The sequence below is a fragment of the Lissotriton vulgaris genome, chromosome 6, assembly GCF_964263255.1.
Source record: "Lissotriton vulgaris chromosome 6, aLisVul1.2, whole genome shotgun sequence".
Lineage (NCBI taxonomy): Eukaryota > Metazoa > Chordata > Amphibia > Caudata > Salamandridae > Lissotriton > Lissotriton vulgaris.
In genome coordinates, this window is record NC_141694.1 from 977,104,114 (window position 1) to 978,257,546 (window position 1,153,433).

The window sequence follows — 1,153,433 nt, forward strand, 5'->3', positions numbered from 1 at the left end:
CCTCAATTTGAGAAGACTTCACGGGGCCCTCGCGAGGGTCCGCACCCTCCAGGAGCCGGCCATCTTGGCGTCCTTGGATGCCACGATGGCCTTTGACTCCCTTGAGTGGTCATACTTGTGGGCGGTGCTGGAGAAGTTTGGGTTTGGTCCGGGGTTCATAGGATGGGTCAAGCTCCTATACGCCAGCCCGCTTGCCAACGTGGCGGTTAACGGCCGCGCATCGGCTTCATTTGCTCTCGGCAGGGGTACCAGGCAGGGCTGCCCCCTGTCGCCCCTTTTGTTTGCACTGGCACTGGAACCACTGGCGGCGTGGCTGAGAGGGCATCCGGACATCAGGGGGATCAAGTGGTCCCCGGGCTTTGAGGATAGGGTGTCTCTGTACGCAGATGACATTCTCCTGTACCTCACCTCGCCGTGTATGTCCCTTATTGTTGTATGTGATGTACTGCATACCTTCGGCAGACATTCTGGCCTCGTCATTAATTGGTTGAAGTCCCACCTGTATGTCCTGAGGGGTGAGGTCCCGAGGCTCCCGCGGGACTGTAACATACAGGTCGCGAGGCAGGGGTTTAAATACCTGGGTATCTACATTTCTGCTGATCCCAAAGTACGCTATGCGAACAATTTGCTTCCCCCTCTTGCGCGCCTTCGGCGTGATGTGGAGGAGTGGCGGAAGTTGCTGCTTTCCCTGCTTGGACGGGCGGCCTTGTTCAAGATGATGTCCCTGCCCCGGTTTCTATACGTGCTTCAGAACACGCAGGATCTGGTCCCGTCTGGGTATTTTAGAGAGGTCGAGGGCCTACAGCGGACCCTGCTTTGGGATGGTAGGCCGCGCATCGCCATTACTAAACTGACCCTCCCGTGGTATGACGGAGGGATTGTGCTGCCTGACATCCGTAGGTATTATTGGGCGTCTCAGCTGGCTGCCCTTAATCACAGCTTCTATGGTCCAGCCATAAATCCGGGCTTTGCCATGGACCGGTGGCTCCTGGGTGATGGGAAATATTACAGGGCTCTGTACTCGAGGTCTCTGGATGGAAGAATGACAGGTCCCACTAAGATATCAGTCCACATCTGGAGAGCGGTGACGAAGGCACAGGGGTGGAAAGGCAGACTAAGCATGGGCGAATTTTGCGGATCTGGCGTTCGCGAATTTTGCGAATTTGTGAACTCGCAATCCGCAAAATCCGCGAATTCTCGCGAATTTGCGGATTTTTTTTTTTTGTGTTCGCAAGGGTTTCTGCCAGTTCGCGAGGGTTTGGTACTAGTTCGCAATTGCGAACTTACTTGTCGGCTCGCAACGGTCGCGACTATGTTGTTTCTACGTCTGGTTCATCATCACAGCCTCCATGCACCCTCTGTTTCACCACTGCCACCCTCTCTTTCACCCATGCCACCCTCTGTTACATCAATGCCTCCCTCTGGTTCATCATCACTGTAGATTATGGGGGGGAAAAGCAAGCACACCTGCCCTGCTTCAACTGACATGAATTAATTTGGGGTTAGTTTATTAATGTGTCACTGTTTTAAAATTCCAGGTCTGGCACCTGCTTCCTTATCAGTAATTTGCTTTCTGTTGCAGTGCATTTTTTTTTCCAGGACCTTTGTAGCCTACTTCTAGCTATTCTATGAGCCTGCTGTGAGGGTCAGAGCAGGGTCATACAATTGTTGCAACTAGCAACTGAACTCTGGAGGGGCCCCAGTCAGGAAGCACTACAGTGAATTGTTACTAATGATGAGTTTGAACTCTTGCACCTGCCGAGTGCTTTCAGTTTTGCAAAATTCGTTTTTCTGCAATTTCGCGGGATTCGCGGGGCGCGAACATGCGCAAGATCGGATTCGGAAGCCGCAAATTCGTGCGAATATGCGATTTCTTTTTTTGTGGCGTGTTAGTTTGCAAGGTTTTGTGCGTTTTCGCGAGCCGCTTGTAGCGCAAGGCGCGAAGTTACCCTCGCGGTCGTTCAAGGGCGCGGCCATCTTGTTTGCATGACGTATTTCCGTTTCCGGGTGCGAAGTGTAATCTCGCAAAGTGTGCGGCTCGCAAGTACAATTTCGCGAGTGTTCGCGAGGAACATCTCGCGCGAACTTACCAGCGCGGTCGTGAACGGGCGCGGCCATCTTGTTTCTCATTCATTGCTATGGTTCTGGGCATGCTTCTTGTATCCTCTCTAAATCTGTGCCATCCTTTGCTTGTTTGAAGTTTTTTTTGATCTATTTTACTTATTATCTATCCCTCTATTTTTCTAGCCCTATATTTTTGTGTTTACTGCTACTTTTTGTTAATTTTAAACTACTTTTTTAAACTCTTTTCTTTTCTTCTCTTCCCTATTCTATTTTCTTTATTCCTTTCCGCCCAGACCATGGTGAAGGGAGCCGGGAAGCATCCCGAGAAGGGGAAGGGTCCCGCACCCCGTGCCCGGCTCCCATGCGGGCGTTTGAGGGGGGAGACAGTCGCACCCCGGGAGATTTTCAGCCCGGAGGAGGTGGGCGCACTAGTGTTCTATGTGCAGCGCCACCTCCCCAGGACCATAATGGCAGGCGGCAAGATCGGAGGCGGGTACGGGATGCGGGATCGCCGGAAGCGGTGGGATAAGGTGTGCCGGGCCATGTACCACCACTCTCGGGTCCGGCGCACCTACAACCAGGCCACCCACCGCTGGACGGATGTCCTGACCCGTGAACGAGATCTGCTCGACCTGCTTGGCCTCGAGATCCCCGGGCTTGGTGAGCAGTAGTAGTAGCAATTTCTTTACTACTCTGTTTTCTCCTGCTGTGTTATTATATTGCAATTTTTTTTTTTTTACCAAGAGCAATAATGCTGCTCATTACATTGTAGGTATATTATATTTCAAAATCTTCTGTGCATTTCAGGTGCACTGCTCTCCTTCTCAGTGGTGTTGCTACTATGCTTATTTGTTTCCGATTTTGTGTTCATTTCATTGACCTGTGAAATTATGTATGAGTGTAGTTTAAAGAACTGCGTAATGCTACACACTAAGGTTCAGATGTTTAATTACCGGCGCATCCCTGCAAAGTAGCAGGGATGCGCCAGTAATTGTGCGCCACGCCGCTATCACCCATGGTGCGCCGTATTTACAATGCGGTGCACCATGGGCCCAAAACGTCACCAAAGCGTTACGCATCTGTGCCGTAAGGGCGGCACATTGCTGGAGTTGCGTCGCAACAATGGCGCAGCTCCATCAATGCTCTGGGGTGCCCTATCTCCCCAAAGCTGCGTCAAGCCGTACGTCTGCTTCAAGCAGGCGCAGGGTTTGAGTCACGCATCATTGTCGTTAAAGTGAGTGATTGAAATCTTGTAGATTTCCCTCAGCCACTTTTAGGATGCGTTCCTGCGCAGGAACGCCCTCCCTTGCGCCGGAACCCCCCCTGATGGCGCAGCGCTTTACAATGTGATGCATCTCCCATATGCGTCACGTTGTTAATATACGCCGCACCATTGCGCCTAGTTTGTGCTGCCGCTGCGTCACAAAAGTCACGCAACAATGGAGCAAAAGAGCCGCAAGGGGCTTCTAAATCAGCCCCTACAGACTCAAGCCCAGTCCTTCCTTTGTACACATGGCGATAAGAAGAAATAGTGGTGGTGGATTGATAGTTTGAGTATTTTAATGACTGGTTAATGTAGTAGGAAACTTTAGTGTTGTCGCTGATCTGCAATCACGGTGGACTTTGGCTGTCACTTCGCGTGCTGCGGACTGCTGCCTGCCAATCCTAGGCAAACCTTTTTAGTACTTTGTGTAGTGAGTTACACAAGAAGTTTACAATTCGACGGTCCGCAAATCAAGCAATACTAATAACGTAGTAGACCACATGAGATTGGTCAATAATATATCCCATTGAATAGTTGTCTATTTGCCATTTCGCCAAAATATTTTGTTAGTTCTTTTGAAATGTTTGATTTGGTTGACAAATATCATCCATGTTTTCTGTTTTTCTTTCTTTCATGTTGTACATCAGCTTCCCCCAGGGGCAAGAGGAGGACACAGGAGGAGGAGGAGGAGGGTGCTGTTGAGGATGCAGGCCAGGATCGGGCAGGCGAGGGCTCCTTTGCTGGCCCCAGTAAGTTTTAATTTTAATATAGAGTACTTATTTTTTCCCAGCGTTCCTCATTCGATTTTTTCTAAATCGTCTTTGATATTCTTGTAGACTGGATCTAAATTCTTATCCTGCCTCGACTATGACTCCGTGTGGTATTACTAGATTCTTCTTATTAGTCTGTCTGTGTAGCTAACTAAGATTGCACATTTGGCAATTCCATTGGACTCCCATTCTAGTCAGCAATAGCTCTATGCACAGAGTGCAGTCCTCTGGGATTGTCCATAATGTCTTTTCAAGTCTTCTAAATGTTTATGCTTTGACAATTGCCAACAATAAAAAGGTGAATGACCACCAAGAAAGAATAAGATACTACTTTACTTTTGGTTTGGATAGGAGGACAATCCGTTCTACTACTGTTGCAGGGACAAATCTGCACAAAAGAACTATGGACACTAAATAATGCATTGCTTAGCTTATCAATTATAATAGGTGCTGTTAGACTTTCCACATACCTCAGTGATAACAGACTTTGTAGTTGAACCCCCAATCTCCTTACTGTCTTGATAGTGTGGCAGAGTCATTTAGCTCCCAAAGTCACCGATGATTATGATTATTCCCCAATGATGTCAGAGGCACGGACTCATGCTTGCAAAAATTGCAAAACCTTTAGCTCATCCACTCTAGTCTGGAGGACCAAAAACCACAGAGTCTATTTAAGTTTAAAAGCTTTATTAAAAGTAAACACATTTATTAAAATAAAGTTTGTTATAAAAGTAAACGTTTAACTGAAAATGGAAAAGTGCTTAGTGCTGACAATTAATTGGACACATTTCTTGTGGTCGAGCCGAGCTCTCACCTGGTTTGAACTTGATCCTGCTCGTGTTCTTAGTAGTCAAGCTTCTGTCTGTTAGGAGAAAAAGTGGTGCGTGTTAAAAATAAAAAGCAAGCATTCATAAGTTGTGCCAAAAAGTGCAGCAAGACAACAGCCTTCCCTGGAAAAAGGGACATTTTTACTTTAGAGTAGACAGTCACAAATTATTACATTGTATACTGTTTTTTTCACATTTCTTTCTTCCTCCTAGACCAAATATTATATAGTAGTGAGTGGTGTATTCTAACATTATTAAATGTACTTTGTAGGTGGAACATCTGGAGGCGGGCCAGTGCGGAGGTGGTGGCGGCATTGCACGAGGAGGACAACTCTGGGGAGGAGGCGGTGCAAGTGCCGGACAAGGACATGCCTGTGAGGGATAACACGATGGTGGCGGGCAGAGGTAAGCTATATATTCCTTACTCATTGTGATTGAAGACTGCAGAGTGTGCTTTCTGCACGGGTGTATTATAAATAAACCAGGTAGTAGCCTCCTCTAAATGTACTTCGACTTAGCTGTGAAGTTTTTGGCGAGAAGAATCCCAATCAGATCTGAGATGAACTTGATGGATGGGATGAACGAAAAGCGAAAGAAGGGTGTTAGTAAGTGTGGAAGGACGAGAAATGTAATGATGACTGGCAAAGAAGAATGATATGTGTTTGCTTGATCCCCGAGGTGGCTGGGAAGGAAAGAATATGGTATGGTGCATGGCTGGGTGAATGATGAAGCAAGGATGGGTGGAAGGAGAACAGCCTGGGTGGGTGAAACAGAAACTGTATGTGTGCATATACTTTGAATGGATGGATGCTTGGATCATTCATGGTGCTATCTGACTCTTAGATAGCATATGTGTATCTAGAGAGAGTAGACGGTCACTGGATGAACTAAGTGTTACTTTGAAGAGCATGTAACACCGCACCCGCACGTCCGTTCCAGTGTAGGAAAGGCAAGGAAATGAAGTTGTAATTTTGTCCAAATACTACCATGAATAGTAGCAGTAGTTTGTATTGCAACTGCAAGCACAGCATATATCCGGTTATTACGGTGGACACTCCCTACCTCTCTTAATAACTTTAGTTTAGTAGTAGTACGTCATTCATGTGTGGGTGCATCACTGTTCACTCAATAATAAGCAAAGCACCTAAAGTCATCCCATATGTCATCAAATACATCCCATGTGAAGTGATAGAAAATCAGATTATTTAGCTTCTTCATTTTCCTTTTCTAATACTCATTTGCACTGTAGGGTGAAAGCTAAATTAATTAAGCAGTAGCCCTTTTAACAGAGTACTCTCTGTGCCACCCGTAATAGAAAAGTAAGAGCTTCACCACCTGCATGTACTGGACCGGTACAGTAACGCAAGTCTGTCTCACTCACCATGGTGTGCGTCTGTTTTTCTCGGGTGCAAGTTCACTGCGCTGGCATTATGCCGGCTTGCATAAGATAATGTACCAAACAAGAGAGAAGAAGAAGAATAAGACTGGTGTACTGTCATAGTCGACTGTAATGGAAGTCCATAGTGCTCGTAGAATTTGTTCCTTAAACTCCCACTAATGTTAGAGCAAGGATGAAGAAGTTGGAGGTTACATAGATACTGTCCTCAATAGTTATGTACTGTGCTTTCAATTTGCTACTTGTACTGTGACAACTTTCTGCTCAATCATTTTGTGTTAATCTTAAGGAGCATTGGTTACAGACTATGTCTTTCTTTCTTCATGTAGTTGCTCCTTCCAAATCCAAGAGACCATCAAGGAGGAAGGAGCTGGCTCGAATGGCCCGGCAACAGAGGCTGGATGCCACTGTCGCTGAATATCAGCGGCTAGTGGCCCTGGAGGAGGAGGAGTCTGGTAATACAACAACGTCCACTGGGACAGCTGCATCCTCCTCCGTGCGGGCTGCCAGCCAGCGCAGTGCTCCAGCGGTACGGAGCCGGGCTACCAAAGCCAAACACCACCGCCGAGCAGCAAAGACAGCAGCTGCCCCCCACAGGATTTGCAAGGCACGCTGGCGCCGCTTATCCCTCAGACTGTCCTACCTGGAGCAGGAGGTCCTGAACTATAAGAACTTGGTGGAGGGCCTCCGCTTCGAACATGCCACCCTCCGCAAGGAGCATGATGCCCTAGCTGCTTAAGTCAACAGCACCCTGCCATTGTGTCCCTTGCCCCTTTTTTAGAGACTTTTGGGGGGTGGGAATTGGGAGTTGGGTTTTTGGGGACTTTTGAAGGACAATCGTTGGGGTTAGGGAGGGTCTTGCGGGAGATTATTTTGTTAGGGCTATAAAAATATACTTTTTGAAACTTTATCTGACCATACCTGTTTTTTACTGCTTTTGAGTCTGGTGGGTGGGGGTTTAACAGTAAGTTTGTTTTCCTGAATAGTCCTAGGACTTTAGTAGTACTACCGTCAATCTCTCGTCTCTCCTAATACTCCATTATACTACCTCCAACCAAACGCTTATCTTACCTGTAATTTCTGTTTGAAAGTAGGGCTAGGCCCAGGGCTGGCTCCACGGGAAATGGCGATTAAGGTTGCAATCCAGGGCGGCTGAAATTTCCTCCTCCTTGTGGTGGTACTAGTGGTGTGACACAGTGGCAGTTGCATGGCTATGGAAAAAAAGAAAATGAAACCTGGTTTGTCCTTACTGTAGCATTACAACGGTACGATAGAGAATATAGCAGGTGACAGTACACTAGACTACAACAGTGCCACAATGTAGCCTAACAAATGGTTAAGTATTTATAGTATAACTTGTACTTGTTTCTTTGACATTGGCTAATACTACAAGAAATAGTACTGAAGCTGAGTAAGTCTAGAATATATCCTCGGATTCCTTCACCAGCCTGTTGCTATGACCTTATCCTCCCCAGCAAGTGTGTGGAATTATTGATGTCATTTAGTCACACATCAAGCAAAACCACACAACCCGGGGGAAGAGGGTTAGGGTTTGTAAAATGGATAGGAACGGGGGTTTCTTTTTGGGTAGGTTTTGTTGAGAGAAAAAAAAAAGCACAGCATGGACAAACAATAATTGAACATAAAGAAATTTTTGGGTACAAAGCTAACCATAAATCTTTTACGTGACATAAAGGAAGTGCATGCACTACTGAATGCATTGTTACAGAAAAGTAAGTAGTACTTTCGACAACCGTGAATGACAGAATGGGACAGTACAGGGCTACATTAAATTAGGTTTAAAAAATAGCCAAAGTAAAACCTATAGAATGGCTGTAGGGATCAATTTAGAAGCAGAGAGAGATCCAAGAAATGCAGTCACACACACTCATTGAATAAAAGAATGGATACTATATCTGTATTGTTGTAGTTGTCCTGTTGAATTTGGTAAGTAAGTTTGCATGCAGCAAACAATTCCTCTTATTAGCGGCCCTCCTCCACTCCGGCTGACGCTTCGTCCATCAATGTTGGTGACCAGAAGACACCCTGTCCACTGCCTGCCTGGCGGATGCTGAATTGCGGCTCGCTAATGTGAAGCCTGACTCCATCCTTTTTTCCCCATTGCAGACTGAAACCTGGCCTGTAATTATTGAACCAAAAACAGCACTGATAAATAAATATAAGGTATGTACGCTGTGTAGTGCAAAAAGTCACACTTTGATTTTCCTAATAGACAGTACAACATCTTTGAAAGTGCATACTCTGTCTGAGTCACCTTTTCAAGGATAAATAATTATGGGCAAATTAATTTAGTGGATCTTTCCCCTCAAGCTAGGTGTACTGTAAACTGTGTTTTGGAACAAAATTAGACCTTCCCAGAAGTGCTCCCACCCAGACCCTTACTAAAGTCAGTTCTCAAAAAACAAGGCCTAGCAGAAAACTGGTGACAAAACGTACTTCGAAAGTAAAAGTAGGCCCAAATACCCCCTTACCCACCGTGGATTGTATTCAAACCACTTGCAAGCAAGCAAAAGTATCCATAGCCAGCATCGCTCCAAGACTCGAAAACCCCCCCACCCAAACACATGCAATAGAAATACTGCTAACCCTAACGAGCCATACGTTAAGAATAGTGGCAGAGGCTTTCTTTAACTATGCCAAACCCCCCTTTCCCACCATGGATTTTCTTCAAATGACTTGCAACCAAAATTACACATTCTCACGAGTGCTCTAAGACCCCAGAACTCAGTTGCAAAACTCTAGAACACCCCAAAACACATGCAATCCTGCTGCTAGGGCTAACCCTAACGAACTCTAAGTTACAAAACTTGCCAAAAGGCTTTTCCTTATGGATTTTGTCCAAACCACTTCTATCCAGTATTAGACCTTCCCAGGAATGCCCCAAGACCCGCCAACCCACCCGCCAAAAAGCACAACTCCCCCAAACAGCCCAAAAGCAAAATCTCATACTTACAATATTTCTCGGCCTTCGGTCGAAACGCGCTGTGTAGCTAGGCCATAACTCCGGTTTACCACCACAGATTTCCTGAAAAGCAAATGCAATCAAGATTAGAGTGTCCCAGCAGTGCTCCCAGACCCCGAAACTCACCCACAAACAGCCGGAACCCCCCCAAAGAGCTCCTCAAAGGCAAGCAAGTCAGCAAAAACACAAACAAATTTCCGCCTCCGATTTGGTCCAAACCACTTTTATCCGGTATTAGAGCTTCCCAGCAATGGCCCCAGAGCCGTCAACCCAGGAGAAAACGAGTAGAAGACCCCCAAACAGCCAAAGAGCAAAAGTACAAAAATGGGGACTTAGTCATTTTTTTGCCAATTCCCCAAATCACTCCGCGCGCGCTCTGCAGCTAGGCCCTAACTCCCCTCTGCCACCATGGATTTGCTTCAAACCTCTTGCAAAGTAAAGTATCCTAGCCAGCAGTGCTCCCAGACCCCGAAACCTACCCACAAACACCAGGAAGCCCCCCAAACAGGCCCCTGAAAACGCTACATTGAGCAAAATGTCAGAAATAGCAACAAAAAAAATCAGCGTGGATTTTGTCCCAACCACTTCTATCCGGTATTAGACCTTCCCAGGAATGCCCCAAGACCCGCCAACCCACCCGCCAAAAAGCACAACACCCCCAAACAGCCCAAAAGCAAAATCTCATACTTACAATATTTCTCGGCCTTCGGTCCAAACGCGCGGTGTAGCTAGGCCATAACTCCGGTTTACCACCACGGATTTCCTGAAAAGCAAATGCAATCAAGATTAGAGTGTCCCAGCAGTGCTCCCAGACCCCGAAACTCACCCACAAACAGCCGGAACCCCCCCAAAGAGCACCTCAAAGGCAAGCAAGTCATCAAAAACACAAAAAAATTCCGCCTCCGATTTGGTCCAAACCACTTTTATCCGGTATTGGAGCTTCCCAGCAATGGCCCCAGAGCCGTCAACTCACCCGCAAAGAAGTAGAACACCCCCACAAGTGCTGAGTCTTTCTTCATTGGGCGTAATCCAGCCCTCTGCTTTGATGGAAATAGGAGTCTGGAGGAGGAGGATAGAGGAGCATGTTCTTCTGAACTTGTGAACCTGAGGAATGAATAAGGCTTCGTCATCATACTCTGCGAATTCAGGCAGGGTGAGCTCAGTGTCACCTGACAGAGTAGAAATTCCCTCATCTATGTTGCTGTCCACCTCGTCTTCATCCGGCGCGCTTTCACGTACTCTGTAATCTGGTGGTATGAGGTGCTGATTCATCTTGATCATTGTTAACCTCTCCACATTTTTGGGCGAGAGGCGGCTCCGTTTGGGAGTTACAATGGCACCAGCAGCACTGAAAACACATTCAGAAGACACGCTTGCGAGTGGGCAAGACAAGTAGTTTAAAGCCAGGTTGGAGAGCTGTGGCCACAATTCTTTTTTCCCATGCCAATACGCCAATGGGTCAGCATTAACAGACCTCTGTTGAGTCATTCAGATAGTCCTTCACCATCGACTCAAGGTCCTCCTCCAAGGTTCCTCCACTTTGCTTAGCTGTTGCTGTGACCTTTTTAGAACCAAACCCAAGCCGAGCTAGCCAATCCTCTTCAGCCTCCAATGTTTCTGTTGTGTCTGGTGCAGATGATCCGGTTTCCGGTGTCTTTAACGGCTGAGAGGTCACTTGTGCCACAGCCACAGGTGCAGAAGTGGATTGTTTTGACTGGGGATGGCCTGCTGATGCTGATGTACTGCCTTTTCCTTCAATTTTCTGCCGTTCTCTTTCAAACCTCTTGGCTGACAAGGCTAGCCAACGTTTGCACTTTGGAACATGTTCATCATGAAAAGGAAAGAATGCTCTGCCTGCCAGCGCCTTTTTGTAGCGTGGATCCAGAATAGTGGCACAAATGTAATGCTGGTTTGAGTGGATCATTTTAAGACGTTCATCACCTTGTAGGCGCTCTAATAATTTCTCCGCCAAAACAAAAGGGTCTTTGTTTTTTTCATCTTTTTGAAACACAGAACACACCTCCTTCAGTTGGTGCTCCAGCATGTACAACAATGGGATAGCTTTTCCCAAATTACAGTCCTCCTTGCTGACTGCACGCGTGAAGACCTCAAAAGGACGAAGCATGCGTGTCAGGATTTTAACTATGTCCCATTGCGCCGCACCCATCCTCAGGTCCTTCTGAGCTGTACCCTGTGTTAAGAAATAGTGATCGAGTACCGTATACTGCTCATACAGACGCTCAAGCATGTAGAAGGTTGAGTTCCAACGTGTTGCCACCTCCTGGATGAGTGCTTTCACTGGCATTCAACGTTGATGTAGCAGGCTCCTCAGATGCTTCCGGGCCTTAAAAGAATGGCTGAAATGGTTGCACATTTTTCGGCAGGTCTCCACTACCTCGTACGCTGGACTTTCTTTATCACTCAAGAATTTTTTGACAACCAGGTTTATACAGTGCGCCAAACACGGCACTCTGAAATACTGACCCAGCTCCATGGCCTTAACTACCTTGGCGCCATTATCCGTGGAAACATAACCAATCTGGCGTTTTTTTGGGGACAGCCAGTCAAGGACCTTTGTGTTAAACTCATCCAAAATGTTTTGTGCTGTGTGACGTTTCTCCAAACCAAACATGGCTAGTGTTGCATGTTTCCGAGCAGCTTTAAAAACTTGGTCCGGGTCAACACCTGCGTTTAGCTTTGCTTTAACCCCTGACAAAGAGACCCAGTGTGCAGTGATGCACATGTAATCAGCGCCTGCGCCACTGGTCCACATGTCTGTTGTCAGATGTATAGTGTGAACAGCACTCTTCTGCAAAGCTGCCCCAATCACCTCCAGAACATCTTCATGTAGTGCTGGAACCGCAACTCGGGCAAAACAGAACCGGCTAGGAACCTTCCATTTAGGGCAGAGCGCTGCCACTAATTCTAGAAAACCAACCCCTTCTACAAAAGAAAAAGGGGGAAGGTCCAGAGCTAGCATTTTAGCCAGCTTAGTGTTATACAGACGCGTCAGTGGGTGGTTGCGTTCATATTGCGCTTCTGTAAACAACATCTTTTTAATGTTGCCCTGGACCAAGCATTTACGGGATAATGATGATGATGATATCTTCGACCCTGTTACGCTCGCTGATGAACTTTTTCGCATTGGTGTCTCACTCTCTCCCACACTCTTAGTGTGGCTCACATGGGGTGTGCTGCTGACAGGGGTACTGGCCGGTGTAAGTGAAGTGTTTGACACGTCTTCTTCCTCCTCGTCATCATCAGATGAAACAGCATTACGTGCAATTCGGGCTTCCTTGATCGCCTGTAGGCGCGCAAACCATTTGTCAGCGTGCTTTCTTTCAAGATGACCTCTCTGGCCTCCGGTACCATAGTTGGAACCAAACTTACCACGACTAACTTCCAACTTACAAATGCTACAAATGGCAAAGTTTTCCTTTTTTGGGCAAACACTAAAGAAGTCCCAAACTGCGGACTTGAAATGTCTTTGGGGGCCGGAGGAGGCGGCGATACTGGTGGTGGTGGTCCTGCTGCTAATGCCAGATGAAGTGGAGGATGTGGATTGCCGAACTTCAGTACGTTTTGCACTTTCACCACCACTAATTGAGGTCGAGGTGGATGGAGGTCCCTTCTGGCGACTAAGAAATATGGAAGCGGTAGGTGTTGGTGTACTAGTTAACTCCAATGATTGTGGTGTTTCTTCCATTGCCTCCTCGTCGACAACATCATCACGCTCAGCAGCTTCTCGGGCTAGGGTCAAAATGTCTTTTTGCTGCATGCCCGCTGGGGCTGCAGCGGCCTTTATGATGACTGCGTCGTCGTTGTGAGAGTCTTCATCAGCAGGAGTATCCGCCACTTCTTGTTGAGCCTCATCACACTCCATAACTATGAGTTTTTCGACGACCTTCCTTTTACGCTTAAGTACCTTTGTCAGATCATGGTGTGCCTCACTCTCAGACGGCCGTGATGGTTCCCAATCTTCATCCAGATCATCAGAAGGAGGTGGGCTTGAAGAAGATGTAGACACCAACCTTGATCTTTTCCTTGCTAGGGTTGTGGAAGACAATGAATGATCATCAGGAGGAGTGGCTTCCAATGATACCTCGGCTTGATTGTCGATTTCCTGATGTGCCCCTACTTCGGGAGGAACAACTATTGTGGGCACTTGTGACCCTCCATGCACCTCTGCTTGCGCATCTCCTTGCGCTGCCTCTCCTTCCACATGTACTTGGGCTTGTACTTGCACATGTGGTTGTTGTTGCGGCTGTGGTTGTTCAACACTTGTCAGATGAGTTACAACAACCTGTGTTGATTCAGGGACATTGCTGCTACTTTCTTGCGATGAGCCAACATCACTGGTCGATGGTGATTGAAGAAGTACACTGACTGCCTCTGCAGCACTCAAGGGCTTGGACTTAAGTTGGCGTGGTGGTGGTGGTGGAGGCACTGAGCCCAATGGAGCGGGGGTGCTGCTCCCAGCTTGGTCCCCAGCAGATCCCGCTGCTGCTGCAGGTGTACTTTTTTTTTACTCCCCAAAAACGCGGCAGCCGGCACACCAGCCTCCTTGGTAACTTGCTTCTTCTGCTCCTTACTGGCAACTTTCTTGCTAGAGGAGCTACGGAGAACTTTTTTTGGGGCCATCTTCTTCAGAGCAGGTCAGAACAGCAGGCCGCAGTTGCACGAGTTGCAGAGTTGTCTGTAGCCAGACGTGACGTCGCGTGACGTTAAGCTGCACACACACACCGCTGCAGGACTTCTTCCTGGCACTGGTGGTTCTCTCGAATCTTGTGCACCTAAAAGCAATGGAAGACAGAGGAACATCAGTTCAGTTATACACCCCAAAAAAATCCAAAAAAACCCAGAAAAATCAGCACAATCCCATGCCCTCCATGATGTTTAAATTCAAGACACCCCACAGAAAGACTAGGCCCATGCACAACTCACTACCCCTGGTGAAAAGGCCACAACAGGCCAAAAAAACGAAAATCACAGAAAAATCAGCACAATCCCAAGCCATCCAGCCCCTCCATGATGTTTAAATTCAAGACAACCCACAGAAAGACTAGGCCCATGCACCACTCACTACCCCTGGGCATAATGGATGAAAGCTAGGCAAAATGGGTGCAGGCCTGAGAACACTGCCTGCATTCAAAATGGCCCCCTCCCTCCCAGCACATGGCCAGGGCCTGTAGCAGCACTCAAAATGGCCCCCACCCACATGGCCTGTCCCCATGAACACCCCAAAAAATCGAAAAACACAGAAAAATCAGCACAATCCCAAGCCATCCAGCCCCTCCATGATGTTTAAATTCAAGACAACCTACAGAAAGACTAAGCCCATGCACCACTCACTACCCCTGGTGAAAAGGCCACAACAGGCCAAAAAAACGAAAATCACAGAAAAATCAGCACAATCCCAAGCCATCCAGCCCCTCCATGATGTTTAAATTCAAGACAACCCACAGAAAGACTAGGCCCATGCACCACTCACTACCCCTGGTGAAAAGGCCACAACAGGCCAAAAAAATGAAAATCACAGAAAAATCAGCACAATCCCAAGCCATCCAGCCCCTCCATGATGTTTAAATTCAAGACAACCCACAGAAAGACTAGGCCCATGCACCACTCACTACCCCTGGGCATAATGGATGAAAGCTAGGCAAAATGGGTGCAGGCCTGAGAACACTGCCTGCATTCAAAATGGCCCCCTCCCTCCCAGCACATGGCCAGGGCCTGTAGCAGCACTCAAAATGGCCCCCACCCACATGGCCTGTCCCCATGAACACCCCAAAAAATCGAAAAACACAGAAAAATCAGCACAATCCCAAGCCATCCAGCCCCTCCATGATGTTTAAATTCAAGACAACCCACAGAAAGACTAGGCCCATGCAACACTCACTACCCCTGGTGAAAAGGCCACAACAGGCCAAAAAAACGAAAATCACAGAAAAATCAGCACAATCCCAAGCCATCCAGCCCCTCCATGATGTTTAAATTCAAGACAACCCACAGAAAGACTAGGCCCATGCACCACTCACTACCCCTGGTGAAAAGGCCACAACAGGCCAAAAAAACGAAAATCACAGAAAAATCAGCACAATCCCAAGCCATCCAGCCCCTCCTTGATGTTTAAATTCAAGACAACCCACAGAAAGACTAGGCCCATGCACCACTCACTACCCCTAGTGAAAAGGCCACAACAGGCCAAAAAAACGAAAATCACAGAAAAATCAGCACAATCCCAAGCCATCCAGCCCCTCCATGATGTTTAAATTCAAGACAACCCACAAAAAGACTAGGCCCATGCACCACTCCCTACCCCTGGGCATAATGGGGGAAAGCTAGGCAAAATGGGTGCAGGCCTGAGAACACTGCCTGCATTCAAAATGGCCCCCTCCCTCCCAGCACATGGCCAGGGCCTGTAGCAGCACTCAAAATGGCCCCCACCCACATGGCCTGTCCCCATGAACACCCCAAAAAATCAAAAAACACAGAAAAATCAGCACAATCCCAAGCCATCCAGCCCCTCCATGATGTTTAAATTCAAGACAACCCACAGAAAGACTAGGCCCATGCACCACTCACTACCCTTGGTGAAAAGGCCACAACAGGCCAAAAAAACGAAAATCACAGAAAAATCAGCACAATCCCAAGCCATCCAGCCCCTCCATGATGTTTAAACTCAAGACAACCCACAGAAAGACTAGGCCCATGCACCACTCACTACCCCTGGTGAAAAGGCCACAACAGGCCAAAAAAACGAAAATCACAGAAAAATCAGCACAATCCCAAGCCATCCAGCCCCTCCATGATGTTTAAATTCAAGACAACCCACAGAAAGACTAGGCCCATGCACCACTCACTACCCCTGGGCATAATGGATGAAAGCTAGGCAAAATGGGTGCAGGCCTGAGAACACTGCCTGCATTCAAAATGGCCCCCTCCCTCCCAGCACATGGCCAGGGCCTGTAGCAGCACTCAAATGGCCCCCACCCACATTGCCTGTCCCCATGAACACCCCAAAAAATCGAAAAACACAGAAAAATCAGCACAATCCCAAGCCATCCAGCCCCTCCATGATGTTTAAATTCAAGACAACCCACAGAAAGACTAGGCCCAGGCAACACTCTCTACCCCTGGTGAAAAGGCCACAACAGGCCAAAAAAACGAAAATCACAGAAAAATCAGCACAATCCCAAGCCATCCAGCCCCTCCATGATGTTTAAATTCAAGAAAACCCACAGAAAGACTAGGCCCATGCAACACTCATTACCCCTGGTGAAAAGGCCACAACAGGCCAAAAAAACGAAAATCACAGAAAAATCAGCACAATCCCAAGCCATCCAGCCCCTCCATGATGTTTAAATTCAAAACACCCCACAGAAAGACTCAGTGCACCCACCACTGAGTAACCCTGGGCAAAAGGCCCCAAAACAGCCCAAAAATCGAAAATTCCAAAATTGTAGTTGCAGCAACTGTAATGCCCCAAACAAACTTATTTGTGAAATTTCTAATCCAAAAGTGATCCAAAGAAAGTCAAAAAGGCCTCAAATCCAAATATCCAGCAGCATCCACAAAAAGTAATCCTTCCAGCTCCAGATCCAAATGAAAAGTGACCAGGAGATGGACAAAGCACTGGGAGGAGCCTGCTGGACAGGAACAGGAAGTTGAAGACTGTGGGGCACTTCCTTCCTCCCACCCCCCTCCTCCCAAAAATGGACTCCTCGCAAAAAAAGTGCAGGCAAATGTCAACCTGAGGAGTTATTCAGATAAAAATCATCATTTCCAGAAGGTTTATGCTGCTTGCTGGTGGATTTCTTGTGCAGAATTGCAAATTTTGTATTTTCGCGAGTGCGAGATTGTTGCTGCTCGCCGCATCTACAAGCTCGCAATTGCGAAGTACCGCGATACGTGATCACGGCGTTCTCGCGTTGACAAACTCTCGCTGTGCAAGTTGGCAAGCCGCGATTACGTAATCGCGCTCGCCAAATTCCCGCGGGATCCCGCAGCAAGATCCAAAATGGCGCAGCACTCGCAAAATATCAAGAAAAACAACCCGGCAAGCGCTGAATGACGGTAAGTAAAGGCTGCGCGCCGCAAAATTGTATCACCAAGCAAAAAAAATCCGCTGCGTGGGAATTTGCGGATTTTCGGTAAATTCGCGAGCGTTCGCGGATTGGGAATTTACCGAAAATCCGCAAAATCCGCGAGCGTAACAGATTTTCCGCCCATGCTTAAGGCAGACTCACGATGGCGACTCCACTCTATGACTCTGATCTGTTGGGCAAATTGTGGCATACTAAGAGGTTTGACCGCTGGGACTTGATAGGCATCTCTAGGGTGGAAGACATGATTGCTAAGGGACAGGTCAAAGCCTTCGAGGTGCTGCAGAGAGAGTTTGGGTTGGGGGAAAGGGAGTTCTTCAGATACGCCCAGTTGAAACACGCCCTTCTGGCAGTTATGCCGGAGGGTGAAAAGATCCCTGAATCTTCCCCGTTGGAGGACAGGTTGCTGGACGGCTACATGCCCGACAGCGCTAGCTCACTGACCTACAAGAAACTGATTAACGTCCGTACGGACCTTCTTCTGGGGGTGCAAGATCAGTGGACCCGTGATGGAATTGAATTGGACGACGAGGACTGGCAGTGTTCGGTCTCGTCTCCGAAGGAGGTGGCAATTCCGGCCAGACTGAGGCTAGTACAATTGAAAATCCTACATAGGGTTATGTCACTGGCCCCCGACTGATCCACATGGGCCACTCGGTGGATGGTCTCTGTCGACGAGGGTGTGGTTCCCTAGCAACCTTCATGCACATTATATGGGAATGTAGGGTGGTGGCTGCATATTGGAGGCGTATACACGTAGTGATGGGTGAAGTGACTGGAGTTGACTTGTTGGCTGAAGCCCGGCGCTGTCTGTTAAATGTGTGGGGCCCCACGGATTATACCAGTTCACAGACTCAATGGGTCACTCTAGGCAACATGGTGGCAAAAAGGGACATTGCACAGAAATGGGAGCGGCTTTGCTCCCCACAGTAGAGATGTGGAAGGCTAACATGGACTGGTGCATGTACCGGGAGAAGACGGTGTATGTTGCCAGAGATAGGCCCAAGAAATGGAACAAGATTTGGGGGCCCTGGAATGAGTATAGGGGTGATATCTGCCTCCCGCCGGACACAGCGCCCTCGGAGGAGCGACTGTCCCCTTAGCTCTTGACTTCGGCTGAATTATTGGTATACAATGTCCTGTCTCCCTTCCTCCCCCGTTATCCATACATATGACCTGTTCGCATTTCTTATTCCGCATATAGGCCCGTCCTTCCCCTGGTGTGGGGCGATGCCGCATTCACGTTCCTTTGCCTTGCCTTCTTGCACCGTTTTAGGTGCCTTTCCTTTATTGCACTGTTTTTTCTCTTTTTCATAAAATAAAATAAACCTCATATGATTTTGTACTGTATTCTGTGTGCACCACTCATGCTGCATAACGACTTGCTGCCTAGCCTCCGGGATGTAAGGCTGAATAGCTGTGTACTACTGTGTCGTAAAGAAAAGTTTTCCCCCCCCAAAAAATAAGATTTTCAGGTTCCATTTTCATTTGCATGGCCTTCAGTTTTTCCAGGTATTCTTCCGTTAATCGTGTCGTCACCCGTTTAGGGTACTCAACCTCCTGGATAATCACTGTTTCTCTATGCAATTTCCTTCCCCCAGATATCGTTAGGTGAAGAAGGTTATGATCACTCACCTCTTTTTGTTCTATACTAAACCCCCTAACTTGGGGGAAATTCCAAGCTTGCATGAACATATAGTCGATAGGGCAATTCTGTAGACCTACTTTAAAGGTCTTCCCTGCTGGGCAGTCTGTCTTTATTCTACCATTGAGGCAGTGGAGACCCCTACCTCCTAGGGCGTGTACTAGTTCTGAGTCCTCTTTCGAGATCTCCCCAATTGGAAAGCTAGTCGGGTTTATTCCGTACACCTCTAACAGTTCTCTATTCCATTGGTCAGCCTTTTTAGGATTTAGTTTGTGGTTAAAATCCCCCATCATTATTATTATTATATCTGCTGCATAATTTTCTAATGTACTGTCAACATCCTCTTTAAAGAACCTCATCTCCTTTTCATACTCTGCTCTATTGTCCCACTGCATATATACATTCATTAGCGTCAACATTTTATGTTTCAATTCCACTGTCAAAAGTTCTATTCTACTTGATTGAACCCATTTGCATTTCGTTTTCAACGGTGTTACTTCCCTCAGCACTTTTGTTGAAACCAGTGCCATCAGACCCCCCGATGGGTGGCCAAAGCTTTTCTTCGTGGCTCGGGGATTTAACTGTAGGTATCCCTCAGTAATTGGGGTTTCGTCGCATGTCCAGGTCTCTTGAAGGCAGGCAATGTCCACTTTATTTATTATTTCCTTTATATATTCTCGTTTTTGCTCATTGCCTAGCCCATTCACATTCCAGGTTAAGAGACCTAGATTTTGTGACCCCCTCGTCCTATTCTACCTCACTCAGACCGCCTTCTTCTTCCTCGTCGTCCGTGTCGCTATCATTGGGATCTCCCACGGGACTACTACATAAAGACCAGTTATCCCATGAGGTTTCATTACCTGTGTTGTCTATTACTATGTTCAGGCTGCTGCGGTTTCCTTCTATTTCTCTAAAAAGAATCACTTGTCTCTTCTGTAAACCAGTGTGCTGTTTTAGAAAGGTATTGACTGTAAGGGTTTTTATTTCTCTCTCAGGAATTATCCTTATTCCCTGTTGGTTTATCTCATTGGAGGCTTTCAGGATTGCCCTTTTTAATAAGTCTGAATGAAGTGAGATTTTTGTTATTTCCTTTCCATTCCTGTTCTCTACAAAGCCAACTAGCTGAAGGTCGTTTGTACTGATTACCCTCAAACTACAACATTTTGCAAATGCGGTTAAGATCTGTTCCCTATTTAGGGGGTTCGTTTTTCTTACCGACTTTCCCTTTTTCCCTGCTGGTAACTGATCCAAATATAACCATTTGTTGTTGTTCTCCCTCTCTTGTACTTTCATGTTGGTTTCATGAACATGTTGTCTCACATTTGTTCTCCCTGGCTGCCACCCTTTGCTTCTCGTGCCGGATGGTGCCTGAGCCTGTGAGCTAACTGTCCTATGGCCATTGGATAGTTCGGGTGTTATCCTTACTTTCTGCTTCATAATGCGGTTAGATGAGGGTTTCTCATTTGCCTCCTTACTTCTCTGATTTTTCCTTGATTCTCTCGGGGACTTTGTTGGTTTAGCCTCTGATTACAAGTGACTGTTTGGTATGTAGATCGGGGCTGAAGGGTTTAATCCTGACTGTGCCCCCGCCGTTTTCTTTCCTTTTCTCTTTCCTGATGGCTTTGGTTGTCTGTTTCATCTCAGCCCTATTCCTGGCTGCGGCCGCTGCATACCCCCCACGCCTTTTTATCAACATAGGTCTTCTCGAGATACAAACGTTGTCTAGGTCCTCTGCGGAATCCTTTGTTATAGATTGCTCTATAGGATGAAGAGTCCTATCGAGGTTTACCATGATTTCCTCTGTTGGTTCATTTTCTGCGCTTTCCTTGATGGGTGGTACTGTAGCTAATGGCCTTAACATGCTTGGCTCTTTATCTCCACTAGTTCTTCTTCGATTTTTTTTAGATGTTGTTTCTGGGCTTTCATCACTCCGTTGTTTGCGAGTGTTACTTCAAGGATTCCTTGTAATACCTTCTGCAACATCAATATTAGTTTCATCAGAGATGATGTAGGTGTTACCTAAAGCTCCGAATCCTGAGTATTGTTTCTATCTGGGTTTTCCTGGTGACCAGTACTTGTGCCATCTTGCTGTAGTGGAAATTTTTGCGTTTTGTGGTGCTGCGAGAGTTGATCTGGCGCGCCTCCCCAGACGTAACTCTGGTTCTGACTTTCGTTTCCCCTTTGCCCTTCATTCCCTGATGATTGCAGCGAGAACATTTTTGGGGAGTATGATAGACGAGGCGCTGATATGTGGTGATTTTGGCTCTGGAGAGTCTGGTTTACCGATTTGGGAATCTCCCTTCCCTCCTCAATGTCGAGGGCTTCTTCTTCATGGAGTTCTCCCGTATCTATCCATATCTGGTTTGCTACTGTCGTACCTGACTTTTCACCAGCCTCCCCACCATTTTCCTCTCTTTCTCCATCGTGTTCCGATGTTATCACTGGATCTATTGATTTGTAGTGTTTCCCTACAAACTCCTTTATAGATTTTGACGCTGCCGTGTTCTCTTTCTGTTTCGAAGTTGTTTGATTACACCCTCTTTTTGCCTGCTGGGCGTTCTTCGTTCCTCTTTTAACTTTTCTTTTCTTGCGTCTCCCCTTGCTGTTGTCCATAGAGGATACCTGGCTTTTCTGGCTCTCTTCCAGAGATATTGAGCCCTCCATTAATTTACTCTTCTCTGGTTCATCCACTGTACGTGATTTTTGCCCTCTTTTGGGTTCCATTTCTAGGTTTTTAGTATCTAATCTGTAACTCTGCTGAAGTGGTGTCTTTAATTTAGTAGGAATTAAATTACAATTTTACCCTTACTTAAGTACTTTCACTTACCTCTGTTATGCCTTGAAGCCTTGTAGCCGTCCGCCTGCCTGCCTTGCCGCACTTGTAGATCTCTTTCACAGCGTCTCCCCAGCTTTCCCCTGTACTTGTCCTTCTTATATCCGGGATACTAGGGTCGCCCCTTTGCTTCTTGGCTCCTTGCTCATTCAGGTGCCTCAGAAATTAGCAGTGTTTCGGTCCAATGGCTGATTCTGCCGGATCGTCCAAGCCCTGCTGGACCTCCCCCCTAATTCTGACTTTTGGTTGGTGTGCCTCTGCTGGTTCTTTGCAAAACCAACACCAATTTCCTCCTTTGTTTTACTTTCTACAGGGGTTGAGGTTTGATGGTCAGTTAGTATTATTGCGTGCCGGCACCCCGCGCTGGTATGACTGATCATACTTGTTCCATAATTTATGTTTGTTAAACTATAATATTTCAACTTGAACAAAGATACAACAAATCAAACATGTGCTTTAATTCTGAAAGCTGGGTTTTAGGAGTTTTGATGACTGATGTGACCTATGACAGAATGGACAGGGTAAATTATGCATGATATAAATAAGACCAAATGCGCTCGAGTGTAGTAAAAAAATCCAGCACATATTTTAAAGGAGGTGTTCATGTAGGCTTCTGTGCGCTGTGGTTTATTTTGTCTAGATAAAATTGAGTGGCTATCTGTGTGCAGTTGGTACTAGTCTGGGAGGCAGATTCAGAGTAACCCCGGGCGTAGTTCGTGTAGTAGTGCTACGCGTAGCTACGCAAAGTGCACTTCGCACTATGTGAGCTGCACGTAGCTACGCGCACTGCGTAGTGCACTGTGCAAAATGCTGTTTCACTGATTGCACAGTGCCGGATGCTTGTTCGCACTGTGCAATCAGTGCAGACCGCATCTTGCACAGTGCAAGCGGTCGTTTTCTGCCGCTTGAGTAGCTTTCTACTCAAGCGGCAGCGTTCTTAATGCGGACTGGTAGTCAGTGGCGTCACTAGGGTTGGTGTCACCCAGTGCGGGGAAACTCATGGTGTCACCCCCTCACGACACGACTTACTCCATGAATCCATCCTACTCGAGGTGATGTATTCATCTGTGCAGCACCCACGGAGGGGGTCCTTCTTCTGCCATCATTTTGAGTTACAACACAGGCCTTGTGCATATCTCCTGGCTAACCCCCCTACCTCCCACTCCCACCCATCCGCAGCCTTAAAAGTTGCTAATCACTGTAGCTTTCATGGCTTGTTCAGCTCTCCACGCCATCCGCTTTCCTTCACAGTTATAAGATGACATCTCCTGAATCCTACTCCAGCATCTTACAGGTCCGGCCAGGGTAAGCATTGTGAAAATACTGCCCTCACTTCAAGGCTCCTGAGTCTGTATATATGGGTGCAGTCTGACTTTTCAATACTCTACTTATGTAACGCTGGAAATACAGGGAAATTGCTTAAGGCACGTGTTTTTTGTATTTTACCAAAGGAATTTTTAACATTTGCATAAAACATAAATTAATAGGACATCCATATTATGTTGATTGATGCTGCTTTTAGTGATACGTCTGTCGCATTTTAAAATTAATTTTGGCACATTCGAGACTGATAAAATGAAATGTAATGTAATTTTGGGAAACAAATACAAGTGTTGCCAGGTGATACACACTTCAGTCAACGTGCCATATGTAAGTAACTACTGTACCTTTACTTCAGCCCACATTCTCCTTAGCCAGACAAAAATATATTTAAATGGAAACTGGGTTAGCATTACAACTGACGGTAAATTGCAATGCAGTCTGCGAGAGGACAGTACACCCACAAGAAACAAATGTCTTCTTTCAGGCCAAAAGAACACGTTCACCCTTCAACTCCTTAACACAAAAAACAGCTTATCACTGCCTCTATGCACTCTTAATAACAGGTGTTCCTAGTAGCCACTAAAATGGTACTTCATTTGGTGACTTCAGAAGCATGGAAGTCCGAGTTGGCCTTCAAGCCCTCTAGCTGCTGTTTCTGGCAGATGTCAGCAGCGGGCGTTTAACTCTCCGATCACTCTTGCTTCATAGGTGGATCGAATATTCTAAAGTGGGGGCTCCACGCCATTTATGGCATGCCGTTTAATCAAAAGCTGAAAATTAAGGGCAGGAATTACCTAGAGTTGATCCGAGCGAGCTCTGAAAGGGCGTTAATATAACAAGCAGGAGACGTTTTTTCATTAAAAGGCGACAATAATTCATGCAGTAAAGTATCAGCCGGGCTTGGAAAGCAGGGGGGATCTAATGCTCTTGCCCCCATCCTTCCCAGGGGATACGGCAAGCTCTGGGGTCTCTCTGGGGGTCATAGGGCGGCAGTGTATCAATGTGGACATTTTTCACTGTTACAACACACTGAGTGCCAGCACTGGGCCAAACTGCACCAGTCTGCGTTCCTGCTCTATAAACACTACAAACACTCTTTGAAGTGCAGAGTGAGTCACTCTGCACTTCAAAGAGTGTTAGTGACTGTTTATAGAGTGGGAACGCGACCCGATTTACCCAAAGGCAATTCAGAAGAACTGCTTTTGATTAAGTGAAGGCGCACATTTGCTTGTTTGTGCGGCTGTCCTTAAATTGTTCCAATTGCCTCTGATGGTCAGGAGGCAAATAGAATGATTGAGGAAGGACAGTCGCAATAAGCAAATGGGTACCTTCGCTTGAATTGCTTCATTAAAAGTATTGCGCCTTCACTTGAATCGCTTCATTAAAGGTATATCGCTTACTGCCTATCCTCAGCATGCCGTTTACCGCCTGCAACTCCGTTCACCGATGCTTATTCCTGCTTCACAATTTGATGGCAAGTGAAGTGGTGGACGTGGGGAGTGATAAAAACGGTGGGTCCGGGAGCCACGTCACGTGTTTGACGTTTCGAACGTTGTCGACGTCCGGACGCCCACGTCGTAGCCTAATTGTCCAATAATCTTTCCCGTGGCTGGGTAAGGTTGGACAGACAGTCAGTAATATTTAGCATTTTGGTCAGGTGCCACCCTATGTGAGAATGTCACCCGGTGTGGTCCACACCCCCCTAGTGACGACACTGCTGGTAGTTTCTCATTGTGAGCGGTCGCGAGCATACGTGACCACCCACAATGAGAAACATGACATCCCCGTGTTGAGAATCTCACCGGGAGGTTTATTTTCCACGCTTGCGATCGGCAGCTTGATGTTGCTGATCGCGAAAGAGGAAAAAGTCTCGCCAGGATGTCATTTGCTCGCTCGCGTTCGCCAACTTGGTGTTGAGGACTGCTATGCTATGCGTGTTTTCACTGTGGTACGTGCAATTCATGTAGTGCGAAGTAGCCCAAACTTCGCAAACTGCGTGAGCAAAGCATAGTACTTTGCCCAGGGTTAAATCAGGGTCCTTAAATGCTGCTATGATTACCTAGAACTGGGATGTTGAGCTCTTTGGTGAGAAGGGTTGGGCAGGAGTGTCAGACTTTGTTCACTTAAGGAGAATGCAATTGTATTCAGCCCGTTTTATGCCAACCAAAGTCGCCCCCGCGTTTTCTGTATCGCTCCATTCTCAGTAGCTACGCAATGGCAAATGCCTGAGGGAGGATGTTGCGCTCACATTGGGGAGAGTTGGAGGAGGACAGGCCCTGCGCTAAAAATAATTCCTCCTCACTATTGTCTCACCATGGCTCTCTTGATCTTTGCTGCCTTATTGCAGCTGAGTTCTGATGACACTGATTGGCCAAGCTAGAGATATTCCAAGCAAAAATATAAGGGTGAGTTTAAATAATCCTATGGTGCTTTAGCAACTACGTAGGTATTGATGACATGCCCCCCAGGGTCAAAATCCACCTGCTGATGGAAATCCGGTGGAATCTCACAGAGTTTTTCGGTAACTCCACGGAATTCCACAAAGTAAAACTCTGTGAGCTCCACCCAGGCCTCATATTCACACACAAATATATATGTCATAGGTAGCATTGCCTTGAATTGTTATTGTTTTTAAAGTAATTTACAATTGCACCGTAGTGAAATAACATGACTGGTTCAACATAGGAACGTAGCACAATGAAACGTAATTGTCAGTTACCTAGCGTCCAGTCATGGAAACTGTGGCAGACACGCATATATGATTTAAAACTGCATTTATAGATTTTACGCACTAATACAATGTGTATACAACTTGCAATGCACTATTTGTGAGTAAATGTCAGTAGTAAGAATAACGTGTTACCATTTTGGTTTGTGCGCGTAAAAACTACAGACTCTTCTGTGTCTATGCAATTAGTATGTTTAGCCATGACTCACTCGTTGTCATAACAACCAACAGCCTATCATTTTGTATGACTCAGCTCGTGATGTGTCAGCATGTAATGCATTATAAAAACGTATGCCATTTACAACAGAGTTAAGTGAGCAAGGCGGAGGCTTCCGCCGAAACGCGTCTGTGCAGCATGTCGGATTAAAATATTTCCTTGAGTTCAAGTCACGGTGTCAGTGCCTTCCTTTCATCCGAAGGAATTGGATTGGTAATCAATACGTAGGATTCAAGCTCCTGGGAATCCCTACACTGACCCTCCTCGGTCTGGCAGCGCTGTGGAACTGGGACAAAACTTGTGGTTTAACTTTCGAGAAGAGAGAAACACAGCGCCCCCCCAAACCTGCAATCGTGGAGAAATGGACTGTTGGTGACACGGACGATTAGCTGACTCGCCGGATCCCTGCGAAGGCTGGAGAGCAATTGTGGGCGTCCAGGTAAGACGGCGAAAATCTGTGTTACTAACGCAACAAAACACTGCAAAGGTTTATGGGAGAGGTAGTCCTGCAGTGTGTGATGACTACACACTGGTAGGCAGTGACTTTCGCAAGAAAACGTACAAATCCGTGTATCTGTTTGAGACATGTCTGCGGAATGGGAAAAATTGCGGGAAGCGGCCGCTTTGGATATATTTGTGGACGCAGATACCAGCACTACGATAAAAAACAAAAAGGCAGAAACGACGACAGTCACCGACAAAGACAACAGTATCAAAAACCTATGTGCAGAACTAGAGAAATTACGTAAAAAGGAGGTATCAAAATGGTGGGAGATAAAATCACTACAGAGATACCTTGACGTGGGCAGAGTACCACGAGGACTCAGAATATTGGTTGCGCCCACCTACGAAAATCCTGATCCGGCCATGCTACAAGACTGGGCAGACAATAATGCCCTAGCATCCCAAAACATGCTAAAAATACTTGTAAAATATGCAGCAAGTGACCGTGATAAAATCATAACCAGGATAGAAGAAATAATGAAGGATTTGGAATCAAGGGAAAACCAAGATGAAATAACTGTGGCATTGAAAGAAATAGCCAGCAGGCTTTCCAAACTGGAAGAGGAAATAAAGGAAAGAAAAGCGATCAAGTTTCAAAGAGACCGAAATGACTATGTGAACGGTCGTATCTACACATTTGCCAGAAAATTTGACAATATTAAAAGACAACAGTGATCGGCAACGGCGAGCGGGTCACAAATGACACCCGCATCAAGTGGAACAGACCTGAGCGCCTCAGTGGAATCAGATCCAGAAAGTGTCAGCTCCTTGGTCCTCACAGGAGAAGTACCAAACCCGGCCCAGGAATTGTCTTATTTTCGTTTACAGCGCCTCAAATCATTAAGGCCTCGGAAACAGTCACAAACAGAATGGACCAAAGGGAAGTCCAAACAAAATACAAAACAAAAAGCCGAAGAAGAAAAGACAGGCGCTGGGGCGGGCGGAACGACGAAACAAACAAAACCAAAATACAGAAAAAACAGGAAACAATAATGGATGACAAACGAATGGAAAATTTGGATAACACTGTTATCAATCTGACCGATCTGGAACTGACAACCAGGGAAACGGAAATTCTATCACTGGGGTTAACATTTTGCACCACAACTAACTTTGATTACACCCAAACCAGGATAGATCTGTTCCAATTTGTAAGGAAACTTAAACTGCAAAAACACTTTATAAACAGTACTAGTAAAAGTACGTGCCCAGAGAATACAGGCCAAGGAATTGCTGAAACCCTTAGTATTGCGGACATGGCGGTACTAGGAGATTTGAATGCCCTTGAATATGAAGAATCCCTCAGCCAACTGACACCAAGAGAAATAGCCAACGCAGCAGACTTAAGCACATATCAAACGGTACAAACCAAGTTTAAACCAAAATCGATATTTATGCCTATACTGCTCAAAGATGGACTAGACCTCTTTTCTGAAAATGTCATCAGAGAGTTAAAAGAGCTATCACTACTGAGTACACGACAATTTTGCACGAAAGAGCACAACAAGAGAATAGAGTACAGTGCATTGATGGCGAAAATACAAACGAGATCAGATATTGTTGTGCGGTGGTCTGATAAGGGTGGCAATGTGGTGCTATGGCCACTAAAAATGTACAATGAAGAAGCAATGAAGCAATTGCTTGATCAAGAATGCTACTGCAGAGTGAGCCCTAACATCATAGTGGGTATACAGGAGAGATATCACTGTGATTTATACAAATGGAGAAATCTGGGTCTAATAAGCAAAGCAGAATTAGCTTTCCTAAAAAATGACTACCCCACCACTCCCCAGTTATATCTCATACCTAAAATACATAAAGACCCAAAGGAGCCACCCGGTAGACCGATCATTTCTGCCATTGGTAGTTTGTTTGAAAATACCAGCACATTTGTGGATTATTTTCTCCAACCTTTTGTTAAAGCACTTCCGGCTTACATACAGGACAGTGGTGACTTTTTAAGACATGTATATGATTTACAGTGGGAACAGGATTTTGTGTTTATGTCGTTGGATGTACAAGCTTTATACACAAGTATCAGACACACAGACGGGTTGCGGGCTTTGGAATACTATCTGAACAAACGCCCAATAGCATTATACCAACACTCGTTGATGCTACTACAGATGGTAGAGTGGTGCCTTAATAACAACACCTTTTTATTTGAGAAATTGCACTACAAACAACTGCAAGGTTCGGCAATGGGCACTTGCTTCTCCCCCAGCTATGCTAATTTGCATATGGGCTGGTGGGAGGAGCAGGTACTAGCCGTTAAGCATGAGGTGGAGATGTCACAAAATGTGGTGCTTTATAAGCGCTACATTGATGATATTTTTATCCTGTGGAGGGGTACCATTGAGAGTGCAGAGGCATTCGCCAAAGATCTGAATGAAAACAGTTTAAACTTAAAATTTACCAGCACAACCAGTAAAGCAATGCTCCAATTCTTGGACATAGAAGTGTATGTACAGAATGACAAAATCCAAACCAGAACTTATAGGAAACCAACAGCGGGAAATGCAGTGCTTCATGCACAAAGCTTTCATCCCACTAAACTAAAAGAATCCATTCCTTATGCTGAATGCTTGCGTATGACACGCAATTGCAGTACGGAGGAAGGAGTCACCAAGGCCAAAAAAGATCTATTTGAAAGATTAAGTAAGCGAGGGTATAGACCACACACCCTCGAAAAAGCTGAGAGTAAGTGTAAAACTAAAAACAGGAAGGATTTACTATTTACAAAAGATTTGGAGACTAAAACTACACCCGCGACCGTGACTGGTAACCCCCCAAGAATGATTACTGGCTACAATATGTACCACAATCAGGTCAGAAAAATCCTGCAGAAACACTGGCCCTTGATCAAAAATGACCCTGTAATAGGACAACTGAGTGGGAACAGGCCTAGTATAACATTTAGAAAGGCCAAATCCATGCGTGACCAACTAGTGTGCAACTCCCCTACACTAAGAAAACCAGTCACGTGGCCCCCACCGCAGAAAGGCTTTAAGAAATGCACGAAGTACAAAGCCTGCAAACAAGGGCTTAATATGAAGGAGGTACAGGTACCATTCAGGAACAAACCCTACACCATCAGGGGCGGCTACTCCTGTAAAACGGAATACGCCGTATATGTTCTGGTCTGCAGCTGTGGCAAGCGCTATGTGGGAAGCACTATCCACCAAGCACATGTGAGAATATTGCAGCATTTGCGCGCTATCACTAATAATGACCAAACGTACCCTGTGGCCAGACACATAAATACTATGCATGACGGGAATATTAAACATATTTCCTACTATGTGATAGACAGTGTCCCAAAAAATCCTAGGGGAGGGAATCGCAGACTTGCCTTACGACGTCTTGAGTCAAGATACATAATCCTGTTAAATTCAAAAATCCCGAATGGATTAAACTCAGACGAAGCCATGACTGTCCACTTATGAATCCTAAGTAGAGCCCTACCCGACAATACAATCCCATTCCATTTTTAACTCTGTACCTATGTAACATACATTTAATTTTGTATTTGGGACACAATGTGAGCGCATATTCTGGTTGTTTATTTTTAACACACAGTTTTTTGACACAGATGTAATTGTATGATAATAGAGCTATAGTCACACAATTGGATGTCAGGCACATACACGACTATATTCTTTGTTTAGTATTGTGCACAGCAGCAATTATGTCCACTTGGAGATAATGTCATAGGTAGCATTGCCTTGAATTGTTATTGTTTTTAAAGTAATTTACAATTGCACCGTAGTGAAATAACATGACTGGTTCAACATAGGAACGTAGCACAATGAAACGTAATTGTCAGTTACCTAGCGTCCAGTCATGGAAACTGTGGCAGACACACATATATGATTTAAAACTGCATTTATAGATATTGCGCACTAATACAATGTGTATACAACTTGCAATGCACTATTTGTGAGTAAATGTCAGTAGTAAGAATAACGTGTTACCATTTTGGTTTGTGCACGTAAAAACTACAGACTCTTCTGTGTCTATGCAATTAGTATGTTTAGCCATGACTCACTCGTTGTCATAACAACCAACAGCCTATCATTTTGTATGACTCAGCTCGTGATGTGTCAGCATGTAATGCATTATAAAAACGTATGCCATTTACAACAGAGTTAAGTGAGCAAGGCGGAGGCTTCCGCCGAAACGCGTCTGTGCAGCATGTCGGATTAAAATATTTCCTTGAGTTCAAGTCACGGTGTCAGTGCCTTCCTTTCATCCGAAGGAATTGGATTGGTAATCAATATATATATATATATATATAACCTACTGGCGGTCGCCAGTAGGTATATATAGTTAGGATTTTTTCTCTATGGTATTTTTGAAAATTCTATGTCTAATAACTTTGGCGTTTGTGGACGGAATTGGCTGAAATTTTCAGGAAAATGGAACATTTCGTTTCTGAGCAGCCCCTGACAATTTGGGGGGGTTTCATCAAGGGGGGGCCGAGAAAAAAGGGGGGTCCCAAAACACGTTTTTCCCATGTTAATTTCCATAGGGCGGTTGGCCTCACTTTTAGCTCGAACGGCTGAATGGATTTGCACGAAACTTGGCAAAATTGTAGGGACTGTTAGCCCGATGTGCCTTTGCTAGGTCTCAATATATGTGCTCCAGTGGATTTTGAGTAATTTAGGTTCAAAAAAAGATATATATCTGGGCGGAGCCTAACCACACATCTGATCTGATTGGCTGTCAGCACTTCATCCAAGAAGTGTTGGCAGCCATCTTGGGGCCAATATACATGATAGCACCTCATTGAAAAGCATTGTAGTTAATAGAGGGTTTTAGGACTTTAGTTACATTATAAATCATTTGTTGATGGTACCATACTCGTTTTAGGAATTGTGGTGGGTTCTAAGGTGATTTTACCATGTGAAAAAACCTTCTGCTGTGATATCATGAATATTGTTTGAAAGAAAACTAATATCTCATGATTTTCCCACAGTGGTTTGGAAGGGGATCTATAAGCTAAACTGAAAGCATATTTTCTGTAAATTCACATTATCTTTCTCAGTCATGTGAAAATGAAGTCTGACATTCTCAGTAAAACATGTACATCCAACAAGGACAGAGACTGTCAGTTGATTCCTTTGTGTTCTACTGCAGCCTCCTAGAGTGTTCTAAAGAACAACTAGAGCGCTAACAGTCCTACTTATTACAAAGGTATGGCACATCTGAAGCCATCTTGATTGGAATAAAGTGGTAACTCTTAAAACATTTAATTTAAAAAGAAACAACATGAGGGGGTATATTTTGCCATAGAAAGTATGATTAGTGCTGCAGAATGAAAAATTAGGGTACATTTTGAGTGACTTCTCAAATCCTTTTCTATTTCATTAAAACATTCTGACATGCAGTCTCCCAAAATGGCCACCAGAGACAAAAGAGCCCAAATGTAGCCCAAATATCACCCAGATGTAGCCCAAGTATAGCACAATGACAGAATGTCCCAGAGTGTTCTAAAGAACAACTAGAGCGCTAACAGTCCTACTTATTACAAAGGTATGGCACACCTGAAGCCATCTTGATTGGAATAAAGTGGTAACTCTTAGAACATTTAATTTAAAAAGAAACAACATGAGGGGGTATATTTTGCCATAGAAAGTATGATTAGTGCTGCAGAATGAAAAATTAGGGCACATTTTGAGTGACTTCTCAAATCCTTTTCTATTTCATTAAAACATTCTGACATGCAGTCTCCCAAAATGGCCACCAGAGACAAAAGAGCCCAAATGTAGCCCAAATATCACCCAGATGTAGCCCAAGTATAGCCCAATGACAGAATGTCCCAGAGTGTTCTAAAGAACAACTAGAGCGCTAACAGTCCTACTTATTACAAAGGTATAGCACACCTGGAGCCATCGTGATGGGAATAAAGTGGTAACTCTTAAAACATTTAATTTAAAAAGGAACAAAATGAGGGGGTATATTATGCAATAGAAGGTATTATTAGTGCTGCAGAAAGAAAAATTAGGGCACATTTTGAGTGACTTTTCAAATCCTCTTCTATTTCATTAAAAAAATTCTGACATGCAGACTGAAACATGCACTTTGAATACCAGCAGCAGACGTCCCTGGTGAGCAGTAGCTTTACTACAGTGATCTAATGTGCAACTAGAGTGCTAACTTTCAGAATTTATGGCAAATGTGTGACACATCTGAATGTCTTCTTGATGGAACCAAAGTAAACAAGCATTGAAAATGCAATAGATCTCGCCCTCGTTTAAGTTAAAGCCATTCTGTTTGTAATGAGGTGGCTTTTTAGCTTTGCTTTTATTAGTGTTTTTTCAACTTTCATGTAAATAACATGCATCTGTATGCATATAAGTATATGTATGCATGCATTTCTGTTTGTATTTATATAGATATACAGATGATATATGTTTATATATGTATGTATATATATATATTCACTGAAAAAACCATAGGCTATAGACCATATATAGTTAGGAATTAGCATTTACAAAACCTTGAAAATTCACTGAAAAAACCATAGGTTATAGACCATATATAGTTAGGAATTAGCATTTACAAAACCTTGAAAATTCACTGAAAAAACCATAGGTTATAGACCATATATAGTTAGGAATTCGCATTACCAAAACCTTATTTTACTCACACAAAACCATTGAAATTCCATATATAGTTAGTTGCACTAACTATATATCGCGCACCCGCAATCCACTGCTGATGATGTCACATATTACATCATTCATGACATGGTCAGTGACATCACTGATGACATGTCAAATGACATCACTGATGACATCACTGATGACAACATCCAGTGACTGTATGTTTCTGTAAAGTTAAAATATGTCTTACATATTGAAGAATGAGTGGATGTATAAGTGTCTGGATGAAGGATTTAGTAGGTGCATGACTGACTGTATGAGTGAGTGATTAAATGTGTCTCACTGAGTGCATGGGTTAGTGACTAAACTGTCTTAATTTGTGCATCATTATGTCTGTTGTTCTGTAAACTGTTGCATGTGTTGATAAGTAGCTATATGAGTAACTATATGGGTTATTGATTGGTTGCCCAAGTATTTGTATGGGAGACTGAATGTGTGTGTGGGTGGCTGGGAGGTGTATGACTCTGTGCATAGATGTGTGAGCAGTTGATTCACTAGATGTATGGTTTCAAAAGTGCATGTGGAAACAGCTGTATGGGCGGTTGACTGTGTGCATGAGTGTATTGGTGAGTGAATGGATATCTCAGTGCTACATGTCAAAGTAAGTACATATGTAAAACACAGTACATGTGAGAGTTGACATATATAAATAACTGTGCATAAGAGCCAGTGAATGTGTGAGTGGCTGTATGGATCATTGTGAACTTGTATCAGGGATTGTATAAGAGAGTAAATATGTGTTAGTATATGTTTGAATAAGTAAAGTTTGTATAACTGTATAGTTGAGGAAATGGAGGTGTGATTGATTCTTTGCATGACTGACTAGGTGTGTGAGTAACTCCATGGATGAGTGACAGTCTGTGAGTGTCTGTTTACACTGATTGTATCTAAGGTTATATTAGAGTCTGAAGAGGTTCATCGTATTATCACATGAATGATATCATCAGTGATGTGATCAGTAATGTCAAATGAGATGTCATCAGTGATGTCATTTGAGATGTCATCAGTGATGTCATTTGAGATGTCATCAGTGATGTCATCAGTGATGTCACTGACCATGTCATGAATGATGTAATATGTGACATCATCAGCAGTGGATTGCGGGTGCGCGATATATAGTTAGTGCAACTAACTATATATGGAATTTCAATGGTTTTGTGTGAGTAAAATAAGGTTTTGGTAATGCGAATTCCTAACTATATATGGTCTATAACCTATGTTTTTTTCAGTGAATATATATATATATGTGTGTATATATGTATCACCTACTGGTGTTTCAAGTAGGTAGTTATAGTTAGGTTTGCTTTTTCTTAGACAGAGCCTTTTTTGGTTTGCTAATAATTTCGTCCCCATTTGACAAATCTTCACAAAACTTCTACTCAAAAAAGTTCTTCCACCGCAGCTCTTTCCTGGAAAGTTTCAGGGTGATACATCAAGCGGGAGCCTAGAATAAAAGGGGGTCCCAAAACACAAAATTCCATGCATTTTCCATAGCCTTCTTTAAGACAGGTTTTAGCAACACCTGTTCAATATATTTACTCCAAATTTGGCAGGAGACTAGATTCTGGTTCACAGATTGTGTTAACTGTGATTTGATGTAAATCCGTACAGGAATTTTTCAGATAATAGGGGTAACAAATAGTGTGTATTTTTGCAGTTGGGCTCGCGAGAAGCCCACTAGCTTCACGCAAGAGTGCAAAATGAAAAATGGAGTCCTGTGATTTGTCGAGAGGCCAGTTTTTCCTGTGAGCCTTCACTCACTCACAGGAGGCTCCTTCGAGTCCCGCAAGAGTGAGCGCTCTGATTGGCTGGCTGTTTGAATGTTACAGATAAAATGGCTACCATTACAGTTTACTGTGAAAAATTGGAGGTGTTGTGGGTATGAAATAAAAAAAGCTATATAAGGCAGCTGCAGAAAGGCATGCTGTCCCCCTAGATTTAGAAAAGAGATATCTAAGGGATATCAACTGTGAAGATAAGTAATATTTACTATCTCAAGTAACTCTGACAGGATTGTGAATAGTAAAACGTAGTAGATGAGCTCGCAATGCACTCTATTACTAGGAATATATATTGTGGTCCTTGTTTATGAAAAGAAGTGTGTAACAGATAAGTACTTTGATGTTTAGGAGATTAGATCTTTTTTAGAAAAAATGTATGATCTTGCGAGACTCTTGCAGGATTGTGAAAAGTAGGACGGAGTAGGTGATGTTTGAATACACTTTGCTAGGCACACTTGTTACTGTATGCAGGAGTCTTAATGGATATGGTGTTTATCAGTCTATACTATTTTTGTTCATTGGTTTGAGAAGAGTTTTGAGTAAAGTTAAGGCTCAACCAAACACCCTTCTATGCATACCCATCATCTGAGATAGAGGTCCAAAAAGAGATCCCAGTCCCTCCTAAACCCTACTATGCATACCTATCATTTTAGAGATAGATCATGCCCTACAACATACTCCTGTCATCTGTGAGAGAGAGGTTTGAAAGGAGAGGGCTGTTCCTCCCCACAACCTACTAAGCACACCTGTCATCTAAGACAGAGGTCTGAAGGCGAGGCCTCTAAACAACATACTACGCACACCTATCATTACAGAGAGAGGTCTCACCAGGGAGGCCAGTCTTCCCACACACCCTACTATGCACACCTCACATCTGAGAGAGTAGTCTGAAAGGAGAAGACAGTCCTCCCTAACACCCTACTATGCACATCTACCATTGCAGAGAGAAGTATCAGCAGAGACGCCAGTCCCTCCACACACCCTACTATGCACACCCATCATTCATGACAGAGTCTTCAGTGGAGAGGCCAGTTACTCTCTATATTCTACTCCACACATTCATCATGCACGACAGAGGTGCTTGTGGAGAGTCCACTCCCGCCACATAGTCCAGTATATACACCTGTTATTCAAGAGAGACATTTACCTGTAGAGGCCAAGCCCTTACTAGACTCTACTACACACACCTGTGATGTGAGAAAGAGGTCTAAGTGAAGAGGCCAATCTCTGCCCAAACTCTACTATGTATATTTGAAATAGAAGAGAGAGGTATCAGTGGAGGAACCAGTCTCTCCCCAAACTCTAGTATGTACACTAGTACTTGAAGAGAGAGGTTGTAGTGGAGGAGCCAGTTTGTCCAGGCAACCTATTATGTACACCTGTCATGCAAGAGAGGGGTCTCAGTGGAGAAGCCAGTCCCTCCACACAGCTGTCATCTGAAGCAGGTTTGTATGGAGAGGCCAGCGTCTCCCCACACCATACTACACACACCTGTCATGTAGGAGATGGGTCTCAGTGGAGATGATATTTCATCCCACATACTGCCATTTCCCTACAATCATGTTGTGATCCTGCAAGACTCCTGCGATAGTAGCTCACAAGCTTCAGGGAGTGAAGCTTGCTGCATGGACATGTGTGATGTTGTGAGAAGCTTGCAAGACCCTGATAAAAAATGATTGAGCCTCCCACGAGATGTTTTAAGGTCCCAAGACAGTCTCGTGAGATATGAATGGGGAAAAGTAGAAAACAAGCTTTTGCAACGCAATAGGTCAAGCATTTGTGGGACTTAGAGCTGTTGGCATTATAAATGACAATGGGGCAGATGTACAACCCATTTTTGCGGTCACAAATGGGAAATTGGCCCCTTTGGAACAGCAAAATAGGTCTGGCCCATGTACAAACCCTATTTTGCTATTGACGTCCTTTCCTAATAGCACTCGCACTTCAATGTACGATTGGTTTGTGACTGAAATTGTGGTCACAGAACACCCACAGTTTACCACTTACATCAAGTAGGTGGTAAGCCACTTGCAAACAGTAATGCGTACCCAGGGGACCCCTTCCCCTCTGTGAATGGATGCAGAAATATTTTTTAGGGCTGCATTAAAAAAAACTGCTTTATTTAAAAAAGCAGTCACAGAGATGGTGGTCTGCTGACCCCAGCAGGCCAACGTCCCTGGGAGTGCTAGCCATTTCCGAAGGGGTTGCAAATCCCACCTGCCTCATGAATATTAATGAGGCATGCAATTTGCAACCCCATTAGTAATTGCAAACCATTTCTGTGAGTCTCAAATTGTGAATCCCAAAATGACGCAATTTGCGACTCACAAATTGTAGGGGTCGTAAATCTGGCCTAATGTTTTTTATCTATGACTTTTGGTTTGGAGTAAATTTGATGGATGTGGTTTGGAGTGGAATTATGTGAGTTGCATTGGAATTGTTAGTTGTGGAATTATGTGGGGTGGAATTGTGTGGTCTGTAGTGTATTTGTGTAGTGGAAATATGTGACATGGAAAACAGTTGGGGTGAGAGCTGTACAGAATAGATAGAAAGGAAGATGCAGAGGGATAGGTAGTTTGTGCACAATGTAGTTAGTGAACTCTAGATAGAGGAGCAGAAAGAGTGTGTGAGATAGAGAGAAAGAAGGGAAGACAATTTCAAAGGCACATAAAGAGGAAGCGCATGTGTACACAGAAGAGACCTTAAGAAGAGGGAGAGGGAGAGAATGTGGGTTTGAGGGCCGGAAATATTGAAAGAACACAGGAAAGAAATTTGGCTTGGAGAATTGAAGTGAACTAATGTGAGAGTGGCAAAAGACAGAAAGAGAGGAATGAGCAGGAGGGGCACCCTGAGAGTGTGGGGAGTAGTGGACGTTTGCGCAGTGCGAGGTGGCACAGGAGGGTAGAATGTGTGAGCAGGCAGTGTAGAGAGGAGACAGTGAGTGTGAGGAATGGATGAAAGGGGGTACTGGAATTGTGAGATGAGCGGGGATAGTGACAAAGTGAGGGAAAAATGAGAGGGGCAGTAAATGTGTGTCAGAGAGATGATAGGGTTGGTGAAAGTGTGAGTTGGAGATGTGTTGTTTTGGAACTGTTTGTTGTGGATTGTTTGGTGTGGGATTGGAGTTGTGTTATAGAAATATGTGGTACGTTGTGGTTTAGAATTATGTGAATAGCAATTTAATGGTATTAACTGTAGCTGAATTATTTAGATTGATTTTACGTTATGTATTTAATTAAATATGTGGAAATGTATTGTGTGCTGTATAGTGGCATGTTGTGGACTTGAATTATGTGGTGTGCTGTTAAATTTTGTGGCATTATTTGGGAAATTGTGGTGTGTAGTTGAAATATGTAGAGTAATGTGGAATTATGTGATGTGTATTTGAAATGTGGTTAGTTTATTGCGTAGCATGTAACTGATTGGCATTGAGTGAAATTATGTTTATTGGAAATGTGCGTCATGGTGTGGAGTACATTTATATGGATTGTTGGTAAGTAGTTTAGCGTGTATTTACATGGGGTGTTTTTATTTTGTCTTGAGCTGAGTGTAAATATTTGAAGTTTTATTATGTTGCACTGAATGTTTTTATGTGGAGTCTAATTATGTCGTGTAATGCTGGGCTAGTGCTCAGGTAGTGCTGAGTGATGCTGAGTTGGTGCTTTGCTGAGATGATGATGCGCTCATGCTCAGGTGGTGCAGCTCTGATGCCTAAGTGGTGCTGCATTTGTGCTGAATTGCTGCTGAGTTAGGTTTGGTGCTGTGCTGAGGTGGGATTGCGCAGGTGGTGGTGCACTGATGAGGAGGTGGTGCTATGCTGCGCTGAGGTGGGCCTGTAGTGGTGCTTAGGTGCTGCTGTGCTAATGCTGAGGTGGTGCTGCACTGGTGGTGGTGCACTGATAAGGACGAAGTGTTGTGCTGTTGCTGAGATGGTGCTATGCTGATGCAATGCTGATGCTGAGGTGGTGTTGCTCAGGTGATGCTGTGCTGATGATGAGGTGGTGCTGAGTGATGCTGTGGTAGTGCTGAGTGATGTTATGGGGGTTATGGTGTTGCTAAGTCATGCTGAGGTGGTGGTGCTGCGCTGGTGCTCAGGTGATACTGAGCTGGTGCTGAGTGATGCTAAGTTGTTGCTGTACTGAGGTGATACTTTGCTGATTCTGAGGTGGTGCTGTTCTGATGCTGACGTGGTGCAGCGTTGGTGCCGAGTTGATGCTTTTGATGATGTTGATGCACTTTAGAAAGCTTCACTAACTTCCTGTGATCAAGCACATCCAGTTCAAGGCGCTCCTTCTGACTTTTCGAGCTGTCCAAGGACGTGGCCCTTCCTACCTTCAGGCCCACCTTATACACTCACAACACAGTCCGAATCATAGATCTAACTCTCTCTACCTTCTGACAATCCCCCGCTTCCGACGCTCTAGGATGGGCGGCAGAGACTTTGCGGTTCTTACCACTAAAGTCTGGAAGGCCTACCTCTCTCCCTCCGTATGATTGAGTCAGAAGCCGTCTTCCGACGTGCTCTGAAGACCTGGGTCTTCTCCAGCCCTTAGCACTTCCTTGGTTCTTCTGCTGCCGTCTGCTACAGCGCTGGGACACCCCAGTTGGGGGTAGCTGTGCGCTAAACAATATTCTAATAATAATGATGCTGAAGTGGGGCTCTACTAGTACTGGGGTGGGGTTGCACTCGTGGTGAGGATGAGAGTGGAGATCCTGGAGATAAATATTGTTTAAGTTTATTATAGTCTTATGATACACTATTATTAATTTCCAAATATGCATTTGAAGCTTATGGACAACAGATGTCAGATTACGTGAGCTCATTTACAGAACACTTGAGGAGCTTTGGGAAGCTGTGCAGGGGGCTTTTTGTGAGACAGTGGGTGGAGTCAGGGACATGTGAGAGAGAGAGTAAGAGAGCGTGGGGTGTATACAGTGTGAGGAGGTCTGCAAAGAGACTGTGAGGCGAACGGAGCACATGGAGAGACTGTTCATGTGAGAGGAGATATATACACTCAAACAGACCATGTCATGAGCTGGGAGCATATGTACAGTGTGAGGAACCCACAATGTCATCGTAGACTTTAGCCTACAGACCGCAAACACCATCATATTTCGTGGCTACCAGGCCCCAAGCACCAAGAAGCAAATATGTTCAAAGTGTGTGGTGTACTCTATTACTCTTATTCGTGCCCTCTTAACCTCCATAGATCCGTGACACCTCTAATTGATAATGACACTGTATATTGAAATAAACATTATGAATATGAAATAAACAGTTTATCATCATAAAACTGTTTTTTGCAGCATAAATGTGGCAAGCGCATAGAAGTGTGTGAGGGATGTGTGTGTAGGGTGGGAGCTACGGCATGTGGGAGTAAACTTCTGAATGCAAGGACATTCCAGAGGCAAACAAAATTATGTGGAGGAGGCCTGGGTTTCCATAGTAGCCCCCACCAATAATCCACCAATGCAGGTTAAAAAACAAGTACTGGCAAAGACAACGACGCAGCATTTAATGTGCTACAGCATATAAACTGCTATTGTGCATGCATACGTTTAGATGCATTGCAAATTTATAGCCAGATCTATCCCCGCTGCAGTATATGCCCTTGTCGATGTATGTGTGTTTGTGTGTAACCATATGTGCATGTGTATGGGACATGTGCACAATTTCTAACTAATGTATAACAACCTGATGAAGTTATAAATCAAATTAGAATTGTTTTCTGTAAATGCATGCTTGCGGTAAAAGGATATTTATAAGTGAGAAGTTAGTGTACTTTTAAGATTGAAAAAGTTCCTAATGTATTGCAATGCTAGCACTTCCTAGGAAGCAGAACGATGCATCAAATAGCCGTTAGCATGTGGAGACACAGAAACACTCCACTGGGCAGAGCTGAAGCCCACTGTGTGTGTATTTTTGACAATTGGTAGTAAAACGCGAGAGCAATAGGCGAGCACTACAGTGCTCATTGCTCTTTTCTCTAGTGCCTACATTAAAGTCTCCCGAGTACTTAGTGTACAACCTAGATAGTTACTAGGGCTAGCCGTGCCTAGGAGTTAAATGTGGATACGAAAGCCACATGTTTAACCAGTTTCCGAGTACTATAAATACCAAGCGACTACATATATATATATAAACCATTTGCAAGGGAACTTGTATATAGTGTTTGGCTATAGATGAAGGCCGCTTCCAGGCGCTACAGTTCCTTATTCTCCCAGGCCCTAGACACTAACTATATTACCCAGCTGTAACTCTCACCCGCTCCCCTGCAACCTAATACGAAGCAGATGTCTGTAAACATCCAATTAAAGTTTTACCCGGTTAAGAATCAGACTTAGGATGCCTTTAATTTGGCTGTAAACTCCAAGTATCACTGTCTCCCCTACTGCGGAGAGGGGATTCTCTGCTGGGAGGTAGATGTGCAGCAAATTATAATTTTGTGGGAATGCAGTCACTTTCTGTGAACCGTCGACTCACTGGGAAACTTGACCCCAATCACAACTTGGAATCGATAATAAAATTACATGGTGCTTTGGGAAAAATATTGGAAACATCCATCAAAACGCTGAATATGCAGTCCGATAAGCTCGACATTCAAATAAATCTTATGAGTCTAATCTCTGAGCACATTTCAGACATAAACAAAAAACTCGTAACTATGGCAAACACACTTGCAAATTTCCAGGACCAGACCAATTTTCGGGCTCTGCCCTCAAATTGTACATGTTGTCCCATACTTGACAAACTAAGGGACCTACCAATAATACTTAAAAATATCTTACTGGAATGCAAACGTACAAATCAACAGTCAGCTAACATGGTACACCATGGGACCATCAGCACACTTGAAGAAAGAGAAATGATCACCACTGATCACCAAAAAACCACGTTTAATGATGAATCTATGAAAGCAGAAAAGAGGATGGAAAAACCTCTAAAAAAACTTCACAATAATCAACAGTCCCAAACTCTTCACTAAACAAGCCAATAAATATAAAATCTGGGGAACTAATTGAAGACCGAATACTATTAAAGGATGAATCCCCGGATCTGACCAAACAAAGCTATCCATTGATCGTTGAACTAGATCAACCAAGACAGGACCAGACAGAAATCACAAAAACCCAACAGCCTGTCTTAACCAAATGACAAAAAAAACGTGCAAGAAAAGCCAGAAATCAGCATTTAAACATCAGACCAGCTAACAAGCAGGCCTTGGTCAATTATCAAATTTTCAATCTCTACAAGAACCCATGAAACGTCAATTTAAAACCACTAAAGATGAAGAACATGAGTCCACCCCACTGGACAAGAAGCAAAGAAAACTTCAAAACCAAAGTACTAATGAGGAACAACATCGGCCCACCTCTATGGAAGTACTACCTAGTGGGAAATCATTTGCGCCAAGATCAAATACAATAGCATGCACAGAGGAGAGCAATGATGATGAACTTTTGACCTACTCCCAGAAAGGAGTAGTGTAAACCGAAGTCTTGAGAGTGGCGACTACGAACTATCACGATCACACAGAACAGCCGGGAGCCCAATGGGACTATCCAAAAACATTGGGAACATATTAAAACAAGATGTTCGGATAATACAGCAGGGATTTGGACAGACCGCAAAGGCCTCTGAGAATACTTCTATAATGACGGGCAAAAATGGGCACCAAAGGGAGGAACTTGATACAGCCCATAATAAAAATCAAATAGTATCCCTTGTCCAGCAAACAACGGTCTGCCCTAGAGCAACGCACAACAAACGGGACACTAAAAACTCTAGTCATAATGAGAGTTGACAAGAGCCTGCAAGATCAGCTATTAGTCAACATAATCATGGATCAAGACGACCTAAAGATTATTGGTGGCATGGAAAAAGAAACAAGGTCGCGTTTAGTACACTCGACAAACGCCGATGAACATGCCACAATCATTGGATCGAGCAGTCTTAAGAAAGATAATCCAAACGCACCGACTAAAGCAAATGAGTCTTGAGAGGTTACTAGGAAGGACAATAATAATAACAACCCAAAAACTCAATCCAAGGATACAAATGCTAAAGTCAAAAATGCCTTGAGGAAACGATGGACGAACGCTCAGGTATTGATTCCTTCCATGCAAATACACGACAAAACACTGAATACAAAAGGTAGAATACTACTCATCCCTAATTATCAATCACAAGGCCCACAAGACTACCTGAATAGAGGAAATATCCTATGCTTGATGGCTGAAATCCCAAGCTTACAACACATTACATCTGCTGACTTAATAGCAATAGAATTTGTAAACTCCGGAAACACCCCGGAAAAGGAAAATACTCTAGCAACCTGGAGGAATATAGAAATTGTCAAAGAGATTCTACACGAAGCCATTAAATTCGAGGAGTGGGGTATCACTCTCCAAGAAGAGGTAACACCAGGTTATCTGTTCCCTCTCCTAATTAAAGGCGCTGTAAGAGAAAATACTTCAACAGAAAAAAGCTTCACATATTCAGTACTGCTAAGTGCCAAGGGAGCGGAAAACCCAAAACCCGAACATCAATACAGATTAAACACTGGAACAAGAGACGAATGAAATTATAATCAGGGTGGTAACATCGACCAAACCCGATAAAAATTCTATCTTGGAACATCGCTGGAGCAAAGGACATTTTATGTAACAAAGGAAAAACGGAGTCCTGTGACAATTATGAAATAATTGTATTACAGGAAACATGGCTAACAACCCCAGTCGATGTCCCAGGTAGAATAGGTCATCATGTTAGTGCCACTCGGACTCAGCACTATGGACGAGCTAAGGGGGGTCTGTCTGTTTACATTTCTACTGCATTAAAAATCAAGTCTTTTCAATTATCCGCAACTTCCGCTGACATACAAATAATACAATTGGAAATGGGCCAACCAGTCAGTATAGGAAACATCATACTCATTAACATATATGCTCATCCAAAAACTAAAACAAAAAAAATCAGAGTTATAATAGCAGAGTTTCGCCTCGATCAACCAACTTGGGAGATAATTCTCACAGGAGACTTTAATGTCAACCTATTGCACCCTCACGAAGACGAAGACAACATCATCACAGCCAATGAACTTTGGGGAGTAGAAATACAGGCGATCCCATTGGGGAAAAGAATGGACAAAGTGGGTCGGCAGCTGATGTGGGATCTCGAACAGCTAGGCATGCGTGTGTTAAATAGGAGAATAAAACAGGATTGACCCGCAAATTGCACCTACATAGGTCCTAGTTCAAGCTCAATTTTGGACTACACAATAGTCTCCCTTCCCCTCTTAGGGCTAACCAAGAAGTACCAAATCATATGCTCTCCTGATAGTGATCATTCGGCACAGCACATTGAAATCAAAATAACGCCTCCCAGAGGCCGTGACATTAGCAGGGGAAACAACAACAATACATTTGAAACGATTAAGGTGGACAAGTGTCACACTACCACAAATAGCCCTGGATGCAAAAAATCTAATGCAAACGCTTGCCCCAGAAAACCAACCGAACGTTGAAATATGGCCCACCTTCGTGAATAAATTACCGAAGGTAGGAGTCAATGCCAAAACGAGGTATATTGGCAACAACAACAGCCACCTCAGCCAGACATCACGCGCTTTGAGAAGGCGTTTGAGACAGTCCCTGAGGAGAGCACAAGGTCATAGTTCTAAATCCAAAGTATAGCAGGATGTACGTTCCCTAAAGAGATCATATAAGAAACTAATTTGGAATGAGAAAAAAACGAGGACAGCAATTTTTGGACAAAAGTATTGTATAATGCTGAAAAACCCGATTCCAGAGCATTCTGGTCACAGGTAAACTCATTGAACAGAACCACAAATCTTATAAGTACAACCTGCGTCTCGGAAGTGGCATGGGTACAGTACCTAATTAATACATTTTCAATAAATCCCAGGACGCAGCCACCAACAACAGTAATCCCTGCACACAAAAGTTCAAAAGCAGAGATTCAGCCTAAAACTGCGTCCGATTTAATAAACATCCTGTACAAGAAGCAGGCAGGCTCAGACCAAATATCTCGAGTTTACACGGAGGCAGAAACACTGCAATTAATAAAGAAAAGCAGGCAAGATAGCGCACCAGGACCGAACGAAGTCCCGCAGGCAATTTATAAGCAAGACTCCCATTATTGGGCTAGTAACTTTAATAATTTGTTCCGGACGATCAATGTCACCAGTCGGATTCCAGAAAGCTGGAGAGGAGCGATCATCAACCCAATATACAAGGGCGGGGACCGTAAAAATCCAGCTAATTATCGCCTGATTTCGCTGATCGATGCGGAGGCCAAATATTTTGCGTCACTGGTGCTAAACGACCTTGCAAAATGGTCTGATGATAACAACAAAATCCCCATAAATCAATCAGGGTTCTGCCACAGTATAGGCACAATGGCAAACGCCTTAGCAATAAGCCTTATAGCTGATAAAAGCCTACAAGAGCGCCAAACATTACATCTATGCTTTGTGAACTTCAAGGCGGCCTTTGATCGTGGCAGTCGAAAAAAATGATGGGCCAAACTAAAGCAACAGGGGCTGCCGGATACAATCCTGAACCCAATTATGGACCTTTATACCAACACCTGGATGCAGGTTAAGGTCGACAATGGCCGAAGGAAGATCACAACCAGTGATGGACTAAAACAAGGCTGCGTCTTGGCTCCCCATTTGTTTAATTTATTCATGGCCGATTTGACACCAAGGTTAGATGGGATCAACGCGCATCCACCACGGCTAGGAACTTTGCCCCTCACGCATCTATCGTACGCAGACGATGTCGTCCTTCTTAGCCAAACCAAAATAAGACTACAACATCTGATGTCTGAATTGGCAGAATATACTAAACAGAATCTAATGGAAATAAACTGCAAGAAGTACTTAAATTCCTCCCTGAAAAGTACTGAGATGGTTTCAATGTGGACAAGGAAGTTACCAGTAACATCTTTTAAGCAGACCGTAAAAAAAGCAGTCAACATGCACTCGTTGATCAAAGACAAAACAAGCCTTAGATGCCGTGCACACGCCTGGATGATAATACAATCCTACAAAAGACTGGTACCAGCCGCCTACTTAGGCATTGCTTTTCCATCGCATTTAAAACTAAAGTATTTACAGCTACGCATGGGTAAACTGCCAACAAGCGCCGACCAACCGGGCTGGAAGACACCAGGCCCGAGGGACTGTAATCTTTGTGGTGCTCCAGTACAAGACATCATCCACTTTATTTGTATTTGTCCAGTAATGGTTTGTGAACGCCGGAGTCTATTTAGGGTAAAGTTCAACGAAAAAGGAATTGACTTATGTTGCTCAGTGATACTTCACGCACTGGATTCAGCGGATCCACAATTAATCTGTCAAATAATTAAATACGTAATTAATTTTGAAAAAAAAAAAACTTGAAAAGCCAATAAAAGCCTGAACTTTTGAACTTCAAATTCTACTGGCTAATTTAGAATACGTTTTTGAAAGTACTAGGTTCTCAAGAACAATTGTGTTTTTAGTATTTTTATTAACGGTTGTTTTTAACTTTTATACTTCTTTGCATAACAGTCCGCATATGAAAGTATCTTTTTTACTTATTACTATATTGTAATGGTTTTTATTAACTACACAATAAAGATTATTCACTTGTTCACTCACTGCGGGCACGAGACCCAATAGGTGTGCCCATCCTCTACATGGGGTTCAATGAACTATGGCTCTCATTAAAATGTCAGTCAGAACGTGGCTGCATTGAGATTCCAACCGCTGAGTCTGATGTGTCTCCCCCTGCCGTAATATGATGTATACTAGTCTATTCTCCAACTGTGGCAGTGGGAGTCGACTTTGTATGGACTGCGGCAGTTAAAAAGGCTGCTGATAGGTCTTCCGAATCCGCGTATACATCTGTAGTACCGCTGAGCAGATTATGATACTTCCGACACCTTGGTGGTTCCATGGCAGTTTGTAGGCCTCATGGCAAGTGTGTCTCTGAGCAACCTACGCTAAGCAACATAACATCAACCATAGTATGCGTTGACAAAATGACACAGCTGATGTTTAAAGAGTAGACAAACCCCCTAATCCAATTTCATTTCATTTCGTTTTAGGCTCCTCTCAAAGTGACCTTGGGAAGGTAGTGTGGACAATTCACTTAGATGCTCCTTTTACACACAATAATTTGAATCCAGACATGGTGGAGACCAAACCAACATGATTAGCAAATGCAGTTGCGTCGACCCCAGCCTATTGTAAAAGTCACTGTAGGTGGTATCGAACCAAGGTGGACACAGTCATAGGCTGTTATTTGTTATGGTGGCAGTCGCGGCTCATTGGATGTGTCCACCTGCAGTGAAGAAGGACACAGGAAACTTCACTTCCTAATGGAACAAGCTGCATTGTCGCACGCCGGCTATTTTGTCACATAGCATTCACAGCCATTGGATAAAGTCAGAAGATGCGACCGACGCGGACCAATCTTTGTAACCGCCTACACAGAAGACCGCCTCTGCATCTACATATCTATTGCAATTTGCAAAACAACTCACTTGCCTACAGAATGTGCAGCATTTCACATCTCCCCATCTCTCAGCTGCTGTTTTCATCCTTTGGAAGCTGCAATGACACGCTGTACAGGGAGCAGGGTCCCTGCCTTCACACCTGAGGAGCTGGAGAACCTGGTAGATGCGGACCTTCCCATGTGTAAGCAGCTGTATGACACACCAGAGGAGCAGGTGAGTACTATTTATGCAGAATGTACTTACATACATGTCAGGTATCCATACACATGGGCCAGGTTGTGGCAATGAGATCCAGGCAGGCTTCCAGTTATAATTGTATGTATGTGTGGCAGGAAATGTTAGGGATATATGTACTGTTGTATGTGTGACAGTACTGTTATGTACTTTACATCCTACTTGTTATGTTCATACCTCACTATAGACCACATATGGTGAATGGGTATTTTTATGCATGTAGATATCACATGTAGACAATGTTAAATGTGCTAGTCTTTTTTTGAACGATATGCTGATGGAGTTATAGCCCTTCAAACTCAAATGGCGATTGTAATCCGCAAATTGCATATGTGGATCATATGAGATATGTATACCCGCCACAAAAAACACAACACACATAAGGCCACATTAAAGTCATGTCAGCCATGGCACAGCACCTCACAAATCAATTCACAGTGATCAACAATGGTCATGTCAGATATAGGATGGCCACCAGAAGTATAGGTTGTCTGGCTATATGATGGTCATGTGTGAACAATAGTCCTAGCATGCAGAGCCTAAACACAGACAATGATTTATGCCCTGTATGCTCCATTACCCCGGCTGAATCACAGTTATGTGGCCAATGGTACTATTGTACAGAGTAGTCCCTCGGTTGATCTACATTTTCTCTGTTGTGGCCTTTTTACATCTCACAGGCTATGGATTAGGAAATATGCTCTTCGTGTAACAATATATGTACAGGTACATGCTGTGAGGCACAGACTCACGAGATCTGAGCATTTTGTCTATATGTATGATTTCCTAAAGAAAAACACCTTTAGCATACATGTTTGCAGTTAGACTTTCATGAATGATGCCTACATTGTATATGCAGATGTATCGTGTTAAAAGATGTCTCCAGCAGATATCTTGAGACATCTGCAGTGCAGTTTGTAAGTGCACCATTTGCAATATTGTAATGAGGCTCTAATTGTTGTACAATGGTATGTTGATATTGTCCCCTTCACACTGGCACATATGGCATACAATGTCTTGCATGAAATCTGAGTTTCCAAAGGATAACACAGACAAACATAGTTTGTGGTTCAAATGTGTTGGAAACATGTCCATTGTTTCTCATGGGATAAGCAAGTTACACACATATAATACGTTACATTTGTCATCAAAAAACGTTTAAAGAACTTAATGACAAGATAGCAGTGTAGTTTTAGATAGTGTGAATCATTTAAATTGTCCATACTAGTCGAATGTACGTCCAGGGCAGAACTGCTATTGTTGCCGTCAGTAGGCTATAATGGTGTGCTGGGTTACAGGGCAACACCTTATAGACTACCTGTGGTCTGGTCCCATCCCATGTCAAGTAAGAGTACTGGCTTACTCAATAAGGGCAAGGTCGGGATGGAGGGTGTTGCCAACAGGAACTGGGCATGTAGTGAAGCTTTTTTTTGGGTCACCATGTGCAGTGCAAACATATGAAATCTTCTAACTTGTTTAATGCTCACGCTACCTTTATATGACCTATGTGACAGTGAGCCCTCCCAGGTGATGGTCGAATGCCCTGGACCTGTGTATACTACATCTCAGTCCACCACCCTCCTAACATCTCCACCCTCACTGCTGCTCCTTAGCCAGCTGTCCGTGGCCGCTCCTTTAAGAGGGGAGGAGACTCCTTTGTGCTAGACACCTCACCCCTGCCTGTGTTTCCCTTGCTGTTTTGAGTGTGGAGGCCATTGACCTACTGAGGCAGATATCTGTGGTGCAGTGCTGAATGTACTCCAGGTGCATACTAATCAGCAGACACAGATGGTGTCATACCTGGAGGGTAGTCACGCTAACATGTCTTCCCTACAGAGATCGTTCAAGGCTCTTGCATCCACACTCACAGCAGCCTTCACCCAATTCCAACTTTCCACCCGCCCTCCGCCTCTTCTCCATCTACAATCTCTATTCATGGACCTACCCAATTCAAATGCAAACATGATCACTCATCCACCTCAACATCCGCATGCAGCCCACAAACACATAAACGTAAAGCAAAAGATAGACACAAACCCACTTAACAGACATAAGACACCCTCACTACAACATCAAATGACATACAGAGTCCATGCCCACTGCACTACATACCTCGACTACAGAAAAACAGGCAGACATCACAGCAGCAGAGCAGACACAGCTTCTACAGACACCACACCAGCAAACACAGACACAACACAGACATCATATCCCTCTACCTCCACAAACCCAACCATTGTCTCACCTTGTCTCCAGTCTGCCGAAAAACTCTGCCTGATTGCCCTTGACCTCTTCTCTAGCCAAATTGACCCAACCCCTTCCAAACATAAAATAAAGATGTTTGCACCCCTACCAAACCCTTCCTCATCAACCCCAAAGAATCCAACCAACCCCCTAGTAAACCCCAACCTAAAACTTAAGTTAGCAGAAATAGTGAGGCAGAAAGCAGCAACCCCTATTCCCATCACCACCCTTCATGGGTACAAAATCTAAAAAATTATTAAAACCATCCCCCCAATTGAATCCTTCCCTCCCACTGACACAACCAACCCTCCCAAACCTAACCCCTGCCCTTCAAAAGACCAACCCAGCTCACCCTAGTTTCATCCTTTTGGTACCTGGCCTGCCCCCTAGATTACCCTTCCTGGTGGTGGGTTATCACTGGCGGTGTATCTGAAGGCAAGTTTAGATGGCCAATAGTTTGCTGGCCCACAAGAGTTACATTTGGACTGGTGTATGACCTTTGTAATATGAAGTAACCATTTTCACATTAAATAAAGCACTTGTTTTTTATTCCTGAGTCCACCCATTGCTATTGATGCTAACTGTTATTCTTAAGTAAATTGGGATGTGTGACTACAGTTGTGTTTGTTTAACCATGATAGCATATGGTTCTTAAGTAGGTAAGTCTATTGTGACCTTGTGTGGAAATAGGTACTTACAGTGGCCGAGGGTCAATGTCCACAGGATGTATATGTTGGGGTGTGGGGTAAATGGCCAGACATTGCATTGTATGCTTTCATGGGTTTTGCAGTTTTCTTTGGCCAGTGGCAAGTGTGTTAATGGATAGAACATCCTGAGATGTATACTGCATATGTATTTGATGTATACAAAATAGAAATTTGTTTCTCCACACTTGGGAGGGGGTCTTATGTTGTCATACATAATAGGTCTTCTGAATACACATGTCGGCAATGCAATGTGTAGATTTCAATAGTTCTCTTACTAGATATGGTTCAATTGCTATTTCTTCTGTGAATATTATTATGAACTTCCAATGAAACATTTGCCACATGTACATGCCACTTTGTGACACAACCCATTAGTCCCAGATCAGACTAATTCTACATATCCTGTCCCACATGGAGACAAGGGGGTAGGTGCATTACAAACTGTGTCCTGGCCCTGTAGGCTCCCAGGACTCCACCTATGTTTGGGAACCATTATATGCAAGGCATCTATATAGTATGGCCTTCTGATGTTTTGGAACTTGGATTATTGGAATCCCTTTTACTTTACTTGCCTTTAACATGTGGGTGATGTGTACAGGTCCATTACAGAGGTTTGCAAGTGAAGTTGTGTTTACTTAATAACAAATTCCATACAGATGTATGTGTTAGTTGCAGGAGGACGTTCCTTATGGCAAAAGATTGATGTAGCAGGAGTTGGTAGCTATTTCAATCATGGTGAGATTGTCTTGATTGCCACTTCATTGCACACATATGTACAGCAGATTCAAGGCTTAACTCACAGTTAGAATATGTCAGTTTGTGTCTGTACATTGTCAGTAACCTGTACATAGAGGGCACCTTGCTGATGTGATGGAGATTTACATGCTGTCTTGTTGCAAACATGACCCTACTATAGATCTTTCACCCAGGGATAATATGCCCCTATACTTTCGAAAAACAACAATTGATGGACAGAATGCAGAACAATGTCGTACATTCACCCCAGTACAGAGATTTGGGCCTAAATCCAACGTTTTCTGCACTCCACACCACCCCAGTTCAGACATGGCGATGTGCAAATCAGCCATGACCCTGTGCCTCACGGGAACAGTCCAGCCCGAACTGAAAAAACAATATCTTTACTGGCCCGGAATCAAGCATCCTAGGACCGGTTTCTGGCTGTCAGCCGTCTTCAGCCAGGAAAGCTTGACTCTAGTGGTGTGGAGAGCATGGGACTCACGTCTGAGCATACCCATTCCACTCGGGGTGACAAATGCAAAAACAACAATTGATGGACAGAATGCAGAACGCTGCAATATATTCACCCCAGTACAAAGATCTGGGCCTAAATCCATCGTTTTTTTGCACTCCACACCGCCCCAGTTCAGACATGGCCATATGCAAATCAGTCTGACCCTGTGCCTCATGGGAACAATCCAGCCCGAACTGCCAAGCCATGCCTTCCCTGGACCGGAAACAAGCTTCCGAGGACCGGTTTCTGGCATTCCAGCCGTCTTCAGCCCGGCTTGCTTGAATCCAGTGGTGTGGAGAGCATGGGACTCACGTCTGAGCATACCCATCCCACTCGGGGTGACAAATGCAAAAACAACAATTGATGGACAGAATGCAGAACAATGTCATACATTCACCCCAGTACATAGATCTGGGCCTAAATCCATCGTTTTTTTGCGCTCCACACCACCCCAGTTCAGAACTGGCCATATGCAAATCAGCCATGCAAAAGTTATTGTTATTGGCAATGGGTGTTAGTTGCAATTAATTTTGGTGACACACGTACTGCTTCATTACATAGGTATTTGTAGTAGGTTTGTTTCTGACATCTGTATATTTTGATGTAGTGTTACATATATCTCAGCTACTACTGCAAAGTAGGCTTCCTGTCTGTTCGTGATGGTGCTGCACTCAATGTAGATCAGGTGTAACCCTTCTCTGCAAAATATTTTTCCTACTGCCAAAGATATTCACTATCATTACCCAAACCACTTCATGGCCTGCTATAAATCTGTCAGTACTCCCTCCACCAGTGCATCTTGCTGCCCCCTCATGTGGCACTTCTCAAAATATGCCTTTTCACCCGGACATTGCACAGCAACAATCTCCTTCAAGGTGAAGAGAAAAAGAAAAAGCTCAGCTGGACCCTCAGTCCTTGCTCCCAGCAGTGGTGAAGAGGGTAATGGGGTCAGGGAGGATGTTGTGCGCCAGAGTGTTGGTATCAGTGGCATATAGTTTTGTGTGTGCATTTATTTTATGTTTCCATACCATGTGGCAATGGCAAATATAACAGTGGTGATCTTTCAATACATATATCCTCATGTTTATGTGTATTTTTAGTCCTACCTCTATGTTGGGCCTGTCCCTGTATTTTCTTTTCAAACTCTGGTCACCCGCTGCTGAGATTCCCTCCTCTCTTCATGCTGATCAAGCTACAGAGCAGTTTTTCATTGGTGGACCATCGCTTTGTGGCCACTTCAGTATCTATGGGTAGGTGTTTCACTCCGCGGTGGTGACAGCCTGCAATGGTTTTGATTTTGCAGATAATAGAGGAGGTGGAATAGCGGTACGACGTGTGCAATGGCCTCCATGCTTGCACAGAAAGTGAAATACTGTGTAGGGGTGAGTTTTGGCCTTATATGCCTCCTCTTCCGGCATCACTGATGAAAGGGTTGGGCCACCACAGATGGCACGTCGAAAATATGCATCATAATTGGGCAGGCAGTTCCTAGGAAGGACATTGCTCAGATCGGCTTTATTGGTCCTTTCTGAGACCTGTGCAGTTGGAATTCCTGTTGGAGTCAGAAGAACCACGGCGGTCTGAAAGCCATGTATTCTTTTAAAATCTTTTTTCCGCATATAAAAAAATTACCATAAAAGATACAATTCATATATAATTAAAACATAACATTTGAGATATGGAGCTTTTTGGAAAATTCTTACAGAATACCATTTTACCATAGCCATCATATTTTGTTACTATAAAGGATTTTCTAAAAAAAAGTAGAGCCCAACCTAAATTTTAAACTGATATACATATATCAAACAGTAAATTCAGTTTTATGAGCGAGGAAAAAGTTCATAAACAACGCAATAAAATTTAAAATACTATAAGATACTTATTACAAAATGACAAGGTATGAAAGGCAAGGAAGTAATTTATTAAGGTCAACAGTCCCTTGAAACCCTTCAACCAAAAGCAGATCTTAAAAATTGTTTGATACTAAAAAGGGTGAATGGATCTGGTGCCAGTTTTAAAAATGCTAAAGCAACACATGACTGCCTGATTCTGGCTTTCTTTAAAAGACCGTCCAGGTATTCAAAAGCATCATAATCCGGCGGTTGGAACAACCGCTTCTGACTAGAATTTCAGCGGTCTGATTGTCTCCGACTTGACCGCAGAAGCCAGTCTGACCAACATCGTAATGAACCCCTATGTGTTTAACCTACATGTCGAACTGAGGACAACATGTTTAATTCACATGGTAACTTCAGAACCTAGTGAAGCAAGTGACAAAACTTCAAACCAAATAAGATAATTACCCCCAGATTCATCAAGAACACATTTTGCTATTCCTTAATAGCGAAAAAAAACGAATCGCTGTTAAGGAATAGCAAAATGCTATTCATCAAGAAATCACTTAAAAAATAGCGATTTCTAATAATTCCTTAATTGCGAGTCGCAAATTGAGAGTCGCAATTAAGGAATATCTCCCCATTCATTCGCCCATAGGAATGAATGGGAAGACAATCTCAATTTGCTAATCGCAATTAGCAATTCGCAAATTGAGATTACGATTTCAAGGGTGCAGGGGTGTCCAAAGGACACCCTGTTGCACCCCTGAAATAGATGTGTGCACATATGTTGCACATATGTTGCGCACACACATGCCCTTAGGGCATGTGTGTGCGCAACATGAAACTTTGAAAAATGCACTTTAGTGCATTTTTCAAAGTTTTTGCTATTTACCACTTAGTTAGACTTCGCGTTAAATAGCTGCCCCAGATTGCGAATTCGCAATTTTAAAATGGTTAATGAATTGCATTTAAGGAATCTCAAATTGAGATTCCTTAAATGCAATTAATCGCAATTTAGCGATTTCTAGAATTGCGATTTTTGCATTTGGGATGATGAATCCCAAATGCAAAAATAGCGCTTGCAAAGGGCCAGATTCTCAGGCAAGAGTGAAGCTAAAACGAAGTAGGGAGCAAGAAAAACAGTATTCCGACGCAACAGAATAAAAGGGATTATAATTTATTTTATTTTCAAATAAAGCATTTGTAAACAGCGATGTCATATTAAGATTTCTAATTTCTTTTTAAAAGCATTGAAAGATGTATCTGCTTTGTAGCAGGATGAAAAGCCAGCTTTATTTGTAGGTATGTTCATACGGTGAAAAATATGTTTCTTGGCATTGGAAAGGTTATGTGGCTTTGTATGTAATTTATTTATTTATTTATAGCTCAATATGTTTTTAGGTTTGAAATGAACCACAGAACAACATCAAATAACAGGCACGAAGTCTGGAGTGGTGTGAAAGAGTTAAATAGGCTATAAACGTTTTAAGCTAGGAGGCACCTATCTTCACCAAAGAGAGAATTTACATCAACAGACAGTGCGTGATGTGACCAAAATGTACAGATGCTAACAGCCAGATTCATCAATGTCTCGATTTGCGAGCCCTTAATAGCGATTATTAAGGAATCGCTATTAATGACTCGCAAAACAGGATTCATGTAGAAATCGCAATATTATTTGCGATTCCTACAGCTTCCCTTATTTGCGATTAGCAAATTGCTAATCGCAAATAAGAAATGACTCCCCATGCATTCCTATGGGCCTAGAGGCCCATAGGAATGTATGGGGAGTCATTCCTTTTTTGCGATTAGCAATTTGCTAATCGCAAATAAGGATGCGATTTCAAGGGTGCCAGGGGTGTCCAAAGGACACCCTGTAGCACCCCTGAAATGTAAATGTAGACTGATGTTGCGCACACACATGTCCAAAGGACATGTGTGTGTGTAACATACAACTTAGAAAAATGCACTAAAGTGCATTTTTCGAAGTTTTCGCTATTTACCACGAAGTCTGACTTCGTGGTAAATATCGGCCAAAAATAGCGATTTGGCAATTAAAAAATGGTTCATGATTTGCATTTAAGGAATCTCAAATAGAGATTCCTTAAATGCAATTCCTCGCAATATAGCGATTTTCGCATTTTGCGATTTTTGCATTTGGGATGATGAATCCCAAATGCAAAAATTCCGCTCGCTTGCAAGCCGATTTCACAATGATGAATCTGGCTGTAAGCTTCCCACAAAGACGCAATGCTACTTCCCAAGCTTTCAAGTTGCTGTTTACTTGTATTAAGACATATCTGCAGGGCTTTTTGCACATGTTTTTTGATTATAAGTTTAAAATACGGGAAAAGGCTTGCACATATTTACCTTTTTAAATGGCTGCCATAGTGGACATAAAGGTATATACAACTAAAACGTCCAAGTGCGATGATATCATAAACAAATATTAACTTTGTGGGATTGAAGTCCGCCCATTGCACTGCAGAGTAGTAAGTTGGCTGGCTGGCAACATGGATGAAATTAGTAAATGGTGGCTACATAAACAAACCTATGAAACTAAGGATGGATGAAATAATGAATGGATAGATAGCCAGACACATAACAATAGATGGGTGAATTGACTGTTGAATTGGTAGGGGGTGGACTGGTGGCTGACCAGGTTAATGAGCAGGTAGGCAGATGGTTTTTTTTACCCTGTTCATGGAGTTGGGATATGCTCATCAAAAATTGTTGCCATACATATGAGATGGGCACGTGCCTTATGCGTTTGTATCTCACGTAGCAGAATATAGCATACATATCACTGATATGATGTTTGTGCATGAAAGCATAACTTTTTTGACACAGGCAAGAGTGAAGCTAAAAATAATGCCTAGGCAAGAAAACAGTATTCTGATATGCTTCATAATAAAGGGATTATAAATCTTTTTATTTCCAAAGAAAGCATTTCCTTTTTATTTATTTATTTATTTTTATTTTTTTTTTAACCTTTATTCGTAGAATATGCAGTTACAGGTATGGGCCTACAACCATCTCGGCCGGCCGCTAAACATAGCTGGAGTAAACCCAGCACTATACGTAATTATAGCAGTTCAAGAACCGGGACAAGAAAATAACAGTGCGGAGCTTGCAATCATACACAACAGTTGAAAATCAGGATTCGAGAGGTTCATTTTTCAAATAGGAAACTAAAGAAGTGTCTCACAATCGTACTCAGTCCCACAATAATGTGAAAAACAGGATATCTGCAAACAGTAGTGATATGAAGGAGTCATCGGGGGCAAGATATACAAAGCAGGAGAAAGGTAGGCACAGCCCCATCGGGTAACAAATCTAACCCCGCCCCTCAACACCAAACAGATAGCAAAGAGCATGAGTGACGACGACACTGAAAAGGAAAAAAGACTAAAGGGCCATAGAAACAAATATCGATCAAAACCCCACCCCACAACCCCCACCCTGCACACCCGCAGAAGGCCATGGCCTACCCCCCCAGCAGCGTGCCTGTCGCCCTAATAGAGACCCGAAATATAGAAAGACAGAGAAAGAAAGCAAGAAAGTAAGCGGAGGAGGGCCCTCATCATGTCGCCCGGCCCCGCCCTTCACCCCTACACAACGGAAATCCCAGGATGGAAGTAATACTGTACTGGAGAATAACAAACCCCGAGCATAAGCACGATAAGATATCGATCGAACCTACCCACTGCACCGTCTGTCAATAATATTACCAATTTGACCATTAACACATCATCCCTGACCCTGTCTGGCAGTGACCCCGCCAGAAATCCCCTCGGTAATCAGTTTAGAGCACAATCCTGAGGGTCCAAACCGTGTGAGCGAGTCCGGCTGGGGCGCAGCCATGAAAAAGTACAACAATCCAAGCCCATCAAGGTATAAACAGCAAAGATCCGACAATAGCAACGCCGATCTCGGGAGCCTACCGAAGCTCACAAACAACCACGCCATCAAGGAGAGGAAAGTCAAACAGTCCAGCCACCGCTGCGACGCGACCAGGCCAGTCCAAGAGGAGAAACAGCACTCCACCCCCAGCCACCAGCTGGACAAGTGACCCAAGGAGACATCCAGATGAGCAATCAAGTCGGCCCGCTCGGGCATGGGAGCCCGATCTTCAAGCGGCCCCCGATGCCCCCGCGGAGCCGAAACTTCCTCCATGGGCTCAGCAGCAAGTTCACCGGCAGTCCCGTGGAATCGGGGTGTGGCCGCCAAAGACGGAGAAACAACAATGGCATCCATTCTTCCGCCCAAGTCTCGAGCATGGCAAAGCATAATCTTGTGCAAAACTGTTAAGGCAGCCATCACGTCTCGGGAAATAAACTCCTTCGTGTGTTGCGAGCCTCCCGGCCCCATCCGTTCATCAGCCGTCCTACTTGGACTCAGGTCGTAATGGAGGGCACCAGCCGCCATCTTGATCCAGCAGGCCTTGTCCCTCTTCCACACTCAGGGACTAGGCCTCACCACGGGGGCGCCACGGGATGCATCTCCAGGGCAAACAAACTGTGGGGCAGGCCCCAGAAAGGAAAGCCACCAAAAGGCTAAAGTCCCGGCCGGGCCCCGGGAGTCGCCCGCCTATATCGGGGGCAGACCTTGGTTATGCCAGGGCAAAAAAGTTTGGGGAGGGGGGCAGAAGTCAAGCGCCCCCTCCGATACAGTGCCACCCCACTGCTCCTCAAGGGTCGCCGCCAAGCTGACCGGGTCTGCACCGCCAGAAGCGGTCTTTCACGTCAATGGCTCCCACCGGCAGGCTCCTTATCCGCAGCAACGGCCGTTGATGCTAGCGCCGCAGCCGGAGGCCCCGCCGAGGCAACGCCCCGGTCCCATCACCGCGTAGGCCGCGGAGCAGACGGGGACAGTTCTCAGGATCCGCTGCACACCGGAGCTCCGGGAACAAACGGTAGGTGTTCGTTTTCCTTCTCCTAGCAAAGTATGCCTTCACGGCTCAGGATAGACTGCAGGATAGACGTGTGGGGCGAAAGGGCTTGCGGAGCCGAGCGACTCTGCGGCCATTTCGGATGCCTGCTTGGCTCCTCCCCTCAGCATTTCCTTTTTAAACATCAACATCACGTTTGTGTGTTTCACATTTTTTTCTTTTTTAATACATTGAATGATTTCTCTGCTTTGTAGCAGGATGAAAGAATGACTTTATTTTTAGTTAGTTACATGGTGGTAAATGTGTTTCATTGGCATTGGAAAGGTTTTATGTCTTTGGATTTAATTATTTATGGCATAATATGTTTTATGAAGGTTTGGAACGGATTGTATATCTGTTTAAACGTTTGAAAACAATTGCTAGGTGATGTCATCAGTGATGTCATTTGAGAGGTCATCAGTGATGTCATTAGTGATGCAACTGACCAACCATCTCAAGCGTGATGTAATAAGTGAGGTCATAAGCAGTGCATTGTGGGGGCGTAAGTTAAAGTTAGCTCAGGTAACTATGACTGCTCAAATTAACTGGTATTGTATGAATGAAATCAGAGCCTAACTATAATGTCCCTGTCACCTTTTTTTAGTGAATATATATATTCACTGAAAAAAAGAAAGGTGACAGGGATGTTATAGTTAGGCTCAGATTTTATTTGTACAAAACCAGTGAAACCTTTGTTTTTTGGTTTTGTTCTGTTGCAGGAATTCTGCACATACACAGAACTATGTGCAGCATTATGTACCTCGGTGTCTAGGGGATAAGCCTTCCCGCCACCTTGAAGCCCACAAGCCAAGGACCGACTAGCTATTGTTTCTCACTCGCTCGCCTACACATTCACGAAGAAGCAAATGATTAGACACCTCAGAACACAACACTCCCGGATCACTAAGGAATCGTGGTAACAAGACACACCTTTTCGCTTACACTCTTGTACCTGTCCACAGTAAGATCTGACTGAGACACGAATATAGTTTGAAACGTTTATTTTAACAATCGTGCTCTAACATGCAGTGTACGTGCCACAACATGCAGAAAAAAGCATAAAAATAATACCGTTAGCATTGCAGCTAGGCCATCATAAAGGGAGATGTCATCATACAAAGACAATGGAGAAAGGACTTTAGTGCCTATCTCCCTCCCCTTGGTAAGAATAGGTCATTATTATATAGTAGAAGATCACTGGGCTTTTTTAGCAGACCCCACACCGTAGATTGTAGATGGTATTTCTACATCAAAGATTCATGTTGCTCTTCTCCCTGGAAAAATCCCTCTCCAAGTGTGTGACACCTAAACATGCATCCCTATAATATCAAAGTGCGAGTCTCCAGTAGCAGCTGCATTAATATGTTTTGTCTTGGTGCTGACCGAAACAGAATAACAAGGGGCATTGTTTATCGACCTTGCTCATAATGTTCAGACTAAACTCCAGGAACAAGCAGAGAATGAACACAGCAGACATTTCTCATGTGAAAGGCATAAGCAGAGTCCTGAAATAACAAAGCCATGAAATAACAAAGCCAGGAAGTAACGTGCACAAAAACGGTATCATGGCTGCAGGGCTTATGCTAACTTAGTGATGTCGACAATGTCCCTATCAGCCATGTGACATGCTCCCCTTGGTGAGGTTGTAGAATATCGAAAAACAGAATGCAATGGTAAGCAGACTCAAAATGCTTGTAAAAATGCTGAATTGTAATAAATTGTAATAAATCTCAAATTTCGTATAAAATGTCAACAGATTAACTGCACCGTGGAATGCAAGAAGTTCCAAAAGCTCATCCCTGTTGTTCCTGTCAAAGAGGGATGCCATCCAGTTCAGCAGTTCGAAAGAACACATGTCTTCTTCATAATCCAATGCCTCTGGGAGCCTATCCGGGCAATTGTGTGATATTCTGTCATGTTGCTATATAACCTATAGAGGATCAGTGAGTTTGGATAATATAAACTGTGGGATTGGTGGCAAACTGATTCTGTGCATCCCCACCGGATACGTTGGCCTGTCTGTATCAGCTAGCTCACAGTGCCACTAGAATCTCCTCTTATTGGGGAGAGAACAGTTCTTGGCAACCTCAGAACATGACAACCCTGATCCCCCAGGATCGTGGAAACAATATACTACCTTTGGCTCAGTCACTCGTGCTCACTTAGTTTGTCTCAGAGAGATAAACAGAATAAACAGGCTGGGCGTTTTCATTAAGAATTTATTGAACAGTTGTTATTTTAGTGTAGAATAGATAAGCTGCAACAACCATTAGACAGTAGCAGAGATATATGATTAGAAGCACTAAGAAAGTAAATGGATGGTATAGCTCTACCATCTTGCAAAAATCATGAATACATACAAGTAAATAAAACACAGGATAAAAAGTGCGTACTCTTACGAAGTCTACCTAACTAGATGTACCTAAATGTACCTAGCATCTATGTAGGTTTTATGCCAAGAATCCCTCTAGGATCTAGTCCACCCCATTACCTGAGAATGAGGGAATATTGGACCCGTCCTGGTCTTGAGTTGTACACCCCGAGAGGGATGTTAGACCACTGAAAGCTGGAGGTTCTGCATGCAGGAACCTCAGCGTCTCAGGTCAGTGTGTCAGCCGGGAAGTCTCAGTCTCCTCTTCCTTCCTAAGCAAGATGTGATGTATTTATACCCATAGGTCTTTCCAGGGGTCCTACCTTGCTGTGTTAGTGTGCCGGCCTAAAGGATGACGTTGGGGCTGAACTTTATACAGAGATATTATACAGGAGATGGTAATCCTGCTGTTAGACCTGCTGTGCTTCCAAGAAGCCTCATGCATAATGTATGAGAATCGAACTAGGGAAAACCTGCGGTCTAAATTCAGTGTCATATCTGGATTAAAGGTCAGTCCCCAAGTACCTTTATGTATGTAATGTAGGGAAGGATATAGGTAAAAGGTTATAATGTTACCTGCGCCTATATAGGGTACCTATATGGAATATAACACCCACTTCTCTTCCGACTGGACAACATAAGTAACTAAGTACAGTATTACTAATCTAACTAGATATTGGTACGCATACTCAAAGGAAGTCTTAAAAACATTGATTTTGCAAAAATGTTTAAAAACTTCTAACAACTTTAAAAAATGTTAAAATTAAAGCAAACCCTCACTTTGAAATGTTTGTATTTATAGTCTAAAGCACTATAAGCATTAAAAAAGCCATGTATGCCCCGAAAATGAAAGGAATGTCAATTTTGTTCTTAAGTCCCACATTTTTGAGCATGTTTAAAAAAGGGTGAATTTCTTCCCAGCACACGACGAGTCAAATGTTTATGTGTCCTTGCTGGTAGACACAACATTTCTGTTGCTTTCTTCTGCAGTAGATGGCTCCTGTAGCACCTTGCAGAGAACTTTAATTGAGCACAGATGATGTTGCACGCTGTCCACAGTCGGTGCTGGGGCAGTGCAAGAGTGCTTGTGTGCAGGGGAAGTTTGTTTATGTGCAGGAAGGGCCCCCTTCCAGCACATAAACTATTTTTAAATGCCATTTTGTAACTTCTTTGTGTGCTGCTTAATGCAGCACACACAGAAGTTATAAAACAGCATTTAAAAAAATGATCATTGGCCTTTGCTGTTTTCATGTGTGCTGCACAACGCAGCACACATGAAAACAGCAAAAACGAGGGGAAATGGAACATTTCTCCTTGTTGCGGCAGGGTAAGGTCAGGTTTTCCCTGGCCTTAATTCTGGTGCTACCTACTATTTAGGCCTCCCTTGTAAGTAGGGGGCAGTGTCAGAATCAATGGTTGCTGCGGCGGAACAGCCCCAGCAACACCCATTACCCTCCCGTTTCATGCTAAGCATAGCGTGAAAGGGGGTATTATTTACAAGGCAGCGTTATGCCACGTTAAATGGCTTAAAGCTGCCTTGTAAATAAGGTGAAGCACCTATTGCCACAGAAAAATCGCAAAAAGTGATGTTCCAGTGGTGATAGGGGCTTTTAAATATGCCCCTAAGTTTCCTGTGGCTAATCAGATTTCCTTTTGCATGTTTCACACAACAACCATCACATCCAAGATTTGCATTTTTCTATGTTTTTTTACATTGCTTCTGTATCTGTAGTACTGACAAATTTCGTAAAGGCACATATTTTCCAAGTGTACACTTCGACTTGAGTGGTATATATCCAACCTGTTTGTTTTCCCTATATTTATATTTTCCGGTTTAAACACTGCTAGATACTAAGGGGGTCATTAGTATGGTGGGCGGACTTTGTCCACCCGCCATACCACCGGGAATAAGGACCTCCCGCAATGCCAGCGGCGGTCCCGCACCCTCTATTAGGATGCGCCCGCCACACTGGCAGGCGCATCGCGCATTTGAAAAATTTGCGGTGGGCCCGCTGCAATGCCACAAAGGCAGGTTGTGCCTTTCAATGCACAACGTGACGTGCTGCATGGATGGCGAGCGGATCGCCCCCGCCATCCTAATAGGGCCCAGAATTGCCGGAAAATACTTCAAGACTCTATTTAGTGTACTTCCAAGGCCTAAACTTACTCAAGCTATTCCTCCAGACCTAGAGTACAAACTTGCCAAACAAAACCTATCCAAGCATTCAAAAGAACCAATCACCCTATGCAGCAACATTTTTAAACTAAAGGTGTACACATTTTATGTTAGACTCTTTTCTGCAATAATCTCTTGCCACATCTCGCTCATCTCAGTCTTCTTCGATTCTGGAATGTATGAAGTGGCATATCGAGCAACAGGAATAGAGTTGTCTGCAAAAAATTGTATTCCATATTTGCCTTCACATTTTCAGACTTACATCATTGTAATCATTAATGTATTTGGATACCTCTGTTTTTCTCAGATTGTATGTGTTTTTGGTGACTTTTGTGTTACCGTACGTCTCACTGCAGACAAACAGTTGTTCACTCTTCGTCATGAAATAACAGGTCCTAGTAATCCATAATGAGATCTTGTGTACTGTTTTTTTAGATCTGTATCTTCTACGGCAGTATTTGCCACATCTATGTGTTTGAAGCTGTAGAGCTTGTTGTCTCAGACCTGTCAGTAATGTTTTTTGGGTGGCGCATGTCACATACTGTTCTATGAAAGAGAACACATACTCATCGCTCTCTGTTCCAAATTTGGAGCATCTTTTATCCATAACAACATGTGAATATGAGGAGCACATCTTGCTTGGTACTCTTTCTGGCCAAAAAATCAGTTACTCCACTCAGTGGAGGATTACATTTGTTAAAGATGAAAGACAGCATGGCTTGGAATCTGTGATTAAAATATCTGCAAACATTAGCATTATCTAAAAAGCAAATTTCTCCTTCTGTTTTCATATTAATGTCCTCAATATTTGAGTTTGCCTTTCTCAAACATTCATTCCATGCGTATTCTGCACAACTAAGTGTAACAAACCAAGTAGGTGCTCCTAGGTTTCTCAACATGCATTTGAGCTCTCCATGACGACAATAGCAATTCTCATTTGTTCCCCATTGGCATGCCATCAAATTCATTAAGTTATCTTCCAAGTTTTCATCTTTTTCTTGAACTTCATCAACAAATTCCCTTGCAGAGAAATTTGAAGATTTGCTCTTGTCTGCAATATGTGAATCACAGCATAGGAAAGTCCAGACACATCACTTTCAAGCAGAAGAAGAAATTTATATGGAAGGCACTGACAAAATCTTGGATCCCCTGAGCATAATCATGTTGAGCAGTATTCAGCAGCTGGTATCTGTACAGAACGGTCATTGTACCGTCCACCTACTCCGGTGGGAAACAACAAGCCTCTAAGCTTTTTTCCCAGACACTTAAGGAAATTCCTTTTGCTTGCTTCATTTGAAACAATTCAATAGCATCCCCAACTACTTCTTTAGAATGCAGAGAGTGGATGCTATAGTGTTGATAATTTCTTCTGATCTAGATCGATCCACTTTTTCGGCCCGCGTCAAGGTAAGGTTTCATTTCAGCAACATCAACATTTTTGATTTAAATTTTACAAGGTATAATGTTATCTGTTTAACTTTATTAATATCTATTAACTCTTGCCAAATTGTTCTATTCTTTGTTGGAACGCAAATTACTAAAATTATATGTTTTTTCAATCTCTCTATCTACTCCTACAGTTTCAATATTCTTCTTAAAATCTAAAGGTAAATACACAACTCTTCCTTTTAATCCTTTCTGGATCTCAGTTGGAAGGAATTTCCCTGCCTTTGGTTCCATATGAACTATTGCTTGAAAAGGATGTACCTGTTTCTACGGCAACCAACAATCTAACATTCTCTGATACCAGTAAGTCAAACGTTTACAACTGTCTCTACAGCAGGATGCTAACTTCCAAGGCAAATATTGCAGGTGTGGTTGAGTGTATACAAGTACAAACTTATTCCTCATAAGCAATCACACATGTTATTTTCAATGTATTGCACAACCTAGTTTTAATCACTACCTTACTTACACCATCCAATCAAACGTGATGTGCTAAACTTTACATGTTAGAGTCATTTGTAACTGATATCATTTTTAAAAGTACTTCATTCAGCTACAGATGTCTCTTGTGCGCTTCTCCTCCATCCTTCAAAATGGTTAGATTTTGGATTGTGGGTCACAGCTTTGTGTTCTAGGCGAGATAGTTTGCTTGAAAGAGAAGTATTGACAGGAACCTAGGTTTTGCCTAATGTGAATATTAATTGGTTTGACCAGAGAGGGTTAAAGTGGCATCAATTGCTTCCATTGGTTATAAGCATTATGGAGAACCAACATCCAGACCTCATAACTGTGCACAGTGGTGGCAATGACTTGGGCATGCTGACTGGGCTAGGATTTGAAATTCAAATGAAGAATACCTTTGAACAATTGATGCAATTGTTCCCTCACACTGCCTTGGTGTCTTCTAATATATGTCAGAGACAAAAATATGGTCTTCTAAATTTTGTCCACAAATAGTGAAAGCCAGAAAACATGTTAATAAAACTGCTTCAGCATTCCTGAGAGATCACATATGGGCCCTGTCCACAATAATAACCTGTGCTTCAACACGCATGGAATATACAGGAGAAATGGTGTTCACTTCGCAGATGAAGGCAACAGAGTGTTCCTGAACAACTTGCAACTCTGAATTTGCTCGTACATGTTGTCATAATATACATACGATTAACACAATGGCTCTTCTACGTGCCACCATGTGTCCCAAACAGCTGTTATTTTTACCTTTGAATCCTAAAGCACACATTCAATGCAAAAGAGTGCACTTAATACTTCTAGTAAAGGGATCTGAATTCATATCACACTGGGTATAACAGAGTCCAAATGGTTATAATTTTACGTGAATAAGTGGGTTTGTTAATGGATGTAACAGTGTCTTTATGGTATAGAAATGGCTATGACAATGTCTGTAAAAGTATGTGAATGGATGTTACAGTATCTCTTACAGTATGTAAATCGGTGTGACAAAGTCTGTATAGGATTTTAAATGGGTGTAACAGTGTCAGTATGGATTTGCCAATGCGAGTGACAGTAACTGTTTGGGTGCATGAATGAGTGTCACTCTGTATGTGGGGATTTTTGAATGTGTGTCACAGTGTTTGTATGGGTTTGTATATGTGTGTGAAAGAGTCTCTATGGGTGTATGAATGGGTGTAAGAGTGTCTGTTTAGGTACATGAATGGGTGTGACAGTGACTATATGGGTCAGTGAATAGGTGTGACACTGTCTGTATGTGTTTGTGAAAGGGTGTAACAATGTCTCTATCAGTATGTGATTGGGTGTGCCAGTGTCCGAGTATGTGAATGGGTGTAACAATGTCTTCATGGGTTTGCAAATGGGTGTGACAGTGTCTGTATAGGTTTGTGAATGGGTGTGGCAATGTGTCTATTAGTATGTGAATGGGTGTGAGAGTGTCTGTTTAAGAATGTCAATGAGTGTGACAGCATCTGTATAGGTTTTTAAATGGGTGTGACACTGTCTGTATAGCTTTGTGAATGGGTGTGCCAGTGTAAATTGGTGTGACAGTGTCTTTATTGATATCTGCATGGGTGTTACAGTGCCTGTATGTGTTTGTTTCCCCGACAAACAAAATGGCAGCCACAACTTTTCTGCGAAGGTGCGGCCAGCCAACCCGAAGCTCGCCAGTGCACATGAATCCGTGGAATACCTGCGGCTGAATCTGCGAGTAATTCTCATTTCCAGATATATCATTTTATTTTCCTCTTAATATCTTGCAAACTACTGAACAGATTTACCCTAAATCACAAAAAGCACAATCTGCACACCAACATCTAGCTTCCTGCCAAATTTGGAGTAATTCCTTCCAGTGGTTCGAGCTGTAGGATTGTTCAAAGGTCCTATGGGAATTAACATAGGGAAAACATGTTTTGGGAACCTCTTTTTCTCTTGGGCTCCACTTGACACATCACCCCGAAACTTTCCAGACAGCACCTGAAGAACCGAGCAAATTTTGGGGGACATTTCATGGATAATCATCAAGCGGCGCCAAAGATATAGGCATCTGAAATAGACCTTTTATTATTGAAACTAGGTCCTAACTACAACTACCTACTGACGACTGTGTGATAAAGGCAAGTACTCACCTGCATGCTGAAGGTCAGATATCTGTGGCTGCAGCAGCCTAGGAGATCTGTTCCCTAAGCTTTTTGCTTTTTCTTGGCCTTGCTTAAAAGACCCAGGTTGATTGCTACCATGTTGATTTGTGCTTCAATGGAACCCCTGGTGGAATTGACCTCTTCTAGTATCATGTCCAGTTTGTCTATTTGAGGTTCTTTGCAGTTGTGGTCAGGGTGCTGATGATGCTAGGGCCATCCTGGTTCACAACAGGGTCACTGCGAGGATGTGATGGAGGAACCGCTGGTGGCCTGAGTGACATAGACTTCTCCATTATTGCAGTTTGTGGTGCTGTACCCAGTGACCATGTAAGTCCATCAGGTAAGATACTGGGACTGCATTGGAAGGTGACAGCTGCTTGTGTGACACTGCAGGCAGGTATTCCACAGGATCTTATGTTCAGATGATGTTGGCCCTCTTACCATACAGTACTATCAGTGACCGGCATGAGCTGTGGTAGTAAGAGCTGCCAACCAAGATTGTCGTAGTGACATTTGGGGTGGAACGTACGAACATGACGAAGTGCACCCATGCACCATGTAGACACTAGGGGGCCCACTAGGATGACGGGCGGACTTAGTCCGCCCGCTATCCCATTGTAGAAAGTGACCGCCCGCCATAAGGGCGGGGGTCTCGTGCCTGCAATTATGATGCGCCCGCCACAGTGGCGGGCGCATCCAGCATTCCTGACATTGTGGCGGGTGGTGCACTCAGCAAAGGTGGGGGGGAGCAGAGATATGGCCAATGAGTCACACTATTCACCAGGGCCAAAACCAGAACAGGCCAGCTAACTGTTTCTTTCATTCATCCTGTACCCAATTGGCCTAATTCAGTAAGTTGACCAAACAGTTCTAGTGATGCTACTTTCTTGTACCCCGCTGGCTCTGTGTGGGACCACCATCACCACTTTACATCCCACGGGCCAGGGGATAGCCCTATCAAATGTTTGAAGTAGTCCAAGGAAAGGCACTCCCTGAAGGCCCAGCTCGGCACGAGTAGAGGATCTGCATCAGCCTCAGTCTACTCTTGAGGTGCAGGGACCAGCTAAAGTTGCAGGAAGACTTGAGGGCTGAACGTCCAGGGGGCTAGGCCACTGCCCAACATGCACGGCACATCCCAAGTTACCCTACTGCAATCCCAATGCTGGGCATCCCTTACGTTTTCAGTACCCCACCCCAGGCTGGATGTCCTGGGACCATAATCACTGTCCTGCAGTACTCAGAACAAAGAACAGCAGTTCTGGTCCTTCAAGGCAGGCCCGGTAAAACACCTGCAATATCTCCAGTGCGGCCTCTGGGGCAGCATTGCTTACAAGAACCATACCACCCAAGTCAGTGTGGAGGGTTCTTGGGGTAGTAAGCAATCCACTGTAGGGTGAGGCTCATCTCTTCTAATAGACCTAGGACCAGGCTCTTTTCTGCTGTCTGCCTCTAGCAGGGTCACACTGCCGCTAGCAGGGCCGCACTGCTGCACAAAAGCCAGTGCGCTGGAGTTTCAGGAGCAGCCTTCGGCCGTGTTCGCTGCAACCCCTTTACCTATATAAGACCCTGATAGAACTCTGATAGACTATGATTAACGTGGCAGCTGATTAGAGATCGGTTATGATGCAGCTTCCATCTTTCCCCCCAGTTGGCCACACTCCTATGTTTCCATTTGATTATTCGCAGCCCTCATTTGTTTCCACAACACTGTTTTGAAGTAGCAGTGATGGTCCACCTGTGGGGCTTTATTTAGTCCAAGGCTTAGCTGAAGTATATTTGAGCTTGTTTTGTCAATAGTTGAGCTGCAGTAGAAGTTTATTTTTTGAACAGTAATTGCTTAACTCTTTTGTAAGTGTGTTTTTATGTTTGAATTTCCCGCCCTAAACACCTCTATAAATCTCACCCAATTTGGGGTCATTATTCCCCATTTCCCCTTATCTCCTCTTTCTCTCTAGCTCTCCCTCTCTAACATTTACCTCTATCACATCTGTACAGCAAAGAGAGGAGAGACGGAGGCAGAAATCTTTGGCCAAAAGTATTTCAATTGCATTTTTGGAGTATGCAACACAATGCTGATTTACACACTCCAAAATTGATTTTGTGAATAGGTCCAATGTGTAGCTCAGAATTGGTTGGCCTGTATAGCTTATATCACGCAACCATCCAAAAGTTGTGTCTAATTTTCAAAGCTACTACCATATAAGCAGAACTTATCTGCACAAAAAGAGAATTTCTTATTAGAAATTATATCTTCTCATTCACAGAATTAGTATAAGTGGAATTCTAGAATTGTAAAGCACACTTGTAAATGTCGAAAATCCACCAGTATGTTTTGTGTTAGAAAAGCTGGGGTGTCACAGGAAGGGCAATGCAAAATTCATGGAAAACTTTCAAACGTGTGTGATTGTGGCTTTTCAAAACTTTGTGTATCGTTCATTCCACTCCATAAATATTGTTTGTTCTTCAAAAAGGCAAGAGAAAATGGGTTTCTATGGTGGTGATGGGTATGCAACAACTGCAAAGTTCATTGGCAACTAAGGGATGAGTTTCTCCAAAAGGAACATTATTTTTTGTATGGAGAAAATTATCTAAAATTGCAAATGAGCAATCCGGCATGACATACTCAAGCAGGCTATTGCACGAGCAAAAATCAACCAGTAGGAGACTTCTGGTGAAAAGTATGACTGTTGTAGGTTTCAATGCTATCTTGTGAATGATCGTGAATGCCTAAAAAGTGTGAAATATACTGCAAATATGGATCCACTTTATGAGTGGCCGGGTGCCAAATGCGGTAATTATCACACCACACAATTTTCAATAGTGAGGAGTTTGGAATTTATCAAGTGAAATAATTATTGTCTATTCTGAGTTTTTCATAAAAATTTGACATAATTGGGGATATTCACAAAGATAACTTACACTTCTGAGTAACTTACACATGTATATTTACTCTTATGCTTTTGAGTACTTTTACTTCATTGGGCTATTCACAGAATCTGAGTGCATAAGTTACCCAAAAAGTTAGACTTACGTTTCTTCACCTCCTGAAACAGGAGGGAAAGCCAAATTTGCGAGTTCAAGTTACTACTGCCAAAATGAAACAGTAGTAGGTCCAGCACCATACTTGGCTAGTTATTGATACTGCAACACCGTGCCATTAATGGAGGAAGGAATTTAAATAAAAAATCCATAGGAAATAAATATTCATGTAAATTAATTTAATATGTCAATTTTAAATTTAGAACAGAATAAAAACTACACCACTATTAAATTAATGTTGAATTATATCTTTAATTAATTTACGTATATTACATTAAATGAAAATATTTGCTGCAGTTCGATTAAAACTAAGTACTACATTAAAGTAAAAAAACTTTTTTATTGGAAATTAATCGTTATTAGAAGTGATGTATAGAATTACCTAAAAGTAATTTAATTATATTTAGATCAAAATATTGTTCAAATAATTTTTAACTTCCTGTAGGTTACTAAAATATGTCATAATAAATATTATAGCTGTATGATTTTAAGAAATTTCTTAACATTAAAATCAATCAATCAATATATTTATAGTGCGCGCTACTCACCCGTGAGGGTCTCAAGGCGCTGAGGGAGGGGGGGGGGGGCGCGACTGCTCGAATAGCCGGGTCTTGAGGTGTTTTCTGAAGGTGAGATGGTCCTGGGTCAGTCGTAGGTGAGCGGGGAGGGAGTTCCATGTCTTGGCGGCCAGGTAGGAGAATGACTGTCCTCCGGTGGTGGCTCTGCAGATCCGTGGGACGGCTGCGAGGGCGAGGCCAGCGGAGCAGAGCTGGCGGGTGGGAGAGTAGAACGAGAGGCAGCTGTTGAGGTATTCCGGCCCATGTCGTGGAGTGCCTTGTGTGCGTGGGTGAGGAGCCTGAACGTGATCCTCTTGCTAAAGGGGAGCCAGTGCAGGTTTCTCAGGTGGGCTGATATGTGGCTGTGGCGAGGGACGTCGAGGATGAGTCGTGCGGAGGCGTTCTGTATTCGCTGCAGTCGTTTCTGTAGTTTGGGTGTGGTTCCTGCGTAAAGGGCGTTCCATTAGTCCAGTCGGCTGGTGACGAGGGGCTGCGTGACCGTTTTTCTGGTTTCTGTGGGGATCCACCGGAAGATCTTTCAGCGCATGCGCAGGGTGTTGAAGCAGGAGGATGAGATGTCGTTGATTTGTTTGGTCATCATGAGCGAGGAGTCCAGTATGAATCCCAGGTTGCGTGAATGGTCCGTGGGTGACGGTGCGGTGCCCAGCGCAGTGGGCCACCTGGAGTCGTCCCAGGCGGATGGGGATTGTCCAAGGATGAGGACCTCCGATTTGTCTGAGTTCAGTTTCAACCTACTGAGCTTCATCCATTCCGTAACTTCCTTGATTCCTTCCTGGAGATTGGTTTTGGCGGTGGTTGGGTCATTGGTGAGGGAGAGTATCAGCTGGGTGTCGTCGGCGTAGGAGATGATATTGAGTTTGTGTTTGCGTGCGATGGCGGCGAGGGGGCTCATGTAGATTTTGAAGAGGGTTGGGCTGATCAAGGAGCTTTGTGGTACGCCGCAGATGATTTTGGTGGCCGCGGAGCGGAACAGCGGGAGGTGAACTCTCTGGGTTCTGTTGCAGAGGAACGAGGTGATCCAGTCCAGTGCTTTTCCATGGATCCCAGTGTTGTAGAGGCGGGTTGTTAGGGTGTGGTGGCAGATGGTATCAAAGGTGGCTGAGAGGTCTAGGAGTATGAGAGCGGTTGCCTCCCCGTTGTCCATCAGGTTCCTGATGTCGTCGGTGGCTGCGATGAGGGCTGTCTCGGTGCTGTGGTTGGCTCGGAATCCGGACTGGGATGGGTCGAGCGAGTTGTTTGCCTCGAGGAATGCAGTCAGCTGTTTGTTGACGGTCTTCTTGATGACTTTAGCCGGGAAGGGAAGAAGAGAGATGGGGCGGAAGTTCTTGTGGTCTTTAGGGTCCGCTGTGGATTTTTTCAGAAGAGCGTTGATCTCTGCGAGCATTTATTTATAATTTTAACTGTTTAAAATAATTTAATTTAGCATTATTCTGAGGGCTAGAGGGCCAGAGTGTGGATGGGAGGGTGGCCTAGGAGAGTTTCCTATTATAGGGAGGCATGCAACAGGGACGCCCACTGTCGCCACTATTGTTCGGGTTGGCAATGGAGCCGGTGGCCTCAACACTTTGTTTGCTGCTCCACCTAATGGGAATCACTGTAGAGGAAACCAATTGTGATCTCTCTCTACACAGATGACTGTGTTGTATATCTGCGACAGCCGGAATATGCTGATCCCATATTCTTGAGAGCGTTGACTGAATTCTGGCGACTCTCGGGACTCCATGTCAACCGTAATAAGTCCAGGCTCTTTACACTGAGAATGCTGACAGATACCCCGGCTAGTGAGCTACAGAGGGTGTGACTGCCTGTTGCTCTGGTGGAAATTATACTGTTACCTTGGTGCTTATACACCTTGCAGGACACGATGTACAAGATCCCTCACTGTTTTTTTCTTGAGAGCAACAAGCTCATAAGAGAACTAGTCTAGGTGAATAAGAGACACTGGATTGGTCACACTACACTGAAAAGGCAGTGGTAGAAAGGGTGAGTGGAGATTCCGAAAATGGAATTATACCATAAGGCAGTCCATTTACAGCCTGTGATACACTGGTTAGACACAGGAGATAACTGGGAAAAGCACCTCTTACAAGAAACCTATGGTACAGAAAAGCTACAAACGCTATTAATGAGGGGTACAGGATGTGCCATCTGACATGCCATATGCAGTGTTCCATGTGTGCTGAATATTGGAGCTGGCAGCAAAGCTTGTGTTCCGGCAAGCACCATATGCTCCTGAAATTTATATTTGGTCACTGCAACCTTTTATAAAAATTACAAAGGCCATGTTAGTTGAAAAGTGGCTATCTGGGAGCTGCGATTCACTGGGCGATCTATACCCCAATGATTCATTCATCACAAGAGAGGAGGCTATTGAGTCCTTTGCTCTGGGCACCAGACAATATCTGCAATATGCAAAATGCTCTACTACTGAGCGCAAGATATGGCCTTGCTACCCAGAAGCACTGCCTCTGTACAGACACTATTGATGATGTTGGCATAGCGGGAGGACAGTGACTGATTTCAATTTTATATGGGGTGCATAATAGAGACAGAATGGATGGGCCCATAACTAAGGAGGAGTTAGTAGTAGTGATACAGGCTCTAAAACAGCTAAAGCCCCGGAGAGGAAGATGGCCCATCAGGTGAATTGTACCACTGCAGAGCAGGTGTTTTGTCTGACTGACTTGTGGCCGTCTATACTGAGGACTAAGTGAGGGGTCTGATACCCGAGTCTATGAGGAAGGCAGTTGTTGTCTTTTTGCCTAAGCCTGATAAAGTTGCTGTGGAAGTAACCTTATATCACCCCCCATGATGCTCAGTGTAGATGTAAAAATACATAGGAAAATCCTTATGTTGAGGCTACTGGAGCACCTACCGCTTGTGCATGAGGACTAGTGAGGCTTAATTCCACGCAGGAACACTATGTGCAACTTGCGGAGGCTTTCACTGGTCATGCACTCCATTGTCCTGTGGAGGATCACAATGTGTTGACACCGCTTGATATTGAATAAGCGGTCGACTCTTTGTCGTGGCACTTTCTGTGGTGAGTCCATCAGAAGTTTGGCATTCCGTGGCAAGAGTGCAAGTGGGTGGGACAATATCACTGTGCCTTGCATCGTCTAGAGAGACCAGGCAGGGTTAGCCACTGTTGCCCCTGCTTTTTATGCTGGCGATGGTGCCCCAGGCATGCTGGTTGCGTTCTGTGATGCAGTGGTGGGAAATTATGCTTGAGGAGACCACACACGTGGTCTCCTTGTATGCCGATGATGCCTTGGCCTATCTGTGCCGACTGATATACTAGACCCCTATTTTGTTGCCTTTCTTATTTGAATTTGTTGAAGTGTTTGGGTAATGGGTTAGCCATGCCAAATCAAAGCTGTTCCCATTAGTGTTGTTGGTGAGACAATTGCATGATCTGCCTCACGGGGGCCTTCCTCGGGAAACGCCTGGTGTTCGATATCTTGGGATCAGACTCGCTCATTGGGCAACGGCATTTGATGATTTGAATATCCGCAGGGTTTTGGTGGGACTGAGGCCCACAGTGAAGTTTTGGCACACCTCTGGCTATCCTTCTTGGGCAACTAGTGTTGGTAAAAAATATTGTTCTGCCAAGTTGCCTGCATGTTTTACAGGAGCTCATATTCGAGATCCCTAGTAAATACTTTATTAAGCTTTACATACTGATTGCGTAACTGTTATGGGCCTCAGGGAGTAAACAAGCGAGTCTGGCCACACTCAAGCTCCCTTGGAGGAGTGGAAGTCTGGAATTGCTTTGCCTGGATTTTTACTACCTGGCTGCTCAGCAGCAGCAGGCAGTGCATCGGTTCGATGAAGGTGAGACTTGGGAGTGGAGATTTGTGCATGGTGCTTGTGATGAAGTTCATTTGCCAGAGCTTCTGATGATGGGTTAGGGGTTCTCACTTCGATGCCATATGTGGTCATACAAATATGCAGAGCGTGGAGAGAGGTGATTAGACTTCTATTGGTAGAGCCTTGTATACACCAGATTTGAATATTTGGACAAGGCACCAGTTTTTTCTTATTGCATGGACTATGTCAGTTGATAAGCGGCGTGCCAGTGAGTGTGACACCTTGAGGGACTTATGCCCCAATGACAGTTTTGTTACACTAGCAGATGCCATATAGACCTTTTCACTGGCGCATGGGCAGTTTTTACAGTTTGCTAAAATTACGGCAACATCTCATGGGATTTGAACTTCCTGCCCTGAGGTCCTGCGAAAGTCGCAGACTCTGGGGACACTACTGAATATGGCAGGAGGCCAGAGACTAATTTTGCACGTTTACAGGACATTGCGAAAGGATTTACCACTCAGTGACCTGCCGGTACACAGCAGGTGATATGTAATTCTGTGGGTTCCTCTTACTGCAAAAGACTGAGAGGGAATTCATGAAGGGGTGAAGGGAACTTCTACGAATGCAAGATTCAAGCTGCTCGAATACAATGTAGTGCATCAGGTGTACCTCACACCGACTACACTGAATGCTATTTACCGAGAAAGATCATCCTCCTATCCCCACTGCACCGGGTGAGGAGCAGATTTCTGCATATGTTTTGGGGTGTCCCAGGTTGGAGGATTTCTAGTATACTGTTTAGACTTCCTTGAATACCAATCAATCAATCAATCAATCAATCAATGAACTCTATTTGTTTTTACGCAGTAAAACCATAAAAGTCAATAAATCAGAACAAACATCAGTAAAAATTCCAGCACTATACAAGGCCTGAAGTATAATCAATAAAATCACATGATTACAAAGCTAAAAGGAAAAGCCACCCAACAAGATTAATCACAGCTGGACCTGAGCCTGAATGCAGCTCTTAAAAGACAAAGAGTATACAATACTGAGTCACAAGAAAGCAATTGTAACGAAAATGAAAGCTGGTCTAACCTGCTTAAAACATACTCTCTTGAGAATGAACCAATAAAAAAGACCTTCTAGGAACCTCATTAAAATTTACAAAACATTAAAAAGTGCATCATATCCTGTGGAGATTGTCCATCGCAGCCACAGGATATGAGACACTAGCCTCTATGTGCACCATTAGGTTGGGCCAAAAGATAGTGGACGAGGTCAAGCCAAAATCTAGTCAATAAAAAATGATTGTGGTTTCTTTTGACCCATAGGAGATATGGTTCAATGGTCAACACAGTTTTCAACATGATGTACCTACGCACACTTCGCTTCCTCAACTCTACTTCCTCTCTTTCCCCTACATCATTTAAAAAACTCCTACAGCTTGTTTGCGGGCTGTCAAACACATTTTCCCTACCCAAAGTGCTAAGACATGTTCTGACGTGTTTTATCCTTCCAATGCGGTTCACGTGGTCTAAATAGAGATATTTCCTTAGAATATCCTTACTAAGCGAGTTTTCTTTCTTGAGCCATATCTTCATACACAAAGCTAGGGGGCGATAAGTCAACTCATCAGAGAGGAAGGCCAATCCCAGTTCTTCATGCACTATGCACGACGGGATGCATTGCGGGACAGATAATAACCATCTCAAAAATATATTTTCTGTAATGTGCGGTACACCCTGCCCAGTGTAACCCCAAATCTCACTCCCAAAGTTGACCTTCGAGAGACATTTGGCTCTATAGATCTGCAGTAAAGCCCCCATCGGTTTGCCGCCCAATCTCGAGGCGAAGTTAAAAACAGCGGTGGTTGTTCTGGCCAGGTCCCCTTTCTTACGACTAATCAAAGGGCCCCAACCCAATGCTTTGTCAAATACAACTCCTAGATATGACAAGACATTGGTCTTGGGAATTTGTGTGGTTCCTACTTTAAATGTGTAATGCTAAGCTGTACGAGGTCCCACCTGCATTCCATACTATTTGCCCTGATTATCCAATAGATCCAGGTCCTCCATAAAATCTACAAAAGAGCTCAACAAGAGCTGTAGGATCCCAGCTATCCTCACCATGAGGACAGCATCATCTGCATACAGGAGAACCAGACAACTATGCTTACCTACCTGTGGGCATTCTGCTTTTATGTTTAAAAGGACCTTCTCCAGAGAGTTAATATACAAGTTAAAAAGGAACAGTGCCAAGATGCACACTGCCGCACCACTCTCATAATGGGGAACTTGCGGGTCACTTTAAGATCTTTCGAGTACCGGACGACTGCATTTGATTCTCAGTGAAGGTCCTTTAAAAACAAAATGATGTCCCTGTCTATGCCCATTGAAAGCATCATCTGCCATAGCTTGGATCTGTTTACACGGTCAATGGCCGAGGACTAATCCACAAATGCTAGGTGGGTAGAGCCGGGTCAAGCCACAGTATACTTGTTCAGGACCATATCTACGTTTAGACATTGGTCCACTGTTGAACGACCTGGGCGAAACCATATTGTACCTCGACTAGAATGTTGTTTTCGCCAGCACAAGTTACTAGCCGATTCAAAACCATTCAACCCACCTCCTTTACCACAGTCCAAAAGGGAAATAGGTCTATAACAGAGAGTGCTATCTCGTCCCCTCTTTTAAAAACAGGTCAAATTGTTGATAAGGCCCATAAATCCGGGCGGCCCGCCTTAACCACTGCATTTACAACTTCCATGAGTACAGGCACCCAGGCATCCACATTTGCGAAATAAAGTTTGGGAGGGATCCTGTCTGGACCTGAGGCCTTGTTTTTGGACAGTTCCAAGATACCTGCTCTGACTTCTTGTGTAGTAAATATAACCTTGGATGTAGCATTCACACTGCCCTGGCCTTGAATACAGTAACGGAGCAGGACATTTCTCAGGATGTGGGACAGTGTCTGCTGGGACAGGTCCAGTTCAAAACAAAATCAAGCTTAGCTGGACATTTTTCCTCTTGGGCTTAGGCCTTGACCAATGGAGAATAGTTATTATATGGTTATTCCCTGTAGTTCTTAAAGTGTCTGAATTGCTCTGTGAGATGGCTGAATGGGCTGTGGATGAGGAAAGCCACATGAAAAAAACATGTAGAGATAATAAGCTCACAGATGATCTGCAGGCCTGGGAGGCAATACTTGCCAAACTTGTGGAATGCCCGGATGCCCTGCCCCCATAAGTATTAGGTTACTGGGGTGAGTGAGAGGGCTAGTCGTTTGGCTGTGGGATTTGGAGTTAAGTGTGTTAACTCTGTACAGGTTGTTGTGAAGCCACACTATTGTGAGGGTTTTGCTTTGTCTCATATTCTCTGAACAATGTATTATTTATTGATGTGTACTTGTAGATAACTTTTGGGTGGGAGGAAGGGGCAGTCACTACTGTTTTTATAGTCTATAACAATGTTTACATCTGATAAAATTGTCATAATTATATTGGCAATAAAAACTTATACCCCAAAAAACTCAATTGTATATAGTGCATTGCGAGAGGGTCTTCCAACAGCACCACTTAAAATACAGGACAAGTAGAAAGAGACGACGGTGGACTCTATCACTGCTGCCGATTGGGAGACAGTACATGGAGGGGTGTGGACGATGTCTTCTAAAGCCCATTTCAAATTGACAGAATTAATTATTTTCATCAGGCATATCAGACACCCAAAACCATGCACGCCATTTATGTCTCTTGGGTGGAGTGCTGCACCCAATGTGGGGGATCATAGAGAGACTTCCTGCACGGCGCTTGGTCCTGCCCATCACTGGTGCCTCAGTGGTAGGAAGCCCTGGACAAACTAAATTGACCCACTGGCTGAATGTACCATCAACTATGAAACAGGTCCTGTTAAGTATAATCACATCCACGGCAGAGAAAAGGCTGAGCAGGAAGTTTTTACTTTTGTGGATGTTGTTGGCTAAACACCACTTTGCTATTCAATGGCTGGCTCTGGAACTTCCACACTAGAATCTGTAGGATGACCTACAGGCATGGGCGGCCATACAGCCAGCATTGTGGGACCCCTTGGATGTACAACTACCATGAGAGGCTGTGCTGTGGAGAGGAGTGAGTGATGCATGCAGTGATAGCCTGTGATTAGATAACTGTCTTACAGTGCTTCATAGTACCCTTCATGAGGGGGCTAGTGGTAGAGGGCCCATGGTCGGCGAGAAAAAGGACTTCTTTTTTAACTGTATTGTTACGGAATTGCATGCCACATACAACAACTGACTGCATTTATGGAGAAGTCTACCTATCCTGGGTGCACACTGGTAGGAGCAGGGGAGGGTGGGGGTATGTTGGGAACTGTTTGATGTCTAAAAGGTATATGGCATCGAGACTGTACTTAAGGTATTCTGTATGCTACTGTAAAATTCAATAAAGATTATATAAAAATTCACATTATTTCCTATGAGGTTTTATTTTAAGTTCCTACCTCCATTGTTTTCTAAGGGAGGGTACTGCAGTACCATGAGTGGTGCGAGACTTGCACTAGCTCTGAGCTTGAGCAGTTTACTACTGTTTTGGATAGCATTTTGGATGTAGTACCTTTAGAACCAATGGGCCTGATTCACAAAGGTAAACTTTCAGTTTTGTGTAACATTACGATTGTTTCCTATTCGTAAAGGGATATACAAGTAGATTCTTTTCAAGTGCAGAGTCTCCTCACATTAAAAGATAGGAGAGTCCTATCTTTTTATGTTCGGAGACTCTGTACGCGTAAAGATACTAGTCATAAATCCCTTTGTGAATAGCAAATAACCGTAAACCTTTGTGAATCAGGCCCTCTGTCTGTGAATAGCAAGGGTTTCAGGGGCTTATTTACTAGCCCATTGGGCCGCCGATACGACACTATTTTTGAAGCACATGCACGCAATGGGCTTGCTCATATTGACAAGGCAACGTAAAGCAACCCTGTGTTACTTTTCATGGCCTTGTAAATATAGGCCTCTTTCAAGCATCACTCTGCGTGAAAGGGGTGTTCAATGGATGATGCTGTGGATGTTCCCAAGCAACAACCATGGATCTTGATGCATTCCTAGATACACAACATTTTGTAAAACTGGGAAGGCGTCAGAATCCTACGCCTCCCCAGGGGAGACGTAGGAGTGGCACAGCGATGAGAAATACTTTTAAAATGCCATTAATTACTGCTATTGTGCAGGGAGGTATCCTATCCTATACAAAAACAATCATCCCTGCAATGCAGGCAGCCTTGCAAAATGATCTGGCCAACTGTGTGGCAGCGCAGGGGAAAGCACAGTGATGCGCTTTATACAGGGCATCCCTGTGCTTTGAAAATGAAGCAGCATGGCACAGCTAAATGGCGTGCGGCGCAGTGCTACATCATTTTCTTGTAGAGGCTCTTATTCTTTTGTGGGTGGGTAAACATTGCTCCCTATACCTTTCCCTAACCCTCCCTATATCCCTGCTTCCTCCTCTCTAGTCCTCTCCATTGTAGTCTTAAATATTCCTAATTTTTCAGCCACTCCCCTTTGTCCTTCCCACATTTACTACTAAAGGGTATACTTCCATATGCTGAGATTGTGTAGTTAGGGCAGACCTTTGCACAAAAATACCAAGTAAACCATGTCACAGTCACTATTAGCGATTCCCAATGGGGAAGCAAATTGCATGCCTCATCAATATTCATGAGGCCAGTGGATGGTGGCCTGCTGGGGTCAGCAGACCATCATGTCTCAGACTACTTTTTAAATAAAGCAGTTTTTTTTTGTAAATGCAGCCCATTTTCCTTAAACTAAACTTAAAGGAAAACAGGATGCATTTTTTTTCAGTTTCATTTTTTAAGGCCAGGCAGTGTTCCCTGGGATCACTGCCTGCTCTTAGAAAATATTTACGCACACACTCATAAAGGGGAAGGGGTGCACTAGGGACCCCTTCCCGTTTGTGAGTGGTTTAACACCTACTTCAAGTAGGTGGTAAACTGCAAGTGTTTTGTGGTCGCAAAATAATAGTACATGGCAGTGAGTCTTGCTGTTGGGAAGGGGCACCCCTTCCTAATAGCGAAAGTAGGAAACACTATTTTGTGAGTCAGTGACTCGCAAAATAGCTTTCATACATGCCATTACCCTTTTTTGCAGTCGCAAATGGGCCGATCTCCTGTTAGCGAACGCAAAAAAGGGTTCTACATTGGGCCCCAAGTGTTTGTTGCAAAACTCAAAATTTTAGTCCGTGCAGAAACAGACGTTTCTTGTTCCCGCCTATGAAGGTGGATTCATAGGCAAAGCTTATGGAGCAAATTTTAGACTTATTAAACATGGGTTTTGTGATGCTACCCTCCCTTACTGTGGTTGCCGTTTCCCTATAGCTGATAGTGTGTTCCAGAATCACACCATTCATTTCATCCTACTGATTTGATGTGTCTGCACCCGAACACACAAAATATAAACCTGATGAATCAGAACGCCCTAGAATGTCATTGTTCAATTTAAAAAGAGAACACATCTTCTGTCTACAAAATAAAGTTGACTGTGCTGTTACATGTTCTTGACTAGCGGAGATATCTATATGCTCTGAACGAATTGTATAGAAGGCCGGGGTCACAAATGCTCTTCGCTATCAAGCACAGACAGGTGAAAAAAAGCTGAGCAGATGAATAGTCAAACATATACAGCGCATGTTCATACAATATATTTGAATTGAAATACAGTGTGGTAGAAGGGGGCGAGATGTCAATATTAATATATGTTGACATTTATGTCCTAATGTCAGGAGATTTATGGCCTCCTTTATGGGGAGTCGGCGTAGGACCGTGCCACAAGCCTTCTCCCTGCACTGCTCCGCACAGAAATGCGCCACATTTGTAAAATATGGTGCATTCCTGTCCTTTCCTCCTGCAGTGGTGTACAACTTGCTGCCTAGTAACAACAGTAGCACTAATTAAATCTGGGGCAGCGTCCAAATATATGGGTGCTCTTTGGGAAAACCCACCACAATGCATCAAAGAACACCTCTTTGATGCAGAGTAAGGCAATGCAGATACTTGCGCTGCTTTGTCTCACTCCACATCTGGACTATCTTATTTAGCCCCTTTGCTGGCAAAATCACTCTCACCCTGGTGAATTTATAGTTTATTTACCTCCTGTTACATGGAATCCACCTTTTAAATATGGGAAAATACAAATTTGCAACAGCAATAGACAGTGCCCCCACTAACTTCACCAATTCACATTCTGGTATCACACTGGATTCTTTCTTAGTCCAAGCTGTAAGTGTGGTACCTAAGGAAATAGAACAAGCTGAAAGGTGGTTTTCACTGGATATGGGCAAAGGGCTTAGCTTTTTTATCTCATGCCTGAGCCCACGCCAATCAGTGCCTGCAGAAAAAGTTACAGATAATTGTTCCAACTTTACACAGTCAGAAGATAGAGGCTGTCCTGATGATAAGTCTGTGGAAGGGATAAAGGAGTGATAATTAGAAATGGGAGTGTTAGAAATGTGGGTCTCTAGTTGGCAGGTTGTTACCCAGTTCAAGTAGGGACCCTTCTTCCTCGTCAGAATAAAGGAGTTACACAACTAAAATAAACCCTGCTAAACCCCTTGGTAGCTTGGCATGAGCAGTTAGGCTTATCTAAGAGGAAATGTGTAAATCATTTGCACATAACACACAATAAGAGAGTGAAAACTCTACAAAAGAGCACCACACCAGTTTTAGAAAAAAGCCAATATTTATCATGGTAAAACAAGATGAAAAAAAATAAGAATCCAACATACAGTTATTCAAAAATATCAATCAGGAACAATAGACTTGAAGTCGATAGCTCCGCCGGGGGCTAACACGGAGTTGTGAAAAAATAAATCCAACAGTTATGGCAAACCATGGCATCGCGGGCCAGCTACGGTTTGGGGAGACCCGCAAAAAGTGCCTTTTGAAGTGCAGGGTGTCGGGGACCTCATGATGAGCTCCGAAGAGATGGCGCCTTCAGGTGTTGGTTCCGGAGGTAGGTGCAGGAGACGTCGGGTCCTTGAAGTCACACGTTGCAGGCCGAAGACCATGCAGTTGAAGGTGGAAGCTTCGCCAGGTGTCGGTGCTGCAGTGCAGTGCATCGCTCAGCGGTGAGGCTTGCGGTGCTCTCAAGTCGTGGTGACAGATCCAGCGGAGTCATTGAGTCCAGGGCTGCGGTGCAAAGAGGGACAGTGCTCGTCATAGTGCTGGCAGGTCATGGTGCAGGGAGCTTCGTCATCGTTGTTGAAGCGCTGTCATCGGCTAACAAACTGGAGTAGATGGCGCCAATGTCGGTGGGACAAGTCAGCTTGTGGGATAGGGCCATGTGTCCTGTAACTTATGAGCAGTGCCCCCAAACCATGGTGCAGGCGAGGGTGTTGATATTGGCATAGAGAGGTATTGTTGGGGATACCAGGGCGGCAGTCTGAAGTGAGGCGTTGCGAAGAGTGATGCCCACAGGTTACGGTGCAAGAAGTGGCTCAGTGGCTGCGGCATTCGTTGTCGTCAGTGAGACCAGGGTTGCGGTGTGCGATACACAGTGCCCTCTATGGTGCCTTCAGGTTACAGAGCCGGCAGCAGCATCTTTACAGTGGCAGGTTCCTTTTTTCTGTTGCAGAACAAACAACACAGTTTCTGGTGCTGGAAGCAGATGAACTTGAAGTCTTTGCTGTTCCTGAGACTTCTTGACCGGGGAGCAAGCCCTACCTCAAGCCCTTGGAAAAACTCAGGAAAATAAGATGCAGAAAGTCCAGTCCAGTCCTTTCACTGCCCAAGACAGAAGTAGCCACTGCAGGTCAACACTGCAAAATGGTATTCTCTCCTCACAGCTTCGCCAGCTCTTCTTTTTGGCAGGTTTCTTGATCCAAAGGAGTTCAAAAGTTCAGCCTCAATATTATACCACATTTCCCTTTGAATGTGGTACAAACAAAGTTCCACTGGCATACATAAAACACTCCTGCCTAGCTTAGGCTAGGTTCAATACAGCAGGTGGAGACAGCTTTGTGGAAGGCAGCCTCAGTCCATTTAGGTGTAAGTGACAACTCATTCTACTACTCTAAATGCAGCCAGGTCTATTCAGCCTGGCTATGAGTCACCGAGTCACCCAGGGAAGGCATAACACACCTCCCCCCCCCCCCCCCCCTTGGTGTCTGTTTAGTGTGAATGCCCATACCCAGGTCCTAACACTCTAAACCCACACCGGGAATACACAAAAGGCAGAGGCACACAGGATGGTTCAGCAAAAAAATTGCCACTTTCTAAAAGTTTCTCCTAAATTCTAAACACAAAACCGCTCCCAGCATTTTTTGGATAACCACTGATGTCTCCCTCCTTCCTTGTCTACTTGTTTTTCTATAATTATTGTGTGCACATGTGTGCACATGTATACTTGCCTTTAATTGATACCTGTATAGACATTGCAATTTGTTACCTATGCCTGCCACCCAGGTCTCAAATGGTCACCTCCTGTTATTTGTTGTTCAGGCACTTTCTAAAGGTTACATTTTCGGGGGCGTGGCCCTAACCCCTATGAATCCGGCCATAATCCGTCGTGTATTGCACTCCTCTCCCTGCCACAGCTTGGTAGTTGATAGCAGCTCCAGCGGCTTCTTTTCCGGGGCTCCGGCTCGCCCGTGGCGCTGTGTGGAGGCGGCGGACTGCTGGGACCCGATTTCCAACGGTTAAAGTGAGCCACACATCCAGCCCTGAAACTCGCACAAGGCCCCCGCTCCGCGGCCTGCGCGGCGGCGGGGCCTGAACGCCAAAGTCAACATCGGGGCTCTCGCTGGCCCGTGGGATTGAGAGGTGAGATCGGCGGAGTCGCACGGCCCCGCGGGGCCGCAACCTCACCGGAGGCCACGGTGACGGTGCTGGGACCCAGCAAGAGAGCCTGCGAGGGATCCGGCCTACTGTCTTTCTGGCACCCGTGGCGGCTTTGAGCTGCGCCATTTTGACCCGGCTGCCTGGCGGCTCCTCCGTGTGAAAGGAAATAGCAGGTGCAGAGCACGACGAAGCCAGCGACACCATCCACCGGCCTGGAGGGGACCAAAGTGAGGCACCAAGGTTGATGGAAGTGGCTGTGAGTACTCGAGTGGGGCCAGGATGACTTCACCCGATTTTTCTTTGAGATTCCCTTGTGAAAAGTGTTCCCTATTGCGGACTAGTGCTGGGGGCCCACGCTGTGATCAGCGGCAAATGTGGTGACGCCGCGGGAACCCACCGCAGGTGCGGGGGCAGACTGGGGGAGTAAGGCCCAAAATCCATGCAGGAGTCAGGAGGCCACCACGTGCGTACGCGGTGCACCACGCAGGGGAGTTACAGAATGCCCTATAGTGCAATCTAAAGCATGCACCGCGCATGGGAACTGCTGGTGGGGTAAGAGACCGGCCGAGGAGACCTGAGCATAGTGACGCCCCCTGAGCGGTGATAAGACAAGGGAACTCAGCGTTGCGGCCACCAGCAGGGGTGAGAGACCCTGGGAGCAGGCCCTAGACCCAGCCGCTGTTGTTTGAATGACACGTCAGTGGGCTGAAGGGAGTCGTTTGAAAGTTGCAGATTGCGAATAAGAGCCGCCATCATGAGACTGAATAGCAACGCGGCCCCACAAACTAACAAACTTGACAAGTATGCAGTCCCACTGGGGACCCCACAGGCTGATGGGGCATCAGGAGTTCAGGTAGCACCTGAATAACCATCCTTGGCATCGATCATGACAGCAATTCAGACTCTAGGTGCCAACCTGGAGACAAAAATTGACAACATAACTATAGAAGTCAACATTTTCCGCACAGACCTCAATAAAACATCGGACAAGGCCAAGGCCAATGAGTCTAACATAAAGGAACTCCAGGTTTCCTCGAAGAAACTTGAACAAAGAGTAAACAAATTAGTGCACCAACACTGCCAGGTGGCCCTGAAGTTGGAAGACCAAGAAGGGAGGCCCGCAGAAATAATAATTGTGTAGTGGGCGTTCCGGAGAGTATGGAGGGGCCTAGTGTGGAACTCTTTTTGGAAGACCTGATCCTCAACCACCTGAAACCCAAGCGCCTCTCCAAAATCTTCACCATTGAACGTGCGTATCGCGCACCATCCCCAAGCCCAAGCCAGGAGCGCCACCCAGGACAATAATAGTGAAAATCCTGAACTATAGGTACAGAGACGCTATCCTTCAGGCAGCCCAACAGACGGGTGACCTGCAATATGAGAATGCCACAATCCGATTCTTTCCGTACTTCACGCTCTAGGTGCAACTCGAAAGGCGCTCATTTACTGGAGTGAAGGCGGAGTTGCGGGACAGAGGGATCAAGTACATGATGTTCTTTCACGCCACACTCAAGGTTATTGCAGGGGGCAAAGCTATGTTCTTTACTGCACCGTCAGACATTCAAGACTGGCTTGACAGAGAGTCATCGCGGTCTTCTGCCCAAATGGAGGGTGGCGTATGGAGAGACAATCAGGCTGCCTTGCCGAGATCAGTTGACGATAGATCAGAGGTCGACAGAGAGAGTCAGCGCTCCTGGCTGTCGAGGCCTGCTAGCCCCAGATGGGGGACGCCCCGAAATGCCTCTGGTCACTAGTGAAGGTGGAACTATCGACATGGACCCCCACGAACAGTAATGTAATCTGTGTTTATTTTTGTGTAAGACTTGTTGTCCTCACTTTTCTCAAGGATTCTTAGAGGGGGGGGGGGATGTTACTTAATCCTGTAATGCTGGAAGCCTAGGATAGGGCCAGGCCGAGATTATGGCTATTCTCCCCCCTTTCACTACCAGGTGGCTCGCGATGGCCTCAGAGTGGTCGGCACAATAATTGGCCAACAGGGAGATCGAACACTATGGAACTTTGATTTGAACTTGAAGGAGTGTATGCATGCTTACCAGCGGTTGATTATGTGGCCTTAAAACAAATTTTAAAAAATTAAATAGTCTAGCGGCTTCATGTATAACAATTTTAGTAAAAAAATACGGACAAATATACATAGATAGCGGGACTTTAGGTCATTCCTCTTCACTCATTGGCCTGTACAACTCTCTTACTGACTACGAGTAAGAGAGGCGCGCTGCGCTTTATTCTGCATTTGTAATCTAGAAGCATTCGTTTACATTACCAACATTGGAGCTTACTTTTTAAATTGTCTGTTCGCCGTATCTGTTTTTAATTGACTCCCTCGCTTCCCCGGTCCACCACTGACTCGGTCAGCTTGTTGTGGAGGGAAGAGTATTAGAGTAGCACCCCGGAAGTGACTACAACTTCCGCCCTGCATCCTGCACCAATTAGGGGCCCGGGACCATAAAAAGCTGCAGCCACTATCGCACTCCCTAGCTGACTACGAGTAAGAGAGGCGCGCTGCGTTATATTCTGCATTTGTAATCTAGAAGCATTCGTTTACATTACCAAAATTGGAGCTTACTTTTTAAATTGTCTGTTCGCCGTATCTGTTTTTAACTGACTCCCTCACTTCCCCGGTCCACCACTGACTCGGTCAGCTTGTTGTGGAGGGAAGAGTATTAGAGTAGCACCCCGGAAGTGACTACAACTTCTGCCCTGCATCCTACACCAATTAGACGGGCCCACAGTAGTTCAAAGAGAGACTGGCGGGGCGGGAGCGCAGCGGACGAGCGCAGCGGGCACGTCCTCAGCACGCCCGAAGACTCGCCTAAGACAAGCCCGTCTGTGCCCGTCCGCGCCAGACCGCCGCCAGACTGCTGCCAGGCCCCCTCCATGCGGTAAAAACTTTAAATGGCCATTATTAAATATTCTCGTTCAGAGCTACTTTCCCTTAACACCCCCCCTAACCCTAGTAACAGACAAGACCTTCCTCTACACGCATCGCTGCCCTCTCCCAGCCATCTTAAGTGTTTATACGGAAATGTGCGCTCTCTCCCTAAGCATGCCCTTGAAATATGGGCCCTACTGGATCAGGAATCACCAGATCTCTTTTTCATCATGGAGACCTGGCTCCAAGAAATGTCTTGCCCGGATTTAGCCATTGCTATACCCACGGGATACAGTATTTTAAGATTAGATAGGACGGCTAAAAGAGGAGGAGGTACAGCAATAGTCTACAAATCATTTATAAAACTTCTGGCCATTGACACACAGATCACTGAATGGGGTGAATTTCTTATCTTTTCCCTAGGCCTAAATGACAGAGAATCCTGGAAAGGAGCGCTTATCTACAGACCACCAGAAAATAAAACCCATTTTGCGACCCAACTATTGGAAATTCTGGCCCCTGATGTCCTAGCATGTAAAAACTTCCTCTTAATAGGAGATTTTAACTATCATATAGAACTGCAGCAAGATACTCATACCTCTGAATTAATGGACAACATCAAGGCAATGGACCTGACGTTATTAGAAACAAGTACGACCCACAAGCCCGGTCACACTTTAGACTTCCTATGCACCAACTCGCAGGCAGTTCAAATTGTCGAACTCAACCCAATGCTATGGTCTGACCATATGATAATAAAATTCAACATCCGAGTCAATGCGACTAAACCTACCCACTCAAAAAAGGTAAAAATGAGCAGACCCTGGAATAAAATCAACCCAGACTCCTTTGCTAGCTTCTTCACGCCTCCCCCCATAACCCTTAACTCGGACCCAGATCAGGTGGTAAAGGATCTAGACAAAGCAATCAATATGGCACTGGATCATATTGCCCCAATACAGCAAACAAAATGCCCAAACACAAGATCCCCTTGGTTTACACCAGCCCTTAAATTAATGAAACAGGCTATGAGGTGCACCGAGCGGAAATGGAGGAAAACAAAAGAGCCTCTGAATAAACAGCTCTACAAGTCGGCACATAAAGAATACATGAGCCATATAGCTACAGAGAAGAAAGCTTATCTAGGTACCAGAATAGAACTAGCTGGTAACTCACATAAAGAAATATATTCTATAGTAAAGGAATTTTCTAATCCCTCTTCCTGCCAACCATCCACCATCGAGTCCCAAGAATGGGCTGACAGGCTCTCCACTTATTTTAAGGATAAAATTGATATAATTCATAAGGCCTTTCCTAGAGAGACAGAACCTCTTAACACCAAGGACAATTACACATGTCCACCTAATCTGCCTACCCCGGAAGCCACATCCCTTCCTAAACCCCTTCTTGAATTCCACACTGTAATGGTGGGAGAAGTCACAGATAAATTAAAGAAAGTAAAATCAGGTTCCCCTAGTGATCCCGCATCTGCCCAGATCCTGACAAAAATAGCCCCTGCTATGATGACTGAAATAACGGCATTCTTTAATTTATCAGTAGCCCAAGCCATCTTTCCTGTGTCCTGGAAAGAAGCAACTGTAAGACCCATCTTAAAAAAGAACAATGCTGACCCAGAGCAACCAGTAAATTACCGTCCTATCTCCATTTTGCCACTCTTTGGCAAAATAATGGAATCATTAATCAACACCCAATTAACCAATCATCTAGAGGACAACATGTTACTGGACACCACCCAATCGGGCTTTAGAGCTTGCCACAGCACCGAGACCGCTCTCCTGGAGGTTGTGGATAACATCCGACTGTCCCTGGACGCCAAGCAATCGGCCATCTTGATTTTACTTGACCTGTCGGCGGCCTTCGACACCATCTCTCATAGCGTCCTTCAAAAGCGGCTAGCTGAGATTGGTGTTGAGGGTCAAGCACACAGATGGTTTCAGAGCTATCTGACAGGGAGGCGGTCTAAGGTCAAAATAGGCCCGTTCTCGTCATCTGTTATGTTATGTTATGTTATCGATATTTGTTATGCGCACAGCTGCTCCAGCGAAGGAGCGTCCTGGCGCAGTGACAAGGTAGGGCATAACATAACAGGAACCAAACAGGAAAGGCCACTAAGAAGACTGACTAAAACAGGAAAGTTTTAATAGCTTTCCGGAAAAGCATAAGATCCTCCAACAGGCGGATTTCAACCGGAAGGGAGTTCCAGATGGTTGCAGCTTTAACACTAAAGGAGCGTCCACCCGCACTGCAAAGCCTGAATCTAGGGACCACAGCGAGAGCCTGGCCTTGGGAACGAAGGGCGCGTGTAGGAACGTGAAAGGACAGGAAGCTAGACATGATTTGGGGGCCTATACCTTTCAGAATTTTAAAGGTCAAACAAAGGACCTTGAACTGGATTCGCTTCCTCACTGGAAGCCAGTGCAAGGAGCGAAGGACATTTGACACAGGGCAAAATCTGGGCAGGCCAACAATCGCTCTAGCCGCAGCATTTTGTACCCGTTGTAAGCAGGTGATTTCTGCCAGATTAGCTCCCACCAGGAGAGAGCTGGCATAGTCCAGGCGAGAGATGACAGTGGCCTGGATTACCAGCTGCCTGGTTGGGGCATCAAAAAATTTGAGGACTGGTCTTAAACCCCTAAGGAGGCCAAAACAGCACGCTGCTGTTTTCTTAGTGTGGCCAACAAAGGTAAGACCAGCGTCCAGCCAGACTCCCAGGTTTTTCAGTTCCGACACCGGAGTCGGAGTTGGTCCCAACTCTGCCGGCCACCATTGGTCACCCCATCTTACGTGGACAATGACAAAGGTGTCCCACAGGGTTCGATCTTAAGCCCAACTTTATTTAATATATATCTATCGCCTTTAGCTAAAGTAAGCAAAGCACATGGCTTTGAGACGGTATCTTACGCCGACGATACCCAGATCCTGATAACCCTAGGACCAAACCACTTAGATGCCAAAGTGAGATTTCAACAGTGCATGATCTCCATTCAAGAATGGATGACGACCAACTACTTAATGCTAAATGCAGCGAAAACAGAAATTCTGTTATTTGGCAAGGCCAATAAAATCTGGACGGAAGAATGGTGGCCATCATCCCTAGGCCCTTGCCAGCTCCAAAAAACTCAGCAAGGAATTTGGGAGTCATCATCGATGACAAACTGACCCTGTCCCAACACATAAATAAAGTGGTTCACACCAGCATTGGGCTAATGAGAAGCCTTAGAAAAATCTTTAAGTGGATTCCACTCGCTTCTCGGAAACCCCTCATTCAGGGCCTCATAATCAGTCGCCATGATTATGGAAACGCACTATTGGCTGATGTGAATGAAGGTCTCTTAACTAAACTTCAGACCCTGCAAAACTCTGCCGCAAGGTTGATTCTTGACCTCCCTCCCCGCACCCCTTCAGCTCCGTGCCTCAGGACTCTCCACTGGCTCCCAATTAGAAAACGCATCAAATTTAAGATCTGCTGCCTGGTGCACAAGTCCATCAATGGACAGGGACCAAAGTACCTTCAGAGAAAGCTCCAGGGCTACTGCCCGGGAAGGACTTTACGTTCATCAAATAAACACCTTTTAAAAGTCCCAAAGATTAGGACTGTCAGAAATGGGGATAGAAGTTTCTCCAAAATAGGCCCCACCACTTGGAATTCTTTACCACTATCTATTAGAACTGACCCTAACCACAAACCTTTCCGCAAGAATCTTGAAACCTGGCTCTTTTAAATCCGTTAACTGCCCCCTGTCTCTCTATCTTTAGATTCAGCAAGTGCTCTGAGACCGAACGGTGACATATGCGCTATACAAAAATGAATACATAACATAACTTGCCATGTTCTGTGGGGGGGGGGGGCACATGCAGCGGTTGGAGCTGGGACCGGCGCACTTTCCCCCTTCAGCAGATTTTTAGGGAGGGGGGAGATTTCCTCACTCCTGGGTTGGATTGGGGGAAATGCTCTGCTAATTGGGTATGTGGGTAGTTCGAAGCCTACGGAGCAGGGGAGCATGGAGGGGGCATGGGGGGGGACATCAGTTTCCGGGTTGGGGATGGGGGGATGCGGTTGGGGGAAGTTTCGTATGGTCACACCAAGGTTATACGAATGTTCTAGGACACAGTAACAGGACACACAGGAACAGTTTGGCAGTTGTATGTGCGAATGGCTACGATGTGGGATAAAAGTCTGAAGGTGTATTGTGCTACAGTTCGTTAAACGACACTTCCCTGATGTAGCTTTGTTGCAGGAACCTATCTGATGGGGAACACCTGCCATGCACTAAATAGATGGGGGTACACTATGGTGGCGCATGCCGGCTTTATATCTAGGCCACGGGGTTGGGATCCTTCTGCCCCGTAACTTTCCAATCGTCATTAACCATACAGACATTGATCCTCTAGGGCACTTTGCTGCTATCTCTGGGAATTGGGAAGGGCACAGGCTCAACTTGGTAACGATCTATATTCCTCCGGGCCTCCAAACGCAATCGTATCATGATTTGGGAAAGTTATTTCTCTCCCTCCCAGAGGGGCAACTCCTAATGGGTGGGGACTTCAATGCTGTGGTATCAGGCGACTTGGATAGACACCCGGCCAGGGACATAGGGGCAGGGCACATGTGGCACCCCAACCTCATGGAGGCGTTTGGACTCCTTGACCTCTGGCGCCTCAGGCATCCGTCACAAAAACAGTATACATTCTTCTATGGCCCACATCACACTTTTTCCTAGCACCAATGCACCAAGATGCCACGATCTCGGACTTTGCCGATTTGGCGCGAGATATCTCGGAATATTCCCCGCTGTGGGCCCATATTACAATCGGACGCCGGAGGGAGGGCTGTGTAGCACCGATCAACGCCTGTTACCACTGTGGGGAGGACATTAAAAAGAAACTGTCTCTTTCAACTGACCGGTATTTCGAGGAGAACAAGGGGACCGTAGAATCATCAGTGGTCTTGTGGGAGGCTTTTAATACGGTGCTGAGGGGGGAGGCCCTGTCAGCGATCGCTGGCCGACGTAAAGAACGAGAAGCGCAGATAGTCACCTTAGAAAATGATCTTCTTGCACTAGAAAGCACGGCACAGAGTGGTGGTGACCCAGACATTCTCCACCAGATGCAACTAAAAGTGGCGGAATACAAAGCCCTAGCTACCAACGCTGCTAAGACCTTGGAGAGGGACAGGAGGGCAGATTGTATGACCAGGGAGACAAAGCGGGCACATTAATAGCATGGTTAGACAGGAAGTAGCAGGCACAAAAAGTGGTGGCCGAGCTTAAGGTTGAATCGGGGGCCCTCAATATGGAACCCCGTGAGATTGTCAGGGAATTCATGAAACACTTACGAAAGGTCTACACTAGGGGGTCGGAGCGATCGAAGAGGACTCATCGGCCCTATTGGTTGATATTCTGCTGCCCACCGTCTCTGATGACGAACAGGAGGCTCAGGAGGTGGCCCTCACCACCCGCGAATTGATCAGAGCTATTCATGATCTCCGACCTGGGCAGGCTCTCTGGCCTAATGGTCTTCCGATTGAGCTCTACAAGCTCAAGCCTGACAGCCTTGGAATACACCTGAAACATATGTTCGAAAAAAGTAGAGAGCATGACATGCTGCTGAGGGACCAGCGAATAGCCACGATCGTGGCTATCCCCAAGGAGGGGAAACCTAGAGAGTTGTGTGCCTCCTATAGGCCAATATCACTGTTAAATGCTGAGCCGAAAATCCTGGCCAAAGTACTTGCTAACAGGCTTAAGCCAGTCCTAAATACTTTGGTGCACCTGGATCAGTCGGGCATTATGCCTCACTGTAACACAGCATTTAACTTGCACCGTCTCCATGGAGTCTTGGGACGCTGCCACTCAATGCACGAGGATGCGGTTGTTGTGTCATTGGACGCAGCAATGGTGTTTGACACTTTAGAATGGCCTTACATGATGGCCGTTCTCCCGAAGCTGGCATTCGGTCCAAATTTTATTGGCTGGGTACGCCTCCTCTACACCGACCCTCTGACCCAGGTGGTGGTCAATAACAAAATCTCAGAGGTTTTCACACTAGGAAGAGGAACGCGGCAGGGATGCCCCCTCTCACCTCTGCTTTTTGCCCTTTCCCTGGAGCCGCTTGCTGCCTGTATTAGGCAGACTTCCTCCCTGAAAGGGCTCCGTTGGGCGGATGGATAGGAGGACAGGATTTCGCTATATGCGGATGACATCCTCCTATACCTCACAAACCCTTGTGAGTCCATTGCTGTGGCATTGGATGTTTTTACTACTTTTGGAGAATGCTCGGGCTATAGCATCAACTGGGGAAAATCACTCCTTTACGTCCTACATGGGGCCCCTCCGGTAATCTCGCGCAGTTGTCCAATTCAGATAGCTGCGGACGGCTTCACGTATCTGGGAGTCTTCATCTCTAAGGAGCGGGCCATTTGACGCAAGAGGAATCTCTTGCCGCCTTTGCAAAGGCTCAAGCGAGACACTGGCACCTGGAAAAAGATCCCGCTGTCTATACTGGGCCAGGCAGCGCTATTCAAAATGATGGCGCTGCCACGGTTTCTCTACGCCCTGCAGAACTACCCGGACCTAGTGCCACAAAGATACTTTGCTGCCATTGAGGCCACCCAGAGAGATCTTCTCTGGACTGGAATGCCAATGTGCAAAAACTGACACTGGGGTGGTTTGATGGGGGGATAGCTCTCCCGGATATCCGGAAATACTATTGGGCGGCGCATCTCTCGGCCATTAACCAGGGTACCTACTGCACTGGGAACGACCCGGGGTACGGGATGGACAGATGGCTCCTTCTAGGCGGGAACTTTGAGGCTGCACTTTACTCTAGGCCGGGCAGGTATCGCCTCACAGGACCTACAATACACTCTGTACAGTTGTGGCACATTGTTCACTAGAAACTGGGTTGGGCTGACAAACTCACACGTGCAATACCTCTGTTGGCCTCGGAAAGATTGGGCACACTTAGTCGCACCAAAGGATTCTGTGAATGGGACCTGATTGGTATCTCTTGGGTCAAGGATTTGAGGGGCCCGAATGGGGTAGTATCATTCGATACTCTTCAGCACACCTACGACCTGGCTCAGACAGAACACTTCCGCTACATGTAGGTCAGGCACTCACTCCAATTCAATATTCCCCCAGGGACTCAACTCCAGGAGTCCTCCCCTCTCGAGGACAGGCTGCTGGATGGCCACCTCCCGTAACGGGCTATCTCCCTCATATACAAAAAACTCATTAATCATACTCCAGACCCGCTACAGGCTCTCAGGGGGAAGTGGGAGGCAGATGGACTCAAAACAGATGATGAAGATTGGAGAGAGGCGCTTGCATCCCCCAGGGAAATAGCAATCTCTGCAAAACTTAGATTGGTTCAGTTGAAAATCCTTCACCGAGTGTATATCTCTGGCACACGCCTGGTCCTGATGGGGCACAGCGAAGATGGACTCTGTCGCAGGGGGTGTGGAGAGGTGGGTACTTTCTTGCTCATATTGTGGGAGTGCCAGACGCTGCAGATCTACTGGATATGGGTTCTCAACTGTATGCGTGATGTGGTGGGTGTGGAGTTGCGTCCGGAGGCTAAGCGATACCTTCTCAATATCTGGGAACCCACAGACCTGTCATCAAAGGGTAAGCTACGGGTAACGTTAGGACTCGCGATTGCAAAAAAAACACATAGCGAGATTGTGGGGGGCAGTCACACCACCAACGCTCAGCTCTTGGAGGAAGCATATGGATTGGTGCATGGTCCAAGAAAAGACAGTGTATGTGGCCCGGGGTTGTCCCAAGAAGTGGGTGGCGGAGTGGTCAAAATGGAATGACTACCGTGGTAACATTTGTGAAGCCCCTTGAATCACCCCCATTGATGAGCTAACTGCATTGTGATTTCCACCAGAATGGATGTAATCCAGAGAGTTACTATATTAGGAAGAGACGTGTTAACCTGTGTGTTTCCAATGACAATAATGTAACAACTGTATTCCTTGTATGTGATGATCACCTTATTTTGTTCTTTTTGCAATAAAAAGATTTAATAAATAAAAAAGGTGCCATTTTCAAACCATAATACAAAAATCATCTTTACTTAAAGATGCATTTTTAAATTCTGAGTTCAGGCAGCCTCAACTCCATTTCTATATCTTGTCCAAATGGAAAGTAATGTTTGTGAGATGCTATAAAGCAACTCCCATGTTGACCTATGGGACAGATAGCCTTGCAATAGTAAAAACCGAAATACCCAGTATTTCACTATCAGGACATGTAATAAATACCAGTACATGTTCTACCTTCTGACATACACTGCACCCTGCCCGTGGGGTACCTTGGGCCTACCTGAGTGGTGCCTTACATGTAAGAAAAGGGAATGTTTAGGCCTGGCAAGTGGGTGCATTTGCCAGGTAGACATGGCAGTAAAAACTACACGTAGACACTACAGTGGCAGGGCTGAGACACGTTTGAAAGGCTACTTGTGTTTGTGGCACAACCAGTGCTGTAAGCCCACTAGTAGTACTTGATTTACAGGCCCTGACACACACAGTGCACTGTACTAGGGACTTGCTAGTGAGTCAAATATCCCAGTCGTGGAAAAACCTATCCATAAACACAATTTACAGCAGGAGCACTTGCACTTTAACACTGTATAGCAGTGAGACCTGCAAAACCTGCAAACCTGCAAAAATGAAGCCCAGCATACCATCAAAACCAGGTGGTCAGTAATCAAAAAGACAGAGGAAACATGCCAAAAGATACCAGGTCTAACTTATGTCCCCTCCAGTTAAAAGTAGGGAGAACTGCCCACCTGGGAGTTCTCTTCATTAAGGTGGAAGAACCTGGACAGACCATCAGCATTGGCGTGTTCTGTGCCTGGGAAGTGTTCCACAGCAAAGTTTGTTCCCTGTAGGGAGAATGACAACCTCTACATCTGCATTAACCATCTGAGGGGCTGTGGTCTGTCTGAACTTGGAAGTGAGTCCCAAATGGATGACTGACAGAATATCGACAACACTAATATCGACCTACAGAAATATTGGGACATAAATATTGTTGTCAAAAATATCGACCTCCTATTTTCATAATGGTAGGTACAAAAATATCCCCCAAAAATATAGGGGTCTATTATAATAGTTGGCAGATCGCCCGTATGGCAGTGGCGATCTGCCCGCCATTATCTACCTCCCGCCTCCCATTTCCCCCCACGAAATTACAATGGCGGGGGGACCTTGGCGGACGGAAAGAGCGTCTGCCGGATTTCTGCCCGTCGACGAGTCGACTGGGCGGAAAAGGGGCTGAATCCGGTGGCGGTGTCTGCAAGACACCACCATCCCTATTACAATTTAGGCAGAGATGTGCCTTTCCATGGCGGCGTTGCTGCCATGGAAAGGCATGCTGTCCCTGATTGTGGGGGGCCCGATGCGGGCCCCCTGGGTGTTTGGGGGGTGCACATGGGGGGTACCCTGCATTTGCATGTACAACATGGTAGGCACCGCGCGGTGCCTGCCAAGTTGAGCCTGCAAATGCACAAGGTGCATCCACAGCATTTTGGCGGGCGGTACTGTGAGCACCGCCGGCCACAATGTTGTGGATGGGGATGCCACCACCACCATGTCGGTGGCATCCTAATTGCCGGTGAGGGACCGCCGCAGCACCAGTGACCGGTCCCAGCACCGCTAGGGTGGCGGCGGACGAAAGTCGCCCACCATCCTAATAGTCCCCATAGTTGTTAAAAATGTCGAAGTACAAAATATTATTTTTTTCTATGTATTATAAATAATGTCAAATAAATTAAATAATACATTTTACTTTTATAAGTAATAAATGTAATTTGAAAATAAATTAAACATACATATATAAAATGTAATATATATATATTTACTTGAAAATAATTAATAAATAATAATTTAATTAATTATCAAATGTTAGAAATATATTAAAAACAAAGATAAATATATATATACATACACTTGTAACATAAAAATAAAAAAAATAATATATAATATACATTAAAATATTAAACTATGTAATATTTTTTAAACCTACATCTTACACTACATTTAGTGCAATAGTAGGGAAAGTGTTGGATGGCGGAGGGTAAGAAATTACCATTCCCACTCCAGCGAGTGCAACAGTAGGGAAAGGATTGGATAGATAAGGCAAAATAATTTACTATTCCCACTCCAGCAAGTGCAACAGTAGGGAAACTGTTGGATAGCATAGGGGTAAAATTAAAATATTCCCACTCCAGTGAGTACTGCAATAGCAGGGAATGTGTTGGATAGCGGAGGGAAATAATTTACTATTCCCACTCCTGCAAGTGCAACAGTAAGGAAAGTGTTGGATAGCGGAGTGATAAAAATTACTATTGCAACTCCAGCGAGTGGAGCAGTAGGGAAAGTGTTGGATAGCGGAGGGATAAAAATGACTATTTTCACTCCAGAGAGTGCAACAGTAGGGAAAGTGTTGGATAGTGGTGGGGAATAGTTTACTATTCCCACTCCAATGAGTGCAATAATAGGGAAAGTGTTGGATAGCAAAGGAGATAAAATTACTATTCCACTCCAGAGATGGCAACAGTAGGGAAAGTGTTGGATAGCGGAGGGGTACAAATTACTATTCCAACCCCAATGACAGCGACAGTAGGGAAAGTGTTGGATAGAGGAGGAGTAAAAATGACTGTTCCTACAGAACAAAATTCAAATTTAAAAACAAACAAAATATCAACTACAATACAAAATATATAGTTTAAAAAACCCAAAACAAAACATATTACAATGGCGGGGGGACCTTGGCGGACGGAAAGAGCGTCCGCCGGATTTCTGCCCGTCAACGAGTCGACTGGGCAGAAAAGGGGCTGAATCCGGTGGCGGTGTCTGCACGACACCACCATCCATATTACAATTTAGGCGGAGATGTGCCTTTCCATGGCGGCGTTGCTGCCATGGAAAGGCATGCAGTCCCTGATTGTGGGGGGCCCGATGCGGGCCCCCTGGGTGTTGGGGGGTAGGGGGTGCACATGGGGGGTACCCTGCATTTGCATGCACACCATGGTAGGCACCGCGCGGTGCCTGCCAAGTTGAGCCTGCAAATGCACAAGGTGCATCCACAGCATTTTGGCGGGCGGTACTGTGAGCACCGCCGGCCACAATGTTGTGGATGGGGATGCCACCACCACCGTGGCGGTGGCATCCTAATTGCCGGTGAGGGACCGCCGCAGCACTAGTGACCGGTCCCAGCACCGCTAGAGTGGCGGCGGACGAAAGTCGCCCGCCATCCTAATAGTCCCTATAGTTGTTAAAAATATCGCAGTACAAAATATTATTTTTTTCTATGTGTTATAAATAATGTCAAATAAAGTAAATAATACATTTTACTTTTATAAGTAATAAATGTAATTTGAAAATAAATTAAACATACATATATAAAATGTAATATATATATATTTACTTGAAAATAATTAATAAATAATAATTTAATTAATTATCAAATGTTAGAAATATATTAAAAACAAAAATAAATATATATATACATACACTTGTAACATAAAAATAAAAAAATATATTATATAACATACATTACAATATTAAACTATGTAATATTTTTTAAACCTACATCTTAATCTACATTTAGTGCAATAGTAGGGAAAGTGTTGGATAGCGGAGGGTAAAAAATTACCATTCCCACTCCAGCGAGTGCAACAGTAGGGAAAGTATTGGATAGATAAGGCAAAATAATTTACTATTCCCACTCCAGCAAGTGCAACAGTAGGGAAACTGTTGGATAGCATAGGGGTAAAAACTTAAAATATTCCCACTCCAGTGAGTACTGCAATAGCAGGGAATGTGTTGGATAGCGGAGGGAAATAATTTACTATTCCCACTCCTGCAAGTGAAACAGTAAGGAAAGTGTTCGATAGCGGAGTGATAAAAATTACTATTGCAACTCCAGCGAGTGCAACAGTAGGGAAAGTGTTGGATAGCGGAGGGGTAAAAATGACTATTTTCACTCCAGAGAGTGCAACAGTAGGGAAAGTGTTGGATAGTGGTGGGGAATAGTTTACTATTCCCACTCCAATGAGTGCAATAATAGGGAAAGTGTTGAATAGCAAAGGAGATAAAATTACTATTCCACTCCAGAGATGGCAACAGTAGGGAAAGTGTTGGATAGCGGAGGGGTACAAATTACTATTCCCACCCCAATGACAGCGACAGTAGGGAAAGTGTTGGATAGAGGAGGAGTAAAAATGACAATTCCTACAGAACAAAATTCAAATTTAAAAACAAACAAAATGTCAACTACAATACAAAATATATAGTTTAAAAAACCCAAAACAAAAAATATAAAAATATATAACAATTAACAAAACATATAAAATATTTCAATGTAGCAAAAATCTAAAATTGACATAAAAAGATAATCTTCTTTAATTTAACAAACAATTTACAAACAAATACATATTTTGTAATAGAAATTCATCTTAATCAAAAAATTAAAAATTATAAAAATGTAATATATATTTTCCTACCCTATAACACCACAAAATTTACAACACATCTAAATTAAACAAAGAAGTGTACCTCAATAATTAACAAAATTAATTATCAATTAAACACATATTAATAATTATAAAACACATTTAAACATTTAAAAATGAATGTACAAACCAAGCATTACAGCTATTGAACCTAAATCCCCAAACAATATAAAAAGTAAACAAATACCAAAAATATTTATCAATTAATAATTGAATATTAATGATCAAGTATTGATTAATTAATTTGAACTAAATTGCTTTCCACCCTCTACCCGAAAAAACAACAAAACACACTAAAAAAATGAATTCACACCATTTATCACTATAAACCCCACAACTCACACTTCAAAGTGATTACACGATTGGCATATTTAAATTGTAATAATTTAATTAGCATTCACTAACAAATAATTAATTAACTATAAATAAATTACCTCCCACCATATTCCCCTATAAATGCCACCCTAATTTCATAAAACATTACACAAACAACATAATTAATTAACAAATACTTAATTAATAAATAACAATTAACAAGATACATATATATAATTATTAATACATTAATTGCCACAACTTACACTATGAAAAACCATTAATTAAAAATTATATTAAAAATAATAATACATGTATTAAAATTAAATTAATTCCCATGCTACTGCCCTATCAACCCACCACCCACTCCTAAAACAAATAACACAATTAACATAATTAACAATTAATTAATAATAATTAACAAGCAATAATAAATAATTAATAATGAATTAATTCCCACAGTTAACAATACAAAATATAAAATAAATATTAATTAATACAAAATATTAATAAATTAATTATAATTAAATTACGTCCCACCCTACTTTCCTATCAACCCACAACCTGCTCCTACAAAAATGACACAATTAACCTAATTACCAATTAATTAATAATAATTAACAACCAATTAATAAATAATTAATAATACATTAATTTCCACAATTTACAATATACAATATAAAAGATAAATATTAAGTAATAAAAAATATTAATACATTTATTATAATTAATATACTACCCTATTCCCCTATAAACCCACAACCCGCTACGGAACTAAAACACAAAATTCAAATAAAGTAAAATTAATAACTTCTAAAAATGTAACACATAATAAAAAACAAATGTAATACTTGGACAAATAATAGAGCACATGCATTTAAAATACATACTAAAATACACAACACTAACTAAAAAAATGACATTTTTTACAACTATATTTTTGCAAACGATATTAATGACCATTATTTTAGAAAGCAATATTTCTTACCTGAAACTCAATATTCTTGACAACAATATTCTTGCAGTAGATATGTATGTATCTCGATATTTTGCACTCGATATTAGTGCAAGTCGACATTTCCTACTCGATATTCTGACTCTTTACCGTCCCAAACAAGTAGGGTCTTAGCTTCTTCAGCACCCAGACAACAGCAAAAACTTCATGATCAACTGCACTCCACCTCAGTTCCCTGAGGAGTAGTCTCCTGCATAGGAAGACTAACTGCAGGGTGGTATAGGCCCTCTTCATTCATTTGGGAGAGTACTATTCCCACACAATGCTTTGAAGCAACTGTCTGCACTACAAATTTCCTAGAGAAGTCAGGTGATATGAGCATGTGCGAGTGCACAAGGTTGCCTTAAGGGCATCAAAAGAGGCCTGGCAGGCATTAGTATAGATCATCTTCTGGGGTTGCTTATTGGAAGTCAGCACAGTCAAGGGGCCCACAATGGTGCCATCAGCCTTGACAAATCTCCTATAGTAACCAGTGAGACCTAAAAAAGTTCTCATCTCTGACTGGATTTTACGAGTCTCCCAATCCAGAATAATCTCAATCTTAGGTTGTAGGGGTGCCACCTGCCGCTTCCTACCTAATGACCTAAGTACACCACGAACCCTTGACCGATCTGGCACTTACTGGCCTTCATCATGCTTCCTGCCTTCTGCAGAGCCTTCAACACTTCCCAGAGGTGGTGTAAGTGATCTTCCCAGCTGGATCTGAACACTGCAATGTCATCCTGGTAGGCAGCACTTGCATCTTCCAGCCCAGCCAACACTTGGTTGACCAACCTCTGAAAGGTGGCAGGGAAATTCTTCAACCTAAAAGGCATCACCCGGAACTGGTTGTGCCTCTTTGATGTTGGGAATGCAGACCTCTCCTTAGCCCGATAAGTCAAGGCAATCTGCCAGTACCCAGACGTTAATCAAATGTACTGAGGAACTTGGCAGCTCCCAACTGATCTATGAGCTCATCTGCTCTGGGGATGAGGTGCGCGTCAGTCCTTGTGACTCATTGAGCCCACAGTGGTCCACACCAAACAAAAGTTCAGGAGTGGCACCGGGTACAGCAGGGTTTGGGACCAAGGCCAATTGGGCTGGCCCAAGAACTGTTGGAAGTCTCTATCATCCCTAACACCAGCGTCTTAGAAACCTCTTCTTTGACCCTATCAGTGAGCCAATAACCTTTCTTTTGGCAGACACCTGGGCCAAGGTTTGAGGCTCCAGGACCTTCTGATCACTGTTGCTGGCTGCCATGGACCGAGTGGCCATGCATGCCCACTCTGGCAACCCAAGCATCTTCAAGTGAGACCTGAGCTTCACATCCTTCCACAAGGACTACTCCAGGTCATTACCTAGTAAATAATGTACAGGCATAGTAGGGCTCACAACCACCCTCAAGGGACCAGAGACCAGCCCCACCCACTCAAAGGGAACCGGCGTCATTTTACATTGGCACTATGAGCTGTCCACAGCAACTACTTGGTGGAATAGACCAGGGTCTACATGCTCCTCAGACACCAGGTAACACCGGCCTGAGTTCCCACTGGCTCCATTATCGCAGAGAACTTCTACCCTTTGCCCATTGATGGTCACCCGGGTGTTGTACTTCTTAGTGAATGCAGGCACGTGAATTCCTGGGATAATCTCAATGTCCCCTAGTAAGATAAGGGTAATTTCTGTTAGATGCCCACCCTACTCTGGATACCCCTCCTCCCCAAGCCCTACACTAGCCATCACCTTGGACTGCCCACCGGTGGGTGGCTGGGCCTCCTTGCAGCATTTGGAATCTCCCTTCAGGTGACCCACCGGGTTAAAAGTATGGCACTTATGAGGTCCTATCTCTTAAGGCTTTCCTTTAGAGATCCATGGTTTCTTATCTCCTGGAGGGCGTGAATCCTTACCCCGAATAATAGTTTTGGACCCTTTGTGGAACTTGTTTGCTTAACCATGTCCCCCCACCCTTCTGCTGGGGACCCTGCCCACCTTTGGCAGAGTCTCCCCAATAAACCTTCTTATGGACCCTGGAAATCCCTCTGCAGTCCGCCTCTATAGCAAGCTTCCTGCTTACTAAGAGTCAAGTGCTGGCGCAGCTCTGCAAAACATAGACTAGACAAGTACTCCCACACAATCAAATTGTACAGCTCCTGAAAAATTGTCACATTGCTGACCTTCACCTAACCGTCCAGTGACCTTCAAAACGAATCCACACATTCTAACCATGTCTGGGAATCAGTTTTCTTACTGGCTCTAAATTGATCACTATACTTTTCAGGGGTGAGACCCTACCTAGTGAGAAGGGCCTCCTTCATGTCAGTGTAGGTGAGGTTGTATCCCTTACCCAAAGTCAACAGTATGTCCCTCCCCTCTTCTGAGAAATAAGGCCACACTCCTGATCCCCTATTTTTTCTTAGGGACCCGATTCATGTGGATGGATGCCTTATAGCCCTGGTACCAAAATGTGTATGTTATCACTGTTCTTGTACTTCTTGCCTACAGTTCTAGGAATATGTAGTATCCTCTCTAAGTGCACTGAGAAATTGCCTGCACCATCTGAGCTGGACCTACTCCTCTTATCCACCTCATTGTTTTCTCTTCCATTGCCAGCTTGAGCCTATCCATCTCTATTGCATCTCTTCTTGCTTGCTTCCCACTGGTTCACCAGCCCCTCTGGGGACAAGCTACTGCTGCCTGGCCTAGAGGGTGACCCCCCTCCCAAAAGCCCACCAATAATTTGAACAGACTCCTCAGCCTCCACTCTAAGATCTCCAGTCTGCCCGCTGGCATGGCTGGCTGCTACCCAGGCCCTCATCGCCTTCTGTAGCTCCTCTTTCCGGGTGAGGCCTCTGATTTTGTTTTTGCCAATACCCTTCAACTCCTTCACGTTGTAGGTTTTCAACCTTTCCTCCTCAAAGGCCACATCTAGGGATGCAACTGATGATGCTATTGACTCAATAATGATGCAATTGAAAGTTTAAGCTCAAAAACAAATGAAAGATCACAAATAGACCAACAAGAATACAGTATGTGGTACATAGCAGCATGAGCTATGGAAGTAGTATGCACCAATCACTGTAGGTCAAGTGCAAATGCAAGTCCTAGCCTCACCGCTGACAAACACTGTTAGAAATGTGGGTCTATGGTTGGCAGGTTGTTACCCTGTCCAAGTAGGGACCCTTCTTCCCAGTCAGGATTGTAGGAAGGTGGAATCTGACTATATGGTTACCCCAACTTTTTTCCTGGTGTTTTGCTGGTTTTCGACTTAGTTGGCCTGGGATCCTGCTATTCAGCGCCCCAGGCTATCTGCTTTCTCTATAAAATGGACTCCATGTACTTTAGCTACATAACAAATTGGGTATTGGGTCACCTTTGTGAGCCCCTTTAAAGTGTACCATAGGTACCCAGGGCATAGGTGCATCCAAGGCCTACCAGGGGCTGAAGAATGTATTGTGCCACCCCTGGCTTGCCATCCAAACTGACACCACAGGCTGATCCCTCAGCTTGGGTAAGGTGTTGTAATCACCCCTTACTTATATATAGTATACCTGTATATATAGACAGATATGCACCAATAAGTCACTCCTATGGTAGGCCTCCACAATCCTGGAGGCAGAGTGCTTGGTTTTATGTGAGAGGGTGCCCTAGCATGAGCTGAACCCCTCTGCAGCTTTAGGAACCATCTCCTTATCGCTGTTCTATGATATAGCCATACCATATACTCTTAAGTGCATAATAATCCTCGCGGTTAATGCTAACCGTGGTTTGGCTTTATCGAAACATGTCGTGTAAGGAGTCAAACACTTTGGAATACTACCCCCCGCCAATTCTGGCAGCTGGGGTAGCATTCCACCCTTCTAGAGGGAAAAGACATGTATGTTACTGCTTTACCCGGTTAAAGTTAAACAGAGCCCCAGCATCACAAAATGGAAGCTGCTGCCACAGACACAAGTCTGACCTCCTGCTGCTGGACAAAACTCCGGCAGGGGAGGCCTGGACAATAGGTTTCCTGACCAGGGAGGTGCCAGCACCTCCCCAGACAGGCAGATGTGTATTGGGACAAGGAGGGCTGCATCAGCAGATGCTTTTTTAGACCCTGCCTGGGAAACACAAGGTGCTCCATGCGTAGCCCGGTTCAAACCAGTTGCTGGGGCACTCCAGCCCGCTTTGGTGCAAAACTGGACAAAGGGAAAGGGGTGTAACCACCCCCTTACCAGGTCCCCCCATAGGAGGGACCTAACAGGTAATCCAGCCCCTAAAATCAGTATAAAGATAGGAGCTGTGTCCCCAGGACTTTAGATTATCCTGGAGCGAAACTCTGATACAGAACTCTTGGACCTTTGACATTCTATTTTGACTAAAAGACTGAAGACATCTCCCTTGTGGTGAAGGAGTGACCACCCTGTGCAAACATGCACCACCAGTAACTTGCCAAGTCTGCTTTGTCAATTCTCCTGCCGGAACCTGAAGACTCAGAAACACAGGAATTGGACTCTCAGACTTCTCTGACTCTAAACCACATCCACAGCAAAGCTAAGACCCGTGGCGGACATGAGAGAAGTGGGACCGGACACCCTGGACATCCTGCATTTTGCTAACAGCTCAAGTACTGAGGTACCCTTGCAGTTGTGCATTGGGGTACAAGAAGCCCCAGACCCGAGCGCCATTTGCACCGAATCTCAGCCCTCTACACTCCACGAGTGCTGTGTGGGGCCCGCTCTTGCATTTCAGCTCAATGCATCTTTCCAGTTGCTAGCCTGCTGGCAAGTGAGCGCCCTGAAGACAAACCTTTCAAACCAAACTGCTTTCCTGGTTGCTCCAGGCTTGCTCCAGCTTTTCTGCAAATGAGAAGCTCCCCAGGCCTTGCTGGTCTGACCCGAAGCCCATCTTCTTTTCCTGCATGGATTACGTTTGCTAAGGCTTGTTGAGTCCAATCTGGATACCGATACCGCAGTCAACTATATCCTTTGTGGGACAGCTCGAATCCAGCTCCTGGTTGTCGTTGACGCCTCCTGTACCTCGTAGCTGCAGAGACAAGCTTCACCTCTTCACCTAAGATCATCACAACATCGCCTGGTTCCTTCCTGGTTCCTTCCTGGTCACTGGCTAGTGACCCAGAATCTGTCCCCTCTGCTTTCAGGTTCTTCAGTTCTTCGATCCACGCTTGGATCCACCCGGACACTCTTCCTCTGGCCGCCTGCAGCACTTCTTTGCAGATCTCCGTTGAAAGCATCAACGAAACCCGACATCAAAACACACCTATGCACCCGGGGTTTTGTTGTAGTCCATCCGGAAGTGCCCTTAAACAGTAACTTTGTAACTTCTTAGTTCTCCATTATAAGTCAATGGTAACTTGCGACTGTGTTTAGACACTGCACACGTCTCCCGTGGGTCTCCTACTTCCTAACCTTTGGTTGTTCAGTGTAGCCCCAGAGATTCCCTAGGCCCTAGGCCTATTCACTATTTCTGTTGTGGTTCTTATACCACTTTCTTATTATATGGTTTGTGAGCCCCCTAGGGCATAACAGTATTTGTGCAACTTATCGTATGCTAATTGAGTAACTTGTGATATGCTTCGATCTCTGACCTCATAAAGAGTGCACAGGGTTGTGTTAGAAATAAATACATATATATTTGATATATACCTTGTGTGGTGTCCTTTCATTTGGTATTCAAGGGATTATAATTAGTAAAACACCTTGCTTCACATGCTCTCTAAAGTCTTAGCCTATGACTGCTGGTCCATGCTTCCACTAGGATAGTCTGTCTATAAGGTTGACTCTACAACCACAATCAATTTGGGTCGATTAGGCTGGTGCAAGGTGCCCACTAGAATAGTGGACATCATATGCCAGGCTAACTTCTCACAAGGATAAGGAAGTTACACAACTAAAATAGCCACTGCTCACCCCCTTTGTAGCTTGTCATGGGAAGTCAGGCTTATCTTAGAAGAAAAGTGTAAAGTATTTGCACATAACACACAGTAATACAGTGAATACACCGCAAAGTGACACCACACCAGTTTTAGAAAAATAGCCAATATTTATCAGGGTAAAACAATACTGAAATGATAAGAATCCAACATAAAGTTATTTAAAAGTATCAATCAGAAAAATATAGTTTATAAAAAATTCCTTGAAGTTGATAGCTCCGCCCGGGGCTTTCACGGCGTTGTGAGCAAACAAATCAAACAGTTCTGGCTGAGAGCGTCGTCGCGGTCCAGCTACTGTGTTGGGGAGACCCACAGAACAGTACCATTAGAAATCCACGACGTTGGGGATCCTATGATGAGCTCTGAAGAGTAGGTGTCAGCAGGCGTAGGTTCTGGAGGTTGGTGCAGGAGTAGTTGGGCCACTGAAGTCACACACGTTGCAGGTCAGACTCCATGTGGCTAAAGGCGGGAGCGCCAGCAGACATCAGGCTGCAGTGTGACATGCAGCGGTGTAGCGTGCGGTGCCCTCAGGTTGTGGGGCAGGCAATGGCTCGTGATGGTAGCCAGCAGCATCCCTGAGTCTAGGACTGTGGTGTGAGGTGGGACAGTGCTCTTCACAGTGCTGGCAGGTTATAGTGCATGCAGCTGCATTGTCGTAGTTGAAACACTGTCGTTGGCTGATGAACTGGAGTCAATGGCAGCGGTGTCATGGACCAAGGCTGTGGTGTGGGATGGGGAGGTGCGTCGTGTAACTTGCGAACGGTGCCCACAACCATGGTGCAGGGCATCAATGTCAGTGTGGAGCAGGGGTGTATGGGATACCAGGCGGCAGTGTGAAGCAAGGTGGTATGAAGTGCGGTGCCTATGGGTCATGGCACAGCAGTAGCTCGGTGGTGGCGTCGGTCGACGTCATCAGTGAGAGCAGGAATGCAGTGTGAGATGCAGCGGTGCCCTCTGCGGTACATTCAAGTCACGGAGCCAGCAGCATTGTTGACAGCATCAGGTTGCTTTTTTCTTCTGTTGCAGAACCAAATACACAGTTCCTGGTGCTGGAAGCAGATTAACTTGAAGTCTTTGATGTTCCTGAGACTTCTTGAACAGGAAGGCAAGCTCTACCTCAGAAGTCCTCGGAAGAACTCAGGAAAATAAGATGCAGAAAGTCCAGTCCTTTCACAGCCCAAGACAGAAGTGGCCACTGCAGGCCAACACAGCAATGTGGTAGTCTCTCCTCACAGCTTCGCCAGTTCTTCTTTTTGGCAGGTTTCTTGACACAAAAGAGTTCGAAAGTTCTTGGGTCACAGCCCCAATATTTATACCACATTTCCCTTTAAATTTGGTACAAACAAAGTTCTACTGGCATACATAAACCACTCCTGCCTGGCTTAGGCTAGGTTCAATACAGCAGGTAGGGACAGCTTTGTGGAAGGCAGCCATAGTCCATTCAAGTGTAAGTGACAACTCATTCTACTACTCTAAATGCAGCCAGGTTTATTCAGTCTGGCTATGAGTCACCTAGGAAAGGCAGGACACACGTCAACCCCCACCCCTTCTTGGTGTCTGTCTAGTGTGAATGTACATTCCCTTCTCCTGTCAATATATACCCAGACAGGGAAACACAAAAGGCAGAGGCACACATGATGGTGAAGCAAGAAAATGCCAACTTTCTAAAAGCTACTAGGGATTCAGGGTTCTCGAAGTAGTCTGTATGCCCCAAGTCTTGACAAAAATATTGAATATATGTCAGCCATGGCATACATGTGAGCAGGGTTGATTTGAGGCAGTCCCGATCATGGCACAGTTTAGGACGATGTATTCTGATGTCCAGACTTTGAGGCAGAGTAGTATGGGTTGCATCCTGATTATGTCCGTTTTAAATGGGACCTTGGCTATGCGTGACAAACGTATGTAGGAGAGCTACAGGTGTGGGGGGCCCTGGGACATCTGGCACTCTCCGCCTGGCACTCTGAGGCGGTAACAGCCTGACAACTGAGAAGGGGCCACCCCTTCCCCCTGAGTGCCGCCGCTTACCCTGGGGAGCCCTCCGGCTGAGGCTCCCTTGCTGTGCCGGACTGTGGTGAAGATCGGGCCCCCCGGTGACATCGAGTGCCACTAGGCATCAGCCCAAACCAATATCGGGCTGACGCCTACTCATTTATCCTGCCACCATTGAGGCCCTGAGCATCTCCCTGGTTGCCATCTTTTGTCCCCCGTGCACTGCTCTGGTGGGGGCAGGAAAGGAGCAATCCACAGTAGCCCAGTTGGCAGCGGAAGAGCCCAGCAAGTTCTGATCCACTATTGCTGGCTGAGTAATTTCTCTAATTGCAGCTATGGCTTATCCACATACCCTACCAGTGGAGAGGCCTAGTATCTCGCCCAAGCAGCTGCCCTGTCTATGTGCATGCTGCACCAGTGGGGCCACCGAGGCGCACGATACAGAGGCAATACCAGCGACTGAACAACCAGGGCAATACTGCTTCACCACCACCTGCAACGTCATAGGGCGGGCCGGTGGACAGAAAGACACAGACATTGTACCCCTCGGCCGAAGGGAGTATGACGAGAGGGCCCTTCCCCTAAGCTTGCTCCTCAATCCACACTGGAGGCAGTTGAGAGTGTGGGACACCTGGAACCCCTCCCTAGACAATAAGGCCCAAGTTTCAACATCTCTTGGGGGCACTGATGATGGACAGTCCCGCGAGTCTAGTCCTCATACAGGGCCTCTTTGGCAGGTAGTCGTGGGTTGCGGAAGTGGCTGAGCTAGGCTCGTTGTGGCTTGCGGCCCAGGATACGCCTGGATCTGTGAGCACCCGCCGATGGTGTATCCCCGCAAGGGAGCCTGGCGCAGTCCTCACAGTCTCCTTTCAGCTAGGATTGTGCCTCCATTTGTGCCAGTCTGGCTATGAGTCACCTAGGAAAGGCAGAACACACGTCAACCCCCACCCCTTCTTGGTGTCTGTCTAGTGTGAATGTACCTTCCCTGCTCCACCTGATAATGCGGCCCTCTTAACGGAAATAAACAATCCTAGAGATAAGCTGGATGCCAAAATCCACACTGTGGGGTCGGAGGTCTCATTCCTGCGCCAGGATCTCAGGAAAGCAGTTACAGAGCTAGAAGCACTGGTCTCGACAGTGGAGGATGCTGTGACAACCCTCCGGGAAAAAATCAACAAACTCACTGTAGTTTCGCAGGAACTAGCCTCTAGAACAGAAGATGCAGAAGGACAAGCAACACACAACAATTTGCACTTCGTGGATTAGCCGGAAGGTTGTGAAGGATCCTCCATGACCCGCTTTATTGCCCAATGGCTCACAGATCTCTTGCCACAGGAGATGCTCTCCACATGCTTTGTCGTGGATTGAGCCCACCGGGTACAGACCAGGAAACCACCTCCAGGCCAGAATCCCAGACCGGTAATTGCAAAATTATTTAATTATGCCGATCGGGATGCAATTCTACAGTTCTCTAGGACACAAAAAATAACAATTCCAGCATGATTCCAGGCCCATAATGCTGTTTCCGGATTATACACGCCTAGTCCAACAGCAACGCTAGTCATTCACAGAAGCGCTGGCTGCGAGACCTGAATCTGCAGTATAGGCTTTTATACCCAGCAAGGATGCAAGTAGTATTTAAATGAAGCCTTCTTCTTCGACACACCGGAAGCAGTTTTTGCATGGACAGAAAAACACTCCCACCTTAAGTCGTATTCACCACCGCCACTGGTTTCAGACTCCTCTTGTGGATAAACATGGGCAGAAAATCCGTTACGCTCGCGGATTTTGCGGATTTTCGGTAAATTCACAATCCGCGAGATTCGCAAATTTCCCGCAAAATCCGCAAATCCTTTATGGCTTTCTCGCACTGTTCGCGTGAGTTCGCGGCTTCCCAGTTCAACTTCGCGCCCCGCGAATAAGCGCTAAATTGCAGAAATACGATCTTAGCAAAACTGAAACTACTTACCAGGTTCAAAAGTTCAAGCTCATCATTAGTAGCCATTTCCTGTAGTGCTTCCTGAGGGGCCCCTCCAGAGTTCAGTTGCCTACTTGCAACTATTATGTGACCCTGCTCTGACCCTCAGAATAGTTACACAAAGGTCCTGAATTACAGCTAAGGCAGACAAGCAGGAGCCAGGCTGGAAGTTCAAATCCAGTGACACATTAATCAGCCCCTAATTCATTATTGTCAGTTGGGGCAGGGCAGGTGTTGTAACTAATTTTGCAACAATGAAAGCACTTAGCAAGTGCAAAAGATCACTAATCAGGAAGCACTAAGGAAGCAGGTGCCAGCTAAAAAAATATTCTGTGACACATTAATCAGCCCCAAATTAATTCAGGTCACTTGAGGCAGGGAAGGTGTGCTTTGCTTTGCCACAATAATGTACACTGGACAACCAGAGGGTGCTGTGATGAAACAGAGGGTGGCATGGGTGGGCCAGAAAGTGGCATGAGTAGTCAGAGAGTGGCAGTGGTGACAGAGAGTGGCAGTGATGAAGAAGAGTGTCCCAAACAGGCTGGACACGTAGAAACAACAAGTTCGCAAAACTTGCGACCCGACAGGTAAGTTCGCGTTTGCGAAATTGTACAAAACCCTCGCGAACTGGCAGAAACCCGCGCGAACACACAAAAATAATCCGCAAATTCGCGAGAATTCGCGGATTTTGCGGATTGCGAGTTCGCAAATCCGCAAAATTCGCGAACGCGAGATTCGCAAAATTCGCCCATGCTTACTTGTGGATCACAACATAACAGACCTCGCAGAACTAAATCAAAAAGACGTCACTAGTCTGGCTCGGTCAGAAGATCTACCAGTCCAGAGCGAACGTCGTGAACCATCCAGTTATACTTCTAGCAACCAGCTGTGTGTAGCCGTGGATTACTCTTCACTTAGACTAGCCTCATGTTTGCTATCCTCTGAACGGGTGTGGACACCCAGCCACGGGGCTGCCAGGCCCTAGACACTTCGATCTCCCCTCATTAACAATGGTTTGTGGGTGGGATGGGTTTTGTTGGTGTGGGGGCCCGGGTCTCCCCTGTTGGGGACCTGGTGTGCCCTACACTGCAACACATGCTCCTAGTTTATGGCAGTGTCGGGAGGGGGTGGGGGGATTTGTGGGGAATTCAATTCTATTGTTGTTTTATATGCAGACTTTTCACCTGTATTTCGATACTACCACTACAGTGTCTTTAAAGATACAGGATAATGGTACAGTCTGATACAGCCCCCCTTGGGGAACTTACTGTGGTTTCATGGAATGTCCGGGGCCTTCTTAATAAAATTAAAGGAGGTGCTGTCTTACGTCAAGCCAAAAGATATGGGGCCGACATTCTACTCCTCCAAGAAACTCATCTCCTAGGTAATAAGATCCTGTGTCTGGTTCGATTTGGGTACCAATATATATATCATGCAGGGTTCACCGGGTGCTCACAGGGAATGGCTATTTTGAGTCAGAGTCCTATTCCAGCACATAGACCACAAGGTAGATCCGGGGGCAGATTTGCATTCATCACTGGCACACTGTATGGCAAGCATGTTACCATAGGACATGTAATAAATACCAGTACATGTTCTACCTTCTGACATACACTGCACCCTGCCCGTGGGGTACCTTGGGCCTACCTGAGGGGTGCCTTATATGTAAGAAAAGGGAATGTTTAGGCCTGGCAAGTGGGTGCATTTGCCAGGTAGACCTGGCAGTAAAAACTACACGTAGACACTACAGTGGCAGGGCTGAGACACGTTTGAAAGGCTACTTGTGTTTGTGGCACAACCAGTGCTGTAAGCCCACTAGTGGTACTTGATTTACAGGCCCTGACACACACAGTGCACTGTACTAGGGACTTACTAGTGAGTCAAATATCCCAGTCATGGAAACACCTATCCATAAACACAATTTACAGCAGGAGCACTTGCACTGTAATACTGTATAGCAGTGAGAAAGTGTGCAGAGATACTAAACCTGCAAATATGAAGCCCAGCATACCATCAAAACCAGGCGGTCAGTAATCAAAAAGACAGAGGAAACATGCCAAAAGATACCAGGTCTAACTTATGTCCCCTCCAGTTAAAAGTAGGGAGAACTACCAACCTGGGAGTTCTCTTCATTAAGGTGGAAGAACCTGGACAGACCATCAGCATTGGCGTGTTCTGTGCCTGGGAAGTGTTCCACCGTAAAGTTTGTTCCCTGTAGGGAGAATGACAACCTCTACATCTGCATTAACCATCTGAGGGTATGTGGTCTGTCTGAACTTGGAAGTGAGTCCCAAACGGATGACTGACAGAATATCGACAACACTAATATCGACCTACAGAAATATTGGGACATAAATATTGTTGTCAAAAATATCGACCTCCTATTTTCATAATAGTAGGTACAAAAATATCCCCCAAAAATATAGGGGTCTATTATAATAGTGGGCAGAATGCCCGTATGGCGGTGGCGATCTGCCCGCCATTATCTACCTCCCGCCTCCCATTTCCCCCCACGATATTACAATGGCAGGGGGACCTTGGCGGACGGAAAGAGCGTCAGCCGGATTTCTGCCCGTCGACGAGTCGACTGGGCGGAAAAGGGGCTGAATCCGGTGGCGGTGTCTGCAAGACACCACCATCCATATTACAATTTAGGCGGAGATGTGCCTTTCCATGGCGGCGTTGCTGCCATGGAAAGGCATGCAGTCCCTGATTGTGGGGGTTTGGGGGGTGCACATGGGGGGTACCCTGCTTTTGCATGTACAACATGGTAGGCACCGCGTGGTGCCTGCCAAGTTGAGCCTGCAAATGCACAAGGTGCATCCACAGCATTTTGGCGGGCGGTACTGTGAGCACCACCGGCCACAATGTTGTGGATGGGAATGCCACCACCACCGTGGCGGAGGCATCCTAATTGCCGGTGAGGGACCGCCGCAGCACTAGTGACCGGTCCCAGCACCGCTAGGGTGGCGGCGGACGAAAGTCGCCCGCCATCCTAATAGTCCCCATAGTTGTTAAAAATATCGAAGTACAAAATATTATTTTTTTCTATGTATTATAAATAATGTCAAATAAATTAAATATACATTTGACTTTTATAAGTAATAAATGTAATTTGAAAATAAATTAAACATACATATATAAAATGTAATATATATATATTTACTTGAAAATAATTAATAAATAATAATTTAATTAATTATCAAATGTTAGAAAAATATTAAAAACAAAGATAAATATATATATACATACACTTGTAACATAAAAATAAAAATAATAATATATAATATACATTACAATATTATACTATGTAATATTTTTTAAACCTACATCTTACACTACATTTAGTGCAATAGTAGGGAAAGTGTTGGATAGCGGAGGGTAAGAAATTACCATTCCCACTCCAGCGAGTGCAACAGTGGGGAAAGTATTGGATAGATAAGGCAAAATAATTTACTATTCCCACTCCAGCAAGTGCAACAGTAGGGAAACTGTTGGATAGCATAGGGGTAAAAATTAAAATATTCCCACTCCAGTGAGTACTGCAATAGCAGGGAATGTGTTGGATAGCGGAGGGAAATAATTTACTATTCCCACTCCTGCAAGTGCAACAGTAAGGAAAGTGTTGGATAGCGGAGTGATAAAAATTACTATTGCAACTCCAGCGAGTGCAGTAGTAGGGAAAGTGTTGGATAGCGGAGGGATAAAAATTACTATTTTCACTCCAGAGAGTGCAACAGTAGGGAAAGTGTTGGATAGTGGTGGGGAATAGTTTACTATTCCCACTCCAATGAGTGCAATAATAGGGAAAGTGTTGGATAGCAAAGGAGATAAAATTACTATTCCACTCCAGAGATGGCAACAGTAGGGAAAGTGTTGGATAGCGGAGGGGTACAAATTACTATTCCCACCCCAATGACAGCGACAGTAGGGAAAGTGTTAGATAGAGGAGGAGTAAAAATGACTATTCCTACAGAACAAAATTCAAATTTAAAAACAAACAAAATATCAACTACAATACAAAATATATAGTTTAAAAAACCCAAAACAAAACATATAAAAATATATAACAATTAACAAAACATATAAATTATTTTAATGTAGTAAAAATCTAAAATTGACATAAAAATATAATCTTCTTTAATTCAACAAACAATTTACAAACAAATACATATTTTGTAATAGAAATTCATCTTAATCAAAAAGTTAAAAATTATAAAAATGTAATATATATTTTCCTACCCTATAACACCACACAATTTACAACACGTCTAAATTAAAAAAAAGAATTGTACCTCAATAATTAACAAAATTAAGTATCAATTAAACAAATATTAATAATTATAAAACACATTTAAACATTTAAAAATGAATGTACAAACCAAGCATTACGGCTATTGAACCTAAATCCCCAAACAATATAAAAAGTAAACAAATACCAAAAATATTTATCAATTAATATTTGAATATTAATGATCAATTAATGATTAATTAATTTGAACTAAATTGCTTTCCACCCTCTACCCGAAAAAACAACAAAACACACTAAAAAAACGGAATTCTCACCATTTATCACTATAAACCCCACAACTCACACTTCAAAGTGATTACACGATTGGCATATTTAAATTGTAATAATTTAATTAGCATTCACTAACAAATAATTAATTAACTATAAATAAATTACCTCCCACCATACTCCCCTATAAATGCCACCCTAATTTCATAAAACATTACACAAACAAGATAATTAATTAACAAATACTTAATTAATAAATAACAATTAACAAGCTACATATATATAATTATTAATACATTAATTAACACAACTTACACTATGAAAAACCATTAATTAAACATTATATTAAAAATAATAATACATGTATTAAAATTAAATTAAATCCCATCCTACTGCCCTATCAACCCACCACCCACTCCTAAAACAAATAACACAATTAACATAATTAACAATTAATTAATAATAATTAACAAGCAATAATAAAGAATTAATAATGAATTAATTCTCACAGTTAACAATACAAAATATAAAATAAATAAATAATAATTAATACAAAATATTAATAAATTAATTATAATTAAATTACGTCCCACCCTACTTTCCTATCAACCCACAACCTGCTCCTAAAAAAATGACACATTTAACATAATTACCAATTAATTAATAATGATTAACAACCAATTAATAAATAATTAATAATACATTAATTTCCACAATTTACAATATACAATATAAAAGATAAATATTAAGTAATACAAAATATTAATACATTTATTATAATTAATATACTACCCTATTCCCCTATAAACCCACAACCCGCTACGGAACTAAAACACAAAATTCAAATAAAGTAAAATTAATAACTTCTAAAAATGTAACACATAATAAAAAACAAATGCAATACTTAGACGAATAATAGAGCACATGCATTTAAAATACTTACTAAAATACACAACACTAACTAAAAAAATGACATTTTTTACAACTATATTTTTGCAAACGATATTAATGACCGATATTTTAGAAAGCAATATTTCTTACCTGAAACTCAATATTCTTGACAACAATATTATTGCAGTAGATATTTATGTATCTCGATATTTTGCACTCGATATTAGTGCAAGTCGACATTTCCTACTCGATATTCTGACTCTTTACCGTCCCAAACAAGTAGGGTCTTAGCTTCTTCAGCACCCAGACAACAGCAAAAACTTCATGATCAACTGCACTCCACCTCAGTTCCCTGAGGAGTAGTCTCCTGCATAGGAAGACTAACTGCAGGGTGGTCTAGGCCCTCTTCATTCATTTGGGAGAGTTCTATTCCCACACAATGCTTTGAAGCAACTGTCTGCACTACAAATTTCCTGGAGAAGTCAGGTGATATGAGCATGTGCGAGTGCACAAGGTTGCCTTCAGGGCATCAAAAGAGGTCTGGCAGGCATTAGTATAGATTATCTTCTGGGGTTGCTTATTGGAAGTCAGCACAGTCAAGGGGCCCACAATGGTGCCATCAGCCTTGACAAATCTCCTATAGTAACCAGTGAGACCTAAAAAAGTTCTCATCTCTGACTGAATCTTACGAGTCTCCCAATCCAGAATAATCTCAATCTTAGGTTGTTAGGGTGCCACCTGCCGCTTCCTACCTAATGACCTAAGTACACCACGCACCCTTGACCGATCTGGCACTTACTGGCCTTCATCATGCATCCTGCCTTCTGCAGAGCCTTCAACACTTCCCAGAGGTGGTGTAAGTGATCTTCCCAGCTGGATCTGAACACTGCAATGTCATCCTGGTAGGCAGCACTTGCATCTTCCAGCCCAGCCAACACTTGGTTGACCAACCTCTGAAAGGTGGCAGGGAAATTCTTCAACCTAAAGAGCATCACCCGGAACTGGTTGTGCCTCTTTGATGTTGGGAATGCAGACCTCTCCTTAGCCCGGTAAGTCAAGGCAATCTGCCAGTACCCAGACGTTAAATCAAATGTACTGAGGAACTTGGCAGCTCCCAACTGATCTATGAGCTCATCTGCTCTGGGGATGAGGTGCGCGTCAGTCCTTGTGACAGATTGAGCCCACAGTGGTCCACACCAAACAAAAGTTCAGGAGTGGCACGGGTAGTGCAGGCTTTGGGACCAAGGCCAATTGGGCTGGCCCAAGAACTGTTGGAAGGCTCTATCATCCCTAACACCAGCGTCTTAGAAACCTCTTCTTTGACCCTATCAGTGAGCCTATAACCTTTCTTTTGGCAGACACCTGGGCCAAGGTTTGAGGCTCCAGGACCTTCTGATCACTGTTGCTGGCTGCCATGGACCGAGTGGCCACGGATGCCCACTCTGGCAACCCAAGCATCTTCAAGTGAGACCTGAGCTTCACATCCTTCCACAAGGACTACTCCAGGTCATTACCTAGTAGATATTGTACAGGCATAGTAGGGCTCACAACCACCCTCAAGGGACCAGAGACCAGCCCCACCCACTCAAAGGGAACCTGCGTCATTTTACATTGGCACTATGAGCTGTCCACAGCAACTACTTGGTGGAATTGACCAGGGTCTACATGCTCCTCAGACACCAGGTAACACCAGCCTGAGTTCCCACTGGCTCCAGTATCGCAGAGAACTTCTACCCTTTGCCCATTGATGGTCACCCAGGTGTTGTACTTCTTAGTGAATGCAGGCACGTGAATTCCTGTGATAATCTCAATGTCCCCTAGTGAGATAAGGGTAATTTCTGTTAGATACCCACCCTACTCTGGATACCCCTCCTCCTCAAGCCCTGCACTAGCCATCACCTTGGACTGCCCACCGGTGGGTGGCTGGGCCTCCTTGCAGCATTTTGAATCTCCCTTCACTTTGCCTTGTTGAACTCTGCTGCCTGTTGCGTCCAGGACGGAGCGAAGGTCCGCGCAACTTTGAAATTTGCTCTTTTGGCTGCCGCCTCCCCTTTACGTGGACTCGCTGGTGTGAGCGAGACCTGCAATCGGCAGGGCTAGCCTAGCGCTCCCAGCTAGAGTCCCCAGGGTAAGAGGCTTGGGCAAACACCATCAGCAAGCCAGGGGACTGCGAGGACCAGCAATCTCCACGTTGCTCAGCTGGTTCCTCTTCCCCCGGCGGCCACGCCCACGGACATGCCCACCGCCGACCGATTCAAAACCTTTCGTGACACCCGCTTCGCGGGTGCCACTCACTTTGCCTTGTTGAACTCTGCTGCCTGTTGCGTCCAGGACGGAGCGAAGGTCCGCGCAACTTTGAAATTTGCTCTTTTGGCTGCCGCCTCCCCTTGACGTGGACTCGCTGGTGTGAGCGAGACCTGCAATCGGCAGGGCTAGCCTAGCGCTCCCAGCTAGAGTCCCCAGGGTAAGAGGCTTGGGCAAACACCATCAGCAAGCCGGGGGACTGCGAGGACCAGCAATCTCCACGTTGCTCAGCTGGTTCCTCTTCCCCCGGCGGCCACGCCCACGCACACGCCCACCGCCGACCGATTCAAAACCTTTCGTGACACCCGCTTCGCGGGTGCCACTCACTTTGCCTTGTTGAACTCTGCTGCCTGTTGCGTCTAGGACGGAGCGAAGGTCCGCGCAACTTTGAAATTTGCTCTTTTGGCTGCCGCCTCCCCTTGACGTGGACTCGCTGGTGTGAGCGAGACCTGCAATCGGCAGGGCTAGCCTAGCGCTCCCAGCTAGAGTCCCCAGGGTAAGAGGCTTGGGCAAACACCATCAGCAAGCCGGGGGACTGCGAGGACCAGCAATCTCCGCGTTGCTCAGCTGGTTCCTCTTCCCCCAGCGGCCACGCCCACGGACACGCCCACCGCCGACCGATTCAAAACCTTTCGTGACACCCGCTTCGCGGGTGCCACTCACTTTGCCTTGTTGAACTCTGCTGCCTGTTGCGTCCAGGACGGAGCGAAGGTCCGCGCAACTTTGAAATTTGCTCTTTTGGCTGCCGCCTCCCCTTGACGTGGACTCGCTGGTGTGAGCGAGACCTGCAATCGGCAGGGCTAGCATAGCGCTCCCAGCTAGAGTCCCCAGGGTAAGAGGCTTGGGCAAACACCATCAGCAAGCCGGGGGACTGCGAGGACCAGCAATCTCCACGTTGCTAAGCTGGTTCCTCTTCCCCCGGCGGCCACGCCCACGGACACGCCCACCGCCGACCGATTCAAAACCTTTTGTGACACCCGCTTCGCGGGTGCCACTCACTTTGCCTTGTTGAACTCTGCCGCCTGTTGCGTCCAGGACGGAGCGAAGGTCCACGCAACTTTGAAATTTGCTCTTTTGGCTGCCGCCTCCCCTTGACGTGGACTCGCTGGTGTGAGCGAGACCTGCAATCGGCAGGGCTAGCCTAGCGCTCCCAGCTAGAGTCCCCAGGGTAAGAGGCTTCGGCAAACACCATCAGCAAGCCGGGGGACTGCGAGGACCAGCAATCTCCACGTTGCTCAGCTGGTTCCTCTTCCCCCGGCGGCCACGCACACGGACACGCCCACCGCCGACCGATTGAAAACCTTTCGTGACACCCGCTTCGCGGGTGCCACTCACTTTGCCTTGTTGAACTCTGCTGCCTGTTGCGTCCAGGACGGAGCGAAGGTCCACGCAACTTTGAAATTTGCTCTTTTGGCTGCCGCCTCCCCTTGACGTGGACTCGCTGATGTGAGCGAGACCTGCAATCGGCAGGGCTAGCCTAGCGCTCCCAGCTAGAGTCCCCAGGGTAAGAGGCTTGGGCAAACACCATCAGCAAGTCGGGGGACTGCGAGGACCAGCAATCGCCACGTTGCTCAGCTGGTTTCTCTTCCCCCGGCGGCCACGCCCACGGACACGCCCACCGCCGACCGATTCAAAGCCTTTCGTGACACCCGCTTCGCAGGTGCCACTCACTTTGCCTTGTTGAACTCTGCTGCCTGTTGCGTCCAGGACGGAGCAAAGGTCCGCGCAACTTTGAAATTTGCTCTTTTGGCTGCCGCCTCCCCTTGACGTGGACTCGCTGGTGTGAGCGAGACCTGCAATCGGCAGGGCTAGCCTAGCGCTCCCAGCTAGAGTCCCCAGGGTAAGAGGCTTGGGCAAACACCATCAGCAAGCCGGGGGACTGCGAGGCCCAGCAATCTCCACGTTGCTCAGCTGGTTCCTCTTCCCCCGGTGGCCACGCCCACGGACACGCCCACCGCCGACCGATTCAAAACCTTTCGTGACACCCGCTTCGCGGGTGCCACTCACTTTGCCTTGTTGAACTCTGCTGCCTGTTGCGTCCAGGACGGAGCGAAGGTCCGCGCAACTTTGAAATTTGCTCTTTTGGCTGCCGCCTCCCCTTGACGTGGACTCGCTGGTGTGAGCGAGACCTGCAATCGGCAGGGCTAGCATAGCGCTCCCAGCTAGAGTCCCCAGGGTAAGAGCCTTGGGCAAACACCATCAGCAAGCCGGGGGACTGCGAGGACCAGCAATCTCCACGTTGCTAAGCTGGTTCCTCTTCCCCCGGCGGCCACGCCCACGGACACGCCCACCGCCGACCGATTCAAAACCTTTTGTGACACCCGCTTCGCGGGTGCCACTCACTTTGCCTTGTTGAACTCTGCTGCCTGTTGCGTCCAGGACGGAGCGAAGGTCCGCGCAACTTTGAAATTTGCTCTTTTGGCTGCCGCCTCCCCTTGACGTGGACTCGCTGGTGTGAGCGAGACCTGCAATCGGCAGGGCTAGCCTAGCGCTCCCAGCTAGAGTCCCCAGGGTAAGAGGCTTCGGCAAACACCATCAGCAAGCCGGGGGACTGCGAGGACCAGCAATCTCCACGTTGCTCAGCTGGTTCCTCTTCCCCCGGCGGCCACGCACACGGACACGCCCACCGCCGACCGATTGAAAACCTTTCGTGACACCCGCTTCGCGGGTGCCACTCACTTTGCCTTGTTGAACTCTGCTGCCTGTTGCGTCCAGGACGGAGCGAAGGTCCACGCAACTTTGAAATTTGCTCTTTTGGCTGCCGCCTCCCCTTGACGTGGACTCGCTGATGTGAGCGAGACCTGCAATCGGCAGGGCTAGCCTAGCGCTCCCAGCTAGAGTCCCCAGGGTAAGAGGCTTGGGCAAACACCATCAGCAAGTCGGGGGACTGCGAGGACCAGCAATCGCCACGTTGCTCAGCTGGTTTCTCTTCCCCCGGCGGCCACGCCCACGGACACGCCCACCGCTGACCGATTCAAAGCCTTTCGTGACACCCGCTTCGCAGGTGCCACTCACTTTGCCTTGTTGAACTCTGCTGCCTGTTGCGTCCAGGACGGAGCAAAGGTCCGCGCAACTTTGAAATTTGCTCTTTTGGCTGCCGCCTCCCCTTGACGTGGACTCGCTGGTGTGAGCGAGACCTGCAATCGGCAGGGCTAGCCTAGCGCTCCCAGCTAGAGTCCCCAGGGTAAGAGGCTTGGGCAAACACCATCAGCAAGCCGGGGGACTGCGAGGCCCAGCAATCTCCACGTTGCTCAGCTGGTTCCTCTTCCCCCGGTGGCCACGCCCACGGACACGCCCACCGCCGACCGATTCAAAACCTTTCGTGACACCCGCTTCGCGGGTGCCACTCACTTTGCCTTGTTGAACTCTGCTGCCTGTTGCGTCCAGGACGGAGCGAAGGTCCGCGCAACTTTGAAATTTGCTCTTTTGGCTGCCGCCTCCCCTTGACGTGGACTCACTGGTGTGAGCGAGACCTGCAATCGGCAGGGCTAGCCTAGCGCTCCCAGCTAGAGTCCCCAGGGTAAGAGGCTTGGGCAAACACCATCAGCAAGCCGGGGGACTGCGAGGACCAGCAATCTCCACGTTACTCAGCTGGTTCCTCTTCCCCCGGCGGCCACGCCCACGGACACGCCCACCGCCGACCGATTCAAAACCTTTCGTGACACCCGCTTCGCGGGTGCCACTCACTTTGCCTTGTTGAACTCTGCTGCCTGTTGCGTCCAGGACGGAGCGAAGGTCCGCGCAACTTTGAAATTTGCTCTTTTGGCTGGCGCCTCCCCTTGACGTGGACTCACTGGTGTGAGCGAGACCTGCAATCGGCAGGGCTAGCCTAGCGCTCCCAGCTAGAGTCCCCAGGGTAAGAGGCTTGGGCAAACACCATCAGCAAGCCGGGGGACTGCGAGGACCAGCAATCTCCACGTTGCTCAGCTGGTTCCTCTTCCCCCGGCGGCCACGCCCACGGACACGCCCACCGCCGACCGATTCAAAACCTTTCGTGACACCCGCTTCGCGGGTGCCACTCACTTTGCCTTTTTGAACTCTGCTGCCTGTTGCGTCCAGGACGGAGCAAAGGTCCGCGCAACTTTGAAATTTGCTCTTTTGGCTGCCGCCTCCCCTTGACGTGGACTCGCTGGTGTGAGCGAGACCTGCAATCGGCAGGGCTAGCCTAGCGCTCCCAGCTAGAGTCCCCAGGGTAAGAGGCTTGGGCAAACACCATCAGCAAGCCGGGGGACTGCGAGGACCAGCAATCTCCACGTTGCTCAGCTGGTTCCTCTTCCCCCGGCGGCCACGCCCACGGACACGCCCACCGCCGACCGATTCAAAGCCTTTCGTGACACCCGCTTCGCGGGTGCCACTCACTTTGCCTTGTTGAACTCTGCTGCCTGTTGCGTCCAGGACGGAGCAAAGGTCCGCGCAACTTTGAAATTTGCTCTTTTGGCTGCCGCCTCCCCTTGACGTGGACTCGCTGGTGTGAGCGAGACCTGCAATCGGCAGGGCTAGCCTAGCTCTCCCAGCTAGAGTCCCCAGGGTAAGAGGCTTGGGCAAACACCATCAGCAAGCCGGGGGACTGCGAGGACCAACAATCTCCACGTTGCTCAGCTGGTTCCTCTTCCCCCGGCGGCCACGCCCACGGACACGCCCACCGCCGACCGATTCAAAACCTTTCGTGACACCCGCTTCGCGGGTGCCACTCACTTTGCCTTGTTGAACTCTGCTGCCTGTTGCGTCCAGGACGGAGCGAAGGTCCGCGCAACTTTGAAATTTGCTCTTTTGGCTGCCGCCTCCCCTTGACGTGGACTCGCTGGTGTGAGCGAGACCTGCAATCGGCAGGGCTAGCCTAGCGCTCCCAGCTAGAGTCCCCAGGGTAAGAGGCTTGGGCAAACACCATCAGCAAGCCGGGGGACTGCGAGGACTAGCAATCTCCACGTTGCTCAGCTGGTTCCTCTTCCCCCGGCGGCCACGCCCACGGACACGCCCACCGCCGACAAGTACATAATCACCATCACTTCACCCGCGACGCGGGACGCGCGCGGGGCGGAGCACGGGGGCGAAGCCCGGGCCAAGGGCGGGCCCGTTGTTGCCCGTTAGTGCTCGATAGAGACCGGACCGGGCAACCCCCCTTGACTCTTAACTGCAGCTCGTCCCCTATTTTTGCCTACGGGATTCTCTCTATGTCCACCATGCCTGGGAGAACCAGAAGTAAAACCAAAAACGCGCAGGCACTAGCCCAAATCACTGGCCCAATAGATCAATTTATCTCAAGGACTACAGAGGTAATCGACCATAGCATATCTATTTTGGAGCGCAGAGTATCACTCGACCTGATGAACGCTAAACGTTTGTCTCTCGATCTTACGAAAGCCAAACGATCGTCCCTGGGCCCTTTAGCATCTGCAGCTTCCCCCATTCAGCAAACTTTATCCACAAGTTCCTTGTCCCTACCTGCGACAACTGTCGACGTTAACACAGTGCCATGTTCAGTTGATTTATCTGTAACACAATCAGAATCATTACTATCCGATGGCCTAGAGGCTACCCCGGACCTAGAAGCATGTGAAAGCTTAGAAACAACTATAGATAAACACCTCCGAGGTATAAGGGAAGGAGCCATCCCCAAACAAACTAACCACCCACCTGCAAATACAACAGTTCCTGTTCCTCTTATAGGTCCAGAGAAGGAACCTGGGAGGAATCGTTCTAAACAGTTACTACATCCCGGGCATTCAACGATAACCACCCCAGTAGAAAACAACCTTTTACCACCTCCTATCCTTATTGAGGATACAGATAACCCTAGTAAAACTTGTAAAACATCATCACAACTACTTATCCTTATCAAGGATCTACTTTCACAACAGCTCAAACCCATACAAATCAGTATAAGAAATCTGGAAGCCCAACTAGCAATTTTATCACAAACACATCCCAGCACAACTAACAGACGATTACCTAACCAAGGGATACAAAACGCCACTCATCCCCCAAAAGTATCTCACCATCAACAACCACCAATAGCAACCAAACAACCTGTCCCGGTTATTCCACCTTCCAAAAAACCAAACATTAACTCTCAAGTACAAAACTGGCAAGTTCAAACTCCTAGTGTACAAAAGACTAAATCCAACACGGAGCTACCCCAACACACTTCTACTACTGGCCCGAAAAAAGCAGCTAAAACCGGGAAATTACCAGAAAATGTAACCACAGTACATTCAACAAACAAACCGGCATCCATTTCCCCCAAACCAACAGTGAAACAACCTCTGTTCACATCCAAAAAGGCATCAAGGTTTAGGCGCCCAGTCCATCTTCCACCGGAGGCTACCCCATACACAATCATCCTTACAGGTGTACCCGAATTAACGGAAGATATGACAGAAACAGCTTGGTCACTTAAAAATAAAGTTATGCAGTGGCTAAGCATGAATAGACCACTAGAACCATACCTCTCTGGAGGGATTTCTACTGCCCGCAGAGTAGTATGGATAGGGGACGAACCCAAGTCGATCCGTGGAGACTGCATTATAGTAACTTGCAGGATCCATCTACCGTGGATCAAATCTGTTCATGGCCTTCTTTGGAGAAGAAAGGTGGAATAGACGTCCAGCACCTTTCTTTTTTCTACCCTCCACTGAACTCTTATCAATATACCCCTATCCCAAACTGGCAGCATCCCCAAGAGGATCAATGGAAACATGTGGGATTTAGCTACGGCCGTGGAAATAGAGATAGAACTAGAGAATGGCAAAAGCAGCCCTGGCAAGGTAGACCTTATCATCCACTGGAGGGCTGGCAGGGTTTCCCAACAAGAAATCGTTACGACTGTCTTGAGATGGTTGATTGACCGTTAAGACCCCAAAAACTCAAGAGAAAGAATGCCCAAGCCCACAGCATCCCCTCTCAGTTGAACCTTAGACCGCATTCATCATCCTCCAAACCTGAAAGTCAGCCACAACAAATTCCCTCGATCATCATTAATTCCCACCCCGAGTCTACTGTAGACACCCACTCTCATATTTTCAACGGACTGACGCCCACTACCAAAATTCTGCCCACCCTCACGGATAGCTCAGATTCAACTTTTCACCAACCAACTGATTTGAGAGTCACAAATAACCCTCCTCCGACCCCAATAGAGAGTCTTTTAAGTGAACCCTCCGCTATACAACTACCTTCTGTCCCCAATATACTAAACCTCTCTATACTGTACTGGAACGTTGCAGGATTGCTTTCTAAACTAAACTTAGACTCATGGTCTGAGACAGTAAGGAAACATCAAGTATTATGTTTCCAGGAAACATGGTCCATCACTGCAAATCACATAACGGGATATAAAACTTTTTTCACTCCAGCAATACAGGGAGCCCTGGGAAGGCCTAAGGGAGGTCTTGTGATCTATGTCGCCAATACTCTTCCCTTTATATCCATCAAAATTCTAAAAGAGTCCCCATCATATCAAATCGTTCAAATAAAGTTCACTAATGACTCTAGTTATGTACTCATCAACTACTACAACAACTTAAGTACAACAGACTGTCTCACAATTTTAGTGGAGATTGCCACTTTCCTATTATCCCTGTTGACCGAATCTAACTCTGATACAGTACATCTACTATGGGGTGGTGATTTTAATCTTTCACTCTGTCCTAACCACAGGAATGGCAACTGTGGATTGCATAACGAACTTGGTACTCCTATGCCTCATTTTGCTCATTCGTCCTGTGGAAGCAAACTAAATGAAATTATATTTTCTTTAGATTTGGACTTTGCAAATGAGATAGCAGAGCCACAGAAAGACTTTTCCCCCACTTTTCACGGAAGAGGATTTTTAACTACCATAGACTATATACTGTCCTCTCACTCACTCAAGGGACAATTAACTAACTTCGAAACAGGGACAAATGTCATGAGCGACCATTACACAATTAGCGTAACAATTACTCCAAAATTGACTAAAGTACATTCTATAAAAACAAGTCTTTTAAATCAGAACACATTAGCTATGAACAAATTGAATGGCTACACAGTCAAATGGGCTAAAATTGACCCGGTGGCAGTAACGGAGAAAATCCTTGAAAAATCTAAGCCCTGGATACAAGAATGTCTATCCTTGGACACTGCACCTCGGTCAATTATTAATAATTTTAAAAATATCCTGGAGGCAATTGGAAAAGAACTCTTTGTCAAGGTAAAGAACATGAAGGCCCCTACTATTAGATGGTTCGATTCAGCTTGCTGTAAAGCTCTTTCGAATTTAAAAGAAGCCCTACATAGACCCTCAAGAAACCAATCGGAAATTACTAACTTAAGAAAACTATATAACTTAGCCAGAAGGGAACGCAAAAAAGAAATCAAGAAAGAGCTATGGTCCCAACTTCACGATAGCTCGCAAAGAAAGGACAGTGCCCTATTTTGGAAAGTCCTAAGATCTCCTTTTCTAGCCGAAAATGCAAAAGGTCAACATCTGGACGTAGCTGTTACTGAAGACGACTGGGTCATGCATTTTTCCAAAATCTTTGGCCCACCCCTACAAAGTGCCACAGAAAAAGGATCAGATCCAAGTGAATCCCATACATCGGAAAACAACATCTTCCCGATAAATATTCATTTTCTTCATAGCGAAGTTGTCAAAGCAATTAAGGCATCTAAATCAGGAAAGGCCCCGGGGCCAGACGGAGTCCCAATGGACATTTTTTTACACAATATAGAACTCTGGTCACCGATAATCACACAGGTCCTGGCAGCAGTAGCATCGGATGGTCTTTTTCAATCCTGGTCAACCTCAATCTTACTGCCCATCTTCAAAAAAGGTGACCGCAATGACCCAGCATGCTACAGGCCAATCTCCCTTCTGGACTCCATGGGCAAAATTGCAGGTAGAGTGCTCCTGGACCGATTGCAATCTTGGGCCCGGAAAAACAACATCATGACTGACCTGCAATATGGCTTCCAGAAGGGGCTCGGGACCGTGGAACAGGCCCTGAACCTTGCACTCCTGGCTGGGAAATATGCTGGCGCCAAAGGAGGTAACATCTTCCTCGTCTACGTCGACTTGAGTGCGGCATTTGATTGTGTCCAACATGGCAAACTTTGGAAAATTCTCAGTGATCTCGGAGTGGATCCTTCCTTAATAGCTTTCCTTCGCGAACTATATTCAAATGCCTCCGGGCAAGTCAGATTTGGTACCAACGGTGAGCTGTCCCGCTCATTTTCAATAACAAAAGGAGTCAGACAGGGTACTGGCTCCCTTCCTGTTCAACCTTTACACCAATGGACTAGAGCAGGCCATGCTCGAAGGGAGCTAGGATCTACCCCTGATAAACCACTGACAAATACCAACACTGCTATACGCAGACGATTCTGTTATTCTGGCCCGCACATTAAACCAACTTCAGAAGCAAATCAACAAATACAGAACTTTTATGGACTCACTTGGCCTGAAAATTAACATAAAAAAGACTTTCACTATGTATATTGGCCCTAGGGTTAAAAAACCAAAACCAATACTGGTGGATAATACAAAGTTGGAAAGAACATCTGTGTACCCATACCTCGGAATTCTTGTGGACGACGCTCTGAATTGGCGTCAAGCTATGATTACCAGAAATCTCCTTTTTCGGCGCGCAACATCGGCCCTGATGTCCTTCTCGAGAAAGCTCGGGAAACCTGCTCCTCCAGAGCTGTTGAAAGTCTACTACGCAAAATGCCACAGTGTGGCTACCTATGGAGCAGGCGGTGGGAACATGGCCACATTGATCACCTTCAAATAACTCAGAATACTTTCATCAAATATCTGTTGGCCCTCCCCCAAAGCGCCCCGAATTTTGCATCCCATACCGAGCTTGGCATGGACTACATAGTAGACACTATCCGATCGCAACCGATTTTATTGTGGCAACGAATATGGTCCAAACCTGAATGCCACCTGACACGATCTCTGATCACAGACTGTCTAGCCCTAACAAACTGGCATAAGATTCCTTGGTTGGTCTTCGTACGGAACTTTTTTTTACGATCTAGGCCGTAAATCCTATTTTGATGATCCTCCTTCTGTTGAAGACTTTTCCAAGCAGCAGCTAAAATCGATGTTCTTGACCCACCTGAGAGAGCTGAGAAATCAGTCGGAGATCATGAAACCCTCTAACACCCAGATTTGTGCAATACAACCCCTTAAAGGAATGCAACCCTACCTTTCGTTTTTTCTGTCAAACCAGGAAAAATTCTTATTAACAAGATTCCGTTTCAATACCTTTTTTCGTCTGGTTTCCTTTCCTGAAACTCACAATTGGTCCCGTTCGCTCATGAACTGTCCATGTGATGGTATATCTCAACAAACAACGATATATATAATTTTTTTCTGCAAATACTACAAAACTCCTCGCAATTCTTTGATACTTCCACTCCTTCGATCTGCTGGCCATAGACAGTGCTACTCAACATTTTTGTTCTTGCAATGTTTGAACTCTCCGCATGTAGCCAAATCTGTGGCAATGTTCTTTAAGGCCTCCATTTTAATCCGACATAAACTCACAAACTTAACTGAAGCACTTATGTAACATGCTCTCTCTCAAGCACTTCTTAAAAAATTCTTCTTTTCCTTTTTCTTTTCTATGTATATGTCGAAATGTCTCAATTGTTCTTTTAAACTATGTACTTTTTATGATTATAAAAAACTGTAATCGAATAAAAGTTATAAAACTGAAAACTGAATCTCCCTTCAGGTGACCCACCGGGTCAAAAGTATGGCACTTACGAGGTCCTATCTCTGAAGGCTTTCCTTTAGAGATCCATGGTTTCTTATCTCCTGGGGAGCGTGGATCCTTACCCCGAATAATAGTTTTGGACCCTTTGTGGAACTTGTTTGCTTTACCCATGTCCACCCACCCTTCTGCTGGGGACCCTGCCCACCTTTGGCAGAGTCTCCCCAATACACCTTCTTATGGACCCTGGAAATCCCTTTGCAGTCCGCCTCTATAGCAAGCTTCCTGCTTACTAAGAATCAAGTGCTGGTGCAGCTCTGCAAAACATAGACTAGACAAGTACTCCCACACAATCAAATTGTACAGCTCCTGAAAAATTGTCACATTGCTGACCTTCACCTAACCGTCCAGTGACCTTCAAAACGAATCCATACATTCTAACCATGTCTGGGAATCAGTTTTCTTACTGGCTCTAAATTGATCACTATACTTTTCAGGGGTGAGACCCTACCTAGTGAGAAGGGCCTCCTTCATGTCAGTGTAGGTGAGGTTGTATCCCTTACCCAAAGTCAACAGTATGTCCCTCCCCTCTTCTGAGAAATAAGGCCACACTTCTGATCCCCTATTTTTTCTTAGGGACCCGATTCATGTGGATGGATGCCTTATAGCCCTGGTACCAAAATGTGTATGTTATCACTGTTCTTGTACTTCTTGCCTACAGTTCTAGGAATATGTAGTATCCTCTCTAAGTGCACTGAGTAATTGCTGGCACCATCTGAGCTGGACCTACTCCTCTGATCCACCTCATTGTTTTCTCTTCCATTGCCAGCTTGAGCCTATCCATCTCTATTGCATCTCTTCTTGCTTGCTTCCCACTGGTTCACCAGCCCCTCTGGGGACAAGCTACTGCTGCCTGGCCTAGGGGGTGACCCCCCTCCCAAAAGCCCACCAATAATTTGAACAGACTCCTCAGCCTCCACTCTAAGATCTCCAGTCTGCCTGCTGGCATGGCTGGCTGCTACCCAGGCCCTCATCGCCTTCTGTAGCTTCTCTTTCCTGGTGAGGCCTCTGATCTTGTTTTTGCCAATACCCTTCAACTCCTTCACGTTGTAGGTTTCCAACCTTTCCTCCTCAAAGGCCACATCTAGGGATGCAACTGATGATGCTATTGACTCAATAATGATGCAATTGAAAGTTTAAGCTAAAAAACAAATGAAAGATCACAAATAGACCAACAAAAAAAAAGTATGTGGTACATAGCAGCATGAGCTATGGAAGTAGTATGCACCAATCACTGTAGGTCAAGTGCAAATGCAAGTCCTAGCCTCACCGCTGACAAACACTGTTAGAAATGTGGGTCTCTGGTTGGCAGGTTGTTACCCTGTCCAAGTAGGGACCCTTCTTCCCAGTCAGGATTGTAGGAAGGTGGAATCTGACTATATGGTTACCCCAACTTTTTTCCTGGTGTTTTGCTGGTTTTCGACTTAGTTGGCCTGGGATCCTGCTATTCAGGGCCCCAGGCTATCTGCTTTCTCTATAAAATGGACTCCATGTACTTTAGCTACTTACCGAATTGGGTATTGGGTCACCTTTGTGAGCCCCTTTATAGTGTACCATAGGAACCCAGGGCATAGGTGCATCCAAGGCCTACCAGGGGCTGAAGAATGTATTGTGCCACCCCTGGCTTGCCATCCAAACTGACACCACAGGCTGATCCCTCAGCTTGGGTAAGGTGTTGTAATCACCCTTTACTTATATATAGTATACCTATATCTACCTGTATATATAGACACATATGCACCAATAAGTCACTCCTATGGTAGGCCTCCACAATCCTGGAGGCAGAGTGCTTGGTTTTATGTGAGAGGGTGCCCTAGCATGAGCTGAACCCCTCTGCAGCTTTAGGAACCATCTCCTTATAGCTGTTCTATGATATAGCCATACCATATACTCTTAAGTGCATAATAATCCTCGCGGTTAATGCTAACCGTGGTTTGGCTTTATTAAAACATGTCGTGTAAGGTGTCAAACACTTTGGAATACTACCCCCGCCAATTCTGGCAGCAGGGGTAGCATTCCACCCTTCTAGAGGGAAAAGACATGTACATTACTGCTTTACCCGGTTAAAGTTAAACAGAGCCCCAGCATCACAAAATGGAAGCTGCTGCCACAGACACAAGTCTGACCTCCTAGTGCTGGACAAAACTCCGGCAGGGGAGGCCTGGACAATAGGTTTCCTGACCAGGGAGGTGTCAGCACCTCCCCAGACAGGCAGATGTGTATTGGGGCAATGAGGGCTGCATCAACAGATGCTTTTTTAGACCCTGCCTGGGGAACACAAGGTGCTCCATGCGTAGCCCGGTTTAAACCAGTTGCTGGGGCACTCCAGCCCGCTTTGGTGCAAAACTGGACAAAGGGAAAGGGGTGTAACCACCCCCTTACCAGGTCCACCCATAGGAGGGACCTAACAGGTAATCCAGCCCCTAAAATCAGTATAAAGATAGGAGCTGTGTCCCCAGGACTTTAGATTATCCTGGAACGAAACTCTGATACAGAACTCTTGGACCTTTGACATTCTATTTTGACTAAAAGACTGAAGACATCTCCCTTGTGGTCAAGGAGTGACCACCCTGTGCAAACAGGCACCACCAGTAACTTGCCAAGTCTGCTTTGTCAATGCTCCTGCCGGAACCTGAAGACTCATAAACACAGGAATTGGACTCTCAGTCTTCTCTGACTCTAAACCACATCCACAGCAAAGCTAAGACCCGTGGCGAACCTGAGAGACGTGGGACCGGACACACTGGACATCCTGCATTTTGCTAACAGCTCAAGTACTGAGGTACCCTTGCAGTTGTGCATTGGGGTACAAGAAGCCCCAGACCCGAGCGCCATTTGCACCGAAGCTCAGCCCTCCACACTCCATGAGTGCTGTGTGGGGCCCGCTCTTGCATTTCAGCTCAATGCATCTTTCCAGTTGCTAGCGTGCTGGCAAGTGAGCCCCCTGAAGACAAACCTTTCAAACCAAACTGCTTTCCTGGTTGCTCCAGGCTTGCTCCAGCTTTTCTGCAAAGGAGAAGCTCCCCAGGCCTTGCTGGTCTGACCCGAAGCCCATCTTCTTTTCCTGCATGGATTACGTTTGCCAAGGCTTGTTGGGTCCAATCTGGATACCCACACCGCAGTCAACTATATCCTTTGTGGGACAGCTCGAATCCAGCTCCTGGTTGTCGTCAACGCCTCCTGTACCTCGTAGCTGCAGAGACAAGCTTCACCTCTTCACCTAAGATCATCACAACATCGCCTGGTTCCTTCCTGGTTCCTTCCTGGTCACTGGCTAGTGACCCAGACTCTGTCCCCTCTGCTTTCAGGTTCTTCAGTTCTTCGATTCACACTTGGATTCACCCGGACACTCTTCCTCTGGCCGCCTGCAGCACTTCTTTGCAGATCTCCATTGAAAGCATCAACGAAACCCGACATCAAAACGCACCTACGCACCCGGGGTTTTGTCGTAGTCCATCCGGAAGTGCCCTTAAACAGTAACTTTGTAACTTCTTAGTTCTCTATTATAAGTCAATGGTAACTTGCGACTGTGTTTAGACACTGCACACGTCTCCCGTGGGTCTCCTACTACCTAACCTTTGGTTGTTCAGTGTAGCCGCAGCGATTCCCTAGGCCCTAGGCCTATTCACTATTTCTGTTGTGGTTATTATACCACTTTCTTAGTATATGGTTTGTGAGGCCCCTAGGGCATAACAGTATTTGTGCAACTTATCGTATGCTAATTGAGTAACTTGTGATGTGCTTCGATCTCTGACCTCATAAAGAGTGCACAGGGGTTGTGTTAGAAATAAATACATATATATTTGATATATACCTTGTGTGGTGTCCTTTCATTTGGTATTCAAGGGATTATAATTAGTAAAACAGCTTGCTTCACATGCTCTCTGAAGTCTTAGCCTATGACTGCTGGTCCATGCTACCACTAGGATAATCTGTCTATAAGGTTGACTCTACAACCACAATCAATATGGGTCGATTAGGCTGGTGCAAGGTGCCCACTAGAATAGTGGACATCATATGCCAGGCTAACTTCTCACAAGGATATGGAAATTACACAACTAAAATAGCCGCTGCTCACCCCCTTTGTAGCTTGTCATGGGAAGTCAGGCTTATCTTAGAAAAAAAGTGTAAAGTATTTGCACATAACACATAGTAATACAGTGAATACACCGCAAAGTGACACCACACCAGTTTTAGAAAAATAGCCAATATTTATCAGTGTAAAACAATATTGAAATGATAAGAATCCAACATAGAGTTATTTAAAAGTATCAATCAGAAAAATATAGTTTATAAAAAATTCCTTGAAGTTGATAGCTCCGCCCGGGGCTTTCACGGCGTTGTGAGCAAACAAATCAAACAGTTCTGGCTGAGAGCGTCGTCGCGGTCCAGCTTCTGTGTTGGGGAGACCAGCAGAACAGTGCCATTAGAAATCCACGAAGTTGGGGATCCTATGATGAGCTCTAAAGAGTAGGTGTCAGCAGGCGTAGGTTCTGGAGGTTGGTGCAGGAGTAGTTGGGCCACTGAAGTCACACACGTTGCAGGTCAGACTCCATGTGGCTAAAGGCGGGAGCGCCGGCAGACATCAGGCTGCAGTGTGACATGCAGCGGTGTAGCATGCGGTGCCCTCAGGTTGTGGGGCAGGCAATGGCTCGTGATGGTAGCCAGCAGCATTCCTGAGTCTAGGACTGTGGTGCGAGGTGGGACAGTGCTCTTCACAGTGCTGGCAGGCCATGGTGCAGGCAGCTGCGTTGTCGTAGGTGAAACACTGTCGTTGGCTGACGAACTTGAGTCAATGGCAGCGGTGTCATGGACCAAGGCTGTGGTGTGGGATGGGGAGGTGCGTCGTGTAACTTACGAACAGTGCCCACAACCATGGTGCAGGGCATCAATGTCAGTGTGGAGCAGGGTTGTATGGGATACCAGGCGGCAGTGTGAAGCGAGGTGGTATGAAGTGCGGTGCCTATGGGTCATGGCACAGCAGTAGCTCGGTGGTGGCGTCGGTCGACGTCATCAGTGAGAGCAGGAATGCAGTGTGAGATGCAGCGGTGCCCTCTGCGGTACATTCAAGTCACGGAGCCAGCAGCATTGTTGACAGCATCAGGTTGCTTTTTTCTTCTGTTGCAGAACCAAATACACAGTTCCTGGTGCTGGAAGCAGATTAACTGAAGTCTTTGATGTTCCTGAGACTTCTTGAACAGGAAGGCAAGCTCTACCTCAGAAGCCCACGGAAAAACTCAGGAAAATAAGATGCCGAAAGTCCAGTCCTTTCACAGCCCAAGACAGAAGTGGCCACTGCAGGCCAACACAGCAATGTGGTAGTCTCTCCTCACAGCTTCGCCAGTTCTTCTTTTTGGCAGGTTTCTTGACACAAAAGCGTTATAAAGTTCTTGGGTCACAGCCCCAATATTTATACCACATTTCCCTTTGAATTTGGTACAAACAAAGTTCCACTGGCATACATAAACCACTCCTGCCTGGCTTAGGCTAGGTTCAATACAGCAGGTAGGGACAGCTTTGTGGAAGGCAGCCATAGTCCATTAAAGTGCAAGTGACAACTCATTCTACTACTCTAAATGCAGCCAGGTTTATTCAGTCTGGCTATGAGTCACCTAGGAAAGGCAGGACACACGTCAACCCCCACCCCTTCTTGGTGTCTGTCTGGTGTGAATGTACATTCCCTGCTCCTGTCACTCTATACCCAGGCAGGGAAACACAAAAGGCAGAGGCACACATGATGGTTAAGAAAGAAAATGCCAACTTTCTAAAAGCTACTAGGGATTCAGGGTTCTCGAAGTAGTCTGTATGCCCCAAGTCTTGACAAAAATATTGAATATATGTCAGCCATGGCATACATGTGAGCAGGGTTGATTTGAGGCAGTCCTGATCATGGCACAGTTTAGGACGATGTATTCTGATGTCCAGACTTTGAGGCAGAGTAGTATGGGTTGCATCCTGATTATGTCCGTTTGAAACGGGACCTTGGCTATGCGTGACAAACGTATGTAGGAGAGCTACAGGTGTGGGGGGCCCTGGGACATCTGGCACCCTCCGCCTGGCACTCTGAGGCGGTAACAGCCTGACAACTGAGAAGGGGCCACCCCTTCCCCCTGAGTGCTGCCGCTTACCCTGGGGAGGCCTCCGGCTGAGCTTCCCTTGCTGTGCCGGACTGTGGTGTAGATCCGGCCCCCCGGTGACATCGAGTGCCACTAGGCATCAGCCCAAACCAATATCGGGCTGACGCCTACTTATTTATCCTGACAGCATTGAGGCCCTGAGCATCTCCCTGGTTGCCATCTTTTGTCCCCCGTGCACTGCTCTGGTGGGGGTAGGAAAGGAGCAATCCACAGTAGCCCAGTTGGCAGCGGAAGAGCCCAGCAAGTTCCTATCCACTATTGCTAGCTGAGTAATTTCTCTAATTGCAGCTATGGCTTATCCACATACCCTACCAGTGGAGAGTTCTAGTATCTCACCCAAGCAGCTGCCCTGTCTATGTGCATGCTGCACCAGTGGGGCCACCGCGGCGCACGATGCAGAGGCAATACCAGTGACTGAACAACCAGGGCAATACTGCTTCACCACCACCTGCAAGGTCATAGGGCGGGCCGGTGGACAGAAAGACACAGACATTGTACCCCTCGGTCGAAGGGAGTATGACGAGAGGGCCCTTCCCCTAAGCTTGCTCCTCAATCCACACTGGAGGCAGTTGAGAGTGTGGGACCCCTGGAACCCCTCCCTAGACAATAAGACCCAAGTTTCGACATCTATTGGGGGCACTGATGATGGGCAGTCCGGCGAGTCTGGTCCTCATACAGGGCCTCTTTAGCAGGTAGTCGTGGGTTGCGGAAGTGGCTGAGCTAGGCTCGTTGCGGCTTGCGACCCAGGATACGCCTGGATCTGTGAGCACCCGCCGATGGTGCATCCCCGCAGTGGAGCCTGGCGCAGTCCTCACAGTCTCCTTTCAGCTAGGATTGTGCCTCCATTTCTGCCAGTCTGGCTATGAGTCACCTAGGAAAGGCAGAAAACACGTCAACCCCCACCCCTTCTTGGTGTCTGTCTAGTGTGAATGTACCTTCCCTGCTCCACCTGATAATGCGGCCCTCTTAACGGAAATAAACAATCCTAGAGATAAGCTGGATGCCAAAATCCACACTGTGGGGTCGGAGGTCTCATTCCTGCGCCAGGATCTCAGGAAAGCAGTTACAGAGGTAGAAGCACTGGTCTCGACAGTGGAGGATGCTGTGACAACCCTCCAGGAAAAAATCAACAAACTCACTGTAGTTTCGCAGGAACTAGCCTCTAGAACAGAAGATGCAGAAGGACAAGCAAGACACAACAATTTGCACTTCGTGGATTAGCCGGAGGGTTGTGAAGGATCCTCCATGACCCGCTTTATTGCCCAATGGCTCACAGATCTCTTGCCACAGGAGATGCTCTCCACGTGCTTTGTCGTGGAGTGAGCCCACCGGGTACAGACCAGAAAACCACCTCCAGGCCAGAATCCCAGACCGGTAATTGCAAAATTATTTAATTATGCCGATCGGGATGCAATTCTACAGTTCTCTAGGACACAAAATATAACAATTCCAGCATGATTCCAGGCCCATAATGCTGTTTCCGGATTATACACGCCTAGTCCAACAGCAACGCTAGTCATTCACAGTGGCGAAGCGCTAGCTGCGAGACCTGAATCTGCAGTATAGGCTTTTATACCCAGCAAGGATGCAAGTAGTATTTAAATGAAGCCTTCTTCTTCGACACACCGGAAGCAGTTTTTGCATGGACAGAAAAACACTCCCACCTTAAGCCGTATTCACCACCGCCACTGGATTCAGACTCCTCTTGTGGATCACAACAGAACAGACCTCGCAGAACTAAATCAAAAAGACGTCACTGGTCTGGCTCGGTCAGAAGATCTACCAGTCCAGACCGAACGTCGTGAACCATCCAGTTATACTTCTAGCAACCAGCTGTGTGTAGCCGTGGATTACTCTTCACTTAGACTAGCCTCATGTTTGCTATCCTCTGAACGGGTGTGGACACCCAGCCACGGGGCTGCCAGGCCCTAGACACTTCGATCTCCCCTCATTAACAATGGTTTGTGGGTGGGATGGGTTTTGTTCGTGTGGGGGCCCGGGTCTCCCCTGTTGGGGACCTGGTGTGCCCCACACTGCAACACATGCTCCTAGTTTATGGCAGTGTCGGGAGGGGGTGGGGGGATTTGTGGGGAATTCAATTCTATTGTTGTTTTATATGCAGACTTTTCACCTGGATTTCGATACTACCACTACAGTGTCTTTAAAGATACGGGATAATGGTACAGTCTGATACAGCCCCCCTTGGGGAACTTACTGTGGTTTCATGGAATGTCCGGGGCCTTCTTAATAAAATTAAACGAGGTGCTGTCTTACGTCAAGCCAAAAGATATGGGTCCGACATTCTACTCCTCCAAGAAACTCATCTCCTAGGTAATAAAATCCTGTGTCTGGTTCGATTTGGGTACCAATATATATATCATGCAGGGTTCACCGGGTGCTCACAGGGAATGGCTATTTTGAGTCAGAGTCCCATTCCAGCACATAGACCACAAGGTAGATCCGGGGGCAGATTTGCATTCATCACTGGCACACTGTATGGCAAGCATGTTACCATAGGTAGTATTTATGCTCCCCCTCTGCTAGGGGCGACCTTAGTCAACATGATTTCTAGGGTTTGGGGAGACCCTCCTGGGGAGTGATTGGAATGACATTATGGGGCCAATTGACAGACAGCATAGCACTGGCCGGAAACCCCCAATGGGTCCCCCTAAACTGCATGCACTAGTGTCCACCTTGGGTTGGACGGACATCTGACGGAAGTACCACAACACAGAACTTAGCTACACATTTGTGTCTGCGGTCCACTATCCTGACTGGATTATTTTTTTTCACACCTCGCAAAGTTCTCCACAGGTTCTCCCAGGTTGTGCACCTTCCCGGGGTCTCTCGGATCATTCCCGCATCACTCTTAAATTCCATACTTGTTCCTGTAAACCCCTCTTTCGATGGCAGATGTCCCTGTGGCACCTTCGAAGCCCAGACTATCAAGACATGTTGCATGCGGCGATATCCGAATATTTAGACATCAATGCACCCCATCCCATCTCACGGTATCCTTTGGGAGGCCTTAAAACCCACCATGAATGGAGCCAAAATGAGCTACCCCACCAAAGAAAAATGCGTACGACAAGAGCAACTGGCGGACCTGGAGTAGTGCCAGGCGTTCCTGATATTACAAGTAAACCAGTACCCCAGCCCCACTCTACGACGCAACTTGTTGCAAGTGCAACAAGCAATACAGCCATATCTAATGGGGGAAGCTGCGGAGATTTGGGAGGCGACCCAGCATCAGATTCACCGCTGGGGAGATAAGTCGAGTAAAATGCTTCATAGGCTCTGCCAGGCTGAAGCATCCCCAGCCATGGTCCCCACCAAACGTGACATCGAGGGGGCCTTGTGTTCTTCGCCATAGGGGGTGGCCCGGAAATTTGCACAGCATTTCTACTCCCTATAAGCACATTGTGAGCAGATTTCAGTGGCCCAAATAGCGGAATTCTTGTTGGATATCCCACCCCGGAAGGTCACAGACCATATGCAGGATCAACTGGAGGCCCCTATCACCTTAGAGGAGCTGACAGGGGCTATACATGCTCTACACCCAGCGTGGGCCCCGGGACCCAATGGATTCCCTATTTAGTTCCTGCCGCCAAATATGCACCTGCTGGGCCCTCACTTATTAGCAGCTATACAACATGCCCAAGAACGAAATATATTGTCCCAGGAGTGGTGGCTTGTGGAGATAGTCTTATTCCTTACACCGGGGCGTCCACCGGAGGACCCCTCCTCGTACCATCCTATTTTGCTTGTCAACATTGAGCCTAAACTATTAGGGAAGGTCCTGGCTGATCTCATATGTACATGTGTCTCAGACCTAATCCACCCAGACCAATAGGGTTTTATGCCCCAATGGGCCACTCGTCACAACATACGAAGAGTACATAACGCCATAGCGGCAGCCCCAATGTTAGGATGCCCGGCTTCCATATTATTAGCCAACATCGACAAAGCCTTCGACTCTCTCATCTGGGTTTACCTTTTTCAACTACTGGAGGCAGTGAACTTTGGTCCTCGCTTCATAGCCTATGTCATGTCCGCTTGCTCTACACTAATTTAACTGTGTTGGTCCATATAGCCGGCCACCACTCAGACCCCGTCCCAATTTACAGGGGCACTAGACAGGGCTGCCCCTTATCCCCACTGCTATTCGCCCTGGCGGTGGAACCTCTAGCGGCGTGGTTACGAAGCAACCATATGCTCTGTGGCTTTGATTGGTCCCTGTCGAGATTGGACCACATAGCAATTTATGCGGATTATGTCCTTTTCTTTAGGATAGACCCGTGGTTCTCGGGGCCTCGCATCCTGCAAATCCTTTGAGTGTTTTGGAGTTGCTGAACTCTTGCTTCTGCTCTAATTTACCTGCAACTGTGGTGTTGTTGCTGGAAGGCAGAGGGCACTGCGGCACTTTTCCCTGCCTCACACCGCTCGAGTGCTGTTCCCGACATCGGACTCCATCCGGACTGCATTTCCCGGCGTTCCCTATGTGGCGCGTCTTGCCAGCACCACAGGGAAAGCGCCAGGAGGCGGTTTATAACCGCTTAAGGGCTCCCGCAGCGCAGGTTGCTGAACTCTTGCTTCTGCCCTAATTTACCTGCCACTGTGGTGTTGTTGCTGGCGGGCAGAGGGGACTGCAGCACTTTTCCCTGCCTCATGCTGCTCGAGTGCTGTTCCCGGCATCGGACTCCATCCGGACTGCATTTCCCAGCGTTCCCCGTGTGGCGTCTTGCCAGCGTCACAGGGAAAGTGCCAGGAGGCGGTTTATAACCGCGTAAGGGCTCCTGCAGTGCGGGACGCGAGCGGACGAAGCCTGGGACAAGGGTGGGCCCATCCACGCCCGTCAAAGGCTGGAAGAGGCCGAATTGGGCCACCCCCCCTGTGTTTGCAGCTGGAGCATCACATCACTGTTGCACCGGAAGATACCGGGAAGAATCTTCGCGGACTGGTTCGCAAATACTGATTTGCTGTTCCGCATCCTAGTACCCAGTGCCAGGAGGGTCGCTTCTTGATTCCAAGGACCCAGGAGACCCCAGGGACTAAGGGTCAGAACCACATTTGCACTCCCGTTGTTTTTCCCTCTGACTTTATTTCACTCTTGTTCTGTGTAACATATGTTAAAAACTAGTTTTTATTCTCACATTCTCCAGAATGAGCAAGCGCAAGGCCATAACCTCTGTGGTGGGGGGCGGGGTAAAGGGGACCCTTGACGCTTTTCTCACAAGAGCAGAGTCAGTGTTAATTCGCGAAATTCAGTTGACAGAGAAAAGACTATCGTTGGACACAATTTTAGAACATAAACGATCCTCTATGGGAACCATAGCCATGTGTAAATCTCCCAATGTTGGGATTCCCTCAGGTCAACCGAATCTAACCCCCAGTAACAGCATAAAAGCCCTAGTTCATGCCACCCCTTTGTCACAGGGGGCGGGTCTGGTAACACAACCCATTGATTTGTCAATCGCTGATTTAAGCCAGTCACAGATCACCATAGAAGAGACGGAGGGGCATCTCAACCCAATCTCTCTGTTACCCGATGGGGTTGGGATGGGGGAAGGAGAGCTGGTACTAGTTGTGGATCCATCAGGCATAGGAACCACACCAAGGGTATGCGGGGAGGTGGTCACACGATCTAAAAGGGCCCTAAAATTTACGGGTACTGCAGCCATGGCCTCCCCTTTAGCTGATTCTTTGGCTCCAGGTAATCGAACTAGGGAGAGGGGGGCTGCATATGTCGAAACCCAAACCAAAACATAGGGGTGTGGCCAAAACGAGTAGGGTTAAAGAAGTAGGGGGTCCTGCAGGCAACTCACAGTGCCAAAATAGTGGGAAGGCGGAGCTGAATCAGGGAGGGGAAAATGTATTATGGTCAAAGTTGGAATCAATGCTAATTACCCACTTGGGGCCTGTGTATGAGAAAAAGAATGTGATAGAAGGGAAACATTCCCTGTTACTTGGACAGGGCAGCCCTGTGTCCTCCACGACCATAGGGCCTAGGGCGGGGGTATTAGAGGCTGCACCACGCCCCAAGTCAGCTCTGAGTAATGAGGGAACAGTGGGGGGAACCATGACTGTGGACAGCCTGAAGGTGCAAACGAGGTCGCAAATAAGGGACCAATGGCAGGAACTAATCATGGAAATATCCAAGGTTCAACTAGCGTCAGGCCAGCTTATAGGCCTAACTTTATTATACCCCCAAATCACCCTGAGAGAAGAGTGGCCATACCTAATGACACAGAGCCAATATTAGCCGACCTTGCACAGAGTACCCGGGGCCTGCCGATCCTAGACCTACCACCGGCATCATGCCCTTATACAGTGGTCTTGACAGGGGGTCCCGGCCTGCAGTGATGACAGAGAAGAAACGTCGAGAACCCTGATTAACAAGGCTGCCCATTGGTTGGTTAACAATACAGGCTTTAACATTTCACATCATAGGCACATTCTTATGGCAAGGAGGGTGTCCTGTATTGGAAACAGCAGGAAGAGTTTTCCAGGAGATTGTGTGATTTCAAACTTAAGGTATCCAGAGCTGGCAGGAGACCTTCTTTCTAATCAATGCAAGGGACCGTATCAGGCTGAGGGTGGGTCAAGTATCAGAATGCTCTCCCTGGGTTTTTTCTTAAGGGACATGATGCGTGTGAATAACCAAGATGACTATGGGCGGGATCTAGCTGGACTAGACTGGGAGGGTCGGACAATCCCGCTAACCAACCGGTATGCACCTCTTCACAGTGTTTCAGCCCTGAATGAAATAGATTGACTGGCTTGTGGGCTGTCACCTGAGAATGGTGTCATACGGGAGGGTCTGCCCCTTAATGGAGACTCAGGTGGGACAGGCTTGCCAAAGCTAAGCGATCCCATTCCTCTTGCTGGAGATGGAGAGTACAGTGAGATGGGCCCATTGGTAAATTCCCGAAAACCTGGTGAGTCCTCCATAACCCACATCTGTCTCAGGCCTGAAAGCCCAGGCAGCCCAACACCTACAGATATCAAGATAATCTCCTGGAACATAGCGGGACTGTCCTCCAAAATAAAAAAACACGACTGGCTAGCCTACATAAAGAAATTTCACATCATTTGCCTACAGGAAACGTGGTGGGTAAATAGCAGTGCACCTGCCCTAGAAGGATACAAAACGTTTTTTGTTCCTGCACGCAAGGTAGCCTCGGGGCGAGCCAAGGGTGGTCTGATCACTTCTGTGGATTTGAGGCTACAAGGGAGATGGGAGGACCTGGGCTGGGACTCGGAATTCATGCAAGGGACCAGGTATCGTAACAAGGGCCTAAAACTAATTTGTATTAATTTTTCTACTGCTATTACAGTGGGACAGAAACTTGATAAGACTAACTGAACTGGAAGGCCACCTGGCAGGAATACAAGAGCAAGGGGCAATGAGTTCTCAGTTGGTATTAGTGCGACTTCAACTGCCATCTGTGCCCCTTCCTGAAAATCAGGAAGGCCGCCTGGCAGGAATTCAAGAGCAAGCGGCAATGAGTTCTCAGTTGGTATTAGTGCGACTTCAACTGCCATCAGTGCCCCTTCCTGAAAATCAGTAGGGGGAATGGTCCTCTTGCCCACTGGCAGAGGGTTGGCACTTGGAACACTCAAGGGAGGGAAGGGAGTTAAGTAAGGTCCTGGGCACACATACCCTTACACATACTATGGATCTGATCAGAGTGGGGAAGAATAGCCTAGTCAACCTAACCTTCAAAGGTAGGGGAAGGGACACTTTTATTGATTTTATTTTTGTTACCAACACTTTAAAGTGCTGGATTTTAAATTTTAATGTAGAGGCCACTATTTTTAGTGATCATAATCCCCTGGTCCATTAGGGACCCCAACCCGACCAAGCATTTTTGCCGAAGGGAGGCCGATGGCTTAATCAAAGCTACCGATCAGGGTAGGAGACTACGGGCTAATTGTATCAAGCCGTTTGCGATTCGCAAAGGCCGGAATTCGCAGAATTCCGGCGTTTGCGAATCGCAAATGGTCTTCTTGCATGTTTTGGCATGTAACAAAAATTCGCAAAGTAAGGAATCGCAAAAATTTGCGATTTCTTATTTTGCTTAAGCATTTAAGGAATCGCAATTTTGCAATTCCTTAAATGCTATGGTCCACATGCATCAACCTATTTAGGAAGTGCAAACGGTGCGAATCGCAAAATTCGGCCGTTTGCGATTCCTAAATAGGTTTCTGGAATACATCAAGCATTTTTGGTGAAATCGCTATTTTTAGCGAATTCCAAAAATGCGATTGCTTTTAAGGAATCGCAAATTTGCGATTCCTTAAAAGCAATGCATGATTAATTTTAAAGTTGTGAATTCGCAATTAGGGGGTGCAAATTACCACGAGGTTGAACCTCGTGGTAATTTGCGAAAATGTGTTAAAATGCTCTGATTTGCATTTCAAAACACTGTCATGTTACAGACACACATGTCCTTAGGACATGTGTGTTTGAAACATGCACTTCAAAACACATTTCAGGGGTGCAGGGGGGGTCCTTTGGACCCCCCCCTGCACCCATGGAATGCATCAACATTTTGCGAATTATAATTTGCGAATTCACAATTCCCATTGATTCCTATGGGCCTTTTGGCCCATAGAAAGCAATGGGAATTGCGAAATCGCAAATTGGAATTCGCATAATATTTGCGATTCGGTAAACATTGCGATTTTTACCGAATCGCAAATTTTATGCACTTTCAATCATGCATCCCGTTTTGCGATTCCTTATTTGCGATTCGGTAAAAATCGCAAATTAGGAATCGCAAAACCGGACTTTGATGCATGTGGCCGGTCGTATGTAGCATTTTGGAATTACAAATTTAGGTTAAGAAATCGCAAATTACCACCAACTTGTAGTTGGTGGTAATTTGCAAATTCTTTTAAAAATGCACAATTTGGCATTTGTGAAGGTGGCATGTGACGCACATACGTCCTTGAGACACCCCTGCACCCTTGAAATTATTCTCAATTTGCGATTAGCAAATTGCGAATCGCAAATTGAGAATTATTTCACAATCATTCCTATGGCCCATAGGAATGAATGGGAAATTATTCCTTAATTGTGAATTCGCAAATTGCGAATTCGCAAATAAAGAAGATTAAGTAATCGCTAAAAAATAGAGATTTTCTACATACATCCCATTTTGCGATTTCTAAATAGCGATTCCTTAAAAATCGCTATTTAGAAATCGCAAAATGGTATGTTGATACATCTACCCCTTAGATGGGTTAACATCGATGGTGAAGCATTTTACAGAGCATTACTGGCACAGACTGAACATCAGGTTTGGAAGTGTCTAGATCTAGCAGTGGAGGGGGCAAACTTGATTAAAGCATTTGAGGGTGTCACTCAACTAATTGATGGCTTGCTTAGGAGCAGAAAGACGAAAAAGGATCTTGACACCCTCAGGTGGTTTGATCATCAATGCTCTACCGCCCTGAGGGAACTGAAGTCAGCCCTAAAAACTGCCCCCAAAGACAAGATGAAGGTATTCTGCTGTAGGGCGCGGTATAAAAAGGCACTAAAATGCTGCAAAACCTTATTGCAGAAGCAGGCATGGGAGAACCTAAGAGAAGATGGCGAGTCAAAGGACTCAACCGCTTTCTGGAGAGTTATTAATGACCCCTGCTTCCAAGACACATACAAACCCAAGCTAGCATGTCACATCCTACCAGAGTCCTGGTTTGAGCACTTCCAAGGCCTCTACAATTATGGTAGTACTGATGATCTGGCTGCAGCAGAGGTAGGAAATGCGAGCCCAACTCAGACAATTTTTTCCCTGGGTGAGCTAAAGGCAGGCATTGAGGGGCTGACACGGAACAAGGCCCCGGGCCCCGACGGGATCCTCCAGACCTCCTTATGAGCCAGGTAGAACTTTGGGCACCTATATTAACTAGAGTAATAAATGCAGCAGTGGAGTCAGGGATGCCAGCGTCCTGGTCCACGGCTACAATAGTCCCCATTTTTTAAAAGGGCAATAGGAATAACCCACAATGCTATCAGCCCATTTCACTCATTGACGTGACTGTGAAAGTCCTAGGTAGGGCCATCCTCAATCGGTTAATGGATTGGGCGGACAAACACAATATAATTACTGACACCCAGCATGGGTTCAGGTGTGGCTGCTCTACCTCCGATCAATGCCTCAATTTAAATCTCCTGGTAGCCAAGTACACTGTGGCTAGTGAGGGAACAGTGTACTTGGCTTTCATGGATCTGATGGCAGCCTTTGATCGGGTAAATCGAAAGAAATTGTGGGAATTATTGAGGGCTCTTGGAGTTGATCCAGGACTGGTAAACATCCTAAGAGTACTGCATCAGAACACCTCTGCCCAGGTTAGATATAATGAGGAGGGAAGTACCACCGACCCCTTCCTATGTTCCAGGGGAGTGAGGCAGGGTTGTATCCTGGCGCCTTTCTTATTCACCTTATATATAAATGGTTTAGATAAGGCGCTAGGAGCTCTAGGGGTGGATTGCCCATGGATAGGAACGAGAGGGATTCCCGTCTTGCTCTAAGCAGACGACGCGGTGCTCCTGGCACACACTGCGCGTGGACTCCTGTGCCTCATAGACGGCTTTGTCCGCTTCATGGAGAGTTGAGATCTGTCACCTAACCTCACCAAATCATACATTATGGAAATGGGAAAAACACCAAACAAGAAATTTAACTATATGATTGGCTCCCACAGTCTGGAAAAAGTGCAGGCATTTTCATATTTAGGGATCCTATTTGATAGCCGCCTTACCTTTAAAGCCTTGGCAGATGAGAAATGCAGCACACCAATTCGCTCCGTGGGGGCAATCATGAACTTCGCAAAAAGGCTAGGCCGTTGGTTCCTGGAGCAAATATTGAATCTGTATAGTTCTGTATGCGGTGCCAAAGTTTTGTATGGCAGTGAGGTTTGGGGCTTTATTGATCCACAGAAGCTTCAAAGAGAAGAAAACAAATACTTGAGACGGTTATTGAAAGTTCCCCAAAGTATATATTCTCATATTATCCATGAGGAATTGGGTCTCACCCACATTAGTGATAGGTTGCAATTTAAACCCCTCACAAGTTGGATCAAAACATGGACAAACCCGGAAGCCGCACAAAGCAAGCAGATAATAATGGACTGTATTGCCCTGGACCGGGGTCGAAATATATCCTTGGCTCAAATATGTGAGGGAAACCCTGACGGGCTTGGGCTATGCTGAATACTTTAACCACCCGACAAAACTGCTACCTCGGGATAAGGGCCTCATTAAGACGGAATTTTTAAAGCGAGTGGCATCAATAAGGGAAGACAGGGAGCTGACCAAACCATCGGTGAGAGCCTACATGTTAGCCAAATCGTGCTTGGGCATGGAACAGTATCTGTCCCATATTCACAATCCACAGGATAGATTTCTCATGACCCGATTTAGGCTGAATTTGCTCCACCACAATCTGGCAGTTCCCGTAGGGTTCACAGCATCAATAGAGATAAAGGGTCCATGGGGCTGCCACCAACGGTCTCCGCAGGACACGCTTAATTTTGTTTTACTATGCCCTCTTTATGCCTATCCTAGGAAATTATTTTTAAAAAGCATTTTAAAGAATGCCAGGTTCATACAGGCAAAGGTGGTCCTACTGTTCCTGAAACTGTCCACAGAGGCCCTAACACTTTTTTGGACTGTAAATTTTTTAAGATCAGCTGTGAGACTCAGAAACACCAGAGGCGAGGGGTAAATATTCTTGTTTTTAACACCTCTTTACTAGGAAAAGGGTGGGCATCCCCTCAGCACATATGAATTACTTATTTGTGCTCTAACTTGTCACATTTTAATGTAACTTGTCATTGAACTCTTGCCGACCCGCTCTAACCCAGGACATCTCATGCCAGTCCTTCAAGATGATTTTCTTGGTGAATTAGTCCCATTCCATGAATTGACTGTATATAGGCTTTTAGCTTGGTTTTAAATTGTCTGTGATGCTTTTTTAACATTGTACTTTTTATGGTATTTTTTTTATGCCGAACATAGTAATTTTGATGATGATACTGTCCTACAAACCAACCCTGTGAAATCCGTGCTTTTTCCAGTCTGCGGTGACCAGGGACAAGGCACCTGGGCGTCACAGCTGTTGCACACGACAGATGGAATTAAGTATTTGGGCATCTTCGTATCGCCATGCCCTAAGATCTCATGGGCAAATAATAATAATCCATTGATCACTAGTCTAAACAATGAAACAATGATGTGGTCCTCCCTTCCACTGTCACTAAATGTGTGATCGGCCATTTTTAGAATGGCGTCCCTGCCTCGATTTCTGTACAGACTACAACATTTTCCCTACAAAATTCCACGATCCTGGTTTGCACAAGTAAATCTTTGCCTGGGCTTGTTATTTGTCACAATTTGCCCAAGTAAATGCCATACAAAATAAATTTCTCTGGAACAGAGGAGCGATTAGGGTCGCACTCCACACATGTGCACAGTCTACGTACTGTGGGAGTATTGCGCCACCAGATATATATTACTATTACGTGGCTTCCCATATATTAATAATAAAAGAATGGTGGTATAACTTCCCAACAGACCCTGCCTTTGCGATTGAGCATGTGGCAATGGAGGGGGCCCCCCTTCTCCAGTTTCTTTATAGCACTAAACACCTAGATTTTTTACCCCTGGAGAGTAGGGTAGTGATACAGCTTTTGCACAACACGGTCAGATAGTTGGGCTGGCGCAGGACACTGACCCAGACAACTCCATTATGGCAAGGCACATACCTCTCCCCGGTGGCAGCTTTAGTAGGATTCCGCAGGTGGGACTTGGTGGGATGTCGACCCTGGGTGATGTGATGCAGGGCACCACATTGAAATCATTTCAACAATACCTGGCAGAGTTCCACCTACACAGGACACAATTATACAAATACCTCCAGTACCGCCATTATTTGAACCCCCTGATTCATGTGCTGGAGACCCTTCCAGAGTTTCACCCTCTGGAGGGCTGCCTACTGATGGGGGACTTGGGCATGCATAAAATCAGGCAAATATACCAGACATTAACGGCCCACACACAGATGTAGCTTGATAAGACGTGACAATTGTGGTAAGCTGATATTCCTGACCTGACAGACGACAACTGGGAGGAAGCCATTGCCAGTCCCAAGGCGCTGCGGTGTCCACCGGATACCACCTAATTCAGTTCACATATCTCCACCACGCATACTATACATGGATCCGACTGTGGAAGATGGATGTTCTCCAGTCCCTTACAAGTTTACGGTGTGAAAGGGAGGATGGAACTTTTTTACATACGGTTTGGAGCTGCACTGCGTTGCAGCCCTTTTGGCGCAGAGTATCGTCATGCTTAAGTGAGAGGCTATCACGGGAACTCCCACTCGACACATGACTCTTCCTCCTACACAGTACCAACGACATCGGGTGAAATAAATACAAGCAACATTTACTGTGCTTAGCCCTCACTATCGCCAAGCGATGTTGCCCAGATGTGGAAAGGGTCTTCTCCCCCAACTATAGGTAAATGGAAGACCGAACTAGACAGATGTATGGGTGCAGAAATTGCTGTGTTTTTTGGCCCGTGGCTGCCCAAAAAAGCACAGGAAAATCTGAACTTGGACGATATATCAAGGGATAGATCTCCCCCCTACCATCCTCGGACCCTGATAGGAGCCATTACCTATGCACATATTCACGGAACGAACCACTCCATATTATATGACATCCTGTTACTTTACTACGGTATCATATGTACACTTACCAAAATCTAGTACAGTCTGCACTCTGTTTAAGTTATGTATCCTGCGTCTTTTGCAGGCCTTGCGATTGTTCAAAAATAGCGGTACTCCTGCTGTATCTTATTTCCTACAGGTCTTTGTAGGACTGTGGCCCATATTTCAATGGAACAGCCAAATAAAATTTGTTGTTAAAAAAAAACTCATTCTGCGCCAATTGTAGCACCTTACATTTTGTATGCCCACAAATCCCCACACCATATTATGCTATGCTAATACATTTGACCTTATAAATCGTTATCATCTCTGCAGGTGTATTTGTGCCTAACTGACTGGCATAGTTTCTTAGGGACATACGAGCATTTCTAAATAATAGAGCCCTGGTGGATGTAGTGCAGTTCCATTTGCCTTCTTTGTCAAACAGGACACCTAAATATGAAAAACTATTTGTGAATTATATATTGGTGTCCATGATTTTTATATCACAACAAGTGACAGTTTTCCTGCTGCACTTCATTACAAATGTTTTGGTTTGGTTAACTAGAAGGCCTTTTGATCTACCAGGAGATGAAGGGGAGGCAGGATCATAAAAGTTGTGTAGCCATTTATGAGCAGAGGCTCCGTGAGCCAAGTCTCTTGGCGACAGATAAAGTTAAAACCCTCAGGAAATTCTCGCTATTCTGGATTGTTAATTTTGTTCAAGAAACCTGCTACATTCAAGAACAAAAATCCAATAGATTCTTGGCAGATGTCAGGAATACTCACTGCGTGGCTGGTTAGCGGGGCAACTGAGGCAGAGCCAGTAGTTAACTGCATAATAACTTCAGATTTCGGGGGTACTTAACCGAGTAAATGCCCCAGTTTGAGAGTTTTGCAAAGAGGTAACCATTTCTGGTCCTCACCTGACCCATCCCGCCAGCCCCCCTCGAGTGCTCCCTACCAAGTCAATCTGGTCCATCAAGGTTTGATAAATTCTGAACCCGGTTATATGTTGGGACGTTATAAGTTGAATAAGTCGGTGGTCTCAGAGCGAGTGGGTTCTGCAGCCGATTGGAATCCAGCATCATGCTGGGTTGATAAAAGTAGCCAAAGAGGAGAGAGGAAACAGTTATTATAGATACATGTATGGCCCTGGTCCGGTTCAAAACAACATCCACCAAGCTTTGTGCTTTGAAGGACAGGATGACACAGTCTCCTGGCAACGTTTTCTGTGCCCTACCCACCCGTTTAACTCGCCTTACCATCTTCATATCCTCAAACAAATGTTTGGTTAAACCTGATCCAAACCTTAGCCAGTTTAGAGCCTTGTTTCTGATGGAGATCCAGGATTCCGTGTTCTGAAAAGGCAGGGTGGGGACATTTGCCAGAATAATTACATATGGGGTAGCAGCCCGAGGAAGGTCTAAGAAATCAATTGTCTGGGCCGGTAGGGCCTGTGGGAGTCTAGTGTTGGCTGGCGATAACGAGGCATATCCAGATTTCTTACCGCCAATTGAATCTTTCTCAGGCTAACACGGGGCATTATCTCCTGTGTGCTCTGGTTACATGTTTGCTTTGATAGACTCTGTGTATGCATGTTGCAGCTAGGTGCTACGTTAGCGTTGGTAATTATATTATTATTATTATTATTATTAATAACATTTATTAAGCGCATGGTTGCACAAAGAACAGTGCGTCCCCGCGCTGAGACTCCCAGTAATCCTCCCACAGCCGGCTAGCAGAGGGACAGCCCAAGGCACTGCCGAAAGAAAAACTACACTAATAAGCTTTGGGGAAAAGAAAGGTTTTCAGCTTCTGTCTGAACCTTGCTTCAGATGGTTCCATCCTCCACTCGATGGGCAGGTCATTCCAGTCCTTACTGGCCAAATATCTAAACGACCGACCCCCCATCCTGGCTCTGTGGATCCGAGGGACCACTAGTAACATACAACCCATTGACCTGAGATGGCGTGAGGGACGATAGATGGGGAGCAAATCCTGAAGATACAAAGGTGCTAAAAAGGTTCAGGGGAAAAGGAAATTATTATTAAAACATTGGAAAGGTATCCAATATAAGTCAGAGAAGCCCAATAATATCAAAATGTGTACATTTATTTATTTTACCAATTGAAAAAGTTTTTAGTTTTTTGACATATAAATAATCTCATGCAAGAAAGACGCTGGTATACAAAAATGCAATACATATGAACCAGACAAGTGGCAACAACAATACATATCACAAAACAGAAAAGGAACACCATAAACATAAATACTGTATCCTTATAGTAACTTAAGCCACAGAAAAGCGTTGACGGCGTTTCGACCGATATATTATTTGGCGGTCATCTTCAGGACTCAAAAAGGTATTCTTGAACAAGAGATCTGTACAATAAAAGATATAGCTTTAACCATAATAATAACAATTATTGATACAAAAGGATCAGAATAGGCTTCTCATGAAGAAAAGAGCGGCTGAGTCCAGTAGTAAAAATCCAGTGAAAAGGGTTTAAGAAAAGATAAACAACCTTAATCCCCACCACAAAGTGAAAAGGAATCCTAACACCAGAGTATATTAAAAGATCGCGAAGGCCTATTTACCTTCTGTATGAAAACGTATAAGGCATTTCTAATCTTGGCAATATTTGGATTATGCACACAATATTTACATATTTAGTGCATGCTGTGACATATCTTTTAACTGTTGTGATATGATCTCGTTTATACAGCAGATTCCCTTTAAGGGATGGATGCTTTACATACCCGGTGCAGTACTTTTTTAGAACGATATGACTGCATTTCTGAGCCTCTATGAAGCAATTTGTTTGATAGTCTGATGTTACTGACAGACTTATATACATAATTTTTTGTTTAATTTCTCAACAGCCCAAAAACAATGTGTTGGTGAATATATCTGTATATCACCACAGTGGTCCTTAGGTGGCCCTTCCAAAGATCTTTTGATGATTTTTCCTACTACGCAATTAAGTAGCAAGACCTCACCGTGCAGTGAATTTATTGCAGTACGGTATGTACAATTACAATTGGGCTATACTTGGCTGATTCTGATTTTTGATGTAGTTAATTTGACTTGTATTTTATATGGCAATTTCCAGATATTGCATATTGATGCAGGAGGACCTGAATGTCTATCGGTCTATGCCTTATACATTTTTATACAGAAGGTAAATAGGCCTTGGCGATCTTTTAATATACTCTGGTGTAAGGATTCCTTTTCACTTTGTGGTGGGGATTAAGGTTGTTTATCTTTTCTTAAACCCTTTTCACTTGATTTTTACTACTGGACTCAGCCGCTCTTTTCTTCATGAGAAGCCTATTCTGATCCTTTTGTATCAATAATTGTTATTATTATGGTTGAAGCTATATCTTTTATTGTACAGATCTCTTGTTCAAGAATACCTTTTTGAGTCCTGAAGATGACCGCCAAATAATATATCGGTCGAAACGCTGTCGACGCTTTTCTGTGGCTTAAGGTACTATAAGGACACAGTATTTATGTTTATGGTGTTCCTTTTCTGTTTTGTGATATGTATTGTTGTTGCCACTTGTCTGGTTTATATGTATTGCTTTTTTGTATACCAGCGTCTTTCTTGCATGAGATTATTTATATGTCAAAAAACTAAAAACGTTTTCAATTGGTAAAATAAATAAATGTACAAATTTTGATACTATTGGGCTTCTCTGACTATTATATTGGATACCTTTCCAATGTTTTAATAATAATTTTCCTTTTTCCCTGAACCTTTTTGTTTGATATAATTAGCATTTGTCCCGGGTTCGGGGTTTGTGGACAGCCCCTGTGGTTGTTAATCACGTTAGCGTTGGTGTCACATGATGTCTGAGTGTTCAACAAGTTCAGCAGGTAGTGCATTCAATATCTAGTTGTTTTAAGCACGTGTTTATGGATTCTAATGTGTCTTTCACAAATTGTTCTAGGAGTTTGACTACCTTACATAATGAATCAAGGTTTTGATTTTTCAAATCACTGAGTTCCTGGTTAATTTCAGCACATTTTGCCTACCGAAGAACTTGTCTTGAAATTTAGTCTGTTTGTCCTGAGTCACCTCTTTATTTTATAAAGTTACCTCTATACTTGAATTAGTCATTGTTGGGTGTTGTCGGTGCTTTTTTATGCATTTAGGAGGAGGTGGAGAGTCCCAATTGGATGAGTTAATAGTTTTAGCTTCGTGCTGAATGCACCCATTTTCACCCTTTGTGGTTCATTGGGGGTCTGTCTTATCACTGGTTTTAAAATGTTCATGGTTATTAGTGGGAGGATAAGATGGTTACATTTGGGCTGATATACAATCTCCACAAACTAACAATGATTCTTCAATGGAGGAGATTTGTTTCTCAATTGGCCCTGTGGCTCTTAATATAAATTTAAGTAGTGAGGTCTGGGTCTTTTCTGGTGTCTTGGGTTTTCCAGCATCTACTATGAATTTTCGTTTGCCCATACTTAATTTGCATGATAGTTAGCAAACTGGATGACCAAACTATATAAATGCAAGCATAGACAAAGTTAAAAGGTAGTTATTCCACTTTGCACATAATAACAGCACAGCCCTGGACCAAAGGCTGTATGTGGGCTTCCTAAGCCTCTTAAGCCTTTGGACCCCTTTTACAGCACAAAGTTGTTCCTTTCCACTGATCTGAAAAAAAACTTGAGGGGTATTTGCCACAATTCCTTTCTTCATCAACTGTGGTAGCTCTACAACCACAAACCATGCAAGCGCCTGACAAAATGTCAATCCAGCCCCACCCCAGCCACAGTATGCATGCTGTGAGAAGGATTGACTGCTACAACATCTAAAGTACCTGTACTCTCGTGATGTAGTTGTTAGGGTGGTAGCCTCAGACGGCCATGGACGGGTACTACGAACTCCCAAGCCAAACTTTAGAGAGTGCTTCCAAGCACGGCAGGATGTCTGCAGCAGCATCTTGCTTGACACACAGAGGTCTGGGGGATGTAGTCTGCATCTTGTGTGGTACTGCTCAATACAAATATAGTGGTGATGGTGGCTGGGATAATTAATTGCTGGTTAACAGTACTGCTCTCCCAGAGTCAGCTACCTCCAGACAAATTCCCCCATATCTTTAAAATATTTATCCACTTCCTATTTCCAGCTTGCAGCTGGTCATACAAAGCTAACCCCAGGGTCAGAGAACCAGGAGGGGGAGTTCAGCCTAGCCTCCTTCAGTCTCTGACGGGCACGGACAGGCCTGCTTTTGGCCTGGGTGCGCGCAAGGTGCAGCCTGCATGCAGCCCAAGAACAGAATATAACAAGTGCTTTTCAGCAAGTGGTGCGGGAGCCTGTACTGCAGGCTCTGCCTCTTCTGCTCAGGTGAATTCTGGGACAACTGGTCCACACTGGCAGCACAAGAAATCAGCCAAGCATCCTCTTGGGGGATCCACGAAAAGCTACACCTCCTGCACTGCCCTGGTTGTCTAGTTTTCAGAACTGTCTGGGTTTGGTAGGTTTCCCTAGATGGCCACCGAGCTTGGGACCAAAAAAGGTGATTCCCTTGCAAAACCATATCTTTTTCCGATAGATCATTTTGGTGTCTCCACAATATATTTTGGTCCCTTCCCTGTTGGGGGTACTTGGTCCATCCACACAAGTGAGGTACAGTTTGTATTGCGAGACCTAGAGGAATGCTTGCTGGGTGGTATGAAATTTGTCTCAGCCCATTGATCTCACAACTTTCCCCCACACAGAAATGTGAGGAAAATTTGATTTTGTTTAGCTATGTTTGAGGTTTGCAGGGGATTCTGGGTAGGGAAACATTGGGAAATCCACACAAGCCACACCTCCCTGAACTCCCCTGGGTATCTACTTTTCAGAACTGTTTGGGTTTGGTAGGTATCCATTTTTACCCGCCGATCCGGGACCAAAAACGCAAATGACTCCATCAAAAAACCAAGGCTTTTTGTGATCAATAGTTTTGAAGTCACAACAGAATGTTTTGGGCCATTTCCTGATGCGGACGCTAGGTCTACCCACACAAGTCTACCCACACAAGTAAGGTGCCATTCTTATTGAGAGACTTGGGGGTATGTTGGTTGCATGAATGTTTGTGGATCCCCACAGATTCCAGGACTCCAGGTCTTTCCATCATAGAAATGTGAGGAAAATGTTTTTTTTTTTTACAAAGTTTGAGGTTTGCAAGGCATTTTGGCTAACAGATCCTGGTTTGAGCCACACAAGTCACCCCATCCTGGATTCCCCTGGTTGTCTAGTTGGCTGAGCTTGGGTCCAAAATCCACAGCTGGGCACATTGCAAACAAATGGTCAGATTTCACTGGTAAAATGTGATGTGTCCACAATGCTTTTTGGGGGTTTAACCCCCATCTGCCCCCAGGAGGGGGCAGAAAGATGGTGGAGTTTTTTTGTGGGGTGGGGGCTTTGGCATGCCCATTTTAGGCAGCCTAGCCTCTACATTTGCATTGAAAAATCCCTGGTTCTTTCTGCTGTCCTTGGGACCAGATTGGGGCTATTGCCCCATCTGCCCCCAGGAGGGCCAGAACGACTGAATATGCCCAGAAACGTTGGGGGGAGCAAAGGCCCTTGCCTAAGGGACCACTGCCCCTTCCCTGGTGTCTAGTGGGTGGATACCTGCTTGGGGATCACACTCCAGGGGCGATCCACAACCAGGGATCCACTAGGAAGGGGTACAATTGCAATAAAAAATATACCCTTTGCAACCACCTTGAAAGCGGCTGCAGTGTAATTCGTGGTGCAGGACCATCAACAGCTTGTCGGGTGCTCCCGTCCCCCGCCAGAATGACGGTCGGACGTAAGTCGGACCGTCATCCTAATCAGGGCCATAGTGTTAACTGTTTAAAGAAAAACATTTTGTACAATGCAATTTTAATAAAACATTTGTTTTTGTTGAAGTAATATTTAAAAATAATGTATGTATTATGTAAGTTATTGTTTTTGATGTTTCACGTAATTTGCAGTAGGGCAGTACATTTGATTTAAATCTATTCTAAAAAAATATTATGTATTTATTATTTATAGTAGCAAATAGTATGGATTCTTTTTATATTATGAATTTTATTTTTATTTGACTTTATGTATTTACATAATCTGTACAAAGTGACCTTCAAAGTCCTACATTTTCTATTCTGAGGTGGGAGTTGCACATCTAACTCATTTGAAGTCTACTCTTTGACTACTGTTGCGTAGATTGGAGTGGGAATAATAAATATAACCCCTCCAGAGTCCATCACTTTCCTTGCTGTTGCATTGTTTGGAGTAGCATTGATAAATATAAACCCTCTGAAGTCTATTCTGTTTAATAGGATGGAGTTGGAATAGTGAGATTTTTGGGGGAAATTAAATATTTAATATACTTTTTACATTTGCAATAAATATATATATATATATATATATATATATTACCTACTGGCGGTCGCCAGTAGGTATATATAGTTAGGATTTTTTCTCTATGGGATTTTTGAAAATTCTATGTCTAATAACTTTGGGGTTTGTGGACGGAATTGGCTGAAATTTTCAGGAAAATGGAACATTTTGTTTCTGAGCAGCCCCTGACAATTTGGGGGGTTTCATCAAGGGGGGGCCGAGAAAAAAGGGGGGTCCCAAAACGCGTTTTCCCATGTTAATTTCCATAGGGCGGTTGGCCTCACTTTTAGCTCGAACGGCTGAATGGATTTGCACGAAACTTGGCAAAATTGTAGGGACTGTTAGCCCGATGTGCCTTTGCTATGTCTCAATATATGTGCTCCAGTGGATTTTGAGTAATTTAGGTTCAAAAAAAGATATATATCTGGGCGGAGCCTAACCACACATCTGATCTGATTGGCTGTCAGCACTTCATCCAAGAAGTGTTGGCAGCCATCTTGGGACCAATATACATGATAGCACCTCATTAAAAAGCATTGTAGTTAATAGAGGGTTTTAGGACTTTAGTTACATTATAAATCATTTGCTGATGGTACCATACTCGTTTTAGGAATTGTGGTGGGTTCTAAGGTGATTTTACCATGTGAAAAAACCTTCTGCTGTGATATCATGAATATTGTTTGAAAGAAAACTAATATCTCATGATTTTCCCACAGTGGTTTGGAAGGGGATCTATAAGCTAAACTGAAAGCATATTTTCTGTAAATTCACATTATCTTTCTCAGTCATGTGAAAATGAAGTCTGACATTCTCAGTAAAACATGTACATCCAACAAGGACAGAGACTGTCAGTTGATTCCTTTGTGTTCTACTGCAGCCTCCTAGAGTGTTCTAAAGAACAACTAGGGCGCTAACAGTCCTACTTATTACAAAGGTATGGCACACCTGAAGCCATCTTGATTGGAATAAAGTGGTAACTCTTAAAACATTTAATTTAAAAAGAAACAACATGAGGGGGTATATTTTGCCATAGAAAGTATGATTAGTGCTGCAGAATGAAAAATTAGGGAACATTTTGAGTGACTTCTCAAATCCTTTTCTATTTCATTAAAACATTCTGACATGCAGTCTCCCAAAATGGCCACCAGAGACAAAAGAGCCCAAATGTAGCCCAAATATCACCCAGATGTAGCCCAAGTATAGCCCAATGACAGAATGTCCCAGAGTGTTCTAAAGAACAACTAGAGCGCTAACAGTCCTACTTATTACAAAGGTATGGCACACCTGAAGCCATCTTGATTGGAATAAAGTGGTAACTCTTAAAATATTTAATTTAAAAAGAAACAACATGAGGGGGTATATTTTGCCATAGAAAGTATGATTAGTGCTGCAGAATGAAAAATTAGGGCACATTTTGAGTGACTTCTCAAATCCTTTTCTATTTCATTAAAACATTCTGACATGCAGTCTCCCAAAATGGCCACCAGAGACAAAAGAGCCCAAATGTAGCCCAAATATCACCCAGATGTAGCCCAAGTATAGCCCAATGACAGAATGTCCCAGAGTGTTCTAAAGAACAACTAGAGCGCTAACAGTCCTACTTATTACAAAGGTATAGCACACCTGGAGCCATCGTGATGGGAATAAAGTGGTAACTCTTAAAACATTTAATTTAAAAAGGAACAAAATGAGGGGGTATATTATGCAATAGAAGGTATTATTAGTGCTGCAGAAAGAATAATTAGAGCACATTTTGAGTGACTTTTCAAATCCTCTTCTATTTCATTAAAAAATTCTGACATGCAGTCTCCCAAAATGGCCACCAGAGACAATAGAGCCCAAATGTAGCCCAAATATCACCCAGATGTAGCCCAAGTATAGCCCAATGACAGAATGTCCCAGAGTGTTCTAAAGAACAACTAGAGCGCTAACAGTCCTACTTATTACAAAGGTATGGCACACCTGAAGCCATCTTGATTGGAATAAAGTGGTAACTCTTAAAATATTTAATTTAAAAAGAAACAACATGAGGGGGTATATTTTGCCATAGAAAGTATGATTAGTGCTGCAGAAAGAAAAATTAGGGCACATTTTGAGTGACTTCTCAAACCCTCTTCAATTTCATTAAAAAATTCTGACATACAGTCTCCCAAGATGGCCACCAGAGACAAAAGAGCCTAAATGTAGCCCAAATATCACCCAGATTTACCCCAAGTATAGCCCAATGACAGAATGTCCCAGAGTGTTCTAAAGAACAACTAGAGCGCTAACAGTCTTACTTATGACAAAAGTATGGCACACCAGAAGCCATCTTGATTGGAATGAAGTGGTAAGTCTGAAAACACTCAATTTAAAAAGGAACAACATGAGGGGGTTAATTTTGCCATAGATAGTATGATTAGTGCTTCAGAAAGAAAAATTAGGGATCATTTTGAGTGACTTCTCAAATCCTCTTCTATTTCATTAAAAAAATTCTGACATGCAGACTGAAACATGCACTTTGAATACCAGCAGCAGACGTCCCTGGTGAGCAGTAGCTTTACCAAAGTGATCTAATGTGCAACTAGAGTGCTAACATTCAGAATTTATGGCAAATGTGTGACACATCTGAATGCCTTCTTGATGGAACCAAAGTAAACAAGCATTGAAAATGCAATACATCTCGCCCTCGTTTAAGTTAAATCCATTCTGTTTGTAATGAGGTGGCTTTTTAGCTTTGCTTTTATTAGTGTTTTTTCAACTTTCATGTAAATAACATGCATCTGTATGCATATAAGTATATGTATGCATGCATTTATGTTTGTATTTATATAGATATACAGATGATATATGTTTATATATGTATGTATATATATATATATTCACTGAAAAAACCATAGGCTATAGACCATATATAGTTAGGAATTAGCATTTACAAAACCTTGAAAATTCACTGAAAAAACCATAGGTTATAGACCATATATAGTTAGGAATTAGCATTTACAAAACCTTGAAAATTCACTGAAAAAACCATAGGTTATAGACCATATATAGTTAGGAATTCGCATTTACAAAACCTTATTTTACTCACACAAAACCATTGAAATTCCATATATAGTTAGTTGCACTAACTATATATCGCGCACCCGCAATCCACTGCTAATGATGTCACATATTACATCATTCATGACATGGTCAGTGACATCACTGATGACATCACTGATGACATCTCATTTGACATTACTGATCACATCACTGATGATATCATTCATGTGATAATACGATGAACCTCTTCAGACTCTAATATAACCTTAGATACAATCAGTGTAAACAGACACTCACAGACTGTCACTCATCCATGGAGTTACTCACACACCTAGTCAGTCATGCAAAGAATCAATCACACTTCCATTTCCTCAACTATACAGTTATACAAACTTTACTTATTCAAACATATACTAACACATATTTACTCTCTTATACAATCCCTGATACAAGTTCACAATGATCCATACAGCCACTCACACATTCACTGGCTCTTATGCACAGTTATTTATATATGTCAACTCTCACATGTACTGTGTTTTACATATGTACTTACTTTGACATGTAGCACTGAGATATCCATTCACTCACCAATACACTCATGCACACAGTCAACCGCCCATACAGCTGTTTCCACATGCACTTTTGAAACCATACATCTAGTGAATCAACTGCTCACACATCTATGCACAGAGTCATACACCTCCCAGCCCCCCACACACACACTCAGTCTCCCATACAAATACTTGGGCAACCAATCAATAACCCATATAGTTACTCATATAGCTACTTATCAATACATGCAACAGTTTACAGAACAACAGACATAATGATGCACAAATTAAGACAGTTTAGTCACTAACCCATGCACTCAGTGAGACACATTTAATCACTCACTCATACAGTCATTCATGCACCTACTAAATCCTTCATCCAGACACTTATACATCCACTCATTCTTCAATATGTAAGACATATTTTAACTTTACAGAAACATACAGTCACTGGATGTTGTCATCAGTGATGTCATCAGTGATGTCATTTGAGATGTCATCAGTGATGTCATCAGTGATGTCACTGACCATGTCATGAATGATGTAATATGTGACATCATTAGCAGTGGATTGCGGGTGCGCGATATATAGTTAGTGCAACTAACTATATATGGAATTTCAATGGTTTTGTGTGAGTAAAATAAGGTTTTGTAAATGCGAATTCCTAACTATATATGGTCTATAACCTATGGTTTTTTCAGTGAATATATATATATATATATATATATATATATATATATATATATATATATATATATATATATATATATATATTGATATAATCAGCATTTATAGTAATTATTTATTGCCATTTACTATTTTATGCTACTTTTTAAATCATTTTTTTATGTTTATTGTTTATATTATGTTTTCAAAACTGTTTTTAACTCAATTTTATATGCTTTACATTAGTTTAATATTGTTATATATGTTTTAATAAGTGTTCCTGCTGTTAATGTTATTTTTTCAATTGGAAATATTTTGGTAATATTTTTAAATATACACATATATATTGCATGAAAGTCATAAAAGTATGTATTTTACATTGTGTTTTGACAACTATAATGATATTTTTAAATTATGACCACATTTCTTTTTGTTCAAAAAGTGTCATTGTTATTTAACAAGTAAAGTAAAAGAAATCAAGTAATAAAACACATGTGACGAGATAGTCCAACATCTGTTACATGATAGGCAGATCATAACATTGTGACTGCAACAGCAACTAACATATCTTGATATATGGTTGTACACCTTACAGTAAATATATATAACCGTAGGCAAATATGTATAATCTGCTATGGAAGACTGGGGGTGAAGTTGTTTGCAAAGCTTACAAGTCCTTGAAAAAGTCATGTTTCCTGCTTTGAAGCACGGTGTTTGTAGTGGCGCTTACTAGTTGTTGCACGTCACGTAATGACGTGACGTGCGACGGCCATCTTGGGGAGCGATGCGCGCGCACTCATTAGGAGGCGCGGGAGCATACAAGCGGCAGCGCCGGGCCGGCGCTCTTCAGGGAATATTATTGTTAAATAAATAAGAGTGCTAAACAACCTAATTTGTGCAGCGGTTTTCATTGCAATAGCAACACTACAGTGGCGACGAGGTCGGGAAGCGACCAGCAGGCTTGAAAAGGAAAAAAAAACGGAAAGAAAAAAACGGACCCACCACGAGGTCACTCCGAGGGAGTCAGCAGAATCCAAGCCAGTCCAGACCCTGTTGGAGATTAGGCCACCATGGCTAAGTGACCCAGAGCAGCGCAAACCGGACAGAGCCCGGACTGTAAGCACCACATAAGGTACTGTACACCTGAAGAGCGCGGCAGGGCCCATAACTGCCCACACGGAGAAAGCAGCAGGAGAGGTGGCACAAAGACCCCAGAACAGCCAGACGAGCGCGCCAAACCTAAACCCCCCACACACACGTGAGGAACCGAGCTGGCTACCACAAAGGAGGGGGAGGGGGCTGACACTGAGAGTCCCCAGGTACACCCTAGTAAAGAAGAAACGGACAGCACCCCAGGTAGCCCCACCAGTAAAGGGGACAAAGCACCCACAGTCAAGGAAGAGAAGATGAGCACACCAGCGGGATATGCCATTGCGCCAGTCCAGTTCCTACCGAAACCAGGGGAACCACTAATGAAGTGGGAGGACTGGAGAGAATATATAGACAACTTCATAGGGGTCCTGGAAGACGAGAATGAAGAAAACTTCACGCCCAAAAGGAAAAAACGCATACTACTACTCAATCTTGGGCCAGAAGGACTCAGAATCTACAAAAGCCTGGTACCCAAAGAGAGAGGAAGCACGGACGACGACGTATATGCCCACGCCATCGACGACCTAAATGACCACTACCGACCCACTGTATGTGTGTCAGTCGACAGATTCAACTTCCAGCAGAGAAAACAATGGGCTGGAGAGTCGATTGAGGAATACGTAGCAGCTCTGAAGAAACTAGCGGCCACGTGCAGGTATGGAGCGTGGGAGGAGGAATTTATCAAAGACCAGATAGTGATGCACACCTCCAGCACGAACGTTCAGGACAAACTGTGGGCAAGTGGAGACACCACACTCAAGGATGTAATGGTCATCGTCAAGAGGGCAGAACTAGCACGTAGGTGCGCCGACGCAACCAAGAAAGAAACGGTACCCAGTACCATGGTAAACAGGTTATATGAGGAGGAACATCGCAGAGACCAGAAGTACAAGGGCCCCGCACCAAAGGGACCCAACAAATGGCAGAGCAACACCGGACCGCAAGGGAAACAAGCAGGCAACGACAACAAGAAAATGTGCTACAGGTGCGGAAGCTGGTCCCACGAGGCACATGACAGAAGATGCCCTGCGTTCCGGGCCAAGTGTTTACACTGTGGCATCATCGGCCATTACGAGAAAGTGTGTCGGAAGAAAATATCCAAAAGCGTGGTGAAATACATCGACCAAGGCGAGGAAGACCAGGACGGAACCACAGAGGAGGAAGTAGTCACCGTCTTATGCATATATGACCAGGTACTATGCGTGGATGGAAAAAGGACAACCAAACCGGTATTAGAAATGACAATTGGCGGAATAACCTTCAGCGTAGTGGCGGACACAGACTCCCCCTACACAATAGTTCAAAGAGCGGTATGGGACGAAACGTTCAGACCGAAGCTAGGCCCAGAGTTAGAGAAACTGGACATCCGACCAGTCACATATAACGGCGATCGCATCCCAATGGTGGGATTCCGACTCTTGAAGTTCGAGTTCAGAGGCCGGTCAGCGTTCTGTAAACTGTACATCTCAGAGAGGGGACCGTCCGTCTTGGGATGGCTGGACCAGGGCGACCTGGGAATCAAATTGGACCCTGGAGGAAAAGAACAGATCCTACTCACGGAACCGGAGGTGTGGCCCAATTTGACTAAATGGAAAGAAGACTACCCAAGGGTGTTCGGAGGTACAGTGGGGAAACTGGAGAGATTCAAACACAAGATTGTACTCAAGGGGGACGCCATTCCCATTGCCCACAAAGTAAGAAATGTACCCATAGCAGTGAGAGAGGCAGTTCAAACAGAACTTCAAGACTTGGAGAGGAAAGGGATAATTGAACCCATCACCTGTGCAGAGTGGCTCGCGCCGTTGGTGGTAGTCATGAAGCCCAACGGGAAGGTCAGGCTCTGTGTTGACCTGAGAGAACTAAATAAGAACATCGTCGTGGAGAAATTCCCCCTCCCAAGGATTGATGAAATGTTGGCGAAAACCAGGGGAGTCAAATGGTACTCCACCATCGACTTGACCTCCGCCTACCACCAAATAGTATTGCACCCGGACAGCAGAAAACTCACGTCATTCATCACCCCATTCGGATGCTATCAGTTCTGCCGCATGCCGTTTGGACTGGCCTCGGCAGCCACAGTGTTCCAGAAGCTAATGCACCAGCTGTTTAGGAACATGACTGGCGCCCAATATTTCCAGGACGACATTCTAGTAATGGGACGTGACAAAATGGACCATGATCAGAAGCTCGGAAAGGTGCTAGAAACCTTGGAAATCAAAGGCCTCACAGCAGAATGGACAAAATGCCGATTGGGTCTAGAGTCGGTGACCTATCTAGGCCATGAAATAGGGGTGCAAGGCATCACACCAAAGGCAGAAAACGTAAAAGCAATTGCTGAAGCTCCGCCCCCCACCAACAAGGATGAGGTTAGATCATTTTTGGGCATGGCGGAGTACTATAGCAAATTTGTGGTACACTTTGCCTCAAAGACACACCATATGAGGATGCTGACCAGGGAGAGCACCATTTTCCAATGGACACCAGAGACACAAAGTGAGTTTGAGATAATCAAGAAGGGCGTCACGGGAGCAGTGCCGCTCAAAGGATACGACCCACAGGGCACCACTGTGCTCACAACCGACGCCAGTGACAAGGGCCTGGGAGCAGTGCTCATGCAAGATCGCGGACAAGGACAGATGGAGACGATCAGTTTTGCATCCCGGGTATTGACCGACACCGAAAGCAAATACAGCGTAATCGAAAAAGAGATGTTGGCCGTGGTGTGGGCCATGACGAGATTTCGGCAATTCCTATGGGGAACACGATTCCTGCTTAAGACAGATCATAAGCCATTGGTGAAGGTGCTAACATCAAGTGGACACGCCATCGCCACTCCTAGAATATCCAAAATGACTCTGAAACTACTTGAGTTCAGGTATGATGTGGAATACATTCCAGGAAATCGGAAACGAGTAGCAGACTACCTGAGCAGAGCAGCAGCTATGGATCCTGGGGAGGAAGACCCAACAGACAAAGGAGAATTGGTAGCTCTTGTGGAGGACCAGGAGAAAATCATCAGCTACCAGGAGTGGACAGAGGCATACGAGGAGGACAGCATCATGAAGGAAGTGAAGATGCACATTGTCAAGGGCTGGCCAGACAAAAGACATGTGAGTGAGAATATCAAGCCATACTATGAAATAAGGGAAGAATTGTCGGTAGGGGACAAGGGAGTATTCACATACAGGGGAGACAAGGTGATCCCCCCAAGGAACCTCGTCACCAAGTTACTGGACATGCTACACGAGGGCCACCTAGGCATAGGAAAATTGAAGTTAAGGGCCAAACAAAACTACTGGTGGCCAGGCATGGACATAAGAGCGGAGAGGCACGTGAGAGATTGTCCACAGTGCCAAGGAGCTGACAAGACGCTCAAACCCCTGCGTCCTGCGTTAGGAAAGTTCGACCCCCCGCGGAACCCGTGGGAAGAACTATCAATAGACATATTAGGACCCATCCTTGATGACCAGGGCACTCAGAAGTATGTATGTGTCTTCATGGATCGATACTCCAAATGGCCGGAGGTGAAGGTGGATGAGTCCATGGACACTGAAAACATTCTGAAATTTTTGTCGGACACTTTTGTGAGAGAGGGCATCCCCAAGTCCATCCTGAGAGATAATGGCCCCCAATTCACGTCTGAAAGATGGAACAAATTTATGCAGAGGAATGGCATCGAAATCAAACACACGGCGATCTACCACCCAGCCGGAAATGACTTGGTGGAGCGATTTAACAGGGTTGTGATGGGAGCCGTACAAGCTGCGATCTCCAGCAACAAGGACTGGGAAAGAGCTATATGGAACATGGTATGGGCCTACAGAATCACTCCCACTGGAACTGGATACAGCCCTTTCCGGATCTTGAGAGGTCGTGAACCCTTCACACACGACAACCGGATTTGGAAAGAGAAAGTTATCACCAGCGAATGGTCCCCCGCGGTGGTAAGAGCCAACCTGGAAAAGGCACAGTCCATCTATGCCAACCACTATAACAAACGGAAGAATGTGAAAGGGACAAAGTTGGAAAAAGGCGAATGGGTAAGAGTAAAGTTGGCAACGCTACAGAAGAAAGGAGAGAGTAAATATAGTAAACCCATGCAAGTTAAAGAAGTATACGACCGAGCGGCCCTGCTGAGTGATGGGAACGTGTGGTCCCAGGATCGCATGGCCAGGTGTAACAAGATCTTGCAATGGGAGCAAAATGGAACTGAATGGGAGGACATGGAAGATCCGAATGTAGAGATGGAACAACGCGCAGGAGAGCAGCAAGAAGAGGGAAGTGCCAGAGATGAACGACTGGAGGAGAGAAGCACGAACGGTAACCAAGGAACTGGTACGGACATACAGAGGAGGAATACGGATGAGGGCGCGGCTGCGCCGAGAGAGGGAAGAAGCACTGAGATACAGAGCCAAGGGGCCCCGGCGAACCCGACCACGGTAACCCGGAGCGGAAGGTCTGTGGTGAGGCCCTCCAGGTTTCGAGATTTCGATATGGACAGCGAACTGTAAGTGACTCATTCACTGTTTGGAAAAAGGGGAGATATGTAGTGGCGCTTACTAGTTGTTGCACGTCACGTAATGACGTGACGTGCGACGGCCATCTTGGGGAGCGATGCGCGCGCACTCATTAGGAGGCGCGGGAGCATACAAGCGGCAGCGCCGGCCCGGCGCTCTTCAGGGAATATTATTGTTAAATAAATAAGAGTGCTAAACAACCTAATTTGTGCAGCGGTTTTCATTGCAATAGCAACACTACAGTGTTGTGTAATATGTGGTATCCCCACGGTATCCTGTATCCCCTGCTCTTCAGCACTTTTCGGAAATGAAACTCAGCCCGGACAGGTTCAGACAGAAGCAGATGATCACTGCTCGGGCTGAGTGCAGGGGTACACGATTCAACAGGAAGCCAAACTCGGCTCTGCAATAAATCACCAGAAACTTTTAGAAATAAATAGAATGAACCGTAATAGAAACGGCAATTAAGTTAATAAACGTGAAAGCAAAGAAACTATTGCCGAAGCACATCCAATTGTAACGAAATAACATGAGGGGAAGAGAATAAAAACAGGCAGAGGTTCAAATAAGGGGAAAATAATATCAAAACGAGCGCAAGAAAAAAAAAGGCAATGAAAAAAGCAAAGTATTAAAATACGGAAAGAGTTTTGATTTTTATATAATGAATATGTCAGAAGGTGTTAATGAGCCTGCTGGGATGAGGTAACGTCTAGAAAAACACACAGTAAGAAAAAGAAATCTACCGAAAATACGAGCGACATGGGGAGAGGGGAGATATATCCCAATCAAGTGTTCCTCATTTCCTTTTTAATTATATAGCCCAAAGTGGGGAAATCTAGGGGCATATTATCAAGACAGGCGATAAAATTAACTGCCGCTAAACTGCTAAAATGGCAATAATTTTATCGCCTGTCTCGATAATATGCCCCCTGGTCTCATGTATGTGTGGAAGGGTAATACGATTAGCTAGTGGGGCTAGGGCAGATTACACTTCTTTTATCAAGGTTTGGGAAACAGGTTTTTGGAACTATGACATGACTGCGTGTTTTTGCACCTCTGGTGTAATATAGCAGTTCCCACCACTTTGTTTTTAGAAAATAATGGTTTGGATTTCCAACCCAGGAGGATGATTTTGACACCCAAGGTAAGTAACAGGTCAATGAGTTGTAGGTCATGGCTAGTAAATAATATGTGGTACGGGGAGGACATGATTCACAGCGAGAACATTGGGAGACCTAGCTTGAGGTAAGCATTAGTTGTCTTATGGATCAGGTTTGTTATGTTTCCCCATAGAGGAGCTACATGTTTGCATTTGTGTAACATCTTCCAGATCACCTGGTGTTTCTTAACATCTCCATTATGTGTCATATTCAACTAGGCCCACTTTGTGGAGTTTAGCCTGTGTCCAGTGTAGTTGGTGGATAGTCCAAAAGCAGATTTATGCAAGGGCCGGAGATATATTCTTTGAGGAATGTGATTGCCTTGGAAAAATCAGGAAGTGTAGGGATTTGGGAAGATCATTTTTTCACTTGTTTACATAGAGCTTTTTGGTATGGTTCACAAAGAAGCTAAATTACTCCCACTTAATGAACAAAAAGAAGACTATCACTAAAATCAAGAAACCTTTCCAGGGAAGGTCTCCTAAGCATTTATCATGATGGGGAAGAACAGAACCAATAAAATGAGGATTGCCCCACTAGTTAATTTCCTAATGAGTATACTCCCTCTAAAGCCACCCTGAAATCGATTGTCAACTTAACAAGTTCATTTGAAATGATAAACAGGCATGCATTTCCCTAGAAAAACGTATGCTAAACAAAAAACAAGGGGGCCTCAATCTACCAGAGCTTGAAAAATACCAAACTGCTTACCTGGCCACACAGGGCTCATGGTGGTTCTGCGGGGCAACCCTTGACCCCCAAAATAGCTGGCTATAGAAGCCCATCTACCACCTCCTTACCCCTAGAATCCCTCTTGGCATTAGAGCCCTCTTACATCCCAAACATTACTCACTTAGGGCCCGATTACAATGGCGGGCGAACTTAAGTCCCCCCTATCGGGTATTGGGACGGCCCGACAGGCTGTCAGAGGTCCCACAGTAGGCATTTTTATACCACCATGGTGGTCGCAATGCCTATATTTTATATTGCGGTGGGTGCTGCTGGCTGCACCCGCCGCAATGCAAATAAAAGACACTTTACTTACCTCTACACTACGTGGCAGGCACCATGCGGTGCCTGCCACATGGTGCAGGTTTATGTAGGGGGCATAGGTGCCCCTAGGTCCCATGTCTGGGGGCCAGAGAATAAGGGGGCCTGCTAGGGCCCCGTTTTCCTCTGGCCCTGGCCCCAGAAGGTCCATTTCTGCCAGCTTTTTCATGGCGGGTTCACCCCCATGAAAGGGCCGGCGGCAAGGAACATCGTAATGCCTACGGCGGTGCCTGGTAATCACCGACACCATTGTAGGCATTATAGACTGTCCAATGGATGCATATCATTCAGTATTATAATTGTTCTTTTAATTAAGTACTTAGAATTCATTGTTAGTACTCTTTTTATATTTCCTTTTCCTTTTTTGAACTAACCATTTTTTACAATAACTTGTATCACCCACCGACCAATTTTCTTTCCCCCTTTTTCTTACCCCATATACTTAGAAAAATCCCCCAAAATGTAGCATATTACATTTTGTTTTATAGAACATTTATATACTTTTACTATGTGTACATATATTTCTACTTTACGTATTCACAATTTTGCGATTTATGCTTATTTATACAGTTGTTTCTCCTTACACCTGTTCACTATTTACTGTTTTGTATCTGTTAAATTTCTTAACAAAGCGCTTGTAAACCTTACATGGCACTTGGCAACTATTTGTACATTATTTTTTAGCACTGCTCATCCCAGTGCAGTGTGCCGGAGCACTTTGCATAGGGTGTCAGTGAACTGTACATCACACGGAGTGAGGCAATGAATCATGCAAAATGTTTGAATCAAGGAACAGAAATTGTTACATACGAGGGGTATATTTATTTATTTTTAGTTTTGAGTTTTTTATAGCGCTAACTGAACCCAATGGTATCAGAGCACTTTAAAGGCCAGATGTAAGACCCTTTTTTGCAGCCGCAAACAGGAGATTCTCCCATTGGCGGCTGCAAAAAAGGGTAATAGCATGTACAAATGCTATTTTGCAAGTCACTGACTCGCAAGATAGCATTTACGACTCTCGCTATTAGGAATGGGCGTCCTTTCCTAATAGTGAGTCAATATGTTTTGCAACCACATTTGCGGCCGCAAAGCACTTGCAGTTTACCTCCAACTTCAAGAAGGCGGTAAACCACTCGCAAAGGAGAAGGGGTCACTTGGACCCCTTCCCCTTTGTGAGTATGTGGGAAAATACTGTTTAAGAGCAGGCAGTGGTCCCAGAGACCACTGCTTGCCTTAAAAAAATGAAACTGAAAAGTTGAATTTTTCTTTTTTAAATGCATCTCAGTTTCCTTTAAGGAAAACGGGCTACATTTAAAAAAAACTGCTTGGTGAGCCCAGCAGGCCACCATCCCTGGGAGGGCCTATCATTCCAAATAGGCTTGCACATTGCGAGTAGCTCATTAATATTAATGAGCTTAGCAATTTGCGACCCCATTGGGAATCGCAAACAGTGTTAAGCACACTGTTGTACATTTGATTTTGTGCCTTGCAATTTGTGACTCGCAATTTGTTGCAAATTGCGAGGCGCAAAATCAAATGGTCGTACCTCTGGTTCGACATGTTTTATGAATGCGTTTACAAGAAGTACATGACCAGAATCATGTGGGTCAAACAGTTATGTTATGTTATGTTAAAAATTCTTATACTGCGCACGTTCACCGAAACGGTTTCTTGGCGCTCATAACAAACACAGCAGGCAAGGGCCAATGGTTACTCGACTGCAGCTTTGAAAAGGTACGACGGAAGGAGGGGGAGAGGGAGTTCCAAAAGGATGGGCCTAGGAAAGAGAAACATAGACCACCATGTTTCTTGCGGTGGATTTGGGGGATGCACAGAAGATTGTCGGCAGAAGAGCGTAAATTGCGTGTTGGTAAATACCGCTTTAGATTGGAGGAGATAAAAGCAGGTGCCAAATTGTAAAGGGCTTTAAAAATAGTGCATCCGAGTTTAAAGGTGCACCGTTTGGCCACTGGAAGCCAGTGGAGACTCCTCGGCAGTGGAGAGACGTGCTGGTGCTTGGGCTGGTGGAACACCAGGCGGGCAGCCTGATTTTGTATCAGTTGGAGCCTCTGAAGCTGGTAAGCGGGAATCCCCACATATAAGATGTTTGCAAAGTCAACCCTGGAGATGACTAAAGCCAAGATGGCTAAAATGAGTGCCTCTCTGGTGAGAAATTGACAGATCTTGCGTATCCTGCGCAGGTGGAAGAAGCAGGATGATGTAACTGCCGAGATCTGCGATTTCATAGACAGATCACCAGAGATGACTACTCCGAGGCTTTTCACAGAGCTGACAGGGCAGGGGGGGTCGCCAAGAGAGAGGGGCCAGTAGTTGTCATTCCACGGATTGGCCGGTCCGCCCACCAGGAAAAGTTCCGTCTTAGTAGGATTTAACTTGAGCTGGCTGTGGGCCATCCAATCAGAGATGTAAAGCATGGTGGTTTGGAAATTAGTGAGGGAAGAGGAAGAGGTATCAAGAGGGAAGATCAGCTGCAGATCATCTGCATAATTATAGATAGTTGCTGAGGAGTGACGGAGAGAGACCATAAGGGGTTGCATATATAAATTAAAAAGAAGGGGGGATAGAGCCGAGCCCTGAGGGACTCCGCAGGAGAGGGAGGAAAGGGGAGCAGAAAAGGTGGAAAGGTGAACTGCTTGAGAGCGCCCGTCGAGGAAAGATCGGACCCAATCAAGGGCAACACCCTGAATGCCGGCGTTAGTGACATGGTCGATCAATATAGAGTGATCGACCGTGTCAAAAGCCGCCGACAGATCTAGCAGGACGAGGGCTTGGGAGATGTTATTATCCGCCCCCGTTCTTAGAGTATCCACGACGGCCGCAATGACCGCCTCAATGGAATGAAGGGGGCGGAAGCCAGCCTGTTGGGGGCCCAAAAAAGATGAACTCTCAATGAAGGTGCTCAAACACCGAGTCACATGGGTCTCTAAGATCTTTCCCAGATGGGGGAGTAGAGAAATAGGCCTATAGTTACTCAGAACCAAGGGGTCTGCGTTGGCTTTCCTTACGATTGGTAACACAACTGCCTGTTTAAAGGAGTCTGGAACTACTCCTGTGGCTAACGAGGTGTTAAAAAGAGCCAGGGCGGGGTCAGGGCAGGCCAGGAAAATTTCTTTGAGGATATGGGGAGGGCAGCAATCGTTGGGAGAACCGGAACTGACTTTGTGCAGGAGGCTCTGGAACTCAGTGATGGAGATAGGGGGGAAAGCGTCCAGTTGCTGGGAATTCTTGAGGGGTAATGAGAATGAGTGGGATGAAGTGGGTGGAAAAATATTATTTTTAATAGTGGAAATTTTATCCTGAAAGTAGGTGTTAAGCTCATCACACAGAGCCTGAGTGGGCACGGAGGGAAGAGTGACACGATGGGGAAGGGAAAGCTCATTGACAATCGAAAAAATATCTTTTGCTTTGGAAGCCGACTCCATAATTTTCCGGGAAAAATAAGATGACAAGATAAGAAAACAGATTTTATCAAAAGTGGATAGGACACTTGTAACCACTTATACCAAGAGATATATTGAAAAACCCTCATAAACGTTGTGTATTTCGAGAAGCGGTATATCTTGTTCTCCGCCCCACACAGACGTTATGGCAACAGTCATTGGGTTTTACAATTAGTATCTTGCCAGCCTCACCCGAGGCAATCTCTGGTTTTATCGTGGCAGTATCCAGAGAAAGTTTGAGTCACCCCACTGAAAGTGAAAATATAAATAAAATAGTTTCCAGGCGATTAAGTACTATTTATTCAAATCGCTGGACCACTAATTAAAAGGTTATATAGGTATGCTCTGGGGATAATTAGGAATCCTTAGCATATGTCATTAGGACAAAAAACGTCAACATGTTTCTGCTCTCTTGGCCCGAGGGTCTAAGAGCATTCGTCAGGACATATAAACAAACAAACACAGTATTAAACTACTATCACTATTTGTGACGTAGATGGGTCAATTCAACATAATAGTCTTACCCATTAAGGTTCTTAAGAGTCACCTAAAGGATTAGAAAGAAAATGGGGTAACTGGTGGCATTTTTAACAAATTAATGTTAAGTAGTGGTGATCAAAAAACATTCATTGTGTTTATCAAAAGTTAAAACGCTCTAATTAGAGACATTGTTTGCAATTTGTGAGGAAACAAACAATAGTGACATTATGGCGAGTTAAAAAAGTGGCGATATATTGAGACTAGCGTGTCAGTAATATGCAATACACAAATGTCTAGGTAATATGGTTGACATATGTAGTTGATACCCAAATTTTAATAAATCATACCTCTAGGTTGGGTGTACATGGAGTGAACCTGGAGGGAAAAACGGAGGTAATGTATGATACTACCCTCAAAGAATATGAAAGCTTAGTGCCCGGTTACCTCATATGAGGTCTTACCTTAAGGTAATTTCTACAAGGTTCCCTCAGGAGGTACGGACATTAGTCCCAGGCTACAAAGACATCAAAGAAAGATTGTAAAAACGATGTCTGCCGATAGTTTAGGCGGCGGGCAGTGAGGAAAAAACTCACCCGTGTTGGAAGCGTGTTCCGTGTCTTGTGCTGACTCTACCTCCTGGACGCTGAGAGCACGCTTCCGATGGCGTTTTCTACAATACTGGCCATAGAAATAGAAAGGGGGATATGTTTGCGAAGATCGAGGGACAAGTTTAAACTCCAAAATACGGGGTTTAAAATCATTTGGATGCGCTAAGTTTTAATTTCGTGTTGTCAGGAATGTTTCAATATAATTATCATAACACTATTAGTGAAATCAAATTTTGAAACTTGACAAATAAAATTGATGGAAAAAGTGTTAGGCTCTCACCAAAATAACAAGGGCTCGTGGTGCAGGGAAAAAATCAAGTTATTAAGGCTGAAAAACGTTGGAATCAGCGTGCAAAGTGATGCCATGAGATTTCATCGTTCAAACCGTACTTATTGGTTTTAAGGCGGTCCACCCAACGTTGTTCCTTTACATATAGTACCTTTTCAACATTGGGCATCACTTCTGATATTTTTTCTATAACAGTCCATCTCAGATCTTCAATGCTGTGCTTTTGTTCGATGAAATGTGAACAAAGCTTTGTTGTATTCTTTTGAAGGCGAATATTGCTTTTATGTTCCCCTATACGCAATTTCACCTTTCTGCAGGTCATCCCAATGTATTTCTTTTCGTATGGACATGCAATCATATAGATCACATGAGATGAATTGCAGTTACTGTGTTGTCTCTGTGTCCATTTGAATGTTGGGGATAGTTGTAAGGTTTTTGAGCTGGTCGTTGATTTACAAGCTAGACATGAGCCACATGGGTAATGTCCTGTCACCGGAGCCATGTGGACATTTCTAATTGGTTTTGCCAAGATTGTTTGTCTAGGGCGAGTGTGGACCAACAGGTCGCGTACGTTTTTTGTTCGTTTGTTGGCAAAGCGTGGTTTAGGCCAATTGAATTTTCCAGTATTCACAATGTGCCAATTCTTCTGAATTAGCTTATTCACTTGGTATGATGCAGGACCGAACGTAGTCACACAGGTCATGAGGTCCTCATTTTCTGTTTTTTCAAAAGTTGTGAGGAGATTTTCTCTCGGTTGGTTCATGGCTCTTTTTTGGCATTTCGTTATGGTTGATGTTTTGTAATGCCTTTGTTGCAGTCTGATGCTGAGGTCGTTCGATTGTGTCTGGTAATCAGTTTTTTGACTGCAGTTCCTTTTGAGACGTAGAAACTGACTATATGGTAGGTTGTCTCTTAACGGTTGGGGATGGTAACTTTTGTAAGACAATAAGCTGTTCTTGGCAGTAGGTTTTCTAAATGTTTTGGTCTCAATTTTGTTTTCCTTTGAGTATATAGTCAGGTCTAAAAAGTCAATGCTTTCTTTATCAGCTGTATATGTGAAACGAAGCCAAGGATCACGTGTGTTGAGCCATTCCACAAATATTTTCAAGTCTTGATTATTGTGCCAAATCAGGAGAACGTCATCAATATAACGTTTCCAGTAGAGTATACTGGAAACGTAAGGGTTGGCATGTGTAAGTACGTGTTTGGTTTCAAAATTACTCACGTAGAGGCCTGCCACCGAGGGGGCAAAAGCACTCCCCATTGAAGTGCCGTGGCTCTGTGAAAACAACTGATTTTCAAATTCAAAATAATTTTCGGTGAGTGCCATCCGGCAACATTCCAGGACAAAATGTCTCGGTGTCCTAAAATCCCAATTTTCCATAAAGAGAACGTCTTCCAACATTTCTAGCGTCTCTTTTTGGGGTGAGCTCGTGTATAGGGATTCTACGTCAAGTCCCACTAGGAGCATCGTGGTGGGGTCAAAAGATTGGTCTTTGAGTTGATTTAACAAGTCTCTGGTATCTTGTAGGTAGGCAGGTGTTTTTTTAACCAATGGTTGAAGAAATTGATCCGCAAATTTGGAGAGGGGTTCCAGCACTGATCCTATACCCGAAACTATTGGGCGACCTGGTGGGGGGACTCTGTTTTTGTGTGTTTTGGGTAAGGAGTAAAAGTATGGTGTCTTTGGATTATCTGTCAATAAGAAATCAGCTTCTTTTTTGCTTACCCAACCATTGGTTTCGGCTTCATAAACCATCATTGCAATAGTCGTTTTTAATCTTGGTGTTGGGTCCGTGTTGATTCTGGTATAGAATTTTTCATCCGCCAGTAGTTCAAGACATTGAGTTCTGTAACCTTTTTTTCCCAGGATAACTACTCCACCGCCCTTATCCGCGGGTTTGATGACAATGTTTTCATTTGTCTGAAGTTCTTCCAAGGCTATTGTTTCTAATCTGGTTAGATTTTGAAAGGGTCTTTTAACATTGTCTGCCATGTTATCAATTCCAGTGAGGATGGCTAGTACGAAGGTTAATATCTCTACTGGTACCATGTTAATCGGTGGAGTGAAGTTTGACTTCTTACGGAGGTTAGTGTCTCCAAGATCAGTGGATGGTGCGGACTCCGAAAAGTGTGCTTTCAATTTGAGTGAGCGACAGAATTCCGATCGTTCACATTTTAGTCTGAAGAGGTCGAGGTTAGGAGTAGGGACGTAGCCAAGTCCTTTGTTAAGGACATTTTCTTGTTCCTTGGATAGAGTCACCGAACTCAGATTCACTATCAATGACTCGTTTTGCTGGTTCCTGGCTTTGATGATGTCATACTCCTTGTTTGAACATTCGGCTGTTGATCTTGCCACAATATGTTTCTTCTCCTTCCTCTTTGGTTCTGGCCCCTCAATAAAAAAGGATCTTGGTTCTGATTATTGATCCCCTGTGGTGGAATGCCCATGAAATTCTGCATTTGCTGGGGTCCTTGATTGTACGGGTTCATCCAGCCCGCATATGGTTGCATATAGGGTTGGAAGAATTGCATTGGTGGGCCCATGAAATGTTGTCTTGGCCATCTGTTGCCTCTTCTCTGTGGTCGAGATCGATATTGTCCTCTGCCTCGTCTGTGGCCCGAATCTTCGGACCCTGTTTCCGATCCTCCGGAGGAATCCCAACCATCGGAATCATTTCTGTTTTAGAATCGGTTGATTTATAATCAGTTTTGGTGTAGGGATGCATTTTTTCATGACTAAACTTTTTGATGTCTTTACTTAATTTTTGTAGTTTGTTTTGCATCAGGAAATCCTCACTGTCTGATATCTCTTTATTTAGGTCCTCTAATCTTTTCTTGTAGACTGCTGGTTGTATGCCTTTTTTCAGTTCAACTTCACAGGCTTGTATCTGTGTTAGTAAGGCTTCTGATAGTCTCTTGGCAGTTTTTACTATTAACACTAGATAGTCAAGAGTGCATTTCCAAGAGATTGCAGACCAGTCTCGTCTAAAAGCCAAGTCATGGAGGAAAATTCTTGGTGCGTTAGTGATCCAAAGACCTCGTGGCGCTATCTTCGAACGTAGATATTCTGTCATAATGATTCCGTGAATGGCAACCCTTATTTGTTCTTGTTTTTTTGCTGTGAGGCTATCCCAATCATCGGTCTGGGCCAGTACTTGGACTAAGTCTGTATTTTGAATTAGAGATTGTGCCGCTAGAATCTCGCTGATATCGCTCCCCGTAAAACTCAAACCACTCATATCGTATTTTGGACTTTAAACTTGTCCCTCGATCTTCGCTAACATAACCCCCTTTCTATTTCTATGGCCAGTATTGTAGAAAACGCCATCGGAAGCATGCTCTCAGCGTCCAGGAGGCAGAGTCAGCACAAGACGCGGAACACGCTTCCAACGCGGGTGAGTTTTTTCCTCACTGCCCGCCGCCTAAACTATCGGCAGACATCGTTTTTACAATCTTTCTTTGATGTCTTTGTAGCCTGGGACTAATGTCCGTACCTCCTGAGGGAACCTTGTAGAAATTACCTTAAGGTAAGACCTCATATGAGGTAACCGGGCACTAAGCTTTCATATTCTTTGAGGGTAGTATCATACATTACCTCCGTTTTTCCCTCCAGGTTCACTCCATGTACACCCAACCTAGAGGTATGATTTATTAAAATTTGGGTATCAACTACATATGTCAACCATATTACCTAGACATTTGTGTATTGCATATTACTGACACGCTAGTCTCAATATATCGCCACTTTTTTAACTCGCCATAATGTCACTATTGTTGTTTGTTTCCTCACAAATTGCAAACAATGTCTCTAATTAGAGCGTTTTAACTTTTGATAAACACAATGAATGTTTTTTGATCACCACTACTTAACATTAATTTGTTAAAAATGCCACCAGTTACCCCATTTTCTTTCTAATCCTTTAGGTGACTCTTAAGAACCTTAATGGGTAAGACTATTATGTTGAATTGACCCATCTACGTCACAAATAGTGATAGTAGTTTAATACTGTGTTTGTTTGTTTATATGTCCTGATGAATGCTCTTAGACCCTCGGGCCAAGAGAGCAGAAACATGTTGACGTTTTTTGTCCTAATGACATATGCTAAGGATTCCTAATTATCCCCAGAGCATACCTATATAACCTTTTAATTAGTGGTCCAGCGATTTGAATAAATAGTACTTAATCGCCTGGAAACTATTTTATTTATATTTTCACTTTCAGTGGGGTGACTCAAACTTTCTCTGGATACTGCCACGATAAAACCAGAGATTGCCTCGGGTGAGGCTGGCAAGATACTAATTGTAAAACCCAATGACTGTTGCCATAACGTCTGTGTGGGGCGGAGAACAAGATATACCGCTTCTCGAAATACACAATGTTTATGAGGGTTTTTCAATATATCTCTTGGTATAAGTGGTTACAAGTGTCCTATCCACTTTTGATAAAATCTACCTAGTTCTGGGGAACAGATAGGACAGCCATTCCTCTTCCCTCACATTGATAAAAACTCATATTAAGCAGCGCGCAGCTGCGGGAAAAGTGTCTGTGACTTTCGTCAAGAAAAACAAGACATTTTTTTGGAAACTCAACATGGAAGATATGAGTGGTTTGAGTTTTACGGGGAGCGATATCAGCGAGATTCTAGCGGCACAATCTCTAATTCAAAATACAGACTTAGTCCAAGTACTGGCCCAGACCGATGATTGGGATAGCCTCACAGCAAAAAAACAAGAACAAATAAGGGTTGCCATTCACAGAATCATTATGACAGAATATCTACGTTCGAAGATAGCGCCACGAGGTCTTTGGATCACTAACGCACCAAGAATTTTCCTCCATGACTTGGCTTTTAGACGAGACTGGTCTGCAATCTCTTGGAAATGCACTCTTGACTATCTAGTGTTAATAGTAAAAACTGCCAAGAGACTATCAGAAGCCTTACTAACACAGATACAAGCCTGTGAAGTTGAACTGAAAAAAGGCATACAACCAGCAGTCTACAAGAAAAGATTAGAGGACCTAAATAAAGAGATATCAGACAGTGAGGATTTCCTGATGCAAAACAAACTACAAAAATTAAGTAAAGACATCAAAAAGTTTAGTCATGAAAAAATGCATCCCTACACCAAAACTGATTATAAATCAACCGATTCTAAAACAGAAATGATTCCGATGGTTGGGATTCCTCCTGAGGATCGGAAACAGGGTCCGAAGATTCGGGCCACAGACGAGGCAGAGGACAATATCGATCTCGACCACAGAGAAGAGGCAACAGATGGCCAAGACAACATTTCATGGGCCCACCAATGCAATTCTTCCAACCCTATATGCAACCATATGCGGGCTGGATGAACCCGTACAATCAAGGACCCCAGCAAATGCAGAATTTCATGGGCATTCCACCACAGGGGATCAATAATCAGAACCAAGATCCTTTTTTATTGAGGGGCCAGAACCAAAGAGGAAGGAGAAGAAACATATTGTGGCAAGATCAACAGCCGAATGTTCAAACAAGGAGTATGACATCATCAAAGCCAGGAACCAGCAAAACGAGTCATTGATAGTGAATCTGAGTTCGGTGACTCTATCCAAGGAACAAGAAAATGTCCTTAACAAAGGACTTGGCTACGTCCCTACTCCTAACCTCGACCTCTTCAGACTAAAATGTGAACGGTCGGAATTCTGTCGCTCACTCAAATTGAAAGCACACTTTTCGGAGTCCGCACCATCCACTGATCTTGGAGACACTAACCTCCGTAAGAAGTCAAACTTCACTCCACCGATTAACATGGTACCAGTAGAGATATTAACCTTCGTACTAGCCATCCTCACTGGAATTGATAACATGGCAGACAATGTTAAAAGACCCTTTCAAAATCTAACCAGATTAGAAACAATAGCCTTGGAAGAACTTCAGACAAATGAAAACATTGTCATCAAACCCGCGGATAAGGGCGGTGGAGTAGTTATCCTGGGAAAAGAAGGTTACAGAACTCAATGTCTTGAACTACTGGCGGATGAAAAATTCTATACCAGAATCAACACGGACCCAACACCAAGATTAAAAACGACTATTGCAATGATGGTTTATGAAGCCGAAACCAATGGTTGGGTAAGCAAAAAAGAAGCTGATTTCTTATTGACAGATAATCCAAAGACACCATACTTTTACTCCTTACCCAAAACACACAAAAACAGAGTCCCCCCACCAGGTCGCCCAATAGTTTCGGGTATAGGATCAGTGCTGGAACCCCTCTCCAAATTTGCGGATCAATTTCTTCAACCATTGGTTAAAAAAACACCTGCCTACCTACAAGATACCAGAGACTTGTTAAATCAACTCAAAGACCAATCTTTTGACCCCACCACGATGCTCCTAGTGGGACTTGACGTAGAATCCCTATACACGAGCTTACCCCAAAAAGAGACGCTAGAAATGTTGGAAGACGTTCTCTTTATGGAAAATTGGGATTTTAGGACACCGAGACATTTTGTCCTGGAATGTTGCCGGATGGCACTCACCGAAAATTATTTTGAATTTGAAAATCAGTTGTTTTCACAGAGCCACGGCACTTCAATGGGGAGTGCTTTTGCCCCCTCGGTGGCAGGCCTCTACGTGAGTAATTTTGAAACCAAACACGTACTTACACATGCCAACCCTTACGTTTCCAGTATACTCTACTGGAAACGTTATATTGATGACGTTCTCCTGATTTGGCACAATAATCAAGACTTGAAAATATTTGTGGAATGGCTCAACACACGTGATCCTTGGCTTTGTTTCACATATACAGCTGATAAAGAAAGCATTGACTTTTTAGACCTGACTATATACTCAAAGGAAAACAAAATTGAGACCAAAACATTTAGAAAACCTACTGCCAAGAACAGCTTATTGTCTTACAAAAGTTACCATCCCCAACCGTTAAGAGACAACCTACCATATAGTCAGTTTCTACGTCTCAAAAGGAACTGCAGTCAAAAAACTGATTACCAGACACAATCGAACGACCTCAGCATCAGACTGCAACAAAGGCATTACAAAACATCAACCATAACGAAATGCCAAAAAAGAGCCATGAACCAACCGAGAGAAAATCTCCTCACAACTTTTGAAAAAACAGAAAATGAGGACCTCATGACCTGTGTGACTACGTTCGGTCCTGCATCATACCAAGTGAATAAGCTAATTCAGAAGAATTGGCACATTGTGAATACTGGAAAATTCAATTGGCCTAAACCACGCTTTGCCAACAAACGAACAAAAAACGTACGCGACCTGTTGGTCCACACTCGCCCTAGACAAACAATCTTGGCAAAACCAATTAGAAATGTCCACATGGCTCAGGTGACAGGACATTACCCATGTGGCTCATGTCTAGCTTGTAAATCAACGACCAGCTCAAAAACCTTACAACTATCCCCAACATTCAAATGGACACAGAGACAACACAGTAACTGCAATTCATCTCATGTGATCTATATGGTTGCATGTCCATACGAAAAGAAATACATTGGGATGACCTGCAGAAAGGTGAAATTGCGTATAGGGGAACATAAAAGCAATATTCGCCTTCAAAAGAATACAACAAAGCTTTGTTCACATTTCATCGAACAAAAGCACAGCATTGAAGATCTGAGATGGACTGTTATAGAAAAAATATCAGAAGTGATGCCCAATGTTGAAAAGGTACTATATGTAAAGGAACAACGTTGGGTGGACCGCCTTAAAACTAATAAGTACGGTTTGAACGATGAAATCTCATGGCATCACTTTGCACGCTGATTCCAACGTTTTTCAGCCTTAATAACTTGATTTTTTCCCTGCACCACGAGCCCTTGTTATTTTGGTGAGAGCCTAACACTTTTTCCATCAATTTTATTTGTCAAGTTTCAAAATTTGATTTCACTAATAGTGTTATGATAATTATATTGAAACATTCCTGACAACACGAAATTAAAACTTAGCGCATCCAAATGATTTTAAACCCCGTATTTTGGAGTTTAAACTTGTCCCTCGATCTTCGCAAACATAACCCCCTTTCTATTTCTATGGCCAGTATTGTAGAAAACGCCATCGGAAGCGTGCTCTCAGCGTCCAGGAGGTAGAGTCAGCACAAGACACGGAACACGCTTCCAACACGGGTGAGTTTTTTCCTCACTGCCCGCCGCCTAAACTATCGGCAGACATCGTTTTTACAATCTTTCTTTGATGTCTTTGTAGCCTGGGACTAATGTCCGTACCTCCTGAGGGAACCTTGTAGAAATTACCTTAAGGTAAGACCTCATATGAGGTAACCGGGCACTAAGCTTTCATATTCTTTGAGGGTAGTATCATACATTACCTCCGTTTTTCCCTTCAGGTTCACTCCATGTACACCCAACCTAGAGGTATGATTTATTAAAATTTGGGTATCAACTACATATGTCAACCATATTACCTAGACATTTGTGTATTGCATATTACTGACACGCTAGTCTCAATATATCGCCACTTTTTTAACTCGCCATAATGTCACTATTGTTGTTTGTTTCCTCACAAATTGCAAACAATGTCTCTAATTAGAGCGTTTTAACTTTTGATAAACACAATGAATGTTTTTTGATCACCACTACTTAACATTAATTTGTTAAAAATGCCACCAGTTACCCCATTTTCTTTCTAATCCTTTAGGTGACTCTTAAGAACCTTAATGGGTAAGACTATTATGTTGAATTGACCCATCTACGTCACAAATAGTGATAGTAGTTTAATACTGTGTTTGTTTGTTTATATGTCCTGACGAATGCTCTTAGACCCTCGGGCCAAGAGAGCAGAAACATGTTGACGTTTTTTGTCCTAATGACATATGCTAAGGATTCCTAATTATCCCCAGAGCATACCTATATAACCTTTTAATTAGTGGTCCAGCGATTTGAATAAATAGTACTTAATCGCCTGGAAACTATTTTATTTATATTTTCACTTTCAGTGGGGTGACTCAAACTTTCTCTGGATACTGCCACGATAAAACCAGAGATTGCCTCGGGTGAGGCTGGCAAGATACTAATTGTAAAACCCAATGACTGTTGCCATAACGTCTGTGTGGGGCGGAGAGCAAGATATACCGCTTCTCGAAATACACAACGTTTATGAGGGTTTTTCAATATATCTCTTGGTATAAGTGGTTACAAGTGTCCTATCCACTTTTTATAAAATCTACCTAGTTCTGGGGAACAGATAGGACAGCCATTCCTCTTCCCTCACATTGATAAAAACTCATATTAAGCAGCGCGCAGCTGCGGGAAAAGTGTCTCTGACTTTCGTCAAGAAAAACAAGACATTTTTTTGGAAACTCAACATGGAAGATATGAGTGGTTTGAGTTTTACGGGGAGCGATATCAGCGAGATTCTAGCGGCACAATCTCTAATTCAAAATACAGACTTAGTCCAAGTACTGGCCCAGACCGATGATTGGGATAGCCTCACAGCAAAAAACAAGAACAAATAAGGGTTGCCATTCACAGAATCATTATGACAGAATATCTACGTTCGAAGATAGCGCCACGAGGTCTTTGGATCACTAACGGACCAAGAATTTTCCTCCATGACTTGGCTTTTAGATGAGACTGGTCTGCAATCTCTTGGAAATGCACTCTTGACTATCTAGTGTTAATAGTAAAAACTGCCAAGAGACTATCAGAAGCCTTACTAACACAGATACAAGCCTGTGAAGTTGAACTGAAAAAAGGCATACAACCAGCAGTCTACAAGAAAAGATTAGAGGACCTAAATAAAGAGATATCAGACAGTGAGGATTTCCTGATGCAAAACAAACTACAAAAATTAAGTAAAGACATCAAAAAGTTTAGTCATGAAAAAATGCATCCCTACACCAAAACTGATTATAAATCAACCGATTCTAAAACAGATAATGATTCCGATGGTTGGGATTCCTCCGGAGGATCGGAAACAGGGTCCGAAGATTCGGGCCACAGACGAGGCAGAGGACAATATTGATCTCGACCACAGAGAAGAGGCAACAGATGGCCAAGACAACATTTCATGGGCCCACCAATGCAATTCTTCCAACCCTATATGCAACCATATGCGGGCTGGATGAACCCGTACAATCAAGGACCCCAGCAAATGCAGAATTTCATGGGCATTCCACCACAGGGGATCAATAATCAGAACCAAGATCCTTTTTTATTGAGGGGCCAGAACCAAAGAGGAAGGAGAAGAAACATATCGTGGCAAGATCAACAGCCGAATGTTCAAACAAGGAGTATGACATCATCAAAGCCAGGAACCAGCAAAACGAGTCATTGATAGTGAATCTGAGTTCGGTGACTCTATCCAAGGAACAAGAAAATGTCCTTAACAAAGGACTTGGCTACGTCCCTACTCCTAACCTCGACCTCTTCAGACTAAAATGTGAACTGTCGGAATTCTGTCGCTCACTCAAATTGAAAGCACACTTTTCGGAGTCCGCACCATCCACTGATCTTGGAGACACTAACCTCCGTAAGAAGTCGAACTTGACTCCACCGATTAACATGGTACCAGTAGAGATATTAACCTTCGAACAAGCCATCCTCACTGGAATTGATAACATGGCAGACAATGTTAAAAGACCCTTTCAAAATCTAACCAGATTAGAAAGAATAGCCTTGGAAGAACTTCAGACAAACGAAAACATTGTCATCAAACCCGCGGATAAGGGCGGTGGAGTAGTTATCCTGGGAAAAGAAGGTTACAGAACTCAATGTCTTGAACTACTGGCGGATGAAAAATTCTATACCAGAATCAACACGGACCCAACACCAAGATTAAAAACGACTATTGCAATGATGGTTTATGAAGCCGAAACCAATGGTTGGGTAAGCAAAAAAGAAGCTGATTTCTTATTGACAGATAATCCAAAGACACCATACTTTTACTCCTTACCCAAAACACACAAAAACAGAGTCCCCCCACCAGGTCGCCCAATAGTTTCTGGTATAGGATCAGTGCTGGAACCCCTCTCCAAATTTGCGGATCAATTTCTTCAACCATTGGTTAAAAAAACACCTGCCTACCTACAAGATACCAGAGACTTGTTAAATCAACTCAAAGACCAATCTTTTGACCCCACCACGATGCTCCTAGTGGGACTTGACGTAGAATCCCTATACACGAGCTTACCCCAAAAAGAGACGCTAGAAATGCTGGAAGACGTTCTCTTTATGGAAAATTGGGATTTTAGGACACCGAGACATTTTGTCCTGGAATGTTGCCGGATGGCACTCAACGAAAATATTTTAAATTTGAAAATCAGTTGTTTTTACAGAGCCACGGCACTTCAATGGGGAGTGCTTTTGCCCCCTCGGTGGCAGGCCTCTACGTGAGTAATTTTGAAACCAAACACGTACTTACACATGCCAACCCTTACGTTTCCAGTATACTCTACTGGAAACGTTATATTGATGACGTTCTCCTGATTTGGCACAATAATCAAGACTTGAAAATATTTGTGGAATGGCTCAACACACGTGATCCTTGGCTTCGTTTCACATATACAGCTGATAAAGAAAGCATTGACTTTTTAGACCTGACTATATACTCAAAGGAAAACAAAATTGAGACCAAAACATTTAGAAAACCTACTGCCAAGAACAGCTTATTGTCTTACAAAAGTTACCATCCCCAACCGTTAAGAGACAACCTACCATATAGTCAGTTTCTACGTCTCAAAAGGAACTGCAGTCAAAAAACTGATTACCAGACACAATCGAACGACCTCAGCATCAGACTGCAACAAAGGCATTACAAAACATCAACCATAACGAAATGCCAAAAAAGAGCCATGAACCAACCGAGAGAAAATCTCCTCACAACTTTTGAAAAAACAGAAAATGAGGACCTCATGACCTGTGTGACTACGTTCGGTCCTGCATCATACCAAGTGAATAAGCTAATTCAGAAGAATTGGCACATTGTGAATACTGGAAAATTCAATTGGCCTAAACCACGCTTTGCCAACAAACGAACAAAAAACGTACGCGACCTGTTGGTCCACACTCGCCCTAGACAAACAATCTTGGCAAAACCAATTAGAAATGTCCACATGGCTCCGGTGACAGGACATTACCCATGTGGCTCATGTCTGGCTTGTAAATCAACGACCAGCTCAAAAACCTTACAACTATCCCCAACATTCAAATGGACACAGAGACAACACAGTAACTGCAATTCATCTCATGTGATCTATATGGTTACATGTCCATGCGAAAAGAAATACATTGGGATGACCTGCAGAAAGGTGAAATTGCGTATAGGGGAACATAAAAGCAATATTCGCCTTCAAAAGAATACAACAAAGCTTTGTTCACATTTCATCGAACAAAAGCACAGCATTGAAGATCTGAGATGGACTGTTATAGAAAAAATATCAGAAGTGATGCCCAATGTTGAAAAGGTACTATATGAAAAGGAACAACGTTGGGTGGACCGCCTTAAAACCAATAAGTACGGTTTGAACGATGAAATCTCATGGCATCACTTTGCACGCTGATTCCAACGTTTTTCAGCCTTAATAACTTGATTTTTTCCCTGCACCATGAGCCCTTGTTATTTTGGTGAGAGCCTAACACTTTTTCCATCAATTTTATTTGTCAAGTTTCAAAATTTGATTTCACTAATAGTGTTATGATAATTATATTGAAACATTCCTGACAACACGAAATTAAAACTTAGCGCATCCAAATGATTTTAAACCCCGTATTTTGGAGTTTAAACTTGTCCCTCGATCTTCGCAAACATAACCCCCTTTCTATTTCTATGGCCAGTATTGTAGAAAACGCCATCGGAAGCGTGCTCTCAGCGTCCAGGAGGCAGAGTCAGCACAAGACGCGGAACACGCTTCCAACGCGGGTGAGTTTTTTCCTCACTGCCCGCCACCTAAACTATCGGCAGACATCGTTTTTACAATCTTTCTTTGATGTCTTTGTAGCCTGGGACTAATGTCCGTACCTCCTGAGGGAACCTTGTAGAAATTACCTTAAGGTAAGACCTCATATGAGGTAACCGGGCACTAAGCTTTCATATTCTTTGAGGGTAGTATCATACATTACCTCCGTTTTTCCCTCCAGGTTCACTCCATGTACACCCAACCTAGAGGTATGATTTATTAAAATTTGGGTATCAACTACATATGTCAACCATATTACCTAGACATTTGTGTATTGCATATTACTGACACGCTAGTCTCAATATATCGCCACTTTTTTAACTCGCCATAATGTCACTATTGTTGTTTGTTTCCTCACAAATTGCAAACAATGTCTCTAATTAGAGCGTTTTAACTTTTGATAAACACAATGAATGTTTTTTGATCACCACTACTTAACATTAATTTGTTAAAAATGCCACCAGTTACCCCATTTTCTTTCTAATCCTTTAGGTGACTCTTAAGAACCTTAATGGGTAAGACTATTATGTTGAATTGACCCATCTACGTCACAAATAGTGATAGTAGTTTAATACTGTGTTTGTTTGTTTATATGTCCTGACGAATGCTCTTAGACCCTCGGGCCAAGAGAGCAGAAACATGTTGACGTTTTTTGTCCTAATGACATATGCTAAGGATTCCTAATTATCCCCAGAGCATACCTATATAACCTTTTAATTAGTGGTCCAGCGATTTGAATAAATAGTACTTAATCGCCTGGAAACTATTTTATTTATATTTTCACTTTCAGTGGGGTGACTCAAACTTTCTCTGGATACTGCCACGATAAAACCAGAGATTGCCTCGGGTGAGGCTGGCAAGATACTAATTGTAAAACCCAATGACTGTTGCCATAACGTCTGTGTGGGACGGAGAACAAGATATACCGCTTCTCGAAATACACAACGTTTATGGGGTTTTTCAATATATCTCTTGGTATAAGTGGTTACAAGTGTCCTATCCACTTTTTATAAAATCTACCTAGTTCTGGGGAACAGATAGGACAACCATTCCTCTTCCCTCACATTGATAAAAACTCAAGATAAGAAAACAGTCAGATGGAACAGTATAGGACACTAGAGCAGTAATGTAGTTAAAGTGGACACAATAGTATATAACAAAATAATAAATGGGCAGCAGGGCTAAAGACAGATTCAATACTGCATAGTAAGTAGTCAGGAGACCTCCCTGATGGATCTTGTCATAGAGATTTTGATCTTGGGTAAATGTGGATCACCTTGAGCTCGTGTTGAGGTAGTTATTGAGTAGTAGAGATTTGAGGTCTCGTTTGAAGCAAGTAAAGGAGGTGTTGCAGTGAAGGTACTTAGATAGTGAGTTCCATATCTTAGGAAAATGTCCCGAGAAGGAACATGCCTGAGATGATTTCTTTTTAAGTTTTATTTCAAGTTATTTTTTTTATGTAGGGCTTTGTGGATGATACAAGCTGTCTTGTAGATGCATCTTCCTTCCTTCCTTCCTTCAATCGGAAGCCAATTGAGACTCTTGAGGGCCGGTGAGATGTGGTCAAACCATTTAATTCTTGTGATGAGCCTGCAGTCGCATTGAGACTTGCTCATCTGGGACGCAAAGTCTTTTAGGGATTTCAGTGAAGATGGGGTTGCGTCAGTCAAGTTTTGAAAGTACTGGTGTTTGTACTACCATCTTAAGATCGTCCAGGGGAATAAAGGGTTTGATTTTCTTGAGATGTTTTACGTACCGGTAATATTCATTACCCTCATTAGGGTCCTCCTCGTCCCAGTCCTTACTATGCGAGGCAATCCTGCCTCTCGAGAGTCAATTAGCATGTTAGTGTTTCTTTTATTTTTATTATAAAAGCCCCTCCCACCCACCACCATGCTTGTTATCAACAAATTCCAGACACAAACACAGCGGGAGGGAAGCAGGGAACAGGACTGGGATGAGGAGGACCCTAATCGGGGTAATGAAGATTACCGATAAGTAACAAGACATTACCCCTTCATGGGTCCTCCTCGCCCCAGTCCTTACTATGTGAGGACCTCACAAGCAGAAAAACCAAGAAGAAAAACACAGGACACCAGGAATCCATGAAAAAAATTCAATTTGTTTAATCAAACAAAAGATCAAGATACAGCAGCGTTCAAGACGCCAGCCACAAAATTGTCCACAGAGCAAGCAAAACATTGAGTCGATAATGCCGGATAAATGTATGATGGGACTGCCAAGTGGACGCTCTTCAAAATTCCTGGATAGAAACCCCCGCTGCCTCAGCCAAGGAAGTGGGCACAGAATGCGTCAAACGACCCTGTACCTGAGATGGAGCAGGCAGGCCTACAGACTTATAAGACTGGCAGAATGCCAAACGCACCCACAGACTGATGGTGGAAGTAGAAACCTTCTTCCCCTTGGCTACACCCCACAGGAGACAAACAGGGCAGGAGAAAGATGAGTCCCCAGGGTAGGCTGAATGTAAACCTAAAGGGCCCTGCGAACATCCAAGGTAGAAGGAACAATCACATCACCATCCCCAGGCAAATCAGAAAGAACCACCTCCTGCTTCAAATGGAAATAGGAGGAGACTTTAGGGAGAAAAGCCGAGTCAAGGCGCAAAACCACCCTGTGCTGCAGAAACTAAAAATGAGGAAAGGAGACAATCAAATCACACAACTCACCCAACTTCCTAGGGGAGGTGATGGCCAACAGAAAAGCCACCTTAGCAGACAACCACAACAAATCCGCATCCAACAAGGGCTTAAAAGTGGGCAATGGTAGACCTCTCAAAACAGTCAGCAAATCCAAGAAGGAACAATCTCAGGAGTGACTGGACGACAAAGCCGAAAACTCTGCAGAAGCCGACTCACCAAAGTAGCAACACCCTCCAAGGAGGCCCCCGAACCTTTACATGCCCTAACTGCAGCCCACTGAGAGGACAAAGTAGAAGGGGAAAGGCCTTTCAAAACCCCATCTTGAAGAAACTCAAGAATAGAAGCTGGAGCCCCAACCACAGGATCCACACCACGATAGGAGCACCAGGAGACAAAGGAACCCCAATGCTTACCATAGCTCCTATGTAATAGTAATAGTAATTAGTAATCGTTTTTATTTGCATAGTTAATTAAAACCATCGCAATACAAACATTAAAAATTGCATCTACATGCAAAAACAGTATGTCACTACAAACATTAAAATTACGTCTAAATGCAGAAGAACAGTACAACCCCACTCACAATTTTTCCTTTCAAAATAAAATCGTAAAATCTCAATTTTTTAGACGACCATAATTAGAAGTAAATATAGCTTGTACTGTGATAATATTATTTAAAAGACAATTAAGAATCAAATCTTGGTATTTTTTTTTCCACTGCCTTCATAAACTTCACAAGACTACAGTTCAACTGAGGATCATGGGGTGAGAAGCAGGCAAGAACTGCCTGTCTTTGTGAGCGCATTCCTCGTTGGTTAAAATTAAATTTTACCAGATGCTTTTGTTCCAGCAGTTTGTCACAGGAACACAGGAATACAACAAATACGGCATGTCCTCAGGCCCCGTACCACATAAGCGAGAGAGGGAGCCCGCCTTGTCCTTTGACCAGTTTGGGAAATGCCCGATACAGGGTAACAGGCCCAACCTATACTTTAAAATTTTCATTTCGGTTGTTTTTGAATAGCCCAAATCGAGGTAGCTCTGCGATGCCTGTGTGGAATACGAGTTCAGGGTCATCCAGCCGCGTGACCTTTTCGCAAGGGATGCCTTGTCTTCAACGCATAAGAGTTGTTTAAATGTTTTCCTAACCAGTTTTTTAAGAGTTATTTTGGGGGTATCCCAAAGCTGATATAAGCCAGGATTCGCCAGGCTCCTTTTGAGATACTTAGCGGCTGGTGAGGCTGGATGTTGTTTTAATTCCATCCATAGATAATCATTTAAGGTTCCTTGTTTGGTTTTTCGCATTTTGTCCCAAGAAGTTATGTGCGCCCCTGTCTTGCCAGGAGCTGTTTCTGGACGCCAAACTCTAGCCTAATTTGAGCCGGTGAGGTTTGTTTGGGCAGGCTAAAAATAATCCTAAAAATAATCCTATACACAGCTGTGACTGTATTGTCCAAAATCTTGTCATCTTTGCCTCTCTGTACGTTGCTCCCGTAAGTTACTGTTGCCAGCAGTTGAGCTCGCATTACTTGTGTCAGAGGCAGGAGAGACGGGCCTGTGAGCTTGCTGTTTAGTGCTTTGAAAGTGATTGCTGAGGCAAGGCCTTTACCTTGGATTTCTAAACAGTAAATTGGCGCTGTTGTCTATTTTTACTCCTAGATATTTATATACTGATGTGTCCTCAATTCGAGTATTATTCCAAACCCAGGTGTATGACTTTCTCCTTCTCTTACTGATTGTCATTGTCTGTGTTTTCTCCAGGTTTATTGTTAGTTTATTTGCATCCGAATATCCCTGTGTAGCATTCACAAGATGTTGTAGCCCTACTTTTGTATGGCTAATTAGGACTATATCGTCCGCATAGAGAAGACACGATAAAACTAGCCCTCCTAATTTCGGTGCATGGGAGTTACAGCTGTTGAGGATAGGGATATGGCCCCCTAAAACAAGTTGAATAGTGTGGGAGCTAAAACACAGCCCTGTTTAAGACCTTTATTGGTTGCTATACGTCTTGACAGGAGTGAACCGTCTCCCAACTTTATCTGGATCCACGTCTCTGAGTACAAGTTGATCAGCAGATCTAATAGTGGCCTTGGTATTCCCCATCTCTTCAATTTGGACCATAAGATGTTCCAGTTTATATGATCAAAAACAGCCTTATAATCTATATAACAAAAGTGAATCGGCATTTTAGTTGTTTCGGCCTTATCTATTAACGTGCCCATGGTTAAGATGTTGTTGATGTCCCCATCGATTTAGCAAAGTCGGTCTGGTTAACCAGAATTAGGGATTTCTCTGTGGCCTAAGCTTGCATTTCTTCCAAAAGTGTACCTGCAAAATATTTTGCTTTGTTATCCATAAGGGCAACCAATCAATAGTTTTGAGGAATAGACTTGTCCCCAGATTTAAAAATGGGAGAAACAATCGAGCTCTTCCAAGAGCTGGGCAATCTATAAAAATGTTTTATTTCCAAAAATAGTGGCTTGAGCGCTGCAGCCCATTCATTTTCCTCTTGTTTATAAAGAATGGGCGGAATTCCGTTCGGGCCTGGTGCCCCTCTTTTCTTCCCTTTTTAATATGGCGCCTAATCATTTTTTGTAAACTTGTCACTTCTTCATTTGTGGTTGGTATAAGACCTTCTTCATTGCCGGTGCTCCTATTCAGTGTCAGTGATTTATTGTTGACAGAATTTCTTATTACATTGTGAGTTCCTGTCTGCAGGTAAAACTCACTATCCTGATTAAAATGATTTCGAAGGTGGCTTACCCATACTTCTTCTTTGATGTTAGAGGAAATTCCTTTGTGCACAGGTCTTATAAAGTGGTTTATGGTTTTCCAAAAACTTTCACCATCACTCCGTTTGGTGTCCAAGTGTAATTTTGCCCACATGTTGTCCTCCACAGATCTGATGGCTTCCCATTTAGTTTTTTGCAGCAATGCCCTTGAGCTCCTATGGGTTGAAGGCTGAGGTGACAGTTGAATGTCATGAGCCACTAAAGAAGAACAACCCAGAGCATCCAATGTCAACCGTTTAAGAGCTAGGCTGTCAGATTTAAGTCACGAAGATGTGGCAAAGACAGGAGAGGAAACTGAAGAAGAGACGGAACCAAGGGAAGCCGAACAAACCGGCCCCCTCTCAGCTACATCAACAGCGGAAACCAAAGCCGGTGGGGCCAAAATGGGACAATCAGGAGTACAGACACACTCTACCCCCCAATCTTTTGCAGCAGTCTTTGGAGGAGGGGAATCAGAGGGAAGGCATACGGAAGGTCCGAGGGCCAAGGATTCAAGAGGGCATCCACCACCCAAGCCTGGGGATAAATCACCTCGGAACAGAACAGAGGGAGAAGAGAGTTGTGAGGAGAAGCAGAAAAATTGATCCAGGGTGTCCCAAATCGAAGACAGAGGTCCCGGGACAGAGGAACAGACACCTTGAACAGAACCGAGGACGCAAGGTTGCGGCTCAAACTAACCGCATGAAAGTTCAGGAGCCCCTGAAAGAAAACAGCCCTCAATGCCAACAGGTGAGACTCCGCACAGGCACAAATCACAGAAGCCAACCAATTCAGAGACAGGCACCAGGTCCCCCTGGCGGTTCAAGTAACAACGAGCCACCTCATTGTCCATACAAACCAACAGATTTGCCCCTTGTAGAGAAACCTGAAAGAACAGCATTGCCTGCCAAACGGCTGCCAACTCCCACCAATTCGAGGAGCGGGTACTGTCCATCGGAGAACACTTACCCATGGCCTCCAAGGACCCCAATGTGGCTCACCAACCCCAAAGACTGGCATCCATTGTCAACATGCTGAGAGGCGGCTGGAAATGCACCTCCTTCTCCAGATTGGGTGTGCACAGCCATCAGTCCAAACCATGAACCAGAACTAGGGGGAGAGAGGAATCAGAGCACTGTAATCTGCATTGGAGGGATCCCAATGACCCAAAAGATGATTCACCAAGGGTTTGAGGTGCAGGTGAGCCCAAGGAACCACCGCTGTGGTGGCAGCCATCAACCCTTGGACCCGCACCCAAAGCAGAGCCGGGCAGAAGGGTGATTTAGCAGGTCCCTCAGAATAAGCTGTAGGGTAGATATCAGAGCAGGAGGGAGAACATCCACCCCCAACAAGGTGCAGAAAATCCCCCAATAAACTGAAGACTCTGAACAGGGACCAGATGAGACTTTACTAGATTCAGCTTGAACCAGCATACTCTGGAACAAGGCCATTTTTGCCTCCACCGCCAGAATAGCCTTAGGAAGGGAGGAAGCAGAAATCAGACAATCATCAGAGAAACATAGAGTAACCCTGAAGCTGCAAAACCCCCACAACAGGAGTCAATACCTTGGTAAAAGACTGAGGAGCAGTAGAGAGGCCAAAAGGCAACACGCAAAACTTGTTATGGACCCTGTCCACTGCAAACCTCAAGAACTGCTGACTCCCTGGATGGATATGAACATGAAAATAGGCGTCATTTAAGTCCAGAAAAGCCAAAAAATCATGACAGACTGTGAGGTGACGATCCAAAAATGATCCAGCCGCACCAACTTGTTCAAAGACTTTCAGAATCGGGAGGAAGGAACTATCAGGTTTTGGGACGAGGAACAGAGTCGAAAAGAATACCAGTCCTCGCTCTGCCTCTGGAACCAAGACAACAGCGCCCTTTGACAGCAAGAGGTCCACGCCTGAAAATATGAAAGACCGTTTCACGAGGTCTTTTGACAATGGGGTATCCTGAAAACAGTCCAATGGGGGCAAGCCCTGGAATGGAATCCGGTAACTCAGATCGATCAGAGCGGACCAACGATCCAGAAACAAATTGAGACGAGCCCCCACCCTGGGGAAATCATTTTTGTCCAGCACCTTGGGGCTGCTGCTGAGGCTGGGATTTATAATGGAAACGCAGCCCTCCCGACCACAAGCCCGACCACAAAAGGGCTTAGAAGAAGACAGAGCACCTGAAACACCATTGTGTTCAAATCATCTTCAAAAAATCAAGGATCATCAAAAGGCAGTTTAGGGTCAAGAACTTCTGAGCAGCATCAAGACGCTAAGTATTGGTCCAGAGAGTCCTCCTACCAGAAACCACCGCCCCGGCAGGTGGAGGAGAAGGCTCACAGGGAATCAAAAGTGACATCTGATAGAAACTGAGCCAAGACCTTCACCTGTGTCAAGATAGGAGTGGGATCCCTCTGATGCTGAAGACAGTCAAACAAAGCCTCAAAATCCTTGATGAGGACCTACGATGCATAGGCCGAGTAAGTGCTAGCCCGAATCCCAAATGAGAAGCAGAAAAAGAATGCTTCTGAGCAGACTCCATCTTCCACTCAATTGGGTCAGCAAGGGTGGCCTCCTCCAAAGACAAAGACGAAGAAGAAGCCATGGAGGACAAAATATAATTAACTTTAGGAACTTGAGGAAACTGGGTATCAAACTCCGCCAGACGATAACATTTGCCCAAAAAGTGAGGAATCCCCTGGCAGTTGACATCATGCCATTCCTTAGCCAACATGTCCTTGATGACACCATGAAAGGGCAGGTCATCCACCACTGAGGTACAATACTGGGAATAAAACCCCTTTTCAGTCAATGATTTAGGAGCAAATCCCAGCACCTCACAAATATGGACCAACATATCCGAAAAAATCTTCCCCTAGATAAACTTTCCCTTAGGGAAATTGTCCAAGTCCTCATCATCCTCAAATTAAGATTTCTTTTCAGAGGGTTCAAGCAGCACAGTCTGCACAGCAGAATTAATTCAATCCTGCAAATCAGACCTGGACATTTGCAACAGGTCATGCTCCTGCAGCTCCTGTACATTATTCTGTTTGAACAAAGACTTTGCTGGCCCCAGAGAAGAATCCTCACCCCCCTTGGTAGAAGCAGGAAGAGCCTATACCACACAGAAAGCCACAGAAACCAGGAAGTGCACAGCGTCTCCCACTAAATACTGTCACTAAGCAACCAAATCACATCTAACACTCAATTTGGGAATGCCAAATGGACAGCCTTGCTGCTTCCCCCACAGCCATAGAAACATAAATCACGGAGGCGGGATCCACATACAACTAGAAAAGCCCAGCACTGGAACGACCTGAAGCCATAATGCAAATGAAAACTTCCCGAACCAGCCATACACATGCGTGGGGAGCACGTCTGGGCAAAGGAGCAGAAACACGCCTAACCGGAACACCGGTATGGTCAGCGTGCATACATGAAGCCTACAGCACCATGTAAACTGATTCGGCAATCCAATATACAAACCAACCCAACCCTGCACAACCCAGAGATCAGAGCAAATCAGGGGCTAACAGAGCGGAATGGCCATTTGGCAATGCATTTAAAAAGACAAAAACACTGATGTGCTAATTGAATGTCATAAGGCAGGATTGCCTCACATAGTAAGGACTGGGATTGGAGGGCCCATGCAGGGGAAATGTATAGAGTGCTCCTTTGGCTGTATTGTTAATGTGCTCCTTCATTGACATGTTTTTGTCCAGGGTAATACCCAATGACTTTACAGAGTTGGACAGTGTCAGATGACAGATTAATGAGTCCACTTTTTTGAGCCATTCTTAGGAAGATAGGGTTTTTTTGGGGGAGATACGAGTAGTAGTTCAGTCTTGTTGGGGTTGAGTTTAAGAAAGTTGGTGTTTAGCCAAGCTTGTATTTTGATTAGTGTGACATGGAGATGTAGGATGTCGGTGGGTGATTTTATTCTGTAGTAGAGTTGTATGTCTTCTGTAAATATTGGTGGTATTTGATCCCAGCTTGGTTCAGATTAACTGTGAGGACGTCGATGAAGAGATTGAATAGGGCTGGAGAGAGAATAGAGCCTTCAGATAAATATTGTGGCACTGGAGCAGGCTTCGAGAGACAGCTGCTGATTTTTATTTGTTGAGAGCAATGTAGATAGGTTGTGAACCATCTCAAGACTGTGCCATTTATACCAGTGCAGTTTTTGAGTGTCTCAAGTAAAGCTGGTGGATAGACTGTATCATTTGCAGGAGATAGGTCGAGTAGGATTAGGAGACAGAGTCACCTTCATCTAAGGATCTGTGAATCTCATCTGATATATTGAGCATTGCAGTTTCAGTGCTACAGCCTTTCCAATTAGAAGGTGCTGTTGAGGTTGAACTCCTCTATGTGTTGGCTGAGTTGTAGTAAGACAACATTCTCCAAATGTTTTTTCTAGGTAACGAAGGTTGGTGATGGGTCTAAGGTTATTGAGGTGATTAGGGTCCACCCCTGATTTTTGAGAATGGGAGTGCTTTGGCCAAGTTGGACGCTGTCTGATGAGAAAGAGGATTTGATGATTTTGGTCCAGAAAGGCGAGATAACATGGTTTAATTTCTGTACTAGTTTGGAGGGGAGGGGATCAGTAATGTATGTGGGCTGCAATTTCGCAATTCTTTTGAAAGCTTCTTGAAGTCTGTCCACTTAGCGTTGTTTTTCAGTTGTAGGAGTTGTTTTTTAGCTCTGTTTTTTCTTGGGTTGCTTTGATCTTTAGATAAGTCTTGGGGGTAGTTTCTGTGATGTCCTTAGTGTCAGTGGAGCAGGTGGGCTGGGATGTCAGTCTAGTGTTGAGGTTCATGGAATGTTCAATTTTTGCCACTATGTCAGTGAGGAAGATGGCAATTTTTTCACAGCATTCATTGGTGGCTGTTGTAACACATTGCGAGGTATGGGTATGTTTAAAAACAATTATGTTAAAGCGCTCCTTTTGTCTGTTTTTTGCATGGTCGAGTTGATTGCAAAAGAAAGAGACTTTTATTCTGAAAATCCGTATCTTGTAGGAGAGCCTTTCAGATTTTCGGAGTGAGAGTTGTCCCAGTGAGGGGTTCTGCTTCCGTAACCTTTCAGTCTGTCTAAGGTGTATTCTTTCACTGTTAAGAAGCTCTAAGTCAAACCAGGATCTAGATTGGATTTTTCTAGATCCCTTAAGTTCAGGCAGTACAACTTGGTCAAGAACCTCTGTTATCGCTGAGCTAAAGTGGGTGGAGAGGTCATCTACAGTGTGAAGGAGAGGTTGACAATGTAATTGGTTGCTGATGCTGGATCCCAGCTCCGTTAGTGGGATTAGCTTGATTTTCCTTTCCCAGTGTGTGATTTTGTTGCATGGCGCTGGGTAGGATCTGGGTTGAGTCTTGAGATTGAAAAATATTAGATGGTAGTCGGACCAGTCGATGAACATGAAGGAACGAAGGGAGAGAAGCTCATGTCTGCTAGTTTTCTCGTCTAGAGTCACACCTTCATTGTGGATCTGTTCATTACAAACTTGCTTGTGGTCGTTGATTTCAAGTAGGGTTTTTAGGTTACAGATTGTGGGATCTTCAGTGTCATTTCAGTGCAGGTTGAAGTTGCTTAGGGACAGGTCATTGGTGTCAGTTAATGTGAGAAGCTGGCCTGGTATAGGATGTCCACTAATGTAAGTGGGCACCTTGCACCAGTCCAGAGAACCCTTATGGTGATCTAAGAGGTCTCGGGCAACCTTAGAACGCTATCCAAGTGGTAGCTGTGGAGAGCAGCCTTCATGCTTAGTCTTGAAGGAGTGTAAAGCAGCTTGTTTCACCAGAATGCAATTTTGTAGTATAGATTAAATGAAAAAACACACACAAAGTATTTATAAAAATATGCATTTATTATATAACATTATCTAGTATGTTACAGTATCTCTCACATGGAAATAGGCACAAAGCACACCACACTAAAGCAAATAAATCACAGTAAATAGCACTAATGCACAGTGGGCCCCAGGGAGGGACCAAACCATATACTAAGAAAGTGGTATATGAACCACGACTCAAGTCAAGACAATTTTGAGAGGACATAGAATTGCTGGGGACCCACAGAACCACCCAAGGTAAATAGACAGGGACCCCACGGAGAGCGTGTACAGCGTGTAAACACAACTGCATGCTCCTTACAAGGCTATGTGCAAGTAAAGGTTGGATTTTTTAAGATGAGTGACCCTTCCCAGTCGACCCTGAAGAAACCCAGTGAGAGACAGATGGTTGGAGAGCCACCCCACCCGTGAATACAGTGATACCCCAGTGACCTATCCCGGGGAGCCAGATGCAAAAGGTGTGAAGTGTCGTCGAAAACCGCTGTCAAACCCAATGGAGGACTTTAGGAAAGTGCCACTGCTGGAAGAGGAGAAAGTGTTCAGAGGAATCCAAATGTAGATTCTGGAAGAGGAGTACATGAAATCAGAGGGGACAGTGTCTGTGTCACTCAAGGGTGACCAGGAGACTTCGAAGAAGGATGTCAACTGATGTTGGGTGCTTCAGGAAGGATGACGGTGACCTTGACTCTGCAGCTGCGAGGACCAGGCGATACATAGGACAACCAGGACCTGGATACAAGCTGTCCCACGAAGGATGTAGAGTGCTGAGGGGTCGGTGTCCAGCTGGAGCACCAACAAGCCTTTGCAAATGCACCCCACGCAGGAAGTCAGGAAGGTGCACGGTTGGGACCAGCAAGATCCAGGAGACTCACCACAAGCAAGGGAGACAGGGCAAGCCTGAGCAATCAGGGGAGCCCAAGGAAAACAAAAGGTGACCCTCAAATGGACTCACAGGTCAAAGGCACAGGATTAGCGAGAGGACCTCAAGCAGCTCACCAAAAGAGGCAGGCCAGGATGCACACATTGCGGTGTGGCCAAAGATTCAGAACACTGGAGGTGCTCAATATTGGGGCTACTTTGGAGCCCAAAGATCTTCTTGCAAAGATGTCAACAAGCATTTGCAACTGCAAAGGGGACACAGTACCCAGAAGTTCGGTTATTGCAACCCTCACAATGATTACTGTCCTCAAACTTGGTAAGAGGGTAGAGCAGGCCTTTGGAGCTGAGGAAAACCACCACCTGTGCTGCAGAGCCCAGGGAGCCTGAAGGAGCTCTGATCTGCAGACCGGATGACTTAGTTGCTGTGACTGCAATTGCAGGGGAGTGTGGAGATTGTATTTCCAGTGAGGCAGTGCTGGCTAGTTGAGTAAGCTGCACGTTACTTTTGAATACCCTTTATTTAAACTTGTTTCTAGAGTAAATTGTGTCTTTTTAAACTTTTAAACGTTGCTTTTAAGTGGTGCGCTTGTTATATTTTTTAATCCCTCACCTCTTTGGCAGCTTTTAGAGGAGGTAATTTTCTACTCCCCCGGTATGCCGTGGCTTGCAGCCAATTGATGCGGAGAGGAGCAGTCCTTCTTCCTCTTTGAACTTTCGGGGGAGAGAGGTCACAAGACGCATCCGGCCAGCGATAAAATGCATGCTGAGCTGGATGCGTAGCGGGGTAGTGTGGAGGTTGCATTTCCACCGAAGCAGTGCTGGATAGTCGAGTTAGCGGCACATTAATTTTAAATACCCTTTATTTAAACTTGTTTCTGGAGTAAATTGTGTGTTTTTAAACTTTTAAACAGTGTGTTTAAATGGTGCGTTTGTTATATTTTTGAATCCCTCACCTATTTGGCAGCTTTTAGATTTGGTCTTTCTCTGCTCCCCCGGTCTGCCACGGCATTCAGCAGATTGATGCGGAGGGGAGCAGTCTTTCTTCCTCTTTGAACTTCCGGCGGAGAGACGTCACAAGACGCATCCAGCCAGCGATAAAACGCATGCTGAGCCTGATCGCACCAAGGGCTGGTTATGCTGCCGAGTTTTGCTCTGACAAAGAGGTCAAAATTACTTGGTCACTTAGCGATATTTATGCACTTAATACACAGGGTCACTGCTGTTTACGGGCTGATTGTAGCCAAGATGTCTCGAGTTTTCTGTGCAGTACTTGTGGATTTCAAATTCCTGGCTGTGAGTCATTAATCAAGATTAAACAAACTTCTCCTAAGTATAACCAGCCCTCATCACCTTTGGAGTTCCGTCTGGCATTGATAAATGCTCGATCCCTTGTGAAGCATGCTTATGAGACTGCCAAATTAATTGAAAATCTGCAATCAGATCTTTTTGTAACAGAAACCTGGCTAGCGACCATTCCGGTCCTGATCTATTGATAGCAACTCCCCCAGGTTATTCAATGATAAGAGCTGATAGGCCTATTAAAAGAGGTGGAGGGTGGGGAATTATATTTAAGAATCACCTTTACTGCAGGGCCGACCCAATGCCCAATTCAGTGTGTGAAGCCCTTTCTTTTAGTTTGGAATTAACTATCAACTACTCTTTTAAAGGATTGCTTATATACTGTCCTCCTGGCCCTAAACATAATTTCCTTCAGTCTATATCAAATTTGATTGAAGATGGAACCTGCAATAGTAATTTCACTATTCTTGGGGACTTTAATATTCACCTGGATTACAAGGAGGATATCGAGACTGAAGCTCTTCTGAATATAAGGACGGCCTTTAACCTTCCCCAACATGTACAGAAGCCCACACACAGTGCTGGTCATGTCTTGGATACCATATTTTCCAATATCCCTTCTATTTCAGTGAAGGATTCTCTTCCACTTACTTGGTCTGACCACAAGGTTATTATATTCAATCTAAAGGTTCCTCCCCCGGCACAAAGTAGGATATTAGATTCTAATCCTATTTCACATTTTCTTTGGCCCAAAACCAATTTCCATATCCTACAACAATCTCTTTCTTGTGCGGAGCACGCTCTAGGGCTAGATCCAATGCAGGCTACAGAAAGATATACACACAGGCTCAACACCGCCATTCCTAAAGCGGTACCCAAAAGATGTGGAGGTCCCTATAACTCCAAACAATCAGCACCTTAGTTCGATGAAGATTTCCATCAGAAAAAAAAACTGTAGAGAACTTAAAAGAAAATGGAGAGCTAAATACAACTCCTCTAATAGAGATGGCTATAAGCAGTCCTTGGCCAGCTATAAGGCTGCCATCAAGAAGGAAAAATCTGCTTATTTTTTACACCTAATTGAAACCTCTAAACACTCCTCTAAAGATCTCTTTCCAGTCATAAATAAACTCACCAAATCTCACACAGATAGAGGAAGCAATTTCACTCTAGCTTTCTGTGAGAACATGGACTCTCATTTCTGTAATAAGGTAGAACAAATCTACAACCTGTTTCCCATCTTAGTACTACCGGTCTTAACATCTGCTCTACCTCAATATAAGACTCCTTCATTGAACCTAAGTCTTTGGATAAAATCCCTCAACCTAAACTCAGTCAATTCTCTCCTGTGTTGGAAGCAGATGTGCTCAAACTTCCTATGTCTACCACATCAGGATCACCCCAAGAGCCTTGTCCCCCTTCGATTCTCCAAAAAGTCCCAACTCCTATCGCTTCCTATCTCACCATTATTTTAAAAGGGATGTTTCGTTCAGGGATCTTTCCTACACTGTCCAAAAAGGCCTCCATTTTGCCACTTCTAAAAAAACCAATTTAGACGTTGATAATCCAGCAAATTGTCACCCTATTTCTAGGCTGCCATTTCCAACTAAAATAGTTGAAAAAATTATTAATTCTCAACTGACTCAGTTCATCCAGGACAACAAGATACTGGACCCAGCCAAATTCGGCTTTAGGTCTGAGCATAGAACGTGACAGTGCTAATCAAAACTACTTATGAAATAAAATCTATTTTGAATACAGAATGGTCTGCAGCGCTTATCCTCCTTGATTTGTCGGTGGTGTACGACATGGTGGACCACACCACCCTTATCGACCGCCTTGAAAAATTGGGCATCACCGCCAAAGCTCTTGACTTACTTAAGTCATTCTTAACAGATAGAGAACACTCTTTCAGGCTGGGAAACCTTACATCAAAGACTTTCTCCCTCACCTGTGGGCTTCCTCAGGGATCTTCCCTGAGTCCCCCACTTTTCAATATCTCTGTCATCGAACTCTCCTCTTTGATTAGATCATTTGGGTTCTCACCCATTTCGTATGCAGACAACACACAAATTGTCATCTCTGCATCAAACAAATTAGAATTTAACACCTCCCAGTTTCACAAATGTATGAGAGCAGTCAGTAGCTGGATGGGCAAGCATTGCCTTAAATTGGACTAAGAGAAAGCCGAGGTCATTTTATTTGGCACTAAACCCTTATTCTGGAGCAAAGCATGTTGGCCTACGGAGTTGGGAACACTTCCCATCCCCGTCCAAAAAGAAAAAAATCTGGGCATATTTATTGATGAGAAATTGAATCTTAACAAACATATCTCCTCAGTGACTTCCTATAGATTTAATACTTTGAGAATCATTAAGAAAATTCTCCCGTCCATTCCCCTTGACGACAGAAAGACAGTTATTTCCCTGCTAATTCTTTCCAAATTGGATTACTGTAATGGTCTGTACGTTAAGGTACAAAAACAGTTTATCAGGAAATTACAGAGTATCCAAAATGCAGCAGCTAGGCTCATTCTAGACTTTCCTAAATTGTACCCTGTCTTACCTTGTATTAAAGGGCTACACTGGCTTACGGTGTCCAAAAGGATCAAATTTAAGATGTTGTGCCTTACTGACAAAGCTGTACACGACTCCGGTCCCGGGTTCCTAGAACAATCCCTCTCTTGGTATATACCTAAACGAGATCTAAAGTCTAAAAATAGTTTAATGATCTTGCGTCCTAGAATTAAGAGACTCAAATGGGGGGGGGGGGAGTTGTTTTTCCTCTGAAGCAGCAGCGCTTTGGAACAACCTACCCATAAATATCAAAGTAGCTTTCACATTACTGAGCTTCAGGAAACTTGTTAAAACGTGGCTTTTTAATTCCTAGCCGCCTTCATTCCCTCGACACTGTAAACATCCCAATTCAGTGCCAAGACACTCTTGGGTAATTGTGCGCTTTAGAAGTATCTGCAACATAACACACGTCCTTCACTCCAAGGTAGATAACTTTGGTTGTCCTTGATGCTTCAGAGGCCTTGGAAGGTTCCTGTATGATGCACAGGCAAAGACGATGCAGCAGACTGGAAGGGAGACAAAGTCAGCCCCAAATAAAGTCCAGAGTGCCCAGATGGTAGAAGTGCAGTGATTTCAGTTTTGAATCTTATCCCACGACACATCTAGGTACCTACACTGAGGTAAGCCCTTACATACCCTAAGGAAAAGGTTGGGAAGATTTAGGGGACCCTTCCAGGGGAAGGTCTGGACAGGGGGAGGTTACTTCCATGTCCTTTGTCCAGTTTCATGCCAGAGGAGGAGCCAACAGCTCCCAGGAGTGGTTTGAACTGGACTATGCACCAGGACACCAAATATGCTCCTCATTCAGACTTTCAGGCACTGGCAAGTGCACTTACCCAGCCCTAATAAACTAAATCCTGTCTGAGAGCCGGTCACACCTCCCTGTGACAGGATGCCTATTGTTCTGCCTTCCCCTGCTCGAGCCTGGCTCAGCAGCAGGAGGCCAAAAATGTGTCTCTGGTCTGCAGCAACCATTTTGTGAAGTCCATGACTAGAAGGCTGACACCTGGAATACTCAGAGCCTAACAGAGTGTTCTTCCAGTGCTTGGAATCATACCACCCACACCATTTACGGTGTGTGGGTATGATTCCAACCTGTTTGATACCAAACACGATAGGATTTGTTGTAGATGTTTTCGAGATGGTCATCGTGCAGTTATGCGGTGTCCCTCTATATAGTATATGGCTGCTTCACTGACAACCGGGGAGAATGGACTCCGTAGGCTGCAGGGGTGTCTTGCTCATGCAGAGACACCCTCTCACTTAGAACTAAGCATCCTGCCTTCAGAATTGAGAAAGGCCTGCTGTAGGGGTGACTTGAAGGTTTTAAGTACAGTGACCCTTAGATATATTAAACCTATATCTTTAGTACGTGGTGCCTACACCAACGTACACAGACTGCAATGGCAGGCCTGTAGCTCCATTTTGAATGGTCTCTCAGGGGTGGCCTAATACATGCTTCAGCCCATAGGAGACCTCTGGTGTACCTATGTCCTGGGTACATGGGTACCATATACTCGGGCTGGCAAAGGTACCGATCTGGGGTGTACCTAACTACATAACACAACAGTTTAGTGAGAAAGCAGATAGACTGGGGTCTTGATTAGCAGGGTCCCAGTTAGACTAGTCAAAAACACAGCTTAGTACCGGCCAAAAAGTGGGGGTAACCACGCAGAAGGATCTTACTTTCCTACAGTTAGGGAGAACTGTGTTAATAGGTCAGTTAGTTCTTCAGTGAAGAGTGCGCAATCACCAGGTGAGTGATATATGGTGTGGTGTTTGCTGAGAGTGGTGACTTTAGTTTTGATTTCTACTCCAAGATATTTGAAGGCCGAGTGGTTTGTGGTTTCTTGGGGATTAAGCTGGGTTTCTTCTCTGTGGATGATCTCATGCCCGCCCTCTATTCACCCTGGTCTATCCTTTCTCATGAAGGAATAGCCAAGTGGCATGTGCAAGTCTACTTTTGGGGTTGAGTGTTTGCTAAGCCAGGTTTCTGTTAGGAATGCAAAGTCAATACCGTCCACAAGTATAGTTTTGACAATTTCTGTGGTGTGTTTTGCAGTTAAGGAGCGTGCAGGTTAGGGAGCCAGGGCTATTCTTAGTATTGCTTGATTGATTGGTAGTGTAGTGTTTGGATAGTGGTGTATTGAATAGGTGGTCTGGGCGTTATGTTAGGTCAGGGGATTCTATTAGTGTCAATGATTACTGGGAGTGTAGATCAAGGGAGGGCTACAGTGGTGCATAGTGTATCACTGGAGTCCTGCAAGTGAATAGGTTCTGGGTGAATGGACAGGGGTGGAAGGGAAGAGGGTGGGTGGGGAACAGAACCTGGTTGAGTGAATAAAGCAAGGAGTGACAAGAAGTGTTAGTCAAGGATGGTAAGGTGATGGTCTGCCACTTAAATTAGTATGGTTCTCATTCTGAAGATAGATATGCAGATCTATGCAGTTTATACGGTGTATGAATCACATGTAGTCCATGCGAGTCAAAATTGGGACTAGACAAAACAGAGATCTCTCCAACAAGTGTGTTGAGTACCAGAGGTATTTAACTGATATCGTTATCCCCTGAAATGTGATAAGCACACAAATATCTTTGCAGAAGATGCCATAATCCAAGAGATATTTTAAAATGCAACCAATTAATTGAGCAGAACAGATTACTTTCACATTTTTCCTTATTGTCAATTTCTTTGCATGATATTTTGACAGATAAATTGGTGTTGACTGTCAAACTCCACTTTTCATGACTCCAATCCTTTTGACTCCACTCCCTGTCCTCTGCCCCAACTTGAACCCCAATTCATGGATTACCAGAATAGAGTTTTTCCAGTTTCCAGAACTGGCTTTCTTCACCCTGCGGATTGGTTGACAGTTACAATAAAAGAAGGAGATGATGTCTTTCCTTGCTTGCATTAGTGTCCATGGCAGCCTTGCTATGCCACTGGTTAGTTAAACTTTAAATTTAAATTTGGGATTGAAGAGGGCACCACTAGCTTCTGTAAAAATACATAGGTAGGTGACTGAAATGCTGGAAACCACGATTCACTTCTATAACAAAATCAGAAAGGTAGAAAACAAACTGCAAAAAGAATATGTACCTATTGCACATCAAGTTCTTTTTTTTATAGACATTGACACCCAAGGAAACCTCGCCTATCTTCTGCGACAAACTAGTCTCAGGTTGCCCCCCATTGGAGTATTTCGGCTGCTGGGGGCTGCGGGAGAAGGCATTTCCTGCACGGGTCTCTCTGTAACTTCCGTGGCAACACAGACTCGCGCTCAGGATCTCCCCCGACTCTACACTCTGAGCAGAAGTGCGGCGAGACAGAGGGCGGCTCCTTCCGCTCTCTGCAGTCTTCAGAGCGAGGTCGAGAAGTCGGTGCTAGCAGTTTCCTCTGTGGCCCTGCAGCTGCGTCCTGCTGAGAGACGCGCGCAGGTGGCGCGGTATATGCCGTCGCCAGAACCATGTCCACGCTCAAGGCCTTCATCCAGTCCCTGGACCCGAAGACTCTGCCCCGCGTGCTGCGCATAATTTCTGGCGTGTACTACCAAGGTGAGCGAATTGCACAAGAGGCCCGTTAGCCTTCCGCCTCTTGGCACCATTGGGGGCTGGTTTGCTGCTTTACTGATCCTTCTTGAGCCACGGGGCATAAACGGAAACTGCCTGATTTGCCTAATTCCAATGTATACTTAAAGCAGAGCATAAGTACCAGCCTACAGAAATGATGAACGTAGTGTACGAAACAGAGGTTTGGTAGGCATGCAATGTGGATGGGAAAAAAGAGGTAAAATAGCGAAAAAAGAATGCTTAAATGAAAATAATACATAATAAACGTGGTAGGGGCGTAGAGGAAATTGAAAATTATGGACATTTCTCATCACTTTAAGAAAAAGAGAATCTTTGGAATGTATCATCCTAGCAAAGCTGATTTATTGACAATTTACTTTTTTTTAATCACAGGAAAATGAAAACCCTATGTACAAATCAAGAAGGCGTTATTTTAAAAACATTTACAAATATTTGGGAGCATTTTAGAATAATCCAAGATTTCTGCAACTAGACAAGCTACTTTCATTCGTTCCATTTGTTGCACATTTCCAAACAAACTTAGAAAAATATATAATAAAAATGGCTGCCTCGCTAGTAGCAACCTGTTTCGAATTTTGAGCGATTGAAAGCCAGAGCCATTAGTGTTTGCATACAGCATGTAAAGAAAGGAAGATAGAAATGGAAACTGAAGACAAATGTGTCAATAGATAAAGACTTTCCCTTCCCTTATAATGCGACTGGGTCATCGCAAGCAGCTGCTCAAAATTAACAAAAAAGTACCTCAAATCATACTAAGTATGTTATGCACTCTCCTCAGAAAACTTCATTGTGCTCTAGTTCACTTGTAATTTTCAACATTCCTACGCATTTGTTGTGAAATAACTTCTGAAAGTACACTGCAACTCCAAGACAAATAAGATTATGTAGGAGTCCATTTGCTCGGATCCTGGACACACCTTTAGAGACTTCTTTGAGGGGCAAGCCCATATTTTCAGAGTTGGTTTATGTACTGTGTTTATGTACTAAAGTTACTCTTACAGCGTATAACCCCATTTCCTTCTCATAGTTTATTTTTTTATGGTGAATTGAGCATGGACGTCGGTTCACCAAAATGCCTGGGTTAGCGTAAGTGACATCATATGCCCTTTGACCCCAGTGACATCACAGGAAGTGATATCACATGGTCTTTGATATCATCCCGGCAGTTGGCCTGGTGATGTTGCAGGAAGTACGTCACTAAAGGTTTACTTTCTCCAATTAGTGCAAGATTAATACAATAGATGTACCATACATACCCTTATTGTATCATTCCATGTCTCTTCCATTCCCCATTCTCCACCCCTCACAGCTCTGCCTCAGGATACCACTCACCGCCATAGCTGCTATCTTCTTATTGCCTTCCTTTCTCATCTTCCTTTAATCTTCAACTTTTCATATCATACTCATCACTTTAACAGTTTTTCTAAATCACTCTGTGATGAGTTCTCCTCTCCGAGTTCACCTCTTAATCACACGTACCTTATGTACTTACCTTACGATGAACAGGCATGCGTTGTAAAGGCATAAATATGGTAAAGGCTTGTGTTGTAAAGGCAGTACATAGTAAATGCACTGCGTCGCAATAGATGTGTGGCAGCTCAGTTAGTATTACTGGTCATCATAACGCCTGGCCATGGGTGGAATTTCCCAGGAGCATTGTTTAACCAACATGAAGATTAAGGCGCGCATTTTGCGCTATATAAATATTTTACTAACTAATTAAGGAGTGCGTGGTGGCTGAAGACTACAGGCTGCCACGATAGCCACAAGAAAGTCCCCCGCTGTTGTGGAGGTTTTGTTTTTCTTCCCCCTTGGATTTAAAAAAAATCTGAACCAGCTTTTCAATTCATGAAGCTGTCAGTTTTAAAAAGAAAATTTTAGAGACTCCCCACAACTTCTCACACCTGAGTGATTAATTGCCACTGCAAGGCCCTGATTATGGATTTAGTTGAGCTGATTTCCTCTGTGGCATTCGCTCCACTCAATCATGTATAGACTGTTATTCCCGCACCAGGATTTACCACATGCTGGGGTAATAATTAATAAACAGTATTTCACCAGATGGAAAATCCTGCTAGTAAAATCGCAATAGGAAAGGACTGCACTGCAGCCAGGACCTATTCCTCGGCCCCGCCTTACTCTAAAAAAATTGTGAGGAGGAAGCATGTAATGGTCTCCCACAAGCCAGTATCTTCCTTTTCCTCTCCCACCGTCCCTATCACCTCATCACCCACACCGAAGCCCTAGCACATATTTACAAGCTGATCAGGAGAGGTGTTACATGTGCATGCTAAACCTCTCTGATTAGGAAGTAATGTGCAGGATTCTGACCCGTAATTCTGGGTTTGCACAATTATTTTGCATTCAAAGGGGTTTAACACAGAATTGCATAGTTGCCCACCCGCTGCGGGATGCCTGGCTTTCACCTTGGGGATGCCCAGTAGGGGTTATCTCACAGGGGAAAAAGCCAGGACGGGTTCCCAAAGCAAGCGCCTTGATGCCTTCGGGTGATACGTGCGCTATATAAGTCGCAATACATACATACATTGGTTTGTAGATATTAAACAAACCAAAGTAAAATGAAACCGATTACTGGGGCTGCAATGCTGTGATTCCTGGCAGGTTGCAAAAACGCTTCATTCTTCAAAAGTGCAGGCCACATACCACAAGAAAGCTGGGGTCCGGCAACACTAGGAAGCAGGACAAGCCAGCCTAGAAATCTACCAAAATCCACAAACCTGCAGGCCAAGCAGACTCATGCTTGGTGGAGGCTGGAGTCTAGAAACCTCAAAAGGTGTTGCTAAGCTAAGCTGTTCTGATAAGTTGAAATGTTTCAAGTTTCCCCTGTGTCCAGCTGCCTAAAGAAGCTAATAGTATAAAGGGGGAGGAACAAAAAATACCTGGAAGGCCGAGCGTCATGATGGATCGGGGAGGGGGGTTATCCCCTTGTAACATTTTGAAAAAAGAGTGGGCAATGGTACATTTTTCAAGCAAATTTGAGAAAACACAAAGGTTAATAAAGCAATTGTAAAATTGTAGTTATGACATGAATAAAAAGATCGGGTGTTGGTGACCTTCATAGTGTATGTGTGTTGCATGCGTAAAATGTGGGTGTAGCGGTCCCCCATTTCACTGAGGGAATCGACTCACCTTCTGGTTTTTATCAACCTTATGCCATGCTCGTCGAATGTGGGAGAAAGGGTCCTCAAGATTGCCCAGAAAATGGAGGCACATCAAGGTCTCAATGCCCTTCATGGTGTGTTTGTGTAGTGTGGGAGAGAAGGGTTCCCTCCATCACTCAGGAGATGGAAGCACCTTGGGGCCACTAGCTTCTTTTTTTAACACATTCTTTTATTAGTTTCAATCATAGGAAGTACAACAAAGATATTTGAAAGGGTAGATACACAAGCAATTACAATGATTTCTGAACAAAAGAATAGCCTCAGAAATTGCATATACAGATTGTACATGTCAATGTAGCAAATCCCTCCCAAGGCTAAACATTTATTTGTTCATAAAAACTGAACACCCACTCCTCCTAGACTCACATCAAGTTCCAAGACTCCAAGTACAGCAACTCAATTTCAATTTCAATTTCAAAGACTTTATTCGGTTATATTACATAAAAACCATAAAAGTATATATAATATAATCATGTAAAAACATTCATATTAGTTACACAATGAATACATATAAGAACAAAGTGCAAACAGTTGAGCATCATAGGCTCAGTTAGTTAAAAAATTAAATAACTATTGTTTTCCGTAAATAAAAGACATTATTTAAAAACGCAGAGACAGACGCTACCGTAAATATATCATTAAGCTTCTGAATTAATAGAAAGGCAGGTCGACACTGTCTTAGATTCATACACCTTAATATGGGAATAATCCATCTTTTCCGTGGTGATGAATAAAATTTGCAAAATAATAAAATTTGTATGTCAGATTGAGTGGACATGTCATCACAGGGACATTTGCTAATACATTGTGACCAGTCATTAATGACAGGAAAGCTCAATAACCTAAATAAGATCCCAAATCTAAATCGAATCAGTAGAAACCTTGCGTTGTCTCTCATCAGCAGAGTTAGATAAGGTTGGATAACCTGAGGTGTTAGTATCAGCTGATGTGAGGTCACCGATTTTTTGGTGAATTCAATTTTCTCCCTACAGTTCTCTAAATAAGTAAAGCATAGTTTTTTAAGCGCTTTTCTCGGGACCTCAGTCATTAATAGGGGGTCATCATAGTAGTCAAGATGATCTATGTTAATAAGGAATGACCTAACGTATCTCAACCACTTCACCCGATTAACAGAGTCTAGTTTCAGAGCGTCCATTAGGATTAAACGGTTCAAGTGGCATTCGTCCGTTGTCCATACCCTATGCCACAAAAGAACCGGCTGTACCTTAATGATGTCTTCTAAAGTTGCCAAGCCGAGTTCAGTGTGGCAATTGTGGGTGGACATACTCTCCGGGATGGACAAAAGATATCTCAAAAAACCATTCTCCGTAAGCTGTAAGGTTGAGACATTAGCATCCCCCAGATTCCCGCCCCGTAGGTTGCGACCGCAACACAACTTGCTTTATATATGCACAGAAGCTCCTTGACTGGTTTCTTCCCCATCTTTTTACTAAATAATTTGAGGGCCATTATTGATTTGGCGAATAACAAATTTCTACTTTTCACGGCGCTAACCCACTGGCCTGTACTATCAAACAATATTCCCAAATATGGGAAAGTTGAAGTATAGTCCAATGATTTAGAACCAATAAACATAGATCTTCTTTTCAGATTAACTCCTCTACCGCAGTTCATACAGAAAGTTTTGGCACTGTTAACCTTCAGGTCCAAGTTAGTCATAAAGGTGGTGAATGATAAAATCATTTTTTGCATGGCTACAGGGGTCCTTGCCATCAGGACGGCATCATCTGCATAAATAATTGCAGGAATATGACGATTTGATGCCGTAGGCATATCATGGCACTCCTGTAGCAAGGTTTCCTCTAAGTCATTAATATAGATGTTAAATAAGAAAGGGGCAAGGACACAGCCTTGCCTCACTCCCCTTGCAATGTTGAACATTCTGGTACATTCACCTCCTTTACCATATCTAATCGTGGCCCTGGCGCCATTATAAAGCTCTCTGAGAAATTGAATAATGTTATCCTCGACACCCAACCGGGCTAAAATTAGCCACAATTTGCTATGAGTTACACAGTCAAAAGCGGATGTCAAGTCCACAAAGGGTAAAAAAAACCTGCCTCCCTTGGCCTTAGTGTATTTCTCAAGGAGGATAGAAAGGTTAAGACATTGGTCTATAGTCCCGACTCCCTTCCTGAAGCCATATTGTAGGTCGCTAATAACCTTATGTTCCTCTGCCCATAGGTGCAATCTGTTTAGGATTACCCTTCCAATAATTTTAATGGTTGAATCAAGCAAAGATATTGGGCGGTAGCACACACAACTAGCCCTGTCGCCCTTTTTAAAAATGGGTACTATAATCGACTCGTACCAAGTACTAACAAGTCCCACCGAGCTGGCAGCGTTAAACATTCTAGTAAGCAGTGGCGCCCAAAAAGATATGTTATGTTTAAAAATATCCACGGGACGCCATCCGGGCCAGCTGCCTTACCCCCCTGACTTAAGTTAATGGCCTTGATTGCTTCTTCTAGGGTGAAGTTCAACACCTCTTTGCTTCTAGGCACACTTGGCGTGTCCATCTCAATCGACTCACTTTGTAAATTCACAGAGACTATCGGAGTGCTATAAAGGGTTTCAAAATGGCACACCCAGTCATCTTCAGAGATAGCGATCTCCATCCGTGCCATGGTGTTATCCTTGAAATATGATGCATTAACTGCCTTCCAAAAGGCTGTCATATCTTTCATTTGATAAGCTTCAATTAATGCCCCCATGCCTCCATCTTCAGCATGTCCCTCCTCTTTTTTATCGCAGTTTTATACGCTTTACGAAACTCCCTGCTCTGCTTCTGCTCTCTAGCGGGGTTACTCATAGCCCTTTTTAATGTAGAATATGCCTTAGTGCACACTGAGTCGAACCAGCCACTCTTTTTCCTTTTTGGTTCTTTACTTCCACCCATAGGCTGTTCTTTATACATGAAGTTATTTGCCTGAAACTGTTAATTGTTTCTGTGTCATCAGCATCCAAATCCAAGAAAACACTGAAACACGGTTGACAGGCCTTAATTAAGTTGCACAGGAATTCTTCGGGTACAACCTTAGTCCATTTTAACGCATATCCATTCTGTTTTGAGATATCAATGTCTCTTGAGTTCAACCTGGTTGTATCATCAGTAATGGGGTCGGCGCGTGGGTCTAGTAATTCCACCCTAATGGGAAAATGATCGCTTAGGGGAGTATCCAGCACGCTGTAGTTAGAAACACTGTCGCCATAACAGGTAGAGATCAAGATGTAGTCAATTGTTGAAGATAACCCTCTACCCATAAAAGTTGTCGAGAAGGGTACCTCTGGCTGGCACAATTTGTTTGCAAAACCTAAATCATTCATAAACAGGATTTCGTTTAACACGTCCCCCGTTACTGTATGTTCAAAGTGGGGCAGTGCAGACTCCCTGTCAACCATTAGACCACAGTTCCCATTTATACCTCTACTGCAAAGGGCACAATTAAAGTCACCCCCCGAGATAACAACAAATTCTTTACTTTCATTACAGGTTAAACTGTAGAGTTCCGATCTCAGGGCTTTAAAGACTGCAAGAATATCTCCCGGTGGAATATTATTGTATAGATTTACAATTAAAATACAAAAAGTTTTGTTCATATGCAGTCCTACTATATATACAGTAACTCAATTTGCTTATCTGATTTTTAGTCATGCTATATCCCTAGAGAGCAACAGAAGGGTCTGCTCCACAGTATGCCCATATTATGTGTGGTTGGCTATGCCATTTTATTTATTCAGTGTAAGGAATATTCAAGAGTCACAAATTGTTGTAACAGCGCATTCCATTCCATCGATATCAGGAATTTCCTCATACCTCGGTTTTCCTCTCTGCGTATCACCATTCCTTCAGTCCTCCCCCACCGTACCACTTCATTATGCCATGCCAACACTGCTGGTGATTGTGCAGATTTCCATCTCATAGTAATTTAATGTTTCGCCAATATAAGTACCAGGTTCTCAAATCTGTACTGTGTCTTTTGAGATTTGCATATTTTACAAAGCCCCAGTATACCAAATTCCACTGTGTTGTTGCCTATACCTGGAGTCACTTCATTCAGGAGTGTGTATATGGTCTCCCAGAAGGGTATCAACTTTGTGCATGCCCAAATCATGTGTAATAGCCCTGCTGGCTGTGAGTGGCATCTGGGGCAAACGTCTGCTGAATCTGGGAACATTTTGCTCAGCCTATGTGGGGTCAAATATGCCCGATGTAATAACATAAGTTGGCTTCGTTTAAATTTAGGGTTACTTGACACTTTTTTGGGGTATTCTAACAATTTCTCCCATTCCTTATCGGTTACTTCGTGGCCCAGGTCGGCTGACCATTTCTCTCTAAGCTCTTGGAGTGGGACTGCTGCATGCATTTGAATGCCCCTGTATATCCATCTCGTTGAGTGTCTCCTGTGTCCCATTAAGTATGTCATATGGACTAGTTCCTGCATCTGGGTTTCCGCGTTGTCTGGTGACCAGACCCTTTTCATATATTTGCTGATTCTAGCATGTAGTAGAATTTGGCACACCTTGCTCGTCAACAAATGTGTTGCGGTCCATAAGCAGTTTGTCTGCATATAACATTCCCACTGTGGTTACCCCCTCATCTGTCCATTTGTGCAATTGCCTAGAGGAGATTATCCCTTTCGGTATAGAGATCCCCATCAGAGGGATGTTTGGTGCATATGGGCGCAGACAGCCTTCTTCCAGTAGGCCAAAGCTATCTTTAGTAGAGGGGGTGCATTTTAAAGGGGTTTGCTTTTGGGCAACAACAATGTATGTAATACACCGTTTTCCCACGTTGCTTATGACATGCCTATTTCCTGCAGGTGTCGGCCAGCTATCCAGTAGGATAGCCATTACAGTTGACTAGCATAGCAGTATGCCTGAAAGTCAGGAACTCCCAGGCCTCCCCTGTCAGTACCTAGCTGCAGTTTTGAAAGCCCTATTCATCTACGCCTGTTACCCCATATTAATTGGGTTAATAGTGTGTTGAGCGTTTTGAATATATGTGACGTGTCTATTATTGTCAGATTAGTGAAAAAATAGAGCAGCCTGGGAAGAACTACCATTTTGAATATGGCGAGTATTCCCGCCACTGAGAGCAGTAGCGAAACCCAAAAGGAAATCTGAGAGCTGAGCGATTTAATTGCTCGGCTCAAATTATCCTCCAGTAGATCCTGTGGTTGTCTATGAATATGTATACCCAGATATTAAAAAGTATCAGGTGCGACAGCAAACGACCATTGTCCAATCAACCGATTCAGTATGTGCAGCATTCTGAAAGTAATAGGCATTAGACTAGATTCATTAATAACCTGACCAGATAGTGTTTGGAAGTGTCGGAACACCGCAGGAAGGGGGTCGTTGGGGCCCTGGGGATTGTTGAGGTAAAGTATGATGTCATCTGCGAAGGCAGAGAAAACGTGGGTGATGGACCCCAGCTTGATACCCTGTTATTCGCAACTGCCCTGATCTTTATGGCAAGTGGTTCTAACACCAACACAAACATTAGGGGCGATAATGGACATCCCTGTCTCGTTCCTCTGGCTACTGTGTAGGGTCGAGTAATATGAGCACCTGTCCGGGCCCGGGCTGTGGGGTCTTTATATAATAGGCAGATCCATTCAATGTATTTCAGTGGGATGCCAAATAGAGAGAAGGCACAGAGCATGTAATCCCAGTGACGAGTATCAAATGCCTGCTGCAGGTCCAAAGAAATACAGCCTGCCAAAGTATTATCCGTAGGTAGTGATGTTATTATCTGATGTAGACGCTTTATGTTTAAGGAAGTGCTTCTCCCTGGTACAAAGCTGCACTGATCAATGTGTATCAAGCGCGGTAGGTACTGTTGTAATCTACGAGCCAAAAGTTTACTGATGATTTTATGATCCGTATTCAGTAAAGAAAGGTGTCAGTATCCCATCACATCTATAGGGTCTCTGCCAGGCTATTGTAGTGACTTTACTAATGCCTGCCTTGTAGTAAGGAGTAGAGACCTTGCTTCTAATGCAGCATGATGTAACTTTTTTAGCTAGGGGGCCAGTTGCGAGGAGAATGTCTTGTAGAATTCCACAGGGAGGCCATCTAGGCCTGGGGCTTTGTTGCGTGGAAGGTCTTTTATTGCTGCACGGATTTCAGCTTTTGTGATAGGAGCTTCTAATTCCTTTATCTGTGTGGTCGTAAGTTGGGGGGAAGTCTGTGAGAAAGTCCCGAAGTTCCTCTGCTTCTAGTTCCGCAGGGGCCGCATATAATATTGCATAATATTTCTGAAATGCCATGTTAATGTCAAATTGTGTATTGACTTTGATTCCTTCAAGAGTGTTGATTTCATGTATAGGGATATTAGTAAGGTTGTCCTGAATAATTCTCGCTAGTAATGTACCCGCTTTGTCTGCCTCTGCTTATTGTTTTTGTGTATATGTGCGATAATCTATGGTCCGCAGCTGCTCGAGTAATTCAGCATGCTTAATATGTGCTTCTTGTAATGATTCAGCATTAGTATCATCTAATGCTACTTCTGTTTCCAGCTTACCCAGTCGGTCCTCTAAGTAGCGTAACTCTGTGTCTACCATAGCGCGAACCCCTACTTTGGTACTAATGGCTACTCCGCAGATGACAGTCTTAAATGCCTCCCATTATATCTGTTGTGTACTGGCAGTGTTTGCATTTTCCGAAAAGTAATTTGTTATGGCAGTGGATAGGGTAGTGCGAAATACCGGGTCTTCCAGTGCAACGGGTTGCAGTCTCCACATTGGAACCGGGGTGGGTACCTTACCCCATTCTAGTGTCATTTACAATGGGTTGTGGTCTGATAGCATTTTCCCAAGATTTTCCCAAGATATGGTGACAGGGAAATATTACAGACTAAGGACATGGAGCAGAATATCCTGTCGATGCGTGTGTGTAACAGGTGGGTGTGGAAGTAGAAGATGAGAATGGTCAATATCTATGTTCAATACCATGTTAAAATCTCCACCTATTATCCAGGGATAGACCTCCCAACTTGTCAGTGCTGTGTTTAGCGACATCAGAAATGTATCCTATTCTGTATTAGGGGCATATATGCTTCCAAGGATCAGTGGGTCCCCATCTAGTGTACCACAAATGAACACAAATCTGCCTTGTATGTCTATCTTTTGCTCCATTAACACAAATGGGATATCACTTCTAATCCAAACAGCCGCTCCCCTTGCGAAAGCCGAGTATGATGTACCAATGAGTTGCCCCCGCCATTTTTTTCTAAGTTTAAGTGTCTCGGATTGGGTTAGGTGTGTTTCCTGTAACATAACAATGTCGGCCTTCCTTCTATTGAATTGTGCATGGATTCTGTGTCTATTGTGGACAGTCCCCATCCCTCTAACATTCCAGGTTAAGATTTTCTATTTCCCTGACGTAGCCATGAGTTAGATTATGCTGCTGTTTTGTACCCATTTCAGCGTAGTCTTGATGGCAGGCCTTATATATGTTGTGTGTGAGTCTGTTTAAACTAACAACAACCCCCAATACTGGGATCCCCAACAAAACAGTAAAGAGCACAATCATTAAACTTAACAAGAAAAACAAGATTGCATTTGCGTCGGGGGAGAGGAAACCATAGCCACCATAAAGCCAGGGGGTATTTTCTCGAGAGCGGTCACACATCAGGCCCAAACCAGTCCCAGTTATTTCCAAATTTGTGTTGTCACTGTACTTAAAACAAATTTGGGGCCACCAGCTTCTTCTGATGCTTGTTGCTACCAGGTTACACAAACAAACCAGTGTATGGTTGCCATTTAATACAGTCCGAAGAAGACTCATTCCATTTGTTTATCAAGAGGTAACCTCACTCTGCACAGATCGGCTATTTTAATTGGCTGTTCCTGAGCTGAGTTGGCATTTACACAGCCTGATTAATACTGCTCTGGTATGGGGCAGGCCTGTTCGTCAAAGCGTATGTGCTGAAACGGATCAGCACAATGCTAATTTAAACGGTGACAGCATGTTACACATTCCCCAAGGCACCACAGAACACAAACACCCATGAAATGCACATAGACGTACATTTTCCTTTTTCATTTTCATCTCCCTGAATAAGTATGTCCACACGTAATCCAAACAGAATTTCACCAAAAGAGACAGAGCCCCTTCCAAAATAAATGTCATCAAAATTACACATTCCCTTTCTTGTACAGAAAAAGTTATTTTTTTACAATGTTATCTTCCTGCATACTTTTTTTCCTATTGCAGATCATAAAATTTGCATGCATGCTTTATTGAATTGAGGGAAATGTCTTATTACTTACCGGTAATCTTCATTACCCCGATTAGGGTCCTCCCCGTCCCAGTCCTAACAACGTGAGGCAGTCCTGCCTCCACCCAGCCAATCACAACGCCAGTATTCAAAAGCTACATAAGCCCCTCCCACCTACCGCCATGCCTGTTATCAACAAGACTCCGACACAAACACAGCGGGAGGGCGGGAGGGTACAGGACTGGGACGGGGAGGACCCTAATCGGGGTAATGAAGATTACCGGTAAGTAATAAGACATTACCCCCTCATGGGTCCTCCCCGTCCCAGTCCTAACAACGTGAGGAACTCACAAGCAGAGAACCAACAAAAAACGCAGGACACCAGGGATCCATGCTGAGTACAAATCAGTAAAGATCAATGAACAGCAAAGTCCAAGACGCCAACAGAAAAACAGCCAGCAGAGGCATGCAAAACAACAAGCCAAGAAGGTAGCACAAATACGAGACGGGACAGCGGGTGGCCGCCCAACAAATTCCCGGATAGAAAACTCCAGCCGCCCCAGCCCAGGAAGCAGGCACAGAACGTGTCTAACGACCCAGCACCAGAGACTGAGGAGACAGACCCAAAGGACCGAAAAGGCAGGCAGACCGCCAAACGCACCCACTGACCAACCTCAGAACCGGAAAACCATATCCCCCAAGCCACACCTCCACAGGAGACAAACAGGGCAGGAGAAAATGGAAAAACACCAGGGAACAAAGGTGGGAAAAACCGGAGAGTCCAGCGAACCACCAAGGAAGGGGGAACAAGGGACCCCCGCAGCAGGTAAAACAGGAAAAACACCTCCAGCTGCCAAAGGAAACGGGAAGAACCCCCAGGCAGAAAGACCGGAACAAGCCACAAACCAACCCAATCCGGCAGGAACTCCCAACAGGGAAAAGAAATGAGCAGAGCACCCAAAGCACCCAACCGACGAGCAGAGGTGACGGCCAGCAAAAAAGCCACAGTAGCTGACAACCAGAACAAGACAGCCACCAGCAAGAGCTCAAAAGGGGGCAACATCAGACCCCCCCCCCCAAACAGCAGGCAAAAACCCAAGAAGGCACGAGTACAGGAGAGACCGGCCGACTAAGCCGAAAGCCTAGAAGAAACCGACTCTCCAAAGGGGCAAAAACCACCAAGGAGGCTCCAGGACCCCGACAAGCACGAACCGCCGCCCACTGAGAAGACAAAGCGGAAAGGCCAAGGCCCCGCAAAAAAAAGTCCTGAGAAAATCCAACACAGAGGTAGGATCCCCCAGCACAGGAACGACCCAATGGGAAGAACACAAAGAGAAAAAAGAACCCCAAAGACGACCACAGCACCCAAGGGCCGAAGGCCGACGTGACAACGGGACGCCACGAGCCACCACAGAGGAACAGCCCAAAGACGCCAACCACAGCCGCACAAGAGCCAGGCCGTCAGAAGCAAGTGACATCAGGGCAAAAACCAGCTGTGGACCAAAAAGCGGAGCCGGAGTCAATGAAGTCCGGCCAAACCCGACCCCCGCCAGCAGCAGTAGGAGCAGAAATTAAAGACAGAGAGGTTAACGATACAGACACCTACACAAACCCCCTCACATCCCCAGACTATGCAGGAGGAGAAATAGGAGGGAAGGCACACAGAAAGCCCGAAGGCCAAGGAAATGCGCAGGGGCCATGCAAATCCGCACCAAATTGAACCAAACAAAGAAAATGCGCCGCCGAAGCGAGCACAGAGGGCACAAAACAGAGGACAGGAGGAAACGGCCCAAGCAGCGTCCATGAACGAAAACGCAGACAGTCCTGAACACAAACTCAAAGCCCACAGAGGAGACTCTGCCCAGAGAGAGCTGCGGGAGCCCGAACCACCAGAGGCAGAAGACACACCAATGAGCCATAGCGTCGTGGGAACAACACATGGAAGCCAGCAGGAACAGAGACATGCAACAGGTCCCCCCAAGAAGGCCCAAGCAGCAAATAGCCACGGGAAGGCCAGCACGAATCAAAAAACTCGGCCGCCACCAAGTACCCCAACGTGGCGCCCAACCCCAAGGACAGGCGTCCAAGGACAACAAGAGGAGAGAAGGGAGCTGAAAACGCACCCCAAACACCAGGTCGGGAGAGCAAAGCCACCAGGCCAAAGTAGGAACCAGAACAGGGGAGAGAGGAACCAGAGCCATGTAACCTGCACGGGAAAGGACCCAAAGAGCCAATCGGAAGAAACACCAAGGACAGGAGGAACAGGCAAACCCAAGGAACCACAGCCGTGGAGGCAGCCACCACCTCCTGGAACCGCAACCAACCTCAAAGGGCAGAAGGGCGACCCAGCAGGACCCACAAAAGAGCCAACAGGGAAGAGAACCGAGCCGGAGGGTGAAAACAACCCCCTGCATAGTGACGAACAGGCCCGGAACAGGAACCAGAAGAAAAATGGCCAGAACCACAACGAACCCCAGGAACCGTAGCAAGGCCACAACGCCACCATCGCCAGAACAGTCACAAGGAGGGTGGAAGCAGAAACCGGACAAAAGCCACATAGGGAAAAGCCAACAGCACCCCCCAGGCGGTCACCCACCCAGGTATGGACCAGACCTGACCCTGCAGTAAAAAGAACAACAGGTGCAAGGAAAGCGGAACCGCCAACCAGCAAAAAAACCTGCACAGCAGGAGCCAGCACCGCGGAAAAAACCAGGGGAACAGGAGAGAGGCCGAAAGGCAACTTCCGAACCAGAGAAAGGAACCCATCCACAGCAAACCGCAGGAACCGCGGACCAGCCAGACGGATGGAACGCGAAAAACAGACAACACCCAAATCCAGGGAAGCACCAGGAAGAAGGGAATGACAGACCGCAAGGGGAACAACCGACCAGCGGCACCAAATGGTATAAAGCCCCGGGACACAGAACCGTGCAGAAAGGAACCAACGGGCGCCAGGACCAAGAGCAAAGAGGAAGAGGAACCTTGGCCCGCTCCGCCACCGGAACCAGCACAACAGCGCCCAGAGACAAAAAGAGACCGACGCCCAAAGAAGAAGGTAAATGCAACACGGGTCAAAGGACAACGGAGCAACTGTGAAAACAGCCCAAAAAAGGGGACAGCCCGGAAAGGAATCCGGAAACCAAGAGCGAAGCCCGACAGGACCCACCAGTCGGAAAGCAGACCGGACCAACAAGCCAGGAACAACGGATCCGAGCCCCCAAAACCGTAACAAAAAACAGCAACGGAGACAGGGAACCTACTGCCAGATGAACACCAGGAGTGGGACACAGACCCAAAGAAAAAGAGACGTAACTGCAACCACCAGGTCACAGAGACCCCCCTCCCAGGGCACAACAATACCCAAAACCCTGGACGACCAACACCCAGGGGCAGCCGTAGGCGTAACAGAGGCCGGGAACCAAACGGAACACAGCCTCCCCCACCCCCGACCACGAAAGGGCCGAGAGGAAGACAGAGCACCACCACACAGACTGTCAGTAGAGGGAGCCAAAAAGCCAAGGAGCCACAGAAAAACAGACAGTGGACCAAGACACCAGGACCAGGTCAGCCGAGGAGAAGACTCAACCCATCAAGCCAAGACAGGAAGGAAGGCCCGCAAACAGCCAAACTCCACACAACCCATGAGAAGGAAAAGTGAAGTACAGGCCGAACAAGCCCAAAAGAAGAAGCAACACATGGAAATGCAGGAAAGAGAGACAAAGTCCGCCAGGCGAAACCACCATCCCAGAAAACGAGGAAAACCCTGCGTATCTGCCGCAAGCCATGCATCAGACAGGATATCCAACAGGACAACATGGCAGGAAAAGGTCAACCACCACAGAGTAAACAAACTGTGCGGAAAACCCCACAGCATCCAGGGATCTAGGGCCACAACCCAGCATCACCCTAAGAAAGACCTATCCTCAGGACAACGCAAAGTAGGCCCTGGCAGCGCATAAGGACAGTCAACACCAACAACTGTGGAAAAGCACAGATTGAAACTATATCAACCCAGGTAATTGGACAGCATAGGCAGGAAGATCTCGTGACCACCAGTAGCCCTTCACAGTATTCAGCGCAGCCCCAGAATCTGCAAAAGGTCATCCACCTGCAGAACCTGGAAACTATGCCGCATGGAAACAGCCAGGCAGGCACAGGTGAAGACGACCCTTCACACATGGTGAGTGAACCCGAGCAATCGAACCAAACAGGAACTCGCCACACAACAAAGGAAGTGCCCAGCAACCTCCAAGCAACACTGCCCCCAATCACCAAATCACACAATGTGAGACCGGTAAAAATTACAATGGGCAGCCCTGTAGTCTCCACCCACAGCCCCAGGTCAAAAGACCATGACCGTGGGGGCCGGTCGCTGCACTAGAACCACAGCGCCGGAACGACCCGGGGCCAGGACAGCACGAAAACTCCCCGCCCCAGCCCAGCACATGAACGGGGAGAGTCCCTGACCCCAGAACAGGAGCGCAGCTGACCGGGGGACCGGAGCAGCCGCACAGAGAGAAAAACCCACAGGAAACAATGCAGAAGTAAAAAACTGCAAATGAAACACTCCTGTGAAATTCACACAGTAAAATAGCGCAGAAGCATAAAACTGCAAATGAAACACTCACGGCACCGTCCTGAAGAAAGCCAGAAACAGAAACAGGAACCGGGAGCACCAGCGTTCCGACAGCCGTTGGAGCAGAAAAAAAACAGGCATGGCGGTAGGTGGGAGGGGCTTATGTAGCTTTTGAATACTGGCGTTGTGATTGGCTGGGTGGAGGCAGGACTGCCTCACGTTGTTAGGACTGGGACGGGGAGGACCCATGAGGGGGTAATGAGGTTTCCCTCTGATGCTTCCGTATGCTTTCAAAGTCTGAGAGCCTGCAGTTATACTTTTCAAGAAATAAAAAAACACAATGTAAAGAGGTATTTAAGCACCATGACGGTATTCAGAATAACAAAGGAATATTAGTTACAAAGAAATATTTCATTGTTACTGCGACTCTTCGAATCTCCTTTGCATGAACACAACCTGCACCACACTAGCCCCAAGATACCTCATGCATAAAGAAAGCTCCCAAAGGTCACTCGGTATTACCTGACCTTATTCCACAAGGCAGCCTTCAGCAGTAAGCCCCTTTGACTTCGGGGTAACATGCGATCCATATTGCTACCAGCACACAATCGCTACTCCTTATGATTGAACAAAAGAAACGAAGGAGATTGGAGATGTGGTGTGGAAGGGAGACAACACTCTTTTATCGGATGCCTAAATCACCTCAGCTAGTAACCACTGCAAGGCGCTGAACCCGTGCCCAGCGTCTTTCCCAGAATGTTCAATACACTTTTCTTTACTAGAGTTCATGCAAAGCCTTTTCTAGTCTATGCAGATCAGCTTGCATCTTCATACTAGCGGTTGGGCCAGATGTATCAATATTGGATTTTGCGATTCCGTAATAGCAAATTTTACCGATTCACTATAATGGAATCGCCAAATGCAATGTATGTAGGTTTCACAATAATAATTGCAATTCCTACATATTCCTTATTTGTGACTCGCAAATTGGGAGTCGCTAATAAGGAATGGCTTTCCATTCCCTAGAGGACCATAGGAAAGAAAGGGAATTGCCTGCGCAATTTGCGAGTACCCAATAGGTACTCACAAATTGCAATTCCTTAAATGCATTAGCAGAATAGGGAATCGCAATGTTTGCAATTCCCTATTTTGCAAATGCCTTTTGGAATGATACATCCCAAAAAAGGCTTTTTCCTGTTCACAAATGGGCAGATTCTGCGAATCGGCCCGTTTGCGAACAGGAAAAGCACTTGATACATCTGGCCCTTTTAGAGCCCAAACTTGAAAAGTAACAAGACAGAACTGTGTTGTCATTAAACAAAGACTGTTTGGGCATTATGCACTAATGACTGCACAGTTATACAGGGGTTCCTCGATATATTCTGGATGGGGAGAGAGCATTATTCATCATTGTGTCCTCATGTTGGATAACTTAAATCTATTCCATTGCATTTACTTCTAAATGCAGCTTACTGCTCCTGACGGGTCTTGAAGCGTTTTTGGTGGGTGGAACATTATTGGCCTTTGAAAGATGAAAAGCCTCTGAACGATTTTTAGCCCACGGCAATCCCCTGAGATTCCTTTTTTCCCAGCCTTTACCGGATGTTGAATGGCTTGAGCGAACATTTTCCTCAACATGTTGTACCGTGGCGTTGACATCCAGTCCCTCCACAGTTGTGAGGGCAGTATAAGGTGCCAAGTGAGGTACACAAAAAAGTCTCCCATTTACAATGAAATCTGACAGACAACATTACAATGCAGATTTATAAAGTACATTTAGGGGTGATAAAAAAACACACTGATTCACAAATAAGCAGAATAAGCAGAGGTCTATGAAAAATACATGTGTACAGTGTCATCCAATACAAGGAAAAAAGATCAATCCATGTTCATCCTGCTGCACTTTTAACATCCTGGAAAATCACATTCAGAATTACTGGAAGATTAGCAGTAACTGTACCTTAACAGACAAGCTGCTCTCACAAAGAGAAGTTCCAACTCACTTTGTTAGTAAATTTGCAGTAAAACACTCATCGCCTGGTCCCTCTCAAAGAACACTTGTGACTATCTCCAGGAGTGATGCGTGCACTGTGACCACCAGCTCGGCCCCCAGTCTCTATCTCACCCCACAACTCCTGAGCTAATCCTTGCACTGCTACCTTGCTACTTATGTTAGAAAGCAGCACGTGAATTGGTTTGGTCGGGAGCTGCTAGCGCTCCTTAGGAGCCTTGGGGGCTGTGGCAACAATCCCCTGGGATCTTACATTGCACGAGTAAGCGAGGGTGCAATTGTGCATGTTTGGCTGGTCGGAGCAAGGCACCATCCAACTTGACATGCGCAATTCATCCCAAGGAGGCCCGGTGGTCACTGTCACTCATTCAAGCAGGCTCCCACCCCGCTCATGTCGGTGTGCGTTTAGTCACTCTGCTGTGGCAGACGTTGCCCTGGCCATGCCATGAATGGAGTAAACATTGAATATAGGGATTCATAGGCAACAAAACAGGGGAACACACTGCCGCTGTTGCTGTTGCTTCCTTTGCAGATTCTGAAGCCAGGGGTTGCAGAGGAAATGCCATGGGTCATAAGAGGCATGCCAGGGGTTGCAACTGCGACCCATAGATGATGATGTCCATGGATTATGCTGCCGTATGCTGTTTTGACCCAATGCTTTATCACTCCCATTAGCGCAGGATTCTATGGCGATCAACGTGTAGCAAAACCACTGTGCTTGCTCTCACACTTCCTTGCATGACTTCTGTTGGAGTTACACTGGATGACAGGTCAGTTGTTGATGTGTGCGAATCGCAATTATATGATTTAACCTGAGTCGTGGGCATGCTGAGGTGCATTTGTATTTTCTTATACCCTTTGAAAAGCACTAGTAGCTGTGATTTTATTTATAAAGCACCTTATACTATTGACAAGGCCTCAAAGCGCTTTCAGGTGACCGGTAGAACCCTGCTCCGTACATTTTGGACCTTTAGTGAGAGCTCAGTGGACTACATATAGGCCTTGGTTTTCCGACCAAATGAGAGAAAAGGATGCCTCTTAAGATACCTCCTTGCCCAATGAGGTATATACTTAAATGTTTTGTGGTTCGCTACAAAGGAGCAAAGGACTAAGTTTGATTCTATCCTCCAGAAAGTTTACACCTAACTCTAGGTAGCATACATAGATGGACAGAGATTGAGGTGTAGTCATTACTCTGCACAGAAAATTGTTTTCCACTGACAGGGATCCTCATTTTTGAAGCCCACACCCCAGCTCCATAGGAAGCTACTGGAACACATTTAGTATTATAGATTGCAATAATTTACGTAATTGGTTTGTGGCCCAATCTTCTTACAAAATTAAATATTGAATTAGTAGATCTCTGATATTGAACAGTGCATGATTTAAATAGTAAGTCCCAATTTATACTTGAGTCAAATTCCATCCACAGGTATGCAAACATTTTTACTTTAACTATCTCAGTGCCTCCTAATTGAAACGTCATTGTTTTGATGTGTTTTAGTCCCACTGTCATGATAAAAGGTTTATTAAGCTTTGTTTTTAAGCCTAGTGTATCCATAACATTTTGAAACTCGAGTTTGCAGCTCTCTCCCGTTCTTGAGATAAGAATGGCATCTTCTGTATACAATAGAACTGGGATTGAGGTATCTTTTATCTGGAGCATGACTTTCCTTACACAATACAGGAATTTCTCTAGGCCATTGATATATATATTTAATAAATCAGCGGCCTATAAACATCCTTGTCACACAACCGTACTGGACTTTTTTTCTGGTGAGAGCGCCCCATTATAGCCTATTTTGGCCACCATGTGCTAGTGTATCCTTTGTAACATGTCAATCATTGCCTTATAAAACCCTTGTTTCTCCATGATAGACCACAGCAAGGGACTGCGTACCATGTCAAATGCACTGGAGAGGTCCATAAATACTAGATTTATGGACCCTCCCTTGGCATTGACATATTTACCAAGAATAAGCTGTACATTTAAGCACTGATCAGTGGTACCCAGGACTTTATGAAACCCATATAGTACCATTGAGAGGATCTGTTTCTTCTCTTACCATGCCTCCATTTTACGGCCATAACTCTGTCCGGGATCTTACATGAGCTAACCAGCAAGGAGATTGGGTGGCAGCAACAGGGTGAATTTCTATCCCCTTTCTTAAAAATTGGATCCACCACCGTCTCCTTCCAGGATCAAATTAATTGGCCAGATACAGCGGCCCTTAAGACATTTGTTGTGAGTAGTGCCCACAAAACCCAGATTACTTTGAACAGGCCAGTAGAGACCCCATCAGGGCCTGAGGCTTTCGAAGAGGGAGATAGATTGAAATCGGTATTAACATCTTTGACCTCTATTGACTAACTAAGTGAAAAGTATCTTCCCGCCTGTGTGATTTCTGAGAAAGTTGGCAGGGAGATGAAATTATCTCCAGTGAAGACAGCTGAGAAATGTTATTCTTAGGAGTGTACAGCAATATTTGAGTCAATTGCAGGTTTTTTATAAAGCAAGAACAAAGGTTTGTTCCAAATTTTCCAAAAACTGGCATTATCTTTTACCCTACATGCACTTTCCAAATCCTCCCATGTTTCCTTCCTGAACTCCTCTTTCCTTCTTTCAACATCCTTTTTATATTCACTTCTACATACTTTCTACTTTTAAACCACAGCCTTTTCGAAAAAAGTCTTTTTGAGACGTTTGTGAGCTACAGTACATGCATGATTGAGCCAACCTTTAGGAGGTTTATGACCAGGGGTTTGATAATTAGCATATTGGAAGAGATAGATACACAGAGCTCTCTAAAAGCCTCTACAATTTTCATAGAGGGTTCATCAGATGAGGTTAAGATTAAAATAACATGCTGGTTATCCCTGAGTAAATATTTCTTTATCCGTCTTTACCCATTTAAATCTTATACCTCCACTATGTGAGTACTCAGTTGAATTACCCTCATCTTGACATTCCTTCTCAACCCGTTTTAGAGAAAAAGTAGAGATAAGCAGATTTGTGGTCAATGCTTCAAATACCAACAGCCTTATAATCTAACAGCCAGCGGCTCAGATCAGCCAAAATAATTACATCATCCATATGACTGCAATTCCTGTTACCCTCCATACGACGTTCCGCTGTCTCGGCAGTCAGCGACTGTGGAACGTCATATGGAGCAATGCCCATCTTTTGTCCAGACAATTGCTGGAATTTGAACAGTCTGGTCCATGAGGACCGCTGAAGGAGTGTTTAACATAACTGTGCTGAACCTTTCTTGGGACCTCCTTGAAACAACGGTAGCTATTCAGTAGTTTTCTTTTTGATGGTGGGCAGACAATTTTAATTAACTTGACTACATTCTGAAATCGCCTATGTAGTCACCTAAGGGTCATTCAACATCCCCATCTACCATCCTGAAGATGGTCTAGCAGATGTCTTCACTATCTAGACCGAAACGTTGACAACTGCACCTATTTTCTTAGTGAATTATTCACTTGAGCAATTTGTTTTCTGTTTGATCAGTTACAATTTCCTGTTGTATATATTGTTTGGAATAGGTGTCCCAATTAGTGATAATGAGATGCTTGTAACAGCAAATCATTTGTAAATCTCAGTCACTGTTGGTTGATTTATATTGATATATGTATTCGTTTTTTGTACCCTTTGAATAGTTTTTCATTATAAATTTACATTTTGAAAATTGACACCCATGTGAAATTATATGTGGCAGATTTTTCTAATTGAAATGTTCTAATTCAATTTGTTAACTAACTTAATGTGATCTACTAGATAGAGCTTGCGACCATTGTTTGCTTATTCGATATTAAATTGTGCAAAACTAAGATAATCCCTTGTAGGCACATTTACCTGCTGATACACTTTCTAAAAGTGGCATTTTCTAACACACAATTTAAAATCCACTTTTACTAAAAGATGTGCTATTAAATTCTGAGTTCAGAGAGCCTAAACTCCATTCCTCCATCTTGTACACATGGAAAGTTACCCTTGCAAAATATTACAAGACAACTCCCATTTTAATCTATGGGAAAGACAGCCTTTCAATAGTGAAACATGAAATGCACAGTATTTCACTATCAGGACATGTAAAACACACTACTACATATCCTAACTGTCACATACACTGCCCATTGGGCTATCTTGGTCCTATCTTAGGGGTGACTTACATGGAAGAAAAGGAAAGGCTAAGACTTGGCAAGTGGATGCACTTGCTAGGTATATATGGAAGTAAAAACTGCATGCAGACACTGCAGTGGCAGGTCTTATACACCTTTGAGAGGCTACTTGTGTGGGTGGCACGGACAGTGCTGCAGGCCCACTAGTAGCATTTGATTTACAGGCCCTGGTACTAGGGACTTACTAGTAAATAAAATATGCCAATCATGGAAAATCAATCATATGGTAGGAGCACTTGCACTTTAGCACTGAATAGCAGTGATAAAAGCTTGCAGAGACACTTAACTAGCAAAAACAACATCCAGTATACCATAACAAACAGTAGGTCAGAAGGCAAAAAGACAAAGGAAACTTGCCAAAAGAAGCCAGGTCTAACACTGCCCATGTAGTACACAGCACAATTGGTGCTTTAGTCCACTGGTGGCATTTACCTTACAGGCCATGGTTACTCTATGTGCCAAATACTTGTGACTTATAGGTAAGTTAAACATGCCAATTAGGGTTATGCCAATTCAACCATGTAAAAAGGGGGAGCACAGGCACTTTACTACTGGTTAGCAGAAGTAAAGTGCACCAAGTACTATAGCCAGCAGAAACTGACAAGAAAATATCTTACAAGAAACCACGAAAATATGGTCATTTCTTACAGATCCCCACTAATAGAAGGAGGTTAGAACTACCAATGCCCATGGTAGTTCTTATACTTAAGGTAGAAAAACCTGGAAGGAACATCAGCATTGATATGGTCAGTCCCAAGGAGGTGCTCTACTGTGAAGACCATGTCTGGAGGGAGATGGACTTCCTTTTTTTTTTTTTGCCATCAACAATTCTTTTTATTTTCACGTAATGTTTATTGATTTTTACTTTAACATATTTGGATAGCAAAGCAGTTTGAGGATGTACATGCATTGGAGTATGACATTTAGTACAGAGATGCTGACTTACTCAGTCTTAGGATATATGCAAGTATGAGCTAACATATTGCGGACCTACTGTGTCCATATTGCTCATGTGAGAACATGAAAACATAGAAACAACTTTATTTATTAACAGTATATGCACTATGCATTTTTGAAATGGTCCCTATTGTGTAATTTACCCTTACGTGCTCGATACGTTGTGGTGTATTGCGTGGTGGATTACCTGATGATATGATGGTGTGTGCATGGGAGGAGTTGCTAGGTCTTAAGATAACTGCGCTTGAGAGGGAGTGCAAGGCTTTTGACCAGTTGTATTTGCACCTGTGCATGGGGGGAGGCTCGCAAGGTTGAGGTGTCGAAGCGACTAAATGTGATGGCCCTGATTGGGGTTAGTTGAGAGGGAGGTCTGTAGCGGGAAGTTGCCGAGGGAAGTCAGTTCTGTGGAGTAATGCTATTGTGTCCGTATCGGCGGAGTTTTGATTCTACAAATGAAGTAACCACGGCACGGAAACAGCACTCATCGCAGCCTCAGCTAAAATCCACACTATACTGGACCAAGGAGAAATCGCCACCCTCATCCTACTCGGCCTCTCTGCTGCTTTTGATACAGTATCAAATGACACCCTAATGAGTAGACTGCACGACAAAGGCATCCAAGAACCACCCTTCAACTGGATATGCTCCTTTCTAACAGGAGGAATACAGAGAGTCAGGCTACCACCTTATGTATTGGAATCCAAGAAACTGATCTCCAGAGTCTACTATGGTTCATCATTCAGATCAATTCCGTTCAACTTTAGCTGACATCAGTGCACACGGCATCTCCATTATTTCTTGCACCAATGACACCCAACTTACCAATGTCCGACAAGTCCACCACCTCCAGAACCAACTTCGTTGACTGCATGATCAAAGTAGCTGTGTATAAAAGTCAACTTCCTGAAACTCAACTTTGGCAAGATGGAAGTGTTATTCTTCAGGGACAGGAACTCCCCTGGGATTGCACATGTTGGCCTTAAGAGCTCAGAACCACACCCATACCAACCAGCCATGCAAGAAACCTGGGAATCATCCTCAAAGATAAACTCAACATGACAGCACAAATCAACACAGTTAGCTCCGCTTGTTCCCTTACACTCTGCATGCTCCACAAGATCTTCAAATGGCTATCCAGGAACACCCTGGAGCACCAGAAAAAAAGTTACACAAGCCCTTATGACAAGCAGACTAGACTATGGAAATGCACTCTACACCCAGAATCTCCACTGACTCCAGATCATCAAGAATGCCTCAGCAAAACCCAACCTTGACCTCTCACAGCTCACCAACATCACACAACATCTCAGAGAGCACCACTGGCACCCCCTACATAAACAATGCCAATTCATACTCCTCACGTACACATACTAGGCTCTGCACAACAGAGGGCCAAAATACCTTAACAACCACCTTCACTTCATTCAACACACCAGATACCTGCACACCGCCTCACTCTCACTTGCACTCACCCTCCATCTCTGCAAATGGGGAACAAGCGGTCTGGACCTCTCACACATTGCCCCCAAAACTTGGAATGTTCTCCCTCTATACATCAGGGCTTCTTCCTCGCTCCTTGAATTCCAAAAGAAGCTGAAGGCCTGGCTCCTTAACTAACTCCTCAAGGGTTTCCCACTGCACACTCAGGCCAATGCCTATATACCTTTTTCAGCACCTAGATATCCTACTGGGTGATAAGCTGTGCTTTACAAATCCACATATGTACAGCCATTTCAGCTCTGTCTAATTGTTCTCAGGGAAATTACAAGTGGAAAACATGTTTTTGGGCCCCTGCCCTTTCCTCAGCCCCCACTTGATAGATCACCCTAAAACATTCCAAGAAGGAGCAGAGGAGGATAAACTGTTTTGGTAAAGTTTTTGAAGATTCGTCAAACTGCACCAAAGTTAGAGGTAAACTTGTACACTGTGATATAATCAGTTGACAATACCTTATGGCTATTGGGACAGTTGTTGCCCGGTTTGTGCAATCGGAACGTGCAATCTGTTAGGCAGTAAAACATATTTTTCTTGAGTCCATTTTCACTGTACTGTGGTAATACATGTGTTATTGTGTGTTTATTAGTCTAGAGTCCAGTTGTTCTAAATAACCTGCTTTTGGGCCATATTTATTTTCACTTCCGTGCACGAAGATACTTCTCATACCAGGAGTCTGCCAAGTAATCAACAATTGTTTCCGGACCCTAAACAAAAGATCTCACAGTTAGGTACTCAGGACTTGTTATCACTGTGCTATACTTTTCCTCATGCCATGGTTATGTTTGCGTTTTTCCAGGGTGCACTTTCACTGATTAGGTGTCTTACAACTGAATGTGGCTCAGACTCTGATTAAAACTGGTAATATAAGTAAGAACAACGTGATTTTATAAAAAATGTAAATAAACTGGCAGTTATTCTTAAGCCAAAAGGCCACTCACTATTTCAGGGTTGAGTTGCACAGTCTAACAAAATCTTTCACCAACTGTATTTTGAGGAAACCAAACTACTTTAACCAGACATTCAGAGGACAGGCACAGTGGGTTAGCTAAAGTGTCTGGCTGTACTACATGCCTCTAAGACACAGTATAACATTGTACATGATAACTTGTGTATATGTTTTTGGAAATTAGTGGTGGCTTATTGGAAATGATACAACATAGGCTATAAGTAGTTTTTTTGTAACTGCCATGGCTGTACCATTTTGAGACTCATGTTAGACAGGCTTTGAGATGCAAATATATATTGTTGACACTCTTGGTATGCATAAATATACATTGGGGCCTATTATGATCCCAGCCGGATCGCCACCACCCAGCCGGCGGTGGGGATCCGCCCACCAAATGTCCCTGTGACACCCCCACTATATTAGTATGGCGAGGGACACCGCAGCGGGAGGCAAGATGGTCCATCGCTTTTCCGCTTGTCAGATTGCCAACCAGGCAAAATAGGTAGATAATATGGTGGCAGTGCCTTTCAGGCACCCCATCCATATTATCATGTGCCATTTAAAAGGCCTTTCCATGGCGGCATCATGGAAAGGCCGGCGGAATATGCTTCGGGGGCCCGTTACGGGCCCCCGGGGGGGTGAGGGGCTGCACTTGGGGGGGTACCATTTGCATACACAAGGTGGCAGGCACCGGGTGGTGCCTGTCACGTTGTGGATGCCAATGCGCAACATGCATATTTTACATTGCTGCGGGTGGTGCTTACAGCACCGCCCGCCACGATTTAAAATATGCAATGAGCTGGGCGGGACCGCCGCACCTCTGGTGGTCGGTCCTGTTTACCGTTATGGTGGTGGGCGGACTATGTCCTCCCGCCATTGTAATGGGGCCATAATGCTTTACTACAATATGATACGTATTCCAAACCAGCCAACAGAAATCACAAAGTATTGGACAAAATACGTGAAAAGAATATATTGAGATATCAAAAACGTCATCAACAGGAATGTCAAATGTAAAAGTACTTTTTTTAGTGTTGTTTTTAATATAGTTGTAAGAAATATTGATGTAGATATTATTGGTGTATAGAGAAAACTGTCTCAGCACTCATCTAATGTCATACACAGTTTCTAAGATTGACAGTAACACGTAAAGATCAGATAATTGAACATTGACACGGTGTCTTCCAAATTAATCAAATAGATTGTGTTCTTCCTTTATTCCTTTATTCTTTTGTTCAAGATTCCCTTTGTTAAAAACACAACACAAAATTCATAGCCGACGCAGCGCGTTTCGTCACAACGGGACTTCTTCAAGGCTGTTGTGTATCTAGATAGTCCACAAGAGCATCGTGCAGCGGTTTAAACATTATTTTTTCAAGACGAATCTGTGTACAAAAACAACTGCTGTTTGTCGTGAGTGTTGATATATGTGTAGGTATTGGAGATGAGTAAAGTGTCACTCAGTGGCACGAACTGAAGTCTGGTATCGGGAAATAAGTCAGAGAAATATTGATGTATGTAATATTGTTTGTGTTAGCATATAATTTATTGTAATGTGTTTGATTGTATGTATATTATTTTTATTTATTTGTGTTTTAAGTAATATATTTTTTAGTTACAACATTTTTGAAATTTGTAATTTTTAGTTGTACTAATGTACATAAATAAATGTTTCATTTTCTTTTTTAGTAGCAGGATATTGGGTTTTTAGGGGATAAGGGTGGGAAGATTATCGTCTTAATTATATTTTAAAATACATTTTAATTTATTGTTTTTAATACATTTTAATTTCATATTAATGAAGATATATTTAACAGTATTAAATAATTACGAAAATATTATAATGTTTTTAATGTAAAATGTATACATTTTAAATATTTTGTAACAAGTTTTTTAAAATTGTGGAAACATTTTTGTTTTTTGTATTCAAAATTGCAAATTTAAATCTATTTTTAATTATTTTAATTATACATTTATAATTTTGTATTATGGATCTATTTTGCCATTTTCTAGTTTAAACTTGATGAATAGTAGTAAATAATTTGACAAATATATTCATTATTATTAGTAATTGTTTATATTATAATATTTAAATATGTATATATAGGTTTGTGGTTTTGGTTAGTGTGTTTCATGATAAGATTGTATTTATTGTAAAGTAAAAGAACATGTGTGAGTATAGAGTATTGTTTGTGCATTTAAAATGTTTAATTTGCCTTACCCTCTGTAAAATGTTATATTTTGAATTGGATATTGTAAACTTCACTGTTTTAGCATCCATGCCTTAATAACATAGCCTTAGATTGGAGTAGGCATAGTACATGTCGCCCCTTTATTGTCCAACACCTTACCCCAATATGGTTAGATTGAAGTCAGAATAGTGAATGGTACCACTTTAGTGTCTAACAATTTATTTTAATGATTTATGTTGGAGTGTGTTTATTTGAATTTTGATTTTTAGTCTGCAATATTTTATTTTACCTGTATTTGTATGTAGTAGAAATAGTGAACAGAAATATAATTTAAAAAAAAGGTTGCTGTATGTTTGTAATCAATAGGATTGTTATAAATATTATTAATTACATGTTTTGTATAATAAAGACATGGGATATATTGTTCTAATTTGATTTTGATTTTGAGAGTTTATTTATTGTATAGTTTTACATTTTTTAACATTTATACAAAGCTGAGAAAATAAAACATTTTTGTTTCGAAATTATTATGTTGTATATTTTCGACTTTTATTTACTATTGTTTAACAGTTTTTTAACATATATACATTTTTGCAACATTATTTTAGCATACGCTTTTTCAGTATGTATTAAATTGTATATATATTTCATACTGTTATTTAATGTATATTTTACATTTTTTACAATTTTCTTAATTTTTTTACGTTTTACATGTTCAATAATTGTTTATACATTTATTCACATCTTTTCAATATTTCCTGTTCATTTCTATGGGAAAATAGTATTTTTTTAGTCTCATTTAGCAGCTATTTTCTTTACTGCTACCTTACATTTTGTAACCTATTTGTCTTATTTTTAGTCTCTTTTCCTGCAACCAGGCCACAGTAAGGTGCTGCTGTTCATCAGAACAGATAAGTCAATTTTTAAGGGGGTTGGGGGCGGGGGAGGGTTTAGGGGTGAGTTCTATAAGTTAGTTATACTGTTTGTGTTTTTCTTTCGTATAATTAGATGTGTTAGTGATACTTTTTTTCACTAGTTTGAAGTTTTGACTTTTCATACACTATTTGACTAATGTATCGCTATGTTGTGCTAAATTGTGTTATGTTAGTTATATTTTGATGATTAACCATTATGTATATGGATTTTTAGAAATGTGATGCCTTGAGGGTGGGTTTTTTAAATTTACTTTACAGAATTTTGTCTATAAGTGGGCTTAAGGAGTGTACTTCTTTGAGCGTTTTTGGGCAATATTATTCCCATTTTTGGTAGATTGCAATGTTTTACATGTATATAGTAATAGATTTGCAGCTATGAATAGTTAGGGCCTAAATTACGAGTTAGGCAGCCCATGAGACCACCAAACCTGTGGTGGCGGTCCCTGGACTGCCAGACTGGCAGTCCACAATGGAGGTGGGACTACCACAGGACTGCTGGGTATCCCTGATCCCACGGTGGTGGCACAGCATTTTAAGGCTGTGATATGCTGGTGGTGCCATTGCTGCACCACTAAGCACATTATGAGTTTCCTCAATGCAATTATTTTTATGGCAGTGAGCCTGCCATGAAAAGGATGGCAGTGAGTAAAGTAAGGGGCCCTACATGACCCCCTATTGCCTCTGTGCATGGGGTGCATCCAGAAGCACATATTGCGCCCCCCGGGATTTTTGCACCCCCTGTTCTTGCATGGACAGAAATGCATAACATTGTGCATTTCTGTCCATGCTACAACAGGCTGCAGTGCTCCTACGGCGATAATCGGGCAAGCAGACCGACTATGGGTTTGATGGTCATAGAGCTAGGCCAAGCTTGGCAGCCGGCTCCAAGACCGTCAAACTCGTAATCAGGCCCTATGTTTTATTTATTTCTTTGGGTGGGAAATTAGATATTATATTGTTTGTGTAAACATTATGGGGCTGAATATGATGACTGTCGGTAGGACCTCTGCCCACTACTGCAGCATTTTGATATGACCACGGGTCTGGTGGTTGGAAATGCTCCGCATCACAGCGGCTTGTGCTACATCCATGGTGAATAGAGTTGAGTGAGGGCCCTACATGTGCCCCCAGTGCCACTTTACAGTTGCCCACGATGGACGGGGGCCCTGTTTCAGGGCCCCATTTCCCTTTTTGATAGGCTTTTCATGGTGGTATCCCCGCCATGAAAAGGCTGTTAAAAAGGATGTTGTAATCCCGACGGTGATGCCTGACTCAGCACCACCGCCATTCAGGGATACGACCTGGACCACTGCCCCATCAAGATCTCTATCCTGGCAAAGGCCACGGTCTTCCCTCCAACCGCTGTGGGCTGACTACCAGAACTGTAATCCAACAGTCAGACCGCCACTAACAGCCTGTCGGTGGCAGTCCAACTGCCATCATAATCAGGTCCTATGTGATTGTTATGTGGAATTGCTTTCTTTGTGTGTTGTAATTATTTTATGTGATGGATTGAGTATGTTTTTAACTTTTTTGGTTGGTGACTGTTACATGTTTTTTTATTATTCAGATCTAACTTTATTATATATCAGTGTTCAAAAACATTCTAATTTAAATGAGGGCCTGATTACGTCTTTGGCAGTGCGGTGCCAGGTCAGCCTCGCTTCCATACTGAAAAAAACGTGGCCAGGCCACCCGCCAGATTAGGAGTTTCCTCCTGTCTGGTGGGATTTGTTTTTGACATTCCCACAGCGATGTTCTGAAACTGGGCACCGCAATGGGAACAACAAAAACAGTTCCTGCACGAGATGGACTATAAAGTAAATGCCATGCAGGAATTGGTGTGCATGCACACACGGGGACACATGTTGTGCCCCCTGTGTGCCTACACAGGGCATGAGGCACCAGGGGGCTCTTTAGCGCTCCTTTTGTTTCCTCTCCGCCACGGTTTTCATAGCAGTGGAACCGCCATAAAAACCATAGCAGAGAGGAAATTTGTAATATGATTGGTGGAACCGCGGTGGTCCAGCGAAGCATATGAATGCCTCCTCACCACCACAACACTGCAAGGTAAAGGTGGGTTCCTGGCGGCTGCGGTGGGCTGTGGCAGTCCGACCGCCTGAATCATAACAGTGAGGTCGGGAGACTGCCACTACCGCGCCCCCACTAGTATGGCAGTCTGTGGACCACCAAACTCTTAATAGAGCCTTTAATATTTTTGACTGATGTAATATAATAATATATTTATTATTTTAATTAAAAAATATTATGCAAATTCCTATCACACCAATGAACAGATTATTACAAGTAACAAAAACTTAAGATTCCAGATGAGCACAATACTATATACCTGATACTGGGGAACAATGTATTCCTCTTTGACTCAAGATGGTACAGACAGAAACAGGGATTGGTTATGGGCTCCAGGTTCTCTCCTTCGTATGCCAACCTATCCATGGGTGGGTTTCAGGAGGAGTGGATCTGGGGCCCAGAAGGCACGCCATGGAACAAGTCCATCATTTATTGGGGACGTTATATCGACGACTGCATAATGATCTGGTCAGGGGATATGACTAACCTGACCCGATTCTGTGAGTATCTCAACTCTAAAAATATGGGAATCCACCTGACCTATACTCTGAGCACCACCCAAATTGAATTTTTAGATCTGACACTCTTATTGAAGATAGTTGAATAGTAAACTTTTCCGCGAACCCACATCATGTAATGCAGTATTGCATGCTAGCAGCTCCCACCCTAGACATCAACTTGAATCTATACAATTTGGAGAACTGAACCGGGCAAGAAGAAATTGTAGCAAAGACAGCGATTTCATTGCATGTAAGGAGAACATGAAATTGAGATTCCAAGCTAGAGGGTACGGCACACACATAATCAAAGAGGCTGAACGTAAAATTTTAACAACAGTAAGGAATGACACTCTAAAGAATAAACAAGATAAACGCCAAACCCTGACACAGGTTAGAATGATCACTGACTACAATGATGCAGCGGTGAGACTCAGGAATAGCATGAAACAACATTGGAGGATATTGAGCAATGATAAAACACTGAGCAAATATATCGCCAAACATTCCCTGATAACCTACAGACGCAGTAGAAATATCAAGTCCTGGATCAGTCCTAGCTAACCTAAACAGATGGAAAGAACACCAGATTGGCTCGCACAGAAATGTGTTGGATTCTATAAATGTGGAGGCTGCAAGATCTGCCCCTTAGCTTTGAATAACACCAAAACATTTCACAGTCACATGGGAAAGGAGTTTAAAATCAGGCAAATGATCAACTGCAATAGTCGCTTTGTGATTTATATGATCAAATGCAAATGTGGCCATTTCTACATAGGCAGCACGATCAGGACATTAAAAGAAAGGATCTATGAACACCTGAGGACCACAAGACATAACAATAACAGATATGTAACAGCATCACATGTAAATGCTTGCCATGCTCAGGGTGCGAACAAAACTATCCTATTCTGTGGAATTGACCAGATCAAGAGTGACCAAAGGGGTCGTAACCAGGAATTATACCTAAGACGTAGGGAGGCCTTATGGATTATGAAGCTGCAAGCAGTGGAACATGAGATGAATTCTGATCATGAGTTACACTACTTCCTGGGTGAATGAGTAGAGATACCAGGAACTGTGATGGTAGAATAATAACATTCTATCTATTCTCTAGAAGGTGAAGATGTATCTATACTACCGAGTATGCACCACTGTCATTTGTTGGATATAGGAGAAATGATTCTTCAATTCATGATGTGATAACAAATAGCGGTTTAATAGGCAAGTGATGCTTGGCAAGGCACTGCGTGAATTACTGTTAAACGGCTGTAAATGAGAAATACAAGTTATTTGCTTAGGATGTAAGGACAACAGTATCTGTACCAGACTAACATTGGAATTATGCACTGTATTTTTGTTACGACCTTGAGAACTATATCACTTGTATCACTTGTATACTCACAGATGTATCGGGTGCAATTTTGATATAGCTCTATCTGTATATTGTATCTCAATGATTATCATGTTATTAATTTCTAATGCGTCATGATACTTAGAATGAATAATTCTGACTGACTTATGTGGGCACACTTTAGACTTTTTTGCAAGGTTTAGCTTGAAACAATAATGGCACACTGAGAAACCCACTCCTTTCTAAGCATGGGCGGAAAATCCGTTACGCTCGCGGATTTTGCGGATTTTCGGTAAATTCGCAATCCGCGAGATTCACGAATTTCCCGCAAAATCCGCAAATCCGCGAGCAGCGGATTTTATGGCTTGCTCGCACTGTTCGCGTGAGTTCGCGGCTTCTAAGTTCAACTTCGCGCCCCGCGAATAAGCGCTAAATTGCAGAAATACGATCTTAGCAAAACTGAAACTATTTACCAGGTTCAAAAGTTCAAGCTCATCATTAGTAGCCATTTCCTGTAGTGCTTCCTGAGGGGCCCCTCCAGAGTTCAGTTGCCTACTTGCAACTATTATGTGACCCTGCTCTGACCCTCAGAATAGTTACACAAAGGTCCTGAATTACAGCTAAGGCAGACAAGCAGGAGCCAGGCTGGAAGTTCAAATCCAGTGACACATTAATCAGCCCCTAATTCATTATTGTCAGTTGGGGCAGGGCAGGTGTTGTAACTAATTTTGCAACAATGAAAGCACTTAGCAAGTGCAAAAGATCCCTAATCAGGAAGCACTAAGGAAGCAGGTGCCAGCTAAAAAAATATTCTGTGACACATTAATCAGCCCCAAATTAATTCAGGTCACTTGAGGCAGGGAAGGTGTGCTTTGCTTTGCCGAAAATAATGTACACTGGACAACCAGAGGGTGGGGTGATGAAACAGAGGGTGGCATGGGTGGGCCAGAGAGTGGCATGAGTAGTCAGAGAGTGGCAGTGGTGACAGAGAGTGGCAGTGATGAAGAAGAGTGTCCCAAACAGGCTGGACACGTAGAAACAACAAGTTCGCAAAACCTGCGACCCGACAGGTAAGTTCGCGTTTGCGAAATTGTACAAAACCCTCGCGAACTGGCAGAAACCCGCGCGAACACAAAAAAAAAACCATCCGCAAATTCGCGAGAATTCGCGGATTTTGCGGATTGCGAGTTCGCAAATCCGCAAAATTCGCGAACGCGAGATTCACAAAATTCGCCCATGCTTACTCCTTTCCCTTCACTTATGTTTCTAATAGATGCACGTTCATCACTGATAGTCTTAAATACTTGACTATGGATATACTGGCCTCAAATAGATAGTAGTAGGCATGAGTGGCCTTGCGACACTGTTGGAAGGTCAAGATGTCATACATTCTGACCTTAGCTTGGGACCACAATATTTTATCACCTATCTTATTATATCCTAGATACTACTTACATTTTTGCATGAAGGGATATTTCCTCGAATTCCTTATATGGAACGATGATTTTGTCGACTCTACCCGAACGACTGATGCATTTGTCCTTTAAAGATGGAGACTGCGGTTTTTCTACAACACCGTTGGACGCTTGTTTACTGTTTTTTTGTAAATAACTTCAGTCGGCACCCTTTTTAATGACTTGCAAACGATGTTATACATTTTTAACTTATAATATTAAGGATTTAGGAAACAACCCTCCCAACGGTGATATGCATTCACCCAATATGGCGACGGTTGAGATATCCGAGGCAATATGAACAGTCTAGTTTTCATAGGATATCGCTTTATACACAGTACTTCCGGCCTAATTATCACTGCCATACGGAGTTGCTGGGGAGCGAGTGAGGTGTAGCGGTGATGCTAAATACAGGTACATATTTGATTCTGTGCTATTGTGTTGCTCGTTTCATGTACAAATTTCTAAAGAGCATATCCTACACTTAGATACTGACTGCCGTCCCCGTTTTTTAAATTATTGCAGTATTACTTAACGGACATTACTGAAGTCCGCACAGTGGCACGAATATTGGATCGTGCTATCTTGAATTAATCAGCGTCTTAGCACAAATATTAATCGTGCTATTGGGGTAAGCGTTTTTAGACTCCCATTCATGGTGGCGAGGGAAGGTGAAGCCTGTATAGTCACAACACCATTAAGCAAACTAATTATAATCACCAAAACCTACGATCATAAATGATGCATGCCACCTTATCTGATCGAAACAAACGTAGTAACACCAACTTTTTATCTAAACAAATGCACTAATTAGCAAGGGTTTATCTTTATCCTTCATCTAATAAGAAAACCATCGTCTTTCTACAGAGAATTGATCGTCGCACAAGATCGACATACGGAGTAATATTTATTCACCCAGCCAGTCTGAGGCTGGGACGGAGTATAACCAGCCAGAAGGTATGTGGCTTACCTCCTGGTGTTGAATCACTTTGATATAAATGAGGTTATGATCAGCTGCTAAGTCTTCACAATATATAACCCTTTTTAGGCATTCTATTACAAGTTGAAGGTCCAAAGGTAGGCCTGGGCTCTTGCCCAGTTTTGTACCATGGTGGAGTACACAGAAAGGTGTTACTGCACTATAGATGCGGTTTCATAGCAATTTGCACATTCTTTCCCTTCCCCTCACGGTCTACCACTATCACCTCGTTTGTGTGACTTTTTTGGGTTGTCTAGGATTTGAACCTTTGTTTTGTTTTGGACTTAGGACTTTCCAGTACTTATGGTTATATTTGTCCCTCATTATCCCCACTTGCTACACCTAAAAGGTGGCGGGGATTCATTGTAATATCAACATGTTTGTGTGATCACGCATGAATTATGCTATTGTTTATTGCAATGTCAATGCCCGACAAATTGTGGGCTTACATTATGCTTTTTGTATTCTTTCCCAGCGCTGAGGAAGTCGCGGGTCTTGTCCCGAACGAAGAAACACTTGTTGGCTGGATTCAGAGCAAGATACTAACATTAAAGCATCTCATATATTATTGTGCTCATCTGGAATCTTAAGTTTTTGTTACTTGTTATAATCTGTACATTGGTGTGATAGGGATTTGCATAAAGTTTAGGGATCTGCTGATCCGATTCAGGGGGAGTTGGATGATTGCCCCCTCCCTAAGCACCCAATAACGAAATAGCACTAACCAACATAATATTACCATAATTTGTGAGCGCCAATTACTATCCAGGATATAATCATCCCAAATCTTTTCTTAAATAAAAAATATTTGAGATGTTGGTTTAGAATTTGTAATTGTTTCTGGGGACTTTGGAAATGTTAATATTTATTTTGTAATAGGCTTTTCGCTATGGTTTCTAAGTAATCTACCACTTTGTTATTTATGAAGAGTTTGACTTTAAATTGTAGCATCATGCACATTCTTGTGGTTTGTTTGCTAAGTTTAGGGCCAATATGGCTAACAGATTGCTTTATTCGTAGTTCTTGGCAGCTTTACTCTTTTTGTAATCCTTCTATAATTTTGTAGAGTGTAGGTTGTTTTTTGCCGAGTGTGGATTGGAAGGCATACTATATTGTCTGATATCAAAATGTGATTAATATAAGATTGATATAAAATACACCCAATACATAACAATACATAACAGTTTTTACTACTGACCCGTGACAATTATAAACATTTAAGTTACTCAAATTGCAAAAGGCTCTAGTAAAACTATACATTTTTTCAGCTTGAAAAATGCTTTAATTCTCTCCATCATCAGCATCAAACACAGAATTGGGGGGGGGGGGGCATGACTAACCGCAGAAGATGATGGGTGTACAACCTAGGAGAACATCCATAATTATCGGCCACCGTGGGGGGGGGATCCGCTTGGCACTCTGCACCTTGAGTGCCAACTCATTCTTGTGGCACAGAATGTAGCCATCAACATTCCCTGATTGCCATCTGAAGAGACACTGATGTTGCTGGGCCTACCTGCATGGCACCCTACCTCGTGATCAATAGCCTTATGCCTGCAGGGAATAACTGAGAAGCTGATGCATATAGGTGACTAACCCAGAATACCAACCATCTTTAAGTGAGCTGTACACTGCTGAAGTGTCCAGCGACTGTTCCTGTGCAGATACCCACTGAAGGGCTGAAAGACATCAGCTGTAAGTATAAGACCGGCCTGGGTGCGACAGCAGGCTCCAAAACCTGGTGACACTATAAGCGCCTACCTGAGTGAGGCAGTGACTCCAGCTGTAATACACGACCGCTGGGCGAGCCTGTGCAGTCTGCTCTCAGAGAGAAGAGTGAGTTCTGCCTCAGCTGCGCTTGTGCGGCGGGTCCTGCCAACCTCAGCTGCACAAATGAAAGTACTGGGTGGTAATGACACAGGCTGGGACAGCCCTCTGAACCCAGATGATCGAACTGCAGTAGAAATCCGAGGAGCGACCCCCTAGGTGGTCATCGTCATGGTGCTGCAGCCTGAGCTCCACAGGATCGATGGCTGAGTGGAGCAGTGTGCGGCTGTGGCACCACTACATAGAGGCTGAGACAGGATGGGAGAAAGTCCCGAATATAATGATGGCGCACAACATTTCAACACTGCCCTTCCCAGGTACTGCTTAATACCTACAAATTGACCCACTGGAAACCAACTGCACTATCCAGCCTAATTTGGTGGCAATGTGATAATTGTGTGCTGCTCCTTATAACACTGAGTGGGTCTGTGTCCTGGCCTAATTGCCTGGATCAACAGCCACTAAAAGTCACCTCACCCAGAGACATGTGGGCAGATCTGGATTATACTCTCTAGGCCTGGGCCAATGTTTAAGAAATATCTTAATCACTGAAGCTGAGTAAGCAAAGTTCCTTTTTTTCAGCCCATCATAGTAAGACCACCAATACTGGCGTGGGAAGCAACCTGGGTACAGCCCTGATTACCTATATTATGGGAAATGGGCAAATGGCCCTTGCAGGATCAAATCACTATAGCTTGTAGATGCCTCTACCCGCCCCCTTCTTTACAAGAGAGGACATATCTGTCGTCTTACCTGTCACAGCAGATACTTCGAGAAGGATACTGCATGCAACTCCTGGTGGAGCGCTGAGATCATAGGACTGCCATTACCTCTTACTTCTTGTACTGTCTCCCTAACCACCAGGTTGGAAGGACGCACTGCTGTGTAGACACTGATGGTGAAACCACCCAGAACTGCATCCATTTTTCTATCAGTTTTGGGCGGTATTGACAAACTCCTCCATACCAAAAACAGTTGCCAGTGAGCGCCAGACAATATGGGCCACACCAGAGCCACAACTACTGAACTTAAAAGGCCAGCCCTGATCCCAGTCCTCCCCATCGGAATGCTCCTCCATAATGGCAAAGGAAGATTGTGTACCCCTCATAATTGCTAGCCCCCCAGAGGACAAACTGGACATCATACTGAAGGAGATAAGTGAATCCAGAGCAGCCTTTGAGTAGCGCCTGGGAGCAAACAATGGATCTTTGCGTCCTCTCAGACAATCACAGGAAATTACTAGACAGAGACAAAAATAATGAAGCAACCCTTACTGTCTTAACACCTTGATACTTGGAGCAGATTTCTACTGTTGCATATCTCCAACAAGTGGACATCTTACAAGAGCGCGCAGAGGATGCTGAGGGACTGGCACGCCAAAATAATGTTAGAATAATCGGAATGCTAGAAGGGATAGAAGGCCCTAACACCACACAATATGTGGAGGACTGGCTCTGGAAAACAGTGGGAATGACCGGACTGTCAGACTTGTTCACAATTGAGAGGGCACATCGGATCCCTGCAAGGAGACTGGATGCGCCACCAAAACCATTCATGGGCCGTATCCTGAACTACAAAGACCGGGACATTCTCCACCAGTGTACACGAAAGACAGTGCTATCCTGATGGATAACGCATGACTATCGCTGTTCTCAGACTATACAATTGCTATCCAATGCCAAAGGTCCTCCTTCCAACCGGTGAAAAGACAGCTGAGTATGGTGGGCCACACTTATGTCCTGCTGTTCCCAGCCAGACTTAAAGTGATCTATAGACAAAGAACGATCTTTTTCAACACCCGGAGGCAGGGTGGGATTGGACAGAACAGAACTTTCCCGACTCCCATAGACCTAGAACTTCACAATCCTGACGACTAAAACACAGCTTCCACACCAGGACAGACGTCGGAGGCCACTCCATTGAGCACAGAGGAATGCCGCTTCTTCACTGAAACAGGCCCTAGAGAGCAAAAAAGCTGCACTCATCTTGGTGACTTCTCTCTGAGATGCCCGACCGCTCCCCAGCACCAATTCCTCACCAGACAGAACATCGAATTCTGACTCTGGAGTCAGCCGGGCACTGTTTCCATCGGTCACCCCACAAACTGCCAATGTCCTCCTACGATCATGACTCTGTAAGTACCATAGCCATGGAGGGGGGCCACATGGGCCCGACTGTGAATGCCATGGTGCATCACCTTCTAATGGGTTTTCTAGGAATTACATTCTGGTGGAACAATACCTGAATGGGGGATGCACAACTGCCCGGAGTGGTGGAAAATGACTGTAAAATTTCACCTGCCTTCAAGCAAATAGAGAAACTATTATAAGGGACTACTAGATCTGGCAACTACCTTTTTAAGAAAGTTCCCCTCAAGCAATATGTTCTGTTCTTACTGGATGCCAGATTTGGGCTTTGGTGAACATTGCTTCTAGAAGGGCCACCCATTCCAATCTTGAAATGATCATAGATTTAATGTCACACAATTTCCCTCATCTGAGAAAAGCATTTTCTTGGACCTGCAGATCAAGGTAGAAGATGAAATATTGACAACATGGGCCCACCATAAATACACAGATCACAACAGTCTTCTTCTCTATGGTAGACATCACCCAAAGAGTCAACCTACCATTTGGTCAGTTTTTACACCTCTGCCGTAATTTTAGTAACATTGCAGATTATGAAATACAGTCCCTAGACATTGCAAAGAAACTGTAAAAACTAGAGTATCCCAATTCTTTCATCCGCACAGCAAGGAAACAGGCAAATAACAATGGGCCCGATTTAGAAAGGTAAAGTTAGATGAAAGTCTAACTTTACGACTTTTGGTATTCACAAAGGGCATTTACTACTCGTAAATGCTCTTTATGAATACTGAAAGTCGTAAACTTTGACTTTTAGTATTCACAAAGGGCATTTGAGAGTAGTAAATGCCCTAAGTGAATACCCAAAGTCGTAAAGTTAGACTTTCGTCTAATTTTAACTTTGTGAATCGGGCCCCTTAACAGGATTGGTCCTTTATGAAGATACAACCAAAAAAGAACATCATAAATTGGCCTTTGTTACCAGAGTCACCCCTCTATCAAATAGCACCCACAATATTAAGAAAAGGTTGAAAATCTTGACACAGGACATCTATTACTGAAGGAAATCCTTTTTTAGTAACCTGAGAGTTGTGTTGGTCTACATGAGACCAAGAAAAGTAAATGCAACAACTAGTATAACACAACTTTTGGGCCTTCTATCCATCACAGTCCTCTACCTCTGCCGTCACTGTAATGTATGTAATCTTACAACCCAGACGAAGGAAATTGGTTTGAGGGTAATCAAAACATGGAGCCTCAAATACACCAACTACAACATCAAAATCTGTATGAATTTGATCACCTGTACTTGCGGGCTGCATTATGTGGGCATGATGACGAGACTTGTAAAAACATGGATTAAAGACATAGGAGCAACATTCAGTATGGTAGGATGACTACAAAATTGGCCACTCATTTCCTCAAATTTAAACACAGTCCAGGCAACTGACAATATTTCCAAAGGAAAATTATTTAAAAAAGAACAGAGATGGGTTTTCAAACGTAAAAAATATTTTAAAGTGCTCAATGATGACATAAACTGGGTGCCCCTTTCCCAAAGAGAAAATATTGGGGAGTTGCTTTATCTTCTCCTATCTGTGTGTTTTTTACCTTCTCCTATCAGTAGTTACGAAGGGCACTCTGCACATACCAAACAGCTTCCAGCAAATACATACCAATACACACTCTCACTGCTAATCCCCCATTATACACTACATTAAGACACACAGTGATTTTCCATGTATAACTATAGGATTAGGCAATATGCATCCATAGTCTATATCTCTCTGGAAAACGTCTTCTTAAACTAGATAAACCCTCACTCAGATGAATGTTGTGTCCACTACAAACATCATGTCTCTAAAATGCTGCATTTTGAGTACAATAATGGAATGTTTACTGCAATATGGCTGTGAGTATCGAAGTGATATGGTTGATCCAATAAATATGAAGTTACAGAGAATCCCACATATATGCCCAGGCAACCCTGTCGAATGCTTTCTCAGCATCCAACAGGGTTACCCCAATGGTAGAGCCAGTTGCTTGAGCCCAATCTAAAAATGTAATTAAACAGCGTATATGATCCGCCGTGTCTCTGGAGGCAATAAACCTGTGTTGAAATTTTGAGACCAATGGTGTGATAATACTGTATAAACGTGAGGCCAGGATCTTAGAATACACCTTGCTATCCGGGTTAATTAGTGATACAGGCCTAAAGGAAGATGGTAGCAGGGGCGATTTGTCTTTCTTAAAAAAACAGTGATGATGGAAGACTGCCATGAGGGTGTTGCCTTTCCCTTTTGGGCTTCTAAAAAAAGAGTAGTCAATTCTCTTTTAAGAACAGTACGTAAAGTTCTAAAAAATTCCAGAGGGATTGCATCTGGTCCCACAGCTTTGCCTGAAGCTAATGACATTAAGGATTGCTCTATTTCTTCCCAAGTGATTGGAGCATCTAATTGTGCAGACTCCTCGGGTGTCAAGATAATATTAGGTAAGGCTTCACTGAACTCAGCTACCTTTCCTTTAATACCACCAATAATATCCTCTGTATATAATTTGCGATAAAAGTCACGGAAGACCCCCAATATTTCCGAAGGAGTATCATATAATTGGCCTGAGTCATCCATGATTTTATCTATCCTTGCGGAAACCTCCTTCTGTCGCAGTCTCTTCGCTAACAGTCTCCCCGAGTTCTCTCCCACCTCGTAAACTTCGGATCTGAAGGCAGCAATTTGTTGAGCTAGATCTGTGGCAAAACTTTGATATATTCTTACTTTCTGGATAGCTAAGTTTTTTTAATAGAAAATCTGTATTTAATCCTCTACTGCAGGCCGTCATCAACTGAATTTCAATATCTCGCAGTTTACCCAGCTCAGTGTCTACTGTCTTTCGCATTTCCCATCGTTTGTGAATTGAAAAACTAAGCGTTTCTCCCCTAACCCCAGATTTAAAAGCATCCCACACCATCTCAATTGATGCTGAACCTTGATTGATTTTTAAAAAACTCAGGGATCCACTTCCCCATGTATTCAATGTAAAGGGGATCAAGCAATAGTTTGCACTCAAAAGTCCAAGGCCTCGACGGTGAGCTAGAATTGATATCTAAATCAAGAATAATAGGGTTGTGGTCTGAGATTATTTTGAGGAGAATTCCAAACCTAATATTCCTGTCAGCATTTATAAATCCCGCTGTTACAAAGAAGTAGTCGAGACGAAAATGTCTCTGATGCGGGGCAGAATAGAAAGTACTCCCCGAGGCGCCACCTCCCTTTAAATAACCTATGTCCACCAACCCAAAATCGTCGATAATTCCTTTAATAGGCTTAAATACTTTTTTCTTCTTACCACCATATATATAATTACTAGAGATGTCAACTTGCCCATCCAAATGCAGATTAAGATCCCCACATAGAATTAGGGGAGACGGCCACAGCGCTAATTCTGTACTAAACTGATTCAGCATATCCGGATCATCAGAATTAGGGCTGTAGATAGTGCAGATAGTCAAAACTGTGGCTTCAAGCCATAATTCGCTAATTACCCACCAACCCAAGGGATCCTTTGAGACACGTATCCTTATACCTCGCCTATGCCTTATTAGTATTGCGACTCCTCTTGTGGTTGTACCCTGTCGAGAACAGCCAATTAATTCAAGACCTAGATCTCTAAACCAATTCCTATTCTTCCAGGCTATATGAGTTTCTTGAATACACAAGAAGTCAACGCTCATATTTTTCAAGATTTGAGCCATGATGCCCCTTTTCCTCTTATCATTTAAGCCACAGATATTCCATGAACATATTATAAATCTACCCATTTTCAAGATGGATTATACAAAAGAAGATCTCACAGAAAATACTTAAATCCGCAAAAAAAAATTGAATGGCATGATCTACCCGAAGCACAAAGTTTTACTGCACAAAATATTCCTTTACTGTTTTTCCTTGCCCCACCCACCAAACCCCCCCCTCCCCTGAGAGCCCGTCCAACCCACCCAGGAACCCACCCTGCAACCCACCCAAAGGAGACAGAAGGACTGAAAAGTCCCCATAGGTGATGGGGAGAGAAGCTAACTACCCCCCCCCCCCCCCCCACCGGTCATCCCTACCCCCAAAAACAAACAAGGAGAAATGCTAGTAAGAATACCTAGAAAAACGAAAAAAATGTGTTACATATCAACATTATTACTATAGCCATGAATGTGAAAAGAGAGATAACATCATTACCATTTGTTCTATTTGATAAGATAGGTCAAGGACAAGACAAGATGTCAACCTAATGTAGCTAGGTAGTTTTTAGCTGCTATCTCTGAAACAAAAAAATACATTTTCTCTTTTTAAACAACTTTTAACTTGGAAGGATTTAGCAAAAAAGCTGAGGCTCCCTTAGCTTAAAACTGGGGCATCAGCTGTCGGAAATGCAAACGCTGTTGGACTGTTGCCGGACAGTAATCAGGGCGAACAAAAAACTCAAAGCCCTTTCCCTTTCTCTTTCTATCCGGTCTAGCTAAATCATACAAAATTTCTCGCAAAAGAAAATTATTTAAGGAAATCAAGATTGCTCTAGGTTTCTCTTCAGTAGAGTTACTGCCAGTGCGTTTATGAAAAGGAAAACGGTGGACTCTTTGCAGTTCGCGCTCCCAATCCCATTGGGTTAAGTCAGGAAATGCTTCTGAGAATAATTCTTGAACAAACTGCCGAATGTTACTCCCCTCAGAGCCTTCGGGAATACCTAAGACTCGAAGATTATTTCTTCTTCCTCTGTTCTCCAAGTCAATTAACTTCCAGTTAATATCATCTCTAAGGGCAGTTAGAGCAGCCATTTCCCACTTTTGTTGGACCATTTAATCTTCAACTGGAAATTCTGGTTTCAGCTTCAGCAACCCGTATAGTCAATTCAGTCGTTGACTTGGTATTCCGACGTACTGTGTTCTGAAATTTGCGTATTGCCCCATGTACCGGTAACACTTCTACTCTTGTCTCCTCCCGATGTAATTTGATTGCTTGAAGGATTGTTGCGAGAGTAATTTCAGAATCTGATACAGTCTGATTCCCTTGATTGGTTTCATTATCCTCATCGATTGCAGCGGTATTCTCAAAAAAGCCCTGCAGACTCTCTGAGTGATGAAGTTATACCATTTTCACCAGAGGGAACAGATTCGGAATAAGGGGGGGCCAAAAGAGGGGACCCATAATTTACAAAATGCTGAGTAGGAGATGTTCGTGTCATAGGGAGGCAAGCTGAGAGAGAAACCCTTCGAACCGTATTGACTCCCACAGAACTACCCTCGTCTTCCTCCAATGGAGCAGAGCTAGTCAAACTCCTGTCATCAGCCCAGTCATTATCGATGCTATAAGTGCCTGATAGATTAGATAAATCAGACATTGAGTAGAATTTACCAGCAGAGTCCCCAGAATCCGGATCAGAAATAACTTGTTGCAACATCCCTGAGCCAGGATTAACAATATCCATCTGTGAAAATGTTTGACCCTCCTTACTAACCAATGCCTCCATCGTTTTCTGTTGTACCATCACAGACTGTTGAGATTGCAAAGTTGAAGCGGTATGATTTATCACTTCTGGCACTGGAGATATGCCCTTAAGCTGAGCTTTCCTTTTAAACATGCCCGGTATTTTGGGATTAATGCCATCTGCTTTACCGGTATTTTTTACCGAATTGCCCAAGTCCAAAGAAGAGGTTCTGCCTCTTCGAGCCAAGCTGTCAATCGCTGCAACATCAATTGAGGTGTTAGCACTTACTTGACTCTCTAGAGTGTCCATATCCGTGTTGTTAGTAACTGAAGCGGGCTCACCGAAGGGAATTGTTACTGTAAGAGAAGATGTTGTCGTTGCCGTTGTAGCCCGAGTACATGGGCCCTTCCCTCTGCCGGTCGTAGCAGAGCCGGTGGCGTTCTTTGGAGGCATGGCGCGAAAAGAAAAAAACGGGATCCCGATCTAGCACTGGTTTTCCGTGAGCCCGGCAGATGCCTGCCTTGAATCCAACCAACGATCCGCCGAAATTGAAGCTACAGGCACTTGTGAGAGCCGCGACTCACCGCCCCGTCTGGCAATCGGCGAAAAGTCCACAAAGTGTTATGAGGCAGATCGAGGCACAAAACACAGGTAGGTTTGCCGCGTCTGCTGAAGCTGCTGGCAGCGAAGTATATCGTTCAGCATCCCTCGGTGGTTACGAGTAACTCAGGAGCAACTCAGGAGCTGTTCATTAAAATGTTCCTTTTCCAAGTTATAAAAGTCAGATAGCCGCTGCGGGGAGGGGTATGTTGGTGAGGAGCAGCAGAAAGCCGGTCTCTCTCGGACAACACTGCGTCTGCCATCTTGCCTCCGTTAGCCTCCAACTCACTTTTAGACTTCAATAAAAAAAAAAAAGAGATTATCCATTCTACATGTACAGTGACTTTTAGCTTAATGGCAGAAACCTTTCCAATAAACAAGCATGGGGTGTGTACAATTATGTATTTTAACCTCATTAGCTTCCTAATATGGAGACTTGACATAATTCAAGTTCAAGTTCAAGTTCAGGGATTTATATAGCGCACTACTCACCCAGAGGGTCTCAAGGCGCTTGGGAGGGGGGGGGAATCATTTTTTGTCGAATAGCCAGGTTTTAAGTTATTTTCTGAAGGAGATGTGGTTCTGTGTAAGGCGGAGGTGAGTGGGGAGTGAGTTCCAGGTTTTGGCCGCCAAGTAGGAGAAGGATCTACCACCCATGGTGGATCTTCGGATACGCGGGACTGCGGCGAGGGCTTGATTGGAGGATCTTAGTTGGCGGGTGGGTGTGTAGAAGGACAGTCGAGTGTTGAGGCATTCGGGTCCTAGTTTGTAAAGGGCCTTGTGTGCGTGGGTGAGGAGACGGAACGTTAATCTCTTGTTGACGGGAAGCCAGTGGAGGTCTTTCAGGTGTCCGGTAATGTGATCTTGGCGAGGGATGTCCAAAATGAGTCTCGCTGATGCTTTTTGGATGCGTTGGAGTTTTTTCTGTAATTTGGCTGTGATTCCGGCGTATAGTGTGTTTCCGTAGTCCAGCCGACTCGTGACCAGTGCGTGGGTGACAGTCTTTCTAGTCTCGGGGGATCCAACGGAAGATTTTTTTGAGCATACGAAGTACGTTGAAGCAGGAGGATGAGACTGCGTTGACTTGTCTGGACATCGAGAGTGAGGAGTCTAGGATGAAGCCAAGGTTACGTGCGTGGTCTGTGGGTGCTGTGCCCAGAGCTGAAGGCCACCATGAGTCTTCCCATGCAGAGGGGGAGGATCCTAGGATGAGCACCTCCGTTTTGTCTGAGTTAAGTTTTAAGCGGCTGTGTTTCATCCATTCGGCTACTTCTTTCATGCCTTCGTGAAGATTGGTTTTGGCGGTGTTAGGGTCTTTGATGAGGGAAAGGATTAACTGGGTGTCGTCAGCGTAGGAGATGATGTTAAGGTTGTGTTGGCGCGCGATGGATGCGAGTGGGCTCATGTAAACGTTGAAGAGGGTGGGACTGAGTGAAGATCCTTGTGGTACGCCGCAGATGACTTCAGTGGCCTCTGATTTGAATGGGGGAAGTCGGACTCTTTGAGTTCTCCCAGCGAGGAACGAGATGATCGAGGCCAAGGATTTTCCTTGTATGCCGATGTTGCTGAGGCGTTGTATAAGGGTGCTGTGACAGACTGTGTCGAAAGCGGCGGAGAGGTCGAGTAGAATGAGGGCCACTGTTTCTCCGTTGTCCAGTAGTGTTTGGATGTCATCTGTCGCTGCAATGAGGGTGGTTTCGGTGCTGTGTTTGGCTCGAAATCCTGACTGAGAAGGATCGAGGGAGTTGTTGGATTCAAGGAAGGCGGCGAGCTGGCTGTTGACGGCTTTCTTAATGACTTTGGCAGGGAATGGGAGGAGGGATATGGGGCGATAGTTTTTAAGTTCAGAGGGGTCTGCTGTGGGTTTCTTCAGGAGGGCTCTGACTTCGGCGTGTTTCCAGCTTTCTGGGAAGGTAGCAGAGTCGAATGAGCAGTTGATGACATCACGGAGATGGGGTGCGATGATGGAGTCTGCTTTGTTGAAGATGTGGTGGGGACAGGGATCGGTTGGCGATCCAGAGTGGATTGAGTTCATTAGGCGGATGGTGTCTTCAGTGGTGATTGTGTTCCAGGCGCTGAGGTTGTTGGATGGCGGTGAAGGTTCTGAGGGGGGTGGGGAGGATCGTTCGTAGGGAATGTTCTCGAAGCTGTTGTGAATGTCGGCAATTTTGTTGTAGAAGAAGGAGGATAACGAGTCGCAGAGGTCTTGGGAGGGAGTAATGTCGTTTGAGGCTGCGGTGGGGTTGGTGAATTCTTTGACGATGTTGAAAAGTTCCTTGCTGTTATGGGCGTTGTTGTCGAGTCGATCCTTGAATGCTGATTTCTTGGTGGATCGAATCAGTTGGTGGTGTTTGCGGGTGGCAGCTTGAAGGTGGTCATGTTGTCGGTGGTTGGGTTTTTTCTCCATGTTTTCTCTAGGGTGTGGCATAGCTTCTTGGATTTCTTAAGGTCATCATTGAACCAGAGAGCCTTTTTGTTACCTGATTTGATCTGGTGTTTTTTCAGGGGTGCTAATTCGTCAGCGCTGTGAGTGATCCATTGCTTGAGTTTGGTGGCAGGTTGGTTTGGGTCCAATGAGAGGGTGGGAGGGTTTTGGTTGAGTGATGTGAGGAGTTGGTCGTGGTGATTTTGTTCCAGTTTCTTTGAGGAATAGGTTGTGGGTCGAGGTGGTTTTGTAGCTGAAGTGAACACAACTGTGGTCCGTCCAATGGAGAGCTGTGGTGTGATCGAAGGAAATGTGTTTGCAGGAGGTGAAGATAGGGTCGAGCGTATGTCCGGCTACATGGGTGGGGGAGTCGACCAGTTGTTTGAGTCCAAGATTGGCCAGGTTGTCCAGAAGGGTAGTGGTGTTGCTGTTTTCCAGGTGGAAGTTGAGGTCTCCTAGTAGAATGTAGTTCTCGGAGGCGAGGGCATGTGGGCTGATGAAGTCAGTGATGTCATCGCTGAATTGTTTACGGGTTCCTGGGGGCCTGTAGATGAGGGTGCCTCTAAGTGTGTGTACAGATGAGGCCACACTTCCCTAGAGTCCCATGTGAGACCAGTATTTGCCCACTTTATTCACAATCAAATGCATGAGGTATTTACATTCAGCACACATTTGCAACAAATTTTTCAACCCAACATTAGCATCATCTTTTTAAGGATTCTCTCCAACTGAGTTTCTGAATTTGCCTTGGTATATTTACATATTGTATGTCTTGTACTGTTTTTTAATATTTTAGATTCCACAATCTGCACTCTTGGGCCCCAATAATACATGGGTAATGAGCGCTGAACCCCTGTCAGTCTGACTGAGGGGAAAAATCGGCAGCCATCGAGAGCAAAGACGAACGATGCGGACCTGCGCTGCTGACGCAAAACCCTGCGACGGAGCCTGCCCGTAGTAGGCCTATATCAACCGGAGCCGAGACGCACATTGTCCCAGACATCAGAGGCGTGTGGACCCGGGTCTGCATATCAAGGATTGTTGCTGCTGCCATGCATATGAAACACTAGCACTGAATCACTGATAACCTACCAGTGTGGGGGAAAGATTCTACAACCCCCGAAGCGGTATCGGCAGGCACTGTTCTGCACTGCCAACTCAGGGCCTGGTGACGGAACCAGCCCGTCTATGCCTAAATCAATTGGCACTGGAACGAGTGCTGATGAAAGCACCAATGTGATGTGGTTTCAGGACTACATCCTGGAGATCGAGGCTGATGGTGCAGAGAGCGTGGATCCCCCACTGGTGTGCAACGATACCGCCGCTGCAGCTCTTGAGGTAGGGGTGTAGCCCTAACATTGATTGCGAGAGGTGACAGGTTTATCCCTAATGTATAACGTCAAAGCCCCGATAGTGCGCTGCAGAGGACTTGGGCCCTGTGCCACGGGAACATCCTATAGTCCTGGAGAATTAGAGGTGCACCGGGGGGGCCTGGACCTAATGAGGAGGAAACCATTTAGTCCCCCAAATATCTGACAGGGGCACTGCGCTGTGCTTGGGCACTGACTTAGATGAGCTGACCAGAGCTTGCGGGTGCCAACACTGCATTGCGACACTCCTGACCCCTCCTTGTGGGAGCCACCCAGGACCTTGTGGACTTGCAGTGCAGCACAGCAGACCGGGGCATTGAGGGGCAGGGATTTGTCCGGGCCTGGGGGCTCAGAATCGTGCTGATACAGCCCTGGTATATGTACAGGAAGGCCTAGTACCTTGAACATTCCCAACAGGCTATGATCGGCCAGTCTGCTGTGCGGATGAAGTAATCCAAAAAATATGCTGTGGCTGGCACATCAGGACACGCCTGTGAACTGAGTCACAGAAGTAATCCTTAATCTCAGCAACTGGTACCGTACTGCAGCGGACCTGAAACCTTCATTGAAACAATAACCTAAATCCATGTTGAACACTCTAGTGAGCACACAGGGGCCGCTCACAGAGGAGATTAATTTACACAATAAGGCAGATCTACATTTTAGATTTCCGAAGTCACCCCACTGCAATATTACACGAGGCACAACACCATTGTATGCACACAAAGCAGAGGAACCTTGCACTAAGCAAACAAAATAAGAAGGGCACTAAGTTGCTACGGCACACTATAAACTCACAGAAATATATAGACATAACGCCTTGACACCTGGTGTTTGCCTACCTGGTCATCCTACTTCCCCTCCCCTCCTATAATAAAAATGGGTAGAACCAAATCACCATACAGGACATGGGAGACAGTCCCCACAGCTAGACAACACTCAGGAGCAACACCTGATCACACAGAACACTTTGACGCAATCATGGCACTCATCATGGACATAAAATCCACATTAGGCCCCAAAATTGACACTCTCTGCACTGAGATGGGCCTCCTGCGAGAGGTTCAGAAACGCATAAAAGAACGTGTAGAAAACTCCAAATCAGTTCTGGAATCTGTGAGACTCACAGGAAAGGAAACGGAAGAACTGCTTAAGCTACTACAAGAGGAGGTGGGATACCTACGCAATAGGGTGAAGGACCAGGAGGGCAGATCACACAGAAACAATGTCCATTTAGTAAGTATCCCGGAACAGGCTGAGGTCCAAAATATGGAACTGTACTTGTACAGTGTTTCACATACACAATTATGCAAGGGAAGCATTCTAAATTTTTCTCAGTAGAAAGAGCCCACAGGATACCCCAAGGTCCACCTCGCCCGGGGGCCCCATCGCGTCCGGGGTGGCCCGTGTTTTCATTTATCGCAAAAGAGATCACATCATTCAGTTCACAAGAGCACGCGGACCGTGGACACTTGAAAATGCCACGGTCCATATTTACCCAGACTATACCTGGCGGTACAAAAAAGTAGATCCTCCTACCTCGCAATAAAGAAAAGCCTGCATGAACACAATGTAAAATATGCACTGCAATTCCTGGCCACTCTGCGAATTCAACTTAATGGCAAGACCAGCTTTTGCAATACACCTGAAGCCACATGGGACTAGAGAAGCAAAACAGCCTGGCAAGCACTAAGGATTTGGCCTCCGTACCCCAGGGAAAATGGCAGACACAGAGGCGGCATGGACAAAGCTCCAGACACCACCCTTGGGGTCCCACCAAAGCGCAAGAGGAGGAGAGGGCACAAGCAGTGCAGAATGTGGGTTGCTGTGCTGCACTTCACCCTGACCCTTCCTCTGGCTCGGAACCCTACATTACACCGGACGACACCCCTCCTTTGACAGACTCACCACAGAGGGATGCCCTGGAAGTGGATGGCCTGGACATCAAGCCCTGGATGGCAGACAACCTCATGGAACAGGGATTACACAGGTTTGATAATGTTTTGTATAAATGTGAATCCTGCTGGGGACTGGTGTCCTCAATTTCCCCTGGCTCAGCGCAGCTAAAGGGGACGTGCAGGGGCCCAGATCAAGAACGTATGCAGGCGGGCATACCAGAACTATTTGTGGACTCTGCCCCTCACTTTACCACTCACTATAAGTGGCTGTTACAGATTTAGTATTTGTTGACTACTGCAATATCCCTTGTTAGAGGAGAAAAACGTTATTTTCCTTTTTTTCCTCCCTATATATTCATATTCTTGTATGCTTATTTAGTCTTGCATGGCTGGCTGTCCGTTGGCGATAGGGCCTGGGAGTGGGAGTTGGGGAATGTTTTTAGTTGAAATGTTTAACTCTTGCCCAAACATGTACTCTGTCAACATGTCAGACTTAAGCACCCTTATGTAGCGCAACATATATACACATGCGTTTCGTGAGGCGTAACATAGACTTATAGATTGCTACTTTTCCACACATATGGCCACAATGGTAGATAATATTAAACTCCAAACTTGGAACATGCGTGGGTTGGTGGGCTGTGCAAAAAGCCATTGAGTGTATCAATAACTGAGAAAAAGAGGAGTCACCATTGCGCTTCTACAAGAAGCGCACAAGGATACACCGATAATTACATCCATGCCCAAAAGGTGGAGGGGAACAGTGGTAGGAACCACATTTTCGATCTATGCCAGAGGGTTGCATCGGGGACACCACTTGAAATACAATCTACACGCACTGATATGAATGGCCAGTACACGACCCTAGAGGGGATATTAAATGGACAACCAAAAGCACTGGTCTACTTGTATGCTCCTAATTCAGGTCAAGCCCAGTTTTTACAAACACTGGCGCTACTGCAAAATCCTAATGTACCCCTGAATTGGGGTGGGGACTTCAACTGCACTCCCACCATGACACTAGCTCGCTCAGGCCTGCCAGTACAGGGCACCTAGACTATTGCCCTCTCACAACACTTATGGACCTGGTCCTCTAGGATACATTCATATGACGTATGGCGGGAACTGCACCCTACACTCAGTGACTACTCCCATTCCTCCATACTAGAATAGATCTGATATACTGTTCATCAGAAGCCCTGCCAATTATACATATGCTGACTATCTACTGCGCACACTTTCGGACCACTACCCCCTACAAATAGGATGGACGTGTGGGCTAATCCGATCCAGTATTCCAACATGGCACCTTCCTCTAGAGGCGCTCAAAGACACACTTCTGCGGGACTCACTCACACAAATGGTCACAACATATTTTTCAGATAATGAAGGTATGGTATCCAACGTTGGTATATGATGGGATGCCTTCAAAGTGATCTTATGGGGACATATGATAAAAGCGGTATATGGGACCCGCATGACACTTACAAAGGAACTAGAGGCCCAGGAGGAAGAAATATGGAATCAGGAACAATTACCCATTAGTTCACAGGGAGCACCAACACTAGCTCAGGCCTGACTATCCCACAAAGAGACGCTAGACAACCTATGTTACCTGGATTATAAAAGATATCTGGCAAAAAAACACACGGAGTGCAACAAGGCTGGCAGAACTCTAGCCTGGTTATGAAAGACAGACATGACCCATACACCAATTACCACAATATATAACTCAGAGAGCCGTCTAGTCAACACACAAGCTGAGATAAACTCAGCCTTTCAAAAGTACTATGCAACCCTATATAGTGCTTCGTCATCACAAATGGGGACACATACACATTACACTACCCCAAATCCCGCCCAACCACTAAGAAACTCTAGAAGCCCCTATCTCAATTGATGAAATAAAAGTGGTTATGCAGCAGTTAGCAGGGAAAACCCCTGGGGTAGATGGCTGGCCTCTGGAATTTTACGTCACTTGTAGCACACACATAGTCCTGCACCTCCATTGTGTATATACGGATGCATACGGGAGAGGTGCACTACCATCCTCGATGCAAGAAGCTGTACTGGTGGTGCTCCTCAAATCTGGCAGAGACCTACAACAAATGGTATCTCACAGCCCATTGTCATTATTGAATACAGTCTACAAGATACTGGGCAAGGTCCTGCCTAATAGACCGATGGAGGTCACATAACTGCAGGTATATCCGCATCAAAACAGATTCTTACCAAGCAGAAACAATAGCCTTAATTTACTACACCTTTTCCGATTAATAGAATGGGTGCACAATTAGGGGGAACCGGCGTGGATAGCCTCCTTAGATATATAGAGAAGACATTCGACACTCTGGGCTGGGAATATCTAGACAGCGTACTAGCAAAATATGGCAGAGCTCCTAAATTCATTAAATGGATTTGATTGCTATATAGTGCACCACAGGCCATATTAAAAAGTGGCTGCTTAATCTCAGATTCGTTAAGCATCAAGCAAGGCACCAGACAGGGGGGCCCCCTCTCGCCTATTATATTCACTCTGGCGATGGAACCCCTAGCCTTCGCTCTGCAAAAACGTGTAATGGACTGGGGAATCAAAGTACATAACCAATGGCACATAATATCATTATATGTGGACTGCATCCAAAACCACCATGCAGTGCTTAAAGATCTAATGGAGCTTCTGGAATCTTTTGGGAGGGCCTCTGGCCTCAAAATAAATTGGGAGAAATTCCTTCTGTTCCCGATGGTTCCTCAAACCCTAGAGCAACAGGCCACTTTATCTCCAGCTCCTCTTACCCGGACACACAACTCATTTGAATACCTGGGGGTGCAACTATATCATTCACAGGCGAATGTCATATAAGCCGGGTCTGGTGGCTCAGTGGGCTAAAGCAAACACTGCAGAGGCCTGTGTTCAGCCTCATGGTCACAGGTTAAAATCCTGGCAGGTCCACTCAGCCTTTCATCCATCTGAGGTCGATAAAATGAGTACCATTGAGTTGGGTAACAATAAACATATGTTATTCAGCACCAGGACACCTACGGGTAATCGTGCTCTTTACAAATACACCTGTTATGTAATGTTATGTTATGTTATGTTATGTTATGTTATGTTATGTTATGTAATGTTATGTTACATTATGTTATGTTATGTTATGTTATGTTAAGTTATGTTATAAGGCAATTTAGGGAGAGCAATTGCTGGGGCTCGCTCCTCCATGGCATTCTGGACGGAACTACCTCTGTCTCCAATGGGTCGAATAGCGATATCCAAAATGCTACTATTACTGTGATTTGTATACTTTTTTGCGACTGTACTATTTACATTGCCAAACAAATTGTTCCCTGAACTGAGGTCAATTCTAATTTCTTTAATCTGGGGCAAATCCAGAGCCTGAGTAGCCCTCACTAAGCTCTATGCTCCAATAATGGAGGGTGGTTTGGGGGCTCATAACTATGAGAAATACTATGCGGCTGCACAATTACATTGACCGATGAGGTGGTTAGCGAATCATAATATCTCGGAACTGGGGCATTGGTCACCAAATAGCAACCAGACGACATTGCTGGAGTGGCTGGGCAGATCAAACGTGGTGATCCCGAAGGACCCCAATAATGTCTTAATGTCCACAGCACGCAGCTGTTGGGCCCGATATGTACAGAGCATGCAACTACCCCGCCTTATGCCCCAGACCTGCCTTTAGGGGTACTCCCCAACTCACAAAGGAACATCTGACGTCCGGGAATGGCAGAATGGTGTACCCCAGGACTCACAACCTGGGGGGGATCTATTTATTTATTCTACACTATATGAATTTGAGACACTTGTGAGTGATTATGGTATACCCCCTGGATCGTTCCTATTATACGCATCACTAACAACGGTTATCCCAGACATGGGGTACTAGACAAGCCGAAAACCTTTGACATACATCAAACACTCCAGATGCACGGCAAGGGTCGAAGAGCAATTACTATGCTATATAACTCACTGAAACCGGACACTACAACCCTTATTAGCCCCCTCAGGGATTATTGGTATACTGAAATCAAGACCACATTAACAAACAAACAATGGGCGCAGGGCTTCTTGTACCCAAAAATAATATCAATCAACGCTCGAATCAAATTCACACAATTTAACTACTTCCACCATACCTACTTAACCCCACACAGACTAGCGAGGATGTACGAGGCCTCCTGTGACATCTGTCCCCACTGCCAAGGCACCAGAGCCACGTTCCTACACATGGTGAGGGACTGCCCAAATACACAAACGTATTGGCATGAGGTGAAAACCACTCTCTCAGAAACTACTGAGACATCAGTGATAGCACATGGGCTGCACTTCCCTTTGGGAATCACCAAGCGCACCTTCGGAAGGGAAAAATATTGATACATTTATTGACTTGGCACTTGGACTGGCCAAACGTAGACTGGCCATGACGTGGAAATCGAGCCAACCACCATGTACACACACATGGCTCACAGACCTTAAGACAGCGTTAATAGCAGAAGACTCACAACTACAGGATATTGTATATACACAAAATATAGGCGCTAACCCCCCAGAATGGCAGAAATACTTAACTTTTATATTTATATTTATTTTTTATTCATTTATAAAGTTTTATATAGCGCAATATTGTCCCTAGAAGGGTATCAGAACACTTTACAGGTTAGTTCAATAAGTAGAAAAAAGATAACCAAGAAACAAAAACGCTGACAATGTCTGTTGCAAGTCAGGAATGGGACAGTAAGTTATAAACCAGTACTCAGACGGCGAGCAAGCCCTAGTTGGAGAGCAGCGTCAGATCAGTATCCAGAGAGTGAGTTTATGAGTTCAGGGTAGAGATTTGTTCATTAAAAGCCATTTTACTTTGTTTTTTAATAAAGTGAATAAAGGGATCAGTCTGATTTCAGGGGGGAGGGAGTTCCAGATTCTAGGGGCCACTCCAGAGGAGGCTCGGGTTTAGGTTTTATTTTTTCAAATTGTTTAAGGTTTCAACAGTAAGGTGCTTGTGCTTCTAGATGATCTGCCACTGCCGGACAGTTCCAGTTTTTTTGCTAGGTACTTTGGTGTATTGAAGTGTAGGGCTTTGCAGGTCATGCAAGCAATTTTCATCTGAATCCTTGCCTCATAATGGAGCCAGTTTAGTTCCTTAAGATCTAGAGTGATATGGCTGTACCTTTTTGAACCAGTGATGAGCCTTGCAGCAGAGTTAAGGGATGCCCTTATCAGAGACAATTTGGATCTCGGCAGACCACATAGGGTAGCAATCCCATAGTCTAATCTGGGGAGAACTAGTGATTGCACCGTTGATTTAAGATTGTCGAAGGGGAGGAAGGGTTTTAGTTTTCTTAGAATGCTCATTTGAAAGTTTGCTCCTCTGGTGGCTGAGCTGATGTGTTCTTGCATGTTGAAATTCTTGTCAAGTGTAATTCCTAGTGATCTTGTGGAATCTATAATGTGTGGAAGGCAGTTGAAGACTGTTAAGTGTTTTATCCAATCTTCGATGTCGAGGGATCTTTTTGGTGGGGCAATTAAGAGAAATTTGGTTTAGAGCGAGTTGAGTTTAAGGTGGTTTCTGGCTGCCAGTTTTGGGTTTTTTGCAGAGTTGTGTTGAGTATACAGATATCCTCAGGGGAGGAGATTTTAAGGTATAGTTTGGTGTTGTCTGCATACATGTGGTATTGTACAGTAGAACATTTCAGAATTTCAGTTAGAGCCTCTATGAACAGGTTAAAGAGAGTAGGTGATAAGGTAGACCCCTGAGGGACCCCTAAAGTACAGGAGTGGGAGTGGACAAGGATTGGTTAATCTTAATTCTTTGAGTTCTATTGTGTAGAATGAGGAGTATCAATTTAGGTCAACCCCATATAATCCCATTCTGTGTACAAGTAATTCAAGGTGGCTGTCATGTTTGACCTTGTTGAAGGCTGAGGATAGGTCTAGGAGGAGTAGGTGACGAGATTTGTTCTGATCTAGTATTTTAAGTGTGTCATCAACTATGTGGGTAAGGATTGTTTCCGTACTGTGACCATGATGGAAACCGGATTGGAATTGGTCAATAAGGTGGAACTGATCAATGTGATTGCATAGCTGGGTATGTACACATTTCTCAAGGAGCGCTGCCAGAGAGGGAATGGTGGAGATGGGACGGAAGTTATCGGGGTTCGCATGATCCGCAGTGGTATTTTTTAGAATGGGGGTTACCTACCCTAATTTTAGGCAGTCTGGTAAAGCCCCTTGGATTAGTGAAGCATTCACTATCTTAGTCCAGAGAGTGAGTAAAGAGGTTTTAATCTCATTGAAGATGTTAGCTGGTAGAGGGTCGCAGAAGTGGTTTGACGGTTGAAGTGTTGTTAAGATATTAAGAATGGCATTTTCAACAGAGATTTTGAAAGTGTTCCACAACGCGTTGTTCTTGAGGGAGAGTCCATGTAGGTCTGGGTGCTGAATGATCATATGCTTGCCTGGGCTATTCAGGGGTATCATCGGAAGTAGCTCAATTGGTGTTTCGGGATCACTTTCAATCTTTTTAGACTTTTCAATAAAGAAGGAAGCAAATATGTTGCAGTTTGGCAGCGGAAGGTATGCCATTGCGCAGGCGTTGGGTTTTTGATTAGATTGATGTTTGTGGCCAAATAGATTGTGGAGTTTGAGATGGTTAGTGAGTTGTTTGTTGATAGTATTCTTTATCACTTTGGCTGGGTACAGTAGCAGAGACATAGGTTGGAAGTTGCTCAGCTCGATGGGGTTGGCCAATGTTTTTTTCAGGAGGGCATTGATTTGCTGCATGTTTCTAGTCCTCCAGGAAGTCTTCCTCTGTCACTGTTTTCCAGTTGATTAGGTGTGTGTCGTGGGCGGTGGTGGGCAGGTTGGTGATGAGATCCTTATAGTTGGATTGTTGCTTGAACTTGCTGTAGATCTTTTTGATTTTGCAGTGAAAGTAGTTGGATAGGTTGTTGCAGAGCTCCTAAGATTGTTTAATGGAGTTGGATTTGGCCTCTGGGATGGTGGATTCCTTAAAGATAGAAAAGAACTTATGAAGTTTGTCTCAATAAGTTTTGTTAAGGCTCTTATATTGGAATTTCCCAGGAGATGCTAATAATGTCTGAGTGCAGCCTTATAGGTAGTGGTGTCGGCTTGGTGGCTGGCTCTCTATTTTCTTGCTTTGTGCCGCGTGGTTGAGATTCTCGTAGGTCGCCTGTGTACATCCAGCCTGTTTATAGGTTTTGCGTTGTCTGTGATGATTGATGAGTGCAAGTGAGTCTGCACCTGCCTTGATTCAATGGCCGAAGTTGGTGATATCCTTTCTAGTTTGTTCCATTTCAAGGGTGTTGAGCCAGTTAGCTTCTGTTATTTTGTTCCACTTCTGGCTGGGCAGATTGATGCTTTGGATTGAGGTGTGGAAATTTTAAAATGTATGATGGAGTGGTCGGTCCACGTGAGCTGTAAGATGGAGCTAGAGGTGGAGTTCTATTTAATTTTGTTACCAATGATGAAGTTTGGATCCAGTGTGTCTCCTGTGATGTGTCGGTGCAGAGATTTTGCTCAGTAACAGAACTATGTTTGTGATCATAGACAATCAACAGATAGGGACTGCGTCACCATACCACCTCAACATCTATGAGCCAGAGTCTGACTAGCTATAGTGCATAACTTGCCCTCCTAACCTTACCAGACAAACAAATGAATTGACACCCCAGAACACAACACTCTGAGTGATCGCAGTAATAGGACACACCTTTTTGCTCTCTCACTTGTACTCATCCACAATAAAATAAACAAAAAACATGAATGAATTTTGGAATATTTTTTCAAAACACTGTGTCCTAAAATGCAGTGTTCGTGCCACAATTAGAAAATACATGCATATCAAAAATACTGTTAGCTTGGCTAATGAACCACGTAGTATAAAAAGCCCTGTCGTGGCACAAGACAGATAAGTGTAGCCCCCCTTTTTTTAGATCGAGCCTACAGCACTTAACGCTGCAGGATGATCTGTTGTGTGTACTTTGTGGAGTCTGACTCCTCCCATGCTTTGGATTGGCTTTTGTCTGTGCCATTTAAAAAGAGTAAGCTCCAAATGGGTAAATGTTGGTGAATGTCCTACCTTTTTAAAAAGAATTTAACTCCCATGGAGTATTGCCCTGGGAGCGAGCAGCAGCGCGCATGCTGCTTCCGTGCCTTTATCTTGTTGTTTTCCTTATTTCCATCCTTACTAGGCTTGGCCACTTCCTCAGGGTTTGCCTGTAATTTCTTCTACAAAGACAAGCTTTGCATTTCAATTCTCTTACTGTTTTGGCAGTGTTAAAGTCGCTTGTGTTTCCTACTGTGGTTTGCCGCGGCTCATTGTCTAACTTCCGTCATTTGTAATACAAATGTACTCCATAGAGGTCGCGTCTTGTTTCATCTTAATTAATTGTGCCTATTGCCCGATGCCTGTTCTCTTGTACAAGAACCCCTGTCCTGTAATTCATTGCAGGGGCCTTTTATTGCTGTTCATTCATGGTAAAGGCATTTTAATGCATGGGCACTAAATCTTATGCCACCTGTTAGCAGATGCAAAGAAAGACACGTTACTAATGTGGTCGGACATCAGGTTTCGAGAAGATGTTCCAGTGTTTATTTTTAAGTTTGCGGCACTCAGCTCCTTATCTTAAAAATGCTAGCATTTAAAACATTTTTATTTTCTTTTGAGAGTTTTATATAGCGTGAACTCGACCCGCAGGTATCAGAGTTCTTTTCATGGGTACCAGTTGTGCTACAGACATCGCCAAAACCTTTGTCACAGGAGAGGTAAACAAGGTCATATGAATAAAAGGAACAAATGGTTAAACATGAAATATTGCAGTGGAAAACCAACATTTAATTTTTTTTTCATAGGTAAGCCAGAAATTATATAACCTGTAAGAGAATGAATAAGACAAAAGATACAAAGAATAAAAGGAAAAAAATCATATGCAGAAGATGCATCTCAGTATTTAAAAACAAGCATTTTGGAAACTTGCACCAATGCGGACAACTCACAAGCACAAAACATGCACCAACAACTCATGCGCATATAGAGAACATGTGAACAAATTCACACATGCATATTTATATTGACCAGTTGCACTCATCATCGGCCCAATATATATAGAGGTGCACAGGGGTGTGCACATATATTGACAAAGTATATGTACCCAACACAACAATATTGTACACACACAGACACAAAATATCTTGGGCAGCCACACCCACACTGTTACTTGAAGGGTGTCATTGATGTTGAATAACAAAACACAAAAAGGCCATTGTGGAAATGGATGACAAAAAAATCTGTGCCAAAGAAAGTCACTTGATGTTAGGATGAGTTATTCTCGCACCGGTCAGAGGAGATGTTCAGATTAGAGCTTCCAGAGCTGATGGCCTCCGGGGATGAGGAGGGGTCTTCAGGCTGAGATCTGAGGCATTGTGCCTGAGTGTGGGGTGATGCACCGAGGATTAACAGCTCAACTAGGTATAGGGGAGAAGGATCTTCAAAGTGGTGTATAAGATGCACAGTTCCCCCTGACACTTCTTTCTTTGTGTGAGGGAAGATACATTCCAATAATGGGGACGCAATGCCAGCACAGGACAAATTCACATCAGAGAAGGGGTTAAAATAGAAGGATTAGGTTGAAGGACTGTGGGTAGCACTTAAAGCCACAGGGTATGAATGCAGCACAACACAAAACACATCACCTCCAACACAGGGCAACAAAAAGACAGTGCATAATGTGTGCAGGTGGTCACATGTGCTGGGCACAGGCACTCATTATTTGGGACCTGAACGTAGTTTTCATCATCCGATTTGGCCTGTAGAGGGGCAGGAGAAGGTGGCATGAGGTGGAATTAGGGCTAGATAATCTTGGTATTAGCAACCCCAGCATTCTCCTGTCCAAGCAGCAGGCTCTTAAGAAAAACTAACTTTGGGCACAGGCATTTGATTGTTTTTATTTTTAATGAATTAAAGATTGACATCAGTGATGTCATTAATTAAAGATAATATTACTTTATGGCACGAGTTATAGTTACCTGAGATAACTATAACTGGTGAATTTCAGTGTTTCTATTTGTTTAAAACGTCATGTTTTAACTGACATTTTCACATAACTATAATGATCCTTTAGTTTTTCAGTGAATTTCTATGGTTTCTTTTGTTACAAAATAAGATATTACAGTTCTTAACTATGTCACTTCAATCCTTGTTTTTAGTGAATACATGTATATATACATATGTATATTCACTGAAAAAACCATAGGTTTCACACCAGTTATAGTTAGCTAGACATTTTACTCATACAAAACCATTGAAATCCCACGTTATAGTTAGTTGTACTCACTATAACTCACGCACCCGCAATCCACTGCTGATTATGTCACATATTACATCATTCATGACATGGTCAGTGACATCACTGATGACATCACTGATGACATCTCAAATGACATCACTGATGACATCACTGATGACATCATCCATGTGACAATCAAATACACCTCATCACACACTAGTATAATCTTTCTTCACTCACTGTAAAATAGAAAGTGCCATATTTGAAACCATTGACACACCAATAGAAATTTCTAAACACCCACTCAGTTATTCATAGAACTATACACACATCTAATCACTTACCTATAGATTCAGTGTTATATGCAGTGAATAATCAACAGAACACTATCAAATATACGTATACACCTATTTCAACATTACACACCAGCACACATTGTATTCACTTATAAAGACATCCTTCTGACTTATGCAAACAATTGATTATACTTACATTTACTCACCTACACACTTATACAAACACCACTTCATCTATTTATATAGATAGTAACTCACACTTAGTGTGTTATAAAATCACTATTACAAGTATACAGTTATCCATATAGTGACTCATACAATCACTAAGTCTTAGGCACACTTAATTAGATATAAATGTCACATACACTGCCTTTTTTTCTTCAAGTTTAATGGAGATGTACCATTGAGAGAAATATTTCATCACCACCACACCCATAAACATATACACTCACTGAAACAACTGTTATAACATGTAGTCTTAACCTCATATACCTACTGAATGAACTATTCACACATTTTTTGGCAATCACACACCCCCCACCAAACCTCATAGACATTCATTTACCCATACAAATACTAAGTTAAGAAACCAATAACATATATAGTCTTTAACATAGCAATTAAGACAAAGCAATAAAGACTTTCACACAGTTTAGTAACTACACATTATATATAGTGAGACTCTACAAATTAGTCAAGGAAACAATCAATGACACTGTTACTAAATCCACCATCCACACATTTATATTTATATATCCACTCATTCTTCAATGCAAAGTAGTGTATTTATAATACATATTTAAATATCAAAGCAAACCCCATTCACTGGATGATGTCATCAGTGATGTCATCAGTGATGTCATCAGTGATGTCACTGACCATGTCATGAATGATGTAATATGTGACATCATCACCAGTGGTTTGCGGGCACGCGAGTTATAGTGAGTAGAACTAACTATAACGGCCGAATTTCTCTTGTTTTGTACGAGTGAAATGTCCAACTAACTATGACGTCCATGAAACCTGTGTTTTTTTCAGTACATTTCTGAGGTTTTTTCTAAGTATAATGTCCCTGAAACTTGTGTTTTTTTCAGTGAATTCTATATATATATATGTATTTAATCTCCTCTCACTCTTACAAGGAAGGAATCAGCACTCAGGTTGTAGTTTGGAAGTATTTAATCTGCAAAGGATGTGATCCACGCGTTTCGGCTTGTCCGAACTTGATAACGATACAAGACGTCATTGTAGCATCCTTATGTAAATGTACAAATGCCTCCAGTTACCAACATTAAGAAAGGACTACATATTACTTTAATCCAAAAAGCTGGCAGCCATATTGGCCTGGTCACGATGTAAAAATTCAGGAATTGATACAATAAAGAAAAGAAAACAAGTGTTAATATGCACACAATGTCATTTCAGCATATCTTCCCTCATGACCGCCATACCTGTATGTTCGTCAACGTGACTTATTCATAATAAACGTACTTAGGATTGCAAACATCAACATAAACAATGGACTACATATTACTTTAAAGAGAAAGGCTATCGTCCATTTTAATCTGGGCACGTTGCGTATTATAATGGTTCTTACACAAATGAAAAGAAAAAAAGGGGTGTTAATATACACACACTATCCCTAAATAAAGTTCTAGCGATTATAGTTCCATACCATTCACAGCTCATTTGAGATGTCATGAGTGATGTCATGAGTGTTGTAACTGACCATGTCATGAATGATGTAATGTCTGAGGTCATTAGCAGTACATTGCGTAGGCATAAGTTATAGTTAGCTCAGGTAACTATAACTGCTGAATTTCACTAGTTGTGTATGAGTGAAATCTGAGTCTAACTATACCGTCCCTGTAATCTTTGTTTTTTTCAGCAAATTTCTAGTTTTTTTAATTACGTTAAGTAAGATGCATATCACAATGGATGGTGGGGGGTTGGAAGCAGGGCCTGACATTGTGCAACCTCCACCCAAGCTTGCTGCTCCTGCCTTCCCTCCGCCTAGTCATCCATTGACCAAGTCCATGTCCCTGCTCCCTTATTGCAGCCCTGTGTGGCTGTTGTTCTGCCGCTGGCCTTCCTGCCTTCTCTGAACAGTTACCTTGCTGCCCCATCCACCTCCTTCCTATCTTCTGTTGTCTGAATCTATGGACTAGCCTCCTCCCTCCTGCCATGCATGGTCTGATGTGCTGCCACTGCCCTCCTTTTAGCATGATGTACTAGTCCACTTCTCCTGCCCTCCATTGCCCAATTCTATGCCCCATCATTGACCTCCTGCTTAGCCTCTGTGCTTATCTTGCTGTCCCTATTCTTCTTCCCCCTGCCCTCCGATGTCTGTGTGCATGCCCCTGCTCCATCCTTTTTGCCCACCATGCTCCATGGACCTGCCACTCCTATTTATTCTGAGTGTTCTGTTGAGCTGCCACTCCCCTCCCACCTGCCTAGCATTGTCAGATGACTGTAATCTATCCCTGCCACCTCCACCCTGCCTGTCCACATTCCATGCACCTATCCCCTTCCTCCTGTCCTTCATGGTCCATTTTACTGCCACACCCTCCCTGGTCTGTTGTGCTGCAACTGCTCCTCCTGCCTGCCCGCGTGGTCTGTTGTGAGGCCTCTTCCCCTGAACTCTCTTGTCTGTGCCCAGGTCCTGACCCTCTCTTCTATCCTCCTTGGTCCTTTGTGCATGGCCCTGCAATCGCCTGCTTGCCCATCATAGCCATTGTGCTGCCACTAACCCTCCCGCTTTCCATGCATGGTCTTCTGTGCGGCCATGGCCCCTCCCACCTTCCCTGTATGGTCAGCTAGCTGCCCCTGACCCCCTCCCACCTTCCCTCCATGGTCTGTGTGTATGCCATTATAGTCTCACTGTTGCCCTCCATGGTGGGTCTTGCTTCTAGTGCCCATCCTGCCTGACCTCCATGGTCATCTTGCTGCTCCTTCTCTGCCCCCTTGCCCCCAGCCCTCTGTTTCAGACCCCTATTCCCTCCCTCCTGGCTTGTCTGTTCCATTGTAATGCCCCTGATCCGTCCCTCCTGCCCTTTATGGTCCATTATGCTGCAGGTTTCTCTCCTGTCTGTCCATTATGGTTAGCTAGCTACCATTGCCTCTATCCCCTTTGTTCTCTGTTGTCCATGTGCATGGTCCTGTCCCCTCCCTACTGCTTTCTATGAATTGTTGTGCTGCACTCCCATCCTGCATGCCCTGTGTGGTGTATTGTGCTGCTGCAAACCCTGATGCCTGCCCTGTAGGGTCAGTTGGTGCACCTCTCCATGTCCCTCCTGTTCTCTGTTATCCGAGTCCATGTCCCTACCCCAATTCCTCCTGCTTTCCATGATACAATGTACCATACTTGCTAACATTTTGAACTTGGTAAAAGGGAGATTTTGAAAAAAACTGGGATATTGATTTTCCCCTTTGACTTACATTGAAAAAGAGGAGATTGTAGACATGAGACAGATCAAATAAAGCCCATTTGGGCTTTAAAACATTGTATGTTTCCTGTCTGAATCGGGTCTGGTGGCATGTATGATTGTACAACCACTACCTCTTCCTTCTGCCCACAAAGGTCTAATATATTGCCACAGCCTCTCTTGGTAGTCCTGTATTGTTGGTGTGTTGCCCCTACCCCCTTTCCACTCCTCTCCATAGTCTGTTGTGCTGCCACTGCCCTTCCTGCCTGCCCAGTGTGGTCAAATTGTTGCCTCTGCACCTCCTACCTGCCTTCGATTTTCGAGTCTGTGCCCCTTGTCTCTGCCTCTCAACGGTATCCTAATGAACAACTAGATTGCTAACATTCTGTATTTATTACAAAATTGTGAAACGCCTGACATCATCTTGATGTAATCAAAACTGTAATACCTAGAGCATTTCCTTTAGAAATTACATATATGAGAGGGTCTTATTTGAACAAAATTATGGTTAGTGCTCTAAAAAACTAAAATGAGGACATATTTTCTGAGTTTGCAAGTAGCGACAAAGCACTTTTAAATTATTTGTTAACTTTATTTTTTTTTAACCAGTTGACCACTTGATTAAATATTGCACTTAGGGGAGAGGATGTGGTGTTACTTCCAGAGCTGCAGACTTTGCAACTAGGGAACTAGGTTGGAGTTTCTGCTCCAGCTCGACATTCTGTGATTCTGGTCAAATCACTTAATCTCCCCATGTCCACAACCAAAATGAATTTGTGCTTGTGTGATGTAACCAATGCTCATGTAAAGCACTACAATACCTGACAAGTCTGCACTATATAAAACTGCAAAAACACAAAAAATAAAAAGTGTTTTGCACACTTCTGTCATTGGGCTACATGTGGGCTACATCTGGGTGATATTTGTGCTACATTTGGCTCTGGCTCTTTTGTCTCTCGTGGCCACCTTGGGAGCTTTATTTGTTATGAAGTTTCCTAATTTCCTCATTTACTCAGTCTCCTCAGTAGAAAATGCTTTCAGTTTTTCACTTTGATTCCATCAAGGAGGTCTGCAGATATGTCACACATTTGACATAAATTCTGAATGTTAGCACTCTAGTTGCTCATTAGATCACTGTAGTAAAGCTACTGCTTACCACAAAAGGCTGTTGCTGGTATTAAAAGTGCATGTTTCAGTCTGCATGTCAGAGTTTTTAATGAAATAGAAGAGGATTTGAGAAGTCACTCAAAAAGTGCCCTAATTTTTCTTTCTTCAGCACTAATCATAATTTCTATGGCAAAATGAAGCCCCTCATTGTGTTCCTTTTTACATTTAATGTTCTAAGTGTTACCAGTTTATTCCATTCAAGATGGCTTCAGGTGTGCCATACTTTTGTCATAAGTAAGACAGTAAGCACTCTAGTTGTTCTCACTCTGGGACATTCTGTCATTGAGCTATACGTGGGCTACATCTGGATGATATTTGTGCTACATTTGGGCACTTTTGTCTCTGGTAGCCATCTTGGGAGAATTATTTGTTATGAAGTTTCTTAATTTCCTCATTTACTGCAGTCTCCTCAGTGGGAAATACTTTCAGTTTTTTACTTTGGTTCCATCAGGAAGGCATTCAGATGTGTCACACATTTGCCATAAAATCTGAATGTTAGCACTCTAGTTGCTCATTCGATTACTGTAGTAAAGCTACTGCTCATCAGGGAAGTCTGCTGCTAGTATTCAAAGTGCATGTTTCAGTATTTAAGGAAATAGAAGAGGATTTGAGAAGTCAAAATGTGCCCTAATTTTTCTTTCTGTAGCGTTAATCATAATTTCGATGGCAAAATGAACCCCCTCATTTTGTTCCTTTGCAAATTACATGTTTTAAGTGTTACCACTTTATTCCAATCAATATGGCTTCAGGTGTGCTTTACTTTTGTCATAAGTAAGACTGTTAGCGCTCTGGTTGTTCTTTAGAACACTCTGGAACATTCTGTCATAGGGCTATACTTGGGGTACATCTGGGTGATATTTGTGCTACATTTGGGCTCTTTTGTCTCTGGTGGCCATCTTGGGACACTTATTTGTTATGAAGTTTCCTAATTTACTCATTTACTACAATCTCCTCAGTAGGAAATACTTTCAGTTGTTTACTTTGATTCCATCAAGAAGGCATTCAGTTGTGTCACACATTTGCCATAAATCCAGAATGAATTAGAAGAGGATTTGAGAAGTCACTCAAAATGTGCCCAAATTTTTCTTTCTGTTAAAAAAACATAAATAAAAGGCATTATCATTTACAATGCCAATAGCTTAAACTCACATAAATGTGAGACCTATTGTATTGCAAATGCTTGTTTCTATTGATGCTAAATGATTATATATCAAAGATCTCTGGGATAAGTGGCAGACCCTGTACCTTAGCATACACAGATGAACGTCCTACATCTCAGCTGATGTAGCAATGTTGTTTCCAAGCCTCTCCCTCAGTGTTCGTGTTTAAACTTCTAAACTCAGCTATAGGACAAGACATGTGTGCTCACAAATAGCAGCTGTGTTCTTGTGTTACGTCTAGGTGCAATTGTCGGACCAAAAAGGATAACAAAAGGCATTGCTGTTTTGCCTTGTCCATAGTTTTCGGACAATTTCCCAGAAAAAGAACAGAACACAAAAACATATGCAAGTTTCGTATGAAAGTACAGTGTGTCACAAAAGCAAGCATGTTTATATAGTAACATGTGCAAATGAAAATGCGGCCTACAACATGCCCAATTAGGCTAACATAGGAAAAACTACAGTGGGCAAAGTAGCAAACACAAGACAGTGTGTTGGGTCTGAGACGAGCTGGGAGAGCCCGATGTTGTTCAGGCACCGAGTAGTATGAAGTCCTTGGAGTTGATGGTGAGTGGAGCGAAATGGTTCATCCAGGTGGTTTGCATGCTGGGGTTCCTGTCAGGGTGAAGCTATGATTTGTTTATAAGATGAAGGCCATGTGTTTCATGAAGGGGATGTCTGAATCTGTGGCTGTGATTCACTTGATGGTGTCTGTGTAGAAAATTGCAAGTCCTCCTCCTGGTTTGTGTATATGGGCATGGTGTGTAATTTGTAGCCTACTGGGATGACCACAAAGATGTTGGATATGATGTTGGGTTCAAGCACGTTTCCATCAAAAATAGGAGGTCTAGTGCGTTGTTGTGGAGGAGGCCCCAGGTTTTGATGGCATGTTTGCTGAGTGAGTGGGTTGTGGGTTTTGAGTAGCATGCATGCAAGCATTTGCTGAGATTCTGGTGCAGCATTTTAAGTGGTGACAGTCTAAATGGGTGGTGCAGGTGTATTGTTGCAAGTTAATCAGCAGTAGTAGAAAGGTCCTACTGTGCTGTGTGGTGCAGCAGCATATATTGGCATGGTCCGGGGCAGACAGGCTACTTATGCAGTTGTGCAGTGGCCCCCATTAAGAAGGTTCTAGGGGGCGTTGGGGGTGATGGGCAGGGTTAGAATGGTCATGAGAAAGACGTGAGAAGAAGAAGAAAAACAGATGGTTTACCATCAAAGTTCGTGAGTCCAGACTCACTTGCCGCCACCTTGAAAAGGCCTGGAGTAACACCAAATCCACAGAAGCCCACAAAAACTTCAGAGCCACCACCAACGCTCACCACAAACTCATCAGAAAAACTAGGAAAAAGCGATTGAAGACAGAATCTCCACACATACACACAACAGCAAAGAACTCTTCAACCTCATCAAGGAGTTTGCCTAACCCACCAGCGAGTCTACTGACATCCCTTCCTCACAAGACCTCTGTTCAAACTCAGCACCTTTTTCCACCACAAAATCAAGAGCATCTACGAGAACGTCGACAAAGACAACCAACGCACTGAACCCTCACCAACCACCCCGACACCCGGAAGCCAGCGATTGACAACTGGACAACCCTCACCACTGAAGACACACTGAAGAAAATGAAGTCAATCCACTCCAGGGCCCCCACGGACCCCTGCCCCCACCATATCTTCAACAGAGTTACCAACACCATTGCACCCATACTCTGCCACACCATCAACCTCTCCCTGGCAACCGCCTCATTCCCCGAAAACTGAATCACGCCGAGGTCAACCCACACCTGAAGAAACCATTGGCGGACCCCACCGACCTCAAAAATTACAGATCCATTTCCCTGCTCCCGTTCCCAGCGAAAGTCATCGAGAAAGCCATAAACAGCCAACTGGCCACATTCATCGAAGAGCACAACATCCTCGACTCCTCCCAATCCGGCTTCAGAAAAACCACAGTACGAAACCGCCCTCGTCGCTGCAACAGACGACATTTGCACCCTACAGGACAACGGAGAAACAGTAGCCCTCAACCTCCTCGACCTCTCAGCTGCGTTCAACACAGTCTCTCACCACACCCTAATATGCAGTTTCCACAATGCAGGGATCTGGGACAAGGCCCTCGACAGGGATCCACTCCATCCTCTCCGGCAGAACGCAGTGAGTCAGACTCCACCCTTTCCTCTCAGACTCTACACCAATTACCTGCTGAGTCCCCCAGTGTTCCTCCCTCAGCCCTATGCTCTTCAACATCTACATGGCTCCGCTCACCCCCATCGTCAGAACCTACGGACTCAAAATTGTTTCATATGCAGACGACACCCAACTCATCCTCTCCCTATCCAACAAACCCAACACCACCAGTCACAACTTTCGAGAAGGCATGGAAGCAGTCTCCAAATGGATAAAAAACAGCTGCCTACAACTAAACACCAACAAAACAGAAGTACTCATCATGGGCCCAAACTCCGACGCCTGGAATGACACCTGGTGGTCCCCTGCCCTCGGAAGCCTGCCTACCCCCACAACCATGCACGCAACCTGGGAATCATCCTTTACTCTGAGCTCAAAATGGACCGCCAGATCAACTCTTTCTCGTCCTCTTGTTTCCACACCCTCCGCCTCCTACATAAGACCTTCAAATGGATACCCCTCAAACAAATAAAGACTGTCACTCACGCCCTGGTCACCAGCAGACTTGACTACGGCCGGAATAAACAAAAATCTCACCGCAAGCTACAGAACAGCCAGAATACCACCGCAAGACTGTTCCTCAACCTGCCTAGACACTGCCACATCTCCCAGCATCTGCGCACACTTCACTGGCTCCCCATCGAGGCTAGAGTCACCTTCCAGTTGCTCACCCATGCACACAAGGCCCTCCACGACACAGGACCAGCATACCTGAACAGCCGACTCAAATTCCACGCACCCCAAAATACCCTATGATCAGCTCAGCTCTCTTATGCGGTGGTCCCCTGCATCAGAAAGCCCAGATGGGGAGGCTGCTCCTTCTCCTTCATCGAGGCCAGAGCCTGGAACGCCCTCTTGCTCCACCTCAGACAGACAACATTGCTCCCCATCTTCGCAAGAAACCTCAAAACCTGGCTCTTCAACAGACCACATCCTTGATGGACTGGAATCTGCACCCCCTCAACCCTCAGCGCCTTGAGACTCTTACGGGTGAGTAGTCATGCTTAACAAATGCCTGATTGATTGATTGATTGATTAAAGAAGAAGCAGATAAGGAGCGTAGGAAGCAGGATGGAAAAAAATCATAAGAGGGAAGTGGGAGGCCTGACGCGGCAAGCAGGGTTGAGAGAAGAGGAGCGAAGTGGCACCAAAAGAAGCGGCTGCCGAAGCAAGAACATTGCATGAGTGGGAAAGGTACAAAGAGAGGTACAAGTGTGGAAGGAGTGGGAAGGAGAAGGAAAGAGCAGAAGACTAAAAGGTACTTGGGGCCGAGAGGAGAGAGGTAACTAGAACAAAAAAGAGAGCAGAAAGCACAAAGAGTTATAAAATGAGCTGAGACGCTAAAATATGAGAAAAACAAGAAAAAGACAGAACAAAGTGTGAGAAACAGGGCTGAAGGTCCAAAAGGAGAGGAAAAAATAGGTGACCAAAGGTCCTAAAAGAGGGACAATTAGAGGTCCAAGGTCCCAAAGAGAGGTGAAAAGAGAGGCAAAAAAGAAAGAGGCCCTGAAGAGAGAGGGCTTGGAAAGGAAAGATCAGAATTGAGAGAGGCAGAGAAGAGCAAGTTAGAGAGAGAGAGAGAGAGAGAGAGAGAGAGAGAGAGAGAGAGAGAGAGAGAGAGAGAGAGAGAGAGAGAGAGAGAGGAGGCTGCAGGAGTAGCGAGACGAAAGCTCTAGACTAGTCAGGCGACTAGTCCCAGCTAAGTCATAAGGAAGCTGGGCTCAGGCACCTGCTTGAATTACACCAAATTTGTCAGAAAGCTAGATCTCGGTTGAGAATGCGTGGTTTTTGCAATTTGGTGCAAAACTGTTCAGTAGTTTATGAGAAATTAAGGTTAAAAATGTATGTATAACAATCTATGGATACAATGGATATAAAGATAAGATCTTGTAGTGGCAGCCATTTTGGGACTTGGGGACTCAGTACCCAGTCCTGAGAAAACACCTGGAAATCCAAATAGGGAGGCAGGATAGGGATACCCTGCTACCTTAAGGTCTAGTGGGAATGGGGGTGGGTCCCAAAGAGACCCTTAGGGGCCAAAAACTGTATTTGTATTTTGTCAGCATAACATATTTGGAGAGGATGTGTGGTGCAGAAAAAAAAAGATAGTCTCCTGCAGTACTTTTTAAACCACGTAGGGTCCGGGGATTGCTGATTATGTTTAATGTTTTTGGAGAGAAGGCATGCATGTAGCCCCTCGCCCTTTTGAAGGTCCCGGGGCGCCATCCCCCTGGGTCATTGGGAATGTCTTTGGGAAGGAGGATGTAGGGGGTCCTTCCCCAAATTTCCGTAGGGCCATGGGGACCCAATTCCCGGGTCTAAATAAATGTTTTGGGGGAGGGGGAATGGGGTCCCCCTCAGCTGTAGTACGAGCCTTGAGACCCCATTCCCAAGCCGATTTATTTTCATTGTGGAGGGGGCACGGATCCCCCCTCTCTGAGCCCGTAGCATAGCCTCAGGGACTCCATCCGTCTGGCCAATTTGTTTTTTTGGGGGAGGGGTGTGACACTGGTTCAATTATATGTCAGGCCTACGGCTGGAGCAGTATTGACGGATGGGAACAAACATTTATTTTTCTTCCCTGCCCTTTATCCTGGGTGGAGAAGAATGTTTTCTTCCGCTGTGGGGGCACAGTTAAAATCAGACCCCGAAGTGCAAAAGCATACTTGTTCCCAGTACCTTCCAGCACACTGGAAGGGTGCTTGCTTCGAGATGGTAGGGGTGCTGCTCGCAGTTGAGGAACTTTGTTTTCAACCCAACTGGTGCACATTTACAAACCTTGCCACCACTTTGACCGGGACTGCCGCTGATTTAAAGAGCCAGACCGTATTACAACTTTGGGAGCTGCTGCTGCCATGTTTGCTGATTTCTTCTCACCTGGGTGCTAACGGGAGAGTGGGACTGTGAGGCTCAGAGGTCTCTGCTCTTTCACAACCTTGCGCACCTGGTGCCTCTTCCCGCCCCTCCTCCCTGCTGCTCCCTGCTCACCTTAATTATGACTCGCGGCCCCGCTCTGCGGGCACCGCTCGCAGTCGAGGAACTTTGTTTTCAACTCAACTGGTGCACATTTACAAACTTTGCCACCACTTTGACCGGGACTGCCGCTGATTTAAAGAGCCAGACCTTATTACAACTTTGGGAGCTGCTGCTGCTGTGTTTGCCGATTTCTTCTCACCTGGGTGCTAAAGGGGGAGCTGGACTACGAGGCCCAGAGGTCTCTGCGCTTTCACAACCTTGCGCACCTGGTGCCTCTTCCCGCCCCCTCCTCCTACTATATTGGGAAAGCCCCCTACGCTACCGTGGGACGCGCGCGGGCGGCTGCCGGGAATAAGCCCGAGCCAAGGGCGGGCCCGTTCTAGCCCGTTCCAGACCGAGTAAGACTGGACTGGGCCACCCCCCTTGTGTTTGCCTTCTGTACGTTTATAAACTGTATGTACCTTACACCTACTTATAGATTGTAAATTGATTGTGTATTAGTAAGGATGTCCACCAGAGAAAGTAGGAGTAAAGTTACGAAGGGGGGAATTCAGTTAACAGGTACCCTTGACAATTTCATTACCAGGACGAACTCTGTAATTGATATGGGTATAAATTGAATGGAGCAGAGGGTTTCACTGGGTCTAGCTATAGCCAGAAGAATGTCACAAGACCCAGTAATGGCTAAGAGATCATCCTTGGGGCATATAGCATCAGCTAGAAGCCCTGAACGCGTCGACAGCGCTGCTCCCTTACTGTTCCAAGCCGATGTGCATCACAACACAGGTCCACTCCTTCAGTTACCAACTCCTCCTATTCAGGTGTCACTGCAACCATCCAATGAGCATACACCCTGTCCAGAGCTAGTTGTGGTGGGTGACAACGCACCAGAAATTGTAGAGCTGGAGGCTTCGGAAGATGAGGCTAGCACAAGACGGTTACGCAGGACGAAGGAGGGTGCCATACCAAAACGAAAACGTCCCACCGCTTCGGCTTATGCAAGGAAGAAAGTAAAAATTACAAAGATACAGGAGAATAAGACTAGCCCATGTAAAGGGGGGGATGGAGCGGGAACTGTGACACAGGCTGTACTGAGTGAGCAGGATGAAGTCAGAACTGCTGTAAGTCCAGATACTGCAGAAAGGGTGCTAGATCCCTTAATTCGAGGCAAGACGCGAGATAGTATGATTGGGAAAGTTGACGAGGGAAATGTGATTTTATTAAGGGAAATAGGGGACCTTCTAAAATCATTCCTAAACCCATTAGAACTAAGACTAACACAAATGGAAAATCAGTTACTTGAGGTTGAAAAGAGTATCATAATATTGGCAAGCCTCAGCATAGTGGGGTCAGCATCTAATCACACTATAGGTGCCACTACAGTACCTTCAGTGCCTTTATTAGACAACAATAATTCCCAACCACCATCCCAGGGAACTAGTGCCAATCACACAAATGCAAACATGATAAATCCAATAGGCAGTGTCTCAATAGCCAAAGCTAAAGAAAATCCAGCAAGGGGCACCAACGCTACTAACACCATCCAGCAGAGCCAGAAAGGGCATCAATCAGGACAGGGGTTCCTGAGCTAAACAATCAGCCTGAGGAAACTTTTTGGACTCTAAAAAACAAAGTCTCACATTGGTTAAATGAAAAGAGGCCATTACCACACCACATAAAAGGTAAAACACTAATGGTTCATAGAGTCCCATGGATAGGACCCACAAGGAAAGTAATCCCAGGAGACTGTGTGGTTGTTATGTTTGAAGATCCCCGTATCGTGCACCACTTATGCTCATGGAATCCTGGTCTTCAAGACGGAAGTACCATAATTGAAATCAGACCACTCTCTTTTTTTTATCCTTCCAAAATGTGTTCTGAGGGTGGTGGAAGTTGGTTAGTGGTGAACCATCACACTAAGGGTGGGCTAAGTGGTGGGAATTTGGGCAATCCCAGACAATGGACGGGAATACCAACCTTTAATAGATTTAGCTGTTTAGAAGCAGTTGACTGACTGAATCCACCAGTGGGTAGTGTAAACGGTACCAAAGCTAAACTATGTAGGCTGAGGCCCATTGCCATTAATAAAACCAGGGGAGGACACATGGAGGTAAATGGAGAGGTGTATGTGGGTGCAGTAAGTAAAAATAATCACAGTGCATGCGCTAACCCTGGGGACTTAAGTGCTGCTAAGTCATCAAGTAGTGTTGGAGTAATGGCGGCAGCTTGTGCCCAGGGGGTGAGACAGCAAGGTACACCAACCTTAGAGTCTGGGAGCATGAATAGTACCAACATGCAGGGAGAGCGAGGTAGGACACACGAAGATCTGGACCCACAAACATCGAGAGCCGTGGCATTAAATACAAGGCCCCCAACCTTGGAGCCACTCTCTACATCCAGCCATAATGTCAGCACATTGAAATTGATATCATGGAATATAACTGGTGTAGCCAAGAACTTGAGGGACCCCGAATGGGCTAAGTATTTTGACTCCAGCGACATTTGCCTTTTGCAAGAATCATGGTCACTTGACACCCCACATAGGGTTGGCTTCAAATCCTTTGGAATTTGTGCCATACCCTCTAAAAGGGGAAGGCCTTCAGGCGATAATTGTATGGGTCAAGGTAACCCTAAGGATTCAGGTTGAAATTATAGATACGAGCTCACTAGATATATTGGCACTGAAAATTACAACATGCGAAGGGAAATCCCTCTATCTAATTAATGTCTATAATAGACCTGCCCCCGCATCCAAAGAATCCCCCACCCTTGCTAAACTGGACTCTTTTCTAGGCAAAATAGTTGGCAGGAAAGCTGTCATCATAGCTGGTGACATAAACTGCAATTATGAACCTGTTTTAGGGCTCAGCAATGTCTTCGAGGAAGAAGACCAAGCTAATAATATTCCTGCATTGGACAATAGTGAACCTGCTAAATGTACAGTCCTGGCAGTTCAATTGGTGAAGTTGTCTGCGGAGCATGGTCTTAGGGCCTGTAATGGACGTCTCCCGTCTGACATTTCTAAAAAAACAATATTTTCTAGGAACAAGTGTAAAAGTAATCTAGATTTTGTATTTGTGTCATTGATTATCTGGCAGCACATGATCGATCTCGAGGTAGAAGACAGGATAGAGAGTGATCATTGTCCCCTGGCTTTATTGTTTGAATCTTGCTTGGTCATGGGGTTTGTGAATAGTGTGTTAACAGATGTTCACAGTGGCGCGCGTGATGAGATCCTTGTAAGTAATAACCGACAAGCATTAAAATGGTCCCATATACTGGAGCACGGTGAGATCCTCGCGGAAATGTATTCACAATTTGCAATGTCTTTTGGGGTCTTTACAGGTTCCCTTGTCGAGGACAATAACCCTGATCATTTTTTGGCACTTCACAATGATTATTTTAAAACATTGAACGCACTAGTTACAAAAATGCCAAAGAAAAACCAACAAAAATTGAATAACCTGTCTCACAGCAAGCCATGGTATGGCAAGTTATGCAGGGAATCTAAGGGGTCCCTTTTGCTGGCGATTAAAACCAAATCCGCAGAAGATGTTAAAATAGCAAGGAAAGTTTATAAGCAGGTCCAAAATGCCTCAAGGAAGACTTGGGAGGAAGATAGTTGGGCGGACTTGTTGGTGGCTGCCAAAGCAAGGGACACTGCAGGGTTTTGGAGGCTAGTTGCCAATGGCAATCATGAAGGGAGAGTTGCAAAGGATATTTACCTTGATGAACTTACGTGGGTCAACCACTTCACGACCCTATATAAAAAGTATGATACAGACCATAAAAATTCTGGTGAAGAGGCACCATGGCTTACACCTCCCAAAGAATATCTGAAATTTTCAATAGAGGAAACTGAGGCAGCAAATAATGCAGTAAAAAGAGGTAAAGCGCCTGGTTTAGATAAAATACCTGGGGACCTCTATAAGCACGACCTGAAGGTATGGGCACCGTACATAAATTATTTGTGTAATATGTTGTCCCGCAATGCAGATTTCCCAGAAAGTTGGAGGGGAGCCGAGATTGTTCTAATTTTTAAAAAGGGGGACCGGTCCGAACCTTCAAATTACCGGCCAATTAGTCTAATGGACATCCTCCCAAAAATTTATTCGAGACACATTTTAACTTGTGTAAATGAGTGGTTGGATGAGAACACTGTCCTTACAAAGTATCAAGCTGGCTTTAGGAGTAAAGTGTTTTAAGAAAACAAGGGAACCCAATAAGGCCTTCGGACCGTGGGTTAAGTAACTTATTTCAAGAAACAAGGGTCCTAAGGATTTAAATATAGCAATAGAATAATAATATAGACTTCAATCAGTACTATATGGTTTCAACACCCAGCCGGGCGTGAGTTTATTTAAGGAATGATGTAAAATCTTGTTGGACCAAGAGGGACCAAAATCAGTGGTGAGATAGGGTACAGTCCTGTACCTATCCCAAAAGATTAGAAAGAACAGAACAAGGTTTAAGATAGAAGAAGGGAGAAGGTTTTTTCAGGCAGGAAACAATTTTTGAGCCAGAGGGTGACTTGCAAATACAATAGAAATTTTTCAACAAATTCACCCTGCAGTGTAAACAATTACAAGTATACATATTATATCATATGTTACACTGCATAGCGCGTCGACGTTTCGATCCCTAAAGGCTCATGATAAACTGGGACCATCATCAGGACAGTTTTACAATTTATACCTGCATTACAAATGCGAAAGCCTGTAAAAAAGGAGGGAAAAATAGAAACAGGTTTTGAGGCATATGTCTAGAACACGGAATCAAACATAAGAGTGAGTATTTCGCCAAGGCGACAGTGCGGGTTAAAAAACGGGCCACTCTCACATTTTTAACTCGCTTATCTATGCCTGGTGTGGTGGTGATATTTAAAAAATTTTTTACACTTTCCAAGATGTCTGCCGGAATACGCCCCACTGGAAAGAGTCCCTCTTCCATTTCCACCCCTACTGGCCCTTAAACACAGCCCACGAGTTATTGCAGTACAGCGGACTCGCGCTGCAAGGAAAGGGGTAGAAGTCCATTGCGCTTCACCCCACCCCGCCGTGGCTCGGATTCAGCTACCAGGTAAGCAAATTGTGGTCAGAAAGCCCTATAGAGGATTCCGCCTAACACGGGAGCCTCAACCTAATCCCCGGTTAATGTTTGATTCCCTAGGAGTCCCGTGGGTGCCATCCTTTCCCCCGACACGGCGTATCCCGGCTTATCTCCCCCTGCACGGCTACTTCGCACGTAGCAAGGTAAGCCTCGCCATTTCCGCCAATTGCGACAGCCCCCCGGTCCCACGAAACGCGCTAATGGTGATTATGGTTTCTCCATATAGCAATCGGACTACCGAATCGGCAGGAACCATTTCCCTTCCTGTTGAAACCACAAACCCTCGGAGTGCATGCGTCTACATCCCAGTAGCGCTAGGTAAGCCTTCACCCCCTCCCTTAAGACTTGCTAGACATCCACAACCGTGTGATATGCTGACAGTATAAATTACTCATCCTGCAGCATCCTGGGTCTGGCACCGGCTCTGAACTTACTCGGTCGGTAGAAACACCCTCAACCCCATGCGGCAATATAAGGTAAGCCCACTCAACCCCAGCTTAGATAGTCCTAATTCCTACCGAAGGCTGGCTCATTAAACGTTAACTCCCTCCTTCTTACCAACAGCTTCAAGGCATGTATAGCTGTTAAAAGTCGCAAGCCAATTCCCTAACAATCTGGGTTCCACAATATTTTAAAAAGGTAATACCTGACCTTCTTGCCCAAAAAACCCCCCTCACAAATTTTCACCAATTCACTGCACAACCACCAAACACGCCCCGTAAAATCAGTTTTTCAGATCCTGTCGGACACAGCGTCACCATAAACCACTATTATATGAATTCCTTGTTCATGTCACAGCGCCGTTATTTTCACTTAGACTGAATGTCACACCTTTTGAATTCCACTGCGCCGTTAGTCCCACCTTAACCTAGTGTAAACATTTTTTTAAATATCACCACCACACCAGGCATAGATAAGCGAGTTAAAAATGTGAGAGTGGCCCGTTTTCTAACCTGCACTGTCGCCTTGGCGAAATACTCACTCTTATGTTTGATTCCGTGTTCTAGACATATGCCTCAAAACCTGTTTCTATTTTTCCCTCCTTTTTTACAGGCTTTCGCATTTGTAATGCAGGTATAAATTGTAAAACTGTCCTGATGATGGTCCCAGTTTATCATGAGCCTTTAGGGATCGAAACGTCGACGCGCTATGCAGTGTAACATATGATATAATATGTATACTTGTAATTGTTTACACTGCAGGGTGAATTTGTTGAAAAATTTCTATTGTATTTGCAAGTCACCCTCTGGCTCAAAAATTGTTTCCTGCCTGAAAAAACCTTCTCCCTTCTTCTATCTTAAACCTTGTTCTGTTCTTTCTAATCTTTTGGGATAGGTACAGGACTGTACCCTATCTCACCACTGATTTTGGTCCCTCTTGGTCCAACAAGATTTTACATCATTCCTTAAATAAACTCACGCCCGGCTGGGTGTTGAAACCATATAGTACTGATTGAAGTCTATATTATTATTCTATTGCTATATTTAAATCCTTAGGACCCTTGTTTCTTGAAATTAGGAGTAAAGTGAGCACCATTGATCAAGTTTTTTGATTTTGCTGTCTTTACTGGAAATATGTACACATCAAAAAGGCCCACTTATACGTTGCGTTCGTAGATCTCAGAGCGGCGTTCGAACTAGTGCTGCAACATCTTCTTTGGAGGACCCTACATAAGGTTGGGCTTCCAAGTAGCCTGTTGGTCCAGATAATTGAGTTGCATGCCAGGAATTTTGCCAAAGTGAGATGGGGCCCAAATGGGGAACTGACCCAGAAAATACCTATCGAGCGCGGCGTCCGCCAAGGCTGCGTTCTGGCCCCTACATTATTTTCCCTCTTTGTGAATGACATCCCAGCACACCTAGAGGGTTGTAAAAATGACTCACCTAAATTAAATGGAGAAAAGGTATCCATGTTATTATTCGTGGATGATACCATTTTAATTTCGCAAACTAAGAAAGGTCTCCAGGCATTGCTTAATTCTTTTAGTGATTACTGTAATAAGAAAGGCTTAGAAATCAACGAAAAAAAACCTAAATGCATGGCCCTAAAGCCAGTTAAACCAGATGAAGGTTGTCTAACTTTAAATGGCCTAAAATTGGAAATGGTTAAAAAAAATTCTTATTTGGGGGTCACGCTCGATTCCAACTTTACATGGAGCTCTCAAATTGAAAAAAGCAAGCTAACATACACACAGAATGTAAAACCTATCCTTAAGAAGCAAAGCTTAAGCACTAGTAAAGCTGTGTCACCTGTAGTGGAGTTATTCAAATTTAAAGTTCAACCAGCAGCCCTTTATGGTGCTGAGATCTGGGGCCCCATGTCAAAGGATGTATTTAATATTATGGATAATAAATTTATGAGAAGTTTGGTAAGGGCCCCAAGAGGTACTCCCTTGGTACCGCTTCAGTTGGACCTAAATGTCAAAAGGACTGATCACTATACTATTGTCTGGCCACTAATGTTTTGGGTGAGACTATGGCAGACACCTGAACTGCTCGACTATAGGAATGGGCTAAAAGAGATACTGTGTTTGGACACATCGAATACCAACCTATGGCTAAAACATGTCAGATTGTGGTTTACTAAAATAGGATTAATGCAATTTTGGAAAAACCCGGAAGGGTTACTGCCAAATTCAAAACTGATTGTAAAAAGGGCTTTTTGGGGTTTTATCTATAATCAAATAACTAACGGGAATAATGGGGGGACCCTAGTAAATACATTTTTAAATTTCAAAGACGAGTCTCTTTTTGAGACCTTCCTTGATGAAATTGAGCCCCCACTTGCAAAAACCTTTATATGAAACTAAGATACGGTAACCTTATGACAAAATCAACCCTGGCACGCTGGGCAAGAAAAGGGCTGATGGGGTAACAACGACCGATGGAATTTGCACTATGTGCGAGGGTAATTCCAAGGAGGATGATCTCCATATCCTTTTTTTCTGCACAGCCTATGTGTTGGCCAAAAGGAAATGGATTAAACCCATATGTAAACTTTTGGGACTAAGGTCATGCGAAATCGCATTAAGAATGTTTAAGACAGACACAACTCAAACTATAGTATTTAGCATCAGCAGATTTCTGCTTTCTATTTACTTTGTGCGTAGGAAAAAGTGCTTAAAGCTGTAATGACAAAGGGTTAATTGGTGTGTTTTAAGACGCGCTTTTCGATTAATGTGAATTAGGTCAATGTGATGATGTTCTGTTTTAAACACGATTTTACCAGATTATAACAGTGTTAGTTGTTTTTTATGAAATGATATTTGTGACTCGAATGTGTTTTTTATATGAAATTGTTTCGTGATTCTTTTATGGCAATTTAAGCCGAAATAAAGATAATGAGAATGAGAATGAGATGGTAGGGCCTGCAAGGCTCCACGGTGACTCCCAGTATATTTTAGAGATGTGGTGTCATAATTCAAACAAATAACTGAGCTCCACAGCAGGGGGATCATGGATAAGTATAGAATATGTCATTCTTTGTCACTCTGAGACTCCTACACAATGCTAGATTTGTATAAAGGAGGCTGCTGGAGAAAAAGGAATGGGAAAAGATACAGCAGCCAATTGTTCGCTGTAGCAGTGGGCGGGTCTGGTCACCTGAGGACATTGAAATACAGCAATTACTTCAGATATTGTAGAGGGTGTGAATTTTATACATACAACGACGTTTGCCATTAACCTTTATGCTATCTGAACTTTCTTGGCAGCCTGCACTCTGTCACAACATATATATGTTCTTTCCAGTACTTCTCTGTCTAAAAATAATACATTTACCTAGAGGGTTGCAATTGCACAGTAACAATTTTCCTTTTTTTTTTGAAAGTCTGATTAATAAATCCGACAGAAATATAGTTCAGTGATTTGCCAGGAACTAAAAAAAAATTCAGGAAATTAAACTAGCCCCAGGTTGCAGCAACTTTCGAACAAAAAATTGCATGTTTTTAAATAATCTTCAAAGTAAAGGATATGCTTAAGAATTTGTTTCCATAAAAAAAAACAAGCTTTCAGAGTTATTTTTCCATTTCAAATTACCAGCTCCTGAATAACAATGTTGAAAGTCTGCAAACTGGACCATTGTGAACTCCTGAAGTCAAGCAGCAGAAAACAAACAAATACAAAGGTGACCTTGTGACCTTTGTGAACTCGCTATTAGTTAAGCAAATGAAAACTTGTAACCAAAAGTAAAAAATGAACATTGAACTCTTCTTACTTGACCTATGGAAACTCTTCAAGTCAAGCAGTTGAAATTATTGACCCTTAATGTCTTCACCTGAAAAGTTAGGAGCACAGCTTACACCAAAGCAAACTCAGTAGAGATATCGATAGTTTAGGAAGCGTTGTGTTCACGTTCCCAAGAGCCTTTAAAGTAACAGGTTACTGCATCAGCAAAGACTATGCCACAGTTCCAAAAACAATCTCAATATGGTGCTTGAATCGGCTCAGTAGTTCAGTGCTGCAATTCCTTTTGATTACAATTTGACTACTTTTGCTAAAAAGTTGAATTAAGGAAATATCCTAACTTAAACAACATATTAATCTTAGGAAACATTTTCAAAATATAGGGGCTGATTTAGTTGGCAGTTGGACCACCACCGGCAGACTGTCAGTGGCGGTCCGACTGACATACAGCCCTTTGGTCGGACCGTCAGATTACAATACTAGGGCCTAGATGTAGGGAATTTTATTTTACCACTTCTTAAATACCGGATTTTACCGATTAGGTATTTAAGATGTGGTAAAATAGAGTGGGGGGGATGTAGGTATTACAGAATCGGTAAATACCGAATCGTTGAGATTCGGTATTTACCAATTCTGTAAATACCGATTCGGTAATGCCCATTGATTCCTATGGGCATTGAAGCCCATAGGAATCAATGGGCATTACCGAATCGGTATTTACCGATTTGGTAAATACCGATTCCAGCAAGGGTGCAGGGGGTGTCACTTTGACACCCTCTAGCACCCCAAATACAGGCATGTCTGTCTGCCACATGGCATAGGTGGGCATGCACACATGTGCATGCACACCTGGATTCGGTATTTTACCACCCAATTGGATTGGGTGGTAAAATACTGATTCTGAAAGGCCTTTGGGACTCAGAAGAGTCCCACCTACATCTAGAATTTACCGATTCGGTAAATTTACAGATTCTGTAAAATTGGCCCCCTACATCCCAAAAACCCATTTACCGGTCGGTAAATGGCCACCTACATCTGGCCCTATCTGTCGCCCCACAAGCTGTCGGAGGGAAGACCGCTGCCTGCACCAGAATCTCAGATCCGGACATGGCGGTGGTTGGAATTGTAGTCCCAACAATGGTCAGGCCATAGGCAAAAATAAAAAAACTGTGGGTGGGACTAGTACACCCACAAAAATTAATTAATAAATGAGTGGCTGATTTATTATTCACTCATCCAGGGAAATAGCACCCCATTATGCCCTTTGTGGACTAGTTTCGATATATTTTGGTGTATGGTGGCGCCCCAGTCTGGACTGGGGCGCCACCATCATATTTTATAGGATGGCCAAAAAGAATTACAGACGAAGAACTGAAAATAACGCATTGCTCTTTCTTGTACAACCATTGAAATTCTATGTCACTTTTGATGCATGCAGGATTGTTATCATATTTTTTAAGTGTTGTGAGGGGCCCCCCCTCAGAAATACTTAAAATATATTGCCCCTGTGTTTCTTGTGGCCTATAGAGTGTGACCCCAGGATAAATTGACGATGTTTTGAAGCATTACCAGAGCTGAAGTGTAAGACATTGGGTTTTGCATGAGAGGGTGGAACCCTACTCAAGCACAATCACAATCCTTGCCAGGGTGAATGATAAAAGTAATTGAACTTACCTGTGCTTAACCCACTGATAGGTTGGTTCAAATGAAGTCAGGCTTAACTTACAGGCACTGGGTTAAGTATTTATGCTGGACACAATCTGTGATAACGTGAAACAACGACACAAGAAAAATCTCACACACATTTATGAACATAGAGTAAAAACTAATAACTAAAATGAGACCAAAGCAAATTCAATCCAATCAATAGGACCGGAGTGATGACGTTTGTTAGAAATGGGATCCCTGGCTGGCCAGGGCTTGCGCCAAAGTCAGTCAGAGACCACCACTCCTAAGTCAGGGCAAGGGAGTTACACGCCAAGATAACCCCTGCTCACCCTCTAGGTAACGTGGTGCGAGCAGCAAGGCTAAACTTGGAGGTGATGTGAGTTAAGTATTCGCGCACGCACCCCAGCAACAACCACCAAGGCCCACCACAAAGGAAACTCCACACAAGGCTATATATAAAAATAGCCTTTGTATTACACCAAAACACATTAGATAAAACACACACTTTACAATGTGCCAACAGACACGGGCAGAATTTACAGGGGATATGTACAAGACAGGGCCACATGACGCATAAAAACACATTCAGAGGTGCAGCAAAAGAACAATTGCGCCAAATTCACATAAGTCACCACCTGTGACTGTCCATAGGCCAGCCGGCCTTGTTGGGGCTAGGACGCCCTGTGTCCCAGTGTCAAAGGTGCCTAAACGTTGCAGCTGCCCACGAAGTGCTGGGCAGCTGGAGAACTACTGGCAGGACAATGCTGGGGCCAACGCTGGAGCCTCACAGGCTCTGAAACAACAACGTGGCAGGGAGCCTCTCTGGGCTCTGAACCAAGGAATGTGGCTGTGAGCCTCTCTGGGCTCCAAATCAACAATGTGCCCCCTAGAGCCTCCGTGGCTCTGAATAATGATGTGCCCCTTGTTGGAGTCCCTCCTGGACTCAAGACAAATAAATGCCCCCTAGAGCCTCTCTGGGCTCGCAAAACAAGGAACACTCGGGGCCCTGTGAGCCTCTCTGGGCTCACGAACAACTCAGGGGCAAGGCGGGAGTGGCCCGCTGTCAACCGGGGCCGCTCGGAATAAAACAGAACTGCCCCCGACGTTGGAGTCCCTCACGGGGGACTCACCAGACAATGGCCCCCGAAGCCCTCTCAGGGCTCTTAGAAACAGATTGCCCCCGAGCCTCAGCAGGCTCTGCACACCGGAGGGGGGGGGTGCGGGCACCGGCAATGTGCCCCGACGGCCCCCCTCTCTACTCTGCTGCACTCACTGGGACTCTGGAGGGCGGGGGCTCCTCCTCGGTGCGGCTCCTTTGCTGGTCATCACGGGCTCGGTGCACTCGTCGGAGGCTCTCCTCTTTCTCTGGAGCCTCGACTGCTCCGTCTCTGCTGCGGCTGGTCCCTCACTGGCAGTGGGGCTCTCTCGGCCGGACTTCCCTCTCTCCCCGAGGCTTTCCGTTGATCCTGGGAGCCCGGGGGGGGGGGGGGGCTACGGCGCTGGCTCCTGTGGTGCTCCTGCCTCTCAGGCAGGCGGCCGGGGCTCTCTCCGCCGGCCGGACTTCCGGGTTACAACAGGCCTGGCCACGTCCTGCTAAAGCTTGCCTGACTTCTGGTCTGGCAGCCAATGGAAGCGCGACCCCTTGGTCGAGCCTCCAGGCTCCGGGGCGCGCTGCTAAGATTAGCGCGGTGAATTCTTTTTCCTGCTGCGGGGCTGAAGAGGGGTGGGCTCCCTCGGTACACAGCGCTCCTTGCACTCAATGAAATTTAAAGCGCTCCCTGCGCTAAAACAAAATAAAGCGCTCCTAATCGCTTTAGGCAAAGATAAAGCGCTCCTAAGTGCTAGCAGCAGAAATAAGCGCTCCCAAGCGTGAGGGCACAAAATACAGTGCTTCCAGGTGCTTGAAGGGGGAACAAAAAGTCCAGCAACCAGGTCCTTCTTGCAGAGCAAGGCAGGGGGGGGGGGCAAGGCTGGGCCAGGGGCCAGCTCACTGGGCCCTCCAGGCAGGAAGGCAGTCCCAAGTGGTGGTTCCTCCTGGCGTAAGCAGCAGTAGCAGCCCCCCTCAGTAAGATCAGCAAAGAACAACTTGTAAGGGGACACAGCCCCTTCTTATACTTGAAATCCCTTTGTCTTTGGGCAGGGTGGGGGCAGAACCAGTCGCAGCTGGTCTGTGAGCACTGTTGATGTGCTCAACCACCCTCTCTATTCACTGGCAGTGCTTGGGTCATCAGTCGCACCACAGGGGGCGAAGCCAGCATTGTATTGGGAAAGCCCAGCCCCATTCAGGAACCAGGTGCAGCCCTCCCCAGCCATCAGCATGCTAATCTCACACTCACCACCGGGCAGACCCATTCAGACTTCCTGGAGCCAGGCTCACCAGCCAGCTCCAGCCAATCACACGGCAGGCATATTTGACACTATTATTATTTGGAATCTTGTATAGCGCGCGGTTACCCTCGGGCATCCCAGCGCTAGTTCATGACTCAAGGGTGTAGTACTAATATGCCAGCTCCTAGAAGTGGCACTTCTACACAAGACACAATCATGCCACATACATCAATGCGAAACATTCAATCACACGAGTTCGCACATACCAAACTCGAGCATGCACACCTCATGCATCAGGAATTACCAGGGACACAGACATTCCCCATGCATTCCTATGGAAGGGCAGGCCTATCTCATCACATGCACTCAGAGTGCGCACGCACTTTCCACTGGGACACAGTGAAAGTGCGCAGAACCCAAAAATCACCATCACCAATTCACCATTTAAAGCAAAAAGTTTTAGGGGTGAACCTTCCAGAAGGGCCAAGTCCAACAACGTTTTAAAGATTTAAGTGAAAAATAGCGTCTAAAAGATCAAGCGTCAATTGTGGGAATCTAGTTGCGCAAGACTGTGCAAAGTCAAAAGTTATGACTAACCAAGATGAAGCACGATCCAGATACACAAGATGGATTGGGCCCAGTCTTGGCTTACCTTCAGACTGCAAAGAAAAGTTCCTGAGAAGGTAAAGTTCAGTGTGGCAAAGCAACCAGCATTGTTCGAAGAGGAGGTGTCATTGCTGGCAAGCCACTGGATGAAGCTGCGGTAAATATTTCTGTGTTTGCACTTTTCACTTTTTTGGAAGTCCAAAATCTTCAACGGGACACAGCTGTAGGCTGTAGCCGACGAGGGCTTCACAAGGCTGAATATCCTTTCCAGGAAGTCCCACTGAACAGGATTTGCTGCTGGGGAGAAGAACATTGTGGGAGCTACTGCAAAGTCAGGCCGACCGGCGATGCATCTCTGGCTGTTAGAAGAAGTTAGGTCCCAGTCTTCTCTCTGTGCTCAGGCCACTTTTTGTTGAAATTGTTTCCAAATCCCAACTTTCAGGCTTTGGCTGTAGGAGCACCCTTGGCACCACTTCCAAGGGTTCAGGACTGGTTGGGCCCTACTTTGGGGGTCAGGACTCATTCCAGTCAGAGGCCAGGTGCAGGGTTCCAAGTCTATTGAGCTTTTTATGTTGCTGTAGCTCACATAGGAGGCCACCGAACTACCCCTTGGAGTCACTTTGGTAGGCCTGGGATCAAACCGCAAGGCAGGCATCAAGCATTAGGGAAGTCCTCCGAGGGTACAAGGGAAGCTTCTAGCAGCAGGGAACTCCTCTGGTAGCAGCAGAGCAGTCATCTGAGGTACAAAGCAGGCTTCAAGCAGGAAGGCAATCCTCCGAAGTACAAGGCAGCCTTCTGGGGGTCCTGCTCCGGTCCAGGAATGTACTGAAGAGTTGGTCTGCGCGTCCAGTATTTATACCTGGCATCAGCCTTTGAAGTAAGGGAAACAATCTAGGCTACCCCCACATCTGGTTCTGGAAATTTTCTTCTTTCCCATGCCCAGACACCAAGGGGTCTATTAGGATGTAGGGCTGATCGCCCCTGCCCACATGGCGGTGGCGATCCATCCTACATCATACCCCGTCCACCACCCATTTCCCCCTGCCATATTAGTATGGTGGACGGCACCCCCGCGGACGGAAAGACCGTTCGCCGGTTTTCCGCTGGTTGACCAGTCGACGGGGCGGAGAAGGGACTAAATATGGTGGCAGTGTCTGCTAGTCACCGCCATCCATATTAGCATGGGCATGGCGGAGTCTGCTTTCGGAGGCCTGTTGCGGGCCCCCAGGTTATTGGTGGGTGGGGGGTGCACATGGGGGGTACCTATGGTACCCCCTCTACATTGTCATGGACAAGGTGGCAGGCACTGCGCGGTGCCTGTCACCTTTTGCATGACAATGCACACAGTGCATTGCCAGCATTGTGGCGGGCGGTGCAGTGAGCACCGCCTGCCACAATGCTGGGAATAGAGGATGTCACCACCACAGTGGCAGTGGAATCCTAATCGCTGGTGCGGGACCGCAGCACCACTGGTGGCCGGTCCCAGCACCGCTAGGGTGGGGCGGACAAAAGTCCACCCGCCATCCTAATAGGCCCCCAAGTGTTTGAGAGTGACAATAGACTGGTCCTTTGTGAGAGTGATGGAATCAGCTCCGCTCCACCTATCCTGGCAGGATACCCACATCCTGACAATATCTAATCTCCCTTTGTCTCACTGTCTGGGAGGAATACAGAAAGTCCAACTGCAAACGGGAAACATCCTTTACAATGCAACTTTTGCCACGCAGTGCCTTTACGACACAACTTTTACAACGCAAACCATTACAACGCATTGCGCTGTGGGGCGCTCTAGGATAGGGAATACGTTTAATTTACTATCCAACACCTTCCCTAGTTCCACGGGGACTGGAGTTGGAATAGTAAATTAAACTATTCACTATCCAGCACCCCAAAGCGCTATGCGTTGTAAAGGTTTTCATTGTAAAAACCGCGTTGTAGAGGCATGCGTGGTAAAAGCATGCGTTGTAATGTCATACATCCAACTGCAACTCTTCACAGTCATATGACAGAAGACAAATGGTTAGGACAAGAAAATGCCAACTTTCTAAGAGTGGCATTTTCCGAATTGTGACTTAAATCGGACTTTACCATTAAAGACAATTTTAAAGTACAATTCTTTTGAGACTAAGCATGACATTTCTACATGTTACCAATAAAATGTTAGTGCTTATTAAATGTAATAAGATACTCAAATGTGATCCTATGGGAGAGGTAAGCCTCACAGTGGTGAAAATTAATTTGAAATGTTTTCACTTCCTGGACATGGAAAACTTAAAAACGCCTGACCTAAATTTTACATGTGATGCACCCTGCCCTAAGGGTGGTGTAGGAACTACCATAAATGTGACTTATGTATTAAATGTTGAGGTTTAGGTCTGTAAAAAGATTAAATTTGCCAGGTCAAAGTGGCAGTTTAAAACTGCACATAGGCTGCAATGGCAGGCCTGAGATGTGCTTTAAAGGGCTACTTAAATGGGAGGCACAATAGGTTCGGCACTCTCACTTGTAGTACTTCATTTACAGGTCGAGGGTACATGTAATAACACTTTACAAGTAACTTATAAGTACATTCATTCTGGCAATCATATATAGGCCAATCTTCCCATGTTTTAAGGAGGGAGCACACGCACTTTAACAGTATTTAACAGAGGCATAGTACACTGAGTACAAAAGCCAACTAAAACACATTTCAGCAACAGGAGGGGTGAAGGCAAACATTGTAAGGGAAGATCACACCGAAGCATGTCAGGTCCAAATGGAGCTTTTGCTCTTCAGCTTGGGATTACAGGGACCCCTTGTGGTTGGTCTGTTTTATGGCTGCAACATTTGGCTTGAGGATTGTAAAGGAAAGACTCTAACACTTAATGGTCTTTTGACTAGAAATGCTTTATTTGCAATGACCCCTTGGCAAAACCAATAGGTCTTCCTTCTTATATATTGACAATGACTTAGATGTAAATATAAAAAAATTAGAAATTCACTGTGAAAACCATACGATAAAGTGACAGTTATAGTTGGGGATTTTAAAAAAACCTTATAAATTCAGTGGGAAAGAAAGCGAATGTGTAAGCTAGGTTATAGTTAGGTGACAATGTCACCTGCAATATAACATTTTAAACAAAAAAACACTGAAATCCATGAGTTATAGTTAACTGTATAACTTCAACTTTAATTCACTCATGCTGAGTAAGGCAATGCAATGTGGCTATAGGACAGTTGAGGAAATATTGATCAGTACTGAAACTGACTAGTTCCATAAGACACCTTGGTAAAGATGATGACCCACCTCTGTGATAGAATGCAGAGTCTGACATAGCGGACCAATTTTTATAAATATACTTGAACACAATGATATTTGGTTTCTCTTGACACATCTCTGATACCAAAAAGAAAACGGGGCGTTACCAAGTCACAAACTCCCACTGAAGAAGTGGGTGCCAAAAACTGTATAGTGGGTTTCAGTTAACCTCTAATGGTATGCCCTTGTCCCCATTATGTACAGACCGCAACATTGAAGGATCTTGAGTGCTGAGATAGCAGAACTGCAGCAGCTGGACAAGGAGAAAGCAAATGGTGGAAGGAACAAAGCTCATCTCCTATATGAAATCCCATCATCACAACCTCCCACTCTTACCACTATGAAGTCATTTTACCAACAAAGAGCCTGAGGGGGCACATATAATTACATGGCCAGCTCGCTTCATAGGTGACCCCTGTTACTAAGAATGAGGGAGAGTTCTTACAAGCTTTATGAGGCCAACAGGACTTCATTGAGCTAGAAAGCACATTACTGTCAACAAAGCACTCAAAAAAACTTATAATGCTGAATGTCATTCTAATCTGAATTACATTCCATGCTCTCAATGGAGTCTACGGGCCTGATTGACAAAGGTAAACCTACACTTTTGACTATGTTCACAATTGTTTGCTATTCACAAAGGTATTTTACTTGTAGTATATTTACGACTTCGTAGTCTCCGCACTGAGACTCCGCAGTCATAAAGATACTACTTGTAAAATACTTTTGTGAATAGTAAACACTTGTAAACGTACTCAAAAGTGTAAGTCACCTCTGTGAATCAGGCTTTATATGTCCAAGTCACTTGGTAGAGCCTAGCCTAGATGAAGATACTGACATGGATGCACACCACAGCTCAGACAAAGATGTATTCAAAATTTACAGCACTCTGGGGATGAACAATAGTCTGCTAAAGGATTACTGAAGGCTATTCTTCAAGAAATAAATTCAGTCAAGTGTTGCCAGGCTGAACACTTTTTTGTTGAGGCACTTCACAGAGAAAGTTACGCTGTTTGATGAGAAAATTGGGATAATCACTGAAACGTCCAGCTGAACAGAAGAAAGAAGCACAGCTTTAAAGACTTCTGTCAAAGCAAAGGAATCGAAACAAGAAGCCAGAGGCTATCAAGTGAAAATGCTAGGATTTGGGATTTCCCATAGGCCCATTATCCAGCTTTAGGGATACATGAAAAGGCAGATTAATTGGGAGGGAATCTGGAAAGAGAGGAACCATGAATGAATCTGTAGTGGACATGCTCAAAGAATCTGTGTTCCCAGTGATAAAGACCAGGATTCTGACCCAGGTCTCCTCAGAATCTCAGGCACGGAAAGCCCACTTGCCCCTTCTGAACCAGGCTCTTGAACCAAAACCAATGTAGTTTTTTTCAATAACTGCTAGTGAAAGAGAGGCTACTGCCGAGGCCAATGAGACCAGGTGATTCAAAGGACATCCCAGCTTTATGTTTTCTATTTTTTCTGACCTTGTCATTGGTACAGCAAAGAACAAAAAGACACGAGGGCCATTATTTCATATTTTATGTATTTTGGCATTCACAACTTTATAGTGTCTCTAATCACTGCGCCGATTACGATGAGTCTCATAAGGCTCCGACATGTCCGACATGGAAAACATGTCATAAAGCGTGTTAGGCGGCCCCCAGCAGGGCCCTCTTTGGTGCATGGCCTCCGGTTGGAGACTAAGGGGTAACCAATGGTTCCCCCTGTTTATCCCTGCACCTTGTGGCAGGCACACTGAGGTGCCTGCCATGGGGTGCAGGGATTAACTGCACCTCCCATTTAACTATGGGAGCATGCATTACGGCCGATTTACAGCCGTAATGCATGCTTTCATAGTGAAATATAGGAATACGACCAAACAGTTTTCGGTTGCATCCTAATGGGGTGGTCGGATCGACGACTGGGTGTCGACCAGTCCCATGACCGAGTCTGTGTCAAGCAGGAGTGATTCCACCCGACATCGTAATAAGCCCCTTCATATTGACTAGCAAGGTGCTGCCCAGTTATTCACTGAGGCTGAAGAAGTGAGACAGCTATTTCTGGAAATTAGGCAGGATGAGGGCACAGGTGGCAAGTAAACAGTTTCTTAGAAAATATCTCTCTTGCAAGTTCTATATATAAATGGTAGTGGGGCAAGAGCACTATGAGGATTACTGCCACCTGTCTACTGGCTATAACGTTCTCTAACACCCTAAACAGTATGATTACAATCTGTATATGAGCCAGGAAATTCATGCACAGTAGCCAGTAAAAGTGTGCTAGGCCTTCTTCTTTTCGCACGCTCTGATTCTGAGAAATATTACATATCTACAGCCCTAGGACATCTGTAGAATACATCTGGAGTTAATCCAAGACGGGGATCTATATGACATCAGGGAATTGGTAATTCATTGGGGTTGAAAGGTTTTCTATTCCAAAGTAATCATCCTAAATCTTTTAAGAAAATAAGGTTAAAGGCTAATAGAATGTGGGTACAGACCTATCATCATATCAGAAGAGTTCCAGGCATGCATGAATGGCATGAATTCATTCCAATTTGGCATGATCCACTCATCCCTGTGGATATTTCTGATAGCAGACAACAGAGTCCTTTGGGGATTTACTAACCTTGGCCAAATAATTATGGAGGACCAGGATGGTCCATGTGTCGCTCTTCAGACTTCTCATTACATTCTAATACAGGACAGTTTTTAGAGGCACGTAAAATTTGTCACTGGTCAATGAGCATTATAAACTTGATTAGGATCTTTTGGGTGGGACAAAAAACCTTTGAAAATGTGATAACTCATCATGAACTGACGAGATATAAAGTTTTTGATTTCTGTAGGCAGGATAGCTTGGTTGCCTCAACATAAAAATGTGGTCAAGCAGGTCTGACAGTAAATAAATCTCTGATGCAGCAGTTGTGTGTTGAAGCTCATACTCTATTTCATAGTGCAGATGTCTCCATATCCCAATTGTTATCCATTTTCCAGCTATCCAAAATCCCAGAGAGGTTACAAAGGTGGGCTCACTAATGCCAGCCCACGTGTAACAGATACCATATTGCAATTAGTACATGGGAGCATATGATGGTGAAAAACCCAAAATTAAGTGACTTCTGTAACACAATTGCCATCATACTTGCACAGGGGATAAATGAGAAAACTGAATTCACAATATCAACTGCTCTGCTAGGTCTCCTTTCCCTCTGAACCTGGAGGTGGGGGTGGCAGGATCATTTTTTGGAGAGTCTTTATAGCCTGTCTATTAATTGACAAGAAATGGACGGATTGAAAAACACTCATCTTTAGGAATTTTCCTGGTAGATGACAAGTATTACCAAATTAGAAATATGCTACCATACAGCACTAGATTTAACTGCAAAACTGGTAACAATAGGAATGAATTTCAGAAGTGGCCCTGACCATGAGAGTTTGGGAAGGGGTCTCAGACTTAAAATCGTACACTCATCTCCTTAAACCCACTTTGAATGCATGCCTGAGTGATGCATTCACGTCTGTAAATACATTTGCCATCTGCAGAATGTACATTATGACACACTACTGACGTCAAAAATGGTGGCTGGCTGTGGGTCCCTGTACATGTTGACTAGGTTGGGGAACATGAACAAGTTTCCATGCTTGCTTCTAAGGGGAATATATGTCAGGACGCTTTTTGGAAACATCTAGTGCAATCTGGTGTAATGTATTTGCTATCAGAGAAAACAATTAAAAATGACATTGAGTATACTGTAATCTTGGTCTCAAGAGTGTTGACCCGTCGTTATGACAAGCAAACAGCAGACACATGTTTCGTTGATAGATGACTTCTCAAGGCTTGTAGCGATAATTGTTTACATTGGATATCGCCTGAAGAACATTACTTAAAGAAGCTTTACTATATGGCTTCAATTCGTCTACCATAACGATTTTTCGGCTCACTGATCCTACAACAGATGACTTTATTACCTTATTCCGACTAACTACTTCTATCAGAATTACCAAGCGCCCTTGGTTATCTTCCTATTAGAGAAGAACAGGGTTGTTTTAGTTGATTTACAATTATCGCTACAAGCCTTGAGAAAGTCGTCTATCGACGAAACACGTGTCGGAAGTTTGCTTGTCAAACCAATGTGTCAACACTCTTGAGACCAAGATTACTGTATACTCAATGTCATTTTTCATTGTTTTCTCCGATATCAAATACATTACTCAGTGAGGATATTCAGCTAAGAATCTTTTTTTGTGCTGTGCTCTGTTAAGAATTATAATTGCTCAATGTGTACGGAGGTTTCCTCTATGTACTGAGTGGCAATATGGATGGCACAGTGTTTGACATTGAACACGCTAGGGGACATTTTGCGCTGTACAATTGCAAACTAACAGAGTTGCTGGCTTTCTCTAAAACCACTACTATCATTATTCATATTGCATATCATGTTGTATGTTTACTCAAAAAAGTATGTAAACAACCGAAAACAACATTGAATTAAAAAAGGAATTATCTAAATTAATGTACTTAATATAAAACAATTATCATATTAAACATCAGTTACCAATTAAAAACACTAAAAAAAGTTACAAGATAAACACGTTCCGCCCAATTCCCCAGCAATCCCAACAGCCTACAAAAGAAATGAAATGATATGCAAATAATTAAATAAATCACATGATTTTTTAAAATATAATAAATCTTTAAAAAAATATAAACATAACACATTAAAGAGGAGACAACGCAATGTAATCATTGTTAATGGAATAATCCATTCAAAATAAAAAATTAACAATTTAAAATAAAGTGGGCGTGGCCAACAGTATGAGCAACAGCAAGCATTAGGCTCCTGGACCCCTTAAACTAATCCCTCAGCATCCTATTGTTCTCCTGGCTTATGTTGCCTACAGCTTATCTTTTGTGCTTGACACTGGAATGAACCTCAGTATTCCACGCCCGTGGCAAAGAACAACGTGCCGGTCGGTCACCCCTGTGAGAAGCAAGATGGCACCCCTGACTGTCAAGATCCTGTAGGGGCTGCTCTGTGGGAGCTGTGACCTGCCAGATCCACAGGGAGAACCCTCTAGGGCTCAGATCCTTGCACCATAGACAATTCTGAGAATGTGCTAGAAACCAAAATTGACACCATCTCTCTAGAGTTCATTCTCCTACTGGACCTAGGGAAAGTGACAGAGAGATCCTTAGAAACTGAGCAGTAAGCAGCATGTGGTTTCACAATAGGAGGAGGTGAAGTTCTCAAATCGACAGTGGCCTCCTTGACGTAGACAACGTAACTGGAGGATAGATTGGAGGATGCAGAGGGCTGCTCCAGAAGATGCAATCTACATTTTTTGCGAATCCCCGAGGGTGTGGAGAGGATGAGTCCAGAGATTTCACTAGAACAATGGATTAAAATGACTCTCTGAATTCTCTGTTCTGGATTGGGTGCATTGAACCTTGGCCCTGCCGCCTCCACCTGGTGCCACCCATAGAACAATGAATGCTAATTTACTCATTTATTGTGACAGGGATGTGATCTTACAGTGTGAATTTAACCAGACCTACACCTTAGTACTTGTGTCTCTGTCTCTATACCTCATTTCATCAATCACTTCCTAAACCTTAGTACCTCCACTCTAGCTCTATCCTTATATCGTGCTGTGTGGAGTCTGTGATACCAACACATTGTTGGGCGTGCAGAGTCCATGAGACAGCTTGTCTGCACATGAGCCATTTAAAGTGTGCCAAACATTCCCCTGCACCGTTGGAAGGAAATTGGTGATTTCTGTAGAGAGTGGTTTCTACTATGCTGCTATCCCTGAGGTTTGTTTATTCGAAACCTACATTTCACTGGTGTAGTTTTGGTGATCTTTCCGACTCTGCATTAGGCAAAGAGCTCCAGACCTATGTCTTTTACCTATGCTTTCTTATGACATCTTCTTCTAGTGCTGTGCTATTCCTCTGCCTTCTCTCTACTTCTACTTACAACATTTTGAAAATTTAGCACCATCCCTTGCTCCCCCAAAACTGAACAGAAGCAGAAAAAACTGAAAAAAGACCCTAATAATACACAAAGGCATTGTTTACTTTGCATGTCTCAGTGATATGCACACCAGGTACTGTCTTCAATATACATCATATGTCATCTGCACATATCAGTGAGGCACACAACATATTATTTGAATAGAAGAGTTTACCCAGCAACAACATTTATGATCCAATTGTAAGTTCAAATAAATTCTATTTGTTACAGAATATGTGAAATACTCATACAAGCTACTTTTCTAAGCCATCATTGACTATGGTGATGAGCAAACTGTTTCATCAATATTCATATAGCACATCATCTATGTATTTCTTGATGTTGTGCACACCAAACTGATTTTCATGTTTTCAACTGTTTTGGTATTACTGCTTGCCTTCTTCAATCAGCAGCATATGTTGTTATACATTGCATGTATTGTAATTCGACATTATGATTTAAATACTTGAATACTTAAGAAGTCTAGAACCCAGATATAATTATTGCATTATATCAAATTTCTGGAATACAGCATATTCTGAAGGAGTGGCCCGTAGGGGCCACTCGAGTTATCACCTTCTACCAAAATGAAGAGTCGGTCAGACAGTAGAGAATACAAACAGTTGTTTTTTTGTTTTTTTAAATATTTTTATTGAATTTTTCCCCCCCTCATTTTTCCAATAATACCAATATACATTTTAGCAGTACAGTCCAAAAAAAAGAGAAAAATAATAGAGGTATTTCACAAAATTCAAATACAAGTACAAAATTCAAGTACAATCAAAATCAATCATCTTATATTTTGAGCTCTCTACTTGCTCCTATTCTTCCACTTCTCTATGGGTAACCAGATCCTACCCCCCAATAACCTTGCCCTTCTGCCTTTCCTATCGTAAATTGCCTTCTCTAAATTATATGTGGAGAGAGGCCTTGCTATCCACGTCTGAAATGTGGGTGCCGTCTTATCAAGCCAAGCCCTTGCAATGATAATCCTTAAAACTGCCGTAGCCATAAACAAAAATTCTGGGTGTTCATTGCTGTCTCTTATATTTACCCCTAACATTATCAATTCTTCCGACAATTTAATCTTTATCCCTAGAGAAACTTCCATAAATTCTTCGATTGCCAGTTTTAATGTATAGAGTTGTGGACATTGTGCAAACATATGTACAATATTGGCACTACTTGAATTACATCTTGGACATGTTATGCCCGTAGTGCCCCCCCACTGGGCAATTCTTGCAGGTGTGTGATAGAGAGCATAAATCGTCTTATAGTGCTGGGTCTGTAGCGTAGCCGAGCACAAAACCGACCGTCCCAGATCTAATGAGTTTTGTAGCCCATCAGGGTGCGCCCCTACTTGTTCCACCCATTTCTTGGAGAATTTCTCTCTATCGTCTGTTTTTAATGCATAAAATTCAGCATAAAGTTGTCTAATCGTTGCCCGTGTACTACGCTCCAAGTAGTCCATTATCCTACAATAAGACATCCCTACTGTCCCGCCCTGTTTCTTATAAAAGTAACTCCTGAGTTGTAAATATTTAAAGAAATTACATCCTGGGATATTAGACTTAATTTGAATTTCTTGGAATGAAAAGAACACCCCTTCTGCATCCAGCAGGTCACCTAGTTTTTTAATCCCCTTACCATCCCAATCCTTCATGACTGTATCCCTGAAGATTTCTGAGGGAAGATCGTTATTGGAGTATAGCCTAAGATATCTGTTATATCTCCCAATTCCTAGCTTTTTCCCAGCGGCCTTCCAGATTTTGTAAATTGCGCTCAGTGTCTTGAACCTAGTATGTTTGAAGTATACATAATCCACTGTATTCACCAAGGCGTTCCCTGCCTCCTTGCCCAGAACTGCTTCATAAGCATTCCCACATCCCCGTCCTAATAACCCTTGTGCGTATTGTAGAGCTGCTGCCCAATAATATAATCTAAAATCAGGTGCGCCCCAACCCCCCTTCTCCCTTGGGAGTGTCAAGAAACGATACGCCCTTCGTGTCTTCCCCTGTGCCCATATAAACCTATTCATAATTGCTTCTATTTTGTTAAACCATGTACCATCAACATATAAGGGGATTGCTCTAAGGATGTATAGAAGTTTCGGAAACGTGACCATTTTAATCATATTAATTCGCCCCATTAACGTCAGATGTAGATTATTGACTCTCTCTAAGTTTCTTTTAACTTTCCCTAAAAGTGGCTCTATGTTAATCTCTACGACTCTATCCAATTCCCCTGATACCCTGATCCCCAGATACATTGCTTCCGGAACTACTTTGGTATCCTGGCAATTGGTAAACCTGTTCTGCACTATCTGCGTCTTTCCTCTGTTTATAAGATATCCCGAGAAGGCCCCGAATTTCTTTGCCTCTTGCTCTATTTCTATTAGGGCTCCCCCTGGCGCTGATGTTATGATTGCGACGTCATCCGCGTAGGCGAACAATTTATATTCCTGCTCGTGTAATCTGACTGGGGGGATCCTGTGATTACTTGTCAACCTTCTTAGCAGCGGATCTAGGTATATAGCAAATAGTAGAGGTGAAGCTGGGCATCCCTGCCTAGTCCCGCGTCGAATCCGTACTACCTCTGTGTATGATTTGTTGATTTTTATCCTAGCCGATGGGTTCTTATAAAGTGCCTGAACTGCCTTTATATAGCCTTCACCCAACCCAGCCCATTCCAGGGCTTTCCACAGATAGTCCCAGGAGACCCTGTCGAAAGCCTTCTCAGCATCCAGAAAAATAGCCGCGACAGGGTCTCCTGCCACCTCGGTTGCATCCAGGACAGTGATCATCTGTCTGGTGTGCTGGGTAGTCCCCTTGCCTGGTATAAAGCCATGCTGTTCCGGGGACACCAGACTCTCAATAACCCTACTAAGCCTATTTGCTAGTGTTTTAGAAAATATTTTTGCATCTGCGTTCAATAATGTTATTGGCCTGTATGAGCCTGGCTCTATTGGAGGCTTATCCTTTTTTAATATTACAATTATGTCCGCCCCGGCCCAGGACTGTGGAACTACCCTACCCCCCTGCGCCATACAGCATATTGTCCAGATGTCTGTTCCCAGTACATCCCAAAAGGTCCTATAGAATTCAACTGGAATTTGATCTTGTCCTGTTGCTTTGCCAGAGGGGAGGCTAAATGTTGCTCCTCTTACCTCCTGTAGCGTTAACTGAAGGTCCAATCTCTCTCTATCTTCCGTACTTAACCCTCTATGTGGTGTATATGACAAATATTCTGATATCCTTGGCAGATCATTACTTGTATCCTGCTCATATAGTAATTCATAGAACCTCCTAAAGACTTCCTGCACTTCCTCCACCTTATTAACTATAGTCCCTGTGCTGTCCTTGATTCCTTTTATTTCCCCTGCAGCTAATGTTTGTCTGGTTCTAATTGCTAATAAATGACCCACTCTTTCGTTGAACTTATAACATTTTTCTTTTTTTGCTAGATAATTCCCTGCTGCCTTCTGCGCCATAGTTACTCCTGTCTCCGCTTTCTGTACCTCTATATCCAGTAAAATCTGTTCAATAGGTTCTTGTCTACTTATTGCACCCACTAGACCCTCCTCTAAACTCACCAGACTTCTGATTCTCTCCTCTATCCTCTCCCTTTCTTTTTTATTTCTTAGTATGGTATAACTTAGTGTCTCTCCCCTAACTCCAGCTTTAAAAGCATCCCACACCATATCCGCTGATGCCGAATATCTATTTATGTCCCAATAGTGTGTAATCCATTCCTGCATCCTTTTCACATACTCCTCCTCCTTTAGCAGCCCCCGTTCAAATGTCCATTGATTGTGCGTCCTATCCCTTTCTCTAACAAATGTCAGGCTTAAAACCAACGGATTGTGATCTGACACTAACCTAGGGAGTCGTTCAATATCAGCTCTACCCATCAGTGAGCTCGAGATGAAAAAATAGTCCAGTCTAGTAACCTTTCTATGAGGAGCTGAATAGTAGGTGCTGCCTGTGCCTATGGGATTTTTCTCAGCCCACATATCCACCAAGGCGTTGTGTCGAGCTAGATTTTGTACTGCCTTATATGTCCTTATCTTCCTACCCCGGTATTTACCCCCATCTCTCTCAATTAAGCCATCCAAACCATTAATATTGAAGTCCCCGCAGCATACTACAGGCTCCGGCCACAGTGCTAATTCCCCATCCAGAAATTCCAGCAGTTCAGGTTCATCTTCATTTGACCCATATATTGAGGTAATTGTAAATCTCCCAGCCAATGTTTCCACATCCAACAAGACCCATCGCCCTTCTTGATCCTCTTTCTTCCTTTTAACTTTTACGGCCCCTTTCCTAGCTAATATCGCCACCCCCTTTTTCCTATCTTCTTGACCTGTATAGGCCAACACCTCAAACCCCATTTGCTCCAGCATATAATTATCTTTCCTAGCCACATGCGTCTCCTGTAGACAAACTATATCAGATCTCCAAAATCGTAATGCTGCGGCTAGTTTTTGCCTTTTCTCTGCATTATTTAACCCACAAATATTGAGCGTGATTATCCTAACAGCCATTAAACAAGTTTAGCTTTGCCCACTCTCCCATTCCTCCTATGAAGCTAATCAGTAATTGTCTCCCTCCTTTGTGTATCTTCCAAATCTGTACTGCATGTCTCTCTCCTCCTACACCAACACCACACCCAGCACCACCCTCCCCCTTAACCCCCTCCCACCCCTCCACCCACCAGATTCCCTCCCCCCCTAGCACAGGCAAATAGGTCAGAACTGACCTATGCGTGATCGCTGTGCGTTGCAGAGTCGCCCCCCCTCTCCTTCCCTCTCCTCTCCCTCCCTTAGTAACCGTGATGACTCAGTTTAGAACAAATAGCAATGCAGTCCTCCCTGTTCAACTTTTTCCTTTCCCCCTAGTCCTTCCCTTTTGCCGATTCCTTACTCCTATCTCTGCATTGTTCTGTTAATTCTGCCAGAAATTCCCCCGCCTTTATTTCAGAAAAAAACATTCTCGTACGTCCTGCAGATATAACTTTTAGCTTTGCCGGAAACATTAGGTACGCCTCTGCCCCTTGTTTCTGGAATGCTGCAATTAACTGTCTGAGGCGCCATCTCCTCTCCACTGTCACATGACAAAAGTCAGGCCTGGCAAAGAATGTTACACCATCAAAAGATTTCTTAGAATCTGGCCTGGCCTTGTCCATCAGTTCTTGTCTTGCTAGAAAGTTCCCGAAGAACACCAACATAGCCCTTGGGAGTGTATCTGTACCCCCATCCTGTCTTTTCTTTCTGGTGAGTGGAAATCTATGGGCCCTCTGGACTTCCATCTCCCACTGCCATGGTACATCAGGAAAAGCCCCTTTTAGCAACTTGATGACGAACCCTCTTGGATCTTGTTTTTGCACCCCTTCCTCAATCCCAAGGAGCCTAGCATTATTACGCCTCTGGCGGTTCTCCAACTCCTCCACTTTCCATTGCAAGTCCTCCACAGTCTTTTCCTGCTCCGCTTTATATACATTCCAGTCCGTTACTTCGTCCTCCAATCTGCCAGTTCTCTCTTCAACGCATACCACTCTCTCTTCTACCTCTTCGTATTTTTTATTTACTTTCCTGATTGCGGCTTGGATTTTTTTGGTATCGTGCCTAGCTCTTCTGCTTTCCGCTCTGGCTTCTACTTGGATTTGTTTTAACATGGCAAACATAATGTCAAGTTTCTCCCCCTCTCCTTGTCCCTCTTGCCCATCCTCTTTATACATGCTAGATGTAGCAGAGTAGTCCCACATTAGTTTTTTATGAGTGCTCAGGGGGGACCCAGCCCGCCTTGCTCCCACTTTGCGTTTTTTCAGGGTGCGTCTCCCCCTGGACCCCCTGGAGCCTCTAGAGCTTCTGCTGTCCTCCGTGTCGAGACTTGAATCTGAAGATTCTTTCTGCTCATCACTACTGGCAATGGTAGATTCGGAACCCTCTGGGACTGTGAAGAACCTGTCTCCCTCAGCCCCCTCAACAATGTCTGGCTCTGTTCATTCTTTCTGGGAATCAAGGCTCACCAGGCTCCCCCACTCTGCTTCCTTGGGCCCCTGTTGCTGATTCTGTCCCCCCAACATCTCTGCTTCCACCTCCTTTAAAGCATTCAACATTTGGGAGGTATTGTGGCTCTCTGCCCCATCAGTGTCCTCTCTTACCCTCCAGACGGCGTTCCCCGGTTCACCTTGGCTCTCCGGTTCCTTCTGCAAACTGTCTGCCATTGCTGCCGAGGTTGCCGAGATTTCCGCGGGAAGCGTGAGGTCCGCGCATCCCTGTTGCCTAGCAACGCAGCCGCTGGCGTCCTCGAGGACGTTCCTGTTCGCAGCTCCAGTCTGTTTGCCTGCGGCCGCTGTTCCAGCTTCCCCTGTGTTTGCCAATGACCCAAACGCCTCTGCTACCGAGGGCTGTCTCAAGGTAAGGTCTCTATCAGTTCTTTTCTTATCCGTCAGTCCCCGGGCCGGTCCTTCCTGATTCCCGGTACTTCGAGCGGCAGCAGCGGCGCTTCGCGTCAGCTTTGTTTCCTTTTCATGCGCTTTATCCAGCTTGCGCTGCTGCACTTTCATCGCGGCAGATGACGTTAGGGCAGCCGGTGTGGATTTCTTTGCGGGGGGCATCAGCATCTTGAGTTTAGGGATTGCGCCCAGCTTTGCTACGTCCCTCTGGCTAGCCTCTTTACTCGTGCTACCAAGTGGCGGCTGTTGTTTCTCCTTACCGCGCTGCGCCATCCCCCTCTCGGCCAGAAGACAATATAGCGCTTTGACCAATGCGATAGACAGAGCCCTGGTCTTTTTCCAAAGCGATACAGCTCTGGCAAGAACGCCGCTTTCCCTCTGCCAAATCACTCCGTCGCTCTCGCCTCGATGAGTCCTTACAGTTTGGAGGGTGGACTGCATTCCTATCGTTCCTGAGTCATCTGCCTCCTCATTTAGACTATAGGTCAGAGAGGGGGTAAGATGCGACTTCTCACTGCAGCACTACAGCGGCCATCTTGCCTCGGCTACTTAAAGAAGCTTTACTATATGGCTTCGATTCGTCTACCATAACGATTTTTCGGCTCACTGATCCTAAAACAGATGACTTTATTACCTTATTCCGACTAACTACTTCTATCAGAATTACCAAGCGCCCTTGGTTATCTTCATATTAGAGAAGAACAGGGTTGTTTTAGTTGATTTACAATTATCGCTACAAGCCTTGAGAAAGTCGTCTATCGACGAAACACGTGTCGGAAGTTTGCTTGTCAAACCAATGTGTCAACACTCTTGAGACCAAGATTACTGTATACTCAATGTCATTTTTCATTGTTTTCTCCGATATCAAATACATTACTCAGTGAGGATATTCAGCTAAGAATCTTTTTTTGTGCTGTGCTCTGTTAAGAATTATAATTGCTCAATGTGTACGGAGGTTTCCTCTATGTACTGAGTGGCAATATGGATGGCACAGTGTTTGACATTGAACACGCTAGGGGACATTTTGCGCTGTACAATTGCAAACTAACAGAGTTGCTGGCTTTCTCTAAAACCACTACTATCATTATTCATATTGCATATCATGTTGTATGTTTACTCAAAAAAGTATGTAAACAACCGAAAACAACATTGAATTAAAAAAGGAATTATCTAAATTAATGTACTTAATATAAAACAATTATCATATTAAACATCAGTTACCAATTAAAAACACTAAAAAAAGTTACAAGATAAACACTTTCCGCCCAATTCCCCAGCAATCCCAACAGCCTACAAAAGAAATGAAATGATATGCAAATAATTAAATAAATCACATGATTTTTTAAAATATAATAAATCTTTAAAAAAATATAAACATAACACATTAAAGAGGAGACAACGCAATGTAATCATTGTTAATGGAATAATCCATTCAAAATAAAAAATTAACAATTTAAAATAAAGTGGGCGTGGCCAACAGTATGAGCAACAGCAAGCATTAGGCTCCTGGACCCCTTAAACTAATCCCTCAGCATCCTATTGTTCTCCTGGCTTATGTTGCCTGCAGCTTATCTTTTGTGCTTGACACTGGAATGAACCTCAGTATTCCACGCCTGTGGCAAAGAACAACGTGCCGGTCGGTCACCCCTGTGAGAAGCAAGATGGCAGCCCTGACTGTCAAGATCCTGTAGGGGCTGCTCTGTGGGAGCTGTGACCTGCCAGATCCACAGGGAGAACCCTCTTGGGCTCAGATCCTTGCACCATAGACAATTCTGAGAATGTGCTAGAAACCAAAATTGACACCATCTCTCTAGAGTTCATTCTCCTACTGGACCTAGGGAAAGTGACAGAGAGATCCTTAGAAACTGAGCAGTAAGCAGCATGTGGTTTCACAATAGGAGGAGGTGAAGTTCTCAAATCGACAGTGGCCTCCTTGACGTAGACAACGTAACTGGAGGATAGATTGGAGGATGCAGAGGGCTGCTCCAGAAGATGCAATCTACATTTTTTGCGAATCCCCGAGGGTGTGGAGAGGATGAGTCCAGAGATTTCACTAGAACAATGGATTAAAATGACTCTCTGAATTCTCTGTTCTGGATTGGGTGCATTGAACCTTGGCCCTGCCGCCTCCACCTGGTGCCACCCATAGAACAATGAATGCTAATTTACTCATTTATTGTGACAGGGATGTGATCTTACAGTGTGAATTTAACCAGACCTACACCTTAGTACTTGTGTCTCTGTCTCTATACCTCATTTCATCAATCACTTCCTAAACCTTAGTACCTCCACTCTAGCTCTATCCTTATATCGTGCTGTGTGGAGTCTGTGATACCAACACATTGTTGGGCGTGCAGAGTCCATGAGACAGCTTGTCTGCACATGAGCCATTTAAAGTGTGCCAAACATTCCCCTGCACCGTTGGAAGGAAATTGGTGATTTCTGTAGAGAGTGGTTTCTACTATGCTGCTATCCCTGAGGTTTGTTTATTCGAAACCTACATTTCACTGATGTAGTTTTGGTGATCTTTCCGACTCTGCATTAGGCAAAGAGCTCCAGACCTATGTCTTTTACCTATGCTTTCTTATGACATCTTCTTCTAGTGCTGTGCTATTCCTCTGCCTTCTCTCTACCTCTACTTACAACATTTTGAAAATTTAGCACCATCCCTTGCTCCCCCAAAACTGAACAGAAGCAGAAAAAACTGAAAAAAGACCCTAATAATACACAAAGGCATTGTTTACTTTGCATGTCTCAGTGATATGCACACCAGACACCAGGTACTGTCTTCAATATACATCATATGTCATCTGCACATATCAGTGAGGCACACAACATATTATTTGAATAGAAGAGTTTACCCAGCAACAACATTTATGATCCAATTGTAAGTTCAAATAAATTCTATTTGTTACAGAATATGTGAAATACTCATACAAGCTACTTTTCTAAGCCATCATTGACTATGGTGATGAGCAAACTGTTTCATCAATATTCATATAGCACATCATCTATGTATTTCTTGATGTTGTGCACACCAAACTGATTTTCATGTTTTCAACTGTTTTGGTATTACTGCTTGCCTTCTTCAATCAGCAGCATATGTTGCTTATACATTGCATGTATTGTAATTCGACATTATGATTTAAATACTTGAATACTTAAGAAGTCTAGAACCCAGATATAATTATTGCATTATATCAAATTTCTGGAATACAGCATATTCTGAAGGAGTGGCCCGTAGGGGCCACTCGAGTTATCACCTTCTACCAAAATGAAGAGTCGGTCAGACAGTAGAGAATACAAACAGTTGTTTATTAGCAATACTCTGCAGAGGAGTCCAATCTGACCTGCAAGCTAAGATGTCTGCAGAGGGACTGACCCGCCCCCAACAGTGTGCAACGCATAACCACTCCTCCCAGGAACTTCCAACTACGCCCACAGTGGAAAGCTACGGGCTTAGGCTGAACATGAACAAAGGAGGCACAGAAGGATGGGCTACCACCTGCTATATGGGTACACACTATCACCGTCTCAAGGTTGCTGTGCTGGGTCTCAGCGTCTCCTAATGTGGGAGCAGAGCTACACACATGGATAGGTATGCAAGTGCAGAATGGCCTATTCACTAGTAAGTCAGAAAGCCACCTTGAACAGAAAGGAAAATAATAATTAAATACAGTTTTCAGCTGAGGCAAGCAAGACGAATAACAGGGCCTAGTTCAGACATCCTAATAAGGATTGCAAAATACAAAATGGAGTAACACTCGCTAACTGAAGCTCGCACATTGCAGGGATAACTCAGTGGGTTGCATAACATGGATACAAATGGTGCCCAATTTAGCCACACATTGCTAACCTAATATAACACAAATCAGGTGTTTAACGACAATGGGGTTTTCAAACCTAACAGACCCTCCTTTTAGCTGTTGAGGCTAAACGCTTTATTAACGCTGTCCGGTAGGGTCTTTACAAGTCTAGGCAGGGGAGAGAATAAATGTATAGCCACTTGACTTTCAAAGGGAACCAAAGCAGCACATGTATATTAAAATATCTTTAGTATTCAAAAATACCCTCATCTATCAGCATTATATCCTGTATGTCTTGCATCATCATAATGTAGACTTTATTATCTCGTTCTGGCAATTTAGGGGTAGGGGTGAGCTTGTTCACACAATAGGTACAGCATGCTGGAAGGCATTTGACACATAGGCAGCATGTGAAGATGACACCTGCGATAACTACTAGAAAAATAAGTATCTTCCAACCCCAGGAAGATATCAGACCCCAAACCCACCCTGTCAAGGACCATGAACCATTGTCCTGATGAATATCAGATGCAAGTCGATGTAGCTTCTGGATAGCAGAATATACATTAGGGGCATGGTCTGGGATATAGAAACAGCAGCTGCTACAGATGATGCGACAAGCTCCACGCCTATCTGCAAGGAAGACGTCTAAAACCATCTGAACAGCAACGAGTCTGGTAGCCTGGAGCTCAGCCGTAATATTAGTGATTATGCCTGCTGTAGTGTTAATAACCCCTTTTACAACTCTGGTGAGGCGACGAATGCTAACACTATTATACATAGGTCACCAGAAAGGCAAAATACCCTTCATGGCATCAGTGAATTGCTGCAGGGTAATATCAGTTTGATCAAAATCTGCTGTATCAATGACTCTACTCACCCGGGACAAATATACTCTTCTTCGGTGCAGCCTATGGTATTTGTGATAGTTGGACGGTGCAATATAAACGGGAGGTAAAAGGAAAGATACATAACACTGACCAGACCATCCCTGTGGAGCCATTTATATGCCTGCTCCCACAAACAAAATATGTATTTAGAGGTGTGAACAAAGGAAGGCTACTAGTAGTGTATAATTGGTATGTGTAGTTGCAACTGCTCTGTCACACTGGAATATTCCCAGAACCTTCAACACAGGAACTAGCTGTTGTATGAATTACAGGGACGGGCATGGCTTTATATTCGGTGATATTTCATTCTTGGAAACATTTAAAGTATCCAGTAACATTGAATCCCTGAAAATCCAGCATTTCATTTTGTAGCCATGTGGCATTCTTATTATCTTCGTAAACATTCATGCATGCTCCTGGATGTAAGGCACCTTTCTGTCCTCCCGTCCCAGGTGTATAACCCTGTTGTACTACTTTATATTCCAACACTCCCTCATAGTCAGACTTCATCATATTCATAGCATCAGCATGATAATCAATATACACCATGGAAAGCAACTGGAACCATGCCTAACAGGTACTTAGGTACGACAGAGGTAAAGAAACCAGTAAATTATTCTTGTTCACAACTGAGTGGAGTAACCCACATTCCCAGCAATTCGTGGCATTAGTGGTATTGTGTACTTGATGAAGCATTTGCAGAAAGGCATGTTCAACATATGTCTGTCTATGTCTCTCTTTATGCTGGGCCAGCATAACAAACAGGTGCTCAGGTTGAGCCGGGGTAGTCCCTATCAAAGTGTTTATGGGATGCTGTTCTTCTAAATACTATATTACCTCAAACAATATTATCATTACTATGAGAAGGAATACTACTACTACTACTATCTTACTCCTATTAGCCCAGCTAGGCCATACAGGACTACTCTGCCCTAGTGGTGGGGCCACTAGGGGCTGCTCCTCCTCCATGACAGCACAGCCAACTGGGTACATATAGAAAACTTTACGAACTGGAACCACAAGAATAGAAACTTCAAGAGTGCCTTTACCGACGCCATAACCGTATTCTCCTTAGTGGGATATGCCTCAATCCATTTACTGAATGCACAAATCACTACCAGCACATATTTCAAATTGTTAACTCGTTCCATTTTGATGAAATGCATCTGGAGAATATCGAAAGGGAAGGAAGGTAGTGCAAAGTTGCCTGAGGGTGTAGGGGTACCTTTCCCAGCATTATGTGTCATGCAAATTATACAGTGTTTCACTAAATGAGTGGTTACTTTGGAAATATTGACGTTCTGCCACACTGGATCCAACACCTCCCTTGGCACTTATGTGGGCTGGGCCATGGGCCATGGTAACCGCAGGGAGTACATAGGCGTTAGGTAGCATCCATCGCTGTTTCTCGAACTTATCAGTCCAACACCCATCCTCATCCAGAGGCCCTGTACTCTCCTGCCATATTGCCAATTTGTCTAGGGTCGCCTCACTTTGTATCTGTTTAACGTTTTCTAATGTGTCCTCACACATTCCATTGTCTGGGACCTGTCATAAACATCTTTTTCATCTTTGATCTAGCTGTCTCTTTAGCTGTTTGATCTGCAAACGCATTTCCTCTCCCTACATCATCTGTTATTGCTTTGTGGGCACTACATTTTATTACTGCTAACCTATCAGGAAGTGTTAGAGCTGACAAAAGTCTATGTATCAGTGGACCATTCTGTTTTAACCCCTTCGATGCTCATGACGGAACGGTTCAGTCATGAGCATCGGTCGAGCTGTGCTTATGACGGAACCGTTCCGTCATGACCACACCCATTTCCATTAGGGCCCAGCACAGGAGGGGGATCATCTCAGCAGCCAAGGTGTTAATAATCCATGTGAGGTCAAGAAACCTCTCTCGGCCCAGAGGCTTCCAAAATTATGGGCGACCTCAAAGGCATTGACTGTCAGTGTAGATTCTGACAGTCAGTCCCTCACTCAACTTACAAACCCGAAGAAGGGCAACCAACTCTGCAGCTTGGGCAGATTAGTACGGGACACAGGATGTCTCAACTACAGTGCGCAATGTTGTAATTGGATATGCTGCAGTGGTGGTGCAACCTGCCCGACACTCAGCGTCTGTCCGGCGCGATTGGGCTCCGGAGACGTTTTGCGGAAGTTCCATCGATAACTTTAGGTGCCTTACTACAGGTCCCAGTGTCACGCGTATATACCCTTCTCCCTTGCGAGACCACCAATTAAATGGGCAAGCGGCTCCCCAGAATTTTGAGGTAGTTCCAACGTGAACTCCAGGTGCCTTACTACAGGTCATATTGCCACGCTTGTATACCCTCTAACCCGTCTCCCCTGTGAGATCGCCACATCAATTGGTGTTCCCGTCTTTTAATCTCCCTAATTCCCGAAGCGTCCGCTATCTAAGGAATTGCCATCATACCGTTGAGGCCCCTAAATCCGACAACCTTACGTTCTCTGCAAATACCCAGAGCCATTCTTCAAGACGCCCCGGTTGTCTGATTGCACCTTCTCCTAAGGCTTGTACATTCAGGCAAATATTGGTTGTCCTGATGATGATCCTTAATTCTTACTGGATCGAAACGCCGTCAACAGTTGATGTAGTCTAAACACCAGTTCACTATTATGTGCTAAAATTATGTTTTTTCTGCATGAGTGAAGCAAATTGATTCTATCTCAATCTTAGTTGCTGCATCCATTTTCAATTGCCTGATAAATTCCTTACCTGTATGTATTGTATATTGTTTGTCTAGCCTTGTGGATACAGGACTGTGTCCCACTGTTTATTCGTTGTTCTGTTATTTTTACCTATCACACTATTGATTAAATTTTGAGGTCCGGCTGGACTTCCTGTTCATTATAGCGCAGATTTTGGCCTATAATTATTTAAATGTGTATCTTCCTTTTGCCACGGACCGTTGTTGCTCATTTATACTAATACCCTTGGTCCTTGCTTACCAAGTGGGTTCCCTTGTTCCTCTAAATAATCTGGTAATTTGAAACAGGAGCCATCAACATATAGTTCCCCTTGGGGATCAAATAGGGAAACATCAGTCAGTTCTACCCGTCCTTTTGTCTCCTCTTCCATTCTATCTGCAGTGACATAGGATCCAAGCTGATCTACAAGCACTAGAACTGGTCCCTCACCCTGTTCCTGGCTGTCCTAGCTATGGGACAACCCTGTCACTTCATCCTTGTCATAGTCATCATGATAGTACTGCCTTCCCTGAGTCTCGTGAAAATAGTTCTTTTTTTGATGATTATACAATGTATTCTCAGACTGCACCTCTCCTCGGCCTCCTCCTCCTCTACCACGCCCTCTAAAACCCCGTCATCTTGGGATCTCAACTTTCTGCAACAACTCTGGACGCTCACTTTGCCAATGCCCACCCAGAGTACTGTTTCTGTCTGACCAAGACCCTCGCTTGGCCGGACCCGAACCTCTACCTCTTCCATTTCCCTTCATCAGTTGCTGCATCAACACCCTTATCTTCATCTCCTTTGACTTTTTCTCCACCTTCTCTTTATCCTCATTCTCACTATGCTCGTAGTACTGTGTCATACTCAAAATTGCTGACTGGGATGAGGTGGTCCAAGTACTTTCCGAAGCCTGCAACCTAGTCACAATCTCGGGAAGCAAATTAGTGACAAACCTGTTAACGAACAAACAAACACCACCCTCCTGTGACAAATCCTGGCCACTAAAATCCCCAACCCCCCCTTCAAACCTAGTAAAGAAATCAGACATACTTTCATTCTTCTTCTGACGACACACAGTCAATTTGTCCCAGTCCACACGTCTCGTGGGATAAGGGAATGCATGTAAGTGATAATACACCCGACAAAGCCAATAGGTCCGACTTCTGCCGACTTCTGCTTCTCACCAGGCTTGCAATCCTCATCCCACGGCCTGATCTCATCCCATGTTCCACCCAATTCCACTACATGATCCTGCGTATGCACCTGTCTCCATATATCTACTGGTACCAACAGGCCGAAAAACAACTCTATATCAGCTAATATCATCACTGTGGAGGAGGCCGCCTCTGTCAATTCTTTATAATACGCAGTTGGATTTTTCAGAGGATCCGGCAACTGACCCTTTAGGGATAGTACCTCACTCTCCTTCCAGGGAGTGTAGATCCACTGTTCCTGAAAATGGGTTGCCACTCGTTGGCGAGTAACAACATCATTCCCATCTCGCAACTCCGGTATTTCGGGGTGGTAAATGGGATGAACTTCTTTCATGAAAAACTGTGACGCTGTCGTCGGGACCTTCTGAAGCAGTCTGCCCAGATAACCCACTAACATCATCACATTACTGAAAACCTCATTAGGGGCCATATCTGTAGCATATACCCTATCCCAAATGTCATAGATGATCTGAGGTGGGATACCCTTAAAACACTTGTCCCATAATCCTAGCAGTGTAGCCGACATGTGCCTAAGAGCATATTGCTGTATAAAAGGCTCATAATCTTTCATCACACTCCACACATCTTCCACATTATATATTGGATTCTGAGCCCATTGTGCAGCTTGGTCAGCTACCATCTTCTTTTCTGCTTTACCCATAGCAGAGCGCACCAACACTTTCTCCATGCAGTCACATGCTGCTCCCCAATTGGCTGTATGCATTCCACGCCCAGGCGACCCGGCATCCTGCGATGCCTGAGGTAACACACTCAAAGGAGAAAGAGCAAATGAAGAAACAGGTACCATCACAAACAAAGACTGTGTTGTAGGAGTATGGGAAGGCATAGCCACAGATACAGAGCCAGGAGACAGAATAGGAGAGCTAACGGCACCCGCCCCTGTGACTTGCGAAAGTGGGGAAGAGACAGGCGGGCTGGGGCCGAAGCAGCAGAGCTGGAGACAGAAAGACTATGCATGGCAGAACCAGAACCAGAAGACTGAGATGTTGGGATTAGGGGCATAAGGAGGCGGGGGTTGAGAATCTAGTAACTCCTCAACAAAATCATCAACTTCCTCTCTAGCAACATGACATTCATCACTCTGTAAAAGAAACTTCCTATCTGCACACGCACTCTATACCTTTCTCAATCCTTTCTCTGTCATAGGCCATTGATTTCTGCGTTATCGTTTGCGTCTGTCCACTCCAAGCTTGTTTCTCTGCTCGTATCCATTATTGTTTTGCTTCCTTCTGTCGTACCCTCAGAGAATCAAACATCGACTGCCTGCTATTTTTGGTGAACAATTTATCCTGCAAGTAATTCAACTTTTGTTCATCAAATGTGCCAGTAAGCAGCCACTGTAAGTCAGCATTGTCCCTCGTATATTTATTCCACAACGTCCTAATCATAATAGGGCCAATGCATTGCTTGACGTATTCATCAAAATTTGGGGCACCCTCTGGAAGCGCAGGCTGCCTCTCAGCCAATCGAGCCTCAGTGGAACAACACCGACATCCAAAACCCCCAACTTACTTAACCCCTTCGATGTTAGGTCTTTTCCCCCCTGTACTAATTTGCGTCCTTTTTTTCCAACATCATGGGGATTCTTAAGGTACCCAGGGTTTGTGGTTTGTGGATTACCCTGGATGGGACCCAGAAATTAGCCAAAATACAGCAAAAACGTTTTTGAGGAAAAATAGGAAAAAAGGGCTTTTTCCCTGCAATGGTATCAAAAAAGCGGTTGTGATGCTGAAATCACCATCTTCCCAGCTTTCAGGGACAAGCAGACTTATGACAGAAAACCAAAATCTTTAACACAGTTTTGGCATTTTTGCTATGTTTTGTGCTTTCAACTTCTTTTCAGGTAATGATAGAAATGGGTGTGAAAGCAATAATGGATCCTGGAAAGCCATACATTTTAGAAAAGTAGACAAAATTCTGAATTCAGCAAAGGGTCATTTTTCTATAGATCCTTCTAGGTTTCTTTATAGAAACTAACCTTTGAATATAGAAAGAATTGAAAATTAGTTGAAAAAAACAGCCATTTGTGTCAACATTTTGACCTGTAACTTCTTTTAATTATGATAGCTATTTGATAGCAATATACCGTTACATCATCTGGACCTTTTTGGTTGTGGGGATATATAGGACTTGTAGGTTCACCAAGAACCAGACAAACCCAGAGCCAATAACTGAGCAGCGTCTTGCAATGTTTTTTTTATTATATACCGGGTATATAACAATTGATTTGGGAAAATATATACATGGAAAAATCGGTGTGAAAGACAGTTATGTATTTCTGAAATTGGACCAAAATATAGAGTTTAGAAACAGTAGATATTTGCACATTTCCGAAATTGTGAGTACCCATGCTAGCATGAGAATTATAGTTCATTTTTCAAAATGACTTCTTTTTTACACATTGTCTTTCATTTGGAAGGCAGAAATGCATCAAAAGTCACCAGGTTCTGTTGCCCAGAATCTCTTGCAAACCTAAAAATGTGTCCAAAATAACACACATTTTCCTCACATATCTATGGTAGAAAGTTCTGGAATCTGCATGGATCCACAAAATTCCACCACCCCGCGTTCCCCAAAGTCTTCCAAGAAAAATGGTACCTTACTTGTGGGGGTAGGCCTAGTGCCCGCAACAGGAAATGACCCAAAACGCAACATGGACACACCACATTTTCACAATGAAAATAGACCCTTTTTTTGCAAAGTGCCTAGCTGTAGATTTTTAACCCAGCTGTGCCGGCACCTAGTGAAACCTAGCTAACATATACATTTTTGAAAACTAGATACCCAGGGGAATCTAGGATGGGTTGACTTGACAGGCTCTGACCAGGTTCTGTTACCCAGAATCCCTTGCAAACCTCAACATTTGGCCAAATAAACACATTATCCTCACATGTCTGTGGTAGAATGTTTTGGAATCTGTGTGGATCCACAAAAATCCACCCAGCCCTCATTCCCCAAAGTCTTCCGAGAAAAATGGTACCTCACTTGTCTGGGTGGGTCAAGTACCCGCGACAGGCAAGGTGCCAAATCCTAATGAGGCGACTTTAAAATTACCTATCACAAAACAACCTGGTTTTGCATGGGGAGGGTCCCATGAGTTTTTGGCCCCGGGCTCGGCGGCCATCTAGGAAAACCTACCAAACTCACACATTTCTAAAAACTAGACACCCTGGGAAGTCCAGCAAAGTATAGCTTGTGTGGGTCTCCGAACATTTCCCTACCGAGAATCCCCTGTAAACCTCAAATTTAGCTGAAAAAATCACTTTTTTCTCGCATTTCTGTGTGGGAAAGTTCTGCAATCTGCGTGGATCCACAAATTTCCTTCTACACTGCATTTCCCCAGGTCTCCCGATAAAAAATGGTACCTCATTCACGTGGGTGGGTCAAGTACTAGCGATAGGCAAGGGCCCAAAACCTATTGAGGCTACATCAAAATTACCTATCACTATACATCTTCCCCCCAGGGGGGCTGAACGACTGGAATTTCTCTGGGGGGGGGGGGGGGTATTGTCATGCCCATTTTGGGCAGCCCCCACCGCTACATGAAAAAAAAATCCCTGCTTTCTAGTGGGCTTTCTGCCCCAGGGGAGGGCAGATTGGGGGCTACTGCCCCCATATGCCCCCCCGGGGACAAAAAGACTGGAATTTTTGTGGGCAGGGTGTGGGGGCATCGGCGTGCCCATTTTGGGCAGCCATCACCACTAATTCAAATTGGCAAAAAAACTCCCTGGCACCTAGTTGGCTTTTTGTCCCCCCGGGTGGGCAGATTGGGGGTTCCTGCCCCATCTGTCCCCCAGGGGGGGCAGAAAGACTGTAATTGTTGCACGGGCTGAGGGATTTGGCATGCCTGTTTAGGGCAGCCCCCACCCTAATTAAAATTGCCCCAAACAAATCCCTGATTTCTAGTGGGCTTTCTGACCCCCCCCCCAGGGGGCAGATTGGGGGCTACTGCCAAATCTACTCCCCAGGAGGGCAGAAAGACTGTAATTGTTGTAGGGGGTGGGGGCATTGGCATGCCCGTTTTGGGCAGCCCCTACCCTAATTAAAATAGCCCCAAATAAATCCCTGATTTCTAGTGGGCTTTCTGCCCCCGGGGCAGATTGGGGGCTACTGCCCCATCTACTCCCCAGGGGGGCTGAAAGACTGTAATTGTTGTGGGGTGGGGTTATTGGCATGCCCGATTTGGGCAGCCCCCACTCTAATTAAAATTACCCCCAAAAAATCCCTGGTTTCAAGTGGTCTTTCTTCCCCTCTGCCCCTCCGGGGGAGGCAGAAAGGCTGTAATTGTGGTGGGGTGGGGCCATTGGCATGCCCATTTTGGGCACCCCCAATTAAATTGCCCAAAATAAAGTCAATGACTTCTAGTGGGCTTTCTGCCCCCTGGGAGGCAGATTGGGGGCTAATGCCCCCATCTTTCCCCCAGGGGGGCACAAAAAGCAGGGATCCACTGGGGATTCTCGCCTTTCCAATGATCTACAGGGAGATTCTCCCCTTTCCAATGATACCTCTCCCGTTTTTCTACGTGCTCAGGGGGCTGAGGTAGCCCCCTGAGAACGTAGAAAGTGAAACTGAAATGAGCCTAAAGGCTTATTTCAGTTTCGGTTTCTGTGAAATGACGTCAGTGCGACGTGCGCGCTGATCGTCATTTCACAGAAACGCAGGTGAGGGAGAGCTGCCCCAGCTCCCGAGGCTTTGGTGGAGTAAAAGAAAACCCTCTGGTGCCTGCACCAGAGGGATTTCTTCAGCAATGGCGTCGGACGTTCGGGAGATGTCCGACGCATAAGGGAACTTATATTAAAGGGGTTAAACAAGTCATCTTAATATAAGACACATGCACTGTCCCCAATGGACAAATACAACATCAACCGACAAACCATCCAAAATCCAAATTAAAAGCATTTAGAAAACCACACCACACAGTCCGCAGACTGCACCACGACAAGACAGTCCAAAGACTGTTTCAAGACAAGAAGACAGGCTTCAGCCCCAGACCTTTTCAAGAATAGACTGAATTTCCTGTTGGCCTGGCAGATTGCTCACAAACAGTCCCAGTCCTTTATAAGAATAGGCAGAATTTCCAGTTGGCCTGATAGACTGCTCACAAACACTCTGTGACTTTTAAGGGCCCTCAAACTCACCAGGATCAAGACAAGACAATCCGAAGACTGTACCAGACACTGCCCGTGGGCTCGTGTCATTCAACCATGTTGCCACTTTTTCCAAGAATTTAAATCATTCACCTGGTGCCCTCAGGTCGAGCAAGATTATTCTCCACTGTTGACTGTTCAGAAAAAACGATCAAATCCAAGGTTTCGCCTTCTCAGAAGCCCAGCCAGTGACCACTAGCAGAGGAGTCGCCTGATCAGACAGGTGGGGCAGCCAAGAGAACCGGGCACTTATCGTGTGGGTATCCCCAATCCGCCAGACCGACCGAACGCAACCCCAACCCTACAATCTGATTACAGGTGAGTTGGATCACCTGTGGGGTTCCTGTTCGGGAGTCAACTGAAAGAAGTGGCCCTTAGGGGCCACCAGTGTTATCTACAACCTCCTATTCGCCTTCTACCAAAATGAAGAGTTGGTTAGACAGTAGAGAATACAAACAGTTGTTTATTAGCAATACTCTGAGGAGGAGTCCAATCTGACCTGCACCCTAACATGTCTGCCAAGGGACTGACCCCCCAACAGTCTGCAACGCATAACCATTTCTCCCAGGAACCTCCAACCACACCCACAGTGGAAAGTTACTGGCTTAGGGCGAACATGAACAAAGGAGGCACAGAAGGATGGGCTACCACCTGCTAGATTGGTACACACTATCACAGTCTCACGGTTGCCATGCTGGGTCTCAGCATCTCCTAAAGTGGGAGCAGAGCTACACACACGGATAGGTATGCGAGGGCAGAATGGCCTATTCATTAGTAAGTCAGAAAGCAACCTTGAACAGAAAAAAATAATAACTAAATACAGTGTTCAGCTGAGGCAAGCAAGACGAGTAACGGGGCCTAGTTCAGACACAGCCTAATAGGGATTGCGAAATTCAAAATGGAGTCACACTCGTGAACTGAAGCTCGCACATTGCAGGGATAACTCAGTGGGTTGCATAACGTGGATACAAATGGTGTCAAATTTAGCCGCACACTGCTAACCTAATATAACACAGAACAGGTGTATAACGAGAATGGGGTTTTTAAACCCAACAATTCTGCAAAGCCTACTAAAAATTACAAGGACACCTTGGGTTGCATGATATATTGCATTCTTCATGTTATTACTTTGATCTTGCTGCTTTAGGAACCATGCAAGAAGTACACCCATCTTCACTATTCTTGGATGCCGGGTCTGGTGGCGCAGTGGACTAATGCGTCCACTGCTAGGGCCTATGTTTGACCTCATGGTCACAGGTTCAAATTCCGGCGGGTCCACTCAGCCTTTCATCCATCTGAGGTCGATAAAATGAGTACCATTGAGTTGGGTAACAATGAACATCTGTTATTCAGAGCCAAGATACCTACGGGTGAAGGTGTGCTTTATAAATACACGTTATGTTATGGACTCACTGGGTGAACCACTTATTAAATGGAAAGACAGGTACAGATCTTCCAGTGTTTGCTGTGGTGCAACTTAGGAGAGAAAGGGAAAGGTTCATTTTAGAACCTGGGTTGGAGAGAGAAGGCCAATACATCTTGGAACAATTAGCAGTTTGTCACCTACAAAGAGAGAAGAGTTAGATGAATTTCAAGAAGCTGTTCAAAGACTTGAGCTGCGTTTGGGGCTCAAAAAAGTATTATAGTAAGTATGTTCAAATTCTTATTGAGAGAGCTGGGACCTGATGAATAGCTTGACCATAAGTCACAGCTCTCAGAATAGTGGCCTCCATGTGGAGGTTGATAACTTTACTGATCAGTTTATTAGGGAACGATAGGTTGTTAGATGCCACAGTAAAGCCATTCAATAAAAATGTCTTTCTTTATAAAAATCTTTTACTCAAGCATTTGAATCGGCCTCAATTATTGAATGATCACAAGGAGAAATTAAAATATTTACGGAAATTTCAGATGAGCCAATTTGCAACATAAAGAGCTATTTCTCAAGAAACAAATCATTAACCTTTGGAAATAAAATCAAGGATGCAGGTACTATTGCAAATAAGTTTCATAGATGCTATTGATGATGGCCCTACTCAACACATTATATCATTTAAGTTCTTCCTAGAATCTTATAAAAATTGCAATTTGTGTGGAATTTTAGGTCAGTTTTGAAAGGCATGCTTGAAAAAGAAATTTTGGGTCAATGAGCTTGATGACTCACATGAAGATCAAGGCCTACAAACTTGTATAAAAAATATAATGCTAAGTAGTGACTCATCGCATCATAATAACTCTAAATTTCCAGCAGCTGATATAGTTTTATGAGGTCATATGGTAAAGTTGCTAATGGACTCTGGGGCAAGGATAACCAACATCACTCAATACACTTTTAAAATGTTCTGGAATGGATATGTTCCAACATCAAAATAGAATCTTTTCAAGAATCTAAAATTGATCTCATTGGCTATTTTTCTTTGCCCTTTTCTTTACAAGAAAACTGTATTAATGCCAAAAGTGTATGTCACTTTCAAATGGGAAAACTATTTTTGGATGGGTACATCAAGCCCTGCATGACATTGCTCTTTTGTCTGGAAAGTTAAAAAAGTTATGACCTTTCATGAATAGTTTGAGAATGTTTTAAAGTAGAATATTTCACAACATGTTTAGAGTGAAAAATCCAATACTTAGTGAAAGTATTACAAGTCAGATTCATAAAAATGTATATGAACTAGTAAATCAGTATCGAGATTTGCTCTAGGAAGGTTTAGGACTTGTGAAAGCCTATGAACTAGTTAGAAAACTGAAAGAAGGAGTAATTCCGGTTAGACACAAGTTAAGATGTGCTTCTTTTAGCATATGTCACCGGCCCAGCCGGACAATGGACATAGTTTCTCCCCTTCTCCCTGTCTTGCACCCCCATCTGCATATTTCTGCTGTTCTGCCTTCTCCTTGTCTCCTTTCTTTCCACCTTTCTGACCGATACCCGTGGGACCTTCCTAGACAGCTATAGATGGGACTATCTGTGGATTTCCTCCCTGGCCGTCACCTACCCTTCCGGTCTTTGGGCCCGAAGTACACATGATCTCTACCCTGACAGCAGAGTCCGAGCATTTTGTCTGACGCCCAGTGGAGCTGCTCTGTTCAGCTAACAATGAGATCGGCCTTGGTTCATTCCCTGACCGTCACCTGCCCAGCCGGACCTTGGACACCGTTTCTCCCCTTCTCCCTGTCTCACCAACCCCCCCTTCTGGTGCCCTGCTTTCTCCTCATCGCCTTCTTTCCAGCTTTTGGGTCGTTGGCCGTTGGAGCTTCCTTGAGAGTTATAGAAGAGACTGGCTTTGGATTATCTCCCTGGTCGTCATCTACCCACTCGGTCTTTGGGATGACTTTCCCTTTATCTCTTTTCTTTCTTCCCCCTCGTCCTCTCCCTTCTTACTCCACCTCTCCCCTTTCCCTCTCTATTTGTATCTCCGGACATTAGTCACAGTTCTTCCTCGTCTTTCGGCTATGGCTCCTTCCTTCCCTCCTTTCCTCTTTTCAACCTTGTTTTTTGTTTACTGTACCTTATTACGCTATTGTAACTGATGTAATTTGTAATGAAATGTTCCTCTGTTATAGCGCTCAGATACCTACGGGTCTAGCCAGCGCCCTATAATCCTTTTGATGTACCTTCTAATGCAACATTCTCTGGTTATGCGCTCTGATACCTCTGGGTCTAGATAGCGCTATATAACCGTAGCAAATCAAATAAACTAAAAACTGGTGTTTCCTGAATGTTGAGACCTGAGCAACATGGCTGATGCCCGGTGGAGCTGCTTGACAGCTAACGAGGAGATTGGCCCTCGTTTTCCCCCTTGACCGTCACCTACCCAGCCGGACATTGGGAATTTTTTCCTCCTTGTCTCCCCGCTATTACTCCTTCCTCCCCTCCCTCCTACAGATTATTGAATCATTGTTTATGTGCACTGTACTATACTATGCTCTTGTATCTGATGTAACTTGTAACGCTATGATCCTAAATGTAAAGCGCTCTGATACCCTCTTGGGTCAAGTTTGCGCTATATAAAACTTTATAAATAAATAAATAAATAACATAAAATAAATCAAAAATAGCTTTATTCGATTTTTTGGGGATAAAAGCACAATTAAAAATACACATTCATTTATATTACATCATTAACTCGGTCAAAAAACATGGCTTTCGCGATCTTCTGACAATACTTTACAGAATAGGGAAGTATATAGAAGCCCATTTCTAATTGAAAACAATACATGATTATACAACATACTAGCAAGCGCTTCTTGGGTTTCCTTTTTTGTACCTTGTACAAACATTTAGTTGCATAACAAGCAGAGAGGGTATCATAGCTTTTGTCTTTAAATAGTATTCCTAGACCTAATAACACTTGATTTTAAAAAAAAGGGATTTATTGAATATCATTCCAACAAAACAAGAAACCCTTCTTGTTAAAGCAGTGTAGCACAACACGTCCTCAGCATAATTACTAATTATCATTACAAAGTCACCAAATTGCCTTTTCTCAGTATTTGAAACTGGGCCACGTCCACCCATCCACAGATCATGACATCTCATCCGAGTGTGTGTCATCATCTTCTCTGTCCGGAGGAGGCTCACAAATATTACCCCTATATTTATTCCACGCCCCCCAGATTTTACTCCACTTTCTAGGGCATCCTCTACTCCGGAACACTTTCCTCTCTGCAAACATGGCCGCATCCATGTCTCTTCCCCATGCTGCAAGAGACGGGATCTCCCCCCTCCCCACTTTTGTGCTATGTTCCGTTTGGCAACCATAATTCCCAGTGTAACCCAGCTCTGCCCCGATCCTAATAACACTTTTAAAAAATAAAGATACGGCCACCATAATCATTTAATTTTCCAGAGATTGTAACTTCAAGTAAGCAATTCTGCATTGTCTTAAACCCAAGCTTTTTAAAATTGGAATTAAAAACCTTTTCCTTGGTAATGTATACAATTTACAGAATAAGGTGGTATGTATTGTAGATTTGTTTGAGATGTCATCACACGGACAAGGAAGTACATTTCGTGACCAATCATTAACTTCTGGAAAAGTAATCATTCTATGTAATATCCCAAGACGAAAGTGAGTCAAAAGCATGCGGTCAACGCTTCCCTGTACCTGTATCAAGTAGGGCTGTATACCTGAACATGTTAGCATCATTTGGTTATCCATAACAGTTATTTTTCCTCTTTCTTTGTGCCATCTCTTGTAGGTCAGACACTTTATTTTTAGTGCCTTTCTTGAAATAGATACCATACTGTCTGGTGCCTCATAATATTCAGGGCTATTTCATTAGCCATTTTTATAATATAGCCAAGCCAGGGTATGGTAATGGTCCTATCTAGTTTTAAACAATCCTTGATTACATTGCGATTAAAACTGGTTTCATTTGATACCCAAACCTTATGTCAAAGTAAAAAAGGGTTAATTTTTATCATATTAGTAATAAAAGGCAAATCAAGTTCAGAATGGCAAATAAAGTTAGCGGCTGAATTTGGTACTGCCAACAGATAACGCATAAATGCATTTTCACAAAGTTGTAGGTTTTGTGCCTTCACAAATCCCCATATGCCTGCCCGATACACAGCTGTTAAAAGGCATTTTGATTTGTAGATAGCTAATAACTCAGAGATAGGTCTGCAACCTAGTTTTCTAGAGAAGTTGATCACTGCACCTGTGGCTCTAGATAACAGTCATTTTCTTACTTGTATAGCTGCAGACCAAGACCCTGTACGGTCAAAAATAATCCCCAAATAGAAGAATTTATCAGTACATTCAGTTTTTTTATCATTAATAAAAATAATAAATTTTTTGTCATCTTTTTCCCACATTTCATTGTGTAAGTCTTACTGATATTCACATTTAGACCCCTTTCTTGCATAAAAAAAACTAAATTTGTAACCGTTCTTTGCAACCCTATTTGTGTCTGTGTCATCAGCATAAAGTAAAATTAATATTCAGATATTCCTGGGGATGCTTCATCAAGGATTGGCTAAGAGTGTTAATGTATAATGAGAAGAGAAAAGGGGCAAGTACACAGCCTTGCCTCACTCCTTTTCTCATTGGAAATTTGGCTAAGCACTCCCCCTGCTTCCCAAACCGTACCCTTGCCGCTGCAGCCCTATATAATTCCCTTATAAATAAAAGTAGGTGGGTCAACTCCCATCCCTTCATGAACGCTCCATAGCTTTTTGTGTTTTATGCAGTCAAACGCAGAACTAAGGTCCACGAATGTCAAAAACTATTTTCCCTCCTTTGCTATGGTGTATTTCCTTATTATCAGGCTTAAGTTCAGTCCTTGCTCGATTGTACTGAGACCTGCTTGGAAATCCATGTTGCAAATTGGATAGGACTACTGTCTCATCAGCCTATAATTGTAACTTGTTTAAAACTACCCTTCCCACCACTTTCAAGAGGAAATCTAACATGGAGATTGGGCAATAGCACAGTGGTTCGTTTCTATTTTCCGTTTTAAAGATGGGCATCACTATTGCATCCGACAATGAGGGAATGAAACCATGTCGGCAGCATCGGATTATGACATTAGTTAAGAGTGGTGCCCACAGTGGAGAAGTGTGGCTCAATGGTTAGAACGGCAGACCCTGATTGCAGAGGTCTAGCCCGGGACCAGGGTTCATTTCCCTGCCTCGGCGGGTCTTGGGCTCAAAAATTTCACTGACCTGATAATTCTCGCCTCTGTGCCTATTCCAATCATGGAGTCCCACTCTGCAACTCTGGGCAATAGCTTACTTAATCTCCACAACGCTAAGGATGCCTGGCCTCCACCTTGGGGGTGCCCAGGAGTGGATGCCTCAGAGGGAAAGCCAGGATGGGTTCCACAGCGGTATTCGTACAAGCTCCTTGAGACCCTTGCGGGTGAGTAGTGCGCTATACAAGTATCAATTTACATTTTACACAGCTCAATGCTTGTTTTGTACACATCCACAGGAACGCCATCCGGCCCAGGGGCTTTGCCGGAAGCACTCTTATTTATGGCACTAGTTACTTCCACCACAGAAAAAACAAGCACTGGCGTTGCCAATAGGTCTCGCAGTAGGAAAGTTGGAGCTATTGGTTTTGTAAATGACATTTTAGATTTATATATCGTTATTGGCATTGTCAATAACAATCTATAAATATAAAATGTCATTTACAAAACCAATAGCTCCAACTTTCCAAATGCGAAACCTATTGGCAACGCCAGTGCTTGTTTACAAAGCTTTTAAATGACTGTCTTTTGAAGAGGACTTTTTCCTGGCACCCCCAACCTGCTGGGCGAAGGGACAAAAAAGCAAGAGCAGCCGAGTAAGTAGACAAGCAAGTTCTGGGCCTATCAAATGAACACCATCTTTTGAAACTGCGTGTGCTAAAGAAAACCCTCTGCTGAAGGATTATCCAAGGACATCTACAAATCTGACACACTGTAAACTGGACAGGAGCACTGCAATCACGAGTGTGGAAAATGTCTGTTAGCCAAGCAGTTTTTCATGCCAGCATGAGTTGGCAGCCTTCTGCACGATTTACTTTAGTCAAACTAAGTGTTCCATCTGGACAGAAACCAAGCTATGGTGTGGTATGTTACCGCCACAACAGGAATAATTCACTCCATTAGCCCTTCCCTCTAATTTGGGCTGCGGTATTTCCAGTAAAACCAAGACTTTGCTTAAATTATTTGCATTTGTTTAGCTTTAGTTAAATATTTTACCAGTGTTTTGCTTCCAAACAAAATCGTCGGATGTTTTGCATTTTTATTGTGTGCAAATTGTTCAATGTTTTGCTTCCTAAGCAAGAATTTTGAAATGACAAAATGGGGCTTGAGCAGTGGTTTGCTTTACGTTCAGACACCGCAAAATGTACTCTTAGGGGGTGAGGTAAGGACGCCAGCTGTGTGTGCCTGTCTGGATCAGTTCATCTGTATGTGTGTACGAAACTGTCTGTGACTTTGTCTCGGTGTCGGCGACTGAGGTGTATCTTGCATGTGATCTTTGCCGTCCTTATACGAATATCCTCCTACCATCTGCACATGCTTTTCAGTCCGCCCCGACTGTACCATGTCTGTGCATGCCTACCCGTCAGTGAGAGCCATGGCATGTACGAATGCCCGTCCGTAATTTGGGCTGCGTTATTTCCAGTAAAACCAAGACTTTGCTTCAATTATTTGCATTTGTTTAGCTTTAGTTAAATATTTTACCAGTGTTTTGCTTCCAAACAAAATCGTCGGATGTTTTGCATTTTTATTGTGTGCAAATTGTTCAATGTTTTGCTTCCTAAGCAAGAATTTTGAAATGGCAAAATGGGGCTTGAGCAGTGGTTTGCTTTACGTTCAGACACCACAAAATTTACTCTTAGGGGGTGGGGTAAGGACGCCAGCTGTGTGTGCCTGTCTGGATCAGTTCATCTGTATGTGTGTACGAAACTGTCTGTGACTTTGTCTCGGTGTCGGCGACTGAGGTGTATCTTGCATGTGATCTTTGCCGTCCTTATACGAATATCCTCCTACCATCTGCACATGCTTTTCAGTCCACCCCGACTGTACCATGTCTGTGCATGCCTACCCGTCAGTGAGAGCCATGGCATGTACGAATGCCCGTCCGTACCAAGCAAGTCTTATTCTGATTGATGCATTTGTGTTCCTGAAATTCCGTTTCGCTAAAATTGATGTATAAAATAAAAGCTTTCAGAAATATGTAACAGGTACATCATCACCAAAGCAAACCCAGATCTGAAAATGCACAAGAAAGCCAAAATATCTAGCCTGCATCTTCAGTCCTGACTAAATCATTAAAAATAAACGCCTAGTGCAGTGAAACATGACAAAAAAGTTTACAAGTTTTATTTTCCATGGCGGGAGAGCCTGGGGCGGGAATGCGAGCGAGGGGAGGCAGGCAGATTACGAGGGAAGCCGGATGGGGGCGGGAGAGCCTGGTGGGGGGGGCGTGAATGCGCGAGGGGAGGCAGGCGGATTGGGAGGGAAGCCTGATGGGGGCGGGAGAGCCTGGTGGGTGGGCGTGAATGCGAGAGAGGGGAGGTGCTGGTGTGGGAGGGGGGAGTTGCTGGTGTGGGAGGAGTGCTGCTAGGGGAGGAGAAGCCTGATGGCGTGAATGCGAGAGAGGGGAGGTGCTGGTGTGGGAGGGGGGAGTTGCTGGTGTGGGAGGAGTGCTGCTAGGGGAGGACTGGGCTGGGCTTACATGCGATGCGCGTGCATGTACACGAGAACTGCATGAAAACCGCGGGGCTGAAAGCCCTTTGGTTTGACTTGTGTTTTCGCCACTTGAATTCTCGCTCCGCTCGATGCGCTTGCGCACATCGATAGGTCGCGAGACCTAAAAATTCTAGAGGAAACGCTGAGGGCTGGGCACTATCATCAGGGGCTGTGATTACTGTATCTGCGTCATCCTGTGTCTTAGGCACATCATTGTAAAGACCAGTAAAATACTGTACCCATTTGTCCTCACTGATAGCGATATCTATGATGTCAGTATCCCTTGTAGTAAAAAATGGAGCATTGACTGCTTTCCAAAAGCTATTATTGTCTTTCCTGAGACATGCATCGTGTAGGGCCTGCCATGCCTCTGCTCTTAGCTGCACCTTTCGTTTTTTAACGTTTGCCGGTAGATAGTTCTGGCCTGTTGTATTTCGTCGCGATTTCTTTTTGTCTTCTGTAGCGCTATCTTCAAAAACGTATGTGCCTTACTACATTCCTGATCGAACCAGCTCTGGTCTTTTTGCATACTCCGTTTCTGTTCCACAGTTAGTATTTTCTGAACCTCTCCGCTTATATTATGAAAAGCATTTAAGACATCATCATCCCTTTCCTCAGTAAGATAAACTTTAAAGTCTTCTTTGGACCTTTTTATAAGTTGCTTCATAAAAACAATAGGATCTACTTTTGACCACTTTAATGAATACACATTCGTGCTAGTAAGGCTAATTTTGGAATTATATTATATACCCATGTCACTTTTGGATCTAACAGGGATCTCCAGATCAAAGTCGATGCTAATTGTATAGTGATCACTCATTGCAATACAATGAGTTTTAAAAGCACAAATCTTTCTAGCATATCTATCAGAGGCTAAATCGAAATCAATTACAGAGTTATAACCTCTGCCATTAAAGGTAGGCTCAAAATGTACTGAAGGAATGCATAAATCATTAGCATAACCTAGGTCAAACTGAAAAACAATCTCATTTAACATATCCCCCACCAGTGTATGTGCAAAGTAGAATGGCACATCTTCTTTATCTTTTCCTGGGCCACAGATACCATTTTGGCTATGTTGACACAAAAAAACTATTAAAATTACCCCGCCGTATGATACACATATCACCGGACATCTCGTCTTGTAATTTATTCAGATCTTTATGTAAGGTCATTAACACACTTGTTGTCTTCACTTTGGGGATGTTATTATAAAAATTAAGTAGCATGGCACAGAATCCTCCTACCATATGCATTACTAGGATCTGATAATAATCTGTGTTGGTAATGAATTTCAATTTGTCACCCCCACAAAGTTAGAAAGGTAGAGGCCTAATCCACCCTTATTGCGCCCATAACCACGACTAACCGCTGGTGTATGAAACGGTCGATAGCTGTTAATATGTTTTCCTTGACCATCCAAGTTTCTTGTAGGCAGAATATAGAGTACTCATTTATAATGATTAACCATTGGGGCTCAGATGCTTTCGTGGACAACCCTGCAATGTTCCAAAAGAGTATTTTGCATACCAACTCTCTATCATGCGGTCTACCACCCTGAATCTTAGTATTCGGTTATGAAATGGGGGTATCCTTCCCTGTTGTACTTGGTACTATGTCCTTTAGTCTAGGTTCAATCTCACATACAGGATTATTATTGTATTTAATAGTGTCCAAGACGTCAGATTTTTGATGGAAAAAAAATTACGATCATTTCCAGTGCTAGAGATGATCCTTTGACCAAAGATTTGGTCTGTGTAGTATCACTAGGAATTAGTAGCTTTTCAGGACAAATTTGGCCATCCCCTCTCGTGTGCTGTACACTCAGTCAGTCTATTTCGTCAAGTGTAGTTAACAGCTCAACGCGTTTTTGCAGCAGGACATTAAAGGAGCTCCATGTATTAAGATGAGAGGCCCTCACTTGAGTTCTATAGTGGGTCGTAGCTGGGGGCTGATACAAAAAGCCTAGGGGTAAAACATTAATTTCAGTATCGGTTGTCAAAATAGCATGTACTAGATGGGGGTTGCTAAGGGTCAATACAATACAATCACCCTGTAAGGTTTTACGACCATTTCCTACCCATGTGACCCGTCTAACCATTATAAACTTTGCAAAAAGTGCATCTGTTAGACCAGTTTTGTCCCCTAGCCAAGAGAGAGATTTATTCCGTAGGGCCTCCCATGGTTCATACGCTGATGTATGTAAGGGAGGAACATTGGCTAGTATTACAATATATGTTGTAGCAGCGGATGGCAGATCGAGTTGGTTATAAACTAGATTCTCTGTGGTTTCCATGGGCCTGGTGATATGTTTCCCTGCTCTGTTTTATGCTCCCTTCTTATCCATTATAGACTTATTAATGTTGCTATCATCTTGCAACTTATTAAGGGAGGGAATAGGTCTATGTATGGCTGGCTTTGCCGTGCTCGGCATAGAGTTTAACATCATGCTTTCTGCTCGAGCTATGCTGAGGGAAGAAATATCTGCATGCAGTTTTGTGAGCAAACTAGAAGTTTGACAAATATTAGGTTGTACATTCACCTCACTGGAGGTAGCCCTATTGTCACCTCTTAGGCGTCCCTCTATAGCTTCCACTATTTCTATTAATTTCCCCAAAGCGCCAACCTTATAATTATATATATCATCAATATTTCTCATAATTTTGCCAATTTCAGCCCTCTATTAGCCCTCTATTAGCATGTTTACTGTAGGTCTCCCTAAGCTAACGGACCTTCTACCCTCTCCTGTCTTTAACTGTTTGCCAGCATTTTTTTTCTTATTTAATGATTTTTTACTTACGTTTTCAGCATGATTAGAAGCTTGTAAACCCTCATTAATCTCTGGGGTTTTACAACGTTTCGAGGGTGGTTGAGAATCATGCTGTGAGTCACCCAAATATATATATGCTCTGACGTCTCCTGTATACATCCAGTCTGGGAGACTTGAACAACTAGCCCTTCAGATGCTATAATTACTGATGTATTAGGTGAACTAACTCGGGTAATAGTTGCAGTCAATGTGCTCATCCTACCTTGCGTAAGGGTCTCTTCAACAGAATTAATTTGTTCCTCAATAGCCCCCATAGCTCCTGTCAAATAGGTCATCAAAGATTATTGGCCTACCGCTCCGGGTTAATAGTAGATGCAGAACCTGCATTCCTTTTGCCCATTATTATCTAATATTCTAGCAAGCACAGAAAGAATACAGTGTCCTAAATACAAATATAGTAAAAAGTAAGTCAATTCTACCTTAGGGGGGTTGCCCAGCCCGGCCTCTGAAGAACTATGACGGGCTAAGACGGGCCCGTCTTGGCCCGGTCTTCGCCCGGACTGAGCCCAGGCACACCCCACACGCGTCCCGCACCACGGGAGGTGTCGACATCATTTATGGCGCTAAAGCACCACTTCCCGGCTGTCTGTGATCAGGCAGCTCCTCCCACTCCGGCCGCGGCTCCTCCCGGTCCTTTCAGGGAGTTCGGCAAAGTTCTTGTGCTAACACACAACAGGGGCAAGGGCAAGAGAGAAAGTGCATCCTTCTAGCAGCTAGGTATATCCAATGTCAATAAAAACCAACAATCGCGTCAGGAATAGTCAACATTGTTACATAAATTACAGGTCACAGGGATTACTAAGCCAGTGGACAGTTCTTAATGGCTTTCCTTTATTGTGGTTCCTAAAAAGAAAAAGAACAAATTTGAGAATTTGTATTGATCTAAAACCACTCAACCATAATATTTGAACAGAGGTCCACTTAATACCCAGAATTGAAGGCTTTTGTTGTCAGATTGAACAATGCTACTATTTTCTGTATTTTATGCTTGTGTCAGCCTGCCACCAGATCATTCTAGCCCTTTCATCGCTCTACCTCACATCATTCTCCACTCCTGATGGAGATTTTCAGTATAAAGTGATACAATTGGGGTTGACATCTCGCTCCTCTGTTTTTCAAAGGGTTATGGATAAAATCTTTGGAAAGACGAATGGCATTTTATTGTTACAAAACAATGTGTTGGTAATAGAAAAAGATTGGCAATAACCCAGTGGTGGATTATGTGCTGTTTAAGACAAATTGAAAGTCAATGGATTGTGAATAAGATATGAAAATGTAGTTGTATTCAAAGTCAGCTGGAATATCTAGGATACATTGTGAGTGCCCAAGGCATCAGTCCTAAACTAAGGTTGTTGAAAACAATTGAGGATGCCCCAGAACACAACAATAGAGAACAAGGCGTGTTGTTGATTAGACTGTGAATCCATCCATGGAATAGTATAATTTACTAATTCAACTCCAGTCTGTGCAACAGTAGGGAAGGTTTTGTATTTTAAATCCAACACCTTCTGCCCAGTCATTGTAATGATTTGCGATGTAATGGTTTGCGATGTAACAACACAGTCATTGTAGTGACCGAGTTGTAATGGCATTTAATGTATCGCATGTGTTGTAAACGATGTTTCCCATTAAAAGTAGCAGTATCATGGGTTAAACAACGAGAAGCACTTTTATGTATGAAATCAGGTTATTAAAGGCACCTATTTTACAACCCTACACTCTGGGCAAATCAGCATGACTGTCGATGCCAGTAAAGTTTTAGATGCACTTGTCACACAAAAGTCCATGAGAAACAAAAAAGTATTACTTTTGCATCAAAAGTACCTAGAGATGCTGAGAATTTTTTTTTCTAATAGAAAATAAATGTTAGCCTGCATCTGGTAGTAGAAACATTCTGAAATTATTGGGGGGGGGGGGGGGTACATATTTTCACCTTTGAAACTAATCAGGCATCAATAATGTGTATTTTAGAAAAAGATAGTGCACACTCTAAGAAACATGCTGCTAGGTTAACCATGCTCACTACTAAATTGTTTGAGTAATTTCACTGCTGTTCAAGTACCAGGAATCACTAACAAAAGAGCAACATTTCCCCATTCAAGATAGAGACATTTCTGATACAGACAATGAAGAGAGCAGAATTGCTACTGTAGAGTTTGATGTTTAAATAGGTATACCAAAAGATGAACAGATGAAAACTGCATCAGATAATATTTCTTTTAAAAATATTTTTTATTTGATTTTCTTGGCTGGTCCAAGAAAAGGAATTTGGCATGAGATTTGCGGATATGTGGTTAAAATATCAATTGAGTTATTCTTAGATGGCTTTGTTTTATGTATTGTTAAAACTGAATAAAATTTCTTAAACAGAGTTATTCTTAGATGATGGTATTCTTTTCAGGGGGAGCAAAGTTGATTCTACCATGCTCTTAAAGGAATAGATGACTTGACATGGCTCATATTGGGCATTTATGCATTACACTTAATAAAAAAAGTTATGGTAAACATACTGGTCTCCGAGGATGGCTTTGGATGTAGAATTGAAAGTAAAGGAGATTGAAGTTTGCAACAAAGCTGACAGTTGATTACTATGACACCCCTTAAAGTAGTGGCTGATTTATCTGAGAAGATGAGGGGAAAAAAATAGCATTGGATTTTTTGGATCCTTTCTCTAATTGTGACAACAAATCCGGTCCGGTATACTCATTGACCATAGTTCAAAATGGTTTGAACTACTGTTTATCAAACTTCCCAACACATCTACAGTTATGGAATTTATGTGTGGTATTTTGCACATGAAAGTTTACCCAGGTGACTGGTCAGTGAAAATTGGGTACAGTTCACTTCCTGTGAGAAGATGAGAGAGTCAGGAGTAGAACACAAGATTGCAAGTTTATATCCTCCTGAAGGATAATGTCTTGCTGAGAAACCTGACAGCTTTATTGCTGAAGCAGATTAGCTGTGATAGTAGATTGGATGTTGTTTAAACAGTACAAGACACATTATTGTCCTGTCTTGCAAAACCTCACTCAACTACAGGTGTGGCGCCCTTACATGCCATTTGAAGATGTAAACCATTTACTTTAGTTGAACCTCAATGGAATGTTCATAATGCACAAGTTACTAAATATTTTTAATGTGTAAAACACTATTGAGGACAAGTTTAATCTAAAAGTAACAGAAAGCATGTTCTAGATATCAAATGATGAAATGTATGCATATTAAAAAATGTCAATTTGATGATTTGGTTAGAATCAACATTTTTAGAATAGCTATGAAAAGTCAAACCAAATTCAGTAAGACTAAAAGAATTATCGGAGGTTCCAATACTGTTGTTTGTTTAGGAGACGAAAAATTGTAGAATTCATCTTCTGTTGCCCCATTGTTTTTCAATCAGAATAATTTATATAGTGACATAATTTCCAACTACATCTCAGATGAACATTATTTCTCACCTTGTTTAGAGGACAGTGGTGGAGGGTTCAACCATTACTAAAAGTAGGAAATGTTATTTCATGTGTATTTGTAAAGTGCACCATCCAATGTGAGGGTATCCTGGCACTGAGCAGGTGTGTGTGCCTAGCACTGCCTATAGTAGGTTGGTGAATTGAAAGTCAAGCACTTATTTTAGCTTTTTGTGGAAATGGAGAAGAAAGAAGAAAGCTCTGATGTGTAGTGGGAGGATGTTTTACCCCATAGGTTTGATGTAGGAGAACACCTGTCCTCCCAATCTGGTTGTGTGTATGCGTGGGATGTGTGCGAGTAGAAATCCTGTGGAGTGGAGGTTTCTGGGTGGTTGATGGAAGGAGAAGTGAAAGTTCATGAAGGTTGGACCTGAGTTATTTAGTACCTTAAAAGTGTGTATGAGGAGCGTGAATTGAGTGTGTTTGTGTATTAGGGGCCAGTGTAGTTAGTTGATGTGTGGTGTGATGTGAGTTCTGTTTCGGAGGTTGAGGATGAGTCTGGCTGCTGAGTTCTGTATTGCTTGTGGTCTTCTAGTGAGTTGCCTGATGATCCTGGCGAAGAGGGTGTTCTCATAGTCCAAATCCCTAACAAAAAAACCTGTTTGGATGAAATATTACAATTAGAGTTTTCAGTGTAAGATTCACATTGCAATAATCACAAGATTTTTGCCATAGTGAGAGTTTCAGATATTTTTAAAATGCATATATAATTTTCTTCCATTGCTAAGTTATGGTCATACGTGTTCTTATTTTCTTTCTTTTGTGTGTTTTTTTTAAAAAAAGAGGAAGATGCGCTGTGTTGTGTGGAGTCCATGAGACAGATACATTATTGGTCACATCAAGTCCACAAGACAGCTCATCCATACATGGGCAGTTTGGTTCTCCGGGACGTTTGGCAGGAAATGATGGTTTCTGTGGAGAACAGTCACTCCTCTGCCAGTTTCGCTGAGGTCCGGTTATTTTTTTTAATAAACCTGAAATTTCCTTATTTCACTTTGGTGATTCCAACTTTGCACCCTGCCTATATGCTCGTAGCTCTGCCGAAAACTTTACCATGGGAACTCTTCATCCGTTTACACTATAGTTAATTTAACCCTAACTATTCCCAGGTACTTATGTTATGTTATGTTATAACCTATTTGTAAAGCGCACTTTGACCAAGGTTTCATGGCGCTATTTCAAGCTGTACTGAGTTGACTGTTCTGAGTTGACTGCAGTAGGATCGGTTTACTCATGTGCCTGTATGAACAGCCATGTCTTGAACTGCCTTCTGAATTGAAGCAGATCGGGACAGGAACGGATCTCCCATGGGAGTGAGTTCCAGACTTGTGGCACCAGATAACCGAAACGACACCCGCCATGCGAATTACGTTTAAACTTTGCGCTCACCAACAGATTTTGATGTTTAGAACGGAGATCACGGGTTGGAAAATATCTCAAGATCAAATTGTTAATAAAAATAGGACTATAACAATTTAGGGACTTAAATGTAAGCCCGTTGGAGCAGTGGGAGCCAGTGTAGCTTTTTTATCAGGGATCTGGCCGATTGCCACTTAGGCTGTTGATAAATCAATCGTGCCGCCTGGTTCTGTACAAGCTGGAGCCTCTTGATCTGATAAGAGGGAAGGCCTAGATAGATTGAATTTGCATAATCTAGATGGGACAGGACTAGGCCAATCACAACTTGTATCAGTGCTGCCTGGGTGAGCAAGTGATGTATCTTCTGGATTTTTCGCAGTTGGAAGAAACATTTAGAGACTACTGTGCCCACTTGGGCGTTTAGAGACAGATCTCCGTCAATAGTCACCCCCAGGCTTTTTACAGAAGAGGAGGGTTTGGGGAAAAGGGTGTAGGGGTGTTTGGGAATTGGGAAATACTCTGCATAGAAGACCTGGCCACTCGCTCCCGCGGAATCAGGAAATTCAGGTACTACTTCTGACAGGCCCTAGTTCTGCCGGCCAATAATGAGGGCCCCAGGAGATACAACTATCTCCTATCAGCAGTACCTCCGTCTTTCCGGGGTTCAGCTTCAGATGGTTATAATCCATCCAATGGCGGATGAACACCATAGTATCCTGAAAGTTGGTAATAGATTCAATGGAATTATCTATGGTGAAGGAAAGCTGCAGATCGTCTGCGTAGTTGAATGTTGTTACTTTCCCCTGTTTTAAAGCTTTGATCAGGGGGAGTAGATAGATGTTAAACAGATGTGGGGACAAGGGAGAACCCTGGGGAACCCCACATGTGGTATTCAACCCCGATGCTGTGAAGTTAGCCAGGCGAACAGCCTGTGTACGGTCTTCCAGAAAGGAGGTGACCCATCTTAAGGCTTTGCCCTGAAAGCCTGCACGTCCGACACGGTCCACCAAGATCTTATGGTCCACCGTGTCGAACGCGGCTGACAGATCTAAAAGAACCAAGGCTTGAGGGGTTCCAGTGCCAGCCTCCCTATGGAGCTCGTCCAGAACTGCCAAGATGACCATCTCAGTCGAATGACCTGGACGGAAGCCGGCTTGATGGGAATCCAAATGTCCGGACTCTTCTATAAAGGTGGACATGGATTTCGCGACATGTGCCTCCAAGACCGTGGCTAAGTATGGAAGCAAAGAGATGGGGCGGTAATTAGATGGTTCTAATAGGTCGGCGCCGACCTTTTTGATCAGAGGGACCACTGTGGCGCCCTTGAATGATTTTGGGACGCAACCATGAGTGATTGATGAGTTTAATAAAGATAGGGCAGGTTGAGGAATAGTGGAAAATACTTCCCTCAGTATGTGTGGAGGGCAGCAATCTCGGGGAGATCCAGATTTAACTTTGGACATCAAGGAGATAAACGATTCAACATCGATCGTAGGAAAACTATCCATGGTACAGATATTCCTGAAGGAATCAGGCGGGATCACAGCTGATGGAGAGCATACAATGCTGGCTTTAATTGTTGTAATCTTTTCTATGAAGAACGTATTCAATTTATCACATAGTTCCTGTGTAGGAGTAGGTTTAGATGACACTCTATCAGGGTTGGATAGTTCATCCACAATTGAGAAAATCTCTCTCGATTTATTGGTGGACGTTAAGATCTTAGCGGAAAAATATTCTACCTTGGCTGCCTTAATAGCTTTATTGTATTTTGCCTGCTCTAGTTTCTGGTGGAGTGATAGTTTCATCTCCTTTAGTTCAGGAGAGAACCATTTATGAGCTTCCGCCTTCCGGTTTATCTTAATTTTTTTGGGGAGGGGCAAAATGATCGCTTGCTGTTTTTAACCAACCAGAGATCTGAGTGTCAGAAAGATCCACGTTCTGGTCCAGGTTAGGTGTTGAGCCGGCCAAGAAGTTCGTGAATTCAGGTATATCAATAGATTTCCAACATCTAACAGTCCCACCCTCGGCCAGAGGGGATTTAGCCCTAATGGCCAGAGTGAGATGGAATGTCACCAGAAAATGGTCAGACCATATGCATGGGAGTACCTTCAAGGCAGAGATGATTGGATTTGTCTTCCAAACCTGGTCCAATATATGGCCTTTATTATGTGTTGGCATAGAAATGTGTTGTGTAAGATTAAAATTCGTTAAAAGGTTGGTGAATTCAAGGGAGTGGGGCCCACCTGTTTGATCACCGAACCAATAATTAAAATCGCCAATAAGCAAGATGTTGGAGTATTTGATTGCTAGATTAGCTATCTGTTCACTCAGGGTAATGGGGAAGAGCGGCATGGGCTGAGGGGGTCTATAAACGACTACGCAGATCAGTGATGTGTGATCCGAGTCGAGTTTAATCACTAAATTATCTGCGACAGCTAGATTAAGAGAGTCGATCAATGTAAAATCATGTTTACGACGAATAATGGCGGCCACTCCTCCTCCAGCTTTTCCTGATGGACGGTCAGTATGGAGTATATAGTAATCTGTGGGGAGTGCAGCTAATATGTCAGGAGCAGAGTCAGGGGTTATCCATGTTTCTGTGAGAAACAGGATGTCAGGTGAATCAGTGGAGAGTAATGTAAAAATCTCCAGTTGATGTTTGACTAAGGAGCCTGTATTTAAATAAGACACCCGAAAATTCGTATCTATCACGTTGCTGCAAGAGTCCGAGTCTATCAAGGCGGTTCCTGGTGGTTTTATCGTATAATTGGTGCGCTCCATGTAAGTGGCATAGATCTGCTGCGGTATATTTCAGTAAGTGCGCAGAGTGTAGTGCCCCTTGCCCCATACTGGTGCGGATGGGCGCAGACGGGCTTGCCTTAGGCGCGCCTTCGGCGCGCTGTCGGCGCGCCCGCTGCGCTCCCTGTGGGGGGGGGGGGGCATTTTGTAGTGGCTGATGCGCGAGGGGCCGAGCACTAGACCGCTCGCCCAATTTCACCACTAAGATGGCGGGCGCCAAGGAAACTAGTCAGACCCAAGCAGCGTTTAATTGGCTGCAGTGGTCTAGGGGCATGAGCCAAGTATGTACTGGATAGCAAATTGTTTCCCAGTGGTCACAAGTTTGAAACACAATCAAAATGCAGAGCATAAAAAATATACGTGCAGTTTGTTTAAAATACGGCGTAATTGCAGTCACATCATACCAGTCCCGGCTTCCGCCTCAGGACAGACACTCGCACACTCTCAGTCAATAATGCGAGTGATTCGAAGGACTTTTGTAGTGGCTGATGCGCAAGGGGCCGAGCACTAGACCGCTCGCCCAATTTCACCACTAAGATGGCGGGCGCCAAGTAAACTAGTCAGACCCAAGCAGCGTTTAATCGGCTGTGGTGGGCTAGGGGCATGAGCCAAGTAAGTACTGGATAGCAAATTGTTTCCCAGTGGTCACAAGTTTAAAACACAATCAAAATGCAGAGCATAAAAAATATACGTGCAGTTTGTTTAAAATACGGCGTAATTGCAGTCACATCATACCAGTCCCGGCTTCCGCCTCAGGACAGACACTCGCACACTCTCAGTCAATAATGCAAGTGATTCGAAGGACTTTTGTAGTGGCTGATGGGCGAGGGGCCGAGCACTAGACCGCTTGCCCAATTTCACCACTAAGATGGCGGGCGCCAAGGAAACTAGTCAGACCCAAGCAGCGTTTAATCGGCTGCGGTGGGCTAGGGGCATGAGCCAAGTAAGTACTGGATAGCAAATTGTTTCCCAGTGGTCACAAGTTTAAAACACAATCAAAATGCAGAGCATAAAAAATATACGTGCAGTTTGTTTAAAATACGGCGTAATTGCAGTCACATCATACCAGTCCCGGCTTCCACCTCAGGACAGACACTCGCACACTCTCAGTCAATAATGCGAGTGATGCTACTGCACATACCCTAGCAGTGCTACCTTCTCTATTACTCCTGCCTCTTTTACACCTAACCTATTTCATTGTACTGGGTCCTTGCCTTTGATGCCCCTTTTTTCTGGAGTTTTCTTGTGAAATGTTTTTTTTTCTAGTTAAAGGTTTCTCTAAATTTTGAATTTTCATCAAAATGGACTTTCTCCACCCTGGTGTTAAGAAGTTACTGTTCTCCATTTTGTCTTTTTCTCTGAAATGACAGAACTAGAGGGAAGCATGGGTGAAAAAATAAAATAATACTTCCAAATTTAGCAACTGCAAATTAAGACCTAACCAGCGATATATAGTAACTTCGAAGGAGTTAGCACCTTAAAGTCACTGCCCTCTTGACAGCTCAGTTTTGGTATGCGGATATTCATTTTATGCATGTGATTTCACACTATTGTGCTTCATCAATTGAAACTGAATCAATGACTCAAAATATCTGTTACCAATCTATCCATTTTCAAACGTGTTGCTGTGAGACAGGTCAGTGAGTTTGTAAAGTCATAACAGCAAAAAAGTTGATAATCCATCATTGTCTTTAAGGTCAGGCAGGGCAGTTGAACTATCTGGCAGTCGCTAGGGGCCACAGGTTTACAGAATAAATTGTAAATGGAAACAAGACTTTACAGTGGATAGCTGCTCAGGATATCACTCTCCTGTTCTGCCTAATGGAACTCGAAGGGCCGGGGCGACCATAAAATGTATAACGTTGGGATCTCGAAGCCCACTTCCCCCTACCCGATGCACATCAAAGACACAGGTGTCTCTATTAAATTAAGAAAATAACTCGAATGATACCTCGTAATTTCACAAAACTCATATGTGATGAAGTGATTATAAGTGGGAGTGCATGCCACCCACCCATCAATGTCAGAGCAGATGCAATACTACGAGAATAATTTTGAAAAATGCCAGTAACCTCAAACTCTTGACATTAAGAGTAAGGAAACCTAGAGTCTGTTTTCAATAAAGCTTTAGTGCTTCAAGGTCTCCCTGGGCTAAACTCATTCTGTGAAGTAAACACGTCCAATATCTGGAACACCTCTGCTTCTGCTTAGGTCAAGACAATCACAATGACATTCCATCTTAAACTGAAGGACAACATTTCTTTGGGAAACTCTTATTGGTCACTATTATGCATTATCGAGCTAAGCAGTTTGGAGATCTCTAAATGTGGTTTGATTTTCAGAGCAGTACGTAATACATATATTCACTTGCACAGCACACATTTCTAAAACTGCAGCATGCAGGTTAAATATTCTATTTTAGCAAAAACTTCCTCCCACTGTCAATTTGCATGGAAATTGCATGAAGCTTGGCAGTAACAAAGGGCTAAAACAGGCAGGTAACAGCAATACTGCAAGGCTCAACTCCCAGTCAACAAATATCTACTGAAACGGAGTCTTGCCCCCGCCGCCATTTCCTCATACGCTTTCCAATTACAAAAAAGTATTCATTATATTGTATTACAATATTTAGTTTAACCTGTTCCTTTCGCTGGTGTGGTACCGAAAGGATGTCTGTAAACTTTGCAACCTTGCCTGTTATACATGGTTTAAAAAGTTTAGGTTTATACTTTGAACTATATGAGGCATTTAGGGCTGCTCCAGGCTTGTTGCTGCGGACATTGCAGGCCTATACCTGCCAATGTCACAAGAAGAGCGTCGATTGATAGAGGTGTGCTCATTGGTATCCTGCCTAAGGAAGCACCCAATGCCATTATATGTATATTCATCTGTGCAGGGTGGCACCGTGGCTACTGGGAGGAACCACCCTGTCTCCGGGCAATCCAGACACCACTCAAAACACCATCCAAGTGCCCAGGCCTTGACAATCCTTCAGAGAGTCTTTTTAAAAATCCCAGTAATGCTGCGAGGAGGAAAGAAACCTGATAACTCGATTACTGGACGTTTTTCTTCCCCAACCTATTCCATGTGTTTAAAGTAATAACAGGGGGTTGCAGTGGTAAAACCTAGCGTTTCTGCCCCAAAGTAATCAATGTCTTTCTGGTGATGATTGGCAACCAATTGTTATCCAGTTACACATATCCAAGCAGTTAATGAAAATGTGATCAACATCCTTAAGGTGCTGGCAGCATCTTGCTGTATTGACAGGTATAAACTATGGGGCAGATTTACAAGAAACTGACGCATCTCGGCATTATAGCAGAGATGCCACAGTTTACTTGTGTCGCACAAATAAACCCTTGCATCACGAAGGATGCATCGCATTTACAATGCGGCACACCGTGGCACAAGGATTGAGAGATGCGTCACGCATCTGTTGGCGCAAAGGTCGCACACTGCTGGAGTCGTGCCGCAAGCATGACTCAACTCTAGCAATGTTCATGAAGGCCTATACCTATTGTTCTACGTCACTCCTTTGTCTGCTTCAAGCAGGCGTAAGGTTTTGACGCAGTGGCATCGTAGAAGTGGCGCAGTGAAATCGAGTAGATTTCACTATGTTACTTTTACGTGGCACTCTTTAGTCAGAACGCCCACCCTGCATACATTATACCTGACACAAGTATAATGCGGTGCACAGCTTTACAACGTGACGCATCTCCCTAGATGCGTCACGTTGTAAAGGTGTCACAGCTTGGCGCATTGTTCATGCTACCGCTGCGTCACAAAAGTGAGGCAGCGGAGGCGCAAAAGTGTTGCAAGGGGCTTGTAAATCTACCCCTATGTTTCCACATTTACTTCCCAGAATCACCTGCCCTGGACAGAAAATTTCTGTCTGCGGTGTTAATAATTATTCTACCTTTAACGCAATGGTTTACGGACATGTTCTTTCTATAAGAGGAACTGATCGCCCCTCGCTTTGGAAAAGGTTGTTTTAACTGGTACAGATTTTATATGAGGAAGTAAATGGACACTAAATGCAAATGCTGGAAAGGCTCGATTAGAAGCAAGTGCAGCAAGTTTTGAACGATATGGACCTCCTTAAAGTCATACCAGAAGACACTCGGCAGGGCATCATGAGGCTGCTAGAGCTGCATTCTCAAACAGTTTTTAACCTTGCTACTTAGCAACTGGACCAGAAACTACTACTATAGCAGTTGTAGTAGAGGCATTTCTGTAAAGATATGATGCCTGGTGGCGTGTGTCGTGACCACCATGCCCACACTCCATGGCTTATGCATGCTCCCAACAGTTTCCTTTGTTTTGCAATTTGCAGAGCAGCGAGGATGGTGACCTGCTTGTCTGGTGCTAAGTGACTTTCCTTACACGACAGTGCTCTGGTGTTGAACCACGCACGTTGTACAATTGGCAATTTTGAACAGGTAGTTCACTTACCCTCTGTAGTTGTTCATTTGGAAGGTCCTCCATTGCAAACCTGTGCTCTCTTTGCTGACATTGGTTCAAGGTCCATCCTGAACGGCCTGACCTCAATTCAGAGTGAGGGTACAACGATCCTAAATAATATGTTGCATTTCATCAACATTAAGAAGAGTTAGAAGGTTCGGGTTCTGGTTGAAGTATTTGTTTAGTTCGATCAAATAAGAGTATCACAAAAAGGCATAAAATAAATTACATAAAATTCAAAAGATTAACCATCCAATTCCACATTTCTCAATAGCTAAAAACCTTTAACACTTATAAATATATATTTTACTCTTCTGATTTGCACTGCACCACGCAAACATCTACCTCTAAAATGTGGTATACAACTGTGATGCAAATCGAGACAGACAGGATTGCAGCTCCGAAACCCAGGGCTTTTCAAGTCTGGAAGAAAAAATGTAGGGCCATATTTAACAAATTGTAACGCAGCGCAGCAAGGTGCCTTGCACTTCATTACAAAGAAAGGGCAGGAAGGCACTGTAAGTATCACAATACGACACATTCTTGTCTTTTCCCAGCTCTGGTGCACATTGTGCAGTCTAGTGCCAATGCAGGCACCCTTGCACTATGGTGCAAGGGTGCCAGTGTTGTAAGGAAGACCGTTTTTGTGCAGAAAGGGGCACCTTCCTGCATCAAAAAAATCCCCTGAGGCATTTTCCTCTTTCTATGTGTGCTTTAATGAAGCACACATAGAAATTAAAATCAATGAGAAATAAAAATATTTATATTTGTTAAGCCTCCCCTGGGAAGGCGTAGCATTTTGGCACATTCCCAGGTCGACCAGCAATGGTAAATCTGGGAATGCGTTAAAATCCCTAAGAATGCATCAAAATCCATGGGTATTGCGTGGGAAAAGCCATGCACGACAGGGGCAAAGTAATGCAACGCAGTGATTTGCACTGCATTGCATTACTCAACGCTGTACAAAAGTGACGCAACCCTTGATAAATATTGCCCTTAGTATGAACAAATTTGTAATAGCAGCAAAAAACACATACAGAGCATAACAATTGGGTAGATTTGCTGTCACTAGGCGAGGGAAGGTGTCTTAGAAAAAACGCAGAGTACTTGGGGAAAGATAGCATATGATGTTCAGTTCCTAGTCTGAATCTGACACGGAGGTTACATTCGTGAGGAAAGGAAACTCAGCACAGATATAGGTCTATCAAGAAAGTCGAAATTAAAAGACCAGCTTTGAGTCTCAGCCACATCTCAACATCTGGTGATTCTGGGCAAATCACCTATTCACCTCGTCCCTAAAAACCTGAATGTAACCTTGTAAGTTTGCGCTGTAAAAAAAACAGCAGAACATAAGACAGGTGGCCTGATTCACAAAAATAACTTACATTTTTGAGTTTGTGTACTACATTTCTGTATTCATAAACTGCACTTTTATTGTACTTTTCTCTTTTGTAGTACCCTACTCTTTTGTAGTAACCTACACTTTTGTAATAAGTTCAGCATTACACATGGCCAGACACTGGTACTGCAACACCCTACCATAGAAAGTAATGTAAGTCGGGAATTAAAAAAATACCCCATAGGAAATAATATTAAATTAAATTAGATTATTTGAAATAGTTAACAATATAAATACACTTATATTATATTTAAAAATATAAAAAAACTGTACAAATGTATTCTGCAATAACCTAATTAACATTTATTAGTTTTGGTTAAGTCTTCATATTCCTTAATAATTATTAATTTTCATTATTTTATTTCTTCAGGTGAGATGTAGTTTTTTAATTGAAACTCATTTTAATTTAATTTATGATTCCATTAATTATTGTTTTGATTCAAAATCAATAATTCTGTAGAATATGTTCTCCTACACTTAAAGTAAATACATAAAACGAATGTGCATAAATATTTAGCATAAAAAGATTATTAATATTTATTTACGAGTTAATTACATTTTTTAAATTTACAAAAGGGAGACTCCACAATCAAGGTGGAGATGTCTGCATGGTAAAGTATATGGAAAATGTGGTCCTGATTTCCTCTGGCACTCCTAGAGGAGCCAACCATTGGCAGTCCTTTGGTGAGGATGGTGGCCAGGTCATGGACCATGTGGAGGTCTTGGACATCCAGAGCAATGAGTACCCTGACATTAAGAACTAGAGACAGGAAGACGTAATCACAGAGGACCCCAGTGAGCAAGGACCAAGAGGAGCAGGAATAAACAGACAAGGAAGAGCAGGACCAGAATTAGCAGAAACAGAATGAGAGACACAAGAGCCTAGCACCAGGAGAACAATGGAAAGGAGGACCAGGGACACGAAGACCAGAAGTACAGAGATCAGATCAGGGAGGGCCAGGAGCCAGAAGCACCTGGAATGCCACATCCGTGAAAGGCCAGAGCTAGCAGGACCAGGAGCAACATAAGAAAACGAGGAAAGTCAGGTCAGTGGGTCCTCTGAGGTCAGATGCAGAATAAGCCAGGATGGCAAGGACTACAAGGACCAGGGTGGTCTTAAACATGGGAGGTTGGTGGACCAGGAATCCGATGAGGGGATGAGGTTCAATTGGACAAGGAAAGGTCAGAAGAATGGGGCCTGGAAGGACTGGGATTGCCAGGATGTCTAGGACCATAAGGACTAGGCATACAAAGATCTGAACAAGGAGAACCAGGAGCAGGAGGTTCATGTCCAGTAGGTAGAAAACCAGGAAAAGAGAACAAAGATTAGGAGAACCAGGAATGGGTAGACCATTTTTAGGCAGAACAGAACCAGGTGAGCAAGACAAGGAGAATAGGTCCTGGAACCTCAGAAGTATGTGCCCAGACAACCAGAATCAGAAGGACAAGAGCTATCAGGAACAGGGCAAGGTGGATCATTGGGACTATTACCATGGGACCAGGAAGTTTAAGGCATAGAGGTCCAGGAGATTCATGTAGAATACAAGAATAAGGAGGACAAGAGTGAGGATCAAAAGGAGGACTAAGACAAGGGGGACAGGATGAGAGGAACCAGGATGACCAAGCTGGGTGGCTAGGAATAAGATAATCAAGACAAGGAGAATCAAAAATAAGAGTACAAGTAAGTGCACAATCAGTATGAGAAAGAGCAGGAGAACTCGGAGGGCCAGGAAGACCAAAACAACCCAGAAAATGAGGCCCTGGAACAGGTCAAGGAGAAAAACCAGGATCAGAAGACATAGATTTACCATAAGGAGAAGAACGAAGTACAGGTGGAGGATTGCAATGTGATCCATGACCACATGTATTAGGATATCTCACTTGTGAACTATTTTCATTTGTGCATCTTATGCTGTGGACCAATAGAAAGTGTCACCCTTCTCAGCCCACTTAAGCAACTAATGATAAATATGCGGTAAACAAAATCAGAGCATTCAAAGTGACTAAAAAGCCACCACTGTTACACTCTGAACTGTAAGTGATAGGAGATACTGTCTGATGGTAGCATAGTGCTCTGATCTTCGATCAGAGGAAGAGGGACTAAAACCTGTCAGAGGGGTCTAAAGGTTGATGGGTGAAAATAATTGACTATTGTGAAGGATGGCATAAAGGGTTTGAGAAGCTCAGAGGCCTGAAGTCAGCAATAAAGGCTAATGCTAACAAAGGGAGTCAAGGGTCTATAGCAATCAGAAAAGGAGAGCTCAAGATCATAGGAAGCCTTTGACAAGCAGATAAAGGGGTCAAGAAAGCTGTAGATAGATTGGCTCAGATGCCACAGAGGGACTCTTAGTAACAACAGGTTATGATTACCAGTTGTGTTAGCACTGAGAACCACAACTATTGTTTGTATCTTCAGCACTAGATGTGCTGTCTGCAAATCGCCATGGGCATGTTGAAGGGGTTGTAGGTATGTATGCCGCAGAAGTGTTTGGAAGGCATCAAAAAGACTCTAAGTGCCATTACCACTAGAGTAGTCTTTCTGACTACAGGAGCCTTGCAATTACATTTCACGTGTGTGTTGTGTGCCATTATGTGGGGTGGATGTGGAGCAAGCATGCAGTAGTAAGACTAATGCTGTTATCAGGGAGATGCAGTTTTCATAGCAACGGGCTACTGGTTATTTCATCCTGAGCGATGATGTAAGGTATAAGATAGGAGTGAGGGGTAGGTTAGCAGTCTCTGTTAATGGTGAGCGAGTACCTGCCATTTTGTCTGTGCCTGATTACTGCTTCAGTAAGGCTGATGACAGCCAGATGCAGATATCTCACAATTCATTGTGCCCTTGTTTTGGATGCTCCTGCTTGGAGCCAGCACCATTGCTATCTGTGGTGAGATCCATTACCTTGTACAAAGGCTATGTTTGAGCAGGAGCAAGAAAATGCCATTCTAATGAGAACCACCCTAAGTCAGATCTGAAACTTTAGACAGTGAATCCACTTCCCCGTCTATAAAATATTATAGGACTGGGACTGTAAAAGGATCAATCTATGGTTTACAAAAATGGAGGAAACATAAAGTCTCTGTGTAGTCATATTGTGTTATTCCCTGTAATACTTGGAATGAAATCAACAAATACATTTCTTCTCACAGCTTCCGATTTGTCTTTGATGCCTATGTGTCTTTCTCTGATTTACTGGAAATAATCTGTCATTATCCAGTGGTGTTCAGTTCAACTAGGTAGAATCCCATTGCTTTGCTAGCAAATGAGATATTATCCATGAGCTGACAGAGCAGTAGGCATTAGCTGACACCTCCAGATCCTTCACTCAACCTTCTTTGGCAAATTCGTCCCTGTCCTGAGATAAAGAAGAAACACTGGCAATCTCTGGTGTGTAGCCTGAATACTCATCCCCCCAAAGAATTCCCTTCTTTTATTCACTTGGCTATTCTACCTGAGGGAAAGTAGAAGCAGTGGTCATCTCTGCTTTGTAACCTAAATGTTTCCCATTGTGTCATCCCGTTTTCTGTTCTCTATAACGGGTGGGGTTCAAAGAGGATCAGGGAGAGCCCAATGATTCCAATTCCCTATTGGTGGAGATTTAGCTAGAGGGAATGGCCCTAGAGTTCTGATTGGGCAATCAGCTTTAAGAGCTGCTTCTAAACACACCCCATATAAACCTGGCTCCTTCTCCTAGTGTTTTGTGGTTCTACCATTGCTGATGAATGGCTCTGGGAAAGAAGGTTTCCTTGCTGGGTATGGCATTTTGCAATTGTGTCCCTCTTGTAGCCTGGATTTGAATCTGGGGCAGCAGTGTCTACTCTTGGGTTCCTCTATAACACTGTTGTCTACTTGCTAAACGTCATCCTGGTGTTACCTTTTCCAAGTATGACTCTTGTTAGGCAAGACCTACTTTGCCACTTGTCAGAGGGACCCAACCCCCATGATCAAAGAAAGAAGTGTTCTGCAGACTACTTGAAATGCTGCTGTGTGACCAAGCCTGGGTTTGGCATGACATCCAGTCTCTCAGAGGTGAAGGGAGGGGGGCATTACCTGAACTCTGCACCTCTTGTTAGAAGAACCTATAAGCCAGCATATTTGCCTTTTGAGAAAAGGAAAGAGAGTACTTGACCCTACAGGAGGAGAGACTGACCAAGAGGAGAAGCCCATCATATTTCCAACAAGTCACCCAGACACTGGTACTGCAACTTCCAACCATAGAAAATAATGTAAGTAGGGAATTAGAATAAAACCTCAAAGGAAATAATATTACATTAAATTAGATTATTTAAAATACTTTATAATATAAATACATTTAAATTATAATACAAATATAAAAATAGTACACATGTTTTCAATTATAAAATATTCGATAACCTATTTTAATTTAAAACATAAAGCAACATACCGCTATTCAAAATAATTGTAGTTAATTCTTTACATTACTTAATAATTTTTAATTAACATTATTTTATTTCTTTGGCAACACACATAGAGGAAAATGCCTCATGTGATTGTTTTTGTGCGGGAAGTCGTCCTTTCCAGCACAGAAACAATCCTGCCTGCAACAAAGGCACTCTTACACCATGGTGCAAGGGTTCCTGCGTCGGTGCTAGCCAGCACATTGTGCACCAGTGCTGGAAAAAGATAGGAATGTATGATGTTGAATACGGTGCATTGCTGCCCTTTCCCTGTCACACAGGTGTACTGCAAGATTTTTTAATAACTATGCCCTTGAATGTGCAGATATAAATCAGCCATTAAGAACCAGGGACTTTGCATGAGAGAACCAGTAGAGCACTAACTGTTGAACTGATCTATGCAGTAGCCAGCTAAACATTGACTATTCCCATACTTCATATGATAGATCGTAGACATTAGGAGAATTCATAGAGATGGGGGAAGTTGCCAGAGGAGGTGCAGTATACTACTTCAATTTGTAGATGAGATTGAGATTGGAACATGGAATCTGTATTCCTAAGTGAACTCTGTAGTATTTGATTTTGCTGTGAGATCAAAGTATTTTCTTTTTACTAAGATATGCACATTGCTTCTGGACAATACATTATTATGTCTGTTTGTTGATTGTTGAGTTCTGAGCTCTTGTTCTCTGAGTGTTTTCTCTCAGAAATGTGGGCAATTTATAATGTCTATCAAGTTGCAATCAGGGTTTGCACTTAAATATGAATATGTTGTCTTTACTATCCTATAAGTTGTCTATATCAAGTGTGTTTGGATATTATGAATGTGCTGTCTTTCTTATCCTATAAGTTCTCTATATCAAGTGTTTGGAGTACAGTGTTAAATCACAGCTAAAGAAAAATATGTTGCAATTTGTTAGTTTGTGCTTTTGAATAATATCTAATTAAGAACTGGCGATGATATAGCTGGAGATATGAAATGAAATGAATTTGTACTTGTAAAGCGCACTTATACCCCAACTGGGGTTTCCTGGCACTGTAGACCCCTTCCTGGCTTTTCCCTGGGAAATGTCCACTCCTGGGAACCCCCAAGGTGAAGCCATGCATCCCAGCGCTGTTGGGGCCATTGTGGAGATTAAGCAAGCTATTGCCCAGAGTTGCAGAGTGGGACCCATGATTAGAATAGCCACCGAGGCGAGAATTATCAGGTCTGAGGAAATTGAGCCCAAGAGCCGCCGAGGCGGGAATTGAATCCTGGTCCCGGGACAGACCTCTGCATCAGGGTCTGCTGCTCTAACCAGTGAGCCACACCTCTCCACAGTGTAGCTCGCTGGTGAGACACCATATCCACTATTTAGATATTTCTAAAGTTTTAGCTCGTCCCCAAGCATTGAAAATGTATATGCTGCACATATAGGCACATACTTGGAGAGAAGTTATTATAGTACCAACATTTTTTTAGAACGTATTACCTAATAACCTACTAGCGCCAAGAAACCCAAGGGTATACGTGCGCTCAAGAAATTGTTATTAACATAACATAATGATTGCCATGAAATGGGAAAAGTACCCAGGAACTGGGGGAACAACTGAGGCAGTCACTGTGAGATATGCAGGCAATGTAATTGGTTTAGGATCAAGCTACGTTCACTGTCACCCAGCACAGTCTTCGTCTATATTGTGCTTGTATCATAGTGATGGTATTGTTGGTCAGGTAGTACCACCTTCCGTTTTATGGCTACCTACAAGAAAGGCTTTGGATGATGTTGCTCCGGTTATTATTGTAGGGATTTTTCTCACTGTCCCCATTCACATGATCATACATAAGTCAGATTGGAGGATGATGGTAAATATTCACAAATTTGACTTCATCTACCACTTAATGTTTGCTGCTATTTCTAGCCATTTTAATAAGATATTTTTTATCCTAATTGCTCACTGACTGTTATGTACTGTAACTATCTCTTTAATCACAGTTCTCTGTATCATATGCAACAATATTTTATGTACTTTTATGCATTCTTTACTGTAATACGAAATAAAGAATAAAGGTATGGAATGATGATGACTCCATCTATCATATACTTTCTGCATAAGCTCACCTTCAAGACTGTTTTCCTTTGAACCCCATGTGATAGCTAATACTTTTGGTATAGTCTGAACTACAAAACCACAAATTACCAACTAAGCACAACTATGCGTCTCACATCTTTAAGTTTCCTCTGAAATATTTGGAGCACATTTCCAACCCTAACGCATAATGCGAAGTTCTTCCAACATAGGCCACACATCATCAACAAGACAGATCAAACATTGATGTTATTTTTATCTGATGACCCAGAAGTGCTTTGGGGCCTTATCATGGCAAGAAGCGCTATACAGATTTTGCAGAGCAAAGTAGTAGAATCCTGGAAAAGGTACTTCTTACCTATATTGCCCCTTTTCTAATGTTCTGAAGCCCAGAATCACTGGTCAGGGTTTTCTGTTGATTCCAGCCTTGACAGTCCTCTCCATCTGTTCTCATAGCCTCAGAGACAAATAGAAACGTAGGAAGCGGAGTTAGGTGCAGGAGCAAACCAAGTGTGACAAAGGCAATATGTTGACTGCCTCTCCTCTTTTACAAACTACAACTGGTTTCAGGGAGGTGGATTTAGGAACTAGTATGTGTATGTTAACATGCTCACTGTGAACTTAAAAAGCTTACTACCGACCACAAACTTGTGCAGCACCCACCTGGGATCAAATGAACCTCATCGTTCATCCGGTATCAGTAAACCATACATACTGAACTTCCATACATGACAAAGGCAAGAGGCCACAGTTTGGCAATCTGGAAAGCCAATTCCTCCTCTGTGACACAGGTTAAAAGTCTGGTGCCATGCAATATTCATGTGCTGTTTCTAGGATCTGTCACTGTATAGCCTGGATTGATGTGCAAGAAGCCAATCTTACTAAGAATTGCTATAGGTTGGGGGTCTTCCAGTCATAAGGGCCGTACCAAACAGAAAAATGAAAGAATGGTTCATTTGCGGTTGATACCAATTAATGTTCTGTTCACCAGGAGGGGAGCACAGGATTAGCCAGGACAACTGGCAGGGTAGGAGTGTATAGCATTTGCAAGCTATGCAGTGGACTTTCCTCCCATTAATTTAGTGGAACTTTTCTGGTCTTGGGGGGTGCAATGAAATAATAAAAGAAATATTCACACTCCTTTCCTCCCTCAGCCTCAAATTCTCATGAAAATTATTCTGAGAACATTAAAAATGTTTATATAAGATTCCCAAATACATTCTTAGCTAATATCACAAGTACCACAACACTGGAGTAAAAATGGAAGAATTGTTTCATTAGCGGGATACAGGACATAGAGGGTAGCCTATTGAAGTACTACATGTATCTTGTTTAAGAGAAACAGACATCACAACATGCCTGTTACCACGCATCTCCTTTACCAAGCATTTGTTACAACGCATACGCATTTATCACGCATGCCTTTACAACGAATTAACGTTGTAAATGTATGAATGGTAAGGGCAAATGCATGTTACTGGTGGTAAGGGCATACACATGTGGTAAAGGCACCGGCGGGGTAAAGGCTATCAGCCTCATTAGATGAAACAGAGAGACCCTTTTGCTTCCTCTTTAGGACTTGCGCTGTGCCTTACAAGAGCTGCCACATCGTCATGGTAAGGTGAGGGGATTGGGCTTGGGAGATGGGATGGGTGTTTTTAACAAGGGCTGGGGGTTGTACTGGTGTCTATTTCTTGGGCTCAGGGCAGGGGTCGGGTAATTTTAAAATGGGCTGGGGGACAGGAGGTGTCACACCGGGGTCTAGTTTTAGGGCTTAGGGCAGGCGTTTGTATTTATAACAAGGGCAGGGTGCCAGGGAGGAGGTCACACTGAGGACTAGTTTTAGGGCTCAGGGCAGGAGGGTGGGGGGCACACAGGGCAGGGAAAACCTTTACCACGCATACGCCTTTAACATACATGCCTTTGCAACACACTTTGTTGTGAAGGCATGCGTGGTAAAGGCATATTTGTTGTTAAGAAAAGAGTGGCTAAGGTTATGCGTTGCAAAGGCATTCGCATTGTAATGCGTGCGTGGTAAAAGCATGTGTTGCAACAGAATGTGCTGTTCTGTCATACAACCCTTGATTATGGCTCCCAGTTATCCGTTTTGACTAATTTTTACAGATAAATACAGACAGAAAACAACGTGCTTCCAATCTGTATTTATTTTGAGCACCTTCTCAGTGACACCCCCTTGTTGATCATGAATTCCTACGCAATAGTCGTGTAGATTGAGAGCATATGTATTTAGAAAACACATTCAATTGCTTTTAAAAATGCATATCTTAACATATCTTTGTGCTATTTCCCCAAATATTTTCATATGGCTTCATAGTTTTATTATATTCAGCTGATAAATGTGCTTAATTCGGACAGGCTTCTAAGTATTAGTGCACATTTATCTGTTATTTAAATGTGGATGAATAATCAATTTACTACTTCATTTATTTAAAAAAACACAAAATAAATATGGATACATATGATATAATGGCCAAAAAACAAATATGAATAAATACAAACGGAAATGCTAAAAAAAAAAATACCATAAAACTGGGAGCCCTAATCTTGTTTACATGCAGAGAATATTTGAGATGCTGAGTCAATGGCAGCCACTTACATCGCGTTTCTTGTTTGACTCTTTAGCCTAAGCACTTGCTGTTTAAATTCAGTGCTTTACTGTTTGTTTAAAACATATAAAGCATTTAACAAATGAATAATCAATATTCCCAAGTTCAGAACATCAACTGAGTCAAGAGCTCAATAAAACCAGTGCATTGAAGCTCCTTTTTAAGAATCACATATTTGGAAAGCAGATTACATAGGATATATCCTTGAACCACTGTCTCTAACAATAACTTTCAAAGGGATTAGACTTAAATAACAAAGTCATTATCAACCATGCAGTTATTTAGTCATATTTAATATTTTCCAGCTGAACGCAGATATGGAGGCATCTGACAAAAGCATTTAGTATCATTTGGCTAGGTACAAAGATATATGGTTTTTCTTTCTTCTGTCATGATATTTGAATGAAACATGAACCTAAATATCAGATGGCACTTTGTCACTGGGATTCAGCTGTTCCAGTTGTAACATTTGCTTTAACAAATCATTGTTTTCAGGTTTTTTTTGTCTGATTTATTTAATTGAACTGTAGTCAGAAACGCTAATTCCATAGTGTACTGAATTTTTGCACAAAAAATTCCGAGCAGAAGAGGTGTTCTGGTAACATGGAGCCTTTTGGTACTCCTATATCTGGTTTTGGTACATTCCCATGACTTTGTGAATAAGAGTGCATACGTAGCTGTAGAAGAGTAAACAGCTTCCCTTAGTCCTGCAAAGAACCTAATAATCCATATTACTAGTCAACTCTTCATTTAAAGTGGCAAGAGCATTGAGGAGTATGCAACAGCTCCATAAAGGGCCTCACCAATAGCTGTGTCTTGGGCCCTGGTATAATTCAGTGACATGTTGTGCCATGTCTTTAATCAACTTGGAAACATTTAGGCATTCTCTTTGATTTCTATTGAGTCCTTTAGACCTCTGCAGGTGTGCGGTTTGGGTTAAAAATGCATTTAAACCAGTTTTAGCCCTAAATTGCATTAGAATATGGGACCCAATTGTTTTCACTCTTTGAAGTTCTACCTGATGGCAATGCCTGGTGAAATCTATGCTATGAATTATAATAGATAGTTTTAGCTGTTTAGACAGCAGCCAGGTAAACAGTGACGTTTCTCAGCTAGTTTTAGCTGATTAGACAGCAGCCAGGTAAACAATGACGTTTCTCTGTTGTTCTGGTGGAGACTGGCAAAATTGTGACTACTGTCAGTAATTTAGCCAGCAGCTAGGTGACTGCTGATGTTTCTTTGCTATTTGCATGGCTGTTAGCCATATAGCACATAATTTCTGTAATTTAACAAATAGCCAGCTAAATAAGTACATTTCTTTGCCATTTGAATAGCTGTTAGCTAAGCTGTACTTAATGTCTGGTATTTTGCCAGTAGCTAGGCAAAGAGTGAAGTTTCATGGCAGTTTGTCCCCTGCTGGCCAAATAGTGCGTGATGTTTGCTGTTTAGCTTATGGCTGGATACATAGTAAAGTTTCTTTGCTTTTAGATTGACTACTGGCCAAACAGTACATATTGGTCTACATGTACAAATCAAAAACATTTTAAATTTCCAAATAGTGTATTCATGCGAACCGCAATTGGGAAATCGCAATTGGGATGTACGTACAATGTGAGACCCAAAATTGCTAGTCAGTATCAAGTCGCTTTGCAATATCGGTAATCGCTAATATAGATTACCAATGTTGTGAAGCGCCCAGTTTACAAATCGTAATTTTGTGTGTTGAGGCGCAAATTGCGAATCGAGTCGTAAATTATGACTGGCACCTGAAAATATGAAAATAACACTTCTTGGTCATGGGAAATTGTGGGATAGTCAAAATCATCCATTCAATAAAAAGAGAGAAGCATTGGAAACAGGCGAATGTTTAATCCAGTCCTCCATAATTTCATAGCCAAAAACATAATGCCGAAACCCAGTTCCATAACCGCCTACCAGAATCCCCACAATTAAAAACAAACACAGGGAGCACGAGAATGCATTCAATCATTAAAACAAAAACAAACATGTAACGTGACTTGCACGAGCACAAGAATGAAAGTGCTCATGAAAGCAACGCTCAATTATATATCATACTAGCAGCCCGTCCCAACGTTGTCCGGGTATGAATTGCTACCGGCCAGTAGTATATTGTTTTGTAGGATTTCGTTTTGATAGCATTTCTTATCTGTGACAGGCCTGTGAAACGCTCAGATTCACAGTGCACTGCTGATGCACTTAAGAGTGCGCGTTCAGTAGTGTGTGAACTCGAGTTTCCCTACTTTATCTTTCCTTGCAATATTATATAGCGCAAACTCGACAACATGGCATGAGCACAATTTACATTACAGAAGAACACATTCATTTGTGGTAAGTACGGGGAGACAAAGCGATTTACCTGGAATCACAGGATGTTTAGCTGATACCGAGATTCGAACGTAGCTTTCCAGCTCTAAAGTTCACAATTCTAGAACTTGTGGCAGGAGGTGTGTCTAAAAGTGTATGTCGGTGCTGACCATCAATGAGAGAGACCTGTGCATTTTTCGAATGGGTGGTGAAAAAATATGAGTATGTTGCTGGAGATGTGGGCCGCCGTGCCACCAATGTACTTACCGGGGGAGGGTAAACACCCATTATTCCGCAACTTTCTTTTCCGCATACCATCACTCTGCATACTTTCATTACGAAAGTACCATGACTCTGCAATGCCATTATAACGCATGGCATTACATTTTATATGCTTTTACCACGCATACATTTACAACGAAATTCGTTGTAAATGCATGAATGTTAAAAGCATGTTTTTTTAATGTTTGGATAAGGTAAGTATGGGTATAGGGGTATATGTTTTGGGGTACTGAGGTATATGTTTTGGGGGGTTTGGGTATTTTAAGGGTTCAGATATAGTTTTGGGTTATGGGGTACAGGGGTAGTTTTAGGGTTTAGGGATATGTATGGGTTTTGGAGTACAGGGTATTTTTAGGGTTCAGGGCTAGGTTTGGGTTTTGGGGTATAGGGGTAATTTTAGGGTTCAGGGGTAGGTTTGGGTTTTGGGGAACAGGGGTATTTTAAGGGTTCAGGGCTAGGTTTGGGTTTTGGGGTACAGGGGTATTTTTAGGGTTCAGCGCTTGGTTTGGGTTTTGGGGTACAGGGGTATTTTAGGGTTCAGGGGTAGGTTTGGGTTTTGGGGTACAGGGTTATTTTTAGGGTTCAGGGCTAGGTTTGGGTTTTGGGGTACAGGGGTATTTTTAGGGTTCAGGGGTAGGTTTGGGTTTTGGGGTACAGGGGTATTTTAATGGTTCAGGGCTAGGTTTGGGTTTTGGGGTACAGGGATATTTTAGGGTTCAGTGGTAGGTTTGGGTTTTGAGGTACAGGGGTATTTATAGGGTTCATGGCTAGGTTTGGGTTTTGGGGTACAGGGGTATTTTTAGGGTTTAAGGATAGGTTTGGGTTTTGAGGTACAGGGTATATTTATAGGGTTAAGATGGGTTAGTGTTTAAGGGTTTTGGGGTATTTTAAGGAGTAAGGGTGGGTTATGATTATGGGGTGCAGGGGTATTTAAAGGGAGCAGGGTGGGATTGGTTTTAGGGTGTAAAGGGTAATAAAATAAAATAATAAATAAAAAATATAAATAATGCAATTTAAAAGATTAAATGTTTTAATGAAATTTAAACAATGTATATATATATATATATATATATATATATATATATATATATATATATATATATATATATATATATATATATATATACACATAAAGACAAACATATATTTGACGTTTTAATAATGTACTTTTACAATGTATATGACTTTACCGCACATGCATTTGCATTATAATGGCATGCGTGATAAAGTCATATGCGTTGTAAAAGTTTTAGAAATGATGTCTTTTTTTGCGGAGTAATAGTCCAGCGTTATAAAAATTGCGAAGTGATGATATGCGGGATGTTGGTTTGCGGAATATCATCACACATTCCCGGGGGAGGGATAGTCCCTTTCTTGCTATTTCCGTGAAGGCGGGCCTTGTATCCGGATGTGCGTGGCGCGAGGCCTGTGCGCAACAGAAGTGGAAAATCTCTAGTGTGCGCTTCAGGCATCACCGGAAGTTAAGGCGAGGTTACATTTCCTACACAATGGCCCCTGTTTGTGCTCCTTCCAGCCCTTGGGAATAGCGCCATGCCTGACCTCCATACAGTAAAGCAGGTGCACGTCACTGGGAGCGCGGGGCAAGCACTGCCGGAGCTGGAATGTACAGAACCTGGGAAGAAAAAACAATGAAATGTTGGGCACAACGCTCACTTTTTTTTCCGTAATCACGTGCCCCGCACACGCCCATGCCCCCAGCACACGCCCACAGCACACAATATGAGACATGGCATGAAGGGCAGAATGTACCACACGCCCCCAGCCTTTGTCACGCCCCCAGCACACGCCTACAGCACAACGCAGACACGCCCACAAGGGACTACTTTGCTGGCACGGTTCTTTTACCTTTTAAATGTATATGGTGGGCATCTGCATAGCCTATGTCCTTCTGCTGCAACTGCCCTTTCCAACACTATATTGGGTGTTGTGATTGGTGCTGTGGTTCCTGAGATTACCCGCCTCAAAGGTTTGAGCTCTCTCTTTATTATATTAGTATAGATATATAACACATCCTCCCGCTTATCTATTTATTTATTTTTTCCATAACAAAATCTTTTAATTTCCCAGGAATATGATGTTCACGTTTCTTCCTAGATGAAACGTAATTCCCTTGTGAACAACTTGGGAATTGTTTAGAGGAAAAATTACTGTGTCTAGTATGTGAACACGAGTCCTTGTTGGTATTTTCAACTGAGGGACAATTCCCCTTGAACAAGGAAATCCTGTTCAGGTTCCAAACACTTTCTCCTATTCTTACTGCATTTCTGAAAACTTCAATAATTCTCTTAGTATCTGACCAACACTGAGAACCTATGAGAACATTTTCTTTTTTTTTAATGCGAACAAGATCACCAATAGCAATATTGTGCTTACTTCCTGAACCTCTTTTTTTGTCCATAGTTTGTTTCATTTTTTCCTTATATGTCTTAACTCTTTGTTTTACCACATTGTAATCAATAGCAACTAATTTATCATCACTAAGACAATTTTTTAACCCCCATGGGACTAAACATGTGCTTGGTTTGCAGCCTCTCAAAAGTTCAAAAGGACTCACCAAAGTAGCTGAATTAGGAGATGTCCTATATGCTAGTAACATAGATTCCAGAGCATTGTGCCAATTAAGACCACCTTTTATAGATGATTGAATGGCTTCCTTTACAACCCAGGTAAACCATTCCACTTGACCATTGGCCTCTGGATGGACACAGCTATCCTCCTATGAGTTATGCCACATTTACTAAAGAATTACTCAATCTCCCTACTAATGAATTGTGCTATTTCTTCTGGAATCCCTTTCCTACCAAAAATACTATCCAAGAACTCAATCATATTTTGTGAATTTACTTCTATGACCATTTTAACCTCAGGCCACTTCGAAAAATAGTCGATCAAAACAATACCAACAGTATTTTCTTTAGGTAGAACATGGAAAGGAACAATAATATCTAATCCCAGTTTCCTCCAAGGACCAATTGTAAAATCAACAGGGTGAGATTCAACACGCAAAGGCACAGCTGATTTATCACTAATGGAACACTCAGCACATTTACTAACAAAATGTTCCACCGAGGAATCTATTCCAGGCCACCAAAAGCCCAAGATGTCCCTCACGGCCTATTTCCATAATAGTATTCCTCAAAGCAAACAATGGGATTATTTTGTCTTCTCTCAATACTAAACCATTCTCAATTGCTAACTCCTCCTGGATCTTTAAAAAACTCATCATTTCACCAGAGACTTTCCTTAATTCTGGCCACCCATTCACAAAGCATTTCTTAACCATGTTCAATTCAAACGTCTTTTTCCATTTCTGACATCCAAATGTCTTCGCTTAGCGTAGACTTCCCCTCATGTAGTAAATTCACATCATGTGGAGTAAAAGCTACTTCACAATCATCATCTTGATAAATTCCTTCATTAGGAATAGATAATCTGGACATACTGTCAGCGTGTATGTTTGCCTTCCCTTGAACATATTCTATACTAAAATGGAAAGACTGTAACCTTGAAGATAATCTGGCTAGCCGTGCGGACATGGATCTACCACCACCAGGAGACATTAAGAATACCAGAGGCTTATGGTCAGTTTTGATAATGAACTCAGTGCCCCAAACAAAACTCCTAAAATGTTCTGCACCCCACACACAAGCAAGTAGTTCTCTCTCAATAACGGGGTAATTTTTGTCTGCATCCATTAAAGCCCTAGAAGCGCAAGCTAAAATCCATTCCTTGCATTGATCTTTTTGTAGTAACACACCACCAAGTCCTAAATTGCTGGCATCCACCATAATTATAATGTTTTTCCCTGGAATGAAACATGGCGCATTAACAATAATTCCTTCAATTTTTTGAAAGCTTCAGACATCTCATTTGACCACATAAATGTAGCATTTTTTTTAACAATCACCTGAAATGATCAAATTTTGCAGAGTAATTGGGAATAAACTTTGCATAAAATTCAACTAACCCGAAAAAAGCAATTAACTGTTCTTTTGAAACGGGTAACGGTGCATTGATAATGCTTTCAATTTGTTTTTGTTTGGGTTTAATGCCGTCCCCACTGATCGTGTGTCCCAAATATTGTACTTCCTTGGCTTTAATTTTGCACTTGTCTAAACGAAGAGTAAGACCCTTCTTAGATAAAGCAGCTAAGACATTGTACAGATTATTGTCGTGGTCATTATCATTCTTACCATATACCAAAATGTCATCCTGGAAAGCGATAGCACCTGATAACCCTTCCAATGTTTCTTTCATTAATCTCTTGAAGACAGAAGCGGCACTTGCCAAGCCAAAAGGCATACGACAATATCTAAAAAGTCCTTCAGGTGTAATAAATGCTGTAAAGTTTTTTGATTCATCAGATAGTACACCTTGGTGGTATGCACATGCTAAATCGATACAACAAGAAAAAACTTTTGCATCATGCAAGGTGGAAACCATTTCATGTAAAATTGGGAAGGGGATGTGAATCAACCCAAATTGCACGATTTAAACTGCGCAAGTCCACACATAACCTGAGTTCCCCAGAAGATTTTACTGAAATAACTATAGGAGAAACCCATGGCGAGGATTATATAGGTTCTATGATACCTTCATTGCAAAGATTTTTTAGCATGTCCTTTAATTTCTCTCTGTTAGATAAAGGGACATTCCTTACTTTGTGCCGGATGGGTATTGAGTTGTCGTGCAATTTGATAACATGCTCAAATCCTTGATATTTCCCAAGTTTGCCACTGAAAACTTCTGGAATTTGTTTTACCAATTTATCAACAGAGAAAGAATCACTCTGGTTTACAGTGTCAACAGCAAAAACAGGTGGGTTGGCTCTAGGGTCAAGTTTGATACCTAATGCATGTTGGTGTGTCCACCCAAGATGAGATTTTCCAGATCTAGCAACATACACTTTGCTAAAAGTTTGACGGTCAGAAAATTTAAGATTGGCAGAGAAAAACCCTAATAAATCAATTTTGTGCCCCGTATATCCCCCAGGAGACACATCAGGTTGAGTGAGAGATCTATTTGGCCAATTTTCATGAAAAACATTTGATGAGATGATAGAATACCATGCACAAGAATCAACTACAAATTTTAGGTCAATTCCATCAACATTGATGGCACACGAAGGAAATGTTGAAATTGCATCATCGCTGCAAACATTAATTACAGTATTAATTCCATTTTCATCATTGTCACATGTAATATCATCATCATTAATACATTGTATATAGTTGACTTTCCTAGGATTGGTTTTACAAAACTTGCTAAAATGCCCCTTTTTGTTACATTTAGAACAAACTTTATCTGAAGCAGGACACCCATTAAAATTTGCCAAATGGCTGTTACTACCACATCTGAATCAAAGAAGAGTAGGATTCCGTCTTTTAAATTTGGTGTTTGAGGTTTTGTGTTTGTTCTGAGTCTTTTCTGTAATGTTGTTTTTTGGGTTAAAGCTCATCTTGTGCTTATCCAACGGGTTGGAATCTTTATTTATTCAAAAAACATCAGACTTTTCATTTCCTCTGATCTCTTTCACAAATATTTCTGAGTGTTTAATGGATTTTGCGATATCGATTGCGGCACTTAATGACAAATCAGAAGTGGACCACAATTTTTCCTGGACGTTTTTACTGTTGGTGCGCATTAAAATTTGATCTCTCAGAACTTGGTCTTAAGAAATGTGTTTGAAAGCACAGGAAGCAGCCAAAGACCTTAATGTCATAGTCCTCAATAGACTCATCCAGATTTTGCTTGTGTGAGTAAAATATGAATCTTTCCATGACAACATTTTTCTTTTTTCCAAAACCCAGATTTAGTTGTGAAGATGCATATTGGTACACATTAATTCTCCCAGGATTGATTAATGCAGGTAAAGTTTTAAACTCTTTTTAACCAAAACCTCCCAAACAATGCTTAAGTAGTGATAACTTTCTTTCAGCTTCACAATCATCGCCTTTTAAAAGTTCTACATATGCAAGGAAAACTGGTTCCGAAACTTCCCATGGCATGGGAGGCTCACCTGAAGATGTTAAAAAGCAAGGAGGTGGAACAATACCTGACATGTTTAATGAATGAAAATAATCGTAGAATAATGCGAAAAGAAAACAATGAACAAATAAAATGAAAATATAAAATGCCACAAATTAGGTTACATGCAATTTAGTAATGCCTTACATTTGAAGAAATTTCCTTATTTAGTGTTCCTCCACTTATTAAATGAATCCAAAATTGTTGAGTTTCAGAACAATCCCTTTAAGTAGTAAATGCAAAGAAAATGAATAATTAAAGGATTTATAATGTGGAAAAAGTGTGAAAATGGTGTTCCTTTAGTTGCTATGCAACGATGGTAAATATTTATAAAATGGAGGCACATTAACGCTGTGATGCGTGATGATGACACTTCCCTCACTTAGCTTGCCGAGTATTGTTTGAATGGAAGTTCATTTACAAAGATTCTATTCCTTTGTTGTGGACGCTTGAGAAAAACTCAAAAAATGCTGCCTGATGAAAAAGAACGCTGGCGTTCCAAGGGTAGAAGAAGGTTTATAATTATTATTTCCTTCCAAGTTTGTGCAGCACACGTAAATTGAAATCCACTGTTTGTTCACATTGAGTCTGCGTACAACCGTGAATTAAAATCCAACTGCAACAGATCCTTCGGCGGCAGCTTAAGGCAGATGAGGGCTGGGAACAGACAGTAGAAAATTAACTGAACCTTCGGCGTTAGTTAAAAAAGAAATATATATTGCTAGGTACACCGCTGTGAGTTCCACACACAACTGTAACTGATCCGTCGGCGCAAGCTTAAAACAGACAAGCGCTGGGAACAGACAGTTGAACATTAATTGAACCTTCAGCGTTAGCGTTAGTAAAACAAAATTAAGAATAACGCTAGGTAGTGTTATTCCAGTGGAAAGCACAAAAAAAAAATCCAAGTCAGCGAGGAAACAATTGGGGCTTAATTAAAGTGCAGAAAAAAAAATATATGAGATATACTTACTGCGTATTCCCCAAAAATAGTGCGCTGGAGTCCAATGCGTATAGGTAGCAAAATTAATTCTTCACTTCATCAATAATTTCCTTATGAAGTAAACATGCGGGGTTCATCCCCGATTGTCGCCAATGTGCGAAAGTCAAAATCATCCATTCAATAAAAAGAGAGAAGCATTGGACACAGGAGATCGTTTAATCCAGTCCTCATGAGTTCATAGCCAAGAACATGATGCCGAAACACTGTTCCATAACCGCCCTCCAGAATCCCCACAATTAAAAACAAGCACAGGGAGCACGAGAATGCAGTCAATCATTAAAACAAAAACAAACATGGAACGTGACTTCCACGAGCACAAGAATGAAAGTGCTCGTGAAAGCAACGCTCAATTATATATCGTATATATAACAGTAATCACCTCTGAACTAGGAAGTGCCTCCCAGGAGAAGCTTGGGAAGCAGCCTGAGTGGAGGAGGAGTACAGCTGGCATACAAGGCAGAGGCCAACAAGCTGAAAAGACTATAAGCATCAGCCATGGCCAGCCAAACTGCTGCTAAAACACCTGCAGAGAGGAAAATTTAACTGAAGTTTGCTGAGAAGGAGTTTCGGATATTCATAGAGTAGTGCTGTGAGCTCCTTTATGTCCTATTTGTGAGGGCATCAATGACTATGCTACAGTCACAAAAAAAGAAAATCTGTGAGGAATTACAAGCAAAAAAGAATGCGATTGAAGTCAGCCGACGCTCTACAGATGAGATCCGCAAGTGGTTGTGTGACCTCAGTTCACGGACAAAGTAGAACTTAGCCCAGTGACTGAAGGACTTCCAGGGAACAGCTAGCGGCCCACCCCCAGTACCACCACCCCCTGCACTAGAGACCATGGTGAAGACCACACTGGAGCGGGAGTATTGCGGATCTCGACAGTTCAGCAGCAGGACCCTCAAAAAGTAAGTGTCGCATATTACTTTTTGACACATCTCAGAACACAACTCCCTGCCCACACCCACATAGTCCAGCAGCATGCACCAGATGATTGCACTCCCAATGACAAGTTTCTTGCCAGTATAGTCTATTATGGGTGATGTAGTCCAAAAGTCAGCTTATGTGTCATATGTACATTTATTGGGCTACACATCATATAGGTGAAAAAAAAGTATCTCATTTTTCCCACAGATCCCCCTCAGGTACTTAGTGAGGACACCTGTGTGGAGCGAGTGGAGAATGCCAAAATGGCAACAGAGTAACCAATCCCCATAGACAGTTAAGGCCACACCACCACACCCCAAAGTTTCACTGTCAGTGTCCGCCCAGGCCGCAGCAAAGGAGGACGATGATGTCTCTCTGCCAATAACATAGCCTTGTGTGAGCCAACACCAGTGTGTTGCAGGGCTTGGGCACACAAAGTATTGTGAGGCATGTGATGCTGGTAAGGATGATGGCAGCGCTCTGTTGTTTCTTTTATCCTAATGGCATCCCTGCTCCACAATCAATGCCTGCAAACCAAGCAGTTGCGAATCATTAATAGGAACAGGCATGGTTTGATAGTGATGGGACATATTTGACCACAATGAATAATATTGTAATGAGCATCACCACTATCAAACAGGGTGTATGCTGAGAAATGGTGGCTGACCCTGCCCATCAGAGGTGTTGTGATCGTAGTGCTGCTGCAAGAATGGGTCGTTTGGCAACTTCCACTACATGCCTTTCTAGATGAGCTGCTATACTTCAGGTGGAGTTGGGACATTTCAGCAGTGATGTGGCCAGGGGGCTAGGATTAATCACGCAAGTATTCAGCTGCTACAGACCTCACAGGTAGCAGGAGGTGCTGGAGATACCCCTCAGGACAGTGAGGTGATATAGACATGTGAGCAGCATATCAGCTACTGATGCATTGCTCTGCCTTGTAGCAGCAGCCTCACCTCTTTTGGAGACCAAGCAGGGACAGGGCATGGTGGACGTAGCTGTAGGAGAATCTGATGGACACATGTACAGAGTTCGGCATGGATACATGGCTATAATGTGTCTGGTGATGTAACCAACATTCTGTTTTTCTGACTTGCCACTTGGAACTCATGTACCTCATAATTTGAATGAAAGAAGAATAGCCTGATATTAAAACTTGTTGTAATAGTTTGCAATTTTGACTATGCGTACATCTTTTAAGTGAGCGCAGTGTTACGCATAACTTACCTTGTAAAGTACTGTGTTGCTATGTGATCCCGTCAGCGCCTCCCCTCGAGGGGTGTGCTACGGTCTCCAGGCTGTTGTAGAGGGCCTCCAGGCTCTTCATCTTCTTAATCTGTGTCATCCACATTGAGGTTTAGCCCGCCTCATTGCTATATTGTGCCAAATGGTACAGATTGCCAATATTTTGCAGGCTATCTCCGGAGCATAGGATCTTTCAATTACATCTCTGGTGTGTCGATAGGCAATGTTATAACGCCTCTCATTATGGTCTGCAAGGGCTAGGTATATAGGGTCACAATCCATTGTCTCAACGGATATGCACTGTCATCTAGTGGAAAAAATGGTAAGTGTGAGCATGGCCGGACCTGATAATAGAGAGACACAAATATGTACTTCATGTTACAGCTACACATCCCCCAGTAAATATCCATCATCAAACTCCCCACGTTCCAGACGTTGTACTCCATTGTGCCTGAAGATGTATGCGTCATGGATTCTTCCTGGGTATTTAGCCAATATGTCTGTGAGATCATTACGGGCATCATATACCACCTGGGTGCTGAGGGAATGGGTATTTTTCCTATTCTGAATAGATATTCAATTTGTGAAGGGGGACATATAGGAACATGTGGCCCATCTACACACCTTAATAAATGGGGGAAGTTAGCTATCCTGTAAAACTGCAGTTTGGTATAGTGTATTTCCTCTGCATTCCTGGGAAGGTATGTGTACTTGTTCACGTGTAAGAGCTTGTCACCTAGGACCGTCTTAAGGAAACATGACAATGCACTTTTGGACCCCCCCCATTAGTCACAGCAATCACCCTGTGGCACTTGAGAAACAACAGCATAAACTTTAGGGGTATTTAAGCAGGGCTTTATTATCTTTTCAGGGTACAAACACAGTTCCCTTCTCCAACTCCTTTGGTTACGGGAGCATCTAGGATGTTCTTTCCTGGAGTCTGCGTCTCAGGGCGTCCCTCAGGGAAAAGAAAAGAGGACCCTGTAAGCAGTTTTGTCCTTTTCTTAACAGTAGTGAAGGAATAAGGAGTGAGGAGAAAGCTCAACAATCACCCACTTGCTCCACCACCAGTGCTGCTTTTTTTACTACAGCTGTTACTCGTCTGGCCTGGCGCAGAATGCCAGTTTACGCAAGCAGCTAGCTACTGACACCCTCCATTCTGCACTGGAGGACTGTCAGTGTCCCCGGAGCCCCTCCAAAATATGTTACGGAAGCGAGCATGTACCTCAGAGAGCCACGCTCCTCCTGAAGCATGTCTAGATAACCTGTAGTGCCGGATAGGGTCCGGCTTCCTCCTTGTCTTGTTTGCTGGAGTCCTCCTGCCAGTGTCCTTCTGTGGTTGTTCTCTCTTGGACGCCTTGATGCCTCCACTTACTGGATCGCTCCCGTGACTTCTCTGGGCGTCTGTGTCGAAGTCCTTTCTCCAACTCCAGCCGTTGCAGTCCTCTCTATCGGGGAAGTTGCCTATGAAGCCAGACTCAGATCATGTGGGATAGCTGAGAATCCAGGAAATCCCTGTTCCTAAAGTGGCCGTCTGGATCCTGCACACGCAGGTTCTGTGGAGACTGGAAACAGAGGAGAGGAGAGACGTAATGGGGGAATACATCCTCACCAGCCTCCTCTATCATGGAACTTCCAGGTACGTTGTGACACACCCCCCGGTATCTACCCAAGGCCAAAAGGGGCAGTGAGCACCACACTTGCACATGCGTGGAGATGGAGCTGCAGTGCAGGTTACTGCTCTCTAGATGTGGTTTATGCATTTCTATCAACTCTAAGTTCACTCTACTACTCAGCCTGTATTTCTCATATATTTCCTCCTCTGTCTGCTGGAATATGGTGAGCCTACTTCTGTTGAACCTCTCCTGTCATTGTCTACTCTGCCTCTGCTTGGCAGCCAGGAATCGTCTTCTCATTGTAAACCCATAAAGTGCAGTGCTTATGCATACCCCTGATGCATTCTGGGCCAGCTTTTATAGTTTGAACCATCTTACCGCCTGAATGGAATTAGTGCTAAGTTGCATGTACCGACAGGAGTTTTTGGTATGAGTTGCAAATATCGACACTGCCAAACATACGGTCTGCGACTCGCAGATAGCGATTCTATATCTGCAAATCGCAAACCCAGGTTGCTAACTTTATCAATTTTCAAATAGGTCAAGTCGCTATTTGTGGATACCGAATGGCGTTCGCACATATTGAAAGGCCACTTTTTTGGTCTCAAATAGGTTTGCGACCGATTTGCGATTGACATAATGTTCGTACATCTGGGCCATTGTCTTCTACTTAGCTACAGACCAGGTAAATAGCAAAGGGTTTTTTTCTATTTGAATGCCTGATGGTCAAGCAGTACATAATCCCTGCTATTTATTGAGCAGCCAGGTAAATTGTGGAGTTTCCTTGCAATTTTCACAACTGCAGCAACATACTTCAGAATCTCTACTGTTTAGCCTGCTGCCAGGTAAAAAGTGAAGTTTCGCTGATATTTGCACTGCTGCTGGACAAACAGTGCACAATCTCTGCTATTTAGCAAATGCCCAGATAAACAGCAAGGGCTCTCCACTATTTGAATAATGTAAATAACCTCTACAATTTCACCAGCGCCTGGGCAAGTAATGAGGTTATTCTGCTATTTGCTGGGCTGCCAACCAAATAGTATAAAATCTCTTCTATTTAGCCAGTGGCTGGATAAAGAGCAGAGAAAAAGTAATATTTGCCTGGTGGCCTGCTAAATAGCAAGCACAATAAAAATATATATATTGTTATCTCTCAAACACTTCTGCTCACAGAGCTAAATCAAATCAAATCAAGTTAATTGGTTAAGCTTTACAAAAAGCCATACAATAATAAAATATACAATACAGGATGCAGAGAAAACCCCCGTTTAGTGGAATCGCTATGGTTAATTGCCCCAATAATACAAGAAGCTATAAGTAAAAGAACACTCCTGAGGACAAAACAGTGATGCAGATCTCGTACAAGGCGGTATAAAAACCTATATAATTAGGCAATCAGTAATATTAAGTGCTTCCATAAGCCGAATAAGACGTGTAAAATCTAAATAACAAGCTAAGAGAAAAATCTATTAAAACTCATTACAACAATATCGGTAGCTCTAGGGTTGGTAGGGTTTCTTGGGTGATGGCCAACTGAGGCTCAAATGTGGCTGTTGCCCTTATAAGGAGATTGGGCATTGGATGTTTTTAAACACAATTATAATGTAAATACTGCATTCAAGTAAGATATGGTGCTGGGATTCATGCAAGCTGCACCACCATGGATTCCCATGTGTATTTACATTTCAGGAATGCCCAGGGTTGGCATGGTCCACTGGGTGCCAGCTGAACCCATGTTCAAAGCATATATAGCTGATTTCTTAACATAGTTTTGACATTGCAGGCATTTTGGGAAAGACATTTCGCTGGAGTATATACTAGCCACACCACTCATTTCTGGGTCTCTAGTTTTCAGAGTGCTCATGGATGATATGGTTTTCTGAGTTGTGCCCAACCTAAAGCCAGAATACTGCAGCCATCTCCTATGACAAGTGAGAGGAATGTATGATTTCTCTGGGGGTAGTTTTGACTTGTGGGCTGGGAGAGAGGTGATAACTACAACATTCTGTCACCCCATTGTGGGCAGAAAGACTGTCTGTGCCTGAGTGTGGTCCACTGCCTAGACAGGTCAGTGCCCCCATACCATTTCCTTTGTCACTTTTCACCTGGTTGTCTGATGATCTTCCTGCCCATCTCCCATAGGCTGGGCAGATTGGTGGTAGACGTCTCAATCTCTGTCTAGGGCCTAGCAAATTGGGGTTTGTCGCCTGATGCCAGGATCAGGTAGCCCTCCCCATGCCATGCTTTAACTTTTTTTTAAAATATACTCATGGTCAGGTAGCCCATCTTCCCCTCCTGTCTCTGTAGTTTGGGTTGTTTATCTCCAAAGTGTCCAGCCAAGAAAGAGCAGAAATCCCACCAAACAACCAGGGGAGAAAGTGAGAAAATAAATGTGGTCAGGACCTACAGCCCCACTATTGGGATGCTGTCTACCGTTCAGCACCAGACTGTCTTTCTGCTCCCATAGGGGCCAGATTAGATTCACCTACAGTCTCCCTTCCCCAGGAGGGAAGAACATCCATCAAATAGGGGCTGGGGGATTGGTGATGAAAAAAGGAATGGTGTGAGGCACTGGCCTGTCTTAGCATCAGGCTCTTGCTCAGCACCAGCCAGTCTTTCTGCCCCCTGGGGAGGTAAATGGGGGTTTAGTTCATCTCTTCCAGTCCATATGGCAAAACTCCTTAGAAAATGTATTCAAGTTTTCTCTCAGCCATGGGGATGGCTGCAGTTTTTGGGCTCTGAGCTCTGGTGGGAGAAAACTTCCATTGGCCCAGTGGTAGTTGGGGATGAAGCGTGGCCTTATGTCAGTCGGTTCTTCGCCTCTTCCCAATACTTTTTTAAATATATTCTTTTGCTTTCTAACAATCCCCCTCCCATTTAGATGGATGCTCGGTTGGCTTAGCAGTGCAACTGAGCCTCGGTGAAACTGAAAGTAGCCATAGGTTTTAGCTTCACATTTGATTATGTCAGTGCGCATGGCGAGCTGATCATTATCAAGGAAAAACATTCAGCCCCTTTGAAAGCTTTTTCTTAGTAGCCCAGGGTAGAGTCTTCAAAGGGGAACCTCTCTGATGCCCGCACAAGAGGGATTCCTATCTCTAGGTGCTTTGACCTGACTACCTCGACAACAGTCCCCAATGGCAAGGAAATGGTGTTAAACAGGGTCAAACGGGGGTACCTTTTTTGAATGCTGGAAAGAACTAGATTGAGCCACAATTCTTTGCAGAGAGTAGCTGACTGTATGAAGCAAAGTCAAGCGCACACAACCGGTGTTTGTTGATTTGTAGTAATCATATTAGTCGTGATGGATAAAATTGCAAACAAATGTTTTTTTGAATGTGTTTTTAATAGTTTGGTGAGTGATTCTCCTGAATATAAGGAAGACTTTTCGAACAAGAAACCAGCCGACACGTGTTTCGTCAATTCGGGGTAAAACCGTAACTCTTCAGGGCTGTCGTATGCGGTGTGATCATGGTATCGGGGGACCGGTGATATTTCCAACCCGGTCCTAATCGGGTATGGGTGGATGATAAATATTCAATCAAGCACCAATGCATGCGATGGGCAGTCACCTAATGAGGGTCAGCAGTAGGCAAATGAGGCAGCAGGTATGCTAGCACTCACGAAAAGGGCTTGTAGCCACGAGGAGCGCGATTGTTCTGGGTCGTCGGTTCTCCGGATGCCTACTGCTGACCCACATTAGGTGACTGCCCATCGCACGCATTGTTGCTTGATTGAATATTTCTCATCCACCCATACCCGATTAGGACCGGGTTGGAAATATCACCGGTCCCCCGATACCGTGATCACACCGCATACGACAGCCCTGAAGAGTCACGGTTTTACATCGAATTGACGAAACACGTGTCGGCTGGTTTCTTGTTCGAAAAGTCTTCCTTATAATCAGGAGAATCACCTACCAAACTATTAAAAACACATTCAAAAAAACATTTTTTTGCAATTTTATCCATCACGACTAATATGATTACTACAAATCAACAAACACCGGTTGTGTGCGCTTGACTTTGCTTCATTGTTCCAGAAGGGTGAGCTCCACTAACCCTTCCTTTCTCAGAGTCAAGGGTTTTCTCTGACCAAGAAGCACCAACCACCCTGACATCCGCTAACCATACCTTCCACTACCTGTAGAGCGCCATCCAATTTGTGAACACTCAAGTAACCCTTCGCTGAACTCAAAGTAGCTGGCTGTATGCTATCACCAATGCCCTAGTGGATTGCAGTGTGAACATGTCCTACGTTTTTGACATCGATATAAGGACATGGAAGGGTGATTGTTGTTGTCACTGTTCTTTAAACAGGAACTGCTGGTGTTGGCCATCTAAATGACTTGCCATATTTGGGGGTGTTTCCATTCCGGTTGGGTAAGATACAATCATGCATTGTGTGGACGATATCCTTTTAGAGGTCAGTGGTCCAGACACCTTAAACCCCCCCCCCCCCCCCATTGTCCCTATTTTATACCTTCAGGAATCTTCCTAGGTACAAGATTCCTGGGGTGTTGTAATAGCGTGCACTTGTATGTGCAAGCTTTGTCGTCTTTGATTGCCATAGTTATTATGACATTTGTATGTGCATTCTTACTCGCGCACACTAGGCCTGTTAAACACTAATGTGCGCAAGAGATTGTATTTTTTCAAGGTTGTATTTCTATGTGTAAGGTTCCATGTTCATGGCTGATACTATAAGGGGCTTTTTCTGACCATTTTGTATCAGTTGGAGATCTCCTGCTATTACGCAGTCACAGAGAAGGGCACCTATTTCCTGGAATAAACTACCCAATTACCTTACTTCTGTTGTCCAGAGCCTTAGTATATTTTGGCAACAAGGAGTTAAGGGAACCTCCAAGGTGCACTTGGCTGCATTCCCACTGTGTTTTTGCTTTCTTTGCTAAGATGCAGACCAGGCACACCGTGGGGGGGGCGGGATTTTATCCAGATGTGACCTCGTGCCTCATCCTGGAGGAAGTGAGGTAAGGTGGTTGGCAGGTCAGAGAAGCAGCTGGGGACTCAGGAGTCCTGGTGCACTGCTGTCTGCACAACAAAAACCCACGTTCGACCGCCACCGGCGGAAGGCGACCAGCAATGCATCCGAGTGACTTGACTACTGTCACTAGACTCATGGCTGCTGCGCATCATGAGAGGCATCGCCAGCAACATTGTGGTGATGAATCGCCACGGGCGCAAACTAGTAGTAGTGTGGCCCGGGCACTGCAGGGGACGAGTCACTCAGCTGGGATAACTGGCTGCATCATGCAGTGTGCTGTGCAGCCGGGGGTCCCTGTTATGCTACGGCCGCCAGACCGACTGGGACACAGAGACTTAGAAGTCTGAAATTCATATAAAGTAAGTGTACTTTGGCCAATGCTGAACACCAGGCAGAGCCTTGACTGATACTGTGTAGTGAGTGCAGTTCTGTTGTTTATGTTGTAACTTTTCAGACACAGCGCCGCGGAGCACATGCATGTGGGAGCACTAGGTTCGTGCCCTTAGTTCCATTTCTGGTGCTCTGCAGCAGTTTTAAGAAGTTCTTGGAGTTTCTTTTTGCTCAAAGGGGTGTAATTTCAGATATTTTGAAGGTTTCCCTCGTCTTCTTTGCATGATTTTTGCTCGTGAAAAAGTGTCACTCATAGTCGTTGAAATATCACTCATAATTTCACTGAAGTTATAAAAATGTCACACATGGCAATCTGAATCCTTGGCAGCTATGAGACTCAAGCTGCCTAGGGCCCTCGCTGCTTTTCTGAGGTGATGCTGCTGCATGCGAGCAGATTTCCTTCTCAACCTCTCTTGCTTTGCTGTAGTACCGGCAGGAGCGGCCTCTATTGCTTTGCTGTGGTACCGGCGGGAATGGTGCCTATGCTCAGATAGGAGCACACCAGGAGGAGTGACAGCTGAAGCTACTTTGGTTCCTGGCTTTCGGAAGGGAGGGACGGAAGACCAGAGTGTGAGGCGCTGAGCGTCAGCAGTGGCCGTGGGCATCTACCTTTTCGTGATTGGTTCACACCACGCTCGCCCTGCAGCGGTTGGTACTGGGAGATTTTAACTTGTGGGATAACGGCCAATTACACACGGCCTTTCATAATATCACACAATCCTGTAACAATTTAGGTCTAAAACAATGGATAACTACCCCCACACATAGGGAAGGAAACATACTGGATTTAATATTCGCTGCAGAGGATCTCATTACTATGGGAACAACACTACCAGTAGATTGGTCAGACCACCATCTCCTACTATTTAACATCCATACCTTGGTCAATACAGGACCAACAAACACGCAGACTAGGACCTTCATTAGCCGTGACTGGAAGGGTCTGCTAAAAAGGAAAGAGGAAGGGAAGTTTGACTTCCGTCAAGTGGGGAACTCGTTTAATCTAGAGAACGATATTACCACAAATTATCATCTACTATGCAAAGAGGTAACTAGGATACTTGACGACATTGCACCACTGAAAGCAATCAGAAAAAGAGGAAAACCCTCCGCGCGGATAAACTGAAAGAACTGAAAAATGCCTGTAAAAAGTCGGAGAGGCACTGGAGAAAAAATTATTTAGAGCAGGAGAAACTGATCTGGAGGCAGACAATTGTGCAGTATAAGAAAGAGATCACCATAGCCAAAGCAAATTACTTCGCAGACCTAATACTAAACAGCTCCAACAAATCTCGTGACACCTTCAGGATAGTCAAAGAGCTGTCCCATCCTGAATGTGCTAATAGCCAAATCAAGCCTTCACAAGAATTATGTGACGGTCTGGCATCCTTCTTTCAGGAAAAATCACTAAAATCATTGAGGGTATGAAGGATGTCCCCACCCCTCTAGTGCAGTATAATAGTAATACCGAGAATGGGGAGAAGAGCGAAGGAAATGTAAAACGCGCCATTCCAAAGGCCATCTTGGAAAATTTCGAGACCCCGACAGAACAAGAATTCACACGAACAGTCCTCAATATAACATCAGGATCCCCATTGGACCCTCTACCTCATAAAATAGTGAAGGAATTCGGGGACGAACTCTTTCCAGTACTTCGACATCTGTGTAACCAATCTCTTAACACAGGCACTGTACCAAAAGACTGGAAATTGGCGGTTGACACCCCCCTATTGAAGAAATCAAATCTAGACCCGAACTGTCATAAAAACTATCGACCTATATCGCGCCTACCATATCCAATTAAGATCATGGACCGGCGGGTCAGCAGGTCACTGGCCCTCTTCCTGGAAACTAACAACATCCTTGAAGAGGAGCAATTCGGTTTCGGACCAGCTCATGGAACCGAGTCAGCTCTGCTGACGGTTCTGGACGACCTACGAATGAGAGCGGACAGGGGAGAATCAGCAATCTTAATCTTGCTGGACCTGTCCGCCGCATTCGATACGGTGAGTCACGACATTCTGCTGGCAAGACTGAAGAGCATTGGAGATGGGGGAGTTGCGCTCGACTGGTTTCGTTCCTATTTGACGGACAGATGGCAGGCAGTAGCAATCCCTCCATACCAGTCAGAGTTTGTTACAGTTCCAAATGGGGTCCCACAGGGGTCTGCAATTAGTCCGATACTTTTTAACGTATACTTGCAACCCCTGATGGGCATCATCAAGGCTCACGGCATTAGCGTGATCAACTATGCGGATGACACGCAGCTGATGATCTCTCTTGATGGTGCCCACGCAGACTCACTTGAGACCTTCCACACCTGTATGTTGGAAATGACATCCTGGTTAAATCAGAACTCATTACAGTTTAATAGTGACAAAACCGAAATAATGCATTGCAAAGTAGGTAGAATCACTAGAAGTCTACCCACTGACTTCTGGCCTCTGGAGCCAGGGGAGTTATTAATCCCAGTGAAATCAGTGAGGAACCTTGGAGTCAGTTTCAATGACAGTCTGAGTCTAGAGACCAATGTCAATAAGCAGGTGAGTAGCTGCTTCGCCTTAATGCGAGGACTTCGAAAGCTGCTGCCCCTTTTACCAATACAGGTCAGAGCCACCATAGTTAGGAGTACCATTCTTAGCCGCCTGGATTACTGTAATGCTCTGCTACTGGAATCCCCTGCCTACCTGATTTCTAGAATTCAGAGAATCCAGGCGGCTGCAGTAAAATTTGCACTTTCCCGAGGGCGAAGATCCTCTACTACCCTCGCACTGGCTGAATTACACTGGCTACCTGTACACCAGAGGATCCTCTTTAAATCCCTATGCACTGTCTTTAAGGCAGTGCATGGGATGGGCCCCCGACCACTTCAAAACAAATTCAAATAGTATGAACCCACTCGGACCCTTCGATCCTCCTCCTCTAATCTCATCAGCATACCCAGGATCAGGAAAGCCACCTATGGTGGCAGAGCCTTCAGCATAGCGGCAGCTCATCTGTGGAATAGACTACCCACTGACATCAGGAAAACAGATGAACTGATGGCCTTCCGAAAAAAGGTGAAAACGTGGCTTTTCCCTAAAATCTAACTACCCAGAACCAAATGATATCCCTTCTACCCCTGATGCACAGTGTTTCAGCTATATGCACACAGCGCCAGGATGCCTGTAGGGTTGCAGAGCGCTTTATAAATACTATAAATAAATAAATAAATAAATAAATGTTTTGGTGAATTTAGTAGCAATTGGCTTGTTTTGCATCTGCTTCTGCTGTCGTTGACTCCTTCTAACTTTTGCTGCAATTGCATCATGCCTATGCTCTTGGGGAAGCTGGGATTCTCATCTACAATTTCTTACCAATCTCTAGAATCCCAGGTCTGGCTGACTGAACCTTTTTCCCTGTCATAGAAGCGTAAAGTGAAAATGTTCACTAACACAGCTCATAACAACTTCATATGGCCAATCCAAATTAGACTCAAAGAACCACTGACTAAGAACTGAAATTTTAAAGATTTATTACAAACCCAAAAATAGTTGGACATATAGACATCCTAGCAAGAGATTCAGGAAATAGACTGGCACTAATACAAAAGTAATTCTACGCAAGAGCCTCAAACGACTCAGAATAAAGACCAAGGTTAATTCCAGAAGCATTAAGCATACCATTACCGACAATGTCGAAAGTCGGGACTGCATTTACAAAAAGGAAAAGAATCTGGTTAGACTGTGCCTACACTAACTCTAAGGTGCCATCCCTATTTTAAGGTTTACCCAGCAAGAATAAAGGTATCAACTGTGAAGACTTCCTAAGAAGTACCTTCACTTCCTAATAAGTCGCTTCAATTTCTGAGCTTGTTCTAAGATGCTCTTTGCTGCACCCTACTCTGCCTCAAGTTCACCACTATCTACATCTTGCCTTTCCCAAGCCTAACTCCTAAAACTGCTGTCTACCCTCTGGCCTCTGCTCCGGACTGCCTCCCCACCCTCGGGTGCTGTCCCTAATACAAAACCCCAAAAACAGTTGACACGCCTTCAGACACGCCCCTCTGGCAGGTGTAGCTCCCCAGAGTTTTCCTCTATGGCACCTCTCCATCCAGCCTCCGTTGGAGTGTCCTTGGGTCCCAGGCATCTTCTCCGCTGAATGTTGCACTCCCAAATTCTTTGGCAGCATCTCTGCATTCGCGCCTACTATCCTAACTTCTAAACAATGGACTTTTCTACCTAACGAGCCTTGTGGTCTTGCACCTGCAAGCTAAAATACGTGAGACCATCCTTGCAACATTCGAAATTACAATTTTAATATTTGCTGAGGACAGCCCTTCCCAGGCGAGATAAATAATTTCTTTCCGACTAAGGCTAACCAAGGGAAAAATACAGTTAGGCCTCTACCGGCTTCATCATGTCCCAGGCCTTTGCTCCTTTAAACACATTTTTAACACAACATTACATTCCATTTCATCACTTTCAAATAAATTCTACAAGGAATATCTTTCACATTAATCTCTATGGTAATCCACTTGTTAATAAACACATGTATCATTTCATTAAAGCATATGATTGTTAACACGACATTTCACATAAGATTTTCTATGTTATGTAACATCACATTTACTAATTAAGGCACTACATTAATCTATGATTAATAAACATACCACCCATATTGCCCTGATCCCCGGCCTACCATTACATTCCTAAACTACATTAGCAAAGGTCCTCTAAATATTTGGGTGCTGACTACTTGGGATTATAATGCACCCCTACGCAATTTCAAAATAACATGGCGCTCTCTCAGTCCCCCCTTTGATGACCTGTGTCATCACATACTACACCATCCTCAGGAAAGAACTGACTTAAACAGAGCTCGTTGCCAATGACCCTCTCTTGAGCAACTCCATGTTTTTCAGACTTCGATATTGACTGTCCTGCAGTCTCTCCATTTGCCTCTCTTGCATTCTCATTGACCTCTGCAGTCTACGCGACTTGTACCACTTGTAGGCTCGTACCAAACCCCACAATCCCATCACACAACACACCACTATGATAATTGGCTTCAGGATGTAACCAAGAATCCCTCTTCCAAGGTTTGCGGACCAACTGCCAACCTTACCAAAGCCTTTTCCAATCTTTTCCCACACTGTTTCTTCAGTCAAGTCCTCAATCTCATAATGAATCGCAGTAATGTTGTTTATATATTTCTCCAGATCCTTGCTGGTATATAAGTACAACATTCTTGAACGTTACAGACTCCTCCCTCTTTAGCTAGAAGGACGTCTAAAGCAAGACCGTTTTGTAAAACCATAGTCTTTATCGATAACATCTCACCCTCACCCAACACTAAGGACTTAGCTGTACTCATAGATAACTTGTCCACAACAGTCGCCAATCTCCTAATCTTCACATCATTCAAAATCACTCCTAGAGTTGGTATCATTGCCCCAAAAACATCTCCAACTATGGCTCCTGCACTTTCCCATTGCATCACTCTCACTTGTTGTCCTCCTTCTATAAGATCAAAATCTTCTGTATGATAAATCTTAGGGAAAATGATCGCTAAATAGCACGTTCCATACCATTTCTCAGGCAATCGCACATAAGCATTCCTCCCACAGACAAAATAAACCGTCGGAATCACTTGTACCACACTTTGCAAGAAATCTTTCGCATAATACTCTAAAGTAAACGTATGCTCACACATAGTGTGACCTACACTGACATTCTCATAAGTCTGTGATCGGTGAATGCACAATTTCCCCTTATGTACTTCATCCAAAGCTATTGGACCAAAACTCCCTTTAGACTTGTGCAACTTCTGTTCATCTGTCCAATCCACTCTACCCTGTCCAGAATCTCGTAACTGCTTTTGTGTACGATATCTGTCTACCACCCGATCAATTAATTTCTTCTCTGTACTTGACAACAAACAACTCGGATTGTGACGGTGTGCATAAGCTGTATCCAACTCCTGGGTCTGAATAAAATACGTTCCAAGCCTGTCCTCAGACTTATAATAATCATACTTGTTCAAATGCTTATAGGCAGGCACTTCAGGAAGCACTGCATCATAATATTATGATTGCGACCATAAAATATGCTAAGCAGCAAACTAATACCCTCATCTACAGAAGCCAGCAATTGCATACACACATAACAATCTTTCGCATCCATTGCACCAATATACTCATACAGCAACTTCGCATACGCGTTAAGCTTGAAATTACCTCTAGACAGATCCCCATGTAATCTACGACTCTCCTCTAGCAGAAAGACTCTGTCATTTCCTACCTTGACCTCTTCTTTGCTAGGAGTAGTAGGTGTAGGTGTTCCCTCAACCTCCACTGCTTGCTCATGTGGTTCCAAATACGAAACTACAACTACTAAAATAATGAAGAGTATTACTCTTCCTACAAGTGTGCCTACATGTACCTAGGTCTACGATTCGGGTTTCCAGCCTCCATATTCTCGGGACTTGTCTCTCAAAACAGTCATTCTGCAACAAAATTCAAAAGTCTCTTTCTTCCTTCTTTACAATTGAAGCACTCGAACCACACCTCAGAGGCTGAAAGTCCCCTTTAATTTCAGTTCCTTATTTACAGCAACAACAGGCAACCCTACCCCTTCTCCGTCCTCTATGGGAAGTCCCTAAATTTCTTCTTCTTCCACTCGGACCTAGGTTATTTACAGCAAGTATTTACAAAAGTCTCATTCATCAATAATAGGATTTGTTCCAACCGCTTCCAGCACATATTCCAAAAGTTCAAGACAAATAACAATGGATTCTTGAGCTGATATTTCAGGGCTAAATGTAGGAACAAGCAACCTACTCAAAATTAGATGACAAATTCTGCTTAAAATCGGTGAATCTGGAACAGTGATGGTCAGTACACCTTCGATCTCAAGTCCCGGTACCAACAGCAGCACGTCCAATTTGATGTTCGGACTGTTACTGATGACAGTCACTGCCCTCACCCTTCCCGATCTCAATACGCCTGGCATAAGTCACAGGATAGGTCCACTCTGGAGTTGCGTACTTTTGACAAGGCAGGGTAATTTGATTGGATCTCCTGACTGCCGTGGACCCTTGAATGAGAGGGGTCATCGTCGAGGGAGTTTGAAGGGACAGAGCCCACTTTTTGCCGCACCCGCTGTGCGGGTGCCGCTTCAGGAGTGAAGACACCGGGGACAGCTTTTTGTGTACGGACGTTGTACTGTTTGCTGCGGAGGGGGTTTGAGCCGGCGACTGTGAGCGCTGCAGGGACTCCAACATCCAGGAGTCCCTGCGTGACCGCTAACACCTGGTCAGCGTTCCCCAGCTCGGATCCGCCCACCACGCTGCTAAAGACCAGGCGCCCCCTGAACTCCTGTGGTATTTTGATTGGATCTCCTGACTGGCGTGGACCCTTGAATGAGAGGGGTCGTCGTTGAGGGAGTTTGAAGGGACAGAGCCCCCTTTTTGCCGCACCCGCTGTGCGGGTGCCGCTTCAGGAGTGAAGACACGGGGGACAGCTTTTTGTGTGCGGACGTTGTGCTGTTTGCGGCGGAGGGGGTTTGAGCCGGCGACTGTGAGCGCTGCAGGGACTCCAACATCCAGGAGTCCCTGCGTGACCGCTAACACCTGGTCAGCGTTCGACAGCTCGGACCCGCCCACCACGCTCCCGACATAACTGATAGAAGCCCCCGCAGCGCAGGAGGGCCGGGCGAAGCCCGGGCAAAGGGCGGGCCGTCAGGGGCTGCAGGAGGCTGGGCTGGGCCTAGTCCCTAACGTCTATTCTTTCGTGTTCATTTGCCAGCAGCCTGTACTTCGCAGTGAGTTAGGGGTGTGGGATACTGGTGCTTCCATTCTTGTTTGAAATGTACTAGCAATGTGGCTGTGGCGCTCTCCTTCAGACTGAGAACACGCTCTGTAAATCCGAGTTTACTGTCTAGGGAGCAGTCTATTGCTTTGTATAAGTGTCAAGGATGGCTACAGAGGTACCAAACTCACTACCCGCCGCTGTTGGGGTTTCCATACTGGGTCCCTTAGACAAATATTTTGCAAGGGCAACCAAAGAAATAGATAAATAACTTATGTTAGCGGAGAAACGCGCGGAGCGCCGGTTCTCAATTGATTTACTTAAAAAGACACCATTACTTTCCCCCCCGAATGTATCTATGCAGTCATTACCTGACAATACAAGCAACCCGGGCGAAGATGCCGAGTTATTCAGTACCAATAATATTCCTCTTATTTTCCAAGACCACAATTCCTCGCCTATATCTATTGATACTACCAATGACGCCACTGTAAATGGCCCATCGGCCACCCCTAGCTGTTTAATAGACTTGAATTCCCCTGTAGTCTTGGACCTTGTTTCTCAACCACACTCAATCTCCCCTAATCAACTACCTAATGCTGACATACCTACAGAGACACTTCCATCAGCTACCGTCAGTGTGAGTAAAGCCAAATCTAAGAAACTCCCGAGGGTACACTTTTCTCCACCAAGGAAAAGAAGGAGAAAAGGTGGGGTAAAAAAAGGGGAATTTATTTCACGTGTCATTCCGCCTCCGGTTGACTCCATTGATAAACCATCTGGTCAATCAGAGAAGGATGTTTTAGAAGGGCCCCATATACCACCAATCCCAGGGGAACAAACTCTGTTGACTAAAGAGACTATGGAGATGTTTGAACATCTCCTAAAATCTCTTTTGCTCCCACTTACGGAGAGAGTCAAGAGATTGGGGGAAAAATGGACTGCATCTTGGCAGCTTCCAACCTTACTGTAAATTCCAACACCAGTAAACTTAAGGAACACTCTATAATAAATAACCAGCCAACCTCTAACAAGGTGAAACCAAATACCCTACAGAAAGAAAACCCTACATTGAAAAATAAAACAAATTCAATTGCCCCAACAGTTGTACATGCTACAAATAATGAGAAGGTAATGCCGGCTTCCACAAAATTGCTTCCTCCCAAAAATATTCCAAGCATGAAGCCGGTGACAACAACAAAGCAGAGAGTAAATTTTAATTCTAGGAATATAGTGCAATTGCCCCCAGACTCAGCCAATTTTGTCATAGTTCCTACTGGAGTTCCAACCGTTCCAAACGAAAACACTAAATATAACGCAAATCTTAAAAACAACGTTATTTTTTGGTTGGGAAAAAATAGGCCCCTTCCTCCACATCTAAACGGAGATATCATCTCCGTTAGACGATGTAAGTGGGTGGGCCCTAGACCCAAAGATATCGAGGGGGACATCGTGATAGTTAACTTTAGGGATCACAGAGTGGTCACGCACATTAGTGATTGGTTTCCAGGAAGAACTAAGGGGGGTGTTTCTACTCGCAATCTGAGTTACTTTTACCCTGAAGCTCTGTTAATACCCCCCAACCAACCACCAAACCGTCAAAACTTTAACCCCCTAAATGTAGTCCACGGTGTTTTACATCCTTTAAATTTGGTACATCATGTTCCACATTCTTCTTTTTCTGCTAATTATATAAATAATTTTTCCTCTCTTCCTGGACGTCAGTTTCCCCCTAGATATTTTTCTCTGAATACTAATTTTGGCCACCCTGTTAATCCTAATGAGTTCTGGAACATTCCGTTACAAAACCTATATGAACCACTCTCTGGCCTTGACTCTAATGAATGGCTCGATATGCCAACTCTTGATATAGAGGTTAGCCGAGATTATATGAGTGTTTCTGTTGCACTAGATGAAGTTAACAAAATTGCCTCTTCTTTTGTTACTTCTCCAATAAGAAGCAGTTCTGCTGAGTTAGGAATAAGTATGCGGGAGAAAGGCTGTGTACCTTTAGCGCAGAAGAGTGGGACCAGTAATGCTGCCACTCTTTATTCGCTGAATTTGCATAACATGGAGTCTATTTCCACTCCCAGTGAAACAAAGGATGATTGGGCTGGGGCGGAGGTTTCATCGCACGATGCCACACTTGTGATGTCTAATTGTATGCATTCGGATAGTGGAAAGCGTTTAATTTCTCCTACCAATCATCGGGAAAGTGATATGGAGGGTATCGGTGGGAATGTAGAATTTGTTGACATTGCATCCCTGTCTGAAAAATGTATCCTTGGTGGTCAGACATATTTAGAGACCCTCTCCAACCCCTCTATTCCTACCCCCGCTTATATTGAACATCCTATACTTAGTTGGAATGTGGCCGGCCTTGCGACAAAAAGTGCATCGCAATCGTGGCTAGATTTGGTGAATACTCATTCAATCCTATGTTTTCAAGAAACTTGGGCTTTAAACCCAGTGCATTTACTAGGGTATCAGACCTTTCACGCTCCGGCCTTGGTGACAAATCATGGCAGAAACAAAGGTGGTTTGGTAACATATCTTAGTATTAATAGTGGACTAACTGTGCTGACACACATTCCAAAAGATTCCTACCAGATAGTTATGATTGGATGGGGTAACTTCCTTAATCTTATTATAATTAATTTTTATAATAACTTAGCTCCTGAAGCTTTAAATCAAGTATTAAATGACCTAACATATGCAGATGTTACATTAAAAGAACGCACCACTAAGGAATGCATGATTGCCTGGTTGGGTGATTTTAATTGCAATATTTGCCAGTATGGGCCAAAGGAACTTTGTGGCCTAGACTGTAAAATGGATGATACCCTGAACCATTTTAACCATTCAAAATTAGGGGATATTTTAAATAGTTTTCTTTTTTATTTTAACTTAGATTTTGTAAATGAACTATGCTCACCGTCACTACCTTTTCAAACTACTTTCCATGGAAGAGGCTCAAATTCTGTGATTGATTTCACTTTCTTTTCTAAATCACATGCCACTTTGCTCTCCTTATGGAAAACATTGGACAGGGTGTATGGAGACCATTACGCCTTAATGTTTAATATAAGAAAACATATAGAGAGGTCACATACTAATACAAATATTATTAACTATCAACCCCATATTTCCATGGGACGGACAAATGGCTATACTATTAAATGGGACAAAGTGATCCCTGAAACACTTTTTAGAAATGTATTATCTGAAAGAGGTCCGGAGATTAACACATGCCTATCTCCATTAGAAGACCGGCAACAAATATTAGGTTCTTTTAATAAAACTCAGCAGACCCTAAAATCCTTATTGACAAGGCAACCTAAATCTGGAACTAATAAAAAGAGAGGTTGGTTTGACAAACATTGTACCGCTGCTCTAAAAAATTTGAAAAAGGCGTTACACACCACCCCGCGATCTTTAGAGGCCATTAGACAGGCAAGATGTAATTATCGCAAGGCTATTAAGAACAGAGAAAAAGCCTTGAAACAAAAGGCCTGGGAAACTTTAATCTCTGCCTCAAGAAATAAAGATGCCACGGCCTTTTGGAAGGCAGTAAATGCCCCCTTTTGGCGAGGCAACCAACTAGAAATGATAGATATTGCCATCAATGGGGACACTTGGGTCGCTCATTTTAAAAATTTGTATGATGGACAGGAGCTACAATCTACTGCCCCTGAGGGCGGCATTATATTTCCTCCCATCCCCGAACCTCACGTGAAAAAGTTTCTGTTGGATCTTGTTTTTTCATGTGAAGAGGTGAGTCTGGCTATTAGAGAAAGCCCGTCTAGTAAGGCACCGGGTCCAGACTCCATACCAGTAGATGTTTTTAAAGCTAAATTAGATTTTTGGGCCCCATTGTTAGCCTTAGTGATGAACTGTGCTAATACCCATGGTCTAATACAAACATGGTCAGAAGCTATAGTGGTCCCCATTTTTAAAAAAGGGGACAGGCATGACCCGTCCTGCTACTGCCCAATTTCTCTTATTGATGCTTTAATGAAAGTAGCGGGGCGCATCATTTTAAAACGTATGCAAAATTGGATTGAGGAAGCTAATATCCTCTCGATTTTTCAGTATGGTTTTCGTCAAGGTATGGGGACGGTTGAGGAGAGCCTTAATTTACATCTTTTAATTTCTAAATACACTATAGCAAAAAAAGGGAACCTTTTTATTACTTTTATAGATTTAAGTTCAGCATTTGATTGTGTTGAACACAAACAACTGTGGGCTACTCTAATAAGTCTCGATCTGGAGCCTTCCATTTTAAATTTTATTAAAGAGTTATACAAAGATGCTGGAGCGAGGGTCGCTTTGGACAACAGGGAGAATGCTCATCAAGATTTTCGATCAAGAGGGGAGTAAGACAGGGGTGCATCTTGGCACCCCTACTCTTTTCACTCTATATTAATAAAATTGGGGATCACCTTAACAGCTTTCCTTATGACTACCCTACAGTTCAAGGCTGCCCCGTTCCCATCCTCTTATATGCGGATGATGCCGCAATTTTATCGCAGACCTGCCTGGGTCTCCAAAGGGCAGTCTCTAAGTTAACTCTTTTTATGAGGGAAAAGGGACTGAAGGTCAACATTAGAAAAACTTTCTCTATGTCTTGTCGACAGGGAACAAAGACAATACCCTGCCCTATCTTCATAGAGAATAAAAAATAGAGATCACAGATCAATTCCCGTATTTAGGGGATTGTTTTCATAGGAAATCCAATTGGAAACAAGCTATTTTAGCGAGAAAATTAGCTTTCTCTAAGGCCATTGGTGCCCTGCAGAACTTTGCTATTAAAATTGGTGGAAGACCTGTCAAAGAGTTGATTGTTATTTATAAAGCCAAATGTGTGTCTACGGCGGTTTATGGTTCAGGGGTGTGGGGAATCGATTCCGTACTTTGTATACAACAGACTGAGAATCGTTTTCTCGGTACCTCCTAGGGGTACCAAAATCCACTCCTAACTACTTTATACATATAGAACTTGGCCTTTCTTATATTTCGGACATTATCATGACGGAACCCATCCTTCTATGGCATAAGCTCTGGTTGACCACTGAAACTGCCTTTAACCGCAACATCATATCCGACTGTTTACAACTGGATGGTGTTAGGCGTATTAAGTGGTTGTCGACAGTAGAAAATATGATGAGTGATATTGGTCACCCAGAGTTTTTCAAAAACCCTTCTACCATGGAATCAATATCAAGGAAAGGGCTACGCAAAATGGTTATGGACCATCTAGAGAATAAAAGATGGAAAACGGAGAAATTAAAAAAGTCTGTTCTAGCCTATCAATATATCACTCCTGAACGGGGACCCCAATTATATCTTAATAGTGATACTAATAGTTATGCTAGAATGCTTTTATCCAGATTTAGAATGGGTTCCTTTTTTCGATTGATCACATTTCCATCCTGTAATGATTGGTCGAGACAAATGTTGCCCTGTCCCTGTGATGATGTGGCCCTCCAATCAAATTTGCACTGCACTTTATTCTGTAAATTTTATCATGTTCCCAGAAAAATTTTGCTAAGACCAATTCTTAAGGAGTGGGGGCTCCGTTCTTGTAGAGAGACGATTTGTAAACTGCAAAGGATGGAAACCCCGAAATTAATTTTCACTCTAATAACATTTTTGAAACTATTGGTGAAATTTAGAAAGTCAATGAATTGATTGTATATATTTTTTAAATTGTTTTAATCTATAGGGCTCTCTGAACTGTATAATTAATTTTTTTTAAGTATTTATTGTACTTTTTGCGTATGAATATGATTATTATTTCCCCTTTTTCATCCAAAACTGAAATGGTACTGGCTTTTTGTGCTTTCGATGTATTTTAAAATGTATGCTTTTATGATATGAAAAATTTATATCGAAATAAAGCTTTATTTGAATTTGAATTTGAATTTGAATTTTGACAAGGCACCCTCTTTCTCCTGGACCTCCTCAATCCTCCACAAGCCCGTCCTTCTTCGTCTCCGTCTGATTCAGAATCCTCAGACACAGGAGCAAGATCTCTTCCGTAAACCAACCTCAGGTTCAGACGCCTCTGTATTTCTGTCCACTGCTCCCCTGCTCTGCTGGTTCTCCTGCCTTCTTGCACACTCTGCTCACAGTTTTCTTCAGGCGAGTTCGGCTATGTCTCACTTTCACAGTCACTTCCCCTTACTGAGGCAGTGTCAGCTTCACTTCAGTTGTGACTTTCCCCAGCTTGACCTAGTGAGCAACCAGCTTCATCAGAAACCCTCTCAGTCTTGCTTGTCCCCTCCTGTGGCTCCGCCACCTCAGCTGTATTTTCAGTTGGGAGAGGAGCTGTTTCTTCCAAGGGTGCTGGAACTCAACGAGTGTGTGAAGCATGCACCCAATTTGGCAACCCTCCACATTTCACAGCAGTGTTCGTGATAAGGATGACTTGATAGGGTCCCTGCCAACGAACATCCAAACGTCTCTTGCTCACATGCTTCCGAACCAGTACCCAGACCCCTGGACCCAGGTCATGGCAGAGATCACTGGAAGCCGGGACCACAGCAGCCTGTACCTCATGGGACACAGAACGGATGACATCAGCGAGTCCCTTGCAATAATCAAGAATCAGATCATCTGTGATACTCAGTAAAGGCTGTTGATGGCACCGCTGGTAACCTCATTGCCCTCCCCATTAGCACTTCATGAGGCGGGAGACCTGTTCTCCTGTCTGGGGTACTGCGCATACTCATCAGCACCAAAGGTAGAGCATCCGGCCATTTCAGGGACGTGGATGAGCACACGTTTGCCGTCCGGGCTTTCAAAGTTCCGTTGATCTGCTCCACTATTCCAGAAGCCTCTGGTCGGAGATTACAATGGAGTCTCTGATCAATGTTCAGTGCTGTGCAAAGCATTTTCATGACCTCACTATGAAAGTGAGTTCCTCTGTCTGATTCCAAAGAGGTTGGAACCCCGAACCTAGGCACAAGTTCACTCAACAATAGCTTAGCTACTGTAAGTGTGTCACACCTGCGTGTCGGATATACCTCCACCCACAGTGAGAACACACACATCACCACCAAGATGTACCTCAAATTATTACATTTTGGCATCTCAATAAAGCCTAATTGCATCCTATTGAAGGGTCCTCCAGACCTCCCAATGTGACTCATGGTAACTGCAGTTCTCTTTCCAGCATTCCTTTGCTGACACGTAACACACCTCTGACACACAGCTTCGGCCACCACACGAAATCTCGGATTGTACCATGTTTGTCTGAACACTCGCACCATAGCATCTCTTCCTAAATGTACTGCACCATGAATCTGTCTTGCCATTGGACTCAACAACTCATCCGGCAACACAGCTCTCCCATCAGTCGAGACCCAAATATCCATATCTCCTTTCACACAGCCTGAAATGATCCACAGATTTTTCTCATGGTCCGACACTTGTTCCTGCATGCACTTGAGCTCATAACCATGTATCTGCCATCTCCATCATCACGTGCAACTCAGTTCTCTCCTGACATCCCTCTATGTCTTGTTCAGTGAAGGAATAGCCCTGTTCAGCACAGAAACGTGCAATCTCATCAGCATATCTGTTTCCAAGTGACACAAAATCTGTTCCTTTACCATGGGCCGTACATTTTACAACAGCGATCTCTTTGGGACATTGCAAAGCTTCCAAGAGCAACCTTACAAATTCCCCGTTCCTGATAGGGGATCCAGATAAGGTCATGTAACGTCTCTGAGACCATAACTGTCCGAAGTCATGAACTACACCAAACCCATACTGGCTGTCAGTGTAGATGGTGATCCCAATTTGATCTGCTGCCAAGCAAGCACAAGTTAGGGCAATGATCTCAGCCACCTGAGCAATAGCTCAACAGAGTGCGGTACATGTACAATCAAAGATTGACCCATTACAATGCTCTCACACCTTTCAATGCTGACACCTGTTGCAGCAATGGATTTGAGACATCCGGGCAACGCTGAAGCTACTGGATCTAAAGTAGCTGAAAAATAGGCAACTGGTCTACGGACACCTCCATTATCCTGAACTAGGACTGCTAATGCACAACCTTCTCGTTCACAGCAGAACAATGAAAAAGGCTTGTTGTAGTCAGGCATTCCCAGTGCCGGAGCACGACAAAGGTCCTCTCGAAACTCAAGGAAAGCCTTCATATAGTCGCTGTCCCTTGGTACTGGATCACTCACGTCCTTGTGCGTCAGTCTCTGCAAAGGCTATGCTTTTAACGAGAAGTTGGCAATCCACTGGTGACAGTAGCCAACCATCCCCAGGAACATCCTAACCTCTCTCTGGGTTGAAGGCACCAACATGTTCATGATTGCCTCAATCCTATCGGGTGACACCTTCCTTTTGCCCTTCTCTATTCTGTGACCCAGATACTGCACCTCATTCAAGCAGTACTGTAACTTATTTGGTGACACCTTGTGTCCATTCTCTGCCAAATGGTTTAACAATGCGATGGTATCAATCCTGCACGCATCTTCTGTATCTGACGCCACAAGGAGGTCGTCTATGTCCTGGACGAGAACAGAGTTCTGCGGCAGTACTAGACTCTCCAGATTCTTTTTCAAAATCTGATTAAAGATCGATGGACTCTCTGTGTACCTCTGAGGGATACAACACCCCGTTAAGACACGACTTCCCAGCTTGAAAGCGGACAAAAATTGGCTCTCTTCATATAAAGGTATCGAAAAGAAAGCCTGACAAAGGTCAATCACAGTAAACCACTCAGCTTGACACAGTATCTGAAATAAGATTACGGAGGAATTCGGTACCACTGGACAACAGTGAACAATTAAGTTGTTCACCTGGCGCAAATCCTGCACAATTCAAAATGTCCTGCTCGGTTTCTGCAATCCCATTATTGGCGAATTACATGGACTGTCCAATATTTCCTTCAGTATTCCTCGTCTAATCATAGACTCAATCACAGGCTTTATTCCTGCAATAGTCTCTGGGGTCAAATTACACTGCGGCGTCCTGGGGAAATCAGCATTCTGCTTAACCTGAATCTTAACTGGCTCAACTTCTTTAATCAAGCCTATGTCTTCTCCAGTGAAGTCCCACACCACCTGTGAGACTGACTCTCTCAAATCAAAAGGAAGCTCCTCCACTGTCAAAGCAGAGTACATCTCTATGCACACATGCTGATTTGCGACCTTAAAGGTAGCGTCATCATCATTCGTCTGCAACTCCACTCCTTTGGGGGTGAAGTAAATGGTGCAATTAAGCTTGCATAGGAGATCCCTCCCCAGCAAACACATAGGACTTGAATCACACACCACAAATTGGTGTCTATCCCTGAACGTTCCTATCTTCACAGGAATCGGTTCTGTCAGAGGATTTGTCAATTTCCTATTTGCAACATTTACAACTTGGATTGTCTGTCCCGAGAGGGATAGGTTGGTGACTACTGCAGATCTCACAGTAGAGCGGGTAGCACCAGTATCATCCAAAAAGGTGGTAGGATGACCATCCACATCAGCTCCAACAAATGGTCCCCTCTGGTCTACCTCCAAGACTGCCCCAAGAGTGCAGACTTTCTCCCCCCTCAGGCACCGTCATGCCAACGGATCTAAGTAACAATCGTCGCTCTCATCAAAGAGAGGCATCTGCTGATAAGTCTGAGTCCCTGTCAAAATCTTTGGTGGCTGAGGAACCTGGACTTGAGGAGCCAAAGTCCCCCCTTTTATTGACTTAGTCTTTGGTACTGCTGTCATCATCACCCGGGGCACCTGCACCTGAGCCACTTCCTCCTGCTGCTCTTGATTTACGGGATTATAGGGGCACTCGCGTCTCCAGTGTCCAATCTGATGACACTGGTGGCACTCAGCAGTCTTTTTCAAAGTCGCCAAATCTACCCTTGGCTTAGAGTCGTCTCCATTTCCCTTTATCGGACCATTTTGTCTCCTCCCTAAAGTTCCACCTCCCAACGAGGCCTGACCTCCCTTGTCCGCAGACTGCATCTGTACCAGCATCAGCTTGTCCTTGAGCTTTTTGTGCTTCGAATCAATTTCATCACTACAGTACCTGGCATACCTCAGAATCTCGTCCAGCGGCTTGTTCTGCCAACAGATCAAGTGATGCTGGATCTTAAGACAGATATCAGGTCTCAACCCTAGAACGAACTTTGAAACAATTGTCCCATGTCCTTAGGGTCCATCACATTTAGACCACTGTACTGCTTAAAGACCTGCAACACCTGTACTGTCTCTTTGGGTTCCTGAACTGTCCGATCTATCTTCACCCAGTCAATATCCTGTGGTGATACCTTAGATTTCAACCAAGTAATCACTAGTTCGTATTTCCTCATCACCAAAGGTGACGGGCCATTTGTGGCATCATCCCTCTCTGGCTCCACAGTGGGCCATTTGACAGCAATCTTGCATGCTACCCACAAATCTCCTGGAACCACAATATCAAACAAGGTGTTCAGGTCAATCCACAGTACTTTCAAGATCTAAACAAACCTTTCTACCTGCTTGTACCATTCAACTGGGCTCTCTCTCAGCTTTGGGAAATCATTCCTAAAGGCAGCCAAATCCCCTTGACTCCAGGGCACATGTACATATCCTCCATTTACCATCTCCCGTAAAGGATAGGTTCCTGCAACACCTCCTCCTGGAGGGGGTGTTTCTGCCGCACTCCTCCTAACACTCTTTTTCCTTGACCACCTTTCCTCCCATTTATCGAGTCTGCTCCAAGCTTGTATCCCTATAATCAGTTCTCGAATATAAGTCTTTAGTCTAATCACCCTTTTCTCTTCCAGGTCCTGATCGGTATAATGCAGTCGGTGATTACCCTGCAGCATTTTTGTCCTAGACAGATTCACATCATATTTATTCGCCAATTCCGTCAGTTTCTCATGCGTCAATCTAGCTTTCCGAGTCCCATCCTTCGCTACAAACAGCAACTCATCTGGCTCATAAAGTTCAATTCTCTCTAAAGGCAAATTTCCTTCAATAATTTCATCCACTTCTGCTTTTAACCTCATCACATCAATCCTTTTTGCCTTCATTGCTGCACTCAAGGTACCCTGACTAGATGCACCACCCAATTCCCTACAATCACTGTCCGGTCCCCTGCGCCTACTCTCTTCAGGGGTGTTGTGAGGAACCATCCTGCCTTCGGTACTTCCATGGTCCCAATCCTCCCTAGGCCTGTAGTTCCGAGCCCCTTCAAATGTCTCCTATGTTCTCAAGTCTGGCCTCAATTCCCCGAAAGACTTTGGCCTTTGGCCCCTTAAATCCATCGGTCCTCTCGACGAGTCTGCAGTCGCTGGTAAAGGGGTACTTGATTCTACGGGCCTTGGCATTTGACTCAATCTGTCCACCACACTGTTCCTCTCATGACTGATGCTCCCTTCCATTCCCGTCTGTGGTAGACTTACACTACGCACCTGCTCTGGATTGTATACTGATACTATGGGACCAATGGTAACCGGTACTGTAAGAGCATCCGGCAACCTCTGAGAACTGACACCTTCTACATTCTGTCCCTCTCCTGCTGAGAGCGTTCCCACTACTTCAGTCCTAGGAGTGACTTGCGGTACCCTAACTTCCTCTACCGGGGCTGACTTCTCCTCCTCCGACTCTGGGTTGTATGGAGGTGGTCTCTCAGATAACAGCCTTTCTATCAAGCTGTCATTCAAATCACTGTCCTCTTCCTCCGTATTCTTTTTCTGCACCTCCCCTGTTTTAACCAACAGTGGGTACAACCTATCTCCCTCAATCGTCTGACCCTCCATCTCTTTGCCAATGCATCGCACCTCGCATCTTGAACTGCCCTAACTGACCTCTTCACTCTTTCCTGTCGCCTGTCCCTGTTTCTCTCGTGCACCGCCTTGATCCACGCATTTAATGCCTCAAACTGTGTCGGCCTAGGCAGAGGTCCCAAAGAAGCCATAATCGATCTCAACTGATACAACACTTCCAATCTAAAAGTCCTGTATCTAGGAAAGGTCAACTCCTCATTTCCATCAGTCATCTTGCACCAATTCTCGAGCCACAATATAGTATGCAACCCAACATTTGTAGCCAGGTAATGAGCTGGAGTATCCTCGGGCGGAGCCTCTTCTCCCCCCCCCCCCCCCCCCCCCCCCCCAGGGCTATAACTTTTTCTCTTTCCTAAACAAATCTCGTAAAAATTTAAAACATTTCATGATGAAAACCAGCGCTTCTTCTCCCGCAGCTCACTTTTACTTCCTGATTGCAATCCACCAATCTCAGTGCTGCTTCACACCAACCGCCCTATCCCAGTGCGACACCTTCGGACGTCCCTCGCCTCCGCAGCAGTTCCCCTCCTTTACAGTTTGTCTCTCACTTCATGCAGTGTCCCATTCATACACTGAAATGATCACTTCCGACCAAGCAATCACTTCGCTGACTGTACGTCCACAATCTGACTGTACGTCCACAGTCGCGTAATTGTCACCGAACTGGCAACTGTCTGTCCACGAAACGACCGGACAATCACCTCACTGATAGGTTACAGACACACAGCAACTCACGACCAGCGTCAGTTACTCACGCATTTACACATTCGTTCCCCCTATCTCGGTCCAGCGGGCGATCAATAGTACCTCACGGTCCCCTCAAAATGGTCGACAATTACTATAGGTTTGCAGTACACCTGAATCACTTAAGCTACTCCTTGAGCCTAAGATTTTACCGGGCTGCGCGCGCTCACAGCCTGATCTCCGTTCATACAACAGGCATTCCAACTCCGCAAGACATTGCAACACAAAACATATAAACACCGCAATCTAGCAACATATAACCCTATTCATACTCACTCTCCTACGAACTGCTGCTTTTCGCCGTACCGTCACTCTCCGTCGATTCCCATGGAGCGCTGTCTTCCACCGACAATCCACTGGGCAATCATCACCTAATTTCTATGGGCCTTGGGAACCTCTAATCCTAATCTAGATCTTCCCTTGCTCTAGAAGGGAACCATCAACTCTGCTACCAACTGGGAAAGCTGGGATTCTCATCTACAATTTCTTACTAATCTCTAGAATCCCAGGTCTGGCCGACTGAACCTTTTTCCCTGTCATAGAAGCGTAAAGGGAAGATTTTCACAAACACAGCTCATAACAACTTCATAAAGCCAATCCAAATTAGACTCAAAGGACCACTGACTACGAACTGAAATTTCAAAGATTTATTACAAAGCCAAAAATAGTTGGACATACAGACATCTCAGCAAGAGATTCAGGAAATAGACTGGCACTAATACAAAAGTAATTCTACGCAAGAGCCTCAAACGACTCAGAATAAAGACCAAGGTTAATTCCAGAAGCATTAAGCATACCATTACCGACAATGTCGAAAGTCGGGACTGCATTTACAAAAAGGAAAATAATCTGGTTAGACTGTCCCTACACTAACTCTAAGGTGACATCCCTAATTTACGGTTTACCCAGCAAGAATAAAGGTGTCAGCTGTGAAGACTTCTTAAGAAGTACATTTACTTCCTAATAAGTCGCTTCATTTTCTGAGCTCGTTCTAAGATGCTCCTTGCTACACCCTACTCTGCCTCAAGTTCACCACTATCTACATCTTGCCTTTCCCAAGCCTAACTCCTAAAACTGCTGTCTACCCTCTGGCCTCTGCTCCGGACTGCCTCCCCACCCTCGGGTGCTGTCCCTAATACAAAACCCCCAAACAGTTGACACGCCTTCAGACACGCCCCTCTGGCAGGTGTAGCTCCACGGAGTTTCCCACTATGGCACCTCTCCATCCAGCGTCCGTTGGAGTGTCCTTGGGTCCCAGGCACCTTCTCTGCTGAATGTTGCACTCCCAAATTCTTTGGCAGCATCTCTGCATTCGCGCCTACTATCCTAACTTCTAAACAATGGACTTTTCTACCTAACAAACCTTGTGGCCTTGCACCTGCAAGCTAAAATACGTGAGACCATCCTTGTAACATTCGGAATTACAATTTTAATATTTGCTGAGGACAGCCTTTCCGAGGCGAGAGAAATCATTTCTTTCCGACTAAGGCTAACCAAGGGAAAAATACAGTTAGTCCTCTACCGGCTTCAGCATGTCCCAGGCCTTTGCACCTTTAAACACACTTGTAACACAACATTATATTCCATTTCATCACTTTCAAATAAATTCTACAAGGAATTTCTTTCACATTAAACTCTATGTTAATCCACTCGTTAATAAACACATGTATCATTTCTTAACACGACATTTCACATAAGATTTTCTACGTTATGCAACTTCACATTTTCTAATTAAGGCACTACATTAATCTATGATTAATAAACACACCACCCATATTGCACTGATCCCCGGCCTACCATTACATTCCTAAACTACATTAGCAAAGGTCCTCTAAATATGTGGGTGCTGACTACTTGGGATTATAATGCACCCCTACGCAATTTCAAAATAACATGGCGCTCTCTCACTCTTCCAGCCTTTTTGTATATTTGGTGATTTCTCAGCTATTGGCTAGCCAGAGTGTTAACTGAGCCAGCGTTTATGGATTATCGACTGGATCAGCACATGAAGTCTGCAGGCATTTTTTTCTTTTATTTAGATGCACCATTTGGCCACTTTGTTTTATTTAATTTTGGCATTAGTTTATCTTGCATCGATGACAGTTATTTCAGCTCAGGGGTATATTTCCAGCATGCTTGCCTAAAAGTCTGATTCTAGAGGTAAAGCTTGCACACACTGTTCATTTTGCGCTCAATCATATTTGTTTTATATGATGGCTTTCAACCAATGTCCTGTTCACATATCTCCTTTCCCACAAAATCCAGGGTAACCTCCTCTTCCATAGAAACAATGGGTCCGCATTTTTAAAAACTATATTATCGCTATTGATGATTTTCCGACTTCCTCAAAGATACTGACTCGTATCCATAGATTTAATTTTGCTTTCCCAGGTTTGTCAAACCACAATTACACAGTGCACACCAATTATCCACAACAAGGCTTTCTTAGACCTACAATCGGCTATTAAAATACTCATGTTTTGTGCGTTTGCTGGCTGGGAGTGCAAGTCTTGTGTGGCTTCAGAAGGATCCTGGCTGAGGCAGCTCTGATGCGGAGGCAGGGTCCCGACGGTGCTGGTAGGGCTGGGGTGGCGCCACAAAGGTAAGTTTCCTTTTCACTGCTGCTGGATTCTATTGTAGACCTGAAGAACATAGAAACCTTATCAGGGGTCTCACTGATACCTGGTCCTTTTAAACCAACAAAGAAGAAATTGGCACAGAAGCTGTAATAATAAAAGAATGCATTTATTCACCTCAGATGAGGGAGACTACGTCACACAAAAGTCTTAGCAACTGAATGAGGCAGTCCAAGTAGTACAGAAAACAGAGGCCTTATATATGATTAGGGTTACGTAGTCAGCATAAGACCAAGGGGCAGTCCTGGCTCATGTAAGCATGCAAAATGCCTAATATGGGTATACAAGATCTGCTTGCTCAGCAAAGTGGGAGGAGCTAACAGTTGCTAATTCTGGTGAACACATCCTGACATTTACAGACTAGGAACAGCTGCAAGGACAGCTGCAAGCTCAACTGAGCATGTGCGAAGGTGGAAGATGCTAAATATAGTTCGTTTCTAGGCAGATTACAAGAACAGTCAACACTGAGGGAGGACAGAGCACATGGCGAGCATGTGGCAGCACATGGCAAACAAGATGACTGCCAGAAATACAAAATGGCTTTCAGCTCATGCTAACAAATCCCTCCAATCTTTAACAGACCCTCGTCCCTCACTTGCTTTAAGGCAGAGCAGGGTCACACTGGTTGCTGGAGAAATCTTGCTGCAGGCCGTAAAAGCAGGGTTGTGCCAGTTCTAACCAGCTGTTGTTGTGCCGATGGCTGGCACGATGACGTAGGTGGCGCTGTGTGCTCAAAGAGAAGGGAAATCCCAAGAGAAAGTGTCTCTCTTCAAGGGAATTCTCGAGGCCCCCCAAAAAAACTTGGGGTGCTCAGACGCCCCACAGACCCCCCACCCACCCCCCCCCCCCCCCACTTAAAGGCCTGTATTTAGTTATGCTGGACAGGAGGAACAGCAGATTTAATGGCTCAAAATGGCTGGGGTCATAAATTACAAAAGCAAATCACCTCCGCCATCAACTGACCATTACAAAGTTTGGGTACAACATTGCCTGGCACTGGGATCATCAAAACCAATATAGGACTTGACTTCCCCACCCTCACCACCTAACCAGCAAAATAGAAACTGGACTTACTTCCTCAGCCCCATGATAGAAAGCAAAACTGGACAACACCCCCTCTCACAACTCATGAAAACAGACAGTGGACTACATAGCCAGTCTCTATCTCTCCTAATGAGTCCGCCATTTTAGACTAGTCACCCCTCATTCACCCAACTCATACTCTACTCAGATACCGACGTCCCCCACGCACTCATAAAATCAGCACCTCTGTACATTCACCCCCCTTTTTTCACTTGACCCTTCCCTGCCTATATTTAGGCATGCCCACATTTTAGACTGAACCACCCACTTCCAACTCTCAAATACAGTAGCCCTGACTCAACATTGTTGTCAGCCAGCTGGATGTCCTAGCCTACATTACAACAAACTCCCCTCACCTACACCTCAGTTCACAATATAGAACTCACAGGCATGCACACCTACAAAATCAGTTACCCCTGAGCTCTCTAAAAAATCTGCCAAACACTTTAAACACAACTTTTTGAAATCTCACCCAGAATCCCCCTTTGCGGACCCTCACTTCTCACTACACAATGGGGTCAAGACCACCAATATCATTTTCTACACTAAACGTAGAGCGCAAAGGAGGAAAGCCTTTCTAACCTTACTCACAATTTCCTTCACAAGGAAGTCTGCACATGGCCTAGCGATTTCCATTGCCCCATCACAACTCTTCCCAGCGACAGCAACCATCACTATTTACAACAACGGTACTATCCTCACTCAGTCCACGGACCGGAGTCTAAACCTGTTCGATAACCTTTTTCCCACTATTAAATAACATGTCTCCAATCCTCCGACTCCTGCCCAACTGACCCCCACTCCTAGCACCCACGACACCACAACGCCAACCCACAACGCCAACCGCCCACCTCCCACCCCACTGCCATCTAGGTACTCAGAACCTCAAGCCTCCCTCAACCCTACTACCCCACCCCACAACACTCGTTTCCTTTCCCCATGCACCCTAACATACTTCCAACCTGCACGACTGTAACTACAAACTCACCCCCCATGCAATCCGGAAGGTTACCGGGAAGGACCTTTTCCCCTCCCACCCTTAGTCACCACTCCCACATCCCCACCCCCTCCCACCCCTAGTCCCCCGTCTCCCCCACCACCCCTCCCCCTCCCACCCCTAGACCCCCTACCTTCTCACCATCCCTCCCCCTACCCTGGCACTGCCTCATAATGACACACCCCTCCTCCCTCACTCCAGTATCTTAGGCACCCACTCACCCTCTATTGAAACCTCACCCTCTCAGTTTCCAGGCAGAGGTCACTCCCCCTCTTACAACTCCCCCGCCCTCACTCTCCCTTCCCCTTCCCATACACCTTCCCTACTCCATTTGCTCACCTCGTACTCTGAATCCCCCCACTCCAGCCAACCCCCTTATGCTCCCACCACCACCATCCCTAACACCACTTTGGACAAGATTATGTCCACCCTTCTCCAAATCAAAGAGGATCTTCATACCTTCAAAGAGTTGTTTTCTAATCAACTCAGACACCCTCACCCACCAGTACCCTGTTACCTAACAAATCCCCCACCCATCCTACACACTTACGCAAACAAAATTCTCCTTACTGGACCTCAATCCCCGCCCGTAATTCTGTCACCCGCCCTCGACGAACCATCAATCCACACTCGACATATGCTCCCTTCTACATTCTTATGATCCCGTTCTCACGACCCACATAGCCATCACACACTTTCCCATCCCCACTATCCACTCCAACCCGCATAGGTCCCTCACACATAACAATAGAGGTACCGTCCCTAATAACCTTAAAAAAGTCTCCCTCACTCTAGACCCCTCCTCCTCCCTCATCACTCTGTGGCTCAAATGCACACTACTCAACGGCAGAGCTGCCCCTAGACATGCATCTGACATAGCCGACCTCATCAACGCGCTGGACCTTGACCTGACCATTCTCACTGAAACCTGTTTAACAGAATCTTCATCGCCACTCATTGACATTCTAGTACCTCCCAACTACCACATCATCAGATTGGATAGGACTGGCAAGACAGGCGGTGGAATCGGATGCATTTATTGGAGCGACCTCTCAGTTACGAGAGCCACTTCCCCTATATTCTCCTCTTGTGAACACATTTGCCTCGATGTCAATAGCGAAGGCAATCCAGTATGCTCTCTACATATTATTTACCACCTACCAGGGGACAACCTCACCTTCACTGAACAACTCATGGACATGATCACAACGAACTCTGGTCGTCAAAACACACAAATATTCCTTGGTGATTTCAACCTTCACTGGAACGATCACAACGACTCGGTGGTCAATAGTCTCAAAAACGTCCTCAATGCTCTAGACCTCACCCAAATCTGCAACAGCCCCACTCATGACAAAGGCTCTATCCTGGATCTAATCATCTCCAAAGAGGATTCCACCCAACTTGGGTCGATCCAAACCTGTGACTGGTCTGACCACCACATTATCACATTCTTCATCAAAGAAAATGTTAAACTCAACCCGGCTCAATCCACCAAACTTAAGGTCTGGAAAAGAGATCTGAAGAAACTCAACCCCAACTCATTACCTTCTCCCAGCTACAATCTTCTCCTACCCTCTACTGGTGCCTCCGATGTTCAGGCTCTCACCGATCACTACCTCAACTCGATGACCTCAATAATCAATGAGGTCGCTCCCTTCAGTTAAATAGAGTCTCCTCTAAAAACTCAAAACCATGGTACGATGGTCTGCTTAACGAAGATAGGCGAGCCATGAGACTGGCAGAACGCAACTGGAGAACAGCCCCCTCGGCTATGCACCTTAAAACACTTAAGAAAAAGAGAAACGCCTATTTTAGGAAAATCAAACGCACTAACGCAGATTTCTTTAGCCACTAGCTTGACCAAGCAAAAAACCAGACAAAAAAACTGTTCGAGTTAATCAAAACTTAATCCAAGGAACAACCTCAACGAATACATAACACGACTAGCACTCTACCGTCCTGTGAAGAATTCTCTACTTTCTTTAACCTAAAGACAGATAACATCAGGAACGATCTCCTCAATGATCTAAGCCTATACTCCAGCCCCCTCAGCAAAACACCCATTGAACCAAAAAACAATGCTACATGGTTGTCCTTCAACACCTACACAGAAGAAACGATAGGCAAGATGCTCAGTACCCTGAAACCCTCTAATCACCTTACGGACCCCCTACCTGCAAACGCTGTAAAGAACTTCATCCCACTGCTTCTTCCGCTTTGGACCAAAATTATTAACAGCTCACTTCAACAAGGGCTCATCCCCGACTCCCTCAAAGAGGGACAAGTTTCGCCCATACTTAAGAAACCCACAGAAGACCCTACCGACCTAAACAACTACCGTCCTATTTCCAATATTCCTACCTTGGCCAAACTGCTGGAAAAATGTGTACACCTCCAACTGACAAAACACATCGATCACTTTGACCTCCTCAACTCACACCAACCAGGCTTCCGAGCAGGACACAGCACGGAATAAGCAATCACACACATAATTGATGACGCACTTCAAATCCTAGATCAGAACGATACCTCCCTCCTCTTCCTACTCGACCTCTCATCAGCCTTGGACACCGTCAAACACGAGAACTTACTCGATCTGCTGAATATCAGAATGGGTCTATCAGGGACTGTACTCAAGTGGTTTACCTCCTTTCTGCATACCCGGACTCAGAAATTCAAGATCAACAACACGATGTCCTCACCCATTCCAGTAACACTAGGTGTCCCACAAGGATCCTAACTATCCCCAACATTGTTCAATCTAGTCATGGAACCACTCACCGCACTGCTGCAAGCATCTAATGTACAATTTCACATGTAGGCAGACGACACCCAACTCTACCTCAAAATACAATCCCCTGAAGACATCAAACTACTCAACACAATGCTTAGGAACACACAGACATGGCTGGCCGAGAATCATCTCAAACTTAACGCTCTAAAAAACGGAATTCCTTCTAATAGCACCCCCGCCAAAATCCCCATCACTCAGGCTTGGCTTAAACACCTAACTGCACTCAACGTCCAACCTACCATCGTGGATTCAGCAAAATCTTTAGGCATAACCCTCAACACCAATCTCAATATGCAACATCATATCAGCAATGCAACTAAGGGAGCTAATTTCCAAATCAATTCTTTGAGGAAGCTGATACCCTTCCTCCCAGCCATGACTTCCAGACCGCAGTACAAGCCCTAGTTATTCCTCGGATAGATTATGGAAGTGTCGCCCTCTGTGGCCTCCCCATATCGACAACTGCACCACTAAGAGCCTCTATTAATGCTGCAGCGAGACTTATCACTGGATCGAAAAAGCGCTCACACATTTCTCCTGACTTAAAATCCTTGAACTGGCTGCCTTATGAAGCTAGAATTCATCTGAAAATCTCTTGCATGACACACAAGGCTATACACCACAACTCGCCCAGCTACCTCACTCAGAAATTGACAATTTCAGGTGGTTCAAGAGCCACAAGAAGCACAGAAAATCTTCTTTTGAAACCGTAAAGATTCCACAAGGAAAAAACGTATAAATGCTCCTTCTCAGGGATGGCACCCAGGATCTGGAATGCCCTCCCTCCAGAAACCAGACTTATCTCCTCCACGGCATCTTTCAAAAAAGAAGTAAAATCGATCCTCATGGCTAAATTCACATGAATATAAGCTGAGGAATTCTCGAGACTCATTATTTATCCTTAGGCTTTCCTGTTTTCAGTTTCTATTTTTGGTAAATTCTGGTGGTGTTTTTTCAGCGTTTTCAATATCTTAAAAAACAGTTATCAGTGGTTACACATTTTCGCACCACTAAAAACAACAGAAAAAGTGTTTTTCCGTTGTTTATGGAACGTTTTGCTTTTATTATTGCTTGCTTTCTGCACTGAAAGAACATGGTATATAGACAGTGTACTTATAGTGTATATGAGGTCCAAATAGATTTTTGCAAATTAATCTTATTGTACACCATACAATACTTCTTCAGTGGGTCTTTGGGTCATGTGCGCTCGCTATTTCCTTCCCATGTAATCTTCTGTGAAAAGCCCATCTCAGCATTCATAGCCCTTGGACTGAGAATCATCAGCTAAGGGACACAGTTGGGATGATTCTTTCTTTCATGCCACATGAAGCACAAAATGATAAATATTTGCGTTTTAGTTCCTGTGCATAAGAAAACAGTGCACCAGAATGGACTAAAAAGTCAATAGCATCCCTCATTAACTCTGAAGATGGTAAAGATGCTTTCAGCATACCATCTAACAAGGGGCAAGGATCTCCTACAGGGAATCACTTCAGCTCGGGTATCAATTTTGACAGGTCATCACACAACTTTTTTATATATGTAGCTGAATCACTGCAAATACAAACAATATCACTCCAATCTTTGTTGAACTTGGAAATAACCTTTTTTGCAGAGCATTACAAGTGACACTGTAATGCTTTCCAAAAGTCTGGTGTCATGTTTTCACCACTATCCCCGATATTTGGTGATATATATACTTGTCACTATACCTTGCATTTAATGTTTAAAGCCTAAGGTGTTGGCCATTCACCTACTATCAATACTGACCCACTAGAAACTATGGTCTGATGTATTAAGGGTTTTTACCCATTCTCTGTGGGTAAATGTGATGACAGATATTAGGAAAGATTTTTATGAAACCAGCCATTTTACCTTTCAGTGAAAGAATCAAATGCAGCCAAAATATCAAATATGAGTTTGATATTTTCTGAATCTCTACAGTTTATAAAATAATTAAACTAGACCTAAAACATGAAACTAAACCCTGCATCTTTAGACCAAAGGCCACAAAACTGAAAAAAGTAAAAGGAAGAAGAAACAACATTTTAATGGCATCTCTAAAGAACAAAACTCAAGCAGAATAATGTTAGACAGTCTTCCTTACTGCTAGCTCGTATAACAAAGTTATATTGTATTGACACCTTCAGGAAGAAAAAAATGACTCTTTCACTCTCTTTTTCCTTTCTTTGAATGGCATTTAGTCTGTGGTTGTGCAGGTGTTTTTTCAGTGTTTATATGTTTTCACTGGTGAGGGCTATTTATCTTTCAGTGGGGTTTTATCAGGCATTATAGGTTTAAACCTAAAACCCCACAGCCTATTTATCCTTTTACTGCATTGTCTGGCCTGACCAACTATGTACCTTGTTACCTTACATTGCTCTCCATTGATAACCTTCTGCTCCTCTTTGCACAAAACGCCTGCTAATCACGCTTTTGTCTTTTGATCCCATATGTGTGTAAAGCGCTCTGATATCTGCAAGGATCTTGTTCGCGCTATATAAAACTTTCAAAATAAATAAAATAAAATAAATGTTGGTGCTTCCTTGGACATTTATTTGAGAGATCAATTTGTCTTTTCTTGCTGTTCAATGAAAATACAGAACGTTTGTTGTACTTTAGGGATCCTGATCATTGATTTGGCCAAAGCTATTGAATGATACATAATTTCAAGCATACTTATGTCTGTGGAACATCCCACTACCTCACAGGCTAGTGTGTATTCTGGTTCTGAGGATACCATGGTAAATGTTGCGTCTAACAAAAGCAAGTTTGAAAGAAGTGTTAAAAAAAGTATCAATGTTTTTGTTTTAGGTGTGGCTCCAAGACTCGCATGGGTAGCAACACCAATTGCCCGGCATTGGGTAAACGATGTATCAAATGCAAGATGCTAGGCTACTTTCAAGGTGTTTGCAAGGGTGGAAGACCATCGGTTAGTGTTAATAATGTTGATTTGTTGATTTATCTGTGTATGAATGTGTCACTGTAATCTCTGAGATCATTCTTAATCTTCAGGATGACTTTCAAGAAAATGTGTCTGACATATCCTTTCTCTCAGGCAAGGTCAAAGGACCTTTTTGTAAAGTATCCATGATGCTGGATTCTGGTGCTCCCATCAGTATTCTGACTGAGGTATGTTTTCCATGTCATTGGGGTAAGAATTTCAATTTAGAGCAGCCAGATATTTCTCCCAAAGATTTTGGTGAGCTGGAAATTGTTTCATTGGGTATCTTCTAAGACTCTTTGATGTGCCTTCAGAGGATAATTACCACAAAAACATATGTTGCTGTCAAAGGCAGAAATTTGGTGGGCTGGAGGGATCCAGCTGGTTTTGGTCTCATCATGTTAATACCAGGGGCAGAAACTCCTGTTATAGCAATCAATACCCTTTTCACCAAATTACAGACAAAGATTTGGGGTGTTTACACTTTTGTGTCTTCCTTTTGGTCTGGCCTCAGCTAAGACTTGACCACATTTGTCACACCATCTGTCGTCTTTAAACTTTTGTGCCTTCCTTTTCGTCTGGCCTCATCTTCCAGTGTGTATCAGAGATTTTTGGACATTATATTGCAAAAGGTGGCTGGGGCTTAGGTTTTTCAAGATGGCATTTTGATTTTTGCAGTTTTGAAAGTCTTCTAGGAAGTAGTGGTCACCCTTAGAGCTGATAAATGCACAGTTTTGGTGCAAGAGTTGGATTATTAGGGGCATCACATTTCAGATGAGGGCTTTGGACCAAAATTTTCGTTGATTTTAATCTATTCAGGACACATCTCCACCCGAGGCTAAAGATTCACTTCAGTCCTTTTTGCGGCTAAGTGAATACTATTCAAGGTTTATTGAGGGGTATGCATTTATTGTACAACCTTTATGTGGATTGCTCAAGAAATGGGTGAAGTTTGTGTGGGATCAGGGGCCTGATAAGGCTTTTTCCAAGGTAAAAAATTGTATTACCTCTGTCCCTTCAGTTCTCACGGCAAGTGTTTTTTGACTTTGGATGCCAGTCAGGTAGGACTTAAGGTTGTGCATTCTCAATTGGTCTATGGCAGGGAGCACACAGTGGCTTTTACTTGTTGTTGCCTTCGTCAGCCAGAAACCAGCTTCTCAACCATTGAACGTGAAGACTTGGCAAGCAGCTGGGCTCTGAAAAAGTTCAAAACATTTCTATGGGGGTCTAAGTTTGAAATGTTTATGGGCCACAAACCTCTGATCTATATGCTGAATGGCAGTAGGACAGGCAAAGCTTTATCAAGGCTAGTTAGACTTCTGACTCGTCTTCAGGAATTTTCCTTCACAGTGAAATATATTCCTGGAGGGAAGAATAGCAGAGCTGATTATTTGTTTACAACACCCTTGCCAGCTGATTTTGTTGTGGAGAATGAAGAGGAGGTTGAGTGTATGGTTGCCTCTGTGAATGATCTATTCAATGACAAAGGGCTGATATCCAAAGCAGAATGGTTCAAAACGCTGACCTCTGATCATGTATTTCAAAAAGTCCTCGGGTACATTAGTAAAGGATGGCCAGAGGAGAGAAATTTGGATGGAAATTTCAAACCATATGCTAAAGTTTGTGAGGAATTGTCCATTTTTAATGGTTGATACATGCACAATGATTTGTGCATTCCTCCCATTGCTGTTCATCACACATTAGCTGGGTTTACTCATGAGGGTCATTTGGGGGTAAGTGCCATGTGTAAAAATCTTAAGCAATACTACTGGTAGCCTTCTATGGATTCTCAGGTGGTTATGTTGGTTGATTCCTGTAGTGTGTGCCTTCATTCTGACAAACTTTGGAAGACTTTTTAATCACTGTTGCCTGTTACTAAATTGCCTGCGAGCACCTGGGACAAAGTTTCTTTGGATTTTGCTTGTCCTTTTCAGATGTTGTCTTCAGGTCAAAGATTTCTTCTCATCCTGGTTGATTATTACCAGGCTTCTGGAGAAGCCCTGCCAGGTTGCTCCTGTTGTACGCTCAAGCTATGATACCTGACATTGAGTGCTCATCCCATGTCTTTCTGCTATCTGTGCAGTTCCACCCTGCACTGATCTCCTAATTTTGTTTGTTGTGGGTGGCCTGCTGTTTTGTTTTTTAAATGTTATAACTTTTGTTACCTTTCGTATTATTGTACAATGTTGTCTTCATCCCTGGCACAGAACCAGACTCTCTTGACATGATATGCTGGTGTGATGGACAAGCAGGGTGCAGTTATGCTCTACCTTCTTGCGGATCCCACATGGACATTGTAGGATCTGCCTCTTATGGCTACCCCCACTTTTTGCTTTATGTGATGCTGTTTTTGACTAGTTTGACTGGGATCCTGCTAATCAGGACCCCAGTCTATCTGCTTTCTCCCTAAACTGTTAATTTAATACCTAGGTACCCTCCCAGATTCGATACTGGGGTTCCCTTATCAGTCACCAGTATGTGGTACCCAAGTACCCAGGGCATAGGTACCCCTGAGGTCTCCCATGGGATGAAGCATGTATTATGCCACCCACGAGAGACCATTCAAAATGGAACTACAGGCTTGCCACTGCAGCCTGTGTAAGTTGGTGCATGCACCACTTACTAAAGATATAGGTTTACTATAGCTAAGGGTCACTGCACTTAAAACCTATAAGTCACCCCTATAGCAGGCCTTTACAATCCTGAGGGCAGGGCGCTTGGTTCTAAGTGAGAGGGTGCTGCTGCACGAGCAGGACACCCCTGCAGCCTATGGAGTCCATTCTCCCGGGTTGTCAGTGAAACAGCCATATACTAATATAGAGGGGTATTACGCATCTGCATGGTGACCATCCCAAAAGCAGCTGCAACAAACCCTATCGTGTTTGGTGTCAAACATGTTGGAATCATGCCCCAACACCGGTAACTGGTGTGGGAGGTATGATTCCTCCCACCGGGAGAGCCCTTCGTTAAGATCTCAGTGTTCCTGGTACCAACCTTCTAGTCCCAGACTGCACAAAATGGTTGCTGCCGACCAGTGACACATATCTGCCCTCCTGCTGCTGAGCCAAGCTCAAGCAGGGGAAGGCAGAACAATGGGCATCCTGTCACAGGGAGGTGTGACTACCTCCCAAACAGGATTTAGTGTACTGGGGCTGGGTGGGTGGGCTTGCCATGCCTGAAAGTCTGCATGAGTATCACATTTTGTGTCCCTGTGCATAATCCAGTTCAAACCAGTCCTGGGAGTCGTTGGCTCCCACTCTGGTGCAAAACTGGACGAAGGACATGGGAGTAACCTCCCCCGTCCCAGTGGCAGCTGGTGGAATTTGAAAGTGGTGAGGCATAGTGATTGGTTTGTAGTGCAAGCAAGGCCAGTGTTTATGGGAGGAGGGTCCTGGAGTTCTTCACCACCGAGGACAATTTTGAAAATTGGCATATTTTGGTGCAATTTTCAGCAATATTTCTGTGGTAAGCGAACAAAAAAAAATATAGTTCTTATACTGGCTTCAGCCTGCCACCCTCCCTTTACCCAGTATTTGGCGTAACGGCCAGAGCTGGAGACTTAGGAAGCAGGGAACCAGATTTAATTCTCAGTGTGAATATCCTGCGATTCTGGGTAAATCATTTAATCTCACTTCTGCCCATAAAAATGTATGTGACCTTGTGTAATGTAATTGGTGCTCAAAAGGACACATTTATTTTGGGTCGAGTTTGCTCTACATAAAAACTTATCAATGAGGTTTAAAAAAAAAAGCCTTGATATAATGAAAGACAAATAGATACCCATTGAGTGACTGATTTGTACAAAGTGAAACAAGACAATATTGCTAAATCACAGCTACCCCACTTACATTTTGTGATCTTAGGGAAATATTTTATTTAATCAAAACTCAATTTTCTTTATAATGACGTATGAAAGCACTTTAAAATATGTGAGTTCAGAATATCAGTTCTACAAAAGGTGCGGCTAAAAAACCCAAAATATTCTGTAAGTTTCACCATTAGATAGCTTCACATAAAATAACAAGGAACTTAAGTGAAAAATACATTTAAAAAGTTGTACTCAGTGGCAAACGCACTTTAGTACATTATGAAAGTCTTCGCTAATCAACTGCAGAGATGACTGTGTGCAGCCAGAGAGCCACAGAATTACATCTTGGTTAGTGCAGTGGGGAATAGGGGTTTCTGTATTTTTAGGATTAAATCTTTTTATTGGTTTAACAACAAACAAGATGCAGTGAGAAGCGAAGCCCAAGCAATGGATCGGGAGCCATCTCATTGCTTCGCAGAGCATCAAAATAAAACTGAAATTAACCTTCCCGCCACCCTCCCTCCCCCTGCCCTCTCCTCCACCCTCCCGTCTCCACCCCTCCATTTTAACTGCTTGGACATAAAAGTGGAGGTTGGGCTCAGCACATTATTGCTCAGTGTGGTGGTATTGGGGTCACGTCTTGGTTCAGCGTTGGAATTCTGTATTTTTAATGGTACAAGGTCACAGCCTATGACAGAAAACACTATAAATGCAACCCATTAGTTAAACTTGCATTACATACAGTAATATAGATTGCTGCACAATGTTTTAAGCAAAAAATGATGCATCCAAAGTATAGCTCTTAGTAATACCAAGACTGTACTTAATGTATTTTTTTCAACATAACTGTCCCGTCAATACCTGCCTGGGGTAGTAATGGCTATATATATATATACAACATTTCAATTGAAAGCACACACTTACTTTGCAGCTCAGTTGTTAACTCTTTACACTAATGCTCAAAAACAATCAATTATTTGCCACAAACCTTGGAGTGATTTGATCAATTTGATCTCGCCACCTTTCACCGTAAGATCGTCGACATACACGACAGCTTCAGCGCCCAGAACTCATACCCCGCCGCCGAACCTACGCCCCCCACCACCACCCTGCGTGCCTGGACCCCGGTCAGCACGGAAGACACCACCCACACGATGATCACCATCCACTCGGGCTCCCCAGCCGATCCCTGCCCACACCACATCTTCAACAAAGCCGACTCCATCATCGCACCCAAACTTCAGGACATCATCAACAACTCCTTCGAATCCACCACCTTTCCAGAGAGCTGGAAGCACGCAGAGATCAGCGCCCTCCTGAAGAAACCCACCGCAGACCCCTCAGACCTCAAGAACTTCCGCCCCATCTGCTCCTCCCCTTCCCCGCAAAAGTCATCGAGAAAACCGTCAACAAACAGCTGACAGCCTTCCTCGAGACGAACGGCTCCCTCGGCCTATCACAGTCCGGATTCCGAGCGAACCACAGCACCGAGACCGTCCTCATTGCAGCCACCGACGACATCAGGACCCTGCTCGACAAAGGAGAAACCGCCGCCCTCATCCTGCTCGACCTTTCGGCTGCGTTCGACACGGTCTGCCACCGCACCCTGACAACCCGCCTCCGACACGCCGGAATCCAAGGAAAGGCCCTGGAATGGATCACCTCCTTCCTCTCCGACAGAACCCAAAGAGTGCGTCTCCCGCCCTTCCTCGCAGAAGCCTCCAAGAACATCAGCGGCGTACCTCAAGGCTCCTCGCTCAGCCCCACCCTCTTCAATGTCTACATGAGCCCCCTCGCAGCCATCGTACGCAAGCACAACCTCAACATCATCTCCTACGCCGACGATACCCAGCTGATCGTCTCGCTCACCAATGACCCCGCCTCCGCCAAAGCCAGCTTCCAGGACGGAATGAAAGACATTGCGGACTGGATGAAGCTCAGCCGTCTGAAACTGAACTCAGATAAGACGGAAGTCCTCATCCTCGGCCCATCCATCTCCGCCTGGGATGGCTCCTGGTGGCCCCCTGCCCTGGGCTCCCCTCCCAAGCCCACGGACCACGCACGCAACCTGCTCTTCATCCTTGACTCCTCCCTCACGATGACCAGGCAAGTTAACGCCATTACTTCCTCCTGCTTCAACACCCTCCGCATGCTCCGTAAGATCTTCCGCTGGATCCACCACTGCAACCAGGAAGATGGTCACCCAGGTCCTCGTCACGGGCCGTCTGGACTACCGGAACGCCCTCTACGCTGGGACCACTGCCAAACTACAGAAAAGACTCCAGCACATCCAGAACGCCTCAGCACGACGCGTCCTGGACATCCCCCGACACAGCCACATCTCCTCCCACCTGAGGGACCTGCACTGGCTCCCCGTCAGCAAGAGGATCACATTCAGACTCCTCACCCACACACAAAAGGCTCTCCATGACTTGGGCCCTGAATATCTCAACAACCGCCTCACGTTCTACACACCAACCCGCCAGCTCCGCTCCGCCAGCCTCGCCCTCGCCACCGTCCCACGGATCAGCAGAACCACCACCGGAGGAAGATCCTTCCCCTACCTGGCGGCCAAGACCTGGAACACCCTCCCCACCCACCTAGGACTCACCCAGGACCATCTCTCCTTCAGGAAGCAACTCAAGACCTGGCTTTTCGAGCAGTAGCAGCCACCCCCCCCCTCCGCCCCCCCCCCACCCCAGCACCTTGAGACCCTAGCGGGTGAGTAGCGCGCTTTACAAATGTTATTGATTGATTAATTGATTGAATTAATACCAGTCCCCAGTGCCAATACCCAGCTCCCAACCACACTTTCCACTTGCAGATTTCCCTTTACAATTGCAGATTAATTTGTTGTAGTGTACATTTGAATTTATTTCAGGACAGCAGGTACCTTGGGAGGAAGGCTTGATTTTGATTAGCTCAGCTGTCTGTCTGGCATTTGTTTCACAGAACAGGCAACTCAGTATTTATATTAAGCGCCCTGCAGTGATTGTCACTACTGCTGCTACTAGAGAGGACTAGGGAGAGAAAATAGCGGGGGGAAAGGAGAGAGCGATAAACAGGTCAAGGAAAGTAGAGGATATAAAGAAAAAAGGATGAAAGATAAAGTGAGCACTGAGCCTGACACTACACCAAGTAAATAAAACAACACTCACCTTCAGGAGTCTTCCATTTGGTGCACTTCAACAGTCCACAGTGGCGCTTTCACAAGGCCCGGGAGCTGCACCTCATAAAAATCACCTCTCAGGCACTCTCTGCCTCCTCTGGCAATAATTCCTAAATATTGCTCACAACAGAATACACACAAGGCGCAGAAGCCTGCACTGTGTAACTGTTGAGAGCACGTAAAAGGCCACCCAACCAGGTAATGCTGCAACCCCTCCCTTTCCAAGTCGTCATCCTGTGAAGACATAGGAAAGGGAGGAGTGGTCAGTCAGCTGATGATAGACAGGCAGCCCCAGGCATACAGGGCTGATACTGTACACGCCCGGGCTGGTTTAGAAAGTGACGTTTTTAAAACGTACTTAAGGTCTTACCTGGGTGTAGGTTCTTAGATTCGTTGTGAAAAAGATTTAGAATTGATACTACTGCACTTCTACCACCTGGGCACTCTGAACTTCGCTAGACTTCGTTTGGGCCTGACTTCATCTCCCTTAAAGTCTGCTGCCTCGTCTGTGCATGTGCACCATACAGGAGTTTCATAGGGCCTGTGCTCCACAGCACCTGAAGATAATCTCCCTTGGAGTGAAGGAGTCACTCCCCTGCATTTTCCGGCACCGCAGCACTGCTGACCGATCTGCTGATCCCAAGCTCCTGTGGACTCCAAAGGATTCAACAACACAAATGGGGGCTATCTATGTCTCCTGAGGCCCGAGCTGCCCTCTCACCAAGTTTGAGGTCAGAATCCCTCATGGGGGCTGCATTAGCTGAAACCCTGTGCACTGCATACTTTTGCAAGTGCATATGCTTATTGGCAAATTAGCGACAAGTGAATTGAGCTCCAAGTAGCCCCAATCTCTGGCAACTTCTCCTGCAAAGATCTTCAGCCATATCACACCGTGTGCTCCGGGGCCTGCTGTTTTGTAAAGCTGCCCGAGGTCCTACTGCGACTCCAGTGAGTCCAGCCTGCGGGTCTTGTGGAGGGTCAACTACATCTTCTGTGGGTTACCCTGATTGCTCTGGGTTTGCCCTGACTCCCCAGCTTGTGGTGAGTCCCTTGGACCTTGCTGGTCCTCTTCCTGCAACTTCCTGACTTCCTGTGTGGGTTGCTTTTGCCAAGGATTGTTGGTGCTCCTCCTGGACACCGACCCCTCAACACATGACATCCTTTGTCCTACCCAGCCCTGGTCACTGCCAAGTGACCCAGACTTTGTCCCCTTGGCTTTCAGGTACTTTTCATCATGAATCCACCTTTGGATTCCCCTGGACACTTTCTCCTCTTCCAGCAGCAGCACTTTCCTGAAGTCCTCCATTAGGTTCGACAGCGGTTTACGACAGCACTTCACACCTATGCACCCGGCTTACCGGGGATAAGTACCTTGGGTACCACAGTATCCATAGGTGGGGTGGCTCTCCAACCTCCTGTCTTCCACGTGGGTCCTTAATCTTTAAAAATCCAACAGCGACTTACACGTAGTGTTGTACGGAGCCCGCAGTCTTGTTCTCACACTGCACGCGTCCTCCGTGGGATACCTATCTACTCATCTTGGGTGATTCCTTTGGGTCCCAGCAATTCTACGTTCTCTCAACTTTGTCCTGACTCAAGTCGTGGTATAGTCCCCCCCGGGGCCCAGTGTGTATTAGTGCTATTAACTGTGATTTCTTTGTTATAGTATTGTGTGCTTTGTGCATATCTCACATCAAGAGTGTTATATAATAATACGTCATGGTTCTGAATTTTTGTTTGTCTGTATGTTAAGGGATATTTAGTATTGTATTGTCTTTTTAGCAATAAAACGTTAATAAAAAAAATAAAAAAATAAAAACTAAGTCTTATATTGACACAAATTCAACGCCCAAAGTAGATGTTCTTTTCCCCGATAAGAATCCTATATTTCTGGGCTTTATATACGTTTGCTATGTACACTTGCCTGTTAGGAAGCGCTCATACTGTTTTAATAAAAGTCCATGCAATGGTTAAAAATAAATAAAAAAAGAGTATTATATAATGAATACATGGGGCATATTCTCAAGAACTTGAGTTATCAGCACTTTATCGCACTCAAATTGGCGATAAATGTATTGTCCCATTCACAAGTTGGTGCAAACAGCTCATATCACCAGTTTTCCGGCGATAGCATCCTCAAAAAACATTGCCACAAATGACCCCGGCAACTATTGCTAATGAGATACAGAGTAGGCATTCCCGAGCAAAAACGTCGACAACACCACACCTCAACATTCTCAACGACCAGACAGATCTGCGATAAGAACACAAAACATGCGATAAGGCGCGTTAGCAGCCGGAAATTAACACCTGCTCTGACCTGGTGCAAAGTCGGACTACAACCTGCACCAGAAAAGGGAGCCCAGCCGATAGTCACACCTGAAGAACAGCAGATGCCGTGGAGCCACTGATCATGCAGCTCGGACCCCCAAGAGGACCACAACACCCATCGCCACCACCCCCAGGACCGCCACCCCTCCCTGCCCGCCCCCAGCAAAGACATGTCACATCAACTTCACGAAATAATGTACCAAAGAATCCACCTGATGTCGCACAATCACAACAGGTACATGCATGTGTTGTCACAAAAATTAGCTTCACACAATTACTAAACGTAAATGTATTAAAAAAAACTCAGAAGAACATTAATGAAGACACATGGCGGCTCTCCTCAAGACAATCTGTAGGTCACAGCTTGCAAGACAAAAATCAGGATAAGAGGGTGTGTCATGCACTCATCAAAGGACAGAGAGAGAGCAAAGGAGAGAGAGAAACAGAGAAAGAGAAAGAGAGGGTGAGAGAGAGAAAGACAGAAAGAGAGGGAACGAGAGAGAAAGACAGAAAGAGAGGGAGGGAGAGAGAAAGATGGAAAGAGAGGGGGAGAGAGAAAGACGGAAAGAGAGGAAGGGAGAAAGAAAGACAGAAAGAGAGGGGGAGAGAGAAATACATAAAGAGAGGGATGGAGAGAGAAAGTAAGACGGAAAGAGAGGAGAAGAGAGAAAGACGGAAAGCGAGGGAGGGAGAGAGAAAGACGGAAAGAGAGGGGGAGACAGACACAGAGAAAAGACGTGCCAGTATGTAGTGCAGTCCACCAGGTCCCACATCTGAAACAGATCCCTTATCTGAAACAGAGTCCAGATACATGAATGGCAAAGTACATACATGTGCACACACCATCATCGCCTGTCTGCCCCTGCACACCCAGGCAGCTGCACCCTAGCCCCTCCTGCCGCCCAGCGGTGCATGCCCGCCCCTGCACGCCTAGGTCTCACTGCTCATCTTGCGCCACGGGCGTGTCGCAAGGAGGGCCCACCATATGCCGGTGCAAGCCCCAAGCCCGGGGCCCATGAACATGGCACCCTCCACATCATGCAGCCCCGCTCCACGGGCCACCAGGTTTCATATTTGATTCTGGATCTTGATTTCGCTATGGCAGAGGACATACCAGTGTACTCAGCATCATTTGTGGCTGCACACCTGCTCAGCATTTGAAGTGCCACTAACTCTGTGAACCACGAGGCGACGCTACGTGGTGGGTGGCCCGCACTGCCCACTGGCTCAGGCCTACACTGCGGTCCAGCAGGGCTCGAACTAATCCTACCAGTCCGGACTGCCAGGATGGCACATCATCGTAGGCTGCACACCCGCTCAGCACTTAAGGTGCCCCTAATTCAGTGCACCGAAAGACACCGTCCCGTGGCAGTGTTCCTCTGCCTGCCGTAGTATATCCGGTGCCACCAAGTCTGTGCACCGCAAACCATGTACCCCTTATGATTGAGTCTTGTGGTACGGACGCCTTCATGTCACCCCCGACACTGGGCAATGTGCTGTGCCCGGGCCCTGGGCCCTCAGGCATATATGATAACCACATGGAGACACCCAGTTACAGAGTGGAAATGGCATCCAGCACGTGTGCCAGGCCCTTTTTATTGGCAAGGTCACATGTCCTGTGACGGCTGTGCTGGATGGGTGTGGCGTGGGTGTAAAGCAGCCGTGAGGGAGTGGCTGTGGCATGCTGACAACTAGACCTGTGAGCAGTAGATCCCTACAGGGTTGACCTGGGACATGTAGCGGTGCCGTCCCCCCCTGTGAGCGTAAGGGGAGGGGGCCGGCCTGGCGTATGCCAGTCCAGCGTAAGGGTGTGAACAATGACCCCCAGGCTCTGGGCATGGTTCCTTACTGGGCTGGACAAGGAAGTAACTAATGCATGTGTCTCCTTTCTAGTGTCAGCGCCACCCAGTCCGCAATCGGCAATGTGTCACCATGTGGCCAAAGTCCCAACAACATGAGCAACATGGACATAAGGGGGAATCATTGACCCTACATTCATCCATACCTCCACACTTGCAAGATCATAGACATGACACATCGGTGTGAAAATGAATGTTTAATGCACATTCAGTGGAGTGTTGTAGCTGGAACAGTACAGGGCCATGCATCCCCCACCTTGTATTGTAGGCCCATGGAGGGCCAGCCAGAGTCCTTCAGGGAATGACAAGTACATCAGAAGAGGAGGACTTCAGTCCACAGTCTGATAGCTGTGTCATTAGTGACCAAACAGAATATGGCAGTCCATGTCAAGGTCCAAGGTGAGTGTCGCAGAGTGCATCAGGGGACAGTGGAAGGTGATGATGCAGACACATGCCGTATGGCGGAGATGCATGCTACTGCGTCCTTCTGACCACGGAGGCAGATTCATTCGCATCTTCGTCCTCTGCTGTTGCATCTGCATCACATGTGGGGGGTGGTGTTCTGTCTCCAGCACTGTGTGGCAGTGACACCTCAGGGGTGGAAAGTGGAATGTCTGCCCCACTGTGTGGAACTGACACATCAGGGACCGGAGATGTGGATGGAGTGGTAGCAGTAGCATGCATCAGCGTGAGGCCTTGTGACAGCAATGCCATGAGGATGGTCTTAAGGGCATTGAGGGACCCAGCTACCTCTCACTGGTGTGCAGCTGTGACAGCTACTCTTTCCGCCTGCGCCCGCTCCATGTTCTCCAGGAGCCTCCGCATGAATCCCAACTCCCGGGCGAGCTCACTGGAGCCACTCTGACTGGACAGTTGTTCTTGTCTCAGAGTCAGGACTTGGGCGATGTCAGCCATTGTTCGTTGGAGAGCATGGAGCGGACTGTGGGTGTCTGTTAGGGACTGTGAGTGGTCCCTGATGGGACTTAGATACCCACGTATGGCGTCTAGTTTGTCTGCCATGCGTTCGAACCCACCTGCACCTGTTCAGCCAGCTTCTCCTGGCACCCCAACACACGGCGTTGGAAGGCCATGTGTTTGTCGTGATTGTCCTGGGAGGCAGCTGTGGTGGTGAGTGCTGCCTGCTGTGTGTTCTGAGCAGGAGGTGTGTTCTGCTCGTAGCAGCTGGGCTGCCCTGCTCCTGGAGGTGGGGTGCGAAGGCTCACCACGATCTGTTGGAGGGTGGCGGAGTCGAATGTGTGGTGGTCCTCTTCGTTATCGGAGAAGAGAGGTTCGGGCTGCTCTACAGTTAGATTTCCCACTGCAATGTGATGGGGGGATGAAGTTTGAATTGTGTTGGCATGTGTGTTGACGCATTGTAGATGTTAACATTCAGACTGCATGGCAGTGTGCATTGTGGGTGCTTGAGGGGAGCTGCCTATTTAATGCGGGACAGTGGACATTTTGACAACATTACAGATGTGTGTTTGTACTTGTACATCATCATCTCACATTTCGCTGCTATGCCAAATGTGATTGACCAGTTTCTGCACACAAGCGGCACCAGTTGTGTCCTCTGTTCTGTTGTGGAATTGTTGCAGTTTGTACCAGATTGTTGTCAATGTTGCTGTGCTCTGCATGTTATGTGTGAGTGCTGCATTTTGTGAGAGTCGCCCTAGCAGCTCTGATTTGGATACCCCTTATCCCTTTCATGCAGTGTGCCTTTGACTTCTGTGCATGTACAGTACTGGGATGTTGCGGACTTGGGTACATTGGGCTCTTGGTGGGAGTTGGGACTCTGGGGCATGGTTTGTCCGCAGCTGTGCTATGCTTAGTTGTACATGTGTGCCATGGTGCCCATCTCTCCCCGTCCCCCCAGTCCCTGGTCATTACTCACCCTGTTGCTGTTGTGTCCGGTCATGTTGAGCACTGTCCGGTCCCCCAACTCCTGCCACTGTCTCCTCACTGATGACTGTGGACACCATTTCCTCCATCTCGTCCAGCTCCTCCTGTGGCGCTGGGCCCCCACCTCCAGTCTGCATTGCGGCCTTCCTGTTGTTTGTTGCGAGTTTCTGCTTAGTTTTGTGCTTGACATTATTCCAGCGCCTCTTGACCTCTTCCATTGTCCTCTTCAGCACTCTGACTGCATTCACCTTGTCCAAGATGGTCTGCCATATTCCATTTTTATTTGCCAGCGACACAGTGGAGGTGACGAACAGTAGTTGATGGTGGTCTATCACTTCCGTTATCAGGATCCTGTTTTCCTGTGGACTGAGCCGCTTCTTCTTACTCTTCTTGTCCTTGCCCTTCCCTGACCCCAAGGTCCCAGGCTAGTCCTCCCGGGGGGCTTGTGGGGTTCTGGTTGTCCTCTGCACTTGCTCCGGCTACCTCCATTGTGCTTCGCTGTTGTTTGGCTTTTGTTTGTGTTTTTTTCCCGACTTTTATGGTGCATTTTCCCGCATGACGCGTGGGATTTGCTGATCTGTGGCTGATTTTCGCTTATTTTTGTATTGCTATTTGCGTCATTGCTACTATTTTCGCGTTTGTGTTTTGCATTTTTGCGGCGGCGCGTTGATTTCAGCGCATTTATTTGATGCATTGTCGCGGGTCTATCGCATGGTACCGCCGTGATGAGAATACCACGTTAACATAGAGTTATTTTCCCGCGATAGACTGCGATGTGAAGAGTTGTGTTAAGCTAAATTTGCGATGGTTATCACACGTTCTTGAGAATATCCCCCACATTGTTTTATAAATACCTTGTGTGGTTCCTTTTAATTCAATCTATTCTATATGATTGCATTCTGGTAAAGCAAGCTGCTTTACACTCCTTCAAGACTAGGCCTGAAGGCTGCTGTTCACAGCTACCACTTGGACTGCTTTCTAAGGTTGTCTGAGACTTCTTAAAACACCATAAGCCTTGTCTGGACTGGTGCAAGGTGCCCACTTACATTAGTGGATATCATATACCAGGCCAGCTTTTCACAGACATGTTATGTCTTGGGTTTCCCTTACACTGTCACTCTCCCTTAGTTACTATATTGGTATTATGATGATTATGATGTGATGATACTGCGGCACTGGACAACGCTTTTCTTCTGTATCTAAGGGTATGGTCCCCTGAGTGTTTTGAATAAAGAAAGGTATAATAAAAACAGTGTTCTATGGAGCACATCATTAGAACTCAACAGGTTAAATTTTTCTTGGCCCAGATCTTATGCATCTGCTGCATTACCCTGACCCGCTTACAAAGTTCTGGATGGCCAAGTTGTACTCAAAGCCTATACAAATAATGTAACCACTACATTTTCCTCTGACCTCCATATTTAGACAATCATTTATGATCTCTCAGTAAGGGCTATTATCTAGATTGGACTAACCAGAGATCCATAGTAGAAATAATCAAAAGTATCTTCTAGACACCTGATGCCCCACTCCTTGAGGCAAGAAACATGAAGTGAGTTATGGGGTAGACCCAGGAGGGGCCTGCAGAATTTGCTCTGTCCTAGCCAAAGTGAAGATATGTAAGGCTAACATCATACCCCCACTCCATTTGTTAAGGTTGGGACACACTTCCTATAAGCGTTGTTAGACATATGTTTAAGGTGCTTGCCGGCCAATCTGTATGCAAAATCAAAATATGCTCCTATAGATTGCATACATTTGGATCTCCTTTTAGTAAACCAACTTTTTTCATGGACATCACTTTACCTAAATGCAGAAGTGACATCATACTTTGACCCTCCCCCCTCATGACATCCCAGGAAGTTATGTTGTGACCTTTGAACCTAGTGACCTTACATGAAGTGACACATTTTAAGGCCTACCATAGAAGACTAATGAATTGATAAGAAATATGCCAAAGTAAATAAAACTAAGTTACCACCCATATTTTAGCTGAGGTGTAGCTATAATAAATAAGCAGTGCAATCATCATATTCCAGTGGCAAACCAAAACAGGCTAGGGTACATCTCTCTCAGGCCAGCACATCAGCTGTAGTACAACCAGGCACATCCTTCGCATAGTCAAGTCCACATGCTCAGGTACAAACATATAAAACGGTGATACGCAAAGTACAGCCCAGTGGCAGCATACAGTAATCCTGATCTTAACATGCGGCCCCAGCTGATCGGCTGCACTGGCTGCTGTTTACTTATTTTTTTAAACTCTTTTATTGAACATTTCCACAACAAACACAGCAGTACGGTCAATCAATTGAAAATATTTAAGTACAGTACTAGTACACTGCATTTTCAGTACAGCACTCCAGAGACAAATGGTTATTATGGCATCTCCCCCTCTATGTTTGGCCCACCCCGCAATCTCACATCTCGCTGGTGTAACTCGACAGTAGGGGACAAGAATATCCCACCCCTATAGTTTTTCCAGGCGGCCCACTTACAATCCCATTTTCTATTTTTAAAAACATCTTTCTCAGCAACCATGGCCCTATCCATATCAGCAGCCCATCTTGCAATTAATGGTGGTTCCTCGACTCCCCACCTCTGTGCAATGTTGCGTTTTACGAGGGCCGATCCCAGTGAAGCCCATGATTTCTCAGTTTGAGTTAGGTCCGTGGCTTCCCATAAATTTAGCAGACATAGTTTTGGGGTAGTGTTTAGATTTTTCCCCCGCCTGCTGTTTACTTGATGGAGCAGTAACATTCAGAAAGATTTTAAATAGACGGCAGACATTTATTTACAGTAACTGAAGTAAAAGAGAAGAAATAAGGTGTCCTGCACCACTTAACTTTAGGAAAGCATTATTTTTTAAGAAACTTTGCAAGAAATTAAGAAATATGATCAAGTCTCTTCAAAATTTAAAAAAGTGCATTTAATTCACATGCAGATGCCTTTTACCTTAGTACATCAGATTGTATCAGTGCATTCAGAAATGTTTTTAAAACTGATAGTTTTCAAAAAAGAATCTAGAAACATTCATACCTCTGCCCGCCCTGACCTCAAGGCCAACAGTGAACTAAGGGGCAAGTCAGTTGTCACAGAGAACCTTCTGGGTGGCCTGGGTTGTTACTATACATGGACAACATTATAGTTTACTAAATCAAACACAGGTTTTGTACATCACACATCCTGAGCTCATATTTTCAAGGTGCTCTTATATGTCATAATGAAGAAAAAAGGAGGCAAAGTGAAATAAGACAATTGTCTAGGACCACACAATTTAATCAGGTAGGGAAGGTAGGGCTGATTCTAGGATTCTATGTTTTCTTGTTTCACATTGCGCAATTCTATTTAATTCCAATTCAATAATCAAGTTGCTTCCTTTTTAGACCTGAAGCTTTAAAGCTAGCGAAAGCACCCACCTTAACCCCTCTCCTCACAAAGCCCCACTCCCAACTTGCTGGCATCAATGTGACTATTAGGCACACCACATACCATGCTTTGCAGCCCCTGGGAAAATGTGTGTGAGTACCCATAATATAAAACCACCATCATTATAAGAGACTAGCCTGGATGGTGCATGTGTGGTGTTTTCCTGTTCAGAACTAATCTTCACACAGCACAGGCGGCTCCTCCACAAGCACAGCAGGCAAACACAAATAAATAAAAGGGTATTTCCAAGCCATTTTATATATTTGCCCCGGCACTGGCTTGCTCTGTCTACAGCGCAAGACTGGGTGGGGGCTGAATCCTGCAAATGCAGGATGTCAGCACTGGTCTACAGTGTGCATGTCAGATAAGCCGTCCGTCTTGCGACGGCCAGCCCACCACGCGCACTGTAGACCCAGCAATCCAAGGTTGTAAAACAGCCTGGAGATTGGTGGCACAGCCCCCCAGCCTCAAAATGAGTTCTGGGTGAGCCTGCTCCCACCAATCCTGGAGCTGCTTTACCAGCATGAATTTTCAAAAGAGAGTGGGAACCCAATATAACCTTGCAGGCTTGGGCAGTGAAGTTTGCAAATTATAATTATAGTTACTTACACTAGGTTTTTATTGAATTATGACCTGCAACTTCAATTAGAAAGGTATATCAATTCTGAGTTTTGAATTTACTGCAACAAAAAGGAGCAACATTTTATGATGTTGCTCATAAAATCTTGCTCCTTTTTGTTGCAGTAAATTCAAAACTCACTAGTGTAAGTAACTATAATTAAATAGTCTCTTTTAATCTTGTAGGAGACACTTACTTTGGGTGATGGCTTTATTTAAAGAATCACTCATTTTCTTCTTTTTCACACGGGTGCATTTTTCTTAAAATATTGTGATTATACAATGTTATAATAGTATTATGTACATTGTATTATACAGGGAGTCTCAGTCAACTGCTTGTCCTGAAGATGGTCTGATGGTTTTATATCCTTGACAGACGAAACGTCGACTTGATCATCTTTCTCTTCAGAACATTGATTGTTTTTAATTTTATACAGATGTTAACATAGTGTTTTGTACAGGTCAACTGAAGTCACCTTGCAAACTATGTGTTGTTGCTACTATATTTGTTATCATCCCTGATAAAACTTTTTATGGTACATATATTGAATATATGAATACATATTTTTCTAAAATAATTTGTTTTCCCTGTGTATGATTTATTATTTGCTTGTTTGAACTAACAGCAGTTACCAACTGATACATCTATTGTTTTGATCAATTCTGTTATCCACTACCAATGAGAGTGTGATTTTGAATAGTTTTACTGATCAAATAATTACAAATAATTATAAATAAACAAAATCCCTTGAAGGCCATTGTCCTCCTTTTTTGCAAACTTACCAGCATGAAAGCAGCTCCAGGATTGGTTGGAGTCGTGCTCCACAAGCAGGAAGTAAGTCCATTCTCTTCCTGCTTTCAGAAAGGAGAAGTTCTGCAGCGTTCATGCTGCTCCGCGTTTATGGTGTGTATCGCTTTCGCGCCCTACCAGTTTTTATTGGAGCTTGCTGCCACAGGGACACAGGCTATAAAAATGTCTGTGTCTCACCCCTAAGAACTGAGTGAGTGCTCATGAAACTGTGTCTTGCCTGGAAACATATTACTTTAATCACTGATTTGTGTAGCTTATGTATAGAGCTGAAATATCATGACAACTATAATCATTCGTTTTTTTCAGATTATAAACACAGTATCTATTTCTATAGCACTGCAAAACCATTGAATGCTCTCCAGTTGATTTATTTAGTATTAGCAGGTGCTATGATTCAACAACTCTGGTACTTATTTTACAGATACCAGAAGATTGAGGTTTAGTCTAGAGATTAAATTGCAACAGCACATTCTATGCAGGGTTGTACCGCCAGCTTCAATTCAACATGCAGACCTATTGCACAGGCTAAACATTTCTAAAACTATGAATTGAATAAAAGGTGCATAGGAAGCATGGATTGGCAATAAGAAGAGCATTTTCTGACTCCATTTCAACATATCTAAATTGGATGCATTAGTGTTGCACAAAGTGAGTTATATTTGTGCTTGAAAAAGGCAGATATGGTTGTCCAATGGAATTTAATAACACATTGAAAACACTTTGTGATTCAAGAAAATTGATTATGAAACGTTTCTTTGAATTTTATAAGGTGAATTTCTTTTTCACTGCATGGTTCCCCTCCTGTTATTTTGGACTTCATTTCTATCAGGGGGGCCTGTGTGCAATCTATACGTGTCTCCCACTCCCCTTTGACAACATCACAATGATTTTCAGTGTTTGATTCTCTATATTGAGCTATGCATGAAGGTGAAATGACGTTCAACACCCTGTCAGTACCTTTATCCATAACATACACTGCAGTCACATGAGTGTTCCCCCTTACATGCATGGCCTAGTTAAATTGAATGTTTGTGTCCATTGTATTAGAAAACCAGAGGCACATTGATATATTAAATCCCGACACTGCAGTACCAACCCAGGAAGACCCTTATTGGGATACGTTACCTTCCTCCCACTTCTTCCGACTAGCATAATGATCAAACCGCATTGAACAGGCCCTAAAATTTCACTGAGACACGGTGCTAAGCTAAAGCTTAAGTATGGCCCAATTGACAGGGTTTGACTGAAAAACTGAAGACTGCAAAAGCCCAATCATCAATATCTGGGTTGGTCAACACAATGTATCTTCATTGTCACCAAAGCAGGCAGAGAGTTTGAAGAAGTGCCGGTGCTGCAATGAAAAGAAACAAGCAGTAACCTTTAAGTATCCCCCCCCCACTAAACAGTGGAATCGTTTTTACTCAATACATGGAAACACTTCCTAAAACATTAGACAGTTAAAAGGGATGTGTTGGACCACAAACAGCAGCAGAAATACGTTAAGCTAAAAAAAAGAACACAATGCCAGTAACAGAAGGAGAACCCACTGCTCCGCTTCCTGGGATACTTTTAGGGACATCTAATGCAGTGCTAGGTGCAGGTACTCTGTCTGGTATGAAGATCAGCCATAATATCACTAATAGCTTTGTACTTAACTAACGGGTGCATTTGCAGCAGTGACACACTGTCTTCATACATTTCAAATTCTGTATATGCCTGCCCACAGCAGCAGGTAATGTTTAATGTAGCAGGTTGGCAGATTAAACCACGTGGAGTTCAGATAGGATGACATACTAAAATCACAATGGGGAACAGTAGTTTCAACCCTGTAAAAAACGTAATTGCACAGATGTACATTGAAACATACGAGAAATTGACCATTCTTGTTTACAGAGAAACAAAATTATTTTACCCGAAATGTGCTAACTACAGATTTTAAAAATCATGTGTCCACTCTGGTCCAGAAACCATTACTGGTCAACTACAATGCCAGTATAGCTCTGATTTGAAGGAACGTTCTACTACTGTCACTCTTTGGTATTTCTGAAGATAGAGCCCACTTTCTTATTTTATAAACGTGTTACGTCTTTTCATAAACACAGGTGGACTGTTTGTTTGAGACTTAAATACACTGCATATAAAAACAATGCAAGGCTATTTAATTATTTCAAAAACTCAAGGCAACAGTTGCCTCAAATTGATTTTTTTCCAGTCCATTATAAGAAATCATGCCAATAATAAGCGCTGACTGACCTACTGGAGAGCCTGTCGTCTTCTACAGACAATTAAAATACTTATGGTCTGTTGAATGCTTGGCACTGTAAAGATGTGCCTATTGCCAGGAACAAAGATTTAGGAGGCAGGAGGTAACAGGTGTAAAACTGTATGTTTATTATATCGAGCGGGAGAGCGCCGAGCGTCCGACGATCTCCACCACTTTCACTTTTTTGCGCGCATGCGCAGATGCTCTAATATGGCGTTCTCGCGCGCTACGTCGTGACGTAGCACGCGAGAACTAGAGCGCAACTCTACATATCTCCCTCTTTTCATTAACAACAGAAACATTGTCATTGAAAGTCCCTCAGGATACTTAACTTCCCCCCAGTTCAAAGTCTCGGAAGCGGATGGGCCTTACCACCACTCTGCCTGCTCGTGTGCGTCTTACCGGAGTGGAGATGGCTTCCCCAGCGCCCTTCTCTTCAGGGCTCCCCACCTTTTCTCTCAGGATACCCGGCTCTTCTCTCCTCGGGGTCACACTCTCCCCCTTCATGTTGTTACCCCATCTCAGGCATTCCCTGGTCTCCAAACTCCTCACAGTTTTTTTCTTCTCCCGGATCCTCTTCTTCTGCAGGGGTACTTCCCTCATTCTCTCTTTGTCTTTCGTCTCGTTGTGCTCCCCGTTCTCTCCCTGGGACAATTGTAGGATTTTGTTGCATTTGGACATGCGGTCTTGGGACCACACATTCCCATCACTGAGCAGTGCTGCCCTATCGTTTACTTCTTTCACTTGCAGCGGTTGACTGTATTTGCTGTCTCCTTTTCTTGTTAGTACCGGTAATTTGACTCTCACCCATTCTCCTCTTTCAAGGGCTATTTCCTTCACATTTCTCCTCTGGTTGTAGTGCTCGAGGTATATATCCTCTGGGCTCTCTCTAGGTTGTGCTGCACCACCGCCGGAGACCACTTGCTACTGATTGTCTTTTCCCTCCACGCTACATTGTCCTTGGTGAAGGGGTGTCTTCCTCTCAAGATATGGAAAGGGCTGTACCCCGTGTTGGTGGGGGTGATGCGGTAGGTCCACATCATACTTTGTTTTTCTTTCTCCCAGTCTTTACCCATCTTGATGGCAGCTTGGATGGACCCCATTATGACTCTACTGAACCGCTCCACCTGTCCATTACTCGAGGGATGGTATATGGAGGTATGCTTGATTGTGATCCCATTCCTCTCCACATACTTATACCACTTCTCTGAGGTGAATTTCGGTCCATTGTCACTCAGAATAGATCTCAGAATACCTTCCCTGAGGAAGACGGAGGTAAGAAACTTAAGCACTGTCTCAGCGTCCATCTCTTCCTGTATGTGCACTTCTGGCCATTTCGAGTACTTGACGAGGACGCACAGATATTTGGGCGTCCCCAAGGTGTCCAGCACGGGTCCCAGAATGTCTACAGCCACTTCTTCCCAGGGGTTACTCGGTTGGGCAAACTTTCCCAAGGCCGGCCTTAAGGGCTTCAGAGTTTTGCCTGCTCTTTGGCATTGATCACACTCTCTCACGTGTCTCTCTACTTGGATGTCCACTCCTGGCCACCAGTACATCTGCTTCACCCTCATCTTGGTGTTTACAATTCCTAGATGTCCTTTGTGCAGTAACGCCAACAAGCGAGGAACCAGCGTTGTCGGGAGGACTACTTTGTCACCTCGGTTCAGGAATATTCCATTGTCACCTACTGACAGTTCGTCTCTGACTTCATAGAATTTCCGGAGCTCTCCTCGCAATCGTTTCTTCTCTGACCATCCATGTATTATGCACTCCTTGACCTCGCCCATGTCCTTGTCTTCTTCATATGCTTGAGTCCACTCCTGGTTGCTTATCACCCGTTCTGGGTCTTCCATCACTGCTACCATCTCCTCGTTTTCCGCAGTTATGTTGGGAGCCCCTTCCATCGATGAAGCTCTACCGAGGTAGTCTGCCACTTTTTTACGTGTCCCCGGTATGTATTCCACATCATACCTGTACTCTAGCAATTTAAATGTCATCTTGGCAATGTGTGGTGTGGCGCTCGCATGCCCACTCGAGGTGAGCACTTTGACTAACGGCTTGTGGTCTGTCTTAAGTTGGAATCTCGTGCCCCATAGGAATTGGCGGAACTTCCCCATGGCCCACACCACCGCCAGCATCTCCTTTTCTATCACACTAAATTTTTGTTCTGTGGGCGATAGGGATCTCGAGGCGAAACTGAGGGTCTCCATCGTTTTATCTTTCCTCTCCTGCATGAGGACTGCTCCTAGTCCTTTCTCACTGGCGTCCGTAGTTAATATAGATTGCCCCATGCGGTCATATTACTGTAGTGGTACGGCTTGACTAATGTCATTCTTTAAGGCATCAAATTCATGTTTTGTGTCTTCTGTCCACTTAAACACTGTTTTGTCCCTTATTAGTTGCCTCAGGTGGTGCGTCTTGGTGGCAAAGTGTTGTACAAACTTACTATATTATTCGGCCATCCCTAGGAAGGACCTAACCTCTTCTTTGTTGGTTGGTGCCATAGCGTCGCAGATTGCTTTCACATTTGCTCGTTTGGGCGTGATGCCATGTCGTCCTATCTCATGTCCCAAGTAGGTGACCGACGTCATTCCGAGTCGGCACTTCTCCCATTCTGCTGTCAGGCCATTGCTCTCTAGCACTCGAAGCACCTTGTCTAGCTTCTTATCGTGATCCTTCCGGTCTGTCCCCATCACCAGTATATCATCTTGGAAGTACTGGATGCCTTCGATGTCCTTGAAGAGACGGTGCATAAGTTTCTGAAACACCGCGACTGCTGAAGCAAGGCCAAAGGGCATTCTAAGGAATTGATAGCATCAGGAGGGTGTTATGAAAGATGTTAGTTTCTGGGTGGATGGATGTAGATCTATCTGGTGATAGGCGGAGGTGAGGTCAATGGTGGAGAACCACTTTACTCCTTTCATCTTGGCCAGCATTTCTTCTATGCGAGGCAATGGGAATTTTTCCACAATTAGGCACTTGTTCAGTTCTCGAAGGTCTACACATAGACGGACCTTGCCATTAGGTTTCATTGCCACCACCAGGGGTGCCAACCACTCCGAGCCGTCTATTGGCTCGATAATACCATTGTCTTCCAATCTGCGCAGTTCCTGCTGTACTGCTTCTCTTACGGCTAGGGGCACATTCCTGACCTTATGGGATACTGGCTTGGAGTTCTCTTTGAGTACGATCCTATGTGTGAACTTCTCCAGCTTGCCGACCTTCCCACCAAACACTTTCGGGAACTCGCTCTTCATCTTCTCCAGGTCCGGCCACCTCTCTGGGGCTGTCATCAACACTTGTGTGTCCCCCCCTGGGTCCAATTTTATCCCCAGGTCACCTTGGTCCATCCATCCTAAGACTGATGGGCCCTCCACAGCTACATATAATTTGCACTCCGCACTCCTTTCTCTGAACTCGAAAGTTAGAGCACTGTATCGGACCATTGGAAAGGGTTTGCCTGTGTATGACACCGGTCGTATGTCCGGTGGTTCTAATCTTGGGCCCAAGCTGGGTCTAAACTCTTCATTCCATCTAATCTGTCTCTGCCATGTGGGGTCCCTCAAGGCTCATCCCTGAGTCCGACACTTTTTAACATCTATGTGTCGGACCTAGCCAATATCATTCAGCATACGGGATGAGCCTTACCTAATATGCAGACGATACACAGTTAGTCTTGTCCATTAAAAACAACGTTATCACAAACACTTGAGGGAGGTAGAGCAAATTGTTGGATTCGTGCTCCACGAGGATAATTAAATAAACAAAGTGAATCCAACAGGGAAAGGGGAAAAGTGATCAATCAATGTTGAAGCACTCAGTGTTGTGTAAAATACCCCTCACACACCAAAAGGCCCCTTGGTGTCATGCTTCATCATCGGGGTCTTCGCACCCCTCTATCGGGATGCGGCGTGCTGCGACCTACGGCTACGCGGGAGCACTTATGGTGTTGACTATGTATTGTAAATAAACATTGGAGAATATTGACATGTGGCAAACTGGACTTTGAGAAACCTATGTTTGCCCACCGCAGGGGACGCAACCTGAGAGACATATTGGTACACACAAAACCGAGGCCAACAATAACCCCTCAACCATCTATTGGCGTCCAGGGCCATTTCCCTTGCGGAAATTGCAGTAGCTGCCATTTGACAGAAAAAAGTACGAGACTCATTTTTCGCAATGGCACCACATGGGAACAAAGGAAATTCTCAAACTGTAATTCAAGAAACGTAATCTACATGATCAAATGCCCGTGTAACCTTGAGTATGTGGGGATGACCACGAGAGCCATAAAAACACGGATGAGTGAACATAAAAGCAACGTGCGGTGTAAAAAAAGCACAACCAAAATGGCAACGCACTTTTTGACCCAACAACACTGCGTCAATGATTTGAAATGGACGGTCATAGAACAATTACCCTCAGAGGCTGGCCTTTTCCAGAAGGAACAACGTTGGGTGTTCAGACTGGGGACCCATCTGAACGGGCTTAATGATGATGTACCCTGGAGTCAACTATCATTATAAGAAAGGACTGCCAACAGTTCTCATCTACAATCTGTTCAACATGTCAGGAGTAGCATTAATACACGCGCTCTGTAGGTAAGCAGCGATACTCGCGCATGCGTGTGGGACAAACACTGACTACCATCACGCGTGAAGGGAAGGATGCCGGAACAATAGTGCACATGCGCTGTACACACTTGATCTATGATGCAGACACTAATCCCAGGTCGGCGCCCGTTCCATCACATACGAAAGCCCTGTATGGTCAGAAGGCGGATGCGCCGTACAAGGACATACAATCAGTGGCGGGAAACACCCCTAATTAGCATACACCTGCGCCTCCGCCAATGAGGACGTAAGGGTATAAGTATCCTTGACTACATCCTTGCTCCACATCAGCGGAGCAGCGTGCGGGGTAAGACGGTGATCAGAGAGTCCTGTTCTTGTGAGTATGATACTGAACAACTAACTACACACGACCAGCTGTACTCCTCCACAAAAGTAAGTGTGATAGAATGAATGATTAAAGCTGCACCATTCTCTACCACAGATAGCCACTGAAGCAACACCCCGACGTCCCGATTTTGCTCATGAAGCCTTCAAAGAAGCTTCACAAGTAGGAATACATCTTACAGAACACCCTAGTACTTATGTGTTTTATGTTGTATGTGTTGTGAGTCCCTTTTAACAAGCTTATAATATAAGCAAATGGTATGGTTCCTGGTGACTGCACCCGTTTGAACTACCCGCTACATGGGTAACCATTAGTTGTTATTTTTGTCTTTCTACAGGTCATTGTGCTTGTAGCAGACCGCTGTAGGCACACTTAGCCTATAATTTTGTTTTCACTTTTCTGTAAATACACAATTTTTTAGTAATAAAGACGTGAGTAGGGAGGGGAGGTTGTGCCCCCGTCCTGAGAAAGGAGCTTGTCTCCGAAACATGTCGACAACAACGCACACCAGAGGTCAAGTTCATTACACAACTTAGACCTCGTCCTGCACTTCTTTTAACAGTACCAGCCAGAGTTCAGAATAAAAACTTTTTTCTTTTATACACTAGTGCCAGGTACTTTTTAATTTTTAACTACACACCCCCCACTCACTCTAAACATACCCCACACACTGGACACCACACATAGTCAACACCATAAGTGCTCCCGCGTAGCCGTAGGTCGCAGCACGCCGCATCCCGATAGAGGGGTGCGAAGACCCCGATGATGAAGCATGACACCAAGGGGCCTTTTGGTGTGTGAGGGGCATTTTACACAACACTGAGTGCTTCAACATTGATTGATCACTTTTCCCCTTTCCCTGTTGGATTCACTTTGTTTATTTCATTAAAAACAACGGACATAAGATGGCCGAGAGCTTCAAAGAATGTATGTTGGCAATTGGAGACTGGATGGCCTCCAATTGTCTAAAACTCAATTCCGATAAGACGTAGGTAGTCATTTTTGGACAACTTACACCAAGCTGGTCTCCTGACTGGTGGCCTGCGTCTTTTGGAACTTTGCCAATACCCGCCTCCAAGGTAAGGAATTTAGATGTGGTTTTTGACGACCAACTCAATTTTGTTGCCCATGCCAATCAAGTGCCTCTGCGGCGTTTCATAAACTATGTTTAATACGGAAAATCACCTGTGTCCTCCCGGAAAATACAATTAAAACGTTGGTAAGCTCCCTGGTGTTGTCTACGCCAATGCCCAGAACAGGGTATTTGATAAAATGCAAACAATTCAAAATGCGGCAGCAAGATTATTAGCTAGAATTCCCAAATATAAGTCGGCCACAAACACTATCAAAAAACTTCACTGGCTCCCAGTCAGAAGCAGGATTACATTTAAAACGCTCTGTATTGTATATAAGGGTTTGCATGGACAAGGACCTCAGTTCCACAGAGACCAACTGATTCTCTATCGCCCGACAAGGGTACTGCGATCCTCTACTCATTATGACCTAGTGGTGCCCCGTACCAAGACTGTCTCCTGGGGACACCGTCGGTTCCTGGCCTCAGCCCCTAAACTGTGGAATTCTTTACCTCAGTCAATCCGGACCTGCCCCTCTCTTTGGTCCTTTCGTAAACAGCTAAAAACCTGGCTGTTTAACCAGTAATTTTTCCTCGATCATACACAGCTAGTGGAGAATCCGATGCAGATGCTGCAGCGCCGAGACGCCTATGGGCATTTGTTTGCGCTTTATCAAATTTCATAAATAAATAAATAAATAAATTCCACACTGCTCTTTGGACGATGGTGTAGGGGGATCCCGAGTCAACTACAATCTTGATTTTCACTCCTCCTATCACCATGTCCCATTGTGGTTTACGGGAGCGCTTACAGTCGATGCCCAGCACTTGTCCTTCCACACATAGCACATTGTCCTCCTCGTCCAGTTCTTCTTCTTTCTCCTGTTGCTCCTGCGCCACGTTCTTCACTGTGGGTCTCCTCATTTTTCGGCGACATACCTTTTCGTAGTGGCCTACTATGCCGCAAAACATGCATTTCGCTCTGAACGCCGGACAACGTTTGTCCTGGGCTGCGTGGGCTTGGCTTCCACACTTGTAGCACGTGGTCTTGCTTTCTTTGTTCTGCTTCCACTGTTGTCCTGGTTTCCCCATCCACTTGTTTGGCCCTTTTCCCTCTGTTGTCGTGGCTTTACTCCTCCCGGGTGGTTCTGCGTTGTCCACCTTGTTCACCATGGTCTTCTGGACAGCTTCTCTTTTAGCCGCATCGGCACACCGTTTCGACAACTCTGCCTTTTTTACCATGGCTATTACTTCCTTATGGGATGCATCTCCATTTAGCCACAATTTGTCTTGTACCATCTTGTTGGTGGTGTGCATGACTATCTGGTCTTTTATGAACTCATCATGCAGAGCCCCATACTTGCACGTTACCGCCATCTTCCTCAACGCCGCAACGTAGTCATCTGTGGATTCGCCGGGTTCTTGTTTCCTCTGCTGGAAATTGTAACAGTCGATAGAAACGCACACTGCAGGACGGTAGTGGTTGTTGAGATCTTCTATAGCCTGCTTGAAGACATCGTCATCTGCATTTGGTCTGGGCATGGGCACCAGGTTCTGGAAGACCCTTATACCTTCCGGGCCTGGGTTGTGTAGGAGTATCCTTCTCTTCCTCGCACTGGGGAAGGCCTCCCTGTTTTCGTCTTCCAGGGCTTCAATATAGTTCGTGAAGTACTCTCTCCAATCCTCCCACTTCATCTGAGGTTCTCCAGGCTTCGGCAAAACCGGTATCAGTGTTGTGAGTGAAGACGCCTGCGTGCTCATTGTGGTGCGTCTTTCTGGTTCCGCCCCTGGACCACGTGGGCTGCCTGGTGCGTTCACGCTCTCGCATTGCGCTTGGTTCGGTCGGGGCTCTTCTGCTCCCCCTTCTCTGCGTCTTGCTAGCTCCGCCAGGGCCTCTGTGGATTGTCGCTATTCTCTCGCCGTACTTTCTGCTGCTTTATGCCACTGCGTCTGGCACATTAACTTGTGGTTGGTGTTCTCCCCCTTCATGCGTGCTTCTGCCACGCTCCCCCGCTGTTCTGTGTTGCTGCGGTGCCTGTCCGCCTACCTACAGCTCCTTGTGGTGGGCCTCTGACAGAGACTGTGCCTCCCTGTGCTGTTTCTAGGTCCTGATGCTTCTGGTGCAGTTTCTGGGTCCTGCTAGTTACTTTTTCTCCACTCGTTTTTTTTGTGTTTTATTTTTTTTTTGCATCCCAGCCCTCATCGCCACTGTAAAGATGTCCCTATTGCCAGGAACAAAGATTTAGGAGGCACGAGGTAACAGGTGTAAAACTGTATGTTTATTATATTGAGCGGGAGAGCGACGATCTCCACCACTTTCGCTTTTTTGCGCGCATGCGCAGACTCTCCAATATTGCGTCCTCGCGCGCTACGTCGTGACGTAGCACCCGAGAACTAGAGCGCAACTCTACAGGCACTGGTACATCTCTATCATATCATTGCAGCTAGTGGTACATTCACGGGCCATGGTACTGCAGAGCTCTGCACCACGACAAACACCTCTCATGTTGCAGCAAACCCACCTTCTTAATCTTGGGCCAAGAGAAGTCTCTTCTGCTGGGAAAGCTATACATGTCTTACTGGGCAACTCACACACCTAGAAGGGAGAGGCGCCCTCTGTCTCAATAGCTGAAGCACCAAGCTACTAATAAATTCTTTCCTGTATGAACTTGTGACCTGTTATTATCAGCTATAGCAATGTGGCTGAAATTAAACAGAAAGTAGCAAGGACTCGATCACAGCGAAAAAAAATCCATAAAAGGGGACAAAATGTATAAACCCATTTACTGCTTTGCTTTAATGAAAAAAACACCTGCAGCAGTTTCGAAAATGCACGCATCCTCTTTGGAAAGCAGCCTTGTTCTCTTCAGGTCCTGCTGCTTCTATCAAATCCGACCCCAGAGGTCGCAAGGGCTCTGCCAGGGATCGCAGTGGGCAAACCATGCGTCACAGCTGCGACCCCCGGTGCCCCCTAATTGAAGTCCATGCCTTTTTATGTTTAAACGAGACCCTGGCATCAGGAGGCTTGTATCCTTTCCGAATGGATATTTGTATATAATAAGAGATGTTACAAAATAGCTTATTTACCAAGATGAGTATAAAGGTTTGGAAAGGTTTATATCCAAATTCATGACATTCATACATCTAACATAGTAATCAATCACTTTCTTCAAAGCTTTAGGGGTTCTGGCCACAAGAACTGCATCATCAGCATTCAGAAGTACAGGAATGCATTTTCTACCTAACGTTGGTGTATCTTGGTCCTTAGCTCTTTAAACCTCTTCAGTGGCAGTTATCTATAGTGTGAAGAGTGAAGGACCCAATTCACATTCTTCGCGAACCCCATTTAGAAAACCCATATAGAACCACAGTCTAGAAGAGTTTTTTATACACTCACCTCTTAAGCCCTATCTCACTGTGGCATATAAGTTAAGAAGTAAGTGCTTCAGGAAACTTATTACTGACTGACCCAAATCAATCATATCAAGAGTGGACCATAATTGGGATCTGTGGAGTCAGTCAAGTACCATAATCAGGTCCAAAATGTATTTGTATTAATTAGTAAGTGAAGATTAAGACACTTTTCCATGGTCTCTAATCATTCATGTAAGAAAGCAGGTTATTGGTTGAAGGAGGTAGAAGACCCACTCCGGTAACAACCACAGTCCTTGTCAGGGAAGCACAAAAGTCACTCAATTAACCATTGCTTAACCCTCTGGTAGCTTGCCACAAAGAAGTGAAGTTTAACTTGGAGGCAATGTATAAAGTTTTTATGCCGCACCTAAACAGTAATAAAGTGAAAACACAACACAATAAAACTCCAAAACCAACGTAGAAAACTAGAGTAAAGTTTAATAAACAAGATTATGCCAGAACAACAAAAATCCAATAAGTACCTGGAACTATTCAGTGTGAAAGTTTTAGGTAAGTGTAGCACTTAAAAGTACAAAGCGGCACTCATGGTCATCTGGTTGTGCTAGACCTAAGGAAAGTCACAAGTTTAGGCTGACCATGGTGAAGCATGGGCTGGATACAGGGACCAGGTTAGGCATGTTTAAAAGGGTTGTATGATTAAACAACTTCCACTGAAATCACGAATGCCTAAACCACGAAGGCTAAAGAACGAAAACTTGGTTCTCCGAGGCTTCTCTCCCCGACATTCTAGCCATCCTCCCAGACTCTTATTATGCCCTCCGGGCTGACCGCCCTGAAGGCAAGACCGGGGGGGGTGTTGCCATGATTGCTCGATCCACTCTTCAATTCCAGCTTATTTCCCAACCATCTATAGCTGGGGTGGACTTTCTGGTCGCCCGCTCCTCTAATCTTTCCGCGCCTCTCACTGTCGTCCTTGTCTATCGCCCTCCCCTGAGCATGCCTCTGTTTGTGGCCTCCCTGCAGGAACTCCTCGCTATGCTTGTAGTTAACAACTCTTCTGTTCTCCTGCTAGGTGACTTTAATTACTGGCCTGGCGACCCCAGGGAGGACTTAGCGTCCAAGGACTTCACGGCCACTCTCTTATGTCTCAACCTTAAGTCCCATGTATTGATCCCTACTCACAATCTTGGACATATTCTGGACCAAGTCTGGTCATCCCAGGACATAGTTTCCCCCCCAGCATCCTCCCTTGTACCTGGTCCGACCATTCCCTCATTTCCTTCACTATCAACATTGGTTCCCCTCACAAACCCCCTCGTCCCAAGAATGTTTCCTCACGTAGCTGGAATCGCGCTGACTTGCTTTCCCTTTCTCATTCCCTTGCTTCTTCCACTCCCGATCTTAATGGCATTTCCCTTGACTCACAGGCCGCTGCAGTTGGCAACTGGTTATCTTCCGCTTGCGATCTAGTAGCCCCTCTCAAGTTAGTTAAGACCATTCGTCCTCACGAGGCTCACCGTTGGTTTAACTCGGAGCTTAAGGTCCTCAAATTGGAACGTAGACGCTCTGAGCGCCTCTGGCGCCGTAGCTACTGCCCCGACCTCAAGGCCAAACACAAATCTCTTCCTAAAGAGTACAAGAAAGCCATTCTGGCGACAAAGACCAAGTATTTCTCCGAACAAGTAATCCTTTCGGCCAACAAATCTAAAGAGATTTTCTCCTTGGTCAACAATTTGGCCACCTCTGATCGTGCTTGTCCTAACTTTATTCCTTCCCAGGCCCTCTGCTCCTCTCTAAACGACTTCTTCATCGAGAAGATCGTTAAAATCAAATCCAACATTTCTATCACTCCTTTTACTCCACTTCATTCTGTCCCCTCTGTGTCTAAATCTTTTTTTTCCTCTTTCCCGCCCCTCTCCCTGGATTCCTTCTTAGCTCTGCTCACAAAAATCAAATCTGGCTCTCCCACTGATTGTGCCCCTGCTCGCATTCTTAAAACTCTCTTCTCTTCCTGCCCTGCTACCCCCCTTTCCCTCCTCAATGCTTCTCTTTCTACTGGACTGGTTCCTTCTTCATTTAAATCTGCTATTGTTTCCCCCATTCTCAAAAAACCTGGTCTTGATTCTTCTCTCCCTTCTAACTTCAGGCCCATCTCCCTTCTTCCCTATCTTGCCAAAATTCTGGAATCCTACGTCACCTCCTGTCTCCCTACTTATGTCGAACAGAACCAACTCCTTGCTTCTCACCAAGCAGGTTTCCGCTCGGGTCATTCGACCGAATCTGTGGTGCTAGCCGTTCTCGACGAGCTCAAAGCCAAGGCTGACACCAACTCTCCCCAAGCTTTGGTTCTCCTCGACTTGTCCGCTGCGTTTGACACGGTCGACCATAACATTCTTTTGGACCGTGTCAGCGCAGCGGGCATACGAGGCCCCGCCCTTTCCTGGATCACGTCCTTTTTAACAGGACGTTCACAAGCTGTTCACCTCCCCGGCTTCTCTGCTCTTCCCCTCCTGGTGCCCTGTGGGGTTCCCCAAGGTTCCTCCCTTTCTCCTCTTCTTTTCAATCTTTACATTCATCCACTTATTTCTTCTCTCCTTTAGCTGGGGGTCTCTGTGTATAACTACGCAGATGACCTTCAGCTCGTCTTTGATCTTTCTTCTTCTTCTCACTCCCTATCTTTTTTTCGCTCCACCATGGTCTTTATTTCTGGGTGGATGAGCGCCAATCACCTCAAGCTCAATCCAGATAAGACTGAGCTTGTCCTGACTGGCGGCTCATCCAGCCCTTGGTCCCCTGCCTTTTGGCCCCCTATTCTTGGCCCCCCTCCCACCCCGGTTCCCTCCGTTAAAACATTGGGCATTAAGGTCAGCCAGGACCTGTCCATGCATGGCCAGATCAGTGCCGTAGTGTCCTCCTGCTTCCTCTCCCTTCGGATGATCCGGAAAATTTGTCGCTTCTTTTCTCTTGACTCCCTTAAAATCATCATTTCTGCCCTTATCACTTCCCGCCTTGATTATGGTAATAGCTTGTTCGCAGGTATCCCTGCCTACGAAACCCGCCGCCTTCAAGCAATCCAAAATCAGGCTGCCCGTCTCATCTTTCACTTGCCCAAAACCCATCACATCACTCCTGTCCTCAAATCCCTTCACTGGTTACCCATCCTGCAGAGATCCTTGTTCAAACTAGGTTGCCTTGTTTATCGGGCCCTTGATCACTCTGCACCGGCTTTCATCAATTCTCTGATTTCCCTCCACACCCCTGCCCGCACTCTCCGTTCATCTTCCTCTGCCCTCCTCACTGTTCCCCGTTTCCACAAAACTCGCACTGGTGGAACTAGATTCTCTGTTCTTGCACCCCGGTTTTGGAATTCCCTTCCTCTTTCCATGCGCTCTATCCCTATCTTTTCACACTTCCGTAAAGCGCTCAAAACTTTTCTGTTTGCCCTGGCCTACCCCCGCTAAACCTCCTGGCCCTGTCTGTTCTGTTCCCTAGAGCTCTCAGCGCCAGGAAGCCGTTTGGCCATCGTGCGCTCTACAAATAATTTCATTTATTCATTCATTCATTCATTCATTCATTCATTCATTCATTCATTCATTCATTCATTCAACGACCAAATGCTAATCACTAAGTATTGAACCACGACTTAACTGAACCACGAAAAAATTATTTTGACATACAAACCGAATCTACCCATATTTTCAACCTGGTGTAAATGAAAACCTGCTATATTTGAAAATGCCATTCTTACTGTGTTTTTCTTTTTTAACAATACTATGTTTTACACGTAGACGTTTACCTCTTTTTTTAATGTCATTTTTTACTTTGCTACTAATTGTTAATCTCCAGCCTTGAATTAAATAAAAATATTTCTGGTATTGACGTTCGATTAAAGAAAATCTATTTTTTCTTAGGGAACTGGGCTATTTTAGGATGTTGTCATCAAACATGAAAATACTCGTAGCTGAGCCATTCCTAGAGCTACAGGATTAATTGCAGAAAAGACAGAAGAATTGAGGAAAAGAAATTAATGAAACCTGACGAAAAGGGCGATCGTAGTGATGAAAAAAAACTGCTAGAAACTGATAAATAAAGCGGAAGTGCCGGGTGGTCTGTTATTTAAATGATTATATATTATCCAACCTACTTTTTTTTAGCACTGATCAATAGAATCTGAATTAAAAAGTGCAACATCACAGAGATCACACAGAATGTCACTGTGAATCTGGGAGTGTGAAAGTGGTCACAACTAGAATGGTAACTTAATTTGCGGCATATCAAAAGTAAAATTAAAACCAAAGGCACTATTTTTGGCGATTTTAAAATAAACCTATCAGCATAAAAACATCTGAAAACAATCCTACAGTGCCATCTATTGGCCGCACTTGGTAAATTAAAATCTATATACATTTTTGCTCGTGTTGATAATTCGTTGTTAAAGCCACTCGTTGTTTAATGTAGTAGTTGTTCAGGTGGTCGTGGTTCAGTTTCAGGTCGTTGTTTATGAGTTGTTGTTCAGGCCACTCGTTGTTAGAAAATCGTTGTTCAGACTGTTTCCCGTTTAAAAGGTTACCTTCCCAAAGGATGGTCATCACGGTAGCGTGAACAGCAGGCCTAATGTTGCAGACAGTTGTCACTGTAGCATGAAGAACTGGTCGGGCGTCATGCTCAGTCATTGCTGGAGCTTTGCATTGGTGGTCACCGCAGGCTGTCGTTGACGTAGTGTGTAGTGCAGATCTCGCATGGGATGCCATCACTGGCAGTCACTATATCGCGAAGAGTCAGGTTCTCCGGAGCTTCATGTTGGCGAAAGACATGGGCTGCTGGGTCTCTGCGCGAACAGTCCCGTTCACAGTCACAAAGAGCCCAACATTTCTGGATTTGTCCTTTCAAGCCCAAAACGTCTGGATTTATCCTTTCTTCACAGAGGAAGAGGGTCCAGGATCATGCGAGGCACCTCTGAGGGATCAGGGACTAACTCTAGCAGAGGACAGCAGGTCCAGTCAGCTCCAGTTGCAGCAGTACTGCTGGACAGTTGCAGGGAGGCCTCTGGAGCTTGTTGTGTCCCAGTAGCTCACAACATGAGATCAGCCAACGGACCCTTGGAGACACTCAGGTTACCCAGGGATGAAGGGAGCAGGTCTAGTCTTCTTTCTTAGAGAGCATTACAGGCCTCAAGCATCAGTCAGTCCTTCTTCAGTAATGTCCACAGGTACAGGAGTTTACTAAGGAGTGACTCTGGAGGTCCACTATACTAGGGACTCATAAGTAAATTAGATGTGCCAATTAGGTGCAAGCCTATTGTACCATATTTTAGGGAGAGAGCACAAGCACTTTAGCACTGATTATCAGTGGGAAAGTGCAAATAGTTCTAATGCCAACACAATCAAATTCCAGAAATCAGGAGTAGCAAAGGCTGAAAGTTTGGGGGTGCCTTGCAGAGAGGACCAATTCCAACATGAACTCCGTTCTACCAGGGTAGACTAATCAATACCTTGATGAGCTTCCCTGTTTAGGCACTAGAACATGGACAATTGACCTCTACTGCAGTTGAATGTCAGCTCTATGCCCTTCTGAACCCAGTTCGATCCCTCTTTCAACATTTTCCTGAGCCACTGGATAGACCCATGGGAACTTTCCACTCAACTGTGAACTCCATCTGTGAAGCACCTACTCTAAATTTACTCACACATGCATCTCCGTAGACAGACACCATGATCAACAAAATGATGTAGCCTATTCCACCACTTGAATCAGACTTCTGTCCTAACCCTAGGAAAATTCTGCCCACCCAGCAGAGGCCCCTGACAGCTGTCTGTGTAAAGAGCAAGGCCATGAGCCATCAACTGTCAGTTAGAGGCTTCAAGCAGGTTCCTTAGACAGACGTCTCTTCTGACCTCTTGGCTTGCAAGTAGTTCTCTAAGTGCTCTTGAGGGTTCTCTGAGTATGAGGTTTCTCTGAGTCGGGGGCAACACCCACGGGTGTTAAGTTCCCTACTTCTATTCATCCTCCTGTTAGTCCAGGGGGTACCCTGTGAATGGCCTCTCAATCAATCAATCAATTAGTATTTGTAATGCATGCTAATCACCTCAAGGGGTATCAAGGCGCTTCCACTAAGCCTAGGGCCTGTACCCTGGTGCTGAACAAGTGCCTAGCAAGCCAGGACTCCTGGGGGAAACCATGAGCCCCCTCAAGGGTGACACACTTTGTTTCATGCAGGAGTCTGCTTCCAGGTCTGAAGTTTGCCTCATCAGGGCTTGTTTTGAGTGCCCTGTTCTCAGAGCTGATAATCCCTTATCCACTGGTCCTTCCACTGTCGACTGAATCCACCTCCTGTCCTTTCCTATTATTTGGGCCTCTGAACGGTCCTTATGGGAGTAGGACCCCCACAAACCTGAGCTATTAGGGTACCCTGGGCAGCTGGTGCTCTAAGCTCTATTAACACCGAAGGTAACTCATTTCCCAGCATGCAGTGTAGGGCATCTGGGGACTAACTATGACCCTCCTCCGGGCGACCCCCACAACCTATCTCAGGGATAACAGAACCATAGGGTGGAAAATGTCCTGCCCAAGTGCCTGACTTTCCCTACACACCTGTCTAGTGTTCTGATTCTGTGAAACCTGCCTTCCCACTATCAGGGTCTGTCTGGCACCGCTATCCCTCAGAGCTGTGACAGGGATCCCATTCACTGTGACCTAATTGAAATGATAACTCCTACCTTCAGGGATTATATGCTCACCTTCTGAATCCATCTCCCAACTAAGTGAGACTAGGGATATTCTACTATATGGCCTTTGGGACTCCTTCTCCCTAAGGCCACATTGGCCACCCTGTAAAGTTCTAACCAGTGGGTGGTTTCTTTGGATGTAGTCCCCCTGCTTTTTTTGTGACTGGGAACAAAACACCCGGGTTGGAAATGGGGTGCCCTGTGCTACCACCCAACATAACCTCCCCCTGTTTTTCCGAATGGGCATTGGAACCTTTCTCCCCACCTTATTCTGGGATCTGTCTAGGTCTCCCTGTACCTTGCCCTCACTCTGCTGGGGTAAACCTGAATAACCCTTCTTGGGGTCACTCCCAGATATCTTCCTAGGGACCTGGGTGCTAAGCCAGAAGTCAACTTCCTTCGGGTCAGTGCGCTTGCTATTCACTAGCAGCCTGATTCATGTACATGCCGTTTTGCGTGTCCCTAATAGAGAATCATAGCGAATCGCTATTGAGGACACGCAAAACGGCATTCATGTAGGAATTGCTACTTAAATAGCGATTCCTACATGTTCTTTATTTGCGAGTAGCAATTTGCTACTCGCAAATACTCCCCAATCATTCCTATGGGCTAAGAGGCCCATTGGAATGAATGGGGATTTGCGAGTAGCAATTTGCTACTCGCAACTGAGATAGCGATTTTAAGGGTGCCAGGGGTGTCCAAAGGACGCCCTGTAGCACCCCTAAAATGCACTTTTGGACAGGTGTTGCGCACACACATGTCCAAAGGACATGTGTGAGTGCTACATGCAACTTTGAATGATGCTTTTAAAAGCATTTTTCTGAGTTTTTGCTATTTACCGACAGGTCTGACCTGTCGGTAAATAGCGGCCCCAAAAGTCCAAAATCGCAATTTTGTTGTGTGTCATGAATAGCATTTGAGGAATCTCTATTAGAGATTCCTTAAATGCCATTCCACGCAAATATGCGAATTCTTACATAGCGATTTTTGCATTTGGTATCATGAATACCAAATGCAAAAATCGCACTCGCTAAGGGCCAGATTCTGAGAATCTGGCCCTTTGCGAGTGCAATTTACCTACATGAATCAGGCTGTAGGTGTTGGTGCAACTCGCAAACAACTGCTGAACATGTGCTCTTGGGAATCAGATTGTACAGCGCCACATAATCACGCAAATCACTGCCCTTCACCCAGCCATCTAGTGCCTTGCAAATATGGTCTACAGGATCCTCCCAGGACTCTTGGGGTAGCTTCTAGCTGACCCTAAATTTCTGAGTATATTTCTCAGGGCTGAGACCACACTTTCTCCTGTAGGTATGCTTCACGAGGGGATACTTCATGTTGTCACTCATTCCTAGGGATAGTAATGCACCCCTACCTTCACTGGGAATGTGCCACCATAGACTGACTTCCCAATCCTTCTCAGGAACCCAGTGCATCTCCAAGGAAACTCATAAGCCTCAAACCACTTAACATAAATATCATCCCCACCATGAAGCCAAACACCAAGTCCTTGGCAATGTTAACCCTCCTGTCTCTACTGGGCACTGGAATATCACTGCCACAATTGTTGCCAGTGCCCGAGGCTTCTCTTGCTTTAAGGTCCTGCTCACTTCATGACCTAGTATCAATTTTCTTTTAGCCAAGGCTCTCTCAGCGTTCTCCTTGACTAGAACAATATCTTCTTCAGCCCTCCCCTCCTCCAAGGCCCTCTGTGTAGGAGCCTCCAATGCAGCCCTGCCGGAAGTAGACTCTTCCGCAGTTCTCCTTGCAGCAGCCTCCTTTTTCGCTGCTTCCATTTCCAGCTTGGTTATTTGCAGCCTGAACTCCATTTCAGGTTTCCTCCCCTCCAGTTCCTTAGGCGACTGGTTGCGGGAAGAAATGCTAGTGCCTACTCTGGATCTTGCAGGGCACCTCACTCTTGTGGGTCCTCCTTGTTCCTCTATAATCATGGTCAGGAGGTTTCTCCCTCCTTCTCCTCACTCTCCTCCTCCTCCTGCTCCTCCATCTCCCATCCTCCTCCTGAGCTGTGGATTATAACTGGCGGGCCTCCACCCAGGCCCTGAGGCTCTTGGTTGCTGGAACTTCCCTCTCCTTGACACTCCCTTTAGCTCAGCCACAGTGTAGCTTTCCAGGGTGTTGAACTCAAACTCCGTGCTTTCTGCCTGAGTCATAGGTACACAAAGTCAAGCAGAATGGAAGGGAAGTTTGAAAAAACAAAAGAGACCAATCAAGGAAAATTTAAAGAAGAGATTGAATCTCATGCCAGATGATTTATATGGGATTTTAATGTTACACAAAACCAATGATAGACACTGCTATAACTACTGGATCCTACCACTGTACTCCAATGTAAGAAATCTGGTGAATGGTTCAGGGGTGGAAGCCACACCCAGGCAACAACCACAGGGCAGGTCTTAAGCACCAAGGCAGTCCTCTGGGAACAAGACAGGCCTCAAGCATCAGGGCAGTCCTCTGGGGAATAAGGCGACTGGCTTCAGTACACTCCTGGGCCAGTGGACATTACTGAAGAGTGACTCTGGAGGTCAAATAGTTATATTATACCCTATACTACCCCCACATCTGGTTTAGAATTGTCCCCTGTCAAGGATCCATGAAGTCTGGGGTGACAGAAGATTGGTGTCGAGTTCCTTTGTATGTGCTGGGGGAAAGCCCTTTAAAATATAAGTTGGGTGGGGAACGACTGCTTCACCGATCCTGGAGGGATGCCCAGCCTGCCAACAGCGAGACCCCCTTTATCTCACTGTCTGGGAGAAATTCACAAAGACCAACTGCCAAGCATGTGACCCAGGACACATGCAGCAGGCACAAGACAACGCCAGCTTTCTAAAAGTGGAATTTTCAGAATTGTGACTCAAAATCCAGCTTTACCATTAAAGAGAATTCCTACTTACAATTCATGTCAGACCAAACATGATATTTTTGCCTGCCCCAGTCAAATGTTAATAATAACAATAATCAATCCAGGGTTCTGGCCTAAAATCAGCAAGGCTAGGCCAAATCAGTAAACCAAACACAGAAGTGCCAATGCTATTACCACTAATACAATCACATCTACCAATCACTCGTGCCACTCATAGTGATTGAAAATAATTTTTCAAATTATTTTAAATAGATTTCTTTTTATTTAGTATTTTAAATCTACTATTTGGAATCTTTTTATTTTTTGATACACAATAGAACAATTTTCAAGGAAGACCTAACAATAATATTTACATTATACACATAATTACATCCATATACATTTATACAAAACAATCAAACTTCAATGTGACGCAGTTTCAAAAATAGCCCACTTTCCCACAAAAAATCAAAAAACAGATTATAATAGAAAAGAATCAAAAAAAGAAATGAAAGGATTTAAGGAAGAAAAATAAAGGGGGGATAGATAGAATCCCAGCAAAAGATGTCAAAAGTAGTATAAGCTTCACGTTTAAACACTGAAATCCTTTTGATTTATATATTCTTTTAAATAAACCTGACACCTTTTTTTTGTCGATACTTAAATTTGCCAAACACAATCAAATGTTAGCACTTATTAAACGTCATAGGATAAACCAATGTTATCCTATTGGAGGGGTAGGCCTCACAAAAGTTACAAATGAATGTAGTAGTTTTTCACTCCCAGGACATATACAACTTAAAACACATGTTCCAATTTTTAAATACAATGCACCATATTCTGTGGGCTGTTCAGACTTTCTTTAGGGGTGAAATGTGTATTAAAAGCGAAGGTTAAGGCCTGCCAAAAGGTTTATTTTGACAGGTCGAATTGGCAGTTTAATACTGCAATACAGGCTGCAGTGGCATGCCTGGGACACGATTTAAAGAGCTGCTTCAGTGCGTGGCACAATGAGAGTTGCAGGCCCACTAGTAGCATTTAATTTACAGGCCCTGAGTACCATGTAGTACCATATACTAAAGACTCCTAATGCCAATAAAAACAAATTTAGAAACCAGGAGGGGTGAAGGCAAAAAGGATTGGTTTGGCCCTTCAGAGAGGGCCATATCCAACTGTGTCCAAAAGCCATATTGAGAATCAACTAGGTTTTGTCCTGTATATACTACGTTTGATGTTCTATGTATGAGTATTTGATTTTTGTACCATAGTCCCGCCGTAAGATACGTGTATCTAATAGAATCATGAATACTTATATGTACAAAATATTGAAAGCGTCAGGGTAATTGATGGTGCCTTGTACGTAAATAAAAAAATGATAGTTCCCTCCATACTTTTTTCTGTTATACATGTTAGATGTTTTATGCCCAGGTATAGGAGGGTTATTTGGGCACACCCCCTAGTTGCATTTTTTTTTCCAAAGAACATGACAGGCACCAACTCACGGCTGGGACAAGGCACTTGCTTTATAGGTACAATGCCATCCAGGCACAAGTGGAGAAGGTCTGTTGGCTCCTGGCACTAAAGGGCGGCACATCAGGGGCACAATAATTCTCTAGACTCCTCCTGAAACTTCTAAGAGATCTGGTGTCACAGCAGAGAAGTTTTATTAGTCTCGGTGGTGGATTTGGGAGTAGATAGGCAACAATTGGCTGACAGTGGCAATACAACTAGATGGCAAGAAGTCAGGGGTTACTCGGTGGGGGTGAACCCTGAAGCTCACCCACTGGCTAGTCCTATCTTTACCTATCAAAGCAGTGATGGACTTGGCGACTAAAGGGGCCTTCTAATGAGTAATATGACAATAGGCTTTATAACTAAACCAGGTGTCAGCAAGCAAAGAAATATTCTGCTTCTCTTATTGATGACCATTGTTGAGGTTGTGAGAATGGCTAAGAGGACAAGCTTTTTTACTTTTCACTGCAGAACCGACCTTGGAACCTGGGTTAGGGCCATTGATCTATACTGCTTTGACAATTGTGAGTGCCTTGTGACAGTACAGGATCTTACCCATGGTGACCACAGGTCAGCAGAGACAGCGACAGTGGGATTCCAACATGTTTATAGAGTTGCTGTATATTTGGGGCTCTCAGTTCTTATCCACAAGTTACAGATATTATGTTATCAGATATTAGTATTATAGTTTTCATGGCACTAGACAGTGTAAAGATAAGACCACACTGTTGCAAACAACCAAGTTTTTAGGAGTTTGCGGAAACAAGCCCTGAGGCACAGAAGTTCGAGTAGGACTGGGAAACTTCAGCTCCAACTGAAGAGTGACAGAAGTGGGAGAATAGGGATGTGTTGTGAATAGGGATGTGTAGCAATACTACTTTGGCCTTGATAAAAGTAAATGTAACATGCATGTCTGGCAGAATGTATAAACACTGTTTTTATATGTACATATTTCTTAATATTACAGATTTTAAAGGGACGGTAATATATTTTCCTGCAGAAGGTGACGATATTTTTGTGGCTCACCGAAACGCGTCGATGCTTAAGGAAAAACACATGATATTTTGAGAGACAACAGTTTTTGACGCAAAGCTTAACTGTGCTCATCATTTTCCTGTGTTTCCATTTTTACTAATAGGAACTAAACTTTTCCTTGTATTTCTGTCCCGTTCTAATGTGTTTTTATGATGAAATTGTGTTTTATTTTATTATGAAATATGTTTTCTTGATATGGACCACATTGGTCATTTTTAATGTCTGCCTTGTTTAATAAATTTGTGACACGCATTGATTGTATTTTACCTTTTTGCATTGCCCTTTTTGATTGCTACATATATACCTAGTGAAGTGAGTTTTGTAAGTTGTTTGAGTAGTTTTACTCAGATTCATATGCCCAAGGGGACTTCTATTTCTTGACATTTGTGCTGTACAGCAGGTCATGCAGGGAAGTCATAGCAACCATAAAATGCAATGTTGTGATGTGAAAGTGAGTGCAGGTTTGGAGGCTAGGGAAGGAATGTGGTAAGATGCTGAACATAGAACTGCAAGAAACACCAAAGGGCCTTGACTCTGCTCAGTCATACCATTGTTGTTTAGGTTGTCCACTGGTGCACTGGAAATAATTTATGGACTTAGTAGACTGTGGTAGTCTAGATTTAGTTGTGCACGTTAGTGAGATTGTAGAGGATTTGTTTGGCTGTTTGACCTTTGTTGTGAGAGTTTGTCCCCCTGGTCTGTGGCCACTAACAAGTGTTGTGTAGTGTGGCTAGACTGGACCCGACCTGGGGGTGTGGATGGATCTTTGAGAGTGTTTAGTATAAGTGTTTGTGGAGTTTGTTTGTAGGTATGTCTGAAGGGTTGCATTGAGTGTCTGTTGGTGTCTCTGCAATTTGTTTGACTATTATGAAGGCTGTTCTTGTGTATATATTTCCTTTAGGTATATATTTATGATGTACTATATATAGAGCGTTGTTTATAAGTAATTTGAAAACTATATGCCAAATAAAAGGATTGTTAGCACTGTAAAGAGTGTGGACCTACATGTTTAGCTCCTTGGGTCTAGATATTAAATAATTCTAGGAGTGTTGCTCGGTATTGGCAATTGTTTCGCTTTTGAACATAGAACTGCAGCATCTGGAGGGGAGATGTGTTTTAGATGTATTGTAGGGAGTGGTGGTCCCCAAATAAATGGGAACATGTAGTGGGGACGTTGGTAGTGTCAAAAGTTTGGAGAATGTGTTAAGTGCTAACTTTTGAAAAGTTACTTAAAGTTAGGGAAAGGGGGTCTGACATAGAGGGTTTCAGTGCTTCTTATTGGGACAGAGTGACTCAAACGGCAAGGTGCAGTGTCAGAGGAAGAGCAAGGGTTATAGGGAGGAAGGGAGATACAATGCCTAGGGTAGGATGGTGAGGGAATGGCAGAAAATGATACTAAGAAACAAGATCACATTCAGAGACAGATGATCAACAATGTAGCGTCTAAATTGTGATTGTGGATTTTCAAAGCACTGTAACTAGGGTGACCAACCGTCGGTAAATTTCACAGACTGTCCCCAAATTACGAACGCCTTACAGACATCATACTAAAATCAAATTAGGGAATTTCAGGAAGGTATGCAGCTTCCCTGTGAGAGGCCCAATGAATTTTTAAGTTTCCACTCAGAGCCTCTGGCACTTATCTTTTAATCTGTAGACTGAGGCTGCCTGCAGCAGCCCCTCCTGGACCTTGCAAAGACTGAGGACTGGCCCATTGTCATTTTGAGACTGCAGACGATTATCACAGATAGAATGACAATGTGCCCTATTATAGTAACAGCTTGTGGTATGCCTTCTCCTGCAAAAATCTTGATTGCAGAAAGGGTCTGATGTCACTTTGCATACTGAAAAACTGTGAAGTGCACAATTGTCTCAACCTTATATAAACTTATTTTGACTTGTACTTATTTTGGTTGTCTCTTTACTTACTATTGTGCGACTTCCTCTGACACATCTGTAAAACGTGTTTTGTCCCAATTTTTTGTCCTGAATTTTGACCCTTTGGCCTCAATTTTTACAGCGATCGTCCTGTATTTGCACCCATGCCAGTTGGTCACCCTAACTGTAACAGGGGTTTTCATACCTACCAATTCACATGGTGCCACCGTGTGGCACACAATATCGGCACCCATCACACGGTCTCCCGGTGAGAAGCCAATATCACAAAGTGGCAGGGAAATCGAAGCGGAAAACCACTGTAAATAGTGTTTTCCCTGCTCAGTTTCAGAGGCTTTTAACTACCGACTTCCTTTAAAGGGTGTGAAAACACCCCAGGACACCATCGGCATCAGCCTCAGCTTTATTTCGGGGAGGGAGGACGGGGTGAGATTCAACAGGCACCGCCTCTTCAAAGCCCCACCCCTCCACATTGGCTAGATTGTTCTTCAAGTTGGCAGGTATGGGTTTTATCTGAACATTTGGTAGACTTTTCAAGGGGGAAGGAGTCAGTAACGTATTGTATGACAACGTAGAGGCCGGGTGGTTTAATGCTGTGTAAAACACCAAACTCTATATATAAACTTGCAGAACCGGCCAGGTTCGAGTCTCTGCATCGGCTCTACCAACATGCTGTGATTGTGATAAAATCACCTAATCGCATGCGATTTATACAAAAAAAAAGACAAATTATTGTAACCAATGTGTCTCCGTGCCCAAATAAATAATTTTAATAATAATTAATAATACAATGCTGTTACAGAAAAAAATGCTGATCGCAAACCAAATTCGAAACGGGTAAAACCAGGGGACATGGTACGAGAAGGTTCACCCTAGGTAATATAGCTACCCCTATTGTGCCAACGTAGTTCAATAGCAGGGAGCGTGCAAAGAAACGGATCTCTGCTGAGCAGTGATAAAAAGTTATACTAGTGGATTAACAACAAGAATCCAAAGTGCCTGGTTTAGTGTTAAAATCACCAGGAAAAAAGTGTTAACCAACCTTTTTCCCTACTAACATCGTCTGTTAAATTAGTAGACATAGCACAAGGGGAATGCTGAAGTACCAATGGAGGTTCGTGAAAAAAATAGTAGTTAATCTCTTTCATCAGATGTTTGCAATATGGATATTCTGTTGGAAATGGGCCAGGTATTGACAATCAGAGCATTAGTCTGCGGGACTGTATAGGTTTGTATGTGAATGTTACTAACACTCTTTGGCCTAGAGCCCTAAAGGGAAAACTTAAATGGAGGATTGAGCACCGATTCCCCAGGTTAGCTAAATCCTCCAAATAACTCAAACAGAATTTTTTTTTTGTTAAAGTTCACGACTCTGCCCCTTTCACTGATTTAGGAAACACACCTAACCATAATGATTTCATTAAATCCCACTTTCTCTCATTATCAATTGCAGCTGAGACATTTGATTATTATGTTTTTTAAGTGCTCCTGGTTCTCCTATTTTGAGTCTTTCAGGAGGGAACATCTAATAGTAAAACCACATAAGGAGCAGCCTCTAGGGGCATATGAATAAGTGGGAGGGGCCCAGTATAATCGCAGTGTTGATTGCACCATTAGAGGCTGAAGTTGGGATCGGGCAGATTGGCTGAGGAGGGACGTTGTCATTAATACTATTATCATTAATACTATTAATCAATATTTTTAGCATCCTGTTAATTTGTGCATACACGTTCAAACGAACGCTGCCCTATTGTACATTTTCAGTAGATGTGAAATATGGCTGTAGCAAAAGAAGAAACATTCCTTCAGGGTCTAAGAAATTACTGTTAAATCGACCGGCTTAAACGAATACAAGCTTTTATTGAAACATTTATACTGCCTTTACCTTTTTGGATTATATTACTAAACGATGAGAAAGTTGCTTCAACATTCCCAAGCATCTCTTCCGGGTATATGGAGGTGGTATGCCCTGAAGCCCCACTGTTACGGTAGTGTTTTTCAGCGGCACCCTTCTTTGGTTAGCAACTTATTTTTGTTCATTGCTTGATATTTGACTTCTTTGCCTGGGTATTTTCAACAAATGTTGTATTTCTGTAGGTTCCGTGTATGAACTGTTTGGAAATGAATGCTGCCTGCCAACAGGAGAAGAGATAAAAGTAACTGGAATTACAATTCACAAGGTCACAGCAAGTTTCTATAGCAGTGGAGACGACCAGGGCCTGCAGACAATTGATCTGCCACTTGATTTTCCAGGTATGATATAAACGTTATTTGGTTTGCATGGATTCTACTTTCTTATAGTCATTTACAGAATATGCAGCATTGCTTCACTTGCAGTTGGACTCTCCTACGGTTGTGTTTTTGCCCTGACACAACGCACACTCATTACTCATGTCGTATATGACAGTCTGGAGAGTGATTACATGATAACGTTTCTGTGAATACCAGTATGAGTTAAAGTAGGAGTGTTTAACTCTTTTTTTTTATATAATATATGTTTCTTATTTTCATACAGAACAATCCAAAAACAAACATTCTGGGGCTAATTAGCTTTGTCCGCCCGCCATAGCCCCGGGAAATGGGACCGCCCGCAATGCATGCGGCAGTCCCACATTTGCAACTTGGATGTGCCCGCCACACTGGTGGGCGCATCCCGCCTTTTTAACATTGCGGCGCGCAGTGCTGCCAGCAGCACCTACTGCAAGGTTAAAAATGCAAGTTGTGCATTTGAATGTACAACGTGACAGGCACCGTGCGGTGCCTGCCACGTTGTACATGCAAATGCAGAGGGGGCACCCCACCCCCAAAATACTGGGGGCCCGCTACGGGCTCCCAATGTCAAGGACCGCATGCCTGTCCGCCATGGAAAGGAAAATCCCTGCATGTATCGTATATGGATAGCTGTGTCTACCAGACACCGCCACCACATTAAAACCTTTTCCGCCCGGTCGACTCATCGACTGGGCGGAAAACCAGCAGAAGGTCTTTCCATCCGCCGGGGTTCCCCCCCGCCATAGTAATATGGCGGGGGAATTGGGTGGCGAATGGTGGATTATGGCGGGCGGATCGCCACCGCCATGCGGGCGGTGGCGATCCGCCCGCCATTGTAATCGACCCCTCTGAGTCACATTTGTCAATCAGTTTACAGTATAGTTATCGACAGCTCACGGTCAATTTTCAAAATTTACCTAGAATCCAATCCGTTTCTTCCATTAATTGTGCCAATCTCTGTTGCATTTCCATTTCAACGGTAGGGGACGTACATAGGTCCCCTCGATACTCGTTCCACTAGCCCCATTTTTTGTCCCATTTCTTGGGGACCCTCTTGATTTAGAAATCTCCTTCTCAGCAATCATACACTTATCTAATTCCTTAAACCATATTCTTGGAGATGGTCTATCCGCCACTCCCCATTTTCTAGCAATCTAGCATTTCACTAGAGTGCCTGTAACTTCTCAGCAATTAAGTAGGCATATTTGTGGTGTAAGGGTGAGTGTCTTCCCAAGTGCATCTTGGATGTGTTTTGTGGCCTCTTCCCATATGGGTCTTATAATCGGGCAGTCCCAAATAGTCTGGAAAGTTGCTTCCTGACCACAGCCTCAAAGACAGAGCACGTCTGATCGTGAACCTATATTCGCGAGCTTTACTCCAGTGAGATACACTCTATGTAGGATTTTTAGTCGGATTAGGCGGAACCGGAGAATAATAGCCGCCTCCCTTGGGGACATCAGCGCCGCCTGCCAATCCTCGTCATCGATGGCCCTAGGTCTGTCTGCCATTTTTCTTGAAGTGCGTGGAACGGGTCTGGCAGGTTCTTACACAGCTTCTTATACGTTAGGGATATGGTTTCGGTTAAAATTGGTTCCTCCAGCAGCCTATCCTCCAAAGGGGACGACTCTGGTATCTCGCTCATGTCCAGAAGTGCCGTCGTAAGGGCTTGTCTGATCTGCAAGTATCGGAAAGTTTACCCCTGAGCTAATTCATATTTTTTCTTGAGTTCCCGGAATGTAAGGATTTTGCCCTTCTTCACCAAATCCCCTATCGTGGAGATTCCGATGGTGTCCCACTTATCAAACCCAGGCTGATAACATAGCAGTCCTAGTTTTGTGGTGAACCAGAGTGGCGTGGCCTGGGTAAGCCCATTCGACCATCCAAGGCGAATAGTTGCCTGATGCCATACTGCCACTGTATGGGCCGTTGGTCCGATATAGCTAACCTTCCGGGACTTTGTGTACAACGTCCCCATATATCCCTCTCTGCCCATCTGATACCTGTCTAGCAAATATTCCAGATCCAATGGGAAACAGTATATCCAGTGGTTTACCACCGCTAGCTGCGAGGCCCAATAGTAGAGTCTCACATTCGGGAGAACGATCCCCATCGTACCATCCCTTGGTCAGCTTTCACAATGCAATACGAGGTGGTCCTCCGTTCCAAAATAGCATTCTAACCTCACTTTCCACGTTTAAAAAGTATGAGTCTGGAACCTTGTTTGGACAATTTTGAAGAGCGTATAAGAAGCGCAGAAGGGCCAACATCTTGACCAAGTCTTCTCGGCCCAGTAACGATAGGGGCAGAGATCGCCAGTGTTTGACATCACTGCGCAACCTGTCTAAAGGTACTGTTAGGTTTCGCCTTAAAAGATTTGAGGATCCGAGGTTATAAAAATCCAGAGGTATCGAAATCCTTCATTTAGCCCGAGGGGTGTTTAACTCTTGATTCCCTGAGTGGTTCTGGACTATAGAAAGGATTGGTATCCCATATTTCTGTTTTTAAACTTTTCAGATCCTCGTGATTTGCATCTTGGATAGGACAGTATAAGGGCTATGTTGTCCTGAAGAGCCAAGTAAGCACACACTTATGGTAAGCTCTTCAGTAAGAGCTGTAGGGGGATCTGACCATGTATTCAGTGGTAGATATGGGGCAGAAAAATAGGGTGATTTTCATGGACGGTAGCAGTGACCTGGCACCAGGAGAAAAAAAAAACTCTTACAGTTACTAGGCGGGCGGACCTTGCCAGCGCCGATGGTGGACGTGTGAGAGCAGTTCTCCGCGCCATCACCCACAAAATCCGGTCATAATCTTGTACAACACGGAGCCGAATAACATTTCTGTAGAGCGACATGACCCCCGGAGTCTATTGGTGACCTCGAGGGGGTTTGCAGAGACGCTTTGACTCCCAGATGCACCGCGACGAGCTGCTGGATGTCCCGATGCACAAGGCCCCAAAGCCTCAGACTAGCCTGGAGAGCTGCCCGGCTTGCATCGCCCGACGTGTGGCGGGGGCTGCAGCGTTTAATCCGGAGGAGCCGGGGAAACACTAAATTGCGGAAACCCTCCCAGCAGGCTGTCCTGGAGTGACTGTGGGGAAGGATAACTGCCCCCGGACTCGGCAAACAACAGCGCTGGAGCCCAGTGCAGCGCCCGGACATCGAGGAAGATAGGGGCGAGCCTGCGGCCCTGCTGGCGTGACGGCCGCGGCACCCTCGGGATCGCTCACCACGTTGTACCGGGGGAACAGTGAGTAACGCGGGCGGAAACATACTTATAAGGCCCTGAGGGGATACACACAACGTGGGAGCACAAGTGGCCAACGGTGAATCCCTAGCTCTTGACACACGTCCCCCCCGCCCGACGAGCCAACACGATCGGGAGAGGCCCTGGACATATGGGCTGCAGTGGGCCCTGGCAGTAATCGGGGGCAAGCGCCTGTAACCTACCAGATTGGAGCGGGCATCTACCTGTGGGAGCAAGGTGAGACCCGGCAGCACTGCTCCTAGGCCCCCCCCTCCCCCTCCCATCCTGGCACTATTACCTTGGGGCGGCTGACCTGCCCCCACAGTGTGCTGGACCACTGGGCTGAGCACTGAGAGGGCCCTGATACCCGGGCGAATTGTGGCTGCGCAGACGACCGGAGCGGGGCACCAACTGGAGGGAATATGCCTGGTATTACCGGACATCGGCTGCGGCCCCCCCTAATCAAGATCGGGCCTGCCTGCGAGCTCTCGGGGGGTGCCCTATGTGTGGTATACACTCCCCACACCAGACCGTGAACTGGTGGAGCCGCCCTTGACCGCTGGAGGAAACACCCTGCTGTGTGGCTGGTCCAGACCTCCAACAGTGTGCTACAGTCGACCACATCTACCCTGTCTAAAGAAGAAGGGGTAATCTCACAAGACCTGGTGGAGAGGCATAGTGGAGTGCTAACGAGGGGAGGGCTGCGTTGTGACTGGCCACTAGAAGCGGAGAGGATTAAACTGTTTCCTAGCGTATTATCCGGACACCATGGGCAAGGGAGATAAAACGCAAACTAAGCTCCCCTTTGAGCAGTGCAGAACGTAGGCCCCTGACCTACAACAGCCCGAGCCGTCGCAGCAGAATAGGAGTTCGAAGGGCTCGATCTACTCGGACATCAAGGAGCTGCTAGTTACTATGGAAAAGGGTCTACAGGACAGCATGGCGTCGTTAGGCACAAAGATCGACTCCCTGACCTATCGAATGGACCAGATGTCCGAAAGAGTGAATAAGCATACGGAGAGATTGGACATGTCAGAGAGACGCCTGACCGAAATGGAAGAGGCACAAATGGAACTTGATAAAGATCGTAAACAGATGGGAAGGCTCCTACAGGTTATACAAGACCGGTCAGAAGATTTGGAAGCCCGCTCTAGGCGCTCTAACATATGTATCACAGTAGTTTCGGACACTACGCAAACTGGAAAAATTGAGCTGTTTGTAGAGAAACTACTGATCACGCTACTGTGAGATGACGTCTTCTCGCCCATGTTCATAGCTGAGAGGGCGCACCGCACTCTGGGCCCTCGACCTCGTCCGGTAGCCCCCCGAGGCCAATTATCGCGAAACTACTCAACTACAGAGATAGAGACACGGCGCTGAGGATAGCCAGAGAAAAGGGGAAGCTACAATTTGAGGGCGCAGCTATCTCCGTATATCCGGACTTTACTGAGAAGGTGCAGAAGGAACGCAGGCACTTCGCCCCATACAAGCAGCGACTCCGCGACCTTGGGTTGGATTATGCTATGCTGTACCCGGCGAAACTCAGGATCAACAGACAAGGGCACTCTCATTTTTTCACCGACCCAAAAGAACTACAGAAGTCCCTAAAAACCTGGACTAAGGAGCAGAGACACAGCCCCAGAAGCCAGTCTGGAGAACAGGAAAATGCCAGTTGCCTGGATGAGCAGGATTAGGTTTTCTGCACCCCTTTGTTCTTCTGTGGTATTGTCGGAGCATGAGTTGCGTCACGGCCTGCACTTTGGTGAGACGTAGGGCTCAGACTTGTGGAGTGCGCGAAATGGCAGTCGGCCGAGAGTGGGAAAGCATGCAGAGGGCGCACGAGAGCTGTGGAGTCCTGCAAATTGGTGAGATCTTTTCATGTTGTTTTCCCCTATAGACTGTATGGGGACTGAACTTAACAAATACAGTGGGGGCTGGGGTCCGCTTTTGTACATTACTGACTGCTACCATGGTTGAGCATGAGGTGGGAGGGATTGGCTACACAGTTGTGGGAGGTCGCTGAAAGATGCATAATGTTTTATTGCCGGTGGCTCACGTTGTATGATATAGATAGGGTGATGGCGCTTGGAGCGAAATTGAGTTATGCGTTCGTCAGCATTTGTTATTTGTTCTTCTTCTGGCGACCTCAGCCCTAGCGCTGTACGCACTAATGAGTCCCGAGCGGGACCCTTTGGGATTTTTGGGAAGTTTCAGGGGGGGGAAGTAATTGCATGCTATGCCGAGTTGGGGTTGGTCTGCTGTGGGAGGGGGGGAGGTCCTATGGGGAGAGAGAAGCGTTATTGTTCTAGGATGTATGCATATTGTCTTTAGTCTCCACACCCACTACTAGCTCACTGCAGAATGGTCCATGTTCACAGCACACTAGCCACATGGAACACCACACCTGGCAGGCTACCTCTTGTAGACACTGCGCCAGGCACGCTAAGTGTGACCCATCATAATGTCTAACACAATGAGAATGCAGGAACATACACAGTCAGCCACTATACGGGCGCTTACATGGAATGTCAGGGGGCTGAATGACTTCAGAAAGTTGAGAAAGGTATTGGGATACTTAAAAAGACATAACATAGACATAGCGTTGCTACAGGAAAAACCCCTGCCACTACCGAGTAGTATGCTACACAGCAGGGGATTGGAGGGAAACGTAGCTGTAGCCGGGTTCACTACTCATGCCAGGGGGGTCATCACATGGGTGAACCCGGGTTCGAAACTCCTATTACATACTCTGAGTCCCGATCCGGAGGGCAGATACGTAATTGCGACATGTAAGGGACTGGGGTTGGATTTGCTGGCTGTCGACGCATACAGTCCCAACTACGAAGCCCCAGATTTTTATGAAACTCTAGTGGACAAAATCAGTACATATGACACATCCCAAATACTTTGGGGAGGAGACTTTAGTTTGACATTGAACCCAGACGTGGACAGGTCTACTGGACCGCCTCGCAGACCATAGACATCTGCATAGATGCTAGCAGCCAGACTGTTAGTGTTGGACATGGAAGATGTTTGGAGAAGCAGAAATGGTGGGCCGGGAGGGTACACGCATTACTCAGCCTATCACGGTGTGCACACGAGAATAGACTATTGGTTTGCCACCCCGGGTACAAACCGAAGCGTCAGGCAATGCACGGTATTACCACGTACGCTGTCTGACCATTCCCCCATACTTCTGGAGGCCCCTGTGAAGAGAATTCCCCCTTTACATGGCGCTTTCCGCCATATACGCTCCTAGACCTGGTTTTTCGAGGCGAAATGGCAGAGTTGATAGAATTATTTTTTGAAAAAAATGTTGGTTCGGTGGAGGACATCCAAACTGTGTGCTAAGCGTTCAAAGTTTACATAGGAGGCATCGCGATGTCTAAGCATTCTAGTGTCCTGAAGGCGATAAGACGCCGGTTGACGTAACTAGAAAGGCAGCTGCAAGCCCTTGAGGAACAGCAGTGGTCTCGACCAGATGAGGCCACGGAGGAGGAAATTAAAAAACTCCTAGTAGAATACCATGATGAAGCGGACAGGGAGGTTAAGCACCTGGGCAAATATGCCACTGCACGCACATATGGAGAAGGTGAAATATCCGGCTCAGAACTAGCTAACATTCTCAAAGGTAGGAGAGGGAAACCACTAGTCACAGAAATGAAGGATGCGGATGGGCGCAGCGCCTCCGATGAAGCGGATATTTCAGCCATCTTTAGAGATTAATATTCGGAACTGTACTCCTCGAAGAGCAGTGATCTGACAGCTGAAATCCTAGATTACTTAGAGCATATAAAGTTGCCGTTCCTCACGGACTCCCAAAGGGAGTTCCTCATGTATCCTATACAAAACAACGAAATCAGGGACGCCCTAGCCTCAATGCCATCGGGTAGCGCGCCTGGCATAGATGGGCTGACAGTGGACTTTTATAAAACATTTCTGGAGCAGCTGCTACCTCATATTTCCACTCTGATGAGTGAAATCTGCATCCAGGGAAGTATGCGGAGCTCCATGAGAGAAGCCATGATTGTCACAATACTTAAGACGCATGACGAATGCAGATCATACCGACCACTGCCGCTGCTGAATGTAGACACTAAACTATATGCTAAAGTACTAGCGACCAGATTAGCGCTGCTGGCCCCCGAGTTGGTGGCCCCAGAGCAGTCAGGGTTTATCCCCAGCAGGAATTTTACTTATAATATAAGGACGGTGCTGGGGACTATTCAACACATTAAGCAGGACGTGACAGCAGCAGCTATATTTCTTGACATGGAAAAAGCGTTCGACTCGGTGGAATGGCCGTTCCTGTTGCAGGTTCTGCGACGAATGGGAATTGGGGAGCCCTTCTACAAATGGTGGGAGCCCTCTACCAAGGGCCCTCAGCTAGAGTGAGAGTCGGCAACGCGATTTCACAACCCCTATACATAGGCAGAGGCACCTGCCAGGAATGTCCTTTATCTCCTTTGCTGTATGCATTGGCGGCAGAACCCTTGGCCTGCGCCCTGAGAGAATACCACAGCCACAAGGACATACGGTTTCTGACCTACAAAATAGTAGTCTCCATGTACGCCGATGATACGCTGCTATACGTGCATGATCCCGCGACCAACCTCCCCCCGCTGCTGAGAGAAATTGTTCACTTTGGTGCGCTCTCCGGTCTCAAAGTCAACTGGGCAAAATCTATTGTCTTCCCTCTTATGCCTGTGACCAGGCAAGTGGAAACGGAATACCCCCTCCAGTGGTCCGAGGACCCGATCAGGTATCTTGGAATACAAATACACACGGACCCGGATCTGCTCATCGGCCAAAACTATGGTCGAGCGATTAGCAAGTTGGAGGATGACATAGCTATTTGGTGTAAATTGCCTCTCACTCTGATGGGTCGCATAGCTATCATGAAGATGGTGGTCCTGCCGCGCTTTCTGTTCCTTTTCAACGCTCTCCCAATAGTGCTATCTAAGGCTTTTTTTCAGCGACTGATGAGCCTCATGATCAGTCTAGCTTGGGTGGGGAAGCAGCCCAGGCTTAAGTGGTCGACACTTACTCTGCCTTACGGCTTGGGAGGCCTGGCAGCCCCGGACCTTGAACTTTATTATAGAATAGCTCAGGCGTCTCACCTGCACACCTGGGTACACGGAGACAAGATGATCCTGCATGTTCGTATGGAGCAACTTTTTGCGCACCTGCAGCCGCTCCCGGCCACGATTTGTTTGCCCCTGAACCGTAAAACCGGAGTGCTAAACTCCATAACTACTACTAACCATGCGTGGCACTCGCTTCTGCAACGGCAAGGGGGTGCGCTACTATACTCACCAGACATGCCATTGGACTGGATGATTTGGCTCCCCCCTATGGGTGAGAAAGGTGTTTCGAGTGAGTTGGAGAAATTAGGTCTTCACCGAGCAGGTGACCTGTTTCAGGATTGTGTGGTCAAAACCTGGAATCAAGTGAGCGGCGATAGCTGTGGAATCTCTATGCTGCAACGATTCCAATTCCACAGGACGCGGAGTGTACTTTCGGAGCTGCTAGGTCCGGACATGGGGAAGCCTCCGGACGTCCCGGAATTGACTTATGTGATCAAGGCCAAGGAGCCAAGGAAGCTTCTCACGAATATGTACAGGGTGGCTAGGGCCCAAGGAGAGCATCAGCTTATGAAAGCAAGGTTGGCATGGCAGAGAGACCTGGAGACCACGCTAGATGACATGACATGGCGATACTGCTGCAAAAGCACAAAGCCGATATCGCTAAATGGCCGGCACAGGTTAATCCATTTCAAATTCCTGCAAAGGGTGTACTACACCCCGGAGAGACTTCACAGATACGGACTGAGGCAAACGGCAGAATGCGAGCGCTGTCATGCTGCCAATGCTGACTTCATGCACTTGGCATGGAACTGCCCGGGCATCCAATCTTTCTGGAGTGACGTCTTCTCGGAAATGAGCAAAATCCTGGAAGTGGACATGCCACCGGATCCGGGCTTGGTGCTCATTGGTAATTCCAAGCGGCTTCCGGTCGCAATTCGCCGGCTTACGGACATGGGGATGTTAATGGCTAAGAGAGTTGTAGCGCACTGCTGGATGAGGGGGCCTCTTCCAACCAGACATAGGTGGGAGCGAGATATGCTGTATTGTAGCACTCAAGTGGAGAATTACAGTGAACTGCTACCCCCCAAGAGCCGCCCTAAAAACTTTTGGGTACTGTACCAAACTTACCTTGCTGGGAGGGAGCGAGAGGAATCTGACAGTCTGGAGAGGGGGACGCAGGATCGGCAAGCAGACAACTACTTGGGACTTTAGGGGGACTCCACACCAGGTACAGAGATGGCTCTATGGAGCAAGATAGAGGAGCGGAGTAGCGCAAGTACTGTCTAGAGGGGAGGGGGTGTAATACAGTTGCTCTGAACTCTCTGGGGAGGGCTAGGTTACAGAAGCGGGGACAGATATTTAGAGGGGTTAGCCAAGAGGGGGGACAGACATAACTTGGGGACATGTTCAGCCTAGGGGTGGCTGTGAAACTGATCTGGGTGTCATTTTGGCACATACACCTTTCTTATACACGGTGAGCGCAAGGAGGGAGGGTGTGGGGGGGAGACAGGACCATTTAATGAGATGGGGGTTAGTTTTAGTTCAGTTTTGTCACTTACACGATTGTTATCCACTTACACTGTAGAGTGGCAGGGAGGGGAATGTAGGGAAGTATGATAGAAGAAAACAATGAAAACATGCTAGATGACTGTACTCTATGATCTATTTAGCGGTGGTAACTGTGTATTGGGCAGCGCCTCTGAGGACTACGCCGCCGGACCCCCGGGTTGTCGGCTGATGGGCTGTGTACAAATTTGTCTATTGCATAAGCTGAAATGAGTATAACATGGCCGGCCCCTGAGGTTGTAGGCTCGGAGCTGTGTAACCGAAGTTCATGACAATAAAAAAATGTAAAAAAGCAAAAAAAACTCTTACAGTTACTAAGCTGTAAGGTATTGTCTATGGCAGCATTGTGTAATGTGGTGTAAGGCAAAAGTGAACGTGAATGTTTTTTATTCTGACCAGTTCCTTGCTTTTCCGTTTTTCATCAAAATTAATGGAAATTTCTACTTGTATTAAAAAGTTATTGCTAGAAGGCACAGGTTTTGGTATGATTATTGAAGTATTGACAATTGGTTAGGATGGGTTTGAAAACCTCCCCTTCTGTATAGTACCATAATGGGTGGATTTTAATGTGGTGCTGCCCAAATATTGTATAAAAAATATTGACAACCAAAATATTGAGAGGTAAGTATATCTAAGTATGTGTTAACTAAAGTTAACTGTACTTAACCCCACATCTATGTTCCTTAAAAGACAAATATATATATATATATGTGTGTGTGTGTGTGTGTATATATATCTGTGTATATATATATATATATATATATATATATATATATATATATCCAAAGCACCCTCCTGAAAGAAAGGCAGAGGCCACAACGGGGAACACTTTGAAAGCTGATTTATTGCAGGGTTTAAAACGGCACTCCGGGCGTATGCATTTCCGCTGTGTAGCTTCGTCAGCGCCCAGCGTGGTACTCAGCAGGATGGTCGAGTGCCTGTCAATTGGTTGATAGTTCATACACTGCCCCATTTGTAGAACGCTCCGCCCTAGGTGGTGTCAACCAGAACCAATCACAGTGTTTTTAGAGCGCAAAAGCACTTCAAGTCCCAGCATGCAGTGTAAAGCTGGGATAGGGCAGCCGAATGGAAGCGCGACCCACAAAGTGGCACTCGAACATTTCTCTTACTGTTGCCGTGTCCCGTGCAGTGTACAGCTTCCTCGGGTCCCCGACTGCACAAACCTTGTCATCAGGGAGCAATTTCACGGGGAAAAGTCCGACAGTGCGTCTCTCCCAATGCGGAGTTGATAACTCCGACACCGCTGTGTTTCTCCCTGTTGGCGGGGATGGACCTGATCAGTTTCAATATCTTGAAAGGAAAAGTCTCTTGCCGAGGCAAGAAAGGACGCCAGTGTCGATCTGGTCAGCTTGCGTGCAGGAACCTCTGTAAATTGCCGCTGGCTGGCAATTGTCAATATCCAAAGCACCCTCCTGAAAGAAAGGCAGAGGCCACAACGGGGAACACTTTGAAAGCTGATTTATTGCAGGGTTTAAAACGGCACTCCGGGCGTATGCATTTCCGCTGTGTAGCTTCGTCAGCGCCCAGCGTGGTACTCAGCAGGATGGTCGAGTGCCTGTCAATTGGTTGATAGTTCATACACTGCCCCATTTGTAGAACGCTCCGCCCTAGGTGGTGTCAACCAGAACCAATCACAGTGTTTTTAGAGCGCAAAAGCACTTCAAGTCCCAGCATGCAGTGTAAAGCTGGGATAGGGCAGCCGAATGGAAGCGCGACCCACAAAGTGGCACTCGAACATTTCTCTTACTGTTGCCGTGTCCCGTGCAGTGTACAGCTTCCTCGGGTCCCCGACTGCACAAACCTTGTCATCAGGGAGCAATTTCACGGGGAAAAGTCCGACAGTGCGTCTCTCCCAATGCGGAGTTGATAACTCCGACACCGCTGTGTTTCTCCCTGTTGGCGGGGATGGACCTGATCAGTTTCAATATCTTGAAAGGAAAAGTCTCTTGCCGAGGCAAGAAAGGACGCCAGTGTCGATCTGGTCAGCTTGCGTGCAGGAACCTCTGTAAATTGCCGCTGGCTGGCAATTGTCAATATCCAAAGCACCCTCCTGAAAGAAAGGCAGAGGCCACAACGGGGAACACTTTGAAAGCTGATTTATTGCAGGGTTTAAAACGGCACTCCGGGCGTATGCATTTCCGCTGTGTAGCTTCGTCAGCGCCCAGTGTGGTACTCAGCAGGATGGTCGAGTGCCTGTCAATTGGTTGATAGTTCATACACTGCCCCATTTGTAGAACGCTCCGCCCTAGGTGGTGTCAACCAGAACCAATCACAGTGTTTTTAGAGCGCAAAAGCACTTCAAGTCCCAGCATGCAGTGTAAAGCTGGGATAGGGCAGCCGAATGGAAGCGCGACCCACAAAGTGGCACTCGAACATTTCTCTTACTGTTGCCGTGTCCCGTGCAGTGTACAGCTTCCTCGGGTCCCCGACTGCACAAACCTTGTCATCAGGGAGCAATTTCACGGGGAAAAGTCCGACAGTGCGTCTCTCCCAATGCGGAGTTGATAACTCCGACACCGCTGTGTTTCTCCCTGTTGGCGGGGATGGACCTGATCAGTTTCAATATCTTGAAAGGAAAAGTCTCTTGCCGAGGCAAGAAAGGACGCCAGTGTCGATCTGGTCAGCTTGCGTGCAGGAACCTCTGTAAATTGCCGCTGGCTGGCAATTGTCAATATCCAAAGCACCCTCCTGAAAGAAAGGCAGAGGCCACAACGGGGAACACTTTGAAAGCTGATTTATTGCAGGGTTTAAAACGGCACTCCGGGCGTATGCATTTCCGCTGTGTAGCTTCGTCAGCGCCCAGCGTGGTACTCAGCAGGATGGTCGAGTGCCTGTCAATTGGTTGATAGTTCATACACTGCCCCATTTGTAGAACGCTCCGCCCTAGGTGGTGTCAACCAGAACCAATCACAGTGTTTTTAGAGTGCAAAAGCACTTCAAGTCCCAGCATGCAGTGTAAAGCTGGGATAGGGCAGCCGAATGGAAGCGCGACCCACAAAGTGGCACTCGAACATTTCTCTTACTGTTGCCGTGTCCCGTGCAGTGTACAGCTTCCTCGGGTCCCCGACTGCACAAACCTTGTCATCAGGGAGCAATTTCACGGGGAAAAGTCCGACAGTGCGTCTCTCCCAATGCGGAGTTGATAACTCCGACCTCGCTGTGTTTCTCCCTGTTGGCGGGGATGGACCTGATCAGTTTCAATATCTTGAAAGGAAAAGTCTCTTGCCGAGGCAAGAAAGGACGCCAGTGTCGATCTGGTCAGCTTGCGTGCAGGAACCTCTGTAAATTGCCGCTGGCTGGCAATTGTCAATATCCAAAGCACCCTCCTGAAAGAAAGGCAGAGGCCACAACGGGGAACACTTTGAAAGCTGATTTATTGCAGGGTTTAAAACGGCACTCCGGGCGTATGCATTTCCGCTGTGTAGCTTCGTCAGCGCCCAGCGTGGTACTCAGCAGGATGGTCGAGTGCCTGTCAATTGGTTGATAGTTCATACACTGCCCCATTTGTAGAACGCTCCGCCCTAGGTGGTGTCAACCAGAACCAATCACAGTGTTTTTAGAGCGCAAAAGCACTTCAAGTCCCAGCATGCAGTGTAAAGCTGGGATAGGGCAGCCGAATGGAAGCGCGACCCACAAAGTGGCACTCGAACATTTCTCTTACTGTTGCCGTGTCCCGTGCAGTGTACAGCTTCCTCGGGTCCCCGACTGCACAAACCTTGTCATCAGGGAGCAATTTCACGGGGAAAAGTCCGACAGTGCGTCTCTCCCAATGCGGAGTTGATAACTCCGACACCGCTGTGTTTCTCCCTGTTGGCGGGGATGGACCTGATCAGTTTCAATATCTTGAAAGGAAAAGTCTCTTGCCGAGGCAAGAAAGGACGCCAGTGTCGATCTGGTCAGCTTGCGTGCAGGAACCTCTGTAAATTGCCGCTGGCTGGCAATTGTCAATATCCAAAGCACCCTCCTGAAAGAAAGGCAGAGGCCACAACGGGGAACACTTTGAAAGCTGATTTATTGCAGGGTTTAAAACGGCACTCCGGGCGTATGCATTTCCGCTGTGTAGCTTCGTCAGCGCCCAGCGTGGTACTCAGCAGGATGGTCGAGTGCCTGTCAATTGGTTGATAGTTCATACACTGCCCCATTTGTAGAACGCTCCGCCCTAGGTGGTGTCAACCAGAACCAATCACAGTGTTTTTAGAGCGCAAAAGCACTTCAAGTCCCAGCATGCAGTGTAAAGCTGGGATAGGGCAGCCGAATGGAAGCGCGACCCACAAAATGGCACTCGAACATTTCTCTTACTGTTGCCGTGTCCCGTGCAGTGTACAGCTTCCTCGGGTCCCCGACTGCACAAACCTTGTCATCAGGGAGCAATTTCACGGGGAAAAGTCCGACAGTGCGTCCCTCCCAATGCGGAGTTGATAACTCCGACACCGCTGTGTTTCTCCCTGTTGGCGGGGATGGACCTGATCAGTTTCAATATCTTGAAAGGAAAAGTCTCTTGCCGAGGCAAGAAAGGACGCCAGTGTCGATCTGGTCAGCTTGCGTGCAGGAACCTCTGTAAATTGCCGCTGGCTGGCAATTGTCAATATCCAAAGCACCCTCCTGAAAGAAAGGCAGAGGCCATATATATATCACTGCAAAAACCATAGGTTTCATGGGTGTTATAGTTAACTGGACATTTCACTCGTACAAAACCATAGAAAGTCCTCCGTTATAGTTAGTTCTGCTAACTATAACTAGCGCGCCTGCAATGCACTGCTGATGATGCCACATATTACATCATTCATGGCATGGTCAGTGACATCACTGATGACATCTCAAATGAAATCACTGATAACATCACTGATGAAATCATCCAGGTGACAATCTGATACACCTCATCACACACTAGTATAACCTTTCACCACTCACTGTAAAATACAGAGTCCCATATTTGAAACCATTCACACTCACTATGGGCGAATTTTGCGGATTCGCAGCCCGCGAATTCGCGTGAAATGGCAAAAAAATCTGCGAGTTTGCGGATTTTCCAGCGAACTCGCGGATTTGTTTTGTCATTTGCACAAATAATGTGACATGTGTGTCTGTAACTTTTCCACCGCACCGAAAGGCACCTAGGTCCCTCAAGTGAGCTGTCCATCATAGTGAGGAAAGGGCGGGAAGACGTTGCATACCCTGGTGTGTGTGTGGCGGGGCCAAATGGGCAGGGCTTCTATGCGAGTTCACATGCCTCTTGTTTATAAAGGGTCAGAGACCGATCAGAGCAGCAGATGAGAAGAAAGCAGCCTCCTGGTCACAGTAACTACACAGGGATTGCGCTCGATAAACTCGTGGATGCAAAGACCTCCATCAAGGATTACATCTAATTGTAGGCGGTAGATATGGAGAGGAAGCACACCTGAACCGTGCTCACTAGTTGGGCTGATTATAATGCGCGACTGAATTGGAGCTTCAACTCGGGCACCTGCTCATATCTGTAAGTGCTTTCTGTTGAGGTTTAATTTTTGTGACAGAAGCATCGTGCCAGAATGAATCCTGCCTGCACATTTATCCACAATGATGCCACAGGTTGTGCCATACCTCTACTCAACTGGAGTACTTTCTATTGGTTAATCAGTAAGTGATACCTCGTTGGGCAAATGTATAGTGCTTTTGCTACACTACAGCTGAGAGGCCCAGAAGAGTTGTCTCCAGTGACATGTGTCTGTAACTCTGCCACCGCGCTGACAGACGCCGAGTTCCCTCGAGTGAGCTGTCCATCATAGTGAGGGAACGTCGGGAAAACGTTTCATACCCTAGTGTGTGTGTGGCGGGGCCCAAACAGGTGGGGCTTCTATGCGAGTTCACATGCCTCTTGTTTATAAAGGGTCAGAGACCGATCAGAGCAGCAGATGAGAAGAAAGCAGCCTCCTGGTTGCAAAGACCTCCATCAAGGATTACATCTAATTGTAGGCGGTAGATATGGGGAGGAAGCACACCTGGACCGTGCTCACTAGTTGTTTGGGCTGATTATAATGCACAACTGAATTAGAGCTTCAACTCGGGCACCTGCTCATATCTGTAAGTGCTTCCTGCTGAGGTTTAATTTTTGTGACAGAAGCAACGTGCCAGAATGAATCCTGCCTGCATATTCATCCACGATGATGCCACTGGTTGTGCCATACCTCTACTCAACTGGAGTACTTTCTATTGGCTAATCAGTAAGTGCTACCTCGTTGGGTAAATGTATAGTGCTTTTGCTACACTACAGCTGCATAAAGGCCCAGAAGAGTTGTCTCCAGTGACGTGTGTCTGTAACTTTGCCACCGCATCGATAAGGGCACCGAGGTCCCTCGAAGGAGCTGTCCATCACAGTGAGGAAACGGCGGGAAAACGTTGCATACCCTAGTGTTTGTGTGGCGGGGCCAAACGGGCGGGGCTTCTATGTGTGTTCACATGCCTCTTGTTTATAAAGGGTCAGAGACTGATTAGAGCACCAGATGAGAAGAAAGCAGCCTCCTGGTCAACGGAAAGTACACGGGGATTGCGCTCGAGAAACTCGTGGATGCAAAGACCTCCATCAAGGATTACATCTAATTGTAGGCAGTAGATATGAGGAGGAAGCACTCCTGGACTGTGCTCACTAGTTGTTTGGGCTGATTATAATGCGCGACTGAATTGGAGCTTCAACTCGGGCAACTGCTCATACCTGTAAGGGCTTCCTGTTGAGGTTTAATTTTTGTGAGCGAAGCATCGTACCAGAATGAATTCTGCCTGCATATTTATCCACGATGATGCCACCGGTTGTGCCATACCTCTACTCAACTGGAGTACTTTCTACTGGCTAATCAGTAAGTGCTACCTTGTTGGGTAAATGTATACTGCTTTTGCTACACTACAGCTGCGTAAAGGCCCAGAAGAGTTGTCTACAGTGACGTGTGTCTGTAACTTTGCCACTGCGCCTACAGGCGCCGAGGTCCCTCGAGTGAGCTGTCCATCATAGTGAGGAAATGGCAGGAAAACGTTGCATACCCTAGTGTGTGTGGCGGGGCCAAACGGGCAGGGCTTCTACGCAAGTTCACATGCTTCTTGTTTATAAAGGGTCACAGACTGATCCGAGTAGCAGATGAGTAAAAAGCAGCCTCCTGGTCACAGTAAGTACACAGGGATTGCGCTCAAGAAACTTGTGGATGCAAAGACCTCCATCAAGGATTACATCTAATTGTAGGCGGTAGATATGGGGAGGAAGCACACCTGGACCGTGCTCACTAGTTCTTTGGGCTGATTATAATGCGCAACTGAATTGGAGCTTCAACTCGGGCACTTGCACATATCTGTAAGTGCTTTCTGTTGAGGTTTAATTTTTGTGACAGAAGCATCATGCCAGAATGAATCCTGCCTGCACATTTATCCACGATGATGCCACCGGTTGTGCCATACCTCTACTCAACTGGAGTACTTTCTATTGGCTAATCAGTAAGTGATACCTCATTGGGTAAATGTATAGTGCTTTTGCCACACTACAGCTGCATAAAGGCCCAGAAGAGTTGTCTCCAGTGAGGTTTGTCTTTAACTTTGCCACCGCTCCAACTGGAGCCGAGGTCCCTCGAGTGAGCTGTCCATCATAGTGAGGAAATGGCTGGAAAACGTTGCATACCATGGTGTGTGTGTGGCGGGGCCAAACGGGCGAGGCTTCTATGCAAGTTCACATGCCTCTTGTTTATAAAGGGTCAGAGAACGATCAGAGCAGCAGATGAGTAGAAAGCAGCCCCCTGGTCACAGGAAGTACACAGGGATTGCGCTCGAGAAACTCGTGGATGCAAAGACCTCCATCAAGGATTACATCTAATTGTAGGCAGTAGATATGGGTAGGAAGCACACCTGGACCGTGCTCACTAGTTGTTTGGGCTGATTATAATGCGCGACTGAATTGGAGCTTCAACTCGGGCACCTGCTCATATCTGTAAGGGCTTTCCGTTGAGGTTTAATTTTTGTGACAGAAGCATCGTGCCAGAATGAATCCTGGCTGCATATTTATCCACGATGATGCCACCGGTTGTGCCATACCTCTACTCAACTGGAGTACTTTCTACTGGCTAATCAGTAAGTGCTACCTCGTTGGGTAAATATATAGTGCTTTTCCTACACTGCAGCTGCGTAAAGGGCCAGAAGATTTGCCTCCAGTGACCGTTTGTGCCTGTAACTTTGGTTCCTTGAGTGAGCTGGCCATCACAAAAAAAAGAAAAAATCCGCCCGCGAGCGAATTTGCGAATTTTCCTGCAAAATCACGAAATTGCCGATAATTTGCAAATTTCACAAGCGGAACGGATTTTGCACCCATACTTAATTTACTCACACACATACTAGTTACTACATGCGACGGGTGCATGTTTTTCAGTTACGTCATATACGTATAATGTTGGGTGGTGTGCCCGATTGGTATGCAACCGGTCCGCGACTCCTTCTTCCGTGTATTCACGACACATGCACATTACGGTACGCAATGCTTGCGTGGTGGCGGGCCCCACGTGGCGTCACAAACGCGCTGGGGCACGCTGGGTGTGCGACTCCCGTGAAATTTTATATATTCTAAAATGATATGTATTTGTGAATTTGTGAATTTCTGAGGGTATTTATAGAGCGCAGCGGTCGCTCCGGAAGGAGCATCATGGCGCTGAATTTCCAGGTAGAAGATCAAATCACTTTATAGTAGCTGTGGGATTTAGATGGCTGCCTTGGTGTAGTATTTATGTGTCTTTAATGTACATTTTAGGGCAAGAGATTATCTACTGTATTCATAAAAATCATATATTTCTACTTGAAATAAACTTATATTATCTGAGTTTCTGTAAAGTTTAAATATGTTTAATATATATAGGGAAAGGCGTATTGTAGAATGAGTGGGAGTATATGTGTCTGAATGGATGATTTAGTAGGTGCATGACTGACTCTATAAGTGAGTGATTAAAAGTATCTTACTGAATGCATGGGTTAGTGACTAAACTGTGTGAATGTCTGTATGTGTCTGTTGGTGTGTAAGCGGCTGCATGGGTTTGTGAATATCTACATGAGTGTCTATATGAGTTATTGATTGGTTGTCTGAGTATCTGTATGGGTGCCTTAGCGTTTGTTTGGGTTGGGTGTGTGTGTGACTCCTTGCATAGATGTGTGAGTGGGTGATTCACTGGGTGTCTGGTTTCAAGAGTGCAGCTGTGATGAACTGTATGGGTGGGTGAGTGTGTGTTTGGGTGTGTTAGTGAGTGAATGTATATCTCAATGGTACATGTGTGGGTAACTACATATGTGAAAGACAGTATATATGTATGTTAGAGTATTTAAATGGCTGTAAGTGAGAGTGTGTGATTGTGAGAGTGGCTGTATGGATGAGTGTGTGCTTGTATCAGTGATTGTCTAAGAGAATAAGTATGTGATAGTATTTGTATGAGTTAGTAAGCTGGTGTGTGTATATCTGTATAGGTGAGTAAATGGGAGTGTGATTAATTATTTGCATGACTGACTAGGTGTGTGAGTACCTCTATGGATGAGTGGTGGTGTGTGATGTCTATATAGGTGTATGAGTCCATTTATAGTCCTGTACTGAGTGACTATAAGTATGAGTGACTGTATGGGTGAATGAGTGGATGTCTGTGTAAACCTAAGAATCAGTGAGTGTGTATGTATTTATTGGTGTTGGAGTGTCTATGGTTTTGAGATTGGCAGTCTGTAATTTAGAGTGGGTGTATCAAAGGTTATATTAGGGTATGAGAAGATGCATCAAATTATCACATGGATGATGTCATCAGTGATGTCATCAGTGATGTCATTTGAATTTCTCTGGTTTTGTATGAGTGAAATGTCCAACTAACTATAAGTTTCCGTAAAACCTATGGTTTTTCAGTGAATTTCCAAGGTTTTTTAAATGCTAATTTCTAACTGTAACGTGCCTGAAACCTATGGTTTTTTTCAGTGAATTTATATATATATATATAAGTATATATATATCGTTGTGATCAAGCGCTTTCGAGCCCGAAATGCGTCATGGCGGCATTTAAGCACTGAAATAAACCAGCACAAAGGAATTGGAGTCCATTTCTCTTTTTGGCAAGTCTGTGAAGAAAGAGCTGCAAAGCAGGAAAATATATATGTCATTTGAGATGTCATCAGTGATGTCATGAGTGATGCCACTGACCATGTCATGAGTGATGTAATATGTGATGTCATCAGCTGTGTATTGCAGGCGCGCAAGTTATAGTTAGCTGAACTAACTATAACGGGGAATTTCAAAGGTTTTGTATGAGTGAAATGTCCAGCTAACTATAACATGTGTGAAACTTATGGTTTTTTCAATGAATTTCTCAGGTTTTTTTAAATGCTAATTCCTAACTATAACGTGGCTGAAACCTATGTTTTTTTCAGTGAATTTCAAAGGTTTTTTAAATGCTAATTCCTAACTATAACGGGTGTGAAACCTATGGTTTTTCCAGTGAATTTCAAAGGTTTTGTAAATGATAATTTTTAAAGGTATTCATTATTATATTTCTGTCTTTCTATACTAATTTCCTACATTTTTTTATAATTATTTATAGTTATTTTATTATTAAAGTTATATTTCATATTCTTAATGTAAAATAATAACAAAACAAAAGTGTAAAATAATTTTGTATACATTTTTTCACCCCCAATTTATGAAAATTAAATTCTAAATATTTCCTTTTTGTATAATCGTACTGTACGCGTACGGTGATTGCACATGCCTTGTACAAGTAATCACCCACTGCGCGTTTCAATGCATACGTTACAGATACGTTTTGACGTTACACGTTGCATCGACGCTCCCGTGTGACGTCATGTACGACGCCACGTGCGCGTACGGCGCGAAAGTTTCTAATTGTTTAAAAACATATATTTATGTATTTAATGTACATACTAAGGAAAGTCATTATCTGGGATAATCATGAAAATATTTTTTTAACTTTTAGTTACCGTATATTACTTCGAAAGCAATTACGAAAAATTGAACTGTACATCGTACGTACTCACAACGTAAACGCACAGTAAATGCACTGTAAGTGTATGCAAAGCCATGTGAGCATAAAAGGAAAGTTTTGATTCGTTCATAATAATTCATATTTGAACTGTTGAAAGACCCTTCCTATTTTGATCATTCTACTTAGACTTTCTCAAGAGAAGCATCTATTCTGTGGAGCTGTACTTCTTTAGAACCAAAATATACAATGGCTGCTCTTTTTGAAACTTCATCAGAACATTCTTGTGAGGAAGAATTTGTTGCTGAGCATCTTCAGAAACAGAGAAAAGAAGCTTTCATTTGGAAGTTTTTTTACATATCCTGAGGGACTGAAAAAAAGTCAATGCACCGAAAGTAACTTGCAAGATTTGTGAGGTTACTCTTTCCAGGGTTGATCCCACTAAAAAGTACTCTTTCAATACAACCAGCATGGTCCACCATGTCAAAAATGTGCATCCAAATATCTATGCAAGGATGGCAACACAAACGTTGCAGGAGAATCCTCAACCTGCAGTTCCTACTACCTCATCTCCACCACTACCTCCTCCAAGTAGTCTACATCCTATTATTGTGCCACAGTTTCCAGATCTGAAATTTCATTGTAAATATTGCAACAAATTACTTTGTTATAATCAGCAGTCTATTGATCTCATTGTGAACACTAAAGAAGAGGACCGTTGTCCAAAACATTAATTTTATTTTTAACTTTTTTGTTCCTGTTCCACACTTTATTTGTTTCCAGATCCATTTTTTTTTTTAAAAAAAAGCTTGTTGAAAAAATACAAAATAAATAGAAAACTAAAAAGACAAATAAAACAGTTCTTATCAGACCTACCTTCACTGGTCAAACAAAGAACTATATTTCTATATTAGTCTGTGAAAGTTTGTCAAAATAAAAGTGTAGTTCATAAATGAATAAATGAATACATTAGTAGTGTATGGTGAATGTGAAACTACCAAGGGGGAGTGAAAGTGAGAGCGTCTGACTGAATGTATAGCACCTTCACTTTTAGAGCAGTATATACATAAGCACATACTGCTGAATGATTCACTAGAACATTGAACCAATAGTGTGAGAGTGTTTGGTGAAAGTCTAATGATACACACTAGGAAATAGAACCTATAAAAGACAAGTTTGCTGGTGCATAAAAAAATACGTATGTTGTCTATAAGAGTTTAAACAGTCCATACCCTAAGGCCAACTTTACACCATGACTACTTGGGTAGTAGCTAAATAATTATAATTCTGGAAACAGAGTGTCTCAAACCATTATTTTTATATAACAATATATTTATTCTTGTAACATTTCACAAGTTAATGCAGCTTCCATTATAATTTCATCAAGAATTTCATTTTCCTGGATATCATTTTCAAATGTCATCTGAATAATCTCAATCTCAATGCTTCCACAAAAGCATCATCCAAGGTTTCATCAAGAAAATCACACCTGATATCTCCAACATTCATTTCTTCCACTTCAATAATGTTGCTCATAAAAGCTATGTTCATCTCTTCTACGACAGTGTTAGTATTTTCAAAATCGTCTTCCATATTGTTTTCTGGATTTTCCATTGTAAATTTGTTATGCTGACCTCCTACAAAAACATAAACACTTTATTTTATCTTTTTTCCTAATACAGAACACAAAACTAGCTTTATCAACTAATTTGCCCTTTAATAAATATTATATAAATACCATTCTCAACTACTTTATAACATTATATAATTATAATTATTCATATGAACGTACAGTTTTAAAATTTCTTAAATTATCAAACCAGTCACTCCTTATCACTATCTGAAAAAAACAGGCTGTTATTATAAAATACAGTAGCAAAAAAAGTACAATATCTCTATTCACCTTACCTGGTCCAAACTAGTACATGTGTTGTAGTGAAATGCAAAGAATACTGGAACACTCAGTATATTTATCTTTTAAGATTTTCTAATCTATATAAAAGATACAAACTATCTTTGTATCATTGACATGCATACATAATGGAAATAACAAAGAACAATTATTTAATAACCTACCCCACTCTAGCTCTATTCCTTATCTATAATTTAGTCTAACGCTACTAATTACCTACTCCTTCGTCTTTCGAACTAGCCTCTCCTCTAGTGTTTTTCTGCAACCTTTGTGCTTTCTCTTCAGGAATATCTCTGAAGCACTCGTTAGGGAGCGCGCGCCTCACCAAGGATTAACACAGGTGTGTGGTACATGACTAGACCACCACCACGTCTTTCCTCGACACACCCATATTTGAATTCCTCTATTGCACTAAAGCACTCCAAGTCTATTTCCTTGCGAATTCTTTATCTCTACTGCGCCAGATATGGTTTAGATAAGCCATTATCATATCCACTGATTAATTACGGGTTCTGACAGGTACACTCACTATATAATTTTTTGAAATGTTTTTAAAAAACACAAACCATCTTTACACACTAATGTCCGCCAATCCTTGTTTTGTTACTTCAGCTCGGTTGAAGCACATTCCATCGACCATTGTCAACAGTTCTTTGTACTTACCTTAAGCATAATAAATATTAAAAACATTATATATTATAAAATTACCATCTGTGGAAGACACAAAAAAATACAGTTACAATATATTTTTTACAATACAAAATAATTTGTAAACTATTACATTTGCCTTTTTTTCTGTTCTCAGAATATATTGAATTTCACTAGAAACAGTGACTTCAACACTACTCATCACATAACAACGGGAAAAAAAAGACAATCAATAAGATTATCTCTAAAAAAACATTCAACATTCTCAATAACAATCTAAGAAATAGAAATAAAACATATCTTAAATGTTTTTCTCTAAAAGCGAATTCTTACGTAAATATGACACATCTCAAACAATCATAAAATAACAAAGCATTATGATTAATTTCCATACACTGTAAATAATGTTACTTACAAATATATGCTGACAAACTATACAACAAAAACTCGTTATTGCTTTCACATACTTTTCCACACGGCCAAATAGTATGCATCAAATTCTTACTTTGCAAACTGTTCAATAGTAATCCTGAGCATCTGCCTCCCAGCCTTCTGATTCGAAACCACCGAAATCAATTGCTCCATCCGCCAGTCTTCATCCCTCAACCCAACGCTATTTAAAATCTACATGGCCACCCTCACACAAGTAGCCCACCATCACAATTTAACAACATCCCCTATGCCAACAACACCCAGCTCATCCTCTTTCTCACCAAAAAGCGACATACCACCAAAAGCAACCTCAACAACACAATGAAGGACGTCACCAACTACATAAAGAGCAGCTCTCTAAACATGAACTCGAACAAAATGAAGGTACTCATCCTCAGACCCATCCCCTCAGCCTTGGACGACTCCTGCTAGCTAACTATACTGTGGACAGTACCAACACCTACCAACCATGTCCACAACCTAGGATTCATCCTCAACTCCTCCCTCTCCATGTGTAAGCAAGTCTATACCATCTCCTCGTACTGCTATAACACACTCCACATACTCCGCAACATGTACAAGTGGATCCTAACCAAAAGAAGAAGAACAGTGACACAGGCCCTCATCAGCAGCAGACTACACTGTGACAAAACACTCTACACAGCAATTCCAGCCAAACACCTGCAACAACTACAACAAATCCAAAACAACTCCACCTGAGTGATCATCAATGTTCCCTGCTGCAGACACATCACCCACCACCTGATACACCTACACTGCCTCAATATCAACAAGACGATCAACTTTAAGCTCCTCACCCTCACTTACAAAATACTCTAAAACACCCGACTAATCTACCTTAACAGCAATAATCCAGAAAGGTCAAATTTTGATCTTAAAATTTTGGCTTTAAAAATATTAGGTAAGAATTTGGTAACTCTTTAGGCAAACGTTGCTTAAAAACTAATTGACTATCATTACAATGAATCCAACTTTTCAGACAACTTAAATAAACAGTGTAATGTCCAGATGTTGTAGGAACAGCTACAAAAGTTCTTCCTGATATTGAAACTTGACCAGCTACAAACATTTTAATTAAAGTTTCCAATTTTCTTCCATCACCTGTACAACGTTGCAGCATTAAAATTACATACTGTCCATATCTTTGTATAAATAATGTCGATGACATTTCTGATTTACATTGGCTACACTCCATGTTTTGACTTGCTCCTCTAATTAGATTGTTAAAAGACACTGATTCACAATCAGGTAAAGTCAAATATATGAATCTTTCAGTGTCTATGTTAGTGCTACATGTAAACGAGCAATTTTGATAGTGATGTTGCCATTTATAAGAAAGGCCAAAAAGGTTTTCAATATCTATACCTTCATTTCCAGTACAGCAAGCATAAACATTAAAAATTCCTGACAATCTTGCTGAATATTCGGCGTACATTGACTAGAACCAGAACATATGTCCAGAACATTTAGAATATCAGAAACACTTTGTATTTTACTTGTATCACTACTACATTTCTCATAAACAGAATACAACAATGAACAGAATCTTTTGTCCCGATTTTCAACAATTTGCTGTTGCAAACTGTCAGGACCAAAAACAACTTTAACAACCACAATAGCATAGCAGTTGACACCACAACTATTTTCAAACCGATAACCAACATTATCTTCAACACTGTCCTTTTTCTTTTTGCTTGCAGGCGCAACTTCATTTTGTTTTTTTTCTTTCTCTACATTATTACTACAGATATTCTCAAATCTTCTTTTTCTACCTACCAAACGCTTTTCAAATACTGGATATTGACCTAAATTAGGTTCATATTCTCTTCTTAACCTATTATACTCTTTCACATAATTTACATCTGCACTAACCTTTGTCTCATCTAAATCAATCAAGTACAATCCAGATAAAGTTCTGACTCGAGACAAAGCAACATATGCTATACCCTTTTTAAACACGGTACTTCCAATATTCACTAAAGCACTATCTACACTTAAACCTTGAGATTTTGAATGGTCGGTAGCCTTAAGGGCAAGATGGCGGTCTGTCCTTAGACCGTGCAAGCAGCATAGCGTATGAGCTCCGCTTCTCTCCGCTTTGGAAACCGGCACACGGAAGGAATCACGGAGGGTTTGATGGTTCGCGCTTACGGACCTACGACTGATTACCTAGTCTAGCGCTGACCACTTTGCGGTCGGAAGTTTTATTGACATTCGGCGTCTATGCTTACTTTTGAGATTTACGGCTACCTTGAGCGGCTCTCATCTCCATCTCAAGCTTCACTCGGCTTTGCTGTAATGCCGCAATCGTTCTTTCTGGCTCTCTCTCCCACAGCTGCCGTCTGTTCTTCAAGCACGGAGCTGCAGGGCGGGGTTTTGGCTCAGGGATCGAGTTTAACCAAAGAGCGGCAACAATGTTTCAGTTTGTGCAGTAACACTGTATGGAGCCCCGCTACACACAGCGAAGGTAGAACGGAGAAAGCTAAACTTGGTGGGCTTTCTACAGTGCAATTCGTCAAAGTACAGAGGGAGAAGGAAATCGACCAGCGCTCATTAAAAGAAATGCCAGCAAAGTCATCAGCGTCAGCTGCAGCAACCAGAGCAAGGGTAGCCAAAGCTGCCAGAATTTTACGTAAAGAAGCTGAGCGACAACAACATGAGCAACATGAACAGCTAGAGGAACCTGACAGAAGAACACGCTTACTGTCTAACATGGATAAAACTAAGACAAGAAGCCAACAGGCACTATTGGATTCTACAGCAAGACAGGAGCTCCACGCTGCCCGCAGGAAACTAAACTCAACTGGGGACACAGTTCTTGATTTATTTCTCAAAAAGGGACTTCTCAGCGGCTCCAACAAACAAGCTCCAATGAATGAGACCCTCCCTCTACCTCCTACTACTATCAATAACATTGATGTTGAATCGGGACAGCCAATTACAGAGACATGTATTACACCTGAGCTGCAACATTCTGCCGTAAACATCGAAACTGTAAGTAATATTAATGAACCTACTCAGACCCCTGTTCTACGTATTTCTGAGGTCTCGACTAGCGCAAGCCACGCTTCAGAGCCTGCACGACAAACTATGTCTTTTTCTGGAATAGGGGGAGACATTTTGGGGGTGCAACTAGATTCAACCTCACCTTTACTTGGAAAAGCTCAATCTAGCCAGGTGACCCCTAGCGAACTCTTAACTACTCTAACTGAGTTCTCAAATACAGCTACTCCCCCTATACAACAAACAGCTGCCTCTAAGGACTCAGACTTGGTAGAGGAGAGCCATACATTGACTCAAACATTGACTCAAACAACAGCAGGGGAAGGCATATCAAAGAATCAGGCTCTTGAGGAGAAGGAGAAGGAATCTAGTGAATTTTATTCATTCTCTGATGAAAATGGCCCAAATGTATTGGCGGAGTGGTCAGACGATACTGACTCGCTGGAGGGTCTTGAGGATTCTGAACTACAGCTTAGTTCGTATGACGAAAGTTCAGAAGAGCAAGATTCTAATATTAACACGATTAGAGCCAAATCTAAAACTATCACCAGAATACAGGAAAAGGGTGCCAAGGATATACAGATAGCTCCTGACTTATCTCCGCAGCCAGCTACAACATCAAATCTCCCAGCAAGCTTAGAGATTTCTCCTTCAGCTGTAGAGACTATCTTACAAGCCATAGCGGCTCATAGAGAAGAGGCTGCACAAGACAGTAAAAAATCAAGAGCTGCACTTCGAAAAATGCAAGGAGTAGTCAGAAAGCTTTCTAAATCCTGTAACCTAATAGGTGAAAGAGTCACCGAGATGGGAGCTAGGGTTATGTCCAATGAAAAAGAAACCATGTTGAATGCTGAACGCGCTAAGCTTCAAGATGCTGAATTAGTTGATATTAAATGGAAGCTTGAGGAATTTGAAAACCGGCAACGTCGGAACAATCTCCGCATTTTAGGTGTCCCAGAGAAACTTGAAGGGGGTGATACTAGAGCATTCGTGGTTAAGCTACTAGAAGACTCTATCCCTGCACTCAAGGACTGGAACTTGAACGTAGAGGTTCAACGAGCTCACCGGATGCCATTTAATATTCCAACACAACCTGGCATATACCCTAGAGCCATTTTGGTTTATTTTGGTAATTTTTTAGTGAGACAGGTTGTAGCTGAGAAAGCTAGGCCTGATCACAAGGTTCAATATAACGATTTTGCATATTTTTCAAGACCAGATTTCTGCCATGTAACGGTGGAAAGACGCTGGCAATTAAGATCTCTGATTAAACCATTTCAGGACAAAGGTGCACAAGCATATCTTAATAACCCTGCAAAGTTAAACATTGTACATGACGGTCTTACTAAATTTTTCGTTTCAGAGATCAAAGCAAAAGCATATTTAGATCAGATGTCGTAATATGCTTATTAGAATGTGAATGAAACTGGAAAACTGTTTTGCTTAATTAATGGCTCTACGCTCCCATATACGTTTAAGTGATACGTCATATCTGTCATTATCTGTATTATCATTTTTATGGGAGTATTTCAAGTTCTATATACTATATTGCACTGATAGTGACTAAAGGTTTTTTCTATTCTTGACTTTTCCTTTATTAATCCTTCTTTTCACCCTTTAGTTTCTTTCTTTTATTCTCTTTCTATTCCTTCTTATACTTCCTATCTAATGTTTATTTCCTTGAAGCGGTTGCTCATGCACATTGCTGCAATCACATCACTCAGACTCTGGTTGAGTCTGTTTGCCCACTGAATTGAGGGGGGGCTCAAGAGGGAGGGGGGTTGGGCTGTCAGGGGGGGTAAGGGTAAGGGTGGGTCACCTAGGGAGGTGAAAACTAAAAAGGAAAAAAATGAACCAGCTTTTTTTGCAGAGGAAATACGTAAAAAGAGATTAAACAGCATACTAACTGAATTAGAATATTATTTGCTTGAGGCACTGCGACAATCATTTTCTATTAACAATGGGTAGGTTAAATGTCCAGACTTGGAATGTCGGAGGTTTATTAACAGGAGATAAACAAAGACGAATGACTGAATTGCTCAAATTAGCTCCAGTAGACATACTCTGTCTTCAAGAAACGCATCTGCCATGGGACAAAAAATCATGGTTGAATATTAATGGGTATAATCTATTGGCTGTCTCCACACAGACTTCAAATATAAGGGGGGGTTGCAATACTTGGAATAAAAAATCTGGGTTTAAGTGTACAACATTTATCAGATCCCCATGGCAGATGGGCTATTGCTAAACTCGCCTGTGGTATAAACATCTGTACAGTTTATGGTTCAAATCTAGACGATTCCACAATTTTTGAAGAACTAGAGACCGAGTTGCCTACATGGCAGGGCCCGCTAATCCTATGTGGAGATTTTAACATCTCATTAATACCACCGGTGTCTAATGTCCCCTCAAAAACAAAATACCAAGGACGCAAACCCAAAGTTTACAAAACCCTCAACAGACTTATCAGCAATCTTGGATTAATAGATTTGTGGCTACACAACAATCCACGTGATCAAGGTTCTACCTATTTCTCTCATCCCCATCAAAAGCAGGTCCGTATTGATTATATTTTTGTAACCGCAGACCTTATTCCACTCTCAACCATAAAAAAATTCCAAGAATAATCTCAGATCATAATGCATTAATATGTGCAATTACATTTAATTCTTTTACTACTCAATCTAGGTCTTGGTCATTTGACCGGAAGTTACTATCCAATACTGAATTTATTTTGCATATTAAAAAATGGTCTGAGGAGTTTTTCAACATTAATCGCTTTAGCGCTTCCAGAAATATAGTCTGGGATTCATATAAATCTGCTTTAAGAGGTGAGATCTCTAGTTTTCAACATGCAGCACGAATCAAAGCTAGGAAACTTTATGAAATAAAGTTAAAGGATTTAACGAAAGCCGAAATAGAACACACTTGTTTAATAGAACAGAACAAATAATCCCATAATCAATGGCTTCGGGTGGCGGTTTTGAAAGCTGAGCTTAATACTGAATTAAGTCAAAAAGCTGCCCAAACTTACAGAGCTTTTAGAAAGAAGGTTTACGAGACGGGTGAAAAAATAGGCAAACAACTGGCTCTGCGCACACGTCAAAAAAATGTGCATAATAATATTACTTCTATTGTAGATGGTGGACATACTTACGTTCAATCTACAGATATTATTACCCAATTTCAACAGTATTATCAAAAACTATACTCCGAGGAAGGGAATAATTCCGAAAAAGATATTGACATGTTTTTGGCTGGTTTTCTTAACAATACGGCAGCTACTAACTTGCTGGATGATGGGATGAAATACTTGAAGCTGAGATTACTATTGATGAAGTTGTAGAAGCTTCATCACTTTTATCCTCGGGCAAAGCAGCAGGCCCGGATAAATTGCCAATCGAGATTTATAAGATTCTTAGCTCCCTATTAAGCCCTCTATTACTGGACTTATTTCTCGGCGTACAGTATAATGGCATTCCCCCACCTTCTTGGGATGAGGCTAGCATTATAGTATTTCCCAAGAAGGGAAAATCACCCAAACAGTTGACTTCATATCGACCCATTTCATTGATAAATTCGGACTCCAAATTATATGCCAAAGTGATGGCTCTCAGACTCAGCAGGGTCATTGGGCATCTGGTTTCTCCGTGGCAGCATGGCTTTGTTCCGAGTAAGGGGACAACTGATCATATTCGCCGTACGATCGCTTTATTCGATGCCATGTCGGTCACGGGGGATCAGATGTCTATGATCCTGCTTGACGCTGAGAAAGCCTTTGACCGTGTCTCATGGAGCTTTTTGTGGGTTGCCATGACGCGTCTTAATTTCGGCCCCAAATTTCTTAAATCTATAAAATCTATGTACCACCAACCCAAAGCAAAAGTCTCAATTTCAGGATTGGAATCAAATTTTTATCAATATAACAAGAGGCACAAGACAAGGATGTCCTTGCTCTCCTTTACTTTTCGCCCTTTATATTAATCCCCTTATCTTAAAACTAATAGAAAAAAATAATATAAAGCCGATTGAATATAACCGTTATGAAACTAAAGTTCTAGCCCATGCTGATGACATCGCGGTATTAACATCTCACCCGATCGAAGCGCTACATGAAATCGAACTACTCTCTCTCCAATATGGTAAATATTTGGGTTATTCTCTGAATAGGGGAAAGACCATTGTACTGTGCACAGACAATACTATATGCTCAGATTCAAGAAGAGCAAAAACTGCGACATATCTGGGTGTGATTTTATCCGCCGATATAAAGATACTAGTTAGAAACAATTTTGACCCACTAATAGATAAAATTAAGATCGACTTGGATAGGGTAAATGTCTTGCATCTTTCCATTATAGGCAGAGTGAATTATTTAAAGATGAATATACTACCGAAATGTTTGTATCTCTTTTGTTCTATCCCTTTACTTATAGATTCTAAGATAATTAACTTAATTAATAAACTTACCTCCAAATTTGTTTGGCAACATGGGAAGATCAGACGATCTTTACCTTACCTATCAACTCCGCTCAACAGAGGTGGGCTTACTGCTCCAAATATTATTCTATACCATTGGGCAGCCTTTCTAAAACACCTAAAACCAATGATTCTAGGAACACCCTTAGCCTTGGACACTATCAACACCATTATTCCCACAATTTATGAACTAACGCTAGGGCATGAAGCAAACGGTATGTTATTAAGAAAAACTGAAAAAGCCCATTATAAGCAAATTAAGGGTGAGATCATTAAAAGTGCCTGGCTGATCTGGAATCAGATACTTAAACATACACAGATTGGCAAACTCAACTGATATACACCCTTATTCCATTCGACCATTACTTCTGATCTTGATTTTGAACATACAGCTAAGAAATGGTATAGCCTGGGCATAAAAACAATTAACGAAGTTTGGATAAATGTTCCACAGACTACATTTCAAGATCTTAAAATAAAATTTGGTCTCCCAGAAGGGGATTTTCTCAAATTTGCACAACTGCATGCAAAATTAAAAGCTAAAAAAGATTTAATCAATCTTCAGAAGAACAATTTAATAGAAGCTTGCTATCTCGCAAAAACCAGGATAGGAACACTATATAATATTCTATTAACTAATGTTAATGATGATATCGAGAAAACAGAAATGAAATGGACGGTAAAATTAAACAATCCCGATATCGATATAGATAAAACACTCGAAATGAGTAATACATTATTTATGGCTAGCAATTTAAGGGCACAACTGTACAAAACCATTTATGACTTATATTTTACCCCTGCCAAACTTTTTGCATGGGGGAAAAGGGAAAACGACCTATGCCCACGCTGCTCACAAGGTCCAGCGACGTTAATTCACCTGTTTAGCAGTTGCCCTGAGCTACGTATATTAAAAAATATGATTGCCACATTTTGGGAGAAAGTCTTTCATCACGAACTTCCAGAGTCCGATACTTTGTATGTGTTGGGATATGACAGTTAGTTAAAACTAAGCAAATCTGAACAAAGACTTTTATTTATAGGTACAGCTGTATTGAGATTAATCTTGTCTGCGCGCTGGAAGGATAGTCTTCCCCCTAGCTTCCAAATGTGGCTAGCTCGCTTTCTTGCAGTTTTTTATTTTGAATCTGCAATATATGCGACCAGGGGAATCAAAACAAAACTACGTGGTAAAGAACTGTGGCACCCTATATCAATATGGAAAGAAGGGCTTTGTACTAGTGGAATTGGTTAAAGCAAATGTGAAGTTCTATTTGTACTTTCTGGTAATTGTTCTTTTCTTCCGAATTTAAATGTAAATAATGAATGTATCTCACTGAATGTGTATTATCCTCTGCTAAACGCTGGTTCTAATAAAAATTATATATAAAAAAAAAAGAGAGATTTTGAATGGTCACTGCATATGCCAAAGAAACAGGAAACTGTTTTCTGCGAACATACAAATCTTTTACAAGCAAAAACTGAGCTGAAAAATGACTAAATTGTTGTACTTCTTCAATTTGATCAAATTTGATTTTCAAAAATTCAACACCATCTCTATTTACGTAACTAACTAAATCAACAACTTTACCTATTGCTCCATTTACTAAACCTTTTTCCACATTCAAATTACGTCGTAAAATTTCCCTACAGTTTACACATGCATACAAATTCTTTTCTAAACCAGCAGTTTTACTTATCGATTTCTCTAAAGAATCCACTTTTCACTCAAAATAATAGTGATTCCTTCATGTTCTATTTTATCAATAGCTTCCAATTTTAAAATTTCTTCATTTTCCAACTTCAACATTTCTTCATTGAATTTAGAACATTCACGTAGTGTTGGCATTAAGCAGATTACAGATTTATTTTCTGTAATTGTCATTTATATTTTCTCTGGTACAATATTTTTATTTGGAAACAAATTGGAAAGTAATCGTCTCTGTAAAGCTTGTTTGCCATGTCCAGTCATTTTTCCAATTCTTATATCTTGAAGAATAGTTCCATAATCAACATCATTTGCTTGTCGCATATTTGTAATAAGTTCCTTATACTCAAAATATGACCAAATGTTTACATTTCCAATACTCCCCAAAGACTTTCTAGTATCTTCATGCAGCAGTGTTTTAAACACTGGTTGTCCTTTTACAGGAGTAAGTTGTAGAAGATCTCCAAAAACTATGATGTGCTTTCCTCCAAATAATACGTCATACTCTGTTTTAAGAATTTGCTGCATTCTTAAATGCACAAAAGCAAACATTAAGTTTGATACTATGCTTACCTCATCAATAATAAGTTTCATTTTCCTCAAAACTCTTGAAACTTCACAACAAGCTTCTCCAGATAGCTTGTGGTATTCTAATTTGTTTTCATGCTCTACTGGTAGCATTAATAAACGATGTAAAATAATTCCTTTAATATTGTTGGCTGCTAATCCAGTTGGAGCAGTGACAACACAAGACAAATGCGACTCAGTTGTTTTCTGTAGAAAACTTTTGATTACTTTAATTAGAAAACTTTTGCCTGTTCCAGCTTGTCCACTCACGTACATTCGGATAGCTTCAAATTATGAGCAAGAGCACTCTTTCTTCTCATGAAGTAATCCATGGTCAATCTGTTCTCTCACTTGCTCATATATTTCTTTCTGCTCAAGATTTAGTTGTTCTTCCAAATTTCCTAAGTTTCTAACATCTTCTTGACCTTGATACATTGCTGTTTCCACCTCTTCCTTAGCAGTTGCTGCTTCATTTTGGACAATTGGTTCTCCTAGTGGGTCCTGACTCAACGGAGCAGAAGTTTGACTCTCTTGAGAACTGTCTCTAGCAATTTCAGCTGCAATTGTAGCTTTTTGCTCAATTACGTCATTCAACATTTTCACATAAATAGCAAAAACAGCACATTGTATAGTATCTTTAGTTGCATTGAAAGAATCTTCCTGGCTCACGAAATCTCCAAGTAATTCCAATTCTGAAAGCCATGGCTTGAAAAGTTGCAAAAGAGCTAAATAGTAAAATTCTCTTTTGTCAGGTGTTTCGCAACTCAGTTTACGGTGATTAATTAAAAGGCCTTTTCTTTGTTTCACCAGGCATCCTTCGGAACCAATCACGGCATATATACCATTATTTATGTTTTCTGTAATATTCCGTTTAAAAATATAGTTTTGCAGCACTTCATAGAGACTAATATTCTCAAGATGATGACTTCTATTTGGATGATATGTATCCAACATATTTGTTTTCACAATAGCTGTACTTTCTGGCTCTTTTTCAGCTAAATATTCAATTTCTTATACAGATTTAAGAACTCGGTTACGTGTTGCAGTAAGACCTAGACTCACCCAAATGATTCTTCTTGATTTGGAGTATAGACTTGCAGATGATAAGCGATCCGAGCATTCATACGCTCCAATTTCTCGATGAGATAACATCTTCAAACTGTAAGTATATCATTTCTTACTTAGACTCTTCTCGTGGGAAATCTTTCCCACATTTCCTTCAATTCCGTCTTTTCTGATTTTGTTATGTACGATGTTACATATCGAGCAACAGCAATGGAATTGTCTGCAACATATTGAATATCCATATTAGCATTCCACATGGACAAAATGACTGAGTTATAGTCATTTATGTATTTTGACTCTTCGTTTCATCTTAAGTTGTAGGTATTTTTTGGAGACTTTCTTGTGATAGTATGTCGCAAAGATGACATAAACTGTTCACTCTTCCTTTCGATATTACTGGACGTGGAAATGCAAAACGACCTTTGGTGTAGAATTTGTCCTTAGATTTGTACTTTCGACAACAGTATTTCCCACAACGATGGCTTTGGAATCGTAAGACTTGTTGTCTTAAGTCGTTATCTTGTGTACTTTTGGGTATATCACATGTAGCATATTCTTCAATAAAAGACAACACAGTATCATCTGAGTCTGTACCAAATTTGGGAGCATATTTGATCCATATTAGCATGTATATGTGAGGAGCACCTCTTGCTTGATACTCCTTTCTCCAAAAGAAGTCCAAAACCTCTCCAAGAGGAGGATTTTTTTATTGATGATAAAAGATATCATTGCTTCAAATCTATGATTGAAATACCCGCATACATTAACTGGATCCAAAGAGCACAATTCTCCAGGTGTCTTGTATTCAATATTTAGTATATTTCGATTTGCCTCTCGAAGAAATTTAAGTAAGTCATCCCAACCATATTCAGCACTGCTTAGAGTAAGGAACCATGTAGGAGTTCCTAAGTTCCTTAGCATACATTTGAGTTCTCCATGACGACGGTACCAGTGCTCATTAGTACCACACTGACACGCCATGAGATTAATTAGCTGAGATTCCAAAACATTATCTTTCTGCAGTACTTCATCCATAAATTCCTTTGCCGAAACATTTTGCAGATGTACACTTGTTTTCAATATATGGTTTACTGCATAAGAAAGTCCAGACAAATCACTCTCAAACAAAAGATGAAACAAATACGGAATACATTGTCGAAATCTTGGATCCTCTGCATATAATCTTGATGTCCGGTATTCAGATGCAGGAATCTGCACAGGTCGGTCATCATATCGTCCTCCTTTTCTTGTGGGAAACAATTGAGGGGAACAACGAGCTTCCAAGCTTTTTTCCCATACATTAATGGGACTTCCTTATGCTTCTTTCATTTGGAATAACTCTATAGTATTCCCCATCACTTCTTTAGAATGCAGTGGATGAACACTGTAATGTTTGTAGATTTCTTCAGTTCTGGACACATCCACTTTTTCAATTTGTCCAGATGGAAAGTCACTATCTTCTTGTACAGTTATTTCTTCTTCTCTCACATACACATTTCTGTAATATTCATTATTTTTTACCAGATACAACGTTGCCTTTTTCACTTTCTCAACATCCACTAATTCTTGCCAGATTTTCTTACTCTTAGTAGGAACGCCATTAACAAGAATAACTAAAGGCTCATCCTCTATATTTTCTACAGCAATTGTTTCAATATTTTTCTTTAAATCTAGAGGCTAATATATAACTCTTCCCTTTAATCCCCTCTGTAAATCAGAAGGAGGCAATTTTCCTGTCTTAGGCTCCATTCGAACAATGGCCTGAAAAGGATGCACACATTGAATAAGAATAGACTCATAGGTATTCAAATCCATCAGTTCAGAAGGAATATTTACCAACTCAAGATTATTATGGACAGCTCTAGCAGGCATTTTGTTCTCGTCTAATTTGTTATAACAATATTTACAAATACGCTAATCAGAACCCAAATTAAAACAATTCTCTACCAACAAATAAGTTGCAAAATCCTTCCACTCATTATTATCTTCCTTTTTACTCTTTAAATACAAGTCAACACTCCTGGTCTGATTTTTATAATGAGTTCGCCGACAACAAACACAACAATAATTTGGCCTTCCACCTGAAATCACCTTAAAGTTTGTAATTTCTTGCTCAAAAATATCTGTACTACAATGTTGTACATTCTCTTCTACATTTCCTTCTATTAATATCTCAATTTCTGCACTGTCTTCCTAATGACCAAAATAACTAACCTCAAATTCATCACAAACGGTCTTTACATTTGATACAGACCCATGCAAAAGAGCACTGTTCATCTTTTTTAACAGTAGAGCTGGACTTTTTGCATAATACTTTCTTCTGACTAATTTCCTCATTTCAGAATAATGTACTGCTAACATCCTGAAATGGTGAAAAACACTTTGACATACTTTTTTAGAAACACAAGCCAGAGAATGACCTTGCAAACCGGTATTTTCTCTTACTCTGCAAGGGTCTAGTCCTTGCAACATCTTAATCTTTTGTTTCACACTTTTCTTTGTATAGTTACGTAAGAAATTGCGTAAAAAATCAATAGATTCTTGCCGTACACTACAAATACTACTACAATTCCAAGTGTACACTGAAGCTTTAGGACGTCTCCCTAAAACTTCATCAGCTAACACCTCTTCTGCATTTCTAGGAACAATTTTCTCTTTCTCAATAGGTCAACCATTTCTAACCTCATAAGCACGACCACTAGTGTCAACTGCATGCAACAAATCATTACTCTGAAGATCACTTTCTTCATTAAAAAAGGCCCAGAACTTGAACTAAGTATCCATTTGCCCAAAAAAACTCACAAAAATTACTTCTGTTAATTACTCTTCTCCACTTACTTTTGGCCTTCATTAAATGGATTGGTTTATCTAGTGATCAAATTCCATTGATTACTAAAATAAACAATTTTGTTTTCAATTTGAAAGCTTTCTCAACTAAATTTTCTATACCTTTCTTCTTATAAAAAACTGTTTTTTTACATCCCTTAATTTCTTTAACTAAATTTAACAGAACTCTATTAAAAACATTTTTTCCTAATTTCCATACATTGTTTTTTCCACCATTTACTATACACTATTTTTTCTGCAGTTGACTTTCCATGATTGTTCTCTTTATTCTTTTTCTTTTTCGTTGCAGACACACTAATGCCATTCTTTCCATTGTGCACACTACTCTTAGTCTTTATTATTTTCCTCAGAAAAGTGTTCCTTCTCTTACCAGGACTTTTTTTCTTTTTCTTAACACATGGTTCTTCATGTAAATCTTGTGGATGACTTCTCTTCAAATAAACACCTTCTTTCGTTGTTTCTTCTTTTGACATTTGGTAGGCATGATACAGTTTTTTCAGTATTGATAAACAGAATCTATAAAAAAATATATATAACATTACAAAAATAAATGTATTAAATATTCTATAATGTTACTTATAAGAACAGAGGGAGGATTATGACGAGAAACATGAGACTATGAAAATAAAAGTACTTACAACAAGAGAGGAAGAAGTATGAAACAAGGGAAAATATAACGAAAAAGGGGAGTATAAACAGACGCTGCAATATAACGGGAAAAAGGATGTATAAATAAACTGGAAAGTATCAATAGGTAAGGGAGACTATGAAGAGAAGGATGGAAATATGAGGACAGAAGAAAGAGTATAGGAAGAAAAAAAGAAACTAAGAAGACAGAGGGGGCACTATAATAAGACAGAGAAAGACTCTAAAGAAAAAAGAAGGAACATGTGAAAAGAAACGCAACTATAAGAACAAAAAACGAATACTAGCAAAGGACAGTGTGTATAAGGACAGACAGAACAGTACCAGAAGAGAGCACAAAGAATGTGGGGAAAAGTGGAGCATAAGGGAAAAAGGGATGTACAAGCATAGAGGATACAGTCTGAGGAGAAAAGAAGGAGTAAAACAGATGGAATATTATGAAGAGTGAAAAGTGTATGAGGAAAGAGGCAGAAGTATGACAAGAGAAACAAATATAAAGAGAGAGATCAGCATGAAAACACGAAGAATATGAGGAAAGTGCTGCAGAGTGTTTGCAGGGAGTCAAGGAGGAGTAAGAGAAGAGAGCAAACAATATCAACAGATTTAAGAAGTATAAACAGAGAGGACAGAAAATGAAAAGAGAAAAGGAATATGAAGAAAAAGAAGAAAATATGAACACAGAGAGAAGGAGTATAGGACAAAAAGAAATATAAGAAAAACTCAATACTACAAGGAGACATGCACAAGTAAGAGAAAAGAGAGGAGAATATGAAAACAGGGTGGAGTATAAGAACAGGGGGAAAATGAGGAGACAAATATGACAATAAGAAAAGATGTCAATATTAGTAGAGAATGCAAAGTATAAGAAAAGAGAGGAGAAATGTGACTACAGAGAGAAGAGTATTAGAGGAAAAAGAAAAGTGTGAGAAAACAATAGGGAGTACCTACAAAGAACAGCAAGAATATCAAGAAACAGAGAATATAAGAACTGAAGAGTATGTATGAAGAAAGAGGAAAGACTGTAAAAAGACACAGATACAAAAATGTGGACAAAAGACAATGATGAGAAGACAGAAAGAACTATGACAACAGTGGTGAATATAAAGACAAGAGAGAATATAAAGAGGAGGACAAATATGCAAAAAGAGGAGCAAGTATGAAAAAAAAGTATAAAAAGAGATCAGAGTATAGGAAAAACAAGATAGTATAATGATAGAGGAAGGAGTAAGACGAGACAGGAGCGAGTATAACAAGAGAGTGTAGAAAATATGCAAAAATGTTCGAATATAGGGCCATATTATCAAGCCTGGGCGATAATGTTATCGCCGGTTTATCGACAGGAAACTGCAGCTAAAGTGGCGATAATGGGCGTGATAATAAGCTCTATGGAATTCCAATTGAAGCTCATGTTAGATGTCCTTCACATCTAACATGGGCTTCGATTGGAATTCCATAGATCCTATAATCAAGCCCATTATCGCCACTTTAGTGGCAGGTTCCTGCCGATAAAGAGGCAATAATTTTATCGCCCAGGCTTGATAATATGCCCATAATTCCTTAATATACACAATGCATAGTGTGATATTACCCAAAAAATGATAAGACCATACATTTTACCAAAACACATTCACTACTGTAAAACGTTTAAAAAGGTGTGAATATAACTCCTTAATGTACACACATGCACAGTGTGATATTAGACAGAAAAAATGAGATCATGCATTTTACCAATTACTACTGAAAAACATTTAAATAACTATACATATTCCATATATATACTTACAACATTTCAGTGAACAGCACTGACTCATTTTCCAAATACATATGCAATTTAACACATTTTTTCTGCCACTATTACATAAAAAAAACTAAGGGGCATATTATCAAGGACCGGTGTTAAAATTATTGCCATTTTATCGGCAGGAAACTGCCAATAAAACGGCGATAATGGGCTTGATAATACGCCCTTGTTAATTCCCACAGAAGCCCATGTTAACATCAGAACATGGGCTTCTATGGAAAGAGCGTATTATCACGCCCATTACCGCGGTTTCATCAGCAGTTTCCTTCCGACAATACTACGATAATTTTAACACCGGTCCTTGATAATATGCCCCTAACACAATACAACAACAAAGACGCACAAGAGGCTTCTAAATCAACCCAGACTATATACAGAGGGAAAGAAACAAGAAAGAGGACAGAACCGGGAGTATCAAGAAAAAAATTAAATATGAAGAGAAAGGGAAGAAAATGAGGAGACAGAAGAAATAAGAGAAGAAACAGGAAAATATATAGACAAACAAAGGCAATATGACCACAGAGGACAATATAAGTAAAACACAGTAGTACAGAGAGAGAGAAAGGAGTAAGAAAAGAGAGAGGGAAGTATAAAAAGAAAGGCTAGAAATTATGGAAAAAGGGACAAGTATAGGGCCATATTATGAAGAAAGGGCGACACATTATCGCCGCTTTTATCGGCAGGAAACTACTGCTAAAGCGGCGAAAATGGGCTTCATAATATGCCCTTGTGAATTTCCGTTGAAGCCCAGGTTAACACCATAACCTGGGCTTCCATCGGAATTCACAAGGGCATATTATCAAACCCATTATCGCTGCTTTAGCAGCAGTTTCCTGCCGATAAAAGCGGCGATAATGTATCGCCCTTTCTTGATAATATCGCCCATAATTCCTTAATGTACACAGACGCACAATGTGATATTAAACAAAAAAACATAACAGCATGCATTATAGCAAAACACATTTACGACTATAAAACGTTTAACAAGGGACGAATATAGGGGCATATTATCAAGACACGCGATAAAATTATCGCCGCTTTATCTGCAGAAAACTGCCGATAAAGCGGCTATAATGGCCTTGGTAATATGCTCTATGGAATACCAATCGAAGCCCATGTTAGATGTGAAGGACATCTAACATGGGCTTCGATTGGAATTCCATAGAGCATATTATCAAGCCCAATATCACCGCTTTATCAGCAGTTTTCTGCTGATAAAGCGGCGAAAATGTTATCCCCTGTCTTGATGATATGCCCCATAATTCCTTAATGTACAAAGATGCACCACACAAATTCCCATACAATTTATCAACTCACCTTTTAAATTGATTTCTAGATTAAGAAGAATACCACTCACACAGTAGATATGCTTATACAGAATCTCTCTAGTTCAGTGTTTCCAGCAATTTTAGACTATGCATAAGCATTTACTTATAAGTACCAATAAAGAGAAAAGGTCTCATTCAAGCAACCAACATATAAACACATAAACGTGATAGATATCTGTAAAATATATATTTTTTATTGATTTTTTCTAGCTTACGTACGCTTATGTGAAACGACTTTCAGAATTCGCACAGTACACGTTCACTAAATATACCGTAAAAAAAAAAGTAGCATCTAACACTAATTTTTTTCAATCCCCGGGGACCCCATCCCCCGGTGCTCAAATATAACGTTCAGCACCATGTAGAGAGCCCCAAAACCCCCACGGTCCCAGCCGACTCCCTGCGTCCTTCGGGAGCCAGCATTCCTTTTTGTCAGAGACCAGCTTACATGCTGCTTTCTCAGATGAAAAGCAATCTGCTTTCCTACTTGAAAGAGAACTCTCGACCTACCATAGCAAACAGCAGTGTCCCAGGGATAGGCACCCCATAATACTACAGGAGCCGGCCCTGTTAGGTGGTGGTCCCCACAGCCATCAAAGGCTCAACAAAGCCCATCCAAGACTTTGACCTTGCAAATCTTTGTAAACTCCCCTAAGCAGTCCTAGGGGGACAGGAAGTCCTATAGCAAGTAGAAAACTTTTCCTGTCAATCTACACACTCAATCTACACACATATACAACTAAATAAAAAATCACATTTATCCCCACATTGAGGGGTCGATTATGATCGTGGACCGACTTGCGTCCGTCCGCGATCACTGAGGAGGAGGGGACGTCCGCATGGGCTGCGGAGTCCCCTCCTGTACGATTAGGATGTGACCGCCACCCTGGCGGTCACATCCTCTATTTTTAACATTGCTGCGGGTGCGGCTTCAAGCTGCACCCGCGGCAATGTTAAAAATGCAGTCATTGCATTTGCATGCAGAAAGAGGCAGGCACCTTGCGGTGCCTGCCGCTTTCTGCATACAAATGCAGGGGGGTACCATAGGTACCCCCATGTGCACCCCCCACCCCCCCTTCACCTAGGGGGCCCGCAACTGGCCCCTGCAGTGAAGTTACACATGCTTTTCCACGGCGGAAAAGCCGCCGCGGAAAAGCATGTTTTACATCCCATCCTAATCTGCCTGACGGTGTCTGAGAGACACCGTCACCAGATTAGAGCTTTTCCGCCGCGGTTGTAAGCCAGCCGCGGCGGAAAAGCTGTGGACGGAAACCAGGACCCACCAGCCATCCTAATGTGGCGGTGGGTCTTTGGTCAGTCCGCTGCGGTTTTTCCGCATCCTCTGGGCCGGCGGTGGCTTCCGCCGGCCCCGAGGATGCGGAAAAACCGCAATCCTAATGAGCCCCAGAATCAAAACGAAACACACTTTTATATTGCTTGAACTTTTGCACCCTTTCCAACTGATAAAACGTTCAACCCTTCCCCCAGTCCACAATCTGCCAGTTACCATAAAAACACTTCAGAAAACATCAAACTCAGCACACAGGTGAAAAGTTCATCATACATTGTTGCAAATTAAAACAGCAAGTGTGCTTGACTTGAGAATATACCAGCTTATCCTATGTAACATTCTTTTCTATCAGTTTTTCCTAACCAATAAAAATCAGGCTTTTAAAAAACAGAAACATGCATCCTAGCTTAGTGTAGAATATTGTCGAACAACAAATCATTTCTTTTCTTTTTTCAAAACTGCATGTTGTCCACAATTTTAGAAAAAGCTTACTTTTCAAACTGCCATTTCATTTACAGAGACCTTCAGAGTGCATCCAGATCTCTCTTCAAGATGTTTACAGTGTGGATTGTGGGACACAGCTATATTTTCTGGGGCCAAAGGTACACACAACAGAAAATAATTCACAAAGACCTACGCTTACCAAATGTAGACATTAAATGGATTCGACAAAGAGGATTAAAGTGGCATCAATTGATGCCATTGGTGAAATCCTTTTTACATCTCCAACACCCTGACCTCATAATTGTGCACTGTGATGGCAATGACCTAGGCACTTTGACTGGGGTAAGTCTGGAAATGCTTATGAAGGACACCTTTCAACAATTGATGACACTGTTCCCCAAAACTGCCTTTGTATATTCTAATATATGCCATAGGCAGAAATGGAAGTGGTCCAACCACTATTGTCTACACATTGAAAAAGCTAGGAAACATTTGAATAAATCTGTTTCTGCCTTTCTCCAAGACTATAGAATGGGGTCCATCTACCACAACAATCTACGTTTCAATATGGATGGCATCTATAGGAGAGACGGTGTACATTTTACAAATGAGGGAAACAGAGTATAACTCTTGAACTTTATACTCTGCATTGGTACTTACTTGTAGGTACTAAAATCCCCCAGTAAACACAAGGGCTCTTTTTAGAGCCACCCAACATCTAAACACATACACTTCATAAATATCTGAAAAATATTCTTCTTTTTCTTCCTCAGTACGCTTATGGGACGACTTCCAATCTTCGCACCGTACGTCGTCCATACGTGCTTGGTACGCGTACCATAAATCAACCATTAAAAAAATAGCCTTTATCACTCATTTTTCATAATCCCCGATGACCCCATCCCCAGCGGCTCAAATGTAAGGCCTCCTCGGTCCCAGCCGGCTCCCCACTTCATGAGGGAACCAGCATTGCTTTTTGTCACAAACAGCAGCTTGCATGCTTCCATTCTACTTTAAATGATTTCAACACTTATACATTTTATAACATAATATAGTACTGCACTCTAAAGGAGAAAAGTCAGCACAATTATAATAGAATAGAAAATAGATAAAAAAATACTTCCACACTCAACAAACTTGTAAGCAGACTTCACTGTTTAATTTAAAAGCACGCTACCACAACTAGTTTTTGAAACGCATTATACAATAAAATGCGTCACAAAATATGCTACATACATGGTGACTGTATTGTAAAGTCACATACAAAAAAGAAAGCCACTCTTACGCTACCAGGAAAACACAACAACACTATAAAGCCCAAATTTCCATTGTAGTGATTTCTTAGTTGCAGCTGAGTAAAAAGGGGGTCCCTAAATGTGTTTTCCCCATGCAATTTTCCATAGGTACCGTTCATCGCGGCCACATCCCGAACGGCTGAACGTAATTACACCAAATTTGGCAAAGTTGTAGTCTTTGGTTCAGACTTGTGCCTTTTGCTAATATGGTGTAAATCTGTTCTGTAGTTCCTGAGAAAATTACAATTAAAAGTACATATATATCTATGACCTCGGTGGATCTACACATCTTGCAGTCGAAAGCCTTGGGGAACACTATTCCCCAGGAGCGGCTCCTGCTGTGTCTCGGGGTGTCTACTCCGGGACACTGCTGTTTGCTATTGCAGGGCTGGAGTTGAGGTTCCCGCTATGTCATAGCAAACTTGAAGGTATACAAGTGCCATTTCGCCACAATTTTATTTTAAAGCCCAACATGCGGTGAAAATTATATTGCCCTATTTACTAGGTGATGCTAAGATGCATTAATGCATGTTAGCAGCTGGTTTGCTAAGGGCTTGCCTCGTATTTCCAATGAGTTGCAATGTAGGCGTTCTCAGTGGCAAGGTAGGTGTTTCTATGAGAATATAAAAAGGAAGAGGGAGGTATGACAACAGCGTTGTATTTACAAGGCAGCCCTGGATTTTAGGACCAACAGGAAAACTCTCGCTAATTGCTGTTTATGTCGGATCCTAACACCTGTTCTGAAGTAGACTTAAGCATGTTTAATATGCGAGGTGGATTGATATGTTAAGTCCACAGTCTTATATTAATAAGCTTTTCACTTGCGAACATAAATATTGCTGTATTTCTTGCAATATTGAGGGCATATTTACAAGGACAGTGTTAAAATTATTGTTGCTTTAGCGTTAGGAAAGTGTTGTTAAAGCGGCCATAAAAGCTTAATAATAGGCTTTTGAGAATTCGTGAGAATTCCAATAGAAGACCAGGTTTACACCAGAACATTTTAACGCTTTCCTTGATAGTATGCCCTCGAGTTTGCTATGGCAGGGGGGTAGAGCAGAGGCTCTCACTCTTGCATAGCAAACAGCAATGTTCAAAAATTCTTCTGGTAAGATAACAAAGGATTTTGAAGTCCATTATCGTCGCTTTAGTTGTAGTTTGCTGCCATTAAAGCGGCAATAATTTTAACGATGTCCTTGTAAATATGCCCCTAAGTTTTGTTATGTTGACAATCCCGTCTCACATTTAAGTAGGCATGAAGTATTTAGTGAGGTGCAATGTGAATCCTGAAGCAACACTGTCTAATTGTGATCGATAAAGAATTCGAAGAGTTGTGTACTTCTTTTTCTCGTAATGTAAATAGGGGCAGATTTACAAGTCCCTTGCGCCACTATTGCATCACTTTTAACATGGGAAAAGTTACGGGAAAGGGGCGCAAGGGGCTTGTAAATCTGCTAGACAGTGTTCCGTCTTAGTTTTCTTTCCTCTCTGTCATGTAGAGGATCCTGGGTAAATATAACGGTTTCTGTACAGCCAGTACCTTTCAACCCTAACCCCAAACTGCTTACTGCCTGTTACCATAGCAACAGTTCATGGAACACTTAAGTGAGCACACAGGTTACAAGGTCACCACACAATGTTGCTAATCTAAACAGTTACTGTGCTGGAGGTTTCAAAATGTTCCATAGGAACCGTTAATCGCAGCTACAGACTCTGGTAAAGAACTGGTAAAGAGTTAGCCTCAGTATTATACTTCTAGCTATAAACATCATTTCTATTTTTAATTGTATAATGTTTTCTAAGCATATGAGTATCACACTAAATAATAGTGTAATGTTGTCAGAAAAAGAAGACATATATACTTTTTTTAAATTAACTTTTATTAGAACAACAATAAATAACTAGAAGCGTAACTTTAAGATAACAATATTATAAATAACTAGAAACATAACTTTAACATAACAATATAATAAACAAAATGTGAGATGGACTCCAATGGAAGTAGGGTAGGTAACCTGCAAAACAAAAATGAGAATAAGTGTTTAAAATTAGATCGATGTGACTGAATGAGGTCAAAGATCACAAATTAAGGTAACACTTGGCAATATTTGGTTATTTGCACGTCTGCAGTGTGCCTGATACACTCCACCTCTCTTATAGGCCCTCATTGAAGAGGTGTCTGTAGGGAAGTGCCTACTGCATCAGATTTACAGTATGGACCAACAGGTCTTTAAAATGATTCAGAGATGTGACAGAATTAGCTGAGAGATCACATCATTATTATTATCATTATTATTATTATTATTATTATTATTTGCTGTTTTATAACGCGCTCCATTACTCCAGAGTATCCTGGCGCGAAACAATATTATTGTTATGCAGGACAATATTGTTTATTTCAAATGCATTTAATTGGAGGCATTGTGTATCTAGGCTGCTCTGCTTACCTTGTGTAAACACTGTGGCGAACAGAGTTCACAACTTGAATTTTGCTTTGGTTCTACACTGCAGACTGTATTAAATTCAGCCTTGATTTTTTTATCCATGTCTGAACTGGGGTGGCAGAGTGGGCTAAAGAACAGTGATGGATTAAACCCAGATCTGTTGACTGTTGAGTGTTTGATTGGTTCAGATGCTACGTCCATCACCACCCCTTTTGTACCACTTTGTTCGCCATAAGTTGGCAGGGTATGCTCAGACGTGAGTCCCTTGCTCACTTTGCCACTGAGAGAGAGAAGAACTCTGTTTATTTAGACCTTAGTCTTTAAACAATCGGGTAAAATTCAAAGCCCTATACAAAATCAGCTAAAAACAGAGAATACAAAACGTATTAAAATCTATCCATTCCTTCTATACACTCCACCTTGTTACTTCTATTCGACTTTTGGTTTAATCATTGAGAGTCATTAAAATCTTTAAAAGTGTAAAAACGTATGTACATTCTAAAACAGAAAATTAAGTCTTCATAAATATTTATAGTAGTGGAGGGTTCTTTTCATTATACATTATCCATTAGCTGTACAATATTAAATCCGTTTGAATTTGCGTCACCCCTAATTTATCCTTCCGGTGTTGCTAGATATAGTTTACAGGGGAGTTTACTATCCTTACTTGAGCTTTTCCCTAGCCAGTGCATTCACCCCTTTTAAATAATACCCAAGAGAAATTGCTATTTCTAGATGTTCCATTCTTAATAATAAATCGATCGCTTGTGCTCTTGCTCTAATGTCATACTTTATAAATAAGGGTCGCAAAAACCGTTTCCTCGTTTCTATACTCATAAAACAATCCAGTAATATCTGCACTATTCCGCACTTAGCCCCTAGCCCGCATTTGCATATACCATCGGGATACATCATTTCAGTCATCACTCTCCCCTCCAATCGCCAGGGGATAATGCCAATTCTCATTTTTAAGATGTCCCACCTAAATCCATGGTTCGGCAAGGCTTCCATGTAAGGATACCCCACATCGGCTTCCCATACCTCTATCATGTTATGGACAGATGTTTTATTTCTTACATATACTAAGTCTTGTGTTCTGGAAAGTCCTTCCTTGTGCTCTTAGAGAGCTTTTTGTGAAATTAAACTTTAAGGAATTTTGGGTTACCCCCACCTTTAGGCAGCACATTATCTCCTTTATTTTCTTTTTTGCCTCGGTTGCCCATTCTAGGCTGCTGTGTCGGATCTCCTCACTACACCAATGTGAGACCTTTTGGTCTTCGCCCTGAGATTGGCGACTGGCCACTAGCATTTTGGCCTGGGTATTCCACCCTATCCTTCCTGTTTCAAGCCTAATCGCCTGCACCATTGCCGACTTTGGTAGGGACAGAAGCATTTTTAAAGCCTTACTTTCTTCCCGGTCCCAGTCACCTTTCCCACTAAAAAGGAGCACCTCTGCTCTGTATAATGCTTGTGGGGGGACCATGGCTGAAAAGTCTTCCAGCATGGGTTTGTGTGACATATCGCCAACATTTTTATTACATTTTTTCAAACGACAAATGGATGCTGAAGCTTTTGCATTCTGATTTTCCATGTTTGTTTTCATTTTAAACTAGACTCGAACAATAGGCCCAGATATTTATATTCTTTTACTATTTCTAGTTTGGTTTTATCAAGGTACCAACAGAAGCTCTTTGACCCTTTCCAGAAGGACATGACCTTTGTTTTTTCCATATTTATGGTTAACAGTTTATTCTTGCAGTATTCATTAAAAGCGTTTAATGTCCTCTGTAACCCTAACTCGGTCTGGTCAGTAATAACCAAATCATCTGCCTACAGCAGGAATGAGATCTTTCTGCCACTCATTCTGGGGCTGGCTCTTTTTTCCATCTCCAATGCTGCTGGTAAATCTGCTAAGAAGATAGAAAAGAGAAGTGGGGCCAGGACGCAGCCCTGTCTTAGCCCGTTTCCTATGTCTATTGTCTTTGTGAGTGCCCCCTTCGTGTCTTTTATTACTTGGGCCCAGTTCCCTCTGTGTAGTTCTTTTAATATTTCTAATAAGTTCCGTGGGATATTGTATTTAATCAGGCACTCCCAAAGTTTCCCCTGGGCCACAGAGTCGAAGGCTGCACAGAAGTCAACAAAGCAGCACCACATACTCCCCCTTTGTTCTATCGACTTACGTGCCAAGGCCCACAGTGCATAGCAGTGGTCCACCGTGGAGTGCCCTTCCTTAAACCCCCCCTGTTCTACCGGGATGATTTGGTTTGCTTCTACCCAGTTTTTTAGTTTGCCAAGCACTATTTTAGCGAAGATCTTCTCCCCAATGTCCAGTAGATTAATTAATCTATAGTTTTTTGGACTATACATGTCCCCTTTCTTGTGTATGGGCCGTATTATTGCCCCTTTCCAGGTATCAGGGAATTTCCCAGTATCTAGAATAATTTGGAACATGTTTGCGAACAATTTAGCCCACCAGTCTGGTTGTGTTTTAATTATCTGTGCTGGAAGGTTATCAGGGCCTGCTGCTCTTGTGAGGTTCAAACCCATTAGCGTTTTTTTAACCTCAGTGACTGAGAAGTTGGATTTCATATCTATTACCAGACCACTCCAATCTGTGTACAGATTCTCTTCCCGCTCTGTCCCCGGGCTATACAAGTCATGTAAATATTCCTCCCAAGCTGCTAACTCCACTATACAATTCATTCCGTCTGGCTGGCAGTCTGCTGCTGAGTGCACTAGTTTCCAAAACTGGCGTAGATTCTTTGTTTCTATCGCCTCAAGTAGTTTTAACCAGCACCCTTCTTTAAATTCTCTTTTAACCCTCCTGGTTAGCATATTATACTCTCTTTTTAGGGCCACTAGCGCTTTTCTACTATCCTGGTCCCTGTTTCGGGAGTTAAGGCGTGCCATCCTCCTGATTTCTCTTTTTTTCTCCTGGCATTCCCTTGTAAACTAACCAGTTACTTTCCCCATCTTTCTATTACTCTGATTAGTTTTATTATTTCCACCGTTCCTAACTTTTAGTCCCTTACTGAGTTTTTGGACTACCTCCTCGATTTTACTTGTGTACCACTCGAGAGTTTGTCCACTCACAGTCTCATGGTCTAGATTTTGTTGTAAATGTATTAATCTTGAGACATGCGGGGTGCTAATTGAACACCGGGGACCTCTAAAGCCAACATGTTGTGATCACTTACTTCTCTATTTATAATCCTGAACCCAGTAGATCGATGGAAGTTCCAAGGAGTCAGATAGATGTAATCAATCGGGCAAGTTTGAGCACCCAGTTTAAAGGTTCTTTTTGCGTGGCAGTCTAACTCGCTTCTTCCGTTTAAGCAGAAGAGATTTTTAGCACCCAAGTAATTCATCAACTGCTTATCCTTTGCTCCTATTATGCATGATGGGAAAGTAGCTTGTGGTATTTCATAAGCCTCTAATATAGGGTCAGACTGATAGACATATGGCCATGTCTGAAGTGGGGTGGCAGAATGGTGATGGATTAAACCCAGATCTGTTGACTGAGTGTGAGTGTTTGATTGGTTCAGATGCTCCGTCCATCACCACCCCCTTTTGTACCGCTTTGTTCGCCATGAGTTGGCAGGGTATGCTCAGACGTGAGTCCCTTGCTCACTTTGCCACTGGATTCAAGCAAGCCTGGCTGAAGACGGCTGAAATGCCAGAAACCGGTCCTAGGAAGCTTGATTCTGGTCCAGGGAAGGCATGGCTTGGCAGTTCGGGCTGGACTGTTCCCATGAGGCACAGGGTCAGACTGATTTGCATATGGCCATGTCTGAACTGGGGTGGCAGAGTGGGCTAAAGAACAGTGATGGATTAAACCCATATCTGTTGACTGGGTGTGAGTGTTTGATTGGTTCAGATGCTCCATCCATCACCACCCCCTTTTGTACCGCTTTGTTCGCCATAAGTTGGCAAGTTATGCTCAGACGTGAGTCCCTTGCTCACTTTGCCACTGGATTCAAGCAAGCCTGGCTGAAGACGGCTGAAATGCCAGAAACCGGTTCTAGGAAGCTTGATTCCGGTCCAGGGAAGGCATGGCTTGGCAGTTCGGGCTGGACTGTTCCCATGAGGCACAGTGTCAGACTGATTTGCATATGGCCATGTCTGAACTGGGGTGGCAGAGTGGGCTAAAGAACAGTGATGGATTAAACCCAGATCTGTTGACTGTTGAGTGTTTGATTGGTTCAGATGCTCCGTCCATCACCACCCCCTTTTGTACCGCTTTGTTCGCCATAAGTTGGCAAGGTATGCTCAGACGTGAGTCCCTTGCTCACTTTGCCACTGGATTCAAGCAAGCCTGGCTGAAGACGGCTGAAATGCCAGAAACCGGTTCTAGGAAGCTTGATTCCGGTCCAGGGAAGGCATGGCTTGGCAGTTCGGACTGGACTGTTCCCATGAGGCACAGGGTCAGACTGATTTGCATATGGCCATGTCTGAACTGGGGTGGCAGAATGGGATAAAGAATGGTGATGGATTAAACCCAGATCTGTTGGCTGAGTGTGAGTGTTTGATTGGTTCAGATGCTTCGTCCATCACCACCCCCTTTTGTACCACTTTGTTCGCCATAAGTTGGCAAGGTATGCTCAGACGTGAGTCCCTTGCTCACTTTGCCACTGGATTCAAGCAAGCCTGGCTGAAGACGGCTGAAATGCCAGAAACCGGTTCTAGGAAGCTTGATTCCGGTCCAGGGAAGGCATGGCTTGGCAGTTCGGACTGGACTGTTCCCATGAGGCACAGGGTCAGACTGATTTGCATATGGCCATGTCTGAACTGGGGTGGCAGAGTCGGCTAAAGAACGTGATGGAATAAACCCAGATCTGTTGACTGGGTGTGAGTGTTTGATTGGGTCAGATGCTCCGTCCATCACCACCCCCTTTTGCACCGCTTTGATTTTTTTATTGGCAGAGTGGACAGCAGCGTCCATAACTTTAAAAGAGAAAGAGAAACAATGTGAGAGAGAGTGAGAGAGAGAAAGAGAGAAAAAACAACATTAAAAGTGAGAGAGAGAAAAAGTAATAGATGGAGCAGGAGAGGTAGTGTTAATACTGGAGAAAATCTTTGTAGCTCACCTTTTTGCCTCAGTTGTGCGTCCAAGCACGTGCCAGTTCATAGTGCCCCCTCAAGTTTAGTGATCTGAAAGATAGTATAGAGTTAGTAATAGCAGAGTACATACACCTGCACAAGTTTATTTCTGCTTTATGTCTTTGGGCATTCAGGATACTGTATTACATCAACTTTCACTGCAAGGTGGTGTCTGTGCGCTCTTTTTCTCCCAGAGTACTATACACCATGCACTCCTGCTGCATAGTGGTGAGTTCTCATTACTGCGTTCCCAGACTGTTGCACCCCATTGACTCCCAGAGTCCGGAGGTGAGTGCCTTTTCTTGTGCACTCAGGCTGTTGCAACTTATCTATTCTCACTGCCCAGAGGTAATTGTACATTCCTACGCAATCAAGCTGCTGCACACTATCCACTCTCTCCGCCCACAGGTGACTTCTCGTTGCTTTGGAAACAAGCTTCTTTGCTCGCCTTGTACCATTGGTGGGATTCAAAAGGGTCCACCACGTGTCGAAGCAGCCTTCTTATGCGTTGTTACAATGGCCACGCATCATCGCAGAATCCTCAAACGTTGAGCTTTGGAGGTGTGGGGGGGACGCCAATTTCTGAAACACAACCTGTTAGATAAAAAGGAAGATAACATTGTGTGTCATTTCTTTATCAAAGGAGAGAGGAAGAGAGAGAGTGACTGAAAAGAATATTCGCAGCTCACCTTTCTGTCACTGGTGTGTCTTTCACCACATGCTGGGACATAATGCACCCTGAAGCTCTACATCTGAAAGATAGTAGAAAAAAGATAGATGTTATGTTTGGTAATTGTTAGCATCTTGTTGTGGAGTAGGATTACATCGCCCTTTCACACACCTTCCCTTCCGCATTAAAAATACAACTATTTGTACAGTTCTAGCTTGTTTAATGGGCTTCGATTTATGAAGAATAATTAGAGTAGTAATGTTTTCTATCTGGTTGTGAAAACAAGTAAGGCGCAATGATACACGTGGTTTCAATCATCACGAGCGACTGACTTTTGACCGACTATAAAAACTTTCCTGTTATAGGAAGAAAAAATACAAATGCAAAAAGATAAGGTATTTAAGACTGTGCATGCCTAAATCGCTGCGTTGCCGTTTTGTATCCTGTCTGCTACACCCCATCTACTCCCTCTTCTGTGCACCCAGGCCTCACTGCTCACCTTTTTTTGTGGACAGGGTACCTTCTACATCATGTACTCCTTCTCTGCCAACAAGCAGTCTCACATTTGGTGCTGAGTCTTGATATCACTATGGCAAAGGACATACTCATGCACCTATGTTCATCGCAGGTTCCTCACCCGCTCAGTCCTTGCGGTACCACTAACTCATTGACCAAAGAGGCCACGCGTGTAGTGGTGGGTCCCCCTGCTCAGTATGTGGGTGTATTGTACTGCTGATGTATATATATATTCACTGAAAAAACCATAGGTTTCACACCAGTTATAGTTAGGAATTAGCATTTAAAAAACCTATTAAATTCACTGAAAAAACCATAGGTTTCACACCAGTTATAGTTACCTGGAAATTTTACTGACAGAAAACCATTGAAATTCCCACGTTATAGTTAGTTGGACTCACTATAACTTGCGCGTGAAATTCACTGCTGATGACATCACATATTACATCACTCATGACATGGTCAGTGACATCACTCATGACATCACTGATGACACCATCCAGTGAATGTGTGTCTTTCTGAAAAATAAATATGTTTTATATATGTATATGTAAAGGTCAATGGAAGAATGAATGTTTAAATAAGTGTCTAAATGGATGTTTTTAAAAAAAAAAAGATTGATTCAAAAACCTTGACCCAACCCTGAGGCGGAAGCCGGGGTTGGAGGTACTCTATTGTTTTTATTCCTGTACATTTCACTGCACTTTGTTCTTCGTGTGGTGTCACCCTCTTATTTGCATATTTTTAAAAACAAAAACAAAGCAGAATCTAACGCTTGCTCGCTCCTACCTTTTCAGCGCTCAGCTGATTTCAAAAGCTGTCCGCCGACTCCAGCGCACCGCTTGCTGCCGCCATTACCTGCGGCGTGCAAGCAGACTCCGCCCACTTGAGGCCACGCCCCCTTCCTCGCCCTACATATACCGCTGACTTCTAGCGGTCTGCATCAAACCTTGACCCAACCCTGAGGCGGAAGCCGGGGTTGGAGGTACTCTATTGTTTTTATTCCTGTACGTTTCACTGCACTTTGTTCTTCGTGTGGTGTCACCCTCTTATTTGCATATTTTTAAAAACAAAAACAAAGCAGAATCTAACGCTTGCTCGCTCCTACCTTTTCAGCGCTCAGCTGATTTCAAAAGCTGTCCGCCGACCCCAGCGCACCACTTGCTGCCGCCATTACCTGCGGCGTGCAAGCAGACTCCGCCCACTTGAGGCCACGCCCCCTTCCTCGCCCTAGATATACCGCTGACTTCTAGCGGTCTGCATCAAACCTTGACCCAACCCTGAGGCGGAAGCCGGGGTTGGAGGTACTCTATTGTTTTTATTCCTGTACGTTTCACTGCACTTTGTTCTTCGTGTGGTGTCACCCTCTTATTTGCATATTTTTAAAAACAAAAACAAAGCAGAATCTAACGCTTGCTCGCTCCTACCTTTTCAGCGCTCAGCTGATTTCAAAAGCTGTCCGCCGACCCCAGCACACCGCTTGCTGCCGCCATTACCTGCGGCGTGCAAGCAGACTCTGCCCACTTGAGGCCACGCCCCCTTCCTCGCCCTACATATTCCGCTGACTTCTAGCGGTCTGCATCAAACCTTGACCCAACCCTGAGGCGGAAGCCGGGGTTGGAGGTACTCTATTGTTTTTATTCCTGTACGTTTCACTGCACTTTGTTCTTCGTGTGGTGTCACCCTCTTATTTGCATATTTTTAAAAACAAAAACAAAGCAGAATCTAACGCTTGCTCGCTCCTACCTTTTCAGCGCTCAGCTGATTTCAAAAGCTGTCCGCCGACCCCAGCGCACCGCTTGCTGCCGCCATTACCTGCGGCGTGCAAGCAGACTCCGCCCACTTGAGGCCACGCCCCCTTCCTCGCCCTACATATACCGCTGACTTCTAGCGGTCTGCATCAAACCTTGACCCAACCCTGAGGCGGAAGCCGGGGTTGGAGGTACTCTATTGTTTTTATTCCTGTACGTTTCACTGCACTTTGTTCTTCGTGTGGTGTCACCCTCTTATTTGCATATTTTTAAAAACAAAAACAAAGCAGAATCTAACGCTTGCTCGCTCCTACCTTTTCAGCGCTCAGCTGATTTCAAAAGCTGTCCGCCGACCCCAGCGCACCGCCTGCTGCCGCCATTACCTGCGGCGTGCAAGCAGACTCCGCCCACTTAAGGCCACGCCCCCTTCCTCGCCCTATAAATGTGCATACACAGGACGCGCAGCGGACGAGCGCAGCGGGAGTGCCTAAGGCAAGCCCGTCTGCGCTCGTCCGCGCCAAGACCGCGCCAGGCGCAGGAACCCCTGCCCTAATCCCCCCCACCATCAGGTATGCCCCCAACGACCTTCACCAACTCCGAGGCGGGTCCGGCTGCCCCTGTAAGTTCGACCTGGCAAAAGTACTTGGCTCTACCAGCTTCTACAAATGTCACTGGACTCTCAACGTCGACTCCGAGCAGACAACCCCCCACAAAACCCAGCGACCTTTCTTTACAGGTGGCCTGATAAACGCTAGATCAATGTGCAAACATAGCCAGGACATTCACGACCTTATCACCGACCATGACCTTGATTGTCTCATGATCACTGAAACCTGGCTCACTAATGACAGTAACCCTGACATTGCCATTGCCCTCCCTCCAGGCTATACCTTCCATAGACAGGATAGACAGAAAGGTAGAGGAGGAGGTGTTGCAATCATACTGAGGAACACCTTTAGCTGCCATACTTTTTGCCTCGACCCTCTCACCGATGCAGAGGGACTAGGCTTTTCCATCAAACTCAGTCATTCTCTCTCCCTCTCCGGCGGCCTAATCTACCGCCCTCCCGGCAATGCTACTAAATTCCTCGACTCCCTGAACGACGCTCTTGGGCACTTCCTACTCCGCTACCCACACTTTACCCTACTGGGAGATTTCAACTTGCACCTCGAGACCCCAACCGACTCTCACACTAGAAGCTTCCTGCAGACATTGGAAATTTTCAATTTACCACAAAACGTTAAGCTGCCTACCCACTCCCTTGGCCACACCTTGGACGGGGTATGCTCCAATTTCCCGTCCATCACCATCCTGCCCCCTTTACCTCAGATTTGGACCGATCATTGCCTGATCCCTTTCCACATCTTCAGCCACCCCCCTCCATCCAGTAAAAAACGCACTCTCCACCACGCCCTCTCTATAAATTGGAAAACTGTTCAGAAAAATCTTATCCTTCATCCTTTCTCCCCCACTAATTCCCCCCCCCTGTCCGGCAACATTGATAGTGACGCAGTTCGCCTTAACAGCTGGCTTTCACAAGAAATCACCAAACTATGCCCACCTAAGCAACTGAACAATACGTCAAAAAATACGAAAATCAAAGCCCCCTGGTACACACCTGACCTAGCAGCTGCACACCTACTCTGCAGGAAAGCGGAACGCAAATGGCGAAGAACCTATGATAATGACGACCTTAGTCATTACACTCTACAGAGGAAAAATTATCTCTCCTCCATCAAAGCAGCTAAAAGAACATATTACGTAAACGCCATTAAAGACGCCAGCCAAAAGCAAAAACACTTTTCTCAATTGTTAAAACCTTCACCAACCCCAAAGCCCTCCAACCTGAAATCCCTCCATCTCAGGAGCTTTGTGACAAGATCTCCGACTATTTTGATGACAAAATCTCTTCTATTCAAAAAAACTTTCCCCCCTCCCCTCCGGCGCATGTAATCCCGGACTCGGACACATCGTGCCTGACTGCTAACAGTCTCAAAAACTTCACCCCGGTGACTTTGTCTCAGACCAGAGAGGCGATTCTCTCCTGCAAATCAGGCTCCTTCTCCGATCCCTGTCCCCCTAAGATCCTCCACCTTATCATCGATGAAGTCAACCCCATCATCAACGAAATAATCAACCTTTCCCTCAACTCCGGTGCTGTTCCACTCTCCTGGAAAAAAGGCGTGGTCAAGCCGCTCATGAAAAAAGCGTACAAACCCCCAACGGATCTGACTAATCTCCGTCCCATCACTCTGCTACCTGCTCTGGGTAAAATTACTGAACAGCTAGTTCATAAAGAGCTTAAATCCTTTCTGGACGCCCATAACCTACTTCATCCCCAACAGTCCGGTTTTCGGGCCAAACATTCAACCGAGACCGCCCTCATCGAACTGACCGAGACTATTAAAATCCTTCAAGACCAAAGGAAGAAGGCCATTCTGATCCTTCTTGACCTCACGGCAGCATTCGATACTATCTCCCATTCCATCCTGATCAATAGACTTATGGACATCGGCATCACCAACTCAGCCTTGTCATGGATCAGATCTTTTCTCAGCGATAGGTACCAAACCGTCACCCTTGGCTCCTTCCATTCCAATGAGAAAAAGGTATCCTCCGGAGTCCCTCAAGGATCCATTCTAAGCCCCCTTCTCTTCAACATTTATCTCATTCCCCTTCTCACCCTCATAGAATCATTCGGCATAACCGTTACCTCCTATGCCGACGATACTCAGCTTATCATCCCACTAGAGAACAATTCCAACAAGGCAGAGCTCAATTTTAAGCACTGCCTAACAGCTGTCTTTCAATGGATGGATGCCAACCACCTACGCTGCAACTCAAATAAAACTGAGATCCTCCCCATTGGAAAAAATGCCTCATTCTGCCCTGCCTTATGGTGGCCTGACAACTCCGCAGCCCCCCCTCAGACGGTCTCGTCAGCCAGAAACCTCGGGGTCCTCTTCGATTCCGACCTCTCTTTCGACCTCCACGCCTCGACCGTAGCAGGAAGATGCTTCGGCATAATCAAGTCCCTGAGAAAGTTCTTTGAATTTCTCCCCCTAGACTCCAGAAAGACTGTGGCGGTAGCGCTTATACTCTCCCGAGTAGACTACTGTAATGGTCTTCTTGCAGGGACTAAGAAGTCCACTCTCTCGAAACTTCAAAGTGTGCTGCACACCGCTACCCGCCTTGTCTTAAAACTTCCACGCAAATCATCGATCTCTGCAGCCCTTAAAACCCTGCATTGGCTCCCCTTACACAAGAGAATACTCTTCAAAATTCTCATCATAGCCTTTCGTGGTTTTAACAAATCCGGTCCCTCCTATTTGTCCAGACGCTTCCCTCATTATAATCCGAGTCGCACCCTCCGATCTTCTCATGAAAACTTCATGACTCCCACCAAATTCAATCTGAAGTCTAAAGGTGGGAAAACCCTCACCACCTTAGCCATTAAAGCCTGGAACAGCATGCCTAGACATCTCAGACTTCAGACTCTTGAGAAGCCTTTCAGGAAACTCCTTAAAACCTGGATTTTCAATCTTCCTGATGACTGAACAAAAGCGGCCATCTAGTCCCCTTCTTCTATCCCTCTGCAACCTGGTTCAAGGACTGACAGCGCCATGATGCTCCTTCCGGAGCGAACGCCGCGCTCTATAAATACCCCTCCAAATTTCCAAATTTCCAAATTTCCAAATTTCCAAATTTCCAAATTTCCAAATTGAATAACTGGCTTATTAAGTGTATCTTAGTGAATACCTATATTAGCGAGTAATGTTCAAATATTTAAATATATGTATCAGTGTTTCACTTTGTGTATAAGTGGCTGCATGGGTTGGTGAGTAGCTACATGTGTGTGTATATGGGTTATTAGATGTTTTTTTTTAGTATCTTTATAATTGTCTGTTTGATTTGGTGGGGGTGTTACTTAGCACATAGAAGCATCAATGACTGACTCACTGTTTGTTTGTGTTTTGAAGACAGCATATGTGCCGGACTGTATGGGTGAATGAGTGTGTATATGTATGTGTTAGTAAGTGAATGATTGTCTTACTAGTGTCTTTATCAGTAACTACATATGTTTTAATCTAGTATATGTGAGTATTGATGTATATAAGTGAGTATATGTGAGAGTGAGAGATTGAAAGAGTTCTTGTTTTAATAAGTATGTGTTTCTATAAGTGATTGTTTAAGAGAGTAAGTATGTGTAAGTTTCCTTAGAAGTAAGGTGGTAGTGTGTGTATAGCTGTATATGCAAAAAAATGGATGTTCAATAGTTTATTTGCATATGTGAATATGTGTGTGAGCAACTTTTGGAAGACTGTCGGTGTGTTAACAGATGTATAGGTGTCTCACTACATATGATAAGTGAGTATATGTATGAATGACTATATAGAACTGTTGGTAGATGCGTCACTTTGTAAGCCCCTGCGCCACATTATTTCTACGTCAGGTGTAATGTTTGCAAAAGGGACGTATTGACGCAAGAAAGGGTCGTAGAGATGACGCAGTGAAATCTATGAGATATCACTGCGTCACTTTTATGACGCTGTTGCGTCCAAATCTTACGCCTGTTTCACAGCAGGCGTGCAGGCCCTTTCACATGGGGCTTGGCCCCATGTGAAAGGATACATTGCTGGAGTTGCTTCATTTTTGTGACACACTCCAGCAATGCTTCACTTTTGCGCTTACAGATACGTCTGAAATACTGACGTATCTAAAAGAACTTCCAACATAATACGTCATAAATTTAATATGACGCATGAGTAGAAGACTGAAGGACTCATTTATGAGGCCATGCGTCACTTTAACGCCACCGATGCGTTACTTTTTGTGACGCACTAGTGCTGTAAAAAATGCACCTTAGTCAGTCATATTTACAAAGTGACACATCTAGGTAGTTGCATCACTTTGTAAGCTCCTGCGCCACATTATTCCTATGTCAGGTGTAATGTATGCAAAAGGGACGTATTGACGCAAGAAAGGGTCGGAGAGGTGACACAGTGAATAAACTGGAGGCCTCATTTCTGAAAAGTGACGCATCGCTGCGTGAAAACAGCGATGCGTCACTTTTCTGTGCGCACTCCTTACGACATTCCAGATGTGTCATATTTAATGTATGACGAATCATGTCGCAAGGAGTTACAGATACATCAGTATTTCTGACGTATCTGTAAACACAAAAGTGACGCATTGCTGGAGTGCGTCACAAAAGTGACGCAACTCCAGTAATGCGTCCTTTCACATGGGGAAAGCACCATGTGAAACGTCTTGCGTCAGTCTTACACCTGCTGTGAGGCAGGCGCAAGATTTTGACGCAACAGCATCCTAAAAGTGACGCAGTGAAATCTCATAGATTTCACTGCGTCGCTATTATGAAGCTTTTTGCGGGGGAACGCCCCCTCTGCATACATTATACCTGACGCAGGTATAATGTGGCGCAGGGTTTTAAAAAGTGACCCATCTACCTAGATGCGTCACTTTTTAAATATAGCGCAACGAGGCGCATTTTTTTACACCGCTGGTGCGATGCGTCACTTTTTTGTGCGCACTCCTTACAACATTCCAGATGTGTCATATTTAATGTATGACGAATCATGTCGCAAGGAGTTACAGATACGTCAGTATTTCTGACGTATCTGTAAACACAAAAGTGACGCATTGCTGGAGTGCGTCACAAAAGTGACTCAACTCCAGTAATGCGTCCTTTCACATGGGGAAAGCACCATGTGAAAGGTCTTGCGTCAGTCTTACACCTGCTGTGAGGCAGGCGCAAGATTTTGACGCAACAGCATCCTAAAAGTGACGCAGTGAAATCTCATAGATTTCACTGCGTCGCTATTACGAAGCTTTTTGCGGGGGAACGCCCCATCTGCATACATTATACCTGACGCAGGTATAATGTGGCGCAGGGTTTTAAAAAGTGACCCATCTACCTAGATGCGTCACTTTTTAAATATAGCGCAACGAGGCACATTTTTTTACACCGCTGGTGCGATGCGTCACTTTTTTGTGCGCACTCCTTACAACATTCCAGATGTGTCATATTTAATGTATGACGAATCATGTCGCAAGGAGTTACAGATACGTCAGTATTTCTGACGTATCTGTAAACACAAAAGTGACGCATTGCTGGAGTGCGACACAAAAGTAACGCAACTCCAGTAATGCGTCCTTTCACATGGGGAAAGCACCATGTGAAAGGTCTTCCGTCAGTCTTACACCTGCTGTGAGGCAGGCGCAAGATTTTGACGCAAAAGCATCCTAAAAGTGATGCAGTGAAATCTCCTAGATTTCACTGCGTCACTATTACAAAGCTTTTTGCGGGGGAACGCCCCCTCTGCATACATTATACCTGACGCAGGTATAATGTGGCGCAGGGTTTTAAAAAGTGACCCATCTACCTAGATGCGTCACTTTTTGAATATAACGCAACGAGGCGCATTTTTTACACCGCTGGTGCGATGCGCCACTTTTCTGTGCGCACTCCTTACGACATTCCAGATGTGTCATATTTAATGTATGACGAATCATGTCGCAAGGAGTTACAGATACGTCAGTATTTCTGACGTATCTGTAAACACAAAAGTGACGCTATGCTGGAGTGCGTCACAAAAGTGACGCAACTCCAGTAATGCGTCCTTTCACATGGAGAAAGCACCATGTGAAAGGTCTTGCGTCAGTCTTACACCTGCTGTGAGGCAGGCGCAAGATTTTGACGCAACAGCATCCTAAAAGTGACTCAGTGAAATCTCATAGAGATTTTTACATCGCACCAGCGGTGTAAAAAAATGTGCCTTGTTGCGCTATATTTAAAAAGTGACGCATCTAGGTAGATGAGTCACTTTTTAAAACTTTTTAAAACCCTGCGCCATATTATACCTGCGTCAGGTATACTGTATGCAGAGGGGGCGTTCCCCCGCAAAAAGCTTCGTAATAGCGACTACAGAGGGATAGTATATAACTATCAGAAAATGTTTTCCTAATTAACTTACAGTACAGAACATACTTCAGTTTTTAAAATAACATCTTACCTTTCAAATAGAACTTTAAGTTATCAGTTGAAATGTACTTGATATGTACTTCAAGAAGTAGTAGTCAAAATGGCTGTGTTTCTCTCTCTTTCTTTATATATATTCAGGTACATAACCAATCAAATGTCATGAAATAATAGAAGATATTGAAAGTAGCATTTTGATTGGTTGTCAATTCTAACACTTCATAAGTGTTTTGGTTAGGTAATTTACCTTAGGATATTTAATCAGGCTTACAGCATAATTTTCACAATGAAATTCCATCAAGTTTGGGGAAATGGTAGGGACTGCTATGTAGTAGGGGCTATTCTATATTTGATGAAAGTGTCTGTAGTGGTCTTTCTGTAAATTACTTTCCCACCTTTTTTTATCGAGCGCTTACCGGTGCGCTCCCCGGTACGCGAGCAGTAACGGCACCCCCCCCCCAAGTGCCTTGAGACCCTACGGGTAAGTAGTGCGCTATACAAATGTCTTTGATTGATTGATTGATTGATCGAACCAGCAGCGTTACGGGAGTCCTCCATTTTGAGTATTGGTAGAATTGATACACAAAATGGAGGACAAACAATGTTCGGAATGGGTAGAAGGGGGCACGGTAGACACTTTGTGACCCTCTAGGTTTTCGGAGGGGGGATTAGGATGCTGATACATGCAAAAATAAAGAGAAAAAAAATTAAAAATTTCGCGGGGGGAGCGCCCGGTACGCGCACCAGTAAGCGAACCGGGGAGCGTACTTTGGAGATAAAAAAAAAACATTTTACAGCTTTTGATATTTGCTATTAAAAAACCATTGAAATTCACTGAAAAAAACATAGGTTATAGACCATATATAGTTAGGAATTAGCATTTACAAAACCTTGAAAATTCACTGAAAAAACCATAGGTTATAGACCAGGGGTCTCCAACCAGTCGATCGCGAGCTACCGGTAGCTCGCCGACCCCCTGGGAGTAGCTCGCGCTGGCATCTATTAATTATGTTTTATTTCGGAGCTTCAGCATTTATTTATTTGCCCATAACTGTCTTTTTAGGTTTTTTAGCCTTTTTGCCGTGTTTGCCCGCCCTAACTCAAAATAGCTGCTCAGATTGGCTGAGCTGAGCTTAGCTGAGGCGGGGCAAGTGAAGAACATGACGTTCTTTCTGTCTGGCACAAGCGGAAACCACACTGCCTGCCTTGTCCAGGCTTGCTGCGTCATTTGATATCTGCCTTTTGATCCTCCTATGCCTAGCAGAGCAGCGGATTGGTAAGTGAACTCCTCATTTCATAGCCGCATATTTAGTGAATCGGCCCCCTGCATGCAAGGTGCTTTGTTTTTAATATCAGCTGGCACCGCAAGTTATGTCTGTCTTCCACAGTAAAACGCGGTAGAAGCCGACTTTAAAATCAAAAAGCCTTGTGTGCACTGAGCCGCTTTACATCTCGAGTAACCTGCAGTCAGCGAAAGCATTTCAGTGCACATAAGACCCTTTGACTAGTTGTCAATGTACTTTACTAGATTTAAAGCAGTTTATTTGTAAACCAGCTCCGTTGTTGCAAAAAAGGGAAAAAAGCATTTGCAGCACTGAAACACACCCCATGTACAAGTCACAAGTCACTGCAGCTGAATACAGCATGCAACGTGGACGTCTATTCCTGTTCCAACACAACATAAACAACTACAAATTTCAATACTGACCTACTGCACACTCTGCTGCTGAAGTGCTACGGCCCACATGCAACGCTCTCTCAATCCCGACATATGCCTTCTCCTGCCCTTCGTGCACTGGCACCCCCAAAGAACTCTACCACTGCCCCTTTATCGTGACCTGAACCTCTTTTTCTCCAACCGACATCCAGCCCTTGCATTCAGGTGGCTCGGTTAAGGGAGTCTTCTAGGGGTGTCTTCAGAGATAAGACCACATAGGGCCAGGTGCCTTGCCAGGTCTTCCCAGAACCACTCCTCTCAATTCAGTTCAAATACAAATCTATACCATAGGCCAGCTTTAACGACCAGACTCATCCGGATTAGAAATGCACACTATTCCCTTACAACAAAATTTATCCTCACAATTTATTAGCACGAATAACAGTGCATGACACTGAATGGAAACAGCTTAACCGTAATCATTATGGTCAACTAAATAACACAGCGATTTCACAGGGTAGCATGCGATCCATTCGCAAAGTGCTTCACTTGGTCATGAGATGTGTCAGGACCTATATAAAGTATGTAGGTGCCTGCAGAAATGTGATTCTATATAGTGCGTTCGTTCACCAACGAATGCACCTTGGCGTTCAGAACAATAAAGCATAACTAAAAGGAACCAATGTTCAGCATAGGGGGTAAGTTGTCACAACTTTTCTAAAAAGACTGAATGCTTTTGATATGTTGTGGAAGAATGTACCAGAGACAGAGGCCAAGTTAACGAAGAGCACGTCCAATATAACGGGGTCCACTGAAATGGGAATTGAGCTTAGTAACTTTGCAGCAGAACGAAGGCTTCTGATTTAGATGGAGAAAGTTAAACATTCAGCAAGGGTTGCCACTTTCCCCAACTATTTCTATTATGTTCTCACTACTGTATGTTCATGTTATGGGATACTGGCAGGTGCTGCCTGTTAAACGGTGAAAATCTGAATAAAAAAATGATAAAATAAAATCTACACGGGTTGATTTTTCTGCATCATAAAACTCAGTAAACAGCAGTGGGGGAAGATGTTAAAATCAAAGGGCCTTGTGTGCCCTGAGCCATTTTCACTGACCACGCTTTGTATCTGCAGTTAGTGAAAGCGGCTCAGTGCCAATGTTAAAGTTAAAGATTCTTACCTGCACTAAACTGCTTTCACTGGATACAGCACGCTTTAAATTTGCCTTCGTGTTGTAATCAGTGAAAGCAGCTCAGTGCATGCAACTCCCTTTGATTTTAACATTGGCTGCCACTGTGCCTTATTATATCTTCTTTCAGTTTTAAAGCGCAGAGGCAGCCGTTGTTGAAATCAAATCCCTTTACATGTATTGACCCGATCTTCCCAAAACAGGCTCATGCTTATCTGTCCTGTCACTTTCAGTCTCCCTGTCTCCCACGCTCTTCCTTTGTGGCAAGGCAACTCTGCTCGTGTGACATGGAGCTGTGTTTTGCTGCACCACAGCTACGCCAAACAAATTAATTTGTTAAGGACTTTTATTGGCGTGCATTTAATACAGGCACTTTACAATTTTACTGCTGAGATGATGCAATTTCTTTTAGTGTGGGATTTTTCTGAACAAGGCTCATTAGTCCTTTCCTGATTTTACCCATGTACTTTGTTCCCATTGATGTTCTGTCTATATAGCTTGGTTCTTGAGGTGCTACTTAGAAGAATGTTAAATGAAGGACTCAATTATTAAACTGATTCAGAAACTCATGGCCTATGCAGGCAGGAGGAAAGCAGGCTGGTGAGTGCAGTAGTGATCTGGAGTGTGTGTGTGCGTGCACGGGGTGTGGTCGGATTTGACATTTTGTTTTAAGGAAGCAGTGTGGTGAATGAGGTGTGAGACAGATATGAAATTTATTATATTATGATTTTCAGTCTGTTGACAGCTTTGAACAGCTCTATAGGTCCATCTATGTATATTTTGTTCAAACCACAGTATGGGCCACAAAGAAATTAGGCTTAGAGACAATCAAGCTGGGCGTGGGAGGTGTCTCCGAAAAATGCGCGAGTTGCTTGGTCTTTGGTGGCTCACGACAATTTTCACTGATCAGAAGTAGCTCTCACTACAGAAAAAGTTGGAGACCCCTGTTATAGACCATATATAGTTAGGGATTAGCATTTTCAAAACCTTATTTTACTCACACAAAACCATTGAAATTCGCATATATAGTTAGATGCACTAACTATATATCGCGCACCCGCAATCCACTGCTGATGATGTCACATATTACACCATTCATGACATGGTCAGTGACATCACTGATGACATCACTGATGACAACTCAAATGACATCACTGACAACATCACTAATGACAAATAAAATGACATCACTGATGACATCATCCAGTGACTGTATGTTTCATTAAAGTTAAAATATGTCTTACATATTGAAGAATGAGTGGATGTATAAGTGTCTGGATGAAGGATTTAGTAGATGCATGACAGACTGTATGAGAGAGTGTTTAAATGTGTCTCACTGAGTGCATGGGTTAGTGACTAAACTGTCTTAATTTGTGCATCATTATGTCTGTTGTTCATTAAACTGCTGCATGTGTTGATCAGTAGCTATATGAGTAACTATATGGGTAATTGATTGGTTGCCCAAGTATTTGTATGGGAGAGTGAGTGTGTGTGTGTGGGTGGCTGGGAGGTGTGTGACTCTGTGCATATATGTGTGAACAGTTGATTCACTAAATGTATGGGTTCAAAACTGCATGTGGAAACAGCTGTATGGGTGGTTGACTGTGTGCATGAATGTATTGGTGAGTAAATGGATATCTCAGTGCTATATGTCAAAGTAAGTACATATGTAAAACACAGTGCATGTGAGAGTTGAGATATATAAATTACTGTGTATAATAGCTAGTGAATGTGCAAGTGGCTGCATGGATCATTGAAAACTTGTATCAGTGATTGTATAAGAGAGTAAATATGTGTTAGAATAAGTTTCAATAAGTAAGATGTGTATAACTGTATAGTTGAGGAAATGGAGGTGTGATTGATTCTTTGCATGACTGACTAGGTGTATTAGTAACTCTATGGATAAGGGACAATCTGTGAGTGTCTGTTTACACTGAGTGTATCTAAGGTTATATTAGAGTCTGAACAGATTCATCGTATTATCACATGAATGACGTCATCAGTGATGTTGTCAGTGATGTCATTTGAGTTGTCATCAGTGATGTCATCAGTGATGTCACTGACCATGTCATGAATGATGTAATATGTGACATCATCAGCAGTGAATTGCGGGTGCGCGATATATAGTTAGTGCATCTAACTATATATGCGAATTTCAATGGTTTTGTGCGAGTAAAATAAGGATTTGAAAATGCTAATCCCTAACTATATATGGTCTATAACCTATGGTTTTTTCAGTGAATTTTCAAGGTTTTGTAAATGTTAATTCCTAACTATATATGGTCTATAACCTATTTTTTTTCAGTGAATATATATATATATATATATATATTCACTGAAAAAACCATAGGTTATAGACCATATATAGTTAGAATCTGAATCAGTGATGTGATCAGTAATGTCAAATGAGATGTCATCAGTGATGTCATTTGAGATGTCATCAGTGATGTCATCAGTGATGTCACTGACCATGTCATGAATTATGTAATATGTGACATCATCAGCAGTGGATTGCGGGTGCGCGATATATAGTTATTGCAACTAACTATATATGCGAATTTCTATGGTTTTGTGCGAGTAAATTAAGGTTTTGTAAATGCTAATCCCTAACTATATATGGTCTATAACCAATGGTTTTTTCAGTGAATTTTCAAGGTTTTGTAAATGCTAATCCCTAACTATATATGGTCTATAACCTATGGTTTTTTCAGTGAATTTCAATGGTTTTTTAATAGCAAATATCAAAAGCTGTAAAATGTATTCTTCTTTTACGCCCCCCTTGCATACATTATACCTGATGCAGGTATAATGTGGCGCAGGGTTTTAAAAAGTGACCCATCTATCTAGATGCGTCACTTTTTAAATATAGCGCAACGAGGTGCATTTTTTTACACCGCTGGTGCGATGCATCACTTTTCTGTGCGCACTCCTTACGACATTCCAGATGTGTCATATTTAATGTATGACGAATCATGTCGCAAGCAGTTACTTTCTCCTCTCATACCTTTCTGTTCTTTCTTACTCATTCTCCTTTCAATTATCAATGCACTCTATTTCACTTACTCTTTTTCATTTTTTTAAGAATATAGCTCTTTGATGAGAATTGGAGGTAGTTCTGAAAAGAACTTTTGGTTTTCTTCTTTTTCAAAACTGGAACAAAAACAGGGAATGGAAACTGCTCAACAGGAGCAAAAAAAACAAATAAATTAGGGGTGGGAAGGGCAGCGATGGTTCTCCAATACTCGAACCATGAGCTGGACACTTTGCTCCCCATAGGTGAGGAGTTGATTGCAGTATCTGCATCTGACGACCCCATGGTTAAATGCAGGTTGAATGTTTGGCACCTGCTCCTGTGATTGCTCCCTCCCAAAAGAAGTTGCTCCTCCGGTTGATGTAGAGGCCCCATCTTTGGGAACCTCTTGTGCCAGAGCCCTGACACTTTCCCTGGCAAAATTCTGGGGGTGCTTCCTCTCCACATGCCGGATCATTGTAAAGTTCCCAAAAGAGTACTTTTTCAAAGGATTACCTTGAGACAGCTCTTCTTTGCAGATCCTGCACTGTACTTTTGGAGCATTAACCTTTTTTAGTCCAGGTGGGATTATAAAAAATTTCCAAATGAAATGCTCCTTAACTTTTCGTTGAGGAGGCCGTTCATTGATGAATTCATTGGAGCCATCCTCACTGCTGGATTGTCTAGCAGCCATTGAAAAACCAAGAAATATCCTGGAGCAAAAAGGCAGGTCTTTCAGTCACAAAAGTGAAAGAAGAAGTGAAGGAAATGGGTGGGGATTTCATTCTTTGTAAAAAAAACTGTTAGCAACCAATAAAAAGTGTTATTTTAAGGTCACATGACCCGACGCGCTTACGCTGAGCGCTCAGGAGCGAATCCGGGTGGGTTTACGCGGCGCGAACGTAGGCGCTTCCGGGGCGCAAACGCACAAACGCGGCGCGAACGTAGGCACTTCCGAGGGCGCTTACGTTGCGTGCCGAAGTGACGTCAACAAACTTTTACGGAAATGCATTATTATTTTCCTTATCTCTACTGATATATTTATTTTTTATGCAAATTGCCCTAGAGATGAACAATGAGAAAATCATTGAACGCATTGACTTGAAATTCATGGACGAATCAGGAGACCAAGAACTTCTACAATGTGTAGAATCTGTGGATTTGTTACTTCATTATGTGGACGACAAAATGTGGGAAGTTATGTTCACTCAACAAGAGGACATTTCGGACAGTCAAATATTAGACAGTCTATTAAATATTGAAAAAGAATCAGAAAAATCAGAAGAATACATTTATATTTAATAATCAAAAATTGTTCGAGTCTTTAATCTTTTTTATATGTAATTCATAAACTAGTACCAAATTGATTATAATGTAAAGTCAGACTTATAGTATACTGTAAAACTTGTTACGTAGTAAATTTCCTCATAGTTACTTCCTTTCTCCAACTATATTATCTCCAATGTGTATTTAACATCTCTTTATCATCTCCTGCCTCCATATTGTTTCGGCTTTCCAGACAGACTATGGTATGAATTCCATATACCACAATAACTTCTGAAACAACTTGCAAGATATCTACAAAGGAGACGGCGTTAATTTATTTTTACACTCTGCATTGGTACCTACATGTTGCTACGTAAATAAAAAACAAACAAAAAAAAAACGAACAATCAATAAACATACAATATTTAAAAAGTCTTTCATTCTTGTTTCCCTATAGTACGCTCCCTCGACCGCTTTCGAGTGCGCGTACGGGGCGCACCCCACGTAAAAAAAACGTTTTTTTTTTAAAACCCCGCGGGGCCCTTTTAAAGCCTCCACATCAAACCTAGGGGGTCAGGTAGGATCTACTATGCCCCCTTATGGTCATTTGCCCCTTTGCTTTGGCCTCCTCTTGTCTCTCGATCCTACCAAGAGACAAGATGGCGGCCGCTACGGACTGTTTAGAATGTTGACAGACACCGGAGAGCCAATCAGCTTCGCTTTGCAAAGCTCCGTTACGCGAAAAGTACGCGAACTGGTTCGCTATCCAGGACGCTGTCACAGATATATCTGTTTTTTTAAACGTTAATTTCTCAAAATCCACTGGAGCACATATATTGAGACCCAGCAAAGGCACATCGGGCTAACATCGGGCTAACAATAAACATACAATATTTAAAAAGTCTTTCATTCTTGTTTCCCTATAGTACGCTCCCTGGACCGCTTTCGAGTGCGCGTACCGGGCGCAGCCCACGTAAAAAAAACGTTTTTTTTTTAAAACCCCGCGGGGCCCTTTTAAAGCCTCCACATCAAACCTAGGGGGTCAGGGAGGATCTACTATGCCCCCTTATGGTCATTTGTCCCTTCGTTTTGGCCTCCTCTTGTCTCTCGATCCTACCGAGAGACAAGATGGCGGCCGCTACGGACTGTTTAGAATGTTGACAGACACCGGAGAGCCAATCAGCTTCGCTTTGCAAAGCTCCGTTACGCGAAAAGTACGCGAACTGGTTCGCTATCCAGGACGCTGTCACAGATATATCTGTTTTTTTAAACGTTAATTTCTCAAAATCCACTGGAGCACATATATTGAGACCCAGCAAAGGCACATCGGGCTAACAGTCCCTACAATTTTGCCAAGTTTCGTGTAAATCCATTCAGCCGTTCGAGCTAAAAGTGAGGCCAAACGCCCTATGGAAAAATGAATGGGAAAAACGTGTTTTGGGACCCCCCTTTTTTCTCGGCCCCCCCTTGACGAAACCCCCCCAAATTTTCAGGGGCTGATCAAAAACAAAATGTGCCATTTTCCTGAAAATTTCAGCCGATTCCGTCCACAAACGCCAAAGTTATTAGACATAGAATTTTCAAAAGTTCCATAGAGAAAAAATCCTAACTATATATACCTACTGAAAAAACCATAGGTTTCACACCAGTTATAGTTAGGAATTAGCATTTAAAAAACCTGTTAAATTCAATGAAAAAACCATAGGTTTCACAACAGTTATAGTTACCTGGAAATTTTACTGACATAAAACCATTGAAATTCCCACGTTATAGTTAGTTGGACTCACTATAACTTGCGCGTGTAATGCACTGCTGATGACATCACATATTACATCACTCATGACATGGTCAGTGACATCACGCTTTTTATAGCCCCCACATCAAACCTAGGGGATCAGGGGGGGTCTACCCTGCCCCCTTATGGTCATTTCCCCCTTTGTTTTGGCCACCTCTTGTGTCTCGATCCTACCGAGACACAAGATGGTGGCCGCTCCGGACTGTTTCGAATGTTTACAGACACCCAAGAACCAATCAGCTTTCTGCGCGCAAGTCGCGTGGCGCGCCCGGAGCGCACCCCGGAGCGCGTACCGGGGCGCTGTCATAGATATATATATTTTTTTAACCTAAATTACTCAAAATCCACTGAAGCACATATCTTGAGACATAGCAAAGGCACATCGGGCTACCAGTCCCTACAATTTTGCCAAGTTTGGTGGAAATCCATTCAGCCGTTTGGGCTAAAAGTGAGGTCGACCGCCCTATAGAAAATTAACATGGGGAAAACACGTTTTGGGACCCCCCTTTTTTCTCAGCCCCCGCTTCACAAATCCCCCCCAAACTTTCAGGGAAGGACCAGGGCGCCGCGAGGCCATTTTGAGGAAATTTTCAGGCAGATTCGTCAACCGGCGCCAAAGTTATTCCAAATAGAATTTTGAGATTTAACATTGAAAAAAATCCTAACTATAACTACCTACTGGCGACCGCCAGTAGGATATATATATATATATATATATTCATGTGATCAAGCCTCCGGCTGGAGGCGAAACGCGTCATGCGGGCTTGCTGGGTTGTAATTTTTTGAATTTTAAGATGAATTAAATCACTGCACTGGAATCCCTTGGGTCTGCCTTTTTCGTTTTCTGACGGTCTGGAGGTGACTGTTGATACTGTGAGAGCGGTATCGAGCGAAGTAAGAAGGATATATATATATAGTGATGTCATCAGTGATGTCACTAACCATGTCATGAATGATGTAATATGTGACATCATCAGCAGTGGATTGCGGGTGCGCGATATATAGTTAGCGCTTATAACTATATATGGAATTTCAATGGTTTTATGCGAGTAAAATAAGGTTTTCTAAATGCAAATCCCTAACTATATATGGCCTAAAACCAATGGTTTTTTCATTGAATTTTCAAGGTTTTGTAAATGCAAATTCCTAACTATATATGGACTATAACCTATGGTTTTTTCTGTGAATTTCAATGGTTTTTTAATAGCAAATATCAAAAGCTGTCAAATGTCAAGTACGTGATAGGTAAAAACGTTTTCGTGTTTATGCACGCTGATGTGCTTTGAACGCTGCCCCCCCCCCACTCCCCTCTTTTCTCTTAGTAGTACTCTCTCTTTGCAGATAGTGAACGGTAGTTAACTCAGACCTTTACCCCTGTTGTAATCCGTCGTACCTGCTTGTCTCTCCATTTGATTAATTATTATCCAAGCATTTACTGTTTTACAATTGGTTCTCTTTGGATCATTCTCTATTTACAAACAAGCACAAAGTCGCAATACTCTGTTTAGTCTTTGCAGATAGTGAAAAATCGTGTAAAAAAATAAAAGTAATCGAGCAAAATCAGTAGACCACTAATTCGATCTCTTTTTAACCTCGGTAAAATACAAACATTAGGAATAACCCTTCATGAGAAATACGAAAATAGTGAAATGAATTGAGCTCCACACCATGAGGGCTGCAAAACAGCTCGACTCCGCCACCCACACCGCCCAAAATAACGGCAAACCCTATGCAAATATTATAAATATACACAACACACCACCAAAGAAACAGAGTAAAACATTTTATTAAATAACTATTTACATAACTATTTTATACTTTTTATTGCCCGATCCGGCTAGCTCAATCGATCGAGCATGAAAGTCATGCACTGATAACAAGCGTTGAGAGTTTGTAGAACGATGGCTTCAGATTTTCCACATACGGTGTAGTGGCGCGAACTGGCAGGGGGCGTTTGGATTCTACCCCTTCTCCAAATAAGATTTTCATACGTGAATGTTCGTTCATGCTTTTTGTCCCTGAGTTGCTTCCATGTCACTGCCTTACATAAATGGCATAAGTCCTGGTTGTTGAGTGCCATACTTCAGAGTTCTAAGCAGCTCTTGTAACACTGTTTAAACCTTATTTGCACCTGCTGCAGCTTCACTATTCAAAGTAAGTGGGGTCCATTTGTGGACCTGACTGCATTGGAAAACAATGTGATACGGTGCCTCCCTAAACCGCTTGACGGAGGCCCCCGAGGGGCGGTGAGATGGCGCGGACTGAGAGGGGGCGCTTGGCTCCTGCCCCCTCCCCAAGTCGTGTTGCCCTGGTGAGGCCTGAGATCGCCCCCGGCATAGGCGGCCGGCTCCCGGGGTCCGGCGGAATTTTTTACCTTTTGAAGAATCTTTCATTCTGGACCTTGTCCCACAATCCGTTTCACCTGAAGACACGCTGTCGTAGGGCGCCCCTTTACCGTTTTAGTTGCCATTCTGCCCGCTTTTGGTACTCTGTGCCTCTTCCGCCATTCAGCTGTTTACCGCTCGCTCTTGCGACTACAACGTCTCGCTCACCATGTAGTTGAGTTGCTCCCGCTCTTAAGATTTGACCGAACTTTTTGGACTGCTGAAAGCGGTGGAATTCCGACCGCTGGTTGGTGGAGACATTTTGACTATATTCTGCACCTGCATTGTCGCGTAATGCGTCATATGACGCGACGCGTTAGCGCACCCGGAAGTGCTCCGGTGCGCAAGGCGCAGCTTCCCGGAAACGATCCAGAGCGCGCCGCGCAGCGCGTAATGTAAGCATAACAGGTCATGTGACTTGTTAATAAAACTTTTCATTGGTTCATTTTACTTTTCTTTTCCTAATTATGTAAGACTAGGTCATGTGACCTAAAAATAACACTTTTCATTGGATTAAAACATTTTTTTTCCCCAAACGATGAAAGCCCCACCTTGTTTCTGGATGTTTCAGACTGAAGCTGGCGTCACCATGAGAGCACCACCATCTCGTAGCTCCGTCGTGGCCATTCCGCAAGCAATCATGGCAGCCGCTCCCCACCGGAAGCCTGCGGGAGTCGAGGGCCCCCAAGACTTTTGTACAATCTTCAAGGCTGAGGGGACGCTTTCGAGAATGGAACCCAAGCCCTGGCAGACAAGCGTCCGAGTTCCAAGGTGTCCCAGGGCCATTTTACTGGACCAGGCCCAAATCCGAAGAGCCGGCCGCCATTTTAAGAGTCCTGTGGCAGCCGCCTACCGCTGCACCGCAAGAGTGGGAGCAACTCAACTACATGGTGAGCGAGACGCTGTAGCCGTAAGAGCGGGCGCTAAACAGCTGAATGGCGGAAAAGGCACAGTGTAGCAAAAGCGGGCGGAATGGCGACTGAAACGATAAAGGGGCGCCCCACTACAGCAGACAAGCCTCCGCCATGTGCTTCAAAACTGCATATGTATCTCGTGATATCAAGGTTGGGCAACCAGTACAGAACAAGCAGTTACGAGTCCCATTTACACCGGCGCCATTTTGGGCGCGGCCGGGCAGGTCCAGGATCTACTGAAACATAAAAAATGAGGCTGACGTCTCTGAAGCAGTTGACGAACAGCAGGACATAGCAAATAAACATGAACTCTCTAAAGCTGTTAACTCACTGCAGAACAAAACAAGTGAACCTGAAACCTCTGGAATAATAGTCACTCAAAAGAACAACACACAAAACTCTGTAGAGCCTGAAGAAAAAAAAACAGAAGGGCACTGTAGTTTCAGACACACTTAACACTAATGACTAAACAAAGATATCGTCTGTTTATAAAGCAGTTATCATCTTGACAGAATTGACAAACAAGTGTACAGACACCAATGCATCAGCATTCTCGGAGATAACATCTTAAGGAACAAAGAAAGACCTGTTCACTCTTGACACCCCAGGTGCTGTGTATATTGCACTATAGTGCTGCATCGAGAAAACGGGCAACCCTATTGATGTGGATTTTTCATTATTGATTATTGTAAAGAAATGTCGACTCCCCCCTTTAGCAGATTAGCTAAATGTTTGCGTAATTTAGGCATAAAAGTTATATTATTGTTGTTGTTGTTGTTATCGTTATAGTTCTGGTTAATTTCAAAAAATGGTTAAATATATTTACAGTTTTTGTTGCGTTCGTTATATTTAAATATTAATAAAGTTTTAAAATGTAACTGTCTTGGAGTACTATATTTTTTTAAAAAATCGGGTGAATGGGGCCTTGAATCGGGTTATTGTCATGTGTGGGCTTTGCTAGTGTACTGCTACAAGATCGGACATTTCAAACTCAAATGCACGTTCTTTTTCTTACCTTTCCGAAGCATGGAGCGCAATAGCAGGCAGAGAAAGGGTGATGCACGTGTTGAACACTACCTGACCTGGCAAGTTGCTGGCAGTGCCCCCCCGCCCGCTCCTAAAAGAGGGCACACACACACCGCCGCCCCGAGTACTTCACAAATCTTTAAAAGACCATGCGCTTGTTCATGAGGCTTAAATGGTTTATCACCTCTTCTAGAACCCCTGCATCGACCCTCTGACGTTTCCTGGAAAAATTACCATGTAACACAATACCAAGCCCTGTCAGCTGAAACCCCCAAGGAATCGTGGGGCATATTATCAAGGGGGTTTATCTCCGCTTTTTTGGCTTTAAAAGCCATGAAAGCGGAGATAATTTTATCTCCCTATTACCAAGCTGTCGCTAACACCAGTTAGTGACAGCTAAAAGGAGATAGCGACCATCTTGGGCCCCGCTTTGCATGTCAGTGATACTTATCACTAATGACATGCAAAGTGGCGTACCAAGATGTTAGCGACTGGAAACAGTCCCTAACATCGCTATCTTCTATTACCAACTTTTGGAGATATTCGCGCTAAGCGCGAATATCTCCAAAATCTAACACCTGCCCTGAGCAGTTCTTAGCCATGTTATCCAATGGGAGGTGGATAACATGGCTAAGAGCATTTGCTCGATAATACATGAATATCTCTGATTTTTCTGCGATAATAGCAAGGTTTATCTGCGATAAAAATCGCCGATGTGCGGCGATAATTTTTGTCTCTAAACAAGTTAGAGACAAAAATTATCGCTAGTTGTTCGTAATATGCCCCCGGGTTTTTGCTTGCAGAAATCGGGAGGCGGGAGACTAGCACTGAAATCAGTAGTCACACGCCTGAATCAGGAGGGTTGGCATGTCTGAATTCTCTACAGCTGGGGCCATAAACTACATCCGCAGGGGTAGGTGATAGCCTGGGACCAGCCTGGCATCTAAAATGGCTGCCGTGCACGACAAAATTGTGGCATTGGAAAAAAGGCAAGATGGCGCAGCCGCTGGAAGAGATGTATCAACATATATGAGCCTCCTCAGCCACCCTCAGGAAACATAGGGGATTAGGATACGTCTCCCGCACCCCCTTATACCTAGTAATTTAATTAACGAAGCACAAAATGGCGAATTCCCGTTTTGCTACCAGTTTGCGGCCCAGTTCGCGGCCCGTGAAGCGCTTCTACAGTGAAAAATCATTTTTTTTTTCTTTTCCCCACGGGACCCTTTAATAACCCCAACAACATTCCTAGGGGGTCAAGAGGGGGATACCTTGCCCCCTTTCATTAAATTCCCCCTTAGTTTTTCACCTCTTCTTCTCTCTCGATCCTACCGAGAGACAAGATGGCGGCCGCTCCGGACTGTCACGCAGCAAAATAAAAAAAAGCTCACGCACAGCCGCTGGAAGAGATGTATCAACATATATCAGCCTCCTCAGCCACCCTCAGGAAACATAGGGGATTAGGATACGTCTCCCGCACCCCCTTATACCTAGTAATTTAATTAACGAAGCACAAAATGGCGAATTCCCGTTTCGCTACCAGTTTGCGGCCCAGTTCGCGTCCCGTGAAGCGCTTCTACCGTGAAAAATCATTTTTTTTTCCTTTTCCCCACGGGACCCTTTAATAACCCCAACAACATTCCTAGGGGGTCAAGAGGGGGATACCTTGCCCCCTTTCATTAAATTCCCCTTTCGTTTTTCACCTCTTCTTCTCTCTCGATCCTACCGAGAGACAAGATGGCGGCCGCTCCGGACTGTTTAGAATGTTGACAGACACCGGAGAGCCAATCAGCTTTCTGCGCGCAAAGTTCCGAAACGCGAAAAGTAAGCGGACCGGATCGCTGCCCGGAGCGCTGTTACAGATATATATCTTGATTTAAACGTTAATTTCTCAAAATCCACTGAAGCACATATATTGAGACCTAGCAAAGGCACATCGGGCTACCAGTCCCTACAATTTTGCCAAGTTTCGTGCAAATCCATTCAGCCGTTCGAGCTAAAAGTGAGGCCAACCGCCCTATGGAAAACTCAATGTAAAAAACGCGTTTTGGGACCCCCCTTTTTTCTCAGCCCCCCCTTGACGAAACCCCACCAAATTTTCAGGGGCTGCTGAGAAACAAAATGTGCCATTTTCCTGAAAATTTCAGCCGATTCCGTCCACAAACGCCAAAGTTATTAGACATAGAATTTTCAGAAATCCCATAGGGAATTAATCCTAACTATATATACCTACTGGCGATAGCCAGTAGGTAATATATATATATATATATATATATATATATATATATATATATATATATATATATATATATATATTCTGTTTTATGTACCCATGCCGAGGAGCTTGGGGACTTACTGTGTAAAAAGGAAAATAAATTAATATTTTGTGAGTCTGGACTAGACCGGTTACCAATTATTTAGCTCACTAAGGGGCATATTATAAAGGACGGCGTGAAAATTATCGCCGGTTTTTCGGCAGTTGGCGATAATGGGCTTGATAATATGCGCTGGAGAGTTCCAGTAAAAGCCCATGTTCACACCAGAACATCGACTTCTATTGGAAATCTCAAGGGCATATCATCAAGCCCATTATCGCCACTTTCGCAGCAGTTTTCTGCCGCTAAACAGGCGATAATTTTTAATGCCGTTCTTGATAATATGCCCCTAATATAGTTAGGCTTCTGTCTATTATCACAGGTGACCACCTTTTCTGTTGCATAGAATCCCACGGAAGGCACAGCTAGAAATTGGTGCTGACATTCTTTCCCCATGACGAGGTCATGTTTGTGACTATCAAGCATCAGTCCGAGCTAGGTGCTCTCCTTATCACCTGCTGGTCCTTCTTATGAAATTTCTAGTCAGTGGTGACACCTGGTCTTATTCTCAAATCCTGCAGCCAGATGTAAAAGCACCACAGAAATCTGCCCAGCACCACAGCTCAGCACGCTTTCTGTACACAACAGAAAGCCTGACCCTGTGTGCGTCCGAGCAGAATATGAAGCGGTTATACTAGTATTCCTCCAATAAGTACCAGAGGAGAAAGGACAATAACCTTCTACTTAGCAATCGTGGTACTAAATACTGGATTTTTCTGGCCCAATATCAATTGTGATTCTTAATTGTCATGCATAGTCAGAGGGCGTGGGCACAAAAAAGTGTCCAGAGGATGGTAGTTTTAAAGAAGAGAACACTGTTAACTCAGCTCAGTTGACTGATTATGTGACTTAACTCGAGTGCTGCAGTTCTGTTAGTCTAATATGAGATGTGTGATACTTGACTGGCATGCATCCAAAGCATCAGAAATGCTTTAATGAAAAAGTATTCTTATATTTTGTTCTAAGATTAAGACTAATGCCCTTCTCCTCCAGAAATACCATCTTCATCAGAAGAGTAAGGAAGAAAATGCCATTCCAGGCACACTCATAAAACAAAAGAGGCTGTTGCATCCACCCCAGCCCTGGAACATGCAAATGACCACGCCACACACAGAGCTCTATAATACACATCCTTATTCTTCAGCATGCAACCTTTAACTGCATGAACTACCTCATATACTTTATTGACCAGACCCAGTCACACCCCAATACCTCCCAACTGATGACATACCGTTGTAAAGAGTCTGTGCAGGTCCACAAGGGTCCTGCTGCACGTGAGCACACACACTACAGAATCTACTCAGCTAAAGAGTCAGATAGACTTCAGAAAATGTCTTCTTCCTCGACCATCTGACTGCTAAAAATAAGTGTGTGGGTGTCATTCTGAAGTGGATAGATCAAGACATATGCATGTTTGTGATAGTAGGGTATGACTACTGATGTTCAGTTGCAGTCTTCAATATGGTCAACCATAACATATTACGTTTGAACAATTATTTATAGGATAGTTGTGGCATGAAGCTCCAGGACTGACGTTCATCGTTTCTCCTAGGAAAATATCAATGTATCCAAGCTGACAGTGTTCATTTTGTAAAATAATAATACCAGGCTCAAAGGTTTTTTCAGCAGCCATCTGCCATAGTTGCCAAATGTTGTGGTTGCCGAATATTAATGCTGAATGGGGGATTCCACCCCAAACCTCTTTCATTCATCACCATACACTTCCTCCATCTTTATCTCACATTGACAACGTTTTTTTCCATCCCTGCTGTCTTCCTTCGCCACTGTTTTCCATCACCTTTTTCCTCCTTTTTTCCCTGGTCTGCCTTTCTCGCGATCAAAATCTAATGGTGAAAAATAAGTTATGGTCCTCAAAACTGAGTACCAGTAAGTCCCACTTGCACCCGCCTGCACAAAAAACCATTGCAAATTGAGTGCTCCCAGTCCACCCTCTTCCTCAGGATTTTTAAGGTATATAGGCCCATTTTTACTGCCTTTCCCTTTTATTTAGATGAGAAGCCTTTGGAAGTCTTAGAATAGAACTTAAATAGACAGCTCACTGCCCTGCAGGCGACCACAGAGATCGTGCCCAGCCACAAAATCTATAGGATAACATTTGTTTTAACTGAGTTGAAAGAGATTCCTTGTTCTTAATCTTGCAAAAACATAGTTCTCCTGTTTCAAGTCTAATAATTAGGTATTACTCTACTAGGAACATTTTTTACTACTTTCCCCTCCTGCCAAAACAAAGAGATTTAAATATTGACCTATCTTTTACTTCGCGAAAAAGTGTGCTATTGTAAAACTGTTGAATAAAAGCGCATTGGCTTAAGCTACTAACCTCTCACTGCAATCTTCCTGCTTTACATCAACACTGAAAATACCTTAGTTTGAACTCTCCATAACAACATTTGCTCCTTTCAAAGCCACAATAAACGAGTGAGCCTGCAGCATCCTCATTTCTCTACTTCTATATGCCACACCTCAAAAATCATGGTATCTTCTACTCCAAAACATAGAGTACATATGCCTGGAAACTTCCAGTTTTATCCCTGTGTCACCTCAGAAGCCTGGAACCGTGTATCAATCCACAATTGTCTTTGTCACAGAAGATGAGTCAAAAAAACTCTAAGACTTCCTTTTTGAATCCCACTTCTCAGAATTCCTTCTATTATCCTCAGCCTCACAACCTCATGGCTAGCACCCTCTTTCAATTTCTAGATGTATCCCTGTTTTTTTCTTTTGTTGGATTTCTTCACATGCCAGACCACACAAACATTGTTCTTTTAGCTGTTCTATATTAATAATATTGTTTCAGATGTCCCTATGGGTGCACTTCTGCATGGAACACGACTATGAGTAATCTAATAGCATAGCCTATGTGTAATCCTGTAATATGATTAATTTGGTAATCTCTCCCCAGGTTTTTTTCAGATTGAAGCAGACACTACCCCTTATCTTTCTGTTGAGGAGATCGTGAGCACTGTTCCCTTTGGACCTGCCCGCTTTGGACACCCTTGCTTCTACAGCCCTAAGGATGTCAAATTTGGAAAAATCACCGTAAAGTCTGGCGAGAAGATAATGTTCAACTCAGTGGAAGAAGTTGATGGCGTACTGTCTGTGAACTGTGGAGTGGTAAAGAACAGCCAAAATCACTCGTTTCCAATAGCCCTGACATACAGGGGGGAATTTTATGAATGTCAGGACGATCAGATTTATACTCTGAAAGAGATCGTAGAAAGGAAAATCCCTCGCAGTAGAAAAAGGACAGTACTTCTTCACAACCTTGTTAGTGCATATGAAAATGTTACTAACCCTTTCCCAGGCAATTTCAAAGGACCAATGGTGATCTCGCCAGTCTATGAAGTTCAAGCAGTGATGAGATGTAAGTACTAGCAGAGTTTTTAATGGTATTTGGAAACCCAAGAGGTCGGGGCTGGGGAGGAGCAGTCCTTTTTTGTTGGCACCCAAAATGTTGATTGATTCTTCGAACCTTATGAGTTGATAGATGTGTAATGAGTCACTTGCCATTAGTACATGAATTCTTTATGATATAATTAATGAAAGTCTTCCTAATAAAACAATGCATCAGGGAAATATCAGTACTCGCATTACAACCTTATACAGCAGAGACAATTATGTTCAAAAAGTCAGCACAATAAATTAAACATAAAAACAACAGCAGATTCTAATTTTGTACATTATTACGAAATTAGTACTAATGTACGGAAAAAAATGCATTGTGAAGTGCAAAAAATGGTGCCGAGTATCCCCCGTATGCGACCCCCTCATAGACAGCCATGTATGGCAGACACTTTGATACGATCAAAAAATATTTATATTTTTATATATAGTAGTAGTCTATTTTGATCAATAACATGAAAAATATTCTCATAATACATACAAATTCACATTAAGACATGCATAATTCAATTTGCACTTGGAGCATACGTTTAAAAAATAGACATCAATATCATACTCCCTGTCTTATTGTAATATAAAAATATGACAAAAGCATAAAAAATACTTTAAAATCATGTAACATTAAAATTGGATAAGAGGAGAAAAAAGGGGAGAAAAGACCAAACTATCAGGTTAAGTCACAATCATCAAATGTCATTTCCGGCCGTCAGTTGCGCCTTGGTACTGACTTCCCCAATAACAGCCATATTCTTACGACATGTGCTTGTTCCGGTTTTAGACCTTCTCAACTATGCACAAAGCAACTATCTTGATAATGTGAAAACAAGCCACCTAGTTGTATCTGATTTAAAAGCACGTAGGGCACCTATGGGGCGTGAGAAAGACAGCACCTGACAGGCCTGAATAATACAGGTTTTCCTCAAATTAGCGTAAAGCGGCCAAAAGAATATAAAGTGCTCCAGTGTTTCAGGGCTAGCATTGCAAAAAGGGCACAGCGAAGTTATGAACACATTTTTCTAATTACATTTCATTGCGTTCAGTGGGCGAACCCCAATCCTGAATTGTATATAAAGTGCACGTGCATGGAGAGGTCGATATCATCCATATAGGGATCCAACTTAAAGCACCTTCTAATATCTAGAAAACAGGTTGTTAGGGAACTGAATATCCTGACTTCAATGCATGAGGAATCAATAAACTCCCAAAACCTCTTTTTTAAGTGAATCCCCATTCTTTTAGGAATGGATTTCGGATCTTTCCACATGAATCCCAATCCCAATTTGTAGAGCCAATCCCTCACTTTTTTAAATCAAACCAAACGCTCCTGTTCGACTATGAAACACGAATAGGTCCTCCATTCCCTCCTTTACAGGGATCTGTGTCTTACTGGTCCAAATTCTGATCCAAAACATAAGCACCTTCAAAACAGATGAGTGGGCAATAGACCTTATGACCAAGATCTAGGCGAAGGGGTATTAATGGCATGTTCCTTCTAGGTTTAAAATTGCTCTTAGAAATTTATTTTCTGCTACTTCTAATTGGTTGAGTTGTTCCAGCCTCCAAAATTCAGCACCATATAACTCTGCCCCCTCCCTTAGCCCGATGTATTTCTAAGATTAGTGAGACTGGGCGAAAAGGGGAACTTTTAACTTTTTTTACTATAGCACAGTCTAGTTGTTGCAATGAAAGCGCACTTTTCTGAATTTGGGGAATCCATGACAAATTCTTACTAATTCTGACTCCCAAATAGTCAAAAACCTTAACCTGGTCTAGGGATTGTGCATCTAGCCTCAATTTCCTCTTAGATTACTTGTGCGGGTTAAAAACCATATACTTTGGGGCCCATTAGGAAAGGGGGGTGGGTTGCAACCACCTGTATGGCGGTGGCAATCCACCCACCATTCTCGTCCGCCCACCTAACATTTCTCCCCCCCCCCCATATTACAATGGAGGTGGGGACCCAGGCGGATGGAAAGACTGTCTGGCAGTATTCCGCTGGTAGGCAATCTGCCCGATTGCCTACCAGGTGGAAAAGGCCAGTAATATAGTGGCAGCGCCTTGCAGGCACCGCTATCCATATTATGATGATGGCGGTCTCATGCCTTTCCATGGCGGAGACTCCGCCATGGAAAGGCATGCAGTCTTTCCTTTGGGGGCCCGTTATGTGCCCCCAGGGGGTTGGGGCGATGGGTGGCTGCACTTGGGGGGTACCCATGATACCCCAGACATTTGCATGCACAAGTTGGCAGGCACTGTGTGGTGCTTGTCACGTTGTGCATGCAAATGCAAAACATGCATTTTTAACATTGTGGCGGGTGCTGAATACAGCCCCGCCCGGCACAATGTTAAATATACAGGATGCAATCGCCATGGTGGCAGTTGCATCCTAATAGGCACAGCCGGCCCGCCGCACCTCTTTCGGTCAGTCCCGTTTACTGTTAGGGTGTCCGCCCACCACCGTAATGGGGCCCTTAGTTTTTGAACAGTTGATTTCTAACCCTTATCTTTACAGGCAATTGCAAACTTGGTTAAAACTTTCTGGATGCCCATAGGTGTTTTTTGAAATGAGCAACGTATCATCTGCAAATATGAGACGGGAAACTGATTGCTCCCTAGTTTTGGTGGGCCTCCTCCACAGTCATAAAGAGCTTTATTAAGCCCATTCATATATAATGTGAACAAAGTTGGCGCTAAAATGCAACCCTGAGGCACCCCCTTTAGAACATGTTTAAAAAGTCAGCACATTAAAAAAACATAAAAACAACAGCAGATTCAAATTTGTCTACCTACACATAAACCAAGCTGCTGGTTGAGTGCTACTTATAGGTGGACAACCTTTGTAGCAGTAATTAACGCACAGCTGTCCAGCCGCGGAGTATGCACCACCCCGTAAGTCTTAGGGGGCCATGAAAGTGGAACAGCAGCCATAAGGAATCGAGAACGGACCCACTTGTGGGGTCCATATAGGACTTGATTGTGTGCTTTCCGCACTACACTTCCCAGAAGGCATAGTCTCATTTGAGCCTCCCATAGGTGGGTGTGTAATATGGTAAATGGTGAAGTGGGTCAGCGGTTGCGCACACCGTTTCCGTTAAAGCCTGTGAAGAGAAGCATATGGAGCTTCGAAATGCGTCAGGCAAATCCACTACCTACACATAAACCAAGCTGCTGGTCGAGTGCTACTTATACTTATACTTATAGGTGGACAATCTTTGGAGCAGTGATATATATATATATCTATACTAATATAATAATGAGAGAGCCCAAACCTTTGAGGCGGTTAATCTCAGGAACCACAGCACCAATCACAACACCCAATACAGCGCTGGAAAGGGCAGTTGCAGCAGAAGGACATAGGCTATGCAGATGCCCACCATATACATTTAAAAGGTAAAAGAACCGTGCCAGCAAAGTAGTCCCTTGTGGGGGTATCTGCGTTGTGCTGTGGGAGTGTGCTGGGGGCGTGACAAACTCTGGGGGCGTGTGGTACGTGAACAACAAGCCGTAATGGTGAAATGCGTCGTGATTTTTCTCTTGCCATAATAAAGGATTTCAAGCAAGTGCTGAGTGTCCAGGTGAACTTCTTTGTAGGAGAGGTGATTTGGAGTGAATTTCGAGGTCTGACGGTGACCTGACCTGGACCGCTCGTCTTGTGACAGTTGCAACGCTCGAACTGGCATTGGTGGAGTCGTTTGATATTTATATATATTATATGTATATATATATATTCACTGAAAAAACCATAGGTTTTACACACGTTATAGTTAGGAAGTAACATTTAAAAAACCTATGAAATTCACTGAAAAAACCATAGGTTTGACACATGTTATAGTTAGCTGGACATTTCACTCATATAAAACCAATGAAATTCCCCCGTTATAGTTACTTCAGCTAACTATAACTCGCGCGCCCGCAATGCGCTGCTGATGACGTCACATATTACATCACTTATGACATCATCTATTAAATGGGTTAGTTTTGAAAATTACATATATTTTATATATGTAGATCTGAAAGTTGGTTGAACAAAAATGTAGTATATAAGTGTATAAACGGTTGCTTTTTTGGTGAAAAATAGATTCTATAACTGACTGATTAAATATATCTTAATGAGTACATGGGTTACTGAGTAATATTTAAATATGTACCTATCTGTGTCTGTCTATCAGTTTCTATTTTAGTGGCTGAATGTGTTGATGAGTAGCTATATCACTGATACATTATATCTATATAGGTTATTGTTTCTTTATTATTTCCAAGAGTGTCTCAGTGTCTAAGTGTTAATATGCTACATTAGGAGATTTTACATATTGCATACATGCAAGAATCAGTCACATACTATTCCTATATGTTGTAGACAGCATATGTCAGATATTAGATATTATCAGTGATGTCAAGAGTGATGTCACTAACCATGTGATGAGTGATGAAATATGTAACATCATCAGCAGTGCATTGCGGGCGCGCGAGTTATAGTTAGCTGAAGTAACTTTAACGGGGGAATTTCATTGGTTTTATATGAGTGAAATGTCCAGCTAACTATAACATGTGTCAAACCTATGGTTTTTTCAGTGAATTTCATAGGTTTTTTAAATGTTACTTCCTAACTATAACGTGTGTAAAACCTATGGTTTTTTCAGTGAATTTCATAGGTTTTTTAAATGCTACTTCCTAACTATAACATGTGTAAAACCTATGTTTTTTTCAGTGAATTTCATAGGTTTTTTAAATGCTACTTCCTAACTATAACGTGTGTAAAACTTATGGTTTTTTCAGTGAATTTCATAGGTTTTTTGAATGCTACTTCCTAACTATAACGGATATATTTAAAATGGATATCGCCTTACCAGGCTTACGTGCGCGACCGAGTGCGCGCTCCCGCCTATATATTTTGTGAAAACTTTGCAATTTGAACTTATTGAATTTCTTCATAGACCCATCAAAGAACTCATAGTACGTCAAAGAGACTGAACCTAGGCTTCTTTTTTTTGTTATGAAGCTTTTCATTAAATGGAGCCGAATGTCTTTTTAAACTTTCGTGCGTGACTGGATGTACACACCTTGGTATTTTTTTAAGAAATATAAAAGGTTTTATAGTTTAATAATTGTATGCTTGAATCGAGCTTAGAAGATATACAAAATCCGGATTTGTTTGGATTTACTCCTTTTCACGTTTTGAAACTTGGCTGAATTAGACCGCTACTTCAAAATAACGTACGTGACTAGATACTATCATCGCGTACACGTCCTGAGACGCGCATGTGAAGTCATGTGACTTGAAAACAACACTTCCAATTGGTTCTTAGTAGTTTCTATTCTGGAATTTACACGGAGCACTCCACCCACTTCCCTCACTATCTTTTCTACTCTCAAGAGAGAACAACGTCCAACATCTTTCGGAAGACTTTGCTGAAATGGCTGCCGTTCCGCATTCATCTTCCGAATCTGAAGAAAATGAGCGACTACCTTTAAAAAGAAAAAAGGAATCTTTTATTTGGCAATTTTTCACTTCTCCTGAAGAACAAAAGAAAGTGAATGCGCCAAAAGTAACCTGCACGATATGCAAATCGGTTCTCTCAAGAGAAAATCCAACAAAAAAATATTCCTTTTCCATACATACCATGGTGCGGCATGTCAAACAAGTGCACCCTGAGCATTATGCAAAGGCATCGACAAGAGCCCTGGCCACGCTATTACCATCAGAAGTGGCCAGGACATCTTCTGGTGGACGACCTGTATCTCCATCGAGTGCTGAGATGGACTTGAGACCATATCTTGCGACGGTGCACATGAAATGCAACGAGTGTGGAGAAATTCTTCTGTACGGAGAGCAGAGCCTCATTCTTATTAAACTCAAAATTGAGAGTCATAAATGCCCCAAGAAAAGATAAATTTCTTCATTTCATTTTGATCCTGTGTTACACTTGAAAATGTTGTTGCAAGTTTAAAAAAATCAAAAACAACATAACACTTGTTGTAAAAAAAAAAAAAAAAAGTTCTTTTCAGAACTAACTCATTGTACCAAAAAGAGCTCCAGGAGCATATCATAAAGGGGTACTGTGTTCCTCCGAGCACTCAATCAAGTATCAAAAAAGTCTTTGTATAGTTTTCACTATTCAATTTAATGTCCAATCTTCCTTCAAATTCAAATCCAGTTCATATCAAACGATAATTCACAGCCAACACGTGTTTCGTCATGTCCATGTAAGACGAATTGACTTCTTCAGGGCTGCAACCCAAATATATACAATCAGTCTTAATTCACATAAACCAAAATTATAAACCAACTATTTATACATTTATCAGCGTAAAATAAAGTTTCCATCGAAAATTGTTTTTTCAGCCTGTTCCAAAATCTTATATACAGTTCAAGTAGTTACACACTTGATTTCACAAAAGAAGGAACATAAGTACCAAAGACATGGACTTCACATAACTTGGTTTAAACCATTCACATTTTAAATAACAGCGTCCCAAATTACCTACGAGTCAGTGGTAATGGGTATCAGGTATAAGGCTGTGGTTCCCGATAACACCCATAGGTGCCAGGTCCTAAAGCTTGTAATACTATTAATCTAGTCCTTAACTCACCTATTTCCAGATAGATGTATCAAGTTATTGGTGTCAACACGTGGTATATTTAGTAAAAACCGGACTTCATCCTATTTCTGTAGTATATCTCGTAATTGCCAACTCCTATAAGTAAATCAATCAATGGTACTATCAATGCTCAATAATGCATCAATAATCTGTAATTCAGTGTAATATATGGACCAATAGTTAAACTCACCACTATGTAAAGTGAAGAACGTGGTAGATTTCATACGCGTGTAAATATCCTCATAATCATCTATTTCAAGTTTGGTAGCGTCTCATAGGTACCTACAGTAAATTGACATCGCTGTCAATACTGATCAATAAACGTATGGCAGCTTCTAATCAAATCCAATAAAGTACCGACAACCAGCTGAACGTATGTACCATGCAGTTCTCACCTTGCGTATCAGTAATAGCAAGTACCCATATTATTTCCTCTTCTAATGGCTTCTTCTATCGTGAGTGTTCTCAACACGTGTTCGTGTCTAGTAGAAAAGAGAAGACACCCATGAAGACTATGCCTTAACTAAATCCTCCTTAAAGTTCCGAATAGTTCCCCGCACTCACCGTTAGTCAGTCTGTAGCGTTCCGACTTTGGCGTTCTGCACGGGCGCCATCTTTAAATGTCTATTTATAGCCATTCACACGGGCGCCATCTTGTAATGTCTAATTGTAGTTACAAACCCGGCGGATCAGCTATACAATCAGAGTCTCACCATATTTTGATGGGCACAATTGCAAACAATACATCCATAGTCTGGATATCGTCTCGTATTAAATTTTACGGTGCTGTCGAAACTTAATGGGATTTTAACACTCCATATATTATAACCTTGACCAAATATTTAGATCGGTTCTTAAATCATAGTATCAAATAGGTCCATGCTTGTGATGTATTTCACATATATTATTATATACCAAACGATACTAATTATAACAAGTTATGTATCTTGTGTATCTTATATTTTCTCTCTTCATATTTTGCTCCTAAACCTGTAAACCGCAGGGGTCCTCAGGTTAACCACAGCCCCTCCTGTTAACATTATTCACTCTTGTCGGTCATGTTAACAAATTCATAGCATAAAGACAATCCAGCGGGGTAGTAGGTTCGAAATTAATATCCATTTGATTTTATGATATCCGTATATACAATACAAAGGTATGTACTTGCCTAACATATCACTGTACTTTCTCATACTGTAGAGTTTTCTGTGTTGGGGTAAAGTTTGTAAATTACAGAACAAAACCAATGGCATCAACATTGTCTTCAGTAAGTTTTACACTGGTATCTCTCATATTATCTCAGTTTCCTAGGTAAAACTCAAACTCATGATCGACGTTAAGGCCACATTCTACTGCTTTCAATCTAATCAGCCAAAGCACCTCACGTTTTCTCAATGTCAATAGTCTATTTCCACCTCGTGGATCAGGTTTGATGTGATCTATCCCATGATAGGAGAAGACATGTTGGTCCTTGTTCTCAACGTTTTGAACCAAATGTGACGCAATTGGGTACCGTGTGTCACCGTTTTTTAGTGCTCTGAAGTGCTCAGCAATCCTATCTCTAAGCCTCCTCTTGGTACTCCCCACATATATTTTGCCACACGTACATAGAATTACATATACTACATATGTGATGTCGCAGTTTATAAACATACCAATAGTATATTTTCCAGAGTTGTTGTACTCAAAACATTGTACCTTCCTCATTGCCCATCTACATGAGATGCACCTTCCACATTTGTAAAAGCCCTTGAAGCTATTCAACCAATCAGTTTTATTGGATTTAGTCGGGTAACTGGGACTCAACATGTTCTTCAAAGTTGTTCCCCTTCTAAATGTCACACTTGGCCTATCATAAATGTACGGTTTCAAATCATTATCTATACAAAGTAGGTGCCAATGTTTGTTCAAAATTGTAAATAATTTTGAGCTGTCCATTCCATAGTTGGTTATTAGTCTAACCTTCTGGTCAGTTGTTGTACCAACTTTACTCTGTCTTACCAATGTGGTCTCTCTTTTCACTTTCTTCACTCTTGATACAGCTTTAGTAACCACATTCTGTCTATATCCACGATTAAGAAATCTGGACGACATATCTGCTATATTGTTTTCAAATTCTCTGTCTGATGAACAATTGCGTCTAGCCCTAATTAGTTCTCCATACGGTATAGCTCTTTTTTGGTAATTAGGATGACAGCTCCCTGCATGTAAAATTGAATTACAACTTGTGGGTTTTCGATACATCCGACTTTGGATCCTTTCCCCCTCCACATACAGCTCTACATCTAAGAAAGTAATGCTCTGCCTATCATATGAAGTGGTAAACCTCAAATTGTATGTATTATCATGTATATCAACAGGCTTTGTTGATATGGACAGGCACAGTTGAGAAACTAATGGGCTTTTTCGATTACCTGAATGCTAATACATACAATTTGAGGTTTACCACTTCATATGATAGGCAGAGCATCACTTTCTTAGATGTAGAGTTGTATGTGGAGGGGGAAAGGATCCAAAGTCGGATGTATCGAAAACCCACAAGTTGTAATTCAATTTTACATGCAGGGAGCTGTCATCCTAATTACCAAAAAAGAGCTATACCGTATGGAGAACTAATTAGGGCTAGACGCAATTGTTCATCAGACAGAGAATTTGAAAACAATATAGCAGATATGTCGTCCAGATTTCTTAATCGTGGATATAGACAGAATGTGGTTACTAAAGCTGTATCAAGAGTGAAGAAAGTGAAAAGAGAGACCACATTGGTAAGACAGAGTAAAGTTGGTACAACAACTGACCAGAAGGTTAGACTAATAACCAACTATGGAATGGACAGCTCAAAATTATTTACAATTTTGAACAAACATTGGCACCTACTTTGTATAGATAATGATTTGAAACCGTACATTTATGATAGGCCAAGTGTGACATTTAGAAGGGGAACAACTTTGAAGAACATGTTGAGTCCCAGTTACCCGACTAAATCCAATAAAACTGATTGGTTGAATAGCTTCAAGGGCTTTTACAAATGTGGAAGGTGCATCTCATGTAGATGGGCAATGAGGAAGGTATAATGTTTTGAGTACAACAACTCTGGAAAATATACTATTGGTATGTTTATAAACTGCGACACCACATATGTAGTATATGTAATTCTATGTACGTGTGGCAAAATATATGTGGGGAGTACCAAGAGGAGGCTTACAGATAGGATTGCTGAGCACTTCAGAGCACTAAAAAACGGTGACACACGGTACCCAATTGCGTCACATTTGGTTCAAAACGTTGAGAACAAGGACCAACATGTCTTCTCCTATCATGGGATAGATCACATCAAACCTGATCCACGAGGTGGAAATAGACTATTGACATTGAGAAAACGTGAGGTGCTTTGGCTGATTAGATTGAAAGCAGTAGAATGTGGCCTTAAAGTCGATCATGAGTTTGAGATTTACCTAGGAAACTGAGATAATATGAGAGATACCAGTGTAAAACTTACTGAAGACAATGTTGATGCCATTGGTTTTGTTCTGTAATTTACAAACTTTACCCCAACACAGAAAACTCTACAGTATGAGAAAGTACAGTGATATGTTAGGCAAGTACATACCTTTGTATTGTATATACGGATATCATAAAATCAAATGGATATTAATTTCGAACCTACTACCCCGCTGGATTGTCTTTATGCTATGAATTTGTTAACATGACCGACAAGAGTGAATAATGTTAACAGGAGGGGCTGTGGTTAACCTGAGGACCCCTGCGGTTTACAGGTTCAGGAGCAAAATATGAAGAGAGAAAATCTAAGATACACAAGATACATAACTTGTTATAATTAGTATCGTTTGGTATATAATAATATATGTGAAATACATCACAAGCATGGACCTATTTGATACTATGATTTAAGAACCGATCTAAATATTTGTTCAAGGTTATAATATATGGAGTGTTAAAATCCCATTAAGTTTCGACAGCACCGTAAAATTTAATACGAGACGATATCCAGACTATGGATGTATTGTTTGCAATTGTGCCCATCAAAATATGGCGAGACTCTGATTGTATAGCTGATCCGCCGGGTTTGTAACTACAATTAGACATTACAAGATGGCGCCCGTGTGAATGGCTATAAATAGACATTTAAAGATGGCGCCCGTGCAGAACGCCAAAGTCGGAACGCTACAGACTGACTAACGGTGAGTGCGGGGAACTATTCGGAACTTTAAGGAGGATTTAGTTAAGGCATAGTCTTCATGGGTGTCTTCTCTTTTCTACTAGACACGAACACGTGTTGAGAACACTCACGAAAGAAGAAGCCATTAGAAGAGGAAATAATATGGGTACTTGCTATTACTGATACGCAAGGTGAGAACTGCATGGTACATACGTTCAGCTGGTTGTCGGTACTTTATTGGATTTGATTAGAAGCTGCCATACGTTTATTGATCAGTATTGACAGCGATGTTAATTTACTGTAGGTACCTATGAGACGCTATCAAACTTGAAATAGATGATTATGAGGATATTTACACGCGTATGAAATCTACCACGTTCTTCACTTTACAAAGTGGTGAGTTTAACTATTGGTCCATATATTACACTGAATTACAGATTATTGATGCATTATTGAGCATTGATAGTACTATTGATTGATTTACTTATAGGAGTTGGCAATTACGAGATAAACTACAGAAATAGGATGAAGTCCGGTTTTTACTAAATATACCACGTGTTGACACCAATAACTTGATACATCTATCTGAAAATTGGTGAGTTAACGACTAGATTAATAGTATTACAAGCTTTAGGACCTGGCACCTATGGGTGTTATCGGGAACCACAGCCTTATACCTGATACCCATTACCACTGACTCGTAGGTAATTTGGGACGCTGTTATTTAAAATGTGAATGGTTTAAACCAAGTTATGTGAAGTCCATGTCTTTGGTACTTATGTTCCTTCTTTTGTGAAATCAAGTGTGTAACTACTTGAACTGTATATAAGATTTTGGAATAGGCTGAAAAAATAAGTTTCGATGGAAACTTTATTTTACGCTGATAAATGTATAAATAGTTGGTTTATAATTTTGGTTTATGTGAATTAAGACTGATTGTATATATTTGGGTTGCAGCCCTGAAGAAGTCAATTTGTCCTACACGGACATGACGAAACACGTGTTGGCTGTGAATTATCGTTTGATATGAACTGGATTTGAATTTGAAGGAAGATTGGACATTAAATTGAATAGTGAAAACTATACAAAGACTTTTTTGATACTTGATTGAGTGCTCGGAGGAACACAGTATTTGTTTGGAACATTGGTTTGTCTTGGAGGCTGTGGTAACCAGCCCCCCACCTCTTCCTGAGCACCACTTGCTACATACTGTCTGAATACTTAAAACCTGAACTTTTTGTTGTGCGCTCTTATAAACCGTTACCATTGTTTGCTATATCATAAAGGGGGTTTATCTCCGCCTTTTTGGCTTTCTTTCGTGCGCGACCGAGTGCGCGCACCCGCCTATATATTTTAGTGAAAACTTTGCAATTTGAACTTATTGAATTTCTTCATAGACCCATCAAAGAACTTATAGTACGTCAAAGAGACTAAACCTAGGCTTCTTTTTTATTATTTTGAAAATTTTCATTAAATGGAGCCAAATGTGTTTTTAAACTTTCGAGCGTGACCGAATGTACACACCTTGATATTTTTAAAAAAAATATAAAAGGTTTTATAGTTTAACAATTATATGCTTGAATCGAGCACAGAAGATATATAAAATACGGATGTGTTTCGATTTACTCCTTTTCACGTTTTGTAACTTCGCTGAATTAGACCGCTACTTCCAAATGACGTACGTGACCAGATACTGTCACCGCGTACACGTCCTGAGACGCGCATATGAAGTCATGTGACTTGAAAACAACAATTCCAATTGGTTCTTAGTAGTTTCTATTCTGCAATTTACACGGAACACTTCACCCACTTCCCTGGAGAAAAAGTTTATCGCAAAACTGTTAAAGCCTCCTCTAATCAAACATTCGACATCGTTAACATAACAGTGTAGTAAATAAAACTAAATCCACCCCGTCCCTTAAATACAAGGGACACATTACTGTGTGAAAACAACTTTTGTTTTCACGCGATAATGTGAAATACTGAGCCTGTTACAGGATTTTCTATCACATATGTGTTCCCATTGATGTTGAAGCACTAACACCGTGGAAAATACCACCGATAGCGGTGATATTTTTAACGCCGAGCACCGGTGATTTTTATCGCTTAGAGGCCTTGCTATTATGAAGGTTTATCTCCTAAGTCTCTGATTCTCAAACTGTGCAACGCGGCTCCCCTGTGTGCCGTAATGAGGGGCTAGGGGCGCCGCACACACTCTAGTGTGACTAACCATCCATAAATTCCACGGACATCTCTACCCTGTTATCTGCAATTGAAAGCATCAAAAGGAGCTGCGCTGCGCCCCTCAGAGAGGCCTCACTCCCACTGCTACAGCGGCCTGGCAGTCGTCCAGATGCACAGGAACAGCCCCTCCGATCCATTGAACTTCTGTGTCGGTCTCAATGAAAATAAGCACTGAAGAATATTCAAGTATGTAGTACTCCTCCTGCTACAGCATACAGAATGCATTCTGTTAGGTATAACAAAGTGAAACACCCTCACAACAATCATACAGAACACTTCCTCTAAAGAAGCCTGTGATTTAACTTTAAAACATCAGGTTAACCTTTTTTTACTCTCTCATCATTGTTAAAGATAAGTATTTATAATACTATAATAAACAATGCCATGGTTGTTGCTTTTTTATTTAAAGAATCTTGCAATCATTCACAAATCCAATACTCATGGCTTCTTTTTCGTGAGAAAAATCTTGCAATATTATATATCCACATAGAATAACAGAAAAAACATAACACTGCAAAGGCCGAACACTCTACTAAGCGCAGATTTGTAACCTATAGGGCCGATTTATGTTAACTGCTTCATACCCAGATATGCACCAGTTAATGTGCACCACAGTATACTAGTACTCCGTCACCTATGGTGTGCCACATTTAAAATGTGGCGCACCATGGTACAAAGACAGCATACATGCGTAACACATCTGTGCTGAAAAAGTAATACATTGCAAATGTAATGCAGCTCCAGCAAGGCTCACCAGTGCACTATATTCACAATGCTGCGTCAATACCTACACCTGCTTCAAGCACATGCACAGTTTTGAAACATCATGGGCCTGAAAGTCACTGAGTAAAATCTCATGGATTACAGTCAGCCACTTTCAAGACGCATTCCTTCAGAGGAACACTTCCTTATGGTGCAGGGCTTTAGAATGTGACATATCTCCTAGATCCATAACGTTGTAAATATGGTACATTATTTCCACTGTCATTGTATTAAATAAAGTGACAAAATTGCAGCGCAAAGAGAAGCAACGTCAACATAAAGCTGCCACAATGTGTTTTAAAGTACCCTTTAAACTACAACCAACACTCTCTTTGAAGAGACCCCTCAGGTTTTTTTAACACCTATTAAATCCTTCCATGCTCATGACAGAGCCGCTCCATCACGAGCATCGCCTGAGCTGTCCTCAGGACGGACCAGTTTTGTCATGGGCTTACCGCTGTGCTTGCGCAGCACTAATATTGCGCCTCCATGACACGTTCTATTGACTAAGCAGAACCATGACGGAACCGCTCTATCATGAACACACCTTAACCGTGGCTCGTGAAGGAGTAGCTCTATCATGAGCATACAAGTACCACTCAGCCCCCCGGCCCCCTAATCCTGAGGCAGAATTGCCACTGCAACAAAGGACTTAAACTCCTGCAAAGAACACCATGTAACATTTAATATCATTTTCCACCAATGTTTTCATATATCAGTGTTGCTGAACTCACTCAGTGAAATGTCGCTCATTTAATTAAATCACTTTTAAAGCATGCCTTATAACAATGCACCCAATCCTATGTGGAAGTGCTTATATTAAACATGACATTGCTTTAACCAGGATAGACAAAGAAATGACACAGTGATGTAAAAGTTTCTTTATTTTATATACTTACCTAAAAAATAGTAAAAAAGTAAAGTAAATTTCTTTTAAAAACGTAGGACCTGTGGAAGAAAAGTAAAAATAAGATTATAAAGTACATTTCATAAAAGAAAAAAAAAGTAGGAGTCAATAAGAGAGAGGCAGAGAAAACTCTCGGATATTATTAGTTGTACTTACCTTATAAATATAATATCTGTGGAGGACAGTAAAAAAAATCTGTTATAATACATATTTCTAAATGCAATGTAACAAAATAACTCAAACAACATATTAAATGGTTTATTTTTGCTGTCCTCAGAATACATTGATTTTCACTATGAACAGTGATTTCAATATTAATCATCATATAACAGCGGGAAAAAAAAACACAATCAAAATGATTGTGTTTACAAAAACCCATACAAAATCTCCATACATATTATAAATACCTGAAAAAAACATGTCTTAAATGTTTTTCTCAAATTCGCAATTTCTTGAGTAAGCACACTACATCTTCCACAGTTACAAACTAATTAAACTATACGACCTATTTTTCAATATATCTCAACAAAGCCCCGTGCAAGTATCTCCTATAAAAATCTATCTTAAGGACACATTTTCTTCTCTCATACCTTTCCGCGTGGCCAAATTGTATAAGTTAACTCATTATCTTTTAAATACCTCTCCCAAAAACTTGCGTCCATATAAGTTCTAAAATAATTATCTAAAGTACTCATTTTCTTCTCTCATATTTTTCCACGTGGCCAAATACTATGAGTTAAGTAGTTTTTTTCTGACATTTCTTAATCCTAGTCTTATCTATTATTTTCTGAACCATTTCAGTTAAAATTTGTAACATGTTTTATACCATCAAATATTAAGTAAATTTGTACCTGATGTTATCACTATGCCAAACACGAATTTCATTTATAGATTTGTACATCCTCAGTCACATGATATTTGTAAACAAGAAAGTTTCATATCTTTACAGTATTCATCTTCCTACAGCAAGTCATTCTACTGAAATTTGGGTTCCAAAAATAGCAGATAGGAGTTAGTTAAGGCAAAAGGCAAACGTTTCTTAAAAGTCAATTGGCTATCATTGCAAAGCGTCCAGCCACTTGCACACTTCAAATAAGCTGTATAATGTCCTGATGATGTGGAAGGCCCTTCATGAAAAATAATGGCTACAGTTACAAATGTTCTTTTAGAAATAGATACTTGAGAAGCCACAACATTTTTAATTAAAGTTGGCAATTTACTCCCATCAGCTCTGCATCGTTGAAACATAAAAATTATATATTGTCCATATCTATGGATAAATAAAGTTGATAACGTTTCAGACTTACATTGAGAACATATTTTTAACAAAGGAGGGAGGTAGAGTACAAAGTAGGATTCCTACTCCACAGGCACTGATAAATAAACAAGAAGAATCCTACTACCAGTGTGAAACAGAAAGGGGAGCACTCAGTGTTGTGTAAAATACCCCTCACACACCAACAGGCCCCTTGGTGTCATGCTTCATCATCGGGGTCTTCGCACCCCGCTAGAGGGATGCGGCACGCTGCGACCTACGACTACGCGGGAGCGTTGACAAATTTAGACTATGTGTGGTGTGTGTTGAGTGTGAGTGAAAAGAGGATTAAATGTGAGTGGGAGATGTGGTGAGAAAATTAAAAAGTACCTGGCTAGTGGGTAAAATGAAAAAAACTTTATTTCGTACCCCTAGCTGGTGCTATTAAAAGGTGTGCAAAGAAAACGAGGTTTTTTGTCTTAATTAGGGACAGAACCTCTGGTGTGCGTCGACATGTTTCGGTACGTGTGTACCTTCTTCAGGACGGGGCACAACTTCCCAACCCTACTCACGTTTTTCTAAAGAAAGGGGGCGATTATTTTGCTAAAAAAGTGAAATCACTTATTTAAAGTTGGCTACAATGTGCCTACAGCGGTTCTCTGGATCATGTATTTACATGTCCTGAAAAAAAGAAAAAAACATTAGGTTTGGTTACCATATGGTATTGGCTCAGACAGGTGCAGTCACCTGGAGCCCCAAACAGTTAAACAACCTGTAAAGGAAAAGACATACTAAACACACAACACATAAGACACAATTAGGTTTTTTGTACTTATTGTTTTTTTGGACATACTCGTGGTCTTTGATGTCTACTGCATCATGAGCAAGTCCTGAGCATCAAGGTAGGTAGGTGGATCCACAATCTATAAGGATAGAGAGGTGGACTCAGTGCTGTTGCTTTTATTCACTTCTTACCTCCTCCATACATCTAGAGAGGTTGGATTCTGTTGAAAAAGAATACTCACGAAATCCGCCTATATTGGCCTCCTTCTACCACCCTGTGCTGCTCCGCCGTGAATGAAATGCGGACGAGTTCGGTGGTATATAAAGGGAGACAGGATGTGTTCCCATTGGTTAATTGTCGGAAATACCAGGGACCATGTATGAAGAATCCTTATTTTTCGCCTCTGTACATGTGATCTAATCACATGTGGTATGTCACCCTTTGTTATTTGTTCATTGCCGGAATCTCCATATATGGTCTTTCCGCTCAATAGCCACTCACGGACTGTTGTTATGTCTAGCGCTAAATAGAGGACAAAAATGGGCGCGGCTGTTGCACGACCATGTGTCATGCGTGCATGCGCATGAGTTGTTTCCCACTTGTGTCTTTGCGCATGCGCGATAGTCGGTTGAAGGTAGCGCATGTGCAAAGATGTCTTTTTCGTAGCGCTGGTCTTTGTTGGTACCATTTACTCTTTTGCCAAACGGTGTATGGGGGTTTTTTGTTTGTGGACAGATTCCAGCCATATGATCAAGTGGTAATCAAGTGAATTGGCTCCACGGTATGTCATCGTTTAATCCCGTGATGTGGGTTCCCAGGCGGAACACCCAACGTTGTTCCTTTTGAAACAGGCCTGTTTCTGAAGGTAGACGTTCAATGACAGTCCAGCGGAGATCGTTGATGCAGTGCTGTTGTGACAGGAAATGCAATGCCATCTTAGTTGTTGTCTTTTTACAGCGTATGTTTGATTTATGTTCACCTATCCTTATTTTGACGGGTCGGGTGGTCATGCCTACATATTCCAGTCCGCATGGGCAGTTTATTAAGTAAACCACATTTTTCGTATTGCAGTTCGAGAAATGGCGTTGTTCCCATATCGTGCCATTCCTGAAGGTGAGGTTCTTGCTTTTCTGAGTTTGGTGGCAGCAGCTGCAATCACCACATGGGAAGTGGCCCTGTATACTGGTCAAATTTTGTCTCGCAGCCTGGTTTTCCCGTGGTCTAGTGTGGACCACGATGTCTTTTATGTTTTTGCCCCTCCGATGTGCATGCATCGGTTTCTCAAAATTAAGGTCTCCACAGTTCAGTATACCCCAATGTTTTTCGATAACCTTTGATACCTGGTTCGATATGGTGGAGTAGGTTGTCACACAGATAGGTCTCCTGTTTATTTCCTTTTCTTTGGGATTTTCTTCTATGAGTGCCTCCCTATGATTGTTTTTAGCGCGTTTCATCGCTTTTTCGATGGTCCTTGTGGGGTACTGCCTTTCCATAAGTTTCGTTTTTAGGTCTTTTGCCTGTCGATTGAATTCACTCAATTCTGTGCAGTTCCTCCGTAATCTCAGAAACTGTCCGTACGGCAGGTTTTCCCTCAGGTGCCTTGGGTGAAAGCTGTCGTAGCGTAATAGACAATTTCTGGAGGTGGGCTTAAAGTGGGTGTTGCTTTTTAGCCTTCCATCCTCACTGTAAATGTTCAAATCCAAGAAGACCATCGATGTGTTTGAAACGGTGCTGGTGAATTTTAGATATTCGTTCTGGTTATTTAGCCAGGTCACAAAATTCTCGGCACTGTTGACATCATCGTTCCAAATGATAAAAATGTCATCAATATACCGTTTCCAGATGCCAATCTGGGAACGGTAAGGATTACTTTCATGTAGGATCTTCTGTTCCTCTAGATGGTGGACGTATAGTCCTGCCAGGCTCGGAGCAAAAGTGCTTCCCATGCTTGTCCCATGGGTTTGCAGGTATAGTGTCTCCTTGTACTGAAAAAAGTTGTCTTTCAGAGCCATGCTAATACACTCTAGGACCAGGTTTCTTGGTGTTTGATACTTCCACGGTCGGCTGAAGAGTACCTCTTCAATTATCTCCAGTGTCTCTTCGTGGGGCAAGCTTGTATATAAACTTTCCTCGTCGAGGCTTACTAGAAGCTGCATGGTTGGGTCAAAAGTTTGGTCTTCCAAGAGTTGTAGGACTGACTTAGTATCCTTCAAGTATGTATTTGTAGCTTGTACCATCGGTCTGAGGAAAGCCATCTAGAGGAACAGAAGATCCTACATGAAAGTAATCCTTACCGTTCCCAGATTGGCATCTGGAAACGGTATATTGATGACATTTTTATCATTTGGAACGGTGATGTCAACAGTGCCGAGAATTTTGTGACCTGGCTAAATAACCAGAACGAATATCTAAAATTCACCAGCACCGTTTCAAACACATCGATGGTCTTCTTGGATTTGAACATTTACAGTGAGGATGGAAGGCTAAAAAGCAACACCCACTTTAAGCCCACCTCCAGAAATTGTCTATTACGCTACGACAGCTTTCACCCAAGGCACCTGAGGGAAAACCTGCCGTACGGACAGTTTCTGAGATTACGGAGGAACTGCACAGAATTGAGTGAATTCAATCGACAGGCAAAAGACCTAAAAACGAAACTTATGGAAAGGCAGTACCCCACAAGGACCATCGAAAAAGCGATGAAACGCGCTAAAAACAATCATAGGGAGGCACTCATAGAAGAAAATCCCAAAGAAAAGGAAATAAACAGGAGACCTATCTGTGTGACAACCTACTCCACCATATCGAACCAGGTATCAAAGGTTATTGAAAAACATTGGGGTATACTGAACTGTGGAGACCTTAATTTTGAGAAACCGATGCATGCACATCGGAGAGGCAAAAACATAAAAGACATCGTGGTCCACACTAGACCACGGGAAAACCAGGCTGCGAGACAAAATTTGACCAGTATACAGGGCCACTTCCCATGTGGTGATTGCAGCTGCTGCCACCAAACTCAGAAAAGCAAGAACCTCACCTTCAGGAATGGCACGATATGGGAACAACGCCATTTCTCGAACTGCAATACGAAAAATGTGGTTTACTTAATAAACTGCCCATGCGGACTGGAATATGTAGGCATGACCACCCGACCCGTCAAAATAAGGATAGGTGAACATAAATCAAACATACGCTGTAAAAAGACAACAACTAAGATGGCATCGCATTTCCTGTCACAACAGCACTGCATCAACGATCTCCGCTGGACTGTCATTGAACGTCTACCTTCAGAAACAGGCCTGTTTCAAAAGGAACAACGTTGGGTGTTCCGCCTGGGAACCCACATCACGGGATTAAACGATGACATACCGTGGAGCCAATTCACTTGATTACCACTTGATCATATGGCTGGAATCTGTCCACAAACAAAAAACCCCCATACACCGTTTGGCAAAAGAGTAAATGGTACCAACAAAGACCAGCGCTACGAAAAAGACATCTTTGCACATGCGCTACCTTCAACCGACTATCGCGCATGCGCAAAGACACAAGTGGGAAACAACTCATGCGCATGCACGCATGACACATGGTCGTGCAACAGCCGCGCCCATTTTTGTCCTCTATTTAGCGCTAGACATAACAACAGTCCGTGAGTGGCTATTGAGCGGAAAGACCATATATGGAGATTCCGGCAATGAACAAATAACAAAGGGTGACATACCACATGTGATTAGATCACATGTACAGAGGCGAAAAATAAGGATTCTTCATACATGGTCCCTGGTATTTCCGACAATTAACCAATGGGAACACATCCTGTCTCCCTTTATATACCACCGAACTCGTCTGCATTTCATTCACGGCGGAGCAGCACAGGGTGGTAGAAGGAGGCCAATATAGGCGGATTTCGTGAGTATTCTTTTTCAACAGAATCCAACCTCTCTAGATGTATGGAGGAGGTAAGAAGTGAATAAAAGCAACAGCACTGAGTCCACCTCTCTATCCTTATAGATTGTGGATCCACCTACCTACCTTGATGCTCAGGACTTGCTCATGATGCAGTAGACATCAAAGACCACGAGTATGTTCAAAAAAACAATAAGTACAAAAAACCTAATTGTGTCTTATGTGTTGTGTGTTTAGTATGTCTTTTCCTTTACAGGTTGTTTAACTGTTTGGGGCTCCAGGTGACTGCACCTGTCTGAGCCAATACCATATGGTAACCAAACCTAATGTTTTTTTCTTTTTTTCAGGACATGTAAATACATGATCCAGAGAACCGCTGTAGGCACATTGTAGCCAACTTTAAATAAGTGATTTCACTTTTTTAGCAAAATAATCGCCCCCTTTCTTTAGAAAAACGTGAGTAGGGTTGGGAAGTTGTGCCCCGTCCTGAAGAAGGTACACACGTACCGAAACATGTCGACGCACACCAGAGGTTCTGTCCCTAATTAAGACAAAAAACCTCGTTTTCTTTGCACACCTTTTAATAGCACCAGCTAGGGGTACGAAATAAAGTTTTTTTCATTTTACCCACTAGCCAGGTACTTTTTAATTTTCTCACCACATCTCCCACTCACATTTAATCCTCTTTTCACTCACACTCAACACACACCACACATAGTCTAAATTTGTCAACGCTCCCGCGTAGTCGTAGGTCGCAGTGTGCCGCATCCCTCTAGCGGGGTGCGAAGACCCCGATGATGAAGCATGACACCAAGGGGCCTGTTGGTGTGTGAGGGGTATTTTACACAACACTGAGTGCTCCCCTTTCTGTTTCACACTGGTAGTAGGATTCTTCTTGTTTATTTATCAGTGCCTGTGGAGTAGGAATCCTACTTTGTACTCTACCTCCCTCCTTTGTTAAAAATAGTTTCTAGGCAGCGCGCAGCTGCGGGAGTTTTTCTCACAGACATACTACTCCACACACATAGACAGACACACACTTAGGTATAACAAAAGAAGCCAGCGGTTCCATCACAATGGAGGATGAACATGGCCTCACTTTCGCGGAGGCCGAAATTGATAAAATTCTAGCAGACAGCAACCTTTTCGAGGGACTATGCAATCAGGACACAGGCCCACAAACAAACGATTGGAATGAACTGTTGAACCTCAGACGTAACCAAATAAAAGCCGCGTTACATGGGCTTTTCATGACCCAATACCTCCGTAACAAAATGGCACCACCTGGCCTGATTGTGAAAAACGAACCACTAATTTTCCAGCAAGATATGATTTTTAAGAAAGAGTGGTCACTAATCTCCGGGCACTGTTCAAGAGATTGGTTAGTCCTCATAATCAAAACAGCTGCCAGGATTACACAGGAACTCAAAATTGAAATAAATAAAATTGAGGTCCAATTGAAAACCTATATCTCACCGGAGGAACTGAAAACCAGACTCGATGAACTAAATCAACAGATGACGGATTTCGAGTTTAATCTGAAACAGAGCAAAACCAATAAATTGACAAAAGATGTGGCTAAGTTTACTCCAGAGAGTGCATATCCGTACACTAAAGTAGATTATGTCTCAAAAAACAGCTACAGCGACGCAGACAGCGATACTTCAGATACTGGTTCATCAGGTTCCAACTCGAGTGGAAACAAGGGAAACAGACAACGGAGGGGTGGATGGAGACAAAGGCGCCAACAATTCCCTAGACAAAGAGGATGGCGAGGTTTCCAACCACCAAACCATTTCCAACCATTTATGGGTCCACCGCAATTCAACCCCTTCCAGTTCGGACCAATGTGGAACCAGGAATACAGTGATGGTTTCTATGGACAACAACAACCCTATGGAGGTCAACAGCAGCCTTTTTTAGGGGCACGCCAGAACACACGCGGGAAGAACCGGAAAGGGAACAACGTAGTGTGAGAAGATCAGGAACAGCCCAACGCCCGAACAACTCTGAGCATGACGGGGTCACTTCCAAACCAACCGTCCACCAGCAAGAAAGGGACTTAGTGGTGAACCTCACACCCATCACTTTAACAATAACGCAGAAAAACATCCTAAATAAAGGACTGGGATATGTTCCCACCCAGAAACCGGATGTTTTTAAACTTAATGTGGAGTTACAAGACTTCTTCAGGAAACTAAAACTGCAGGCCTTTTTTAAGGATAAACCTCCACCTGAAGAAAAGACAGATACAGGTCTGAGACTAAAATCAACTTTCACCCCTCCAGATGCAGGCATCCCGGTGGAGATCCTAACCTTTGAGAAAGCGGTGGTCACAGAGGTCAACAAACTGAACACCCAAGGAAGAAATGTCTTCTACAACACAAGTGGAGAGGAACAGAGAGCCCTTCGAGAATTGACAGCCAACAGTGAGCTCGTCATAAAACCAGCAGACAAAGGGGAAGCAATAGTATTACAAACCCTTGAGGCATATGATAAGGAATTCCTACGCCTTCTGTCTGACCAACGGAACTATAAAGAATTGGAGAATGACCCAACAGAAAGACTTCGGACACGAATCGGTGGCATGGTAGAGGAAGGACTAGCCCATGACTGGATCAGCAAGAAGGAAGCTGATTTCCTACAACAACCCACCCCAAAGATACCATACTTTTATTGTATCCCCAAGATACATAAGAACATTGACAACCCACCAGGAAGACCAATTGTGTCTGGTATTGGGTCTATCCTGGAACCTTTATCAAAATTCTCTGATGCTTTCCTCAGACCGATGGTACAAGCTACAAATACATACTTGAAGGATACTAAGTCAGTCCTACAACTCTTGGAAGACCAAACTTTTGACCCAACCATGCAGCTTCTAGTAAGCCTCGACGTGGAAAGTTTATATACAAGCTTGCCCCACGAAGAGACACTGGAGATAATTGAAGAGGTACTCTTCAGCCGACCGTGGAAGTATCAAACACCAAGAAACCTGGTCCTAGAGTGTATTAGCATGGCTCTGAAAGACAACTTTTTTCAGTACAAGGAGACACTATACCTGCAAACCCATGGGACAAGCATGGGAAGCACTTTTGCTCCGAGCCTGGCAGGACTATACGTCCACCATCTAGAGGAACAGAAGATCCTACATGAAAGTAATCCTTACCGTTCCCAGATTGGCATCTGGAAACGGTATATTGATGACATTTTTATCATTTGGAACGGTGATGTCAACAGTGCCGAGAATTTTGTGACCTGGCTAAATAACCAGAACGAATATCTAAAATTCACCAGCACCGTTTCAAACACATCGATGGTCTTCTTGGATTTGAACATTTACAGTGAGGATGGAAGGCTAAAAAGCAACACCCACTTTAAGCCCAACTCCAGAAATTGTCTATTACGCTACGACAGCTTTCACCCAAGGCACCTGAGGGAAAACCTGCCGTACGGACAGTTTCTGAGATTACGGAGGAACTGCACAGAATTGAGTGAATTCAATCGACAGGCAAAAGACCTAAAAACGAAACTTATGGAAAGGCAGTACCCCACAAGGACCATCGAAAAAGCGATGAAACGCGCTAAAAACAATCATAGGGAGGCACTCATAGAAGAAAATCCCAAAGAAAAGGAAATAAACAGGAGACCTATCTGTGTGACAACCTACTCCACCATATCGAACCAGGTATCAAAGGTTATCGAAAAACATTGGGGTATACTGAACTGTGGAGACCTTAATTTTGAGAAACCGATGCATGCACATCGGAGGGGCAAAAACATAAAAGACATCGTGGTCCACACTAGACCACGGGAAAACCAGGCTGCGAGACAAAATTTGACCAGTATACAGGGCCACTTCCCATGTGGTGATTGCAGCTGCTGCCACCAAACTCAGAAAAGCAAGAACCTCACCTTCAGGAATGGCACGATATGGGAACAACGCCATTTCTCGAACTGCAATACGAAAAATGTGGTTTACTTAATAAACTGCCCATGCGGACTGGAATATGTAGGCATGACCACCCGACCCGTCAAAATAAGGATAGGTGAACATAAATCAAACATACGCTGTAAAAAGACAACAACTAAGATGGCATCGCATTTCCTGTCACAACAGCACTGCATCAACGATCTCCGCTGGACTGTCATTGAACGTCTACCTTCAGAAACAGGCCTGTTTCAAAAGGAACAACGTTGGGTGTTCCGCCTGGGAACCCACATCACGGGATTAAACGATGACATACCGTGGAGCCAATTCACTTGATTACCACTTGATCATATGGCTGGAATCTGTCCACAAACAAAAAACCCCCATACACCGTTTGGCAAAAGAGTAAATGGTACCAACAAAGACCAGCGCTACGAAAAATACATCTTTGCACATGCGCTACCTTCAACCGACTATCGCGCATGCGCAAAGACACAAGTGGGAAACAACTCATGCGCATGCACGCATGACACATGGTCGTGCAACAGCCGCGCCCATTTTTGTCCTCTATTTAGCGCTAGACATAACAACAGTCCGTGAGTGGCTATTGAGCGGAAAGACCATATATGGAGATTCCGGCAATGAACAAATAACAAAGGGTGACATACCACATGTGATTAGATCACATGTACAGAGGCGAAAAATAAGGATTCTTCATACATGGTCCCTGGTATTTCCGACAATTAACCAATGGGAACACATCCTGTCTCCCTTTATATACCACCGAACTCGTCCGCATTTCATTCACGGCGGAGCAGCACAGGGTGGTAGAAGGAGGCCAATATAGGCGGATTTCGTGAGTATTCTTTTTCAACAGAATCCAACCTCTCTAGATGTATGGAGGAGGTAAGAAGTGAATAAAAGCAACAGCACTGAGTCCACCTCTCTATCCTTATAGATTGTGGATCCACCTACCTACCTTGATGCTCAGGACTTGCTCATGATGCAGTAGACATCAAAGACCACGAGTATGTCCAAAAAAACAATAAGTACAAAAAACCTAATTGTGTCTTATGTGTTGTGTGTTTAGTATGTCTTTTCCTTTACAGGTTGTTTAACTGTTTGGGGCTCCAGGTGACTGCACCTGTCTGAGCCAATACCATATGGTAACCAAACCTAATGGTTTTTTCTTTTTTTCAGGACATGTAAATACATGATCCAGAGAACCGCTGTAGGCACATTGTAGCCAACTTTAAATAAGTGATTTCACTTTTTTAGCAAAATAATCGCCCCCTTTCTTTAGAAAAACGTGAGTAGGGTTGGGAAGTTGTGCCCCGTCCTGAAGAAGGTACACACGTACCGAAACATCTCGACGCACACCAGAGGTTCTGTCCCTAATTAAGACAAAAAACCTTGTTTTCTTTGCACACCTTTTAATAGCACCAGCTAGGGGTACGAAATAAAGTTTTTTTCATTTTACCCACTAGCCAGGTACTTTTTAATTTTCTCACCACATCTCCCACTCACATTTAATCCTCTTTTCACTCACACTTTACACACACCACACATAGTCTAAATTTGTCAACGCTCCCGCGTAGTCGTAGGTCGCAGCGTGCCGCATCCCTCTAGCGGGGTGCGAAGACCCCGATGATGAAGCATGACACCAAGGGGCCTGTTGGTGTGTGGGGGGTATTTTACACAACACTGAGTGCTCCCCTTTCTGTTTCACACTGGTAGTAGGATTCTTCTTGTTTATTTTTACATTGAGAACAGACCATGTTCTGATGCGCATCTTTAACTAGTTTATTAAAAGACACTTCTTTACAGCCTGGTAATGTTAAATATATAAATCTTTCACTGTGTATATCAGTACTACTTGAAAATGAGCAATTATCACACTTATGTTTCCATTTATAAGAAAGGCCAAAAAGACTATCAATATCTACACCTTCATCTTCCAAAACTGTAAATATATACATGATAAATTCCTGACAATCTTGCTGAATATTCTGAGAAAATTGATTTACTCCTGCACATATGTCTAAAACATTCCTTAGTTCTGAAACACTTGCTACTTCACTATCACCACTACTACATTTTTCAAATATAGAATTTAAGGAATAGCAAAATGTTTGCTCCTGATTTTCTACAATCTGTTCCTTAACATTTTTCAGAAAGAAAACAACATTAACTACTACATTTGCATAGCAGTTGACACCAGACCTGTTTTCAAACTTAAATCCAACAATCTCTTCAATACTAACAGTTTTCTTACGCCTACCAACAACAGCTACATCTTTTTTTCGTCGTTTCTCGACTACTTCAGCACATTTCTCCTCATTTTTCCTTTTCTGACCAACCATACGCCTTTCAATTAAAGGATATTGAGGTAAACTTGGAGCATATTCTCTTCTTAACCTATTATACTCCTTCACACAATTTAAATCTGCACTAATCTTTGTCTCAACATAATCAATTAGATAAAGTCCACATAAAGTTCTAACTCACGATAAAGCAACATACGCCATACCCTCTTTGAATACAGTGCTTCCAATATTTACCAAAGCACAATCTACACTTAAACCTTGAGATTTGTGAATAGTCACTGCATATGCCAAACAAATTGGAAATTGCTTCCGACGGACATATAAGTCTTTCACAAGCAAAAAACGAGTTGAACAGCGACTAATTTGTTGAACTTCCTCAATTCCATCAAATTTTATTCTTAAAAATTCAATCTCATCTCTATTTGTATAATTGACAAAATAAACAACATTACCCATTGCTCCGATTACCAATCCTCTTTCTACATGTAAATTTCTCCTAAAAATTATCCGACAATTTAAACATACATACAGATTTTTCTCTAAACCAGCAGTTTTAGATATAGTTTTTTGAAGAGAATCCAATTTTAACTTCAACTTTTCAGACAAAACAATAGTACTACCTTCATGCTCTATTCTATCTTTAGCTTCCAGTTTCTTAATTTCTTGATTTTCTAAATGCAACATTTTCTCATTAAAAACTGAACATTCTTTCAGAGTTGGCATCAAGCATATCACTGACTTATCTGCTACCTCTTTACTATATATTTTCTCAGGTACATTATCTTCATTAGGAAACAGCTTGGAAAGTAATCGTGTTCGTAGAGTGTGTTTCGCATCTTCAGTAAGTTTTCCAATCCTAATATCTTGAAGAATATTTCCATATTTAGTATCCTTTGCCTGTTGCATATTTTGAATCAGTTCAGTATATTTGAAATGTGACCATATATTAACATTTCCAATACTGCCCAGGCACTCTCTGGTCTCCTCATGCGTAACAGTTTCAAATACAGGTTGTCCTTTCACAGGAGTTAGCTGCAGTAGATCTCCAAAAACTATGACATGTTTACCTCCAAATAACACATCATACTCTGTCTTAAGTATCTGTTGCATTCTTAAATGCACAAAAGCAAGCATTAAATTGGATACCAAGCTTACTTCATCAACAATAAGAAGTTTCATTTTTTTAAGCACTCTAGAAACTTCAAAACAAGCTTCTCCAGATAGCTTGTGATATTGTAATTTATTTTCATGTTCAACTGGCAGCATCAGTAAACGATGTAAAGTAATACCTTTAATATTATGTGCTGCCAATCCAGTTGGAGCAGTAACAACACACAACAGTGTTGACTAAGTTCTTTGCTGTAAATATGTAGTAATTCCTTTAATTAGGGAACTTTTACCAGTCCCAGCTTCTCCACTTACATATAGTCGATTAGGTTCAAATGACATACATGAGCAATCTTTTCTCTCATGACGAAAGCCATGCTCAATGTGCTCTGTCACTTCATCATATATCTGTCTTTGCTCAACATTAAACTGCTTCTTTAATTCTTCTAAGTTGATTACTTCCTCTTGACCTTGCTGCATTGCTCTTTCCCCCTCATCCATGGCGGTGGCTGCTTCATTTTGGATAAATGGTTGTCCCAGTGGATCTTGACTTAATGAAGCCGAACTTTGACTACCTTGTGAACTATCTCTAGCAATCTCCGCTGCAATTGTCGCTTCTTGCTCTATTTCATCATTCAACATTTGGAGATAATTACTAAAAACAGGACATTCAATACTACTTTTAGATGCGTTGAATGAATCTTCATAACTATCAAAGTCTCCAAGTAGTTCCTCTTCTCTACGCCATGGTTTAAAGAGTTGCAAAAGAGCAAAATAGTAAAATTCTCTTTTGTCAGGTGTTTCGCAACTCAGTTTCCGATGATTAATCAAGTGTCCTTTTCTTTGTTTCACCAGACATCCTTCATGTCCAATTACAGCGTGTACACCTTTATCAATGTTCTCTGTAACATTCCTTTTAAAAGTGTAGTTTTGAAGTATTTCAAACAGACAAATGTTTTCAAGCAGAGTACTTCTATTTGGATAGTATGTATCCAACATATTTGTTTTCAGAATGTCTGTACTGTTTGGTTCTTTCTGGGCTAAATATTCAATTTCTTGCACAGGTTTCAGAACACGGTTTCGTGTTTCTGCAAGGCCCAAACTCACCCAGAGAATAGTCCTTGATTTAGCATAAAGACTTGCTGATGATAATCTGTCACAACATTCATATACTCCAATTTCTCGATGAGACAACATCTTCAAACTGTACGTATACAATTTCTTGCTTAGGCTCTTTTCATGAGAAATGTCTTCCCACATCTCCTTCAGTTTCGTCTTTTCAGATTTCGTGATGTAAGACGTTACATATCGAGCCACAGCAATAGAATTGTCTGCAACATATTGTATGTCCATGTTCGCATTCCACATGGATAAAATGACTGCGTTATAGTCATTTATATATTTGGATTCTTCACCTCTTCTTAAATTGTACGTATTTTTAGGTGACCTTCTTCTGATATTATGTCGCAAACATGACATCAAATTGTTGACTCTTCCTTTTGAAAGTACCGGTCGTGCAAATCCAAAACGACATTTAGTGTAGAATTTGCTCTTTGATTTGAATTTTCGCCGACAATATTTTCCACAACGATGACTTTGAAAACGTAACACTTTTCCTCTTAAGTCCTTATCAGTTGTACTATTAGGTATGTCACAAGTGGCATGCTGTTCAATAAAAGACAGTACAGTCTCATCCGAGTCTGTTCCAAATTTAGGAGCATCCTTGATCCTTAACAGCATATGAATATGAGGAGCACCTCTTGCTTGATATTCTTTTCTCCAAAAGAAATCCAGTACTTCACCAAGAGGCGGATTTTTCTTGTTTGTAATGAAAGACATCATAGCTTCAAATCTATGATTAAAATATCTGCAAACATTAACTGGATCTAATGAACACAGTTCTCCAGGTGTCTTGTAGTTTATGTTTTCTATGTTTGCATTCGCCTCCCGAAGAAATTCAAGTAAATCTTCCCAAGCATACTCTGCACAGCTTAGAGTTAAAAACCATGTTGGTGCTCCTAAGTTTCTAAGCATGCACTTCAAATCTCCATGACGACAGTACCAATACTCATTAGTACCACGCTGACAAGCCATTAAATTAATTAGGTGTGAATCCAAAACACTATCTTTCTGTTGCACTTTATCCATAAATTCCTTTGCTGAAATATTTTGCAGATGAACTCCACTTTTTAAGATATGGTTTACTGCATAAGACAGACCAGATAAGTCACTCTCAAACAGAAGATGAAACAAATATGGAATGCATTGGCGAAACCTCGGATCTTCTGCATATAATCTTGTTGTCCAGTATTCAGATGCAGGAATCTGCATATCGTGTACCATCACCTGTAGGGAATAACTGTGGAAAACAACGACCTTCCAAACTTTCTTCCCACACACTAATAGGATTTCCTTTCACCTTTTTCATCTGAAATAATTTAATAGCATTCCCTATTGCTTCTTTGGAATGCAGTGGATGAACACTGTAATGTTCATAAATTTCTTCACTTCTGGATACGTCAACTTTTTCAATCTGTCCACTAGACAAATCACTGTCCTCTTCTTCACTTACATCTTCTTGTTCTACGTATACATCTTTATAGTACTTATTGTTTTGGACTAAATACAACGTTGCCTTTTTGACTTTTCTAACATCCACTAAATCTTGCCAGATTTTCTTACTCTTTGTAGGTACACCATTAACTAGAATAACTAGAGGTTCCTCTTCTATATTTTCAACACCAATTGTTTCCATATTTTTTTTTAAATCAAGTGGCAAATATACAACTCTACCCTTTAATCCTCTTTGTAAATCTGAAGGATTTATTTACCAGTCTTAGGCTCCATACAAACAATAGCCTGAAAAGGATGTACACATTGAATCAGAATAGTCTCATAAGTATTTAAATCCATCAATTCTGATGGAATATTTATCAACTCTAGATTATTATGAACAGCTCTAGCAGGCATTTTATTTTCATTTAATTTATTATAACAATATTTACAAATACGTTGCTCAAAACCCAAATCAAAATAGTTTTCCACCAACAAATAAGTTGCAAAATCTTTCCATTGACCATTACTTTCATCTTCACTTTTTAAATATAAATCAACTAACCTAGTTTGACTTTTGTAATGAATGCGTCGACAACAAACACAAGAAAAATTTGGTTTCTCACCTGCGATTACCTTAAACTTTATTATATCCTGTTCAAAATTTTCAATATTAACATGTCCAACATTTTCTAACACATTTCCTTCTATAATTATATCAGTTTCTGCATTGTCTTCCTCTGGACCAAAATAACTTACCTCAATTTCTGCACAAATCTTCTTAACATCTAATTCACATCCATGCAAAAGAGCACTATTTAACTGTTTAAGTTTAAGTGCTGGACTTTTTGCATAATACAACTTTCTCACTAATTTTCTCATTTTAGTATGATGCACTGCTAACATCCTGAAGTGATGAAACACACTCTGGCATATTTTTTTAGAAAGACAAGCCAGAGAATGACCTTGCAGACCTATTTTTTCTCGCACTCTGCAATGATCTAATTCTTGCAACATTAAAAAAAATTTTTTAGACTTTCTGTAGTGTACTTACGTAAGAAATTGCGAAAGAAATCAATTGAATCCTGTCGTACACTACAAATGCTACTACAATTCCAACTGTAAACAGGAACATTAGGACGTCCCTCTAAAGCTTCTCCAGCCATCACCTCTTCTGCATTTCTAACCACAATTTTCTCTTTCTCAATTACACAACCATCCTTCACCTCATATGCTCGACCACTGGTGTCAACTGCATGCAACAGATCGTTACTTTGAAAGTAACTCTCTTCATTAAAAAATGGCTCAGAAGTTGAAGTATGCATCCACTTCCCAGAAAACACTTTACAAAAATTACTCCTATTTATGTGTCTCTTCCATTTACTTTTACCTTTTAAAACTCGTATTGCCTTATTTAGAGTATTTATTCTATTAAGTACTAGAATAAATAATTTTCTTTTTGTCTCAAACGCGCGCTCAACAATACCCTCTATATATTGTTTCTTCTTAAGAAAAGCAGATCTTCTTTTAGAAACTTTCTCCTTTTGTAATAAATTCGAAACTACTCTGTTGTAAAACATACGCTTCCTGATTTGGCTAACTTGATTCGTCCGGGTTTTACTGTACTCTTTTTCCTGTCTCCTGATTCCAGAAACATTTTTATCTTTGGTTCCATATCTCCTTCTTGATACTGATATCCTTTTATTCTTCTGGACTTCAATACTAACATTTTTCCTTCCCAAAATTGCTTTCAAAAACTTTTTGGTTTGCTTACCAGGAGCACTCTTCTTTTTATCCGTCCTTTCTTCATTTGATAATTGTTGAATTCCTTTCTTCTTCAAATTGTAGAGCTTTCTTTTTTCAGTTCTGGTCGGCATCTTAATTTAAAATTTTGATGAAATTGTCAATCTGTAAAACACAAACATAACAAATATTATAGTTCACTACTAGCATATACCGTACAAATTAAAACCACAGATTCATTTTCTAAGTAGAATAAAGTAAATAACAGAAAGTCTCTGAACAGAGTAGGAAATCCTGTAGTGAATGTTGGTTCTAAATTTACCACACTCCATATCTGTTTTAACATTATAGACAGTTTTTAATTCTAATTTTTAAAGCATACAAACAGTACACTTTTTTCAAGAACTATCGGTCATCGTAGATGTTTTAATCTTTTTTACTACAATCTCTTTTACACTTCATGAGAACATGTCTTATCACTCTCATAAAGCAGATCATCGACGAATAGGACATGAAAACTGTCTTCACGAATGCTTTACTATCAACATTTTTTTTATTTATTCAAAAGTTCATAATTTAGTAGAACTTCCAGCATTAGATCATCAGGGACTTCTTCAAGTCCAAAGTCCTCATCTCCTTCTACCATCTCTAAGTAAGCTGAGTCTAAAGACATGTCCATAAAATCATCATGTTCATCTATTTCCTCTCCAAAGACTGCGTTTAAAATTTCCTCCATCACTTCGTTAATGATTTCAAAATGAATTTGTTTCTCTTCTGAGGAATTCTCCATAACTAGACTCAGTTTATTCTTCTGTATCCTTTTAAAAAAATATAGAGACTAAATTATATCTTTTTTCATAAATGTATAACTTAAAAGTACCTTTACTAATTTTGAAACTACATATATTTTTATAATTTCTAACTTATTAACTCTATATATTTTAAGATACCACATTCCTCTTGTTTTGAAAAGAAATTGGCAATATAACCCTAAACATTAACACTGATCTTTTTTCCATTAAATAATTACTGATGTTAAAAGACATTTTACTGTAAAATTTATTTTTAGATTTTGTAGATATCACAAATATTAATTAACTATACAATTAATTTTTAGAGACCCATTTTTTGAGTTCACCAGTACAAAGTGCTATATAAACTATATGCACTCTGAAGAGAAGGCTCACACTATACAAACCATAGCATTCACTTAACAGATTACTACTTCCCACAGAGACAGTTCCTTTTATGTTTCAACAGCATACTCACCATGTAAATGTCATAGCATATACAAAATGTCATACTAACCATGAAGAACCACCTCATAATAAAGATCTGCATTAATATGTAAAACAGTGCCTATACATAGTATAATCACAGATATGCAGGAAAGATGCCCATCAAAACCTAGAACCATATCATAATACATCTCTGTAAATAAAGGAGAAAGACTGCCAAACATAATGCAACAAGATTTCAAAAATAATGAGCACTTTACAAGAATTAAGTAATGGAAACCTGAAAGAATTATACTCCAATGATCCGTAAATCTGAACTCCTTCCAAAAGAACACATGCACCAAGCCCATTAAAAGATACTTTCAACTGTCAGTGGAGAACATCTCACAATACATATCTAGTATAAGCAGATACAACCCATGTGAAAAATTCAAGATAAAATCATGTTCCAAAATGAAATGTTACAAACATTTAAAAAAAATTTCTTTATTATTTTCATGAGCACCCAAAAAAATTGCCAATGCAAAAATACCAACTCACCTGAAAAAAAGAATATAATTCCTCAAATTGTATAATTCAGAAGGCAGGTTGTTGCTTTTCAGCACCAAACACTATAAAAAAGGAAATAATAAAATGTAATTAACTTATTACAGACTTATTTCTTACACAACATACAGCCATTATAGCAAAGAACAAGCATAACAGATAAATTCCCCAAAATCCTCTATCATTAAAATAAGATACAAAATGTCTCATTTATGAAAGCGTTGCGCCACAGATATGTCACTGTTTCCCATGTTAAAACTGATGCACCAGCGACACTAGGCCTTCATAACTAAAAGCCCATGTGACAGAAAACAAGTGCATAGACAGAAAATACAAGGCCGGCCTTAGGCATATGCAAGCAGTACACCTGCACAGGACCACCAAACCCCAGGGGCCACCATGTTAATATATATCCTTAATATAATAATCCTCTGAGGATGGATACATATTTGTGTGGCGGCCCATGCCAGAAATTTGGCGTCCTCTGGCTCTGTTCCACTTCCAAACACCCTGACCCCCCCTTCTTCACTGAACTCCGCACTCCACCCCGCCCGGACCCCCTGTTACGAGGCCCCCTACCTACGCTCCCTGCCCAGGGCCACCATGAGCTTAGAGCTGCCCCTGGAAAATTTATAAGACACAGCAATACTAAAAGTCAAAGAATAGGCAACAGGCTGAAAAACTAAACAGTAGATAAAGAAACATATTTTTTAGATAACCCCATTGAAAAACATGTAGTGATTTTTTTAATCTACCATGCATCTAGCCCTCCAGGACCGCTTTGAAAACTCCTGCTTTAAACCTTTACATTTCATTTTTAAACCATACACACGTTTTTGTTCAAAGCTGCCTATGCAAAAATACCAAGTCACCTGAAAAAAAGAATATAATTCCTCAAATTGTATAATTCAGAAGGCAGGTTGTTGCTTTTCAGCACCAAACACTATAAAAAAAGGAAATAATAAAATTTAATTGACTTATTACAGACTTATTTCTTACACAACATACAGCCATTATAGCAAAGAACAAGCATAACAGATAAATTCCCCAAAATCCTCTATCAATAAAATAAGGTATAAAATGTCTCATTTATGAAAGCGTTGCGCCACAGATATGTCACTTTTTCCCATGTTAAAACTGATGCACCAGCGACACTAGGCCTTCATAACTAAAAGCCCAAGTGACAAAAAACAAGTGCATAGACAGAAAATACAGGGCCGGCCTTAGGCATATGCAAGCAGTACACCTGCACAGGACCACCAAACCCCAGGGGCCACCATGTTAATATATATCCTTAATATAATAATCCTCTGAGGATGGATACATATTTGCGTGGCGGCCCATGCCAGAAATTTGGCGCCCTCTGGCTCTGTTCCACTTCCAAACACCCTGACCCCCCCCCTCTTCACTGAACTCCGCACTCCACCACGCCCGGACCCCCTGTTACGAGGCCCCCTACCTACGCTCCCTGCCCAGGGCCACCATGAGCCTAGAGCCGCCCCTGGTAAATTTATAAGACACAGCAATAGTAAAAGTCAAAGAATAGGCAACAGGCTGAAAAACTAAATAGTAGATAAAGAAACATATTTTTTAGATAACCCCATTGAAAAACATGTAGTGATTTTTTTTATCTACCATGCATCTGGCCCTCCAGGACCGCTTTGGAAACTCCTGCTTTAAACCTTTACATTTTATTTTTAAACCATACACACGTTTTTTTTCAAAGCTGCATATTAAACGCCTAAACACTTTTCCCTTTTTAGAATCCAAAGCCACAACTGCAACATGACTAATGCACAAATTAATTAGTGTTCCTTTTCTGTTTTTTTTCTCTTTATATTCTATAAATTTCTTCACATAAATGGATAGCAGCGGCTCACTACCTCCTACAGTCATAAAACTAAATCGCTCCCTTTCACTTACAAATGCCTTTGAGACGGCAAAAAAAGTCGGGCAGATTTACAATCCCTTTACGCCACTTTGCCATCACTGTTAACATATCAAAAGTGAAGCAAAAGTGCCACACGGACCATGTTAATCTACCCCTAAATGTTTATACAAATATTTTTTATTTAATTACAATTCCTGTAATGTTGCACACTTTTTCAAAACTACACCAGTGCCTGTTATTATGACGATTTTTTTTCATTCTCCATCAGTGATATTTTTTTTTACATATAATGAAAATCACTATGACTTTTTAAACGACAAAGCTAACGCGGTAAAAATAACTCTGCATTTGCTTCCCTTTAAGAATGTAGTTTATCTACCCCACGCATGCGAACCTTGATGTTTCCATCTGGCAGCGAATACTGACCTTGAATCACAAGACATGAACAACAGCCTTATTGTCACAAATAGAAGTTAGCGTAGCATCTGTTCACACACATATTTTTCACTTAGCTAATATTCAGAGACAACAGCATTCGTAAAAAAAAAGTGAACTTCCTTTACAATTTGCTGAAATGACTCCCTTACTTTTTAACGCATCCTCCACTTCAAGACAGGCTATTTTTTTTATAACTACTAAGCAATGGTTTAGTGACTACTCTGCTAGAAATTATATCAAGTCATTCTGCTACTCTTCACTCCATAGCCGGCGACCTATTTCTGTGGACTTCCTGTTGAACTGGCAGTGCTGCGACGTTTGTGTTACCATCTTGTTTATTTCAAAATGGATGTCCCTCCTGTCTTCGCAAACGAGCCGGAACACTTAGAACTATTTCGCCAGAGGATGCTTGTCTACTACGGCACCTTAGCACTCTCGAATTTGAATACTTCATATCGATTATCATTTCGATATTCCTATTTCACCTGTGTGCAGCCTGTATTTCATTGCCTGAGCTGTGATTTCATGTGGGCCCTGGACTTATGTCTCTGCAACTTGGTACCTCCTGAAGTGAATTACAATCATCTCATGAATCCGTTAATGGATCATGAACAGCTTTGTTGCAACGGAGGGATTATGGCCTTTACAGCCATACAAGGAGTTCTGGGTCATTGGAATATATTCGCAGCGGCGCAAGATTTCCTGACAGAGAGCTACATCGAAAACCCACCGAGCTGTCCTCTGATGGTAATAGAGGCTCCGATAATAACAGATCATGAATGCTGCTTTCCTCTTTTCAATTGGATGGCTGACATGTTTTCAGATTATAACAGTGATTTCCTGTTAGAAGCAGTTGCTGCCTACTTTGCCTACACAATGGTAGGATGACTCTTATGCAAGCCATTGACGTCCACATTTCGTTTTGCCTCCCTATCTTCTTCATGTTCTTTTGGATATTTTCTTAACAAGAACAGACCTATTGGCTTTACTAACAGTGGACATTATGATTTTGTGCTGGTTAAATTTTGGTCTTTTATGTGGACTAAATTTTTTTCTTCAGCTACTCGATTTTGAACTTTATTTTTTATTAAACTCTAATCTCAACAATTCTATTGCATATCTTATCTTATGTTATTTCAAACGTACTCGAAGCAAAACTCGCTAATATATGCTACATGTGCTCTGATTAATGTGTAAATATAGAATGAGTTTTTTATAACTGTAAACGCCATTTCGCCTTTGAACTGCTTATTTCCCCCTCACACACCTCTGCTCCTTTAATTTTCCATAACATTAAATATTTTTTAATACATAAGAGAAAAATATATTCTTTTAATAATATTTCCATTGTTTTTCGTGCTGTATTTCAAATGCAATACTGCAACCTTCAAAAGATATCTCAATACAGTAGTTCTTCTCAACACTGATTTGCGAACGATCCAACAGATTACATACATGCACCTCTCGCCATTTTGTCGCTTTTGGCGCGTTTTTTTTCCCTTACACAGTAACATAACACAAACTTGATAGTGCTTCGCATGTAGAGAGCTGATTGATAAAGAGATGATGTATAACCACTAGCATTTTCATATATCGTTCCTAAACTGAAAGGCCAGAGACCTTCTTCCATTTATTAAAATATAATATACTTCCTTATAAGAGTGTACAATTAATTTTGCGAAACCATATTCATTTTTCATCAAGTATACCGTTTGTATTCCATGTACTAGTGACTATACCGATTACTTTGTTCTTTGCAATGTTTGTACTCATATTAGATAAGGGACTTGCCTTGAAAACAGTGCATTTCTGAATAAACATTTCAAATATACACGTTCTCTCTTTTAATCCTTAATCTCAACTGAAATGATTGTATACTAAAACAGTATTCTTCTGTTCCACGTAACTTCAGCTATACTAACTTATTGTTTTCTTTTGTCGACCTGACTTACTGATACTAGAACCCGCAGGCCTATAACGGCCCGTGAACTCTTTCTTAGTAGGTCGCGCACCGTACAGACAGTTGTACCTTTGTTAAAAAATGTTTTATTACTGTTACCAGGCACCGCCGCAGTTCCACTTGACTCAGAGTTAATCACTGCTCCCACGCTTCTACAGGCCAGACGCTATGTCGTATTTCACTCCTTATCACGCTTTAATCTCCACAATAACAAACACTTCTCCGCCAGCCACCAGACAACAGAGTGCAGATGCAAAGCCACTAAGTAGTGAAATACGACATACCCTCTGCTCTATGAAAGCAACCAAGCGGTAATTGTGAAAGAAAACATTCACTAGCGCTTCAAAAAAGCAATGCAATTATATAAATATTTTTTAGAAAACGTTCCAACTACTTTCATAGGACTATCTGTGTGTGCCTCCACAGCAAAGTTCCTCAGCCCAGACTGAAGGCAGACACAGACAGACACACACACAATAAGATAACACAAGGCAACGGAGACGGAAAACAGAAGGGAGATGAAGATGCAGTCAAACAGCAGGAGTGAGAGAGATATTTTTATACTCCGTTTGGTACCTCAATTTACGAACACATTTACTGCACAAATCTGTGTACAACCTCATGGTCAAAACTTTTCATTTTATTTTACTCGACCACCTCCCCTTCTCACCCCACCAGTGCAAGCCGCGGCCACAAACCACACTGTAATTTTGTCGTCTGACTGAATCTTTAGGAATTCATTAAGCATTACCACTTTTTTTCAAGACGGTATCACATGTAATGTACCAACTTTTCATTTTATTTCACTCGACCACCTGCCCCTCTCACCCTAAGCCCACAAATGCAGGCCGCGTCCAGAAACCACACTGTAATTTTGTCGTCTAACAGAAACTTTGTGAATACCTTAATCATTACCACTTTTGCTCCCTCCCCCTCCCTCTCACCCCACCCCACCCCCACCAGTGCAGGCCACGGCCACCAACCACACTGTAATTTAGTCGTCTGACAGAAACTTTAAGAATTCATTAAGCATTACCACTTTTTCAAGACGGTATCACATGTAATATACCAACTTTTCATTTTATTTCACTCAACCACCTGCCCCTCTCACCCTACGCCCACCAATGCAGGCCGCGTCCAGAAACCGCACTGTAATTTTGTCGTCTGACAGAAAGGTTACGTATTCATTAATCATTAGCATTTTTTGACGACGGTATCACATGTAATTTACCATTTCTCTCTCTATCTGCATTATCTGTCTCTCTGCTAATATCATTTTTTCACTTCATGAACAACTTCTCTCATTATATATAAAGGCTTCAAAATCTCACAAATAATTACTCTCTATATTAAACATATTTTATACTTTATATTTCACATTTAAATGATAAAATTAGTTTTAGAAATACAACACATTATGACAGCCAAAAATTAGTTTTCTTTCAGACTACTAGGAAAATCAATCAATGTTTGTGACTAAACCATATTTTACGGTACATGACAAAACAAACTGTTACAGACTTACCTTTACCAATGCTTTGTACGATGTACAACAGTGACAGTCACAAAACAGATATTCGTTTGACGGAACTCTCAATTAAGCTTCTATCACTGCAACCAAAATTCAATGGCACAGATATCCAGTCAATACAGGCTCATATAACTCTCTTCAGCCAATCATATTTCGTCCCGCAAAATTTTGAAATCAAATTTACATTTCAATTGGTTGTCCCTCACAATATTTTTAATGTCACATAAAAGTCACCCATCACCCACTGCCATCTCTGGCTGTTTTCAAGGTAACACCTCATTCTGCACCTGGCTGAAGGCACAGGTCAAAAGTTCATATCTCAACGTTCTACAGCAAACTAAGAAGACTGTTTTCCCTCCAGAAACACCTGCCTATCCACAGCTCTGTTACATGTCATTTTTTTCACACCCAATAGTACTTTTCGTTTAACATAAACATTAACATGCAACGTAGTCTTCAATCTTGAGGTATTACAATCAACCAATCATTTTTATTTTTTCAACCACACCCAGCCTCATCCTTTTTTTATCCTGACTTTCAGCTTCTAACTACCATTCCACTTCCAGAACCCATCGGAGTACGACTGCATATATCCCTTGAAAATAAAGGTTTGGCTTTTAGGACACAGTTATATTCACTGGAGTGGAAGATATGCAGCAAGCAGACGAATTTCCAACCTTGATTTAGCAAATGTGCAGATAACGTGGATTGGCCAAAGAGGATTGAAATGTCACCAATTGATTCCATTGGTGAAAACCTTTATGCATCTCCCAGAACCAGACCTTATAATTGTGCACTGTGGTGGGAACGATCTAGTCACAATGACTGGGGTAGGTCTGGAAATGCTTCTAAAAGACACCTTTCGACAATTGATGACACTTTTTCCTCGAACTGCCTTGGTATATTCCAATATATGCCAAAAACAGAAATGGAATTGGTCCAATCAACATTGTGCACAAATTGAGAAAGCAAGGAGACATGTAAATAAATCTGTTTCTGCTTTCCTCAGAGATTATAGCATGGGTTCTATTTACCACAACAACTTGCGTTACCACATGCAAGACGTCTATAGGAGAGACAGTGTTCATTTCACAGATGAGGGAAACAGAATCTTCCTCTGCAACATCAGGCTCTGCATCGGTACTTACTTATAAATGCAGAAAAAACTAAATTAACACAAGGGCTCTTTTAAGAGCCACCTTATATCTAAGCACTCAAACTTCTGATTTATCTCCATTTTCACACTCTTGTAAATAGGTGTGCGCGACCGGGTGCGCGCAACCCCGCAACTTAAAAAAAAAAATATATATATATTTTCGCGTTTAAGGGCCTTACTGCACACCCTGAGAAAACCTACGCCGCAAGACAATCTCTTTCTTCTCCCCTTTCCAAGTTCCAACGCTTTGAAATGAACAATATATTTACTCGCAGTGACAAAATGGTGGTCAACACTTCCTGATTTCCTTCGAATCAACGTTAACAGACGTCACGCAGCAAAAAAAAAATTCCGCTCACGCGCAGCCGCTTGAGTGTGCGCACCCGTGCGCGCGTATAGATATATAATTGAATTTAACTTTAATTTTCTCAGCAACTACTGAACGGATTTACACCATTCCAAAAAAAGCGTAATCTGCTAACCGGACTCTACAGTTTTGCCAAATTTCTTATAAATCCATTCAGCCGTTCGACCTGTAGCTGTGTCTAAACGTCCTATGGAAAATAACATGGAGAAAACACGTTTTGGGACCCCCCTTTTATCTCAGCCCCCACTTGACCAATCCCCCCCAAACTTTCAGGGAAGGAGCGCAGCGGACCGAGCCATCTTCTTTGAGAAAGTTGCAAAGATTCATCCACCAGGGCAAAAGTTATTCCAAATAGAATGTTGAAGATTTCCTATGGAAACTAGGTCCTAACTATAACTACCTACTGGCGACCGCCAGTAGGTAATATATATATATATATGTATGTATATATATATATATATATATATATATATATATTTATATATATATATATATATATATTACGCTCCAAATATCCCAGGATTATCGGTCCTTTAGGAAAGTAGCACACACAGGGGAGGTTCCACAAAGATTTAATGCAAGAACCAAAAGCAACGACGCGTTTCGCCTTGGGGCTTTGTCAAGTTATGCAAAGAGCCGAGGCGCCCGTCAGTTTAAAAAGACGTCATGCAACTTAATGAAAAGCAAGGTAGGACTGTGCAATACATACATGGCTGCCATTATGGAACGGTCAGTGTATTATCTAAGGCCTATGAGAGAGCTAAGAAGATGAGACGAAATGAGCTACTTAAATCTAAAAAGATCGTGAAATCTAATAATGGTAGCTTTCGTCTTATTACTACTTTCTCGCACAATGCAGGTCAAATTAAGAAAATACTAAGAAAGAACTGGAACATTTTATTGTCTGATAATACTATTAAGGCAGACTTACCATCGAATCCCCTTGTAACCTTTAGAAAGGCCAGATCGTTAAGGGATCACTTAGTTTCCAGTCACTACTCTGCCCCTGAAAAGACCCCTAATTTGCCTGTACTTAATGGTTTTTATCCTTGCGGTCGCTGCAAGGCCTGCAAATATAGTAAGCGGACGCTTACTTATAAGATACCAGGCGTTGCCAATCCTAAAAGAATCATGAAATTTCTGACCTGCCCCACACCCTATGCCATTTATTGCCTCTCATGCCCTTGTGGCCTGAACTACATTGGCAGCACTACCAACGCAGTGAAACTTAGAGTTTTGGAGCATATGCGTGCGATCGCTAAAAAGGATGATGCCTATCCAGTAGCAAGGCATTTTGCTAAAATGCAGAAAAGCAACAGGGATCTGTTAGCATATATATGCATAGATAGCGTACCAGTAAGTATTAGAGGGGGTGATCGTCTACTCAAGCTTAGACGACTCGAGATATATAATTGATTTACAGAGTAAGCACCCTAATGGCCTTAACATGCATGAGGAGTTGTCAGTTCATTTAGGCTGATTGGCTGGGCATTGACTTTCTGTATATCTTGTATTACATTTAACCCTCGATATCCTTTGACTGTACCTTTCCTTTTTCCCCCATCTTTTTCATCCATGTTTTATTGTAACCATGATAAGTTAGTATGAACAGATATGATATTGTATATTTGTATATATTCATTTTATTGACTTTTTTGTACTAATGGTATCTGGATGAAATTTTGTTACTCATGCTTAACTTGAAGAATTAACATGCATTTGCCCATCCAGGGCGAGATAGAGTTGTGGTGTGGTACCATATTTATCGGTGTAATAATTTAAGCTATATGCACTTTAATATTTAGGCGTGGGGCATGCACATGGGGCGGCATTTTGCCGCGATAGTTCCCCTCCCTTGCATTATTGCTATTGAGTAATCTCATGTTTGGTTCCACACGCACGCCCATCCAGGGCTAAATCATTCTCATCAATATGTGTGTGACTGTGTATACTCTATTTTGAGGTAAATTGCTATTTTCAATTGCATTTCTTGATTTATGTATCTCACATATTTCTTTACATGCGTATTTATTTATGTTGAAATGTTATTCAACTTGCCTGCATGTAGACGATGTGTATTGTAGACCGTTCCATAATGGCGGCCATGTATGTATTGCACAGTCCTACCTTGCTTTTCGTTAAGTTGCATGACGTCTTTTTAAACTGAGGGGCGCCTCGGCTCTTTGCACAACTTGACGAAGCCCCAAGGCGAAACGCGTCGTTGCTGTTGGTTCTTGCATTAAATCTTTGTGGAACCTCCCCTGTGTGTGCTACTTTCCTAAAGGACCGATAATCTTGGGATATTTGGAGCGTAATTTGAAGATACGGGTACACCCCCGTTTTGTGTGCACCCACTCGTGTGTGCAGCCGGTTGGTGTTCAGAAGCTGTTTATATATATATATATATATCTATATATATATTCACTGAAAAAAACATAGGTTATAGACCATATATAGTTAGGGATTAGCATTTACAAAACCTTATTTTATTCGCACAAAACCATTGAAATTCCATATATAGTTAGTTGCACTAACTATATATCGCGCACCCGCAATCCACTGCTGATGATGTCACATATTACATCATTCATGACATGGTCAGTGACATCACTGATGACATCACTGATGACATCTCAAATGACATCACTGATGACATCTCAAATGATATCACTGATGACATCATTGATGACATCTCATTTGACATTACTGATCACATCACTGATGATATCATTTATGTGATAATACAATTAACATCTTCAGACTCTAATATAACCTTAGATACAATTGGTGTAAACAGACACTCACAGACTGTCACTTATCCATGGAGTTACTCACACACCTAGTCAGTCATGCAAAGAATCAATCACACCTCCATTTTCTCAACTATACAGTTATGCACTCCTTACTTATTCAAACATATACTAACACATATTTACTCTCTTATACAATCCCTGATACAAGTTCACAATGATCCACACAGCCACTCACACATTCACTGGCTCTTATGCACAGTTATTTATATATGTCAACTCTCACATGTACTGTGTTTTACATATGTACTTACTTTGACATGTAGCACTGAGAAATCCATTCACTCACCAATACACTCAGGCAGACAGTCAACCGCCCATACAGCTGTTTCCACATGCACTTTTGAACCCATACATATAATGAATCAACTGCTCACACATCTATGCACAGAGTCACACACCTCCCAGCCACCCACACACACATTCAGCCTCCCATACAAATACTTGGGCAACCATTCAATAACCCATATAGTTACTGATATAGCTACTGATTTGAACATGCAGCAGTTTACAGAACAACATATATAATGATTGCCATATTAAGACACTTTAGTCACTAACCCAATGCACTCAGTGAGACACATTTAATCATTCTCTCATACAGTCAGTCATGCACCTACTAAATCCTTCATCCAGACACTTATACATCTACTCATTCTTCAATATGTAAGACATATTTTAACTTTACAGAAACATATAGTCACTGGGTGTTGTCATCAGTGATGTCATCAGTGATGTCATTTGAGATGTCATCAGTGATGTCATCAGTGATGTCACTGACCATGTCATGAATGATGTAATATGTGACATCATCAGCAGTGGATTGCGGGTGCGCGATATATAGTTAGTGCAACTAACTATATATGGAATTTCAATGGTTTTGTGCGAATAAAATAAGGTTTTGTAAATGCTAATCCCTAACTATATATGGTCTATAACCTATGGTTTTTTCAGTGAATTTTCAAGGTTTTGTAAATGCAAATTCCTAACTATATATGGTCTTTAACCTATGGTTTTTTCATTGAATTTCAATGGTTTTTTAAAAGCTAATATCTGTAGCTGTAAAATGTATTCTTCTTTAAATCTTAAAATATTTTTTACATGTTTTTTAGACAATTTTTTTTTTAAATTTTTTTTATGTTTCGCTCCCAGTCCGCGAACCGGTCTGCTTCCCGTTAGCTCAATTTAAAGCCGCGGCTCGGTCCGCGAACCGGTAAACGTTCCTTTAGCGTAACTGTTACGTTAGCATGACGTTTTGCGTTGTCGGGTAATACGTCATTGGACGCGCCAAGTTAGCGGACCCGGAAGCGGACGGAAGCGGCGCAAAGAGCGAAACGTAAACACAGCAGGTCATGTGCCTCGGTAATAACACTTTTCATTGGTTCATTTCACTTTTGGTTTCCTAATGATGTAATACTAGGTCATGTGATCTAAAATTAACACTTTTCATTGGTTTAGAACTTTTGCTTTTCCCAAATGATGAAAACCCCTCCTTCTTTCCTCACTCTGACTTTCATCTTGGTGAGAGAAAGACCCTTTTTCATTGTTGAGAAATGGCTTCAATAGTTGCTTCAGCTAGTGTTCCCCCACCACCACCTCCACCTCCTCAAGGGAAGAGAGGACCACCTGCTCAAGCAATCTTTGAAGAAGAGGAAGATCAAGAAGAGGAGGAAGAGGAGGAAGAGCCTGAGTTTTTGCCAGAGGAGCCCAGGAGGTACAACAGAAAAGAAAACTACATCTGGCAATTTTTTTAATTTCCAGCAGGGCAAAAAAAAGTCAATGCCAGATATGTGTTTTGCCGTATTTGCTACGATCTACTTTCAAGGGGGACTGACAAGAAATATAGCTTCGGAAATTACACGATGCACAGGCATATGAGTAGGTGGCACCCAAACAATTATAGTGCTGCCCAGCTTCGCGATGAACAGCAAAATCCCCCGGCAATGGTGAGAAGATCTGTCGTCCAAGAAGTATCGGGACCAGAGGCGAGGGAGGTGGTCCCGAACATTCAAATGGACATGGGGGAAGTAAAGCAAGTGTGCGTGCAGTGCAACCAATTAATATGCTACCGAGAAAGTAGCATTACTCTTATAGTGAAAGCTATCAATAATCATGTTTGCCCGAAACGCTCCAAAAAATAAATTCTTCTTTTTTTCGTTGCTCCTGTTGAGCCCTTTTCAATGAATCATTTTTGTTTCCCCCCTCCCCCCCAAAAAACAAATTACAAAATGTTCAGAAAAAACAAAAAAAATATAAAAAATGTTCAGAAAAATAATAAAAAAAATTTAAAACAACAAAAACCAAAAAAAAAGTTCTTTTCAGAACTACCTCCCCATTATAAAAAAAATTGGTACAATTTTTGAAACTCTGCCAACCTCTATTTCTTTTAGTTCGCTCCCAGTTCGCACTCCGGTACGCGAACCAGGAGCGAACCAAAACTTTTTTTTTTTAAAAAGAACAGTAAGTATAAGGGAAGGAAACAGACAGTTATGTTACAAGAAAGACAGCTATAGGGAGTAAAGAAAAGATACTGTTACCCACAATCCACTTCTGATCATGTCACATATTACATCATTCTTTACATGGTCAGTGACATCATCAGCAGTGGATTGCGAGTAACAGTATCTTTTGTTTACTTCCTATATCTGTCTTTCTTGTAACATAAATGTCTGTTTCCTATCCTTATACTTACTGTTCTTGTTTTAAACATTTTTTTGAGATCATTCAGAAACAGTAACATTAATAGAGACAGAATGAGTGAATAAGAATGAAGAAGTATGAGAAGAGAGGGACTGAGAAAAATACTGGAAGGAGTAGAATAATTAAGTAATAGAGAAAGGAATGAGGGAAGTAGCAAACACAGGAAAGTAAGGATTAAAGAAATGAAGCAGTAGAACTAATAGATGTTAAATGTGATAGATTAAATGATTGATTCAGGATGACGATAAGGTGTGTCCTCTCCAAAAGTTTGTTTAAGGTGAGGCCTACTCAGGGTTGCATATCAAATTTATGCTTGTTGAAGAATACAGAGGAGATAATACATGTGAAGGCCTACCATTGAAGTAAAACATGTCCACTTCACTCTTGAACAACGGCCAGACCTCTTCTGTGTCCATAGACAGACCTAAAGTTCATCTGCACAATGTCATTCGTAAACTTAGAAAACACAAGTAATGTAATTGAAAAACGTGGAGTTTCTTTTGCTCATTTCACAATCACATCACCTGTGTTGCCTTTGCTTAGGTATCTCATAGTGCAGATGTAGTCCAGCATATGAAACAGTACGCAGAAGTGCAGCAGTGTATGCATTAATACATGTGAAGGCCTACCAATGAAGTAAGTCATGTCCACTTATTACATCATTCATGACATAGTCAGTGACATCATCAGCAGTGGATTGCGGGTAAAAAGAGTAGAAAACATTTACCTTATAATTCTTGTTAACTTTTTCAAATATTTTTTCATACTTTCAATCTGTAAAAGAGAGAAGAAACATTTCAAAAGTATTAAAACATGTATTTAAAAATTTGAAAAGACAAGGGAAAAGGTTCAAGAAGAAACAGTTTTTCAACAACTTTGACATTTACAGAAGCCTCTGCTGCTCTACGTCCCCTACACAATCCTAAAGATATATATTTTAAACAAACAGTATCTTGATGCTGATGAAGTGAGGCCTATTTTGGAACATGGTGCATCTTTTGCACTGCTGATGTCTCACAATAGTGATGCAATAGCAGCGCAAAAAAGATCTAAAGCCATCATAAAATTGTGTCTAACATTTTAAATGATTGTTTCAGGATGCAAATAAGATGTGTCCTTTCAAGAGGTTTCTTTAAGGTGAGGCCTATTCAGTTTTTTAAAAAAAACCAGTACCCAGAAGTGCAGCACTGTAAGCATTAACTTTGACACTTACAGAAGCCTCAGTTTCTCCATATCTACCTCACATTTCTAAATGTATATCATAAGTACAAAAAGTAGAACATTAATTATACATGTTAAATGGTTTATTTTTGCTGTTCTCAGAATGTATCAAATTTCACTTAAATCAGTGACTTGAAGGTATTCATCATGTAACAGCGGGGAAAAAAAAACACAATCAAAATGATTGTGTTTAAAAAACCCATACAACCTAAGAAATCTGAATTCAAAACTCCTTAAAATTAACTTACTTTCCATAACGTCGAAGGATGTCCTATGAACAGCGTCCACTCTGTTGTGCTATAAATATTTTCAGCCAGCCACTTTCTGAAAGAAAACCTCCATCGTTTTGAAAAATATGTTACATACAATAAAAGACTTCTCACATTCTACCACATGTTTCCACTTGGCCAAATCATGTTGCAGCGTTTTTCAACTCTTGTAATTCTTCTAATGAAATCCCGTCATTTTCTATTTTCGCAACTTTCAAAAAGAAAACATTTAAGATTACTTTCACAATCCTGGACTACTAATATCTTACCCTTCTTTCTTTTTTTTCATTCTTTTATCCTTATAGTACGCTGCCCAGAACGCTTTCCGGTTCGCGTACTAGGCGCTCACCACGCAAAAAAAAAAAAAAATTTTTTTTTTGCCCTGCTGGGACCTTTTAAAACCTCCACATAAAACATAGGGGGTCAACGAGGATCTACTATGCCCCCTTATGGTAATTTCCCCCTTTGTTTTGGCCTCCTCTTGTCTCTCGATCCTACCGGAAGACAGGATGGCGGCCGCTCCGGACTGTTTAGAATGTTGACAGACACCGGAAAGCCAATCAGCTTCGTATCGCAAAGTTCCGTTACGCGAAAAGTATGCGAACCGGATCGCTACCAGGAGCGCTGTTACAGATATATATCTTACTTTGAACGTTAATTTCTCAAAATCCACTGGAGCACATATATTGAGACCTAGCAAAGGCACATCGGGCTAACAGTACCTACAATTTTGCAAAGTTTCGTGCAAATCCATTCAGCCGTTCGAGTTAAAAGTGAGGCCAACCGCCCTATGGAAATTAACATGGGAAAAACGCGTTTTGGGACCCCCCTTTTTTCTCGGCCACCCCAAATTTTCAGGGGCTGCTCAGAAACAAAATGTGCCATTTTCCTGAAAATTTCAGCCAATTCCGTCCACAAACGCCAAAGTTATTAGACATAGAATTTTCAGAAATCCCATAGGGAAAAAATCCTAACTATATATACCTACTGGCGACCGCCAGTAGGTAATATATCTATATATATATATATATATCTATATATATCTATATATATATATATATATATATATATATATACACATTTTTTAAATTTAATTAAAACATTTATTCTTTTAAATTGCATTATTTATATTATTTTTATTTATTATTTTATTTTATTACCCTTGCTCACAGTCTCATGAGCAAGGTCTACCTAGAGACCGAAAAGCGTAGAGTTTGGTTGCTGGTATTGCTGTAATGGAATAAAGAATTTGAACTACGCTACCTGTGTGGAAACGCTGATTGAAATCCGTGAGTGCACGAGGGAGCCCTGCGGGGAAAAGTAATGCAAATTGGTAACAGCTTGGCTCTGCCGTACCTCGGACGCACCACTTTAGACCTCCTAGGAGCCTGGAAGTGGTCCGTGCTGTAAAGGATATATATATGTATACATATATATATATTCCTGCTCCAAGCTTGGTGTCGTCGTGCGAGATGCACTCAAGCAGAGATTAAGAGCTCCAAGCCTCAGCTCCATTTAAAAGGTAAAAAGGCTCCAGCCGGCTGTTACCTTTCACAGTCCTGTTTCCATCTTAGCCTTATGCGTTTTGAATTACTTTCTTCATCAGAGGCTGATGGTGAAGGAAAGCAACGGGCATTGTCCAACCACAGTTCCTTATATTGCCAAATAGTGCGCCCTCTGATGGGCTGCTCTTGATTAGACTGCGCAAAGTTTTGAGGGATTTGTAGTCAGGGCAAAACATTTTTTGCTAACATTTCATCCTCGTTGCTTTTTTAAAACTGTTGGTACATCAAAGCTCATTGATTGAGCCCCAGTCAGCGTTGCCTTTTAAATCCAACATCTCTGCTCCATATCAAAGGCTCGAGTGATACTCGCCCCTGTGGCCCCCTGCTTCATAGGGTGGTGCATCTCGGCGGCACGACCGTCGCCTCAATTTTCCTGCTCCAAGCTTGGTGTCGTCGTGCTAGATGCACTCAAGCAGAGATGAAGAGCTCCAAGCCTCAGCTCCATTTAAAAGGTAAAAAGGCTCCAGCCGGCTGTTACCTTTCACAGTCTTGTTTCCATCTTAACCTTACGCGTTTCGAATTACTTTCTTTCAAATCCACGGCCCCACAGAGGTCATTAATGTCACAAATGTACTTCGTGTTTCTATGGGGGATGTGGTTAAACAAAACATTCGCTCTGATGATTGGGAAGTACAAGCCATAGAGGCTCTATTTTCTGATTTGAAATATTATGCTGCTTTTGATGGTGAAGAGTTGTACTTAGATTCCGCATATTATGCTGAACTGTTTTGCTACCAACACTATGGCAATTATTTTCAACACAAAGCAAACGCATGTAGAAATATGGTTCATTATACACAATGGGAACATTGTCCCACCCCTGTCAAAGGCAGCTCCAAAACTCTTTTAAAAAAGTTTACTTATTTAACTGATTTCAATCAGTCCAATCCTGATGCATTTTATTTTAGGATGACTGCTAAAGGTGGACTTACCCACACTAAATTATTATAGTCCTTTATTGCCCAACTGGCTATTGGGGGCTATGAGCTGTGGAAAGATGCTATTGATCTTAAATCTGTTTGGGGGTTCTAAAAGTTGGCAAGTGCAAGGCACTGAGGCTTTGCATCATGCATGTTTCATCCCGAACCATATGTTGTTTTTTGAATTAGACTATTTCACAAACCACCTGCTTTGGATTGGCTACATTAAAAAAATTAAATGCTCCTTCTCTTCCTGATTTGGGAGAATACCCCACCAAGTACAATCACACAAGTAAGTCAATTAGTGATTTACAGTCTCTGTTAATCAATTCATCCTTCAATAATTCCAGTTTTGATCCCAAAGGTTGGTTATTATGGCAAAAAAGTTCAGATTCATGTCAACATCGTTTTCTGGGTTTGGCCCCGGGCTACACACAGATTAGGGTGGATCCCCGTTTGGAAAGTGGACATTCGGTGACTACATACTCGATAGGCAAGAACTGGCTTAAGCATTCCATTTAGCGCCAGTTAAGCTTCATTAATCTAAATTAACTGACGATGTTGATTTGAATGATTTTGTGAAAGGTCCTGCCGCAGACAGATCCAAAAGATGGATTTAAGCTATTTACAACAAGGTTTGGAAACTATCCCAAATTGAAGCTGGTTCTAGGTTAAGAGCTACTGATCAAGCTAATTTAGAAAAAGTGCTTGCAGATGTAGATAAAAGCATTACACACTTTCTTCCCGAATTTACACATTAGACAATATTGTTTCTTCTGTTGTTGATATTGTGCAAGATGATGTCCCTGTTTTGTACCATGGTCAAAATCAATTACGTTCTATTATGCAGTTTGCATGGACATTATAAAAGTTGAAGGCTGGTAAGGTGCATTGGGACTATATGAACACTTCTTCCATATTTTTACTCTTTAATCTAACTGTAAAGCATCAATTTATGTCTATGAAAGATGCTACATATTCGCTTTTGCATATTGAAAAGTTGGAACCATTACCATTTTCTGTGGCCAAAACTAATTCAGCTGTTTGGCTTATTCATGGTGTAATAACTCTACCATTTCTGTGTTTAAATTTGAAGCATTTATGAAACACTATGCCATAGGCAGATATGAACCCTTAGGCAGCGCTTATCTCCATGAAGTTTGGTCCCTACCATTTACCTATAGGTGCCTGAGGGAAGGTAAAGAACGCTGCCTCAATATTCCTGCTCCAAGCTTGGTGTCGTCGTGCGAGATGCACTCAAGCAGAGAAGAAGAGCTCTAAGCCTCAGCTCCATTTAAAAGTTAAAAAGGCTCCAGCTCCATGTCATGAATGATGTAATATGTGACATCATCAGCAGTGGATTGCGGGTGCGCGAAATATAGTTAGTCCAACTAACTATATAGGAGCAATTTCAATGGTTTTGTATGAGTGAAATGTCCAGCTAACTATAACACCCCTAAAACTTATAGTTTATTGAGTGAATTTAAAAGGTTTTTTATATGCTAATTCCTAACTAATAAGGCTTGAAACCTATGATTTTTTCAGTGAATTTGCAAGGTTTTTTTAATGCTGATTCCTAACTATATCAGGCCTGAAACCTATGGTTTTTTCATTGAATATATATATATATATATATATATTCACTGAAAAAACCCTAGGTTTTACACACGGTATAGTTAGGAAGTAGCATTTAAAAAACCTATGAAATTCACTGAAAAAAACATAGGTTTGACACATGTTATAGTTAGCTGGACATTTTACTCATATAAAACCAATGAAATTCCCCGTTATAGTTACTTCAGCTAACTATAACTCGCGCGCCCGCAATGCACTGCTGATGACTTCACATATTACATCACTCATGACATGGTCAGTGACATCACTCATGACATCACTGATGACATCATCCAGTGAATGGGTTAGTTCTGAAAATTAAATATGTTTTATATATGTATATCTGAAGGTTAATGGAAGAAGAATTGAGCATATAAGTGTATAAATAGCTGCTTTGTAGTTGAAAAATAGATTGTGTTACTGACTGATTAAGTATATCTTGATCAGTACATGGGCTAATGAGTAATGTTTAAATATATACATATCTGTATCTGTCTCTCAGTTTCTATGTAAGTGGCTGCATGTGTTGGTGAGTAGCTATATGAGTGATACATAATGTCTATATAGGTTATTATTTGTTTGATTATTAGTTGGAGTGTCTGAGTGTCTAAGTGTCAATATGCTTCGTTGGGAGATCTTATGTAGTGCATAGATGCATGAATGGGTGACTTACTGTTTGTATGTGTTGTAGGCAGCATATATGCTAGCCTGTATGGGTGAGTGAGTTTGTGTGGTGAAAGGCATATAGGTTATTATTTGTTTTTTTTCTGTATGAGTGTATATATGACTGTCTAAGTGAATGAATAACTGTTTTAATAGTGTATTTCTGAGTAAGTACATATGTTTTAAACTAGTACATATAACCTATTTGTGAATAACTCTATGGTTGAGTGTCGGTGTGTAACAGGATGATCAGGATGTATCAGTGTATAAGAACATATGATGACTGAATACATATATGAGTGACTGTATATAATATATGATTGACTGTATATATCTGTTGATGAATAAGTGGTTGTGTATATAGATCTTCGAATTACTAAATAGGTGTGTTTTAAGTGGCATTGGTATGGCTATTGTATTGAAATTGTTATTTTCTACTTTTTGAGTGTCTGTAATAAAGGTTATATTAGGGTGAGTGAAGGTCTGCCACTCTTCCACAAGGATGATGTCATCAGTGATGTCATTTGAGATGTCATTAGTGATGTCATGAGTGATGTCACTGACCATGTCATGAGTGATGTAATATGTGAAGTCATCAGCAGTGCATTGCGGGCGCGCGAGTTATAGTTAGCTGAAGTAACTATAACGGGGAATTTCATTGGTTTTATATGAGTAAACTGTCCAGCTAACTATAACATGTGTCAAACCTATGGTTTTTTCAGTGAATTTCATAGGTTTTTTAAATGCTACTTCCTAACTATAACGTGTGTAAAACCTAGGGTTTTTTCAGTGAATTTCATAGGTTTTTCAAATGCTATTTCCTAACTATAACGTGTGTAAAACCTATGGTTTTTTCAGTGAATTTCATAGGTTTTTTGAATGCTAGTTCCTAAGTATGAAAGATATACCTGAAATAAATATAGACATACCAATCTTACGTGCACAACTGAGTGCACGCACCCACCTATTTATTTCATGAAAGCTTTCCAATTTAAACCTAATGAATTTCTTCATAGACCAATGAAAGAACTTATAGTACGTTAAGACACTGAACCTAGGCTTTTTTTTTGTCATACAAACCTTTTAATTAAATGGAGCCGAATTTTTTTTAATCGTTCGTGCGTGACTGATTGTACACACCTTAATATTTTTTTAAAAAAATATAAAAGGTTTTATAATTTAATAATTGTATTCTTAAATCGAGCTCTAAAAATATGTGAAATCCGTATGTGTTTGAATTCACTTCTTTTCACGTTTTTAAACTTCACTAAAGAACATCGCTACTTCCAAATCACGTTCGTAACTAGATAGTGTCATGGCCTACACGTCCTGAGAAGCGCATGTAAAGTCATGTGACTTGAAAACAACACTTGCAATTGGTTGTTGGTAGTTTCTATTCTGGAATTTACACGCAGCACTCCACCCACTTCCATCACTTTCTTTTCTACTCTCAATAGAGAACAACGTCGAACATTTTCCCGAAGACTTTGCTGCAATGGCTACCGTTCCGCATTCATCTTCCGAATCTGAAGGAAATGAGCGACCACCTTTGACTAGAAAAACGGAGGCCACGCTATTACCATCAGAAGTGACCAGCACATCTTCTGCAGAACGACCTGTATCTCCATCGAGTGCTGAGATGGACTTGAAACCATATCTGGCGAACGTGCACATGAAATGCAAGAACTGTGGAAAACTTCTTGTATACGGAGAGCAAAGCTTTATTCGAATTAAACACAAAATTGAGAGTCATAAATGCTCCAAGAAAAGTTAAATTTCTTCACTTTATTTGGATAGTATGACATACTGAAAAATGTCGTAGCAACTTTAAGAAATCAAAAGCATCATAACACTTGTTTCCCAAAAAAAAAGAAAAAAAAGTTCTTTTCAGAACTAACTCTTTGTACCAAAGCGAGCTCCAAGAGCATATTAGCTGATATTTTCTCGCCGCTTTCTTTTAGTGCGCGACCGGGTGCGCGCACCCACCAATCGCATAGAGGCAGCGACACACGCATGTGAAGTCATGTGACTTTAGAACAACACTTCCAATTGGTTCTTACTAGTTTCTATTCTGCAATTTACACGGAACACTCCACCCACTTCCCTGGAAAACCAGTTTATCGAAAAACTTTTAAAGCCTCCTCTTATGAAACATTCGACATCGTTCACATAGCAGTGTAGTAAATAGCACTATATACACTCCGTCCCTTATTTATAAGAGACTTATTGCTATGTGAGAACAACTTTTGTTTTCACGCGATAATGTGAAATGCTGAGCCTGTTACAGAATTTTCTTTCACATATATGTTACTATTCTCCTTCGAGCACTAACACCGTAGAAAATACCACCAATAGCGGTGATATTTTTCACACCGAGAACGGGCGATTTGTATTGCTTAGAGCCCTTGCTATCATACAGTTTTATTTCCTAAGTCTCTGATCTCCAACTGTGCAACGTGGCTCCCCTGTGTCGTAATGAGGTCCATAGACAAAAACTACAGGGCCAGCATTATACACATGCACAGAACCACAAAACCACAAGAGCCACCATGTTAATATATATCCTTAATATAATAAACCTCTGAGAATGGATACATATTTCCGTGGCACCCCATAACAGAAATTTGGCGTCCTCTGACTCTGCTCCATTACCAAACACCCTAACCCCCCGCCCCCCTCACTCTTCACTAAACTCCGCACTCCACCCCACCCCGACCCCCTATTACAAACCCCCAACCTACCCTCCCTGCCCAAGCCCACCATGAACCTCAAACCGCCCCTGGAAAACTTATAAGACACAGGATTACTAAAACTCAAAGAATAGGCAACAGGCAGATAATCTAAATAGTACATAAAGGCACATATTTTTTCCATAATACTATTGAAAAACATGTTCTATTTTTTATAAATCTATCATGCATCTGACCCTCTAGAACCGCTTTCAAAACGTGAACTATAAACCTCTACATTTCATTTTCAAACCATACACTTTCAATTACATTTTTTTTTTTTTACAATTCATGTAATGTTACACACCTTTTCTAAAATACACCAGTCCCTGTTATTTATAAGGATTTATTTTCAGTCTTCATCAGTGACACTTTCTTAACATATAATGAAAATCACTGTAACTTTTTAAACGACAATGCTAACGCGGTAAAAATAACCCTCCATTTGCTTTCCTTTAAGAATGCAGACTATCTACCCCACGCATGCGTTTCTTGATATTTGCATTTGGCAGCGAATACCGACCTTGAATCGGAAGACATGAAGAGCTCCATTGTCACATTTAAAACTGAACGTAGCATCTGCTCACACACATATCTTTCACTTAGCTAACATTCACAGAAAACAGCATTGATGTAAAAAAAATTGACCTTTCTTTACAACTTGCTCAAATGACTCCCTTATTTTTTAACGCATCCTCCACTTCAAGAAAAGCTACTTTTTTGATAACTACTAAGCAATATTTAAGTGACTAGACTCCTAGAAAATTTATCAAGTCATTCTGCTCCTCTCCACTGCATAGCCGGCGACCTAATTCTGTGGAGTTGCTATACAACCGGCAGTGCTGCGCCGTTTCCTTTACCATCTTGGGAAATTCAAAATGGATGTCCCTCCTGCCTTCGCAAACGAGCCGGACCACTTAGAACTATTTCGACAGAGAATGCTTCTGTACTACGGCACCTTAGCACTCTCAACTTTGAATACTTCATATCGATTATCATTTCGATATTCGTATTTCACCTGTGTGCAGCCTGTATTTCATTGCCTGAGCTGTGATTTCACGTGGGCCCTGGATTTATGTCTCTGCAATTTGGTACCTCCTGAAGCGAATTACAATCACCTCATGAATCCGTTACTTGATCATGAACAGCTTTGTTACAACGGAGGGTTTATGGCCTTTGCAGCGATACAAGGAGTTCTGGGTCATTGGAATATATTCGCAGCGGCGCAAGATTTCCTAACAGAGAGCTACATCGAAAACCCACCGAGCTGCCCTATGATGGTAAAAGACGCTCCAATAATGACAGATCATGAATGCTCCTTTCATCTTCTCAATTGGATGGCTGACATGTTTTCAGATAATAACAGTGATTTCTTGTTAGAAGCACTTGCTGCCTATTTTGCCTACACAATGGACGGTTAACTCTTTCCTAACAGAGAACTACATCGAAAACCCACCGAGCTGCCGTCTGATAATAAAAGAGGCTCCGATTTTAACAGATCATGAGTACTGCTTTACTCTTTTCCATTGGATAGCTGACATACTTTCAAATGATAAAAGTGATTTCCTGTTAGAAGCAGAAGCTACCTATTTTGCCTAAACAATGCTTCAATAACTCTTATACAAGCCATTGACGTCCTCATTTCCTTTTGCTTCCCTATATTCTTCACGTTCTTTTCCATATTTTCTTTTGAAGAACAGACCTATTGGCTTTACTAACAGTGGACATTATGATTTCGTGCTGGTTAAATTTTGGTCTTTTATGTGGACTACATTTGTTTCTTCAGCTACTCGATTTTCAACTTTATTTTTTTACAGTCTAATCTCAACAATTCTATTGCATATCTTATCTAAGGTTATTTCAAACGTACTCGATGCAAAACTCGCTAATATATGCTACATGTGCCCTAATTAATGTGTAAATTTTAAACGAGTTTTTTATAACTGTAAACGCCATTTCGCATCTCAACTGCTTATTTCCGCCTTACACGCCTCTACTCCTTTAATTTCCTATAAAATTATGTTTTTAAAATACTTTACAGAAAAATATGTTCTTTCAACAATATTTCCATTATTACTTGTGCTGTATTTCAAATGCAATACTGCAACCTTCAAAAGATATCTCAATACAGTAGTTCTCCTCAATAGTGATTTGCGCAGCATCCAACAGATTACATACATGCACCTCTCACCATTTTATCGCTTTTGGCGCCTTTTTTTTCCCCTCACACACTGACATAACATAAACTTGATAGTGCTTCGCATGTAGACAGCTGATTGATAAAGTAATGATGTATAACCACTTGCATTTTCATATATCGTTCCCTAACTGAAAGGCCAGAGACCTTCTTCCATTTAATAAAATATGATATACTTCCTTATAGGAGTGTACAATGTTTTTTTCCAGCTATATTCATTTTTCTTCAACTATAGCGTTTGTATTCCATGTACTACTGACAATACCAATTACTGTGTTTTTTGCAATTTCTGTACTCATATTACATAATGATTTGCCTTTAAAACAGTACATTTCTAAATAAACATTTCAAATATTGACGGTTTCTCTTTTAATCCATAATCTCAACTGAAATGATTTCATATTGAAAAACTATTCATGGTTTCCACATAACCATAACTGTAGTCACTGAGGACCTTATTTATGAAGACCTTCCGCCGCCGGTGCCTCCTTTTTTAAAATGAGAAAAAGTGACGCACCGGTGGCGCAAGGCCTTCAAAAATAAAGTCCTGAATGTTTTCTTTTCTCGACCTCACTTACTGATACTAGAACCTGCAAGCCAATTACGGCCCGTAAACTCTTTCTTAGTAGGTCGCGCACCTTACAGACAGTTATACCACTGTTAAAAAATTTCTTTTACTGTTACCAAGCACCGCCACAGTTCCGCTTCACTCAGAGTTAATCACTGCTCCCACGCTTCTACAGGCCAGACGCTATGTCGTATTTCTCTCCTTATCACCCTTTCATCTCCACAATAACAAACAGTTCTCCGCCTGCCACCACAGAACAGAGTCAGATGCAGAGGCACCAAAGAGTGAACCCATCACCAACTGCCATCTCCGGCTGTTTCCATGGTTACACCTCATTCTGCACCTTGCTGAAGGCACAGGTCAAAAGTTCATGTCTCAACGTTCTACAGCAAACTAAGAAGACTGTTTTCCCTCCAGAAACACCTGCCAATCCACAGCTCTGTTACATGTCTTTTTTTTTCACACCCAATAGTACTTTTCGTTTAACATAAACATTAACATGCAACGTACTCTTCAATCTCCACTTATTACAATCAACCAATCATTTTTATTTTTTTAACCACACCCAGCCTCTTCCTTTTTCTTTATTTAGAATTTCAACTTCTAACTACCATTCCACTTCCAGAACCGATCGGAGGACGACTACAAATCCCTTGAAAATGAAGGTCTGGCTAATAGGACACAGTTATATTCACTGGAGTGAAAAATATGCAGTAAGCAGACGAATTTGCAACCTCGGCTTACCAAATGTACACATAACATGGATTGCCAAAAGAGGATTGAAATATCACCAATTGATTCCATTGGTGAAAACTTTTATGCATCTCCCAGAACCAGACCTTATAATTGTGCACTGTGGTGGGAACAATCTAGGCACAATCACTGGGGTAGGTCTGGAAATGCTTCTAAAAGACACCTTTCGACAATTGATGACACTTTTTCCTCGATCTGCCTTGGTATATTCCAATATATGCCAAAGACAGAAATGGAATTGGTCCAATCAACATTGTGCACAATTTGAGAAAGCAAGGAGACATGTAAATAAATCTGTTTCTGCGTTCCTCAGAGATTATAGCATGGGTTCTATTTACCACAACAACTTGCGATACCACATGCAAGACGTCTATAGGAGAGACGGTGTTCATTTCACGAATGAGGGAAACAGAATCTTCCTCTGCAACATCAGGCTCTGCATCGGTACTTACTTATAAATGCAGAAAACACTCAATTAACACAATGGCTCTTTTCAGAGCCACCTTATATCTAAGCACTCAAACTTCTGATTTATCTCCATTTTCACACTCCTGTAAATAGGTGTGCCCGACCGGGTGCGCGCACCCCGTATTTTTTTTCGGGAAAAAATTATATCTTTTCACGTTTAAGGGCCTTACTGCACACCCCGAGAAAACCTACGCAGCAAGACAATCTCTACCTTCTCCCCTTTCCATGTTTCAACGCTTTGAAATGAACAATATATTTACTCGCAGTGACAAAATGGCGGACAAAACTTCCTGATTTCCTTCTAATTGAACGTTAACAGACGTCACGCAGCAAAAAAAAATTCTGCTCACGCGCAGCCGCTTGAGTGCGCGCACGCATGCGCGCCTATAGATATATAATTGACTTTAACTTTAATTTTCTCAACAACAACTAAACAGATTTACACCATTCCAAAAAAAGCGTAATCTGCGAACCGGACTCTACAGTTTTGCCAAATTTCTTATAAATCCATTCAGCCGTTCGACCTGTAGCCGAGTCTAAAGGTCCTATGGAAAATAACATGCAGAAAACACGTTTTGGGACCCCCCTTATATCTCAGCCCCACTTGACCAATACCCCCAAACTTTCAGGGAAGGAGCGCAGTGGACCGAGCCATCTTCTTTAAGAAATTCGCTAAGATTCTTCAACCAGAGCCAAAGTTATTCCAAATAGAATGTTGAGGATTTCCTATGGAAAACAATCCTAACTATAACTACCTACTGGCGACCGCCAGTAGGTAATACATATATATATATATATATATATATATATATATATATATATATATATATATATATATATATATATATATATATATATTCAATGAAAAAACCATTGGTTTTAGGCCATATATAGTTAGGGATTTGCATTTAGAAAACCTTATTTTACTCGCATAAAACCATTGAAATTCCATATATAGTTATAAGCGCTAACTATATATCGCGCACCCGCAATCCACTGCTGATGATGTCACATATTACATCATTCATGACATGGTTAGTGACATCACTGATGACATCACTGATGACATCTCAAATGACATCACTGATGACATCACTGATTACAACATCCAGTGACTGTATGTTTCTGTAAAGTTAAAATATGTTTTACATATTGAAGAATGAGTGGATATATAAGTGTCTGAATGAAGGATTTACTAGGTGCATGACTGACTGATTGAGTGAGTGATTAAATGTGTCTCACTGAGTGCATGGGTTAGTGACTAAACTGTTTTAATTTGTGCATCATTATATCTGTTGTTCTACAAACTGCTGCATATGTTGATCAGTAGCTATATGAGTAACTGTATGGGTTATTGATTGGTTGTCCAAGTATTTGTATGGGAAACTGAGTGTGTGTGTATGGGTGGCTGGGAGGTGTGTGACTCTGTACATAGATGTGTGAGTAGTTGATTCACTATATGTATAGATTCAAAAGTGCATGTGGAAACAGCTGTATGGGCGGTTGACTGTGCATGAGTGTATTAGTGAGTGAATGGATATCTCAGTGCTACATGTCAAATTAAGTACATATGTAAAACACAGTACATGTGAGAGTTGACATCTATAAATAACTGTGCATAAGAGCCAGTGAATGTGTGAGTGGCTGTATGGATCATTGTGAACATGTATCAGAGATTGTATAAGAGAGTAAAGTAAATATGTGTTAGTATATGTTTGAATAAGTAAGGTGTGTATAACTGTATAGTTGAGAAAATGGAGGTGTGATTGATTTTTGGCATAACTGACTAGGTGTGTGAGTAACTCCATGGATGAGTGACAGTCTGTGACTGTCTGTTTACACTGATTGTATCTAAGGTTATATTAGAGTCTGAAGAGGTTCATGGTATTATCACATGAATGATATCATCAGTGATGTGATCAGTCATGTCAAATGAGATGTTATCAGTGATGTCATCAGTGATGTCATTTGAGATGTCATCAGTGATGTCACTAACCATGTCATGAATGATGTAATATGTGACATCATCAGCAGTGGATTGCGGGTGCGCGATATATAGTTAGCGCTTATAACTATATATGGAATTTCAATGGTTTTATGCGAGTAAAATAAGGTTTTCTAAATGCAAATCCCTAACTATATATGGCCTAAAACCAATGGTTTTTTCATTGAATTTTCAAGGTTTTGTAAATGCAAATTCCTAACTATATATGGACTATAACCTATGGTTTTTTCTGTGAATTTCAATGGTTTTTTAATAGCAAATATCAAAAGCTGTCAAATGTCAAGTACGTGATAGGTAAAAACGTTTTCGTGTTTATGCACGCTGATGTGCTTTGAACGCTGCCCCCCCCCCACTCCCCTCTTTTCTCTTAGTAGTACTCTCTCTTTGCAGATAGTGAACGGTAGTTAACTCAGACCTTTACCCCTGTTGTAATCCGTCGTACCTGCTTGTCTCTCCATTTGATTAATTATTATCCAAGCATTTACTGTTTTACAATTGGTTCTCTTTGGATCATTCTCTATTTACAAACAAGCACAAAGTCGCAATACTCTGTTTAGTCTTTGCAGATAGTGAAAAATCGTGTAAAAAAATAAAAGTAATCGAGCAAAATCAGTAGACCACTAATTCGATCTCTTTTTAACCTCGGTAAAATACAAACATTAGGAATAACCCTTCATGAGAAATACGAAAATAGTGAAATGAATTGAGCTCCACACCATGAGGGCTGCAAAACAGCTCGACTCCGCCACCCACACCGCCCAAAATAACGGCAAACCCTATGCAAATATTATAAATATACACAACACACCACCAAAGAAACAGAGTAAAACATTTTATTAAATAACTATTTACATAACTATTTTATACTTTTTATTGCCCGATCCGGCTAGCTCAATCGATCGAGCATGAAAGTCATGCACTGATAACAAGCGTTGAGAGTTTGTAGAACGATGGCTTCAGATTTTCCACATACGGTGTAGTGGCGCGAACTGGCAGGGGGCGTTTGGATTCTACCCCTTCTCCAAATAAGATTTTCATACGTGAATGTTCGTTCATGCTTTTTGTCCCTGAGTTGCTTCCATGTCACTGCCTTACATAAATGGCATAAGTCCTGGTTGTTGAGTGCCATACTTCAGAGTTCTAAGCAGCTCTTGTAACACTGTTTAAACCTTATTTGCACCTGCTGCAGCTTCACTATTCAAAGTAAGTGGGGTCCATTTGTGGACCTGACTGCATTGGAAAACAATGTGATACGGTGCCTCCCTAAACCGCTTGACGGAGGCCCCCGAGGGGCGGTGAGATGGCGCGGACTGAGAGGGGGCGCTTGGCTCCTGCCCCCTCCCCAAGTCGTGTTGCCCTGGTGAGGCCTGAGATCGCCCCCGGCATAGGCGGCCGGCTCCCGGGGTCCGGCGGAATTTTTTCCCTTTTGAAGAATCTTTCATTCTGGACCTTGTCCCACAATCCGTTTCACCTGAAGACACGCTGTCGTAGGGCGCCCCTTTACCGTTTTAGTTGCCATTCCGCCCGCTTTTGGTACTCTGTGCCTCTTCCGCCATTCAGCTGTTTACCGCTCGCTCTTGCGACTACAAGGTCTCGCTCACCATGTAGTTGAGTTGCTCCCGCTCTTAAGATTTGACCGAACTTTTTGGACTGCTGAAAGCGGTGGAATTCCGACCGCTGGTTGGTGGAGACATTTTGACTATATTCTGCACCTGCATTGTCGCGTAATGCGTCATATGACGCGACGCGTTAGCGCACCCGGAAGTGCTCCGGTGCGCAAGGCGCAGCTTCCTGGAAACGATCCAGAGCGCGCCGCGCAGCGCGTAACGTAAGCATAACAGGTCATGTGACTTGTTAATAAAACTTTTCATTGGTTCATTTTACTTTTCTTTTCCTAATTATGTAAGACTAGGTCATGTGACCTAAAAATAACACTTTTCATTGGATTAAAACATTTTTTTTCCCCAAACGATGAAAGCCCCACCTTGTTTCTGGATGTTTCAGACTGAAGCTGGCGTCACCATGAGAGCACCACCATCTCGTAGCTCCGTCGTGGCCATTCCGCAAGCAATCATGGCAGCCGCTCCCCACCGGAAGCCTGCGGGAGTCGAGGGCCCCCAAGACTTTTGTACAATCTTCAAGGCTGAGGGGACGCTTTCGAGAATGGAACCCAAGCCCTGGCAGACAAGCGTCCGAGTTCCAAGGTGTCCCAGGGCCATTTTACTGGACCAGGCCCAAATCCGAAGAGCCGGCCGCCATTTTAAGAGTCCTGTGGCAGCCGCCTACCGCTGCACCGCAAGAGTGGGAGCAACTCAACTACATGGTGAGCGAGACGCTGTAGCCGTAAGAGCGGGCGCTAAACAGCTGAATGGCGGAAAAGGCACAGTGTAGCAAAAGCGGGCGGAATGGCGACTGAAACGATAAAGGGGCGCCCCACTACAGCAGACAAGCCTCCGCCATGTGCTTCAAAACTGCATATGTATCTCGTGATATCAAGGTTGGGCAACCAGTACAGAACAAGCAGTTACGAGTCCCATTTACACCGGCGCCATTTTGGGCGCGGCCGGGCAGGTCCAGGATCTACTGAAACATAAAAAATGAGGCTGACGTCTCTGAAGCAGTTGACGAACAGCAGGACATAGCAAATAAACATGAACTCTCTAAAGCTGTTAACTCACTGCAGAACAAAACAAGTGAACCTGAAACCTCTGGAATAATTGTCACTCAAAAGAACAACACACAAAACTCTGTAGAGCCTGAAGAAAAAAAAACAGAAGGGCACTGTAGTTTCAGACACACTTAACACTAATGACTAAACAAAGATATTGTCTGTTTATAAAGCAGTTATCATCTTGACAGAATTGACAAAGAAGTGTACAGACACCAATGCATCAGCATTCTCGGAGATAACATCTTAAGGAACAAAGAAAGACCTGTTCACTCTTGACACCCCAGGTGCTGTGTATATTGCACTATAGTGCTGCATCGAGAAAACGGGCAACCCTATTGATGTGGATTTTTCATTATTGATTATTGTAAAGAAATGTCGACTCCCCCCTTTAGCAGATTAGCTAAATGTTTGCGTAATTTAGGCATAAAAGTTATATTATTGTTGTTGTTGTTGTTATCGTTATAGTTCTGGTTAATTTCAAAAAATGGTTAAATATATGTACAGTTTTTGTTGCGTTCGTTATATTTAAATATTAATAAAGTTTTAAAATGTAACTGTCTTGGAGTACTATATTTTTTAAAAAAATCGGGTGAATGGGGCCTTGAATCGGGTTATTGTCATGTGTGGGCTTTGCAAGTGTACTGCTACAAGATCGGACATTTCAAACTCAAATGCACGTTCTTTTTCTTACCTTTCCGAAGCATGGAGCGCAATAGCAGGCAGAGAAAGGGTGATGCACGTGTTGAACACTACCTGACCTGGCAAGTTGCTGGCAGTGCCCCCCCGCCCGCTCCTAAAAGAGGGCACACACACACCGCCGCCCCGAGTACTTCACAAATCTTTAAAAGACCATGCGCTTGTTCATGAGGCTTAAATGGTTTATCACCTCTTCTAGAACCCCTGCATCGACCCTCTGACGTTTCCTGGAAAAATTACCATGTAACACAATACCAAGCCCTGTCAGCTGAAACCCCCAAGGAATCGTGGGGCATATTATCAAGGGGGTTTATCTCCGCTTTTTTGGCTTTAAAAGCCATGAAAGCGGAGATAATTTTATCTCCCTATTACCAAGCTGTCGCTAACACCAGTTAGTGACAGCTAAAAGGAGATAGCGACCATCTTGGGCCCCGCTTTGCATGTCAGTGATACTTATCACTAATGACATGCAAAGTGGCGTACCAAGATGTTAGCGACTGGAAACAGTCCCTAACATCGCTATCTTCTATTACCAACTTTTGGAGATATTCGCGCTAAGCGCGAATATCTCCAAAATCTAACACCTGCCCTGAGCAGTTCTTAGCCATGTTATCCAATGGGAGGTGGATAACATGGCTAAGAGCATTTGCTCGATAATACATGAATATCGCTGATTTTTCTGCGATAATAGCAAGGTTTATCTGCGATAAAAATCGCCGATGTGCGGCGATAATTTTTGTCTCTAAACAAGTTAGAGACAAAAATTATCGCTAGTTGTTCGTAATATGCCCCCGGGTTTTTGCTTGCAGAAATCGGGAGGCGGGAGACTAGCACTGAAATCAGTAGTCACACGCCTGAATCAGGAGGGTTGGCATGTCTGAATTCTCTACAGCTGGGGCCATAAACTACATCCGCAGGGGTAGGTGATAGCCTGGGACCAGCCTGGCATCTAAAATGGCTGCCGTGCACGACAAAATTGTGGCATTGGAAAAAAGGCAAGATGGCGCAGCCGCTGGAAGAGATGTATCAACATATATGAGCCTCCTCAGCCACCCTCAGGAAACATAGGGGATTAGGATACGTCTCCCGCACCCCCTTATACCTAGTAATTTAATTAACGAAGCACAAAATGGCGAATTCCCGTTTCGCTACCAGTTTGCGGCCCAGTTCGCGGCCCGTGAAGCGCTTCTACCGTGAAAAATCATTTTTTTTTTCTTTTCCCCACGGGACCCTTTAATAACCCCAACAACATTCCTAGGGGGTCAAGAGGGGGATACCTTGCCCCCTTTCATTAAATTCCCCCTTAGTTTTTCACCTCTTCTTCTCTCTCGATCCTACCGAGAGACAAGATGGCGGCCGCACCGGACTGTCACGCAGCAAAATAAAAAAAAGCTCACGCACAGCCGCTGGAAGAGATGTATCAACATATATCAGCCTCCTCAGCCACCCTCAGGAAACAGGGGATTAGGATACGTCTCCCGCACCCCCTTATACCTAGTAATTTAATTAACGAAGCACAAAATGGCGAATTCCCGTTTCGCTACCAGTTTGCGGCCCAGTTCGCGGCCCGTGAAGCGCTTCTACCGTGAAAAATCATTTTTTTTTCCTTTTCCCCACGGGACCCTTTAATAACCCCAACAACATTCCTAGGGGGTCAAGAGGGGGATACCTTGCCCCCTTTCATTAAATTCCCCTTTCGTTTTTCACCTCTTCTTCTCTCTCGATCCTACCGAGAGACAAGATGGCGGCCGCTCCGGACTGTTTAGAATGTTGACAGACACCGGAGAGCCAATCAGCTTTCTGCGCGCAAAGTTCCGAAACGCGAAAAGTAAGCGGACCGGATCGCTGCCCGGAGCGCTGTTACAGATATATATCTTGATTTAAACGTTAATTTCTCAAAATCCACTGAAGCACATATATTGAGACCTAGCAAAGGCACATCGGGCTACCAGTCCCTACAATTTTGCCAAGTTTCGTGCAAATCCATTCAGCCGTTCGAGCTAAAAGTGAGGCCAACCGCCCTATGGAAAACTCAATGTAAAAAACGCGTTTTGGGACCCCCCTTTTTTCTCAGCCCCCCCTTGACGAAACCCCACCAAATGCTCAGAAACAAAATGTGCCATTTTCCTGAAAATTTCAGCCGATTCCGTCCACAAACGCCAAAGTTATTAGACATAGAATTTTCAGAAATCCCATAGGGAATTAATCCTAACTATATATACCTACTGGCGATAGCCAGTAGGTAATATATATATATATATATATATATATATATGCGGTATGTGTCGTCCTCAGCTTGACTCAGCTCAGCATGTGCTGCCAAAGGATGATGCGAGACCCAATTCTTGGTGTTTAAATATTTATTGTGAACCCAAACACCAGTTTGCCACGACGCGTTTCGGCCAAAGCCTTAATCACATTACGCAGTCATGGGGGCTGGCCACCCATTTAAAGTGAAAGGTGCATGACGCGCAAATAGACATAAAAGAAATACTTTTCCAACATATTACTGCATAAATGCCTGTAAATTGTAAGCTTGCACTACAACTTAAAAGAATAGAGGCAATTGCCATCTCATAATCTCTGTAAAAATACAATGGCTTCCCAACAATCATAAAATCCATAGGTTATGTGATAAAGCCATACAATACATGAAAGGTTAAAAATGTGCATAGTATATTACGAGTAAAACCACAGCTCATAAATAGCTAAAATACTTATAAAACCTAGTGATGTTGTCAACTGAATCTAAAACCTAGTAAATCCAGTTCATGTTTAAAATATCAACCGTATACTTAAAAAGCAACAATAAGATATGTAAACATAGTACACATTTAAACCTCTCAAAAAGGGACCTAAATTGTCAATTGGTATTGCCCAAGTGGGCTCAGGTCCTAATGATTGTGCAAATTAAGCTAGTGCAATAAATCCAAATTGGTTAGATGTGCAAATTGCGCGATACAGTGTAGTATAAAGTGCTACCAGTGTATAAATATAAAGTGGATCTAATAAAATAATATGTAAAAGAAATATGCAATATATGTTAAATCCTCGTGTGGAGGTCAAAGGGAACGTTCTATGGAGCTGTTAAGATATTAAATAACCATATGTGCATAATGCATGTTAAAATTGCATCAATGTTGTTAAGATCCTCAATATGCATTCTACAAAAGTGCCAATTCAAAGATGTGTGTGGCAATCCTCACTGTTATTTAAACCATTTGGTGTTTTGGTATCCAACATGATAATGTACCTTGTTTCTAGTCTCCGTAACATCATCTCTCTGTCTCCCCCTCTCCTCTGCGGGGGAACACAGTCAATGACGTAGTATATTAGGCCTATAGGATTTTTATCGTGTTTGATTTCAAAGTGTCTGGCGACAGGGTAAGTTGGATCAGCGTTATTAATTGCTCTCAAGTGCTGCAGGATTCTCTTATGTACTTGAGGACGTGTGCTGCCAACATATTTGAGCCCACAAGGGCATTCTAAAACATAAACAGCAAATTCCGATTTGCAGTTTAGTTTTTCCCTATATATATATATATATATATATATATATATATATATATGCCATAGCATTAAGCAAAGATATCTGCTGTGCTTTAATCTAAAATGTGTGCATGAATACTGGGGTGCTGCATATCCAAGGTAAGGTGTTGCAGGGATTCTACTCAGACACAGAACTGTGCACAGAGACCCAGGACCTCAGTGAATTGTGGTGGACCAAAAAACTCACCTTAGTACCTAGAACCCCTAACCGACTAGCATTAGTGTCACATTAGCACTTCATCCTATAGCAAAGTAACTAATGATTAGACAACCCAGAACATGTGACTAGGGTTACTCTCAGGAATGGTGGGAATCAAGAACACTCTTTTGTTTGTTATTCTCATACCAGTCCACAAAATGGGTAAAAAAGAGACACAGTAAACTTTAAATTGTTTATTTTTAACGACGTGCTCTAAGATGCTGTATTTTTGCGAGCATATGCAGGCATATCATTAAAAATAATGCAAGCAGCATTGTTACAATTCCGTAAAACACAAATGGAGAAATCATATTATAATGATGGTGGGAAAATGTCCGATAGTGCCTTATATGCCACCCGCCCTAGCTAAGAACTATGTTTTATAAAATATAGAAGGTCTCTTAGGCTTGTGTGGGGACCCCATACCTCTAAGATCAGCAGGAGTGAATCACATCAGGATCTGCAAAAGCTCTCTGTTTCTCTGGAAACTGAATTCTTCCAAGTGTGGAAAATCATGTGTGCAGTGCCATATTAAAGGCGCCAGATTCCATTTAACTGCAGCTGCATGTATGTTGTGTTTAAGCATGAGCCGATCAGCCCGAACAATAGCTAAACATTGTTAGGATAACCTTGGAGGCTTCAGAACTCACTGTGCAGACTAAGGTCACGATGTAAGTCTAGGGATGTTGAAAACAAGCCATTCTCATGTGAAGATATTCACAAATTCAAACTTGCAATAACAGCTACCTGCAGTGTTGTGTGCAAAAGCGGCAAAAAGGCAAAATGGCGTTTAAACGTCTAATAAGCTTATGCTAACATAACAATGTGCGCAAGCAGAGGTCTGCCCTGACTACACCCTCCCTTGATCGGAGAACGCACATGAAGGAGGCAAGTTTAGAGCTCAGAATTCAAGTTCGAATGAGACAGAACCAAGTTCAACATTTTGCCAAACAGGATAGTTTGAAATAAAAAAAAATCTGAATCAGTTAACCACAAAAAAAATTCAAAACCCAACAGGGGTGTATAACGTCAAACACAAGTAATGCGTAGGAAGAAAAAGTTAAAAGAAATCATGAGGCCATTACGTGTCTATGAAGTAGAGAGACAAAATAAAATTGTCACTTCAGTCCAACAGAGTATAGGCACAGTACGTTGCAACCTCCTCCAACAGGAAATCGTTGTTATCATCAGCGAACATTTCAGCCATCCAATTCAGTAATGGAAAAGAACATACATGTTCTTCAACAGCCGGAGCCTCTAGCACCATCAAAGGACAACTCGGGTTTTCTTCGAGATAACTGCGTGCCAGAAAGTCATGCGTGCAGTCCATATTTTCAAATTACCTAGGACTCCATGAGCCGCTGGCAGGCCATAATCCCGACACCAGAACAGTCTAGTTCATGAGCAACCAAGGGACTCATTCGTAGATTATAATCCGAGTTAGAAGACACTGTATAGCAGAGACACAAATCCAGAGTCCACTTAAAACCGCAATCTAGGCAATGGAAGACAGGCTGCATGCACGTAAAGTACGAAAACCTGAAAGATAATCCATATGCCACATTCAATGTTGCCAGAGGTAGCGAGCCATAGTATGCAAGCATCCAGTTATGAAGCTGGGGGCAGGTTGTCGTGTGGCACAGAATGTGCAACCATTTTTGAGCAAGCAAATTAACAGCAGTACACCGGAAGCCAAGGCAAGAATTAACGGTAAACCGCTGAAGAGACTGGAAAAAATAGAATTAAAAAATGCCGGTATCACAACAAATATAGGCGCATATTATCAAGGCGGGTGATATGTGACTATTGCCGCTTTTGCGGCTGTTTTTGGCTGCAAAGCGGCAATAATTTCATCGCCCTATTAGCAAGCTGTTGCTAACATTAGTTAGCGACAGCTTTTAGGTGATAGCAGTGGTTTTGGGCCCACTTTGCATGTCAGCAATATTTATCGCTAATGACATGCAAAGTGGGCGTACCCAACCTGTTAGCGACTGAAAGCAGCCACTAACATCGCTATCGCCTATTATCAACGCAGTCGTAGCAATAAAAATATTTGCGCTAAGTGCGAATATCGCCAAAACCTAACGCCTGCTCAGACCACTTCTTAACCTGTACATCCAATGGGAAGTGGATATTCAGGTTAAGACCCTATTAGCGATAATGCTGGAATTACTCTGGATTTCCAGCGATATTCACGCATTTCGCCGCTATCGCCGGATATTTTATCGCATTTGAGATAAACGTTGCTAATAGCGCGTTATCTCTGCGATAAAATCCGGCGATGCACGGCGATAGAAAAAATGTCGCTAAGCCTATTTAGCGATAAATATCGCTAATTGTTGATAATATGAGCCATAGTTTGGAATGAGGTCACAAGGCCAGAACTTATTAATTTAAAAAAGTGCGCCAAGCCTGTGGTCGACGGGGCATTAAATATAGTGTGAATCAAAGCCTCAAAATACAGGGGGAGTCAGTATTCAAAAGGGCATGCACTTCGGCGCGAGTGTTTGCAACGTGAAGGACAAATGTTTCACGCGAGGATGTAAGGGAGACTTTTCGAGACAAAAGAGCCCTTATTCGACTCATCTTGTTGAACTCTGCTTTCAAGGTCGGAATAGAAGGCAAGATGGATACATCGAGCTTCCCATGCATAAGAGGAAACAGCACATTTTTACAACAGACAACACGTTGGGAGACAGTCACTATGTACGGAATCCCTGCCAGCATACCACAGCAATCTTCATTATTTAAAAGTAAATATCCACAGTTTGCTAACAACGTGAAAGTCAGTGTAATAGCCGGAGCAGGTGTACCTTTTAAAATGCAGGCCAAATTCGGGGCGTCTGAATTACAAGAGCTGTGCAATTGTATACTTCGACAGACCAATGAGTGGTCTGTGTTTAAGTGCAATCTTTACCTTTCAAATAAACTTCTTTACCTTCCCTCAGTCACCTATAGGTAAATGGTAGGGACCAAACTTCATGGAGATAAGCGCTGCATAAGGGTTCAGATCTGCCTATGGCATAGTGTTTCATACATGCTTCAAATTTAAACAACGGAAATGGTAGAGTTATTACTCCATGAATAAGCCAAACAGCTGAATTAGTTTTGGCCACAGAACATGGTATTGGTTCCAACTTTTCAATATGCAAAAGCGAATATGTAGCATCTTTCATAGACATAAATTGATGCTTTACAGTTAGATTAAAGGGTATAAATATGGAAGAAGTGTTCATATAGTCCCAATGCACCTTACCAGCCTTCAACGTTTGTAATGTCCATGCAAACTGCATAATAGAACGTAATTGATTTTGACCATGGTACAAAACAGGGACATCATCTTGCACAATATCAACAACAGAAAAAACAATATTGTCTAATGTGTAAATTTGGGAAGAAAGTGTACTAATGCTATTATTAACATCTGCAAGCACTTTTTCTAAATTAGCTTGATCAGTAGCTCTTAACCTAGAAGCAGCTTCAATTTGGGATAGTTTCCAAACCTTGTTGTAAATAGCTTAAATCCATCTTTTGTATCTGCCTGCGGCAGGACCTTTCACAAAATCATTCAAATCAACTTCGTCAGTTAATTTAGATTAATGAAGCTTAACTGGCGCTAAAGTGGAATGCTTAAGCCAGTTCTTGCCTACCGAGTATGTAGTGACTGAATGTCCACTTTCAAAACGGGGATCCACCCTAACCTGTGTGTAGCCCGGGGCCAAACCCAGAATACGATGTTGACATGAATCTGAACTTTTTTGCCATAATAACCAACCTTTGGGGTCAAAACTGGAATTATTGAAGGATGAATTGATTAACAGAGACTGTAAATCACTAATTGACTTACTTGTGTGATTGTACCTGGTGGGGTATTCTCCCGAATCAGGAAGAGAAGGAGCATTTAATTTTTTAGACATAGCCAATCCAAAGCAGGTGGTTTGTGAAATAGTCTAATTCAAAAAACAACATATGGTTTGTGACGAAACATGCACAATGCAAAGCCTCAGTGCCTTGCACTTGTCAACTTTTAGAACCCCAAACAGATTTAAGATCAATAGTATCTTTCCACAGCTCATAGCCCCCAATAGCCAATTGGGCAATAAAGGACATGGAATATAATAATGTTGCGTGGGTAAGTCCAACTTTAGCAGTCATCTTAAAATAAAATGCATCAGGATTGGACTGATTAAAATCAGTTAAATAAGTAAACTTTTTTAAAAGAGTTTTGGAGCTGCCTTCGACAGGGGCGGGACAATGTTCCTTCCCATCGTGTATAATGAACCATATTTCTACATGTGTTTGCTTTGTGCAGAAAATGATTGCCATAGTGTTGGTAGCAAAACAGGTCAGCATAATTTGCGGAATCTAAGTACAACTCTTCAGCATCAAAAGCAGCATAATATTTCAAACCAGAAAATAGAGCCTCTACGGCTTGTACATCCCAGTCATCAGAGCGAATGTTTTGTTTAACCACATCCCCCATAGAAACACAAAGTACATTCGGGACATTAATGACCTCTGTGGGACCCTGGATTTGAAATTTCACAGCATCCCATACAATCCCATCTAAGACAGGCCAAACTGTGATATTCACAAAAGTCTGGTCCCTCTTCATGATGTGTGACGAGGAGTAGGGTGCCAAAGTTTCATCAATTAGTCTAATCGTAGATCTTTCTCTAACATAATGTCCATTCACCAGACGGAAAAAATACACCACAAATCCAATGGACATGCACAAAAATATTGAGAAAATCTCCACCCAAATGTAAGTCCAAGGGGCTATCAAAAAATGTTTTTTAAACCAAACAGCAAAAATAGAAACCTTTGAAGGGGACTTCGATGAGACAGAGTCAGTGTCCAATGAAAAGTGCGACTGATTAGCCACACATGTCTGCAAATCAGGGATGGACAAATATGTGGGACAAGTATACTCAGTATCATCAAGGGGATCACCAGCCTGTGGATTCAATAAAGGATTTGTAACTGTAGACATCTCAATTTCAACGTCAGGTCCTGTGTTACTTGCCGTAGACGAAATTGAATTTCTCAGCATCGCTGGACAAAAGACCGCAGGTGTCATACTAAGAAGTATCGGCCACTCGCTGTAATTTGACATTGTCAATGGAGATGTACCTGTTGTCCTTGTGACCAGGAAGTGTAGGTAAAACGACTGTTCTTGTGCCCTGCACGCCAAGTACAGGAACTGGTGCACAATATGAGGGGCCAAACTTCTTCTTGTTCTCCACCTTCTCACAGACCAGATCACCTATTTGGGGTATCCAGCCAACTACCGGAATCTGAAGAGCAGCATCAGATCTGGAGGGCAAATGTTCCTTCGCAAGAGTGTCTCTGGTCTTTTGTAGAATCTGTAAAACATCACAATGTTCATCTACGTCAAAGGATGCAGCAGACGCCGCCATGTCTAGACCCTCAGGGTCCCTAACAAACATTTTGATGCCAAAGAGCTTTTTGTATGGGGTCCGACCACCAAGAGACCTTCTAGGGAGGTTATTAAGTGCATGTTGCACGCTATAGAGATGGGCGAGCCAGTTTCGGCGTGTACCTAAAACGTTAGCTGTCAAGGATTGCTTTAAGTCATGGTTCATTCGCTCCACAACTGAATTACCCTCAGGCCTGTATGGAGATGAAAACTTGACTTGGACCCCCAATGAAGCCATGGCATCCTTGTACGCCTTAGAGGCGAACGCTGGACCCTGGTACGAATGGAAGGTACCACATGCAACAATTCCCACAAAAACACGCAAATCCCTGATGACAGTGCGGGCATCAGCACTCCTTTGCTGCCACACCTAAACAAAGCGTGTGCATGAATCAACTGCAACTAAGATGTACTTATACGCAGTATCAGAGGAGAAAGGACCGCAGTGATCTAAATATATGCGCCCAAGTGGTTTATTGGATATGTACAACTGTGTCTGGGGCGGGCGCGCAGCCGTTGAAGGTTTAGTCTGCTGGCAAATGTCACAATAAAGGACATAATCATGTGTCTGTTTGTACAAACCGCTCCACCAGTAACGCTGTTGTAGGAGAGATACAGTAGCTGACACACCAGCATAGGCCGAGGCCATACCCTCGTGAGCCACAGTTATCAAAGCCTGCCTGCGGTCCGCATTGGGAATCAACTTGTCACCAAAGTAGTTAATTCTCACATAGGGAACTTTATCAGGACTTAAATTATAAGATTATTTAGAAGGGAAACCGTTCGTGTAATTACCTCTCTTCTCTGTTGCGGCAATAGCTGCCAAGATGTCATCATCAATCTTACTTTTGGAACGCTAACTGCTGCTACTAAGTATGTCACAACTGCTGTCTTCGCTGCTTCATCAGCAAGACCGTTACCAACAGCGTGTACACCCACGCGTTGGTGACCAAGAGGATGAATTATAAACACGAGTGGGAGCCATTCTTTAAGCTCAGCCATGCGAACCCAAAGCATTTGGTGTTTAATCGTGCTACCTTTGGAATCACGAAAGAATATTTTGTCGTTGTAAGACTGTACACAGTAGTAAGAGTTGCTTACAATAAGAGTAGTCACACTAGGATCAGCATACTCCAGTGCAAGCACCAGAGCACGGAGCTCTGCCAATTGGGTGGTACAGTCCCCTAATGTCTTTGTATGCACGACATTGGACTTGAACACTATATTCACCATGGTACCAACCACAATTGCGCAGGCCGCCGAATAAACATGCTTAGACTCCCTCGCCGGTTGCACCAAACCGTCCATGTAAATTATACAATGGAAATCCTGCAGCGGGCACATGGTCAGAGGAGCAGGATGAACAAATTCATACTGCAAGCATTCTTGAGTCTGCAAAGAGGAATCAAAAATGAAGGTGACATCTGGAGATGTCAAAGAAGTGGCCCATTGTATCCACCTGGGATGTAAAGCTTTCAAAGTACGCACACGGGCCTTTGTCACTGCCTCCAAGGCAGGATACAGTGTAACAACCAACATGCATTTCCCCTGCGACAGTGCACGTTCCTTCAGAATCGCCATCTGCACTGCAGTCAAGACTTTTTCCACAGTGGAAAACCGAATTTCAGCCGAAGTGTACAGGTGTGACTCGAAATTGATAGGGACTGTGTCACCCTCATTAAAAGTCAGGTATGTGAAACCCACCGCCCCAGGCACAATTCTTATTACCAGGTTGGTGTGGTTGTCACGAGTCAGTAAGAATTTAGATTCAAGAAGATCAGACTGCAAAGATCGCAAAATTGCAGAATGTTCAGGCATCCAGCAAGATTTGGAGATAGTAGGTTGTACCAAGGCATAAAGTGGCTTGATACGCTGGGCATAACCGGGATTATAAGCACGCCCAAAGATCAGAAAACCCAACAAAGATTGTAGTTTTTTCAGAGTTGTTGGAGCGCGCAGCTCTGCGCATTACTCCAGGAAGTGAGGTGCCACACCTTGACCTTCATTATTGAGCTCATAGCTCAAGAACAACACTGTGTACTCTGCAATGTGAAATTTTGCAAAGTTAAGTTTGTAACTGAAGTCCGCAAATGCACAGAAGAGGTAGTCAACATGACACAGAAGCGTCCGTAACTCGTCGTCAGTGAGATAAATCTCATTCACATACGAACACTCATCAGGGTATAGTCTCTCCAAAAGAGAGACTATGCGGGAGGCAAAAACACCAGGACTGTTCTTACAGCCCATAGCTAATCTTCAAAACTGTTTTTGTTTACCACCACAAGTAACTGCTGTCCATTGACTACTAATTGAGGACAGGTTATGGCTAAAGAAGCCATAGGATACGTCAAGTGTGGTCTTAAACCTTTTACGCACGAGACTATCCACAAGGGCAGAACTGTGAGTATTCTGTACCGCTCAAGTCCAACAATGGGTGTTTAAGTGCCGGTAATCCAATACCAAATGGTACGAGCCATCAGGCTTAGTCACAGTAAAAAGAGGGTTATTCATCGGAGTCACACATGTTTCGATCACACCAAGTAAATGCTGTCCATTGATACGTCAAGTGTGCTCTTAAACCTTTTACGCATGACGCAAATGGTACGAGCCATCAGGCTTGGTCACAGTAAAGTCACACATGTTTCGATCACACTGTGATATTCCAATTGCTCAAGGTTTTCCGCCACAAGAGCTTTCGCTTCACGTCGCATGGGGTATTTGGGTTGAGGCTGCGGCATAGACCGCAATGGAATCTCATGACTGGTAGAAAATTTGTCCCATCCACATTGAGTACGGTACACTGTCGGTTCATGCGCCTTAGCCCAGTCTTTTCTGCAAAATGCAGAGCCTGCTCCTTCGGCACTGTGTGTGCAAAAGCAGGGAGGATCATCTCCTCCCCTTGTGGAGCGGCCCGAACGAAAGGTGGAAGCCAATCAACTTCCGCTAACAAAATGTCATAGGTAGTCGTAAGATTTTCCCAAAATACCCAATTTATAGTACGTTGTATGTCACATTCAATTAAAATAACTATTTCATAAAGTCTTTCAGGGGGAGCCACTCTAGTGTCAGCTGTCTCAACAGTAACAAATGTGTCAGTTGCTGTCACCTTCAGAAGTGGATGCAACGCTTCCCGCACTATGGTAATTTCCGCGGAGCTGTCTAACAGCATCAGCGTCCACGTCAGGTTCCGAAGTTGTGTTCTCACTATCCGTGGCATATCTCACTGTTAAAGCAGCAATTTTTTTCTTCTGAAACTGGGGTTGAGGACGTTGAGAATATTCTTTCTTGCCTTTACCATCAGTCATGCGGGGTGCTCATGGCTTTGCTGTGCACCCTGACCTTTGCCGCTGTCTCCTCCACCGGTTGGTGAGACCGATGTTTCCTGAAAAGAGCGAGGAGAACGTTGTTCAGGGAATCTGAAAATGATCGGGTGACTTAATGGTAGTGCGGTCACGCAAATCATAAGTGCGCTCAGCAGACACAGGTATAGGTGAAGAAGGACGGGACCCCTGTCTCTGTTGCTTCTTCCCCTGTTTCTTATTCTTATTCCAATTATGCTTTGGAAAATCAAAGCGGTTGTCTTTAGCAGACTTCCGCTCCTGAGTTTGCTTCAGTGCTGCTTTAGCAAAAGGCTTAACACCCAAACTATAGCGGCCAATGGTCTTATAAAATGCGGTAATAATTTTCGGTAACTGCCAGGGCTTATTGGCATTGGGGACATCGCGCAAAACATTAGACACCTGAAAGCTCACTGCATCACACTTGACATTAGCAAGGACCAGATCGGAAACTAGGTCAAACACTCCAGCGAGTCTCATTCCCAATCCAACAGCCACCTCCGCTCCATGTTCATCCTGGACACGCTTAATGGAGAAAGGTAAGACAGCCATGGATGGTGTGCCAAAGCACTTAGCATAGACTGCCGCAAATATCTCACACAGTTGTCACAATCAGTCACCTCCGGCACTAAGTCTTTCGGCAAACTAATAGTAAGCATCCTGTGTTTCCCTACAGGCGTCGTATTAGGAAATACTGCTTCCAGTTTGTCAAATTTCTCTGCAAGCCAAAAAGGCATATCATTCTTATCTTGGGGGAGATTGCCCATTACCGCATTAACCATGACTTGACTAAGCTTCATCCCTCCCGGCCCAACTAGATGCCCCGCAGCTCCAGGTGCCCCGCCCTAGACGTTGCGGGCTACATATTGTACCAAAGCCCTTATAACCCCTATAGCAGAGGTATAAAGGGTTCTCAATTCACCAATGGTAACTTGCATGTAACGCGGGTGTGGAGTACACCCAGCCAAAACAGTCCAGGATGCTCCTGGGATGGACAAAGGACCTAACCCAACCGCTGTTACAGAGTGGGGAAGGGCACCATTAAACCAAACTCAGTGCTGCCAAGCTGAAATCGGAATCTCCAGTGTCCTATAAGGAGTATACTCCATAGGCACGGCAGTGGGAGTGTAAATATGAAACGTATTGCTATCTGCATTCACCGCAGGGAATGTAACCCATGAGTAGAAGAGCTCAAACAGTTATGCCGCTTCAGCACTCACCACAACAACAACCGCCATGCCCTCCAAGGGGACGGCATAAGCCTGCAAATGATTGCGGAACCCCATCTGACTATGTTGGGGGATCTCAACATCAGCCATAAGGACACAGTAGATGAGAAGAACTAAGAAAATGTAGCACAACACTAAATGGGTAGTAACTAAAAGTTCAAACCTTTTTAAATTATCAAGCTTGAATAAACCTATGTAACTGTAGGAAGGTTATACCGTCACCACTGCCAACCGGAAACAATAGTGAGGGTGTTGTGGACTGATAGAAGCACTACTACGTTAGGTGCGCCATGTTGCAGGGATTCTGCTCAGACACAGAACTGTGCACAGAGACCCAGGACCTCATGGAATTGTGGTGGACCAAAAAACTCACTTTAGTACCTAGAACCCCTAACCGACTAGCATCAGTGTTAAATTAGCTCTTCGTCCTATAGCAATGTAACCAATAATTAGACAACCCAGAACATGCAGGTTAGGTTACTCTCAGGAATGGTGAGAATCAAGAAAACACTTTTGTTTGTTATTCTCATACCAATCCACAACATGGGTAAAAAAGAGACACAGTCAAGTTTAAAATGTTTATTTTTAATGACGTGTTCTAAGATGCAGTATTTTTGCAAGCATAAGCAGGCATATGTTTAAAAAAAATACAAGCAGCATTGTTACAATTCCATGAAACAAAAAGGGGGAAATCATATTATAATGATGGTGGGAAAAGGTCATATAGTGCCTTGTTTGCCACCCCCCCTAGCTAGGAACTATATTTTATAAAATATAGAAGGTCTCTTAGGCTTGTGTGGGGGACCCCATACATCTAAGATCAGCAGGAGTGAATCACATCAGGATTTGCAAAAGCTCTCTGTCTCTCTGGAAACTGATCTCTTCCAAGTGTGTAAAATCATGTATGCAGTGCCATATTAAAGGCACCAGATTCCAGTTAACTGCAGCTGCGTGTATGTTGTGTCTAACCATGAGCCGATCAGCCCGAACAACAGCTAAACATTGTTATGATAACCTTGGAGGCTTCAAAACTCACTGTGCAGACTAAGGTTGCTATGTAACTCTAGGGATGTTGAAAACAAGCCATTCTCATGTGAAGATATTCATGAATTCAAACTTGCAATAACAGCTACCTGCAGTGTCGTGTGCAAAAGCGGCAAAAAGGCAAAATGGCGTATAAACGTCTAATAAGGTTATGCTAACATAATAATGTGCGCAAGCAGAGGTCTGCCCTCACTACAAAGGAGTTAATGTAAATCCAAGTTCGCAAATTGTAATTATCGATGAGAATGCATAATGGAATGAAAACAGAATAGTGCAAGTAGTTGTTTAAGCCTAGATGCCAGTTCTTTGTAAGCCTTTTCATTTAAGGCAGTAATGACTTCAAGATGGAAGGCCCCAAAGGCCATTGAGCTTTTTCCCAACTACGTCGTTTTGTGGGGAGGGGTGAATTTAGGGAGACAAGTTGCCTTACACAGTCAATATGCCCATTGGCCAACAAGACTTTAAAGGTAAAGAATTGCATGATATTTTCCCTCAATAAACTTCCTGCTATTACCAACTATGTATCCATTATTGCTAGCTCTATTGGGACCTCACACATATAAACATAAGTGGCTGCATTATTGCAAGTTTTCAGGCCATACTGCAAAAATATTGGCCTTAGTAAAATACATCTTTGCGACGATAGTGCTGGGCAACAACACACTAGGTGGTTCACTGATTCTCAAGCATGGATGCAAAGTCGGCACTGCTGTTGAACTGATCATTTTGATCTCCAATACGTTGTAAATTCCCATATTCACAGTGCTAGAAGTCTTATAAGAAAGATGTTCCTTAGGCCTTGCCTCCCCATTGAAGCCTTCAAGTATGGCTGGCATACAACATCAATGTGTGATTTTCAGCAACCCACAGCACCTGGTAGGTGCCTAAGTTCATTCCAATCCAACCCTTCCAACAGTTGCTTCCCTTGTGTTTTTTAGGATTCTCTTTAGGTGGAGCTGTCCCATGGCTCTTTTAAGTTTTCTGTGATAATATGCAATGTGATGTTGTAGTGTAGTTCCTATATTCCCAATAGGCTCTGCGCATTGGAATAACATAAACAATAGTTTAGACGTAGGACTGAGGTAGACTAGGTCTCTACTGAATATGTTAGACTTAATTATGAATGCCAGCTAGCTCAGAGGTCTCGTGTGAACAGGAAGGAGTTAACTTTCCTAAATAGACAAGAAGGGATTAATTTCTGACAACCGCATAAACATGACAACTTTGCTCCCTCCAGAATAAGGAGTATATCTCCAGAGTCGTGTGAAAACAATAGATAGCTATTTCACTTAGTCAATCGTGCATGCTTAGTTTCACCAGAGTGCAGAGAAATAGAGAGAGGGGCGTTTTCAATAAAAGTTGTTATTTATTGAGCAGTCTTCTTTCTCATGCAAGAAAAATGAATTGCTACAATTGCAATACTTATCATGAACTAAAGTGCATACAGTAAAAATAGTATTATGAAATAATACTGTAAAAGCATTTATATGGTTTCTGAGCCATATGATACTTAAAACGGATAAAATATATACAATACATACAATGATAAAAGTTGACTAAACGTACTCAACTGGTGCTTCTAAAATACGCCTACCCCGGTGTACCTAACCTAAGCCTAGTACGTGGGAAGGAGTAAGTGAGCTGCCGTTTAAGTTAAGTTAGTTTTGCCAAGAATCTGAATCAAGAATTCTCTGAGGATCTAATCAGCTCCGTACCTTGGTTTCAGAATGAAGGAGGTGTTGTATCTCTTTCTCAGGACTCGATCTCCCAGCAACCCGCAAGGGTGACTGGAAACACTGGAGCTGGATTTCTCGGCAGGAGAAAAGACAGCGTCTCTCTCAGTGCGTCAATGGGAGGGTCGGCTTCCTTCGGCACTCGCATCAGCTGGGCTTTGGGTAAGTAGATAACCGCTCTGCTCCAAACCACTGTGTGTTTGCTTAAGGCAAATGCTGGTATATTTATACCTGGAAGGTGCCGAGTTTGACGTAAGGTTGGACATAAGACGACACCAGGAACTTTCAGTTCTTTCAGGACTCTCAGGAGTTCTAGGACTCATCAAAACAGAAGCAGGGGGAATTCCCGGGCTGCTGGAGGCTTGGTTTCTTTAAAGAACGTGTTGTATTTTCTAGGAGTCTAGGGAAGTAGCCTTGCCGTATTTGGACTGCATTGGCTATGACTAAATATGGATATGATTCTTATGCCTTTATAAGGATATGATTTGTTATTACCACATGAGGGCATGAATCGGGAATATTTAATTAGGGTCCTAGATACATTCACAACAATGTAAGCATTATGGAGATATCTTGACCATGGACTTCTTGCATTATTGAAAATGATCTGCAAAGCAGCTTTTATAGAGACTTCTTTGGCCTTGATGGTAATATTTTACTAGGGTAAATTTGCATTTATTGTCCATGTTCACCCACCCGAACTCTAAGCGTAATAATGTCCTCCCAATGTTTTTTGGGAGTCCAAAGATTTTCCTATGGGTTAGAGTTCCGGGATAGGCAGGGTGCCTATAATTTATAGTTTTTTATTTTTTATTTTATTTATTAGTCATTTTGCAAACAAAGCAACAAACAGTGTAAAGGGATACAGTACAAGGCATGTAGTTTGGCATCATTACATTACAATAAGTTGACAGTTCTAATTGGGACTTATCAGGGCTACATATACAATCATAGGAGTGGCAGTTCATTCAATAGGGAAACATAAGAAAAAGACAAAGGAGTACATTGCAATACAGTCATGTATAAAGCATGCCCGTCACCCTCCCATAAGCAGTTGGAACTCAGATAGCGGTTACAGAGAGTAAATAGGTTGTAAGATGTGTCCAAATGTCACGTGGCCTTGATGAGATTGGCAGTTCTTCGTAGAATAGTGCATACGTGGAAAATGAATGCATCCCTGAATTTAGGCACACCAAAGGTTCTCTCAAAGAAGACTCCACAAATGAATAAACAGAAATTTGGTATTTATTCCTTGTTTTCAAGTTCGTGTTTTGATATTTCCGTCATATCGTATATAATTTCATCATATTATTTGAATTGGCATGTCAAATATATTTCCACAAAGCTCCGATGCATTTCAGGCTCTCAGGGATGCATTCATTTTCCATGTATGCACTATTCTACTAAGTGATTCTATACGTAATGGGACGGTTACATAGCCTGACGGAGCACCCTACCTTTGTTTACAATTCATATTGAACTTTGATTACACACAGCTGTGCACCTCCACCATTACCTGATTGGCATATCCCTCACCGCCCACGTGAGAGGTAGCACGCATGCCAAACTCAGGTTTTCAGGTTTTAAAGTCTTTATTTCAATTAAAAGAAATCATAAAAGACAAGTAGTAACAAACATTAATTAATAATAAGTACATATGCATTAACCATAAACATTAACCATAAAATGAGCATTAAACAATGTAAAGACAGTCCTGAAACAAGTTTTCCTTGTAGGGAAAAAGGTTTACCAATAAATTTCAAACAGTAATGTGTAGGGAAAGAAAAAAGGGACAATGCAATTAAAAAATATAGATTAAATCAGAGGCAATCATTATCAGAAGCAGATAGACAAACTTACAGAAAGAATGCTCGAACCATCAGTACATTAAAACAATCCAGGGTTGAACTATTGTTTTGCCCTGAGTATCCAGGCCCAGCCCAGGTATTTGGCCAAACTCAATTATGCAATTTGAAGAGATAACTAAATAAACCGAAGCCAGAGCTGGCCTTCTCGCCTATGGCATAGAAGAAACGGCGCGTATTTACGCATTAATCAATGAAGATATAACCCAAGAATCATCAGGTCGTTCAAAAGAGCAATGCATCAAACAACTGCTGTACCTATCTAAACGTCAAGTAAATCAAAAATTGCATGCCAATACACTAATTGAATATCACAGAGCATAAAGAATTCCCCGTGGACTAAGGATCGCGCTGAAACCCTCCTTATGTAAGAACTCTAAACCGTTCCAAGAAAAATGGAATGCTATTCTCAATAAATGTAGTTTGGACCTTATCCTACTCATAGTAGAAGAGCTATCTCATATACTACATGATTTGAATATTGAAATTAAGGAAATTGAAAAAGAGCTAGAGGACTCCATCCCGGAAGATGAATGGACTAACATTCTGGATGACATTTAAATACAGTTGGATAAACACACTAGGGAGATCAACGAAAGAAAAGTTCGTAAGTTCAGGAGAGATACCCTGGACTACAAACTAGGAGAGGTGTACACCTGGGCTGAGGTGTCTGCCCAAAGACGAAGGAACGAACCATACTATCGGCAGATTGACACTTCCTCCTCCGGGAGAAAATCATACAACTGTCCATACCCAAAAAGAACTGGAACATCTGTCTCGGCACCGATGAGAAGAGAGGAACTCACTAATGTGGACAAGAACACCGTACCTGAAAGCGGCCCATCAACATCCGAGCCTTTTTTTAGAGGAAAGCCCAAACGATCGATGAGATCCCGGCGGGGTCATAGAAAGAGAGAAGGTCATCTCAACACAAGGAGCACGATCCAAAAGGAAAAGAAAAAGAAGAACACTTAGTCATTAATATTTCCGATACTATCCTTAAACCACACGAAATGAAGCTTTTGGAAAAAGGCACATCATTTATTCCTACAACACCTACTAACCTCCTCGAGATAGAAGTATCTACTTTTAAATTCACCCGCAAAGTACGTCTTCGTCATTTTTTTGACAATGTTTTGCCTCCAACTACCCAAAAAAAATCTGATCAACTAATGGGACTCCGTCCACCTAGTTCACATCAAGCAACATGCAGCCACAAAAGCATTGATATGTTTGAAACCCTGGTTAAGCAGGATCCCGCCAAAATCAATTACAGTAAGAAAATCATTAAGAATATCACTCAAAAAGAACAGGATGCACTCAAAAAAATAGCGAACAACAAAAACATTAAGTGCATAAGAGCTGACAAGGGTGGACCCTTGTGATTCTTAACACCCAAATGTATGAAAACAAAATTGATGAGCATATTTCTGACACGGAAACGCACATGAAGTTGGATGAGAACCCCACCAGCCAATTTAAGACGATTCTCAACGAGTTGCTTGTTAAAGCTGAGGAAAATGGAATCATAGACGAAAGAATTAAAAAATACTTTTTACTTGATCATCCGAAAAGTCCTACTATATATATGACATCAAAAATCCATAAGAACATCATCGATCCTCCTTTTAGACCGATCGTATCTACTAGGGGTTCCCTACATGAACCTGTAGGTAAATTCCTAGATAGATACCTCCAACCAGTGGTTAAACAAATGAGAAGCTACGTTAAAGACACTACTGGGTTTCTTGTGAAACTCGGAGAAGTTGTCATACAAACAGATGAACATTTAGTGCTTTGCACTGCGGATGTTAAATCTCTTTACATGTCCATTCCCCACGGGGGTGGCATTGATGCTATTGAAAAAGCGATTCTAAATAGTGACATTGACAGCCATATGCACCAATTTCTCATGGAATTAATGATTTTTACCTTGTATCACAGCTTTTTTGAATACAACAAGGTATGGTATCTGCAAAAGTCCGGCATGTCCATGGGCAATTGTGCAGCGCCCACATATGCGAACAAATATATGAAAGAATTTGAAGAAACCCACATCTACAAAAACTCTGAGTGGTCTGAAAATCTGAAATTATTCGTCAGATATATTGATGATTTGTTTTTCGTGTGGAAAAGCACTAAAGAACATCTACCACAAACACTAACTACTCTCTACACTAAAGATGACAGAATACAACTCACTTGGCAAATGAGTGAACAATCTATCACATTTCTTGACATATTGATCAAAAGAACACCCCAAGGCTTTGAAACTGACCTATTTCGTAAAGATACAGATCGCAACAATACTTTACACTTCTCTAGTTTTCATCAGGGTTCTTTAAAACGTCTGAAATTGCTCCTGAGGCAAGATGGCTGCCGACAGTCTGTAGGGGGTAGCAGCACCCAAGCCACTCTCCTGCACTTACTGCTGTCTAGCGTTTACTACATGCTGGTATGGCTCAGAACTGATTTGCAGCTGTATTCTTTCTGCTACATTGGCCAATGAGATGCTGGAGGGCCTATATACTTTGGAGATTACATCTGCTTGGTCGTTTGTGGGAGTGGAGATAGAGGCACTGACATTGCATAGCAGGAAGCTAGAGTTGAGAGCACCGAGAAGCATCTGGCAGATCGCATTGTCTAAGGCACTGTCTAAGGTTAAGAAGAGGATTACATCGTGCCAAGAGATCTGGGGGGCTTTCAAGCGTGTCATGGCCCCTAAAGTGCTGAGGATTATTAAGAGCACCCAGAGGCAAGAAGAATTGGAGACATCTAGTGAGCTCGATACTCCTGCAGTGAAGCTGAGAACCAAGGCACAGCAAAGGGCACAGACTCGAAGAGAAGCGGCAAAAAAACGTGAAGAGGAGCGATTGTTGGCAAGCCAGAAGAGGAGAGAAGAACGACGTAAGGAGCTACCTGCACTGGACCTGGCCACAGAAGCGATCCTGCGCCAGCCTCTGATTTTCGAATCATTTCAGGCACGAGGATTATCACCTTCTTCGTCATCGGCGGCAGTGAGAGGTTGCGGAGAGCCGAAATGGAGCCAGCTTCGGCGTCTACTGCAACGTTGGGCGCTGAGACAGGATCGGAAACAGGCTTGCTGCAGAGGGCTGCGGGAAGTGTATCTGTCGTAGTAGATGGCGCGGAGTCTGGCCCACAGATCCAGTTACTGTTGAAAACCGGAGTGGCAGTGTTAGCAACGGAGCCTGCAGAACGATCGGCGGCAGCGGTGGTGGAAGCTGCAAGAGCCATAGATAGCGAAACAAGTGAAGAGACTGGAGCGGTGGCCGCAGTGGGAACAGAGGCGGAAGTGGCGGCTCTGCATCCGACTCTGTCTGAGGTTACAGAATGTATGCCTCGAGATTCTTTAGTAGGCGGAGTGTCCAGTGGGGGCGGAGCCAAAGGCATGGAGGTGAAGGAGGTGAAGGAGGTGGATGCGAAGCCTCTTAGAGGAGGAGGAGGAGCCGGAGGCACAGGCACAGGCATATCGAGAGGTACTGGGGGAGAGGGGGAACATAATGAACATAGTGCTTGTATCGGGCTGGAACTAGAAATATGCAATGTGGATGCCAGCACACTGGGTGATAGAGGCAGCGGAGGCAATGTGAAAAATACGGATTCACAAGAAGCAATATGTATGAACAAAGGCATGCATGAGATAGACGTGTTGCCCCAAGTAATGGTTGTGGAGACGAATGTGGGTCTGGGAGCGAGTACTCCACAGGGGGAAATGCTAACTTTAAACACAGGATATGCCGAACACCGGAGCATGCAACAAGATCCCACAAAGGAGGCGGAAATATCTGTGCGATCAGGAGCTTTGGCGGATTGTTCATGTAAAAGTGTAAAGGAGCCTGTAAATGAGCCTGAAGCTGCAAAAAGCGGTGATGAATGTGCAGCTGTTGAGACTGCCATTAGCATAGAAGAAGGGCTGAATAGTGGCAAGATAGTTAAATCACAAGCTACAATATTAACTGTAGCAGCAACTGGAGTTAAGAAAGTACCAGTATCAAACCAAGGAGCAATCCCTAAGGATAAGGGTAAGGGCAAGGGTGAAACTAAACCTTTGTCCTCTACTAAAAAGTCACTGTATAGCGATGATAGTGATTACAATGAGTTGTTGGAGGAGGAGGAGGAGGAGGAGGAGGAGGCGGAGGAAGAGGAGGAAGAGGAGGAAGAGGAGGAAGAGGAGACGGAATCACCGTTCACTTCTTCTGTAGAGCCGGAGAATTCTTCACTGAGTGAATCCCAAGAGTCTGAGACCTGTTCCCTACGCCTGGAGAAGGCGCAGAGTAGAGCGGTGAAAGAAAGTAATCTGAAACCCAAGATTAAAAGCAAAACTCATAAGACTAGGGGAAGATCCCGAGTAAGAAATAGCAAGAGAGGAAACATGCTGCAAAAGGACATATCTAAAATGCCGGATTGGGATAAGTCAGATATAGACCCGCACAAGGATAAATTTGATCTTTTACTCTCCACAATGCAACAGATACAAGGAGAAGCCCGGCTGGAAAGCCAAAGAGCCAAGCGCGCCAACAAGAAAATACAGAGATCTCTCCACAAAGTACAGGAAATGTATGCTGAAGCAACAGGTAGATTGACGGAGGTAGAACAGAGGACTGGCAAAATAGAGGATGAGATGGTAAAGATCCAAGAATTCAGGCAGATGCAGGGGAAAACAGAATCTGACATACTCTGGAAGTTGGAAGACTTCGAAAATCGTCAGAGGAGAAATAATATAAGACTGCTTGGAGTTGAGAAAGGCAAGGAAGGAGGAGATATAAGAGCCTTTGTCGTAGATTTGTTGAAAGGCGCGTTTCCGGAGATGGACGCATGGGACTGGGACAAAGAAGTGCAACGAGCGCACCGTTTTCCCCTTGTACAGAAAAAGGGTAGTGCGGGCGTAAGAGCAAGGGCAATTCTTGTTTATGTGGGAAACTATCTGTTAAGAGAGGAAGTGATAATGAAATCTAAACCCATGAAGAAACGTACTTATAAAGACATAACCTTTTTTGCCCGCCCAGACTTTTGCCATACAACAGTGGAAAGAAGATGGCGTATGCGGCAACTCATAGTACCATTTCAGAATTTAGGTTGCGAAGCCTACTTGTTGTTCCCTTCCCGCCTCAAAGTAGGCTTTAATGGACAGTTCAGAATCTTCTTTTCTGAAATCGTTGCGCAAGAATATTTGACTTTTCTTCGAGAAGAGAGAACACACAGGGACCGACATATACAATCCGATCGTATAGAGAGCTTAAAACAAGTAGCTTCTATTACAAAGAGATAACTGAGCCTTTTTCTTTTCTTTGAATAATCTGGTTTAAATTTTCAAAATGATGTATCAAGGGGGAGTGGCTGGGGGAAACTCCCCTGGGGGGGTGCGGCTGTCACATATAGGTCAGGATTGACCTATTTGCCAGTAAGGGAAAGGGGAGGGAGGGAGGGGAAAGAGAAAGGGGTGTGGGGTGGGATGCACGGGGGGAACAGGGCACGGCATGACACACAATAGAGAGATGGAGTTCAAAAAGGACATCTTCTAGTCAAGGGGAACAGGTGGGGTGGCGAAAATGTAAAGGAGGCAATATAAGAAACAACGCTAATGTAGTGATGATAATATGCTGGATAACTAAATGGATAGTGTACAGAAGAGAGTGTAGGAGGGAAAAGAGATGTGAGAATGTGTACGATGGGTGTTAGGGCTGTAACATGGAATGTATGTGGGCTAAATGATCCCCAAAAAAGAGCAAAAATAGCGCTAGCCTTGAAACAATTGAATCTGGATTTTGCATTTATACAGGAAACTCATATTATGACAACACAAGCACATGTCCTGACTCAGCTAGGATTTCACTTGCTAGTGCACTCAAGTCAAGGGGTTAAAAAAAGAGGGGTAGCTATCTTAGCTAGGAATAATAATATTTTAACCAGGAAGAAAGCACAGGACAAATGGGGAAGATGGGCCATGGTTGAGTGCTTTATCGATGGAGAGTGGATAACGTTTGCAACTGTCTATGGCTCAACAGAGGACGACCCTGATATCTTCCAATTTTAAGATGTTGAGTTAGCAACATGGGCACCAAAAATTATATTGGGAGGTGATTTCAATATTAATGGAGCAGATGGATTAGGGCTGGGTTCCTTTGGAAAGTATAAAGGCAGGAAAAAAAAGTAAACCAGGCACTACATAGTCTGGTTTTAAACAATGCTCTCTCAGATGTGTGGGGGAAAAAGAGAATGGATAATAAAGGCTTTACATATTACTCCGCTCCACATCGAACATGTGCAAGATTAGATTATTTCTTCATTTCAAGTACCACTATTTCAAATTCAAAGATCGAAAGGCTGCCACGGATCCTTAGTGATCACAACCCTTTAGTACTCACTATAGCAACAAAAACAAACACTAGACAATACACAAACTGGACCTTCGAAAGAGAGTTATTGAAAGACGAAAAGTATATAGAACACATGAATAAATGGATTATTGATTTTTTTACTTTTAATAGGGATACAGCAGAAATGGGAGTGGTCTGGGACACCTTTAAAGCTGGAATACGAGGGGAAACAAAGAGCTACAATTCTTATAAAAGGAAACAAACCCAGCTGAGGAATTCAGAACTAGCTCAGAAGGTCCTGAAGGCAGAGGAAAACTTAGAAAATAGTGTTTTGTCGGGGAGGGATTTGGAAAAGGCTTGGTTAGAGCTAGTGAAATTTAAAGGTGAGGCAGAGGGCGAAATTGCTAGTAAAGCAGCGAAAATCTATAATATTAAAAGAGAGTAGTGTTATGAGTTAAGCGAGTCAGTAGGCAGAATTTTGGCTACTCGGACAAGGCAACAAGAAGCCGTAGGTATAGTTAGAGAAATTAGGGATACATCTGGCACAGTTCATTCAGAGTCGAACGAAATAAGAGAAGTCTTTAGGACATTTTATGAGAAGTTGTATGACGATGAACTAGGGGGTCGTGATTCTCAAATAGATAAGGAAGAAATGAAGGAGTACCTCCAAGAGATTCCTATAGACTTAATCAAGGAAGAGGAAGCAGATGGGTTAGAGGGAGCTCTGCAGATAGAAGAAATTAAGGAGGCAATATGGAATCTGCCCTCTGGTAAAGCAGCAGGTCCTGATCAAATCCCTATAGAATTTTATAAAGTATTTTGGGACTGTTTGATAGAAGAAATAATGAAGGTGATGCAATTGGCACAGCTGGGCAAATCATCACCTAAGTCATGGGGGGGCGCTGAGGTGGTAGTAATATTAAAGAAAGGGAAAAACCCGGAAGATCCAGGATCGTACAGGCCTATAACTTTACTCAATGCGGACGTAAAAGTCTTTTCTAAAGCATTGGCATCAAGGCTTGCAAGAGCCATTGATAAAATTGTCAGTAGCTGCCAACACGGTTTTATACCAGGGAGAGGAACTACCCGACACATACGAAAAGTAATAACGTTACTCGATGTAACGTCAGTCACAGGAGACCCGATTGCAGTGATGTTACTTGATGCAGAAAAAGCATTTGATCGGGTCTCCTGGGGCTACCTTTGGTATGCTTTAGCAAGAACAGGTATTAAACAAGGTTTTATTAAAGCCCTACAAACTCTTTATCTAAAACCGGTAGCAACTTTACGAGTGAATGGTGGAAACACGGGCCAATTCCAAATAAAAAGAGGGACTAGACAAGGGTGCCCTTGCTCACCGTTATTGTTTGCCATATATATGGACCCATTAATACGCAGAATAGAGGCATCCGAGATGATTGCTCCGTTAACAACACTCATTGGGCAGTGTAAAATTTTAGCTTACGCAGATGACATTGCTGTAATCTCTCCAAATCCCTCTGAAACTATAGAACACCTTGAACTTGAGGCGATGAAATTTGGAAAGATATCGGGGTATAAATTAAATACATCTAAAACACAGATAATAAAAAACTCATTTACCCCGTGTACAGACAATCGAGTGGTGCAGGAAGGCACGTACTTAGGGGTTATCATAATGTCAGACTTGGATATCTTAGTAGAAAAGAATATCAATCCTTTGATCAAGAAAGTAGAGAAAGACTTGGATAGGTGGGATAAGTTGCATTTGTCAATAGTGGGACGGTCGAATATAGTAAAAATGCTGATACTCCCAAAATTTTTATATTTATTTAGAGCAATACCTTTATTATTTGATGGTAAATTATTTAAAAAACTGGAATGTATAATAAATAGATTCATTTGGGCAAGGGGAAAACGAGAAGAGCCCTTAGATTCTTGACACTGCCGAGAGAAAGGGGAGGCTGGGGAGTTCCAGACTTAAAATCTTATTATTGGGCGGCGGCTCTACAGAATATGATTGGTATGCTGGGAGGGGAAGAATCAGAAGTGTGGAGCAAATTTGGATCACTAGCAATCTATGGATTAACCTTGGGAATGGAAGCGAAGGATGTTTTGCTGAAATTCACAGAGGCCAGCTATTATAAGAGGACAAAGTTTAAGACGATTATAGCAGCATATGAAATCTGGAAAAGCTTCGCTAAAAAAATTGGTCTGGGGAAATATAATTCGTATACGAGACTTTCACATAATCTAAACCTCCCACAAGATATCTTCTCGGGACCTATATTTGCAGAGTGGGAAATCAGGGGAATTAGAACTATAGGGGATGTAAAGGGGGACCAGGGGATTTTTCAATTCACAGATTTACAAGCTAGATTTAACCTAGAAACTAGGCAATTCTTTAAATATCTACAAATTAGGAGTTTTCTTCTAAACAAAAAAGGAGGCGTTCTGGGATTCAGGCGTAACGCAATTATGGAGATAATTCAAGGGGGGCAAGATTGCACAATCAAAAGACTATATGCTGAACTGATAAAAGCAAAACAGGACGACTACCAAAAATGGAGCGAAAAATGGAAGGACAATCTTAATATTAGTTCGAAAGTTTTGGTATCTCTTTAGAAAAGGGTTATTCCTTGTTATGTTCAGCACCATTGCAGGCGCAACATTATAAAACACTATATCATTTATATTTTACACCCGCTAAAATAGCAAAATGGGGAGGTACAGTGGGTATTAAGTGCTATAGGTGTGGAAGCTTGGATGCTGATTTACAACACGTATTTGCTACATGTCCTCATCTAGACCTACTAAAAAAAGACATTGAATGTTTCATAAACAAAATTTTAGGAACTGAAATTGTGTTAACCCCTGGAACCATTCTACTAGGAGTCAATGTTGAGGATGTACGACCTTTTTGTGGGAGGGAATTTCTATTTGTTGCAATATCTGTTATGAGATTATGTATAGCCTCTGTATGGATTGACCCCACACCACCTACTTTTCACAAATGGCTGGCTAAGGTATTAACAACATACAATGTGGAGAAAGAGATAGAAAGGAAGGGAAAAAGGGGAAGGAATCTAGGCAAGATAATATGGGATCCTATAACACGGTGGAAAGATGATTTAACAGTATAAAATTGAGGCCTGTCTGTAACTTGGCTAAATGAGGTTCATATATGAGATATAAATGGTTATGTTGGTTATAATGGGAGATATTTATTTGACTGTGCGGAAAGATTAGGAAAGGATAACTCTGTTTGATTACATTTAGGTTATACAATCTGGAATAACACTTTGGTTCAAGTTATCTTACTCCTTTGTTTTAACTGTATGCTGCTTTCTTTATCTCGCCTGTTGATGGTTTATTGGTTGTTCTTCCTTAATGTCCTGCATCTAGTTCTTCTTTTTTTTAATTAATATTGCCGTGCCTTGTATATAATTGTAAAACATCTTAATAAAAATATTTAAAAAAAAAAAAAAAGGGTTCTTTAAAACGTCATCTGCCATTCTCACAAATGCTAAGAGCTAAGCGCATTTCATCAAACCATGACATAGGCAATAAACTTATCCAAGAAATGGGAAATAGATTTCGAAAAAGAGGATATCCCCAAAATATCATCACGCAAGCAGAAAATAGGGTATCGTTGATTACCCGTGAGCAAGCGCTTCAAAGAACAGAAAAACCAAAAGACACCAGGATGGTGCTGGTTTCTAAATATTCAACACTCAGCAACACTTACAAAAAAATCATCCTAAGACATTGGCCTATCCTGAAAGCAGAAGCTGATTTCAATGATATATTTAAAACCCCACCAATCTTTGCATATACGAGAAATAGCAACATCAAAGAGATACTAATGAAGGAACCTAGGGAACCTATCATAACCAAAGGCACACGTCCTTGCATGAACTGCAATAATTGTAACAATGTGATTAAAGGAACCACCATAACACACCCGATGAAGGGTCATAAGATCAAGTTGAGAGCTAATGCCACATGTGACTCATGCCAACCTAATTTATCTACTGAAATGCCCATGTGGAAAAATATATGTGGGGAAAACCGAAAGGAAAATTAAAATTCGATTGAATGAACATAAATTTAACATACGCACCAGGAATGAAAAATCGAACATTGCCATACACTTCATGGAACAAAAACATAGCATTGCCCAATTAAAGTAAACGGTACTTGAAATCATCGACAAGCGTGAGGGTACTGACAATAACAGAATTCTACTGCAACGCGAAATATCTTGGATTTACCGTTTACAAGCCATGAAGCCCTTTGGGCTTAATGATAGAACTGAATTCAGTTGCTTTATTTAGCCACTATCCCAGTAGCATTTTGATGCATTACTGCCTTTTTTGATATACCTATGATGCTCGATTAATTACATTTTTTGTATGCTTTTTGTTTGAGTAGCTGGTCATTGCACTGATTTTGATAATGTTTCGATCATCATTTACACTTTGCATTCATTCTGCTGTATTTATGTGTATTCGCACTGATGCATTACTGTTTACTTCTAACACTCTTCTTACATGGCGGCTGTTCGTCAGTCTGCTTTTCATCTTCACCACTAACGTTATCACACCTCCACGCATTATTGGTGCATGTTATGATCCCGCGGCTTCCTCCGACACGTTTTTCCATTCGGGTGAGAACCTTCAGACCCATACGCGACTCAGCACGTCCGTATATCTAGTAAGTCGGTGTTCACCGCCATGTCACTTTTGTGATTACCGTTTCATTTGTTACTAGCCGTGGATGATTATTTTTCACTGTTTCATTTGCAGCCTTACCGCTTGACATTATGAACGCAGGTTTATGAAAGTCTGGCGTTTTCCCGTGTTTTTCACCCCGCATCCGTAACACTCTAACACTAACAGCCGCAGCGTTCACCGACCTGCTACGTGCATGAGTTCACTGCATGATTTACTCTTTACTGTTACTTTGTTTCTTTTTGCGATATGTCAACACACACACATTAGTGATAGTTATATCTCATTGTTTTGATTTTAGAGCTCCTTGAGAAAGGGGGCGTGAGCCCGAAATGCATCAGAGATTTGTGGAAATATATTTGACATGCCAATTCAAATAATATGATGAAATTATATACGATATGACGGAAATATCAAAACACGAACTTGAAAACAAGGAATAAATACCAAATTTCTGTTTATTCATTTGTGGAGTCTTCTTTGAGAGAAGCTTTGGTGTGCCCAAATTCAGGGACGCATTTATTTTCCATGTATGCACTATTCTACTAAGTTATTCTATCCGTAATTGGACAGTTACGTAGCCTGACGGAGCACCCTACCTTTGTTTACATTTCATATTGAACTTTGATTACCCACAGCTGTGCACCTCCACCATTACCTGATAGGCAGTTCTTCAGCATAACATGCAAATTGGTCACAACAGTAGCTCAAATCTTGCAGCCAAAGGGGTCCATTAGGACGGCGGGCGGATTGCCCCCGCCAGGCTGGCGGTAGCCACCGCCAGCCTGGCGGGGGCAATCCACCTGCCATCCTTCCCTGTATTCCCCCGCCATATTAGTATGGCGGGGGGACCACGGCGGAAGAAAACACCGCCGCCACTTTTCCGCCCCGGTTGCCTTGCGGCCGGAAAATGTTTAAAATGGTGGCGGTGTCTATTAGACACCTCCAGCCATATTACAATAGCAAGAGTGTAATGCCTTTCCGTGGCGGCAATGCCGCCACGGAAAGGCAGGCGGTCTTCACTCTGGGGTCCCCCTGCAGGCCCCCAGAGTGAAGGTGAGGGGGGGTGCACACAAGGGGTACCTGTGGTACCCCCTTCATTTTCTTTTCCAAAGCGGTAGGCACCGCGTGGTGCCTGCCGCTTTGCAATTGAAAATGCTGTGATGTATTGTCAGAATTCTGGCGGGCGGTGCAGAGAGCACTGCCCGCCACAATGCTGAGGATACAGGATGTGCCCGCCACTGTGGCGGGCACATCCTAATGGCACCCGCGGGACCCCCGCCCTTAAGGCGGGCGGTCTTGTTTTCCGATAGAGTGGCGGGCGGGCAAAGTCCGGTCTACTCTCCCAACACATAGAGACTCTCCATTTGGCCATCAGTAACGCAACGGCCACCAACCTTCATTAGGGGACCTTAACACAAGCAACCAGGCCCAGGAGACATAGTTGAGGGCTACAGGCCAGAGGGACGGCAGCAGTCCGCCCAGTCATCTTCAGACATGGGATGTGGCAGGACTGCATTCCATTTATGTAATGCAGCTATTCCTGAGGTGGCCACTTCCCTCTGCGATACCTGATACAATCTAGTGACCAACTTCATCCTAGAGGTAGTGGTATATAAGAGTTGCAGTACATCTAGTGTAGGTGGCTCAGCGGGAAAGTTTTTTGGGTACACTGCACGCATGGCTGACCGCAGTCTGGTGTAAATGAAAAGATGCATAGTAGTGACATTGTTACCAGCAGCCAGTGATGCCAAGGTAATGAATTGGCCATTATGATACACATTCTCCATTTTAACCATATTCATTTTTTAAGGGTCCTCAGGGCACCTGCCTCAGTAGTAACAGAAAGATTTATGTGGTGTAAGAGAGGCATACTGGGCGCATAAAGTGGCAGTTTCCGCGCTCGCTTTCCTAAGTTCTGCCACGCTTTAACCGTGGTTTGAACTGTGTCAAGCTCCCCTTTTTCAAAAACTATGTGAGTGTTCACTATCTTGGCCTTGAGTGGTATGGGATGAACGGCACCTGCCTCTACTGCAACATGTGGGATATAGGCGGGGTTGTGCTGCCAATAAAATGCGAAATAGACTTGCGCACACAAAGAGTATAGATAAAAATCAGTCGCTGTAAAACCACCTTGCTCATAAGGGAGTGTAAGTGTTTCCCACTGGATCCAAGGTTTCTTACCCCCCCATGCTAGCGTAATCAGAAGGGAGCGGAGTGAGTTAAAAAAATGGTACTTCAGGGGGACAGGAATGTTTAAAAAAAGGTACAGAAAGCATGGGAGTATTACCATTTTCATTAACGCTATGCGGTCAGCAAAGGACAGGGGCAGCTTAATCCATCAAGTTATTTGCTCCTCAAGACGTGTAATGGCCATGTCGTAGTTGATGCGCACTACTAATTGTGGATCTCGATGTAGCCATATGCCTAAATATTTCATGGTATCAGTACACCATACCAGGGGAAAGTCTAGGTCTAGAGGGGGTGTGCAATCCATAAGGGGCAGGATTATTGATTTGGACCCAGACCAGAGACCCACTCAAAGCGGACATATTCCCTGAGGAGGGGTACCAGGTGCAGGGCAGGCTCATGCACGTACATCACCATGTCATCTGCGTACATGCAAACCGCCAGGGGGCGCTGAAAGAATCGCAGAACTGCCCAGGCATGGCGTTGTCGCAGGATGCACGCCAGTGGTTCAAGAAGAAGCGCAAACAATAAGGGGGAGAGCGGGCAGCCTTGACATGTGCCACGATGAATATGGATGATCTCGGATAGGTTACCATTAACCCTCACCCGCGCAGTAGGGCGAGTATAAAGCAGTTTTATCCAATTTGTTAAAACAAAGGGTATACTCATACGATGCAGAATTGTGAACATATAAGACCAGGAAACAGAATCGAAAGCCTTGGTGGCTAAAAATACTGCCACCGCCGGCAAGGTGGGGTCTAGAATGTGCATAACTGTGAAGAGCGTTCGCAAGTTATGGGAGGTTGAGCGGGTGGGAACAAAACCTGACTGATCCGGTAGCATCATACCCGGGAGGAGCAGCTGCAATCTGGTTGCCAGGACTTTTACTAAAATGTTGACATCTGTATTAATTAAGGATAGTGGTCGATAGGAGTCGCACCTATCCGGCGGCTTGTCAGGCTTGAGGAGCCTTACCACCAGCGCTTCGCGCAGCGTCGAAGGTAGACATTGGGTCTCGTACGCTTCATCATATTCCTGGCGCAGACAAGGGGCAAGGATGTCAATATAGGTCTTATAAAATTCCGCTGGTAGTCTATCGGTACCAGCCGACTTACCATTAGGTAGTGCTACAATGGCATCTTGGATTTCGTCCAAGGTGATAGGATGCATTAAAAACCCCTGTTGCCCTCTGGAGAGCCACACCAGCGCTATATCATCCAAATATTGTTGCAACTCTACTTCGCCTGCAGCCAGGTGATTAGCATACATGTCTGTATAATAATTGGCAAAAGTCTGTAGTATTAGGGGAGTGTCATAATGAGTGACGCCATCGACAGTGACCGCACCAACCATGTGCGCTTTGCCCCGAGGTTCTAAGATACGGGCAGCAAGCACCCTGCCAGGTCTACCGCCCTCCCCATAGTATCTGGCCTTACTTTTACAGGACATATGTCGTATCAGCCATTTCGTTATATTCTGCAATTTTTTCTCTTATGAGAGCGAGCACAGAGGGATCAGGTACGCGTTCATAGTGGTGCTCTAGCCCTTTCAAATCACGCTCCAGTGTGGACATGGTGCCCCGGAGAGACCTAAGAACCCCAGCCTGGAGACCAAGCCCCATGTATGGTCACCTTAAAAGCCTCCCATAGTGTCTCTTCGGATTCAACTGAGACAGTGTTATAAGTAAAATAGTGTGTAATAGTCTCCCAGACACCCTTGCAAAACACTAGATCCAGTAGGGAGGAAGGCTGCAACCGCCATTGGAAGGGGGGGAGCGTAAGACGGTTAGGCCATACGGAGAAGCACAGGGGAGTGATCTGATAAAGTTCTAGGCAGGCGTCCTACCTGTACTATCCAATCATTAGCTTCTTGCGGGACCAACCAATAGTCTATGCAGGACCAAGCTTGACGGGCATATGAGTGGCAGGTGCCCTCCTTTTGACCAGGATGTCTTAATCGCCAGATATCTATGAGCCCCAGTGTTAACATACCATCATGCAGTGTAGCAGCCGCCCTCTTGGGAGTCGAATCCGACATAGACATTCTGTCCATAATGGGGTCCAGTGTCACTTTAAAATCATCTCCATATATAACAGTGGAAGGGGGTAGCTTATAAAGTTTTCCCCATAATACGTCATAGAAAGCAGGGTCATCGGTGTTCGGGCCATAAATATTTACTATTACCATGGTTGTACCATACAATGTCCCCTGAACTATTATATATCTCCCACCATCAGCTTCCTCTACAGAGATTGGTATGAAGGGGATCCCTTTTTTAATCAGAATGAATGAATGAATGAAATGGGTATTTATAGAGCGCAGCGTTCACTCCAAGGAGCATCTTGGCACTAAGTGACAGAGACTGAGGGGAAAATAGGAGGGGAAAGAGGGGAAAGTGCAGAGAAGGATAGATGCAGAAGGATCAGATTAGTGCTAAGATTTCCTTAATCATTACCCCCTGTTCATAAGAGGAATAGGATGCAGATAACTTTACCCCATCCCATCTGGTGGCAACAATGGACACCGCCTGCTTAGTAAGGTGAGTTTCTTTCAGGAGGGCAATCTGAACATGATGACGATCCAGACAGGATAGCACTTGACATACTTTTTTGGGATTGTTACATTCCAACTAAGCCCAGAGATTGTCTTACCATTAGAATTATTCATGATCTGCCCTTGTAGTGTATATGCCTGTGAGAGCGCCTGTAAGTTGTCCCTGTAACTGCCCTACCATATCTACAAATGCCATGTACTATCCATAACACAATGTTCCCTGTGATAATCCCTTTTACAACAAAAAAGAAAGAAAACCCTTAACATGTTGCATAGCTGACAAAGCGTGCAATAAGGATCTACGCATAGAAAACAATACAACCTGGACATAGGAATGCGCTCTAACAAAAGTAACAACTTTGTGGGGATTTCCCATACAGGGAAGCGCTAGCGGCCTAAGGCACCCCATGGAAACAGGGTGGGACGAGACACAAAGTGATAGGCTGTGCGATCAGAGTATCATGGTAAATACAGTGGCTCCAAAACCCCAAAACACTATTAACTACCCTCATACCCTGGCTAAGAGCCCAACAATTCTCAGGTCAAAAGCAACAGCAGCCTTGCAAAGTAAAGATGAAGGCATTAGCAATAGGACACAATAATACACATGAGTCACTCATCATATCGAATTAGGCATCACAGTATGGTATACAGGGCGGTTTAGCTGTTATCAGGTGCGACACAAAACATTAGATGATGCAAAAGGATACCAGGCGCCCACAGTCAGCCATCTGAGTCGAGTCTCCCACCTTCTCACGTCTCGGCGAGCACCACTCCATTTGGCGAATATACTGAAGTGCTTTCTTGAACGTCGAGAAGACGCGAACCTTCCCATCATGCTGTATTTGCAGGCGCGCAGGGTAAAGCGTTGCTTATTGGATGTGCAGGGTTTGCCATTTTTTCTTCACAGCATGGAATTCCCTGAGTGCCTGCTGCACCGCCACTGTAAAATCGGGAAACAGCTCTACTTTCATTCCCTTATAGTTCAGGCTGCCCTTTTCTCTAGCCAGACGTAGCGCAGTGTCCCAATCGCGATAATTTAGAAGTCTGGCTATGATAGGTCGGGGCGGCGCTCCTGGAACAGATCAGGCAGCCAAGGAACGGTGAGCTCGTTTAACAATGAGCACTTTCGAGAAGTGTTCTGCCCCCAAAAGAGAAGTAAGAAGCGTCTCCACATAGAGTTCCATAGGCCCGGTGTTGGTTGTCTCCAAAATGCCAGTTATTCTTAGATTGTTCCTTCAGGATCGGGCTTGAATGTCCTCGTTTTTGGCTTTGATGACCTCCAATAGCTTTTCCATACTTGCACATGAAGTGCTGACTGCTTCAACTCGGTCCTCTGTGGTGGAAATGCGCTGCTCAGCTTTGGCAAGCTGCGTGCCATGTTTATTCAGCTTTGACACCATAGTATCCATGCGCAGGTTCAGGTGGTCGATTTTTGCATCGATGGTGTGAAGGCTATGTTGCATTGCCATCATCAAACGCTCCAGCTTCGGCCCAGAGCCAGGTTCGGGATCTGTCTCAGTTTCAGATGCATTCGGGGTATGGGATTGAGGTTTTTTTTTAGCTTCAAAGTTCAATTTGCCTTGCTGCTTATCCGCTCGCTCCGTAGCTAGGTGGGAAATCTGGCGAGTACACAGCTTGACGGCGGGCACAACTAAACTGCGGCTTAGAGTGATGCCAGAAATGCTCCCTTTCCAGATCTGGAACCAGCAGTAGCAGAGCAGTGTAGCAGGTAGAGTAGATTAAATATCTTAGAGTTGTGTGATGCACTCACAGCCCAGGCGCTTCACCGTTCCAGTAGTTCAACCCCAGCAAACCAGATATATTATTGCCAAGTACTGAAATCTGGGCACCATATAGCTGCAAGTGCTCCTCCGATGGCCAGGTAACAACAGCACAGGAAGGACGCCCGTATGTCACATACGCTGGAATGTCCCTCAAAGAACCCCAGGCATCACATGTAGAGCCGTGATATCAAGAACTGCAAAACACTCCGCACAGGATCCAGACAAATCCCAACTTGGCTAGATCCTACTACAGCTGAACAGCAGGCCGAGATGTATTTTGCAAGAGTGAGTGGCGCACAGTGCAGAGCCCGCCAACAGGCACAGAAACGGTTGCAGCACTGTATCTGAGGATTCTGGGGGTGCAGATGCGATGTACCACGACCTTTAGACCAATCTGGCGCGCAGAGGCTGCAGTAGTGAATCCCACACAGATATATTATGCCAAGTGTAATTAAGTTCAGGGAGGGCAGCAAAACTGTAGAGCCCAGGCTATGAGACCAGCAGAGTCCCCGGTGGCAACACGCAGCACCTCCAGTGATAAGGAGAAAGGTTCCCGCAGCGCGGGGGCAGCCACTAACCAGATATCGTGAGGCGGACCCAGCAGAGAGGAAGCAGCAGCCGCGGCCGATTGGGGGCGCGATACCGCAGCCCAAGCCATCCAGCGTTACCACAGCCGCAGGACAGACCCGCCCCCACAGCCACCCAGCTGCCTGCCGGGGTCGCTCCGCCACACCGCAGAAGACCGGGCGATAGGCCGCAGGACAGGCCCGGAGCCGCCAAACGCTCACCAGCGCAGTGGGAGTCAGCGCCGATTCCAATGGCCAGACAGCTCCGCAGCAGGGCACCGGAGTGCACACTTATCCTTAGCTGTAGAGTTTCCCCTCAAGGCTCCGGGATAACGGCAACACAGGAGACAGGCCGCAAGGATGTTCAAACCGGAGCCGCCATTTCGCGTTAGGACACGAGGTGGAAACTGCAGGTGCCCGCCATCAATCATGAGGTGAGAGACATCCGAGTGATCTGTGGGGGTTATAAAGTCCAGATTCGTGCAATGGAGCCGCAGATGACATGAATTAGACAGGATAGTAGGCGGATGATGTTCCCGACCGGCAGAGCAGCACTAAAGTGCGGCCATATTGCTCCGGGCTCTCTAGCGCCCCGCCTATAATGTATAGTTGGTAACAGTTTAGCTTGAATAGCTATTCATATCTCTTCAACTGTTTGACTCTGTAAATTACGATAAATTTTTGCTAGAGCAAATGACGTCTTAGCTGACATTTCCTCGATTGCCCTTGCCTCTAGAAAGGCTTTACGAGTATCTGATACCTAGACGCTATCAGGTTGTGTATATGTTTAGCTGGCCCAAATTCAATGTCAACTGGTGTTTTTTTCTCTTGTTGGTTGAAGATGAAGACTCTGGTCTTTGCAGGTTTCCCTTTTAGGCAGTTTATAATGATATAATTGTATAGTACACCTAGTGCTCTCTGCATAACAATGCGAGTATGATGGTTCACTGACAAAATTTCGCCTTCTAAAATATTGTGCTAAAAAAATATTGAGACATAAATATCGAAGTAGAAAAAAATCGACATCCTACACTTATAATGGTAAGTACAAAAATATTGGAAAAATATATAGTTGTCACTAATATTGACGTATAAAATATAATTTTTAAAAATATATATAAGTATGCATTATAAATATTAAATAATAACATTAATAAAATAAAAACGAAATGGCTTATTAAGGTATCGGTCGGAAGGACCGTCCGACCGAGTCGTCCCCAGATACATTCCGCTCAACATGACGGCGTTATCTCCGACCACTGTGTTTTGATGTATAGCAGGTAAAACTCTGACTGCGTCAGTCGGAGACGATACTGACCCAACCACATTGGTCAGAAACAAGTCTGACCTGATCGATTCAGTCAGAAAGATGGTCCCATAGGCATTCCGGTTACGTTCAAGCACCGGTTTCCCTGCCGAGCAGATTAGTTACAGAACCATGGCGGTGTGTGTGCCACCTGGCAAGTGCAAAACAGAAAAATCTGTCCTAACAAGCATAGGTAGCACACAAAAATATATATATTTTTAAAGTAGACACACCCACCAATCCACTCCTATATAAAGAGCATAAAATCTCCATGATCCTTTGCTCACACAGTGCTGCTGCAAAACCCAGACAGAGGTTTTGGGCCAGTCACTGCTGTTTGCCCTGCACACACTCACACTGCATTCAGACCACTACTTGCATATATCACTTTTTTGTTCTGATTCCTTTTCTTAAACACACCCTCTAATGCGCATTCACCCTCACACTCACCCTTACGCTTACCATGCCCAAGAAGAAGAATCCACGTTTTAAAAATAAGGAGTTGATAGTGGTTGTGCATTAAATCATCAAAGTAGAACCACATTTATTCGGGACCCTAATCCAACAGACCCCCATTAGCGAGAAAAATAAGATGTGGGACAGGATACTCAACAAGGAGAACGCTGAAGCACCTGTCCGGCGCTCACTGGATGATATCAAGAAGAGGTGGTACGATGTGAGAAGGATGGTAAAAATCTTGTGCTGCAAAGAACATCAGGCCACACAGCAGACTGGTTGTGGCCGTCCTGCACCACTTGTGCACTTTACTTCCTGGGAGGAGAAGAGTTGTGCCATCCTTCCACCCCAGAGCTTGTATGGAATCCCAGAAGGAATTAATTTTGGGTAAGTAGCTATTCCACATTTCACACAAGTTATCAACCACACATCGGCAGACATCTCTTTAATGGATCCAGTTAACTAAGTGACAGTTTTTAGATTCAAACGAACCAATAGTCAATGATTATGTGATGTGTATGTAATACAGATAACCCACAAACCTGCAATGTGGATGAAAACGCTCTAAACTATTGCCATATACAAACTTCTCCCAAATTCACATCAAGGACTTCTGCTCCAAACACCATGCACCATTGTCAGCCAACTTGCCAGAATATTTCCACTCACTGTCAGGAAAGCAGAGTTCCAGGTGGGCTGGTTGATTTCGGTAGAAAGGTGTGCGTAGGACAGAGCCAACCAGCCCACGTTGGACTATGCCTACCTGAAATTGATGGGATATGTACTGCAAAAATGGCTGATACTGTTGACTGGTGTTTGCAGCACAAGACCTGGATGGGAGCTGTGGTCAAGTCAAACACCAGGCACCAGTATCAGCCATCTTGATAGTCCACCTCCACTCTCTGTCAGGTAAGCATAGTTCCTAGTGGGCTGTTTGGACTGGGTGGGAAGAGTGTGTGTAGGACAGAGCCTGATGGGAGTTGGAGTATTAGCAACACTTCCTCCTCCCACTCAGCCCAATCAGCTCATCTGAGCCTTCGGCTACCTGACAGTGAGTGGAATTGTACTAGCAAGATGGCTGACACTGGAGACTGGTGTTTGGAGCACAAGTCTCTGTTATAGTTGTTGTGGTAAAGTCAAACACCATTCACCATTGTCAGCCATCTGCATAGTCCATTTTCACTCGCTGTCAGGTAAGCAGAGTTCCTGGTGGGCTGGTTGGGCTGGGTGGGAAGAGTGTGATAGGACAGAGCCTGATGGGAGTTGCAGAAATAGCAACCACTCCTCCTACCAACCAGCCTAACTCGATCTATGCTTTCTTGACAATGAGTGGAAATGTCCTGGCAAGATGGCTGACACTGACCGACTGACACTGATGTCTAACTTGGCCACAACTCCCATCATGGCATTGTGCTACAAACACCAGGCCCCAGTGTCAGACATATTGCCAGTACATTACCTCTCACTGTCAGGAAATCAGAGTTCCAGGTGGCTTGTCTGGGCTGGGTAGGAAGGTGTGTGTAGGACAGAGCCTGATGGGAGTTGTAGCAATACCAACCACTCCTCCTGCCACCCAGCACAACCAGTTCAACTGAGAATATGGCTACCTGACAGGGAAGGGGAGTGGACTAGCAAGATGGCTGAAACTGAGGACTTGTGTTTTGTGCACAAGACCTTGATGGTAGTTGTGGTCAACTCAGTCACCATTGTCAGACATCTTGATAGTACACTTCCCCTCAAGGTTAGGAAAGCAGAGTTCCAGCTGTGCTGGTTGAGCTTGGTGGGAGGAGGAGTGTTTGATATCTCTACATCTGCCATCAGGCCCTGTCCTTCGCACACCTCTCCCAAGACAAAACAGCACCCCTGGAACTATGCTTTCCTGACAGTGAGGGGGAATGGACTATCAAGATGGCTGTCACTGGTGCCTGGTGTCTGACTCAACAACAACTGCCATCACGCCTTGTGCTCCAAACACCAGGTACCAGTATCAGCCATTTTGCCAGTACAATCGAACTCATTGTCAGGTAAACATAGTTCTTGATGGCCTGTTTGGGCTGGGTGGGAAGAGTGTGTGGAGGACAGACCCTGATGGGAGTTGGATTTATAGCAACCCGCCCTCCTCCCACACAAGCCAAACAGCTCATCTTGGCCAATGGCTACCTGACAGTGAGTGGAGTTGTACTACCAAGATGACTGACACTGAGCAGTTTGTAGGCAGCCACATCTATGTGACTGCTGATACATGGACTAAGCCCAGTACAGAGGCCTAACAAACTCTAACATTAGGATCTAAAGAGTATGTATATCATTGTTATTCTTCAGATGTGGAGCACACTAAGCCACCAGTGTCATCTACAGAGTGTCGTTACAAGGATAGTTAGGGCAGAACACACAATGGTAGAGTCCAACCAAACACCCCCATCCTTGTGACCATGTGATTTTGTATCTACGACAAAGTCAATGCTCGGTGTTACAGTGGTGACATCAGTGGTTGCTCCTAGAAATGGTACGGCACGGTCCTGTGCCACGTGATCCTCCTGGGGTCTTTTTCTGATGCCCTCCTCTGCCGTTTGGCTGGGGGGGGACACCTGCTACATGCTCAGAGGTGTCTGAGGATTCGCCGTTGTGTGACTCACCCCTCCCTGTGGCTGCTGCTGAGGTGGTGTGACTATCATCCAGCTGGCCTCTGGGGTTGGCAGCGATTTGTCCCTCAGGACACCCACAAACTGGGCCATGTACGCCACATGTTGTCCCAAACATGTGTCCATGGAGCTCTACAGCCGGCGGAGTTCCCGCAGTTCTTCAAGGACCAGACCCATCTGTCCCTGGTTCTGCTGGTATGCACCAAGGACAGTGTCCAGGGCAACAGTCTCATTGTCCTCCTGTGTCTGTCCCCCAGTTGGCCTCCTACCTGCTCTGCTGCCACAGTCCTGTGGCGGTGCCCGGCTTTGCCCATGCACACCGTCCCCAGCATCCCCGGTCTGCCTGCTGGTATTCGCAACTGCTTGCAAAGGGACAGTGTTGGAGGCAGCGGTGGTGATGGTGGAGGTGGCTGCCACACAGGTCATTTCTGAAGGGGTCTGTGTTGACAGTGCAGCTGTTGTGGGAGTCATGGTTGTGGTGGGGACAGTGAGGGCCAGAGACTGAGCTGTCCTGGGCATGCCGGAGGGGCCACATCGATCCACCTCATCCGAAAAGACCAGGGAGGCTGCATCTGAGGGTTCACCTTCCTGGAGGGAGACTGGATGGGCTCATCCATGGCAAGGGCACCTGCGGGTACTGGCGAGTCACCTGTTGAAGAGAGGTTATATTGTCAGCATGTTCAGTACACAGCACAACTGTTATGATATGTTACATTAAGATGTCTTGTAAAGCGCGCAGCTGCCCTTGCAAAGGGGCATCCCGGCCCTAATAACAACAAAGGCAGCTGATAGCAAGGGAAACCTATCATAACTAAAGAGACAAAACCAATAGGCTGTTACAAGTAAGCATGGGCGAATTTTGCGAATCTCGCGTTCGCGAATTTTGCGGATTTGCGAACTCGCAATTCGCAAAATCCGCTAATTCTCGCGAATTTGCGGATTTTTTATTTTTTTTGTGTCCGCGCGGGTTTCTGCCAGTTCGCGAGGGTTTTATACAATTTCGCAAACGCGAACTTACCTGTCGGGTCGCAAGTTTTGCGAACTTGTTGTTTCTACGTGTCCAGCCTGTTTGGGACACTCTTCTTCATCACTGCCACTCTCTGTCACCACTGCCACTCTCTGACTACTCATGCCACCCTCTGGCCCACCCATGCCACCCTCTGTTTCATCACAGCACCCTCTGGTTGTCCAGTGTACATTATTGTGGCAAAGCAAAGCACACCTTCCCTGCCTCAAGTGACCTGAATTAATTTGGGGCTGATTAATGTGTCACAGAATATTTTTTTAGCTGGCACCTGCTTCCTTAGTGCTTCCTGATTAGTGATCTTTTGCACTTGCTAAGTGCTTTCATTGTTGCAAAATTAGTTACAACACCTGCCCTGCCCCAACTGACAATAATGAATTAGGGGCTGATTAATGTGTCACTGGATTTGAACTTCCAGCCTGGCTCCTGCTTGTCTGCCTTAGCTGTAATTCAGGACCTTTGTGTAACTATTCTGAGGGTCAGAGCAGGGTCACATAATAGTTGCAAGTAGGCAACTGAACTCTGGAGGGGCCCCTCAGGAAGCACTACAGGAAATGGCTACTAATGATGAGCTTGAACTTTTGAACCTGGTAAGTAGTTTCAGTTTTGCTAAGATCGTATTTCTGCAATTTAGCGCTTATTCGCGGGGCGCGAAGTTGAACTGGGAAGCCGCGAACTCATGCGAACAGTGCGAGCAAGCCATAAAATCCGCTGCTCGCGGATTTGCGGATTTTGCGGGAAATTCTCGAATCTCGCGCATTGCGAATTTACCGAAAATCCGCAAAATCCGCGAGCGTAACAGATTTTCCGCCCATGCTTAGTTACAAGCCACAGAGGAAGGCAGAAAGGGAGTAAACTGCAACAAGGGCCTAAAGTGAAGGGAAAAGATGGGTCTTCAGTGCTTTACAAAATGCCAGATAATTATCCATACTCTGGATATGTACAGGGAGGGTGTTCCAAAGTGTAGCTGTCAGTGAGGGAAAGGAGCACCCACCAGCGCAAACCCTCCTAACCTAGGGAACAACCACCAAGTGTTGGCCCAATGAACAGAGATGGCGAGTGGGAAAGTAGAAGGAAAGCAGGCCCACTTGAATACCTGGGGAACGGGGATTCAAGATCCTAAAAGCAAGGCAGATGGACTTGGACTCCACACGTGTCGCCACCAGTAGGCAATGTAGCTGACAAATAGCACTTGAAGTGGAGCAGAATCTAGGCATGCAGAGAAGAGTTCCGGTGGCTACATTTTGGACCCTCTGCAGTCTCAGAATCTCCGTCTTGTTGTCCCCCAAATAGAGTGAGCTGGCATAATCCAGTCTCAACAGCACCGATGCCTGAACGATCATCTGCCGGATGGGAGGGTAAAAAAAGTCAAGCAGAGGTTTGAGCCCACGAAGAATACCAAAGCACATCGCTGCCACTTTCTTAATTATGGTTTGGAAATTAAGAGCTGAATCGACCCAGACTCCAAGATCCTCGCATTGTTCATCTGACTTGATAGAGGCTGCAACCGGTGCCCCAGCACTTTTGAGATTTTTAAGAATGTAGAACATCCTCTTGGAAGGATTATTGCTGTTTTCCATAGCTCAAGATCTTTCCCTACCAGCAAGATCTCAGACTTGCTGGCATTAAGCTGGAGTCAGATGGCAGTCATCCTACCCGTAACGTCAGCAAAACCGCTCCGAAACTTAACAGCGTCATTCAGACAGTCATCGGAGAGGGCGGATACCAAATGTGTATCATCAGCATATGATACAATAGTCATCCCTCTGCTCTTGGCTACTGCAGCTAGAGGCTGAACATACAAATTAAAAAGCGTTGGACTTAATTCTGAACCCTCGGCACACCCTGTTTGATGGAATGGACCCTGTAGGTGAAAGAGGGGCCGACATCTGGAAGGACCTATCCGAGAGGAAGGAGGTGAACCAGTCCAGTGCGAGGCCCACAATGCCAGCCTCTTTTAACCTCCACAGCAAGATCTGGTGGGAGACAGTATCAAATGCGGCACTGAGATGCAACAGAATCAGTGCCAAGGTGCGTCCCTCATCCAGTGCTGCCCTCAGATGTTCAGCCACTGCTAGGAGGGCAGAGTCCGTGCTAAGACCCGGGCGGAATCCGCATTGGGAAGAGTCAAGTATATTATTCTCCTCCATAAAGCCTGACAAGATGGAATTAATATAGGCTGTGTCAAGCTCCCCTTTTTCAAAAACTATGTGAGTGTTCACTAGCTTGGCCTTGAGTGGTATGGGATGAACGGCACCTGCCTCTACTGCAACATGTGGGATATAGGCGGGGTTGTGCTGTCAATAAAATGCGAAATAGACTTGCGCACACAAAGAGTATAGATAAAAATCAGTCGCTGTAAAACCACCTTGCTCATAAGGGAGTGTAAGTGTTTCCCACTGGATCCGAGGTTTCTTACCCCCCCCATGTTAGCGTAATCAGAAGGGAGCGGAGTGAGTTAAAAAAATGGTACTTCAGGGGGACAGGAATGTTTAAAAAAAGGTACAGAAAGCATGGGAGTATTACCATTTTCATTAACGCTATGCGGTCAGCAAAGGACAGGGGCAGCTTAATCCATCAAGTTATTTGCTCCTCAAGACGTGTAATAGCCATGTCGTAGTTGATCCGCACTACTAATTGTGGATCTCGATGTAGCCATATGCCTAAATATTTCATGGTATCAGTACACCATACCAGGGGAAAGTCTAGGTCTAGAGGGGGTGTGTAATCCGTAAGGGGCAGGATTATTGATTTGGAGCCAGACCAGAGACCCACTCAAAGCGGACATATTCCCTGAGGAGGGGCACCAGGTGCAGGGCAGGCTCATGCACGTACATCACCATGTCATCTGCGTACATGCAAACCGCCAGGGGGCGCTGAAAGAATCGCAGAGCTGCCCAGGCATGGCGTTGTCACAGGATGCACGCCAGTGGTTCAAGAAGAAGCGCAAACAATAAGGGGGAGAGCGGGCAGCCTTGACATGTGCCACGATGAATATGGATGATCTCGGATAGGTTACCATTAACCCTCACCCGCGCAGTAGGGCGAGTATAAAGCAGTTTTATCCAATTTGTTAAAACAAAGGGTATACTCATACGGTGCAGAATTGTGAACATATAAGACCAGGAAACAGAATCGAAAGCCTTGGTGGCTAAAAATACTGCCTCCGCCGGCAAGGTGGGTTCTAGAATGTGCATAACTGCGAAGAGCGTTCGCAAGGTATGGGAGGTTGAGCGGGTGGGAACAAAACCTGACTGATCCGGTAGCACCATACCCGGGAGGAGCAGCTGCAATATGGTCGCCAGGACTTTTACTAAAATGTTGACATCTGTATTAATTAAGGATAGTGGTCGATAGGAGTCGCACCTATCCGGCGGCTTGTCAGGCTTGAGGAGCGTTACCACCAGCGCTTCGCGCAGCGTCGAAGGTAGACATTGGGTCTCGTACGCTTCATCATATACCTGGCGCAGACAAGGGGCAAGGATGTCAATATAGGTCTTATAAAATTCCGCTGGTAGTCCATCTGTACCAGCCGACTTACCATTAGGTAGTGCTACAATGGCATCTCGGATTTCGTCCAAGGTGATAGGATGCATTAAAAACTCCTGTTGCCCTCTGGAGAGCCAAACCAGCGCTATATCATCCAAATATTGCTGCAACTCTACTTCGCCTGCAGGAGGTGATTAGCATACATGTCTGTATAATAATTGGCAAAATTCTGTAGTATTAGGGGAGTGTCATAATGAGTGACGCCATCGACAGTGACCGCACCAACCATGTGCGCGTTGCCCCGAGGTTCTAAGATACGGGCAGCAAGCGCCCTGCCAGGTCTACCGCCCTCCCCATAGTATCTGGCCTTACTTTTACAGGACATATGTCGTATCAGCCATTTCGTTATATTCTGTAATTTTTTCTCTTATGAGTGCGAGCACAGAGGGATCAGGTACGCGTTCATAGTGGTGCTCTAGCCCTTTCAAATCACGCTCCAGTGTGGACATGGTGCCCCGGAGAGACTTAAGAACCCCAGCCTGGAGACCAAGCCCCATGTATGGTCACCTTAAAAGCCTCCCATAGTGTCACTTCGGATTCAACTGAGACAGTGTTATAAGTAAAATAGTGTGTAATAGTCTCCCGGACACCCTTGCAAAACACTAGATCCAGTAGGGAGGAAGGCTGCAACAGCCATTGAAAGGGGGGGAGCGTAAGACGGTTAGGCCATACGGAGAAGCACAGGGGAGTGATCTGATAAAGTTCTAGGCAGGCGTCCTACCTGTACTATCCAATCATTACCTTCTTGCGGGACCAACCAATAGTCTATGTGGGACCAAGCTTGACGGGCATATGAGTGGCAGGTGCCCTCCTTTTGGCCAGGAAGTCTTAATCGCCAGATATCTATGAGCCCCAGTGTTAACATACCATCATGCAGTGTAGCAGCCGCCCTCTTGGGAGTCGAATCCGACATAGACATTCTGTCTATAATGGGGTCCAGTGTCACTTTAAAATCACCTCCACATATAACAGTGGAAGGGGGTAGCTTATAAAGTTTTCCCCATAATACGTCATAGAAAGCAGGGTCATCGGTGTTCGGGCCATAAATATTTACTATTACCATGGTCGTACCGTACAATGTCCCCTGAACTATTATATATCTCCCACCATCAGCTTCCTCTACAGAGATTGGTATGAAGGGGATCCCTTTTTTAATCAGAATGAATGAATGAATTAAATGGGTATTTATAGAGCGCAGCGTTCACTCCAAGGAGCATCTTGGCACTAAGTGACAGAGACTGAGGGGAAAATAGGAGGGGAAAGAGAGGAAAGTGCAGAGAAGGATAGATGCAGAGGGATCAGATTAGTGCTAAGATTTTCTTAATCATTAACCCCTGTTCATAAGAGGAATAGGATGCAGCTAACTTTACCCCATCCCATCTGGTGGCAACAGTGGACACCGCCTGCTTAGTAAGGTGAGTTTCTTTCAGGAGGGCAATCTGAACATGATGACGATCAGACAGGATAGCACTTGACATACTTTTTTGGGATTGTTACATTCCAACTAAGCCCGGAGATTGTCTTACCATTGGAATTAGTCATGATCTGCCCTTGTAGTGTATATGCCTGTGAGAGCGCCTGTAAGGTGTCCCTGTAACTGCCCTACCATATCTACACATGCCATTGTACTATCCATAACACAATGTTCCCTGTGATAATACATTTTACAACAAAAAAGAAAGAAAACCCTTAACATGTTGCATAGCTAACAAAGCGTGCAATAAGGATCTACGCATAGAAAACAATGCAACCTGGACATAGAAATGCGCTCTAACAAAAGTAACAACTTTGTGGAGATTTCCCATACAGGAAAGCGCTAGCGGCCTAAGGCACCCCGTGGAAACTGGGTGGGACGAGACACAAAGTGATAGGCTGTGCGATCAGAGTATCATGGTCAATACAGTGGCTCCAAAACCCCGAAACACTATTAACTACCCTCATACCCTGGCTAAGAGCCCAACAATTCTCAGGTCAAAAGCAACAGCAGCCTTGCAAAGTAAGAGATGAAGGCATTAGCAATAGGACACAATAATACACATGAGTCACTCATCATATCGAATTAGGCATCACAGTATGGTATACAGGGCGGTTTAGCTGTTATCAGGTGCAACACAAAACATTAGATGATGCAAAAGGATACCAGGCGCACACAGTCAGCCATCTGAGTCGAGTCTCCCACCTTCTCACGTCTCGGCGAGCACCACTCCATTTGGCGAATATACTGAAGTGCTTTCTTGAACGTCGATAAGACGCGAACCTTCCCATCATGCTGTATTTGCAGGCATGCAGGGTAAAGCGTTGCTTATTGGATGTGCAGGGTTTGCCATTTTTTCTTCACAGCATGGAATTCCCTGAGTGCCTGCTGCACCGCCACTGTAAAATCGGGAAACAGCTCTACTTTCATTCCCTGATAGTTCAGGCTGCCCTTTTCTCTAGCCAGACGTAGCGCAGTGTCCCAATCGCGATAATTTAGTAGTCTGGCTATGATAGGTCGGGGCGGCGCTCCTGGAACAGGTCAGGCAGCCAAGGAACGGTGAGATCGTTTAACAATGAGCACTTTCGAGAAGTGTTCTGCCCCCGAAAGAGAAGTAAGAAGCATCTCCACATAGAGTTCCATAGGCCCGGTGTTGGTTGTCTCCGAAATGCCAGTTATTCTTAGATTGTTCCTTCAGGATCGGGCTTCAATGTCCTCGTTTTTGGCTTTGATGACCTCCAATAGCTTTTCCATACTTGCACATGAAGTGCTGACTGCTTCAACTCTGTCCTCTGTGGTGGAAATGCGCTGCTCAGCTTTGGCAAGCTGCGTGCCATGTTTATTCAGCTTTGACACCATAGTATCCATGCACAGGTTCAGGTGGTCGATTTTTGCATCGATGGTGTGAAGGCTCTGTTGCATTGCCATCATCAAACGCTCTAGCTTCGCGCCAGAGCCAGGTTCCGGATCTGTCTCAGTTTCAGATGCATTCGGGGTATGGGATTTCGTTTTTTTTAGCTTCAAAGTTCAATTTGCCTTGCTGCTTATCCGTTCGCTCCGTAGCTAGGTGGGAAATCTGGCGAGTACACAGCTAGACGGCGGGCACAACTAAACTGCAGCTTAGAGTGATGCCAGAAATGCTCCCTTTCCAGATTGGGAACCAGCAGTAGCAGAGCGGTGTAGCAGGTAGAGTAGATGAAATATCTTAGAGTTGTGTGATGCACTCACAGCCCAGGCGCTTCACCGTTCCAGTAGTTCAACCCCAGCAAACCAGATATATTATTGCCAAGTACTGAAATCTGGGCACCATATAGCTGCAAGTGCTTCTCCGATGGCAATGTAACAACAGCACAGGAAGGACGCCGGTATGTCACATACGCTGGAATGCCCCTCAAAGAACCCCAGGCATCACATGTAGAGCCGTGATATCAAGAACTGCAAAACACTCCGCACAGGATCCAGACAAATCCCAACTTGGCTAGATCCTACTACAGCTGAACAGCAGGCCGAGATGTATTTTGCAAGAGTGAGTGGCGCACAGTGCAGAGTCCGCCAACATGCACAGAAACGGTTGCAGCACTGTATTCGAGGATTCTGGGGGTGCAGGTGCGATGTACCACGACCTTTAGACCAATCTGGCGCGCAGAGGCTGCAGTAGTGAATCCCACACAGATATATTATGCCAAGTGTGATTAAGTTCAGGGAGGGCAGCAAAACTGTAGAGCCCAGGCTATGAGACCAGCAAAGTCCCCGGTGGCAACACGCAGCACCTCCAGTGATAAGGAGAAAGGTTCCCGCAGCGCGGGGGCAGCCACTAACCTGATATCGTGCGGCGGACCCAGCAGAGAGGAAACAGCAGCCGCGGCCGATTGGGGGCACGATACAGCAGCCCAGGCCATCCAGCGTTACCACAGCCGCAGGACAGACCCGCCCCCACAGCCACCCAGCTCCCTGCCGGGGTCGCTCCGTCACACCGCAGAAGACCGGGCGATAGGCCGCAGGACAGGCCCGGAGCCGCCAAACGCTCACCAGCGCAGTGGGAGTCAGCGCCGATTCCAATGGCCAGACAGCTCCGCAGCAGGGCACCGGAGTGCACACTTATCCTTAGCTGTAGAGTTTCCCCTCAAGGCCATTTCGCGTTAGGACACTAGGTGGAAACTGCAGGTGCCCGCCATCGATCATGAGGTGAGAGACATCCGAGTGATCTGTGGGGGTTATAAAGTCCAGATTCGTGCAATGGAGCCTCGGATGACATGAATTAGACAGGATAGTAGGCGGATGATGTTCCCGACCGGCAGAGCAGCACTAAAGTGCGGCCATATTGCTCCGGGCTCTCTAGCGCCCTGCCTATAATGTATAGTTGGTAACAGTTTAGCTTGAATTGCTATTCATATCTCTTCAACTGTTTGACTCTGTAAATTACTATACATTTTAGCTGACATTTCCTCGATTGCCCTTGCCTCTAGAAAGGCTTTACGAGTATCTGATACCTAGACGCTATCAGGTTGTGTATATGTTTAGCTGGCCCAAATTCAATGTCAACTGGTGTTTTTTTCTCTTGTTGGTTGAAGATGAAGACTCTGGTCTTTGCAGGTTTCCCTTTTAGGCAGTTTATAATGATATAATTGTATAGTACACCTAGTGCTCTCTGCATAACAATGCGAGTATGATGGTTCACTGACAAAATATCGCCTTTAAAATATTGTTCTAAAAAAATATTGAGACATAAATATCAAAGTCAAAAAAAATCGACATCCTACACTTATAATGGTAAGTGCAAAAATATTGGAAAAATATATAGTTGTCACTAATATTGACGTATAAAATATAATTTTTAAAAATATATATAAGTATGCATTATAAATATTAAATAATAACATTAATAAAATAAAAACGAAATGGCTTATTAAGGTATCGGTCGGAAGGACCGTCCGACCGAGTCGTCCCCAGATACATTCCGCTCAACATGACGGCGTTATCTCCGACCACGGTGTTTTGATGTATAGCAGGTAAAACTCTGACTGAATCAGTCGGAGACTATACTGACCCAACCACATTGGTCAGAAACAAGTCTGACCTGATCGATTCAGTCAGAAAGATGGTCCCAAATGCATTCCGGTTACGTTCAAGCACCGGTTTCCCTGCCGAGCAGATTAGTTACAGAACCATGGCGGTGTGTGTGCCACCTGGCAAGTGCAAAACAGAGAAATCTGTCCTAACAAGCATAGGTAGCACACAAAAATATATATATATTTAAAGTAGACACACCCACCAATCCACTCCTATATAAAGAGCATAAAATCACCATGATCCTTTGCTCACACAGTGCTGCTGCAAGACCCAGACAGAGGTTTTGGGCCAGTCACTGCTGTTTGCCCTGCACACACTCACACTGCATTCAGACCACTACTTGCATATATCACTTTTTTGTTCTGATTCCTTTTCTTAAACACACCCTCTAATGCACATTCACCCTCACACTCACCCTTACGCTTACCATGCCCAAGAAGAAGAATCCACGTTTTAAAAATAAGGAGTTGATAGTGGTTGTGGATTAAATCATCAAAGTAGAACCACATTTATTCGGGACCCTAATCCAACAGACCCCCATTAGCCAGAAAAATAAGATGTGGGACAGGATACTCAACAAGGAGAACGCTGAAGCACCTGTCCGGCGCTCACTGGATGATATCAAGAAGAGGTGGTACGATGTGAGAAGGATGGTAAAAATCTTGTGCTGCAAAGAACATCAGGCCACACAGCAGACTGGTGGTGGCCGTCCTGCACCACTTGTGCACTTTACTTCCTGAGAGGAGAAGAGTTGTGCCATCCTTCCACCCCAGAGCTTGTATGGAATCCCAGAAGGAATTAATTTTGGGTAAGTAGCTATTCCACATTTCACACAAGTTATCAACCACACATCGGCAGACATCTCTTTAATGGATCCAGTTAACTAAGTGACAGCTTTTAGATTCAAACGAACCAATAGTCAATGATTATGTGATGTGTATGTAATACAGATAACCCACAAACCTGCAATGAGGATGAAAACGCTCTAAACTATTGCCATATACAAACTTCTCCCAAATTCACATCAAGGACTTCTGCTCCAAACACCATGCACCATTGTCAGCCAACTTACCAGAACATTTCCACTCACTGTCAGGAAAGCAGAGTTCCAGGTGGGCTGGTTGATCTCTGTAGAAAGGTGTGTGTAGGACAGAGCCAACCAGCCCACGTGGAACTATGCTTACCTGACATTGATGAGATATGTACTGCAAAAATGGCTGATACTGTTGACTGGTGTTTGCAGCACAAGGCCTGGATGGGAGCTGTGGTCAAGTCAAACACCAGGCACCAGTATGTTATGTTATGTTATTGTTGAATTGTACTAGCTAGATGGCTGGCACTGGAGACTGGTGTTTGGAGCACAAGTCTCTGTTAGTTGTTGTGGTAAAGTCAAACACCATTCACCATTGTCAGCCATCTGCAAAGTCCATTTTCACTCGCTGTCAGGTAAGCAGAGTTCCTGGTGGGCTGGTTGGGCTGGGTGGGAAGAGTGTGATAGGACAGAGCCTGATGGGAGTTGCAGAAATAGCAACCACTCCTCCTACCAACCAGCCTAACTCGATCTATGCTTTCTTGACAATGAGTGGAAATGTCCTGGCAAGATGGCTGACACTGACCGACTGACACTGATGTCTAACTTGGCCACAACTCCCATCATGGCATTGTGCTACAAACACCAGGCCCCAGTGTCAGACATATTGCCAGTACATTACCTCTCACTGTCAGGAAATCAGAGTTCCAGGTGGCTTGTTTGGGCTGGGTAGGAAGGTGTGTGTAGGACAGAGCCTGATGGGAGTTGTAGCAATACCAACCACTCCTCCTGCCACCCAGCACAACCAGTTCAACTGAGAATATGGCTACCTGACAGGGAAGGGGAGTGGACTAGCAAGATGGCTGAAACTGAGGACTTGTGTTTTGTGCACAAGACCTTGATGGTAGTTGTGGTCAACTCAGACACCAGTGTCAGACATCTTGATAGTACACTTCCCCTCAAGGTTAGGAAAGCAGAGTTCCAGCTGTGCTGGTTGAGCTTGGTGGGAGGAGGAGTGTTTAATATCTCTACATCTGCCATCAGGCCCTGTCCTTCGCACACCTCTCCCAAGACCAAACAGCACCCCTGGAACTATGCTTTCCTGACAGTGAGGGGAAATGGACTATCAAGATGGCTGTCACTGGTGCCTGGTGTCTGACTCAACAACAACTGCCATCACGCCTTGTGCTCCAAACACCAGGTACCAGTATCAGCCATTTTGCCAGTACAATCGAACTCATTGTCAGGTAAACATAGTTCTTGATGGCTTGTTTGGGCTGGGTGGGAAGAGTGTGTGGAGGACAGACCCTGATGGGAGTTGGATTTATAGCAACCCGTCCTCCTCCCACACAACCCAACCAGCTCATCTTGGCCCATGGCTACCTGACAGTGAGTGGAGTTGTACTGCCAAGATGACTGACACTGAGCAGTATGTAGGCAGCCACATCTATGTGACTGCTGATACATGGACTAAGCCCAGTACAGAGGCCTAACAAACTCTAACATTAGGATCTAAAGAGTATGTATATCATTGTTATTCTTCAGATGTGGAGCACACTAAGCCACCAGTGTCATCTACAGAGTGTCGTTACAAGGATAGTTAGGGCAGAACACACAATGGTAGAGTCCAACCAAACACCCCCCTCCTTGTGGCCATGTGATTTTGAATCTACGACAAAGTCAATGCTCGGTGTTACAGTGGTGACATCAGTTGTTGCTCCTTGAAATGGTAGGGCACGGTCCTGTGCCACGTGATCCTCCTGGGGTCTTTTTCGGATGGCCCCCTCTGCCGTTTGGCTGGGGGGGACACCTGCTACATGCTCAGAGGTGTCTGAGGATTCGCCGTTGTGTGACTCACCCCTCCCTGTGGCTGCTGCTGAGGTGGTGTGACTATCATCCAGCTGGCCTCTGGGGTTGGCAGCGATTTGTCCCTCAGGACACCCAAAAACTGGGCCATGTACACCACATGTTGTCCCAAACATGTGTCCATGGAGCTCTACAGCCGGCGGAGTTCCCGCAGTTCTTCAAGGACCAGACCCATCTGTCCCTGGTTCTGCTGGTATGCACCAAGGACAGTGTCCAGGGCAACAGTCTCATTGTCCTCCTGTGTCTGTCCCCCAGTTGGCCTCCGACCTGCTCTGCTGCCGCGGTCCTGTGGCGGTGCCCGGCTTTGCCCATGCACACCGTCCCCAGCATCCCCGGTCTGCCTGCTGGTATTCGCAACTGCTTGCAAAGGGACAGTGTCGGAGGCAGCAGTGGTGATGGTGGATGTGGCTGCCACACAGGTCATTTCTGAAGGGGTCTGTGTTGACAGTGCAGCTGTTGTGGGAGTCATGGTTGTGGTGGGGACAGTGAGGGACAGAGACTGAGCTGTCCTGGGCATGCCGGAGGGGCCACATCGATCCACCTCATCCGAAAAGACCAAGGAGGCTGCATCCGAGGGTTCACCTTCCTGGGGGGAGACTGGATGAGCTCATCCATGGCAAGGGCACCTGCGGGTACTGGCGAGTCACCTGTTGAAGAGAGATTATATTGTCAGCATGTTCAGTACACAGCACAACTGTTATGATATGTTACATTAAGATGTCTTGTAAAGCGCGCAGCTGCCCTTGCAAAGGGGCATCCCGGCCCTAATAACAACAAAGGCAGCTGATAGCAAGGGAAACCTATCATAACTAAAGAGACAAAACCAATAGGCTGTTACAAGCCACAGAGGAAGGCAGAAAGGGAGTAAACTGCAACAAGGGCCTAAAGTGAAGGGAAAAGATGGGTCTTCAGTGCTTTACAAAATGCCAGATAATTTTCCATACTCTGGATATATACAGGGAGGGTGTTCCAAAGTGTAGCTGTCAGTGAGCGAAAGGAGCACCCACCAGCGCAAACCCTCCTAACCCAGGGAACAACCACCAAGTGTTGGCCCAATGAACAGAGATGGCGAGTGGGAAAGTAGAAGAAAAGCAGGCCCACTTGAATGCCTGGGGAACGGGGATTCAAGATCCTAAAAGCAAGGCAGATGGACTTGGACTCCACACGTGTCGCCACCAGTAGGCAATGTAGGTGACAAATAGCACTGGAAGTGGAGCAGAATCTGGGCATGCAGAGAAGAGTTCCGGTGGCTACATTTTGGACCCTCTGCAGTCTCAGAATCTCCGTCGTGTTGTCCCCCAAATAGAATGAGCTGGCATAATCCAGTCACAACAGCACCGATGCCTGGACGATCATCTGCGGGATGGGAGGGTAAAAAAAGTCAAGCAGAGGTTTGAGCCCACGAAGAATACCAAAGCACATCGCTGCCACTTTCTTAATTATGGTTTGGAAATTAAGAGCCGAATCGACCCAGACTCCAAGATACTCGCATTGTTCATCTGACTTGATAGAGGCTGCAACCGGTGCCCCAGCACTTTTGAGATTTTTAAGAATGTAGAACATCCTCTTGGAGGGATTATTGCTGTTTTCCATAGCTCAAGATCTTTCCCTACCAGTAAGATCTCAGACTTTCTGGCATTAAGCTGGAGTCAGATGGCAGTCATCCTACCCGTAACGTCAGCAAAACCGCTCCGAAACTTAACAGCGTCATTCAGACAGTCATCGGAGAGGGCGGATACCAAATGTGTATCATCAGCATATGATACAATAGTCATCCCTCTGCTCTTGGCTACTGCAGCTAGAGGCTGAACATACAAATTAAAAAGCGTTGGACTTAATTCTGAACCCTCGGAACACCCTGTTTGATGGAATGGACCCTGTAGGTGAAAGAGGGGCCGACATCTGGAAGGACCTATCCGAGAGGAAGGAGATGAGCCAGTCCAGTGCGAGGCCCACAATGCCAGCCTCTTTTAACCTCCGCAGCAAGATCTGGTGAGAGACAGTATCAAATGCGGCACTGAGATGCAACAGGATCAGTGCCAAGGTGCGTCCCTCATCCAGTGCTGCCCTCAGATGTTCAGCCACTGCTAGGAGGGCAGAGTCCGTGCTAAGACCCGGGCGGAATCCGCACTGGGAAGAGTCAAGTATATTATTCTCCTCCATTAAGCCTGACAAGATGGAATTAATATAGGCTTCGGAGATCTTAGAGGCCCATGGCAGCAGGGAGATAGCGCGGAAGTTCTCAGTTTTAGCTGGGTTGAGGGTGGGTTTATTTAAGAAAGGAACTATCCTAGCTTGCTTCCACGTCTTGGAACCGTAGCCATAGACAAAGACATGTTAATAACCTGGCCCAAAGGTGTAAGAAGTACAGGTAAGATGGTCAGGCTTCATGGAATCATCAGGGGAGCCAGATTTAACCTTCCTGCATAGTACACATAGTGCATCCTCAGTGATTGGCGGGAAGGCGGACAGAATATGGGCGGAGGGGGTGGACCCCCAGGGTAAGAGCCCGTAGCCACCTGAGGGAAGGTCTTATAGATGTTATCCACCTTATTTATAAAGAATGTGCTGAGATCCTCGCATTGTTCATCTGACTTGATAGAGGCTGTAACCGGTGCCCCAGCACTTTTGAGATTTTTAAGAATGTAGAACATCCTCTTGGAAGGATTATTGTTGTTTCTGATCTCATCAGCAAAATAGCTGCCCGTGCTTTCTGAACAGCCCTATGATATTTCTTAATGGCTGACTGATAACATCCCTTCAAAATAGGATTGAAGTCTCGCCTCCACGCCCGCTCCATCCGCTTGCAAGCTTTACGCATATTGGCAAGATTGTCATTGTACCATAACGCTGATGTTTAGCACATTTCATTTGAGATGGCTTTACTTTTTAGCTTGGCATTACTATGCATTCCTAACAGTTTGTGAGCAGTTGAACGTGATGTGGAGGTACATACATTGCTCATTAGTGATGTGTCACGGCTGAAGAAAAATAATCATATGTCCAGATGTTGTATTTCCAAGGACATGTCCTCTGGTACCAAATTGTTGCTCATCTGATTCAGTTCATGCTTGGACATTTCTGTCTTTTCTATGAGTATCTGACTACTATGCCGAAACTTCATGATTTGTGTTATACTTTTTGTACTTACCTCCTGTGGTTTGTGAGGTTTGACAGAGTTTCCATGCATGTGTTGTGTTGACCCAAGTCTTTCTGCTTTGTGACAAAGGGACTTTCACATTGGCTTTTTGTGATCGTGTTCCTGTATTTTGCTTTGCAGCTACATGTGATTCATCACTCACACTATGAATCATGTGCCTCTCGATGGTATTAGCTGTATGTGCACTGCCTACAACTTATGTGGGTTCCAGAGTTGGCTACCCAGTGCGGGATGTGGGGGGTATTTGGCTCCATGCTGTCTGTGAGGGAAGACAGAGGGCCTTGTGGGAGTTGTGGTCTTGCTGTCAGGGCTCAACAACCCCCTCCCCAGTGAGATGGCTACCAACCAGTTAGGAGGCGCTGTCGACTGAGTTAGCTGACACATGGCTGTGGGGTGGGGAGGGTGGGCCATGCTGTTTCGGAGAGAGGCCAGGATGCATGAGCTGACTACCTACCTTTGAGTTGGAGCTGAGTAAGGAAATGCTCGCCTTGTGATTCATTCATATTGAAAGCATGCATTTCACGTGAGTTTGATGTGGGCTGGTGATTAAGGCTCACTTGTTGTGCATAACAGTACATTATAGTGTGATGGGAGACATTTGTTAGTACTTACCAGCCTCCACCCACCTCGATTCCTGTGAGACTCTCTGGAAGCATTATGGCAAGCACCTTCTCCCATTCGGTGTAGGTTAGTGGTGGAATGGGAGGGACACCAACAGTTGCTCTGGGCCCGAAGCTTGACCCAGCCCTTAATGTCGAACCAACCGCGTTCTGATGTCACGTACAGTGCGTAGGGTGGTCCCTACGGCATTGACTTTGCTGTGGATTCTTGTCTACATCTTATTATTTCTCTATGGAAAACAGCCTTTATACAACCCATCCTAAAAAAAGAAAATGCTGAGCCGGCCATTCTAAAAAATTTTAGATCCATTTCCCTGTTACCAGCCCCAGCTAAGGTTCTTGAGAAGGAGGTTCAAAAACGGCTGTCTAGCTTCCTGGAATCCAACAAACTATTGCATGACACACAATCTGGATTTCGCGCTGGCTACAGCACCAAAACAGCTCTACTGGAAGTTACAGAATCTATCCGAAAATTCCTTGACAAAGGCTGCAGCACAGTGCTGGCGCTGCTTGACCTGTCAGCAGCATTTGACACAGTGTCTCACAAAATTCGGCTTGACAGGCTCAGGCATTTAGGGATTTCTGGGACGGTGCTAGCCTGGTTTCAATCCTTGTTTGAAGGTCGGGTCCAGAAAATACGATTACAGCCATTTGTCTCATCATCTCGCCCCTTAATATGTGGAGTCCCTCAGGGATCGGCTCTTATCCCGATTTTTTTCAATGTCTATCTTGCGCCACTAGCCCCATTCATTGAACAGCATGATGTTAGTGTCATCTCATATGCTGATGACACTCAGCTGATTTTTTCTTTCAAGGATCATTCGGAAGCAGCCCTCACCAATTTTCAAGAATGTCTGGCTGATACAGCCACCTGGATGACCAGAAACTGTCTGCGACTGAATGCCGAAAAAACGGGAGTTCTTTTTTTTAATCAACCATCACCCCCTAGATCTAATCTTTGGTGGCCCCCGGCACTCAATCCAGCTCCTTGTCCTGTTCTATCAGCAAGAAATCTGGCTTTTAAAATTAACGAGACTCTGTCATGTGAAGCCCAGATAGCTCAAGTTTCATCCACATGCTTTTGGAAACTAAAAGCCTTGCGTAAATTCCTTCATCTGCTTCCGGTTGAATATAGGAAAACAATTGTTCACGCATTAGTGACATCCCAACTGGACTACGCTAATAGTCTATATCTAGGCCTGCTTATCAAAAACATCCCCTTAAGACATCACATTTCACCACACCTGCGTGCCCTTTACTGGCTCCCAGTAAGAAAACACACAGAACTTAAAGCACTCGTTTTCACGTATAGAGCAATAAATCGCACTGGTCCATGCTATCTAAGAAAACGCATCCAAAAACTAAGACACAGAAAAAACCTAAGGTCAAACTACCAAGAACTTCTTGTCACCCCCTCGTTTTTCAAAAGCCAGACTGGGTGGACAGTCCTTTTCATTAAAAGCAGCCTCCCTGTGGAATTCCTTACAGCTACAAATCAAAATTGCCCCATCTGAACCCAATTTCCGTAAATTAGTGAAGATGTGGCTCTTCAGCCAATTGTAGTTCAGTCGGGTCACACTATGTTGACCTCATTTCCCTTTCTCTGCTTAGCGCTGGGACACTCCCGTTGGGGGTAGCTGTGCGCTCTATAAGATGCATAATAATAATAATAAGTGGGGTGTGTTGAACTAGATGCCCAAACGAATGTGGTTCTACCCTGATTATTATGTCTATCATCATTTTTAACTCTGAGTCGGCGGATTTGAGCATTGTTTTGGGGGGCATGGTGCAAATGAATGAAGGGTGCAAGGTAGTGGTGGAATTATGTGAAGTATGTGAGGTATGTGGGTGAAAGTGGTGTTGTGTGGAGACAGGTGGGTGTGATGTTGTGCCGTGAGTCTTAGGTGTCCTGTGTCTCTGTCCCGGCTTGTGCTGTGCAAAGGCTGCTGGTCCAGGAAGGAGTTGGTTCTAAACTGTGGTATGTCGGTGTGTCCACATGAGTGATGACCTCCAGTTGTCTCTTCCATGCTGCGTATGGCTTTCCTTACCAGGAGCAAGTTGGGTGTATCATTGTGGTGTGTGTGTTGTGATTGAGAGCGGCAGGGAGTACAGGCACACTTCATGCATAGTTATGAAGTTGGTTCCATCCGCCATTCATTTGGCCTATGTACGTGCTTGGTTGTCGGACGCAGTACTTGCTCCTCCAGCTCCCCATTACCATTGTAATTCGCCGAGCGGTCATGCCACGGCAGGAGCGGCCTTTTCAAACCATTGAACCGATTTCCCAATCCACCACGGTCGGATTTGCAGCTTTTCCGACCATGATGGAGGGTCTTTTGTGACATCCGTCCGCCGGAGTCTGATTTTGCGTACATTGCATCGTAATTTGACAGACGGAAATGCCGCTGGTCATGCTGGGGGATTTTTCCTGAAACTATGGCTGTCGGGGGGCTTTTCCGTATGCCATCCTAATTGGGCCCTAAGTTTGCAAACTTCACAGTCTCTCTGGTTCGGTGCACAGACAGAATATCGAGTTGTTATTATCGAAATACCATAATATCGAGTTGCAAATTTCATAATACAAGAATATCGACTGCAAGAATATCGTTGTCCAGAATATCAACATTAATGTAAGCAGTATCGTTTTTTTTTAAATATCGAAGTAAGTAATATTGTTTGTAAAAATATCGTTGTTTATAATATCGAATTTTATATTAGTATAATGTATTTTAGTATGTATTTTAAATGTATTTTGGTATGAATTTTAAAGTATTGCATTTTTTTATGTACGTGTTAAATTTTTAGAAGTAATACATTTTATTTTAATAACATTTTGTATTTTAGTTTGGTAACAAGTTGTGGGTTTATAGGGGAATCGGGTGGGAAGTAATTTAATTATATTAAATTGAATATTATTTTTATTTTAAATACATTTTGCGTTTTAGTTCCATAGCGGGTTGTGGCTTTATAGGGGAATAGGGTGGGAAGTAATTTAATTATAATAAGGTAATTAGTAATGGTTATTTATTAGTAATCATAAATCATTTTCATTAATTAATTAATTATTGATTATTAATTTGTATTTATTAATTAATTGATAATTATGTCAATTGTGTTATTTTTTAGGAGCAGGTTGTGGGTTTATAGGGGAATAGGGTAGGAAGTAATTTTGGGGCTCATTAGGATGGCGGACGGAAGTGCGACCGCAGTCCTGGAGTAGGCGGAAAATGCCTTTTCCGTGTCCGCCTGCCTCGGTCACTCCGTTCGCCATATTAGGATAGTAAACACTGTCAAAAGTCCGTGCGCGACTGAAGAGCACGCACCGCCGTCGAACTACACCCGACCCCGCGGCGGACGTAACCAATCCAGAGACACCGCTGTACGGACTGACGTCAACGACCGTCCCCTAAATCACGATGGCGGAAAACACACATAAAACCGCTGCGGAAAAACAACCTGCCTGAACACGGCGGATTCCCCACAGCGAAGAAACCACCCATAGCAGAGATACCCACCACAAGCTGCTCGCCGTCATGGACCCGGTAGAAAAGGGGGTGGTGATGGACGGAGCATCTGAACCAATCAAACACTCACACCCAGTCAAAAGATCTGGGTTTGATCCATCACCGTTCTTTAGCCCACTCTGCCACCCCAGTTCAGACATGGCTATATGCAAATCAGTCTGACCCTGTGCCTCATGGGAACAGTCCAGCTCGAACTGCCAAGCCATGCCTTCCCTGGACCGGAAACAAGCTTCCGAGGACCCGTTTTTGGCATTCCAGCCGTCTTCATGGACCCAGCGCTACACGCATTTCCGATACTCTTCGCGCTCCACCACATGCAAGTCATGTACCGTCATTGATGACGACGCAGATACGCAACACACCATTTGCTGTCTGAAGGGGAGTACCTGCCAGGGCCGTGACGTTGGGAGGGGGAGTGTCATGTTTGGGAAACCACATTAAAACGCAAAAAGATATCCACAATTGAAGTACACAAGCAGGAATGACAACAACAAACCACTACACATGATTGACTTGCTTTATTAAACATAATAGGGGTATAATCACTGAGTATGCAAGAGCATGGACACTGGGTACAACAGAGCAGGTACAACATTGGCAACACATGAGAGGGCAGAATGCAGTGTCAGAACAGCAACAGGGCATTGTGGCCAACAGAACAGGTACATCAGAGGCAGCACATGAGAGGGGCTAAATGCATCAACAGTCCATGGCATCGAACAGGTACATCAGAGGCAGCACATGAGAGGGGCTAAGTGCATCAACAGTCGATTGCACTGAACAGGTACATCAGAGGCAGCACATGAGAGGGGCTAAGTGCATCAACAGTCCATTGCACTGAACAGGTACATCAGAGGCAGCACATGAGAGGGGCTAAGTGCATCAACAGTCCATGGCATCGAACAGGTACATCAGAGGCAGCACATGAGAGGGGCTAAGTGCATCAACAGTCCATGGCATCGAGCAGGTACATCAGAGGCAGCACATAAGAGGGGCTAAGTGCATCAACAGTCCATGGCATCGAGCAGATACATCAGAGGCAGCACATGAGAGGGGCTAAGTGCATCAACAGTCCATGGCATCGAACAGGTACATCAGAGGCAGCACATGAGAGGGGCTAAGTGCATCAACAGTCCATGGCATCGAGCAGGTACATCAGAGGCAGCACATGAGAGGGTAGACTGCAGTATCAGAACAGCAACAGGGCATTGTGGTCAACAGAGCAGGTACATCAGAGGCAGCACATGAGAGGGGCTAAGTGCATCAACAGTCCATTGCACTGAACAGGTACAGCAGAGGCAGCACATGAGAGGGGCTAAGTGCATCAACAGTCCATTGCACTGAACAGGTACATCAGAGGCGGCACATGAGAGGGGCTAAGTGCATCAACAGTCCATGGCATCAAACAGGTACATCAGAGGCAGCACATGAGAGGGGCTAAGTGCAGCAACAGTCCATAGCATCGAACAGGTACATCAGAGGCAGCACATGAGAGGGGCTAAGTGCATCAACAGTCCATTGCACTGAACAGGTACATCAGGGGCAGCACATGAGAGGAGCTAAGTGCATCAACAGTCCATTGCACTGAACAGGTACATCAGAGGCAGTAGATGAGAGGGGCTAAATGCATCAACAGTCCATGGCATCGAACAGGTACATCAGAGGCAGCACATGAGAGGGGCTAAGTGCATCAACAGTCCATGGCATCGAGCAGATACATCAGAGGCAGCACATGAGAGGGGCTAAGTGCATCAACAGTCCATGGCATCGAACAGGTACATCAGAGGCAGCACATGAGAGGGGCTAAGTGCATCAACAGTCCATTGCACTGAACAGGTACATCAGAGGCAGCACATGAGAGGGGCTAAGTGCATCAACAGTCCATGGCATCAAACAGGTACATCAGAGGCAGCACATGAGAGGGGCTAAGTGCAGCAACAGTCCATGGCATCGAACAGGTACATCAGAGGCAGCACATGAGAGGGGCTAAGTGCATCAACAGTCCATGGCATCGAACAGGTACATCAGAGGCAGCACATGAGAGGGGCTAAGTGCATCAACAGTCCATTGCACTGAACAGGTACATCACAGGCAGCAGATGAGAGGGGCTAAATGCATCAACAGTCCATGGCATCGAACAGGTACATCAGAGGCAGCACATGAGAGGGGCTAAGTGCATCAACAGTCCATGGCATCGAGCAGGTACGTCGGAGGCAGCACATGAGAGGGGCTAAGTGCATCAACAGTCCATGGCATCGAACAGGTACATAAGAGGCAGCACATGAGAGGGCAGACTGCAGTATCAGAACAGCAACAGGGCATTGTGGCCAACAGAGCAGGTACATCAGAGGCAGTACATGAGAGGGCAGACTGCAGTATCAGAACAGCAACAGGGCATTGTGGCCAACAGAGCAGGTACATTAGAGGCAGCACATGAGAGGGGCTAAGTGCATCAACAGTCCATGGCATCGAACAGGTACATCAGAGGCAGCACATGAGAGGGCAGACTGCAGTATCAGAACAGCAACAGGGCATTGTGGTCAACAGAGCAGGTACATCAGAGGCAGCACATGAGAGGGCAGACTGCAGTATCAGAACAGCAACAGGGCATTGTGGCCAACAGAGCAGGTACATCAGAGGCAGTACATGAGAGGGCAGACTGCAGTATCAGAACAGCAACAGGGCATCGTGGCCAACAGAGCAGGGACATCAGAGGCAGCACATGAGAGGGCAGACTGCAGTATCAGAACAGCAACAGGGCATTGTGGCCAACAGAGCAGGGTCATCAGAAGCAGCACATGAGAGGGCAGACTGCAGTATCAGAACAGCAACAGGGCATTGTGACCAACAGAACAGGTACATCAGAGGCAGCACATGAGAGGGGCTAAGTGCATTAACAGTCCATGGCATCGAACAGGTACATCAGAGGCTGCACATGAGAGGGGCTACGTGCATCAACAGTCCATTGCACTGAACAGGTACATCAGAGGCAGCACATGAGAGGGGCTCAGTGCATCAACAGTCCATTGCACTGAACAGGTACATCAGAGGCAGCACATGAGAGGGGCTAAGTGCATCAACAGTCCATGGCATCAAACCAGTACATCAGAGGCAGCACATGAGAGGGGCTAAGTACATCAACAGTCCATTGCACTGAACAGGTACATCAGAGGCAGCAGATGAGAGGGGCTAAATGCATCAACAGTCCATGGCATCGAACAGGTACATCAGAGGCAGCACATGAGAGGGCAGACTGCAGTATCAGAACAGCAACAGGGCATTGAGTCCAACAGAGCAGGTACATCAGCGGCAGCACATGAGAGGGCAGACTGCAGTATCAGAACAGCAACAGGGCATTGTGGCCAACAGAGCAGGTACATCAGAGGCAGCACATGAGAGGGCATACTGCAGTATCAGAACAGCAACAGGGCATTGTGGCTAACAGAGCAGGTACATCAGAGGCAGCACATGAGAGGGCAGACTGCAGTATCAGAACAGCAACAGGGCATCGTGGCCAACAGAGCAGGGACATCAGAGGCAGCACATGAGAGGGCAGACTGCAGTATCAGAACCGCAACAGGGCATTGTGGCCAACAGAGCAGGGACATCAGAGGCAGCACAAGAGAGGGGCTAAGTGCATCAACAGTCCATTGCACTGAACAGGTACATCAGAGGCAGCACATGAGAGGGGCTAAGTGCATCAACAGTCCATGGCATTGAACAGGTACATCAGAGGCAGCACCTGAGGGGGGCAACAAGCATCAACAGTCCATGGCATCGAACAGGTACATCAGAGGCAGCACATGAGAGGGGCTAAGTGCATCAACAGTCCATGGCATCGAACAGGTACATCAGAGGCAGCACATGAGAGGGGTAAGTGCATCAACAGTCCATGGCATCGAACAGGTACATCATAGGCAGCACATGAGAGGAGCTAAGTGCATCAACAGTCCATTGCACTGAACAGGTACATCGGAGGCAGCACATGAGAGGGGCTAAGTGCATCAACAGTCCATTGCACTGAACAGGTACATCAGAGGCAGCACATGAGAGGGGCTAAGTGCATCAACAGTCCATTGCACTGAACAGTACATCAGAGGCAGCACATGAGAGGGAGACTGCAGTATCAGAACAGCAACAGGGCATTGTGGCCAACAGAGCAGGGACATCAGACGCAGCACATGAGAGGGCAGACTGCAGTATCAGAACAGCAACGGGGCATTGTGGCCAACAGAGCAGGTACATCAGAGGCACCACATGAGAGGGCAGACTGCAGTATCAGAACAGCAACGGGGCATTGTGGCCAACAGAGCAGTTACATCAGAGCAGCACATGAGAGGGCAGACTGCAGTATCAGAACAGCAACAGGGCATTGTGGCCAACAGAGCAGGGACATCAGAGGCAGCACAAGTACGTGGTTCAAGGTACCAAGGACAACAACCATGCAAGTCTGGTTACAATGGACAATCTACACACCAAGTCAAATGACAGGTGAGTGAAGGTAAATACACCTCACATCATGGAAGCTGGTGGACTGCCTGAACTACTTGCCTCTGACACACTGGTAGTACCAGAAACTGGAGTGTGAGACACAGCCACAGCTCTAGTGACTGACACATGAGCCATAGACCCAGACACACTGCCAGCACCAGACATAGGAGTGTGAGACACGGCCACAGCTCTAGTTACTGACACATGAGCCATAGACCCAGGCACTCTGCCAGCACCAGAACCAGGAGTGTGAGACACAGCCACAGCTCTAGTGACTGACACATGAGCCATAGACCCAGACACACTGCCATCACCAGACATAAGAGTGTGAGACACAGCCACAGCTCTAGTTACTGACACATGAGCCATAGACCCAGACACACTGCCAGCACCAGAACCAGGAGTGTGACACACAGCCACGGATGTAGTGACTGACACATGAGCCCTCGATCCAGTCACACTGCCAGCACCCGAAACAGGAGTGTGAGACACAGCCACAGCTCTAGTGACTGACTCATGAGCCCTCGATCCAGTCACACAGCCAGCACCCGAAACAGGAGTGTGAGACACAGCCACAGCTCCAGTGACTGACACATGAGTCATCGTTCCAGACACACTGCCATCACCAGAAATAGGAGTGTGAGACACAGCCACAGCTCCAGTGACTGACACATGAGCCATAGACCCAGACACACTGCCAGCACCAGAAACAGGAGAGAGCACAACTGAGACAGTGCCACTACATAATGCATGACAGCAAACAACAGACACAGTGCCACTATCTGACAACTGAGAGTGAACCTCTGATGCGCCACTGGGAACACCGAAATGATGAGCCACAGGGCTGTATGGGCCAGGAGGCAGGGTGGCTCTGGGAGCTGGGGATAGCTGTACTGGAGCGACATCAGGGTGGTCAGGTGTCAATGGTGTGTGTCTACGTTTCTTAGGGATATGTGAGGGCACCCTGGACATGACAGGACTGGCAAGTGGTGTGGACTCAAATGAAATATCACCCACCAAAGGTGGAGCATCTGCTGCTGGGGGTCTGCTCTCTGGGGACGTGCTGGACCCTGCTTGTCGTTTGCTGTGTGCCTGCCTTCTGGCCTCTGCATCCTGTGTAATGGGGGATGAAACAACAGGGTACTCCTTCCTCTGCTTCTGACAGGCCTGGATGGGAGTGGAGGTATGGGGGAACTCTGCCGCGGAGACATCTGTTTTCCGTTCCTTCAACAACATCAGCCTCAGTGCAGCCAGGGGTGATGTATGCCTGTCCTTGATGGAGCTAGGGTCTATGGGAGAAGCCTTGTCCCTTGGATGTGCCTTGGCAGTAGGAGGAGTCTTGTCTCTAGACTTTCCCCTGTTCCCTGGACGGTGCCCTGTCACTGGCTGCAGACTTGTCCTTTGAAGTGTACCTGTCTCTAGAAGCGACCTTGTCCCTGGGTGTGTCCCTGCTCTTGGGAGATGCCCCTTCCTTAGCAGTATCCTTGTCCTTGGGAGTGTCCCTGCTCTTTTGAGGTGCCTTTGCCTTTGTAGTGTCCTTGTCCCTGCTCTTGGGAGTCGCCCCTTCCTTAGTTTTGTCCTTGTCCTTGGGAGTGTCCCTGCTCTTTTGAGGTGCCTTTGCCTTTTTAGTGTCCTTGTCCCTGCTTTTGGGAGTCGCCTCTTCCTTAGTAGTGTCCTTGTCCTTGGGAGTGTCCCTGCTCTTTTGAGGTGGCTTTGTCTTTGTAGTGTCCTTGTCCCTGCTCTTGGGAGTCGCCCCTTCCTTAGTAGTGTCCTTGTCCTTGGGAGTGTCCCTGCTCTTTTGAGGTGGCTTTGTCTTTGTAGTGTCCTTGTCCAAGGGAGTGTCCCTGGACTTGGGAGTTTCCCTTACCTTGGGAGTACCTTTTGTGTGGGATGGCTGTTTAGCATGTGAAGCCATTTCCCCCAACACCCCTTGTGACTGTAAGGGGGGTCATGAACTGCCATTGCGAATTATATAATCACAAGGATGTGTTGGCCGGCACCTCCCCCACGGAATGCGTGCACCGCCATGGTGGCGCCACTGATTGAACATTGTTGCAAAGATGCATCCGTCGCGGAAGCGCGCACATGCGGTTGCCGATGTGTGACCGTGACGGTCCGTGCACATGCAGCCAATGGGAAGGGGTAAACGCGGGGAGCGTGTGCGCAATCAAAAATAGCGGAAGCAGTGCACCGCCATGGCGGCGCCATTGATTGTATATTTTCAAATGCTGCACCTTCGTGGTAGTCCGCACATGCGTTATGAGGGTTGTGACCGTGATGGCAAAACAGCATATGTCATGCACTATATCATGTGTGTTCATACTATGCCCATTGATGTGCACCCAATTTGCTACACATGTGCATGTCGACGTGTTGATGTCTTGTTTTTCCGTACACAGGTTTCAACTTCTTCACATCTACACAGTACATCAAGGCTGCCTGGCCACATTCAAAATCTGTTGTCAGTGTGGTTTGTGTGTGCAAGTAACAATCGTGGGGGTACACATGCATTCCGTGTATGCGTATGTGTGTTGCCTCTTGTGTGACCATGCATGTAATGTGAGGATGCTCACCATTGTAGGTGTGGTCATTGGTGCATGATGACATGGAGTGTGTGTAGCATTATCGTATTGTGTGTGCCCGTGCATGTGTGTCTGTGATGACGCTTGTCCACATTTGGGTCCTTAGGCATGTCTTGTTGGCAGTTCTTTTGACATGTGAGTACGTTACATTGTACATGTTGGCACACATCATGTTGTTAGTGGCTGCACATTGTTTTTATGCTACTCCGTATTGTAGGTAATTTCAGACATGTCCCACATATGATAATTGTCGAGAACATTTCTCATTTTGCTTGTGTTGGCCTACATGTGATAGAGTTGCACAGCTATGCGTTGTTGGTAAATTGACATCTACTACATCTACTCCCACACAGGAGGGCTCCAAATGTGCATCGCCCATACACTGTGCTGGAGGATATGGTTCACTTATTATTCAGCACCACATAGGCTTGACTATTTTTTTGCGTCAAACTCCCTTCAATCAAAAGTGAAAATTGAAAAGCTACCACGTATAATTTCTGACCATAACCCTCTCGTTTTAACAGTAAGTCTTAGCAGTAAGAGACCGGATCATATTTGGACATTTGAGAGGGGACTGTTAAAGGATGAGGCATATAACCCATATGAAAGAGTGGATTACTGATTTTTTAAATATCAATAGAGGTAGTACGGAAGCTGGGAACGTCTGGGATGCATTTAAGGCAGCTATTCGAGGGGAGACAATAATTTACAGTGTAGCGAGTATGAGGAGGGAAAGACAAAAAGAGGAAGACCTTATCAAAGCGGTGATAGAAGCAGAGGACGAGTTAACTAACAACGTCATAAGGGGAGCACCTCTTGATCAAGTATTAATAAAAATAGCTAAGGCAAAGATGGAGGCGCAGGAGATCGTAGCTAACAAAGCTGCTAAAACATACTTAGCAAATAGAGAGAGATGCTACGAGTTTAATGAATCTGTGGGACCTACTTTGGATATACGAACCAGGCAGAACGTGTCTACCGCTCAAGTGCGAGGGGATCAGGATGAAGCAGGAAGAATAGTCTCAGAAACAGAGGGTATAAGAGAAGTATTTAGAAAATTCTATACCTCATTACATAATCAAGAGAACCAAACTGACACCTCTAAGATAGGTGATTATCTCCGAGATGTCCCAGTAACTAGGCTATTGGAGAACGAGGCAAAGGGACTAGAAGAGCCTTTGAGTTCCGACGAGATCTTTACTGCCTTGACTAGTCTGCCCTCCGGGAAGGCTGGTGGACCTGATCAGATCCCAGTAGAATTTTTTAAGACTTTTTGGGACACAATTAAACAGGATCCTACAAGTACAATGCAGCAGGCACAGGGGGGGACATCCATCCCGAAAAGCTGGTCAGGTGCAGATATTGTCATAATTCTGAAAAAGGGTAAACCAACTGAACAACCTGCATCATACAGACCCATAACATTGATGAATGCAGATACAAAAATATATTCAAAGGCATTGGCTCTTAGAGTCGCCAAAGAAATCAATAGACTTGTGAGCATTAACCAGCACGGGTTTATACCGGGGAAAGGCACCACCCACCATATACGAAAAGCCATTACCCTTCTTGATGTTGCAGAGGTAACAGGAGACCCGATAGCGATTATGTTATTGGATGCTGAGAAAGCTTTTGATCGGGTCTCCTGGGACTTTTTATGGTCTATATTGAGGAGGCTGGGCTTTGGAGAGGGAATGGTGAGAGCGATACAGGTATGATATGAGACCCCAACTGCTCGCATTTGAGTAAATGCTGGATATACATTTCCATTTGAAATAAAAAGGGGAACGCGACAGGGGTGTCCATGCTCCCCGCTCCTGTTCGCTCTCTACATGGACCCGTATATACGCCGCATACAATTAAATAATAATATCTGCCCAGTAGACACTTATGGAACGCAATGCAAAATTCTGGCCTACGCAGATGACGTTGCGATTGTGACTTCTAAACCTAGTGAAGCAATGGCAATGGTCGAGATGGAAGCCCAACAGTTCGGAGAAGTGTCAGGTTACGCTCTCAACACCACGAAAACGCAGATCATCAAAAACTGTAAAGCACATTGCTTAGATAGTCGGGTGGTGGAAAGCGGAGTTTATTTAGGGGTAACAATTACAGCGGATCTAGATAGATTAGTGGAGGCAAATATAGCACCTATAATAAGTAAAGTAAAGAAGGAATTAGACAGGTTACACAATATACATTTCTCAATAGTAGGACGAACGAATATAATTAAAATGATTTTTTTTATCAATATTTTTATACATATTCCGGGCTATACCTCTATTATTTGAAGCGAAATGGTTCAAAACATTGGAGCATATGATAAACCAATTTATCTGGTCGCATGGAAAGACCCGTAGGGCATTAAGATTTATGGCTCTACCTAGGGAGCGTGGTGGATGGGCCCTGCCAGATTTAAAACTATATTACTGGGCGGCATCCCTTCAATACATGGCAGGGTTATTAGGAGGGGGAGAAAAAGAAGGACAAGATCAGTTAGGAAACCTAGCAATTTATACGTTGGCTTTAGGAGATCATGCTGAGAATCTTTTCTTGAAAATCACTGACCATAGCTATTTCAAGAGGACTAAATTTAAAACAATTAAAGCAGCACATAGAATTTGGACGTCACTTGCTAAAAAGTTTGGACTTGGAAGATATAATGCCTATACTAGGTTTAAAGGGAATCCTAATCTCCCTGACAAGATATTTTCAGGGGTGGTTTTTAACGAGTGGACAAGTCGCGGGATCACGAAGGTGGGGGATATTATGGGAGCACAGGGGGTAATGCAATTTAGTGGTCTACAGGCAATATATGGGCTGGATACAACTCATTTCTTTAAGTATCTGCAAATAAGAAGCGTTATCACGACAAAAACTGGAGGGGTGGAGGGATTTAATTCCAATCCCATTTTGGACATTATAGAGAACGGCACAGAGGGCACAATAGGAAGATTTTATTCTGAGTTGATAGAGCATCAAGCTGATGATCTGGATAAGTTTGAGAATAAGTGGATACAGAAACTAGGGGTTGAGAAGAATTGTTTTCATAGATCATTGGAATTGTATCAGAAACTCCTATGCTCAGCACCAGTTCAATCACAACATTACAAGACTCTTTACCTATTATATCATACACCCGCCAGGATAGCACAGTGGGTAGGTACAACTGGAATTACATGTCCAAGATGTGACAGTGATGAAGCTGATCTTGTTCATATGCTCGCGATGTCTACCCATCTGAAAACTACCTTTGATGAAATCGAACTATTTCTTAAAAATGCATTGAGGATAGAAATTACTCTCACTCCAGCAGTGGTAGTGTTCTGAATTAATCAGAGTGCTACCCAGGTATCTTATGAATATTTTATATTTTTAGCTATGGCTGTTCTGAGACTATGTATTACCACAGCCTGGCTGGACCGCATATCACCCACATTTCATCAATGGTTAATGAAGTTACTGAATATATATAATCTTGAAAAAGCAATTTATGCTAGGAAAGGTGCAACTAGTAAGAAAATAGGTAAGGAAATATGGGAACCTATTCAAAGATGGAGAGATATAGATCCAGGATAGGAGTTATTAAAAGGAGGGACTCAATGACTTAATTATTTTGTTGGATTTAAGATATTATATGTTATGACTATGTTTGATGAAATTATATTAGGATTGTAATGTTATTATTTAAGTCTCTTTAAAATGTATAGTTTGAGACACACTCGTGGATTATATCATCTGGATCTTATATTATTTTATATGTTAATTTCTATTAACCTGTATGTATTTGTGTGCCCTGTAACAATAAAAAATGGGGGGAAAATCTAATAAAAAAAAAAAGGGAAACCAACTAACTTTTATTTACAAGTTTTATTCCTGTGTGGGGTTAGGGGGGAGCATGATGAGTACAATAAATACAATCTGGTGTTACATGTAGGTTATAACAATTTACCAGATAGAGGGTTACCTTAATGTGCCTTATACCTACTGTTACTAATAAAAACATGTAGCATTGTAATTCTATGCTACCAACACAACCTATTTTTAGTAGTAACAGTAAGTATAAGGCACATTAAGTTCACCTATCTGGTAATTTGTTATATCCTATAACAAGTATACCAGATTATATTAATTGGGAAACAAAGCCCTTCTGTCGAACGCCCACCCGGCCCCCCCACTTAAAAAAATGAAAACCCATAATAAAATAAAGGAGGCACTAGGTAGTCGACTCTGCCTGGTACCCACTTCAATGAGATGACTCTATTACAGACATGTCATAATTCATAAAAGAATCACCAGCTGCACACGCAAGGATACCGTTGATGTAATTCTGCAGAGGCCACATAATTGTCTCAGTGGAAAAAGCTAACCCAAATAAAACCCAGATGTCTGAGCTGGAAACATTACTCACATGCACAAAATAAAAACTGAAACCGACTTCTAAAAGTCCTGTGATTTCTGGTTTAAACCTGAGGAGTGACATGTCCCAAGGGGTCCCCATGGCAGCGTCAGGCAAACCTCAAGCTTTTCGGTTAGCATGGAACTGGAAAAGATTGTAGTAAAAAAACATTAGGAATAGCCACAAATGCTACCCCTGTTGTAACATATTATCTGTCACCCACAAGTTATAACTGCAGGTGATGGGACCGACTGCCAGATGTGCGGCGGTCACACTGGCCCAATTAGGATGCGCTCACCATACTGGCAGGCGCATCCAGGCCTTTAACCTTTGCAGACGGTGCTGCTGGATGCAGCACCATCCGCAATGGTAAAAGATCGTACAAGGCATATCCCTGCACCCCGTGGCAGGCACCATGCTGTGCCTGCCACTTGGTGCAGAGACCTGCAGGAGCACCCCCCAACCCCCGGGGGCCCGGCAGACCCTGAAAGCCAATCCCCGCCAGCCCTTCCATGGTGGCATTGCCGCTATGGAAGACCCTATATACCACTCACATCGTAATATGGCTGGTGGTGTCTGCTAGGCACTGCCGCCATATTACTGGCCCAGCACCGCCCGTCCGGCAATCAGAAAGATTTCCGACCGGCGGAAAAGCGGTGACCGGACTTTGCGTCCATCGCGATACCCACGCCATCAATCAATCAGAGTACTTATAAAGTGGGCTACTTACCCACGAGGGTCCCAAGGTGCTGAGGGGAGGGGGGTGCTGCTACTGCTCGAAGAGCGAGGTCTTGAGGAGTCTTCTGAAGGCGAGTAGGTCTTGGGTCTGCCGTATGTGGGTAGGGAGGGTGTTCCAGGTCTTGGCGGTGAGGTAGGAGAAGGATCTGCCGCCGGAGGTCGTTCCTTGGATGACTTCGTGGTAAATAGTGAAAATTGAGAAAAATGCACTTTTGTGCATTTTTCTCAGTTGTATGTTACACACACACATGTTCTTTGGACATGTGTGTGCGCAACATCAGTCTACATTTTCATTTCAGGGGTGCTACAGGGTGTCCTTTGGACACCCCTGGCACCCTTGAAATCGCATCCTTATTTGTGGTTAGCAAATTGCTAATCGCAAATAAGGAATAACTCCCCATTCATTCCTATGGGCCTTTAGGCCAAGAATAGACTTTTTGAATTATTGCGAATGACATAAGTACTTTTATTGCAGAATTCCTTTGTAAAACTAAGCAGGAATATTTGTTTTTGTGAGTCGCGCACATGTACCAGGAACACAAAAGCACACAATTATGTTTAAAAGAAAGAGCACCAGAGGAAATCATTACCTACAATGATTCGATTTTGAATGTAGAAAGCACAAAACCCACAGCAAGCCAGGAGTATAAAATTGGATATAATATGCTGGGATTAGCTCGCAACCATCCTCTGGTGCGCAGTTCTTTCTTTAATCCAGGCTGGCTTCTTCGTTGAAAAACGATGCAGTAACCCTGTTGTTGTACAAATTAAGACATGTGGATATGATATTTTGTAAATGGAAGTGTGACAGGTTACTTCCAAGCAATGTGAGAGCACAACAGACACCATCACAAATGGTCTACCGTCCTTTTAGGCGCTGTCTGTTTTGCCGCCTTGCACCGAATACAGTACTGAGAGCGGAGATAAAAAAAGGAAAATAACAGACTGTGATTTCATTTTTCTGCATTGAAATTTGTCCTTTATTTGTTTGCATATAGAGAAACTGATTTTACTAGCATTAAGGCAGCACGTGTGTTTCGACTCGAGTACGAACAAAAAACGCAAGCCAGAGAAAATTTTAGTTGTGGTACTTCACGCATTCTTCACTATATCGCGAGGTTGTTTTGCTGATCCAATGAATTTGCTTGCCTCAAATATCCAGCCTATCTCTATTTGAATACTTGCAATTCCATCCTCGACCCATCATGATGAGGTTTCTTTTGCTTCAAAAGTGTGCGACTTCTCAAAAGCGCTACCTATCGCCATTTAATTTTGGAGCTGCTCCAAACAAGTTTTGATGTCATCATTGGCCGGTGGTGCCATTGTTAGGCCAGCATCACAAAACAAGCCCTCAGCACAAAGATACATGCAAACCCAGACCTGTACATGGCATCTGGGCAAGAATGACAGCTCTTTGGGTGACTTGGCCATGCAGAGGATGCCTTGTACTTGCTCACATGCGGAAGCAGGGAAGGGAGCAGGCAGATGCAAGAAGCAGTTGTTCCTGTATGACAACAATAGGCACCAAATGGAGTCCGCGTCACTTATACATGTCTGAACAGGGTGCTTGTCGTGGGCGGGATCAGCAGCTTTCACAGGCTGGATTATTCAAGGGGGCGTAATTTAACGATAGTAAGCAAATAGTAGCAAGTCCAATCCCCCTTAAAAGGAAGCCCAAACCCAACCAATCATCTTACCAAAAGAAGCCCAACTGCCGATAGACATAAATACGCTAAGAATAATGCAAGCATTGGGTACGAGGCACCAGTAACACATCTGTGGCATTAAGAGGCAGTGGGAGGAAAAATTGTATACCTAAATGTAAGCAGCTAGGGTGCTGAAGCTGAACACAGACAGACATACAGTAACAGAGCAGGAAACCAAGAAAAATGTAGTCCCCCACTCCCCCTCCTGTAACGATGGGGCCCTAGGCCCTCATGCTGTTGTAATGATGCGACACAGACACTCAGTTAAGGGTAGTAAGAATGGCCATGAGCACGTGCGCTCGGCCTCTTTTATTGGCAGTGTCATGTGACACCATGACGTCTGTGGTGGGTGGGTGTAAAGTATAGTACATCACTCATGAACACTAGAACGTGCCCATGCTAGGACAGTACATCCCTCCCAATTTTTAATAACAAAAACCCAACGCCAAAGTTCAACTTGTGAAGAAAAAACCCACATATTACTTGGGTGTAGTACAGTGACCAAACTACTGCAGAGTCTCTTTATCCGCCGGTACTGGCTGTTGCAGATGATATTCTGGCGGCCGCAGAGATTACTAGTTCACTCGGGCATCAGCCAGGGGTGCTCGATGGATTCAGTCTGTTGTCGGCTCTGCCTTTAGGTTGTCCTCACAGTCTTTCATTATCTTCCTTCTATGGCGACAAACTCAGTTGGAGTTCTTGTGGTTCGCCACTAGACGTTGGTGTGCGTTATCCAGTCCTGGCTTTGTTTTCATCCGCGGATTGCATCCTACTTGGCAAAAACGGGTTTGTTGCAAAGCATCCCTCTCACCAGAATTGCCCTTCTTGAAGGTGTTCCCCTGCCACTGGATATCCTTGTCGCGAACCTTAGTTAGTGTGGCGAACCTTCCTTTATCTATTTTCTTCTGGGTGACGTTCGTGGGTCTACATCGGTAGACCTCTTCGTGGTTGAACGTCCTGGACCACTTGCCGGTCCACTTCTGCCGATCTCTGGCAGGTTGCCTTCAGTCCTCCTGTCGGACCTTGTGCTGCAACGATTCTTGTGGACCCTTGCATCGGTCCCCTCCTGTCACGACTCCCCTGATGGGTCGGCTTCTGTAATCGACCACCTGGCTGGTCGGCGTCGCGGTGCGACCATCTGGCTGGTCGGCTTCTGGGATGCGTCACGTTGTGTGACCGTCCGGGATACCTTCCCGCGCGATGGCACTCCATGCACTATTCTTCCTCCTTGCGTGGCGTCGTGTTGCCACGTGGCGCGTGGTCTGCGCACTTACTCTTCGGTGTCCTTGAACACCTGCTGCGCACACCCTCCGGTTCCTTGGGTGCGGCTTCTTTGCTCTCTGGTGCTGACTTGTACCTTCGTAGAGCTTCTTTAGCGCAGTCGCTCCGTGCACTCTTTCCCCTGGTTGCGGTGGCATTGACAGCCACTGGGCATGCTCTCTGCGCCCTTGTTCGTCCGTGTCGTCGGGTACTTGCTGCTTCGGATCGTTGGCGTGAGTAGTTGATGCTGCGGTGAGCGCCTGTGGCCACAAGGCATCACTGCTCTCTCCGTCGTCTGATCACGCAGTCTTTTCCCTAGGAATTCTTCCAGTGCTTCCTTGCTACTTGAGGCGCTAGTGCTTCACCTTGTCTCACCGTCCTCCTTGCGTTTGCTTTCTTTACCACGTCGCGCTGGAAGGGGCAGCCGCGGACTCCTTGCTGTGCGCTGGTGTCTCCTGCGCTGCTGCGCACTTGCTTGCTAAGTGTGTGTAAATGCCTTACTGGAGTGGCGCTACTTAGTCTGTTGTCTTTTGACACAGTTGTGATACTGCCCTGATCTCCTTTTGGACTTTCCTCAGCCCTGCTGCTGAGTTCGATTCTGGTGGCAGGTGCACTTTTCCTTTCTGGCCACTAGATGGCAGTGAGGCTGTATGCTTCCATCCAGCAGCAGTCTGCTTTGCCCCAAGACCTTCTTCCCTGGTTGTCTTCACGCTCTACTGTCCCTGCCACTCTCCGGCTGCACAGGGACTGGAGCCACGCTGTTTTCCTGTTGAGTCCCTGTTCTGTGTTTCTTCACCTTTGGGGGCAGGAGGGCACACAGTTTGGTTTCGTTTTGGCGGCACTGGCCGCTTACAGGCGCTTCGTTCCTCTGCCGGGGAACCCAGGGGGTGGGGGCATACTCCTGTTGCCGGCGGCCGTTCTGCCTTCACTTCTCTTCCTCCTCCCTGCCTGCGGCAGCCTTCAACAGTCCTCGCGCGGGCAAGGGGGGGGGGGTTGTGCTGGGCGATGTGTGGTCGTGCGGGGGCAGGGCGTGTTCTGTGCTGAGCGGGTGGGCTCCGCTTCAGCAAGTTCTTGGCGGGTGTGTAGTGCTCGACTCAGGGCACCGAGACACGGTGCAGGTGGCAGTTTCTTTTCCTCTCACGGCGCTGTAGCTGTGCGGGGCGGCACCTGCCGGCTACTTTAAACTTGTGGCAGTGGTCACTTATCTCTCCCTGCCCGCGGCAGCCTCACAGTTCACGCGTGGGCAGGGGGGGGGGAGGTTTTTGCGGCATGCTAGTATGCGGGGTAGTTACCCGCTTAGGGGATAGTGATGCGTGTGGTCCGCTGAGTCACACCCGTCATGGCGCCATTACTTTGCGGGTGGGCTCCGCTTTTAATCACGGCTGTGGTCTCGTCGCGAGGGGGGCTGGGAGGTGGTTAGCTACTCCACTCCCTCCCCTCATTGTTCACGACCATTGTGGAGGCAGGGTGAGCTTCCGTGAACCTCCGGTCACCCTGGTTGGTTTTCTCAGGCAGCCTGCGGGCTCACCTTCGGTCTGGCTGGCGTCGCGGCTGTCGCGGGTGGGCTCCGCTGTGTCGCGACGTCTTGCTGCTTCTCTGCTGGGCACCTTGATGCAGGGTAGGCACCGCTGGGCGCTCACTCTGCCTTCTGTCGCGATTAATGCGGGTGGGCTCCGCTCAAGTCGCTTATCTTCCCCCAGGCACCTTCGGGCAGAGGAGACTCACTGTGGGCCTCCGAGGTGTAGGGTGTGCTCCAGGTCACTGCGGCTGTATCGGAGGGCTCCGACGTGCCCATAGGCTTCTCGGCAATTCGCGCCGTGTTGCAAGGGGGTGCCCTCAGGGGGGTAGCTCTCTTCCCCCTTTTCCTTAAATTTGGGCAGTGGCACGCATGGGCACACATATCGACCTCGTCGCCAGTGTAACGATGGGGCCCTAGGCCCTCATGCTGTTGTAATGATGCGACACGGACACTCAGTTAAGGGTAGTAAGAATGGCCACGAGCACGTGCGCTCGGCCTCTTTTATTGGCAGCGTCGTATGACACCATGACGTCTGTGGTGGGTGGGTGTAAAGTATAGTACATCACTCCTGAACACTAGAACGTGTCCATGCTAGGACACTAAATCTCCCAAAGAACAGATAAAGAAGCATAACAGAAAAAGACAGTACAAAGTCATTGCTCCGTGGGAGGAACCAAAGAGAGAAAGGAGGGACAAACCGGCAAAACTGACCACTCGCAAGTAAGGATTTTTAAAGGACACTGACATAGACAAATGAGAAGCAATGGAAAGAAGGGGGATGGACTTGAAACCCACAGACTCATTACAGCAGGTCTTGAGGATACTGTGCATGCACTGTCTTGTTTGATCACATATATTTAAAAAGCGATCTCTGAACCTAGCAGGCCACCATTCCTGTGTTGGGCACAATTGGAGTGAGTCGCAATTTCCAACTTCTCTCATGATAATGAGGTCAGATTAAGACCCACTTTGAATCCTTATATTGCGAAACAACATAGATCAGTTTGCAAATTAAATGAGAGGACTCAAAAATACCCGTTAGCAAATTATGATCAGTTTTATGTTGACCACATCTAGATACACCTGGCCCTGTTTCTAGGTCTACTGGATCAAAATATTATTGCCAGAGAATGCGCCATATAATGTAATGCTGCGTAATAGGTATTTTCGTCTAAGTCCTTGTTAAGTATTAGTTTTTTTACGACTGTTTTTTGTGAAATAGAAGCACTCAAAAAATGTAACCTGACATATACACATATACATGTGAATGTGGTAAATAGGCCAGGCGAAGTAAAAGTTTGTTACAAAGAAAGTGAAAGGATTACCCAAAAAACACATTCATAGTCCAAAGAAAAAAAAACAATCAACACCTCAGTACCCTGTGTAATACACATTTTCCTTCAACATATCTGGGATCTGCAGAGGGGCACAGTTATTGACAAATGGTCAAATTCCAATTTGGGTAATCAAAACCAATGGTAAACTCATGCAAAAAGAAGCAACACTATCATTTTAATTCAAAAAATGTTGAATTACAAACTGAAGCAGGTAAAGAATTCTTTAACATGGCCAGGAAATTCTTTAACTTAAATGTCTCCTCCCCCATGTTTATTTTAAAGAAACACATTTCCTAGACTCATCAGCAAATGCCTATGACTGTTCCAAATATATTTTTAAATATTGGCTGCAAACCGAAATAACTCACATACGTAGGCAAACTGTAAAGAAAATATATTTAACATTTGACGCAGGTGTTTAATTGTTGGTGTTAAAAACATATACTTTCTTTTTTCCAGTTCGAAAGGATATTGTTCACATCCTATCTGATCTTGATATTGAAGTGAAAGATGTAACTGAGCAATGTGATGTGAACTGTTTTGTTCAGCCATTCTCGTTATTGGACATTTTTGAAAGAACTAGCAAGGAGTTTCCTATGGTTGCAGAAGTCATAGAAGAGCCTATTGGCTATCCCTGCCAACATGCTTACAACGTATTCAAACACGGAAGTGAAATTGTGTTCCACAAAAAGGCTCATGCACAGCGAACCTTAGCTTCTGAGATCAGAAGCAATTCCTCCCAAAAACATTTCTTAATTCCAAGAAGCTACAAAGGAAAGTTCAAGAGAAGGCCACGGGCATTCCCAACTGCGTATGACCTAGAGATTGGAAAAAACACCAATGAGGCCCTTCATGTAGTAGCAACTAAAGCATATGATTCTTTCCATGAAAAGGTATCGTCCATATTAGTAGGCGATCAGTTCCTTGTTTTGCAGCGTGAGACTCTGGAAATTGGAAACGAGGGAACGAAAACAGCGATTGATGTGTTACAGTGTGAAAAAATTGTAGGAAACACCTATGAGAAATCTCTACTACCCATGTACATAGAAGGTGGCTTTGTTGAAGTAATTCATGACAAAACACAATACAGTCTGTCAGAACTTTGTAAGACAGTCCAGTTTCCCTTTAATGTAAAGGTTTCTGTGAGGGATCTTAATACTGTGGGAGAGGATGTTTTAGCAGCTATTCCATGCCTACAGCTTGAAGAAGAAATCACAGATGCCTTCTTGCTTGTCAGTGTGGTTGACAAGCCCAAGGAGGTCTGGGAAATACCTGTTCATCGAGTAAGCATGTGTGTTCAACTGGTTAACAAGATTGTGGAGGAACCTGCAATTTCACCTTCGAAGACACTTGTCGAAGAGATTACTGAAGAACAGTATTACATGGTGCGAAGATATGAAAATCCTGCAAAACAACCACCACCTCGGCCACCTAAAATGCCGATGCAGATGCCAACAAAACAAACATGCCTTAGTGTACCAGTGCCATGTGTTTCAACCCCACCAAGGCCTCCAAAGGTAAGGCAAAACTGTAATGATGTGTAACAGTTTAAAGCAAATCTTGTAGACTTATTTAATTTCACCCAATAATTCTGATTTTATTGTTATTTTTGTTTACTACCTTCAGACACCTTTAAATATGTGGGAATAGGTTTACCCATAATGAGCTTGTAACATCTCTGTTAAAGGAACAAGAGTCTGTGATAATTTTATTTTTCACGTTTTAACCTCCGGACACACTCACCGAAATTTCCTAATTCCCAACAAACCAAGTAACTGATGTAGAATTTGTAAATTATAAATGCACCATAAGGGAAACAACTTTTACAGTCTCAAATAGTATGCTTTTTCTCCACTTTTGTTTTGCTGTTATTGAGTTTTGTTTTTATTTTACAACATGAGAAAACACATTGTTTTTGATGCCAAATAGCTAACTTAGAATTGATATTATCAAAGATGGTGTTTTGTCAATGTACACAGAATTGTAATAGGCTCCTTTTAAGTTGAGCATTAAACCTCATGGAAAAACGCCCCTGCTGATAGCCAAACTTAATGATAATACTGTAGGTGAAATATGAGATTACATGTTCATATTGCATAGTGTAATATTAACGCATTTGATAATTATATGCAGGTTTTAGCACACACCAGAACCACTGGGAGTGTGTGCATGCTCAAAAACTGCACAATTCGACAAGATATCACCATTTTAAACAGTCTTTGCATACTAAATTCCAGCTGCATTTGAGCAGCCACTGAACATATGCATGCCAACAGGGTTGTCTCTCCTAGAGGACTGGTTATAGGGGTGGGTGACCCAATAGACCCTTGCGGGCTTGGGCAACCGTAATGTTTAAAGAGGAAAGTGCCAGCAAGGGATTTATTCAAAAGCTAAAGTTATGCAGTGTGATGCAGTCTATATTATTGAGACTTGGCAACTGAGTGAAGCAGTCACTGCTCTTTGTGTTATTGTCTGTTTCCTGACTCCATAGAAACTACCACACTAGCCCTATAGAGGTCGAACAATTGAAACAGTTGTCAACACTTAATGTGGTTTTGCTCAACAAATGAACTTTCAAAAACTATGTAAAGCAACACAAACAAGTATGTTCTTCAAAGAAAATTATTATTTATATTTTTGCATTCAATTTGTCAAATCTGCAAGGGTACATAATCGAAACTAATTGCATATAAGTCTTAGGTACATGGAAGTGACAAAACGATCCATTGGTACATAAGAAACAATCCAGTCTAAAAAATATATATAAAATTGACTTCTTTTAGAAATAATAAATAGAAAGTCAAAAGTGAAATGTAGACTTGGACTGGTATGTCGAAGTTTCGGTCTCACAGGTAATATCCAAAGACCATCATCAGGACAGTGAATTTAATGCAATGTGGATGACCCTTATAGTGAAATTGGGAAAAGCTATGAAAAATGGAGGCTGCAGTTCAACATGAGGGTGACTGTTCAATGTCAAAAATTCATAGCCTTGAAGGACCGCCAAATCTTCCCTGTAGTTATGTTCATACAGGTAGTGTCTTTGTTGTTAATCTCAAGGTTCCAAATGTTTTTGAAAAAAACGGCGTAGCAAACGCGAAGGCTCCTCAACGTCAGATCAAAACTGATGTGTTCAGTTTTGATCTGACGTTGAGGAGCCTTCGCGTTTGACTTTGAACAGTCACCCTCATGTTGAACTGCAGCCTCCATTTTTCATAGCTTTTCCTAATTTCACTATAAGGGTCATCCACATTGCATTAAATTCACTGTCCTGATGATGGTCTTTGGATATTACCTGTGAGACCGAAACGTCGACATACCAGTCCAAGTCTACATTTCACTTTTGACTTTCTATTTATTATTTCTAAAAGAAGTCAATTTTATATATATTTTTTAGACTGGATTGTTTCTTATGTACCAATGGATCGTTTTGTCACTTCCATATACCTAAGACTTATATGCAATTAGTTTCGATTATGTACCCTTGCAAATTTGACAAATTGAATGCAAAAATATAAATAATAATTTTCTTTGAAGAACATACTTGTTTTTGTTGCTTTACATCGTTTTTGAAAGTTCATTTGTTGAGCAAAACCGCATTAAGGGGCCGATTATGATCGCGGACGGACTTGCGTCCGTCCGCGATCATTGAGGAGGAGGGGACATCCGCATGGGCTGCGGAGTCCCCTCCTGTGCGATTAGGATGTGACCGCCACCCTGGCGGTCACATCCTCTATTTTTAACATTGCAGTGGGTGCAGCTTCAAGCTGCACCCACGGCAATGTTAAAAATGCACGCATTGCATTTGCATGCAGAAAGAGGCAGGCACCGCGCGGTGCCTGCCGCTTTCTGCATGCAAATGCAGGGGGGTACCATAGGTACCCCCCATGTGCACCCCCCACCCCCCCTTCACCTAGGGGGCCCGCAACGGGCCCCCTAGGTGAAGATCCGTATGCTTTTCCACGGCGGAAAACCCGCCGCGGAAAAGCACTTTTAAAAGCCCATCCTGATATGGCGGACGGTGTCTGAGAGACACCGTCACCATATCAGAGCTTTTCCGCCGCGGTTGTAAGCCGACCGCGGCGGAAAAGCTGCGGACGGAAACCAGGACCCACCATCCATCCTAATGTGGCGGTGGGTCCTTGGTCAGTCCGTTGCGGTTTTTCCGCATCCTCGGGGCCGGCGGTGGCTTCCGCCGGCCCCGAGGATGAGGAAAAACCGCAATCATAATCAGCCCCTATGTGTTGAGAACTGTTTCAATTGTTCGACCTCTATAGGGCTAGTGTGGTAGTTTCTATGGAGTCTGGAAACAGACAATAACACAAAGAGCAGTGACTGCTTCACTCAGTTGCCAAGTCTCAATAATATAGACTGCATCACACTGCATAACTTTAGCTTTGGAATAAATCCCTTTCTGGCACTTTCCTCTCCTAGAGGACAGCAGCCATGTAGAATGTGCCCCCAAAAGCTGCAAATTCAAGCCCCTTCTATTTTTTTTTTAAGTTTAAACATAGATTTTATTTGTAAGAAAGGCAACCAAGTATAACAATCAAGTAGCTTTCAAGTGATATGTAAAAACATTAAGTGAATTGAGATTTACGCAATATAAAAACAGGAAATAATGAATCGAAAATAGTTGCATATAGACCTTTGTGTTATAAAACGTTTGAAAGAAAGGAGAAGAAAGGAGGGGGGAGGGAGGAAAGGAGAAACAAGGTTATGGAAACACTAATACAGTAATTAAATAAATACATATGAAGGTAAAAAGCGTAATGGATTTTCAAAAGGTATCGAACAATCTAAGGAAGAAATAGCTGTAAAGCAGAGTATGATAGCAATTAAAAACGAGAGAAAGGAGAAATTATACAATTGCAAATTATAAAACAACAATCAACCATATGAAATAGAACACTTACAATATTACAGCATAAATACAAATGCAATAAACAATCCATAATAATTAAAGAGAGGCCCCTGCTCATTTTGATAGCACAGAATATGTCAAAATATCTATCCACATACACTGCCATCCTCTGCACCTAGGTGCCCAGACAGCAATTGGAACATCTTCTCTCCAATACCTATGTGTGCATGCACACACAGCAGTAGGCTCTGGTAATTTCAAATTCTTAAACCAGTAAGCTGTAGCTCTAGTGAAGGAGGACTGTTAAACACCGAAGCAAGGTTATTTGGGAACCTCATCTCCAATATCTCCACAAAGGTTCGTTCCAGGCATTGGCAGTCCATCATAAACAGGATAAATGCCTTGCCCACTTGATCACAGGATGAGGATGATATGACAAATGATTGAATGACCTGAAGAGACCTGTGTTAGAGATCCCGAGGAAACACAGCTGGAACAAAGTGACAACAGATGACACCACAACGCAACTAACCCTTAGGCCCAGACAGGGGAGGGTCATGTCCATTGTGTATTTTCTTTTACTTGTAGGAGTTACAGGAGGCTAGATGCATAATTTACGAGAATGTAGGCTGAGCTAATCCACGTGCCAGACTCACTGTTTGCTGGTTTAAGCCTATTGCCAAAAAAAAAGTATAGCCAGTAATATGATGAGTTATGACAGCGCATTCAGTATGCCAGTGTTTGGCCCAAGTGCTTTTCCTAATGTCTCCATCTCAAAATTATAGTTTGTACGGTACTTAACTACAATATGTTGAAAGGGAACCTCGGGTTTTCTCCTCTCTAGAGTCAGGCATTGCTCTTAGATCTTGTGCAACTTCTTCCAACAGTACGGCATGTTGTAGGAGGACTGGGCAAAATGCACCAATAATGTTGTGCCTAATTTTGGTGGCTGCAGGGGTTTGTGAGTGCTTCTCTGGTGGTCTGGATTTATATATCTAAACTAAAGTTGATTTTATCTCCTTTGTGATGTCATGAACTGTGGTCATTGTGGCACTGTTATTGGTTGGTGCTGTTTTTGCGGAAAGAATACATTTTGTGGCTTAAGTCTCATCGATTTCTGTTTTCATGTGTGTTCAATACATATGATTTCAGGACTGTTTTCTTAATTTTCTTCATTTCTCCCTGCATTTGACTGGAAGACACCTTTATGAATATTTTCCCTTGAAAAGCTACTAGTCCTGCTGCTAGTCTTTGTTTGGTTTTAGAACTTATGAAATTGCATGCTGTTTTAACACGTGTAAATTCACACTCGAGCTAACATCTCATGCCATTTTACCACATGATCTAAAACCACCGATTAGTCGGAACAAGTTATGTTATCAAATGTTAGGAATTGGGTTTCTGGTTTGTAGAGGTATGCACCCTGTCCTAGCAGGAACCACTATCCTAACATGGGTAAATAATATAGACACTAAAAGTTAACCTGTGCTCATCCTCTGTTAGCTTGGCACAGAACAGTCAGCCTTAACTGAAGAGGCAGCGTGTAAAGCATTTATGCAAAACACAGTAACACAACGAAAACACCACAAAAAGACTTCTCACCAGATTAGAAAAATAATTATGTTTGGAAGAGGTTTGCACCCTGTTTAAGCAGGGTCCCCAATCCTAGTCAGGGTAAGCCAGATACACAGTCTAAATGAACCTGTGCTCACTCTCTTGTAGTTTGGTACAGAGCAGTCAAGCTTAACTTGAGAGGTAATGTGGAAAGTATTTGTGCACACTTTAATTGCAGTAACGCAGTGAAACACCGCAAAAAGACTCCATTCCAGTTTAGAAAAATTGCGTATATTTATCTGAGTAAAACAAGACTTTAATGACTAAAATCCAATACATAGAATTTGAGATATTTATTTTTAAATAATAAACTGCAATATAGTGCTTTAAAGTCAATGGTACTTGGGGGTTACTTGAGGTCGCGCTCGACCAGGATAAATCCAAGGTTTCTGGCTGACAGAGATGGAGAGCTGGCCAGCTAAAGGACCCACGCAGGGCCTGCTAAAAAGTCCCCTGGATGGAGCAAGTGTCTGCTTTCAAGTTTTGATGTGTTGGTTCCAATTAATGCATTCCTGTCGATGCTGCAAGCATTGCAGTTTGGTCATGCATCGCTGTCTAACCTTTTGCAATAAAGGTGCTGCGTTGTTGTCGAGCCTTGCATTCGGGACCTTGGATTGGCACTGCGCCTAAGTTCAACTTCTCAGTTGGCTCCCGTGTCGTTGTTGAGCCATGCAGGTATGTTTTCAGATCGGATCGGTGTCTAAGGGCACTGCGTCAGTTCCGATCGGTGCAAAGTCATCACTGCATCACTTTTGCAGTAAAACAGCTAGAGACCCCACTTCCAAGGTTCAGGACTGGATTGAGACCTCTTGGCAGGGCAGGACTCGTAGTTGGAAGAGTCCAGCAGCTGAAGCCTACTTGAAGGAAGTTTCTGATGGCAAATGACTTCAAAACAGGGAGCAAGGCAACAAGCCCTTGGAGAACTTGGGTTCAAGGATGTAGAGAGCAGGCCCAATCCACTCACTCCAAGACAAGAAGCAGCAGCTCAACACAGCAAAGCAGGTAGAAAAGTGGCAGTCCCTCTTACAGCACATTAGCTCTTCCTCGCAGAATTGCCTTGGTTTCAGCAAAGTTCTCATTTGGTGGTGTTGGGGTCCGATACTTGTACCTAGTAGTGCCTTTGATGTGGGGGAGACTTCAAAGAGCCTTTTGACGATCACAAGGTCCCTGCCTTTCCTGCCCTGGCTCCAGATGTTCTATAGGGGGTATGCAGCTCATTGTGTGGGGACAGGCACAGCCCTATTCAGGTGCAAGGGTCAGCTCCTCCCTCCCAATCTACTTCAGGAAGGGCCATCAGCCTGGTGAAGGGCCATTGGGATGCAGATGTCACACCCCAGCTCTCTTTGTGTGACTGTCTAGAGGGAATGCACAAATCACAGCTGTCAACCAACCCAGATGTGTATCCAGAAACAGGCAGAGACACGTAAAGGTTAAGTAAGAAAATGCCAACTTTCTAAGAGTATTGTACCAAGGGGTTGGGCTCCTACCTTGCTAGATTGGGCCAATAACATCTCTAAACACAAACCGGGTTTAGCTGTAATTTTATAACCCTCTTCTTTTTTTAACAAGGACAAGAAAATTGATTAATCTTGGCCCGTGATTTTAATCTCATATCTTTAATTAACATTTCAACATTTATGGTAAATAGTCGATTTCTATTCATCTAATCGTAGATGCTGCAATCCTTTGTAATTTTTTTACATACGTTTGGTGTTTCATGCATATTGATTTTTTTATTTGTGTTACAGCTCAGTTCCGAGCAGCCTAGTCTAGGGCTAAGGGGTAAATCATGTATTTTGAAAATGTTTAAGTGGTCTCTTTTCATGACATGTTGAAAATCTACCATGAATGCTAAGATGTTAATGAAAGATATGTGATTAAATTCATGGGACAAGATGAATCAATTTTTTGTCCTCGATTCCAAAAAGAAGAGAGTTGAAAAATTACAGCTAGATCCTGTTTGTGTTCAGAACTTTCTAATAGTGGCATGTTCAGACTTAAACAATTTAAAATGCAACTTCACCATAAGTTGCAATGAGTAACTAAGAATGTTTTAAATGTCTAAATATCATGTGCAAAAGAAATACATCTGTGATTTGCATTCTGGGAGTTGTAGTACTTTTAGTAACATTAGTAAACAGTAGTAGTTTAGTCACAAATAAAAGATCAGAACATGTTGTCTGCCTGTATATGAATTAGAGAGAAGTAATACTTGTTAGGTATACATTGGGAAGGGTTTGTCAATGTGGTTTTTAACTTATATGATCGTTTAGCATATGCTTAGATGGTGATATATGATTCTTGTGGTTGTAGATAGATATCACTAGAACTCACTATAACTTACTTTACCATTCATTTTGAGAGAGTTTGTAAAAGTCAAGGTGACATTATTTTTTAACATACCCTTAGATATTGGACATGCTCTAGATGTCTTATCGCTAGGAGGCAGCCTCATGGTATACACGACTTGGATGGATAAATTCTCTTCCTTGAGTATGAGGATGATGGCATGAACAATTAGGGTCTGCGTAAATCAAAATGAATGGAGGATATTATCCAGATAATATGAAGATGATCCAAAAATTACAATCTGAAATTTTAATCTGTTTCCTCAAAGGAAGCACAAAGAACATAAGTATTTCAAAAGCCAATTATGTAGTTTAGTGGCTACTGCAGAGTATTGAACGCATGTGGCTAGAAAAGTTCCCTTAAATAAGTACTGACTTGAAGTAGTATCAAAGAAGTTTAAAGCAGTAAATATGACCACATGACGTGTTCAAAAGTGAACTACATGAAGGAATTAATAGCTTTTATTACAGGAGTAAAACTAAGTATACAGAAAAACATTAAACTGATGTATTATTGCCACACTATTGTATCTTTTCATAGTTAAGGAGCTGAACTATGTTTTAGATAACCTCAGAAAAAATACAATAATTAATTCAGGAATTGGCTAAATGTCTGGCAAATAAATGTTTTATGAAACATTGCCAAGTCATTTAAAATATAATAACCAAATAATAGAACTCAGATCTGGTAATTATTTGTTTGACTTTGTCTGATTTATAAATTTCTTCAAAACATTAGTAAAAATCTTAGCCTCAAAAGTACTATACGGATGCGTCATACAAAGCGACAAAATGTGGGCCAAGAAAAATTATGCGGAAATCACCCTGCATTTTAGACACTGAAGTTTATGTTAAACGTACCTGTTATTGTGCTGTAATTAAGTACTGTGAGAAGTTGGCCTGGTATATGATGTCCACTACTTAAAGTGGGCACCATGCACCAATCCAGACAACCCCTATGGTGATTTAAGAGGACTCAGACAACCTTAGAAAGCTATCCAAGTGGTAGCTGTGGAAAGCAGCCTTCCGCTAAGTCTTGATTGAGTGTAAAGCAGCTTGTTTTACCAGAATGCAATCTTATAGTATAGATTAAATGAAACAGAACCACACAAGGTATTTATAAAAATATGTATTTATTATCTAATACACTCAAGTATGTTCCAGTATCTCCAACACAGAGATATACACAAAGCACACAATAGTATTGCAAAGAAATCACAGGAAATAGCACTAATACACAGCAGGCCCAAGGGGGGGACCAAACAATACACTAGAAGTGGTATGTGAACCACAACTCAAGTCAAAACAATTTCGAGATGACGTAGAATCACTGGGACTCCAAAGACCCACCCAAGGTGAGTAGTTAGGGACCCCATAGAGGACATGTGCAATGTGGGAAGACAAGTGCGTGCTTCGTAAAACTCTACGTGAAAGTAGAGGTTGGAGTATTAAAGATTGGGGACCCTTCCCTGTGGACTTAGAAGAAACCCCATTGAAGAAAGAAGGTTGGAGAGCCACCCCACCCATGGATACCAAAGTACCCAAGTTACCGGTCCCAGGGAAGCCGGGGGCATAGGGATGAAGGGGCCTCGGAAACGGGAGTCTAACTCAATGGAGGACTTCAAGAATGTGCCACTGCTGGAAGGGAGAAGAATGTCCGGTGGTATCCAAATGTAGATTCTTGTCAAAGAGTACCTGAAAGTAGAGGGAACAGAGTCTGGGTCACTTGAGAGTGACCTGGGGCTCGGTAGACGACTGCCCACCGATAGTTGGGTACTTCAGGATAGTTTACGGTGTTCTTGACTCTGCAGCTGTAAGAGACTAGGCAAAGTTTAGGATGACCAGGAGCTGAATGCAAGCTGTCCCGCGAAGGATGTCGAGTGCTGAGGGGTCAGTGTCCGGTGGGAGCACTAACAAGCCTTGGCAACAGCAACCTATGCAGGAAGTCAAGAAAGTGTACGGTTTGGACCAGCAAGGTCTGAAGAACCGGGGTTTAACCCAGCGGCGTCAGGGGCACGCCTAAGATCTTCGAGTTCACCTGTCTTGGTATACAGAGACACAGAATACTTCTGGATGGCATCAGAGACCAAGTTTATTAGCTGCAGCTAGTAACAGTGATCCTAGAAATACATCACAGTGTAAATTCTCAGGAGACTGCTCATTTTACTAAGGCGAGACGTCTCCTTTTTTATACCCAATATTCACATTATAAATGTACACCTACTGCACAAAATTCTAGCCAATAAGGTACATTTTCAAACAAAGTATCACATAACAAAAACTCAATTTACAGTATCCCAACCCAAAAGTTAATTATTAGGAATGTCCCAAATTCAATCTCCACAAGCCGGACAAACCTATAATTGAAAGCATAACCCATGTAATGAAGAAACATAAAAAAGAAACAGTAACAGATGCTGAACAAGATAAGGCATGTGCAAGGAAACTAAAAGTTAACGATGTCCTGAACATTGATTGGCAATCTCAGACAAACATCGATCAGGGAAATTGGCTTTGCGAGGTCAGTTTCAGGTGAAGAGGTCTGTTTCCTACAGTTCATTTCAGAGTCAAAAAGAAACCTAGTTAATGTATACGTGAACTAAGAAGGCCAGGCCACTTTGTTCGCCAGGCTACCTTCACAGGCCTACGTGAGGGCAACACAAAATGGTGGCACAGAACAAAATGGAGTCAGACTCGACAATTACAAAACCTCAGACCCTCCTTTTGCCATTACGTAGGCAATAACCTAAGACTCATGTTAATCTGAATCTAGGTCTATATCGATATTCATTAGGTCATCAAGGTGTTGCTGTAGCATCATCTTATTATTCTCTACTTCTCTTGGGACAGGTCTCCGAACACACATAGTAGCACAAAGACTACAAATGGCGGGACCACACTGGATGCAAAGACAACAAGAGAAAAGGATGGTTAAAACCATACCAAGGAATGTCAGAGTCTTCCATCCCCATTTGGACAGCAGTCCCCAAAACCATACCGTCAATGACCAGTCTCCTTCGTGTACATGGATAGACTCGGAGATTTTATACAACCTAGAGATGGCTTGGTACACTGTAGGGGCATTATCTGGTATGTAAACACAGCAACTGGATCCAATCAATTTACATACTCCTCCTCGATCTCCAAGTATAATGTCTAATACCATACGGTTCTGCAAAGTCATAAGGCGGTCCGCTTGAAGCTCAGCTGTAACATTACTAAGAGCACCTGCTGTCTCATTAATAGTAGCTTCAACAACGCGGACAAGCTGTCGAATATGCCTACTATTGATCATAGGACCCCAAAAGGGCAGGAAGCCCTTGAAGAAATCTCCTACTTTGTGTGCTGCAGAATCTTCCTGATTGAAGACACCTCTACCATATCTCGTTCTATGATAGTCTGAAGCAGTAGTGTATGTAGGGGGAATCAGAAACGCCACATAACACGTTCCTGAAAAATCAGGTGGCAACCATGTGTAGGCTCTGTCATGGCAAACAAAATATGTGTCTTTAGCTGGCACAAACGGTGGAGAAGTCCGAGATGAATAGACATAGGTTTGAGCACACACACTCTTACCTAGCTGAGCTTTCGGATTCCGACCATTACCTTGCAAACAAAAATGGCCTCGGTGGGGTACAATCCAAATAGGGGGAGACCTTTTTCGTCTCTCCTTCTCTGTCAAGCTGGTACTATATCCAGTCACATTCCAACCAATGTAAGCCTGCACCTCAACCCTAGGGATAGCATTATATGCATCAATATCTCGGATCATAGCTACTATTCCCCTTATCAAGGCACCATTGCTCGAGTTATCTTTAAGGGAACGTAAGGGGCGTACCTCATTTGCATAGATAAACATGGTCTGAAAAGCCCACACAGACCCATTAAAAGAAAAAGGCAAAACCAAATATGGCATACCTTTATCTGTCGTATGAGGCATAAGACCACAAACCCACCAATTAGTGGTATTTACTACTAACTGATGCTGAGGCAACAACTGTATGAACGAGTTGTTGACAAATTCTGATCTCCTTGTCTGTTCATGTTCAGGCAACATATAAAACTGGTGTAAAGAAACAGTAGTGAAAGAAAGCATAGGTTTGGAGGTGGGTGCAGATGTCTGTTGTGTAGCATAGACAGTCCAACCCACACAAGCTAACGTGATACTTAAAAACGTCAAAAAGCACAATATTATAAAACATTTGCTATGTATCAATGTACAAAATCTTGTCTTAAGATCTATTCTCTCAACATCTCTTTCAGTTACAACAGACTCCAACCTCTAACGTGCTGCTCGCGGCAATTTTCCTTCTTTACTCAAGTGAGTGTCCAGGCGTCCTAGACGTCCCTAGAACCTCTGACCTTTCATCAATACGCGGGCCACCCCTTAAATCTTAAACCGCGACCCTGCAGCTGAACCCGGATGATGGTTCGAAAAAGAAAAATAGTCTCTTGTCTGAAAGAGTGCAATTCACAAAAAAATTCAGATTTTATTTGTCCTTTTTAGACCTTAAGTTGTAGCGTTCTTTACCAGGCACAGTTTGATCCTGAAAGAGTATCTCTGGGTGCGTAGTATCAAGTCTCAAACACGGCGGCACAGCTTCTTGCAAGACTTCATCATGCGCATGTTCTGACTGAGTCCATTCCAGATGTGCATCGCTACAAGGTACAAATCTCGGAACCCTTTCACTCTCGGAATCGGCAACACCTTCCCGGACCCACTTATCGTACGGTAAGGGCAAAGGAATCTTCTTGCAATGGGTACCATGTACCCAGTTTTTCTTGCCGAACACCTTAATAGCAGTCCGAGTTGGTAACAGGACTTGGTATGGACCGGTCCATCTTGGTTCCAAGTTCTTTGACCTCTGGAAATTCCTGGTTAGAATCCAGTCGCCAGGTTGAATCGTGTGGCCTGTGTCTACAGAAACTGAAGGCAAAGTGTCATGGACCTGTTGGTGAAGAACACGCAATTTAGCAGTCGAATCATGTAAGTAGTCAACCAACATAGGGTACTCGATATCACTGTACTTCTTAGGCCTCAGCACACCCCAGACATTCGCCGGACGTCCAAAAACAATCTTGTATGGGCTAAGTCCCACGCGAGAATGTACTGTCGTTCTCGTGGACAAAAGTGCCAATGGTAAGGCATCGAGCCATGTAAAACCAGAGCTCGCTTGCACCTTGGCCAACTTCAGCTTCAGAGTGCCACTATAGCACTCGACCAGGCCTGCTGACTGGGGGTGATTCGCAGCCTGAAATTTCTGTTTAATACCCAGACCCGCACATACTTTCTTCATAATCTGACCCACATATTCACTTCCATTATCACTCCATATCATCCTCGGCAAGCCATATCTGGGAAAGAATTCTTTGAGCAAAACGTTGGCTGTAGACAAGGCAGTATTATCCTTTAGGGGGGTAGGCCTCTATCCATCTGGAAAAGGCACAAACAACCACAAGGACATACTTCAAGTTATTGCATCTTTCCATATGAATGTAGTCTATCTGCAGCACTTCGAACGGATACGTTGGAGGAGCAAAATGACCCGCTGGAGTTGGGGTTCCCTTTCCAGGATTATGCATCAAGCAAATCATGCAGTGTTTAACCAAATTCTCAACACACCTAGGAATTCCACCATTCTGCCATACCGGAGCCAACAATTTACATATCCCTTTTGAACTAATGTGAGCCAACCCATGAGCCATAGTAACCACCAGAAGCACATATGCATCCGGCAACAACCATCGCTGGTGCTCTGACAACTCAACCCAACAGCCTGTTGAATCCAACATTCCCGTACTCTCTCTCCACATACTCAATTCTTTCTCAGTAGCTTCTGCCTGAATCATCTTCACACTTTCTGTTGTATCTTCACACATTCCTCCTTCCACAACCCATCTGGCAGGACCTGCAACATACATCAACTCGTTACATCTTTCGCCGTTTCTCTCGCTACTTCATCTGCAAATGCATTCCCTCGACCCACATCATCCGTAACCTTCTTATGCGCACTACACTTTACTATCGCAATTTGGGTCGGCAAAGTAAGTGATTCAAGAAGTTCACTCACTAATTGTCCATGTTGAATTTTCGTACCATGGGAAGTAAGAAATCCTCTCTCTTTCCACAAGCGACCAAAACTGTGAGCCACGCTAAATGCGTATTGGCTATCAGTATAAACATTCACTCTCTTTCCTTTTGACAACACACACGTTCTAGTCAATGCTATCAACTCCGCTGCTTGCGCTGCATTCTGTGCAATACGTGCTGTTTCAACAATTGTGTGCAAAGTTGTGACAGCATATGCTGCAGTCGTCTCTCCATTCGGAAGCTTAAAGCACAAACATCTACCCATAGGGTACCATCAGGATTCGAAAGAGGAGTATCTTTCAGACCAACGACTTACCGGACCCGCTGCGCGGGTCCCGCTGCGCCTGTGAACTCCCTGTGTGGCGCTGGTGGGGAGCCCTAACCTGAAAAACTTACTGGTCCACCAGCAGGGCTGCGAGCAGCCTAGCAGGGACTCCATTGTCCAGGAGTCCCTGCGTGCTTCACCTGTGGCCGCTCTCCCTGCCGGCAACGCCCCCTGACTGCAGAGCTAAAGTGCAGCGTCTCCCTTGTGAAACGGGAAACCTCTGTGGACTGTTCTGCTTGCGGGTGCCTGAGGAGACCTTCTACCTGCCACGGGATCTCTGCCTATCATCACCGCACCGACCAATGACTTGTCGGACCCGCTGCGTGGGTCCCGCTGCGCCTGTGAACTCCCAGTGTGGCGCTGGTGGGGAGCCCTAACCTGAAAAACTTACTGGTCCACCGGCAGGGCTGCGAGCAGCCTAGCAGGGACTCCATTGTCCAGGAGTTCCTGCGTGCTTTACCTGTGGCCGCTCTCCCTGCCGGCAACGCCCCCTGACTGCAGTGCTAAAGTGCAGCGTCTCCCTTGTGAAACGGGAAACCTCTGTGGACTGTTCTGCTTGCGGGTGCCTGAAGAGACCTTCTACCTGCCACGGGATCTCTGCCTATCATCACCGCACCGACCAACGACTTACCGGACCCGCTGCGCGGGTCCCGCTGCGCCTGTGAACTCCCTGTGTGGCGCTGGTGGGGAGCCCTAACCTGAAAAACTTACTGGTCCACCGGCAGGGCTGCGAGCAGCCTAGCAGGGACTCCATTGTCCAGGAGTCCCTGCGTGCTTCACCTGTGGCCGCTCTCCCTGCCGGCAACGCCCCCTGCCCTCCACCATATCTTAGGGCGGAGCATCCGCAGGAGCGCGCAGGAGCGACCGGGGCGGAGACCGGGCAAAGAGCGGGCCGTTTGAGGTCGTTCGAGTATGGCAGAGTCCGGCCTAGGCCCACCACCCCTGGCCGATCGGAGGGCCTTAAGGTAGGCGGCGGTCTTCGCAGCTCCAAATCCTGCTCTTTGGTGTAACAAAGTCAGTCTAAAACTACTGTGAGATCCAATCCTACGTTCCCCCTGCAATGCCATTACGGTCAGGTAAAGAACGATCAGTGCAAATCCACACTACTAAGGGAGTCGTATCAGGCCCCCTTGATGCTTTTATATCACGGGCTACGGGGATCCTGGAGAAGGAAATTGCTATGGTCGAGAAAAGACTCTCAATTGACCTTATTAGTGGCAAGCACTCATCATTGGGGGGACTAGCTACTATTACCTCCCCTGCACCACATGCTGCTTTTAACTGCGTTCATACCTCTTCCACGGACGCTATCGTCCACTTAGAAAGTGGGGGGGTGAGTCCATCAGCCTCTATCTTGAAGGAAGAAGGGTACAGTATAGATGTCTCACAAGTTAGCCAGGGGGATGACTCACAGAATAGTGGGGGGCTCGAGCCTAGCCAGTTATCTGGATACCTTCCTCCTTAATAACTCTAATCCTGCCGAAACTACAAACCACCCTGTGCCCAATACTAGTCCCAACGTCAAAAAGAGAAAGTTGGATCTCAGACTGTCGGGGGAGAGAGAACGGAAAATTCCTAAAACAAATGTGAGTCAGGTGTCTGAGCCTCCCCCTGACACTGCCATTCTTTATGGCGCTGAACTTTGGGGCTATATGGACCTGCTTAATCTATTTAAAATCCAGTGTAAGTTCCTTCGGAACTTAGTAGGCCTTCCACAGTCGACCCCCTCCATTCCCCTTTGTCTGGATCTAGGGTGCCCTCCGATCAACGAGATGGCTAGATTTAGGCTGGTGGCCCTGTGGAGACGAATATGGTCCTCCCCTGACCTGTTCCTCTTCGCAAAAGAACTAGCCGAGGTCAGGTCAATCACTGGATCCGGGAAAATCCCATGGTTCTCAGCAGTGAAAACCATCCTCACCGACATGGGCTTAGAACATCTCTGGTCATCCCCCCAATCTAATGCCTTCCCCTCCAAGCAAGAGTTCAAATCCCTGTTCTGGGCCTCGATTCGTTCAAAAAGAGTTTCAATCTCTAGCAATAATAGCCTTACAGGCAGGTTTCTAACATTTAAACTTGACCTATCCCGAGAGCCCTATTGGGATGTAATAACCAAACCGCTAGACAAAAAACTGTATCATCAGTTCAGAGTGGGGTCCTTGCCTCTGAACTCTTTTGCAAAAAAATGGTCCACAGGGTTATCAATCAACTGTAAATCTTTCCCAGGTCATAAAGAATCTGAGGGACATTTCCTTTTTGCTTGTCCTAGATATGCAGTACCCCGAAAGAAATGGTTAAAACCACTGTTTCAGAGATTACCATTTAAAACATCTGCGGAAGCTATCTGGGCGCTAAAGACCAACACTTCTGAACTCTTTGTTGTAAGTCTGGCTAAATATTTGGGCTGGGCCTGGCTGTTAAGGTTAAAATACATGTTATAGCTCCCAGGGCCCACACATAGTGTCTCGTAAAGTGACAAAATATGTATATTGCTTAAATCACCTGCTTCCAGATTTTTTACATCGGCATCCTTTGTACACCAAGCAAGAAATGGTTACCCATTAATCAATATGAATCGTAATGCATCTCCAAAACTCTATGTGTTTTTTTATTCAATTTATTCAGGTTCTTCAGTAACTGAGATTTAATACTTCTTTTAACTATTTCCTGTTTACTGGTTTGTTCGAAATGCGCCTAGTTTTTGTTCATTGACGTTCTGTTTTTTTTTCTTTCTCAAACAGTTCCTTTTCTTGTTTAAATCCTTATCATTGTTTAAATTTTTTATTGTATTTTAATGTGTCTTTTATGATTTGTTAAAAATCGAAATAAAGACTTGAAACCTGAACCTGTATCAGGGAGAGAACGCAGTTCCAGTGGAAGGAGATCCTTAGACAGATACATCGGGGAAATCACTTTCTTACCCACCGTAAGATGTACTCCTGAAGGAGAACAATGTAATGTTGCATGCAATCTTTTCAACAAGTCCAAACCCAACATATTCTGGCCACAGCCAGTCGTTAGAATAAGGGGAGCCCCCAATTCACAGGGACCAATAGAAAGGGGCAAAGGACAAGAAACCGGGTTACGAACTGTGGCGCCAGAAAATCCTACTGAAACATTGGTCAAGCCAGACAAAGGTGCGCCAGGGAGTTTAGAGTGCATGATAGAACTCTTTGCTGCACCAGTATCCAAAAGAAAAGGTTCTGCCACACCTGATGTAATCACTTCAACATAAGTTCAACTCTGGTCTACTGTAACTGACACTACTCCCTCCCTTTGTCCATGGCTGTCTTAACAATCATTAAAACCAGCACTCTCACTTCCAACATAATAATCATCAGTGTAGTACTGAGCGGACTGGACGGTCGGAACATTCTGTTGGTCAAAATAATTCATAGAATTCTGAGGGGAAAAGGAACGTTCATTCTGGGGAAACGTACCACGTCCCTTACCCCTAGGTACTTGTTGGAAATCACCACGACCTCTCAGACCAGACATACCATTCGCACGCTGTAGCAAGATCGGGCAACTATTCTTGAAGTGACCTTCTTCTTTACAATAAGCACACTGATTAGGGCCTAGCGGGAGTCGCGAAGCAAAAGACTCAGACTTCTGCAACAGTTTCTGAAACTGTGGAGTTGCTGAAACTGGGATGGTTGCTGAAACTGACGCTGATTAGGGCGAGGCGGATAAGCCTGCTGCAGAAGAACTTTAGTTTTTAATTCTCTAGTCTTCTTCTCTACTTTATCCTTCTCATCTTTATCTCTATTCTCATAGTATTGTGCAGTAGCCAATATCTGGGCCAAAGAAGAAACAGCCCATGAACTCTCAGAGTCCTTTAACTTATTAGAAAGTTCAGGAAGTAAATTAAAAACAAACTCATCTACAAACAACCTCTGACCACCTTCTGTACTCATGTCCTGACCACTATGATCAATGAATGTTTCCTCAAACCTAGTGAAGAAATCAGACACACTCTCGTCTTTCTTTTGTTTGCATGCTGCTAACTTGTCCCAATTCACCCGCAGAGGAGGCATCATAGTTTTCATTAAATTAATAATCCTACCAGGTAGTTCTGCAACTAAGGGTTCAGGTTTGGCACCTCCTACCTGCCGACCATCTGCAGCAGTAATATTAACCCATGTATCTCCTAACTCTGGCACGTGATCCTCATGACGGATCTTCGCCCACAAGGGTTGAGGAACTACATTACCCATCAACATATCTATGTCAGCTAAATTCATAACACAACTCCTTGTAATAACCAGCAGGATTTTTACGGGGGTCAGGCAAGGTCTGCTTAAGAGCCAGGACCTCAGCTCTCTTCCAAGGGACATGCCCCCACACTCGCTGAAAATGAGCCGGTGCAGCCGCAATACCATGAGCGGCATCAGCCACAACTGCCTCTCTCCATACAGGGGGAACTGCTCTCTCATAGGATACTGCTTCACTTTTCTCCTAACAGAAGGGTCAGGTTCGAACAATGACTGAGGTGGAAGTCTAGACCTAAAAGTGAGTAGTGTCTCTACCGCTTCCTCAACATCGGAACCCACTATCGACCATTTGGCAAATTCAGACTGAACATTGAGCAATTCCAGTGGAATTGAACCCAACTCATTATCTTCCCACTCCTGACGAAGGAAGGTACACCTGACATCAAAACATACCTTTGTTTTGGTGCCTCCCACTGTAGGAAGATATCCATAACCACTTTGGACTGTACTTGGAGGTATTCGAAAACCCATCTACGAGCAAGGAGATCTAACACTGCCCGCTCTTCGGGACCAGGGAGCTGACTATGTCTCTGCTTACCTTCAGAAACAGGGGTCATATTCAGTGACCCAAAAAAAGGAGACAAAAGACTAGTGACAGTCTCAGTCATTCGTTGCCAAGCAGAAGGAGAAGAAGTTGACATGAGGACTGGAGACAAAGTGTTTTGAGGCGACAGAGACGTAGGGACAGAAATAAGAGAAGTCGAAGATAAAGGAGTGTAAGGCAAAGCTGGTGGCAAGGCTGGCGACCCTGGAGGGGGCTGCGCCGGGGGAGGAAGAACCACCTGTGAAGCAACGGGTGGCTGAACAACAACAGGGGGTTGAACGACAACAAGGGATGCAACAACTGGAGGTAACGGAGGTGCAGTAGCACCCTGCACATAAGGGGGTGGTAATCTCAGTAAATGTGACATCAAAGGATCCTTTTCAGGGTCTTCAGGCACATTTGAAAGGGGGGGGGGTGGCAAAGCTGGGTAACATTTGTCAATGGCCTTGCAATGTTGTCTATCTGACACTTCAATCGCACGATCTTCTTCATCTTCCTTAAACTGCCTAGCAGCTTGCATTACCGATATATTCCTTTCCTTCCTATCTCTCTTAGCTTGCTTAATTTCTCGCTGTTTGGCTTCCTTACGCCAAAGGCGGAAAGAGCCAAACATCACTGGCCGGGCTTTCTTCTTAAATAGCGCAACTTCTAGGTTATCTAAAATATCTGATTCAAAACTACCATGTTGGGGCCATCGTAAAACACCATCTTTCCTTGTATAACGGACCCATACTTCATTAAAGGTAATGGGACCTACACCATGCTTTGAATAGAGCTCATAAGTTGGAGTTCCAACCGGAGGTATCGGACACGAGTCCTCCAATCGGGAATCCCTATTACAACTACAACAAAACCATTTCCTAAATTTGCTAAAACCAGGCATCTTTTAGCTCACTAGTCTTGCTTCAAACTTCAAGGGATTATCAAAAATGATACACTCGCAAATATACGAACCCCTCGGCTTCGACTATTGCAATGGCCGAATCAAAACCAAGAAACAAAACAAAGTCATGGGAGCGACCCACTTATACTTAACCAAAATGTCTGTCACGCCACCAGAAGACCGTCTAACTTCTCGCCTTACAAATCATCACAAGAGGGTCCAAGACAGGGCGACAGTCAGGGCAGCAGTCCTTCGCAGCCGTCGGAAAGGGGAAGCCTCGCAGAAAAAAAACATTCGGTTCACGTCGACATGCAGGGGTCGATGAAGTGGCGGCTGTTCTCCAGAAATTCCTCACGGGGCTCCTCACAATCTTCCGGCTTGGACCAGTACCACTGAAGTCGCCCCACGTTGGGCGCCAGTTGAAGAACCGGGGTTTAACCCAGCGGCGTCAGGGGCACGCCTAAGATCTTCGAGTTCACCTGTCTTGGTATACCGAGACACGGAATACTTCTGGATGGCATCAGAGACCAAGTTTATTAGCTGCAGCTAGTAACAGTGATCCTAGAAATACATCACGGTGTAAATTCTCAGGCGACTGCTCATTTTACTAAGGCGAGACGTCTCCTTTTATACCCAATATTCACATTATAAATGTACACCCACTGCACAAAATTCTAGCCAATAAGGTGCATTTTCAAACAAAGTATCACATAACAAAAACTCAATTTACAGTATCCCAACCCAAAAGTTAATTATTAGGAATATCCCAAATTCAATCTCCAAAAGCCGAACAAAAATATAATTGAAAGCATAACCCATGTAATGAAGAAACATAAAAAAGAAACAGTAACAGATGCTGAACAAGATAAGGCATGTGCAAGGAAACTAAAAGTTAACGATGTCCTGAACATTGATTGGCAATCTCAGACAAAGATCGATCAGGGAAATTGGCTTTGCGAGGTCAGTTCCAGGTGAAGAGGTCAGTTTCTTACAGTTCATTTCAGAGTCAAAAAGAAACCTAGTTAATGTATACATGAACTAAGAAGGCCAGGCCACTTTGTTCGCCAGGCTACCTTCACAGGCCTACGTGAGGGCAACACAAAATGGTGGCACAGAACAAAATGGAGTCAGACTCGAGAATTACAAAACTTCAGGTCCAGGAGACTCACCACACACAGGGGAGTCCATGCAAGCCTGGAGCAACCAGGGGAGCCCAAGGAAAGCAAATTTGACCCTCAAATGGCCTCACAGGAGTTGCGAGAGCACCTCTAGCACCTTCACAAAACAGCAAGCCACGGAGCACTTGGTGCGAGGTGGATGAAGACCTTTGTGGAAAAAGTTGCCAGAGGTTAGGGCTACTCAGAGCCCAATGCATTTGTTAAAGAATTGACAACAAGCACATTCACTTGCAAATAAACGCATTGCACAGGGGTTTGGGTATTGCAGCCCCCACGAGAGATACTGGCCTCAAACTTGCTCGGACCTTGAGGGGTATAAAAACCCACCTCTGTGCCTGTGAATTCAGGGGAGTGACTCCTTCACTCCAAAGGAGATTATCTTTGGTAGTCTTTGATGCTCTGCAGGTCCTGCACAGATCCTACATGGTGCACAGGCACAGACGATGCAGCAGACTGAGAGGGAGGCCCAAATGAAGTCCAGCGTAGTCCAGAGTGCCCAGGCGGTCAAAGTGCACTGGTTTCAGGTCAGAATCTTGTCCATGACAAATCTAAAATCCTAGAGCCAGGTAAGCCCTTAAGTACCCACAGTAGAGGGTTGTAAAGATTCAGGGGATCCTCCCAGGGGACAGGGGGGAGGTTATTCCCAAGTCCTTTGTTCAGTTTCGCACCAGAGCAGGAGCCAACGGCTCCCATTGATGGTTTGAACTGGACTATGCACATGGACATCAAATATGCCCCTCATCCAGAATTTCGGTCGCTGGCAAGCACACCCACACAGCCTTAATACACTAAATCCTGTCTGGGAGGTGGTCACACCTCCCTGTGACAGGATGCCTATTGTTCTACCACCCCCTGCTCGAGCTTGGCTCAGCAGCAGGAGGGCAGAAATTTGTCTCTGGTCGGCAGCAACCATTTTGTGCTGTCCGGCATTAAAAGGCTGGTACCGGGAACACCAGGGACCCTACAAAGCTTGCTTCTGAGGGGTGGAATCATACCGCCCACACCAGTTACCGGTGTGGGGTATGATTCCAACATGTTTGACACCAAACACAATATGGTTTGTTTCAGCCGTTTTAGAGTTGGTCATCACAGGGTCGCTTCATGCCCCTCTAGATGTAGTATATGGCTATTTCACTAATAACCCAGGAGAATGGACTCCGTAGGCTGCAGGGGTGTCCTGCTCTCGCAGGGGCACACTCTCACTAAAAACCAAGCACCCTGCCTTCAGGATTGGTATGGCTTGCTATAGAGGTGACTTATAGGTTTGAAGTGTAGTGACTTTAAGATATATGAAATCTACATCTTTAGTAAGTGGTGCATGCCCCAACGTTCACCGGCTACATTGCCCGGCATGTAGTTCTGTTTTGAATGGTCTCTCATGGGTGTCATAATACAAGGTGCAGTCCATGGGAGACCTCTGTGGTACCTACTCCCTGAGTACATGGGTACCAAATACTATGGACTGACAAGGGTACCCCAATATTCAATCTGGGGTGTACCTAAGTACATAATACAAGATTTTAAGGAAAAATCAGATAGACTGGGGTCCTGATTAGCAGGATCCCAGTCAGACTGGTTGAACAACAGCATTACATCAGCAAAAAGTTGGGGTAACCATAAGAAGCAGATCCTTCATTCCTACAAGTACCAAAAACTCATTTTAAGGAGTTCTCTTGCTGTTTTTTCAATTTCTTCCAATAATTTCCCTTCGGGCTCACGAAAAGTAGTGATCATTGCTATAGCTATAGAAAATATTAAACTCACTGTATCTTCCCATAAAATACACACAGTTGAAATGCAAATGTTCTATCTAAAGATATTTCTTTTTAAAGTATGTGAATTTGGCACATCGAAGAAGACCAGTTCAGTGTAATCAATTAATCGTGAACTGATGCATTTTAGGGCTTTGTGGATTTATCTAAGAATCTTCTGGGTCCAGCTGCTGCTCTTGCTTCTGAATTAAAGAATCTGAAGATAATTGTACACCCGGAGCCTGAGAATGTGACTAACTGGACTAATATCACAATTGAATCAAGCAATGCTTTAAAAGGTTAGTTTTGTATGGTGGTATAACTTCTATGGTACAGGTATTGCATGCTATATTTTTTTCAAGAATTATTTTTTTTTTGTATTTCTTTTTTGTACACACTACCTATGAGAACAGATTTGTTTTTAATTTCTGATACACATCACACTATTCAGTTCCCTTCTGGACTTCCAGGTTTATACTGGAACACTTGTTTGTCAGATTTTGCCTTTTGATGTGACATCACTCTTCCTCATGCCTTACATGCGCTCCAAATTGTATTTAATCTTTGATAAATGTCTACACCTATCATGCTTCTGATCTCAGCTAATGTTAAAGTTTTGTATGAAATTCATCCAAGGTTACAAATGTAACACACATAGAAAGCCTGTAGTTTAAGGGTTAAATAATATATGTCCTGTTGTCTATCACTTTTCATAATCAATAAATGGCAATGACAGTCTGTTAACACTTGTTGTAATTATGCATAATCTTCCATATTGATAACCATTAATGATAACACAATTTTAGGACTAAACAAAGTGTGGCTATAGCCTATTCAAGATCTAACATATAGTGATTTGTCTGATCAGTATTTGTAAGATTCATAGTAAGATCAGGAGCTTTACCTGGGAGACAAGGGAGCAAGGCTGTCCTGGAAGAAACTGAGGCATAGGTTCATCAAAGGGGGGTTAGCTGTCCCGGGTATTGGTTGGTATTCGGTCACATTTCAATTTAAATGCGTCCGATGCTACTTTCAAAACCGGAGGAGACATCGTGGGGAAGGCTGTTGGGCGAAATGGCAATGTTTGAGGGTGGAGGTGGCGGAGAAAGCTTTCTATATAAGCTCGGGTCCGAGGTTTTTTAAACAAGTACGCATGAAGGTCCTTAAGGCGGCTTTGGAAACTTGGTATAAAGTAAGATGCAGATGGGGAATCGGGGATTACTCAGATTTTGCACCTATATGGGATTACCCTGGGACACCGCTTTGCCTTAAGGCTAGTTTGGCTATACCAATTAAGAGAGCGGGTATTACCATTTCGTCTGATTTGTTAGATGCAGAAGGAATCCATGAGTGGGAGCAATTAAAGGCTAAGATCGGAACCGGTTTTTCCAGGGTTTAACTATTTACAACTCGTATCCCGGTTTAAGTTAGTTTTAAAAAAAAAATTATATTTATTTATTGGTTTATCAATAGTACATTCTGCGTTCATATACAATTGCATATCACATAAGCAGCAGTTTATCCAGTGAACATTCTAATAATGAGTGCAGGAGTCATTTCAACATTTACTTTCCTCTGGATATGCTTTCCAGGCAGGTGTCGTGAAGTTCAACCTTTAACAAAAACAATCCCCAGCATCTCCCCCCCCCCCCCTACTGAGTATAACCAGTTCAAAGTCCGTTGTTTAAAGATCAGTCTTGTGTATCCTCATGTCTCCCCACCTGACATGATGCCTGTGTGGAATTTGGGGTCTATACCTCTAATCGTATCCTGCAGAAAAGAGGATATAAGAGGAGATTGGGAAATGGAGCATTACCTTCAATCAGTACATCCAAAAAAGAAAGAGATTTCTATTTGGTATAAGAAGTTTTGGGATGCTGAAGACCTGGAACTCCCACCGCAATTTTCAGTTTGGAATCAATTCCCCCTCAAGCCCAACATTATAGACCTGTAGGAGCCCTCTTTGAAACTACTTTATAAATTTATTAAACCAGCCAGCCTAAAGTTATTAACAGACTTTACTATACACCCGCCAAGATAGCCAAGTTTGCCCCACTGTACAACCCCCAAATGCCCCAGGTGCATGTCTCTCAACGCTAACGACATCCATATCTTCTATGATTGTTCAGAACTAAGAAGGTTTTGGAAGGGGGTGGGAGACATCATTTATGGCATTTTTAAAGTTAACATTGAGGTTAACCTTTCTTTAGTGTTCTTTGGCGATGATGGTTTGTTCAATCTGAATGCATCCCAGATTCATAGTGGGTTGCTGCTATATTTGGTGTTACTCGCCCGGAGAGAGATCTGCATGAAGTGAAAAGACCCACAGCCCCCGAAATGTGAGGACTGTCCTAAAGCCACATTTGCTATTGCTCGTTTAGATCAGGATGGAACTGGGGAAAGCTCGACAAACATCTGGCAGCCCCTTATGAGTTGGGGCAGAGACTTGAGATTAATATAATCCGTGTTGGTCCCCCCCCCCCCCCGGTCCTATGATTACACCAAGCCTTCATCAAACGGGGCTGGTCAGGTCGACCTAAGAAAGTGCAGTAAGCCTCAGGGCACCCAGTTGGTAATGACGGCTTTTTACTACGATCTGCAGAAGCTTAATGGCGAGATGAGGACAAAAAAAAAGTATAATAAAACATGTGTTGGGCTGAACAAAATAAGAGGAAATAATGTAGTCTTAGAGTGTGTAAATGCAAAATAACAATCTGTTGAAAGTTTATAAGGAAATTCCAACTGGTGAATTTCATAAAAAATAAACGCAGTAATATGACGAAATAGGGATAGGTGGCTTGACCCAATTAAAATAATGTCAGTTGGTGTTAGGGCAGGCAAACTTCTGATCCAGCGACTTGAGAAAAACTGCATGATTATGGAATGTATGTATGTGAACATATGTTTTATTACTTTGAATGTCTGTGCTAATAATGATGGTGGGAAAACATATGGTATTATGGTTGCTTGGATACTATACCTAATCACTCTGCTAGTCAGCATATAATAGATTTGTGAACATTATATTATCTTAGGTCATTTTTTAATGGTATGTGCTTTGTAATGCTAGGTTATTGAGCACTTCCTTTGCGAGGTTCTCCTTCTTGTAAGTTAGCATGTTTCTGTTACCACATAAAAAAAATTGAAAAATTTGTATTGTTCCTGGAAACAAAGGTGTGTGATCTTTGGTGGTGATGATATTACTCATTGGGCCAATATATGAAATATTTACCTCCGAATGCTAAGATATGTGCCACAGTTTTATATTCACCTATAGAGCAGACAACAAGATACTTTATGGGTTAAAAAGGTTTATGACCTGTGTTGCAGTTATTGTTAAGGAACCATTGTCTAAACGTAATGAGGCATCGCAGTCCCTATGTGATGACTCAAAGCTACCCATATTCAGAAAGAGATCTTGCTTAGGTGTGGACATAATGTGCAATGAAAACCTAGGACAAATTAAGACCAGCTATTCTCAAGCTGAAAGTGCTACTGTTACATTTTTCAGGTGTGCCTTTCGAATGTGCTTTGAATTGCCAGGCGACATCAAGACTGATAATTCTTCTCACTGGAGAAACAGCTACTCACTACAGGACTCACAAAATCCACTCGCCGTCTCACATTTGCAAGCCAGATTTAATTAGGAAATGTTATTTTAAGGTACTACTACGAGTAGGAAGACAAACTGACTTTTGACCTTTGTCTCTGAAAGCAGAGCAAATGTGACAAGATAGCAAGATTTAAAGGCACTTGCCACATTTACTGGCTTTCAGAGACTGAGGTAAAGTGCATTGCTGTTAGGTTGAGTAGATTTTTTAAAGTTACTAGATCTGCAGGTCTAGTAATTTTTTTTTGATTTTTCGAGCCCTGCACTAGTGTTGTTGAAATGATGTGCAGTTCCTACGAATCCGTAGGAACTGCACATTTGTTTGGACAACATAAACAGATTGTCAGACGCTTCCTGAGGCACAGCCGGGAAAGCAAGGAGTTCTCTTGTAATTTTAGAAAATTGAATGCTGATTTTTTTTTAAAGTGCTCGTTTTTAATTGTGTATTGCACTGTGTTATTCTGTTACACTTACACTTGCCCCACGCGGTGCTTCTCTCTTCCGCACTGCCACCGCGAACCCAGGCGCCATACGTGGACCAGTCTGGGGTGACGGTCTAGTTGTTGGGAGATCCCCGCCCCCTGGTGCGGAGGTTACTTTAATCGCGTTGAGACCTCGCGCGCTAGCCAGATTGTCAGACGCTTCCTGAGGCACAGCCGGGAAAGCAAGGAGTTCTCTTGTAATTTTAGAAAATTGAATGCTATTTTTTTAAAAAGTGCTCGTTTTTAATTGTGTATTGTACTGTGTTATTCCGTTACACTTACACTTGCCCCACGCGGTGCTTCTCTCTTCCGCACTGCCACCGCGAAGCCAGGCACCATACGTGGACCAGTCTGGGGAGACGGTCTAGTTGTTGGGAGATCCCCGCCCCCTGGTGCGGAGGTTACTTTAATCGCGTTGAGACCTCGCGCGCTAGCCAGATTGTCAGACGCTTCCTGAGGCACAGCCGGGAAAGCAAGGAGTTCTCGTAATTTTAGAAAATTGAATGCTGATTTTTTTAAAAGTGCTCGTTTTAATTGTGTATTGTACTGTGTTATTCTGTTACACTTACACTTGCCCCACGCGATGCTTCTCTCTTCCGCACTGCCACCGCAAACCCAGGCGCCATACGTGGACCAGTCTGGGGTGACGGTCTAGTTGTTGGGAGATCCCCGCCCTCTCCCTCCCCCTCTATATATGGCAACCAACAGTCGTCCGCGCAGCGGGCGGGCACAGCGGGCACGCCGGCGGCGGTCCGAGGGCGCGCCAAAGGCAAGCCCTCTGCGCCCGTCCTCGCCAAGTCATCGCCTCTCGCCAGGACCGCTGGTCGAGTTATACCGGACGTCCCGTTTTATGAGAGAGAGGTACTACTATCTCTGAACCCAGGGGGGAGAGGTGTATGAGACCGCTGTCACAGCTGGGTGAAACCTGTTTGGAATGCACTGTTTGTCAGTTCAGAACCCCCGTTCCTGGTCGAGTGAGACAGGACAGAAAATCAGGACCGCTGGCATCGATATCGGTCCTCCAGCTAAATGTTAGATCACTTGGTAAACACCATCTAGAAGTACAGACGCTTATTATTGAGGAATCTCTGGATGTGATCTTTATATGCGAAACGTGGCTACGAGACGATGACATGACAGGGATAATTAATCTCACTCTTCCGACAGGTTACCTAATGAAGGCACTAAATAGGGAGACTAGAGGCGGTGGTATCGCGGTAATTTATAAAGCCCAGTACCCCTGCTCCTTTATTAAGGACGAGATATGTGGAGGGGAATGTGCTCGTTTTAAGATTACTATCAATGCACATTTTACACTTTCAGGACTATATATCTACCGCCCACCAGGGCCTGCCTCTAAGTTCATTGAAGCTCTGCTAGACACAGCTAACTCGCTCGTGGTGAGGTCTGCCAATTTTACAATTCTTGGGGACCTGAACCTGCACTTTGATCTGGCCCAGGACCCAACTATTCACAGCCTACTGGCAGACCTAGCGGCCTTACAGTTGGACTCGCTGGTGAGAGGGGCTACGCACCTAGCCGGTCATACCCTCGACCCAGTGTTCTCTAACATCCCAGAAATGTCCTCAGCTATCCCGAAACCTATGGGCTGGACCGATCACTTTTTGATAAGAGCCAGTTTGGAGATTTTGGCGCCTTTTAGGGTGGAGGAGGCGAAGAGGGTCCTGAAAAGATCTTGGCATAAGCTTAAATTAAAGGACTTCCATGCATTTCTTGGAGGGCTCTCCTTGGAAAGTATGGCAGATCCGGATACGGCGTATACCGCCTTCTGCGAATGGATTACCAAAGGCTTGGACGCCTGTATACCTATGAAATGTACAAAGGGACGTAGATCCACCTCCAATCCATGGTACGATGATGCTCTAAGAGCATTGAGGAAGGAATGCAAGAGAGCCGAACAGTCATGGAAGAAAGATTATAAGGAGGGGGACAAAGCCATTTACCTGACTAAGATGAAGGCGTATCATAAAGCAATTTGTTCTGCTCGGGCCTCATTTTATGCGGAGGAAATACAAACCAGCTCAAACCCTACTAAACGCATCTTCAAAATTTTGCAAGAACTAAAGAACCCCAGAACTACAGCATCTAAAATATCCTCGATACAGCACTGTGAGGAACTAGCCACTTTCTTTATTGAAAAAGTGGAAAACATCTATAAGTCCTTCCCACAGTATGTATCAGGCCCTCAAATCCCCGGTGAAGTTAGGGTGGATGGCCCCATTTTGGAAACCATCCTTAAAATCTCTGATGAGGAACTAGGTAAACTCTGTAGGAGGGTGAAATCAGGTTCCCCAGTGGACCCAATGAGGCCGGCGCAATTTCTGGAGTCCCTGGCGCACTTCAAACAGCCGCTTGGTGACATCATAAATTTATCTTTTTCCTCTGCTAAAGTACCTAGAGCCTGGAATCAGGCTTGGGTTTCTCCCATTATTAAAAAGCCCTCTCTAGACCCTTCTAAGCCCGAAAATTTTAGGCCTATCTCTCTCCTTCCATGGGCTGCAAAGATTGCGGAAGCCCATGTGAGTGACATGCTGTCCCGTTATCTGAACAACAATGTTATCCTGGATCCGTCTCAAAATGGGTTCCGGCCGGGTCACAGCACTGAGGCTGCCCTACTTGCTACAGCTGAACATCTTAGGATGATCCTTGACGCCGGTCGGAGTGCAGCACTGATTTTATTAGACCTCAGTGCTGCCTTCGACACGGTATCTCACGACATCCTCTTGTCTCAGCTGGAAGCGATAGGGATCACGGGATCCGCCCTAGAGTGGTTTTGATCATTCCTTGAGGAGAGATCCTTTTGGGTCTCGGCTCCACCATTCCTCTCTAAACCTCACCCTATCGGTCAGGGGGTCCCACAAGGCTCTGCACTCAGTCCATCTCTTTTCAATCTTTATGTGCAACCCCTGGCCGATGTAGCAAAAAAGTGGGGCCTCACGCTGGTATCGTATGCAGACGATACCCAGCTGGTCATCACTTTATCCCAAGGGCCATCTACTTTGGCTACCAGGTTTAGAGATGGAATGACAGCTGTCGCCCAGTGGATGACGGACAACTATTTGCAGCTCAATACCAGCAAAACCGAGGTTTTGCTGTCTGGGAAGAACACCGCCCTCTGGACTGAGCACTGGTGGCCGGCATCGCTGGGCGAAATGCCAACACCAACGGCTCTTGTTAAGAACCTGGGAGTCTGGATGGACTCCTCACTAACTTTCCAGACCCATACTAAGAGAGTGGCAGCTACCTGCGTGGGCCTGTTGAGAGGCCTTAAACCCATCCTGAAATATTTTGAACCAACGGTGCGGCAGATCATCATGCAAGCCTTGGTATCCTCACGCTTGGACTATGCTAGCGTGTTGCTCCTGGGTGCTAATAAAACTGAGATCCTATGACTGCAAAGAGTTCAAAATATGGCCGCGGGAACTCTGATAGGGCTCCCTCGATGGTGCTCTGTCAGAGCTACAATGAAAAAACTACACTGGTTACCAATTTCATCTCGGATCCAGTTTAAAGCCCTGGTGATGGCCTTTAAGATTCTTAAAACTGAGAGCCAGGCCTTATTACGCCCTCTATTGACCTGGTATGTTCCGCAGCGTAGTCTGTGCTCGCTGGGGCAACATTGGGTGAAAGTGCCGCGCTTTAAACTATGCCGCATGGGTGCCCGCTCTTTCCAGGTGCCGGCAGCTAAACTGTGGAACTCTCTGCCAATTTACATCCGTGGCATTGAGAATTTGCTAGACTTCCGGAAGGCCATTAAAACCTTTCTGTTCCCATCATCATAATCTTCCCCCTTGAAGTCCTCTGGATGGCCTCCGCTTTTGACTCTTTATCTGGTAGCGCCGGGACGCCCCTTTGCTGGGGCAGCTGTTGCGCTTAAAAAACCTCTTAACATAACATAACATAACATAACATAAACTAGGGGAGTGGTGCTTAGACTGGTTCCGGACACCCCTGTGGGATATATTGGCCATGAGACCAGCCAGCTCACAGTTCCACCGTAAGCCCCCCTAACCTTACCAGGGAGCAAATGGTTTCTGGCAACCACTAAACATGAAAACCCTGACCCCTTAGGGATCGTGAAAAAGGATCAAAAACTTTCACTCAGTCACTCATGCTTACTCATACTCAGAGACGTATACAGAATACACAGTGAAACGTTTTCAATATATATATTTATTGAACCAACATTATTCTTGTATAGAATACATGTGCTGCAATAATCAGTGAACCGAAGCAGATGAAAGTGATTACGAGCAGCAAAAGTGTTCATTGTAATTGGATTTATATATCGCTTCCTATTCCTGATGAAGCGTCCAAGCGCTTTTTCGAAGGGTAGCACAGTACTCTGGAACCCAAAAAGGATTAGTGGTGAATTAGTATAGTGAACTATGAAATTAGTTTGAGTGGTGGATATGTTAGTCTGTTATTTGGATTGAGAAGAATAGTGGAGTGATAGGAGAGAAAAAAGTTTACATTTATATAGCGTTTTCTACCCCTTGTGAGGTGTGGAAGTGCTTTTCAGTGAGTAGCACGCTACTCTGGAACCAGAAGAAGGATTAGTGGTGAAATTAGTCTAGGGAAATATGAAAATAATTTGAGCTGTGGAAATGTTAACCTGTTATTTGGATTGAAAATGATAGTGAAGAGATGGAAGAGGGAGGGTTTGCATTTATATAGTACTTGCTCCTATGAGGTGTTCTAGCACTTTTCAGCGAGTAACACGCTACTCTGGCACCCAAAAGGATTAGTGCTTAGTTAATGTAAGAAATATGAAATTAATTTGAGTGGTGGACATGTTAGTCTGTTGTTTGAATTGCAAAAGGGGTAGTGGAGGGGTAGAAGGAAGCATCTAGAAAGGATTTTTTGTGGAGTTCATAGCAGTAGGAGGGGGTTTGGGATGAGTAGAGGGAGGTGGAGGGGAACGTCGGAGGTAAGGGTTTAGATGGGCTAGTTTGGAAGATTTGAAAAGTAAAAGAGGTATGAAATAATGCAAGGAGGGGTAGAGGAGGGAAGAGTCTAGAAAGGGTTATGTTGTGGATCATAGTAGTGCTATGGAGTTTTGGACGAATGGGAGAGTTGAGGTATAAAATATATTGAGAGCAGTATAGGATGAGAAATAGAGTGGTGCATTGGAGAGAGTAGTGGAACAAGGTTTGAGAGGAGTCAGAGTGGAGGTATATGATATATTGCGAGACATATAGGGTGAGATGTATGTAATACATCTAAAGATACATAAGTTCATGGAAGGTATATATGTATAAGGAGGTTATATATGTAGATTCAAGTTGAATTTAATGAACTCAGACTTTCAAATGATGCTGTAATTTGAAATCATTTATTTGTAATTCTTCCCTTCCCCAATAGTGAGTCAATTGTAGATACTTGGTTATGATAAAAAGATTAACTTATGGATGCATTTAACTTATATACATGTTAAACATTGAATGTAACTATAAGTGATATGTACATTTGTTCAGCAGAACTTTTCCCATTATCACTGCCCTCAAGATTGTTAGAGCTTACTACTAATAGGCAATCCTCTTTTAACTCTAGTCAGTCATTCATGTCCAGCTGGCTGAGTGGGGAGAATCTATTTGAAAGTGGTAGATCTTCCCCGTTAGGCCTTGACAGCAATCCTGCCATTTTAGGTAGTATTCCCCCTCCCCAGATAAACTACTACAGAGCCAGTAACAGAACTTGTGATACAAGACGGACCCAACAAGAGATAGTGAGTGCTTGTGGCTTTAACCCTAACAGGGGCGCAATTGGCGCTTACTGGTGGGTAAAAATAACCCAACGGGAGAGCCCTTATACCTCCTCCACATAAATCAGTAGTGTCCCAAAACAGCTTGTCAACTAAATCCCGTTTATTAAAGTTAATTATGATACAGTGGCAAGGAACTTGTTTTGGCCGATTACCCACCCAGGACACCCGTCTAGCCATTATGATATGATTAGAAATCTCAGATTGACCAGAACAATAATTATCACACCAGTTTTTTGATATACGCAGCAAAGCTGCAGTTGTTTCATCATCAGAAGCACTTGGAGGAGGAACCCCAACAAGAACTGCAACCAGAGGGGTAGCTTCTGCGGGGAGATTAATTCTACTAACACTAGGGGTTTTATTAGTCTTATAATGAATAGGATTCACCCTAGATACTGCAGACTGTCCCATTAATTGTGGACTATCAGTACAGGAGACAGTGTTAGATACCTTTACTCCCCTGAGCCCAGATCATGGGAAACATCAGCTCTACCACCCAGATTCAGCTTTGCCCCCCCCACCCTCCTGGGAGTGGCAACAAGTGAGATCCTACATTATTCCCACACACAGAGGTCCTAGTTACTTCTGAGGATGTAGGAAGTGGGCCTGGGTTCCTATTAACTCCCGGTGGGCACATTTTGCCCCTCATACATGAATCCATAAAGTTATCTAAACGCTCACATTTTTTCTTTAGATCAACCACACAAGAATTCATAGTGTCAATAACATCTTTAGCAATAGAAGCCAATATGGATTCAAATCGGGCACTAAATATATCCTCAATGAGAGTCCACAATGTCAAATGAATGTTCTCATCAACCCCCGGCGCCAACTTGAGAGTACTGTGTTTGGGTCCCTTATGCCGCTTAGTTGCTTTTCTGGTATTACACTTTGCCCCTCTAACACCCTCAATAGGGACCCGTTGGGACGTGCCATCTGCCAATAAAGAATCCCCCAAACGTTTGTCCACATCTTCAGGTGCAACAACATCGGAGGACTGTATTTTGCTCCTCTCTATTGGACCGCTAATCACTACCACCGGTTCCAAAGGTGCAAGGGTAGATGACACAGTTAACAAGAAACATACAGGAGATACAAGGTCAAGGTGTGTGCTGTACTGAATCTTTGAGCTAAACGGAGTCATAGAACACCCAGAAATTACATGTGGCTGAAAAACTCCCATCAGACCACCATTATGGCGGAGTATCGTCACGTGGGATACAGATGGTAAATCCAAGTCTTACCCAACCCATCAGGTGATGGTGTAGAGATGGATTCAAAAGTGACCCTCTAGCCACAATGTATTTCGATATGGTGGTGATGGTGTGCAATGTGAAAAGGTGTAAAATTAAAATTAACTACTGTGACAGAAAATATGTTTAATAGGCACTGTTACAGTGTTAAGGCTAAAATAACGCCACATAGTGTGCAAATATGACTATGTGAAGGCGTAGTGCAGAGTGGTCGACATGTTTCAGCTTAACGGATAAACTGTATCCAGCTTTCTTCAGGACCGTGATCTAATACAAACTGCAAATGTCAGTGAAAAACAACTTGTGAATAGTGAAGCAAGCAAATATCAAGTCAAAGTAGTCCTACCAGGAACTTGGGTCCCCAATGTTGTCTGGTGGAAAAATGAGTAGATTATCCTTTCCCAGCTTTATGTGGGAAGTCGCCTCACCTCACCCGGCACCCGCTCGGGAAAAATGAGGCCCCGCTATCTCCGTCAGTACCTCTCGCCTGCTTCCACTTGGAGCGGGCCTCATTTTGGAGTCTGAGGATGGGAATGCTGACTTAGCAGGCCAAAAGCCTAGTTATTGGCACACGAGCAGGCTAAACACAGGCCTTATGATGAAATGGCAGGAAGAACTAGCAAGGTCTAGGGCCTCTGCTGCCAATGAGCAACTCTGTGGTACTGGCAGTAAAACTAGGTAAATATGTCAACCTCTCATTCACTGGGATATTGCCATGCCTCGCCTAGGAGGTAGTAACCCAACGCTCTACTGCTCCTATGGACCAGTTGGGAGATAAATTCCCTGGTAAGGAGACCTCGAGTACTAGCTCTTAGATTTTATTTTTGGGACTACACTCTTTGCCTATGAACGCCACAGTGCAAGAGAAGGTGCACACTGGGGGTCCTTCAAATTCTGATGATCCAAAATATCATTCTCGATGATAGTGAGCAGGCGCAGGCAGAAGCGGAGGTGGAAGTGACCCTTTACGAGAGCTGACACACCTCCACGGTGGCCTCCTGTTTCAACAACGCAATCTTCCAGAGCATCCCTGTAAGTCAGTCTTCTGGAAGCACCCTGATCAACTTGGAGGCTGCACAACGCTTTATAATCTCTGAAGCAATAAAATGCCCTTAATAGGGTTTTATTTTCAATTATTTCGCTCTTAGAGAAGACTCTAGCGAGTTCTGATCATATAGATCTATATATATATATATTAACTTTGATTCTTCGTGCCTTCCTGCCTGCAGGTACGAAATACGATGAAATCTCGCAGGCAGACCTTTTTCAATTTTTCAAGTGTGACAGGATATCTGAGCACCCAAAAACGGGCAAATATGACAAAGCATCACAGATGGGATTACCCAGCTGCTATTGAAAATCGGATGGACCAAAAAGCAATCACCGCGATTCAACCGGAAAGTACAGCGATAAGTAGCCCACTATGCATGGATACAATCAAGCAGCGTGCCCCCTGATATGCAAGTCTATGCCTGGAGGAACCGCTGTGGGAATCTCCGATTACCTGCCACATACTACAGAGAGCCACAGTCCACAAATATTGAATGATGTAAATTCGAGTCCCACTGTGAAACCGACGAAAAGGGGATATAAAAAAAGAAGAAAGAAAAGGACTGATCCTGCCTTCCCTTTGTATTTATTAAAGTGGCTTTTCTTCAAAACCAAGGAGCTTAAGATACGAAAACAGAGAGTGACTGCTCAAAAACCACTGTCTACCTGTCCCCTTGAAGGAGCAAATGATGCAACTAACATTACTGCTCTGGAAGTGCACAAATCTACACAGAATGACTATGAACAAGGTCCAATCATTGTTATGAGCAAAAATAGCAACCTGCCCGATCTAAAAAATAAGTGAAATCTAAATTGAGATGTTGGCCCCCAAAGCAGCTGTTTCGGTGCCCCTGTAGGGTAGTGCATCAAGGCCTGGGATACCAGTGCTCTCAGTACAATGTTTGGATGTTGATCAGCTGAGGATTGAAGGAGTTGGTTACACAGAAGATGTAGTGCTAGTGTCCAGCCTTAACACCATGGCCCGGATTTCCACAAGGGCAAGAGAAAACAAGGGAGGTCTAACTGAAGGGGAAAATACTCCCTCGCCAGCCAGAGACTTTAAAGTCATTAGAGAAAATAATGACTGTTGCCTGGAATTTATTGACCTCTTTCCAGATATCAGCTCAACAATATTCTTAGACAGAGCAAGATTACTTACCCTCTTCTATGTCATTCCAGAATTAAGAGTTGTTCTGTCAAGCAACATGAGGGAATTGAAATTGATTAATCAGTCACGTGGACCAGGTTTAAGTAGGAATAGTGCCTGTTCTACCAGAGTCGAATTTGCACTCCCAAATATTGTTAGATTGGTTCTTTGCCACATAGATGATTTGCCGTTGATCACGGGGGTCAATCTTCTGCACTGCGGAAACTTAGTCTGGGAAGTCATCTAATCATCAAAGCAATATCGGCCACATATGCCCCCCTAATCACAAATCCTTTGCGAGGACATCGAGGAGTGAGCTTATGAGAGTTTGAGCATCACTGCTTGTAACAATTCCAGGTCAATCAGACTTTTAACCTCTGGGAACAAAGAAATCAAGTTTCACCACAGTGGCTGGGCATGGATAGCAGGGATGCTGGCAACTAAGTCTGTAAATCATCCCAGATGCAATTCTGATTGCGATTGAAAGAATCTGTCACCTGAGTCTTCTAGCTTGCATCCTGCTGGGCAATCCTGGGCTGGTATTACGAACAGGTTTAATAAAGACAATTTGTTCGTATCATCATGGAGCATAGCAGGCCTGAGTAGTAAAATAGAAGATGAGGACTGGGTGAAGTTTGTTGCGCTATAGGACACATGGTGCTTCTAAGAGACATGGGCCTTGGAGGCTATTAGTGTTAATGGTTTTCTAGAAAGTAGTAACCAGGCCAACTGCTCTTGGCGGGTTTGGACCTCGGGTGGGGTCACTGTCTGGGTCTCGTGCAAGCTGGAATGTTGGCTAGAGCAACTTGGGGCAGCCAAACTGTTCTCTAATGTTCAACATGTGAGAATTTGGCTTACAGGCCCAGAAAGTGGGGTGATTGATATGAATGTTTATATTCCACTGGGGTGGCCCCCAATGGTACAGGTGATCTGGAGGAATTTTGGAACTTGCATTGATAGTATTAGGGAGGATGAGGCTATTCAAAAGTTATTTGGGCATGGAAAAGGGGTGATGTATGTGTTCTTGATTTGTGGAGATTTTAACACTCAACCATCGGATATTGTCAGTAATGAAGTCCTATTGAAAGATCGTAGTTTGGGTATTCCTGAGTCAACCTTGAGCAATTTTAAATCTACCAAGAAGGGAGGCTCTTTCTCTGAGCTTCTGATTAATTGTCATACCCCTAATATTTGGAGAAGTGCATCAATAATTGTTTATATCCTACTGTGCGTCTGCTGTTGGGACGAGGTGCTGCCATTGGGAACTGGTTATATTAACATCGTGTGTTGCACAATACAGACAGCCACCCACTTGGGATTTCATTTATCTTTAATGAATGAGCATACGCTTACTCACTTGAGGAATACTGGTGTATGAACTACTAGTACCAGGAGGTTGCAGGAGCAGCCACGCCCACTAGGGCAGGTACTTTATTAATTCAGCGCTTACCGATAGCGTGTGCTCACTTCAAAAGTCAGCCTGTGACGAAGGGCAGGGGCCCGAAACGCGTCGGCGTTTTGACTGTTAAAGACTGTGTGCTGCTGGCGGTGCAACTTCCTTGTTACAGTTTCCATTAAATAGGTGCAGATGAAATCACCCGTGTGGGCTCCATCATTTGAGGTAACATATTTTTTTGTGGATTTGAAGCGGCGAGCCTAGCCGCGATGGATGCCCCGCCGCTGTTGTGGACCTTGGTAATGCCACTGTGCGTCTGCTGTTGGGACGAGGTGCGGCCTTTGGGAACTGGTTATATTAACATCGTGTGTTGCACAATACAGACAGCCACCCACTTGGGATTTCATGTATCTTTACTGAATGAGCATACGCTTACTCACTTGAGGAATACTGGTGTATGAACTACTAGTACCAGGATGCTGCAGGAGCAGCCACGCCCACTGGGGCGGGTACTTTATTAATTCAGCGCTTACCGATAGCGAGTGCTCATTTCAAAAGTCAGCCTGTGACGAAGGGCAGGAGCCCGAAACGCGTCAGCGCTTTGACTTTTAAAGACTGTGTGCTGCTGGCGGTGCAACTTCCTTGTTACAGTTTCCATTAAATAGGTGCAGATGAAATCACCCGTGTGGGCTCCATCATTTGAGGTAACTCTTTTTTTGTGGATCCTAATTATTATGGAGGGTTGGAAATACACTTGCGATATGACAGTGGTCAGGAGAGTGGAGAGTGATCATGAACCTGTGTACTTTGCCTGGAATTATGCCTAAGGCAGGGTGCTGTTGAAAATAGCCCAGTGGAAAGGAGTCATAGACATATGACTGTGGTATCTAATTGTAAAAAGAGGATAAGATGGAGCAGGGAGAAATATTTTCAAAAACTGCCATTGCTAGAGGGTATAAGTATGGTTATGCAATTCTGAACTTTCCTTGCAGTGACAGTAGTGCAATCCTAGCAGCCTGCAATAGGATGGCAGAGGAGCTGAAGGCCCTGTTGTATTAGCCCTGGGCCAGCAGTGGTCTTGTCGGATGGTGGGAAAAGGAGTACTTGGGTTACTTGGTATGATGAGGAATGTCGTAGAATGAAAGGAGTAGTATAATTTGCCCTATTATTACACCATTGCCCACAAAGCAAATTATTATTTAGCGAGTGTAGGGCTGATTATAAACGGATTCTGAGAACCGAGAAACTGCTGCACTAACTTTCTCTCGGGAAGATTTGAAGGAAGCTGCACAGGAAAAAAATACCCCAAAATTCTGGGAATTGGTATCACGAGTGGAGAGGGGCTCAGTGTACATTATTGAAACTTATATTGGGCCATTTGTTTGGACTAGCCACTTTAGTGATTTATATAGTGATTTATATAGTGCCAACCCCACAACCCCCTGTCAGTTCAAGAGCATATGCTCTGGGCCCATTGTAATTATATCTTAGTACCAGAGGTGGTGAGAGCTCTGACTAATGCAAAGAAACACAAAGCCCCAGGCCCTGATGTGGTGCTCTTTGATATACATCGTGAAGAGTCATATTTGTGGGCAAACATCCTTACTAGAGTGTTTAATTTGGCACTTGCTGGTAATGCTGTACCCCATTCATGGTGCTCGGCTATTATTGAGGCTATCCATAAGAAGGGCGATCAATCCAGCCCTTCCATCTATCGTCTGATCTCCTTCTGGATGGTACATGAAAAACATTGTCGAAAGTCCTGCTCAACTGCCTCCAGGTGTGGATCGATGCAGACAACATTTTGACTGACGTGCAAGCTGGATTTAACTCTTTCCTTACATCCATTGACCATGTTCTCCGGTTATATAAGATCTATAAGTTTACAGTGATGAGGAAGTCATCGGTGTACCTAATATTTGTTGTCTTGAAAGCACCTTTTCATTTTGTCAACAGAGAGAAGCTGTGGAGATCCCTTGTGGGCCTGGGTGTTGAGCCCTCGTTAGTAATTGCTATACAGGTCATACATACTAGTAACCCGTACAAAGGAAGTATAGGGCCGGGTGGGCAGTGTACTGTACCCTTCCCGGTCAGAAAAGGTGTTTGGCAAAGGTGCTTGTTGGCTCCCTTGCTATTTACCCTTTATTTAAATGATGCGGTTGACTATTTGATGGTAGACCCGATAGATATTCCAACTGTAGCGGGGAAGCAGGTGACAATACTGTACGTGGATGATGCAGTATTAATGGCACAAACAGAAAATGCTGCCCATAGGCTACTAACACCCTTTGTGGAGTATTGTGACAAGAAGTCATTAACCATTAATAGTCAATCCAACCCATTTTATTCTGTTCTGTAAAAAAAATCTTTAGCCCCCTATACAAAATGGCTCTTCCAACTTTATACATACTATGCGGTCAGATGCGTTAATCCAGCAATGGAGATATATATTAAACCAATGATATGTATGTGGTCCCCTCCATAGCGTCATATTTATGGGTTATGTGGCCTTGCCTGAGAGAGTTGCCCTCCACTCCAGTATTATGTTCAAGTAGGTATGCTCTAGGTAGGCTCCATGAACCTGGTTGTTTTCCATAATGGAACACACAGCTATTTTATCCATATGTTGCACAATTTTTCACTATTGTTATGCACTGCACTTTTAATCACTAGGTGGGATGGCAGATTGTTTAGATCTAAAAAGAAGATCATTCCCAAATGTCCTTATGTTTTTTTTAATTGATAGTGATGCATATGTTCTACTCATTTTAGGATGTTGCCTCTAATGGCAATCCATACCTTTTCCACTGCACTCGCACTTTACTCTATCTAAAGAACTTAAAAATGATCTTTATCTTAGGTTGTAGGCCTTCGATGCAAAGGCATATTTTTAGCACTTTACTGCACTTTCATTTGAATGTTTCCAATACATGTATTGATAGATTGCTATGCTAACGCTTTTATTGAGTTATTTTTCTATTGCACGTTCTTAAAATATAGTAAGACTGTAATCTGAAATAGTAAATAAACGGAACAAGTGCCCTGATAGTGATAAAGTTGTGATAATGCCTACTATCTTGAAAGTTTTTGCTTTTCTCCTGCCTGTTGTCATTTCTATAGATGCAGTGATGTCTATTGCTACTACACTGTTACCACTCTACTGCATTACAGTTCTCACTATAAAATTCATGACATTGCTGTGGGAGATGTCCCATGTTAGAATTCTGATGAGACTATTGTAGCCTTCTGCATTACAAAATGCAATATATCGAATTGAATTGCAGATGAAGTAATACATTTTTTGCATAAAAAAATGGATCTAGAGGGGGCACACTAACAGAATGTGAGACCTCCAAGTTTAAAATGCCATGAATCTGCATAAAGGAATCTGCAGACGTTTGTGTGGTACTAAATAGTCACCTGGGTAGATTAGAAGTAGACCTTCATGTATTGAAAAGCTACTCTTTAGGCAGCCTGCCACACACAGACATGTTTCTGGACCCTGATTGGAGATCCTCTGCTCTCTGGGACCAGAAACAATGCACATCCTGGGCAGAGGTGTCACATCTCCTCACCCAAGATGGGCCAGCACTTGAAGGGGAAGCTTCAAAGGCCTGCCATCTTGTAACACGACCCCAGCTTCTGCTGCTAGCAGCAGAAGGCAGCCTCCGATTTACACCCCCACTTTGGGCGGGACAACCAGCGGTTAAACCTAGAGGAACAGGAAGTGTGCCCACCTCTGTCAACTCCACTTCTAATCTTCTAGTCCCTGCCATCTTGAAGTTGGGAGATCACCCTAACCAGGGATAGGACTATGCCTCTTCCCAGAGGAGGTTGGCTTAATTGAGGAAGTAGTCACCCCAGGTAAGGTGCCCATTGACCCTACCTCTACTCCCCATAAACATCCCTGAATCTAGTATTTAGGTGCCCCCCAAGACCCGAAAACTAGATCTGCGACGACCTATGAAGAAGACATTGCTGAAGCAGACCCTGAACATGGTGACTGCCTTGGCCTCAGCTCTATCCACCTGTCTCCAGTTTTGATGAGCCTGCAACTGAAAAGGCAACCTGTCTTGCAGCCAGCTGCCTCTGAAACCCTAGAAGGGCTGCTGCCTTTGAAAAAGACTCCAATCTCCCAGGGACAACGGGTCTGTTCAAACGAAATACACTCCAAGGACTCTTGTGCCATCTGGAACCACAAACCCTGCCCACTCTGTCTAGGACTCCCAGGACCAGAGTCTGATTGGACACCTGTTCAGTGAAGTCTTCCCAGGGATACTGACCTCGAATCCAGCATTGGCTGGCATCTCCTGACCTAAACGATGGCACCTGCAGTGTGCATCTGGCTGCTCTGCTGACTGCAACTCGCTCCAGTAAGAAGACTCTGGGGAAAGGCGCCCCTGCACCCAAAGCCCCTTGGTCTTGGTGAGCTGAACCGACGGTGCCCCTATGACCCCCTACATCTCTACTTACCTTTGCTCATATTGGTCCCCCTCCTGCATCCTCTGGTGCAACGCCTGCAGCCTGTCTGTCGAAATCAGAATCCTCATTGAAAAGCATTGGGTGCCTGATGCTAAAATTGCACCCTGCACCCTGCTGCTCCTTTGCTGCTGGTGGTGCTGTTTTGGTACTCACATGACCCTTTCTCCATGCTGAACTTTGGGCCCAAAGACTGGAACTGCAAGTTGGGTACTAACCTGTGTAACCACATTGTTTCCCCCCTTATGATAACCTTGAACTGTTCATAAATTGCACTAAGTGATGACTTTTTAAAATGTAAAGTATTTTTTTGTTAAAAACGTACTTACTTTATTTCTTGGTCTTAAAATAAAATACAAAAAGCTTATTTTTCTAAAATTGATGTCGATCTCCTTTTTGAGTTGTGTGTCCAATATTGTCTAATGTTGTTCAATACATGTCTTGCACTCCTATGCGTTAGACCAAAGGCTGCTCGCACACACTGCCACTAATAGAGCACTTTGGGTTTTACATTAAGCCATGTATACTTTTGGGGAACCCCTAGACCATGTGCAGGGTATAACCACCTAGTAGCATACCTTCCTACACAGTCTCTAAGTCTGACTGTAGAACCTTTCCCTGCATCTTCATCCAGCGGCTATATAACACTGCCTCCTCTAGAACTAGAAATATGAATTTCAAAACACAAAATAATATCCATAGACAACTGGAAAAAATAGACGGTGGCCTCTCATTTTGTTGAACAAAGACATAACGTTTCTCAGTTATGTTTTTTTTTAATTTGGAGATTGTATCATAGAGAACAGGCATGGACATTACCAAACAAAAACTGCTATAAAGGGAGTTTTTGTGGATTAAAAAAACCTCTGGAATCTAGACAACAGAAATGTCTTAATGACCAGTTGGAAATGTTTTGCACCAAAGAGAAGAGCGGCCATGACTGACTGACTCGATGACCAGACAAGTCAACGCCGTCTCCTCATCATGCTTCAAGACCCTACGCATGCTCCGCAAGATCTTCCGATGGATCCCGACCGAAACCAGGAAGACGGTTACCCAGGCACTCGTCATCAGCCGACTGGACTACGGAAACACCCTCTACGCCGGAACCACAGCCAAGCTACAGAAAAGACTCCAACGCATCCAGAACGCCTCCGCCCGACTCATCCTGAACATCCCCCGATGCAGCCACATCTCCGGCCACCTGAAGGACCTGCACTGGCTCCCCGTCAGCAAGAGGATCACGTTCAGACTCCTCACCCACGCACACAAGTCTCTCCACGACCTGGGCCCCAAGTACCTCAACGACCGCTTGACCTTCTACACGCCCACCCGCCAGCTACGTTCTACAAGCCTCGCCCTCGCCGCCGTACCACGCATCCGAAGAGCCACCGCCGGAGGTAGATCCTTCTCCTACCTGGCAGCCAAGACATGGAACTCCCTCCCCATCCAACTTCGGCTGACCCAGGACAATCTCGCCTTCAGGAGACAACTCAAGACCTGGCTGTTCGAGCAATAGCGGACCCCTTCCCCCAAGCGCCTTGAGACCCTGCCGGGTGAGTAGTGCGCTATACAAATGTTATGATTGATTGATTGATGACTGCAAAGCTCAGCCTACTTTGCTTTTGTTTGCTGCCCAGGAGGCGGGGGCCACGGTGTTCTTAAGCACATTGTCATTTCCCACAGAGTGGAATGCTCACCATGAAGTAGAGGGGAGAGGACTACAAGCCCCAGCCCACTTTGCTATTGTTTGCTGCCCAGGAGGGAGGCCCTCAGCACTTTTAAGCACATTGTCCTCTCCTGCAGCATGGTATGCTTACCAAGGAGTAGAGGGGCCTGGACCTCAAGGCCCAGCCTACTTTGCTGTTATTTGCTGCCCAGGAGGCAGGGTCTGCAGCACTAATAAGCTCATTTTCATCTGACGCAGTGTGAGACGTGCAAGGGATGTTCTCAGGCAAAGACTGGAACAAGCTTGGCCTGTCTTTGCCCTTCTTCACCTTCAAGAGGCTGGTCTGAGACACCTCTAAAGGTTCTAAGCCCAAAATCTATTGTTAAATTTGCAGGTGTTCTATGGTTCTCATGTGAAGGTATTTTGTTACTGGTTTTGTTTTTTTCTACTCTTGTCTGCTAATTTTCTACCTGAAACTCTGCCCTGCTTAGCACCTTAGCTGATGCTGGCTGCCAGATTGTCGGTGAGGAATAATGGGATAATGTAAAATGCCTGGTGTTAGGGGTTAGGGATAAAGGGCCCCATGCATCAACCAGTGTTTTTGCATTTGGGATGCATCATCCCAAATGCAAAAAATTGGACATTACTCGCATTGTCTTTGTAATAAGTTTGTGATATAGATTTCACAATTTCTATATGTGGTGCACCTGTGCTTATGAATGAAATTATGCCAAGTTCTATTTAGAACTATCATTGTGATGGTGGGTGGTTATTCGGTGTGCACACAAGCCCCAGTCTAGAACATAAGGGGAAATTACTCTTGGGGTTATTTTGGTTAGGTGCATCTACAAAGAAGGTTCCATCGTCTACCTTGTTTTAGTCTTACTATGACCAAAATGGCAGGTTCATTGTCCACACAGGCCCAAGGTCCAATAGTCACCCTTATGCACAGACGCGCGGAGGCTCATGTTCCCATGCTTGGGGAAGGTGAGGGACACAAGTGTTGGAACGAAGAGTTCAGGGGTACCCTGAGAGTAGCTCAGAAGGGAGAGACTCACAAGAAGATATTACTATAGGGTCACTCCTTCACCTCCTCCTTAATGCTGCTCCTACGTGGCTATTATGCCCAATGTGCTACCCTTGCCCATATCAGCAGTGGAATCAGCTTTATAACTTAAAAACAAGGTTTCATTGGCTAACCAGAAACTCAAACTTTAATATTGCAGGATATTGGGTATTCTTTTTTTAGAGAGTAGGTTGGATTGGCCCCACAACTAAGCAATGTATGGGGGACTATGTATTCATCACCTTTCATCACCAATCCTAGCTTGTCATATAATTTCACGAATTGCAACTCTTTAAACAACCACCCCAACACTTACTGCTGGGTTATTTTTTATAGACATTTAATACGCAGATTAGAACCACTTACCCCTCTGAAATCTCACACAATTTACTACTGTTACTACTGTTACTATTACAGTGCATATTAGGTTTAGAGAGGGTTTAAGGGCAAAAGAACAATACCTGAACAATACCTGAACCTACATTTTAAAATAGGGCAATATAGGATAACAAAAAGGGGCTCACTTTACCTCGGGTTTATGGACTTGAGCATTGTCTTCGAATGTGTGAATCGTTCTAAACTGTGGAATATTCTTATCCAGATAAGTCTACCCCAATCCTTGGTCGAATTCTTAGGCGCAATGCATTGGGAAGTAATTGCGAAAGTTAGCTACAGTACTGAGGGCAAGTGACAAGGATGTATCTGCTAAAACATCTGCTACAACATATTAGTTTTAAATTGTATCGGATCAAGATAGATAAGATGCTTTATGTGAATCCGATAACAGTGAGTAGAGCCTACACACTTATGAGTAACGTGAAACATGTCTATATTTATGGGTTGTGTAATGTGATGTCCAAACATAAGATGATACTTGTATGAAAGTGTTTCATGTATGAATTAGTTAATGTGAATGTTGTGCCAGAGTGAGTATTTTATGAAAAAATAAAATACAACTCCATTCTTACATAATTAAGTTTGATTGAAATACTTGTTGATGAACATGAAAGATTTGTAATGCTTCAGCCCTCAACAGCAGTGCCTCGCTGCAGTGTCCTTGACAAAATCAAAAGGCTATTAATTTCTGTTGAATGTGCCCTTGTAAACGGACAAGTGCAGCCTTAGGAGCATGTACATTTGATTAACTAGAATAAAAGAGAGGTCAATATAAAGTGTGCAGACACGAATCTCGTTAATTTCTTTGTAAGATATTTAAAACTCGTGTGTCAAAAAATTCATGCTTTTTATATATTTGTAGTTTTTGTATGTTTATTTTTTCAGCCCTAATGAAGTTCTAAGTATGGAATGAAATATGTTGGTTGGGATGGATGGACAAATTATGTTCTATAAAATAGCTCATCCTTCATAAGAAGAAAAGACTTTGGCCTATTTCTTGCACCCTGAAATTCTGGAATCTTATGAAATACATAATTCACAGAACTTTGCTATTTGAATAATTTATCTTTTGGGAGTGCTTCCCCCAAAAGTGGAATTTTTAATTTGACAATTTGGGTCATTTATGTGACATGATCTGGGACGATTAAGCACCCAACATCCAATACATGGACCCTGGTCTCTGTTGCCTTTGTTTCTCTATGTATGTATGTATTGGTATTGTGTGAACATCAATTGGAAAAGGAGAATAGTCCAGATGCTCACATTGGGATATCACTTTTTGCATCTCTTGGTGGTGGATTATTGTATGTTGTACTTAACCCAGCCCAAGGAACAATCCATTCAAAAGGCCAAGGAATCAGCCTGGATGTCAATGGCAGTGGGGGTAGGTTGGTATGCAGTTCTGTGTGCGACAGTGCCCGTCAGCAGATGGTGCTTGACAAGAAAATGACAGCCAAAATGAGACATTACTGCAGACAATGGTCTGATTCCATCCTTTACTACCCTTGAAAGTAAAGTGTGGACATTCAGGTGATGCTCCAACAGATCATTCTGGGCCCTCAAGAGATCATTCTGGGATCTTAGAAATGCAGTAATGGGACCCAGCTGTACTTCATGCCAAATAGGTGCACACTTCAGTCCTCTACTCATGGTTCTGACATTGGTGACTGCACCCTGAGCCTCATTCTCCACAGTAGGTCCGGTCCCACCTCTTTCCAAAACACTCTGACGTTCAGTGGGCAGCCACAGGTGTAGTGTTACCTGGCTGCAGTTTTTGTGACAGGAGCCAGGATAGGGGTGGCCACAGTTGTTGGTGTGGGGTCACAGGTGGTTGGTGTGGAGGTCACAGGGGGCTTGTGGGGGCAATTATGTAATGGAGTTAGAACTCTGCTTGAAGTACTAGATCTTGTGTCCTGAGGGAGAGGGGGAGACATTTTTGTAAGGACATCGAGATATGGCCAGCCGATTGGTGGCCCCCACATCTTGGTATGGCTTCTACCCCTAAGCAGGCAGTAAAAAATCTTGGCATGAGGCTGGACCAATCTGCCTTGAGGCTTCTAACAAAAGCCCTGCCTTCCTGATGCTGCTAGGAAGACTCTGGGCCAGGCTCTCATCACCAGTTGCCTGGACTATGGGAACACCTTGCTGACCTCTGTAAATGAGAACCTGCTGTCAAAACTTCAGGTGGTCAAGAATACCGACCTGCAACTAATCTGTAACCTTCCTTTGCACTCGTCGATCCTTAGAGAGCTTTTTTGGTTCCTATTAGGAAGCCTGTTGTTATAACTTACGTGTTGCCATTCCTCTTCCCTAGATGTCTACTGCCCAGCCAGTATGATGGTGTTTGGAATGTTGGATGTGTGTGATGTCACGGAATGCTTGGGGTCTGGAGATGTGATGATGGCAGTTGGTGGATGCAGGCTGAGCAGCAGGGAGGATTCTCCTGGTGGGGCTTTGTTATCTTTTACTTATCTACTTGAAACTTAAATTGGAACTAAGCTTCATTAAATCCAGCGTGTTTTATATACCTGTCTGAGACCCTCTGGGTGAGTAGTGCGCTATACAAATTTATGAACTTGAACTTGAACTTGACTTTTAATTACTACATTTTTGGCGACGGGGGTGGTAGACCGCTCACCAGAGCACGGGACTTTCTCATTCATTATATTGCTGGTCACTATAATGCATGTCTCATTTTGGGTGTGTGGGTTCAAGGTCGTAGTTTGTGCCTAAGGTCTGTATCAGTGTACACTGGACTAACTACCCATCTTAGGGGAGGTCATGGGGTGCTGTATCCTGTCCTGAGGTCATTTGATAGTTTGTGGGGTGGTTAGTGCCCCAGTGCAGTTTGTTTTAGGGTGGTGAGTGCCCTACAGTGGTGAGTTTGTGGATTGGTGAGTGACTCAGTGCTGTATATTTTGGTGTGGTGACTGCCCTATTTATTTGTGAAGTTGTGGGTGGTAAGTGTACCAGTGTAGTTTAGTTTAGGGTGGTGAGTGCCCTACTACTGTGAGTTTGTGGGGGTGGTTAGTGCCCCAATGCAGTGTATTTTAGGGTGGTGAGTGCCCTATGGTGGTGAGTTTGTGGGGTGGTGTGTGCCCCAGTGCTGTTTATGTTAGGGTGTTGAGTGCCCTACGGTGGTGAGTTTGTGGGGTGGTGAGTGCCCCAGTGCTGTTTATTTTGGGGTGGTCAGTGACCTACTATGTGACGTTGTGGGTGGTGAGTGCCCTACCATGGTTAGTTTGTGGGTTGGTTAGTGCCCCAGTGCAGTGTATTTTAGGGTGGTGAGTGCCCTAATTTGGTGAGTTTGTGGGGTGGTGAGTGCCCCAGTGTGATTTATTTTAGTGTGGGGAGTGCTGTATTATGTCGCAGTTATGGGGTGGTGTGTGCCCCAGTTTTGTTTCACACCTCTGTTCGGTTTGGTGTGGTGTGGGTTGTTTCCCTAAGGGAGGGGAATGGGGTTAATCTCTATCAGTTTATTGATTTTTTGTATTCGGTCAATTCCATAATTTCTTGCATGTATTGGTGGACTACTTCCATCTTTTCTGGTGTTTTATATTTAATTATATTTTGCATTTATCTGCATCATTTCTATTTTATATGTATATTGTGGATTGTTTCCATCTCTTCTTATGTAATGTATTTAATGATGTTCCTACTTATGTGCATCATTTCTGCTTTTAGTTTCCCCAAGAAAGGGGGATGTGTTATAACTTACGTGTTGCCATTCCTCTTCCCTAGATGTCTCTTCCCTACTGCTCAGCCAGTATGTGTGCTGGTGTGCTTGATGATGTTTGGAATGTTGGATGTGTGTGATATCACGGAATGCTTGGGGTCTGGAGATGTGATGATGGCAGTTGGTGGATGCAGGCTGAGCAACAGGGAGCCTGCTCATGATGGGGCTTTGTTATCTTTTACTTATCTACTTAAAACTTAACTTGGAACTAAGCTTCATTAAATCCAGTCTGTTTTATATACCTGGCTCTAGGACTTTTAATTACTACACCTGTCATCTTTAAGCTTTGCTGTTTGACACAATAAGCTGTCTGTAAGTTGCGGCCAGCTTGTCTGTAGTCCCTGTTAGATCCTTATTTTCCTTCTAGAAGCCTGAGATCGTGGGACAAGGCATTTTTGGTGATTTCTCGCATCTGCACCTCAAGATATGGGGGCAGATAATTTTCCTATACTGCCCCCCTAGCAATGGAACAATCTTTCTTTTGGCCTTTGCTCTTGCCCTGCCTTCCCTTCCTGCAAGAAGGGGCTTAAGACTTGGCTATTTTAGATTTTCTCATTTTCCTCTTGTGCAGTGCAGAGATGATCCTTCAGGAGTCATTTGAGCACGATGCCAAGTGACTAAATAAATAAGGGGGAGACGTAAGGCAATGTCCACACAAATCTGATGGGCCAGACAGATCTTGAACATCATCCTCATTGGTAGGAGTGTTACTCCCACTTTGATCTTGTTTCCTTAGGTAGAGTGGCGAATGCAGGTGAGTCTGATGAATGAGATCTTGCTTCACTTTATAAAAAAATAAAAATATGTAGGCAATGATTGTTTTTTGCATTTGTAAACAATACATTAACTCTAAAGCATTTGGCCTTTATTAATACCTCTCATTTAAAACTGCCCTTCAATGTAGTTTTTACACTACTGATCATAAGCAATATATTAACTCTAGAACATTTGGCGTTATTAATGCCTCTAATTTCAAACTGCCCTCCAATTTAGTTTTTACACTACTGATCAATGTACAAAATCTTGCAAAAGATTGCTATAAAGTGAGGTTATTTGCGGTTTCATAATTCAGTGCTGCGCTAGTGTTTGTGAAATGCCAACATAGTTTTGTTTGGCTCTCCTATCCCAGGGTCCATTTTACAATGCCATAGAAACACTGTGTGAATGGTTTGTCAAACAGGTGTTTGTCAATATTTTAAATACAGAACAATCTTAGCCTTCCATGGAAGTTAGTGAGGACAGTATCAACATAAAATGTCAGCATTGAGGATCTGGTGCGTTTAAAATATTAGGCATTCACAGTGAGTTTTGTTTAATTGTAGGGCAAAGAACAGTAGTATATAATTAAACATGAAAATACATCTGTTGGCAATATGACGGTGATTCAAAGACATTTGCTTTAGCTGATTCTTTGTCACTCCTTCAGCCCCCATATATAGAGTTGGGTCTATAAGCTAGACACACACCAAAGCTGCAGCACCACCCCTACTTTTTTCATACTTTGTATCACAGTATTTTTCCAAAAGATAGTGAGACTTCACTGAGACAGAAAAAAACACCATGGTCAGCAGACAAAGGTCACTTTGAAGTGCTTTGATAAATACATAACTCTATTTCAGTTTCTATGTGGATGGAGCCATGGATGTGTGTTTGTTATTTGAATAAAAATAAGTAGTTCTTACACTTTCTGCAAGAACATCTGGCTTAAAGTTATGTGTAATGAAAATGTGTGTAAAAATAAAGTGCAACTTATTGGACAAAATAGCTAAATGTTATATAACTCCACTTTTCCATTCCTTGGCTGTTAGGTATAATTCAAACTATTTTTTGTACATTAGAATAATAAATAAAAAGATTATCCTAGAATGAAATAGAATTCACAAAACCAGAACTGAAACATTGTAGTCCTGGTGACAGGGATTCATCCGTTAAAATCTCTGCTACCACAAATTATTTGTTTTGTATTTATCAGATCTTGATACCCAGTATGTATTATGTGCATCCGATAAGAGTGAAGGAAGAGGGTCTACATTATTATAAATAACTTGAAACTTCTATATTTATGGGTTGTGTAATGTGCATTCCAATTCTAAGATGGCACCTGGGTAATGTTTCGTAAATGAGTTGTGTTAGTGAGAATGTTGTGCCAGAGTGAGAAGGATTAATTCATTAAAACTTCTGCTGCCACAAACTGTTTTTTAAATTATATCAGATAAAGATAGAGAGTCTGTATTATGTGCATCTGATAATAGTGAGTATAGCCTACATTCTTTTGAGTAACTTGAAACATGTTTTCTACAATTATGGGGTGTGTAATGTGAATTCTAAATGTAAGATGACACCTGGGTGACGTTTTGTATATGAGTTATGTTAGAGAGAATGTTGTGCCAGAGTGAGTATAAGTGAAATAATCAACATATAGTGAATGTAGAGAGTTATGACTGACATCAGTTATCATACTTGTGTGAAAAGATTTTCTTTAGTGCAGAAAATTATGTTGGGGATTAGGGGTGCAAGAGTGGGTGAATTAGTTATTGTGAGGGAGTGTTGGTACTTACCAATCTTCCCTCCACCTACATTGCCCACAGTGCCTTCAGTATAGAGTAAGGACAGTACCTTTTCCTCCCTCAGCATGAGGTTAAGAGACATTAGTTGCAAGGTCATCTTGGTGTGCCCTGGAAGTGAGGGAGTAAACTCTCCTGTGCAGGTCATTCTCCTGCTTGTGGATTTCCTGTGAGCTTCTGGTGTTGGAGATAACATTCACCTTTTCTACAGTAGATGGAGGATTCTCATTCTTCTGATGGACCATCCACCAGTGTGATGGATGGCAGTCCATCAGGCCAAACCCTAATAATGGTGCCTGAATATCCACCAGCCTTATAGGTGATCAGCCCCTCAGTGGCGTGGGAACAACTGTACTTCCGTCAAACTCTAAATGAGATTATTGGGTTGCAACCTGAGGGGGACAATTTGTGTTTAAGATAATATTTTACCAAAATGAAACTTACGTAGACATGAATAACATTACCGTATTCTTTCCAATGCTATATGCATTTACTGAAGTGGACCACAGTAGAGTAGGACATCTCAAAATTTGAAACTAGAAAGTGGTTGACTCAAGTAGCCTGGACTATCCATCAGATAATACACCTCAGTGAACTCCCTATGAAAAGTACATTTGAAGATAGAGACGAAGAAGTTGAATGGCAAGATGGCGCCGGTGTGAGCAGTCGCTGTGCATCGCTCCGTCAGTCCGGTCCTGAGAATTGGTAGATGCTGCCACTGTAGTATTGTTAGCTATGGATTATCCTATTATTCTATCGTCCAACTCGTCTTTGGTGGAATGTACTGGCTTTTGAGGTGCTGAATCGTGTACAATCGTGTACAACGGACACAAGAAGAGAGAGCAAGAGCTGAGGTTAAGCAGTAAGACGTCGTGAGAAGCCGTGAGACTCCGAGTGGTGGAGAGGCAGAGAGGCAGAGAGGCAAAGTCGTGTGGTGAACTGGACGGAATTATGCAATATTGTGTCCGGTGTTTCCGTGAGTAGAGGCGGCATTGGAGTGAATGTTGTTGTGGTAGCGGGCTAGTTAAGAATTAAGGAATATCAATATCAAGGGGGAATCTTCTTTCTTTACCACATATCACTGTAGATTAATAATTACCCAAAGCCAGTTAAACAACCGGGAGCGGCTGCATGTCATCGAACTGGGCAAAAGACAAAAGACAAACGAGAAACAAACTCATTAAGACGCAAGGGATTCAAGAGACTGCCGTATAAGCTGCGTCAGTGGAGGGTTAGCAGAGGTGCATGCTGAGTGTTGACAAAAGGAAAGAAAGGAACAATCAGTCAATTAACCTGAATGCTCACTGTTCTAAGTGCCCACAAGCTGTTTCAACAAGTAATCTTGCATTCCCATGGTCTTTCTCACAGCCCTAGTCTTTGGGAAAAATATAAATTACAGCTTTAGCAAACAGCGCTTCAGACCGCCGATCGCAGACAGCAGACAGTGGGCGTGCTGACAGTCACTCGCTTGCTCACTAATTTTCGGGCTTGACTAATTTTCAGGCTTGACTCGATCTGATCTTACCGATCTTACCCGATTTCATCTGCCACTTCCCCTGCCTCGCCGTGTACCGCAAAACCACTGAACCATTGACCTATTGAGCCCTCGAGCTCGAGCTCTCGACCTTCTTCCAGTGTTCTCCGTTATCCTCTGCCTGCTCTGCTCTGCTCGCCAGCGTTTGCCTCGCAGTCCCTCACAGTCCTGTAGCAGAATCACCAGAATCGGTGATTGATTCGCACGGGCCGTTGTTAAGGACGACCCATGGACCCATGGACCGAGGGATACAGTGCTACAGTGATACAGTGATACAGTGCACACTGAAATAAAACGCTAAAAAATGCTAAAAACTGTAAATCGGAGAAACCATCCAAGAAATCAAGGCGCAAGACTCAAAGTGAAAGGGATTAAGGATCAAGGCTCAAGGCTCAAGGCTCTAGGCTCCAGACAAAGATCCAGTCATTGGATTGTCGGGAGTAGGAGCCTGGCAGGGAGTGCATTAAGGGAGACAGGGGCTACTGTAGCAGAAATACGTGTGTACCTCCAGGTGTCTTTAGCCTGGGCAAGCGCAAAAGTCCCCCAAGACCCCTAAGAAGTAAAAAAAAAATAGGCTAAAGCTATATCTATTTAACTACCAAACGCACCGAAAGCATCAAAAGCATCAAAAGCATCAAAAAAACCAAAGACATCAAGAGCCCCATGAGAGCAAGGGCATCCGAGATCAAGAGCAAGTGCAAGTGCCAGAGCCTGTAGATTCAAGCCTAGCTCACAGAAACCTAAGAAACCTAAATTTAAGCTCCAAAACGAGCAGAATGTTGGAAAATGGGGAGATAGAGTCCGACAACCTCGCTAAGAATTCAGATCAAGTCGTGAAAGTTGATCAAGCTGTACAACCCCCATATAAAGTGGCAGAAGGAGCGCTTGAACCACAAGACGTGCAAGACTCACAGGACGCGCAAGACGTGCAAGATGCTCGAGAATTAGAGACTACCCAAAATATCGAGAGCGCAGGGGGCCCTCAGAGATCTAAGTAAGTTCAAAGAAGGCCCGAAACTAGAGGGGCCAGAGTAAAAGAGAATCAAAATAAAGATAAAGAAAAAGATAAATCTAAAGACAACCCCAAAGAGAATAACAAGGATAAAGAAAAGAACAAAGATAAGAAAGATGCGTACACTGAGAAAAACCCAGAAAAGTAGCCTACAAGAACAGAGAAGCAAATGAAAGAAAAGGGGAAAAGGAAGGACGCAGGGAAGGAGAAAATTGAGGACGCAGAAGGTAGCGACCCCGACAATCTGGAACTAATGGCAAAAAAGGCAAAATGCTTACAAGCAATCATGAATTGGAAAGCTTCCTCTAAAATTACTGGTCAGCCGATTGAGCTTCAACCGAAAATCTCAAATATTTTTGCCCGTTATCAAAAGATGGGATAAGTGATTCACCCAAACCAGCAAATCCAAGAGCCCAATACGGGGACCTGGAGGATCGAACGAGTGTGCCCATCTGGCATAATAGGGTGGATCCTGTAGCTCCTGGAGCTGGTAAAATATTGAACCACGCCACAAGTCTAAAGTCAGATTATAGATCTTTACCGCCTGACAACGCTTCAGGCAATAAGATGGGAACCGAAACAAAAAATATAATACAATATTCCGAAACACAAGTATTTACTGATGATTCTGACTCAGATATTTATGAAACCGGGGCCTCGATATCTAGTGAAAGAAGTCACTCCAGCGATGATCATAGCCTTGATCCCTCAAATCCAGAACTTTCAGAACTATCAGATTTTGTTGGGGCAAAAAGCAAGAAAGCAAACGAATCCGGTCCAGACAACACCCCGAGAAAAAAGACATCATAAAGTGATATACGAGGAAACCACAGACCCAGAGAGTAATACAGAACAATCAAAATATACAGTAAATAATCTAACTCCCAAATATACATCAGACTCAGAACACCATCAAACTATCACGAATGAGTTTACTGGGAGTGGCCATAACCAACTGGGACGCACAAGGCAGACGGTCAAACAAGCAGAACCATGTCTGAGTGAAATACTTAGCTCAATTAAAAGCTTGCATGAAGAAGTGAAAACAGACAATAAAAAGAACCAGGTCGTCATACAAAAGCTACTAGGAGCCATTAAAAAAGTAGGTCTAACTTGCTAGGAAATATCAGACAGAATGGTCAGTGTGGAAAAACGTCCTGAAAATCTGGAAATAGATGTTGCTAACCTCCAAATGCAAGGCAAAGATCAAGATGGTATCATAAAAGATCTAATGCTAAAGGTCGAAGATCATGAAAACCAAGCAAGACGAAACAACCTCCATATCCTATGAATTCCTGAAGGTGTAAAAGGAAAAGACATAAGGGCCTTCATGATCTCCCTCCTTAAGACAGCCTTCCCTGAACTCCAGTCGTGGGAAATGGAGAGGGAGGTACAGCGTGTGCACCACTTTCCATTAACTCCTTCCAAACGAGTCAGCAACCCTTCACAATACCCAAGAGCAGAACTGATATACTTTGGGAATTTCTTGCTCCGGGAAGCAATATACGATCTAGCACGGCCCAACAGAAACGGGGAATATAAGGGGTTCAAGTTCTTTGCTTGACCTGATTACGCACATGCCACGGTGGAAAGGAGGTGGCGGCTTCGGCAATTAATTACACCATTCGAGCAAATAGGAGCCACCGTTTTCCTACAAGAACCAGCCAGACTAAAAATCATTATCAATGGGTCAACACGAAGGTTCACGAGTGAAATTCAAGCTCAGGCGTATCATAAAGAAATCTCTCTCTCGAGCAACTCCAAAACAGAAAGACAACAAAAACCAGCGGGTAGACAAGACCCAGAAAGCAAGTGATGTTGAAAATGGATATCCCCTAATATACTGAGGAACTTTACTTTCGGCACATGCATGTTGTATTTTATGTTAAGCACATCAGGGATCGGAAGGCGGGGCGGGCTGCGGCTCTCTGACCAGACTGACGCCCACACCTGGATCCTTCGGGATTCAGGAAGCCTCAAGGGGTGGTGAGGGAGGGGGAGGGCGGGCTTTAAGAGTACACAAGCAAATAAAATACAGGTAGTCATAGGCAAACGAGAATTCAAAATACGAAAAAAGAAAAGAAAAATGACACATCCACGTAATAAAAACGCAAACAGAAACGAAGTTACCAAGACAAAGATCAGTGTAAGGTTGAATCAGATACCTCAAAAAACATGGCCAAGTTAAGGATTTTAACTATTAATATATGCGGCCTTAATGACGTTAAAAAAAGACAAAGGATGGCAATCAGACTTAAGTCAATAGGTCCCAATATCATATGCATGCAGGAGACACATGTGGAAGGATCACAGCAACATTTACTGAAAAAATGGGTAACAGACTGATCATTTCTACATCGCAGGCAACGAAGACAAGGGGGGTAGCCATCTTTGCAATCGGCGGGGGGGTTACAGTTTACTAGGTCTAGATAAATTAGGCCGTTGGGCAATAACAGAGTGCTTATTAGGTCAAGGGAAGAAGGCCACTACTTGCTCCATATACGGGACATTAACAGACAACCCAGAATTATGGATATTCATTTTAAATGAACTAGCACACTGGTCACCCCCCTTCATTATATGTAGTGATTATAACTTGAATCTTCCCCCGGACTGGCAATCAAGGCCAACTTTACATACAAAGGAAGGAAGCCAAGGGTATTCACTACACTTCAGGAAACATGCACCACACATGGTTTAGGGGATTGCTGGCAAGCTAAACACCCCACAGATCCAGGCCATACATTTATTCCCACCCACGTAATAAATTGACACAGTTAGATTACATCTTGATATCCAACACAATATCATCTAAATGCACAATAGAGAAACTTCCCCGAGTACTATCGGACCATAATCCATTAATCATCAGTATGGATATTGAAGGCTCGGGCCATAGTCAGAATAGATGGACTTTTGAGCGTGCTTTACTTCTGAATGAAGAGTACTGTCAATGCTTAAATAGGTGGATCCCCGAATTCTTAGAATACAATATGGGGACCACCCCAATCGAAACTGTATGGGATACCTTAAAAGCAGGAATAAGGGGAGAGACGCTAAGATTCTCCCTCAACCTTAACTGGGACACAAAAAATGAAATGAAAGTACTACAGGATAGATTAGTTAAAACGGAGGAAGATCTGATGAGGGCAGTACAAGAGGGGCACAAAATTGAAGAAACATTGGCCACGGTAGCTATTGCAAAAAGTAAAGTGGCAGATATTTTGACCAAAAAAGCAATAGAAAAGGCTATGGTAAATAAAGAATGCATATACAAACTTAGCGAAAAAGTAGGACACCACTTGGTGGTACGAACTAGACAAGAAACCATGGCAAATACAATTAAAGAAATTAATTATCCCAAAAAAGGTCTTACACAAAATCAACTAGAAATAAGAAATGCATTTCATGACTACTATCAGGATTTGTATACAGAAACGGATAAAAATCAAGGTAAAATTGAACGGTATTTAGAACAATCTAATAGCCCACGATTATCTATGGAAGACCAAGAAAGTTTGGCACAAAGTCCAGAATGGGTGGAAATTTTATTATCAATTAATAGCCTACCCCCGGGGAAAGCAGCAGGGCTGGACGGGATCCCGTTGAATTCTAAGCCAAATTTTATAAACCGTTGAAGGAAATCTTAACAACTTTAATGATACATTTTCAATGGGGGACAACCACCAGGGTCATGGGTCAGTGCTAAAATCGCAGTTTTCCATAGATAAAAATAAAGACCCTGCTCAATTAGGATCTTATCGCCCCATCACACTATTTAACTGTGACTCGAAAATATATTCGAAATTACTGGCAACTAGATTGGCGCAATATTTATTTATTTATTTTATTTATTTATTTTTAGAGTTTTCTATAGCGCGAACTTGAACCGATTAGGTTATCAGAGCGCTTTACATAGCACCAGTTCCGTTACATGTTATCACAGCAGTTTACATAAAATCAGTTACGTTGCACATTTCAGGATCTTGAACCGATTAGGTTATCAGAGCGCTTTACATAAGACAGCATTCGATGTCCAGTGCCCTCCTCCGCCGTGTAGCGGGGGACCTCTTCCAGCCCTCCGAAGTCGTCGAGCTGTCGGGACTAGGCTCCTGGAATTTCAGCTGCCCCTTTACAAGGCACTTTACATAGAATCAGTTACGTTACACATTTCAGGAACACATTTCTTTTTGCTCTAGTGGATAGGGTTATCTCTTCACACGGGGGAAGGGATACACCTGGCTATATTCCAACAGTTCCACAGGCGATTAGTCGTTAAAGCTATAATTCCAAACACAGGGAGGGGATACACATGGATACAATCTAAAAATCAAATAGGATACTAGTCGTTAGAGTTATCTTCTATCTTGACATGAGGGATGTGACTGGATATATACGCAAAATCATCTCCCCACGACAACACGGCTTCATTCTGGGCCGATCAACCATCGATCATGTCCAGAGGGTTATTACTCTATTCGACATTACAGAAGTGGCAGGAGACCCTATGACCCTAATACTATTAGATGCCGAGAAGGCCTTTAATAGGGTCTCCAGGCAATATCTGTGGACAGCAATATCGAGGTGCGGTGTCGGTAACCGATTCATCAAAGCCATCCGTATGTTTTACATAAACCCCGAAGCGGTTATCGCAATAAACGGAGAGCTGACCGGCAGTATTAAAGTTACCAGAGGGACAAGACAGGGTTGTCCGTGCTCTCCCTTACTGTTTGCTATCTTCATTAATCCTTTCATTCTTCAACTAGAATCAAACTTGGAAATTTCACTGATTAAAACTATCAATGGCAATACTAAGACGCTAGCCTATGCAGACGATATAGCAATAGTTACCGGAGACCCTAGCACAGCAGTGAAAGCAATGGAAGATGAATCAAAACAATTTGGGGAGGTCTCAGGATACAAACTTAATCAGGAAAAATCTCAGATAGTCGTTAATAATAAGATTACATATCCTGATGAATGGGTAGCTATCAACGCCATATATCTAGGAGTAAATATAACATCAGACCTAGACAATCTGGTCAAAATTAATCTTTAGCCCCTCATAAACCAAACAAGCCAAATGCTCCGGAGAATTCACAATCTTCATCTGACCTTAGTAGTAAGATGCAATGTCATCAAAATGCTATATTTCCCAAAATGTTTATATTTTTTCCGGACGATTTGTTTAGACTTCACCACACAAATATTTCAGGATATTGATAATTTATTTTCACAGTTTATTTGTAATTATAAAAAAACGCATAGGGCACTTAAATATATTACACTCCCGAAAGACAGAGGTGGGCTCTCACTACCGAACTTCAAAATATATTGGTGGGCCACGATCATACAGTATAGCAAAATACTTCTGACCTCATATAGCGATGCAGTATGCGAAGGAACGACTCCGACACCACAGGGTTTAATATTAGGTAGTGAAACAAAAGCACATCTCTGGCGACTAACATACAACTGTTATTACAAAAAAGTATGGTTTAAAACCCTAAGGGGTGTATACTCAGCCTGGAACAATGTTCGAAAGCTGTTTGGGATTGGGAGATTTTCTTACTACACAACGCTAGTGGGAAATATTATTCTACCAGAAATATTTAACGACTTGTGCATGATAAGGTGGCAAAGGGCATGGATCACCCAGTGTGGTAACCTTTATTCCAATATAGGATTCAAATCATTTCACGAATTAAAATCAGAATTTGGATTAAACCAATCAAATTTTTTACAAATTAGAGATATCGTAATGAAGAAAGAGGGAGGCCCGGCCAAATAAAAAAAATTGACCTAATCGACACAATAATTGGTACCCCTACAATAAGAATTGGTGGTATTTACACTAATCGTATATCCGTTCTACCAGATGATATCACAAAATATATATCAAAATGGCACGAAAAATTAGACGTGATGCAAGATACCTGTGAGAAATCACTTAAGGCATCTCATTTGTGGTTAATGTCGGCCAACCTCCAAGCCCAATATTATAAAACTTTTTTCCAGTTATACTACACCCCGAACAAGATCGCCAAATGGGGGTCGGGCAGAGGTACAGATTGCCCTCGTTGTAAGCAGCACGAGGTAGATATTGTACACATATTTGCAACACGTGTCACATTGGGCACATTACAGCGGGAAATCTCCACCTTTCTATCAAAAATCTTTAACTCACAAATTGAAATAACAATGACAGAACTAATACTCGGCCTAGATGGAGATTTACGGCCCAAGGAAATGCAAGGTCTTATTTTTATTTCAGCGGCTGTATTTAGATTATGTTTGGCTTCGGTGTGGTTAGATTATAACCCTTAGGCTTTTGAACAATGGCGGGCCAGACTCTTGGCCACATATAATCTAGAAAAGGCCATATATCGAAAAAAAGGTAGAAAGAAACAAGAAATTGGGTTGAAAATTTGGGACCCACTGACACGTTGAATACAGAATCAGGTTGGATAATTATATTATTTAATCTGTTTGCAATTATATCAAGAATATGCATATTATGTTTCCTGTAATTTGGATACAAAAAACATGGTCAGACTTTATGAACTGTGGTATTATTTTTCAATTGCTTATTTGGCTATGTATTTACTCAAGTTTGGGGGGGAGGGGGGTAGAGGTGAATCCACTGTAGATTTAATTATGTTATACAGAATTATGTTTTTTTTCCCTGTAAAATTGTGGAGGGGATAAAATGTCAAAAATGCTTCAATAAAGACTTTAAAAAAAAAAGAAATGTACATTGGCATTATCATAATGTGAATTGGGCCACTGTTTGTATTGCTGGACATTCAGCTCAGTGACCTATGTTGCCAGCGAATTAATGGTAACATTTTTCAAACATAGCACTTAAAAAGCAGCAGCACTTCAGTATGTAGAACTACATCAAAGCAAGCTTTTGTTATATGATTTCATAAAAGTTCCATGATGACTGTACATCAGGGAAAGTTCAGTTGTGTTTGGAAAGTGAAGTATATGATGTTCTCTTTTCCTTCCTAGTAGCAGTGTCTTCTGATAATTATGTTTCTGTAAATGTTCTTTTCAGTACAGAGATGATTGGGAATAAGCATGTAATTGAAATATGGTAAAGTTACCTGCTCATTATTATTTTGATCTTTTATTAATAAATTATGTAACTTGATCGCAGATTGCCCACAACAGGAGCAGCAAGTTAAACAGGATTGTGACTACTTTGATGAAACTGTCATTGACGAAATCAGAAAAAAATTGAAAGACAACACATTTCATATAAATCCTCACACGAAATAAAGAAAAAAGGTAAGCAGTTAAGAAACAGGTGGCAGAAAGCACTGTGTCCACCAAGAAAGACTATATCCCCATGGTCTTTGGAAGTCTGAATCCATGTGATTACTTGCAATTTCGTAGGGCAAATGGCACACTTTGTATGGTACTATAATCTGAGCACGTATGCTCTTACAGATTACAGCTATGAAATAATTGGCGAATCAATTAGTGCCATCTGAATTTAGCTTGAGTCACAAAAGAACACAAACTTGTGAAGCCCATACGAAAGTAACTGCCCAGACAATGCAGACAACTTGCAAAAGAGGCAACAGAAAACACAATATTTGTTACATATTCTTATGTATGTTTGTCTCCCATTTGAAGAAGTCTAGAGGCACATGCATCAACATAAGAATTGCAATTCCTTAATAGCGATTTTTTTAGAAATTGCCTTTTAAGAATCGCAATTCCCTATGTATGTAGGAATTGCTAAAAAAAATTGTGATTCCTACATATTCCGCAATGGTAAATTGCTATTCGCAATTAAGGACTAGCTTCCCATTCACTTCTATGGGCCTAGAGGGCCATAGGAATGAATGGGAATTGCATGCGCAATTTGCAAGTGCCTAATAGGTACTCGCAAATAGGGCATGCAATTTCAAGGGTGCAAGGGTGATAAAAGGTTACCCTGATGCACCCCTGAAATTGCCATGTAACCACATTTTGTGCACACACTTTGGGGCATGTGTGTGTGTATAACATGGAACTTTAAATTGATGGTAATTTGCGATCCCTAATTGCAAAATTGACATTTCAAATTGCATCATGCATTGCATTTAGGGAATCGCAATTTGAGATGCCCTAAATGCATTCACAATTTATGTATTCGCAAATTTTGCGATTACTTAATCTGCGAATTTGCATTTGGGTTGAAGCATCCTAAATGCAAAAATACTGGTCGCGAATCTGCCCCTTTGCGGCCGATATTTAGAATAATGCATGTGCCCCCTTGTGTCCCAATTACAAGTGGGCTCAATGAGGTGAAATATTTAACATCTAGTAAATACTATTAATCCCATGGTGAGTAATTTACCAAGTGCAGTAAATAACTTCATATCCAGGTTTTTACTTGGAAATGAGGTCATGTGTAATCAGTATGTATACACGGTTCCTCCTTTCCCTCCATTAACCAGGCTTAAATGTTCTATTTTAGTCTTTTACCAATTTCCTCTTTATGATAGACTTGGTTTGAATACTGAAGACAAGATAAATACTGAAGAGAACCACCACTTCACCCCCTTGTTGATGCCACATTTTCCCCCGTGGTTCCCTTGTACCTTTCTAACTGCATCCACACGCGTAATGTTTGTCTCTGTAGACAGAAATAAAGCTTCCTGCTTAAGTCTACTAGCAATCAGCAAAAATGGAGCAGGCTACTGAAAGAAGTTATGTTGGTTTTATGGGTATTTTTTGTTCTGTTGTAGAGAGAGTTTCAGCTGTCTGTCACCCTCTTGTAGCAATAACAACAACACGAAAAATCATACAAAAGGAGCTTTTGGTCTGACTGCTTCAGTAACTCCTATGTTGAATTGCCCTTCAAATATTGAATAAGCTCGTAAAATAGCATGAATTAGGTGGTCAATTAGGTCCGCCTCCTCCAGCCATTATCTTTCTTGCCCGTTTCATTTACATTTTGGATCGTCGTACATGACAGTCTTTGGCTGAAAAAATAGTGCAGCCAGAGACACGGCCATGTCCCCAAATATATAAGTAGTAGATTCATACCTGCACCTATGCCCCAAAACTGCTACTCCTTTAATGTGAAAATGGTAGCGATGTTGAATTCACAAATGCTTTGTATGCTTTTGTTTGCTATTAGGCATTTTTTCTTGGAGCAGATGACATTATTCCAAAGAAGGTAATAAGAACATGATACATCCTGCCGAGACCAGCAAGTTGCTTTTTGTAAAATTGATTTGATCTGTTTGAAGATGAATCTTTTTAAGGTCATCTTGACCTTTGAATCAACAGGGAGGACACAATGTTGGTCAGAAATGTAATTGAGAAAAGAACAGAAAGTTCACAGCAATATACTGCACAAATAGATATAAGTTCTGAGATTCAGATACATGTTGTTCATTATTCATTCTTGAAGTAGTTCCCAGTAGCCACACATATCTGGTGGGTGTGTCTACGCACAAAAGTAACTGACAACCAGACCACAAATTCCTCTCTTCTTACTTAGGAAATGACTGTCTTGTCTTGGGTAACCTTCTAATATGTTATTTTAGATTTCTCCAATTATATTGATCTCCATTAACATATTTATGAAGTACCACATGTTATGTGTGACATCTCAAGTCACTCCTGGCTTTTTGGTCAACAGCGACTTGGAGTTTCATTTTTAGTATTGAAAGTATTGGCCTAATAAACCTGGTGTGCGAAATAGTGCTGGCTAAAAATCTGGAATGGCTCAAAATGACACGTGGTGCAGGCTTATACAACAGCCATGTACTTTCTCTAATCAGAACAACTTTTACGTACAGTGTTTAAACTGGTCTGATTTTGTGATAAGAAGTGAGATATTAAAATGAGTGACTGCGTTACTGGCTTCAAAACAAAAGGCCTGAATGACAATGAACAAATGAATAGATTTAAATAAAGGTTCAAAATAGGCGTGCCCTGCTATTACATGTAGCCTGTGCATCTTCTACTTTGTAGTAACAATTCATAAACTAGCTACCTCTCAAATCACTTGTTGACTATATAGATGCCTTTGACCTAGTATGATTCAGAAAAGGGGGTGGTGGTGATGAACAGAGTGTCTGAATTAAGCAGACCACTCTTACCCAGTCCAAAGATCAGGGCTTGATCCATCACCGTTATTTATCTCACTGCACCATCCCAGTTCAGAACCTGGCTATATGCAAATCAGTCTGTCCCTGCCCCAGTGCATCATGGGAACAGGGTAGACTAAACTAACAAGCCAATTCTTCACCAGAAAGGAGACAAGCTACCGGGGACCGGTTTCTGGCATTTCAGCCGTCGTCGGCCCGACTTGCTTGAATCCTGATGGTGCAGTGAGAAAGGGACTCATGTCTGAGTATACCCTGCCACACCTATAGTGGCCAAAAATGATTCAGAAAAGGGGGTGGTGATGAACAGAGTGTCTGAATTAAGCAGACCACTCTTACCCAGTCCAAAGATGAGGGCTTGATCCATCACCGTTATTTATCTCACTGCACCATCCCAGTTCAGAACCTGGCTATATGCAAATCAGTCTGTCCCTGGCCCAGTGCATCATGGGAACAGGGCAGACTAAACTACCAAGCCAATTCTTCACCAGAAAGGAGACAAGCTACCGGGGACCGGTTTCTGGCATTTCAGCCGCCGTCGGCCCGGCTTGCTTGAATCCTGATGGTGCAGTGAGAAAGGGACTCATGTCTGAGTATACCCTGCCACACTTTTAGTGGCCAAAAACGATTCAGAAAAGGGGGTGGTGATGAACAGAGTGTCTGAATTAAGCAGACCACTCTTACCCAGTCCAAAGATCAGGGCTTGATCCATCACCGTTATTTATCTCACTGCACCATCCCAGTTCAGAACCTAGCTATATGCAAATCAGTCTGTCCCTGGCCCAGTGCATCATGGGAACAGGGCAGACTAAACTACCAAGCCAATTCTTCACCAGAAAGGAGACAAGCTACCGGGGACCGGTTTCTGGCATTTCAGCCGTCGTCGGCCCGGCTTGCTTGAATCCTGATGGTGCAGTGAGAAAGGGACTCATGTCTGAGTATACCCTGCCACACCTATAGTGGCCAAAAACGATTCAGAAAAGGGGGTGGTGATGAACAGAGTGTCTGAATTAGGCAGACCACTCTTACCCAGTCCAAAGATGAGGGCTTGATCCATCACCGTTATTTATCTCACTGCACCATCCCAGTTCAGAACCTGGCTATATGCAAATCAGTCTGTCCCTGGCCCAGTGCATCATGGGAACAGGGCAGACTAAACTACCAAGTCAATTCTTCACCAGAAAGGAGACAAGCTACCGGGGACCGGTTTCTGGCATTTCAGCCGTCGTCGGCCCGGCTTGCTTGAATCCTGATGGTGCAGTGAGAAAGGGACTCATGTCTGAGTATACCCTGCCACACCTATAGTGACCAAAAACGATTCAGAAAAGGGGGTGGTGATGAACAGTGTCTGAATTAAGCAGACCACTCTTACCCAGTCCAAAGATCAGGGCTTGATCCATCACCGTTATTTATCTCACTGCACCATCCCAGTTCAGAACCTGGCTATATGCAAATCAGTCTGTCCCTGGCCCAGTGCATCATGGGAACAGGGCAGACTAAACTACCAAGCCAATTCTTCACCAGAAAGGAGACAAGCTACCGGGGACCGGTTTCTGGCATTTCAGCCGTCGTCGGCCCGGCTTGCTTGAATCCTGATGGTGCAGTGAGAAAGGGACTCATGTCTGAGTATACCCTGCCACACCTATAGTGGCCAAAAACGATTCGGAAAAGGGGGTGGTGATGAACAGAGTGTCTGAATTAAGCAGACCACTCTTACCCAGTCCAAAGATCAGGGCTTGAGCCATCACCGTTATTTATCTCAGGAAGCTTGTTTCCTTCCCAGTGTAAGAATTGGCTTGATAGTTTGGTTTGCCCTGTTCCCATCATGCACTGGGACAGGAACAGACTAATTTGCATATAGCCAGGTTCTGAGCTGGGATGGTGCAGTGAGCTAAAAAACGGTGTTGGATCTAGCCCTGATCTCTTGACTGGGTGTGAGTATTCTGCTTAATTCAGAAACTCTGTCCATCACCACCCCTTGTTGTTAAATATTTTGTCCACCCTAAGTGTGGAAGGGTATACTCAGATGTGAGTCCCTTGCTCATTGCACCATCAGGATTCAAGCAAGCCGGGCCGACGACGACTGAAATGCCAGAAACCGGTCCCTGGAAGCTTGTTTCCTTCCCAGTGTAAGAATTGGCTTGGTAGTTTGGTTTGCCCTCTTCCCATCATGCACCGGGACAGGAACAGACTAATTTGCATATAGCCAGGTTCTGAGCTGGGATGGTGCAGTGAGCTAAAAAACGGTGTTGGATCTAGCCCTGATCTCTTGACTGGGTGAGAGTATTCTGCTTAATTCAGAAACTCTGTCCATCACCACCCCTTGTTGTTAAATATTTTGTCCACCCTAAGTGTGGAAGGGTATACTCAGATGTGAGTCCCTTGCTCATTGCACCATCAGGATTCAAGCAAGCCGGGCGGACGACGGCTGAAATGCCAGAAACCGGTCCCCGGAAGCTTGTTTCCTTCCCAGTGTAAGAATTGGCTTGGTAGTTTGGTTTGCCCTGTTCCCATCATGCACTGGGACAGGAACAGACTAATTTGCATATAGCCAGGTTCTGAGCTGGGATGGTGCAGTGAGCTAAAAAACGGTGTTGGATCTAGCCCTGATCTCTTGACTGGGTGAGAGTATTCTGCTTAATTCAGAAACTCTGTCCATCACCACCCCTTGTTGTTAAATATTTTGTCCACCCTAAGTGTGGAAGGGTATACTCAGATGTGAGTCCCTTGCTCATTGAACCATCAGGATTCAAGCAAGCCGGGCCGACGACGGCTGAAACGCCAGAAACCGGCCCCCGGAAACTTGTTTCCTTCCCAGTGTAAGAATTGGCTTGGTAGTTTGGTTTGCCCTGTTCCCATCATGCACTGGGACAGGAACAGACTAATTTGCATATAGCCAGGTTCTGAGCTGGGATGGTGCAGTGAGCTAAAAACGGTGTTGGATCTAGCCCTGATCTCTTGACTGGGTGAGAGTATTCTGCTTAATTCAGAAACTCTGTCCATCACCACCCCTTGTTGTTAAATATTTTGACCTAGTATAGCACTCTTCTGCCTTTGGTTGGGGACATGCTATAAATGTCACATACTTGCTTACAAAAACTTTAGAGCCATGTCACATGAGTCACATCAACAGGGGTTAGAGGTTTTTGCATTCTCTCCATCTTTCCTTCGATATCTCCCTTCTGCAGGCAAAAGGGAACTTCAAGTAAAATTAATAAGCTTTCATTTATTGTTACTCTTTTATTATGCTGCCTTCAAATATTACCCTAGTCTTCAGACACGTACATGGGAAGCATCATCTTTGCCTATATAAACCCTGTGTTGTAAACACAGTTTTTCTACATTTTACTACATTGCTTTGATTTAAAGCTTCCAAGGGATTCATGTATGTGCTTTAGCTCTTCTTTTGATAAAAATGCATTGAACTGTAATACTTTGTCCTAAGTAGATATTTCAAAAGTAGTGTTTAGCCCTAGATATAGATTTAAACCTATTTGAATAAATGAGTCATTGGTATGCGCGAATCTGTGAAGGAGTGAGTGAAAAAGTGGGCAACTCGCTAAATGGATGGTTAGGTGCCTACATACATGGGTTAGTGCAAGATTGAAGGCTGCTTTGTTTGATGAATGAGTTAGTGGGTACATGAGTGATTCATCAGTCTCTGCATTCAGTTAAACAGCTATTCATCTGTCAGTAGAACTGTAGATATTCATTTTCAAAGTTTTAGGTTGACATAGCGCTTAAAGCACAAAGCTTCACTGATGGTCATCTGGTTGAGCTACACAGAGGAAAGTCAGGCCTGCCAAGATGGAGTTCTTGCCATATACAGAGATTAGGTTAGTCATGCTGAAAAAGTTAACTTCTCAAATTCCGGCAGTTTTATTTGTGAAGGAAGCCAGAAAGAGCTGGGAGAACATTGTGGGTGGTCGTCAATGGAGTCTCAAGAGCAGGCCTGGAGTCAAGGATGATCGTCGCTGTGGTACGAAGTTCTAATGGGGAGTAATGCTAGGTCCTTGCAAGAGCTTTGCATTGGCGGTCACCGCTGGTTGTTTCAGCTGAAATGTGAAGTTCAGGTCTTGCATTGGCAGGCGTCGCTGTAGCTCGAAGAGTCCAGGCCACAGCAGCTATTCTTGTGCGAGCGGCATGGGTGGCAGGTTCTCGTGTGAACGAGCACAAACAGCCCAAAACTTCAAGATTTCACATTTTCTTTAAGAAGAGTGCATTCTTCCGCAAGCTAAGGGTCCAAGACTTGGACAAGCACATCTTGGGCATCAGGGACACACTGTAGTAGATGCCAGCAGAGTTCGAGCAGGCCCAGTTTCAGGTCCAGGCAGTTTCAAATGCATTCAAGGCAGACCCAATTGCAGCAGATCAGCTGGCCAGTTGGAGGGAGACTTTGGAATTTGTTATAATTTACAACAGAAGGTCAGCCAACAATCAATCAATCATGTGTTTGTTAAGCGCGACTACTCACCCGTAAGGGTCTCAAGGTGTTGGAGAGGAGGGGAAGTGCGGGTTCTAGTCCATCAAGGAGGAGGTGTATCGAAAAGCCAGGTTTTGAGGTTTCTCGTGAAGATGGGGAGTGATGTTGTCTATCTGAGGTGAAGCCGTAGGTCGTTCCAGGCTCTGGCCGCAAGGAAGGAGAAGGAGCGGCCTCCCAATCTAGTCTTTCTGGTGCGGGGGACCATGGCGTTAGAGAGCTGGGCTGATCATAGGGTCCTTTGGGGTGCGTGGAATTCGAGTTGGCTGTTCAGGTATGCTGGTCCAGTGTTGTGAAGGGCTTTTTATGTGTGGGGAGAATCTTGAAGGTGATTCTGGCCTCAATGGGGAGATAGTGGAGTGTGCGCTGGTGCTGGGAGATATGGCAGTGTCTTTGCAGGTTGAGGACCAGTCTTAGGCGGCGTTTTGGATGTTTTGTAGCTTGCGGAGAGGTTTTTGTTTATTCTGCAGTAGAGTGCGTTGCCGTAGCCAAGTCTGCTGGTGACAAGGGTGTGAGTGACGGTCTTTCTGTGCTCTAGGGGGATCCATTTGAAGTTCTTACGTAGGAGGTGGAGGGTGTGGAAGCAGAGGATGCAACAGAGTTGATCTGGCGGTCCATTTTGAGCTTGGAGTCCAGGATGATTCCAAGGTTGCGTGCGTGGTCTGTGGGGGTGAGTGGGCTTCCAAGGGTAGGGGGCCACCAGGTGTCATTCTAGGCATCAGGGTGTGGGCCCATGATGAGTACTTCTGTTTTGGCAGTGTTTAGTTGTAGGCAGCTGCTTTTCATCCATTTGGCGACAGCTTCTATGCCTTCTTGAAAGTTGTGTTTGGCTGCTTTGGGTTCGTTGGATAGGGAGAGGATGAGCTGGGTGTCTTCTGCATATGAAACAATGTTGAGTCCGTGGGTTTTGACAATGAGGACGAGTGGAGCCATGTAGACGTTGAAGAGCGTGGGGATGAGGGAGGATCTCTGGGGGACTCCGCAGGTGGTAGGTGTAGGGTCTGAGAGGAAGGGATAGAGTCTGACCCGCTGCGTTCTGCCAGAAAGGAAAGAGGAGATCTAGTCGAGGGCCTTGTCCTGGATCTCTGCTTCGTGGAGTCTGTGTGTTAGGGTGCGGTGAGAGACTGTGTTGAAGGCTGCTGAGAGGTCGAGGAAGATGAGGGCTACTGTTTCTCATCTGTCCAGGAAGTTGCGGATGTCCTCTGTTGCGGCGAAGAGGGCGGTTTCTGTGATGTCTCTTTTTCTGAAGCCGGATTGGGAGGAGTTGATGATGTTGTGCTCTTTGATGAAGGTGGGAAGTTAGTTGGTGATGGCTTTCTTGATTACTTTTGCTGGAAACGAGAACAGGGAGGTGGGTCTGTAGTTTTTTTACGTCGGTGTTGTCCGCTGAGGGCTTCTACAGGAGGGGTTTGATCCCGGCGTGTTTCCAGTTATTGGGGAAGGAGGCGTTCGCCAGTGAGCTGTTGATGATGTGACGAACTATGGGTGCGATAGTGTTGGCGGCTACGTTGAAAATGTGTGGGGGCAGGGGTCCGTGGGGGCCCGGAGTGGATTGCCTTTATCGTCTTCAGTGTGTGTTCGGTGGTGAGGGCTGTCCAGCTGTCAATCGTTGGCTTCAGGGTGTCGGGGTGGCTGGTAAGGGTTCACTGTGTTGGTTATCTTGGTCGAAGATGTCGTAGTTGTTCTTGATTTTATAGTGGAAGAACTTGCTGAGTTTGTTCCAGAGGTCTTGTGAGGGAGGGATGTCAGTAGACTCGCTGGTGGGTTGGGCGAACTCCTTGATGACGCTGAAGAGCTCTTTGCTGTTGTGTGTGTGTGTGGAGATTCTGTCTTTGATCACTGTATTTCTCGTATTTCTGATGAGTTGGAGGTGGGTGTTGATGGCGGCTCTGAAGTTGTTGTGGGCTTCTGTGGATTTGGAATTCCTCAAGGCCTTTTTGAGGTGACGGCATGTGCGGCTGGACTCTTGAAGTTCGGTGGTAAATCATCTGGCTTTCTTGGCGTGTTCGTTGTTGTTCTTTTTGAAGGGGCTATGGTGTTGGCACTGTTGGAGATCCATCTGTGCAGAGTTCGGGCTCCGGTGTTGGGATTGTCATCTTCCTCGGTGGTTGGGGTGGATTTGCTAAGTGAGGAGGTGAGCTGGTCTTCTGTGATTTTGGTCCAGTTTCTTTGTGGGAGCAGATGCTGGTGTTTGTGGATGGTGGGTGTTCTGAAGGTGAAGTGGATGCATCTTTGGTCTGTCCACAGGAGTTGTGCTGTTGTTCTTCTTGAAGGGGGCTATGGTGTTGGCGCTGTCGGAGATCCATCTGTGCAGAGTTCGGGCTGCAGTGTTGGGTCGTCATCTTCCACGTGGTTGGGGTGGAGTTGCTGAGTGAGGAGGTGAGCTGGTCTTCTGTGATTTTGGTCCATTTTCTTTGTGGGAGCAGATGCTGGTGTATGTGGATGGTGGGTTTTCTGAAGGTGAAGTGAATGCATTGTTGGTCTGTCCACAGGAATTCCGTGTTGTGGCTGAAAGGGATGGAGTTTCCTGTAGTGAAAGGGGTCGAGGGTGTATCCTGCTGAGTGTGTGGGTTGGGTCACAATCTGGCAGCGTCCAATAAGATGTGGTGTTGGGGTCTAGTTTGTTGCCGAGGTGGAAGTTGAGGTCACCCAGTAGGGTATGTTGGTAGATGCGATGTCTTGTGGGAAGATGATATCCGTGATGGAGTTGGTGATTGGTCCGCAGGGTCCGGGGGTAGGTAGATGAGAGTTCCATGGAGGGTGGTGGTAGGGCTGGCCTGTATCTTGAAATGTAGGTGTTCCTTCAGGTCTGTGGGCTCTTTGGGGAGTGTGCACAGTCAGAGGGTGGATTTGTGGACAATGGCGATTCCTCCTCCAGGGCGGGTGGGGCGGTCCTTCCGACCAACTGACCCTCGTAGTTACATAGATTAGCCTGGGATGTTGGAAGCGGCTCAGAAATTCCTTGTCGGAGAGCAGGGCAAGCCTCAAACAGCAGGGCAGTACTCTGGGGAACAAGGCAGGCCCCAAGTAACAGGCTGGTCATCTGGAGAACAAGGTGGTCCTCCTTCTGTAATGTCCACTGAAGAGTGACTTTGGAGGTCCAATATGTATACCTGGTTCCTTCCTTTGAAGTGGGGAATTCCCTTTAATACCCACAAATCTGGCTCTGTAATGTTTTCCATTCCTCTGTCCAGGCTCCAAGAAGTCTGTTGTGACCAATCGCTAGTGTCAGTTCCTTTGTGTGTGCTGGAGGCAAAGCCCTTTGATATGTAAGTGGGACAGGGTACAACTATTCCCCAACCATTTTGGGAGGATGGCCTATCCTGTCCACACATAATCACCTAGTGTCACTGTCTAGAAAGCATACGGAAACCCTAGCAGGAGAGCATTCACAGTAATGTGAACTAGGACACTGGTAGAGAGGCAAAAAATGCATCTTTCCAAATGTGGCATTTTTAGAACTGTGACTTAAAATCTGACTTCACCATTAAAGAGGATTGTACATTATAATAATTAGAGTCTCAACAACAAATCTCTATCAGCCCTCGATCCAAAACTAGCACTTATTAAATGCAATGAGGTAACCCAGTGCTAGTCAATCTGAAAAATAGGTCTTGCAACAGAGAAAAACAGCTTTTGGAGTTTTTCATGTAAAGGTTAAACCTGCATATCCTACTTTTTAAATACAATGACCCATGAGCCTTAAGTGCGTACTTTAGGGGTGACCTTATGTAATGAAATGCTATGTAATGTAATGAAAACAAAGGCTTAGACCAGCAGTAGCAGGCCGGAGACCTGTTAGAAAAGGCTACGTTTTGGGTGGCACAATGGATTCTGCTGCCCATTAGCAGCATTCAATTTACAGGCCCTGGGTATATATAATACCATTTATTAGTGACTTACAAATAAAATACATGTACCAATCATGCTAATCGTACCATGCACATTACCACTGGTTACAATGAAAAAAATGCACAAAGTCCTATTGCCAATGTAAAGTGGTTCAGCAACTGAAGGCAAAACTCTGGGGGAGACCCCGCATAAAGGGCCATGTCCAACACCCACCCACAAAAAGAGTACGTCCATTGCTATCACAGAGTGTATTTCTATATTTACTGCAGCCCAAATGACCCAAAACAGTGATCATGCACTCTAATTCAGGCCTGGAATAAGTCCAGTATCAAACATGGCTAACCACTGGTTTGCCAGCATCCTCTCACATAAAATAATTGAGACAAGGACTTAAAATAGAACCCACTAGGAAATAATTTAAAATACATTAATTCATTTTGATTTTTTTTAAATATATATGCATTTTATTCAATGCTGCGAAAAGTATATAAATAAAAAACAAATATTACTTTAGGATGAAATATATATATTTTTTCATAACAAATTTTATTAGATTTTGCTGAGATAGCCCGGCTTGTAGGCCGATATGTGTAAGGAAAATAAAGCAAACAAAGTGATCATTAACAGTAACCTAAGCCATGAACAATAAGTTTCATATAGCCATCCCACCTGCTGGACCCAAAAATCTTAATGAACGAGAGTAAAAAAATGTGCTCCCTTTGTCCACCTCCAACAGCCCCATAGGTTTAAATCTCTTACTCAATACATGAGTAAAGAGAACAAACAGGCTCCAGAATAATACCCTTATAGTCCGCCCACCTTTTCCTGATTTTGTTATGTTTTCGGGGACAGACCCTTGCCTGGCACACCGTGACCTCAACCCCCATTCACTGGTCTAAAACCTGCTTCCACACTGTCGGAGAAGGAGCGTGGTCACCGTTCCATGATTTGGCTATATCCCTCTTTGCTAAAGTTAACCCTAGAAAATAGGAGGGCACGCTTGTATCTATTGCCGCCAAGTTTCTCTACAATATGTAGCTGAGTCAGTCTCCAGTCCAGTGGAATGGTGCAGAAGAGAACTCCTCCAAGACAAGAGGTCACCTCCCCCCAAAAGTGAGTCAAGACTGTAAAACCCCAAACTGTGTGGTTTCGGAAATGGAGACATGATTGAGAGCATATCAGCCCCATGCACTGCAGATGATACACTGGGTAGTACCCCCTATGAAGGTATTTACTCTGGATAAAATGGAGACAAGCCAAAATGGCTGCCTCTCAGGGTGCCCGTAGAGTGTCAGACCAGTCATTGTTATTGTCGCGGAATGGATGAGTCTCAGCCGTCTGAAACTGAACTCAGACAAGACGGAAGTCCTCATCTTGGGACCTTCCCCCTCTGCCTGGGACGACTCCTGGCCCTGGGCTCCGCCCCCAAGCCAACGAACTATGCACGCAACCTGGGCTTCATCCCGGACTCCTCCCTCACGATGACCAAACAAGTCAACGCCGTCTCGTCATCCTGTTTCAACACCCTGCGCATGCTGCGAAAGTTCTTCTGGTGGATCCCCACCAAAACCAGGAAGACGGTCACCCAGGCCCTGGACTACAGAAACACCCTCTATGTGGGAACCACAGCCAAACTCCAGAAAAGACTCCAGCGCATACAGAACGCTTCTGCACGACTCATCCTGGACAGCCCCCGTCACGGCCACATCTCTGCCCATCTGAGAGACCTGCACTGGCTCCCCATCAGCAAGAGGATCACGTTCAGACTCCTCACCCACGCACACAAGGCTCTCCACGACATGGGCCCCAAATACCTCAACAGCCGCCTCACATTCTACACACCCATCTGCCAGCTCCGGTCAGCCAGCCTCGCCCTCGCCACCGTCCCAAGAATCCGCAGAACCACCGCCGGAGGAAGTGTCAGAACCACTATAACTGATGCCTGTGTTTGCGGTCTACTTACTTCCCAAAAGAGCCAGGAGTTCCCTAATCACTGTACTTGGACTGCCTTAGTCCACTACTGGAGACTTAAGATGGCCGCCAGAATGGAACGGGAGATGAACGTTCTAGTCTCCCGAAGCTCAGCTGCTGAGAGTTAAGGTGAAGCTTGAGCGTTTTCATAACGACGCACTTCACCGAAGTTTCTGCCCTGGTTGGTCCTGTGTATAGGAGCGCTTGTTCATTTTAGGAATTCTAATGGTATTTAGTTTAAATAATTCCCGGTCTACATTCCCGGAGAGCAGAAGACGGGATTTATGACAGAACTCGGCAATTCCGTCCAGCGCGAGTTATTTCCCGAGGCAAGAGTATCCGGAGCCGGCACTGAACGTTTCGGTCCTCATCTGACTAGAAGACAAGATGTCTAGAGCTAAGTAGAAGGGAGTTATCCCTATAGTGTATCTTTGGATTTTATTGATGATGAACAATAAATAGACTCAAAAGTCAATTAGGAGAGTTGTGACGTATTTACAAGAAAAAAGACTACAACGTGCAAGCAAGGTCAAATAAAACTAATTCTCACCTGAATGACAGTTGTGTTCTCGTGGGTCTCCAGAGCAAGTCCAAGATAGAATTCAGGAGAGAAGGCAGAAAGCAAGAGATAGTAGATGAAAGTTAGTTCACCAGGATAAAGAGGAACACAGAGTTCTTACTGAAAACAAATGTGAATATGTAAATACTTACCAGAACTGCAGTAGCTTTCTTTGAGGAAACCTAATAAGAGAGACAGAAAAGAAAACGTTAAATCCGAGAAGGCACAGTACAGAAACCCCTAAAACTGAAAGTCTCTTCAATTAGTGAAGTAAGTGAGACACATATGTCAAGAATAATAACAGCTAGAATTTAATATATAAGAAAACTAATGTTGTCATTTTCCTTTACAAGTAACAACTAATTGATGAGGAAGATAGAAAATAATCATGCAAAAATCAGAAGAGAAGCTAACATCCAGGAGAGCTAGGGTGGGTGAGAAATTTAGTAGTGAAAATTCAAGTATTTGAGTAGAAAAGCTAGATAGTAATGATGCATTAAATTACAGGTTCGACTGACAGACCAGACGGTGCCAGCCGATATCTGACGGAAGGAACCTATCTGGACCAGTCTCTTCTTGTTTGTTATTTTATCCAATTTCCCCCTTCCCTTAAGGTAATGACTAGAGGGTTCTGAGCATAGACCTTCTGGCTTTGCCGAGAGGGATTTGGGACTTAGCATCTCTGTTCCCGTGCAAGAACTGGTAAGAAGGTAAAGGTAATTTAAACTTGAGCCCTGACAGAGTGAAGTGCCCAAGTTGTTTTCGCACCTGAACAGAGATGGCGGAGGGAATAGACATGCAATCCCTTGGAACAATTCTAGATGCAATACAAAAGGAACTGGGAGTGGTCAGAGAGGAAAATCAAAGTCTTAGACAAGAAGTAGTCAGTGCCAGAAAGGAAACTGCAGAATTAGCCTTAAGACTCAGGTCATCTAGTACACTGGAAAGGGAAGCAATGAACCCAGTATTAGAAGCTACTAATAGATCCACCACACAGGTAATTCATTCCCTATCACCAGTTATTCCATTAGCTGCTCCCGAAAGATTTAATGGAGATCCTCAGAAGGCGCAAATATTTCTTTCACAATGTAAATGTATAGGCATTTATATAGCGCACTACTTACCCGGAGGGTCCCAAGGCGCTTCGACCGCTGCGAAACCCTTCCTGGCTTCCCTGAGAGATGGTCCCTTAATGGGTATCTCCAGGGTGAGACCGGGCATCCCCGGCGGTCTGGTGGGGCCGTTAGTGAAGATGAGGCAAGCTAATGCCCAGAGTTGCCGAGTGTGATCGCTGATCAGAGTGGGCACCGAGGCGAGAGAATTATCGAGTCCGCTGACCCTAGTCCAGAAACCTGCCGCGCCGGGAATCGAACCCTGGTCCCGGGCCGTCCTCTGCTCTCGGGTCTGCCGCCTCTAACCAGTGAGCTCACTACACTTTATGTGCCGCCCTTCGATCTTCCCTGATGCGCAGTCTAGGGTGGCGTTCATACTCTCATATCTGAGTGGAGACGCAGCGTCATGGTCAATGCCCCTTATCTCCCGGGATGATCCTCTATTAAGGAATTTTGAAGAATTTAAGCAAGAATTCCTTCGGATATTTGACAGACGGAGAATATCCCAACTGGTTGATAATGAACTGCTCGACTTACGGCAAGGGAACCGAGATTTAATAGCTTACTTGGCCCAGTTCAACACGTTGGTGGTGGAGACAAACTGGCCAGAAAGCAAGAGAGCAGCAGTGTTTTATCGAGGATTAAGAGATGAATTAAAAGATACCTTGGCTCAAATTCCAAATCGACCCACGGAGATTTGGGCACTAATAGATTTGGTCTTGGAGATAGACTTTCGCCTGAGAGAAAGAAGAGGTGAAAAGAAAAAGGACTTTAGAACGATTACGCCAAGATTTGACAGAGTTCGATCAGATAGCTCGAGAAGTGTGGAAAACCAACACGGAACTGAACCTATGCAGATTGGAACAATAAGGGGTCCCTTGTCCAAAGAGGAGAAAGACAAGAGAAGAGTTGGGAATTTATGTCTGTACTGTGGAACCGTGGGACACTACGTGAGAAATTGCCCGAAGAAGCCCAGAAATATTTACAAGCCGAAGGAAAACTAACGGCACCACCTGTGGGAGGAGTTGAACAGGTGGGTGCGATCAAAGAAATAACTCCAAATGAGCATCAAGTAGCGAATACCCTGCAATCGGCAGCTCCACATTTGAACCTGTCTATGGAAGTGAGATTCAGAGAAACAATTCTGACGGAAGTATCAGTCATGATAGATTCAGGAGCCACCGGAAATTTTTGTGATTTGAGATTTGCAGCAAAGGTGGGCATTCAAGCTATCAAAAAGATAAGGAGTGAACCTGTCCGGGCGGTGGACGGAACCAACCTTTCGTCGGGACCGATAGTGAGCCACACCGAGTTAATACAACTAGTCTCTGGAGATGGGCATAAGGAGAGAATTCAGTTCAATTTGATTGATGCTCCACAATTTCAATTAATTTTAGGTCTTCCATGGCTTACCGAGCACAATCCAACGATCGATTGGAGTTCCAGAACCATCGTGATGAACTCGAGATATTGCCTTGAAAATTATTTTGGGATTGCGGAAAAGTCCTGGGAGAGTAATCTGGCCTTATCCTTGTGTTCTCTGGGACATTCCATGTGCGTAATCGATGTTCTGGAAATTCCTGAAGAGTATGCAGAGTTCAAAGATGTGTTCAACGGAGTGGAGGCGGAACAACTACCTCCACATCGGGTATAAGACTGCAAAATAGATTTGGAAACTGGTTCGAATTTACCATGCAGTCGAGTTTATGCGCTAACGGAGAAAGAAAATCATCATCTGAAAGAGTATTTGGACAAGTATCTCGCAAATGGATTCATTCGACCCTCCTAGTCCCCTGTCTCGTCTCCATTATTTTTTGTCCCGAAGAAGGAGGGAGACTTGCGGACGTGCATCGATTACAGGGCAATCAACAAAATTACCAAGAAAAATCGGTACCCCCTGCCATTGATCTCCGTACTCTTGGACCAAGTAAAAGGGGCTCGAATCTATACAAAATTAGACCTGAGGGGCGCTTATCACCTAGTCCAAATGCGTGAAGGAGACGAGTGGAAGACGGCCTTTCGGACAAGGTTTGGGCTTTTTGAATATCAGGTGATGCCTTATGGATTATACAATGCCCCAGCTGCCTTTCAGCACTTCATCAACGACATCTTGAAGGAATTTATAGACCAATGTGCTATTGTGTACATAGATGACATCTTGATATACTCCTCCGATGTGACAAGGCACCGTGAGCAAGTTAAAAGGGTGTTGAAGAAGCTACAAGAGAACAAATTGTTTGTAAAACTGGAAAAGTGTGCCTTTGATGTATCACAGGTGGAGTTTTTGGGTTTCGTCCTTTTGCCTTCCGGAATTTTGATGGATCAGAAGAAAGTGGAAGCAGTAAAGAACTGGGAATCGCCTTAAAGCGTAAAAGAAGTCCAAAGTTTTATTGGATTTGCCAATTTCTATCGGAGATTCATAGGAGAATTTTCTAGGAAGATTCTTCCTCTTACCAAATTGCTGAGGAAAGGAATTAAGTTTGAATGGACCAAAGAGGCTGAGGAAGCCTTTCAATCCTTAAAGACAGATTTTACCACCGCACCAGTCCTGTTACATGCGGATCCTAATGAACCATTCTACGTTGAGACGGATGCATCCGTTCAAGTTGTGGGTGGAGTTTTGTCTTAACGACATAAAACCACGGGTCAATTGCATCCAGTCGCTTATCACTCCAGAAAATTAACCTCTGCCGAGATTTATTATACCATCACAGAGAAGGAGTTGCTAGCTATTAAGGATGCCTTCAAGGAGTGGCGACATTATTTGATGGGAGCTCAACATCAGGTGACGGTGTGTACAGATCATAAAAATTTGAAGTTTCTAAAGACAGCGAGAACCCTTACTCCCAGACAATTGAGGTGGTCACTGTATTTTGCGGACTACGACTTTGTAATCGCGTATCGTCCTGGGGCCCAGAACGGGAAGGCAGATGCATTGTCCAGAATTGGTACAGAAGCTCAGAAGGTAGTTACAGAAAGTCAACCAATCATTCCAAGTACTAAAATAATAGGAGTCACCATCTCAATCGGTTTGGAAAAAAATATTGCAGAAGTCATGAGTCCAGAAGCTATGCAGAATTGGGCAAAAGAAGATTCAAATAGAAAAATCATCAATCAGTTGCCTTACCATCAAGATGCTCTATATGTACCAACCATCGAACTGCAACAGCAAATAATGCAGGAGTGTCATGATGACAAACTGGCTGGCCATAAAGGAGAAGCCAAGACAGAGGAGTTGATAAAAAGACACTATTGGTGGCCGAAGATGACTTCCGATATTGAGAGGTATGTTAAGTCCTGTGAGATCTGCGCTCAGGGAAAATCGGAAAGGCAGGCCCCAAAGGGCCTTCTGCAGCCATTACCCACCCCACCTTACCCATGGCACACTATCACATTAGACCTCATTACTGACTTACCTATTAGCCAAGGTTATGATACTATCCTAGTAGTGGTAGATGCCTTTTCCAAGATGGCCCATTTTACCGCCTTAAAAGGAATTCCTTCTGCAAAACAGCTAGCAGGCCATTTTAGTTCTCAGATAGTAAAAATACATGGAATACCAAAAATAGTAATCTCGGACAGGGGTTCCCAATTTGTGTCTCATTTCTGGAGAGCCTTTATGGAAGGTTTAGGAACTGAGGTCAGATTCTCCTCTAGCTATCATCCGGAGACAGATGGTTAGACGGAAAGGGTGAATCAAGAATTAGAGCAGTACCTGCGATTATTTCTTTTGAAGGAGGAGGGAAACTGGTCGGACTATTTGTGGACTGCAGAGTTTGCCCATAATAATGCGAAGAACTGTTCGACAGGTTACTCCCCCTTCTATCTAAATTATGGCAGGCATTCAAATGCAACTATTCGGCAAACTGATATCACAGTTCCTGCGGTCCAAGAAGTAGTTTCACACATACATCAAATACAGTTGCGGGCAGAAGACAACCTTACTAGGGCCAAAGAAACATATAAGGTTTATGCTGATAGGAAAAGACGAGAAGGTCCAACATTGAATATAGGGGATCGAGTCTGGTTGAGCACTAAGAACTTGAGGTTGAAAAGAAATCGGAAGTTTCAGCCCCGATTCATTGGACCTTACCCTGTAAAAGAGAAAATCAATCAGGTCACTTATCGAGTGGAATTACCACCCAGGTTAAAGATTCATCCAGTTTTACTGGGTACTGTCAGAACCGCTATAACTGATGCCTGTGTTTGCGTTCTACTTACTTCCCAAAAGAGCCAGGAGTTCCCTAATCACTGTACTTGGACTGCCTTTGTCCACTACTGGAGACTTAAGATGGCCGCCAGAATGGAACGGGAGATGAACGTTCTAGTCTCCCGGAGCTCAGCTGCTGAGAATTAAGGTGAAACGCGAGCGTTTTCATAACGACGCACTTCACCGAAGTTTCTGCCCTGGTTTGTCCTGTGTATAGGAGCGCTTGTTCATTTTAGGAATTCTAATGGTATTTAGTTTAAATAATTCCCTGTCTACATTCCCGGAGAGCAGAAGACGGGATTTATGACAGAACTCGGCAATTTCGTCCAGCGCGAGTTATTTTCCGAGGCAAGAGTATCCAGAGCCGACACTGAATGTTTCGCTCCGCATCTGACGAGAAGACAAGATGTCTAGAGCTAAGTAGAAGGGAGTTATCCCTATAGCGTAACTTTGGATTTTATTGATGATGAACAGTAAATAGACTCAAAAGTCAATTAGGAGAGTTGTGACGTATTTACAAGAAAAAAGACTACAACGTGCAAGCAAGGTCAAATAAAACTACATCTCACCTGAATGACAGTTGTGTTCTCATGGGTCTCCAGAGCAAGTCCAAGATAGAATTCAGGAGAGAAGGGAGAAAGCAAGAGATAGTAGATGAAAGTTAGTTCACCAGGATAAAGAGGAACACAGAGTTCTTACTGAAAACAAATGTGAATATGTAAATACTTACCAGAACTGCAGTAGCTTTCTTCGAGGAAACCTAATAAGAGAGAGAGAAAAGAAAAGGTTAAATCCGAGAAGGCACAGTACAGAAACCCCTAAAACTGAAAGTCTCTTCAATTAGTGAAGTAAGTGAGACACATATATCAAGAATAAAAACAGCTAGAATTTAATAGATAAGAAAACTAATGTTGTCATTTTCCTTTACAAGTAACAACTAATTGATGAGGAAGATAGAAAATAATCATACAAAAATCAGAAGAGAAGCTGACGTCCAGGAGAGCTAGGGTGGGTGAGAAATTTAGTAGTGAAAATTCAAGTATTTGAGTAGAAAAGCTAGATAGTAATGATGCATTAAATTACAGGTTCCACTGACAGACCAGACGGTGCCAACCGATATCTGACGGAAGGAACCTATCTGGACCAGTCTCTTCTTGTTTGTTATTTTATCCAATTTCCCCCTTCCCTTAAGGTAATGACTAGAGGGTTCTGAGTATAGACCTTCTGGCTTTGCCGAGAGGGATTTGGGACTTAGCATCTTTGTTCCCGAGCAAGAACTGGTAAGAAGGTAAAGGTAATTTAAACTTGAGCCCTGACAGGAAGATCCTTCTCCTACCTGGCGGCCAAGACATGGAATTCCCTCCCCACCCACCTTCGGCTGACCCAGGACCATCTCTCCTTCAGGAAACAACTCAAGACCTGGCTGTTTACGCAGTAGCGCCTCCCCCTCCTCCCCACGCCTTCAGACCATAGCGGGTGAGTAGCGCGCTTTACACATTTTCTGATTGATTGATTGATCTAGGGTGTTGATAGCCGCCTCCCATGTACTTCAAAGGGCAGAGAGCCTGTGCGTGCTGTGTATACCAACAATCATAATACCTTGATGCTCTTATGAGACCCAGGATTTCCTAAAAGGAGTTTGTCCTTCAGCAAGGTTGAATTCTGGGAGTGTTGCAAGATGTCTAATATAGGGGATAATGGCGTGTCAAGGCTGTAAGCAACAATAAAATTGGCTACGATGTAATTGATATTCAAGCTGCAGCTCCTGGAATGATTTCAAGACCGTGCCACTCATTACATATCCTAAGATGGCAATACCTATAGTATACCGTTTCTTGAAGCCTCCCAACCGAGCCACCTGCTGCAAGCCATTCCATGCCACAGTGGCATCCACTCTGTTAGCCTGCCCCACCACCCCATGACCCGCAGAAATTCCGCTAGTTATTCAGAAACACCCTTGTCACCGATGGGAGGATGGTGGGAAAAGAGAAACCACCCCTGCCATCCCTTAGTGGTAGTCCAACTAGGGGGTAGCATCCATTGCCCATTTTTCGGCCGCTTATGTCATGTTTTGCTGAATTAAGGGTTATACTCTTGGTGCGATTTCACCGAACACGCTGAGACCCCGGCTGATTATCAGGTAAGATCGGACTAAGGAGAAGAGGGTGTGTGGTATATGGGGGCATGTATGGCCAACCTGTTTATTTAAATGGAGATGAAGGGAGGACTAAGAGATTTAATTATTAAACAAACTCCCTGGTAAAGAATGACCGCCACCAATAAAGCTTAAAAGAAAACGGCACCGGACAAACGGACATGTCTGATTTTAAATTAAAAACAAGCAGATAAATGGGGGTTGTAGACTTTCCGCCCGTTTTAAGTATGGAATGCGTATGTAGGAAAGAGGGTTGCCATCCTCACCCTTAGCCTATACAAAAAAATTAAAGGCAAGTGAACCCGGCTATTATAACATTCGATCGTTCTTATAGATTCCATTGCGATTCGAGAGCGGGGTATCCCTACATATAAAGAGTGCAAATCAGAGGCAATAATATCTGAGGGACGTGTGGTGTACCAACTACAAAATAACAGTAAAAGGAATATACAAACAAGTGTTTATCAAGGTAAGATAGTGATGCAGACATAAAATACAGAGTTTCACTGTAGAGAAATTATAAGAATCGTGTGAAACCATTAGTGATGCAGACTTTTAATTATAAACACAGGCAGCCATCCAAGAATAAATGATGTTTACCGAACTTATCCAAGGAGAAATATAGGAGGAGATATCAGATCTCACAATAAAGGTGGGATTAACTCGCAAATTATGGACCACTAGAGACATAGACAAGAATTATTGGAATTAACATATTGTGTGAATCGTAATTTATGTGTTTCAGTTCCAATTATTGGGAGGAACTCTTCACATCATAGAGGCCTAACAAGATAATAATAGAACAAGCAGAGACCTAAAGTATTGTCTTCAATGGTGAGTGAATGAGACCAGTGGAGTGATTGAGAAAGAGTGGTCAGAACGAGATCTATAGGGACCATACCCCGGGGGGAAGAGATCACAGGGAGGACCTCCAAGGGAACTGTGGGGTGTGAGTTTTGAAATCCCAGAAGGGAAGGTAGTGCTAAACCAATGATATAAATGTTTTTATAAGAAATGGTTATTCTTAGGTGAAATGCAGATAATATGGATAGATCAAGGGGAAGGGATCGATTAGGAATGATTTATTCTAATGTTATATATAATGTACAACATACGGTGGCAAGTCTGATATTTGTTTTTTTCCTGTTTAGATTAAATGAATTGGAATATTGGAAATTAGACCCAGTATATAATGTTAGTTCTGAAGAAGGTGGTTGGAAAATAAATAGTAACACCGCCGAAACGCATCGACGCATACGTAAAGAATCCACTGCTAAAGGGTTGTTTTCAGGACGAAAACAAGGATAAAAGTGTTTGCCGAAACTACCTGATACCATATATCAGCTTGGGATGAATAGTTGGTCACCACCTTAGGTTAATATCGAGTTGGTGGTTGGCCTTTGGGTCTTGGTATTTTGAGAATATGAACTGCTTATCATTTATTGTGATTTTGTGTTTTTAAAGAAATGTACTTGCTCTTTTTATAAAATTTATATTTTAATGAAGTTCTGTTTTTGAATGTACTAGTGTTTTTTATAATGTCAATTGTATTAGCTAAAAAAACTTTTCATCTTTCATGCAAATGAAAAATAAACATGTATTCGCACTACTTTTCAGTTTGGACAGAGATTGATAATAGTAGGGGGAGGATGTCTAGCTCTGAATGAGTGTGTGTATCAGAGTCAGTAGTGAGTGAAGAACAGCAGTGGCTGTTCAGTAATAGAAATAGAAATCCAGGGTTATCTCCTTGCTTTCTTGAGATTTAGCTCAGTCCCCTGCGACACAGTGAGCCACCTCTCTTTTTTTTTACGGTGGAGTCAGATGTGCCTGAGACTCCGGCAGGAGTCCATCTCTCTTCTAGCCCTTGGGTGAATGCTTTAGCAAGTTGAAATAAAAGTTCTCTCAAAGTCGTCTTCCCTATTCTAAGTCCAGGGAAAACTACTGCAGGCCAATCCAAAAAACAGCACACAAGCACAAGGACAGTCCTCTCCTGCAGATTCCTTCAGTTACACGGACAGAGGTTCTTCTTGATATCCAGGAGCAATACACCTTGAAGTGTTTTGAGCACAGATATTCATACCCCAAAAGTCTTTGTTCTAAAAATTCACTAGTCACTGAACTCAGCCAAAACCAGTTCTGCCCAGTCATGGAGCACTTTGTTTACCAGGCTGCATCCTTCCTTGCATTCACCTTGCCAGGCACAGCCCTATTCAGGTCAGGGAACCACCCCTCCCCAACTTTTTAGTGACTGAGTATTAACTGCACAATTGATCATTTTTTCTTTTAATCTAGTTATTTTAGTCTTGTTAACTCCTCATTTGTTGTAATCTTGATTTTATTGTTATGTGCTATATGCAAGGTTTTAATTAATCAAGCATAATAAATTACCTACCTAACCTCCCCAATACTCCAATGCAGATATCTCGAATTCAACCCAGGTCTGACTCAGCCTGCCTTGCCCTTATAAACTCAGACAGCCAATACACATAACAGCAGAGCACACTGGAAGGCATAGGCAAGAAAATACCTACTTTCTAAAAGTGGTATTTTCAAACACAGAATGTTAAAACCAACTTCACTAAAAGATGTATTTTATCATTCTGAGTTCAGGCATACTAAACTTGAGTTTCTACCATGTTCTCTGAGTCAGTTAGGATTATAAGATGTAATAATCAAACTGCCCATTCTAGCCCATGGAGAACAGGTAGCCTTGCTGTAGTGAAAAACGAAATGGGGTGTAATTTACTACCAGGAAATGCTACACATATCAAGCCATGTCCTACCTTACACATACAATGCACCCTACCATAGGGGTGAGTGATATGATGCCGAGGGAAGGTTCAGGGGCTGGGAAGTGTGGGCACTTCACAGCCAAGATGGCAGTTTGGGACTGCATACAGACACTGCAGTGGTCGGTCTGAGGTACTCTTTACAAGCTGCTTCTGTGGGTGGCGCAAACCAGCGCTGCAGGCTCACCAGCATCATTTGGGTTACCAGCCCTGGGCACGCACAGGCCACACTACTAGAGACTAACAGGTAAACCAAATAAACCAATCAGGGATATACCAATTCACAGTCATATTTACACAGGGAGAATTTGTGCTGTGGCACTGAATGGCAGTGGCACAGCGCCCAGAGCATTTAATACCAGCAAAAACTGAGGAGACAATAGCGAAAAATGGAAGGGAGACCCACGCCAATGGTGCCAGGCCTAACACGTGTCCCCTCCAGCTGAAATGCGGGGAGAACTACCCATCCCCTTGGGAGGTCTCTTTACTAAGGCGGAAAAATCTGGACAGACCATCAGCATTGACGTGCTCTGTACCAGGGCGGTGTTCCACCGTGAAATCCATACCGTGTAGGGAAATGGACCACCTCAATAACTTGGGATTCTCACCCCTCATCTGCATCAGCCGTCTGAGGGGCCTGTGGTCTGTCTGAACCCGGAAGTGAGTCCCAAACAGGTATGGTCTCAGCTTCTTCAGTGCCCAGACCACACAAATGCCTCACGCTCAATTGCACTCCACCTCTGTTCCAGTGGAAGTAACCTCCTACTGATGAAGGCTACAGGTTGGTCTAGTCCCTCCTCATTTATCTGTGACAGAACAGCCCCCACCCCATGCTCTGAAGAGTCTGTCTGGACAATAAATTCCTTAGTAAAATTGGGCGCCTGGAGGATGGGTGGTGTACACATGGCAGTCTTGAGGGCATCAAAAGCTGTAGTGTAGTTCCTATATTCGCAATAGGCTCTGCACATTTGAATAATATATCCTATAGATTTGACCTACAACTTAGGTCAGTAGGTTTCTATTGAATATCATAAACTTAATTGTGTGCATGCCAGCTAACTCAGAGGTCACTAGAAATTTTCTCGAATACACAAGAAGGGAGTAGTTTCTGACAACCGCATAAACATGACAACTTTGTTTACCTAGGACTGGAATAACTATCTTCAGAGTCGTGGAAACAATAGATAACTATTTCACTCAGACAATCGTGCATGCTTCGTTTCTACATAGTTGCAGAAAAATAGTGAGACTAACGTTGTCAATAAAAAGGTTTATTGAACAGTCATCCTTCTCATGCAAGAGAAGTGAACTGCTACAATTGTTATGCAGACTGCAAAGTATAATGCGTACAGCGTAAACAGTAATATGAAATAATACTGTAAGAGCATTGTATGGTTTCTAAGCCATATAAAAATACATACAGAAATAACATAGACTAAAATACTCAACTGGTACTTCTAAAATATGCCTACCCCAATGTACTTAACCTAAGTCTAGTACGAGGGAAGAAGTAAGTATTGTTTACCATAGGTTTATTTTTTTGCCAAGAATCTACCAAAGGTTTCTCTGGGTTCTAATCAGCTCAATACCTTAGAAAGAAGGAGGTCTGGTATCTCTATCTCGGCAAGGGGAGCCGGAAACACTGGAGCTTGATTCTCGGCAGCGAAGGGCAGCTTCCTGATCAGTGCGTCAACTGGAAAATCCGCTTCCTTCGCCACTTGCTGTAGCGAGCTGCGTCGGACAAGTAGGTCTTCGAACTGCTCAGAACCACCGTATCTTGCTATAGCAAGTGAAGGTATATTTATACCTTGAAGGTGTTTAGGAATGCCATAGTTTGACTTAAAGTCAGGCATATGAATGTTATAACTGAACCCCTGGGGAATAGTTGTTCATTGTAAAGTAACTAAGTTCTTGGAGAAATCAATATTCAAACAAGGGGAAGTTCCCTAACGGCTTAAGCTGGTTTTCCAAGAAATCGTTGTGACGTTTGGTGAACGGATGGAAGTAGCCATGCCTGTATTTGGGTAGCATGGGCTATGCCTAAATAAGGGCTGGATTTCTATGCCTATATAAGGGCAACGTGAATTGTACTTATATAAGGGCATGAATTGGGAAAATTCAATCTGAGCCTAAAACGCCACACAACATCCACTCCACTTTGTTATGTACGACATTACTAAGTTCTAAACACGTTAAACATATCTAAACATGATGTGCTAAAAACCCACCCAAAATATATAAAAATTAATTGCTACTGGTTGTACACGAAAAGAGCATATCTGCTGTGCACATTTAAAGCAATCCTTCATTCAAAGCATATAGTTTGACATTTGAAAATGCTTACCAAATGAATCTTGAAACAATACATTATGAAATGGCTCTTAAATACAGAAGAAAAAGTCTAGACCATTTCATGACAGATTATATAAACTGTTTAAATGTAGACAAGGTCAAATATTGTCTCTGGAAGTTTTCAAAGAATTCTAGTTCTCTATGAATAGTTCTACTTTAAGCAGACTACTTTTGTGCCACAAAAATATGAAAACATTCAAATTTGGAAAAACAAATGTTGAATCATAGGGAAAAAAAGTCCCAAAGTTAGAATTTTGTTTTGAAAAAATGAAGGACGAATTCAGAGGCTCTCAGAAAACATAAAATCTTCTAAGTCTGTGAAGAATTTGTCTACCATTGTAGGTGTAAGTTGGATTACCTTGTTAAGAAGATCAACCGCACATAGATATGAAGAATCGCTGTCAGCATTGGTCGCATTAGCAATGTTCGTAGTGGCTGATACCTGTGTGCCTGTTTCCTCTCTTACTTCACCATCAGCATTTTGCGTCTCTGAGATCTCAGGTAATGCATCATCAAAATTGGTAGCCGCTGGGGACAACACAGTGCATGGGCCGTTACTGGTTCAAGCAAAGTATCAACGTCCGTTGGCATGACTGATGGGAGTGTGAGACAGATGTCTAACACACATTCTTGTCTGCATAGCAGGCAACGTAGAACAGGTAAGATGCAACCTTGCCAAATTGGTCTGAATGATATAAACCATGTGGTATTCAATTCTCTTAAACGAGGTAATGCCAAAATTTGGACTATGCGCTTAAGACACTTCATCGCCAGTAGAGTGGTCTCCACTGTGAACTGGGTATCGCTGGTGACTTGGCTTGCAAAAGGAGCAAAAATAGTATCCCTGCTGCGAGTCCCAAAATGAGAGGCAATCCGCCAAACACAGAGTGCTCGAAGTTTGGAAATATCCCTAGGACTGCTCCAAAAGGTGCTAACAGTCCTGAAAAATCTGTCTTAAATACATGTACAATACCACTCGTATCAGACATGTTTAAGATACGACTTAACATTTGTGAGAAATGTATAGGGCAATTTGTAGTTAAGAGGGCATGTATCTCTGCAGAAGTCCTTGCGACTTGCAGATCATAGGTCTCTTTGGCCGAGGTCAGTGGCACTGTTTTCTGTAAAAGAATGGCTTTCATTCTGCTTGAAGTATTACTTTGTATAGAAGAAATGTTCAGTGAAGGCCATAACGGCGACTCCCGGTCTGTCTTAGTTATAGGAAACAATACTTGCATACAGCAAGTGACCCTGGCTGACACAGTTACGAGATAGGGTAAACCTGGCAACATGCCACAGCAGCTGTGATCATTCAACATAATGTAACTTCCATTGGAAAGTTGCCCAAAAATTGGATCAATCACTGCAGCTGGTGAGCCTTGCAGGTGGCAGGATAAGTTGCTGGAGGAACCATCGAAGGCCCTGTGCAAATTAATACCCTGACAAAGGAGAGAACTGCTTAATGCGTTTTCGCAATTTTTACCAGTAAGAAACACTTCTCTACCCCCACTCCAACATTTGTGTGTGTATGGTAATTCCCAAGATGTCTTGATGTATTCTTTACCCAACCGTTCATATGTAAGCAATACTGAAAATTTAACATTGTAACAGGCAGAGTGATTGTTCCGTGGATTATCCATTCAATAGCTGGTTTTCAGCGGCTGTAAATGGCAATCTTTCCATTTTTTCAATGCTCAGCACTGTATAGTCTGCTCCCCTCTGTGCCAATTTGATCTGTTTTTCAGTGAGATTGAATTCTGAAAACAGTGACGTATTGTTGATTAGATGCCAAGGCACATAACCGAAATGAAGGCTTTGTAACGTCCAGCCTAATAGCATGATAGAACATAATTGGGACTGACCATGTTGCAACATGACCAAGTCCTGTTCGATTATATTTATGGCAGAGGATACTCTGCTGTCCAAAGAATATATGCTGGACGGCAGAGTCGTTATCCCATTGTCAACTACAGAGAGAGATTTCTCTAAGTTAATACGATCAACTTCTCGAATTGGTTCTGCAGTCTCTGCTTGCGTAATCTTCCATGCTTCATTATACAATGCATAGATACGGGCATATATAAAATGTTTATGGCGCGGTGTTCTTGGTCATAGCAAGAGTTCCCTAAGATCAGCACCATCTTTAAGTAAAGATAAGTGTTGTTTAACTTCCTTTAGTGTTTATCTATGTAACCATTCAAGGCACAGTTTCCCTATACTGTATGTTGTTACTATTCCTGGATGCTATCTCTGAACATATCTTGGATCTGGCCTAGTGAATTCGAACCCTTGTGTCTTATTCAGGAATCTATCTTGACAGTTGTTTGTGTCTGTGGGCCAGATTAACAATTTTTTCCATTCTGGATCTACTCTGTTGTGATGCAAAACAGTATGTACGTAGACCTCCCCCTCTGAAGTGTTACTGCTATCAGGTGTAGGTGTAGGTATGGACAGTTTGTTTAACTCTTTGATCTTGGTTGACCCAAGACAAGATGTCTATTGGACAGTTTCATTCAAAAACATAATTTGCTCTGGAATGATGCAGGCTCTAAATAAGGCTTCTAATCCCTGCACTAGTGGAGTGGTGTGGCTCACTGGTTAGAGGCGGCAGACCGGGAAGCAGAGAACGGCCCGGGACCAGGGTTCAATTCCCGACGCGGCAGGGTCGTGGACCAGGGTCAGCGGACTCGATAATTCTCGCCTCTGTGCCTACTCTAACCAGGGATCACACTCGGCAACTCTGGGCATTAGCTTGCCTCATCTCTACAATGGCCCTCCACATTCGCCGGGGATGCCTGGTTTCACCTTGGAGATACCCAGTAGGGACCATCTCACAGGAATAGCCAGGACGTGTTCCCCAGCGGTCTACAGCGCCACGACGCCTCAGGGCAGCAGTGCGCTTTACAAGAACACATACATTACATACATTACATTACATTACATTACTTGCTACTCTTTTGTGCCCCAGACAGTTTTTGTCTCAATGTTGTCTTTCCAAAAGTCGAAACCTAAAGAAGACAGCTGAGCATAAAAGGCTGTGGAATAAATTTGTTTGGTATTGGTCAACATACTTTTCATTCCTGTCCTATTAACATTTTTTAAGTAAAATGATTCTGAATTGGATACATTAAAACCTGAAAAGTATGGAAATTTGCCATAAAATGTTTTTGAGCTAACCTTTGGTGGCGTAGGACAATGTTCCCATTGAGTATACATCAGTACATTTCTAGGATTTGCAGATTTGTGCAATAAATGATGACCATAGTGATTATAACAATACATTTGTTCAGAATCTGATGAACCCTCTAAGTATTCATCATTTGTAAATACAGCAGACATTTCTAAGTCTGACATCATATTATTAACAGTCTCAAACTCTAAATCATCAGAAAAGGTACTAGATGAAATAAAGTCATTCAAAGAAATCTTGAATTGGTGTAGAGTCTTCAACAGCTCAGCAGGGCCAAAAATGTCATAATCAGTTCTGTCCCAAGCTATACCAACAGGTATAGGAACGGATGTGATGTTCACTGATGACAAGTCTCTTTGTTCACGATGAGATGATTAGTGTGGCTTGAGTAGTAAGTTGATGTTCTTACTTGCTGTGTCCTTTTTAACATATCGTCCATTTATCAGCATTCCCAAAGTTGTTACCAGAGTCAACCAAAGTAGAAGAAAAAGTGCCAACACAATCCAAAGTTCAATCCATGGTGAAACCAGATAAGTCTTTTCCAAGTGATGAAAAAAGTCTGTTGCTTGTTCTTTCAAAGTTCTTTTTACTGGTGGCGTTTCAGGTTTGCTGGGATCCTCTGAAAACGTATAAAAGTTAATGAAATAGCCAGAAGCAGTTCTGTCAATTGTAGGGATTGCATCAGCATTCGTTGAAATCTCTGGAACCCTGAGGAAATATAAATTTTATGGTCAAGTAATGTTCCCTAGCGTGTCCCCACCGTCTCCATGTACCAGCTTAAAGTGCATGTAACTTCCCTCCTGTGCCAGCTATGAAGACGCAAATACATTTGCGTCCAACGTTAACATGTCCTCTTTCAGACCCACCCTGAATGGGTTGAATATTCCGTTTCCAAGTATGCCTTGCCAACGTCTTTTTATGGTATACTCTACACGTTTTTCAGCTCTGGCAAACTAGGCCCTGAATTCTGCCATCGAGTCTTTTTCCCTCTGCTTTCTGACTCTGAAAGCCTCAGCCCAGGCTGCCTCTGTACTCGTGACCTCTGCCTTACTCCCTGTGCGGCTCATGGCGCTTAGCTCAGCCTGCTGCCTGCCAAGACTGTATTCAACCTTCGAATTATCTGTTCCGCTCCTCGAAACTGCATTCCTGCCTACTAGTTTAAGTAAACATTCCCCCAGCTGCAGAGCAAAGGGCCTGGCCTCACTGTCTCCGCGCAAGTAATTCATAGCCTCTGTTACCATGGAAGGCCCATGCCCCTCGCATCCCATGCAGACACTTAGGCGCTTATACACGCACTCACAGTCAGTATAGAATAGCTTCTGCCCCAGAGACCTTTCCCTCTAGATAGTATGGTTCCCAAACATCAGATATCAGATATGATAGAAGTACGAGTTGATCTGACATGCCAGACTTCTGTCTCTTTCCGCCAGTGTAAATGTCAAGTCCCCTGCACCCGTCTGTTTCACGTCAATCATACGTCATGCAGCTGTGCGCGCATCCATGCCTCAGATTTCTGCTGACATTACAAAATTCTGCTTTGTTGCCACCCACTGTGACACCTATCTGTGACGTTTCTAGTGCACACCTCCATGTTCACGCCCAGTTCACGCCTTCTAATTACGTATCACTACCACGTGGATGCTGTTATCTTGTTTCTCTCAGCTGTTACGCCTACTGTATTGGTTTCTATAATGCAACTTAAGTATATAAGCTATGTATTGTCAATAAAATATTGCTCTATCCCTTCCTGAACCCCTGTGGTTGCAGGAACATGATATCCAGGTCTTGACCATTCCTTTTTAAGGAATAAAACCCCTAAGAACTCTAACACCACGGACTCTGCCTCTTTCTTTCCGATTGAGTTATTATTGATTAAGTACTTACCTGCATAGAAATTAGGACGGTAAATCAAATATTTACCACATTATTTTGGCGCCCGAACAGGGACCCCTCCCCCACCCCACGCGCCGGTTGGTGCGTTGCAAGCTCTGTCCCCTGCCATCAGTTAGACGGAAACTACGCGTACTGGCAGGATTTCCTGTATCTCCCTCTGGCCCACGGAGGTGACGAAGACTGCGATCAGCACCCAGACGAGGCGGTGAGGAGTGCGGAGGATCCCGACCAGAGCCTAGCCGAAAGAAGCAAGGTCCGAGGTGTCAAGAGGCCCACCAGTTTCCGAAGTATCCACGTGTCGAGTCGAGTCGAGTCCAGTCCGGTCCAGTCGAGTTTTCCGAGGCCTTCTGTTTCCGTGCTTCCCGGTGAGTACCATTGCTGGGACGTATCAAGACGGGTTTGGGTACACAAACGCGGTCTGCACTGTTTTAGACAGTGTATCTGTACTGTTTAGCAGTATATCAGTTATTTCAAGTTTTTGCACTGTTCTTAGCAGTGTATCTGTGCTGTTTAGCAGTACATCTGATATAGGGGGTAGTCATATATGTCTCAAATGTCTTCCATGTGATTAATATCGTGGTATGAGTGTGACTGTTTTTAACGTGCATTATTGTGTTCTTGTGTAAGTAGCTGTATTCAGTATTAAGTAGCAAGGATTGAGCATTCAGTATTAAGTAAACAAGATGCCGTTTTTCAACAAGTTAAAGCAGATAGGAACTAGGAAAGGGATACTAGAGGAAGAAATTCCTATCCCCCCTAGGGACACTCCTGGAAGTTTTATGTACCACAAGCATGGCTTAGATGCCATATTGTATCTAGATTTATGGGCCGATTATACTAAGCATCTAGACGAAAGACACAGATGGCCTGTTACCGGAACATGGGATGCCGAGTGCATCATGAAAGTAGAAGAAGCACTATGGAAAAAGAAAGCCAGACAATCTCAGAAAGACGCCATAGAATTTTGGCGTAAAGAATCACATAAGCGTGCTGAAAAAGCACTCCGTAGAGAAGACAGACTTAAAGAATCAGATAAGGCCCAAGAAAACGAATTAGTTACTGAAGGGATCCGAGTAAAATCAGAGCAAATAGACCGTGCACGAAATAATCTCGTAAATGGCATGTATCTAATGGCCGAGGGTTCGCCTGAGGCCACTTCAGGAATACCGAAAAATCTGCCGCCACCACTGGTTCCAACTAAAGTAAATCACAGGACTACTAAAGACATATTCCTGAATTCCTATCTAGAGGATGGAGCACCCGCTTACACCAATCTGCCTGTCCGCGTCCCGCCTATCGACGGTGACGGAGGTGGCAACCCGCCTCCAGACCCTATTCCACCAATACCGCAATCAGGTTTCCCCGTTCGACAGTCCTCCGTTCCTGCACCTCCACCACTTCCCGCACCTAAGATTGATATACCGAAACCACTTCTACCTGATCTTACTGAAAGACAAGTTCAAGTACACATACAGACTCCACAGAGAGATAATGTCCAAGCTTCCGCCTCAGGAGGTGCGACCGGGGGTTACCGGACCCCACCAGCAACACACAGATTACACCTTAGGGACCTACAGAACCCTTTCACGTTCCAATCACCCCGTCTCGACATGCTCAAAGAACCGCTTCCAGTTTGCAGATACGACCCAGTACCCGGCAAAGACGATAGGATGTTGATAGCATCACTACGGTTGCGACAAGCTACAGATTACCTAATATTATTCTCAGGAATGAAAGAGCACTTAGATAGAATATACCATTTTGTCCAGACTGGGGAAGACCCTGAAAGTATTAAAGAGGCCATGGCACATCAGAAAGTTGACACTCAAGCATATATATTACGTTTTTTCATAAATTGTCTAATAAGAGAACGAGACAGGCCTGAGACAGAACAGAATGAAATAGAGGCACTCAACAAGTGGGGTCAAAATATATCGGAAGGAAAACATGATAAAGGGGGTTGCATAGCCAGTATGTACAAGAGAATAAGAAAAGCAGTGATAGAAATACACGGAAAAGAGAAAGAAAAAGCTTCCGAGGAGGAGGAGGAAGAACCTGAAGAACAAGAAAAGACTACAGACACGATAGCGTATGTAGGTAAGGGAACTTACCTTAGGAAAGGCATTCGTCCGGAAAGCAAGAGAGTTTTTCTCTCTGGCATAACAAAACCGAATTCTCCGGAACATCAGTTCCAAGAGACTGATAAAAGGCTTCGAGAACGAATGGGGTACCATGTACTCAATTCTATGGATGAACAAGAACTAGCCCGGTCAGCAGTACTATGGGCTGACAATCCGAACATATACAATGATGACACAGTAGCGCAGACATTTCTGAACCTCTCCCCAGACGAACAGAAATTAGCAGGTGTATACATGATTCAGCACCTCCTCACGTTATACAGAAACCAACATTCTGATCCAGGTCCCTTACACGATACATTAGAAGCATTACTCATGGACAGATGGAGAGGTCTAAGTACCAAGTTAATACAAATAATTCTAGAACAACGACATAGATATAACACTTTCTTAAGTACAGAATATGTTCCCGCTCCGCCCCCAGAAAGAAAAATGTATCATATGGAGCGTCTGCATGGCATTGAAAGTCAGAACCCCTTACGAGAAGTGCATCCAGTTATGGGTACCGATAATAACCTGAAACGTGTGTATGTACACACGCCTCTGACCAAGTTAGAACTATTGGAAATGAAGAAACTAGTACCCTGTCATGATAAAGACCCTGCAGGTTTTCACAGAGAACTTAAAGATATGTTGCTGATGGGAGATTACACATATGAAGATATCATGAAAATGTTAAAGGTACTGCTGCCCACAGGCATTTACGAGAAACTCAAGGAAAAAGAATGGGAGGTAGGAGACAAAAAGATTGTATGGGCAGAAATAGAAGACGAGGAGAAAAAACGTACCCCAGGGCTAGGCCTTGGGGAGAAAACTAAAGCATTACCAGGTTTAATAGTACAGGTTCTGCCAAGATTACTGACAACTAGAAAGGAAGATTGGGACGCAATTTCGGCCTGTAAACAGAAGCAAGATGAAGATACTAGTGACTTTTATTCAAGATTCGAGAAATGTTTCATTATTAATAGTGGTCTTAAACCAAGTAGCGAGTCGTACCCGCATCTTTTTGTATCAAAGTTAGTCGAGAATTCCCTGTTAGCAGTTAAAAACCGTGTATACAAGGTTGAGAGTACATGGCAAGCAAATACGCCATCACAGATGTTACAAATGTTACAATACCATCAGAACAGAATCAGAGAAGAACAGGATCATGAACAGAAACGCATGAAAGACACGAAAATGAAAATGTTAGTGGCCCAATCAGTTCCAGCCGACAGCCAGAGAAAGGGTACGACCCAGACAGGTCACGCCGCAGCTCCCGTTAAAGGGACATGCAACTATTGCAAGCAGCCAGGTCACTACGTACATGAATGCCCAGTCCTGAAACATAATATAGCAACAGGTAAAACTAAGGAAAGACCGCATCTACCTAGACAAGACCAGGTCCAGCAACAGACTTCACAGAATACACAGCCTACGCATGTTTCATCTCATACAGCACAGACGGTAGCGGTACCACAGCCACAGCCCATTGCCGCGACTCAGCAAGTTTCACAACAGATGTACCAGTATGCCCAATCTGCTTACCCCGATTATCCACGATACACATGAAACAGCCTGGAGAGGGAGGTTGGCTTGCCTCTTATTGAGATTCCTGTAGATCAAGAGGGTCCTTATGTACACAGTCAAGTATTGGGAAGAGACAGAAAGTTTTTAATTGACACAGGGGCAAGCCGCACAACAATCAGCCATGATGAAGTTCCAGGGGCACCCCTCTCAGGCTCACAGAATGTTTCCCTTGGTTTTTCAGGACAACCTATTGTAAATGAGGTATCAGAACCAGTCCCCCTGGCTGTGGGTCCATTATCACGTGTTACAGACCTATTACTTACAAAATCATGTCCAGAAAATCTGTTAGGAATAAAGACATTGAAGGCTCTAGGAGCAGTGATATGTTGTTCTCCGGAAGGAGTTAGACTCTTTTTGCGAGATTTCAAGGGTCACTATGTATTACGAGAGTTTGATATCAGATTGAAAAATGTACCAGATCACCTGTGGGCACAAGGCCCAACCGATGTAGGCTGCATGCACATTACCCCATACCGTGTTACACTGAAACCAGGTGTTGTTTTACCGAGAATCAGACAATACAAGTTACCGCCCGATGCTGTAGTGGCTTTACTGGAAATCATTGAAGAGCTCATTGCCCAAGGAGTGGTCGTAGAGACCGACTCCAATATCTGTAATTCCCCTATCATTCCGATTCTTAAACGTACTGATCCCAATGCACCGCCAGTATATCGGCTGGTGATTGATTTACGAGAACTGAATAAATGCATCGTTCCACAGTACCCTGTGGTTCCCGACATCTCTTCCCTATTGACTGCTATTGATTCAGAAGCAACGTTCTTTACTGTAATTGACCTCAAGAACGCCTTCTTTAGTGTACCGATTGATCCAGAGAGCCAATATCTTTTCGGATTCAGTTTAAATGGACGAAGTTTCAAATTTTCACGCGCACCTCAAGGATTCACAGAAAGCCCCAGCATCTATAGTCAAGCACTGAAAAGACAACTAGATTGTATTCAAATGCCAGTTAACACCGCCTTACTGCAATACGTCGATGATCTGTTGATCACCGCACGAAATTAACCCGAATGTGAACAAGCATCAGTGACAGTTTTACACTTTCTGGCCGACAAGGGACACAAGGTGTCTCTTTCGAAGCTACAATTCTGTGTTCAGCAAGTTGTGTACTTGGGTCACTTGCTGTCCAAAGTGGGGCGACAGCTCACTCCTGATCGCATCCAGTTAATCGTAAATATGCCACAACCCCAGACACAAAAGGAAGTGTGGGCCTTTATAGGCCTCACCTCGTACTGTAGACAATGGATTCCTCAGTATGCATTTCTAGCTAAACCACTCATTCAGTTGACAACACAGGAGGCAGCAACTTCGACTGCCCTTCCGTGGACTCAGGAACATACACAAGCCTTTGAAGAATTAAAGAAAGCTTTATGTCAAGCACCAGTTTTAGCGACACCATGTTACAGCAAACCTTTTACACTTTTTGTTACAGAACGTGATGGTACAGCGTTGTCTGTCCTCACTCAAGATCAAGCAGGTTCACATAAGCCTTGCGCTTATTTTTCAAGTACATTGGATTCAGTAGCCCAGGCACTCCCTGCGTGCTTAAAGTCAGTAGCAGCAACAGCACTAGCAATCAGACAGAGCGACTCAATTGTTTTAGGACATCAATTAACAGTACAAGTTCCACATTCTGTAGAGGTTCTTTTAAACAGAACTCAGACTCAACACTTGACTATAGCACGACTGACAGGTTATGAATTAACACTATTCCAGCCACACATAGAAATCAGACGCTGCAGCATTCTGAACCCCGCTACATTGTTACCTTCAATAATAACAGATCCAGCCCCGCATGATTGTATAGAGATCATTAATGCAGTAACAAAGCCCCGACGAGACTTAACAGATGTTCCATTGACAAATCCAGACCTGACACTTTATGTGGATGGTTCATGTATGAGAACAAGTACAGGAGGTTTAGTGGCCGCATATGCAGTGACCACTGAAACTGAAGTCAAAGAAACATATCGTATTGATACGTTGTCTGCTCAAGCGGCAGAGCTTATTGCTCTGACCCGAGCCTGTATACTAGCCAAGAACAGAAATGTTAACATATACACAGATTCCCGTTATGCGTTCGGAGTCGTACACGACTTCGGAATGTTGTGGCAAGAACGAGGTTTCTTGACCTCTCACGGTGCCAAGATCCAACACGGTCCCCTCATTCAAGCACTGTTAGAAGCAATACATCTGCCTTCAGGCATATCCGTCATGAAGTGTAAAGCACATACTAAAGTTACAGATTCCGTTTCCCAGGGTAACGACCTGGCAGACCAGACAGCAAAACATACAGCATTGACTCACACTCAGACAACTGACGTGACAAAGATAATAGTACCGACACATTGTATGACAGTTAGGGATCCCGCCCTAGATGTAATCGATATTCAGACACATGCTACTGCAGATGAAATAAAGAAATGGACCGAACTAGGAGGGATCCAGACAGATCAAGGATGGATGACGAAGGGAAAATCTACATGGTTTCTCCCCGACTCTATGGTTCAAGTTATAATCAATACAGCACATAGTCCAGCACATCTAGGAGAGAAAGCGATGTTAGACAGTTTACAGAATCTCTGGTATAACAAACACTTACGAGCAGCAGCAAAACAGAAAGTGCGTACTTGCATGATCTGTTGTCAGTTCAATCCAGGTAAAAGCGTCCCTGTAGAGCAAGGTGGATTTCATCCTCCCGATCACCCTTTTGAAGTCCTCCAGATGGATTATATCCAGATGGACCGTTGTCGAGGATTCAAATATGTCCTCGTAATTGTTTGTGCACTTTCCCGTTGGACCGAAGCATATCCAGTCCCAGATTACACTGCTCCGACCACTGCCAGGCAGCTGGTTCGAGAATTCTTCCCACGATACGGCTTGCCTCGTGTCGTGTACTCAGATAACGGACAGCCATTCTCATCCGAATTGATGAAGCAGGTTTCCTTGCTGCTAGGATATCAGTGGAGATTCCATTGCGTCCGACATCCCGAAGCCGCAGGCCTTGTAGAGAGGCATAACCAGACATTAAAGACCCGTCTTGCTAAAGTTTGTAAAGAAAAAGGGGTCGACTGGATAGTCGCCCTGCCAGTTGCATTGTTCTACATGAGGATGGTCGCCCACTCGCGATCAGGACTATCCCCGTATGAAGTGGTCTTTGGCAGACCACCGAATATGTGGGGGACGCCCATACCGAAGAAAATTACCGATGTTGATTGTAATATGCTGACAGATTACGTTGCCTCCTTGATGTCTGCACTCCAATCATGTCGTTCACAGGTTGCCGCAGCCTTTCCTGACAACACAGATGTAAAGCCGCATGATGTCCGTCCCGGAGATCTGGTCCTAATTAGGAACTTCGACAGGAAAAGTCCGCTGGAGCCCCGCTGGAAAGAGCCGAAGACCGTCCTTCTCACAACGAGGACCGCTATCAAAATTGAAGGCAGAAAGGGGTGGATCCATACAAGCCATATAAAAAAGTGCAATGAACTAATGCCAGGAAAAGACTCGTTCACCCCTTCCAAAGACTGTATCGAACCTAGTGACTTTAAAGTTCCGAAACAAGAGAAAACTCCCCAAGAGGAGTACAGACTGAAACTCCGATCTAGCAAGTCAGACAGTTTAATTGTTTAAGTCCTCCCCTAGGTGAATCGGTTAAATAGTTTCTGACATGTATCCCCTAGATCGAGATAGAGAGAGAGAGAGACAACTCAAGAAACGTACATATTGTAAATCACTCCGTAGTCACTGTATAGTGACATTATTGATTATGTTTTTTCTAAGCCTTCTGATTATTGTTGCTAGTATATTGCTTTCTATATTCTACCCTATTTTCAAGCGTGAACAATCTGCTTATAATGACACTGCCGAACATTCCTTTAGTGAATTACCTCCCCACGAACTTTCTTACAGACTTGCGCTGCGCAACAACACATTCATTAGTATGTTACATCACTCCCATCAGACTAACAACGCTACAAACTGCTGGATATGTGGCCGACTCCCTCCCTACCAGAAATACAAGGGAGTTCTGCCCCTCTTTCCGTACCCGTTCACACACAATGGCTCCTGTGGTGCCTGGTTTAGAATAATTAATTCCGTAGATCCTGATATTGCTGTTTTTAAAGGGAGCTGGGTTTGGGGAAACTTGAACTTAGTTCTGCTTAATGCCTGTTATCCTGACAAGAAGGGACTTCCCATTAGAATAGGAACTGATCTAGAAAATGAAGTATATGGATTAGGTAGTTATACAATTAACCTTATGATTCTTACTGTTGAATCCGAAGCTGCACCAGTTCTCCCTGCTATGTCAGTATTACCAGTCACTGGTGAATTATGTGTCAGTAAGAAGGGTTCAGTACACTTAGGTCATAGCAAATGTACTACTGTGGTCGAATTCAGTGACCAAGGCAAATCTTCCTTTAGAGCTACTCGTCATTCCTACTTTGTTTGTGGCCATACCGCATACATACGCTTACCTCCAGATTGGGATGGTACCTGTTACATTGCATTCCTTCTGCCACCTGTTTTTCTAGCTCCTCCTGATTACCACAGAAATACAAATCTAGTAAAGAATAGACTCCGAAGAGATCTCCCGATTGTCGACTATACTGAAACGGCATGGGAGCAGTACACAGATTTCAATAAAGGATTCTTTTTCTTCACAGGCCCCGTCCAAAATAGTAAATTAATCCGCAGATTAACTAGAACACTTGAAGCAGTAGTGAATGAAACTGCCTCCGCCCTGGGTAACTTAACAGAGGAGCAGTCCGCCATGCGGGTTGTTGTCCTTCAGAATCGTCTTGTTATTGACGTCATCTTGGCAGACAGAGGCGGAGCTTGTAAGGTCATCGGGTCAAGTTGCTGTGTTTTCATCCCAGAAAACGCGCCAACAGTATACCAAGCTATTACACGTCTTCATAAAATTGCAAATCTGATACATCAGAATCCAGGCACCTGGACTTGGTCCGGTTGGTTCTGGACAACGTTAACCGCTTGGGGATGGAAGATCCTATCCTTCCTAGGCATTGCCCTCGTCATAGTATTCAGTTGTTGCCTGTGCCTACAGTGTGGGCCAGCGATATGTGGACTGTGTGCCACATCGTGCATTGAACATTCCAGTTTTTTCTCAAAACGTGAAAGAAAGAAAGATGAGCAAATGATGTTACAAGAACAGACTGATCGATTCATGAGGATCGATATATCATGAAGGGTCCGTAGGGAACAAGGAGGGAATGAGGAAATATAAATTTTATGGTCAAGTAATGTTCCCTAGCGTGTCCCCACCGTCTCCATGTACCAGCTTAAAGTGCATGTAACTTCCCTCCTGTGCCAGCTATGAAGACGCAAATACATTTGCGTCCAACGTTAACATGTCCTCTTTCAGACCCACCCTGAATGGGTTGAATATTCTGTTTCCAAGTATGCCTTGCCAACGTCTTTTTATGGTATACTCTACACGTTTTTCAGCTCTGGCAAACTAGGCCCTGAATTCTGCCATCGAGTCTTTTTCCCTCTGCTTTCTGACTCTGAAAGCCTCAGCCCAGGCTGCCTCTGTACTCGTGACCTCTGCCTTACTCCCTGTGCGGCTCATGGCGCTTAGCTCAGCCTGCTGCCTGCCAAGACTGTATTCAACCTTCGAATTATCTGTTCCGCTCCTCGAAACTGCATTCCTGCCTACTAGTTTAAGTAAACATTCCCCCAGCTGCAGAGCAAAGGGCCTGGCCTCACTGTCTCCGCGCAAGTAATTCATAGCCTCTGTTACCATGGAAGGCCCATGCCCCTCGCATCCCATGCAGACACTTAGGCGCTTATACACGCACTCACAGTCAGTATAGAATAGCTTCTGCCCCAGAGACCTTTCCCTCTAGATAGTATGGTTCCCAAACATCAGATATCAGATATGATAGAAGTACGAGTTGATCTGACATGCCAGACTTCTGTCTCTTTCCGCCAGTGTAAATGTCAAGTCCCCTGCACCCGTCTGTTTCACGTCAATCATACGTCATGCAGCTGCGCGCGCATCCATGCCTCAGATTTCTGCTGACATTACAAAATTCTGCTTTGTTGCCACCCACTGTGACACCTATCTGTGACGTTTCTAGTGCACACCTCCATGTTCACGCCCAGTTCACGCCTTCTAATTACGTATCACTACCACGTGGATGCTGTTATCTTGTTTCTCTCAGCTGTTACGCCTACTGTATTGGTTTCTATAATGCAACTTAAGTATATAAGCTATGTATTGTCAATAAAATATTGCTCTATCCCTTCCTGAACCCCTGTGGTTGCAGGAACATGATATCCAGGTCTTGACCATTCCTTTTTAAGGAATAAAACCCCTAAGAACTCTAACACCACGGACTCTGCCTCTTTCTTTCCGATTGAGTTATTATTGATTAAGTACTTACCTGCATAGAAATTAGGACGGTAAATCAAATATTTACCACAACCCCTTGATCACTTGTTACATTTGTATAGTGAGATGCTATTTCCTTGTAGACAGGTGTTTCTTGACAAACTGTTATTTGGGTCTCATGAGGTACAAGTTCATGGCTTTGTTGCATAGACCTTCATTTCACACTGCAGATTCTTCAAAGTTGATGAGTCTCTCAGTTTGAACCTCTTGATTAGTAGCCTGATTAGGACGTCTGCTACATTGCCGGAGTCCACTTGGCCTACTGCTTATGATCGGCCACATGATGTGGTATGACCAGGTCGATGAGCACAAACCTGTTCTCCTTTTTACCAGCAAGGGGCGGCAGTAATACTGTTCTTGATCCGTGGATTGCTAGGACAGGTACTGGTTGGCTGTAAGAAGGCCCAAATTCCTTCTTGTCTGCGATCTTTTCTCTGACTAGATCCCCAAGCTTAGGAATCCAGACAGGCCTTGATGGGCCGGTCAATTTCTCTTCAATGGTGGTTGGCTCCAGAAACATGTTACTTTGTTTCGTTCTTATTGAATTTAAGTCCTGTAAAACAGCCAAACGGTCTTTGTTATCAAAGGGTTTTTGTCTACCACTGAAGTCTGACAATCGAGATCTGAAATTAACATTCTGGTCCCAAAAAGGACTTCATATGGAGAGATACCACCTAGAGAACTTCTTGGCAGATTGTTAAGACTACGTTGGACACTTATTAGATGTTTGACCCACCCGTCACCCGAGCCTAATACCCTAGCTGTTATAGATTACTTTATGTCCCGGTTTTTTCTGTCCACTACCGAATTTCCCTCAGGATGGAATGGACCAGAGTACCGCAATGCAACGCCCAATTTTGCCATGGCCTCCTTGTAAGCTCGAGAGCTAAACGGAGGCCCCTTGTCAGAATGTAGCGTGCCGACTGCGTATGTGCCGATAAAGACTCCCAAATCTTTTATAACCGTTTGAGCGTCAGCCAAGCGCTGAGGCCACATCCAAATGAATCTTTAACACGAATCCACTGCAACCATGATATATTTATAGTTACCATCCTTCTGTAAGGGACCGCAGTGATCCAGGTAAACGCATGCTAATGGTTTATCTGAAATTAACAGGGGCATCTGCGCAGGACGTTTCACTGTAGAGACTTTCATCTTTTGGCAGATTTCACATTCCAAAACATAGTTTCTTGTCTGTTTCCTCATGCGTGGCCACCAGTATTTCTGTTTTAATAATGACACTGTGGCGGAAACACCTGTGTGTGCAGTGGCGATCCCTTCAGGTGCTGCTAAGATTAGTCCTAATCTATGTTCCATGTTTGGAATTACTCTAACCCCCACTACAGTGATTTGAGCAAACGGAACATTATTTGCATCAGTTATATATGAGTATTTGAGTGGAAAACCTTTTGGTAATGTCTTACCACTGTCTTTGCTTGAAGCATTGACAGCTAGCATTATATCGCTGTCTATTTTTGTTTTTGAATGAGTGATTGCAGCTACGGAAGCCGTTTGCACAGCTGCCTTTGCGGATACATCAGCCTATGAATTACCTGCAAAGTGAACGCCATCACATTGATGACTCAGTGTATGTATCACTTGAGCGTGTTGTAGTCCTTATCGTAACTGATCTACTTGTTCCCAAAGCAATTTATGCTTGATTGTGCCACATTTTACATCTTTGTAACCATTTTGAATCCAGTTCTGCAAGTATTCATTGTAAGATTGAACACAGTAATACGAATCGCACACTGTGATCAGTATTTTCAAGCGCCATCTTGAGTGCTTGTAGTTCAGCTAGCTGAGCTGTACAATTTCCTATAGATTGCGTTTTAGTGACCATTGGTCAGAATTTACCATCGCGCCAGCGACCTTTAACAATCGCGCACGTAGCACTATAAGCTTGATTTCCCCCGTAGCGGGTTGCGCTGATCCGTCAGTATAAATTATACATTCATACTGCTCTAGAGGCAGAACTTCAGTAGGCAGAGGACATTCTTGTTCATATTGTAGAAATGCTTGTGTTTTCAAATATGGATCAAAAACTTATTCAACGTCTGTTGCAGCAAGAGAATTAACCCACTGTATCCATCTCGGATGTAAAACTTTAGCTTTTGGAATGCTCGATTTTGTTACTGTCTCGAAGGCAGGTACAGGTGTAACGACCATAATGCGCTTACCCTGTGCGAGGGCTCTCTCTTTTGCTACTGCAGTTTTAACTTCTGTCAGAATTTTTTCAGTAGGAATGAATGTCATTTCTGCTTGTGTGTACAAGTGTGATTTGTAAGCTATTGGTACTTTTTCTCCTTTGGTAAAGGTTAAGTACGTGAATCTGCATTGTCCTGGAATGATTCAGATCACTAAGTTGCGTACGTTTACGCGTGTTAGCAAATGTTTTGTTGCTAACATGTCTGTTTGGACTGAACGCAAAATTTCTGTGTGTTTTTGCGTCCAATTAACTGTTTTAAAATCAGGTTTGATTATTTCGTAGAGAGGTTTAACCCTTTCTGCGTAGTTTAGAATGTAAGTTCTTCCAAAATTTAGGAAACCTAGAATCAACTGTAAGTTTTTCTGCATTTTTAGAGGTTGGAGCAGGGCACATTTCTCTAGAAAATTTGCTACCAGGCTTTTGCCTTCACTTGATAATTCATATCCCAGAAAGAGGATGTTTAAATGGGCAATTCTCGATTTCTTAAAATTTTATGTTTACCCTTCAGAGGCGAAGCCAAGTATGATGGTGTTCACCCTGTTCAAGTGCCTATCCAAGTCATCGTCTGTTAGATAGATGTCATCGACATATGATGATGCCTCGTTATCATAGGTTTGTAGTAACTCTGTTACTATGGCTGAAAATAACTCTGGACTATTCTTGAATCCCTGAGGGAGACGACAGAAGTGATGTGGTGTCCCCATAATCGAGAAAGCGGTCAAATACCTACTTTCTGGCGCAACGGTTTGACAGGAGAAATCGTTAGAAACATCTAATGTGGTTTTATACTTTTCACGCACAATGTTATTCATTAGTGCTGCACTATGTGCATTTTGTACTGCAAAAGATTTGCAACAAGAGTTTAAATGTCTGCAATCCAATAGTAGACAATACGTATTGTCTGGTTTTTAGACAGGAAACTAAGGGTGTTCATTGACGAGGTGCATTTTTCAATCACACCTTGGTATTCAAGTTGATCTAATATCTCCCTGACCTGTTTTTTAGCTTCTTGCCTAACTGGGTGCTGCCTTTATGCAGTTGGTTGATTTTTTTAACTGGATCTTATGGTGAGGAGAATCCGCATCCTATCCTACATGATTTTTATATAATGCAGGAGCCTGGGCAACTGCCCATTTCCTGGCATAAGTATATTTTACATGAATTGGAATGTGGTTGGAGAAAGCTGGCATATTGATGTCTTCGTCATGTGGGCACTCCCGGACAAATTGTGGTGGCCAGTCTTTTTCAGCTAGAATATTGTCATAACCCTTAGAGTGTCGCTCCCAAAAGAGTGCTCTTATTCTTCTTGTTATGTCCCCCTCCATCCGGAGTGTTACTTTATAAAACCTACGTGTGACACTAACCCTGGTATCTGCAGTCTCTACTTGAATGAACTCATTCAAGTCTACTGCCTCCAGATGATCCTTCAAGTTCTTGCGAGCTATGGTGACTTCTGCTGCGCTGTCCAACATCGTTTGAGCCCATTCCCAGTTCTTGAGTTGTGTCCTTAAGATCCTCGGCATGTCTGATTTTTAGAACTGCTACTTTCTTTTTGGTGAATTGAGTTTTCCTATTTTTCTGAACGTGTTGATCGTCTTTGGATTTCACACGTTCTTCCTTGTTTTCTGACCGTCCTCTTCTTTCGAGAGGAGCTTGTATCCGTATCTTGATATCTATCAGGTTTTCTCAAATTATCCCTATTCCTGAGGTTATACCTCCTTTTAGAGGGCTCCTTTTTGAGGAGACCTACCTCGGGATTGAGAATGCTTCTCTTTAGAAGTTTGTTTAGTGATCTCCCACTTCTTTTTGGGAGTAGCAGGAGTGTTTTTAGAAAAGACCTTTTCAGGACTTTCTGACAGTTGGGGTTTAACTGGTTTCCCATCTATGCTGTCTCTGCCTAATTCTTCATAGGATTTTTCAATTATTCTGGCCAGTTCTTGTGGTTGCTCAGTTACATCAAATTCCCTTAACTTTTTATTAGCTAATATTATTGTTGAGACCTGTTTGAAATCTTTCAGTAATTTCATACCTAGATTTAGAGCAGTCTCTGCCCCGTATTCATTTTGAATCTGGTTCAGGATGTCTGGTATTACTGCCGTGGACAGAACACCATGTGTTTTAGTGTAAATTGCAGCAAATACTGTACCCCAAGTGTTGCAGTCCTCCAGGTGTGGTGCGATCCCCCTAGGTAAACAGATTGTTAGAATTCTGTGTTTCTCATGATGGGTAGTATCAGGAAATACTGCTGTGATTTGAGTCATTTTTTGAGCTATCCAGAATGGAATTTGTTCCAGTTTTGCAGGCAACTTACCAATGACCGAATGTGGAGTCTGTGGTGTAATTTTATTTGTGCTACCCTGGAAAGGAGGATGCTGTGGAATCATTATTGCCGGTTGGACTGTAACAGTCCGCATGACATATTGAACCAATTGTCTATAAATTTTGATTAGTTCTTTCAGTTGAACTAATAGCTATGCATCTGACATTTCTTCAGTGGCAGGATGTGGTGTATAGCTGGCTAATACCGGCCATGTTGCTGCTGGTCTACCTAGTGGACCGAACCTGGTAATGTGATTTATATGTTTAAGGGTGCCTTTAAACCAGAGCTCGTGCTCCTGGTAAGTTAGTGGAATTTCAATAGCCTCGAAAGGAATGCATTGCTCTGATGGCTCATCTTCTTTGTAGAAGTGAAACACTTTTGTTCTTGGATCTGCTTCAGGGAAGACTATCCATAAATAGAATACCTCTGTCTGGTGATATTCATAAGCCTCTATCACAAAAACTACCCTACCACCTCTTGCTGTTAGGCCCTTTAGTATGAGTTTTATGCTGATGGTATTCCTTAAATTTTCTGGAATGCTTATAGCATCCTCGTCGGTCTCTTGGAGACCTGTAAAGTTTAAAGTTTGTACGGCGTTGTTGCCTGTAGCTCCACCAGCCTCTGTATTATTATCGAGGGACATTTTTGTTGACTGAAAGTTTGCAGAGCACGTTTCAAGGAAACAAAGATAAGGTGCAAAATATTTTGGAACACTGTATCCTTCAACGTGGAATAAACCAAAAACTAATACATAGGATTTTTCGTCCTACTCAGCTTTGGCAGATATTATCCTTTTACCCACTCCAGACGTCTATTGGAGTATTTTACAGAAAAAGGGGTCTCTGAGAAAAGCATGACTAAGTTACTTTAGTATCTAGTGTTAAATTAGTTCCTTACCAAACGTTGAGTGCCATGTAGTGTAGATCCTATATTCCCAATAGGCTCTGCACATTAGAATAATATATCCTATAGATTTGACATACGACTTAGGTCAGCAGGTCCCTATCGAATATACTAAACTTAATTGTGTGTGTGCCAGCTAACTCAGAAGTCACTAGAAACTTTCTCGAATCCATAAGAAGGGATTTGTTTCTGACAACTGCATAAACATGACAGCTTTGTTTCCCTAGGATTGGAATAACAATCTTCAGAGTCTTGGAAACAATAGATAACTATTTTATCTAGTCAATTGTGCATGCTTTGTTAACTACAGAGTTGCAGAGAAACAGTGAGACGGGCGTTTGTTACATTTATGTACTACGTGGGGCATGTGGTCGTTTCAAGTGATTTAGATTCATGATCGTCTGTACATTTCAATTGACTTATAAATGTGTCAGATTACTGCCTGTTTTTATTGTCACAAATCCCTACCTACACCATCCTCACTTTATCACTTCTCCCTTACTCCCAGGGGCACTATTCAACCTTTTTGAAATGATTATTGTTGGATACTATATCCTGGTTATATCTACATTGTGAATAAAACATTGTAGATTCATTAAGTGTACTACTATTACTTTTTAAATTGTGGTAATTAGTTATTTTTCACTGGGACTCCTATGCCTAAATAAGGGCTGGATTTCTATGCCTATATAAGGGCAACTTGAATTGTACCTATATAAGGGCATGAATCAGGAAAATTCAATCGGAGCCTAAAATGCCACACAACAATGCTTTCTGACATGTGTCAGTCCAGTTCACAACCTTTGGCTGCTTCTTGGAATTCAGCTCAGTCAAGGGTGCAACAATTTTGCCATACCCCTTGACAAACCTCCTGTAATAACCTGTGAGACCTAGGAAGGCTCTCACCTGGGTCTGGGTCCTGGGGGGCTCCCAACCCAGGATGGTTTCAATCTTGGGCTGTAGGGGTGCCGCCGGGCCACTCCTAACTTGGTGTCCCAAGTACACCACAGAACCCTGCCTAATCTGGCATTTACTGGCCTTGATTGTGAGGCCTGCTCTGCGCAGCGCCATCAACATTTCCCAGAGGTGGCACAAGTGGTCCTCCCAGGCTGAACTAAACACTGCAATGTCATCCAGGTAGGCGGCACTGAAATCCTCCAGTCCAGCTAACACGTGGTTGACCAACCTCTGAAAGGTTGCAGGGGCATTCTTCATCCCAAAGGGCATCACACGGAACTGGGAGTGCCCATCTGGTGTGGAAAATGCCGACCTCTCCTTGGCCCCATCAGTTAAGGCGATCTGCCAGTACCCAGAGGTTAGATCAAACGTGCTGAGTTACCGGGCAGCCCCTAACCGATCTATGAGCTCATCAGCTCTGGGGATGGGGTGTGTGTCGGTCTTCGTGACCGAATTGAGACCTGGGTAGTCCACACAGAATCTAAATTCAAGGGTGGCACCAGGTGCGGAAGCTTTTGGTACCAAGACCACAGGGCTGGACCATGGACTGTTAGAGGACTCAATCAACCCTAGGGCCAACATTTTGGAGACCTCCTACTTAATGTAGGCCCTGACCCTGTCAGTCACTCTGTAAGCCTTGTGCTTGACAGGAGGACTGTCCCCGGTGTCCACTTCATGGACACACCACTCAGAGGCACCAGGAAAAACAAATCAGAAAATTGCCTCAACAGCTGGTGACAATCTCTCTGCTGCTCGGAGGTCAGTGTGGTGGAGAGGACCACACCCTCCACTGACCCATCCTTCTCTCCTGCAAAGAGGAGGTCAGGAAAGGGCTCGCTCTCCTCCTCCATCTCAGCATCTGTGGCAAGGAGCATGCCCACTTCAGACCTCACAAAGTGGGGCTTCAGGCGGTTCACATGCAGGACCCGCAAGGGGTTCCTGGGAGACTGAAAGTCCACCAAGAAGGTAACTGGACTTTTGCGCTCCACCACCTCAAATGGACCGGTCCACTTATCTTGGAGTGCACAAGGCTCCACTGGGGCCGATACCCAAACCTTCTGACCAAATAAATACATCTAGGGAAGGTTTCCTGGGAGTTTGCTTCCAGCCTTCCTTGACCAGACTCAGAGGCCCTCTTACAGGACGGCCATAGAGCAGTTCAAAGGGACTGAACCCTAAGGACTTCTGTGGCACCTCGCGGTAGGCGAACAACAAACATGGCAAGAGGACGTCCCACTTACGCCTCAGGGGCTCTTCTAGGCCCATAATCATGCCCTTCAAGGTCCGGTTGAACCTTTCAACCAGACCATTACCTTGGGGGTGGTAAGGAGTGGTGAACTTATAAGTTACCCCACACTCCTTCCACAGAGACTTCATATACTGGGACATGAAATTGGTCCCCCTGTCAGACACCATCTCTCTGGGGAACCCCACATGGGAGAAAATTCCCATCAGTGCACGTCCCACCACGGGGTCTGTCACCTTCCTGAGCGGGATGACTTCAGGGTACTGGGTGGCATGGTCTACAGGACCAGGATAAACCTGTTGCCCATGGCTGTCCTGGGATCCGGAGGCCCCACGATGGCAATGCCCACTCGCTCGAATGGGGTACTAACAACTGGAAAGGGGTGGATTGGGGCCTTGATCTTCCCCCCACTCTTCCCACTTGCCTGGCAAGTCTCATATGTCCTGCAAAGAGCGTCTGAGCTCTTGCGCATCTGGGGCCAATAAAAGTGGGTGGCCAGCCTTTCAAAGGTCTTGGTCTGCCCCAGATGTCCTGCCAATGGAATGTCACGAGCCAACCCCAGTAGGAAGGCTCTGAAGCATGCGGGCACCACCCGCACACAGGCTGACCCCAGCTCAGCAGCCTTATGCTCGCTATACAGGAGACCGTTCTCCCAATAAATCAGATGTGAACCAGACTTGTCACCTGCTGCCTGGGCTGCAGGGATCTGGGTCATACTCTCAGGCTCCAGATCCTTCTTAACACCCTCCTTGGCTGCCATGGACCTAGTGGTAGCACACGCCCACTCTGGCAGACCCAACAATCGTAAGTGAGCTCTCCTTTCCACTGTAGTCCACAGGGAGTTCTCTAAATAATTGCCCAACAGACAGTCTATAGGCATGGCAGTCCTCACCGCCACCTGAAGAGTTCCTGAGACACCCCCCACTCAAAGGGAACCTGAGTCACCTCACATTGGCTCTCTGACTTGTCTGCTGACACTACTGGGTAGAATGCATGAGGGACAACCCGCTCTTTGGACAATAACCGGGAGCTGACAACAGTTACACTGGCTCCTGTGTCTCATAGAGCCTCCACTCTATGTCCATTGATGGTCACCCACTGCCTGTACTGGGTGTTTTCAGGCAGTGCAGGTTTAGGGACCATCGCAAAGTCTCCCAATGAAACAAGAGTCAATTCTACGGGATCCCATCCAACTGGGGCGCCCATCTCTTCCTCTCCTAGGGCTACACTAGGAAGCTGGCGGGGTGGTGCACGGGTTGGTGCAGGATGGTCCAGCAGGAGACACTGGGGATCAAAATACCGGTGGCCCACTTGACCACACTTAAAACAAGTAACGGGCCCCCTCTGAAGAGGCCTACCTGTCGGGGGCACTGACCTTTGCTCTTGGGGAGGCTGGGATACCACTGCTTAGTTCCCTTGGGAATTACTTTGGGGCCCTTTTGGAAACTCCCTTGGTTTACCCCTGTCGGCCCCACTACTCTCCTGGGGACCCTGCCCACCTTTGGCGAAGTCTCCAATTGGGCCCTTGCGAACCAGGGTGCTATCCCAGAGGTCTGCCTCCTCAACAAGCTTCCTAGGGTTAGTTAGTTTGCAATTAATCAGGTGCTGGCGTAGCTCAGGAAAACAGCTACTAGATAAATGCTCCCATGCAATCAAATCATAAAGTTGCTCAAAAGTTTCTACTTTGCTACCTCTTAACCAGCACTCCATTGCTCTGCAAAAAAAAAAGACACATATTCAACCCACGTGGCACCCTCTAACTCTTGCCGGTCCTAAACCTCTGCCTATACATCTCAGGGGTCGAACCATAGCGGGTCATCAAAGCTTCCTTCATGTGGGCATAAACCATTCTACTTTCCTGGGGCAGGTCCAACAGGGTATCCCTCCCCTCACTAACAAAGCGTCCCCACAACCCCGCTCCCCAATCCTTCTCAGGGACCCAGTGGGACACCATGGCTAATTCATAGGCTGCAAACCATTGCACAATATCTTCACTTTTGTGGAAATCCTTAATAACCTCTTTGGGTATATACACTCTACTCTCAGAATGCACCACAGGTATGCTGCCACAAGAGGAGAAGATCTCTACACTCTTTTGCCTTAATCTCCAACTCCCTCAATATTCTCTCATGTTCAAATTTCATCTTCATTATCTCAAACTCTAACTTCTTGTTCTCTAGGTCCCTCTCAGCATCCATCCTGAGCTTAGCCATCTCCATATTATGCTGCCTATCTCTCTCCCTGTCCTCCATCTGTTCTGGAGATAGACCCCTTGAGGAAACACTAGTGCCTGGGCTGGAAAGTGCTTTACCACCTACCAAATCTACTACTTCCACCTGCTGCTCTCCTGCATCCTCTCCCTCCTCCACAGGCTCTCCCACATTCTTAGGGGCATCCCTGGCTTCTAGCCAGGCTTTCAGTGCTTTGTAAAACTCCTCCCCTTTAGTGAGACTTGTGTTAAGGACTGTGATTTTTTTGCAAACATTTCTTTAGCTGCTTACCATTGTAGGTATCTAATTTCTCTTCATCCCAGGAGAGCTCCTCTGAGGCATTGGATCTAGGCTTGCCCATTGTAGGAATAACTAGCAATATCAATCAAAAATAGAATCAAAAACCTCCAAAATGTATGTGGTTGCATTATGGTCTGCACTCACTAGTAGAGTACACTATAATTACTGTATGCGATCACAAATGCAAGTCCAGATCCTCACAGCTGACCACCAATGTTAGAAATGGGGGTCTCTAGTTTGCAATGGCTGGCCACTGTCCAAGTAGGGACCCTTCTTCCTAAGTCAGAGTAAGGGGGCTACATCCTCTGATAACCTCTGCTCAACCCTGTGGTAACGTAGTACGAGCAGCTAGGTTTATCTCAGAGGCAGTGTGTGAAGCATTTATGATCATGCACAGTAACACAGTGAAGAACACTACGAAGGCACACCACACAAGTAGTAATAAAAATTAAGTATCTTTATATGTAGACTTAACACAAGACCAATAACGATAAAAAGCCACAATACTGTAAAATAGGGTTACTCTTGAAATGCTGTAAAAATAGTTCAAAATGTGCAAATAGGAGTTCAGTTCAAAGCAGTGGTCTCTGTACTCTTTTCCTTTCCTTACAAAGTACCTGGATTTCGTAGCACAACAAACAAAATGTCACAAACGAGCTGTAGCGATGATTTTCCTCACGCGAGGCCGGCGATGCGTTGGATCCTTGCCGCAAAGGAGGATGATGCACCGATTGGCGGATGCGTGCGGGATAAAGCGACAACTTCTTCACGCTAGGCCAGCGATACATTGAACCCTTGCCGCAAGGTTGGGAGATGTGCTGAACCTGTTGTGTGTGCGGCCCTGTTGTAATGAGAAGAAATGGCGCTCCGCGAGGGAACGACGATCCGGGTGTGATGCAATGCAAATGGCAGACTCACAGCGCCCGTACTGCGATGTCGTGATGCGATGATCTCGATGTGCTGAACCGGGGTTAGCGAGCACTCGACAGCCCGCAAACGTGCGATGATCTCTGGGTGTTAGCGAGCACTTTGTGGCCCACAAGCGTGCGATGCGATGATTTTTGGTTTGCGAGCGCTCTGCGGCGCAGCGCAATGATTTTCCTTTTGTCCTTCAGCTGCGGCGGCTCGCAAACGGGCGTTAGCGACGATTTCAGCACTCTCTTCTCTGTAGTAGAACTAGAGGCCCTGGAACTCACAGGAGCCTCACCTGCCGATACAAATCCTCGCTGGGAGGAATCAGGAGGCGGGTGGTGGAGTCAGATGTGCCTGAGACTCCAGCAGGAGGCTAGCTCTCTTCTAGCCCTTGGGTGATTGCTTTAGCAAGTTGAAATAAAAGTTCTCTCAAAGTAATCTTTCCTCTTCTTCCAAGCCCAGGGAAAACTACTGCAGGTCAATCCAAGAAACAGCGCACAAGCCCAAGAACAGTCCTCTCCTGCAGATTCCTTCAGTTACACAGACAGTGGTTCTTCTTGATATCCAGGAGCAATACACCTTGAAGGGGTTTGAGCACAGATATTTATACCCCAAAAGTCTTTGTTCTAAAAAGTCACTAGTCACTGAACTCAGCGAAAACTAGTTTGTCAATTCCTGGAGAATTTGTTTACCAGGCTGCATCCTTCCTTTCAGAAAGATGGGGTCTGCCATCAGACGCACATTAGGAGGTGGAGCCAGCATTCACCTTGCCAGGCACAGCCCTATTCAGGTCAGGGAACCACCCCTCCCCAATACTCCAATGCAGATATCTCCATTCAACCCAGGTCTGACTCAGCCTGCCTTGCTCTTCTAAACCGTAGCCAATACACATAAGAGCAGAGCACACTGGAAGGCTTAGGCAAGAAAATACCTACTTTCGAAAAGTGGTATTTTCAAACACAGAATGTTAAAACCAACTTCACTAAAAGATGTATTTTATCATTCTGTGTTCAGGCATACATGTACAAGCTTTATTCGAGATAATTTCTCATAAAAGCACAGCATAAAATTGAACATGACAGAATAAAAAAGCATATCATTTGACAAGTACAAATTCATAAAAACATGTTGTGCAAGCTCATACAATACCAACGTAGAAAAATTTACATATATAACAAATTAGTTTTGTATTTTATAACAATTAAAACCCTGATTAACTGGACCCCCCCAAAGATCGCCGCCTAATTGCCCAGGCCCACCCCAAATATTTGCCTACCCCAATAACTATCGACTCCTGAGTTGATGTACACAAAATTCTTAATGCCACTGCGCTATCACGTGTCCCAAGGTTTTTACATACAGGTGTGAGCCATACCCTCCTAGGTGATGAATAGGCTTTACAAACAAATAGAAAGTGGCCTACGCTCTCCACAGCTGTTTCACATACTGGGCATGACATATTAGTCGACCTCTGCCAACCTGCCGTTAGCTTTTTTAGGGGAATAGAACCAGATCTCAGCTGGAAGACTAGCTTCCTATCCATTGGGACCGTAATAGTGTCCCAGTAATTTTCTAGGATAGGATAGATTTTTGTCTCCAGGAAGCGACCCGCCATAGAGTCAGACCTAACTCCTCTCAACAGATTGCCGCCCACCCAGTCCCAATATTGTAATTTGAGGGCTTCCTTACTTGGGAAGACTTCTACCAGTGGGTTAGTCCAAAGATTGGAAAACCCAAGGTTAATTAACATGGCCCTTAGATTTTTAAGCCACTTTATCTTGTGGAAGTTATCTTCCTTGATTATCGAAAGGAAACCATCAGCATATTGCCTAATCTCAGGAGTTGTCCAGAGACGTCTCCAATAGAGAACAGGGCGCAGCCGCGCTCTGTCGCTAATTGGGCGTCTACCCAACTCCAGGAGCAATGGTATTAGGGGGGTGCTCTGTGGGAGGCCTGTGATCCCTCTGAGAAACTTGTTCTCAGATGTCTGTAGGGCCGAAAGATTGTCCCAAGCCCATAACTCCGCCCGTATAAGGTGGCGCCTAAGACCTTTGCGTCATAAACTATAAGGGCGGGTTTGATCGGTTTCGTCTTAGATTTTCGGTGTTCTCCCCGCAATGCACCTGAAAGCTGTTGGTGTTTTAGGGCCGTTTTTTCCAGATGATGTGACCAACCAGGGCCCTCTGCTATCTGTACCCCTAAATATGTAAACTCCTTGTCAGTCTCTAGCTTGCTATTGTTCAGGGTTACCTTAGGATACATTTTACGGCGTGGGGAGAAGGCCATTAGTTTCGTCTTCCCCACATTTACTTCTATTCCGTGCTCTTTGCAGAAAATATCGAATATATTTAATGCACGTTGTAGCCCTGCAGGGGTTTTTGACATGATCAAGGTATCGTCAGCGAACATCAGGATCGGGACCCTGACGTCCGCTAGCGATGGAGCGTCTACGCTTGCTTTCAACATTCGCTCAACAATCCCATTAATAAATAATGAGAAGAGTAAGGGTGCCATGGCACAGCCTTGTCGGACCCCCCTTTCCACCGGGAAGTCCGAAGTTGACTCGCCATTCCCACCCCACTGGACTCTTGCGAAATTAGAGTCATGCAGACGCATGATTAGGGTGAGCAATTCAGCAGGAATCCCAAGCTTTTGCAAAACCAACCATAACTTAAACCTGGGGACCAAATCAAATGCCGCCCGTAGGTCGACAAATGCGACATACAGGCAGCCCCTGCCAAGTAAAACCGTCTTCCACCGCAGTATGGTAAAGCGGAAGACCTGGTCAATAGTGCTGGTTGCTCGCCTCAATCCGGCCTGATATGGGGAAAGAGCGTTGTTGTCGTCCACCCAGTCCATAAGCTGATTTGTAACCATTCTCCCCATTACTTTTTGCACGGTTGCTATCAAGCTTATGGGCCTGTAGTTAGCAGGGAGTGAACGATCTCCCTTTTTATAAATGGGAATAATGATTGCTCCTTTCCATAGCTCGGGAACCACCCCCCCCTTGGCAAGAGCGTTTCCTAACAAGAAAATGTACCTCACCCATCTCTTCATGTCATGCTTGAAGATATCCGAGGGTATCCCATCTAACCCTGGTGCTCTCCCACATTTCACAGAACTAATTGCATTCTCTACTTCTTTAAGGGAGAACAAGTTGTCAATAGCATAGACTGGCAATATGCCCTCCCCTACCCCGGGGAGCATAACTTCGGCATATTGTGGTCTGAAGTACTCACCCCAGGCTTCTTCGGCTACATTGTTGTCAGGTCTTGCGGGGCTACCTCCTCTACCCACATAATGATTTTCCTAACAATCCTAGAATCCTTGTTACTAGAAGCCTCTTTTAACTCGGCCCAGTGGTCTTCATCCCATTTCCTTTTGGCCTGGGAAATGGCTAATTTATACAATTTCCTTGCCACTCTAGTTGCAGCACTGTCCCTATTTCTAATAGCTTGGCCCAATTCCAATCGTGCGGATCTACACTGGGAATTGAACCACCTGTCAACATCCTGGGGTTTCCTCCCTTTATTGATCTTAGTCAGAAAACATGGTTTAAGGAGAGAAAATAACTTATTATGGATGTCTGTGATATCCCTAGCCCCGGGAGTTGTGGAATCTACCGCCTCCATGGCGGAAATTGCGTTATCCACCTCTAGGTTAATGTAGGTCATTGTTTCTTCATTAGCCAGTACCCTTGGCCATTTTAACCTACGTTCATAGTTACTCATGACTGGGATCTGGTCGTTCCTTGGATGCAAGTTTTCAGATCCAACATTCCACCACCTATGGGTCACACAAAGGGGGATATGATCACTTTCTATTCTAGGCTTAATGGCCATATCAATAACCCCCTGCCACAGCTGGAGACTACATATTACGTAATCAATTCTACTCCTGCTGTTGCCGTTATCAAAAGTGCAACTGCCCTCCTTGTCCCCTGGGGTTCTCCCATTCAGGGCTCTTAGACCGTACTCCATACAAATAGCATTTAATAACAGGATGTCTTTTGTCCACCGTGGGACGGGGTTTAAACATAAAGGTGGTACTCCCCAAAGATTATCTTCATCCTTCCCTAAGGGATCATTTGTACAGTCAAGAGGTTCAAAAGTCCTGTTAAGATCCCCGGCTACTATTACCCTACTATCTTGGGACTTAGTTTCTAAGGAGGCAGACAGCACCTCTAGAGTGGAAGAGTTGGCTGAGTTACTTCCTCTTGCATAGACGTTATACAAGTCCATTAAAACCCCCTGGTCTGATGAGATTCTTAACAGTTGTAAATCGCTAGTTCCCAAATCCAACATTTTGATAGAGATGTCCAAATCCTGTTTTATCCATACAGTAAGGCCTCCCATTGGCCGACCCCTTCCACCTTTGGATGCTGGTATAGAAAAGTTTAGATAACCACAAAGAAAGAGGGGGTCACAAGCCCAAGTTTCTTGGAAACAACAGACATCAAACCCATTGATAAATTCCACCCAAGATTGGGAGTCTAACTTACTACCCAACCCTGCAACATTCCAGGATAGAAGCGTACCAAAGCTAAGCTCAATCCCACCGGAATTGCTATTGTTGAAACACACTTGGGAAGTCATTGGGCTTTCAATGTTGATAGCGACCTTCACAGGATCATCAATAATATCAACAACCATGTTTACTGTTGGTGTGGGTAATTTCTCAACACTGGCATTTATATTTACTATCCCACCTCCTCCCGCTACAACAAGACTCCCCTTCCCAGTGTACCCAACAATTACGGTTGTACCAGCAATAACATCATGATCATCACAGGTCCCTTTGAAGTCATTGATACTCCCTCCTCTACTACTACACAACTCTTGGGCAGTTTGTCAACATCCCCATCCCTGATCCTGCCATCCGACATGAGGGTTATAATTCATACATGTAGTATAGTTTTGAGACAGTAGGGGTGGAGCTGGTGTGGGAATGATTGGCCATGGAAGGGTAGGGGGATTTATGGGCTCGTTAAGCAGGCTAGTCAATACACTGGTTGGGCGGGGGTAAAAAAAGGTGAGATCGACAATTCCAATACCTCCCTTGTTTGTACCCCATCCTTGTCTAGTTATCCATCCAGCCACCCTTGGGTCTTGGAAGTTAACCACAATACAATCCCCACCCAGGCTTTTGGTTGTATACCCTATCCAATCTATTCTCCTTACCCCTATGATTAACCCATCGACGTCTCCAGGGAGAAGTCGGTTCTCCCTTAACCAGTGCATGATCTTGTTTTTAAGCATCTGGAAGGTTTCTCTCTGTCCTACAGATAATGGTGGAACATTTATGAGGACTGCTACATAGGGGAAAGAATCAGGGGTAAAATTCACTGGGGGTTTTCTGTGTGGTGGCTTTGTCAAGGGTGGTGGGATCGATTTGGTAACTATAGGAACAGGGCGGAGTGCAGGTTTGTTTGACACCAACTGATTGTTAGTTGGTTGGGTTGGTACTGTAACTTTACCCGCTGGGGGACATGCATTAGCCCCTATACCAACAACAGGATTGTTTGGTACTAACTGGTTATTGGTTGGTTGTGTAGGTACTGGAACTTTACCCACTGAAGGACATACATTAGCCCCTAAACCAACAACAGAGGGAGGAATTTGTATTGTTATCGGTTGAAACACCGCAGACTGGACTGGGTTTGCAGTGTTAGGAGGATTTGGAGCAGGGCCTGGATGTACTAATTCAGTAGGTTTGGGAGTTCTATTTACAATGGCGTTACTTGACTTGGGTGGTAATGGGGGATTAGTTTGTGGCCTTCTTCCCTTGTCTTGGGTAGCATAGTTAGTATTGCCCTGGTGCTTAGTACTTACATCCACCCTAGCGTTAGTTTTAATCAATGATTTTGTAGAATAGAAGTTATCTAACATTGCCTGCTCGAAATGGTTTAATCGATCAGAGAGCTTGGCGATTTGATCCTCTATCGGGGTAAGAATTAATCTAAGCAGCTTTTCTAGCTCAGGGATCAGGTTTGCGAGTGATGACAACTTGTCATCAGTTGGAAGACCTGTCTCAAGAGAGATATTCTGTCCAGGGACTGGGCTATCCAATAAAACAACGTTCCCATTCTGTACACTTTCTGTGCTACAACTTGCTTCAGTGGCAACCTCTATAGTACTCTTAGTTTTGTGTAACTTCCTATGCTTTTGTGGGGGTTTCGCAACAAATTTACATTTTCTCGGTATGGTAGTCCTTTTCCTTTTAGATCCGTGCTTGGGTTGAGCCAAGGTAACCTCGGCACCTGAGTCAAGAAGCAACGTAGGATTAATATGACTCCCACTGGATGTGATCAGTTCAGTAGCATTGTCCTTATTTGTAACATTTGTGGGAGCATCAAATCGCTCATTTACGGCTGGGAGATTTACTGAGGATAATGGTGTTACCAAGGCGGGATATGCTTGAATTGGTTGCTTGTCCGTAAAATTTTTGAGTAGTTCAATAGATAGTCTGCGCTCTGCGCACCTCTCAGCCAGTGATATCTCTTTGTCAATGGATAGAGATGAGCGATTGAAAAAGAATTTATCCAGTGGACCAATTGGCAATGGTACAGTCTCGACCGGTGGGGTTGTCGAGATGACACTACTTGTGGAGGCAGACATTGCACTACTATACGCCAACAGAAAACAATAGTTAGATATCACTTACTATAGAGTGCACCGGTAGACAAATGTCAGGGGAATGGCCCAGCCCGGCCTCCTTCGGCCCCGGACGGCCACAGACGGTCCCGCCCTTGTCCCGGGCTTCTCCCGGCGCCCTCCCGCGAAGCGGGAACTATGGACTGTTTTATACGCTGTTAGTACCTGGCTTTGGTTGGTGGACAGGGGAGTGTGGCCAGCGGGGAGGGCAGCCCAGGTGTGTGGAATGGGCGCGCAGGGGCTCCTGGAGACTGGAGTCCCTGCCTGTGCTCGCAGCCCCGCCGGCTCTTCTGCCTCCCCGCGCCTCCGGTGGTAGCTCCCACAAAGACAGCAGCCTTAGATTTTCAAGGCGCTGCGGGACCCGCGAAGCGGGTCCGGCGAGATCGGTAAAGCCTTTGGGAGTTCAAAAGCAGGATTCCCTTTGGGAGGTCGCTCACGTCCAGCCAGCGACTCTGGAACAAACAAACAGTTCGAAGGTGATCCGTGGGTCTGTGCAAGCAACACGTTTTTCAAGCAGAGAAGCGGGGGCGTGGCCAGCGGGGAGAGCAGCCCAGGTGTGTGGAATGGGCGCGCAGGGGCTCCTGGAGACTGGAGTCCCTGCCTGTGCTCGCAGCCCCGCCGGCTCTTCTGCCTGCCCGCGCCTCCGGTGGTAGCTCCCACAAAGACAGCAGCCTTAGATTTTCAAGGCGCTGCGGGACCCGCGAAGCGGGTCCGGCGAGGTCGGTAAAGCCTTTGGGAGTTCAAAAGCAGGATTCCCTTTGGGAGGTCGCTCACGTCCAGCCAGCGACTCTGGAACAAACAAACAGTTCGAAGGTGATCCGTGGGTCTGTGCAAGCAACGCGTTTTTCAAGCAGAGAAGCGGGGGGCGTGGCCAGCGGGGAGAGCAGCCCAGGTGTGTGGAATGGGCGCGCAGGGGCTCCTGGAGACTGGAGTCCCTGCCTGTGCTCGCAGCCCCGCCGGCTCTTCTGCCTGCCCGCGCCTCCGGTGGTAGCTTCCACAAAGACAGCAGCCTTAGATTTTCAAGGCGCTGCGGGACCCGCGAAGCGGGTCCGGCGAGGTCGGTAAAGCCTTTGGGAGTTCAAAAGCAGGATTCCCTTTGGGAGGTCGCTCACGTCCAGCCAGCGACTCTGGAACAAACAAACAGTTCGAAGGTGATCCGTGGGTCTGTGCAAGCAACAGGTTTTTCAAGCAGAGAAGCGGGGGGCGTGGCCAGCGGGGAGAGCAGCCCAGGTGTGTGGAATGGGCCCGCAGGGGCTCCTGGAGACTGGAGTCCCTGCCTGTGCTCGCAGCCCCGCCGGCTCTTCTGCCTGCCCGCGCCTCCGGTGGTAGCTCCCACAAAGACAGCAGCCTTAGATTTTCAAGGCGCTGCGGGACCCGCGAAGCGGGTCCGGCGAGGTCGGTAAAGCCTTTGGGAGTTCAAAAGCAGGATTCCCTTTGGGAGGTCACTCACGTCCAGCCAGCGACTCTGGAACAAACAAACAGTTCGAAGGTTCAGGCATACTAAACTCGAGTTTCCACCATGTTCCCTGAGTCAGTTAGGATTATAAGATGTAATAATCAAACTGCCCATTCTAGCCTATGGAGAACAGGTAGCCTTGCAGTAGTGAAAAACGAAATGGGGTGTAATTCACTACCAGGACATGCTACACATATCAAGCCATGTCCTACCTTATACACACAATGCATCCTACCATCAGAGTGACTGATATAATGCCAAGGGAAGGTTCAGGGGCTGGGAAGTGTGTGCACTTCACAGTCAAGATGGCAGTTGGGGACTGCATACAGACACTGCAGTGGCAGGTCTGAGGTACACTTTAGAAGCTGCTTCTGTGGGTGTGCAAACCAGCGCTGCAGGCCCACCAGTTGCATTTGGGTAACCAGCCCTGGGCACACACAGGCCACACTACTAGGGACTAACAGGTAAACCAAATAAGCCAATCAGGGATATACCAATTTACAGTCATATTTACACAGGGAGCATTCACGCTGTGGCACTGAATGGCAGTGGCACAGCTCCCAGAGCATCTAATACCAGCAAAACTGGAAGTGACATCAGCGAAAAATGGAAGGGAGCGAAAAATGGAAGGGAGACCCACGCCAATGGTCCTAGGTCTAACAGTATACAGCGCACATCGCACATGGGTAGTGGCATGTTTCTGGTGGTTAGCCCCATGGGGTGGGTTGTAGTGTGCTTAAAGTTGCTTGTGGACAAGAAGTTCTCTCAGGTTTTGTGTTATTTGTTTGCAAATCTTGGATTAGAAATGTTTGGGGTAGCTGTTTTAAGGACCATTGTTTCTTAATGAATTTTTGGATTCAGTTGGAGGGTGGCTTGCAAGTGGTCACGCAGGTGAGTAAGTCATCTGGTTCCTTTTCTTGTGTTTCGAATACGGCTTCCCGATGGTTGTGCCTTGCCCTTTTATGTGCTTGCATGACTATTTTTGGGGGGTAATCACGTTAAGTTAAATTAGTGCATAGTTCCTTTGCTTGAAGATCATAATCCTTCAAGGTATCACAGTTACTCTGTAAATGAAGGCATTGGCCAAATGGAAGATCATTGTGTAAGGCTCAACCATGGTGACTTCCATAAAGGAGAAGGCTGTTCCTTTCTGTTGTTTTTTTTAAGTTGGTGGGGCACAGTTTAACCGCTTCTCGGGAGATCAGGAGGTCCAGAAATGGTGCTGCTCGATCTGATATAGTGCATTTATCCAGGAACAGAAATTCACAAGTTTCCATTTCGCCATACCAAAGGATAAGGATATTGTAGGTAAACCGGAGCCATGTCCGAATATTGGTATTATATGGATTGACATATACCATGATATATTCTTTCTCAAATGCTGCCATGTAAAGGTAGGCTAGGGTTGGTGCAAAGGGCTGCCCATTGGTATCCCATGTGCTTAGTTGTACAGTTGGTCTTTGTATTTAAAAAAATATCTTTAATGGCTATAGTTGAACAGTTTACAATGAAGTTGATTGGTGTTGCTGACTCCCACTGTGTCTCTTACTGTAGGCTGGTCTCCATCACCTCGATGGTGGCATCTTGTGGTATGTTTGTATAAAGGGCCTTGACATTGAGGGTCACTAGTAGGTCAATTTCTTGCTGGAAGTTTAGGTTCCAAAGTATGTTTAATACATCAGCCGCGTCTTTCAAGTATGATGGTGTTTTTGCAACCAAAGGTCTCAAGAAGTGATCACAAAACTTGCTCGGTGGCTCAAGGAGAAAGTAGATGCCAGATACAATAGGTCGACCGGTGGGGGCGTGAGGTGAAACGCCCTTGTGTATTTTGAGCAAGATGAAGAAGTACGGTGTTCTGACTCTAAGGTTAACCATGAAATCTGCTTCATTCTTAGTTATCCATCCTTCTGCTGTACTGATCAAATGCTTAATCTTAATGTCATCGCCTCATAAGGCTATCCGGTCTGAGTACTCTGAGCTACACTCAAAACCCTGCACCTGTGTTTCTATTCTGACCCACACAGTCTGGGGCTCCACCAACTGTGCTTACAACAACAGGGAAAAGGGGCACCCCGTTGTGTCCCCTGCTGCATAGGCAACATCTCAGATACGCAACCTGCCACTCACAGTGATGATATAAAATCAGTATACATTAGGCAAATGTAAGAAAGGAACCTGTGACCAAAATTCTGTCTCGGAAGCAGGGCAATCAGGTAGTCCAAACTAACTGAATCAAATGCCCAGTTCATAGCAGCAAGGAGAGCCGCCCTCTCCAGATGACCCCCAGGCCAAGGGCATTTTTTTTTTTTTTTTTTTGCAGTTCAAATTTGTTTATTTATGATAACGGAACTCAATTGAGGTCCACATAAAAATTCAATAAAGAATAAACAACAAATTTCATAAGAATACAAGAAAGAAGTTTTACAGAATATTCAGTTATCAATATAATGTTAAAAAACATTTTAAAAAGTTAAACAATTTGAAACAAAACATTTCGTTTGGAGGATTAAGCATTGCTTCAATAAAATCATAAGCAGTAAAAATACCCAATTGGAGGCACATAGGTCTCAACCATTTGCGTCTAAATGCCATAAGAGCCGGACAAACAAAGACAACATGGTACAAATCCTGGGAATTACAATTACAGAAATTACAGATATCTGAACCACCATGCCATTTGAACAGAAGGCAGTTCAGAGGAAGTAAGTTATACCTTAACAAAAGGATAAATCGCCTAACTCCATGGGGGAGGTTCCAACATCTGTATGGTTAGGGGGTTTTTATTTCACAGAATTTACCAATGGTGAACATTCTGCTCGCAGTTTTACTTGACCCACTATCAACTCTAAAGCTCAACTCCCAAGAGGCAGATTTTAAGGATAACTTTAGTTGGGCAGCAGTTTGTAAAAATAGGTTTTGTTCATCTAGCTGTAGTAGGGTAACAGCCTGTCGGAAATTCCTTACAATAGAGGAATAAGCATTAAAGGAACCCAACAGCTCACTTTTTATTAGATATCTCAATGTGCCAGGCGTTCCTCCAGCAATATTGAAAACCCAACGTACCACACTCGCAGCAGCCTGAGCCCGAGAGCTGCGCAGACCAAATTCTCGTCTTAACGAAGACGTAGAATTTGCAGTATTTACAGAAGCTAAATTACGTAATATTTTTCCTTCGGTAGAATCCAAAAATTTCCAACATACCATATCCACTATCAAGGGCATTTGAAACCCGTCTGATGTTATGGCGGTGTAGAGTCAAAATATTGAGTTTTTAATATCAATTAGCAATAATATCGAGTAAAAAATTTAGAATAGACATAATATCGACTAGACAGAATATAGACTACCAAAATATTGAATAGAATAGTATTAATATGGAATAGAATAGCATTAATATCGAATCAATAATATAGAATTGACAAAATATCAAATGGAAAGTATATAGAATACAAAAATATCGAATGGACAGAATATAGACAACAAAAATATCGAATTTCAGGTAAGTAAGTTAATATTATTTTTAATATTTGCGTAATATAATTCTGTAGTGGGTTGTGGGTTTAGGGGAATAGGGTGGGAAGTAATTTAATTACAATTAATTAAATATGTTATTTTATTTATTGGTATTTATTTTGAATTAATTCTTAATTAATTATTAATTGGTAATTAATTGAAATATAATTGGTAATTATGTTTAATTGATTAATTGATAAATATGTTAATTTTAGTAATTTATTTTCTGTAGCAGGTTATGGGTTTATAGGGGAATAGGGTGGGAAGTAATTTAATTATAATTAATTAAATATGTTAATTTATTTATTGGTATTTATTTTGAATTATTTGTTAATTAAGTGGTAAATAATTAAAATATAATTGGTAATAAATTTTAATTGGTTAATTGATAAATATGTAAATTTTTGCAATTTATTTTCTGTAGCAGGTTGTGGGTTTATAGGGGAATAGGGTGGGAAGTAATTTAATTATAATTAATTAAATATGTTACTTTATTTATTGTTATTTATTTTGAATTAAATGTTAATTAATTATTAATCGGTAATTAATTAAAATATAATTGGTAATGTATTTTAATTGATTATTTGATAAATATGTTAATTGTAGTCATTTATTTTCTGTAGCGTGTTGTGGGTTTAGAGGGGAATAGGGTGGGAAGCTTTTTTAATTATAATTAGTTAAATATTTTAATTTGTTTATTGGTATTTATTTTGAAATTATTGTTAATTAATATTTAATTGATAATGAATTAGAATATAATTGTTAATCAATTTTAAATAAATGATTAATTGATAATTATGTTACTTTTATTAATTTATTTTCTGTAGTGGCTTGTGGGTTTATAGGGGAATAGGGTGGGAAGTAATTTAATTGTAAGTAATTAAATTTTTAAAATGTTTATTTTTGTATCTAATTTTTTAATAATTGTTAAATAATTTATTGTTAATTGGTAAATAATTTGTATGAGTAGGTAATTATTAATAATAATTAATTTTTATTTGTTTTTTAATTGATTAATTAATATGTTATATAAAATTGTTAATTATTTAAATTAATTTGTAATTGGTATTAATATTTATATTATTTGTATTTATATATGAAGTATTTAGTTTCCCTACTGATGCACTCACTGGAGCGGGAATAGTAATTTTTACCCTCCCACTATCCAATGCTTTCCCTACTGTTGCACTTACTGGAGTGAGAATAGTAATTTTGACCCCTACGCTGTCCAACACTTTCCCTACTGTTGCACTCTTTGGAGTGGGAATAGTAATGTTTACCCCCAAGTTATCCAACGCTGTCCCTACTGTTGCACTCTCTGGAGTGGGAATAGTAATTTCTACCCCTACGCTATCCAACGCTTTCCCTACTGTTGCACTCTCTGGAGTTGGAATAGTAATTTTTACCCTCCCGCTATCCAAAGCTTTCCCTACTGTTGCAGTCAGTGGAGTGGGAATAAAAATTTTAACACTCCCGCTATCCAATGCTTTCCCTACTGTTGCACTCTCTGGAGTGGGAATAGTAATTTCTACCCCTACGCTATCCAATGCTTTCCCTACTGTTGCACTCACTGGAGTGAGAATAGTAATTTACACCCCTACGCTATCCAACGCTTTCCCTACTATTGCACTCATTGGAGTGGGAATAGTAATTTTTACCCCTACGCTATTCAACACTTTCCCTACTGTTGCACTCTCTGGAGTGGGAATAGTCATTTCTACCCTCCCGCTATCCAACGCTTTCCGTACTGTTGCACTCACTGGAGTGGGAATAGTAATTTTTACCCCTACGCTATCCAACGCTTTTCCTACTGTTGCACTCTCTGGAGTGGGAATAGTAATTTTTACCCCTACGCTATCCAACGCTTTCCCTACTGTTGCACTCCATTGAGTGGGAATAGTAATTTTTAATCTCCCACTATCCAACGCTTTCCCTACTGTTGCACTCACTCGAGTGGGAATAGTAATTTTTACCCCTACGCTATCCAATGCTTTCCCTACTGTTGCACTCTCTGGAGTGGGAATAGTAATTTTTACCTCTACGATATCCAATGCTTTCCCTACTGTTGCACTCTCTGGAGTGGGAATAGTAATTTTTACCCCTACGCTATCCAATGTTTTCTCTACTGTTGCACTCACTGGAGTGGGAATAATAATTCTTACCCTCCCGCTATCCAACGCTTTCCCTACTGTTGTACTCATTGGAGTGGGAATAGTAATTTTTACCCCTACGCTATCCAATGCTTTCCCTACTGTTGTACTCCATTGAGTGGGAATAGTAATTTTTAATCTCCCGCTTTCCAACGCTTTCCCTACTGTTGCACTCACTCGAGTGGGAATAGTAATTTTTACCCCTACGCTATCCAATGCTTTCCCTACTGTTGCACTCTCTGGAGTGGGAATAGTAATTTTTACCCCTAAGCTATCCAATGTTTTCTCTACTGTTGCACTCACTGGAGTGGTAATAGTAAATTTAACCCTCTCGCTATCCTACGTTGAAAATATTGAATATGTTTTGTTAAAAATATGTATATATATATATACATATATATATGTGTGTGTGTGTGTATTAAAATTATTTTTTTTAAGTTACATTAATTATTTATTAATTTTAAGTTTATTTAAGTATTTTAAGTATGTTTAAGTTAATTATATTTATTAGTATATTACTTTTAAATTACTTTTAAGACATTTAAAATATTTGATATTTTGACTGTCTATATTTTTTACATCGATATTTTGGAGTCAATATTTTTGTACTTACCTGTTTGAAGATAGGAAGTCGATATTCTGGCATTCTATCGTTTTTTCCTCGATATTTTGGCAGGTCGATATTTTGCTCCTCGATATTCTGTCAGTGATCCGTTATGGCATGTGGCTTGGCCTGGCATGAAGCCTGCTTGATCCAGCTGAATCAAATCTGGAATATTTTGGGGGGAGAGCCATAGTTAGGAGCTTCAACTTCATATTCAGGAGGGATATTGGACGACAGGAGGATGTTCGTCTGGTGGCAGCCCTGCTTGGGAAAGATTGCAATTTCTGTTTGACGCCAATTGGGGGAAGTATCTCCAGTGGCATGAACAACTTCTAAGATGTGTTCCCCCACTTTGGACATAAAAACTGTTAAAAATGTGTCTGGGAGCACGTTTGAGCCCGGGACTTTCCTCGATTGCAACCCTGATTATGCTAATGTGATCTCATATTCTGATTCTCAGATTCCGAAAGCGCGACATCAAATTGAGGATGCACTGTATCCGAAGGTGCTCTAATGGGCAACACATCTACAAAGGCGAACACCTGCCAGAGGAGCAACATTTCCGGTTGTGCTTACACAGTTCTAAAGTACATCTCAAAACTGTTGGCTATCTTCCTGGGGGTCCACCAACAGTGAACCTCGCCCATCTCAGATAAGTGGAAGGGCTGTCGGCTGGCGTGCAGCCTGGCACAGCCTATGAAGTTAGTCGCTCTGCAAACCCCACCTGGTAAGTGTGGCCTCCTCTGGTAGCTACTGTTGATACCGCTGTTGTGCCAGACCCAGCTGTCTCTGTGCCGCCTTCTCATCAACCCAGTGGCAGTGTTCTCCAGGGCTCGTGTCTGCATCTTAAGATCTGCTTGAGCTCACGTTTTGAATGGGTGTTACCTAGCGCAGTAGCTAATGCCAACCCCATGAGGAGCAGGCTTGGAAGCTTCCAAAAGCATCACTGAATGAATGAATGAAGTTATTTGTAGAGCGCACGATGGCCACAACGGCTTCCTGGCGCTGAGAGCTCTAAGGAACAGAACAGACAGGGCCAGGAGGTTTAGCGGGGGTAGGCCAGGGCAAACAGAAAAGTTTTGAGCGCTTTACGGAAGTGTGAAAAGATAGGGATAGAGCGCATGGAGAGAGGAAGGGAATTCCAAAACCGGGGTGCAAGAACAGAGAATCTAGTTCCACCAGTGCGAGTTTTGTGGAACTGCAGATAATACCGAGCCCGATTTAAGAGTAAAGTATTCCTGGATAAATCATGTAAGATCTAATCTATATGTGGGAAGTTGTAGGTTTCCACTGCAATAGTCATCAGCAGAGAGGTGTTCTCACGGGCCCCAGTCGGAGCCCCATGGCTATCAGGGAGTGGTCTGATAGTCCTCTGGCTTAAATGGTTATGTCTGATACCCTATGTATGTTTGTGATGGGGTCATGAATAAAGTCTAATTGAGAGGACTTGAGTGTCGTGGTTTATAGGTGTAGGCTTTTTCCATTGGAAAATGAGATTTCCAAACTTCCACCAGCCCCAAGGCAGCCATCTTGGTGGCCAATTTGGTTCTATTGGAATCCGACACACTACCTTGTGTGAACCATCAATCTCTGTATGTACATATCATTGTTCCTGTCATCCCAATAGGCCACTAGGGAATTCTCCTCACGGCTGCGCCATTCTATCCACAAGGGACTGACCAAGGTGGGGTGGGGGCTTATACACTACATATCAGGTGAAGGTTTGGCCATAAAGGGCACCTGTGACCGCCACATACTTACCCAGGTAGTCTAACCAGGTCTTAACTGACTGGAAGGGAACAATCCTCTGTATCAGAATGCATGTGCCTCTGGACCCTCTCATAAATCCCAAGTGAAACACCTCAGAGTAGCCATATCTGTCCGGCAGGGGACTTTATTGCCAAGGAGGTGGGTCTCTTCTAGAATCAGTATGTGCTCTCCTGATCTTTCTGCATATTTCAGAAACACACCATGTTTGATCTGGTCAAGCATCCCTCAGACATTCTATGACATGACACAAACATGTCCCAAGGCAGTTCAGCAAAAAACCTCTGTGGTTTCAAAGAAGTAGCTTTGCGACTCAAAGAAACACTCCAAGTCATGCCAGGTACAGCACCATGTATTGCAATGTAAGCGCATGAAGGCTTCGCTTTTCTGCTACAAAGGACTGCTGTTGCTGTACCATTCATGTGTAGTTCGGAAAGATCATGATGAACGAGGCTTGGTAGATGATCTTGTCTTGCGGGTGGACAAATTTGAGAATCTAATCTCTGTCCATATAGTATGGGATCCGGGTAATCACTGGTTTTGGGTGCGTCCGTGGGGTTTCTTGACTAGAGCTCTGTGGGCGCATTTGACTATGAAGAAAGAGGAGAGGATCTCCGCAGGAACCACAGAATGCAGCCACTGCACCAAAAAGGTGGCCATGGACTGGCCCTCCCAACCCTCAAGGAATCCAACAAATTTTAGGTTCTTACGGCCGGCTCTTCCTTCTGCATACTCAACTCATAGAGTCAATTCTTTGGTTACCTTTTCACGTTTAGAAACCTTCCATTGAAGGATAGTCATTGAGTCCTCCACTTCGGAGACAAGGGCTTCATCCTCAGTAATCTGCGCCACAGCTTTCTTAGTGCCTGTTGGAGCAAGGCGATGTCCGATCCCACAGCCCCAATTTAGCGTTGAGCATATCACACGACTGTGTTCTAGTTGCCAGGAGTGTCACGTTATCTGGGGTCCCAGTTGATGATTCATTAGTGTTTCAGGAGTGCGTGGCCCCGCCAGGCTATGCATATCTGTCCATGGTGCTCTGATTTATGCCTGCTGAATGCGTGTCCTTTGTTGTGGCTGCAGCATTAATCACCAGACTCATGACCCGACCCGGCAATGCCCCACACACAATCTGCCAGGCCACTCAAAATGGCTCAAGGAGCAGCATGCACAGCCTACAGCAGATGACAGGGGTCCAGTACATGCCAATAGATAGCATTGCACCTGGTGAATCGGCCCCGGTTAACTTCCCAATGACCAAAAACACCCTACAACATGACTCACCTTATCCTGGCCTGGCTACGTCCGCTGCAGGGACACCAACTGCAAATACAGCTGCCTAGTGGAGGTCTTTGGGAAGTATCTAGGGAGCAAGGCATTTGCTTGGGGGCCGAAGGCACTGAAGGGTAAGTTAGAGTGCAGTCCAGCCCCCAGCTTCCTCTCCAAATCACCTGCTAGTTGCTGCAGTCCCCGGGGGCCCTCTGATACCATGGTAAAGTGAATGGCCAAGGAATAAGAAGGGAGGAGGGTGGGGGGAGATGTCTCTTTGGATGCAAATTCAACTATAATGAGATTGCACCATTCTTCAAAAATGTTAAAAGTTAGGCAAAGTTTATGGGTGACAGTTTCTTCATATGGGAGGGGGAAGAGGAGACCCCCCTGGAACTATTCAGCTTGATAAATCTCTGCGATGAAAACTTGAAGTTGGCTCCAAACATCAGCAACACTAAAGTGGAATTCCTATCCATTAGGAACAGAAATGAAGGTGGCAAACTACAGGTTTCACTTCACACCAAGCCCTCAGCTCGCAACACACTGCTAGATTTTCAGAGCTTTCACAGAAGATGTCAACACCAAAGTATTCCCTTTGGCCAATTAGTCAGACTACGCAGAAATGATACTACCATTATGGAATACAATCAAAATGCTCAACCTTTAAAAGATAAGCTTCTAAACAGAGGATACCCCAGAAGGTTGATTAGAAAAGCTTACAAGAGTGCTCAATACTAAAATCGGGACAACTTGTTCGAAAACGGACAACAAGGAAAAAATTATAATCTAGTCTGTTGTTAAACACTCAAATATCAATAATACATTTGGATATGTCATCAATTCATAGTGCCTCATTCTAAATAAAGAAGATGACTGAAGAACTGTCCCCAAACCACTTTTGCATTTAGACGCAACAGATATCTGAGCGAAAGATTGGTAAAGACCCTAGACAAATTCTCAGTTTATCCAGAAATTGATCACAGAACCCAATCCTATAAAAGTCAAACACAGTTGTGGTCATTGCCGTGCTAGTGGTACAGCTATAATTTCTGTTACTGTTCCTTATGACAAGCTGGAAAGCAAACAAGGTATGGTGAACATAAGTCAGCTAGTCAGAACCAACTACTACAGGCACCCTTGGTGGAGCACTGTATGGAACTCATGCACACTGAAAACCAACTGAAGTGTACTTTCTAAAAAAAAACAGAACTAGCACTAAATATTAAGAAAAAAACGAAAGTTTTCCTGGCTATTCCACTTGGATATGGTAAAAAAGTCTCAATTACCTCATCCTGTGGGAAAATGCTCTCTAATAGACAGCAGTAGGTGCGTTTTTGTATCCCTGCCTACCTATTCTGGAAGTGGTCGAAATCGATTTTTTCAGTTCTTGACGGAGATACCATGGGCCCAATTCACAGAATGAACTAAAGACTAAATCCTAAACTTACTACTATTTGGTATTCACCGAATGCACTTACTACTTTCGGGATTCACAGAATGAACTTACCACTTTCGGTATTCACAGAATAGATTTAAGACTGCTAACTTTACGTCCGCACTCATTGCATTGTTTTAATTTAATTTGTTTGTCTTTAGATCAGCCTATTCTTACTTATTCCCTGATCATTTTACTTGGGACCTTCCAGCCCCTGGGGGGTAGAGGACCTTCTGGCTGTACTCTGTTCTGTTCCACTTTACTCTATATATATCTATCAGAGGACATTCACTCTCTGGTAAACTTGTTGTTCATAACCTACCTTTTATGTTTCTCTCATTTTGGCTTGGTATTTGCTCTGGTTGTTCTTATTTATATTCAGTGTCTGTTTAACCATCAACTCTTTGCACTGAGTTGTAGCTGGTATTCACTTACATTTATTCTCTGGTTCCGCTTCGCCTTGGTCCTGTTTAAGTATATTTTTGTCCCTATGAGGTGCTTTCTTCTACTTATCGAATTAGAGTTACTACTCATCTGGGCTACTTCACGTACCTAGCAAAGGGGCATGGTCACAGTGGGAACATGCATGTGTAGGAGAAGAATTTTAAGAAAACTTTGGTTCACAGATAATGAAGGTATATAAGGTAGCACGTTCTCTATGGAATGTGATATGGTTTGTATATTGAATGCATGTATCTAACATCTTGGGATAAATGTTGGTTTAGGAATGATTGAAGGCTAACTGGAGGTCTCTATGTTGCCTACAAGTAGCTTGCTGAGGCATTTGCTGATACAATTTTTAATGATTTATTCAATTCTACATTGAATCTATATCAGGGCCATTTTGTTTTTTCCCTCCTTTCCTTGTTTTTATGGGTTACTCATTTGTTATCCATGTGTGCATGCCCTGAAGGTGAGTTGTTGGTTGATCACTGGCACAGAAACACGCGTTGGCAACAGCGCTAAAGCCGTTGTTACACCTATCAAGGGTTAAAATCTGTATAACGTTCTCATTATATGCATTCGAAAAAAAGAAAAGTAAAAATGTGTATGTATAGCATAAATATTATATTGTCAATATAGATGAATTACGGATATTGTTTTGAATTTTATTTGGCAGTTTGCTTCCTTGATCTGAATATAGGATGAATTATCTAAGGATGTTCCACTTGAAGGCTCTTTGAATGTTTTATTTCTAAAGCATGAATGAGTGGGTGCGATCATTGGGTGTGGATGGTATCTATTTATGATGAGTGCTTGAGAGATAAGTTTGCAATGGGTGGGAGGCCATGATTTGATTGAAAATATATGTTTGACTAAGCATATGTATTAATTATTTACATGAACAAAGGAAAAGGGAATAACATAGATTAATATATAGCACAAACAAAAAAACTTTGCTACAATTCTATAATTCTGTTTGTATAATTATTTAATTCTATGTGGTCTGACTCCTTTAGAGCTAGTTTTGGAGGTGGGTTGTTCCTCCATTATTTTGGACGGGGAGGACAGCCAGCCCCTCCCGTCACTGGAGGGAGGGGTAGTCTCTCTTCCTTGGGCCCGCAACAGCCAGTGTGGACTACAAAGAATCAGCCAAGGCCCACATCAACCGTCTGTGACACCTGTTAAATGTGTAGGTCACTCTAGAATTCCCCCATCTCCAAACAATACTGAATCTGGGCAGGCCCACTTTATGTACAAAGCTTTCAGCATGCGCATATACCTTCAAGCCTCGGGCGCTGGATCTCCTCAATTCCATCTGCTTCTGAGGACATACCGTGGCCTCTAGGGACCTTTCAACACTGTCAATGCCAGCCAATCATGTGGGGGAAGAGATCCCTTTTGGGGATTAGCGCTTCTGATTCACATGTCTTCCTCCTCAGCACCTCTAGTCCATTTCAGGCTGTATACTTCCCTGAACCGCGAGGCAGACTCCTCATTGCAGAGCCATGCACAACCTCCCAGTATCACACCACCATGTGAGATGAGACCCAGCCGCTCCTCCGCCTTAGCCATGGCAAACCTCTCCCACCAAGTGTCAGTGTAGCCAATCCAGTATCTGCCCCTGGTTACAGCAGCTCTTTCGGTGTACTGGGGACGTCCCGGGAAGTTTCCAGTGTACAGTATGGGGAGAATGAGGAAGGATAATATATCGACTGTCGGGGGCTATCCTAAGATGCGGCTGTCTTGTTCATCAGTTAGCTCTGACTGGGGTTTTTTCTAACTCAGGAAGTGTGGCCCTCTGCTTTGTGAACGTATGAGTACCTAGTGATCAATTAGGTATGATGTAACCAGGTAAGGGGAGACTCCCTTAACCCCTACATGTATGTAGGGACAGCTTTGCACCGCGTAATATACATCAAAAGTCCTGGGCACACGTAAAGTGATTTTACAGTGAAAGCTATTGTTCACTTCAAGTAGATTAAAAAAGAAAAGTCAATGTACATCTCCAGTAAATAAGATCCTTGTCTTTATTCCTTCATAAAGTAAGCAAAAGAAACCAGCCAGCTTGTGTTTCGCCGCCAATGGAAATAATCCTGGGACTTCCGCAGAGCTGAATTGAGTCAGTGGAATACTAGAGCGACAACCGGTTGTCTGCTAGTCAAATTGCAACTTTATTAGTACTATATTTTGAGTGGACACGTTTAGAATGCGACAGTTGCTGTGACGATCACGGAAATTCATATGTAACAAACTCAAACTACCCTCATGTAAGGAAGGCACAGGGATGCGTCAGTTGCTAAAGAAGTATTTAAAATTCATATGTGAAAAGAACACAGAGTATCTGGATACATTAAGAAAAACTAAGTAGAACAGAAAATCAAAAAACTCAACCTACTTACCAAGCATGTGTTCGTGTAATCAATAAAAATGGCAGGTAAAATACATTTGACATTCAGGAAATAAACTAAAGGAAAGCAGCACGAGTGTGATGTAAAACAACAATTTGAATGATAGACTTTACATATGTGGAAATTATGCTCACTATGTAAGTAACAAGCAATGGTAAACCATTGTAAGTCAGTAACTTGGAACGCATCACTTTATATACATGTGATGAACTGAGTAACTTCAACGATATCCAGAGATATTGGTAACAAGCAAATAGTGAAAAGTAGCTTGTTCAGTATTGGTCATAGAGTTAGGACATTTGTTTGTAACCAGAACCTGAATGTCATTAAAAAGTATATTAATCTCCCAGAAAATATTGCATCTCGTGATTGCAGTTTAAGCCATGTTCAACAGTGCTGAGGCGCGGGGGGAGGAGCCAAGCAGGCATTCGAAATGGCCGCATAGTCGCTCGGCTCCGCGAGCCCTTTCGCCCCACACGTCTATCCTGACGACTATCCTGAGCCAAGAAGGCATACTTTGATAGAAGAAAGAAAACGAGCACCTACCGTTTGCTCCCGGAGCTCCTGCGTGCAGCCGATCCTGAGAATTATCCCCGATTGCTCTGCGGCCCACGCGATGATGAGACCGGGGCGTTGATTCGGCGGGGCCTCCGGCCACAGCTGCAGCATTGCCGGCCGTTGATGGCGGCGGGGAGCCTGCCGGTGGGTGCCGATGATATGAAGGACCGCTGCTAGCGGTGAAGACCCGATCCGCTTGTCGGTGACCCTTGGGGGGCAGTGTGGTGGCACAGGATCGGAGGGGGCGCATGACTCCTGCCCCCTCCCCAAATTTTGTTGCCCGGGCATAGCCAAGGACTGCCCCCGACATAGGCGTGCGACTCCCGGGGCCCGGTGGGACTTTAGCCTTTTGGTGGCTCTCCTTTCAGGACCCTGCCCCACAGTTTGTTTGCCCTGGGGACACATCCCGCGGTGCCCTCACAGTAAGGCCTGGTCCCTGAATATGGTGAAGAGGGACGGGGCCGACTGGATTAAGATGGCGGCTGGTGCCCTTCTCTACGGCCCACGTCCATGTCAGACGGCTGTTACACGGATGGGGCCGAGATGCTCGCAACGCACGAAGGAGTTCACATCCTGGGACGTGTTGGCTGCCTTAACAGTTTTGCACGAGACCATTGACTGCCATGTCCGAGACCTGGGTGCAAGGATGGACGCCATTGCTGTTTCGCCATCTATGGCGGCTACGGTCCTAGTCCAGGGGTCGGCCGATGAACTTGCTGCTACGTCCATGGAGGAGGTTTCGGCTCCTCGGGGGCACCGAGGGCCGCTTGAGGACTGGGCTCCCGTACCCGCGCGGGCCGACTTGACTGCTCGTGTGGCTGTATCCTTGGGACACATGTCCGGCCGGCGGCTGGGGGTGGAGCGCTGTTTTTCTTCTTGGACTGGCCTGGTTGTGTCGCGGCGGTGGCCGGACTGTGTGACTCTCCTCTCCTGGATGGTGTTCTTATTTGTCAGCTTTGGGAGGTTCATGGGACCGGCGTTCCTGTTGCCTGATCTTTGCTGTCTATATTTGGATGGATTTGGATTACTATGCTCTTTTATGGCTACGCCCCGTCCGGGCCCATCCATATTTTTTGGACCCTCAGGACTGTGCTTTACATTGATTAACGAGAGGACTCCTGGCGGTACTACTGCCAGACAGGGTCACGGATGAGGTGGCTTACGATCTCTTGGCTTTATAACTGACAGACGGTGCAGTGGGTATATTCGATCGATATTTCATCGTTATTGTGCTCGGGATTTGTTATTCTTTATTATGGTATTATTCCTTTTTGGGATTTCCGAGGTGTAGGGGTGAAGGGCGGGGCCGGGCGGCACGATGAGGGCCCTCCTCCGCTTATTTTCTCTTATTTTCTTCTTTCCTCTATCTTTCTATATTTCGGGTTCTATTAGGGCGACAGGCACGCGGCTGGGGGGTAGGCCATGGCCTTCTGCGGGTGTGCAGGGTGGGGGGTTGTGGGATGGGTGTTAGATCAGTATTTGTTTCTATGGCCCTTTAGTCTTTCTTCTCTTTTAGTGTTGTCGTCGCCCATGCTCCTTGCGGTGTGTTTGGAGTTGAGGGGCGGGGGTTAGACTTGTTACACAATGGGGTTGTGCCTCCGCTTCTCCTGTTTTGTATATTTTATCCCCTGATGCTCCCCCGTATTGCTACTGTTCCAGATATCCTGATTCGCACACTATCGCGGGACTGTATGCGATTGTGCGGCACTTCTCCTTAGTTCTTTATCTGAAAATGAACCTCTTACATCCTGATTCAAGCTGTTGTGTCCGCTTCCAAACTATGTACTGCTATTTTATTATCCTGGGCTCCGAACTGTTACAACTATGCATATTGCTTGCAGTGTTTTAGTTTTGTCTAGAGGCCGGCCGGGATGGTTGTAGGCCCATACCTGTAATTGCATCTACTACAAATGAAGGTTCACCCAAAAAACAAAAACAAAAAAAACCAGTGCTGAGGCGCATGATCCAAGTCGCCTCTGTATGCCTCAGTTTCAGCTCTCTGTTGCCCCCTCTTACGCTCGGTTGAATCACATTGATTCCAAAGAAGAAGAAGCATTTGTGTATTCCCTGAGAAGGACAGATTGCTGCTCGTAGTGCCACTGGATATCTGGCATCCTGTTGATGTAATGCTTCTGCATGCTTGCTAATTCTGTCTTTCAGGGGTCGGATGGTACTTCCAACGTCCCTTTTTTGCATGTAAATTCAATGATGTACACCACAAATCTGGTATTACAGTTGATGTTCTGTCTGATGTCATATCTCCTTATGTCAAAGCGGATGAAATCACAGGTTCCATGTTTGACCCATCTGCATACCCCCACAGCAGCCACATTTATAAAAACCTAAAGTGCATTGGCTAAGCCATGTTGAGTGGTTGATGGAACGTGGGACAGTAGAGCTGAGTCTGTTCTTGAGTGTCCTGCCTCTCCTAAAAGTGATCTGTGGATAAGTGGTGATACGGTTGTTGAGAGAGCTATCGGCCTGTAGGATCCCCCAATGTTTGGTAAGGCTCTTTCTAATAATATGGCTTAAACCGTTAAAATCTGTGACAAGTCTCACTGGTCGGTTATGTTGTTGCATGGTAGTCTTGACCCGTTGTGTATATACTCTTTGTATACGGCCAATTCTATTCTCCGCTTTCTTGATAGTTTGTGTTGTGTACCCTCTCTTAATAAATCATATCTGTGAAGCATTTTTGAAAGTCTGTCTCTTCAATGCAGTTTCTGTTGGCCCTCATAAATTCTCCATAGGGTACTGCTTGAATCTGGTGTGCAGGATCAGAGCTGTTAGCATGTAGAATTGTGTTGAATGATGTCTTTGTGGAATAGTCTAATGTGCAGTTTGTTTTCCTTGATGTAAAGTTCCACATCCAAGAATGTAATTTTGGATGAACTATATTCTATAGTGAATCTCATGTAAAGGGTATTGTTATTCAAATGGGTGTAAAATTATTTCAGTAGATCCTGTGTGTCTGACCAGAGTAGAAGACAATTGTCTATGTAGTGGCGCAAAAATATAATGGAGTCAATCCAAGGTGCTCCCTTTTTGCCCCAGATCCATTCTGCCTCGACAGTGCCCATAAACAAATTCGCAAAGGAAGGTGAAAACTTAGATCCCATGCCAACTCCCCTGATTTGCTTATACCATCGTTTATCAAACATAAAAAGTTATTATTTAGGAAAAGGTCCATCATGGAGATAAGCATAGTGGTGTGTTGCCATTGTGTCGCTGGCCTGTTGTGTAAGAGGTGAGTAACTGCGCATAGGCCAGGATCTGGTTTGATGCTAGTGTACAGGGAAACTACATCTAAGGTGACTAGGATCATTCCTGGTTGCCAATGTAAGTCTGATAGGATGCTAAGGATATGTTTGGTAATATCTTGGATCAAGTAAGGTAAGTTTTGTACCATCGGTCCAAGGGAGAAATCTACATATTCCGCTATCTTCTCTGTCGCATCCTCTATCCCTGAAACAATGGGTCTACCAGGGAGAAAGGGAGGTGTTTGTGTATCTTTGATAAGGTGTATAACCAAGGAAAGGTAGGTCTGAATACCTGCATGTAACTATGTTTGTCCTCGTCTATTAGACCTGCGGTGTGCAACTCAGCCAAAAGCTTATTCATTTTAAGGGTTAGTGGCCCTGTCGGGTTGTGTGCGAGTAGTTCATAACATGTAGTGTCTTGTATTTGGGTCAAAACTTCCTGGTTATAGTCATCTCGGTTCATAACTACGACATTTGCCCCCTCTGTCAGCTTCTCCGATTAAAATGTTGTTATCTGTGCTAAGTGTCTTGAGAACTCGACGCTCGCTTCTGGCAAGATTGTCTTTATGTTTGTATCTTGTTTTAGTTTTCCTGTTATATTTGTCAATGTCTTCCAATACTCGTTTATAAAAGGTGTCTATGGAATTGCCCCTGGGAAGAGTGGGTGTCCATTTCGATTTGGTTTTGAGGCCACTGGATATGGTGAAATTGGTGTCTATGTTCAACTCTTCTAGGAGTAGTTCCATATCGCATGGTGGCTGTTCAAGGTCTGTAAGTGAAAGAACCAATTGTGTGGCTTGCGCATCATGTATGGTTAACACATTGAACCCACAGTCACCAGCAATGTTCTTAGTGTTTGTATTCATTGTGGGGTTACAAATGAAATGTTTTTTAAGTTTAATACCCCTGATGAATTTGAAAAGGTCCATTTTGAGCCTGCAAATGTCCCCTGGTTCATATGGGTTAAAGCTTAAACCTTTGCTTAGAAGAGAGATCATATCTGGTGTAAGGGATTTGAAGGATAGATTAACTACCTATACTTCCCTTTCTTGTTCTTCTATTTGTTCCTCACATCCCCTGACCTCAACTTATTTTTGTATTCTTCTTTGTCCTTGTTAGACCTGGTACCATTGGCGTGGGTCTCCCTTCCAATTTTTGATGTTGCCTCCTGTGTTTTGGTTATGTTTTTGCTGGTTGGAAGCTTTGGGCACTGTGCCACTGCTTTTCAGTGCCACAGTGCAAGTGTTCCCTATGTTAAATTTATGTAATGGATTAGTGGCTCCATGATTGGCTTATTTGATTTACTTGTCAGACCCTAGTCCAGTGCACCATGTGTGCCCAGGGCCTGTAGATCAAAGGCTGCTAGTGGGCTTGCAGCACTGATTGTGCCACCCACAGAAGCAACTCGTAAAGTGTGTCTCAGCCCTGCCATGCCAACTTGGTAAGTGCCCTCTTTTACCAGTCCCTACACCATTCTTTTCCTACATGCGAGACACCCTTAATGTAGGCCCTAGGGCAGGGTGCATTGTATGCGAAAGGTAGGACATGCCTTGATGTGTGTAGCATGTCCTGATAGTGAATTACAGTCAATTTCGTTTTTCACTATTGCAAGGTTACCTGTTCCCATAGGCCAGAATGGTCAGTTTGATTATAATACCTTATATTCCTAACTGACCCAGGGAACATGGTAGAAATTCAAGTTTAGTATGCCTGAACTCAGAATGATACAATATTTTTTTTTTTTAAGTTGGTTTTAACATTCTGTGCTTGAAAATACCACTTTTAGAAAGTAGGTATTTTCTTACCTAACCATCCGGCCTGCCTCTGCTAGGTTACGTATTGCATGTCTGGTTTGGGAGTGACAGGGACTGGGGAGACTCCAGGAGACAGGGTAAGTCAGCAGAAGGCTGAATAGACCTATCTGCATTGGAAGTGGTGGGAGGAGTAGCACCTGGGCCTGAATAGGGCTGTGCCGGCCTTCCACAATGCTGGCTCCACCTCCTGTGGTGCGCCAGATTACCATGGCCCACACTGACAAAGGAAGAAGTTGTGCACTGGCAGAATGCACCCAGAACTGATTTGGACTAGGTACAGAACCCTCTGCCTTCAGAGGACAAAGAATTTACTGGTATAAATATTGGGGCGCAAACCCCAGGACATTAGATCACTTCGGGGAAAACAAGACAAACCTTTGCCAAGGAGAAGTACCAAGAAAGATGCAGGAGTTTGGACTGCCCCTCTGCCAGTGTGCTGTTTTGTTGGGTTGGCTGGCAGTGGTTTCTTTTTGAAAAGGAAAGGAGAAGAAACTTTTAAAGAACTTCCATTATCTTGCTGAATATTTCTCCAAGGGCTTGAATTTGAGCTTGCCTCCTGCCGGAAGTCTCAGGAATACAAGATTTCACCCCTTCTGCTTGCCTGCATCTGGAACTTGCTGGTCTAGTTGCTACAGAAGGAAATTGCAATACCGATGCTGGTGCACAACGCCGTACTGTACATCGAAGCCGTGAGCGCTGCTCCGACTTACGGTTGAGAATCCATTGACATCGTATGAACTGCGGTTTTGGTGCCATCGTGACGTCACCTCCTATCCTGTAAGGAACAGACGCCTCCCCAGCTTTGCACAAGCATCGATGACCCGATGTATCGCCTCCCCCAAAGCAAGGAACCAACACTGCACAGCGCCAATGACACCGCATCTCTCCGACGCCGTGAGCTGTCTTTGTTTTCGCTTTTCCAAGGTACTGTTCTTTGTGGGTCTGTCTTGACTCCGGACCCAACGCTGCGCATCTCGCGGTTGGCGCCGTACGTTGGGATTTCTTTGACCTCAATGGCATGATAACTACAGTTGGGGTTATCTGTTGCTAAAGACTGTTTTTAAGTGAATAACCTATTTGTAAGCTACTGCTACTGCTACTGCTACCATCTTGAAGTACTATTTTTGACTACAGTAATGTGGATTTTTGTCGTTTTGGTCCTGTGTTAAGTCTATATAAAGAATACTTACTTTTATAAAAACCTGTGTGGTGTCCATCTGTAGTGTTTTCTAAGCATGGGCGAATTTTGCGAATCTGGCGTTTGCGAATTTGCGTATTTGCGAACTCGCAATCCGCAAAATCTGCGAATTCTCGTGAATTTGCGGATTTTTTTTTGTGTTCGCAAGGGTTTCTGCCTGGTCGCGAGGGTTTTGTACCAGTACGCAATTGCGAACTTACTTCTCAACGGTCGCCACTATGTTGTTTCTACGTCTGGTTCATCATCACAGGTTCACAGCACCCTCTGTTTCACCACTGCCACCCTGTTTCACCCATGCCACCCTCTGGTACATCAATGCCACCCTCTGGTTCATCACTGTAGATTATGGGGGAAAAAAGCAAGCACACCTGCCCTGCTTCAACTGACATGAATTAATTTGGGGTTGATTTATTAATGTGTCACTGTTTTAAAATTCCAGTCTGGCACCTGCTTCATTATCTGTAATTTGCTTTCTGTTGCAGTGCATTTTTTTTTCCATGACCTTTGTAGCCTACTTGTAGCTATTCTATGAGCCTGCTGTGAGGGTCAGAGCAGGGTCATAGAATTGTTGCAACTAGCAACTGAACTCTGGAGGGGCCCCAGTCAGGAAGCACTACAGGGAATGGTTACTAATGATGAGTTTGAACTTTTGCACCTGCTGAGTGCTTTCAGTTTTGCAAAACTCATTTTTCTGCAGAACAGCAACTGTAATTCCCCAAACAAACATAGGCAACTGAACTCTGGAGGGGCCCCTCAGGAAGTACTACAGGGAATGGTTACTAATGATGAGTGAACTTTTGCACCTGCTGAGTGCTTTCAGTTTTGCAAAACTCGTTTTTCTGCAGAACAGCAACTGTAATGCCCTAAACAAACTCACTTGTGAAAGTTGATTTCTAATCCAAAAGTGATCCAAAGAAAGTCAAAAGGCCTCAAATCTAAAAAAGTGCAGGCAAATGTCAACCTGAGGAGTTATTCTGATAAAAATCATCATTTTCAGAAGGTCTATGCTGCTTGCTAGTGGATTTCTTGTGCAGAATTGCAAATTTTTTAATTTCGCGAGTGCCAGATTGTTGCTGCCCGCCGAACCTACATGTTCGCAATTGCGAACTCTCGCGATGCGTCGCCAAACTCCCGCGGGATCCCGCAGCAAGATCCAAAATGGAGCAGCACTCGCAAAATATCGAGAAAAACAACTTGGCAAACGCTGAATGACGGTAAGTGAACGCCGCACGCCGCAATATTGTATCACCAAGAAAAAAAATCCGCTGCGTGCAAATTTGCAAATTTTCGGTAAATTCGCGAGAGTTCGCGGATTGCGAATTTACCGAAAATCCGCAAAATCCAGGAGCGGAACGGATTTTCCGCCCATGCTTAGTGTTTTCACTGTATTACTATATGTGTTCTCAAATTCTTTACACACTGCCTCTGAGATAAGCCTGTATGCTTGTGCTAAGCTACCAAGGGTGTGAGTAGGGATTATCCAGGAGTGTAATCTCCTTTCCCTGACTAGAAGCAAGGTTCCCCATTTGGTCAAAGGTACCTACCTCTGCCAACTAGAGACCCCCAGTTCTACAAGTCATGAGCTCTTACCTCTTCAGGTTTTGTATCTTGCCCTCCCCATGTAGGTTGTGTTCTGTTCCCTTTCCCTCTTCTTTGTACCTCTCTTAAAAAAAGAGGATTTAGTCTGTTCGACACCTGTTGAATTTTCAGCCTCGCTCTCACTGGTAAGGGGGGCACTTAAGGAGGTGGAGCTAGAGGAGATTGATATAGTTCCCAGTCTAGTAGATCTATCCCCTTGCGGACCACTGTGAATCAATTGATCGTATTTCCTAGCTTATGCAAAAACTCAACCTTCCTTGTAGTCTATTTCATCTCTCTTTAGTTGTCTCACTTTCCTATTCTTGATTTCATTCTGATGTTTAAGGAGAATCTCATTAGGAATGATGTAATTGTTTTCTGTTTTCTCCTGGATGTTAAGATCTTTATTGTCCTCTAAAGTTGAGATTTCTATCTGGAGTTTTGTTACTTTACGTTCTGCACTCTCAACATGTATATTCATAAGTGTGTTGGAACTGGCCGTTAGGGCTTCTTCCCATTTCTCTAAAAGGTCCTCATCCAGATCGTCATATGTAGAGAATATCTGGGATCTGAGCCCTCTCAGAATCCTGTTTAGTCTTAGGTATTGTTATAAAGGGACCCCATCCCACCACTTAGAATTTTTTAGTGTCTTAAGTCTGTCCAGTTTAATTAATTTTTCTCTAAGTCCCTCTTTGCATGAGGGGTTTCCTCTCGTTGAGGCAGTGCTAATTGTGATGGCTCTCGCAAAATTTTCAAAAAGCTCTTCTGCAGCTCTATCTCTGTCCATGTGAAGTTGTTTATGAGCACTCTCAAGGCAGAATGGGACTGGGGCAAAAAGGGAGCACCTTGGATTGACTCCATTATATTTTGGGGCTGCTACATAGACAATTGTCTTCTACTCTGGTCAGGCAAACAGGAGAAACTGAAAGGAAGATGCTACTGGAACGCAAGGGCTCATCGAAACCTGGAGGTTATGCTCGATATAGCAATCTCAGAGCTCCCCTCCTGGTATGGTCGTGAGATCGAGCTTTTTTCCTTGTTTCTGAAGTCGGTAATAACAGGGGCACAAAAACAGAATAAGAAAAAGTCCAATAACACAATCCCCAGTTCCCTGAAACTGCTCAACATTGATTTGAATAAACTAATAAGGGCCCAATATTTAAATAGATTTGACGCCCTATCACGATAAATAACAACGCTAAGAAGGAAAAGGAGAAGACTCTTACTCTCACTTCGCAAAGAAAAAGAGGACGCCATCTGGGTAAAAATAAGGGAAGCAGCAACCAACGGGGAAATGAGACAATTTTGGTCCCTTATAGGTGAGGGGTGCGGAACGAGAACTAGCCCGCTACCCATCCCTATTGAGGAACATTTATGGAGGGATTTTGTCTCAAACCTCTATGCTAGTAACCATACTGCATCACCCCAAGCACGGCCAATAGAAACGAGTCCGCCGTTAGAGCCTTTTTCAGAAAAAGACATAGACCTTGCCATTGGGGAAATGAGACGCTCAGGGGCTATGAGCCCCGATGAAGTACCCATCAATGTGTTAAAGCAGAACAGGGTCAAATGGAGCAAGCTCTTATGTCCAATCTTCAATATCTGCCTATCAAGCGGAAAGGTCCTACCCTCCTGGAAGGGAAGCATCCTGGTCCCATTGTTCAAAAAGGGCGACCGTCTCCTCCCCCAGAACTATCGCCAGATTGCATTGCTGGATGCAATCGGCAAAGTTTTTACTAGATGCCTGCTTAAACGGATAAATGCATGGGTGGAGTCCTCTTATGTCCTCCCACTTGAACAGACAGGCTTTAGAAAAAACCACGGGACCATGGACAACTTAACCGCCCTCCAGGTAATAATTGACAAATATATAAGAGCAAGAAAAGGGAGAGTCTATGCGGCCTTCATAGATTTCTCCACGGCCTTTGATAAGGTGGACCGTCAGGTACTGTGGAGAAAGCTACACAACTTAGGAATGCCACACAGACTCTTATGTTTGGTCCAGGATCTGCATGATTACACATGGTGTAAGGTACTACTGGGGGGAGAAAGGGGCCTCTCCCGGCTCATTCCTTCAGCAAATGGCCTCAAACAGGGCTGCCTATTAGCTCCCCTCTTATTTTCCCTTTATGTTAGCGACCTTCCCTTCACTTTATCGACATGCGTAGGAATTGCACCACGCTTAGGCGAAAGACACATCTCCTGTCTAATGTATGCGGACGACATTTTAATTCTTGATCTCACCCCTAAGGGTCTTAATAATCGTCTACATGCACTACACTCTTTCTCCGAAGAGTACTTCTTGAAAATAAACATTTCCAAAAGTAAGATAATGTGCTTGGAAGGACGAAATAAATTAAAGTTGGACCACATCAGTTGGGAATTGGGAGGTCAAAAATTGGAAAGAGTAAAAACGTATGTTTTCCTAGGTATGGTTGTCAACAGTAGCTTGGGTAACAAATCACATATTGAAAACAGCTCCCGAAAAGCAAAGTCTCAGGGTAACGGCCTAAGAGCCTTGTATAAATCAACAGGCAAAAGACACTTTGTTCACTTGCTGGAGGCTTTTCGGGCAAAAGTCCCCCCGACTTTGCTTTATGGAATTGAATTAATTGACCTAGCGGAATGGGGCTTCTTGGACACAGTTGAGGGCTCCCTTTTGAGAAATTTATCCTCGGTTAACAATAGTTGTAGTGTTGCAACCCTGCGTTTAGAACTGGGTCTAAGGAGCAGCTGGGCACAGGGTCTTGCAGGAGTGATTCGCTGGGTTACTTGTTTGATTAAAGGAAAGCCAACTACTCTTAGATCTCTTATCACAAAAGAGTTGATGGGCCCTCTAAACGAATATTCGACCCTCATAAAGAATTATAGGAGAGCTATCACCCTCTTGGACTTGGAGGAAGCATCTCTCCTAGAGCTTTCCATGAATCAATTAAAATTACAATTAAAACAAGCTACATGGAAGCTAAGTTATGAGAGGGACCGGAATCTGATAATACAAAAAAAGGGGGCCACAAAAGTTGTTGATTCCTGCATAATTAGACAAGTACAACCTTACCTATCATGGAACATCCCTCACGGCCTACGCCGCTTTTGGCTACTTCTCAGGCAGGACTTGCTCCCCCTGAATAAGTTGCTGGCCAAATGGTATGGCATATCCAATGTATGCAATTACTGTAACCTTGCAATTCAAGATGCTAAACACGTCTTGTTAGTTTGTCCAGCATTACTGACTTACCGTCGCCTCTGGATAAAACCGGCTTGTGCCCAGTTTGGTATTTCTTCCGCAACAGCCTTGTTGGACGCTATCCTCAGTCCCCCAAACGGAATTTTTTGTAACAAAATTTTTAATTTTTTTAAATGTTTCTTAGAACTTTATTAGTAGAACGGTACACTGTATATATCGTATTGTATTATTGTATAATTGTATAATTACTACCTGCATGAGTTGTTATATACGGTTTTATTTTCATACTTTGTTTGTTATTGTATAATATTTGGATCTCCACGGAGTTCCAAAAACATATTTAATAAAATTGAATTGAATTGAATATAAAGGGACCCCATCCCACCACTTAGAATTTTTTAGTGTCTTAAGTCTGTCCAGTTTAATTAATTTTTCTCTAAGTCCCTCTTTGCATGAGGGGTTTCCTCTCGTTGAGGCAGTGCTAATTGTGATGGCTCTCGCAAAATTTTCAAAAAGCTCTTCTGCAGCTCTATCTCTGTCCATGTGAAGTTGTTTATGAGCACTCTCAAGGCAGAATGGGACTGGGGCAAAAAGGGAGCACCTTGGATTGACTCCATTATATTTTGGGGCCGCTACATAGACAATTGTCTTCTACTCTGGTCAGGCAAACAGGAGAAACTGAAAGAATGTTACACCCATTTGAGTAACAATACCCTTGACATGAGATTCACTATAGAATCTAGTTCATCCAAAATGACATTCTTGGATGTGGAACTTTACATCAAGGAAAACAAACTGCACAGTAGACTATTCCTCAAAGAGACATCATGCAACACAATTCTACATGCTAACAGCTCTCATCCTGCACCCCAGATTCAAGCAGTACCCTATGGAGAATTTATGAGGGCCAAAAAAACTGCAGTGAAGAGACAGACTTCCAAAAATGCTTCACAGATATGAAACAGATTTATTAAGCGAGGGGACACAACGCAAACTATCAAGAAAGCGGAGAACAGAATCGGCCGTATACAAGGAGTAGATACACTACGGGTCAAGACTCCCATGCAACAACATAACCAACCAGTGAGGTTTGTCACAGATTTTAACGGTTGGAGCCATATTATTAGAAAGAGCCTTACCAAACATGGGGGGATCCTACATGCCGATAGATTTCTCAACGACCATTTCACCACTTATCCACAGATCACTTTTAGGAGAGCTAGAACACTCAAGAACAGAGTCAGCCCTACTGTCCCACGTTCCATCAACCACTCAACATGGCTTACCCAACGCACTTTAGGTTTTTATAAATGTGGCTGCTGTGGGGTATGCAGATGGGCCAAACATGGAACCTGTGATTTCATCAGCTTTGACATCAGACAGAACATCAACTGTAATACCAGATTTGTGGTGTACATCATTGAATGTACATGCAAAAAAGGGACGTTGGAAGTACCATCCGACCCCTGAAAGACAGAATCAGCGAGCATGCGAGAGCATTACATCAACAGGATGCCAGATATCCAGTAGCACCACACGGAGCAATTTGTCCTTCTCAGGGAATACACAAATGCTTCTCCTTTTTTGGAATCAATGTGATTCAACCAAGCATACAAGGGGGCAACAGAGAGCTGAAACTGAGGCGTACAGAGGTGATTTGTATCATACGCCTCCCCACTAATGAACATGGCTTAAATTGCGATCACGAGGTGCAATATTTTCTGGGAGATTATTATACTTTTTAATGACATTCAGGTTTTTGTTACAAACATATGTCCTAACTCTATGACCAATACTGAACAAACTACTTTTCACCATTTGCTTGTTACCAATATCTCTGGATTTCGTTGAAGTTGCTCAGTTCATCACATGTATATAAAGTGATGCTTTCCGAATGACTGACTTACAATGGTTTACCATAGCCTGTTACCTACATAGTGACCATATTTTTCACATATGTAAAGTCTATCATGTAAATTTTTGTTTTGCTTTCCTTACGTTTATTTCCTAAATGTCAAATGTATTTTACCTGCCATTCATATTGATTACACGAACACTTACTTGCCGTTCTAAGTAGCGTGAGGTTTTTGATTTTCTCCTCTACTTACTTTTTCCTAATTTATTGATACTTTGCGTTCTTTTCACATATGAGTTTTAAATACTTCTTTAGCAACTGATGCATCCCTGTGCTGTCCTTACATAATGCGGGTAGTTTGAGTTTGTTACAAATGAATATCTGAGATCGTCACACGAACTGCCACGTTCTAAACGTGTCCAATCGAAATATAATAATAATAAAGTTGCGTTTTGAGTAGCAGATGACCGGTTGCTGCTCCAGTCTTCCACTGACTCAATTCAGCCCTGAGGAAGTCGCAGAGTTATTTCCATTGGCGACGAAACATGTGTTGGCTGGTTTCTCTTGCTTACTTTATGAAGAAATAAAAATAATGATCTTATTTACTGAGGTTGAACATTGACTTTTCATTTTGAATCTACTTGTTCGTCGGTTAGGCCACGCCCCAGGATAAATATTTTAAGAATCATTTTTCACAAAAAATTAATTCAGCTATTATTTACAATAATACAATCTGTCAAATTAATAATACACATAACCATATGTAATGTTTAATACATAATCAATTAATATGAACATTTTACTTTAGGTAGGATTTTATTTAACCCAGCGTTTTATATTATTCCTTAATATTCTTTAATGTAATATTTATTTCAGAAATAAGATTCTAGTGCTGTTGCATTTTTTTCTCTAAATGTAAATTATTCATGGAAAAATGTTTTACATTATTATTCAGCATAAATATGTAGGTGGGGGCAATTGCAAGTTGACTCTTTGAAGTAAATGTACATTTGAAATGATGAATTACCAAAATTAGAACATTTGTTATAAAGCTTAAGATAAATTTACATGTGGAGATTTACCCATGTACCTTTCTGAATAGGCTACAAAGTAACTACTTAATGAAGACGTACTTATATATTTTTAAAAACCAGACCTTTTGTCTCTGCCAGTTCTTTGTATACAATGCCTTTACCTGACATTAGGCTCATACTGTGAGCCAAATTTCTCCTGGATGGTCGATAGTTAGTGCCGTAAATTGTTCTGTTAGGAGTATGATATTCAAAATGTTTTTACTTGTTTGTGTTGCATTTGTTTTGCTTTCTCTTCTTTGTTCTCTGACTCCTTTAAAAGACATCATAACAGAAGGGTGTGGCTGACAGCCGAGCTGACATGGTGCTCGACTGGTGAGCTCCGAGTCCGGGACCCCGAGCCAGTCTTGCCTCTGCATCAATAGCCCACACAGGTGCTCGTATTCGATAGTGATGCAGCCCTTGCCGGCACAAGGTGTGGAGCAGCCGGAGGCACAGTTAATTTTCTAGCCTTCAGATAGCTGGGTCGACTGTCCTAAAGGTTGGGGCAAGTGAAGGCGGTCCTATTGGGCCGGCACCAGCCCACTCGGCACAATATCAAGGCTGCACTCTAGTAGTGGAGGCAGGCTCAAACGACAGACTCTCTTGGCAGAGGTGGGGTGCCCCATCCATCCGTATGCAGACAAATGGTGGTGTGGATGGGCACTTTGGGCTTCAAGGGCAGCCTGACAACAGAAGGAGGCAGAGCCTGTATGGCCACGGGGATGTTCTCGCTGGCCAGTGATCTGAGGCGACATTCTGGCCTGATTCTCCTCACTGGCCTCTTCCTGGACTGAGGTGAGCATCTGGCTTTAGCCCTGATCGCGTAAAAGTCTGGTGCCTTCAGACAATAAAGGGAAGGTCTGTGCACAATAGCTCCTCCTTGGAGTGCACAGAAGATTACCAGGCCTAGTGGCTAGCGCCAGCTGAGCTCGGAGTCCATGATTGACCGGGACTGAGTTCAACACATACGCATTGGTGCATACACAAGCTTATATGAATCAGCAGCCTAGCTTTCATAGGGCTCAAACCTAGGGTCCGGGCTTAAGACAAAGCGCCCTCACCGCCAAACAAAAATCTCTGACTGATGGTTCGTCCTTTACCTATCTGAGGTAGCCCAGTATATAATGGCGGCGAAGATGGGTGAGGAGGCTGCTCCCATAACGAAAGAGGATCTATAATCTCATCTTGGTGGCATCCGCAACAGATGCAGGCCTTGAAGTCTGATTTGCCCCCGGGCTGTCTAATGTCTCAAAGAAAATACACTCATTTGGCAAGAGTCGCTATCAATGAAGATGACATTATGACCATGAGCCGGGACATCAAAAAACTGCAAGAGACTGAGACAAAAATGAAAGGTGAAATTGGGAGTCTGTGGGAGAAATGCACAGATCTGAAAGACAGGTCGAGATGGAATAACATCTAGATTAGGCATGTCCGGGAGCTGGAAGAGGGGGAAGATATGTAACGGTTCTCTACTAAACTGTTTCGGCAATCTTGAAGGACTACCAGCAGAGAAATACACCTATCAGCAGGGCTGATAGTTGAAGCCCCTCGGCCTGTGGCAGACTCCTGACCATGGGACCTACTAGTTAAACTAGGCTCCACCCAGCTGAGAGGTAAGATCCTGAATGCTGCAAGGAAACAGGATCAGCTCCCACTTCTGGACCACCCGTTGAACTTTCAAGACCTCTTCCAAGCCACAATGAACAAATGCTGTATGATGGCCGCTGTCGCTACAGAGTTGCGTAAGCACCAGATTTGCTACTACTGGATGTTTCCTTTTGCCCTATGGTTTCAGATAGACTTGCATCATGCACAATCCGCATGCTGGAAGATGTGCAGGATATTCTAGACCCGCCACAGACGAGCTCAACCACCCCAACTGGTAGTGACACGAAGCATCCCAGACCTAAAGAGAGATAGAAGACAGAGGTGATGCTTAGAGTGACACATAAGTGATGTACTGTCAGACTGTAAACTCCTATGTTAACAACTGACCAGGGCCCTCCCGTATGGGAATCATGCAACTCTATTTTTCTGAGGCCCATGATGTCTATGGATAAAGGAGACCCCTGGCACCCCTGAAAAACTTCAGCATGTGGCCTGTGCAGCAGTATGCTTAAGAGAGGGCCTGATTGGTAATTTGCTGTATGCAGTTTGGTTATGTCCTGCTATGTGATGTTACATTCAGTAATGGAAGCCTTTGTTTGTATGACTTGGATAATTAGTGTGTGAGATGTACTGGGAAGTGGGGTACCCGGGAAGAAAACAGAGGTCACAGTATGACTGTTCATACATTCGGACAATTTGATTCGTCTCCTGAGTGTACTAGGGAATTCTAGGGGGGCACATCTGGTGGGGCAGGGCTTGCTGTGTCATGTCCAGCTACAGAATTATTCACACTCACATGGAACATACACCCACAACAATCTTTAATGCTGGCCATCAATCCTGAAGACTTTCCAAGCTGCAGTCTCTGGTTCTCTCAAACCCAATAGCCGGTATGTGTAGTATTGTGGAATGGTAATGGCTTAAATGCACCCAACTTGAATGCAAGTGACTTAGGGCGAGGCAAGATGTCAAAGAAGGAGCGCCCTTCAAGGTGTACCTCCAGGAAAAGCACCTCAAGGCTTCAGATACACACCTAATGTGAAATAGGCTTTACCTCACCCATATCTTTGCTTCCACTTACCCAAAGAAGTGGGGAGTTATAATGGGGATTTGCAAGGATTTTCCCTATGGAATAGTGCAAGTACATGAAGAAAGCACTGAGTGTCATTACATCTACGTGGTGGCTCGTACAAGGGGAAACCATGCAACGTATTCAATGTCTACATACCTAATCAAGAGCAGGACGGCTATTAGGCCCAGCTTTTCAAATTCTTGACTGCCTTGGCACTCCCTTCATTACTATGGGTGGGTGATTTTAATACGGTACCGAAGCCTTGATTAGGCTGCCCCATGGTGATAGGTTTCTGCAAGGTGCAGTTTTAAAAAATATATATTTTTATTGCAAGCAGCCCAATAGAATACAATATGTATATTATAATGCAATCAGGTTATCATGCGATACGGCATAGAATGAGCTAGGGCAAGGTCTGACACCAAGTATATGTGCATTTCAGTGTAATTCACAGTCCCTGGTCCCGCTAGTTATACGTCCCTTCCTCCCATCATTTCGATTCAATCAAAGTAAACTTTCGTGCCAAAAAGGCAGCAGGAATATGCATGTGCCCTCACGTCATGAATCTGAATTGCGGAGACTTAACCTCCCACCCTTCACCGCCATATGGTGTTGACGTAACAGCTATATACATTCTGTCATAAATACGAAAATCAGCTGCATTGGTTAGTATCAAAACTAAACATCAAGCAATGACATGGTTCTCCGCTGCCAGAGGTAGCCCCCAGACAATAACCCATAGAGGCATCTCTCCAGGATAGGGGACGTCCTCAAGGTGACCCATTTAATGCTGGCACATCTGAGTTCAATTCAGAATTTGTGTCCGGTGCTTTTAATTACACCACTAATGTTTCCCAGGCCCACGCCACCTCCATTGCCCTTTCACTGTTGGTGCGGTTCGCCAGCTGCAGCCTCGTAGCCCTCTCGCATTCTGCCCCCTTGAGAAATTCAGCTTGCCTCCTCCGATAACTAGGGCCCCTCTTGGCCTTCCAATCGGCTGTGATTTCCCTCTTCGCCAGCAAGAACCCTAGATCTATAAATTTACTTGTTACCTTGCTCTTAGAGCTGTGAGGGAACCAGTGTATCATGCAGAGGCCTATGGTGGGCTCAATGTCTCTAGCTGCAACTTCATGTAGTAGTGTTACCACCTCCTTCCAATATGCTCCCATCTTAGGGCATCCACACATCATGTGTATGAAATCTGCTCCCACTGTGCTGCAGCGCGGACACATTGCTGTATTCACTTTAAACTGTTGGTTAATCTTAGCTAGTGTAAGATAAGCCCTGTTGCTAATATATAAAAATATACCAGTTGGAAGCGTGCATTCCTCGTGCTTTTCCATGCCCGTTCCAGTAGACCCGACCATGCTGTCTCAGGGATTTCCAATCCCAAGTCTGTCTCCCATTTTTGTCTAAGTAAGCTCAGAGTGGAGGGTCTCTCATGTGTCATTCGGTGGTATAAACATATGACCGCCTTAACGTACCCGCTGCCATAACTACATATTGACAAGCCATGGAGGTTGTAGGTTCACTCAGCTCCTCCTTCCAAAGTGCTTGAACTGCCATCATGAGCGCCATATGCGTCAAGTAGTCCCTCGGGCCATCTCCAACCTGTGCTGCAATGCTGCATAAGGTAGGGTAGCGATATCCTCAAATAGGTCCCCCATGGTGTCCGGACCCCTCTCCGCCCAATCATTCAGCACCCCCCAGTCGCCCCCGTGGGGCAAGGCAGAACACATTACCAATGGGATCTCGGGGGCATATGGGCGCATAATGTGTGCCCGACGTTGGCTTCTATTTCAACAAAGTTTAAAATTCAGCATTTCTCGGGTGAGAGAGGAGGTCGGGAGTGGCAACTGCAATATTAATCGTGACAGCGAGAATCTAGTAGCTTGATTCCCACCCACATCAGGTGGGCCTGAAATGTTGGTGCAACTATCTGAGTTAGACATTGCAATTGTGCCGCTAAATAGTACGTTTCATAATCTGGGACTGCCAATCCGCCCTCTGACCTCGGTCTCATCATTATGTCAAGTGCCACCCTCTGCCTTCCCGAAGACCAAATAAACCCATAACCATTGACTGGAGTTCCTAAAAACAGAGGCTGGGATCCAAATAGGCAACATTCTGAAATAATATAGTAGTCCGGGCAGCGCTATCATCTTAAGCAGAGCCACCCGCCCGCTACCGAAAGATGAAGCGTGCCCCAGAACTCAATGCAACCCTTGAGCCCCCTAGTGGTCCTGCCTACGTTACCCTCCAATAAGTCGGGTTGAGTATAATAAATTCAGGTACAGAGGTACGTCAGGCACCGACGTTCCCACTGTATGCCCTGCGCTGACAGTTGACCGTCAGTCGTTGGCGCTGCAGGAAACAAACAATTATTTGCCCAGTTCACTGTAAGACCAGAAGTGGCTCCAAGTTCAGCCAGCAAAGTCCTAACACCTCGGAGAGCGTCTTCTGTGTCTGCCAAAAACATAAGGAGGTCGTCAGCGTACAGTGCAATGTGGTTGACCAGTTCATACACCCGAAGTCCCTGCTAATGCACGCCCATCCTGGCCTGTGCTACCAGCGGCTCCATAGCCAAGGCGAACAGCAATGGGGACGGGGGCAGCCCTGTCTCGTTCCCTTGCCCACAGCGCAGGCTTATGAAATTATCCCACCCGCGCCGTAGACTGACGATACAAAAGAGCCGTCCAATCCACAAAGTCATCCCCCAGGCCACAGCGGTGCATCACTTGAAACAAATATGGTCATTCCAGACTGTCGATGGCCTTCTCAATATCCACCGCCAACACAGCAGCAGTAGGCTTGGGATAGGTATCAACCTCTAAAATATTAAGGAGACATTGCACATTCTGGGCTGTGTTCCGAGAAGGTATAAAACCTGCTTGATCCACGTGAACCAGCTGCACCATGTATGGAAGCAGTAGGGTTGCCAATATCTGACTCAAAATCTTATAGTCCGTGATCAGCATTGACAACGGTCGGTAGGCCGTCCTGTCATGGGGAGGTTTTCCCAGTTTTAAAAGCGGTATAATAACTGCTTCGCGTGTCGTAGCTGGTAAAAGGTGCTCTCTTCGTGCGGCGTTATATAGGGTCACTAACTGAGGAGATAGAAGCTCAACATACATACTATAAAACTTCACGGGTAGGCCATCCACCCCAGGGGTCTTTCTTCGGGCCATGTGTTTAATTGCTAAATGAACTTCCTCTATAGTGATGTTCTGTCCCAGCAGCTCAGCCCGCTCCCTATCCAATACTGGGAGCGCTACCCTCTCCAAAAAATCTTGAATGGCTTCCCCGCTAGGGGCCACCTTGCTCTTAGGTCTGTATAATAAGCCCTGAACTGATCATTAATACCCTGCTGCGTATAATGAATTTCTCCATCAGCGCCATGAAGCTCCAATATTACCGTGCCCCTTCTTGCTGGGTTGGCTAGCCATGCCAGTAACGCCTCAGACTTATCCCTCTCTGTGTGAATGCATGCTATGTACCTTTTTATAATCCAAGCAGTGCAGACTTTCAACTTGCATCGCAACCTCCTCTCTTGGGTCCACTAATTCCTGGTGGTGATTGGGGTGGTTAGGCCTCTCCCTCTCTGCCTCCCTCAACTTTTGATCCACCCTTTCTAGGTCCTGCAGCAATACTCTCTGCATCCCCATCCTATTCACAATACACTGACCCCTTATTACACTTTTAAATGCGTCCCATTCCACCGCAAAGGAAGATGCGGTGCCTGTGTTTTTCTGAAAATAATTGTTGATTCCAGTCTCCACCTCCTTGCAAAATACCTGATCCTCTAATGACTCTGGAGTAAGGTACCAAGTTGGGATACTAGAGTGTCCCGGCTATAAGTTGATGCGCAAGAGCAAAGAAATATGATCGGACAGTGTTCTGGTGAGGTATTTGCACGTCAGGGGAACATAGAATCACATCTAGCTGAACATGGAGGGCATGTAGAGCAGAGAAGAAAGAATAGTCTTGATCATTCGGATGGTGTGCCCTCCAAGTGCCCACTAGCCACGCTGCCAATCTCTTCGGAGCCTTGATAGACTATGGGCTGGGGCATCCAGGAGAGGTGGGTGGGATCTATCCAGTGAAACATCTGCGACTGAATTAACATACCCACCCATGAGAACGGACCCAGTCAGAAGTGGAGCAAATTTCCCTGACAAGTGTGTAAAGAAGGCTGCTTACCGTGTTTTCGGAGCATATATACTGGCCAGCACCACATACCTACCATTCAGACCGCCCGCCACTAATTTCTGCAACGCGCCATGTCGTCAAAGCTCCTACAAAGCTGTAGGGATTTTGGTGTAGTGGATGTGTGGAGAAACAGCCATCCTGATGCATAAGAGTTAAGGTTTTTTTTCATGTCCAAGGATTATACTCCGAATAGACCATGTGTTAAATGCCTGACATTGTATAACACCGCAAAGTGGTCTTGCAGAAGGGGTTAGCTGTCTCCGATCATGCATTAGTCCATGGGAGGGGGCGGATTGACACGTCCAGGCACCAAGTTGCATTAGAGATTTGACACATTTCTACACTGGGGGATACCTGACCCAGTGTGACATGGGATGCATTTAAAGCGTTCTTATTACAGAAAGGGGCAGACAGCTTAAAATATGCAGGGGCCACAAAGCGTCCCTAGAAGCAGTCTACCTGACGGCTACAAGCTGCCATAGAGAAACTGGCTCCTTACAGCACTTGTGGGAAGCCATTGCCATTAGAAGTAAATTAGATGTGCTATCTTTGGAGAAACTGGAAAAAGCCCTGCTATGCCACTGACAAAAACTTTACGAGCAAGCTAGTAAAACGGGAGCGCTATTAGTACGGTGCCTCAGAAGCCAAACTGTGGCGAAGCGCATCACTGCCCTTTAAGGTCAGGTTAACACAATGCTCAACAGCCCTCAGAACCAGCTTAAATCCTTTGAGGTTTTTTATGCAGAGCTGTATCAGGAGGAACCCATAGTCCTTGTTGAGGTGCGAACCTTCGTTAGCTTGGCAGTTCGGGCTGGACTCTTCCCACAAGGAACAGGGTCAAGACTAATTTGAATATCGCTGAGTCCAAACTGGGTTGGTAGGGTGAGCAAAAGAATAAGGGATTTAACCCAGATCCTTGTGACTGGGGGTGAATGTTTGCATTGTCCAGCATTCCCTTCATCAATTGTTTCTTTTGCATTGTCGCCCTAAGTGAGATGGGTTATCATTTGTGCCCAGAACCGGGAACGTGAATCCTGGGCTTTCGCGCGTGGGATTTGAATGTATGACGAAGGGTGATGGGCGATTGGAGATTGTTCTTTAAAATGCTTCTTGCAGTGAACAAGCTTACAGTTCAGATATGAAAATCCTTCATGATTCCCATATTAAACGAATGAGTGAGGAAATTATGAGAGCTGATGGCAATGGAGAAACTGACTTGGTGACTGTATGGTGGGGAGTACAAATTTGATGCTCCTGACATCCCCTGGTTGAATATCATGGAGAGGCTCGACCAGGTCACGGCTCTCCTTCAAGCTCTCTGTTCAAGGGTGAGGGGCATGTGAGTGCAGTGGAGGCAAAACAATAACTCTATCCTAGCTAAGGGATCAATATATAGGTGTTAGACTTAGCATGATTTCCCCTATCCTTTTTCCTTCGGACATCTTGTTTTTGCTGGCTTTAGGACATTGGGAACTTTACCACTGTTAACCAGTGCTAAAGTGAATGTGCTCTCTGCTTTAAACTTTGTAACATTGGCCTATCCACAAATGGAAGCTTTAATTTACTTAGAAGTCCATAGTAAAGTGCACTACCTGTGTCTACAGCCTGTATTTTGAATGCTACTAGTGAGCCTGCGTCACTGATTGTGCCACCCAGTTAAGATGCCCTTCAAACATGTCTTGGGTCTCCCATTGCAGAACCTGTTGGTGCAGTTTTGAACTGCGATGTCGACCTGCCAGGTTAAGCCTCTTCTCAGGCCCAACCCTTCTTTTTTAATGCACAAGTCACCCCTAACATCGGCTTTGGACAGCCCAAGGGCAGGGTGCAGTGTATTTAAAAAGTAGGACATGTGCTTTTAATTTTGACATGCCCTAGTAGTGAAAAACTCTTTCACTACTGCAAGGGCTTTCTCTCTGATAGGATAACATTGAGATCAACGTATTACTGTATATTAGTGTAATTTCCAATTGGTAAGAAATTGAACCCCCAAGTTTGGCGGCTCTGCAATCACACTTTAAAATCACAACTTATGTTTTGGTCTGATTTCAAATTGTAACTCTGAAAATGCAACTTTAGCCATTTTGCGTCTTCTGCCTGTCTCTGAATACATGTCTGGGGTGGTTGAGCTGGGCGTTGTGCATTCCCTTTAGACAGCCACACACAAAGGGAGCTTAGGGGTGACTGATGGGCCATCCACATCCTGATGGGCCATTCTGGGCAGGATGGGAGAGAGGAACTGATACACCTGAATAGACTGTGTCCTGTCCCTACACAAAGAGCTGCATAGCCCCTTGTAGTGTGTCTGGAGCTAGGGCAGGAAGGGAAGGACTCTATGCAAGTCAAAGGCCTCTCTTTGAAGTCTACCCCACTTCAAAGGCACAAGTAGGTACAAGTACTAGACGTCAGACACCACCACTTCAGTAAACTTTCGGACCTGAGGATTCTCTGTGATGAAGGTGGACAACTGTGCTGCTAAAAGGACTTCCACTCTGCTGGACTCATGGTCTGCTGTGCTGACCTGCTGCCCTCCTTGCCTCGGAGTTCCAGACTGGACCTGCATCTTCTCCAACCCAGAGCCAAAGTGACTCGAAGGGCTTGCTGTCTTGCCTCCTGTTCTGAAGTCTAAGGGACATCAAAGACTTCCAACTCACCTGCTACACCAACTGGCATCTGAGAGTCTTGCCCTGCCAAGTGGGGCCAATCTAGTCCTGAACCTTGGAAGTGGGTATAAAGTGCTGCTCAAGTAAAAAAAAAGTGCATTGACGCAATTGCACCGCTCGATCCAAGCGCAACCCCATCAACAACAATGCATCTCTTCTGCTGAGAAGAGCTTGGACATCACATAGCTGACTGTGCAGCATTGCCTCCAGTTCAGACGCATCTTAAACTTTGCGCAGCTTGACACTGATACATCGCCTCCATCCTGGAATTCGATAACAAAACATCGCCTCTTTGCTTCCAGCATCTCGGCTCCATCATCGATGTAACAGGTACTTTGCAGCGGGCCAAAGCTGGTCCGTGTATCTGTCCCATGCTCCCTCGCAGTCACACTGAACTTGGATTTGACATGGTCTAGCGCAACCAGGTCGCTCCGGTTGACTCTTTATGTTTTTGAGCACTGCATGTCAGTTTATTCTTTAAAAATCCATAACTCCGGTTATACTTAATGGATTTTTTCCATTTTGGTTTTGTTCTTTTCATTAAACTAAACCTTATCTTTCTAACCAAGTATGGTATTTTTTGTGTGGGCTTGTAACTGGTTTAATGTTTGAAGTGTGGCACAAATACTTTACTCATTGCCTCTTAAGTTAAGCCTGACTGCTCTGTGCCAGGCTACCAGAGGGTGAGCACAGGTTAATTTATGATGTGTATCTGACTTAACCTGACCTGACTAGGATTGTGGTTCCTGCTTGTACAGGGTGCATACCCCTGAAAGCCAGAAACCCCATTTCTAAAAGCAGAATATTATATATTGACCTTAAGATTGCCATGTGGGTTGCTGGTGTGGAATGTTTAGACTGTTTGTGTGGGACTGGACAGAAGATGGGAGAGGGTGAAGGGTGCGGGGGTCTTTTGTCTTCATTGCATAGCAACAAAATGTCTGGTTATATTGGTTTGTCCATCCGTCCGTCTGAAAGTCTGATCTATATACAATGTTGTGTGTTGACCCTTTTCCGTTGGCACTGAGTCGAGATGTTTAACTGAAGTAATCTGCTTTGATGTAGTATTGCTCAGCACTGTGTCCCATTGAAGGCTTGGTATGATGCAGTCTAAAATAAATGTTTTGGATAATTACGACCTATAATGATCTGACACAGATGTCTGAGATACCCTGATTTGGTTTTGCCATTTATCTTTTGATAGTGGTCTAAGTATAGTATATAAATGTGAGAAATGACGTTTGCTTCAATAAACCTTGTTAATTGAGCAGTATATGTTTGAGGCATGTGAGCTGTAGATCACATGCTTTGCATACTCCTGCCATCCAGTGTTGGGTCTGGATGTTTGCAAGGTGTTATTATTTGAAGAAGTCTTTCCAGCTATGAGGTAAGGTGACTCCTTTTGTGATAGTGAGTATGGGCCTCGACTCCATTGTTAGATTGTTGTTTTTTTTTACCATAAGGTTTGTACATGTATTGCTGCTCTCCTGTTCGAAGCCATTGTTTGGGTTCCCCACGGTGTATATTCCTCTCTACCCTCGACAGTATTGTTTAGTCAGCGTATCCCACTTCTCCGCGTATTGTATTGGTCAAAGAAAATTCTATTTCGATCGGAAAACCCATGGAAGGCGGTGCAGATGATGGAACGGACTCCATTCAAATTCCGTCATCTGTGCCAACTAAAGTATCCGCGCACCAACTCACATGAAGTGTGCAACTTGTGCTTATCTCCGGAGCACAATGAACAGGATTGCGACGCATCCAGATAGTTTTGATTGAAGAAAACACTCCGCGATTGTCTGGCTCGAAGTTGTGAAATGGAAAGCCAGAACATCGAATACACGCCGGACATCTTTGGTGAATGTTCTGAGCAGGAAGAATTCAATGCACAAGGGGCCGAAGAGGAGCAGGAAGAACCTCGGACTCAGAGTTGGAAGACGACATACCAGAAGGGCAACGTCCGTGAGTACCAAGCACCCCTTGCCCCAAAATCAAATTCAACCCAAACAAAAGGCTTTGGTTCCGCCTTTGGACCACAGTCGGCATCCAGAAGATGTTTCTAACTCCCCGGCTTGGCACCAAAACACATTGTTAAGCCTTCTGGCTTGGGATTGAATAGGCCAAAGTCAGGCACTGAGCTGAAACCTTCAGACTCTAAGACGAAGATTGCTTCAGAGCTGAAACCCTTGATGCTAAAATCAAAAAGTTGCAGAACCCAAAGCTTCCGTGCCGAAAGGTCATTCCACCCCGGCACCGAAGTCCTTGGTGCAGAAACAAAAAAATGCTTCTTCAGAGCTGCAGGACGACATCTTACTGAACTGCCTCAGAAGCATAAACCTGAGTCAGGACACACATTGTTGTATTCATTTGAAGAGGAAGAATTTCGGTAATAACCACTCTCCTCCTCTATCACATTCCCCTAGACCACCTTTGCCACCATTCAAACATTTACTTATTACACCAACTAACTCTCCACCACCACAACTTGACGACAAGGATAATGGAGGTGGTGAGAATGATCTGTTACCTGTAGATCCCTGAAAAGACTACAACACTGATTCACCCACTGACAATGACCCTGACCTTTACCCTGCAAAGCCTTCCCCCCTGACGACAATGTAGGATATCTAGAATTACTTGCTAGAGCTGAGCTGCAAAATATCACAGGGTACAATTAAACATGGAATCCCTAGAGGTAAATTTCTTATTTGAAACGCTCAGTAGCACACAAAGGCCTAGTCGGACTCTCCCTATGCTCAAAAGCATGATGAAACATGCCAATGATATATTCAAAGACCCTGTTTGTGCTCTGTTTTAATTTTTCTCTGAGAATTTGTCTTTATTTTTCCCTCCCCCCCTTTTTTTTTTCTTTTGATAAATTTCTTTTTCCTTCCCTCTTTTGCCTGATAGAGCTCTCCCATCTGATTATAACAACAAGGGAGTGACAATCAATGGTTTTGGTACTATACAGTTTTTCATTGCGGAAAAAGATTGTTCATAATCAAATGATCCCATGTCCTTTAGTTAACTGTTAAATAATGGTTGAATTAAAATTCTAAACGTAAGAGAGTTATGTCATCAATTAATATTTCAAGTTTAAGTTTCAAGTTTCAAGTTTATTTTTATTTATGTTTTGGAACTCAGGACAGAGGTCCACATAAAATCACCAAACAATGATATTTATACAATTTTCCACAACTTACAAAGAACAGATCTAATATATGTCCCAAAAACTTTTTAAAAAGTTAAAAATTATACAACAAAACCTCTCATTTGGCGGATTACAGATAGCATCTAAGAAAGCAGAGGCAGAGAAGATATTTAGTCTTAAGCAAGTAGGTCTCAACCTTTTAAGACGTTGTTGTTTTAAGGCCAGACATACAAATAACACATGTTTAGCATCCTGTTTAAAATTGTTACAAAAATTGCACATTACTGATGAGCCATACCATTTTGACAATAGATTATTTAAAGGGAGTAAGTCCTGCCTCAGGAGAAACAAAAAGCGACGTACCCCATGGGGAAGATTCCAGGAAACATAAGGTTGAGTAATCCTAATTTGATAGGAATAAATGACTGGTAGGGGACCTCTTTTTACAGTAAGGGCCTCCTAATCTATTTCAAACCTTAGGTTCCATGAGGCTAATTTTAGAGTCAGTTTTAACTGATAAGCAGATAAAGAAAAAAGTGTCAATTCATCTAATTTCAAAAGTTTAACTGCTAGTCTAAAATTCTTTATAATTGAGGAGTACTCTTTTAGTGTTCCAAGAAGTTCTTTTTGAATCAAATATCTTAAGGTGCCTGGTTCACCCTTTGCCAAGCTGGAAACCCACAGTACTACCCCAGCAAGGCCCTGGACCCAGGCACTTCGTATACCAAATTCCAGTCTAAGAGCCGCTATATTACAAGCGATATTAACCATACACAATTTCCGTAAATTTTTTCCTTCTGTGGTGTTCAGAATACCCCATTTCCCCACTTCAAGTAATTCTATGCCATATAGTAGGGAGGCCGGAACTTTAGCTCTAAAAACCTCCAATAGGTAAATAAAATGTCTCTGGCCAGTAGATCTATAGAGGGTATTCAGACCCCTCCCATGAGCCATTGGCTTCCGAATATTATTAGCTATATGGGCCTTATCACTTAGTGTATTCGAAATTATTTCCCCCAGAAAAATGTAAGATTGAACCACCTCTAGTCCAAGGCCCCCTATATTCCAGAAAAAAATCCCATATTTTGGCTTTTTCCTTCCTACCATACACATAACTTTGCCCTTGGATACATTTATCCTTAGATGGTGTGTCTCTGCAAATCCGTGGAGTGCTTGAAACCGATTATTCAATCCGGTAGGGGTCAAGTCCAATATTAGTATATCATCTGCATATAACAGACATACTATCGGTTTGCCCCCCAAGACTGGGGCAATACCAGCACTTGACGATAAAATTTGAGGAAGAACTGATAGGTATAAGGAGAACAATAATGGTGCCAACAGGCAACCTTGTTTTAACCCATTGGCAGACGGATAGCTTGAAAGAGGCCTCTTTCCCCTCCCAGAAGCACTCTGCACCATGTATCGGAGTGGAGCTCCCCGACCAGGTCCAAGAGCCCGGCTGGCATACCCAGAGCCGATAGTTTTCTCCACAGCAAAGGACGATCTACTTTGTCAAATGCTGTGGAGAAATCTATAAATGCTGCATATATTCTCCCTCCCCGGAGCTTGATATATTACCCCGATTAGACTTGTAAGGCGGTCAAATTATCCATGGTGCCATGATTTTGTCAAAACCCTGTCTGCTCAAGAGGCAGTATATCATTCTCCACTACCCAATCATTAATTAATAGCAAAAGGCATTTAGCAAAAACTTTGCCAATAGCATCAAGAAGGGCAATTTGTCAGTAATTTTGGGGAGCATTTCTGTCTCCCTTCTTATACAGGGGGACCAGTATGCTGCCCTTCCAGGAGGGAGGAATCATGTTATGCAAAAAACAAAATGTAATCACCGGGAAGAGAATCTTACTCCAGATGACACTATTCTGTTTTAAAACAGAAATGGGTAGCTCGTCCGGGCCCATTGCTCCCGACGAACGCATGCCCTTGATAGCTAATTCAATAATCCTTTCAGAAGGTGGAACAAGGCCGGAATTGTTCTCTTTTGTTCTATCGTGAACAACTACTATTCCATTTCCGGCATACAAATTCAAGATGTATTCTACCCATTTTTGTTCTTCAATCGGGACTGGTAAGGATCTGGATCTTAGACCACAACCTTCCCCAATGAGTGACCAGAATAGTCTAGGTTGGCCGCTAGAAACGGCCTCCCTTAGTTTAATCCATACCGAATCCTCGCTTTCCTTTTTTAACTTAATTTTCAGCCTTTTCCTCCTTCTTTTTAATAGAGCCAATCTATGATGTCTTAAAGGGCAGTGACTCAGATATTGATCTCTTACAAGTTTATTTATTTCTAAGTTGACCAACTTCAGAGAAATAGGAGGTTTTTCAATTTGCCTTTTTTTTGGTGTTTTTTTGCAACCGATAACACTTTATTCAGGAAGTTAGCGAAGCAAATTAATTCAGAACCCTTCCAATTGATCACATCATTCACTGCAATATCTAGAAGGCTCTTAATACCCCTAATTGCTTTAAAATTCCAAAAACCTCTTCCACTCTGAACTCCAAAGTTGACCAGATTACCATCCAAGGACCAACGATCCGTAGGAGGAAGATTTAAATCTAGCGAGAGAGTTATTATTTTATGGTCGCTGAAAACGGTATGAGTGACCGTGAGGTCCTTGAGAAGGGGGAAAGTTGGAATATCTACCGCCACATAATCTAAGATAGATTCACCAATATTAGACTTGTGCGTAAAATTTGCAGGAATATCAGAGGAAAGCCTACCATTTACTAAAATTCCATCAATTTCAAAGAGTTCTTCAAGTAACATTTTCCCTCTCTTAGTTGTTTTAATGTTCCCGGGAAAAAGGGTTTGGGGTATCTGAAGAGAGTCCTCTTTATGTTCATTTCGAAAAATCTCCAAACTTAAGTTAGAGACTTTACAATTAAAATCCCCTAATAAAATTATATGGGGAGAGGAATCATTTGCCAAGATTGTTTTAATATGTAAAAAACCCCTGTATAAAATTTCATTGTAACAAACATCCGGTGGAATATAGACATTTACCAAAATAATAGGTTTGCTTTCAGAATTAGCAGAATTAAATAACGTAATTACTTGAAAAAGGTTACTAGAGTCCAAAAAATGGGAAAAATTCCATTGTATTTTAGTAGACAAGAGGCATGCTATTCCCCCTTTGGCGTGGCCTCTCCTTGAGGGACTTGCTCTACCTTCCAAAACAAAGTAATCCTTTCCTATAGGAAAATTCTCTATACACCAGGTTTCTTGGAGACATATAACACTGAACTCTAATGAAAGTAAAACTAGTAATTTTTCAGGGCTATTTCGTATTCCTGCAGCATTCCAGGATAAAATCCTGAAGTCTTTGTTAAAGAGACAGTTGTGGTTGGGAATTATAGGAAGATTTACTTGCTAAGACTTCGGCCAACCAGTTCCATTGACGACACTCCTCTGCTGGAACGCTTTGAGAGTGAGAGAGAGGGGGATCTGGATACACCACATGCCGCACATTTTTTGCAATACTGATTTTTAAGTCTTCAAAATCAGTGGGATAGACTCCATTTCCGACTACAGCCTGAGAGAACAAAGGCTTGCCCGTTAATCTATTGAATTGGGGTTTTACCAGAAAAGGCATAACATCAATCCCTCTACACTGAAAACTTTCAATTTTTTGGAGAATAAGGTTAACAACAAATTTTGAGTAGAATCTTGCTCTAGTTAGGGTCCCAGCAACAGTTTTTACTAAATCAATATAGTTTGTCTGTATGTAAAATCTAAAATAAAAGTATCAATATTTTCCTCCTCAACTATCTCAATTGGCCTTATTGCGTCTATTTCCCCTCCCGCAAAGGCGGGGAATGGCTTCTCTAGAGGGTTAAGGCTGTTCGACACTTGATCGACAGGTTTCATCAACTCCACAGGAGGAACTATATTGGAAAATCCCCCAAGTATCGGACAGATAGAACCTAATAAAGGCTGCAGGGAGACTGAGGGGAGGGGATTTTGGGGGGAAGAGGGAGCACCACCCATATCTAATGGGCCCAGCATCTCATAAGGCATCTTATCCTCCCGAATTTCCTCAGGGGAATTATTAACTGTAATATTGAGGTGGTTTTCAAAATTGATTTTCCTCCGCCTCTTTTTCGCGGATCTACGTAACTGTTTCCTCCTTTTCCCACCATTCTTTTTTAGATTTGTTGTCTTTCCCTTATCGGATAACACCGATGCCTCCTCTTTTCCATCTTTTACAGGAGGATTGAAGATGGGAAATAAATCTTGACATATTCCTTTTCCCGGGACACCTATAGATTCAATTTCCAAATCACCCTCCACCACACAGTTATTCCTGAGAGCTTCCGCCTGCTTTATTGGAGAAATCTTCCGAACTACTGCTTCCTTTTTTTTTAACTAAAGACAGAGAATTCTCCACTAAGTCGATTTGGACTGAATCAATAATCACATTCTCTTCCGATAGAACCTTCAGTACATCAGAACCAGATTGAGCAGCCGCAGAGAATGGGCTAGAATCCTTCCTCCACTTTCTATCTAGCAGAACCTTTAATATTTGGGTCACAGTTTCCATGACACAATCGGAACCGCCAACACATCTTTTCCAAGAATAGAAGAGAGCAAATGCTCAAGACATGCAATGATTCAGAAACTGGATTATCATGCCTAACGGACCCATTAGGGACAGTATTAGTTATATTGAACTGCAGACTAGAAGAGATATTTGACTGGGGCAAAGAGAGGAGAGAATTGTTAGACGGAGTACTGCTATATAATAAGAGCCCAGTTGGAGCAGGTAGTGCCGGGTTTTTTTCGGATCTAATATCACATCAATTTCACCCTCTATATACCTTTTGCAGAGATCCATATCTATATCAAGACAAAGGGGATCAATATTTTGCGCTACCCCTTGCAGTGAGGTACCAGAAGGATTCTCTAGAGGGTTTGCGGATTCACCGGAGTTAAACATTTTACTATGTACTATGACATCCAAAGTTTTAAAACTTGGTACAGATAATCTATATGAGGGGGAAAAACCAAGTTTGTTTGTGGAGTCAACGATTTGCCGGGATGGAGTAGATATTTTTGAGGGAGCAAGAAGACTCCCCAGCTCCTCTGGAGGGGGGCCAATACTCTCCACTCTCGTCGGTACAGAAATGGGGAAAGGGAGAATGGTATCCCTAATCTCTACATATTGGACCACATCATCTCTGACCTGTAAGTTATCGTTTGACCTGGGTACCCCAGTAGGGATTTTATCTTTGCCCCTTTCCCATAAGCTAAATAGCTGAGATTTTCCCTTTAATAGAAAAGCCTGGCCATTCCTGTTTCGTAATGGGTTAGATTTAGTTTTTGAGCAAGACCTGCCTACCAAAAGTCTCCCAGACCTCAATTTCTTGGCAGGCATGACTTGTTAAAAATTAGGCGAAAACAGACAATTTAACCACGATAATACAAACACTAAGAAGACAGAAATTATACTGTAAATAATGCGGAAGTCCGCACAGCACCAGCCTTTTCAGCCTCTGAGGGCCTCAGAGGGCCCGCCCTTTGCCCGGGCTTAGCCCCGCCCTTTGCCCCGCGCGCGTCCCGCGTCGCGGGAAGATGATTCAGATTAAAACGCCCAGCCAGGCGGGGGCGTGTCCACAGAGGGAAGAGGCAGCAGATGTGAGATGTAGAATTGCCTGCTGGGCCTCGCAGTCTTTCCGTGTGAGTACAAACCAGCGCTGTAATCCCGTGAACGGCTCCCGCGAACAGTTACAGATGAACCCCTTAGATAAGCACAAGTCTCCTCATAGTCAGGAACAGCAAAAGGGAACACAGCAGTCTCGAAAAATGACACTCGAGGAGCGAGGGCCAGACAAGGGATTATACACAGCCAGGCGGGGGCGTGTCCACGGAGGGAAGAGGCAGCAGGTGTGAGATGTAGAATTGCCTGCTGGGCCTCGCAGTCCCTCCGTGTGAGTACAAACCAGCGCTGTAATCCCGTGAACGGCTCCCGCGAAGTAGGGGCCGTGAACAGTTGCAGATGAACCCCTTAGATAAGCACAAGTCTCCTCAAAGTCAGGAACAGCAAAAGAGAACACAGCAGTCTCGAAAAATTGACACTCGAGGAGCGAGGGTCAAACAAGGGATTATACGCAGCCAGGCGGGTGCGTGTCCACGGAGGGAAGAGGCAGCAGGTGTGAGATGTAGAATTGCCTGCTGGGCCTCGCAGTCCCTCGGTGTGAGAACAAACCAGCGCTGTAATCCCGTGAACGGCGCTCGCAAAGCGGGGGCTGTGAACAGTTGCAGATGAACCCCTTAGATAAGCACAAGTCTCCTCGTAGTCAGGAACAGCAAAAGGGAACACAGCAGTCTCATAAAATGACACTCGAGGAGCGAGGGCCAGACAAGGGATTATACGCAGCCAGGCGGGGGCGTGTCCACGGAGGGAAGAGGCAGCAGGTGTGAGATGTAGAATTGCCTGCTGGGCCTCGCAGTCCCTCCGTGTGAGTACAAACCAGCGCTGTAATCCCGTGAACGGCTCCCGCGAAGCGGGGGCCGTGAACAGTTGCAGATGAACTCCTTAGATAAGCACAAGTCTCCTCGTAGTCAGGAACAGCAAAAGGGAACACAGCAGTCTCGAAAAATTGACACTCGAGGAGCGAGGGCCAAACAAGGGTTTATACGCAGCCAGGCGGGGGCGTGTCCACGGAGGGAAGAGGCAGCAGGTGTGAGATGTAGAATTGCCTGCTGGGCCTCGCAGTCCCTCCGTGTGAGTACAAACCAGCGCTGTAATCCCGTCAACGGCTCCCGCGAAGCCGGGGCCGTGAACAGTTGCAGATGAACCCCTTAGATAAGCACAAGTCTCCTCGTAGTCAGGAACAGCAAAAGGGAACACAGCAGTCACGAAAAATGACAATCGAGGAGCGAGGGCCAAACAAGGGATTATACGCAGCCAGGCGGGGGCGTGTCCACGGAGGGAAGAGGCAGCAGGTGTGAGATCTAGAATTGCCTGCTGGGCCTCGCAGTCCCTCCGTGTGAGTACAAACCAGCGCTGTAATCCCGTGAACGGCTCCCGCGAAGCGGGGGCCGTGAACAGTTGCAGATGAACCCCTTAGATAAGCACAAGTCTCCTCGTAGTCAGGAACAGCAAAAGGGAACACAGCAGTCTCGAAAAATGACACTCGAGGAGCGAGGGCCAAACAAGGGATTATACGCAGCCAGGCGGGGGCGTGTCCACGGAGGGAAGAGGCAGCAGGTGTGAGATGTAGAATTGCCTGCTGGGCCTCGCAGTCCCTCCGTGTGAGTACAAACCAGCGCTGTAATCTCGTGAATGGCTCCCGCGAAGCGGGGGCCGTGAACAGTTGCAGATGAACCCCTTAGATAAGCACAAGTCTCCTCGTAGTCAGGAACAGCAAAAGGGAACACAGCAGTCTCGAAAAATGACACTCGAGGAGTGAGGGCCAGACAAGGGATTATACGCAGCCAGGCGGGGGCGTGTCCACGGAGGGAAGAGGCAGCAGGTGTGAGATGTAGAATTGCCTGCTGGGCCTCGCAGTCCCTCCGTGTGAGTACAAACCAGCGCTGTAATCCCGTGAACGGCTCCCGCGAAGCGGGGGCCGTGAACAGTTGCAGATGAACCCCTTAGCTAAGCACAAGTCTCCTCGTAGTCAGGAACAGCAAAAGGGAACACAGCAGTCTCGAAAAATGACACTTGAGGAGCGAGGGCCAGACAAGGGATTATACGCAGACAGGCGGGGTGTGTCCACGGAGGGAAGAGGCAGCAGGTGTGAGATGTAGAATTGCCTGCTGGGCCTTGCAGTCCCTCTGTGTGAGTACAAACCAGCGCTGTAATCCCGTGAACGGCTCCCCCGAAGCGGGGGCCCTGAACAGATGCAGATGAACCCCTTAGATAAGCACAAATCTCCTCGTAGTCAGGAACAGCAAAAGGGAACACAGCAGTCTCGAAAAATGACACTCGAGGAGCGAGGGCCAGACAAGGGATTATACGCAGCCAGGCGGGGGCGTGTCCACGGAGGGAAGAGGCAGCAGGTGTGAGATGTAGAATTGCCTGCTGGGCCTCCCAGTCCCTCCGTGTGAGTACAAACCAGCGCTGTAATCCCGTGAACGGCCCCCGCGAAGCGGGGGCCGTGAACAGTTGCAGATGAACCCCTTAGATAAGCACAAGTCTCCTCGTAGTCAGGAACAGCAAAAGGGAACACAGCAGTCTCGAAAAATGACACTCATCAATTAATGTGTTTTGTCTTGATGAACGTGATAGACACACAGGATCGCTTTGTTGGGAAATAACATACCGAACAAAAGAGAGAAGTCAAAGCATATTATGTCTTTATAAAGATGGGCAAGAATTAGTTAAAACCATCAAAACGCGTCAACGCTAAATAATAACATAATGCGTGAAGCTACTGGACCTGTAGATACTGAAATATATTGTACTTGGTCGCAGTAGTAATAATTGGTACACAAATATGTCCATTTGAATGACAAATAGTAGTGTCTAATTTTTGTTTCTCTCCTTTTTGATTTATCTGCTTTTTTAGGTCTCATCCTACGCAGTGCGCATGCGCTGCTTAGTAGGAGACCTAATGCCGTCAGCTGAGCTTTGTCAGCAAAGGAGTGCACGCGTTGCTTGCAATGCAACGTGTGCACATCTTGGCGATTTCCTTTCGAGAGCGCGCAGCACCATATGGTGGCGCCATATGGTTGCACGCTCCTGAAAGGAAATCGTCCATGCCTCCTCCCCCTGCTGCCACTTTCGCTGCCACGCTATCAATGCTTGTTTGAAAGGGCTGCCGGCGTTGAATGCCAAAGTCTACACCCCATCCATCAGCCGGTCGCTGGCGAAAGGTGAAGTCTCTGGTTTAACTGAAGTAGGCGACATTTGTTTTGGTTTAACGTGAAAGCCGTCCCGCAGCTGCCCCTCCTAATGACTGTAGCCCGTGTTTATGCTTTCATTTATAGTTCCTGTTTCGGTCATGTGGAAAGTGTTATCTTTCCAGCACGTTATAAAACCCTGAATTAAAATGCGGCCTGCACTGATGTCTGCGGCTCTCTTGTTTGACTCCATGAAAAGTGATGAATGTGTTCTTAATTGAACCAGATTGTTTCTGCTCAGGCTGGGGAGGGGAGAGGGGTGATTGATGAATAAATGCCAGGCCAATGGCTTACGGTCAGCCAGCTGTTTGAAAACAATGCATTTGAATTTCCATCATCGTACATAAAGCATATTCCTGTCTCCTGGTTATCATGGTTACAGTATACATTGACTGGTGTGGCCATATGTACCAAAGTAAATTTACCATCCATTACAGCTTATGGAGGCTCTAATAGTCAATGACAGTATCCTTCAAATAGTCTTAGTGTTACTTGCATAAGCCACGGGCATTCTGCTTTTTCATAGATACCTCTTTAAATGAAGTATTGTGGAGTGGGTGCTTTTGTGGCACTAAGTTTATCCGACGATTGCTTGTTCTGGTGTTTGTGTGGCAGAATAGTCTTGCCTACATTTTCCATATGCTGTATATGATTTTGTTCACAAGAAACAATGATATGTTTGAAACCAAAATGACTGCACAGGGTAATTGAACAACTACACTGCAGAATCAAGCACTTCTCCAAGTGGCTCTCACCTGTAGAGCCAGAGTCCGTTGTTGCCCCTGACAGTGAGGAGAATGTTAGGGGGCCCCCAAGACTCTTTTGACATGATAGGTGTTTAACTCAACCACCATGGTCAACATATGGTCTATATAGAAAGCGTGTTGTTGGCGGCCATTTCTGTTTTGTTTCTACTCACCTAGAAAAGGGCAGAGCATTTTTTTATCTGAGATGATCAAGCGGGTGGGTTGGTGATCTCTTGGTCATGCACTCAATTGACCGTGGACTCCTTAGTGCCTGTCTTCCTTTTCGACTGGACCAGCCGTGATGTCAAAGTGGGAGTGGTCAGTATATATTGCAGGCAAAGAGAGATATTACATTTGTTATTACATTTTACGAGGCTTAGATGTTCCCTCCAAAACATTTTTGGACTATGTTAATGTTGGTACATGGCTATAACAAATAACTTGCTCATAATCCTACTTTCTTCCATGCTATCTTAGGTCTGATCAATAATTGCAGATTCACAGTAGATAATGGGTCTGGTGTTGATCATTGTCCAGGATCTGAATTTCACTTCTGTGTTGTTTGAAGTCATGCTTCTTTCCTATAGGTGCCTAGTGATGTCTACCTTACAACAAAACACACAAGATGATGGACGGAATGTTGCACATTGGCAAAACATTCACCCCCAGTCACAGATCTGGGTTTAATCCATAGTTATTTTTCTCTCCACGACACCCCAGATGATGTCAAGACTGATTTGCATATGGCCATGTGTGTGACTGGGGGTGAATGTTTTGCCAATGTGCAACATTCCGTCCATCATCTTGTGTGGTCTGCTGTTCGCCTTATGTGGGAAGGGTATGCCCAGATGTGGGTCCTGTGCTCATTACGCCTCTGGAGTCAGCTCTATCCTGGCTGATGATGCCTGATAGCCAGAAACCGGCCCTAGGATGCTTGATTCCGGTCCAGGGAAGACATGCTTGGCAGTTCGGGCTGGACTTTTGCCGTGAGGCACAGAGTCAAGACTGATTTGCATATGGCCATGTCTGAACTGGGGTGGCATGGTGAGCAAAATAATGATGGATTACACCCAAATCTGTGACTGGGGGGGAATGTTTTGCCAATGTGCAACATTCCGTCCATCATTTTGTGTGTTTTGTCTACCTTACAACACCACATGATTGTGAAAGAGATACAGTATTGTTTCACTTTTATTTTCTAGTGATGTCACTTCTAAAATTATAGGACTTGGGGAGAGCAAAACAGTAGGACAGTGTTTGAAACCATACTCCATTGTGATTTTAAGCGTATGGAATCCAATTTTTCCAGTTCTGTTGCATTTGAAATTATTTTGTCATGTGTTAAGAAATGTATTAATTTACCAAAGGGTAACCTGACCCCTATTTTATAGCTTAGTAAATATGCCCCTTGCCATGCTCTCTCCTACGTTTCATTGAGTCGCCGTTGTAAAAGCTGATGGAGTCTGAAATGAAAATGTGTATCATATTTCTAAGCACCATTTGGAGCCCTTTCTCCAGTGGAAATGCAGGGAGGGAGGCTAAAAAAAATAACATGTAGCATTAGTTTAACATATGGAAGAATTGGGGCGTGGCCAAGCACGTCAAGATGGCGGCCGCACTCTAAGAGTGCTCTGGACCCCCTATCCGTCATCCGTCCTCCATCCGCCGGTAGCACATACCATCAGCTCCTAACTTTGGCACTCCTGCACTAGCCTGGTTGAGCTGGGTCTCCCGGTGCCTCGGAACTCCCCGTGGAGGTCTGCCGCCGCCGCCTTCACTACCCCCGGCCGCGCGCCTGGCAAAATGGCGGCGCCCAGCTGAACGGCGTGGCAGCCCTGACCCGCGACTGGTGGGGGCGGCTCCTCAGCTCATGGGCGGCATTTCGGCCCCCCCTATGGAGCGGACTGGAGGCAGCGGTGCCCTACCCCTGCCCTGAACTGTGACACTGACCTGCTGACAGGTGCCTGCCCCTTGGGCCCCGCCCTGCGGTCCATGAGGCCCGGACTGCGTGGCCCTGCTGGCTGCCCGGAGGCCGTGTCGACGCAGGGCTACACAAAGACACAGAGGCCTGTGGGTCATCCTGCTCCGCCGTCCCTCGCTGCGGTGACACTGCACCAGACGACTGCTTTCCCAGTCTGCCCCCAACGGGCCTGGAGGCCCAAGAACGCCTTGCTGATCTCTCACTGCCCCCCCCTGCTACCAGCATAGCCGGGAGTGGCACGGGGACCTGCGGCGGGAGGGGAACCCCGGTGGCGCATTGCGGAGGCCCTGCACCGTCTCTCTGGCCTCTGTCTGGCCCTGCCGCTGCCTGCCACGTGGACCATTTGGACGGCTTGGAGATTGCCCGCTCGCCCTGCCCCTCCCCCCTCACCTTCTGGATCCCCGGATTGCTGCACTGTGCCGCTGAGGAGGTCTGGGGGCTTGCGGCCAGCGGTGGGCCGCCGTGGCGTTGCCGGATCCTGTAGATCGGACCCCTTTGGGAGGCCGGGAGACCTACCCTTCGGTGTGACCCCTGCAGCCGAGGGTTCCTCACGCACTCATGTCCGGCTCCTGGCCACCATGGGCAGAGGGAAGACCACGCAAACCCCGCTCCCCCATCTCAGAAGCGCATGGACCAATTCACCACTTCGGACCACGCATCCAGCGCTGACCCCCCGCACCCCTTCGGGGCTGAGGGGAGTGACCTGTCCGTAATCCTCAACGCGATCAGCTCTTCCCAGGCGTCTATTGAGAGCAAAATTGGGGAGGTGAGAGTAAACGTGGACCTCATCCGACAGGACCTTCGGAACGCCACGGCACACATCACTGAGGCTGAGACCGGCATCTCAGCGACGGAAGACGACCTCGTCACCCTAAAGACCCAGATGGACAAGTTGCAGACGATGACGTGGGACCTCCATCACAGGGTGGAGGATGCTGAAAACCGGACTCGTAGGAACAACCTGCGCCTCCTGGGATTTCCGGAGGGGGTGGAGACGGGTCCCGCTGCCATCTTCCTGGAGACCTGGTTTCGCTCCTGGATGCCTGCAGAGAAACTCTCCCCCTGGTTCGCGATAGAACGAGCGCACCGCTCCCTGGTGCCCATGCCCCCCCATGGAGCTCTTGCCCGGCCCTTTATCCTCCGCATCTTCAACTTCTGGGATCGTGATGCCATCTTGGGGGCCGCTAGAGAGCTGGGATCACTGCTCTTCCAAGGCTCTAAAATCATGATTTTCCCGGACTACTCCAGGGAGGTTCAGACCCAACGCAGATCCTATGAGGAAGTAAAGCAAAAGCTCAGGGCGCTGGGGCTGTGCTACGGACTTCTCTTTCCGGCTCGCCTCAAAGTCCTCTTCGAGGGCAAGTCCTTCTTTTTCGACACCCCGCAAGCTGTATGGACCTGGCTCACAGAGGAGCACCCCCTACGGCCCGGGCGGGCCCCGTCTCCTGGTCGAGGGCCTGCATCCCATCCTCTTCAAGAGCGGCCCAGGCCACAGTAACGGCGAAATGGATCCCGCAGGCGAGCGCATGGTCAACAGGAGGCCTCGCGCTCCCCCAGGGGAGGAGCCCGACGATCTTCATCCCCGGTCCCGGGTCAAGAAGCTCACCCCTCTGCTGCCTCTTCCTCCGTGGTCGTCGTCGACTAGCCCCCGGAGTCAAGTGGGTGCCTCCGCAAGACAAGGTCGGACTGGAACCTATCCTGCAGTCCTGTAATCTGAGACTCTCCACACGAAACGGAGGCCTGATCCGATGTTCCTTGTCACCTGTCATGCAGCTCATGGTGTCTGGCCCCGCTCAGCCGGTCTTGTCCACCACGATCTCTGGGCCCTGCTCGAGGCCCGGGGGATCGGGCGCCTAAACAGGCCTCCGGGGAAATGCATCCCGACTTACCTAGGCCTTGGGCCTACTCTGGGCTCCTGAATTGACTTTCCTGGCTTTCTGATGTCATATCCTTCTTGTTCTTTATGTGATTGTTGCCACTGTCTTGCTGCATTTACCTTTGCTGATGCTATGTTTCTCTACTGCTGGCCTCATCTGCCAAATGGAGGGGGTCCTCCTTGGTTTACTCTTGAGTAGTGCTTGTTGGACTTGGTCCTTCTGGCAGGTTCACCCCTAATCTTTTTGCTTTTAATATATGATCTGTGTTGATGATTTTTGGTCTCTGCGCACTTTTTCCCTGTGTCCCAGAGTAAAGTGCGTGCATGTAGTTAGGCTGGCCTGCTCTCCCATAGGAATGCATGGGGAATGTGTGTGTCCCTGGTAGTTCCTGATGCGTGGGGAGTGCAGACTCGAATGTGGTGTGTGCGAACTCGTGAGAGTGAATGCTTCGCAATGATGTATGTGGCATGAGTGTGTCTTGTGTACAAGTGCCACTTCTAGGAGTTGGCATATTAGTGTAAAACATGCCTGGCGTGTGATTGGCTGGAGCTGGCTGGTGAGCCTGGCTCCAGGAAGGCTGGATGGGTCTGCCCGGTGGTGAGTGTGAGATTAGCATGTTGATGGCTGGGGAGGAGTGCACCTGGTTCCTGATGGGGCTGGACTTTCCCCACACAATGCTGGCTCCGCCCCCTATGGTGCGACTGATGACCCTAGCCCTGCTAGTGAATGAAAGGGGTGGTGGAGCCATCAAGGGTGCTCCAAAACCAGCTGCGACTGTTTTCTCCCCCACCCTGCACCTACAGACAAAGGAATTTACAGTATAAGAAGGGGCTGTGTCCCCATACAAGTTGTTATGCTTTTGGATCCTAGCTGAGGGGGCTGCTGCTGTTGCTGGGGCCAGGAAGACCGCCACTTGGATTGTCTCCCTGCCTGTAGACCCAGTGAGCTGGCTCTGGTCCCAGCCTTGCCCCCTGCCTGCCTCCAGACCTTGCTGGAGCTTTGCTTTTGACCCATAGCGCTGTGGGCGCTTGGGAGCGCTTTCCCCTCTCTGCTAGCGCTGGGGAGCGTTTTACCTTGCTTATAGCGCTGGGCGCGCTGATATTTATTCCCCCGAGCGCTTAATAGCGCTTTTCTGCCACGATCGAGTGCCCACCTTGATTTGTTTATTTACTTAAGAAAGCCGGTGCCCACCCGGCATTGCCCCGTGTGTTCACCGCCGCAGCCCAAGACAAAGAACCGCTGAGAGAAGCTGCCGGGAGAGCCGCGCTGGGATTGGCCCAGCCGGCCAAGCCTCCCGCCGCGTCATCGGAGGAGGAAGCAGGAAGTAGGAAGCAGCCTGCACTGGCCGTCCCGAGGCTCCCGAGCGAAGGGAGAGCCCCTGGGAAAGAGAACCGTCCCGCCAGCGAAGTCCTGGTGAGTGCGGGGACAGGGACTGGTTATTGCGAGCGGCCCCATTTGGCAGCGGGCCGCTCCGACGCACGTGGGGGCATTTGTAGTTATTCCTGAGTCCCCAGCAGTGGGACTCCAATGTCGCCCCGTAGGTGCTTGAGGCTCACGGCGCCAAGTATTTGCAGAGCCCCGAGAGGCTCACAGCCCCGCCTTTGTTGTCGAGCCCCAAGAGGCTCCAAGCCACCGTTAAATAAACGAGCCTGCGAGGCTCGAGGGGGCAAATGTAGAATCGAGTCCCCCGAGAGGGACTTCAGTTGATTTAGAGCCCAGAGAGGCTCTGGGGGCATTTCATAGTTTTAGAGCGCTGAAGCTCTTTAGTGCCAGTCTATTTGCTTTGCAAGCCCAGGGAGGCTCTTGGGGGGACACACGCAGTCGGTCAGAGCCCCGTGGCTCCCACGCTGTGTTGCCCTCACCCTTGTTCTTGAGCCCATGAGGCTCCAACGTTGGCCATCATTAATATACAACTGTCCAGCACTTAGTGGACAGTTGCTACGTTTAGGCTTGTGTTCTTGGCTGCCTGCGCAGCCTCCCTGACATTTGGACTTAGGGCATTTCAGCCCTTGCGAGGCCAGTTGGCCTGAGAGACAGTTCTAGTGTTGTGCTATGTGCACCCTGCACATTTAAGGTTTACTTGCTTTTGTGATTCCTGCGCAAATGTTCTACCTGCACCTCTGAATGTGTTTTAATGCCTCATGTGCAATGTGTTTATGTTATTACCTTTGCTAAAAGTGACCTGCTTAGGTGATTGTTTATGTTTTATCCCCTTTGCTAAAAGTGACCTGCTTAGAGGATTGTTTATGTTTTATTACCTTTGCTAAATGTGACCTGCTTAGGTGATTGTTTAGGTTTCCTTCCCTTTGCTAAAAGTGACCTGCTTAGGTGATGGTTTTCCTTCTATAGGTCCTGATGATAAGGTCCTAGTTCCCTGTGTGATTTTCCTACAGTGTTTAGGATTGCATAGGAGGTATTTACCCTTACCAGTGATTACTGGTTGTGTGCTACATTTACTATTTTGGTGCTACAGTCATTATATGTTTATGTGCTAAGTGTTATACCTACAAGTATTATTTCTAAAAAGTGCCTACCCCTGACAGTAGTCCATGTGGCCCTGTCCTGTACATAATCCCTTGTAAATTCTGCCCGTGCCTGTTGGCACATTGTAAAGTGTGTGGTGTTTATCTAATGTGTTTATACTATAATACAAAGGCTATTTTTTTATAACCTTGTGTGGAGTTTCCTTTGTGGTGGGCCTTGGGTGTTGTTGCTGGGTGCGCGCGCAAACGCTTTACACATCACCTCCGAGATTAGCCTTGCTGCTCGCGTCACGTTACCTAGAAGGTGAGCAGGGGTTATCTTGGTGTGTAACTCCCTTGCCCTGACCTTAGACATGGTGATCTCTGACTGACTTTGGCGTGAGCCTTGGCCAGCCGGGGAGCCCGTGTCTAACAGTGCTGCTGTCTCCGCCTAACCGTTTTAGTTTGGGACCTTTCCCCTCGTGGGAGTTTTCTTAAGGGGTTGAATTTTTCTCTTTGGGCGACAGATGCTTCCTGTTTCAAAGTGTAGGGTGGGGGGGGTTGGGGGGTACTTGGGAGGGGGAAGTCTGTTGACTTCCAAACGTTTGTTGTTTTCAGCCGCCTACCGGCCGCTATTTAGCTCAGCTCAGTTCAGCCGCTCCTCAGCTTTTGTTAGTACCGCCCACGGGCGGAAAGTTGCAGCTCCTTCCTCTAACGACACATCATGTTGGGTATCTCCACTCCCAGCCCTCTGAACCTCCTGAACCTCTATGTCCCACCTGCCATCCTGTCCCCGGCGCTTCGGTGCCTCACGCAAATCATTTCCTCCTTCCCACACGGTCTTACGGTGGTTGGCGGAGACTTCAACACCGTCCTGCAGCCCCAGCAAGACGCGACTGGGACCCCGTCTGCATCCCGAACCTCCTCTGCAGCGGCCTTAACGAGCTGGGTTTCGGCTTTGGGGCTCTGCGATGTGTGGTGCGTCGGGAACCCCCGCGCGTCGCAGTACACACACACACGTCTGCTTCCCACCACACCCACTCCTGCATCAACCTTCTACTCCTTCCTGCTACTGACTGCCATCTGGTCTCCAGTGTGACTACCCTGCCCAGGGGACTCTCTGATCATTCCCCTGTCTCCCTCCGCCTCGGATTCGCCCCGACGGGCCCAAGACCGATCTGGCGCCTTAATGCATGGTTCCTGCAAGACCCCGTACTGGTGGATACGGTGGAGCAGAAGCTCACCCATTACTTCGTCACCAATGAGGGATCAGTTTCCTCGCCTGGCACCCTTTGGGAGGCTGGCAAGGCTGTGATACATGGGGTGGCTAGGGGGCTTGTCCACTACAAGCGGACGGACCACCTGGTGGAGTTGGAGTCCCGAGCTGCCCAACTAGAGGCCTCGCTGGCTCTCGCTGGCCGTGAGGACCCCACTCGGCAACTGGCGTTGATTCGAGAGGAGATCCGCCAAATCTCTCTGGACTCGGCCCAAATGCTGTGGCGCTCATCGGTGGCCCGAGTGTACGGCTGGGGCGATAAAAATGGCAAGCTCCTCCACAACCTGGTCTCCTACCCCAAGATCCATCAAATTATTCCAGAAATCCATGCCTCGAATGGCACCCTTCAGGTAACCTCCGCGGCCACAGCCGATGCCTTTGCGGCATTCTACGCTCGCCTCTACGCAGGGCGACCGGCTGAAGCGTCCCTAACTTCCCTCTTGGGTGGTGCTGACGTCCGTCTCCCCTCCCTCGCTCCTGAAGCTGCAGAGGGTCTGGAGAAGCCCTTCACCCTCGACGAAGTCCGAGAGGCTATCCCCCTCCTTCATTCCGGTAAGACACCAGGCCCGGATGGGTTTCCGCAGGAGTACTACGCCACCTTCCGAGATATCCTAGCCCCTCAACTGTTGAGCCTGTTCCCACAGGCGGTGGACACTGGCTCCTTTCCCCCCGAATTGGATTTGGCCACGATTGTGGTCATCCCCAAGACCCAACTGCCTTCCACGAACTGTGCAGACTTTCATCCCATCTCTCTTATCAACAATGAAATTAAACTCTTCGCCACGATGTTGGCCCAAAGGCTCAAACCCCACCTACAAGACCTGGTTCTCCCGGACCAATGCGGCTTTAATGCCGGCCAGAGGCACTCGCTATTGTATCCGCCGCCTTCACCTCGCCTTAGCCCACTGTGCCCGCCTAACCCCATACTTGGCCCTCCTCTTCATAGATTCCGAGAAGGCCTTTGACACGGTGGGGTGGGCATACTTACAAGACGTGTTGGAGGCGATGGGCTTCGGACCGATGTTCCGCCGATACATTGGGGTCCTTTATGCCCACCCTAGGGCCCGAGTGCTGGTCAACGGGGCGCTCCCTGAGGCATTCCTGATCTGTAGGGGTACACGCCAGGGTTGTCCCCTCTCCCCATTCCTACTCGTGTTAGCAAAGGAGCCACTGGCGACGCTCATCCGACAGGACCCCCTCGTCCAGGGCTGGGCCTGGAACGAAAGCCACGTAGACAAAATAGCTCTCTATGCTGACGACGTGCTCCTGTATCTCGCGGACCCGGCGACCTCAGGCTCCAAATGCCTGCACATCTTCATGGAATTTGAGAGGGTCTCTGGCCTTCGCCTCAACGCGGCCAAGTCCACCCTGCTTCCGCTGCATCCTTCCCGTGACTGTTATGACTGGCAGTCGACCATCCCCCTCAGACATCATTCGGTGAAATACTTGGGGATATGGGTGGCCCTGCTGCCGGAGCTGGAATGGGCACTGAATATTACCCCCCTGGTGACTCGGATGAGGTCGGACCATAAAGATGTCAAACCCTCCCCCTCAACCCCCTGGGGCGTAGCGCATTGTTTAAAATGATGGTCCTCCCCCGCTTCCTGTATGTCATGCAAAACGTTTCCAATCCCCTTTCCCACTCCTAGTTCCGTGAACTCGATGGGGCCCTGTCCTGATTCCTTTGGGGCGGCGGACGGCCCGGGTCTCCCTAGCACACAGTCGCATTCCCTCCTTCGACGGAGGTTTGGGGGTGACTTATCTCTACCTCTACTACCTCGCCACCAAGCTGATAGTTATACACGACTGGTACGCGGGCGGCTGGTCCGACCCAGCGTACCGCGTGGAACTGGAGGATGTGGACTTCTCCCAGATCCAGGCGTTCCTGTACGTTAGCCTGGTGCCCAAAACGATGGTACCCATCACCAGGGCGGTCCTCCCGGCCTGGCGCGCCGCCCTGCGTCACAGGGGGTGGGACCGTAAACTTACTCGCCAGACGCCACTCTGGCATGGCACTTGGCTCCGAGAGGTGTCGTCCTTGGCCGGGTTTCGCCGATGGGACCTCATTGTGGTGTTGGTCCTTGGAGATGTCTGGGTGGGGGACCATATCTGTGCCTTTGCGGACCTGCAACAGCGCCATGCCCTCACCCATGCCCAACACTATCGATACCTGCAGCTGCGCCATGCCCTCCACTCGCACCTCCCCTCACCGACCACCCTCCCAGAGTTTAGCCCGCTGGAAGCGCAGTTGATGATGGGGAATCTGGGTAGGGGGGGCGTCTCCAATATATATCGCTCCCTTGTAAATAACGGCCCTGCGTCCTTGGACCAGCTTCGCACCCGGTGGGAGGGATGGGTGGGCCCCTTGGAAGAGGCAGACTGGAGGGACGCCCTGATGGCTCCACGCACTTTGACCACATCCTCCAAACTGCGCCTAGTCCAGACATATTTTCTACATGCGGCTTACTTCACCCCGGAGCGCCTCTTCCGCGCTCGCCTGCGCCCTTCCCCGGATTGCCCGCGATGTGGCTTCTCCCCTGCTGACTTCTACCACATGACATGGCTGTGCCCGATACTGGAGAGGTTCTGGAGGGGGTTGGAGCAGGAACTCACACAAACCCTGAGTTGAGAGGTGCCCCATGATCCACTGAGACTACTGCTGGGGATCTTTGACGGCCTGGATGGGTCAAGGATGGATAAACGTCTACTGGGAATGGCGGTGGCCGTGGCTAAGCGGGATATAGCGTGCCAATGGTCCCGACCAGATGCTCCCACGGTGGGCGGGTGGAGGAGGGGGGTGGACTGGTGTGGCACCCAGGAGGAGGCCTTTTCTTCGAATCCAGAGGCTGCTCAGAGATGTTCCTCAAAATATGGGGGAAATGGTTCACTGTGACCCCGCCTTAGGTCCAGGGGTAATGACTGCCCTACGGTGCACTACCATTGTCGTGCAAGATGAACTACTAGTCTGGAGTGTACTGATCCCATCTGTATGTGTCGGTGCTTATGTACCATTGTCTTTATTGATTTGCGAGCTGCCCTTAATTAATTTCTTGCTGGTTTCTATGCCTAATAAAGTTGATTATCAAAAAAAAAAAACATATGGAAGAATGACAGCTGAAAGTTTATTTGGCAATGACATTTCAAAATTGATTCTTTTAGATGTACCAGTTTTGTTTTTGTTCCCTTGAATTGAATTGTAAAGATGGTTTGAAAGGAGGAAGTAGCTATCATTCCTTGTGCATTGCTGAGACGGCAGGCTTGTGTGTGGTTGCTTCATAGCTCCTGAATCTCTTAAGAATAGGTCTTGTGGCGCCTGTAGCTGAAACAATGTGCCTAGTATACTAATATTGCACGCTGTAGTCTCATCCTGTGTTGTACTCACTGAAATGGTTTTGACCGATATTGTCTTCATAGGTTTCACATAAACCGCTTTATGCCACATCAAAGCTGCCTCTAAGCACGTTCACCAACACCACGTCCAACAACACCACCCCCACCACCACCACTGTGATGGGTAAACTGTGATGGCTCCTGTAAAAGCACTCTCAGGATCTCTACCTCACAGTGACATACCTGTATGAGCCACTCACTCAAAACAAGCATTGGCATAGACAATAGGTCTAGCCTTTGGGACATTATAAGTGTTTAGCCAAGCAACACTTGATGTTGTTGCACCAAGGATATTGTGCTGGATAACTAAACAGTTATAAGGTCCCAAAGCCCAGACCTATTGGCTATGCCAATGCTTGTTTTATTTGGCAATGTGGTTTTAAGATCTGTGCTGTGACACATTTTTATTGTGGAAAGAGTTTTTATCTGTGTAAAGTTTTATGAAATGTCATGTTTTTTAATTGTATGTGTCAGAATTTTCTATACTACTATTATAAAGAGAGGGCTGAAACCTTTGAGGCGGGTAAACTCAAGAAGCACAGCACCAATCACAAACCCAATACAGCGTTGGAAAGGGCAGTTGCAGCAGAAAGACATGGGCTATGCAGACGCCCACCATATACATTTAAAAGGTAAAAGATCCGTGCCAGCAAAGTAGTCCCTTGTGGGCGTGTCTGCGTTGTGCTGTGGGCATGTGCTGGGGGCGTGACAAATGCTGGGGGCATGTGCTACATGGGTTGTACATACAAAATAATCATATCGTGTGCTGTGGGCGTGTGCTGGGGGCGTGACAAATGCTGGGGGCGTGTGGTACGTTCCGCCGTTCATGCCGCGTGGGTCGTCGTGTGCTGTGGGCATGTGCTGTGGGCGTGTGCTGGGGGCGTGACAAACGCTGGGGGCGGCGTGACTCTGCTCCGGCGCGCTGTCAACCCCCGCTTTACAATGCAGCAGGCGTCTTAGAATGCACACGCCCACACACAACAAAGCTGAACAGCACGCACACCTCACGATGTGCACAAACGCTAATCTCACTGTGATGAGATTAGCGTTCGTGCACTTAGTGAGTTGTGCGTGCCCTTCAGCGTTGTTGTGTGTGGGCGTGTGCATTCTAAGACGCCTGTTGCATCGTAAAGCCGGAGGTAGCGTTCGCCGTCCTTCAGGTAAAGCTTTTTTATACCCGGACAACATCGGGACGGGCAGCTAGTGTGTAATAAAAGTGTTTAATTCAATCCTGTATAGTTCTTTCGGGCTCCTATTTTCATCTGACTCATGATTTCTTCCCTATTTTTCCTCTTGAGAGATTGTGTGTTAATGATGAGTTAAGGGTTGATTGTTTGGAAGAGAACAAGGGATTTGAATGAATGTCTTTGCAGCTAAATAGAGAAAGTACTACCATTTATTTTGAGTTTGTGGGTGTATCCTCCATATTTAGTGTGTGACGAACAAGTGAAAAGATACATCTTTTACGTGCTCATATTCTCACACCCAGAATAGACAAAAAATATAAGCCTGCTCCGTCTGATCCAGCTTTTATTGAAGGGCAGTTACCAGTAGACTATTTGGTTGTCTCTAATGCCCATAAACAGGTCTAGTCACAAATTTCCACATAAACTTTGGAATATCTGAAACGTTGAACCCCATTCTTTTTCAGAGCGGTGCTCCCTCCCTGACCTGTCGCCAGGTTGAGGTGAGGCCTCTTATCCATACAACACGGGTAAACAACTGTCATAACAGGCCACTGGCGACAGGACTTAGCCGCACCTTCTTTTAAAACTGTTAAGCGGACATGCTTATGGTGACATGTGTGATTTATTTCTCTTGTTGCTTGGGTTATCCATACAGGTCTGACCAGTAAATCATCTACTCAATCAGTAGGATTACTGGTGTTGTATTCCACTTTATTGTTTATAATTGTTCTCTCATTGTCACGCAGTAGCATATTAAGGTCTTGACGAAAGCTGCAACACCTTGGGTCTAAAAGGCTGAAATATGTAGACATGCCTTCGTCTGATATTTGCAGTTATAAATTTCCACTGCTGGTGCTGTTTTTAATCCTGGCACCAGGAACAAGTTAATAAAGCTATTCCTGCTGCTCCTGGTAGCTAGTTTTAAAATCACTACCCTCACAGTTTATTTAACTTTTTTTGCGCTGTGCCATAGAACCAACCAGTTATTTTTCTTCTCATTGTAGGATTTAGCATATTCTAATAAGTAGGAATAAAATATCCCTCTATCAATCAATCAGGAGTTTGTTAAAGTGCGACTACTCACCCGTAAGGGTCTCAAGGCGCTAGGGGTTGGGTGGGAGGGGGGGTGCAGGTTCCATTCCATCAAGGAGGGGGTCTGTCGAAGAGCCAGGTTTTGAGGTTTCTTGCGAAGATGGGGAGCGATGTTGTCTGTCTGAGGTGGAGCGGAAGGGCGTTCCATGCTTTGGCCGCGAGGAAGGAGAAGGAGCGGCCTCCCGATCTGGTCTTCCTGGTGCGAGGGACCACGGCGTAGGTTCTCTCAGAGAGGGGGTTGTTGCCCGTGGCGGGACTAGGTTTTCCCATCACAAGGAGAATCCCAATGATAATGCATGCCACCTACGGTGGGTGAGGGATTTTGACCTAACACAGGGATTCCCCCACAAGTGTCATGAGATAATCTCCAGTGTCTCTGTCAATTTCTCTTTATTTGTTTGGCACCTTAGACCCAAAGACTTCTCAGTGTTTGGTGCTCATTGTTTGGGGAACCTATCTTTGCTGGTCTTTAAACTTCCCTTGGACCCTCCCTCCTCTTTTTTGTGTAGAGATAGTCCATTAACTCTCTCTGCCTTCAATAAAACATTTTAGACGGGCCAGAGCTTGCAAATATGGTGCAGTTAGGCGGACATATTTAGTGGTTGTTATCTGATGCCATGACCACTTCCTGCTTCCCTGTCAACTTCAACATGTGCATTATTGATGTACTGTACAGGAAACATTCTTACAACTACCCAGAGTGTCAAGGGCATTTATTTTTTATTTTATGTCTCCTCCACCATGCCACCCCATCAGGAAACTTTATATACTATGGCCCATCCATTTGGCGGCTAGCTTACCAAATGATAAAAATCACCAATTTATTTTTTTACAAAAGTGTTTTTAATGTTTTCCTGGTTTAACACAGAATTGATAACTAAATATTAGAAAATACTTGACTCATTTAAAACTGATCTCTGTAATAATGTTCTACCAATGGTGAGTTGGCTAAATTTAGCTGTGTGTTCTTGCTCAGCTTATAGTAAAATAATTTGGCTAATTTATACTCATGCAAAACATTTTCCCAATTGATTTAGAGTGTATTCTTGGCACATTTGCAGCCACACTTGTAGATATACTGAATAATATAACTATCATCAATTAGGCTTCTTGAACAAACTGAATTGCAATATTCTCTAGAAGTTTCTGTTTTCTTCTCCTCATTGGCTAGCCTATACTACTCTTTCATTTCGGCACCTGTGCACCACTCAGGATTGTAGTGAACATAATTTAGTTTCATCTTTTTGTCTGTGTGTGATTGGTATATTAAATCAAAACATATTAGGGTATTGGAATGTTGGGAGCTCCTTTGAAGACAATGAAGTTGATCAGGACCAATAATGGCTCATACAGACCTGTTCTAACATTCCAATGTTATCTTTTTGTTTCTCCATTTTTAATTTACAACATTCTACCCAAGGTGGGTGGAATGTTCAATTAGCCTTGCAGTCATTCTACCGCGGAACATAATATAGCTTTAAATCCAGCCGCAGTGGGCTCTACCGACTATTAAAGAGATGCTCCAGCGTAATCAGCCCGAGCGGGAGGCGACTGCCTTGTTCAAGGGCGCGGGCCTTTGATGGCCGGTAGAGCCCACTACAGAGGGCTCTAACGTGCTTAGAACATTCCGTCCCTAGAGGGCAGAATGTTTTAATTTGTAAAACAAAGGCCTCACAATCACCTCAGGCTCAGTGAGGCCTTTATTCACATCAACAGCTGTGAATAAAGATTGGAATGTTGGTGCTCCAGGCTTCTACGGACATTAGAACCCTGGAGCACTGCATTGCTCCCAACACTCCAATGTTCTAATAGTTGTTAAGGGCCATTATAGCCCAGGTTTTCATGTTCTAGGCCTTTAACAATATGTATTGTTCTCTGCAGCAGGCAATGAGGCTTAATTTGATAGTTTTAGTGTGTCATATCACTCTTGAATGTGAACTATGTGAAAGGCAACCACGTTCTTATAGAGAGGCGTTTTAACAGTTAGACATATGAGCAATAACAAGAAATATTGACACATGTTTATTTTTTTCTGTTTGTTTTTTTTTTCTAGAAAATGTTATGTTTGGAATACCACGAAGAATATGCTGTCCTTGTCGGAGGCAATTAGAATTCCTGGCATAATCAACCCATTTCCTTTGGAGTGTTTGGAAAACCTGCCTTAAGAGCATCTCAGAAACAGGACTTACCTTTAAACTGCACTACTGAGTATACTGTCCCAAATAATTTAGAGCAAAATTCAAAATTACTATCTCAAAGACGTTGATAGGGCTATTTATTTCTGATGTTAATTAACATTGAGAGCTAAACAGTGCATTCCTGGATTGTTTTTCGGAATAGAGTGAGACACCCATACTACATGTTTTTTCTAGCCTAATGCTAATAAATATTGTAATAATTATTGTAATAATGCTGTATCAATTCTCTGGAATTAATGCTTATCAAGGAAATATCTATTGCATCTGTCATGAACAATTTATTTGGAGAAAATAACTTCTAAAGAGCTTTAGTGCAGGCATAGAGGTTTTTCTCCAAAATGCAAGGGGTGCTGAACTGCCCTCATACATCCTCTGACCTTAATGACATCACAGTAAGTGAGATCTTCAGACCTTTGACCCAGAATCTTCCCAGTAAGTGATAATCATGGCCTTAACTCTCATGAAATTACAGTAGTATACATTACTGACGTTCCTTAGTCCACATGATTATTATAACAAAACAGATGCATGTCTATTTTAGATATTAGGGTGCGGACATGATCTTTGAAAGCAGTAGACTTGCCATAAATTATAGCTACTGGGCAAATACAGTTGGCCAGCCCTCTTCTAGGAGGGCTCTGGAGAGTACTAATGAGAACATATGGAAAAACATTGGTTGAGTAGTACCTTTATAAAGCACACATTTCACATAGATATGCTAAGAAGCCATAGACTCTGAACTGGACACTCATGTGATATTTCAAGTTCTTTCATGTTTTTTTAAATCCGTTGAAACATGATACTCAGCTGGAGTTGATATCATTTATTTCAAAATGTGCAATGGGTTACCCCATTTGTGAAAAATACCTCCACTATACCTGGGCAAGCATTTTTAGTGGATGCCTCGTTCTTCCAAAACAATTACATACAATGTTAGCACCAATATTTCACCATTAATTCCATCCATATGCCATCAATGACCCTTTTGGCAAGAATTACATCTAGTATGCAAGTGCCAGCAATTTGCTAAACCTATATGCCAAGAGTTCCCATTAGTATGCCAGCACCCGTATTTTTCCATGGTGTCTTTATAAGCCAAGAATTTCCTTTAATATGTCAGGGCCAACAGCAGACTCTCGGGCATAACACCACATTCTCACCCATGTTCACCACATTGTCTCACTTATAGTCCTATGATTCAATCATAGTCCTACTCACTTGCGCTCACTCTAAGGGGCTTATTTCGATGGCGGTCGATCAGACCACCATAATGTGGGCGGGAACCTTTAGACAATGAGCTTTTTTTTTTATTGCAGCCCAGGAAAAGGGCTGCAGCACAAGCCACAGTATAAAATGGCATTTTGTGCACATCCGTGTGCCAGGCACCACATGGTGCCTGGCACATGGTAAATGGATTTGGGGGGCACTACATATGCCCCCAGGCCTCTTGGCAGTGGGCCATCGTGGGGCCTACTTGGTGCCCCCAAAGTCCCTTTCCATCTACCTATTCATTGCGGTGGGACTGCCATGAACAGGCAATTGGAAAGAGATATCCTAACCCCCTACGGTGGTGCCTGCACAGGCACTACCTTGATTGTAGGGTTGGGAATCTTACCTCCTTCCCAATGGAACCCTTGATCCTGTCAGTGGTGACAGGTTTTAGGGACTCGGCATTAGGTGGGGATATTATAGTTCTTACCTTTGCCTCTCCCCTGTTGGTCAAGGAAATTTTGAGAGCAGGAGCAAACGATTTTCTAGATTATCACGGGATCAACATTTTGCCTCTGGGCTTTTTTTACCCCCCCCCCCCGCAATGGTATAGTTTTAATACTCAAAAACACAGATATCCCCATAGACCAATCACTCATCCCCCTCCGATTCCCACACTGAATAGATATAGCATATTGTCGGGCTGGATGAAATTGAATGACTGTCTGACTCAGTTCCTGGTTCAGAAGCGCCTATTGCTAATACATCAAACAAGATCATGGAACTACCCACAGTCCATGTTTCCCATGTAGGCACACTCAATATAGTCACTGACATTTTGGAACCAGGCCCGAGTCAAGTTGGCTGCTACAAGTCAGACGGCCAAACTAAATCAGCCTGCAATTCCCTGCCACCTACAGAATACTCCCTAATAGATAAGTTGTTACCTCAAGAATTAACAACTCCATCATTTCTATCTTTAGAGTTCTCCATCTTATTCTGGAATGTAGCAGGGCTTTGCACCAAAATCAATCAGCAATCATGGTTAGAAACTATTAATGCACATCATATAGTCTGTCTACAGGAAACCTGGTTGACCACACCAATTCATCTGCTAGGTTTCAAAACCTTCTTTTCCCCCGCAACCCCTAGCACGTCTGGCAGACCCAGGGGTGGTTTAACAGTGTACGTATCAAATATTTTACCCAGCACGGAGTTACTTGAGTTAAAAGCCGAGGAGAACTATCACATTTTTAAAATTACAGTGAACGCAAATATGATGTTCTTTTTGGTAAATGTTTATAATAATCTATTCTCAGTTGATTTTGTTAAAATATTCAATTACATTTCTTATTTTCTAACTGAACAGCGGAACCAATGTCCTTCCTCTCCCCCATATGTGATTTGGGGCGGGGATTTTAACATTCCACTGTGTAAGAATTATAAAAATGATCTTTGTGGTCTTACCGATGAAAACGGGTCCTCTTTGTCCCATTTCAGTCACACGAATAGCGGTAACTGCCTGAATGTTTGTCTCTTCTCACTAGAGATGGATTTTGTAAATGAGTTGACTGACCCCTCTGTTGATTTCATGCCAACATTTCACGGTAGGGGCCTCTCTAGTGTTATCGATTATATTTTGTCCTCTCAGATTATGAAGGAACACCTGGTAAATTTTAAAACAGGTTCTGACCCCTGCAGTGACCACTTTCCCAACAGCGTGACAGTGATAGCTAAGACTGTTCCGCCCAAAACAAACTTACCTAGCTTACTAACTCAACAGTCCTTGAGTATGGATAAGCGAAATGGCTTTTCTGCTAAATGGGCCAAAACCGACCCGGTAGTACTTACTGAGAAAGTAATAAAGAGAGCACTCCCTTGGGTATACAAATGCCTAGCTATAGACTCCGCCCCACAGTTGATTTTAACTCGTTTTATTGAAATTATCAGAATTATTAGAGAAGAGCTGTTCCATAATCCAAAGTGTAAAAAATCTCCTGAAAAGGGCTGGTTCAACTCGCAATGTCGCAAAGCCCTTTCTAACCTAAAAGCGGCCCTGCGAAACCCAGACAGAGACATACTTGAGGTTAAAAAACTTAGAAAGGACTACAATCTGGCACAAAAAACTGCAGACAGGAAATAAAGAAAAACTTGTGGGCCCAACTGCATGAGAGCTGCTTACTAAAGGACAGCTCCTTGTTATGGCGCGTTGTAAAATCTCCCTTCTTCAATGATGCATCAACTACCCAACATCTAGATGTTGCAATAACTGCCGAGGAGTGGGTAATCCACTTCTCCAAGATAGTTGGTTTAACCAACGCCGAGACTAACTGCGAGGGACAGGTGGTGGATGGTCTGCCTGGGGGCCAGATCTACCCAATCCAGCTCTCCTTCACCCATGATGATGTTGTTAGAGCTCTGTCCGCCTCTAAAACTGGGAAGGCCCCCGGCCCGGACGGGGTAACATTGGATATTTTTTATTATAATCAGGAATTATGGTCCCCTCTTATTACACGAGTTCGAGAAGCAGCTACACTTACTGGTCTATTCGATTCCTGGTCCACCTCTATTCTGCTCCCCATTTTCAAGAAGGGCGACCGAAACGACCCTGCCTGTTACAGGCCCATTTCCCTCCTGGATTCCCTAGGTAAAGTTGCAGGCCGGTTGATACTGGAGCGCCTCCAAGACTGGGCAACCACAAATAACATCATGACCGACTTGCAATATGGGTTCCAGGAGGGACTGGGTACTGTTGAGCAGGCATTAAACCTTGCCCTCCTAATCGGTAAATCCGCTGGAGCTAAGAAAGGGAACTTGTACCTTGTGTACGTTGACCTTAGCGCAGCATTTGACTGCGTTTCGCATGCCAGATTGTGGACAATTCTTAGTGAACTGGGGGTAGATCCCCCCTTGGTGTTTTCCTCCGCGAACTCTATTCTGGCGCGACAGCTCGCGTCAGATACGGGGTGAACGGGGAACTTTCCCCCCCATTTCCCATCAACAAGGGAGTTAGACAGGGATGTGTCCTGGATCCCTTCCTATTTAATCTATATACAAACAGCCTAGAATTGGCCATGCTGGAAGGGAGCCAGGACCTCCCAACCATAAAACATCGTCCTATACCTGCACTCCTATATGCGGACGACTCAGTGATTTTAGCTAGAACCCCAATTCAACTGCAGAACCAACTTAATAAGTACTGCAATTTTATGACATCCTTGAGCCTGAAAGTGGACATTCAAAAAACATATGTAATGAATATTGGGAATGGCTTAAAGAAACCGAAATCAATCTATATTGATCAAACTAAACTGGAATGTACCACGGTATATCCTTATCTGGGCATCTTGATAGACAACAAACTGTGTTGGAAACAGGCCATAAGAAGCAGGAAATTACTTTTTCAAAGAGCTACCTCAGCGCTAGTCTCCTTCTCGAAGAAACTGGGAAAACCAGCCCCAGCAGAATTGGTAAAAATTTACTATTCAAAGTGCCATAGCGTAGCTGTCTACGGTGCAGGGGTCTGGGGCTACGACGACTTAGACACCTTACAACTGGTTGAGAACGGTTTTGTAAAATATCTATTGGCAGTACCCCAAAGTGCACCAACGTTCGGTTGCCACATCGAGTTGGGTATGGAATATTTAACTGATAACATCAGATGCCAACCCATCCTTTTGTGGCACCGAATTTGGACGAAGCCGCAGTGCCATTTGACCTGCTCTCTTGTAATGGACTGCCTGGGCCTGGCAAATTGGTCAAAAATTCCCTGGCTTACTTATGTGAGAAATTTTTTCAAAGACCCGAATTGTATTTCCTACTTTGTGGAGCCTTCTAAACTGATGGACATTTCAAGGAAAGACTTAAAAAAGCTATATTTAACTCATTTATGGGCACTGCGCCTATCCCAAGAATTGCACAAACCCACGAATGCCCAGATTATAACTGTACAAAACGCACCAGGTATCCAACCCTATTTAACCTTTCACTTGAGTTCTTATGAAAAATATATTTTAAGAAGGTTCAGATTTAATTCTTTTTTCCGTCTAGTCTCATTTCCAAGACAGCAGGACTGGTCATCAATTATCATGAGTGTCCATGTGAGGGTTTATCTTCCCAGTCGACACTTCACGTAGTGCTGTTTTGCAAATACTACGAATTCCCTCGTAAACGCTGGATTATTCCACTGCTGCGTAAAATGGGGTTGAGATCTTGCCGTGCTGCATTTTTGGCGATACAATACTTGGAATCTGAATACATAGCAAAGTGTGTGGCTAGCTTTTTAAAATCATGTATTAAATACCACTGTAATCTCTGACTATTGAAAATTTGTATCTGTTTTCCTTCTCTAATTCTTCTGTAGCATATCAATGAATTTTACTCTGCAAGTAATTTCAAGTATTATCTTGTTATCTTAAACAACATTTTTATTGGTCTATTTATCTTTTCCGCTGTTGATTTTAACCTGTGTTACATTGTATTACCTATCTGCTATATGTACTTTTTATGGCTACAAAAAAAATGGTAACCGAATAAAAGTTTTATGACTGACTGACTGACAGTGGCGACAGTCCTACCTCTGATATTAGCACTCCGACTGCCTGCATCAAAATTCTACAGTCGGATCGAGGCCTTGGATGTTGGGCAGACTGTCACCGATGGTTTGTCGGGCGGTTTGCTTGACATCACGAGGGCCTTAGTTTTGCCCATTTTCTCTTGTTCTCACTCACTCTAACTCAATCATTGCCATACATGGTTCCATTCACTCACTGTCACTAACGTATTCTAATCCTCATTCTTAATTCCCACTCATACTCACTTATTGACAACCAATCTCACTCATTTCCTGTCTCTGACCCACTCAGTTTCACTCCCATACTCATGCTTACAGTTACATATGGTCTCTCTCAGACACATATACTTTCACCCGTAATCTGTCACACAACATACATTAAAACACATTTTTCTGTATTCAGCTGACAGCGAAGGTCCCGTTCCTGACCCTGGTACCTGATTTTTATTACACTAATAGTGAATGCTAAATCATCAGCCACCTTTAGCATAATAAAACAATGAGCCGAAAACTAGGTCAGGAAGCCCGCATAAGGTATTCTTGGCACTGATTGCGTCACTTCTGTGGACAGAGATTGCAAAGGCAGAGACACGTGTTGCAAGGGGAAAGCTACTATACCTGGTGGTCCATGTGTGCATTAAATGCACCCACAGTTGACAGTTTGGCATTTTATTGTTTGTAACTGTATCACCAACTCTTCCACACCACTGATGACCAGAAAGGACTGGTGATATTGAGTTTAAGAGCCACAAACCCTTTTTTAATGAAGAGTCACAGGGTGTACAGTACCAAAACCCAAGCACCTCTACTCTGCTTTTAAAAAGATACTTGATGCTTAATAGATTAAGGTCATGCTAGTATTCTCCTAGAAATATAATGCTTGTCTCCTAGGAATATACAAAGGAAGGCTTGCTTTCATGTTGTCGAATGTGTGTTTTCTAAGTATCGTAAATGACAGTTCAGCACAAAATAGTTGGATAAACAGTAAAAATGTACATTTGAACCAAAGTATTCCATTCAGAATATTGTTAGCTTTTATCAATATCACTTCTTTAAAGTAAGTAACTCCAATTGTGTAAAATCATAATTTTGTACAGAACAATTTTTTAAATAAAGCACTATAAAAGTGTTAAGCCCAATAAATGTACTATGTGATCATCATTTTCTAGATCTTGAATCTTGATTTCTTTCTGCAAAGAACGATATCCCTTAGCTATATTCCTGAATATATATATATATATATATATATATATATATATATATATATATATATATATATATATATATATATATATATATATATATATATATATATATATATATATATATATATATATATATATATTGCCTTGCTTCTTCTCACCACGATTACCACGGATGAAGTCACGGCACGGCAACAGGTCAGTTCACAGATAGTTTTATTTACACACCATGTGCAAAATAGCGTGCATCAAATAACTATAGATATAGTTAGAAATAGAACAATTTTAGTCGGATATGAAGAGGTTGTTGTGAGCTTTAGGCATATGTCACACATATTTATTCTTTTGCACATGTGAACTTGTATATCTTGGGTTGCAAGTCAATGTTGGTCAATTTGGTTTGGCCTGGTATTCTTAATTGAGTCTCCTATGTATAAATGTCAATCTCTTCCCTAGACTGTGGAAATATTTGATTACTTGTTATTTTTGAGTAAATACTGCCTCCCTCTCACTGTATAGCATGGCAAATACAACAGCACTCGCATGCTTTCAATGCTTCTCCTCGACTTTGAAAAGATAACACCCCCACCACAGAAGCTCGGAATCACAGAGGGGGCATGGTATACTCTTATGGCCTTTATTGAAATAATGGTGGGTATATATATGTGTATGTGTGCATATATATATTACTCACTGAGATTCGGCAGTAGGAAGTTATAGTTAGGACCAAGTTTTCATTGGAACACATTTTTTGACTTAGCTATATTTCTGGGGTCGATTGACAAATCTGCATGCAATTTTGCCCAACAAATGTCAAGGAGGGTACTATTGATTGGGAAAGTTTGGGGGTGATCCATGCAATGGGAACTGAGAATTTGGGGCGCAAAATATGGTTTTGTTTGTAAGGTCAATTCCCATAGGAACCTTTATCCACCTCTACAGCCCGAACCGCTGAATGGACTTACACCAAATTTGGCACGAAAGTAGATGTCGGTTCAAGGAAGTGCCTTTTGTAAATCTATTCAGTAGTGGGAAATTTATGTTTAAATTTATAGTGACATCTCTGGCCGCTGGTATTTCGCAAAGGTTTTGCGATGAATCGCAAATGCACGCTCCAATGGGAATGCTCTGATTGGCCGGACGCAACCTGACTAGAAAGATGCGGCCGCTATTTTATGTATCAGGAACAGTTCCTGGGGCTGTGAATGTTTGTGAAAGTCCACATACTCTGACCCCATGGTTGAGAAATGGAGGTGTGTTGGTGACAGAAGTCCAATTTTTTTTAATTATCAAACATGATATACGTGACGATGACACGACTGCCAGCGTGGCCCCCATGTACCATCACGGGATATTGTGACTTTCAATGTTGTTCCCAAAATTGGTGAAAATATTAAATATATCAATGAATCATTAGTATTCATTGTCGTAAAGATATTCATAAATGTTTTTATGCACATATTTATATGGTGAGTTATCTACTGTGATGGCTAGAATTAATTATATAGTTATACGTTTTTAATCTGGGGTGGCTATTGAATTTCTGCTTTTGCTTTCTGCTTTCGTGACGTAACTACAGGGATCGCGATAACATCAGTCATCGCGATCCCCGGGGGTATGTCCCGGCCTCACCACGAAAACAGAAAATAGGTTTTAGAGATAGTTGTTCCAGTAATACAGTAGGAAAAATAATTTTGAAGTGTGCAGTAATAAACCTCAAGTGTGTAGAATACTGCAATGTGTGTGCATGCATGTGTTTTCACTTTAAGGGAAATGCGCGATCGTCGCGAGTAACGACTCCATCGCGAGGTCCCGAATATCCTTGAAAACGGGAAACACACAGAATGGTGCAAATGAGGTCCTGTGAGGAGACTGACAACCAATCACACTCCCTGGGGTGCATCCACAAACATCACACACACACACTCGGGGATGCCTCAACCAATGCTGACACAAAAACAATAGCCAAAGACAAACCTCACAAACAACATACACAGAAGTCCAACAAGCCCACATATGGCCAGCCAAACAGTGGAAAGGCAATGGGACCCCGGACAGAACAGGAGTACACAGCATTGTCACTCAGGACCAATGCACAGTCACCATACCCCAACACAAACAAGAATTGCATCATCGCAAAACAATCATGAACACAAACCGGGATCAACGGGACAATAAGCTAACACAGACAGAGACACCACACCACCCATCAAGTCAACATGGTGCCATAGTGTACCACAAGCATGCACATGCACAACACTGACAAGTGACAGGTCAAAGATAGGAGGACATAGCACTTTTGTGTACTCAAAACAGGGCCAGTAACCAGAATACACCTTGCTGCATGTGACTGTCACACAAGTAATGCACACTACACTTGCAACACACATCAGAATGTATCACAATGCACAAACTACTCACACAAATGTCATTCAAATAGAACATCACACAGAGAGCATCTGTCAGCAGAAAGAGCCAACACAGGGCAAACACTGCATACATCCACAACAAACACACAACAGATGCACATGCCAATCCATCACATTGCAAACTCAGCTGGACATCAGGGAGATGCACACCAGGCAAGTACAAGGCAACATACACTGACAGCACTGCATGCAGGCCAAGCAGTGTGTGCAAACCAACCAAATCAGTAGCACACACATCTCAGTGTCACACCATGTACTCCCACAACACAAATCAGCACAGCACACAGACAACATCACACTCAGGAAGGGTAGCAGTACCTCAGTAAACACACATACAGCTAACCCAACACTCACAGATGCACAACTCAGGGATACCCAGGTGCAAACAACATGATCAGAAGACTGAGCAGCACAAACAGTTCCACTGCACATGAGCAACCATGACTGCAAACCAGTACACGATAATCACACATAACTAATTGGGAAAGTGCCCTGAGTGGCACATTGGTCTTGTGCACAGATCAGCACCACAAAGCATAGTGTACCAAATGAAGTGGTGGGGAGGCTCACACACTGGCAACCCAAGGGGTAGGTGACATTAGATTGAAGTGGTGCATACGTCAGTAGTGGACAGGTAAGGAGTGTACTATACACAAATACATGGAGGAGTCACTCACAAAGGGTAGGCATCAGAAGCAAAGCTAGGGGATTGTATGACTCCACATCCCACATACCATACTGGAGCCAAAAAAAGCTCAAGTGACAGAAATGCATGAGAAAACTCACTAACAATGTCAGTGTGGCTGAGCAGGTTTGCATAGTGAGCACAAACAGTAACAAGACACATGGCAGATCAACAAAACACAACACATACTTGACTGTCACACACTCTGCATACGCACAACTGACAGCAACAACAAGTAGGTGTCCCACAGGAGTGCGAAGACACAGCAACTCACTGCACAGTTCACAACCTACAACTCCTACATGTGCACACAATCACAAGCACATGTCTGCAGGTGGCATTGCAGGGGCACACACAGATCAACACTACTGACAAAGTCACCCCTTCACACTTCATGACCACTCAAGTGCACACATTCCAATATACCCATGTGACTAGGAAGACAGGCCATCACAAGATGACTATACAGCAATACTGCTGTCCACACATCAAGAAAGATCACAAAGACATGATGGACCCTGGCGAGTGTAGTAAACTACTTCTCTACTATTCCCCACTGTACTGCTCTATTGGAATGTACCATGACATCATAGAATGATTTAGTGCCTCTCTGTGTCTAGAGCGTCAGTTGGTCAACCCAGGCTGAGCAGCTAGGAGCCTGCTCCTGGTGGGGCTGCATCTGTACCTTCTATCTTCTCCTATTCACCTATCCTAGAACAAAGCTACAATAAAGGATTACTCTACATATACAGCTGGACTGTTTATCTTCCTTTACCACATTTTGGCGACGATCTTCAGAACCTACTCGTGGAGTATGGAGAATGAAGTAAGGAGGACCATGTACCAAGCAACCAAGAAACCAAAGACAATAAAACGTCAATTCAAACCTGAGAACTAATGGATATGCCCTGGTTAGCCCCACTAGTGCCCTCTGCCATCTGGACAGTCTGAAAATTGGGCGTTAGTTATTCCATCCCTAATGACCCTGATGTCATCTGAAAGACTTCTGATACAGTCTCTCCAGCAACAAGCTTCCCAGAGGCACAACAGGTTTGCGCACCCTACTGTGATTCACTTCCTTATCTGGGCCCTGCGGGGGAAACATCGCAGTCTGACAGCAAGTCTGGTCTGCATCCTCAGTGAACCACTAAATTACCTGGAGCTGGAATTAGTTTCCAGCAGAGCCTCGCAGTGTACTTAAACAGCGTCTTCTTCAAAGACTGATTGTATATTTCAACGGCTTCATTAGCAGTGACCGGCAGTATAATCAATTCAATTCAATTCAAACAATCTTCATTTCGATCGTATAAGATCATAAAAGATATACAAACGATTTTCATCATTAAAAAACATTATATAAAAATATTTTAAGAGAAATACCCCCGACTCATGATTACAATCAGATTACAAGAAAGTGCATTTTGATTTGAAAAAGAGGGAGATGTTCATAGGGCTTTAGAGTTCCTGAGAATTATTGCACGTAAACGCCACATTGCCGTCAAGAATTTCGCCATTGCGAACACGGTTGGTGCCGATAAGTCTGTCTTTAGGACTCTGTAAGCCGGGGCATAGGTGCGGAAGCCCAAATTCCTCAAATAAGGGACCAACCAGTATCTTCTGATTCTGCCATAAGCTCTACAGGACAGGACCACATGGAGATCGCTTTCCAGTTTATACTTGCATGCTGGACACTCCCCTGTTTCCAGATTACCAGCCCAGGATTTTGTAATAGACCTCAGGGGGAGAGAACCGTATCTCCATTGCATGAAAATCTTCCGAACAGACACAGGCATCATAGTGTCTAGTACATATTCGGGACTATAGGAGTCTTTTGTTTTGATAAAATTGTCCGTTAGGGATCCATCCCGTATAGAATTCATAGTTTTCGGGAGCACAGCACTATAAAACAGGTTTGAAAGTTCCTTTCTGGAAAGCCTTACAGCCGCTGCTTCCGGGTTGGACCATAACTCTGGGACTCCGAGAAACGTACACATGTCCCTAATGTACTTTATCCACAGGATTTTGGTAGCATAGGTTGTTCTCAATAATTCATGGAGTTCATTTCTGTAGTGTACAAGTTCTTGACTGCTCCACAGACGCCTCCAGTAGGTCAGTGGTTTAAGACCCAATTCCTCCGTGATTGGACGCAATGCCAGGTCCATTCTTAGGGGGAGTAATGGAGTGCTCGGGGGAAGTGCAGCCAATTGTCTTATAAAATTGTTTTCTGCAACCTGTATGGTATGCAATGGTATATGTCCCCATAGCTCACCTCCATAAATGGTGCCCCCCCGGGCTTGGGCTTTATAGATGTGAATGGCGGGTGCCAGTGGACGGAGAGGTGATTTTTTTGGCAATTCTTGTAATGGCACCTGCCCTCTGGGCTAGTTTTGTGGTTGCTTTTATTTTGTGTGGCAGCCAAGTCAGGTTGCTGTTGAGAGTTATGCCGAGATATTCTATTTTGTGTACTCTTTCTAGGGTTGTGGATCCTAGATAGGGATTTGGGCAGCTTTTGGGTCTGGGATTAAGGATCATAAATTTAGTTTTCAAAGGGTTTATTTCTAAGCCCCTTTCGTTACAAAACCCCAGAAACCCATTCAGAACCCTCTGCAGCCCCATTGGTGTTTTTGACAGCAGCATGGTGTCGTCCGCGAACATAATCGCAGGCACCCTGCTGCTGTTCAATTGTGGCGCATCGATGTTAGGGATCCCATTCAGATACTCTATCACCCCGTTCACAAATAAGCAAAACAGGGTCGGCGCCAAAACGCAGTCCTGCCTTACCCCTCTGCGAACGGGGAATTTGTCTGTCAATCTTCCGCCCTTTCCGTATCTCACACGGGCATAATTGTTGGTATGCAGCCTGACTAACACCTGGAGAATATCTCCTGGGATACCCAATTCAGCAAGCACCGCCCACAATTTAGCCCTAGGAACTAAATCGAAGGCGGCGCGGAGGTCCACAAAGACCGCGTACAAAGTCCCACCTTCTGAAAGCACCGTCTTCCAATATATGATATTCAGTCCTAATATTTGGTCGACTGTTGAAACTCCTTTTCTAAAACCCGCCTGGAGGGGGCTCAAAATGTCCATCTCCTCCATCCAACCTAACAACCTATCAAGAACTAATCTACCAAACAGTTTTTGGGACACATCAATGAGGCTGATTGGGCGATAGTTGGCTGGGAGCAGAGGCGACCCCTTTTTAAATATCGGGACCACCTCCGCACCCAGCCAAGTATCTGGTATTTTCATTCCCCCCAGCACTGCATTGAATAAAACCACGAGGTAGGGTGCCCAAATTCCTGGTTCATGTTTAAATAGGTCGCCCGGCACCCCATCCAAGCCCGGTGCCTTTCCAGCGGTAAGTCCTGCTATCGCCTTCCTAATATCAATTAAGGTAAGAGGATCAGAAGCCAGTCTAAGAGGTGCGATTGGCATTTATACTTCTGTGTCCTCATTCTCTATGGAGTATAGCTGCTGGAAATGTTTTTGCCAGACATTTGCAGCAATATTGGGTTCGATTGCGGTGGGTAAATCCCCACAACCATGATTAATTATTCTCCAGAATCTACGGGAGTCTCTTATTGCTAGAGACTCCGATAGATTCTCCCAGTGCTGTACATCCCACTCTATCTTTGCGTTAGCTGTGAGTGTTTTGTAGGCCTTCCTTCTGGCGGTGATCTCTTCCCTCGGGCTTCCTGCTTTTAAACTGGATAGTAGATCGCGTTTTGCATCTCGGCAAGCTCTATTAAACCAAGTGCGTTTGTTCAGGCCCTGGGATCTAGGTGCTCTGGTACTGAAGAGGTCGGCTTCAAGCTTTCTAATCAAATGTTCATGGACCTGTGCTATGTCCTCACTAGTCTCCCTTATAGAACCTAAGTTCCATAACTCAAAGGCCTCTTCCAGGGTTGGAATGATTCCGGCATATAGGGTGGCTATCTTGTCTTTGTGAGAGGCAAGGTTTTCCCATTTAATCCTCTTCCTATTATTGTACAGGAGGTATCCCTCTCCATGCTTTTGCTCACATGAGGGACTCTCTTCCAGACAGGAGGTGGCAAAATCTAGTTCTAAAGCATTATGGTCGCTATCCTGTCTGGGCGATACTCTAAAGTCCAGGACCCTTTTCCACGCCTGCAACTGAACTAGGAAGTAATCCAGTCTGGATTCTCTACCCGCCCTGTTAAACGTGCATTTGCTTGGAATGTCGGACCTAGTGCGACCGTTACAGGCTCTCAAGCCGTAGGTTAGATTGAGTGTGTTTATTTGAACAGCCAGCGGTGTCCATGCTCTGGGAGGGTGGGCTTCTGTAGAAGGAACCTGCCAACTTGAATCCTCCTCTAGGGAGGGTCCATCAAGTAGGCCAGGTAATGGTTCAAAGTGTGAATTAAAACCCCCCCCTACTAGATATGGTACACCCTCTGGAATGGTTTCTAGAAGCCGGGACAGTGCCTCAATGGTTTTGGAGGTGGCAGCTATTGGGACTGGCCTGGAGTAGATGTTTATTACAAGTAATTTGTGAAGTTCCGGCCATTCTAGTAAAGCTGCCAGTATGTCCTCCGAGTCCACGGTGTATCGTGAAGCTGAGCAGCCTAAGTCAGTGGCCACCCAGGTCGCCAGACCTCCAGACGGTCGGCCTCTCCCACCCCAACTAGCTTGTATCGAGAAGGTCTTGAAACCCCTGTACGTGGTCTCTTCCCTTGCCCAAGTCTCTTGGAAGAGACAGATACTTTTTGAGTTTATTAGTTCACCCCACGAATCCGAGTCTATTTTATTGGCCAGGCCTGCCAAGTTCCAAGAAAGCAATTTTAAAGATTGAGAGTCATGGAGCCCAGCCCGCAACTTTATTCGGTTAGTCATTTGTGATTTGTGTACTGGTCGGGCTAACCTCTTTGTCTGCTCATTGCCCACAAATGGGCCATCCAGGTTAGTTCCCCTTTCTTCTCTCTGTAAGCCTAGCCCGGAGTTATGGATGAAAGAGTTTTCCTCCCCATTGGTGGAGGTACCTTCGTCATGACCAGATGCAGGTTTAGATCCTTTATTTATATCGTTAATAATGCCCCAAAAGTCCCGACTGTTAGGATGTTTTCCTGCACTTAGGAGTTTATTCCATAGCTTTTCCTTATAAGAAGACTTTGCGATGCTTCGTGACTTTCTATAAGCGCTACTGGCTTCAATCAAGTCTCCCTTGTTTAACTGTAACCCCAGTCTTTTTTGGCGTGCTAGGTCTCGGACCTCTTTAGCTAACCTCTTTTTTTTGTTCTTAGTTCCTTATTAAACCAGAGCTCCTTTTTGAAGGTAAACTTACTCTGTTTCCCTGATGTTGCTGGAAATTTATGGAGCAGGTCCAGAATCAGTTGCTCCCAATTTTTTACAAGGTGTTCCTTTTTTTGCGACCCTAACTCGAGTTTTCGAGCTATGACGGTGGACTGAATTTTTTCCAACCCTTCTCCTCGCCATTTTAATTTCTTTAGGTTGAATTTAGATGCGTGATGTAGTAGACAAGACATATTCGGTGCCAGAGTGGGCGCGGTGTTTAGACTAGTTATTTGGGGGAAATGATTGCTTTCTGGCCGTTGCGCAATTTGGAATGTCTCGATGCCTGGAACTAGCTTATCGCTTACTATTGTGTAATCTATTGTAGAGTGGGCCCTTCCACACAGATACGCAATACCTTCCGGCCTGTCCCCCCTCGTGTTGCCGTTCAGAATCGTCAGACCTAGTTCTCTTAGGTCGGAAGCTAGCCTTGGACCACCACTGGGCGATGGCATGTTTCCTATTGCCCTCTTTTTGCCAATTAGATCGCAATTAAAATACCCAGAGATGAATAATGAACATCCTGAATAAGTTTTTTGCATACGTTTTATCAGTGACGTTAGGCTTGTGTATTTTTCTTGATGTGACTTCCGTTCCGGGTGGATATAGACATTGAGAATTATGATTTGCCACTGTTCGGGCCCAACAGTCATAGTTTCTGTAATTCTAATCACTTGCACCCAATTAAGTCCTACGTCCAGTACTTCCGATGCCCAGTTGCATTTTTGGGCTATGTAGGTTGATAGGCCTCCCCGGGGGTGCCCAAAGTTTGAGAGTCTTTCTGCCAAGATGTGGTGATCCTTGAATCCTGGTATTACTGTGGGTGATAATTTCCATGACTCCTGAATCAGGATTGCATCTTGTTGGTAAAAGAAGGCTTGTGTGTCATGGTCCAGCTCCATTTCTTGGAAGCCATGTACATTCCATGAGCAAACTGAGAGATTTGTTGGTTTTTTAAAGCTCTGCATTTCCTCCCTCCTACAAGATGTCATAGAAAGTTTTTGCTCCGTGTTAGGGACCCTTGTTGCTCAAGACCGTGGGGACCCAGGACCAATCCATTCTATCCTGGCCATACTGACTAGTTGATGGCTTGTTTACTTTCAGGGTTACCCCATCCATTGAACTTGATGCAACTGGTGAGGTGGCACGTGCACCTAGTAGATAGGAGAAGGGAGAACCTTTTTTTCTGTTACCCTTTGTTTCGTTGCGAGTGCTGTTTTGTAACGGGTAGGGATATCTTGGGCGTATGTGTCGTACGATCGATATACCCCATGTTTCAAAATGGTCTTTTGTGGAGAATATCTTATTTGCGATGGCCTTTGAGGCCCAAGTTGTGACGGTGTCTTCGAAGTCTATGTTATAACATTTTTTTTTTAATTCAACAGCCAGAAGATCCTGTGTTGTTATCTCGCTTAGTGCTGATGTTTCGTGAAACAGTTTTAACAGGTTGCCTCGATTAAGGGTATCCTGTGGCCCCTTTGATGGATATTCTGGAATAAAAGTTAGCTTGTGATATGGAGATTCAGGGTTATGAGGGAGTTCTTTAGATAATTGTAAAAAGCCTGTTTTGATCGATAGGGGCTTCATGGATTCGTTAAGATTACTTCTTTTAGAGGGGGCTTCTCGTTCCTAAACCATTTTCACAGACTTCATCGAGTTTATTGTTATTTGATTTTGTCCGGAATTGTGTTGCTCGTTTGGCAAAGAAATGGGCCCCATTTGAAATAGCGCGCAGCTGCGCTCGTTTTCCAAAACTGTGACGCACGTGCGAGAAGGTACGTTGTTCGACTTTGGTCCTGATGTTCCCCCTGGTTTTTCGTTTAAGGATATTCCCAATTTCACTGGGGTGTTCTGCATTCTGGTGGGGATTGGACTGTGATTATTGACCAATTTGGACAGACTTTGTGTACCAGAGTTTTCTCCCATAGCTCTTCTGGGCTTTATTTGCTCAAGGCCTCCATTATCTGTAATATAAGTAGGGTCGGTGATTCCTTGCCTTGGGTTACGGTCTTTCATTAAGACTGAACTTATTTCTCTTTGATCGCTATGGGCTGTAGATGGTGAGGAATTTGCAGTGCAGGGTTGTTTGGAGGGTATTGTTGTGACTCCCTGACTTGGTTCTCCGTCCCTCAAGAGGATTTGAGTGTCCAGTTTGTCTGGCAGCTGAATTGGTCCCTTATTGCAGCCTTGCGGCGTGATCAGTAAAGAGGAATTGGATTCCTGGGGGGTATTTGCTTTAAAAATCGGGAACAAGTTGCCTAGGTCTGTGTTTTGTTGCTGTTTATACTTTAATCTGGCTTTCCTGGCCTTTTTCTTTTGTCTCTTGGTTGGTATTTTTTCCTCCTTAATGGATTTTTGAGTGGGCTGTGTTGTTTCCAGGTCTAGTGCTGACCTTTCTGGCCCCACTTCCCTCGGATTGTGTTCTAAATCCTTTTGCAGGTTGCTACTTGAGCGCTCCTTCCTGCTCGACATGTTAAGTGAATGTGATTTTTCCAAAATAAAATCAGTTACTTTTTCAACCGGATTGCGGGAATGTTTTACCTCCCTTAAGATGTCCATCAGGATAGCCGTCAAACTTGCTAATTTTTCAATTATGAGTCCACATCCGCAATTACACTGTTGTTTGTTGGAGCCGGTGTAAGTATCTGGTTTCCCCGGTTGGTTATTAGTGACGAAATTGCGTCCAATTTTGTCTTTTTGCCCCCAATATGGCTCGCCACTAAGGTGATGAGATCAATCTGCACCTCCATTTTATTCGATTGGTAGTTCAGGACTTTTATGGCTTGATCTAAGGAGCTTAATAAGGTCGTGATCCATGTGGATGGCTGGTCTCCTTGTGTCTTGTTTAAATCTTTGGCATCTGAGTCCATCGTGCTACCTGATGAAATAGTTATTGGTGCAGTTTGATTTGAGTGACGGTCATTTATTGACATGATGTTACTGTCATTTATTGTCAGGTTATGATGATTCCTTTTTTCGGCTGGGCAGCGTGGGGTAGACATCACCAAACCTAGACCTAGACTAGATTTTTGGGACTGTGGTCAGTTCGTAGTGCTCTGCCTTGGGTATCTAAGTACATAGATATTCTCTCTGTTAGTTCCTCCAATTCGGAGTCATTTGATAGAAACAGCGGTTTTAGCCATGGATCTCCGTCACGAGGGGATACTGAGAGTGAATTGCTGTGACTTGCCGGTCCCCCATTGAGACTTGTTGGACCTTTAAGATCCATCACTTCAACCAGATCGGTGAGTGTTGTGCTGTTGTTTATATTCCGACTGCTATCCTTTGCGATGGGATCAACCGCGGTGTCCTTTGAGATTTCAGCTGGGTCTTTTTCCCCTAAGTTGGGGTTTGGGTGATGCACTTGTGCAATAACAAACGCTGAGTTTCCCTTGGGTAGAGGGCCCTTGGGTTGCGATGGGGGATTTGGCCCTTGTTGATCGTGGGTCCTATTCGGCGTGCTTTTAGCCGGTGGGGAGGGTGCGTTAATTGGGGAGATAGGGTTTGGCAAGTTGCTGGCCTCAGCTGTTGGTGCATAAATTGCAGCAATAGGGTCCTTTACATAAAAGAATTTTAGGGGCCCCGATTTTCTTGTGAGATTTGATGTAATTTCTGGGGTTGTGTCTGAGACCAGCCTCTCCCTTGGACTCGATTGGGCCCCTGTAGATTTGTCTTCTGCGTTTGGCTTCTTCGTTTTTTTTTGGGGCTTTTTACTTTCCACCGGGTGTCGCATTTTCAATGATCTCATTTCACCGGCTAGGACTAGGAGCCCGCTTCTTTCCCCTCCTTGCCCCCTAACCCTTGATGAGGGGGTACTGGGGTCTTGTGGTCTTGGCGTGGTCTAATGCGGACCAACACGGCAGTGTATGAAAGATGGGCGGCGAGGTTATGAGTTTATGAGCCAGCTAATGGAAGAGCTTGGCTCCCTCTTCCTCTTCCTCCCGCAGATGGTCTTCGTCCTTGAGCCTAGTTCTTCAGTTTAATTTCCTCGCTGATTATTTACCTGTCTTTGCTAGTCCGCTAAGCTGCGGGCTGTCTCCCGCTGTTCGTCGCCCCTCTTCACCCCTGTCCTCCTCACGCTGTGTTGCAGCCAAGATGCAGGCCATTAGTGGTGTCATGCTCCTGCGTGCCAAACTGCCAGTTCGTGGAAGCAGCCCCAGCGTCATCTCTGCCATGTTTTTGCTCAGCCGGCAGATGTCATCTCACCTCTCGTGACAGTGTGTGTACAGTTGGTTGGAGACACCAAGAGCCCGCACCTTGCGTGCATTGGCCCTTCATACGGCCTTCCGCTGGTGGACTTCGAGCTGCAGGCATGGGAGACAAGGAGAGCGAATTTCAGTGACACTTGGTTATGTACCACTGTGCCTCAGTACAGGAGCATGAACACACTCAGCACAGCTATCCAGCTATGTTTAGCAGAGACAATACAGCATGACACGTAGTATATTAGCATGAGATAATCATACCTAGATGCATGCAGGTATGGGTATGGACACAGTACCTGGCCATATCATGCATATGCACAATGCCAGCACAGAAAGAAGGTGAAGATGCCCACATCTGCAATGCAGAATGTGAGGGAGCAAGACATATATTACATTGCCAATGATGTTTTGGGGCAGACTCACTGTGTCCAACACTGCACACCCCTCAATGTCCTTGGCCGTTGAATGGCTACCTGTTGTAGTGTAGTTCCTATATTCCCAATAGGCTCTGCGCATTGGAATAACATATACTATAGTTTAGACGTAGGACTGAGGTCGACTAGGACTCTATCGAATATATTTGACTTAATTGTGAGTGCCAGCTAGCTCAGAGGTCACTAGAAACTTTCTCAAATTCACAAGAAGGGATTAGTCTCTGACAACCGCATAAACATGACAACTTTGTTTTCCAAGAATAAGAAATGTATCTCTAGAGTCGGGGAAACAATAGATAGACATTTCACTCAGTCAATCGTGTATGCTTCGTTTCACCAGAGGTGCAGAGAAATAGAGAGACAGGCTTTTTCAATAAAAGTATTTATTGAACAGTCTCCTTTCTCATGCAGAGGAAATTAACTGCTACAATCGTAATACTGGTTGCAAAGTACAATGCGTACAGTACAAAGAGTATTATAAAATAACACTGTAAAAGCATGGTATGGTTTCTAAGCCATATAAAATAACATAGAATACATACATTAATAAATAATGTCTAAAATACTCAACTGGTGTGTCACGGGGCCTCTGATGACGTCGGTGGACGGGGCGAGTACTTTAACAGCTGTTCCTTTCCGCCCCGTCCTCAGGATGCCTATGGCCCCTTTAATGCGGCATGGACGTCACCAGCGGAGGCGGAGCCAACAGTCCTGATGTCGCACGCGTCTGACCAACCAGAGTCAGAGGAGGCGGATAAGGAAACTCGGCCGTAACCAAACAGCGCAAAATCCAGAGGAGGAACACGAGAGAAGACGCCGGAGACGAGCTACATTCGGGAGGCGTACCCAGGAGAGGAAGCAGACGGGCAGGCCAGGAGAACGAACACGCCTGGAGGCCACCGACACCACAAGACGCCCTGCCACACTTCTGGAGAAGTGTGGCTGGACAAGGTACAGGGTCGTTTAAAGGGACTCTTCTCCTCACAGGGTGGGAAGGGGTAGGGGAGGTTTGAGGGAGGTCACGGGACCACGAGTGTGTGTGTGAAATCCTCACCCCCGAACACGCTCCCCAGTCGCTACAGTTCATGTTGGGCGTAACATGTTTCTTGGTGTAGGGCCCTGGTGACTCCTTCACTCCCCGTTACCCCCTCCTCCAGATCGGAACCCCAGAACCTAATAGTAATCTCAGGATTGTTTCTTCTTTCTTTTTTGCATGGCGATGCTGGAAGAATCCAAGCCGTACGACTGTCTGTAAAACTGAATTATTGGTCAGCTCGTCATGCAGTACACTGCTCGTGTGCTCATGACGAGTTGAGCTCGTCATGAACAATGGGATTTACAGATCGCTCAGCACAGGAGGGGAAAAGTCAAAGCACTCAAGGTGTTAAGAAATAAACACCTATTTCAACCTATTAGAGTGGTCCTCCGTCATTGTTACACCAGTAACCGTCAGTCCCCCTCTCACATGGTGCTTCTAAAATACGCTTACCCTGATGTACCTAACCTAGGTCTAGTACGAGGGAAGAAGTAAGTGAGGTGTAGCTTAAGTTTAGTATTCTTTTTGCCAAGAATCTATTCCAAGAATTCTCTAAGGGTCTAATCAACTCCGTACCTTGGTTTAGAATGTAGGAGGTCTTGTATCTCTCTCTCAGGACTCGATTTCCCAGCAACCCACAAGGGTAGCCTGGAAACACTGGAGCTGGATTTCTCTGCAGGGGAAAAGACAGCGTCTCTCTCAGTGCGTCAGCTGGAGGGTCGGCTTCCTTCGGCACTTGCTGTAGCAGGGCGTCGGGCAAGTAGATAGTCGAACTGCTCCAAACCACTGTGTCTTTGCCTGGGCAAATGTGGGCATATTTATACCTTGAAGGTGCCAAGTTTGACGTAAGGTTGGACATAATAACGTTATCAAAGACTCAGTTCTTTGAAAACTCCTTGAGTTCTTGGATAAATCAATATTCAAGGAGGGGAAGTCCCTGACTGCTGAAGGCGGGTTTTTCCAAGAATTCGTTGTGGATTCTCGGAACTAGTGGAAGTAGCCATGCCATATTTGGGCTGCATAGGCTAAGTCTAAATATGGTTATGAATTCTATGCCTATATAAAGATAGGGTGATTTATACCTATAAATGGGCATGAATCGGGAAAATAACACTAGTGTCCTAAAATCATACACAACACCCACTCCACTTTAATATGTTCAACATTACTAAATTATAAGCATCTAAACATATCTAAAGCATGTGTTTACAATCCCAACCAAAATACATGAAATGCATTTGAAATGGCTGTACAGGAAAAATTAGTATGTCTATAGTACGCATTTAAAGGAATTGATGTCATTCTTAAGCATAAAGTATGATATCGGTAATGCAAACTGAATGAATCATGAAATTACATTTATGAAATGGCTCTTAAGTACAGAAAAAAAATTTGAGACCATCCCATAGCATAATATATACATTTTTTGGGTTTTGATGACAAGGCCAAATATTGTCTCTAGGAAGTATTCAAATGAGTTCCTGTTCTCTAAGAATAGTTCTACTTTAAGCAGATTACTCTGTGCCATAAATAGTTCTAATTTGGAAAAAGTTCAAATTGAATCGTAGAAAAAAAGAGTTCCCAATTCTGAATGTTTGTTTTGAAAAAGCGAAGGTTGGATTTCAGACTTCATGGAACGCTGTGTTCAAGATTCAAAAGTTATTCTCGGTGTCAGTAGAAAACATCAGATCGTCCTAGGTTAGCAAAGAAACCGTCTACCATAGTAGGCGAAAGTGGAACTACTTCATCAAGTAGTTCAAATGTGCACAGATGAGAAACATCGCCGTCAGCGCCAGTTGCCGCGTTAGAAATGTTCATATCAGATGGTACCTGTGTGCCTGTTGTTCATCGTATCTCACCATCAGTTAGACTTGCTGGTGAGACCTCAATTAATGCCGTCATCAGGATTGGTAGCCGTTGGGGGCAACACGATGCATGAGTCATTACCGGACCTAGTAAGGCGTCAACATCCCATGGCAGTACTGATGGAAGTGTAAGACAGATGTCCAACGCGCATTCTTCTCCGCAAAGCAGGTATCGTAGAACAGGTAAGATGCAATCTTTCCAGATTGGTCTGAATGGAAGCAACCAAGTGGTATTCAGATCTCTTAAACGAGCCAAGCCAAGACTCTGTGTAATCCTTTCACGATACCGCATGGCTAGGAGGGCTTGTTCCATGGTAGTCTGGGTATCGTTGGTGACTGGACTTGCCATATCGGAGCAGAAGGAATAAAAATAGAATTCCTGCTACGAGTCCCAAAATGAGAGGCAGGCTGCCGAACACAGAGTGCACGAAATTTGGAAAAATGCCTAGGACTTCTTCAAACTGTGCTAACAGTCCCAAAAAGATCGTCTTAAATACATGTGCGATGCCGCTGGTATCAGGCATGTTTAAGATTTGACCTAACATTTCTGCGAAATGTACTGGGCAGTTTGTTGATAATAATGCATGTATCTCTGCAGAAGTCCTTGCAACTTGCAGATCATACGTTTCTCTAGGCGAGGTCAATGGCACAGTTTTTTGCAAAAGAATGGCTTTCATTCTGCTTAAAGTATCAATTCGTATAGAAGAGATATTCAGTGAAGGCCATAACGCCGACTCCCTGTCTGTCTTGCTTTTTGGAAACAATACTTGCATAAAACAAGGAACCCTGGCTGACACACTAACTAGATATGCTTTTCCTGGTAGCATGCCACAACAGCTGTGATCATTGAGCATAACGTAGCTGCCATTGGAAAGCTGCCTGAAAATTGGTTCTATCACCGCTGCTGGTGAACCGTGCTGGTGGCAAGAGAGGTTATTTGAAGAACCTTTGCAGGCTCCGTGTAAATTAATACCTTGAAACAAAAGTGTACCGCTTAGATCCCTGAAAGCCCTTTTTTCTAAAAATACTAAGCCTGTGGATATCTCGGCCGTGAAACCAGGACACAAATGGTATAATAAACAGTGCCGGCTGGCACATAGTATCTTGATTACTGCATTAAAAACTCATGTTAGTGCAGATATAAGGAAGGCAAGGTTCGAGTATAAAAAGATCCAGAGAAAGGCTAAGAGGGAATGGGAGGATCTTCATTGGTTGGACTTATATGTGGCTAGTTTGCCTACTAACCGGACTAAGTTTTGGCAGTTTGTAAAGTGGGGGAGGAGTCTTGAACTGCAAACCCCCTCTAATCATGTTGCTGAAGAGGACTGGGTACAGCATTTAGAATCCCAGTTCAAGGGTCCTGAAATAGCGGTTACTGGTGTATCAGAATCTTCTGTTGCTTTGCCAAGGTTGCGGTGCCTCCCCGTAGTATTTGAGTCCAAAGATGCAAAGATTGCTCTGGGTCTAACAAAAGCCGGTAAGGCCCCAGGCATGGACTGTATCCCGGCAGATTTATTTAAACATGCCCCCGAGATATGGGTGCCGTACATTACTGTTCTTGCGAACGCAATCGCAAATGGGGTTCCGATCCCGGGCTCTTGGTTGGGGGCTGAAATTCTTCCGATATTTAAAAAGGGGGATCGTTCGGTCCCGGGGAACCACTGTCCAATTAGTCTGATAGACGCAATCCCAAAAATTATTTCTAGGATGGTGTTGGCTAAAATCCAGGTCTAGATGAATACTGAGAACATCTTATCCCCTTGCAGGCCGGTTTTAGATCCTGTGTCAGCACGATCGACCAGGTGTTCAGATTTATCCTCATCTACTGGAAGGTGGTGTCCCTGGGTGGAGGAACAATCTACGCTGCATTTGTAGACCTAAAGTCTGCATTCGATCTTGTCCCTAGAGCCAAGTTATGGGAGGCCCTGGGGAATATGGGAATGCCTAGTAATCTCCTGGATTTAGTTATAAGACTGCATGAGGCACATTTTGCACAAGTGAGATGGGGCAGGCAGGGGCAGGTTACTCAGAGATTTCCGGTCACTCGTGGTGTCCGCCAGGGGTGCGTACTAGCTCCAACCCTGTTTTTATTATTTATTAACAAAGTTGTGCAGTTTTTTGCGGACACACCGACTGATGCTCCTGCTTTAGGTGGTACAAAGTTTCCACTCCTCATCTTTGCAGACGATACCCTCATCCTTTCCAAAACCCTAAAGGGGCTACAAATAGCACTAAATAAATGTGAGGAGTTCTGTAAGATCAATGACCTTCAGGTCAATGTGAGTAAAACCAAATTTATGGTGCTAACGAAAAATAGACCGCTGGCGGGTTATGTCAGTATGAATGGTACTGGGTTAGAACAGGTGGAGACGATGACCTACCTGGGGGTTGTCCTTGAAAACAGGGTTAGATGGAAAGCCCAGATTGATGTCCTTTCTCTGAAGTTTGCCCATCCGACTGGGTGTCTTATCAAGGAACAGAGATCCTCAATAACAAAAAGAATTGGTACTGCACCTAAAATATACAATGCTAAAATTAATTCGGCAATATTGTATGGTGCGGACCTTTGGGGTTACTCGGATTTATCCCCCCTAGTCAGAGTACAAAATAAATGTTTGCGCTCCCTGGTTGGTTTGCCCCAATCTACTCATATGAAACCCTTGTTACTGGATCTAGGTTGTCAACCGATTGATGACGCTGCACGCTTTAGGACTATTGCCCTGTGCAGGAGGATTTGGACAACGCCGGAACTCGCATCCTTTGCGAAGGAATTGCAAGATGTTTGATCTATAGTAGTTTCTGGCAGTCTCCCGTGGTTTAAGACTGTTAAAACCATACTAGAGAATATGGGCTTAAGTCAGCTGTGGTTGAACCCCAGTAGTAATATATTCCCCTCTAAAAGGGCCTACAAAGATCTGTATTGGTCGGCCCAAAGGAATCAGCTTATTGCCCAGTCTGATTCAGTTTACCTGACTGGTAGGTTCCTGAAACATAAGAGTACTGACAGGAAGCTGTACCATCAGTTTAGAGTTGGGATGTTACCACTAAGATCTTTTACAAAAAGATGGGGCGGTCTGACCACGGCTACTTGTCCGTGGTGTGGAGACCAGATAGAGTCTATCGACCATGTCTTCTTTGTCTGTCCTGAATACCTTGCCCCCCGGAGAAAATGGTTAAAACCAATTTGTAAAAATATGAGAACACGGGTGGGACAGGAGGCTTTATGGCTGTTGAGGACGATAACATCAGCCCCGGTGGCCATAGCTGTCGCTAAATTCTTGGGCTGGACATGGGTTATTAGAGCGAGGCACCCAACTGCTACTTGTTTGTCGATTAATTGATGTTTTAAACTTTAATTTATTTTTTGGGACGTCTTTATATGTAAATTTAATCCTGTTTTATGTATATTAATCAATTAACCATTTAGTATCATAGTGTTAATGTGTAGTTTTGTATTGGTTTGAGATGAATCTGGGTATTTATGGTTAAATTAAGTTTTTAGATATTTTAAATATTTCTCTTCTTAGGGTAAATGATGTTGTAATAATAATAAGAAAGTGTGTTATGATGTCTTTTATGATGAAATGTATCGAAATAAAGACGTTTGAACTGAACTGCACCGCTTAGTGAGTCCTTACAATTTGTACCACTCAGAAATACCGCCTTTCCCCCACTCCAACATTTGTGTGTGTATGGTAAATTCCAGGTAGACTTGATGTATTCTTTACCCAACCTTTCATATAGGCCCGCTGGTATGTGTCTTAAGTAATACTGAAACTGGAAAATCATCACTGGTATTGTGATGGTCCATGTATTATCCAATCTACGACTGGTTTCTCAGAAACAGTTTATGGTAATCTTTCCAGTTTTTCAATGCTCAGCACCGTATAGTCTGCTCCTCTTTGTGCCAAAGAGATTTGTCTATCTGTAAGGTTAAATACAGCAAACAACGACGTGGTGTTGATTAGACGCCATGGCACGTAGCCTGAACGTAGATTTTGTAACGTCCAGCCTAGCAACATTATAGAACGTAATTGAGACTGCCCATGTTGTAACATTAGAAAGTCCTGCTCTATTATGTCAATGGCAGATGATACAATGCTGTCCAAAGAATACATTCTGGAGGACAGAGTCGTTAACCCATTGTCCACTACAGAGAGAGCTTTATCCAAATGAATACAATCAATTTCTCATATTATTTCTGCAGTTTCCATTTGCGTGATTTTCAATGCTTCATTGTAAGCAGCGTATATACCGGCGTATATGAAACGTTTTTGACGTGGCTTACGAGGTCCAAGTAAAAAGTCTTGTAAATCAACGCCGTCTTTAAGTAAAGATAAGTGTTGGTTAATTTCTGGAAGTGTGGATTTCTGTAGCCTACACTGTAAGTTGTTACTATCCCTGGATGTTGTCTCTGTGAGTATCTTGGATCTGGCCTACTTACTGTGAACCCTTGTGTTTTGTTCAGGAATCTATCTTGACAGTTATTGGTGTCTTTGGGCCAGATTAACCATTTTCTCCATTCAGGATTAGTTCTGTTGTGTTGTAAACTCTGTTTTACGTCTACCTCCTCATCTGCAGTCTTATTACTGTCAGGCGTGGGCCTAGGTATGGACGGTTTATTTAAATCTATTATCTTAGCCAAGCCAAGACAAGATGTTTGTTGAATTGTATCATTTAAAAACATTATTTGTTCTGGGATAATGCAGGCTCTGAATAATACTTCTAAACCTTGTACCTGCCAGTCTTTTGTGCCACAGACAGTTTTTGTCTATATGTTGTCTTTCCAAAAGTCAAAACCTAATGTAGACAGCTGAGCATAAAAGTTTGTAGAATAAATTTGTTTAGTACTGGTCAACATGTTTTTCATTCCTGTCTTATTTACATTTTTGAAATAAAACGTTTCTGGATTTGTGACATTAAAACCTGAGAAGTATGGAAACTTTTCATAAAATGTTTTTGAGCTACCCTTTGGTGGCGTTGGACAATGTTCCCATTGATTATAAGTAAAAACATTTTTAGGGTTTGCAGATTTATGCAAATAATTGTGAGTATAATGATTAAAACAATACATTGGTTCATAATCTGATGAACCTTATAAGTATTCATGTTTTGTAAATTTAGCTGACATTTCTAAATCTGTCATCATATTATTAAAAGTTTCAAAGTCCCAATCATCAGAAAATGTGCTGGGTGAGACAAAGTCACTCAAAGAAACCTTAAACTGGTGTGAAATCTTCAACAGTTCCACTGGGCCATAAATGTCATAATCAGTTGTGTCCCATGCTATACCACCAAGTATAGGAACGGCTTTGATGTTCACTGATGACAGGTCTCTTCGTTCACAATGAGATGATTTGTGAGGTTTCAGGAGCAAGTTGATGTTCTTACTTGCTGTGTCCATTGTACTGTATTTTCCATCTATCATCTTTCCCAAACATGGAGGTCACATATAAGTATGGGCGTAAAATCCGTTTCGCGGGCGAATTTGCGGATTTTTGACGATTTCGCGATCCGCGAATCGAGCGAATTTACCCAAAAATCCGCAAATTTGCAAGCTACGAATTATTTTGCTTGGTCGCGCTTGAAAAATACAATTTCGCGCGAGCGGCGTTGACTTACTGTGATTCTGAGTCCGCCGAGTTGTTTTTCTCCCAGTTTTGCGTGTGCTGCGCCATTTTCGATCTTGCTGCGTGATCGCGCGAGAGTTTTTCGAACGCAATTACGTTATCGCGGCTTGCCATCTTGCACAACAAGAGTTTGACAACGCGAGTACGTCATAAAGACCCGCGACGGCGCGCAGCTGACTTCGGCAGGCGATTTGAACAGCCTGCGTTCCCGAAATTGCAAAAATTGCAATTCTGCACAAGAAATCCACCGCAGGAAGCATAAACCTTGTGAAAATGATGATTCTGATAAGAATAACTCCTCAGATTGACATTTGGCTGCACTTTTTGGTGCAGGAGTCCATTTTTTGGGGTAGAGTGGGAGGAAGGAAGTGCCCCAGAGTCTCCAACTTCCTGTTCCTGTCCAGCAGGCTCCTCCCATTGCTTTGTGCATGTACTGGTCACTTTTCATTTGGCTGTGGAGCTGGAAGGATTACTTTCTGTGACTGCTGCTGGATTTGTATTTGAGGACTTTTTGGACTTTGGAGTTTGGATCACTTTTAGACTTGAGATTTTACAAGTAAGTTGGTGTTGTTTGTTTGGGGCATTGCAGTTGAGGCAACTACAGTTCTAAAACTTTTTTCACAACTTTAACAAAATATATATTGTGGTGGGTAGCCACAGTATTCAGTAGACCCAGGGTTAGTCATGTGTGCATGATACAACTATTTCTGTGATTTGTTTTTTAACTTAATTCTCATTTATGTCATGGAATTTTATCTCACTGTTGTATGTTGATTTTTATTTTTATTTTGGGGTGCCTGTAAAGCCTCACTAGCCAGTAAGCCCTGGTGTAGTGAGTGGTGCACGGGCCTAGTCTTTCTGTGGGGTGTCTTGAATTTAAACATCATTGAGGGCATGGATGGCATGGGGTTGTGGTGATTTCTGAGTGTTTTTCGACTTTTGGGGGTGTTGTTGGGGCCTGGCCATGTGGGTGGGGGCCATTTTGAGGCCTGATACAGGCAGGGCCTGGCCATGAGGTGGGGGTCAAGGGGCCATTTTGAAGCCAGGCAGTGTGCTCAGGCCTGCACCCAGTTTGCCTTGCTTTCAACCATTATGCCCAGGGGTGCTCAGTGGTGCATGAGCCTAGTCTTTCTCTGGGGTGTCTTGAATTTAAACATCATTGAGGGCATGGATGGCATGGGATTCTGGCGATTTTTGAGTGTTTTTCGACTTTTTGGGGTGGTGTTGGGGCCTGGCCATGTGGGTGGGGGGCATTTCGAGGCCTGGGACAGGCAGGGCCTGGCCATTTGGTGGGGGTCAAGGGGCCATTTTGAAGCCAGGCAGTGTGCTCAGGTCTGCACCCAGTTTGCCTTGCTTTCAACCATTATGCCCAGGGGTACTGAGTGGGGCATGGGCCTAGTCTATCTCTGGGGTGTCTTGTTGAATTTAAACATCATTGAGGGCATGGATGGCATGGGATTGTGGTGATTTGTGAGTGTTTTTCGACTTTTTGGGGTGTTGTTGGGGCCTGGCCATGTGGGTGGGGGCCATTTTGAGGCCTGGTACTGGCAGGACCTGGCCATGTGGTGGGGGTCAAGGGGCCATTTTGAAGCCAAGCAGTGTGCTCAGGCCTGCACCCAGTTTGCCTTGCTTTCAACCATTATGCCCAGGGGTACTCAGTGGTGCATGGGCCTAGTATTTCTCTGGGGTGTCTTGAATTTAAACATCATTGAGGGCATGGATGGCATGGGATTGTGGTGATTTTTGAGTGTTTTTTTACTTTTTGGGGTGTTGTTGGGACCTGGCCATGTGAGTGGGGGCCATTTTGAGGCCTGGTACAGGCAGGGCCTGGCCATGTGGTGGGGGTCAAGGGGCCATTTTGAAGCCAGGCAGTGTGCTCAGGCCTGCACCCAGTGTGCCTTGCTTTCAACCATTAGGCCCAGGGGTACTCAGTGGTGCATGGGCCTAGTCTTTCTCTGGGGTGTCTTGAATTTAAACATCATTGAGGGCACGGATGGCATGGGATTCTGGTGATTTTTGAGTGTTTTTCGACTTTTTGGGGTGGTGTTGGGGCCAGACCATGTGGGTGGGGGCCATTTTGAGGCCTGGGACAGGCAGGGCCTGGCCATTTGGTGGGGGTCAAGGGGCCATTTTGAAGCCAGGCAGTGTGCTCAGGCCTGCACCCAGTTTTTCTTGCTTTCAACCATTATGCCCAGGGGTACTCAGTGGTGCATGGGCCTAGTCTTTCTCTGGGGTGTCTTGAATTTAAACATCATTGAGGGCATGGATGGCATGGGATTCTGGTGCTTTTTGAGTGTTTTTCGACTTTTTTGGGTGGTGTTGGGGCCTGGCCATATGGGTGGGGACCATTTGAGGCCTGGGACATGCAGGGCCTGGCCATTTGGTGGGGGTCAAGGGGCCATTTTGAAGCCAGGCAGTGTGCTCAGGCCTGCACCCAGTTTGCCTTGCTTTCAACCATTATGCCCAGGGGTACTCAGTGGGGCATGGGCCTAGTCTTTCTCTGGGGTGTCTTGTTGAATTTAAACATCATTGAGGGCATGGATGGCATGGGATTGTGGTGATTTTTGAGTGTTTTTCGACTTTTTGGGGTGTTGTTGGGGCCTGGCCATGTGGGTGGGGGGCATTTTGAGGCCTGGGACAGGCAGGGCCTGGCCATTTGGTGGGGATCAAGGGGCCATTTTGAAGCCAGTCAGCGTGCTCAGGCCTGCACCCAGTTTGCCTTGCCTTTCAACCATTATGCCCAGGGGTACTCAGTGGTGCATGGGCCTAGTCTTTCTCTGGGGTATCTTGAATTTAAACATCATTGAGGGCATGGATGGCATCGGATTGTGGTGATTTTTGAGTGTTTTTTGACTTTTTGGGGTGTATAACTGATGTTCCTCTGGCTTCCATTGCTTTTATGTGCACAGGAGAACCACCAGTGCCAGGAAGAAGTCCTGAAGCGGTGTTTGCAGCACAACGTCACGTGACGTCATGTGTGGCCACTGACAAGACAACTCTGCAACTCGTGCAACTGCGACCTGCTGTTCTGACATTTCAAGAAGATGGCCCCAAAGAAAGTTGGCCGTAGCGTCTCAGCGAAAAAAGTCGCCAATGCCACTGCCAGTAAGAAGGAGCAGAAGAAGCAAGTGGCACCACCTACCAAGGAGACTGGTGTGCCCACCAACACCTTTTTTGGGAAAAAAAACTACGCCTGCAGCAGCAGCGGTTTCCGCCGGGGACCAAGCTGGAAGCAGCACCTCCGCTTCATTGGGCTCAGTGCCATCACGCCAAGTTAGGTCCAAGACCACCATGAGTGCTGCTGCTACAGCCACTTTGGTTGTTGAATCACCATCGACCAGTGATTAATGGCTCATCACAAGAAAGTACCATCCAATCAACACCGGGTGTACCTCAGCTGATGAGTGATCAACAACCACAGCCACAACCACAGGTGCAACTAGTACAAGCGCAAGTACATGGGCAAGGAGAGGTGCAAGTAGAGCCGCAAGTAGAGCCGCAAGGAGTGGCGCAAGTACAGCCGCAAGGAGAGGCGCAAGTAGAGGCGCAAGTAGAGCCGCAAGGAGAGGCGCAAGTACAGCCGCAAGGAGAGGCGCAAGTAGAGGCGCATGGACAGGTGCATGGAGAGGTGCGAGTAGAGGTTCATGGAGCGGCACAACTGCCTACAACGCTTATTCCTCCAGAAGTAGGGGCACATCAGGAAATTGCTATTCAAGAGGAGGTATCATCTGAGGAAGCGACTCCTCCTGATGATGATCCATTGTCTTCCAGATCCCCAGCAAGAAAAAGGTCAAGGAGGGCTACTACAAGTTTTTCTTCAAGCCCCCTTCCTTCTGATGATCTTGATGTTGATTGGAACACACCAATGCAGTCTGAGAGTGAGTCACGCCATGAGCCGACAAAGGTAGCTAAGCCTAAAAGGAAGGCTCCCGCAAAGCTTCGACTTATGGCTGATGTCGACGAACAAGAAGTGGTGTCTTCTGCTGCTGATGAACAGTCTGACGACAACCCAGTCATCACAGACGTCACTCCAGCCCCAGCGGACTTGCAGCAGACACACATTATGACCCTATCCTGAATGGCTGCTGAGCGGGATATGGGCGGCGTGGCACTGGTACTTCCACCGTTAACTACAACACCAACACAACCTACAGCTTCCATCTTTTTTAGTCAGAAGGGCCGGCATGGACCTCCATCCAGCTCGACCTCAAGTAGTGATGCTGTAAGTGAAAAACAGAAACAAATTCAGCCACGCCCATCCTCCACTTCATCTGGCATTGAAAGACGAAGTAGCAACTCCACCTTCAGCAGACATCACCAGTCCCCAGTTTGGGACTTCTTTACTGTTAGCGCAAAGGCGGAAAACATGCTCATTTGTTCGAATTGTAAAGCATGCGTTAGTCGGGGTAAGCTTGGTTCCAACTATGGTACCGGAGGCCAGGGAGGTCATCTCAAAAAACACCACACTATCGAGTGGGAAGCACACATGAGGAAGATCGAGGAAGGCAAAAGAAAAACAAATCCAAATGTATCCCTTAATATTGCATCTGATGATGACGAGAATCTGATCGTGCAGGGGGGAAGTGAAGAAGTGACAGACATTTTTTCTGGTACGACCAGTTCTGCTGACAGCAGCACTGCAGTGGTATCGCCCACACCCTCTACCCCTGCAACATCTATGAGGCACACTAAGAGTGTTGTAGAGACACCAATGTGAAAAACTACATCAATGGGCCTAACTGGTTTGAAGACGTCATCATTATCATCATCATCACGTAAAAAGATCCAGCCAACCATTCGAGTACTGTTGTGGTCGGAGGCGCCATTTGAACGCAACCACCCAACGGTAGGTCTGTATAACGCAAAGCTGGCTAAAATGCTAGCGCTGGACCTTCTGCCTTTTTCTTTCGTGGAAGGGGTGGGGTTTCTAGAATTAGTGGCAACAGTCTGCCCTTAATGGAAGGTTCCTAGCCGGTCCTATTTTGCCAGAGTTGCGGTTCCAGCACTACATCAAGATGTGCTGGAGGTGATTGGGGCAGCTTTGCAGAAGAGTGCTGTTCACACTATCCACTTGACAACAGACATGTGGACCAGTTGCCAAGCCCTTGATTACATGTGCATCACTGCACACTGGGTCTCTTTTGCAGGGTCTTTTTCAGGGGTTAGAGACAAGTCAAGTGTAGTTGTTGACCTGGACACAGTTTTTCAAGCTACTCGGAAACATGCAACATTGGCCATGTTTGCCATGGAGAAAACTCATACTGCAAAAAACATTTTGGAGGAGTTTAACAGTAAGGTCTCAGAATGGCTGCAACCAAGAAATCTCATAGTTGGTTATGTTTCCACGGATAATGGTAGTAATATAGTTAAGGTCATGCAGGATGGTGAATACTTCAAAGTGCCGTGTTTGGCGCACTGTATAAACCTGGTTGTTCAAGATTTCTTGAAAACTGAAAACCAAGTCAAGAAGTTACTGACCACCTGCCGAAGAATCTGCACACATTTCAGTCATTCTTTTAATGCCCGGAAGCAGCTGAGGAGCATTCAACATGTACGTAAAGTGCCAGTCAAAGGACTCATCCAGGAGGTGGCAACACATTGGAACTCAACCTTTTACATGCTTGAGCATCTGTTTGAGCAGTGCATGGTAATCAATGACTATATCTTTATAGTAGGTTCTGCTATGAATGACATGAGGCTAGAGGTGGAGGAATGGCAGCTAGTTAAAAGCCTGACAGACATTCTTCGTCCTTTTGAGGTCTTCACGCGTGAAGTCAGCAGGTAGGACTGTTCTTTGAGCAAAGCTATTCCATTGTTGCGCATGCTAGAGCACCAACTGAAGGCGGTGTCTTCAACGTTCAGAGATGATGGTGGAAAGCAAGCTGCATATCTGTTGGCGGAGAAGTTATTAAGCCGCCTAGTTGCCAATGAAAGGCTTCAAAACATACATACAGAACAACATTACATTTGTGCCACTATTCTGGATCCACGGTACAAAAAGGCAGTGGCCAGCAAAGCATTCATTCCTGTTGATGAGGCAGATGTTTCAAAGTACAAACATTGGCTAGCTGTGTCAGCTAGTCGGTTTGAAAAAGATCGGCAGAAAATTCAAGGAGCCGTCAGAAGTCCAACTGAATCAGCAGGCGGTCCAGCGTCAAGTTCTACTTCTGAATCTGTGGGGGAAGGGAGTAACTTTCCCTCACAGCCGTTAACGACACCAGCAGCAACCGTATCATCATCCTCACCTGCACCAGGCCCACTCATAATATTGTCGGAAGCGGATAGGCTAACTCATCAAGGGTTTGTTCGTTCCGGTGCTGAGAAGGCCACAGATGGTACGCAAAGTGGAGCAACCGTGGAGAACCTTGAGTTGATGGTTCAGGCCTATCTGGATGAGCCAACACAGTTCTTTGTTTATACGAACCCATTGCTGTATTGGTGCAGGAAAATGGCTCTATGGCCACTGATCACCAACCTGGCTATAAATTATTTGTCTTGCCCACTCTCAAGTGTGTCTTCTGAACATGTTTTCAGTGCTGCTGGTGCCATTGTAACTTCAAAAAGGACCTGCCTCTCGGCCAAAAATGTGGAGAGGTTAACACTGATCAAGATGAATCAGCACTTGATACCACCAGATTACAAAGTACGTGAATGCACGCAGGAAGAAGAGGACACCGACTTAGGTGACGGAGGTTCTTCTCTGTTACCTGACCTACTCCCGTCTCAATTCATGGAGTTGGAGGATGAGCTCTACTTCCCTGACACCGAGCCCTGAAAATGACTTCCTTTTTTTCGTCCTTATTCACTTTTATTCCTGTGTGTCTTTCTTTGTTTTGCAACTTTTACCACAACAAAACTCTAATCACCTAATCACAACAAGTCCATCAGCAGCACTGTCTTCACCTTATATTCCTTATTGATTTGAAGGTGCCGCAGTCTGCATTCCTGAGGTTCACAAGTTCACAACTCAATAATGCTCCTTTATACTCCTCCTCCAGACTCCCCCTATCCATTTCCCTCAAGGCAGATGGATGGATTACGACGAGTCCCCTCAAGTGGGACTGAAATTAGTGACTGACTACATGCTTGCTGATTGCTGACAGAGTTACTTGTTCTGATATTGACAGGAGAGGCTGCCCTGTGGGCCCTCACTTTCCCGAAGAAGATGCAGACAAAAAGTAGACAGGTAATGAATAATTGAGAAGATGGCATGCAGTGGACAGCAATGGCTGTCTGGCTCTGATGTAACCAATTGCTGTTTGTTTTTTGTGCATGAAATGATGAACCATATGTCTTGTCTTAGTTTTTTAATCTTTCACACAGTAATTGTAACTCATGTCAACAACTCTTTTGTTTTTTACCTTGTTTAATTAAAATTGTACTTCAAATTCAGGGGCCACTATATTGCATTTCACAAAATATGCAAAATGTCCTTGGAGCGGACCCACTTGCCAATATACCATGATGATTGATTAAATAATATATATTTTTTCTTTACAGTCACTCACTGGGATGGATGGATCATCAGCGTCGATTTACGGAAGAACTATGCCCAATTCGTGAGTGGCAAACAGGTAAACCAGTCTATAACAACTACTACAGCAGGACTACATGTCTGTCTATTCGTGGTATGTATTGGTCGAGGGTGAGGCAGTGTACTGTTGTTGTTATGCCAGGCAGAGTCCACTCCAGACAGCAGTTCATGAAAAATTGGGGCTATGTGGCTTGCTGCATACAATTAGATATGCTTTGTCTGTCTGACAAAGAGCCTAGGTATGCTACATCAGGTTGCTTCACTCAGTGGTGCCTGCCTTGACCCTCTGCATGGCACTGCCTCAGGCTTGGGCCAAACATCCGTTATGTTTGCAAAATTTGCTGTTTTCGGTATTTCGCAAATCTCGCGAAAGTACCGAAAAATCGCAAATTCTTGAGCGGAACTGATTTTTTTGGCCCATGCTTGCGGCAGGGCCATGCAGACGGTCAAGGCAGGCACCACTGAGTAAAGCATCCTCCTGATGTAGCATACCTAGGCTCTTTGACACAGACAGACAAAGCATATCTACGGTTTAGGGTTCAGTGCGATTTACTAGGGTTTTTGGGTTTAAGGTGGTATGGTTCACGCTGATTCTAGGGCTCGGGCCCGATGCAGGCTCGTTCATAATGATGTTGGCAATGTTTTAGGGGGGTTTGGTGTTCTTTGGTCCAGAATTGGTAGAATTTTGGCTTTTTGGGGGGAGTTTTGCAGGAGTGTGTGTTTGGGTGAAAACTAAGTGAAAACTAGTCGTAGACCTTCTTCTTCTTCTTCTTCTTCTTCAAAGAGCGTAGTGGTTCGATTTTGTTCTGCCTTGCTAAGATTCTTGTGAATCGCTGGAACAAGTGACTGTCAAGAGGATCAAAGTAGTGGAAGTGCTGAAAACAGCAATGTTTTGTGAACAGCGCAATTTGCCATGTTTTGAATATACCAGTATTGCATGTTTTTGGGGGGCTGTTTGGGGGTGTTCTACATTTGTGGGGCAGGGTGTGGGGGTCTGGGAGCACTGCTGGGATAGCATAGTTTTTATTGGTAGTGATTTAAAAAAAATCCATGGTGGGAAAGAGGAGTTAGGGCCTAGCTGCACAGCGCGTTTGGACCAATGTTGACTGGTTGGCTGAAAACTTTCTAAGTATGAGTTTTTGCATTTTTGCTTTTTGCCTGTTTAGGGGTGTTCTGCTTTTCTGCGGGTGGCTGCAGGGGTCTGGGGCATAGCTCGGAAGGTCTAATATCGGAATCAAGTGTTTTGGACGAAATCCATGGTGAAAATGTTTTTGCGTTTTTGCTCACTTGCCTGTGTTTGGGGGGCTTCTAGGTTTTTTGGGTGGGTTTTGGGGTCTGGGAGCACTGCTGGCACAGTCTAATGTTGATTGCATTTGTTTTTCAGGAAATCCATGGTGGAAAAGGGGAGTTAGGGCCTAGCTGCAGAGCGTATTTGGAATAAATTGAAGGTAGGCCCATTTTTGCTTGCCTGTTTGGGGGTGTTCTGCTTTTTGGTGGGTGGCTGCAGGGGTCTGGGGGCATAGCTTGGAAGGTCTAATATCGGAATCAAGTGTTTTGGACCAAAACCATGGTGAAAAAGATTTTGAATTTTTGCTCACTTGCCTGTATTTGGGGTGCTGTTTGGGGGGCTTCTAGGTTTTTGTGGGTGGGTTTTGGGGTCTGGGAGCACTGCTGGCACAGTCTAATGTTGAGTGCATTTGTTTTTCAGGAAATCCATGGTGGAAAAGGGGAGTTAGGCCTAGCTGCACAGCGCATTTGGACTGAAATCCAGGTATTTCCATTTTTGCTTTTTGGCTGTTTGGGGGGGTTAAACTTGTTTCCGCCTGGGTTGACTGGTCTGGGGGCATTGCTGTGAAGGTCTAATACCGGATAAAAGTGGTTTGGAGAAAATCGGAGGTGAAAAAGTTTTCATATTTTCAGGCATTCCGCTCACTTTAGCGTTTTTGGGGGGCTGTTTGGGGGTTCCTGGTGTTTGTGGGTGGGTTTGGGGGTCTTGGAGCAATGCTGGGTATGGATTCTTTTGATTGCAAGAGGTTTGACGAAAATCCATGGTGGCAAAGGGGAGTTAGGGCCTAGCTGCGGAGCGCGCACGGAGTGATCTGGGAAATATGCAGACATTTGTCAGACCCCATTTTTCAATTTTTTGCTTTTTGGCTGTTTGGGGGGCGTACGTACCTTTTCTTTTTTTCTCAGTGGTGTTTTAATATCACTTCCTGTTTTTGCATCAACATTTACAGGGCGGCTTTCACCCTGTGCAATGGAAAAAAGATGAAGTCAGGCTTCACATTAGCGACCCGCAATTCAGCATCCGCCAGGCAGGCAGTGGACAGGGTGTCTTCTGGTCACCAACACTGATCGACGGAGCGTCAAATGGATCGGAGGAGTACCGCAAATAAGAGGAATGGCTTGATGCATGCAACTTCCCAAATTCAACAGAACAAGTACAGCAACATACAGTAACAGTATCCATTAATTTCTACTTATCTTTTAAGTCATGTTATTGCTGGGAACTTCTATGAGTGTGACTCTGCATTGCTTTGCTCTCTGCTTCTAAATTCATCCCTCCAGCCATTGTATAATTTTACTTTGCTATTTTTCAAACTAATTTAATGAACAAAGTGTTTCTCTGAGTGCAGAGATAGGCAAGTGAAAACGCATAATTACTGCAGCCCTGTACTGTCGCATTCTTTCATTCATTAGAAACTAATACTTAGTTTAAGTAACCTAACCATCCATTTAGCAATCACCTTCAAGCCTGCTGTAGTGCATGCACTTCCTTTATGTCCCTTAAAAGATGTATGGATATCTTCGTATCCAAAGATTTGTTTATCTTCATTTGTTGTTTGACCATGCTGTGTTTTTTTTTCCTCTCTCAACAAAACTTTCCCATAAAACCCCATTCCCATCCAATTTCCAAACCCTAACCCTCTTCCCCCGGGCTGTGTGGTTTTCATTGATGTGTGAGTAAATGACAGCAATAATTCCACACACTTGCTGGGGAGGATAAGGTCATAGCAACTGAAAATGAATTACATTTCAAGGCTTGTGAAGGAATCTGAGGATATATTCTTACTCAGCTTGACACAGACCCATGACTATTGGCAAATCAAATCAGATTTTCATGGGCGCCATCAACTGGATTGATCATCAAGAACATCCTCCTCCTACACGTGGCAAATGATTACGCTGCTGTGTCCTTCACCTTCAGTACTATTTCTTGTAGTAGTAGCCAATGTCAAATTCCACGCAAGTAGTAGTTATACTTTCAATACTTTAGCATTTGCAAGGCTACATTTTGGCACTGTTCTAGTGTACTGTCACGTGCTATAGTATCTATTGTACCGTTCTAATGCTCCGCTCAGGCCAATCAAGGTTTCAATTTCTTTTTTTTCATATGCTTCAACTGCCACTGTGTACCACCACTAGTACCACCGCAAGGATGCAATTTCAACCGCCCAGGATTGCCAACCTTAATCGCCTTTTGCCTTGCAGCCAGCCCTGTGCCTAGCCCTATTTTCAAGCACGAATTACAGGTAAGATAAGCGTTTGGGGGGGAGGAAGAATAATGGAGTAGTATGAGAGACAAGAGACTGGCTGTAGTACTGTAAAGTCCTAGGACAATTGAATTCACTAACTCTGTGAGAGGCACTTACTTTTGTAAACATTTGGGCAATTAGTCCAATTACTTACACAATTTGAATCACGAAGCCACTTAAGTTTCAGGAAAACAAACTTACAGTTAACCCCCCTCCAGCCTCAACTGCAGTAAAAACACGTATCCTATGTTTAAGTTGAAAGTAATAATTATTTATATCCCTAACAAAAATAAACTATCCCGCAAGACCTGACCCACCCCCCTACCTAACCCTAAAAATGTCCATGAAATAAAAAGTCTCCAAAGTGCAAAAAACCCAACTCCCAATTCCCACCCCCCAAAAGTCTTTAAAAAAGGGGCAAGGGACAGTCTCTCCTTCTCTAATGCCGCCGGCGGCGTACTTTTTGGGCCAGGTGGTCATGCTCCTTGCGGAGGTTCTTGAGCAGGATTCTGAGTTTTTTCTGCTCCTGCTCAAGGTAGGACACCCTGAGGGTTAGGCGGTGCACGCGTGTTAGGCACCTGCTGTGGGGGTCAGCTGATTTTTGGGCTGCTTGGCGGTGGCGGGTGGCTGCGGTACCACGGCTCCTTACCGCTAGAGGCCTGTGCTGACTGGCTGACCCAGGGAGCGCGGAGGAGGATGCAGCTGTCCCTGTGGATGTTGTGGTCAACTGCGTGTCCTCCTCCTCCTGGGCCACCAGCCGCCGATATTCGGCGACAGTCGCCTCCAGTTTCCATTGCCGGGCGTGTCTAGCCAGCTCCTTCCGTGACAGTTTGGAAGGAGCATCTGTATGAAGAAAGAAAAACATAGTCTGTTACCAATGCTCTTTAAGGTTGACACAAAATAATTCAGCAGAAAGTTGTGTCACAGTAGAACTAACAAATTGCAAGCACAGTACATAACATGTGTGGCCTGTATCTATCTAACCTCCCACTTCTTCAGCCTTGCTCTAACATTAGTGGGAGTTTCATGAATCAATTTTATGAGCACTATGGACTCAGTACATTAGAGTCGACTATTACAGTACACCAGCCTTATTCTTCTTCTTCTCTCTTGTTTAGCAAAATTGGTACGTAATCTTCTGGAAGCCGGCATAATGCCAGTGCAGTCAACTTGTACACCATGATGACACAGGCTTGCGTTACTGTATCAGTCCAGTACATGCAGGTGGTGAAGCTCTTACTTTTCTATTACGGGTGGCACTGAGAATACTCTGTTACAAGGGCTACTTCTTAATTAATTTAACTTTCACCCTACAGTGCCAATAACTACTAGAAAAGGAAAATGAAGAAGATAAATAATATGATTATCTATCCCTTCACAGGATATGTATTTGATTACATATGGGATGACTTTAGGTGCTTTGTTTTTTAATGAGTGAACACTGATAGGCCACACATGAATGACAGAGTTGTACTAAAATTATTAACAGAGGTAGTGAGTGGCCCCGTAATCGCCGGATATATGCTGTGCTTGCAATACAAAGTACTGCTACTATTCATGGTAGTATTCGGAAAAATTACAACTTCTTTTCCTTGTCTTTCCTACACTGGAATGGACGTGCGGGTGCAATGTTACATGCTCTTCAAAGTAACACTTAGTTCATCCAGTGACCGTCTACTCTCTCTACATACACATATGGGGAAACATCCTTAACAACGAAGATTGTACAACGACTTACCTGAACAACGAAGCTGGAACCACGACTTACAAAACCACGAATTTCATTAAGCACGACTTCCCTAAACCACGAGTCTCTCCACTACACTCTGCACCTGTAAAAAATCATTCCAAAGAATTAAGGGATAAAAGGGGGGGGGGGGGGGGGGTCTCCCCCCACAAAAAAAATTATAAATAAAAAAAAGAGATAACGGTATGCGTTGTAAAAGCATAATAAGATAATACATTTAGATCCGTTTTTTAAAAAAGAAAGGTTCACGCAAGAAGTATTATAATTACAATAGTGCCATCTAATGGGCAAAAACGAGATATATCATTTCGTGGTTAAGGAAGTCGTGCTAAAAAAAGGTAGTGGTTAAGATAATTCGTGGTTAGGCAATCGTGGTTAAGGAAGTCGTGGTTCCGGTAGTAGTTGTTTAAACATACAACCACACATATGCTATCTATGAGTCAGATAGTACCATGATCCAGGCATCCATCCATTCAAAGTAAATGTCAATCATTCTTCTTAATGTCTCAAGTGGACAAACTTTACTTTTTCTCACGGGAAAACAACATTTTCATTGTATTTTGGAAACCGCAAGCCATGCATCCGTCCTTGACTTGCATTTGAATTTCAGCCAAAGGATATATTGCGCACACATACAGTTTCTGTTTCACCCACCCATGCAGTCCTCTTTCCTTTCTCCTTCCACCCATCCTTGCTTCATCCTTCAACCGGCCATGCATCATATTCCCAGCCACCTCAGGCAGCATTCAAAAATACGTATCATTCTTTGCCAGTCATCATTACTTTTTAACTCGCTCGTCCTTCCACACTTACTTACACCCTTCTTTCCCTTTTCGTTCATCCCATCCATTAAGTTCATCTCTGATCTGACTTGGATTCTCGAAAAAACTTTCACAGCTGAGTTGAAGTCAATTTAGAGGAGGCTACTACCTGGTTAATAAAAACGTAGTTCTAAATTTGTAAGTCTTCTTAACAGTATAGTATACTTGTACTGTACAACATAATTATAGACCCGTGCAGAGAGCACACTCTGCAGTCTACTATCTCAATAAGTAAGGAATATAATAGCTTACCACTGGCCGCCACTACCGTGGCATCCCCCACAGCAGCTTCCGCTGGCTGTTGCACCGCCTCCGTCCAAGGAGTGCCCACTTCCGCGCTGGCCCCCGCACCGGTGGATGGTAGTGCCGATGTTCCGCCTAGAAAATACATTTCAGATTCTTAGATGCCGTATACACCACTCCCTAGTATTTTGTCTAGGAATGAAAAAAAATGTCACAACGACGAAACAAACAAATGTAATAATTTGTGACTGTCCAGTCAAAACTAAAAATTGCACTTTTTTTCAGGGAAGGGTGTTGCTTGCCTTGCTACACTTTTTGGCACAACTGATGAATGCTTGCTTTTTAACATGCACCGTTTTTCTCATAACAGACAGAAGCTTCCCTTCTAAGAACAAGAGCAACATCAGATCATCATCATCGTCAGCAACGATTCAGCACCACAAAGAAGATTTGAAGTTCGAACCAGGTGAGGGCTTGCCCACAATTATTGTGTGAAATCAAATCACTAGGCACTTTTCCATTTTCAATCCACCGTTTATGTTGTATGATGAACTTGATTTTAATAAATCTTTTTACTTTTAATAAAGCTTGAAAACTTACATAGACTCTGTGGTTTTTAGTCATGAGTGAGTGAGCGAAAGGGTTTGCAATTTGCAAGCATGAGTCCGTGGCTCTGACAGTTCTGGACTCTGACTCCGTAGTCTTATGTCCTGGGTTGGATAATCATCATTGGGGATCAATCATCTATGAATTAGGGAGCTAAATGACTCTGTCACACTAGCTAGTCAGTAAGGAGATTGGGGGTTCAAATTCTGTTATGACTGAGGTATGTGGAAAGTCTAACTGCACCTATTATAATTGATAAACAATGCACTATTTAGTGTCCATAGTTCTGTTTGTGCAGAATTGTCCCAGCAACAATAGTAGTATGGATTGTCCTCCTATCCAATCAAAAAGTAAACTAGAATCTTATTCTTTCTTGGTGGTCATTGACAGATTATTGTTGGGAATTGTCAAAGCATAAACATTTAGAAGACTTCAAAAGACATTATGGACAACCCAGAGGACTGCACTCAGTGCATAGAGCTATTGCTGAATAGAATGGGAGTTTCGTTTAACACCATTGCCAACTGTGCAAGCTTAGTTAGCTACACAGACAGACTAATAATAATAATCTAGTAGTACCACAGGGAGTCATAGTAGAGGCAGGATAAGAATTTAGAAACAGTCTACAAGAAGATCAAAGACGATGTAGGAAAAATCGAATGAGGAACGTTAGTAAAAAATAGGTACTCTAAAAGATAGGGAAGTATAATTATTAATATTAACATGAAAACTTACTGGGGCCAGCAGAGGAGCCCTCGCCGGACCGATCCTGGCCTTCCTGGTCCTCGTCCGCCGGCGCCGCTACCTCCTCCTCTGTCCTCTTGCCCCTGGGGGGAGCTCATGTACAACATGAAAGAAAGACCCAAACATGGAAGATTGTTGTCAACCAAATCAAACATTTCAAAAGAACAATAACAAATTATTTCGGGGAAATAGCAAATAGACAACAATTGGACTACATTTATTGACCTATCTGATGTGGTCTACTAGGATATTAGTATTGCTGGATTCGCGGACGGTCGACTTGGAAAGTTATGTAACTCAATAACCAACTACAAAAAGGTTCGACTAGGACTGGCAGGCAGCACTCCGCAGCACACGAAGTGACAGACAAAGTCCAGCGTGATTGCAGACCAGTGAGAACACTAAAAAGTAAGTTTCCTACTACATAACCAGTCTTTAAAATACTCAAACTATCAATCCACCACCATATCTCTTCTTAGTGACAGGTGTACAAAGGAAGGACTGAACTTGAGTCTCTAGGGGCAGATTTACAAGTACTTTGCGGCTCTTTTGCTCCGTCGTTGCGTGACTTTTGTGACGCAGCAGCAGCGCTAAAGAGGCGCCGTGGTGCGGGGTATATTGACAACATGACGCATCTAGGAGATGCATCATGTTGTAAAGCCCTGCGCCATCAGGGGGTGTTCCGGCGCAAGGGAGTGCGTTCCTGCGCAGGAAGACATCCTAAAAGTGGCTGAGTGAAATCTACAAGATTTCACTCAGTCACTTTTAGGCCAATGCTGCGTCACTCAAAACCCTGCGCCTGCTTGAAGCAGATGTACGACTTGACGCAGCATTGGGGAGATAGGGCACCCCAGAGCATTGCTGGAGCTGCGTCATGGTTGCGACGCAACTCCAGCAATGCGCTGCCTTTAGGGCACATATGCGTGACACTTCGGTGTCATTTTTGCCACATGGTGCGCCGCATTGTAAATGCGGCGCGCTATGGGTGGTGGAGGCGTGGCGCACAATTACTGGCGCATCCCTGCTAATTTGCAGGGATGCGCCAGTAATTGTAAATCTGCCCCTTAGTGTCTAGCATTACGCAGTTCTGTAAAGTACACTCATACAAAATTACTCAGGCCAATGAAAGGAGCAAAATAAATCACAAACAAATAATCAAAGTAGCACCGCACCTGAAATGCAATCACAGAACATTTTGAAACATAATTTACCTACAATCTAATTGGCAGCATTATTGCTCTTCGGAAAAAACAAACATTTGCAATATGATAACACATAGAGCAGGAGAAAACAGAGAAGTGATTAAATAGCTACTACTACTCACCAAGCCCGGGGATCTCGACGCCTAGCAGGTCGAGCAGGTCCTGTTCGCGGTCCAGGAGGTCAGACCACCGGTGCGTTGCCTGGTTGTAGGTGTGCCGGACCCGAGAGTGTTGATACATGGCCCGCACACCTTCTCCCACTGCTTCCGACGCTCCCGGAGCCCGTACCCGCTAGCGATCCTGCTGCGATGGTCTTGGGGAGGCGACGCTGCACATAGTACACCAGTGCGGCCACCTCCTCCGCGCTAAAGATCTCCCGGGCTGTGACTAGCTCCCCCCACAATCGCCCTCATGGGAGCCGGGTACGGTGTGCGGGACCCTTCCCCTTCTCCTTCCCGGCTCCCTTTGCCATGGTCCTGTACAGCAGAAAGAAAAAAAAGGAAATAATAGGGAAAAAGTAAAGTAGAAAAAAAAGTTTTAAAAAGTAGCTTTAAAAGTAACGAAAAGTTGAAAAAAACACAAAATATAGATCTAGAAAAAAAGAGGGATAGATATAGAGTATAAAAGATAAAAAAAGTCCAAAGAAACAAAGGATTGCAAAGATTAGGGGAGGATTGAAAAAGCATGCCCAGAACCATAGCAATGAATGAAAAACAAGATGGCCGCGCCCATTGTGGACCGCGTGGGTAAGTTTGCGTGATTTTTCCCCCGCGAATACGCAAAACACGAGCGAACTCGTAATAGCGCGCCGCACACAACGCGACATTGTCAATAGCGCCCAGAAACGGAAATATGCAATGCGCACAAGATGGCCGCGCCCATGTAAGACCGCATGGGCAACCTCGCGGTCGGTGCGCTGCAAGCGGTCCGCGAATAAGCAAAAAACCGGGCGAACACGCATAAAAAAAGAAATCCGCAAATTCGCAGGAATTCGCACAAATTCTCAGATTTCAAGTGTGATTTTGAGGGAATTTGTGGCTCGCAAATCTCGCGAAATTGCAGAAAAATGAATTTTGGAAAACTGAAAGCACTTAGCAGGTGCAAAAGTTCAAGCTAATTTTTAACCATTCCCTGTAGTGCTTCCTGAGGGGCCCTTCCAGAGTTCAGTTGCCTACTTGCAACTATTCTCTGACCCTGCTCTGACCCTCAAAGCAGGGTCAGAGAATAGTTACAAGTATGGCACAATGCTCCTGTAAAAAAAATTAAACTGCAACAGGAAGCGCTTACAGCTAAGGAAGCAGGTGCCAAACTTGAAGCTCAAATTCAGTGACACATTACCCAGCCCCAACTGAATTCATCTTAGTTGAGGCTGGGAAGGTGTGCTTGGCTTTCCCCCCATAATCTACAGTGGTGAACACGAGGGTGGTAGTGGTGAACCAGAGGGTGGCAGTGATCAACCAGAGGGTGGCAGTGATGAACCAGAGGGTGGCAGTGGTGAACCAGAGGGTGGCACTGGTGTACCATAAGGTGCTGTGATGAACCAGAGGGGGACAGTGATGATCCAGAGGGTGGCAGTGGCAAACCAGAGGGTGGCAGTGATGAACCAGAGGGTGGCAGTGGTTAACCAGAGGGTGGCAGGGATGAACCAGAGGATGCTAGTGATCAACCAGAGGGTGGCAGCCTTGAACCAGAGGGTGGCAGTGATCACCCAGAGGGTGGCAGTGCTCAACCAGAGGGTGGCAGTGGTGAACCAGAGGGTGGCAGTGATGAACCAGAGGGTGGCACTGGTGTACCATTGGGGGCTGTGATGAACCAGAGGGGGACAGTGATGATCCAGAGGGTGGCAGTGGCAAACCAGATGGTGGCAGTGATGAACCAGAGGGTGGCAGTGATGATCCAGAGGGTGGAAGTGGCAAACCAGAGAGTGGCAGTGATGAACCGGAGGGTGGCAGTGATGAACCAGAGGGTGGCAGTGGTGAACCAGAGGGTGGCAGGGATGAACCAGAGGATGCCAGTGATCAACCAGAGGGTGGCAGCCTTGAACCAGGGTGTGGCAGTGATCAAGCAGAGGGTGGCAGTGATGGACCAGAGGGTGGCAGTGGGGAACCAGAGGGTGGCACTGGTGTACCATAGGGTGCTGTGATGAACCAGAGGGGGACAGTGATGATCCAGAGGGTGGCAGTGGCAAACCAGAGGGTGGCAGTGATGAACCAGAGGGTAGCAGTGATGATCCAGAGGGTGGCAGTGGTGAACCTGAGGGTGGCAGTGATGAAGCAGAGGGTGGCAGTGATGAACCAGAGGGTGGCAATGGTGTACCAGAGGGTGATGAACCAGAGGATTGCAGTGATGAACCAGAGGGTGTCAGTCTTGAACCAGAGGGTGGCAGTGTTGAACCAGAGGGTGGCAGTTATGAACCAGAGGGTGGCAGTGATGAACCAGAGGGTGGCAGTGGTGAACCAGAGGGTGGCAGGGATGAACCAGAGGATGCCAGTGATCAACCAGAGGGTGGCAGTGATCAACCAGAGGGTGGCAGTGACGAACCAGAGGGTGGCAGTGGTGAACCAAACGGTGGCAGTGGTTAACCAGAGGGTGCTGTGATGAACCAGAGAGTGGCAGTGGTGAACCAGAGGGTGACAGTGGTGAACCAGAGGGTGGCAGTAATGAACCAGAGGGTGGCAGTGATGATCCAGAGGGTGGCAGTGGCGAACCAGAGGGTGGCCGTAATGAACCAGAGGGTGGCAGTGATGAACCAGAGGGTGGAAGGGATGAACCAGAGGATGCCAGTGATCAACCAGAGGGTGGCAGCCTTGAACCAGAGGGTGGCAGTAATCAACCAGAGGGTGGCAGTGATGAACCAGAGGGTGGCAGTGGTGAACCAGATGGTGGCAGTGATGAACCAGAGGGTGGCAGTGATGATCCAGAGCGTGGCAGTGGCGAACCAGAGGGTGGCACTAATGAACCAGAGGGTGGCAGTGATGAACAAGAGGGTGGCAGGGATGAACCAGAGGATGCCAGTGATCAACCAGATGGTGACAGCCTTGAACCAGAGGGTGTCAGTGATCAACCAGAGGGTGGCAGTGATAAACCAGAGGGTGGTAGTGGTGAACCAGAGGGTGGCAGTGATGAACCAGAAGGTGGCACTGGTGTACCAGAGGGTGCTGTGATGAACCAGGGGGGACAGTGATGATCCAGAGGGTGGCAGTGGCAATGGCAAAGAAAATTGAGCATAGAAGGAATAGACTTGGCAAGGGCCTTTGAGATGAGTAATAAAGTACTAATTAATAGTTCTCTTAAAAGTCAACACTATATGTCTACCCTGGACCTCTACTACACACCCGCGAAACTAGCCAAATGGAAGGCCACGAAGGGTATTAATTGTAGCCGTTGTGGAATCCTAGCAGCGGACTCATGGCATATGTTGTACAGTTGTCTCAAATTGGCGTTATATATAGATAAGATTGAAATTTTTTTGACTAACTTGGCTAACTTGCTCAATGTCAATATTAAGCTATGCCCTTCTTTGATAATTTTTGGTATTTATTTTCCTTCTGAAAACCTATCTGCTGATCAGGAATATTTTCTGTTTATTGGAATGGCTGTATAACGTTTCTGCATTACTTCTAGATGGCTGGATATAGATCCTCCCACATTTGAACAATGGCTGGGAAAGTTGCTAAATATTTATAGAATGGACAAAGCAGTTTATAAACTGAAGGGACATAAAAAGAAGATCTTCGCTAGGAATCTATGGTCCCCTATTGAAAATTGGATTTAAATCTAATAATTACTGTTTATTGCAATGATATTTCTTTATACCTATAATGTACTAGAAATTATGTGAATGATGTTTGCTGATGCTGCTTTGTTCTTGTATGTTTTATGCCTCTGCCACAAAATAAAAAATAAAAATAAAAAAAAACAGAGGGTGGCAGTGGCAAACCAGAGGATAGCAGTGGTGAACCAGAGGGTGGCAGTGGTGAACCAGAGGGTAGCAGTGATGATCCAGAGGGTGGCAGTGGCGAACCAGAGCGTGGCAGTGATGAAACAGAGGGTGGCAGTGATGATTCAGAGGGTGGCAGTAGCGAACCAGAGGGTATTGTGATGAACCAGAGGATGGCAGTGATCAACCAGAGGGTGCCAGTCTTGAACCAGAGGGTGGCAGTGGTGAACCAGAGGGTGCTGTGATGAACCAGAGGGTGGCAGTGGTGAACCAGAGGGTGGTAGTGGTGAACCAGAGGGTGACAGTGGTGAACCAGAGAGTGACAGTGGTGAACCAGAGAGTGGCAGCGGGGAACCAGAGGGTGCTGTGATGAACCAGAGGGTGGCAGTGGTGAACCAGAGGGTGATAGTGATGAACCAGAGGGTGGCATTGGTGAACCAGAGAGCGGCAGTGATGAACCGGAGGGTGGCCGCAATGAACCACAGGGTCGCAAACAGGCTGGACACGTAGAAACAACATGGTCACGACCATTGCGACCACACAAGTAAATTTGCGTTCCTGAACTTGTAAAAAACCCTCGCAAACACGCCAAAAAAAACAAATTAGCAAATTTGCATGAATTCGTGGATTTTGCTAATTCGCTTTCGCATAAATTCGCGGACCGCGAATTCGCGAATTTCGCCCATACTTAGTTACATATAGGGACATGATCTTACAATCTCACACCTTTATCACAAGTTCTGTCTTGTGCAATCCACATGCATAAGATAGCTCAATAAGGAATAAGGCAGCAGACAACAACCCATATGTCTCACTCTGTCCTTTCAGTGATGGGTCCCTGACAAATTGGGTAGTAACTGTGCAAGCCAGGGGGGCTCATACTGCGTTCTAACGTGGGCCATCAGAACTGTCACATGCATGTGCAATATGAGAGGGCAAACAGTGCCTACACATGCGAGTCAGTACACATAATGATGACAATGGAAGGGGGATATTTCAAAAGTACAACAATCTGCTGTGTCATAGGTGAATTTTCACCAAGAGTGTCCCCCTTTGGCATTTCACTCTTGTGCATAATGCTGACATATCCATAGTGGCAATATTAGGTCAGACACACTTCCATCAGTACCCTCTGGACGGAAACTCTTTGTAATGTCACATATGAGCCTCTGAAGAACCTCATGGACCCAAACATCCATTAGCACAGGCCATTTCTGTCCTGACTCCTACTTGCCAAACTTGCAGTGTCACTGTATGGCTGCAAAAACACTGCATGTCCCTCCCATCCTGATATGCAGCCAGGGAAATGTGTAAAGTAGGCTACAAACCCCTTTCCCCTGAAGTCAGCATGCTAGGCAGTGTATCACACATACCCTCACTCTCTGGCCCATACTGTACTCAAGTACTTTTACTCTGAAACACTTACCATGACATCAGGAGCCCCATATAACCTCCCATACCATGTGAGCACCTCGTCCACCAGGACCCCAGCTCCTCTGTGGTAAAGGGAAGGGCCCTGATGTTCTCAGTCCTTGCCATCACTGGATCCAGGAGACAGGAACAGCAGCAGTTGGTAGTGAAGTGTGTCAGTCAGCAGTGTCTGGAAGCAGTGGAAATGTGTGGCTCCCACACATATATAGCCCCCTGGGTTTGTTTCAGTGGTACTAAGCTGCTGCAATTGGTGTTTCAGGTCAGCTTTTTTCAAATGCATCCAATGACCGGCCCCATGGTAGCGGAGCACGCCTACTGCGATTTTCAAAATTGCATTTGCCTACCGTGATTGCGGTTCCCATTGGCTGTAAGGGCATTGGCATTGGCGGTGACACACCGCAGGGGCAGGCGGTTGCTACCGCGATCGTTCATCTTACAATTGCATCCAATGATCGGCCCCCTGGTAGCGGAGCATGCCTACCGCTATTTTCAAAACTGCATTTGGCTACCGCGATTACGTATCCCATTGGCTGTAAGGGCATGGGCATTTGCAGTGACACACCGCAGAGGCCAGGCGGTTGCTACTGTGCATCTTACAATTGCATCCAATGACTGGCCTGCGGTGGCGGAGCATGCCTACCGCTATTTTCAAAATTGCATTTGGCTACTGCGATTGTGCTTCCTATTGGCTGTAAGGGCATGGGCATTGGCGGTGGCACACTGCAGGGGTCAGGCGGTCGCTACCGTGATTTGCTGCTTCATATTGGTGCCCATGGCCGTGATTGTGGTGGCGGAGCACACCAACCGGCATTTTACAATGTGTATATCACTACCGCGATTGAAGTGGGCATTGGCGGTGACACACCGCAGAGGCCAGGCAGTCACCACCATGATTTAGCTGCCTGATATTGGTGCACATGGCCATGATTGTGGTGGCAGAGCACAACAACCGCCATTTTACAATGTGTATATCACTACCGTGATTGCGGTGGGCATTGGCGGTGACACAACGCAGGGACCAGGTGGTCGCTACCGTGATTTGGCCGCCTGATATTGGTGCCCATGGCCGTGATTTTGGTGGTGGAGCCCACCAACCGCCATTTTACAATGTGTATATCACTACCACGATTGCGATGGCCATTTGCGGTGACACACCGCAAGGGCCAGGCGGTCGCTACCATGATTTGGCCGCTTGATATTGGTGCCCATGGCCGTGCTTGTGGTGATGGTGCACGCTTATGGCACCTATGGACACATAATGCAGTGGCAATGTCAATGGCCAGTTCAAAATATTGTACAATAGAACCCAGGAATCATGCCACCAGATAGTGCTAACCAATGCTAGTGTGACATTTAGCCCACTGATGACTACACATGCCACATCAGTGCACAGGATTACATGCACGGGCATGGATTCACTCACATGTCACTTATGAAATTGTTGTGCATGTACACACATCTGTGGTGTGATGGACTCTCACATGTGTATACATTTCAATGTGTGAGATGGCTAGGCGACACACAGTAATGAAGGTATGACCACATAATGTGCCTATTTCACAGTGTAGATTGCTGAGCTCATGATAATACCAGCTCTTTGTGCACACACTGTGCACATTGTGTTGTGAATGGGTGCCCTGTCCGACTTATGCAAGAAGATTTATTTTATTTATTTAAGAAGTTTTCTATAGCGCTGTCCAGACCCAGGGGTATCGGAGTGCTTTACAGTAGGTGCATAGCATATAATCATCAGACACAAGATAGAGGAGCGACATATCAACCGATGAACATCAAAAATAAAGAGCATCACATTGTAGTGCAGGACATTTTTTGGCTTCGAGATTCTTTGGAGTCTTAGGGTTGGAGCAGAGTTCGATGTTTGCTGTCTGTCCCAAGCTATCGACTTCCTCGGGAGCGGTTGAGGAACAGGGTTTTGCGTTGTCTTTTGAATTCTGCAAATGAGGGAATGGTTCTAATGTGGGGGAAATGGAATTTCAAATTTTGGGGGCGCTTCCAGTGAAAGATCGGTCCGCAGTTCTTTTCCTTCTGGTTTTGGGTGGAATGAATAGGAGGGAGTTTGAGCTTCTCAGGTTCCTGGATTGGCCGGCTTTTGTGAATTTTTTCGCCAGGTACTCGGGTTTGCCGGTGTGAAGGGCTATATGGGTTAGGCAGGCTGTTCTGAAGCTAATTCGCATTTCGACTGGAAGCCATTTGAGTTCCTTGAGTGCAGGGGAGATATGATCAAATTTCTTGATGCCGGTGATCATTCTGGCGGCCGCATGTAACGTTGTTTTGATGGGAGCCAAATGCGATTTAGGAATTCCTGTTAGGACTGCGTTCCCATAGTCCAGTCTTGACAGTACCAGAGATTGGGTGGCCTGTTTGAGATCATTGGTTGGAATGTAGGGTTTTATTTTGTTCAGTAGTCTGAGGTTAAGGAACGCACTTTTGGCCAAATTCTTAATGTGTCTCCCTCCGGAGCGAACGCTGCGCTTTAGAAATACCCCCTCAAATATCAAATATCAAATATCATCATGTTCAGTTTTGGGTCTGCTAGAGTGAGATTCCTGTTGAGCGCATAGATAGCCTTTAACCATTTGGTGATTTGGGGGTTATCTTCCTTGTTTGAGATGAGGAGTGTCTCAGTCTTGTCAGGATTTAGTTTCAAGTGGTTGCTCATCAACCAGTGTTGGACATCTTTCACAGAATCATTTAGTCTTTGAATGTCTTTGAGGGAGGTAGTTTCCATATAGATCTGAGTATCAACAGCATAGAGGTGGAAGCGAATGTTGGCTTTTCTGAGTAATTTGGGGAGAGGTTCCATGTAGATATTAAAGAGTTGTGGTGAGAGCACCGAGCCTTGAGGGATGCCCTTGTTGACTTGCTGAAGTTCGGAAGTGAAGTTTTTGATTTTTATTTTTTTGCATGCGATTGTAAATAAAGGAGGAGAACCATTTGAGGACTACCTCACCAAGACCAGCTCTTTCTTGGAGAGCCCTTAGGAGGAGTTTGTGATCAACAGTATCAAATTCTGCCAAGAGGTAAAGGATAATGAGGAGGCAGCATTGGTCAGAGTCTAGTGATCCAAGAATCTCGTCCATGATGTTGAGAATCGCGGTTTCTGTGCTACAGCCTTTTCTGAAGCCAGACTGGTGGGGGTCCAGGAGGTTGATGTTGTCCAGGTGCTGTGTTAGTTGATGTAGTACGCATCTTTCTAGTATTTTTGAGAGCAAGGGATAGGTTTGACACAGGTCTAAAATTGTTCAGATCTGTTGAATCTATGCCAGGTTTTTTAAACAGGGCGGTAACTTGCCCCATTTTAAGGCAGTCAGGAACCACTCCGTTTGTTAGGGAGCTATTTATGATTGTGCTCCAGAGCGGTGCAAAGGCGTGCTTAATTTGTTTGATCAGTAGTGGAGGAATGGGGTCTAGGACATGAGCAGAGGGTTTGGCGGTGGAGATCAGCGTGATTATCTCATTTTCTTGAACGGGACAGAAGCTGAGCCAAGAAGTGGGAGAGGAGCCAGGAGAAAGAACATACGTCCCAGCCGTAATGCTATTCATGAGGTGCAAGCTGTTGATGTCCAATGATAGTTTGATTTTTGAGATCTTGTTGTTGAAGAAATGGGCGAAGTTGTCGCAGAGTTCTTTGGACGTCTGTACAGATGAGGACACAGGCTTGGAGGTTTGTTGTCTAATGATGCTATAGAGCTCCTTAGGTCTGGTTTTGGCACTATCCATCGAGGCGCAGAAGAATCTGGATTTCTTGTTTTTGATGTGGTTGTTGTATTTCCTACAGGCTGATTTGAGATAATCGCGGAGGATGAAGGTAGGGTTGTATCTCCACTTTCTGTCTTTGGCTCTTAGATTCCTCCTTTTGGAGTTGAGGTCAGAGTTGAACCATGATCTGGATGGGATGGCTCTGCTCTTTTTGAGCTTTAAATGAGCTATTTTGTCAAGCAAGGACACTAGCTTAGCATTGTAACAATCAGTGAGGTCGTTAGTGGAGAGGTGGTCATTGGTGTTGGGGAGAAATGAGCTTATCTGTTCTTCCAGGATTCCCAAGGGAACTTGAGAGAAGTTTCTCAGCCATTTGGGGGATCTTGTGGAGGTGATTGGGAGAGAGTGAGTTGGTTGATATGAAATAGGATCGTGTGGTGGTCTGACCAGTCAACGGGCAGTATGTGGTTGATAGTGATTGTGTTTCTTTGAGCAATGATGGCATCCAATGTGGCACCTTTGTAGTGCGTCTCCTCTGTGCAGTACTGGATTGGATTGTTATCACAGAGGATACTGGATAGCGATTAGATAAGAGGGTTGTTGGTCTCATTCCACCGTAGGTTCAGGTCACCAAGAATTAGATTATTAGTATCACCGAGTGCACCCTGAGCTATAAGGTTGGATAGTTGTTCTCCGAATGCGTCGTTTTTACCTGGGGGGTGATAGAGCAGGTGACAAAGTAGAGAACCACTCTCTTTGGTCTTGATGTTGGATGAGAGACATTCAAATGTATTGTAATCGTAAGAGTTAGTTTCCGTGATAACCATGTTGTCCTTATGAATAATAGCAACCACTCCTCTCTCTGGTCTTTCTTGTCTTTATTTATGAGGGAGAAGCCCGGGGGTACAAGCATGTCTAAGCATGATGGGGATATCTCATTGAGCCAGGTCTCCGTGAGGAACGCAATGTCGATGTCATGCGGAAGGATAGAATCTGCTAGTTCAGTTGCATGTAGTGAGGCCGAGCTGCAGTTGATCAGTAAACAGTTGGCGAAAAGCTTTTTGTTGCTGGCGGTGTTTTCTTTGGGTGCCCTAGGTATGGCGGTAAGGACGGGCGATCTCGGGGTTTTGTGCAGGGAAGGCCTTTCCGGAGGCCTGTGATCACTTGGATTTTGGATTTAGGGGAGTCAAAGGGGGGTGTCGTATGAAGAAGCTAGAATGGCTGCTTCGTTGTCGGACATGGCTGCTTCTGTTCTAGTGGGTTATTAGGTCGGGGGTTTTGTATCGGAAATTGCGTGGTTCCAAGCCCTAGGGGGAGGGACTGCGGTTCTTGAGGCTTTTTGTGGCCAGGGTTCCGTGACCCTTTTTGGGGGTCCCTGAGGCTGAGTTTCAAGGGTTTCTGAGGGCCAGGCGGGGCTTTTGGTGTTGACAGTGGAGGGAGCCCGGGGAGGGGATTGGTGGGGTCTAGGTTGGTGAGGATTTTGGTTAAGCCCTGGGAGATCGCGTCTATCCGGTTTTCAAGTGACGCGAGTCGATGCGCCATAGAGTCGTGGGAGGGGTTGAGGGCATCTAAGGATTCCTCTTGTGTGGTGAAGATCGGGTTGACGGAGTGTTGTCTCTTATTAATTGTGTAGGGTGGGTTGCCCTTTTTTGAAGTCAAGGGAGAAGTCAAGGGAGGGGGGTGGATAGGGACATGAGATGAATTTGAGTGTCTGAGAGCTGTGAGGGAACTAGTGAGGTTAGGGGTCACTGTCAGCGGGTCTCGTCCGTGAGGTTGTGGTGGGTGGATCCAGTATGGAGGAGAGGTTGTGTTTTCTGTAGGGAACTATTGAGATGAGTGGTGACCAGGGGGTATGTGGTGGGGGCATGTGGTGGTGTGGCTTGAGTTTCCTGTTGGGGCCGGTTGGCTGTAGGCGGGAGTTGGGTTGAGGCGGGGTGAAGCGGGTGGGGGGAACGGATCAGGTCAGAGCGGAGTGAGTGGAAGAGGGAGTCGAGAGCTTCAAGGTAAGCTGTAGCGGTGTGCAGCAGGTGCGGGCAAGCGGATCGGAGTGAGGGAAATAGGGAGCCAAAAGCTTCAAGGTTCTCATTGTTTGCCTGAATGAGGACAGTGCCATTCGTATAGATGGTCATGGTTGTGATCCCTCTCCTAGACGAGCGATTGGGGAGTAGGGAAGTTAGTTTGCAGCTGTGAGGAGTGGATGTGGTTTTGACGATATAAAGTTGCGTTCTGAGCGTGGAGATCCAGTCTTCGGGTCTCTCCGTGTGGAAAATTAGGACCATCTTAATCGGACCTTTTGAAGAGGAGTGGTAGATGTCAGTAAATAGGGTTTCTTTCTGTTGTCGGATTAGTTTCTGTTTGAAGATTTGTCTCATTTTAGCAGAGAGGAGGGGGAAGATAATGGTGTATGAGTTCGGGCTATGGGGTTTCAGAAGGGTAGGTAGGGATTGTGTGGGGGGTTGGCGAGTCAAGAGCCATAGTGGAGGTACTGTGTGCAGGGGAGAACAGGTCACAGAAGGGGTGTGTGTGTGAGGTGGAGAGGGGGTAAATCAGACCAGTCAAGAGTGAGATGGATGTGTGTTAACGGTTACCATTGGTGTCTGGTCTGGGCCTGTTGCTAGTTGCAGTCAGGAGGGAGGGGTCGTAGTTCCTGGTAGGTTTAGTATTCGACTTCTCAGGATCTTCTTTGTGCAAAGCGCGGGATCTGTTAGGTTAAAAGGGCTTGTTAGCTGGTAGACTGTGGCTCTTAGAGCTCTAGGGGGTAGCAATCCCAGGGCCAAGCAGCCTCGGTAGGGGGCGAGGGGCTTCCTGCTGGGCAGGGGGCTCTAGAGAAAAGGTTCCATTTTTATTGGGGGCAGAGGGAAACTTGTGTCAGAGGTGGTAGACACCATATCTAGGGGATTGGGCAGCACAGTGGGGAGGTACAGCAGCTACATATAGGCTAACAGTGTTGATGTCTTACACATGTACTGTGTCAACTACTCTCAGGGCTGGTGACACAAGAAGTTGAAATGTACCTTTTGGAATTCACATAGTCTGATTTTGTTCTGGGGGTACTCACTGTGTGAATACCGGACTAGTGTGTGACTAGTTTAGATCAAGGAGTCCCTACATGTAATTTGTGCTTCAAGCTGAAGTGTTTTTGCCAGTTATTGTTGCCGCTGTCTCAGTCAACACGTAAGATGTTGGATACATCACATAGGGGGATTTAAGTGACATGTATGCCCTTTCATCTCACCTAGGAGACAACCAAATGTGCATCGTCCATTCACAGTCCTGGCAGACATGGAGGATGAGAACATTGTACGGAATTTTGGTCTGTATCGACCTACCCTTTAAGAACTATGTGCTCTGTTGGAGCTCCATCTGAGGCCTCGCATAAGCTATCAATCAATCAATTAATCATAGCATTTGTAAAGTGCACTATATACCCGTGAGGGTCTCAAGGCACTGGCGGGGGATGCTGCTACTGTTCGAAGAGCCAGATCTTGAGGAGTCTCCTGAAGGTTAGGATGTCTTCGGTCTGCCGTAGGTGGATGGGGAGGGTGTTCAACGTCTTGGCTGTGAGGTGGGAGAATGATCTGCCGCCGGCGGTCACTCTTTGGAAGCGGGGGACAGTGGCTAGGGCGTGGTCTGCGGGCAGAGCTGGCGGCTGGGGATGTAGATGCCAAGTCCACTGTCGAGGTACGCTTGTCCGGTGTCGTGTAGTGCTTTGTGTACGTGGGTAAGGAACTTGAAGGTTATCCTCTTGTTGATGGGAAGCCAGTGCAGGTCTTTCAGGTGGGGGTGATGTGGCTGCGGCGGGGGATGTCGAGCATCAGGCGTGCGGAGGCATTCTGGATGCGTTGGAGTCATTTCAGGAGTTTGGCCGGGGCTCCTGCGTTGAGTGCGTTGCCATAGTCCAGTCTGCTGCTGACGAGGACCTGGGTGACAGTCCTTCTAGTTTCGGTGGGGATCCTGCAAAGCATGCAATGGGTGTTGAAGCAGGAGGAGGAGACGGCGTTGACCTGCTTTGTTATGGGGAGAGTTGAGTCGAGGATGACCCCCAGGTTTCCTGCGTGGTTGGTGGGTGTAGGGGGTGCTCCTAGTGCCATCGGCCACCAGAAGTCATCCCTGGCCGTGGGGGTGGAACCGAGGATGAGGACCTCCGTCTTGTCCGAGTTCAGCTTCAGATGGCTGTTCCTCATCCAGTCGGCGATGGCCTTCATTTCTTCGTGGAGGTTGGTTTTGGGTGTGTTGGGGTCCTTGGTGAGCAAGAGGATCAGCTGGGTGTTGTTGGCGTAGGAGTTAATATTGAGGTCATGCTGTCGGGCGACGTGAGCGAGTGGTGCCATGTAGACGTTGAACAGCGTTGGGCTGAGGGATGAGCCTTGGGGTACGCAGCAGACGATCTTGGTGGCTACGGAACATAAGGGGGATAGGCGGACACTCTGGGTTATCCCGGAGAGGAAGGAGGTGGTCCAGTCCAGGGCCTTCTCTTGGATTCTGGTGTCATGGAGGTGTTCTCTTGTGTGCGGTGGCAGACTGTCGAACGTGGCTAACAGGTCCAGGAGGATGAGGGCTGCGGTTTCTCCGTTGTCAAGCAGGATCCTGATGTCGTTGCTGGCGGTGATGAGGGCAGTTTTGGTGCTGTGGTTGCTGCAGAACGCGGACTGGGACGGATCCAGGATGTTGTTCTCTTCGAGGAAGCTTGTCAGTTGTTTGTTGACCGCCTTTTCGCTGACCTTCGCCGGGAAGGGGAGCAGGGAGATGGGCCGGAAGTTCTTGAGGTCCTTGGGGTCTGCCTTGGGTTTCTTTAGTAAGGCATTGACCTCTGCATGCTTCCAGCTCTCCGGGAAGGTCGCTGTCTCGAAGGAGATGTTGATGTTTTTTGGAGGTAGTGTGCGATGATGCTGCTGGCTTTGTTCAAGATGTGGTGTGTGCAGGGGTCTTCCGGGGATCCGGAATGGATGGTGTTCATGATGGTGTCGTCATCGTTGGTGTTGGTTCAGGCGAGCAGGCAGTTGGTGTGGGTGGTGGTCGTGGGAGCCGGGGTGTAGGTGGTTGCTGGGGTGCTGACGGCGTCTAAGCTGTCGTGGATGTTTGTGATCTTGCGATGGAAGAAGTTGGCCAGCGAGTCGCACAGGTCTTGTGACGGTAGGATGTCGTTGGTGTTGCAGCTGGGGTTGGAAAGTTCCTTCACGATGCTGAAGAGCTGTTTGCTGTTCTGTACGTTGTTGTCTATGCGGTCTCTGAACATGGTCCTTTTGGTGGACCAACCTATCCGACTGCTTTGACACCAACATGTAAGGTATGGCGGCCTTGCATTTCTTTGCTACTGGTTCATTCCAGTACACGGTGTCCACCTCAGGTGGGATGTTGTAAACTATTTCAGCATGGTGCTACGTGATGTCTTGTCCGCTATGATGACCTAACAGGATCAATACATCCATTTCCAGAAGAGGCATGAATTGGCGACTGTGAAGGGTGATTTTTATGTCCCTGGCCACATCCCTAATTTTGTTGGTGCCATTGACTGCAAACATGTTGGCCTGGTTCCACCACAGGCATGTGAGCACATGTACAGGAATAAAAAGCATTTCCATTCCATTAATGTGCAAGTGGTAGGCCAGGCATATATGATAATCTCACATGTCTGTGCCAAATATCCAGGATCAGCTCACCTACATCCTGTGTAACAGCATTGTACTACAGCTGATGGCAAATCTGCATCCATAGAGTGTGTGGATTGTGGGTGAGTACGCAGAGTAAAGTAGTGTGCTCTATGTGTGATATGCTGTTCTCAGCTACTGTTCATATTACAATATTGGTCTGTGTATCTCACACCTAGGTGACTCTACATATCCCAACTGGCCTTGGTTTATGAGCCCACTGAGTAATCCCAGGACCCCGGGGGATGTCTGCTACAATGATGCCTATGGGAGGACATGTAGTGTGGTGGAGCGTACTTTTGGTCTACTTGTAGACAGATTTTGCTGCCTGGACAAGACCGGAGGTACTCTGATGTACTCTCCCCAAAAGGTGTATCAGATCGTACTTGCATGCTGCATGCTCCACAACCTGGCCTTGCGCAAGGAGATTCCCCTGCTCATGGACGATGAGGAGCAGCCGAGGCCCCTGCCTGCAAATCCACACATGTCCAGTGACGAGGATTGTGGAGAGGAGGAAGGTGTTGACCTGCCTCAACAGCTCATCAACCGTTACTTCCCTTGAAGGTGAGTGAAAATGTACAGTGGTGCCATTGTCTGCTGATTTTGTTGTTGGTGAAAAGGCCTAGGTGGGCTTTTTTTTAACATAAAAGTTTATTGAAAAGAAAACAGAGTCAATACATCAGTCTCATTTAGAATGACATAATAAAAGCAAGATATAAAACAGGTACATCGGTACATAATTCAAGCTATGGGTCTATCTCTACTCATGGCTAATTCCAACGTCGGAGAGTCACATAATTCACCCCGGTATTTGTTCCAGTGTCCCCATTTCTTATCCCACTTTGCAGGGCAGCCTCTAAGTTTATATACAGTTTTTTCAGAGAGCATACAGCGATCCATCTCCGCCACCCAAGCAACCACCAGTGGTCTTTCAGTAGAGCCCCATTTCATAGCTATTGAGCGTTTGGCAAGTAGGAAACCCAGCGCCGCCCACTCTAGTTCAAGTTCATTCAGGTCCGTGGCCATACATTAAGGATACATTCCTTCGGTGACAGCGGAACCAGCTTTCCCAGGGAGTCTCCCATCTTCCGTACCGTCCCCCCCCAGAATTGTTGTATTACTTGACAGTCCCACAAGACATGATAAAAGGTGCCAGGTAGGCCGCAGTCCCTTAAACACAGGCCATCGGGACACCTGCCGATTCTAGCCAATAGTGTAGCAGACATATAGACCCTATGTAACAACTTCAATTGAATAAGTCGGAACCTGTGGTTGATGGACGTCTCTCTAGGGGACATTAGGGAAGACCACCAGTACTCTTCTTCCAGGGGACCTAAGTCTGCCTGCCATTTGTCTCGCAGTGCTGAAAAGTGTTAGGGAGATTGTTACATAATTTTCGGTAGGTGTTAGGAGATGGCCTTCGAGGGGAGAGGTTCCGAGAGCAGTCTGTCCTCCAAGGGGGAGGTCTCAGGTATGGAAGAGAGATCGGGTATAGCAGTGAGGATAGCATGCCTGATTTGGAGGTAGCGAAATAATTCTGTTAGTGCAAGAGAATGCTTGGTTCATAAGTCCCCAAATGTCAGTAGTTTGCCTTTGTGCATGAGGTCTTCCACCGTTGATAATCCTATCGTGTCCCAGTGATCGAATCCCAGGTGGAAGCAAAGGGAGCCTAACTGTTGTGATGACCACAATGGCGTCGCTTTGGTGATTTTGTCCGACCAATCCAGGCATCTGTTGGCCCTATGCCAGATTGAAACTGTTTGTGACATTGGTCCCATGTACCTGTTCTTGACTGATTTATTGTTGAGGGCCCCTAGGTAGCCTTCACGTCCCGTCTGGAATCTATCTAAGTGGAAGGCTGCATTGAGGGGTGACCCATAGATACAGTGGTTGGTGGCCACCAGCTGTGCTGACCAATAGTAAAGATGCAGGTTAGGCAAGGCGATGCCCCCATCATACCAACTCTGGGTAAGCTTTTGGAGGGCTATACGGGCCACCCCGCCGTCCCACAGTAAAAGTCGTATGTCACTTTCAACAGCGTTGAAGTAGGAGTCAGGGATCAGGAAGGGACAGTTATGCAGGGCATACAAGAAGCGCGGGAGCGCCAACATCTTGAATAAGGCTGCCCTGCCAGGGAGGGAGAGTGGGAGAGATCGCCATCGGGCTACGTCACTATGTAGCCGACGCAGGGGGCTCAGTAAATTCCGGTCATAGAATAATGAGGAATCTGGGGTGACAAAGATACCAAGGTATTTAAAGCCATCCTGGGCTATAGTAATAGTAAACCCACGGGTAGACGGGGGGCCATGTAGGATATACAGTGTCGATTTAGACCAGTTGATCGAGTAGCCCGAATATTTCCCGAAGTTGGTGAGGACATGGAATAAGCTGTTAATTGAGGAGCGAGGGGAGGTGACGTATACCGAGATGTCATCGGCATTAAGGGAAATTTTATCGGTTGTCTCTGCATTCCATTAGAGGCCTCTGATGCAAGCATCTGTGCGGATCCAGTGGGCCAGGGGTTCCAGGGTGAGAGCAAAGAGTAGCGGCGATAATAGGCAGCCTTGCCGGGTCCCCCTGTGAAGTTCGAACCGGCGAGACGTACGATTGTTTACTCGCACTTGGCCCAATAGGCCTGTGTAGAGGAGCCGCACCCATTGGATGAATTTGAGACCAAAGCCGAACCTTAGCAGGACCTCGAAGAGGTAGGACCACTCAATCGAGTCGAACGCCATCGTGGCGTCAAGGGACAAAATGGCGGCGGCTTGCTGTAAAATAGGTTGTCGACTCAATACATTATTAACTCTTCTCAAATTTAGGGCTGTGTTTCGTCCCGGAAGGAAGCCTGATTGGTCGTCACGGATGAGGGAGGGAAGCACTAAGAGGAGCCTGTTGGCTAGAAGCTTGGCGAGGATCTTGGCTTCCTTGCTAATCAGAGAGATCGGTCTATAGGATGTGCAATCAGTGGGTGATTTATTCGGTTTGAGGATGACCATTATGGAGGCCAGTCTTTGATCCAATGGCAGGGGGCCTTTGTCTAGGCTGTCCTCAAACATATTTTTGAGATGTGGGACAATGCTGGGAGACATGCCCTTCAGGAATTCAATGGGGACTCCGTTGGGGCCCATTGCTTTTACTGAGTTGACGGCAAAGAGCGCCATTGTGAGCTCGTCTGCCATGATATAGGCGTCTAGCGTTTCTTTGTCAGTCTCGAGAGGGTGGGTAGACGCATCTCTTCCAGGAGTTCCTTGGACTCCTCCGAGTTATACTGTGCCCCAGCTGTGTAGGCACGTACCCGGTGGTCGGCGAAGGCGTCTGCTATTTCCTGCGGGTCTACGGTTGACTTCCCATCCGGCCTCACAATGGATGACACCCATCTAGCTCCCTGCTCCTGCCGTTCCAACCATGCAGGCATCCTCCCTGCGCGGTCCCCGAACTCATAGATGCAATGGCGCGTGTGGAGTAATCGAGCTTGTGTCTGTTCCCTCGCCAGTGCTTTGTAGTCAATTTGCTGAGCTCGGAGGCGACGGTCCGAGGGGGCAGTGTTATGGGTTAATTCTAGGCGTAATAAGTTAGATTCGGCTCGATGGATCTGGTCGGTATGCTTTCGAATGTACCCAAGTTTGAGCGCCAGTGCCTTGCCTTTAATGACCGCCAGGAACGCTTCCCAGATCATGACCGCTAAACGCACTGAGCCGACGTTTTCAGCAAACTAGAAGTCAGTGTGTTCTATCAGACAGTCCTTGATGTCTGGGATTCGCATCAGCCAAGTATTGATGATTATAGGGCCTCGGGTGTATTGGTGGTAGTAAGTTAAGTCTACAGTAAGAGGAGAGTGGTCAGAGATGCCTCGGGGGAGGCCCTTCGGACGCACGAAATATCCCACGTCTGTTGTGGGGCAGAAAAAATAGTCAATTCAGGACATGCTATTGTGTGCGTTTGAGTAGTGAGTAAAATAGGGCGTGTCTGGGTAGTGGGTTCTCCAGACATCTTCAAGTCCCATTGCTTGGACAAAACCCGCCAGTTCAGAGTCCTGTCTGTGAGAGGCGCGTCTAGGATGCCGGTCCAGGTCATCGTTTATCGTCATGTTAAAGTCACCCCCAATGAGAAGTGTACCAGTGGGGAGGTCTGTTAGTCGGGTGCTAAAGTCTCTGAGGGAATCACGAGCTAGAGTTGGTGGGAGATACGCAGATATGATGTTCAAGGGACGTCCCTCCCAGGCGGCCTCAATGAGTGCAAAGCGGCCCAGGGGGTCAGACCATGTCTTATTGTATGTGAGTGCTATACTCCTTTTTACCAAGATCCCTGTACCTCGGGATCCAGATGTGAACCCCGCGTGTACCAGCAGTTTATAGCCGCCTCTTTGAAGTGCCTGAAAAGGGTTGCCCACCAAGTGTGTCTCCTGCAGTAATACAATGTCGGGGGAGTGGCGTCGTAGGTATTGAAACTGTAGCTAATGTGTTCTGGAGTCTTCCTCCCTGTATCTTCAAAACCCCATCCGGGGCAATGGGTCAGCACCCGCCTCCGCGGCCAGTACGGGGGTGGACGCGGTTGCGTGGGTCCAGCCTATCCACGAGAAGTACAGCCCTGGGGAGTCCGGTCACCACTCATTTATGTACTCACTCTGGGAGAAACAGAGAGGCCCACCGTAGGCCCATGGGGTGTTAATCCAGAAATCCCAGGGCCTTGCCTAGTTCCGAAGCAGTGGGCACCGGGCAGCTTCCGCCTGGGCAGGCACACCAATCACACCTGCCAGCAAGGTGCATGTGGCGACTGGGGGCTTTGAATACAGGCCCCCTCACAGTCCCAGCGATCGTCGAGGCAGTGGAGCTTCCTGATGGTATCGGGGGTGGCCGTGTCAGGCATGGGCGGGCCAGAGCGTCCACTGTAATGTTCGCTCGAGTCCCGACACCAGGCCCGAGGCCGGGGACTCGCGTAGCAGCTCAGGCCAGCGGTGCGGGCAGCTCACGTTTATGCGTCCAGGGCCTCAGGCGTCCATCCACAGGGGGGCAGAACTCATCCCCGGGGCAGACCAGCGCCCCCCGCAGCTCCGATCCAGACGATGGATCACAGCGGGAGCTCCGAAATGTCCTCAGCGGCGTATGTGTCCGCACTGTTAGTCTTCGCCAGCCGCGGCCGCCATCTGAGCCAGCTGGCAGTTCTTACAGTTCTTTGCTTTCGCCTGCCTCTTCAGGTCATGCCACTGCTTCATGATCTCCTTCTTGGTGTGCAAGGTGGTCCCTACTGCATTGACCTTGTTGACTATCCTTCCCCACATTTGTTCTCTGGTGGCTAATGGTGTCTGTTGGACCAAGTTACCGAACAATTGTGGTGCTACTCTGATTATTTAATATCAACAAGAGAGGTAGGGCATAGACACTCCTGTACCCCGGTTAAATGTATATAAACAACAAAGGAGTGACTGTGATACAAAAAATAATAATAATAATAAAACTAGTGGCAGTTAAAAGTTAAACTCCGCTGCGTGCTGCACGCGTGATCAATGCTCACACACGTGCATACACACAGCGGGGCAATCTCAAAGTCCCTGTATGAGCCCAATGGACTATCCTCAGTAGAAGAAAGTCAGGGGGCTTGCTGGTCACCCTATTGTAGGCGGAGGGAAAGGAACCTTACTTGTTTGAAGGACCCTCACTCACCACTAGTTGGTGACATGCTTCATCATTGGGTCCCCGCTGGGGTGACCGAATGTCTCCCCAGCGTGCTACGACGCCTGGTTACAGCGGAGCAGGATGTGGTGAGTGCAACAGTGCCCAAATTAGGAGGTGACTAAATGTGATTGTGCAAATGTGTTCAATGTTAAAAAATACAAAGGTTGTGCCTTTAAAAATTTTTTAATAATGGCCAGCCTGCATTGGTTAAAAACAAAGTGAGCGGACTCCCCAGGTTCTTAATTAAGGAACCGGAATCCTGATCAAAGACAGAGGTTGGTCGACATGTTTCAGCTGTTTGGTTGCGTTTAGCTCAGCTTTCTTCAGGACCTACAGAAAAGTCCTCCGGTGGTGTGCGCGCGCTAAGGCGCACCCTCCCGGGAGGCTCAAAGTGTGAAAATGTTCGGATATTTTCCATCAATTACCCACTACACAGTTGGTAGGGATGTGTAAAAAAACCTGTAAGGGAGAAGGGACAAACAAGACCACACACACATAAACATGAAGAAGAAGGGTTACTTTCTTCAATGGGAAGTTTTGATCAACATTTGTTTAAAAAATGAGGAGTTATAGGTATCATGCATGATTTATGTGACACCAGTAGTGGGGTGCCACCTTAGATTCCATAGGTGGGTGCATCTAAATTAGCCACAAACACCGTCCCTGTAATGAGGTCAGTGTCAGGTAATTGCTCGGCTCTCAATTCGAACAAACAATATGCAACTCGCTTTCTACTCAAAGAGCGATGGAGTTAATACAGAACACGCAGTGTTAAAAAGATGTTTGCAACTATATATCCTAGGATGTTTGAAGAAACAAGAAAGACACACACAGAGGAAAGCTCCCTCTTAAAGCCGGAGAAGTTACAAGCAACAGTGGGTCTTCTGGAATTTTTGAAAAAACTCACTTCCTACGGGACATGATTACGCCCCTACGGAGACGACAGCGTGGGATATCTTCACGCAGCGTTTTTCTGAGAGAAAAACCAAAGAAAAGAGGCCGTAAGGAATTGATACGGAGTGTCTAGGGTCACGAATGCTCGCCTTGGTAGCAGGGTAGGGTCGACTTACTTAAACGACCGCGGCTCACCTCGGTGCACCTATTCAGTCGGCGGCTGTCTTCCGGGAGTGCAGGGAAGGTAAACAGGCCGGTTTAAATGCTTGGCGCCCCTGATTGGTTCAGCCGGCCCTCGTGGGTGTGTGACGTCGGTGGCTCAAAGGCACGCCCCGCGTCTTAAAGTAACAGGCAACCTTGGGGTGGTTCAGATTACACGGAAACCAACGTAGTTGGCTCGGCGGTCCCACGTGGGATAATGATGTCAGGGGGACTGTGACATGGCAAACGTTTTAGTGCTCGTAACCCTGGAAATGAGGGTTCGAGTCCAAGTTCTAGAAATGAACCAAGTACTTTGTTACTAGTTGCGGGGTTTCAAATAGATTACAAACACATTTTGTGGAAAACCGGGGCAACTACCGGGAAAGTGATCCCTCGCCTGGATGCTGCAGTATTCCACTCAAAACAAGCAGTATAAAGGGGGGGGGAAGAGGGATCAAACAATAGCTTTGGTCCCTTGTTTGGATGGTGCAGTATTGCACTCAAAACAAACAGTATAAAAGAGAAGAGAAAGGGGGTAACTGCTGGGAAAGTGACCCCTCGCTTGGATGGTACAGTATTGCACTCAAAGCAAACAGTATAGAGAAGGATCAAGCATTAGCCTTAGTCCCTCGTATGGATGGTGCAGTGTAGGGCTTCCAACCAGCAGTGTAGAAGGGGAGAGGGATCAAATATTAACCTGGTCCCTCGCTTAGATGGTGCAATATTGTGCTCAAAACAAGCAGTATAAAAAGAGAAGAGGGATCAAATATTAGCCTTGGGTGGAAGCGGTTGGTCATCACACAGAATGATGTATGTGTTTACGGACCTACATGTGTCCCTTCCCAACTGATATCGACTGTGTCCCTAACTGGGGTGCCTGTGTGCTCTAGCTGGTACTCAGAAATTTTGACCTCACGTTTGGAGAGACAGGAAAAGGGGGGGTGTTAACCCATCAGCGTAATGCACTGCCCCACGGTATCTCATCGTTGAGGCCCTTTGTGTTAGTACCCAGGCGGTACACCCAACGTTGTTCCTTCTCGAATAGCAAGGACTCCGAACTGCCCTCCAGATGTTCCAGGATTGTCCACTCGAGGTCATTAGGTGTGTGATTGGTTTGCAAAAAATGTGCTGTGAGTTTCGTTGTTGATTTTTTGCAACGGATGTTGCTTCGATGCTCGCATATTCTGGTTTTCACACGTCTGGATGTCATCCCTACGTATTGTAATCTGCATCTGCACGTAATCAAATATACCACGTTTGTGGTGTTACAATTGGTGTGGCTACATTGGACCCAGCGTGTGCCATCCGTCAAGTTCAGAAATTTGGTATGTGAAGTCAGATGACAGATACTGCAATTGCCGCAAGGGTGGTGTCCCGTTACTGATGGTAGCCCCCATGCGTTAAGAACACTCGGTGTTTGGTTGGGATTGTTATCTTCTCTTGGTCGCGTATGGACCAGGGAGTCTTTCTGGCTGGTAGCCCTTTTATAGGAGAAGAGTGGTTTTTGCCAATGTGCCTTGTTACTGGTGATAATTCTCCAATTCCTGGATATGCATTTGCTCACTGCATTAGATAGTGGGTTGAATGTTGTGACACATGTTAGAGGGATCTCGCTCCTTTCTGGCGGGGGATTATCTCCAACAAGGCCTCCCTTTGTTGGTTCTGTGCTCTCTTTTGGCTTGTATTTAGGATCCTCTTCGGGTATCCCCTTTTCTCCAATTTGATCGTCAACGCACTCGCTTGTTGTTTATATGTAGACAGGGTGCTACAATTTTGCCGTATTCTCAGATACTGCCCATACGGGAGATTCTCACGTAGGGCCCGGGGGTGATATCTGGTGAAATGTAACAAGTTGTTTTTTGCTGTTGGCTTTTGGAAGGTTTTGGTCTCCAGTCGATTGCCTTCCCTCTTATTGGTAACGTCTAAGAACGTGAGTTCATCCCGGGAGTGTTCATGGGTGAACCTCAGGTGGTCATCGCACGTATTGATCCAGGCATAAAACTCAAAAAGGGTGGGCTCATCTCCTTGCCAAATCATAAACACGTTGTCTATGTATCGTTACTCTGATTATCTCATCTACCATGACTGACAACTCATTGTCAGTGAATTTGGGCATTTTCTTTTGTGCCATGGTGTATGATGTGCAAATGGTTTGAGGTGCAGGTGTGAGGGTGGTGGGAGTGATAGAGGTGGAGGGTGTGTGTGTGTTGTGGTGAGATGTGTGGTGGTTTTCCTCTCCAATGTGCTTTAGGGTTTAGTTCCTTCAGGGCTGGAGTAGTGCAAAGGATTCTGGTCAGGGAAGGGGCAGGTTTTATACTCACCTATGTGGGTGTGTCACAATGGTGTATTGCTGTCAGGTGAGTTGTGTGGGTTGTCCTGGGATTTGTATTTTTGTAGTTGCCGTGGGGGGGTGTCCTTGGGGTGTGTTAGGGTTTTTTTGGGGCTGAGCTAGTTTGATGTGTACACTTGGTGATCTTGTTGTGTGTTTTTTTCGTCAACCGCCATAATAGTTCCGGAGCGGCCATGGCGGTGGGTATGCAACAAGCCCTTCTGCCGGCTCTCCCATTCATCACTGTTAGCGATCGCAGTGGTCGAAAACAGTGGATCGTTCCGCTGTCACCTCAATGGTATCCTAATTGTGCGTGCGGTCACTGCTGGCCTTGCGGCAGGTTTGGGTTTTTCTGCCGCAAATCCGACCTCCGCGGATGGATTTTCACCTGCTCCGCCCGCTACCGGAGGTCTTTTGGGGCATCCTCCAGCCACAGTCGGATTTTTCTGGCGGTTGATCCTAATCTGACAGCAGGTTTTCCCATGGTACCTGCGGACGGTTCATTTCTGCTACCATGGCGGTCGGAATAGTTTTCCGACCACCATCCTAATTGACCCCCTAGTTACTAACTGTAGACTTATGCAATTATAACATTTGTGCAGAACCTATGCAGCCACCTAAACACCCACTTACAACCCACGCAGTCATTGAAATACTGATGCACATGCATGTACTGATGAAATTACGGCTCTACTTATGCAGTTGTGAAATTACGTAGAGGGTACAATTGTAGTAATGCTATTACTCATCCAGTAGCTATGCAGTCATTTAATTATTGAGCCAATAGTCTTGCACTAATACAATCACCCCAGCAGTAGTCTTACTTTCATCCAATCTCTCAGGCTTTAACAATGGAGTGATGCAATCACTAGTCATGCACTCATATAATTAGGTAAGCACCACTGATGCACTTATTCAATTCTCCAGTCACTACCCATGTAGTTATGTAGGCATCCAGGCACTACCTGTTTAGTCAAACAAAAAGAAATGGGCAGTAGCCAATTGCTGAAACACTATTCATACACTCATCCAATAGGCAAGGTGCTATGCATGTGCTTAAACCATTATGTATGTACTATCCATGCACTGCATAATTACCTCTATACTATGTATGCACTCTTGCAATTATGCAGCTATTAGAGTTGCATTCATTTAAAGATCCTACAGTATCTATGCAGATATTCAAGTATTGAAGCGGTAGCCAAATACTTCTTGAATCATTCAGGTTCTACTCATGCACTCATCCAAACACCCAGGTACTAGTGGTATACTCTTGCAAGCAGGCAGTAAGTATGCAGCTATGGAATGACTCATGGAAATATGACAGAGTCAGGGAATCACATAAGCACTGCCTATGCATTAATTCAATCATCCAGGAAGAATTGGTACATTCAACCACAAAATCATGTATTTACAAGTTATATTGAGGGATATGTGGTCTTTAGACAATACGGGTGATAGGTTTACTACAATGGTATTCTGTACGTAATTACATGAGTGCCTGAGTGGAGCCTGAGTGTTTCATTAGTGCACGTGTGTGCATCAGTATTTCAGTGACTGCAAGGGTTGTAAGTGGGTGTTTAGATGGCTGCATGGGTCCTGCACAAATGTTAGAGAGATACAGTGAAACTGAAATAACTAGTAGAGAGGGTAGTTGATAAGGCCATTGCTTTGAAGAGGAAGCTTCTCATTTTAATTCTAAATAGAATGAAGACTCTTGACAAAATAGTGTTGTGCGTTAGGAGACAAAACCAGAAGAAAAGATTAGTGAATTGAAGTAACTGTTGTACAGTTTTTAGTGGACAATGGATATATACTTCTTGTACAGAGGCTTTCTTTAATTAAGAAACATATCTCCAGGAGAAAAAAATGAGTTCATGCTATTGATTAAAGAGAACGATGTTAGGAAATGAAGAATGGTAGTCCTATTGCAGAAGAGGTGCGAGGAAGGCGTAGTCAGGGTACTGTATACAAATGAAATTGTAGTAGTGTTTCTAGTATTAGACAGCAATCGATTGATATATTAGGAAAATCCCTACATATATTTCCAAGGCAAAGTTTTAAACCCCAAATAAGTTATACCACTCAACAATGCAAACTTCACGTAGGAGGCTGTACTATGTGAAAACTCCTGCTTTATATTTACTAGAAATAAGTAGAGCACTTTTGTACGGTAGACGTAGAAAAGGTTTGTGGTGATGTGCAGTTTTGTTTCTTTAGTCCTGAACAGGATTCTAGGGAAAATGAAGAGTTGTTAAGAGGAGGAGTTGCAGAACAACACACAGGTATTACAGTTGTTAGTTTTAAAGAAGAGATTACAAAACTTAACACTGTGTTCTCTAAAAAAAACTGTATGCTTCTATATATTCTTTATGCTAGAAGATTGAAACACAGACTGTTGATTCATGTTTCAAAAGAGAAAAAGTAAATTATAATAATTGGCAAAAGCGTGTATTTATTTGTAGAGGGACAGTTTGACTTGTCTATACCCTAAACTATATATAAGTAGTGTTTCAATAAATTGTAAACTAATAAAATGAACAACACATAGATATTAGATCCCCATTTTATAAGATAATAACATGCCTGCTAATGTAGAAAAACTATGAAGAGCCAAAAAAACAAAACCCCATCATTATTTATTATTCTTTCCAGCATTGCGAAGGGCCATTATGGACTGCTCTCCAGCACTCGCTAAAAGTCCACAATCCTTGCAGTACGATGCCATCGGGGAAAACTGTGGTGCCAAACCTTGAAGTTGAGATTGGACTTTTGAATGGAACTCTGCTTCGGTGATGTGGTCCTGGTATTGCAGTCGAGGATCCTTCAACTTTACATTGCCTTCTTGCTGCTCACTATGAACTCCTCTTATGAAATGTGAAAAAAATTTAAAAGCGGGGAAAAAAATACTGTGTATGATTTTTGGCAGCATTGTGAATAACTGTAACACACTGCTCACCGGCAGTTAAAACAGCAGTACAAGCCATGCAATATGTGACCATTCTAAAACTCTGGAGCCATATCTCTTGCAGTAGTCTACACCTCTGAAGAGCCTTTCTTTCTGGGAATTGTTGTTGCCTGTGCCACCTATGTAGATGGTCCTCCAGATTCTCTCTACTTGATTGCTAGTTAGAGATGCTTCATATGTTATGTTTTAAGATGATACACCATGGACGTTGTCTCACATGAATATTCTATATTCATCTCTCTAGAGTGGATCTTTTCACAGATTGTACATTCTATTAGTTCGGAACAGTTTTTGATTCTGTTTAGTTTGGGTACAAATGGGTAGTTTTATGGGTGTTTACCAGTAGTTTCTATTCGTGGGTTGAGATGTTGAAAGTAATTTTTAGAACTTGTTGTTTTTGTTCAATGTGTAATTAAAATAATGTTAAACAATTATATTACCAAACAGTTGGACTCAAACTTTGTGTAAAATATGTTTCAATAACTGTTTTACATTTTGTCATTTGTATTACTGACTTCTGACATTTTTGATGTAGTTATTTCGACAAATTTATACAAAGGGGAAAGTTATATCAGTATCCTATTTAATAACTATAGTGAACCTTTATGGAAATATGTCTATGTATGTGTTTTATACTTTGTCAAAAACAGGCGGTATTTGTAGTGTGTCCTTGGAAATGGCACTCATAGAATCATTCAGGCACTACCTGTGCAATCATCAAGGATGTCCTTTTTCCATCACTCTGCAAGTGTGCCTCCTGGCACAGTAGTAGTACGAGCTAGAAGATGAAGTCCCCTTGGCTATTGAGGGTCGCTTGGGGCAAATTATACCTCCTGTTACCTCCTGCAAGTCCCACACAGTGAGTTTGCTAAGAGGTCTTCGGAGGCCACGTCCCCTTTCTGCACCACTCTGCAAAAACATCTCCTGGCATACTACTGATTAGGGAATTACGTTTTCTTGGATGCTGAGAAACCTTGTGAAGCAAGAAGCCCTCTTGGTACTTCCTATAAGTCCTTCACAGCAGGATTCCTGAGAGCAGGTCGTAGGCTTGCCCCCTTTCCACACCATTCTGCAAACACCATTTCTACTTAAAAAAGCATAGAAAGTCACTGAAAAAACAAAGATTGCAGGTAAGTTATAGTTAGGAATTCGCATTTTAAAACAATTTAGAAATTCACTGAAAAACCAAAGGCTAAAAGCCTTTTCTAGTCAGGAAATAGAATTAAAAATACATTGGTTATTCACTGAAAAAAGCCAAAGGTTACAGGGACTTCATAGTTAGGCTCAGATTTCACATACAAAATGAGAGACATTTAGCAGTTATAATTAGCTGAGCTAACTGTAACTTGCACACCTGCAATGCACTCCTTATGACCTCACATATTACATCACTCATGGTATTCAGTGACATGCCTGATGACATCTCAAATGACTTCTCAAATGATATCACTGATGACATCATCCACAGTGTCTGGCGTACCTACTCACACCCCAATATAAACATTCATACACCCACTCCAACTTCCACACTAGCATTCTTAAAACAAATGACACCCATACCCATACTTATTCATCCACTCACTGATTGAATTGAATTGATTTGAATCGTGCACTTATGGAGCGCGTACTGTCACTATGAAAGGAGCATCCTGGGGCTATCCGTTTAAGGTCATGCAGGAGAGAGAGGGGTGTAACCTATATAAGAGAGTAACAGACTTCATCTTATATACCGTTTGATCCAAGTCTTTAACGCCTTCCAGAACTGATTATCTGTTTCAAGGCATCTCAGTTCGACTGGCATAAGGTTCCAACCTTTGGTTCCTAACACTGTTACTGTTTTCCCTCCTCAGGTTTTATATTTATAGCAGTGGATTTTAAGAAGGTGTGCTGAAGAAGATCTGAGGGCCCTAGTTGTAGTGTAAGTGGTAAATCTTGTTGATAGGTAGGTTGGACCCTGTTTGCGTCCTGCTCTGAAAGTGATTAGAAGGATATTAAATAAAATTACCTTATGTAAGGGGAGCCAGTGTAGAGATTTCCTAGCAGCCGATGCGGAAGCCCTGCAAGGAAGTTTCAGTGTTGATTTATTAATCCCTACGAAAAGGCTGTTACAATTGTCTAGGCATGATAGGATCAACGCCACTGCCACTGTTTTCCTGGCCATTATGGGGATCAGATCAAATAATTTTTTTAGAGTTCTGATTAACCCAAAACAGGTCCCTGCCACTTCTAGTGCATGTGGTTTGAAAGAAAGGGAAGCATCAAATATTACTCCCAGATTTTTTGCTACTTCGACAGTAGAGGAGGGAGCTGTGACATCCTCCGGCCACCAGGCCCTGGGTTGAAAGGGATTGTCTTTCCCTATCAAGAGGATTTCTGTCTTATCCGTATTACACCAGAGATGATTATCTTTTATCCACTGGATGACTGCTGAGAAGCAGTGCTTGAAGTTAGCTTCTGCTGTCGTAGAATCTTTGTCCAGGGATAGGATCAGTTGAGTGTCATCAGCATACAATGTTACTTTAATCCCAAATGACAAAATGAGAGAGATAAGAGGGGACATATGGATATTGAATAGTAGCGGGCTGAGGGAAGATCCCTGTGGTACTCCAGCTGTAATCATTCATTCTAGAGAAAGGAAGGTACCCAGTGAGACTACTTGCCTATGATTAGTCAGGAAAGACTTAAGCCAGGCCAAGATGATATTTGAAATGCCACTGGATTGTATTCGAGTCAAAAGTATCTCATTGGAAGTGCTGTGAAACGCAGCAGACAAATTGAGCAGAATTAATACTGCTTTTCTGCCTTTGTCTGCAATGAATCTCAGTGTATCTGATACTTCTAATAGGGCGGACTCTGGGGAAAGTTTAGGTCCAAATCTTGATTGGCGTGGATGGAGTACCATAGAGGTTTCGAGAAATTCTGAAAGCTCTTTATTGACAATTATTTCCGTGATCTTTCCCAAGATAGGTAACAGAGAAATTGGACGCAGATTTGATAAGTTAGAAAGATCTACATTCTGCATTTTCTTTAAAGGCTTCACTATAGCAAGTTTCCATTCGTCAGGAACTGTACCGGTGATTAATGAAGAATTTACAATATGATTGATCACTGGGTTGACGATACATAACATTTGAGGTAGAATCATGGGAGGACAAGTATCAAATGGTGAGCCCGATTTACAGGCTACAATTGCTGTCTGTGAATCCTCCAATGAGACAGGTTGGAAGACTTGCATGGTGGGCCTACTACCCACAGGATCCAGTTCCTGGTCCTTGTCGGATTCTGGTGTCATTACTATTCCAAAATCCTTTTGAATGCTCTTGATCTTATTGTCAAAATAGACTGCGATTTTATTACATAGGATCTGAGAGGGGGGAATTTCTTTACAGAATGCTTTTGGATCAGTAAAGGATTTGACAATTGGAAAAATCGTTTTGTGATCGTTATTGGCTTCCATTATTTTGTTGTGGAAGTAATCTCTTTTTGCTATTTTGATGAATGTCTGGTAGAGTTTCCTACTTGTTTTAAAGGCTTGCTGATCTGCCGGGTCATAGGCCCTTCTCCATCTGCGTTCTAACTGTTTGCAGTGGAGGCATAGTTTAGTCAATTTTGGAGTGAACCAGTGATCTTTATGTGATTTGACTTGGCCTGTCCTTCTAGGGGGTTTAGGCAGAATTAGTTCTTCGCTTATTGACAACATCCAAGTGTGGAAACAATGAGGGTCCTCTGTAAAATCCCCAGTGAAGGCTGGGGTACAGTCTTGTGCGGTTTTATCTAGCATAGGTTTGGAAGCTAATTGGGACCACTTACGGCTAGACTGTATCACATCCCTTCATATTCATAGGACTACACACACACATTCCCTCAGTCACACATATACCAACTCACTAATACAGCCACTGATATATCCATTCTTACACCCATACAACCACTCACACAGTCCCTCATAGAGCTAAATACACATTTACTCACTGACCTTCAGAGCCAATCAGACAGACATTTATTAACCTATACACTTATACACACACCCACTCATTTATTCATACAGATACTAACACATCCTCACTTACCTATGCAGTCACTGACACGCCCTCTCCCTCAATCACTGTCATACATACAGTCACTCATATACTCCAACACTCACCTACACTGACTTTCACATATGCAGTTACTAGCCCATATACCGCAGACATATCCATTCACTCACCAACACAGCCATAAACACACTCACCCATACAGCCCCTTACACACACACACATACTCACTCACTCACTAACCCATAGATCTACTGACTCACGCATGCACTCATCCATAAAGGCAGATACACCCCCCTCTCCCACCCATCTACCCACACAGACATTGAGACACCCATACATGTACTCAGACAACCAATCACTCACCCATACAGAAACTCATGTACTCCCACACCTATACAACTACTTGAACACCACCTGACAGACAGATTCAGACATTCACACAAGTCACTCACCTATACATTCACTGAGGTACCTAACCATTCACTTATACATTCAGTCACACAACCACTGAATCATTCATACAGGCACTCCTACACCCACTGATTCATCAGTACACCTTGATGTATATATATTTAACACTCATAAACATTTTAAAAACTGTCACTGGATGATGTTATTATCAGAAATGTCATGAGTGATGTCACTGACCATGTCATGAGTGATGTAATATGTGAGGGCATAAGCAGTGCATTGTGGGGGGTGAGTTATATATAACTGGCAAGCTCTCTGGTTTTATGAGTGTGAAATGAGAGCCTAACTATAACGTCCCTGTAACCTATGATTTTCTTCAGTGTATAGATATACAGAAACTCGATGAAAAACTCAGTGAAATTGAAGAAGACATTAAAAACAAAAAACAAAGAACGTTCCAAAGAGACTTGATTGACTATCAGAAAGGCCAGATCTTCACATTTGCCAAAAAATACGATTGATTATGTGATACCCACGCAACCACTGATGCAATGAGTACCGGTCAGACAAGAAGGTACATAAATGAAGCAGGGGGAGCAAGTGAAAACCTAAGAGAGGAAAGTATCGTCAGTGAGGCTAACATCTCAAGTATTTCAGAGTGCGATGGAGTAAAAGAACGTATTTTAACAGAATTCACACTAATGGCAAAGGGGAGAATGACAGCCAACAAACAAGTAACAAATCGAGGTCGTGGGAGAGGCGCCACAAGAGGAAACAAAACATCATTAGGAGATTTGGGAAGCCCGGTGGGAAGCTGGACAAGGGGCCAGCAACAGAAAAAATAATGGAGCAGAACACTGTCATCAACCTTTCAATTGTCCATTGAACGATATGGAGATAGAGATTCTGTCTTTGGGTTTATCTTTTTGTCCATTTTATAATTTCAATCATACTCAAAGCTGTATAGATTTATTTTACTTCACACGTAAGCTTAGAATTAAAAAATGGTGCGCTACTAAACTTAAAGACACTAGAGTGAATACAAACAATGACCCTAGTATTATCAGCATAGGAGATGTTGAATTATGGCATACTTTGAGAGGGTTGGAATGTGATGATTATGATGCTACTGTTTCTAACTTTGATAAAAAATGTACGTATTGACATGAGCACAGGCAGTGGGTTCAAACTGAAATCAATTTTTCTACCACAAATCAAAAATGACACGATAGACGTGTTTGAAAGAGGGGTAATGCAAGAATTCTTGAAACTGTCCAAAAAAAAATGGTTTGGCAATAACAACTTGTCAAATGCACAAATTAATGCTATTGAGAATCTTAAAAATGATCGTACAATAGTTATTAAGAAAGCCAATAAAGGTGGGAACGTAGTTGTGCACATGACACGTTCGTAAAGGAGGGTATGAAACAATTGTCTGACCCTGATAAATATGAAGTTAGGAGTAAAAAAGAATATGAAAAATCTACACACACCTATCAAGTCCAGTTAACTGATTGGAAAGAAAGAGTTATCCTAGAGAAGGATGAGTATGATTTCCTTTCATGTAAATATCCAAAACTACCGGCATTATATGTACTTCCTAAAATCCACAAGGACAGGCAGAATACCCCTGGCAGATCGATTGTTTCTTCCAGGGGGAGTTGCCTTGAAAATACATCAAAATATGTTGATTTTTTTCTCCAGTCACTAGTACAAAAATGACCAACCTATGTTTAGGACACAGGCAATTTCCTTAGACTCCTCAAAACCATTAATTGAAAAGCTAGGTACAATCTTTTAAGCCTAAATGTCATGAGTCTCTACACATGCATTCCTCATGATTTAAGAATAGGAGCTTGCCAACATTTTCTCAAAGAAAGATTAGTTTCTTACACATGGCACACTGAAATGTTAATTTCAATGATGCTCAGCTGCCTAACACAAAACATTTTTATTTTTGATAGAAAAATCTTCGGACAAACCCTCGGAACATTTATGGGGACCTGCTTTGCTCCTTGCTTTGAAGGTCTCTATTTAGGGTTTTGGGAGGAGACTGTGGTTATGAAAATGGAAACCTGAAAGAGTAAAGTGGTCGCATGGGTGCGCTATATAGACAATATTTTTATTGTATGAGATGGCAGTGAAGATGAGGTTAATAATTATGTTGGTGCTTTGAATGACAATGAATGTAATTCAAATTCACTAGCCAATGTTCCAGCTCATCCCTTGCATTCTTAGATGTAAAACTCACAGTGGTTAACAACAAACTTGAAAGCAATCTTTTTGCGAAAAGAAATGGCAGTCAATAGCCTGCTGCATGCTAGGAGTTGCCACCCAAGAAATCTTATCCAAAGTATTCCCCTCTGTGAATTTTTACATGCAAAGTGTAACTCTAGCACGGAGGAGGGGTATACCCTGGAAGAAGCAGCAATGACAAACAAAGATTTTCCTGAAGGGGATACACTGAAGCCACCATTAGAAAAGCAAAAATTGAAGTCAAAAGTAGGAAGAGAGGGGGGCGTGGCCAACTGCATGGCCGAGTGAGACGTGCCTCGGCGCAGCTCCCGGCAAGACTGAATTCGATCCGACGATCTAACTACCGGCAACCGAAGAAACTTTGCTGCAATCGATTGAGGAGGCGACGGAAGGCGTACGGCACCTGTGGAGAGCGCCGGCCCCGTCCTACATCCGAGCGGAGGCGAGATAATAGGCAGACATACCCCCGGAGATGGCGGCCTTGGACACCTAGGATGGCGGCGCCCGGAGATACCGAGACCCTCGGCTGAAGTGACGGTGAGGTGGTGAGGACAACGGGAGGCGTCTCCCCACCTGCACGGAGGCGGAAGACTCTGGGCCTCACTTCGCCTCCCCGCTGGGGACCCCCCCTCCCCGGTGCTCTAGAAGTCCCAAGACGCGGAGACGGGCTGGGGCCTGTGAAGCCGGGGCCTGGATTTGCTGCTCCCGAACCATCGACTGGGCTGCCCGGCCTGCGAGGCCTGCGCAGGGTGGCCCCCCTGGGCCTGACGCGACTCTGTCGAGGCCGCGGAGAGGTCGGAAATACTACGGCGACCTGAGGGGTGTGAGTGAGGTGGGTGTCCTGCCCCCCCCCTCCCCCGCCAGCGGCGGCGATGCAGGCCTGTGAGGCCCAGGACTAGACCTGAAAGCGACTGGCGGATCTGGGGCCCTATATCGTGAACTTGGGCTCCCTGCTTGCCCCCCCGTCCCCCCGGAGTGCGCTGGGGACCCTCGGAGGCCTCTAATCGTGACGGAGACCCGAGTGCATCGCGAACTGGGCCTGACCCACCGGACTGGCTCTGGTCGCCCCACGAGGAGGGCCCACTGGATCCGAGATAGGGCCGGAGAGGTCTGGCGGTGCGGTGGAGACACGTGGTCTCGTACCAGAGAGACCCTGTGTTAATATCACCGTGGGAACGCTGAGACCACTGCCCCCTCCTCGCACCTGCTTTCAAGGTACCGGCAGCCGGGGGCCCTTTGGTGGACAACATGGGCAAAAGAGACCCGGCGGCAAGACCTGCCAGGCAGGAATCCATCGAGAACTATACCACTACGCGAGCACAGAGGGACACGACCGTGGGGGCCCGGGAAGCACAAACAGACACTGTTATGCTCCTTGAAGCGATTCAGGCCTCGAGAACTGACATCCAGAACTTTAGAGCAGCCCTGGAGACCAAGATCGGGGAGGTGGGTTCAGAGATCCTCTTGTTACGCCAAGACTTCAGGAACTTATCGGACAGAGTGAGCACGGCGGAGACCAGGATCTCGGAAGCAGAAGACTCCCTTACCGCCCTCAAAAAAGATATGGCGGAATTGCAGGCTTCCCATAGACAGCTGCTGTGGCGGGTGGACGATGCGGAGAAAAGGGCGCGCAGAAACAACCTGCGCTTTGTAGGCCTGAGGGAGGGTGTTGGACAGGCCTCGTGGACGGCCCGCTCCCTCCCCGCATGGCGGGGCCCGGACCTCTGCTCTCCCTGTATCCCCGACAAGAACCATCCCGGCAACCCACTGGGGCAACCCACGACCCGTCCACAACGGAACTCCAGCCCCCGAACACCCCAGTATCGGCTGGCCCGGGCTCCCGTCAGCACCACTGCCCCGGCCCAGCCGCCATCTTTGGACACTACAGAACAAGGCCGCGTGGCCTCGGCTCGACCCCAACCCTGGGCCTGGCCAGGCCCCGACATCGAGGCACCACCATCCACCTAGGGGGTGAAGAGACCACTTGGCAGGTCAATGGGAGTAGGAGTGTCAACGGCTCCCCTCCGCCAGGTGGCAATCGCCCCCGGCCTCCCCGGGCGCTGGCTCCACCCCCCTGCTGGGTGTCTGGACTCCCTCATCCCGGACCTCCCGACCTCCAAGTGCGAGGGTCCGGACATCAAAGGGCGCCAGACCTATAACTGGGGCCGCTCCAGAGCAGGAAGTCAGTTGTATCTTGGAGTCGAGAGACACAGTGAGGAACTCATCCTTGAAGGCCTGCTGGTGCTGCCGCGGCCTCTTCTTGTGAACCATCTTCGAAGCCTGCTGGCGCTGCCGCGGCCCTCTGCAACGTGAACCATCGTCTTGGCCTGCTGGCGCTGCCGCGGCCTTTCTCGCCGTGCACCATCTTCGTAGCCTGCTGGCGCTGCCGCGGCCCTCCTCGTTGTGAACCACCGTCCTAGCCTGCTGGCGCTGCCGCGGCTCTCCTTGCTGTGAACCATCGTCCTAGCCTGCTGTCCGTACACGAGAGACGACCGCCGGGAAACTACAGAGGAGGGATTGCCTGCAGTGGCAAACCACTGCGGAGGACACGTACCCGTTTCCTTCATTTTTTGACGCCATAAAGAATCCCCTCCCGGCTTTCCGTTTGACTACAAAACAAATAGCAGACATAGTGCTATTTCTACACAGAAAATTACCAGTGGGATAAGACAACTATTATCCTTATACTGCAACCGAACATTATGCCACACAGCATCTACTGTTGCATAATCTCCTAGTTAACCCATTGCCCTGATGAGTCGTGTGACTCAACCGCACACGACGAAACACATGTCGGCGTTTGTATTATTTCAAGTCTGGAGAAAATAAACATCTTGCTGTGACAAGAGGACTTACATCAAAGAACCTGCTTCTGCGCTTCCTTTAGACTTTGGTCATTGTACCTGTTGGAACATACATGAATGTAGTTGCGAGAGCCTGGCTATGTAAATGTGCTGCTCCCGTGCCTCCTGTTCGCCTACCGAGAAGTCCCCCAGAAATCCCTGGGCTTCAGCCCATTCGAACTCCTGTATGGACACCCCGTCCGGGGTCCCCTCAGCCTGGTCAAAGAAGGGTGGGAGGTGGCCCCCCAGAAGACTCCTCCGGATGTATACAAGTACCTCCTGACCCTCCGCAACCAGACCCGGCGATTCAGGGAACTCGCCAAGGCCGACCTGGAAGCCAGTCAGGAGGACATGAAGAAATGGTATGATCAGCATGCCTCCTCCATCGAGTTCGAGCCGGGACAACAAGTCTGGGTGATGTCCCCGGTTGAACCCTGCGCCCTACAGGACAAATGGACAGGGCCCTTCAAGGTGGTAGAGCGCAAGGGGCCCGTCACCTACCTGATCGACATGGAGTCCCCCCGGAACCCCCTATGGGTCCTCCACGCCAACAGACTCAAACCCCACTTCGTACGCTCAGAACTCAGCCTCCTGATGGCTACCGATAGTGGGACGGAAGAAGACTCCGAGCCCCTTCCTGACCTACTGAGGACACTCGAGCAGGACGGCTCGGTGGAAGGGGTCAGACTCTCCAATGCCTTATCCCCAGAGCAACGCCAAGACTGTCGAGATCTCCTGCTACAATTCGCAGACCTGTTTTCTCTCATCCCCGGAGTCACCCCCTGGTGCCTTCACGACGTGGACACCGGGGATAGCCCCCCTATTCGACACAGGGCGTACCGAGTGCCAGATCGAGTGCGCGCCTGCATCCAGAACGAAGTCTCCAAAATGCTGGCCCTAGGGGTGATCGAGCCGTCTGACAGCCCAAGGGCCAGCCCAGTCGTACTGGTCCCCAAGGCTGCCGCCCCGGGCGTGGCCCCCGAGCTCCGGTTCTATGTGGACTATCGGGGCCTGAACGCCGTTACCAGAACCAACGCTCACCCCATCCCCCGGGCGGATGAACTGATGGACCGCATGGGGGCCGCCCGCTACCTGAGCATCTTCGATCTAACAGCGGGCTACTGGCAGATCGGCCTCACCCCCGGGGCCCAAGAGCGATCCGCCTTCTCTACCCCGGATGGCCACTACCGCTTCAAGGTGATGCCGTTCGGCATGAAAAACGCCCCAGCTACCTTCCAGCGACTCGTGAACCAAGTACTGGCGGGCCTCGAAGAATTCAGCGCCGCCTATCTGGACGACATTGCTGTATACAGTCGCCACTGGGCAGACCACCTCCACCACCTCCGGGAGGTCCTGCACGCCCTCCGGCAGGCCGGGCTCACCATCAAAGCCAGAAAATGCCAGATTGGCCAAGGGTCCATGACCTACCTGGGACACCAAGTGGGGAGCGGTCTGGTGGCCCCCCTCCAGCTCAAGATCGCTGCCATCCAGGCCTGGCAACCACCTGTCACCCAAACCGAGGTCCGAGCCTTCCTGGGGCTCACCGGGTACTACCGGCGGTTTGTAAAGGACTATGGCAGCATTGTGGGGCCCCTCACAGAACTCACATCCAAGAAGAACCCCAAAACCGTCAACTGGACTCCGGGCTGTCAAGCGGCCTTTGAGAAACTGAAGGCCGCCATGTGCACCGCCCCCGTGCTCCAGGCCCCCGACTACAGCCGGGAGTTCATAGTGCAGACGGACGCCTCAGATCACGGTATCGGGCCGTCCTCTCTCAACTCAACACCGAGGGCATCGATCAGCCAGTGGCCTTCATCAGCTGACGCTTGCTGGCCCCAGAACAGCGCTGGAGCACCATCGAGCGCGAGGCCTTTGCCGTGGTATGGGCCCTCAAGAAGCTCCGGCCCTATCTCTTCGGTACCCACTTCCGGGTGCAGACAGATCACCGACCCCTGCAATGGCTGATGCAGATGCGGGGGGAAAACCCAAAACTGCTGCGATGGTCCATCTCCCTGCAGGGGATGGATTTCACTGTGGAACATCGTCCAGGCCAAGACCACGCCAACGCAGACGGCCTGTCACGCTTCTTCCGCCTCGGCGAGGAGAGTACCCAAGAGGATGGGTGACTCTCCCTGCCTTCAGCTGGGGGGGACGCATGTTGGACAGGCCTCGTGGACGGCCCGCTCCCTCCCCGCATGGCGGGGCCCGGACCTCTGCTCTCCCTGTATCCCCGACAAGAACCATCCCGGCAACCCACTGGGGCAACCCACGACCCGTCCACAACGGAACTCCAGCCCCCGAACACCCCAGTATCGGCTGGCCCGGGCTCCCGTCAGCACCACTGCCCCGGCCCAGCCGCCATCTTTGGACACTACAGAACAAGGCCGCGTGGCCTCGGCTCGACCCCAACCCTGGGCCTGGCCAGGCCCCGACATCGAGGCACCACCATCCACCTAGGGGGCGAAGAGACCACTTGGTAGGTCAATGGGAGTAGAAGTGTCAACGGCTCCCCTCCGCCAGGTGTCGATCGCCCCCGGCCTCCCCGGGCGCTGGCTCCACCCCCCTGCTGGGTGTCTGGACTCCCTCATCCCGGACCTCCCGACCTCCAAGTGCGAGGGTCCGGACATCAAAGGGCGCCAGACCTATAACTGGGGCCGCTCCAGAGCAGGAAGTCAGTTGTATCTTGGAGACGAGAGACACCGTGAGGAACTCATCCTTGAAGGTCTGCTGGCGCTGCCGCGGCCTCTTCTTGTGAACCATCTTCGAAGCCTGCTGGCGCTGCCGCGGCCCTCTGCAATGTGAACCATCGTCTTGGCCTGCTGGCGCTGCCGCGGCCTTTCTCGTCGTGCACCATCTTCGTAGCCTGCTGGCGCTGCCGCGACCCTCCTCGTTGTGAACCACCGTTCTAGCCTGCTGGCGCTGCCGCAGCTCTCCTTGCTGTGAACCATCGTCCTAGCCTGCTGGCGCTGCCGCGGCTCATCTTTGTGGACCCCCAAGCTCGAGGATTGTAAGCTTCCCTCCTACCGCACCTGTACCGGACCGGTACTAAGACTGTCCCGCTACCCCTTTTTCCCCTACAGAGACTAGAATTGGCAGGATCCTCGTATCCTGGTTCCACTGTATCGTTACCACCTTGCCTCAAGATTCGTATATAAAGTGTGTTGAACTCATCCTTGTGTGGTGTCCATCTGTGGGGGGGAAGTTACTTGTCTGTACGATCGCCAGAGACGGCCCTCACCGGAGGCCTCTCCCCCTGTACTCGGCCGACCCTCCGGGTCCCTGTCTAACAGAGGGAATTGAGAAGACCGACACTGCAGCTTTCCTGCACTCATGGCTTACATCTATGTTCCCGCAGGCTCACTTCTCTAACTGTTTCATGATCGAAAGAGCGCATAGAGCACTCCAAGCAAAACCACCGGAAGGAGCGAGACCTCGCCCGATCATCGCAAGATTCCTCAATTATGCAGACAGGGACCTCATCCTTAGAGAAGCCCGAAAAATGGGAGAAATCAAGTTTGAAAACATCGTCATCATGATCTTCCTTGACTACAGCCAGGATGTGCAAAAGCAAAGACGCTCATACGACACTGTGAAGGCTAAACTACGAGAATTGAACATATCCTATATGCTGCTCTTCCCGGCGAAACTGAAGGTCCTGTTTAAGGGCAAGTCACACTTCTTCAATCGCCCAGAGGAGGCCTGGCACTGGCTGGAGGAGAGACCGCTGCTACGAGAGGCAGAGGAAGAGGGTCGTAGAATCCGTGATGAGCAGGCGGCGGCCAACTTCAGGAGAAGCCCGACCGGGTCGCAGAGAACACGACACCATCGGGCAGGCAGACAATCGCAACGGACACCATACCCGCCCCACCAAGTAGCGACTGGAAGAGACCGAGGAGGTGGCGACGTTACCAACAACGGAGACCCCGCTCGGGGTCCAGATTCAGGTGCCTGCATCCAACGTCAGGCAATGTGACGGAACACGAGGATGATACGAATATCTCAGACATGGAGGAACAGACGGAGCAATCCATACACCCGCTAGCCGTTGCCATCCGAGATCTGGAACAAGGAGAGTCTGGCAACGCGGAGGCTACTGAAACTGAGACGCAAGACTCCCATTCCTGAGAAGCTACGGGACTGAGATCCAACATAGAGTTCTTTGCTTTGGGACACGCAAGTAGCACTTTTTGTCCTTTGGGGTGGGCATACACCACTTCAGAACTTGAGTTTGAACAGCTAGACATTTCTTAGCTGGGGTTGTTTGAGGGGTGGGCGACAGACCTTGCTGACTGGTAGTCCGAACCGTCGATGGTTGCACGGGCGGGATGGCCGGGGGTACAGGTGGGGTGGGGTAGGGGGGAGAAGGGGTTGTTCACACAGTTTGGTTGTTTGAGGAAGGGGAGGGGGGGTACGCTGTTGGGTGAACACAGTCATGGAGGTTGGCGCAATCTGTGGTTTTTTGATACGGGCGACCGCCCGCCTTGTCCGACCTCACTGCCTGGATGGCGAGTAAATTGTTGTTATAACCTATGGCCACTGAAAAACTGCACGTCCTGACGTGGAACGTAAATGGTTTGGGTAACAAGATTAAGCGGGGTCTGGTGAACAACTATCTCAAGAGGGTAGGCCCAGACATCATTTTCCTGCAAGAGACACATCTGAGGGGCACGGCCTGTGCATTCATAGCAAGGGGTAGGTATAAAGTGTTGGGCCATGCGGGATACACATCTGATTCTAGGGGAGTAGCGATTATTGTTAAGAATACTTTCCCATTCCGTGTCACACGTATATGGGGGGACCCATTGGGGACATGTGTAGGAGTACAGGGGTTCTGACGTAGACGCACCTACACTCTTGTTTCAGTATATGCACCACCCAAATTGCAGGCGAATACGCTAAAGATGCTTGCGACCATACTCTTAGACACCTCAGATACCATACAGATAGTGGGTGGTGATTTCAATGATGTGATGGATAGGGGTCTAGATAGATCAGGAGCGACTAGCAACCGAGATAATCAGACTCCCCTTGCTCAAATTATGTCCGAGATAGGCCTGACCGATGTCTGGAGACTGCTACACCCGAACACTTTAGCATACTCATTTTACTCGGCCGCGCACAAGGTGTTTTCCAGGCTGGATTATGTATTTATGCCTAGACAGGAAATAACTATGGAGGGCACGGCGGAATATTTGGCAAGCGGTCTCTCAGACCACTCGCCGCTACTAGTATCGATGGGCCGTTCTGGGCACAGGAAGGAGGCCACGTGGCGCCTTGCTGCTTGGGACCTGACGAACAAGACAATACTCAAGGGCATTAGAGCGGACGCACGGGTGTACCTGGCTGAAAATGATGGGTCGGTGAACTCGGCAGTGACCTTATGGGAGGCGCTGAAGCCAGTGATGAGAGACAGAATAAATGGCAGATTAGGGGAGGAGAGGAAGAGGCTACAGGAGGAGGTGGGGACTGTGGAACGAGAGATAGTGGATCTGGAGAGGGAACACTTGCTTACTAAATGCACAACAACCTTGCGTAAGCTGCTGGACAACCAGAGACATTATCGGGAATTGGTGTCGGAAGAGGCAAGAACGCAAAACCTGGCCACACTCCATCGACTCTACGACGTGGGGGATAAGTCGGGTAAACTTCTAGCCTGGCTTAGTCGTAAGGAGAGAGCGGCGCGGTGGGTAGATGAAGTCATTGATGAGAAGGGGAGGACTGTGTGCTCAGACCCCCACATTGCGGATGCGTTCGCGGCTTACTATGAACGCTTCTACGAAGCCAGACAAATGGGCACGTGCGAGGACTCACTCCTCTATATGTCACAGGTCAATCTACCTGAGGTGGATGCTGAGGCCCTACCTGCGTTAGAGGCCGACATCTCCTTGGAGGAAGTAAAAGCTGCCATTACCGGACTAAAGCCGGGCAAAGTACCGGGACCAAACGGTTTCCCCCCGGAATTCTTTAAGAGCACGGCTGACATATTAGCCCCACACCTGAAAAAACTATTTCTTGAAGCGAATAGGGAGGGAGGTCTGCCCGCTGACCTCACCATGGCGACCATAATCCCTATCTACAAAGAGGGCAAGCCAAGAAGGGATTGCGCCTCTTACCGTCCCATCTCCCTGTTGAATACGGAGGTGAAACTCCTTGCCACGGTCCTGGCGCGACGCCTGAGAACAGTAATACCTGACCTGATACATTTAGACCAAACTGGCTTCCTACCAGACAGGGCCACGAAATTCAACCTCCGGTGCACACATAACTGGCTGCAGGAGGTGAGAGATAGGGAACCGCCGCATTGGTTCCTTTCCGTGGATGCCGAAAAGGCCTTTGACTCGGTGCACTGGCCGTTCCTGGAGGCCGCCCTACAAAAATTTGGTTTCGGCCCAAAATTTCGATCATGGGTACACCTGCTCTATACCAACCCGCGAGCCAGGGTGAGGGTAAACGGGAGGCTCTCCCGCGAAATTTTGATCCAAAGAGGCACCCGACAGGGATGTCCTCTATCGCCGCTTCTTTTCACATTGACAATTGAGGTATTGGCGGCCAGGATTAAGCAAAACCATAAGATCTCAGGATTTCGAGTTACCGACGCAGACGGGACGCAGGAGAAACTGTCCTTATACGCGGACGATGTCCTCCTCTACATCACTGACCCACAGACCACAGTACCGGAATTGTTCCGGGAGTTGGACTGCTATGGCAGCTACTCCGGATACGCTATAAACTGGCACAAGTCCGTCCTTTTCGACCCCAGAGGAGACACGAGTGAGGGAGCTCTTCCGGACAGGTTGGTGGTGTCCGCGGAGGGCTTTCAATATTTGGGAGTATACATTACGCTGGACAGGCAACCGTCGCGTCAAAAAAACGCAGAAAGAATACTCGTGAACTCCGCATCTGATATGGACCGCTGGCGCCAGCTCCCTTTGACACTCCTGGGTGGAGCGGCAATGTATAAAATGATAATATTGCCCAAATATTTATACGCTCTACAAAATGAATACCATCTAATCCCGGACTGCCTACTCCGCAGAATACACGCCGATCTCCGAGCTTTTATATGGCTGGGTAAGCCGAGAATAGCGCTGACCACCCTCCAACGCCATCAATATAGTGGTGGAATCTCGCTCTCGAATCTTGAAACCTATTATTGGGCGGAGCACTTGTCCCCCATTAATGACTGGCTCCACGCCCCGGCGGAACACCCTACGTATGCGCTGGAACGTAACAAACTGTCCCCACATAATTTGCTCTCATACTTATATGGCAGATCGACAAAGGAGTCCTTGCTCCCGGCCACGAACATCACACTCCGGGCCTGGAGAGTGGCCATGAGACGCACGGGGTGGGATAAGAAGCCCACCCGACAGACTCCACTCTGGCAATGCACATGACTCCCCGAGCTGCATAAGCTCACAGGCTTTAAGCAGTGGGATGATATTGGAATTTCCACGGTGGGAGATATCGTCGCCAGGGGAGAACTGAAATCCTTTGCGACCCTGAGGACAGAATATGGGCTCCATTGCTCGCAGTTTTTTAAATGCATCCAACTGCGCCATGCATTGAGGGCGCAGGCTTTGACTTTAGAGGGTCTCCCTGAATATGCGCCACTAGAAGGCAGACTACTACAGGAGCAGATTCCTAGCAAGGCCGTATCAATCACATATAAAACACTCACAAACAACATGCTGGGAGATCTGGCGAAGCTTAGGGACACTTGGGAGCAGGAAGTAGGAACACTTGAAGATATCGACTGGGACCTAGTCCTAATGCACCCGAGGGAGGTGGCTATTAAATCCCGACTCCGCCTTATCCAATACAACGTGCTCCACAGAACATATTTCAATAGGGTGAGATTATTCTAAATGGGGAGGACATCAGATGATAAGTGCCTACGATGCCAGCATGAGGGAGGGGATTTCTTCCATATACTATGGGCATGTGATAAAATACAATCCTACTGGACCCTCATCTTTACTGAACTGAGGGAAGTCCTGTCTGTGCCGCTTGACCAGGAGCCCAAACTGGCCATCCTGGGAATGACTAATGATGTTGACCTCCCCCACCCCTTACTGGTGTTCCTGACACTGGCCCTGGTAGTAGCAAAACGAGACGTTGCAAAATATTGGGGGGCTGTGACCATCCCCACTGTGGAGGAGTGGAGAAGAGGGTTGGACCTTTACATGGCGGCAGAGCGGGTGACGTATAAATCAAGAAGCTGCCCGAGAAAGTTTAAAAGGGTCTGGTCAAAGTGGAGACAGTACCATGGGCTGGATGGAGGGCTGGGGGTGGGAGGCCCATGACTGCGCCCCAGGTTGGGAGGAAGGGCGAGTTGGAACTGTCTTTGTACCACTTGTCTACCAGGCGCGGGAGGGAGGGATGGGGATTGAGGGAAATGTATGATGCCACTACCATGACTGTAAAGTTAAGTTTTGAACAAGGAGTTATTGAGCCGATTTTACATTCACAGAAATGCTTTTTTGTGGGGGTTGAAATAAAACGGAAAAAGCAGATGCCTAGATGGTTTACGTTGATACCCCCTATGCTAGGGTGATGGTATGCGGGGAGCGAATCGAAGATATTGGCAGACCGACTTTTGGGTTACGCACTGAAGAGACACCTGGGGTTCCATGGTCTGAATTCCAATATGTAATGCTGTTTTATTTAAATAACAATGCCAACGTTGTCCTTATCTTATCTGAGTATCTGCAATAAAAATTATTTAAAAAAAAAAAAGTAGGAAGAGAGCAGACCTATTGGCTATCATAAATACACAACCTTTTGACTCTGACCAAGGTACATACCCACTTTTAATAGACAAGCAAAACAAGTGACGCAGAGTCTGGGCAAATTTTGGCAAGTGCTATCTACTCACAAAGATCTGGCACCACAAATAGAATCATTCCCTCAAATAACATACAAAAAGAAAAGATCCCTTAAAGACACAGTCTGCAGGACTTTGGAACCATCGAGCATTAAAAAAATCAGATATTAAAGGTTTTTCATTGCTGTAATTGCAAGGAATGCAAGTATAGTAAGAATTGTAAGGAATGCAAATTATCATCATCTTGCAAACCATTAATTATTCAAAAACATTTGTCATGCAATTCTGATCATGTAGTGTATGCTCTCCAATGTCCTTGTGACAAAACCTACATAGGAAGCAAACTACATAAAGCTAAAAAACGTGTTCTGGAACACCTTAGAGCTATAAGAAATGATGACAAACAATATCCAGTGGTCAGACACTTCCAGACATTTGATAATCAAGATGAGAGATTATTATCTTTCATTGTTTTAGATGCAGTGAATGTAAATGTAAGAGGTGGCAACCGAGTACAAGACCTAAGACACCTAGAATCAAGGCTAATCATTCAATACCAAACAATGGCCCCAGGGGGCATAATTGTGACAAAGAATTATCAGAACATTTAGGCTAACTATCTCTCGGGTCAACTTCAATTTCAATTTAATTTTTTTACTCCTTGAGGCATTTCTAAATTTTTATAATGTCTTTAATTGTGTTTTAAATCATACCCTGACAATGTCATTTTGTTTGAAAAATTATGATAGATAACTGTGTCCTTACAGCTGTGATGTTGAAGAAGTCAACTGTATCAATGTATAAAAAACATTCTAGTACCAATTTGAATTGGTTGTGATCAAATCCTTTGCCTCGCAGCAAAGTATATATGTATATTTGGTTTGTCTTTGTTATGTATTTTAGTGAAATGATATGAACAATTTTTGTTTTGTTCAGATCACAGGTTGGATTGAATAGAATGCAGTTAAGAAAAGTATGAAGCGTTGCTCATTGTCCTGAAGACCAGCCCAGCTTGCCACCAAATAATTTTGTATAATTTTTGTAAAATAGAAAGAAGTATCCAAGAAGGAACTTTGTAAAGGCCATATGAGATGACAGAGACTCTTTTCTATTAATTTCTATTTTCCATTATTTTGTAATATTGTCTTTCAGGCTAGATTCTAAATGAGAAATCATAGTAACGCAGGCTATGGTGTGCCCACTGGGGCTAGATTGCTTTGGTAATCACAGCTGAATTTAAGTTACAATTAATTAAAATAATTATTCAAATAGAGTGGTAAGATCTAGTATGTGAATGAGCGTGCAAACAAGAACGTTTTGTTACATTTTGATTTAAAATGCTCAAAGCCCACAGGGGCTAAAAGGTTAAAGAAATTACAGCTGAAATATAAACTTAACAGAAGGCTGGGGTAACACACAATCATGTGAACAATAAGGCTTTGTTCTAATCAGGAACAGAAAAAACAGAAAAACGATTTTTTTTTACATAGAAACTGCTATTTAAATTTAATATCAATGATATATGTATCTGACAAAATACAATCATGTTCTTTTCACTTCATGTATTTATTTTAATTCACTTTAAAAGATGACGTTTTGAGTGATGTAACTCATAGAAGTATTTTTACTATGATTGTTAAATCACATGACTGTTTATTTAAGCACACCAACCAAAGACGCTTTTTCTTGTGTTCAAGGGGTTGTCCCCAAAACGCGTTGGGTCTTGTCGAAAGCCTGAAATAAATATCACTTTTGCAACAAATTGTTCTTTGGTGTGTTGCTTGAAGAAGAAATCAGCATTTGTTCCTGATATATATATATGCGTGTATATATATTACCTACTGACGATAGCCAGTAGGTATATATAGTTAGGACCTAGCTACCATAGGATATCCGCAACATTCTATTGGGAATAACTTTGGCGCCGGTTGAGGAATTTGCATGTAATTTTCCAAAATTTTGGCCAGCTCCGCTCCGCTCCTTCCCTGAAAGTTTCGGGGGGATTCGTGAAGTAGGGGCTGAGAAAAAAGGGGGGTCCCAAAACGTGTTTTCCCCATGCAATTTTCCATAGGACGTTCTGACACGGCTACAGCCCGAACCACTGAACGGAATTACGCCAAACTTTGCAAAATTGTAGGGACTGGTACGCAGATGTGCCTTTGCTATAATTGGTGAAATTTGCTCCGGTGGTTTTTATGAAAATTAACTTCAAAAACACATATATATCTGGGCGGAGCCTAACCACACATCTCATCGTAAGATCTGATTGGCTGTCAGCACTTCATCCAAGAAGTGTTGGCAGCCATCTTGGGACCAATATACATGAAAGCACCTCATTAAAAAGCATTGTAGTTAATAGTTACATTATAAATCATTTGTTGATGGTACCATACTCATTTTAGGAATTGTGGTGTGTTCTAAGGGGATTTTACCCTGTGAAAAAGCCTTCTGCTGGGATATCATGAATCATGTTTGAAAGAAAACTATTATCTCATGCTTTTCCCACAGTGGTTTGGAAGGGGATCTATAAGCTAAACTGAAAGCATATTTTCTGTAAATTCACATTATCTTTCTCAGTCATGTGAGAATGAAGTCAGACATTCTCAGTAAAACGTGTACATACAACAAGGACAGAGACTGTCAGTTGATTCCTTTGTGTTCTACTGCAGCCTCCTAGAGTGTTCTAAAGAACAACTAGAGCACTAACAGTCCTACTTATTACAAAGGTATGGCACACCTGAAGCCATCTTGATTGGAATAAAGTGGTAACAAAATGAGGGGGTATATTTTGCCATAGAAAGTATGATTAGTGCTGCAAAAGGAAAAAATAGGGCACATTTTGAGTGACTTCTCATATCCTCTTCTATTTCATTAAAACATTCTGACATGCAGTCTCCCAAGATGGCCACCAGGGACAAAAGAGCCCAAATGTAGCCCAAATATCACCCAGATGTAGCCCAAGTATAGCCCAATGACAGAATGTCCCAGTGTTCTAAAGAACAACTAGAGCGCTAACAGTCTTACTTATGACAAAAGTATGGCACACCAGAAGCCATCTTGATTGGAATCAAGTGGTAAGTCTGAAAACATTTAATTTAAAAAGGAACAAAATGAGGGTGCTCATTTTGTCATAGAAAGTATGATTAGTGCTTCAGAAAGGAAAATTAGGGCACATTTTGAGTGACTTCTCAAATCCTCTTCTATTTCATTAAAAAAATTCTGACATGCAGACTGAAACATGCACTTTGAACACCAGCAGCAGACTTCCCTGGTGAGCAGTAGCTTTACTACAGTGATCTAATGAGCAACTAGAGTGCTAACATTCAGAATTTATGGCAACTGTGTGACACATCTGAATGCCTTCTTGATGGAACCAAAGTAAACAAGCATTGAAAATGCAATAGATCTCACCCTCGTTTAAGTTAAAGCCATTCTGTTTGTAATGAGGTGGCTTTTTAGCTTTGCTTTTATTAGTGTTTTTAAAACTTTCATGTAAATAACATGCATATGTATGCATATATGTATATGCATGCATGCATTTATATTTGTATTTATATAGATATGCAGATTATGTATGTTTATATATGTATATATATATATACACATACATATATATACATGCATATGCATATATATGCATATATATGTGTATATGTGTGCGTGTAGAGAGAGGTAGAGAGGTAGAGGTGTAGAGGTAGAGAGGTAGAGGTAGAGAGGTAGAGACTAGTAGAGAGAGAAGTAGAGAGAGGTAGAGAGGTAGAGAGTAGAGAGTGAGTAGTAGTGAGTAGTAGAGAGTAGTAGAGAGTGAATAGTAGAGAGTGAGTAGTAGAGAGTAGTAGAGAGTAAGTAGTAGAGTGAGTAGTAGAGAGCAGTAGAGAGTGAGTAGTAAAGAGTGAGTAGTAGAGAGTAGTAGAGAGTGAGTAGTAGAGAGTAGTAGAGAGTGAGGAGTAGAGTGAGTAGTGGAGAGTGAGTAGTAAAGAGTAGTAGAGAGTGAGTAGTAGAGAGTGAGAAGTAGAGAGTGAGTAGTAGAGAGTGAGTAGTAAAGAGTGAGTAGTAGAGAGAGAGTAGTAGAGAGTAGAGAGTAGTAGAGAGTAGAGAGTAGTAGAGAGTAGTAGATAGTGAGTAGTAGGGAGTGAGTAGTAGAGAGAGAGTAGTAGAGAGTAGTAGAGTAGTAGAGAATGAGTAGTAGATAGTGAGTATTAGAGAGTAGTGGAGTAGTAGAGAGTAAGTAGTAGAGAGTAGTGGAGAATATTCCAAAGTTTGGCACAGCACCACTTGCACAATAAGTCCAATCAAATCATATCACTTAGAGTCCTTATTGAAGCGCTGAATCTTGGTGTATATTCAAATGCTTTTATTTTCCTTAAGTTTATGTACCACAGCCAGCCGACGCGTTTCGTTCTGTACAACAGAACTTCTTCAGGGCGTTCTTATTTCCTTCAAGTTATGTTGGTGTCCTGTTGTCATATAACTAGATATTTCTTCCAAATGTTAGACGAGACGTAAGTACATTCTTATTCAAATTGACTAGGTATCAATTTTACCCACACAATTCGGGCAGACTTGAGTAATTTATAGCATCCTCAATGTCAGTCTTTCAAAAATTCCAAAGTATAGGACATGATAATCCAAATCCAAATGTTTCTCAAGAAAAGTAATTTTCGATCGTTCGGAATATCGGCGTTTGGGCAGATTTGACCCAGGGACCCCCAGTATGCAAGTGGAATTAGTCCCCCCTCTGCAAACGCGCCAGTGGCCTGCGTTGCAGAGCGGTGTAAAAAGGGGCATAGCCTCATTACACCTCTGTGCAATGCAGCCCCCTGGTGCATACTGGAGGTTCCAGGTGGGCTAGTTGGCCCCCAGGGACCCCCAGTATGCAAGGGGAATTAGCTCCCTCTCTTCAAACATGCACGGGGCTGCGTTGCAGAGAGGTGTAAAAAAGGGTGTGGGCTCATTACACCTCTCTGCAGTGCATCCCCCTGGCGCATACTGGAGGCTCCTGGTGGGCTAGTTGGCCCCCAGGGACCGCCAGTATGCAAGGGGAATTAGTTCCCCCTCTGCAAACGCGCCAGGGGGCTGCGTTGCAGAGAGGTGTAACAAGGACATAGCCTCATTACACCTCTGCAATGCAGCCCCCTGGCGCATACTGGAGGTTCCAGGTGGGCTAGATGGCCCCCAGGGGGCCCCAGTATGCAAGGGGAATTAGTTCCCCCTCTTCAAACATGCACGGGGGCTGCGTTGCAGAGAGGTGTAAAAAGGGGAGTGGCTTCATTACACCTCTCTGCAAGGCAGTCCCCTGGCGCATACTGGAGATTCCTGGTGGGCTTTCAGGTCTTATATAGTTAGGAATTAGCATTAAAAAAAACCTTTGAAATTCACTGAAAAAAACATAGGTTTCAGGCCTTATATAGTTAGGAATTAGCATTTAAAAACCTTGCAAATTCACTGAAAAAACCATAGGTTTCAGGCCTTATATAGTTACATTTAAAAAACCTTTGAAATTCACTGAAAAACCATAGGTTACAGGCCCTATATAGTTAGGAATTAGCATTTAAAAAACCTTTAAAATTCACTCAAAAAACTATACGTTTTAGGGGTGTTATAGTTAGCTGGACATTTCACTCATACAAAACCATTGAAATTGCTCCTATATAGTTAGTTGTACTAACTATATTTCGCGCACCCGCAATCCACTGCTGATGATGTCACATATTACATCATTCATGACATGGTCAGTGACATCACTGATGACATCTCAAATGACATCACTGATGACATCACTGTTGACATCATCCAAGTGACAATCACATACACCTTTTCATACACTAGTAAAATCTTTCATCACTCTTTGTAAAATACAGAGTATCATATTTGAATCCATTGTTACAGCAATACAAGTATCTAAAAACCCACTCAGTGATTCATAGATGTATACACACATCTAATCACGTACCTGTAGATTCACTCATACATGCTGTCAATGAACAATAGAACACTATCAAAAATACTTATACACCTAAATCGACATTATACTCCAGCACACATCCTATTCACATATGAAGTCATCCTACTCACTTATGCAAACAATGGATCATACTTACATATTTACTTAGCTACACACTTATAAAAACACAACTTCATCTATTTATTTAGATAGTAAGTCATACTTAGTGAATTATAAAATCATTATTACAAGTATAAAGTTATCCATACAGTCACTCACACAATCTTTGAGTCTTATGTATACTTATTTATATACAACTGACACATACACTGCTTTTTATTTTTCTAGTTTGTTGGACATGTACCATTGAGAAATATATTTACTCATCACCACACCCATAAAGAGATTCACTCACCCAAACAACTGTTAGAACATGTAGTTTTAACTTCATATATCTACTGAATCAACTATTCTCACATCTTTGGACAGTCACACACCCCCCACCGAACCACACACACTTTCACTCTCCCATACAAATACTCAGTTAACTAATCAATAACTAATATAGACTTTCACATAGCTAGTAACCAACTGTAGAACCAGTTTACACAACAACTGACAAAGTGATACAGATATTCAAACAGTTTAGTCACTATCCACTATATTTAGTGAAATATAATAAATTGCTCAAGAAAACAGCCAATTACACTGCTACTAAATCCTCCATCCAAATATTTATTTATATATATCCACTCATTCTTCACTGCAAATTGCTATATATATAATGCATATTTAAATACTGAAGCAAACCACATTCACTGGATGATGTCATCAGTGATGTCATCAGTGGTGTCATTTGAGATGTCATCAGTGATTTCACTGACCATGTCATGAATGATGTAATATGTGACATCATCAGCAGTGGATTGCGGGTGTGCGAAATATAGTTAGTACAACTAACTATATAGGAGCAATTTCAATGGTTTTGTATGAGTGAAATGTCCAGCTAACTATAACACCCCTAAAACTTATAGTTTTTTGAGTGAATTTTAAAGGTTTTTTAAATGCTAATTCCTAACTATATAGGGCCTGTACCCTATGGTTTTTTCCGTGAATATATATATATATATATACCCGTGACCAAGGAACCGGCTGGATCCGAAACGCGTCGGGCGTTGTTTTGCCACTGCTTTATGAATAAATGAATCGCTTCATCAAAATTGGGGCTCTGTGTTTTCCTTTAGCGATTTGAAGGATATTTTGCTGTTCGATATATATATATATATATATATATATATATATATTACCTACTGGCGGTCGCCAGTAGGTATATATAGTTAGGATTTTTTCTCTATGGGATTTTTGAAAATTCTATGTCTAATAACTTTAGCGTTTGTGGACAGAATTGGCTGAAATTTTCAGGAAAATGGAACATTTTGTTTCTGAGCAGCCCCTGACAATTTGGGGGGGTTTCATCAAGGGGGGGCCGAGAAAAAAGGGGGGTCCCAAAACGCGTTTTTCCCATGTTAATTTCCATAGGGCGGTTGGCCTCACTTTTAGCTCGAACGGCTGAATGGATTTGCACGACACTTGGCAAAATTGTAGGGACTGTTAGCCCGATGTGCCTTTGCTAGGTCTCAATATATGTGCTCCAGTGGATTTTGAGTAATTTAGGTTCAAAACAAGATATATATCTGGGCGGAGCCTAACCACACATCTGATCTGATTGGCTGTCAGCACTTCATCCAAGAAGTGTTGGCAGCCATCTTGGGACCAATATACATGATAGCACCTCATTAAAAAGCATTGTAGTTAATAGAGGGTTTTAGGACTTTAGTTACATTATAAATCATTTGTTGATGGTACCATACTCGTTTTAGGAATTGTGGTGGGTTCTAAGGTTATTTTACCATGTGAAAAAACCTTCTGCTGTGATATCATGAATATTGTTTGAAAGAAAACTGATATCTCATGATTTTCCCACAGTGGTTTGGAAGGGGATCTATAAGCTAAACTGAAAGCATATTTTCTGTAAATTCACATTATCTTTCTCAGTCATGTGAAAATGAAGTCTGACATTCTCAGTAAAACATGTACATCCAACAAGGACAGAGACTGTCAGTTGATTCCTTTGTGTTCTACTGCAGCCTCCTAGAGTGTTCTAAAGAACAACTAGAGCGCTAACAGTCCTACTTATTACAAAGGTATGGCACACCTGAAGCCATCTTGATTGGAATAAAGTGGTAACTCTTAAAACATTTAATTTAAAAAGAAACAACATGAGGGGGTATATTTTGCCATAGAAAGTATGATTAGTGCTGCAGAATGAAAAATTAGGGCACATTTTGAGTGACTTCTCAAATCCTTTTCTATTTCATTAAAACATTCTGACATGCAGTCTCCCAAAATGGCCACCAGAGACAAAAGAGCCCAAATGTAGCCCAAATATCACCCAGATGTAGCCCAAGTATAGCCCAATGACAGAATGTCCCAGAGTGTTCTAAAGAACAACTAGAGCGCTAACAGTCCTACTTATTACAAAGGTATGGCACACCTGAAGCCATCTTGATTGGAATAAAGTGGTAACTCCTAAAACATTTAATTTAAAAAGAAACAACATGAGGGGGTATATTTTGCCATAGAAAGTATGATTAGTGCTGCAGAATGAAAAATTAGGGCACATTTTGAGTGACTTCTCAAATCCTTTTCTATTTCATTAAAACATTCTGACATGCAGTCTCCCAAAATGGCCACCAGAGACAAAAGAGCCCAAATGTAGCCCAAATATCACCCAGATGTAGCCCAAGTATAGCCCAATGACAGAATGTCCCAGAGTGTTCTAAAGAACAACTAGAGCGCTAACAGTCCTACTTATTACAAAGGTATAGCACACCTGGAGCCATCGTGATGGGAATAAAGTGGTAACTCTTAAGACATTTAATTTAAAAAGGAACAAAATGAGGGGGTATATTATGCAATAGAAGGTATTATTAGTGCTGCAGAAAGAAAAATTAGGGCACATTTTGAGTGACTTTTCAAATCCTCTTCTATTTCATTAAAAAATTCTGACATGCAGTCTCCCAAAATGGCCACCAGAGACAAAAGAGCCCAAATGTAGCCCAAATATCACCCAGATGTAGCCCAAGTATAGCCCAATGACAGAATGTCCCAGAGTGTTCTAAAGAACAACTAGAGCGCTAACAGTCCTACTTATTACAAAGGTATGGCACACCTGAAGCCATCTTGATTGGAATAAAGTGGTAACTCTTAAAACATTTAATTTAAAAAGGAACAAAATGAGGGGGTATATTTTGCCATATGAATTATGATTAGTGCTGCAGAAAGAAAAATTAGGGCACATTTTGAGTGACTTCTCAAACCCTCTTCAATTTCATTAAAAAATTCTGACATAGTCTCCCAAGATGGCTACCAGAGACAAAAGAGCCTAAATGTAGCCCAAATATCACCCAGATGTACCCCAAGTATAGCCCAATGACAGAATGTCCCAGAGTGTTCTAAAGAACAACTAGAGCGCTAACAGTCTTACTTATGACAAAAGTATGGCACACCAGAAGCCATCTTGATTGGAATGAAGTGGTAAGTCTGAAAACACTCAATTTAAAAAGGAACAACATGAGGGGGTTAATTTTGCCATAGAAAGTATGATTAGTGCTTCAGAAAGAAAAATTATGGATCATTTTGAGTGACTTCTCAAATCCTCTTCTATTTCATTAAAAAAATTCTGACATGCAGACTGAAACATGCACTTTGAATACCAGCAGCAGACGTCCCTGGTGAGCAGTAGCTTTACTACAGTGATCTAATGTGCAACTAGAGTGCTAACATTCAGAATTTATGACAAATGTGTGACACATCTGAATGCCTTCTTGATGGAACCAAAGTAAACAAGCATTGAAAATGCAATAGATCTCGCCCTCGTTTAAGTTAAAGCCATTCTGTTTGTAATGAGGTGGCTTTTTAGCTTTGCTTTTATTAGTGTTTTTTCAACTTTCATGTAAATAACGCACTGTTTTCACCAAATCGACTTTGCCCAAGCACACCCTTCCCTTCGGCCAACAAATCCCAAAAATTCGGCACACCTGCCGATCCACTCTCCCTACAGCTCACCCAAGCCCCGTCCCTCTAGCGCAACTGGAACACCCCAAATTCACCTTCTCCATGCGCACCAAAAACTCCCATTGAATAACATGGCAATTTGCTACTCTGCACAAAAATTGCTCTTTAAAGCACTTCCACTGCTCCGATCCGCTTCAAACTTGGCTGAACACTAGTTCCAGCGATTCCCTAACATCTCACCAAATATCAGCCCAATCCATCCACTGGAACGGGGACGAATTTCAACCCGAATACGCGCCCCCCGCAAACACAAAAAAAGCCATAAAACGGCCAAATCTCGACCAAAAACCGCCAAAATCCCTCAAAACCTTGCCAACACCAATACGCACGAAACTGAACTGGCCCCTCAGCCCTAGGCTCCGGGAACCCTACTTAATTGACCCAAAAGCCCTAAAAAAGCAACATAATACACACGAAAACGCCCTAACAACCCTAAAATGCATATAAGTATATGTATGCATGCATTTATGTTTGTATTTATATAGATATACAGATGATATATGTTTATATATGTATGTATATATATATATTCACTGAAAAAACCATAGGCTATAGACCATATATAGTTAGGAATTAGCATTTACAAAACCTTGAAAATTCACTGAAAAAACCATAGGTTATAGACCATATATAGTTAGGAATTAGCATTTACAAAACCTTGAAAATTCACTGAAAAAACCATAGGTTATAGACCATATATAGTTAGGAATTAGCATTTACAAAACCTTGAAAATTCACTGAAAAAACCATAGGTTATAGACCATATATAGTTAGGAATTCGCATTTACAAAACCTTATTTTACTCACACAAAACCATTGAAATTCCATATATAGTTAGTTGCACTAACTATATATCGCGCACCCGCAATCCACTGCTGATGATGTCACATATTACATCATTCATGACATGGTCAGTGACATCACTGATGACATCACTGATGACATCTCAAATGACATCACTGATGACATCACTGATGACAACATCCAGTGACTGTATGTTTCTGTAAAGTTAAAATATGTCTTACATATTGAAGAATGAGTGGATGTATAAGTGTCTGGATGAAGGATTTAGTAGGTGCATGACTGACTGTATGAGTGAGTGATTAAATGTGTCTCACTGAGTGCATGGGTTAGTGACTAAACTGTCTTAATTTGTGCATCATTATGTCTGTTGTTCTGTAAACTGTTGCATGTGTTGATAAGTAGCTATATGAGTAACTATATGGGTTATTGATTGGTTGCCCAAGTATTTGTATGGGAGACTGAGTGTGTGTGTGGGTGGCTGGGAGGTGTATGACTCTGTGCATAGATGTGTGAGCAGTTGATTCACTAGATGTATGGTTTCAAAAGTGCATGTGGAAACAGCTGTATGGGCGGTTGACTGTGTGCATGAGTGTATTGGTGAGTGAATGGATATCTCAGTGCTACATGTCAAAGTAAGTACATATGTAAAACACAGTACATGTGAGAGTTGACATATATAAATAACTGTGCATAAGAGCCAGTGAATGTGTGAGTGGCTGTATGGATCATTGTGAACTTGTATCAGGGATTGTATAAGAGAGTAAATATGTGTTAGTATATGTTTGAATAAGTAAAGTTTGTATAACTGTATAGTTGAGGAAATGGAGGTGTGATTGATTCTTTGCATGACTGACTAGGTGTGTGAGTAACTCCATGGATGAGTGACAGTCTGTGAGTGTCTGTTTACACTGATTGTATCTAAGGTTATATTAGAGTCTGAAGAGGTTCATCGTATTATCACATGAATGATATCATCAGTGATGTGATCAGTAATGTCAAATGAGATGTCATCAGTGATGTCATCAGTGATGTCATTTGAGATGTCATCAGTGATGTCATTTGAGATGTCATCAGTGATGTCATCAGTGATGTCACTGACCATGTCATGAATGATGTAATATGTGACATCATCAGCAGTGGATTGCGGGTGCGCGATATATAGTTAGTGCAACTAACTATATATGGAATTTCAATGGTTTTGTGTGAGTAAAATAAGGTTTTGTAAATGCGAATTCCTAACTATATATGGTCTATAACCTATGGTTTTTTCAGTGAATTTATATATATATATATACTGCGTTAGATATGGTGATCCCAACCATTTTGCTTCTACAATAAATTATCCTGCACTTAACAAGGAGTGCACCACTTGCAATATTTATTTATTTTATTTATTATTTAAGCTTATTTAGCGCGACAGCTACCAAAAAAGGGTTTCCCGGCACCAGACAGGCAAGATACTTGGGAGTCACCAATTCAACAATTACTAGAGATTATTGATTAAAAAGCCAGGTCTTAACGGCTCTGCGAAAACGGACATAGTTGGTTTCCATACGGATACTCAAGGGCAAGGAGTTCCAGAGAGTAGGGCCTAAGAAAGCAAAAGACCGGCCTCCCATTCTAGCGAGTCTTACTCTGGGAACAATAAAGTAGGCCGAGTGCGAGGATCTAAGATTATGTGCCGGAGTGTAAGTATGAACAAGGGATTGCAGGTTATGGGGAGCTGAACCAAATTTGATCTTGAACATGCAGCTCAGGGTTTTGAATTTAATACGACTCTCAACCCTGAGCCAATATAGATCACGGAGGGGTCCTGAAATGTGGCTTGATCTGGAAATTTTACACAGCAGTCTTGCAGCAGAATTTTGGACTAGCTGTAGACGTCCTGTTACCGCCTTGTTAGTCCCGAGATAAAGAACATTTCCGTAATCCAGATGAGAGGTTATGAGGGCATGGACAACAGAATTTTGGGTGTCACAAGACAGCATCCAGATAATTTTCTTAAGCCATCGCAATATAGTGAAGCACATGGCCGCGACCTTGTTTACCTGATGTTGCATAGTCAGAGCATTGTCAACGGTAAAACCTAAGTTGCGGACATGATCCGAAGGAAGGGGGGGCGTGGCTTGCAGCCGACAATGGTGGCTGCTTAAACGAGGAGATCCGTGATTGAGCCGTATTAATCCTGTTAAGACGGCGCCTGGGACCACCCACCTCCTGCACGACGATCGGGGAGGGAGTGCCCGCCCTGTGACGTTAAATCGAGTGCAGCGGCGGCTTGTGGGACCTGCGGGGGCACGTTTGCTGAGTGGCTGGGGTGCTGCGAAGAAAGAGACAAAATGGTAGCCGCGAGGAGTGGTCGGACCCCTCTGACACTGCGGAGCAGTACATAGCCGGGAACAGGTGGGGCTCCTGAGTGTGCGGCAACAACCAGCAGACGGACCTGAGGGGGCCATAGCCTCGAGCGCAGAGGCAGAGGTGGAGCGAGACCATGCCGCGGAGAAAGAACCAAGATGGCGGCCACGACGGGCGATCGGACCCCTCTGTCACTGCGGGGCAAACGCTAGCTGAGAGCGGGCAAGGCTCCTAGGAGTTCAGCCGCGATCGGCTGCCAGTCCTGAGGGGTCCATAGACTCAAGTGCGGAGGCGGAGGGGAAGCAAGACTGTGCCGGCCGGAAAAGGAGAGGCGACAGAGACCCACGGCTTCTCCCGGGGATCGCGCCCGGGCTGGCTGGTGCGCCGCGAGCTGAGGGCTGACATGGCTCCCTCGCATTCCATGGGCCTGCTATGAGGGAGACCGCTGTGAACGTATAGGATCTCTGCTGACAGGGCGGCGATTGGTGACCGCACCCGGGGAGCCCTCACACCGGACTGCAGCAGTGGAGCGGAGGTGAGGCTGGGCCGGCCTTGAGAAACGGAGCAGTGGAGGACCGTGGTAGGCCGCATCGGGAACGCTGCTGTGGCTCCGCGAGGCAGGGTCAGGGAGGGTGAGATCTTCCCTGGCTCGGCTGTTTGCCTTGAACGACGGTGGTTGCCGAGGAGGGGCACTATCCTGGTCTGGAGCCGCGGTTGGACCTGGGGAGCCTAGTGACTCAAGCTGGTGAGGTAGGGGCAGGGGAGCAGAATAGCTGACACTCACCGAACTGCGAAGGGCAGAGAGCGCAGGCACTGGAGCTGACTGTGCCCGCTGGAACTCTGGAGGGGCTGCAAGTTGCACTGCAGAGCTGAACGGGGCGAGAACACGACTGTTGGGTCACTCGGGATACAGCCCTGGAACAAGTCCGGCCGACCGGGGAGACACCGGGGAGACAGCCAAATTACCTCCGCAGGCAGACGCTGTCCACAGTGAACAGCGGTGGAAACGTCTCCCTGTGCCCGGACCTGGAGCGGATGCCATGGCTCCTACTGCTACACGAGGTGGCGAACACCGTGAGCTACACCTGGCGAACCCCCGGGACCCCTGAGGGACCATAATGGACAGCTAGTACTGGACTTCCTAGCGGCAAAGAGTATTGGGGGCCCACTGCTAGTGACCAAGAGGGACACTGCTTGGTGTGACGCCACGCCTCCACATAACATCCGGTGGCCGGAACTTGGCGCTACTGGCTCGCTGGCAGGGCAGGAAGGAGACCAGAGCCCTTTGAGAGTAGCATCGAGGGTGGCTCCCCGGGACTCACTTGCGGAGTGCCAGCTGCGGAAGACAAGCCGGCCCCGTTTGCTTGGGCTCTGCCTGACGTTGGGGAAACCAAAGGAACTAAGAGTGGAGCCCAGCCGCCCGTGGAAGAAGAAGTATATGAACGGGAGGAGCAGGAGAAGCTCGAGCAAGTGCCAGACCCCCACTTACAGCAGAAGTTTGATAAAATCCTGATGGGAATCGCAGATTGCCGTACAGCGCTCCAGCAGGACATAGCGCAGGTGGCCACGGGATTGGGCCTGTTACGGGCCAATCATGGGAAACTGGCCGATAGAGTCACAGCAAAGGAGGGCGCACTCCGAATCATTGAACCACTACAACAGGACCTCAAAGCTACTCTGACCATTGTGCTAGAATGAGTGGATGCTTTGGAAAAAAAAGCTGAGGATGCCAAGGGTCTCAATCGCCGGAACAACATCCGCGTAATGGGTCTGCCGGAGAAAATTGAAGGATCGGACATGGTACAATATCTGGAATCCTGGCTCAAAACAGTGGTGGCACCAGAGAGCTTGTCCACCTTCTACACATTGGAGCGAGCGCACAGGGTGCCGGATGACCGCCCCAGCAGGGCCGGCCTCCGCGACCGGTGGTGGCCCGGCTGTTGCACTTTCGGGACCGGGACTTGATCCTCCCGAAAGCGCGAGTGGACGACCCTTCCAGGTGGAGAATAATAAGGTCAATAGCTTCCCCGACTACACTTACGAAACCCAGCGCCGCCGAACCTCCTTCTTGGCCTCAAGAGAGAGCTGCGCACTGAGGGACTTCAGTATTCACTCTTATTCCCTGCCAGACTGAGGGTCATTGTCGATGGTAAAACATGTTTTTTTGACACCCCGGACAACGCATGTGCTTGGCTGGAACTATACAAAGCTGGGAAGGATGACGGCGAACAAAGAAGGCGGGCCACCACAGAGGACTTACCACAGCGGAAATCGCGACGGCTTCGGAACAGGCAGCGGGGACTAAGAAAGCCCTCTTCGTCCCAGACGGAAGCGGAACGGCGAGGTGTGCTGGCAGCGGTGTCCACGTTAGCAACTACACAGCAGCCTCCATCGGTGGATGGCACGGAATCGGAGAAGGATAGCGCCCGGTTTGATTCTGAACACTCTGAAACGGACAGTGTGCACTTACCGAAGGTCACCCCAGAGACGGCTGGGGAATGCTGGATGAAGGGTAGACGAGCCTGCAAAGCCGATTAAATTGTGGACTCGGAGCTGTAATGGACTTCCTGCGATGACCTAACAAGGGAGGTTGGTTGTATGAGTGATGCTGGGAAGTGGGGGGTAGCTGTAGAGGGCACTATTTATCTGGGCTCAGTGGGACAGAGAGGACTGTCGAAGTAGGCGGCCACCGGTTGGCAAACAGTCCCCCCTCATTGCCCTTAAGGCATGCCCGCAGTGTCTGCTGGAGGGCTTCGAAATGTGTTGCAAGTTATATTGGTTTGGATGGGAACTAGGTGGTTTTTGCTACGTCCTGTTCTTGGGGGGTGGGGGACAGGGGTTATTTGGGTAGAAGTTTGGGAGGGATAGTCACTGACGCAGATGCAGAATTGAGTTTTATGCTGTTCAGGACACTAATGGAGAATGGGTGATATGGCGGATCTGCGATGTATAACCTGGAATGTGAGGGGGCTTCATTCAGCTTCATAGGCAGCATAAAATCCATGCCTATTTGGTTCGCAGGGGAGTACATATAGCACTGCTTCAGGAAATGCACTTGACTAAGGCTGAGGGAATAGCGCTGCAGCGTAGGTGGAGGGGCCAAGTGTATAACACCACATACTCGGCGTTCGCTAGAGGTGCACTGATCTGGGTTAGAGCGGGAGTCCCTTTCCAGGTCACTAGCCCGACAATAGATCCCGACGGCAGGTTTGTAGCAATACAAGGCAAACTTAGAGGTAGGGAGATAGCGTTTTGTAGTATATATGCTCCTAATGTTGACCAACTGGAATTCCTGGCGAAGCTCTCTGGGTCTTTGGCGCACTATCACGTTAGCCCGTTAGTGATGGGCGGAGACTTCAACTCCATTACGGATGTCTCACTTGATAGGTCACATCCCCCATTGGTTGAGTCTCTGATCCATAGACTGACTAAGGGCAGGCTGGATTGGCAAACCAGATGGGGTTTAATAGACGTCTGGCGTGCGCATCACCTGATGGAACGGGACTACTCCAATTTTTCTGTGATGCATGACTTACATGTCAGGCTGGATACGGTGCTATGCTCCTCCACGGTGCAGTCTGCAGTGGTGCAGTCTGAATATCTGGCCAGGACGATCTCGGATCATAATCCTCTGCTCATTACTATGCACTGGATGACCGGAATCTCCTGCATCCCCACTTGGAGACTGCGCCCTGAGACGCTGGACTACCCGCTTTTTTATGAGGCTCTGAGGGATTGGATCACCCACTATTTCACAGAGAATGCTGGATCAACGGCCACGAGAGCAATGGAATGGATGCTTTCAAGGTAGTTGTGAGGGGAATCTGCATAGGGAAGCATGCAGGTGTGCGAAAGGTGCTGCTGACCGATCTGGCCACAGCTAAAGCCAAATTACGCGAGGTGGAATTGTCGAGGCCCGGCCACCCCGAATTGCAGGAGGAAGTTAGCACGGCAAAGGAAGCAGTAGCAGCAGAAATGGAACCATTGCGCAGCTACGACCATAAAGCTTATACGATGAGGTCACATGCGGAAGGTGACAAGACAGGGACGTTGCTGGCTTGGTTGGTGAACCCCACTAAACGAGGCTCCTCTATATTGGCACTAGAGGCAGAGAGTTGGAATATAGTCCACACTCAGAACGAGATTCTACAAAGCTTCCTGCGTTACTATGAAACACTGTATCAAAGCGCAGTAATAGCCGGGGACCCTGCAGTCGATGCCTTCCTGGAGATACTACAACTGCCTGAACTAGAGCGTGAACAGGCGGACAGTTTGGAAAAGAAATAGAACTGGGGGAAATTAGGGGTGCTATCAAGCACATGGCTCACAATAAAACCCAGGTGTAGATAGTTTACCGATAGAGTTCTATGCGAAATATGTAGATTTACTAGTGCCGAGACTCCAAGAGGACTATAAGGAGGCAAAAGAGCTTGGACAATTGCCCCAGTCGATGCGGGAAGCGCTGGTAACCCCACTGCTGAAACCGGGTCAGGATGGGGGAAGACGGCCTCCTACCGTCCACTGTCGATGTTAACCACCGACTACAAAATACTGAGCGGTATATTGGCAACCCAACTTTTACAATAGATGACCACATTGATCCATACAGATCAAGCTGGCTTTATTCCAACGAGGAATACGACTACAAATATAAGGAGGTTAGTGCGGCTATTGAACAAAGACCAACCTAAGGCACAACAACCCATGGTATTGTCAGTAGACATCGAAAAAGTCTTCGATAGCTTAGAATGGGGATATCTGTACAAAGTGATGGGGCACTTTGGCCTGGGAACGGACTTTCTACAGTGGACAAAGGTATTGTATACATCGGCTGTGGCCAGAGTGAGAGTGGGTACACTGATATCCTCGCAGTACCAGGTTGGTCGGGAACAAGGCAGGGCTGTTCGCTATCCCCCTTGTTGTTCGCCCTAGCGGTGGAACCCCTTGCGCGAAGGTCCGGATGGGGAACCACTATGAGGGCTTGGGGAGCAGAGATGATCAACAATACATATCGTTATATGCAGACAATATGCTGCTCTTCCTTGAAGATGCTGGCAGAGCGCTGGTGGGAGCTGGATCCCTGCTTTCAGAATTTGGCTCCATATCGGGCCTGAAACTAAATTGGTCGAAAACATGCCTGTTTCCGGTGCGGCAGGGGGAGACCCGGCCTACTACGAATAGGGAGGTACAGTGGGAACCCACCTGTTTGAAATACCTAGTTGTACATGTCTACCATACTGCGGCAGACATGTTAGAAGGAAATGTGGGATGTGGCATACGAGCTTTAAAGGGTACCATGGCTTTTTGGGTCACCCTCCCGTTGCCAGTGATGGGCCGGATAGCTCTATTGAAAATGATAGAGCTTCTGCGTTTCTTGTATTATTTAGAACACTGCCAGTATGGATACCAGGCTCCACTTTTAAGTTGCTGAAATCGCTAGTGGTAACTTTCCTCTGGGGTATGGGCAGGCGTAGAGTGGCGCAAGCAACACTCATACGACCTAAGGCCGAAGGAGGATTGGCGGTCCCGGACTTCGAGTTGTACTATTTGGCAGCCCAACTACAGTTTTTGACCCAAGCCATAGCGAAGGAATTCAGACGACCAGAACAACAGAGAGGTAGGGCACTACTGAGCCATATCCTGTCGTTTATAGCATTGCAGCAAAGGCTGAATCTCAAAGATCTTTTAATGGAAGAGAGAATGCTTCGACTTTGCTGGAACCGCTCCCAACGTAGAGCGGGAGTCCTGCACCCGTATGCGCCCAAGATTTTGCTGGGGATGATAACGGCACTACCACACGGCGGGGATTGGTCACAATTACAGGCCTGGGAAGAAGCGGGGCTCCAAGTCTTGGGAGACCTATATGAAGATGTTGCCCTACCAGGCACTGCAGGATAGATTTGATCTTCAGAGAGGAGGATTTTTGTTGCATGCAGCTCTGACGAGGGCAATACAGGCACACTGGCAGGAGGGGCTCACAGAACCTACTACAACAATGGCCTGTCAATACACCATGATGGCGACTGGGACCTTTAAGGCGGTCACGTGTCTCTACTCTAGAATGCTTAACGAGGGGTTAACACCCTGGGAGACACTGAAAAGTAAGTGGGAGGTTGATATAGGGAAGGATATACCTGACACTGCCTGGAAGCAGATAGTGCGAAGGGCCTGTAAGAGTTTAAGAAATGCGAGATTTCAGTTGGTACACTTCTACATCCTCCACAGAGCGTACTTGACGCCTGGAAGAATCAGTAAATATTTTAAGGCTACAGAAGCTGCGTGTCCTAGATGTACACGAGCTGGAGTAGAATTGGAACATATGCTATGGTCTTTTCCACTGAAAGGGTCCTACTGGGTAGAGGTGGGAGACACCCTCAATGAGATAACAGAGAGACAACTGACATTTGATATGGCCACTAGCGTCCTACACTGATTCCCCCACACCTCCAAAAACAAAATAATGAGTAAATTAATCGACATGGGGCTCATACTAGCAAAACGAGAACGCACAAGACATCGGAAGGCGACAGTAGGACCTAGCAGTAAGAGGTGGAGGAACGAGTTTGTAAAGTGGGCAAATAGCGAGAGCGCACTGTGATATCAGCAAGTGCGCAGGCGAAACAATGATAGAGAACTGGAAGCAGCGGCAGCATGGGAGACACTGGTGCAGGCCTTACGAGACTATGAGACGCAAGCGGACTGAATAGAATGCTGCATCACACAGGGGAAGCCCCGTAGCGTGACAGGGACATCGATAGGACTATGGGGTAGTATTTCCTGAGCACGACTGATACAAGGATTATTATAGCGCTATGCATCAATGACGAGAACTGGGAGGAGGGAAGGAGCAAATGTTTAAAAGAAAGAGGAGTTGAGGGTCCTACGAAATGGGTATTATTGGACTATTGGGGATATTACATGTTTACAGTTGACACATTGATGTGATATGTGACGTGAATTAGGTGGGGGGTAAACGACCGCAGTTGGGATACTACCGAGGTCGTCAGATCAGTTGTGTTATGTCTGTATGGTACGAAAAATCAATAAACTATGTTTAGAAAAAAAAATTATCCGAAGGGAGAGGGAGGGGACCCATCTCAGAAGGCCAGTGCTTGGAACACCACAGGTCGTGTTTTTGACCAGAATTAAAACTTCGGTTTTATCTCCGTTCAATTTCAATAGATTGTAATTCATCCAGTCGGCAATTTTCCTCAGACCTGACTGCAGGAGAGATGTGGAGCCCTGGTCAGGATTCGAGAGTGAAAATGCGATCTGGGAGTCATCGGCGTAGGTGAACAGAGTGAGACCTTCTTGCTCTGCTATATAGGTCAAAGGTTTGACGTAAAGAATAAAAAGAAGGGGACTGAGCACAGAGCCCTGGGGTACTCCATAGGGAGATACATGAGTTTTGGAGGAAGCTTTGTTGGAAAAGATTTGAAACGTACGGTTGGTGAGAAAGGAGACCAGCCAGCTCAGAGCAGTGCCGCCTATACCCATAGAGGTTAGTGTCTCTATGAGTATGGTATGGGAGATGGTATCAAATGCAACACTGAGGTCAAGTAAAATCAGTGCCACTGTGTCTCCTCTGTCTAAGAGCTGGTGTAAGTTCTCCGTAACTCCCAACAGGTTAGTTTCAGTGGAGAAACCAGGGTGGAATCCAGATGTGAAGGGTGTAGAATTTGATTGGTCTCAATGAAATGGGCAAGATTAAAATGAATGTGCCTCTCCAGAATCTTGGAAAAGGCTGGTAAACGAGAGATGGGACGGAAGTTTGAAGGGACATTTGGGTCGGCCGTGGATTTTTTCAAAAGAGGTTTAACCATGGCGTGCTTCCAGCTGGCTGGAACAATAGCGTCTCGCAAGGAGAGATTAAGGGTTTTGCAGATCATGGAAAGTTGGCAGATGCTAAGTTGTTTAAGTATTGGAATAGGAAGCGGGTCATTCGGTGAGCCCGATTTTAGACTACCTAAAATTTTGGTTAAGGCTTCCTGACTGAGATGGGGTCAAGCAATCAGGGATACCTGGGTATGAGGCAGTTGAGGAGATGTTACGCAGTTAGTGCTATTCAACGTGGGAGACTGTAAAAGCTGTGGCCTATTACAGTGATATTTTGCTATGTCCTGATAGATGTTTTCTATTTTTTGTGTGAAGAATTGAGCTAGTTCTTCACATTGATTACTGCTCAGGGGAGGTGGTTTTGCTGTGGTTTCGGAGCCCGCAAGCTCTTTAACCAGTGCAAAAAGCGTTTTAGAGTTGTTAGTGGCCTCCAAAATGGTTGTATCTACATGGCTGGCCCTAGCAGTGGCGCATGCCTTATGATATAGTTTCAATTCTTTTTTGTAGATGTCACCGGCCTCAGGGAGTAATAGAAAAGGTCCTCCTTTTTTAAAGATGTGCAGTATATGAAAAGACAACACAAACATCATGTTGTGCAGGTATCAGGAAGAACATCTTTAAGAGAACTTGGAATTGATGAAAGTGGCGGTGCAGATAAAAATGTTTTGCTAATGATGCATGGAGAAAACAAGGAAGACAAGGATGAACCCATTAATCCACCTATGTGCAATTTGCAAATGCTGGGGACAGAGCTGTCTGTTATGGCTGACTCAGGTTCTCTATTCACTATAATATCCCAGCTATACTGGCAGGTTTCCTACCACAGCTCACCTTTCTTGACTATCACAATATGCCGGCATGACTCATATTATTCCTCCCAACACTTATGAATGAACAGACGTCTTGTACCCTGATGTTTAACTATATTGCATGCTATTGACATTCGCTAGCTGCAGCTGGTATTCCCTGGTTTGTTTGAAAAGACTCAAAAGCTTTTACAAATGTTTTACCAGGCATATGCAAGGTCGTTTTTCAGGCACCACAGAAACATCCCGAAAATCCACCAGAATAAGCATAAAGCAACCAGCATAGATGACCTGATCTCAATGTAAACCTTCGGGAAGACAGCCATCATCAATTTAATCCCCTGCACCTGTTCCTTGCTATAAGCAATTTGAACGCAAGCTTTGTGAAAATTCTAAAGCACCTTCTAGAAGGCAGCCTCGTCAAGTTAATTATCTGCACCTGTTCCATGTTACAAACAATTAGAACGTGACCTTTATGAACGTTCTAAAACAGTCTTTTTTAAAGACCATCCACACTTCTCCCCTTTGCTTAGCCTCTTTGCCTGCCACTTACCTGTTTCCCAGCTTCCAGTACTCTATCTTGCCAGCTCCCTTGTTCCTCCCACTTTGAACTCACCGCATCAGCCTTGTGCCTGGATGGAAAAGCAAGAAGAAAAGGAGAGATGCATTAGTAGACTTGACAAACCCGCAACCCGCAAGCACCACCAGCTCATCCGCACCACCAAGAAGAAATCACTGAAGGAGCGACTGAACAACAACGCCCACGACAGCAAGGAACTCTTCAGCATTGTCAAGGAGTTCTCGAACCCCAGCACCGCCAACAACGACATCACCCCCTCACAAGACCGCTGCGACTCCCTCGCCTCGTTCTTCCACAGCAAGATTGCCGACATCCACAACAGCTTCGGCACACCATCCTCGCACCCAACCGTCGAACCAACGCACCCCACCACGACCCTCTGCACCTGGACCGCAGTGACCACCGAAGACACAGCCCGCACGATGAACACCATCCACTCCGGTTCTCCGACTGACCCCTGCCCCACCACGTCTACAACAAGGCCGACTCCACCATCGCACCCCAACTCCGAGACGTCATCAACACCTCCTTCGACACCGCCACCTTCCCGGAGAGCTGGAAGCATGCCGAGCTCAGCGCCCTACTAAAGAAACCAACAGCGGACCCCACCGACCTCAAAAACTTCCGCCCCATCTCGCTCCTCCCTTTTCCTGCCAAAGTCATCGAGAAGATCGCCAACAGACAGCTTGCCGCCTTCCTGGAGACGAATGGATCCCTCGACCCCTCGCAGTCCGGTTTCAGAGCCAACCACAGCACCGAGACCGCCCTCATCGCAGCCACCGAAGACATCCGAGCCCTTCTCGACAACGGGGAAACAGCGGCACTCATCCTCCTGGACCTCTCCGCCGCGTTCGACACTGTCTGCCACCGCACCCTAGACCAACGCCTCAGCAACACCGGCATCCAAGAGAAGGCATTGAAGTGGATCATCTCGTTCCTCGCTGGAAGAACACAGAGAGTCCGCCTCCCCCCGTTTCGCTCCGAAGCCACCGAATTCATCTGCGGCGTCCCGCAAGGATCATCACTCAGCCCCACCCTCTTCAACGTCTACATGAGACCTCTCACAGCCATCGCACGCCAACACAACCTCAAAATCATCTCCTACGCTGACGACACCCAGCTGATCCTCTCCCTCACCAGGGACCCCGACACCGTCAGAACCAGCCTCCACGAAGGGATGAAAGACGTCACCGAGTGGATGAAGAACAGCCGCTTGAAACTGAACTCAGACAAGACGGAAGTCCTCATCCTTGGACCATCACCCTCTGCCTGGGACGACTCCTGGTGGCCCCCAGCCCTGGGCATCGCCCCCAAGCCGACAGACCACGCACGCAACCTGGGCTTCATCCTGGACTCCTCCCTCTCGATGACCAGACAAGTCAACGCCGTCTTCTCTTCATGCTTTCACACCCTCCGCATGGTCTGCAAGATCTTCCGATGGATCCCGATCGAAACCAGGAAGACGGTCACCTAGGCCCTCGTCACCAGCCGGCTGGACTATGGAAACACCCTCTACGCCGGAACCACAGCCAAGCTGCAGAAAAGACTGCAACAAATTCAGAACGCCTCCGCCCGATTCATCCTGGACATCCCTCGACGCAGCCACATCTCCAGCCACCTGAGGAAGCTGCACTGGCTCCCCGTCAACAAGAGGATCACATTCAGACTCCTCACCCACGCACACAAGTCTCTCCACGACCTGGGCCCCAAGTACCTCAACGACCGCCTGACCTTCCACACGCCCACCCGCCAGATACGATCCGCTAGCCTCGCCCTCGCCGCCGTACCACGCATCCGAAGAGCCACCGCCGGAGGCAGATCCTTCTCCTACCTGGCGGCCAAGACATGGAACTCCCTCCCCATCCACCTTCGGCTGACCCAGGACCACCTCGCCTTCAGGAGACAACTCAAGACCTGGCTGTTCGAGCAGTAGCGGCCCCCCTCCCCCAAGCGCCTTGAGACCCTTCCGGGTGAGTAGTGTGCTATACAAGTGGTCTGATTGATTGACTGATTGATTGATTCCGCTACGTGCTTAGCTTAGTTGCAACATCGTGCTTGCAGACAAGGTACCCAGACTTTTTGTTCAATTTGTGTCATGTAGTTACCACTAATATGTAGGACCTGCACATTCATTGGACAACATAAACTTTGGGTGAGGTGCCTAGACTGATTCCGAGCAACCATGCAGGATATATTGGCCGAGAGACCAGCTAGCTCACAGTGCCTCTATAAGCCCCTCTAACCTTACCAGGGAGAGAATGGTTTCTGGCAACCTCTAAACATACCAATCCTGACCCCTCAGGGATTGTGGAAAAAGATCAGAACCTTATGCTCAGTCACTCATGCTTACTAGTGCTCAGAGAGATATACAGAATACACAGTTGGACATGTTCAATATATTTATTAAACCAACACTATTCTGGTATAGAATCCATGTACTGAGACAATCAGACAGAAGCAGATGGGAGTGATTACAAACACCAAAAGAGTGAATTGTAGATATTGTTCTACCATAGTGCTAAAACAGTGTATATATGCAGGTATATAAACAAGGTAGTAATCAGGTGAACTCCTACAATGCAAGCCCTAGTCTGCCTGTACCTAGATTGTGTGTCGGTGTAAAGCCAAGAATCCCCCCAAGGGACGATCCAACCCCTGGTGGGAGAGAATATACAAACTTATCCAGGGCCCCGATTCACAGAACTAACTTCAGACAAAATCCTAAACTTACTACCGTTTTGGTATTCACAGAAGGCAATTACTAATTTCCGTATTCACAGAAGTTAGGAGTGCTAACTTTAGGACTCCTAAATGCCTTCTGTGAATACCGAAAGTCTTAAAGTTAGGATTTTTGTCAGTTTAGGAGTAGTAAAGTTAGGACTCCTAATTTTAGGACTCCTAAATGCCTTCTGTGAATGCCGAAAGTCTTAAAGTTAGCGCTTTTCTCAGTTTAGGAGTAATAAAGTTAGGACTCCTAAATTTAGGACTCCTAAACTGAGAAAAATCATCCTAACTTTAGGACTTTTGGTATTCACAGAAGGCATTTAGGAGTCCTAAAGTTAGGAGTCCTAACTTTACTAATCCTAAACTGACAACAATCCTAACTTTACGGCTTTCGGTATTCACAGAAGGCATATAGGAGCCCTAAAGTTAGGATTCCTAACTCTACTACTCCTAAACTGAGAAAAATCCTTACTTTAAGACTTCCGGTATTCACAGAAGGCATTTCGGAGTCCTAAAGTTAGGATTCCTAACTTCTGTGAATACCGAAATGAGTAACAGCCTGATTCATCAAGCTGATAGGCGCTCGCAAAGGGCCAGATTCTCAGAATGTGGCCCTTTGCAAGAGCGATTTTTGCATTTGGGATTCATCATCCCAAATGCAAAAATCGCTATTTAGAAACTCGCAAATTTGCGAGGAATAGCATTTAAGGAATCTCTATTAGAGATTCCTTAAATGCTATTCTTGAAACATTTTAAAATTGCGAAATCGCAAATTTCGGCCGCTATTTACCGCGTGGTAAATAGCGAAAACTTAGAAAAATGCTTTTAAAAGCATTTTTCTAAGTTGCGTGTTACACACACACATGTCCTTAGGACATGTGTGTGCGCAACACCTGTTGAAATGTGCATTTAAGGGGTGCTACAGGGTGTCCTTTGGACACCCCTGGCACCCTTCAAATCGCTATCTTATTTGCGATTAGCAAATTGCTAATCGCAAATAAGGAATACTCCCCATTCATTCCTATGGGCCTTTTGGCCCATAGGAATGAATGGGGAGTTATTCCTTATTTGCGATTAGCAATTTGCTAATCGCAAATAAGGAATCTGTAGGAATCGCATTTAATTTTGCGATTCCTACATGAATCCCGTTTTGCGAGTCTGTAATAGCGATTCCTTATGAATCGCTATTTCTGACTCGCAAAACGGGTCTTTCATTAATCTGCCCGTAAGTGTCTTCTGTGAATACCAAAATGTGTAAGTGCCTTATGTGAATACCAAAATGGTAGAAAGTTTAGGATTTTGTCTTAAGTTAGTTCTGTGAATCAGGCCCCTTGAACATTAACTGGACACCCCTTTCAAATAGATGTTAGTTTGCTGTGTGGTGAAGTCTCAGCATGCAGGGACCCTCGGTGTCAGCTCAAGTGCCTCCTCTGCTAATCTTTTGGGATGCTCATTATTTGTTATAGTCCACTCTTAATTTAAAAAAAGTACTATCCTTACAAAAAGTGACTAAACCTTGGAGAAATGCTGAGTTTCTCACATGGGAGAGACAACATATCTTTCTAAAATACCCCTCACCTACCAAAAGGTCCCTTGGTGGCATGCTTCCTCACCGGGTTCTTCCCGCCCGCTGCAGGACGGGGCGTGCTATGACCTACAGTGATGTGGGAGCACTATTTAGTGAAGTGATTCTATGTGTTTGGTGTGAGGGTGGAAGGGTCATGAAATGAGTGAGTTAAAAAATACCTGGCTGCGTGGAAAACTAAACTTTAATACTACCTATAGCTGGTATTATTAAACGTGGGGAAATGGAGGAAAAATGCTATAATGGGCAGTTTCCTCGCAGGTCTGCATGTTTTGAAGCCTACCCATAAGCTTCTCCTCAGGACCAAGGATAATAATCCCTTGTGCCACCCTAATTGTTCCCTTGTTTGGTCAGCCTGATCAATGTCGAAGGCTAATATGTATCTAGGTGAACACACATTCATCCAATACCTACTTGGTATTCTCCTTAAAAAAGTTCTGAAAGGATAGAGGAACATAGTTATTCATCGTAGTATATAATGTAATATACTAGAATCACATTTTCACCACACTCGTGAAAGGTAAAATAGTGAAATATTTTCCACTCCATGCACCACAGTTCATTGTAATTCTCACATGCGTTTTGTGCTGCCCTTTTTTGTTTTTTTACTGTTCTGTTCAAGAAGTACAAGACAATACAAAACATTTAACATGAAAAACACACACTCTAAATGAGTATTCATTTGGAAGAGATCGGTGCAGTTTCATAATGCATATGTGCTGTGTACCAGTAGTTATCCCTATAGGAGAGAAAGCACGGTGTGACAATTTCTCACATTTTATAAAAACTGATAGTAAACATACATTTAGGCTTTGTGGGTTTGATGCTGGAATAATACTCAACACAGTTTCTAAACTTTGATGAAGGAACCTCAATGGACTATCTAAAAACAACTGGCAACAAAACTAAGGATTGGTTGAGACATAAAAAGCCTTTGTGAGGTGATACCTTAAAGGAAGTAGCTAATACCAGACTAGAGCTGTATTATTTATTTGTTTATAGGTAACATATTTGCAAGTACCTTTCCTTAGACTGGTGTGAATGCCTACTACAGTGTTGCTGTTGAGTAGAAAAGCCACAGTATACTCTGACTCACCACGCTCTCTCCATCCCAACCCCCTTACCTCAGAGATTCGTCACCACAGCAGTGTCTCCTTCTGTAAACCAAGGGCAAGTCTCAAGAGGATTCGGGAACTAGCGTAGCCGCCCCATTGAAATCACCTGGGATCCATGTAGGTGGCTTATGACACATACTTTGAAACTAAATTTTAAAGTAAAAAGCCACCTTTGTTAAAACCTGAAGTTATAGTGGACACTTTTGATGGACAACGCACTGATTTCATAGGTTATTTTGGGGCCATGACAATGTGGAAGAAGGGCAGAGTTAAAGATTTATGTATCCAAAAAAGGAGCTAATGTGCTTGGATGGAGGGACCAAAGCAAACTAGGTATTAAACTTGATCCTAATGCTCTCGATCTTGTACTGGTAATACATCAACTACAAGCTAAAGAAAAGGTAATTTCCTCTTTTCCTGAAATAGTTAGTGGGAAATTGAGAAAGTGTCAAAGGTATGAACATGAAATAAAATTGAAAACTGGTACCGAATCGGTTAAACGAAAAGTGAGAATGGTACCGTTCAGTGTAAGAAAATAATTGCAAGATCTTTTGGATCGTATGCTAAAACAAGACGCCATCGAGGAGACAGACATATCAGAAAGGATTTCCTTGTGGTTTTGGCCATGAAAAATAATGGCAAACTTTGGTTATACATTAACTTGAGGGCGCTTAATGAAAACATCATCGTTCACAGACATCCTCGGCCAGAGATAAATGATCTACTTTCTACGTTCAATGGTGCCATGGTGTTTTCCACTTTAGACTTATGTAGTTCCTACCATCAGATACATTTGGCAAAAAAAGTCAAAACATTTGACGGATTTTATAATGCCATGTGGTGTGTGTACCAGTTCAAAAAGATGCCTTTGGACTGCTGTTGGCATCTTCTGTTTTACAGGGAGCCATGCAGCTTATGTTCAGGGATACGGAGAATCAAGTAAGGTGCTTCCAGGATGATATCTTGGTGTTCTCCAAAATGGAGGAGGAGCACTTTGGGGTTCTGCTAGAGGTTTGCAAGAGACTGTCCAAGAAAGGTCTTGTTTTATGCAATGAAAAATGTAAACTGTTTGAGTCCCAGGTGGATTACTTGGGACATATAATATTTGCCAAAGATGTGGTAACCCAAAGAGAGATTGTGGATGCTATCAAACAAGCACCAGTACCTGATGATAAAGAGAAATTGATGTCCTTTATTGGGCTGTATGAATACTTTGGGAGGTTTTTGAAATACTTTTCCACTGTGATGGAACCACTGAGAAGGTTGTTATTCATAAATTACGAGTATATGTGGGATACTGATCAGCAGAATGCATTTGAGTATAGAACGGAGGAAAGAAGTGTGTGATATCAGTCGATGTAAGTGCTTTCGGGCTGGGTGCTGTGTTGTCGCAAAAAGCAGGTGGATCTGAGTAGGTTGTAGTGCATGCTTCTAAGACATTAAATGAGGCAGAATGTAAGTATTCCGTATTTGAACGTGATTTGTTAACATGTGTGTGGGCTACAAATCACTTTATGTATTACAAAACAAGAGGACCCCCCCCAATTTGCGAGAACCTTGAGTAATAAGTTGTTCACTGAGTGTTTTAGAGGTAAAAACAGTAAGTCCTAAATATTTTTGAGGACTCAACAGTACATAGTATATCAAAGGCAAGTATAGAGCAGGACACTTTTTAGCATTCTGATGCAATTAATGTATCCTTTGCAGAGTATCATTTAATTCTTTTTTAATAACATGATACAGTGCTCACAGATACCTGAAAAAAAAAGTGCTTTGGTGAGTGAAAAACATTAAAACATGTATCGACTTAAATAACAAGAAACTAAGGGCCATATGTAGGTAGCCCAATGCGATCGCAAATGCAGAAATTCGCAGAATTTCAGCGTTTGTGATCGCAATTTGGGCAGTGCGCTATGTAGCACACAAAAACCCACACGCAAAATAAGGAATCGCAAAATTTGCGATTCTTTATTTTGCAAATGCATTTAAAGAATCCGAAATTGCAATTCCTTAAATGCAATGTAGGAAGTACCCAAGTTGTGCGATTTTGGCTTAAGGAATCTCACATTACCACCAACTTCAGTTTGTTGGTAATTTGCGATTTCGTTGAAAAATGCACTTTTTTGCATTTTTCAAAGTACCATGTGGTTCACATACATGCCCTTAGCACATGTATGTGTGCCACATGTGCACACATGTTTATTTCAGGGGTACAAAAGGGTGACCTATTGATACTCTTGCAACCTTGAAATTGCATTCTCAATTTGTGATTCTCTAATTGAGAATCGCATATTGAGAATGTCTTCCCATTCATTTCTATGGGCCTTCTAGCCCAAAGAATGAATGGGAATCCCACCTATTCGCAAATAAGGAATAGCTTGGATTCACAAAATATTTTGCTAATCCTACCTACATTGCGTTTTGCGATTCTCTAATTGCGATTCCCTAAAAATCGCAATTTGAGAATCGCAAAACACGTATTACCTACATATGGCCCTAAACTCCTTTAAGAAACTTATGGTACATAATAAAATAGAGTTAGGTTGTGCTATGGTTGACGGCGGTTCAATCTCATGTAATTGAGATCATCATCAGGACAGGTGTGAGAGAACCTAATATTTAGTGCACGACCAGACCAGCCTAAAGGTAGAATTCCGACGAACTGATAAACTTTGAAATCAGTTCAATTTAGGATGCTTAACATGGCTAGAAATCTTGTTATGAGGTCAATACCGCCGTAAATCTTAGCTTGAAACCTGTAATAGCTGGTTCCTGTTTAGTTAGTTGCTGTCTTATTAAAAAATGTATCAGGTTTTTTGAGAGCGATTATTTGAAAGATGAATAAATCAGGAAGCTGGTGGTTGCCTCAGATACCTGCATGTAACAAGCCGGAAACGAAAAGCATTTAGTCTTATTTTAAGACAGGCAGAGTAGGAGTCCCCATGCTGTCAATACAACTCACACCACTGATGCCGCCTAACCCAAAAAAGGTTGAAACACTTTACCTCTAGAGCAGGAAGAACTGTGCATAGTCCCCTTTTTGGTTAATGTTGTGAGGTACAATAGGTTTGCAGCGTTTCAGCCAAGTGAGGAGGCTCAATTAGTGAATGATACAAACTCCATTGCCAAAGAGATTGGTATAATCCCTTATGCCGAGGTCAATAGCGCTGCTGTTTAGCTGTTGCTTGTAAGGGGAGAAATAGGTGAATTAAGAAAGTGTTCTGGGTACTCACATAAGAGTTGGGCAAGCTAACTGTCTTGCGCGATTGGACCAAGGGAAAGGATGGTATGGTGTACTCCCAAATGATGGCAATATAACTCCAAGGTTGAAGCCCCTACATTAATCCTGTGTGATCCCTTAGCGCTACATATTATTTGTCCAACCCGAATGCATATATTATTGCTAAACCTCGCGCAAAAAGTTGCAACATGAGTACAAGGCAAGTGGACGTTGAGAGGAAGAGGGTGGGGGTTGTTAAAACCAATCAGCTAGACACACAACACAGCCAACACATGTGCTTCGGCCCTTTATTAGGCAACACTAGGTAGATAGGGTGATCAACTTGCAAGGAAAGGAGGAGACCCTGGCCCTTGGCAAATAGGGAGGGTAGGTTAAACACTAGCCAGGGAGAGGAGATGTTCCTAAAAAAGTCCCTACATTGACTGAAGGTCAAAAAGAGAGGTGTGAATCCCTTATCAACAAAGTTGATCCACTGGGCCCTCAAAGATGAGAACTGCCGGTCAATAATTAGGGAGGACATTGTAGTAGCTGCATGTTACAGTAGTAACCAGAACAGCTTAGGCCATGTGGGTATAAGATTCCCCAGCAATAAAATAAATGAGTTTGAATTGCCATGGAGTTGAGAGCCCCTTTACATGACGCCACACAAATACGCATCAAAATCAATCCACCTGTTACCTTCTCCCAAGTGACTAACTCCAGGTTTGGAGGCCCTCAGGTACATCCACCGGAGTAGGAAATGATAGGGGCTGGTTTGTCTGTGACATTGAATGTAGATTGACTCCATGAGCCTCCGACCCGGAATACTTACACTTCAATTTAATTTTATTGATATAGATCTCTTACAAGATCAACAATTGTACATAATTCAATTTAAAAACATAAAGTTCTTGTATGAACTAATCTAAACCTTAATATGCAAATCATACATATTTAAAATAAGATTAAATTTCATTTAAAAAATGTGTACAATTTATAGCACACAAATTCCTTTGGTGGATTTTTTAAAAGAGCAATTAGATCAATGGAGGAGAAAAGGTTATGTCTAAAAACTATAGGTTTAAAAAAAAGGTTTCGAGCCCCAACTACCTCCTTGTTAGAACATCACCATAATAAATGTGCTAGGTCCTGATTTCTGTGATTTCATTTATCACATAACCCGCTATCATTATTGAAATTGTTCCAGAGTGTAGTAAAAACCTTTAGAGGAAGTAGCCCAAATCGCAACATGGTAATGCATCTCCTAATTTTATGTTCCAACGTAAAACTTGTGTATTGTTGAGGGGACTTAAACTCAATTGTAGTAGGGATAGCGTTGTAATGAGATAATTTCAGGCAATATGCCTTATCAAGGTTGAAACTTGAACGGGGAGGCACATTTTTCAGAAAATGTTTCAGGTGTGCTGGAGTCCAGGACTGGAGTATGGATTGTACACTGGAAGTATTCTAGAGCAGACTTGAAATTTGTTTGAAATGTGTCATGTTTTTTCCCCATACTAAAGCTTTCGTATCTCGATAGGGTCCTTATTGAACCTTCTTCCGCATGTAGAAGTTTTAAAGCCCATCTGATTATATTTGCTAAGGCTATTGAAAATGCACTTATGATGACAAATTCCAACCGGAGAATCTGTACTGGGGCAGCTTGACTTAATAGCATTAATTTATGTAAAATGTATCTTCAATGATATGCAAAACATTCCATCTGGCTAAAGGGCGATGTGGCGTAGGTTATTGTTGGTGTAATTCTCGCCCTGTAAAGTTAGAAAAGTGCTTGAAATGCCTCTTTCCTCAATAGTTATCAAATTTCCTTATAGCGTTAATATGTGCTTCTGCTTTTTGGTTCATGTGGTGAAGATGAGAGTGAACTTCTAAAGTTTGAGAGAAGACACGCTCGAGATAGGTGTAGGATTTTACCACCTCAATTTTAGTGCTATCTAGTTGCCAATTATAGTGGAGGTGGCATTTCCACCCCCTAATGGGAACTACCTCTGTTTTAGAAATATTTACCTTTAGGAAATTAGTTTGTGTATATCTAGTGACTGAGTCTATGTTTCACTGTAAGCCCTGTGGAGTAAGGTTGAGAATCACTACGTCATCGGCATACATTAATGCATGTATTTTTTCATAGGCTACTTTTGGGGGACAATTACTTACATTTAAGAAGATCTCTGGAAGATCATTTATATAAAGCGAAAACAGGAGGGGGGCTAGAAGGCAGCCCTGCTTTAGGCAGTTACGCGTAAGTATCTTGTGAGTCAGTCCTTTGTCTCCTCCCATCTAAACTTTGCACCAAGTTGAGGTGTGAAGAGCTACTATGAGCCTCAATAGTGGGTCCGGGATCCCTATTTTCCTTAGTTTTATCCAGAGGGTTGGTCTATCAACCTTATCAAAAGCTGTTGAGAAGTCAACAAAAAGACTATATACTATCAGCCAGATTCATCAACCTAAAAACCGGTCACAAACGGGGAGATTCTCAGAATCTGCCCCTTTGCGACCGGTATTTTTGCATTTGGGATGCATCTTCCCAAATGCAAAAATCGCAATTTAAGGAATCTCTAAATTGAGATTCCTTAAATTACGATTGCATTTAAGGAATCCCAAATAGAGATTCCTTAAATGCAATGCATCAAAGTAAAAAAAATTAGCGATTTCGCTAATAGGAGTAGCAAATTACTATGAAGTTAAACTTGATGGTAATTTGCAAAAAATTTGAAAAATGCACTTTTGTGCATTTTTCAAAGTTTCATGTTGCGCACACACAAGCCATTAGGGCATGTGTGTGCACAACATATGTGCACAGATACATTTCAGGGGTGCAACAGGGTGTCCTTTTGACCCCCTGGCACCGTTGAAATTGCATTCTCAATTTGGGATTCTCTGAGAATCACAAATTGAGAATGTCTTCCCATTCATTCCTATGGGCCTCTAGGCCCATAGGAATGAATGGGGAGGTATTCCTTAATTGCGATTCGCAATTTGCGAGTCAAAATTAAGGAATGTGTCGGAATCCCAATTTTTTTAGTGATTCCTACATGCCTTTTCGCTTTTGCGATTCCTAAATAGCTATTCCTTAAAACTCGCTATTTAGGAATCGCAATTTCATCAGTTGATGCATCTGGCTGCATATGCGATTTGGAATGTACATACTTGTCAATGATAGAGTTAAAAAAACGTATGTTATCAATCACAGAGTGATTGGAACGAAAGTCCACTTGAAACTTTGGGATTACACATTTAGAGAAAGCCCAGTCCCTTAAATGCTCGAGTATACTTGCTGCAAATATTTTCCCTGAAGCGTCTAAAGGTGCAATTTGTCTATAATTCCCAGGGTTTAGTTGAGTGCCCTTTTTTTAGTATTGGAATAATGATACTCCCTGTCCATGAACATGGGATTTGGGCAGTTGTGTAGCAATAGTGAAAAAGGGGCCCCAAGAACACACTCCACTTTGCGGGGTCACTTTGTAGTACCCTTATTGGTATCAAATCTGGACCATGGCTGCAAAGGGTCTCTCTTTCCTGATTTAAGACTTGATTTGTTTTTCTGAGGGGGCACATGAAGTAGTTTAATCCTGCCAGAAGGGCTGTGATGAGTCCCTGCTCTCTGTATACTCTGAGTTAGACTTATAAAGCTCTAAAGGTAATTTTCCCACTTGGTCTCGGATATCGGTGTTGCTTTTAGAGATTAAAAATTTCCCAATCATTTACCAAGCAAATGCCAGAATTTCTTGGAGTTCTTCTTAGTAGCAGCCATGTGTAGATCTATCCAATGTTTGTCAGATGCTGCTTTGTGTTTTTCCTTGGCAAGTCGATTTTTTCTTCAAGCTAACCATTTCTACTTTTCTTGAACTTGAAAAGGTGATAAATTGGTGCCTGATTAACTGATTTAGTCTTTTAGAGATATCTTCTCCTCCTGTGACCTTTTTGAGCTGATGAGAGATATTGTACGTAGGAGCCTTCTTATGTAGTTTATCAATAATGGCAGTCAAAGTTTGCTCAAATTTCTTAATGGGACTGAGAGTATGATCTACCTCCCAGTGCTGATGAACGGATATTTCTTCATTGATTATATTTTTGGATGCCGTATTCCAGATAATGCGTCCCTGCTTGGAATCCAGGACCGATTTACCATTCATCCAAGACAGCGACCATAAAGCAGAAGATAAGAAATTTTAATTTGAATGCAAATGGAGTAATGCGTGGTTGCTACCGGGTGAGAATTGGGAGTCTAAGTAATTACATTCTTGGAATAGCAATGGATTGCAAATTATATAATCTCATATGGAACTGCAATGGACTCCTTTTCTTGTATAGCTTGCCGGTGTATCCCCATCGAGCCTACAGTTTAAGATCACTCCACTAGTACTAATTGTTAGTTTGAGTAGCATTTTTCCTCTTCTATCAGTTTTTATGGCATCTGGAAAAATTGGCGATGGAATAGCCCAGGCGAGTTCTTCATTTATACTACTACGAGTTTTTATCACGTGGTTGGAGATTTTTGCATTGAAGTCTCCTGTAATGAGGATTTGATGTCTGTCACATGGCACTAGTACTGAATCTGTTTGATCAAATATTTTTATAAGCATTAATAATAATAATAATAAAAACATTTATAAAGCGCCTGGTTACACTACGAACAGTGTGTCCCCGCGCTGTGGAAAACAGAAAACCAAAAACAATAATATCTATCCAGTCAGAGCTAAGGAGGGTTCAAGAGTGGAAAGAAAAAAAAAAAGAGGTCCTCAGTTTTTGGGGAAAAGGTGAATTTTCAATTTCTGACGGAACATCTTCTCAGATGGTTCCATACGCAGCTCATTCGGGAGCGCGTTCCACTGTTTACTAGCCAGGTATCTAAAAGAGCAGCCGCCCATCCACACTCTGTAGATACGTGGCACCTGGAAAAGCATACTCCCTAATGATCTCAGAAGCCGCTTAGGATGGTACACGGTCAGCAACTTTTGCAGATAGATAGGCCTATCCTAAATGGTTTCTTTTTTTTATCATTGTGAGAAATGCACTGTTGTAATGAGCAAGATAGCATCTGGGGAAATCAGTATTTCCCACTGCTATTCACAGGTAGTAGCTACCAAGAAGGCTCAATAAAGGGCCTGCACTTTGAATTTGAATTACAAGAAGAACTATTGATAACCCCAGCCAAGAAAGGCAGCAAGTGTGCAAATTTCCCACTGCCTTCGACTGGGGTAGTAGCTACAACAAAAAGGCTAAAAAAAAGGGTCTTGCAGCCTGATTCATCAATCTCCAGTTTTGCGAGCCCCTAATAGCGATTCATAAGGAATCGCTATTAAGGACTTGCAAAACGGGATTCATGTAGGAATTGCTAAATAAATAGCGATTCCTACACAATCCTTATTTGCGAGTAGCAAATTGCTGATCGCAAATAAGGAATAACTCCCCATTCATTCCTATGGGCCAAAAGGCCCATAGGAATGAATGGGGAGTATTTCTTATTTGCGATTAGCAATTTGCTACTCGCAAATAAGATAGCGATTTAAAGGGTGCCAGGGGTGTCCAAAGGACACCCTGTAGCACCCCTTAAATGCAAATTGAAACAGGTGTTGCGCACACACATGTCCAAAGGACATGTGTGTGTGCAACATGCAACTCAGAAAAATGCTTTTAAAAGCATTTTTCTAAGTTTTTGCTATTTACCGAGAGGTCTGACCTCTCGGTAAATAGCGGCCCGAAATTGCTAATTAGCAATTTAAAAATGGTTGATGAATTGCATTTAAGGAATCTCAAATAGAGATTCCTTAAATGTAATTCCTCGCAATTTAGCGAATTAGCAATTACCGATTTTTGCATTTGGGATGATGAATCCCAAATGCAAAAATAGCGCTCGCAAAGGACCAGATTCTCAGAATCTGACCCTTTGCGAGCCGATTTAGGCTTGATGAATCAGGCTGTTGACCTTTAATCAGAATATGAAATTAAAAAATAATTGATAACCCCAGCCAAGAAAGGCAACAAGTGTGCAAATTTCCCACTGCCATCTGCCGGGGTAGTTGTTACAACAAAAAGGCTTGAAAAAGGGCTTTCACTTTGAATAGGAATAAGAAATAGAAGAATAGTTTATAACCACAGCCAAGAAAGGCAGCAAGTAGGTGTGTGTACATGTGGATGATGTGTTGATTGAGTGGGAGATGAATAAGGTGAAAAATAAGAAAGGCTGCAAGTGTGAAAATTACCCACTGCCTTCGGCTGGGGAAGTAGTTACAACAAAAAGGCTCGATAAAGGGCCTTGACTTTGAATCAGAATATGAAATTGAACAATAATTGATAACCCAAGCCAAGAAAGGCAGCAAGTGCACAAATTTCCCACTGCCTTCGGCCGAGGTAGTAGCTACAACAAAAAGGCTCGATAAAGGGCCTTGAATTTGAATCAGAATGTGAAATTGAAGAATAATTGATAACCCCAGCCAAAAAAGGCAGCAAGTAGGTGTGTGTATGTGTGGATGATGTGTTGATTGAGTGGAAGATGAATACAGTGAAAAATAAGAAAGGCGGCAGACGCGCAAACTACCCACTGCCTTGTCAGGGAAGTGGATCTTTGGATTTCCAGCTCATTACACAGACAGGGCGTCAGATTCCGCAGTGGGAGCAATGGAAACAGGCACCACATCTAAGGAGGCAAATAAGTGCACAAAATACACACACTGTGCGGTAGAAAGGACGCAAGAAAGGACGCAAGTGTGCAAATTACCTACTCCCATTCACGGGTAGTAGTTACCAAGAAGGCTCAATAAAGGCCCTACACTTTGAATTTGAATTACAAGAAGAATAATTGATAACCCCAGCCTAGAAAGGCAGCAAGTGTTCAAATTTCTCACTGCCTTCGGCCGGGGTAGTAGCTACAACAAAAAGGCTTGATAAAGGGCCTTGTCCTTGAATCAGAATATGAAATTCAAGAATAATAGATTACCCCAGCCAGAAAGGCAGCAGGTAGGTGTGTGTATGTGTGGATAATGTGTTGATTGAGTGGAAGATGAATAAGGTGAAAACTAAGAAAGGCTGCAGACGCGCAAACTGCCCACTGCTTTGTCAGGGAAGTGGATCTTTGGATTTCCAGCTCATTACACAGACAGGGCGTCGGATTCCGCTGTGGGAGCCTGAGAAACGGGAACCACATCTAAGGAGGCAGCAAGTGCACAAACTAAACACACTGTGTGGTAGAAAGGACGCAAGAAAGGACGCAAGTGTGCAAATTACCCACTGCCATTTACGGGTAGTAGTTACCAAGAACGCTCAATAAAGGGACTGCACTTTGAATTTGAAGTACAAGAAGAATAATTGCTAACCCCAGCCAAGAAAGGCAGCAAGTGTGCAAATTTCCCACTGCATTCGGCTGGGGTATTAGCTACATCAAAAAGTCTCGATAAAGGGCATTGACTTTGAATCAGAATATGAAATAAATGAATAATTGATAACCCCAGTCACAAAAGGCAGCAAGTAGGTGTCTGTATGTGTGGATGATGTGTTGATTGAGTGGAAGATGAATAAGGTGAAAAATAAGAAAGGCTGCAGACGCGCAAACTACCCACTGCCTTGTCAGGGAGTGGATCTTTGGATTTCCAGCTCATTACACAGACAGGGCGTCAGATTCCGCAGTGGGATTCTGAGAAACGGGTATCTCATCTTAGGAGGCAAGCAAGTGCACAGACTACACACACTTGTGCTGTAGGAAGGATGCCCTTAAGAATAATTTTACTTGCTCATTAAAAGAAGAAGAAAAGATATTTTTGAATTTAGTAGAAGAAAGGAGACAGGATTTTCAGAAGAAAGCCAATGAACAGAAAAGCCATATTCCACCATGGGCTGAGAAGGAAAACATGTATACAGCTGTCAGGACTCATCTACAATGTGCCTAGATTTTAAAAAGAAAGGGAAGATATGTTTCCGTTGATTAAAGACTGACTGTAACAATGCATTTATTGGTTCCAGTGAATGGGAACATAACTTTTTGATTCTTGGAGGTTGAGGACTAAAAGGGAGAACTGATCCAGCATTTCCTGGAATTTATTAAGTACATGGGAATGAGGCTTATTTTAAGCTACCCGCACAGTGGTATGGGAGTTGCTATTTTGGAATAGTATTCCCTAAAGTTTATCATGTGAAAAGAATCACTGGAAGCAATGACAACAATAAAGAACCAATCTGTAATAAAAGAGCTAGTTCTTCTGAAATAATAGTTGACATATTTAGTGCATTGATACCTTCAGTGGGAGTAATTCTGAATTCACGTAGAATTTGTCAATTATCTACAATAGTTGATTGCTTATCAACTGATACTGCTGGAGGTTTTCTTATGATCAATACACAAATGGTTGCGATTAGATCAATGATTATACAAAATCGACTTGCTCTTGATATATTATTGGCAAAAGAAGGTGGAGTCTGTAAAATGCTGAAAGCGCAACATTGTTGCACTTATATTCCAGATAAAATTGTAGAAATTGGAGGGCACATTAAAAATATCACAAAACTGGAGGAAGATCTGAAACCACTGGAAGTTGACAATGTATGGAAGAAATTAACAAATAGCATAACACCGAAGGGGGCTTGGTTTGCTAATATAGGTAAAGGGGTTGTAGCCCAAATAATATGACCTATACTTGGATTAACAATAATAGCTTTAGTAAAAAATATACGGTGCAAATGTTGTGGAATGAGAAGTAGGTATGAAGTAAATAAACAGGGAAAGAAAAGAAAATATGAAGAAATTAAGCTTGAAGAAATGAAAGGAGCATTGTACAAGAAAATGAAAAATGTGAAAGATAAAGATGAAGTGGAAAATGAAAAGACAAAAAAGGGAATTGAGATATGGTAAACTTGGCATCTGGTTGAGTACGGGTAGTTTATGATGGCATAAATGCCATTAGAGAGGGGATTCATGGAGCAGGGACTCATATAAAAGATACCTGCTTGGATGCAATCATCTCATATAATCCCATAACGTATAAAGCTTGCATATGTATTTTACTAACAAATAACCCGAGTGGAACTTAAAATGGCTGCTAATGCGGGAAACTGTACTGCGCATGCGTCAACTGCATCTACGCAAAATTAAATTTTTATGCTTGGAGGGAAAATTCTGCTTCTGCACAAATGCATCTAAAATGGCTGCTTGGAAACTCACATGCTAAGCATCTGCTTTGCTGAAATTAAAATGAGTTATATACTAAATGCTAATGCGGGAGAGTCTTTATAAGCAAATGGGATTAGAGTAGAGATAGGTGGTATACAGTGAAATCATTTTATTTCGAAATTAATACTTTTTCTTTTGACTGCTCTATTAGTTCATATTTGGGCCTCTGAACGATGCTAAAGTTTACACTTCACATGACTCCTTACGCAGGTGAAATGATGACAAGCCAGACACAGTGATGTCAAATCTTGAAACCCGGCCGTTCTCTGTACATGTCCTGGGAACCAGCTGGACATCCTGAAAACTGCATGGACAACAGTAAAATGTATACATTGTTGCTAATAAAATTGTGAATACGGGCGGGAAATAAAGCTTGGGAAAACAAATTAATGGGCGGGAACATAAAACAAAGAACTAAAGAAAATTATTAAACTTAGCATGGTGTGATGATCATCCACTTAGCTTGTCCAATCAGAAGTAGGAGTTTCATAAAGTTGAAACATTTAGGGTGGTACATGCCTTCGGAAAGGTATAATTGAGGTAGTTTAGTTAGAACAGTGCGCAGTCACAGCAAAAGAAATGATAATAATAATATATAATCCACATTTGTAAAGCGCACAATCACCCGTAAGGGTCTCTAGGCGCTGGGGGCCGTCGGGAAGATTAAGAAAGCTATTGCCCAGAGTCACATGGTGCTGGGCTAATCTGCCGCTGGTGATCGAACCGTGATCCCCAGATTCCAGAGTCAGTCGCCCTAGCTGCGGCGCCACACCTCTTCCCGAGAGACTGGGTTGCTGTCCGAATGCTGATCGAATATTTGAAGAGGCAGACTTAGAATTTTAAAGTTAAATAATTAGAAGAAGATCGCTGAAGAATCGAGGAGGTGATCTAATTAGAAGAAGATTGCAGAAAAATCGAGGAGGAAGTTAGTGTCAGAGAGGGGTGAGATGCAGGCGTCGAACCCAGAGAGGTCATCTATCCTGTCCTGAAGTCCCTGTCACCTGATCTTTCCCAGGGGACCCATTAATCTCTTGGCCAGAGAGGTCTGATTTCCACACCATCCTAGGTAAATATATTTCTGTGTATTGTGTCAGTGTGCTGCTCTCTCTATCCTCTTTTTCCTGAGGTACTGTTGTGAAGATCTCATTGAAATAGAGTCCTAAAATTGGGTAAACTGATCTTCTTCGGAGAGATGGAGTAAGTACTGTAATTTGTTTGGCTCATATGATTTTAACTAGATAAAACATTTAAACTGTTCCAGAGTCTGTGGTTATATAATAAAATAGAAAATAAATGAACCTATTTCATATCACCATCAACTAATTCCAACTAAATAGGTCCATTGAATAAAAGGAAAAGGCCTTATGATCAGTGAAAACATTAGTGAGATGATATAGGTAACTGATCCTATTAAAGCATTTATAAAGTGGAGAAGTGTGGCTCACTGGTTAGAGCAGGCAGACCCTGAAGCAGAGGTCAGACCCTGGACCAGGGTTCAATTCCCGGCAGGGTCTTGAGCTCAAATGTCCATGGACTCGATAATTCTCGCTTCGGTGCCTGACCTAATCATAGGTTCACACTCTGCAACTCTGGGCATTAAGCTTGCTTAATCTCCACAACGGCCCCCCTACGGCGGGATGCCTGGCTTTCATCTTGGGGATGCCCTGTAGGGGCTATCTCACAGGGAAAAGCCAGGAAGGGTTCCCAAGGCAAGCGCAGAGATACTCCTTCGGGGGTTGATTCTGGCGCTATATAAGAAACATAATAATAATAATAATAATAAAAATTGACCCCCAGCAGTGATAACCAGCCTATCTGAGTGAGTGTGTATATGGGCCCAGATGAATATATGGTAATAGAGTTTCGAAGGTTGGTAACCCGCTGGATGACAGCTCCGCAGCGGTGGCGGGCGCAGATTTCAGGCGGTTCACGTAACTCTACAGCGGACGGAAATTTGTCTGTTTGCCAATTGAAATATGGCGGGCACGAGAACCACTGCTGGAGTGGGGGAAAGGACATTTTCCGCCACCACCAGCACTGCAGTTGTGCCTCTGCCTGCCATCCTAATGAGCACCTTAGTCACTATCCCACAGGACATCTCTAACTTGAGGGAGAGTGCGCTCAACATGACTGCCTGCCCGCTAGTGTGTGGTATCGGCCCAGAGAAATCTATACTATTCCAGCAATATGAGGTCAGCTTATTCTTATTTTATTCGTTTTGTACAAGTTCAAATATGTAAACTCTGGGCCACTTCAGGGTCATTTCACATGGTAAACATAAAGATACACAGATTGGACAGAAGATAAAGAAATACAGATAAGAGTATTCTGGTTATTTGTTGGTTTCTTTGCTTCTCTGTTGAATCCCAAGACTCGCTGGCCACCCTTACAAGTGTCTCAAGCCAGATTTGTGAGCACAACTTTAGAGTAGTGCATGTTATCTCTTTTGTCTGTGTGTGTGTTCTACCAGTGCAAAAGAGAAATCAAAACACCCGATGAAATTAGCTAGAAATGTAGAGGTCGAACTCGTTATAATTTCTGTAGCATTTTCGATGTCTGTGTGTTTAATGTGGTAATACATGTCTGACTTGCTTTGTCAGGTTGTACTATATTGTTTGTTGGACCTTCTCTCCGAACCTGCCTCTGCAAGGTTGGATGGGAACAGCATGAAACATAATTGCCAATTGGCCACTTATCTTGAGTGTAAGCCTCAACTGGTTTTGTCTTTTTAGCGCAGCCTGAGGAATCAACAATCAGCACCACATTCGAGATGTGTTTTGCAACACGTCATCGTTGTTGTTGTTTTCAATGAAGACGCCCTTCCCTGTGATCACGGCTTGCAGGGGGATTGGCCTCCTAGGCTGCGAGCCAGGCCACTCAGGCGGCGGATTGCAGGCAGCTGTGTTTTTCCTAGCGCGCGCGTTTCTTGCCTAGCGACTCTTTCTCCCCACCAGCTAGATGAAGTCGCAATCTGAGTTGTGTCGGACAAACAGACTATGCAGGTGGGTTTTAGTTTTAATTTAAGAGTCGTGCATGACCCAGTAACACTCGCAGCATTCACCTGCCAAGACCTACCTTCACATGTTCGGGTAGAGGGGCAAACTTGTTCCCCTCCGATTCATCATCATCTGCTCGGTTTGAGGGCTCACGGGAGTGGGACGGGGCACACTTCTCTCTCAAGGTTCGCCAGGCGGTCACGCTCCTGAATGTCTTGCCCTCTAGCATCTAATCCAGTTGTAGAAAGAAATGGCATTTGAGCCTCATTCATTCAGATATTCGTATTCTGGCCCCCTTGATTATGTTGCTCCATGACCATTTCAAATAGCAGTTACATATTAAATCCCATCGGAGGCCTCCTGTAGTGGAAATCGGGTTGTATTCTCATCTGCAGGAGTCGTCTTTATACAACAGCAAATGACGAATACTTTGTTCGTGGAGCATTGTTTCATGTTTTTTTTCAATGAAAGGGTGCATGTAAACATTTGTGTCTGACGCACTACCAAAGTCTATTCGTCATTTATAGCTTGAATTGAGATTGAAGGTTCTGCATCATCGTGTTTAGTTATAGTTTCTTGTTAATTTAGGCAGCAATCACTGAATGTTGTGCTTTTTACAATTGTTGTGTTTATCACTTTTTATTTGCATTGTCTGAGGAGTGCTTGGATCATTTTCACGTAGTAAGAATGGTGAAAATGCACAGAATGAATCACTGACCAGGGTCAGGTATTTCTTTTATTTCTTGTCTCAGTTTAGATTAACTCCGCCTCGTGTTTAAAAGGAGTGTTTCCACCTGTGTTGTTTACGGCGAGTTTTCTGACTATTAGTTTGCATGGAGGATAACTTTGTTTTAGGGATGACGTCATGGGCGTGAATATGCTGGTTTCCACGCCGCATCTTGTCTCTACACATACCATAAATCGAGATTTTGCTCCTGTTTGGTTTACTTTTAGTGTTCATGGTTGCTTTTGCTCAGGCCAGCACTCGGCATGGGCTGAATTGATTAGCAGAGTAGCTCGCTGGCGCTGCTCGAACAATGCTGTTAGCGCACTTTAGTTCAATGACTTGTTGGAGTTTCTCGGTGCTCAAATGGGGATAATTTCTGATATTTATGTGTTTTCCTATATGTTAAATTGCTTAATTTTTGATCGTGAGAAACTGTCACTCGTAGTCTTTGAAGTGCCACTCCTAATTACACTGAAATTATGAAAATGTCATACATAGCAATCTAACTTTGGCAGTTATGAGCTGCGCAGCCTGGCGAATCAATATCACGTCGGAGATGTCTTTTGCAGGTCATTGTCATTTTCTATCAAGGTGTCCTCCTGTGATCACGGCTTGCAGGGGGATTGGCCTCCTAGGCTGCGAGCCAGGCCATTCGCCTCGGTTGGTACAAAAGGGGGTGGTGATGGACAGAGTATCTGAACCAATCAAACACTCGCACCCAGTCAACAGATCTGGGTTTAATCCAGCACTGTTCTTTAGCCCACTCTGCCACCCCAGTTCGGACATGGCCATACGCAAATCAGTCTGACCCTGTGCCTCATGGGAACAGTCCAGCCCGACCTGCCAAGCCATGCCTTCCCTGGACCGGAAACAATCTTCTGAGGAACGGTTTCTGGCATTTCAGCCATCTTCAACCCGGTTTGCTTGAATACAGTGGCAAAGTGAGCAAGGAACTCACGTCTGAGCAACGTCTTGCTCTTTTGACTTTGACTGGAATGTAACTCCAGATTTTCCTCCATTGTTTCATTTTTTTAATGGACTAATTACGTTCTTAATTTTACTCTTTGTGGAGCTTAAGCTTTAAACTGCTTAATTTGTATATTTGCTGGGGATGATGATAAAGAAACTTCGTTCTGGAAGAATATTGGGGGGAAGGTCTTGCGTCAAAACAAAATCCAACCCCTTAAGAAATAAATCAGTCAATAATCCCCTACTGAAGGGTCAATGTCAGCTTTTTAAACTGTGGGAAAAACCCATGGATAAGATTTTGCCAGTTGATGAAATTGAAGGCTCTGATACAGTTTCGCATGCGGGACCTGTAAGAGTGGTAGACAATACGGATTCCTATTTTATTGCGAGAGACTCCCCCCCCCCCCCCCCCAAGTAGGGTCCGCTGTGACGACCTGTCTTGTGCATTCTGAATTTGATAGTGATATTAAGCACCATGTTCAAATTGTTGAGGGAGAGCAATACAATAATTTACTAGCTCTACAAGTCTCTGTACCTAATGTTCGGTCAGGAGGTGATTCCTCATTGTCAACCATTGACCTAGAGCTTTGTGGTCGTTACCTGGATGGGGGAAGTCTGAAATCTCCAGAAGCTATCAAGTCTCCGGTGGGTGCTACTCCTTCTGGATTATTGTTGTATAGTAGTACTCCATCTATAAATGCGCAAGACATGTTCACATTGCTAAATGTCTCCAGGAGCCCTGTGCTTAATCTATCAGGCATTTGTCCTTCTGCTGCTTTAGGCAAAAAACCTATATCTGAATCTTTGATTGCCCTCGAACATTTATTGGCCTCTATATTATTACTTTTGGGCAAATTTGTGGGAAGCTCTGATTGTATCCTGGATTCTGTTACACAAATATTGAATACGTTGTTGCTAAAAGTTCCTGAAAAGATTCCTGACCCTGCTCCTGAGGCGGGTTCTCAGAAGGCAACGGTGTGTGTCAATGTTCCTGCAGGAAATTTGGGTATAAATCCTCCAGTGGTAGTCCAAGAAAAGGATGCTACTGAATTTTCGATCACTGCCGCAGCTAATTGTGTAAAGATCTCAGAACTTGACATAGAGGAAGAAAACCTGACTGTCTCAGACTCAAAAGCTGTAAAAGAGTTATTTCCAATTTTTGTCCCTGACAAAAACGGGCATCATGATGACGAGAAAGAAAGAGGAAAAAAATGGTAAACATAGAAATAACAAAGGGGAAAAAAAGGAAACCAGTGCGCAAATACAGGAAGAAAAGACCGAGGCGAATAATTTTTCAAGATCCTATTGCTTTAACTGGTAACGAAGATAATGTTAGTGAGACTAATTCTGTGTCCACGAGTCCGGATGTTGATACCCTCCCCACTGATTGTGGAGTAAAGTTTCTATTTAACACTCCTCTTACTTCTGTGGAGGTCCTGCCCCCGAACGGTGGAAATGGGTTGATTTCCCCCCAGTGGCAGAGGTGATCAGACCTATCCCGGTTGAATCTGGGGTTCTCAACCCCCTGGCTTCTTCTTATTCGTTTCTAGAAGAAGTTGTTGTACGTCACCACCTCCCCCCCCCCCCCCCCCCCCCCTCGACAAAAGTATCAATGACTTATGTGGACACTTTGGTTTTGGACTTTCTGCCACTATTTGATGCTGACCTGCCCTTAAATAGGTCATGGTTTCTCAATTGTTTCAAAGACTTGGAAAGTCTTCACCTAATCCAATCGAGTGATATTGAGTTAGTTACCCTGTTAGGTGGAGATAGTGTGTCACGCATAAGGGTCAAATTCCATTCTAAAATTATTGTAAATCCTATATTACAACAAGCTGAGAACTTTCAATGTAGAGGAATTGACGTCTTGCCTATCTTCTCTCTAGGAAAAGCTAAACCATCCCATGGGTTGGCTCAAAGGGGTAATGGACAAGATGGGGTCCCTCCTTCTTTTAATGATTTAAAAATTTGGGTTTCAAAGGGCAAACGTTCGGTTTCCCAGGTATTGCCTCCCCCGCTAAGTCAGAATTCTTTTCCTTTAGAGGACAATCAACGGTGGAATTGGCTGCCTAGTGCCTTATCTAACAAAATCACAGACAACCCCAAATTATTTCAACAACTTTAACAATAATTTGAAAATTATTTCCTGGAATGCAGCCGGGATTTATAGTAGCCCAGAGAAACTAGAGTTTTTACTCTCTCTGGAGGCAAATGTGATCTGCATCCAGGAAACATGGTGTGTTAATAACATTTGTGCAGGGAAGGACTACTATGTGCTGGAGGCGCCGGCCTCCCCCTCCAAGAAAGGGCACGCTAAAGGGGGAATTGCTTGTTTTTTGTCTAATAAATTGCAGTGGAGATTTTCTCATTATATTGACTCAAGTAATCTCTTCCAAGCCATAACAATAGTTAATCTCTCTAGCTCTGCAAATAAGTTTTCTGTTGTAATTATTAATGCTTATATGCCTCCCGAAGAGTGTTTTAATACTTTATTGAAGCAAGTGTTTCGTTATATTAAACAGATTAAAGAGGTATATCCCCCACCCGAAGTAATACTTGTCGGGGATTTGAACTGTAAAATTTCTAATTCTAGTTTAAATTTATTTAGAAATAAATCTAAAGAAGAGGCTTATCTCATCCCACAATCTCTCTTCCAAGATAAAATAAAAACAAATAAAAGAGGGAAGATTCTGTTGGAAGAACTGTCGGTAGTCGAGGGGCTTATTTTAAATGGGAGATTCCCCTCTGATATTCCCGCAAAATTTACCCATAGGTCCCCTTTTAGCGACTCAATACTTGACTATGTGATCTCTGATTATGGTATTTTTCCGCTTGTCCAGGATCTAATGGTATCCCCAACAGCCTTGAGTGACCACAGTATGATCAGTATAAGTATTTCTTTAAAACCTCCTCCCACTGATACCTGGTCCTTTAATAACAAAGGTGTTAATTTCCATAAATTCTCGGGTAGATGTTTTTGGAATCCAACTGCCATGAAGGGTGTGCAGGATATTCTTTGCAAAATCATATTAGAATTAAGTGATTGGCGGGGTTCCGAAATCATGCACTTTGAAGAATTTATGAGGAAGATTACCTTGGTTGCAAAAGAGTCTAGTTTTTCTAGGAAAAAGTTGTTTTACCCTAGTGTAATGCTTCCCCTGAATAAGGAAATAAATAAATTAGTGCAGGAGCAATTTCTACGTAGATCTGGTGAACTAGCAAATAAAATATCGATGCTAAAAAGAAGGGGAACTAGATTGAGAATGAAACTTAAAAAAGAGAAGGAAGACTCTGTGTGTATAAGCTTAAGGCAAGCCGTTGTGCATGGTAAGGCTAGAGAATTTTGGTCTATAGTTGGTAAGGGATGTGGTGTCAGAACTAGTCCTCTTCCCATCCCCATCTCTGAAGAGGTATGGACCTCTTTTATTTTGAAGTTATATGCTGGGAATGGCACATTGGTTGAGGATAGTGGGCTTGGTCAAACAGCTGATGGTCCTATTGACTTCCCATCAGAGAAAACTATAGAAATGGCCATAAAGAACATGCGCTCCTCCGGAGCAATGGGACCTGATGAGTTACCTATGACGGTTCTGAAGCAGGAGCCTTCTTTATGGAGTAAGATACTTTATCCATTGTTTAGATCTTGTTTTGTCTCTAAAATGGTGCCTGCTTCTTGGAGGGGAAGTATACTGGTCCCAATTTTTAAGAAGGGAGCTAGGGACAACCCTATGAATTACCATCTGATAGCTCTCCTTGACTCAATCGGAAAAGTTTTTGCAAAGTGTATTTTAACATTACTTAACGAATGGGTCGAAGATAATAATATCTTACCACTGGAACAAACTGGTTTCCGCAGGGGACACAGTACATTAGATAATCTCACCGCCCTACAGGTGATTTCGGACAAATACCTTCATGTTGGAGGGGGGGTGGTGTTTGCTGCGTTTATTGATTTCTCCACAGCGTTCGACAAAGTAGATCGTCGTACGCTGTGTAGAAAATTAGCAGCACTAGGTTTGCCATCTTACTTATTGGATCTTGTACGTGCTCTTCACACGGATACCTGGTGTCGTGTTCTCCAAGGTGGAGATAGGGGTCTCTCGCAATTAATTCCATCTTTGAACGAACTTAAACAAGGTTGCCTCCTGGCCCCATTATTGTTCTCCCTGTATACTGCAGATCTCCCCGCTTCCCTGTCTGCTTGCGCGGGCATTGCCCCGGTTGTGGGGGGGTTTCCTATCTCTTGTTTGATGTACGCAGACGATATCCTCGTCCTAGACTTAACACCTAAGGGTTTGGGTAATCGTCTGCAGGCTTTACATTCATTTGCTGAGTCCCATTTTATGAAGATTAATACATCCAAAAGTAAAATTATGTGCATTTCAGGGAAAAAGAAGTGCAGATCTGAAAATTTTGGATGGTCTATAGGTGGCCAGAAATTAGAGGTAGTCAGATCCTATACTTTTTTGGGTAAAATAATTGCGGCCAATCTGAGTGAGAAGCCTCATATCGAACATAGTTCGCGTAAAGCCCTCGCACATGGCAAAGGTTTGAGTTCCCTCTACCTCGCCACAGGTAAAAGACATTTTTCCTGTCTACTTGAGGTGTTTAGGGCAAAAATTCCTGCTACGCTCTTATATGGAATAGAACTTGTAGAGCTAAAGCATTGGGGTTTCTGCCACACAGTTGAAGGAAAACTATTAAGATCCTTATCCTCCCTCAATACCGCTTGCTCCCTGGCCGCATGTAGGCTTGATTTCGGCCTTAGGAGTAGCTGGGTTCAGGGACTATGCGCTTTGGTAAGATGGGTGGCATGTTTGGCCAGAGCAGAACCGGGATCGCTGAGAGAATTGTTGGGCAACTTTAAAGAGTTCTCTCAAATAGTAAGGAATTTTAGAAGAGCTGTGACACTTCTAGAGCTGGATGAAAGTGCTTTATTTATACATTCCCCGACTCAGCTAAAAACCTTGCTGAAACAGGCATCGTGGGAACTCTGCTTTAAATCGGATAAGAACGTATTACAAGAAAAGGGGGGTTGTGATCTCCTTCTTAATTCTTACTCTATGAAGCTTGCCCAACCATATGTCACATGGAATATTCCACATGGAGCTCGAAGACTATGGTTTCTCCTAAGATATGATTTATTACCTTTAAATCTACTTTTATCTAAATGGTATGGATCTTCCCCGATGTGTAACCTTTGTAATATGAGTGTTCAGGATCGAACTCATGTTCTGTTGTTATGTCCTGCACTGCGCTCATTGCGGTTGAAATGGTTAAAGCCAATATGTCTCCAACTCGGTATTTCTAATGTAAATATTTTCCTGCAGGCTCTGTATTTCCCCCCCAAATGAAATGTTTTGCTTCTATATTTTTAATTTTTTTAAAGGTTTTTTAGCTATTTATTAATGAGATATGGAGGTGTCTGGTGTTGATTATTCTTGTCTGTTGTTAATTGATGCAAACTGTCTTTTGATATTCCATTGTATTTTATTTCCTGTAATTGTACTATGTATCTTATGTGGCCCTCTTTGAGAGCCAAAACATAATAAAATAAATTGAAATCACGTATGAGCATACCCTGCCAACTTATGGCGAACAAAGCGGTACAAAAGGGGGTAGTGATGGACGGAGTATCTGAACCAATCCAACACTCCCACCCAGTCAACATATCTGGGTTTAATCCATCACCGTTCTTTAGCCCAGTCTGCCACCCCAGTGATGGGGATGGACAGAGTATCTGAACCAAACACTCACACCCAGAACGGTGATCGATTAAAAACCCAGATCTGTTGACTGGGTGTGAGTGTTTGATTGGTTCAGATGCTCAGTCCATCACCACCCCCTTTTGTACCGCTTTTTTCGCCTCGGGCGGCAGCTGTTTTTAGGTCTGGCCTAGCAGCCCGCATGCGCTGCTTGGGAAAAAGACCCTAAGCCATGGATTGCCGTTTTCAGCAAAAACGTGCAAGCCTTGCATTGCTTTTAATGGCAACGCGTGCACGTTTGGCCACTGCTGCTTCTGAGGCACCTCTCCCCACCTACTTCTCTCTATAAGCAGGCACCCCCAACTGTAGCATGCAGATCCAAGCCCCTATAAACCATTTATCGCATCAAAGATTCTCTTGGCCGGTGGCATTTCAATTGAAAGCAAACAAATCAATGTTGTAGAGAAGTATGGATGTGCGCTGCCAGTGGGGTTTGAGTTCACTTTGTGTGATTGTTTATGTGCTCCGGGGTATCACTCCCTACTTTGGAGTGTGTTAGATACTCTTGAATTTAGCAGAACCTGAATTGCTGGTCTGTCTCCCTGGGCACAGTATAAGCTGTTTCTCCAGCTCTCATTTCATGTAAAAGACAACGCTTAGTTGATTGTTTATGATAGTTCTTTTACTGTTAATGTTTCCATTAATTTACATGTTCCATTCACATCTTTATGTTTTGCATTTATTTCCCATCTCCGTTTTTATCTTGGTTAACATCAATGTTTAACTCATGTAGATATTCTCCCAATGCATTTCGGTGCTTAGCGCCTTTCTCAAGGGATTGATCTGTCAAAGAAATATTTGCTTACATTTACTCTTTTGTTTAGCATACTAATGCCGCCAAATTATAAATACATTTCAACTCTCAAATTAATGGTTCGCTAATATGAATACATCAGCAAGTGTTGAGAACAAAACGGTAACAAGAACAACACGGTAATATCACATCACAGCTTTTATAATAGATCATGGCAGTTTTTTAAGTAAATGAAACCTGGTAAATTCTGTGGATTAATGTGTCTGATTGACATGTCGATGTTTCTAATCCAAATGTGGAGTGGACTGGTTGGTTCCCTATGAAACTGTTGCCGCTGTGCGTGTTTAGTTATAAACTCGCTGTTGGTTAAAAGCGATACAGGTTATCCCTTTCATTTCTGTTGCGCTCGATTGTGGGAATCTTAACAGTGTACCCTGTTCGTACTTAAGCAATAGCTCTCTAAAGTATGCGTAGTATGCGCCACTCATTGGAAAAAGGATCAGCTGAACTGCTGTTTGCTTGTACCTGGCGAGGGATTGCTATCTCAACCTGCTGATTGTACTCTGTGCTGCTGTGCCTGAGTAGACGCTCTTTGCCTTTATTGTTCCGTGGAGCGCCTCCCCTTGACTCGCTGGTGTGAGCGAGAGCTGCAATCCGCACGCTCTGCCTATCGCTCCCAGCTGGAGTCAGAAGGGTCGAGGCTGGGTGAAAAACTACAGCGCGCCTAGCCCGGGGGACTGCGAGGACCAGAATCCCCAGCTGGGATCAGCTGGTTCCTCTTCCCCCAGGCGACACGCCCACGGTCACGCCCACCGACGAGGCAGGACAAAGGTTCGTGACACCCGCTTCGAGGGCGCCACTCATTGGAAAAAGGATCAGCTGAACTGCTGTTTGCTTGTACCTGGCGAGGGATTGCTATCTCAACCTGCTGATTGTACTCTGTGCTGCTGTGCCTGAGTAGACGCTCTTTGCCTTTATTGTTCCGTGGAGCGCCTCCCCTTGACTCGCTGGTGTGAGCGAGAGCTGCAATCCGCACGCTCTGCCTATCGCTCCCAGCTGAAGTCAGAAGGGTCGAGGCTGGGTGAAAAACTACAGCGCGCCTAGCCCGGGGGACTGCGAGGACCAGAATCCCCAGCTGGGATCAGCTGGTTCCTCTTCCCCCAGGCGACACGCCCACGGTCACGCCCACCGATGAGGCAGGACAAAGGTTCGTGACACCCGCTTCGCGGGCGCCACTCATTGGAAAAAGGATCAGCTGAACTGCTGTTTGCTTGTACCTGGCGAGGGATTGCTATCTCAACCTGCTGATTGTACTCTGTGCTGCTGTGCCTGAGTAGACGCTCTTTGCCTTTATTGTTCCGTGGAGCGCCTCCCCTTGACTCGCTGGTGTGAGCGAGAGCTGCAATCCGCACGCTCTGCCTATCGCTCCCAGCTGGAGTCAGAAGGGTCGAGGCTGGGTGAAAAACTACAGCGCGCCTAGCCCGGGGGACTGAGAGGACCAGAATCCCCAGCTGGGATCAGCTGGTTCCTCTTCCCCCAGGCGACACGCCCACGGTCACGCCCACCGACGAGGCAGGACAAAGGTTCGTGACACCCGCTTCGCGGGCGCCACTCATTGGAAAAAGGATCAGCTGAACTGCTGTTTGCTTGTACCTGGCGAGGGATTGCTATCTCAACCTGCTGATTGTACTCTGTGCTGCTGTGCCTGAGTAGACGCTCTTTCCCTTTATTATTCCGTGGAGCGCCTCCCCTTGACTCGCTGGTGTGAGCGAGAGCTGCAATCCGCACGCTCTGCCTATCGCTCCCAGCTGGAGTCAGAAGGGTCGAGGCTGGGTGAAAAACTACAGCGCGCCTAGCCCGGGGGACTGCGAGGACCAGAATCCCCAGCTGGGATCAGCTGGTTCCTCTTCCCCCAGGCGACACGCCCACGGTCACGCCCACCGACGAGGCAGGACAAAGGTTCGTGACACCCGCTTCGCGGGCGCCACTCATTGGAAAAAGGATCAGCTGAATTGCTGTTTGCTTGTACCTGGCGAGGGATTGCTATCTCAACCTGCTGATTGTACTCTGTGCTGCTGTGCCTGAGTAGACGCTCTTTGCCTTTATTGTTCCGTGGAGCGCCTCCCCTTGACTCGCTGGTGTGAGCGAGAGCTGCAATCCGCACGCTCTGCCTATCGCTCCCAGCTGGAGTCAGAAGGGTCGAGGCTGGGTGAAAAACTACAGCGCGCCTAGCCCGGGGGACTGCGAGGACCAGAATCCCCTGCTGGGATCAGCTGGTTCCTCTTCCCCCAGGCGACACGCCCACGGTCACGCCCAGCGACGAGGCAGGTCAAAGGTTCGTGACACCCGCTTCGCGGGCGCCACTCATTGGAAAAAGGATCAGCTGAACTGCTGTTTGCTTGTACCTGGCGAGGGATTGCTATCTCAACCTGCTGATTGTACTCTGTGCTGCTGTGCCTGAGTAGACGCTCTTTGCCTTTATTGTTCCGTGGAGCGCCTCCCCTTGACTCGCTGGTGTGAGCGAGAGCTGCAATCCGCACGCTCTGCCTATCGCTCCCAGCTGGAGTCAGAAGGGTCGAGGCTGGGTGAAAAACTACAGCGCACCTAGCCCGGGGGACTGCGAGGACCAGAATCCCCAGCTGGGATCAGCTGGTTCCTCTTCCCCCAGGCGACACGCCCACGGCCACGCCCACCGACAAGGCAGGACAAAGGTTCGTGAAACCCGCTTCGCGGGCGCCACTCATTGGAAAAAGGATCAGCTGAACTGCTGTTTGCTTGTACCTGGCGAGGGATTGCTATCTCAACCTGCTGATTGTACTCTGTGCTGCTGTGCCTGAGTAGACGCTCTTTGCCTTTATTGTTCCGTGGAGCGCCTCCCCTTGACTCGCTGGTGTGAGCGAGAGCTGCAATCCGCACGCTCTGCCTATCGCTCCCAGCTGGAGTCAGAAGGGTCGAGGCTGGGTGAAAAACTACAGCGCGCCTAGCCCGGGGGACTGCGAGGACCAGAATCCCCAGCTGGGATCAGCTGGTTCCTCTTCCCCCAGGCGACACGCCCACGGTCACGCCCATCGACGAAACGTAGAAAAAGCAATTAGCCTCCCGCAACGCGGGACGCACGCGGGACGAAGCGCGGAACGAAGCCCGGACAAAGGGCGGGCCGTCTGAGGCCGTCCGGGGACGACCGAGGACGGGACGGGCCACCCCACTTACGTCTAATATCAGTGGATCTTACCCAACCATACTCTGATCCTGATTTGAAAATATATCCCTATCTCTATTGATCAACCCTTAACACAAACGGTGAAACATCTCCGATCCCAAATATGAGGGCTCTAAAAAAACTACGATCACGAACAATTTACATGAGGCGTATGGGGACAGATGCAGCTGTCAGAAAATCTGTGGACAAATCACTGAAACCTGGACAAATATCAAGTACTCCAGCTATAAGTGAATATTTCTCTACTCTTTCCAAGAAAAAGAATCCACCTTCATACCCAATTGATGACCAAAATAAGCTGGATCCCTCAACAAATATGGCTGAATGTGACTTGTTACTCTTTTCTGATAAAAAACTGTATAAACAAGGACAAACAACATTAGAAAGTAAGCTGGCTAATATCTCTCTTTCTGAAGAATATCAAAAATCACTTCTAGATACGTCTCAATTAACATCTATAACACCTATAAAAAATCAGGTCAATGAAAATGATTTACCTTTTGATGTGTCTGTAAATGATAATATGATGATAGAAGAAGAAAAATCAGAAATATTATTAAGTCAAAAACATCCACTAACCAGCTCACCAGAAAAGTCACCTAATCTTTTCTCTAATCAGGCCAACCTTACTGACCCCAATTTTATAAACTTAAACTCTGGAAACACTGCCTCTCCCCTGTCCAAAGCACTCTTCTCATTGCAAGAAATCTTGGAATCAGTACTAACTCACCTTGGTCAAATACTAGCTAACTCTGACGATACTTTAGACGTACAAATAGGAATACTTACATTTTTGGTCGAAGAAAAGAAGAAAAAAGATCAAACTAAAGTCACATCGAAACAACCTGGAGCTGTCGACTCTCTACAAATAAACGACCTTCATAAAATAGGAAGTATGACTCCAAATCAACAGGAAGCAAGTTCACAAACGAACGATGTAGTAATAATCGAGACTAAAACCAAGGAACTAAGAAATAGGAAAAAACATCCTATCACCTATTCTCTTAAACTATTCAATGAAGATCCGGAAAAAATTACCGAAAACAAAACTAAGCACTATCCTATTTTTTCGAATAAAGCACTTGACATCAACCCAGATCAGACTATAGGGGAAAATAAAGCAGAGTCATCGAGAGCCACTGCTGAGCAGGAATGTAGTCAACGAGGAAAGTCTGAAAAAAGTAATACCAAGGAAAAAGCATGGGGGAAGAAGAAGGGTAAACCTTTGAGAAGAATACAGAGGAAAAAAGGGAATAAACTTAAATTTCAAAAATTCACTCCCTTAAACATGGTGAGCTCTCCAGAAATCCAAAAAACACCACTGATAAAACTTTTAAATCCAAAAGCAGATGAATTTTGTCTACCGACAGAAAATAGAATGACACCGCAAAATACCTTGGATATAAAAGAAATACATGATAACAATCCGCAATCATGGGAAGGAATCCCATCTAAACACATAATTATTGAAGAATTATTCCCCACTGATCAGATGCCATTTAATCGGGGTAGAATAATCAATCTTTTACAAGAAATACCATCCCTCAACTCTCTGACTAGCAAAGAAATCGACCTTGTACTCTTTCCAAAAAAAGAAAATGATAAATTGGTACAGGTATCCTTTTTTTCTCCAGTTCTGCCTGGAATAATAATTAGAGAGAAGGAAATTCTACATAAGAATGGCTATGACGTAATCTCTGTAGTAGATCCTAAATCCAACAATCAAAACAAAGGTATATTAGGACAATTTAACAGCAGAAAAGAAAACAATATTTTAAATTGGGGAGATCCATTAACAAATACTATGAGAAAAGACTCACTCAAAATACAAGTAATACGAGGTGAGAGGTCAGTATGGTCCCGGGACTCAAGTTCTAGTAAAACTGAGAATCCAATAAAATCTTGGGCATGGTTATCAGAAACTTTAAACAGCAAAAAAAGGTTAATCCACAACAATACCAAGTTTAGCAAAGGTGTGACGCTACTGTCCTGGAACTTGGCAGGGAAAACTGATATAAAAATGAAACATGCAACTAAAGATTTCCCAGATATCATCGCCCTCCAGGAAACATGGTTAACTAATACCTTTACACAGAAAGGATACTACGTATATGAAATTCTGGCAAAGAGATCTAGAAGGGGTCATGCCAAGGGTGGTCTGGCAATCTTATTAAAAGAAGATCACTCTTGGACACAGGAAATAATTGATACAAACACAGATAATCTATTATGTTTAAAAGTATCACTTAAGACTCAAACGTCAGCCATACCAGAAAAAATATTACTTTTTAATATCTATGCACCCCCTAGCAACAACAGTGATCTGCTATTTGACCGCCAAATGGAGGTCATTACTCACATCATTGAAGATCAATCCTATTTGCCATATATCATAATGGGAGACCTGAATGCTAAGATCTCAAACAGCGAGATAAAGAAATGGGCTCGTCTTTTCAAAGAGGAATCTATTGAAACATCACTTCCTGAATTCCCAAGAGGAACTAAATCAGATAAAAGAGGACGTGCACTATTATCACTTCTCCCCAGTATTAACGGGACAATACTAAACGGTAACATCAACGGAGACAAACCAGCATCGTATACAAGGCAGGGAAATGGATCTCCCTCTATCCTTGATTATCTTATATGTAATATCGAAGTAAAGGAACAAATGAGTCAACTTTCGATTTTATTTAAGGAGGGAAGTGATCACGCCCTTTTGTTCTTATCAACTCATTTGATCACACAGTCTTCCTTTCAGAACCAACCAATATTTCAAACAACTAAAACGGAAGTTAATACAATGAGGAGTCGTATTTACTGGGGGACTGAAAATCTGGATCATCTGAGGATATTAATCTCCAACACCAATTTGTTGACTACCGTATATTCGGATGACCCTATAAAGAACTTTGAACATTTAACAAATAAACTTAGACTAACTTTACAAACAAAGTTAGAACACACTAGATCAGAAAAAAGCAGATGGAGAAGTAAGAATAAAAACTGGAACCAACCAGTCGTAAAACAACTCAATAGGTTGATTCGAGCTCAGTATTTGAATTTCTCGTCTATAAATAAAAAAGAAATTAACAGACTAAAGAATCAAATACGACGAGGAAAAACGAAACAGAAAAAACAGAAGCAGGACTTTAACTGGACCGAAATCCAACTCGCAGTTAAACAAAACAACCAATGCAAATATTGGGCCCTGATTGCGAGAATGACAGGATCCAAAAAAAAGCTGGAAGCAACTCCTGTTTCTGAAGAAAACTGGGATACTTATCTCTGTGAGCTATACAAACCGAACAAGTCTAATAATAATGACGAGGTCGAAGAACAAACTGTGGGATCAAATGATACTAAAATCAACAAAACGTCGGCAGCGTCTGTCTCTATGAATATCAGAAAGGCAAGGAGTACGGGTGCATCTGGCCCCGATCAGATACCTATCAAGGTCTATCAAACTGACCATAAAGAGTGGGGACTGTTGCTCTCGCCACTATTTAACTACATATTTGATAGCGGCAAAATGCCAAATTCCTGGAAGGGAAGCATTATAATCCCGATTTATAAAAAAGGAAAAAAAAGTATACCGGGAAACTATAGGCAAATTGCCCTCATCGACGCTGCCGGGAAGATTTTTGCAGCAGAAATTCTGGACAGGCTTAAAAATTGGGCATTTACATTGGGTCTAATTCCTAAGTTCCAGTCTGGATTCCGTCCAAACCACTCAGTCACCGACAACGTAGCAATCTTCCAAACCATTCTTGATAAGTATGTATCAGGGAAAAAACAATCAATTTATGCAGCGTTCATCGACTACTCGACAGCCTTTGATAGGGTAGACAGACCGACTTTGTGGTCAAAGTTAAGAAGAATGGGCATCCCGGAACAGCTATTATATTTGATAGTGAACCTACATAGTGACACCTGGTGCCGCGTCCAAATGGGGGGTAATAAGGGCCTATCGAAGATAATACGAACATCAAATGGCCTGAAACAAGGGTGCCTTTTGGCTCCAATTCTATTTTCTTTGTATCTAAGTGACTTACCGTCCCAATTACAACAGGGATTATGCACTCCCCCAAAGATAGCCACTGAATGTATTCATTCCCTGCTGTATGCGGACGATATAGTCATGTTTGACCTAACACCCTTTGGACTACAAAATCTTCTAGATATCCTACACCAATATTCCAGAAAAAACTTTTTAAATCCAAATATCTACAAAACAAAAGTGGTTGCTTTCTCAAAACAGAAGAAAAGGGTGAGGTACGAATGGAAGTTGGGAGGTGAGAAGCTAGAACAGGTAAAGGAGTACATATATCTGGGCAGAATTTCTCACAAAATATGAGCAACATCAATCAAATCAATCATCTAAAAAAGAAAAGTGACCTACATGCTGGAGCCTTGTCTCGCCTATATTCGGCCACTGGACATAGGCATTTTTTTGCACTAATACAAGTTTACCGAGCTAAGATCACACCGGTCCTGTCTTATGCTGCGGAATATATTCCTTTTAAACAATGGACATATATGGACTTAGTAGAAGGAAAAATTTAAAAAAACTACTGAACATATCTACATCTACCCCAGTACAGGCACTGAGACTGGAATGTACCATCACAAGTGCATATGCTACACCCGTAGCTAGTATTATAAGGTGGGCCTATAACCTTATCCACTCCAAAGAAGGCACTCTAAGAAACTTACTAAAAGTTGAGTCATTCAATAACAGCTCTACCAATTTTACCTTTTCAAAAAATATGCGAGAGGCTTTTCAGCGGGCAAAAGTCAGCGTGGAAATTCTGTCTATGTGGTCACCCGCACAACTCAAACTTTTTCTTAAAAACTTCACCCCCAAACTGAGCTACGAGATCGATCACTTACACTGCGATAAATTACCCTCGTATAAGATTTTTGCAGACTCCCAGGAATATAAACAAAGGCAGCCCTATTTAGAGTATACTCTTAAACATGGTGCAAGGCGTGCAATAATGATGTTGCGCCTAGGAATACTCCCGGTACAAACTTTTACTTCTTCCTGGAGCTCAGACAGTTCTGCTCTCTGTACCCTTTGTCAAGGGGGCAACCAGAATTTGGATCATTTACTTTTTATATGCCCAAATATAGAAATAGTAAACGCAAGGTTAACATGTCTTAAGCCCATCTATCGGTTCTGTAAGATTGTTAACTCAAAGGATTTTTTATCATTATGTAAAAACCCCCCTAACGAATATGTCTGTTACAGAATTTTTAAGTTTATGAAAACCACATTGAAAATGTATTAAATGAAATGTATAAAATGTATATTTTTATTTTGTGGTCCTCAATAGAGTACAGTGACAAAAATAACATTTTTTGACTTGACTTTTGTATCCGTAGAAGTAAATGTACTATTCGCATTTCTACTCTGGTTTTGCTCGCGCTTACCTATATGGCGTTCTGGGACCGTTACTCTGCTGTGTCGCGTGATGCACGCTGGGCCTTGGGTGGGTGGGTTTGGGGACGCTGCACTGAGAATGGTTTAAAAGATTCCGGTATCTGCATTTAAAGAAACAGTGTATCTAGTGCTATGGCTCTGCTTTAGGTCTTTACAAACAAAGTATATACTGTGGCGGCTAAATGATGAAAATAAACCCTGAAAGTATGTGCGCGCCTTCGCGCTAAAAGCATGTTCAGATGGCGAATATGTTTAGCATCATTCTATACAATCGTGACAGTCTGATTATCATAGATAGCACACAAATTCAATTCTGTCATTTAAACCCATCGGTTTCATCGTTTGTAAAAAATAAATCCAGCGGTTCTCTCGTTTAAGTAACGTTTTTCTATTATCTTGTCCTGGACGTTTTTCCACTTGTTCTAGAATGCATGCTTTCAGATAGTCTATTTGGTGTTGAGCTTCCATGAAATGTGAGGCTATTGTGGACTTCATCATTTTCGTTCTTATATTGCTCTTATGTTCATTGAGCCTCACTTTAAGTTTCCTCTCGGTTTGTCCTACATATTGTTTGCCACAGGGACAGGTTAGTAGATAAATTATGTTCATTGTATCACATGTTCCATTAACCTTCAAGTTTATGGTTTTGCCGCTGTTTGTTTGGCGGATGGTGTTACCTTTCGCAATGTTTGTGCAGTTGTGGCAGTTTAAACAAGGTATAGTTCCCTTGTATATAGTTGTGATAGCTTTGTCTGTCCTGAATTTCAGTAGTTGTCCAATGTTTTTGGACCTGGTGTAGGCAAATCGCGGTTCTCTTGAAAACGTTCCATTTAAGTCCGGTTCTGTGCTTAGTAGCCTCCAATGTCTTTTTATGATTTTTTTAAAATGGTAGCTCATTGTAGAAAATTTGCACACGCAAGTGATTCTTTGTTCGTCTTGTTTATTTTGTGGTAAAAAAAATTCCTCTCTGGGTTTTTCTGAAATTCTCTTGCGAGCTTGTTGTAGTATAGAATTTGGATATCCTCTGTTCTTGAACCTTTTCATCATGATATCAAATTGTTTTTCCAATTGTTCTGGTTCCGAGACGACACTTTTGGCCCTCATCAGTTGTGAATATGGCAAATGTCTTATTAATGATGGAGGATGAAAACTGTCATATTTCAGGGTATTGTTTCTGTCTGTCTTTTCTGTACAAATTCGTTTTCAAACCCTCCGGGGTATTACTGATTTCAACATTCAAGAAATGTATCACATCTTTCTTTATTTCCCACGTAAATTGAATCCTATCATCCATCAAATTCAGGTTTTCAATCTGGTTGGTCAATGTATCCTGTGGTCCCTCCCATGCTATGTCATCAATAAATCGTTTATATAAACGGATGTGGTTTTTCCATGTTGGTTTTTGGAGGATGTGGGTTTCTTCAAAATTTCTCATAAAGATATTTGCGTATGTGGGTGCTGCCGGATTTCCCATGGAAGTTCCACTTTCTGTAAATACCATTTCCCTTGGTGAGTGAAATAGCTGTGCATAAGGATAAACTGTAGGAGTTCCATTAAAAATATTTGCATATCTTGATAATAGTTACTCTCCAAGAGCGCTTTCTCCGTTGCTTCTATATCTCATACAAGAATACCCAAAAAATCCAACTTTTTATATGGTGCCAAAAGTGCACAAGAATTTGAAGAACCACCATGCCGACCCATTGTATCCACCAGAAACAGCATACAAGAACCCATTGGAAAATTTTGGGATAAATATTTACAACCCAGCGCCATGGCAGCTGAATCATATATCAAAGACACCACAGACTTTTTAAATAAATTGTCCAAAGTCAACATCAGTGAACATCAACAAATGATACTAGCAACCATCGATGTGAAGGCTCTTTATACGTTGATACCTCACAAACTAGGTTTAGAAGCAACGGAGAAAGCGCTCTTGGAGAGTAACTATGATCAAGATATGCAAATTTTTTTAATGGAACTCCTACAGTTTATCCTTATGCACAGCTATTTCACTTACCAAGGGAAATGGTATTTACAGAAAAGTGGAACTTCCATGGGAAATCCGGCAGCACCCACATACGTGAATATCTTTATGAGAAATTTTGAAGAAACCCACATCCTCCAAAAACCAACATGGAAAAATCGCATCCGTTTATATACACAATTTATTGATGACATTTTCATAGCATGGGAGGGACCACAGGATACATTGACCAACCAGATTGAAAACCTGAATTTGATAGATGATAGGATTCAATTTACGTGGGAAATAAAGAAAGATGTGATACATTTCTTGGATGTAGAAATCAGTAATACCCCGGAGGGTTTGAAAACGAATTTGTACAGAAAAGACAGACAGAAACAATACCCTGAAATATGACAGTTTTCATCCTCCATCATTAATAAGACCTTTGCCATATTCACAACTGATGAGGGCCAAAAGAGTCGTCTCAGAACCAGAACAATTGGAAAAACAATTTGATATCATGATAAAAAGGTTCAAGAACAGAGGATATCCAAATTTTATACTACAACAAGCTCGTGAGAGAATTTCAGAAAAACCCAGAGAGGAATTATTTTTACCACAAAATAAACAAGACGAACAAAGAATCACTTGCGTGTGCAAATTTTCTACAATGAGCTACCATTTAAAAAAAATCATAAAGACATTGGAGGCTACTAAGCACAGAACCTGACTTTAAAGGAACTTTTTCAAGAGAACCGCGATTTGCCTACACCAGGTCCAAAAACATTGGACAACTGCTGAAATTCAGGACAGACAAAGCTATCACAACTATATACAAGGGAACTATACCTTGTTTAAACTGCCACAACTGCACAAACATTGCGAAAGGTAACACCATCCGCTAAACAAACAGCGGCAAAACCATAAACTTGAAGGTTATTGGAACATGTGATACAATAAACATTATTTATCTACTAACCTGTCCCTGTGGCAAACAATATGTAGGACAAACCGAGAGGCTCAATGAACATAAGAGAAATATAAGAACGAAAATGGTGAAGTCCACAATAGCCTCACATTTCATGGAAGCTCAACACCAAATAGACGATCTGAAAGCATGCATTCTAGAACAAGTGGAAAAACGTTCAGGACAAGATAATAGAAAAACGTTACTTAAACGAGAGAACCACTAGATTTATTTTTTACAAACTATGAAACCGATGGGTTTAAATGACAGAATTGAATTTGCGTGCTATCTATGATAATCAGACTGTCACCATTATATAGAATGATGCGAAACATATCTGCCATCTGAACATGCTTTAGCGCGAAGGCGAGCACATACTTTCAGGGTTTATTTTCATCATTTAGCCGCCACACTATATACTTTGTTTGCAAAGACCTAAAGCACAGCCATAGCACTAGATACACTGTTTCTTTAAATGCATATACCGGAATCTTTTAAACCATGCTCAGTGCAGCGTCCCAAAACACACCCACCCAAGGCCCAGCGTGCATCACGCGACACGGCAGAGTAACGGTCCCAGAACGCCATATAGGTAAGCGCGAGCAAAACCAGAGTAGAAATGCGAATAGTGCATTTACTTCTAGGCATACTTTAGAGAGCTATTGCTTAAGTACGAACAGGGTACACTGTTAAGATTCCCACAAGCGAGCGCAACAGAAACGAAAGGGATAACCTGTATCGCTTTTAACCAACAGGGAGTTTATAACTAAACACGCACAGCGGCAACAGTTTCATAGGGAACCAACCAGTCCACTCCCCATTTGGATTAGAAACATCGACATGTCAGACACATTAATCCACCGAATTTACCAGGTTTCATTTACTTAAAAAACTGCCATGATCTATTTTAAAAGCTGTGATGTGATATTACCGTGTTGTTCTTGTTACCGTTTTGTTCTCAACACTTGCTGATGTATTCATATTAGCGAACCATTAATTCGAAAAGTTAAAATGTATTTATAATTTGGTGGCATTAGTATGCTAAACAAAAGAGTAAATGTAAGCAATTATTTCTTTGACAGATCAATCCCTTGAGAAAGGCGCTAAGCGCCGAAATGCATTGGGAGAATATCTACATTAGTTAAACATTGATGTTAACCAAGATAAAAACGGAGATGGGAAATAAATGCAAAACATAAAGATGTGAATGGAACAGCTAAATTAATGGAAAGATTAACAATAAAAGAACTATCGTAAACAATCAACTAAGCGTTGTCTTTTACATGAAATGAGAGCTGGAGACACAGCACATACTGTGCCCAGGGAGACAGACCAGCAATTCAGGTTCTGCTAAATTCAAGAGCAAACAAAACAACACATGTTCACAAGTGTTGTATCTTTTTTCCATTAGTTCTATGTTTGTTTTCAACAAAGTACCGTGTGTGCGCGTTTGTAAATTATTTTAATTTTATTTTAAATACATTCAGCTAAATGACAATGTGATGTTATTGCATAAACGAAGTTCTTTTTCTCATGTTACACATTGTGCAAAGTAAGTGCATGATGTCTGCATGTGTTCCGGAAGCACTCTGGGTTACAGTTGCCATTCTCATGCGAGCTCTGTGGGCAGGGCCGGTTCTAGGATTTGCGAGGCCCTGGGCTAAAAGGGAATGTGTGAGGCCCCTCTAATGTCGATAAGTGGCCCCTTGCAAGGAGACCATTCACAGACACTGTGGGAGGCCTTTTGTCCAGCATTTTGTCGCCCCCCACAGTTTTAACTTTGAGCCCACAAGCATTTCTCACACCTTCAGTCCTATAGGTGTGAGAATTGCTTTTGGGCTAAAAGTTAAAGCTTTGGGGGAGCCAAAATGATGGACAATGGGTCTCCCACAGTGTCTTTGAATGGGTCTCCTTTCAATTGAAGGGAGCGTCTCTCCCTTATGTATCCAGATACCATCCCTGAGAGGCCAAGGGAGGGGGGCCCCTCCATTTCAAAGAAAGGTAACCCCTTTCTTTGAAATGGATCGCCAGGGAACCGACAGGACACATCACCAGTGCGTGGCCCCATGCTGGAGGGCTGAGTGCGAGGCCCTGGGCAGCTGCCCACGCTGCCAATGCCTAGCGCCGGCCCTGCCTGTGGAGGTGTAGGAACGGTGGGATCTCTTGCCCATGGATGGATGAATCTAGCCTCAGACTTCTCTGTTTTCATCAACAACATGAAGAATCGTTAGAAGCATTTCAGATGAAAGGGCAACTTTTGAACTGAAGAAAATATGAATGCAAACGTATGACGGAGTGTATGTGAACCGAGAGGCTTTCTAAGGGTAAGGCTACCTTCAAGATAAAGATGCGTAACCTGTACCTGCTTGCTGTCCCGTCCCTCCCACCCCAGCCTCCCACATTGTGTTGTTTGAAAGCGATGCAGACACACGGTGTGGGCGTACATTTCAATATTTCCTTCCGCTTTCCTTAATTATAATGTGAGCAGCTTCAAAAAATGTACTTTCACTCAAAGATCACCCACGGTCTTCCCTTGTTGTCTTGGGCACGTTTGTGTCGCTCATTTAGTTTTGGTAAAGGCAACTGAAATTAGATTGAAACTATTCAACTTTACTCCTACATTTTTGGTCCCCCGACACCATGTGTAATAGTCCGCTCCAGTAGAAGCAACTGTGAATGTTTAGAAAAGCTGCAGTTTGAGTCTCAGATCCCGGTGTCAGAGGACCCCCGATGTGTTCATGCCTGCTAGAGGTCCCCCAAACTGTAACTGGCTACACGCTTCTGGAAATTCTTTTATAATATTTGCATTTTGCAGGAGTCCATAAAAATACATGATGTAGCTTGCCGCCCATTTTAGCGGCTTACCGCTTCCCCGCATCCTACAATATGTTGCTTGAAAGCGCTGCAGACACCGTGTGGTCTTTGGCGCATATTTCTATATTTCCTTTTGCTTCCGTAAACTACAAATGTGAGCAGCCTTATAATGTACAGGCCAAGCACTAAAATAGTGCGGGCCGCCCTTATGGCGTCGAGATCGGTCCCAGGGGAAGGAGGGGGGAGGAGGACTCCCACCTCCCCCAGCTTCGCATAGGAGGCCGGTTACGGCAGGTGAACCGGAAGCACTTTAGTGCTTCCGGTTCGCGGGGTTAGACCAGTTTAGCAGAACATTCTCTTGTTCTTACGCTCCCCACCGGCACAGCACCCGGGCCATCAGCGGCCCGTAATTTCATTTTTTTTCCTTTTGTGTTTCCTCTGCAGGTTGCCGTCGTGAGCTGTGGGATCGAGAACTGGTCTCGTGGAAGCATCGCAGAGAAATTCTGGGGGACTCAAGCGGACACCAGAGGATCCCAGCCAGAAGCAGCGCGGCATGGTGGGCAGCCTAGGCAGCGTGGGAGCACCATTCGTCGCTGAGTGCAGAACACACCAATTTTCCAGGCTGAAAGGTTGCCTTGGATGCAGGGCGGGTGATTTTTCGTAAGTTTCACCCCGCATGTGTTGTGCAATTTGGAGCGCTAGCTAGGTAGCGATCGGTGGACGCAGATGGAGGCTTCCGACAGGTTTTAGTGGTTGCTGTACCTGCTTGCGAGGAGGACGTGCTGTCGTTCATGTCGCTAAGAATGAGGCTTCCGACAGGTTTTAGTGGTTGCTGTGCCTGCTTCAACCGGGCCCCCCCTATGCCCTGTGCCTTAAACTCCATAACGGGGGCTGCATAAACTCTGCATACTTGCGCCCTGATGCGCAAGCGCATGCGGGGGTGGCCACAGGGCCACTGGCAATAAAGACTCCCCCGGCCCCCGCACCCCGACAGCCTACCTACCGGCTGTCACTGCCCCTGGAGTTAAATGTTTGACCACTAAGGCCCGAAGATTATGCTTACCAATCATGACCTTACCGCCTGACCGGAGACACATAACTAAATACGACATTTGTATCTGACATCAACTAACTTGTTCTGACATCTATTCAACATTACGTACTTTAATTAGATACCTCTCTACTAACCGATCCTGCACTTGATATGGTTTACACATATTGACACTTTTATTATAAACACACCAAAACATCACATTCACAATGACTATCTCCTGGGATACCTGTAATGAAGTAAAAGAACAAAACAAACAAAACAAATGACATTTCTTTGATCTCCTCAGATACCTGCAATAAAATGTAACTGAACATACTAAACCAATTACTGACAGACCTCCTAAAACCGGTACCCACTTATTAAGCCTACCCTACTGCTATCACCTTAGATACCTGTGATAAAACTGTTTTAGAGAAACATCAAAATACATTCCTGACCAACGCCTTTAAATTACCTGCCTTAGGGGATGGTGGGTGGGAAAATGAAATTACGGGCCGCTGATGGCCCGGGTGCTGTGCCTGTGGGGAGCGTAAGAACAAGAGAATGTTCTGCTCCCCACACCCCCTTTTAACAGGGGGGGGCCCTGGCCAGTCTAAACTGGTCTAACCCCGCGAACCAGAAGCACTAAAGTGCTTCCGGTTCACCTGCCGTAACCGGCCTCCTATGTGAAGCTGGGGGAGGTGGGAGTCCTCCTCCCCCCCTCCTTCCCCGGGGACCGAGCTCGACCGCCATAAGGGCGGCCCGCACTATTCTAGTGCTTGGCCTGTACATATGGCCTGGCACTCCCTCAAGTCCCCTCTTTACCACTGTTACCTACGGCCAGCCCCTGCCCGGATGGGGGCTCCCTCCCTCTTTCAGTCAAGTACTGAGACTACACCAATTTTGGATTTTCTTTGGATTAGGGGGGGGGGGGAGTAACCCCCCCCCCCCCGGCCGTATTTATTACAAAATTAAAAAACATTATTTATTAATAATATTTACAATTACGCAGAAAGGCCGGATACATTGTTATGCCGATGATGTCACATGGCTAACCCTAACTCTAATACACATGAATGTTTAGAAAAGCTGTAGTTTGAGTCTCAGATCCCGGTGTCAGAGGACACCCGATGTGTTCATGTCTGCTAGAGGTCCCCCAAACTGTAACTGGCTACACGCTTTTGGAAATTCTCTTATAATACTTGCATTTTGCAGCTGTCCATAAAAGTACATGATGTTGCTTGCCGCCCATGTTAGCGGCTTACCGCTTCCCCGCATCCTACAATATGTTGCTTGAAAGCGCTGCAGACACCGTGTGGTCTTTGGCGCATATTTCTATATTTCCTTTTGTTTCCGTAAACTACAAATGTGAGCAGCCTTATAAAAGCTTTTCTTCCACTCCAAAGTCATGCTGGTACCCGCGGTCTCCTCTGGTTTCTGCGGGCACAATACTGTCTCCTTGAGCTTCTGTAAAGGCAACTGTAAAAAGATGGAAGTGATTGAGCTCAACTCCTATATTCTAGTGCCCAGGACTCCATGTGTAATTGTATTTCTTCCTCTGGCGCTGGGATTTCAGACTCAAACTGCTGCTTTAACACGCATTCACAGTTGCTTTTACAGGAGCAACAAAGGCCGATGAAAGGGCTGACGAGTGTTATGACGGGGACTGGACCTTTGTCCAACATACAGCATAAAGCCCTCTGGACAGCGTCACATAAACACTGTTACAATTGTGAGCTCACCTGGTACATCATATCATGCCTTTGCATAAAAAATGATTGGCTGGCTATGAATGGAAATTCTGTTGGTGGCCCCACAGTCATTGGTTAGATAAGAGTACTTGACCTTGTGATCTGCCTATAATGGCTCAGGGTGGAAATTGAACCTGTCACCTTTGTTCCTATCAATCTGTACTATGTGCCGCCCTCCCGTCTTGCTGCACAGAACCGAGCATCCATTAAAAAGAAAAACTGGCCTCTCCATGCCAGGTGACTCTTGAGACTCCATAGCATCATGATACGTTTATTATTGCAGTTGTATACAGTGCAATCCTGTTCCAAGGGCATTAGGTGCTTTACATGAGCACCAGAGTATTTTACTTTAAAGCACTGTAAAGGAGAGGTATAATTTCTCGTGCAACTTAGTAGATCATTTTTAGTATGCCATTTCAAAGGCAGACACTTTTCTTGCTGTCCATTTCAGCAGCATTCAATAAGTTGTATTTCATTGCAGGTAGTTGTTGGTAGGGCACTGAGGGTGCCAGGAACCCTGGAGCAAGCACCCGCTCTGCTGGTGAGCTATAAAAGTAAAACCATAACTGGAGTTAAGACTCCTGGTACCCAGTGCCATTGCACCGTATGCAGTAAATTCTGGTTTGCCTCTGCATGTACGCTCACTTGTTCATTACTTTATCACCTGTAACTGACCGAATGTTTCTAAATGCTTGTATTATTTATTAAAAAAACATTTACATTAAGTGAGATTGTCGGTAAATAATTTCTTTAGCTCCTCTCCGAAACAAATGAACTTTAGGCGCTTTTCATCCGAGTAAAGATGCTACCCAGTGTGTGTCCCAATACTGCCCGTTCCCACCAAAAGCAATTGCCAAAGCCAATAGGTCCCAAAGGCAAAACCTGTTGGCTATGCCAATCCTGTGTTGTGGGGATGTCAGGGAACTAGTTCATAAAAAAGGTAATGATGTTTGCATTTTACTTCCACCTCATTAGGAAACAAGCTGCCAATTTCACTGGCTTACAAAAACAAATATAGTTTATTGAAGTTATAAACACCAGCTTCTCCAGAAAATGTAACCCTACAATTTCCTGAAAATAGATCTTGTGAGATAGCTTAGTGGCTTGAGCACATGCTGCATAGGTCTGCGAGTCATCTAAAACCTTGAGAATGTAAGCATTTGTCCTGCAGATTAATCATTATCAGTACCTTATTCATTGCTACTGACTGTATTTTCTTCAGAAGGGTGAAAGTTGTACTGCTCATGCCCATATTCAAGCCTACAACAATGGAGTTAAAAATAGGTATTAGTAACTTCAATAGAAGTAATTTTCTCCAGTTGATTGGTATTTGTTTACTTCAGTGTCCCTTGAGAATTATAGCACATGTATTCTTGTTGATTTAATACGATTGCCTGCCCCTTCACAGGTTGATCAAGACCAGAAACTACTTTTTCAAAAACTTTAGAAAAAGCAAGCCTATCAACTGAAAAATTAAGAATATATCTGTGAAACTAGCGTGTTGTAATTATTATAGCCCAAAAATTGCATGACTTTTTAGTACACTTTTGATGTAATGTAGTAACGCTGTTTTCAAATGCGCCACAAGATCATTACATGCCCCAGGCTTTCTCCAGAAGTTAGCTGATGATTATCAGACCGTTTTACTTGAATTATTTGAGGTTTTGTGATGCATTAGGTAGTCAGATTTATTAATTAAATACTCCATGTCACGCTATACGTTCAAAAGATCGCCTTTAAGCTCCGTCCAGGCACTGCACATTGTGAACCCTGGTTAATGACGACTATTAACCACAATGCGAATTTACAGTAAGAATGTTAAAACTATAAAAATAAGACAAATTCATCCCTCATTGACTTACACATTTCCAAAAGAAGCTGCAAAAATAATCAAGTAACACACATCATGTCATCTTGCCATTTATCAATCTAGTTTTTTTTCATTACATCCCCAACTGGTGCAGCTACTAAAGGCATTATTTCAACAACATTATTTTTATTCATCATTTAATTTCTTTTAGGTTGCAGGCATCCCCTTTTTGGTCATGAATTACATTTCCAGTGTTCATCAACTAGCAATAAAGCCCAAACTTAGGTGTGCGTGGCTGTTCACCGGTGGCACATGAAGTAACAGCAGATGTTGTATTACCCAGGATAAAGTGTTGCATGGCTAAACACTATATTCGGCCCAAAGGCGAGACGTATTGGCTATGCCAATGCTTGCTTTCCTAGCGTGCGTCTCTGGCAAAGCAGCACCCTTTCTCAACTTGATAGCTAGAGTTGCACTCAGACTTGTGTTGTACAAGACTGTCAGGTAGGAGGCATGTTTTAATTCTAATTTCAGAGTCGTGTAAGGACCACCCACACTTGCAACATTCACCTGCCCAGACCTTCACATGTCGTGGCAGAGGGGCACATTTGTCCAGCCCCCGCTCGTTAATGAACGTCAATCATCTGCTCATTTGTTAAACTCTCGCAGTAGGGGGACCGGGCACATTTGTCTAGTCACACCGAGGGGTTACTCTGGGGTCCCGCTCCTGGAACTCTTCCTTTCCAGCATCTAAAAAAGGTTTTGAAAGAAATGGCGTGCATTCGACCATCATTCATAAGTCATTCATTGTTCTTGTTCTGGCCCGCCTGATCATGTTGAACCCGGAGAGTTTGAAATAGCAGTTACATATTAAACCACATCGGAGGCCTCCTGGAAAAAGCGAGTTGTATTCTGTGCTTAAGCAGAAGTCGTCTTTATACAAAAGCAAATTGCGAATAATTATTCATGGAGCATTCTTTAATTCATCATTTATAGTTTGAATTGAGACTTTGAGGGATCTGCATCATCGTTTTTAGGACAGCGTTTATTGATAATTTAGGCAGCAACAACTGCATTTTTGTGCTCTTTACAATTTTTGTTATTATCTCTTTTCATTTACATTATCCAAGAAGTGCTTGGTATAATTTTCACGTAGTAAGCACCATGAATAAGCGCAGTGTGATTCACTGCAGAGGGTCATCACGTATGTCTTCTTTATTTTTTTGGCTCAGCTTGCAGTCATATCTCTGTAGATTAACTCTGCCATATGTTTAACCCCTTCGATGCTGTTGACGGAACGGTTCCGTCATGCACGTCGGTTGAGCTGTGCGGATGACGGAACCGTTCCGTCATGACTCCGCCCGCGCAAGGCGGAGTCAGCATGGGCGGGGAATTCGCGCCGCAGCGATGCGGTTAAAAGGATTGGTTCCACCTGTGTTCTTTACGACCAGTTTGCTGACTATCAGTTTGCTTGGATGATAACTTTGCTTGTTTTAGGGGTGGGGTAATGGGCGACTAAGCCACCGATTTGTGGTGAATATGATGGTTTCCACACTGGATCTTATCTCTACACATATCTTAAATCGAGCGTTTGCTTATGTTTTTGTTTATTTTTAGTAATCATGGTTGTTTTACTCAGGCCACCACTTGGCATGGGCCGAAATAATTAGCAGTAGCTCGCTGGTGCAGTTCGCACACCCTGTTAGCGCACTTTAATTCAATGACTTCTTAGAGTTTCTTGTTGCTCAAATAGGTGTCATTTCTGATTTTTATATTTCATTGCTTGCAAGAAAGTGTCACTCGTAGTCGTTGAAATGTCACTCATAATTACACTGTGTGAGAAGTTGGCCTGGTATATGATGATCAATAATTCTAGTGAGCACCTTGCACCAGTCCAAACAACCCTTATGGTGATTGTTTGTAAGTCAACCTTATAGACCAGCTATCCTAGGGGTAGCATGGACAAAAGCAGTCTAAGGCTAAACTCAAGAGGGCATGTGAAGCCAGCTGTTTTACCATATGCAATCCTTTTAATACCAAATGAAAGGACACCACACAAGTTATATATTATAATATATATGTATTTATTACTAGAATAATCCCCTATACTCTATAGCACAGAAGCACAAGCGTGAAACAAAGAACTGCATACAAAAGTTGCACAAATATGGATAGGCCCTGGTGGCCAATCAAACCATATACTAAAATAGTGGTATAAGAACCACGTCACAATCCATGGTAAGGCCTAGGGCCTTGAGAATCGCTGGGGCTACATTGGACTAACGAAGGTTAGGACATAGGAGGCCCACAGGATGCGGGTGCAGTGTTTATAGGCGACCGCGTTTACCATACAAGTCAATGGTGCGTAAAAATGAGAAAGTTATAGGTTTAGGAGTCTTCCGACTGGACTAGAACTTAGCCACTTAAAACTAGGTCACTAGAGGTGTAAACCACTACAGGAGCACCGCGGTACTCTCGTTACCTCACCCACAGGAAGCAGGTGCAAAGGTGTCAAAATGCGTCAGGTTTCGTCGTGGAGTTCTATGGAGCCTGGAGGTGAAGATGCTGAAGGTGACCAGGAGAGAAGAGTCCGGTTGGATCCAAGGATGGATCGAAGATGTAGAGTACCTGAAAGCAGAGGGGACAGAGTCTAGGTCACTAGCCAGTGACCAGCGTGGAACCAGGAAGGAACCAGGCGATGTCGGGTTGCGATCAGGTGATGTCAAGTAGTTTGTCTCCGCTGCCACGTGGACCAGGAAGGATCGAGGATGACCAGCTGGTGGACAGGAGCTGTCCCACGAAGGCTCTCGCTGTCGGCGGTGTCGGTTCTCGAATCAGAGTCAACAGGCCTTGGCAAATGCAACCCACGCAGGAATCAAAGATGGCTTCTGGATTGGACCAGCAAGGTCTGATTGGCTGCTCCTTTTCAGGGGAGCAAGGACCAGTCTGGAGCAACCAGACCAGCAGTGTAAAATCAAAGGATCGTCGTCACAGAGGCCACTAGCCAACGGGCAAGTGACCGGACAACGCTTCGAGCAGGAAAATGCAAAAGGGCCCCACGCAGCACTCGGTGAGTGTGGAGAGATGATCTTTGGTGCAAAAGCTGTTCGGAGCTGGGGCTTCTCAATCCCTAATGCACAGCTTCGAGGGTGCCTCGGGAGCTGCACGGGAAGCACTTCACTGGCTTTCCAAGATGGCCGGTCCCACGTCTCTCGTCGCCTCCACGGGTCTCAGCTTTGCTGGGACTGTGGATCGGGCTGTTGGAAGTCTAGAAGTCTGGTTCCTGTTGGTCTCTGTCGTTCGAGCTCCGGCGGGAGCAACAACAAAGAAAACCTTTGAGCGCTGATGGTGCCTGCTTGCACAGGGTGGCCACTCCTTGACCACAAGGGAGATTCTTCAGTCTTCTACGATGAGTAGGATGTCGAAGGGTCCAGAGTTTCATTTCAAAGTTTCACTCAGGATGATCTACTGCTCCATGGCACAGCTCCTACCTTTATTCCAAATCACGGGGCTAGATCTCCTGCTAGGTCCCTCCTATGGGTGGGACCTAGGAAGGGGGTGGTTACACCCCTTTCCCTTTGTCCAGTTTCGTGCCAGAGCTGGGGCTGGAGTGCCCTAGCACCGGTTTGAACTGGGCTTTTCCTGGGACACCTTGTGCGCCCCAGGCAGTGTCTAGTTTCATTCAGCCCTCCCTGCCCCAATCCACTATCTCCTGTCTGGGGTAGTGTAACACCTCCCTGTGACAGGAAACCTTTTGTCCAGGACTCCCCTGCCGGAGTTTCGGTCAGCAGCAGGAGGCCAGACTTGTGTCTGTGGCAGCAGCATCCATTTTGTGATGCTGGGGCTCTGGTTAGATTGTACCGCGTTTAAGGAAAGTAACATGTCTTCTCCCTCTAGAAGGGTGGAATGCTACCCCGTCGCCAGGACTGGCGAGGGGGTAGTATTCCAAAGTGTATGACACCTTACACGACATGTTTTGATAAAGCCAAACCATAGTTAGCATTTAACCGCGAGGTTCATAATGCACTTAAGAGTATATGGTATGGCAATATTCCAGAACAGCTGTAAGGACATGGTTCCGAAAGCTGCAGACAGGCTCAGCTCATGCTAGAGCACCATGTAAATGTAAATTGATACTTGTATAGCGCACTATTCACCCGCAAGAGTCTCAAGGCTCTTGTACGAATACCGCTGTGGAACCCATCCTGGCTTTCCCTGTGAGGAGTCCACTCCTGGGCACTCCCAAGGGGGAGGCCAGGCATCCTTAGCGTTGTGGGGTCCGTTGTGAAGATTAAGCAAGCTATTGCCCAGAGTTGCAGAGTGGGACTCCATGATTGGAATAGGCACCGAGGCGAGAATTATCAGGTCCGTGGAATTTTTGAGCCCAAGACCCGCCGAGGCGGGGAATTGAACCCTGGTCCCGGGCTAGACCTCTGCATCAGGGTCTGCCGCTCTAACTATTGAGCCACACTTCTCCACCATCTCACATAAAACCGAGCACTCTGCCTCCAGGATTGTTAAGGCCTGCCATAGGAGTGACTTATAGGTATATATGTGTCCAGATATAGGTTTAGAAAAAATGTATGCTATATCTAAGCAAGGGGTGATTACACAACCTTGCCCCAGCTGAGTGATCAGCCAGTTGTGTCAGTTTGGATAGCCAGCCAGGGGTGGCAAAAGATATGCTGGAGCCCCTGGTTGGCTTTGGATACACCTATACCCTGGGTACTTATAGTACTCTGTACAGGGGTTCATAAGGTGACCCAATATCCAATTGGTGATGTACCTAGGGTACATGGAGTTTATTTTAAAGAGAGAGCAGGTAGCCTGGGGCCCTGATTAACAGGATCCCAGGCCAACTAAGTCGAAAACCAGCTAAACACTAGGCAAAAAATCTGGGGTAACCATAGTCGGGTATCCATTTTCCTACACACTGAAATTAAGAAAATGTCATGCATGGCAATCCTAAACCTTGGCAGCTATGTGCTCTGCCACTGACAGTGTGATATGGTAATCACGTGAGCTTGCACAGTTCGTGAGTGGTGGTGATGTGCGGAAAGTATTTAGGATCCCGAAAGTTAGGTGCAAAAAGTATAGTTAATATACATAAACGATCATAGCAGCATGTCAAGTTCAATTTAAAAGGAATAAACCTCCCACCATATCTTGGGCACACTGCGCCCGAAACTGCATGGGTCCTGCCTCAGCGCATGGTCCATCAATCAAGTAGCCCTATCAATGACAGTGTGAAGACTTGGAAATTGATTATAAGCCCCTCCTTGCGCCCCCCCCCCCCCCCCCCCCTCCCGGCCATTTCAAATTGTCACTTGCACCTAGATCAGCGTATCATCCGCAGGCACGGCTTGTCAGAGATTTTCAAAGAATGGAGATTAAAGCATGGTAACAAATCAGTTACCAAGCATGAAAGAGAAAGTCCCCTTTCCTCTCATAACTGACTGCTCCTGCTTGAGGGCTTGCCTGAAATGAACGGTGATTGAGGGCAGCACTCACGCACTGGAAAATTGAAGTGTTAAAACACTAGCAAAATAATATCAGCAGCTGTGGGCGAAGGTTGACTACACGACGTACGGCGTCTGTTCATTGCCAGCATACGTCTTCTTGTGGCACGTTTCCTAAAATAAAGTGCACCTGACACAGATACTCACTATTCCTGGGTATTAGTTGCTGCTTAGAAGTGCTGGAACTCTCCCAAGCTGCTTTCGATACTGGTGCTAGCAACATTCCATTTTAATAATTTACTGCCTTTCGAGGCTAGAATGTATTATCCTGTGTTAGAACGATGACCTTCCATTCTCACGAAAGGAATTGCATTTAACCTGTACCCCTGCACTCTGTACGTGGGACTCAGCCACTCGAGATTGATTGTTGTTGAGGATAAACTGTGTTTTTGTAACCCCATCCCACTTTCAAAAAGGCCCCAATGCTTTGAATAGTTCAGATTGCTTTACTTTTCCACTTCCTACTTGCCTTGAAGTCATAATTACAGATACTAACAGAGTGCATAATTGCTGACATCTCATCCTTCTGTGGGTCATCTTCACCTGGACAATTGGTCCATTGGTGCCCTGACATCATAAAGCTACAGAAAGATGTCATCTGACATGAGGGCCAATCCATTGCATAGCGAGAAATAGGATACATTTAGCCTGGTATTGAAATGGGTAGCATGGTAGACAGGAGGCCCTCCTGAAAACTAGGATGAAAAGACGAAAGACATTTGGGCATTGTTTTAAATGTATACATTTGTATGAACGTGTGGTGGTTGAGCATAATATTCTTGCCATCCCTATTGTTTAACTGGCAGAAATTGGCTAAAATGAAGATGTTAAAATGTACTATTTGTAATTTATATCTGATAGACTACTAGGCGCAGATTCCTTAACATTGAATTATCCCCAGGCGTGAGACTGGATCCAGAATTATTATTGTTTTGCCACAGCATCCCTGCGCGCCGGGGGGACGGCATCACGCGACTCCGCTCAGGCTTCGTCCGTGTACGTGACATCAGCGAGGTCACATAAGTCCCACCCCGATGCGCCTACATCAGTCTTTTCCTTTTCCGCGTGCAACGCGGATACGGTCTCTGTTCCGGGCCTCTTTAGGCCCCCTTTTTTCTTTCAATATTGTGTTATCTGTGTGGAACAGTGTATGAATACCTTCAGGCTTTAAAACTTGTACGTCGTGTGGATGCCTTATGTCTGCGATGGACCCTCATCTCATTTGCATGCGGTGTTTAGGGGAAGATCACAGCTCAACTAATTGCAAGGTGTAGCAACTGTTGAAGCCGAAGTCACGGTGGGAGCGCAGGATGAAACTGCTCTCGATGCGTCTCTCAAAGTCGGCTTCATCTCCTCGATCAGCTTCTGTGGAAGGCTTTAGAAGCGGCCGTCGTCATCCCCATCTCTATCTGATACCACACTAGCATCGCTCCCCGGTGGGTAAGTGTCGCAGCTTGTCCCCAGGGGCTGGTTTCTGGACTTTTGGGGGTATGGGCTCTCCGGGTGATGCGGCCCCGCGTTTCATCTCACTATCCACTGTTTTCTGGTGAGGGGTTGTCGAGAGCCCAGATGGAGACATAAGTGGCGGCTTTGCAGGCCTCGCTGGCATCTCCTCCTCCTCCCCCTTCTGGGATGTCGGTGGATCCCTTGGCTTATGTGGGGCCATCCACAGTGTCGCCGGAGCCTCTAGCCCCGGTGCCGACTAGCTCGGCTCCAGGCTTGCAGGATGTGGTGCCGTTGGGGTGCGGCCCTTCGGGGATCCCTCCTTCGGACCACGGCATCTCTGCCTCGCCGCAAACTCCTGCGGGAGTCCCTGTGGTGTCATGAGAGGTTGCCGGGGCTCGCGTCACATCTCTGAGCCCCGCTCGGCCCTCTGGACAGGCGGTGGCCTTGTCTACGGCTGAGGTGATGCCTCTACGGTGCCAGCAGCTGCTGGCCTGGGTGGCGCCACAGGGGTCGGTGGAATCCCTTTGTCCCACTATGGGTCGAGGGTGGATGGGGAACCCTCATCCCCTCTGGGCCTCTCTCATCCCTCCATGCAGGCGGCTGCCTCATCGGAGGTTGAATCTGCCTTGGCGGCGCCGCATGGGTCGGCGGACCCCCTACGTCCCATTCTGGATCGAGGCTGGCGGAGGGCTTTTTGTCACTCCCCTGTCCTTCTGGCCACTCAACACAGGTGGCTGCCTAGTCGGAGGTTGTTTGCACCATTCCGGTGCCGTCCCTTGGCCATTTCGGCGCTGGCTCAGCTCCGGTACCCAGCGCTGCTTGATGGGGGGACATGTCCGGCGTCTTCCTTGACGCCGGATGGTGATGACGTCCTGCCTCAGGCTGCGGATTCTACAGTACCGGACAGGCGTCCAGTAGTGGACTAGTCTTTGGATGCTCCCTCTTCTCCGGAGGTTGGGTGCCAACTGGTGTCATCCTCACCAGAGATGGGGACTTGGGGGTGTCCCGCCACAGGGGACCCATTGCCCCAACACCTCATGCACCTGAACCGCTTGACCCGGCGTGTCTTTCCCTCCACCCCTCTGCCTCCAGCCCACTTTTGCGGACTGCCTTTCCCTCCCTGCCGCCACTGTTGTCTCCACCGTCCCGGGAGGCCCGCTAGCTGGACTCTTGGGAACGCAACATGTTCGCCTTGACCAGCGCTACTAAGCGGACCATTAACACCTTATGTGTGTTGGTTAGGGACACTTCTTGTTTGTGGGACTCGACTGAGTCCTTGGCTCCGCTGCTTTACAGGAGACTGTTCAGGTTGACTTACGGCATCATGCATTGGATGGCTGGGAGCTAGCAGCATTTAATCTTTGCTCCACTCTGGACGTCTCAAAGGTGCTCGCCGTGCCATGGCTTCCTCGGTTGCCCTCCACCACCATGCTTGGCTTTGGGACAGTGTGTCCCTGAGAATGTTTGGGAGTAGCTGGTTGATCTTCCATTTGATGGCGCTCTGTTATTCCATGCCCCGGCAGACTCTGCCATCCAGAGGTTCTTGGCAGGGCTTTGTCCTCCTCTTCTTCCTCCCCGCCCTCCCCCCTCATTGACTGGTGAGTTGATCTGGTTCTTGAACCTCCTTTTGGGCAAGATGCCCATGCTGTGCTATTTTATTTTATGGCCACTCGAGTCCTCCTTGCTGAAACTGTGGCTTTGTTGGCTGCTGGACGGCCCTTTGTTGACTGTGTTTTTGCTTGAGTTATCTGCACAGAATGGCCCTGAGATTAGGCCTTCTGTTTTTCTCTTGGTCTGCTTGTCAAGCCTTCTGCAGGGTTTTTTTTCCCTGTGGCTCTTTGGTTTTTTCCTCTGCTACAGAAGTTTCTTCCAAAGAGGGTTCCCATGTCTTGGGACTTAATGTATCCTATGTGGGGTAATGGTAGCTGTTATATAGCTTGAGCTGTGCTAGGGAGTTGTGGTCGCCTTCGGGCCCCTGCTCTCCATGGTGTTTATTTATGTTGCAGATGCAATCCCTTTGCTGTATTGGCATGCCTTGGTGGCGCCCCGGGGTGCCCTTCCCTAGGGTCGCAGTGCTGTTCACTAGGTCTGGCCTGCTGCTTGCCGCCTGGTGTCTTGGCTCTGGTTCTGCTTCTTTAGGTCGTATGCGCGGACCTCTCGCTGAGGTGTGTCCGGGCTCTCCCTCGCCTTCATGCTCCCTCTCCAGGAGGCTGAGATGGTTTTGTTTTTCCTTCTTTCAGGTGTAGCCTGCCCAGTCTTGAGGGGGCCCGGGCTGTTCTTCCTCCTTCTGTCAGCTCCCCTCTGTCCGGTCTATTGACTTGCGACTGTGGTGGGCTCACCTTCTTTGCCCTCGCCTCCTTCTTCCTTGTCCAGGCCTTGGAGGGAAGCTCTGTTGCTCCTTCCCTGGCCTTCTGTCTGGTCTATTGCCTTCTGGCTATGATCTCGGCTGACCTCTCCACTAGGAGTGTTCCCGGTGTGGGGGGGGGGGGGGGCTTGCCTGTGCTCTGCATTTTCTCCTTGGATTCTCTAGGTTGCTCTTTTCCTTGGTGCTCCTCATCCTTGCCTTGGTCTTGGGTGGAGGTCCTGTTGCCTTGTGGGGGCGTGGGGTGCTTCGGCCTCCTTTTGCCTCGCCCTTGTTTCCACTGTTGAGTGTGAACAAGTCTCCTCTTTTGTTCTTCCCACAACCCCTCTCGGATTGGTGGTCTTCTGTCTGTAGGGGTTCCCCTTGTCTGGGGGGGACAGGGCTCCTGCCCTGTCAATTGAACTCGTCCCCTGTGGGACACTATATTATGTCCAGACTGGTGTGGTCCTCTCACAGACACTCCTTCCCCGTGGGTATGGCTAAGGTATCTATTCTACATTAAGGAATCTGCGACTAGTAGTCTCTATCATATGTATGAGTTACTTACCTTCGGTAACAGTGTATCTGGTAGAGACAATTCCAAGATCGCAGATTCCTTCATGGCCCGCCCTTCCTCCCTGTTCTGCGAGGAACCTGGGCTTGGTCTTCTGCACTCGCCTCCCTGTGGATGGCTGTGTCTTCTGTGAGCACATCCTTTCCCTCTTTCTGATGGGCTGTTTGTCTGTTTATTTGGTTCTTTCCTCCCCTTTGGCACATGGGCGGATATGTTTATAGGTGTTGCTGTGCCCTATGCTCCGGTTGCTCCAGGTTGAGGTCTACCTTCCATTCTGCCCCGCTCCCCACCCTTCCCTCCCTTTGTTACTGGGTTTCTAGCCCTTCTGCTCTCCTCTAGGTGGGGATCTTCTGGCTGTGCCTCTGTCCCTTGTTCCTTATGGGGGTTGTCATACTCTGTGTTGGGGCTGTCTTGGAGGTTGTCGTTCCTTGTTTGTCTTGAACAGGTCGTGCTACATGTTATCATGACATCCTTTACATAGAATATTTCTCTCCAGGGGGAGGGCAATCTCTGTACTGGCAGGATTGCTGCTCAGGTCTGTACTCTGTTCTTATTTTTTTTCCTGCTTTTAGGTACTGCAGTGCCTGGCATTGCCCCTTATGGTGTTGTTCCTCACCACTCCCTTTCTGATTTTCTGCTTTTTTGTACACTGCTCCCATAATCCCACAGTTTTGTCTGATGGCTCCGCATTGTGACGCAGAAAAGTTCTCTGAAGAAAACTGACGTAGGTGCGCTGGGGTGAGACTTATGTGACCTCGCTGATATCACGTATGCGGACGACGCCTGGGAGGAGTTGCGTGATGCCGTCCCCCGCGCGCAGGGATTCTGTGGCAAATTAAAAAGGTTTTCCTGATCCAGTCTCACGCCTGGGGATAAATCTACGTTAAGGAATCTGCGGCTAGAATCGTCTCTACCAGATACACCGTTACCAAAGGTAAGTAACTCATAAATTTTCACTAGCTATAGCATAGCCCTTCCTCTGTCAATTCATCAACCGACTGTATTGCTACTGGTGTACCATAACCTAAAACAAATGTAGTGAGAAGGGTATGCTGCCATTTGCCTGGCAATAAGATCTTTTTATCTATGTCCTGTTATAGGTGCTACAGTTGTTTAGAGAGTGGTAACAAATGAGCATGGGATTTAGAGCAGTATCCTAGGTTGAAAACACAAATTGAGATTTGAATTTGTAATGAGTTGTGTATTTTCACAGTATTACAGACTCCATAGTACTGATCTGTTAATGCTTTATAAAAATCAGTTTTTGTTTTATTGCATATGGTATATGCACTAACGGTGGACTTTTCCCTCTGCAGAATATACTGAATGACCAGCAGTGGCAGTGTTGCACAACAGATGTTCTTTGCATTGCCGAGACAAACAAATAAAGAAAAAAAAGAAGTCTTGAACCTTATTGCATTATTTTACCGATTTATATGGTAAGTAAAACTCACAATCCTTTCAATTGGCATTAAAAGATGTTCACTTCATCTGAAGGTCCTCACTATCTTATATTGGGGTCCTCCGCTTCAATCTAATTTCTCTCAATGTGGAAGTAATTTGGATTACATTGTGGTGATAATGACAGAACTTGACTGCCTACATGGGTACGAAAGCCTGCTTTAGATACCGGTGCTAGCAACATTCCATTTCAATAAATTACTGCCTTTCGAGGCTAGAATGTATTATCCTGCGTTAGAGCGATAATATTCCTTTCTCACGAAAGGAATTGCATTTAACCTGTACCCCTGCACTCTGTACGTGGGACTCGGACACTCAAGATTGATTGTTGATTAGGATAAACGGTGTTTTTGTAACTACATCCCACTTTTAACAAGCATTGACATAGCCAATAGGTGTCGCTTTCTGGACCTTATAAGTATTTAGTTATGCAGCACAATATCCTTTGTGCAACAACATTAATGGTTGCATGGCTAAACAGTTATAAGGTCTCTTTTGCGAGACTTTTTGGCTATGCCATTGCTTGTTTTATCAGCTCCGGGTTTCGCATGTGTTTGGTTCCAGACTTGCAAACACTTTATTATATTGCACAAATTGTCTACGGCTGAATGATGTTTGTTGATGTCTTTTTTTTATAATTGATGATATTATGAACGTCTTTTTGTAGATGACTGATAACAGCAATATAAAGTTATTATTTTGACGTTCAGCAGTCCGCGGTCTGTCTCCTTGCTCACCCCTGAGGTCTGACTCTAAACTGGGCAGGAGGAGAGGGGCAGAGGCCTAAACGGCTCATGATGGAGCTGGGGTGAGGGTAATAAAGAGGGGCCAAGGGGCGAGAGAGGTAGGGACCAACCAACCCGCCTCCATCAGTCATCCGCCTGTTACCATAGCAACCAGTGAGGATGCAAGAACAGAGGTGGACATGGTGATAGAGCCAGGATGAGGGACAGCCGGAGAGATGGGGGCCAAATATCTGCGACAGGCTTCCATCTGTTACCGTAGCAACCATGGGGTGGGGATTATACTTTACAGGTCCTCGAGTTGGATGGGAGAGAGAAACGGAAGCTAGAGTCAGAGTGAGTGAAGAGAACAAGGATAGAGGGAGAGGTTTCAGAAGGAGTGAGATGGGAAGCAGAAGAGATGTTGGAGAGATACTCCAGATCAGAAGAAAGATGAGGGGGAAATGGGGTTAGAGCCAGAGTGTGGCACATGGGAGATGGGGCAGGGGCGGTATAGGGTTAGTCACCATAATAACCCCTGTGAAAGGCAGGATGGGGGGAGAGGGGCAGAGGAAAAGAGGCACTGGGGAGCAAGAGGTGGGGGGATTGGGAGGCAGAGAAGAATAGCAGTGGAAAAATGAATTCAGAATAAAATAGACGAGAGCGGCAGTGCTTCATGGGTGGGTGCAGCCGGGGGGTTCCGGTGCTTGTTTTTGGGGAACAGAACATACTTTTCGTAAACAGACTCGAGGCAAGAGAGAGGGAATGGCAGAAAGAAGGGAGAGTAAAAGTAGGAAAACTGTGCCAAAGAAAGGGAACTTGGGTGGAAAAAAAACTTGAAACAGTGAGCAAAGTAGGCAGGAAGGGTGAACTGGTGGAAAACGAGACACGAGGCGGAATCCGGACTAAGCACCCATGGCCTTCATTTGCACAGACTTCCAAGGAGCGCCTCGGGCTTGCGAGCTGCCATCGTTTTTACAAATTAAGCACTGCGCCATAGATGGGCTGACGAGCTCAGACAGGCAGGCAGACCAGGCTTCACATCTCCTGCCCTTAGACCCCTTGCAGCAACCTCTGATGACAGCTGCTTCCGGGAGCAGATGCATCACTTAAAGGACAACCCTCTCCTCCCCCACCTTTCACCTATCCCACAAACCACTGAACTGGGCTTCATGATAGCTTTTCAAAAGACGTTGACTGTCTACAAGGCTGACAATCCCGCTTTAAATACTTGTGCTAGCAATATGTCATCAAAGGTTATTAGTGTTTTTGAGGCTGGAATGAGGTGTCTTATATTAGAGCAATTGACATACTCTCACATGGAGGGAAGCTAATTTACCCTTCCTCCCTTCACTCTGAATGTGGAACTCTTATTCTCAAGAAGGATTGCTCTTTAGGATACTCTGTTCTTGTAGCTCCAGCCCCCTTTCAAAAGGGGAGCCCAATGCTTTCAATGTTGCAGAGGCCTTTTCCATTACACCAGCTACTTTGCTTGCAGTCATAATTACAGATCGTTACCTAGTGCGGAATTCCTAATGCCTCATTATTCTGTGTAATTGTTAACCATGGGGAGTGGTCAGGAGGTGCCCTGAAATCCTAATGCAAAAACAGCAAGTGATGGACTGAATGTGGGCACAGGGTCAGAGCTGATTTGCATATCGCCATTGTCTAACCCAGGGTGGTGTGGAGTGCAAAAAAACAATGGATTTGGGCCCAGATCTTTGGACTGGGGTGAATGTGTGACATTGATCCACATTCTGTCCATCACTTGTTTTGTTCGCAATTGCCGCCATAAGTGCGCTGGGGATGCTCAGACGTGGGTCCCAGGCACTCCACACCACTGGAGTCAAGCTAGCCGGGCTGATGAGAGGTGTTACCTCGAAACCGGTCCAGTCCTCGGATGCTTGATTCCGTTCTGGGAAGGACATGGCTTTTGTAGTTCGGACTGGACTGTCCCCATAGGGCACAGGGTCAGAGCTGATTTGCATATCGCCATTGTCTAACCCAGGGTGGTGTGGAGTGCAAAAAAACGATGGATTTGTGCCCAGATCTTTGGACTGGGGTGAATGTGTGACATTGATCCACATTCTGTCCATCACTTGTTTTGTTTGCAATTGCCGCCATAAGTGCGCTGGGGATGCTCAGACGTGGGTCCCAGGCACTCCACACCACTGGAGTCAAGCTAGCCGGGCTGATGAGAGGTGTTACCTCGAAACCGGTCCGGTCCTCGGATGCTTGATTCCGTTCTGGGAAGGACATGGCTTTTGTAGTTCGGACTGGACTGTTCCCATAGGGCACAGGGTCAGAGCTGATTTGCATATCGCCATTGTCTAACCCAGGGTGGTGTGGAGTGCAAAAAAACGATGGATTTGGGCCCAGATCTTTGGACTGGGGTGAATGTGTGACATTGATCCACATTCTGTCCATCACTTGTTTTGTTTGCAATTGCCGCCATAAGTGCGCTGGGGATGCTCAGACGTGGGTCCCAGGCACTCCACACCACTGGAGTCAAGCTAGCCGGGCTGATGAGAGGTGTTACCTCGAAACCGGTCCGGTCCTCGGATGCTTGATTCCGTTCTGGGAAGGACATGGCTTTTGTAGTTCGGACTGGACTGTTCCCATAGGGCACAGGGTCAGAGCTGATTTGCATATCGCCATTGTCTAACCCAGGGTGGTGTGGAGTGCAAAAAAACGATGGATTTGGGCCCAGATCTTTGGACTGGGGTGAATGTGTGACATTGATCCACATTCTGTCCATCACTTGATTTGTTTGCAATCCTAATGCTACAGCAGGATGTCATCTGATATGAAGGCAAGCAATAGGATATATTTATCATGGTATTGAAATGGGTAGCAGGATAGACAGGACTCCCAGCTGAAGGCAAAGATGGTGAGCTGAAAGAAACACGGGCATTATATGAGACTAGTTCATTTGTTTCAAACTGTTGGTCATCATTATTTTCTAGGGTTCTCTATAGGTTAACTGATAGGGATTTGCAAGAAGGAAGATGCCAGAATCTGTTGTTCTTAGTTTTTCTCATTCCCAATAACTGTAGCATAAACCTTCCTCCATAAACTTATCAGATCACTTAATAGTCATTGGTGTACCATAACCTAAAAGAATTGCAGTGAGCAGGGTACGCTCTCACTTGGATAGCAATGAGATCTTTTATCTACGTTCTAATATAGGTTCTAGAGTTGTGTAGAGAGTGGTAGCAAAGGAGGCTTAGGATTGACAGGTATGCTAGGTTGAAAATAAAATTGAGATTTGAATTCTTTTTGAGCAGTGGATTTTCACAATATTATAGACGTCATAGTACTGATTATTATTATTATTATTATTATTATTATTATTATTATAATTTGTAAGCTTATATAGTGCAACAGCTACCCGTAGGTTTCCCGGCGCTCTGGAGCAACGCTAATTATTTAGGAGGGAACAGGACGAAGTTATTGATTAAACAACCATGACTTAATGCTCCTACGAAATTTAACATAATTCTGTTCCAGCCGTAGCTGCAGAGGTAGGGAATTCCACAGGGCAGGGGCCAGTTTAGCAAAAGAGCCACCCATCCTCACCCTTTTAAATCTGGGGACTGTGAATTTAGCCTGGTTGGATGAACGAAAAAGACGAGAAGGAATGTATCTTTGGACCATCTTACAGAGATAGCTGGGAGCCATTCCTGAGTTAATCCTGAACATAAAGCAAAGAGCTTTAAATTTGGAGCGATTGCCAATCTGAAGCCAGTGAAGTTCACATAACTAGACCGACATATGGGTCCTTTTTGAAAGGCAAAGAAGAAGTCTTGCTGCGGCATTCTGGATCACTTGCAGCCGGCCAATGACCTCTTTATTACTTCCTAGATATAAGATGTTCCCGTAGTCCAGTCTAGAAATAATAAGAGCCTGGACTACCGTCTTTTGTGCCCCTTCTGGTAACTGCCAAAGGATTTTCTTCAGCCATTTTAAAATGGCAAAGCACATCGAAGCTGTCTTTACTGCCTGTTGTAACATAGACAGTTTGTCATCAATCATGATGCCTAAGTTACGCATAACCTGCACTGGTTGAGGGGTGAAACCCATTTCCAATGGCCAATGCATAGGGCCCCAGAGCTCTTTTTGTTTGCCCAGAATCAGTAGCTCTGTTTTGCCGCTGTTAAGCTTCAGCTTGTTGTTGTGCATCCAAGTTGCGATTCTCTGGAGGCAATTACGAAGGGGCGACATCTCAGCCTTGTCAACTGCCGATAAAGAGAAGACAAGTTGGGTGTCATCTGCGTAGGAAAATATAATAATTCCCACTTCTTCTGCTATTGTTGCCAAAGGACTTTTTTTTTATTTTAATTTTTTAATTTTTTATATTCCTCATATACCAGAAGAGGGTTTTCTAGAAAGGGTATATCCTCCTCTCCTCAGTGCGATGTTCCGTCCAACTGGACCAAATCTACCATTTTGGCTCCAGATTGGGAGAGGAGGTGGGATACCCCTCCAGCCTCCACTGTGAGCTAGGTCCACTCCATACCCTGTAGTCTATACGGCCCTCGGTTGGGTAGGATACCAAGCACCCACAGGACCCAGGTGAAATCATAGGAATATATCTCATCGGTTCCGCCAAGCCACCAGGGCCGCCCAAGTTTTGTCAAGGCTAGAATTATCACATGCAATATCGGCTTCACTGATATATATAATATAACTTAAAAAATCTGCAAAGGTAGGAATAATCTCTGACTTCCAAAGTTTACATATTTCTCGTCTAGCTATAATCATTGCATAAAATATAAATTTAGTCCTCATCTCATTAAGCTGAGATCCAAACTCTAACCCAAAGAAAATGGTCATCGGAGTAATTTTAAACCGTATATATATTGCACACTTCTATTATAAATTCCTCTATTTTGGACCAAAAAAGAGATAATTTAGGGCACTCAACGAACATATGTATGTCGTCTGCCTTGGAAAGTTTACAGCGCAAACAACAGTATTCAATATTCGTAAACTTGGACAGCTTCTTGTGTGAAAAATACGCTCTATATAATGTGAACAAGTGGTTTCACTTTAAAGGGGCGGATTTAACAACCATATGCAACAATTTAAAAGAATGTCCCCAAAGACCTTGTAATTCGCCATGTTTTAGAGCTATTGCTTCTCCCCATAATTTATTAAGTTCAGGTTCCGTGACTTGATCTTTCTCATTTAGTGCCTCCTACCAAAAGGAAACTTCTTTTTTCCAGCTCCCTTTTCTCTTTACTAGATCAAATTTAGGATTAGTTGTAAGATTTCAAGTTATAGTACAACACCAGCTGGATAACTGATACAATTTGAATCTTGTAAGGGTTCCATTTGTTAATCTGGATAATGAATCCCACTCCATTAGTCTTGAGTCTACGATGAGATCTTGCCACTGTCCAATGCCTGCTGTTCTAAGAGGAATCGATAATTGATCCCTAAGGCATTCGGGTGTTCCCGGCGAATCTCATATGGGGGCAAGGGGAGTGTAGTAAGAAATGTCCAATTTTTTCCTGACAAACACCCAATTTCTCAAAGCTGTTCCCAAGACCTTTAATCTGACCTTCTTGTAGAACTTCGGGTCTCCGAACTTAAATAAAAAAAAAAGATTCTTTACCTTGAGGAATGTTATGTAACAAAGCTTGAAATAATTGACCAAAACAAGATGTGTCAGCTTTATCGGCCATTGACCTAAAGTTTTTAAAATGAAAAGCTTGACAGTAGTGGAGAATGTCTGGCAAAGCAAGCCCGCCTGTTTAAATCTTTCTTCTAAGTTTTGTCATAGAAATTCTGGGCGATTTGGAGTTCCAAATAAAGGACCCTATCCGTCCCTGTATTTTGGCAATATCTTTAGGGCTAAATGAAAGAGGTATCGAATTAAAAAGGAAGGTGATCTTTGGTAAGATGATCATCTTCAACAGATTAACTCTACCAAAGATGTTTAACGCCAGTCCCGACCATAGATGTAGAAGTGTATTGATATCCTTAAGTACCCTCTCCAAATTAACTTTGGGTATTTCTGTAATGTTTTGTACAAGCTGGATGCCAAGATATCTCATACGGGTCTTTACACCAGGAAACCTAACCTCCTGGTTCCATTGCATGACCTCAGTTTTTTCTTTGTTAACTTTGTACCCCGAAACTTCTCCAAATGCTTCTGCTTGTTGAAATAAATGAGGGATTGACGTTTCGGGATTAGATGTGAACATTAGGAGATCATCAGCATATAGGGAACTTATAGTTATATTGAAAAGCAACAGACTTAAAATAGACCCCTTAGGAAATCCATAAGGGGAAGCCAGGGTACTAGAGTTATTATTCTTGGAGAAGACCTGAAAGGAACGGTTCGAAAAAAACCTCACTAGCCATTTCAAGGCTGAACCACCCACACCCTTGGATTCTAGGGACTGGACAAGGGTTGCATGAGAGATTGTATCAAAGGCAGCACTCAAATCCAATAATATGAGTGCCACCGTGCCGCCCCCATCCAGTTTCTGATGAATAGTTTGTCACTCCCAGGAGTATGGATTCTGTAGAATAACCCACTCTGAACCCGAATTGTGACTGGTGCAAGAGATTGTTGGCATTAACAAATTCAGACAGTTGATTGTTCACATGCTTATCCAGGATTTTGGAAAAGGCCGGTAGTAGTGATACAGGGCGAAAGTTAGAGAAAACTTCTGGGTCCCCATTAGCTGATAATAACCTTTTATCAAAATCTGTTTGTTGTTGTGTTGCATTAGTTTGGAAATATTTAAGTTCTGTTAATAGACTAAAAGTGGACTTTTCCATTTGCAGAATATATTGAATGACCAGCAGTGGGAGTGTTTCACAACAGAATTTCTCTGCATTGCCGAGACTGAAGATAAAAAAGGCAGTCTTTCAGCATCATTTGACCAAGTTATATGGTAAGTAAATCTCACAATCCTTCCTTTAGGCATTGAAAAGACTTTCACAGCATCTGAATGTCCTCACTACCTTCTAGTGGGGGCCTGTGCTTGAATATTTATGTCAAGATGGAAGTAATATAGATCACATTGTGTTGGTCATGATAGTTAATAAAAGACTGACTACCTCCATGGCTACTAATGCCTGTTTTAGGTTCCGGTGCTAGTGATGTTCCATTCGAGGAAATTGCTGCCTTTGGGCTGAAATGCACTAACTAACTTTAGATTGATAGTGTTTCCTTCTCACGGAAGGAAGCTCATTTAACGTCTTCCCCTGCACTCTGTATGTTGGACTCTGATACTTAAGATGGATTGTTGGTAAGGATAATCTCTATTTTTGTATCTCCGTCCTACTTTTAAAAAGGCCCCATTGCTTGGAGTGGTTCAGAGTCCTTTACTATTCCCCCCTCCTGCTTGCCTTGCAGTCATGAATACAGATAGTAACCTACTGCATAACTTCTGATATCTCATCCTCCTATGTGGTCCGCTTCCACAAGGTCAATTGGACCAGAGGTGCTCTGACATCATAAAGCTAAAGCAAGATTTTGTCTGACATGAGGGCCAATCTGTTGCCTAGCAAGTTGACATCATAAAGCTAAAGCAAGATGTTGCCTGACGTGAGTGCCACTCTGTTGCCTAACAAGCAGCAGGATACATTTATCTTGGTAATGAAATGAGTAGCCGGGCATACAGGATGCCCAAATGAAAACTAAGATGGTAAGATTAAAGAAATTAGGGCATTTTTTGAGACTTCTAAATTTGTATGAATGTCATTTTGAGCATAAGAGTCTCAACTTCACTATTGCTGAACTGGTAGGAATTTCCTAACATGATGATGGTGAACATGCTGTTCATACCTTTTATTATTCCCATTAACTGTAGCATAACTCATCCTTGCTAAACTGATCAGCTGGCTTAATTGCTACTGGTGTACCATATCCTAAAACAAATGAAGTGAGATGGGTACGCTGCCACTTGGCTGGCAAAAAAGAGCTCTTTATCTATGTCCTACTGTACATGCTACAGTTGTTTAGAAAGTGTTAGCAAGTGAGGTATGGGATTCAGAGAAGTATGGGAGGTTAAAAACACAAATTGAGATTCGATTTTCTAACGTGCTGTTGATTTTCACAATAACACAGACTCCATAGAATTGATCTGATGCCCTGGACAGAGCAGCTACTGCTGCTGCTCTCTTCCCTCGCTTTTGCCCTGAATTGCTATTTTGCACATGTAGTTCGTTTTCCACTGAAAATGCTGATGTTTTGCACACTTTTAGGCACTCTGCTGTTCTAGAATTAATTTTATTCACTCTGTGGGGAATTGTAAAATTTACATGGGAACTAAAGAGGGCTGGTGGGATTCATACCCTGAAATGGCTTAGACTCGGCACTCCCGGGCGCAATTTTGGATTGGGGTACGGTCTAGTGTTCCATTCTGGAACACATAAAGAGAGATGCTGTGCGAGTGCACAGCGGATGCGCTGCTGGTGCGCCAAAGGCATGCCTAAGGCAAACCCGTCTGTGCCTGTCTGTGACCGGCACCGGGTATGCTGCTGAACTCTCATCAGGTAACATCGACTCTCATAATCCCACACTACTATACAGCAGGGAACAACTGCTGATGTTGTGCAGAGGCAGTGACCATTGTTCCTAACATCTTATATCAGCAGATTCAGAGCCACTCATTTGTAAAGAATGTAATTGGAGCTCTCACAGCCTGATAGAGGAGGTCATTTAAGTAAGATTGAACAGGTTTCTGATTTGGCTGGGGGTACTGGAAGAGGTGGTAAACTGAAAGCAATCCTTCTTAATATTAGATCTATGAAGAGCCACAAACTCCAGCTTTTTGAACCCCTTACAGAGACACAGCCAGATGTCATGTTTACTACTGAAACATGGCTCAATGAGGGCTCCAACCCCACCATTGCTGGTGCACTCCCATTAGACTTTAAGATACTTAGGAAGGACAGATCTGGGGGCAGAGGCGGAGGTGTGGCAGTTATATATAAAAGTCAACTCTCCTGTGAATCAATACCTCTGAAGGGACTAGAAGGAGCAGAAGGACTTGGGTTTCTTCTGACGGTCTCAGCTAATAAGTCTATCTCTGGTGCTTTATTCTACCATCCACCGGGACCAGCAGGAAGGTTTTTGGAATCTCTGGGCCATGCTCTCACACCTATTGTGTCCAAATACAGTCAGTGTCTGCTATTGGGGGATTTTAACATTCACTTTGACAAAACGACCGACGCTGAGACTGTAAAACTTTGCGAACTACTGAGTATCTTCAATCTGGCACCCTATGTATCGCTCCCTAAGCATGAAAAAGGTCACATTTTAGACCAAATCTTTTCAACCACAGTTCTAGAACCTATTGTCCCTTTGCCTACCATTTGGTCTGACCATTTTCTGCTAACCTTTAGGATAGAAAAGGTTCAGGCCAAGTCTAAATCCTATTGTAAAAATTGTCCGAAAAGCTTCAGCTCTTTCAATCAAATAACACCTGAGGCTTTAACTCTTATGCTTAGCCAACAGCCTATGCCAGTCAACAATGATTTAGAACATGATGTATCTTCTTTAGAAGACTGGCTTCAGGATTGTACTATGCATTTAGCCCCTATTAAAATAAGAGCGGTCAAACAAAGCAGAATTTCTGCACCTTGGTTCAATGAGTCCTTCAGGAAAAGCAAAACTGCGTGTAAAAATTTAGAACCCCTATGGAGGAAGAATTTTGATCCTATAAATAAACTTGCATATAAAGTGGCTTTGAAAACCCATAATGTAAAAGTCCAAGAGGATAAGAAAAAGTTTCTGGCTGGAAAAATTGAACGAGCTGATAATTGTGCTAAAGAGTGGTTCAAGATTGTTAACGATTTCTCCACACCTAATGCGTCTAAAAGCTCTTTTTCCCCTACTGGTATATGGACAAACAAAATTGCACAATACTTCCATTGTAAAATTAAAACTATTCAGGTATCTTTTAGTAGCTTTCACGAGGATGGAGAAAATAGTACTGACAGGTCTCTCCCCATTTGCTCTTTTATGGAGAACACTCTTCTGGAGTTTCCGCTTATGCCCATGTCCACCTCACTTAAAATCATGAAGCCCTAAAATACGGATCTCCTTCCAATCCCTTCCCAGCAAAAACGTTTGCAACAGTTGAAGAGGTAATAAATCCAGTTGGTAATCAGAAACTGAAGCTTTCTCTGTCCGAAGGAAGGATGCCAGAAAACTGGAAGCATGGGAACATTCTTCCACTTCTAAAAAAAAAAACCCATCAGCTGATCCCCTAGTACTAAGCAACTACCAACCTATATCGCTTCTACCTTATTTCTCCAAGGTTTTGGAGAAATGTGTGAATACCATCATCACAGATTTTATTGAGGTCAGCCAGGTACTTCATCCGAGTCAGTCTGGTTTTAGAGCAAATTTCAGTACAGAGACTGCTCTATTAGACATCTCAGAGACGATCAAAACTACCTTAGACAGAGGCGGAAAGGCTGTGCTGATTTTATTAGATCTATCAGCGGCCTTTGACACCGTGCCACATGATCGTCTCCTTTATAGATTGAGGGAGAGTAGCATTGGGGGCACGGTGCTCAGATGGTTGTCTTCCTTCTTGGAAAACCGCCAGCAAACAGTCTGGGCCACCCCTTTTTCAGCCTGCATTGCACTGCTGAGCGTAGGGGTCCCACAGGGTTCCGTCTTAAGTCTGACCCTGTTTAATATATATATATATATGGCCCCCTGGCTCCTACTGCAGAACAGTACAGGGCAAAAATGATGTCGTACTCAGATGACGCTCAATTGCTGTTCACCTGTGAGAGGGATGCGGTGCTAATGGCAACAAAGTCCATGTTTGCTTAACCAAGGTTTTTGAGTGGTTCAGGCCAAATCAGTTGCTTTTCAACTCCGAAAAGTCAGAAATGATCTTTTTTGGACATACCCCAGGCGATGAGTGGCGTCAATGTTGGCCTAAAAATCTATCTCCTCCTGAAAGATCAGTCTCTACTGCAAAAAAATTAGGAGAGAAGTTGGACTCTGACATGACGATGAAGTCCCAGGTTCAATCGGTTACTGGCACCTGCTTTGGCCTTTTAGAAATGATGAGGAATTTTCTCCCTTTGCTTCCTATTCCGCATAGGAAAACTGTGGTCCAGGCCCTGATTATATCAAGGTTGGACTATGTAAATGTTTTGTACCTGGGCCTTCTGGACTACTTACTGAACTGCCTGCAGGTTGTTCAAAATGCGGCAGCTAGGTCCGTGCTTATGGTTGGACCCAGGACACATATGTCTCCCCACCTTAAATCCTTGCACTGGCTTCCAGTGAGACAAAGAGTCTTTTTTAAATCGCTGGTCCTAACTTTTAAGGCTCTAAATAACACTGGGCCCCGTATATCGGGAACAAAATTCAGCCCTACAAACGCCTCAGAACGCTGCGATCCTCCTCCCAGCAGCTGACAATTGTGCCTAGGTTTTACCGTTCTTACAAAGGAGGCCGCTCTTTTCAAGTAGTAGCCGTAAAATTATGGAATGGCCTCCCTTTCTACCTTAGACAGGAACGTGATCTTCTCAGCTTTAGGCGAAGCTTAAAGACCGGACTCTTCCAAAAGTAGTCGCAGTCCAGTGAGTTACTCATGGTTCTTTCTTCACTTGCTCTGTTTTGGGGTTACAACAGCGCCAGGACACTCCTTGGAGTAGACGTGCCTTTAACAAATACTCCTATAACATAACATCTGTTTACCCTTTATAAAAATCAAGATTTTTTTTACTGCTTATAGCAAATGTGCTAACAGTGGACTTTTCCATCTGCAGATTATACTGAATGACCAGCAGTGGCAGTGTTTCACAAAAGAATGTCTCTGGATTGCCGAGACTGAAGAAAAAAACAAAAAGGCAGTCTTCTAGTATACAGCATCATTTGACCAATTTATATGGTAAGTAAATCTCACAATCATTCCTTTTAGGCATTAAAAAGACTTCCACAGCATCTTAATGTCCTCACTACCTTCCAGTGGGGGCCTATGCTTGTATATAATTTCTCTCAAGATGGAAGTAGTAGGGATCACATTGTGTTGGTCATGATAGTTAATAAAAGAATGACTGGTTTCAAGGCTACTGAAGCCTGATTTAGATCCCGGTGCTAGCAATGTTCCATTCAAAGAAATTGCTGCCTTTGCATCTGAAATACACTATCTAGCTTTAGAACTATAGTGTTACATTCCCATGGAAGGAAGCTCATTTAACATCTTCCCCTGCACTCTGTATGTTGGACTCTGATGCTTAAGATGGATTGTTGGTAAGGATATTCTATGTTTTTGTATCTCCATCCCACTTTCAAAAAGGCCCCAAAGCTTTGAGTCGATCAGAGTCCTTTACCATTCCCCCTCCTGCTTGCCTTGCAGTCATGAATACAGATAGTAACCTACTGCATAACTTCTGATATCTCTTCCTCCTGTGTGGTCAGCTTCCACAAGGACAATTGGACCAGAGGGGCTCAGACATCATAAAGCTAAAGCAAGATGTTGTCTGACATGAGGGCCAATCTATTGCCTAGCAAGCTGACATCATAAAGCTAAAGGAACATGTTGTCTGACGTTAGGGCCACTCTCTTGCCTGCAAGCAGCAGGATACATTTATCTTGGGTATGAAATCAATAACCGGGTAGACAGGATGCCCAAATGAAAACTAAGGTGGTAAGATTAAAAAAATTAGGGAATTTTCTGAGACTTCTAAATTTGTATGAAGGTAAGTTTGAGCATAAGAGTCTCAACTTCACTTTTGCTGAACAGGTAGGAACTGCCTAAAATTATGATGGTGAACATGCTATTAATAGCTTTTATTATTCCCATTAACTGTAGCATTACCCTTCCTCGCTCAACGTATCAGCTGGCTTAATTGCTACTGGTGTACCATATCCTAAAACAAATGAAGTGAGATGGGTACGCTGCCAATTGGCTGGCAAAAATACCTCTTTATCTATGTCCTAATGTACATGCTACAGTTGTTTAGAGAGTGTTAGCAAATAAGGTGTGGGATTCAGAGAAGTATGGGAGGTTAAAAACACAAATTGAGATTTTCTAACGTGCTGTTGATTTTCACAGTGAAACAGACTCCCTAGAATTGATCTGTTTACCCTTTATAAAAATCAAGATTTTATGTACTGCTTATAGTAAATGTGCTAACAGTGGACTTTTCCATCTGCAGATTATACTGAATGGCCAGCAGTGGGTGAACATCCATCACAACGCATGAGTTACATCGATTGCGTTTACATCGCAAGCCTAACAACGCAAGCAACGTTACGACACTGGCCATTACTATGCTGCCCCTTACATCGCACAGGCTTTTACAACGCATGTGCTGTAATTGTTGTGGAACGTGTGCTTTTAAAACTCATGTGCTGTAATTGTTGTAGAATGTGTGCATTCAAAAAGCATGTGCTGTAATTGTTGTAGAACGTGTGTTTTTAAAACACATGTGCTGTAATTGTTGTGGAATGTCTGCTTTCAGGTTAAGGGTTGGGTCGGGGGTCATTAGAAGAGACTTTGCTTCAAAGGAGGATGCTCTGTTATGCCACACTACGGAGATTAAGGGCTGAGTCTCGAAAATTAATGCCATGCACATTCACTCATTCATCCTTATAGAAAATTGTAGGGACAATACAGGATTCTCAGGATGGGTTTTTGTTACTAGTTTCAGCTGTACACTGCAGATGGAGAATGCGGGCAGGTCCCAAAACCACTTTAACAGAATAAACATCATTGTGGTGAGTGAGCTATCCAATCAGAGTCATGCGCTACATGGTTGTTAGTTTTTGAAAGTGATGGGAGCAGGGGGAGGGAGATGCAGTGGGGAACTCCAGGGGATGGGTGGTGCAGTGGGGGCCTCTGGGGGGAATGCATTGGGGGCCTGCAGGGGTTTGGAGGTGGAGTGGGGGCCTCGGGGGGGGGGATGCAGTGTGGGCCTCGGAGGGGGGGGGGGATGCAGTGGGAGCCTCTGGGGGGGGGGAGATGCAGTGGGGGGCCTCCAGGGGATTAGAGGTACAGTGGGAGCCTTGGGGATGCACTGGGGCCCTGGGGGGTGATGCAATGGGGGCCTCCAGGGGTTGGGACGTGCAGTGGGGGCCTCCAGGGAATTCGAAGTGCCGTGGGGGCCTTCAGGGGATGGGAGGTGCACTGGGGGTCTTGGGGGGGGGCGTGCAGTGGGGGAGATGCAGTAGCGGCCACCAGGGGATGGGAGGGACAGTGGGGGCCTCAGGGGGGTGGAGCAGTGGGGTCCTCGGGGATGCAGCGGGGGCCTCCGGAGGAGATGCAGTGGGGGCCTCCAGGGGATGAGAGGTGCAGTGGGGGCCTAGGAGGGATGGGAGGTGCAGTGGGGGCCTAGGGGGGATGCGAGGTGCAGTGGGGGCCTAGGGGGGATGTAGTGAGGGCCTCAGGGGGAGATGCAGTGGAGGCCTCCAGGGGATTAGAGGTACAGTGGGGGCCTCAGGGGGATGCAGTGGGGGACTCGGGTGGGGGGTTGCAGTAGGGGCCTCGGGGGGGGGGGGAAGATGCAGTGGGGGTCTCCAGGGGATTAGAGGTACAGTGCGGGCCTCAGGGGGATGCAGTGGGGGCCTCGGGTGGATGCCGTGGGGGCATCGGGAGGATGCAGTGGGGGCCTTGGGGGAGATGCAGTGGGGGCCTTGAGGCGATGCAGTGGGGGCTTCGGGGGGAGATGCAGTGGGGGGCCGCAAGGGGATTAAAGGGACAGTAATGAGTTGCGTTGTCAGCGTGCGCTGTGAATGTGTGTGCGATGTAAAGATGGCGATGTGAATGTTTGCAATGAAAACTTTTGCGATTTCGCATCATACACCCCCACGGTGGCAGAGTTTCACGACAGAATGTCTCTGCATTGCCGACACTGAAGAAAAAAAAAGAAGGCAGTCTTCTGGCACACAGCATCATCTGACCAATTTATATGGTAAGTAAATCTCTCAATCATTCCTTTAGGCTTTAAAAAGACAATGCCCTCACTACCTTCCAGTGAGGGCCTGTGCTTGTATATAATTTCTGTCAATATGGAAGTAATATGGATCACATTGTGTTGGTCATGATAGTTAATAAAAGACTGACCGCCTCCAAGGCTACTAAAGCCTGATTTAGATCCCTGTGCTAGCAATGTTCTATGCAAGGAAATTGCTGCCTTTGCGGCTGAAATGGACAATTTCACTTTAGAACGACAGTGTTTCATTCTCAAGGATGGAAGCTCATTTAACATCTTCCCCTGCACTCTGTATGTTAGACTCTGATACTTAACCCCTTCCATGCTTATGACGGAACGGTTCCATCATGAGCGTCGGTTGGCCTGTGCTTATGATGGAACCGTTCCGTCATGGTTCTATTGGTTCTTTAGAACCTTCAGCACCGCAGCGGAATTCACGCAGCACTGAAGGGGTTAAGATGGATTGTTTTTAAGGATAACCTCTGTTTTTGTATCTCCATCCCTCTTTCAAAAAGGCTCCAGTGCTTTGAGTGGTTCAGAGTCCTTTACCATTCCCCCTCCTGCTTGTTTTTCAGTCATGAATACAGATAGTAACCTACTGCATAACTTCTGATAACTCATCCTCCTGTGTGGTCAGCTTCCACAAGGACAATTGGACCAGAGGCGCTCTGACATCATAAAGCTAAAGCAAGATGTTGTCTGACATGAGGGCCAATCTGTTGCCTAGCAAGCTGACATCATAAAGCTAAAGCAAGATGATGTCTGACGTGAGGGCCACTCTGTTGCCTAACAAGCAGCAGGATACATTTACCTTGGTAATGAAATGAGTAGCAGGGTATACAGGATGCCCACATGAAAACTAAGATGGTAAGATTAAAGAAATTAGGGCATTTTTTTAAAATTCTAAATTTGTATGAAGGTCAGTTTGAGCATAAGAGTCTCAACTTCATTATTGCTGAACTGGTAGGAATTGCCTAACATGATGATGGTGAACATGCTGTTCATACCTTTTATTATTCCTATTAAATGTAGCATAACTCTTCCTTGCTCAACTGATCATCTGGCTTAATTGCTACTGGTGTACCATATCCTAAAACAAATTAAGTGACCGGGGTACGCTGCCACTTGGCTGGCAAGAAAATCTCTTTATCTATGTCCTACTGTACATGCTACAGTTGTTTAGAGAGTGTTAGCAAGCGAGGTATGGGATTCAGAGAAGTATGGAAGGTTAAAAACACAAATTGAGATTTGATTTTCTAACGTGCTGCTGATTTTCACAATAATACAGACTCCATAGAATTGATCTTTTTACCCTTTATGTTAATCAATATTTTTTGTACTGCTTATAGTAAATGTACTAACAGAGGACTTTTCCATCTGCAGAATATACTGAATGACCAGCAGCGGCAGTGTTTCACAACAGAATGTCTCTGCATTGCAGAGACTGAAGAAATATAAAAAGGCAGTCTTTCGGCATACAGCATCATTTGACCAATTTATATGGTAAGTAAATCACACCATCATTCCTTTAGGCATTAAAAAGACTTTCACAGCATGTGAATCTCCTCACTACCTTCCAGTGGGGGCATGTCCTTGTATACAATTTCTGTCAAGATGGAAGTAATATGGATCACATTGTGTTGGTCATGATAGTTAATAAAATCCTGACTGCCTCTGAGGCTACTAAAGCCTGATTAAATCCCGGTGCTAGCAATGTTCCATTCAATGAAATTGCTGCCTTTGGGGCTGAAATGCAGTATCTCACTTTAGAACGATAGCGTTACATTCTCACGGAAGGAAGCTCCTTTAACACCTTCCCCAGTACTCTGTATGTTGGACTCTGATACTTAGGATGGATTGTTAGTAAGGATAACCTCTGTTTTTGTATCTCCATCCCACATTCAAAAAGGCCCCAGTGCTTTAAGTGGTTCAGAGCAATTTACTATTCCCCCTTCTGCTTGCCTTGCAGTCATGAATACAGATACGAACCTACTGCATAACTTCTGATATCTCATCCTCCTGTGTATCAGCTTCCACAAGGACATTTGGACCTGAGGCGCTCTGACATCATAAAGCTAAAGCAAGATGTCTGACATGACGGCCAATCTGTTGCCTAGCAAGCTGATATCATAAAGCTAAAGCAAGATGTTGTCTGACATGAGGGCCACTCTGTTGCCTAGCAAGCAGCAGGATACATTTCTCTTGGTAATGAAATGAGTAGCATGGTAGACAGGATGCCCAAATGAAAACTAAGATGTTAAGATAAAAGAAATGAGGGCATTTTTTGAGACTTCCAAATTTGTATGTAGGTAGGTTTGAGCATAAGAGTCTCAACTTTACTATTGTGAACAGGTAGGAATTGCCTAAAATGATGATGGTGAACAGGCTATTCATAGCTTTTATTATTCCCATTAACTGTAGCATAACCCTTCCTCGCTCAACTTATCAGCTGGCCTCATTGCTACTGGTGTTCCATATCCTTAAATCCTTAAACAAATTAAGTGAGATGGGTACGCTGCCACTTGGCTGGGAAATAGATCTTTCATCTTTCAATCAATCAATCAAGGCATTTGTATAGCGTGCTACTCACCCAGAGGGTCTCAAGGCGCTTGGGGGGGGGGGGGGGTGGTCTGCTACTGCTCGAACAGCCAGGTCTTGAGTTGCTTTCTGAAGAAGAGGTGGTCTTGTGTCAGGCGGAGGTGGATGGGAATGGAGTTCCACGTCTTGGCCGCCAGGTAGGAGAAGCATCTTCCTCCCGTTGTGGCTTTTCGGATGTGGGGAACGGCGGCGAGGGCATGGCTGGTCGATCGTAGCTGGCGGGTTGGAGTGTAGAAGGTCAGACGGTCGCTGAGGTATCTGGGGCCTTGGTTGTGGAGGGATTTGTGTGCGTGGGTGAGGAGTCGGAACGTGATTCTCTTGCTGACGGGGAGCCAGTGCAGGTCTCTCAGGTGTCCGGAGATGTGACTGTGACGGGGGATGTCCAGGATTCAATAAACTTTATTCGGTTTACATACTAGAAAACCATAAAAAGTTACAATTCATCTATAAAAATGTACAAAGCACATAATACATAACTGACGTACAATACAAATATTCCAATTTATATACAAAGATTACCGGAGTAAAAAGGACATTACATTGTTTCAATTTAAAAAGTTAATTCATAAAATGCAGCAGCCAAGTCTTTTAGGGGTCCATACATTTTCTGTACCTTAGGGAACATTTCAGAAAACCAACCACAAACTGAATACATTCAGGCTTTAATAATTGTAAAAAATAGAGGGCGGGCGAACCTTTAAAAAATCTAACTTTTTAGGTCTCGCTGTCCAGCGAAAGACCTATTGCTGCCGGCTTGCCGGGAATGTGAGACGGGGAATGTGCACGCGCAAGCCCTCGGCGATTTCACCTCGTGGGCGCGCACGCCCAGCCCTGCGCCGTGCACATCTCCTGTTGCACATTCCCGGCAAGTGACTAACACATACACACACACACAGCCACACTACGCATGCACACACATACACAGGCAGGCAGGCACACACACATGCAGGCACACACGCAGGCAGGCACACACACATGCAGGCACACACGCAGGCAGGCAGGCACGCACACATGCAGGCACACACACACACACACGCAGGCAGGCACACACACACACACACACACACACGCAGGCAGGCACACACGCACGCAGGCACACACACACACACACACAAACTACATACACACACACACAAGACCCCCATTCTATGTACTCCAAGGTTATGTAAATGTGGGTGGATCTGCACTCCTGTATTATCTTTATGTATGTGAATGACTTAAAGTAGTGTAATCACTCTTAGCGTGCAGAGCTGTAGGGAGAGAGTACCTGTCCCCCGGGGAAAATAATTATAAATGAGTCAAGGGAGAGCCCGTGACTGATGAGCAATGCACAGCAATAAGGCACTAGGCCTGAAGTTTTTAAACAAAACGTATTTACAGTTTATTACACAAATGTATGAATTCCAATGTAATCAAAAACCTCCAAATTAATCATGAAACCTGTAGAAATTCAAAAAGCAATGAAACGTATCTATATCGTCTGATTAGTTTTTCAGCATTAGGACATAAATGTTAATTAATCAAAAAACAAGTGTTCATAATCAGTTTGTGAACAACCCAATGCATTTCGGGTTCATCTCGAACCCTTTATCAAGGGAAAATTTGTGTACAAATATCCACATATATAGATGAAACTTCACAAAGTCAGTCAGATAGTGAATCTACAATGAAAACATACAATAGCCTTAATATCAATAAAAAGAAAATATCTCTGAGATACATGTATTATAACTGTGGGTTTTTGCATGCTCAAAAACGACATATATACCAAAGTGGGTGTGTACTAGAGAAGGTGTGGTGGGAGGATAGAAAAGGAGAGAAAAACCATATGTTATGTTTTAAGATCCAATCACCAAGAGGGGAAAGGAAAATGGACTTTGAGAGATACTCCATTACCAACTATCAAAAAACGCAAAGAACCACTGTAATCAAGAGACAACCCTCACCAAGTAGTCTATCTAAACAAACAATAAAGTGTACCTCCAGTTTTCAGGTGAAACCAGAAGATTCTCTCAATGATCCAAACTAATACCGTCCTACCTATGGAGGTAAAAGAAGTTATATCCTGTGCCTGTATATTAGCCCAAGGGTGAAATATGCACGTTCACACAAATACTCACTAGCATTGTGACGTGCCGAAATCAACATGAAGTTATTATTATTATTATTATTAAAAAATTTTGTAGAGCGCGTAGTCACCCGGGGGTATCCCAGCGCTAAGAACCCTACCCCAACCTGTCAGAGGGCCCGGAAAGGAGGGGGGGTGAGGGAAGGGACGGGGAGTTCAGTAATCCGGACGGCGGGTTTCATTGGGGGAAGAGGTAAGTTTTCAACCGCTTCCTGAAGCGGAGGTAGTGTGGTTCGTTTCTCAGGTCGCGGGGTAGTGTGTTCCAAAGGCGTGCGGTGTAAACTGAGAAACGCCTTCCGCCTGTGCGTGCTTTCCTGACTCTGGGGGTGATGATGAGATTCTCCGTGTCCGAGCGGAGGGATCTGCAAGATTTATAGTGTTTTTAATAAATTTTCTGAGAATGGGAGGGCCTTGATTTTGTAGCAGTTTGTGGGCTAGGCACAGGGCCTTGAATTTGACTCTCTCCCTTATTGGGAGCCAGTGGAGGAGTTTTAGTGCTGGTTTGGCCGAGTCTCTGGTAGGAGTCTTAGTGAGAATCCGGGCGGCGATGTTCTGAATTCTCTGAAGTTTGTTCATTGTTGCTTCTGGGGCGCCCAGGTATATCACATTGCTATAGTCAAGCCTAGAAATTATCAGGCCTTGAATTAGCAGTTTTTGCGAGTTGGGGGGCAAGAGGGGCAGGATATTCCTCAGAGATTTCAGCAGGCCAAAGCATGTCCCGGCTACTTTATTTGCTTGCGTGGAGAACGAAAGGGTTGTGTCGAGCCACACGCCCAAGCTTTTTACTTCTTGTTTTGGTTCAGGGAGGGGGCCCAAACAGTCTGGCCAGATGTTCGGGGGCAAAGTGATTCCTTTCTGGCCAAGGAGAAGGACGTCAGTTTTTGCTCCGTTCAGTTTTAAGGCTGAACTGTTCATCCAGTGTTGAACCCGCGTAAGGCAGTTGAGTAAATCAGCTGGTTTTTGGCTGGGATGAGATAATGATACAACTAATTGAGTGTCGTCAGCACAGCTGACGACGCTCACTCCGAACGGGGTGATAACCTCCTCCAATGGGGACATGTAGATGTTGAATAATGTGGGGCTCAGGGAGGAGCCCTGAGGCACGCCACATTGGAGGGGAGTTTCGGAGGAGCAGGTGTTGTTTTCCCAGATCTGAAAGGTACGCTGGTCTAAGAAGGATGAGAGCCAGGATAAGGCAGAGCCTACCACACCGACTCTTTCGAGCCGTTTTATGAGAAGTTGGTGATTGACGGTATCGAAGGCCGCACTCAGGTCGAGGAGGATCACTGCCACTGATCCTCCTTCGTCTAAGAGTGTTCTGGCCTCCTCTACCGCTGCCAGGAGGGCGATGTCTGTGCCCTGCCCTGGACGAAAACCTGTCTGAGAGTTTTTTAGTCTGTTGTTGTCCTCCAGGAACTGTGACAGTTTTTTGTTAACCAATTTTTCGGCAATCTTGCTTATCCCTGGGAGAAGAGAGATCGGCCTGAAGTTGGCCAGGTTTTCGGGATCAAGGGAAGGCTTCTTCAGTAGAGCCTTAACAACTGCCGCCTTCCAACTCAGGGGCACAATTCCCTGTTGAAGTGAGGCATTGATCAGGTTGGTAAGGGGGGGAACAATAATGGGAGTTACTTCTTTAAGGGTCCGAAGCGGGGCGGGGTCTCTGGGAGATCCACTTTTATTAGAATTTAAAGTCTTTTCCACTTCTTCGATGGTTACTTGACCCCAAGAGGGGAGACAGATGGATGTCCGAGTGTTCGTGGAATCGTTATCTTCGCATGGACCGGCAGGGGGGATTGATTCAAGGATTTTTTGAATCTTTTCTTGAAAGAAATTAGCCAGCTGATGGCATTTTTCCCGATCCGCCTTGGAGTCTGGGGGGCTTGTCGGTCCAGGATCTGGTGTCTTCAGTAGCTCTTTTAGAATGACATAGGATTCTTTGCTCGAGCATACTGCTTTTTCTATTCTTTCCTGAAAGAATGTGGTTTTGATCTTTCGGATGGATGATTTGTAGGTTGCAAGGGAAATAGAGTAGGCACCTCTATTTGCAATAGATTTATCTTTCCGCCAAATGCGTTCCGCTCTCTTACACTCCTGGCGCAGGGCTTTAAGCTCTGAGGTATACCATGGAGCAGAGGGCACTCTTTTGGTGTGTTTAAGAGTAGCTTTTTTAGGGATTAATTTATCTAGTGAGGAAGTAATCCAGGATTTAAACTGTTTATTGGCCATATCAGGCTCGGAGGAGAGCTCAGGGATGGAGTTTGAGAGAGTGGTGGCCCATTCCGTAGGTACGAGTTTGTGCCACCGTCTATCGATGACTTCGGTTTTCCTGGTTTGAGGGGTCTTAATGGGGATATCCCAGGAGATAGGGACTAGGAAATGGTCAGTCCACGGTAAAGACAGGGGTGAGCCGGTGGTAATGTTAGTGACATTGGTGAGGACTGAGTCCAACCATTGTCCTTTATCGTGGGTAGGCTCATTGTTGACCAGTCGAATATTAAAAGACGACAGGTCTTGAAGAAACTCGACAGCTATCTGATCGGTGGAGTCCAAAAAATGCAAATTCAGATCGCCTACGATAAGAAAGTTGGGGGCAGAGGAGGCTAGTTGTGAGACCGATTCAGTAATGGCATTGAGGAATTTCCCAGGAGCGCCTGGGGGGCGATAGATCAGTAGTCCCGACAGGGTGTGGGCCGGGGAGGTTTGGATAGAAAATTGGCAGCCTTCACAGTCATCAATGTGAGCATTAGAAGTTCTGCAAATAAGTTGTCTGTGGATTAGGGATAACCCCCCTCCTCTCCCTCTGGATCTATGTAGGGTTTGGCAAAGATAGCCAGGGGGGAGGGCAGTGACGATGTCCGCATCAGAGTTGTCAGATAACCACGTTTCAGTGAGAAACAGTGCATCTAGCTCCTGATCTTGTATTAATAAGTTGGTTTCGTGTGCGTGCTTAGGGAGGGAGCGACAGTTAAGAAGGCCTAGCTTAAGTCCAGGTTTAGCTGAGTTCTGGGTGACTGGATTACAACACACACAGTAAGAGAAAGGTTTACCTTCCGAGTGCGTGTGGTGACAGGGAAGAGTTTTATCCGGTTGGAGAGCTCGGAGCATGTCCCTTGAGTACACCAAACGGTCAGGAGAAGCATCCGACAGGGTCCCTGGGCCTGGGTCAGGTCGGGCCCGGACGGGCCCAGACGGGCTTGCCTTTGGCGTCCGTGGAGCACACATATTTTTATTCAGAGGGTGGGGGGGGGATAGGCGTGGCCTCAGAGGGGGCATGTCTTCGCGGGTCGCCGGTAATGGCGTCGGGAAATGATAGTCTTTCCCTCGCGTCAGCTTGTCATCAGCAGCGCGTGAAGACTAGGACTGAGCTGTGTCCTGTCTGAGCGGCGAAGTGCAGTGAGGTTAAAAGATAAACAAAAGTGAAAGTTGAAAGCGCTGTCAGCCTCAAGATTCACTAAAGAAGAATATGGTAAAGAGCCAATGAAATCCTATGTATATGAGTTAAATCACAGTTTAAACACCATTGTGACACGGCATCTTACCTGCCGAGAGTAATCCTAATGCTCCCTTCGTATAGTTAGTGGGTGTCTAAAAGTCAAAATAAAACCCATTAGAAGAGTACTCCTAGCGGACGAGTGATTACTAAGCATCGGGTATTTTAAAAACAAATCTTTCCCTACCTTCCAGGTTCCATAAAGTGCAAATCAGTCTGACCCTGTGCCTCATGGGAACAGTCCAGCCCGAACTGCCAAGCCATGTCTTCCCTGGACCGGAAACAAGCTTCAGACGACCGGTTTCTGGCATTCCAGCCGTCTTCAGCCCGGCTTGCTTGAATCCAGTGGCAAAGTGAGCAAGGGACTCACGTCTGAGCATACCCTGCCACACTTATGGCGGCCAAAAGCGGTACAAAAGGGGGTGGTGATGCTAAAGAATGGTGATGGATTTAACCCAGATCTTTTGACTGGGTGTGAGTGTTTGTTTGGTTCAGATGCTCCGTCCATCACCATCTCCTTTTGTACCACTTTTAGCCGCCATAAGTGTGGCAGGGTATCCTCAGACGTGAGCCCCTTGCTCACTTTTCCACTGGATTAAAGCAAACCGGGCTGAAAATGGCTGGAATGCCTGAAACCGGTCCTCGGAAGCTTGTTTCCGGTCCAGGGAAGACATAGCTTGGCAGTTCGAGATGGACTGTTCCCATGAGGCACAGGGTAAGACTGATTTGCATATAGCCATGTCTGAACTGGGGTGGCAGAGTGGGCTAAAGAACGGTGATGTATTAAACCCAGGTCTTTAGTACCCCCCCGCACCCCTGGAATGTCACGTAAGTACGTTTTACTCACACACATGTCCCAAGGGCATGTGTGTGTGTAACATGTAAGTGTCAAATATGCATTTATTTGAATTTTTTACACTTTTCGCAAAATTACCATGAAGGTGTACTTCATGGTAATTTTTCCCTACAAAATTGCGAATTCGCAAAATAAAATTAATCATGCATAGCATTTAAGAAATCGCAAATTTTGCGATTTCTTAAATGCTATCGCAATTTGAGAAATCGCAAAAAATGGCGAATTCTTAAATTGCGATACATGAAACATAAATGATGCATTCCAATAAGTGATTTTGGAATCGCAAACGGCCGATTTTTGCGATTCGCACCGTTTGCGATTACAAAATCGCTTGATGCATGTGCCTGTTAGTATGAAAGAGGAAACCATATTTAAAAGTTATAATCTATGTACATGAAGGTGTCTAGCTCTAATAACCCAGGCCCACCCTAGGTACTTTGCTACTCCTATAACCACAATCTCTGAGGTGTTTGTTCTTAGAGCCCACAACGCCTCTACACTCCCTCTACTATTCAACTGGCGGCAAATGGGCCTAATCCATTTATTCCTAGCGGCTAAATAGGCTGGGCAGGCAAAGAAAAAACGGACCCACACTCTCCTTTTGGTCATTACACCAGGGACAGTATTCAGTTGTATTACCATCCCATTTCTTGGTAAAAGACCTCACTGGTAAAGACCCCACTCTAAATTGATGGTATAATTTTTTTGTCCAGGCTCCTAGTAATAACATCCCAATAGTTCTCAAGTAGGGGATCCTTTAGGGTGGTGGCATCTGACAGTGCAACAGATTGGATTCTAACAAAAGCCCAGAACAGCATTTTAAATTCTTTATTAGAGGGAAACACCGTAGAACCCGGGTTAGCCCACAATTGACTACGTCCCATACTTTCCAGGATTAATTTCACTTCCCGGAGCAATGGGATATTGCCAGAACCCATGATTGATCTCACTTCCGCTAATTCGTTAGAAAGAGACTAAGATCCGGAAACGTCCAGATCCGTCTCCACAATGCTACGAGCCGGTACCGTGCCATCTCATTTATCGGTTTACAACCCATATCCAACAAAAGGGGTTTAATTGGTGTGGATTGGGGTAAGCCTACCAGTTTACGCATACATTTATTTTGAGCTCTTACAAAGGGGGTTAGGTCCTTATAACCCCATAGGTCGGCCCCATATAAAATTGCAGAGTTAATTTTTGCTTCATAAATCTTTAGTGCTAGCAAAACCCTTTTAGTCAAAGACATTCTTTGCTCCTGTATTAGGCAACCCTCTAGGCGTACAGATCTTAAGTGGAGCACGTCAACCTGAGGGTTCCAGCGTAGGTGATAGTCTAAGGTCACTCCTAGATAGGTCATAACATCCACTTGTTCAAGGGCTACTCCATTCATGCTAACATAGCTTTTAATGGGACGATTTTTAGTTAAAACCATAAATTTGGTTTTGCTCACATTTATTTGCAGATCATTTAGCTTCATAAATCCTCGAATCTGTTAATCGCCTTTTGGAGACCACTACGTGTCTTAGAGAGGATTAAGGTATCATCTGCGAAGATGAGCAAGGGAACTTAGTCCCTCCTAGAATGGGCGCATCAGTTGGGAGTGTCTGCAAAAAATTTCACCACCTGATTAATAAATAATAAGAAAAGGGTAGGTGCCAAAACACACCCTTGACGGACACCCCTCGTGACGGAAACTGTCACTTACCTGCCCCTGTCTCCCGCACCCCACTCTCACAAAATTGCCCTCGTGCAGTCTTACCAGGATTACAAGGAGTTCGGATGGCAGTCCCAGCTTGTCTAGGACAGCCCACAATTTTGCCCTAGGCACAAGATCAAAGGTAGACTTAAGGTCCACAAAGGCAGCATAGATGGTCCCTCCGCCCAACAGCACCACCTTCCAATATATCAGGACAAATCGAAAGACCTGGTCTATGGTGCTAGTGCCTGATCTGAAACCAGCCTGTAATGGTGAGAGAATACTCTGTCTTCATCCACCCTTGAACCCTGGCAAGAACCATCCATGCGACAATTTTCTGCATGGAATCTATAAGACTTATGGGGCGATAATTACTTGGGACCGAACGATCCCCCTTTTTAAAAACGAGAAGAATTTCCGCTCCCTTCCAAGACTCTCGGATCCTTGCCCCCTTGGCAATAGCATTAGCAACCAAAGTGATTTAAGGAACCCAGAGTTGGGGATCAGTTGTAAATAAGTCAGCCGGGATGCAATCCATCCCGGGAGCTTTCCCTGCTTGAACTGACCGGAGTGCAGACTCAGTGTCATCATTCGTAAACACCAAAGGATGACAAGGAGATGGATGCGATGGAACCCAAATCACTGGGGCGTCACAAAGTTCATATTCAGGGTCTTTAAACTGGGATGAAAAAAAGTCCAACCATGCTTCCACCGAGACATGATTAACTGGGCACTGTAAGTCTGGGTTTCTGCCCCATTTAACGACTTCCCAGAACTTGGTCTGGTTAGAGGAAAGGCTAGCCTCATATAAGTCAGACCAGTAGCAATTGTCCCACTCTCTCCTCGCCTCCCACTGTGCCCTTTTGTACCTTTGTCGCGCCAGTTTAATATCAATGGTTACCCTTGATTTAATAGCTTTTTTAAGTCCACTAAATGTCTCCCTACATTTTTTGTTATACCATTTCTTACTGGAGCTAAGTATTTTCGCTTTCCCAAGCTTCAGGGGTAGGGTAAGGAGAGCCTTCAATTTATTAAAACACTGCTCATGTAGGTCACTAATCTGGTGAACAACTTCCGTTTTGGAAGATAGATCATGTATGGCTCTCAAAGTTGTTGAGACTTCCAGAGATATGCCATCTAACATGACGGGATCCGCCAGAACCCTGCACCATCAGACCCTCCTTCTGTCGTTTGTTGAAACAGCCTCTGCGGTAACACACGTAGCTGCAAAGGATCTACCTAAACCACCCATGAGCTTCAGGCTTAGGAATAACGGGTTATGGTCGCTCTCGGGACGATCCACAACTACCATGTCTTCCAGGAAGGACCAATACTCCATTTTTACCAGAATGTAATCAATTCTACTTTTACTAACCCCGTTATCAAAAGTAGGATGACCATCTTTGTCAGAGACCGTACGACCATTGGCTGCTCTCAAACCCCACTCTAAGCACAGCCCTAACCAGTGCAAAGCAGCCTCGGAACCCTTGTTGGTATGATTCAGTGTCAGGTTCGGAATGTTCCAAATATCTTCTTCCTCAGAACACAAATCCTCTCCCTCACTCCTCAGGGGTTCAAAGGTGCAGTTTAAATCCCCTGCTAAGAGTATTAAATTATCCCTCCCAATCAATTCGAGGTAGGAATCTAACTCATCTATAATAGCCGGGCATCTCCCACCAGGGAGGCCTCGTGCATATATATTGATAAGAATAATGTTCTCGTGATTTTCCCTACATAGTTTGATCCCCAAAATATCGGGGGTTTTCACTGGGATTTCCACCGGTCTATAGCTGATGGACTGCCTAACCCGAATTACTAAACCCCCTGATGCTCTACCCTTGGTACCCTTGATGGCCGGTTTGTAAAAATTAAGAAAACCTGGTCAAAAGATTGGTTCAGGAGCCCAGCTCTCTTGAAATAATAAAACATCAAATGACTCAACATAATCTGCCCAGTCATCTGAGGCTATTCGCCCTTTAAGCCCTGCGATGTTCCATGATACTATTTTAAGTACCCTATCCTGAGGGAAAGGGGCATCATGATTCGAAGCCATCGACTCTCGGTCTACATCCCCCCCCACCAATAGACGAAATACCGTCCAGGGAGTTCCCCTTTGAAACTCTCCCAGTAACCACATTCATCTTCGAATACCCTTCCTCCTGACTAGCTAAACAAGTTATACTAAGTGGGTCAGCTACCCCTTGTTCAAGGTTACCAGAATGACTCTATCCGCTAATAACAGGACGGAGTCAATCAATGCCCTCCAAACCGGAGAGTGCTTCACAGCGATTAAACAAATGTGGAAAGGATGGGGTATATGTGTTCCTGTCTATTGGAAATCTCCCATAAGTTCTTCTAGGCATTAGGGGGTTAGAAAAAGGGATATTATACCTTTTGGGATAGAAACTGAGGGCCAATGACTGCACATCCCCCATCCTCCCAAATCTAGCTTCCCTACTTATAAAGTCCACCACACTAGTATCCCTGAAATTGATAATAATACAATCACCTTCCAGGTCCTTCGGGCAATGTCCCACCCAATCTACTCATCTGACACTCAATATCTCCGGGGCCGGGGATGGAGGGAGGGGTCTATTTTTATTCAACCAAATTGTAACTTTATTTCTGAGATCCCCATGGGATTCGGTTGTTCCTTCCCTAAGGGTTGCGACACCTGTTAAAACGCTCGTAAAAGGAGTAGCCTCAGGAGGTAAGTCAATATAAGGGAAGCCCTGTTTGTGAACTTTCTGGGCCAAGGCGAAAGGATTTCTGTCTTGGCTCCCCAAAGTTCTAGAACTTGGTTTGGACATGGTGGTCGATTTAGAACCACCCCTGACAGGGTTTGGGGTTTGGACAACAGTAGAAGACTTGGTATTGTGCGGGGTTTGGACAGCAGTGGATGGCTTGGCATTGTGTGTTGTATCAGCCTTCATGCTTCCACCCCTACTAGCAGGATTATTTGTTACAGGCCAAATGTTGGGTTGTTTAACAGGGGCCTGAAGTGGCCGCTTAGTCATAACAACGGCACCCGGAGGGTTAGGTACACTAGTTGGAATAGGGGGAGTAGGTTGAGCATCTACCAACTTTTTTAAAATACCAGTATTCTCTTTTACAAGATTTTCCAAAAGATCTAGCTTCGAATTCATAAGTCTGGATCGTTCTATTAATGGTAACATAAGTGATTTTACTAATAGTTCCATTTTGCTTAAAAAACAATCATCTTTACTAGAGCTCTCAGGGCTAATGGCAAAAGTTCTCTTGAGAGGGGGACAAGGGACTAGTTGCAACCAGAGAGGGCTGGGAGCAGATAATTGTTTCAAGTGCAGGGATGGGCTGGGGAAAACGATTTGTTTTTGGTATTTTAGAGGTACCCCCCTTCTGAGGGCCTTTACTTCTCTTCCTCTTGCAGGGCATATTCCGTTTGGGCTCTCCAATATTAGGATCAGGTTGAACAGTACTAACATTTAATACACTTTCTTCACCACTACTTCCTATTAAAACACTGGATTGTGAGCCACCCTCAGTAGAGTTCGAGAATAAACTCTCCACCTCTGGATGAACATCCACCAATACAGTGTCCAGAGTCTGGTTAGGATTTATAGGGAGTGCCTGTGGACTAACCACTGTTGCAAGGTTACCTATAGAGGAGCGCTTCCCCGTAATAAGATCTAGCAATAGGCGTTTCTCGGAAAAGGCTATCTCCTTTACCAAGAAGCCAGTCGCCCTGGTAATAAAAGCATCAAGTGGACCAGTTACCACCCCACTACTTGTCTGCAATTGCACTAATCTTTCTTTTCCCGAACGGAATGGCATGATTCAAATTAACAATAACAAAAGAGGCCAACTGTTAATAAAGTGGACAGAAGGTAAACAACAATGCCTCCCTGGGTAAACACAAACAGCTGAGCAAAACAAAACAAAAGGGGGGTGGCCCAACCCAACCTCAGCTGACCACCGACGGCCACAGACGGCCCACCCTTTGCCCGGGCTTCGCCCTGCGCTCCATCCCGCGCATGTCCCGCATGCGCGTGGCCCAGAACACCTATAAGGGGGAGGAGGTGGGGCGGGAAGAGGACCAGCTGCGGCAGATTGAACAACGCACTGCCCGCTGGTCCTCGCAGTCCCGCAGGGGTCTGGTAGCAAGTCTCTCCCGCCTCCTTTCCAATCAGGACCACAGTTAACCCCTCACGAGCGGCTCCCGCGAAGCGGGTGCCGCGAGAAGCAGGTTTTGATCCGCAGAGCAGGAACGACAGCAGAACACGGGCAGCAACACTCTTCAGTAGAAACGGCAAATCCTAATGTACATGCTACAGTTGAGGTATGGGATTCAGAGAAGTATGGTAGGTTAAAAACACAAATTGAGATTTTCTAACGTGCTGTTGATTTTCACAGTAATGCAGACTCCATAGAATTGATCTTTTTACCCTTTATAAAAATCAAAATGTTTTGTACTTCTTATTGTAAATGTGCTAACAATGGACTTTTCCATCTGCAGATTATACTGAATGGCCAGCAGTGGCAGTGTTTCACAACAGAATGTATCTGTACTGCCGAGATTGAATAAAAAAAATGCAGTCTTTCTGCATACGGTACAAAAGTGGGTGGTGATGGACGGAGCATCTGAATCAATCAAACACTCACACCCAGTCAAAAGATCTGGGTTAAATCCATCACCGTTCTTTAGCCCACTCTGCCACCCCAGTTCAGGCACGGATCTGGGTTTAATCAGAAACCGGTCCTCGGAAGCTTGTTTCCGGTCCAGGGAAGACATGGCTTGGCAGTTCGGGCTGGACTGTTCCCATGAGGCACAGGGTCAGACTGATTTGCATATAGCCATGTCTGAACTGGGATGGCAGAGTGGGCTAAAGAACGGTGATGGATTTAACCCCGATCCTTTGACTGGGTGTGAGTGTTTGATTGATTCAGATGCTCCGTCCATCACCACCCCCTTTTTGTACTGCTTTTGGCCGCCATAAGTGTGGCAGGGTCTGCCTCCCAAATAATTTGGAACCATAAGGAGTTATGATCGAAATGTGTTCTTCCCAGGTACTCAGATTTGACAAGGAGCGGGAGCAGTGACTGGGTGCCAATTATCCGGTCTAACCGTACATGCAGGTAGTGTACTGATGAGTAATAAGGGTATAGTCTGTCTGCGGGATGCTGAGCGCACCATAAGTCATATACCTCCCTGTGTGAGAGCCAGTCCCAGAAAGCTTGCGCATTAGACGTCACTGCTGCAGCTCGGAGGGGAGGGAAAGATCGGTCTAGGCGTATGTCCATCACCATATTGAAGTCCCTGCCAAGCTACCAGGGGAGAAGGATGAGTTGTCCCCGAGCACAAGCAGACAATTTTCAGTAATTTCTAAAGAGAAAAGATAAACCAAATCAAATTCTTTCTTTTTCAAAGTTCATTAAATCAGTTCTTTTTCTTTTCTTTTTTTTTTCTCTTCATGCATCAAATGATCTTCATCATGATCTCAATCTTTATAATCCATAGAATTCATACAAAGTGTAACCAATAGAACGAAAACCAAATGCCAGCACGTGTTTCGTCACGGGACACAGTCACCCAATGACTTCTTCAGGGCATAAAGATATTTCTCTACAAAAGCACGAGAGCCGATTCCAAAGGTCAAATATTTCTCATATAATAAAAACTCTATCTGTTTTCACAGTTCAAAGTTGTTCAAGCAGAATAATATAATCAATAGATCTGGGAGAGTACTACCTATGACATCAGGTGGGTCCCAAATACGTATGTCCCTACCAAGTTACCAGGGGAGGCCAGCATATGAGTGAAGGACCTGTTTCAAGCTCGCCAGGAAGGAGGGCTGGTCCGTGTTCGGGGCGTAAAGGGATCCTAACAGGACTTCCTGACCATTCAGCCGCCCCCGCACTAGGGAGTACCTCACCTCCTGGTCCAACTTGACGTCTTCAGAAATAAAGGGGACACCCGCCCTCACCCAGATCAGCGTGCCGCAGAAAAGGTCGTGCCATACATTTGCCCCCTCCTGCGTCTGCGGAGCCTGTCTAGTTCTAACTGAGTCATGTGTGTCTCCAGGAGGAGGGCAATCCCCACCCCGTGTCGCTGCAGATAGGAGAAGACAGAATAGCAGCATGACTGGGTGTGCATACCACGGATGTTCCAGGTCATTATATTAGTGTGTATCATGTGTCTGGACATATCGTGCCCGCATAGGGCCAGGGGAGCACCTCGAAGGAGGGCCTACGGGCACCATCAGGGAAGGAGGTATCAATTTGCCACAACTGAAACATGAGTACAATAACAAACAGTGTAACTAAATGGGCGAGTCCCAAACAGGACATATGTCCAAACCTCAAGAAGATCCACCACTTAAAAAAGGTGTTAGTCCAGCACAGTGGCTGTCCGGGTGAGTGTGTTGCCAACAACCAGGCTGCATTACGCCCCTGTCTCAGACCTCCCAGGCATCCGAGAGGTGCATGGGGAAGTTTTGGAAGGTTAAACGCGCAGAGCCGGCGCGGACCATCGGTAGAGGAGCCCATGAATGTAGTGATTGCTCAGCGCTGTTCAACTGCGGGCCTACAAGGACACCTGCATACACTGAGCTGTACATCATCGCAAGGCAGCGCAAACACACTTGGCAGAGAACACATTGCAGCAGCACGCAAAACAATATCTCTAGAAGGATATAGAAGATAGAATATTCAGAGACAGGAGTTCCTGTATGGCTGCCATAGTCCATTGTCACACAATCTGGTCAGACATTTGGGGTGTCACCACAGGCATTTTCAGGTCTTCAGAAAGCACTGTAGATGGGGATGACGAGCCACTCATTTCACTGTGTGGCTGGGAGTCCGAGCGGGCAACATTGTTTACCGCTCCTAGGGTTGCAACCGCTTCAATTACTTCCTGTCATTCCAGTCGCATCTTCGCCGGGCTGGGTGCGACCTCGCCAAGGCCGTGCCCTGACAGGCCCCTCTTCTTCTGCGCCTCCTCGATCGCTGCTCCTGCCACCCACTCTCCTCCGGGCCTGCGGGTCTTGTGCCTTTCCATTTTCCTGTCTCTTCCAGCCAGTCCCACATGTCCGATGGGGCATCGAAGAAGCGGGCACCCTCCTTCGAGACCACACGGAAGTGAGATGGAAACAGTAAAGAGTAGGGTAGCTCTAGTTCCCTCAGTTGTCTCTTCACGTCCATGTATGTGCTTCTCCTCCTCTGCACTGCTGCTGTGTAATCTGGAAATTAAAGACAAAAACCTCTCCTCGGTATACACTTATAATATGGGTAATACATCCACATTAATTTAAATCAACATTGGCCCAGACAAGAGTTATTTTAGCAAAAACATATGCTTATTTATTCATTATATTCTCTCAGGATTTATCATATACAAAGGTATCAAGCAATCTACATAATTCATATATACAATATATAAAGTTCTATACAACACTATGTACAACAAGCCCCACGCACACAATACACAAACCAATTGCCATCAAACATTCTCCATACAGACCAATCAAGCAATCTTCAGCCACCATACAATACCGAAAAACAATCCAAGAAAACAATCAAATATATAACCACACAAAGAAAGACAAGGCGCCCACGCGCGTTTCGGAAAGGACCATGCTTCCACAGTTCCTTCGTCAGGGCCCAAAATGATCTATTTCACTTTTTCCTAGCAGAATCCAATTTGTATAATAGGCGTGTGATGCTTCTTCTTTCCAAAATTAATTCAATTAGTCCATCAATACATCATATTTATATACAACGGGGCTTTATTTTGAAATGTCATTAAGATCTGTATGGGACAATGGAACAATAAAGGCAGGATTATAATAACAATACATATGAAGCAATAGCTTAATCTATACGTTAAAATGTTGCTGGAAAGGACCATCACCAATATCAAAAGAATAGAAAATGATTTAGGAGAATATCTGCGCCATTGCAGACATAAAAAATCTAAGGGGTAAGGAAAAGGAATACCCCTGTAAATATAATATGGATAAACCAAGCAACATATCCGCATTGTATCAAGCGAGAAGGGAGATGTGCAAAAAATAGAGCAGTAAGCTCCAACCACCAAGTATCCAAGTATATCAGGAAAAAGAATAATAAATGTTACATAAAAACGACTCACATTCTTTGAAACTCATAACCAAAGAAGGAGTATAAAGAGCATATACTGGAGTCGTCAACCATACACCCTCTTAAACTAGTCACACATTCCATGGAATTTGTAACATATCATAAAAGTTCTTGATATTTCCAGGATAAATAGCACGATAGGGTCAAATTCCAGGCTATATACAAGGCCCGGACAGCACGTATTCCCCACACAGATCTTGAAAGGAAAACGATGTCCAGACAAGTAGCAGACGTTACCCTGTGGACGCTGTCAGGATTAAACAACAAAAAAACATAGAAAGTTACAAGGGGGCCCTCCGACTTAGAAAGAAGATGAGGGATAATCGGAACAAGGGAGCTATTAATAGCATACCTCTTAATTAGATTTAGCTCGTGGTACAGGTACCGAAATTGCACCTTAATGCGGTTACCAGCTCCTAAACTTATTCCTGCATACACAAATGGCGGAGACACTACTCCATACAAAAAAAAAATTCTAAAGGAAAAAGATAAAGACTGACTGAGCAGTCCGTTTAAATGCACGCTGTTGGGCCAAAATTTGCGGTAATCTGGAAAGCACATCACTCGCCTGTTCCCCACTTTGAGATCACCCAGCTTCTTGGTTTCACGAAGCACCAAGTCCCGATCGCGGTAATTTAGAAGTTTGAAGAGGAACGGACGAGGCCGGGCTCCAGGCCGGGGTGTCTGCGCTGGCACTCTGTGCGCTGTTTCTACCACAAAATGTGGGGACAGCGTCCCCCGGGGTAAGAGTTCCTGCAACCAGTTCTCAGCGTACTGCTCTGGGTCCTTCCCTTCTTCTCCCTCCGGAAGCCCGACATTTTGTTGGCACTCAACTGGACTTTTTAAGGCACTCTGTCCTTGACCCATCCTGCATGGGCATAGTCCTCTCGAGCTCACCTACAATTCTTTTTTCACTCTGCGAGTGCATACAGTGTTTCAATCTCAGAGTTATGAAAACTTCCATTTTGTTCTAGGCCTCATAGGCCAGAATGGAAACTATTATATAAACAAACACAATCAAACGTTAAATATTGAATTATAATCCTTCTGTTTGCCTCCCTCTTACTAAGGTATCCCTGTTAGTTATTACCTAGAAAATAAAGCAACACATATGCGTGATTTGTTTACCTGTCTGCATGTTTTTGCCACAAATAAAGAAACAGAAAGCACATTCATGCCGCTTTTGGTTAGTTTATAGCTGCTGGTTTAATTTTGGACATCACAACATCACTTGGTTAATTGATTATAGTTGCAACACAAGCAAATTGGTTTCCCACATGTATTTATGTGTGCATTCTACTCTATGTTGATTATTTTTCAAAACCACACGATTAGTCCACGTTACTGTTATGAGAAAGTGACTTCATGAGGGGTATACAAAATTTTGTTCCACACCTCGCTCCATCACTAGCAATGTTCGATTCAAGGAAATTGCTTCCTTTGCGTATGTAATGCACTATCTCACTATAGAATGATAGTGTTACATTCTCACGGAAGGAAGCTCATTTAACATCTTCCCCTCACACTCTATGTTGGACTCTGGTACTTAGGATGGATTATTGGTAAGGATAACCTCTGTTTTTGTATCTCCATCCCACTTTCAAAAAGGCCCCATTGCGTTGAGTGGTTCAGAGTCCTTTACCATTCCCCCTCCTGCTTGCCTTGCAGTCATGAAGACCGATAGTAACCTATTGCATAACATCTGATATCTCATCCACCTGTGTGGTCAGGTTCCACAAGGACAATTGGACCAGAGGTGCTATGACCTCATAAAGCTAAAGCAAGATGTTGTCTGACATGAGGGCCACTCTGTTGCCTAACAAGCAGCAGGATAAATTTATCTTGGTAATGAAATGAGTAGCAGCGTACACAGGATGCCCAAATGAAAACTAAAATTGTAAGATTAAAGAAATTAGGGCATTTTTTGAGACTTCTAAATTTGCATGAACGTAATTTTGAGCATAAGAGTCTCAACTTCACTATTGCTGAACTGGTAGGAATTGCCTAAAATGATGATGGTGAACATGCTATTCATAGCTTTTATTATTCCCATTAACTGTAGCATAGCCCTTCCTTGCTCAACGTATCAGCTGACTTAATTGCTACTGGTGTACCATATCCTAAAACAAATGAAGTGAGATGGGTACTTTGATGGTTTTAACCTCTATCAAGAAGGGAGGTAGGGAAAGTTTACTTGTGCAGAATTATAACTCTTCTAATTGGAAACGCGCTTCTCCCAAAACAGTCTATAGTTAGTTACTATTTATTTCTTACAGACCGGACAGTTGGAGTGTATCACTTATACACAATGAAGGAAGAACTAATCAGTCCTGGAATACAGTCTTGGCTTAGAGTCTCTCAGGGTGGGTTTTCCTCTTCTAGCTGTACTGCTTCCACACGGTGACCAAGGCCGGTACTTCCCAAAAGGCAAACGGAGAAAAGAAAGGGCAGTACAGTCACTATCAGTCTGTATTATCTATAGACTATGAGGTGCTCCCCTTCACCAACATTCCGAGGTCACCACAAGTAGTGAGCTAGGAAGGGTACTGGTTGGGAACAGGTTAAGGGTATAGGGTTCTTGGGTCAAGGGTGTGCCAACCATGTACTAGCAAGTGCCCTCATTTGCGCCAAAACCCCCACAAACCCTTTCCCTCCAACCTCCTTTTCCACCCTTCCCTCCACGTCACTTGCCTGGAGCTACGGTCCCCTTGGACCATAGCATTGGGTATCTCGGTGTCCGGTGCCCTCAAGGATCTACCGGATACAAACGCTGTGTATGTTGGAGGCTCTCTCTCTTCTTGAAGTGTTGCGTCGACTTCTGCGGGTCTTCCGACAATCTCCTCTCTTCTCCTCTCCACGTCCACCGCCGCTCCGCTCTTCAGCCGCTCAACACCCTCCTTCATGTCCTCGTCTCTGTCCGCGTTGCTCATCACCCCCAACTCTCCACACCTGGGGTAACCCTCGTTCCGCTCCTCCACTCGTCCGCTCTCTCTCTCTCTCCTCCCCGTGAGAGTGGACCGCTGGATGTCGAGCCAAAGGATGCCCAGCCGGGCGCCATCTTGAAGTTCTCGGCTTTCCCGTGTTCCTGCCAGCCTATATCAATTCAATTCAATTCAAATAATCTTTATTTCGATCATGAAAGATCATAAAAGATGTACAAATAATTCTCATCATTAAAACATTATAAAAATATACTGTAAGTTTAAAAAGTTCCCCAAGGACATGATTACGATATGATTGCTAGAAAATGCAATTTAGTTTTAAAAAAGAGAAGCAGATATTCATGCAACTTTAGTGTCCCTGATAATTATTGCACGTAATCGCCACATGGCCGTCAGGAATTTGGCCATTACGAACACTGTTGGAGCCGATAAGTCTGTTTTGAGGACTCTGTAAGCCGGAGCATAAGTTCGGAAGCCCAGGTTCCTCAAATGAGGGACCAACCAATATCTCCTAATTCTGCTGTATGCTCTGCAGAACAGGATCACATGAAGATCACTTTCCAGTTTATAGTTACATGCAGGACAGACCCCTAAGTCCAGATTACCTTCCCAGGATTTAGTAAGGGACCTCAGGGGGAGAGAACCGTATCTCCATTGCATGAAGATCTTCCGTGCAAACACAGGCGACATAGCGTCCAGTACATATTCGGGACTGTAGGAGTCTTTTGTCTTAATAAAAATGTCCGTTAAGGATCCATCCCTTATGGAATTGATAGTTTTCTGAAGCATAGCGCTATAGAATAAATTTGAGAGTTCCTTTCTGGGAAGCCTTACGGCCACTGCTTCCGGGTTGGACCATAACTCTGGGACTCCAAGGAACGTACACATGTCCCTAATGTACTTTATCCACGGAATTTTAGTGGCATAGGTTGATCTAAGGAGTTCCTGCAATTCATTTCTGTAGTGTACCAGCTCCTGACTGCTCCATAAGCGCCTCCAATAAGTCAGGGGTTTAAGGCCCAATTCCTCGGTGATTGGTCGTAATGCCAGATCCATTCTTAGGGGAAGTAGAGGAGTGCTCGGGGGGAGTGCGGCTAGTTGTCTTATGAAATTGTTTTCTGCAACCTGTACAGTGTGTAGCGGTATGTGTCCCCATATCTCACCCCATAGATAATGCCCCCCCGGGCTTGGGCTTTATAAATGTGGATGGCGGGTGCCAGTGACGTAGTGGTGATTTTTTAGCAATTCTTGTGATGGCACCTGCCCTCTGGACTAGTTTTGCGGTTGCTTTTGTTTTGTGTGGCAACCAAGTCAAGTTCTGGTTGAGGGTTATGCCGAGATATTCTATTACGTATACTCTCTCTAGGATTGTGGATCCTAGGCGGGGGTTTGGGCAGCTTTGGGGTCTGGGATTGAGGATCATAAATTTAGTCTTGGAAGGGTTTATTTCTAGGCCCCTTTCATTGCAGAACCCCAGAAACCCATTCAGAATCCTCTGAAGCCCCATTGGCGTTTTTGAAAGTAGCAGGGTGTCATCCGCGAACATAATCGCTGGCACCCTGCTGCTGTTCAGTTGTGGGGCATCAGTATTAGGGATCCTATTCAGGTGCTCGATCACCCCGTTTACAAATAAGCAAAACAGGGTCGGGGCCAATACGCAACCCTGCCTTACCCCTCTGCAAACGGGGAATCTGTCTGTCAATCTGCCACCCTTCCCATATCTCACTCGGGCATAGTTGTTAGTATGCAGCCTGATTAAGATGTGGAGAATGTCTCCTGGAATGCCCAGATCAGCCAGCACCGCCCACAATTTAGCCCTGGGAACTAAATCGAAGGCGGCGCGGAGGTCCACAAAGACCGCATACAATGTCCCACCTTCTAAAAGCACCGTCTTCCAATATATAATATTCAGTCTTAGTATTTGGTCGACTTTTGAAACTCCTTTTCTAAAACCCGCCTGGAGAGGGCTTAAGATATCAGTCTCCTCCATCCAGCATAACAGCCTGTTGAGAACCAGTCTGCCAAACAACTTTTGGGATACATCAATGAGGCTGATTGGGCGATAGTTGGCTAGGAGCAGGGGCGACCCCTTTTTGAATATCGGGACCACCTCTGCTCCCAGCCAAGTATCTGGTATTTTCATTCCCCCCAGCACTGCATTGAATAAAACCATAAGGTAGGGTTCCCAGATTCCAGGTTCGTGTTTAAATAGGTCGCCCGGCACCCCGTCCAGGCCCCGTGCCTTCCCAGAGGAGAGCCCTGCTATTGCATTCCTAACATCTTTTATGGTGAAGGGATCCGAGGTCTGTCCAGCAGGGGTAATTGGCAGTGCTACTTCTGTCCCCTCATTCTCTATGGAGTATAGCTGCTGGAAATGTTTCTGCCAAACATTTGCAGCAATGTTGGGTTCAATTGCGGTAGGAAGATCCCCACATCCATGATTAATTATTCTCCAGAATCTACGGGAGTCTCTTATTGCTAAAGACTCCGATAGATTCTCCCAGTGCTGTACATCCCACTCTATCTTGGCGTTAGCTATAAGTGTTTTGTAGGCCTTCCTTCGGGAGGAAATCTCTTCCCTCGGGCCGCCTGCTTTTATGCTAGATAGGTCACGTTTTGCATCTCGGCAAGCTCTATTGAACCAAGTGCATTTATTCAGTCCCTGGGATCTAGGTGCTCTGGTGCCGAAGAGGTCAGCTTCGAGCTTCCGGATTAGATGTTCATGTGCCTGTGCGAGATCCTCACTAATTTCCTTTGTGGAGCCAAAGTTCCATAAATTGAAGACCTTCTCTATGGTTAGAATGATTCCAGCGTATAGGGAGGCTATCTTATCTTCGCTGGAGGCAAGATTTTCCCATTTGATCCTCTTCCTGTTGTTTTCCAGGAGATGTCCCTCTCTAAGATTTTGCTCGCTTGGCGCGCTCTCCTCCAAGCAAGGGATGGCAAAGTCTAGCTCTAAGACGTTATGATCGCTATCCTGTCTAGGCATTACTCTGAAGTCCAGAACCCTTTTCCACGCATGCATCTGTAGAAGGAAATAATCTAGTCTGGATTCCCTCCCAGCCCTGTTGAACGTACGTTTGCTTGGAATATCAGAACTAATGAGTCCGTTACAAGCTCTCAGGCCATGGGTGAGATTAAGTGCGTTTATTTGAACGGCCAGCGGTGCCCATGCTCTAGGGGGGGGGGGGCCTCTGTTGGGGGTACCTGCCAACTTGAATCCTCCTCTAGGGAGGGTCCATCAAGTAATCCAGGTAACGGTTCGAAGTGCGAATAAAAGTCCCCCCCCCTACTAGGTATGGTATGCCCTCTGGGATGGTTTCTAGGAGTCGGGACAGTGCCTCGATGGTTTTGGAGGTGGCAGCTGTTGGAACTGGCCTGGAGTAGATATTTATTACAAGTAATTTGTAAAGTGCCGGCCATTCAAGTAGAACGGCCAGTATGTCCTCCGACTCCACGGTATATCGTGAAGCTGAGCAGCCTAAATCAGAAGCCACCCAAATTGCCAAACCGCCAGACGGTCGGCCTCTCCCTCCCCAGCTAGCTTGTATTGAAAATGTCTAGAAGCCCCTGTATATTGTCTCCTCCCTTGCCCAAGTCTCTTGAAAGAGACAGATGCTTTTTGAATTTATTAGTTCGCCCCACGAGACCGAGTCTGTTTTATTGGCCCGGCCTGCCAAGTTCCATGAAAGCAGTTTTAGTGGTTGAGATTCATGGTGCCCAGTCCGCAACATTGTTTGGTTGGGCATTTGTGATGTATGGGCTGGTCGGGCTATCCTCTGTGTGTGCTCTTGGCTCCTAAGTGGACCCTCCAAGTTGGATCCCCTTTCTTCTCTCTGACGGAAAGGACCTAGATTTCTAGCGGGGGAGTTCACCTTCCCATGGGTCGAATTGGGGTTTTTATTAGTGCCTTCATCCTGCCATGATATTCGCCTATATACCCTTTCTTCAGGGACCAATTGTCAGTCTACCATTTCGAGGCAGTCGTACCGGTTGAAAAGTGGTAGAGGCGGTGGCTGATAGTGTCTTGGGGGCCAAGGTACTTCTTTTTCAAATCCACCCATGCCCGTTCCTCTTCTGTTTACAGTCTCCCACCCTTGGAGATCATCATAGGTTGGCTGGTAGTCAAGAGGTGTTCGCGTTTGATTGTAGGGGATTCTCCTCCCTCCCTGGTTACTCCCCCAATTTCCCTGTGCGTTCTGATGGTACCCTCGTCTCTGGTTATTAGTTGTATGGGTGTTTACTGGGTAGAAGAACGAGAGAGGGAGTGGGTGGATGTTATTTCCCTCGTCCTCTAGAAAGGAGCCACAAATGTATGAGACTGTTCCTGGTTCTTTAAAGCTCACCAGTATACAGTCGTCACTAATTATTTTGGGTCTCTTTCCTACCCACGAGACTTCTTACCATACGAATTTCACTGGTCATACCTCTAGGAAGTGGTCTATGTGTAGATAGCCAGTTGATTACTTTGTTTTTAAGAGATGCCCCTGTCTCGAATGTAGCCGCTTTTAGTTCGGGTACCCCAGCTAGAATGGCAGTATATGCGGCCACCTCTGGTGGGAGATTAACAGTAACTGTTTTATGCGCTATGTTATTAAAGTCCTGTGAATTTTGGTTTATAATTGATGAAGATTTAGGTGGACTTTCATGTTGCAAGTGAGAATGCGTGGTATCAGTGACTGGAAATGTTTGTTGTGTACTAAGAGGTTGCTTATTAGGGGCTCCTGCTAGGGTCGGTGGCATAGATGGTTTGGCTCTTGCGCTCGGTGGTTGGTGACTGGGTGGTTTGGAGTTTTTGGTGCCGGTTGATGTTCGTACGCCTCATTAATCTTAGCAGGTTTCGAGGGGTCAATATTGTTTTTGGGTTTTGGATCAATATTAGGAGCTGTAGGACAGAGAACCCCAGGTTTACAGGAATCCATGAACTGTGATGCAGTTTTCTCGATTTTAATTAATCTAGCTTCCATTTTTATCAGGCGGGCTTCTAAGGGACTCAGAAATGACTTAAGGAGGTTTCCTATGTCTGCTAATGTTATATCCTCAGCTGACTCAGTATTGTGTTCTGATGGAGGGGCTGGCAAATCATTAATAATGTTACTGGCAGGTTCTGAGGGGGGACCATCCGATGTCACAATTGGAGGTCTATCCTGTGTGGTATTACCAGTGCTGGGTGCATTATGTGTTACCCCTATCTTTGGTTTTTTTGCCTTCCTTTTCTTGCTACTCTGTTTCCCTATTTTTCTTTTTTGGATTGCGCCCTCCCTTACACCTCGATCTGTGTTTGGTGGCCCTGTAAGATTTGGGGTATTGGTTGTAAGCGGCGCTTCTTCCCTCGGTGGGATAGGGGTTTGTATGGCAACTGCCGTGTCTTCTCCCATGTTTGATATGTTTGTAGGTTGTGTGATTTGTGTCAACGGCAATGAAAGAAGACTCATGTCTTCAAGGTCACTTAAGGTTTACTCTGAGAGATCTATACTAGTAGGCGGGTGAGACCCTCCACAAGCTCCAAGCTGGGAGTTGTCTATATTCCGCCTGTCCTCTGGAGTTTTTGCCGTCGCTATAATTCCAATCGAGGACCTCCGGACCCACTCTATTTCTTGCGAAATGCGTCTTTCAAGGAGGGTGATGTCATCCATTAGCAGAGATCCCGCCTTGAGAAAGTAGTTATCTATTTTACCTTGGGTAGGAGTAGTTGTCATAGGACCAGCGACTGCTAGATTAGCTTTACTCCTCGTCTCCATTTTACTCATATTCGGCAGTATGTCTTGAAAATGAAAGAAGAGGCCAAGTGATCCAAAACTAAGGGGAACAAGCAAGATATAAAAGGGGTGGCCCGGTCCGGTCTCTAACGTTCTCTAACGGCCTCAAACGGCCCGCTCTTTGCCCGGTCTTCACCCCGAGCTGCGTCCCGCGCTGCGGGAGATTAGACCTTAGATGTAGGGGGCGTTATGGGCGGTGGGTGGGACAACAGGGAGAGCGGACCGGAAGCTGCCAGTCGGTCACGCAGGGACTCCTGGGTAATGGAGTCCCTGCTACGCTCGCAGCCCCGCTGTTTGCCTCCACCCGGTTCCGACATTCCTTCTCTTCCTTCCGAGGTACAGCCCCTCTGTCACCCAGGCGATGCGGCACCCGCGGAGCGGGTGCGGCGAGGTCCAAGGGCGGTGGCTGAAGCAGGCAAGGTCTCCTCCTGACGATAGTCCCTGGCAGGTAGGGTCTGAGCAAAATTGTGGTCCCACAGTAGCAGGGTGAACAAGGGTTTTAAAAGCCTTGAGTGGGCGGTGGGCGGGACAACAGGGAGAGCGGACCGGAAGCTGCCAGTCGGTCATGCAGGGACTCCTGGGTAATGGAGTCCCTGCTACGCTCGCAGCCCCGCTGTTTGCCTCCACCCGGTTCCGACGTTCCTTTTCTTCCTTCCGAGGTACAGCCCCTTTGTCACCCAGGCGATGCGGCACCCGCGGAGCGGGTGCGGCGAGGTCCAAGGGCGGTAGCTGAAGCAGGCAAGGTCTCCTCCTGACGATAGTCCCTGGCAGGTAGGGTCAGAGCAAAATTGTGGTCCCACAGTAGCAGGGTGAACCAGGGTTTTAAAAGCCTTGAGTGGGCGGTGGGCGGGACAACAGGGAGAGCGGACCGGAAGCTGCCAGTCGGTCACGCAGGGACTCCTGGGTAATGGAGTCCCTGCTACACTCGCAGCCCCGCTGTTTGCCTCCACCCGGTTCCGACGTTCCTTTTCTTCCTTCCGAGGTACAGCCCCTCTGTCACCCAGGCGATGCGGCACCCGCGGAGCGGGTGCGGCCAGGTCCAAGGGCGGTGGCTGAAGCAGGCAAGCTCTCCTCCTGACGATAGTTCCTGGCAGGTAGGGTAAAGGATGTGCAGAGTCACCTTCCTCGGGATGTTGTAATTGAAAAACAAAGTCGCCGCAGTGCGGTCGCACAGTTGTGAATCTGACGGCTGTAGGAGTCACGTCTGGAGCTTCAAACGGGAAACGCGGAGATGCCTCTCTTCTTGGGATGGACGATCGGGCCATTCTGATATAGGGAACCTGGATAAGTAGTCAACATTTCCTTGTAATTTTCCTGGCATGTGTAAAGTCTGAAAGGAAGAAGGTTGTAAGGCCAGGAACCATCGTAAGACTTTAGCATTGGTATCCTTATTAGTGGCTAACCATGTCAATGGGGCATGATCTGTTACCAGGAAGAAGGTACGTCCTAACATATAGTACTGTAGGGATTACATGGCCCACTTTATGGCAAGGCATTCTTTCTCCATTGTAGCATATCTGGCTTCTCTTGGGAATAGTTTCTGACTCAAGAATAGCACTGGCTTAAGTAGGCCTTGGGAATCTGGTTGTGATAGTACTGCTCCCAGTCCCCTATCGGACGCGTCAGTTTGTGGTACAAACGACTTCTTTTAGTCAGGACAAGTTAATACTGGGGCATGACATAATAATGTTTTTAAGGCCTCAAAACCCTTTTCTTGCGACTGACCCCACTTAATTTTGGCTCTGGAAGGTTTGTCTTTTAGTAAATCTGTAAGAGGGCTTGCCACTTATGATAGTTGTGGAATAAATCTTCTATAATACCCCACTAATCCAAAAAAAGCTCTTACTTCTCTTCTAGTGGTTGGTTTAGGAATATTTTGAATGGCTTCTAACTTATTTATTTCTGGTTTGAGGGTCCCCTCACTGATAGTATACCCTAAATAATCAATCTGATGAGTTCCCAATGTGCTTTTCTTTGGATTCATGGTCAGTCCTGCCTGAGTCAAGGTGTTAAATAGGTTCTTAAGGTGTTCTAATTGAGTCTCCCAATTGGGGCTGTGTACTAAGATATCATCCAAATATGCGACCGCATATTTTTGGTGTGCTAGCAGTAAAATGTCCATAAGCCTTTGAAAAGTAGCCGGAGCTCCATGGAGTCCAAAAGGCATGACTTGAAATTATTATAACCCGGAGGGCGTTGAAGAGGCTGTCTTTTCTTGAGCTGACTGGGTTAAGGGTATTTGCCAGTAGCCTTTGGTTAAATCGATGGTAGACATGACCCGAGCCTCCCCCAATCTTTCTATCAGCTCATCTACCCGGGGCATGGGGTAATTATCAAATTTGGAGTGAGCGTTCACTTGCCGGAAGTCTATGCAAAAATGAATGCTTCCATCCGGTTTGGGCACTAACACGATGGGAGAGCGCCAGTTAATCTTAGAGGGTTCAATTATACCAGCCTGAAGCATCTTTTCAACCTCTTGTTCTACTGCCTCTCTTCTAGCCTCAGGAATGCAGTATGGCTTGACATTTACCACCTTTCCTGGTTGAGTTATAATGTCATGGGCTACCAAAGATGTCCTCACTCGGCTACCTGAACTAAGCCCGGGGTACTGTTCCGGCAGTTGCTCTAACTGTTTTTTTTTGGTCAGCAGATAACTTAGGTCCCATGTTTGGTGTTTCTTCTTTCTCAGTAATATCAACACTCTGGGGCAAGTCTAATGTTTTATGGATTGTTACATGATTAATCGCTTGCACTGCCTTCTGGTCTTGGGGCACAGCCTTGGGTTCCTCCCATTTCTTAACTAAGTTAATGTGATAAGTCTGCAATATTTAATTAGTATGTGGTACAGCAATTCTATTGGAGACTGGAGTTACTTTTTGTAAGTCAGTATAGGGTCCTTGCCATGTTGCTAACAATTTCTTATCAGAGGAGAGAAGGAGTATTAAGACCTTGTCCCCTACCGTTAATTCTCTCATGTGGCTAGAGCGATAATACTGGGTTTTCTGTCTACCTTGGGCCTTTTCAATATTCTGGTGGACAGTGTTCCATAGCGTATCTAGTGTTTCTTTTGAGGTCTGCACGTATCCCAGTAAGGGTTTGCCCTCATCTTCCTCCTCTGTCAACTGTTCAGCTGCGATGTCTAATAAAGTGCAGGGTTTCCTCCCAAACAGAAGTTCAAAAGGAGAAAATCTAGTCGATTTTTGTTCATGTGTTCGAATTGCAAACTGCACTTAGGGCAACTTCCTGTCCCAGTCCTTTCCTGTCTCTCCTATCAGTTTCTTGAGTATAGTTTTAATAGTTTTATTGTACCTTTCCACCAGACCATCCGTCTGGGGGTGATACACTGCCGTTCGAATTTGATGGATTCCTAAAACTTTACACACTTCTTTCAGCTATTAAAGGAGTTCCTTGGTCTATTAATAGTTCTGAAGGGAACCCCACTCGGGAGAAGAAAGGTACCATAGCTTGAGCGACCGCCACTGTATTCATGCTTGTGAGAGGAATGGCCTCTGGGTATCTTGTGGCATAGTCTACTAGTACCAATATGTATTTGTGTCCCCTAGCAGATGGAAGAAGGGGTCCTACTAGGTCCATTCCGACCCGTTGAAAGGGAACATCAATAATTGGTAAAGGATGTAACTGACATTGTGGGCAGGCAGCACGGAATTTGGCAGTTTCTCGATACACCCCCGGCCAATAGAATATCTCTAACAGATACTTCAATGTCAGTTCTTGTCCGTAGTGGCCTCCCCCTGTTTGGTTGTGTGCTAACTGTAACACTTGTTCTCTGAAGGCCAGTGGTACTAGTAACTGCTCCATCTTAACCCCCTGTCCTTCACTGGCTCTGTATAACAATCCTCTTTTTACAAAGAAATATGGTCCTACCTTCTCTGGCTCAAACTCCTGCACTTAATTCCAGGCATTTGTAAGGGTGCTGTCATCTTTCTGGTCTGCACGAAAACTCTGAGCCGGAGTATTGCCATTTTCTGGAGAAGAGAGTAGACATGAGGCAAGATTTTGACAGGCAGAAGTGTATCTCTCCTTGTCTCTTCTTTTCTCATTTTTAGACTTTTTTCCCTATCTCTTGGACTAGTTATATTTTCACCGGAAAAGGGAGCTTCTTGTAACCAGTTCATTTCCACTTCCTGATTCGATACTGCTGTCAGATACTCATGAAACCGGGGTAAGTCAGTACCCAGCAGCAGGTTTTCTGGTAATGTGGGAACTGCTCCTACCTTCCTTACCTGAGGATATCCGTCTGTCTATAGCAACACTTCCGCTAAGGGGTATTCTTTAATGTCTCCATGTACACAGGAAACCAAAACTGTTTCCTCTAAACAAGTAGAGTGTAGTATGTACCACCACGGTCTGATGACAACCTGTATTTAGTAAGGCTTCAATAGTTTTACCATTAAGGCGAATGGTCTTCTTATACCTTCTTCTAGGAGCCCCAGTTACTAGTACTCTGCCTCTTGACCACCCCACCTCCATGGGCTCTGTACTGTCCTTGTTCAAAGGGCAGTTACGTGAAATATGTCCCCACTCTGCACATCTAAAACACTGAGGACCCATGTTAACTGGACTAGTAACTTTTGGGAACGTTTTAGGACTATTTTTTGGGCGCATAGAAGGGTCTTTTCTCTCCACCCTCTGTGGAAGTTCTCGGGGTAGGTTTGGGAAAATTAATAGGGGCTCTGCCTGTGGGAGCTTTAAAGTCAGGAGACCGATGATATGCACAAGCCAATTCAATGGCAGACTGGGTTGTCAGCCCCGGATGTTGCTTTAGCCATGCTCTGGTGTTACTAGGAAGGGCCTCCAGATATTGTTCTAGATAAATTTGTTCAGTGACTTCTTCCATTGAGGTAGCATGAGGTTGGAGCCACAGATTCCCCAGGTCTCTTATCCCGATAATATAAGGCCCGTGGATTGTCCCCCGTGACCACCTTTTTCTTTTCGAAAGCGGGTCCGATAATACTCATGGTCACAACCCAATCTTTCTAAAACTGCTTTCTTTATCTCTTGATATGGGGTCACTCCAGCTGGGTTGGCCGCTTTGTACACTGCCTGTAATTCTACAGGTAGTAATGGTGCTATATATTGGCCCCATAGTTCGGGCAGCCAAGTAGCAGTAGCAGCGACCCGTTCAAAGTTAATAAAGAAAAAATCTGGATCTTCCCCTTCTTGAAATTTCTGAAAAACACTCCCAGGTATGTTAGGATGTACTCGAGCATTAGAAATAACGTCGGTAAGTTGCAAAATGGCTGTATCTTCAACTTTCTGATTGCTGGTTAACAAAGCAGCCTGTTCTTTTATTGCAGCTTGGAAAGACTTTCTTTTTGAGCATTTTGATTCTGCTGCTCTAACACCAATTGCAAATGTCTCTGTCCTTCGGCTAATTGGGTTATCATATCCTGCACAGTTAAAGGTTGCGTCATCTTGTTTCAGATGATAGTATCCCACTTTTGACACCACTGTGATGATTTTAACCTCTATCAAGAAGGGACTTGGGGTAAGTTTACTTGTGCAGAATTATAACTCTTCTAATTGAAAACACACTTCTCCCAAAACAGTCTATAGTTGGTTATTATTTATTTCTTACAGACCGGACAGTTGGAGTGTATCACTTATACACAATGAAGGAAGAACTAATCAGTCCTGGAATACAGTCTTGGCTTAGAGACTCTCAGGGTGGGTTTTTGTCTTCTAGCTGTACTGCTTCCACACGGTGACCAAGGCCGGTACTTCGCAAAAGGCAAACAGAGAAAAGAAAGGACACTACAATCACTGTCTGTCTGTAGTATCTATAGACTATGAGGTGCTCCCCTTCACCAACATTCTGAGGTCACCACAAGTAGTGAGGTAGGAAGGGTACTGGTTGGGAACAGGTAAAGGGTCTAGGGTTCTTGGGTCAAGGGTGTGCCAAACATATACTAGCAAGTGCCCTCATTTCCGCCAAAACCCCCACAAACCCTTTACCTCCAACCTCTTTTTCCACCCTTCCCTCCACGTCACTTGCCTGGAGCTACGGTCCCCTTGGGAGTGAAACGCGTTAGATAAATAAAGAACATTTCTCTACTTATTCTATTTGGACTCTCATTTTGGTGCGCCCCCTCGAGTATCTAAAATACCTCAAACCTGTTTAGGGCGGACTGGAGACCCTTCTGCATTTTAGATAGAATAAGGGTGTCATCCGCGAAGATAAGTAGCGGGAACTTATTACCGCCTAGACCAGGGGCATCTGTAGGGAATGCTGCGAAGTACTGCACTACCCTGTTAAAGAACAACAGAAACCGTGTCGGTGCAAGTACGCACCCTTGACGTACACCCCGGGAATCCGGAAATCTCTCTGTAACCTGCCCCTGTTTGCCCCATCTAACCTGCGCGAAGTTTGCTTTGTGTAGTCGGATTACTATTTCAAGGAGGTCTAGGGGCATCCCCAGTGTTCCCAGTGCATCCCATAGCTTAGCTCTTGGAACTAGACTTTAGGTCTACAAACGCTGCATAGATAGTTTCACCACCCAGAATAACAACCTTCCAATAAATTAAAATAAATCTAAATACCTGATCAATCGTGCTTACACAGGATCTAAATCCGCTTGTAAGGGGGACAAGACATTCTCTAGGTCCATACAAATCTGGATCTTAGCGAGCACCATCCTAGCTATAATTTTCTGAATGGCATCTATTAAACTGATGGGGCGACAATTCCCCGGAGCAGAACGATCCCCCTTTTTAAATATAGGCAGGATCTCAGCTCCTAGCCAAGAATATGGGATTTGTGCACCCTTCGCGATAGCATTGGCAAGAAAGTTAATGTAAGGCACCCAATTAATTAAGTCAAATTTAAATAGATCTGCCGGGTTGCAGTCCATACCTGGTGCTTTTCCTCCTTGTACCATCCTCAGTGCCTTCTCTACATCTTTCCCAACAAACACTAGGGAGTGGCTCGGGGCCAGTACTTGTGGGGAAAGAACAGGGGGGGAGGGGACTGTCACAGGTTCAAGTCCCCTAAACTGAGACTCAAAATATTCGACCCAAACTGCGGCACACACCTGGTTATCCGGGACTTGGGATTCCCCTGCGCTTCCCCATTTAACTATCTGCCAGAACTTTGTCTGGTCTCTCGACCTACTTGCCACTAATAGATCCTGCCAGTTCTGATCATCCCAGTCCTTTTTGGCCTGTTTTTGGATTTTCTGGTATGTAATCCTTGCTGCCCTAATGTCCTTGGTATTCCGTGATTTAATGGCTTTCACCAGAGAGCCATAAGCAGAGTGGCATGATTTATTGTACCAATGATTGCCTGGTTTAAGAGATGGTAGTTTACTGGGTTTGGCGCTTTTGGAGAAATGGGATCTCAATACCCCAAAAAGCTGTTCACGAAGAGCACTAGTTTTAGCAATCTGGTCTTCTTGTTCAGCCAGAGCCTGTAAGGCACACAAAGTGGTAGAAACCTCCTGAGAGATATTGTCTGAAATTAGGGGATCATCGACTACCCTATCCCACCGGACCCTACGCCTATCATTGGAAAGAAAGGCTTCGGCTGTTACTATCTCAGTGGCTCTGACAGTCTCCAGACCGCCCGCACTTTGTAAGCTAAGTAGGAGAGGGTTATGGTCGCTCACAGGGCGGGCAGATATTATCGTGTCCTCGAGAAGGGACCAGTACTCAACCTTGATTTAGAATATAATCGTTTCTGCTTGAATGGATACCATATCAAAGGTTACCCGACTGGATTTATCAGACCTGGATCGACCATTAACAGCTCTCAAACCCCGCTCGAGGAAGAAGCCCAGCCACTGTATGGCCACTTCTGTCCACTTCTTTATCGGGTATAGGTCGAGGCAGGAGATATTCTACTGTGAATCTTCCTCTGCTAAAATATCTTCCCCCACAAGAAGTAAGGGTTCTAATGTACAATTGAAATCCCCTGCCACAATCACGAGGCAATCCATCCCGACGGAGCTGAGAATGAGATCCAGCTCTTAAGTAAATCCTGAGTTCCGCCCCCCAGGCTGGCCTCTAACATATATATTAATAATGATGATCTCCATCTCATTCGGCCGCGACAGTCTTATAACAAGAATGTCAGGGTTAAGCACCATTACTTCAGTGGGCCTGTAGCTAAGCGACTGCTTCACCCAGATGGTCAGGCCACCTGACGATCTACCTCTTTTGCCTCTAATAGCAGGTTTAAAAAAGTTTAAATACCCTAGTCGATGGATGAGATCAGGGGCCAAACTTTCTTGGAAAATCAGGATATCGTGGTCCTCCACAAAATCTATCCACTCTGCTATTGAGGTTTTACTCCTCAGGCCTGCAATGTTCCACAAGACAATTTTTAACAGGTTTTCCCTAATAGCGTGCTGGATCTGACCAGACTCAGACCGATTTACCCCTATTGGTCTCCTTCCTGCAATAGGGCCCCCACTTGCTGAGGAGCCTGGGCACGACCTCATCGAACCTTGTTAGACCGCCTCACCCCCCCTAACCTTCCTCTCTACGATCTCTCCGTCATGCACTGGGGGCATCCTGGGTGAAGGCAGAGGCCTAGTCCACTACCAACACTATCACCATCCTCCACTGCATGACCCTCAAGGTGATCCGCATCCCTACTCAGTTGGGATGCTGTATCTTCCCTTCCCATTGGCTGGACCACCATAAAGCCCCTATAGTTGTTCTCAAGTCAATTCACCCCCTCTAGACCAATAAGTGGGTCAAACCGATTCGTCATATGATACTCAGCCCTGTCAAACGGTTTTACACCAAAAGATCTAATATTATGAATAAATGAGGTGGGATTGGTTGGTCCATGGTAAGCATAAGCATAAAAGTAATTTAGGCCCAGGGTTTGAACATCTCCCACTCTGCCGAACCTAGGATCATAGCAAATGTACTCTACCACCCTAGGATCTCTAAAGTTGTCAATTACGCAGTCACCCTCTATAACCTTCTCTCTACGACCCAACCAACTCACCCTTCTAACATTTAATATCTCTGCGTTTGCGGAAGGTGAGAGTGGTCTGTTCCGGTTGAGCCAGTGGGTGACTGTGTTTTTCAACTCCCTATGTGATTCAATTTTATCAGCTCTAATCCCCGGAACTCCCACCAGAATAACCGTGTACGGTACTGACTCTGGGGGGAGTTTGATACAAGGCAGCCGCTGTATAGTACCCTCGCTTCCCTGTGGAGTTGTCCAACTAGGCGGTTTCTTCCCTACCCGCACAGAGGGTGCGGGCTGGCTACTTGCCACCTTGTCAACTCCCATACCCTTTTCCCCGGTAGGACCAGATAAATCCATCTCTACAGGATGCGTCTCAGCACGAGGTGGGGGGTTTTGGTTGTTGGCCCTGTCATTTTGGACTGATTGGGCAGACTCACTACCACAGAAGTGTCAAGCCCAACCAGCGATAGGCTGGATTTCGGACTGAGGGTGACTAGGTTGGACAGTTGTTCCTGGTTTTTCTGGGGTATTAGCAGATCCAATGGTACCTAGAGATGAACGCTTCCCCGTTAAAAGATCCAAGGACAAGCGTTTCTCCGTTAGGGCTATTTCTTTTTCCAATACCACTGCAACCCTTGTAATGAATTGATATATGCTTGATCACCCTGCGATGGCACTAGGTCTATCCCTTCCAGGTCCATCAACATGATCTCCCACTCCTGTGCTATGGGATACTTCCTCTGACCTTTCTCCTCCTCCCTTCTCAGCGTAATTCCCTCTGCTCTGCCCCACTTTACCAGTTCCATCTGCCATGCGGCCGTCCCAGGTGGTCTTGGGGATTTCCACCTCATTGTCAGAGCCCTGACAGCTATTAAAAGAGCCGGATCCAAGAATATCAATTTGGCCTTCAACGCCTTGGACCTTTTGCAGAACCCCACTAGGCAGTATAAAATCTCTTCAGGTACAGGCAAGTGAGTTGCATTTCTCAGAACCTGACATATCTCCACCCAATATCCCGTAGACATACACAGGACCAGAGCATGTGCAGGAATCCAGCCTCCTTTACTCCGCAACGTGGACAGCAATGGGGGGAGTCCAGGAACATTCTGTGTAGCCTCTGAGGGGACAGGTACACCCTATGCAGTACCATTGTTTGTATAAATCTAAATTTCACATTCCGCGACACCCTCCTGGGATGCTCCAGAATAATCTGCCATGCCTTATCTGTGAGTATTATGTCTGCGTCCTGAGCCCAAGTATCCCGAAGCATATCCAGCGGAATTGTTGCGTGTGCTCTGACTCCAGAATATAACCAGCACACTAAGTGTCCCCCAGCCCCCATATAATAGAGCAGTTATACCATTTCATGTGGCGCGGGTTGAGTTTGTTGTGGTGCCCAGATGTTCTGAATGTAGTGCGAAACCGTGGCATGTAGCAAATACAATCTAGGGGGAGCGCCTGTAATTTGAAAAAAGGACTCATGGTCTAGCAGAGTGTCATCAACAAAAAAGACCCCCCACCTCCACGACCCCAGCCTCCGTCCAGGGGCGCAGTATGTCTCGTGTTAGCCTGCCCTGATGCGTCGGGATACCCAATAAGGGAATGTTCGCTGCGTATGGCTTTACTGATGAGGTGTAGGACAGTGCTAGTCTCCAGCACAATATGGCCGTGTGCAGGAGCGGGTGACAATCTAGAGAAAGCCGCCTTTGTGGTAGCAACAAGAAGTGCCGCTCTCCCTGTGCCAGTCGCTCAGGTGTATAGTCGATCTCATGGAGGTTCCTACCGGCCACCCGTTGGCTGGAATAATAATAGCCCCGAAAATCTGGGACACCCAGGCCCCTCGAGTCGGTTCCCAACTGGAGCTTGTGAAGGCTAATGCGTCTCCGACCATTACCCCAGATCAAAGTAGTTAGAATGGTATTAAGTGTGGGAAACACTTGTTGGGGGACAGTCACAGGCAGGTTTACAAAATAATACAAGAGGCGTGGGAACATAACCATCTTAGAGATTGTGACTCGGCCCATAACGGACAGAGGCAAGGAGATCAAATAAACCCATGCTGCTCCAGAGCCGGGTACTGGCACGCTTAATATTACCATCAATTTGGTCCTCTGTTGATCAATATACCTGGATCCCCAGATATTTGAACGTGGTCTGCGCGACCGGTATCTCTTGCGTCCTGAAGCGGATGGAAGCGGGGTGTAGTGCCTCATTGAAATAAAAGCCTGTCGATTTTGCTGGGTTGATGGCCAGGCCCGATACTTCCTCAAAGCGGTAAAAAATATCATAGAGAGTCATGTGATCTGCTTCTAAGTCCCTGAGGTACAACAAGATGTCATCCGCGTATATGGATATCAAATTATGCGTACCCCTGATCGATCTGCCCATCTGGCCTTCATGAGCCTGGAGCACTATAGCCAGAGGTTCCGGTGCCAAAACAAATAAAATCGTGGACAGGGGACATCCCTGTCAGGTGCCATCCCTGTCAGGTGCCCCTGTACACCGAGTAACTATCCGACACGTACCTGTCCGTACGCGCCCTGGCCGAAGGGTCTGTGTACAATAGTCTAATCCACCTCAGGAGGGAGTCGGGAAATCCAAAGCGCCTTAGGGCCTCAAACATAAACGTCCATACAGCCTGCCTGGGGATATTCCTGTGGCGTGCTTGTCATGAGGGCATGCAGTCTCCGAATGTTCAGGGACGTACTCTGTCCCGGGAGGAACCCGCATTGATCCCGGTGCACCAGTGCGGGTAGGTGGGATTGTAAGCGCAGGGCTATGGCCTTACTCAGGATCTTATATTCCGTAGAGAGCATTGATAAGGGCCTATAATTTGCCATGTCCAAGGCATCCCTGCCTGACTTGAGTATTGATGTAACCAAAGCTTGCATTGACGTTGCCGGTAGATGTCCTTCCTCAAATGCTGCCCCGAACACCTTATTGATTGATTGATATCCAGGACAGGCGCTAGAGTGTCTAGGTATGTCGCATAGAACTCCACCGGGAGTCAGTCTATATCCGGTGTCTTATTGTGGTTAAGGGAACTAATTGCCACCCGTATTTCATGTTGCGTAATGGGCCCAACCAAGTCCCTCTGTGTATCCTCCGACAGGGTAGGGAACGGGAGGCCATGCAGGAGCACAGACACACGTTCTGGGTCCTCCAAGTCAAAAGAAGCTTATACTGCTCTCAGGTGGTCGTGGAACGTTTTGTTAATCTCAGATTGCGTGCGGACCAAACCGCCGGACATGTCACATATCTGTGTTATCACCGGGGGGTCCGGTCGGTCCCGTACCAGGCGGGCCTATAGTGTACCTGATCTATCAGCATCAGCGTGCTGACGTCGTAAATATTCTTTATAATCAATGTTTCTCAGCGTCTCCAATACTTCCCTATGATCTATATTCCCTTTCTGCAGCTCCCCTTTCTTCTCAGGATCTACACTAGTCTCCCTTTCCAATATCTTTAGGCGGTTCTCCACCTCGCAGAGTTTCCTGTGAATTTCCTGTCTGGATCCTACCAACTGGCCTATGGCAGCTCCCCGTACCACAACATTCATGGCATCCCATAATACTAAATTAGAAGAGGCAGAGTCCCAATTTTCTCTAAAGTAATTAGACAATGTGTCAGAGAGCGTCGCGCGGACCATCCTCCAGAAGGAGCGGGTTGAGCCTCCAGGTAGGTACAGGGGTCGGCACCCTTGTCCAAAGGAGGCTGAGAGATAGGGGTCTATGGTCGGAGAAAGTTTTGGCTGGGTACTCTATAAAGTTCTATACAACACTATGTACAACAAGCCCCACGCACACAATACACAAACCAATTGCCATCAAACATTCTCCATACAGACCAATCAAGCAATCTTCAACCACCATACAATACCGAAAAACAATCCAAGAAAACAATCAAATATATAACCACACAAAGAAAGACAACTGCTGACGCTCGTTTCGGAAAGGACCATGCGTCCACAGTTCCTTCGTCAGGGCCCAAAATTATCTATTTCGCTTTTTCCTAGCAGAATCCAATTTGTATAATAGGCGTGTGATGATTCTTCTTTCCAAAATTAATTCAATTAGTCCATCAATACATCCTATTTATATACAACAGGGCTTTATTTTGAAATGTCATGAAGATCTGTATGGGACAATGGAACAATAAAGGCAGGATTATAATAACAATACATATGAAGCAATAGCTTAATCTATACGTTAAAAGGTTGCTGGAAAGGACCATCACCAATATCAAAAGAATAGAAAATGATTTAGGAGAATATCTGCGCCATTGCAGACATAAAAAATCTAAGGGGTAAGGAAAAGGAATACCCGTGTAAATATAATATGGATAAACCAAGCAACATATCCACATTGTATCAAGCGAGAAGGGAGATGTGCAAAAAATAGAGCAGTAAGCTCCAACCACCAAGTATCCAAGTATATCAGGAAAAAGAATAATAAATGTTACATAAAAACGACTCGCATTCTTTGAAACTCATAACCAAAGAAGGAGTATAAAGAGCATATACTGGAGTCGTCAACCATACACCCTCTTAAACTAGTCACACATTCCATGGAATTTCTAACATATAAAAGTTCTTGATATTTCCAGGATAAATAGCACGATAGTGTCAAATTCCAGGCTATATACAAGGCCCGGACAGCACGTATTCCCCACACAGATCTTGAAAGGAAAACGATGTCCAGACAAGTAGCAGACGTTACCCTGTGGACGCTGTCAGGATTAAACAACAAAAAAACATAGAAAGTTACAAGGGGGCCCTCCGACGTAGAAAGACCGTGAGGGACAATCGGAACAAGGGAGCTATTAATAGCATACCTCTTAATTAGATTTAGCTCGTTTTACAGGTACCGAAATTGCACCTTAATGCGGTTACCAGCTCCTAAACTTAATCCTGCATACACAAATAGCGGAGACACTACTCCATACAAAAAAAAATTTTAACGGAAAAAGATAAAGACTGACTGAGCAGTCCGTTTAAATGCACGCTGTTGGGCCAAAATTCGCGGTAATCTGGAAAGCACATCACTCGCCTGTTCCCCACTTTGAGATCACCCAGCTTCTTGGTTTCACGAAGCACCAAGTCCCGATCGCGGTAATTTAGAAGTTTGAAGAGGAACGGACGAGGCCGGGCTCCAGGCCGGGGTGTCTGCGCTGGCACTCTGTGCGCTGTTTCTACCACAAAATGTGGGGACAGCGTCCCCCGGGGTAAGAGTTCCCGCAACCAGTTCTCAGCGTACTGCTCCGGGTCCTTCCCTTCTTCTCCCTCCGGAAGCCCGACATTTTGTTGGCACTCAACTGGACTTTTTAAGGCACTCTGTCCTTGACCCATCCTGCACGGGCATAGTCATCTCGAGCTCACCTACAATTCTTTTTTCACTCTGCGAGTGCGTACAGCGTTTAAATCTCAGAGTTATGAAAACTTCCATTTTGTTCTAGGCCTCATAGGCCAGAATGGAAACTATTATATAAACAAACACAATCAAACGTTAAATATTGAATTATAACCCTTCTGTTTGCCTCCCCCTTACTAAGGTATCCCTGTCAGTTATTACCTAGCAAATAAAGCAACACATATGTGTGATTTGCTCACCTGTCTTCATGTTTTTGCCACAAATAAAGAAACAGAAAGCACATTCATGCCGCTTTTGGTTAGTTTATAGCTGCTGGTTTAATTTTGGACATCACAACATCACTTGGTTAATTGATTATAGTTGCAACACAAGCAAATTAGTTTCCCACATGTATTTATGTGTGCATTCTACTCTGTTGATTATTTTTCAAAACCACACGATTAGTCCACGTTACTGTTATGAGAAAGTGACTTCATGAGGGGTATACAACATTTTTTTCCACACCTCGCTCCATCACTAACAATGTTCGATTCAAGGAAATTGCTTCCTTTGCGTATGTAATGCACTATCTCACTATAGAATGATAGTGTTACATTCTCACGGAAGGAAGCTCATTTAACGTCTTCCCCTCACACTATGTTGGACTCTGGTACTTAAGATGGATTGTTGGTAAGGATAACCTCTGTTTTTGTATCTCCATCCCACTTTCAAAAAGGCCCCATTGCGTTGAGCGGTTCAGAGTCCTTTACCATTCCCCCTCCTGCTTGCCTTGCAGTCATGAAGACAGATAGTAACCTATTGCATAACATCTGATATCTCATCCACCTGTGTGGTCAGGTTCCACAAGGACAATTGGACCAGAGGTGCAATGACCTCATGAAGCTAAAGCAAGATGTTGTCTGACATGAGGGCCACTCTGTTGCCTAACAAGCAGCAGGATACATTTATCTTGGTAATGAAATGAGTAGCAGCGTACACAGGATGCCCAAATGAAAACTAAAATTGTAAGATTAAAGAAATTAGGGCATTTTTTGAGACTTCTAAATTTGCATGAACGTAATTTTGAGCATAAGAGTCTCAACTTCACTATTGCTGAACTGGTAGGAATTGCCTAAAATGATGATGGTGAACATGCTATTCATAGCTTTTATTATTCCCATTAACTGTAGCATAGCCCTTCCTTGCTCAGTTTATCAGCTGACTTAATTGCTACTGGTGTACCATATCCTAAAACAAATGAAGTGAGATGGGTACTATGATGGTTTTAACCTCTATCAAGAAGGAAGGTAGGGAAACTTTACTTGTGCAGAATTATAACTCTTCCAATTGGAAACACAGTTCTCCCAAAACAGTCTATAGTTGGTTACTATTTATTTCTTACAGACCGGACAGTTGGAGTGTATCACTTATACACAATGAAGGAAGAACTAATCAGTCCCGGAATACAGTCTTGGCTTAGAGTCTCTAAGGGTGGGTTTTCCTATTCTAGCTGCACTGCTTCCACACGGTGACCAAGGCCGGTACTTCCCAAAAGGCAAACGGAGAAAAGAAAGGGCACTACAGTCACTATCTGTCTGTATTATCTATAGACTATGAGGTGCTCCCCTTCACCAACATTCCGAGGTCACCACAATTAGTGAGCTAGGAAGGGTACTGGTTGGGAAGAGGTAAAGGGTATAGGGTTCTTGGGTCAAGGGTGTGCCAAACATGTACTAGCAAGTGCCCTCATTTGCGCCAAAATCCCCACAAACCCTTTCCCTCCAACCTCCTTTTCCACCCTTCCCTCCACGTCACTTGCCTGGAGCTGCGGTCCCCTTGGACCATAGCATTGGGTATCTCGGTGTCCTGTGCCCTCAAGGATCTACCGGATACAAGCGCTGTGTATGTTGGAGGCTCTCTATCTTCTTGAAGTGTCACGTCGACTTCTGCGGGTCTTCCGACAATCTCCTCTCTTCTCCTCTCCACGTCCACCGCCGCTCCGCTCTTCAGCTGCTCAACACCCTCCTTCGTGTCCTCCTCTCTGTCCGCGTTGCTCATCACCCCGACTCTCCACACCTGGGGTAACCCTCGTTCCGCTCCTCCACTTGTCCGTTCTCTCTCTCTCTCTCTCCTCCCCGTGAGAGTGGACCGCTGGATGTCGAGCCAAAGGACGCCCAGTCGGGCGCCATCTTGAAGTTCTCGGCTTTCCCGTGTTCCTGCCAGCCTATATCACATTGCCTCTCTTCTTGGGATGGACGATCGGGCCATTCTGATACAGGGAACCTGGATAAGTAGTCAACATTTCCTTGTAATTTTCCTGGCATGTGTAAAGTCTGAAAGGAAAAAGGCTGTAAGGCCAGGAACCATCGTAAGACTTTAGCATTGGTATCCTTATTAGTGGATAACCATGTCAATGGGGCATGATCTGTTACCAGGAAGAAGGTACGTCCTAACATATAGTACTGTAGGGATTCCATGGCCCACTTTATGGCAAGGCATTCTTTCTCCATTGTAGCATATCTGGTTTCTCTTGGGAATAGTTTCTGACTCAAGAATAGCACTGGCTTAAGTAGGCTTTGGGAATCTGGTTGTGATAGTACTGCTCCCAGTCCCCTATCGGACGCGTCGGTTTGTAGTACAAACGACTTCTTTTAGTCAGGACAAGTTAATACTGGGGCATGACATAATAATGTTTTTAGGGCCTCAAAACCCTTTTCTTGCGACTGACCCCACTTAATTTTGGCTCTGGAAGGTTTGTCTCTTAGTAAATCTGTAAGAGGGCTTGCCACTTCTGATAGTTGTGGAATAAATCTTCTATATTACCCCACTAATCCAAAAAAAGCTCTTACTTCTCTTCTAGTGGTTGGTTTAGGAATATTTTGAATGGCTTCTAACTTATTTATTTCTGGTTTGAGGGTCCCCTCACTGATAGTATACCCTAAATAATCAATCTGATGAGTTCCCAATGTGCTTTTCTTTGGATTCATGGTCAGTCCTGCCTGAGTCAAGGTGTTAAATAAGTTCTTAAGGTGTTCTAATTGAGTCTCCCAATTGGGGCTGTGTACTAAGATATCATCCAAATATGCGACCGCATATTTTTAGTGTGCTAGCAGTAAAATGTCCATAAGCCTTTGAAAAGTAGCCGGAGCTCCATGGAGTCCAAAAGGCATGACTTTAAATTATTATAACCCTGAGGGCGTTGAAGAGGCTGTCTTTTCTTGAGCTGACTGGGTTAAGGGTATTTGCCAGTAGCCTTTGGTTAAATCGATGGTAGACATGACCCGAGCCTCCCCCAATCTTTCTATCAGCTCATCTACCCGGGGCATGGGGTAATTATCAAATTTGGAGTGAGCGTTCACTTGTCGGAAGTCTATGCAAAACGAATGCTTCCATACGGTTTGGGCACTAACACGATGGGAGAGCGCCAGTTACTCTTAGAGGGTTCAATTATACCGCCCTGAAGCATCTTTTCAACCTCTTGTTCTACTGCCTCTCTTCTAGCCTCAGGAATGCGGTATGGCTTGACATTTACCACCTTTCCTGGTTGAGTTATAATGTCATGGGCTACCAAAGATGTCCTCACTCGGCTACCTGAACTAAGCCCGGGGTACTGTTCCGGCAGTTGCTCGAACTGGTTTTTTTGGTCAGCAGATAACTTAGGTCCCATGTTTGGTGTTTCTTCTTTCTCAGTAATATCAACACTCTGGGGCAAGTCTAATGTTTTATGAATTGTTACATGATTAATCGCTTGCACTGCCTTCTGGTCTTGGGGCACAGCCTTGGGTTCCTCCCATTTCTTAACTAAGTTAATGTGATAAGTCTGCAATATTTAATTAGTATGTGGTACAGCAATTCTATAGGAGACTGGAGTTACTTTTTGTAAGTCAGTATAGGGTCCTTGCCATGTTGCTAACAATTTCTTATCAGAGGAGGGAAGGAGTATTAAGACCTTGTCCCCTACCGTTAATTCTCTCATGTGGCTAGAGCGATAATACTGGGTTTTCTGTCTACCTTGGGCCTTTTCCATATTCTGGTGGACAGTGTCCCATAGCGTATCTAGTGTTTCTTTTTAAGGTCTGCATGTATCCCAGTAAGGGTTTGCCCTCATCTTCCTCCTCTGTCAACTGTTCAGCTGCGATGTCTAATAAAGCGCGGGGTTTCCTCCCAAACAGAAGTTCAAAAGGAGAAAATCCCAACGATTTTTGTTCATGTGTTCGAATTGCAAACTGCACTAAGGGCAACTTCCTGTCCCAGTCCTTTCCTGTCTCTCCTATCAGTTTCTTGAGTATAGTTTTAATAGTTTTATTGTACCTTTCCACCAGACCATCCGTCTGGGGGTGATACACTGCCGTTCGAATTTGATGGATTCCTAAAACTTTACACACTTCTTTCAGCTATTAAAGGAGTTCCTTGGTCTGTTAATAGTTCTGAAGGGAACCCCACTCGGGAGAAGAAAGGTACCATAGCTTGAGCGACTGCCACTGTAGTCATGCTTGTGAGAGGAATGGCCTCTGGGTATCTTCTGGCGTAGTCTACTAGTACCAATATGTATTTGTGTCCCCTAGCAAATGGAAGAAGGGGTCCTACTAGGTCCATTCCGACCCGTTGAAATGGAACATCAATAATTGGTAAAGGATGTAACTGACATTGTGGGCAGACAGCGCAGAATTTGGCAGTTTCTCGATACACCCCCGGCCAATAGAATCTCTCTAGCAGATACTTCAATGTCAGTTCTTGTCCGTAGTGGCCTCCCCCTGTTTGGTTGTGTGCTAACTGTAACACTTGTTCTCTGAAGACCAGTGGTACTAGTAACTGCTCCATCTTAACCCCCTGTCATTCACTGGCTCTGTATAACAATCCTCTTTTTACAAAGAAATATGGTCCTACCTTCTCTGGCTCAAACTCCTGCACTTAATTCCAGGCATTTGTAAGGGTGCTGTCATCTTTCTGGTCTGCACGAAAACTCCGAGCCGGAGTATTGCCATTTTCTGGAGAAGAGAGTAGACATGAGGCAAGATTTTGACAGGCAGAAGTGTATCTCTCCTTGTCTCTTCTTTTCTCATTTTTAGACTTTTTTCCCTATCTCTTGGACTAGTTATATTTTCACCGGAAAAGGTAGCTTCTTGTAACCAGTTCATTTCCACTTCCTGATTCGATACTGCTGTCAGATACTCATGAAACCGGGGTAAGTCAATACCCAGCAGCAGGTTTTCTGGTAATGTGGGAACTGCTCCTACCTTCCTTCCCTGAGGATATCCGTCTATCTATAGCAACACTTCCGCTAAGGGGTATTCTTTAATGTCTCCATGTACACAGGAAACCAAACTGTTTCCTCTAAACAAGTAGAGTGTAGTATGTACCACCACGGTCTGATGACAACCTGTATCTAGTAAGGCTTCAATAGTTTTACCATTAAGGCGAATGGTCTTCTTATACCTTCTTCTAGGAGCCCCAGTTACTAGTACTCTGCCTCTTGACCACCCCACCTCCATGGGCTCTGTACTGTCCTTGTTTTTAAGGGCAGTTACGTGAAATATCTCCCCACTCTGCACATCTAAAACACTGAGGACCCATGTTAACTGGACTAGTAACTTTTGGGAACGTTTTAGGACTAGTTTTGGGCGCATAGAAGGGTCTTTTCTCTCCACCCTCTGTGGAAGTTCTCGGGGTAGGTTTGGTAAAATTAATAGGGGCTCTGCCTGTGGGAGCTTTAAAGTCAGGAGACCGATGGTATGCACAAGCCAATTCAATGGCAGACTGGGTTGTCAGTCCCGGATGTTGCTTTAGCCATGCTCTGGTGTTACTAGGTAGGGCCTCCAGATATTGTTCTAGATAAATTTGTTCAGTGACTTCTTCCATTGAGGTAGCATGAGGTTGGAGCCACAGATTCCCCAGGTCTCTAACCCGATAATATAAGGCCCGTGGATTGTCCCCCGTGACCCATTTTTCTTTTCGAAAGCAGGTCCGATAATACTCATGGTCACAACCCAATCTTTCTAAAATTGCTTTCTTTATCTCTTGATATGGGGTCACTCCAGCTGGGTTGGCCGCTTGGTACACTGCCTGTAATTCTCCATATAGTAATGGTGCTATATATTGGCCCCATAGTTCGGGCGGCCAAGTAGCAGTAGCAGCGACCCGTTCAAAGTTAATAAAGAAAAAATCTGGATCTTCCCCTTCTTGAAATTTCTGAAAAACACTCCCAGGTATGTTAGGATGTACTCGAGCATTAGAAATAACGTCGGTAAGTTGCAAAATGGCTGTATCTTCAACTTTCTGATTGCTGGTTAACAAAGCAGCCTGTTCTTTTATTGCAGCTTGGAAAGACTTTCTTTTTGAGCATTTTGATTCTGCTGCTCTAACACCAATTGCAAATGTCTCTGTCCTTCGGCTAATTGGGTTATCATATCCTGCACAGTTAAAGGTTGCGTCATCTTGTTTCAGATGATAGTATCCCACTTTTGACACCACTGTGATGATTTTAACCTCTATCAAGAAGGGACTTGGGGTAAGTTTACTTGTGCAGAATTATAACTCTTCTAATTGAAAACACACTTCTCCCAAAACAGTCTATAGTTGGTTATTATTTATTTCTTACAGACCGGACAGTTGGAGTGTATCACTTATACACAATGAAGGAAGAACTAATCAGTCCTGGAATACAGTCTTGGCTTAGAGACTCTCAGGGTGGGTTTTTGTCTTCTAGCTGTACTGCTTCCACACGGTGACCAAGGCCGGTACTTCGCAAAAGGCAAACAGAGAAAAGAAAGGACACTACAATCACTGTCTGTCTGTAGTATCTATAGACTATGAGGTGCTCCCCTTCACCAACATTCTGAGGTCACCACAAGTAGTGAGGTAGGAAGGGTACTGGTTGGGAACAGGTAAAGGGTCTAGGGTTCTTGGGTCAAGGGTGTGCCAAACATATACTAGCAAGTGCCCTCATTTCCGCCAAAACCCCCACAAACCCTTTACCTCCAACCTCTTTTTCCACCCTTCCCTCCACGTCACTTGCCTGGAGCTACGGTCCCCTTGGGAGTGAAACGCGTTAGATAAATAAAGAACATTTCTCTACTTATTCTATTTGGACTCTCATTTTGGTGCGCCCCCTCGAGTATCTAAAATACCTCAAACCTGTTTAGGGCGGACTGGAGACCCTTCTGCATTTTAGATAGAATAAGGGTGTCATCCGCGAAGATAAGTAGCGGGAACTTATTACCGCCTAGACCAGGGGCATCTGTAGGGAATGCTGCGAAGTACTGCACTACCCTGTTAAAGAACAACAGAAACCGTGTCGGTGCAAGTACGCACCCTTGACGTACACCCCGGGAATCCGGAAATCTCTCTGTAACCTGCCCCTGTTTGCCCCATCTAACCTGCGCGAAGTTTGCTTTGTGTAGTCGGATTACTATTTCAAGGAGGTCTAGGGGCATCCCCAGTGTTCCCAGTGCATCCCATAGCTTAGCTCTTGGAACTAGACTTTAGGTCTACAAACGCTGCATAGATAGTTTCACCACCCAGAATAACAACCTTCCAATAAATTAAAATAAATCTAAATACCTGATCAATCGTGCTTACACAGGATCTAAATCCGCTTGTAAGGGGGACAAGACATTCTCTAGGTCCATACAAATCTGGATCTTAGCGAGCACCATCCTAGCTATAATTTTCTGAATGGCATCTATTAAACTGATGGGGCGACAATTCCCCGGAGCAGAACGATCCCCCTTTTTAAATATAGGCAGGATCTCAGCTCCTAGCCAAGAATATGGGATTTGTGCACCCTTCGCGATAGCATTGGCAAGAAAGTTAATGTAAGGCACCCAATTAATTAAGTCAAATTTAAATAGATCTGCCGGGTTGCAGTCCATACCTGGTGCTTTTCCTCCTTGTACCATCCTCAGTGCCTTCTCTACATCTTTCCCAACAAACACTAGGGAGTGGCTCGGGGCCAGTACTTGTGGGGAAAGAACAGGGGGGGAGGGGACTGTCACAGGTTCAAGTCCCCTAAACTGAGACTCAAAATATTCGACCCAAACTGCGGCACACACCTGGTTATCCGGGACTTGGGATTCCCCTGCGCTTCCCCATTTAACTATCTGCCAGAACTTTGTCTGGTCTCTCGACCTACTTGCCACTAATAGATCCTGCCAGTTCTGATCATCCCAGTCCTTTTTGGCCTGTTTTTGGATTTTCTGGTATGTAATCCTTGCTGCCCTAATGTCCTTGGTATTCCGTGATTTAATGGCTTTCACCAGAGAGCCATAAGCAGAGTGGCATGATTTATTGTACCAATGATTGCCTGGTTTAAGAGATGGTAGTTTACTGGGTTTGGCGCTTTTGGAGAAATGGGATCTCAATACCCCAAAAAGCTGTTCACGAAGAGCACTAGTTTTAGCAATCTGGTCTTCTTGTTCAGCCAGGGCCTGTAAGGCACACAAAGTGGTAGAAACCTCCTGAGAGATATTGTCTGAAATTAGGGGATCATCGACTACCCTATCCCACCGGACCCTACGCCTATCATTGGAAAGAAAGGCTTCGGCTGTTACTATCTCAGTGGCTCTGACAGTCTCCAGACCGCCCGCACTTTGTAAGCTAAGTAGGAGAGGGTTATGGTCGCTCACAGGGCGGGCAGATATTATCGTGTCCTCGAGAAGGGACCAGTACTCAACCTTGATTTAGAATATAATCGTTTCTGCTTGAATGGATACCATATCAAAGGTTACCCGACTGGATTTATCAGACCTGGATCGACCATTAACAGCTCTCAAACCCCGCTCGAGGAAGAAGCCCAGCCACTGTATGGCCACTTCTGTCCACTTCTTTATCGGGTATAGGTCGAGGCAGGAGATATTCTACTGTGAATCTTCCTCTGCTAAAATATCTTCCCCCACAAGAAGTAAGGGTTCTAATGTACAATTGAAATCCCCTGCCACAATCACGAGGCAATCCATCCCGACGGAGCTGAGAATGAGATCCAGCTCTTAAGTAAATCCTGAGTTCCGCCCCCCAGGCTGGCCTCTAACATATATATTAATAATGATGATCTCCATCTCATTCGGCCGCGACAGTCTTATAACAAGAATGTCAGGGTTAAGCACCATTACTTCAGTGGGCCTGTAGCTAAGCGACTGCTTCACCCAGATGGTCAGGCCACCTGACGATCTACCTCTTTTGCCTCTAATAGCAGGTTTAAAAAAGTTTAAATACCCTAGTCGATGGATGAGATCAGGGGCCAAACTTTCTTGGAAAATCAGGATATCGTGGTCCTCCACAAAATCTATCCACTCTGCTATTGAGGTTTTACTCCTCAGGCCTGCAATGTTCCACAAGACAATTTTTAACAGGTTTTCCCTAATAGCGTGCTGGATCTGACCAGACTCAGACCGATTTACCCCTATTGGTCTCCTTCCTGCAATAGGGCCCCCACTTGCTGAGGAGCCTGGGCACGACCTCATCGAACCTTGTTAGACCGCCTCACCCCCCCTAACCTTCCTCTCTACGATCTCTCCGTCATGCACTGGGGGCATCCTGGGTGAAGGCAGAGGCCTAGTCCACTACCAACACTATCACCATCCTCCACTGCATGACCCTCAAGGTGATCCGCATCCCTACTCAGTTGGGATGCTGTATCTTCCCTTCCCATTGGCTGGACCACCATAAAGCCCCTATAGTTGTTCTCAAGTCAATTCACCCCCTCTAGACCAATAAGTGGGTCAAACCGATTCGTCATATGATACTCAGCCCTGTCAAACGGTTTTACACCAAAAGATCTAATATTATGAATAAATGAGGTGGGATTGGTTGGTCCATGGTAAGCATAAGCATAAAAGTAATTTAGGCCCAGGGTTTGAACATCTCCCACTCTGCCGAACCTAGGATCATAGCAAATGTACTCTACCACCCTAGGATCTCTAAAGTTGTCAATTACGCAGTCACCCTCTATAACCTTCTCTCTACGACCCAACCAACTCACCCTTCTAACATTTAATATCTCTGCGTTTGCGGAAGGTGAGAGTGGTCTGTTCCGGTTGAGCCAGTGGGTGACTGTGTTTTTCAACTCCCTATGTGATTCAATTTTATCAGCTCTAATCCCCGGAACTCCCACCAGAATAACCGTGTACGGTACTGACTCTGGGGGGAGTTTGATACAAGGCAGCCGCTGTATAGTACCCTCGCTTCCCTGTGGAGTTGTCCAACTAGGCGGTTTCTTCCCTACCCGCACAGAGGGTGCGGGCTGGCTACTTGCCACCTTGTCAACTCCCATACCCTTTTCCCCGGTAGGACCAGATAAATCCATCTCTACAGGATGCGTCTCAGCACGAGGTGGGGGGTTTTGGTTGTTGGCCCTGTCATTTTGGACTGATTGGGCAGACTCACTACCACAGAAGTGTCAAGCCCAACCAGCGATAGGCTGGATTTCGGACTGAGGGTGACTAGGTTGGACAGTTGTTCCTGGTTTTTCTGGGGTATTAGCAGATCCAATGGTACCTAGAGATGAACGCTTCCCCGTTAAAAGATCCAAGGACAAGCGTTTCTCCGTTAGGGCTATTTCTTTTTCCAATACCACTGCAACCCTTGTAATGAATTGATATATGCTTGATCACCCTGCGATGGCACTAGGTCTATCCCTTCCAGGTCCATCAACATGATCTCCCACTCCTGTGCTATGGGATACTTCCTCTGACCTTTCTCCTCCTCCCTTCTCAGCGTAATTCCCTCTGCTCTGCCCCACTTTACCAGTTCCATCTGCCATGCGGCCGTCCCAGGTGGTCTTGGGGATTTCCACCTCATTGTCAGAGCCCTGACAGCTATTAAAAGAGCCGGATCCAAGAATATCAATTTGGCCTTCAACGCCTTGGACCTTTTGCAGAACCCCACTAGGCAGTATAAAATCTCTTCAGGTACAGGCAAGTGAGTTGCATTTCTCAGAACCTGACATATCTCCACCCAATATCCCGTAGACATACACAGGACCAGAGCATGTGCAGGAATCCAGCCTCCTTTACTCCGCAACGTGGACAGCAATGGGGGGAGTCCAGGAACATTCTGTGTAGCCTCTGAGGGGACAGGTACACCCTATGCAGTACCATTGTTTGTATAAATCTAAATTTCACATTCCGCGACACCCTCCTGGGATGCTCCAGAATAATCTGCCATGCCTTATCTGTGAGTATTATGTCTGCGTCCTGAGCCCAAGTATCCCGAAGCATATCCAGCGGAATTGTTGCGTGTGCTCTGACTCCAGAATATAACCAGCACACTAAGTGTCCCCCAGCCCCCATATAATAGAGCAGTTATACCATTTCATGTGGCGCGGGTTGAGTTTGTTGTGGTGCCCAGATGTTCTGAATGTAGTGCGAAACCGTGGCATGTAGCAAATACAATCTAGGGGGAGCGCCTGTAATTTGAAAAAAGGACTCATGGTCTAGCAGAGTGTCATCAACAAAAAAGACCCCCCACCTCCACGACCCCAGCCTCCGTCCAGGGGCGCAGTATGTCTCGTGTTAGCCTGCCCTGATGCGTCGGGATACCCAATAAGGGAATGTTCGCTGCGTATGGCTTTACTGATGAGGTGTAGGACAGTGCTAGTCTCCAGCACAATATGGCCGTGTGCAGGAGCGGGTGACAATCTAGAGAAAGCCGCCTTTGTGGTAGCAACAAGAAGTGCCGCTCTCCCTGTGCCAGTCGCTCAGGTGTATAGTCGATCTCATGGAGGTTCCTACCGGCCACCCGTTGGCTGGAATAATAATAGCCCCGAAAATCTGGGACACCCAGGCCCCTCGAGTCGGTTCCCAACTGGAGCTTGTGAAGGCTAATGCGTCTCCGACCATTACCCCAGATCAAAGTAGTTAGAATGGTATTAAGTGTGGGAAACACTTGTTGGGGGACGGTCACAGGCAGGTTTACAAAATAATACAAGAGGCGTGGGAACATAACCATCTTAGAGATTGTGACTCGGCCCATAACGGACAGAGGCAAGGAGATCAAATAAACCCATGCTGCTCCAGAGCCGGGTACTGGCACGCTTAATATTACCATCAATTTGGTCCTCTGTTGATCAATATACCTGGATCCCCAGATATTTGAACGTGGTCTGCGCGACCGGTATCTCTTGCGTCCTGAAGCGGATGGAAGCGGGGTGTAGTGCCTCATTGAAATAAAAGCCTGTCGATTTTGCTGGGTTGATGGCCAGGCCCGATACTTCCTCAAAGCGGTAAAAAATATCATAGAGAGTCATGTGATCTGCTTCTAAGTCCCTGAGGTACAACAAGATGTCATCCGCGTATATGGATATCAAATTATGCGTACCCCTGATCGATCTGCCCATCTGGCCTTCATGAGCCTGGAGCACTATAGCCAGAGGTTCCGGTGCCAAAACAAATAAAATCGTGGACAGGGGACATCCCTGTCAGGTGCCATCCCTGTCAGGTGCCCCTGTACACCGAGTAACTATCCGACACGTACCTGTCCGTACGCGCCCTGGCCGAAGGGTCTGTGTACAATAGTCTAATCCACCTCAGGAGGGAGTCGGGAAATCCAAAGCGCCTTAGGGCCTCAAACATAAACGTCCATACAGCCTGCCTGGGGATATTCCTGTGGCGTGCTTGTCATGAGGGCATGCAGTCTCCGAATGTTCAGGGACGTACTCTGTCCCGGGAGGAACCCGCATTGATCCCGGTGCACCAGTGCGGGTAGGTGGGATTGTAAGCGCAGGGCTATGGCCTTACTCAGGATCTTATATTCCGTAGAGAGCATTGATAAGGGCCTATAATTTGCCATGTCCAAGGCATCCCTGCCTGACTTGAGTATTGATGTAACCAAAGCTTGCATTGACGTTGCCGGTAGATGTCCTTCCTCAAATGCTGCCCCGAACACCTTATTGATTGATTGATATCCAGGACAGGCGCTAGAGTGTCTAGGTATGTCGCATAGAACTCCACCGGGAGTCAGTCTATACCCGGTGTCTTATTGTGGTTAAGGGAACTAATTGCCACCCGTATTTCATGTTGCGTAATGGGCCCAACCAAGTCCCTCTGTGTATCCTCCGACAGGGTAGGGAACGGGAGGCCATGCAGGAGCACAGACACACGTTCTGGGTCCTCCAAGTCAAAAGAAGCTTATACTGCTCTCAGGTGGTCGTGGAACGTTTTGTTAATCTCAGATTGCGTGCGGACCAAACCGCCGGACATGTCACATATCTGTGTTATCACCGGGGGGTCCGGTCGGTCCCGTACCAGGCGGGCCTATAGTGTACCTGATCTATCAGCATCAGCGTGCTGACGTCGTAAATATTCTTTATAATCAATGTTTCTCAGCGTCTCCAATACTTCCCTATGATCTATATTCCCTTTCTGCAGCTCCCCTTTCTTCTCAGGATCTACACTAGTCTCCCTTTCCAATATCTTTAGGCGGTTCTCCACCTCGCAGAGTTTCCTGTGAATTTCCTGTCTGGATCCTACCAACTGGCCTATGGCAGCTCCCCGTACCACAACATTCATGGCATCCCATAATACTAAATTAGAAGAGGCAGAGTCCCAATTTTCTCTAAAGTAATTAGACAATGTGTCAGAGAGCGTCGCGCGGACCATCCTCCAGAAGGAGCGGGTTGAGCCTCCAGGTAGGTACAGGGGTCGGCACCCTTGTCCAAAGGAGGCTGAGAGATAGGGGTCTATGGTCGGAGAAAGTTTTGGCTGGGTACTCTATAAAGTTCTATACAACACTATGTACAACAAGCCCCACGCACACAATACACAAACCAATTGCCATCAAACATTCTCCATACAGACCAATCAAGCAATCTTCAACCACCATACAATACCGAAAAACAATCCAAGAAAACAATCAAATATATAACCACACAAAGAAAGACAACTGCTGACGCTCGTTTCGGAAAGGACCATGCGTCCACAGTTCCTTCGTCAGGGCCCAAAATTATCTATTTCGCTTTTTCCTAGCAGAATCCAATTTGTATAATAGGCGTGTGATGATTCTTCTTTCCAAAATTAATTCAATTAGTCCATCAATACATCCTATTTATATACAACAGGGCTTTATTTTGAAATGTCATGAAGATCTGTATGGGACAATGGAACAATAAAGGCAGGATTATAATAACAATACATATGAAGCAATAGCTTAATCTATACGTTAAAAGGTTGCTGGAAAGGACCATCACCAATATCAAAAGAATAGAAAATGATTTAGGAGAATATCTGCGCCATTGCAGACATAAAAAATCTAAGGGGTAAGGAAAAGGAATACCCGTGTAAATATAATATGGATAAACCAAGCAACATATCCACATTGTATCAAGCGAGAAGGGAGATGTGCAAAAAATAGAGCAGTAAGCTCCAACCACCAAGTATCCAAGTATATCAGGAAAAAGAATAATAAATGTTACATAAAAACGACTCGCATTCTTTGAAACTCATAACCAAAGAAGGAGTATAAAGAGCATATACTGGAGTCGTCAACCATACACCCTCTTAAACTAGTCACACATTCCATGGAATTTCTAACATATAAAAGTTCTTGATATTTCCAGGATAAATAGCACGATAGTGTCAAATTCCAGGCTATATACAAGGCCCGGACAGCACGTATTCCCCACACAGATCTTGAAAGGAAAACGATGTCCAGACAAGTAGCAGACGTTACCCTGTGGACGCTGTCAGGATTAAACAACAAAAAAACATAGAAAGTTACAAGGGGGCCCTCCGACGTAGAAAGACCGTGAGGGACAATCGGAACAAGGGAGCTATTAATAGCATACCTCTTAATTAGATTTAGCTCGTTTTACAGGTACCGAAATTGCACCTTAATGCGGTTACCAGCTCCTAAACTTAATCCTGCATACACAAATAGCGGAGACACTACTCCATACAAAAAAAAAATTTTAACGGAAAAAGATAAAGACTGACTGAGCAGTCCGTTTAAATGCACGCTGTTGGGCCAAAATTCGCGGTAATCTGGAAAGCACATCACTCGCCTGTTCCCCACTTTGAGATCACCCAGCTTCTTGGTTTCACGAAGCACCAAGTCCCGATCGCGGTAATTTAGAAGTTTGAAGAGGAACGGACGAGGCCGGGCTCCAGGCCGGGGTGTCTGCGCTGGCACTCTGTGCGCTGTTTCTACCACAAAATGTGGGGACAGCGTCCCCCGGGGTAAGAGTTCCCGCAACCAGTTCTCAGCGTACTGCTCCGGGTCCTTCCCTTCTTCTCCCTCCGGAAGCCCGACATTTTGTTGGCACTCAACTGGACTTTTTAAGGCACTCTGTCCTTGACCCATCCTGCACGGGCATAGTCATCTCGAGCTCACCTACAATTCTTTTTTCACTCTGCGAGTGCGTACAGCGTTTAAATCTCAGAGTTATGAAAACTTCCATTTTGTTCTAGGCCTCATAGGCCAGAATGGAAACTATTATATAAACAAACACAATCAAACGTTAAATATTGAATTATAACCCTTCTGTTTGCCTCCCCCTTACTAAGGTATCCCTGTCAGTTATTACCTAGCAAATAAAGCAACACATATGTGTGATTTGCTCACCTGTCTTCATGTTTTTGCCACAAATAAAGAAACAGAAAGCACATTCATGCCGCTTTTGGTTAGTTTATAGCTGCTGGTTTAATTTTGGACATCACAACATCACTTGGTTAATTGATTATAGTTGCAACACAAGCAAATTAGTTTCCCACATGTATTTATGTGTGCATTCTACTCTGTTGATTATTTTTCAAAACCACACGATTAGTCCACGTTACTGTTATGAGAAAGTGACTTCATGAGGGGTATACAACATTTTTTTCCACACCTCGCTCCATCACTAACAATGTTCGATTCAAGGAAATTGCTTCCTTTGCGTATGTAATGCACTATCTCACTATAGAATGATAGTGTTACATTCTCACGGAAGGAAGCTCATTTAACGTCTTCCCCTCACACTATGTTGGACTCTGGTACTTAAGATGGATTGTTGGTAAGGATAACCTCTGTTTTTGTATCTCCATCCCACTTTCAAAAAGGCCCCATTGCGTTGAGCGGTTCAGAGTCCTTTACCATTCCCCCTCCTGCTTGCCTTGCAGTCATGAAGACAGATAGTAACCTATTGCATAACATCTGATATCTCATCCACCTGTGTGGTCAGGTTCCACAAGGACAATTGGACCAGAGGTGCAATGACCTCATGAAGCTAAAGCAAGATGTTGTCTGACATGAGGGCCACTCTGTTGCCTAACAAGCAGCAGGATACATTTATCTTGGTAATGAAATGAGTAGCAGCGTACACAGGATGCCCAAATGAAAACTAAAATTGTAAGATTAAAGAAATTAGGGCATTTTTTGAGACTTCTAAATTTGCATGAACGTAATTTTGAGCATAAGAGTCTCAACTTCACTATTGCTGAACTGGTAGGAATTGCCTAAAATGATGATGGTGAACATGCTATTCATAGCTTTTATTATTCCCATTAACTGTAGCATAGCCCTTCCTTGCTCAGTTTATCAGCTGACTTAATTGCTACTGGTGTACCATATCCTAAAACAAATGAAGTGAGATGGGTACTATGATGGTTTTAACCTCTATCAAGAAGGAAGGTAGGGAAACTTTACTTGTGCAGAATTATAACTCTTCCAATTGGAAACACAGTTCTCCCAAAACAGTCTATAGTTGGTTACTATTTATTTCTTACAGACCGGACAGTTGGAGTGTATCACTTATACACAATGAAGGAAGAACTAATCAGTCCCGGAATACAGTCTTGGCTTAGAGTCTCTAAGGGTGAGTTTTCCTATTCTAGCTGCACTGCTTCCACACGGTGACCAAGGCCGGTACTTCCCAAAAGGCAAACGGAGAAAAGAAAGGGCACTACAGTCACTATCTGTCTGTATTATCTATAGACTATGAGGTGCTCCCCTTCACCAACATTCCGAGGTCACCACAATTAGTGAGCTAGGAAGGGTACTGGTTGGGAAGAGGTAAAGGGTATAGGGTTCTTGGGTCAAGGGTGTGCCAAACATGTACTAGCAAGTGCCCTCATTTGCGCCAAAATCCCCACAAACCCTTTCCCTCCAACCTCCTTTTCCACCCTTCCCTCCACGTCACTTGCCTGGAGCTGCGGTCCCCTTGGACCATAGCATTGGGTATCTCGGTGTCCTGTGCCCTCAAGGATCTACCGGATACAAGCGCTGTGTATGTTGGAGGCTCTCTATCTTCTTGAAGTGTCACGTCGACTTCTGCGGGTCTTCCGACAATCTCCTCTCTTCTCCTCTCCACGTCCACCGCCGCTCCGCTCTTCAGCTGCTCAACACCCTCCTTCGTGTCCTCCTCTCTGTCCGCGTTGCTCATCACCCCGACTCTCCACACCTGGGGTAACCCTCGTTCCGCTCCTCCACTTGTCCGTTCTCTCTCTCTCTCCTCCCCGTGAGAGTGGACCGCTGGATGTCGAGCCAAAGGACGCCCAGTCGGGCGCCATCTTGAAGTTCTCGGCTTTCCCGTGTTCCTGCCAGCCTATATCACATTGCCTCTCTTCTTGGGATGGACGATCGGGCCATTCTGATACAGGGAACCTGGATAAGTAGTCAACATTTCCTTGTAATTTTCCTGGCATGTGTAAAGTCTGAAAGGAAAAAGGTTGTAAGGCCAGGAACCATCGTAAGACTTTAGCATTGGTATCCTTATTAGTGGATAACCATGTCAATGGGGCATGATCTGTTACCAGGAAGAAGGTACGTCCTAACATATAGTACTGTAGGGATTCCATGGCCCACTTTATGGCAAGGCATTCTTTCTCCATTGTAGCATATCTGGTTTCTCTTGGGAATAGTTTCTGACTCAAGAATAGCACTGGCTTAAGTAGGCTTTGGGAATCTGGTTGTGATAGTACTGCTCCCAGTCCCCTATCGGACGCGTCGGTTTGTAGTACAAACGACTTCTTTTAGTCAGGACAAGTTAATACTGGGGCATGACATAATAATGTTTTTAGGGCCTCAAAACCCTTTTCTTGCGACTGACCCCACTTAATTTTGGCTCTGGAAGGTTTGTCTCTTAGTAAATCTGTAAGAGGGCTTGCCACTTCTGATAGTTGTGGAATAAATCTTCTATATTACCCCACTAATCCAAAAAAAGCTCTTACTTCTCTTCTAGTGGTTGGTTTAGGAATATTTTGAATGGCTTCTAACTTATTTATTTCTGGTTTGAGGGTCCCCTCACTGATAGTATACCCTAAATAATCAATCTGATGAGTTCCCAATGTGCTTTTCTTTGGATTCATGGTCAGTCCTGCCTGAGTCAAGGTGTTAAATAAGTTCTTAAGGTGTTCTAATTGAGTCTCCCAATTGGGGCTGTGTACTAAGATATCATCCAAATATGCGACCGCATATTTTTAGTGTGCTAGCAGTAAAATGTCCATAAGCCTTTGAAAAGTAGCCGGAGCTCCATGGAGTCCAAAAGGCATGACTTTAAATTATTATAACCCTGAGGGCGTTGAAGAGGCTGTCTTTTCTTGAGCTGACTGGGTTAAGGGTATTTGCCAGTAGCCTTTGGTTAAATCGATGGTAGACATGACCCGAGCCTCCCCCAATCTTTCTATCAGCTCATCTACCCGGGGCATGGGGTAATTATCAAATTTGGAGTGAGCGTTCACTTGTCGGAAGTCTATGCAAAACGAATGCTTCCATACGGTTTGGGCACTAACACGATGGGAGAGCGCCAGTTACTCTTAGAGGGTTCAATTATACCGCCCTGAAGCATCTTTTCAACCTCTTGTTCTACTGCCTCTCTTCTAGCCTCAGGAATGCGGTATGGCTTGACATTTACCACCTTTCCTGGTTGAGTTATAATGTCATGGGCTACCAAAGATGTCCTCACTCGGCTACCTGAACTAAGCCCGGGGTACTGTTCCGGCAGTTGCTCGAACTGGTTTTTTTGGTCAGCAGATAACTTAGGTCCCATGTTTGGTGTTTCTTCTTTCTCAGTAATATCAACACTCTGGGGCAAGTCTAATGTTTTATGAATTGTTACATGATTAATCGCTTGCACTGCCTTCTGGTCTTGGGGCACAGCCTTGGGTTCCTCCCATTTCTTAACTAAGTTAATGTGATAAGTCTGCAATATTTAATTAGTATGTGGTACAGCAATTCTATAGGAGACTGGAGTTACTTTTTGTAAGTCAGTATAGGGTCCTTGCCATGTTGCTAACAATTTCTTATCAGAGGAGGGAAGGAGTATTCAGACCTTGTCCCCTACCGTTAATTCTCTCATGTGGCTAGAGCGATAATACTGGGTTTTCTGTCTACCTTGGGCCTTTTCCATATTCTGGTGGACAGTGTCCCATAGCGTATCTAGTGTTTCTTTTTAAGGTCTGCATGTATCCCAGTAAGGGTTTGCCCTCATCTTCCTCCTCTGTCAACTGTTCAGCTGCGATGTCTAATAAAGCGCGGGGTTTCCTCCCAAACAGAAGTTCAAAAGGAGAAAATCCCAACGATTTTTGTTCATGTGTTCGAATTGCAAACTGCACTAAGGGCAACTTCCTGTCCCAGTCCTTTCCTGTCTCTCCTATCAGTTTCTTGAGTATAGTTTTAATAGTTTTATTGTACCTTTCCACCAGACCATCCGTCTGGGGGTGATACACTGCCGTTCGAATTTGATGGATTCCTAAAACTTTACACACTTCTTTCAGCTATTAAAGGAGTTCCTTGGTCTGTTAATAGTTCTGAAGGGAACCCCACTCGGGAGAAGAAAGGTACCATAGCTTGAGCGACTGCCACTGTAGTCATGCTTGTGAGAGGAATGGCCTCTGGGTATCTTCTGGCGTAGTCTACTAGTACCAATATGTATTTGTGTCCCCTAGCAAATGGAAGAAGGGGTCCTACTAGGTCCATTCCGACCCGTTGAAATGGAACATCAATAATTGGTAAAGGATGTAACTGACATTGTGGGCAGACAGCGCAGAATTTGGCAGTTTCTCGATACACCCCCGGCCAATAGAATCTCTCTAGCAGATACTTCAATGTCAGTTCTTGTCCGTAGTGGCCTCCCCCTGTTTGGTTGTGTGCTAACTGTAACACTTGTTCTCTGAAGACCAGTGGTACTAGTAACTGCTCCATCTTAACCCCCTGTCATTCACTGGCTCTGTATAACAATCCTCTTTTTACAAAGAAATATGGTCCTACCTTCTCTGGCTCAAACTCCTGCACTTAATTCCAGGCATTTGTAAGGGTGCTGTCATCTTTCTGGTCTGCACGAAAACTCCGAGCCGGAGTATTGCCATTTTCTGGAGAAGAGAGTAGACATGAGGCAAGATTTTGACAGGCAGAAGTGTATCTCTCCTTGTCTCTTCTTTTCTCATTTTTAGACTTTTTTCCCTATCTCTTGGACTAGTTATATTTTCACCGGAAAAGGTAGCTTCTTGTAACCAGTTCATTTCCACTTCCTGATTCGATACTGCTGTCAGATACTCATGAAACCGGGGTAAGTCAATACCCAGCAGCAGGTTTTCTGGTAATGTGGGAACTGCTCCTACCTTCCTTCCCTGAGGATATCCGTCTATCTATAGCAACACTTCCGCTAAGGGGTATTCTTTAATGTCTCCATGTACACAGGAAACCAAACTGTTTCCTCTAAACAAGTAGAGTGTAGTATGTACCACCACGGTCTGATGACAACCTGTATCTAGTAAGGCTTCAATAGTTTTACCATTAAGGCGAATGGTCTTCTTATACCTTCTTCTAGGAGCCCCAGTTACTAGTACTCTGCCTCTTGACCACCCCACCTCCATGGGCTCTGCACTGTCCTTGTTTTTAAGGGCAGTTACGTGAAATATCTCCCCACTCTGCACATCTAAAACACTGAGGACCCATGTTAACTGGACTAGTAACTTTTGGGAACGTTTTAGGACTAGTTTTGGGCGCATAGAAGGGTCTTTTCTCTCCACCCTCTGTGGAAGTTCTCGGGGTAGGTTTGGTAAAATTAATAGGGGCTCTGCCTGTGGGAGCTTTAAAGTCAGGAGACCGATGGTATGCACAAGCCAATTCAATGGCAGACTGGGTTGTCAGTCCCGGATGTTGCTTTAGCCATGCTCTGGTGTTACTAGGTAGGGCCTCCAGATATTGTTCTAGATAAATTTGTTCAGTGACTTCTTCCATTGAGGTAGCATGAGGTTGGAGCCACAGATTCCCCAGGTCTCTAACCCGATAATATAAGGCCCGTGGATTGTCCCCCGTGACCCATTTTTCTTTTCGAAAGCAGGTCCGATAATACTCATGGTCACAACCCAATCTTTCTAAAATTGCTTTCTTTATCTCTTGATATGGGGTCACTCCAGCTGGGTTGGCCGCTTGGTACACTGCCTGTAATTCTCCATATAGTAATGGTGCTATATATTGGCCCCATAGTTCGGGCGGCCAAGTAGCAGTAGCAGCGACCCGTTCAAAGTTAGTAAAGAAGAAATCTGGATCTTCCCCTTCATGAAATTTCTGCAAAACACTCCCAGGTATGTTAGGATGTACTCGAGCATTAGAAATAACGTCGGTGAGTTGCAAAATGGCTGTATCTTGAACTTTCTGATTGCTGGTTAACAAAGCAGCCTGTTCTTTTATTGCAGCTTGGAAAGACTTTCTTTTTGAGCATTTTGATTCTGCTGCTCTAACACCAATTGCAAATGTCTCTGTCCTTCGGCTAATTGGGTTATCATATCCTGCACAGTTAAAGGTTGCGTCATCTTGTTTCAGATGATAGTATCCCACTTTTGACACCACTGTGATGATTTTAACCTCTATCAAGAAGGGACTTAGGGTAAGTTTACTTGTGCAGAATTATAACTCTTCTAATTGAAAACACACGTCTCCCAAAACAGTCTATAGTTGGTTACTATTTATTTCTTACAGACCGGACAGTTGGAGTGTATCACTTATACAAAATGAAGGAAGAACTAATCAGTCCTGGAATACAGTCTTGGCTTAGGGTGGGTTTTTGTCTTCTAGCTGTACTGCTTCCACACGGTGACCAAGGCCGGTACTTCGCAAAAGGCAAACAGAGAAAAGAAAGGACACTACAATCACTGTCTGTCTGTATTATCTATAGACTATGAGGTGCTCCCCTTCACCAACATTCCGAGGTCACCACAAGTAGTGAGGTAGGAAGGGTACTGGTTGGGAACAGGTAAAGGGTCTAGGGTTCTTGGGTCAAGAGTGTGCCAAACATATACTAGCAAGTACCCTCATTTCGGCCAAAACCCCCACAAACCCTTTCCCTCCAACCTCTTTTTCCATCCTTCCCTCCACATCCCTTGCCTGGAGCTACGGTCCCCTTCGACCGTAGCATTGGGTATCTCTGTGTCCTGTGCACTCAAGGATCTACCGGATACAAGCGCTGTGTATGTTGGAGGCTCTCTCTCTTCTCGAAGTGTCACGACGACTTCTGCGGGTCTTCCGTCAATCTCCACTCTTCTCCTCTCCACGTCCACCGCCGCTCTGCTCTTCAGCCGCTCAACACCCTCCTTCGTGTCCTCCTCTCCTCTCGCCACGTTGCTCATCACCCCCGACTCTCCACACCTGGGGTAACCGTTGTTCCGCTTCTCCACTCGTCCGTTCTCTCTCTCTCCTCCCCGCTAGAGTGGACCGCTGGATGTCGAGCCGAAGGGCGGCGAGCCGGGCACCACCTTGAAGTTCTCGGCTTTCCCGTGTTCCGGCCAGCCTAGATCACAGGTACACTGCCACTTGGCTGGCAATAGATCTCTTTGGCTATGTCCTAATGTACATGCTACAGTTGTTTGGGGAGTGTTAGCAACTGAGGCATGGGATTCTGAGAATTGTGGGAGGTTAAAAACACAAATTGAGTTTGATTTTCTAAAGTGAGGTTGGTTTTCAAAATAATACAGACTCCATGGAATTGATCTGTTTACCCTTTATAAAAATCAAGATTTTGTGTACTGCTTATAGTAAATGTGCTAACAGTGGACTTTACCTTCTGCAGATTATACTGAATGACCAGCAGTTGCAGTGTTTCACAACTGAATTTCTCTGCATTGCCGAGACTGAAGAAAATTTAAAAAAAAGCAGTCTTCTGGCATACAGCATCATTTCACCAGTTTATATGGTAAGTAAATCTCACAATCATTCCTTTGGGCATTAAAAAGACTTTCACAGCATCTGAATGTCCTCACTACCTTCCATTGGGAAGCTTTGCTTGAATATATTTTCTGTCAAGATGGAAGTAATATGGATCACATTGTGTTGGTCATGATAGTTTTTTTAAAACTCTTTATTCAAGACCGATCAAGGCATTGTATACCATTTACAAAATAACGTAAGCATCCATCAGTTAATTTTAACATTTTCTCCCCAAACTGAAAGACTAGCAGCTGCCCCGGTTAACAGTAATGTGATATTCATTTCCACCCGTGGGGGGAATCAACAATATCCCTGCAGTTTCTCCATATAATACAACAAAAGGCAAACATTTCTCCCTCCCACCCACCCTCAACATCCCACCCATGTCCCCTCCCGTCTCCTGGTCGCATTAGAAATCCTTTGTCATGTTCAGTTCATACGTCTTTATTTTGAAATATTTCATCATAAAAGACAATCATAAAAATTAGCTCAAACATCCTTCCCTAACCATTAAAAACACGCTGGAAAGACAAAGCATCGAGTAAAAATTATGTTACAACAATATAACATATATAAAATTAAAGACGTACTAAAATATGTTTATAAAAACAGATTGGAGAAAATAATCAACTATCTGTAAGGTGCTTGGCTCTGATAATCCACGACCAACCCAAGAACTTTGCAACTGCAATGACCACTCGTTCTGTTGTGTCGGTCCTCATTATCTGCAGTGCCTCCAGCCCCACCTGTGTTCTCAAATTTTTACAAATAGGTTTTAACCATTTGTTCTGGGGTGCTGAATAGGCTGGGCAAGCAAAAAGAAATGGCCTAGTGACTCTTTTTGGTCCTCACACCAGGGGCAAAACACTTTTGTCTGTCCAAGCCATTTACTGGTGAATGATCTCAACGGAAGCGACCCGACCCTAAACTGGTGAAATAGCTTCCTATCACCACTCTTGGTGATGGTATCCCAGTAAGCCTCTAGAGAAGGGTCAAGTTTGTGCTCTAAGAACCTACCAGACAGAGGTGTTGTCTGTCTGTGCTATGATTTGTTGCTTACTGTGGACCAATATAGAGCTTTGAATTCCTTTTTCGAGGGGAAGACATTATTCGGAGCGATCCAGAGATGGCTTAGGCCCATATTTTCCAGGAGCATTCTTACTTTTTTTAACCAGAGACTATTGCCCGAGCCCACCACAGATCTGACATCCAAGATTTCATTAGCAAAAAGTGCCAGTTCCGGGGTTGTCCACACTCTCCTCCACAAGGCAACAGCTCTGAAACGTGCTACATCATTAATAGGGTGTAAACCCAGGTCAAGTAGCAGTGGCTTCAAGGGGCTGGACTGGGAAAGGCCAACAAGATTACAAAGGAATTTATTTTGAACTCTGACTAATGGTGACCGGTCCGAAAAAGCCCATAAGTCCGCGCCGTACAAAATCGCGGAACTTATTTTAGCATTGTACATTTTTAAAGCAGGACCTATCCTTTTGGTCAGTGAAGTTCTCTGTTCCTTAATTAAGCACCCTGTTAGCTGAGCAAACGTCAGAGAGAGTATCACGCTGGGGTTTCCAGTTAAGCCTGTTTTCCAATACAACCCCTAGGTAAGTCATGACTTTAACCTACTCTAACACACTACCATTCAAACTAACTTGGCCCAACTGCGGTCTATTTTTAGATAAGACCATGAATTTTGTCTTTGTTACATTGACCTGTAGATCATTATCTTGGCAGAATACCTCAAACCTGTTTAGGGCGGACTGGAGACCCTTCTGCATTTTAGATAGAATAAGGGTGTCATCCGCGAAGATAAGTAGCGGGAACTTATTACCGCCTAGACCAGGGGCATCAGTAGGGAATGCTGCGAAGTACTGCACTACCCTGTTAAAGAACAACAGAAACCGGGTCGGTGCAAGTACGCACCCTTGACGTACACCAAACGCTGCATAGATAGTTCCACCACCCAGAATAACAACCTTCCAATAAATTAAAATAAATCTAAATACCTGATCAATCGTGCTTACACAGGATCTAAATCAGCTTGTAAGGGGGACAAGACATTCTCTAGGTCCATACAAATCTGGATCTTAGCAAGCACCATCCTAGCTATAATTTTCTGAATGGCATCTATTAAACTGATGGGGCGATAATTCCCCGGAGTAGAACGATCCCCCCTTTAAAATATAGGCAGAATCTCAGCTCCTAGCCAAGAATATGGGATTTGTGCACCCTTTGCGATAGCATTGGCAAGAAAGGTAATGTAAGGCACCCAATTAATTAAGTCAAATTTAAATAGATCTGCCGGGTTGCAGTCCATACCTGGTGCTTTTCCTCCTTGTACCATCCTCAGTGCGTTCTCTACATCTTTCCCAACAAACACTAGGGAGTGGCTCGGGGTCAGTACTTGTGGGGAAAGAACAGGAGGGGAGGGGACTGTCACAGGTTCAAGTCCCCTAAACTGAGACTCGAAATATTCGACCCAAACTGCGGCACACACCTGGTTATCCGGGACTTGGGATTCCACTGCGCTTCCCCATTCAATTATCTGCCAGAACTTTGTCTGGTCTCTCGACCTACTTGCCACTAGTAGATCCTGCCAGTGCTGATCATCCCAGTCCTTTTTGGCCTGTTTTTGGATTTTCCTGTATGTAATCCTTGCTGCCCTAATGTCCTTGGTATTCCGTGATTTAATGGCTTTCACCAGAGAGCCATAAGCAGAGTGGCATGATTTATTGTACCAATGATTGCCTGGTTTAAGAGATGGTAGTTTACTGGGTTTGGCGCTTTTGGAGAAATGTGATTTCAATACCCCAAAAAGCTGCTCACGAAGAGCACTAGTTTTAGCAATCTGGTCTTCTTGTTCAGCCAGAGCCTGTAAGGCACACAAAGTGGTAGAAACCTCCTGAGAGATCTTGTCTGAAATTAGGGGATCATCGACTACCCTATCCCACCGGACTCTACGCCTATCATTGGAAGGAAAGGCTTCGCTGTTACTATCTCAGTGGCTCTGACAGTCTCCAGACCGCCCGCAGTTTGTAAGCTAAGTAGGAGCGGGTTATTGTCGCTCACAGGGCGGGCAGATATTATTGTGTCCTCGAGAAGGGACCAGTACTCAACCTTGATTAGAATATAATCGTTTCTGCTTGAATTGATACCATTATCAAAGGTTACCCGACTGGATTTATCAGACCTGGATCGACCATTAACAGCTCTCAAACCCCGCTCGAGGAAGAAGCCCAGCCACTGAATGGCCACTTCTGTCCACTTCTTCGCAAGGGGGACCTTCGCAGAAGCGTGTCTGCGTTTACCTTGGGCACTGCTGTTTCTTCTTCGTGTCTGTCGCTGCCGGGTGCTGGGCTCCTGACGCCGTCAGTGATCCCTGTTGACGGCGCCTCACACCATCTTGGCTGCCGAGGGGAGGAACTACGGTTCCCAGCATCCCTAGCGGCCGGACACCACCGCCACTTCCTGTCCCGCGCACCAGGAGGTGCACAAAATCGAGGAGCTCCCTCGGTGGAGCGGGGACCTTCGCAGAAGCGTGTCTGCGTTTACCTTGGGCACTGCTGTTTCTTCTTCGTGTCTGTCGCTGCCGGGTGCTGGGCTCCTGACGCCGTCAGTGATCCCTGTTGACGGCGCCTCACACCATCTTGGCTGCCGAGGGGAGGAACTACGGTTCCCAGCATCCCTAGCGGCCGGACACCACCGCCACTTCCTGTCCCGCGCACCAGGAGGTGCACAAAATCGAGGAGCTCCCTCCGCGTCGCGGACGCGCGCGGACGTCGCCGGGCGGAGCCCGGGCAGAGGGCGGGCCGTCTGTGGCCGTCCGTGGACGACTGTGGTCGGGCGGGCCACCCCCCTAAGAACTTCTCAACCGTAAGTGTTATACCCAAGCGCAAACATGGGTGATTCCACTACCATAAACACCCACATTGATATATCCTCCCAGGATGCTGATACCTCTGCCTCAGTCTCCCTGATCACATCTTTTGAAACACTAATTGAAACCGCTTTCAATGAAATTGTAGAGACAGAGAGGAGGTTTTCAATGGGTTCTTATATGACTAACAACATACCAAGTGCTTCCGGAAACACCCATATTACCCCCGAGATCACAGTGGTTAAGCCACCACTTCCACCTGCAGCCGTGCCTACTGTATCGGAAGACGAAAACACAGTTATATATATAGCTACAGATTCTGCCCTATTAAGAACTACAGCAGTTAGCCAACTGGCACCTCTGTCTAAAGAAACCACCCCTATTAGCACACCTGTTTCCCAGGGGGATGTCATTACCCTGGATGTTACGGAGCCCAGCAGTAACAAACCAGGAAGGGGGAAAAGGAAAAGAGGTATCATTAAGCAAAGCACTAATAAAAGAAAACAACCCTTACCAAACAAGCGTCAGCCTACTCCCCAAAGCCTGTGGAACAAACAAAAATCTCTGGGGGTGGCAACTGTACCCACGGAGGAAAAAGACTCTGTGGATATAGATAATACATCTTTTTCACCCATAACCCACCCTGATGGGAACGGTAATACTGTTTGGACCCAAACAACAATAATGGGAGATAATTATAACTTTTCCAAGCAGAATGGGAACCTTATTGAAACTATAGTAGATACTATTTTTAATCGAGTAGAGAAACTTATGATCAACCAATTTAATAATGTTTTTAAAAGACTGGACAGATTGGACAACCTGGTCAAGAATGTTGAAGCCAAAAGAAAGGGGTCTATTAGCCTGGACCAAATTAGAGCCGACCGTCTTTTAAACGATCTTGAGTCCTTAAGCAACACCCTTTCATCAAAAACACAGGCTGCTTGCATTGCATTGAATAAGGGAACAAAAAACCTGGAATTGTCATCATCATCGCCCATTATACAACCTCCAGCCCAACCACGAACTGTTAATGCAGGGGCTAAGTGTGTAAAACCTAGTACGGCTGTTAACACCATCCCTACCCCTGCACCAAGGAAAATCACTCCTTTGGCCACTACTAATAAAAGCGTAACCAGCAAGGATGGCCACCTTACCCAACCTATTACAGCCACAACATCAGCTGCAAACGATAACATAGGTTCTACTCAAGTAAGGTTAAATAAGTCCCACAAAAACGAAGGGCCGGTGCGTCCTCTACACTTACCACCGGATGCCTGCCCATTTGTTTTGATTTTGGCAGGAGTACCAGTGCTGAGGGAGGATCAGGGGGAAACCTGGGTTCAACTCCGGAATAAATGTATAGACTGGCTAACTAAACATAAAGGGGTCGGATATGATATATCAAGAGAAATAATATCAGCCCGCAGGGTGCCTTGGATTGGACCACTATCTAAAGATAAGGATGGAGATTGTGTAGTTCTTAATTTCAAAAATCCAGGAACTGTAAGACATTTGCTTAATATAAGTGGTAACTGTTCAGCTATTTCCACGGTTGTAACTATGCTACCTTTAAGCTACTTTTACAGACAGCCACCTATGCAATTCCAACCGCCTTTAATGCATTTTTATCCTCCACCAAGGTACCCTCAGCCACCAGCCATGCATTTCCAGCCAGTTGCTTTCCCCTTCAATACATTCAATAGATTTGCACCCCTGTCAGGTTTGGATATGTTGGACTGACCCTCTCTAACTAAGCCAGCCTACTCAGTTGCTTCCCTATTATCTGTCACCAACGGAAATCAGGCAGATATAAATTCTCTGATAGGAAATCCTGTAAGAGGCCAATCTACGAATCATAAGCCCTCGGACTCTGTACTTTCCGTTGTGAGTTGGAATATAGCGGGTCTTAACTCCAAACTGAAAATCAAAGAATGGCTTGACTGGGTGAAAACTAATTGTGACTTATTGTTGCTCCAGGAAACTTGGTGTTTAACTGACCCTACAATGGAGGGCTTCTGCTGCTATAACTCAAAGGCCTTAGCCTCATCTATGGGACGGCCAAGCGGGGGGCTATCCATTTGGTCAAAGATAAAACCAGGGGTACAAATCAAAACGATACCAACACCAGGCAAAAGTTTTATGGCTGTAAAATACATTAATAGGATGATTTTATGTATAATTAATTTTTATAACAATGATTTTGTTAATCATCCCAACGGAAATTTTTTGTCTTTGTTTAGTTTTATTGATGATATCGTTGAGGGTTTGAAATATGGTCATTACGATGGTATTTGTATAGGGGGAGATTTTAATGCTCATATGTATCGCACGAGTGCTCCGTGTCAAAATGGCGAGGAATTAAAGAACATATTAGCCTCACGTAACTTAGTGAATGCCATGGAAATCGCTGGTACTAGCGCTGAAACAAAATTCGCACCCACCTATATAGGCCAAGGCTGCGCCTCAACGATTGATTATGTATTTCTTTGTCCATCTCTGTGTAATATAATTAGAAAAGCTGAGGTTATTTGTAGTACATATAGTGACCATTATCCGCTAAGAATACATCTAGACCATCCTCAGACAAGAAAGGCTGCATTAAAGGTTGAGAGTGGCCCACAAAATCTGGTACTGTCTACCGATAGACTTAGACTAATATGGAAAGGGGCGGACAACAAAGCTATTCTAGCCAATGTAATCAGAAAGCACCCAATGTTAATAGACATTTGTCTGTCCCTTGAGAGCACCGATGAAGTGTTGATTGGGGCATTTGGTAATCTCTGTGGGGCAGTGAGAAGGGAATCCTCTAAACCATCTAGGCCCAATACAGACCACAGCCCACGCTGGTTTGATTCCGCGTGTTCTAAAGCCAATAGGGAATTGAGGGCGGCCTTACAACTAAACCCTAGGGATTTTAACCTAGTGAGAGAACTAAGAACTAAATATAAACTCGCCCTACGGACAAGAACAGAGGCTTTAGTGGTTAACCACTGGGAGTTACTAATACGGAATGTCTCTCTAAAAGACACCGCGGGGTTCTGGAGAGAAGTCAAATCACTCAGGTCTTTTGGTTCTAACATCCAACCAATTAACTGTAACATCAATGGAGAGGACTGGGTGGAGCACTTCTCCAAAATCTACAACATAGCTGCCCCTAGCATAGATTCTATTTTGCTTATAAACAATAATGATCAACTAAACTTCTCAATATCTGAGGTGGAGGATGCAATTTCCGATAGCGCTAGTAATAAAGCCCCTGGCCCTGATGGTCTATCTATCGACCAGATCAAATCGGAAATTAACTTTTGGGCCCCCCTATTATGTAACTTATTTAATCACTTGACCGACAGCTCCATCCCCGAAACCTGGTCGAACAGCGTTATCGTACCAATATTTAAGAAAGGTGACAGGGCCGATCCGGCCTGTTACCGACCGATCTCGCTGATCGACAACACATTAAAAGTCCTTGGTAGGGTACTATTTAAGAGAATAAGGGATTGGGCCGAAGATAATAATGTGTTACACTGCAGCCAATTGGGGTTTAGAAGCCATGTGGGCACTGTTGAGCAGTGTCTCAACCTGAACCTAATCATGGCCAAATATATTATCGTTAAAAAGTCCCCACTTTATTTAGGTTTTATGGATCTGAGTTCCGCTTTTGATTTCGTTAACCGCTCTAGGTTATGGTCACAATTGCTGGAATATGGTTTAGATGATTCTTTAGTACATTTTCTTTCATATTTACACAGGGATCTAAAGGCAAAAGTACGCATTAACAACGAAGGTGAACTATCTGGTGACATTTCCATCCAAAGAGGAGTCCGGCAGGGCTGTGTACTCGCCCCTTTACTTTTTATTTTATATATCAATGGGCTGAGCCCTGCCCTGAGTAAGAACACTAAGGATGTCCCAATTATTAATGGCTCCCCTATCACCACCTTACTTTACGCGGACGACGCTGTATTGATGGGGCGTACCCCAAATGCGTTGCGCTCATTAATTACAGGGTTTGTTGTTTTTATGTCTGATTTAGGTTTGAATACCAATTTTAAAAAATCATTTATCATGAATTGTGGTTTAAAAAGATACAACATCCTTTCAATTAAAAGTGGCGAAAATGAACTAAAATGTACAAGTACCTTCCCCTATTTAGGGTTATTATTCTCTAACACTGGCTCGTGGCAGCATCACACTGCCCTCGCCAGAAATAAGTTTGGCAAATCAATTAATTCAATTTTATCTCTTCGCCAACCTAGAGTGGCAGATGTGATCACCCCATTGTTAAATATCTATCGTACCCAATGTCTGCCAACTGGGACATATGGATCCGAAGTGTGGGGCCATTGTAATAGCTTGCCTCTGCAGCTAGAGGAAAATAGATTTTGCAGGAAGGTATTGGGTGGTATTTCTTGCACGCCCATCTTTATCTGCCACCAAGAACTTAAGTTGTTATACATAGCTGATTTCATAAAGTCAAGGCCTACGCTTTTTTGGTTAAAAACCTGGACAAATCCAGCAGCTTCCTTGACCCGTAGCATAATTTTAGACTGCTTATCTCATGAACGATCCAACCTTATACCTTGGCTAAATGCGGTCAAGAATAGTCTAATTAGTGTTGGACATGGTTCCCTGTTTAGCTCGCCAAATACCATTGTGCCCGCCCATAAGAACATTGTAAAACGGGCACTGTATGAGTTATACAAAGAGGAACGCATGAGAACTGAATTAATGAAACCAGCTATTATTAAATATCTTCCACTAACTGTGACTAACAATATTGTTTTAAATGAATCCTACAAACCCTGTAGATATCTGACATTACCGATAGGTAGATGGAATCGGAGCCTCTTATTCAGGTTCCGTGATGGCAGTATTGTTAATTTATTGAGCTTTCCACTCGGCTATAACAAAAATCTAGAAGAGCTTGAATGCCAGTGCTCTGTCGGTGGGAAACAAAGTTTATTGCATTATTTTATCTTTTGTGGCCACTATAAACTGTATATCCATCATTACCTATTGCCAATTTTCAGAAAATACAATCTAAGAGATTTTAAATTGGCATTTAAGTTTTTGCAAATGCTACCAACCGATGATGTCACATTTACCGTAAGCTGCTTCATAAAAGCCTGTGTTAAATCGAGGGCAAGTATGGAACATGCATAACGGTCTTCGGACGCACAACGCACTTTAAACTCTAAATACAAACTGTATAGAGCTTTTTTATTAGTATGGAAACATTGTTACTAGCATTATCTAAACAGAAATTTATGAATGTTTTTCTAAACTGTTTGTGGTACAATTCTATGTAATATGCACTTTTTGCCATATATGCTGCTCATGTCTAATTGGGATGTATTTTAACATTTTTAACTTTTAACTTTGTATATGTCTTCACGTATTTTAAAAGATTCATCCTGTATGTACTTTTATGGATTTTTCAGAATCCGAATAAAGATCATTTCATTCATTCACTTCTTTATCGGGTATAGGTCGAGGCTGGGGATATTCTACTGTGAATCTTCCTCTGCTAAAATATCTTCCCCCAAAAGAAGTAAGTGTTCTAATGTACAATTGAAATCCCCTGCCACAATCACGAGGCAATCCATCCCGACGGAGCTGAGAATGAGATCCAGCTCTTTAGTAATTTCCGAGTTCCGCCCCCCAGGCTGGCCTCTAACATATATATTAATAATGATGATCTCCATCTCATTCGGCCGCGACAGTCTTATAACACGAATGTCAGGGTTAAGCACCATTACTTCAGTGGGCCTGTAGCTAAGCGACTGCTTCACCCAGATGGTCAGGCCACCTGACGATCTACCTCTTTTGCCTCTAATAGCAGGTTTAAAAAAGTTTAAATACCCCAGGCGATGGATGAGATCAGGGGCCCAACTTTCTTGAAAAATCAGGATATCATGGTCCTCCACAAAATCTATCCACTCTGCTATTGAGGTTTTACTCCTCAGGCCTGCAATGATACTCAGCCCTGTCAAACGGTTTTACACCAAAAGATCTAATATTACGAATAAAGGAGGTGGGATTGGTTGGTCCATGGTAAGCATAAGCATAAAAGTAATTTAGGCCAAGGGTTTGAACATCTCCCACTCTGCCGAACCTAGGATCATAGCAAATGTACTCTACCACCCTAGGATCTCTAAAGTTTTCAATTACGCAGTCACCCTCTATATCCTTCTCTCTACGACCCAACCAACTCACCCTTCTAACAATTAATATCTCTGTGTTTGAGGAAGGTGAGAGTGGTATGTTCCGGTTGAGCCAGTGGGTGACTGTGTTTTTCAACTCCCTATGTGATTCAATTTTATCAGCTCTAATCCCCGGAACTCCCACCAGAATAACCGTGTACGGTACTGACTCTGGGAGGAGTTTGATACAAGGCAGCCGCTGTATAGTACCCTCGCTTCCCTGTGGAGGTGTCCAACTAGGCGGTTTCTTCCCTACCCGCACAGAGGGTGCGGGCTGGCTACTTGCCACCTTGCCAACTCCCGTACCCTTTTCCCCGGTAGGACCAGATAAATCCATCTCTACGGGACGCGTCTCAGCACGAGGTGGGGGGTTTTGGTTGTTGGCCCTGTCATTTTGGACTGATTGGGCAGACTCACTACCACTTCTAAGCCCTGGGGGACAAAATGGGTGGGCTTTGGCGCTTGGACCCTCCCTGCCTTTCGCTATCCTTTCCAACGCGCTAGAGTTAACTAGTACTAACTTTTCGAGTTGCTCTAGTTTTGAGTTAATCAATTTAATTCTCTCCAAAAGAGGTGGTGTCAGTGATTTAAGTAATTTTTCTACTTTGTCGAATAGCCCGTCATTTGCACTGCTTAGGGTAGGCAGTTGATTTGGACGGGGGATAGCCATAATTGGACTAGGGGACTGAGCAGTATGTTGTGATGCCGGGTTTGAGATGGTTGTTTTTGATATTATTGCCGCGCCACCCTTTTGAGGACCACCCCCTCTTTTTCCTTTTGCCTACTGAATGAATTGCCGTTAGTTTTTTGCCGGCTGGTATCGCCTGATTTTGGATTTTAGTTGTGGCACTATTAGGCAGGGGAATTCGAGTCCCTACTTTGCGACCCACTAGAGACGGAGCAACCTGTGGATATATTTATTGAAGTATCAACCACAGAAGTATCAAGCCCAACCAGCGATAGGCTAGATTTCGGACTCAGGGTGACTAGGTTGGACAGTTGTTCCTGGTTTTTCTGGGGTAGTAGCAGATCCAATGGTACCTAGAGATGAACGCTTCCCGTTAAAAGATCCAATGACAAGCGTTTCTCCGTTAGGCCTATTTCTTTTTCCAATACCACTGCAACCCTTGTAATGAATTGATCTATGGTACCTGTAATCCCCCCCCCCCCCCGGGTGGAAAGTGTAACTTTTCGACCCTTCCCAGAGCGAGATGCCATTAGAGATGATGGGTAGGGGACTCGGGCACTGGAAATAACAATCAATTTAGACAGAATGTTTAGATGGATTCGGGCTGGGATGATCTGCAGCACAACAACAATAGGTATAACGTTAGAGGGAATACTCTACACAAACCCGGACTTAGGGGGGTGGCCCAGCCCAGCCTTGATCATCCTCGGACGGGCTCATATGGGCCTGTCCTTAGCCTGGGCTTCGCCTGTGCTGAGCCTGTGCGTGTCCTGCGTATCGCGGGCATAGGCAGTGCTAAGTAGAGGGAGATGGGGGCGGGAAGAGGGCCCAGCTGCGGCGGATGATTGCAGCTAAGCCTGCTGGTCCTCACAGTCCCGCCTGGGTGTCTGCCAAAAGTTTCACAGCAAGTTCAGCCCAAATCGGCAAGCAGTTCACGATATCCTCAACACAGGGACCAAAGAAGGCAGGTTATGTAGAGAAAGTCACTGCACCAAAAACGGCTGCGAGCGGCACTATCACTCACCCTGTCCAGACCCTACGCTTGATCACCCTGCGATGGCACTAGGTCTATCCCTTCCAGGGGCATCAACATGATCTCCCACTCCTGTGCTATGGGATACTTCCTCTGACCTTTTTCCTCCTCCCTTCTCAGCGTCATTCCCTCTGCTCTGCCCCACTTTACTAGTTCCATCTGCCATGCGGCCGTCCCAGGTGGTCTTGGGGATTTCCACCTCCTTGTCAGAGCCCTGACCGCTATTAAAAGAGCCGGATCCAAGAATCTCAATTTGGCCTTCATCGCCTTGGACCTTTTGCGGAACCCCACTAGGCAGTATAAAATCTCTTCAGGTACAGGCAAGTGAGTTGTATTTCTCAGAACCTGACATATCTCCACCCAATATGCACGTAGACATACACAGGACCAGAGCATGTGCAGGAATCCAGCCTCCTCTACTCCGCAACGTGGACAGCAATGGGGGGAGTCCAGGAACATTCTGTGTAGCCTCTGAGGGGACAGGTACACCCTATGCAGTACCATTGTTTGTATAAATCTAAATTTCACATTCCTCGACACCCTCCTGGGATGCTCCAGAATAATCTGCCATGCCTTATCTGTGAGTATTATGTCTGCGTCCTGAGCCCAAGTATCCCGAAGCATATCCAGCGGAATTGCTGCGTGTGCTCTGACTCCAGAATATAACCAGCGCACTAAGTGTCCCCCAGCCCCCATATAATAGAGCAGTTAGACCATTTCATGTTGCTCGGGTTGAGTTTGTTGTGGTGCCCAGATGTTCTGAATGTAGTGCGAAACCGTGGCATGTAGCAAATACAATCTAGGGGGAGCGCCTGTAATTTGAAAAAAGGACTCCTGGTCTAGCAGAGTGTCATCACCAAAAAAGACCCCCACCTCCACGACCCCAGCCTCCGTCCAGGGGCGCAGTATGTCTCGTGTTAGCCTGCCCTGATGCGTCCGGATACCCAATAAGGGAATGTTTGCTGCGTATGGCTTTACTGATGAGGTGTAGGACAGTGCTAGTCTCCAGCACAATATGGCCGTGTGCAGGAGCGGGTGACAATCTGGAGGAAGCCGCCTTTGTGGTAGCAACAAGAAGTGCCGCTCTCCCTGTGCCAGTCACTCAGGTGTATAGTCGATCTCATGGAGGTTCCTACCGGCCACCCAATGTGAGAGCCACTGGAGTTGGCTGGCATAATAATAGTCCCGAAAATCTGGGACACCCAGGCCCCTCGAGTCGGTTCCCAACTGGAGCTTGTGAAGGCTAATGCGTCTCCGACCATTACCCCAGATCAAAGTTGTTAGAATGGTATTAAACACTTGTTGGGGGACGGTCACAGGCAGGTTTACAAAATAATACAAGAGGCGTGGGAGCATAACCATCTTAGAGATTGCGACTCGGCCCATAACGGACAGAGGCAAGGAGATCAAATAAACCCACGCTGCTCCAGAGCTGGGTACTGGCACGCTTAATATTACCATCAATTTGGTCCTCTGTTGATCAATATGCCTGGATCCCCAGATATTTGAACGTGGTCTGCGCGACCGGTATCTCGTGCGTCCCGAAGCGGATGGAAGCGGGGTGTAGTGCCTCATTGAAATAAAAGCCTGTCGATTTTGCTGGGTTGATGGCCAGGCCCGATACTTCCTCAAAGCGGTAAAAAATATCATAGAGAGTCGTGTGATCTGCTTCTAAGTCCCTGAGGTACAACAAGATGTCATCCGCGTATATGGATATCAAATTATGCGTACCCCTGATCGATCTGCCCATCTAGCCTTCATGAGCCTGGAGCGCTATAGCCAGAGGTTCCGGTGCCAAAACAATTAAAATCGTGGACAGGGGACATCCCTGTCGGGTGCCCCTGTACACCGAGTAACTATCCGACACATACCTGTCCGTACGCGCCCTGGCCGAAGGGTCTGTGTACAATAGTCTAATCCACCTCGGGAGGGAGTCGAGGAGGCCAAAGCGCCTCAGGGCCTCAAACATAAACGTCCATACAGCCTGCCTGGGGATATTCCTGTGGCGTGCTTGTCATGAGGGCATGCAGTCTCCGAGTGTTCAGGGACGTACTCCGTCCCGGGAGGAACCCTCATTGATCCCGATGCACCAGTGCGGGTAGGTGGGATTGTAAGCGCAGGGCTATGGCCTTACTCAGGATCTTATATTCCGTAGAGAGCATTGATAAGGGCCTATAATTTGCCATGTCCAAGGCATCCCTGCCGGGCTTGAGTATTGATGTAACCAAAGCTTGCATTGTCGTTGCCGGTAGATGTCCTTCCTCAAATGCTGCCCTGAACACCTTATTGATTGATTGATATCCAGGACAGGCGCTAGAGTGTCTAGGTATGTCGCATAGAACTCCACCGGGAGTCCGTCAATACCTGGTGTCTTATTGCGGTTAAGGGAACTAATTGCCACCCATATTTCATGTTGCGTAATGGGCCCGTCCAAGTCCCTCTGTCTATCCTCCGACAGGGTAGGGAACGGGAGGCCATGCAGGAGCACAGACACACGTTCTGGGTCCTCCAAGTCAAAAGAAGCTTATAGTGCTCTCAGGTGGTCGTGGAACGCTTTGTTAATCTCAGATTGCGTGCGGAGCAAACCGTCGGACATGTCACGTATCTGTGTTATCACCGGGGGGTCCGGTCAGTCCCGTACCAGGCGGGCCAATAGTGTACCTGATCTATCAGCATCAGCGTGCTGACGTCGTAAATATTCTTTATAATCAATGTTTCTCAGCGTCTCCAATACTTCCGTATGATCTATATTCCCTTTCTGCAGCTCCCCCTTCTTCTCAGGATCTACACTAGTCTCCCTTTCCAATATCTTTAGGCGGTTCTCCACCTCGCAGAGTTTCCTGTGAATTTCCTGTCTGGATCCTACCAACTGGCCTATGGCAGCTCCCCGTACCACAACATTCATGGCATCCCATAATACTAAATTAGAAGAGGCAGAGTCCCAATTTTCTCTAAAGTAATTAGACAATGTGTCGGAGAGCGTCGCGCGAAAGGGACCATCCTCCAGAAGGAGCGGGTTGAGCCTCCAGGTAGGTACAGGGGTCGGCACCCTTCCCCAAAGGAGGCTGAGGGATAGGGGTCTATGGTCAGAGAAAGTTTTGGCTAGGTACTCTGGGCTCCCGATCCTAGAAATCAGTGACCGTGAGCATAGAAATCGGTTTATCCGAGTGTGGAGGTTGTGTATGGTGGAATAGAATGAGTATTCCTTGTAATTTGGATTCAAGGCACACCATGCATCCATCAAGCCCCACCCCTCCGCCCAGGTTAGAAATACTTCAGACATCCGCGAGGCTCCAGTCATTTGGAGGGGGGGATGTGATCTATCCAGATCCAGGCTCAGGACCATGTTCCAGTCTCCGTCCAATACCCAGGGGACGTTCACCCAGTCCAAGAGTGCCAAACCAACTGTGTGCAGAAATTTATCCTGCTCAAAATTCGGGGCCTATATACTGCCGAGTACAATTAATTCGCCATCTAGGGTGCCTTTCACCAGAATAAATCTACCATGCTCATCTACTTTCCTCTCTATCTCCTCAAATGGCGTCCCATGTCTGACCAGATAGTCGCCCCCCCGGAGAAGGCCGAGTAAGTCGTAGAGTAATTAATACCTCTCCACTTCTTTCACAGTTTCTGGGCTTCTGATACCGTAAGGTGGGATTCGTGGAGGAAAGCAACTTGTGTGTGATGCCTAAGCAGGAAGGAGTGGATCCGGTGTCTTTTCTGTATCGCCCGAAGCCCCCGCACATTCCAGGTAGTGAATCCATAAGATCCTACAGCATCAGCCATAATCATCTATTGCCAAGCATAAGAGTGTCAGTGGCCTCACAGCGCAAGCTCTTATAACTAACGACCAGGAGATTACATATTCGAAAATTCCCTCCCACAACTGAACAAACAAGGCACAGCAAAACAACACTGCTGGGCCAAACATAAAAACAGTAAACAAATAAGTCCAAGGACGAGTGCGTTCGCCATTGGGGGGTAGGTGGCCAAGCACTACTACGGTCATCTCTGTATTCGCACCGGGTACCGCTGGCTCAACGGCGTGCCGTCCTGGTGGCACCATCTTAGTAAAAATCTGCACGTAAACACGTACTGCAGATACCCATGTGAACCAATAGACCCACTAGGGTCGCTGTCAACCAGGGTTCCCGCCCTACTCATTCCATCTCACAAGTGCAAGGAAGCAGCGGGTATGCACATTATAAACAGCGTTCAATACTTATTACCAAACCCATGGATATCTGTTTGTACTATGAGTCAACCACAACAGCAAGAAGTGAGCACAAAGTAAAAGATATTGGGTGCTGCAGGTAACCAGTCCACTCCAAACGAAGCTGTGTATCCCTTTAGTTGTCCAGCATATCATCTGCCGCTCGGGGTGTGACAGTAGGGAACAGGATCACACTGTTGTCCGAGTCAGAGGGGACCGTGCTGTCGTCCGAGTCAGTCGGTATCTTCCCCGAATCTTCTCTGAACGTGCCCACCATCGCCACGGCACCCGACTGATCCTCCCTCTGTTGTTCCCGTGATGGGCCAACTTTCCCTATACTCCTCCTTGCATTTGGGGAGTCCTCTCTTTCTCGACCCGAGTCTCTCCCCGAGCCACCGGTAGCTATATCCTGAGTAGCGTCCTGACTCCCGTCGATGCCCATCACCTCCAGCCATTCCTCAACATCGGATGGGCTCTCGAAGAAATGTTTTCCTGCTGTGGATGATCTTCAGTCGGGCTGAGAAAAACAGCGCATATTTCAACTTGGCTCTTTGTAGCTTCTTCTTTACCTCCACATATGAGGAGCGCTGTTTCTTGACCGTATTGGTATAGTCTGGGTAGAGGCACACCCTTCGGTTTTCATATTGGATAAGGGACTTCTCACGGGCTTTCTGCAGCAAAACATCCCTATCTCGGTAGTTAAGTAATTGTGCTATCAGAGGGCGGCCTGATATGGGCCTACCAGTCGGGATCCTGTGTGCCCGTTCTACACAAGTGCGGCGATAGACCCTCCATAGTAGCATTATCTCGGAACCACTGCTCCATGAAATCCTCTGCATGGGCCCCCTCACAGCGTTCCGGAAGACCTATGACGCAGACGTTGTTGCGGCGATTCCGACCTTTCCGCGTCCTCCACGTGGTCCATGAGGGAGGCAACCTGCTGCTGTAGTTGCTGAATAGAGGTGGATTGGTCTGCCACAGTCGGCGTGAGTTCGGGAAGGGCAAGTCCCTTGTCTTTTACCTTGTCCGCCAATTTGCCATGGTCTGCCTTTAACAGTGATAGATTTGTGGTTAGGGCACCCAGCTGATGTTCCATTGCCGACCTGGAGTCCATAATTTCTTTCAGGATTAAGTCCAGTTTGTTCTCCTGCTGATCGCCAGCGTGATCCGACCCAGAAGCGCTCGGTGGAATTCTCCCTTCTCCAGTGCTCTCCGTGTTGCGCGTGAGCTCTTGACCTCCGAGCCCCTCCGCCACCTTTGCCCCCTTTTGCACCATGATGTTCCTGAAGTACGCAGAAGCCGTACTTTATAAGATAGGAGCCTTCTGTAGAGAGCGAGCTCCCCCTCCATGGCGGTGTATGTCAGCGGTCTCTTCCGACCTCACCAGTTCCTCCGTGAGTGTCCACTCGTCCCGGTCAATTCGCCCCTCCCTTGGGCTCCACACCGAGTCCCCAGGGCCAATATTCACAAAGGCGGAGGTCGCAAGGTACCAGGGCCTCCAGAGTCCTCTCGGGCGCCAGTGAACTCCTGCTCCCCACCCACGGCATCACCCAGGCCAGCAGTCCCGCACTCTCAGCGGGCTTCGCTCTACAGGTCGCCTCCCCTGAAGCCAAGAAGAAAATAAGGCAGCTCCACATGTCTCCCCTCACCGGCAGTCTCACCTCCGCGGGCGGCCAGTGTCTCAGCAGCCCGGCTGTTCCGTCCCTCCGATGGGGTCCGGGCCGTAACTTTATGTGGCGGGAGGGGGGGGGAATTCCCAAGATCAGTTCTTTCCCCATGTCGCTCTCTCTTCTGCGTTACATCACCAGTGCTGTCCCATTCGGTTGCCTGGGCGCTCCTTGGGTTCCTCTCTTCGGTCACCCGCCCCTGCTTCTTCGCGGGCAATTTGGCAGTCCTCCACCGCTACTGGACCTCCGCAAACACGGGCCAACCCAGTCCTGTGGCAGGCACCAGCAGACTCTAAGAGCTGGGGTCGGCACTCACCGCCACCCTGTGGGGTCCGGCTCTCCTCCCCCTCGAGATCTTGCGGTGTCATAGGGAGGCACCTCGCAGCCGCCTCCGGTCGGGTCACACAGCGTTCCGAGTGCTCCGGAGCGCCGGACCAATCACTTCCGGTCCCGCTCACCCCAGTGGCTCCGGGCTCGCTCCAACTGCAGCTCCCGGCTTCTTCCCTTATGCGTGGTGGTAGGCCCAATCCTCTTCCGACTCACATTATGGAACAAAATCTGTACGCCGATGGGTCACCGTGTCGCCGCAGAGTTCCGGTGTCAATCCTCCACCTTCCGCTGTGGACAGGGTTCCAGCAGCTGCTTTTTTTCAGGATTTGCCGCCAGGTGGACCTGGAGCACTAACAGCAGCCGACCACATTCGTGGCTGGCTAGACACGCCCCCGTGTTGGGCATGATAGTTAATAATAGACTGACTGCTTCCTAGGCTACTTAAAAATGATTTAGAATCTGATGCTAGCAATGTTCCATTCAAGGAAATTGCTACCTTTGTGGCTGAAATGCACGATCTCCCTTTCAAACGATAGTGTTTCCTTTTCACGTAAGGAAGCTCATTTAACGTCTTCCCCTGCACTCTGTATATTGGACTCTGATACTTAATATGGATTGTTGGTAAGGATGTTCTTGGAGTGGTTCAGAGCCCTTTACAATTCCCCCTCCTGCTTGCCTTGCAGTCATGAATACAGATAGTAACCTACTGCATAACGTCTGATTTATCATCCTCCTTTTTGTGGCCGCTTCCACAAGGACAATTGGACCTGAGGCGCTCTGATATCATAAAGCTAAAGCAAGATGTTTTCTGACATGAGGGCCAATCTGTTGCCTAGCCAGCTGACATCATAAAGCTAAAGCAAGATGTTGTCTGATGTGAGGGCCACTCTGTTGCCTAACAAGCAGCAGGATACATTTATCTTGGTAATGAAATGAGTAGCAGGGTAGACAGGATGCCCAAATGAAGACTACAATTGTAAGATTAAAGAAATTAGGGCATTTGTTGAGACTTCTAAATTTGTATGAACATAATTTTGAGCATAAGTCTCAACTTCCCTATTGCTGAACTGGTAGGAATTGCCTAAAATGATGATGGTGAACATGCTATTCATAGCTTTTATTATTCCCATTAACTATAGCATAGCACTTCCTCACTCAGTTTGTCATCGGTCTTAATTGCTACTGGTGTACCATATCCTAAAACAAATGAAATGAGATTGGTACGCTGCCACTTGGCTGGCAAAAGATCTCTTTATCTATGTCCTAATGTACATGCTACAGTTGTTTAGAGAGTGTTCACAAATGAGGCATGGGATTCAGAGAATTGTGGGAGGTTAAAAATACAAATTGAGATTTGATTTTCTAAAGTGAGGTTGATTTTCAAAATAATACAGACTCCATAGAATTGATCTGTTTACCCTTTATAAAAATCAAGATTTTTTGTACTGGTTATAGTAAATGTGCTAACAGTGGACTTTTCCATCTGCAGATTATACTGCATGACCAGCAGTTGCAGTGTTTCACAAAAGAATGTCTCTGGATTGCCGAGACTGAAGAAAAAAACAAAAAGGCAGTCTTCTGGCATACAGCATCATTTGACCAATTTATATGGTAAGTAAATCTCACAATCATTCCTTTAGGCATTAAAAAGACTTCCACAGCATCTTAATGTCCTCACTACCTTCCAGTGGGGGCCTATGCTTGTATATAATTTCTCTCAAGATGGAAGTAGTAGGCATCACATTGTGTTGGTCATGATAGTTAATAAAAGAATGACTGCTTCCAAGGCTACTGAAGCCTGATTTTGATCCCGGTGCTAGCAATGTTCCATTCAAAGAAATTGCTGCCTTTGCATCTGAAATACACTATCTAGCTTTAGAACTATAGTGTTACATTCCCATGGATGGAAGCTCATTTAACATCTTCCCCTGCACTCTGTATGTTGGACTCTGATACTTAAGATGGATTGTTGGTAAGGATAATCTATGTTTTTGTATCTCCATCCCACTTTTAAAAAGGCCCCAGTGCTTTGAGTCGATCAGAGTCCTTTACCATTCCCCCTCCTGCTTGCCTTGCAGTCATGAATACAGATAGTAACCTACTGCATAACTTCTGATATCTCATCCTCCTGTGTGGTCAGCTTCCACAAGGACAATTGGACCAGAGGCGCTCAGACATCATAAAGCTAAAGCAAGATGTTGTCTGACATGAGGGCCAATCTATTGCCTAGCAAGCTGACATCATAAAGCTAAAGGAACATGTTGTCTGACGTTAGGGCCACTCTCTTGCCTGCAAGCAGCAGGATACATTTATCTTGGGTATGAAATAGGTAACCGGGTAGACAGGATGCCCAAATGAAAACTAAGGTGGTAAGATTAAAAAAATTAGGGAATTTTCTGAGACTTCTAAATTTGTATGAAGGTAAGTTTGAGCATAAGAGTCTCAACTTCACTTTTGCTGAACAGGTAGGAACTGCCTAAAATTATGATGGTGAACATGCTATTAATAGCTTTTATTATTCCCATTAACTGTAGCTTAACCCTTCCTCGCTCAACGCATCAGCTGGCTTAATTGCTACTGGTGTACCATATCCTAAAACAAATGAAGTGAGATGGGTACGCTGCCAATTGGCTTGCAAAAATACCTCTTTATCTATGTTCTAATGTACATGCTACAGTTGTTTAGAGAGTGTTAGCAAATAAGGTGTGGGATTCAGAGAAGTATGGGAGGTTAAAAACACAAATTGAGATTTTCTAACGTGCTGTTGATTTTCAGTGAAACAGACTCCCTAGAATTGATCTGTTTACCCTTTATAAAAATCAAGATTTTATGTACTGCTTATAGTAAATGTGCTAACAGTGGACTTTTCCATCTGCAGGTTATACTGAATGGCCAGCAGTGGGTGAACTTTCATCACAACGCATGAGTTACATCGAATGCGTTTACATCGCAAGCCTAACAACACAAGCAACGTTACGACACTGGCCATTACTATGCTGCCCCTTACATCGCACAGGCTTTTACAACGCATGTGGTGTAATAGTTGTGGAACGTGTGCTTTTAAAACTCATGTGCTGTAATTGTTGTAGAACGTGTGCTTTTAAAACTCATGTGCTGTAATTGTTGTAGAACGTGTGCATTTAAAAAGCATGTGCTGTAATTGTTGTGGAACGTGTGCTTTTAAAACGCATGTGCTGTAATTGTTGTGGAATGTCTGCTTTCAGGTTAAGTGTTGGGTCGGGGGTCATTAGAAGAGACTTTGCTTCAAAGGAGGATGCTCTGTTATGCCACACTACGGAGATTAAGGGCTGAGTCTCGAAAATTAATGCCAGGCACATTCACTCATTCATCCTTATAGAAAATTGTAGGGACAATATCGGGATTCTCAGGATGGGTTTTTGTTACTAGTTTCAGCTGTACACTGCAGATGGAGAATGCGGGAAGGTCCCAAAACCACTTTAACAGAATAAACATCATTGTGGTGAGTGAGCTATCCAATCCGAGGCAGGCGCTACATGGTTGTTAGTTTTTGAAAGTGTTGGGAGCAGGGGGAGGGAGATGCAGTGGGGAACTCTAGGGGATGGGTGGTGCAGTGGGGGCCTCGGGGGGGGGGGGGGGAATGCAGTGGGGACCTGCAGGGGTTTGGAGGTGGAGTGGGGGCCTCGGGGGGGGGGGGATGCAGTGAGGGCCTCGGGGGGGTGGGGGATGCAGTGGGAGCCTCGGGGGGGAGATTCAGTGGGGGCCTCCAGGGGATTAGAGGTACAGTGGGAGCCTTGGGGATGCAGTGGGGCCCTGGGGGGAGATGCAATGGGGGCCTCCAGGGGATGGGACGTGCAGTGGGGGCCTCCAGGGAATTCGAGGTACCGTGGGGGCCTTCAGGGGATGGGAGGTGCACTGGGGGTCTTGGGGGGGGGGGGGGGGTGCAGTGGGGAGATGCAGTAGGGGCCTCCAGGGGATGGGAGTTACAGTGGGGGCCTCAGGGGGGTGGAGCAGTGGGGCCCTCTGGGATGCTGCGGGGGCCTCCGGAGGAGATGCAGCGGGGGCCTTGGGGGAGATGCAGTGGGGGCCTCCAGGGGATGGGAGGTGCAGTGGGGGCCTAGGAGGGATGGGAGGTGCAGTGGGGGCCTAGGGGGGATGGGAGGTGCAGTGGGGGCCTAGGGGGGATGTAGTGGGGGCCTCAGGGGCGTATGCAGTGGGGGACTCGGGGTGGGGGGGATGCAGAAGGGGCCTCGGATGGGGGGGAAGATGCAGTGGGGGCCTCCAGGGGATTAGAGGTACAGTGGTGGCCTCAGGGGGGATGCCGTGGGGGCCTCGGGAGGATGCCGTAGGGGCCTCGGGAGGATGCAGTGGGGGCCTTGGGGGAGATGCAGTGGGGGCCTTGAGGCGATGCAGTGGGGGCTTTGGGGGGAGATGCAGTGGGGGGCCGCAAGGGGATTAAAGGGACAGTAATGAGTTGCGTTGTCAGCGTGCGCTGTGAATGTGTGTGCGATGTAAAGACGGCGATGTGATTGTTTGCAATGAAAACTTTTGCGATTTTACATCATACACCCCCACAGTGGCAGAGTTTCACGACAGAATGTCTCTAAAATTGCCGACACTGAAGAAAAAAAAAGAAGGCAGTCTTCCGGCACACAGCATCATTTGACCAATTTATATGGTAAGTAAATGTCTCAATCATTCCTTTAGGCTTTAAAAAGACTTTGACAGAATCTGAATGTCCTCACTACCTTCCAGTGAGGGCCTGTGCTTGTATATAATTTCTGTCAATACGGAAGTAATATGGATCACATTGTGTTGGTCATGATAGTTAATAAAATACTGACCGCCTCCAAGGCTACTAAAGCCTGATTTAGATCCCTGTGCTAGCAATGTTCTATGCAAGGAAATTGCTGCCTTTGCGGCTGAAATGCACAATTTCACTTTAGAACGACAGTGTTACATTCTCAAGGATGGAAGCTCATTTAATATCTTCCCCTGCACTCTGTATGTTAGACTCTGATACTTAACCCCTTCCATGTTCATGACGGAACGGTTCCGTCATGAGCGTCGGTTGGCCTGTGCTTATGACGGAACCGTTCCGTCATGGTTCTATTGGTTCTTTTGAACCTTCAGCACCGCAGCCGAATTCGCGCAGCACTGAAGGGGTTAAGATGAATTGTTTGTAAGGATAACCTCTGTTTTTGTATCTCCATCCCACTTTCAAAAAGGCCCCAGTGCTTTGAGTGGTTGAGTCCTTTACCATTCCCCCTCCTGCTTGTTTTTCAGTCATGAATACAGATAGTAACCTACTGCATAACTTCTGATATCTCATCCTCCTGTGTGGTCAGCTTCCACAAGGACAATTGGACCAGAGGCGCTCTGACATCATAAAGCTGAAGCAAGATGTTGTCTGACATGAGGGCCAATCTGTTGCCTAGCAAGCGGACATCATAAAGCTAAAGCAAGATGATGTCTGATGTGAGGGCCACTCTGTTGCCTAACAAGCAGCAGGATACATTTACCTTGGTAATGAAATGAGTAGCAGGGTATACAGGATGCCCACATGAAAACTAAGATGGTAAGATTAAAGAAATTAGGGCATTTTTTGAGAATTCTAAATTTGTATGAAGGTCAGTTTGAGCATAAGAGTCTCAACTTCATTATTGCTAAACTGTTAGGAATTGCCTAACATGATGATGGTGAACATGCTGTTCATACCTTTTATTATTCCCATTAAATGTAGCATAACTCTTCCTTGCTCAACTGATCATCTGGCTTAATTGCTACTGGTGTACCATTTCCTAAAACAAATTAAGTGACCCGGGTACGCTGCCACTTGGCTGGCAAGAAGATCTCTTTATCTATGTCCTACTGTACATGCTACAGTTGTTTAGAGAGTGTTAGCAAGCGAGGTATGGGATTCAGAGAAGTATGGAAGGTTAAAAGCACAAATTGAGATTTGATTTTCTAACGTGCTGTTGATTTTCACAATAATACAGACTCCATAGAATTGATCTTTTTACCCTTTATGTTAATCAATATTTTTTGTACTGCTTATAGTAAATGTACTAACCGAGGACTTTTCCATCAGTAGATTATACTGAATGACCAGCAGCGGCAGTGTTTCACAACAGAATGTCTCTGCATTGCAGAGACTGAAGAAATATAAAAAGGCAGTCTTTCGGCCTACAGCATCATTTGACCAATTTATATGGTAAGTAAATCTCACAATCATTCCTTTAGGCATTAAAAAGACTTTCACAGCATCTGAATCTCCTCACTGTCAAGATGGAAGTAATATGGATCACATTGTGTTGGTCATGATAGTTAATAAAATCCTGACTGCCTCTGAGGCTACTAAAGCCTGATTAAATCCCAGTGCTAGCAATGTTCCATTCAATGAAATTGCTGCCTTTGGGGCTGAAATGCAGTATCTCACTTTAGAACGATAGCGTTACATTCTCACGGAAGGAAGCTCCTTTAACACCTTCCCCAGTAAGTTGGACTCTGATACTTAGGATGGATTGTTAGTAAGGATAACCTCTGTTTTTGTATCTCCATCCCACATTCAAAAAGGCCCCAGTGCTTTAAGTGGTTCAGAACAATTTACCATTCCCCCTTCTGCTTGCCTTGCAGTCATGAATACAGATACTAACCTACTGCATAACTTCTGATATCTCATCCTCCTGTGTGTCCGCTTCCACAAGGACATTTGGACCTGAGGTGCTCTGACATCATAAATCTAAAGCAAGATATCTGACGTGACGGCCAATATGTTGCCTTACAAGCTGACATCATAAAGCAAGATGTTGTGTGACATGAGGGCCACTCTGTTGCCTAGCAGGCAGCATGATACATTTCTCTTGGTAATGAAATGAGTAGCATGGTAGACAGGATGCCCAAATGAAAACTAAGATGCTAAGATAAAAGAAATGAGGGCATTTTTTGAGACTTCCAAATTTGTATGTAGGTAGGTTTGAGCATAAGAGTCTCAACTTCACTATTGCTGAACAGGTAGGAATTGCCTAAAATGATGATGGTGAACAGGCTATTCATAGCTTTTATTATTCCCATTAACTGTAGCATAACCCTTCCTCGCTCAACTTATCAGCTGGCCTCATTGCTACTGGTGTTCCATATCCTTAAACAAATTAGGTGAGATGGGTACGCTGCCACTTGGCTGGGAAATAGATCTTTCATCTTTCAATCAATCAAGGCATTTGTATAGCGCGCTACTCACCCAGAGGGTCTCAAGGCGCTTGGGGGGGGAGGGGTCCGCTACTGCTCGGACAGCCAGGTCTTGAGTTGCTCCCTGAAGGAGAGGTGGTCTTGTGTCAGGCGAAGGTGGATGGGGATGGAGTTCCACGTCTTGGCCGCCAGGTAGTAGAAGGATCTTCCTCCCGTTGTGGCTTTTTGGATGCGGGGAACGGCGGCGAGGGCGTGGCTGGTCGATCGTAGCCGGCGGGTTGGAGTGTAGAAGGTCAGACGGTCGCTGAGGTATCTGGGGCCTTGGTTGTGGAGGGATTTGTGTGCGTGGGTGAGGAGTCGGAACGTGATTCTCTTGCTGACGGGAAGCCAGTGCAGGTCTCTCAGGTGTCCGGAGATGTGACTGTGACGGGGGATGTCCAGGATTCAATAAACTTTATTCGGTTTACATACTAGAAAACCATAAAAAGTTAGGGAACATTTCAGAAAACCAACCACAAACTGAATACATTCAGGCTTTAATAATTGCAAAAAATAGAGGGCGGGCGAACCTGTAAAAAATTTAACTTTTTAGGTCTCGCTGTCCAGCGAAAGACTTATTGCTGCCGGCTTGCCGGGAATGTGAGACGGGGGATGTGCACACGCAAGCCCTCGCCGATTTCACCTCGTGGGCGTGCACGCCCAGCCCTGCGCCGTGCACATCTCCTGTTGCACATTCCCGGCAAGTGACTAACGCATACACACACACAGCCACACTACGCATGCACACACATACACAGGCAGGCAGGCACACACACATGCAGGCACACACGCAGGCAGGCACACACATACACAGGCAGGCAGGCACACACACATGCAGGCACACACGCAGGCAGGCACGCACACACGTAGGCAGGCACACACACACGCAGGCAGGCACACACACACGCAGGCAGGCTCACACACACACGCAGGCAGGCACACACACACGCAGGCACACACACACACAAACTGCATACACACACACACACGCACACAAGACCCCCATTCTATGTACTCACGGGTCATTGCTGGCCGTGCTCCAAGGTTCGCAGACACCGAAACTCCACTCTCTCGTACTCTCCTGATGTCACTGATTGCCGCCGGATCGACCAAGCGCTGTTTCACTCCGCCCTTTGAGACTCTACACCCTATTGGTTAACTGGACACCACGTGATTCGTGCTTGTTTTAGTTAACTGAAAGTGTGCACCAGAGGCAGGATTCTCAAGATACAACTCTGATTGCTGTCGCTTGAAGTTCTAATACTCCGTTTATACGGGTATCTGTTGCCATGGAAATGAACCTTACATTGCAAACACAGGACTGCAGCTTCAAGTGTGCCTGAGTAAGGTTACTGTAGGTACAAAATGGGGTGGTGATGGACGGAGCATCTGAATCAGTCAAGCACTCACACCCTGTCAAAAGATCTGGGTTTAATCCATCACCGTTCTTTAGCCCACTCTGCCACCCCAGTTCAGACATGGCTATATGCACCGCTTTTGGCCGCCATAAGTGTGGCAGGGTATGCTCAGACGTGAGTCCCTTGCTCACTTTGCCACTGGATTCAAGCAAGCCGGGCTGAAGATGGCTGGAATGCCAGAAACCGGTCCTCGGAAGCTTGTTTCCGGTCCAGGGAAGACCTGGCTTGACAGTTCGGGCTGGACTGTTCCCATGAGGCACAGGGTCAGACTGATTTGCCTATAGCCATGTCTGAACTGGGGTGGCAGAGTAGGCTAAAGAACGGTGATGGATTAAACCCAGATCTTTTGACTGGGTGTGAGTTTTTGATTGATTCAGATGCTCCGTCCATCACCACCCCCTTTTGTACTGAGTAAGGTAACTAGCCCCGCAGCTTTAGATGAAGCAATGTCCCATCAAAGAACACCAATAGAAATGACCTCCAAGTTTACTGAACTAGAGATCTGAAAGAAACACGTTAGTGTTAGATTCCTTACCTTAGAATATCCCCAGGCGTCAGTCTGGATCCGGAAACTTTTGCGTAGCAGTACCCCTGCGCGTCGGTAGGCGTCGTCTGCAGGCGTCCCCTGCGGCTCCGCGTCCGTCGTCGGCGTCGTGCGCCGTGATGACGTCGCTGGAGTACATAGACGCCGCCTCCGCGCGCTGACGTCAGTTCTTCTTTTTTCCGCGCCAGTGGACGCAGATCTGAAGAGCAGTACTCCGGTCTTTGACCAAGTTTTTCGATTGTCTTTTTTCTCTATTGTGCCTGATAGGATGCCAGGTTTTAAGAATTGCGATGGCTGTGAGCGCACGATGTCGGTCACAGACCATCACCGCCTCTGCCTCCGGTGTCTGGGCCCCGACCACGACGTGGACTCCTGCGTCGACTGCCGGGCCCTTACCAACAAGGCTAGACGGGAGCGGTCCCGCAAGCTACTGGAGCTCCGGGTGTCGGCCCCACGTCGGGACCGGGAGCGGAGGTCGAGAGAGCGTTCGAGGGAGCGGTCGCGGAGCCGCGCCGGGCGCTCCGGAAGTCGACGCCACTCGTCATCCTCGTCAGGTAAGAAGCACAAGAAGTCGGGGCGTCGTCATCGTACCCCCGACTCCCCCCGACGCTCGCGCGATGCGGCCGGGGGCTCGGGTGACCCCAACCCCGCGGCTCCGCGAGAGTCGCCGGCGCGGCCTGCCTCATACCCTCCGGTCCCTGGGCATGGTGCGACGCCTGAGGAGATCGAAGCGTTCCTCATGGCCATGAGGGCGCTCGCTTCTCCGACGGGGCCTACGGCGCCTTCGGGCCCGGTGCTACCGTCTGGGGGCCCTGGCGGTTCGGGTGTCCCTGCCTCGGCGCCGTCGGGTGCTCCGGCCCCGGCGCCGCCGACGGCTCCGACCCCGGCGCCGCAGGGGCCTTCGGGATCGGCGCCGGCTGGTCTTCCGGCCTCCCCGGCGCCGTTGCCATCGGGGTTACCCCCGACGCCGCCCCCGCGCGGCGCCGGTTCTCCGCTGCCGGTTCCGGCCGGCGGTGGGGTTCCGACGCCGGCTCCGGGCGGCGCCGTCCCCTTACCTTCTCCGACGCCGGACGCGGCGCCGGACGGGCGTCGATCGACGCCGGTCCCGGCGCCGATGGGGCCCATGAACCCCGAGGAGCCGGTCTTCATCATTGACTCCGAATACGGAGAGGATGAGGAGTACGGTGAAGGTTGGGAGGGGTCCGAGGACCCTCTGGCTCGCGAGTGCCAGTATGACCCGGACTGGACAGGTGACTTGGGGGATGCCAGTGGTTTGGACGACTCCCCTAACCCTGGTTTGATCTCTCCTCCAACCGTGGCATCGGTGGAGGGAGCTGCCTATTCTGTGGTGCTGATGAGGGCTGCCAAGGCCTTAAACCTTGAGCTCCCCGTCGCGGCCGTGAGGCCTAACATCCTCACCGAGGTCTTCAAACCGCAGTCATGCCCATTGGAGCCTCTGCTGCCGTTTAATGAAGCCTTGTCTGACGTTCTGTTGGGCACGTGGTCCAGGCCCGCTTCAGGTGCGCCTGTTGATCGGAACGTGGCCAGGCGCCACCGTCCTTGTCCGGACGACCCCAAGTACCTGTCTACCCACCCCACTCCTGAGAGTCTGGTGATCCAGGCCTCGACCTCCCAGTCCGCATTCCCGTCGGCCCCGCCCGACCGGGAATCCAAGAGGTATGACCAGTTTGGCAAAAAGGTCTTCTCGTCCATTAGTTTGGGCCTGCGGTCTTGCAACACCGCCTGCCTCTTGGGCCGCTACACCCACTCTGTGTGGGATACGGTCGCGGAGTTGCTGCCAGAATGCCCCATGGAGGTGCGGGCAAAGCTCGGTCAAGCTGTAGCTGAGGGCCGAGATGCAGCGAAATATTCAATTCGGTGTGGTCTTGATACGACCGACTCGCTGGGCAGGGCTATGTCTACGACGGTGGCGATTCGTCGTCACGCCTGGCTGAGATCCGCCAATTTTTCGGCTGATGTCCAAAATACCCTGATGGACATGCCGTTTGATGGCTGTCACCTGTTCGGTGACAAAGCGGACCACGCGCTGGAACGCTTCAAGGACTCCAGGGTCACGGCCAAGTCCTTGGGTCTCTCGACCCAGCGTCAGCAACCGGGTTCGTTTCGTCCCTTTCGTGGCCAAGGAAGGGGCGCCCCCACACGTGCTGCCAGCCACGCGCCGCAACAATCCTTCCAACGCGGTGGCGGCCGTGGAAACCGCCGTGGTGGCGGTCGGGGACAACGGCGGGGTCAGACCACACCTTCCCCCGCAGCATCTACCCCAAAATCCTCCTAGTCCGTGCTTTCGGCCCCATGTGACGCCAGTGGGTGGCAGGGTTCGCCATCACCACGCTCACTGGCGCACGATCACTTCGGACAGGTGGGTGCTGCAAATTGTCCGAAGGGGCTACTCCCTCCCCTTCGAGACCTCTCCTCCAGCCATGCCACCGCAGAACCACCGTGTGTCGGGGGACCACTTGACACTTCTGCAGGAGGAAGTTACGGCCCTCTTGGCCAAGGGGGCCATCGAGCGCGTTCCTGGGCCAGAAGTAGGGCGTGGTTGTTATTCCCACTACTTTCTGGTGCCCAAGAAGGACAAGGGGGGCCTACGTCCTATCTTGGATCTAAGGAACGTCAACGGCTTCCTCCGGAAGGAGAAGTTCAAGATGTTGACGTTAGCTCAGGTCTTGGCTGCTCTAGACCCGCAAGACTGGATGGTAGCGTTGGACTTGCAGGACGCCTATTTTCACATCCCCGTCCTGCCGGCCCACCGGCGTTACCTGCGGTTCACGGTAGGCCAGGAGCACTTTCAGTTTATCGTGCTCCCCTTCGGCCTTACCAGCGCCCCACGGGTGTTCACAAAGGTGATGGCGGTGGTCGCAGCCCATCTGCGCAGGTTAGGGGTTTCAGTCTTCCCCTACCTAGACGACTGGTTGTTGAAGGCGGGCTCGCCCCAGACAGTCGTCCACCACCTTCAGATGACGGCAGACCTCTTGCACGACCTGGGGTTCTCCATCAACGTGCCGAAATCACACCTGTGTCCCTCTCAAAAGCTCCTTTTCATCGGAGCGGTTCTGGACTCGGCGCAGTTTCGGGTTTATCCTCCGGAACGGCGGGTTCGGGATATTCAGGCTTTGATTCCCATCTTTCAGCCGCTATCCCGAGTCTCGGTCAGGTTGACGCTGCGGCTGCTGGGACTGATGGCTTCCTGCATCCTTCTGGTGCATCACGCCAGGTGGCGGATGCGGGCTCTGCAGTGGGACCTGAAGTTTCAGTGGGCCCAGCATCAGGGCAACTTGTCCGACCACGTCTTGATCTCGGAGGGCACTGCGAGACAACTGCAGTGGTGGCTTACGGACCGCGATTGGGTCAGGGGCAAGTCCCTCTCCCTTCCCCAACCGGAGCACGTTGTCGTGACGGACGCGTCCCTCCAGGGCTGGGGTGGCCACTTGGGAGAGGCAGAGATCAGAGGCATCTGGTCTCCGGCGGAGTCCCGGCTCCATATCAATCTGTTGGAGCTGCGGGCGATTCGTCTGGCACTGAAGGCATTCCTCCCCTTTGTCAACGGGAGTGTGGTGCAGGTGTTCACCGACAACACCACCGCCATGTGGTACTGCAACAAACAGGGCGGAGTGGGGTCGTGGACCCTTTGCCAGGAGGCTCTGCGCCTCTGGCAATGGCTGGAACATCAGGGCGTGACTCTGACGGTTCAACACCTGGCAGGTTCTCTGAACGCCAGGGCGGACGAACTCAGCCGTCGGTGCTCGATGGATCACGAATGGCGTCTGAACTCGGACGTGGCGCAAGGCATCTTTCTGCAATGGGGAGAGCCTTGGTTAGATCTATTCGCCACAGAAGAGAACGCGCAATGTCATCAGTTCTGCGCGTTGGAGTTTCCAAGACGGCACTCGCACGGCGACGCCTTTCGGCGCGAGTGGAGTTGCGGTCTGTTATACGCCTTTCCGCCTATACCACTTCTGCCCAGAGTGCTGAAGAAGATCAGGCGCGACCGGGCCCAAGTTATCCTTGTGGCTCCGGACTGGGCTCGAAGGTACTGGTATCCCGAGCTACTCAGCATGTCAGTCGGTCCCCCGATCCGCCTGCCCCTTCAGGAGGACCTTCTGTCGCAGCAGCAGGGGACGGTCCTCCACCCGAACCTGTCCAGTCTCCACCTCCATGCTTGGAGATTGAGCGGCGGCAGTTGAGGCCATTTGACTTGCCTCCTGAAGTCTGTGATGTTATTCTGGCAGCCAGGCGTCCCTCCACTAAGTCGGTATACGCCTGTCGGTGGAACAGATTTGTGGCATGGTGCACAGCAAAGGCTGTGGATCCTCTTTCTGCCCCTCTTTCGGAGGTTCTTCTGTTTCTTCTTTCTCTTGCCCAGCAGGGCTCTGCTCTGGGCACTATCAAGGGCTACCTTTCTGCCCTTTCAGCCTTTTTGAGGCTTCCTGATCAGCCTTCTTTGTTCAAATCCCCGATTGTAACTCGATTCTTGAAAGGCATCACTCACATGTTTCCACCTGTTCCGTTTGTGATGCCTCAGTGGGATTTGAACCTGGTTCTAACTTTCCTGATGTGTGCTCCCTTTGAGCCCCTTCATTCTTGCCCTCTCCGTCTCCTGACTTTAAAGACGGCTTTCCTGGTTGCCATCACCTCTGCCAGGAGGGTGAGTGAGCTCCAGGCTCTTTCTGTCCAACCTCCTTTCCTGTCCATTCATCCTGACAAGGTGGTTCTGAGGACTAGACCTTCTTTCCTGCCCAAGGTTGTTTCGGCCTTTCACATCGGGCAGTCCATCACCCTCCCTTCCTTCTTCCCGCCTCCGCATCCTTCAAAGGATGAAGAGCGGCTCCATCGTCTGGACCCAAAACGTGCGCTTTCATTTTACATGGATCGCACACGCCAGTTCCGGGTGGATGACCAACTGTTTGTTGGCTACGTGGGTGCGAAGAAGGGACGGGCGGTTTGTAAACGAACCATCTCTCGATGGGTCGTCCTCTGCATCAAAGCGTGCTACTCTTTGGCTCGGAAGGAGCCTCCTGTTGGGCTGAGGGCCCATTCCACTCGGGCCACGGCGGCTACTACTGCCCTGGGCCGGGGAGTCCCCTTGCAGGACATTTGCCAGGCGGCTACGTGGGCCTCGCTGCACACCTTTGCGAGGCACTACTGCCTGGACAGTCAAGTCCGGAGGGATGGCTTCTTTGGCCGTTCTGTCCTCCAGGACTTTCTGGTGTAGTTTTGTATTGGTTCGCAGACCCACCACCGGGGTTGGTATTGCTGGGGTATGTATTCTAAGGTAAGGAATCTAACACTAACGTGTTTCTTTCAGATGAACAAGTTACTTACCTTCGGTAACGATATATCTGTAAGAAACATTAGTTAGTGTTAGATTCCTTACCGAACCCACCCATCCTCCCCGTTCTGCGAACTGATACCTAGGGTTAAGGTCATCCCTTTCAGGGCCCTAGTTTGTACATGGCACCAGTGTTGGTTCTCTCATGGCTCTGCGTCTCCTGGCGCGGAGCAGCTGTGTGCAAAGAACTGACGTCAGCGCGCGGAGGCGGCGTCTATGTACTCCAGCGACGTCATCACGGCGCACGACGCCGACGACGGACGCGGAGCCGCAGGGGACGCCTGCAGACGACGCCTACCGACGCGCAGGGGTACTGCTACGCAAAAGTTTCCGGATCCAGACTGACGCCTGGGGATATTCTAAGGTAAGGAATCTAACACTAACTAATGTTTCTTACAGATATATCGTTACCGAAGGTAAGTAACTTGTTCAAATAGTTCTCAGTTATTCATTTCTGTAACTGCCGCAAACCCCAAGGCACTTTGTTTCCAAGCTCATTCCTGTGCTACGGCACACTGTGGGAGTAGCAATCCACAGCTCGAGTTGGATGCAAGTCCGCTGTCTTCACAGTATTAAAACACCTCTTCGCAGAAGAGTTAACCCTTCGGTAGAAACCGCGCTACACTCCTTCAGCGGGCAAGAACAGATAGGACAGTAGCAGAACAAGTTTTAACCATCACAGGCAAATACAAATTAAACATCAGTAGTGCAAGCTTGACTTCCTCGCAGAACAGCACAACATGGTAGAAGTAAAGGAGGATTCTCTCTCTCACAGGAGGGTGCAAGTGTGATCCTCTGTTGGACAGATTCATCAGGCAGACTAGTACATGCTTTCATCGCTCACAGAACGTGCTCAGTTAAGGCCCAAGTGACATGTAAGTCACAGACCGATGTCTGGACTGAGATGAATGCAGGTGGAGCACCTCATGCATATCTGTGCTGCACCCCATCTTGAACAGGTCCAGCACGTGTTGCGGGTGCTGCCCTGCGAGGGCCTCCAGTGAGTGTGTATAGTCGACATGGGTAAAGAGGGTAAACAGGCCTTCCCATTGCTCCCTTCACTGACTCTGGTTTATGGGAGAACTCCCTCTCTCCATGCATTCACATTGAATATTCATGGGATGTTATAATGTGTCATTGTTTTTTTTTTAAAATTTTTTTTTTATTTAACTCCTTTTTTTTTTTTCCTTTGGTCAAGCCTGGGAAGCGCATGCCCTGCTCTGCGAGGTATGCTATATTCAAGTGTGGCCTTGAAGCTCCGCCCACTCTCTGCCCATATTTTTCAATGGCTTGTGTCATTGCCCTTCAGAAATGCTGGCTTCTGATTTGTTAATAGGCTTGTTAGTCCCTCCTTAAAACCACCTTGTCTTAATTTGTGTAGTCTCCCATGAGGACTGGCTCTTTTACTTCTATTGTGTCTTATTTAGTCTGTATGCACTATTTTCTTTAATGAGTTTCTCCTACGGCAGGCACAACATACTTTTATGCAACACTCCGGCGCCATGTGCGCTTTCACTTTCCAAGCAGCCCGGGACAATGGCGGCCACTTCTTAGCAAATGCAACAGGTCTCGCATACAAGAGTTTGAGCTGTTGACATTGTAAATGACAATGCCTTTTATTTATGTGTTAATTATCAATATATAAATTAAATACATTGTAATTTAAAATGCCAAGTGCTCAAACCTTCGCAATTGCGAGACCTATTGCATTTCAAATGTTTGTTTAAAAGAGATTT

General features: G+C 44.4%; 1 protein-coding gene across 2 annotated transcripts; it reads left to right on the forward strand.

The window, feature by feature from the left end:
- Window positions 1-206,350: 206,350 nt before the first annotated feature.
- THEMIS (thymocyte selection associated) lies at window positions 206,351-866,442 on the forward strand. Of its 2 annotated transcripts, none has more exons than XM_086927011.1 (7): window positions 206,351-206,595; window positions 452,377-452,532; window positions 532,943-533,404; window positions 677,976-679,033; window positions 701,537-701,684; window positions 739,730-739,860; window positions 866,316-866,442. In XM_086927011.1, exons 1-6 carry the CDS (start codon window positions 206,508-206,510, stop codon window positions 739,849-739,851), a joined length of 2,034 nt encoding a protein of 677 aa, XP_086783137.1. In that variant the 5' UTR covers window positions 206,351-206,507; the 3' UTR covers window positions 739,852-739,860; window positions 866,316-866,442. The 2 variants fall into 2 exon arrangements, with proteins under 2 accessions (XP_086783137.1, XP_086783138.1); XM_086927012.1 differs by lacking the exon at window positions 866,316-866,442 and adding an exon at window positions 762,173-762,629.
- The last annotated feature ends 286,991 nt before the right edge of the window (window positions 866,443-1,153,433 follow it).

What these genes read in the sequence shown, in the direction of transcription:
- THEMIS (XM_086927011.1), top strand. Translation starts at nt 206,508, where the DNA reads ATGTCCACGCTCAAGGCCTTCATCCAGTCCCTGGACCCGAAGACTCTG. An exon ending in CCCCACCAAGGCCTCCAAAG is followed by an intron (nt 679,034 to 701,536) that starts GTAAGGCAAAAC and finishes GATGCATTTTAG; the next exon opens with GGCTTTGTGGATTTATCTAA. An exon ending in ATCAAGCAATGCTTTAAAAG is followed by an intron (nt 701,685 to 739,729) that starts GTTAGTTTTGTA and finishes ACTTGATCGCAG; the next exon opens with ATTGCCCACAACAGGAGCAG.